Source organism: Canis lupus, chromosome 4 (assembly GCF_003254725.2).
Source record: "Canis lupus dingo isolate Sandy chromosome 4, ASM325472v2, whole genome shotgun sequence".
NCBI lineage: Eukaryota > Metazoa > Chordata > Mammalia > Carnivora > Canidae > Canis > Canis lupus.
This window is the reverse complement of record NC_064246.1, coordinates 27072824-28204225: the sequence shown is the minus strand read 5'-3', so window position 1 is coordinate 28204225 and position 1131402 is coordinate 27072824. Positions and strand designations below refer to the sequence as shown.

The 1131402-nt window shown below is 45.7% G+C and overlaps 2 protein-coding genes, 7 long non-coding RNA genes, 1 other non-coding gene and 2 pseudogenes across 41 annotated transcripts; 6 read left to right on the top strand and 6 right to left on the bottom strand.

The window, feature by feature from the left end:
- The first annotated feature begins 21974 nt into the window (after positions 1–21974).
- DLG5 (discs large MAGUK scaffold protein 5) lies at positions 21975–141148 on the top strand. Of its 6 annotated transcripts, none has more exons than XM_025435475.3 (32): positions 21975–22293; positions 70257–70325; positions 81395–81557; positions 83361–83504; positions 84060–84243; positions 95393–95652; positions 96928–97240; positions 102082–102266; positions 103722–103847; positions 106670–106802; positions 107247–107374; positions 108033–108208; positions 108593–108696; positions 112384–112476; positions 114174–115193; positions 115929–116052; positions 116372–116516; positions 117899–118011; positions 118646–118735; positions 119055–119205; positions 122827–122989; positions 123125–123258; positions 123925–124071; positions 125296–125479; positions 126314–126462; positions 127354–127524; positions 128360–128556; positions 135375–135518; positions 135748–135875; positions 137131–137240; positions 137890–137999; positions 139362–141148. In XM_025435475.3, the coding sequence occupies exons 1-32, from the start codon at positions 21990–21992 to the stop codon at positions 139463–139465; spliced, it is 5766 nt and encodes a 1921-aa protein (XP_025291260.1). In that variant the 5' UTR covers positions 21975–21989; the 3' UTR covers positions 139466–141148. The 6 variants fall into 6 exon arrangements, with proteins under 6 accessions (XP_025291260.1, XP_025291259.3, XP_025291262.1 ...); XM_025435474.3 differs by having other exon boundaries at positions 102079–102266; XM_025435479.3 differs by lacking the exon at positions 21975–22293 and adding an exon at positions 48483–48617 and having other exon boundaries at positions 102079–102266.
- LOC125754959 (uncharacterized) lies at positions 140900–155959 on the bottom strand. Its single transcript, XR_007410167.1, has 2 exons — positions 151258–155959; positions 140900–148368 (listed from the first exon to the last, which is right to left on the bottom strand). It is a non-coding gene; the product is annotated as an uncharacterized LOC125754959 (long non-coding RNA).
- A 12192-nt stretch (positions 155960–168151) lies between these two features.
- LOC125754958 (uncharacterized) lies at positions 168152–175401 on the bottom strand. Its single transcript, XR_007410165.1, has 3 exons — positions 171181–175401; positions 170946–171059; positions 168152–170321 (listed from the first exon to the last, which is right to left on the bottom strand). It is a non-coding gene; the product is annotated as an uncharacterized LOC125754958 (long non-coding RNA).
- On the top strand, positions 174803–213745 carry LOC125754957 (uncharacterized). Of its 2 annotated transcripts, none has more exons than XR_007410164.1 (4): positions 174803–175610; positions 190281–191061; positions 211229–211972; positions 213588–213745. It is a non-coding gene; the product is annotated as an uncharacterized LOC125754957 (long non-coding RNA). The 2 variants fall into 2 exon arrangements; XR_007410163.1 differs by having other exon boundaries at positions 174904–175610; positions 211229–211500.
- Positions 198404–198510, bottom strand: LOC112652077 (U6 spliceosomal RNA). Its single transcript, XR_003131229.1, has one exon. It is a non-coding gene; the product is annotated as a U6 spliceosomal RNA (small nuclear RNA).
- A 5635-nt stretch (positions 213746–219380) lies between the features above and the next one.
- Positions 219381–219898, bottom strand: LOC118354554 (protein CFAP276-like; annotated as a pseudogene).
- Positions 219899–235563: 15665 nt separating this feature from the next.
- LOC112651359 (uncharacterized) lies at positions 235564–243237 on the top strand. 2 transcript variants are annotated; one of them, XR_004815059.2, is made up of 3 exons: positions 235564–235897; positions 240246–240453; positions 242885–243237. It is a non-coding gene; the product is annotated as an uncharacterized LOC112651359 (long non-coding RNA). The 2 variants fall into 2 exon arrangements; XR_007410166.1 differs by lacking the exon at positions 235564–235897 and adding an exon at positions 239067–239563.
- A 29955-nt stretch (positions 243238–273192) lies between these two features.
- KCNMA1 (potassium calcium-activated channel subfamily M alpha 1) lies at positions 273193–991055 on the top strand. 25 transcript variants are annotated; one of them, XM_049109052.1, is made up of 32 exons: positions 273230–273750; positions 490302–490463; positions 632728–632789; positions 680469–680492; positions 693299–693392; positions 694198–694309; positions 749157–749232; positions 757996–758071; positions 760145–760315; positions 761907–761998; positions 780174–780284; positions 782818–782923; positions 784693–784775; positions 788772–788841; positions 794735–794890; positions 827561–827670; positions 840656–840724; positions 850083–850169; positions 856454–856530; positions 890437–890523; positions 895054–895147; positions 908236–908359; positions 912583–912807; positions 916277–916469; positions 945756–945869; positions 946625–946705; positions 950589–950719; positions 969832–970026; positions 971899–972017; positions 973715–973939; positions 976323–976351; positions 983476–991055. In XM_049109052.1, exons 1-32 carry the CDS (start codon positions 273376–273378, stop codon positions 983628–983630), a joined length of 3885 nt encoding a protein of 1294 aa, XP_048965009.1. In that variant the 5' UTR covers positions 273230–273375; the 3' UTR covers positions 983631–991055. The 25 variants fall into 25 exon arrangements, with proteins under 25 accessions (XP_048965020.1, XP_035570778.1, XP_048965019.1 ...); XM_049109051.1 differs by lacking the exons at positions 680469–680492; positions 890437–890523 and adding an exon at positions 867323–867496; XM_049109053.1 differs by lacking the exon at positions 890437–890523 and having other exon boundaries at positions 273232–273750.
- Positions 660542–679079, top strand: LOC118354402 (uncharacterized). Its single transcript, XR_004814827.2, has 2 exons — positions 660542–660654; positions 676591–679079. It is a non-coding gene; the product is annotated as an uncharacterized LOC118354402 (long non-coding RNA).
- Positions 991056–1006010: 14955 nt separating the features above from the next.
- On the bottom strand, positions 1006011–1025817 carry LOC112651997 (malate dehydrogenase, mitochondrial-like; annotated as a pseudogene).
- Positions 1025818–1059413: 33596 nt separating this feature from the next.
- On the top strand, positions 1059414–1115822 carry LOC125754956 (uncharacterized). Its single transcript, XR_007410162.1, has 4 exons — positions 1059414–1059567; positions 1110889–1111047; positions 1111788–1111951; positions 1113778–1115822. It is a non-coding gene; the product is annotated as an uncharacterized LOC125754956 (long non-coding RNA).
- LOC112651786 (uncharacterized) lies at positions 1077660–1106454 on the bottom strand. The gene is made up of 3 exons (XR_003131037.3): positions 1106155–1106454; positions 1087544–1087637; positions 1077660–1079493 (listed from the first exon to the last, which is right to left on the bottom strand). It is a non-coding gene; the product is annotated as an uncharacterized LOC112651786 (long non-coding RNA).
- Positions 1115823–1131402: the final 15580 nt, after the last annotated feature.

Here is a 1131402-nt window from a genome sequence, read left to right as displayed (position 1 = left end):
GAAAGGGCAGGGTGAGAAAGACCAGCCCGGAGAGGCAGGCAAGTTCATGATCGCCCACGTCCGGGCCCGCGTGATGAACACCTTGGCCGTGTGCACGGCCTATGCAAAGGGAAAGAGGGAACCTTGAAGCAGTAGTGGCCCCAAGAGGGGGAAGGGGGAGACTTATTTTTCATGCACGCTCCTCCAGGCACTGTTGGGCCTTCTTTTGTCATAGGTACGTAAATATCACGTTCCATTTAAAATGTTCCAAAATTAAAATTACTTACAGAGCATTTACTACATTAAATACTTACATCCTCAGGGCCCCCGGGTGGCTCAGCGGTTGAGCGTCTGCCTTTGGCTTAGGTCATGATCCCGGGGTCCTGGGATCGAGTCCCACATCTGGCTCCCTGCATGGAGCTGCTTCTCCCTCTGCCTGTGTCTCTGCCTCTCTCTCTCTCTCTCTCTCTCTCTCTGTCTCTCATGAATAAATAAAATCTTAAAATATATATAACATTAGTATATTTAGAGATTTTGAAAATATAACACATTAGTAAAAGAACACAATACTATTAAATAAATATGTGGACATATGTAGACATATATAGAGAGTAGATACAAGTACACACGAAACTAAAACAAAAACACGATATTATTCTTTTTTTCTTAAAAAAGGAGTATTCGGGGGCACCTGGGTGGATCAGTCAGTTAAGTGTTAGACTCTTGATTGCAGTTCAGGTCACGATCTCAGGACCCTGAGATCAAGCCGTGTATCAGCTCCACACTGGGTGTAGAGTCTGCTTGGGATTCATTCTCTCCTTCTCCTTTGGCCCCTCCCTGCCCCTCCCTACCCAGCTCACACACTCTCTATATAAACAAACAAGTGAATAAATAAATATATATATAAAGGGAACCATTCAAAGGGCAAAGGAACTCTTTTATTCTTTTTTTTAAAGATTTTATTTATTTACTTGAGAGAGCATAGGCAGGAGGACGGGAGGCACAGGGAGGGGAGGCAGTGATTTTCAAGCAGGCCCCATACTCAGTATGGAGTCCCCATGGGGCTCGATCTCAGGACGCTGAGATCACAACCTGAACCAAAATCAAGACTCTGACATTTAACCGGCGGAGCCACTCAGGCACCCCAAAAGGAACTCTTAAAATTAAAAATATCATGCCTTGGGATGCCTAGGTGGCTCAGCAATTGAGCATCTGCCTTCGGTTCAGGGTGTGATCCCAGGATCCTGGATGGAGTCCCACATTGGGCTCCCTGCAGGGAGCCTGCTTTTCCCTCTGCCTATGTCTATGTCTCTGTCTCTCTCTCTCTCTGTGTCTATCATGAATAAATAAATAAAATCTTAAAAAAGAAAAAGGATTTTTTTAAATTAAAATAAAATAAAAAAAATATCATGCTTTGCAATGAATCCTGTATTTTTTGCCAATTGGAGCAGGGCTGGATGAGAGTGTATGTAAAATTTTTCCTAATATATTAAAGCAGTCACTTTTCTTGTAAAAAAAAAAACAAAAAAACAAAAACAAAAACAAAACCTTTTTTAAATATGAGAAATAAAAACTTCAATAGGAGGTTTGGAAGATAAAGCTGAGGGAACCGCCCCCAAAAGTAGTACAAAACCACAGACGTGGGAAATTGAAGGGAAGAGACAAGAAAATTAGAGGGCTAATCCAGGAGGCCCCCCTTCTGAATAACAGGAGTGCCAGAAAAACAAATACAGAGAAAATGAAGTGGAAGAAATGATCAAAAAGATGCTTGAAGGAATTTCTCCCAAAGTGAAGGATATGCATGTCCAGATTAAAAGGGCCCACCGAGGGGCACCTGGCTGGCTCAGTCCTGGAGCATGCAACTCTTGATCTTGGGGTTGTGGGTGTGAGCCCCACATTGGGTATAGAGATTACTTAAAAGTAAAATCTTTAAAATCAATCAATCAATCAACCAATCCACCGAATACCAGACACAATGGATGGTAACAGATTCACATTAAGAAAAATCATCAGAGGGCCCCCTGGATGGCTCACTTGGTTAAGCATCTGTCTTCAGCTCAGGGCATGATCCCAGAGCCCCCGTATCAGTCTCCCTGCTCAGTGGGAGCCTGCTTCTCCCTCTCCCTCTGCCTCTGCTTGTGCTCTCTCTGTGTCTGTCTAATAAACAGAGAAAATATTTTTTAAAAATAAAAAGGAAAAGAAAAATCATCACAGTTCAGAACACAGAAGACAAAAAAGAGGGTTCTACAAATTTCCAAAGGAAGGGGGAACAGGTCAGAAATAACGGCTTGAATGTCTCAAAAGAAGCACTAGAAGTTAGAAGACACACACAGTGTTTTCAAAATTCTGAAGATAAATTATCCCCCACTTAAAATTTTTATATCCATCTAAACTATCAATCAGCTTTGAAAGTAGAAAAAGACATATTTTCAGTCATTTGAAATACAAAAAAAGATTTGTTTTCATGTGCTTAGGAGGCTGGAGGATGTTTCACCAGAATAAGATAGTAAACCAAAAAAAGACAACAGAGGGGAGGCTGGCTGGCTCAGTGGGTAGAGCATGTGACTCTTGATCTCAGGGTCCTGAGTTCAAGTCCCACATTGGACCTAGAGATGGCTTTTTATTTTTATTTTTTTTTTAAGATTTTATTTCTTTATTCATGAGAGACACAAAGAGAGGCAAAGACACAAGCAAGCAGAGGGAGAAGCAGGCTCCCTCCGGGGAGCCTGATGTAGGACTCAATCCTGGACCCCGGGGTAATGACCTGAGCCGAGGCAGACGCTTAACCACTGAGCCACCCAGGTGCCCCTAGAGATTGCTTAAAAAAAAAAAAAAAGGGCAGCCCAGGTGGCTCAGCAGTTTAGCATCACCTTCAGTCCAGGGTGTGAGCCTGGAGACCTGAGATCGAGTCCCATGTCGGGCTCCCTGCATGGAGCCTGCTTCTTCTCCCTCTGCCTGTGTCTCTGCCTCTCTCTCTCTCTCTCTCTCTGTGTCTCTATGAATAAATAAATAAAATCGTAAAAAAAAAAATAAAAAGAGGAAAAGACTGACCACGAGAAGACACCTCGGAAGGCCAAACCTCTGCAGAGGAGAGCAGTGCATCCATCTGGAGGCCAAGCAGCCCCTGTCAGAACAGGTCACAACACTCCGAGAGGTTTCATTAAGGAAATTAAATTGGTAGACTGGCGTCTGAATTTAGTGAAAGGAGGGAGATGTCAACACCTGAAAGAGTTTGGCCTTGAGTACAAAGAAAACGAAGCAGGGATCCCTGGGTGGCACAGCGGTTTGGCCCCTGCCTTTGGCCCAGGGCGCGATCCTGGAGACCCGGGATCGAATCCCACGTTGGGCTCCCGGTGCATGGAGCCTGCTTCTCCCTCTGCCTGTGTCTCTGCCTCTCTCTCTCTCTCTTTCTCTGTGTGTGCCTATCATAAATAAATAAAAAAAAAATTAAAAGAAAACCAAGCAAATGGATGAGGGGAGGGATAATTATTCACTCCGGGGGGCGGGGTTGGTGGTGGTGGTGGTTAAAAACCTAGTGCACGGAAAAGGGAATCACAGTCCGTCCATAGCTGAGAGTATAAACGCATGCGGATAGTGTTTACCTATTGCCAATACTCTTAGCACCGAGTGCGGCTCTTACCAAACTATTACATGGAGACGTTGCCAGAAGGGGGGCCAAAGAGTGAGTGGGGTCGTTGGAGGAAAAATGAGCCCTAAAAATTGAGAGTGGGTACTCTGACCAGAAGCCTCTTTTTCATGAGTCTCGTGCCGCTCTTTGACTCCTTGAGCTATGTGAATGAATGGCTTTACTAGAAATTCCAACTGTGCCCTGATTTCGCTCTTAGAATGCTCAAGCTGAGGCAGGCGGGCACAGGGAGCAATGCTAAGATACAAATGAAGAATCCAGGACCCCAAAGAAAGCTTGAGCTGTAGACAAGGAAGGAAAGGGTACATACAGGTATAAAAGGAACAATGGTGCTTCCGGGGATAGGCCCAGGATAATAGTGAGGCCTCCTCAGACTCACCCGGGAAATGGCACGCACAACATAACCTCGGAACCTGATCTTTAGGATGCAGCCCTGGTCTCCAGAGAACGTGGCCCGGGATGGAAGGCCCAGCAGCCACGGCTCTCCACGGCTCCCCACCCCTCGGGACTCCTGCCCGGAGGTGTTGACCTGTGCTCAGGCTTGCAGAGATCAAACTGGCTGAGGGGATTAGGATGTGCTTCGGAGCCAACAGACAAACCTGGCTTTGCTGTTGCCCCCCCTCCCCACCCTCCACCCCTACTTCCTCTAACACAGGTCATGGTCATGTCTGCAGTATCTGGGCAGACCCACCTGCCCAGCTTCACCAGACATTCCACACTCAGACAGTGGTGCCGGGAGTAAAGCTGCAGAGAAAGGGAAGGTATTAGGGGGAATTAAGGTGAGGAAGTGAGTCAGCCGGGCCTAAGCCTGCAGGCACCCAGAGGAGTTCTCAGGAGCAGGGCGGCTGCTTGTTGGGGCTTTCAAGTCAGTTTGGGAGTGTCCCTGAAATGTGACTCTACCCTGTCCCACCGAGCCCAGGGTGGGCAGGGAGGGTGACTGGGGCTCCTCCCTTGCCCTCTCCTGGCCCCCAGAGCATCCCTGATGGGCTGGGGGGCCTTGGATTTTGCAAGCCCACTGGTTTCTTTCTCGTGGATCTGTTTGCCTTGTGCTCCCTGGAGCCAGGTCTGGGAAGGCGACTCTAAGGACGCCTCTCTTACCACCTCCAGGTGCCGCTTGGCAAGAGCACTGAGGGTGTGACTTGGGGCCTGGCAGGCAGAAACAGACCTCTCGGGGCTCAGGGGAAAGCCACCGTCGTGCAGGGAATGTGCAATCTTCCACCCAAACAATGCAAATTCAAGCTCTTGAGCTTAGAAAAGACATCAGACTATCGGATATTATTTCCTCATCAAACAAACCCAGTTTTGGAAACCAAAACTATCTCATCCATTTGTGGTCGAATCCATTCACTCCATAAACACTCTGATATGCCAGGGTCTGGGCTCATTCAGCAGGACTTCTGTAAAGTAAACGACCTCACACCCATTAGGATGGCTTCTATTAAAAACAACAAGTGTTGGTGAGGATGTGATCCAGTAATTTCTTTTTTGAGAGAAAAAGCAAGAGAGTGGAAGGGCAGAGGGAGAAAGAATCTTAAACAGGCTCCATGCCTAGCTTAAGATAGTCCTGACCCGGGGCTTGATCCCATGACCCCGAAATCATGACCTGAGCCAAAACCAAGAGTCAGACACTTAACCGACTGAGCCACCCAGGAGCCCCTGATCCAGCAGTTTCTGAGTGTAGACCCAAAAGAAGTGAAGGCAGGGTCTCAAAGAGATACTTGCACACCCCTCTTCACAGCAGCATTACTTGTAGCGGCCAAAAGGTGGAAGCCACCCCGCGTATCTACTGATGGATGAATGGATAAACAGAATGTGAAATGTCCATATACTGGGATTCTCAGCTTTAACAGGGAAGGAAATTGGGACACATGATAGCAGAGATGAACCCTAAGGACACTACGCTAAGTAAAATAAGCAAATTATAAAAAGACAGATGTTGTATGATTCCAGTTGTCTGAGGTCCCTAGGGTAGTAAAGTTTGTAGAAACAGCAGAATGGTGGTTGCCAGGGGCTGGAGGAGGCAAAGTGGGACGTTGTCCTCTCATGGGTGCAGAGTTTCAGTTTTTCAAGATGAAAAGAGTTCCGGAGAATGGCAGCAGAAGGATGTATATTTACTACTACTAAACCATATACTTGAAGATGGTTAAGATGTTAAAGTTTTATGTTATGACTATTTTGCACAATTAAAATAATATATGTATTTTAAAAGAGGCACATTTCCTTCCACCAACACACCCAGACACAGGCGGGCAGAGAGACAGGAACATAGCCACCATCCTCATAGGTACCAGGGACGATTTGTTGAATATTTATTGGAGAGCGCTACACACAAGAGTGCACACAGTGCAGAAAGCACCGAGGAGGAAGCATTTCATTTTGCTTAGGGGTGGAGATGGGGGTGGGTCATGGAGGGAAGGACATTCGAGCTGCACTTTTGAAGGTGACTAAGGGTTGAAGACTCTGGGGAAATTCCATGACTCCTGTGAGCCTCAGTTTCCTGATCCACAAGATGCCAAAAATGCCACCGTTGTAAGGGAGCTGTAAGAATTATTATTTTTTAATAACTGAGTTTTTTTAAAGATTTTGTTTATTCATGAGAGACACAGAGAGAAGCAGAGACACAGGCAGAGAAGCAGGCTCCCTGTGGGGAGCCCGATGTGGGACTTGATCCCAGGACCCCAGGGTCACGCCCTGGGCTGAAGGCAGGTGCCAAACCGCTGAGCCACCCAGGGGTCCTGGGAGCCTAAAGGATTAAATAAGAGAACATATAGCAATGGTCTGACGCAGGAACTGGCACAAAATACACCATCATTTAAAGGTAACTTCCAGCATCCTTATCGTTATGAATCACCATCAACATTACTGTCATTCTATTTTGATCCATGTTGGCGATGGTTGAAGCAAAAGCTAAAATAGTAAGTCCGGGTCAGGTTAGAAAGGGGCTCAAACGGGGCACCTGGGTGTTTCTCATGAATAAATCAATAAAATTTAAAAAAAAGAAAAAGAAAGGCTCTCAAACAGTCAAGACTTTAGTCATATCTTCCCAGCTGTTAGGAGCTTTGGTAGGTTTTCTAGGCACAGACTATCTGGGATGTTAGAACTGGATTTGTTTGCAGTTAAGTTCATATACCGACCTTATGTTTAGCTGGTTTGGGTGTGCGGGCTCCTAGACCATCCTATCTGGGTTTCGGTGCCACGTTTATGTATCAGAGGGGCTTTATGAGCCAGTTCCTCAGGACACCCAGGAGAAAAGCTCTAGGTGCCAAAAAAACAGAGGCAGAGGACGCAGAGAGGAGGATGCAACAACTATCACTAGGAAAGAAAACTTACTTTAAAGCTGGCCATGGGGACACCTGGGTGGCTCAGCGGTCGAGCGCCTGCCTTTGACTCAGGGCATGATCCTGGGGTCCTGGGATTGAGTCCTGCATCGGGCTCCCCGCATGGATCCTGCTTCTCCCTCTACCTGTGTCTCGGCCTCTCTCTCTGTCTCTGTGTGTGTGTGTGTGTGTGTGTCTTTCATGAATAAATAAATAAAATCTTAAAAAAAAATAAAATAAAACTGGCCATGTGGGCACCACAGTTTCCTGAGTGAACAGATAGTATAGCTTGCAACATTTAAGGAGGTGGCCCTTGTTAAATACATATTTTTCCCTCCAACATTTTGTGTTGTGAGATGTGTGTGTGTACGTTTGTGTGGCGAGGGCATTAAGCAGACCTGCTGGTTGTGCTCCTCTGTGCATGGACATCTACAGCAGGGACTGTTCACTGTCCTACAAATCCATTCTCTCTTTTTTCTTATTGTGGGGCGTAAGGGCACAAGAATAAAGACTATGTTTCCTAGTATCACTTGCAATTAGCCACTGGGATGTAAGAGAAATCATCTTGTGTAACTTTCAAAAGGTGTATTCAAAGAAAAGGGGTGAAACTTTCTTTTTCTTTCCTCCTTGTTGCTGGAGAGTAGATGTGAAGGCTGGAGCTCAAGCAGCCTCGTGGGAGTTTAGCAGCTCAAGTCACGTGCAGAGGGGAGTGGAACAAGGTAGAAGAAACCACGGAGCATTACACCAGCCTAGGCAGCTGATCCGTGGTCTTCACTTACATAGGAGAGGAATGTACTTCTGGTCTAATCTGCTGTTATTTGGGGGAATTTGTCACTCACAGCAAAACAATCGAAACTGTCACAGCAGCTGATAAACTCTGGGCTTATTCCCTTTGGTGGCCTTTCTGAACAGTTTCTGCCTTTAGCTTCCCTCAGACTCTCACCCAGAAGAAAGGAAATTCGATGGGTGTTACAGACCTGTGTTAGGGAGACCACCCTGGGGCCGCTAAGCGAGATGCCTTCCGAGATGCCCTCCGGATGAGGATGCCTAGAAGCAGGTGAACCACTTCAGAAAACAGTGAGGCATTTACCTGCTGAAGGTAAACACTGCATACCCCTGACCCAGCAGTTCCCTTTCTCATCCTTTTAAACGCGATTTGTGCACACATGCCTCAGTCAGGAGTCACGAACAGCAGCGTAGTTAGTAATCACCGAAGACTGGACACAGTCCAAGTGACCATCAACAGGAGAATACCTAGGTAAATCAGGGTGCATGGGCACAATAGGATTGACCATACAACAGGGAGAAGGAATGAATTTACCACCGCAAGCATCGATGTGGGCAAAAATTCCCCCCCCACACCAAAAAAAAAAATCGTATTGCAGAAAAGCAGTGAGCCACAGAAGAAAATGCACGATCCTGGAAAATCGGAAACCAGGCCACTCTAGACACTGTGTGGTTCAGTGATATACACACACACACACACACACACACATATATATGGGGACATGCCGGACCTATATGTGTGTGTGTGTGTGTGTGTGTGTGTGTGTGTGTATATATATATTCATGGCCTAACTACAGAGAAAATCCAAAAACGGTTCACAGCAGGCTCAGGACGGAGGTTGGAGAAGAAAAAAAAAAAAGGACGGAGGTTGGGGGGAGTAGAGGGTGGGTGATGGGCTGTCCACGGAGGGAGCCCAGGAGGCCTTTGAGGTCTGGCTAAATGCTGTTTCTTACTGTGGGGGTGGGGACAGGAGGGGGTGGCTCTGTGGGTGTTGGCTCTGGCATTACGCTTCAAACTATATGCACACATTTTCTGCTCTCTTCCGAATGTGAGACAGGGAGGGGAGGAAGCTTGAAGGCTCTGTTGTGACAGTGCAGGGGAGAGAGGATGAATGCCTTTCCCCTCTTCCTTCCCCCGTCAGCAATCATGACTCATTCCTCCACCATTTAGCACTTACTCCATTCTGCTTGAATTACTCTGAGCTGTTAACACGTCTGTCTTCCTCTGTCATTAATTTATTCCTTCAGCTGACAATTACCGCAAGTCCCCAAAGTGTCAGCAGGAGGGAGGAGGGGGCAACAGGAGGGAGTTGGGTTGCCACTAAAGAGGATCACACCTGGCCTCTCCTCCTGCAGCTCAGAGTCTGATGGGGGAGGCACACAAGTCTCTAACCAAGCGGCCTCATTTGGCTCTGGGCCTTCAGGGCCTGGGTTCTGAGGCAGCAGGTGGGATCCTCGGAAGAGCCCGGAGGGGCCTTACCCCCCCCACCTCTGTACCCCGGGGGCATCCCACGCCTCCCAGCAACAGTGGCAGAGACACTGGGAGTGCTGGTTAGGGCTGGTGTGCAGGTCAGGGTGACACTCTCCTAAGCTTAGCACGCAAGCCACCTTCAGAGAGTCCTGGCCTGGGGGCACTGTCTATGGTCAGACTCACGTGGGCCGAAAGCGCAGGTTCTCTGGCTGCTGCCCCGGAGGCCTTGGCCTTGCAGGTCTAGGCAGGGGGCCCGGGATCTGCATGGTGACCCCTGTTGTGTGGAGGAATGCGTAGTCTGCTCCCTTCTGCCTGGAGGCTGCGTTGCACCGTTTGGGAGGCCCAGGGTGACTGGCCGGGGTGGGGTAGCAGAGCGGCCCCTTCTGTCCCGGGGACATGCCGGACCTCAGGTGGACAAGGCTTGATTCCTGTCTGTCCTCGCTTTGGGCTTAAGGGATGTTTGTGGAATCCAAACGATCGGGAATGACTGAGAGAGAAGCCAGCATGGCTCTGAGACGAGGTGACTCTTGCTCCCAGCTCTAGGACACCCCCCCCCAATTCTTCTGTGTATTTGTGTTCACGTGGAAACACCGGAGGTGGGGCCGTGAGATGGTGAAGGAGCTTACCTCTCCCCATCTGGCTTTCGCGGCCCATCCTCTGCTCGCTGGTTGTGTGCCTGTGGACACCCCGCTCCAGCCCGCCGTTCTGTCGCCCCGTCCGTGAAGTGGGCGTGCTGATACTGGCACACGTCAGAAGGCTGCTCTGGGAGCTGATACGTGGGAAGCTGTTCATGCACCAACATCGTGCCCCGCTGCCTCTGTCCTGTGTGGAGAAGCTGGGGCCGGCCGGGGTGGGGCTGAGCTCCGGGGCAAGAAGGGACTCCCACCGTGAGTTGCCTGAAGAGAGGAGGCCCCGAGAGGCTAGGTGAGGCACCCCGAAACCAAGCAGGAAAAATCCCTCCATGTACAGGTGGTGACCAGCCTTCCCCGCTTGGGAAGATCCTAGGCTCCTCGGAACTCACTGGTGGGTGCACTTTTGCTCTCTCTCTCTTTTTTTTTTAAAGATTTATTTATTTATTTATGATAGACATAGAGAGAGAGAGAAAGAGGCAGAGACACAGGAGGAGGGAGAAACAGGCTCCATGCCGGGAGCCCGACGCGGGACTCAATCCCGGGACTCCAGGATCGCGCCCTGGGCCAAAGGCAGGCGCTAAACTGCTGAGCCAATCAGGGATTGCCTTTTGCTCTCTTTTTAACCACTTTCCCGTAGGTAAAGGTGACACCTGTGGAGTTCCTGGAAAGGCTCACGTGTTGGCTTTCAGAGGCCTCTGGAAGAGAGGACCTGGGGTAAGTAGGCACTTCTCCCGCCAGGGAGGCTTCAGGGTTCTTCCTTGAGCAAAACGAGGGCCCTGTATGTGTGGATACACCCAGGTGAGCTCAAAACAAGAGGGTAGTGGATCGTGTGGGCACTGAGTTGACATCAGAGGTGACTCGGAATGGGGGAGTACCAGGAGGCTCTCCCACAATCCAAGGCAGCTTCTTCCCCCAAAGATTTGTGTCCAGAATGATTATCTCATTTCCCAGGTGTGAAAACAGTCACAAAGCAATTAGGCAATTAAGAGATGTGGGGATAAACGAAGACCACCCACATGAGAATGGGCAAAGGCCAGCTACCCTCAGCTTGCCATCGCAAGGGAGTCAGCCTTGCTTTTTGGTGTGCGGAGGAGCGGTGAAGTTTTATAGCGGGAAGGGGGAAGCTTCCAGGTACGCCCAGATGGGAGGCTTGGCATGGGGAAGCCGGAGGCAGATGAACTAGAAGCAGACCACCCCACAGGATTGGCGAGGGGACCACGGTTGGCTTCTCCATTTGGTCCTAAGTCGGAGGCAGAAATTAGGGAAGCCGTCAGTTATGAAGTCCTGGCTCTTTTGGGCCGATTACTGTAGGAATCGTTGTTTGGCTTCCCGGACCAGTTGCTGTAGGCAGTGGGTCGGCTCTCTGAACTGGTTGCTTCAGATGGTGGGTCAGAGTTCTATTTTATTTTTTATTTTTTATTTTTTTTATTTTTATTTTTATTTTTTTAAATTTTTTTATTTATTTATGATAGTCACAGAGAGAGAGAGAGAGGCAGAGACACAGGCAGAGGGAGAAGCAGGCTCCATGCACCGGGAGCCCGACGTGGGATTCGATCCCGGGTCTCCAGGATCGCGCCCTGGGCCAAAGGCAGGCGCCAAACCGCTGCGCCACCCAGGGATCCCTCTATTTTTATATATGATCTAGCCATTGTCTACTTGGACGTTCGGTCTCTCGGCGGTCTTCGGGGTCTTGCATGCCAGCAGCTGCCTCCGCTGTGGCCGCCGCCCAAGGGTGCCTGCCTAGCGAGGCCTCCCACAGAGGGGCTTTCCCCCGGGGAGCACCCCCAGTCAGGTTGCGCAGAGCTGGAGGCTTCCTGGCGGGAGACTAGAGGCCGCTGTTCCACCTGGCAGCCCTTGCTCCGGCTGCTGCTTCGGCACCAAGGAGGTTTGCTCAGTCGGCAGCCCTGCAGACGCCCGTGGGGAGCTGCTCCTAAGGCATCGGTGCTAACCCTGATTCTATCGCTTTGCATCTTGGCGATCCTGTGCAGGTTGACTTGCTTCTCTGAGCCCCCACATGGCCCAGAGGCACTGCTATCGCCACGTGGTGGTAGGAGGTGGGGAGAGACGATGGAGAGAAGGTGTGAAAGGATTTCGAATGCTCTGGAAGGGTTGGGGCCCAGGTGGGTTTCTGATTTTACCCAAACCTGAGGTCCCAAGCTGCACCGTCCTGTCTAGCAGGCTGTTTCTGGCTTCGGTTCATTCTCACCGCCTCCAAGAGCTTGTCAGGCCCAGGAGTCCATTTGCATTTGTCCGCTCAGCTTCATGGCTGTCACTTTCTAGCTTGTTCTCTGGTGGCAGGGTTTCAATCTTTTGAAGGTAGGGGTAGTTTTGATGCATTTTCTGGGGCTTCTTGGCTATTGCCTGACACTAGAGATTCTCTCCCCTACAAGGTGAGACACACACGGCTCGCAGGGCCGGAAGGGGTAGGAGTGCCAGGCACCGGGTACCTCCTCTGTAGAAGGGAGCTGATGGAGGCACATCCTACCTGTGCTGCGGTGGAGGATACCTGGTGGCTGCCGGGGAGACGTTCAGGGCAGTGCCCGGCGTGTACTTGGCACTCAGGAAAGGGGAGCTGTCATCATGTGCTCTAGGGCTGGGGCTGTAATAAGCCCAGAGACGCTGGTGCTCTCAGACTAGAGTCTCAGGTCTAGACTAGAGAGAGGGGTGAAGTGCCCCCAGGGAGTTCCTGGGCGCGACGATGGGCACCAGGACCAGGTGACTTCCTGGCCTTCTTCAGTTCGCTCTTTCAACACATAGTCATGCATCAGACTAGATGCTCGGGATACGCAGGTGAGCCGGACAGGTGTTCCGTGGGGCTTTTGGTTCAGTGGGAAGCGGTCACTAGACACACAGTCACGTAAGAGATGACCTAAACTGTGAGGTGTACTAGGAAGGACCATTACTGCTCAAAGGGAATAGAAGCCCATTTTGATGATTTAGGGAGATGCCAGGACTGGGTGGGCTTCTGCAGAAGTGACCTTTCAACTGAGGCCTGAAGGGTGGAAAGGTGCTAGCTTCCCTCTCCCCCACCTTCCCTTGCCTGGGTTCTTTTGTTCTCAGGTACTTTCATGAGAGAGGCAGAGAGAGAGGCAGAGACACAGGCAGAGGGAGAAGTGGGGTCCCTGTGGGGAACCCTATGTAGGACTCGATCCAGGACCCGGGGATCACGCCCTGAGCCAAAGGCAGATGCTCAACCACTGAGCCACCTGGACGTCCCTGTACTTCGGAGGCATCTGCTGCAGGCCTCTACCATCACAGGCCATACCAGGAGGGCTGGGAGAGAAGTAACACTGCCAAGTCCCTGTCCCACTGTGTTCAGGTGCTGGAAACCTACCACTGCCAGGCCACAGGTAATGGCAACAGGGGGAAGAAGTGGTTCGAGGCATACATAAGCACCCTTGGAGTTCTGGGGAGAGGCGGATGGAGTCAGCGGGGGGCTTTCCTGGTCCTCAAGGTGAGAGGCGTTTGGACAAGTAAAGAGGAGGCAGGAGGAGTGGGTTCTCAGGTGAGGACAGAGAGGGTCAGTCACTGGAGCATTGGGGAGGGCGGGGGGTGCAGGGATAATGAAATTAGAGCCCCACAAGCCTTAGAAGTCCAGCTCAGGAGGTGCACTTGGTCCCGTAGGCAACGGGGAGCTAGTGAAGACTGGAGGAAGTGGGGAGATAGCAGTGTTCTGAAGGGGAGAAACTTTGCAATTCCTGAAGCACGGATGGGAGCCTAGGCCGGCCAGTCCTGACCCACTAAAGGTTCACAAAGACCACTGCTCTCATACCCGAGGTTCAGCATCACTGTTGTCAAACTAACAGCCCTTTGGGAGAGGTAACTAAAAGGAAGATGTTACCCCATGATGTCAGAACCTTTCCAATTGTGGCTTCAAACTGGTTTCTGTAGAAGGAATACCCCCGGGGAAGTGCTTAAATGCAGAGAAGTGATAAAGGGTGAGGAGCTGGGGCATGGGCTGTGTAGACAGAGCCATGAATTTATGTGCTGAACTTGAATCCTTGCCCCAGTTCTGACAGCGTAGTTTTGGGCCAAGCTACTTCTTGGCTCTTCATTTGCAAAATGAGGCGGGCAGCCCTAGGGCCTAAGCCTAGGGCCTGGCACACAGTGAGCACTCAATAAATAGTTGTTAACTATTTATTTAATTGTTAATCATTAATTAGTCCTTTCTAAGGTTCTCACAGGCTTTAAATCTCTGATCTCACCCTGTCCCAGTACCTTGGGCAAGACTCATTACTAAATGAGACTCTCCCAAATTTCCTGTTTTAAAATTTTAGGAAATTTGCCTCTGGGCTCCTCTCGAACTAAGAACAAAAGCCGTCTGGAAGAAAAATGTCCTCATGACTTTGAGAAGCTACCAAGAACCTCGTGTAAGTTTTTTTTTTTTTTTTCCCTAAACAGGTATTTAGTTCACTTCACTGTCACAGCATTCTTAAAAAGTTGTGCGAAACATAGCATGTTCATCAAGAGAATTCCATTTTCAGCATCCTGGGGGAGTTCATTCTGTTCAGGAACTCTTCAAGGAAATCCTTTTAATTGTCACACCTTAGATATAGGGCCACCCGCACTTTCTAGGGTGGGGCAGGGAAGCTATCCGAGAAAGAATTGCTTCTCTGCTCACACCCATCCAAGCGCTCATACTAGTACAGTTTGTACTCACAGACACCCACACTCACGCCAAAACAGCCCCACAATGCCCTTCCACACTTGCTGTGCACACATGCGCAGGCATGCTCTCGCGTGCAGCCTTGTTTCCTGCCAAAGGAGCTGCACACGTGGAGCGGAGCACCAGGATCTGTTTTCTCCAGGGAACAGCTGTTGCTTATCTATTAGAACATAAAATTCAGGGTCAGAGGCCTCTGGGGCCCCAGCTCACTCAGCCTGTGGAGAAAGCCTGGTTTCGAAGTTTCTTTATCTGAAAACTTCCCCTCCAGTTGTTTGTGGAGAACTGGATTTGTTTTTTTAAAGATGCTATACATAATTACCCCCAAATCAAGTCCTGCTAGAAGAGTAGGTTTCCATTCACTCATACGACAGGAGTTTTGGGGTTTTTTTGAGGGCCTATGAAACTACAGGCATCATGGTAAGTACCGGGGGTTTAGCAGTGAATAAGGAGATGCTGCTTCTGTGCCTGCAGAGCTCAGAGTCTTTGGGAATTGTCGGTTTTCCATGGCTGCCGTAACAAACTTGCCTCAAAGGTAGGGCTTTATTTTATCCTATTTTTAAAAAGGATTTGTTTATTTATTTGAGAGAGAGAGACAGCGAGAGAGAGAGAGAGAGAGAGAGAGAGAGAGAAAGAGAGCACAAGCAGAGGGAGAGGCAGAAGCAGGCTCCCTGCCGAGCAGGGAGCCTGATAGCCATGTGGCCTCACCCCAGGACCCTAAGATAATGACCGGAGCCAAAGGCAGCCGCTTAACCAACTGAGCCACCCAGGTGCCCCTCGGAGGTAGGGCTTTAAAGCCCATATTTAGTGTCTTATAGCTCTGGAGGTCCAAGGTCCCAGTTGGCTCAAATGGTTTCTACACTCAGGGTCTCACAAACCTAAAATTCAAGGTGTCAGCTAGCAGGGTTCTTGTATTATAATAGGGAGGCTGTTTGCTCCCTGGCTGTCAGCCGGGGACCATCCTTTGCTTCTCCAGCCTCTTGGTCTTTGCCCTGGGCCCCTACATCTCAGAGTCCCCCTATGGGAAGTCAATCCTTGAGGTTGGAATCTCTCGACTTCCCCTTTTCCTGCCTCCAACCTGAGGAAATTCTCTGCTTTTAAGGGCTCCTGTGATTAGACTGGGCTCCCCTGCCTAATCCGGGCAGCTGTCCCCATCTTCAAGTCTGTAACTTTAATCACACCCGCACTGGTCCTTTCGCCTTGTAACATAACCTACTTCATATTCACAGGCCATCCTAGGGGGGCTTTTCTGCCCTTTTGAGAGGAGGTGGGTAAGGCGTGCGTCTGGCTTCTTAAAGTATACAACGTCTAAGGTGAAACGTGAAGAATGGGCTCTGAATCAAACACTTAACACCCCCAGGCAGGACTGGGCTTGCAGTCCTGGGGGGAGGGGGCCTGGCCTTCAAGACCCCATTAGCCTGGGCATTGGTTTCCCAGCAGCGTCTGGTGGGCCCAGCCCGTAGCAGGGCAAGGCAGGAGGAGAGGTGGGGTGCTCCCAGTGCTTGGCGGGGGCTGAAGCAGGTGGAGTTCGGGCACCTCTACTGAGCTCCCCACCTGCTGCCACTTCGGGGGGCGTCTCTCACTTTGCTTCTGAGGCTGCTCCGATGTAAGGTATTCCCCGTCTTGCTGTCGTCGGCAGAAATTATTTTTGAAATGGGGCCGCGGTGCAAAACTCCTTAGTTGCTTATTCATTCACATGTTCACTGATTAATGTAAAAATATGTATTGAGCATCCAACACATGCCTGGCGCCAGGCGAGGCGGACGCGGGCAGAGAACGAGGCAGCAGGGGCCCCTGCTCTTGCCATCTGAACGTGAGTCAAATGGAAGTCTTTAAGCCGGAGGCCACAACCTTTCATTCAGGAATCTGGAAACATCTGCTCAAAACCTGTCCCTGCGTGCCCTGGAGAGACTTTCCTCTCAGACCCACAGGAGAGTAGAAGCCAAAAGCACGGTGACATCTACCATGGCTTGAGCACTAACTACTTTAATACTCTTATTGATATTCCTCTATTGAAAACGAGGAGACTGCGGCACAGGGAGTTGTGCTCAACATCTCAGGGCTAATAAGTTTCAAAGCTAGGGTTTAAAGCAAGCATTCTGGGGCCCTGGGTGGCTCAGTGGGTTAAGCATTACTGCTGAGGTCGTGCTCGGCGGGGAGTCTGATTCTCCCTCTGCCCCTCCCCCTTGCTCATGCTTTTTCTCTCTCAAAAAAACACAACAAAACAAAAAAGTCAGGCATTCTGACTGCAGGAGTTGCCTATTGGAGAGCTGCATCTGGGGTGGGAGGGTTCTCTGCCCACTAGACACCAGGCATTGTGCTAGGGCTCTGATACAGCCCTAGCTCTGAGTCCTCCTAACCCTGCCAAAGGGTCACGTTCACTCCCAGTTTAGACATGCTGTGGTTCAGAGAAGTGGAGCAGCCAGCCCAGGCATACACAGCCAGGGGGGTCTGCGGTGGGATCTGAGCGCGCATCTGTCCCACTCCAGTGTGGTGGAGGGAGCTGGGGGGACAAGAGGAAGGAAGGGTCACCCGTGGGGAGGAAGGAGCCAGCGGGGGCAGAAGGGTCAGGGGTCAGAGGGAGAACAAGGAGTTCTCCGAGTGGGGCGAAGCAGAGCAGAGTGGACACTGTGGGAGGTGTGAAGGAAGGTGAAAGCCCGTGAAAGAGCACTCATCTGTGGGGATTGTGCTCAGAAGGAGGATTGCAAAGCACCAACTGAGGAGTGAGCGGCCTATGAGTGGGTGGAGGTCGCCCTGTCGGGCAGTGGTTCTTTCCTGACATAAGAGAGGGTAGGAGGCCCCTAGAATGGGGAGACTGGGGTCAGCGGGGTGTGTGTGTGTGTGTGTGTGTGGAGGGGGTGGGGGAACCATGTGCAGGCCTATGCTGAGACTGCAGGGATTGTACCCAGAGCATGAAAGAAAGGGCTGTTCTCAAGGAGGAGGGGCCCTGTAAGACCAGAAGAAAGAAGGAAAAGTAGGTGCATCTGCAGAAAAATTCTGAGGCAGTCATAGGCGATCGGGTGACTTGTACAATGGGAATGTCCCACGTTGTCCCTCAAACCTCCTCCATCATGATGGATCCATGTTTTCTGGGGCCACCATAACAAATTACCATAAGCAGCAGGACTTAAAACCAGGAGGCAGAAATCTAGTGGCGCTCATGGTTCTGGAGGCCAGAAGTCTGGAATCCATCATTCCAGGCTTCTGTCCTGGCTTCTGGTGGTTGCCGGCAGTCCTTGGTGTTACTTGGCTGGTAGACCCATCACTCTACCCTCTGTTTCCATCTTCTTAGAGACGAAATACATAGTATTCTCTGCTTTCTGCTTTGTGGAAATTTGTGTCCAAATTTCCCTCTTCTAAGAACCCCAGTCATCTGTTAGGGCTCACCCTAATCCTGGATGACCTTATTTTAACTTGATTATATCTGCAAAGACCTTATTTCCAAATAAGGTCACATTCCCAGGTACTGGGAGTTAGGGCCTGAACATATCTTTTGGGGGTGGGGGGGTACAGTTCAACCCAGAACAGGGCACAAGGGAAATAGTGTGTGAGAAGGTGCCCTGAAGGGTATAAAAATGCTACAGAAATATAAGGTCACTGGTTCAAGGAATGCTAAAGTTAAATATGTTTAGAAAGGAAACTATTTCCTCCAGAATTGATGTTTTTGCATAAAATGCCACAGTTTCCAATAAAGGGTCTGCTGAAAGTCATGTCCATCACTGGGAGAAAATGCTCTTAGCAAATGAGCTTCCTCACTGCATCCCTGGAAGGCTTTCAGAGAGAAAACCCCCATGCTACCCACCATCCTTTTAGGGGGCATTGGGAGACTATGCCTCCCTGCCGTCTCAGGCACCCTCTGGATCAGGACCTACCCACAGCTGGATCTAACCATAAACCCCAGCTTCTCCTCCTTCCCCCCCCCCTTCCTTCTCATCCCCTAGATTTCTAGTAGATCCAGCTAAGAAGAGAGGTCCTGTCCTTCAGGTGTGTCCTGAAGGATGGATGCCTTTGCGGATGATTTCCAGCTCTGCAGTTGCTGTAGAGGAGGTGGTGGCCAAAAGGGGGACCCATGTCTCAGGGGCAGGGGGTGGGGTGGGGGGACAGCTAGAGGGAGCCTGTTTAGACCTGTGCAATAACCAGCTTTCCCTTCCCCTAGAACCTTGCTCAGCTATAGAAGCCCAGACGATCTGAGCAGGGAGGCTTTTAAAAATAATTTAGCTCTGTCATTTTGGAGTCATGGAGGCCTTAAAGAAGCTAATCAAAGCTATAGACCACCCTCCACCCCAACCCCATCCCAGAAATACACCTGTGTCTACAAAAATGTTCAGATCATTTCAAAATCTTCACTGACACCCTCTAGCTTTATTCATGGACCCGAGGCTGATAACCCCTGATTAAACACACTCTTTCTACCGTTTTCCTGAGGAGCAAGGGGAGGCCAGCCAGCGTAATTGATTTGCTCCCACCTTGCACAGGTATATTTAAAGGGCAATCCAAAAGCGAAGTGCAAATTCTGGTTCCCTTGTTCTAACCACTGTGTATAGAGTTCGTTTCTATCAAATAAAAGTGACTCCTCCCCTTAAAGAAGCAGAATCTTGAAGAAAATTTTGCTTTTGGAGGCGGGAAAGGAAGTGGTGGGGGTGGAAGTGAATGTCTGGAGAAAAGGCACCCTTGGCCTCTAGTGTTTTTTTTTTTTTTTTAATTTTTATTTATTTATGATGGTCACACAGAGAGAGAGAGAGAGGCAGAGACACAGGCAGAGGGAGAAGCAGGCTCCATGCAGGGAGCCCAACGTGGGATTCGATCCTGGGTCTCCAGGATCGCGCCCTGGGCCAAAGGCAGGCGCCAAACCGCTGCACCACCCAGGGATCCCGGCCTCTAGTGTTTGTAACTGAGATGCATTCACGCCGAGGCAGACATTTGCCATGGTCCTGAGATCCCACTTCATACTAGCGGGGTGGGGTTGCTGAGAGCAAACAGTGGGGCGCTCCAGTTTTAAGGACCACCTCCTGCAGGTGGAAGGTAAGTGGCATGTGTCCGCAAAAGGCTATAAAGGAAGGCAGAATAGTTCTTGGCTCTGGAGTGGGAGTGTGGATCCTCCGTTAGTGCGTCGGGGTACGAGGTTTCTGTGGTCCCATTGATTTGCCTTCTCTGAGACAAGGTGGTAGTCTCATGGTGACACCTGGGGCGGGGGCACCTCTCTTGCCCAAAAGATCAAGGCCTCCACTGCAACCTCCCCCACTTCTTCATCTAGCAACACATCCCCTTTTTCCTCCCAACATCCAAACCCCTCTAGACTCTGGGGACCAAGCCATCTCAAATGGGGGTGAGCGCAGAGGTCCTAATGAACAGAGACTGGGGAGTCCATTGGGAAACTCTCTAGAGGTTCCTCGGAGTGGCCCTCACCAATTCGGAGGAGGTCTTAACGTGCCGATGTCCAAGTTTAGGGGACTCTGCCCCCGCAATGGTGTCCAGGCTTTATTTTGGGAGTTCTCAGATTAGAGACCCTGGATTGGGGTGGCGGGGGGCACGGTTTTGTTGGAGGCCGGCTCCAACAGCCTGGGGGCCCGGCCTGTGGCTGCGGGTCCGCTAACTCGGCGCCCCCACCTCGGGCTGCACCCGGGCCTGGGGGGTGGGGGTACCCGGAGAGCGGGGTGGGGGGGTCCCCGCAGTGTGGGGGGGCCCGGAGACCGTGGGGGGGCTGCGAGCTTGTCGCCCCCACCTCCGGCTGCAGCTGGGCCTGGGGGGGCGGGGGGGACCGGAGAGCGGGCTGGGGGGACCCGGAGGGGGGCGATGCGAGCGCAGCGCCCCCACCTCCGGCTGCAGCCGGGCCTGGGGGGACCCCGGGGGGGGGTGCCGGAGAGCGGGGGAGATCCGGAGAGCGGGGAGGGGGGATGCGAGCGCGGCGCCCCCACCTCCGGCTGCACCTGGGCCTGGGGGGGACCCGGGGGGGTACCGGGGAGGGGGGGAGATCCGGAGAGCGGGGAGGGGGGATGCGAGCGCGGCGCCCCCACCTCCGGCTGCACCTGGGCCTGGGGGGGGTACCGGGGAGGGGGGAGATCCGGAGAGCGGGGAGGGGGGATGCGAGCGCGGCGCCCCCACCTCCGGCTGCACCTGGGCCTGGGGGGGACCCGGGGGGGTACCGGGGAGGGGGGGAGATCCGGAGAGCGGGGCGGGGGGATGCGAGCGCGGCGCCCCCACCTCCGGCTGCACCTGGGCCTGGGGGGGACCCGGGGGGGGGTACCGGGGAGGGGGGAGATCCGGAGAGCGGGGAGGGGGGATGCGAGCGCGGCGCCCCCACCTCCGGCTGCGGCCGGGCCTGGGGGGGACCCGGGGGGGTACCGGGGAGGGGGGGAGATCCGGAGAGCGGGGAGGGGGGATGCGAGCGCGGCGCCCCCACCTCCGGCTGCACCTGGGCCTGGGGGGGACCCGGGGGGGTACCGGGGAGGGGGGGAGATCCGGAGAGCGGGGAGGGGGGATGCGAGCGCGGCGCCCCCACCTCCGGCTGCACCTGGGCCTGGGGGGGGTACCGGGGAGGGGGGAGATCCGGAGAGCGGGGAGGGGGGATGCGAGCGCGGCGCCCCCACCTCCGGCTGCACCTGGGCCTGGGGGGGACCCCGGGGGGGTACCGGGGAGGGGGGGAGATCCGGAGAGCGGGGCGGGGGGATGCGAGCGCGGCGCCCCCACCTCCGGCTGCACCTGGGCCTGGGGGGGACCCGGGGGGGGGGTACCGGGGAGGGGGGAGATCCGGAGAGCGGGGAGGGGGGATGCGAGCGCGGAGCCCCCACCTCCGGCTGCGGCCGGGCCTGGGGGTTGGGGGCCCCGGAGATCGGGGGGGGGCCGAGAGCGGGGCGGGGGATGCGGGCAGGGCGCCCCTCGGCTGCACCCGGGCCTGGGGGTGGGGGGTGCGAGCGCGGCGTGCCCGCCTCCCGGGCGGGTCAGGGGCGGGTCGCGGGGAGGCGGGGAGCCGCGGCCCTCGCCATCCCCGGGGGCCACCGCCGGGCGCTGGGGGGCGGCGGGGGAGGCGGGGAGGCGGTCGGGGCCGGGCGGCGCCGAGCGGCGCAGCGCGGGGGCGGGGCGGGGGCGGGGCGGGGGCGGGGGCGGGAGCCTGCCCGCTGCAGCCCGGCCTCGGGGCGCGCCCCGGCCGCCGTCCCCTCCTCCGCCGCCGCCGCCTCCTCCTCCTCCTCCGTCCCCTCCTCCTCCTCCCGCGCTCGCAGCCCCGCCGCCGCCGCCGCCGCCGCCAACATGGCTGCGCTGCTGAGCCCGGGAGGCGGCCGCCGCTGAGCCCCCGCCCCGCCCGCCCCGCCCGCCGCCCGCCGCCCCGCGCATGGCCCCCGCCGCCCCGCCGCCCCGCCGCCCCGCGCGCTAGGCCGAGCCAGGCCCCCGCCGCCCCCGCCTCGGGGAGCCGCCCCCGCCTCGGGGAGCCGCCGTCCGCGGGCCGGGCCGGGCCGGGCCGGGCCGGGGCGGGCCGGGGCGGGGCGGGGCGGCCGCCACCATGGAGCCGGGGCGCCGCGAGCTGCTCGCCCGGTGTCAGCAGAGCCTGGCGCAGGCCATGACCGAGGTGGAGGCGGTGCTCGGGCTGCTGGAGGCGGCGGGCGCGCTGAGCCCGGGCGAGCGGCGGCGGCTGGACGCGGAGGCGGGGGGCGCCAAGGCCGAGCGGCTGCTGCAGCTGCTGCTGGCCAAGGAGCGGGACCACTTCCAGGACCTGCGCGCGGCGCTGGAGAAGACGCAGCCCCACCTGCTGCCCATCCTCTACCTGAACGGCGTCGTCGGGCCGCCGCAGCCCTCGGAGGGCGCCGGTGAGTGCCCCCCCCCCCCGCAGCCCCCGGGTCGGGGCGCCCCTGCCCTCCCGCGGCCCGGCCGCACCTCCTCGGCGAGTCCCGGACGAGGCCGAGTCCCGGGCGCCCCGACACCGCCGCCCCCCCCGCCCCGGCTCCGCATCCTGCGCCCGGCGCCCGGGAGCCCGCGCTCGCCTCCGACCCGTGACCCGGCCTGGAAGACGAGCCCGGGCCAGGGCTGCGCCCCGAGGTCTGGGCCCCGCCGCCCCGGGCCTCGCCCGGCCGCGGGTGCCTCTGCCCTTCCCGGCCGTGCCCGCCCCCTGCGCCCCCTGCGCCCGCCGCTCGCCGGGACCCGCGCCCGCCCGCACAATGCGTGCTTCGGCTCTTTGGAAACTGGGCCTGGAAAAGTTGGGGAAGTTGCATTGCACCATGGGAAAATCCTGGTGGCGGCCGCCGGGGCCCAGACCCTGCCCGGCGCGAGCTGCCCGAGGAGGCCGGTGGCTGGGGGCGGGCTCCGAGCACCCTGCGTGCGTGCCTGGGGGGGCGGCGGGGACGTTGGACAGAGGCCGGCCCGCCTGGGCCCGCAGCGCGCAGAGCCAGCCTTTTAGACGGGGAGGCTGGAGGAAGAAGGCGTAGCACCGAGGGAGGAGGTTGAACCTGCGCTTATTAGGCGCCTACTGTTGTGGCAGGCCCTCTGCTCTATGGCATTGATGGTTGCCGCTCCGCGAGCTGTGTGTACTTACTACTTTACCAGGGAGAAAACTGCGGTTTGGAGTGTTGAGAGGCGCAGAGCGTTGGGCTCCAGGAGTTTTCAATTAGGACCCAGAGTTCTGTTTGACACGCTCAGAGCCAGGGTGAGTCTGGCTGCCACCTTTTCTGTGTCTTGTTGTCCTGGTTGGAAGAGCAAACTGAGACGGCTGACAAGGAGCCGGGAGTAACTGTAGGCCAGAGGCTGATGAGACCCGTTTATTTGGTTGTTAAAAGCCTCACTTATTAAGGGGGTGATTTTATAAGCTGTTCCCGGGAAGAGCTGCGGTGTATGTTGGCCCTCTCAGCCTCACTTTTTATAGTGGAGGAAACTGAGACACACAGAATAAGCTGTTGTCCCCACAGCACTTCATTTCCTTGGTGGCCCACTGTCTCCACTTTGGGATATCTGACTCCAGCATTTACGTCCCTTAGACCTGCTTCAGTCTCCCAGTTATGGTCATATTTGAGGTGATGGGCAGGCCCGGTCCTCTCCTGGGCTGGTGCTTTGGAGGATGCTAAGAATGGCTGTCAGATGTGCCCATTGAGGATAAAGACACAGGGAAATGTCATTGGGGTAATTTTTTTTCCCCTCAATTGTTTATATCTATTTTTGAAGGAGGAAGTTGATCGAGGAAGTGCAGACATTAGAGTGCAGACCCACGTCCTCCCTCCTTGGGATGTGTTGGAATCAGCACTGGCTTTAATATCTGGAATAGAAGGATGAATTGCCATTAATTCTCTCCTTCTCCGTGCCTGGCAGAGAAGGGGGGCGGGGGGCTCACTGGGGCTGAGGTTGTAGGAGCTGGTCTTGACCTCCAAGGAAGAGATGGGGTAGGGTTGGGATTCCCCACCCCCCACCCAGGGCAGTGATTTAAGACGCTAATGTTACCACAAAGCAGAATTCTGTGGCTTTGCAAGGGCTCATGAAATCCTCAGAAAAACAGTTGTTAGGGGGGAGTTACGTTCATTTTAGTTAACGCTTTAGAGAAGAATTAGGGCAGCATGGTATGGCAGGAGAGAGCTTCTGGGGTGGGGTAGTGTGGCGTGCAAGTAAACGGTAGTATCAGGACCTTTGTAAAGGATGAGTTATTGTGCAGTGGTTTCCCAACTTTCTTTTTTTCTCTTTTGGCCAGCGAGCCCTTCTTATGGGGCAAAGCTCAGTGCGTAAGAGAGCTGCTCTGGTTGCAGGGAGGGAGGCACTCTTCCCTTTGCACACAGGTCCGCCACCCTGCTTGTAGTCAGCTCCATGCAAAGCTTTTGTGAGGAGCCTGAGAGAGGAACCAGCTGGCTTCGCGGGGATCCCTAGCATCAAGGGGCAGCCCCTTTGTCACTGTGTCTGTGTTACTGGTGCAGCCATCACCCAGTTAGGGGCTTTATGGTGGCTTCCTTTTTTTTTTTTTTTTTTTTTTTAAAGATTTTATTTATTTATTCATCAGAGATATACAGAGAGGCAGAGACACAGGCAGAGGAAGAAGCAGGCTCCATGCAGGGAGCCCGATGCGGGACTTGATCCTGGGACTCCAGGATCATGCCCTGGGCCGAAGGCAGGCACTAAACCGCTGAGCCACCCAGGGATCCCTATGGTGGCTTCCATACCCCTCGTGGGCCGCTGGTCCGGAGCGCCCATCCCCTGGCTGGCACTGTGGCACTGGGATTTTGCTGTGCTGGAGGCAGGTGATGCCCAGCAGCACCCCCCACGCGGGCCTGTAGCTGAGGGCGAAACTGGCCTGGGTGGTCTTGGGCAGATGAGCAAACTAAATCCATCTGCTGTGCTCATGCTCAGAGCTGCAGACATTTATAACCCACCAGATTCAGGCCTAGGGTATGAAGATGACTAAGGAACATACAGTGTTGTTTTATTTGGGGGCCAGGGCCATTCCTGTTCCAGGGGTGATGCTACATTGCTGCTCAGCATTTTGAATCTCACGGCATACTTTTACATCTCACTTAATTCTGTAGCCGCCCCAGGGAGATGAGGGGTGTCTTGTCCGCATTGCACTGGGTTCCACACTCACATCTGTATGGTGTGAGGACAGGGCAGGAGTCACAGGACAGGAAGGGGCCCGAGGTGAGGCTAAGGCCCCTGCTCCTGATTCCGTGTTGGGATGTTTTCTTCTGTTACCTGATTAGGCCCCCTCAGTACAATTTCAGGCTGTTTCCTGCATTGAGAAACTCTGGAATTTTCTAGCATACATGGATCTGTAAGGAAGAAATGAGCACCTTTGCCTCTGCTGGTGGTACTAAGAGGGCAGAACTCCTGTTCTCTCGAGGGGCTCAGGTGTCTCATGTCTTTCTTTTCTGCAGGTGAACCAGGATCTTGTTTGGTCATTCAGAACCCACTCTGTCCCTAGTCTTTTTTTTTTTTTTTAAGATTTTATGTATTTGTTCATGAGAGACACAGAGAGAGGCAGACACATAGGCAGTAGGAGAAGCAGGCTCCCTGTAGGGAGCCCGATGCAGGACTCGATCTGAGGACCCCAGGATCACGCCCTGGGCCGAGGACAGACGTTCAACCCAGGCGTCCCAGTGTCTAGTCTCTTCTCTCTGATTCAGTTACTAACATCTGAGTTTTCTCACTTGAAGATCCTTGACTGCCTGCCGTCTCCCTGCAGTGAGGGCCCCTTCCTGGCTGGGAGCCTCAGTTTCTTTACCTGTGAGATGAAACTAAGGGTGCAAGGCTGCCTGTCCCAGCAACTCAGGGGGAGGGCGGAAGTGCCTGGTCCTGTGCTCAGTCCAGTGGGTCTGCCATGCGCACGGAGACAGAGGTGAGGAGGATGTAATTCCAGCTCGCAGCTTGCCACCTAGTTGGGGGAATGGGACACTCAGGAGAGTGACATGATGAGATAGATCAATTGAGTGATACAGATACAAGCAGGCTTTTTCCTCCTTTTAAAACTCCGTATATCACATACTTTGCCCCAACATTCTCATCCACCTCTAGTGGCTCGAATTACCACCTAAACGTGAAGGTCTCCCCCAAATCATGTTACCCCGGGCCTCTCGTACAAGACATAAGTGGCAGACCTGGTGGTTGCCCCTGTGTGCTCGGAGGTGAAAGCTCCCCTCTCCATCACTGTGCCTCCTGGTCAGTGTCCTCACGCGCTGCTCACTTGGCTTCACCAGCGGCGTGGGAGCAGACCCGGCAGTGGCTGCTGGAGGAAGGCTTCGAGGAGGGACTGGGTTGAGCTGATGTCTAAGAGGCCGCGTGAATGTGCACAGGCAAAGGAGGAGGACATTCTGGTTCGGGTTGCAGAAATGAGACCAGTGTGAGCAGAGCAGGCGTTGGCATGGGCTCCGGGTTGCAAAGTTTGCTGGAGTGACCATGATGGCTAGGCTGAGCGAGGGCGTTGGGAGGCACTGGCAATGGGGACACTGTCCACTTGTCACAAGTTAAAGCTGGAAGACTTTTTTTTTTTTTTAAGGAATAACCTACCAGGCTTTTCCAGCAGGATGAGTACAGTTGGCTGCTGATTGTCAGGTGTGGATTATTTATTATTCATTGGAGGTTGCCTGTCCCTTTGTTCTCTACTCTCTTTAGGTACCAGCTACATCATCTTTGTCTACTCCAGCCTGGAGGGTCAGCAGGGACAGGGACATGAGTAAAATTTCCAGCCATTGTAGTTTTTCTTCTGGTTCTTTTATTTGTGTTATTTGAGAGGAAGCCATGGAGACACTTGCAAGTAATGGTTAAAAAAAAGTTTCTAAGAGAAGGGCAGATTTTATTTATCCCTCTACGTGTATTAGTTCAGGGCACCTTTATTGCAAGTGATGGAAACTTAGCTCAAAGTGTAGTAGGCAGAAAGGAGGAATTTATTATATAGTATTCCAAAAGCTTGGGGTGGATGGGAGAACCCGGCCTTTGGATGATTGATCCCTGAATGCTGTGGGCTTTTTCCATGGAGCATGGCCTCAGGACCTTATGGACTTCATCTTCATGGTCCCTGGCCAGAGAATAAAGGGATTTTATTTATTAATGAGAGACAGAGAGAGAGAGAGAGAGAGAGAGGCAGAGACATAGGCAGAGGGAGAAGTAGGCTCCATGCAGGGAGCCCGACGTGGGACTCGATCCCGGGACCCCAGGATCACACCCTGGGCTGAAGGCAGATGCCCAACCACTGAGCCACCCGGGTGTCCCAAGGGAGCTCCATTTAATGAGCCCAGGGGGGAGATCCCAGGGCAGATCTCTGCTTCGCTTGACTTGAGTCTGTGTCCACATCAGGCCCAACCACTGTGGCAAGGGCTAAAGGACTGAGATTGTCTCAGCAATTGACCCCATGAATAGGGTAAGGTGATGGGATGCTGTGGCTGGCAGCCTGGACAGTGTCATATGGTTCTTGAGGTGGGGGTGGGGTGAGGGAGCCGTTCTCCAAAGCATGGTGAGCAGAAAGGATGTTGGTGCAGCTAAAACAGCAAGCAGTGTCCACTAGATGTGGTCCCATCTTTGTGTGATGCTCAGTTTGCAAACCAAGTCCTTACTGGAGTGGGGTGGTAGGACACGGGCTCATCCTTTACCAAGTTTTAGACTTTGAGCGAGGAAGTTAAGCCTTCTGAGCTTATCTTCTACTCTGCATAGTAGCTATGACAGTAACTACTTGACTGTGCTATTTGACAATCAGTAGTAAGAGGGAGAAGTATTTTGTTACTGTGGTGAGCAACGCAGCATCCAACCGGCCCTCTCACTAGGAACCTGGGATTCTCCTGATATTTCTGAGGGTTATGTCAGGGCTCCTTGGAAACTACGCTGAACAGATGTTAGGGCTACTGTTCTTGTGGCCCTGGGTCACCTAGAGTAAAATATAATCTCCATGAATTCACTGTTGGAGCCTGGCCCAAGATAGGTGTTCAGTAAGTTTCTGTTGAATGGATGACTTGTCCACTATGTGTAGAATGAGTGGTGTGTCCCGTGTAAGTCCAGATTCTCTTCAGAAATATGTTCCTAAGTGGTGACTTCACAGTGACAGGAGGTTGTGGGAGTGTGGGAAGGCTAGAGTGAGTCCCAGATGCACACACGGATGTCACCACCCACAGTATGTCTGTAACGGAAGCAGGTGGTGTGACATTGATGTGCCAAGTTCCCAAGGTTATCCATCAGGTACCAGTGTGCTGGGGCTGGCTGCCAGGAGCCATGTGGGGTGCCCACATTGTCTGTTACGGGGTTGGAGACACCTTTCCTTTTCACTCTCAGAATTTGAATGTCAGCTTGGTGTCCTCGAAAGAGACCTGGATGGGGATCTGCTCCTAACTGTGCAATATCTTGACCTTGGATGAGCTTCTTAGCCACCTGGTGCTTGGGTTTTTGTTGTTGTTGTTGTTTTTCCAGTACTTATGGTCAAACTAGAAGTGTAGCTTGAGTAAGCAAGGGCTTGCTCAGTCCTATGGGATTCTCAGCGCTGCCAAGGTGGCGTTCTGTCCAGGGAAGCTCGGGATTTGGGCGTGATTCTGAGACTTCTAGCTTTGTACCATGGTTACTGTTTTCTGATTCAGTGTTAGGGTTGAGTGGTTTTATTTTTTTATTTTTATACTCTGGCTTTCTTTTTCCTGAAAAAGTAAGCCACATAGGAGAAATATTTTGTGTTGGGTGTTTTGGCCCCTCCCCTATCTCATTCCAGCCACCTGTATATTCTGCAGGCCAGTGCCAGGGGGTCTTCAGTAATTTTTGTAACCTTGGGAAGACACGAGCCTCAGGAACATTAGGCATAGAGCAAGAGGGCTGAGCTGCTTCTCAGTCTGTGCAGTAGGGATGCAGAGTGTGTTCAGCAGAGAAGACTTTTAAATGGGATTGAGCTGGGGGTGGGTGATGGGTGTTACACTGTTTCTCACATTTCCCTGGGCCAAGTAGCATGTCCCTGAATTTTGTGCCTCTACCTTTTTGAGACAGAATTCCATGAAAGTGCTACAGAAACATTTAAAACTAAACGGAGATGTTTGGAGCACCCCACGTTGGCCATCCAACTCTAACCCCTTGATGGATAATCGAGAGGCGACGGTTCACCGTGACGTCCATCTCACACTAAGGGTCATAACCCCTTCGCTTTGAGTTTTGTTTTTTATTTTGATAAAATATATGAAACATAAAAAACTTACCATTGAACCATTTTCCCCTCTGTTTTTATTGTGGCAAAATATACATAACATGAAATTTACCATTTTCACCATTTTTAAGTGTACAGTTCAGTGGTATTTCGTATATTCCCATTGTTGAGCAGTCATTACTCCCATCTATCTCCTGAACTGCATCTTGCAAAACTGAAGCTCTGTATGTGTGAAACAGTAATTCCTCATTGTCCCCTTCCCCCTCAGCTCCTGGCAACCCCCATTCTACTTCTGTCTCTGACTTTGACTGCTCTGGGTGCCTCATAGAAGTGGAATCACACAGTATTGGTCTTTTTTGATGGGATGATTTCAGTTAGCATGGTGACCTCAACGTTCATTCCCACTTAGCATGTGTCAGAATTTCCTCACTTTTAAAACATTTTTATTTGATTAAAAGTTTTTTTAATTATGGCAAATAACGCGTAACCTGAAATTTACATTGTAACCGTTTTTAAGTGTATAGTTGAGTAACATTAAGTGTACGCACATCCTTACTTAAGAGATTGCTAGAACTTTTCCATCTAGCAAAACTGTAACTCTGTACTTATTGAACAACTCCCTGTTTTCTCCTCTCTCCACCCTTGGTAACCACCGTTCTACTTTCTGTCTCTTACGAATTTGACTGTTCTAGGTATGGCATGTAAGTGGGATTATATAATATTTATCCCTTTGTAATTGTCTTACTTCACTGAGCATAATGTTTTTAAGATTCATCCACGTTGTAGCAAATGTCTGAATTTCCTCCCTTTGTGAGACTGGATAATATTCCATTGCATGTGCAGACCACATTTTTTTTTTTTTATCTGTCAGTGGACACTTGGGCGGCTTCTACCTTTTAACTCTTGTGAATAAAACTGCTGTCACAATTGGTATACAAATACCTCTTCGAGTCTCTGCTTTCGGTTCTTTTGGGAATTATTGGTAATTCTATGTTTAATTTTTTGAGGAACCATCATGTGGTGTGCTTGAGTTTTAATTATGAAATCCATACTATCCACAGCATCTTGACTCAAGGGTGAATGGCCTGGCTGGAGTCCTGATTCCAACATTTTCTTTCCTTTTTTCTTCTAACACCTGTGGATTTTTACCTGCCACCTATTTTGGAAAGTCTCAGGACAGTTTCTTTGGACTTTAAAGAAGGATTTTAGTTTCCGTAGTCACCTGGGACGCTTGAGGACCAAAGTTAACTGTACAATCCCAGCAGTGTTCATATCTGGCCATCGAGGGGTGTTCACACATTTCCATCTTGTTTCCAATACTAATATCTCCATCCCCAAAGGCCCTGAAGTATGTTAGTTATTTCTGCTCTGTACACACTTCCTCCTTTTCCCATTCTGGGTTGGTTTTGTTTTTCAGTCTTGGATCCAGGGTAATGGCTATCAAGATTTTCTTTCAGAAGGCCTAGGTCAGCATTTCCCAAGGAAACATCTTCTCATCACTGGTCCGGTGGGATGTTAGTGGCGTAGCTTGACAAAAGGGTTCTGTGGTCAAAGCATCTGAACAGTGCTGGTTTGAACAGGACTTATTTACTGGGAGCCTCTTGAGAGCCCTAATACCCCAGTGTGCTTCGGGATTTCACTGGAGTGGGTGCACCAGGCAGCGTTTCCCAAATGGATTTGACCACAATATCTTTTTTCATTGAGCATCTTGCGACATCAGAGTTCTGAGAAGTGCACTTTCGGGAAACTTTAACATCAGTGCATGCAACTGGAGCATCAACGTATACCATCGTTTCTTCAGACTTTCTCCCAGCGCTTGCTCTCGCTCTTTCTCTCGGGGTACCAGACCCTGACCTTTCCCATCTTCTAAACTCCAGTATCAGCTGCAAGAGGCATGTGTGGTTCTAGGGCCCATAGATTTTTTGGACGTGTGGGTAACTTAGATATGCAGTAGATTCTGGGACTAGTAGATGTTGAGGGTGTGTGACCTTGGGTAAGTTGTATGACCTCCCTGGGCCTCCCAATTCCCCGGTGTGGCTTGATAAGAATGAGGTCTGATTTTGCGATGGCTGTTCTTGGAGATGGTTAAGTCTCTCGCAGTTTTCTCCTTTTTCTTTCTTCCCCTCCCCTCCCCTCCCCTCCCCTCCTCTACTCTATGCCCCAGGTGGGGCTTGAACTCATGACCCTGAAACCAAGAGTCACATGCTCCACCAACTGAGCCAGCCAGGTGCTGCGTCTTGCAGTCTTCTTTAGGTCTGAGTGAGCAGGACTGGGCTTTGGTCCCCAGTTAGGGTTTCCAGGGGTGCCTTGTGGAGACATGTGATTGGACAACTGCTGGTCTGGGACTGGCTAACTGTTGGTGCTGGGCTGGGGAGCAGGAAGATAGTCTCTACCCCCAGAGTGCTAGGAAGGTGGTCGACTGGTTGACCTGGAGGAACAAGCCAGGTGGCTTGAACGTCATTGGTAGGTTTGGAGCCAGGGAGAGAGGCCACAAGGCTAGAGACTGCTGAGTATCATAAACCAGTCTTGGGATGCCCCCCTCCACAGACTGGGGTTTAAATCCTGGCTCTTCTGTCTTAGGCTGTGGGACTTCAACTTCCTTCCCTTCTGGCTTTTCTTTCTCCTTATCTGTAAAAAGGCGAATAGCATTCTCCTCCAAGGGCTTTGGTGAGGACCGAGGTGACTTATGTGAGGTGAGAGCTGTTGCTGCTCTTCTAACCGTCCTGCCCTTGAATGGAGAGCCAGTGTCCCACCTGTGCCGGGAATCAGTATCGTAGGGCCCAGGCCATACCTGGAGTCAGAGTCTGTCTAGACTGTGCAGCAGACTAGGAGGCCCTGCCTCCTGGGGCTGCTCAGAAACACGCTTTCACAGTATTTTCGTCCTGTAGCCCACATTTTAAGGAGGGAGTTGTCATGGGCTCAGGAAGGACCTCAGGAGGAGCTTATTTTGTAGAAAAGAAGACTTAGAGGGGCTTGGATGCCTGTTTTCAGAAGGACACAGGGCAGTGATGAGACCCGATTTTCTTGGACCCCAGAGAGCTAAACAGGCTGACAGGTGAAAGATAACTGGGAGGTACAACTGAATTCGACTTAAGGAGGGACCTGCCTCCCTCCTTCCTTTCTTCTTAGACTTTATATCACACGACTTTCAAACCCACGCAGAGACGGAGTGTGTAATATAATGGACACCCTGCTCTCCCAACAATTCTCACTTTCCATAGTAATTTCAAGCCCCAGACAGCCTACTGCTTCCCCATAATGCTTTAAGAGATAAGAAGGCCTTTTAAAAAAGCATAGCCAGCCAGCTGACAAAATGCATGCATGGTAATTTATTTTTTATTTTTTAAAAATATTTCATTTATTTATTTTGCAGACAGAGAGAGAGAGAGAGAGAGAGAATGTGCACAAGCAGGGGAAGCGGCAGGTAGAAGGAGAGGGAGAGGTAGGCTCCCCGAGGAGTAGGGAACCCAATGTGGGGCTCCATCCCAGGACCCTGGGATCATAACCTGAGCTGAAGGCAGATATTTAACTGAATGAGCCACCCAGGCGCCCCTTCATGCTTATTTCATGTCTTCTCCTTCTTACTTGATACTCTATGTTTTCTCAGAAATGACTTTTTATAGATGGTTTGTTCAAATCAGGATTTTTAGTAAGGCTCACACATTGCATTTAGTTGATGACTCCCTTCTGAGTGTCTTTTATAATCCCTGGCAGCTACCCTTCCCCTGGTCTTTTGCTTATGGAAGGACTTCTCAGTGCCAGCCAGCCATGGCGTGGACTCTTGTAGGGCCTTCCCGAGAGTTCACCTAGGTGACAGGTGTGCACAGGGTGGTTACCCGGAGAAGGGGCTGTGGAGTCCAGCCATAAGCCTCTTCAGCCTCTGTTTCCTCATGGAGCTGTTACAAACAATTAAATGAAAACATGGGAAGTGTAAATGTTTTCTATGATTGATTGATTGATTTAAGTTGTAGGGCTCTTTTCATTGAGCAGACTTGTATATGAAAGGCAGATGTGTCAAGCAGACAGAAAGGTGCTGTGGTGACTGGGTGTGGAGGCCTGGAGCCCATCTGTTTTCCTCGTGGCCTCCCCGAGGCCCCCCTGCAGAGATCCGCGGGGCTCTCCAGGGTTCACGGAACACAGTCTGAAAACCGCTTGTTCGGGTGCTTTTGTTTCAAGATGCTCCCCATGCTGAGAGAGAGAGGAGCCACCCACAAGCCTCACCTTCCTCTGACTCAGTGGAGCTGAGTTGGTGAGTCATAGCTGGACATAGAGGCTGCCATCGGTGACAGCCGTGTCTCCACCAGATACTCTTGTCTTTGTCTGCTTCCTCTGTTTACCTTCGTAGGTTTCCTTTTGGGATGACCCATGCTCTCAGAAATGACAGATGATCACAATGCGGCCACTAAAAAGTCCCCACTGTCTGCTATCCAAGACAGTTCTGTGAGCAGAGTGCAGCCCCATCTGTTGGGGGCCCTTGGAGTGGGAAGTGGTTACCTTTTTTGAAAATTTTTTCTTTCTTTCTTTCTTTCTTTCTTTCTTTCTTTCTTTCTTTCTTTCTTTCTTTCTTTCTTTCTTTCTTTCTTCTTTCTTTCTTTCTTTCTTTCTTTCTTTCTTTCTTTCTTTTCTTTTCTTTTCTTTTTCTTTTCTTTCTTTTCTTTCTTTCTTTCTTTCTTTCTTTCTTTCTTTCTTTCTTTCTTTCTTTAAAATTATTTTTTAAAGATTTTGTATATTTATTCATGAGACACAGGCAGAGGGAGAAGCAGGCTCCATGCAGGAAGCTGGATGTGGGACTCGATCCCAGGACCCCCGGGTCACGCCCTGAGCCCAAGGCAGATGCTCAACCACTGAGCCACCCAGGAGTCCCCTTCTTTTTCTCCCCCTTCTTTTTTTAATATTGTCACTAACCGGCATGACCCCTACATTGCATAAAAGAACTGTTAGCCATTGCCGCATGCATAAATCAGGCCCTGCTGATGCGTAGCCTGCACGTGGAGCCCCAGAAGCTGCCTGTGTGGGAAGCAGGTGGTGGTCCCCCACAACTCTGAGCTGCTGCCAGAGTTGGCTCAGTGTGCCCATGTGCAGTGTTCTCGGGCCTCTTTCTGTGTTAACTTCGGGTTACTTGTCTGAATGGTATATGTCCTTTAAAATGGCCTGGGACCCCCAAGGGAATCTCCTTAGACCTCATTTTGACCATTGTGAATCTTCTGTCCACGTGTGAAAATCTGTCTGGCCAGTAGGGAGTGATGTGATACCAAATGGAAATAAACTTAATTTTGTTTTTATATTGTGATATAAGAAGTCATGCTTAAAAAAATTAGAACCTGGGGCACCTTGGTGGCTCAGTGGTTTGAGTGTCTGCCTTCGGCTCAGGTCGTGATCCCGGGGTCCTGGGATCAAGTCCTGCATTGGGCTCCCTGTAGGAAGCCTGCTTCTCTCTGTGTCTCTCTCTCATGAATAAATAAATAAAATCTTAAAAAAAAAAATGAATTAGAACCTGAAGCAGCTTAGAATCAATACTCCCAATAATATCTCTTCTTACTCAGGGTAGCCTCTCTTTCTTCTAATCTGGTCAGAAGTTTCATTTCCTGTTGGTGTTTCTTAAGCAGCTTAACATTGTGGAGTATCAAGGTTGGAAGGGGTCTTAGAGACCACTTTGCCCAAACAGCTTATTTTTGTAAATGAGCAACAGCAGTCCACAGACACAGAGACTCCACCGGGCTCTTAGAGCACGTCTTTGGCAGAGTGGGCACAGGACCCAGGTATCTTCTTCGCAGGTTGAGGCTCCTTCCAAGGTGTCTGTGCCAGCCACAAGCTGGGTGGGGAGTCTCGGGAACCTTGGCTGGTTTTTCCTGATCTGGGCCTGGCTCTGCAGGTCCCAGCCTTTCCAGTGAGGCTGAGCAAATGACAGGCATCTCTGTTCATGGGGCTGTACGGTAGCTTCTCATGCCTGACCATTGAGAAAAATCTTTATCAGTCTGTGCAGTTGGTATTTACGTTCTGCACATGGGCACACTGAGCCAAGAGACGCTTGTCGGCCTGCTCAGGGCCACCAGCTGCTAAGAGGCTGGGCAGGCTTTGGAGTCCTTGTCAGTTTCTTTATAAAGACTGCATTTGTTCTGGACTCTGGCCCATCCGATGAAGGTCCCCATTGAGACGTCTGGTCCCTAGCCTTGGACACCCCTCCCCTCCTTGTCACAGCGTTCATTCATTCAGCACCTGTCAAACCGACGGACTCTCTGGATGTAGACATAGGATGTGACATCTAAATTTAGTGCTGAGTCAGAGGATGGGTTTGATATTGGCAGGAGGTACCTCCTTGTCTCATTCTTTTGTGACACAGCAGAAACATCCAGAGCTGCCTGCCGTGGCTTCTTATTGCTTAGTCACAGGACAGAGTTCAGACAGGAAAATGATGCCATGGAGCCTCTTGCTCCAGAGGAGAAAGCATTGAACAAAGATAAGAGGGTAAAGGCCCGTGGATCCTGAGTTGGGACCCACCTCCATGGTTAACTTGGTGGGAACAGGATCTAGGAAAAAGCAAAAAAGTAATGAAAGACTAAAATGTAGTGCTTCTGGGTCCTTCTATGGAAAGAGTACAGCTAAACCTGAGGCAGCTTAGAATTTAGGGTCTACGTGTATGAGAGCATACAAGCCTGTCTATTCTCCTGACTTGTTTCTGATAGAAAATGTCAGACCACCTTTATAAATCCTGTCCTATTTTCTCTCCAGTTTATGAGCCCAGGGAGAGGAAACAAAGCAGTGAGCAGTTGTCTTTACTTTCTGTGCCAAGTTGGGGAATTTCGTGTAAGGTCGTTCTTCTGCTCTCAACCTCCCTCATTTTTTTTTCTTTTTTTTTAAATTTTTAAAAAATTTATGACAGAGAGAGAGAGGGAGAGAGAGAGAGAGAGAGAGGCAGAGACATAGGCAGAGGGAGAAGCAGACTCCCTGCACGAGGAGCCCGACATGGGATTCAATCCCGGGTCTCCAGGGTCACGCCCTGGGCCAAAGGCAGGTGCTAAACTGCTGCGCCACCCAGGGATCCCTCAACCTTCCTCATTTTAAGGCTTCTCATGAACACTCACTGGAGCTGACCACAGTGTCTTCTTGCATGAGTTTACCTGACTTTAGGGTGGAGCCTAGATTCAGACCCAGATTTTACCTGTCGATCTGTCCATTCATCTGTCTCCCCACCTGTCACACGAGCAGCATGTCCCTGGTCATTGCTCTGCCAAGTATGGAGCATGAAAAGGTGAGACAGACATTAGCATCACCTGTGAACAGCACCAGAGACCCGCACCAAAACGTTCTTTTAGCTGGAGTATATAGCCCCTTGTTCATCAGAGTTTTTTCTCTTGGTTGCTCTATCCTGGAGCTTTTAGAAATGCCAGAAAGTAATCAGCCCAGCTTATTGACCTGCTACTCCTCGCCTTCCGTTTGGTGGTTTAAAGCAAATGGTATGTGTTTCTCAGAACAACAAAAAAGATGGGCCCTGCCCACTAGGAGTTTATTGTCTCATTGGAAAGCCCCAACCCAAAGGAGCAGCTGTCCAGCCGTACAGATGCCCCGGAGCAGATGAGGTTGCTTTAAGGAGACTGGAGTGTACTGTGCGCTGGGCAGGGGCAGAGGGCTGACGGGCTAGGTGGGTGCAGGAGACACGCAAGGGGGAAGGCAGGCCTGGTGAAGGCGGTACACAGGGCGAGAGCAGGAGACTCGCGGAATCCATCCTGTGAGTAGTGGGTCTTTACGGGAGTCCCAGGCTTCTGCTTGGGATGTGCACTCAGCAGGTGCTGGGAAGATGAGGCCAGGCTAACCCGGCCCCGGGAGGCACAGGGTAGGTCTGGTTGCTGCTTCCAGTCATTCTCCCTATGATTGGTTGTCTGTGAGGCGCCTTGAGCGTGCAGCCGGAGGGAACCGGCAGTGCTGGCATGGGGTGCTGGGTTGGAGGAGGAGGGGGAGGGGTGTAGGCTGAACGGCCTTCCCACAGTCCTCGGAGATGCCCGCTTGGCTTTCTCTGATTTGTTAGGTGGATTGAAAAGCTAAGTTTTTCCTAAGGTCCGAGTGTGTGAGTTCTAGCCGGGGTGTGTAGAAGTCAGCCTGTGAGAGCTCTGGGCCGTGTCCCCTGGCCCCTTCATGTAGCCTCTCCGGACCTTATCCTGGTTTGTTTGATGGGGTCTGTGACACCACCTCCTTCCCAGAGCCCGTGTGAAAGGAGGTGGACGGTGCAGGGAAACGATCCCATGCATGCAGATGATTGTGTGCTGTGTAGATGGTACATGTTTCTATTGCGCAGGATGCTTGGTCTATTATTTTTGTGTTCATTGTCTCGTTTCCTCTCATTAGCAACCCTTTGGGGGTCCTTACTCCACCTGACAAGTGAGGGAACAGCTTGAGGAGGCCCTGTCACTTTGGGAGTCAGTTCAGTGGAATGGTTAAGAGTCTGTATCTGAGCCAAGTATTGGGCTCAAACCTGGGCAAAGTCACCTTCCTTCTCTGTGTCTCAGCTTCCCCATCTGTGAAACGAGGGTAGTAGTAGGACTTTGTACTGCAGGGATTAAAGGAATTACTGTTTGAAATTGTTTAGAGCAGTGCCTGGCACTGTGTAAGCATAGACTGTTCTTTATGTTGTTATTAGGGCCCCCCCCCCCCGCCGTCTCCCGGCTGTGTAAGTGCCACCTGAAACTGTGAGATCCAGGCTGGGTGGGTTTGGCTTGTTCCCCCACTCTATTCCACACTCACGGTGTGGTCTACAGACTGGTGCTGGTCTGTGAGCTCCAGGCTCCTGATCTGTGATGTTAGCATGGAGGTTACAGTTAGGGTTTGGCAACCTTCAGAGCAGTTTGACCTTGCCGGAACTCATTGAGCAGGTATAGGCTGCTTCAGGTGCTGTCCAATCACATGGGGAGTCACATGTGCCCGGAGCCGTGAGTAACCAGCAGCAGGAGGAGGACCGTGTGACTGCAGATAAAAAAATGAGAGCTGCACTCTGTTGCTTCCCACCCCTCCACAGTAGGCTCCCTCGGGAGGACCCTCTGCCAACCGAGCAGAGCAGGCAATTCCATGGCATTTTGCAAGCCGGTGCATGATGTTTATGCTCCAGCAGGCTGTGACAGCTCAGGGCAGCGAGGTCTCCCAGTGGAGATTTGTATTCATGAGCAATTGTTTCCAGTCAGTGCCATTGACGCTCACTGTAGCAAATGCCTTGCCAGCTGTTCTCCTAGCAGGTGTGGTTCTCACAGGTTTGTGAAGAATCCACTGTGAACTCTCTTCCTTTCCACCTCTTGGGCTGGCAGCAACGAGAAAGCTGGATGCTGGGGTGCCTGGGTGGCTCAGTCGGTTAAGTGTTCCACTCTTGATTTCCACTCAGATCATGATCTCAGGGTCCTGGGATCAAGTCTTGTGTTGGATTCCATGCTCCTAGTGGAGTCGGCTTGTGTCTCTTCCTCGGCCCACTCCCTACTTGCGTGCTTGCTCTCTCCCTGTTCAAGCAAGCAAGCAAGCAAGGTGGATGCTGTCCATGCACAGCAGAGCGTTGGGGTACAGAAACTTAGCCCTGCTGGTGCAGCCATCCTGGAGCCTCTGCCAGGGTCCCCACAAAGCCCTGACCCTGTAGCCTCCTCCTGGGCGGAGATCGCCCAGCCTCTCACACAGGTCCCTGAGGGGACAGGTTCACTGCAGTGCCTTACAGGGTAGTGTCCATTCTAGGGAGAGCTGATGCGAGCAGCGGTGGGCCCGGACCCACAATCCACAGCAGTTGAAATGACTGAGGAGACGCTCGTGGCCCAGGGATAGATCTTAAAGTACAGTGCCCAGTGACAAAGTAAACCGAGATGGATAATACAGTGCTATTATGTAAATTAATCATACAGATAATACCCATTTCGCAAGAACACAACATAAACACAAAGGAATGGTTGCCTATGGATGTGCAGGAAGAGAATGGTCAGGGAAATGGGAATAAAAGGAAATAAAATGAGAGGGGGAGGAAAGAACCTCACTTTTTCCTACAGGCTGCTGTCTTTGAGGGAAGGGCCTTTGTTCTTGATTGCTCAGCTTTTGGTGGTGTGGCATCTGTGTGTCTTGGCCAAGCTGGCAACCTCAAGCAGATGGTTCACCCAAAAGTGGCCTCAGAGAAGAGTTACCCATACTGGTACTGCGCCACTGGGCAGGGGCAGCTGTTCACGGAACAGTGGACTCGGTAGGGATGCAGGTGTTTTAATAAGCATCTAGGTAATTGTGGTAGGTAAGAGGTGAACAGTGCTGACTTAAACCGCGTGTTGTGAAGAGGCGTCAGCAATGCTTGCAAAACCCCACGTTCTCATCTTGGTCATATTGGGAAAGTATGGGTGGTCACCTTGTAGGTCAGTTCATTAAGAAAACAGCTCTGTTCCATGTGTTCATTGATCATGTGATGCCGTGTAGTGTGAACTGAATGGGGAGATGGGATTTTAGCTTCAGGAATCCTGTTTAGGATAAGGAATGGTTTTTTTTTTATTGCTGGAAAGTATTGCTTTAGGGAAGGGAATGAGCTTCTGGCTGCTGGAGGTATTCAAGTAGAACTTCAAGCATGGCAGGGAAGGAGTCCTTCTATCACGTTCATGGTTGGAATAGATGCTCCCTGTGATCCTTCCTGTTCTGCCTGAATGGGGCTTCAAGTTTTAGGCCTGATGCTGATAATTAAAACAGAAAGGTTACTTGGTTTAAAAAAATATGTAATTAGCCATGTTTATGGTAGAGAATTTAGGAAAGGTAGATAATCAAAAGGAAAATAGTTTGCAGATCATCTTACTAGGTGGAGATAACCACTATACAATTATTTTTTCAAGAGTGAGAAAGGAATCTTTTTTTTTTTAAGATTTTTTAAAAATTTATTCATGAGAGACAGAGAGAGAGAGACAGAGAGAGAGAGAGGCAGAGACACAATCAGAGGGAGAAGCAGGCTCCATGCAGGGAGCCCGATGCGGGACTTGATCCTGGGCTCCAAGATCATGCCCTGGGCCGAAGGCAGGCGCTAAACCACTAAGCCACGCAGGGATCCCCTGAAAGGAATCATTTTTAATGGATGCACAGTATTGCCCTGTTATGCTGTGTGTCACTGGTTCCCCCTGCTTGGAGATTCAGATTCCCCATTTTTCAGTATAAATCATATTTGAGTGAATGTCCTTATGCATAGATATTTGTGTAGTTTTTTTAAAAATAGGTATTTTATTTTTTTAAAGATTTTATTTTTAAAAAGATTTTATTTATTCGAGAGAGAGAGAGAACATGAGCAGGAGGGGTAAAGGGAGAAGCAGACTCCCCACTGAGCAGGGAGCCCGATGCAGGACTCGACCCCAGGACCCTGAGATCATGAGCTGAGCCCAAGGCTCACTCTGAACTGACTGAGCCACCCAGGCACCCATGCATAGGTATTTGTGGGTTTCTTTATATCTTCAGGGGGAATTCCTGAAAGTGCTGCCACTGGGTCAAAGGGCATGTGCATCTTTGGGGCTTTTGATGCACGTTGCCAGGCTGACGCTTCTGACTGAGTTGCTCCTAGGTTTCTCCAGGTGTGGCCTAGGCAGTCTTCTTGAGAACCCTACCCCCCCCCACCCCGAAGCTCCTGAAAAATGGGCCTCCTGGGCCTCACCACGGGGGTCCTGAGACAGCCTGGGGGTGGGTTGGTCTCTGTATCCACATTTCCAGCATGCAGGAGACCCCACCTCAGGGATATCTATGCATGTGTGTCCTCCGTATGTGAGCCTGCTGGGAGAAGGGAAGCAGAGCGGCCCATCTATCCCATCCTGAGGGCCACCTGTGATGTTGGTGGGCGCCGGAGGAGCACAGCCCAGGGACCTACCTCCAGGCACCATTTTCCTTACTGTCAGGTGGAGTCTTAGCGTGGTTTCGATGAGGCAGCATCCTCTCTGTACCAATACGTGTGTGATGTCACGAGGTGAGAAGGATCTCACTGGGGCCAGGCCAGATCTGGGAAGGGAGCCCTGGGAAAAGTGGGTCAGGACGCAGAGCTCCTCTTGGCCTCTTCCCCTAGGCGACGTGGGAGCAGGGTGCTGGTGGCTGAGGTCCCCTCCAGGCCCCGGCGTCTTTCTGTCCAGGTCAGCGGAGAGGAGCTGCTTTTGCCGTGGACTGCTGCCTCCCATGTCCAGGGGGAGAGAGCCGGGAGGCCCGGGGCCTGAGCACCAGGGGGCAGTGGAGAAGGCGGGGAGCTCGGCCCCCAGCCGGGTGGGGGCCTTTTGCCATCACCCTGTGGCTGCCTTTCGCCATCACCCTGTGGCTGAGCTACGTCCTAACCCTGGAGCTCAGGTGTCCCCAGCTAAGGAAGAACTGCTCGCCGTGTGTAATCTCCAGCAGGTTACTCTAGACAGGCTGTTTACCAGTTGTCCCTGCAAAGGTCAGGTCCGCCTCTGACTGTCCTGTTTCCTGGTCTGTAAGTCTAGAAGGGAGATCATTCATTCCCTTACTCACGCCACCACCCTGAGCTGGGATGGTGTTGAGATGAATGACCTACGTTATGAAGCAGGTAGCGGTGCCGCTGGCTGGGGGACTGGTAAGTTGTGCTCTAATGTGGTTAGAGACGGCATCAGAAAGCACAGCCAAGCAAGGGATTGATGTTTTCTGACAGAAGGGAGAGTTGGGCCGAGGGCCATCACATGGAGGGTGTAACTGGAGAGCTGGGCTTTGAGGGCTGAGTAGAAATGGTCAGGTGTTGGGTAGGTGCCTTCCAGGCAAGGGAGGAAAGAGCAGTGAGCCAAGAGCCTGGCGTGGTGCGTCGTTGTGGGCACCGTGGTGACTGGACGGTCAGGGAGGGGCTGGAGAGGGCAGGGCTCAGGCCGTGGCCCTGGCCTCCCAAGTCTGCTTCTGACGCTTCTCCGTTGTGTGGCTTAGGCCACGAGGCTCAATATTTCGGAGCCTTGGCTTCCTCCCCTGCAAGATGAAGTAACCAGACCAACCTTAGAGGAAGTTATTAAATGGTGTAACACACAGAAAATGTGTAGTATGTAGCCCAGAGCTTGGCACAGTATCACGTGCTCCATAAGTATTTGTTTCCCTCCTTCCAGTACTAGGGTGAGACTTCCTGACTTGATCTCATAGGCCATGGGAGCCATGGAGAGTTGTGGAGCCTGGGATTAATAAGATTATATCTATTTACTTGAGTGTTTGTGTGTTTTTATTTATTTATTTAAGAAAAAGATTTTATTTATTTATTTGAGGGAAAGAGAAGGAGCAGGGGAAGGGCAGAGGGAGAGGAAGGCTTCCGGCTGAGCTAGGCTCCATCCCAGGATCCTGGGTTCATGAGCTGAGCTGAAGGCAGATGTTTAACCGACTGAGCCACCCAGGCGTCCCAGTTGTGTGTGTTTTAAAGATAGCTTTGTTAGTCTGGTGAAGGATACTTGGGGTCTGGGGTGGTGAGGCTAGAGACACAGGCTGACGCCAGGAGGGGTGAGAGGGATCCTGCCCACATGGTCCCCTGTTGCATGTCGCGTCCGTCAGCTCCAGTGGGCTGCTGGGATGGCCTGCCTGAGCGCTGGGCAGTGGTTTTGCCAGGAGAGGGTAGATGTTGAGATGTGCTCCCAGGGAGCTGGTTAACCCTAAGGGAGGCTACAGAACTGAATACTTGTGGGGCTCGGGTCTGGTCAGGAGAAAGGGGGATGCGTGTCCAAAGGTTGGGCTGGAGCCTGTGGAACAGGCCATGATGGCGATGGTTGGCGTGACGGCAGCCTTAGTGCACACTTACTGACCACTTTTGGTGTGTGCAAGGGAGCTTATGTTGACGTCTCGGGGCTCATCACGACCAGGAGATGCGGGGCTGTTACTGTCCCCGTTTATGGGAGAGGGGACGGAGGCACGGGGAGGGGGGTTACTTGCCCAGAGTCCCAAGCTGGCGAGTCAGGGTTTCACCCCTGCGGTTGGCGCTCAGGGGGCACGCCTGCCGAGAGGGGCTGTTAGACTTGGGGTTTTGGCTCTCGGGCCCGCCGCGCCGCGTGGGCTGCCCCCGAGGAAGAGCGCCGGGCGCACGGAGGCCGTCAGCGGCGGGCCGGTTGCCTCTGGAGGCCGCGGGCCCCGAGCCTGGCGAGGCCGGACGGCAGCCTGGGTGCGCGGCTGCGGGAAGGAAGGCGAGTCCCGTTGAGGCGCTCGCCTCCCCGCCCCTCCTTCCCCGCGTCCTTCCCGGGCGGCCCGGCCCCTCGGCCCTCGCGCGGGGACACGAGTGAGCCCGTGAGTCCGGGGTCACCACCATGTGCCGAGTGCCCGCAGGCCCTGAGAGCGGCCCACAGGGTGGCTGCCGCCCGCCACCCCCGATGGCAGCTGTCCTGGGGCCGCGTCCGGCCACAGAAGCCCCCAGGCCGCCGCCTCGCCCTGGCCCGAGGCCTGAGGCCAGGCCTTGGCAGGGGGCGCCTGGCGGCCCTTCCCCGTGGCCCTTCCCCGCGGCCGCTGGCGAGCGCAGGCGAGCGCAGGCTTGACCACGGCGGGGCCTGGAGGGGGGGCGGGCAGGGGCCCTGCGTCCGCCCGCGGGCGCCCAGGCAAGCCCCAGCCCGAAAGGAGAGACCGGGGGCCCGGCCTCGTGACTCGTGCGCCCTCGGGAGCTGCTCCTGCGCCCGTGCCAGGTGGTGTCATCCGGGGGTTGGATTAAAAGATAACTCCGTTGGCAGGAGGAGCGGCCCTTTGCTGCCTTTAACCAGCAGGCCGTGGCGGGCCCCGGGCAGGTGCTCCCAGCACTGCTGCTGGGCGCCTCGGCCTCTCCGCTCGCTGCCCTCCGCTCCTGTCCCTCCTGCGGCCGGGTTGCCCTCCTCAGATGGCCTCTCCGCCCCCTGTCTCCTCTGGGGACAGGTTGTAAAGTCCCCAATGAGCAATTCCACAGGATTCGTTTTCCTTTTCCTCCCTTCCTGTCTGAGGAAGGCAAAGTCCCCTGGAGCTGCAGGTGAAGTGTGCTGGGGCAGAGTAGAGGCGAGGAAACGGAGTCCAGGCTGGTGGGAGGGGGCGGGTGGAGGGGTGCGGGCCCAGCTCAGCCCAGCTGCGCTGCGGTGTAGCTGATGCAGGAGGCTGTTCGGTTCCTCAGGAGCTGTGAGTCTGGGGGGTAGTTGCTCCTTCCGAGCTGGCATGGCTGTGAGTGGTCTCGGGGGCCCTGAGTTGGTGGTCACAGGGCTCCTGAGGCTCTCTGGGCAACCCCAGACGGCCGTACTGCCTGTGGGCAGTGGAGATGAAGTGCCTGCCCCGCGTTCCCGAGCCTTCAGGGGACCCACAGGCAGGGGGGCCAGAATAGTTTGGTAAAATATTTCCAAGCTTCTTCCCATGTTGCCCATCATTGGACAGGCCCTTATTTTGGGATCCCTTCCCTTCCCTTCCCTTCCCATTTATTTCCTTCCTTCCTTCCTTCCTTCCTTCCTTCCTTCCTTCCTTCCTTCAAGTCATTATACCCACTAATAAACTGTACAATAGAATTTTTTCTTTATTATTTGCCTAAACATTTGTTTCATTAGAGGAAAAAAATATTTTCAGAGTATTTTCCCTCTTGTGTAGGTAAAACATGCATCATTATTCACCTATTTTTATTTATTTATTTTGTTTTAAAGATTTTATTTATTTATTCATGAGATACAGAGAGAGGCAGAGACACAGGCAGAGGGAGAAGCAGGCTCCCCATGAGGAGCCCGATGTGGGACTTAATCCCAGGACCCCGGGATCACAACCTCAGCCAAAGGCAGACGCTCAACCGCTGAGCCACCCAGGCGCCCCACTCACCTATTTTTAAATCACGAATAAAGTGGCAATAATTTAAAAAATGTGATCTAGGCAGTGGTATCCTGAATCATTTTATTTTTTTTCATATTTTTATTTTAAACAAATTTCTAACAGTATTTCCGCCCTCCCCAATATTTTGTTTTGTAAATTTTCTAGTACACAGAAAAGTTGGAAGAATAGTACAGTAAACATCTGTACAGATGTCACCTAGATTCATCAGTGGATAACAGCCTGCCACAGTGGCTTTTTTACCTGGTTACTGTCTGTATAGTCATATACAGTTGTTTTTACTCATTTGCTTGGAAAAAAAAATGGTGGACATGAGGACACCTCACCCCTGAACACTGAAGCGTGTGTCACGTGTGGCCCAGGACGTGCTCCTACATGACACGCCACCGCTATCGCACCCGAGGAATTCCACGCTGATCCAGTATGTTCTACTATGCAGTCCTTTTCAAGTCTCCCCGATTTGTCCTAAACATGCCTTTATTGTTTTTTAAAAACTGAGCCTCTAATAAACACGTTGTATTTGGTTGTTATGCTAATGTTATTCTTAAAAACCTGGATTATAAACTTGATTATCAGTGATTGACATATCTTTGTTAGGGCGCCGTGTTGTAACACAGATGCGTACGTATATACATTACTCATCCGTATCCCCTAGGCAGTCTTAGAGTTCTGGAAACTTGGGAGGGGCCTGGGAGATCTGCCTTCTTCTTCTTCTTTTCTTTTTTTTTTAAATGGGATCTGTGGTCTGAACATTGGAGAGACCTTTCCAGTGTCCCAGTTTGAGGCTGCATATGGGTTCTGAATTTCTTAGGTTTATGAAATTTGACACCTCCAAGTCTGGACATTTTAAACTGTCCCGCTAAATTCTTTTAAGTACCCAGGGCTCAAATATACCATTGCCTGGAGTGTTATAGGTCATTTGACGTAAAACAGAGAAAAACTAGTGGTGTCTTCTATAAAGCTCAGAACCTCCTCCTCCCCCCCTCCCCTTTTAGTGTGGGGTCACTGGCCTCCTTAGCTCTGGACACCCTCAGAAGGGCTGATTGCTGCAGCAGCGGGGAGGGACGGGGAAGGTCATCTGCCTCCCCTCCCCCGGACTTTGCAAAGCCCAGTCCAGGAGGTGAAAGGGAAAGAGCAAGGAGAGGTGCCACGGTGGCCAGTATGGTTCTGCCCTTATGGAGCCAGGCCTCTCTGTTGGCCCGAGGGTCCTGCTGTAGGTCTCCCTTAGAACCGAGAATGAGTCCTCGATTGGAATCGGTTGGACTGGTTTTAAGTCCAGCTGTGGGCCTGTCTCATTCCTTTCCCTCCTGAACCCTTCATCCACAATCCAGAGGGTTGTCATGAGGTTTCCAGAGCAGAAGTTGAGTGAGTGCTTTGAAATTGCAATGGAAGGAGGTGGGCCTGCCCTTGAGACCGTCCATGGCGGGGTGGAGTGCTCTGGCAAGTGCATCCCCCTGGAAACTGTCAGAGACGGGTGTTAAGACCAGCTTGCTCTGGAGAGTGGGGGCGTGGGAGTGTGGGGGCCAAATGCCAGAGAGGGGAGGGCAAGAGTAGGGAACGGTGATGCCCTAGAGCAGGAAGGTTGCAGTATGTGCCCATGGGAGGAGCTTCTGGGACAAGGCCCGGCTTGAGTCTTACTGGATGCACACGGATAGAGAAGAGGTATAGCGAGAGTCAGGGAGCAGAAAACAAGAAGACCCCCTGAAAACAGACCGGCAAGGAGAAGGCCACTTTAGGACTGTGTTTCGAGGAAAGGGTTACTTGGGATTATGACTTGTTCTTTCTACCCTATCTCAGAAAAAAAAAAAAAAAGAAGCTTTATTCTTTGCTGACAATAAAGCATGCACATTCATGTAGAAAATTCAATTAATGAAGAAGAAAAAGGAAAGGCACACAGAATCCCAGAGGCAACCCTATTAACATTGTGCTGGGGGAAAATGGAGCTTTGATTGTATGCCAAGCATCGTGCCAAATGTTATCTCGTTTCATCCTCGCAGAAACCCTGGGAGGTAGGTACTTTTATTATCCCTGTTTCATGGGAGAGGAAAGTGAGGCACAGAGAGGTTATAGAAGGTGCCCTGAGTCACACAGGACGTGTTTGAGCTGGGATTCCCGGCAGGGGGTGGGCTTCAGAGTCACCCTGGTGACCCCTCTGGGACACTGACCACCCGACCACCCACCCCTCTGGGACACTGTCCTTGGTGTGCGGACATCTGATCAGTTTGTATGTGCACACGTCGTGTCCTTCATTTTTTTTTTTTTAAGATTTTATTTATTCATGAGAGAGAGAGAGGCTGAGACACAGGCAGAGGGAGAAGCAGGCCCGATGCAGGACTCGATCTCGGGACCAGGATCACGCCCTGAGCCAAAGGCAGATGCTTAACCCCTGAGCCGCCGAGGCGTCCCACAGCGTGTCCTTCTACACATGCAGGCTACTATCCAGATTCTCAGTTTGTGATGGAAACTCTAACCACCATTCAGTGGTGCAGACGGATGGGCATGGCAGTGCTGCACCATCTTCTACCCCACAGTGGTCTGGGGTTTAGAAACAGGGATTTTGGGGTACCTGGCTGGCTTAGTTGGTTGTGTCTGCCTTTGGCTCAGGTCATGATCCCAGGGTCCTGGGATTGAGCCCCATGTAGGGCTCCCTGCTCAGTGGGAAGTCTGCTTCTCCCCCTGCTCCCCCCCCCATTTGTGTGTGCTCTCTCTCTCTAATAAATAGTCTTAAAACAGATTTTGCCTGCTTGCTGTAGTTGCCTGAGAAATAGAGAAATCACTCTATTGGTATTCTGATTGGTAGACTGGATCCAAGATGGCCGTGTTAGGAGAGGAGACTGGGGGGGGGCTCCCCAGCTCAGGCCTAGGGGGTAGGTGGGATCTAAAGCTGTCCCCCTCCCATCTGCTAGAAATAATGTTTTCTCCTGGGAGAATTGGTAAACCAGGTAATGGTGTCTGTGGTGATTTCTAGGCCACAGGGTGTGGCTCTTCTTTGGTTATTTTTTACTTGGCCATCTGAGCTTCCTCAGACTTCTGTCCTTCTGCCCCAGGGCCTGGACCATCCACAGCTGGTACATCCAGGGACTGGCCATGGACTTGGCACTTCACAGCCAGGAATCGCTGCCCTGTGAGATGTGGGATTGGCAGATGTTGCTTGCCTGGGGGCAGGTACTCCTGGAAGCCTTCCCCGCCGCTGGGGCAGTCCTTAGAGCAGGAGCCAGCACCCGGGCTTCCAGGGGCGCCGCAGGCCCAGCCTCTTGCTGCCTTATTTTCCCAGCTGTGCAGTGGGCTGATGCTTCTGCTCCTGCTGCTTACCAGGGTTATGGGAGGCGTAAGGAGCTGGGGCGTCAGGGAGATGCAGCATCGTTGGGGAGCTCAGCCCCACGGGGGGGTGCCTTGTCCTCGGTGTGCGTGCACTTTCCTTCTCTCGCCTTGCTCTGGTACTGGAGGCAGGCAGGCAGGCAAGGTGAGATTTGTTCATCCTCCATTCAGAGTGGGCTGTTTGTGTGGTCACGTGACCCGCACACCCGGGTCAGAGGCAGGGCTGGAAGCAGGTGTGGCCTCCAGACCGGTGCCTAACCCTGCCGCACTCAGCACACTGCTCTTGTCACTCGATGGTTCATGTTCCTTCACCCAGTTGCCCAGTGCTGCATTCAGTCGGAATAGAGAGCATGAAGCCAGGGCTCCAGATTCAGCTTTGTTTGCCCCGCTCTGTGGCTCTGGAATACATCTGTGGGTCGTTTATTTGTCCACGGATTGTTTATTGAGCACAGATGCTTGCCTGGTCCTGTGGGAGATGCCGGAGCAGCAGACACGAGAAAGGTAACACCCTGGTCACAGAGAACTCGGTCTTGTGTGGGCGGCAGCTCGTAAAGAGTCCGCGCTGATACAGTGGGCAGGTGCAGTGTCCCTGCAGAGCAGGGTGGGGCTCTGGGAGTGCAGACATAGGCAATCCTGACTCTGCTGGAGCCTCAGTTTCCCCATCTGTCAAATGGGTGCATTGGACTACTTGATATTTGGCATCCCTTCTGTCTTTTACATTCTGTGACTCTTCATGAAAGGAGTGTCATCCTGGAGGTGAAGACCCACCTAGCGTCAACCAGAATTTTATGTTTAAGGTGCTCCCAAGTCAGATAGAGAGGAGTCTCTTGGGTTCTATATCTCTTTTCACAAACAATTACTCATTCCCTGATGGGCCAAATACATTTGTTTTGTATGGCCAGGAAATGTTTTTCACACAAGTTGGTTTGGCTTATGGCTGTGTGTTGGTGCCAGCAGGCTGCTTATGGGTCACCGGGTAGAGAGGGATTGAGGGCACGTGTCAGATGTGCTATTGTGGATCTGAGCCAGGACCGGATGTGATTCCATTGGCTGGGGTGTCCCATCCCTGGTTCCTAAGGCCTTATCTGGGGCTCGTGGGCTGTGAGAGGTGCTCACTGTGACCTTGAGTCCCTGAACCAGGCCGCAGCAGGGGGCAGGGCTGGGACCAGGTTTGAAGGACCGGGAGGTTCCAGGGACCCTGTCTCCCTAGGGCTTCCTCTTTCTGGGCCTCATCCTTGGAAGCTTGGCCAAGGTTATACAGTCAGCAAGTGGTGGAGCCAGATGCCTCTTGAGTCTGTGTTCCTGCCTCCTGAAGCTCCTCAGAGAGTGAGCTTTTCAGCAAACCAGTGTCTGATTAAGACAAAGCACCGAGATGCTACATCTTCATTTGGGTCCAAGGGCCTTTTTCATGGTGTCCTGTGGAGTGATGTGTAGTGGGGACCAGAGGGGAACATGAGTATAGAGAATGAGCTGAGGGGAGTTCTTTTCTCTGCTGTGTGAGCACTAGGGGGCAGGAGGGCGGGAGGGAAGGAGAAAGGTAGGAAAGTTAGCTTGCCCTGTGTGAGTGGGCCGCCCGGGGTGGCAAGGATGTACCTTCACTATCTTCACAGAGTGGAGATACCCGGACTCTCCCCTCCTTTCCTCCCTGACTCCCTCCGGTGTCGCAAGTAGTACTGGGTGCTGTGGGGATGAGAGAGGTTAGCTAAATCTTCTTCCTTGGGCTGTCATCGGCAGGACTGGATACTTAATTTCTGGCCTGGTGCAAGTTGAATATGCAGGGCCCCTGCTCATAAATCACTAAGAACCAAGGCGAGGACAGTGGAGCATGAAGCTGGGTGTGGGTTCGTGAGGCTGCACGGGCTGTGCACCCTGACGCCGGCCCTGGTCCTCAGCCTCATGGGCAGAGCCTGGCTGGCAGACGGTGGTTAGAACCATAAGCAAGTACAAGCAGGTCATGGTAGGACAGGAGATTTCCAGATGGAGGGATGGGGAAGGCTCCTTGGAGAGGGCGCCTTTAAAGCTGGACCTGGAGGGATGGCTGGGGCTCTGGTGGAGGTGGTGGTGATGGTGGAGGCAGAAGTGTGCCCACGGGCAGGGAGTGATGAGCACGTGGGCCCGCAGCCTGGCTGGCGGGCTGGGTGGGGGTGGGCAGCAGTTGGGTCCAAGACTCTCCAATGCCAGCCTGCAGGCAGGCTTTATTCTGCAGCCAGCGGTTGCTGGGAGCTTAGAGATGGCACAGCTGGGCTCTGGGAAGTGCTCTGGGGATTGGTGCTCGCCACCGATATCCCAACATGTGCGAATGGCTCTGATGCTGAGACACTTTACATTTGTTATTCTCTTAATCCTCCCGGGCCTTTGCAGGTGAGGAAGTAGAGGTGCAGACAGGTGTTAGGTACCTTGCCCGTGGTGGTAGGTGGTGGAGCTGGGACCCTAGAGACTCGAGGTGAATCTGGGGGCCAGTGAAAGCTTTTGAGCTCTGAGCGATGCCTGGGTGGTGGATGTGGGCACCTGTGTGGCTCTCGTTGTCAGGAGTTCCCAGCAGCTGAAGATGTTGTGCAGTCCTGGTGGGTGGCATCTTGCTGTGGCTCAGGGGCAGCAAGGGTGGGGGCACCCCATGTTGAGAAGCAGCTTGCCTTTCTCATTGGTGGATCCTGCCGCTTGTTATCTCCTGGTTTTTGGCCCCAGTCTGCCTCTGAGTTTCTCCTTTTCCTCCTCATCACACTTTGGGCACGTAAAGACGGTAGTCTGTTCCTCCAGAGCTTTTATTTATTCCTTTTTTTGCAACTTTCCGTTCTTTCCTCTGTCCTCCGTTTGCTTTGGTTTTATGCTGAGTGTGGTGGTTCAGGTGTGGCTAACAGCTGGGAGAGATGGGATTGGCTTTGCGTGTCTCAGCAGGCGCCGTTGGCTTTCAGATCTTCCTGCACTTTTCAGATGCTCGTTATCTTTGGTCTCCACCTGCTGGGGGCTGGTGGTGCCCCTCTCCATCATATGTCTACTGGACTGTGTCCCTACACATTTCCGAGCATCCTCTTGGAAGACTCTACTCTTCTACCTTGCACCCCAAGATTGTTCATGTGACAACTCCTCCTTGTGAGCACCTTTCTTCTTTTGCTCCCAGTGTCAGAGGACCTAATGCTTATTGTAGAGGGACAGAGATGGAGGTGAAATAGCCTGCAGCTGACCCTGCCTGACCCTTCCTGGGTTTGGACACTGAATCCTACAGTCTCCCAGCCTGGCAGGTGCTTGGTAACTTGACACTGTCCTGCTAATTGTCTCTTGAGGCCACAGTGAGCCCTTGTCACCACCCATCTACCAGGACCGTGGTCCCCGACTGGGCCAACTGGTTGAGCCACTGTTCTGGGCACTCATGGGAAACAAGTGGCCTTTGTGGTGAGCTGGTGGACAAGAGTGGCCGTCAGCATGGGTGAGGTGGCTGCACACGCAGGCCTGCGGGGCTGGGTGGGGCCCAAGGCAGCCGAGTCTGAGCTGGGAAGCCCACAGTGGACCTCATTTCCTTGATGATGGGGGTGGGACACAGAGTTGCAGGGACCACTCCTTTCCTCTTCCGGTTGCTGTCGAAGACAGTGTTCTCTGGTGGTTTTCTAGTGACTGAATCAAGAAACTTCACGGGTTCTTCTACCTGACATAGGCCTGGGAGGTCCCCTGTAGGTTGTGACCCTTCTTCATGGCAGGGTTTTTACCATGTCTCCTTGAGATGTCAACAGAGGAGAAATGAGACTCTAGGAGAGTTGAATGTTTCAATTTGGGCAATTCTTTCTCAATTATCTTGAAGGAATCTTTCTAAACTCCCCCACCCAAACGCAAACCCCAAACATACCACACATTTCAAAAGACCACACACCTCAAGGGAACTTGGTAAACATGAGGTGACGTGGTCTAACTGGGTTGAAAGTATGAAACTTGTGGGGAAGATGTATTTAGTAGCAGGCGCTGGGCTGGACATCCTCAGAACTCCACTTGCCCCACAGGCGCCGATGCAGAAAGGTGAATTTGGGCACACGCCTCGCTGTGTTTTGAGGCTATCGGACGAGGCTCCAGTGAATGATCTTACTATGAAAAAGTGGCTGGCTCTTCAAAAGGTTTCCAGAGGCACCTGGTGGCTGGCTCGGTTGGTTGACTATCTGACTCTTGGTTTTGGCTCAGGTCATGATCTTAGGGTCCTGGGGTCGAACTCTATATTGGGCTCCCTGCTCAGTGGAGCATCTGCTCCCTCTGCTTCCGCCCCGCTCCTTGTGCGCTCTCTTTCCCTCTCTCTCTCTCTCTCTCTCTCTCTGTCTCTCAAATAAATAAATAAATAAAGTCTTTAATAAGAATGTTCCAGAAGAATCAGTATCATTAACTAAAACTGCATCCAACAGTTTTTCTTGATGGACATTAGTAGTAGTTTGAACTTGCTCCTCTGATTCCATTCAGATGGGACTTCTGCTTTTCCTGTTATTGTAGGTTTTTTTGCCCCCACCCCTTGAAACTTTTTTGTTTTTTTGCATATTCTTTCATAGTATTTCCCTTCTCAGGTCATCTGGAGGCAAGATGTGCTAACACAGTTGGGCCGTGCTCGCAGGAGCTGCAAAAGGAGGGGCCCCGTGAGGTCATTTCTCCAGGACTGTGAGGGGCTGAGCACATTTTATCTTCTAGTAACTCAGCCGGCTCTTCCTGCACTTTGCGTTTGCTCCGTCCTCCTGGTGCTCCCAACTGCCCTCCCCACCCGCCTCTCCCATCTTTGATGTTGTCGCCGTGGACAGAAAGCTGGGAAAATAAAAGAACAAGTTGTAGACTTAGAATGTTTGCCCCCAAGGAAAGTGCATATTTGCACAAAATCCTGTCTGACAGTTTCCATTTTAACTAAGACGTTGGGGGCCCAGCAGGCTGTAGGAAATATGAACATTGGCGCTTCGCTGGGCTGCATGCTGATGGGGGCTCCCTGGCTGAGCCCCGTCTGTCACTTGAGATCTGAATTTTTCCGATGAAAATCACTGGCTGGCCATGGGCGACCATCGCCTGAGCTGGGAGCACGCGTGCTGCGAGTGGTTTAGGAGCCTGCCTGTCTGCCCCTCAAGGTCTCTTTCTTTGTTTTTCTGAAATGTGATGAAAATGGAACGTGCTTTTAAAAATAGATATTTTCTAGAGGTGACCTGGCTGGGACTTGGTTGCGGGGTCTTCTCCCTTCTGCCCCGTGAGTCCTTTATCTTATCTCAGCTGATAGGATGCTGGCAAGGGCTGCTTGTTTTTGCTTTTGTTGTTTTATAACCCCCTTTTTATTCATAATAGTCTTTCCAAATATATTCCTTTTTATTACTTATTTATTTGCACACAGCCTGAAGATTCTGTAGAATTCCTTAACTGTACTAATGTTTTTTCCTTAAGAATAATTTTTTTTTCTGATTATCAAAGCAATGCTCGTTAAAAAAAAAAGCGGGGGTGGAGGGGGGAGGGAAGATCCCAGAACTGTAACAAGGTAGAAAGCCTGAGTTCCCTTAAACCTGAGTATCTGCTGGGAGCAGAAAGGCTGGGGAGAAAGGCTCAGTGGCCTCAGACAGTGGTCATGTAGGTGGGCGAGGCCGTTCCGGGGATCATACTGTGACTGCTGAGTGGGTGTGGAAGGGCAGAGGGGTTTTGGTTTAGAGGCAGCTCGGCCATAGTTAAAGGGTGCAGGGCTTGGAGGTGGGTGCAGCTGAATGATCGAGGGCTTGTTCCTTAATTTTTCTGAGCTTCAGGGTCCTTGTCTGTCACTCGGGGCTAATTGCAATACCTCTTTGCTGGAGTGCTTTGAGATTTAAGTAAAGATTACAGTAATTTGATGGTCTCTCATGGCTGGCGCTGTGCTAGGTGTCTGTACTGGAAAAGGTAGCCCAGAGTCTGGCACAGTAGCAACTGTATTGGTGCCATAACAAAGTACCCCGGACTGGTCGGCTCACACCACAGCTGTTTATTGTCTCGCAGCCCTGGAGGCTAGAAGACTCAGATCAAGGTGTGGGCAGGGTGATTTCTTGGGCCACCCTCCATGGCCGTAGGTGAGTGTCTCCTCTGTGTCCTCGTGGGTGTGTGCTCACACCTGTGTCGATTTCCTCCACTTAGAAGTTTTAGGGCCCACCCTACGGACCTCACATTAATCACCTCTTTTACCCTCTAACACAGTCACATGCTCAGGTAGTGCGAGTTAGGGCTTAAGCTCTGAATTTTGGAAGGGACACAGTTCAGCCTTTCCACAGCGGTTATTTCTATTATGCACGGTTCTGTGGTGATGAGGGGCCCTGAAGCTGGCCTTGGCACCGTCTCCAGCTCTCACTGTGACCTGGTTCGACCAGACCTCCTCTGGACATCTGTACCACGTCAGGGCCGGGCAGTCCAGGGGTCCTCGTGAGCTCTGAGGCAGCTGAAGGTAACTGGAAAATGTGGATTGAGCACTTATTCACACTTACCGTGTGTGGCTTGTGCCAGGGTTGGCGACAGCAGGCACGGTGGTGCAGACCTGGGGGTGCCCTGTCCACGGGAAGGGGGCTGGACGTGTTCGCTGTCAGGGCTGCTAGCAGATGGCCAGTGGACCAGGGGCCAGGAGAAGGCTGGGATCTTTGGGGGCTGCTATGCTCTGGTTTCATTTGCTGTGCTCTGTGGTTGTGGATGTGGATTTTGGCTTTTCCTCCCTTGAAATATTTTCTCGTTACTCAAGATCTTACTTTCTCTCCCGAGGGCTGCCTGTGTGCAAAAGATAACCCACATCCCTTTGTGCATTTGAAATACTTTCTCTGATTTCCTCCCCCGTTTCCTGAGGTCGACTTGGGGCACTTTGAAGACCCTGTGTGGCCAGATTTTGCCTCAGGGGGGTGGGGGAAGCTCTTCTTGCTGCATTTGAGGAAAGAATGACCTGAATGTTAGAATGTGAGATTGGCTCTGCACTCAAGTTGAAGGTAAATGGGAGCACTAGATTGGCTGAAATAGTAGGTGTGAAACTAGAACATGATGGAAGGAAGCCTTTGTTACAGGGGTTTTTAGGAAGAAAGATGTTTCTTTATTTGGTGGGAGTGGGGTGGCTGCCAAGAGGAACACTCACTGCCTGAGTGTGCTGGTGCAGTGTGTCTGTGGCCCTGGGTGTTGTTTAGAAACTCCCCACCCCTGCCCTGGCTGTGAGCATGTCATACCTGAGTGCATTTCTGTAGACGAGTACGTGCAGCTGTTCTTCTTGTAATACAGTGTAAAAGGTCCCTGTGGTTTCAGGAATGGGTTCTTTCCACCCACTTCTGGAGGCCACCTTTTCAAAATCCACACAGGGTGCTGGGTAAGTAAGGGGTGAACCTTCCTGTCTGGTGTCCCCTTATTCTAGAGGAAGGGTGCATAAAGTGTTCTAGGGCTCTTCTTCTTCTTCTTCTTTTTTTTTTTTTTAAGATTTTATTTGTTTATTAGAGCGAGTGAGAGAGAGAGAGAGCGCGCACGAGAGGGGAGAAGGGCAGAGGGAGAAGCAGGTTTCCCTGCTGAGCAGTGAGCCCAGCATGGGACTTGATCCCAGGACCCTGAGATCATGACCTGAGCTGAAGGGTTTAACTGACTGAGCCATCCAGGTGCCCCTCCTAGGGCTCTCCTTGGATAGGAAAACCATCTGCTCTGGTCTGGGCCTCCCAGAACCCCCTGAAGGGCCAAACCCTTCTTTACATTCTCTGTTTCTCAGAGCCTCAAAAGAAAAGAATACGTGGGAGATCACTGTTCTTTTATTTACCTCTGAGGGCCCTTTCGGTCCTGGTCCTTTAAAGAATGTTGAAGAAACAGATTGGATCTTAAAAGATTTCATTTATTTATTCATGAGAGACACAGCAAGAGAGAGGCAGAGACATAGGCAGAGGAAGAAGCAGGCTCCCTGCAGGGAGCCCAACATGGGACTCGATCCTGGGTCTCTAGGATGATGCCCTGAGCTGAAGGCAGGCGCTAAACCGCTGAGCCACCCGGGGATCCCCCAGATTGGATTTTAGAGTTAATTCCAATCTGCCCCACAAGTAAGCTTGTGGGGCAAATAAGTAAACAGAAAAAATATCTGTCAAATAAATAAATAAAATATTTTGAAAAAATTTACAGTAAGCTTGGTAAGAAGTGAGCACCATGAAATAGTGTTTTTTTTTTTTTTTTTTTTTTTTAAGATTTATTTATTTTAGAGCAAGAGAGCATGCAAGAGCAGGAGAGGGAGAGAGAGAATCTCAAACGGACACCCCCCCCGAAGTGTGGGGGCCCTAGGTAGGGCTTGATCTCACGACCCAAGTCCAAATCAAGAGTCAGACACTAAACCGACTGAGCAACTGAGGCACCCCCCCAACCCTTTTTTTATTTTTTAAGATTTTATTTTTAAGTAATCTTTATATCCAGCACAGGGCTTGAACTTCTGACCCTGAGATCAAGAATCGCATACTCCACCAACTGAGCCAGCCAGGCACCCCTGAAATAGTGTTTCTTGTCGGATTGGCCCTTAGGAATCACCCAGTGCCTTCCCATCATGCCCTCAGCAGACGCAGCTAATCCATCATGGGCTCCTTTCCCGACAAGCGCAGGTGTGGCCTCAAGCTCTTTTAACACGGTACTCTGGGCAGTTGTCACGAGACAGGGCAGTTCCTCTGCGATGAACCTCTTGGCCTTATCTGGTCTAATCCAAGCTCATCAATTCTGATGGAGAAACCAGAGCCAATCAATGGCCTTACTTAATTGGCAGAGCGTTGTTGACCTCCGGATGACCACACCAGATGTTTCTTTGCCTTCCCTGCCCTACCCCAGTGTTTGGTTTGGCAGACCAGCCCCTCTGGCCACTTTCCTCCCCGTTGCCGTCTAGAAGATTTCATTCTCTTGTTCCTCCTGTCCTCCTGAATGGCCTCTGTGTCTCTTCCAGATATTTTTATTCCTTCTCCTGTTCTCACAGGGTGTCCATCCCAGAATTTTGTCTGTATGTGCCTAGAACAGTACTTTCTGTAGTTGCCCATTATGAAGTCTAGATCTGGCCCTCCCTTGTTACTCCTTTCATTTTTTTAAAAAAGATTTTATTTATTTGTTCGTGAGAAACACACAGAGAGGCAGAGACACAGGAGAAGCAGGCTCCATGCGGGGAGCCCGATGTGGGACTCGATCCCAGGACCCCGGGATCACGACCTGGGCCAAAGGCAGATGCTCAACCCCTGAGCCACCCAGGGATCCCCTCCCTCAGTTCTTTCTTAGCCAAGGGCTTCATATTACCAGGTAGGGACTGTGAGCTGGTCACACGTTCTCCAGGCATGATGGGATGACTCCCATGGGGACTGTATTAGTCTGAAACTGTCCCCAAAGATTTGGATAGCTATAATACAGAGAGAGATAAAGCTCTTGCCTTTTTTTTTTTTTTTGAGACAAAATACATATAAAAATATTTACCATCTTAACCAGTTTTATGTATAGAGTTCAGTGGTATTAAACATTCATAATGTGCTACCATCCCCACTTATCTTTATCTCCAGAACTCTTCATCTTACAAAACTGAAACTATACCCATTAAATGGTAATTCCCCATCTCTCCCTCCTCACTCCAGCCCCTGACAACCACCACACTCTACTTTTTTTTTTTTTTTGGTTTTTTTAAGATTTTATTTATTTATTCATAAACAGAGAGAGGCAGAGACACAGGCAGAGGGAGAAGCAGGCTCCATGCAGGGAGCCAGATGTGGGACTCGATCCTGGGTCTCTAGGATCACACCCCAGGCTGCAGGCAGCACCAAACCGCTGCGCCACCGGGGCTGCCCTACTTTGTCTCTGTGATTTTGATTACTTTCAAGTACTTCATATCAATGGAGTCAAGCGATATTTGTCTTTTTGTGACTGGTTTATTTCACTTAGCATAATGTTAACACTCTGTTGTAGAACATGTCTGAACTTTCTAGCTTTTTTTTTTTTTTAAGATTTTATTTATTAGAGAGAGAACACAAATGGGTGGGACAGAGAGAGATGGAAAGAGAGAAAATCTCAAGCAGACTCTGTGCTGAGTGTGGAGCCTGACGTGGGGCTTCATCTCACGACCCCTTAGATCATGACCTGAGCCAAAATTGAGTTGGATGCTCAACTGACTGCACTACTGAGGTGCCCCTGAATTTCCTAGCATTTTAAAGCTGGGTCACACTCCAGTGTATGATGCCCCACATTTTGCTTAGCCATTCATCTGGCAGTGGACACCCATGTTGCTCACACGTTTTACAGATGTGATTACTCAGCTGTCAGCATAGCTGTAGGAATATTCCTTGAGACCCTGCTTTCAGTTTTTTGGCATATATGCCCAAAAGTGGGTTCAATGATCATGTGGCAAAACTATTTTTAATTTTTTGAGAAACTGCCATACTAGTTCCACAGTTGCCTGCATCATCTTACCTTCCTACCAGTAGTTTCATGAGGGTTCCCATTTCACCACATTGTCACCCACACCCTTTACTTTCTGCCTCATTGATGGTAGCCATCCCAAGCAGTCCAAAGGAGTATCGCCTTGTGGCTTTGATTTGCATTTCTTTAAGGATGAGTAATGTTGGGCAGCCCGGGGGTGGGGGGGTGGGGGGGCGGGGGGGGGAGGGGGGGTTTAGTGCCGCCTTCAGCCCAGGACGTGATCCCGGAGTCCCACCTCCGGCTCCCTGCATGGAGTCTGCTTCTCCCTCTGCCTGTGTCTCTGCCTCTCTCTGTGTGTCTCATGAATAAATAAATAAAATCTCAAAAAAAAAAAAAGGATGAGTAATGTTGAGCATCTTTTCATTTGCTTGTTGGGTGTTTATAGATCTTCTTTAGAGAAATGTCTATTCAAGTATTCAAGTCATTTGCCCCCCCCCCCTTTTTTGAGAGCAAGAGAGGGAGGGAGGGAGGGGCACCTGGGGGTGGCTCAGTTGGCTAAGTAAGCATCTGTCTTCAGCTCAGGTCATGATCTTAGGGTCCTGCAATTGACCTCCACAGCAGGCTCCCTGCTCAGTCTGCTTCTTCCTCTTCTGCTTGCCTCCCTCCCCATTCATGCCCTCTCTCACTCTCTTAAATAAATAAAATCAGAGAGAGAGAGAGAGAGAGAGAGCTGGAGGTAGGAGAGGGACAGAGGAGAGCAAGACTCTTAAGCAGGTTCCATGCTCAACAAGGAGCCTGACTTGGGCTTCGGGGCTCAGTCTCACGACCCTGAGATCAGACCTGAGCCAAAACCAGGAGTCAGATGCTTAACAGACTGAGCCACCCAGGCATCCCTCATTTGCCTATTTTTGAATCCGATTTTTTGTTTTTTGTTTTTTAGTTATTTATTCATGAGAGACACACAGACAGGCAGACAGAGGCAGAGGGAGAAAAAGGCTCCATGCGGGGAGCCCCATGCAGGACTCGATCCCACAACCACGGGGTCACGACCTGTGCTGAAGGCAAACACTCAACCACTAAGCTGCCCAGGCGTCCCAGAGAGAGAGAGAGAGAACTTTGTTTTACGAGTTCTCTATATATTCTGATATAATCCTTTGTCATATATGTGACTTGTAAATATTTTCTCCCATTCTGTGGGCTGCCTTTTCACTCTGTTGGTAGCACCTTTCAATGTGTAAAATTCTTAAGTTTTCATAAAACCCATTGTGTCTTTCTCTTTTTGTTGCCCATGTCTTTGGTGTGATATCTAATCATTGCCAAATTCAATGTCATGAAGCCCTATATTTTATTATAAGAGTTTTTTTTTTTAATTTTTTATTTATTTATGATAGTCACAGAGAGAGAGAGAGAGAGGCAGAGACACAGGCAGAGGGAAAAGCAGGCCCCATGCACCGGGAGCCCGGTTTTTCTGTTTCTGCAAAAAAGTTCATTGGGATTCTGATAGGGATTGTGTTGAGTCTGTGGACCCTGTTGGGTAACACTGGCATTCTGACAAAGCCCTTACTTTTTATTCATTTCCTTGTGTTTGTTGTTGCAGTGTGGTGTTTTGAGTAAGTACTGGAAAAGGAGGACTTTCTGGAAGAGAAGAGGCTGGCAGTGAAGAGAAGGAGTGAAGGCGACTGGGGAACAATGCACAATGTCAGGGAGCAGGGGACCTTGGGTCTCTGGGGCAGGTTCGCATTTGTGAGCAGTTCCTTTCCAGTTTACAAAGCACTTTCAGTGTCTTTTATTTTATTTGCTGGCACAACAATCTGTGAGATACAGATAAAGACTTCTTACAGCTCCGGTGTATAGATGAAGATACTGAGGCTCAGGAAGATAATTTGACCCTTTAGTAGGTGACCAACCCAGGGAGAGCCCAGATCCATCCAGCTCCTGACCCTGTGCCCTTTGTCCGGTGCACTGTGCACTCAACGTGGCAGGGATCTTGGTAGGTTCAAACTCAGCAGGAATGTTGTGTGGAGGGGGAGGTAAGCGGTTCTCCATGGTCTCCGAGTCCTGGGGACCCAGCTTGCTGGTCAGTAGTTTTCAAGGCACCATGCAAAGCCGACAGGGAGGGTGCTGTTGATGCTGCTGAAGGGAAGGAGGCAGAGGCAGCAGCTCGTCGCTGGTGAGAGCAAGACGTTTCCTCTCTGGCCTTTGTGGGCTGAGTGTCCCTGAGCTGTGCGGCCTGGGTGTCACGCCCTTGCCTACTCTGCCACTTGTGCCTGAGACCTGGGCTCTTCCCAGAGCCATCATTCCCTCTGGCTGACTCTTCTGTGTACCCTGATCTGAGATTAATGGGCAATGGCCATTTGGAGGATGACGTGGGATGAAGGGGACGGTGGGAGGGAGACATTTTGCCGACTTTGGCATTCAGTGTGAGCACTAGAGCCTTGAGCAGGTTCCCCAAACCCCGCTGGTTCATACTGTTTGCTGCCTTCTAAGTCAGGATGGAAATGTCTATCTGGCTCATTCCAGAGATGGTGGTGGTCTCCCTTGGGTGGCCAGAGGAGTGACCAGGTTGGGGGCGTTGAAGCCAGGAGCAGAGGACAAGGCTGGCAGCTGAGGTGTGGCAGAGATGACTGGAACCATATTTCTCTTACTTCTCTTCTTCCCTCCTGCTGTTGTAAGGATAACCTTGGCCACAGTGCCAGATGCTGGCTGATACGCTGCTCTCTGGCATTGCCCCCCAGTTTCTGACTTGTCAGTTGTGACTCCTAGGTGTGTTGTCAGGGGTTGGCTGCTCACACCCTCTGCTGTCCACTGGATCAAGGAACTGGTGAGTTTTGTCTCTTCTGATCTTGGTGGAAAGGAAGTAATCCAGGGCTAGTGGTAAGATCCACCGCTTAGTGGCTTTGTGGATGTGGGTGAGTTACTGAGCCTCTCTGAGCCTGCATTCACCATTCATTCATTCATTTATTCATTTGAGAGACAAAGAGCACAAGCAGGGGCAGAGCCTGAGGGAGAGGGAGAAGCAGATTCCCTACTGAGCTGGGAGCCTGATGTGGGGCTTGTTGATCCCAGGACCTGGAGATCATGAGCGGAGCTGAAGGCAGATACTTAACCATCTGGGCCACCCAGGTGCCCCATGCATCTCACCATTTAGAAAACAAGTTAAGAATCCATTTTTCACAGTGTTGGGATGATTAAATGAAACAAGCCATATAAATAGTACCTTCGTCGTGACAAGTACTTAATAAATATTAGCCGCTATGAGCAGTCAGAGTGTGGTTGTTAGTACTCTCAAGAAAAGCTTGAGCCCAAACCTGTAAGGTGCCTCGTGCTTCTTGGTGGCTTTCCCTGTCCCTCTGACATGTTTCCATCAGTCCCTTTGATCCCCAGGGAGGAGGTGGAGTGCAGGTACAGTTTGCACTTGCTCTTCCTCTCCCTGAAACAATCTTTTTTCAGCACTCTGCACTTCCTCCAGGTCTCTGTTCAAATGTCACCTCAGAGAGAGCCCCCCCACATTGTACCACAATAGCCACCTCTCCACCCCACCCTGTCACCCGCCCTCTGTTTTACTATGCTGTATTTTTCTTCATAGCATTTCTGACTTGATGTAGTTTGCATTTGTTTATTGGTTTAGTCCTCTTCTTCCACCCTGGCTCCTGTGAGCTCCATGAGAGCCGGGACTCTGTCTCTCATCCTCTGCTGCACCCCCAGGACCTCCTAGCACAGCGCTCGCTGAGAGGCTGGTGAATGAATTGGCTCTGTGTTTCCCCAGGGCAGACATGCCTACCAAGGGGTGGTGCCTAGTGCGGAGCGCCCTCGCTCCATCTCTTGAGGTGTGCTGACTGGTGCCCGTGTGTAGGTAGGTGGTAGTGAGGATGCTGAGGAGGTCGGGGCGGGCTGGAGGTGTGCCAGGCACACAGCAAGTGCTCTGGCTTGTTCCATGTGACTCAGAACATGAGACCTGCAAGGAAGGCCAGCGATGGATGGGAGTTGGCCATGGCCAGACAGAATGATGGAAGAGGGCAAAGGGGGCCTTTTTTTTTTTTTTTTTTTTTAAGATTTTACTTATTTATATTAGAGAGAGGGAGAGCACGAAGGGGGCACTGGGCAGAAGGAGAAGCAGACTCCCCCACTGGGCAGGGATTCCGCCTTGGGGCTCAATCTCAGGACCCCAGGATCCTGACCGGAGCCAGAGACAGATGCTTAACCCACTGGGCCACTCACGTGCCCCGGGGTGCCTCCTTATCCCAGACACGAAGAAAACAAAGGCACAGGGCTGTATTCAGGTACTGGGAGGGCACAACCCGGTGGAGGGGAGGCAGCAGTAATGAGAGCTAGGGTTTATGGAGTGCTTGCCCTGTGCCCGGCTCTGCCCTCGGGGCGTTACCTCTCTTTACTCATTTGGCTCATACCCATCATTCTTCCTGCTTTATAAACCGAGATATGAGGCACAAAAAGTGGAAACCACTTGCCCAGGACCACACAGCGCTTGTGTCGACCCCGGCAGTGGTGCAGGGCAGCGCGCTCCAGGTGTGGTCTCTAGAGGAGGGAGCCTCTTCTCCCTTTACTGAGAAGTGGAGACGGAGTCCCAGTCGAGAGTGGGAGGGAACTGGCTGTGCCCCGGGCCTTGCAGAGAGCTGCTTCGTGCCCGTTGGGACTCGTGGTGCTGGCTAGAAGTTTATTCCAGGGCAGATGTGCCGCAGCGAGCTGTCCATCTGCGGCACCGTGGGGGCTCGGCTGCCCCACGGGTGAGCTGCTCTGGTTTCCTGTGCCCTCTTGCTGGGTCCTCCCTGTTGCTATGACAAGGCCACGAGCTGTGGTTTAGGGGATGCTGATTGGGCTCCGTCACGCTTGTTGGTGGAATCATTGCATTTAGTAGGAGACTCTTAACACCTGTCCTGATCCTCCCCCTGGCCCCATAAAGACTAGCCTCCCAGGGAGCCCAGCAGACCCTGCTTCGGGCCACGTCCTCGGTGCAGAACTGTAACCCAGCCCCTTTGGGTGATGACAGAAGAAAACGGCTTGTTTTAGTGACAGAAAGCCAGAAGTGAGAGGTGTTCCCACCTGGTGCCAGGTTGTGATGGTCCCAGTTCCTCCCAGTATTCCCATCCTGGAGCTTAACCTCTGACAGCAGGATGACGAAGAAGGCCTCCAGGAGCCTTTCCCAGCTGATGAGGGGAAACAAGCTCTCTGACGGCTGTTTTTAATCTCTGGAAACTCAGCAAACTTCCATCATCTTGCGCCTTGGGGGCGGGGAGGACTCAGGGCCTGACAGGGAGAGAAAGGATCCTTAATCTTACTGAGTGATCGGTTCCCGGCATGCGTGTGTTTTTTTTTTTTTTTTTTTTTGCGTGTGTTGTTTTGCCTACCTTTTCTGACTTTAGCTTTTGGGGCAGTTGTGGTGGGAGATGGGGCTGTGGATCACAGATGACAGCACTGACAGTCTGGGAGCTTCCTCAGGGTGTAGCTCAGTTCATCATCTCACAGATGATTCCAGAGTCCAGTGGGAGGGGGTCAAGGAATGAGCTGAGAGCCCCGCAGGCACCCTTCACCCCCCCCAACCCCGCACTTCTCATTTGCACACTTAGCTTTCCGCTTAGCTAGGAAACGGAACACCCCCTTTCACCTCTGAAGGATGGGCTACTGGTTCATTTCACGTCCTCAAAAAGGGAGAAATAAGCACCCTTACTATGATATTTTAGCAAGTTTTTTTTTTTTTTTTTAAGATCTTATTGATTTATTTGACAGAGCGTGAGAGAACACGAGCAGGGGCGAGGAGCACAGGGAGAGGGAGAAGCAGGCTCCCCGCTGAGCAGGGAGTCACATGTGGGGCTCGATCCCAGGATGCTGAGATCATGACCTGAGCTAAAGGCAGACGCTGAACCGATTGAGCCACTCAGGCACCCCAGCAAGTTCGTTATTCTTGTTCCGAACTTTGCAGACACTACTCCAGCTGTATCACTGGGGAGACTAATGCTGTCTTCACTTAACCAACTGGACACTTTGGGGGGTGGATTACGCACACTAGGGCGTGCATCTTCACCTGACCCCTAACAGCAGGCCTTCTGTCTGTGCATGTCAGGGAGAAGGTGATTCCCCTGTCCTGAGGCAGGCATGCGGGTGCAGGAAGCAGGACTTCCTTCACTGCTATGCCGGGCTCTGGCTGCTGCTCCGTTCCGGGACCGTGGTCACCCCATACCTCTCTGACAGGCTGGGGCTTGACAGCCTCCTAGTTTGGGTCTCAGTGTCCACAGCCTTGGGCCATATTTTTAAAGGGAAGGCAGCTGAGGCCCTGGGGAGGGGCGTGACTGCACTGACTTGTGATTTTGCAAGAGGGGTCTCAGCAGCGGGGGGGTGGGGGGGTACCCTGCCAGCAGCTCCTGTGGTCCTCAGAAACGGGGAGGTTCTCTGCACAGCACACTGCACTCCTCACACTCTTGCCTCCTTCCTCATGTCTCCAACTCCCAGAGTCGGTGCCTCTTGCATGAGGGTCCCTGAGCCCTGGGACCTGCCTCTGCCCTGGGCATGGGCATGGGTGTTGGGGCGGGCTGGAAGCAGCAGTGTATGTCAGGGTCATGGAGCTGTGGCTCCTCTCTTTCTCTTTTTTCCCAGGTTTAGCCCCCATCCCTGGCTCAGCAGTGCCATCTCAACAATGCCAGATGAGTGTCCTCTTGGTGGGGGAAGGAGGGCAGAGAGGGATCAAGCCCCTTCTGGGGGTGGGAGGGATCCAGGCTGGAGGGCCCCGGGCAGGGCTGGCTCTGTTCTGAGACTTTCCACTTGCACAGGGGGACAGGCTCTGCCTGTGTTTCTTCCAGGCTGAGTTGGCTTCTCAGGTGCTTGTCAAGGTCACTATCCTCCAGGGCCAGTGCCAGGCTGCTTCCTCCATGAAGCCTCCCCTGACTGTCCTTCCTTCTTCAGAGCCGGGCAGCAGTGTTGGGCCTAGGGATCAAGAGTGCAGCCTTTGGGTTAAACTGGGCTTGTATCTTGTCATTCCCTTACTGGTTCTATATCAAGACCTTAAGCAAGTTTCTTAATTATCCTAACCCTTAGTTTTCTCCTCTGTAAAATGGGCCTGTTGACAGCCTCAGGGTTGTTTTAGGAGTTTACTGAGACAATGCATGCCAAGTGCTTAGCACAACTTGACACTTAGTAGTGCTCAGTGTCTATGAGCTGCTATTGTTATTGTTGTTATTATTATTATTATTATTATTATTATTATTATTATTATTAGTGAGTTCCCTGTAGTCTGGCAGCCTGTCAGCCTGTACCGCTTGGCCTTGTCACTGTAGTGCAGCTGTCAGTTTCGCTAGTCAGAGGATTGGGAATGGCAGTGTTGGAAGGTCCGGTTTGCCAATAGTGGCAGCAGCTAGCACTTGGAGCACTGGCTGTGCAGGTGCTGTTTCAGGCCCTGTTCACATCAGCTCCGTAGCGTCCTCTATTAGGTAAGCACTCCTCCGAGCCCATTACACAGGTATGTGGAGGCAAGGAGGGGCCGAGTGACTCACCTGAAGCACCTGGCCAAGGGGCAGAGTGGGCAGGCTGGCGCCCATGTGGCTGTCCTCGTCGTCACCGCCTCCCTTGACAGCTGAGCGACCCTGGCTCAGAGGGGCAGGGACTACTGCCGAGGTTGCCCAGCAGCTGGGGAGCCTCTTGAGCCCCTGGCTGGCCTTTTCCCAGGCCTGGCCCCGGGGGCCTCGTGGGGCTCAGGCTCGTGTTAGGAGCCTGATGGGCACATGCAGGTCAAGGGAGCGCTGGGGTGCTGTCAGCCATCTGTGCCCGGCCGTGGTTCCTCAGGGGTGAGCTGGGGGGGGGGGGTGGGCTCCAGGGCGGGGCAGGTAGCTTAGTGGTGACAGCGCCTCCCGACCAGAGCCCCCGGGCACAGCCGCCGGCCTTCGCAGGTGCCCGGTGAGCGGAGCGGGGTGGGCGCGGCGGGCAGCGCTGGGAGGAGGCCCGTGGGCAGGCCCTAGGCTGGCAGAGGTGCCCTGGATCCTAGTGTCCCTGGGAGGAAGCGTGAGCCAGCGGGGCCCGTACGAGCTCCAGGTGAGGGGAGCCAAGCGCAGGCTGCGGGAGGCGGCCTTGGAGGACTGGGCCATTCCGCTATTGCTCGGGTGATTTTACTGGAAGTTCTTTTGAAGTGGTCTCGGTGACCCACTGGGGCTGAGTCACAGAGTAAACGCAATTAGCAGGGGCTGGGCTCTTGGGAAGGATGTAGAGCTTGCGTGGGTCTGTTTGTGGCTCTCGGGGCCCCTGCCGTCGCCTGCACTGGCTCCCACGGCTCCCGGCAGCCTTCGGGCCCTGCCTGCTGCCCCACGTCTCCTCTGTGTGCTGGGGCGTTAGAGCGGCAGAGTCCCAGGCCCCCCTCGCCTGCCCACATCGGAACCCATCCTCTGCTCGGGTCTCCCCGGTAGTCCCTGTGCCAGTAGAGGCCTCCCTCGTGTCCCTCTCTGGTTACGCGTCCATGCTCTGCTCTCCTTTCCTGGACGTGTTTCCAGATCATCTGACTTCTGGGTCCTCTGAGGACCTGTGCACAGGCTTGCCTGGGTTTGTGGGAGCGCCCTGAGTGGCAGCGCCCTGCTGTCCTGTGGGGGTGTGGGAGGGCCCATGGGGGCGTGGGCAGTGCCAGAAGGGGAGCCGCGCCGATTCTACAGGCCTCGGCAGTCTGGGCCTCTCCGCCAGGTGGAGCATGTGCCTTAGGCTTCAGGGCACATGGGGTGCAGGTGCCTTCATGGGGGGCTGAGTGGTGCCTTTGAGATGAGACTCCTGTTGGCCTCCAGATTCGATTGTGAAACCCCAGAGGTAGATGACGCCCGACACCCGCCCTTCAGAAGCCACCGGCTTTGAAAGGACACCGCGTGACTCTGGGAGGAGAGTGACTCCTCTTGCCTTTTCCCGACATCCTGACCACATAGGCTTTTTAAGACAACAATAGTAGCAGAGACAAAGCATGACCAAGACAAACGTCGTCTTTGGGCCTTTTTCTCCTCCTCTGAATGACGTCTGAGGCCCTGGGAACGTTGTAAAAACTGGGCCCCATCCAATTTTGATCCCTCCCTGCCATTCCCCAGCGCCTAGGAGCCCTGCCAGCCGACTCGGGGGCGGAGATGCCCAGAGATGCAGATAGAGATGTCACGCCGCCCCCAGGTCATGCCCCAGAACCTCGGCAGGACTTCGGGGACTGGAAGAACAGTGTGTGGTTGGCCAGTTGACTCCCCCAGCCAGGGAGGGAGATGGGGCGGAGAGAGACAAGGATGTCTGCCAAGTTTAATTAACAGTGGAAACTGGCCATGGGGGAGGGGAGAGACGACTTGATGAGGAGGGGTGCTTTACTGGAAGATGGGGCTCTGCTGGTGCCAGTAGTGAGGGAGAAGCAGGGCGTTCCCGCAGGGAACGGCGGTGCCGCCAGCGCGATCGGGGCCCGGCTCGGATCTGGGGGTGTGAGTGGGAGGGTTTAGTTGTGTCTCCTTTTCCAAGGAGGCATCTTTCGAAAATAATCCACCAACATACCGGCTGGCTAGCCTTCCATTAACGTAAAGAAAAAAATAATTAAGAAACCGTCCATTGAATTGAGGAAATCGGCGTTGCGTTGACGTGTTTGTCCTTGAAGACACCAACGGAGTGCCTGAATCGTATCCGACCTTACTTCACGGGTCCTTATGCAATGCTTACTGTTTATGGTATGGGAAGAGAGAGGATTTGAGAAATTCGTGGCACTCATTGTTTTATTGAGACAAAAATGCAGAAATGTTGAATGGACAGCACAATGAATCGTGTGGGCCGAACATGAAATACAGGAGGTATTTCGTTGAATGTTGCTATTCATTTTTTTTGGTGGGATCAAGGAATTTCAGGGCTGCATGGGATTTTCTGGTTCCTTCTCCCTTGGAGTGATGGGCAGAACCCTCCTGAGGCCTCCCTGCCAGGTGGGCGTGGGGCCTCCGTGAAGTGAGTGAGGGCGTGTGTTGAGGGGGCCCCGCCCTCCCCAGCTCTCTTGAGACCTAGCCAGCCCTGACCGTTGGGTGCCCCCACCCGAGGCTTTCTAGAACACCTGCCTGCCATGTCCAGTCCTGCTGCCAGAGGCTGTATGGCACAAATGGATCCCTTTGACAGCCCCATCTGAAGACCGAGCAGCTGTCTACGCCCTAAGTCATCCTCTTCAGTCCATGCTAAACATCCACAGGTTTTCTTTATTTTAAATAAACTTTTAAGAGCCTTTTAGATTCACAGCAAAATGGAGGGGAAAGCACACGTATCCCCCCCTGAGCCGACAGGTGCACAGCTTTGCCCCCTCTCATCATCCCACGCCTCAGTGGTACATTCGTGACGATTGATGAACCCACACTGACACGTCGTTATCACCCAAACGCTGTAGTTTACCTTAGGGTTCACTTGTGGTGTTACACACCCCATGGGTTTGGACAGATACATAATGACATAATACCCACAGGTTCTTAAGAGAGTCTCAGAAAATTTGATAATGAGGCCACCAGTCATGCCTGGCCACTGTCCTAGTTCTCGCCGTTACCAAAGTCCCTTTTCCTTGGTTTTTCTTTTTGTTCTCTGCTTTCATCTCTTTTTCTGGTGGGCATGCCTGCTGGCTCCCCTGCACACCCCCATCTCTTCATCCCTTCACCGTCCCTTCGGAGAGTGTGCAGGTAGACAGTAAGCAGCTGAGTTGTGGTAGGAGAGAAACCTTCAATCTGGCCCCCACGTTTCTGGTCCCGGAGCCCTAGAGCTCATGAGTTCTTGGCTGCTTTTCCACATCAGGGCCCCGAGGCTCGTTCAAAGGCTTTCCTGCAAAAACCCCATCTCTAGTCACCACTCTGCCCGCTGCACACACCTCTTCACTCTGTAGGGCTTTCGGTTCCAAGGGCAAAATACTGCATTCCGGCCGTTGCCTGGATTTCCTTGACCTCCACCTGTGCACGTGGTGCTCTTCTCAGCTCCTGAGGTAGTCTTGGAGGCGGTTCTCCCTCTAACTTGGTGTCACCTGTAGTCACAAGCAAAACATGCCATCAGGGGAGAGTGTGACCCTAAAATAAGACGGGAGAGAGGACCTTACAAGCCGTCGGCTGAAGCTCCGTACAGGCCAGGGAGCAGAGCTCCGGAAAGCAAACGACCTGCTCAGTGTGACCCAGCTCCTCCTGCGTAGACGAGAGCTGGTTTGGAAATGGGGTTTCTTCACCCAGAGGTTACACTGGTGCCCAGGTGGGTAGCCTCCTGGCTTAGAAAATGCTCATGTTCAGACTGAACTGTGGTGTGGTACGGTTGTGCCTCTAACACCAGGAGTTAACATTAAGTGTCGGCCAGAAAAGGGGCACGTGCTGCTCCTTGGCTTTGGTGACAGTAATAAGGGGGCAGTCCCTGACCACATTAGTAAGGACCGAGCTGGAATACATTCAGACCCGAGAGCAGAACAGTCGAGCAAAAAGAACACATAGTTCATAGATGTGTAACTTCTGCTCTGTCGCTCTCTGCATGGATGCTGGCATCAAACTGATAAAGACCCGGAGGAAATCCCCAGACCCTGTTTTAACCTGGGGCATGTTGCTCCCTTGCTAAGCTCTTCCCCAGTCATCCTAAGGAGAAGCCAACTGATTGGCTCCGACTGTGCGTTAGATAAGTCTCCAGGGCAGGTGAGGTGAGAGGCCCCGCAGAAATACCACAGACTAGACCCTGCTGACCACCCCTGCCTGGCCCCTTACGTCCGACTTCTGGTCACTGACGTCGTGTTGGTTCTCAGTGTGGTGTTGACCGAAGATCAGCTGGCCTGACAGTAGTTTGGGGTTAGTAACAAACGGTCTGTCCTTCTGTCCCCAGGCTCCACCTACAGCGTCTTATCCATCATGCCCTCAGACTCAGAAAGCAGCAGCTCCCTCAGCAGTGTGGGTGAGTACCACCTGGGCACCCCTCCTTCCTGGAGGGCACCGGGCGGGTCGGGCAGCTGGGTGCGAGCCGACGTGGCCCCGAGTCTGGGGGGTGGGAAGTCGGACTCCCCTGTCAGATCATTTGTGGGGCCATCTTCTGTTGATGCCATTCACACCTTCTCCCATCAGCAGGACGTCCTCGTGACGGTGGAGGGCAGGAATCTGGTTCTGGTGTTAGCAGGGAGGCAGGTGCTGGGGGAGGCTGTGTCTCCCCCTTCCCTCTCTTGGTCAGGGCATGGGACTTCTCAGTGAGCTTGTCCCCCCCAACCCCAACCTTGTGCCTCCGTGACCACTGTCCATGAGAATGGCCCCTCTTGGGACTGTCTGTTGTAAGTGGGAACAGCCCCCTGGGCCGCGTGTTGCCTTGGGGACAGGAGTTGCCTGTCCATGTGTTTCCAGAAGCCCATCAACGGTCCTGCCCTCCCTTCACTGGAGACGTCCCGACAGGAAGGTTATCCCGGTCTCCCAGCCCTCCCACACCTCTGTCACCCATCCTGCGTCAGGTGCCTTCTGTTTAACACCCTTGCGTGGTTTCTCACATCCAGATCTGACCCTGATGGACAGAGGGTCGTGGAGTTTCTGTAGTCGGAAGGGCCCCCAGAGGCCATCCGGTCCAGTTATTTTATCTCCTCTGTATAGACAGAGGGGGAGACTGACACTCATGCCGGGGACTCCAGGCCCAGTCCGGGGCTGACCTTTCATGTGTTAACTCGAGGAACACTTAGGGAGCACCTCTGCTGCGCTGGAAGTGGGTTTGGAACGCAGTGGGGAGTAGGGCAGATGTGGTGTCAGGGCTTGTGGGCCTTGGGGTACACGGGGGAGATGGTTTTCTTTTTTTTCTTTTTTCTTTTTTTGGGAGATGGTTTTCTAAGCAAACACGGTGCGTGAGGTCAGTGCAGTCAGGGAGGTACCGGTAGGGGGTGCCGTGCTGTTTCCCAGGGCTGCCGTTACGAAGCGCCTTACACAACACAACTGCATTCGCACACAGTTCTGGAGGCCACACATCTGATGGCCTCAGGGCAGGGTCTGTCCCAGGTTCCTCTCCCTCCTCCGGTGGGGTGTTGGCAATCCTGGGTGGTCCTCGGCTTTTGTGTATCACCCCAGTCTCTGCCTTTGTCTTCACGTTGTGGTGTCCCTGTGTGCGTGTCTGTCTGCACGTCTCCTCTTTAAAAAGGGACACCAGTCCTACTCCAGGATGACCTCGTCTTCACCTGATCACCGGCAAAGACTGTATCTCCAGCGAGGTCACATTCACATTTATAGGGTGGGGGTGTGCGGTGTGAGGATTTCAGGACTTTTGGGAGGACATGGTGCAGCCATCACAGGTTCCGTCATCCCTGTCCAGGGTTCAGGGAGGACTCTTCTGGGACCACAGCTCAGAGCTTCAGTTGTGAGTCCATCACCCCAATGGTGGGGTTGTTGGAATTTCAAACATGAGACTGGCTCCCGGGAAACCCTTGGGAGTGGAGCAGTGACAAGGGGCTTTTTTTTTTTTTTAATTTTTTTGATTTAAAAAAAAAAAGATTTTATTCATTTATGCAGGAGACACACAGAGAGGCAAAGACACTGGCAGAGGGAGAAGCAGGCTCCATGCAGGGAGCCCGATGTGGGACTCGATCCTGGGACCCCGGGATCACGCTGTGAGCTGAAGGCAGATGCTCAACCACTGAGCCACCCAGGTGTCCCGACAAGGGGCTTTTGTAAAACCGAGGTGTTTGGTCCCCGAGTGCCCCTCTCTTGCCTCCTCCATGCCGTATCCTCTCTCGGCTCCCTGTTGCCCCTGGGAACGAGGTACAATTATCTAATAGGTATCTGACAAATTCCTCATTTCAACACTTCAGGGCTTACCGTCTTTCTTTGAGGAACCTTTCTTAGGAAACTTTGCATTAGTCTCTCCAAAGTGAGAGGTATTAACTTAAACCACAGCAACTATTGTTACCAGTGGAATTTTAAGCAGGAGTAGGAAGGTATTTTTTATGCAGCTGGACCTCCGCACTTTCTGGAAGAAGCTTCATGTCAACGACCCACCATTTCGTTCAACCCATACCTGAAGCTGGCTCAGTCTTTGGGGTGGAGTGGTCAGCAGCGTCCCCACACACCTGTCGGCCAGCAGGCAGACAGCAGTGTAGCGCTGCATGTCCTGGAGTAGGCTGGGCCTCAGGTGTCGGTGCCCAGATGTTGAATGCTGAGGGTCTGGGTGCTCCCCTTCAGGTCAGACCCTCTTCAGCTCACCAGGACCCAAGTCTTGCTTCTCTTGTTCTTATGCCAGTGGTTGTCATCGTCCTGGGGGTGAGCGGCCCCACTTCTCAGTGTCCTTGTGGCTGTACCAGCCAGGAGACCTTTGGCTGTCGCAGCTGGGAATACCTGCTCACACCGCCTTCAACAAGAAAGAAACATGTGATCTCACATAGTAAGAAGCTGCTGAGGTTGGGCCGAGTACACTGGGATGTGGCTCTGCGAGCGTCTGCGTGTGTCTTCCCCTCAGGCTGCTGGCAGGGCCTCTGTAGCAGCACTTCCAGCTGTCACATCAAGATCTGGCGGTGTCGGGGGCTGCATGCAGGGTCCCTTATGAGCACCACCAGCCACAGGTGGCTGTTTATTTTCAAATTGATTAAAATGAACTAAAATGAAAATGTCTAGTTTCAACAATAACACGCACAACATTTCAAGGGCTCTCTGGCCACCTGTGGCTCGTGGCTGCTATATTGGACAGAGCACATACAAGGACATCTCTGTTATCGCAAGGATGAAGAGGGTCCTCTAGCGTCTCCTTGGCAGCAAAGCAGCCTTCCGCAGAAATCCCTTGGCAGGGCTCCCCACGCTGACCACAGCTGCGTCACAGGTCTGTGCCCAAAGCAGTGGCTCACGCGGCATGGTCTCTGGACCAGCAACACTCAGGCACCTGTTGGAGATGCAGGTTCCTGAGCCTCACCCCATACCTGTTACATCAGAAGCTCTGAGAGCAGGGTCCAGCATCTACATTTAACAGGCCTCCCGGTCTGAGGTGGGCTGGCCTGACTTCATCCTTGGTGAGGGCACTGGAACGTCTGTGGCTGGTGTGGGCCTGTCCCTTGGCATGGAATGAGCGGTGGGGTCAGCCACGGGGACCACTGTGGCGCGTCCTGGGGAATTCCTCCTGGCTCAGCCTCACCTGATGACAGGTGATGCCCTTTCCCTGCACCGCGGTCCTGGCGGGAGGGGGCCTGTAGTCAGATGGAGACTGGCTGTTCCTGTTGGTTCACGGTCTTTCTGCACGAAGCGAAGGCAAAGCAAGAGCAACGTCTTACAATAAAAAGATCACCTCCGCTCTCCCACGTATGTCTCCTTAACAAACACCATTTGGGGAAAGAATGGCAAGTTACGGTCTGCATGACAGTTGGTAGGGGAAGTCTTGGGTGTTGTGTGCTTTCTGCGAGGCTGGTGCCTGATGGGCTGCCCTGGCTAGTGTTAGGTCTGCAGGTGGCCTGTCCCCTCTCAGCTCTCAGCTTGATGCTGCTAACAGCTCACCACGCTGGAGCTAACCTAGAGTCTTTCTGCTGACACCTTTTCTGGCACTTTTCATCAGCTGAGTGCTGAGGCTTCTTGGAGGCCTCCCCCATCCCATGCAGCCCGTCCGTAGGTAACCTGGCCTGTGCGTAGCCCTCCCGGATCTGCCCCAGGAACACACACTCGTTTCAGGCAGTTGATATTTTTCTTCCCCATTCATCCTGACCTGATTTCTCAGGTGCGTTTTATCTCCCACCTGGGACAACTGGGGAAGTTTTAAGGAGAACAGACATCCTTGAGTAGCATTTATAAAATGAGCTTCAAATTTTATGCAAATTGAAGCAACCAGAGAGGTTTCTTACTAAACTAAGAGGTCTCTTGGCTTGTTGGCAGGAGAAGCAGCTGAAGGGCTTCCTCTGTATCCCAGCGAAGATTCCTTGAAAGCACGGCTTCTGGTTGGCACAGGAAGGTGGGGTGAGTCATCATGGAAGCAGGTTCTGCTCCCGGACTCCTTGTGCCCTCTCACCCTTCCTTTCCTGGGCCTTTGGATCAGGGGCCTGTTTTCTCAGTTCTTCCAAACAATGGGAGCACCTTCTTCTCTTGGGCATGTGCTTGTGCGTGCAGGGTCACAGAGAGCCCTGGCCCCTGCTCTCACAGCAGCCAGGTGTCTCCGTCCGTCCAGGCTGCCAAAACAGAATACCACCAACTGGGCAGCCAGAAAACAACAAACGCTTATTTGTCTCAGTTCTGGAGGCTGGGAATCCAGGATCCAGGCAGATCCCGTGTCCAGTGCGGGCCTGCTAAAGGGTTCACAGATGGCGTCTTCCTGCTGTGTCCTCACGTGGAGAAAAAGGGGAGAGAGCTCTTGGGCTCCTTTTATAAAGGCACTAGTTCCACTCACGTGGCATCTGCTCTCATGAACTAGTCACTTCCCGAAGGCCCTGCCTCCTAATACCACACCTCGAGGCTTAGGATTCCCATTTAGGGATTTTGGCGAGGGGACACCAGCATTCAGACCGTAGCACCAGAGAGGAAAGCGACGACCGGCCTTTGTGCCGAATATAAAACAGAAGGAACCAAATAGCTCAGGGGAGGAGGCAGCTATTTCTGATGCGGGGTGACAGTAAGTTTCAAGGAGGGAGGTGGTCCTTGTGTGAGCCTTCTAGATATGTTGCTTCAGAAGTAGGAGCAGGGGTCCCTGGGTTAAGCGTCTGCTCCCGCCTCAGGTCATGACCCCAGGGCCCCAGGATGGAGCCCTGCATTAGCAGGGAGTCTGCTTCTTGGTTTGCTCTTCCCTCCTGCTTGTGTTCTCTCTTGCTCACTTTCTCTCTCTCAAATAGTAAATAAAATCATTAAAAAAAAAAAAAAAGTAGGAGCAGTGAGGAGGCGATAGGCCATCATCACCGCCTCTCTTGGTTCCGGTTTCTGCAGAGTGAGCAGACCTTGAGTCAAGGATCTGATTTGAGGGCAAGTGCTTTACCTGGACGCGGGGCGTGGCCGCAGCCTGCACCGTCAGTCCTGGGAGGAGCTGGGCCTCCGTCCTGTACTGACTGACCTGGGGGGCCATCCCCACCCCCCGGGCTTCCACAGTTAGGGGAAGGGGCCCTCCCTGCGTGTCGTCTGTGGGCAGTGCCCTTAGCTGTAGTGGCTGCAGGCCAGCCAGTAAAACGGGGGAGGAAAAAGCCCCTCTGGCCAGGGCCAGAGGTTCTCAGACTCGAGCAGGCATCAGAATCACCTGGACAGGAGTGCTGACTCCACTTCCTGGGTTTCGGAATTAGCCCCGAGAGGGACGTTTCTAACAAGTTCGTGACACTACGGTGCTTTCAGAAGCACTGGTTTACGACGAGGAACTGTGTCTCTCCCGATGGCTCTGGCTCTCTTGGGCTGCAGATGAGGGGGGCTTGGTTTTGCTTGCTGCTGCTCCTGACGACCGTGTCCTGCCGCTGCTTTGCTCCTCCCCTGCGAGCCAGGGCCTGGAGGGAGCCAGGGAGCTTACCTGGGCACGGCCCCTCCACCTGCCCACGTCTGACCGGTACCAGTTTCCTCCTCGGCTCTGGCACATGGGCCCACAGGGCTCCGGAGCAGAGCTGTGATTTGTCCAGCTGTAAATAAGACAGCGGGGGCGGCCTTGAGCTGGAGTGCGGTGGCGAGGGAGCTAAGGACACGGGTTTCCGGCCAAGATGACCCAGCTGTCAAGCAGCTCACTAAGCCTCAGTGGTCTGTGGAGGTGGCCGCACCAGCCCTGGTGACCGGGAGGCAGAGCCAGGACTCCTGTGGAGAAAGGGGCCTGCCCTGTCTCCCTGCGGATTCTGCTGCTGCCGACACTCTCACGCCGAGGCCCAGTGACAGATGGCTCTTTGCCCAAAACCCCGGGCCCGTGGCTGCTCTCCTGGCATCTCTAAGGCACCCCCATTTTTGTACCATCTAAGTCCCTTACCCATGAGCCCCATCCTGGACACAGAAAGGAAGAAAGAATCTGCCTTCTTGGAGTGGGTTCCAGAGTGGAAAGAGGAAGGAGTGAAGTCAGGGCGAGTGGACAGTTTTGCTTTTGATTCCCAAAGTACAGCTGTGCAGGGATTGGAGAGTGGAGGGAAGGACGTCTGAGGTTCCTGTGGACAACTCACTTGGGCTTAGTTATTATTTTGCTTGTTATTTTTTAAAAGATTTTATTTATTTATGCATGAGAGACACAGAGAGGCAGAGACAGGCAGAGGGAGAAGCGGGTTCTCCGATGTGGGACTTGATCCCAGGATCACACCCTGAGCTGAAGGCAGATGCTCAACCACTGAGCCACCCAGGCGCCCTTATTTTGCTTGTTTTGTAAGCTATCTGCTGTACCTGCCGTGTCTGATGGGGTGGGAGGCTGGCGGTCCAAGCTCCACCGACGACCACACCACTCCTGGGATGGTGGCTTCTGTTTGGGGCACCACAGGTTTTATTGTTAGCTTAATTTTTTAAGAAGTCATGTCATCGAGGTATAAATTGCATTTAGTAAAACTTCTCCTTTATGTATAGTTCAGTGACTTCTGACAAACTCACATGGTCGTGTAACCACCGCCACAGAAAGATACAGAGCATCTCCCTCAGCCCAAGACATTCCCCTCTGTGACTTTGCACTCAGCCTTTCTTCCCTCCACCCCCACTCCCAGCCCCCAGCAACCATTCATCTCTTTTCTGCCCTATGTTTCCGCCCTTTCTCAGATGTCCTACAAATGGAATCGTATATTTATAGCCTTTTGTGTCTGGCTGCCTTCACTCAGCAGAGGGCTTTCAGACTCCCCAGCTCTCGGGGTCCTGGTGCTTCGTCAGCGGCCATTCCCTTCCCCTGCTGAGTAGTATTCCTTTGGAGGAAGGGGACGTTGCCATTTATCCATTCGCCCTCTGCTTTAAGTGCTTGTGTGCTAGTGTTTGTGGGCACGTAGCTTTTCTTTTCTCGTGTCAGTACCCAGGAGTGGGATTACTGGGTGGTAGTGTAAATGCATGTTTAACTTTATAGAAGACTGCCAGGGGCACCTGGCTGGCTCAGTTGGTCAAGCGTGTGACTCTTGGTCTTGGAGTTGTAGCTTCGAGCCCCAGATTCGGGGCCTAGAGGTTATTTTTCAAAATTAAAAAAATAAAATAAAATAAAAGACTGCCAAAGTGCTTTCTAAAGTGGCCGTGTCATTCCACATTTCCACCTGCGACATTTAGGAATTCGAGTTTCTTCCTTCCCTTGCCAACATTTAGAGTTGTCGCCTTTTCATCTTAGCTTATTCTCACTCGTAGTGATAAAGGGACTTGACAATGGTCTTCAAATACTTTCAGGTCTGTTGTATAGAAGAGGAGTTAGTTACAGGTGTAGGAGCCTTGTGGCCCTTGGGAGCCCATCTAGGTCAGTGGAGGAAGTTGCGGGAGATGGATTCTAACTCTGTACAGAGAATGACTTGATGGGGAGGGATTAGCTGGGCTTTGCTGTAAAGTAGTGAGCTCCCTCCCTGTGGCGGAGTTCCAGCAGCCTCGGCCGCCTTGTGGGGCATTCTAGCAACCAGTTTGGATGGGAGGGCCACATCACCTTCAAAACGTCTTTCAGTCTTGAGGTGCAAGCAAAAAAAGAATAACTTTATTTTTAAAGATGTCATTGATTTATTTGTGAGAGAGGAAGCACGAGCAGGGGGAGGGACAGAGGGAGAGGGAGGAGCAGCCTTCCCGCTGAGCAGGGAACCAGCCTCGGGGCTTGATTCCAGGACCCTGGAATCACGACCTGGATGGAAGCCAGATGCTTAACCGACTGAGCCACCCAGGCGCCCAGAAAAGCTTTATTTTTAACTGACAGGGAATGGAGAGGATTCTCTGCAACACTTATCATTAATCTGGAATGTCCAGGCTTAGCTCATCTTGGGATTCTTCTTGAGGTGCCCTGTGGTCCTGCTCTGCCCCCCACCTTCCTAACTGTGGCATTTCCTACTTCAGACAGTCTGCTGTGTGATGGCTTCTCAGACCTGGGCGGCCTTCTTTGTATGTCTCAGGCATGTTCAGACCTAACGGGAGGCGGCGTAACGTCGTGGTTGAGGCCCTGGCTTTGGAACTGGAGCCATGTGTGCTTGGGGTGCACCATTTTCTTGGCTGTGCCATCCTTTTCGATGTCAGTTTCTCACGGGATGGTCAGAGCACGTACCTGGGAGGGTGCTGTGGGCGTTCATCAGGTACAGAGTGCACTTAGCTCAGAAACCAGCACCTGGGTTATGCTGGGCAATGTCCGCACTCCTTTCATTGTCTGAATGCTAGGCTCCCCCAGGTCCTCATACCTGCAGAGCCAGTGTCCTCATCCTGCCAGAGGCTGGGACACAAGGCCCTGGCTGTGTGTGGTGACAGATCTGATGAGCCCAGTTTCTGTCCTGCTCCTTCTCCTTCTCCCTTCAGCTTCCTTAACAGCCAAGGAACGGATGCATCTTCCTGTTGCCTTGTTCGCAAAATAGGGGGAAAATTCTTTCTCTGGTGGTGCTTTTCATTTCTGAAACTCTCAAGCTGATGTTTCTGTAATACTTCTGGGCTTGATTATAGCAAGAGCACCTGCTCTCAAAGCACGGCTCACGTGCTGTCCCTGAGGCCCTTTCAGGGGGCTGGTGAGGTCAAAGCTGTTATCATAATGATACTGAGATGCCGCTTGCCTTTTCCACTATCATCCTCTCACAGACTTTGCTGTAGAGCAGACTTTTCTACAGGTTCACCCATCATGTGTGATGCTGCACAGGTGGAGACTCTAGCTATCTCTCTTAAGCCAGAAGTCAACAGCATTGTAAAGATGCAAAGTGATGCCACTTTTTAATATTTTTAAAGTGGGCTGTACTGCATAGTGTGGAGCCCAATATGAGGCTTGAACTCATGACCCTGAGATCATGACCTGAGCTACGATCAAGAGTCAGATGCTCAATTGAGCGACCCAGGCTCCCCGATGCCACTCTCTTGCTATGTTTTTTGTTTTGTGACGGAAAGGTTAATTTTCATTTAAAAAAAAAAAAAAACTTACGTGGACATGTAGTGGATTTTTGGTTATTTTAAAATTAGCAGATATTTTAGGGACGCCTGGGTGGCTCAGTGGTTGAGCGTCTGCCTTTGGCTCAGGGCGAGATCCCGGGGTCCCGGAATCGAATCCTGCATCAGGCTCCGTGCATGGAGCCTGCTTCTCCCTCTGCCTGTGTCTCTGCCTCTCAGTGTGTCTATCATGAATAAATAAATAAAAATTTTAAAAAATAGTAGATATTTAAAATTTTTTAATTTTAATTTCTAATCTAGTAGAGATCATTAGATACTTGTAAGCCATGTAAACAAAAGCTCTTAGGAATCCTCATTTTAAGATCATAAAGAGGTCCTAAGTCAAAAAGTTTGCAGACCTTTAGGTTATGACCTTGGTCTCTAGGGTCACTTTTCAGAGAGCCAGCTAAATTCCTGCAGCTTGGATGGCAGGGTCAACCTGGCCTTGGGTTAAGGCTCATCTGCCCGAAGAGGAAGAAGTGACACAGCCTGCACAGCTGTAACCAGCTGCTTTCCAGAACTCCGGGGGCAGGGCTGAGGGTCCAGGGTCTTTTGGGGGGAAGGTGAGGGAAGGCTTCTCAGGCTGTGGAGTAGGACGGTGTGGGGGGCGGGGGAGATACTGGTGGGCAGCGCTGGTCCTGGACCCCTCGTCAGAGGGCATTCTGACCCAGAGGCCTGGCCTGAAGCCTGGGAATCCTGGTTGTTACAGTCATGGTGGTTTTACAATAACATGCACTTTTGAGGGGACTAGATTCAGTGGTTGGGCTCCCCACTTGGGAGAATGCTGAACTGAGAGGTGGGGGCTCCTACCTCACGCCGCCTTCTAGCCCGTCCCCCAGCACTGCAGAAGTCCCCATCTTCCCTGACACTCCGGGAGGATGCGGGGCCACACCTGAGTGTCCATCTTTTCTTTTGGGGGATACTTGGCTTGCATAAGTAGTCAGCCAATAAGGATCAGCTGGAGGGGGGGCTGGTGTCAGGATGGCACAGGGTCAGAAGACCTGCTTCTTGCCCTCCGCACATTCTAGGGCTGCTGGGGAGACAGGCACTGTACTCCCTGGGGTGAATCAGCCTCCCAGGTTACGTCCATCAAAGGAGATGGCTGCTGTGAGTTCCTGGGACCCTGCCGAGCATCTCCGAGGGTTAGCGGATATCCCAGGTGAATGTGTGGACAGAATTAAATATAAAAGCATCACAGATTTTGTCTCTGCCTCCTGGCCATTTGAGTGAGATGCTTTCTTCTTAGAAAAGGATTTAGATCTTGTCAGAGGTGCTAGTGGTGATCACTGTTCCTTAGTTATAGCATGGGCTTTCCTTTGAGACAGTCTTGGGTATAGGTGATGAGGGCCTGGGCAGACAGAAGCCCCAGGATGTCCCTACATCATGTCACACCGACCTTAACCATGGTCGGCTGTCCCTGAGCGCCTTCTCCGAAGCCCACATGCCTGGGCTGGCTGGGGCAGGTCCTCCGGGCATTTGGAGAGGTTGGAGAAGGGAGGTGTGTAGTGTTCAGCCCTGGTTGGGGGCGGGGACGGGAACTCAGACCTTGGGGCTCAGCTTCAGAGCCAGCGGCCTTGGGCCTCAGAAGCTTCCCTGGCTCCCACCTGTCCCTTCCTCCTCAGGCTGTGGATCCCGTTCTGCTCAGGCCGTAAGTTGCCTCTTCGTGCCCAGGGGTTGCAGATAGTTGCTGTTTCCAGACCAGGCAAAGATGCGCAGATCAGGGCCCAAAGGGTTCCATCGTGGAGCTGTCAAAGTGGCTGGGAAGAGAGTGGGGGTTCCCAGTCAAGGCCAGCAGAGGGTGGTGGATGATGCTTGGGGGCTGGAGCAGATGGCCTGGGCTCAGGTCTCAGCCCTCCCACCCCCACCCCGTTACTCCTGACCTGGGCTCATCTGAAGGGCAGTCGCTGCAGGACCCACCTCGTAGGGTTGTTGGGTGCAGCTGACGCAGGCCAGGGGCTCAGAGCAGTGCCCGGCAGCCTGGGTGAGTACTATCTAAATGTGAGTTCACTTTAATATTTATGTCCCCCTGGCCAGGTACCACCGGGAAGGCGCCATCCCCGCCACCCCTCCTCACCGACCGACAGGTGAATGAGAAGGTGGAGAACCTCTCCATTCAGTTGCGGCTGATGACCCGAGAGAGGAATGAACTGCGGAAGCGCCTGGCCTTCGCGACCCACGGGACGACCTTTGATAAGAGGTAGTGACCACACCTGCTTCCCTGCCCAGGCCTGATGGACAAGGGCTGCTCTCCTGATGCCATCACGCCACCACCCCTCACCCCTTAGACACTCATCCTTATCTCCCGGGGGTCCGTGCTATGCTGCCAAGGTGGCTGTATGCTCACTGCCCCCCTCACTTTGAAATGCTCTCCCAGCAGCCCTGGATGAGGGGAGGGGGCGCAGGCCGCTTATGCTTCCTCTGAGCTGAATTGGAGCCTGTGGCCTGAGTCACACACGCAGAGATTGAGAGGTGTGGGTGTGTCTGTCATATATTCATCCTCTGTGGATGATGATTTGGTGGGTGGTTTTGACAGCAGCTCGCAGGGCCTGGTCCCACTCTGGTGCCTCCTCACGGGTTAGTTGGGTGGCCTCGGGCTTATCACTGCGCTTCTCTAGGCCTCTGTCTTCCAGCACCAGGACAGTATGCTTCCTCATTGTCCTCGTCTGCTGCCTGTATGCAGCCCCTGCCCTGATGGAGATAGTTGTCCCATTGCTGAGCCCTTGACCCGCCTGGCTGTGTGCGTGCATGTGTGTGCACGTCTGTGCGTGTGTCTGTGCATGCACGTGTGCCACCCCTCCTCACTGTTAAATGGATCGTGACAAGTGCACACCTTAATTCTTCCTGCTGCATGTGCGTTTTTGGAGGATATATACCGCCTGGCTTCTTTGCTGTTTTGGAGAAAATCTTTGATTCGTCTTTTGTTGGAATTCAGAGGTGATACCAGGTCCGCGGGGTGGGGCAAAGAGAGAGTCTTTACCCGCTTGCCCATCCAGGAGGGCTTCGTGGAAGAGGAGGGATACAGTGTGATTCATTCTTCTGGGAGATGCTGGTTGGGCTTCTGAGGTGAGGGGGATTGCCTTAGGAGCATCAGGCATGGATGTGCCTCATCCTGAGGAAGGTTCCTCTGGGCTGATGGCAGGGCTGCAAAGCCTATTCTCTGAGCTCAGCACAGAGCCAGGGCCAGTGGAGACACGGGGTGCTAGAGTACATATTGTCCAGGGCCTGCCTCGTGGTCCCAAGGCAGAAGGAGTAGTTACACAGAGGCTCTATGGCTAGCAGAGCCTACAGCATTTAATTGTCTGGCCCTTGACAGAGAAAAGTTATGAACGCCAGCTGTAGGGCAGGGGTTCTCAAACTCGAGCGTGCACCAGGTCATCAGAGGGCTTGTTAAGGCATAGATTGCTGCTTAGGCCTCCCTCCCTCCCACGTGTCTGATTCAGGAGTTCTGGGGCTGACCTGAGGGTTTGCACTCTAGCATATTCCCAGGTGAAACTAATGCTGCAGGTCTGGGGACCCCACTCTGAGAAGCGGTGCTCCTGGCCAGTGTTCTCAACAGTGGTGACACACCAGAATCCCCTGGTGTCTGTCTGGGTCACATCCCCAAGGATGCTGATGTAATTGGTCTGGGCCTTGGTATTTTGCTGGGTTCCCAAGATTGACAGTCACTTTCTTAAAAAGAGGAGAAGCTTCATCACAGGTTTCTGGTGTGCCCACTGTGTGTCAAGTCCTGCTGCACAGGTTCCCAGGAGCTGCTAGGGAGTAAGACAGTAACTTCTTAGCGCTCCAGGCTCAACCAGGGAGCCTGGGCAGCCAGGGCCCTCCACCCTAGGGATCCTGTGGGTTTGGGGATGCCAGGATATGGGAGTTGAACAAGCATCAGGTGGTTGTGGTGCACAGAACCCCAGTGTCCGGGGACACTGGGCTGGAGGCTACCCGGGGCAGAGACACCCGTTGTCCGAGTGATCCCGGGGCCTGTGTTCACTGCTGCTGTCTGGGTCAGGCCCTACCACAGGCTGAATCCCGACTACGAGAGGCTGAAGATCCAGTGTGTGCGGGCCATGTCGGACCTGCAGAGCCTGCAGAAGCAGCACACCAACGCCTTGAAGAGGTGCGAGGAGGTGGCCAAGGAGACCGACTTCTACCAGTGAGTGGGACTGCCATATAACAGCTAGTGGGCCTTCAGCAAGAGAGTTTGGGTCTTTGGGTCTCGGTTTTTCTAAGTGTAGGGTGAGCTGTGAACCCTTTACACCAGCTAGTGACAGACTCGGAAGCACAACAGGTAGGAAAGGGATTGAAAATTAGGCAGTAGGCCAGGCAGATGGCTGTCCAGGGGCTTTGCTGCAGCTCCTGCTGTAGGAGAGGTGGCCGGGCATGTTCCCCTGGGTCTCCTGGGGCCCCTCTGAGTTTACTGGCCTGCCTTACCCGCCCACTTGCTGACGTTTGCCCAGGCCTGTGCCAGGTATGGGCCCATCACCTTGCCTTGGCCTTCATATGTGTGCTCTTCTTGGTCTCAAGTTTTTAAAAAATGGTTTGGGTCTTTCTGGCATTTGGCTGATACCACGCTTTGGCCTGCCTCTGAGTGCTGCTGCCCTGACTGCTGTGGGCTCCCATCGGGTGTATTGGGACGTGGAGGGGCAGGAGAGGAGGGGCTGGAGGGGTGGAGGCTGGCTGGGCTTCACCGTGTGTATGGGGGTTGTAGCACACTCCACAGCCGGCTCCTGAGCGACCAGACCCAGCTGAAGGACGATGTGGACATGCTGAGGCGGGAGAATGGACAGCTGCTGCGGGAGCGTAACCTGCTGCAGCAGTCTTGGGAGGATATGAAGCGGCTCCATGAGGAGGACCAGAAGGAGATCGGTGACCTCCGGGCCCAACAGCAGCAGGTAGAGCCAGGCAGGGTGGCTGGGGGCACACCAAAGTTGGGCATACTCCCACCCCCATCCATCTTCCCACTTCCCATCCATCATCCATCCTCCCACTTCCCATCCATCCTCCCACCTCCCATCTATTCTTCCACCCATCATCCATCTTCTAACCCATCATCCATCCATCATCTAGCCTTCCACCCATCATCCATTCTCCCACCTCCTATCCATCCTCCCACCCATCATCCATTCTCCCATCTCTCATCTATCCATCATCCATCCTTCCACCCATCATCCATCCTTCCACCCATCATCCATCCTTCCACCCATCACTCATCCTTCCATCCATCATCCATCCTTCCACCCATCTTCCATCCATCATGCATCCTTCCATCCATCATCCATCCTTCTACCCATCATCCATCCTCCCACCTCCCGTCTAACTTCCCACCCATCATCCATCCATCATCTATCCTTCTACCCATCCTACCACCTCCCATCTATCCTCCCACCCATCATCTATCCTCTCACCCATCATCCATCCTCCCACCCTTCATCCATCCTTCTATCCCCCATCCATCCTTCCACCCATCATCCATTGTTCTATGCATCATTCATCCACCCAGCCCCTCATCCACCCACCCATGCATCATTCATCCATCCAGCCCCTCATCCACCCACCCATCATCCATCCACCCTCCCACATACCCATGTGATCATTTAGAAAGTATTTTTGGAGTGTCTGCCTAATGTGAAGCACTGGGATATCTGTGAGCAGACACTGTTGAACTCTGTAGTCCAGTGGGGGGAGACTAATGCTAGTTAAATGATCACACATATCTGTGTATCACTGTGAGTGTTGCAAGGGCTACCAGGGAGGAGGTGCTATGCAGTGGTGTTCAGTGTGTAATAGGAGTTTGGCTTCGCAGGTCTGTAGCTTCCTTCCTTTGTATGGGTCATGTGCGATTTCAGATGAAGAGAAGCTTGGAAGTATTGAAGCCCTGTGCAGATATGAGAGGGAGTCATTATTGTTGTTGGTTTTTGGTGGGAGCATGGCTTCTTCCTTTGCTCCTGGCTTGCATTCCAAGTTATTTTCTTTGCCATGCTCAGCTCTTGTTTCACATGGACAGGCATGAGCAGTGGGCCAGTCAGTCAGAAAACTGGCTTGCTGTGAGTGCCGTTGGCCAGTTCTTCTCTTGTAGCTCACAGACGGAACTGCCCTGGCCCATGGCAGGGGCCACGGCCACCTTCTGTGTGCATCGATGGTTGTGTGTTTGGGGTTGGAAGGCAGTCCCAGTGAGCGGCAGAACATCCCCGTCCCCATCCCCATCAGAATCATTTATGGCTCCCTGAGTTAAAAGAGGACTTTGGGGCTTGCTCAGCCCAAAACTCATATGTGACAATCTGAGCCTGTCTGATGATGTAGCATGATATTGTCTCTCTTGCTTTCTTTTTCATTTACAATTCAAATGTTGTAAATTGTGAAACTGTCACAAACTTACAGAAGAGTTACAAGTACAGCACAAAGAATTTTTACCCCTTATCTTTCCAGGACAAATTGCCAACCTATGTGCTTTTTAATAAGGTTATTTTCCTATAAGACAGTAATACAAACATCAACATAAGGAAGTTAACACTGATAGATAGCTAATACCATGTAATCAGTAGGCTCCAATTTGAGTTTTGCCCGGTGTATAAATAGTGCCTTTAATAGGAAAATGATCCAGTCCAGAATCAGGCATTGCACGTAGCTGTCACGTCTCTTTGGTCTCCTTCAGCTTGGAAGAGTTCCTCAGGCTTTGACCTACATGACTTTGATGCTTTATTATTATTATTTTTTTTTTACTTTGATGCTTTAGAAGATGACAGGCCAGTTATTTTGATGCATGTCCCTCCACCTGGATTCGCCAGATCCTCCTGGTTTGATTCCATTTGTGCATCTTGGGACTGTCACAGGAGTGACGCTGCCACCTTCTCACCGCATCTTAGAGAGTGGCCCTTGGTTGGATAGGACCCATTACCTGTGATGTTCCCTTTGATCACTCAGTGAAGGTGATGCCTCCAGGCTTCTCCCCTGCAGAGTTCATTGTTTTCCCTTTGCCCGGCTGTCTGACTGTCTCTATGTAGATTCATGATTTCCTGCTTTATTCAGTGGGTTTGGGATTCATTGTGAACACTTTCTTGCTCTCTGGCACAAGAAGATGTCCCAGGCTCATTTCATTTCCTGCCCTTGTCCTGGGAATCAGCCATTTCCCCAAGGGGTCCTCATTTCTTTTAGTAGAGGATGGTACTTAGGAGTGAGATCTGAATGCCAGGTGTGCATAGAGCTAGTGGGGTATCACTGTTCCCAGGTCGTCTCAGTAGCCAGAGTAGGGGCTATCTCAGTACCCCATGCCCCACTTACATCTCTGTTTCCAGGTCTCTGTCTCCCCCGCCCCCTCATATATCTGTATCTACAATACATAGCATATATATTGAAATCTGTGAGTTTGCACTAACACTCCCAGTTCCAGTCCAATGCCACAATACCGTAGGTTCATTCTAGTTGCCTCCCTTCCTGTTTTTGTCAGCTCCCTCTTACAGCAGCGGGAAACCACAGCAAGGGTCAGGGATAGCCCCAGCTGAGTGTTTGTGTGCCTTCTCTGCCCTGGGGCCGGGAGTGCTGGCCACACCTCCCTGTCTTTACCTTTACCCACCAGTTCCTTGCTCCTTTATTTATGGGCATTTTTCCCCCTGTCCAAATTTGGCTCAGCCTTTTGACTTGGATTTAGCTTGGATTTTATTTTCTTTGAGTGATTTCTCATTTCAGATGTATTCCTGGCTCCGTCTCAGCCTAAAGAAAGTTCCATGGCCTTGCCAGAAAGTGGCAGAGTGGGACTTTTTTCAGGGTAGCAGTCATGGTCTCTTATGTCGCCCTGGAGGTTAGATGATGTTGCATATAAAGCAGTGGCACCGTGTGCCCACCAGTGTGAAGAACTCCATAAGTGTCTGCTGTCCTTCTTGCTTTTGTCCTAGGCCTCTCAAGGCTGGGCTATAATCTGCCCTCCTAGGGATGTGGAGTGGTTGCCATAGCCCCCATGCCCTGCTGGGGGTGGGGTGGAAGGTGGGGCAGCCACTCTGCGATCGGTTTGGCAGTTCCACAGACAGGTAAACATACAGTTCCCAGATGACCCGGCAATTGCACGTCGAGGTGTAGTCCCAAGAGAATTGCAAACACACATCCACAGAAACAGCTGTAGTGTCAGTGTCATAGCAGCAGCATTCAGAACATGGAAACGGTCCAGCTGTGGTCTGCTCTAAATGGCGGAATATGAACATTCAGCATAAAAACAGGTGACGCATTGACACTTGCCGCTATCTGGATTAACCTGGAAAACCTGGTGCTAAATAGAAGCCAGTCACAAAGGACCACACGGTGTCTGATTGCATTTGTATGGAAACTTCCGGAACAGGGGATTCCACAGAGACAGGAGAGAGACAGGGGTTGTTTGGGGCAGAGGGGTGGGGGGGATAATAATAAACAAAATAATAATAAATAAACAAATAATAAATAATAAACAAAATAATAAATAATAATAAACAAAATCCTGTTTATTCTGGAGGGAGGGGGAGTGCTGATGGGCACGGGTGTCCTTGAGGGCTGGGGATGACAATGTGCCGCGATTACGTAGTGGTGGTTACCGCACAACCTTACCAGGATTTACAGCCTGGTAAGTGTGCCGGCTCCACTGACTGGGGCCTTGATTGGGTGAATCGTACAGTGCGTGACTTCTATCTCAGAAAAACTCCAATTACCACCTTTTCATCAAAGAAAGTCTGCCCTCATGAGGCGTAAAGTTTCATGGGCTCCCAGTTCTCTCTTTACTGAGGACTTTCACAGCTCGAACAAACATCCGGACTGAGATTGCTCTCTCCCCTCCCCCCCCTTTTCCTGTTCTCCCCACAGATGACATGGGAAGGTGACTCGCCCTCCCCTCCAGCCCGTGCCTCGTGCCTCGTTCTCCTGTCCTTTCCTACAGCTGTGACCCTTGGAGGCTAGTTTGTTAACGGTGGCCAATGAGGTTCTCCAGTTCTCTTCAGCTGGACCCGTGTCCCTTGGCAAGTGCCACCTTAGGACCACATGAGGACAGGAGGCTGGCCGCTGCGGGGGTGGGGGTGGGTAAAGGTGCACCTCTGAGCTGCCAGGGCCACCACCGGGCTGTGGGAAGCTCATTCCTGGGTGGGTCAGCAGGAGAGGAAGCAGGGGACATGGGGGTGGCCACAGGTTTCCTCCCCACGGGGCCCCAGGGCAAAGGTTGACCTCGCTGGACAAGGCTGGTTTTGTTGCCTGGCTCCTCCCATGCCTTGTTAACTTGGAGAGGCCCTTGCGGGGTAAATGGTGCTGTTTGACTTGCGTGTTTGCTTGAGAGATTTGTGGGGCTCCACAGCCCTCCGCATCATTTATCTCTGAGGAAATGAGGCAGCCCTAGCCTGGAGGGGCGCCACAGGTCCGGGGCTTGGGGCCTGAGCCCTCTCCCCAGCTTTGCCAGTGTGCATAAGTGTGTTTGCATGCATTTGTGGTGGGGGAGGCTCGCAGCCTGGCAGCTCCATCTCCAGGCCCCTCAGAATGTGCCGTCTGGATTTTTCTCGGTTGCTTCTGAAATGCCCAGGAGAGCCTGGGCAGACACTGCCAAGCCTTGGTTAGGGGAGCAACATAGAGGATCTTCTTTCTTTACTACTGTGATGCATGTTCTTTAGTTAAAAAAGAAAAAAATCCTGCAAACAGTAAAGTCACCCACCCCCACCTCAGCTTTTGGTGATTCCTAAAAGTTGACTTCTTTTCTCAGATATCCCAGGAAAGGAGTTTCTTCGTTTCTTTATTGAAGCCCAGAGGGACGAGTGTTTCTTACCAGTGTAGAGATGGGGGCCATTCTCTTGTGGGCTTCCCTCGGCTCAGCGGCCCCCCTCCTGTGTGGGTGGAACCAAACCCTCAATGTGGGCCCCCCCCAAGCCCCCCTGGCGGGGGCCACTTCCTCCCTGTCCTCACAAGCTGAGGGGAGTCATCTCTAAAGACTTCCATGCCTGCCTCAGATGAGTTGTTTGCTGCCTGTCTCTTGAGAATTCTGGGCCGAATTAGATATTCTCTCTCACTTGGAATTCCACTTGCCTTGCTGGGAAGCTAAACATTTGCATGTGTGTGCACATGTGTGCACAAAGGATGAACTACCTAATAAGACTATAATCATCTGATTATAGAAAGGAAAAATTCTATACTAAATAGGATAGATTTTCAATTCTCTGGAGTTAACTATGACCATGATTTTTCCAAACTTCTTCAGAGGCTGTGATCACATTGACCCAGGCATGATTCTGAGCCCTGCTTGTAGAGGAAAGTCGAGAAGTGTTTGGGGGCCCGTGAGCCTCTTTGAGTGTCTGGATGCTGTCCCGTGGAAAGGGATCCTTCTACGTGACTAGGGCTAGAATGGGAACAAGAGGGTAGGAGTTGAGGAAGGCAAATTTCAGTTGAAATAGGCAAGACCTGGTCCTGCGAGTGTTCACCTGGGGGTAGGGCCGTGGCCAGAACAACACAGGCTGTGAGCCTGAGGGTCCCAGGTCCCACCACGTGATCAGAGCTGGACTGTGAGCATCAGAAGGGATTTCTGGGTCTGCTCTAGGGTTCTCCCTGACTAACGCTGTCTCCCCGGATCTTGTGACCATCCTGGCATCCAGTTCACTCTGCCCTGGATTGTCAGGCAGGCTCCAATCCAAGCTCCTCACGGTTGGAGCATTTGGGGGACTGTTTCCCAGGGAAGAAAGGCCAAGCCATGGTGTAGACCCCAGAGTCTGTTGTGGACTTGTGAAGATAGCAAGGCCCAAGGTGAGGGCTTTGTGCTGTGTCAAGGCTGCCTTTAGAACTAGTTTGTTTCTTGATGAAGCTCAGATGTGGCAACTGCAGGAGAGCCTCGGCCTGTCTACCCAGGGCTGCCACCTAGCGGGCGAGTCTGAGAACAGCAGCAAGGCCTTTGCAGAAACCAGTCTATGTCTTTGGAGCCAGTGGGGTTGGTTCTCACCTGGCTTAGGGGATGATTAGAGTGTCAGACATTTGAAGTGATTTATTTATTTAATTATTATGTATTTATTTTTAAGATTTGATTTATTTATGCATGAGAGACAGAGAGAGGCAGAGACATAGAAGCAGGCTCCCTGCGGGGAGCCTGATGCGGGACTTGATCCCAGGACTCCAGGATCACAGCCTGAGCGGAAGGCAGATGCTCAAGCACTGAGCCACCCAGGTGTCATTTTTTATTTATTTTTTAAATATTTTATTTAGTTAGTTATTTAAGGGAGAGAGGGAGAGAGAGTGTGTAAACATGAGCCAGCGTGGGGTGGGCAAGAACAGAGGGAGAAGCAGACTCACCACTGAGCACAGAGCCCAATGTGGGACTGGATCCCAGGACCCTGAGATCATGACCTGAGCTGAAGGCAGACACTTACCAGACTGAGCCACCCAGGTGCCCCTTGAAGCAATTTTTAATTGGAATGTTTGAGGTATGTCCACAAGTTAGGGCAGCCCAGTCTAGAAGCTGGACCTTTTCCAGACACAGGTGGAGATATACTGATTGACCCAGAAGACAAGAAAACTCTCCATTTGCTCTTTGTGTCCTGGGCACCTGTGGATATGAGTCCCTGTGGGATGCTCCTCTGTGTCATGGGCACTACAGAGGATGACGTGCTTGGTGTCCTCCAGCCCTCAATGTCTGCACCTGGAGACGTTCAGCTGTCCTGTTTATTCTGGACTGGGACTCATTTCTCATTCATGATTTATGGAAAACAATAATGTATGTCCCCATCTCACAGAAAAGATATTCCAAGTAGTTTAAAGATTTAATGTGAAAAGTAAAACTGAAATTTTTAGAAAAAATAATATGAGTATCTTCATGATCTCAAGGTAGGAAGGAGCTTCTCAAATAAAACAACCAAAGCCCAAACCAAAAAGGAAATGATTGATAGATTTTACTGTTTCAAAATGGGAAACTTGGTATAACATAAGACTCAGATTGGGAGAAGCTTTTGTAATATATACAACTGGGAAAGGATTAGTACCTAGAATTAATGATTAATTAATTTTTAAAATATATTTTTTTAAGATTTTATTTATTTATTCATGATAGTCACACAGAGAGAGACGGAGAGGCAGAGACACAGGCAGAGGGAGAAGCAGGCTCCATGCACCAGGAGCCTGACGTGGGATTCGATCCCAGGTCTCCAGGATCGCGCCCTGGGCCAAAGGCAGGCGCCAAACCGCTGCGCCACCCAGGGATCCCTAAAATATTTTTTTTACTGGGGCCCCTGGGTGGCTCAGTCAGTTAAATGTCTGCCTTCAGTTCAGATCGTGATCTCTGGGTCCTGGGATTGAGCCCCACACCAGGCTCCCTGCTCAGTGGGGAGCCCGCTTCTCCCTCCGCCCCTCCTTGCGTGTGCTTGCGCATGCTCTCTCTCTCTCTCTCTCTCTCATTTAAATAAATTAAATTACTTTATTTGAGAGAGAGCATGCATATGCACACGGGGGGGGGGGGCGGCAGAGGGAGAGGGGGAGAAGGTCCCAAGCGGACTCCACACTAAGACTAAAGCACCCAGATGCCTCAGTACCTGGAATTTACAAATAAGCCTTCTAGAAAGAAAGGAAGAGAGAAAGGAGCAGGTGAAGGAGAGGGGAAGGCAAGTCAAAGGATATGACAAGACAATTTATAGAAGAGAAAATGTATAAAATCAGTGAATAGGAGACATAAGGAGTATTGCTCTATCTTTTTAGTAATTGGGAATGCAAGTTAAAAGAGCCCTTATTTGTCTGTGAGTTTGGCAATACTGTCAAAAAAATCTGACTTTCACCACAGCCGAGAGGTAGAAACAACTCACATCCTTTGACAAATAAATGGATAAACAAAGCACAGTACATATGTACACTGAAATATTATTCATTTTTAAAAAGAAATACTGTCACATGCTACAGCGTGGGTGACCCTTGAGGACATTGTCCTAAAGGAAATAAGTCACAGAAAGAGAAATAGTGTACGATTCTGTTTGTTTGAGGCACTTAGAGTCTTCAGACTCATAGAAACAGAAAGTGCAGGAGGGTGGGTGCCAGGGCTGAGGGAGGGGGGAACTGGGAGTTGTTTGATGGGGACCGAGTTTCAGTTTTGCAAGATGAAAAAGTTCTGGAGGTGGATCACACGACAGTGTCAATGTACGAAACACGACTGTAATGGACACTTCAAAATGTAAAAAATGGTGGAGACTGTTACGGAGACCGTTACGGAGACCATGGACGTGTCCATCAAACGGAAAAAGAATGTGTGATGTGCTCATGCAGTGAAGTACTACCTGGCATCCCTTCCCTGGGTCTCCAGAGCAACATGGAATCAACAGGAGCACCTCTAGTAAGAAGCATTAGGAATTTTCATGAAGGATCCTTGGGTGGTTCAGCAGTTTAGCACCTGCCTTTGGCCCAGGGCGTGATCCTGGGGTCCTGGGATCGAGTCCTGCATGGGGCTCCCTGCATGGAGCCTGCTTCTCCCTCTGCCTGTGTCTCTGCCTCTCTCTCTGTGTCTCTGATGAATAAATGGATAGAGTCTTTAAAATAAAAAGAAAAAAAATTTTCATGAATACGTAGGTAGTATAAAATGTTGTGCATGGAGATGGGTGGCAGCAAATTTAGGGGAACGATTCATTCTGGAGGGCAAGAGAGGGATGCTAGATACAAGAATGCAGCAGGGGTCTTAGCAACATCTGTGATGTTTTATTTCTTTGGAGAGCAATTTGAGACATGTGACTGACAAGATATCAGGATTAGAACTAGGTGGCAAATTACATTGCGTGTGCTGCTTTTTCTGTAGGTTTAGAAGATATTCTATTTTGTTTTTGTTTTCAGAAAAAGACATAAGACGATAGAATGGGCTTAGTGGTTGTTTTCTGATGGATTTCTTTGTTTGCAGCTCTGATCTGCCACAGTGAAGTATTTTTACCAAACAAGGTTTTATTTTATTTTATTTTTTAAAGATTTTATTTATTTATTCATGAGAGACACGGAGAGAGAGGCAGAGACACAGGCAGAGGGAGAGGCAGGTTCCCTTAAGGGAGCCTGATGTGGGACTTGACTGGGGATCACGCCCTGACCTAGAGGCAGAGGCTCAACCGCTGAGCCACCCAAGTGTTCCAACAATGAAGATTTTAACTGCCCAAGGAACCCATGTACTGTTTGTTTGGTTATTTATTTATTTAAGATTTATTTATTTATTCATGAGAGACACAGAGGCAGAGGGAGAAGCAGGCTCCCTGCGGGGAGCTCGATGTGGATGCAGGACTCAATCCCAGGACCCCAGGATCACGCCCTGAGCCAAAGGCAGACGTTTAACCACTGAGCCACCCAGGTGTCCCCATGTACTGTCTTTTAAAATAAGTTTGGATTTCAGTACCCTTGTCTTGTAAGATTTCCTTTGAAGGAAAGAGTTTTGCTTTAAAAAAAAAAAAAAAAAAGAAAGAAAAGAAAGAAAGAAAGAAAGGAAAGAAAGAAAGAAAGAAAGAAAAGAAAGAGGTAAGACAAAGGGGAAAAGACTGGCCACCCTGACCGAGCCGATTTCCAGGGTGCCCTGCCTCCCCAGCAGTCCGCCATCCTGGACTTACATGTGCTTACATGTCCTAGAGGAATAGGCTCCTTCTCCTTGTCTCCGTGATTTTGACTTTTAGCTCTGACTTGTTCATCGTATTTACTGAGGGCGAACCCTCGCTTCCGAGGGAGTATTCGGTAGTCCCAGATTCTGGTTCTTGAGAATGCAGAAATCTGATAACTCAGGGTCTGTGCTGAATATGCAGATAATTCCCGGCCTGTTGCATTTGGAACAGTCAAGCAGGCTTTTCTGGTTGAGTCCTATCATTTGAGGAATAAGGAAACTGAAACTCAGAGATGTGGAGTGCCCACCCAAGGGCTCAGATCCCCTGAGGTGCTTAGCAGAAGTCAGCAGGCCCCTGGCAATCGATTAACTCATCTGGGTTTTTATTCTTTAAACCAGCACCTTGAATGAACTTGAGTATCTGTAATTTGCAGTAGGATACTGTTTTACTTAAAATCCTCCCATGGTTCCCGTCTTACTCAGGATACAGCCTTTGCTGCGAGCCTTGAAGCTGTGCCCATGTCTGCAGCCTCATTTTGAATCCACTTCTTGTTCATTGGGCTCTGACTGGAGCCCTGCCCTTCTCTTTGTGCCTAGAATGTGTGTGGGGGTTCCTGCCTCAGTGCCTTTGCACTTGTTTGCCCCTGTGTGCTCTAACTGCTGCTCTTCATTTGCATCTAGACTCAGGAGTCACTTTCTCAGAGAAGCCTCCTTAAGCATTAGCCCCTCTATCTTTTCTCAGTAGCCCTTATTATACTTTGAACTTATTTTATTTATTATTTTTAACTCTCTCTCTCTCTCTCTCTCTCTCTACCTACCTGTCTGTGTGTTTATACCCTCCCAGGAGGATAAAGATCCATAAGCCGCAGTCTTTATGTGTCCTGTCCAGCATCATCAGTGCCTAGAATATATTAGATACCTGTGTTGAGGGGTCTTTAGCACCTCCCCCAGGTTTGGTGATTTGCTAGGATGACTCACAAAACTCAACATGTAATCATACTCAGAGCTAAAATTTATTTCAGTGAAAACACACGAAGCAAAATCAACCAAAGGAAGAGGCACATGGGGCAAAGTCCAGAGGAAATCAGGTGCTGATTTTCAGGAGGCTTCCCCTGTGGAGTCACACGAATTGTGACCTACTGCCTGCCCAAGGAATTTACTGGGGTCCTGCCTCCCAGGCACCCTCTGCCCTGCATGTACTGGGATTCTGGACTCCCGGAAGAAAGCAAGGAGCCCATCAGGTTCCCGGATGCCAGCCAAGGGTCAACTTGCCAGCAGGCCTTCCTTAGGATAGAAGTCCCCGGTCTGCTTCGGGGGCTCTTTTCTACACACTTAAGAAACATTTGTGGATGAGGAAATTGACCAGTGTGAGTGCAGGGCCTGTGGAATCAGACCTTAGGATGCCTAATCTCCCTCCTCGGTCACCAGTACTACTCGCAGACAGACAGACGGAGAGTGGTGGGAGTTTGTCCCACCTCCTGTCCTCAGGCCCTTGGTAAGTGTGACTCTCTGGTCCCCAGGTGTTGAAGCTCAACGGGTCATCAGAGATTCTCAATAAGCTGTATGACACGGCCATGGACAAGCTGGAGGTGGTCAAGAAGGACTACGATGCCCTGCGGAAGAGGTACAGCGAGAAAGTCGCCATCCACAACTCCGACCTGAGCCGCCTGGAGCAGCTGGAGGAAGAGAACCAGCGTCTGTTGAAGCAGACGGAGATGCTGACGCAGCAGAGGGACACGGCCATCCAGCTGCAGCACCAGTGTGCCCTCTCCCTGCGGAGGTGAGAGCTGCCCTGCCCGTCCCCCGTGTGCGGGGAATGGCCAGAGGGCCACACGGGCTTCCTTTGCCGCAGGCCCACTCTCCTTTATGGGCTTATTGCTGGCAGCCAGGCTCCCAGCCACTTGCAGGGGGTAAAAAAAAAAAAAAAAAAAAAAGAAAGAAAAAGGGAGGGGGGCTCTAGTGACTCTGCCTTTTTTTTTTTTTTTTCCCCTGCCTTTTTATTCAAAAAATATTTTGGGGGTATTTGGGGAACATTTTGTTGGCACTCCATGTGGCTTGGGAATTGTGTTCCTTCCTCCCATCCGAATAGCTCTGGGTGTTCTGACCATCCTATTTCTTAGGTCTCCGCGCAAGCCTCTTCCCTCTGTGTCACCCACCCACCCAGCAAATAGAATTATTTGCCCTAAGCATTGTTTCTTCTAAAATGTCATTTTTAAAAATGTATATATAATCTGTGTGTGTGTGTGTACATGTATCTCTGTATATCTGTATGTATTTCTTTCTATATATACACCTGCCCTCAAACAGCATTTCGTAACGTGTGTTCCTATGGAACACCAGTTCCCTGGAGCATTCATTGGCATCCCATGCAAGGTGTTCTCTGGAGATAGAAAGGATTAGGAATTGCTGAATTATACTCAGACAGGAGTCTACATTGCAGGACTTCTCAGAGCCTTCACTCTGGTACCCTGCACTAGCTGCTCCAGGACGGGACAGTGTTTCCCAATGTAAGCCATTAGAGAACACACTTCTTTTTAATGGAGTTCCATGAAGAATTGGTATTCTAAAGAACATGCTTTGAGAAGTGCTGCTGGAGAGCTGTGGGTTCTGGCTCGCAGGGTTGCCTCTATGGAAGGTGGCTCCTGGCCTGGAGGGACCGAGCTGTCGTCTTGCATCAGTCACCCACACCAGGCCTTATCGTCTGTATCTGGGAAATGAGGTGGTCAGACTAAATGATCATTAAGGCCAGTCTTACCTCTCATATGCTGTGTTTCTAGCATTGTTTTCTTTTTATTCTTAAAAAACAATGTTACTTGGCTGTGGGAGAAATACACTGTTATTTCTAGTAGAGCCGAGGGCATGAAGTCCTCAGATCAACTTCTGGTGTTGGTGGGAGGCTGAGAAAAATTCCAGGTCCGGGGGCACTGGCACTCGGTGACTTTCCTCTTTGAGTGGTGCGGATGACCTCACTCGAAACTTCATGCTTGACTGTCCAGGACAGCAGAGCTGCCGGGCAGGTCCCCGCCCCCCTGTCCCAGCTGCCTCTCTCCCCCAGGTTTGAGGCGATCCACCATGAGCTGAACAAGGCCACAGCCCAGAACAAGGACCTGCAGTGGGAGATGGAGCTGCTGCAGTCGGAGATGACCGAGCTGAGGACCATGCAGGCAAAAATGGCCAAAGAGTCAGAGAAGTACAAGGAGGAGCGGGACGCGGTGTACAGCGAGTACAAGCTCATCATGAGTGAGCGTGACCAGGTCATCTCCGAGCTGGACAAGCTGCAGACCGAGGTGGAGCTGGCCGAGTCCAAGCTCAAGAGCAGCACGTCTGAGAAGAAGGCCGCCAGCGAGGAGATGGAGGCGCTGCGGCAGGTGAGCAGTGGGCAGCTGGCCTCCCAGCCTCTGAGAAAGCGACGCGAGAGTGGGGCTGGGGTGGCCACCGTGTCCTGCACTGGTGGCCTCTTCCTGAGTCAGAGCAAAGGGCTTCTCCTGTTAGGCCTGCAGGCTGGCTGGGTTATGGGATTCCACCTGGGAGGCTGCTGAACTCACACCTGGGGCCCAGCTCCAGCCTGGGCTGCAGGGCATGCAAAGGGATGTCCGGCTGTGGTCCGGGCCTTGGAGCTTACAGTGGTGCAAGTAAGTCAGGTGATACACACAGACGTGTGTGCTCTGTGCACAGACACTCTCACACCCCAGCTGGTGGTCGAGGGCGCGTAGGTCAGCCTGGTGTTGGCGGTCACTGCATGTCTCAAAGACTTGCCCCTTGGTAAGATCCCAAGGCCAAGTACCCAAAGCCATTGATACCTTTGGCCTTCTGAATCCAGAATAGACCCCTCAGATTTCTTTCCTTTTCCCCTTTCCTGGCCCCCAAACATCTGAGGAGTCTGCTCCTTAAAGATCTGAAGTCCTGCTGGGGAGAAGCTGTGCTAGGCTGAGCCCAAGGGGCTTTAGGCCTTGCTCCCTGGGGGAAATGCCTCCAGTGTCAGGGGCTGGGCTAGAGTAGCACCAGAATCGGGCCACTGAGCTGGACTCCTGGGTGATCAGCAAGGGCTCTCTCCATCTTTCCTGCCTGAGCCACCTTGACCTCGTTGCTGACACGGTTTCCCCGTAAGTCCAGGTGAGCCCTGCTGGGGCTCGTGTGAGCTCGTGGATTCGCTGTTGGAGGTTCCCTTCCCGTTCTGTTGTGTGGCTTCGCTTAGAACTGCTGAACTGATCACAGCTGACTTTTTCCCACTGAAAGAGTCCTCTGCTCCTGCCCCTCCATTCTCCTGCTCTGCAGGTCAGGATGTAGCCTTCGAGACTGGTCTGTGAGGAGCAAAAAGCAAGGTGTTAATGGTCAGACAGGTAGGTGGAGGCAGCGTGCGTTACATTGTTGTGGCAGGGCTGGCACCCGAGGGGTGGCCGGGACTCTGAGTCTCTCTGCAGATAGGGATGCAGAGATATCCTGGCGGTGCAGGGGGCCGTGGGCATGCAAGGTGCAAGGGCTCGTCCTGGGGGAGCCGCACTCCTCAGTCACGGGTCCTCTGGCCTCTCTGGGCCTCAGTTTCCTCTACAAAATGTACATGAGAGCAGTGCCTCACAGGGTAGTTGTTTACTTTATCATTAAGATCATCACGCCCATCATCCTGATCCTACTGCCCTGTTAGGACCTGCGTGAACCCTAGGAAGTTGTTTTTATAGGCAAAAGTGGGCCATTAAGAGCGATTTCATATGACGGGAGTGAGACTTCTCCAGACCTCGAAGGCGAAAGCCTCATGAAAAGGACTACCTGCTTTGATGAAACCTTTGTAAGGGCATGATGAGAGAGGTTTTAATAAGCAAAGGTCATGGACTAGAACTTGGTCATTGTCCTAGAGAAACCATCCCCTCATTTTCACATTGCTGGTATCTGAATTATTGGGGAAAATGTCGCTACTAAATAAGAAAAACAAAACGGTGAAGAAGCAAACTTTGAGTCAGTCGCTAAAGGGAACCGTCCAGGAGAACGTGTGACCCGCGGAGAGGGGGTCGGACCGCAGCGCCCTGGTTCCGGGGTTGACTGGCTTCCCTCAATCGGTCGTCCCCGCTCCCCTGCCCCAGCACTCGGCGTCCTGGCTCCCGGGCCTTCGCAGGGGGCATTGGCTGGGTGTCAAGCGTGCCTGTCAGCCGAGGCAGGAATCTCTTCTAGGCACTGTTCCGAGTCAGCAGGCTGGAGAGGAGAAGCCCCGCTCCCACCCGGCGCCTTCCAGAGCTGGAACCCTCGGCTCCTGCGGCCGAGTTTGGCCGCTCAGACAGAGCACACCTGCCGGAGGAGGCCGGTCGTGGCCTTGGCCTCCGGCCCTGAGGTGTGGTGGGAGCGCCTTCCCTCCCAGGCCCGGCCGGTGCTGGGGTCCGTGGAGGCCGGCCTGGGGCCCGCTGCCTCCCTGATCGCAGGACTCTGCTCACTGCGCTCAGCGGCGGAGGTGGTGCCCTTTCTTCCCACAGACTCTGTTCTCTGCCCCCTCCCCTCCCCTGTGGCCCCCTCTCTCTCCCCTCTCACTGCCCTCTTCTCTGGAGTGCGCTGTGGCGAAGAGGGCTTCGGGGGCCCGTCTGCGTCCTGGCCCAGCCCGGCTGTGCCCTCTCCCTGCGTCCCCCCCTGAACGGGCACGTCTACAGGAGCTCCGTCGCGGGCCACCGTCACGGCCCCTGGGCACAGGAACTGCCCGGCCGGCTGGTCTCCACTGCTGGGGAGCCGGGGCCCGCCAGGTGACAAGAGCCCGAGCTCCCGTCCGCCCGTAGGAAGGCCAGTGTGCTCGCTCAGGGGGGGCTCCCCCTGTCCTTGCCTTCCTGCCGCCCCTGAGGCAGCTGTGGCTCTGATGTCCTGTGCGGTCGGTGGCGCTGAGCTCGGACCCGAGGGCCAGAGTGGAGCCGTGTGAGGGAGGAGGTGCTGTCGGGGCGAAGGACGGCCTTCTGAGAGCTCGGAGGCTATGAGCCGCCCCCCAGGTGGGAGCCACGGGTCAGGTCGCTCAGGAGCACCTTCCTCTCCCAGCACCCCCGCGTGCCTCCGTGGGGTCTGGCTTGTGGGCTTTGTGCCTGGGCCGAGTGAGTGACTCGGGAAAACCAGTCCCTCTTGTCCCGAGCCTGTGGCCCCAGGTCACCCAGGGCCAGAAGGAGGTCTCGGGTGGTGCCCTTGCAGGTGAAGACCGGCGGCTGGGAGAAAGCACAGTGTAGAGGGCCTGGGGGGCCTGGCGCTTCCTGGGCCCCGAGCATCCTCGTCAGTGTTAGCACGGGATCACACCGAGGGTCCTTTCAGATACCTCACCGTTCTTCTCCCCTGTGGGTACAATGAGGTCTCGTACTTCTCGTGTTCCTCATATGGAAGCAGTGTTCCGAGAGTGAATTCATTTTGGAGACCTAACCGCGGGGGGAGAGGGTAGGAGCTGCCCAGTGGTCAGTGCTGGCCTGTCGTGTCTCCCCTCCGGTCCTCATCCGGAGATGGTCGTCCAGGGCAAAGTGGAAAGGCCTTGCAGTGAAACCACATGTACTACAGTGTTTTGTTTTGTTTTTAAAGATTTTACTTATTTATTCATGAGAGAGAGAGAGAGACAGACAGGCAGAGGGAGAAGCAGGCTACACGCAGGGAGCCCGATGTGGGACTCAGTCCTGGGACCCCAGGGTCACACCCTGAGCCAAAGGCAGATGCTCAACCCCTGAGCCACCCAGGCGTCCCCAGTAACACAGTTCAAATGTAAAACTATATTAATATACTATAAAACATCAAGTAAAATGTAACTTTAAATAAATGCTATCATTAAACCTATTCCTTATTATAATAAGTCCTTGATGCGTTTAACAGTAGTAATTGGTCTTTAAAAAATAGCAAAGTAAACAGATCCTCCCCACGACATGAAAGTGGGAAAAAATCAAAACGGAAATTATTGGAATTGATCTCGGAAAATGTGAGGTGTGAGCCAAGGTGTACTTTCTGTGCAGACTTTAGTCTTGACTCTGTACTTGAGAGATGAGCGGGGCCTGTGAGCTGACCCTGTGTGTTTTCCTCTGTCTCATCCTCCTGTCTTGGCTGAACCTTTTTTTTTTTTTTTGCTGAACCTTTGAGGTCTTTTCGAACGCGTCTTAGCCGAGGTAGCGTGTCCAGCTCCGCGTGGACGGCAAGCTGTGGTTCAGCAGAGGCCTGTTTGTCTTCCTCGCCCCTGCTGCTCAGAGGTGGGGATTCCTGGCGCAGATGCAGCGCCACCTGCCCCTCTCGTGTCCTGTCTGTGCTTTGTTTCTGAAAGCCTTCGAGCTGCATCGGGAATTCCTCCTGCGGTAGACACTCACTCTGTCATTTCCCCCCGTGTCGTCTAAGGATTATTGGGGTACAGAGGGAGCTTTTTCTACAAGTGCTTCCAAGACTTTGATTCAAAATGGTAGCAGAGCATGTAATGCTTTGGGGAGGTGTCAAGGTGCAACTGGTTCAGATTTCAGCTTTTTTAAACAAACTGAGACACACAGGACTTCTCCAGCGAAAACACTGGGGTATTTTCGGATTTAAAAATAACTCTGGGTCACCTGGGTGGCTCAGTTGGGTAGTCGTCTGCCTCCGGCTCAGGTCATAGTCCCAGGGTCCTGCGATCGAGCCCCACTTGGGGCTCCCTGCTCAGTGAGGCGTCTGCTCCTCCCTCTCCCTCCACCCCTCCCCTCCACTGTGCTCTCTCTCACGCTCTCTCTCTCTCAAATAAATAAATAAAATCTTAAAACTATAACTCCATATGCCAGAGCACAAAAATGAGTATTGCCGACACAGGGGGTTGGGAATCATCATGATTGACGTTTGCACCTTTCACTGCATTCAGGGTTGCCTCGTTATGTTTTGATGGGAGAGCTCTGTAGAGAGACAAGGTGGGTTGTCAAAGGTAGGAGCCATGCAGTGGCAGGGAGGAGCCTGGAACAAGCCCTCCGGGGGAGGCAGGCCACCTGGGCCACTGAGATGGAGGCTGAGGAGGGGCTGGGTTCTGGTCCAGGCTCTGTGGGCCACGGTCGCTAGGTTTCTTGAGTGTGGCTGTGGGACATGTAGTCACGGGGAGGGGCGGGGCGTGGTGCAGGTGCAGCAGGGGTGTGTTGGGATGGGCTCAGGCTAGGATCCTGTGTTTCCTTCCATCCAGCTCCTGAGGGTTCAGCCCCTGCACCAGCTAGAGGGCACTTCTGGGCCAGGAAGCTCAGTAACCACCCCTCTGCTCACCCCTTGACCCCAGCAGATCAAAGACACGGTGACAATGGATGCCGGGAGAGCCAACAAGGAGGCTGAACTCCTTCGAAAGCAGTGCAAGGCTCTGTGCCAAGAGCTGAAGGAAGCCCTCCAGGAGGCGGATGTGGCCAAGTGCCGGCGGGACTGGGCCTTCCAGGAGCGGGACAAGATCGTGGCAGAGCGGGATAGCATCCGGTACAGGGAACCCCTGGCCTGGAGCGGGCTCCAGTCTCCCCATGACGCATTGGGTCTTTGGGGAGGGTCAGAATCACTTGCCACGTGTTCAGGTGAGGTGAGAGTGGCCTCTGTTCCTCTCTTCTCACCTGGGGTGATGGCCCAGCCTTGCTTCATAGCGTTCGAAGTGTCCATTATGTCTCTGCTTCCCATTTTATTTCAACCTATGTGTCTGCGTGTGCACCGTGTCTGGATGAGACCCTCCCCCTGCCATGGGGAGGCACAAAGACGTTTTTTTTTTCTTAGGGGGACCTCTGATGAAACAGACATGTCAAAAATGTGTTCTTTCAGTTGGTATTCTCTGGGCACCTACTGTGTGCCAAAATCTTAGGTCCCTCGGACAAGGAGACCCTGGGAGAGAAACAGCCTCCAAGTCTCCCGGGCAGGGGTGCCCAGCACTGTGGGGACCACAGGCAGCTTTGTCAGACAGGGCAGCAGGGGAGGGCCATGATATGGTGAATCCCAGGGCCACAGTCAGAGCTATGATGGGGGCATGCAGGGCACGGGGGCACAGCTGGGGCAGGCGTGGACTTGGGAGTCACAGGAGAGGCAACTGATGGGGGTTCCTGATGGCAGGCAGTGAGGGCCTCAAAAGGGACACCCTGCAGGGTAGCCTTGATTCTTGGCTGGGGTAGAGCCATGAGGGGCTGTGGTGGTGCTTGTGGTGACTTGGTCATTGAGAGTTTCAGAAAGATCCCTTGTGGTGGTCGGGAGGAGAGACTGCTCCCTACCAAGGCTAGTCAGGAGGTGAGGGTTCAGGGTGGAGGGTATTGGGGGCCATGCAGACATGGGGACCAGTCCTTAGGGGCCGTCCAGTGGTAGGGTACAGTTCTGGAGGTGGCCCAGAGCACACGCTCCCCTGCTGCCAGGTCAGCTGTCCCTACTTTCTCTGTGAATGACTGACGTGGTCCTTCGGTGGGGAGTTGTCAGGCCCGCACTTTGCACCTGCCCAGAGCTCAGGGCTGCAGAGATGCATGAGGCATAGTTTCTATACAAGTAGGGGGGCTCAGTCTAGTTGTGGGGTCAGGGACAGCTCTAAAAGGCCTGCATGTGGGTAGATAGGAAGCATGTGATAGGTGCTGGGATACAGAGGCCTGCCAGGCGGGCTGGGGCTGGGGGTGAGGCATTCACCGAGGCACACTGAGGGCGAAGCTGTGGGGTGAGCACTGGACGTTCAGAACCCGTTGCCCAGTAACTGTGGAGATGTCTTGTTTCCTGGCCCTTGGTGTCTTCTTTGACCCTCGATGGGGTTGGCCCGGATGGCCTCACCTCTGGACTCCCAAGCACTCCTTCAGTGCATTTGGAGGCCAGGCAGGCACCAGGGTGTTTGGGGGCCAGGGCCGCAGTCCACTGCAGGCCGTGAGTCCTCTGCCCTTCTCCCCTCACGGTGACCTTGGCCTCCGTCTTCCCCACCAGGACGCTCTGTGACAACCTGAGGCGGGAGCGGGACCGGGCGGTGAGCGAGCTGGCCGAAGCTCTGCGCAGCCTGGACGACACTCGCAAGCAGAAGAATGATGTCAGCCGTGAGCTCAAGGAGCTCAAGTACGCCGGGGGGGTGGGGGGGCACCTGCCCACCGTGAGCTTGCGTCTGGGGGTGTGGTGGGCCCTCTCCTGCCAGGGCAAGGCTGCTGCGTGCCACCTGGCTGTCTGTCCCTTCACCCCGCTTCACTCCATCCGTCCGTAGAATGGATGTGAATGCTGTATCCATGCTGAGAGTTCATTAGAAATTCTTAGACCGTCACAGAAGACGAGGGCCCTTTGGTGAGCATGTGGAGGTGGGCAGGTACCGTGTGCAAAGGCACGCAGGAAGGAAGGTCTCTGTTCATAGGCAATCCATTTGGAGACAGGGCAAGTGGGTACTCTCTGTCCGTCCGTCCATCCATCCATCCATCCATCCCCTCTCTACCTCATTCATTCACCAACTCTGCAAGCATGTATTGAGTGGCTGCTCTGGATGGGCTGGGCCTGTGGGAGGTGCTGGGGAAGCCACTAAACTGTGGACCAGGTCTCTGCCGGTGGGGCTCCCAGCACACAGGAGGAGACAGGCCACAGGCAGGCCCTCCAGCGACAGCTCTGTGAACAAAGCCCTGACATGGTGACGCAGTGTTTGGAAAGCCGTCACCACGTGGCAGTTTGTTCTGCCTGTGGGCTTCAGATGCCTGCTCGGAAGAGACTGCCTGGGGTGTCAGCCTCCCCCTCAGTACGGCACTGCACCCAGGATTGTGACTTGAGACGTGGTGTCCCTAAGCAGTGGCCTTAAACTACAAAGATCAGAGTTAACCAGAGAGATTGGCGGAAGCCCGAAGCTGTCCCTGCAGGTAGCAGCGGACTCTCCTGAGAAGCAGTGGCTCTCAGTGCAGATGGTGGTGAGGGTGGGGAGGAGAGGGCGTGCAGGTGCGAGCCTTGCAAGCCGGAGCAGCACCTTTCAGCCAGAGTGACAGCCTCCCGTCCCTCCCCCATCAGTAACTCTAACATGAGCCACCCAGCTTCAGTTACTCGATAAAAACACGGAATCTCTCGGGCTCAAGTGCTCTAAAGAAAATCTTGGGCTAAGAGGCAAGTGACACACTCTCTCCAGGGACCCACCTTGGGTCTAGCAAGTGATGGAACCAAATTAGGGTAAAGTCTGGCCCCTGGGGGCTTGAGCTCCGAAGGAAGTTTTACATTTTAATGGAACTGGAATTGCCTGGAACTTCTAAGAAAGTTGAATTCCATTAGTTTGTTCAGCACGTCTGAATCTGCACCTCCTCTTTGTTAATGCTCTCTAGCCAGTGCTGGGGCGGAGGCCGAGTTACTGCCCAGAAGGCCCCGGTCTGCAGAGGCGGCACACCTGCCCCGGGGGGTTCTGAGAGATGAGCCAGTGCAGCAGCGTCAAACACGGAGCTCGGGCAGCCCCCGTGGCTGGTGGCTCAGCGGTTTAGCGCCGCCTGCAGCCCGGGGTGTGATCCTGGAGACCCGGGATTGAGTCCCACATCGGGCTCCCTGCATGGGGCCTGCTTCTCCTTCCGCCTGTGTCTCTGCCTCTCTCTCTCTCTCTGTGTCTCTTGTGAATAAATAAATAAAATCTTAAAAAACAAAACAAAACAAAACACAGAGCTCCAGGCTGCACAGGGCTGGTGGGAGCCATGTCCCAGGAAGGAGGCTCTGGGGGCTCTGCCCTGAGGCTAAGTAGCGTTCTGGAGCTGGCCCGTGAGAGCACAGCCCAGATGGAAGCGTGGACCTGTGAGCATGTCCACTTGAGCAGGAACCAGGAAGAGGTCATGAGTGTGCCCGGAGCCCAGAGGGTAGCGTTGATGAGATGGAAAGGTCATCGGGGCATGGGTTTTAGGACCAGAGGTGTCAGGTGTAAGTTGCTAGGTGTTGGTACCAGGTTTCTGGATATTTTTTCAATCTCCTGACTGGATCTTTCTGGGAGCTTAAATTTTTTAATCAAGTCCCATTTATTGATTCTTAATTGTTAATTTTTAATGGATTGTATGGTTACTAAGAACCCTTAACCTTAATGCTACATCTCAAAGATATTTTCCCTTGAAACATGTTACAGCTTTACCTTTACCATTCCAATCTGTGATATGTTTTGAGCTGATTTCTATGTAAGTCCTGGTGTCTTCAGATTTTTGCCGGGCGTGCTGGTACTCCAGCATCGCTGGTTGAATGCTCTCCTTTGTCTACTGAAGTACTTTGGTCCCTCTTGTACTTTGTGGGGTATTTCTGGATTCTTCATTCTGTCCCAGTGATCTCTATGTCTGTCTTCCTGGCAATTCCATACAGTCGTGATTTCTGTAGCTATAGGAAACATCTTAAAATCAAGCAGAGTCATTCCTCCCACTTAATTTTTCACTTTCTTTCTTCCTTTTTTTTTTTTTTTAAAGAATTTATTTATTCATGAGAGACACAGAGAGTCAGGGACATAGGCAGAGAGAGAAGCAAGCTCCATGCAGGGAGCCCGATGTGGGACTTGATCCCAGGACCCCAAGGTAGTGATTGGCAGATGCTCAACCGCTGAGCCATCCAGGCGTCCTAGTTTTTCACTTTCAAAATTGTTCTAGCTCTTCTAATTCCTTGCCTTTCTTTCCCTACTCATTTTTGAATAGTCTTGTCCATATCCACAAAAAGTCTTGCTGGCATTTCCTGAGGAATTGCATTAAGCCTCTGGATAAATTTGGGAAGACTTGGGTCTTTTTTTTGAAAACCTCTATATCCAAGAAGCTCTGGCATGCTGCTCCAGATTTACTGGGAAGCTGGCATGAAGTATGAGAGCACAAGGAGCCCCATTGAGCCTTCGTGGTGACCTTCAGAGCTGGGACTGGGGCGAGCTGCTTCCCCTCCCAGGGGACCGTCGCCATGGCCCTCTCTGTTCCTAGGGAGCAGATGGAATCCCAGTTGGAAAAGGAGGCCCGGTTCCGGCAGCTGATGGCCCACAGCTCCCACGACTCGGCCATCGACACAGATTCCATGGAGTGGGAAACAGAAGTTGTGGAGTTTGAAAGGGAGACGGTGAGCTGCCTCCATGCCTTTTCTTGCCTGCTCTGCTGACTCTGGGCAGGGGTGGGAGATGGTGGCCCCCTTGTGGGGTTCCCCAGGGTCATGGCTGTCAGTGTTGAAGCTTCAGCTTCCCTTCCTGCCGGAGCACACGCATCCTTTCGCTGTGGTTGTCCAAGCTGGCTCATGGCAGGTTGGTCCCTGTGGCCTCTCCAGCGGCAGATGCTGGCACCACGCGTGGAGGGTGGAGGGCAGAGCAGAGCCCTGCTGCAGGGACGTGTGTCTGCAGTGGCTGGAAGGGGCAGATGGCAGCTGCCCCCGGGCTTCGTCCTGGGGACTGAGCGCCCCGTCCGACCTGGTGAAGGGCCAGTCCTCACGGTGGCCAGTGGCCTGAGCTTTAAGAGTGGGATATTTCTAATCACTGCTTTGTAAAGTGTGTGGCTGCTGTTCTTTTGACAGGAGGATATTGACTTGAAAGCACTTGGGTTCGATATGGCGGAAGGTGTGAATGAGCCTTGTTTGCCTGGGGACTGTGGGATATTTGTCACTAAAGTGGACAAAGGAAGCATTGCTGATGGCCGCTTACGGTAAGGGTTGAGGAGGCCCAGGCTCTGGAGGGAGGGGGCCCCTCTGACCCTTTGTGAGGGACCCAGAGAGCCAGGCGGCAGTTAACTGAGCACACCCTGCGGTCTGAGGGAGGGACTGGCAGTCTCAGGCCTGCAGGCTCCGCTCCTAACATCCTTCTGGAAGGAGACTGATTCACGAGAGCCTGTGAGTCTGATCTTTGCACAGGCCCCCGGTACCACGCTTCACCTCTCTAGGTAGGAGAGGGCTCAGGCGGTATGTGCCCGAGCATGGGGTGTTGTGACATCGCGTGTTTGTTCCGTGAAAGAGTAATGATAATAAAGTACTATTTGCTAAGTACTGGTTTAAGCACTGTGTATAATCATTTCATTAATCTTTAAAATCCTATGAGGTACTGTAGTGCTAATTGCCTCATTTTACAGGTGAGGACACTGAGGTCCAGAGGAGGTAGGGCACACAGCTAGTATGTGGTAAAGCCAGAATTTGCACGCAGGCAGTCTGGTTGTAGCCATTTGACCCTTCCCAAAGAGGCCACCTGTCTGACCTTGTATGTGGGGCACCCGCTTTCTGGCACTTGCTTCCCCCAAACTGTAGCGATGGGGCCTGCCCCCCTGGCCCCAAGGCCTGTGTGGGCACTGACCTGGCTGTGCTGCTCCTCAGGGTCAATGACTGGCTGCTGAGAATCAACGATGTGGACCTCATCAACAAGGACAAGAAGCAGGCCATCAAAGCCCTCCTCAATGGGGAGGGGGCCATCAACATGGTTGTGCGGCGGAGGAAGTCTCTGGGCGGGAAGGTGATCACACCACTGCACATCAACCTGAGTGGACAGAAAGGTAGTGGGCCCGCAGACGCAGGTGGGGCGCCTCCCACAGCAGGGCACCCCTTCCTTGTGCAGAGGGGATATGTGCGTTTTCAGGTGTGTTGCTTCAGAGGCATCGATGCTGCTTAAATGTAGCATGGGTGCCTCCCTGGCAGGGGGCCCCCTGGGGCCTGGGTCTTGCTGGTCTCCAAGTGTTTGATTCCCTGGAGCAGACATGACTGAGCCCCGGGGTGGTCCACCAACCTGGCCTGGATGCTGGGACTGACAGGTTGCAGTTGGCTAACGTGCCCCTCATGAGTTCGTCTTACAGAGATGAGGTGGGACAACCAGAGGGCCATGCGACCGGGGCAGGTATTAACTGGACACTGCCTGTGTCTGCCCTCTGTGGTTTTCACAGACAGCGGCATCAGTCTGGAGAATGGAGTGTATGCTGCCGCTGTGGTGCCTGGAAGCCCGGCTGCCAAAGAGGGGTCCCTCGCCGTGGGAGACAGGATTGTGGCGGTAAGCCTCAGGCCTGGGGCTGTCTGCCCCATGTGGACGGTTAGAGGACGTCGGGGCGGTGGAACACAAAGTAGTGATTGGAGTTTCTATGTTTGCCTCGTTCTCTAATGTGAACAAACATTTTTTTTTCTGACAGTGTATTTCTAATTTATAGTAGAAAATAGGAAATATGAAGGAAATAAGAATCCCTCTTATTGCGACCACCTACAGATAAAAGGTTATCATGAGCAATTTGAAATGTATTTCTTTTTCTTTTTTTTTAATTTATTTATGATAGTCACACAGAGAGAGAGAGGCAGAGACACAGGCAGAGGGAGAAGCAGAGGGAGAAGCAGGCTCCATGCACTGGGAGCCCGACGTGGGATTTGATCCCGGGTCTCCAGGATCGCGCCCTGGGCCAAAGGCAGGCACCAAACCGCTGCGCCACCCAGGGATCCCGAAATGTATTTCTCTAGAGCCTTTATTCCACATACGAATGTGTATTTACATCAAGGTTTTCTTTATTTTTTTTTTAAGATTTACATGAGAGAGAGAGCACACACACGCATTTGTGAGAGGGTGTGCACATGGGGGGAGGGGCAGGAGAGAGTCTCAAGCAGATTCCTCACTGAGCGTGGAGCCTGACGTGGGGCTCAGTCTCATGACCCATGAAATCACGACCTGAGCTGAAACCAAAAGTCGGATGTTTAACCAGCTAAGCCATAGGCGTCCCTATTTATACCAGTTTTAAAAAGAAGATATCTGTATGTGGTTTTTAATTAATTTTTTGTATGATTTTTAAAAATTTTGTAATTAAACATTAGATCCATTTATTTTTATATTTACTTTTTAATCACCAGAGTAAGACTTACATGCCATAAAATATTCATTCAATATAAAAATATGTAAAGTGGTAATCCCCGCTTTTCCCCTTTAATCCTATCCCTGGAGAAAACAAAGCTCTGCCCCCAGTTGCAAGAAGTGCTTCTAGCCAGACCATGAGTGCTCATACAAATTGACATACACAGATAAAGCTTCCTGGGTTTTGTTTGCTTTTTAAGATATAGATAGTGGTATCAGCCTGCTATTCCACATCATGGTTATCTTTCCAAAGTGAGCCTCATTATGTTTATCAACCTCGTGGTGATCTGTAGTTGAAAGCTTCCCTCCTTGTGCACGTAATACGTTGTCTTCAGTTTCCGCCATTGCAGATAGTCTTGCCATAAACTTCATGTGTCCCTTTTGGGGACACCCAATGGCATCCCTGGTGACCAAGCCCCCAAAATGCTGTGAGATTACTGAGTCTAAATTAGTATTTCTAACTGACTCATTAAAGTTGAAGTCACACCCTTTCCCCCAGCACACACACAAAATCCCAGTTGTACAGAAGCACACACGACAAACACGTGTCCCTCCCACTTTTTCCTTCCTTCCTTCCTCCCTTCCTCCCTTCCTTCTGTTTTCCCCCAGATGGGATCATAATATACTCAGCTGCTAACCTCATCTTTTGTGTCGCACAGTGTGCCCTGGAGGGTTCTTCCACGGGGATCATGTCAGTAATTGCATATTCCTTCGTGGCAGCAAGTCAAGCTGTTAACCGGTTCCCCCGGTGGACAGTCAGGTCATCTTTGCTTCTACAAGCAGTGCTGTAAGGCCGCTGCTACATCCCTCCACAGAGACCCACAGGAATGTGCGGGGGATGATTGCTGGATCAGTGGGCACCAGCATTTAATATTTGACATGATCTTTCCCTGTGTGGTCAAAGAAATCATGGTCTTTTTGATCCTACCTGTGGTGTGTGAGGGAGCTCATTGCTTCCCATCTTTGCCAATGTTTTTCAGATTTGGGGGGATGTCAGAATCTGAAAGCAATATGGCCATTTTGAAAAATTTTAAGATGTGGAAAAGTTGGGGCACCTGGGTGTCTCAGTAGGTTAAGCGTTTGCCTTCAGCTCAGGTCATGATCCCCGGGGTCCTGGGATTGAGCCCCACATAGGGCTCCCTGCTCAGCGGGGAGCCTCCTTCTCCCTCTCCCTCTCCCTCTGCAGCTCCCCCTGCTTGATCTTTCTGTCTCTCAAATAAATAGATATAATCTTTAAAAAGATGTGGAAAAGTTATAAAGAAAAGAACTACCAAATTAATCCATCACTCCAAAATAATCACTCTGCCTATTTTGTTTTTTTTTTTAACTTTTGGTTTTGAGGGATCCCTGGGTGGCGCAGCAGTTTAGCGCCTGCCTTTGGCCCAGGGCGTGATCCTGGAGACCCGGGATCGAATCCCATGTCGGGCTCCCGGTGCATGGAGCCTGCTTCTCCCTCTGCCTGTGTCTCTGCCTCTCTCTCTCTCTCTCTCTCTCTCTATCATAAATAAATAAAAATTAAAAAAAAAATTTTAACTTTTGGTTTTGAAATAGAGAAATAATTCAGTTGTGACATTAAATAAATAATATTGAAAAATAGATAAAGTGGTGAAGATAGTGCGGGGAGGTCCCATGTGCCCTTCATGCAGTTTCCCCTAAAGGTTACCTTTTACATGACTAAATAATATCGAAACTGGGTGGTTGATACGGGAACCGTGTGCGTGCGTGCGTGTGTGTGTGTGTGTGTGTAGTTCTACGTCATTTTATTATCACGTTTTAAGTAACAGCAACCAAAAAATTAAGATACAGCGCTGTTCCACTGGCACAAAGGTCTTTCCCGTGTTACCCCTCTATAGGAATATCCACAACTCTGCCCTCCAACCCTCTTCCTTAACCCTTGGCAGCCAGTTTGCTCCATCTGTATAATCTTGTCATCTCGAGGACATTCCATAAATTGAATCATATGGTTTATGTCCTTTTGGGATTAGCTGTTCCACCCAGCATGCTGCCATGAGACCCATCAGGTGCTCAGGGTCCTGTTAGCGTGTTTTTCTTGACGCTATATTTTCTTGACGCAGTATTCCGTGGTCTGGGTGGGTGCATCCCAGTCTAACCATTCACTGTCATGCATACGCTTATTTAAAAGAGTGCAACATATCAGTGAGAAATGTGGACAGAGGTTGAGGCCTAAGAGATTATGAGAATCTTCACGAACAGTGATGATACCATCTCATCTCACATGACACCTCACAGTTTATAAAGGCCTTCCACACCATGATCTCATTTTTATTTATTTTTTTAAGATTTTATTTATTTGAGAGAGAGAGCACGTGCGAGAGAGAACACAAGGCAAGGGAGAGAGGGAGAAACAGGGCAGGAACCCAATGCGGGACTTGACCCCAGGACCTTGGGATTATGACCTGAGTTGAAGACAGATGCTTAACTGACTGAGCCACCCAGGCGCCCCACCATGATCTCATTTTTAAGTCTTCAGACCTGGCAGGCAGATGTGTTTGTTTATTTTCCACTCTGTGCGTGAAGCAGTTCTGAGCCGTAGTCAGCACCTCGCATGGTGGGCAGCAGCAAAGCCTGGCTGCCCCCCTGGGGTGCTTGGTGTTCTGGTCCCAATTATACAAGCACCTGCCCCTAGCATGATTTTAAGGCCGTGTGTTTTCTTTGCCTCAGATGCCCCTTAACTGGATTTCTCAGGCTTTCCTGGGGAAGCGCTTTCTCTCCTTTGCCAGCTCCAGACTTGGGTACTCTATAGAAGAGCCAGGCCCACTGTCCAGAACAGACTGGCAGAGACGCTGACCCAGTGGTGGGCCTCACAGGCTCTCTGTCTGGTCCTAGATCAATGGCATTGCACTGGACAACAAATCTCTGAATGAGTGTGAATCTCTGCTGCGGAGCTGCCAGGACTCCCTGACCCTCTCCCTCCTGAAGGTAAGGGCCCCCACCCAACACCGGCTCTGCTCTCATCGGCTGTGGGGCAGGCAAGGCCTCAGCTCCGTATACCTGAGCTGCTACTCGGCATCGCTGGGAGTCCTTGAAAACAAGGTATTGATTTATAAAGTGCAGGGTGTGCATGAATCCTGACTGGATCCTGGTTTAAAAACCAAAACAAGACATGAAGGACATTTTGAGGACAGTGATGTACATTTGAATCTGAACTCAGTAGTTATTTTTCCTGGGTACAGTGATGGTATTGGGGTTAAAGGGCCAAATGGCCTTATTTGGGGGAAGTATATGGTAAGGTTGTTAGGGGTGGGATGTCATAATGTTTAAGTTACTTCCAAATGCTCTGCAGTGTGGATAAAGAACAGACAATTTGGTAAAATATTGTTGACTCTAAATGGTGGGTTTATGGACATTGAACTTTTCTCTCAACTTTTATACGTAGTTGAAAGGATTTATGATAGAAGGTTGAGAAAAATAGGCCCACTCACTTCATTAAGAGATGTTTTTAAAAATTAATGATCTTAAAATTAACAGACTTTTTGGGAGCAGTTTTAGATACAGAAAAGGTGAGCTAGTTCAAGAGTTCTCATCCAAGCCCTCTGCTCTGCTTCCCCTGCTGTTAGCAGCTTACATTGGTGGGGTTCATTTGTTATAATCAATGAGCTAGTATCAATGTAATATGTTTTTATAAAGTTTATTAATTTTTTAGTAATCTCTACACCCAGCTGGGGCCCCCGAGATCAAGAGTCATGGGCTCCCCCAACCGAGCCAGCTGGGTGCCCCTATAATAGTATTGAAGTCCATAGTTGACAGGAGTCACTCTTGGTGTTGTACATCCTATGGTTCAGACAAGTGTATCCACCATCATAGTATCATACAGACTAGTTTCACTGCCCTAAGAATCTTCTGAGTTCCACCTTTCCTCCCCGTTTCCCCCAAGTCCCTGCAGCCACTGATCTTTCTACAGTCTCCATAGTGCTGCCTTTTCTGGGATGTCACAGTTGGGATCACCCAGTATGTGGCCGTTTTGAATTGGCTTCTTCCAATTCAAAGGAATTATGCATTCCTTGTGCATAGTAATATGCATTTAAGCTTTCTTCCTGTCATTTTGTGGCTTGATAGTTCATTTCTCTTTGTTGCTGTATGATTTAAAATCCTATGAATGTACTACAAGATAGATATTTTTTTAATCTTTACTTTTTTTTATTTTTTAAAAGTTTTATTTATTCATTCATGAGAGACACAGAAAGAGAGGCAAAGACACAGGCAGAGGGAGAAGCAGGCTCCCCTGTGGGGACCCTGATGTGGAACTCGATCCCGGGACCCCAGGATCAAGCCCTGAGCTGAAGGCAGGTGCAAAACCTCTGAGCCACCCGAGCATCCCTTTACTTTTTTACTTAACTATTTTATTAAAATGTAGGTAGGGCATTGTGCTGGCAGCTGCAGATGGTGCTGGAAGTCTCTCCCATGGTTCATGGTGGCCAGGGCCATGAGAGAGCCTCGCCGGTCAGGGACAGGCGTGCACGCATGTGTGTGCGCGTGCATGTGCATCGGGCCAGCCGTCTTTGGGGGGTGTGTGGACTGTTGCTGATCCTCACTTCCCCTGCAGGGACTGCGTTCGGTGGCGGTGCTAGTTCTGTGGCCTTCCTCCCTGTTTCTCACTCTCTGCCGTCCCCACGTAGGTGTTCCCTCAGAGCTCCTCCTGGAGTGGCCAGAACATCTTTGAAAACATCAAGGACTCTGATAAGATGCTGAGTGTCCGAGCCCATGGCCCCGAGGTCCAGGCTCAGAATAAACGGAGCTTGTTGCAGCACAATAACTCCACGCAGACGGACATCTTCTACGCAGACAGGCTGGAGGACAGGCGGGAGCTGGGCCCCCCGGGAGGCAGCAGCTCCTTCCTGCATAAGCCGTTTCCTGGGGGACCCTTCCCGGTCTCCCCCCAGGCCTGTCCCAGTGCCTCCGAGCGCAGCCTGAGCTCCTTCCGCTCAGACGCCTCTGGGGAGCGAGGCTATGGGCTGCTGGATGTGCGCAGCCGGCGACCCCTGCTGCCCTTCGAGACTGAGGTGGGCCCCTGCGGGGCGGCCGAGGCCCCCCTGGATAAGGCCGACCCTGAGGGCTCCAACAGCGGCGGGACCTGGCCCAAGGCGGTGCTCGGCTCTGCGGCAGGGCCCGAGAAGCTCTCTGTTTATAAGAAGCCAAAGCAAAGGAAGTCCATCTTCGACCCTAACACTTTCAAACGTCCTCAGACTCCCCCCAAAATAGATTACCTGCTCCCTGGCCCTGGGTCTGCTCACTCCCCCCAGCCCTCCAAAAGGGTGGGGCCTCTGACGCCCCCAAAACCTCCCAGGAGGAGCGACTCCATTAAATTTCAGCACAGACTGGAAACCAGTTCCGAGTCCGAGGCCACTCTGGTGGGCAGCTCCCCGTCCACCAGCCCCCCGAGCGCACTGCCCCCTGACGTGGATCCTGGGGAACCCACGCACACCTCACCCCCTCGCAAGGGCAGGGTCCGCATTGCTTCCAGCTACTACCCTGAAGGGGATGGAGACTCCTCCTACCTGCCCGCCAAGAAGTCCTGTGACGGGGACCTCACCTCCCAGAAGATGGACGAGCTGGGGCAGAAGCGCCGTCGTCCAAAGTCTGCTCCTAGCTTTCGGCCCAAGCTGGCTCCAGTAGTGATTCCTGCTCAGTTCCTGGAGGTAGGGTGGGGGCGGGAGCGTGGGGAGGGGTCCTGAGCTGGTGTCCCCAGCCTGGTGCTGAGCCCTGAGCACCCACCAAGGAAAGGGGAGCGGGCTGGTTGGTGGATGCCGGCAGGAAGGAGCCGTCCTCAGGAGATTGGAAAGGGATGTGGGGGGTAAACATGTCAATGGGCATATGATGCCAAGACAGGAACACTTTCTCGGGTGTGGTGTCTGATTTGCTTTCTCATCAAGAAGCATTTGAACTTGTACAACAAAAGCAGGTGACCTGGACCTGCCTGGCAGGATGTGGGGAGCCGCGATAGCACCTGTGACTCTGTTGGCCGGTAGCAGGGGGCGGCTGGCTTGTTTCTGTGGGTGCTGTAGTCATTTCCAGGTGGGAGAAATTGCTCTGAGCTGGAGAACAAATCCGTGCTACTCTCTGCAGGCAAAGACCCTCACACAGCCATGCAAGTTTGGAGGAGCAGTTCTATATATGTGCCTGGTGGCCTCATGCATCCTACCTCCTGTGCATAATTTACTTGAGAGAACAGGTTCTTTCTCTGTGGTTTTCTTCCAGAGTAGTTTTGAAGGAATTTCTTCCCTTCCAGGTATGTAAGGCAACATGAATGGGCAGTGACCTCCCTGACTGTCCCGTCACGTGTCCCAGTGGGAGAGCTAGTGCTTAGGGCACAGGCTTGCAGACACCTGTGCATTTCCACTTCCAGCCACTGTCTCTTGTCTTTGGTCCTGCAGGAACAGAAGTGCATCCCGGCCAGTGGAGAGCTCTGCCCAGAGCTCCAGGAATGGTCCCCGTACTCACCAGGGCACTCCAGCCGGCACAGCAACCCCCCATTGTACCCTGGCAGGGCATCTGTGGGTGAGTCGTTGGGCGGCGAGGAGGGTTCATGCTGGCCTCGCAGGGCTGCTGGTCCCAGGGAGAGCGGAGGCAGTCATTTCAAGGTGCCTCTGTGTGTCCTCAGACCAGAGGTCCAAAGAACGAGCAGTGGCTTCCCTGTCTGGGATGTTCAGTGTCATATCAGGGACATTTCTTAGCTTCTCAGAGCACCTTCTTCCCACTGTAGCCTGGGAAATAGGAAGCAGTAAAGTGAGTTCCTCCATTGTACAGGTGGAGAAAGCCACTAGCTTGCATAGGCCTGGGGCTGTGGGATGATCGTTCTTACCCAGCCCATTTCTAGGCACCGTTCCCCGGAGTATGACCCCGAGCACCACTGTGAGTTCCATCCTAAGGAACCCCATCTACACCGTGCGGAGCCACCGGGTCGGCCCCTGCAGCTCCCCGCCTGTGCCCAGAGAGGTCGGCCCCCAGGGTTTGCATCCCAGGTATGTGAAGTCAGCCCACACCTCCCTGCACCCTGGCTGGCCAGGCCCGCGTGCACATACAGCCACTGGTGCATAAAGTGGTCTGCAGGCAGAGAGTGTCCTTGCGAGGCCGAGAAGGGGCTGATTAGAGCCACACTGGGGCCCCAGGAAAAGTGAAGTCTGAGGATGCTCTCTTCATGCACCAGCACGGAGCTTATAAAAGTAGAGAGAGAAAGAGAGAGAGAGTAATGGCAGCTGGTGCTTAAGTGCTCACGTGCCAGACAGTGTACTGGGACCTTTGTAAACCTCATCTCATTTAAAGGCCACAGCAACCCCGTGAGCACTGTTGTCTCCGTTTTGTGGATGAGGAGACTGAGCCTTAAAAGGTGAATGGGCTGGCTCAAGGTCATTCATTCATTCAGTCATTGCAAGTTCTAATTGGTCACCTACTATGTAGCATGGACTGTCGTAGTTCCAGGGGGGATATACAGTGGAGGACGTAATCAGTGAGCTGCTTCTCATGGGATGTTTATGTCTGAGAGTGGGAGGCAGATGAGAAGAGTGAACAGAGGGGTACTGGGTGGTGCTGAGTAGCTCTGAAGGCTGCAGCAAAGGGCGACCAGCTAGGTTGCGACTTGGAAGAGGGTGGAGAGTGGACTGGGTGGAGGGGAGGGCCCATGGAAGAGGGGAAGAGGGGGATGCTACCGAGATCGGGAGGCTGAGAGCCAGCTGCACAAGACCTAGGTGGAGTCCCCAGGAAGGCAGGCGTGGGAGCCACAGCCCAGATCCCTGGGAACAGTGGGCTGGGCTCCTGGGGCAGAGTCGGGAGCTTGGCCCAGGTGCCGTGAGTCAGGAGGAGAGCACAGGTTGTAGGGCACAGATCCTACGGCCATGATGCAGAGGTTGGGTTTTTGTTAGTCTAGGCTTTAGGTGGGGAAGAGATGTCTCATTACGCAGCGAGAAAAGGGCATCACTGGGTCTGATTGTAGACCCACCCGAGATGGGTGAAGCCTGGGCTCTGCGCTCCACTGTTCTTGGCAGCTGGCCTGAGTGAGGTGTGCAGGTCCCTGTCCATCCAGCCTCTCCCGCCCATCCTGGAGAAGAGGCTCCACTTCTCTGGGCCCCGGGTTCAGGGCCTGTTTTTCCCGGTGGAAGCCCTTGTGGAAGCCCTTGCTCCTGGTGAGGCCAGTCCAGTCCAGGGCTGAAGTAGATATGCCACTCCTCTACCTGCACAGCCCTTTCTCTGTGGGCGGGACCCTCGTTGGATGCTGCCTCTGAGCATGGCAGTCTGCTGTCCCCAGCTACCGGCAGGTGGCTTCTGTGGGCTCCGGGAGGCCTTGGCCCAGGCCGCCTCTAGCCCTGGTCTTCCTCCCAAGCACCTCACTTATGTGGTTCTCTTGCAGCGTCCAGCACCAGGGACGCCTGAGCCTGGACCTGAGCCACAGGTCTGGCAGCGACTACTCAGATATGAGAGCCTCCCACGGGTCCAACTCTCTGCCCTCCAGCGCCCGCCTCGGTAATGGTGCCACTAGAGCCTTCTCACCGTAGCGGGGTACTAGCCTTGTTTCCCTCTCCACCTCCATCCTCATGGCCCCACCTCCATATCGCCTGCCCACACAGGCCCTTCCCTGCTTCCACGGCAGGGTGGCCCCATGCTGCCCAGAGAGCGTCTCCTTCGGCCTCTGTGTCTCTTAGGCTTTCCCGGCAGGCATACGGCTGTTCCAGGGAACTCCTTGGCCCACAAGCCTCACTCCCTGTCTCTGAGCCTGTCAGTGATTCTGGGGGTTTCTGTTCACTTGTGAGGAATGCAGCCCAGAGGCAGAGACTAGCAGTTGCCTGATAAAGAGACTCAGGTGGCGCCGCTTCCAGCCACTTGGGGTGGAGGCGGGCAGTCCCCTCTGTCACTTGGGGGCTAGGGTGAGATTTGTGTGACCCTGTTCTGTCCAGGCCTGCACGGTTCACTCAGATAACCGGGTGTTGAGCATCTGCTTTTCTTGACCATTTCACACATAGGCCCCCTTGGGGAGAAGTGGCAGGGCCTGCTTTGCACTTGTTGTGACTGCCTCTTCCCTAAGAGGCACTGACGTGGTGAAGGACTGAGGGTGGTGTTTATACCAGGCCTGAAGTTTTGTCCCCTCATGGCACCATAGGGTCTTCAAGCAACTTGCAGTTCAAGGCGGAACGCATTAAAATCCCGTCAACGCCAAGATACCCTCGGTCCATTGTGGGCTCTGATAGAGGTGAGAACTCACACCCCCGTCCTCGCCTGCTGGCTTGCTCTGGCCTCGTCGTTCAGCGTCTGGGCTCAGCGCGTAACCTCTTCCTCATCTCAGTCAGGCTGTGCGTGCTGGGTGAGCCCAGGCTCAGGCCTGGTGACGTGGGGCTAGACTAGGTAGAAAGGCTGCGTGGAGCCCCGGCATCTGAATTCGAGGCCATACGGTGTGGCCGAGGCGTGGAGCCACGTGCCTGGATCGCATCTCCATCTTGGCCTGGGCCACAAGGGAACGGAGATGTGAGATCGCAAAGCCCAAGTTGCTTTGCACCTTTGAACCTTTGCAGGTTCGTTGTCGCATTCGGAATGCAGCACGCCTCCACAGTCACCCCTAAACATCGACACCCTGTCCTCCTGTAGCCAGTCCCAGACCTCAGCCTCCACGTTGCCCAGAATTGCCGTCAACCCTGCGGCCCTCGGGGAACGGAGGAAGGACAGGTGAGCACGCCTAGGCATCTGTACCATGGGCACGGCAGTGGGCGACACATCCCTACAGTAGGCCGGGGCTTGGTGGAGGGAAGGGGCCTTGCTGGTAGAAGAAGCAGGCGCGTGGGAGGATTCCAAATGAGTCAATGCCAGGGTGAGACCGCTCTGCTTGGGGTCACTTGGCATTCTCTGGCGTGCTGCCCCAGCCTTTCACCAGGACCCCCTGCAGGTGATGGTGCCAGGAGGTGGGGTGCCCATAGACGGCGAGGTGAGGAGCAGGCTGGGCTCCTGCTGCAGAAGGTCCATGGGAGGTCCACGGGAGGGCTGAGCTGCAGCAAGTGACGCTGGGGACCACCTGGTGGTGAAGATGTGGTGGCACCATGCGCTGTTTCCCTGGCCCTGGATTAAGCACTTTCCATGTGAAAAGTTGTGAAATCCTCACAGCGACCCATGAGCATCATCGTCATCATCATCATCATTGTCATCAGTTATCTTTTACAGATAAGGAAACTGAGGCCAGAGAGTTGGAGTAACTGGTCTAGGTCACATGCCTGGGGACTGGGCTGCCTTCCTTAGAATCAGGGCTCATTCTTATTCTTTGCTTTCTGGCTCCAGAACACACCTGTACCACTTGTCCCCTCCCAAGCTGTTTATCGTGAAATAAAATATGCATAGAAAAAAAGTATGTGAAGCGTAAGAGTGTGGCTTAGCCATCTAGTCGTTCATTTTGAAATGTTGGCCAGTCTGCGGAGATTTCAGGTTAGCTTGAGGCTGGAATCAGTCCAGACGTGCCTCCTCTAAGGGGTCCCTCACTCCCCCTACAAGCTCTACACACCCCACCCACCTCTGTTGTTCTTCAGAGTAGAACTGACCAGATCGTATTTCTAGTTAAGAGGTCCTATCTCGATTATAAGTCTTCAGGAGATCTGATTAAACAGGAGCTTGCTTTTATTTAATCACTTAAAAGGAACAGGGCCACTCTTGTCCACTCAAATCCAGAATGCCGAGGGCCCTCATCGCTGTGAGCCGTGAAAGGAACCCTGCAGGGTGGGCTCTGCGTTAAGAAAATGATTTGAACTGAAACATCTGAACTTGTAAGACAACCTAACAACTCCCCGGACAACCAGCGAATATTAACTGGAACATAGAAGTTGCTCCTATACTATCTATAGGACAGTAGGGGATGCAGATGCAGTTCATGTGGCACATCTCACCCACGTGATGCGCCCCAAGTCCTGGGTCACTTCACCCCAGCTCAGGTCACTGAGGAGTGAGACCTTCCACCAACTCAGGCGGGTTCCTTAGAAGCAGAAAGGACCTTGACACCTGCCATCAGGTGTCCCCATAGTTAGCTTCCCGCAGCGTCCAGAGAACAGGGCCTGCTCTGGGAGAGGCAAGTGTCCGTGCTCCTGCCCTCACAGTGCTTCCTGTCCGGTCAGAGGCGTAGTTATCATGTGTGACCCGACTGAAGGAAAGACAGCTGCTTTCCCCCTGATTCTAAAGTACATTATCATGTAACTTCTCATTAGCAGAATCCAGAAAGATGAGGAAAGTAGAAAGAAGAAAAGTCACGTGTCATCTCCTCAGTTGCCCTTCCCCTTTTGCTAAGTGTATATGTGTGTATGTTTAAAGGCTTGTTTTATAATTTGCATCTTTTTGTACGTGAACACTCTCATTTCACGGTGTTTGTAATATCACAAAGCGTGCTTTTATAAACCTCTTTGACTACACAGCCTTATTCTGAGAAAACTTTTGTGCATGTTATAAGAAATTTATTTTTTTATTTTTTTTAAGATTTTTATTTACTTATTCATGACACACACACACAGAGGCAGAGACACAAGCAGAGGGAGAAGCAGGCTCCCCTCGGGGAGCCCGATGTGGGGACTCGATCCCAGGACCTCGGGATCACGACTAAGCCAAAGGCAGACGCTCAACCACTGAGCCACCCAGGTGCCGCTGTTAATAAGAGATTTAAATCGTTTAGAAGATCAGAAAGTAAGGATTGTCCCAAGTCCCCTCACCTGGAGGTGCCTTCATAGAAGGGTCCTTCATAGGAACCTCTCCATGCGTGATTGGCCATGCATCTTTGTACAGATTTATAGAAGTGAGATTACGCTCACCTGTCTGCTCACACATCTCTCCCTGCTGGTAAATCCTGATCCGTATCGTTCATAATGGCTTTGTATGATGCTTACTGGGATTCAGCTACCTGCTGCTTTATTGAGATAGATGTAGGTTTTGGAGGTGGAACACAGGAAGGGGTTTTCAGTGAGAACTGAGGAGCATCAGACTCAAAATGAGCTCTGCCTGCATCTGCCATGCTGTCCTTTAATGCCGGCTGGGGGTATGAGGACAGTGTGGGTTGCTGCTGGTTAAGGGTTCTTACGACTCCAAACTGCCTGGCACTGTGGTATGTGATGGGTCTGCAAGTTACAGGCCAGGGATAAGCGTCTGAGCCACAGGATCAGAGAGGGCCTTGCGGCATGAGTGAGTTTGGGAAGCAGAGAGAGGGTGGGAGAAGTGAAGGGACAAGTCAGAAGGATTTTCATCTCAGGCTGCCAGAGGACTGGGCCCTGGGTAATGGGTCCCAGGCTGAGGCTGAGTTTGAGAGATTGCTGTGCCTCTGGGTAGTGAGGGGTGGCGGGCAAGGAGGTAGCTCAGCAGCCTGCCGGCCCATCACCATGTGAGCTTGTCCCTACCCTTGTGCTCGGGAGGGCAGCCCAAGGATGGGTTGCTCCAGCTGGCTCCTCCCTCCGCCTTTGGCTGTAATTTTGTCCCGAGAGGAAGAGCTTAGGGCAGTGTGCAGCACAGTCCTCACGGGGCGGCTCAGCATCACCTGCGTGCCTTTCTGTCTGTTAGGTTCTAGGCGTCTGTCCTCCTTTTCTGAGCATCCCTCTTTTCTTTCTAACTTTTTGCACCTTCCAGGTGTCTCCACCACCACAGATCCCTCCTGAGACTGCCTGTGGCCACCAGGCCCAGGTTCTCCTCCCTGAGGAGTCTGAGGTTGGCCTGACATGAGGCCCCTGCCCGAGTGCCCTTGTGCCCTGGCACGGTGGACAGCTTCCCCCCAGGCCAGCAAGTGCATGGTCCTCGCCTTGCTCCCAGCCTCCCCGCTCCCTTTTTAATGGCTTGGGTTTGCAGTGGCTTAATTTCCATGGTCATTGTACATCACTCTCTACTGGTAAATATAAAAACTGATACTGTATATCATTTCTTCTGGGTGACTATCATCCCAGGAACCACTTCTTTTCCTCCTAGGGCATCCTGAAACCCCACCAGGGTTTGTGGATAGCACATTTTGTTGTGGCAACTCCTCTCGTATTATGAAACTTTGTGCTTTCTCCCTGCCTGTCAGTGTTTATAGTTTATAAGGACCATTCTTTGTGTCTTTGGGGCTGGGTGCTTCTGTGGTCATTGGGGGGTGTTGTGTTTGTATTGCATGAGGTTCTGGGAATATGTATCACTGCCATACAGAGGTGGGGGTCATCACATTCCCATCCAGCTGTGTCATTAGAGGAGCATCTGGCGGTCCCCGCCCCTTTCTGCATAGCTGGTTGCATGTCTGACCTCCGATTTGCCCCAAACCTTTCCATTGTGTCCGAGTCCCCACACTGTTGGCTCTCTTCCAAGGCCCTATGTGGAGGAGCCACGCCATGTCAAGCTGCAGAAGGGCTCGGAGCCACTGGGCATCTCCATTGTGAGTGGAGAGAAAGGCGGGGTCTACGTCTCCAAGGTGACAGGGGGGAGCATCGCTCACCAAGCTGGCCTTGAGTACGGGGATCAATTACTTGAGGTAGGCGAGAACTGCCCCTCCGCACTGCATCCTTCTCTCCTACCTCTCCCCTGCTCCTCCCTTCTTCGGGAATGCTGTGCTCCCCCCGTCCCCAGCTCCCGTGACATCACTGAGTGTGCTCTGGATGTTTCCTAGTTCAACGGCATAAACCTGCGGAGTGCCACGGAGCAGCAGGCCCGGCTCATCATCGGGCAGCAGTGTGACACTATCACCATCCTGGCCCAGTACAATCCACACATGCACCAGCTCAGCAGCCACTCTCGGTCCAGGTGAGGGCCTGGGCCTCCCCAGGGGGGCCATCTGGGCCGGGGGAGGACAGATGGTGCAGCCAGGGTGCCAGCTGTGAGTTCTGGCCATTCAGCTGCCCTAAGTGGAGAGGTGGCCAGCCCTGCATTTTGGAAAAAACACATATAGGAGGAGGAAGATGCGAAGTAGGATACCTGAGGTGTGGGGTGTGGAAGCATGCAGAGCAAGAAGCCCCCCGACAGGTGTGTGGAGCCAGGAACTGAGGCCCTGAGGGTGGGATTCTCACGCAGAGTGTCCTCACACGCTGTCTGTATCTGCCCCTGAGCTGTGGGTTGCCAGGCATGTGAGAGAAGGGGGAGACATGCCCCGCCATGCAGCGCTGCACAGCTCAGCGAAAGGACAAGATGTACAACAGAGGAAGAGGGACAGTGAGTGTGTGGGCCTCCAGGCCGACACCTGAATTCAGAGAGGATCCCCAAGTTGAGGACAGGTGAGGGGGAGAGGACAGGCCGATCCTGCAGGGTCAGCGACCTGAGTCCAAGCTCCCAAGACGTCTGCTCTTCTCGGGGCTCGGAGCCATGTGACCCAGTCCCTGTTCAGAGCCCAGCCCTGGTCACCACCCGAGGGGGTGGCCATGGACAGCCGAGGACTGTGAGCCACTCCTTATTCCTCCTGACCTCCATTCCCAGCTCCCACCTGGACCCTGCCAGTACTCACGCCGCTCTCCAGGGCAGCAGTGCCCCCACCCCGGAGCATCCCTCTGTCATTGACCCGCTGATGGAGCAGGATGAGGGCCCTGGCACCCCCCAGGCCAAGCAGAGCACCCCCAGTTCCAGGTCAGCAAATCCGTGCCGTGAGCCTCCCATCTGTGCGCCCTGGCCCAGGGGGGTGGGAGGGTGGGCGGCCATGGCTGTGGCCCCAACTCATCCTGCTGCCGTCACCTGGGCTGCAGGCCATATAGCAGGTGTCAGGATTTGGGGTGGGAAGCATGCCATTCCTTTTTTCCTCTCACCCTCCTGCCCTTTCTCACTTTCTTGTTTTTTCTCTCTCTCTCTTTTTTTTTCTCATTGACTTGTTCTTAGCTCTGCCTCTCTCCTTTTCTCCTCTTTTTCTCAGTTACTCGTTTTCTCACTCTGTCTTTAGACAGAATTCCACAGTCACCACCCAGCCAGGCCCTGGGCTGTGGCCACCATCAGCAGTCGCCCCCAGGGAGCTCCAGGTTTAGAGGGTGACAGGCAAGTGTCCAGGCGTGTGCAGCACGTGCTGGGAGGGCCAGTACAGGCCACGACGGAGCAGTCAGCGAGAGTGTGGCAGGGAGCAGTGACAGTTAAGTCAACGCGTTCAGGGTGAGCAGGGGTCAGCTGTGCATACGGTGGGTGTGGAGAGAGGTCAGGAGGAGGCAGGCACGCAGCAGCCATCCTGTCATCCTGGACAGAGCTGTTTCCTTGGCCAGGGAATGTAGCCAGCCCTGTGCTCTTTGCCCTGGATCCGTCACATTGGGACTTGCCCGCCGGAGTCACAGCTGGCCTGTCCCCTGAGGTCCCCTCATCAGTCCCCGTCACCGTCCTATTTCCTCTTCCCAGCGTGCTTGCCGGTGTCTCCCTTGCTGCTTTGTGAGTTCCTTGACGGCACGCGGCCCCCTCTTCATGCTTAAGCACAGTCCCTGGGCCAGAGAAGCTGCTCTGCAAACCTTGCCAAGTGGTCTGTGGTGCCCTGGACTGTGAGGCCAGCTCTAACTTTTCTTAGGCAGAGCAGGGTTAGGAGAACAAGTGCAGTCCAGCTGGGAAGAGAGGCCGCCTATGGCACTCGACTGACAGCTGGGCCAGAAAGCAGGGGCATTTATTTCTGTTCGATCCCCCGCTGGCTCTCTCAGCTGGGGCCATGTTTTCACCTCGACAAACCTCAGCATCCAGCCCGTACACTAAGTCGCTAGAACCAGAGCCCAGATGGGACACCAGGAGACCTCAGAGGAAAACTGTCAGGGCGTTAGGGACTCTGTAGTCTTTGACACCCAGCTCGCCGCCGTGTGTGATTGAGGGACTTTATTTTCGTTCCTGAAGGATGGTGGGAGATGCCAACAAGAAGACTCCAGAGCCACGTGTGGTCTTCATCAAAAAGTCCCAGCTGGAGCTTGGAGTCCATTTATGTGGAGGGAACCTGCACGGGGTGTTTGTGGCTGAGGTGGAGGATGACAGTCCTGCCAAGGGCCCTGACGGCCTTGTGGTGGGGGACCTCATCCTCGAGGTGAGTTCTGAGCAGCCGGTGGCACGGGAGGCAGAGAGCACGGCCTCCTGCCTGGTGCCCCTGTTGGTGTTGAATGCTGCCAGGACCCTCGGGGTGGATCACAGGGCCCTGGTGACAGGAGGGAATTGGGAGGGAGAATGCTCTGCCATGTCAGCAGCAGGGCTGTGCTCTCATGGAGGGGCCCCCTTTTCCCTGGGTCTCCTGTTGAGGGGCAAGGGGACTTCACAGGAATTCAAAGACACAAGTAGCTTTTATTTTTAATTATTATTTTTTATTTAAATTCCATTTGCTAACATGTCCTATAACACCCGGTGCTCATCCCATCACATGCCCTCCTCGGTGCCCGGCACCCAGTCACCCCATCCCCCCACTACCTCCCCTTCCACAACTCTTTGTTTCCCAGAGTCAGAAGCCTCTCCTGGTTTGTCTCCCTCTCTGATGTCTCCCCACCCAGTTTCCCCCCCTTTCCTTATGGTCCCTTTCACTCTTTCTTATATTCCCCATAGGAGTGAAACCATAAGATGATTGTCCTTCTCCGACTGACTTATTTCACTCAGTGTAATACCTTCCAGTTCCATCCACGAAAGACAGAAATAGCTTCAACAAGATGAAGTGCTGTGTTTTCATAGCCCTAACTTGCTGGGAGATTAGCACAGGGTTTCTCGTGGGAGAAGCTGTTGGGGGCAGAGGACTCAGCCTTACCTGCAGAGGCGAGGCAGGCAGATTCCCGGTTAAGGGGATCTTAAATCTGCCTTCTCCCCCTACCGCCCTGTCAGGGTGCCTAAGCCGTCTCTGGCTTCTGCCCTCTGACCTCAGTCCCCTGTCCTCTGGCAGTATGGCAGTCTGGATGTGCGCAACAGGACAGTGGAGGAGGTCTACGTGGAGATGCTGAAGCCCAAGGACAGTGTCCGTCTCAAGGTGCAGTACCGCCCTGAGGAGTTCACCAAGGTCAAGGGTCTGCCTGGCGACAGCTTCTACATCAGGTACCAGGGGCTAGGAGTTCCAGGGATTCGGGGCCAGGGGAGGGGCTTCCTCAGGAGACTGGTCCTGGTGAGTGTCTCTGCAACAGAGAGAGTGAGACCATGGTCCTTGTTGCATGGGCCCCAAGCCACGTGCTCACAGAGAGATGCATGTGACTTAGGAAAACTTCACTTGAGGACTTGTAGGACCACATAGGGCTCCCTATTTAGGGTTTGGGGCTTGGGAAATTTTGAGGCTGCAGAGCCCCATTTTCCTGTGCACTGTGCTCCTCTCCTGGTCTGCCCCGATCCCTGGCTGCAGATCGTCTGCAGGGTGTGTGAGTGTCAAGGCATGCACGTGCCCAAAGTGCAGTAGGACTTGTGTGCAGGCCAGCCCAGCCACCAGGTGTTTTCTAGAGGGGCTCTAGCTTCCTTCGTGTTTCCTAAGTTCTGAGGCCACAGAAAGGAAAAAGCACTAATCAGTTGTGTACTGTGAGATACGGTCTCTGTCTCTAGGCCACCCTCCTTGGTAGGAGATGAGATTTCCATCCTGAGGAGTTTCCCTTCTGTAGGAACCGTTGACCTTGACTCGGGAGATAAAGGCCCGTTTGGAAGGCGGGATATGGTTCTGGTCCTTGGCAAGAAGTTCTTTATCCGATGGGTGTGAGGCAGCCCTCATTGCCGGGGAGCCTCAGTCTCAGGGGAGGCAAGACAACTTTGTTCCGTTACTGAAGCTGAGGCTCCCTTCTTTGGGAACTGCCTCCAGGATGGGAGAGGTGGGTCCTGATTGTGGTCCGGGGAAAGCGCAGAGCAGGAGAGCTGTCCCAGGAGACTGGCTGCCAAAGTGTGTGGCTGGTTGGTCCTCCACAGCCCAGAGCCCCCTCCTGATCCGGTTCCCTCTGTCACCTGCTCCAGGGCCCTGTACGACCGGCTGGCGGAGGTGGAGCATGAGCTGAGCTTTAAGAAAGATGACATCCTCTACGTTGATGACACCTTGCCTCAGGGTACCTTTGGGTCCTGGATGGCCTGGCAGCTAGATGAGAACGCCCAGAAGATGCAGCGTGGGCAGATCCCCAGCAAATACGTGTAAGTGGCCATGTCTGGGCTTGGAGGGGGCAGCGCCAGCCCTGGGGCTGTCCCACAGGATCGGGGCTCACGCTGCCGTGCACGCTGGCTTCTGGTCTGCACGCTTTGCCCCAACTGCTTGTCCAGGAAGCTGCTCCTAGCGCAGTTCAGTGCCGCCCATAGGTCAGTGCTACATGGGAGAATGGTGGCAACTTAGGAAATGCAACTTTTTAATTTTTAACAGATTTATTGAGATACACTCATATACCATGCAGTTCACCTGAAGTGTCCAATTCGGTGGCTTTCAGTGTACTCCGAGCTGTGTGCCACCATCCATCCCCGTGTCATTTCAGAGCACTCTCCTCAGCTCAGAAGCGGCCCTGCCCCTGTTAGCTCTCCCATCGGCCTTTCTGTCTCTCCTGCCCCCTCCTACCGGAGGCAGCCCCGACTCTACCTCTGTCCCTGTAGATGTCCCTGTTCTGGGCTTTCCTGTGAATGTGGCCTTCTGAGCCTGCTCTCTGGCGCTTGGCATAGCATTTTCAAGGTTATTCCATGTCGGTGTGCATCCATGTTTCGCTCCTTTTTGTGGCAGGAAGCCCCGCTTGTCATGACACCAGGTGAAGGCTGTCTTAGCACTTCCATTTGACACTCACCTGAGTACAAATTTTTCCGCTCTGCAAGCGTCCCCCACAACAGTGGTACCAAGGGGTCCTCAGTGGTGTGGGTGGGTGGAGTAACCAAGAGATCTGTCGAGGAGCATTGGAGGAGTCTGGGGTCCTGGCGGAGCAGGACGGGGTGTGTGGGAAATGCTCAATCACTAGGCCCTTCTCAGGACCACCCTTCCCTGTGACCACAGGATGGACCAAGAATTCTCCAGGAGACTCAGCATGTCTGAGGTCAAAGATGACAACAACGCCGCAAAGACACTGTCGGCGGCTGCACGCAGATCCTTCTTTCGAAGGAAGCATAAGCACAAACGCAGCGGGTCCAAAGATGGGAAAGACCTCCTTGCCCTGGACACCTTTTCCAACGACACCATTCCACTCTTTGAAGGCAAGTGGCTGAGCTCACTTTTCCAGCGGCTCTCAGAATTAGGTTTGCCATTGACACTGGCTTAGGCAAGATAGAGGTCCACCCTGCTTTTGCATAGGAGTCCTTGTCTCGATCGGGGTGGTCGTTGTCCTCAGGGGCTGCCGTCTGCAGGGCACGGCTTCCATGGTCAGCACATGACATTGCAGCTCCAACTATCAGATCATATTCAGTCAGCAGGAAAGGAGGATGGGGCAAAGTGTGCAGTTGAGTGTGCCTCTTTAAACCACTTACTTGGGAGTCCCACCCTGCGACATCTCCTCACATCTCACTGGCCACTGGCATCTGCAGGGTTTCAGCTGGCGCAGTGCTGCCCTCAGTACCCTAGGTTCTATAGGAGGGAAGAAAGGAAGGATGGGTACTGGATGGGCAGAAGCAGTCTCTGCACAACGCGTTGCTTCTCGTTTCTTCTGGGGTTATTATGGGCTGTTTGGGGATGACCTCCAGTCTCTGCAGATCTTTGGCCTTCTCTGGCTTCACTCCTGTGTCCACGAATGATTCTTACAAGATCTCCCCGGGCTAGGCACTGCACCAGGGCCGGAGTGGCATATTAGGGAGTATTAGACGTCCCCTGGCAGATTGCCCTTGTGGAGTGGGTACTTTTGTCCTGTAAAGCAGGAGGCTCTTGTGACCGCTGCTCATGGGGTTGCTGGTGTGTGTCCAGCATTCTAGAATGTTGCCCTCCCAGGCAGGCAGGCGACAAAGGGTGGGCAACAAGAGCTGATGATCGGACAGCTGGTTTCTTCCTTCCCTGCTCCCATTTTTATTGTTTAAATTAAGGCCCTGGCGCTGGGAGTTGAGTGTACCCCACCCTCGTTCGGGGCCCATTGTCACTCTGTCAGGACACAGAAGGCAAACCCCAGCCAGTAGGTCCACATCTGTTTCTATATGGCCTGGAGCTAAGAATGGATGTTTACATGTTTAAACGTAATGTAAGAATGTCTTCAGGTGCAGACACCTTTTGGCAATAACAATTGCTTGTTTTTGTTGTTTTTTTCCTTTCTGCAAAAAAAATGCCATTGGGATTTTCAGAGGGATTGCGTTGAATCTATAGATTGATTTGAGTAGTGTGGACATTTTAATAATATCGAGTCTCCCAGTTCACGAGCACAGGATGTCTTTCCATGTATTTGTACCTTTTTTGATTTTTTTTTTTTCAGTATTATGTAGTTTGCAGTTTACAGATCTTTTACCTCCTTGGTTAGGTGTATTCCTAAGTATTTTATCCTCTGTGATGCTATAGTAAGTGGGTTTGTTTTCTTCACTTCTTTTTCGGAGTGGACATTGTTAGTGTGTAGGAATGAAACTGATTTTTGCATGTTTTGATTTTGTATCCTGAAACTTTGCCGAACTCATTAGTTCTAACAGGGTGTGTGTGTGTGTGTGTGTGTTCTCTTGGGTTTTTACATCAAGATCATGTCATCTGTAAGCATAATTGTACTACTTATTTTCCACAGGGGATGCCTTCTTTCTTTTTCTTGTCTAATTGCCCTGGCTGCGATTTCCAGTACAGTGTGAGATAGTAGCGGAAAGTGTGGGCATCCTTGCCTTTGTTTCTGATGTTAGATGGACAGCTTCCTGTCTCTTGCCATTGAATATGACATTACGGGTTTTTCATATATGGCTAGTGTTTCACATATGTTCAAGTAGTTTCCTTCCATTCCTACTTTGTGGAGTATTTTGATCATGAAGGGGTATTTAATTTCATCAGATGCTTTTTCTGTGTCAGCTGAGATGATCATGTGGTCCTTCATTTTGTTATTATGGTCCATGATGCTGATTGATCTTCGTATGTTAAGAACCATCCTTTCGGGGATCTCTGGGTGGCTCAGGGGTTTAGCACCTGCCTTCGGCCCAGGGGCGTGATCCTGGAGTCCCGGGATCGAGTCTCACATCGGGCTCCCTGCATGGGGCCTGCTTCTCCCTCTGCCTGTGTCTCTGCCTGTCTCTCTCTCTGTGTCTCTCATGAATAAATAAATAAATAATCTTTTTTTTTTTTTTTTTTTTAAAGAACCATCCTTTCATTCTAGGTATAAATCCCACTTGATCGTGGCATATGATCCTTTTCATGTGTTGCTGAATTCAGTTTGCGAATATTTTGTTGAGGATTTTTGCTTCTACGTTCATCAGGGATATTGGTCTACAGTTTGCTTATTGTGTCTTAGGATGAATTTGGAAGTGTCCCCTCCTCTTCAATTTTTGGAAGATTTTGAAGAGGACTCGTATTAATTTTTTAAGTGTTTGGTAGACTTCTCTGGTGAAGAAGCCATCTTGTCCTGGGCTTTTTCTTGCGGGGAAGTTTTCTATAACTTGCTGTCTCCTTGCTTGGTATAGCTCTCTTCAGCTTTTTTTGTTTGTTTGTTTGTTTGTTTTAATTTCTTCATGATGTAGTCGTGATAACAGTCTATGTTTCTAGGAATTTATCATTCCTTCCAGGTTGTCTGGTTTACTTACATGTTAATTGTTTGTAGTTTGCTATAAGCTGTGAAGTCCTTATTATGTCCCTTTCTTCTTATTTCAGTGATTTAAGGCTTCTCTCCATTTTTCTTCATTATTCTACCTAAAAGTTTGTAAATGTTGTTGATCTTTTCAAAAAACCAACTCTTGGTTTCGTTGATATATTTTCTTTCTAATTGTTTTTCTATTCTCTATCTCTGCTCTTTATTCTTTCCTTCTGCTAATTTTGTGTTTAGTTTGTTCTTTTTCCCCCACCAGATTCCTCCAAGTGTGAAGTTAGGTTGTTGATTTCCTTTTTCTCAACATCAGCGTTTTTACCACTACAAACATCCCTCATAATACTGCCTTTGCTGCATCCTCTAAGTGTCCGTATGCTGTGGTTTTATTTTCATTTGTCTCCAGAAATGTCCTGAGTTGTCCTCTTTTTTTTTTTTTTTTTTCTTGGACTCCTTGGTGGTTTGAACATGAGTTGTTTAATTTCCATGCAGTGTCTATTTCCCTGTTTTCCTTTTTTGTTGATTTCTAGTTTCTTTCCTTTGTAGTCAGAAAAGATACTTTGCATAGTTTCAGTCCTCTTAAGTTTGTTTTGTAGCTGAACAAGTGGTCTGTCCTGCGAGTGCCCCCCAGCACTTGAAAAGAGTGTGTACTCTGCTGTTGCCGAGTGGGCTGTTGTGTGCACGTCCGTGAGGTCCATCTGGTCCACACGCTGCTTTTCCCTTCTTTTCTCTGTGGTGGTTTTGAAGTGCCTGGGCATACTGTGTTGCTGTCTGTTTCTCCCTTCAGTTCTGTCACGTATTTGGGAACTCTAGCTTAAGGTGCATGTGTCTTTATAATTGTTGACTCTTTTTGGAGAATTGACCCTTTTATCATTATGTAATGTCCTTCTTTGTCTCTTGTGACAGTTTCTGCCTAAAAATCTATTTGGTCTGCTGGAACTGTGGCCATTCTGTTCTCATTAGATTCCTAATTGCATGAAATATCTTTATTCTTTCACTTTGATTAGCCCATGTGTGTCCTTAGATCTAAAGTGAGTTTCCCTTAGCATGTAGCCGGATCTTGTTTATTCATCTGTTTAACCAATCCTTTCACATTTAAAGTAATTACTGATGTGGGAGGACTTGAGTTGTTTTCTGTAGGTCCTGTAACTTTTTTTGTCCATCTTTTCCTAACCTTGCTGCCATCTGTTGTGCTATGCTGGGTTTTGTTCTGTGGTTTTGGGGTTTTTTTGGTAGCAACAGGTTTTGATTCCCTTCTCATGTCCTGTTGTGTAAATTTCATAGATATTTTCTTTTTGGTTACTATTGCAATTATGTAAAACATCTTAAAATTATAACAGTCCATTTTATTATTATTTTTTTAAGTAGGCTCCATTCCCCACATTGGTCTCCATGCTGGAGACTCTGAGCTTCTGAGATCTCATGACCCTGAGATCAAGACCTGAGCAGAGATCAAGAGTTGGATGCTTAACCAACTGAGCCACCCAGGCACCCTGTAACAGTCTGTTTTAAACTGATAACAACTTAATTTGTCTCATATAAAAATTCCATGTTACACCTCAGTGTCTCCCTCCCCTTTATGTTGTTGAGGACACCTATTACCTTTTATTTTATATCAATGTATATATTAGCATAGATTTATAATTACTTTTGTGCCGTTGCTTTTAAATATCTGCACCAAATTTAAAAGTGACTTAAGTACCTATATTATGTTACTGCCAGATTCTCTATTTAAATGTACAGTTATCCTTCCCAGGGAGTTTTGTATTTTTGCTGGTTGGATTTAATGACTTGTGAGATGCTCTGTAGCTCTCTAATTCTGTAATTATGAGGACTTCCAATGAAGCAGATTGTTGAGGGAGGAACGGGAATCTTCTAAATTGGTATCCCACTGCGTGGAATGTTAATAGTCGTTAGAGGAGAATACGATTCTTGCTCCAGTAAGTCAAAGGCATAGTGACTTACTGTCCACGCAGAGGGAAATGGATGAAGAGAAGCAACGTATCCATGTGTGCGAGGTTCAGAAAGAATACAGGAGAGCTGTATGAATCAACAGGGATGCGTTCCAGAAACATAACATGGAGTGAGAGGAGGGACACATGTTTACATTATTAGGTCGTTTTTGTTGAACACATGCACAAAGCATACTTTGTAGTCTTTTTGGAGTATATAAAAAATCAACATGTGAGAATAGCAAATATCTGAAAGGATATACTTCCAGGTCCTAATAGTGGTGATGAGGAGGCTGGTGGGGGGACCAGGAGGGCTTGGAGAAGAGGCGTCAGAGAAGCCGTTTGACTTTCCCTGTAACATTCGATTTTTAAGAGAGAGGATGTGTCCAATTTCTCCTGGAGGAAGTCCTTGGCCCTGAGACTCCTCAGAGGCTTTAATCAGAAATACACAGGAGTTTCTGGATGGTAGAGGTGGCCACCAAACCCTTCCCTGCAGACCAGACCAGAACAGATCAGCTGGCCACCAGGTTGAGAAACGCTGCATAGAAGGTCGTGTAGGTGTATGTGGGTCGTCATCAGTCCTAAAAAAGTAAATTCGTGTGTAGGTGTGGGTGAGGGAAGAGGGAGACCGTTCACTTCCTGCTCAGTTCTGTCCAGGATCTTGGTCCGCGTGGAGCCCAGCCGGCACCTGGCACCACACTGTCCAGGCGCAGCCCTGCCTCTGGCTGTTGTGCCCAAGATCGCGAATCCGAGAAACCACCGAGGAGCCGACACCGATGCAAACACACGAGGGTTTATTTACAAGTTCGAGCTTGGGTCCAAGTATACCCAACACAGCGGAGCAGGGACTTGGACCCCGAGACTAAGAGGCGTAGCAGCTTTATAGGGGCCAGTGGCCCATGGGATACACAGAAAGTTGCACAGTCATGTCGGTCCACACACAGGTGGCCGACTGAATGACATCTTACCTGTAGTATCCATTTGAGCTGGCCTATTACTTTGGTCAGAATCGGCGCGCAGTTTGGTGCCAAAACTGCGGGGTTACATTGTTATGAGCCGATTTCCGATTAGGGTGTGCCCAGCGGCTTGACTAGGGTGGGGCAGCGCATTAAGCAATAAGCAGGTCGTGTGGGGGTCACACAGGAGGTGGCAGGTGCAGCACAAAATGGAGTTAGTCCTACTCTGCTTGTCCAGGGGTAGGGGATTTTTGTTCAATTTCCTGGGTCCCACGCTGGCCCCTCCTTCTGTCCCCAGTCAGGCCTGGCCGCACAGCTTGTGTGCAGCCTTCCAGGCCGGGCCTTTCCTTGCCCTTTCCCCTTGGCCACTTCAGCCCCACCATCCTGCCGTGCTCGGCCAGGGGCGCAGCTCCATTGCACCCCTCCTGGGCCTGCTGCCAGTCTCTTCATCTTCGGGCCGCACAGTATTTGTTTAACCCCTGCTGCTCCCTGGGATTTCTTGTTCTGTTGCCTGGAGTTGTGAGCAGCTCTTGGCGTGGTCATTGGGCCTTTTCACGAGATGCTGTCTTGTGACACCGGTTAGACTTGTTTTGTATTCTTTCCAAAGTGTTTCCGAGGTGCCAACGTGGTGCCTGATACTGATTTTAAGCCGTCTCTTTCTGCAAGGACTTTTTTCATTCACTTGGGGAAGTGGAGGTGTCCTACACAGATCACCTGGGACACCTTGGTTTGACACCTGGAACTGAGACCAGATGAGAGTAGCCAAAGTGTAATTTCTCTACTATGTAAAAGTCCCAGCTGGTCTGTGGTTCCAGGAAGGCAGCTCCATTCTGGGGATCCTCCAGGGACCCAAGTCCCTTCAGTCTTTTAGCTCTGTCATTTTTCTAAAGGTTATCCTCATCAGCAGGGTCAGAGGAGGCTGAGCACCCCAGGTCTTGTCCTTTTCAGCCCCTGGGAAAGGGGTGAGGAAGTGGGAGCTTCACCTCTGCTAACTGCTCAGGCAGGTCTGGGTCATGTGAGCATACCTACCTGCCGGGGAGGTTGCAATTCTAGGAAGCAGAGCATGGGTAGTCGGGGCGAGGGGAGCAGGCCCAGGACAAGTGAGGAAGACTTTGGGCAGAAGGAAGGGCTAAAATGACTGTTCTAGACTGGCTGTATTGGGTGTTTGCAGAGCAGGGACACTTGTGCTGGACTCCAGGAGTGACCATGCCCTGGTCTGCCTAGGACGTAGGGACTCAGCCCTAAACTTGGGCAGGCCCCAGGTGAACTGTGCTAAGCTGCTCACCCTGCCTGGCTCTGGATTTGTGGACTGAGGGGTGGACCTGCCTGGGGTGAGCACATGAGGGCAGCAGTGGGTCCCCGGCCTCTCTCCCTCCCTCTGCTCCAGGTGAGTGCCTGTGACACTGCTCCTCTCTCCTCAGATTCAGTGAGCCTCGCCTATCAGCGGGTCCAGAAAGTAGACTGCACCTCCCTGAGGCCTGTCCTGATTCTGGGGCCTTTACTGGACGTGGTGAAGGAAATGCTGGTGAATGAGGCACCCAGCAAGTTCTGCAGATGCCCCCTCGGTAAGGGGCACCCTCTGTGCCTGTTGGACTATGTCCTCCCATCTCCCAGGGCTGGGCCCATGGTGTCTCAGAGCCCTTCTGACCCAGGTCATGTTAGCAGGTGCCTTCTGTTTCTTTCTCTGGAAGGAAGGACAGCAGGACAGCTCTTCTGCAGTGCTCTTCCCTAGAATGTGCCATGACGGCTCACCATGCCAGGGGGCATCCTCATTCCTGTGTCTGTGCTTTGCAGAGGTGATGAAGGCCTCCCAGCAGGCCATCGAGCGGGGCGTCAAAGACTGCCTGTTTGTCGACTACAAGCGGAGGAGTGGCCATTTCGACGTGACCACAGTGGCTTCCATAAAGGAGATCACAGAAAAGGTACCTGTTGCTTAGACCAAGGATTAGGGTTTGAGCCTTTGGGATTGGACCTCCAGTGCCTCTGGACCTCTGCCCTATGCGTCTGTCTCCTGGGCCTTCTGTGAGCTCGCCTGTGACCTTAGTCCAAGTTAGCCTTTATCGGGGTTTGCCCCCTTTGCTTCTGTGTGGTTCCATTGTCATAAACGGTCCGCCAGTCCCTGTGCATGCGTCACCCCTTTCCCTCTGAGGACTCGGGATCTGATGAGAGCTTTGAACTCTAGGAAAGCCCCCACATGGGGGGTTCTACAACAGGGTCCTGCATCTGCTCAGCGTGTATGCGGAACTTTATGTGGGCCTTATTCTAGGGACAGGGCACCCACCTTTCCACTTTTCAGGGCTCCTGTCTCTGAAAGAGTTAAGAGCGTTTCCATGTGTCTTTAGGCTCTGGAACGTACTGGGGTCCATTTGCCAGGGAGCATGAGAAAAAGTGGGGAAATCTGTAGTGTATTAGAAAAGCTGCTGAGGGTGTACTCCTCGGGCTCGTCCTTCTCAGGGCGCTCATTTCACCTCGAAAGGCTCTGGTTTGCTCCTCCCTGGATGAGGGAGGTGGCTTCTGACAGCTGTGAGTGTGGATCGCCCAGAGGAAGCGGATGCACTCCAGCTAGGTGTGCCCCAGGAAGTTAGAAAGCCAGCCCACGGCCAGGCTCCCACAGTGGAGCTTTCAGGGATCAGGGGCAGCCGCACAGCGTGCCCATGGTCTGTCTATGGCTCACACTCCTGCTGGAGGCTGCGGGGACCCTGGGGCATTTCAGTCACAGCCACACATGGCACAGTCCCCTTCCCTGGGCAGGCCCTGCTGTCTGCACATCTTCATTGGCTCAGTCTGACAGAAGTGAGGCTTCTGAGGCCGGGCTGGGCAGGGCTTGGAGATGTTCCCTGGGTCTGCAGAGGCAGGAAAGGCTGGCTGGGGATGGGCCGTCCAGACCCCGCTCTGCCCTGGCTCTGGCCTTGGCCACCATCAGACTCGACAGCTTGCATGGAGAGGTTCTCTGGAGTAAAGCTCTCCGCGGCTTCCTCCTGCACGGTCTTCACAGTAGACTGGTCCTGCTGCCTCACTCATGGGGAGGGCCTCACGGGCTCGTTTATACGGTGGGGTGGAGCAGCGTGGGAGATAGGTTGGCCCCGTCAGTGGCAGAGACCAGCGGGAGGTGTCCTCAGAAGGACTCCAGTGTTTCTAGGGCCCGGGCCCTGACTCCTCATTCATCATCCCCTTTAGAACCGGCACTGTCTCCTGGACATCGCCCCCCATGCCATCGAGCGGCTGCACCACATGCACATCTACCCCATTGTCATCTTCATCCACTACAAGAGCGCCAAACACATCAAGTAGGTGACGGGCTCCGGGGGAGGGGGGGCTTTGGTGGCGATGGGGCTGCTGGCTCAGACACCGGGGCAGTGGGGTGGGCATGGAAGGATGAGATGGGCAGTAGGTGCAGGAACCCTCCCCATCGCACGCTCATTCAGGTGGTGCTAACCAGGCACAGTCCTGCTCCCCACCACCCTTTGCCCTGTGTGATGCCGCACGTTCCTAAGTAGTGCAGCTTTGTCCGCGTCACTCCCTGTGCATCTTGTCCCCCTTTCTCCTTCTCCTGCCTCTCAGCGGGGGCTCACAAGGACGCAGCAACTAGGTGACCAGCTGGGTCCAGGTCTGCGAGAAGCTGGCTTGGGATGTGATGAGCCTTTACTGTCACGGAGCTCCAGTTTCTGTACTGGTTGGGCCGACAGCTTGTCAAGGCCCCCTCCGCTTTACCTCTCTGTGCTTCCAAGCTTCTGGTACCTGTACCTGGGGGCCAGCTGAGGTGCCTGCCTTCCCCTCTCCTGCCCAGAGCTCCCCATGGGGCCTGCAGGCCATTGCTGTGCTTTATGACAGCAGCGCCTGGGGCCCTGTTGATGGAGGTCCTGTTACTCTGGACAAAGGAAGGAGGAGGGCCTGGGGAGGTGAGACGCTCAGCCTGCTTCTCTGGATGTCTGACAGGGAGCAGAGAGACCCCATCTACCTGAAGGACAAGGTGACTCAGAGGCATTCCAAAGAGCAGTTTGAGACAGCTCAGAAGATCGAACAGGAGTACAGTAGGTACTTCACAGGTAGGTGCGCCTCTGGCCTGGAGGAAGTGCAGGCAGCGGGGAGGGACGCAGGCTAACGGGAGACGGTACTAGCCCACACTTCCCGGATGCCGGCCAGTGCTGCTGCCGCCACTTGCATCACAGCTGTTCTGCTGGCAGGTGCAGGGCAAATAAAATACATCAGGAGTGTTATAGGTTGACAAGTAAAGTTCCCTGCTTTCAGCCTCATGTTATGATCTGGCCCCGTCCCCCAGATTTCTCCCCATCTGTCTCCCGGCACCAGTGCTGTGCAGGAGAGCTCTCAGGGCCCTCTGGTATAGCCATAGAGTTTGGTGAAGAAAAAGCTCCACTCCTAACAGCTTAGGTCTTTGAAAGACAGCAAACCAAAAGAAGCATGGCTCCAATCTGTTGGCTGCCATTGTACTTTGTGGCTTTCAACCTCTGATAAATCAGTTATTTGTAGGGGGGTTAACAACACTGGGGTCAGAGAGGCAGGGACAGTGATTTTAATTCACTGGTAGAGACTGTTAGCATCTAGTTTCCTGTGTCTCAGGCAAAAACAGTTGGTCTCAAAAACCAAGCTTGGAGCTTCTCTGTATGTGTGAGTTTTAATCTCTAATCCATCGTAAGCCAGTATCAGCCAAATATATTAATACTAGAGAAATGAAAAATTAAAAACTTACAAAATATAAGCTTTTGACTTTTTATTAGTTTCAACAGACATAAAATTACTCTTGTCACATTTCCACAGCAGTTTCTAAGCGCCCCCTATTTCTGTCCATACCTTGTGGCAGGCGGTCCGGGCGTGTTCAGTCTCCCGGCCCTGTTCCGTGGGGCACACAGGGAGCCTGGGCTAGTATCTCCAGGACCCATGGTGTTGAAGGCCTGCAGAGCAGGGCTGGGCCATAGCTGGGACATGTCATCTTGCTTGGGAAGCGCTGGCTCCTTAAACTCCTTGTTTTCTGGAGAAGCCGGCTACCATTGGGCCATCACTGCATAACCCCAGACTGCTTTCCGGGGTGCCAGACGCCCCCTTGGAAGACTGGGAAGACCCAGCGCGGGGCGTGCAGTTAATGCGAGTGGTCAGATCCTGATCGTCCCTGTTACAGGGGCTCCAAAACCTGACAAAATTTAACCCCAGCCTTCATGTGAGCCCACGTTGTCAGTATCCTACCGAACAGCTGAGCAGAGGGACAGATAAAAAGCCAAAGTTATTTGCACTTGACTCTTACTTTTCTTCCCCGATTTCTTGCTGATGGAAGAGAGCGAGGAAGGCAGGCCAAGTAGCTCCCATCAGGAAACCTAAACAGGTGTATTTTATTTGCCTGCATCCTGGGGTCAGACTCTGAGCTCAGTGATGTGTGTTTGGGGGCTCTTTTGCAGGGGTCATCCAGGGAGGAGCCCTGTCGAGCATTTGCACTCAAATCTTGGCAATGGTCAATCAAGAACAAAATAAGGTCCTGTGGATTCCAGCCTGCCCGCTGTAGAAGGGTGCCATTGCCATGCCGGGAGTGGCTGCGGCTTGTCTGCCGGCCTAAACGTCTGGCCCAGCTCCTTCTTAGCGATTGAAAGTCCACGTCTATCTGTATATAAACACAGAGGGGAAGGATCCACGCACATGGACTCCAGAAGCACCCCCTCTGTAGCTCGAGGGCCACAGGTGAACGGGATCCGGGCTCAGGCCAGAAGACTGTTCCTCTCACACATGTGCTTTAAGACAAAGCAAAAAAAAAAAAACCACAAAAGACTTTTGATAGAGGGGTTCAACACCACCCTTTCTTTAGCCAGCTCACCAGAGATGCTGCAAAGAGAACCTTTCAGATCACAAGTTTACAAGCCTTTTCTAAGTATTGGTTGTTTATGTTTACTTGAACGGCTCCATGTTGCCGGTGCCCAGCCCTGCCCTCCCCTGTCAACGTCCCGTGTTGCTTTGGTGTTGGGTTTCGTTCCTGCTTTCAGCAAAACAACTCTGGAACCTCGCTGGGGGCCACTCTGCTCTGGGAGGTTCTTGTCAGTGGGACCAGGGCTTCAAGACACTTCCCGCTCCCCGGTGGCACCTCTCCTGGAAGGACACCGTGACGGCAGGGGCTCAGACGTGCTGTGGTAGCAGGACCAGTGCCTTTGTGGGGCGGAGGCACCAGCGGCCGTGTCCTCCCCTCCTGCGCCAGGAAGGCCACTTGGGCGTCTTGCAAGCTTGCAGGCTTTGTCTCCTGCCCTCCGTGTCCTCTCATTTCTTCTCTGTCTGCTATTGTTACGTCCGCCTGCTACCTGGGCCGTCCGGGCTCCCTGAGGTCACCGCCGTGCCGTTGTCCTGGGCAGGGTGTTAACCAAGGGCTGGCACGTGCCACTGGGTCCTCCTTAGCTTCTGTAAATAGTGACCGCTTTTTCAGTGCAATTTTTGCAGGGTAATTCTTAAACTCCATAGACGGGGGCAGGCACACCAGCTCTCTCTGATGGGAAGATGCTCATGTTTCAGACTGGGAACTGCGAGCTCTTAGGGGAAGTGTCATGATGAGTGTCCCCGCTCTCAGAAGCTGGGGATCTAGTCTCGGTGACAGCACTCCTGGCATAAACAGTACCCCACAAGGACGTCTTTGGGGTTTTGTTTTTGGGAATTTTTTTTTTTTTTTTTTTTTTTGCACTTCTGATGCTGGATATCTCTGGCTGAAGATTTGATGTGGTTCCTCCTTAAAACTGTGCGTCCTGTTAATAAATAGGTACTGTACTGGGCTCCGTGTGTCACTGGGGTAGGACCTATATTTTAATACTGTTCCTAACATTTCATTTTACTAGCAAGAAATCTTTGATTTCATTTTATTCTTTGTAATTCTAGACACTAGATTGTAGCGTAGCTGACATTTTTTTTTTTTTAAAGGGATCTATTTTCTTGCACAGGTGTTCACAGAGATGTGTGTCAGTCCTCAGCTCTGCCCTTCATTTCACAGGTACACGCCTTCCTCTAGCTCAGACCACCAACAGACGGTGGGCTGGCTGGGGGCCTGCTCGGCGCCCTCGGGGCTGCGTCTCTGAGCCGCGGCCCGGGCGGGACTGTGATGGTACAGTGTGCACAGGTACTGTTCTGACAGACTGGGATTTTCTGTACTAAAACCTTACTTTGTATCAAAAGTTAAACAGACTTTAGTACAACAAATAAAGGTCAATTTCTGTAACTTGTCATGAAGATACCTGTTTTAAAATTGGCTTCCCGTGTGTTCCCTGCCCCCCCCCCAGCTCTCTCTCATTCCTAAGTGGGAGCCTGCTTTCTATTTATTTATTTATTTATTTATTTATTTATTTACTTACTTACTTACTTATTTATTTTTATTTATTTATTTTTAATTTATTTTTTATTGGTGTTCAATTTACTAACATACAGAATAACCCCCAGTGCCCGTCACCCATTCACTCCCACCCCCCGCCCTCCTCCCCTTCTACCACCCCTAGTTCATTTCCCAGAGTTAGCAGTCTTTACGTTCTGTCTCCCTTTCTGATATTTCCCACACATTTCTTCTCCCTTCCCTTATATATTCCCTTTCACTATTATTTATATTCCCCAAATGAATGAGAACATATAATGTTTGTCCTTCACCGACTGACTTACTTCACTCAGCATAATACCCTCCAGTTCCATCCACGTTGAAGCAAATGGTGGGTATTTGTCATTTCTAATAGCTGAGGAATATTCCATTGTATACATAAACCACATCTTCTTTATCCATTCATCTTTCGTTGGACACCGAGGCTCCTTCCACAGTTTGGCTATCGTGGCCATTGCTGCTATAAACATCGGGGTGCAGGTGTCCCGGCGTTTCATTGCATGTGTATCTTTGGGGTAAATCCCCAACAGTGCAATTGCTGGGTCGTAGGGCAGGTCTATTTTTAACTGTTTGAGGAACCTCCACACAGTTTTCCAGAGTGGGAGCCTGCTTTCCTGCCCTGCAGTGTGTAGCTGGATCGGCTGCCGTGAGAGGTTCTTCCCAGCGCTCGTGATACTCGGGAGCCCCTTCTACCTGCTGCATCAACGCCTCCGACTCCTCCCTTCCCTCCCATGTGTCCGTTCTGTCCCTCCATACACCCAGCAAAGTGTGGATGGTGGTTGCAGCCAGGCAGTTGATCTGTGTTGAGATTCGGATCCTCCCCTCAGGTGCTTATATTCAGGGCTGTGAAGAGCAAAAGGGATTTGAAGGACGCTAGGATCCCCTGATGTTCACAATCAGAGTCCTATCTGCAAGGGGGTGAGGACCAGGTTGGGCCCGCAGCGGGAAGAAGGCCTTGCCTGGCATGGGGGCTGCATTGTGATCCCACCCAGCGTCGCTGGACCATGAAGGCTCTCTGGAATTCCAGGCTGGCAGGAAGCCCAGACTGGCCTCATTAAATGCCCCGAGTTGGGGTCAGGGAAGAGTCCTTCTCCTCCTCTGGTCTCTTTGCCTGGGGTAGGTGGGGGCACAGTGCTAGAGAAAAGCCTCATGCTGCAGCAGTGACTTGGCCAATAGGGGCAGACTTGGGGTTCATGCCTCCTCAGTCCTTTCCTGCTGGGTGGAGGTTCCCTTGTGCACCTGCAGTCTTGGCCTCACCTGTAGCCACAGGACTCACAGGGCCATAGGGGCTGGTGCAGCTGGCTGAGGCCCAGGGCACAACCCTCTTGCCCACGTGCACCCAGCCATTCGGCTGCCCACACTTCCTCGCCAGCCCAGAGCCAGTGCTGACCCGAGAGGGGCAAATGGGGCGGCAGCTACTTGTCTTAGGCATGGGTTCTTTTCACGAGCCCAGTTATGCCAAAACCTTAAAGTTTTGCACATGCAGCTTTATGAGTGACCTTTTCTTCTTTTAGACTTTCACATGTTTTCTATAGGAAACTTGGTTTTCTTTCATAATTAAAAGGAATGGAAAAAAAATGTCTCTTTTAAAAATGGAGGCCAGCTAAGTTGCTAGAATCACAAACTGTTTCTGGAGCTGCCAAGTAGCATTGAGGGAATTCCTGCTTGTTTCCAAGCCATGCTGAAACTGGGACAGGGGAGAGGTGCACAGGAAGATCGGTCTCTGCCCTGAGTTGGCATCTGTCTCATGCAGGCTCAGATCCTTCTGGAAAGGCAGAGGTGACTTTTAGTTCCAGCCGTGAGGCCTTGGACAGATCATGCTCGTGGGCTCAGCACCTGGCCATTGAAGGTAGTGCAGACTAGATAATCTCTAAGGCCCCTTCCCTTGCTGACATCTGGGATAGGGGTGAGGAATGGGACTTCAGCGGAACCCCAGCTCTGGGGAGCCTTTCCAGAGGCTGGAGGAGCCCTTCAACACCTCATGTTTAGGAGTGAAAACCAAAAGGGACTGGAGTAGGAGCCGAGCGCTGGCCCAGAGGCTCAGGCTGGTGCAGAGGAGCTGGTGCAAGGAAGCAGCACTGCTGCCCGCCTTGGATGGACAGGGCAGGGGTCACCTGGGTCAGATACTCAAATATTCACTGTGAGCAAGGACTGGCACAGGTGCTGGGGGCATCGAGGCCACTGCTGTCACACACACCAGGTCCTCAATGTCTGGCAGAAACGTGGTCAGAGGGCTTGGGCTGCTCTTGTCCATTTGCACGCTGACTACAGCATCATCTGGACTCTGCCAGCAAGCCAAGGACGCTTCCCTGGGATGGAGCGCCGGTCTGGAGAGCAGGAAGCTTGTCAGCTCACGTCAAGACAAGCTGAGTGGCAATGAAGAATGTGCACCAGGGTCACTTGATGTTTTCCTCTTGCTGAGCCACACCAAGCCAGAGAGCCTGGTGCTAACAGCCCTTCGCGTCTCCGTCTCAAGTCCCTGCCCCAAAGCAGACTTGTTGCTCATGAAGTCTGGCAGCAGCTCTCCCAGTTTCCTGGGGATTTTCACCATTTCTTTCTTTGGTTCTCCTCTCTCTCTTTGGCTGTCCTGCATCCTGTGCCACTTGTGAGGGGAAATTCTCAATCCCTGTTGGGAATGCTTTCTCCCCAGGAGGATGACTTACTTGGTTTACCTTCTCCCAACACTGTCTTCGAGAAAAGTTCTGCATTAAGAAAAAAGGAGCCGTCCATATGCCCCACAGTTTACAGATTGGTACACCTGGGTGGTTGGGAGGCGGGGGTGGGGGTGGGGGTCGCGTTGATGCCAGAAGCCCAGATGACAAGGCCTGCATCGACACCCGCCGTTGGGTGTGTCCCTCTTCCTGGGGCTTCGGTTATTTGTGTGTTGGATGCTGGCCTGGGTCCAGCATTTCTGACCTCCATTCTGTCCTTCCACTGTGCCTTCATGGAGGTTTACTCAACGTCACCCTTCAGTGCCCTCTGATGAATTCTCATCTTTGGTATCATGTCTTTAATTTCCAAGAACTCTTTATTCTCTGAATGTCCATCTTTGTGTCATTCTGTATTTGTCTCCTGGGTGTGATGTTTTAACTGAAGATTTTTTTTTTCCTTTGTCCTTTCATATACATCTAATTTCTCCACCCCCACCCCCAATTTGTCCTGATCTCAGTCTTGCACATCAGAGGATTGGGCCTCAGGTGTCTCTGATTCCCTGGAGGAGTCCTTTGGGCCCCGACCAGGAGGGTTGGCCTGGCAGCAGGTGTGCAGCCGTTGTTGGGGAAAGGCTGGCACTGTGCAGTCAGCATTCAATATGGCAGCAGCACAAGGCCGTTTACTCCTGTTTTCAGTGGGGGACCAATCCTCTGCTCTGTCCAGAAATCCTCTCTCACACTCTCCAGGGAGAAAACTTCCTGACTTCTGACAACATGAGTGAGATGCAGGAGCCCTGCAGCTTCCAGTCTAGAAACAGGTCTCTCTCTGGCCTTCCTGAATTCCTCATTTAAGCCATTCTCTCCACCTCAAGTTCTAGAAGGCGCAATGCCACAGTTCCTTGCTTTCCAGGATTCCTTGCTTTCTCATGTTTCAGGATTTGGCAGGCACAGGTCGGGTACATAACTTGGCACTGGTCTGTCTCCTTTTCATCTTTTTTTTTAAGATTATTTGAGAGAGAGAGTGTGTGTGTGTGTGTGTGTGTGTGTGAGAGAGAGAGAGAGAGAGAGAATGATCAGGGTAGAGGGGCAGGGGGAGAGGGAGAAGCAGGTTCCCTGCTGAGCAGGGAGCCTGAGGTGGGGCTCCACCCCAGGGCGCCAGGATCATGACCTGAGCCGAAGGCAGATGCTTAACCAACTGAGCCACCCAGGTGCCTTCCTTTCATCTTCTAAAATGATTTTGCCATGGCTGTTTCTCTGGTCTTCCCATGTTTCCGGAATTATGTCTTTTTAAAAGAAATCCTTTTCCTATATTTACTTTGCTTTAGTGAGGTTTTAATAAACAAAATTAAGTGTATGTATAATTCTAGTTTGTTTTTTTTAATCCCAGAAGTAAGGCTTACACCCTTTCGTGTTCCTTTAGTTTTTACTCTCACTGGGCTCTTGGAAGGACCTAAAACACATACTCGTTTCCTTCAACGGCAGTGCCCTCTGCCAGTTGGTGGGTGGGGAGTCAGGCCTCTACCAGAGAGGCAGGGCCAATAGGAGCCAATACGAGGAGGCGTGTGTAACAACAGAAATCTCTTTCAAGTAGTGGGCGCCTGTGAGTGTGAGTGATGGCTAGCAGGCACGGAGGGTCACGGGCAGGTGGGGCTCTCCGGGCACCGACTGACAAAGGAAGAGTGAGCGAGTGGAACTCCATAGGAGAACTGCAGCAGCTGTCTACACATACAGTCCCCGCCCCCCCCCCCCCTTTCCAGGGAGGTTTCAGCTTTCCCAGCCTTTCCAGGCTTCTGCTTCTAAGGTCTGAATGCATTAGCTCACCCACATTGTCCAGGACACTCCCTTGCTCTTAATGTCAGCTGATTAGGGGCTTTAATGCAAATGGAAAACGCCTTCACAGTTAGTGTTGAAATAATGGGCCTGTGGCCTAGCCACGTTGTCCCATCAAAAAAAAGAAAGCATCACTGGGGCATTTGCCAATTATTTACTTAACCAGTTTCCCACAAACGGGCATTTGGATTAAGTTTGTTGTTGTCTATAGACTTTTTTAATATATATATATATATAGACTTATTTATCTTCTGTGTGGAGTTTGTGCTTCACAGATAAAAACACCAAGGCTTTAAGGGTTACAGCAAATTCCCTAAGCCCTTTTCTCATGCCGTATTACCTTTGGGATAAAAGCAGACTTGTTCCTATTTTGGAGTTGCTCTCTTTAGCTCCGCACAGATGCTACTTGCTCTGGGGACGTTAACCATCTCAGCTACTTTACACCCGCCTGAGTCCATGGCAGATGGACAGAGATTCTGAGAACTAAGTGACTGTGAAGAGAGAAGGGGGACCTAGTAGGGCCCCCAGGGCCCACCTGCAGACAAGAGGGCTCTGCAGCACATGGTGGCACATGGATGGTGTCTAGCACACATCCAAGAATACATAACAATAAAAAACAGAACCAGGTGGACCTCTGAGTTCAGCAACAATGCATGCTGGTGTGTGTTCTTTGTGCAAATAAGAAGAATGATAACTCTAAAACTGCACGGCATTTTGCTGGAAATGACAGTCTCTTTTTTGACAAACAGCTTATTTTTTAAGATTATCTGCTAATACTTTGAAGGTATTGTATGCTTTGGCATTTGACAAGTTGACATTTCTCTTGAAGTGCAGTAACTTGTTTTTACATTTTCGTGTTTGAAATATATTACTTTCGATAACATTTTATAATCTCTAAATAATTCCCTTTGTTCTTAGACATCAGCGTCTTTTTTTAAATTAATTAATGGCATTCTGAATAATCTATTTGTACATGTTACAGGGTCCAGACTAAGCAAGTGATTGCCTAGGAGACTGCAGCTTGAGGTCATCTTCATATGTGGGGAAAACAATTATTTAAAACCAAAAATCTCAGAGTTGAATCTGAAAGGTGTGTGTCTGTGTACATATCGTGGAAGATCAGAAAGCAGGTTCCTTATTTCAGGTCAAAGCCCAGGTAATTGACCCTTAAGAAAGCAGGGAAGGAGCCGATCGAAAATGCCTACAAATGCAAAAGAACATGGAGGGAAGCCTAGCAGAAGAACTTCTCTGGGTCTTTTGTAGGCTGCTGACTTGTTTGCCCAACAAAGAGTCCAAGGAGGAGGGCCCAGGTGTCAGTGGACAGCAGTATGTTGGCCTCCGTGCCAAAGCAGTGCTTTGTCCTGACTGGAGTCCATCCTTCAATCCTGTAACAGCAGGCTGGATGGTTGGATTCCCTGTGCTGTGTTGTAGATGGATTCTGTGATGTCCTTGATGACGGTGGTACCCACAGGAGGTCGGGGGTTACTGCTTACCATCTAGCTACTCAGCCAACAAAAGTGGGTGCAGCAATCACAAGAAGGGAGCCTGGGAGGACAGACTGCTGCGATCAAAGTTGTGTCAATATGCACTCCTGTCCCTGGGACACTATGGCATCGTTGGATCCACAGACGACATAATTGTTCTAAGAGGTGCTGATCATGTTCTAAGAGGTCGAAGGCCTGTGAGGTTTCTGTCCCTAAACAGGAACTGACTGAGTCGTTGATCTGATCACTTACAGCTCTGCTCCAAATACCTACTGGGTCATTGCGGGGCCCTGGGTGGGATCCTTGTATTGGCTGTCACGACGGGGTCATTCACGTCCCCAGGGTAGGGGCTAGCTGAGGAAGTTAAGACACGGCTGAACGTGCCCATAAAACAGCAGCCAGCACTGTCGGGGGGATCCGAGGCCAGCGTTGGGAGCATAGCCCCCAAGTGGCAGTGGACATTCAGCCATTCCTGCTGTGGTCCAAGGGGTAAAGAAGGCCCCTCAGTCGGCTGGCTCAGTTACCCCACAGGGCTCAACTCTCACCGAAACATTTTCTGATGTCCCCACAGCAGCCAGTTGGTGAGAAAGCACACACACCATCATGTGCTGGGTCCACAGCCCTAGAAAGGACACCAGGAACTGCAGCCACAGCGCTCAGGCTTGTTACTACATTAGCTGGCAGGTTCACACAAGTGGGCTGTGACGGTGAAGACGTCCTCCAGGGTACACCCCGTGCCCTCAGGCTACTTGGGATAGTCAGAGATGACATCTCATCGATGGGGGGGGGAGGGAGTGCAGGGATGAAAAACCAGAGACCCCCCAGTGTGGGAGGTGCAGGTCCTGGTTCCCTTGTGAGCCGGCCCGCCTGGGGGAAAAGCTCGGACTCTTTGCTGTGGTTTCGCCACTGCAGGCCTCAGATGACCCCCCAGGACCAGGGGGACATGTGAAAGTCTGTGGCAGAAAACAACCCATCAGTGACAAGGTGGGGTGGGCGAATGAAGGACTTCAGCAGGCGGGGCTGAAAGTGACTCCTCGGCTTAGAAGATCTCTCTCTGGAAGGATTTGGTGATCAGAGCTTCCTGGAGTTTGGTTTGGTTTTTTTTCCTCTTCAAAAGTAGAAAAGACATAAAAATGTATACTTTTAATACACAAGAGGTCTCATCTCAGGTTCATTCTACCCCTCATCCCAGAAAGAGGACTCACTTTCATCAGTCTGTCCCTGTGGCATTCTGGTAGAGATTCCAGCTAAATCAGATGTGAGTCACCCCCTGCCCCCCAGACTCTTTCTCACTCAGAAGCAGCACAGAGTACTCTGTTCCGCCTTTTCCCACGTAACCCAAAGTCCTGGTGGGGCCCTTGGCCTTATACTGCACACGCTACTGCACCAGCAGACGGGCTGTGACCATTAGGACAGAAACAGGGAGCCATCAGGCCTTGAGGCAGGAAACTAGAAGCCCATGGGAGGGGGGCACAAGGGTCGCGTGCCATCAAGTGGAGCCTGTTTCCCTGACACAGGGCGCCTGCTAAGATGCCACACGGCCCCTCAGGAAAGGCCAGAGATGGGGATAGACGTTCGGGGAGAGGGGCTGGGGTGTAAAGTTTCCTGAGGCTGTGCGGGCTACCAGCATTCCCTGTTTTTCTTAGGCAGTTGAGGCCAGGGAATGCGGTTCAAGAAGAAGAAAGGTTTAGAGACGTTTTACATCGAGCCAGACTGGAAGTCCCGCCGTGTTCCCACACTTTCGGGTTGGGTGCCAGGAGAAGGCACAGCCCCTGTTTGGGGTTTAATACAGGTAATTTCTCTGCAGGTACGAACCCTGGGTCCCCTGGGGTGATGGGGGGAGGTTTTCTGCTAGAATTCAACAGGTAAGTGCACCTGCCTTGCCCCACCTCCGCCATCCTTGTAGGATATTCTGAGCCTAAGGTGTCGGCCAGGACCTGGAGACGTGAAGGGACACCAAGTGTTATTCTCGGGTCCTGGGAGGTGAGGGAGCGTGGGACGCTGTCCAGGGAGGGAAACGGTGGCACCCTTTCTGCTGGGCACCAGCAGAGGTTGGTGGCCCTCTTTCAATGCCACTGTGCTGTGGGGGTGACAGTGCTGTTTCTAGGATGTGGTGCCCGTCATGGCCTAACATAACCTGAAAGAGAGGGCTGGTCATGTGCCCAGGGTGCCACAATGGGGATGGGCCCTCATACTGCAGGACACCTACTCTGTGCCATATCGTTTACTAGGCGACTGTCATATGCTCTGGACTCTGTACACAATTTTTTCAAATGTTGTGTCATTTGAACACAACAGGACATTGTTTTTGTTTACTAAGCCAGATATGCAAAACTTAAAATTGCATACTTGGAAGCATTTACTTTTTGTTGTTCAGAATATTACATTCTAGGTGAAAAATCAAAGCATCTTTTTCTCCCAAATATTAACATAGGCGCACGGCGAGAAACCGCCAATGATACATGGCAGGAGCATGAATTGAAATGTTAGATTCCATGGTCTTTGACATGGTGAGAGGTCCAACTCTTCCCACCTGAACTGTGACCACACTTAGCATCAGTAACCACTGTGGAAATAAATGAGGGCCACTCAGATGACAAGAAGCAAGGGCTACTCCCAGCTAGCCATAGGAAGGGAGTTGGCCCCCATGGCCCACCTTTGGCAGAGACTCAAAGGCAGGCAGGGTCGTGGGAGAGCAGTGTAGGGAAGAAGAAAGGCTTCAGGTGTGCACTGATTAGTCTGATGGCCCGAGAAGCTAGAGGCAGACTAACTAGCAGTGGGGCGTCCTGCATGATTGGTTAGGGGTGCGTATTTGGCTTTCTGTGGTTGGTTCTACTAAGCTAGACGCTGGGGCAAAAATTATGAAAGCTGGCAGGTATGGATGGATCAAATCTTGGCTATTTGGGGCCAACTGTTAGGGGGGTGGTTTGGCTTCCTGGACTGGTGGCGACAGACTGTGGATCCAAGTCCTATTTTTATAAATGGCCTGGCAGTTGTCCAATTGGTATACTCCATCTCACAACGAAATCACCAGCTATTACGATGAGATGCAATGTGAAGTGAGGACATAGCATCACCTGTGAGGCATTCGCGCCAAAAATGTTTCACCTGGATCTCATCAAGCCACAAAATTCAGCTACTGGCTTATAGGAAATTTAGGGAATGAAGAAACAGGCAAATCTACGAGGAGTAGTCTGCAAGATAATCACCTGGTCTCTTCAATGCTAGGTCTACAAAAGTGGGGGGGGGGCAGTAGATGTATGGAAGGGACCATTTTAAAAGAAAAATGTCTTAAGAGACATAAAACCAACTATAAGGAAAAAAGTTGTAGGAGACACTTGAACAATAGAGATCTGAATATGGATTCAGAATGCAATTGTACCAGGGAATGGGTCTGGATGTTAGGGTGCAAGGGGAATATGTCGTGGCATTGCCAACCTCAACTCTTCAGGAATACAAGTGTCTCGTGTAATTTCCTTCGAAATGGGTTAGCAAGATCAAGGTGATGCAGCAGGACAAAATGTTGTCGGTCTAGACCTGGGTGGTGAACCGTGGGTTTTCATCACAGAAAAGCAGACTTCTCTGTGGACTTCTTAACACTAATGCTTAGAAAAAGGGTATTTTGATTGACCCTCGGTTCCCCTTGCTTCCTCTAAATAACCACTGTTACAGTTTGTGTCTATACAAGCAAGCAACAGACTTGTAAATTCTTTCTTAACGTTTTTACCTAAAATAAAATCATAACCTAGCTGCTTGATTCCCCCCTCACCCCCCCACACACATACACCAATACCGTGGGGATTCTTTCCATATCAAAACATGTGAACCTGCCTCATTCTTTTTATGACTGCAGTGAGAATATTTATTGGATGAATGAATCATCACTTATTAAATATACCCTTTTAAAAGTCATTTTTCTGCTGTTAAAAGCATTATCTAATTCTACTCTCAAAGAAAGAGTGCAGGAGGCATGAAAGGAAACAGGTTTGTTGCTTACCCGAAGACACATAGCCAAGTAAGAGAGAGAGCAGGCCAGGCTTTGAAGCCACGTCCATGTTTCTAGAGCCCTACACACCAAGCTCGTCAAACCAGTGCTTCTTCCAGTATCCTCCTTTGGGACTGGTTTGTCTTTGGCCTCTCAGAGACTGATCTCTGGTCACATGGTCTATAATCTTGGGGCATTCGATCAAGAGCCAAAATACCTCAACTGATTTGTATCTAACAATGGGTGAGTCACTTTAAATCCTTGTCTCTGATTTTTAGGATCCTTTTTTATAAGGGCAAGGGGCTGCTACTTCCTCATAACTAATAAGATAATGTCCTCGAAGGATGAGGAACAGGCAGGGACCACTGCCCGGAAAGCCGCACATCTCTGTCACTACCATCAATAGAAAACATTTCCCACACGGTGCACTGTTAATCCAAGTTCCTGGGAGCACGTCTGGTAGAGTCAGCTGTCCGTACCCTAGCTGTAAGGGAGCCCAAGAAAGCAAATGTGGGTTTTTAGCTTGGGGAGGCAGGACCTCCTAACGTGAGGGGTTTCCCAAATGGAGGGAGGCTCTTCAAAAGGTGCTGGGCGGCTTCAAGTGACAAATGTACATCGTGAATCTAAGTATCTTATGATAGACGTGGTACAGTCATTTCATAAGCCTATTTTTGAAGAACATTTAATGGCATGGGGAAATGCTCAAAATAAGGTCTATGAAAAGATACACAAAACCATACATCGAGGACGGTCTCATTATTTTTAAAAGGAAGGGGCAAAAGCTTTTCAATACAGGTGCCCGTTGGGGATCCTCTGAGAAGCAGGTGCCAACATGGGATTAGACATACAAGAGGTTTATTGGGGAAAACGCCTGTGAAGGATAAATGCGGGGGGGAGCTGGGCGTCCAGAGAAGCCCAGCTGGGGGCAGGTAGGGCTGACTCCTGTGGGGGAGAGAGGGAAGGGAGGGCAGAGAGGAAGAGCCTCAAACTGCAGTGCAATTCTGAGAAAATCTTGCCTGGGCCAAATCTCGACTCTTCCTGAGGAGAAGCTGCATTTGGAAGGTGCTAGAAGAGCCTTGCGTTCGGCACGACTACCTCTGTTGTGCTCGTCACTGCCAGGGTGTAGCCTCGGGGCTGGGGCTTGCAGGGACAGTAGCCGAAAGCGGTCCTTCTGGGGGAGCTGTGCCCCCAGAGGGTTCTCCTGAGGATTGGGTGGCCCATCCTCGTTAATGAAATGAGGGGTCGCTTTCGAGCTGGGTGCTCTGCACACAAGAGGTATTGGCAAACAGTGGTTATTAAAACTGCCCAAGTAACTTGTTTGCTGCCCTGTGGAATCCCTTCTTGCTGGGAAGCGCCGCGCAGGTACACAGTGCATGTAAAGTGCAAATATATGGGCCATGCGTGACAGTGTAAGCAAGGTTCGAGTGGCTCTGGGGCCACAGCCCTGTGCAGTCCCCCTTGCATGGGCACGTGGGAGCCCCCGAAGAGGGAACCTATATCCCCCTTTAAAGCAGCTGCTTCGGTGCTTCCCATCATAACTTTGTCACCCAACTGTGCTGCTCTTTTCCTCCACTTGCCAACTTTTTAAAATTTGGTCTGTAACATGGTTTCCCTGAAATTTTGCCTTAAAAGAGGAGGAGAAGGAGGCCAAAAACACTAGGGCTGGTTTTTTTTCCTGCCGTTCTACAGTTTTGAGTTCTAAGTTTGGGTGCTTTAGAAAAATAAGGGTCGGTCATCCCGAAAGCCAGCCCATTTATGTGGAGGACTTCATTTTTATGATTCTGATTTTAATTAACTCACACTTTAAACCCTCATACCTGCCAAGGGTTTCTTCTTCTATTGAGCATTTTCTGCCGTCCCTAAATTTAGGTTCTGTGGATTATAAAGGTCCGTAAGTAACTCAGGGACCCTTTAGAATAAGCCAGATCCCAAAATGTCTGTACTTTGAGAAAATCGGAGATTACCTGGTCCCAGCTTATCAGTTATGAAATCAGGACACTGAGACTTGCCCAAGCCCTCAGACACCTTTAGGGGCTTCTGCTGCCCCAGACGCATGGTCTCCCTGCCTCCTTGACATTACTGTGACTGCAGGGTCAGCTGGGTCAGCCTGTGGGCCTTCGGAGGCCAGGTGTAGCCTCCCATCCCTTGTCAACACTTCTATCCCAAGACAGGAAGAAGTGTGAGAGAGGTGGTAAGAGTGGGCGCGTCTCTGGTCTCTAGGCGTCCAATGAGAGATGCTCAGCTAGTTGTACAGCTCAACCGTGGACAGCTGAGGTGGTGAGGAGCTGTGGTGTCCTGAGGAAGCAGGAATAGCAACAGTAGTGGTAACAGCGTCATGGCCCTCACTATGTGCCAGCCTTCCCTAAGTGCTTCGTGTGTATTAAAACTTGCAACACTATTTGGTAGGTACTAGTGTCCCGATTTACAGATGGGGAAACTGAGACACCAGGAGTTGAGAAACTTGGCCTAAGGCCACACAGCTAACCAGGGTCTGTGCTCTCAACTCCTTTCTGAGAATGCCTGCCAGGCAACCAAGAAGGAGTCCATCCCCATCCCAGACTTGGGTGACGGGGCCAGGCCTGGGAGGAGGACAAGTAGCCACAGAAGATGGTGGGTGCGCGGATCCAACCAGGCACGTAGCTTTGCTGAGGGGAATGGGAGCCAGAGGAAAGGGTGACCCACACAAGATGTGGAGCCCATCCTCAAACTCAGCCGGGCCTGGTGGCCACCATGGTCACTGAGGTCATGCTTAGCTGGAGGATGTCCTTAGGGCAGGAGCACCTGCCTTTCTAGCCTCCTATACCCTCCCAAGAGGGCATGTGAGCCCTGGGGACAGTCTCTGTGCTGACTCGTTTATGCCCCAGCTGGAGGCTTGAGGCAGCCAGCCTTGCCATTGTCCACTTCAACGTAGCGGCGAGGCTGGCATCAGCCACGGGGGCAGGACCAGTCAGGGGTGTGGGACCCCTTACTATACCATGACCCTACTGACTCCTACTTGTGGCCCAATCTGCAGATACAGGGAGGCATCTGTTCAGTTAGGACAAGGACACCAGTACTTAAGATGTCATCTCATGGGAGGTTCCTCAGTTTTGGGAACTTGCCAAACGTGGTGCCTTCTTCCTCCCGCCCCCTCGGCTCCCCATACCCTACAGGCAGGATTGGGGGGCCGTCTGTTTCCACAGTGGACACTGTTGACTGTAAGAGATTCCCTTTAAGGAATCACTTTCAAGAAAATGTTTTTAGACTTCACCTAGAAGGGACCTGCTAGAAATAAAGACCTGTAGGTGTTGCCTGGGGGACTAGATGTAGTTTTCAAATGTGTTCCCAGCCAAGCTGCAGTTTTCAAGGATCCTGCTACCTCTGTGGGTAGGCGGGAGCCAGGCTCTTCGCTTGCGGGAGGATCTCCTGAGAAGCCCCCCTTAAGCTGCGTCCACGTGAGCTGAATGGGCAACCTTGCCTCATGGGGGTAAACGTTCTCGAACACAACTCCCAGCTCCCGGGGAGGGGTAGTTCAGTGTGCATTCCTCTGGGGAGGCAGTTTCCCTTGGAATAGTGCTTAGCCTTAGCCCCGGCAGCTGAGGGCCACCGCATAGAAACGGCATCCAGGGAGGCGTTGTCATGGCGAGGAATCTGGTTGGCCTCTGAGAGAATCCTGAGGGACAAAGTGGTTGAGCATCTGCGGAATCACAGCACCAGCTTGCGACACTAGTGGGGATCTGAACCATCAAGAACACCATCCTATTTGTGGGCAAGAGCGTGTCTCACCGTTCAGGGTCAGAGGCCAACAGCAACACTGTATAGAAGCAGTAGAAGCAATGGCAGCAAAATGCTACGGCTGGTTCCCGTTGCTGCTTGCCCCAGGAGGCCAGAGCAACAGGCTGGGCAACCTCCAGGGAGTCTGGGGCAGCCTAAGGAGTCCCCAGGACAGATCCTGGGCTGGCCTATTAATCTAGAAGGCAGAAAATCAGGAGTAGGTCTACATGAAAATACCACACTACGTGCTGTCACCTTGACCCCTGGAGTAGGCCAAGTGCTCACACAGAGGGAAGAGACAGGCGGCCAGATCCCTGAGCATTGCACACTTCAGCCACATGGCAGACCCTGAGGATGAATCCAAAGACCTTTAAGAGGCACGTGATGCCTCGCTTCCAATATCTGAAGGACTATCAGAACCGGGCCTGTGGACAGAACTTCCCAGAGGGCGGTTGTGGCTCAGTCTGAGGAAGAGCTTTCTGGCCGCTGCACCTGTTTCAGGGTGTGATGAGTCCCTGAGATGCCAGGCCTAGGATGGCCGATTAATGCCTACTTGTTCAAAACGACAACTAAAACACTTCTTAATGAAACGACTTCTTAAGTCTCTGTGACACTCCTTGGAACGAGGAGCAGCAGCACGAGAGGCTGTCGGTGCCATCCCACCCAAGGCTGCCTTCCCGAGAGACTCAGAGTGACAGCTGCTTTCCTGGCTTCCTTAGAAAGCCTGACTATGCTACTTGTTTGTAGCTCATGGGAATGCTAACTCACTTAGGGCAGGTGTCTTGAGTAAGCCATTGGAATTTTCTTCTTGTATATAGCGTTAAGGTAGTCTCTGAGTATAGAAATCTCTCCAAAGTGCCAGAGTGTTTTCTTTTTCTCAAGCCAAGAGAGTCAGCATTAAAAGGTTACCGCCTCTAAATCACTGTGACCTTGTCAGAGTCACCCAAGTTCTTTTTTTTTTTTTTTTTTTTTTTTTTTTTTTTTTTTTTTTTTCACCCAAGTTCTTTGAGTTTCAGTTTTCCCATCTGGAAAGATAGGGTGTGGGGCAAAGGATCATGGAAGATCCCCCTAGGAGAGCAGTCAGCCTCTTGACCATGTGGAGTCTGGGGAGGAGACCATGGCCTAGCTAATGCAGGTTGTCCACTCTTTGGATAGGGAAGCTGGCACTTGATGCGATGGAAGCGATGCCTCTTGGCCTGGACTAGGATGGGTTGAGCCGGGACCATAAGGAAAGTTGGTCAGAGTTTGTCTGGGTCTCAAAGTGTGATTTAACCAAGCAGAAGAGGGCCTGACTGGGATTGCTGACTAGGGCTGGGCCTTCCTTCGGTGTCCCCTGTCCTTGGCTCCCAAGCATTAGGGCAGGGCCGGCACTCCACTGCCTTGCTTCCAATGCCTTTCTGCAGTAGAGCCAAGCCTTTCCGCCCTACTGGCTAATTTTCTCCTAAGGGTGGGCTGAACAGATCTGATTGTGACTCCTATACTTTCCGACTTAGACAACATTTTATAAAACTAAAACACTTCCCTGCCTAGGTTATACTGACCAGCAAAAAATTAGTTCTGAACCCATGATACATTTGGAGTCAGACATATTCCTTTGAACTCATAGCTTCAATTTTTAATTCTTTTCAACACTGGAGTTTGAAATCACAGAGATAGTATTTGCTTATTGTGGGCATTCTGATAACACAGAAGAATATAGTGTGAAGAAGGAAGGTCCCCCTTTGTTTCCAGAAACTTTTAGCACATTCCTTTCCCCCTGTGGTTGTGTAAGGGTTTAGTGGCACCTGCCTGGTCTTAATGCATTTATAGACCTCTAGTCTTCTTATGCATACATGGGGTCATACTATATATATTGTGTTATTTGCTCTTAAAAAAAAAAAAACCAACAAATAAGTTTATCCAAACTCACTGTAATAAGAGAGAACACCTGAAGATCTTAGCAGGGTCCCAGAAAGGGAAAGTAGGAAGTTGGATTATTGTGAACCTTTGGGTCTGGGCTCAAGTGGTTTAAGGCAGACAGGAAGCTGATTGAGATTGGCAAAATTTTATGATACTGTAATTTAGGATTGGTACCAGCGAGGAGAGAGTCTTCAAGTGTTTCTTGATAAGTAAATTATAAATAGTTTACAGCTGACTTGAATAAGTTGACTTGTGGGAATTCCTTTATTTTCACCATTTCTAACACTTTTTCCATCCACATTTCCATCTTGTATCATACTCCTTCTGCCTGAAGAATTTTCTTTAGTATTTGTTGTAGTATAGGTCTGATGACAGTGACTTTTTTTTTTCAGCTTTGTGTAGCATGAAAAAGTCTTTCCTCTTCTTTAAAAAAATTTAAGTGTATCTTATTGTCATGTTTTCTTTGTAGTGATTTTAAAGCCAGTCGCTGTTTATTAAGCTATCTCTGAGAATGACTTACCTATTAATGACATAGCTATATCTGTTTATAGTGGGCCATACCATACAATGTAAGTGCCTTGCCATAGTTAATTTAAAGCAGATGATTACTATTTTTTGTCTGTGATTTTTTGTGTATTTTTTAAAAATCTTTTATTTACTTATTCATGAGAGACACAGAGAGAGAGAGAGACAGAGACAGAGAGGCAGAGACACAGGCAGAGGGAGAAGCAGGCTCTATGCACAGAGGCTGATGTGAGACTCGATCCCTGGCCTCCAGGATCACACCCCTGAACCGAAGAAGGCAGACGCTTAACCGCTGAGCCACCCAGGCATCCCACTAGTGTATTTTTCTTAAATTGAGGTGAAATTCACACAACATAAAACTAACCATTTAGAATTTAAATTTAGTGTTATTTAGGATATTCACAATGTGTATAGCCATCACCACTTGTCTAGTTCTAAAATATTTTCATTACCCCCAAGTGGTCAGTTCCCACCCCCCACTCATCCCCAGCTCCTGGAAACTACTAATCTGCTTTCTATCTCTCTATGCATTTACCTACTTTGGGTAGGTCATATAAGTGGAGTCTTTTTTTTTTTTTTTGGAATTTTTTTTTAATTTTTATTTATTTATGATAGTCACAGAGAGAGAGAAAGAGAGAGAGAGAGAGGCAGAGATACAGGCAGAGGGAGAAGCAGGCTCCATGCACCGGGAGCCCGATGTGGGATTCGATGCCGGGTCCCCAGGATCGCGCCCTGGGCCAAAGGCAGGTGCCAAACCGCTGCGCCACCCAGGGATCCCTAAGTGGAGTTTTATAACGTAGCACTTAGCATAATGTTTTCAAGATTTATCTGTATTGTATCTATTGTACTGCATTCCTTTTTTTCTTAAAAAATTATTTATTTAGAGGGAGAGGGAGGGAGAGAAAGAGAGAGAGAGAATCTCCAACAAACTTTGTGCTGATCACGGAGCCCCAAGCGGGGCTTGATCTCACCGCTCTGAGATCATGACCTGAGCCAAAATCAAGAGTCTAACACTTAGCAGACTGAGCCACCCAGGAGTCCCTATACTACATTCCTTTTAGGGCTCAATAATATTCCCTTGTATGGTTATGCCATGTTTTACTTATCCATTTATTCATTGATGGAAGGAAATTTGGTTGTTTCTCCCTTTTGGCTATTGCCAATTTTGCTCCTATGAACATTCTTTTAAGGTATTTGTTTGAATACCTGGTTTTAGAATTTGGAGTAGATATCTAAGAGGATGGAATTGCTGGTCATATGGTAATTCTGTTTAACTTTTTTTTTTTTAGATTTATTTATTTGAGAGAGAGAGCACACATGTGGCACACAGGAGCAGGAGGGACAGAGGGAGAGAAAGAATCCCAAGCGGACTCCACACTGAGCGTGGAGCCCGATGCAGAGCTTGATCTCACAACCCTGAGATCATGACCTGAGCCGAAACCAAGAGTTGGATGCCTAACTACTGAGCCACCCAGGAGCCCCTCTACTTAACTTTTTGATGAACCCACCTTGATTTTTTTTTCAAAATATTTATTCATGAGAGACACAGAGTGAAAGGCAGAAACATAAGCAGAGAGAGAAGCAGGCTCCCTGTGGGGAGCCCAATGTGGGACTCGATTCCAGGACTCCAGGATCACGCCCTGGACCAAAGGCAGACGCTCAACCACTGAGCCACCCAGGCATCCCCCCTCACCTTCATTTTTGAAAGATATTTTCATTGTTATAAAATTTGGGGTTGGCAGTTTTGGTCTTTTTTTCTTTTTAGTATTTCAAAGATGTCAATCCATTACCTTCTGAGGTTCATGGGTTTTTTAGGTATATTATTAGTTTCCTTTAATTTTAGAAACTTCTTGACCATTAGGTTCAAGTATTTATTCTGTTTTCTCTTTTGCATCTTCATTGACTCTAGACTGGTATTATCCTACAAATTTTGAATGTTCTTTTCTGGATATTGTTTTTGCTTCCACTCATTTCTCTTTATGTTTCAATTTAGATAATTTCTATCGATCTGTTCTTTGAAGCTCAGTGATTCTTTCCTCAGCTGTGTGTAGTGTGTTGACCTGCCTGTCAGAGTAATTCTTCATTTCTGACATCATGTTATATCCAGCATTTCCGTCTGACCCTATTTTATAGTTTCCCTATCTCTGCTGAAATTTCCCATCTGTTCATGCAGATTGTCTACCTTTTCCATTGGATCACTTAATGTTTAAACTCTGTAGTAATCCAAGATCTGGATCATCTCTGAATACAGTTGTATTTATTGCTTTATATATATTTTTTGACAATAGGTTGTTTTATCTTGCTTTTTAAATTTGTCGGGACATTTTTAATTTAATGCAGGACATCATTTTGAAAGACTAGAGGAGACTAAGATAATCACTATTTATGCCCAGAAATGGACATGCCTCCTCTGTCAGGTTGTTGGTATGGAGAGTGGAATCAGTCTAGTCATGAGATGGGTAGTTTTCTATTTCTTTGGTGATGTCCTTTATCCCAGTGTATCCACAGACTTCAAATTCCTTTAGAAGTGGGGTGCTAAAAGTAGGGTCTGGGATGTAAGTGGGCCTGGGGATGTCAGAGGGTTTTTCTTATGTTCCAGCTGCACCACCAGCTTTTAGAAGTCCATACCCATACACAGAGAGGGGGTCTCCCTATGCTCTTGCCTCTTTGCACTAGACTCTGGTGGCCTACTTGCTAACATGCTCATGCTGGAAGTGGGAGGGGTTTTTTGTTGTCCTGACCATCCTTGAACTTAGGCAAGCTTTACATGTGTGGGTCTTGGGGCTGGACTTTTTTCAGCATCTCTTCTCCCCCTCATGGCAACGAAACTCTGCCGTGTATCTGCAGTTGGACCTGGATGGGAAAGTTTCCTGCTGTTCTTTCCAGTGGTAAGAGACCTATGCTTCATATAGATACAGGGTCTGGAGTTTAAGAGATTTTGCTTTTTCTGCTGAATTCCATTAGTTTAGATGTGACCTAATCTCATTATTTCCCCACTGATGGACATTTGTGCCATAAAACATCATAAAAATGGTGCAAGTTACTTTGTCTATGTGTGAATGCTTTCCTAGAATGGATGCTCAGAATGAAATTTCTGGGATGAATGGGGCAATGAATGGTTTATTTTTTTGTTTTGTTTTGTTTTTTAGAGAGAGAGAGAGATAAAGCACGAGTTGGGGGTCGGGGAAGGGGCAGATGGAGAGGGGGAGAGAAAATCTCTGCTGGGCACAGAGCCGGACTCGGGGCTCAGTCTCACGAGCCTGAGATCATGACCTGAGCTGAAATTGAGTTGAGTGCTTAACCAACTGAGCCACCCAGGGGTGCCTGAATGAAGCACGGTTTAAAGTTGTGATAAAAACTGACTTCCTTGATTTTTTTTTCACTTACTATATTGACCTTTCAGATTAGTAAAAAAACAAAAACAAAAACAAAAACCAGCAACAACAAGAAAACCCTTTTGTTGTTATGAGGGGTTCAAACAGTAAAAAGACCTCTGATAAAAAATGATGTATGGGGTAGCCTGGGTGGTTCAGCAGTTTAGCACCTGCCTTCAGCCCAGGGCCTGATCCTGGAGACCTGGGATCAAGTCCCACCTCGGGCTCACTGCATAGAGCCTGCTTCTCCCTCTGCCTATGTCTCTGCCTCTCTCTCTCTCTCTGTCTGTCTCTCATGAATAAATAAAATTTAAAAAATATTTTTTAAAAATGATGTATACCTCTGGTATGGAAAAATTAAGAAATTGTTACTTAATCGATTTTTTTTTTTGGTGACATTTCCATTCTATGTCCTAAACCACTGTATAGTATTCTCACCATACCTTTTGAACTGCCCTCTATGATATCTCCTTTATAATAAATGTTGCCAGTCCAGTGCAGAGCCTCCTCGTCACAGCTCTGGTGGCCTGGAGCTGGAAGTATGCTCTCTCTGCTTGGAGCACCTTCCCATTTGTGCTATTCTGAGAACACCTCACCTTTTATCTCTGTGATAGGATCAGACCTGTTATTATGGCCTTTTTTTTTTTTTTATGGTCAGGGTATCTTTATCATAGATGAAAATATTTAGCAGCAATACCTCATTTGTATAGAGATTCTTTTACCTAGCAACCTCAGTTATCCAAAAATTATTTTTCTTTAAAAAAAGTCAGGGGGGATATATGGCAACAATCAAAGTAGGTGCTCCAGAACCCATGCACTAATGTTAAAGACACTGCATGAAAAAAACCAAACCCTTCCAGGCACTTGGGACATATTTTGGTTCTTAGCATAGATACATTTTATTATTGGTGTTTTTCAGTTGCCAGGAAATTGGACTCTGGTTTGGAGAGGATTGTTTGGGGCAGATATACTAAGCCCAATATGAAGACATTAGATAGAAAAATCGCTAAAGAAGAAAGAGTGGTCCAGGTTACCTGACCTAGCATAACCAATGAGGGCTCCTGCCACTTTTTGAGGTTAGTAAAGCAAGGCCGCCTTACTAACCTATAGTGTGGGGATGTGCTGGTGGGGAAATCAGGATGGGGAAGCAGCATTCTGGAGCTTTATTGATCAGTGAGCATGCTTAGCTGATGCTGTTTGGTCTAATGGTGAATTAATGACAAGCGTATTTGATCTGTTCAGGGTCTACTATATGTGCCAGGTACTTTACATATATTTTTTGTATTCTCACAAGGACCTAGAAAAGTAACTGCTTCTTACTGTCATTTAACAAATAAGGAAACAGAAAATGGAAACAGAAATGATTCGGCCCTAGATCTCATAACTGGAAAGTGCTAAAGCTGGGATTTGAAGTTATGGGGGTCACCCTCTTTACAGACAGACCAGCTCTGTTGTTTGCAAAAAGAAGAAACCTGAAAGATGCTTCTTCCTCAAATAAGGAGTGGGGGTATGTGGTAGGGCCACTTGCATATGGTAGGCTCCCATTCAGGACCTTGCACGGGGACAGAGGCCTGTGGGGCCTTTTGCTCAAGAGATACAGTGACTTTTGCAGACCACATAGCCCGGGCCAGGGCTGGCAGCTGTGGGGAAGGCAAGGGGGGAGAAGAACGTGGTCTTAATCTCAGGAGCTTTTAGTTCAGCTGTGGAAACAAGATACTCAAACAAAATAACAAGGAGGCACTGGATCCTTGGTTATTTATTTGATATTATTTTGTTTGGTTTGTTTCCTGACATTTGTCCTGTCCCCACCCCTGAGTGGGCCATCTGGGCCCCAGGCTCCAGGAGGCCAGACATAGGCCACCAGAGACTAGTGGTGCAGGGGAGCTCAGGTAGGCTTCCCAGCAGAAGTGTGCTGAAACAGGCCTTGGTCTGTGGGAAGGGCTCAGGCAAGAGTACAGGAAGTGAGAGTCTGGTCCCGGTGACTATCAGAAGCTGAGTTCCCTCTCCTCAGTGTCTGAGGTAGCCTGTCTTCATGATGGGCAAATCCCCATTGCATCTTAAATGGGGAGCTCCAACTCAATCCCAGTTGATAGTGGAGATTTGATTAGAGAAGTCCGTCCTCCCTAGGTCCCACCCTCACTGGCTCCTGAGTGGACCTCTCTCCCAGGGCCGCTCCTTGCTTTTATTCATTGAACACCTGCACGTGCTGGGCGCAGGGAAACAAAGGTGAATAAGACATGGTCCCTGTCCCCAGGAGCCCACAGTCTTGCGGGGAGGCAGGCGTGCCAGAAGGCTGCACGTCAGAGCGTGGGCACCATGGTAGAGCTCTGTGGAGACAGCTCCCTGCCCTCCTGCCTTCCCTGTGAGACGGGAGTTTTCTGTGTGGCACCACTCCCCGGGTTTAGAATGCTCTGTCCCATTCCTCTGCTGGGGAGGAACTCCCAATTCCAATTCTGGGATTTTCCTGCTGTCCTGTTCATGCTGGACATAGGACAAGGACCCAAGTGTCAGGGCGGCCTGTGTGGTCAGGATCCCTCAGTGTGCCTGGGCAGAGGGTCTGTCACAGGCAGGAGATGGGGGTGAGAACCTCCCGGAACAAAGAGCCAGTGTGGCTGGGGGCAAGTGTGGGAGCCCATCTCTGCAGAGAGCCTTTCCTCGCCAGCCCCACCTGTGGTGGGTGCTGTGGCAGTCGGGGATGGGGGACCCGGTGGATTGCTTGGTGAGCTAAAGGGATTTCTTATAAATTGGGTAAGTTTTGACCAAAATATAGTCAGCCATATGTAACATGAATCACATTTTTTTTTCATGACTCACATTTTAAAATATTTTTAATACAACATCTTCCATTTAAATTCAGAATGCAAGAGGCTAAGAGCCCCAGGGCCCATGCTTAACCCCAACAGACATTCTTTACAGAAGGCGGAGGTCAGATTCCTCACTCAAAAATGTGCCAATGACGTCAGCAGAGATCATCTGTAGGGTTTGGAACATGGCCCTTGTGTAGGGCAGAAGGAGAGTTTAGATGCTAGCATCTGGTACTGAGTCTTGGGGAGTTTTGGGTAGCAAACAGTATTCGAAAGACAAAGAACTGGATTGGCTTCAAGGAAATGTTTTCTAATAGAAATGTTTGAAAATGGGGTAAGATTTTTTGAGAGGTCCTAATAAGCTTTTTATAAACCTTCTACAGATTTAGATGGGATTTCAAACACTGAATGGGAAAAATAGGGAAATGATTAAGTTTCTTTGAGCTTCCCCAAGCAAACAAACTTAGATCTAAAATTAAAATACTGTATACAGTCTTGAGAGGATACTGATTTTACCATTATGAAAAAGGGTTCTTCTTTCAGGATTATGCACTGGAAGCACATTAACCACCCTCTACTGAGGTAATAAAGAATCCTCTGACACCCAGAGTTCTCGTTCTAAGGGTTACTTCCTAAAACAGGAAGTATTTGTTCATTTTGTAAAGTATCATCCTTATCAAATAATATTTATGAATAAAAGTGCTATGCTTGCTGTTATGCAGAAAGGAAAATCTGCTTTCTAGAAGCTCGTGCTCTAAAACAAACTCTTTTGAAGATGGAAGAATGTTTAATTTTCTTCAAATTCCAATGTGTACCAGAAAGCTAGTTTTGGACTTAGGCTCCGGAAAGATAGAGCATGTGCTGGTAGCCGTGGGTGGAGTGTTCAGAGCCTCCGCATCTCAGGTCCCGACTGTTCTCCTCCCACCTGCCTGCCTGGAACGTGGGTTTGCCGAGCTAGGATTTGCAGGTTGTACTGGGCCAGGGGAGTGGGTGTCACTCATTACCTCTGGGCTGACCCTGCTGCGTGGCCTAGATAGCGCATCATCCAATTGACTTTTTGATGGAGAGCTGACGTTGTGCCAAGTTCTTTTCTGAGTGCCCAGAATGCCAGGGGGCTGCCCTGAAGATCCTGACAGCTATCTGGTGCTGGTGATGCGGGGAGGGCCCATCACCTTCACACACAGAATTGTGGTGGGCGCTTAGCAGCTCCAACAGTGTTTTTCTCGTTAGGTTGTGAAAGAGCATCCAAACGTAAGACTTCAGTTTGCTATCCAATCAGGAGCAATGTAGAAAAACAACCAGATGCAAAACTGAATGCATCTGCTTTTCTCCTTTAGGTCTGAGACACTGCATAAGAAAGAAGCTAAGTATGGCTTCAGCCAAGACCCAGGTCCTGGAGCAGGATATGGAGTCGCTGACATTTGTGTAAAAGACCTGGGAACCCATTTGAGCAAGACCTATAGAAGAGAAGGAGAATCATAAGGAGAAGGGGTTTGTTTTTTTTGTGAACAGAGTCCAGATATCCCCAGCAGGGCACCTAGATTCTAAAGAATGAGCAAAATAAGCTTCAGCCAAGCAAAAGGGTTGTCTGAGTACCATCATGAACAGCACCATCTGGTAGACTGAGATCCATAGAGGGCAGGAGACTTTAGGATGGATATATGGGGTGTTTGAGGGCTGGGAGGTCTTCTAGCGTTTTTTTGCTTCTTACAAAAACTTGAGGCACTCGACTTTCATCTGAGGGGAGTCTAGGCAGCAGGCTCTATGCTGGGGTGGGAGGAGGTAGGAATACAAAGATGAACAAGGCATAGTCTCTGCCCTAACCCCTTGGGTGAGGCAGACATGACAAAACACGTAGAAATCACTACACTAGAGGCATGAACAAAGCCCTGTGGAAATGAAACTTCCAGGGAAAGCCTGGCAAAGCTTCACAGAAGAAGTGACATTTGAGCTAAAACTTGAAGAGTCAGATTTGGCCATGTAGGGAAGTAGGTCTGGGCCTACCGAGCCGCTGGTTGACAGATCTAGAAGTATGGAGGAATGGGGTGTGTTTTACAGTCGGGCCCACAGAGCTGGGACCAAGGGCACAGGAGAGAGGGGCCGAGGATGAAGCTAGACACAGGATAAGATTTGGAATGTGCCACGGGAGATCATTTGGGAAACTATTATGGCCTTAAAATGAATAAGGCAGAATCAGATTTTGGGGGGAAGATTAATTCCCAATGGATTGGAGGCAAGGGACACTGGTTCAGAGGAAGGAGCCAGTTAAGAAGCTACTGGTAAGGCATGGATGAATTGAGTGTTCCTAATGGTGACACCTCAGGTCTGAACTTGTCTAGAAATGAAATTTCTTGTGGATCCCGGGTGGCTGACAATCTCCTCCCCTCTGGTTTCCCAGCGGTTCTCATTCTGGCCTATTTTCTTCCTTTATCTTTTTCTTAATAGTTCCTGATATGTAAGCATTAAAAAAAACCTCTGAAAAATCCTGCTTTCATCTCATGTAAATTGATAGTATTTTTACTTTCAGAATAGTTGCACTCACGGTATTCTCCATTTCATTTCTTGTTGGAGGAGAGATTTACAGTCTTCCATTCAGTAATCATTGTCATCCGCTTTGTTTTGATCTTGTTGGAACCTCAGTTGTTTCTAACCTGGACCCGGTCTGTGACTATGGCCCCCGAGGACGTCTGCATTTTGGAATTTGTGATTTTCTCTGTGGTTTGATACTATAGTTTTGACTTTGAAAAAAAAAAAAAAAAAGCATTGCATGCATATGGTAAAAACCCAAATGTTATGAAGGATATCCAGTTAAGATAAGCTTCCCTTGCTTACACTTAGCACCCAGCCCACTCTCCGTTCCCTTCCCGGACACATCTATGGCACCAGAAGAACTGGTTACATTTCCAGGAAGAGTGCATGCAAAAGGCAACAAGCAGACATGTGCCCCAATTCCTTGGTGACTTAACTTGCTGATTTTGATTGGTTTGTTTCCTGACATTTGTCCTGTCCCCACCCCTGAGTGGGCCATCTGGGCCCCAGGCTCCAGGAGGCCAGATATAGGCCATCAGAGACTAGTGGTGCAGGGGAGCTCAGGTAGGCTTCCCAGCAGAAGTGTGCTGAAGCAGGCCTTGGTCTGTGGGAAGGGCTCAGGCAAGAGTACAGGAAGTGAGAGTCTGGTCCTGGTGACTGTCAGAAGCTGAGTTCCGTCTCCTCAGTGTCCGAGGTAGCCTGTCTTCATGATGGGCTGGGCGGACCCGGTTGTGTGGCCGCACCCCCCAAATCCCATTGCATCTTAAATGGGGAGCTCCAACTCAATCCCAGTTGATGGTGGAGATTTGATTAGAGAAGTCCGTCCTCCCTAGGTCCCACCCTCACTGGCTCCTGAGTGGACCTCTCTCCCAGGGCCGCTCCTTGCTTTTATTCATTGAACACCTGCACGTGCTGGGCGCAGGGAAACAAAGGTGAATAAGACATGGTCCCTGTCCCCAGGAGCCCACAGTCTTGCGGGGAGGCAGGCGTGCCAGAAGGCTGCACGTCAGAGCGTGGGCACCATGGTAGAGCTCTGTGGAGACAGCTCCCTGCCCTCCTGCCTTCCCTGTGAGACGGGAGTTTTCTGTGTGGCGCCACTCCCCGGGTTTAGAATGCTCTGTCCCATTCCTCTGCTGGGGAGGAACTCCCAATTCCAATTCTGGGATTTTCCTGCTGTCCTGTTCATGCTGGACATAGGACAAGGACCCAAGTGTCAGGGCGGCCTGTGTGGTCAGGATCCCTCAGTGTGCCTGGGCAGAGGGTCTGTCACAGGCAGGAGATGGGGGTGAGAACCTCCCGGAACAAAGAGCCAGTGTGGCTGGGGGCAAGTGCGGGAGCCCATCTCTGCAGAGAGCCTTTCCTCTCCAGCCCTTGTGATTTGGGTTGAGTCTTGGCCAGATGTGTCCCTTTGAGACAGGTCTGCCTGCCCTGAAGTCCTGAGGCAGGACTTTCCCAAGGGGTCACAAGTCTCAGGGGCTTCTGTCTTTTCTTCGGTTTTCGGAAGTCACTTCAGCAGTCCTCCCCGCCAAAGGACAAAGGCTACAAAAGGAGATGCTGAGTGTGGTGACAAAAAGTTACCTCCGTCTGCCTGAGCCATTCGAGAAGCATTCCCAGGGGAGTTGCCACGTCCTGGGGGAGGAACAGCAAGGGGGGCAAGGGTGTGCTCTGCATGGACAGGGGCCCTGGGCGGGGGTGGGTGAGGCCAGGACGGGGTCCGCGGAAGGCCCAGGAAGGAGCGGATTGGGTAGAGATGGCAGGACTGTAGGGTGTAGCAGGGAGGGAGAACACGGGCTAATCCGTGGTTGACAGACGGAGATGTGGGTTGGTTTTTTCTTCCCCTAGAAGCGAGTCTAAGGATTTCACGGTGATGAGGGGGCGCTGTTTCCTACAACTCAAGTTTATGTTGTAGAGAAGCTCAAGTTGGATTAGAGCTGATATTTAAGTTTGGCCACTTCAGAACTCAGGATCGCTCCCCACTGACCCCCCCACCCCCCACCCACTCCCACCCCCACCCCACCCCTGCTCTCCTTCGCTGCCCATCTGGCCCATCAGTGAACAATGTTTGGAAGGAGGCCAGGGTGTGTGGCTGAGGGGCCGTCTCTGAGGGCCGGAGGGCAGGCTCTCAGAGACCCAGTAGCAGCAAGGAGACCTGGGGCCCAGGCCGGGACAGTCACCCGGCCGAGAGAGTCTGTGACAGGGAGCGGCCCAGAACCCACCCCACTTTAGCCTGCAGGCCGCATGCTCCCTGGGGCGGCCCCGGGCTCCGGGCTCAGCTCCCCAGCACATAGCCTCAGCATCTCAGTGACGGCAGAGCCTTCCCGGCAGCCGCTGTGGATCAGGCGAGGAGAAGGCTGCAGGGCAGGCGCAGGTGCTGCGGTACACACCACAAAGCTGTGTATGCTGCAAAGTGTGGGGAGGAAATGGGAGCTGGGAGGTGGGGATATGTGTGGGGCCCGGGGGGGGGGTTGGGGGCAGCGCCTCAGTGTAATGCCGTCCCAGGGTCTTCAGCTGGACCGCCAGGCCTGTAGCTGTGGGTGGAGAGCTCAGAGCCTCCCAGCCTCCTGTCTCCCACCCTTGGCCTTCTCCCACCTGCCTGCCTTGGAAGTGTTCTAAGAGTTGGGGATTTGCTGGTTATACTGGGCCAGGGCAGCAGCCGGCGCTCCCTCACCTCTGGCCTGACCCTGCTGTGTTGCCCAGATAGAGCACCATTCAGGGACTTTTTCGTGGACGCTGACAGTGTGCCATAGTCTTTTCTGAGTGCTCAGGATACAAGGGTATTGTATCAGAATGTGCCCTGCCCTTGAAATGCCACAGCCACCTGGTGATGCTGATGCCAGGAGGGTCCCTCACCTTCCACTTAGTCACGGGGAGCAGTCCTGACTGTGAAACGTGCACTTCGTGTAGCCATGGGCTCCCAGCAAAACACAGAGTCCTTGACTTTATGCCATCCTCTTCCCGCCGCTCCTTCCACCACCCACCACTCCTGGGCTTTTCAAGCTTCCACGTGACTTAGGAGATTCTTCACTGGCTCATTCTATCACATGGGGCTTTCCCCTCTGAGTGGACCTCAAATTGTAATCCCGACACACCCCTCCCCAATTCTCTACATCAACCATGCTCTAATGGACAGTCAAGTGACAATCATCCAATCGGGGATCATTTGTCTTGGGAACTAGTCATACTTTTAAAAACACATTGAAAAATAAATAAAAATAAAAACACATTGACTTCTCGGTGCTTTCTCTCAAATATTGTTGGCATAGTATCAGAGAAGTGAGACTAGTTTTAACCTTGGCTGCAAGGGACTGAAGCAAAATGATGAATTACAAAGGGTAGGATGGGGGATCCCTGGGTGACTCAATGGTTTAAGCAGTTTAAGCGCCTGCCTTGGGCTCAGGGCAAGATCCTGGAGTCCCGGCATCGAGTCCCACATCAGGCTCCCTGCATGGAACCTGCTTCTCCCTCTGCCTGTGTCTCTCCCTCTCTCTCTCTCTCTCTGTGTCTCTCATGAATAAATAAATTCTTTAAAAAAAAAAAAAAAAGGGCAGCCCTGGTGGCACAGCGATTTAGCATTGCCTGGCCCAGGGTGTGATCCTGGAATCTAGTCCTGTGTCGGGCTCCCTGCATGGAGCCTGCTTCTTCCTCTGCCTGTGTCTCTGCCTCTCTCTCTCTCTATGAATAAATAAAATCTTAAAAAAAAAAAAAGGGGGGGGGTAGGAGCCCAGAAATAGCAGTCCCGTATTCTACTCAATATTCTGACATGAGGGGATCCCTGGGTGGCTCAGTGGTTTAACGCCTGCCTTTGGCCCAGGATCAAGTCTCATGTCGGGCTCCCAGCATGGAGCCTGCTTCTCCCTCCTCCTGTGTCTCTGCCTCTCTCTGTGTGTGTGTGTCTATCATAAATAAATAAATCTTAAAAAAAAAAATTCTGACATTAGCTGGCTCACAGGCCTTTGTAACTGAGCATGGTTTTCCTCATCTGTAAGCTTGAGGTTGCAAACAAAGGCATATATTACTTATGGAATCACTCAGTGTAGTATAAATATAAAAGAATACGTGGGATTTATCAGGAATTTCAGTGTTTACTCTCAGGGAGGGAAGGTACAAGATAGAGGGGCACACAGTTCTTAGGGCCTCGTTCTGCTGCGTTAATAGGAACAGTTGGTATCATTGTAGCAGGGGTATCTTGTAGCTGAAAAGAGTGGAGAAAAAACAAATACAAGCCAAGGGGTGAATTTTTCCTTTAAATATATTATTACCTCTTGGGACTATGAGCTCATTCTTAGAAGAGTTTTATCTGTGGGACCCCTGTGAGCCCTGACCTCTGGGTGGGTCCTGTACAGAGATATTTCATTTGCTTATGCCAGGTAACCTAAGGATATCACCAACTCAGTGTCAATTTTTTTAGTTCCTCACATATGAGTGGAATATATATTTAAACTCCAAAGCCTAGGAGTCCTAGACATTAATTAAAAATTTCCTAGGGAGACTTTTCTATGCAGAACCCAGACTTAGATTCCTTTGTCTAATTTTACTATATCTGGGGGTAAGTATTGCTTTTAGAGAACCCCAACTTTGTGTGAGGAGTGTCTTACTCCCAACACCCCCTAACAAGCCCACGATTTCCCCTCCACGTGTGGATATAAGAAGACCAGGTATTGCAAAACGTGACCCCATGCTACCACATTTTCCCACCATAGGCAGCAACGACAGCTGCTTATAGAGTTCTGTGCTCTTGGTGCTGTGGCCCAGGGGAATTTCCTTTACCTTCTTGTAACCTCCACTACACATTAAAAGGAAATTTTATAGATAGTACCTAGTATTTTCTAGGTGTTTGGCTGCAAGGAGCTCTTCAGGTTATCCTGTCTGCCCCAGTACCAGAACAGAAGCCTCATAGACATCAGTAGCATTTTACTTCTGGAAAAAAGATCTGAAGCAGAAAAGGAAAATAGTAGGATTTTCTGAGTTAGGTAAGGGGCTATATGGGCATTTATCCTCTATTTTTTCAGTTTGTTGGATTTTTTCCTAATCAATGAATGAAGAGAACCTACTTCGTATCTGAGGCCTCTTTCCCGTTTCCAGTTGGGAGTAGTTTTAAATGTGAGCAAGCTTCTCCTGGCAGTGAGGAGAGTAGGATACTTCGGTGTGAGAACTCTTCCCAGGGCAGGACAAGAAGCTTCACTCGGTTCATACTGGCAAGAGAAGTTACAGGCAAAGCCCCTGGGGCTTTAGTCCCCTCCCCTTATCTCAGGCCCAGTGATGTGAGCTGACTCAGCACTTGGCACAGGGAGTCCCGTGCCCTGACCAAGCCATACCCAGCTCTTCTTGCCACATGGGCCACTGGCCCGCCCGTGTGGGACACGGCCCTTTATGGAGGGACGGCACACTTGCAGCCTCAGCATCATATCGTACCCTGGCAGCTGAGTGGGAACAAGTGGCAAAAGTAACTCAATTGCTGCTACTTCTTTTTTTCTGACGTTTCCTGACTTCCCTTTATTCATGGGAGGCAAAGAAAACTCAAGAGCAAAAGGCAGCCAAGGAGACACAGAGTAACGGTAGTTCATAGCGTCTCTGGAGATATGACCATCTCTGAGGTACGCTTTGAGGGTAGGCGGTCAACAGTTTTTTTCGTAAAAGTGTGAGATGCACTGCTTGGTTGGCAATTAAGAGGGAAACCAAGCCCTGTGCATTTCAGATGGCCCTCAGCAGTGGCTGCTTTGATCTGAAATACTAGACGTTCACGTGCGACATCAAAATAGGTATTATACCCATTCACATTAAAGGTTCAAGAAACTTCATCTGAGAGCCAGGAAATTGAAACATACACTTCAGTGATAGAAAAACACACACACACACACACACACACACACACGCAAGGTCACTTGTTCAATTGTAAGGCCCTGAAGAAATAGCTCTAGACGAGCTTGCTGCCCACAACACGTCTTCCAGTGTGAATCTGGGAGTTTATGTTTAATATCTTGGTGTTGTCGCCTATTCCTCCCTGGTCCCAGCTGCTCCTTCTGTCTGCCCACCTCGACTTGTTTCCCCTGCTTCAGTTTCTGATGCTTGCTTCTTGGTGAAGCCAATTCCAGATGGAGGGAACAGCACCAGAGGGGTCAGGCAAGCAATGCCATGGGCACACGCCACCTTCCAGGGGGACATGGTTCTCACCTTAACCCAGCGGCCACAGGGAAGGCTGCTTCCTCCTCCTCGTGGTTGAGGTTTGGCCGGTTAAGGAGGCTTTGCCTGACATCAGGTACTTTCTATTAGATGAAGCTGGCTTGTATCTCTTAGAGCTGCTTCCGCTTCACTTAGGCCAATGCTTCAACAATTTAGGATTCAGATTCGGTCCCACCTCCTCTGGAATCCAGGAGTGTGGAGGCCCTAACTTCCCTCCTTTCTTAGAGGATTTCTCCGTTCTGTGAACCCCTCTCCTGGTCTTTACTACCCATTTTACTCAAGGACCCTTGACCAGAGTACAGCTGTGGGCTCTGGGAACACCGTTCTCTTCAGACAAGTCACCCTTTGGGGAGGACCACAAGTGGAGTTGGGAAGAAGTAAAGGGGGATCCACATGGTAAAGGTATCCACAGGTCAGTGGAATTAAATACTTTCTGGAAGACAACAGGGTGACAGATGTCACAGCCAGCTCCCTCACTTCTGGGTCACTTATTCTGTGCCCAAAAGACCCTGCCTTACTCAACTAGTTTTTCTCTCTTGAGAGCCTAAATTTAATTATTCAAAGGGAGGGAATACTTCACCTTTTATACCCTTTGACCCTAACACAGGGCTGGGTATGGTGGAGGCTACCAACAAATGCATGTTGAATGGGCAGATGGGTGGATGGATGCTCCAATTATTGAATGAGACTTCTCTATCCCTTACTTCCCAGGTGTCAGATGACCATCTCAAAATCCATAGCTCTTCCATCACACCTCAAGTCCAAATGCCTAAAATCCTCCTATTTTCCCCTTCAGATCTCCCCTTGTTCTTGACCTTGGCATCCCCTTACTGGTACAGCTCTTCTCTAGCACTCAGCAGAAACTCTCGTCATGTTGGAGTCTTTCCCCTCTTGGGCCCTAAACCACCAAAGCACATCAAGGCGCTCATTTCCTTTTTACTCCCTTCCACACAGCCACAACTTAAGTGCTGGCCCTAGGTCTTTCCAAAACGTGCCCATCCTTCGAGGTTCACCAGACTCAAGTCCCATCTTCCCATCTCATTTACACCTTCACCAGCCACTTTCAAGGCCACAGGCTATTTACCCAGGGGCACCCCTTCCCCCCTTGCTCCCAAGCTCTTTTATATATATAAAATATTTTATATTTGTAACCCGCATTAGCTCTCTTAAGGATCTTCCATTTTTGGAAATTTCCAGCCCACTTAAAACCCACACCCATCTCTGCTCCTGACCATTGATAACTCTCAAGTGCTGCTTCGCTGACCCTGGGGACTGACTGTGCTTACTATTTTCTTATAATAGGACTGGAAAGGCACTCAGAGTTCACTCTTGGCTCCTATTTTCTTTACTTCCCATTTGGATCAGATCCCCAAAAGCCTATTGCCGTGTATTTTGTACAAACCTGATGAGTTCCTGGGCAGAGCAGAGGCAAGGAAGCTTTTCTTTTTTTTTAATTTATTTTTATTTATTTTTATTTATTTTTTTATTTTTTTATTTTTTTAAGGAAGCTTTTCTTTTTAATTTTTTAAATCTTTTATTTTTTTGGCAAGGAAGCTTTTGTCCTTGGCATCAAGGTACATATTGCTGGGAGGATCAAGTCCAAAGGGCTATGAAAAAGGAGGCAGTTAAGTGCCCCAATAGGAGTACAGGGTTCTCCTGTACTGGGCACTTACCCTACCATCCCCACATCCCAGCGGGTCATCCTGGATGTGCTGAGCAGAGGGAACAGCAGTTCTCCTCAAGATTGTCAAGAAGTAGGAGAGGCTAAGCTTTGTCCTGGCTTGACCCACCACCCTCTACCCTTGAACAACCCCCCACGCCCATCCTCCCACGCCCCTCCAGCTACTGAGGAGGCATTTCTTGTGCTGCTTATCCTGCTAGCCATAGCCAGCTCCTTCCTGGCTTCCCCAGCAATGCATGGTCTGAAGGGGTCCAGGTGCTTCCAGGGCTAACTTCCCAACATGCAGTGCTTTTAGGACAGCGCTCACTGCTTTTGCTTTTGCTTCTAAATTTCCGTCTGTGCCTAAGAAATGGTTTGAGTTTGTAAAATCAGTAAAAGCAGAAAATCAAATGTGGACAGCATGCCCTGGATGGGCAGAAAAAACAGAGTGAACCTTCGGAGAGGTCCTGCGAATGGGGTGGGGGGGCGGGGGGGGCTGAGGTTACGCTTTATTGGCTTCAAGGCAGTAGCCTCAGGTCAACCTCCTCCTACCTTTTGAGCTAAACCATTCCTCATTTCCTTGGCTTGGAACCCCTCACTATCCTCTCTTGGAACTAAGAGTTCCTTTTGCTGAGGATGCTGAATCCCTACCTCAAGTGTAAGGAAATATGGGGAGGCTCTGGCTTGCTGCCTTCCTCAGGAGTCAGGAAATCAATTTCGCTTCCTGAAAAATCAGTACCGACGCTCCTTCTACCAGCCCAAAGGTCTGACATCACCCATGAACTCCCTTCTCTGCCTTTGCTGCCAACAAGCTCAGAGTTAACATTTTGTGCGAAGTTACTCTGACCTTCTAAGGCTGATTCTTTGGGACCATTATTCCTCTCCTCCCTCTCCACTCCCTGACTCCCACCCTCTACTCCCTTTTTGTGCTAACAAGCTTTGGTCTTGTTCTATTTTAATATTTATATAGATTCGTTTGAAGCCTCTGCTGAATCCCCATCTCCCCTTCCCCATGGCACTACATCTATTCCCTCTGTGAGAAACCAGGGCCCACCCAGGCGGGGACCCATGGTGGCAAAGCATCCTTCCCTTTAGGACTGAGCAGAAGGACTTTCTTCTCGGTGGTCGCTTCTGATGGTGGCTCCTGCCAGCTCTGGCAACAGCTCTGAGGCTTCCTTGTGACCCAGCTTCTGAAAGACAGCTTCAAGAGGCTCCTGCGTTTCATGGGACCCTGTGTTAGGGCCCGACTCCCTAAACCTTGAACGGACTGGACTGCCTGCTTCACTTTCTCTGCTCAGCTTAAGTCTGTCCAGCCTCAGGGAGGGGAGCAGCACCCCTGAAGGCTTCTGGGAGGTGCCCCGGTTGCCCTGGCAACGTGGCAGGGCTAAGCCACCAACTGCCAATGTGGATGACAGTTATTCAAGAACTTCCGTTGGTCCTCTGTGCCAACTAGAAGGGGTTTCCAGGCAGCAAATATTTAACAGCATTTCTGAGACCAGGGGCATGGCTTGATCAGTCACTTAAACTGGAATGAAAACACAGGCAGCCTCTCTATGAAGAGAAGACATATCACACTATCTGCCACGATGAGCTCCAGGAGCAGCTCTGGCCCTCAACTGGAAATGCTGGGCCTTCGGGCAGGTCAGGGCTCTTACCAGATGATCAAATATGGCCTGAGTCTGATCCAGGAGAAAAATCTAATGCCGAAGTCCACTAAGGGCCAGTTTTCCGAAGTGTGGTCTCAGGACACCTGAATCAGAATCCTCTAGGATGCTTGTTGCAAATGCCAAGTCCCAGGTTGTCCACCTACTCCTGGGCATGGGCCTGGGAAGATGATTTTTTAATTAGGACTCCCAGGTGACCGATGCACACTGATGTCTTGAGGACCACAGATACAGGGGATGAGGTTGCAAGGATGAGCAGGAAACTAATATTTCTGGCTAATTTTTAGAGATCAACTTTATAGAGGTATAATTTACAAACAGTAAAATATGCTCATTTAAAGCTTGCGGTTTGAAGAGCTTTGACAAATGTTTATGCTTTTGCAATCGTTGCAATCCAGATAAAGGGCATTTTCCTTACGTCTCTTTGCAGTTAATGCCCACCACCCAACCTCAGCCCTACTGGCCTGCTGTCTGGTACAGTCAATGAGATTTACCTTTTCTAGAGCTTCATATAAATAGAATTATATGGTATGTTCTCTTTTGTGTCTGATTTCTTTTGCTTAGCATAATATTTTCAAATTTCATGTCACACTTATCACTAGTTCCTTTTTATTGCTGAGTGATACTCTATTTGAATACATTAAGACTTTATTTACTTGTTTTGGTTTGGGTTGTTTCCAAATTTTGACTATTATGAGTAAAATTTTTAAATTTTTATAAACATTCAGTAATCTAGCCAAAGTTAATTTTGGTTTGTAGTGTAACAGTTGAGATTTTTTTTTAAACCCAACTAGTTAAGGGTATCTAGTTGTTTCAGCAGCATTTATTGAAGACTCCCATTTCCTCCATTGAATTATCTCAGCATCTTTGTTGAACGTCAACTGACCATATAAATGGAACCCATTTTTGGACTTCATGGTCCATCAATCTGTTATGGCCAACTTTAAGCCAATTCCCCATTCTGCTGATTACTGTAGCTTTATGATAAAAATCAGTTAGTCTAAAAATTTTTTTAAAGATTTTATTGATTCATGAAAGACACACAGAGAGGCAGAGACATAGGCAAAGGGAGAAACAGGCTCCATCCAGAAAGCCTGATATAGGACTCAATCCTGGGACTCCAGGATCACGCCTTGAGCCAAAGGCAGGTGCTCAACCAGTGAGCCACCCAAGTGTCCCCAAAATCAGGTAGTCTAAGCCCTCCAGATTCTATTATATGTTCTTTGCTTTTCCATATAAACGTTTTTTTAATTAAAAAAATTATAAAAAAATAAAAAATAAATTTTTTAGGGACACCTGGGTGGCTCAGCGGTTGAGCACCTGCCTTCAGCCTAGAGCATGATCCTAGAGTCCTAGGATCGAGTTCTGCAGTGGGCTTCCTGCATGAAGCCTACTTTTCCCTTTGCCTGTGTCTCTCCCTCTCTCTCGTGTATCTCTCAAAAATAAATAAATAAAATCTTAAAAAAAATAGTGTAAAAAATAAAATTTAAAAATAAATAAAATTTTTAGGGGCACCTGGGTGGCTTAACTGCCTTGGGCTCAGGGTGTGATCCCGGGGTCCTGGGACCAAGTTCCACATCGGGCTCCCTACATGGAGCCTGCTTTTCCTTCTGCCTATGTCTCTGCCTCTCTCTCTCTCATGAATAAATAAGTAAAATCTTTAAAAAAAAAATTTTGTTTTTAATTTAAGAGAATGAGAGCCCACACATGAATGAGAGGAGGGGCAGAGGGAGAGAGAAAAGCAGGCTTTGAGAAGACTAGAAAGAGTCCCAGAGCATGTTCTTTACAGCCAGTGGCTTTGATATTTCCTCACAGTTGAGGTTATGCAAGTTTGGCAAGAACACCCCAGAAGTCATGTGGTGCCCTCTCCAATATATCATCATGAGGTACCAAGATATCAGTATGTCTTACTACTCGTGGTGTTAACTTTCAGCATTTGCTCAATGTAGGGTCCACCAGATTTGTCCACTGTAAAGTTACCATTCTTCTTTTATTATCAATAAGTACCTTCTGAGGACATATTTTGAGACCAATCAAATCATCCTTTTTCATCATACTTTGGCCCACTTCTTTTAGCATGCATTCAAAATTCTTTCCAGCAATAATAATTACTGTGGTATTTCCCAAATGATGATTTTTTAAATTTCTATCATTCTATATTTATAAATTGGAATTTTACTGAAAAGAAGAGTCAATCTTTTTCATTTATTTATTTATTTATTTATTTATTTATCTATCTATTTATTTATTTATTTATTTATTTATTTATTTAGATTTTATTTATTCATGAGAGACAGACAGAGAGAGAGAGAGAGAGAGAGAGAGGCAGAGACACAGGCAGAGGGAGAAAGCAGGCTCATGCAGTCAACCTGACCGGGGACCCAATCCGGGGTCTCCAGGATCACATCCTGGGCTGAAGGCGGTGCTAAACCACTGAGCCACCCGGGCTGCCCTCTCTTCTATTTATTTATATTAACATGGACTCATGGATATTTATTTTATTTTATATCTTGTAATCCATTGCTGTCATTTTATTTTATTGTTTATTTTTATTTTTTTAAAAGATTTTATTTATTCATCGAGACAGAGAGGCAGAGACACAAGCAGAGGGAGAGCAGGTATCATACAGAGAGCCTGACATAGGACTCGATCCAGGGTCTCCAGGATCACACCCTGGGCTGCAGGTGGTGCTAAACCACCGCGCTACAGGGGCTGCCCTATTTTCTTGTTTAAATTGACCCAGATGGAAAGGAACAAGGGGTGGTGGAAAGGGAGGTGGGTGAGGGGTGGGGGTGACTGGGTGACAGGCACTGAGAGGGGGGCACTTGATGGATGAGCACTGGGTGTTATGCTATATGTTGGCAAATTGAACTCCAATAAAATAAAATTAAAAAATAAAATAAATAAAATAAAATGAAATATTGACCCAGATCTACTCACCGGGTTCTTCAAGTTGACTCCTGTCACTTTGATATGTTCCCATCATCTGTGGGATTTGGATTCTTTTTCTCATTAGCTTTCCACCCCACCCCTACCCCCCTGATTGTGGGTAGCACTTTCTTTCCTCTTCATATACCTAGCAATTCTTTAGTGTGCAGGGTACTTTTCATCATGTGCTTAGCAGTGCTGTATTTTGTCGCATTACTATTAAGAATGTTAAAAAAAAAAAAAAAAAGAATGTTCGCTTTGTTCTGGAAGGCAGTTAAGATACTGTTGGTTCATCTCAATCCTTTGTAAGCATGCTTTTTAAGATTTTTAAGGGCAGGTCTAGATTATCTTGTAGTCTCCGGTTATTTTAGTGAATACTATTAAGATTTGACTCTTCTGGGGTTTATACTAAATCCCCCACATACTCAGCAAAGTCTCTCCACTCTGGCTTGGAGGAATTAAAATGATAACTAACTGTATGATCTCTGAGAATGAATAGGTTTGGCTTAAAGCTCCCTGGGAAATATTCTTCCCCTGGCCACTGTTCTTGCCCAGTTTTATTGAGTTATACCCTGTGTGCACAGATTCGCATTTAGCCAAAAAGTTGAGTGGATCCCTTTGCAGACTTCCAGAATTCTTGCCCTAATAGCTCCTGCTTCCAATTCTGCCTCGACCTTCACATGCAGTGATGGCTCATCATGGTCCTGCTTTGCATTTCTCTGATGCCTAGTGACGTGGAATGTCTTTTCATGCGCCGGTTTGTCACCTGTTATTTCCTCTTTGCTGCTACATTTCTTCATGTCTTTTGCCTATTTTCTAATAGATTTTTTTTTTCTTTTTGGGGGTTAGATTTTGAGTGTTCTTTATATACTCTGAACATGAGTCCTTTGTCTCGTAAGTGATTTGCAAATATTTTCTCCGAGTACGTATCTTGCCGTTTCATCCTCTTAACAAGGTCTTTACAGAGCAAAAGTTCATTTTTCATAGTGTCCTATTAATTTTTTTTCTTTTAGGGATTGTGCTTTTGGTTATGACTAAGAAGTCTTCACTAAGCCTTAAGTGCTGAAGATTTTCTCCTGCATTTTCTTGTAGAAGTCTCTAAGTTTTACATTTAAAGCTGACCCATTTGGAGTTAATTTTCATAATAAGGTATGATGTTCAGGTCAAAATTCTTTTTGTTTTGTTTTTTTTGCCTATGGATGTCAGATTGCTCCATCATTTATTAAAAACACCATCATTCTTGCATTGAATTGCTTTTGTACATTAAAAAAAATTCAGTTGGGGGATCCCTGGGTGGCGCAGCGGTTTGGCGCCTGCCTTTGGCCCAGGGCGTGATCCTGGAGACCCGGGATCGAGTCCCACATCAGGCTCCTGGTGCATGGAGCCTGCTTCTCCCTCTGCCTGTGTCTCTGCCTCTCTCTCTCTCTCTCTGTGACTATAATAAATAAATAAAAATTAAAAAATAAATAAATAAAAATAAAAAAATAAAAAAATAAAAAAAATTCAGTTGACTGTACTTTTACATGCCTATCTCTGAGTCTTCTGTTTCATTGATCTGTGTTTTTCAATTCATCAATATTGCACAGTCTTGATAACTGAAGCTCTGTAATAAGTCTTGAAATTTGAGTAGAGTGATTTCTTTTACTTTCTTCTCATTTTCAAAATTGTTTTAGCAATTCTAGTTCCTCTGTCTTTCCGTATAAATTTTAGAATAATCGGGCAGCCTGGGTGGCTCAGCGGTTTAGCGCTGCCTTCAGCCCAGGGCATGATCCTGGGGACTTGGGATTGAGTCCCATGTCGGGCTCCCTGCATGGAGCCTGCTTCTCCCTCTGCCTGTGTCTCTGCCTCTCTCTCTTCTCTGTGTGTTTCTCATGAATAAATAAAATCGTAAAAAAAATAAAAACTATTAAAAAATTTTTTTAGAATAATCTTGTCTACATGAAAAAAAAATCTTCCTGGGATTTTGATAGGAGTTGCAGTAAACATATATATGTACTGACACTATGTTGAGTGTACTAATCTGTGAATATGCTGTATCTCTGCATTTAGTTAGAATTTCCTTGATTTTTCTCATCAGCATTTTGTCATGTTTTGTATTCAGTCCTGTACACATTTTGTTATATTTATACCTAAGCCTGTAAACAACTTTTTCTAGCTATAAATGGCATTGTATTTTTAATTTCAGTTTCCATGCGTATAGAGTAGTGCAATTCATTTTGGTATATTGAACTTGTATTTTACAACCTTACTATCCATTCCAAGAGTTGGGTGTTTTCTCTTTTGTCTTATTTTGGTATATTCCTTAAGGTTTTCTATAAGGTCTATTATGTAATTTGCAAATAGGACAAATTTGTCTTTTCTAGCGTTAGCTAGAACTTCTAGCATTATGTTGACTAGCACTGGTGAGAGCAGACATCTTTGTCCTGTACTTGAACTTAGGGAAAAACAATCTTTCACCATTTAGTATGACATTAGTATAGGTTTTTTGTAAATGTTCTTTAATTTTTTAGCTTTAATGAGTAGAATTGACAACTAAAATATCTAAAGTTTGTGGGACGCCTGGGTGGCTCAGTGGTTGAGCGTCTGCCTTTGGCTCAGGGCATGGTCCCAGGGTCCTGGTATCGAGTCCCTCCTCCCTCTGCCTGTGTCTCTGCCTCTCTCTCTCTCTTTCTGTGTGTGTCTCTCATGAATAAATAAATCTTAAAAAAAATAAAGTATGGGGATCCCTGGGTGGCACAGCGGTTTAGCGCCTGTCTTTGGCCCAGGGCACGATCCTGGAGACCCGGGATCGAGTCCCACGTCGGGGTCCCGGTGCATGGAGCCTGCTTCTCCCTCTGCCTGTGTCTCTGCCTCTCACTCTCTCTATGTGATTATCATAAATAAATAAAAATTTTTAAAAAAGTATGCAATGTGATGATTTGACATATGTAAATTGTGTGAAATGATTGTTACATCAAGTTAATTAGTACATCCACCACTTCACATAGTTACCTTTTGTGTGTAAGGGTAGTAAGAATGGCTAAGATCTTCTCTCTCAGCAAATTTCAAGTACCTAACAATATATTAACTATAGTCACCATGCTGTGTATTAGATAGCCAGAGCTTATTCATCTTATAATGGAAGTCTTGTAGCTTTTGACCAATATTTGCCCATTTCCCCCACTTCTCATCCCCTAGTAAGCACTATTTTACAGCCTGTTTCTATGAGTTTGACTTTTATTTATTTTTTAAGATTCCACATATACATTAGATCATACAGTATTTGTCTTTATCTAGCCCATTATTTTCTCTAGGTTCATTTATGTTGTTGCAAGTAGTAAGATTTCCTTCTTTCTCATGACTGAATAATATTCCATCATATAAAAGCTCGTATCTTTTTTGTCCATTTATCCATTGATGGGCACTGAGGGAGTTTCCATATCTTGGTTATTGTAATGTTGCAATGAACATGATAGTGCATTTATCTCTTTGAGATACTGATTTTGTTTCCTTCAGATACATGCCCAGAAGGGGGATTGGTAGTTTTGATTTCTTGAGGAACTTCATACTGTTTTTTATAATGGTGATATGAATTTAAATTCCTACCAGCAGTACACAAGGTTTCTCTTTTATCCACATCCTCTCTAATACTTATCTCTTGGCATTTTGATAAATGCCACTCTAGCAGGTGTGAAGTGATCTCTCATTGGTGATTTTTATTTGTATTTCTGTGATGATTAGTGATGTTGGGAGCACCATTTGTTTATATGTTGGCCATTTGTATATGTTTGGGAAAATGTCTATTCAGATCATCTGCCTATTTATTTTTTCTTAAAAAGATTTTATTTATTCATGAGAGACAGAGAGAGAGAGGGAGGGAGAGAGAGAGAGGCAGAGACACAGGCAGAGGGAGAAGCAGGCCCCACAGAGGGGGCCCGATGTGGGACTTGATCCCAGAACTCCAGGATCATGCCCTTTGACCAAAGGCAGGTGCTAAACCGCTCAGCCACCCAGGCATCCCCTTTGCCTTTTTTAAAAATGAGATTATTTGGGGATTTTTTTGCTATTGAATTCTTTATATATTTTGTTTTTTTTTTTTTTTTTAATTCTTTATATATTTTGGATATTAATGCTTTATCAGATATACTATCTGCAGACTCTCTCCTCCATAGGTTGCCTTTTGATTTCATTGATTGTTTTCTTTGCTGTGGAGAAGCTTTTTAGTTTGATGTAGTCCCACTTGCTTTAATTTTTGCTTTTGTTGTCTTTGCTTTTGATTTCATATCCAAAAAATCATTGCCAAGACAATGCCAAAGAGCTTTTCCCTATGTTCTAGGAGTTTTACAGTTTCACATCCTTCATTTAAGTCTTTAATCCATTTCAAGTTAATTTCTGTGTATTGTGTAAGATAAGGATCTAGTTTACTTCTTTTGATGTGAATAACCAATTTTCCCAATACCATTTGTTAAAGAGATTCTTCTTTCCTTGTGCATTTTTGGCACACTTTTTAAAGATTAGTTAATGGTATATACAATTGGGCTTGTATCTGGGTTCTCTATTCTGTTGCAGGTCTAAGTGTACTATACTGTTTTGTTTACTATAGCTTAATAATACAGTTTGAAGTCAGGAAGTGTGATGCCTCTGGCTTTGTTTTTCTTTCTCAAAATTGCTTTGGCTATATGGTGTCTTTTGTGGTTCCAGACACATTTGAGGATTGTTTTTTCTATTTCTGTGGAAAAGGCAAGTGGAATTTTGATAGGGGTTGTACTGAATCTGTAGATTGCTTTGGGTAGTATGCATATTTTAACAATATTAATTCTTTCAGTCCATGAAAGTGGGATATCTTTCCATTTATTTGTGTCTTCCTTTTTAAAAAAAAATTGTGTCTTCCTTGATTTCTTCCATCAATGTCTTATAGTTTTCATAGGTGTTATAGCATAGGTCTTTTACCCTCTTGGTTAAATTTATTCCTATTTTATTATTTTTGATGCTCTTATAAATGGGAATGTTTACATAGTTTTTTCTCCAGTAGTTCATTCTTAGTGTATAGAAATGTGAACAATTTTTTAAAAAGATTATTTATTTATTCATGAGAGACACAGATAGAGGGAGAGAGAGGCAGAGACACAGGCAGAGGGAGAAGCAGACTCCACGCAGGGAACCTGACGTGGAACTCGATCCCGGACTCCAGGATCATGCCCTGGGCCAAAGGCAGGTGCTAAACCGCTGAGCCACCCAGGGATCCCCAACGAACAAATTTTCTATATTGATTTTATATTCTGTAATTTTACTAGATTTATTCTAACAATTTTTAAAATATAATCTTTAGGGATACGTTTGTATTGCGGGCAAACAGGTACCATTTTACTTCTTCCTTACTAATTTAGAGGCCTTTTATTTCTTTCCTAATTGCTCTGGCTATGAGTTCAAGCACTATGTTGAATACAGTGGTGAGAATGAGCATCCCACGGGACGCCTGGTGGCTCAGAAGTTTGGTGCCTGCCTTAGGCCCAGGGTGTGATCCTGTAGTCCTGGGATCGAGTCCCACGTCGGGCTCCCTGCATGGAGCCTGCTTCTCCCTCTGCCTGTGTCTCTGCCTCTCTCTCTTTCTGTGTCTCTCATGAATAAATAAATAAAATCTTAAAAAAAAAAAAAAAAGGAGAATGAGCATCCTTGTGTTGTTTCTGATCTTAAATCTGAAAGCTTTTCACAGTGGAGTATGATGTTAGCTATTGACTTCTCATAAATAACCTTTATTCTGTTGAAATACTTTCCTTCTACACCTAATTTATTGAGAGTTATTTTTTTTTAATCATGAAATGATCTTGAATTTTGTCAACTTCTTTCTCTACATCTATTGAGAGATCATATGATTTTTATCCTTCATTCTGTTAATGTGGTGTGTCACATTTCTTAATTTGCATATGATGCACTATCCTGTGTCTCAGGGATAAATCCCGTTTGATCATGATGTTTCATACTTTTAGCGTGCTGGTGAATTCTATTTGCTAGTCTTTTGTTGAGGGTTTTTTGCATCTATAGCCATTGGCGATACTGGCCTATAATTTTCTTATAGTGTCATCCAGTTTTGGTATGAGAATAATGCTGGCCTCATAAAATGGGTTTGGAAGTATTCCCTGGAAATGTTCTTTATTAGGTTGAAGAGGTTTTTTCCCTATTTTTAGTATTCTAAGATTATTTATGAATGAGCATTGAATTTTGCCAAGTGCTTTTTCTGCATCAGTTGATAGGATCATGTGATTTTTCTTCTTTAGCCTGTCAATATGATAGAATACATTGATTTTTAGAATTTGAACCAGTTTTGTATCCCAGAAATAAACTCTACTTGATCCTGTTGTATAATACTTTTTAATATATTAACTGAATTGTCTTTGCTAATATTTTGTTATGGGTTTTTGAGGGATACTGATCTTTAGTGCTTTGCCATTTTTTTGTTTTTTGTTTTTATTTCTTGTAATGTAATTGTCTTATTTTATAATGTAATTGTCTTGTATTGGCTTTATAAAATGAATTGGATCTCAGAGGTATCTGTATTTCCTTGTTCACTGCAGCATTATTCACAACTGCTGAGATATGGAAGCATCCTGTGACCACCAATGGGTGAATGGGTAAAGAAGATGTGATGTGTGCACACACACATAGACAAACACACACACACTGAAATATTATTCAGCCATAAGAAAGGAGAAATTCTCCCATTTGTGGCAACATAGATGAATCTGGAGGACATGAAAAGTGAAATAATCCAGACACAAAAATATAAACACTGCATGATCTCACTTATATGTGAAATCTAAGAGTAGAACTCATAGCAGCAGAGTAGAATGGTGATGGTCAGGGACCAGGGGTTGGGGGAAATGGGGAGGTGTTGGTCAAAGGGTATCAACTTTGAAGTTATAGAATAAGTTCTGCAAAAGAACCTGCGACTGTCTTGCAGAATGTGAACCTAAAGCTGTGAGCTGTGAATATCACAGAGTTTAAACAAAACCCCTCTGACCTACAGATACCACACAAACAGCAACTCTAGAAAACTTCAGAGCAGGAGCTGAGAGTGGCGCTAATGCCTCACATTTGGATCACTTCTCTCAGTTAAACAGTCTGATCAAAACAGAGGAATTGGTAGAAAGCCACAGGCCCAAAATGATGTCACTTTGGCCAAGTTTCCCAACTGGGGCTGATACCTAACCTAATTATGGTTTCAACATCCCCCAGAAAAGTAGTCTTAACTGGTCAGTCAGGAATTTTCTGGTAAGCACCAATGAGGTAATCGGTCACCTAGACCCTCTCTATTTCCCCAAAGAAGAAGAAAAAATAATCTGCATTATAAGACCCCCTTGCTCCCTGCCCCTTGCTCCCTGCCCCCACCCCCCAACGAAGGGAAAGTCACCTTCCCTGGAACAGTCCTTTCTTTTTTTTCCTTACAACATTTTGTTTTTTTGCCACACCCTCCTTCCTATTGAAACCTTCCAACTCTTCAGAGGTCCCCTCTATTTGCTAGGTAGAATGTTGCCCAATTCATAAATCCCTTAATAAAGCCAATTGGCTCTTTTAAAAAAATGAAACAAAAACAAAAAAAAAAAATGAGTAACTTCTGGAGATTTAATACATAGCACAGTGACCATAGTAATATGGTACTGTATTTGAAATTTGCCAGAAGAGTGAATCTTAAGTGTTCTCATCTCACACACCAAACTGGTACCAGTGTGAGGTAATATGTTAATTAAATTGATTGTAGCAGTCATTCCACAAGGTATACATCTACCAAATCATCACATCGTATACCTCCTGTTTTTACAATGTTTTGTAAATTATACCTCAATAAAGCTAGAAAAAATGAATTATCACACCTATAAAGAGACAGTGTAGGATTGGTGTCAAATCTTCCTTACATATCTGATAGGATTCAGTGGTAAAGCCATCTGTGCCTGGAGATTTGGGGGAATTTTAAAATTATGACGTTAATCTCCTTAATAGTTGTAGAGTGGTTCAAGTTATCTGTCCTGTATGGGGTAACCTGTGGTAGTTTGTAGTTTTCAGGGAATTGGTCCATTTCATTTAAGTTGTCAGATTTATGTGTAGAGTTGTTGGTTGTATTCTCTTACTCCTTTCATGGACCTGGCGCTGCAGGGTCTGTACTGACAGCCCGTTTTGTTGCTGATACGGTAATTTGCGTCTTGTCACTTGTTTTCTTTGCCAGTCTTGCTAGAGGTTTTTCAGTTTTTTCAGAAAGCCAGTTTTTGATTTCATTGATTTTTTTTCTACCTCATTTTTCTGTTTTCAATTTCATTTATTTCTGCTCTTGCCATTATTATTTCCTCTGTTCTTCTTGTTTTTGGTTTAGGATGTTCTTTCCCTAGCCTCCTATTGTGGGACATCAGACTACGGACCTGAGGCTTTTCCTCTTTTTCCCTATCAGCGCTGCTTTAGCTACATAACACAAATTTGATTATGTTGTTGGTTTTTTCTTTTAATATTTTATTTATTAATTTAAAGACAGAGAGAGAGAGCATGAGTGGAAAGAGGGGCAGAGGCAGAGGGAGAGAGAGAATCTCAAGCAAGCTCCATATTCATGCTCAGCCTGGAGCCTGATTGGAGGCTTGATCCCATGACCCTGAGATCATGACCTGAGCCAAAACCAAGGGTCGGATGTTTAACTGACTGAGCCACCCAGGTGCCTTGGTTGTATTGTATTTTCATTTTCATTCTAGTCTAGTTGTTTGTCCTTTGGACAGGAATCAATAAACTTTCTTTGTATAGGGCTATACTATACTAAATACTTTGTGGGATATATAAAGTCTGTATCATTCCTCCTTCTTTCTTCTTTCTTATAACATTTTTTCCCTCATAACATTTTTAAAAGTGACTTTAATTTTTAGAGTGTTTTAGGTTCACAGCAAAACGGACTAGAAAGTACAGAGGTTTTCTATGTATCATCTGTATATCCAATATCCACGCATGTTATAGCCTCCCCCATTATCAACATCTCCCACCAGATGGTACCTTTGTTAACAGTTGATGAACCTACATTGATACATCATACTCATCCAAAGTCCGTAGTTTACATTAGGGCTCACTGTCACTGTCATACATTCTATGGGTTTGGACAAATGTGTAAGGACCTATGTGCATCATTCTGGTACCCTACTGAGCATGCACTGCCCTAAAAAATCCCCTGTGCTTCACCTATTCATCCTTTTCTCCCCTCTAACCCTGGGTAATCCTTGATCTCTTCATTCTCCATAGTTTTGGCTTTCCCAGAAAGCTACATAGTTGGAATCCTATAATACGTAACCTTTTCAGATTGCCTTCTTTCACTTAGAGATACGCATTTACGCTTCCTCCATGTCTGTTGGTGGTTTTTTTTGTTGTTGTTGTTTTGTTTTGTTTTGTTGGTGGTTTAATATCTCATTTCTCTTTAGAACTAAATAACATTTCATTGTTGGATGTACCACCAACTGAAGGACATCTTGGTTGCTTCCAAGCTTTGGCAATTATGAATAAAGCTGCTGTAAATATTTGTGTGCAGGTTTTTTTGTGAACATAAGTTTTCAACTCCTTTGGTAGGAGTGTCATTGCTGGATCATATAGTAGGAATATGTTTAATTTTGTTGGAGACCACCAAAGGGTCTTCCAAAGTGGCTGTGCCATTTGGCATTGCCACCAGCAATGAATGAGAGTTCCTATTGCACTACATCCCCACCAGCACTTGGTGTTGTCACTATTCTTGATTTTAGCCATTCAGATGGGTGTGTAACATTTTAAAAATGTAAAATCATTCTTAGTTTGCATCCTAAGAAACAGTTTTTGCACCAAAAAAAAAAAAAATGTCTTGTGGGGTAATGGCTTGTTAACCCCTGGCTTAGACCCATCTCCCATTTTCCATAGTCTTGAGTGGGTGTCTCTAGCTTTGCATGATGCATGTCCTAGCTGAGCTTTTGTGCTTAAACACACACCCATACTATTAAAGCCTTTTCTCTTCTGCCAATTTCTCTACAACCTTCTCTTTTTCGAGGACTCACTTCAGTTCTTATCCCCACCACTTCCATAAAATTTGTTCCGTCTGCTTCATTCTACACCTGTCTCTTTTTCAGAACACTTACTGCACGTAATTTTGATAACACTATTTTGTGCTAAGTGCAGACTCTCATGGTTCGCTACTTTAACTGCCTCACGTATTTTAATTTATTTCCACAAGCGGATTATAGGTTCCTGGAGAGCTGGCATTTCCCTTAACAACAACAATGATAACAATGCTGCCTTTAAAACAATTCTTTCTGGGTTATAAAGTGTTTACATGGGCTTTTTCTTCTTAGTTCATCAGAGGAAAACTGGGAAGCAGTCTGGACAAGGCATTTTATCTCTGGTTGACAAACTGAGGCTCAGACAGTTCATGTAGTCCAAGGCTCCGTGACTAGTAAATGACAAATGCAGATCCAGAGTGTCCGCACTGGCCTGGTGTGGCTTCAGCATCCTGATGCCCGTAGGGGATAGGTACTCCCAGCACCCTTGGCCCAGCCTATTGAACGAATGCCTGATGCTGGGGTCCAGAGGGTCCAGTCCCTGGGTCCATATCCCCGGTTACTTCCCCAGACCTTCTGCACCGTTTTTTCTGCCACACGCTGCTGTTAATTTAGGGAGAACTTGGGCTGTCACCCTTTCAGAAGACCTGTGCAAAAAAAGAAGCTCCGTCCTTTCATATTTGGAAAATCTTTCTCCAGAGGAAGAGGACTCTGTCTGAAAACACACTCATTTCCTGGAGCTGGTCTTGGGTGGAAAGGCCACATTCCAGGGGAGGACTTATCCCCGGGAATTTCATACTTGTCCCCGAGAAAAGATTCTTCCCCACCATTGGGCCATTGCTGCATGGTCCTCTGTGGGAGCACAGAGGCTGGGGGCCCAGGCCTGGGGGGCTCTGGCCAAGGAAACTCCCTCCTGTGCCGGGCAGTCTCTGCCTTAGTAGAGGAGGTGTTGGTGGAGAAGCTAGGGAAAGGATTTCCACAGCCTCAGCAAGCCACATGGCAAACATGGGAGTAAAGGCAGGCCTGTCCATCGCTGCTGTGCAGCAAATGCCCTCTCCCTGTCCTCTCAGGGAGTCCGGTGTCTTTCCACTTAAGAGGAAGACCTTTGGGCTGATCTGGGCTGTCAGAGTGGCCGGTCTCCCTCTGGGCACCCTGAGCCCCGGCCGAGACCCTGCCTGGTGTGTGCTGGCTGGCGGCATTGCTCTCTGCACACAGGTGGCTCCCACAGCCTGGCCACTCCACCCGCACCCAGAGCTGGAAGCCTGGCCACAGACCAATGTCCAGCCGTGTGACTGGAAAAGGAGAAGCGTGGCTGGACTGGGGCAGGGAGGCTCGGGTCCCCAGAGGGCTCTTCCTGCGGGGCTCAGCTCTCATGCATTCAGGCAGAATAGGGCCATCCTGTTGGGAGAAACTCCCCTTCCTGGAAGGCCACCTCCTTGGTCCGGGTGCTCTGCAGTCAGGATTTCCGCCCGTCCCAGTCCTGGTGAGCAGCTCCTGGTGGGCAGCCTCTGAGGGTGAGTGCGTGGGGGGAGAGGAATGCCAGACAGCGGTATCCAGGCCCTGTCCCCCTTTCACTTAACACTCACGGCAGCTTTGCGAGGTGGATCTCTAGTATCTGGGCTTCGGGGGCACAGAGGGTGCTGGGGCAGGGCCGGCGCCTGAGCTCAGGTGCACACTCTCTGACCTCTTCGTTCTCTTAGGCCTTGAACTTCGACGTCAGTCGGGGACACCGAGTGCAGACAGAGAACCGACCCGGGCCAGTTGCCTGAATGCCTGATGCTGGGGTCCAGAGGGTCCAGGATAATGGAAATCCAGGTAATGGATTTCGGAAGGAGAGGGTAGATTCCAGCTGGATGCCGCCCATTCCATTTCTTGGCCCCAAGCGTAGGGGCAGCGGTGTTTCCTGCCTAGACAAGCCCGGAACCCGGCAGGAGCTGGTGTCCAGCCTGAAGTCTCTCTGCCAGGGCCTCACCTTCTACTCTCCTATGAAAGAGGAGGATCCTGAGACGGTGGAGCCACGCTGGAGGAGTGCTGCCCAGGCCAGCTGTCCACCCTGCAGGGGCCTGCCTGTGGCTGGCCAAGAAACCTTGGTGCGCCAGCCGCTGAGCTGTCAGGCTTGGTTGGTTGGAATGGCCTAGCCTATTGTGACCAATAAAGCCAGCAGACGAGGCTCGGCGGCTCCAGACCCAGGCACGATGCCCTGAATCAGGTGCCCGAGCTGCTTCCGTGGGCGCCTCCATGCTCCTGCTGCTGGCGGAGGTGGCATGGTTTGCGTGACCATCACTGTGGCACCGGGCAGCAGGCACTGCCGATCCAATCTCTGCCGGGCCGCCTCTGGGAAGCGGGGGGCTGGCACGACCCCAGCTTGGGCAGACTCTGCACAGCCCAAAAGTGTAAGATGTGGATCCTAGCCTCAGACAGTGAACTGTCCAGTTGGAGGAGTAAAAACCCATAAAGGCCATTGTGATGGAACAGAAAGTGGTACGTATGCCAGGAAAGGATGGGTACTGGGCTCTGGTTCCTGGAGGAAGAGGCATTTAGGTCAGGATGGTTGACTCCGTGCACTTGGGTTCTGGGGATATTGTCTCAGGCTAGTTTAAATTAAATTACTATCTGTTGCAATTCAAGAACCGAAGGGAAAATGTTGAAGAAAAGGTGGACACAGAGTTTATATTTAACAACAACAACAACAAAATCCCGCAACCCCAAAACATATATACTCATATATCCCTCAGGGAGGGATACCCTTAGACCCTGCACTTGACCCTTGGTTCATAGTTAACTTTCTCCCCTTCCAGTATAGACTTATTTGGCAGAATGAAGTGAAAAGCAACTTTATTTGTTGTTTTAACTCTTAAGACATTGCATTTTTCTGGGTCGTTCATTAAGGAACCCAAAAACCTACTCTTTCAAGTCAATACTTTGATTAATGACTCAAGAATAACACCACTATCAGGGGCTCTACTTCTACTACTGATTGTTATTTATCATTTATGTAGTTCTGTAAAAACAATCCCACTGTGTTAAAATGCTTTTATTCAGACCCATTTAATGGTTAAGACCGAGGGCTGCCGACATTCCCATATACATCCTCGTTTTATCATAACCACAAATCATTCTTTCGCAAATCTATTTTCCTGATTAATAACTTCAAATTTTGCATTCATTAGTAGCCATTTAACATATAATCCCTGACAAGAGTATTGATGTATTAACATTATACTTTTATTGTATGCTTATGTTCCCAAATTGTCCTGATTCCCTTGAAGGTGGCTATTTTGCTCGTCTTAATAAAGGACAACAAAAGATTGGAAACAAGTCAAATATCTGTAAAAAGGAAACTACTTAAATATATCATGTCACGTCCCTCTGTGGGATGCTACTCGGTTGTAAGAGAAAATGAGGTGGCGCTTCGTGTCCTGTCATGCAATGATCTTCGAGACATATTGTTAAGACAGCCAAATGCAGAACAGGATGTAGAGAATGCTCCCGTTTTTGGTTTTTGGTATAAGGGAGCTGTTAAAATGTGTTGGCTTGCAAAAGTGTGAAATACTCTGAACAGATATATCCAGAAATGAGATAACATTTGGAAGAGAAAATCATGTGGCTGAGAGGCTGAGTTAGGGGGGAAATACTTCAATGTATATGTTTTATTTTTTCACTCTCAGATACTTCAGTGTGTATTTCCTAAGTGTGAGGATATTCTCTTACAGAACCTCCGTGCAATGATCGCAATCTGGCAATTTAACGTGAATACACTATCATGTAACGCACAATCCACATTGTAATTTCTCAATAGTGACTCATAGCCATTCCCCACCTCACTCCCACTCAGGATCACATGTCACACTAATTGTCTTGTATTTTAGTCTCCTTTACCTTGCAATGGCTCCTACACCTTTCTTTGTCTTTCTTTTTGTCAACAGCAGCAACGATTAAGCCTCTTTTTTTTTTTTATTTAAAGATTTTATTTATTTATTCATGAGAGACCCAGAGAGAGAGGCAGAGACACAGGCAGAGGGAGAAGCAGAGATGTGGGACTCCATCTGGGATCCTGGGATCACGCCCTGAGTGGAAGGCAGACGCTCAACCGCTGAGCCACCCAGGCGTCACAATGATTAAGCCTCTTTAAGTGGCTTCTCAGGTGGCAGATGTAGACAGGTGGGAGCTAGACTAGGAGAGCCAGAGGATGGAGGCCCTAGGGATGGCTATCAGCTTCAGCCTTGTTTGTGTTTCAATATGTGGAACCTTTTGAGGACTTGGTGAAATAATGGCATTCTTCTAGAATGTGCTCCTAGGTTGTGGGGATGGGTGGGTGGGGCTTACAGTCATTATAAGTTGGGCCTAAAGAGAAATTTGAGCCTATTTTAAAGGCTGGTATGGCCAGGTGACATTTAGATTACATTCTTGGGTGCATTTACAAGGGCCGGCTGTCAGTAGCTTTCATTAGAATTTTTTTTTAGGCTTTTTATTATGCAAAGTTTTAAATACATACAAAAGCGGAGAGTGTTCAATGAACCCCCATGTACTCGTCACAGTGGTTTGGCTGGCTGGTCAGGGACTTGGAAAGGGCACAATTAAAAATTGATCACAGGGCATTCTGAGGAAAAGATGTGTGGCTAGACCTCTCTAAATGGCCTCAGGAAAAAAAAAATGGCCTCAGAATGGGAAGATCTGCATCCCAATGGTCGCTTAAGAGTTGCTACAGCAGAGAAGGATTTTTATAATCAGGTAGATGAAATGGTCTGTTCTCTGGACTTCCTTTAGCTTCTTTCCCCAGCATCTCCATCCTTGCCCAAAGGCCTCAGAGACCAAAGTGGCCAAGGCACCAAAGTGGCTCAAGGCCAAGGCATTGAGCCTCTGCACAATCTCTGTCAACTGCTGAGCCAGGGCAGTTGCCTGCAGCCCAGGGCGTGATCCTGGAGACTCAAGATCGAGTCCCATGTCTCCCTGCATGGAGCCTGCGTCTCCCTCTGCCTGTGTCTCTGCCTCTCTCTCTCTCTCTGTGTCTCTATGAATAAATAAGTAAAGTCTTTAAAAGAAAAATTAAAAACAAAACAAAAACGCTGAGCCACCTGGCTGCCCCCTGCTGGGATTTGAATGGGATTGTGTTCAATCTAGAGATGAATTTCGACATAACTGACATCTTAACCACACTTAGTCTTTCAACCCATGAGTGTGGCATATTCCTCTATTTAGTTAAGTCTTTTTTACTTTCTTTAACAATGTTTTTTTGTAACAAGTCTTGTGTACCTATTTTGTTAAATTCTTTCCTAATTATTATCTGGCCTGTGATGCTATTATATAAATAGCATGTTTTAAAATTTAATTTTCTAAAAAAAATAAAAATAAAAATAAAATAAAATTTAATTTTCTGACAGGTGATTGTCAATATTTAAGAATACAATTGATTTATTGACTTTATACTTTATAATTTTTGCAAATTTTCTTATTTTAGTGATTTCATTGTATATTTTCTAGGATTTTCTACATACATAATTATATACCTGGAAAGAGTTTTACTTCTTCTAATCTATACCTTTCTTTTCTTTTTGTTTTGTCATATGGCACTCCAGTACAACATTGAATAGGATGGTGAAATAAGACAATTTTACCTTTTTCTCGATGTTAGGTTAAAAAGGGTTTTTTAGCCTTTTATCATTAAGTGTAATGATAGCTTTGTGTTTTGTATGTGTGTGTTTTTATTTTTTAAAGATTTTATTTATTTCTTCATGAGAGACACAAGAAGTGAGAGAGGCAGAGACACAGGCAGAGGGAGAAGCAGGCTTCACGCAGGGAGCCCGACGTGGGACTCCATCCCAGGTCTCCAGGATCACGCCCTGGGCTGAAGGCCGCGCTATACCGCTGAGCCACCCGTGCTGCCCTATGTGTGTGTTTTTAAAGTTCACTGAAAACTTGTAATTTTAAAAATGACCCATGGGGTTTGTAACGAATTCAGCAAATCATTCTAATATTTTAGAACTGGTATCAGCTTTTGCCAGGCAATTTGAAAGATTCAGATGTGAAAATTTCACAGTCAACTCCACCCCTAGCAAAACCCCTCATGTTACATGGTTATAACTCTCAATTCTTTTTTTTTTTTTTTTTTTATGATAGGCACGCAGTGAGAGAGAGAGAGAGGGGGGGGGGGGCAGAGACACAGGCAGAGGGAGAAGCAGGCTCCATGCACCGGGAGCCCGACGTGGGATTCAATCCCGGGTCTCCAGGATCGTGCCCTGGGCCAAAGGCAGGCGCCAAACTGCTGCGCCACCCAGGGATCCCATAACTCTCAATTCTATACTAAAGTCTGCATTATAAAGTTCTGAGGCAAGCATCAAATAATTAAGTAGTAATATTTTAAGTGCAGACAGGTTTTCCATTATTTCCAAGGCTTGAATCTCCTTACGTTGTAACATTAAATTCAATATGATTGATGAAGTTTTGGAATATAGGTGAGGTCCGAAGCCGACGACCCAGAAAGAATTCTTGAGAGGTTTTTGGTGCAAAATGGTGGTTTTATTAAAGCACAGGGACAGGACCCACGAGCCAGAAGCACTGCTGCCCCAGGGTTGTGAAGGGTGGAGTTGGAGGAGTCGAGCAAAAGGGAGATTTCAAAAGGGTTTTCATATGCTAAGGAGGACCTACAGATCCTGGAGACCTTGCCTTCTTCATGTTAAAGATAGTTTTTCCCTCTAGCAAGGTATTAACATTAAGACAACTGGAAGCTTCCTGAGGAATGTCACACGTTTCCCACCCTGGGTGGGGGTCGTTTGTGGATATCAGCCGTGCTTTGTCCTCAGCTAGCCCTGTTCCCCCATCTTGATGACAAGTCAATTTAAAGAATCCCTCTTTTTATACAAAGTTCTACAAATTTCTTTTTTTGGTCATCTTTCTTCTTCCTTGTCTTTGCTCTTTGGCCTCTTTTTCTTGTTTTTGTGTTTCTGGCTTCCCCCGCCCCCAATTCTGTGCCAATGCCTGTATGCTTCCTATGTATTTATTTTTAAAAAACGTTTCTTGTATTTCTTCTTGCTGTCCTGACTTCCTGCTGAGCTGGCACTGCCATTGTGGCTTTGGGCTTGGCTTCTAGAAAGACCGTCACATTGACCTGGACGGCAACTAGGACCACTTTGCTTGACTGCTGTTGTGTCCAGGCTCTTCTGCATCCTTCATTGTTTAGGTCCTTAGACATTTTGCTGAATTTTTCTCTTTTTTTACAGATAATGTGACTTTCACTGTCACCGTCATTATAGTCTGGCTGAAAAGCTCTTCGTCGTTTTCTCTAAGTCAGAGGAAGGTCGAGAGGAGTAGATAGCGAGGCTTTAGGTTGGATAGATTCTAGTCATTTCACCTGCTCCTTGCTCTTTTTTCAATATCTGTGTGTCTGATAGGTTAAGAATAGAAATTAATTTATTGCCACTTGCTTCTTTTTTGCTCCTTCTATTATGATCCTTCCAAGTACTTTTGTCTGCAGACTCTGTCTCTTCACTGGAGCATTTAGCATCATAAGTGGCTCTCTGCTCCTGAGATTTTTTTACTTCTTCTGGTACATGAACTACCTTTTTGGGAAATGTCCTATTCCTTTTTTAGGCAACTCTCTCCTCTTTCAGCTTATTTTTCTGTTCAGATGCAGAAGCTCTAGGGTTTTTTTTTTTTTTTTTTTTTTTTATAGATACTTTTTATTAGGTTGAGAAAGTCCTCTTCTATTTCAGTGTTTTTGCTGAGAGGTTTTTTTTTTTTAAATCATAAACAGTTGTTTAATTTTGTTGTTGTTTTCTATGTCTTTTGTGATGCTTATAACTTGTCTCTTTTAATTGTGCTATTATTGTTGTGGATTACATTGAGCTTTCTTTCTTTCTTTCTTTCTTCTTTCTTTTTTTAAGATTTTATTTATTTATTCATGAGAGACACAGGGAGAGAGAGAAGCAGAGGGAGAAGCAGGCTCCATGCAAGGAGCCCGGATCCCCGGACTCCAGGATCAGGCCCTGGGCTGAAGGCAGGCACTAACCCATTGAGCCACCCAGAGATCCCCAACATTGAGTTTTCAAATGCTAAGGCAACCATGCATTCCTGGGATAAATCCCACCATGTTGCATGTATCACCCTTTTTAATATTGCTGGGTTCAATTTACTGATTTTTTGTTGTTAAGGATTTGTGGTCATGAGAGATCTTCATCTGTAATTGCATTATAATGACTTTTTCTCATCAGGATAATGTTGACATTATACAATGATATTCTCTCACCTCTTTTTTGAAAGTTTTTGTGTAAGACTGGTGCTATTTTCTCCTTAAATGTCTGATGGACTTCACCAGTGAAGCCATCTGGTCTGGCATTTTGTGAAAAGAGTTTCTTAAAAAAATTATTATGAATTCAATTTCTTTCATAGACATAGGATCATTTAAATGATTTCTCTTTTTATGCCAGTTTTTGTAATTTGACTCTCTTAAGGAATAGGTAATTTCACTATGTTGATGACTATATTGACATACCTTTGCATATATTATTACTTAATCATTTTAGTGTTTGTAGGACCTGTAATTGTGTCTCCTCTTTAATTCCTGATATTACTAATTTGTGGTTTTCCTTGATAACTCTAGAGGTTTATCAAATCTATTACATTAAAAAAAAATACACCCTTTAGCTTAATTGATCTCTCTCCACTGTTTGTCTATTTTCTATTTCATTTTTCCTATTCTTGCCTTCACGTTTCTCTTCCATGTATTTTGGGTTTAAGCTGCTCTTTTTTTCTTTTGGGAGATTTTATTTATTCATGAGAGACAGGCAGAAACACAGGCAGAGGGAGAAACGGCTCCATGCTGGGAACCTGACATGGGACCCGATCCCAGGACTCTGGGATCATGCCCTGAGCCAAAGGCAGACGCCCAAACGCTGAGCCACCCAGGCATCCCTAAGCTGCTCTTTTCTTTCTACTTTCTTAATACAGAAGTTTATTTATTTTTTATTTATTTTTTAAAAGATTTTATTTATTTATTCATGAGAAACACACAGATAGAGAGGCAAAGACACAGGCAGAGGGAGAAGCAGGCTCCATGCAGGGAGCCCGACATGGGACTCGATCCCGGGTCTCCAGGATCAGGCCCTGGGCTGAAGGCAGTCCTAAACTCCTGAGCCACCCGGGCTGCCCAAGATTTCATTTTTTTTTGATGGCTGAGTAGTATTCCATTGTGTGTGTGTGTGTGTGTGTGTGTATCTCACATCTTTATCCATTTATCTGTTGATGGACATCTGGGCTCTTTCCATAGTTTGGCTATTGTGGACATTGTTGCTATAACTCTGGGGTGCTGCATTTTTATATTTGGAGTAAATATACAAATATTTGGATTTGGATGATAATATTTGGAGTAAATACCCAGTAATGCAATTCCTGGGTCATAGGGTAGCTCTTATTTTTAACTTTTTGAGGACCCTCCATTCTGTTTTCCAGAGTGGTTGCACCAGCTTGCATTCCCACCAACATTATACAAGGATTCCTTTTTCTCCACATCCTTGCCAACATCTGTCATTTCCTTACTATTTTTTAAAAAGATTTTATTTATTCATGAAAGACCCACACACAGAGAGGCAGAGACATAGGCAGAGGGAGAAGCAGGCTCCCTGCAAGAAGCCTGATGTGGGACTTGGTCCAACTATTTTGGGATCACACCCTGAAATGAAGGCAGATGCTCAATGGCTGAGCTCCCAGGCATCCCTCCTGACTTGTTAATTTTAGCCATTCTGACTGGTGTGAGGTGGTATCTCATTGTGGTTTTGAATTGTATTTCTCTGATGAGAACTTAACAGGTAGTGTTAAGCAATTTTCATGTGTCTGTTGGCCATTTGTATGTCTTTTGCATGTCATCCTTGCGCAGGGGCCATGCTAATCTTCTCTGTATCGTTCCAATTTTAGTATATGTGCTGACGAAGCGAGCACCATTTGTATGTCTTTTTTGGAGAAATGTCTGTTCATGTCTTCTGTCCATTTCTTGATTGGATTATTTGTTTTTTGGGTGTTGAGTTTGAGAAGTTCTTTATAGATTTTGGATACTAGCCCTTTATCTGATATGTCATTTGCAAATATCTTCTCCCATTCGGTTGTCTTTTGGTTTTGCTTTGCTGTGCAAAAGCTTTTATATCCTGATGAAGTCCCAATAGTTCATTTTTGCCTTTGTTTGCCTTATATCCTCTCTCCTGCTTCAGAGGAATTGTTGCTGCAAAGGGCCTCTTGTGTTAGCCCCCTTCTCTATTTTTCCTCATGTGAAATTGCATAAACTCTTTGCCAAGCATAAAGGATCTCTTCAGACTCAGCAGGTATGTTAGAGAAACTGGCTTTGAATTTGGTGCTAGACCAGATGGATTAAGAAGTGGAAATAAATTGAAATGAGGATAAAGGGCATTTTAAATGATATCAGGAATCCCATTTGGTAAAATCAGAGTAAATTCTTCTTTTACTTCATTTTCTCCAAATCCCATTTTAAAGCAGGTGACCTTTTTTTTTTTTTTTTTTTTTTTTTTTTTAAATTTTTATTTATTCATGATAGGCACACAGTGAGAGAGAGAGGGGCAGAGACACAGGCAGAGGGAGAAGCAGGCTCCATGCACCGGGAGCCTGACGTGGGATTTGATCCCGGATCTCCAGGATCGTGCCCTGGGCCAAAGGCAGGCGCCAAACTGCTGCGCCACCCAGGGATCCAGCAGGTGACCTTTTAAAGGCAGATGCTTCTGTTGTAGTAGGCATTGGATACATTACTAGCCTTCCTGGGCTTTCTCAGCAGGATACAGACCTAACATGTGATCCAAGTGTTTTCCTTGAGTCCAGTTAGTGTTATTTGGTTCCAGATATGGAGAGGAGATGGATAATCTCCTAGCTAAGATGTAAGAGGCTTCTTCTCACCTTTTCTATATTTTCAATTAATAAGCCTTTTGAAAAACATTTGGACTTCCACTTCCAGATGGACTATAGAAATTTGCAAGAGACCACTACTCTCACTGTAACAAGGTAGGCTCAATAAGCTACAAAATCATAGTTGTTAAAAACTAGTGAGAGAGCTGAGGATGCAAAGAATTTAAAATGACCTAATTCCAGAGTGTAAAGAGCCCTTTTTAGGAGAGCGAGTCTGCTTCCATATAAGGGTATTGGAATAGCAAACCTATTATAGATACAGGATTTTTGGAGTCGCATGAGACACTAGTTGAACTAGTTGATATTGGCATGAGCTGTCATGATGTATTAAAATTCCGAAAGACCGAACTGCAAAGTGGCACCCACCTGCAAATCCTCATTTATAAGACCTCATCAAAAGTATGGCTCTGGCCTGGTGAAGGTAAAGGGTGAAGAGAGATTTCCTAGCTGCACTCATTTGTTACTTTTTTCTACCTGAGTCTTCACTGAGTACATAACAGCAACAGGGACATGGAAGAAGGACAGAGATCCCTTAAGGTACACCTGCCCATCAGTCCTTTCCAAAGGAACCCCACATAATTAAAGGTAGAAGACATGTAAAAGAGCAGGAAAATGTGACCCATAATCAAGAGGAAAAAATGGCCAGTAGAAACAGAACCAGAAATGACCCAGATGTCAGAACTAGCAGACAAAAATTTTAAGATAAGTATACCTCTGTTAAAGTGTCTAGTGGAAAATATGAGCAAAATAAGTAAAAATGTGCAAAATTGCAACAGAGAATCTGAAATTTCAAAAAAGAATAAAATGAAAATTCTAGAACTGATATGAAAATTCCATTTGAAGGATTTAACAACAAAACTTAAAGATAGGTTAATAGAATTTATCCAGGGGACGCCTGGATAAATAAATAAATAAAATCTTTTAAAAAATGATCTAAACTTATGCATAGGAAAGAAAAAATAAAATTTAAGATTCATTTACTGATTTATTCACGAGAGACACAGAGAGAGGCAGAGACACAGGCAGAGGGAAAAGCAGGCTCCATGCAGGGAGCCTGATGCGGGACTTGATCCCAGGACCCTGGGATTATGACCTGAGCCCAAGGCAGATGCTCAACCATTGAGCCACCCAGGTGTCTTGTGAAAAATTAAAATTTAAATAAAATTACAACAGACTTTCAGAGAACTGTAGCACAATATCAAACACCATAACACATGTATACTGGAGTCCCTACAAAAGAGAAGAGAGAAAATGGGGCACAGGGAATATCTGAAGGGATTATGCTTGGAGATTTTCAAGAAATAACAAAAAGTATCAATTCACAGATCTTAAAAAAAAAAAAAAAAAATTCACAGATCTTAGAAACTCAGGAAAACCCAAGCAGAATAAATACAAAGAAAACCATACCAAGGCATACCTTTGACAAGGTAGTCAAAATACCAAAAATCAAAATTCTCTTTAATGTCTTAAGCAGAGCCAGAGAAAAAAGGCACATAAGTTAAACAATACAAAAAATGAGGGCTAACTTCTCATCAAAAACAGTAGAATGTAGAACACAGTGGCATGGCTTCTTCAAAATGCTGAAATACAGGGGGTGGGAGTGACTGGGTGGCGGGCACTGGGTGGCGGGCACTTGACGGGATGAGCACTGGGTGTTATTCTATATGTTGGCAAATTGAACACCAATAAAAAATAAATTTATTATTAAAAAATGCTGAAATAAAAAAAAGTCATTCAAAATACCTACTTCAAGAATGAAAGATAAATTACATTTGCCCACAGAAAAAGGCTGAAAGAACTTGACTCTAGTAGACTTTCATGACAAGAAATCATAAGTTCTTCAGGCTAAAGGGAAAGATACCAGATGTAGCCTGCATCAGTAGGAAAGAACACTAGAAAGGGAAAATAAATGGGAAGGTGTGTGTGTGTGTGTGTGTAGCTGTAATCATTGTTTTAATTTACCCACCAGGTATTTAGACTTACCCATGTTGGGGTGACCTCTGCTCTCTACTAAGGACCGATACTGGTATATGGTGGTGATGCTCTCAGGTTTTGTTCATTGACTACAGTTTCAGTTCATGCTGATGGTCACTTTTTTTTTTCCTGGGTAAGGAGTTTTATGTTGGGAGTTCTCTTCTTTCAGCACATGGAGATGGTCATTCTGCTGTCTCCCAGGTTCCATTGTGTTTGTTGGTTTGTTTTTTTGTTTTTGTTTTTGTTTTTGTTTTGAGAATTCAGCTGTCAGCCTAACTGGTACACTCTAAAGATTTCTCTTAGGTTTTTTCCTTGTCCTTGGTTTCCTGCAGTTTCACCATAAAATGTATAAACATGGATTTCTTTTTTTTTTAAAGATTTTATTTATTTATGAGAGAGTCAGAGACACAGGCAGAGGGAGAAGCAGACTCCATGCAGGGAGCCTGACGTGGGACTCGATCCTGGGTCTCCAGGATCACCCCCCTACCCCCCTCACCCCCCACCCCCCACCCCAGGCCGAAGGCAGGTGCTAAACTGCTGAGCCCCCGGGCTGCCCTGGATTTCTTTTTAAAACTTTCTCCCTGGGATCTCTTTGGCTTCTCAACCATGCATTCTGGTATCTTAGTCTTAGTCTACGTAGGCTGCTATAACTAAATACCACCTACTGAGTAGATTTCTAGTCCTAGAGGCTGGAAGTCCAAGGATCATGGCCCAACATGATGGGGTCAGGGCCCTCTCCCTGGTTGACAGCTGGTGCCTTCTGGCTGAGTCATTACACGGTGGGTGGGGCTGGGGGGGTCCCTCTGCCTCTTTAAAAGGCATGACTCCCATTCAGGAAGGTTCTATCTTCCTGGATCAGGCACCTCCCAAAGGCCTCACATTCTGATATCACAATTTTTGAGGGTTAGGATTACAACATATGAATTTGTTGGGGGCGGGGCACATCCAGACCCTCGCAGCATCTTGCATTCTGGACACTTCTCAGTGACCATTTCTTCACACATTCCTCTGTCCCTCCTTCTCTCTCTGCTTTTGGGATACCCCCCAAAAAACATATGGGTCAGACCTTCTCATGGTATCCTCTATGTCTATTTCTTTCTCTCTTTTTTTTTTTTTAAGACTTTATTTATTTATTCATGAGAGAAACAGAGAGAGAGGCAGAGACACAGGCAGAGGGAGAAGCAGGCTCCAAGCAGGGGCCTGACGTGGGTCTCAATCCCAGGTCTCCAGGATCATGCCCTGGGTGGAAGGCAGGCATTAAACCACTGAGCCATCCAGGGATCCAGTGGATGTCTCCATGTCTCTGCACACCTGGGACTCTCTGAGCAAAGGTTGATACCTGAGGTGAAGAGTGTTAGAACGGAGGCCATCTGCTCCCATTCAAAGGCTAACAAAACGTAGCTTCTCTGAGCTCCCCGCCTCTCAGAGCCAGACTCTTGCATTCTTCCCTGTTATACTTCTTAGATAATCCTTTACATTTCAGAGGGGGATAAAATTTGGAATCCTGGAACCATTTGTTTACATTCCAAAGGACAGTAAATGACTCCAGTGAATGTTCCCCCCCACCCAACATCCTCTTAGGAAGAGAGGGTGCTAGCTGGGCATTGTGTAACCTATGTACATTGCCAGGTTTCTAACTTCCAGGTGTCTCTCCTGCAGTGCAAAAAACGCTTTGCTCATGCGGCTCTAACCCATAGCTCTCACTGCGTGACTCTGAAGGCAGAAGAAGTCAGGAATAGGGAACCGATATAGTTACTTGTGTAAGTTATAATCGGCCTCATCCCAGAACTTTATGATTTTAGTCAGGATAATAGACGTAACTAGAGGTATTTAAAACTTACCACTTAGATTTCCTGCTTTATTTTTCATCCCCTTGTCTTGACTATTCTCTGCGTGGTTTCTTCTGACCTACATTTTTGTTCATGAATTCTCTCTTCAGCCCTTGTAATCTACCATTGAGCCATTCATTTAATTGTTTTTTGTTGCTGTTAATTTTTTTTTTTTTTCTGTTGCAGTGGTGGTTGCACAAGTATAGGTCACCAGAGTGTATACAGTGAATGAATGGATTTTATTGTATATAAATGATACTTCAGTAAAACTGGTAAAAAGATAAAAAGGAAAGTGCACCTGGGTGGCTCAGTTGCTTGAGCATCTGACCCCTGATTTTGGCTCAGGTCATGATCTCTGGGTTGTGGGATGGAACCCTGCATAAGGCTCCATGCTCAACGTGGAGTCCACTTGTCCCCTGCCCTCTACTCCTTTACCCACTCGTGCTCTCTCTCTCTCTTAAATAAATACATACATACATACATAAATTTTAGAAATATTTTTTTTAAACATTCATTTTTAAAAATTTTTTTAAAAGATTTTTAAATTTATTTATTCATAGAGACAGAGAGAGAGAGAGAGAGAGAGGCAGAGGGAGAAGCACGCCCTAGGCTGCAGGCGGCGCTAAACCTCTGCACCACCGGGGCTGCTCAAAAATCTTTTTTAAAAAGATAGGGCAGGAAAAATCTTACTCTTAATTTTCATATTATTCTAATTTGCCCTTTTAAAAATGACTCTGTTCCTTTACATATTCGTCACTTTTTTTTCATATTCGTCACTTTTTATAGTTTCTAGTTTTCTACCCAAATAGTTTATCTCCTTGAGATAAAATAACTAGTAAAACTTCATTTATTGACTTATTTTAAATAGTAAACATATACATTTTATAGTCTCTGCTGACAGTTCCATTATTTTAAATCCCTACAGGCCTCATAGTATTATCGTCACATATGCCTGATTATCTCTGACTGTATGTTAGGCATTGTGGTGGGAAAACTATTGCCTAGGACGTGTTCTCATCTTCTTCTGAGAGTGGGTTTTCTATTGCTTTAGCCAGGGGTCTAAGAGCATGACCAATCCAGGGTCTCTTCATCCCAAGTTCAGGCTTTGTTACTTTCTCAGAAACCCAAATAATCTGAAGATAGATTTTCATCTGTGTGAGGGCTAGTTTATTTTTGCTGACTCTTACCTATGGTGTATGGCTTTGGGAGGCCACAGCCCAAAGCCAGAAGTTTTTTTTTATTTGGCCCTGTACTTTGAGAACTCTGGACTCTGACATTTCCTCCCATGGCCCCTCAAGGCCACCAAAAGTCCCAAATTGCAGCTTTGCTTCAGGTGGTAGAGTCCAAAGTATCTCATTAGCCTCTCCAGTTTCCAGGCCTTTCTGGGATTTTAGCCAGGTCATTTTTTTTTTTTTTTCAATTATCTTTTGAGCTCTGTAATGCTTTTAAAAAGATTTTAAAAATATTTTGTTCACCTTTTTAGCTATATTGCTAAGAGTTTGGTCTGAATCACTTAGTCTGCTATTAGGAGGATTAAGTTTTAACACTTGACATTTAAAATAAATATTTTTATTTAATCAAAGAAACGCTAACTTCCCTAGTTTTTTGGGGTGTTTTTGCTTTTTTTCAGATTTATTTATTTATTCATGAGAGACACAGAGAGACAGGCAGAGACATAGGCAGAGAGAGAAGCAGGCTCCATGCAGGGAGACCCATGTGGAATTCGATCCAGGACTCCAGGATCATGCCCTGGGGCAAAGGCAGACATTCAACCGCTGGGCCCCCAGGTGTCCCTGACTTCCCTAGTTATAAACGTTAAACCTGCTCATTGCATTGAATTTTGAAAGCTCAAGCAGAAAAATAAAAATGAAGAAATATCTGCCCTTGGAGTACCACCAGATATAAATACCTTTTACTGTGAGGATGTGTTTCATTTCACTCTTCTTTTTCCCTTTTAAATAGAATTAGTATATGAATTCTAATGCATTTACATTTCAATATCCTGCTTCTGTTTCTTAAAATCATATTGCCAGTATTTTCACTAATAATATTCTGTGGGGAAAAATGGTTTTACTGGCTTTGTCATATCCTAACATGAGTATATCAAAATTAATTTAGCCATTTCCTACTTTTGGAGTTTTATAAAAATTATCATTATCCTCATTTTAATAGTATGATTAGCATCTCCTCATATAAATATTTTTCTTGACTTTTGAGTATTTCCCTTAGGTTTATTCTCTAGCATAGAATTACTTGGACAGGATGACTAGAAATGTTATTTTGATAGCAACAAGAATTACCCACAGCTAATCCATCTTTTGCCAGTTTCTCCTCAGCACACTGAGAGCTGTTGTCACTGTAAACTCACCGTGAGTTATGAGTAAGTGGTGCAGAGAAAGTGCATCACTCTTACCTCCTTGACCACTTGAGAAAAGTTTTCTGCTGAATAGGCAGGTACAGACAACTTTTTGCTCTCAGACAGCGGGTGGCTCAGTGGTTGAGCATCTGCCTTTGGCTCAGGGCATGATCCCCGAGTTCCAGGATCAAGTCTCGTATGGGGCTCCCTGGGAGGAGCCTGCTTCTCCGTCCGTCTGTGTCTCTGCCTCTCTCTCTGTCTCTCATAAATAAATAAATAAATTCTTTAAAAAATAATAAATAAATAAGACAGTGGTCCTTAACCCCTCTGTTGCATATTAGAACGCCTTTGAAACAGTTTAATATGAATCCCCAGGAACACCAATGGGCATCTATAGATCTGTGTTTGTAATTCCTCAGCAAGTTCCAGTGCAAAGTCAGACTTACGGACCACTGCTTAAAAATAAAAGACCATCTAAGTCTGTGTTTAGTAAACAAGTGAATTTTAACTCTTGACCTCTTAAAATGCCTTTGATCTTTGCCTGCTTAGGAAAGGTGGGTTTGCTCCTGATCGTGGTTTTACTTCAGAACTAGGGTTGACGGATAAGCTACAGGATGCTTAGTTAAATTTGTATTTCAGATAAATAACCAGTAACTGTATGGTTATTGACTGTATGTCCCAGATATTGCAAGGGATATGCTTATTCTAAAAAAACTACCCCTGTTTTTACAGTCTGAAATCCAAATTTAATTTAGCTGAATATCTTGTCCATTTATTTGCTAAATCTGGGTGCACTAATCATGGTCCCACTTCCAGGTACATGTGATTTTCTGCAGCATTCTCCTCTTCTTGCTGCGGTTTGGTATGGGACCCTGTTTTATGAAGAGGTTTGTGTTTCTTTCTGATTCTCTCTGCCTGGGACAGAAAGCCGCCTTCGTCAACCTTCTGCAGTAAGTCCACAAAGACACTTTCATGACACTCTGTAAGGCTGGTGGCCCCTTGGCCGGCCCTAATGTCTGTTGCAGGAAGCTCTCACTTGGTATACAAGAGGGCTCCCAATGGCCATAAAGTAGGTAATAATAGCCTTGTCAGACATAGAGAAAGAAGCTTCTAGCATTTCTAGGTGTCAACAGAACTGTGTATTCTGGAGTAGGCTTTTGCTCAGACAGCAGTCAGCGGGGGCCCTGCTAGCTATGCATCGGTAACAGACTTGGGGCGGGGTATGTAGAAAATGCTGCTGCTCTCATTTAGTGCTGGGTGAGCACTCGGAGGGGGTGAGCCAGTTTGCACAAGTTGCCCAAGGGGTCTGGTGTGTGTAAAGGCACTGGGACCACCAGTTCATTCCCTCCTGAATCAGCAGGTGAAGGGGACCTGGGGAGCTCAGCTGGCACGGCCCTGCCCATGGCACTCTGGTAGGAAAGAGTCACCGGAACGGAAAGGTGTGCGTGGAGGGGGTGCGCCTGGGTTGGTGGTGCTGCACCCCTAACGTTCCAGAAGCCCTGTTGGATTCAGAGTCCTCCGCACCCAGCGTGATTAGAGGAACAACAGGTCAGCACGAGGCGGGAACCACAGAAGAAGCCCAGCCTCGGGGCTGGAGCTCCAGGGTAGGACCCCCCCGCTCCCGCCCCGCCCGGGAAGGCACCCCCGCGCCCAGGCAACCGGCCAACCTGGCGGGATTGCCGCTCTGTAGCGACACCTTGTGGCGGCATCTTGTCATGGCAGCGGAGGCGGAGCTGGGGGAGGCGGGCCCGGGGCGGCGGGGACTGCGCAGGGCGACGCGGCAGCCGGGGAGCGCCCGGGAGGGGTGGCGCGGGCCGAGCGGCCGCGGCTGCGGTGAGGCACCTGCTTTCCCGGGACGCGGCCACGTGCCCCAGAGCCCGCTCTGACTCGCCTCTCCTGGACGCCGCGGGGGACCTGATCCGCACCCCCCGTCTGCGTGGCTGCTCGGGGAGGCGCAGGGCCACAGCCCGGGCTGTCTTCACGGCGCAGGAGCCTGCAGCCTACCCGAGCCCCGCGGGAGGTGCGCATCCCCTCCCGCTCCCGCCCCGGGCCCTGCCTTGGTCTAGCGCCCGTCGCGCCTCCTGCGGGGGCTGCGCGTCCTCTCGGAACGGGCCGCCCTCCTCCTGGGCCTTCCCCCTGCAGCCCCCGCCCTTGCACGCGGCGCCCTCCTCCTGGCCCTTCACCCTGCAGCCCCCCGCCCCTTGCACGCGGCGCCCTCCTCCTGGGCCTTCCCCCTGCAGCCCCCGCCCTTGCACGCGGCGCCCTCCTCCTGGCCCTTCCCCCTGCAGCCCCCCCCGCCCCTTGCACGCGGCGCCCTCCTCCTGGGCCTTCCCCCTGCAGCCCCCGCCCTTGCACGCGGCGCCCTCCTCCTGGGCCTTCCCCCTGCAGCCCCCGCCCTTGCACGCGGCGCCCTCCTCCTGGGCCTTCCCCCTGCAGCCCCCCGCCCCTTGCACGCGGCGCCCTCCTCCTGGGCCTTCCCCCTGCAGCCCCCGCCCTTGCACGCGGCGCCCTCCTCCTGGGCCTTCCCCCTGCAGCCCCCGCCCTTGCACGCGGCGCCCTCCTCCTGGGCCTTCCCCCTGCAGCCCCCGCCCTTGCACGCGGCGCCCTCCTCCTGGCCCTTCCCCCTGCAGCCCCAGCCCTTGCACGGGCCCGAAGGCTGCTCTTCCTACAACGCACCCGCAGGGAGCCCGCTGGCCCCCCCGTCCCGCGAGCCCGCCCAGCCTGCTGGCGCCGCGCAGACCTCCGTGCGTGGCTGAGCCCCTCGCCGTCCTGCTCCCAAGGGCCAGGCTCTTGGCATCGAGGCCTCCCGCTGGACCACGCACCACGTCTCACCATCCTTGGCCCTCAGCCCCTCCGGGAGACCGAATTCACTGACGGCAGAGATCAGATGTGACCAGGGGTGTCCCCTTGGTGACCAGCCTGGCACCGGGCTAGGAAGTGTCGGGGTCCTGGGGGATCAGTTAAGATAAGGAGGCGGCCTCTCCCTGGATTGAGGGTCAGGCGCAGCCCCTCAGTGCATCGTGGGAAGTTAGACACGCGCAGGAAGGGAACAGCAGGCCCTTACACGCCGCACCGGTGTGCCAGTTCTCTGTCCTATAAGAAGCCTAAAACACCGCAGTTTGGCTACACGTAGTAGCTCTCTAATCAACAGAAGAAAAAAAAGATTATTGCCAGAATTTATTATTTTGTGTGGGTATCGGTGAGAAACAGTTCCAGCTGGAAAGCTTAGGCGGCCCGAGGGGCAGCTCAGAAGTCAGAGCCCTGGGGTGGGGGGGGTGGGGGGGGTGGAGGGGGGTGGGGGCTGCGGGGCTGCGGGGAGCCCGCGGAGCACCTGCCCCCCCCCTCAGCTGAGCTGCAGGAGCTTGTGGCCTAGGTCGGCCTCCTCAGCCTCTGCGGCAATAATGGGGTAAGAAAGCAGCCCTCCCAGGCGGTGTCAAGTGAGGGGCCAGTCCCCACAAAGCTCCTCTTCTGGGAACACCACCATGAAATCAGGTGCTAGGGGGGTCATCCTCTCACCCCCCCCACATGCCCCCCCCACCTCCACAGGGATCTGCGGAGCTCTGGCTGTGGGAGGAGGCCCCCCCTCCCCGGTCCCCAGCCACCTTTGCTCTCAGAGTCTTTGAATCAGGACCCTGTAACCCACAGACCACCTTAATGCATTTGGCCCCCGTGCCCCGTCTCTGGAGGATTAGCTCCTCTGTCCCCTTTCCTTGGTTGTCATCGCACGTTTGGAAACAAGAAGCTTTCTGAGCTCTGGAGTCCCGCGAGCCCACGGTTTCTGGGGTGCAGCCCTGCCTCTTCCATTGGAGGCACCGAAGCTTCTCCCCGCCACGCTGCCCACATCTCGCCGCTGGTGTAACACTAGATGTGTGCAGGGCATTTTCGAGCACTTTTTTTTTTTTTGATTTCACACGCATTTTATTTCCCATTTGAATACCAAGCATTCTGGCAATGTTTTTCCTTCTTATTTTTTTAATAATAAATTTATTTTTTATTGGTGTTCAATTTGCCAACGTACAGAATAACACCCAGTGCTCATCCCGTTAAGTGCCCCCCTCAGTGCCCGCCACCCAGTCACCCCCACCCCCCACCGTCCTCCCCTTCCACCACCCCTAGTTCAGTTCCCAAAATTAGGAGTCTTCCATGTTCTGTCTCCCTTTCTGATATTTCCCACTCATTTTTCTCCTTTCCCCTTTATTCCCTTTCACTATTATTTATATTCCGTTTTCGGGCACTTTTGCTGCTAGTGTGTCCTGGTTGCTCTAGTTCCAGAGCCATACATGTCCTCTGCTCTCCCTCCCTTGCCTCATCCACCTGTTTCTGGTGGTGCGGTGGGCAGGGGACTGGGTTATAGGGCAGAGAAGGGCCTGGGTTCTGGATCCCGACTGTCCCCTACCAATTGTGTGAACTTAGGCAAACCTTTTACCTCTTGGGGTTCAGGGTCTTTCGCTAAAAGAGATGGTTGGACTGAGGTGACCAGTAAAGACCCTTCCAGCTCAGGATTGTTCGAGGCTTCACCTCTCTCCCTGCTCCTGATTTAGAGCTGACCATTCATAAACCCCTTTAAGGGAGTGGCGGGGGGACCCCCCCATCTGCGTCAGTCGACGGGGAGGCTCAAAGAGGGCACCAGGCTGTGTACTGCCCAGAGATATCGTGCCAGGTTGTTCAGCCTGTGTGTCCTGCCTCCCAATGTGGTTACACTGATGCAGAAGATCCAAGTGCTCCTAATGGGATCGGTAATGATGACTCTTTGGGTGTCTTTTTTTTTTTTAAAGATTTTATTTATTCATGAGAGACACACACAGAGAGAGAAACAGAGACACAGGCAGAGGGAGAAGCAGGCTCCACGCAGGGAGCCCAATGTGGGACTCGATCACCAGGACTCCAGCATCACACCCTGAGCAGGATGGCAGATGCTTAACCACTGAGTCACCCAGGCATCCCAACTCTTTGGGTGTCTAATTGGAGATCTGGACATCTTGTCCAGTTGCAAGCTAACCAGCCTTTCATTGAGACTGCTGGTAGCTGCCAAGGGGCTGAGGCTGGCCTCTTGCTTCTCTTGCACCCCTGTGATATCCAGCAGAGGGCTGGGGGGCACTATACATGCTCACTAAATAATTTTGAATAATGACACTAAGTCAATAGTAGGATGTGGCTGCTGAGAAACTTAATGTCCTCTCAGGTTGCATTAATAGAAGCATGCTAACTGGAATAAAGGAGGTGATGTTGATAACATGTTGCATGCTGCAGAGGCTTTTTCAGTAGAACTGTTTCATTTTGATTCCCCAGGAAAGCTGCATGAGAGTCGGAACCTTGTTTGCCTTTTTTTTTCTTTCTTTTTTTTGCTGCTATATTGCCAGTAAAAGCACTGGGCTGATCAGGTACCAGGCTTGCAAAAACCATGTTGCCTGCCCAACAGAGCTTGTTGTCCTTCAAGATTATAAGGAGGGTTGTTGTTCGCACACCTTGTGGAGAGCAGCAGAAGTAACCAGGGGTTATTTCACTGGACCCAGGGAAGCCTGGGAACCTTCTGTGTTTAATAGTTCCCATCTGTTTTCTCCTGCCTCACTAACACCCATTCCCCCTGTAGTCCTAGCATTCTGGTTTCGTCTGGGAAATCCTAATGAGTGCAGCCCTGTGGAATTTGCTGAGTCCATTGACTACTGCCTCGGTGCGACCGTTTCTCAAGGTTCCCCAGGATCCCCAGCTACAGAGGTTTGCTCTCAAAGTGTGGTCCCCACACCCAGCAACACCAGCGTTGCCTGCAAAAGCCCAGACTCCCAACTCAGAATCAGAAACTCTGGGCACGGGACCCAACAATCTGCATTTTAGGAAACGCTCCAGGTGATTCTGATGCCAAAGGTGGGTCCCAGCACCATCTGAGAGTCTGACTGTCGATTCCCCCAAAACTTTGAAAAGAACCAGCACCTAATTGTCTGCTGGGGGCAGGGAGGTGATTAAGAAGGCTGAAGGGGTGGCCCTCAAGAGACTGCCCAGGGTTTCCTGCTCCGAAGATCCCTGGAGTCTGTCCTATCAGGGGCCCAAGTTTTTAGCTTTTCTTCAATTTTATGGGCTTCCCAACTTCCTCAAACTCGTAAAAATTTAAAACCTTTTTTCCCCTTTAGTTCGCTAGAGTCAATTTCTTGTTTCTTAGAACCAAAGGGCCCAGCTGACCCCGGATAGGAAGGATTTGGACAGATGACCTGTAAGGTCTCTTCCAGCCGGCACACTTTGAACGAGGGTCCATGCATGACTGACTGATGGGCTGACACCAGATCTCCCTGAGTTTGAGCTCTGAGAGACAGCAAAATTAGAGCTTGGGAGAAAAAGGAAGGTGAGGAATGTGACCAGATTCCGATCCCGGAATGACTTGGAGTTCTGGCCGGAGCAGGATTAGAACAAGAGCCAGGAAACGGGTCCCCAGGGAGAGCTTCTTGGTTGATTGGCTGAGTGACCTCAGGGAAGTCATGTCACCTCCCTAGACCCCATTTTTTTTCTCTCTAACAGAAGGATTCTTTTGTGCTCTTAGCTCATCTCCCCCCCCCCCCCCATCGTGTAGCTAAATTAAAGTGCACACGTGACTAACAGCAGCCTTGGGGCGGCCGGCATGGGGTGCGGCCTGTGGGGTTGTGTGCAATTAGATGGAGAAGGGCTTAATCTTGGCTCCTGGGGCCAGATGCTTCTGCGCAGACCCCGCTGACTCACCAGCAGCTCTGAGGCTTACCAGGCTTCCTGAGGGAATGCCATCTGCCTTTCCAGAAGCGCCCTGCTAGGGTGGTGCACTGGGGGTGGGCAGGGGGCGGGCTGGACAAGCATCCTGGGAGCGTCTGCAGGGGCTCTGAAGGACGGGGACTTCATCCTAGCTGGATGCACGTTGATTGGAAGTGAACCCTTTCCAAGGGGCACACGTGAGTGTCTACACGAGGAATTCCGGGGGCCGGGACACTCACGTGCATTTGGGAGAGGAAATGTTCAAAAGTGCCAGTTCACGTGGTTCCCTCGGCGGTTTTGGGGCAGCCCGGGGGAGAGAACCAAGCTCAGAAGCCACCCGGTGCTGCGGCGCTGGCAGGCTGGCCTCGTGCCCCTGCTGCTCTTTCTGCCCCTCTCGGCGTCTCTTTGCCACTGTACGTGGGCCTGGCCCTCTTGCCTTTTGGTTTCAGCTTCTCGTTTCTGCATGTTGCCTTCCAGGCAAGAGCCCATTTGGGTTACAAGTGACTGATACCAACTTGGCACAACTTGGGGACCCGGGGCGGGGGCACTTTCTTGGCTTGTGGAATAAAATCCTGACTTTGAACAAGCAGATCTTTGAAAGGGAAGAGTCCTGTCAGGTTGCAGAAATGACTGGAATCTGCTGGCAGAGTCACCCCTTCGATTGTCCCTGTGTGACGGTCTCAAGGCCTCTCACCACAGATCAGCTCCCGCCGCACGTGGGGAGTGGGGCCGCCGACGGCTGGGCGTATGCAGTGCACAGTTCCAGCTACTGGAGGGGAGGGGGCGGCCTTCACTTTCCGGGTTCCACGTTGAATTGAAGAGAACGCTCCAGGGATTAAGAATCCCAGCTCATGACGGTGACTGTCCTGCTCTGCCAGTGACTACCTGGGTGGCCTTGCAAAAGTGACTTCACCTGTCTTCTCTCGTCTGAGAATTGGGGCTGAGCCTAGCGCCCACCTTAGAGAGGCAGCTTTTGTCTAGTGGCTGGGAGGAGAGGTGGGGGGCCAGGCCGCCCCGCTACAATCTCGGTTTTGCTACTTAGAAGCAGTGTGACCTTGGGTGTCCTGCCTTCCGCATCTCTAAGATAGGAGACTAATCGCACCCTCTAGCAGGAGTGTTGCGAGCAGAAAATGAGCTTGTGCACCAAAGGAGGGCAGAGCAGTGAATGCATCTCCCAAGCAGTTGGCGAGAGCATTTAATCCCTGAGATCTCCACTGCTTTTGATGTCATTTCTACAGGGTCTCTGCACGGGCTGCAGTGTAGACATAATGGAGGGGGAGCCGTGGGCCATTCGCTCCTCTGCTGGTAGCCACTCTGCTCCTTTCTCTTCCGCTTAAGAATGTGAGTAAGAACCAAGAGGGATGTTCTTGGAGGAATAAACTCGAATCTGTCTTAATTTGTGTTTTTTAAAAAGTGATCATTCTCCAGCCTTGGTTCCCTATTATTAGTGGATCGCTTTTAAGAATAGATTCTATTCTGAGCACCGCGTCGAGTGCCCCGCAACCGGCATTTCATGTAATTGTTGCAAAACACAGCAAGACAAGTGTTTGTAGCCCTCGCCTGCAGATTCGGGAAACGTGCCTCTGAGAAGAATGGTGGTTCCCGAGGGGGGTCCCGCACCTGGCTTAGGGAGGCCCCATATTGAAGTCCTGCTGGCCTGCCCCGAAGCCCATGTGATGCCAGTCTCCAATGCATCCTCTGCTGGAGGCTCTGGTGGCCCCTGGAGGCCCCTAGAGGCCCTGGAGGCCCCTGGGGGCCCCTGGAGGCCTTGGCAGCCTTGGCCAGCCTTCCCATCTGCTTCTCTCATCCTCCTCCTGAGTCAGGCCACCCGACTGCCAGTACGTCTCCCCTCTGCGCACTGGTGTTTGGGCCTCTTCCCCTCTGTGCTGCTCTGGCCTGCCGGGGTCCCCCAGGCTGCATGATAAATAAGCTCTGGCGGTGGCCCCTGTGCTTCAACCTCCCTTCCAGAGGACAGGTGTGCTCCCCACCCGGAGGCCCGGGGGGCTACCAGGGAGCGAAGGTGGCCGAGGCGCAGGCCTCCCAGAGCCCGGCCAGCCTGGCGGGGGTGTCGGGCCAGAGCCTCCCAAGGCCTGAGTGCCACCTTCATCCTGCAGAGGCACCAGGAGCCCGGGGCTGGGGACGCATGGGGGCGGGGAGGGCCCGGGACCCAATGCAGCATGAGGCCAGGACCACTCCGCTTGGTGAATGTGAACATTCAGGGCGGGTCCGCATTTCTTCGTCTCTGTACAGGCCCGGGCCTTCAGACAATGCGAGAGGCCCCCCCATCCCCCTGCCCCCCAGCCCTAGGCCTCCAGCGGCCTTGGACCCACTGCTTGGGGACTGCAGCTTCTCCCCTCCCCTGTAAGCTGGCAGGGATGAACCAAGTGGCCCCAAGTTCCCCTCTAGCTGTAACTACTTAAAAACTCAAAATGTAGAGCCCTCCTCAGAGATGTGGGGCACCTGACAGCCACCTGGTTTAGGCTACTGTTCATTCATTTGGGGTTGACCAGGTGCAGCCGCAGGCCAGGCCTCCCTGGCAGGCTGCCAAAGGCAAGGCCAAGGCCCCCTCCTCCCTACCCCCTCTGCCACTCCCCACCTCCAGACAAGAGTCCCGGGCCTCAGGGGGATGCCAGGTTCAGTGCAGGGAAACAATTGAGAAGGCTGTTGCCTGCTATGAGAAGTGCCCCAATGGGGAAGTGGATGTGAAGGTCACGGAGAGCTCCCTGGAGGAAGGGGCCCCTGAGCGGGGGCCTGAAGGTGAGGGGAGCTAGCTGGGCTCCAGAAGTGAGGGGTGGAATTGGACACTGGGCCTCAGAAACTTGTGTCTCAGGAGCAGGGCCTGGCTCCATCCCGTCCCTCCTTGGTCATTTGCACCTCAGGGACCCCTGCTGGGGGAGGCAGCAAGTCCACCTCTTATCTGTCCACGTGAACTACAGCGTCCTGCACAGAGGATTACAAATCTGTTGAGAGCTACCAGCCTTCTCCACAGGAAGAATATATGCATACGAGTGTGTTCCCTTTACGCCCACAACTGCAGGGTGTGGAGAGGAGCCCCTGGATTAGAGGCAGAGAACAAGATCGACCTCAGGCTCATAAATCAGTGGTACCTCATCAGTCTCACTCCCAATTGCCTTGATCACTGTCCTCTGGGATCCCTGTATTCTGGAAATACCTCCTTGGTTCCTCCAGGAGTCTTTCTATTAACAAGCAGGATCCCCATCCAAATCCCTGTTGCTGGGGGCTCAGTTGTGAGGGCCATCCACTCTGAGATCCCAGGCCCGATGGGCACGGAGGAGGGTGACTTGGGGAGACCATGCCCTCTTTGATGTGAGCCCCAAAGCCTGGTTGCATCTGTGGAATGACACCGATAGTGTCCTTCAGAGTCCTCAGGATCCCTTCTGCCTGGTGGTGTGGCCCAGTGGAGAGCGCACTGAGCTTAGCGTGGGGACAGCCGGGTGTGCGTCCCATCCCTGTCTGCCATTTTTCTCCCATGTGATCCTGAGCAAGTCCTTTTGCACTGCTGGCTCCGGCTCTCTATTTCCTCATCTTCTATAGCTCTTGGCCACAGTGAGAGGATCAAATGAGATGCGAGTTCAAGCACTTTTAAACCGTATAGGGATCGTGTCTGCTGGGGTGCTTTCAGTGCACAAGTGAGAGAAAGCAAAACCCCAGAAGCTTAAGTAATAAAGGAGACGTATTGATTCCCATTACTGAGAAACCCAAAGCCTGGGCGGACACTGGCACTGGGGTTTCCTGTGCTTCTCTTAGCTCTGTACCCCTCCCGGGGCCGCTTGGTCCTGCAGCCTGGCCAAGGCGGCTGCAGGATGCACGTGGTCTCGCCCCACACACAGTAAAAGAGAGATCCTTGAGAAGGAGGGGGACGTTACCCCAAATCATCCGCCAAGCCTGCTGCTGCACCTCACAGGTCTGAAATGGGCCATATATGCTTATGGTCTCTGAGGGGCCCTCCAGTAAATGATAACTGCTTGTCTCTATCTGGGTCATAAAAAGCAAAATCTTACTTTTCGTACTGATACTGCTGGAGGCTTATTACCTAGGGGACAGCTGGGATAGCCACTCACCCAGTTGGGGTCTCCCCTGTGGGCAACCTGCCAGGTGAGTAAGTCTCCCGGCATGGAGAAGAGGAGGTGACCGCGTGCTCTACGTGGGCAGCTCACTTCCACAGGAAGAAGAGCTGAGCTGGGCTGAGCTTGCCCAGTTTATTCTTCCCTGGTTTTCATTTGGAGAGATTACGTTGCCTCTCCCGGGGACAGTGGGTAAAGGGGTAGAGAGAAGTCAGAAACTACATGAATGGATTTTCTAAGGGAAGAGAATATTAGGAGAGAGAAAGATACATTTCCTCTTTCCTTCGCCCCTCAAATCTCCATTCCAGAACCATCCATGTGGCCAGAAGAGTATCATGCACTAATTAGCTTAGTCCTGATTTAACTGAACTAATCAGGATGGCAGGGGGGCGGAGTGCTGGAATCACACCAATTGGATTGGAACAACATGGGGCCAGTGTGAAGCTGTAGCCCAGGTGACGTCCCCCCACCTCTCCGTTCCAGGGGTACTAGACGATGGGAGTTTGGTACAAGAGCTATTGAGAGGATAACCTCCACTTCAGTAACATAAAATAGTAACTTAATAACTATGATTAGTTTAGTGTTTATTACAGCCAAACACAATGATAAGCTGGTTTAATCTAAAAAATCAAATAAGCTGAGATTTCCACTTCTGGCCGTGATGGAGTAATTGTATCAGGGTAACCCTCCATCCATAAATGACTACAAAACTGGAAAAAAAATGAAATAAGGGTTTTCAGCCATTGGACAGTAGCCAGTGGAACCCTGCGATTGCCCTGGCTTTCTGCCTGGAGGCACTTACCAGAAGCCAGCACAGGGAGGAAGGTCCAAGGGAGCTCCGCAGTCTCACTGAGCCGGCCAAGCTAAGTCTTGAGTGCAGGGGTCTGAGGCATCTGGAATATGTGAGGCAGAGTACATTGGCAGGGAGAGAGCTCTGCAGACCTAGGGCTCCAGAAATCTGGAAGGATCCCCGCACCATGATGAAAACGTCCTGGAGTTAGATGGTGGTGATGGTTGCCCTGTCTTGTGACTATATTAGAAACCAATGTATCGTACACTTTACAAGGGTGGATTTTAAGGTATGTGAATTACATCTCAATAAAAAACAAGTGAAGAGCAAAGAGGATCCCCTTAAGTCTTTGGCTGAATATTAAGCTGGTCATGGGTAGGGTGAGACCCCAGGAGAACAAAGGGCAATACTGGCCAATGAACCACAAGCAGGGAGCTGAATAATGACCAGAGCACACACAAGGTTGGAAGACTTTTTTTTTTTTTTTTTTTTAATATTTTATTTATTTATTCATGAGAGACACGGAGAGGGTTGGAAGACTTTTGAGTCCTGACCAACCAGAATAGAGAAACCTCCATGAACCCTGGGAGCTCTCAGTAGTGACTTCACAAAGATCTTACCTTAGACGAGGGGTTAAACTATTCCCAAAGCAAAGGCTGTCCTAGATGTACTTTGACAATGTTTTTAATTTTTTTTGACAATGTTTTTAAAACATTGTTTTGAAAGTAACAAGCAGATCCTCAAGTAACTCTCAGAACAAAATGATATTTTTAAAGACAACAAATTCCAGTACTCAAAAACATATTCATAATGTCCAGCATCTAATAAAACTTTTTTTTTTAATGAAAAGGAAAAAAAATACAGTCGATAGACCTAGAAATAGCCGTGATGGTAAAATTAGCAGGCACAGACTTGCCAATAGCTTTTATTTGAAGAAATAACAACTGAAACTTTTGCAAGTCAGATGAGAAATATATACAGATGTGAGAATTTCAACAAACGGAAAGCAGAACAAACACAGAGAAAACCGTACAAGGCACTTCCGAGAATGGCTGAAAACTAATGATAAGGAGAAAAAAAAAAAATCTTAAAAGCAGCCAGAGGAAAAGAATGACATACAGTGGAATGAAAATCAGGATGAGGGCTCCCTGCATGGGGCCTGTTTCTCCCTCTGCCTGCGTCTCTGCCTCTCTCTCTCTATCTTGAATAAATAAATAAAATCTTAAAAAAAAAAAAAAAAGAAAAAGAAAATCAGGATGACCATGGCTTCTCATCAGCAACAATGCAAGCCAGAGAAAATGGAACCATCTAAGCAACACTCCTGTAGACAAGGAAATTGGCTCCCAGAGATGAAGATACATGCCTAAGTCATTCTGTACAGTAGAGTTTAAACTCTGGTCTTTTGACTCTAAAGTCTGATTTTTTTTTCTTTTCCCCAGTTTGTCCCTTCTTAACTTATGACAATATCAATAAAGTTTTTGTAAGAATTACCATGTTGACTATAAAAATTAATGTATGAACGTGCTAAGAAGTAAGTAAAAATAACCTGAAATCCACCCCCCCCCCAGGGGTAAATCATTCATAACTGGTAACAAGGCACAGATACACATGTGTCTGTATGCGATGTAATGGGCACGGATCATACTCCATGTGACTAAGACAGCTAATTGCCTGCCAAATCTATATTCTCATCTTCTCCCCTGGTCACAGGGCTTTGGGTATTATGCCCAGTTGGAAAATTCTCTTTCCAGGTTCCCTAATAGGAGCGGTCCGGTGGGGGGGCTCCTGGCAAAGCTGCGGTGGCCCCTCCCCAGGATTTCCAGGCCACAGGACTGATGGCTGAAGCTCCAGGACTCAGACTCTGGCCTGGAAGGTAGAAGCTGCCTTCCGAGGACGGCGGAACACAAGCACCGAAGGATCCAGAGCCTCTGATGGATTTCAAGGAACTGCCATCCCAGCCTGGATTGTCTGTCTCTAGCTTCTCTTATGTAAGAGAATAAACCACGAGTCTGTTTAAGCCATCGGCTTGAAGAGCCATGTGCCCCTGTGAAGGTATTTGTTTTGTTTTGTTTTTTGTTTGTTTTTTCCAGCACAAATCTATTTAATTGAGGCAGGCAGCAGCATGTTCCACTCTGATTAATTAGTCCAGGGGCCTGTCAACACAAAGTACAGAAGAAGCCACCATCATTCTTTCGGGAGTAGCCTCCATTGGTGGCTGCAGTGTGAGGGGACACTATGATCCCTGGATGCTGTGGATAGACTCCTTAGGGTTGATCCAGTGTCTGATGTTAGCTCGGGAAGTAATGGAAGGTGGCGGAGGAGGGGGTAAAAGTTCTCCAGGGAATTAGGTCTTGATGATACGGTGGATATCCTGAGTGGTCTCCTGGTGTAAAAGTATCTCACTTTTGTTCTTGAATGTCCCTATGTGGTGGTTGTACAAGGCTGCTAAGCGGAAATCCAGGTCATCCTTCGGTATCTCAGGATCAAAAAAATAAATATCTTGCCTCATGGAGGTGATTGTGGGAGTCGAGCTGAGCTGACTCCAGGGTTCCTGTTGCTGAGCAAGGTGAGTTGGGTTCTTATATGGCAGTTTCTTGGAAGCCCGGAGTTTCTCCAGGTAGGAATCATAGTTTTCCAACGTAGGGTGCTGGAAAGGGTCTCGGGTGAAAGGCATGGTAAAGTGCAGAGTGAGATGCTGGTGTGAGGGATGGGAAGCCCACCACCTTTGGAGGTTTTTAAGTTGACATCAAATTTTTTTTTTGTAAGTTTAAGTAGCTGCAAAGAATGTAATTCTGATTTATGAAACCGTTAACATTCTAAAGCTGTCACATCACTTTAAAATGTATTTAAGGAAATAAACACTTCACAGTAATCTAATACCATCATTTAAAAAAAATACATGAACAAATGCGGTACAGATATACAACAGAATATTACACAGCTGTAAAACAAGATGAGATTGTGCCATTTGAGACAACACGGATGGACCTAGAGGTATTATGCTAAGTGAGATAAGTCAGATTGAGAAAGAAATACCATATGATTCCATTCCTAAGTGGAATCTAAAACAAACAAATGAATAAACAAAGAGCAGAATCAGACCCATGAATACAGAGAACAAATTGATGGTTGCCAGAGGAGAGAGGGGTAAAGAGTGGAACAAAATGGGTGAAGGGGAGGGACACCCTTCCAGCTACGGAATGAATAAATCACGAGTAAAAGGCACAGCATGAGGAATACAGTCAATGACGTAATAGCAACATAATGGGACGCATGGTAGTCACACTTACAGTGAACATAACATACAAAATTGTTAAATTCCTTTTTTTTTTTTAAAAAAGATTTTATTTATTTATTCATGAGAGAGAGAGAGGCAGAGACACAGGAAGAGGGAGAAGCAGGCTCCATGCAGGGAGCCTGATGTGCTACTCCATCCTGGGACCCCAGGATCACACCCTGGGCTGAAGGCAGGCCTTAAACCGCTGAGCCACCCAGGGATCCCCCAAACTTGTTAAATTCCTAATGTAACATTGGACGTCAACAATACTCAAATAAAAAAACACATGAATAAAATCTTTAGCAGTCAAATGTTAGATCATTTTTTTTCTTGAACTCTTATTTCCATTCTATTATCTTATAGAATTTCATCCTAACTTTTTTGTCTTTTTTTTTTTTTTAAAGATTTTATCTATTTGTGAGAGACACAGAGAGAGGCAGAGACATAGGCAGATGGAGAAGCAGGGTCCCCGCAGGGAGCCTGATAGGGGACTTGATCCCTGCCACCCAGGCGTCCCCTAATGTGTTTTTTATGGTTAAAAGTCTTTCAGATTATTTTACCTTGTGTCTCTGCAATTAGATTATACATACACACACACACACATATACACATTTAGATCTTGTGACCACATATCTTTACAGACTGAAAATTTTGACCGGGATTGAGGTAGGTACATTGCAATCTTAATGAATATACAATTGAGCAAAACAATATAAAGTAAAACATTTTAAATAATAAACATATAACTAAAAAATTGGAAATCCACTTCTCAATAATGTGAATTGAGCATTTAAAAAATAATTGGTTCATTTATCTATGGCTGAGTGTGATTGTCAGATTGAGACGGCGTTCAGCTAATTTCTCTTGCTGTTGATGGTTTTTGTAGAGGTAAGCACTAGGAAATCTCATTCACATAAGCAGGTAGATAGAAATGGAATACGTTGTATTATATAGCATTGTCATATAATTCTTTGAACTATTTTTGAGTTACATGCTAAAAATCACAATGATATATCATCAAAAAACATTTATAACCTTCTATCAGCTAATCCTCTAAGCTAAATCCTTCTTTAGTTTTCTTGAAGCCAAAGAATTAGAAACCATTGATTTGCAACTCGGTCATTAGAGTAATTCACATTCTCAGTTTCTGGGAAGTATATCACAAAGCCTATGTACCAAGACCTATCAAATGACTATTAATTACCCTCTCATTCCTTCACAGAGCGACATTTGTTTAAACTGACATTCACAAAAGGAGTTGGGAAAAATCCAAACATAAATTTCAATTTGCCCTTATCAACATAATATTTTTGATGAAATGCTTTTGTCTCAGCGCAAGCCTTAAACATTTTCACCCAAACCTTGGAAAATGTCCACCAAACATCCGAGGTGGCAAAGCTAGTTCTCGTTGCCAAATCAATTAGCCCAGTCAAGTTTATTTATTTTGAAATATGACAAACATTCAGAAAAGTCTACAAAGCAAAACTTTATGGGTCAGTAAATAATAAAAAAGCAAACCCATGTAATTATTACCCTTTGCCGGCGTCTCCAAAGCCTCACCTCATGCCCTTTCCCACTGACACCTCCCTCCTGTTCTCTTAGAGGGTACTGGGATCCCTGACTAGCTCAGTCAGTAGAGCATGTGACTCTTGATCTTGGGATCATGAGTTTGAGCCCCATATTAGGGCATAGAGATTACTTAAAAAAAGCAACAACCATCTATGCCTTTCTTCTAGAGGATACCACTATCTTGACTTTTATAGTATCTATGCTCTTCTTTATAATTTTGCCATATATGTACTCATTCCTAAATGATACAGTTTTGCCTACTTTTGAATTTTTATAAGTAGAATCTTACTGTGTGTGTTTTTTTTGAAATGTGTATCTTTAACATTGAGAAATTCATGCATATACTTCCATGTATGCTACAATTTCATTTTGGTATGGTTGACCATTGTACGAAATACTTGCCCATTCTGTTATTAATGGGCATTTGAGTAATTTCCAGTTTGGGACTGTAAGAATCACATTGCAATGGATATGCATTTTTTTCCCAACAAGAGTCAAATTTCAAATTGCTGAGTTCTAGTGTATATCTATCTTCAGTTACAGTACATAGTGCCACCCTCTTTTCCAAAGTGGTCATAGCAAAATGGTGCTTTTACTCTCAATACGAGAGTTCCCATTGCTTCACGGCCTCACCCACACTTGGATCCATCAGTTCAAACAGTACCCATTGGTACGTTTTTGTAACTCCTATACATTTGTCAGCCTTTGTACTTTTGTACTTCTTGCATTCTGGTGGGCATATAGTGATATCTCACTGTGATTTTAATTTGCATTTGTCCTATAATGCATGGGGCTGAGTTCCTCCAGTGAATTGTTTGTTCAAGACTCTTGCCATTTTTCTCTTGAACTGTTTGTTTCTTGCTGTTTTGTAGGAGTTCTTTTGATATTTTGGATGTGATCCCATCATCAGTTATATGTGTTGCAAAAATCTTCTCCCACTCTGTGATTTGTCTTTCAATCTTTAAATGGCTGCTTTGGATGAACATGAAGTTCTTAATTTAATGGGGTCCAAATAACAATCTTTTCCTTATTAGTTAGTTTTTTTGTGTGTTTTGATTAGGAAGCTTTTTTCTACACTGTAGCCATGAAAATAGTTTCCCATATTATCTTCTAGAAGCTTTATTGTTTTCTTTTACATTCAGGTTTACAAATAATGAAATTAATTTTTATGTAAAGTGTGAAGTAGATGTTTCATTTTTCTCTCTCCATATGGATACCCAATATCTAGTGTTGTTTATTAAAATACAGTCTCTTTTTCACTCTGTTGGAGAGCCACATTTGTTAAACTGTGTGTGTGCTCATGCATTGCAAGATTTCTGGGCCTTCTGTTCTATTCTTTGAGTCTATTTGTCCAACTCTGTGTCAAAACACTGTTTTAATTACTGTGTTTTATAACAAATCTTGATATGAAATTAAGCAAGTTCCCCCAACTTCTTGAACATCTTGGCTATTGTGTTAGTTTGGGTCCTCCAAGAGACAGACCCCAAAATGGCACGAAAAACTAATAAATAAATTTCATTAAGGGAAATGCTTATATGCAAAAAAAATAGGGAGGGATCTTGCTAAGGCAAGGAGAGCTGTCAGACTGACCCACAAGTCTGCTTCCAAGTAAAGAGGAGAAGAGAAAATTGGGTGGAATTGTTAAAAGCAACTGTGTAGTCAAAGAAAGTATCGACACTATTGGAAAGTCCTAGAACCAAAGCTGGCCATCAGAAGGGTCCCTGTCTCCCAAGAACAGGTCTGCTGTAGTATCCCTAAATGCACAGTCGCTGAGGTCCTTGGTTGGTTATTTTCTCTACAGTTGAAGGTCCACAGGACACACATGTGGCTGCCATGGTCCACCCTTGTGGTAGGGAGATTCATTTCTCCACACAGCTTTGGAAGAGTTCCTCATTAGGATGTGATCAAGATTAAATTAAATACACAGATCAGTTGGGGAAGCATTGTTACCTTTAAAATATAGGTCTCCCAATCCATGAAACTGGTATACAGCTTTATTTTACAGCTTCTTTTTTTTTTTTTTAAGATCTTATTTATTTATTTGAGATGGAGAGAGAGACAGAGATAGCAAGAAGAGAGCATAAGCAGGGAAGAGAGGGAGAAGCAGACTGCTCACTGAGCAGGGAGTTTGATGCAGGCCTGGATCCCAGGACCCTGGGATCATGACCTGGGCTGAAGGCAGATGCTTAACCGACTGGGCCACCCAGGCACCCCATATTTTATGGCTTCTTTTATTGATCTTCTTACTTATTCATTGCTTTTTGCAAGGTCTTATACTTAGATTAATTTCTAAGTATCATATATATATATTTTGCTATTTATTGCAAGTATATACAAATGCAATCAATTCTTGTCTATTGAACTTTTTTGAAAAACCTAAACTTATTATTGTTAGGTTTTTCCCAAATGAACAACGGAGAAATTTAAAAAAACAGCAGAGCCAGGCAGTAGGTTTGAGAGTGCTTTAATGGGGAGTGCTCCTGGGCAAGGTTCCGTGACTCAGAGGGGCTTGAGTCAGGGAAGCTGCCCCAGGCAAACTGCAGGGGGGTCTATAAAGAGTTTTTGGTGGGAAGATGGGGGCAGGGTGGCATTCCGATTAGGGCAAGGGCTACAGGTCTTTGTAAGCTAAGTTAGGGTAGGAAGGTAAGGTGGTGTTGGTGGGAAGATGGGGGTAAGACGGCATTCCACTTAGGGCAAGGGTTACAGGTCTTTGTGTGTTAAGGTAGGGTGGCAAGGTGGTCTTGGTGGGGAGATGGAGGTAGGGCTGCATTCCAGTTAGGGCAAGGGTTACAGGTCCTTGTGTGCTAAAGTAGGGTAGGGCAGCAAGGTGGCCTTATTGGGAGGCTGTTGGCCTGGGGTCGCTGTTTTGAGGTCCCCAGTCTCACCAGCCCAACAATTATTAATTCTGACATTTTATTTGCATGTTATTTTGGATGCTCTCTGTACACAATCAAATTACCTCTTCCTGATTGTTCTATTTCTTCCTTTTTCATCCTGTGTCTTTTATGTCTTCTTCTTGTCTTATTGCACTGGCTACTTCCTCTACCATGTTGAATAGGAGGAAACATATTGGTTTTGTTCCAAATTTCAAAAAGACAAATTTTCCACATTTCATGAGTAAATTATATTACACTGAATGCTTTTTATTTCTCCAGATCCATTCTCTATACTTTTCCAGCTGTACCGTACCCCAAGAGGCAACTTGTAGGCATTGAACCAATGGGCTCCACTACCTTTTTTGGTTTAGATTAGTTGTGGCCAGTTATAGGCACTGATATGAGATAGGGTAGGGAGGAGAATTGCTTGGAGGTATTTATTCCCCAGACTACCTCACTGCCATGTCATATAGATTAGGTGTGTCCTACCAAAGGCCACAGCTTATGTCATGTAGCCCCCTCCATATAGCCAACTTTCCCCATTTTATAGTAGTTCCTCCTGTCCATTACTAGCTCTAGGATACTACATTACACCTTGTTTGTTTCTTTAAATGCTCCCCCACCTTTCTAAGCAATTATTGTATTAAACTCTTCAGGTCACCGCATCTGAGGGTGCTATCTACCTTCTACTGAGTCTCTAGAATAATTGAAGTCTACTGTATATTTTGTCAGATGACAAAGTTTCCTTCTACTTCTATTTGTCTGAATTTTCTTTAAAAGTATGAATGAATTAATGTTGAGTTTTATCAAATGCTTTTTCTGAATCTATTGAGACAACATGATTTTTATCCTTTATTTCGTTATTGCGCTATATGGCATAGTGTTAAGCCATCTTTGTACTTGGAATAAAACTCAGTGTGGTCATGGCATTTAGAGACCACCTTTTTAGAGACAGTTGAAATTAACTTGCTAATATTTTATTAATGAATTTTGCATTAATAAAATATAAAACTCAAGAACAAGATTTGGCTCATAGTTCTTCCACTTCGTGTTTCTGTCACTTTTGGTATCAAAATTCTGTAGGCTTCATAATATGAGTTGGACTGTGTTTCTTTTTGTAACATCTGGGAAAATTTGGCATTTTTTCTTTGTCAATGTTTAAGTTCCATGTAGAAAGCAAATGGACCAGAAAATTGAGGAAATTAAAATTTGTATGTTTAATAACTTAGTCTCAAACACCTACAAAAAACTGACAAACCCAAAGAAACAATTGACAATCATAATCAGATTTTAACATACTTTTCTCTGTAACTGATAAGGAAATTAGACAAAAGTAAAAAAGATTTAAACACAATCAGCAAAACAGAACCAATGGATATATGGAATACAGCTCCTGATGACTTTAGAACACATGTGGTTTCAAGCTAATGTAGAATATTTATTAAAAAACTTGACCATATCCTGGGCCATAAAGCAAGTACAAAAAAAAAAAAAGGACTAAAATAATACAGAGGGGTTTTTTCCCCCTTACAATGTCATGAAGTTAGAAATGAGCTAGAGGAGCACCTGAGTGACTCAGTGGTTGAACTCCTGTCTTTGACTCAGGTCGTGATCCTGAGGCCGTGGGATTGAGTCCCACATCAGGTTCTCTGCAGGGACCCTGCTTTTCCCTCTGCCTGTGTCTGCCTCTCTCTGTGTGTCTCTCATGAATAAATAAATAAAATCTTTAAAAATAAATGAGCTAGAAAAAATAATTTGCCATAAATTTGGAAATTTAAACCTTGCTTTTGAATAAACATAAACCAAAGGAATAATCACAATGAAAATTGTGAATTATTTGAAACTGAATGATAATGAAAATACTATATATCAAAATATGTAGGTTATAGCTAAAGATATGCTTATGGAGAAATGTATAGCCTCAAACGCATGTGTCTTAATATATTACTCATGTTATGGTGTAAATTTAAATACTAACAGTTTATATTAATAATAAATGACTAATATATTAATTATTTAATGTAGTTCCTAATATATTTAAATTTAAATTTACCATTTTACCAGGCTCTTTCTATTTTTCCTGCCTAGTCTAATTCCCCCTTTCCTCTTTTCTTGCTCTTTTGGATATATTGAGTATATTATCATTCCTTTCACACTCTCTGTTAGCTTGGAAGTTATACAAATTCAATATTTTTTTGGTGTTCACTTCAGAAATTGGAACCTTCATCTTTGACTTATCAAAAACCTAGAAGTGATTACTAGTAATGCCATCATTCTGGACAGTGGAAGGCTGTTAAAACATTGTGATTTCATGGACACTTTTCTTGACTTACATGTCCATTGATGACACATATTTAAATTTCTTAATATTTTAAACTCAACAATACATTATTATTCCTTTTTTAAAAAAAGATTTATTTATTTATTTATCTATTTATATATTAATTAATTAATTAATTTATAGGAGTGGGGGGGCCAGACGGAGAGGGAGAGAACCTTGAGCAGATTCCCCACTGAGCACGTATCTTGGCACAGGGCTTGATTCCATGACTCTGAGATCATAATCTGAGCTGAAATCAAGAGCCAGACACTGGCCTGACTGAGCCACCCAGGCAGGTCTATACATTATTATTATTTACACAGTCTGTGGTCACTTATACTGACTCGTATTTTTATGATTTTCATTGCTTTTTATTCCAACCTGCATCTGCAAACTTCAGTTTGGAATCACTGCTTTTCTGTTGGAAGAACGCCCTTTAGTACTTCCTTTTGCTCACTTCTTGGTGAAACATTTCCCCAGATGGTCTGCAAGTGCTCTTATTTTATCTTCGTCTTGAAGGATAACTTTGCTGGGTATAGAAGTCTAGGTTGCAGGTCCTTTCTTTCAGTTTTGAAAGATGTCATTTGACTGACTCCTACTTTCCCTTGTTTCTTTTGAGAAGTCAGTTGTTTGTCTAATTGCTGTTTCTTAGAAGTTAATCTGTTCATTTTCTCATTTGTTTTCACTTAACCTGCTTTTAAGATTTTTCTCTTTGTCCTTTGTTCCCTATAGTTTGACTCTGATGTGGCTGGGTGTTTTCTCCCCCTGCTCCTTAACATAGCTGGCCTGGAGGCTGTAGGGATTCTTAAATCTGTGACATGATGGCTTTCATGTATAGGGCAGTGTTCTCACCCATTATAAGTTTAAATATTTTTTTTGTCCCCTTTCCTCTCCATTCTTCTTGAGACTGGTTACAAATATGTTGGACCTTCTCACTGTTTTGTCTAAGTCTCTAACATTTAAAAAAATATTTTTCCATACATATTTTCCTCTCTATGCTCCTTTCCGGAGATTCTTTTTCTTTTTCTTTTTTCTTTTTTAAAGATTTTATTTATTTATTTATGAGAGAGAGAGAGAGAGAGATAGAGAAAGAGGCAGAGACATAGGCAGAGGGAGAAGCAGGCTCCCACAAGGAGCCTGATGTCGGACTTGGTCCCAGACCCCAGGATCACACCCTGAGTCAAAGGCAGACAGACGCTCAACCACTGAGCTACCCAGGTGTCCCAATGGAGATTTTTTTTCTTTTTTTTCTTTTTTAAATTTTTATTTATTTATGATAGTCACACACACAGAGAGAGAGAGAGAGAGAGAGAGAGGCAGAGACACAGGCAGAGGGAGAAGCAGGCTCCATGCACCGGGAGCCTGACGTGGGATTCGATCCCGGGTCTCCAGGATCGCGCCCTGGGACAAAGGCAGGTGCTAAACCACTGTGCCACCCAGGGATCCCCAAGATTTTTTTTCTAACTAATTTTTCAATTCATTACTTCTCTGCTTAGGAATATCGGCCTATCCATTGAGTAATTCCTCTTAGTTGCTGTGTTTTTCAGTCCTAGGATTCCTAGATTTCTTTTTCAAGTCTGGGATGTTTTTTCCTAGTTCTTTCTTTGCTAGCATTGTTGATATTTTTTTCCTTTTATCTCTTTGAATATACTAAGCATAAATTTTTAAGAAAACTTTTTTATTATGAGAAATGTGTGTATGTATGAATCTATGTATCAAAACATACATATGAATTGTAATACATATGGGTCACATACATATTAAACAAATGTAATGAATTCCTATGTGTTCATTGCTCTGCTTCACTAAATATCAATATTCTTTCACCCTTTAAAAAATATATTCTTCCCATTCTGCTGTTGCTCCTGACCTTCCCCTCCTCCTTTTCCCCTTCCTCCTTCCCCTCCTTCTTCCTCCTTCCCTTCCCCCTCCTTCATTCTCCTCTCCTTCCTCCCCCTCCTCCTCCTGCTCCTCCTCCTTCTCTTTATTCTTTACTGGAGTAATCAAAGCAAATCCAAGGCATTGGCATATTTTTCTCTAACAGACACAGACTTTAAAAAAAATCATAAGCACAAAATCATCCTACCTAGCAATACTAATTCCTTTTTTAAAAAAAAATTTTTTTTTAATTCCTTAATGTCATCTACTACCTGTGCAGTTTAAGCTAATTGTGGCTTTCTTTGGTTTTAGCATCATATGTCTGAATTTTTCACTGGGTTGGTCAAGAACTTAATAAAGCAAATATGAAATTTCCCTCAAATTCTGCAGTGTGTGCAAGGGACCCTTGAGGCTCCACTGAGGTGCATTTTCACACACTGGGCTCAACCTCTTTTCTGCCTCTAGGCTGTTCACACAAGCACACTCTTCCATGAAGAGCAGCTGACATTGGACATAGTTATTCTCACTGGGGAAGACAGACACAGCAGGATGAGGGTGGAGGTGGAGAAGGATCCAGGACAAATAGTTTGAAAAAGCACTTTGTCAAATCAGCAAGCCCCTTTGCTAGAGAGGCGTAACTCCCCCAGGAGTTTCCTGCTTGACTTGGTCCCAGAGTGTGGACTGTCATAGATAATATGCAAGCTGATTGTAGATGGGACACAGGGGTGGCAATGACAATAGTGTATCACAGGATGAGACAGTGATTCTCCTCTCAGTTCTCCTCAATACTTGTGACTATATCTCATTTACGGATTATAGGTTTTCAGTACTTCTAAACTTTCTGCATCTCAATTCTAACAAAGAAAACTGGGCTTCAGGCAGGCAGTCTCTGGTTAATGTTTCATAAATTGTTTGGTTTCCTTTGTGCTTATTTTTGTAGTTATGTCCTACTTATGGCAAGGAATATGCCTCAGCAGTAGCTAGCACATATCAAGTTCAAACACTGTTTGCAGTGTTTTGAATGCTTTCTGATTAGTAGCTCTTTTTATCCTCATGACAACCTATGAGAGGGGTTCTAGTACTCCGCTTTCTGTGTATAGAAACTGGGGTTCAGGGAATTTTAGTAAGCTACCTAGAGAGTCACAGTTTGGAAAGGGCCATGCTTGGCTCCAATCCAGAGCCCACATTCTTAGGAGTCACTCCACACTGTCTCTTTTAGGCTAGTGTTTCCTTTAAAGATTATTTAAATCAAAGTGAACTAATTTAAAGATAATTATTATGTAAAGAACTAAAAAGTAGAGGCACTATGTGAATGGGGCAAAAATTGGGACAGGGTCCTTGGAAGATCCAAGTTCAGAAAGCATCAGCTCCATGGTTCTGACCCAAGGGTGGTAAGTCTTCAGCTCTGCTCCAGGCCACAGCCAGGGTCAGTGGGGAGCTGTCCGCTGGAGGAGAGAGCAGACCCCATCTTGTTCCTGTTTAGAAGCTGTTGCAGGACAGCTCATCCTGGGAACAGGCCGTCTTAGATCCTTGTATTCTTTTTATATTTCTTACCATGAAATTGTATTACTGGTTCAAACAGTATGATATGATCTGATGTGAAATGCTGTAACAGTACAAATCAGGGCTTTTCCCAGCAAACCTAGCATGTGGTTAAAAGCTGTCACAAGAGTGAATGTGTTAGTACATGTCAGCATTTAGAACAGGCCCTCGCACTAGATCAGTGGGCTTACAGGGGCGTCGGGAATGGGGATGGTTAAAGACGGATGAGACCGTGCTGAGGATTAGGGAGAGGGGGCCTCTCAAGCAGTCCTGGAAGCAGCAAACCCTTAATGAGCTCCTACCCAAGGCAGCTCAACATCGATCTGCCTGACGTTTGTGTCAGGACTTGCTTTGTTTCAGGCAGTTGCAGAGACCTGCCAGAGCCAGCTGGGGAATGCCAAATGTTCCGCCTTGATGCCCGGAGATGCAGTGTCTCATCTGAGCCCACCAGGTGTCATGAGTGCGGGACTCCACCGAGACGGGGATGGGACACTAATGGGTTTCTGTGTCAACATTAGTCAAACCCCTGCCCTGTGTTGTGAGCTGCACAGAGCTGGCTGATGCATCAAGGAGTATATGTTCCAGAGACGGGCACCATCAGGCACAAGTCAGCTTTTAAGTCTGGAGGAGATGAGGTTCTTCTATAACTTCTGAATCAGTGAGCCTAAGATCAAGAGAACAGGATTAGCCAGGAAACGAGGCCACCTGGTGAGAGCAGGTGCTAGGAGCTGGGCTTTACCTTCTACAGAGCTCTACAGGCTGCAGGGCACCCGCAGAGCTGCCAGGGGCTCAAGAGCAAGGCCATGTATAGAATGGACATGGACATGCCCCTTACTCCTTGTCTAACCCTGCACAAATCATTTGTCCCTCTGAGCCTCGGCTTTCTCATCTGTAAAATGCAGGCTGTGATAGTACCTACCTTGCAGGGCTGTTGTGTGGATCAAGTTAGATAAGGTAGGCACAGTGGCTGGTGCACAGCAAGGGGCCAGTCAGCGGTAGAACCATCTGTTCTGACGTCATCTCGGCTGTGCTGGGAAGGTGGGGTCCTGGAGCCTATCTGACAGGTGAAGCTTGGCTACAGGGATGTGAACGGACTACCTACCCCAGGACACATGGCTGCTAGAATTCAGAGCCCTATTCCAAGCCCCAAGCACCTCTGCCCTAGGTGATGTGTCCTGGGCACAGCATGACGTCCAGCCTAGGGGTCATCTGAATTGGCCACAAAATGGAACAATGAGGTTCAAACCCAGGTTTCAGCCTAGGAACCCTGTATGCTCAGATAGGCCAAGACTGGCTTATTCGATTTATGCCACCGCTGTGGACAAAAATGCGGCCAAAGTCCTCGGTTGGGGGTAGACAGAGGATTAATAAATTGAATAAGGAGGAACTTTATTTATATATTTGTGGCTCAAGGTGATCAGATGGGTTTTTTTTTATCTTTTTATGATAGTCACACAGAGAGAAAGAGAGAGGGGCAGAGACACAGGCAGAGGGAGAAGCAGACTCCATGCACCGGGAGCCCGATGTGGGATTCGATCCCGGGTCTCCAGGATCACGCCCTGGGCCAAAGGCAGGCGCCAAACCGCTGCGCCACCCAGGGATCCCGATCAGATGGGTTTTAAATGGGATATTTCACGTGGCATGTGCTGTGTGTCTTTTGTAGTGAGAGACCTACAGTCACAGTTCAGCATGAGACTTTAGAATCGCACGGCCCGGGTTCACGTCCTGGCACGACCATCAGGACGCTGGGCTGGTGGCTTTTTGGTAGGCCTCAGCGTCCTCATGTGTAAGGCTCTGATGATAGGGCTATTTCACAAGGTGTCTATCAATTAAGGTGAGATTTGATTGAGGCTGTGCTATTTACGGCACCTAGTGCAGGGCCTGGCGAGCCGGAGGTGCTCCGTGACGGCAGCTATTACCATAATTAAGACACAGGATGTCACTTAAACTTACAAGGCATTATCTTTGCAGCCAACTATCAACAGATTTTTCTCCCCAGTTGTGGACATGAATCATAGCTCAGCCTGGAGCCCTGGTGTCTAAGCAACTGGATGCCTATTACCTTTGCAAAGCCAGCCTCTGCAACTCGTGTGTCGCCGTTATCATCACCCCGCCGCCTAGCTGCCCCAGACACAGTGCTTAGCACAGAGGTGCTGCAAAACGGTCTGTGTACTGGACCCCAATATGCCACCCACCAGCCGGTGGGGGTGTGTGGGTTGTTTCTGGGGGATGGCACAATGGCAATGCCCGGGTGTGGGGCTAAGGAAAACGAAGCCATGACACCCGGTTGGACAGACCCCTGGCCCTGACTTCAGCAGTGCTTGTTCTGATTATAGGTGGTGCCCTCGGGGAACTTTCCAGAAATGTAATCATTGATGGGATGCTGGTAACACTCCGCAAGAGTTAACACAGCTGATCCTGGGCAGGTCCTTTAGCCCCTCAGTGACTCAGTTCTCATCTTGAAACTAGGAATAAAAAACACCTGCCCGTCTAGGTTTTCATAACTACCAAGTTAGCTCTCGAGTGTGATGCTCTGCAAATGGAAAAACTCTCACACAAATGTGCACACACACAGTTGACTAGTGGGGGCTTTGCCCGTCCTTCCCCCACCCCCGGGTGGGCTGGTGGTACAATGGGAGGGTCCCTCTCTTCCTACATGAATTTGATCCTATAAACCTCCCCTCTTGACCACGGCCTCTGGGAAGAAGGGCCAGGAGCTGCTGGCTGGGCAGCAGGAGACGGACCCTTAGCTCTGGCAGTGATGCTCCTGGGGACTAATCTGGACCTGGGGAGTCAGCTCCAGAGGACACACTTCCAAGCGGGAGATTCAGGAGCCAAAGGTAATCTCCCTCTAAGGGCAGCCACTTCAGAGCCGAGTGCAGCTCCGGGGTTGGCTCTGGGAGGGGAGAGGGTGCTGTAGCTCCAGCCCCGCCTGCGGCGGCCAGGCGGCTTGGCACTGATGCTGACGCACCCCCTGGCCCCCCTCCAGCTCTGGCCCACTCTCTGACAATGACCGCCCGGAAAGAGCAGCAGCAGCCGTATGATCATACTAATGAGGAGGGCTTTGTGTGAGCGGATCGTTTCATTTAATTCCCATGACAGCTCAGTGAGGCCTCTGCTATTATTATTCCCATTTTACAAGTTGGGAAACTGAGGCACAGAGAGGCTAAGATGGGCCATGTGACAGATGTCTGGGCCCGGCATATCCAAATTCCAACCCCGGCAGTCTGACTCAGAGTCTGGACCTCTTGCCTCTCCCCCGTGTTTGCGGACCACCACTCGGACGGAAGGGAGGGAAGGAAGGAAGGAAGGAAGGAAGGAAGGAAGGAAGGAAGGAAGGAAGGAAGGAAGGAGAGCGTGCGTGGAAGCGTGTTGTAAAGTGTGCAGTGTCGGCACGGGCTGGGGTTTGTCCCCGTTGGCCCAGAGGCAGCCCCCGGAGCTTGTGCTCTCAGGGCTGGGGCTGCAGTTCCCGGCGTCTGGCTGAGATCTGGGGCTTGCTCCTCCACCCTCAGGGCTCCCCTGCCCCCGACCCTGGGGCTGCCCCCTTCCTCCGGGCGCCAGGGGAGCCAGTGCACACCTCCGGATCCGAATCCGGAGACTTGGCACTCCCTGCCCGTCCGGCTGGTGGCCGTGTGCCGCCCTGGGTGAGTCCCCCTCTGTCTCTACGGAGAAGCAGGCCCTGGCCTGGCCTCCGCGGGCCTGGGGGGCTGGGGTGCCTGCATGCCTGGTTTCAAGGCCACACAGCCCAGTGATTGCCGGGAGCTGTACTGCATGAACCAGGCACAGAGCATTTCCATCACCGCAGAAATGTTCCATTAGCGCTGCTCGAGAGCTTGGTATTTGTTCACGGGTTTTCTCTTCTGAAGTAGAAAGAATCCTATCACCCCAGAAATTTCCTGCACGTCTACCTCAGTCAGTGTCTGACCCCGGCCCCTGAGGTAACCGCTCTTGTGGTTATTTTTTCTTTTTAATAATATAAATGTTTATTTTTTAAAGATTTTTTAAAATTTTTATTTACTTATGAGACAGAGAGAGAGAGAGAGAGAGGCAGAGCCACAGGCAGAGGGAGAAGCAGGCTCCATGCAGGGAGCCCAACGTGGGACTCGATCCCGGGCTCCAGGATCACACCCCAGGCTGAAGGCAGGTGCTTAACCGCTGAGCCACCCAGGGATCCCCGTGGTTATTTTTTCAAACCATGAATTCGTCTTGCCCGTCTATGAAATACCTTGGTTGGCAGGGCAAGGCGCCCAAATGCTTGCACCATTTTGCAACGTTCTCCTCTCAGGAGAACAGGAGCGTCCTGAGACGGACGGTCCCCACCGTCTCTCCTCCTTGCTCCCCTGCCTTCTACATTCAACAAGCAACACGGAACAGAGCTGGTCTTTGGGAACTTGAGGATGGTCTGCCCTCAGCTCCGGGGAACCTACACCTTTCCACTTGCCTTGGTCTGCGTTTGGCCTGTGGAGCCTGGGCTGTGGCCCTTTCTGGGAGAATGGACTGTCGTTCCCGGGTGGGCTCTCTGCCACCCTGTGCAGGGCTGCCGAGCAGACGGGAACGGCAAGGAGGACAGAGGCTGTCACCTTCTGAGGACTGTCAGAGAGGGGCTTGGCCCAGAAGACATTGCTCCAGGTCACCCCTGCCCCGGGGCTAGGTGGCCACTTGCAGCCCCTGTCCTGGGGGTGGGTGGGGGGGTAGCGGATTACAGGAGATTTGAATCAAGTTTGAGCTGGAAAGTGGGAAATTACTTTTTGCTTAAAATTTGGGGTAAGGAAACACATTTTACTTTTTTAAAAAAAATTATATTTATTTATTCATGAGAGACACAGAGAGAGGCAGAGACATAGGCAGAGGGAGGCTCCCCATGTAGGACTGGATCCCAGGACCCCAGGATCATGACCTGAGCCAAAGACAGATGCTCAACCACTGAGCCACTGGGGTGCCCCCACATTTTACCTTTTTGCTTCAGATCAGTTGAAAAAAGTCTCAAGTAGGAAAAACCAAATGCAACTCTTTCCATATTTGTTCTCACCAGGGCTCGGAAAATCCCCAGGTGTTCAGGGTGGCCCACCGGCTAGCCTCTCCCAGTAACCGCCATGCCGGAAGGGTGGCCAGGGAAGGCATCTGTGTGCAGAGAGCCAGCTAGAAGGACAGGACCTGTGATTCCAGAGACTTCTGAGCTGGCACAGAATGACCTCACTTGACTTTTCCTGGGTGAGGGAAGGGCCCCCACTGGGAGTGGAGGTGGGAAGGAGGGCGCTGGGATAAATGTCAGCAGCACAGTGCTGGAGACTTCCTGAGCCATCAAAGGGGATGGGGGCTGGCTCTAGCACCCCGCAGGAGGGACCTCTCTGCAAAGCCTGGAAACAGTCACCTCCTGCTGTCTGTTGGTCTGCTCACTTCTCACTTCTGTGTGCTGATTGGCAGCTGTGCCAGGATGAAAGAAAAGGGACTGATGACCTGCACCACAGGAGGGGGAGGGAGGGCAGCTGAGGACACTGGGGCTGGGAAGAAAGTCAGCAAGGTTGTGTCTGGGAGCTGGCTGAGGAGTTGCTAGAAGCAGCACATCCCTGAAGCTGATGGGAAGGAAGCAGGCCTGGAATGGTGGGGTGTCTGGGACTCACCTGCCAACAGGACCGCGGGGATCCCTGAAAATGCACAGTGGCCAGGCCACAAAATGATGGGCCAGAGGTCGTGTGTGGAAAGGGAGACCTTTTTTGCTTCCTGGGCAGGGTTCCCTAAGTCACTGTGTGTGTGCATGTGAGTGTGGCAGTGAGAACCTCAGAGGCCGAGCCGGGGGCTTCAGGGTCCCTCTCCATCAGAGGCTTCCACAAATTTACGAAGTCCTAGAGGTCTGTTTTGGGGGCGGGGGTCCCGGCCTCTCCTTCCTTTCCTCTCTGCAGCCCCAGAATTCCCGGTGCTGCCTTTGAGGCCTGTGGGTCTGGAGGGCCACATGCCCAGCCCTCTCCATCCCTCCACCCAAGTACAGACTCAGAGAGAGAGAAAGCTCTTTGCCTCCCTTCCGCTGGGACCTCAGAGTCCTCACGCAACCGTCCCCAGACTTGAGTTGGAAGCCTGTATTTGGGGACCAGTCGTCCACAGAGCTCAGTCCTGGACCTGCCAGGAAGGATGGTCAGAACCTATGCAGTCTCGGCAGGGCAGCACTGGGGCTGCGGGAAGGGGTTCTGACGCTGGGAAGTATTAAATAGGAGCTTTCTTATTTTGACCATGGAGCAATGTCCTTCTACACATTGGTAGAGACTCAGCAGAAAAGTAGTAAGCTTCCTGTCACCGGTGATATGTAAGCCGAGACTGGCTAAACACTAGCCAGGGATTGTGTGCGTGTGTGTGTATGTGTGTATTTCAGGGACGAATTTACACGATTATTGCCAGTTTGCACCAGATGAATGCTTCTCATTCATGTGTCGTCTTCCAGATTTTTGACATATCTGGTTCCTGTTTATTTATACACTATTTTTCTTTAAATAATTCACTCTTTTGGACACAAGTGTATGTTTCGAGAAACATTGAAATTTCGAGAAAACTTGAAATCAGTATCATAAAGGAAAGCCAGAATTGCATGTTATAAATAGAAAATAACGCTTAAAAACTCCCCGCTGCCGCCACCACAAACCAAAGATCCTGATGTTGCTGCTGGGCCGTGTCGGCTGGATCCAGAGGGAGATGGCGAGACACACCTGCCCCCTGTAAGGCTTCCTCCTGGAGGTCATCAGGATGGTTGGGAAGGAGCTGAGGAGCCAGGGCCTCCTCCCTGGGCCCCACCCCAATCACCTGGACCAGGTCCCCCTGGGCCGGCTCCTTACCCCTGTGGGCTCACCCCAATGTGTCAAAGGAAGTGTTTGATTGGAAAACCATCACTAGGGTTCTTTGCAGCTCTAAAATGCCTTCCAACTTCATTTTAAAGGATTTTCTACTCCCGTATGATTTTTTAATTTTTGAATTTTAAATTTAAAAAATTTTAATTTTCATCAGCCCTAGTCCAGGGAGGGAGCTGAGGTCCTCGCTGGCTCCGCCGTAATAAGCACCTGCCTTGCAGCCCTGCCTTGCAGCTGTCCCTCCTGCTCCAGACACCTCCTGTCCTCCCTGCTTCCACGTCTGCTGCTTCGCGTAGGCTAAATGTCGGTTTGAAAAATAGCATCCCATTAAAAGATTATTGTCTGCTTCCTTACTCAGGCCTCCGAGATGGAGCCTGTCCTCATTTGATTTGGTTCAGGGGCACTTTCAAAAAGAAGGGGTGGTGGGGGCGGTGGGAGGGAGACAATTTATCACAGAGAGTTAGACATCGACGAGAGGAAGGTTTCATCCGGAGCTTTGTTTATACTTGGAAAAGTGCTTTAAAATATTCTCCCCGGCAGGCCGGCCGTCAGCACCCTGTTAGGCGCAGCACCCATTCCCCACTATAGCAAGGCCTGACCTGAAGCAAGTTCACCACGTGACAATCAGGCCCGAGGAAGGAGAGGCAAATGAGTAGGTAATGAGGCGCTTTACACAGGATGGGTTTCCAGGAGTCCTCTAAACAGGCAATCCCTTGTGACTTTTATTTTTTTATTTTAAAGATTTTATTTATTTAATCACGAGACACACAGAGAGGCAGATACACAGGCAGAGGGAGAAGCAGGCTCCCCATGGGGAGCCCGATGCAGGACTCGATCCTGGGACCCCGGGGTCACTCTCTGAGTCGAAGGCAGAGGCTCAACCACTGAGCCACTCAGGTGTACCTCCCCCCCCCCCCCCCCCCCCGCCCCGCACCCGCCGTGACTTTTAATTACAATCCTATTTCTTCTGAGGGTATGGTAAGGACTTAAGAAGATGACTGTATCTCAACCAGATACATTTGGGGGAGGGATTTCCTCCTGGAAATCGCTAACCTGCTTCCTGTCTTCGTAGATTTGCCTGTTCTGGGCATTGCACAGAAATGGAATCACACGATATGTAGCCTCTAGTGTCTGGGTGCTTTCACATGCATGTAGGGTCCATCCGTGTTGCAGCGTGCATGAGAACTTCATTCCTTTCTGTGGCTGAAAAGGAATATTCCACTGGGTGGCTATGCCAGGTTTCGCCCAGCCATCCGTCAGTGGACTGGTATTTCGGTGGCTTCCACTTTTTGGCTATTGTGGATAATGCTGCTCTGAATATCTGTGTACAGACATTTTCATTTCTTTTGGGGACACACCTAGGGATGGAATTGCCACATCATATGGTAAGTCTAGGTTTAACCTTTTTTTTTTTTTTTTTAAAAGGTTTACTTTTTTTTTTAAAATTTTTATTTATTTATGATAGTCACACAGAGAGAGAGAGGCAGAGACACAGACAGAGGGAGAAGCAGGCTCCATGCACCGGGAGCCCGACGTGGGATCCGATCCCGGGTCTCCAGGATCGCGCCCTGGGCCAAAGGCAGGCGCTAAACAGCTGCGCCACCCAGGGATCCCTAGGTTTAACCTTTCGAGGAACTGCCACACTGTTCTCCAGAGCACGCGCACCACTTTACACTTCCACTGGCAGTGTATGAGGGCTTCAGCTTCTCCACATCTTCACCCACGCTCATTGCTGGCCTTGGCTCTAGCCACCCAAGCGGGGACAAAGTGGAATCTCCTTGTGATTTTGATTTGCATTTTCCTACGACATAACCTGGGACTTGAACTCACGTCTCTCAATTCCCAAGTCATTGCTCGATCCCCAATACCAAAGAAAGAAGAGGAGGAGCCATGATGGGGGAAAGGAAAGCATCTTCTTCCACCATTCCCTCCTACTGTGTCTAAGGGAGGTGGATTTGTTCAAGCCCCCCGTATGAAGACTATACTGAACATGATAAGAGTGCCCCAGCAGTCTGTCTTAGATGCCCAAAATAGCCTTAAGAAGGTGAGAACAGGGGCACCTGGGTGGTTCAGCGGTTGAGCATCTGCCTTCCACTCAAGGTGTGATCTCTGGGGTCCTAGGATCGAGTCCCACTTCGGGATCCCAGCAGAGAGGCTGCATCTCCCTCTGCCTGTGTCTCTGCCTCTCTCTGTGTGTCTCATGATTAAATAAATAAAATCTTACCAACAAAAGGTGAGAACAGAGAGACTCCATGGAAACATGGGACCAGTTTATCTAAGATGTAATTGTAAAAAACAAAACCAAACCCATAATGGTACCCAGTGGACAGCAGACCTTGATCCTCCTAGTAGGCTAACCCCGCACAGTGATTCTCAAGAGTGTGTGTTCTCCCCTCCCTTCCTCCCTCCAACCCTCTCCCGGAGGCTTCCCCAGCTGGAGAGCCACCATCTCTGCTGGGGCTGAGTCTGGTCCCCCGGGGATGCTGGGGCGAAAATACTGCTGAGAACCGCTGCTCTTGGGGCTGGTCTGTCACAGGGTCATGCATTTGATCACTCTACAAGTAAATTACCGGTTGACTTGAGTCTTTTTCAAAGGCCGATTACCATAGTTTTTAACCTTTGAATCCTCAGTGCCTGGCATACAAGTTGGCTTTCCAGAAATGTTTGTTGAAGTCATTCATCCACCCATTTAACAGATATTTATGCAGCATCCATTTTGTCCCCAGGTACTAGTCTAGGCTTCCAGGATACAGTGAACGAAAACGGTTGAGAATTCCCTGCTCTCATGAGGCTTACATTCTAGTGGCTGAAGAATAAAATGTACAAACCTGTATTTGAGACAATGAATATGAAGGGAATTTGTAAGCTGTGCATGCTATGGACAATGAAGGATTCTATGCATGAAGAAGTGGTGATAATACAACAATACAGCAGGTACGTGATGCACTAAGTGCCAGTCCCTGTCCTAAAGTATAATATGAAGACTGTGTATAATATAGATGAGGATTATGTGCATAATATATATGAGGGTTAGATACTTAATGTGCATGAAGATATGCACATAAGGTATTCGAGGGTTTTAAAATTTTTTTTTATTCATTGATTTTATGGTGTCAACTGCCTTTATTGTTCGTAATGGGAAGTGGAAGGGGAGGTGACACCACAACTCTGGCTCCAGAGGTGACTCCGAAGACCCACTCTGTCGCTGTTCCCTCCCACCGAAAACTAACCAAATTTTTAAATTGCAATATAAAAATAAATAAATAAATAAATAAATAAATAAAAATAAATTGCAATATAATTTTTTTTTTTAACAAAGAGCAGAGCACTAAACAAAATAACATAACGGGTCAGACGGTGTAAACGTACTGTGCCCTGCCATGTGAGATGGGCGACTGCAGGGAGATCCAAAGTAGACGAGCTTCCTGGGTTGGTGTCCAGTCATCTCTGATCCCACCACACTGGACAGCCAGAGGGCCAGCTGTGGTCGGGGCTGAACCTTTGGGGAGCTGAGTTCCTATAAGTCAACCTACTTCGTGTATATGAAGCTTTTGTACATGAGGATTCAATAGAATGTTAGACACACACATACACAAAATGTAAGAATCCATTAATCCTCCCAACCACCCTACAAGGTAGAAGGTTATTATTATCATTTCCACGTCACGGAAGAGAAAACTGAGACACAGAGAGGTTAAGGAACTTGCCCGGGATCACACAGTGAGTAGGTGAGAAAGCCAGAACTGGAACCCAGGCTCGTGGCCACAGCCCCTGTGTGCTTGACCGCTGTGCTATGGCCCTGTGCGGTGGCAGGAGGCACATAGGAATTTGGCATGAGCTGGCTTCCTGGGCTTTGAGGGCTGGCTGCCACAGCGTCTTTCATTGGTGTGGGCCTGGGATGTTTGGGTTGGTGGCAAGCCAGCCAGACCACCGGAGCAGAGGCAAGGACCTCCTTCAGGACACACTCCACCACCTCAGCGCATGAAGCCTGTGACCTCATGCTCTGGAAGCTGACCCTCCCAGAGTGACGCTCCTTGCAGCCCTCCCGCTGGCTTTGTCCCAGGTGTCTTTGCAGGAGCCCGTGCTCATGCCCAGCAGCTGCTGGGTGACCTCACGGCTGTGGCCAGGGGCTGAGAGTCAGGCATCTTGCTTCCGGGGCCTTGCCTGCTCAGTGTTCCACGCAGGGCAGAGAGCCTCCCGAAGCTGCAGCGGGGAGGAGGGCGGGGAATTGGGGGGCTGTTGGGGTTGGCTCACATTTTCTCTCTGATAGGGTGAGTGACTTCTGGGTGTCTCCCTGTAAAGGGTGGGTGGTCCTTCAAAGGCTGATCTGGACACCTTTGGTTCTGTCATTTAAAAAGAGACAGCAGGAGTCTGGGAGGTGAGGAAACACGCTGAGGAGCCTCAGGCTCCAAGAACCTAGGCTCTGAGAGCTTCCCGGTAAGCGGCCAGCAGGTAGGGCCTGCGGAGTCTCCCTCACGCTCCACTCCCCTGCCTGGGCCAGGCTGGGCGCAGTGGGCACCCAGGGAATGCTGAATGAAAGGGCCGAAGAGCAAAGGGAATCCACCTGGTCCAACTCCCTCCTTTTATAAGCAGGAAACAGGCCCAGCAAGGAAAGGAGACTCAGCTAAGCCAGTATTTCTAGCCACAAAACGGGAGACCCAGAGAGCCAGGCCAGGCCTCGAGTTGCAGCAGAGGTGTTCTTTACCGGGCACGGGTGGCCTAGGTGTGCAGGTGCCTCTCCTAGAGGGGACGGGGAGTCCCTGCCTCTCCTCTCCCCCACACTTGCTCTCATCTCCAGGAACATCTGCTCATTAGCAGCCCAAATTGGAAAGCCAGGAGGTGGGGAGGAGCCAGTTAACCTTTGCAGTTCAAAGTGCTTTTATGGCGGGGGGGAAACGCGGTGGGGCAGAGGGGGTGGGGGGAAGAATGATGATTAGGATCACAGGGTTGGCCATAACTCATTGAAGACCTACTACTGTGAACAGGCCTTTTTGTGTGCATTATTTTTAATTCTTCAACATTCCTAAAATAAATTATGGACAATTGATGGAAACATTTTTAAACAGAAGGGAAAAAATATGCGTGGGCCCAGGTACCCCAGTCAGGTGCTCTGGGGTCTTGTGGTCATCCCAGCAGAGGGCAAAAGCTCCTACTTCATGAGCTGTGGGCTGTCTGTGGTCCTGGGGCCTGCAGCCTCCCGGTCTCAGGTTCAATCCCAGCCCCACCACACCCAACTGAGTGGTGCCCTTTCACACTGAAAGGCCGGGGAGAGAGGATTAAATACACCGGCTGAAAAGGATCTCCAGTCGGTAGGACCGACACACGGTAGGTGTTTGGTAATTGTTAGTTCTCTTTTCTCTCCCAGCTGCAGCAAGCCGATGTCTACTTCCAAGAAAGATGACTGCCTTGCACCGTCTTCTAAGAAATCAGCATTTTAACTGATGACTTTTAGAAACCACTGTGTTTGGAAGCTCCAAGAAGTGCATTGCCAAAGGTAATTGGGAGCAACAGAAGAACCATGGACTTGTACACTTAAGAAGACTTGGGATCCCTGGGTGGCGCAGCGGTTTGGCGCCTACCTTTGGCCCAGGGCGCGATCCTGGAGACCCGGGGTCGAATCCCACGTCGGGCTCCTGGTGCATGGAGCCTGCTTCTCCCTCTGCCTGTGTCTCTGCGCCTCTCTCTCTCTCTGTGACTATCATAAATAAATAAAAATTACAAAAAAATATATTAAAAAAAAAAGAAGACTTGAAATGTCATGACGTTTCCTGGCCAATATATATATGAAAGAACCTTAAAAGAAGTTTCCCCACATTTGGTAACAATCCTGAAGAATTCCTGATAATAAGTTGTGGAGCTGAAAAGGAGTTTCCCAAGCTGTCAATGATTTAAAAAAAAAAAAAAAAAGTTGGTTAAAAAGCTAAAGTAGGGGCACCTGGGTGGCTCAGCGGTTGAGCGTCTGCCTTCGGCTCAGGGAGTGATCCTGGGGTCCTGGGATCGAGTCCCTCATTGGGCTCTCCATGGGGAGCCTGCTTCTCCCTCTCCTCTGCCTGTGTCTCTGCCTCTCTCTCATGAATAAATAAATAAAATCTAAAAAAAAAAAAAAGCAAAAGTAATTGAGAGAGACAGTGGGGGGTAGAGTAGAGAGGCTTCCCCCAGGTCCCTGAAGGGCCTGACCGCCCCCTTCCTGGGCCACCTCTCTCTGTATGGGGATCCTGAGGTCTGGGGACACCTGTGCAGTAGCTGGGCAAGAACCCCTCGGGGCTCAGGGCACCCCTTGCGTGTGCCCTGTGCGAAGGCTGGGGATGGAAGGCATGGGCAGTGGGGGCTTGCGATTTGGGAGTGGAATTGAGGAAGGAGACGGGGGTCTCAGGCACCAGGGTGAGGGTGTGGGGTCTGCAGCTTTAAGGGTCTTGCACTGCGGTGTCTCAACACCACTTGGAAGATGCTGGGAGGGTCACAGTGGTCACAGTCTCCCCAGGACGGGGTGTGGAGTCCCAGAATGACAGAGATGAACATTTTTATTACCTTTGCCAAATAGGGACTCAGAATAGGTTACGTTTGCTTTCAGAAAAGCACTAAAAAAAGGTAATGTTTCCTCCACTTGAGTTTTGGGGCAATACTTACACATGCCACAGATGCGTGTTACCAGCGTATTTAAGTGTAATGTAATAATAGGGGATCTATACCTTTTTATTTTTCCTCTAATGATACAGCCAAAGCCCTCTCTCTTATCTGGTGCCATCCCTTCTGGTTAAAGAGCAGGTTAAGACAATCATTATAAAAATTTCATATACATATTTAAATATTTTATTCTAATTTGCAAAGATGATCATACAATAATCTGGCTTTTTTTTTAAACTAATGATGGAAAACTCTAAATATGTACAAAACAGGCAGAAGAGAATAGGGAACCTTCATGTGCTTTGTGACCCAGCTTCAAATATTATTGAATCACGGCTGAGCTCATTTTGTCTATATCTGTCCTTCCAACGTGCTGTTACTTTGAAGCAGATCCCGGATGTAATTTTGCTTAATCCCTGGCATTTCAGAGCGCATCTGCTATGGACTGAACTGTCTCCCTCCAAAATTCTTATGTTGAAGACCTGGCCCCTGAAGCGACGGCCTTTGGAGATGCGGCCTTTGGGAGATAATTCCGGTCAGATGAGGTTGTGAGGCTGGGGGCCTCGTGATGGGATCAGTGCCCCTGTGGGAAGGGACACCAGAAGGCTTGCTCCCTCTCTCTCTCCAGCCACAGCCACCATGAGGAAAGTCCACATGAGGACGCAGTGAAGAAGGTGGCCATCCGTAACCCAGGGACAGAGCGCTCACCAGGGACCGACCTTGCTGGTACCTTGAGCTTAGACTTCTGTCTCCTGAACCCTGAGAAGGAATCTCCTATTGTGTAAGCCACCCAGTCCCTGGTACTTTGTTTCAGCAGCTCGTGCTACTACAGCACCTTTAAAAGACAAAGGTTGTTTAAAACAAGCAACTAGAACAATAATGTTACCGCATCTACAACCTTGGATGGTTGACTCCTTCATTTCAGCAGGTATCAGCAGGTAACAGTAGGTGAACTTCTCATGTGGGGCCAGGGCTCCTCTCCTGCCTGCGCTTTGGCTCCCTGGAAGTCTGTGCGGCCTCCCAGGGATAACCACATCCCTAATGCATGATCTACAACCTGTGGTTTCAGGTTTTGGATTTTGTTTTAATTATTCTTTTTTAATTTTAATTTATTTTTATTATTTTTTAAGGTTTTATTTATTTATTCATGAGAAAAACAGAGAGAGAGAGAGAGGCAGAGACATAGGCAGAGGGAGAAGCAGGCTCCATCCCAGGACTCCAGGATCATGACCTGAGCTGAAGGCAGATTCTCAACCACTGAGCCACCCAGGTGGCCCCCATTTTTTTACAAATCTTCTTTATCCATTCATCTGTAGATGGTCATCTGGGCTCTCTCCATATTTTGGGTATTGTTACCTTGTACTTTAACCAGCATATTTACAGGATACATTTCTTAGTGTGAAATTATTGGGTTAAACAAAAAATATATATATTTAAAGGTATATATATTTAAAGTTTTTATTGATACTGCAAGTGATTCTCCAAAATCATTTCACTAATTTCTACTCTTACCAACAGCATGTAAAAGTGTCTACTGCACACCTTCTCAGCAACCATTACCACCCTTTTTTATCCTTACTTGTCTGATAAATAGAAAGTGCTATCTTACTGTTGTTCTTTTTCTTTTATTATTTATTTATTTAGAGTGAGCTTTAGCATTTTTTTTTTTTTCTGTTTAATGGGTATTTGGACTTACTTTTTTTTTTTTTTATGAACTGTGAGTTCATATCCTTTGCTCCGCTTGTCTTTTTAAGTAGATTTATGAAACTCTAATTTAACAGTCCTTGCCCTTTGCTTGTCTTTGTGTGACATAAATTCACAGCGAGGTTTGGATGACTGTTCATCAGAAATGTGCGCTTTCCCTTCCACTGTGTGGAGTTGCCTCTGTGAAGAGGTTGCCAGCTAGGGACTGCACTTTGGGGTCAGTTTTCCATCAAGGCAGGTGGAGCCACGTGACTGAACCAATGGGCTGTGAGCATGGATGACAGATGCTACAGGTGTCTGGGGAGTTTCTCACCAACCTTCTCCGTGATCCCACAGGTCAAAGCTGGCAAGACCTCTGTCAGCCTAGCATCTGGGTGATGTGCAGGAGGGGACCCGTTCTGTTCTGCGCTGCTGATTGAAACCACTAGTTAATCGAACCATTAAGCATTTTACAATTTATCTTTTTTTTTTTTAATAGTAGCCAGCCCCCTCTAGTACCGGAAATACCTAACAAGTACCCTCTTCTAACTTATGTATCAAATATGTGTTGTGTTTGTTTTTTTGACCTTTTCCATGAGATTTATTTTTTAATCATGCAGATTTATAATTTTTTTATATGTTCATTTTTAAAAATGATGTTTGCATTTTGTGTTATGCTTGGAGAGAAGCTCCCTACCCCAAGGTTATTTTTTAAGTCATTTATGTATCTTTCTAGAACATTTAGGGTTTACATTTTTCATTAAAATTTTTTTGCTTCATTTGTAAGTTATTTTAGTGTAAGATATAATGTGGGTTTCTAGCTTAGGTCCCTCCCCCTTTAAATTCTTAGGAGTTTGTTCTCATCCCATATATTGAAGTCTAATTTTCATCACTGATTTGAATCACACTTTTGTCATTTACCAAATTCCCATATGCATTTGGGTTTATATATGGACTCTTCCCTATTTTGTGGATTTGCCTGGTAATTCGTATACTGTGCCAAAGGGTTTTTGTTGTTGCAGGTTTATGACAAATACTTTTTTAAAAAAAGATCTATTTATTTAGGAGAGAGATAGAGAGAGAGACCATGCACACATGTGCAAGCAGGGAAAGGGCAGAGGGAGAGGATATCCAAGCAGACTACTGCTGAGCACAGAGCTCGATCCTGCGACCCATGAGACCAGGACCTGAGCTGAAACCAAGAGTTGAATGCTTAACTGACTGAGCCACCCAGGCACTCCTATGATAAATACTTTAACATGCTTGGTGAGGAAGTCTATCTTCATTTTTCTCTATCATTTTCCTGGCTCTTGTCATATTTGCTTTTGCAGAGAAACTTCAGAATAAGTTTGTGTAGTCAAGAGAAATTATGTTGCTACTTTAACTGGAACTGCTTTGAGTAAAGAAAACTGAAATTTTTTACAGTACTAATATTTTGTATTCAAGAATATGTGTCTTTTAGTTTATTCAAATATTGAGGCACCTGGGTGGCTTAGTGGCTGAGCATCTGCCTTTGGCTCAGGTCGTGATCCCAGGGTCCTGGGATCGAGTCCCACATCATGTTCCCTGCAGGGAGCCTGCTTCTCCTTCTGCCTCTCTCTGTGTCTTCATGAATGAATGAATGAATAAAATCTTTTTTAAAAATTTATTCAAATATTATTAAAATTTCTCACAGGAAGGTTAAATTTTTTTCATGTAGATCCTGCACAGTTACTGTGGAATTCACTCTTAGGGGCTTTATTTTTCATTCTTATTATAATTGAGATCTTTTCTTTCTTTGACTGGCTGTTGTTTGCATATGAAGAAACCACCTAAATCAATACTGAATGTTTCTAAAGCTTTTCAGCTGGTTTGGATATATAATCATATCATCTTCAAATCGTATGAAATCTGCTCCCTCCTTTCAAATATACTTGCTCTACCCTCTCATTAAAAATCCTGTACATTTTTCCTTCTTGATTCTCCTTTCACAGATATGGAAAAGGAGGTTCAGAGAGGTTAAGTGACTGGCCCAGGAATTGCTTGGCTAACGAATGGCCGAGCAGGATTCTGTCCTAGCCTTCTGGTTCTTTCCATTCAGCTGTGCTGCCGCTCGGTTGACCATCCCTTGGAAAGCAGCTCTGAAGATTTTCCATCTTGATAATGAAATGTGACTTTTTGAAAGCTGTCAGCTGAGGAGGCAGAAGGGAGTGAGGGAACTGTGTCCTGTAGAAGTCGCTACTGATTTTGCCCCTGTTGGCAGAGGGTAGGTTTGTGTGGGAGTCTGGCAAGGAGGGGAGGGCTGGGGGCAGTGAGGGTGGGAATGTGAGAGGTAGTGTGAGAGCCTGCACATCCTTCAGCTCATTGTCCAGCAGCCTAGACTTGGTGTGTCGGAGACTCTGGGGACAGTCTGCTGGCCCCTTGGGGCTGACTCTTGTCCTCTTGCTTGGTGGTCCCATGGAGGGTCATGCAGCTCTCGGAGCACTGGCCCCTGTGGGGACTTGGGGGCCTTCCCTACACACACAATCCTGTGTCAGCCACTTTGGGATGGTCCCAAGGAGAGAACAAGAGTGCCCAGTCCTTACCCTAGAGGCCCTTGTTCTGAAGGGAGAGAGAGAATTTAGCAGCTACTATGTGCCTGGCTGGATGCTGACTCCTCACCACTTGGTCCTCACCACCAGTCCAGGCTGAGGTAGAATGAAGTCCCTAAGCGGAGTCTCAGAGAGGGCCCCAGCTCGCTGTGGCTGAGCTGAATTCCAGCTGGGGGTGGGGGCTCCAACCCCCCTGCTCCTTCTGGGCACCCCGCCACCCACCCACAGCTTTGCACCGTACAGGGAAGTCCTGGGTGACCGCGCTGGGCCCCGTCAGGGGAGAGAATCAGGGCAGCTGCTTGGAGGGGGAGGCGTAGGAGGCTGTGAATGGCCTCAGGGGAAGTCAGAAAGGAGGCAGCGGCGGGCTCTGAGACGGATGGGCAAGCAGTGTGGTCTGGCAGTGGGGAGAGGCCACAGGGATTAGACTCCGGCTCTGCGGTAAAGGGTAACTTCTGAGTCCGCCATGCTGGAGGCCACGTTCCCCTGAAGGCCTGACCTTGGCGACACGGTGAGGTCAGTAAGTTTAGCTACTTTTCCATCCTCTCCCCAGGCCCAGACTGCTTGTGACCCCATGGGGGTCCTTTCAATCAGCTACAGGTCAACCCTACTGCACCCCCTCTGGCCCCCACCCGCGTCAAGCTCCCCTCCTGGGCCCCGCACATGTTTACACCACTCGGGCTGGTGTTCCCGGAGCCCCGGGAGCCTTCCGGGCTGTCTGTAGACACGGAGCGGCTACCATTGGCTCTGCAGGAGGTGTTCAGGCCGGCAGGAGGGTCTCCCGGCACCCCTCACTGTCTGGGGGGCCACCCTTTGCCTGCTCCACACGTGTCTCTGTGGGTTTGGGAAGCTGGGCTGTCCCACCTCAATGCTGACTTAGAGAAAGTAGGGGCAGTGGCTTTCCCTTCTCTGGCCCTCAGATGTCATTGGCTCCCCTCGACACAGGCAAAGTGGAACAGCAATCCCGCGTGGCAGCCCGTTGCTGGGCGACTCGATTTCACTATCAGGATGGAAAATCTTCAGGGGTTATTATCTTCCAGGGGGCTGGTCACCTCCATTAGTGACTCCTTCAAACGCAATCCAATATCCCAGTGAATATGACTTTGAAACCAAATCTGGTGTCCCCAGCCTTGCCTTAATCCCTGTGAGCCTCCTGCCCATCCCTCAGAGCTGACCCAGCACTGGCCCCCCGCGGCTAGTTCCTAAAATGACTTGGCTTAGGAGGCGGGGAGGAAGGGAAGCGTCAGCTCGGACTTAACGGAATGGACAACGGGTACTAAGTCTGAGGCCACTACCTTTAGAGATTTGGGCCCCCCTGAAATGTAGGTGACAGGCGATCCACAAAGATATACGCTCTCTGCAAGCATGAAAAACCCTTAGTCAAATATCACACTGACATGCACGGGGCCTGCCAGGGTTCTAAGTTCTAAACAGGATTGTGGGAGCCAGTTTCTCATAAACTTTCCAGAGGCCAAGGGCTTCCTTCCCTGTCTATTTACCCCCAACACAGTGGCTCAGAGAACATCAGATTAGCACTATGAAGACAGATAAGGTTTCTTGTCAAGATTTACACAGACACACACACACACTTGCTCTCTTTATCTCTCACTTTCCCAGTCAACTCCCTTTTCTTTCTTTTTTTTTTTTTTTAAGATTTTATGTATTTATTCATGAGAGACACACACAGAGACAGAGATGCAGAGACACAGGCAGAGGGAGAGGCAGGCTCCATGCAGGGAGCCTGATGTGGGACTTGATCCCAGGACCCCAGAATCATGCCCTGGGCTGAATGCAGGTGCTCAACCACTGTGCCACCCAGGGATCCCAACTCCCTTTTCTTTTCTTTGCTTTTCTTTGCTTTTCTTTGCTTTTCCTTTGCTTTTCTTTGCTTCCTTTCCTTTCCTTTCCTTTCCTTTCCTTTCCTTTCCTTTCCTTTCCTTTCCTTTCCTTTCCTTTCCTTTCCTTTCCTTTCCTTTCCTTTCCTTTCCTTCTTTCCTTTCCTTTCCTTTCCTTTCCTTTCCTTTCCTTTCCTTTCCTTTCCTTTCCTTTCCTTTCCTTTCCTTTCTTTCCTTTCCCCTTTCCTTCCTCCTTTCCTTCCTTTCTTTTGATTTTGTTTATTTACCTGAGAGAGAGAGAGAGAGAGAGAGCAAGACCAAGAGAGCAAGAGCAGGGTGAGGGGCAGAGGAGCTCCTGCAGAGCAGGGAGGTGTTCAGGCCGGCAGGACCTGAACCCCAGGACCATAACGAGGATGCTCAGGCGCTTAACCAACTGTGCCACCCAGGCACCCTCTCTTTTATTTCTTAGAGAAAATTAAGATGTTGTGAGGCTCACAAAACTAATTTGGTGAAGTTTCTTGGAAAGAACAGGGTTTTAGGGGATCCATAAACAGCCTCTGGATTGAGCTTCAAAAATACTTTACCTCCTATTGTCATTTTATAGTCTTTGCTTAAGGTCCTAAAGCAGTGTCCCCATCTCTCACCCTACCTCTCACAGCTAATTTAATATTCAAGATCATTCTCTGGGTCTTCACTGCTTTGTAACGCACCCCTGCCCCTGCTAAGTTCTTGCCCACACACCCAGGTTCTCGTTCTCTCTCTCTCTCTCTCTCTCTCTCTCTCTCTCACACACACACACACACACACACACGCACACACAGGCTTCCTCTCGCCTCACAAAGGCCTTCCTTCTGCATCTGCCCCATTCCTGTGCAGTCTGACCCATCCCTCCAGGCTAAGCCCAGCTTCTACTTTTGCTTCTCAGAATGCCAGGAGCATTTAGAATATGATTATACCCTCATTTTCCGCCTTCTGTCACTTTTTTAGCTCCTTGTTTTGCAGGCACTGAGCCTTTCTCCCTTACTAGATTAAAATACTGCAGGAGGACACGCACTCTTCTTGTCTGTTACCAATTCCCTCCCCTGTGTCTGCAGCAGGTGCAACACACAGTGGGCCCTCAGGAAATACTGAATATTAAATAAATGAGAGTTTTGGTTTCTGGTCTCAAGGAACAATTCCTAGTTCCTTAAAAAAAAAAAAAAACCAAAGAAAGTGAAGCAGAAGGAATGTAATCAGGAAGCATTCGGACATTTTCCACAAGATGTTCTAAGAGTGCCTGCTTCTGTGTGTGCATGTCTGTATGTGTGTGTGCATGTGTGCATGCGTGCATGTGTGTGTCTACATGGGTGTGCTTGCCCTCATAGGGATATATGTGGTAGTTTGGATCCAAGGCAAAATTAGGCTCATTATGAAGATGCCTGCTGACCACCTGCATGTGGGTGCATCCTTAAATTGTGCTCATTTGAGATGCCTTTTTTTTTTTGCACATTGTAACAAGCCCTGGGTAATGACAGGAGCTAAGGCTGGAATGCCTAATGAGCTGTGGATTAAGAAATGATGTGATAGCATCTTGCTGATTGTAATTAACACACGGCCTCTATTATGTCCTATCGGAGCTGCATCTTCTTGCTGACAAGTAATTCCCCAAAATAATCACTTGTCTTTCAACATCTCGATGTGTGGACTAATTGTGAAGAGCTCCTGCCTGGAAAGGCCACCCGGAGCAATTTGAGGACAATTACATGGGAACTAGTGGCTGCTGGGCACAATTACCTGAACTTGAATGCATGGTGAGTGAGACCAAGTAAGGGGAATGAAGCTCTGGCAGGGCATTCAGACAGCACCTGCCCATGGCCGCTGGCTTCATAATGGGCTTTCCACACATCTAACATGTTGCCCTAGAGGAGGAGAATAAAGTGCTCATCAAGAGTACCTGAAAGGACTTGGATCAATTTTTTTTCCTCCTTAAGCGATACCAGTCATGCTTATCTGTAGAAAAAACAGAAAATCTAAACAACAAAACCACTACCAACACCACCACTCTCATCACCATCATCTTCTGCATCTTCACCATCAAAGTTGCTTCCACTTAGGGACTTAATACTCCATGCTGCACACTTTGGCAGGCACCTTAAATAGGTTTTCTCTAGATCTGACAAAAATCTTGCAAAGTGGGTGACTATAGTCCCATTTTATAGATAGGAAAACTGAAGCACATGCCTGTCCCAGCTCACACAAAGCAATAGCTGTTGAAGGTTTGGGTCTGTGTGTCTAAAACCTGTGCATATGCTGTTTCTCTTCTTGTCTTTTGGACAGGATGATGACCCCTTTCCCTCTTGGCTGCTGTTAAGTATTAACTGTGAATGTTGAGTAAGATACTGGAGATGAAAGCTTTGCAAACTGTAGAGTCCTGAATGGATTCAAGGCTTTATTAGGCAGTGCCTGGCGTCTCTTCATATATCATACCCAGCTGCCAGGTAAGTAAGTAATGGGCATTGAATGGTTTGTGATTGGCTCTCATTGAGTCTGGCAGGTCTGTGCAGTTTGAGTAAAGGGAAGGAAGGATTAGAGCAAAGCTAGGTACATGGGCAGGGACATCAGGATTTAAGGGGAAAGAAAATAATCCCATCAACTGGAGTGAACATTGAACTGGGCAGTGGGAACGCCCTGTTCACTTCCACCAGCCACCTCAAATCAGTATTTATTCAAAATCAAAACAGCATGATTAATCCCTAACAGTAGCCGCAAAACAAGCTCCTAGCCCCCTTCCAAGCAGATCATCAAGTTCTTACGTATGAAAATTCTAGAGCCACTGCAGGTGCTGGGGAACAGGAAGGGTGAGAGTTCAAAACTCTGGGTTGAGCTTGGGCAGGGGTCTGAGTGTGACAGGTGGGCCAGAGCCAGATGATTAATGTCATTCTCTCTGCTTCTGTCTCTGCCCACCTCACCACCTCTCTCACCTTTTGTTCATTCTGACTATTGACTTTGGTAAATAATGTGAAATTCAAAAGTTTTGTCCGTGTGTGTGTGTGTGTGTGTGTGTTGGAATCAGGAACGGGTTCACATGGTAAAAGGCAGAAGTCAAGAGGCTCCGGCATCTAAATGTCCACCCAGGATGCCAGCCAAGTGTCCCGCCATGCTTGGATGCTGAACTCCCCTCCCATGTTGGAGGTCCTGCCGGCAACCTGAGAAATTAATTGAAGTTCTGTTGGGCAACTGTCCGCGAGGGCAACTCTCCAGCACCCTGTGGCTTCTGAATTTGTCTTGGAAGATGACCAAGCCAGGAGTGGAGTTTGACCAAAAGTAGGTGGAATTGACATAGAAGAGCTAACTCGGGCAGTCGCTATCATCCAAAAAAGCAAAGAGAAGGAGGCTGGGCGGGAAATTGGGCAGCATCAATAAGGGGATGCTACTTTGCTGGGAACATCTTGCAGCCACAGCCTGGGAGGGGGCAAGGCTGGCTACGTGCAGCCACGCAGATCCTCCACCTGGGGCCAATGCACTTGACCTCCACATCCATACCCGGTGAAGGTGAATCCTCTCAGGCGGGGGGGCATTGGAAGGCACATGCGGAAGTCACCAGGCTGGGGGACTCTGCAACGGGAGCTCTTCACACCGACCAGGCATCTGGCGACTGGCTGCATGGCCCTGTGGTCGTGAACTGGGAGAAGTCATCACTGTTCTGGTCATGGTTGTGTGGTGACCCTGTCAGAGGGACACCAGTGGCCATGAACTTTCTTTCTTGGAGTTGTGTTCCGTGTATCAAAGGCCACTTCTGCTTTCTTTCTTGAAACTGCTGCTGGGCTTCAGAGAGAAGCTGGTGTTGATGTGGTCTTTGCTCCGGGGAGGTCTTTGGGGGTAAAGAGGGAAAGAGGAGCAAAAGGGAAATGGACAAAGGAGATTTCCTCAGTGGGAAGGAAGGAAAGGATGTGTAGAAAGTTCAGCTGTTACAGTGAACAAGTAAGTAAGTACATAAGTAAGTAAGTAAGTAAGTTCAGCTATTACTATCCAAGCAGTGAGCAGGTTCTTGGATGGTTTGAGCTGAAAAATCAACATCAGACTGAAAAAGCCAGGCATATAGGCACAACCTAACTGAGTTCCACCCTCCGGGCTGCAGGTCTATGAACTGCTGCCCGACACTAGGTCTACTAGGTCGTGGTGCTAATGCTGTGGCTCCCCTCGGGCTCTGGAATCTGCAGGGACTTCCAGGGGGAGAGAAGAAATCTGCACTGTGTGTCCTTCCCACTCCACACGGGGTCCTCTGCTCTGTCCTGTGCTGCAACCAGGTGGTCACTGGGACGTGAGAGAAATCTGGTCAGGATGGTCCTTGACTCCTAGAACGTGGAGTTCCAAGTTGTCCTATCACAGCTCATTCTCCACCTGAAGATAGAGGCGGTGGCTCTGAGAGGATGCTGGAAGCCTCCCCAATGCCCTCCTTAGAGGGCTCACCAGAGGCTAACCTCAGAAATACGAATTAATTGGTGCCCCATCAAGTCCTGGCACCCCCAGCCCAGGCCTAATGCAGCTGACAGTCCAGCGTCGGTGCCTCATGGATCTGCAGGGAGACCTGAGGAACGGCTTGGTGGAGCCTCTGACCCCAGAAGACCCTCATTTTTCATCCCCTTCTTTCTGCCTCCCTCCAGGGTCCCTCCAATTGGCCCTAGTCCTCAGCTGTGCCCTTGGCTGCTGCTTGGATAGGGATGGCTCCCTCCCTGTATCCCTCATTCCAGCTGTCACACGAGGCTCTGGAGCCCAGGTTCTGCGAAGGATAGAAGGAGGGAGCGATGCTCGGGGTGGAGAAGAGGAGGTGCCAGAAAGAACCATTGTCGCCCTCTTTAACTCCCTGGCCCGGGCATGTGTGTCTGGAAGAAGTGCCAGGTTTTGGATGGCCCAAGTGTTGGAATTCAGATCCCCGAAGGGGAGCTGGGGGCGGACAGATTCCAGGTCAGAGTGAGGAAGTTAGTAGCTGCATTAGTTCAGAGCTGCACCACCTTTCCAGCAGTTGATGCTGGAGGAAGTGTGTGGATGTCAGCATTACCCTGTATCCAACACCTGTGTCCTCCTGACCGCTTACAGAGCTGAGCGCCCCGCCGGGCACTTCACCCACGTGGTCTCACGTAGTACCTCTTCCATTTACTGCCACCCGCTTTTCTCTCTGAGCCCCATTCTCCCCACTCCTGAGCCCCCTGGCTTGTGGTCCTCGGGAGGTTAGAGCTTGGAATGAGGAATCCTGACAAGGCTGGAGGCCTGGGAAAGCATGGGCCAGGGCCTCGAAAGCCAGGCACTTGCTTGATGCAAACAATGACTTTGCCCTTCAGTAGCTGACAAGTAGGCCTCATCCTTGGTGGGGCAAGCGGGGACCCAGCCTTCCATCTGAGCCCTGTTGCCCACGCCGCAAGCTATGACCCTTCCTGTCACCCTCCCCCTCCCCCTGCATGGAAAGCTTCATACAGAAATGAATTATTCACAAGTTTATATGAAATTTAAAGATTTTGGTTTCCTCTTCCAGAGCAATTATTGCTGTCAGGCCAATCTCTCCTGATACAATGGAAATCCTTGTTCCCTTATCATTAAAGGAAGGTTATGATTCTGAAGGCAAGTAGGAGTATCTCCGGAGGCTTGGTCCCCTCGGACCATGCTGCATGGACAGATAAAGATGGATAGAAAGGGGATTGGGAATCATTGTTTAATGGGGACAGAGCTCCAGTTCCTGCTGATGATAAAATCCGTGGAGCCAGATGGTGGTGATGGTTGCAGGACATTCTGAGTGTACTTAATGCCATTGAATTGCGAATTTAAGAATGGTTACAATGGAAAAAGAAAAAAGAAACCGTAGCTGGGCCTGTTTGGAGACAAGTGGAGAGGCCGAGGCAGGACTAGCTAGCAGGAGAAACAATGAAAAGAATAGAAAGGGAATGCTTTCCCTTGTTGGAGGGGGTAAAGACTGACACAGACCTGATGAGAAGCAGTTGGCCACGTGGACTGGAATCACAGCGGCTCAGGCCCTTGGAGTTTACGATCTCACCACTATTCAAAGTAGGGGCCTGCTCTCATACCAAATGATGATGCAGGAGCTCTTTACCACAGTGGTGTCGAGAACAAGAGAAGACCAGCATTGGAAACACCTAGAGGGCTGGTTAGACAAACAATGACAGAGCCACACTACAGTATAGCTGTTGGGGGCCGGGGGAGGAGGAGGGATGGAGGGAAGGGGAGAGAGAGAGAGAGAGAGAGAGAGAGAGAGAGAGAGAGAGAAGGAGTTTCCTATGTTAATGTGGAAAGTTCTGCAGTGGAACCGGCCTGTAAGTCAAGATTTATTGTAAGGTAAAAACATCGAAGAACAGAATAGTACAAATGGAACACTACGTTCATGTAAGAAAAGAGGAAATGTGAATATATATATGTATTAGAAGTGTGTAGAGAAATACCAGAGGCTACATAAACCAAACACAGTGGTTGCCTGAGAGTCCTCAGTGAGGAACGGGGGTGGGGGGGGGTTGGGGACAGACAGAAGGCTGCATATTGTATATTGTTTTGATTTTTTTTTAATTTTTTAAATTTTTATTTATTTATGATAGTCACAGAGAGAGAGAGAGAGAGAGGCAGAGACACAGGCAGAGGGAGAAGCAGGCTCCATGCACCGGGAGCCCGATGTGGGATTCGATCCTGGGTCTCCAGGATCGCGCCCTGGGCCAAAGGCAGGCGCCAAACCGCTGCGCCACCCAGGGTTCCCGATTTTTTAATTGTATGAATAAATTACCTAGTCCTTTTCTAGGAAGGGAGGGAGGGAGGGAGGGAGAGAGAGAGAGAGGGAGAGAAGAAGGAAGGAAGGAAAGAAGGAAAGAGGAAGGAAGAAGGAAGGAAGGGAGGGAGGCAGGCTAGGAAGGCCCTTTACAAACTCCAAGACATCCTACAGACAAAAAGCACTTAATAATGAGAAAGCAATTACGATGATCATACTGTAATAGCTACCATTGCTCAAGTGTTTACCAGACATCGCACTAAAGACTTTCTATGATCTTCTTTGGTCCTGACACAACGGTTTTTATTTTCATGGATGGGAAAACCGGCAATCGTTGGAGTGAGTTTGATTGTCCAAGGCCAGGCTTCTAGAAAGGCACAGAGCTGGGGTTTGAACCCGGATCCTCCCCTGGCTCTGGACTGCCTTGCTCCCCTCCGTGCCGTGGCCTGGGGGGATTTTCTTGGTGGCAGCGGTGGGGCGTGTGGTTCCACGCTGCCGGAGCATCCCCTGGGATCCACATAGGCATTTTCCAAGGAAGGCTCAACTTTTTAGTAGTCTAGGTGCCGTTCTTGGAAAAAACCAAACACCTTGACACCGCCAGTGTGCCTTAGGCCCTGTGGTCATTCTGTCTTCAGGAGGTATTTTTGGTCGCAATTTTCCTACAATATCCGGACAAGTGCCATGATGAGGCACCACACTTCCTTGCGGTTGCGCCTAGCTTTCCTGAAATATCCATCCAAGACCATGCTGGCTCCACCGCCTTGGATGGAGCCCAGAAGAAGGTTTTTATGGAACATGTCTTTAAAACCGGTTAATGATTTACGCATAACTTGGCAACGAAGGCAATGTAGGTACAACAAAACCTTTTCCTGTGTTCGGGCAACCTCATGGCCATGGGCTTCAGCCTGCAAATGGGGCCAGGTAATTACATAGTCCCAGAGGAGGTCCCGCCGTCCAACAAAAATTTGGTTGTAAAAATAATTAGATCGCAGGATATTTAAAAATAGGGTCCAGAAGTGGAGCTGCGGTCTCTATCCTCATTTACCTTCAGAGAAGGGACCCCAAGTTGAGAGTAAGTTGAGAAACAAAAAGTACTGGCATTTTGGCAGACTGAAACTTGAGGCTTCATTTCTCAGGGCCTGGCTCTGCCGCTGGTGGGATTGCCCGATGGAAGACGCTTGCTCTCTCCAGAAGATTCCGCTGGGGAAGTTTGCAGCCTTCAAGTGGCCTTTGTGTTTCCATGAACGAAGCCCACCGCACCCTTTCCCCAGCACCATGCTTGATGACTTGTCTCTCCCGCAACACTTGATCCATTTTTTAAATTAATGGTGCTCTGTGCCCAGAGAGCAAGGCAACTGGCGTGCAAGTGCTTCCCTGAAGGGATGAGTTATGGGATGTCCCGTGGAAATTGAAGGGCCGGTTTGCTTCAGGATAAATGGCCTTATTGTATTCTGTTTTTCTTATCAGTTGATTTCCCACAGCTACCCTCATTTGTTTGGGTGTAGCATAGGGTGGGGGGCTAGGAAGAGGAAAAAGTCTTTTGTTTCACCTTTGTTTTTGGGTTGTTTTTGTTTTTGTTTTTGTCATAACCAGCAGCCAAGGAACCCAGGAAATCACCTCCCTTCTGGCTGGGTTAGAGGATCCGAGCAGGAAGTTAACAGCTCACATCTCCCTGGTTAGAGCAAACCCCTCAGGGGCTCCAGAGTGCTTCTTGGTAAGACGTGTTGATGGGAAGCTGACCTTTATCCTGGGCCACGGACATGTGGAAACAGCGATGCTTTCTACCGAGTGTCCTGGGTGGCCTGTGCCATGGTGGGGAGAACGCTGACAAAGGAGTGGAGGCAACCAGACTGATCATCCCAGGGGAGGTTTCCATAAGGGGTGTCGGAGGCACCAGCACCTGTGCAGGCCTCGGAGGCTGCCCCAGCTGTGGACGGTCAGCCAGGCCTGGAGGTGTCCCCTGATTAGTGACACACTTGACAGTGGTCGTTCCCACTGGTCGATGCTGTGGGTAGTTTCTCTTTCCTGTGGCAACCGTCAGTATGCATCTGAGCAAGATGCTGCATGGTGGGGTTTACCGGAGGGGAAGAAATAACGGATACAGGCCAGTTAGCACGATGCCTCGCACCATGATGCTCAAAATACGCGTTTGAAAAAATAGCAGAACAAAAGGGTACCATTATGAATTCCTGTTTACCCTCTATTTGAATTTGGGCCACTGCAATTTGCTAGACACACCCTCCCTTGGTGTCTTTGCTTCTGGAATTCCATCTGCTGGACCTCCATGGCTCCCCCTCTTCACCCACCGTTCCAGGTACATCAGTTCTGCTCATTCTCTATCTTAAAGTCTATTTTGTCTGATGATAAAACTGCAAAATAGTTTTCTTTTGGTGAGAATTTCTCTGGGGCATCTCTCTCCAGTCCTTTACTTTCAACTTTTCTGGGTCCTTAGATTACAAATGTGTTTCTAGGACACACACATTCTGAAACAATTTAAATCCAATCAGGGAATTCTTTTAATTGTTTAGTTGCATCGATTTACGTTTACTGTAACTTTAGGTATGTTTGAATACATTCTACCATTTTCTCTTTATATTTATTTATTTATTTAAAAAATTTATTTATTCATGAGACACACAGAGAGAGCCAGAGACACAGGCAGAGGGAGAAGCAGGCTCCATGCGGGGAGCCCGATGTGGGACTCGATCCCGGATCTCCAGGATCACGCCCTGGGCTGAAGGCAGGCGCTCAACCACTGAACCACCCGGGATCCCTTTCTTTTTTTTTTTTAAATTGACATACAATTGACATATAACATTATATTAGTTTCCAGGGTAGAACATAATGGTTTGATATTTGTACATACTACAAGGTGATCACCTCGATAAGTCTAGTTAGCATTCATCACCACCCATAGTTACAGAGTTTTGTTTTTTTTTTTCCCTATGCCAAGGACTTTTAAGATCTACTCCCTTAGCAACTTTCATATATACAATATTATTAACTGTATTTTCCATACCTCCCACCTCTAGCCTCTGGTAATCCCCAATCTGTTCTCTATACTGTTGTGTTTTTTTGTTTTTTTTAGATTCCACATATACATGAGATCATTTGGTATTTGCCTTTCTCTGTCTTATCTCACTTAGCATAATGCCTTCAAGATACATCCATGTCGTGGCAAATAGCAAGATTTCATTCTTTTTTATAGTTGACTGTATTCCTTTGTGTGTGTGTGTGTGTGTGTGTGTGTGTGTGTATCAATGGACACTTAGGTTGTTTCTATGTCGTGGCTATTGTAGATAATGTTGCAATAAACATGGGTGTACACATACTTTTTTGAGTTAGTGTTTGTGTTTTCTTTGGATAAATACCCAGAAGTGGGGTTGCTGAATTGTATGGTATTTCTACTTCTAACTTTTTGAGGAACCTCCGTACTGTTTTCTACAGTAGCTGTAACCAATTTGCATTCCCATCAACAGCACAAAAGGGTTCCCTTTTCCCCACATCCTCACCAACACTTATTGTTTTTTGTCTTTTGGATCATAGCCATCATTTTCTTTTATTATCTCTGTTTATTCTACGCTGCTTCCTTTTTTTTTCTGCTTTCGTTTCCCTCTTCATCTTCTTTGATTTGGGAGCTGTCCATTTGGTTTTCATTCTTTCAGTGGTTACTCCTAAAATGTTAACGTGTTCATTTGAATGTCACAGTCTCAAGTTAATTTATACCTCTGCCCTCCTACAAACAATTGACAAATAACAATATGCCTAAGGCTAATGTACTCACAAGTTATTGTGTCTAGTATTTGGGTTCCAAAATTTGTCCTTAATATTATTATTATTATTATTTAAAGATTTTATTTATTTATTCATGAGAGACATGGAGAGAGAGGCAGAGGGGGAAGCAGGCTCCCTGCGAAGAGCCCAATGTGGGACTCGATCCCAGGACTCTGGAATGCCCTGAGCCAAAGCCGGACGCTCAACCACTGAGCCACCCAGGTGTCCCTATCTTTAATATAATCATTGTTGTTTTATAATTCAAGCTTGTTTAGTATTCCCTATATGGTAATCAGTGTCTTTGCTCATCAATGCTTCTTTAGGACTTTCTTTTGGGTTCACTTGCTCACCCCCTTTAGAAATTCAATCAGGGTGAGTCTATTTATGAAAGATTTAGTTTTCATTTGTCTAAAACCCTTTTTATTTCAGCCTCATGGTTAAAATAAAGGTAGGATATTTAGAATTATTCAGTAGAATTCTGGGTTGACAGTTATTTCATTCAGTCCTTTGAAGATATTACTCTGCTGTCCCTGGTTCCAGTTTTGCTGTTGAGAAGTCCGCTAATTGTCATTCCTCTGTAGGTAATTTCACTTTTCTCTCTTGTTGCTTTGAATATTTTCCTCTTTGACTTTGGTGAATTACAGTTTTTCTACAAGGCATCTGTAGGTGGGTTTTTCTTTATCCTTAGAACCTGTGCTTCCTAATTTGTGAATTCTTGTTTTTCATCATTTCTCAGCCATTACCTATTTGAATATTATCTCTCCTCCTTCTTTGTGGTCTTTTCCTGGAACTCTCACTAGATATATTACAGAACAGGCATTCTCATTCTATCTGCTGTGTCCACCAGGTCAATGCTTTTCTTTTTTTCTTTTTTCCTCTCACGCACTCCATTCTGGGTATATTTCTCAGACCTATTTTTATTTGCCTAATTCTTATAATCCAATCAAGTCCAATCTGCTATTTGTTCTCACTTACTGAATTTTAAAAATTCGGGATCCCTGGGTGGCGCAGCGGTTTGGCGCCTGCCTTTGGCCCAGGGCGCGATCCTGGAGACCCGGGATCGAATCCCACGTCGGGCTCCCGGTGCATGGAGCCTGCTTCTCCCTCTGCCTCTCTCTCTCTCTCTCTCTGTGACTATCATAAATAAATAAAAAATTAAAAAAAAATAAAATAAAAACATTTAAAAAAAAAAAAATAAAATAAAAATTCAGTGGCCATTAAGGTAAATCTTCCATAAGTTCTTTTTGGTTCTTTTCCAAATCCACTTATTTTTTGTTCTGTTGTGGCTGTTCCATTTTTAGATTTTTTTTTCATTTTCTATTTACTTCTTTTAAGCTCTTAATAATTTAAAGTCATTAATTTTATGGTCTCCATCATATTATTCTCTTACCTGAAGTTCTTGGCAGTTGTATATGAGTTTGGCTTCATTCTATTGACTTTTGCTCATGATGTGATGGCTTTTTCATGGGTTTTGAAATTTTGGATTGTGAGTTCATATTCAATGTGGGTTTATCTTTGAGAATCCTTCTCAGCCTCAGTTGAAGATATGTATCTTTTTTTCCCAGCAATTAATATACTTTCATGAGCATATTAGGTGACCAGCAAATACTCATCTCTGCTGATGATATGGACAAGCTTCTAAAAAAGATAACTAAATCTCTTTACCCCCTCATTAGAAGAGCACTTATTTCTCTACCATGTGTTCCCTTCAAGCTTTTCTGCTTGTTTGTTGTTGAGATATGCATTCTTGGGACCAGAGAACGCAGCTAGCCTTGGGAGAAGAGAAATGAGCAAAGGTTTTGGAAAGGGGAAAAAGAAGATGGAACAATTCTTTAGTCACAGGAGAAGAGACCACATTGAACAGCAAACAAAGACAGGTAAACAGAAACACCATCGTTCCTGGGTTGAGACAGGGGTGTGATGACAAGGTAACAGGTGATGGACCAGAGGAAGTATCTCATTGTATGTTTCAGAGGATGGAGCCTCTGAGAAAGCAGGAATAGGTTTATAGAACCACCTTTCTGCTTTTATTAATAATAGCAAATGACAGTAAAGGGTCCAGACATTTCCTGTGCCAGGTACTATGCTAAGGGCTTTATTTGCATTCTTTCATTTGATCCTTGTAAAAACTCATCATGGAGGCACTTCCCCCCTACTCTACAGATGGGGACATTGAAATTTGAGAAGCTAAGAAACTTAACCCAGACCCCACAGCCAGGGAAAGGAGGAGAGCTGAAATTTGAACCCAGCTCTGTCAACTCCAGAGCCTGCCTGTGTAGCCACTTCAGGGCTAACCTAGCACTTCCCCTGGTTATGATATAAAATACTTTAATACATGTTGTAGGGCCTCCAGGGCCCCCTTGTGTGGTGCTGGGAGAGCTGCTAGGGATGGGAAGACTGTTCATTGGAACTGTTGGTAGTGCGCAGTATGTGGCATATGGTGGGTGCTTAATAAATATTTACCCAATAAATAAATAATGCTTTTTCCTTCGCAGAGTTGGGGAGCTGAGCCCTGGAGAAGTGGACTAGGACATGTTAGGTTGTGACTCTTCCCTCTCTGGCTTGGCCCTTGGCTTTAAAGTACTCACAGTCACCCAGAGAGATCAGTGTCCTGATCTCTTTCCCTGATAAGGAGGCTGGGCTGGGTGGAATTCTCTAGAAGTGTGTCACACTGCGGGCTGATAATGGTGACGAGGAGTTGTGGCGTGGGTGTTTGAAGCTTCTTTCTCTTGGCTGCGTGGCACTTTCTAGATATCAATCCTGCTGAGTCTTATTCTCACTCCTCATCTTGGTGAGGGGAATATATGCAATGAAGGGATTCCTTCCTCATCTCACCTCCTACTCACACAATCCAGGCTCCCCCCCAGCAAACCAGGAGACTTTACAGATCTGCAGGGTCTCCCTGACAGGGAGGCTGAGCATCTCAGGGATCTGTGCTCCTGGACAGTGAGACAGCCCAGAATGTTCGGCGGGGGCGGGGGAGGGGGGGCGTTGGGGGCTGTGGTTGGAGAGGATGGGGAGGTTTACCAGCCGGGATTTGCCACCAGGATTCTGTGTCTTTCCTTTACAGGGGAAATGATTTGTTTCTTACTGTTGAAGCTTTGGGGCTTTCAAATCCCCTTGAATTACAGCCACAGCTGGCTGTGCTTTCCCAGGGAATAGGAGCACCCAGAAGAGGCAATGGGCTGGGGACAGCTGCATGTCTCCATGTCTTCCTTGTGTCTTGGGTCTCACGTCTCTTTTTCTAATTCTCTCTGACTTTGTGTCTGTCTCTCTCCCTCTCCTTCCTTTAGCTTTTCACTTCATTTCTTCCCTTTCCTTCTCATCCCCAAGTTTCTCTCCCAGGTCTCACACTTTTGTTCCTGTGAACTTCTACACAGCTCTACACCATCATGCTTTCTTTCTCTCCACAGGGGCACCCATTCCTGCTATTTGCCTTCATCCCCGCCAGCCTCCGCATGGCCTTGAAAGGTTCTGGCTTGCCTGCAACTCCAGGGCTCATTCCACAGAGGTTCTCAGAGGTTCTTCAAAGTTCACATCTTGACTTCAGGCTGGGTCTGGCTTCCAGTGAGAGGCCCAGGAGTGGGGCTGCCATATGCACTTGCTGCGTTGAACATCCCCCACTGGGGAGCCTTTGGTGGGCTAACCAGGATGCCCGGTCCCTGCAGGGTGCACAGAGGCCCAGAGGCCATGGGGGGCAAACTTCCTGGTGCCTGTTATTGGCTTAGGAGACTTCTGAGGTCCTCTATACTGACCCACAGTGGGGGGAGGCTCACTGGGCCAGTGGGGTCCCCATGGGGTAAAGGGCCCCCTGAAGCTCTGAGACCCAGATTAGCATTTTAAAGAAAGGTCAGCAAGAAAGAATTTCTGAGACCTGCTGGGAACATAAGGGATGTTGGTGAGGAAAGATCATCACCACCCCCAGTCCTCCACAGGCCCATCTGCTGACCAGGTGGCATTTGAGAGGGCAGAGAAGGCACCAGATAAGGAATGGGAGCGCTGGATTCCAACTTTAGCTCAGCCACTGGTAAGCAAAGAGTGAGCAGGTTACTGAATACTTCCAAGTCTTACTTTCCTCCCTTCTCCAAAGAAAAAGTCAAACAGAAAGACCTTGGAGATCCTTCCAGCTCTAGAGTTATGGTGGCCCAGTGAAGGGGTGAAGGTCAGGACCACCAAAGCTGTTGTCCTCTGGCCTCAGAACAAATGCTAGTGCTTTGTGTGACTTTGGACAGGGCACTTCACCTATCCGAGCCTCAGTTTCCACATCTATATGGTGAGGGTGATGCTTGCTTTACAGGATCCTGTAAGAACTGCCTCAAATAGGAAAGTACAGCATTGCTCAAAGGATGAGTTGTGTGACTCCAGGTAGTGCAAAGGATGATTTTATCTCAGATTCCATCCTGATGTTCCATGAGAAAGTCATACCCTGTTCAATTCTTTCTTAAACCTAGTTGCCACGGAGACAGCCAGCCTGCCTGTACCACCTGTATAACCCTCAACAATTACTCCATTTAGCAGAGGGAGCCCAGGCCTCAGGGTGAGGGCCTTCATTTTTATTTATCCTGTTTAGATGTTTTTACACTTTTCTTCTATTTAGCATTTGTATATTTCTATTTCTATCTTTTTTGTGTGTTTTTATTATCATTTATTTACCTTATATTTATAGCAAGGCTGGTTTTCCACAAAGCTAGTGTTATTAAAATTTCCTTTTGAAATAAATTTGAGTAAATCATAGGAGTCACTTGGAGCCAAATATTAAATACCAGTAAAGGCAGCATGATGATACGGTAAGATTGTGAAGGCGATCTAAGAGTTGGGGAAGGGCTTGCATTAGATCTGGGGACACGTCGTGTGATAATCACGTGGGTAATCATGACATGCCCTAGAAGGAAGGGCATGTACTGCCCACATGCCATTTCTCTGCCTGTGATCTCAGCTCCCAGGTAGTGCTGGGGACGCCAGTCTCCCCAGAAGACCCATGGATGATAGAGCAGAGCAAACCCTCTGGACACTGCAGTGTGGACTGTGCAGTCTTCAGATTGGTTCTGACTTAAATGGTCTCCCCCCATCGAATTTAATGGAAAGCCATTGCAACAGCCACCTGATTATGAACTATTGAACTTCTACAATGATGATAAAGGGGCTGGAGTTCCCATCTGAGCCATTGTATTTTAAACAGAATGTGTATTACCTTCTGAAATAAAAGCCACTTATGCGTACCAGCCAATCTGTCTCAGTATAGGTCACCAAGACATATCTTGATAGAAGAGCCAAGAGCAAGTCAAATAAAAAGCCCTAAGTTCATGACTAGCCATCACTCAGGGAGTTCCCGGGACAGCTTAGGGCAGCTTGTGGGTTACTTTGTTCAACTTATGGTTTTCAGTTTTGTTATATATATATTTTAAAGATTTTATTTATTCATGAAAGACACACACACACAGAGAGAGAGAGAGAGAGAGAGAGAGAGGCAGAGACACAGGCAGAGGGAGAAGCAGGCTCCATGCCAGGAGCCCAATGTGGGACTCGAACCTGGGACTCCAGGATCACGCCCTGGACCAAAGGCAGGCACCAAACCTCTGAGCCACCCAGGGATCCCCTCAGTTTTGTTATAAGGAGGGGAGGCCACAATGAGATTTATAGATAACCATAAGGACGTTTTTATAAGTCTCCAATTCAGTGTAGCACCTTGCAGAAAATTCATTCAGCACAGAATCCTGATGTTCCTGGAGGCTTTCCAAAAGCAAAGACTCAGCCACATACCTGGTAGTGTCTGCCTCTACCTGTCTGCTCTGTTCCAGATACGTAGTGTAAGATGTCTTTCTAGAACTATCTCAAGTATCTAAAGTTTGTGCTCATACAAGCCCATCTCAGGAGTTCCCCAGGGAGGAAGAGCTGGTAAAGCACTCAGTGGATGCCTCCAAACAGCAGTGGCTTCAGCACCTGGAAAAACCAGAGGCCCCTCCTTTCTTGTGCTTGGATTTGCTAGACTGGCCAGACAATTGGCAAAGGTCACTGGGGAAGAATTTGCTTGGTGGCAGACTCAAGGACTCAAGTCCTGGCTGATGGGGAGGATCTACCTCTCCTTCCCGTCCACAATTCCTAGGAAAAAAAAAATGTTTAATCAACTTTCCTTTTTAACTCAGCGGCCAGGTATTGGTCCATCTCCTTTATGTCTTATTCTTCTGCTACTCCCAGGATATTGATAGCTTGGGTTTTTGTCTTGCCTTTTTTATTTTTGCAAAAACATGGCAGAAGCAGGATCTCTTGGTTTTGCACAGATGGCCTTACCTCTCATAAAAACACCATAGTTTATAATTTTTGAAGATACAAAAGCATGATCTCATCCTTGGGAAGTAAAAAGCTTGACAACTGTAAGATAAATACTAAAGCTGAAGAAAGGATGTGACCTCCAGGGAGGCCAGTCATCAGTGTGAAAGGAAGAGATGGATCCTGCTCTGGATAATGTGCCCAAAGCAGACACGGACAGAACAAGTCGGAATTAGAAGTCAATGAAACCCACAGGATGTCTGGTTTTCGACTCATCTTTCCTTGTTCTCAGGAGGGTTTACAAGTGGGAAGGATGATCTCAGCATTGTCCTTACGTGCAAACGTGATACGAGCTTCTGAGCAGAGGCAGGATGGAGGTCCTCAGCTCATCTGCACAGTCCCTTTTATGGTGTAGTCATTCAGGCACCCGTGGGCCGAGGGATGAGTTACATACTAGAGTACCCAGATCTCGAACCACTGCTTTTGCAAAGACCAAATTAGGGATCCTCTAAGAAAAGGATTAGAAAGTCTCTGCCTGGTTTGGGGTGTCTGGCTGGCTTGGTCTGTAGAGCATGTTAACTCTTGACCTTGAGGTTGTGAGTTCAAGCTCCTTGTTGGGTGTGGAGCCTACTTAAAAAAAAAAATCTCTTGGTCTGGAAGTAAGAACAAGTTGGATAGTATCAAGGAGAATCTCTTCACCTTTGACTCCTTCTTTGGCCACCAGCAAAAATGAGCGGATTAGTTTTTGCCCTGCCTACCTCCCAGAAGCAAGGTCTATAGAACTGGCATGTGGGTGCAGTGACAGCGATCACAGAATGACAGGGAGATGGGAATTTGCACAGTCGTTATTCCAGAAGTCCTGTGGAATGCAAGTGGGAGTCAAATTCAAACCAGGCCACAGTCCATGAGCGAGGTCTACTTTGACTCAGCCAAGGATGTAGTTGAAGGGAATGATGACTATATTCTTGCAAGTTTGTACCCTGGCTGGCGCTGGGGACAATGACAGAGGATGATACGGATTCTTAACATTCCCCACTCAGCATTGGCTGATCTGACGCCAGTATGCAAGGCAAGGCTGGGAGGTATCCCACGGCTTGGTTGGCTCGCACGTGCTCCAGCCCTGGAAGACGGCTACTGGGTCTAGGATGTAAAAATATCAGCGATCTTCTTCAGGGCATCTTTTCAACTACTTTGGATCATTTACATAAACTTTTAAGACTTATTTAAAAAGATGTTAGATTTTGGAACAACCTAAACGTCAGCAGTATGCCATCTAATGAAATATTATTCAATTATTTTTTAAAAAGTGGTTTTTTTTTTTGGTTATATTTAATGACATGGACAATAATACTTACAGTGTAATTTTAAGGGAAAATAGGACAAAAATTAGATGTTCAGGGGCGCTTCCGTAGCTCAGTTGGTTAAGCATCTGCCTTTGGCAAGGGTTGTGATCTCAGGGTCCTGGGGTGGCATCCTGCCTTAGGCTCCCTGCTCAGTGGGGAGTTTGCTTCTCCCTCTCACTCTGCCCCTACCCCTGCTGGTGCTCTCCCTCCCTCTCTCTGTCTCAAGTAAATAAATAAATAAAACCTTTTAAAAATTAGATGTTCAATCTAACCCTAATTTTTCAAAAATACACCCCCCGCTAAGAAAATAATGTGAAAGAAATATATGAAAATATTAATAATGATTACTGGTGGGCCATGGGATTCTAGGTAAGTTTTATATCCTTTTATGAAATGTTTATTTGACAAAATCTTTGAGTCTGAGTTATTCTTATAAGCAGAAGTAAATATAAAATAAATATTTACTATAAACAAACTGCTCAGAGCTTGTTCTCTGCGGTCCCTTCTGGAACTCAGAGGCTCTTGGGCAGAGTTTGAGCAGTAGGCCGCTATGCTCATCCTTGTCCATGGTAAGTCACAGAGAGAGAAATTGCTCCAAAGGTCTAGGCCCTCTAGTCATGCCGAGTAACTTGGCAGATCCAAGACTCAGTTTCTTACCTGTAAAATGGGAGAATGACTACTGCCCTCTCTTATAGCACAAAGAGATTATAAAGACTGGAGAGGACAAGGAGGGGGAGAGTACTTTAACCATTTAGAACGGAATGCACTGGTGAGGTATGGGTCACCAATGGTAGTTGTAGCTTAGGAGATCGGACATCAAAGCAGGGGTGATAGTATCAAGCCTGTTAGCCGCCCTTATCACACTGCTTTATATGATGGTAGGACTGGCAACTGGGTAATTCTTATTGCTGTGGTTGCAGGATCTTTGGGAATTTTTCGCACCAAATTTGTTTTAATAGGCCCCTTCTTCAAGCATTTGCCAAATCATGTCAAGTGCCAGAAAGGGTCACCAGAGGGCGCTAGATCACTTAGGTGTCCCCGCGGCTTCCATAGCAAAATCCCCAGGATTTGTTGGAACTGGGTCCAGGCTGGGGGAAAAATGAAACCCAGTGTTCGTTACGGTGTTGGGCCAACATTTAAGTAAATACAATTTTCTTTTTCTTTTTTTTTTTCTCCTTGACTAGTACTTTAGTTGCTCGACTTTTTCAGTTTGCATTTTAATGCATTTTTATTTATTTCTTTTACATCAGTTGAGATTGTCCAGATTAGAATCCTTGAGAAGCTTGAGACCCTGATTTGCTTTGAAAGCTGCCATAGGCACGTGTTCACATGATCAAGAGGCTTCCCTCCCCTCTGAGAAGTTTATAATTGTATTTAGAAGTAAACAAATGGCCTATATTGTTTTCAGAACAGGGAGGAGGCTGAGGTTTGTATTTGTGGTTAGGCTTTCAGTGCGTGTGCGATGGATGGCCCTCGGTGCCCAGCTGCAGACACACCTACAGGAGGGCAAATGCCCGGGGCTATTCGCCAGCGGGCCTCTCTATCCTGTCCTGGAGTCTGTCCACCCACTGGCTGGGGCGCCCTCCAGGCCCTAACGGCTGCAGCAGACAGCAGGGACACTTTGCCTGACTTCTTATCCCAACTGAGGGGGTCGTTGGGTGCGGAACAGCCAGGTGGGGACAGGGGGCAATAGTTTTAACTGGTCGCATCTCCCCCACGGTCTGGTGCTCACGCAACCAGTACTGATTTGGGGGTCAGAAGATGTGGTTAGAGTTTGGCTGTTTTTTGGGTCACGGCAGTTACAACCAAGACCTGTATAATGTTTTCTTTTTCATCCTTACAAATCACCCTTTGTTTTTTGCAGATAGGGAGGCAGAGCAGTTCCTGTTTTTATTCCAACTCTACAAACGAGGAAACAAGATAAATGCAAGGCACTGACGGTTCCATTCTGTCTGATGGGACCTTTCCCCCGGTTGGTCAGGCCAGATGCAGGTTTGCCGGACCTGGTGCTGAAGCTGGTGGACGTTAAGGTGGTAGCAGGAGAGGTGGGCGAAGGCCCGATGAGGGCTTTCTCTGGTGGACAATAGCACTCTCGTCCACGGCCTTCCAGCTGGGCCGTCCCGGGAGCTGGTGTGGGACTGGCTGGTTGCAGGAATGGTAGGATATGGATTTTGATGGCAAGGGACTCTGATGAACCCCGACTCAGCCTAGGTTTGGATAACACAGACGCTGCTAAAAGCTTCCACCAGCACGGGCAGAGGCGATGAAGACAGTAGGAGACAGGCCCTCCCAGCACCCTGGAAGGCCGATGGGACAGTGACGGGGACAGTGGAGAAACACAGCTGGACACAGCTGGGATTTCTGCAGTTGGGGTGACGGAAGTCAGAGCAACCAGTGTCTTCTTGCTGGTAGCCCCAGACTGGTGATTTCAGGGAACTCAGGTTGTGGGGGCTGCCCAGGAAGGCCTGGAGAGGATTCATGGTTTGTGGAAGCTCAGTTTTAGGAGGGAGGGAATCCATTCTGGGGGCTTCGTATCCCTGTGGGCAGACAATCCTAGCTTTCCCTGCTCTTTTTATTTTTAAATTTCAAATCTTGTACTTGATTTAAGGAAAGTCCTTAACTTCCCTGGCATATGCTGAGGCCCAAAGGTAGCAAAGTACAGCCATTTAGAGGGCTAATAAATCGAAGGAGTCTCAAGGTCACTGTTACCTTCTTGCAACGTCGCCACAGCCATCTAGGGCTGACCCTGAACCCAGTGCTGGGAAGAACCCAGGGTCTTTGCAGGGACTAACGCAGCACAGACATGTTGAGAGAGGCTGCCGTACACGAAGGATGAGGCTACAGGTACTCTCTGGGTGACAGTTTCACTTTCTGGAAAATACTGTCTGTAGCTCCCTTTTATGCATTGCTTTTTGACTACCAAATACTCAAGAACCCTGATTTCATTCTACTTTCCCTTTTGACCTTGGCCTGGACTTTTTCCTAAAGGGTATGTGTGTCCTGAACCCAAGGAACATACTCCAGATGAGGCCGGAGGAGCTGCAAACATTCTCTTCAGCCTCTCTGCCCAGCTGGGCCTCCCTTCTTGGGTCCTCCCCAGCATCCTAGGGCCTCCAGGGGCAAGGGGCAGGGCTGAGCTCTGGCTCCCGCAGAAGCAGGCTTGGCCTATGCAGTAAAGGATGCTAACTTGGCCCTCACCACAGGAAGGGCTGAAAGGAACCTGAGGATTCCAATTAGGCTTAAACTAATGAGCTGGAAACTTTGGGGAAACCACTGTGGGCAATGAGGGGAGAGTGTGACCATCTTCCTTCTAATTAGCACTAGAAAAACTTCTGGTCCAGCTGGTAGCCAAGAGGAAGGGCCATGAACAGAGGAAGCAACATTTCTGAGTGTCACAAGAGGTATTCCCCTGTGGTATAGGGTTAGAGGCTGCTGAACAAAACCAGGCTCCTCCTCCTCTTTAAGGGTGGAGGTAGGAGAGAAGGCCCTAAACGGGGGGGGGGGGGGGGGGGGGGGGTAGACTTGAATGGCACCTACAGCGTCCTTCCTCCAAGCTGCCCTCCTCACACGATGGGGCTAAATAAAATGGGAGTGACTTTGGGGGAACTCCATTGTCTATGGGAGCTTGCACCATCCCTGAGGCCGGGTCCCCCTTGTTCCTCTCTCTCTCTTGGGCAGTCTCTGCCCCTTAATAAGAAAAACACAGAAAAACCACCTGCTGCTGTCAAGGGCCACAGACCACCCGCCGGCCTCCAGCCATGCTTGGGGCACCGGGCACCTAGGAAAGGGGTAGGGATGAGCGAACTAGAGGCCAGAGAGGGTCGAAGTAGGGTGTGTATCCTGGAGAAGGGTCCTGCTCACTCCCGAAGCACGAGGATTTGGGGGTGTCCGGCCAGCGGTGTCGACAGTTGGTCCCTCCTTCCCTCCCCACGGGGGCTCCTTTGGTAAAAACGGCCTGTGGGGGGGAGGGGGGCTCCCCTCCCCGGGTCGGGCGCTCGGCTGGGGGCGCAGCACCTTGGAGAGAGGCGCCCGGGCCGGAGCCTGATTCGGGGCGCCGTTCCTCGCGCTCGGGGGCCAGGGCGCGTGCCAGGCGGCCGCCCAGGGCCCTCCCGCCGGGTGCCGAGCCCCGAGCCGCGGCGAGCCGGCGCTGCGAGCCTCCTCCCCTCCCGCCTCGGGCGGCCTGAGCCCGCGCCCGCTCCAGTTGCTGCAGCTGCTGCCGCCGGCGGCTGCGGGGAGCGCGGGGAGCGCGGGGAGCGCGCCGGGAGGCTCGGGCGGCGGGGCCGGGGCCGGGAGGGGCCGGGAGGGGCCGGGAGGAGCCGGCGCAGGCGGGGAGGCCGCGCGAGCGGAGGCCGCGGGGCTCGGCGGCGCGGCGCGGGGGTCCCGGGGGTGGCCCGGCGCGTGCGGGGGCGGCGAGCCGGAGCCCAGCGCGGCCGGGGGCGCCGGGGGCGGGGGCGGGGGCGGGGGCGGGCCGCCCGCGCTGCACTAGTTGCCGCCGGCTCAGCCCGGGGCGGCGGGGGCGCGGCGGGGAGGGTCCCGGGCCGGAGCGCAGCGCACTCGCGTGGCGCACGGCGGGCGGGGGGCGCGGGGGGCGCGGGGGGCGCGCGGGCCCGGGGCAGGGGCAGGGGCAGGGCCGGGGCGGCCCGGGGGCGGCGCGGACCCCCGGTGCGCCCTCGCTCCGCGCGCTCGGGGCGTTGGGCGGCGGGGCGCGGGCCGGGCGGGAGCGGCGGGCGCGCTGCATCCCCTCCCCCCGGGCGGCGGCGGCGGCGGCGGCGGCGGGCGGCGGGCGGCGGGGGAGGGCGGCGGCGGCGGCGGCGGCGGCGTCCCGCCGTATATATCTCGGCGCACCCCGCCAGGTCGCGCACAGCGCCCCGAGCCCAGGCGCCTCCCCGCCCCCTCCCCGCGCTCCGCGGCGGCGGCGGCGGCGGCAGCAGCGGCAACATGGCTGTTGACGGGTGTTCGGGGTGGCGCTGGCGGCGGGAGGAGCTCCCCCGAGCCCCTGCGCCGGCCGCCCGCTGCTAGCTATGGCAAATGGTGGCGGCGGCGGCGGCAGCGGCGGCGGCGGCGGCGGCGGAGGCAGCAGTCTTAGAATGAGTAGCAATATCCACGCGAACCATCTCAGCCTAGACGCGTCCTCCTCCTCCTCCTCCTCCTCTTCCTCCTCCTCTTCCTCCTCCTCCTCCTCTTCCTCCTCGTCCTCGGTCCACGAGCCCAAGATGGATGCGCTCATCATCCCGGTGACCATGGAGGTGCCGTGCGACAGCCGGGGCCAGCGCATGTGGTGGGCTTTCCTGGCCTCCTCCATGGTGACTTTCTTCGGGGGCCTCTTCATCATCTTGCTCTGGCGGACGCTCAAGTACCTGTGGACCGTGTGCTGCCACTGCGGGGGCAAGACCAAGGTAACGCGCGCCCCGGGCGCCCGCCCCCTGCGCCAGCCCACCCCTGCTCGCGCCGCGCCGCATCCCTGCCTGCCTTCCCCGCGCCGCCTGCCCTGCCCTGCCCTGCCCTGCCCTGCGCCCTCCCCGCGCCCCGCTCGGCGCGGAGGGCGGCGCGCCGGGGCCCCCGAGTCGCCCCCGACCTGCCCCCGACCGGCGCGCTCCGGGACGCGGGCGCCCAGTCCCGGCCCCTGGCTCCTGCTGGGGCCGCGGGCGGGGCGCGGCGGGGCGGGGGGAGCGGGGCGCGCGGGGCCGGGGTCGCGGGGAGCTGGGGGGCGGGCCGGGGGCTCCGGGAGCGGAGCGCGCGGGGCCGGGGGGGCGGGCGGGGCGCGGGGCCGGGGGCGCGGAGCGCGCGGGGCTCGGGGTCGCGGGGCCGGGGGTGGCGGGCGGGGGGCCCGGGGGCCGGGGGTGCGGGCGGGGCGGGCCGGGGGCTCGGGGCGCGGGGCCGGGGAGCGGGGCGCGCGGGGCCCGGGGTGGCGGGCGGGGGCGGCGGGGGCTCGGGGTGGCGGGCGAGGGGGGCGGCACGGCAGCCCGCACTCGAGAAACCTGTTGGGGAGACGAGTTGGCGGAGTCGGCAGCGAGGGGGAAACCTTTCGGGCGGGGGAATCCCGGGGGAGGAACGTGGCCAGGGGAAGTGGAGGGGGGGACTTCGGGGACCGCGAGGGAAAGTTGGGGAGATGCCTCCCAGTTTTGGAGGCAACCCGCGGAGGCCGCCACTTTAGGAATGTGCGAGGTCGCGCAGCCGGTGCCACCTGCCTCGCCGTCCCTTGGATGTGCCGGTGGAACGCACCCCACCCCGCGCTCCAGCCTCTGTGCTCGCGCCCCCACGCCACCCTCCTTAGGTCCCCGGAAATGCCGCCAGAGGCGGGGAGCGGGCGCGGGAGGTCCGTGCGGGAGCCTCCTCCCCGCTCCCCGGGCTCTCGAGGTGGCTGGGTGTCGCCTGGAGCTATTCCTGGCGCGGGGACGCCCACCTGCACCCGGGCGCGCTACACCTTAAGTGCGGTTGCTAGGCTCACTGCCTGGTCTGTCGCCGGGTCCCTAGAGATGTCCTCTTCAACCCCCCCCCCCGCCCCCCACTGGCCGAAGGTGAGGGGCTGGGGCAGTTTTTCATCAAAGACAGCAGAATTAAAAAAGAAAGAACTGGAAAAAAAAAAAAGAGAGAGAGAGAAAAAGGAGGGATCCAGCCGCCTTGTGTTTGAGCAGTTCGCATCCTAGGGGACTTCACGGCGCCAGCATTCTCTCCGGTCGGCCGGAGGGGAGATGAAGGAGAAGAGGGGAACCCGGGGAGGGCGAAGCAGGTCTTGGGGGGAATGTTCACACCTTTTCCTAGTAAAGTTGATCCCAGGACCCCTGGAACTCGCGCAGGGCTCGGCAACTTGTAGCAGCCTCCTCGGTTGCCATGGCGAGTAGGGAAGCCAAGGGGCTGTGGGTGAAGCACCGGGTGACCCCAGGCGCTCTCTCCCCATCATTAATTATACACGCGCTGGGTGCTGGAGCTCAGCTGTGTTTTGTGGCAGCACATTTGTGTTTTGGAAAATACTGGTGTGTTGGAAATAAGGGAGAAGAATAAAAGCCATCTCTCTCTCTCTTCCTCCTCCTCCCACTTCTCTGGAGGCTTCCAGATGTTGGCCAGCCGGTTTTCTTTGGAGTTACCTTCTCCTCCGGAGAGGTGTCTCCCATACTTGTCCAGGTGGGAAGCCTCTCGTATTCCAGAGAAGCAAACAGGTTAAGCAGAGTCTGAACCCCGAGACCGTGCGACCGTGTTTCTTGCCTTCCTCTCAACAGATTATTCATGGAGCCTTCTTGATCACACATTCACTCATCTCCTCTTCCTCCCACAGTCCAGTCCTGGAGTTTTGTTTGTTTTTTTCCCTTTACTGAGAGAGTCTGAGTCTGTCCTCGGAGGAGGGATAGCTCCCCGTGATGGGCATCTAAAATGTTTGAGGCCCCTGAGCGATTTTGGTGAAGTTTTTTTTTTTTTTTGGTGAAGTTTTTAACAGCCTCCTCATCCTTAAGGAATTGGACATTCTTGATCATTAATGAAAACTTTTTCAGTAAGTCCAAATAAGTTTGGGTGTTTTTGTGATCGTGTGGTTTTAAACACACGCCCACCTCCTTTTACTCTAGGGGTTCACCGATGCCACTGCACTACCTGTGATGAAATGCTGATGGGATCGTTCCTATAGAGAATCTCTTTCATAAACGATGACCAAGCATAACTTCTGTCAGCCTTCTCGAGAAAAATAGGTTTTTGGCAATGATCATTGGAAAAAAAAAAAAAAAGATCCCTGTCTATTAGACTGTATTTTGTAGTTCCGAGGCCGGCTGAGTTGACATAACTGGAAGTTTCTACCAAAAATCCACCTGGGACAAGAGGTGTCTGCAGTTGGTTGGGAGGTTATGAGGCCAATGGAGGACCGTCTCGGGTCACTTTTGATACCATTGGAGCACACTTTAAAACATGCCCAGAATCTCTTGATAACTGCCCCTTGATTTTCTCACTTGAACCATGTGTAGCCAGCTCATTACACCCCTAAATAATAACTTAGGCCTTTCCTAGGCTTTTCTTTCTGCCCCTGAGGTCTGTATTTTTACTGCCCTCTTGGTGTTTTTTTTTTTTTTTTTTGTCCTTCATTCTTTTTGCTTTCCAAGTATTTGGTAGTTGTCGAGATCCGTACAGAAGAATGCATTTGGCCTAAGCTTGGAATAATTGTTTTAGCGCCACGCTTCCCAAGCAAACCTAGACTGCTTTTGCCCAGAATTCTGTTGGCCGTCAGATATGCTCACTCTCGCCCTCATTCAGTCCCAGGATGATCCGCCAGGAGCTGGGGTCCCGTGGAGGGCTGGTTTTTAGCATCTGAAATTCCGTAGGAGGTAAGTTTTAGCAAGGTGCTCTGATGTCACAAGTACTTGGCCTCTGGGACCCTACTTGTGATCAAAGGAACCCAGGGCTAGGGATGTTTCCTTTTTTTTTTTTTTTAGGGGTGTTTCTCATGGGGCATCTCATCATTAGCACTTTGGCCTCTGAATCTCAAATGATGAGTGACTTTACTATTTTGAAAAGAATGGTATGTGGACTTTTTTGGGGGGAAGTAAGAGACCTTGTCACATTTCCCCCCTGTTGAGAACTTGGGCACCATCATCCAGTACTGTGTTCTTTGCTGTACTTTTTTCACAGTATTGTTTTCCTCTGTTGGGTTTCATCAGAGCTCTGTGTTCACGAGGCTGTGACGTTCTGAGGTCCAATCCAGTTGCAGACTGTAGTGAACAGTGAGAAGCGCAGGCAGCCTGGCTAAGGCCGTGACCTTGAAGAACTCATTTAACATCTCTAGTCTCCTTCTCCTTGTGTTTAAAATGTGGAGATTGAGTTCTGTGACTTCTGATGCCCCTTCCTGCTCTGGGATTTAGTGTCCGTGGTTGGCAGGAGTCGAGAGAGTACGGGGAAAGTTTCTAGCTCAGAATGTGTGTTGCAATTTTTTGGCAAATTCTTGAGGAATTCAGCCTTACGGTGCCTCTGCGTCTTTATTGCCGCTCTTTCCTCTTCCAGCACACGTCAGGGTAATCTCTTCAGATTAGCCTGGGGAAACCGAGGCCAGCTTTCTGACGGAGCTGTGGCTGGCTGGGGGACCCGAATGCGGCCCAGCAAAGGCCCGCACCTGGCCTCAGTTTGAGCTGTCCTCCCCGTGGAAGTTCGGGCTTGATCAAGCCTGGTCTGCATGTAATGAATTATTGAGGTATTGTCTCCATGGCTGTGTGTCTGAGAAAAACAACACGTTTTCTCTGTCAGGTTGGTGAGTAATATAAATATCAGATCCTGTTATGGCTCGGTAATTACCCAGGGTCTGGCCCGACGCGTCCAATCGGGGCTGGAGCTTCAGTGCCTCAGAATTCTTGACTCCAGATTGGCCCCGCTGCCTCATCGCGTCTTGGGGATTGCCTGCGTCGGGTGGCCTTCAGATAATTCTCTCCGATCAGAGCCCTTAGGGTTGGCCCTGGACGAGCTCTCAGGTCCTGGTCACCGGCGGGGTTCCTGCTGACCTGCCCTCGTGCAGGGGGCGTTTGCTCTTCGTTCCTGGCACTCCTAATGGAAGTGCACCCTTCAGGAGAGACTCGGCAGTCAGACCCAGGTGCAAATCGTGAATCTCACACTCATTAACGGGGCGTCTTTGGCTGCCAGCCACATCCAGCCTTGATTTCTTCATCTGTAAAAAGACCATATTGATGCCTACTTTGTCAGATGCTTTGAGGAATAGCAATAATGGGTATATGGTACCCAGCACAGGCCTGGCACGAGGCAGGTTTCCCGTAAATAGTTCTGCAAAGTGGTGAGTTTATTTTCTCCTGGATTACTTGAGTTTGACCCCAGAGGGGCACAGACTATAACACATAGAACTTTTGAGTTGAAAGGAACCACTAGACTCGGAAGGCGGGTCCGATAGCCGCTCAGGGTCAGACGGAGGTTTGGGTTCATGGCTCTTGGCTGTTGCAAGGCTGGAGGATTGGGGAGGGGCGGCCAGGGGAAGTTCTGTGTTCGGATGCTGCTATTTTGAGGGTGGGGATGTCAGTGGACTAAGCGTTGACTAGTGTTGACACTGTGTGGCTCCGGGAGTGGCAGCCGGAGAGGATGGGAGCTATTCAGTAGGAGGGCAGGCTGGCCCCCATCATACCATCAAGAAGGGACGACGTCCTTCCCTGTTACCCCAGTCCAGAGCTCACAGACCTGTTCCCCCGATTATGTCACAGTTTCCTGGCCAGGGTTCTCTGTACTGGCACCAGCTTTCCTGAAAGTAGTGTTTCCCAAAGTGTGTTCTGTGGAGTGCTTGTCCTTACCATGTGAAAACCATTGTGAGTCGTGGCACACCTGAGCGCCCCCCCCCCCCCCCCCACCACCAACCTTGGAGAGTCACATCACAGGCTTGGAGAAGCCCTGTAGTAGAGAAATCCCTTAAACTGCTCTTACCTGTGCTCCCTTTGAGCACACTCGCCTAGCTGTCAGGCGTGCTGTGTGGTACCCAAGAGTCTGCCTGTGACCTTGGGCAAGGACTTTACTGCTTTGTACCTCAGTTTCCTCATCTGCACATTGGGGATTGTAACAGAGCACAGCCCTATGGAGTAGGTACTCTCTCCAGCCCTATTTCATAGACTTTCCTAGGAGGACACAGGTGACCTAAGGCCTTGGGCTGACTCTGGAGACTTATCCAAACATACGTGGGACAGAAAGAATGCCAAGGCCAAGTGGGCCCCCTCTTTGCCTCGCTACTGTCCTCTTCCCTGCATAGGGCCATTCATTGGGGGTGCCTGGTAGCAGGGAGTAAGTGCTTGCTTTGGGTCCCTCTCTGTCTCACCAGGGCACAAGACACGTGCTGTTGAGATGGTCGGGCTGGCAGTGGACTGCAGTGCCAGGGCCTCCTTCCCAAAGTGGGTGGCTGGTTGGGGGGGGGGGTCCTGGCTCACAGTGGCAGTGACCACAGTAATCTGCAAGTCCCGGCAGCCAACGCCTTCTTGGGACTTCAGAGCTGTGGAACCCTTGGAGGGCCGCTTCTGTGGCTCTGGTGAAAAGGGCTGTGTTCATGCCGTGATGCCACGGCTCCGGGGCCCTGCTGGGAATCGTGACCCTTCCTGGATACATATCTAGGGGTCGGGCGAGCTCAGGCCTCCTGCAGGACCTCTGAAATTCCAGGGCCTTTCTGGGCTTGGGCAGCAGACCAAAAGTGCCTCCTCTTTTGAAATGCTTCTGCAGTGGGTGGAATCCTGGCCCTGGGCGCACAGTGAAGGAATCTCAGCCTCGGAGGCAGGGGTGTCCTCTTGCTCTGGGTAGAAGTCTCAAGGAATGTTGAGTTGGGATGTCAGACCTCTGCTTCCGAGCGCAGGAGACAGCATTTGTTGGTCTAGTCCTGGGCTCCTCACACCTTAATATTGCATACGAATCACCTGGGGAGCCGTTAAAATGCAGCCCGTGATTCAGAAGGTCCAGGGTCAGGCCCGAAGTTCCGCACATCCCACAAGACACGGGCAGGTGTGTTGTGCTGTGCAGACCACACTGAGTAGCAAGGCTCTGGCCATTCCTCGGCCTCCAGTCAATCCCTCCCTGAAAAGGAGCCTATTTTTAAATATGGAAATTCCCAGCTCCTGAGCAGTGAGGAGGGGTGAGACAAGGAAGGTTCCCTGTGCCAGGACAGTCTGGTCCAGAAGACTCCGCGCAGCCCCCTCCGAGCTGCCGTGGTTCGGTCTGGGCCCTCCCTGCTGGAGCTGATTGTTCGGGTGCCCCCTCCCAAGGCACCCGCCAGCGCTGTTGGTTTGGGGTTGGCCTGTGGGGGCCTGAGCGGCATTCTATGGGTGTACAGGGTGTGGCCTGTGTGCTGTCTGCCCGTCGGCGTGCGGGCTGTCCCTCGCGCCAGTTGGTCACCCTGCAAGGGGCGAGGCTTCCAGACGTCCAGGACGGCAGCTCAGCCAAACCACCTTCTTGCAAAATTAAAGGCTCGTGGTGTAGCCAGGGCTGCGCTGTGGTGATGCTCCAGGGAGCCAGCCGCTGGCCACTCCCTCTGGAGTGTTTGAAGTCAGTGGGCAGCAAGACTGCCAGCCTGACTTGCCACAGGGTCCTGGGTGGGCCTTCCCAAATGGAGGGTTCGACTTAAAAGGTTTGGACTCAACGCTGATCCTGAGTGTGGGGAGGATGGCTGGCTGGCACGGTGCGCCCTCCAGCTGCTCTTCTCAATGATCCTAGCAGGTGAAATTGAGAGTAGCTCCTTTTGTCACCTTAGCACGGTTGTTTGCAGCTCGTACTGTCAGGGACTTTTTCCTTGAGATGTGCTGTTTATGTCTTTCCATTGTCGAAGAGGAGAAGCTGGAGGAAACTCTCAGCCAAAAGAGTCTTCGGCAGCCAGGGTGAAGAAGGGCCTGGCACAGTGTCCAGCATGGAACCGATCCTCGGATGAATATTATGGTTATGATTGTTGTTCTAGATTTGGCTTTTACTACCTAGTAAGTGCATACTATGTGCCTGAAACCGAGCTGGTACCAGGGGAAAAATAAGACCCCGTTGTGACTTTTATTGGACAGGGTGAGAGGGAAAAAAACAGCTGTGTTCTCATGGGGTGTGCACACGTCTGCTCTCTGAGTTGCCTGCAAACCCCCTGAGGGCAGGGGCTGAGTCATATAAACACAGGCGCACATATGTGTTGGGAGGGTCCTTTCCCTACTGGTTAGCTGGGGGCCGGGTGGGAGCGTAGTAGGTGCCAGGACATTTTGCTGCTCTTTCCGGTAATTTGTCAGAAGCTATGGAAAAAGGCTGGTGAAAGGGATGGGCCTGATTTGGTGACCTGACGATGTTTGAGTCATTCCTGGATTTCGGTTATTCATGCCACCCAGGTCTCTCTTGACCAGCAGCTCAAGGATTTGGTTCACGATGAGCAGCTGCTTGTGAGCTGGCTGAGTCAGGCAGGGGATGGAAGGGCAGCTTCAGAAGAATGGACGATGGGATTTGCTTTTTTCGGCATTATTTGGTGATTGTCTTTGTCTTTGTCTAATTGCCAATTTGGAAATGTAATTGACACTCCAGGTCCAGAATGGATATACTGAACATCCTCATCTCCCTTTGAGATCTCATTACCTGTATGACTAATGCTTCTTTACATGGCCAAAGGCGAAATTATTTAAGACATCTCATTCACTTGGTATTCTCTATGCTGTTTCCTTGGCCTGCCTGCCTGGTTTTCTGAGGGCCCCAGATCTGGCTTACTCTGGGCATTTAGCAGAAACGCCTATCTTTCTCTTTTCTCTCCTTCCTGCTGCTCTTCACCCTTTCCTTCCTCCACTTCTTCCGTAGTGACTTCACCGGCATCTGAGAGCAGAGACTGGATTTGGCAGGTTAGTGGACAGCAGACAGGGACTTGCTCTCGCCAGCTCAGAATCACAGGGCATTACGAAGTCATAGAGGTGAAAGGGAGATTTAGGGTCTGGGTACTTCCTCCCCAGGGCCAGTGCTGGGAACCCCAAGCCCTGTCATCATAGGGGATGGGGGTGTCACGATCATCTGAGGCCACACGGAGGACAAACCCACCTTGGAATGAATGGAAAGATCTTTCTCCTTACGTGAACCCCTCTTTGCTTCTGGTCTGTTCCCATGACACAGAGAACAAATCTTGGAGGATAGTAGATTTCGGGTTCTAAGTCCAGCCCAGGAAGGCCCAGAGCTGGGTGGTGGTTAATGTCAGCAGTGTTGTTGAGGGCTAGAATGCCCATAGTCCTACCCCTCTCAGGCCACTTTCTTTTTTTTCTTAATGACTTCCCAGTGTCCTTCACCTGGGGTAATGAGGTTTCTCCTTGTCCCGTCCCCCAAAGTTTGGAAAGGGTCCATTTTGGCTGTTGGTTCTGATGGTTTGCCCTCCAGGATGTGTCTGGTCTTGCTGGAAGCTGTGGGTGGAGGTGTGGGCTGTCCCTTGGCCATTGAGTTGCCTCTTTGTCAATGACACATGTACTATGTTCCAAGGTTAGCTTCCTTCACCATTTAGCGCTGGGCTTGGCCGGGAGCAGATGTGATTCTGAGGCCACGCCAAGAATCCAGATGTAGAGAGCATGGATCCTTTGTGAAGATGCCTGAGTTGGTCTCTGCTTTCTAGGTGTCAGCTGTTCCCAAACGAGAGAGAGCAGATAGTGATCTGGAGCCTCTTTTTGCACCATTTAAGTATAGCTGCTCTCTGGGATCGAGGGTTGTTCCTCCCAACTGCTCATCTTACCTCTTCTCTGGGCTTCCATATGCTATCGTCGCCATGTCCCCTATTCTGCAGAACAGAAAGAAACCAGAAAAGGGAACGTGCAAGAGGAGAAGGTGAGGGAGAGTAAGGGGTAGAGGGAGGTGTTCACACAGTGAAAAACAGAATTTCTCTTTTGGGAGTTAGATGTTGGGTAAATATATAATTGGATGGATTTTTAGTTCCTACACCTTTGTCTTAATGAGTAAGTCATGACAAGTGACCTCACCCCCCAAGAGTGAAGCGTTGTGTAAAGACCAGTAGAAAGAATGATTTCACTTGTGGAAGATTTCAGCTCTTCCAGTGAGAACTATTGTCTAGTTAACTGGGTGGCCTGTGGCCCGTGGGGATCTTTTTTGCGTGCCCGTTATACGGGAGCAGAGTCCTATCCCTCTTGAGGAACAGTTGCTGCATTAACTTGCTTTGGAGTATAGACCCTTTCTGGCTCTGGAAGAGGAGAAAGTGGGTATCCAATGATAATCAAGTGAAGAGCTCGGAGAAAAGGCTCTCAGGTTTGTGGGAAGGTTCTTTCGGAAGATGGCAGGGTTTATCCGAAGTGCTAGGGATTTTCATGACCAACATTAGCTGGCAACAGCTTTATATACATTGTTTTTTTTTCTTTTTTAAAAATTGTCAATGTTTCTATCTATCTGTCTATCAATCACATTTTCTTTTTTTTCTCTCTTTTTCAAAGGTTTTATTTATTTATTTATTCATGAGAGAGACAGAGAGAGGCAGAGACATAGGCAGAGGGAGAAGAAGCAGGCTCCCCACATGGAGCCTGATGTGGGACTTGACCCCGGGATCACGCCGTGAGCCAAAGGCAGACGCTGAACCACTGAGCCACCCAGGCATCCCTCAATCACATTTTCTTTATCCGTTCCTCTATCAGTGGACACTTAGGTTGTTTCTGTATCTTACGTATTATAAATAATGCTGTAATGAACATGGGGGTACATATATCTTTTTGAGTTAGTGTTTTTGGTTTCTTTGGATAAATGCCCCGAAGTGGAATTGCTGTAACATAGGGTGGCTCTATTTTAATTTTTTGAGAAACCCCCATACTGTTTTCCAGAGTGGCTGCATTGGTTTATATTTCCACCAGCAGTGCATACTGTTCCCTTTTCTCCACATCCTTGCCAGCATTTGTTATTTCTTGTCTTTTTTTTTTTTTTAAGATTTTATTTATTTATTAATGAGAGACACACACAGAGAGAAAGAGAGAGGGGCAGAGACACAGGCAGAGGGAGAAGCAAGCTCCATGCAGGGAGCCTGACATGGGACTTGATCCTAGGTCTCCAGGATCGCACCCTGGGCCAAAGGCAGCGCTAAACTGCTGAGCCACCCAGGCTGCCCTATTTCTTGTCTTTTTGATAATAGCCATTTTAACAGATGTGAGGTGATAACTCATTGCACTTTTTCTTTTCCTTTTATTTTTTTAAATAAAGATTTTATTTATTTATTCATGAGAGACAGAGAACTCATTGTACTTAAAATTATTTATTTATTTGAGAGCGAGCGAGCATGAGCAGGAGGAGGGGCAGGGGAGAGGGAGAAGCAGACTCCACACTGAGCAGGGAACCTGATGTAGGGCTGGATCCCAGGACCCTGGGATCATGACCTGAGCCGAAGTCAGATGCTTAATTGGCTGAGCCACCCAAGCGCCCCTCTTCTGCTCATTTTTAAAAATCAGATTGTTTGCTTTTTTTTTTGTTATTGAGTTGTATATATTCTTTGTATATTTTGGGTATTAACTCCTTATCAGATATATATGATTTGCAAATATTTTCTCCCATTCAGCAGGTTGCCTTTTCATTTTGATGGTGGTTTCCTTTGTTGTACAAGGGTTTTTTAGTTTGATGTAGTTCCACTCGTCTATTTTTGCTCTTGTTGCCTTTGTTTTTAGTGTCAAATCTGATGTATCATGGCCAAGACTGATGTCAAGAAGCTGAGCGCCTGTGTCTTCTTCTAGGAGTTTTATGGTTTCTGGTCTTACACTCAATCTTTCATTCATTCTTAAGATTCCTTTTTTAACATCAATGTGTTACACTTTTGTCCTTCATCTTAAGTGTACGATATGTTCATTGTCGAAGCAAGGCATTAGAAAAAAAAAAAGAACACCTCATACCCACTGGGATGCTACTATTAAAAACATCAACAACAAACCAGCCCAGAAAATAACAAGTGTTGGCTAAGCTGTGAGGATTTGGAATCCTTTTGCACTGTTGATGGGAATATAAAGTGATGCAGTCATTGTGGAAAGAAGTATGGTGGTTCCTCAAAAAAAAAATTGAAAATTGGATTACCATATGATTCAGCAATTCCACTTCTGGGTACAAATCCAAAAGAAGATATTTGCACACCCGTGTTCATAGTAGCATTATTCATAAAAGCCAAAAGGTGGAAGCCACCCAAATGTTCCCTGACAGATGAATGAAAAAAAACAAAATGTACCATATACTTGCAATGGAGTATTATTCAGCCTTATAAAGAAAGGAAATTGTAAAACATGCTACGACGTGGATGGACCTTGAGGATATTATGTTAGGTGACATGAGTCAGGCACAGAACGACAGCAACTGTGTGGTTCTACTTATATGAAGTACCTAGAATAGTCAAATTCATAAAGATAGAAGTAGAATGGTGGTTACCAAGGGCTACGGGGGGGGGGGGGTTTAACGGGCACAAAGTGTAAGTTTTGCAAGATTGGAAGCATTCTGCCCAACGCTGAATAATCTTAATAGTACTGAACTGTATACTTAAAGATGGTTAAGATGGTAAGTTCTATGCTGTTCCTATTTTACCACAATAGAATAAAGGAAAAGAAAATCCGCCCCCCCAACCCTACCTCCTGGAGATGACCCCCTCCCCCATTATCTTTGGACTCATTTTCCTCCCGCATTCTTCACCGTGGCCACCTTGGCACTCATGTTTGTCCTTGGGGCAGCTAGTAATTTTCCTCTAAGGGTTGGTAAATGGCAATCCTGTGAGAAGTACCCAGCCTGGCCTTGTTGGATTTAGGTGGTGCCCGTACTGAGAGCAGAACAGACACCATAACCCTGCTTCTGTCTGTGGAGTCCGGTTTAATGGCATCTATTCTAAGAGTGAAGTTAAAGGCTACTGGAGTTTTGATCTTGACATAGGAGTGGCTCTGGTACCTTAGGCAAGTCATTGTCCCTGGGCCTCGGTTTTCTTACATGTAACGTGTTCTCTGATTCAGTGATTTCAGTATAACAGCTGTTTCTTCAAATCAGATTCTAAAGTTACCGTTGGTACCCGATGAAGAACCCAGGAGCGAATCATTTAGGGCAATCGGGCAGTCCTGGTTCTATTATAAATCACGAGAGTGAAATCTGACTGATGCGTCTCTGAAACGTCCATACTGACTTGGATGAGATGGCGTAGTTAAGAATTACGGTCTGAGGACATAGGCCCTTTTGGAAGTATCTTCAAACTTGTGATTAAAAAAAGCAAAACGAGACCAAAAAAAAGTCTTAGAAATAGGTTTTTTTGTGACTCTACTGTTACTTCTAAGGAAATAGCCACGTCACTGCTGGGGTTTTAGTTTTAAGTTTTGGTGTGGAGGCAAGGTTGGCGACGTCTTAGATTATAGGCTGTAAGTGGTGCGCTATGATAGGCTGGCTTTGTGGAGGTTGGGCATAAAAAGAAACATCTCATTAAAGAGAAGGTCACGCAAATCAACCTGCTTTGATGCTTTTCCTTGACTTGGCCCAGAAGGCAACCCTGGAGTGAGAATGTTCATCTTGGCTCCGTTCCATGGAGCATTTCAGCCTCCAGAAGCCGGGAGGAGATGATCAAAGCTTCTGTGGCAAAGGAGCTAGTGTCTGAAGGGATGATCCCCGCACACTCAATAACTTTTGAAATAAAATCCACCCCCGCCCCCAACCTCCAAATTGTAAGCATCGACTACATCAGAACGGACTGGACCAAATAGTCTTAGGTTACATAACATCAATTAGATCTTGCTACTGGGGGCCACGTGTTACATTTTATTTTGTTTTATTTATTTTTAAAAAAGAATTTATTTATTGATGAGAGACACTGAGAGAGGGGCAGACACACAGGCAGAGAGAGAAGCAGGCTCCCTGCAGGGAGGCCGATCCCGGGACCCCGGGTCACGCCCTGGGCCGAAGGGAGATGCTCAACTGCTGAGCCACCCAGGCGTCCCCACATATTACATTTTAACTTGTCACAGACACATTACATTAGTGCCTCACAGATCCACAGGGTACCAGGTAGCCTTTGGGTATTATTGAGTGAACTGGTCATTGTGCAGGACTTGACGAAGCCTGGGCAAAAATACTGCTTTAGATTTTTCTGTAGGTGTCGTTACACTCATATGAGGGGGTGCAGACATCCTGCAAGTATTTCTTACAAAATACACTAAAAATGAGATGGGAGTTATTGTATCTGCCGTACTGAATGTTTGCTTTATAGCCATGAACCAGATACGGCAGAGATTTTTCAAACTCTGGGTACCTTCTCATTTTCCGATGACAGGCAGTGTGAGCGCTATATTTTTAATTGGTCCCTTCTTTAAATCAGGAGCTGAAATGTTATCATGCAAATCTCTCCTGAGTTGCATGGAAACTAATAAAATCACAAAGGTTTCTATTTGTACTCTATGAACACAGACTGTAATGAAGCTGAAACAGCCATCTCCAGGGGATGATGCTATTTAAATGCGAGGCAGGGCTTTCAAAGGATTCTAATGGTGAGAAGAGAAACCGGCAAGTGAGCAGGGCCCCTTCTTTCCTCCCTACCTCTCAGGCGCCTGTGCACCTACGCTCCTCTGTAACTTCCTGACCTCAGGAAGAAAATTCATTTAAAACAAAGACCTCTAATCCTTAATACATCCTGTCTGTCACCTGTTGTAGCAAATAGCGGTTGACACTCAGTCTCTCTTGGCCATTTGCTGCTCCTCCCCAGACGTGGCATGGATCCCTACCTACACTTACTCGGGCTTTCGTTTTGGTAAGTCTCCTGTGAACTGGGGTAACTGACTTCTTAGGGAAAAAAATTAATCACAAACTTTTGTTTTTGGAGCAGTTACGATGCATCAAGCCCTGTTTTAAGCTCCATATGTTTCTTCTGTTAGCCAACCTTCAAAACAGTCCTATGGAATAATCATGTTTATTGATCCATTTTATAGATCAGAACACTGAGGTACAGAGGATATATATATATATATATGTATATATATATTTATAAATATATATATAAATAAATTTTTGGATAACAGACTTTGAGTGCTTACTATGTGTCTGGTGATTTCCAAGTTCTTCGCATGTATTATCTTATTTAATCCTCGCAACAACCCAGCAAAATAGGTGGTATTGCCATCACTTTACAGATGAGGAAACTGAGGCATAGAGAGGCTGAGTAACTTGCCCAGGGTAACACACTAGTGAGGGGCTGGGCCAGGTTGAAGTGCAGACAGGTGGGCGGTGGAGCCCGCACGTCTCACCCTTGCCCTGTACACTGCCAGGTTTACCTCCTGTAGCAGCGGTAGGTTAGCTCTGCTCAGGTCATCCGTGTCACAGAGGGAGGGAAAACAGGGCGTAAGAGAAGAGTTGGCATGTGGAGACTCCCGTATCATCCCAGGATGAGGCATGAAACCTCTTAGATAAATTCAGAGAATTGTATACCATGAGGATAGAGGTGACCCTTAAGGGATACTAGTCCTTTCAATCTCTCTGAGTCTTGCTTTTCCTTGCTGGAACATGGGTTCAGCACCTTTTCTGTACCTGATAGGCAGGTGTGCTGTGTGCAGTTGTATAGGTTGCTCACTGCACAACCCTAGGGCTGCTTTGAGATTCATATCTGATACATAATCAGACTTTATGCACCGTGGCACATGTGCCATATTTCTATGTTGGGGAGGAGGGATTTGGAGGCACAGAATAAGTATGGGGCATTTTTCTGAGTACTGGTCTTCCTTGAAGTTTTGGAAAAAACCACTATTTTTTTTTAAAGATTATATTTATTTATTCATGGGAGATACACACAGAGAGAGAGAGAGGCAGAGACACAGGCAGAGGGAGAAGCAGGCTCCCTGCAGGCGGCCCGATGTGAGACTCAATCCTGGGCCGAAGGCAGGTGCTAAACCGCTGAGCCACCCAGGGATCCCCTAAAACCACTCTTTCTGATATTAACACACACACAGGAGATATTAGGAGTAGGATGCAGAGTTCAAACATATTTTTAAAAACTTGAGGTGTGTGTGGTATGTGTGTATTTGTGCACACACCTGCAGGAGGGCGTGAGGAGTGGAGAAATTTGACACCCACCAGCCAAGCCTTATCATTAAACTGTGAACCTAAGTATCCTGGTGTGACATGATGCCTTATTATTCCCACATGCTATTTGCTCATATCTGGAACTCTGAACCTATTTTATTAAAAGAATGGGAGTTGTATGAAAAGCACATAACTATATCTGAATTTCCCAATCTGTTATAAATAAAGTACATTTCAGGTGTCGGTGGGGCAGAGAATTTAATCTGTGCACTCTGAAGAAGGTAGTGCTGGTTATGAATCTTCCCTGGCCTTAGAAAGATCGATTCCTTGCCACTCTCCACCTCCACCTCCTGGAAATACATTATTGTATCACAATATGGATTTCTTTCTAGACCAGTGGATATTGTGGCCTTCGTCAGCCAGATCTCGTGCACGAATATTTAGAAGCAGGAGACGAAGTGGTTCAGTCTGTGAGTCTTCATGAGCATGGCTGTCCTTTTCTCGGGGATACAGAGTTGTGTAAGGCAGCTTGTTTCCTCCTGGGCAGGGCCAGTAGCCATGCCTCCTGATTCCAGGGGCACCCTCCCCTTCAGAATCATGAATGATGGCCCTGGAATTGTGCAGCGTACACCCTCCATGTCCACACACGTGGCTTTTCTAAGTGTCCAGCTGGGTTGTATACACCTATGTAAGAAATTAAAAACAGTACAAGGCCTTTAATTCTTAACGGCCTAACAAGTAAGAGAAACATCAAGAACTTGAGGTCCGGAGAAGGTGGAGGACATGGAGAACTGGTCAGAGGGTGGCCAGACAGAGACCCTGGGGATGTGTGGAGGTGTGAAGGTGGACCTGGCCTTCCCATCCCTAGGTCCAGCACCGGTTGCCATGACTTCTGATGACGGTGCCGCTCCTGACGTGATGTAGGAGGGCTCCCAGGCCCCCACCCTTGTTCTCAGTGAGAGCCTTTGGAAAGAGTGATTGCTTGGGTGCTAGCCTGCGTGTGCCCCCCAGGGCCCGTGCATGGGGAATAACAGGATTCGGAGGATTTGGAAAAGGCCTCTCTGTGGCCAGCCGTGCTATTTTTAGCTCCCTCCCACGGCCCCTGCTGTCCCCAGGTGTTTGTCAACAGAGCATCCCACACCTATGTGGAAAATGGCAGTTGAGGCCCAGGCAGGCCTGGTAGGCCGCAGCAGTCTCCCCACCGGGCCCGGCGGCCAGGCCGGATCTCTGGGGCTGGCAGGCTGCTGCGAGGGTGGTTGCATAACTGGCCTTTCTGCTGGTCGTGGTGCCTGCTGGTTCTGGGTGAGGAGGTCGAGCCAGAGTAAACAGGTCTACGCTTCACGGCCCCTCCCTGGGCCCCGCTGCACTGGACGGGTTCGTGGGCCTGGTGGTGATGAGCTGGCATAGTCGGGAGCCGCTTTGGCTCTCTTGCTGCCTGGCCACTGCTGCACGGCGTCCAGTGCCCGTGCTGGGAAATGTGCAGATGGCCTGGCCTGGTCCAGGGGTGGCCAGGTGTGCTAGAAGGCTGGGTGTGACCTCAGGGATGGCTCCCTCCTTCCCTTTTAACTCTCCACTTTGCCTCCCCCACCCTGCGAGGAGGCTTAGCTCACTTGCCTGGAGTCTCCCCTTCCTGGGAAGCCTTCTGCACGGTCTGAGCCAGGCCTCGCTCTGTCCTCCCACACTCCCCACTGTTTGTCCTCCCCATCCTGCGTGAGCATCACCCATCTGCTGCTCCTTGTGGACAGGGCTGATAGTTCTCCTTTTTTGATCTGTGGCTCCTCACAGGGGTCCTAGAGATTAGGCTGTGAGTATTGGCCAACCAGTGACAGTGTGGTGGCCAGTCCTCAAAGAAGGCCCTCGACAAACGAAGCCTCCTGGTATTCATGCTCTCGGGTATTCCCTGGCTTTGAATCCAGACTCTGACTTGCTCGTAACCAGTAGAATGAAGTCAGAGTGACTGTGACTTCTTTATTTTATTTAAAGATTTTTATTTATTCATTAAAGAGAGAGAGAGAGAGAATGGCAGAGACATGGGCAGAGGGAGAAGCAGGCTCCATTCCAGGAGCCTGATGTGGGACTTGATCCCTGGGCTTCAGGATGACACCCTGGGCTGAAGGCAGGTCTAAGCCCCTGAGCCACCCAGGGATCCCGTGACTGACTTCTGAAACTAGGTCAGAAGAACCCTTGCAGCTTCCCTCTTGGCCTCCTGGAACACTGGCTTTCGAGAAACCAGCCATCATATATAAGACATCTGATTGTCCTGAGGCCACCGTGCTGTGAGAAGTCCAGGCTACAGGGAGAGCCTTGGAGGCTGAGGTGCCACATGGAGATGGTGGGGGTGGGTGAGCGACGCTCCACGGAGCACCAAGACACCAGACGTGATGAGAAGAATACATCTTGGAAATGGATCCTTGAACCCCAACTGATGTAATCAAAGATGATCCAGCTAGCTCATCCCTTCCTGAATTCCTGACTGAAAAATGATAAAATAAAATGATTGTTGTAAACCACTACATTTTGAGGTGATTTTTTATGCAACAATAGATAACTAGAACAAATAGCTGTCATGTTGGACAGTCCTTCTACTGGATCCAGCTCTTAGCCTCTTCTGTGGGTTCCTCTTAGTCTCTCTTCCCCAACCCTCTGGAGCCAGCTGCATGGGACTTCCTTCATGTCATAGATGATCTTCGCTCTGCCTAGAATTCTCTTTCCTTATCCTCTTTTATACAAGATTTAAAAAAAATATTTTATTTTATTCATTCATGAGACACACACACACACACACACACACAGAAACATAAGCAGAGGGAGAAGCAGGCTCCCTGCAGGGAGCCTGATGTAAGAGTCAATCCCAGGACCCGGGGATCACGCCCTGAGCCAAAGTCAGGTGCTCAACCACCGAACCACCCAGGTGTCCTCTTTCCTTATCCTTCCTCTCCTGTTCCGCTTAGTTGACTCCTGTTTATCCACTTATGTGCTGGTGTTTACTCTCTAGGGAGAAAGCCCCTATTTGTGGCATTTGTCAGTTCCTGTGGGGTAAATATGCCCACCGTGGCTGTTGTCAAGATACCAGCGTGACGTCACAGAACACAGAGGCTAGGCCAGTTATTATAATAAGCAACCCCAACATGTCCATGACTTGATACAGTAGGAGCTTATGTATTGCTCTATAAAGTGCCATTAAGGGTGTGTGTGGAGTGTGATGGGGTGGCGCCTTGTTCCACATTCAGGGCCCCTGGCTTCTCGTGCCTGTGGATGCATCTGCCATCTTCTAGGGGTCTCTTACAGTCTCTGCTGAATCCTCTGTATCCATCTGACAGATGAGGGTGAGAAGTAAGCCCCGTGAGGCGTGACTGTGGGAGCAGTCCTGGAGGCCGTCCACATCCCTCCTGCCTACACAGTCTATTGACCAGAACTTAGTCACATGGTACCCTAACTGCAAGGGGTCCTGGGAAATGTAGGAGGGCACCCAAGAGGAGTTGGAGATGGATTTAGAGCCTACCCATACTGCAGAAGGGGCTCCCGAGTGGCCATGCTGGGGGAAAACAGGGGAGGGCTTCAGCTGTCCAGAGCTGGCTCTGCCTTGATTATATGACCATCTGCCAGGATTACTGATACTGCTGGATCTTTCCTGGGTGCTGCCAGGTGTTGCAAATGGGGTTAAGCACTCCACATGCCTTGTGTCTCTTATGCCTCTCAAGAAGCCCATGTTCAGGTATTATTTCCCTTATCCCCATTTTAGAGATGGGCAAACACTGATCATTGGAGTAGTTATGGCACTTGGGCAGGGCTCCGTTCCCGGCCAGAGTTTTCTGGTTCCAGAAAACCTTGTCACTGCCTTCAACTTGCAAGCTACTCTCCTTGTTCAACACTAGAGCAATGGGACCAAGGGGCTGAATTGCCCCATCTCTCCACATTCCAAGGAGAACAGAGATCAAAGGCGTCTTGGCCGTCACCAGTTGGCATCGCCCCTTATTCTCCGCCATGGTTAGAGGGTTGCATTGACAGTGGTGCCTGTGCTCCGCCTTGTGGCTTGAAAGCACCGTCTGCCCCTTAGCTGCCTTCCACTTTGAATATTACTTTGAGTGGCTCTTTGGACCATCAAGAGCGTGACGGCGGTGAAGGCGGAGGCTGGGTCCCCGGTCCCTCACTGTCCTCCGTGTAGTGAAGCACTTCTCCCTTGGAAAGGTCACTTCCTTTTACCCCATCCCACCCCGTGCAGATTTCGTGTTTAACCAGAGTGAGTTCAAGAGTTCATTGCTGAGACAATGGGATTATTAGGTGAGTAATAATGGGAGCAACGTGGCTGCTTGTCTAAAACCCAGTGGACCGGAACGTACACATCCAAGTGAACCTCTCTCATCCTGCTGAACTCAGTGTCGTTGTCGAGAGCTTCCTCTCTGGAGCCAGACGGCTCGGCCTCAAATCATAGGTCTGCCACTTGGTGACTTTTAGACCTTTGGCATGTTGCTTAACCTCTCTGGGCCTCAGTGTACTCAACCTGGGAAGTGGGGTTGATAATAGTAATCACTTCATGGATTTGTTGGGAGGATAAAGTAGACGTTGATTGCTTAGAGTAGCACCTGATACATAACAAATGCCACGTAAGTGTTGATTGTGATTGTTATTTCACTTTGGTCAACTTTGGGGACTGACTCTTTTCCTAACATGGACCATGACACTAGCTTCGGCGGTCACTCCGTCTCCCATAACTCTCTAGTTAGTTCAGTTTCCAGAGGGCTGGCTGGCATGCCTGTCCCCCTGCTGGAATGTAGCATTCCTGAAGTCTGGGACTCTATGTCCCTGTTTGCATCCATAGTATCGGGGGCACTTGAGGTCCTCTGCAAAAATTGCCTGAAGAAGTATTGTCCCCACGTCAAGAACTCCAAGACCGAAAACTTTTTATGTTTATCTCTGTTTCCATAGCAACCTACAACAGTGTCTAGCATCACAAGATGCTTTTTGAATAAATGCAGAAGTGAAAGAACAAATGGTTTCATTCTTACTTGGGAAATGAGGGTCCGTCTTTGGGAACAGGCTTGTTGATGGCATCGGAGCGTTCTTTTGAATGTTGCTGGGGTGACATGTCTCGACATTTGAAAGCCAGTGTGATTTTGGGAAACAGAGGTAGTTCGCAAGCAAGTCCAATGAATAAGAGAGGAAGCCAGTGTGGGTACCCAAATGTGTAATTATGATGTATTGAATCTGAAAGTTCTGGATGGCATGTCCATGACCTCTGCAGGAGATTTCCAAAGAAAAGTTTCCCAAGTGCTTTTGAGTCCTGGCAGCTCTGGAGCGGATGTGTAACTCACCCCGTCCCCTCGCACCCCCTCCCCACCATGGAGGGGCAGGACTCATTTCGAATATTAACTTTGGTCTCTTAAATTCAGGCTTGTGAACTTTACAGCCTAGCCTTGGAGGAGGGACAAAAGCAGGCCTGAAATCCCAGCTTAACGTTGCGCTAGTTCGGCAGCTTCGGACAATTTACTTAGCCTTGCCAAGCTCACTTTCTTCATCGGTAAAATATGAATACTAAAAATATCTGCCACATAGAGTTTTTGTGCGGGTAAAATGAGGTGATCGTAATGAGCACTCAGCACCTCTTAGGTGCTCAGTAGAGAGCTCCCGTCTGATGAAGTTATTTCAGCCCTCACTCCTCCGTCAACAGCCACAGTGAGGTAGGAGGAGGGCTTCCCTCAAGGGAGCGTGGTAACCAGGGGCCAGCAGCGAGTACTGAGATGGGCCAGTCGGGGGCTGGTAGCATCTACGTATGACGGCAGAGCTTAGGGTAAAGGAAAAGTGGAGTCAGAAATACTCCCTTCCCTCTACCTCTGCATCACCCCCCACCCACTGTAGGGAGGAGGGGGAAGGGATGGAGCCAAGGGAAAGGAAGGATTTTGGAGTATGAGAGGCCTCATCTTATTTTATTTAAAGATTTTATTTATTTACCTAGAGAGAGAGAGAGAGAGAGAGAGAGACAATAAGTGGTGGGGAGGGGCAGAGGGAGAGGGAGAGAGAGAGAAGCAGACTCCCTGCTGAGCAGGGAGCCTGACGCGTGACTCGATCCCAGGACCTGGGGATCATGACCTGAGCCGAAGGCAGACTCAGCCACCCAGGTGGCCCGAGGCCTCACTCTAGAAGAGTCACTTCTCGGGGACCCTCAGGTTGCTCACCTGCAAGATGAAGGTTGGAGGAGGTGATTCTCAGGGTCCCTTTGTCCATTAATCCCCCATGTTTTCTTTTTTTTTTTTAATTTTTATTTATTTATTTATTTATGATAGTCACACACAGAGAGAGAGAGAGAGGCAGAGACACAGGCAGAGGGAGAAGCAGGCTCCATGCACCGGGAGCCCGACGTGGGATTTGATCCCGGGTCTCCAGGATCGCGCCCTGGACCAAAGGCAGGCGCTAAACCGCTGCGCCACCCAGGGATCCCCTCCCCCATGTTTTCATAAGAATTTTGATTTTGCTCCTGAATGTTCTGTGCTGGGCCAACCAACTTCCATAACCTCAGGTAGACGGAGACCAGAGCGGAGGGAATGGAAGGGATGGCAGTGAGGGACAGCCTGGAAAGTGCTTCTCCAGGAGGCCTTTGAGTCTGGTGGGCCCATCTGCCTTCCGCCCTGGGTGGCCCTCCTGTCCTGTGAATGCCTGCAGGGGCCTGGGGAGCCATGAAGGGACCAGGGGACCGTTAGGGCTGGAAGGGCCGAGGAGAGGGCCTTCTTGGGCCTCCACCGCCTCACCTGAGTAGGCTGATTTCTTACCTGGCAGGTTCCCCCTTTTAGGAACATGTGCTACTCTGGTACATCGAGGGAGGTGAGGTTCTAAGGTTTACATAATATCTGGTATTTGTTCTCGGGCTTTTTTCCTCGACTGGGGATTATGTGTTCTGAGCACCAAAAACATTTTTCTGTACACTGAACTCCTCCAGGAAGACTTCCGGGTCATCTTCCCCACCTCCCACCCCCTTTTCTAGTTTGTCTTGCCACAGTCACTCAGGTAAGCAAATATCTTCATCATCAGTAAGCTGTCCCCCACTGGTCCCAGCTGTGAAGCGGATCCCAGGGACAGTAGGCATGGCGGTGCCTCCTTGGGGGAGCCCCCAGTTGAGTTGGGCCTGAGCAAGGGACAGACATGGGTGCTCTTTCCTGTTTGCCAAGTGACAGGGGGAGGTGTGGGATCATGCGGGATCTGGGCTTAGCTCTCACCGTTCCCGCTGATGGGCTGTGTGGTCTCCCCAAGCCTTGGCTTCCCTTGCCTGTAAGGTACTGACCACAGAGAAAGTTCTACGTTGCACGTAGCAGATGCTCAGTACATCATGGCCACCATTTTTATTATGGAGCACATGGAGCGATGCTATTTAGCAGAAGTAGATCTCTTCAGGTCTGCCTTTGAGGACCCCCACCCTCACCCCCTTATGCAAAGTACTGTGTTAGGTGGAGGGTGGAGATAGCCCTGTAGGGTTCTGTGTTGCTTCACTTGCCCAGCTCTCTGATGAGATTGTAAGCCCCTGGGCCACCTGGGTGGGTCAGTGGTTGAGCATCTGCCTTCAGCTCAGGTCATGATCCTAGAGTCCTGGGATCGAGTCCCCCATCGGGTTCCCTGCAGGGAGCCTGCTTCTCCCTCTGTGTCTCTGCCTCTCTCTCTGTGTCTCTCATGAATAAATAAATAAAATCTTAAAAAAAAAAAAGACTGTAAGCCTCTAACAGTGGGTCCTTCAGGAGTGGGCACACAGGGGGCCTGTGGTATTTCCTCTGTGTCCCCAGAACCAAGCATATGACGCATGACACAAGGTGGCCACTCGGTAGACCCGGGTTGAATGAATGAACAAACGGGTGTTAACAAACTCTTGCTGATGAATCGACTAATATTCCACGTTGGTTAAAATTGTATTTCGGGCACTGAGTCTCTTTCTTGTCTGTGGCTTCTAGAGCGCTGAGGGTATTTCTCTCCGGATGCTGAGCCTGAGCCTTTCAGGCCGCCCTGGCCAGGCGGGCAGGGCAGGGTGTGGATGCTGCAGAGGTGGCCTGTCCCCGCTCTGTTTGCCAGTGGCTTGGCCAGCGTCCCCAGAAGAAAGGGTATTTTGTACTCTCTGTTTGTGTAAGTGTCGGACACCTGCAGACGCTCTTTGCCTGTGTTTGATAAAATGACAGATTAAAAAAAATTTTTTTATTTATTTATGAGAGAGAGAGAGAGAGAGGGAGAGACAGAGGCAGAGGGAGAAGCAGGCTCCATGCAGGGAGCCCGACACGGGACTCAATCCTGGACTCCAGGATCATGCCCTGGGCTGAAGGCAGATGCTAAACCGCTGAGCCACCCAGGCATCCCTAAAATGACAGATTTACCCTTTTCTTCTCCCCCTGCCTCCGTGCACCCATCGCTTTCTTCCATTCCCCACATGAAGGGGCCTGTGTCGGGCCGGCCACCAGCCACCGAGACAAGCCAAGGCCCTTGTCGTGCCGTGTGGAACCGAACTGCAGCACATTGGGCGGAGGAGGTAACTTCAGCTCAACTGCAAACACCCTGTCAAGGAACAGAACCACGTATGGTTTTTGCTGCACGTGGGGAATCACAGCACGGAGGTGCAGCTCGGCCTCGCATGCTGCTAACTAACCCCTCGGTGTACACTCGCTGTGTGAGCCAGCTCGGAGCCTGGCCCGCCGTCTGTAGGGAAGGACCCTTGGTGGCCACAAACTCGGTTGGCCCAGTCTCCGGCAGCTTCTCACCTGCTTTGGGCCTGACTTCAGACGAAAGCGTTGTTCTGGCTAGATAGCTCTGAGTTCTCCAGCCAGGCACAGAGTGTACTGGAAAGAGGCACAGAGCACCCAAGGGTGGGGCCGGTCAGTTCTAGTCAACCACAGTTCATCGGGCTCCTGGAAGTTTTAAACCTTGTACTGTGATGGGGGGAGGTTGAGGCAGGGCAGCTGCCATTTACTGAGGGCCTACCATGTGTCATATTCTGAGCTGGCCACTTTGCGTAATAGCTGCAACCCCGGACAGTGGATGTTGTTTAGGAAGAGGGACTCGGAGAGGTTAAGGAATTGCCCCAGGGTCACATCGGCGTCCCCGGGGGTGGGAGACACAGGCCTTGAGAACTGACTGTCCTGTTGTATGGGCAAAAGCTCCAGATTGTCATTTATTCCTGAAACAAACAACCGTTGGGTGCCTACTGTGTACGTCTGCACAGGGCAGGGGATCCAGAAATAAGTCAGCCTCAGCTTTGGCTTCCTGGGAAGGTCTCAAGGGGACTCTTCACCTTCACTGTTTGGTTATGGGGCCAAGAGCTGTGTCAGGGATGCACGCAAGGTGAGGAGCTGAGGACTTAGTCTTGGCGGTGAAGCCAGGAAGGCTCCCCCGAGAATATCACACTGGAAACATGCCTGGAAAGATGAGAAGAACTCTACCAATCTTTTGACTTTCAGTTTCTAAACTGAGGTCTAAATATATAATAGGTCATGCATGGATCTCAAGTTTGCAGGTTGGTGGATTTTTACATATGAAACGCACCCTTGGAGTCACCAGGTCTTGGAGGCACACATTGCGTGCTGTGTTCAGGCAGAGTGATGAGCACACCCTGAGCGTTCTGGGGGCTCAGAGGAAATGGAGCCCAGTGAACTCTCACAACTCTGGTTTCAATCATAAGATAAAGGAAGATGAATATTCATGTATCTTGATCTCTTTTTGCATCATTACATTTTGCTTTCTCTGGATTTGATGCTCCCCACCTGCCCCTGGGTTCTGCAGAATAAGTATTTGATGGTGTCACTTTCCTTTTTTTTTTGTTTTTTTTGTTTTTTACCTTTTTTTTTTTTTTTTTAAAGTTTTATTTATTTATTTTAGAGAGCAAGCATGAGCAGAGCAGGGGGAGAAGCTGAGGGGAAGGGAAGGAGAATCCATGCTGCGCATGGAGCCCGATGTGTGACTCGATCCTACAACTGCGAGATCGTGACCTGAGCTGAAACCGGAAGTTGGGCACTTAACCAGCTGAGCCACCCAGGTGCCCCACATGCATCACATTCCTACTGCATTGGGAAGAAGGAAGTTGGCGGAAGAGGAGTTGATTGAATCCTTGACTAGTTTAGCCAGCTTGCTGTGCACAGCTGGGAATGTGTCTGGGTCTTTGGCCGTGTACATGGCATGTGTACGTGATCTTTGGGGTTTGTGGCAGTGAGGCCAGGCCTGGTAGCTGGGCTCAGGTGTGCTGTTTCTTCCATAGGTTCTTGGAGGGAGTGTGGTTCTGTGTAGGCCCGTGTGTGGGAGCAGAGGGAGCAAGGAGACACTAGAAGCCCCCAGGACTTTCATCTCTTTCTTCCTTAAACTGTTTAGTGTTCACACTGAATTGCTTAATCATATAAGAAGGCAGATATATACTCTACTGTCTTGTGGCCCTGGATCCTGCCTTCCAGATTAGATTGTAAAGTCCCTGTTGGTTTATAAACCACAGCGCCTCGTTCTTCTCTTACACTTTCCTCTTGCCTATACCTAATCTCGTCTGAGCACATGGCAAAGCACCTCGTGATTACTTGTCATGTGCATTGATTTTAGGGTCTTTGGTGAAGTTGTCCGTGGTTTGCTATCAGAAGGATGTGCAATTGAATTGTGAGGTTAAACCCAGCATCTGATTATAAGCCAGTAGTGTTCATCTCTAGACATTAGGGTGAACATTGACCTTGGTGAATAGCATGGGAGGAATTTGGGAAAAAGTCACAGTAGCTCACATTTTTAGAAAATTATGTGCCAGGCCCAGAGTGAAGGATTTTATGTAGCTGAATCAATTGTGATGCTTTTGATAGTAAGTAGTAGGAATGCTGGCTTTCGTTGTCTTCAACGTTAAAAGGACGTCATTAGCTGATATAATTGAAAGGGTGAGTGACTTCAGGTGAGGCTTGATCCAGTGGCTCAGTGTCTTCAAGGACCCAGTTTCTTTCTGTCTCTCCAATCTACTTTCCTTACCAGTGGCCTCATCCTGAGGCTGCTTTGCCTCCGGGTTCCCGGATGGCTGCCATAGCTCCAGAGAGCACGTGCTGTTACGTTCATGCCTGTAGGAAATAAAGCCCCCTTGGTTTGGCATTCCTTGCACAGGTCCTGAGGGTCACTCTACCTGGACAGGGAGAGGCCAGGCTGTATGGTTGGTGTCCTCAGAACCTTGAAGACCTCTAAATGGAAAACAGGGGTCTACAAAGAAGAGAGAAGATGGACATTTGGAAGGCAGTCAGCCAAAGTTCCATACAAGCAGTGGTTGAATTTAATCCTTGATACATCTTTTCGAGGTTGGCACCATCCTTACCTCCATTCACAGGTAGGGGAGTCAGGGTACAGAGAGACTGCGTAATTTACTTGAGTTCACACAAGTTCACAATGGAGGCTGGACAGCCCGACTCCAGAACCTGCATTTCTGACCACTCCATTGCATTCTTCAATGAGTCCTTTCTTTTTTAATTTAGGTAACATTTATCCTTTTACGGTGTACATCTCAGTCGTTTTTAGTATACTCACGAAGTTGCACAGCTGTCACCACTGTTTAATTCCAGAACGTTTTTACCACTCTAAAAGGACGCCCTGTACCCATTCAATGGTCACTCTGCCTTCCCCTCCTGCCAGCCTCTGGGTAATCTACTTTCTGGCTCTCTGGATGCACCCAGTCTGGAATCCTAGATGGGGAATCACGGTATAGGTGGCCTTCTGGGTCTGGCTTCTGTCACTGAGCCAGGGAGTTCTATTTGACTGGGGTTTGCTGTGCCTGACCTTAGGGATTCTCCAGCCCCATCCTTCCCATCTTGAAATGGACAGGGAGAGGATGGTGCTGCTGGGCCGAGGAAGAAAGAGACTCTGGCAGGTCAAAGAGACACTGGCAGGCAGGCTTTTTTTGGGGGGAGCCACCGGGCTGGGGCTTTGTGAGGACAGGTGTGAGCTTTTGTGTCCCCTGTCTCCTGGATATGCCCAGGGAGGGTTCATTGTGCGTTCTCAAGCACCCCCGTGTGCCGGGCCTATTTGAAACCCTGGAAGAAAGTGAGGGAAAGGGCTGGGTGGGTGGGGAGCAGGGAGGGGGGCAGATAATCAATCAGTCGATGAACAAATGAGATCATTTCTAGGACACAACGGAAGAGGGTGATGGGGTTGAGGGTGTTTGAGAGGCTACTTCGGTGGGTGGCCAGGGAAGGCCTCCCTGAGGAGGTGCTCACTGAGATGAGCCCTGCCCGAGGGGAGAGGTGGCCGTGCAGGATGGGGGGCAGCATGCCCCAGGCCTGGGAGGCCAGGGCTAAGTCCAAGGTGGGAACTGGGTGGCAGTCGGGCTAATTGGACATATACTGCCTGCCGCCTCGTTTCTGCTTTTCCCGAATGGTCCCTTCCTCTTTGGGGCTTTTTACCTGCAGCCTGTGCCCTGGGAGGGTTTGACCACTGCCCAAAGGTCACGGTGAGATTCGTCCCTGAAGGCTTTGGAGGCTATTTGGGGCTTTAATCCCCTTCTCTGTTTCTGAAACTTGAGCCCAGCCTTCCTCCTGTTTCTGACTCAGGCTTGACAGTGCCGATCACCTGTTTTGGTCTTTTTTTTTTTTTTTAAAGAAAAATTTGGTTATTCAAAGACCCTCATGTTCTTTCTCTTTAAATGTTGTGTCCACTGAATTTCAGGGACCGTAGACCTCGGCCAGCCGGACACCTGTTGTCACCCACCGATGGGAGCTGTTTGTTCACTGTGCTCCGGTGAGAGTACAGAGGGATAGGAAGATAGATAATCGGCCCCTTGTACACGCAGGTGCATGCACACACACACACGCGTGGGAGCCCACAGTGACGACCGGCCGTGGATGAGGCAGGGCTCAGGGAAGGCTTCTGCAGAAGCGAGGCCTGAAGGAGAGGAGGTGCTAGGCAGGCCTGGGTGGTGAAGAGTGTGCTGGGGGCCCCAGCAAAGTGGCTTGGAGGCCATGGGCTGGAAGCGGGAAGGGCACGGAGACGTCGAGAGGCAGATGGCACCGTATGCCAGGCCCCGGGCCCCAGGAGAGGGGAGGAGGAGAGAGTAACCATAAGCTCTGGGAGGCCAGAGACGGTCTCGTTCATCACGTCACCTCCAGTGGCCAGCACGGTGCTGAGCATGGAGAGCTCGTCCTGACTTCTCAGGTGGAGCAAGTTGTGTCTCCATTTCCCATCACCGCTGTGATAAATTGCCCCAAACTTCGTGGCTCAGGACACCGGTGATTATTCTCCCCCAGCTCCGGAGGCCGGAAGTTTGTAGGTAATTGGTTTCACGGGGCTAATGTCAAGGCATCCGCCAGGATGGTTCCTTCTGGAGGCTCTGATGGGGCCCCCTTCCTTCGCCTTTTGCAGTGTCCAGGCGCACCCCTGGCCCTTGTTCTGTGGCCTGTCCCCATCTTAAGAACCCGTCGCTGTGGTCTCTGTTTCCATCACGACATCTTCAGCGTTCTCATTTGTGGTCAGCTCTCTCTCTGCTACCTTCTCCTTCTCCTCCTCCTCCTCCTCCTCCTCCTTCTCCTCCTCCTCCACCTTCTTCTTCTTCTTTTTAAAGATTTTATTTATTTATTCATGAGAGACATAGAGAGAGAGAGGCAGATACACAGGCAGAGGGAGAAGCAGGCCCCCTGTGGGGACCCCGATGTGGAACTCGATCCCAGGACCCAGGATCATGCTCTGAGCCAAAGGCAGACACTCAACTACTGAGCCACCCAGGCGCCCCTCTGCCTCCCTCTTCTCTGGACCCTTTGCTCATGTCAAGGGATAATCTGGGACACTCACCCCATCTCAAGATCCTTCACTCAATTATACCTGCAGGGCCCCCTCTGCCAGATAAGACATCTTGTGCTTCTGCCGACCACAGTGTGTCAATGAATGATGTTTATAGGGGGTATTAAGGGTACGGGAGGCCATAGCACGTTCAGCAGGAGAGCCGCACCTTGATAACCATCAAGGAAGACGGGTCTTTCCCTTGGCTGGCCTGACTCTGCGGCATTGTCCTTTGTCCTCTGTGGCTGCTCCTCCTGACTTCCCCCTTCTCACTGCTGAGTGACATGAGCTGGTTTCCTCAGCCCCAGACATCCCACTCACACCCTTTCCTGACTTCTGTTCCTTCCCTACCGGTCTTCTCTTCATCCCAGAACCAGCATGGCACATGTCCCTCCTGCCCCATCCAGTTAGCGGAGTCAGAACCCCAGGTGGGGCCAGGATGGTTTACTGTACATAGGCACATAGTCACGGGGAGGGAGAGTGGAGCAAGGCCACTGCCAAGGTGGGGATGAGGGTCTTTGGAAGGTTGGCTTCCCTACAGGTCTTATAGGGTCTTCCTCATGGTCAAGGGGCCCAAAGTGGCACTGGACAACCAAGATGGCTCTTTGCAAGGGTTTGTTGGGTGCATATGGTAAATCCCTGTTGCCTCTGCCTGCTTTGAAAAGGGAGCTTCGTGCCACCAAGGGAGAGCAAGCGATGGGGCAATATCACCTGCTCAGCACCCCTCAGCTTGGGGTCCCCCAGAAGGGGCTTAGGAAGAAGGGATGGCCAGGTGCAAATATGTCCTTCTTGACTCCAGGTTGGGGTGTTGTGTTAAGGACCTTCCTGGATTGGGTGTTTCTCTGGAGGAGCTACTTGTACCTGACCGTCCCATCCCCTCCTTCCAGACAATCTGGAGTGACCCTAACTTAGAACCAACTTGGCCTTTCAGCAGTCTTACCTGCAAAGGGCCTGAGGCATAGGTGGCCAAGGAAGGCCAGGGGATTTGAGCGAAGGGTGGAAGGTGGAGCCTACAGGGAGTAGTCAGGCTGCAGCCATTGGGGTGTGTCTGGGAAGATGGTGGCCGAGTACATCCTTCTGTGGGTGTGACCCCCAAGGGGCGGGGTGGGTGGTGAGGAGTGGGGACTCGGTCCCACCTCTGCCATTTATGGCTGCAGGCCTCGGACAAGCTGTGTATCCTCCATAAACCTCAGTTTTCTGCGAAATGAGCACCTCCCTCATAGAGCATCTGCGTTCATGCAGTGAGCTAATGGGGGTAAAGCCTGTGGCATCCAGGAAGCACCTGCTATTGGTGAACCGCCTCTGTCACCGTTACCGTGTGTCGGTGGCCCAAGGGCCTGTGACATGGAGAAGCATCCTGGAAAGGGGGCCAGGAGTTGGCAGCCGCGGTTGGTTGGGGCGGCTGCTGGGGCTCCCTGTCTGAGACACTGCTGTGGACTGTCCGGGGCACGTACGGGACGCCGCCCCGTGTCTGGAGGCCATGAAGCAGAGAGCCACTGGTCCCCCGCTGGCATCCCAGGTAGCCCGTCACTCCTGGAGGTCTGCAGGCAGACCTGGCTCGAAGCCCAGGGCAGTCACTTCTTGGTCATAGGACTTCCCAGTGTCCCCATCTGAAGATGGGACTGGTGCCCCACTAGCTGGGCGCTCTCGGCCTCAGCAGAGATGAAGGGTCCTATTCGGAGCCCTTCTTGGTGGCAGGCAGGGTGCCGGCTCCTCCCTGCACTGTCTCCGTGGCCTCCTTCGGGAGGGCTCTGGTGCCCTGGCAGCTAGCGAGCCCGCAGGGAGGGCCTCTTCGGCCAGGTGGCCTCTCTGGACCTGCCCATCCCGGTCCCCGGGCTGCTGCTGGGTGCAGGGTGGGGAGGGAGCCTCCCTCCACGGTTCACGGGGTGCCAGCAGCTGGCTTCTGTGCTCCAGCCACAAGGGTGTCTGCTGTTAACAACCATGGGGTTTTATGGCTATTCCTGGTTCCTGCCCAGAGGCTGTTTTATGGGCTGCCGTGTTCTTGGAGGGCCGGGCCCAGAGAGTCCCAGAGACTCTGTGGGCCGCGGAGGTGTGTGGTGGGTACCCCATGCTGCCTGTGAACAGGAGGGTTTTGGGTGTGGTGGGCCCAGCTCCTGGGGTTTCCAGTGACCCCCCCCTCCCCACCAGGCCCTCAGAGAAACGTGTTTTCCTTGGGTGTCCACTTCCGACGAGAGCCATCTGCTCATCTTTAGGAAGGGAACGACAGCCCGGTTTCTATGCTCTGGCATTAAGTTAACCTCAGAGGACCTGGAGAGGAGAACTTGGTAACTCAGACACTAATAAATGCCGTGCCTGCTGATTGCTTTATTTTACTTTCTCCGTTTCTTAGTTTCTTGTTCCCCACTGTCCTTGAGGAGAAAGGCTTTTGCTTGGGGCCTCGTGTGGGTTTTGCAGGAGGCAGTTTGGTGTAGGTGGTTAAAGGTACAGGCTGGGATCCCTGGGTGGCTCAGCGGTTTGGCGCCTGCCTTCGGCCCAGGCTGTGATCCTGGGGTCGCAGGATCAAGTCCCATGTCGGGTTCCCTGCAGGGAGCCTGCTTCTCCCTCCTCCTATGTCTCCGCCTCTCTCTCTGTGTCTCTCATAAATAAATAAAATCTGTAAGAAAAAAAAAAGGTACAGGCTTAGTGTCACACAAATCTTGGTTTGAATCCTGTCCTCACCGCTCGCCCATTTTGACGGTCACCTGACTGGAGAGGCACTGCCAGCGCTTGCTTCCCAAGGCCTGGAAGAGTCAACATCCTGCCGCATGTGGGGCAGCCCCAGACAGTTAGGAGTTGCCTGGTCCCCCATGCCAGTGGTTTCCCGGAGACATTGTTAGTGGGTCCCCATCAATGTCTTGCATTCACTGCACATCTTTTTGCATCAGGCGCTATCGTAAGAGCTCTAGATAAACCGTGTGAGGTAGGAAAGGTTATCATCCTCATTCTGGAGTTGGAGAGCTGAGGGTCAGTGACTTGCCCAAGGTCACACCGCCAAACGGTAGAGCCAGGATGGGAATGCCAGCATCTGACATAGTCTTCATTCAGGATCACCCAGCCGTTTTGCTTACGAGGCTGTTCTCCCTCTGAGGAACTAGAGTTCTGCATGAGTATTGAGCAGTCCTGGGGGTGGTTGGTCTTCGGAAGGAGCCCAGGTGGCACTTCCGGCTGTGTAATGGGAGTGGGTGGGTGGGAACTCAGGCCCACATACTGCCCCGGCCATCTGCCTGCCTGTGCACTCTTGACTCCTTCCCCTAAACACCTGGCGGGATCCCAAGGTGGGGGTGGGGGATGTAGGGGGGCCTCATTGAATAGATCTGAACCCTCCTCCTGCTAACAGAGATGCTCAGACCCAAAGGGGCATAGCACCTGTCCAGGTGCTTGGTTCCCAAGCTTCGCTCTACATCTTTGAAGTGGGACATCAGAAGCAGATCTGTCCCAGCCTCATTTCTCTCTGTCCTGCACTCCTTGCTGTCCTCGCAGCCCCACGCACCCCCCTTCCCACCCCTGCCATGCTATAGAAATCCATGCTGAGGTGGAGGGGAGCGGGAGGCAGGGAACACTGAAAGGAGCCCAGAGGGAGGCTGGCTCTGCGGGGACTCCTGAGAACTCTGGCATCGCAAATATCAGGGCCTGTTGCTTTATTTTTAGTGGTATGAGGGGCCCTGAGGGCAACAGGGGGGATGTGGGAATCCTATTTTTTGCTGTCTTGCTAATGGAACCTCTAGCCCGATTTGTTTTCCTCTGAAGTCTGTCGGGCTTGCAGCCCCAAAGTGCTCTCCTCCGGCACAGCTTGGAGTAACACAGCGTTGGTGTCAACTGTCGGGCGCGCCGCTCTTTCCCTCCCAGCTCCAGGTTCTCCAGAAGGAAGGTGGCCGTCTCTCCCGTCTTGTCTCGCAGCCTTCCTCATCCTGGGCTCGGGTTTCTGAAAGCAGACAGCTTCCCCACCAGATGAATGGGTATTCCCAGAGGTGTTTCCTGGGAATGTTCTGAGAATGTTCCCAGGCCTGCCTTGGTTGCTTAGAACGCCTGAGCCTATGGGGTGAGGGCGGTCTCCTGGCGGGAGGGGCCTGCTGAGGGCTGGACGGTCACAGGACAGCGCGTGGGGCGCTGGTCCCACCGCTGTGGGCTGTCGGGGGTGCCGAGGATGTGAGGACCCGTATCAGTGTAGGGGTAGCAAAGGAGATGTGGGGGCCGAGGTGCACCTCCTGATTCGGTACACTCAGATTCTCTGTGTCCACCAACACAATTTAAAAACATAATAACAGCTGTATTGAGGTGTCGCTCTCATGGCATAAAGCTCACCCTTTGAAAACAGCCTTTAGCCTATTCATAGAGTTGATGGTGAATCCTTCACTATTATCTAACCCCAGAACATGTGCATCACCCCAAAAGAAACTCCTTAGTGCTGAGCAGCCACTTCCCATCCCCTCCTCTCCCCCCAGCCGTGGCAGCCACTGACCTGCTTTTGGTCTCTGTGATTTGACTGTTCTGATCATTTCATGTAAATGGGATCATACGACATGTGGCTTCTTTGATCTCCGTGTCACGCTACAAGAGTGCGTCTCGGTCCTTTTCTCTGAGCACTTTTGTGTCCGTGGACACAGGACTCATCAGAGTCTGAAACATGACTACGGTGAGGGCATCTCTCTCAGTTTCAGTGCCTGGGTGGCGATGGGATGGCTGGGATGCCTCCATCAAATTTTGTTGCCACCCACTGGTGAGTTTCACGGGCCTTGCAGGTTGGACTAAGTTCAGAAGGCCCCTCGTGTTACCTGGGATGGTGATATTGTATCAGGGTTGGCCTCTTAGTGCACTTTAGTAGAATACGGTTTTGGTGAGAGGCAAGGTTAATGACTTAGGTGGCATGGATCTCCTCGTAAGCAAAGGAGTGAGGGCTGGACATCTATTGCCCCCTTGCTCAGAACTCAGCACTTCCTGGAACTGAATATTAGCATGGTCTGTGCCACCTGCTTTGGCTCTTGGTCCAAACAATTTGCTACATCCCCTTACCAGGTTGACTATGGCCACGTTCTTCAGGGCCAGAAGGTTGCCTTGAGGCCCACATGGTTTCTGGTTGAATCATTAGCAAATAAACTGGCCTTGATGCTTAGCAGGGCCCAGGGGACAGGGAGGCACCATGGCGATGACCTCTGATGATAAACAGACCATTGGAACTAGCCTGTAGCCTCCAAAGGCTTGCTGCCTTCTGTTTTGGGACCAAAAGCAAGAGCTTCTTCATCTTGGGGCTGGTGTGGGAGTGAGCCACTATGAGATATTTTGGTTCCCAGATTGTGAAAGGAGAACAAATGTATATACCAAGACTATAAAGATCATAGGGTCTTGAGTCTAAAGACAGTGGCATTATTTGTGCTTGATTGGCCAGATCATGGGCTTCCTCATTCATGTCACCAAAGAGCTATGGAGTGCATATCACACATTAATCAACATCACAAATTTGGATTCCAACATATGTTTAATTGTAGCTCTGCTCTTTTAATGGAGTTTATATAATTGTCCCTTCTTTTTATCCAAGAGGCTTTGGTTGGGATGGAGATAATGATGGTCCCTGGTGTCCCTGGACACGAGCATGTTCGTCCAGCCATGGGACCCTGGGCAGGACCTTCACATGTGAGCCACAGTGACCTTCTCTGTCAAGTCCCTGCCTCTCAGGGGTGTGAAGCTTAGATGAGATCATGTTTCTGAATATATTTTGAAAAGGTGGAAAGGGCTGGCTGTAAAAGCCACACAGTCAGACTTTCCTGTGCATGAAGGGCTAGTACGAAGTCTCTTCTTGGCTTTGCCAATGAGAAAATGGCCTTTGCTCAGTGGCAGGGATCTTTGGTCATCTCCCCCTGGGGGGTAAATCATTAAGTGGCTGTCACTGTGTTAGGCTGTCACTGTTTAACAAGCAGATTCATCCCCTGTAGGGAGGCAGGGTAGTCTAGGGGAGAGAGCCTGAGGCCCTTGGTGCATCCCTCGGCTCTGTCACCTGCTGACTCTGTGACCTTGAACAGGGTGTGTGTGTGTGTGTATCTTGTAGTAACTTCTCCACGTGTCCCATTACATAAGAGGTCAGCTGAGGACTAGGTGAGGGGATGTGTTCAATGCTTGGAAATGCTCAATGTGACTTACTTGCCGCTCAACTCACAGGACTACCACTGTCTTCTCCTCCTCCTCCTTTTGACTGGTCTGTCACCGCCATTTTACAGATGAGGAGACTCGGGTCACTTTTTATCTTGTGTGGATGGACCCTCTGTACCAATATCATGGGGGCATTCCCACCTCTGCTTACATGCCCCTGGGAGAGGGGAGCTTACTACCCCTAAGGCATACATTTTGTTCTGTTTTGGAATAGTTTCACATGAATCCTAGAACATGCCAAGGTGGGTGGTGAACTATTTACATCAAAAACGATGAGCTGTTCATCTTGAGAACATGATAGGATCAGCCCACTTCTCACAGTGCAGACCTGGGGTGATGTTCCTTGACATGGAGATGGGTTGGCAGTGAACTTTCTGTTGACATCCCCTCCATACAGGTGAAGGCCAGGGTGTCTGAGGGACTAGTGAGGATGGAGATTAGCCCAGAGAGTTACAGTGTTGAAGAGTGGAGGCGACCAGCAGGACAGCTCTGGCTGCTGAGGTAGGATGACATCGTTCTGTCCAGGGTCACGGACCTCATTGCCCTTGACCTTGAAAGTCAGCATTGGGGTGGGATATCCAGTGCCGAGCAGTCCTCTATTAAAACAGGTGAAGGAGGCACAAACACGTGATGATCTCTGTGATTGCAGAAAAAGCTTTCAGTATAATCCAGTTGACATTTCATGAGAAAACATCCCAAACTCGGCACGGAAGGGGACTTGCTTATTTGGTGATGGATAGCACCGAGAATTATAGCAAATGCTATTTTTAACAGATAAACACGAGATGCATTCCCTGTAAGCTAAGAACAGGACAGGGGTGTCCACTATCACCTCTGCTTGTTCAACATTGAACCCTAGGTCCAAGGCAGTGCAGTAAACAAGAGAAAGGCAAGAGAGACATAGCGTCAGACAGGTAGAGATAACAGTGTCATTTGCTGGGGATCTGATCATCGGGCTAGAGGAAATCTTAGACTCTGAATCTATAAATTATTAGAAGTAATGGAATTCAGCCAGGGGGCCAAAGTCAAGTACAGAATACACAGCTTTCTCATAGATCAATGGCAACTCACTGGAAACGAGGTTGAGAAAGCCTTGGCTCTCCCCATGCAGGCTTTCGACGTTCCCCACCACGTGGCAGCCGCAGTGGTGACGTCTCCCAGTGAATATTTGTGAGTGTGATAAGGCACTGTCACTCACACCCAGCCCACTGGGCCCAACAGGTAGCTTTATTTTGGATTTTACGCAGGAAGAACCTATGGCTCTGACAGGTGTCGGTGACCTTGTCCAAGGTCACTAAGTGAGTAGGAGGCAGAACAAAGGCTCCTTCCCATCCACTACTCTCCACTTGCCTTCTTCGAGCCTTACCATCTCTACCAGTTGGCCTTGCCCCTTGTTACTCATCTCTGGTAGTGGATGACCTTGGTGGGAAGGCTGGTCTGGAAACATTTTCATTTGGACGAGAATGTACTCTCAGATTTCTTTTACGAGCAACAGCTTGTCCTGACACACTCGCACCTGGGCTGCTGGGCGGGGCTGGCTTTCTTCGGAGGGCACCTGGCTTGAGACGTGAGGAGGGAAGAGAGAGGGCCCAGTGGTTGCTGGGCGTGGTCTAGGCTCCCTCTGTCTTCGTTTTGGCTGGCTTCCTCTTAGTACGACTTCCATCTTTGCCTTTTATTTTATTAAATGCCTCTTCAATTGTAACAGCAACACATGTTCACTGCAACCAATAGAATAATAATGTAGAAGCAAAGGTAGTCTTTATTTCTTCCTTGATAGCTTTTTGCTGCAACACACTTCTCTCCTTTAGCTTCATCACCCAGTGGTAAGAGCCTAGTGTAGTAGACTCTTCCACTCACTTCTCCAGGTGCACAGTGCAAGGTGCACAAGCAGGTTTTCCGTTTATTTGATAAGAATTTATAGGCACTGTGCTAATGCTGGGGATACCACGGGGAACAGGAGATAAAAAGCTCTCATGGAGCTAGAAGGTTGGAATACCTGATAGTGAAATGTCTAAAGTGCCAGCCGGAGGTAAGTTCTACAGGGAAAAATAAAGCAGAAGAAAGCTCCCACCCATTCCCCACTTTGTAATTTTGAATCAAGAAGAGGTCAGGGTAGAATTGACTGAGAGGATGGCTTTTGTGGGAGAAAGCCATGAGATCTCTTGGCTTTGAGGCAGAGGGTAAGTACAAAGGCCCTGTGGCAAGATGGTGCCTGGTAATATGCTCCGTCAACTGGAGTAGGGCGTGAGATGGGTAAAGAGGTAGGAAATGTATTCGTGGAGGGAGAAGGATGGAATTGGAGGAGGGGAGGTTGTGTAGGGCCTCCTGGGCATCGGATAGGACTTTACGGTTGTGTAGCAAAAGGAGGATCTTGTTATATGCTTTTTCCCTTGTAACTTGCTTTCCTTGTTTACTCATACATCGTGGACACTCCTCCAGGTCCACAGATGGAGATCTCATTTTCAAAAATATTTGCAAAATACTTATATACCATGATAAATTCAGCCATTCTCTTTTGATGGACTTCTGGGTTGTTTCTTTCCCCACTCCAGCAGTGCTGTAATAAATATCCTTGTATTATGTTGCCTTCCAGATGGGTGCTTTTATTTTATATGTTGGAGTATGGGATTTCTAGGCCAAGGGGTGTGTGCGTGTGTGTGTGTGTGTGTGTGTGTGTGTGTGTGTGTTTTATTTTAATACATATTGTCAGATTTTGCCCCAGAAAGGTTTTTGTTTTTTCTGATAGAACCGTTCCTAAGTCTCAGATGGCTGGCTTTGTCCCTGTCACACCTACAAAAAAAGGACAGCTTTGGAATCCTTCAGCTGGTGGGAAGGTGTGTGGCCTTTTGGGGGTGCGCTACTGGGAACATTATCATTAGCTCTTTTTCGGAGCTTGTATTTGATGTTGGTGACGTCAAGATAACCAAGAAGATGAAAACACAGCTGTTGCTGTGTTTGTGTTGTGGCTAATTTTCTGTATGCTGAAAATAAGCCCGATGGCGAGAAGCCACACGGACAGAGATTCACACCTTGTCAAATACGGAGTGGTGTTCCTGCAGCATCTGAACCATGAGGCTTCCTCCTGGCGTGGGGGTCTTGTGAGCTTCGCGAATGCGGGTAGCGCGGCAGTGGGCGTGTGCTCGCTTGGCCCCCCTCCTCTCCGTGACGTTCCGGAGTGGGATGTTGTAAACTTTGAAGCTGATTCTCACCTGTTTGATAGTCTGTATGTACTTGTGTGATTTGTACCGTTGGACATTTAGGCTGTTTCCCATCTGTCGCAATTCAAACAATGAATAATCTGGTGCGTGAGTCGTTTTGCACATGTATGAGGATATCTGTTAGGTAGATTTGTAGAAGTGGAACGGCTGAATTGGAAGGGATTGGCCGCTTGCGTGGTGATAGACACTGCCAAATTGACCTCCCTCGGGAGAGGGAGTGGTGTCCCCATTGTCAGGTAGTGTGAGAGGGCACCCTCTTCCCCAGACCCTCTGCAACTCAGGGTCTTGTCCCATGTATTGATTTTTCCCAGCCTGGTGGGTGAGTTGTACCCCATTTCTATTATGTATTTGTTTCATTTTGTATTTATTTGTCGCCAAGGACAACCCCCGCCTTCAGATGTTCAAGCGCTATTACTGTTTTATGTTTTTGAACTTTCAGATTCTTTGCACTTTTTTATTTTACTGTTGGATCATTAGTCCCCTATCCGCCCTCCTCCGATATGGTCTGTCCACATTATGAAGACATTTGACACTATGATCAGATAACCTGACCTATCTGACTAGTTAAGAGGTCAATCCACACTGTCTTTATTTTCGGGAGGGAAAATTTAGGTATTGGAGAGAAAGGAATACCTTCTCAACAACAGTTCTCGACTGTTCCTGAAACAGCTTAAACTCAGACAAAACAGAGAGCCGTGTGTGTGTGTGAGGGGGGAGGCACCTGGGTGGCTCCATTAAGCATCCGACTCTTGATTTCGGCTCAGGTTATGATCTCAGGGTTGTGAGATCGAGCCCTGTGTCGGCTCTGCACTCAGCATGGAGTCCTGTGAGGTTCTGTTTCTTCCTCTCCCTCTGCCCCTCCCACTCGTGCTCTCTCTTGTTTCTCTAAAATAAATAAATAAATCTTAAAAAAAAAATAACTGTGGGATGGTGGAGTCCCTAAGCCTGGGGACATCTTTTATATGGTCTCATTTTTATCCTTCATTGGTTTGAGGAAATAATGAAGAAACTTAGCTGTCTGCGACTATAACTTCTTTCTCCACTTGCCTGAATTTACAACCCTGTTGTGGGGCTTTTCAAAGCAAGTGCTCCACTGGGTCATTATTCTTGTCCAGGTGGTCTAACTGCTATTTTCAGACAACCTCCAAATTCAGTAACTTAACACAATACTAGGGTTACAACCAACATGGGTGTTCCAGATGAAGTAGGTGCCTGGGTGTCCAGGGAAGGATCCAGACTCCTGTCTGTGACTCTGCCCTTTCTAGTTCCCCAGAGGCCTCCTCAAGGTCCTCAGCTAGCAGAGGGGACAGGAGAGAAGAGGATTATGTGTGGAGGGTTTCACAGGCTGGTCGCTGTGCCCGTGCTCCTCTGGCCAGAACTTGGTCTTATGTCCCATCTAACTGGAGGGAGGCTGGGCAGTGGAGGCCAGTCTTGACCCCAGGAGCTTGTTGTGTCATGGTCTCTTAACACTGTGTGGAACCTGTAAGTTTTCAAAGCATCTGGAGTGTGATCGCACTCTGTCCTTTGATAGCTCTGTGAAAGAGAGGTCAGATGAATGCTTTTAACCCCCACTTGGAGCCGAGGAGGCTGAGGGAGGTAAGTATCCTGCACAAAGTGAGGTACTGAGGTATGGACATAGGTGCATTCAGAGTAAGCTTGAGGAAAAAGCTCTCTCCTGGCCCATCCTTCCTAACATGATACAAACACAGTCACCCACTCTGGGCATGCCTGGGCCAACCCCCTGCACATGGGAGAACAGGCTCTTTGGTTAGGGGGCAGTAGAAGCTGGTCAGAGCATATCCTCTACCCTGGTATGGCAAGAGGGGAAGGTGTCTCTTGTCCTTTGTAAATGGTACCCGAAAGGCGAGGGGTGCTTGTACTTGTACTGGTAGGAAGTTTGGCCAGAGTATCTTATGTTAGGATAGATTCGCCATTAAACCTGGCCCTTCCAGGGGAGATGTTCTTTGCCTTGACTTTGGCCATCATCCCTTTCTTATCATTTGCGTGGGGCACTAGCATTGAAATTGGGGCTTTCTTCTTCATGCTCCCATTTCCCTTTATTTAATTATTTTAAAACATCTGATGTTGCAGTGAGATCAACATGTGAGCTGTGATGTCTCATCTGTTCTATTTCAAGCAGTGGGGAAACAAATGTGGGATGTTCTCACCTGCCCTCTGGGTAAGGACTGTGCCTCCAAGACCTCATTAGATGGGCGAAGTCAAGGTGGTTCCTGGCATACTTTCCATGCTTTCCCCTCCAGGGTGGACACCTGGGTTTCCTTGTAATGAGAATGCCTTCACTAACCTACTCAAAGCCTATAAAGACAGAATACTAGGTGGTTGCATGTGTTGTGGTAGCAAAGTCAGCACCAAGCAACAGAAAGAAGAAGCATCCAGAGGCCAGTGGTTGGGGCTTAGTACTGTTACTTCTCATGGAATGGCTGCTGAACTTGGTTTTCTCATCTCTATGACAGAAATAACATCTTTCTTACTACTCTCACTGGGATCTTATGAGGATCACACAAGATAATTTGTATGAAAGTGCTTCGTAAATGGGAAAGCACTTTGTAATATGAGATATTACTAATAGTAACAACAGGTATTTGCAACGCTGGTGATTCACTTGGGGTAGGAGACCATAGATCTCATCACTGCTACCTTTACTACCCCACATGGTACTTCAGAGCTGCAATTAGCATGTGCAATTTCACTTGATACTTAGCGATCATGGAATGTTGGAAATAATCTTGGGGCTTAACTAATCCAACCATATCACTTGATAGATGGTGAAACTGACACCTGGAGGGGAGACGCTTGCCTGGGGTCCCTAGAACCTGGGACTGCATACTCTTAAGTTCCACAGAGTGGGTTGTTGGGCTATTTGCCTTAGAATGGTCTTTGCTTCTGAAAATGCTAGAAACTGGGAGGTTTGGGTGGGACGTTTATCCTTAGTCATTAGGTGGAGTTGCAGCTCTGACTCATGTCTGCCTGCTCACTCTGACCCCACTCTGAGCTCTGCTGTACAAGGTTCTGGGCAAATTTGGACAGTGCTCAGGGAAGCTCAGATGCTTGGGCACAGGGTTCCGGGAAGCAGAGAGTAGGAACTGAAGTAGTTTGCCAGCAAGAAAGGGAGGCCCGGGCTGTTCCCGAATACGGAGGGTAGAGGTGCCCCTGCTCCTGACTTTGGTCCTTGTCAGGCGCCCCCTAACCTTACCCTCGCCCCATGCACTCCCTGCCTGCCTTCTCCAGGGGGCGCCGGCCACCAGGGCACACGCAGCTGCAGGACTGGACGGCCCTCTAGGGGGTGCCTCTAGGAGGGTGCCTCTAGAAGGCTGGAGCACCCAGCGATGCTTGAAGTATTCAGACGGCAGCCGGGCTTGGTCCAGATGGAAGAGAGACCCATGAGTGGAGGTCCTGGAAAGACTAACTTTGTCCTCCTTTTCCATTCATGCCGCTGGTCAGCCCTTTCCCTGCCTCTAGGTCGTGCTCACATGTCACCTTCCAGATAGGCCTTTGGGAACGCCTCTCTTTGAACATGTGACTTGTACTCCCTACGTGTTGATCCCTGTTTCTGGATTGGATTCACCATCTGAAACATACAGAAAAGTTGCAAGTTAGTGCAGAGAGTTCCCATCTACCCTCCACCCAGCTTCCCCTCCTGTCTACACCCCAGGGAACCCTGGTATGGGAGTGCTAGCGCCTGGGGATTGAGTCTCGTATTACTGACACTCACTAGCCACAGACCTTCGGATTCACCAGTTCTTCCACTAAGGTCCTTTTCCTTTTGTAGGATCCAATCCCGGATCCTACCTCGCGTTTTACCTGTTGTGTCTCCTGAGTCCCCTCCAGTCTGCAACTGACTTTGTCTGTCATGACTTTGGCATTTGTGAAGAGCACTTATTTAATTATTTTTGTAGACTATTTACCAGTTTGGGTTGGTCTGATATCTTTTTATGGTTAATGTGTATGGCTTTTATTTCCTGTTGATGGGGTCTGTTCCAGGGGTGGATTGTCCTTGCCCATCTGGTTCACTGCCATGCCTCAGGCCTGCTGGAGCGCTCAGTCAGTATTTGCCGAGCGAACAGTTGAGGTGGAAACCTGCCCAGCATTAGCAGAGTGCCCGATCTGGAGTGAGAGAGACCCAGAGCAGCTGGGTAGTAGTTGAGCCTTGGTGGGTGACTGGGCTGGGTGAGCCCTGAAGCCTCTTCCATTCATATTCTGTGATTTTAGAACATACCCAGTGGTGGTATATGAGCTCAAACTCATGAAATTCCACATGTGTTAGCTGAGCATGTGCTGGGGAGCCCTGTACTGGGCACCTGGGATCCAGCCTCTGAGAGGGGTTTACTTTCCTTGTGGACCAAGACCCCAGGGAAATGCATGGGAAGAGCGGGTGACCATGCTGCCGACAGTTAGTGGTCTAGCATCTGGACTCTAGATCAGTGGTTTCCAGACTCCGACTGACTTCACAATCACCCAGTGGACTCGGTCAAAGCACAGATTGCTGGGTCTCACTGACAGGGTTTCTGCTTTGCTTGGTCTGGGATAGGGCCTAAGAAATCACACATGTTGCAAGTTCCCAGGTGACGCTGAAGCTGCTGGTACAGTGACCCCCACTTTGAGAACCACTTCTTTAGTTGTTCGGAGGAGAAATAGTCCACTCCCAATTAGCAAAAGCCAGGAAGACCTCATGGAGGAAAAGGTCAGGCTTGAGTGGGATAGGATTTACCCAGGTGGCTGTGGGGGCTTGAAGCACACCTGGCTGCCTTGCTGCTGCCACCTGCAATCTGTGGGTGCCTTTTGCTTACCTTTGCCACATTGGCCTCTGGCCTCATTGTGGTTTTGTCCAGTCCTCTCGGTATAGTGGGCCGTCTTGGCCAGGGGAGTCTGAGCCCCTAGAAGAGGAGGCTGACTAAGCCTTTGAGAGGAGTTGACCTTGGCCGGCTTGGATGAAGTCACTCTGAGGCCTGGATGCGTCCGTATTGCACAGGCTGTTTGAATGTGTTTATTTGCCTGGGCCTCACTCTCTGCCTGCTGGCACCGTTTGAGGTGTTGCTGTTGGGCTCCGTGGCTCTATTTCTGTTTTCCCGTCTGGCACCAGCTCAGCGGGGGCAGATGAGGTGTGTGGCCACCCTTGCTTTCTTCCTGGCTCCATGTTCTTCTTGAGGCCAGCACTTGGTCAAGTAGAACATTTGAGTCTCACTAGAGTATCTGCTGTGGAGCAGATGGGTTCTTTTCGGGAGAGAGACGTTCTGTGATGGTAGGAGAAAGCTGGGAGATAAATAATTGAACTATGTTTGGACTTCACACACAACAGTGGTAGGAATATATACACACACATGCGTGTGTGCTTAAACTTCCAGATTCATTTACAAGTTGTTATTCCTTTAAGTGGCATTCAAAAATTGGTGTTAGAGATGAGGGGGAGGCATCAGGAAACTTGGGAGAGGCCGTGTATTGTTTGTGTAGTTGGAAGACTCCAGGCAGGAAGGTAGTGTGTCATTCAAATCACAGAATGTTGGAACAAGAGGGACATCGAGGAGCTTTTGGTTCATTCCTTTCATTTTAGTTGGGACCTTCAAAGCCTAAGAGACTTGTTCTGCTCAAATGTTACCTCCTCAACTGTCCCAGGCCACTCCAGATTGCTCTCTCTTTCTCTTGTGTTCCAAAGTTGTTTTATTTGTAGCACACATCTCTTGTTTTATAAGTAGCCACGTATGGGTTTGTTTGACCCACGAGATCAAGGATCAGCAAATTACAGGTGGCAGCCCACTGCTTGCAACCAACCCACTGCTTGTTTTTGTAAATAAAGTTTTATTGGAACACAGCCTATGCCCATTTGTTCATCTCTTGGCCACGGCTGCTTTTGCACTACAGTGGCGGAGGTGAGCAGTTGCTACAGGGACTCTCTGGTCTGAATGGTCTAAAGTATTGACTATCTGGCCCTTTACAGAAAAAGTTTGCCAGCCCCTGCAGTAGAAGGTGAACTCTCTGAGGGCAGGTATGGAGTTTCATTTATCTTTGCATCTTCCATTTCTTGCTTAATAGTAGGAGCTTAATAAATATATGTTGGCTAGGCTTGAAGTGTAGGGGGCCAATTTATCAATGATTAACTGTACCAGGCTGGAGCCACCACCTGGCTGTCCCGGCTTCCCAGGCCTCCATCCCTCTGTTGGACCACCCCATGCCCCAGTTTTTTCCATAGGAAGATGATAATATCGTCTGTCTTGCTGAGTCCATTGACCTGTGGTGAGGATAGAATAGGATATTGACATGTCTTAATAGAACCACAGGCCTAGATTCTGATGTTCCTGAACATTCTAAACCAGCTTAGTGCTTGATTTCTCTTTCTGAATCTCTTTGGCTCCCTTTTGCCTGCAGGCTACAGTATACACTTATTCATGACCCTCCTTATTTTGGCCACTACCTGCCCTCTCCAGTGTAACCTACTGTTGCATCCAGAATCTTCTGCATGATGTCCCCTACATATTTATTGCACCTTTGCTGGGACCCTGCGCCCCACCTCGACCTTTACTCTTCCTGTTTCTCTACTGTCTGTCCTTGCAGGTCCCCCTTGTGTCCGACCTTGCTGGAGTCTTTGGACCTTGGCCAACATGAGTGACTGTCTGATTTGCCACTCAGGGCAGTGTTTTTCTTTGTTATTTTTTAATCCCCATGGATGCTTGTTAAAAGAAACCCAGAAGGTAGGCAGCCTGGGCTCAGAGGCTTAGTGCCGTCTTCAGCCCAGGGTGTGATCCTGGAGTCCTGGGATCAAATCCTACATCGGGTTCCCTGGATGGAGCCTGCTTTTCCCTCTGTCTGTGTCTCTGCCCCTCTCTCTCTCTCTCTTTCTGTGTGTCTCTCATAAATAAATAAAATCTTAAAAGAAACAAACAAATCCAGAAGCCTGGACCCCAGACTCATGGAATGGCTAGAATGTCCAAGGGTGGAGCCAGGTCTCTGTTTTTTTTTTTTTTTTTCTTTAACAAGCTCCTCATGTGGTTATGATTTTGACCGAAGTTTGAGGAACAGTAAGTAGGAACAGGGTGCTCTGTGGTAGTATTTATCTTTTTACGAGATTCTTATCTCTTCAAATAAACTGGAAACATCTTGAAGGCGGATCTGGGTCTCATTTTTTAGAATAGCACACACACATGTATATATATATATGATTAAGTCTGTGAGATGCTTTGTGGGTGAGATTATCTCCTGCATCAAGCCTGCATCTGGTAAGCGCTCAGGAAATGTTTACTCGTTGATCGGTACAAGATATGAAAGTGCTCGGGAAAGCAAAGCAGGATCTGTGAAGCAGGGGATTATTATCAATGTGTGCCTTTGACTGATTTCTGCTGAAGACGTCCTCAGAGCTCTGGACACAGAAAGTCACCCCCGAGAAACGCTCACTACGCAGATTCCCTGCACTTCTCCAGAGCTCTTTTCTTTACTCTCATCTCCCTGGGCTTATGCAAGAACACTCCTTTTTCTTTCCCCTATGGCTGATCCCAATAATGCCAAGCTGTAGAAGTGCATGCTGCTTGGGAGAAGTTTGTTTGGACACTTAAGAATGTAGAAGAGGTTTAGCTTGTATAATGAGTTTTGCTTTCCCATTTAGCATGCTCGGAGAGAAGTGCAAATGTTTCATCTCTGCCTAGTGAGTTATACTGCCTGTTTACACAAGCCTGTGCTCTGCCTCTGAAAGTGCTCCTTGCCTTCTTCAGGGTGTGGTGGTGCTGCCTGGATGTTCTCTTCAAGCAGACACAGTGCTCAGGCCTCGTGTCTTTTATCCTGTTAACATGGCAGCAATGTTATGTTTCAGAAGAAATAATTTCAAGTGGAGCTTTCCTTAGAACCATCGTGCAAGGTTATTTAGAACACGAGGATGCTGTCATTTTATAGAGCAGTGGGGAGAGACCAGTTGCATAGACTGCCCATCAAGGTTGTGAGCCTGGGCTCTGGTCAGGGCACTCTCTAACTGGAGTTGAAAATTCTTAAGTCTGTGATGGAAAGAGATCAAACAAACAAACAAAAAAAGAGATAACGTAAAAACAGTTAGGAGTCACTGGTGAGGGCTGATTTAGGAAGATTGTATTTCCTTAGAAATTCACAGCCATGTGAGCATATATGGGAACCTTGGCTTTGACAACCAATGGCCTGTGGATAAAAACTTCTTTCTCCTGTTGTTTCATTACCAGCACATGGTATGTGGGGAAAAAAAATGTAGGTTCTAGAGCTTACTCCCCTCCTCCCTTATGATTTTACTTCATTAATATTAGGCTTAATTATTCCAATTTATTATATGAGAGGCTTATTGCTTAATTTAAAAATTGAATGGATTATTAGCTTTTTAATAAACAATAACATTTACTATCTACTGATGAGGGCTCTAATCATTTAATTTATGACTGTACTCTCTTCATGAAATGGAACAGAAACTGTTACCTACCCCAAACTAGACTCGATGACCATCAATGTGGACAGTGGAGGGTGGCCCTCGCAGGATCCAGAGCACGTTTCATATAGAGCACAAGCAGAGGCTGTCAAACATAGAGCAGTGGGTCTAGCATTCTAAATGCTAGAATCTGTCTTCCTCCATTGTACCCAGAGCCAAGAGCATGGGTCAGAGTAGCTCAATAGAGTGACCATGTGATCCTGTGTTATAAACGGAGACAGGCCTAGCATAGTCTCGCCAGTGATGAGAGAAACCACCTGGTTTCAGATTCAGACGTGGAGAGTGTTACATACAATGTTGGATAAAAATTGGGGCCCTTTAGTGTATAGAGGGGATAGAAAATGAGTGTTGATAAATACATTGTTTGATTTGGACAGCCAATTTCATCGTGATATAAAGTGTGGTTGGTCAAATGGGCTTCTATTTTTGATAAAAATGAGGTTCCCGAAGGCCATTCTGCTTCTGAGAAAGAGATTTCAGAAAGGAGTTTTGGTGTGTTCCCCCACAGAAATTGCACTGCTGTAATCATTCTGTCACCAGAGGCTTGGCACTGAAGAATGAAAGCATGAGTGAACTCAATCTTATCCTTCAGGAGCTTGTGGCATACAGGGCCCCTCCACAAAGGAGGTAACTAAAGGTGGTGAGGACCTGCATGCTTGATTGCCCAAGAAATCCAAAAACAGAGCAGGAAAGCTGTTTACCTAGAGACCCACTACTTATGGAGGTGGCATCTGAGCTCATCCTTGAAGAATATATATTTTATAAACAAACAGACTGAAGAAGTAAATGGAACAGAGAAAGGTGATGGGGTACAGAGCATGTTCATGGCAGGTTAATGAATCTTTTTTGAGAGCCTTCTCTGTGCGTGGAGTTCCCATCTGGTGAAGGGAATGAGGTGTGGGCTTGGTCCCAAACCAAGCAATGTTCCTTGTGCTTATCTTCACTCCTTACAGGAATTGTTGAGTATAATAAATGTCTTTAAATGTGGTGATTCATTTAACCATGACAGCAACTCAATGAAGGAGGAACCACAATTGTCCTCAAATTATGGAAGAGGAAACCGAGATGCTTGCAGTTGAGTGACTTGCTTAAGTTCCTGCCGTTAGTATGTCACGAGGCGGAGATTCCCACCTGCTAGCCTGACCGTGGAGCTTGTGCTCTTGGCTGTGGCTCCTCACGCTGCCACTTCTCACCCTGAGCGCCAGTGACTCATTTCTCTGCTCACCTCCACCAGCAGAGCATGAGCAGCTTGAGAGCAGGGACGCATTTCACCCCTTGTCCTGTTCATGCAGCCAACTGTTGGCGTGTGGTCTGAGCTCAAGGAGGTGTGTAGGGTGCCAAAGATTTGCTATGGGGTCTTTAAGGAGGGAGCAATCAAATTTTCTGGGTTTTGAGGAACTGTTTAGAGAAGGTAAGGGAGGGCATTTCAGGATGAGAGAACGTGAGCAAAGGGCCAGAGTGGCTAAGTGGGAGGAGTGTTCAGGGGAAGAAGGGTCTGGTGTCCCTTGGACAGGAGTGTGGGTGCATCTGGGGAGCTGGAAGTGACCTGGGAAGGAGGGTGTAGCCCTTGAGTACTGGCAAGTGCTGGCCCCTCTGCGGGACCTCTCTGGACCTGAAGGATTGTGTTGGACCTCTGGCCTCCAAGGGGTATCAGATGACCATTCTCTCCCCCAGCTCACCCTTTGGTGTCTGTATCAGAGACAGAGTGTGGGACCGAACGGCCCATGGCCTGGATTCCAGGGATCATTTACTTGGTTAAAAACATGTATCGAACAACTTAAATGTACTACATTCTGTGGCTGGAGAGGCCCTGAAGGGTGGCTCATGGGCTAATGCTCTTGTCGGCATGTTGGGCTATTGGTGTTTGTTGCCAGGGAAAACTGGGTGGGTGGTGGGGACCAAGGCCTGGCCTAGGGGGGTGTCAGGTCTTAGAGAAAGAGCCAGAACTGTGGTCTGACAGTTTCTCTGGTGCTGAGTTGCTGCCTGGCAGGCTACCCAAGTCCTGCTCTCTAGGTTTTGGGAACTGAACTGAGCAACCGAAGAAATCAACAAATTGTCACCAGGTCAGGTCCTTGATAAAGTATGATAAAGCATGACACATGAAGGAGGAAACAGAGGTGAGTCAACCTACCTCTACCTTAGCCCCCTGAAATTGTGTCATTTATGAATGAGATTTACTTTCCAGAAATGCAGAATTCCTTTTAAATGAATATAGGGCTATATCTCCTTAGGGTCTCCTGCCTGGGCATGGTCAAGGCTGGGGATTGCAGACCCTACCTTTATACCCTTAGGAGATGAGGTTGGACATGTTGGTCTTTCCTTCTGAGCCAGCACAGAGGCTGAGCATGGAAGGTGGGTGACATGAATGGGTTGTCTCTGGGAGAGCCCCAAACCCGTAAGGAGTCAACACCCCATCTTCTCCATCTTCTTTTTTCTTCTGCCACAAAACCAAGGATGTTACCCCAAACCCAGGACAAACTTTGACCCTGCTCCACCTGTGTGGAGAGTTAGGTCATTGATCAGAGAAGGATGGACCAGTTTCCTTCAAGGATAGGACTTTTTTGTTGTAAAGCTATCATATTACTCAGATTTCAGATCTCAGAAAATTATAGTAGCAGAGGCTCCAAAGGCTAAACGTTCTACAGTCATTTCTTCTTGGGCCTAGAATCTCCAGGTGTTAGACCAGTCCCTGGAAATAACGCCTTCCAGACTGGTGTCTCTGTGTGAGAAATGATACCCACCCAGGCTCTATGGAGCCTCTGTTTGCCAGGGCCTGGATTCTAGTGGCCATTTGTGTCCTCATCCATCCTTCTCTGAAATTGGGCCAGTGATACATTGACCTGATTTCTGATGATCTTCAACTGCTCACAGTAGAATCAGGTCTAGTCAGGCCAGGATGGGGCTGATCAGGAAGAAGCCCAGACTGGGAGTCCAGGGAGCAGAGCAAAGGGTCAGGACCATGGAGAAGTGGGCAAAACCAGGAGGGCCAGGCTCTGAGTGGTCGGAGGTCAGCAAGAGCAGCCCCGCTTATGAGTTTGGCATGGGGGTGCCCATTTGCCATGACAATCCTGGACCTGTGAGCAGTATTTGTAGCCAAAAGAAGGTTGGAGGCGCACTGTGCTGCTGACTGAAGCAGGAGGGGCTGGAGATGCCGGATTCACCTCACCTGGCCAGGGCCAGCTTTGCCCTACAGATTGGCAGATGGAGCTGGTGGCTGGTTATGGGTGCAGGCAAATCACATAGGAAGTGGGGCCTCCCTAGCTGGCTGCTTGCCCTGTGCTTTGGGACCATGCCCATAACTAAGCAGTCACGTGTCTCTTAAATAAAGGCGGCTGAGAGTTTCATCAGGAAGCCTGTATGGAACCAAACACCTGGGTGTCTGCCAAGGCCGTGGCTGCTGGGGTCAAGAAGGCCCCCAGAGGGGTGTGGCTCTGAGGCCTGCCCTTGTGAGTGTCTTGCCGGGAACAGGCGTTTCCTTGCAGTTGGTCAAGAGAGGGCAATCCTGATGGCTCGTTCTAGAGATTCCAGAGGGGAGAGATTTAGGGTATGGCACAGCAGAGACTGCTTCCCACTGAGTGAGCATATCTTCATGTTCCTAAATTCCAGCTGGAAGAGGATGTTATTAATACAGATTGCTAGTGATTGGTAAATCCTTATTCCACATATATTAATGTGTTTATGCCTCATAGCAACCCTGTGTGGCAATAACCCACTGTTATTTCTGTTTTGTAGAGGAGGATGTTGAGGTGAAGGAGGTCAAGTGACTCGCCAAGACTAATTAGCCAGTGAGCATCAGGGCCAGGGATTCAACTCCAGGCTCACTAGCTCCGCTGGGCTCCGTGTCAGTGATGGCATCGGTGACCTCGGGGATGAACTCCACTCTTGCCCGGGTGGAGCTGGGCTGACATACATTTGATCTTGCTGGAGAAATCACCAATCTTCTCAAACTTTGGAAAGTTTGACAAGTGGGACCTCAAAGTTGTATCCCAAGGGCATGTCTCCAGGTTTGCTGAATTTTTTAAAGAGAAGTTTTACTTTCTTTTTTACAACAGACTTTCTTGCCCAGTCATGGGAAACTGATAACCACTTGCAGAACTGCCTCTGTCCTGGCTGTCTTCCACCCCTCCTAAAACTCAGCTGCTCCTTGAAGTCCTTCTTTGAGTGTCAAGAGGCTCATGCATCTGGAGTCAGAGCCAGACAGCAAGGTTGGACCAGGCCAAGCAGGATGTCCCTTCTGAGGCCATCCCCTGTGCAGCTCTGTCACCAGCCCAAGGCTTGAGAGATGTAAATGGGGACAGCCATGTGTTCCCCAAGGAGGGAGAGGGCGGTAGGAGAGAGTGAACTATGCTCAGGGGCTGACTGAACCAGGCCACTGAGTGTTCATCCCACCTGGATAGAAACCCAAACTTGGGTGTCATACGAATCCTAATGTCTGGGCTGGCTTTGGCTTGAGGAGCCTGGGGTCAGGGAGGCGCTTCATGAATGTAATTTCTGACCATGTTGTGGTCCAGCAGGCTGGTGCTGGAGTCTGATGGTTGGGCTCCTAGTGAGCCACGTGACCATGGCCACTTACAGTGGGGCTGGCTACGTAACTTGGGGGGGCCAGAGCCAAGTGATAATTCCAGGTCCCTTATACAAAGATTATGTATAAATACATAATATAAACATGTAATATGTATTATGTAATACATACGATTTATATATATAAATACACACACATACTTTATACACACACAATGGAGTATTACTTAGCCATCAAAAAGAATGAAGTCTTATCATTTGCAATGATGTGGATGGAACTAGAGGGTAATAAGTCAATCAGAGAAAGACAAATACCATATGATTTCACTCACATGTAGAATTTAAAAAACAAAATAGATGAATATAGGGGAAGGGAAGGAAAAATAAAATGAAATCAGAGAGGGAGACAAACCATAAGAGACTCTTCTTAATCATAGGAAACACTCAGGGTCCCTGGAGGGGTGGGGGTGGGGAAGGGGGTAACTGGGTGACAGGCATTAAGGAGGGCATGTTGATGGAATGAGCACTGGATATTGTATAAGACTGATGAATCCCTGACCTCTACCTCTGAAACCAATAATATACTGCATGTTAATTAATTGAATTTAAATAATAAAAAAAATTACTGACTATTTTAAGATGGCGACAGCAGAGCATTAAGCCAAGGCTGGGGACCTGTGGGCTTGCTCAGTGTGTGTGTAAAGCCTCCGGTTCTTCCCCTGGGACGTGGAGGTGATACGTAGTAGTATGTCCCTCAGGGGCTCATCATGAGGCCTGAGCGTGAGGCCACGTGATCAGGGCTGGACAAAGTCAGCTTCCACGAGTGCCGTGTCAGGTGTTGACAGCCTTGTTTTGGGCCTTGGGCAAAGGCATGTGGAGGGCAGCAGGACCCTTGGTAATGGCTCAGCTGAAGGGGCATTTTGGGCTATGTTCTCTGCTCTCACCAGCTCATGGTTTGGGACCTTCAGCTTTGCCAAGCACAGAAGCTTCCTCTGAGGGCGCAGGGAGGCTTTTCCCACATGTGTGGGCCCTGCCCCGCATGTCGCAAGCCATGGGCTGGAGGGCGGCCAGGAGAAACGTGGGCTGGCTTTTTTTTTTTTTTTCTGCGTTCATTTTTAATTTGCTGAAAAAAGTCAATTACTGACATCATGGAATTTCTCCCCAAAGATTTTACTGTGCCTCTCTGAAAAATAAGGACATTTTCTTTTTTTTTTTTTTTAAGATTTATTTATTTAGTTATCTGAGAGAGAGAGGGAGGGAGGGAAAGAGAACGCATAGAGGGGGAGAGAGAGAGAATCCTATGCAGACTCCCCGCTGAGGGTGGAGCCCGATGGGGGGCTTGATCCCACAACCCCAAGATCACAACTTGAGCTCAAAACAAGGGTTGGACACCCAACCAACTGAGCCACCCAGGTGCCCCAAGGGCATTTTCTTATATATGCACAGTAACATTATTATAGATATCGAGATTTTTTTTTTTTTAAACAGCATTTTATGGAAAGTTTAGCTAGGTATTTGTGGGGAGGTAAAGTGGTTAGTATAGATTTGCTTTGCTAGGATGAAGGGCTGTTATCCAGATTCAAGCTCTGCATTCTTGTTTACATTAAAAAAAAAAGATTTATTTATTTACTCATGAGAGAGAGAGAGAGAGAAGCAGAGACACAGGCAGAGGGAGAAGCAGGCCCCTCAAGGGGAGCCTGATGTGGGACTCGGTCCTGGGACCCCGGGATCACTCCTTGAGCTGAAGGCAGACGCTCAACCACTGAGTCACCCGGGCATCCCTCTTGTTTACCTTTAATTGCCATTCATAGGAGGTAGTGGCTCATCATTTTGGTAAGAAAGATGTGGGGACACCTGCCTCATTGCCCCACTGGGTGAGAATGAAAACCGCTTCTCAGGAGGAGCCTCGGTGTCTCATTGCTATTGCTGGGTCCTTCTTTTTCGCCTAACCCATACCAGGGGCCTCCCAAAGGGTCACCTGGCCTTTGGAGAAACTGCTGGCCCGTTCTTCACACACCGTGAGAGAGGTCCACGATGTCACCTGGACCTTGAGAATGTCACCAAGACTTATCATTCACTTAATTAAACCTCCCCAATGCCTTCAGCAGAGTCAGCTGGCCACCTCTGTCTGTATGGCTGATGAGCTGAGGATGGTTTATACATCTTTTAGTGGTTGGAAAAAAATGAAAGAAGGGTACTATTTTTTGATACATGAAAATTATGAGAAATTCAAATTTCAATGTCTATAAGGTTTTATTGGAACATAGGCTTGTGCATTCACTTATGTGTCTTCTGTGACTGCTTTTATGTAGCAGTGGTGGTTGGGCAGTTGCACAGATCATTACAGAAAAGTTTGCTGACGCCAAAGCTGTATAAAACCCATGCTTTTTGGCATGGCATCTAGGGCTCCGGTCACTGCCACCTACCTACCTTTGCACCTTACCTTGCTTTTCTTGCCCCTTATTCTCTTAGGAACTTCTGTCTCCTGCATGCATCATTTTCACCTCTGTGCTTTGCTCCTTCTCTCTTTTTTTTTTTTTTTCCCATCTTTTCCCCTTCCTGGGCTCAATGTCACTGACTCATCCCTGCAGAAATTATCTCTTCCAGGAGGCCTTCTAGACCCAGCTCTCTGGTTTAGTGGTTCCCTGCTTGGGGTCTTACTGTTCAGTTAGGAAAAATAGGGAGAAGGCCAGAGGCTCTGAGAGCTTGGGAGCCAAATGCTCAGCACAGGGCAAGCAGGGCCTGGGGTGGAAGTGGCTCACCCATTCAGGAGATATGGATGGAGTGACTGGTATACACCATGTACTCTAGAGGTGGACAAGACAGACTTGAGCTCTGTCCCCTTGGGGCTAGCATTCTAGTGGGGGAGACAGTGCACATATTAACACATTAAGTGAGAAAGAGTTTCCAGTCTTCATTAGTGCTCTGGAAAGGTGGTAGGAATGACAGAGGGGGTGGGTTGTCTAGATAAGGAGGCAGGAAGGCCACCAAGGAGGTGATGTCTAAGTCCTGACTGAGCAGGACACTGGCAGCCAGGAGCTCTAGAGTGACAGGGAAGAATGAGCTTTCTTCTAAAACTATCTCTTCTATTCCTTCTTCAGTCTTGAGGAGATGGTGAAAGGCCATGCATCTCTCCTCCCCAAGTCCATCGTGTAGCGGCCTGAGAAGTCACAGCAGGTTCTCAGGTCAGAGCCCTCCCTTGTGTGTGGGCTGCACCTTCCCTAGGCCCTTCTCTAGAGCTTCTTGGCATCTATCCCAACCCCAGGACATCACTAGCAGCCACGTCGAGATCTGTGAGGTGGCTTGGAGGGACTTCAGCAATGGACCCATCTGGCCTCTTCATTTCAAGAGGCAAAACTGAAAGCCAGAGAAGCAGAGTCCCTTGGCCACTGCGGGGCTCAGAGTCAGAGTGAAGATCAGACTCCTGGTTCCTTGACCCTCAAAGAAAGGGATCACTCATCTTCTTTTGATTTTATTAAGGGAGACATCAGCCCCCAGAATTGAGATAGGGCTACTAGAGGCCATTGGGAAACCCTTGGATCAAGGCACCGTCCAAGAGAAGGGCTGACGGGCTGGGACTCTTTTGCACCAGCAGTGCTCTTTGCTGGAGGTGTCCGGAGGCACTATGTGAGGCTCTTGCCTCTAATCCCACTGGTTTAATTTAGCGGCAGTCCTGAGGGAGGCTGTGCTAATTATAGCCAGTTGACCATGCTGGGAGCTATAAATAGGGCGGGAGGCACCTGTTTGGTCATTAGTAGGCATTTATCAAGGCACCTATGAAGGATTCGGTGATGGTGGTGGGCATGGCGTGGGTGCAGAAGGCACCTAGAAGCCTTGAACTGTGCTCTTAATTTTTTAGTTTAGCCAGAGGAAGCCAGTGTGAACAGCGGAGGTGGCGGGGGCGGGGGTATCAAGAGCATGACTTGAAAACAAGGCTATCAGAGCTCAAATCCTGGCTTTTCACAGCAGGGAGCCTCTGAGAAAGTTGCTGGAATTCTCTTCCTTCATTTCCTCACCTATAAAATGGAGGATTTAATATCTGCTTAGTAAGGATGTTGTAAGAGTAAATATATGTGTGCACACACGTATACTCATTTGACAGATACCTTTATATAATTATGTAATTACATATTCTGTTGTATATGTTATTACTTATCAGTATATTTTATATTGATATATAAGTAATTTATGAGTATACATGTGTGTATTATTCAGAATAGCCTAGTATCTTGAGTCAAATGAAACTGCTGGTTATTTATTGCTGCATGAGGACAGCTCCAGGAACAACCTGCCTTTGAGTGACCATCTTGCACGGAAACCTTGATCTTGGAAGAATGCTGAGTCTAAGCGCCTCCTTCTATGTGACCACTAGCGTGTAGCAGTTAAGAATGTAGCTTTTTTAACCTGGAGTTCAATTTTAGCTCTCTTACTGTATCCTGTTAGGCATGTTACTTCCCATCTTGTGTCCGTTCTTCATCTGGAAAATGGGACACCACACTAATGAGCATGTCCTGGGGTTTTGGTAGGATTAAAGAGAGAACACCTGCAGAACACTTTAGAGCACAGTGCCTAGCACATAGTCACTGTTTTTTTTTTTTTTTTTTTTTTTTTAAGGATTTTATTTATTTATTCATGAGAGACACAGAGAGAAGCAGAGACATAGGCAGAGGGAGAAGCAGGCTCCCTGTGAGGAGCTTGATGTGGGACTTGACCCTGGGATCATGACCTGAGCCAAAGGCAGATGCTCAACCACTGAGCTGCCCAGGTGTCCCCACATAATAGCTATTAATGGAGGTATTGTTAACCCTCTTCTTCTCATCTGCCTTTGGCAGCACCTCCAGGCTGACATCGTCCTCCTACCTGGAGAATGGGGCCTGTACCTCTGAGGGCAGAGGACTGGTCCTGAGGTGCCCGGGCCTGAAGATGGGTGGCCGGGGCTTCTTCCTTCACAGGTGCAAATGTCCCTTCTCTGGAGCCCCATGGCACCTCCTCTTACAGTCATGCAGTTTTTTCCTGTGTCTCTGCCCTTGTGCCCCAGACGTGGCTCATGGTGGGCACCCAGGAAGCACACCCCTAGCAGAGAGCCGTGTTTGCCCGCGACAGAGGAAGACAGGAGTTGTTGGATTTATTTATTTATTTTTTTAAAGATTTTATTATTTATCTGAGAGAGAGCGAGAGAGAATGTGAGTGTGTGAATTGGGGTGGGGGAAGGGGCAGAGGGAGAGGGAGAAGCAGATTCTCTGCAGAGCAGGGAGCCCGATGACTGGGGCCCTGATCCCAGGACCCTGAGATCATGACCTGAGCGGAAGACAGACGCTTGACCGACGGAGCCACCCAGGCACCCCGGAGTTGTTGGATTTGTATGGAGAGAGGCCAAAGGGTGGGGGGAGGGACAAGATACCTAGGAGGTTTCCTGGGAGAGGAGCCTATTTGTTTTATCCTGTGCCAAAGAGCAAGGACATCAGAGTAGAAGTGTGGGGAAGACAAATCTCTGTTAGGCAAAGGGCAAGTTGCCTGGCCCTAAATCTGCCTGAGGTGAGAAGCGTGGGAAGAATGCGGCCCTGGGTGTGAGGCTCCCTGGTCGGGGCTTGCAGCTCCAAGCATGGTTAGACGACCAGCAGCCTGGGTCCCCCCCAGACCTGCTGAGCCCAGATCTGAAGTTCAGCCAGGTTCCCAGGGTGGGGGGGGGTGCATGTGGAAGTCTGAGGAGCTCGGCTCTAGACCAGTGCTGCTTCAGGTAGGGGTCCCTCTTCACAACCCACAGCTGAGAGAACCGAGGCTATGACATGGGCCTTGAGTACCAGTTCTCAAAGTCCTGCGGCTCTCCCTGGATCCCCGGAAGCTCCGATTCTGTCCTGGGAGCAGCAGCAGCAGCATGGAAGCTTGTTAGAAGTGGCAGCCAGTGCATCAGCCCCCTGGGGGTGGGGCTGTCCAGGTGGCCCTGCGCAACCGGTGAGATGGATGACCAAGCCGGAGCACTGGCCTGCAGCCCCGCCGGCTGCACAGTGGAATCCCTTGGGAAGATAAACAAAGGAAATACTTGAGTCGCTGCAGAGCATGTGCACGTGGCAGGGACACTGGGAAAGCCACCGCAAGCTCCCTGGGGGATTCTCATGTGCAGATGGATGGAGGCCCAGGGCTCTAGGCCCGTGCCCTGGTTAGCCTCAGTTTTCTCAGCTGTAAATTGGGAAGAATTGGGGAGAATTACCCCAGTTTGTGTGTCAGAAAAAAGAAAGTGCCTCGGGGAGCCTTTCACTGAGCTCCCTGGGGTCTGGAAATGTGCCTAGGGAGGCGGGCTTCCATCTGTCAGGAAAGGTGCAGTGAGATTCCTGTGTTGGTAGGGGCGGGATTCGATACCTGGCATGGGCCAAGGGGTGGAATTATAACGCAGTGGTTCCCCGATCAAGTACTAAGTGCTGTAAAGTCGATACCCTGCCTGCTGCAGTAGCTAGGTTCCGGACAAGGCACTCACTGGCTTCAAGGGAGCCCAGTTCAGGGATTTTCCTTGTCCACCTGCCGCCACCATTGCCTCCTGCGGGAGCTCACCTTTCCTGGGGCCCTTCGCTCTGCGTTGAGACACAGTGAAGACTGCATCCCAGGCTCCCTTGGGTTAGAATGGGGGGTTGCTGGGATCCTGGCCCCCTCGCCCTGAACACTGGTGGTGGCAAGAATGAAGTTTAGAAAAATATTTACCCAGAGTAATCCCTCTGCTATGCCACTGCCCGTCTCCCAGGAGGCTGGGTAACAAACACAGAGTTCTGGTCATAATTTATAGAGAGGATGAGCTGAGCCTTCCAAGGGCTAAGACGAGGCAGGAGAAAGGGTGGTGGTTACCGTGTCCAGACCCAGGCTCTGCAGTGGCCAGGGTCGAAGGCCTCTGAAAGTAGCCATTGGCTCCAACCACCGGGTGAAGCTGTATGTGCATTATAAATGCTGGCCTCAAAAGCATCATGAAACAGCAGATGTGGAAAGTAATCATAATTTAATCTTATAAATGCAATTATATGGCACTTCCCAAGTGCCCGAGGGACTATACCTCATGGGATCTTCACGACCATTATTCCTCTCATTTTACATGAGCAGTTGCTCTTGGAGGGGGGGGGGTCTGCGATGGTCAACCTCTGCATTTTACAAGTGGGGAAACTGAGGCCCACACAGTAGCTGTATGCCCAAGGGGGTCATAGTGAATAAGTAGCAGAGACAAAATAAGAAGTGCAAGTCCTCGTCATTCCAGCACATCTTGAAAAACAAAGGGTTTACCCAAGTCTCTTCTTGATTTTCAGGCTGGGATGACTTTAATACAGAATTGCCTGGATTATGTAACACCAAAAAGAAAACCTCACAGGATATTCGTTCTGAAAGATTCACAAGAAATTCTTTAGAAAGTACATTTAAATTTGAAATTTTTAGACCATGTCCCACAGGAAGAAACACACTGGACGTTGTATATGTATTATATGCACACACATATATATAATACATATATATGCACACCCATATATATACATACGTGTGTATGTATGTACTAAATTATACATATGCGTGTATATATATATATATATATATATATATATACCTACATACATATGTCTCACAGAACAAAAATTCATGAAACGATTCTTACCACATGGGCCAACTTGATGTATTGGATTTATTCTACTCTATTTTATTTAAAAAATATTACTCATACTCCATTAAGTAAATTTCATGATCAACCAGTGGACCAATTCCTGCCATTTGCAAATTACTGGTGAGATCTGGCTCCTCACTCAGTACGGGAGGAAGCTGCAGCTTTGCTTCACATTGCGTATCTCTTCATCACGTATCTGAGACTAGAATCCAGCTATACCGATTGCCACCATCCACCCTGCCCAAGCCTGACCATTGCACCTGAGACTTTGCTGGGGACCTTGTGGGCCCATTTCCTGGCATATTCTGTGGTTTTATGCCTGCAAAACCTTGGCTTCCAGGCCTGGCCGGGCTCTCTCTGGCCATCACCCATATCAATGCTTTGCTCCTTTTCCTGGTCACTGTCCTTTTCTTCCTCTTCTGAGAACCAGAGCATGGATTTTGCAACTGAGTCCCAAAGAGTTTTGGGACTGGAGATTGAAGTATGAGGGATTTTGAGAGAGAACGCATTGATCTGGCTCCCCAACCCCTTGTTTACAATTCCACGATCCTTAAAGCTCTGAAAAGTGAAGGTTTTCACATAATTCATTGGAGGTGGGGGTGGGGGAGTACAAACCTGCCTGGAACTGATATGAGGCTGTTGATGGTCTTTATTCATCCAGCTTAGTCTGGAGAGTCCTGTGTGTCCCTATAGAAACTATAGTGTAACAGTGATTTGTGGCCCAAACCCCAAAAGATTTACCTGATTAATTTTTAAAAATCTGAAACTGTTGAATTCTAGAACACATCTGGCTCCATGGTTTTGAGTAAGGAAATTTTGGACCTGCAGACACAATTGAAGTGTGTGTGAATGTGTTATTGATTAATCAGTGAATACTTTTGGGAGAAAGAGTGGTAGATGGAGGATAGTGAAGGAGGACCAGTTATCAGAAAGTTGACTGTCAACAACCTGTGAAAAACAGAGGGGCTTTTGTGAGGATGACCTGGGTGCAGGCCATGGAAGCAATGGAAACTCTAGTGGCCTGTACTGGTATCAGGTATTTGGTGTGGTCTGATTTCTTTAGAAAACTGAATTATTCTCTAAATGATGCACTTATTTCCAGCTTGAACAAAGGCCCACATTGTGTGCATGTGTACATGCACATGCTAAGAAGGCGTCCCCTTTATTTTGCAGTGCCACAAATGAGGAATAACCAAGCAAAAAAAAAAAAAAAAAAAAAAAAAAAAAAAAGATAGGAATGTCCCTGAGTTCTTTGTAGATTCCTTTCACAGCTCCTTGGCTCGGTTTTAATATTCCCGTCTTCTTTGTTCTCTCTTCTTTATAATAGTTCAGATGCCTCTTAATAGAAACTGCTGACTGCACAGTGAAATGCACTTTTCTTCATTACTATTAGCCTTGTAGGTCATTAAAACCTTGCTGAGGCTGCTTCCCCACCCTCCTACCCTAATAAAGGTAGGAGGGTGGGGAAGTTTTTTAAAGCTTAAGAGTTTTTAAAGCTTCTGCGTTAGAGGGCCCCAGAAACTCCAGGCTCCTGAGATGAGAGAGAGGCATATCCAGCTTTTAGGGAAGTGCAGGAGAGAGAGCACGGACCCAGGTCCTCAGAGACACTTTGATATGTCTAAAGAGAAATCAGGCTGAGGGAGTGTCAGATTTTAAGTCAGGATTGAAGCCATGGTCTTTATGAAGGCCCGGTAGACCAGACTTTGGGCCCTTGTCAGGTGGGGAGTTGGAAATGAGATTCCTGCATAAAGCCAGCCCTTCTGGAGAGGGGCTACATCCTCAGGAACAGGTGGTCCAGGAAACATTTGGTTGAGGGAGGGTGAAACAATGTCTTTTTTGAGAATTTGTAATCATAGATCTGCCTTCATGCAGGTTCAGGTTTGAATTGTACCCCCCATGTGACCCAGGACAACCCACACTGTGAAATTAGCCTGATGTAGTTTTGGGTTGATAGCATTCTATAGTGTCTGTCAAAACCAAATGAAAAATTCTCTCTAGAGGAATGTACTCATAGCTCAAGCATTGAAAGATTCCTGTAGAGAAAACCCAGCCAGTCAGACAATGAGCCTTTACTCTCCAATTACAAAACAGACAAGGAAACAAGTCACCATGAGTAAAAGTCAGCAGAAACAGCAAACAGGAGAATCAGATCCCCCAGGGTTTCATGTTTAAGACCAATTAGATATATAATGTATTTCAAATGTTGAAAAAATAAGTTGTTGAAAAACATGAGTAAGAAGCATTATACTAATTTTAAAAATGTGTGGCTATTTGAAGAAAAAGAAATAGAGCTTCCAGAAATGAAAAATATAATAATTAAAATTGAAAATATGATCTTCAGCATTAGGCACGTACTTTTACAGGTTATTTTTAATTAGAAACAAAGATAATTCATTTATAGTAGTATATCAGATACAACGTTAAAAATATTTGCAGTTTTGCAGAATTGAATGCATTATAATATATTAGAAAAAAAAACATGGGACCCAGGCAGGCTTTCATTTAATGACTATGTAACCTTGGGTTACTTCTTGACCTCTCAGATGCAGTTTCCTCTCATATAAGCTGACTCCACAGATTTGCTCTGAAGGTTCTATTAGATAGTTTTTGAAAAGGTCTTGATTTCCCTTTTCCCTTCATTTCTCTTGATTCTGAAGAATACTAGTCTCTCCTATTTCCTTCTCCTTTGGGAAGAGTCTTATAATTTATTAAATTATAATTTAGTAATGATCATTTCAGCCAGGATGGCCAAAGGGCAGGGTGCTTAGCCAGTGGGGCCAGTTGCAGGTAGGGACGCTCTGGCCAGGACTCCCATCCCGAGGCGGGAAGGGATGGTGCGCTCTGACTTTGAGTGGGGCCTGAATTTGGTTAATATGGTGGCAAATATGGATCTTAGGTCAGGCACAGCCTGCAAATCCTTTTTTTTAAATAATAAATTTATTTTTTATTGGTGTTCAATTTGCCAATATACAGAATAACACCCAGTGCTCATCCCGTCAAGTGCCCCTCTCAGTGCCCGTCACCCATTCACCCCCACCCCCTGCCCTCCTCCCCTTCCACCACCCCTAGTTCGTTTCCCAGAGTTAGGAGTCTTTATTTTCTGTCTCTCTTTCTGATATTTCCCACACATTTCTTCTCCCTTCCCTTATATTCCCTTCCACTATTATTTATATTCCCCAAATGAATGAGAACATATAATGTTTCTCCTTCTCCGATTGACTTACTTCACTCAGCATAATACCCTCCAGTTCCATCCATGTTGAAGCAAATGGTGGGTATTTGTCATTTCTAATGGCTGAGTAATATTCCATTGTATACAGAAACCACATCTTCTTTATCCATTTATCTTTCGATGGACACCGAGCCTCCTTCCACAGTTTCAGCCTGCAAATCCTATTCCCAATTAAGCCAATCCAACCCATGGGAAATCTGAGTTTTGCATTGAGCTTGGACTCTAGTTTTGGGCTCGGGCTCAATTTTACATTTTCCTACAGGCATTGTGCACCCTGTCCTGTTGGTCAGCTCTAGCAGAGGACAAGACCTGAGCTCCCAGAACAGTGGGGAGGGAGGGGAATGGGAGGTACCTGTAGGGTAGCTCGCATGTAGATCTCCTCCCTCCCCGTTCCCTGCTTTGTTCCCCTGACCCCCTTCATTTTCTCCGCACCTATTCTTTTGCTTTGACTTTCACTCCTTTTTTCTCTTCCCTTTTTTATCTTTATATTTTCTTCTTCTCTTTAGCAGAGGAATGCTAAAGAGACCATTTTTTTTTCATCCTGTGAAATGAGTACGGTGAGAATTTGGGGAGTAGGTTTCATCTGGCCGTGCCTAGACCCACAACAATGTTTGGCATATGCTAAGATTTTAGAAATTGTCTAATAGGGTTGTCCTGGACCTTGGAATCGTTTCTGGACCTTTCCTGGTGTGAATGCAAGTCATGACAATGGAATTCTACCCAGGAAGGGAAGAAGTGAACCTGAGCAGAGTTGGCCTTTGGGAGGAAACGGCAGGTTCCCCCTCCCCAGTGACATGGGCCCAGCCCAGCCTTGGAACTCAGCAGAGTCAGGCCTGCAGTGACGTCACTGGCCTTCCGTGGGACAGCTGCAGCCAGCAGCAGGACACTCCAGAAATGCCAGCAGTAATTGGAAACTTTATTTTCAAATGCTTCCCACAGCATTCGTGCATGGTGAAGAAGTGCTCCTGCTGCTGGGCTTTTCAGGTGGCTGTCCTGAGCTGGGCCCTGGGAAATCAGGGGGACCCGAAGCTAACCTCTATTATCTCTGGTGCAGGGCTCCTGGGGGTAGGATGCAGGGACATTCCCCAGAGGGCTAAAGCTTCATGTCAAAGGGATTCCATTTATATAGCCCTCCAGAGCCCGTGGGATGCATTCTTAGACAATAATTTTCTTTTCTCAAAAAAAATAATCTATTTATTTATTTGAGAGAAAGCGCACATGTGCATCCGAATTGGGGTGAGGGGCAGAAGGAGAAGCAGACTCCCCCCTAAGCAGGCAGCCTAATGCAGGGCTGGATCCCAGGGCCCTGAGATCAGGACCTGAGCCGAAGGCAGCCGCTTAACCGACTCAGCCACCCAGGCGCCCCCTAAGAATAATTTTCAAAGCCCTTTTTGTTTTGCTAGTCCATTCAAAGAACATTGTCTTCTTATTTAGCTCTCTCTGATGCCTAATCTCTATACAGCAGGTGAGTGTAAGAGAAATGAAGGGAGAGAGAAACACAAACATTGTAGAGGAGAGACTATTTTGTGGAGCCAAGGCATTGGCCTTCCCCTGTCTGAAGGTCCGTGATGGGGAAGCGGCATCAGCTTGTTCCGTGTGGCCCCTGACAAGGGAACCAGGGCTGTGGGGAGACACATTTCATCTTGGAATCCCAGTGACAGCAGGGAGCTCACAGCAGCGCACCTGCTGCGGGACACACAGCGCAGCGGGCTTGCGCACAGGCCTCGGGTGTCAGAGCCACTTGTGCTTGGGGAGAGGGCCTGTAGCATGGAGCCCCCGGAACCACGCTACCCAGCCCCCTGATCGATCCCAGGCCGAGCGCCAAGTGCTGCACTGGTCAACTGTCTAATTCTCATGAGTGCCCTGTTGGGTGGGAACTATCATTAACGTCATTTTACACATGGGAAACTGACTCACAGAGTCCAGGTGCCCAAGGTCACAGGCTAGGAAGCGACAGTGGCTGGACTGGAATCAAGGCGGCCTGTCATCAGAGTTCCCTCCCCACCGGCTCTTAGCCACCAGGAGTTAGGTCTCACTGGTGTTTGAATGTGGGTTATTAACCCTTTGGCCCTCCCTCTTGCAGTTTTTTTTCTACCTTCTTTTTTTAAAAAATATTTTATTTATGGGATGTCTGGGGAGCCTCAGTGGTTAAGTGCGTCTGCCTTCAGCTCAGGGCACAACCCCGGGGTTCCGGGACTGAGTCCCGCATCGGGGTCCCCGCAGGGAGCCTGCTTCTCTCTTTGCCTGTGTCTCTGCCGCTCTCTGTCTCATGAGTAAATAAAAGTTTTTTTTTAAGATTTTATTTATTTATTCATGAGAGACACACAGAGAGAGAGAGAGAGAGAGAGAGAGGCAGAGACACAGGCAGAGGGAGAAGCAGGCTCCCTGTGGGACCCCGATGCGGGACTCAGTCCCGGAACCCCGGGGTTGTGCCCTGAGCTGAAGGGAGATGCACTTAACTGCTGAGCCAACCCCCAGGTGCCCCCTACCTTTTTTTTTTTTTTTTAAGATCTTAGTCTTAACTGTCATATGGGCGTATTGCCTAATGAACTCGTTGCGGAGATGCGGCTTTGGGAGGAGGCACTCAGCCGTGGAAGCGCTCCCGCCCCCCCCCCCCCCCCCCCAGTTTAGCTCCTTTAAGGGAGAGCGTACTATGGGAGCTGGCGTCTAAAAATGGACTGGCTCAGCCCTAGCGGATTCAGGAGGGGGAAGGTGACCACTTGCAGGAAGCCGAGCCGGGCGTCAGGCGGGAGGGCTGCTGGACGCCCGAGGCCCAGCCTAATGAGGACAGTGGTGGGGTGGCCCTTGATGGCGCTCCCGCTGCCCTGGAGACGGCGCTGCCAGAAGCGTGATTGGGCTGGGGCGGCAGTGGCACGCTGGCCCTTCTCACCACCTGCTTGAATTATTGCAGTTGCCTCCTGCCGCCCCTGCCAGGCCTGCTTCGCTCCCTCCTCCGGCCGTCCTGGCGCAGCTGCCCGAGCCATCTCCCCGCATGCTGATTTTATGACATCACCCTGAACTCCCTTTGCTCCTGTCTGTGCTCGGAGGCCCGAACTCCTCCGGTACCCGGTGCTCAGGCCTCTGCCCTTGGACCCCGCTCGCTTTTCCCTCTCCCCTTCCTCATCCACCCTCCATGAGCCTTGCTCCACCCGACCCATCTGCCTGGTGCCCTGAACAGGCCCTTGGGACCTGTGCGTCCTGCCCTGGGACTCCGTCCTCCCCTCCCAGGTGTCTGAGTTGCTTGTCCATTCGGGGCTCTGTTCATGCTTCTGTTCACTTAGTGCTCCTCTGAGTGACTTGGTGCCGGGAAGAGGTGGGAAGACCAAGGCACACGAGACGGGCCCCAGTGCCCTTGAAGAGCTCTGGGTCTTAGATCAACCTGGTGAGAACCACTCTAGGCTGGGTACAGAGGCTCCTCTTCCAGGAAGCCTTCACTGATTGCTGTGTTACTGTGAACCTGCCCTGAGTAGGAGCTCTATAGATCCCGGTCTCTGTTCTTTCTCTTTCAGTGTCTTGTTTTCTGCCTGGTGTTGTTCCCTTAATGCCAGTATCTCTTGGACATTATCCTAAAGGAACATACCGCACTGTACTGCAGTATGCGCCTATTAATAGGAATACACGTTTATGTTGAGGGCTGACTCCCAAGAACACTCACTTCCGTGATGCCCCTGGCTCCCCTAACAACACTGTGGGGCAGCCAGGACAGACGTGATCCGGCCCGGTCTGCAGAATGGATGCGTCTTGCTCACAGGCACACAGTTAACGAGTGGCAGAGGTACACGAGGTTGCCGGGTTGCTTAGATAAAGGGTGCTTAGCACTCCTAACGCTTCTCATCTAGGCGCTGTACCCACCCTCTTCGTCCATGGAGATGGGAGTAGCTGGATGGAGCGAGAGGAGAAAGAACAGTGTGGGAGGGGGCCGGAGTGGATATAGGATGGATGGCAAGAGGGGGCAGGTGAGCAAGGCGTGGGGGCAGAGGCAGTCAGGTGACCTATCCTTTATCACCTAGGAAGAACTTTAGGCTCAGCCACCCAGCTGAAAAATTTCAGAATTCTGTGTGGTTCTTAACATGGTTAGTGGACCTGGGGACCGGGTATACAGGGAGTGGAATCCCAGCTCCCTCTCGCTCTGGCTATCAATTTTTGGCTTTCCAATTACAGCAAAGGTGCTACCACTGTGAACACTAGCTAGTTGGAATGCTTGGGCTCTTGAAGCTCAGTGGTGTGAGTTACCTATGTGTTAAAAAAAAAAAAAAAAATCTTACCTTGCTTTAACAAGAACAAAGTGTGTTTCTTTAGCCTGGGCATGAATCAAAAATAGTTGAACTTTTTTTTCTTTCTTTCTTTCTTTTTTTTTTTTTTAACTCAAGTTTAAAAATAAAAAAGTCACCTTTGGGCTGAGATCAAGAATGGAAAATTTCAGGGCTTAAGAGTAAATTTTTTTTCCAGCTGCTCTGGTAAGGGCCGATAAGGTGTTTTGATGGAAGGCTGCATGTCAGCGTGGACTAGGAGTCCCACTCCATTGTTGCTTTGCAATGTCTGCTTGGTTCAAATGTCCTCAATGAAAGGCTTCTCCCTCTCCTGGCACCGCTGAATATGCAGAGGACAGGGGAGACATGTGTAAGTGAATATAAGCAACTAATTGGAACAGACAAAGAAGGTGGTGATTAAAATTAACAGATGCTTCAGCTTCTGCAAATGTGGTTTTATCACATAGAGTACCGGTTGGCACCCCCAAATGATCAATTACTGATGCTCTAGATTGGGTAGTGACAAGTGTCTAGAGATAAATGCCAGGCCTAAGGAGCTGCAATGGAAGTGAGAATAATGATGGAGACACTTCTGAATTTTCTTTTTTTAAAAGAAATTAATTAATTAATTAATTAATTTATTTGAGAGAGAGAGAGTGAGAGCACACAAGAAGGGAGGCAGGCAGAGGGAGAGGGAGAAGTAGGTTCCCCGCTGAGCAGGGAGCCTGATGTGGGGCTTGATCCCATGACTCCGGGATCATGACCGGAGCCTCAACCGACTGAGCCACCAGGTGCCCTGAATTTTCATTAAGATTAAATCTAGACAGTTCTTGACTACTGTAGCTAATTTTGAAGGGCATTGTGGTTAAAGCTTTGTTTGTTTGGCATACTTTATTTTTACAGCTCAGTATTATTAAGGAATGAAGAAACTGTTTTATGTAAGTCTATTTTACTGTTTCTGACAACATCTTCCAAAGAAGTATGCATTTGTGCAACAGACTGCCTGCGATGTTAATTCTAATTTTAGAAGCTGCCTCCCATGGATGCTGAAATCAGTCACACAAAATTCAGGTAGTTACTCAAAAAATCTCAATACACACGAGACTGGCATAGTCGCTGGTGGAAATTTGGGCAACTGAACCTGTGTCTTAGGATCCCAGGATTGTCAGGCAGTGCTGGGTCAGCTGTGGGATGGCTCTAGACATGTGCATGAGCAAACAGTTGTTGAGCAGAGTCAGCATGGATGGAGAAAAGACAAGCCACCGTGGACAGACCCGGAAAGCGTCAATCCAGGGGTCCTAGGATTTCATCTTGACTTTGTCACTTACTAGCTGTGTGGCCTTGGGCAGGACGCCTCACATAGAAGCCCTGGTTTCCTCATCAGCAAAATGATGGTATTGGATTGTATATGTTTTAAGTCCTTTCCAGATCCCCAACCCTGTAATTCATAAACAAAAAATTCAAAGATTCAAGTAAGAGCTTTAGCTCTCTCTTAGCTGAGCTGTTTGTAGTAGTCAAAAGTGATAACATAATTCAGGAACTTCCCTTCTGGTTAAAGTAGCCGTTGTCAGATGTAGTCAGCGGTATTGTAGTAGTATCGTATGGTGGCAGATGGTAGCTACCCTTGTGGTGAGCATGGCCTCAAGTTGAATCACTGTGTCGTACACTTGGAACTATTGTTAACGTTGTGTGTCAACTATAGTCAAATAAAAAAAAGTTAAAACCAAAATATAATAGCTCATTGTCCTAAGTTGTGTGAGTAACTCTATCACTCTGGCTTTTTCCCTGAAAGCCTCTGGACCTTCCCAGGAGGCAGTTTTTAAAACCTTGATGTTTGACCCTGAGAGGGTCTTCAGCCTAGGCCCACGTCCATCCTGATGGTCATGGCCCTGCCTTACCCACTATTAAATATGGTGGACATCTTCCTGGCTTACAGGTAGTCTCTGGGTAGAGACACCATGACGATCGGACTCCTCTGGGTCTCTGTTTCTGCACCTGGAAATGGGGCTTCTCATAAACAGTAGAGGTAGTTACAAAGGTGGGCCCTGAAGCCTGACCACTCGGCTTCCAGTCTTGGCTCTGTGATCCATTGGTGTGGGATCTCGGGTAAGTCATGTGACCTTTCATACCTCAATTCATTGCCTGCAAAATGGGAGCTATAATAGCCCCTGCTGTCTGGAGCTGAGGGTGGGATTAGACAATGCATATGGAAAGCTTAGAATAGAACACGCATGGTAGAAACGATGGCTGTGTGTGTGTGTGTGTGTGTGTGTGTGATATTAACACTTAAGGCTTTGTTATATATCAAGTGAGATAACGTAATTATACACCGAGCGAGAGAATGTGTGTAAGCCCCTGGCACGATGCTTGCCAAATAGTTAATTTTCAATGAATGTTAGCTGTTACCTAACCAGGTCCTGTTGGAAAAAGAAGTTATGTCTTTTATGTGGTTGTAGTAGTCTCTCCTCCAGGATTTATGCCTTTTCTCATCAACAAATGGTGGAGGCTGGGCATGAAGCTCACAGTGCTTAGCCTGGCTGGGCGGATGGGAGGCCCTGGCAGCTGCGTCTCTGTCAAGGCCTCCTGGCCGGGGTCAGGAATTCAGGTGCTGAAGTTTTGTCTGCTGGGGCAAGTCCCAGCCGCCCTAGAGACCACTTGAGTGCAGCTCTTGGGGGCTGAAGAGCCGGCTCCTTAGAATCCAGGAAACTGGGGATCTGTGTCCAGAGCCAGGGCCGCTTCCAAGAGGAGAGAGGGCAGCAGGCCTGTGGAGTGTGGAGCGCCAGCCACCTCCCTGTGTCACGCCCTCCAGGGGCCTTGCTCAGCTCAGTTTCCTCATCAGTGGCCAGCTGGGATGAGCTGGATTGGGGCTTTCACACTCTGTTTTCCCCCTTGAGATCCACAATAAGAGATGCTTTTTCTTCCTCAACTCATCACCTACAACCGTGAATAGAATTAAGGCAAAATTCCACACAATGGCGCCTTTCTGTAGGTCAGACTCTGTTTCCTGTGCTGTTACGTTGTTTTCTATTTCAGTTGAAAAATGCCAGTTGTGAGCTATGAAGTTGGTTCTGTGAGCTGCTTATGGGTCATCATGTGCATTTGAAACACACGAGCCCGGGACGCCTGGGTGGCTCAGTGGTTGAGCGTCTGCCTTTGGCTCAGGTCGTGATCCTAGGGTCCTGGGATTGAGTCTTGCATCCAGCTCCCCGCAGGAAGCCTGCTTCTCCCTCTGCCTCTGTCTCTGCCTCTTTCTGTCTCTCTCATGAATAAATAAATAAAATCTTAAAAAACAAAACAAAACACATGAGCCCTTGAGGGCTGCTGTGCTGTGACTCTGCTGGGACGGTGGATCGGGGAGAAGGTGGCTTCTCCCTGTTGGGCCAGAGACGGTGTGAAATAGCAGCCAGATTTTCAGGTCCAGAGGTGGAGCCAGCTGCCGCTTTTCTCCCCCTTTTCCTTGAAATCAAGTGGATATTTCCATAAACTCAAAAGTATGAATCTAACACATGTGGGGCTGTAATTCCTTCACTAGTCCCCAGTCCTGGCAGCAATGAAGGGAGGCCTCTCACCAGGTAGAGAACAATAGATGGTGTGGTTTCATATGGTTCTTGGCGTAGCTGGGTCCTGTAGCCCTTCCGTCAGGGCCGTGCTGTGGGTCAGGCTGCAGCCCCATCACATTGAGGTTGCACAGCCTGTGCACCTGTGCAGTCCTGGAGCAGTGCCCAGCTTGTGCACTGGGCACCAGCTTGTGAGTAACAGAATCATGGGGAGGTCTGGGGTTGTGGGGTGGAGTGGGCAGCATGATAGTGGTGGGCACCCAGATGCTCAGAGATGCACCTATTTACTAACATGTACAAATTCCACTCTTAGGCACTGCCGTTGTCCCTAAGAGACCACCAGTAGATCCCACCTATTACGGACCAGCTGAAGCTGGTCTGAAGGCTCACTGAATGTTGCAGGCAAGAGGGGCTGGGCTGAGCAAAGGCATGGAGAGGGGCTGGCCTCTGGGGCCAAAGCCCCCAGGCAGCAACACCCATCAAACCTTTGCCATGGCCAGAAGTCCCTCACGTTCCCAGTGAAGCATGGGAGCCTAACTATACACAGCTGTGTTAAGATGAAGTTGTATCACCTGCTCTCCGCCTAAGACTTACAGGCCGCAGCCATTTACCACGACTCATTAGAACCTGGTGTCAATTGGAGAGGCCTCGAGGCCCAGCAAATGGAGACTGTGCCAGAGGTTCCATGGCAAGATGTCTGCTTGATGCCAACTTCCAAGCCTCTGCTTCTTGGGTTTATTTTGTGCCTTTGCCCTCTTCCATCTGGACAAGCAGAGATCTTATTGGAATTCCAGGGCTGCTGTTGAGGCCTTCCTTGAGATGCAGCAGGATTTCTGACTAGTGGGGGCAGGTCTTTGGACCAAAGGTGCATGCCTGATAGCAACTTTATTGTAGGAACCTACCTCCTGGGATGCCTGGGTGGCTCAGTCAGTTAAGCATCTGCCTTTGGCTCAGGTCATGATCTTGGGGTCCTGGGATTGAACCTTGTGTTGGGCTCTCGGCTTCTCCCTTTCCCTCTGTGCTTTTTTTTTTTCTCTCTCAAATAGGCTCTTAATAAAAAGGGGGAACCTATCTCCTTGGGCATGGCCGGGAACCTGGCCTCTTCTTCCGTAGGACACCTGTCATCTCAGGCCCTTCCTGGAACTGCATTTAAGCTGGTGAACCATGGGTCGGAGTTCTCAGTTCCTGTCTTTCAGGGCCTTGATTGATCCTCTCTGTCCTCTCCTTCCCTGGTATCACTCTGGTCAAATGGATCTCATGAAATAGCTATCTACTCAGGCTCTGCCCCTGCAAGTCTGCACTCTCAGTGAGGTGCCACTTGGGTATCACGCAATTTCAAGAGGCATGTCCTGACATCTGTGTTCTTATTTTTGTAAGACCAGAATTATGAACATTCCAGGGATCGTTTGGAATCTGGAGAGGCAAGAACCCATTTTCTGAGCCTTTTTCTTATCCATAGCAGGGGGGATAAGATACCCACTTCACAGATTTGTTGTGGAGATCATATGAGATAGAACTTTGCAAATTATTTGGCCGAAGGTGAAAAAAAGAATTTTTATTCATTAATGTTGCTGTTATTTAGAATTTCTTACAATTTGCACACCCTAATGCCTTATTTGGTGCAATCTTTCTATAATTCCAGATTGGGATGCTAGCTTACTTGCTTACAGAATGATGAAAAAAAAATCACTCTTCCCTGGCAGGCTGAATTTTGTAACTTGGCCAGTCAGACAGCTTAAAGTTTTTTGAAAATATTGGGGAGGGGGACCCAGAATAACCCAGCCCCTCTGGTAATAGCACATTATTACTACCTTTTCTGTTTCCTGTTCACCTCTGGAAACCCTAAAGAGCAGGAGAATTATATTCTCTGTCACTGCTCAAGAGTCTCCCATGAACCATATAAACAGGAATGAACTGCACACTTGTTTCTCATAAACCCAGTTGGGCTAATATTATAGGCCTGTTTCTGTCACCTCTGGCTGTCTGGGTATTTGTATTTATCCACACACCCTCTATGCCCAGGGCGCTTGCTGTGTAGGAGAAGCCTGTGCCCTCCCAGCTGGAGGATGCTCATAACTCATGAACTCAACATTGAAGGGCTAATCGTGGGCCTTGATCCATAGTGTTCCTGAAAGCTCTGGGGCCGGATTAAACTGCCTTCTGGCCGTGATTGACAGCTGCCAAGATTGAACTAATGAGCCCGGAGTGCCTGATTGTCTGCAAACCACTCTGGAGTTAATTTCCTTGCCTACCTCTCCCTACCTTTCAGAAACCTGCCGCCTTTACTCCTCTATGCTCAGTATATGTCACATCCATCTCCCACTTCTTTGCCAGACTTAATTGCCAGAATTATCTGAGTGAGTTATTTATATTAGTCTCCTACCAACCAGCAATTATAGCTAGAGGACCAACAAACAGAACACATGCTTATTTGCCTCAGTGCCTTTTGGTCTTGGCCCTGAGAGGGCCTGTGGGAGATGAGTTTGATTGATCTGTGATCAATGGGCTGGAGGCTGGAGCTGTGGAGATGCCCCAGTGACTGCATTTTCTTAGTGTGTTTTTGGCACACAGGTGCATCATTGCAGCAGGACCTTTGGGTGTTGATGAAAGATGGTCCCCTGGTGTTGAACTTGAGGCACTTGGATGGGTGTGCCCAGGATCCTGGGAACTGTGCTCACCGTGATCCTTGGTTCAATGGATCTGGTTCATATCTCCAGGGTCCTGGATTCCACCTGATCAGCCTGATTATGGCTTTGAGATAAGTGAGGAGCGGCCTTGTTCTATCACTGTCTTCATTGTCATCAACAACACTGATATTTCCCTAGGAGACGGAGCTCTGTCACCTGAATTATGACTTTCAGTTTCTCCCAGTTTGAAAAACTGTATTTCCATTTTTAAGGATTTTATTTATTTTATTTATTTACTTATTTGAGAGAGAGAATGAGAGAAAGAGAGAGTGCGAGTGTGGAGAAGAGCAGAGGGAGAGGGACAAGCAGACTCTGAGCCGACCGTGGTGCCCAACGTAGGGCTCAATTGTAGGATCCTGAGATCATGACCTGAGCCAAAATCAAGTCAGGTGTTCAGCTGACTGAGCCACCCCGGTGGCTGTATTTCCATTTTTTATAGATAGAGAAACAGACTTCAGCGAGGTTGGCTGACTTGGCCAACATCCCCCAGATCACAGGTAGTAGAAAGTGGCTTAGAACCTCGATCTGAAGGGACGCCTGGGTGGCTCAGTGGTTGAGCATCTGCCTTTGGCTCAGGTCGTGATCCTGGGATCCTGGGGTCAAGTCCCGCATTGGGCTCCTTGCAGGGAGCCTGCCTCTCCCTCTGCCTATGTATGTCCCTGTCTCTCTCTCTGTGTGTCTCTTGTGAATAAATAAAATCTTAAAAAAGAAAGAAAGAAAGAAAGAAAGAAAGAAAGAAAGAAAGAACTTCGATCTGAAACCCAAGCTCTTTCTCTTTTGCCACACCATGTATCCACTCTGGATTCTTGCCCAGCCCTCTTTGAGAAGAGCTCAGAATGCTTTAAAAAAACCTGCATTTTGCTGTTGCTTATTTATAGAATGTCAGTGTTTGCTTCAGTCAGTTCTTAGGTAGTAGTGATCAAGAATCTCATCATTCCTCATTGACTCCAGCTCGGAACCAGAGGCCCCAAAATACAACCACACTTCCTGGCTTCTCCAGCACTGACTTCATCTCTAGATGCCACCCATGTGAGGCCTATGTGTGCACAAGGGGCACGGGGGAGCTAAGTTTGGATCCCTGTACTGTTCCCTTTTCATCTGTTTAGTTTAACCTCCAAAGCCTTATACCATGTTCTCTGTGCCAAATGGAAAATGATGTTTTTATATGGTTCCATACATCATTCTTACTCCAGCGTGGGGGCTGGGATCTTGGAACACTTCAAGATGCATAGCACAGGACTCTGCTTAAAGCTACAAGAAGCTGTTAGATTGTTTTGTTGTGAGGTTGGCTGAACTCAAGTTTTACAACCGTTTTGTATGTTCGGTTCAGAAAGCCAAGGTTGAAAGAACAGGTGACACCGAAGTGTCATTTGAGTAAATGATTTTTGTTTTCTCTTGGAAGGGAGGTTGGCTGTTTCTGGATTCTAATTTTCGTGTTATTTTTTTCAAGATATATAATTCTGTTTTTTTTTTTTTCCTGACATATGAGATCGTAAACCCTGGAGACTCACTTCTTATAATAGTCAGAAATGGCCCTTGATCCAGTTTTATCTGGGCTCAAATCAAGTCTCCAGAGGACCAAAGGCCTTGTGACCTTGTCATGTGATAATCACCCTGGCCTGTGAGGAAGGGCCAGGCTGATCCTTTCCCAAGTACATCAGACACGTCTCTCCATCTCTCCCTTCCCGAGAATGAATGCCCTCCCCTACCGGATCAGGGGAGTTCTTCATCTCCTCGATGTTTCTGTGGTGGACACTTGTGTGCGTGTGTGTGTGTGTGTGTGTGTGTGTGCGCGCGTGTGAGCGCGCAGACACAGAGTGAAGAAATGGTGGGTGAAGAGGTGTCTTCAATAAGGTTCTTGTTAGGGGATGTTTTTTCTCAGAAGAGAAATCCCTTTCACATGATGGGAGGGGGGCTAGTACGATGTCACCGGCAGCCCCACCTGACCCCCTCTGTGATGAGCTGTTCCTGCCATCTTCCTTTTTTCCTGCCATCGTCAAGTCCCTCAGGAACTACCTGGTCCACAAGGATGCACCATAGGGGTTGACTCTCCGTGGGCTCTGTGCCACGACTGTGAAGTTAGGGCCTTTCAAATACTAGAACGCTTTGTGGATGGCAACATTCCCAGGAACAGGAGGACCTTGGAAAATATGTGTGCTCATTTGATGGAGGCAAAGGTTCCTCTGGGCTCTTTCTTGGTCTCCTTCATTTCTAAATTGCAAAAGCAATCTCTGTGGAGTCCACCTCGCCTCCTCAGAGAGGACTTGGTTCTCAGGAAACATCTTCAGGGCGCCTGAGCTAGTTTATCTGTTGGGTTTTTGGAGGGTTGAAGAAACAGCAGACTCACCCCCAGATGTGGAAAATCCAGCTCTGACTGAGGAAATTATTCAGCTTGCTTTGAAGAGCTTGGATTGCCACACAAAGGGGGTCCTTTATTTGTAGTGAGTGGCTTAGGCCAATTGTTTCTAGTCATGGCCACAAGAATCACCTGTTAGAACCTAAAAAAATAAATAAACCCCCACTCCAGTCCTACTAAATTGAAATATCTAGGAGTGGAATATGAAATTTGTGTTATTTAGACCAGTGCTATGGGGTTTTCTGATGCCCTTTCATGCTTTAGAACTGCTGGACTCCCCACTCATTAACTAGGCAGTGGGGGAAGACAGGATGAGGGGTGAGGTGACCCTCAGGTGGGACCTTGTGTCTTTGTGGTTGCCTTGAGCTCCTCTCCTGGCCACCCACACCTTCATGGTAATAGCCTGCTGGGACGTTGAGTGCTGAGGGTGGGGTCAGTGGGACACTCTGCACTTGGAGTGGGCATTTCCCTGGAACAGCCCCGAGACAGAAGCTGCTTTCTGGGAGTGGGATGCACTTGAAACATTGCAGGTGGGTTCATTGCTGAGCAATTTGGTGGCTCCCCCAAGCCCCCAGAGGCACTCAGGCTCTGGATAGGTGTGCGTTGTGGATGAACATCAATGCAAGGAGGAGGGGAAGAGTTCGGGCAATGGCAAGAACCATTTATTCATAAGGGCTGATTCAGGAACATTTAAAAGATTGATGGGCTACATTCTCAAAAATTCAAAACAGAAGTAATTTTACAGAGACCCAAGGGGCAAAAAATGAAAAAAAAATTAGATTTCATATTTCACTCAATTATAGGATGCTATTGAGAAAATTGACCTTGCCTTGTTGTCGCTAAAATGTTAGTAGTGTCTGTGCTGTTTAGGGAGCAATAATACAGAGGCTGCTTCCCAACTTTCTGCATTCTTAAATGAGCTCAAGGTTGCATCATGGCCCGCCAGTGTGTCCGTGACGAGAAAACCATGCACATTGTGGCAAAGGCAGGAAGAGTTTCGTCTGCCCTCTGGGGTGTCAGATCTCAGCACTTCTTGGTGGAAGTCTTTTTACAGTGTGTATGTACTCAAATACCACGACCCACACTTAAATATCTTAAAATGTTATTTGTCAGTTATACCTCAAGGAAGCTGAAAAAAATAAGAGCAATCATATAAGAGCAATATATATATATATATATATATATATATATATATATATATTCCTAAAGAAAACTTCCCATACTTGATGTTTCCTTTTTTTTTTAATAAGGATTTTATTCATTTATTTATTTATTTGTTAGAGAGAGAGAGAGAGGGAGAACATGTGATGGGGAGGGGCAGAGGGAGAGGAAGAAGCAGGCTCCCCTCTGAGCAGGGAGCCTGACGCAGGGCTTGATCCCAGGATTCTGAGATCATGACCTGAGCCAAAGGTAGATGCTTAACCGACTGAGCCACCCAGGCACCCCAATACCCAATGTCTGAAACATAGACGGGGAGCAGGGAGCTGTAGCATGTATGTACACGGGTTGTCTGCCCACCAAAGTAGAGAGAGGCCTCCATGGGTACTTGTCTTAGCCACCACCTGGAGAGTGCCAAGTGCTCAGCCTGCATTTGCCCTCCTCATCCTCCCTGCACTCATAATGTCTGTACATAGTTACTGTCCCTGTTTTCAGATGAGGAAACAGATCAGAGAATTAAAGAACTATATGAAGGTCACAAAGCTGGTGCATGGAGGAGTTAGGATTCAAGCCTGGTCAGGGGTTTGAGCCACCTGAGGCCCCTGGTTTAACCACCACACGTGCTGCCTTTCCGCAGCAGAGGCTGGCTGGGGTCACATTCTACTTGGTGCCGTCCCCTTTCCTGCCACCCTGTGTGCTGGCTGGGCTCTCTGCTCCCAGGGCTTTGCTATCTCTTTGAATACAGTCTCTTTAGTCTTCTTCTTCTTCTTCTTCTTTTTTTTTTTTTCTCTAGCCTTCTGTACCCAGACTCTTTTCCTGTTCCTTCCAGGTTTCAGAAATGCCTGAAAATTGCAGATTTGTCCTGGGGGTATTTGCCCACTGAGGCCCAGGGAGGTCTGTGCATCTGTCGCTGACAGTTGACCTCCTCCTTAGCACTTGTGTGGTCTTTTGGTCGACCGTGCAGGTAGATCTATCCTGTTAGAACTGCAGAGTGTCCCTCTGCAGAATCAACTGCCCAGAATCTCCAGAAGGAGAGGGTGACTTCCGGGTACCCATCTGCCATCTTAACGATGGCTGGAAGAGATGTGCTGGCCAGGTTGGGTGGTAGGGTCTCTGCTCCACACATGCCATGCTCAGGGGACACAGGGTCTTCCTTGAAGGGTCAAGTCTGTGGTGTCAGCTGAACCCTGGCTGGAATCCCAGAGCACTGCTGTGCTTGGAAGAATTAGTTAGGGATGCATCTCTGTAGCATGCTGTCCCCGTCGCAGGGCAGGATGAGTTAAATTGGAAACCATTTCTGGTGTCTTCCTCCTAACATTGGGTGACACTTTCCTGGAAAGAGCATTGATCACGGGGTTCAGGGGCTTGGGATTCTAGTCTGCCTCTGTTCTTTCCTTTCTCTGGGTTTCAGTTTTCTCATCTATAAGGTGGGGCCATTAGAAACTCGGTATACAAGGTGATAAACTCCCACAATGTTGAATGTCACTTACGTCTCAGTAAAGAAGAAGAAAAAAGAAACTTGGTGCTCTTGAGGATTTTCTACTGAAGTTCTTTAAGGGAAGAAAAGAAGAGAAGGTGAGTGGGCCCTTTCTCCCATCTCTTCCCTCAAAATATAGGAGCATAGTCCAGAGTTATCCACTCCATGCCCACATTTACTTGATAAAGTCGTGCATATTTTTCTTGTCACTGCATGATGTGTATTTTTTTATTTAATATGTAAATATGGGCAGCCCGGGTTGCTCAGTGGTTTAGCGCCGCCTTCAGTCCAGGGTGTGATCCTGGAGACCCGGGATCGAGTCCCACATTGGGCTCCCTGCATGGAGCCTGCTTCTCCCTCTGCCTATGTCTCTGCTTCTCTCTCTCTCTCTGTGTCTCTTATAATAAATAAATAAAATCTTTAAAAAATATGTAAATAGTACTCTCCTTACATCTTTGGGTCAATTTTATGCTCCTTGAGTGTATTCCGTGGCTGGTTTTATATACCCTGACACCAAAACCTTGCTGGGGGCCTTATATCTGGAAGGCAAAGCTTGGGGGGCTTGTGTCATGCTCTGGTAGGGGGGCAGGATATAAAAATAGTACCCCACATGCCCTACCTTTCTGCTTGTCTCAGGGTCTTATTCACACACCACTTCCAGCATCTTTTCTTCATGGACTAAGCGATGATGCAGACGTGTTACCTTAAAAACGCTCCACTTTTGAAAATGTGCTCAGAAGCAGCACACCCAGGCCTCACCACTCCCCAGCCCCCCTTCTGCCCAGACGCAGCCCGGTTTCCGGGGGAGAGGCGTGCCCGAGGCTGAGATGCTTGCTTGGGAATGTTTTCCAAGGCCCCTTCCAGCTCTGATGTTCTGTGCGTCTGCATGAGGTCAGAAAGCTAAGACGGGCAGGCTGACGTCCACGCACACAGCAGCGTGTGCATCCAGGAGCTAGAAGAGAAAGCGAGGCAGGAGAAAACAGTGTGAAACCCGCGAAGGTCCGGGGGTTCCCAGTGCTTCCAGCAGCAGGAGGAAGACAGCGGCGGATGCTGTGCCACCTCTCGGGACCCAGCACTCTTGGGTCTGCACCGTAGGCTTTGAGAGAGACGCAGCTCCAGCTAGAACCGGTATCACATGGGAGCCGCTGAGGCGTGATGATCCCATCTGGCCTGGGAGCAGGGCTCCCTTCTGTCTTCTCTGATGCTCTGTTCTCCCGACTGGATGCACCGGGACTGCCCCAAGAGGGGGATTTGTCTCTGCCTTCTTTTCCTTTCTACTTTGCTTCCACCCTGGCCTTGGTGGTGAGCACACTAGACATGAGGACCATGGCCCAGCTCAGGGGAGTGTCTTGGATGGCTGCGGGGGTAGGGGGTGGGGGGAGGGTCCCTGCACAGTCCCTGAATCTCACCCTTTTCTTCCATGTTCCACTCTCTGCCCCTCTTAGCATCCTCCTCTTCTGAAAAGGAAGCTGTTGTTTGCCTCACTAAGCCAAGACTGTCATCCTTCAGCATGGGCAGTGGAGAAAATGGGCAAAGGGTAATTGCATGTCCTTGACTTTCTCCAATTTTACCCTTCTCTTGAGGAATGTCTCACCTATTAGTACTTACTATTAGTAACTAGTACAGCAAGGTGCTAGTTAAGGGGGCACAAATTTCCTCTAACCACGGTGGCCCAGGCTTGGGGGCATGGCTTTTCAGCCTTTCCTTCATTCCTTGTGTTGTTGGACACCTGGCCTGGGACATTGAAACAGGTGAAAACTTGGGGCTGGCACTAGGGAAATAAACAGAGGGCAACAGGACCAGATAAACTGCCTTACAGGCCATGACATATCCCTGCCCACATCCTAGTCTTGGCTGCCTCCATGGGGGGGGGGGGGGTCACTGCTTTCACTGCAGCCCACAACTCATTATCTGCCTGCTTGGAGCTGCCTGGCCAGGAGAACGGCCCAGAGAGGGAGATGCAAGGGCCATCTCCACCATATCACTTGAAGGCCTGTCCTGTTAGGAGCTGTCCTCTCCTAGAGGACGTCCATCCTAGGACGGGGTACTCCTGCCAGCCTGGAGCCGCATGGCCTTACTTCCTGAGTTCATGAGAGAAGAACTGGACACGGTAAGTTCAACACCTCCAGCCAGCGTCGGAGTATCAAGAGGGGTAGGACAGTTAATTTCCTTCTCAGTATAGGCAGGACGGCATAGTGGTTAGGTCCACATGTCCTGGTGTCTGAATGCCTGCGGGTTTTGTTTGTTTTTGATAGAAGGGTCAACAAAGACAAGTTTATTTATTTATCTTTATTTCAGTTCAGTTTGCCAGCATATAGCACCCAGTGCTCATCCCATCACGTGCCCTCCTTAATGTCCATTGCCCAGTTACCCCCGCCCCACCCACTTCCCTCCAGGGACCCTCAGTGTGTTTCCCAGAGTTAAGAGTCTCTCATGGTTTGTCTTCCTCTCTGATTTTTCCCCACTCAGTTCCCCCACCCTTTCCCTTATTGTCCCTTCCACTATCTCTTATATTCCACATAGGAGTGAAACCGTATGATAATTGTCTTTCTCCTATCGACTTATTTTATTCAGCATAACACCCTCCAGTTCCATCCACATGGATGTAAATGGTAGGTATTCATCCTCTCTGATGGCCGAGTACTATTCCATTGTGAGAAAGCCTGCGTTTTACTCCGATCTCTGCCTTTTACTGATGGTGTTATCCTGGGAAGATGGCTTCACTGCTCTGGGCCCCAGCTGGCTCGTTTGTGGAGTGTGTGTATTTATTTATAGAGCCTTACTTGGTGTTGGAGGCTGCTTGTGATTGGAGGGTCACTACATGCAAGGCATTTATTATTTATTTATTTATTTATTTATTTATTTATTTATTTATAGATTTTATTTATTCATGAGAGACACAGAGAGAGTGGCAGAGACACAGGCAGAGGGAGAAGCAGGCTCCCTGCAGGAAGCCTGATGTGGGACTTGATCCCAGGACTCCGGGGTCACACTCTGAGCCAAAGGCAGACGCTCAACCGCTGAGCCACCCAGGCATCCCCATGCAAGGCATTTAGAACAGTTCCTAGTCAGTGACTATGGTCAGTGATCGATTCCCAGCAGGTCCAGTCCGTAATTGGTCCAGAGTGGGAGGATCATGTCACCACCCATGATGCAAGTGCAGCACATCATGGTTTTTCAAAGTATTCCTGCATGCATTTCTTGTGAGGTTCCATCCCAACCCTGCATGGGGGGTACATTCCATGAGGTGGGGCTTTTGTCTGTCATGTTTGCCACTATATCTCACATGCTTAGAAACAATGTCTGGCCAGTAGTAGATGTTCAATAATTACTTGCCCTGTGCCTGAGCTCTGTGAGTTAGGCGTAGCAAGTAGTATTAGTCCATTTGACAGGAGGAAAGGCTGAGGCCCTGAGATGTAACTTGACCTTTCTAAGGTGGTATGAGGTGTTAGCAGCTGAGTTGGTGTGGGACCCCTGTCTCCTGGGTCCTGCCCTAGTTCTCCTGCTCCCATGGGCTATTGTCTTTATTAAGAGCCATGCCCATAGGTTGCCCAGAGCAGGGGCTAAATAAAAGATAGGTTGCTTTCAAGTCAGCTTCTTGTGTGTCTCCTACATGTTGGACACTCTGGAGCTTATAGCCCAGAGGTGCTTGCTGCATGGATCCTGCTGAGGGACAGCCCTCAGGCTGGCTTCTTTGGTCCCTAGCTGAGTGGCATGGAGCAAATGACTGTTTGCTTTCCCGAAGCAGGCATTGCCTACAGTAGGCCTTCAGGTGTGGATAGGGGTGCAGGGTGAGACTGTGTGATTGTAGCAGATCTGTCGATCTGGCCTCCCACAGGTGGTTACAGATTGCCCTTCTCTAAATAGGAGTCATCGGAGGCCCTGGGTACCAGGCATCTTGTCTCTTTTTGGCTTCCTATGGGGCTACAAGGGCCTTCCAGGGCTATTTTTTTCCCCATCCTTTTACCTCCATGTAAGACCAAACCAAATATATCCTAGAGGTATTATTTGCTTTTAAAAAGACTCAGGAAATAGGACCAACCACTTCTGAAGGTTTTTCTAAATTGAGGGTTGCATTTTTTTTTTCCAGTAAAGGGCCAGATAGTAAATATTTTAGGCTTTGTGGGCCATACTGTTGCAACTACTCAACTGTACCTTTGTAGCGTGGAATCAGCAATAGATAACACTTAACAGATGAGCATGGCTTAGTTCCAATAAAGCTTTATTTACAAAAACAAAGGTCAGGCCAGATTTGGCTCATGGGCTGTAAGTTTGCCAACCCTTGTCTGAGTAACCATCTTTAGGGTCAGCCCATTTCCTTTGGTTTTGCCGGTCGTGGGTGCCGCCTGAGTCAGGTAATCCAAAGGGAAGGCAATTCCATGTTGACTTTACTTCCCAGTCTCCACTTCAGAACTCTCCTCAGAATACCTGCTTAGGAGAGGTCCTGGAAACATGTGCCTTCCATGCAGAAGGCTTACTGTGATGGGAAAGACTGGCTCTCACCCCAAATTCCAGTTGATCTGGAAAAGCCACCCAGGGGTGGGCCTGGATGGGGGGCCAGTCTGGGGTGAGGCTGGATTACTGTAAATGCTCAGACACTTGGGTTCTTGGCTCTGTACCCTCCTCACTGCCTTCCTCAAGCCAAGAAAAATGAAAGGCAAGGGCTGTTTGATCTTGGGCATAATATTTAAGATTGAGTGGGTAGGGTGAAATATAATTGACCAGTTTTTTTCCTGTAGCCAAGCCCTGGATGGTTCCTTAATAATTCATTGGTGGGGATTGCAGATTGGTGGGAAAAGCAGTGAAGCTCTTCAGCTGGCTTAGGACAGATGTCTGGATTCTAGGAGGTACTGGCTTCTGAGAGGCAGATTCAGCATGATTTTTTCAACTCATTTTTGCACAAGGAGATTTTTATGGAAATCTGAACACTCCCAGCTAAATACTCTCGCTATTAGCATCTTTCATTTTGACAGAAGAGTTTTCTTCTTCTGCCCTGATGGATTATTCAGGCTGGGCTGGGTTCCTGTGTGGAGTTATGGGCACTCTTTAGGGGAAACATTTGGTGTGGTAGGAAGATCATGATTTCTGGGACTCTAGATTTATGTCTTGGCCATGTGCTACTACTTGTAATGGGCTCGGGCAAGTTCCTTAACCTTTCTGAGCTTCAGACCTCACCTGCACAAGGGGGTGATGATACCATACCCACTGTTGCTGGTAGACTGAGGGTCGGTGTGCAGTGCCCCAAGCACAGTGACTCATAGGAGGTGCCCTGTAAAGGAAAACAAAAATTCAGTTCCACTATCTAGGCTGGGTTCAACATCTTTGAGGTTGTTTATGTGCTTCCCTGGGTGACCACCCAGCAGTAAGGTTTTAAAATGTGAAGGAGGCCTTGAAAGGATAGACTGCTACCTGGTGAACAGGTGTTTTTGAAAGTCAGATTATCCCTTTCTCTACACATTGGAAAAATTCAGCCAGTTTGGGGCCAGGCAGCACCAAGGGGAAGGGGCACATGTCTGTGAATTTTGGAAGATAACCTTCTTGTGAGAACTCTTCCAGAAGAAGGAGACAGGATTGGCCTGGGCCTCTGGGTGTTTCAGCCTACCTGCTTGGAAGAGCTTGTCTTGCCCCTCTCCTTGTACTGGTGTTTTGATGGATTCTTTGAGGCTGAAATGTTCCTCCATTGTTCCCTTATATGAGGTTCCTTCTGTCAAAACAGTGTACCCCTGCTGCTTCCTGCGTCCCGCATGTCCATGCTGGGTAGTGGCAATGATCACCCTCTCCTGATGGGTGGACCAGAGCTTTCTGCACGTTCCCCGTGGAGCTGCGTGCCTGTAGCACACTGTGAGTGAGAGGGAGGCAGTGAGCTGGGAATTTAGTGGAGGAGGGAAGCCTTCATGGCACAGAGAAGAGACAGGATAGGGAGAAGAAAGAGGAGGAGGAGAGGGAGGCTGTTGAGATAGCTCTCTCATTTACGGCAGAGAGTGTGTGATCACAGCCAGCCCTACACAGACTTCCCTCCAAATGAGAAGGGAGTGAGAAAATGTAATTTTAGCGTCTGGCTTTTGGCTGATTCCCTGCGGAGGTTCCTTCTGGGCTGTGGTGTTGGGTGTCTCCCCTCCTCTGCAAAGGACAGACGGGCCGTGATAAGTGGGTTCAGATTTTGCTTGGGGGAAAGCAATGGGGAGAAAGTAGGGAGCAATGCCTATACCCAAGGGGCATGGGGGACTTGGATTTGAGGACATGGAGGTGAAATCGAGGTCACTGCAGGAGAGCACCAAGGACGCTGCAGGAGAGGATGTAGGGACAGGGTGGTGGGGTCAGCAGCTTGACTCAGTCTGGGCTGAGCTATATTGGGTCTCTGTTCCTACGCTGAGGCATGAATCCATGTTTTCCAGGCCCCGTTCCACGGCCCCACTGCCAACACAGGTGTGCATTTTGGTGGAGGCCTGCCGACCTCTGTGTAAGACCAAGGCAGCAGAGTCTTTCCCTGGAACAAGGCCCTGCTAGGAAGTGCACACTCCTAGGAGGATGTATCCTAGGCAGGGCCTGGGGGGCCCCTGCGCCTGGCTGCCCTGTGACTCCTGGCACGGGAGATGCCAGGCAGTATAAACTGCTGGCTGGACAGGCTGGTGTATGTGTGTGTGTAAATCAGACTTGGGGAGACTGTAAACCAAAGACAGCCCTCCGCATCCCAACCTGACAGCCCCCACCTACCCCAGAGAGTTTTCAGGGATGGCATAGGGAAGATTCACACTTGGTGGAAAATCTTAGCATTTTCATCCTGCTTTCCCTCCCCTCACTGCCAGTCAGCGAGTGTTAGGGGAGTAGAAACTCATTTAAATATGAGTCTATGAAAAAATATAATTAGGAAGATAAATTGGAAAATGCATATAATACACTTCCGTGCCAGATATAAATTACTTTATCCACATCGCTACACCCATCCATTAACCTGCAGAGTTGGGAGTTGTCTGTGGTGTGAAACTCTCTTGGGGGATTTTCCCAGGGAGCCCAGCTATTAGGAACTCCTTAAAAATGGAACTTAAATGATAGCATATAGATAAGAGCATCTTGGAAACCTCATGATTCCATTTAAATTCATCATTCAGTGACTTCATCACAGGTCAGAAAAAAAAATGCAGGGTCTTTTTTTTTTTTTCCTGTACCTTTTGCACCTGGGGTGGGTCGCTTGGGGAGGAAGAAGCCTGGACAGATGAGGGTCCTGGGATTTTTGCCTTCCTATGTTGGAAGGCAGTGCCATATGGAAAGGGGTCTGCCTTTTTTTTTTTTTTTGGTGTGTCCTCAGAGAGCACAGTGTGTGCCACTGGTTAGAAGTTATAGAAAGGTGAGCCTTGGATCAATGCAGGGGAGCACTATTTTTTTTTAAAGATTTATTTTATTTATTCACTTGAGAGAGAGTGAGAGAGAACACAAGCCAGGGGCATGCAGGTAGAGAGGGAGAAGCAGGCTCCCCTGATGAGCAGGGATGGGAGCCCCATTTGTGGCTCGATCCCAGGACCCCAGGATCAGGACCTGAACTGAAGGCAGACACTTAACTGACTGAGCCACCCAGGTGCCCCTTTTAAAGATTTATTTACCTATTTTAAAGGGTGGGGGGGGAATGGTAAGGGGAAGAATCTTGGGAAGACTGCCCACCAACTGGGGAGCCTGACATGAGGCTCGATCCCATGACCCATGACCTGAGCCGAAATCAAGAGTTGGACACTCAACCAACTGAGCCAGCTAGGCGCTCCAAGGGAGCACATTCTAGCAAAGCATTTTGGTTAAAAACATGGTCTTTAGAGTTTTGGAGCTCAGACCTACCACCTCCTGGCTGTGGGGCCTTGGGGAAATTCACTTCTCCAGGGCCCCGTCTCTTCTGCAGGAAATGAGGGAAAACTCATGAAACCTTATAACTTCCTAAGTTTGCTCTGCAGATTAAAGGAGAATGTAGAAGAATATGATGAGCTCCTAGTTAGGGCAATTCAATAAAAAGTAGGCATTACTGCTAGAAGACATGCTCACAAGGGGAGCAGCAGTGAGAAAATTAGCTGTACTGTGCAGCGGGAGAGGTTTTGGTGGGCTGGGTGGCTGGCTGCTTCTCAGGAGTGCTGCCCGGAGATTTCTGGGCCAGATGGCGGGGTCGCATTCCTGGGCTGCGTTCAGTGGTCCTCAAACTTGGCAGTGACCATCTCAGCCACCTGGGAGTTTCTTCCTCTACAAACAATAATGGTTTTGCGAAATAATCACTACCAAAAATTCACAAGAGAGTTTTTTTTTTTTTTTTAATTCACGGAGAGTTTTAAAAAATCATTCAAAATCTCACCACCTAGGAATAAGCATCTTCAACAGTAGGAGGAAATCACTAAAGCGTCTCTCTATGGATGTATACGGCTGAAAAGATACATAGACCATAGATTGACAGGAATAATTTTAGAATAATAGGATCACACTCTCCATTCTAATTTTAACAAAGAGTATTCACTTACTTTGCTTGATTTTTCTAAGAGGAAGCATCTGAAGGAAGTGGTGAGCTCTGCATTAATATCTCTTCATTGAAACACATTTTCTAAAAGATCTCACTGAGGTGATGAAAAATATTAAAAGGTTGCAGTCATTACTTTCTGTCAACGACGGATTATAATTATAATAGTGTCTGCTATACAAGATGCAGAAGGATGCAGTCACGTACTTTCTCCCACCACCTGCCTCTGCCTTACATTAGTACTACTGTTGTTTTTACAGGCTTTAGGTTGATGATATCTAGTAAGTCCCAGAGCCGTCTGGTCTCGAGCCTTTCCCCCATGTAGGAATTCAATTTTTATTTATAGTCTTTCTGTCTCCAATTTATGTGGCAATCTGAAACGGTGTCATTTTGGTCTTCAGTTTGTTTTCTTTGATCTAACTTCTTGATAATCTAACTTTTCTTGTTGTTGTTGTTATTTTTTTTTTGGAATATATATTCTGATTAATTCTCCTATACATTAGGCACTTGTAGGAAATTTCTTCGGTTTCTTTGGTTCTATTTTCTTCAAGACAGGGCTCTTCATCTTCTCTATGCTGTGTTCCCTATGTTTACCCTTCTTAGTCTATGTATACAGGTGCCATGACACTATCTTGCTTATGCTGAACTTGGATGGCTTTGTCTGGTTCTTCTATTTGTTCTGATATTAGGCAAATGCTTTTTTTAAAATGACTTTTAATGTTTGTTTGTTTGTTTGTTTTAATGATGCCTTTTGTAACTTATTCAAAACCCCTACCTTGGTATCTGAGCTACAGTTTGAGATGATTTCTGATGCCTAAGAGCCTTATAGGGAACATACAGATGAGGGAAGGTCAGAGGTATGTTCCTTCAGCTAGGACTATGTGCTGCTCTCCTGAGATTTTGCTCGATATCCTGTTCCAAGTTCATTCCACTCACGGCAAAGGTACTGTCTTCTGTGAGGGGATGCCCTTGACATTTAGATGATCCCTTGAATTAAGCATTGAACTTTGGAGCATATGTTCATCTGAGATGGAGAGAGGGACCCTGAATTATTGAAACCACAGCTTTATGGCTATCAATTCTTTCCTGTCAAGTCAGACAAGGGCAAAAAAGTAAGTTAAACCATGGTCTGCTTCTTTCTAATAGTAATTGGCAAAATATTGATGACTTGTCTGTACCACTCGAGTACAGAGACTGGTAGTATAATAATGATAGTAATTGGTAAAAAGTTTCAGCATTGTGGCCTCACCAATAATGCTTCTGGAGAGGACGGTGTGGGGATAGGAGTTTCACAAGACATGTCAAATCCTTTCCCCCTACCCTCACCCTAGATCTTTCTTCCCTTTTAGATGTTGATAGCATTCCTTGTTTGATCACTTTCAGTTCCTACCCCCACTCCCCTTTTTTTGAGGGAGGTGTATGTTTTGCTTAATTATGTGTTGGGACATAGAGTTATTGTGATGTGGCTTCACTCCACCACCATCTTTCTCCGAAAGCCTTTGACTTTCTTTTAAAAAATATTGTCTCTCAGTATTGAGCCAGACTCATGGAATCACACTCCCCTATCAGTGGGATGCACAGATCTATAATGGACCCTTGAACAGTGCAGGGGTAGGGGCACCAACTTTCTGTACAGTCAAACATCTGGGTATAACTTTTGACTCCCCCAAAACTTAACTCCAAATAGCCTATTGTTGACTGGAAGCCTTACGAATGACCAAACAGTTGATTAACACATTCTTTGTTATCTATATGTATCTGTATCTATATCTATATCTATATCTATATCTATATCTATATCTATCTATCTGAATTCTTACAATAAAGTAAGCTAGAGAAAATGTTATTAAGAAAAGCAGAAGGAAGAGCAAAAGCACTTGCAGTACATTACCGTAAAATATCTGCGTATAAGTGAACCCACGCATTCAAACCCATGTTGTTCAAATGTCAACTATATATTTTTATGAAGTTTGCAAGGCATTTCTAACAGTCAGGTCTAGGATCCATTTTAAGGTTCCACCCCTAAGATTCTGTGATTCATTCTGTTCTCTTTAAGAAGCAGGGAGGGGGTGTTAGTACAGGATTGTCAGCTCTTTTACCAGATATTCCCAGATGTGGTTTCCCTCATCTATGGAAGAAGGGATCACGTATCTCCCTGTGTTCTGAAGGTTTATTTTTTGATCTGTAGGTTGGACAGATGAGGTTGGAGGTCATTTAATTTCTGCTTTCCACAGCAACCTAAAAGTACCCTCTATTAACAGGCTGTCTTTGAGTTTGTGTACAATTACATTGTTCTTAACCCTGCCTGAACACCAGTCAATTTGGAAGCTTTTAAAATACTGATGTTTGGGCAGCACTGCTCTACAGATGCCATATTAATTGGTCTGGGGTGAGGCCTAAATCACTGGCCTTTCTTAGAACGCCCTAGATGTTTTAGCTAATCTACTTCCAGGATTGAGAACCAGTAGATTGTTCTTTCTTATTTTTTTAGTGACTCATGATCCTTTCTCCATTTTCCTTACTCATACTCCAAGCCTTGGTTATGAAACATGTATCTTCTGCACACTAAATATTTCCCAAGGTAACATTACTTAGAATAGTAGTGTGTTGTGGTTTTGAACATGGGCTTTGGAGTGATAGAAACTTGAATGTGGATCCTCTTTCTGCCCCTGCTGCCTGCGTGACCTTGGACAAGTAACCTAACTTCTCTGTTCCTCAGTTTTCTCATGTAATATAGGGATTTCAGATCTACTGAAATCTATTTTGTACTATTTTGAAGGTTGTTTTGAGGACCTGTAGTAGTTTTGAATGACATTAATTACATGCTACAATGGTTTTCTTTCCATTAGTGTTTTGGCATCAGAATGCCTGATACATTCTTTTCTGTTCCTTTATTCTTAATCTTTTAGTAAGGTTTTATTTAAGCTATGCATAACACAACTGTAATCATAACACAACTGAATTTTGTTTAGTCGTTTACAGTAGTCTGATAATCTCTGTCTTTAAATAGGTAAGCTTAATCCATTTATGTTTATTATAATTGCTGCTATAATTTCTGAGTTTTTTTCCCCTACTGTTTTCTTTTTACCAACCCTTTTCTTTGCTCCTCTTTTTCCTTTTCTATGTTGATGGATATTTCCACATCTTCTCCTTTTTTCCTTTGCTGCTTCCTAATTAGTAGATCATATTCTATCCTCTTAGTGGTTACTCTTAATATTTTTAATGTATGGGCACACCTTGTTTTATTGCACTTTGATTTGTTGTGGTTTGCAGATACTGTGATTTTTACAAATTTAAAGTTTGTGGCAACTCTGGGTAGAGCCAATCTGTTGGCTTCATTTTCTGAACACCATTTGTTTGCTTTGTGTTTCCATGTCACATTTTGGTAATTCTCACAATATTTCAAACTTTTTCATTATTGTTACATTTGTTATTTTGATCTATGACCAGTGATTACAACTCACCAAAAGCTCAGATGATGGTTAGCATTTTTTAACAATCAACGATTTTTAAATTAAGGTAGACATTTTTAGACATAATGTTATCACACACTTAAAAGACTAGAGTATAGTGTGAGTATAACCATTGTATGCACTGTAAAACCAAAAAATTCACTGACTTGCTTTTTTGTGATATTCACTTTATTATGGTGGTCTGAAACCTAACCCTCAATATCTCCAAGACATGCCTGTACATACTTAGCCAAAAATGTTTCTAAGAACATTAAAAGTGATACAGGATTATTATTATTATTTTTTAAGGATTTATTTATTTATTTTAGAGAGAGAGTGCATGAGCAGGGGGAAGGGTAGAGGGAGAGAGAGAGAAGCACAGAGCCCATTGTGGGGCTGGGTTTCAGGACCCTGAGATCATGACCTGAGCCAAAATCGAGTTGGATGCTTAACCAACTGAGCCACCTAGGTGCCCCAACACAGGATTATTAATAAAATACTATATGTAAAGATCGGGCATAGTTCCTGATAGTCATTAAAATGCATGATAATTTCCAGTTACTGGTGCTGCTCTTACTACCGCCAACACTGCAATTAATATTAATACCATCATTTTACCCAGAGAGCTGCTAAATATTATTTTTACCCATGAGTATGTTATCAAGAACCTGAACATTATGAAAATTATGCAGAAAAATCGTTAGTCTGAATAGTGACAGTTTTTCCCAAAGGAAGGCCTATCTATTAGGGAAGATAGCATTGCATCCTGGTGCCTTTGTCCCCAGGCTCATGACAGCATCTTTTTATATGACTTGTTCTTATTTGTAAAGTGTTGCACTGAGTATTCGTTAAGTTTTGCAAAGCACTTAGCACAGAGTAGGTGTTCAATAATTGGTAGCGTTCATATGGATACAAAGCTGAACTTCCCTTTTCAAACACACCCGCCTTGATGCATTACCCTGCCTTATTTCCCTGAAAGCCAGTTCTTGGTGTGCGTCCCTCTGGCTCCGACCTCCTGAGCCAGAGCTCCGGTGGGTTGAGCATGGATGTGTCTGCTCAGCTCCACCTGCTTGGGGCACAGCCAGGCAGGAGGTGGCCCCGCACTGTGAAATCAATCAGGATGATTCTAGGAGGAATTATTGGTGAATTAGTGGAATGCTATGAGGGATGGTCCAGATGGAGGTAGGTGTAAAGTAGAGCTTTGCTGGATGGAGATGTTTTTGCACAACATATTGATTTCCTTGGGGTGGGAGAAAAAAGAAACAGCGGCTCCTCAACGCTGTCCCAGAATGGCGGGTGGGAGAGGACAGGTGGGAGTCTATGGGCCCCCTCAGCTCGCTTTTTTTGGCTGTACCATCAGGTACTGAAGCTGCATTCCCACTGCTCCCCCGGCGATGCAAAGGGCAGATTACTAAGCAGGGCTGGGCTGGCAACGAACTATGCTTTGTTTTCTGTCGGCGGCTGTGGTGTTCCTGGAGGTAGGTGGCGCGGATACTCTAGGAGGGGGTGCTGTTCATGCCTGGTGCCCACAGACTGAGCTCAGAACAGAGAAGTATGGCTGAGAGTCCAGCCCGTAGCTCCCCAGTGCCTAGGTTGTCCTCCTCTGATGGCTCCAGAAGTAGCAAGGCCTGGGAGTAATGTAAGCCTGGACATTTGGGGATGAGGGACGCTGTCAGAGCCAGGTCCCCTCCTTGAAGATGTCTCCCAGATCTGCCCTTGAGAGGACACAGTTCTCCCTCCAGCCTTGGCTTTGCTTTGCTGCTGCGATCCATTATCTGGGAAACCCTAGGCCACTCGCTTCCCACCTGGGTGTCTGTTTCCTAAGATGTAAAATTAGAAAGGCAGGTGTTTTAGTGGAAGGGTCAGGAGATGAACCTAGATTTTAATTCCATCCCCATCACCAGAGGGATGAGGATCAGTAGACTTAGGACTCGTGACCTGGCTGAGCTGTTGAGGACTGACCTCCTATTAGCTCTGGAGTCTGGTACTGCCACTCTCCAAGACACGCAGGAGGAAATTGAGGTCCAGAGCAGTTAAGTGACTTTGCCAAGGCCACACAGCTAGTTGGCTGGGATTTGAACTTGGGTCTGGCTTAAGGAATCTAGATGGGGATAATGATACCAGCGAAGGTTCTGGAGTTGGAAGTGGTGACAGGAAAAGGCTGTTTCAGAGGCCAAAGAACATAGCAGGGTGTGCTGGCCCACAAGACCACTGTGGGGGTTCCAGCCAAGGGTGAGAGTGTGAGTGTGTGTGGGCACCTGTGTGTGTGTGGAGGGTGTGGCATACATATAGAATACATGAGAGGAGGCTGTACAATGTAGCTTGTATCTAGTGTGTTTGAGTGTATGTGCAGGTAGGGACTTGTGTCTGTGTGGAGTTGTGGGAGTGTGTGTGTATAGAGTCTATGAGCAAGTGTGTGTGTGTCTATGTGTAGAGTCTATAAATGTATCTATCTGTGTGTGTGTGTAGAGTCTATGAGTGAGTGTGTGTGTTTGTGTAGAGTCTACAAGTGTATCTGTGTGTGTGTGTATAGAATCTGTAAGCGATTGTGTGTGTGGAGTCTACAAGTGTATCTGTGTGTGTGTATAGCATCTACGAGTGAGCGAGTGTGTGTGTAGAGGGCCAATGAGTGTATCTGTGAGTTGTGTGTGTATAGCGTCTACGAGCAAGTGTGTGTGTGTGTAGAGTCTACGAGTGTATCTGTGTGTGTGTGTGTAGTCTATGAGTGTATCTGTGTGTGTGTACAGCGTCTATGAGCAAGTGAGTGTGTGTGTGGCATCTACGACTCTATGTGTGGGTGTGTGTGTGTATAGCGTCTACGAGCAAGAGTGTGTGTGTGTCTGTAGAGTCTATGAGTGTATCTGTGTGTGTATATAGAGTCTGTGAATATGTGTGTGTCTGTGTGTAGAGTCTATGAGTGTATCTGTGTGTGTATATAGAGTCTGTGAATATGTGTGTGTCTGTGTGTAGAGTCTGTGAGTGTATCTGTGTGTGTGAGCCCCTTGCCCAGCCGCGGCCCAGGACGGCCTGCGTCCCACCCAGTCCCGCCCAGGTACGGGGTGGGGGTGGGGAGCCCGAAGGTCGCTGGGTGGCAGAGGCGGCGGCAGCGCTTAGGGACCGAATGGCCCATGTGGCACCTGGGGTGACAGCGGGACCAGCGCTGCCACTCGGACTCCCAGTGGCTCCTGAGCAGCTGCTATGTTCTTAATAACAGATTGTTGCCGTGTCTCATGGTAGGTAGGGTATTTTTTTTTTTCTTTTTAGAATTATTTCTTCTTTTACAAGCAGAATGGAAAGAGAAAGAGCAGGATGCAGGCAGCGAGGGAGATTGAAAGGTTTTAGGGATCATCGAGGACATTCTCTAAGCCAGAAAAAATAATTGGGAGTGCGTTTTAGGTTTGCGCACTCCCGGGAGGATCTTTACGTGGAAGACAGGTCCAGGCCAGCTCCCGTGTCTCAGAGCTTGGGAGAGCGCTGGCCAGGCCCTGCTCTGGGCCCTGTCCTCGGCCCACGAGGGAGGGTGGGCCATGGAGGGGGCAAGGGTGGGGTTTGTCCTGCAGCGTGGCTCGGGTACCACGGACTCCCCTTGGCTCTGCGGAGTGAGTGGCCCTCGTGGCAGAAAAGTCCGTCCCTCGAGCTAGCACCTGGTGACGCATGGCTTTGCACCCACCCAAAGGAAGGCACTTCCTGCCAGTGAAGGTAAAAGCCAAGGGGGGAGGGTGACAGAAGGAAGCTAGGTTCTAGAGAGAATTCGAAGATCTCGTGGGTGTTGGTGTTAGGGGACACGCTTCCTCCCGACTCTGGGGTTCTGCGTGTTCCCTTGCAGATTTCAGGATCGGTGGTGCCCAGTGTTTAGGGCTGTCTCTGAGGAACAGGCATGAACAGAAACTAAGAGGGGGTGCCTTTGAAATAATGGCACGAGGCACAGTAAGCTTTTTTGGCTTTGGGGCTCCGCGCCAGGCTCTCTACTAGGTTGTGCAGATGGCTCAAAGGTCAGCAGGACTCAGCCTCTGCCCCTAGGACCTCACCCTTGCTGCAGTGGACTTTGGATTTTGTTTTCTCTTTCCAGGTCATTGGCTGTGTTGAGTTGTGCATCCTTTCCGTATCCAACAGGAAACGCCATCAAGATGGCCATTGAGAGATGGGTACAGATTCGGCTGTGTTGGGAGGAAATAGCGATGCTACTATTTATGGAGGGTCTACTGTGGTGTTTTAGGTAGTTGGCTTCTAAAGTCCGGATGATGACCTTGTCAAGTGGCATTTTTTTCCCTCCCCAATTAACAGATGTCACAGAGTACGTGGTAAGAGCGTGGGAGACAGACCACCTGGTTTCAGTCCCATCCTACTGCCAACTAGCCGTGGGACCCCGAGCACGTTACCTACCTCTCTGTGTGTCCACTTCCTTATCTGTAAGATGGGCGTGATAGTAATAGTACCTAGTGCTCTTCTCATAATAGCGTTGTTGCAAGGAAGAGATGGGTTCTTGGGTGTAAGCTTTAGTGGCTGGTACATACAAGGAGCTTAAAAACGTTGGTATCGCTGTCACCAGTGGGGAGATTGAAGCTTGGTGAGGTGAGGTGACTGGCCTGTGGTCACTTACGTGGTGGGGCTGGAAGTCAAATCCAGTGTCAGGGGGTGGGAGGCTGGGGGTCACGCCCCAGCCTCGGCCTCCACCTCTTGCGACCTAACCAACTAGGTAAGAGAGAAGACTAGAGTTCTTGACTTTTGAAGTGACATCTGCTAGAGAGAAAAGAGGCCCTTTGTCTTAGGAGACTCTAGAATCTTGGTGCAGTAACTTCAGTGAGCCCTGAACCACACTGAGAAGAAAGACCACAGTAGGATAGCCCTCTGGGAAAGCCCGTGTTCTCTAATTTTTAATAAGAAAGTGCGCTGGCTTCCTTCTGCTCCCGGATGCCAACTACCATGGCCTCACTTGGGGGAAAATTCTAAACCATTGTTTCTAGACCAAGAGGTAGTTGCCAAACCAAATAATTACACAAAATGTACCTGCCAATATGTTTCCTTTGTCTTAAAAACAAAAACAAAAACAAAAAACCCAAACTGAATTAAAGCTTCTTTTATCTGTGTTTTTCAACAAAAGGGTGATAAATTTTTTTTTTTTTTAAAGCTCTTATTTATTTGAGAGAGAGCATGGGGGAGATGGACAGTGGGAGAGAGAGAAGCAGGTTCCCCACTGAGCAGGGAGCCCGGCTTGGGGCTTGATCCCAGGACTCCGAGATCATGACCTCAGCCGAAGGCAGACGCTCAACCGACTGAGTCACCCAGGCGCCCCAAGTGATAAACTTTTTTTTTTTTTAAATTTTTTTTTTTGTTTTTTTTTTTGTTTTTTTTGTTTTTTTTTTTTAAATTTTTATTTATTTATGATAGTTATCACAGAGAGAGAGAGAGAGGCAGAGACACAGGCAGAGGGAGGAGCAGGCTCCATGTACCGGGAGCCCGATGTGGGATTCGATCCTGGGTCTCCAGGATCGCGCCCTGGGCCAAAGACAGGCGCTAAACCGCAGTGCCACCCAGGGATCCCCAGTGATAAACTTTTTGAATCAAATTTATTCGGCCTTGAGGAGTTCTGTGTAGGTGAACAGGAGTCACGTGTTGTTGATTTTGACCTTGAGCCCTGAGAAGAATTTTCTGGTGTGTTAGTGTTTTCCCTGGAATCAAGACTCACTTTGTGAACTGATATGTTTTTGATACTAGAGTGTGTATATGAGTGTCAATCTCAAGAAATCATCACAATTTTATGGCCTAACTTCCTATAACATCTTCACATAAGGCCTGGTACTTGGGCGAGCTCCACAACTGTTATCAGCAACCCTGTAGGTTGTAGATTTAGGTTGTAGATATAGGTGTGGTGCAGGTATAGTCATAAATATAATTTGTAGATGTAGGTTGTAAGTGTCGGATTTAAGTTGTAGATTATAGGTGGAGGTTGTAGGTAGAAGTTGTCATTATAAGTACGCAATAGAAACAAAGGGCTTTTCACTTTTCAAGGTCACATGCCACGGAAACAGAAAGCCCTGAACCTAGAACCCAGATCTTTTGATGCCAAGATCCCTGAGATCTTTCTGAGTATATGTTCCTCCATGAGAAATGATGAGATGTGTTTCAAAGATATTGTTTATATTTGCTGTTTTAAATATATGGAAACATAGAGGAGGGATTTGTCTTTGGTCTCTCTATCTAGAGACACCCGTTGGTTACCTGTTGACCATTTCCTTCAAGCCTCTTGGTCAAGATACTCAAGTTATTTCAATTTCCTTAGCTGTGATTTATCCAATTTTATGTGCTGCCCCTATTACTATAATAAACATTTTCCCTGCTGTTGTAAGTCTGTAAACCTTTTTTATTTTATTTTATTTTATTTTATTTTATTTTATTTTATTTTATTTTATTTATTTTATTTTATTTTTAATTTTATTTATTTTATTTTATTTTGTTTTATTTATTTATCTATCTATCTATCTATCTATCTTACTTATTTTATTTTATTTTATGACTACATGCTGTTCAGGATGGCTGTACCACCGTTTCATTGTTAGCCTTTCTCCAGTGTGAGATATTTAGGCTGTTTGTAGTGTTTGGCTTCATAACTAAGATAACAACAGTCATCTTTGAGCTAAGTTTTCTTGAAGCTGGTATCTTTAGGTTTCCAGGGGGAATGTGGAGCTGGAGAGGCTGGGGACGGCTGGTAACTCCCCGATGGGGAGCCTGGCCTGGGTTTACACAGCTGCCTGGTTCAAGTGTGCCCTTGGCAGTGGTTGCAGGCCCCGAGGCCAGCACTGGGCAGTGTAGTGGGCCAGCCCTGGGGTAGATGGAGCAATAGAGGGAAGGTTTCTCCTTTCTGTAGACAAGAGTAAGGATGGGCAGGCACAGAGCTAAGAAAAATGGATGCCTTTCAGAGATTTGGGTTTATAAAGCCAGTAGAGGTGGGCATGGGGTGGGAGGGAATAACCATACTCTCTGGTATTTCTGCCCTGAGTTGTCAATAAGCAAGTTCTCTCCCACTAAGACTAAAGTCTAAACAGGGGACAATTGACCCTCCTTTGTCAGGGCTTGGGAAACACTGCTTGGTGCTCCTGAGAGGGATCTTGAAAGGTTAGTGGCCGGAGCAGTGATCCTTTCATAGGGTTGGGTGAACCTTCAGGGGAAAGGATGGTGGAGGGGAGAAGGAGGGGCAAAGCCTGGCATGAGGAGTAGGGATGGAGTAGGGTATGGAAGAAAGACTGGCCCCTTCACTCAAGGAGGTTATGATCCTCAGGAGCCCTTCTTCCAACCTGGATATTCCCAACTCTGGGATGGTTTTCCTCCTTTTGTTTGTCTTGTTTTTGCAAATGAAGCAGTCAAGTCCTGGAGCAGTTAAAATTATTTTCCTAAGGCTGTATAGCCATTGAATGGGGATGGAAAAGTAGACCAGAGAGCTCCAGCTTTCCTAGTGCCCTGTCCACCATGCCATGCAGCACCAGGCCAGTGTTGGCTTGTATTCCCTTGGGGTGTCTGCTTCTTGGGGGTCAGGGTTGTGTCTTACCTCCTTAAATCTCTGCATGTGTGACATGACCTTGTTAGGACTCAATGGGCATGTTGGTAACCCTGAGTGACTTCCCAGGGTGAAGAAGGCAAGGCCTGTCATGATGTGGATGGTGAGCCTGTATTTGGTGAATGCATGAGTGTTGATCCATCCAGCAGAAATGCATATGTGTTCTGTCTGCAGATATTTTTAAGTGCTTGCTATGTTTGTCCTGAGCATAGCAGTAGACCTTCTATTCTTGCAGAGGAGAAAGTTGTCAACAAGAGTTATAGAATTAATTAATTACAGATGGCAGAAGAGCCAAGGAAGAGAGTGGTTTCAGGTTGCCAAGAGAACATATGAGTTTGGGAAGCACCTATAAGCATTACCCAGATGCCCTGGACTCAGAAGTCAGGGTCCTGTAGTGCCAGGGGAGGATTTTGTTAAAATAACTAGATGTTTTCCACTTGGACTTTTGTTTTGCTCTGCTGTTGACCAGCTGGGTTGCTTTCAAAAAGTCATGTTGTTTCTTTACGTTTTGTTTGCTTTATCTAAAAGCAAGAGATTATACGAATGAAGAGATTGTAAAATTCTGCTATAAATAACAGAGCCACCCCGTCTCCTCTACCACCACCACCGTGGTGGAAACACATCCTAACCCTATCTTAAAAATAGTCACGATATGCAATATTTTAGTGTTTGTGTTTTGTCTTTTGAGTGGGGTTTGGCCATTGGCTAGTTCCTGATGGGTAAGACTCAGAGGGGAGTATTTTCCAGGCTTAAAAATGAGAAAAAGAAAAGATCTGGGAAGAAATATATTGACCCTTGCTGCTTCTTACCCAGTAGGAGCATGCTTCGTATAGGGTGCATCTCTCTTTTCATTGGCTTCATTTCAGTCCCTCATGTACTGGTAGCCGCTTGCCCTCACTTGGTCAGATGGTCCAGAGAGCCCAGTGCCCTGCCCCTTTTGCACACATCCTGGGGAGGCTTAAAGGCATCTAGTTGGACTCAAACGACGTGTTATCACATGCCTGCTTGGGGAATCCTTCTGCGGTTGACATATTACATGACACACAAGGGGTTTTGCATTATGCTGAAATGCGTGCAAGCCTCTTCTCTCTCTGAGCACCAATTTAGTGCATTCCCCACCCCCCAGTCGCTGCTTTTTGTAGGAGATTATTTCTGATGCATATTGACTTGTTAGTGGAAAATGCTTCAGAGGGATAATGAGCTGGGTATTTTCCTCTTCATTTTTCTTTGTTATTGTTGTTGAATTCATATGGGCTCTCCACTTACACTTTATTGATTTCTGAATTTAGGGGATGGCCTGTAATAGGCAATTTCCTCCATCCAGCATTGAGCAGAGAAGAGGACTGTATCTGTGGATGCTGACTCTGCCAGAAGCTGTATGATTCCAGGACCAAGGTCCTCGCCTGAGACGGGGACGCTTCTGTCCAGCCCTGGCCCGACACAGCTCAGTGCCCTTGGGCAAGTCCCTTGCTGTTTCTTTCCTGGCTTTGTTTTTTTCTTGCCATCCAGCCGGGGGTCAGACCAGATGCCAATGAGTGCTGGCCCTCCCAGTTCTCACATCCTCCAGGATGGGATGGAAGCCCTTTTCTTTGGTAGCTTGGTGTGTGGAGACTCGGGCACTCCTGCATTCATGGATGACACCACTGACCCCATGTGCTCTTGCCATTGTTTTCCCAGGAGGCCTGATGAGTGTGTGCTGAGTCATACATACGCACAGCCAGAGTCCCTTGTGACTAAGCTGTGCATTTTCAGGAGGACTGGCAGGGCCAGTGGTGAAGCCTTTGGACTAGGACAGCCTGAGCCTGGCGTTGCCCAGATGGGGAATAACCGTGACCTTGCTGGTGTGGGTGAGGGGCACCTGCCCATGGAGCTAACCGGTCTGGGCTCATGCGTTGCTCTATCCTGGTACCCTGGCTGTCAGCTTTGCTTATGCATAGATGAATTACTCTTGTTTCAAATTATCATGGAAAATCTTACTGTCAAGTTCTTAGGACAGGATTAAGGAGAATAGGTGATAAAGGTCGTCAGCATTATTTACAATCGCTGGACTTTTGTTCACCTCCGTAGCCTGCAGAGGAGCGGGTTTCTTATGAGGGTGGCAGAGACGTGGGATTTGGAATGAGGCACACCCGAGTCTGAAGCCGGCAGTGGTGCTTCTGGCCGTGTCACCTTAGAAACTGGCCTCCCTGAGCCACAGTTTACCTTCTCGAAAATGAGAGAAAACAGCCGACTTAAGAGGTTGGCTGGGAAAGACTAAGTGAGGGAAGGCTGTGTTTTGCAGCATCCCCACACTGGTGGGATGCTTTTAGGTGGGACACAGACGAATTTCTTATTATAGTTATGTATTCGAATGTGCTTGTGAAAAAATAGAACTAGCACATCAGAGCTCGTGCTTTCGCAGATATTATTGCTCAGGACAATGCTAATTTTAAAGAAGTGAGACAATTTAAAGTTGATTTAAAGAACAGTGTGCAGTAAATTTTAGTGCAGGACATGCAGACAACGGCAGAAATCAGAAGGGTGGGTGAGGAGGACAGAAATCTGGGTACGACAGAGCTATGTTGTACCAAAGATCGCAGACTCAGGGGTAGGGCCAGAGTCAGTGCATCTTTGCCTTCTTGTCTGGTACCGGTGCAAGGGCGGTGTAGGGTGCTGGTGTAAGAAGCTCAAGGAGACAAGCTGCTGGTAGCTCAACTTCACACACTGTATCCACCTGATGGATGCTGTCTGCTTCCAGCCATGGATTCGCTAAGTGATCGTGGACAAGATGACCACTTTTCCACATTTTTCCAGGGCAAATGTCACTCATTTCAGAATTAGAGCCTGAGAGCTAGAAGGGATCTCAGAGACAATCCACTCCATTTTACATTAGACTCACGGGATTTCTTTAAAAAATGAGTTTACAAACGAAGGACAGAGAGGTGGAGTTACTCGGGAACACACAAATAGTGCAGTGGCTAGGACAAATCTTTATGTGTCTTTCCCTAAAGATCTTTCTTTCCTCCGCCGGGCTTCCCATCATGGGCAATAGCTTGGAGTGTGTCCTTAGAACGGAACCCACCAGACCTCAGACGTGTAAGCCTGGTGACAGTGAGGGTCTACTTCTTGAACATTGCCTGTGTTTCTGGGTTTCTCCTGGTGGGGAGCTGCTCTTTCACTTCTGAGCCAAAAAAAGGAAATGAATTTTAAAATCACGTTTGGCTTTTTGTGGTTGCAGGGTTGCATAGCTGTGGCTCACCTCCCAGGGCCTGAATTTCCTTCTTCTTTGTCAGATGCTTTGACCTCTGTAGGTTTAAATGAGATAAGAGGTGAGAGAGGCCTAATGCTTGGCTCCCTGGGTCAATGTAGTTGAGGCTGAGACCAGGCTGTTCACTCTAAGCTGAGCTCAGGGCCTCGCCCATGACTTTGCTGATAGAGGCTCACTCTGGTGCCTTGAAGTGGCCTGGTCACTGCCTGCTTGGGGTCTTGTAGTCCTTCTCCCTGGGGAGGTTTTGGGGTGGGGGTGGGGTTAGATTATCTAGGAACCCAATCTCCTTTGTTTACACTACTTATTTCCTTTCTCTTGATTTCTAAAAAGTAGTCTGTAATTTTATTTTATTTTTTAAGATTTTATTTATTCATTTATTAAAATAAATTTATTTATTTATTCTCTCACACAGAGAGAGGCAGAGACATAGGCAGAGAGAGAAGCAGGCTCCCTGCAGGAAACCTAATGTAGGACTCGATCCCAAGACCCCAGAATCACAACCTGAGCCAAAGGCAGATGCTCAACCACTGAGCCACCCAAATGCCCCTAGTCTGTAATTTCAACTCCCTCATTCATTCATGTAGTTACTGTGTCCTGGGTTATAGGATCTGAGAGTGAATTAGCTATAGTCTGTGCCTGGAACAAACTTACAGTCAAGTTGAGGAGCAATATTGGGACTTTGTGAGCACAGTGCTTGATAAAGGGGGAAGTGCAGGGTTCCCGAGGTGGGAACCCAGGGGAGGAGCCCACCTAATCCAGTGGAGGAAGAGGCGGCTGGGGGGAAAGGTTTACACAGCAGGCAGTGCCTGAGCTGGGTCCTGGGACACGAGGGGAGTTCGGCAGTGTCCTGGAGGCAGCAGGGGTGCACTTCTGGTGGAAAAAATAGCATATGAAAGGCCTGGAGAGGATATGCAGCCTGTGTGAGTGTGGTGTGGGGAAGGAGGGAGCTGGCAGGAGCACAGGAGCTGAACTCTGCATATAACAGCAGCCCTCGGCCCCCAGGACCCTGGTCCCTCTGTCCTCCCAAACCCCCATGAGGTAAGAGGTCTTGGGGGAGAAGGGTCTGTCTGCTGTGCCTTTTCTGGGTTCCTTTTTCGGTGTGAGGTAAAATACATATCTATAAAATTGACCATTTTAACCATTTAATAAAGATAGAGTCACAAGGTTGTGGAGCCATCACTGCCTCTTAGTTCCAGAACTTTCCCATCACCCCAAATAGAAGACCCATACCCATTAGTAGTCACTCCCTGTCTCCTCCTTCCTCCAGCCCCTGGAGCTGTGGATCTACTTTCTGCCTCTATGGATTGGCCTACTTTGATATTTCATAGAAGTAGAATCATACAATATGTGACCTTTTGTGTTTGGCTTCTTTCATTGAGCATATTGTTTTAAGGTTCATCCATGGATTGACTTCATTCTTTACTGTTTAAGGTTCATCCACTTCATTCCTTTCTGTGGCTAAAGAATACTCCATTGCATGGATATTCCACATTGTGTTGGTCTGTTGTTCATCTGCTGATGGACATTTGGGTCATTTCAATCTTTGCCTACGGTGAACAATGCTGCCGTGAACATTTGCGTGCAAGTGTTTGTTTGAAGCACCTGTTTTTAATTCTTCTGGGCACATACCTAAGAGTGAAATCGCTGGGTTATGGTGGTAATGTTGCATTTAACACATTGAGGAAATGGCTGGATTCTTGAGGGTACATTTGGCTCCACCCTCTGCTCAGAGCCGTGCCCTTCTCATGTGCGTTACTGGGTCCAAGCTCCGAGGAGTGCACCCAGCAATTGCCAGGTGCCAGGCATGGTTTTGCATCCTCACTAGCAACCCAGGTGGTGGGCACTATTCTTGTTCCCAGATTTCAGATGAGGAGACAGAGGCACAAGGTGGTTGAAGATCGTACCCACAGTCACACAGCTCCTGAGTAGTGGACTGGGGATGTGAACCCAGACAGACTGTCTCCCAATCCTGGTCTTTCCCCAACACCCCACGCGATGCTTCAGACGTGGGAGCATTCGTCAGCAAGGCTGCAGGCTGAGCCTGACTTGCAGTGGGGGGCTCTGTGTACAGCCCACATGAGCCGCTGGGTTTGAGGGCTGCCTTGGGGCCCCCATGGCGGTACCCTGGGCCCTTTGTTCTTTTCATACCTTGCTTCTCCCCAGTACCCCCATCGCAGCCACCAGCCTCCCCTCTTTCTCTTTCAATAAATGAAGATGCTTTTATGTGCTTTCCTAGAAATAATAGAATAGAAAGCCCCTGCCCTCTGGTTAGTGGTGGGAAGGGTCAGGGAGCATGCTCCTGTAGCCCATCTGAGGAAAACCCATGGGACCATCCAGTCTCATGGGTTCTTTTTTTTCCTTTTCTTTTCTTTACTTTCTTTTTTTTTTTTTTTAAGATTTTATTTGTTATTCGTGAGAGACACACAGAGAGAGGCAGAGACATAGGCAGAGGGAGAAAGAAGCAGGCTCCCTGCAGGGACTCCATCCCAGGACCCCAGGATCACGACCTGTGCCAAAGGCAGATGTTCAACCACGGAATCACCCAGGTGACCTCAGCTGGGGGTTTTCATGGTGCTTGCAGGCTGCAGAGGTGACCCTGAGTTGGGCTTGGGCTTTGGTGTCTGAGCATCACCCATGTTCTTTGTGATCGCCACAGGCCAGCCTTCTGCATCTGCTGTTGTGTAAGTAGCACCCACAGAGGATGTACCATGCTGGGGCAGCTAACTGCCAGTAGAAGAGCCTCTGTTGGCTTCCTTTGGCTGAGGCTGGAGGTGGAGGATCCTGGGGAAGGGGTGGCCGAGCCTTGGAGAGGGGGGAGTCCCCTCTTGGGAGGTGAATTGGGAGCCCCAAACCAGTTTGTCCTGTGGGAGCTGGCCCAGATTATGGTTTACAATGCAAATTTGGGAGCATGCCAGGGCCATATTAATACTGCATGAGGCAGTAAGGGGACCGCAGGCTTGAAACCGGAGCTCTGGCCTAGAATGGAACTGCATAGTGGGCCTTGTCTTAAAGGGACATGACGTGCTCCCAGAAGTATGTGCAGCATTATTTCCCTCTATGCTGTTTACTATATTTGCACACAATGCCCCTGAAGGGTTTAAAAAGGAAATGACAATGTAAGATGGGAGGCGTATTTTATTGCACATGATGGCACCATGTAATGCTCATTGACTTTAATTATCATTTCTTTTGTTACCTTGGTGAGAGGTGGGGAGGAGGTGGTGGAGAGGGAGGGAGAGGGAGAGAGAGGAGGGAACTTATGTGTCTCCCTGATACTGTGCTAGAATCTATCTCAGCTAGTCAGCAGATTGAGAAATCCGGGACTCATTCACAGGTAGAACAAAATGAATAATAACACTTTGCAAGCTCAGAATCACAAACATGACACATAATTCTGCCTTCAGAAAGGTGCCAATTTTGATTCTTCTGCTCTTGTGCTTGAGTTCATGGCTGTGCTCATTGTTTCCATGCAGAAGGGCAAGTCAGTGCTGTTTCTTGTGGGAATGTGCAGGCCACTTGCATTTGTCTGGAAACCAAAAGCAACAATAAAGTATAAATACCTGGATGCTCTTGGCTTCTGAGGAAGAAATGGAAGAGAAGATGTCAGGGATTTCTGTGAAAGGGTGACCTCTATCCAGATGATATCCTAGACATGAAAGGAAGACTCAGATGCGTGCAGTATAGTTGTAGTGATAAGTGTGTTTCGGAATTTTTTTCATCCTTTTCAAATTGGTGATCCACTACGGTAGCTAGCATGCCTTTGGGTGCAAGTAATGGGCAACACGGACTCCAGCTGGAAATGTAGAACAGAGATGGCTGGGGCGGGAGTAGGGGATCTCTGGTGTGGCTGGGTCTGACCCAGTGATGTCTGAGGTCCTGGCTCCTCCTGTTTCTCTACCCACTGTCCTTAGTTACAGCTTCATCCTAAAGCTTGTTCCTCTCATGGCTGTAAAATGGCTGCAGCAGTTCCAGGCATCACATCCAGACATGGCAATGTCCAGAGGCACGGTGGGACCATCTCTTCCGGGGAGGCTTGACAGAGAGAGGAACCTTTCCTGGAAGGCTTCCAGCAAATTCTCCATCTGTCCAGTTGACCAGAAGTAGGCTAATTCCCCTCCACTGAGTCAGTGAGTAGCAAGTCAAATAGGAATGCTCTTAGATATAGACCAGACAGGAGCTTACCTGAGGCCCAAGGCAGTGTAGAGAGGAGGTAAGAACCTGAATAAAATGAGGCCATGCTATGAAAGAGGAAAGGGGACATGTCTAGCTGTCTCTTCTAGTCACAAATAGCAAAAGGCAACTCCCATTCACCTGGATCCACAAGGCAGTATGGAATGCTCCAACCTGGGAGAGAAATCAGAGATGATCTGCTCCAGTCCCTTCATTCTACAGATGAACAAACCGAGCCACCGCAGTGGAGGTGACTTGCCCAAAGTCACCTGACCCATCCTGGAACCCATGCTCCAACTATGTGAGCATGGTGAGTCGTTGGGCCTATCCTGGCTGATGTTACACAGTTATGGAAGAGTACCAGAACTCAGGGTGGGAGATTACTGTCAGGGCTTCTAGAAACCATTTGTAGGGCCTGTCATTTTCTTTCAATAAATATATCGATCAACCACTGAGTCTCTAAGTCTGCCCTCTCTGGGTGTTATGAGCCCAAGTGCAGTAAAGACGCTTCAAGGCATCCATACGAGAACAGGTTCCAATCCATGAGGGCATAGCCAAAGCTGAGTATGTGTTCTCTTCTGGGGAGAGTTCTCATTTTTCATCTTCTCACTGCCTGATTCCAAAGACTTACAACAGTGTCTGGAACACAACTAGTACTCCACAAATGAATGTCAAATTGTGTTGATTAAAACTGCATGAAGCCATGCAAATGTTAATGGTATCTTGTTTTCACCTGTACAAGGTAAGTATAAAATGAAGTCATGCTAAAGATCTCTAGACAGGATTGTCCAAAGAAGAATGTTATGCCCTCCTGAGAGCAAATATGTCTGGCCTTATTGGAGGACTACGGTCTTGATAATTGGGTATTGATTGGGTTAGGCAATCAGCCATTGGTGGTGGCAGAGCCAGCTGGTGCAGTGAGAGGCTGAGCTCGGATCCATGCAGATCATCCATAACTGCCCTTGGCCATCGGGTCTAGAGGACATGCATCTTTTCCTGGCTCCTGCATAACCTCCTCAGGGTACTTCTTGGAGCCTTCTCTTACCAGCAGGGAAGCTCTGGTTGTCCATTATTATCTGATGTCAATTGCAAAAAAAAAAAAAAAAAAAAAAAAGAGAGAGAGAGAGAGAGAAAGGGCAGTGGGGAGTAGCTTGTGGACAACTAGACCCAGGTCCCTTGGTCCCTAGATACCACCCTACACAAAGCAAAATAAGTAGCCCAGTGTGTTTTGTCTTCTAGAACCAGGTCACCGGGATTGTAAATCATTCAGGACTCAGAATACCACACACACCATCATGTTGAGGTTTCTAAAATCAGGCTCTGTCTCCTGTGCCATCTTGAGAGTATCAGAAACTCCAGCATATTTGAGGGTTCCCAGAGGAGAAAGGAATAGCCTTCTTATTATTCTGAGAGAGTATAGAGAGAGTATAGTTTGCACATTCTTGGCTTCCTCAACATTTGGATTCTGGAACCTGGTCAGTGTGGGGATGCAGAGCACCCCCTTCAAAGCTACTCCTCTTGTTATGCTTATGGGCAGTTCTCCACATCTGTTTCATTACTCAAGCATTCCATGTCCCCCTTTGACATCTCCCATACTCTTGTTGCTTGCCTTTAGGCACTGGAGACTTATCTTACTTTGTACACGGTGACAGCTGAGTTCTCTGAATAGTGAATTTTTGTAAAGCACATCCTTTTCTTGCATTGACTTCACTTGGGCAGTGAAGATAAGTTTCCATGGAGGAAATATTGCTTACTGTTTCTTTTTTACTTTTTTAATTGAACTATGCCGTGATGTGGAAAAAAGCAACAGACCGTAAAGTCTAGGTATCTCTGCAAACAGAACTTACCTGTGCAACCAACAAATCAAGAAACATAGCATCTCCATAATTTCTTGAAATACGCCCTTACCTAGAGATACAAGGCCCCCATGCATGTTCTATCACTAGCATTTCTACACACAGCATATCCCCTCTAACACCGTCTGGCCTACATCCACATCACCAAACCCAGGGAATTTCTCTCCCATGGACGGGTTACTTGGCTTGCATTTCTTATGTGTTAGCTTTGGACTTTGTTTTAAAAATGAGGATTCATACACTTCCATGTTAAGTAAACTCAGCATATGAGAAAGCCATGTTTACCAATGAGACCAACTGGGGACAGTCTTATTTAACACGTTCATTGTTTAATGCTTTTCTTGTTTTATTTTCTTGTGTGTTTACTGCTTTCTTTTTTACTCTTCCTCTTCGATTGTTGCTTCAATCGGGTCAGGTCTTCCCTTGCATTTATAGAGCGATGCATCTTAACAACCCCTAACTATTCATCAGGCACCTGCTACACGCCAGACATTCTGGCAAAGTAGTGTGTGTCTTTACCTGTGATGTGAGTGCTGTGGTGGCAAGATCCAAGGCTGACCAAGACATGGCTTGTCTTCTCAAAGATGCACCAGTCCTGGGGTGGGAAGTGGGGGGCACAGATGTGTGCTAGCCTGACCATGGACTTGCTACATCAGTGAGATATTGAAGAGGCTGAGAGAGTTGGGGGGATCACCCCCATCTGAGGGTGGGCTGGAGGATTCTGGGGACCTTGTGAAGGAGAGGACTTTTTTTTTTTTTTAAAAAAAAGATTTTCTTTATTTACTTGAGAGAGGGAGGGTGAGAGAGCAAGAGAGCACCAGTGAGGGGAAAAATAGAGGTAGAGGGAGAAGCAGGCTCCCTGCTGAGCAGGACCCTGGGATCATGACCAGAGCAGAAGGCAGATGCTTAACCAATGGAGCCACCCAGGTGCCCTGGAGGGAACATTTTACATTGCCACTTGGAGATGTGACTGCCCCTCGATGGGACCCACATTCATGTTTATGATATGAGCCACAAGGAAAGGAGTCTTAATGTGCTTTGATAGTAGATGCTGCTATTTAATGCATGAAGCTTAGTCAGAGGGAAGGTTTTGGGTTTATTACAGGAAATTAGAGCGCTCTGTGCAGGCAGTTCTGTAAGTTCAAAATGCCATCCAACAGGTTTGCTTAAACAGTTGGTTGCCCTGGAACCTGTTTCTTGTTCACTTGGCAGCTGGGCAGTGCTTGAGCCTTTGAAGGTCGCCTTTGGAGGGTACAGGCTAGATGGAGGCCCTAAGCCAGGCCCCCCAGACTCTGTCCCTGCCTGTACCGCTCCCCTGCCAGCTTGCTGGAGCCCTGCTCCTGGGCAGTGACAGCTGGGAGGTGTGGGTGAGGGGTTGTTGCTAAGAAAACGATCCCAGCTTGCCTTGTCTGACGTGTGTGTTTAAATTAGCATCTTTAACTGCAGTTCCCAACAGTTACTCAGTTTTGAAACTACTGGGATTTGGGGACAGGGGGTGGTGTTGAGGGGGAGGAGAGGTGATTTGAAAAGGCAAAACATTTGCAGGTGTTTTTTTTTACGCAGTTAAATAGAGGGAAGACTATTAGCCGGGGGAATGTCAATCTCAGGCATGGTTGCAGAACCCCTCTGTGGGTCATAGAAACCCTCTACTTTGCCCCAAGGGGCTAGCGGTGGCCTCGAGGAGTCCGTTGGAGTGGCTCATGGTCCACTTAGAGTCCTCAGGAGTCATGGTATTGCATAAGACTGTGCGGGGATATCCATCTACCCCAAGGCAAGAGCGGTCAGGCGGTTGGGAATCTGGACGAGTTGCTGGGGTGGGTGTCCTTCACCTACCCAGTTACCTCTCTGAAGGGGCCAGGTGGAGACGGGACATCTAATAACGATGACAGTGCTAAAAATAGACAATGGTAATGCTCACATTTATTGGGTGCCTTCTGTGTGTCGGCGATGGAGCCGAGAGCGCCCCATCTTTTAACTTGCTCACAGCAGCTCACAGAACTGATTCTCTATTATCTGTTGTTTACAGATAACAGAACTGAGGCACCGAGAGAGGACAAGTAACCTGCCCCCAATCCCTGAAGCACTAAATGGCAGAGCTGGGGTTGAAATCCTGGTTTCCTGGCACTAGTGTGCATGCCTCTAACTTTGCATTTTGCTACCACTAGGCATAAGGCACCGGGAAACTGAGGAAACCAGATGAGAGCAAGAATGTGTAAGTGGAAGGCAGGAGATGGGGCTTAGACATATATGCTGCACTGAAGGGAGTGCCCCCCCACCCCCCAACCCCTGTGGCTTTTTAAAGGTTGCCTTTGGAAGAGGATGAGACAAAGATGCTAGTCTCTCCGGACCTCAGGGCCTTTGCTTGTGCTGTCCTCTGTGTGTGGCTAAGTAGGATCATTGTTCTGCCTCCTTTTTGTGTGCTGTCTCCATCTCATCTGTCATGTCTTAGTTTAAAGCCATGGGGACAGAGAAGCCTTTTGGACCATCCAATAACACTCATTCGGCAAATATTTATTGTGTATCCATACATATTATTCTAGGTACACAGCATACACTAGTGAACAGATGTAAATCCCTGCCCGTGAGAAGCTTAGTTCTATTTGGGAGAGAGAGAAAATATGCAATAAACACAATATATAAGTAAAACTTTGTAGTGTGTGATTTTGCTGTTCTGTTTCAGCACCTCGTTTGCTTCTTTCAAAGCCCTTACCACATTTTGTAATGATTTTCTTTGTTTACTTGATCATTGTCTGCCTACCTCCCATATGGGGTAAGTCCCTTGGGGACGGGGACCTTGGGTGTCTTGGTCACCACTGGCTAAGTGCCCAGCCCGGAGCCTGACATGCACTGGATGTTTAGTAAGTGTTCATTGAGCAAATGAGCGAGAAGTGAAGCTCTTAGACTTTGGGGGGATAACTAGACTGAGAAGCTTGGGAGGATTTTCTGCAGCTGGGCCTTTGAAGATGTCTTCCAAAGGCCAGGGTTTGTTGGGACAGACGATGTCCACGTGACCCAGGGACCCTGGCTGAGCTGTGGTCTAAGCCTTTCCCTCAGGGCAGTCCTTGAGAAAGTCTCTTGGATGCTTTGAGGGCGGTCTCTTTAAAATGGAGATGATCCTGCCTTTTCCTCTCCTTTGAGGAGGGCGAGGGATCAGCCGGCTGCTGCCGGAAGCAGAGGACTGTGCGGTATGGGGTGACCTGCCCTGGGTGCCTCACATAGACGGGCTGAGGTACAGTGGGGGCACGGCATTCTCACCTGCCACCTGCATTCTTGGGTTGGTGTGGGGACCAACGAGAACACATCATTATCAGTAGTAGTAAGGATTCAAATAGGAGCTAATGTTTAGGGAGTGCTGCTGTGCACGGACACCTTGCCAAGCCTTTGAAGGGCACCCTGTCATTCAGTCTTTACTAGTCCCTGTGTGATGTGGAAATTTGCTCATCAAGTGACTTACCCAAGGTCACACAGCTGGTGGAGCTTGGAACCCAACCCAAGCCAGTCCCAGACCTCACACTGTACACCCTCAGGCAAGTCTCTTGGCTTATTTTTAGTGTCCCCCAGCAGAAAGCTCTTACACTGTCAGAAGATTCTTCACTCGAGCCTTAGAACATATTTCCCATTCTGTGTTTCGCCAAGAAAGGCCTTTACTGTTGAGGTACTAGCAGAATTAATGTACTTTATAAGCGCTCAGGTTATTTATTGTTCTTGCTATTATTAATAGAAGCCAAAATAACTCAGTCTTTGGGTTAGGGAGGCAGCCAGAGGGAGCCGGGTGACCTTGGTTGGGATGTTAATACTCCTTTGCAGTCTCCTCTCGATTATCCAGGCTAATGGAATGGGAAGCAGTGCCCACAAATAGTCATAAAACAAGAAAATCAATTATGTGCTCAGTGGGGTGTTGACTGACAAGCAGGTACTAAGCCTTTTATGAGGCTGGCCTTCAAACATGACTCCCTTCTCCGGCGAGCTTTTGGAAAGTGCGAGGTGGGAAACAGTCCATACTTTGCAAGGCAGGGATGGGGAAGCAGCTTTGTGCTTTGATCTCTGGGTAGAGACAGTGTACGGGGAGCATCAGCAGCCCAGGTGGGGCTAGTGATGTTTTCTCTTCTCCTAAAGCAACTTGGGTGATGGAGGGAGTTACCTTAATCCCCCCCACCCCGGAGCATTTCGAGGGCTGGTGCTGCCGCAGAGAAAATGTCAACGCACTGTCCCGGGCCAGGCTCAGGCCAAGGCCAGCATGTCTTCGAGTTCTGCGGGGCTGACGTGGCATGCAGCTTGAAGGGAATGGAAAGGTCATAGAGGCCTGGGACAAGGGAGCGGACGGAGCCAATGGCACCGTCCGGTAACATTATATGGAAGATGAAATTGTAGTGTGGAGCCGAGAGATGCCCAGCTGGGGAAAGAAAGCTCAGCATTTTCCATGATTAACTTTCTAATAGTAACCGTGTGTGTACAGCCGGCGCTTAGCAACGGGGAGCTGATCTTCACCGAGTGTGCAGGAATACAAGGGCACGTGGCTGCTTACCATTGTTGGGTGTTCCCCTTTGTTTCTATCACCATCCAGGGGAGAGCCATCCGGGAGACCCGACCACACCTGTCGCCCTTGACGGCAGAGGGGGCAGGCGGCCGAAGCTGTGTCCTTTGCCCGTTGAGGCGCCTCTCCCCGGGAACCCCAGGCCTCAGGTGACCACAGAACTCCCTCGTGGCTGCAAGTCATGAAGGAACCCATGCTTCGTGAGCTTACCCAGAAGCTGGGACAGGGCTGGGACCAGCACCCCGCTCTTCCCCCCCGTTTCTGTCCTGTGCTCTGGAAAGTGGCCCTGTGCTTTCTCCCTTCTCCTTGGCCTCCTCCCCCAAAACCAACGCTCTGTCTTAGATTTGTCAGCGGTCCCCACAAAGAGAAACTATGGGTTCACGTTGGCATCGATGACTTCCTGTGTCGCCACAGCCCACTCTGAGGATTTGAGAAAAGGTGCCTGGGGAGGGCATCGCTTAACCCGAGGGAAAGCTGAAGGCAGGATTGCAGGCCCCGTGTGGCCCGTGGGGTGTTGGCCTGTTCTGGGTGCTAGGGATGCAGGGGTGACGCCGACCCAAATCTTCTCTCCTTTTGGGCCGTATGTTCCAGTGGGGGAGGCAGGAACATAGTAGATCGAATGATAATTTACCTTCAGATATGTGTTTTAAGAATATGAAAGCAGGCTAAGAGGTAGTGGTGGCATGAGTGGGAAGGGGCATCTGTTTTACAATAGGTGGCCGCGCAAGGGCATGATGTGTCTACGGGAGCCATTACCGCGGGAATGGCATTGACCTGCCTGAAAAGGGAAACTGTGGAGAACCTTTGGGGGAACAGTGCTTTGGGCATGTGGAATAGCAGCTGCGAAGCCTCTGGGAAGGGAGCGAGCTGGGCTGCTGGAGAGTCCCCCCGCTGCCCCCGCTCTGTTTGACGGCCCCTTTCCTGCCTCCCTCCCTAGCTTTGTCTCTCCCGGGGAACCTGTCAGCATCCGATATACCTTGGATTTATATGTTGCTTTGTGGCTTTGGCTTGTGGTCTGCTTCCCTGGCTGCAGTGTCCCTGGTGCCCAGAAGGATGTCTGGGAGGTAGTGATGCTCAGTACCTTCTTGTCAGAGGAGGAAATGGATGGAATCCTGTGTTCGGAGCCAGTGAGCAAAGTGGACCGTGAAGATGTGACCGGCAGGGTAGGCAGGAGTCAGAGCATGCAGGGGGTGGAGGAGAGGCTGAGAACACTCCGCAGGTATTTGTACCCTTGTCTCACAGCCTGCTACATGGGGTGGGCAGGGAATAAGCCTCTGGCCCCAGGAGCCCCAGCTCAGCCAAGAGACCATCTGGTCATTATATGTCCGAGGCATGGTGCTCCCAGAAGCTGAGATGTTCTCATTAGATGTGTAGCCAGTGAAAAAGCACCCACATTGCCCTAATGACGTGTTTGCTTTCCAGAATCTCCAGGGAATCCAGATCTATATGTTCAGTCCTGGTGTAAAGCCACCAGGAGCCTGGCCTCCTTCTGAGGGACACTGGTGACCCCATCCCCGGGGAGCCTGAGGCACCCATGCTCGGTGTTGGCCCATTTTCCTGGGGCTGCTTTGATTGTCTGGTTGCTGCTCTGTAGTTGTCTTCTGGTCCTTCCATGGAGGAGGCCTGGGTTCCAGTTCCATGGTGTCCTGTCCAATATAGCCTCATCAGGCCAGGCAGCAGACAGCAGAGGGAGGAATTCTTGTGGAAGACCCAAGGGCACTGGCCACCTGGTCCCCATCTCTGCCTCTTCAGCTGGAGGCTGCACCAGGGAGAGGAAGCACCAGCACCGTCTCCCACCAGCACACTTTTCCTGCGTTCACAGATGTGCACGCAGGCTTACCCAGATTTGTGCACACCTGCATACATCCACATGTGGTGCCTGCCTCCCCTCCCTCGCCGTGTTTTTACACGTCCCCATGAACATTCTCGCCCCTTGGCCCCTGCCCCCCGCTCAGGCCCACCTGCTTCCACTCCGCCATCATACACATTTGCTCACACACCACACACCTGTAGCTCCCCAAACATGCCTCCACCCCTCAGCCCACCTCTATGCACTCAAGACACTCACTGCCCCCCCCCCGCCCCCCCCCCCCCCCCCCCGGCTCCCCTCACCTGGTACCTCCTCATCACCTACTCTTACATTTGCACAAGAGGGATTCTTGCCCTTTGCGGGCTCAGAAATACGATGAGGTGTGAGAGGTGGAAAGTTGTGCAAGTGTCTTGCTTACTGACACCAGAGGAGGCGGGTGGAGACAGGGGTCTCAGCTGCTTCTCGGCAGGTACAGGACTCACAGTGGGCATACAAGAAAGAAAGCAGACACAGTCTCTGATGTCTCGGGTTACGTTCTAGGGGTGGAGCAGGCCATACACAGGATAATTAGGCCAACACGGTAAGTCAGATAGTGATGGGGCAATTGGACAAATGAAGGAAGGACAGGGAACGAAGTGATGAGGAGGGCACTCTTTCCTACAGGGCAGTGAGACAAACTCTTCTGGAAGATGAGCTTTGAGTGGCGGGTGTCTTCAGAGCACCGTGGGAGGGAGGAACAGCAAGTGCAGAGGTGTGGAGGGGTGGGTGGGGGGCAGGGGTGTGGCTATGGGTGCGGATAATGGGGAGTTGGTTGGGGAGTCCTTCCGATGGAGGCTTCTTAAACATCCGTCATCCCCAAAAGATGGTGATCCCCTGAGGCCGCTGGATGGGTGGGGTTCATCTCCATGGTCTGGTGTGCTTGACCCCGTGGGGTGCTTGGCACCGATGGGTGCTCTGAAAATGCTTGCCCCTTGACACGTTGCTTGGTTCAGTTCTACACAGAACTTCCAAGATACCTGTGTTGGCCACCGGGGCTAATGGGATGTAAAGAGCCAGCCCTCCCCTTGAGGAGCTCCCGGCTGGGGAGGCGGCCAGCCACATGCACGAATGCTGAGCGGCCCCCGAGAGGGATGTGCTAGTGGCCCTGAGTAGGGACGGCTCTGTGAAGAAGCTGATTCCTGATCTGTATCTTCAGGAAGAAGAGGAATGAGCCCAGGGTGAGAGGGAGGAGGAGGAAAGAGATATCGCAGGAAACGGGTGAGTGACAAGGATTAGGGAAATGACACCCTCCTGCGTGGTGTATGGTGCTGGGTACCCAGCAGTTGGGAGCTCCAGGGGTGCCATCTGCTCTTGCCTTCATGCTCTGCTTGTGCTGGGCCAAGAAGACAGCAAGACAGGGCCCAGATGCTTCACCCTCGAGTTGATGCTGTCATGGGGGCAAGCCCTGTGGCTGCGTGGCCGCTTCCCGATCCCCATGACTGAGAATACCTGCAAGACCTGACTTACCTGTTCTCTGTTTCTCTTGGTCATCTTCCTGGTCCCCTCAGGGTGCTGGGAGCCACATTCCCTGGCTCAACAGTCAAGCCTCCCCCTCTGGCTGGTGCTGCTGTTTGAGAGGCAGGCCAGGAAGGTCTCCCTGGGTGGGGAGCAGAGAGGGATGGAATCCTCTGAATGTGCTCTCCAGAAACCAGTCACATCACCCTCGCTTTCAGAGGGGACAGGCTGGTGGTCCCCAAGTGTGCTTGGATTGGCCTGTGTGGTTTCAAAATTCCATTTTGTGGGTTTTTCGTTTCTTCCTTTTTTTTTTTTTTTTTGCATTAATTGCCTACATTTACAAAATGGGAAGTTTGGGATTAAGATAAACAACAGCTGGGTTTCTAACTTTTCTTGAAAAAAAAAAAAGGTTAAAGACAGACCTTTGTAGGCCTGGGTCTCCTCATGGTGACGATCAGCTGGGCAGAGTTGTGGCCCTTGCCATGGACAGTCCCTTACTTACCATAGCAGCCTGGTTCCAGCGGGCACATCAGCTTGGAGCCCCCCTGCCCCTTTTTTTGCATTTAGGAAATAAACATAGTTTTGTGTTTCTGCAAGTTCTCAGGGATGGCTTTTGAGTCCTTAAACTCTTCTGGATCATTCTCATTCTCAACTAGAAGCCAGTAAGGTGAAGCCCCACTCTCTGTTTTCATTTGCTTCAGGAGAGCTGGGTGTCACTGTCTGGCAGAAATAATGGGGAGGGGCACCTGGGTGGCTTAGTTAGGCATCCGACTCTTGATTTCGGCTCAGGTTATGATCTCAGAGTTATGAGATCCAGCCCCTCATGGGGCTCTATGCTCAGTGGGGAGTCCACTTGGGATTCTCCCTCTCCCTCTGCCCCTGCCCCATTCGCGTAGGCTCTCTCTCTCTCAAATAAATGGATAAATCTTTAAGGAAAACAAAACAAAACAAAACAAAACAAAAAAAAACAAAAAAAAAAGAAAGAAAGAAAGAAAGAAAGCAAAGAAAGAAAGAAAGAAAGAAAGAAAGAAAGAAAGAAAGAAAGAAAGAAAGAAAGAGGAGATGTGGGGGTGGGCAGGCCCTAGGTGGCATTGTTGGAAAACACAGGCCACATTGCCCGGCTTCTGTGAAAATGGTGTGTCCAGATGTGGGTAAAGAGGTAGAAGGCCTGAAGCCCTCTGGAAACCTCAAAGGCTGAGCATGGAGAGCTCATGAATGCAGAGGGCAGGGACATGGCCAGGCCTCCTTTTCTCTGCCCTCATTGCCCCCCTTCACACCTAGGCTACTCACTGAGCCAGATCCTCGGGGAGTCTTTATAGAAAAAAAGAAGGTATGATTGATATGGTCAGGGTCTAATTAGATGGTGATCCCTTCCCAGTGGGTCCCCTTTAGCCTCTGGGATGCACAGGGCCATTTCCAGACAGTGGAAAGGCTCGGGGTGGGTTGAGAGGGGGCACTGGGAACTTGCCTCTTGAGTCTTTACTGAAGTGGGGAGTCATGTTCTGTTTTCTCACCTCTGCTCCATACTCTGAGGAGACTGAGCTCACACCTGGGCAAGCTGCTTTGATGGGGCTACATGTGGATTAGGATCAGATGACCACCTGGGGAATGTGCCAGCTGGGCAGCCAGGACAGAGTGATTTGCTTCCCTTTGCCAGTACTTTCCAAGGTCCGGTGTTTGCCTGCAGCTTCTGACGAGGCCTGGCCTACCTCTGAGGGCAGCTCAGCACACACATGGGCTCAGAAGTCTGCAAGGTGGCACTGCCAGGCCCTCTGGACCTTGAGCAAGGCCTGATGCACCAGGGCAGGCTGGGGGCAGCCACATGCTGCCAGCCACTGATGGTGGTGGGGAGGCTCCAGGCCCAGGTGCCAGGCGGGTAAATTGATTTTTCAGCCTGCGGAACTTCTAAAGATAGGCTTGGGTGGTGCTCTGCTGGCACCGGGAGTGATGGGCCATCTGTGAATCACAGGCCCGCCCGCTGCGGGAGTGCAGGCCCGGGGCAGGCAGCGCTGCAGTGAGAAGGACCCAGATGCATGAGGGGAGGGCCAGTGCAATGAGGGTGACTCATCCCAGGCCACCCGCAAGGGGGGGCTTTGCTGCCTGGCTCCGGGAGGACTGCATCCGCCTGTAATTTACGTGGTTCCTATGACTGGTTGGAGCAGATAAAGCACAAACCGAGTAGATGAACGTCAGTGCCATTTGTGCTTCTCTGGCCTGCAAGCCTCACCTAGTTAAGAAAACAGATTGCTTGGTTTATTTCTTAAATCACCACTTGGAGTCCCTCCGTGTTTACTCTGAATTGCCCATCCCCCTACTTTTACCCTGTTTTCTTTGAATTATTATTATTTTTTAAAACATTTATTTATTTATTCATGAGAGACACAGAGAGAAAGGCAGAGATACAGGCAGAGGGAGAAGCAGGCTCCCTGCAGGGAGCCCGATGTGGGACTCGATCCCGGGTTTCCAGGATCAGGCCCTGGGCCAAAGGCAGGCAGTAAACCACTGAGCCACCCAGGGATCCCTTCTTTGAATTATTTGGCTGGCTCTTTTGGGTACTTGTGACACTTTCATGCAGCACTCTACAGTTTGCAAAGTAGGCAGCCCACATTTATTGAGCTGCTTCTAGGCACTGGACAAGTGCTGGCGAAGCAGCAGTGACTGGGCAGGCACTTGGTGCTCACTCTCAGGGAGGCAGAGAGCTTGTTGCTATCATCTAGGAAGACAACAGTGTGAGAGGCTCCTGAGGGTTTCTTTGTGATGGGGAGAAAGGCCTCTTCAAGGAGGAGACATTTATCCAGAGAGGAAGCTAGCTGGGCAGAAATTTGGGGGAAGAGCATTCCAGGCAGTGGGAATGGCTAGTGTACACCCCCCACCGAGGTAGGAATAAGCTGGCTTATTTCCAAAATAGCAAAAAAGCCACTCTGAACAGAGTTTAGGGCATGGAGGGGAAAGTGCTACAACAGGAGGCTGGCATTTCTTGTAGGGCATGATAGGCAATGGTGTAGAGTCTAGATTTCCTCCTCGGTGCAATGGAGTGTTATCAGAGGGCTTTACGTAGCCATGCATGTGACGTGATGGATCTCTGTAAAAGCTTGCTTTTGCAGCAGTGAGGCCAGGCAGTGAGGGCAGGAGTAGAAGCAGAAGCGCCCGTTAGGAGGGCTACTGCATTTTTCCTGGTGAGAGTTAAGGGTGCAACCATGGCTTGGACTCTGAGGCTTAGATCAGATAATACTGCCTCAAGCCTTAGAGGAGTCCCATTAGAGACAGAGGAAGAAACAGAGGTTCAGAGGGTACCAATGACTTGTCCTGTGGCCAGCCATCGGTACGGTGAACAGTTGCAATCAGAGCCCCAAGTTTAAGGACTTGCATATTATCTTCACCTCAGCGTGGTGTCTGAGAGGCCGCCTGCCTCCCTCTCACATGGCGTGATGCTGGGATGTGAGGTGAGGGCAGTCCTTGTGGGTCCTTGTATCCTCTTGTTCTGGCTGCTGTAACAAATACCACAGTCTGGGGGTGTTAAACAACAGACATTTCTTGCCTCCTAGTTCTGGAGGCTGGAAGTCAAGGTGTCAGCAGGATTGCACCCTTCTTCTTCTGTTTTTAAAAGATTTTATTTATTCATGAGAGACACAGAGACATAGGCAGAGGGAGAAGCAGGCTCCTTGCAGGATGCTCAAGGCAGATGCTTAATCACTGAGCCACCCAGGTGCCCCGGGTTGCTTCCTTCTGAAGCCTCTCTCCCTGGCTTGTAGCTGGCCACTTTCTCCTGGCGTCTTCACCTGGCTTTCCCTTTGTACCTGGATGCATCCTAATCTCTTCTTCTGAGGTGTCTAATGACCCCACTTTAGCTTAATCACCTCTCTAAAGACCCCGTCACCACATAGGATCATCTTTGGATGATCGTACTAGGGGTTCAGACTTCTATATATGAATTTTGTGGGGGATGCAATTCAGCTCCTCCCAGTCTGTTTCCTTGGCATGGAGTTCATGCGTGGTGACACTTGGGACCCACACTTGGTTTGTCTCCAGGACGATGACCACTGGGAGCAGGTATTTGCAGGTGGCCGTGTGCAGGAGTCCAGTGCCACAAGTGTGGGAAGGGTCCACAAGGAGGTCCACAAGGAGGGCAAATGTACTTTGTGCAAGGCGATGAGTGGGAGAAGGAGTGACAATAGCATCTGCCCTAGTCACTGACTTTAAGGTGTCCCCTGACAGCACACAGATGATGCGCTGCTTCCTAGATCAGGTGTTTAAATAACAAAGTAATTGAAAAAGAACAGCTAGTATTCACTGAGCACTTACCGAGTGAGGTAGGCCCTCTCACTAGCATCCTGCATGCTGGGATGCATGCTTTCAGAAATTCTGTGAACTGGGAGATGAGGAAGCTACATCTTAGAAGGTTTTAGTAACTTGTCTGTGCTTATTTCCAGGTAACTGTGGAGCAGGGATGTGCAGAGGTGCTCTTTCTGATTCCAGAATCTGATTAGCTAACTACTATGACGTGCTTCCTTTGACAACTTGTCCCAGAAGAGAATGGAAGTTTTCAGTTCTAGTTAGACTTGATTTCTGTGGTGTTGCCGGAGGTACAGTTGACCCTTGATCAGTGCAGAGGTTGGGATGCCAATGCCCTGCAGCCAAAAATCCATGCATAACTTTTGATTTTCCCCAAACTTAATACTAATAGCCTACCATTGACTGGTAGGCTCACCAATAACATGAAGATTTGATTAACAGTTGATTTTGTATGTTATATGTATTTTATACTGTGTTCTTACCATGAGGTAAGCTATAGAAAATGTTAAGAAAATCACAAGGAAGAGAAAATATGTTTACAGTCCTGTACTGTAGAAAATTCTGTGTATAAGTGGATCCCTGCTGTTCAAACCCATGTTGTTCAAGGATCAACTATATACACATTTCATCTATGTCCTGTGTTAACCTTGTAGGTGTGGAGGGTTTTTTTTTTTTAAGTTGTATTTATTTATTCATGAAAGACACACACAGAGAGAGGCAGAGACACAGGCAGAGGGAGAAGCAGGCTCCATGCGGGGAGCCTGATGTGGGAATCAATCCCAGGACTCCAGGACCCCAGGATTATGCCCTGAGCCAAAGTCAGATGCTCAACCACCAAGCCATCCAGGCATCCCAAGGTTTGTTTGTTTGTTTTACTACCTATTTTAATGTTTGGAAAGGTGGGGTTTTTGGATCAAGAAGCATCACCTGGGAGTTTGTTAGAGATGCAGGTCCTGCCTTGGATTTCCTCAGTCAGACACTGAGGCTGGTATCAGTTTGGCCCTTTCTGGTTTAACAAGCCCTCCAGGTTCTCATGCTTGCTAAATTTTGAGACCACTGGCTCACTTCAGTTTCAACATACAGGCATGTGCATGGAGAAACCCAAGGCTGGATGTCCAGATTTCAGGACTGTACATGGGATGAGGGACAGAGCAGCATCTCTCAGAGTCAGTTGCATGGGATACGAACAGGTGTTATGCCAAAAAGGCCCCAGTTGACAGTAGATTTCTCTATTGCAGACTTTTAATATGGTGATGATTGTTTTGCTTTTTTGGGAGATAGCAATGTTTGTATTTCCCCAACTTATCTGACTGTTAAATTCCTTTTGTGGGGAGCAAATACCAGGACTAATGTTTGTGAAACACTGCAGTCCGTAGGGGTCTCTGGGGGAGATACAAATGATCAAATTGGGATCTTCACCATAATGAGTTTTAATCAAATCAGTTGTGTTTGCTAATAGGTATGTTGTGTTCCCTCCCATGGCAGAAGCTGTGAGCAATCCCAGAAATGAACAGGGATCATTATTTATCAAACACCTGCTTCCTGGCAGGCACAGTGCAAGGCCCTACAACTCTAAGGGGTTGACATCCTTAGTCCCAGTTGGCAGATGGAAAATGGAGGCACAGAAAGGCAAACTTGCCAGGCTTTCGGCAGGTAGATGGTGGAACTGGGATCATACTCCAGGACTCGGTGATCCCCACATCTCTTCTCTTTCTACTTCTGTATCTCCTCGTGGAGCTTGGAGAGGGAGACGGGGCACTCGGGGAACAGAGGACCAGACCCATGCACATTGCACTGTGACATGGTAGTGTGCTGTGCTCCGGGCAGGAGGATGTGAGCCAGTCCCCAGTGCAGTTTAAAAAAGCGACATTGTTTTTCTGATTATAAACATATAACACGTACTTCTGGTAGGAAACTCTGAAAATACATAAATGTATACCCATTAAAATGGCTATTAGCCCCAATCCAGAAAATAACAAGTGTGGAGGGATGTAGAGAAATTGGGACCTTTGTGCCTTTCTGGTGGGACTGTAACGTGGTGCAGCGGCTGTGGAAAACAGTATGGCAGTTGCTTGAAAAATTAAACATAGAATTACCATAGGATCCTGCCCTTTCACTATTGGATACACCAAAAAGAAATGAAAACAAGGAGTTGAACAGATACATGTACACTCGTCTTCATAGCAGCCTTATTCACAGTAGCCAAAACGTAGAATCATCCCAAGTGTCCAATGATTGAAGAATGGGTAAATACACACCGGAAAATTATTCAGCCTTTTAAAAAAAATATTTATTTTATTTGAGAGAGAGAGAGAGAGAGCGAGAGAGAGCACGTGAGGGAGCAGTGGGGAAGAGCAGAGGGGGAGGGAGAGAATCTCAAGTAGACTCCGCGCTGAGTGTGGAGCCCGGTGTGGGGCCCGAGCTCATGGCCCTGAGATCACGACCTGAATTGAAACTGAGAGTCAGACACTGAACCAACTGGGCCACCCAGGCGCCCCTATTATTCAGCTTGTTTAAAAGGAGAGAAATTCTGACACTTGCTACAACATGGATGAACCTTCACAATATTACGCTCTGCGAAAGAAGCCAGTTACAAAAATACCGTATGGTTCTACTTTTATGAGACCTATTTACATTCAGGGAGACAGCCAGGGAAGCGTGGCTGCCTGGGGTGGTGTGGGGAGACTGTTTAGTGGGTGCAACATGTCAGATTGGGGCGATGAAGAAGTGCCTGAGATGGATAGTGATGCTGGCTGCACAGCGCTGTGAATAGACCTAGTTCCGCCACAGAACTGTACGCTGCAGGTAGTTCCAGGGGCGTATATTTTGTGTTACGTGTATCTTACCTCAGGTATTTTAAAAGTATAGCAATGAAAGTAACTGTTCCATCCCAGAGATAATTGCTGTCAATATTTGGATACATGGCCTATCAGTCTTTCCTCTATGCATTTAGACACACATGTAGATCTTTTCCCATGTCATCAATAATTTGTTGAAAGTGTCTTTTTTTAAAAAAATTATTTATTTTAGAGAGAGCAACTGAGCAAGTGAGGGGAAGGCAGAGGCGGGGAGAGAGAGAATCTCAGATTCCCTGCTGAGCGTGGAGCTGACGCAGGGCTCGACCTCACAAGCCTGAGGTCATGACCTGAGCTGAGACCAAGACGTGGACACTTAACTGACTGAGCCACCCTGGCGCCCCAAATACGTGCTCTTTAGTGATGCCCCTTAGTTCCTCAAGTAGATGCGCTGCAGTCTGTTTCACCATCTCCCTGTTGTTGGTTCTGCACACTATTTCTCATTTTTCACTGTTTTAGGCAATGCTGTAGTTAAGATCTGTATATGTCCATTTTTATTCACACCACAGCTTGTTTCCTTAGGACAGACTCCTAGAAGTGGAATTTGCTGGGCCAGAAGGTGCATGTTTTTAAGATTCTTTGTGCGTACTGCCAAATTGCCTTCCAGAAAGGTCATGCAGCTTTCATGCAGTCCCACCAGAAGTGTGTGAGAAAGAGTGTCTTTTTTCATCACCTTCCCTACAGGGAGCCTAGAGGATGCAGAGGGAGAAGGAGCAAGGTAGCCTGATCCCTTCCCTTCCCAGAGCTGGATCTCGGCCCACGCAGTTTTCTTTCGGGCAGTCAGTGGGCGCCTGTTTAGCCAGCCAGGGACGGGGCTGATGAGTGCTCTGGCCAGCCCGGGGTTCGGAGCCTGCCTGCGGGAGAGAACAGCCAGTTCAGGGATAATCCCTTGATATTGGCGCTCTGGTTCCAGTCTGGAGATTTTTTATCCGGCTGATTGCCAGTCCAGCTCTGGGCAGTCGGCTGAGCTGCTCAGGCGGAGTTCCCTGAGCTTCGGGAGTTGGCCCTCAGACCTCATTTCAGGGGGAGACCTTTGAGAGTCTCTGTGTTGCTCTTCTCTAGGGTACCCTGATTGAACAGTTGAAGGGGGGAGAAAATAGTGCCTCCTTCCTAACAGGCATTCTTCTCTTCCACAGGGACTGAAACTAAGTTGCAGGAATAGGTGCTTCCCTGTGGTCCCTGGTAGAGCCTTTCCCTTTTGAATGGAAAAAAAAAAAAATTAATGTAGAAGCTGCAAAGCATTTTCTATTTTTGAAAATTATTTATTTATTTATTTATTTATTTTTGGTGGATCGTAGAAACAAATGTTTGCTTGCTCTCTCCCGTTTGGGAAATAGTGTGCTGCTCTTCATTCTGAGCGGGCAAAATAAACACAGGTTTGGAATGAATGGCCTGTTCCTCTGGAATTAAGCTCTGCCGGCGGTGGGAGGGGCTGCGAGCCCTGAGCCTGGGACTCAGCGGAAGGCTCTGGAAGGAAGACTTGTCTCCTTCTCTCTTTCTGGCTCCTTCTCCCTCCCTCCCTCCCTCCCTCCCTCCCTCCCTCCCTCCCTCCCTCCCTCTCTGTCTCTCTGTCTCTCTCTCTCTCTCCCCCCCACACACACACATTTAAAAGCTTTCCCTCTGTGTCTGTCTGTCTCTCACACACATGCACAAGCTCCTTGGGAACCTCAACTCTGTGGCCTTAGTTTCTTTCTGGCGTAGGATACCCTGACAAGGTCCCTTGAAGATTCTTTCTGATTTTGGACTAATTCTCGAAAGGACATGTTTTGCGGGCTCTCACGGTACCCAGAGGAGTGGGATGCCCTTGAGCTGTACCCCTCAGGTGTGGGTAGGATGAGAGGAAGCAGGATGAGGCATGGGCCTGATGGTGAGGGTCCGACCGAGGAGGCACACTGTTGATGGTTTCAGAACTTTCAGAAGAAAGCCTGATTAGCTAGCTCTACACGTGAGCCAGTGGGGTTAAAGTCACCAAGGAGGGATGGGGGAGCCATGGTACCATTCTCTAAGAGGAGAGAGAGAGAGAGAGTGTGTGTGTCTCTCACAGGGGCCATGGTTTCAGGGCCCGGCTTTCCCTGACCCTTTTCTAGTCTGTTGCCAGATGCTGATGGTTCTTGCTATCATTGCCCGCGTGCATTCGCCCTCTCCACTGCTGCTGCCTCTGGTCCACTTCAGCCTTCCATTGCTCCTTGCTTGGACCACTGCAGTAGACTTCCAGCTGGCTGCCCGACTCTCTCCTTTCTGATCAGTTCTACCTCTGACTGCCCAGTTACATGTTCTAAATGTTAGCCGAATATTTCAATTTCCTCATCAAATATTTTTTTCATGGCTTCTAATTAGCTGGAGGAAAAGAGAAAGTCCAGATATATATTTTTTTTCTTGGCATTCAGAGATCTCCATATCTCTTCTCTGTCTTCCCTTTATGTCTCTGGGTGGCAGCCCACAAAACTAGTCTCTGTCCCTGCCTCATGTGGTAGTTCATTTTATCCTTTCTGGTTTTTTTTTGGTCTGTGTACTCTTAGGTCTCATTCATTCTTTATAGCCTGGGGCCAAATCCTCTTCTTCCAGGATGCTCCAACGAGAAGTAATCTCTCCTCTATTCAGCATACTCCTCCCCTGTTCCCTGTCTTAAAGCCCTGAATTTTTGTACATTCTGTTAGAATTTCTTGACTGCTGCTCTTGTCTCCTCAGTCTTTGCAGACCTTGGCTTCACTGCTGAGTGCCGGCATTGCCAGGGTGCGGCACCTTGCACGTTGCACACGGCAAATATGCAGCAGTAGCTGATGAAGAAAACGAACAAATGATCCAGGCTTTTCGGTGGTGTTCAGCCTGTGTTTTCACCCTGTCCTGCTTGCCCTCCCCCCTCACTCGCACTTGGTTCCTGCTGGTGAGCAGCTTGCAGCCCAGGTACCGCTTCACTGAAACACGCTTGTGTGTTTCCAGGCACGTAGTGAGGGGCAGCAGGTTAGTGATTCATGAGTAGGTGGAGAAGGTGATCGCCTTGAGAGCTGCTGACTCAGCCACCAGCCGCTAACCTGGGGCTCCTCTGGGCAATGAATCAATGAGTGGATGGTATGAATGAACAGATGGCCACAGACTCTCAGGGGACCCGGGTCTCTTGGATCTGTGCTTCCCAGCTTTACAAGTACACAGCCCGGGGCCGCATGGGGAGTGCTGGAAACCTCTGTATCAACACGGCATGTTTTCCTTCAGAACTAGTTCCTTTTGGAGGTTTGGGAATAAATATTCTTTAATATTCGATCAGAGTTATCAGGGGAGAAATGCAAATAATGCTTGCATTTTAAAAGATGAGATGTAACACGTTAAAGAAGCTTCCTGCCTGCTGAAGGCATGCTTCAGGTTCCCACCCAGGCTCCCCTGGTAGGAGGGAGGTGGGTGTTCACTCTTTTCACCCTCAGGGGCTGTGATGGAAAGGTCTGCAAGGATTTGGGCTAGTTCTGTAGTTCCTGCCCCACCTGGTTGCTAGTTTCTCAGCACTTGCCTCCCCGCCCCATGGCCGATCTTAAGCAGGGTGTAGACTGTTAACTTGGAGATTTCACAGAGCTGGGTTCAAATCCCTCCAGCAGCATAGACGCTGTATCCAGAGGGCGATGGGGGGAGGGACACTCCCCCTCTGCCTTTCCAGAGGAGAGAGACATGAGTCCTGGAAACATGATAAGACTAAAAGGTACACATGGAATAAATTTCGTAGCTAGTGCAGTAGAAGCACCCGGGGATCAGTGGGAGAAACACACTCTTTCAGGCAGGAGTATAACCCACATGAGGGACAGTGGGAAGCACTTCAGCTGATGATGCTACTGAGTTATACCCCCTGGCGGAGTGACCCTCCAGTGCCACAACCTGTGCTCTTGCCCCTCCCTGCACCCCCCATCATGATGAACTTGGTCTAGCTATGTGACCTTGGGCAGGTCACACGTCCACTCCCTTGGTGCCTCATTTGTTAAGTGACTGTCAACACCTGGTCCAGAAGGTTGTTGTAATCACAAGTCCTGCAAGAGGCCAGCAAAGATTTGGGGTCTGATACCGTGTGATTAATATGGCAAGGCCCCCCCCACCCCCCACCCTGGGCCTCCTGGCCTGCACTAGAGAATCCATCCGCATCTTTGCAGTTCATACATGGCAAAGGCCAGTTGTTTGCTCCCTTAAATTTTTAGAGAAGCAGTTTAAAGAATGGCAGTCCCATGAAGGCGGGGACCTGCTTGATTTGCCCCCATCTCCCTACCCGCTGGAATGGTGTCTGGGGTTCAGTAGGTCCCGGACCAATACTGGATGGTCGGATGCAGGAGGGAGATCCATTTAACATCTGAGGGCAGACAGGTACCAGAGAATGTGCTCAGAATCTCTGAGGAAGTTAGTTGCTAAAATATTGTGAATTTCATGACCTCATCCATTGGAAATAAGGCTACCAGGCTTTTCTGGATCTTTCTGTGGGAGCCTCAAACTGAACCCTGGGTCATATGCTGCCTGGCTGGGTGGCATATAGATGTGTCTAGGATAGAAGTGAAGTGACCTTTCTCTCCGAGTCATCGGTGCCAGGGGAGTGGTCAGTATGCTCTCTTTCTCAGGGATTGAACAGACTCTTGGAGCCTTGGAAGAAAGGAAGGAAAAACCTCGATGTGTATTAACACAGTGTTTGAGGGGATCAAGAAATCAGTCTGTGGGAAGGCTGCCGTGATTCTTCTCCAGGTAGATGGCTTTACCTGGGCCAGTAATTAGTCTTAGTCATGAGGTCATCAACTATTTATGAGTGAATCATTGCCACACTCAGTTGTACATTACCTTTGATGTGTTTTGCTTGTACAAGTGGGACGTACTTCTCTACCAGACTTCACACCCCTGCATATGATGTGGCCTTTGTGCCTTTTTGTAAACTATATATTCATTGCTTCAAAAAAAGGAAACATTGATTCCTAGGGTGAAGAGGTGATGGTTTCACCCTTGAACTGTCCTTTGTATACTTTCCTGGGATTCTTGAGGTGGCTGGGTTGGCTTCTGTTTGGAAGATGGATTTTATTATGACTTATTTATCTATTTTTTTAAAAAAGATTTTAATTATTTATGAGACACACGCAGAGAGAGGCAGAGACACAGGCAGAGGGAGAAGCAGGCTCCCTGCAGGGAGCCCAATGCAGGACTCGATCCCGGGACTACAGGATCACGCCCTGAGCCAAAGGCAGATGCTCAACCACTGAGCCACCCAGGTGCCCCTTATTATGACATTTTAAACCAAGAAGTCTGTTACCACTGCACTCTCCATCTCTGACCTATGGGGACTAGACTTGATATATCTGCAATGTTGAAGCCAAAAAGGGTCTGATTTATCTGCATTTCTTTGATAGTGTTGCTAAGTTGTCTCAGACACATCAAACTAAATCAAAAAGTACTTATTATACACCGATGCTATTTATCATCGTTGTCATTGTCATTTTTATTATAGCGACTTCTGTTTGGTGCTTGGAACTTTACTCACGTAATCTCACTTAATCCCCCCAACAACCCAGGAGGAAGGTATTACTGAGGCTTCGAGAGTTCAGGTGACTTGCCCACAGGGTGGCTGAGTGGAGGAGGTGACATCTAACCTCGGTGAGGTGAGAGTTTGGGCTTTGCCATCAGACAGACCTGGTCCTTCTCTCGATGTCCGTGGGGTATGAGAGACGTAGGGGGTGGTGCTCGCTCCTTCCAGGTCAGACACAGCTGCGAGTCTGAGCACCCCCCGGGCGGTATAGGTGAACCTGAGATCAGATTCCTCCAGGGGTAAGACAGCGTGCGGAGGGAGGACTTCCTGGAGGACAGTGCTCCGTGTGGGGCCTGAAATGTGGAAGCTTTGGGGGCAGGTAGGAGGAGAGGCAGGCTCTGAGAGTGAGAGCAGTAACCTGAGGAAAGATTCAGAGGTGGCTGGCTCAGCGTGTTCTGGCCTCAGTTTCCCCACCTTCCTGGGCACATTTACCTATGAATGAGGTGATACACGATGCATCCTTTCCATGTTAGAAAAGTGCTGTAGAAGAGGGGCATTTCTGGTGGCAGGAGCACGATCATCAGCGGAGTATCAACTGGAAACTTCTTCTCTTTTTGTGACTTTTTCTCTCTTCCCCGGCGCTGTGGCTGTCGTGTTTCATGGCAGCCTGATGTAGTAGGAAGAAGCTTCTTTTGGCGCCCTCAGCTGTCCTTGGTGCGTTCTGGTCCTCCGTTAGGATTTTCTGCTGTGTGACTTTGGGGCTGCCTCCCTGTGCCCTGTGGCCTCACCTGGTGGAGGAGGGGTCACACTGGTTGATTTCCTTGGGCACTCGTAGCTCCAAGATGCTGGAGCATATGGTCTAATTGTGACGACACACAGTCAGCAGCAGCGAAATGACTGCACATCTCAAGTTTGAATTACATCTTTATGAGCCGAGAGATCGTCTCCTGCCTCCTGGGACACGTTCATGTCCCTAGGACACACCTGCCTCTGGTTCTACCTAGGGACACGGAGAATGTGCTGTGTGGCCCAAGGCCCCTGCCCGTCCCTGCTGCCTGTTTGGTCCTGGACGACCGTGTCCTGGGACTGGCCTGGGGCTCTTTCGTGTGCTGGCTTTCTCTGTTTGGCCGAGAGACCAGGGCCCAGGGTCTGGGCCTGCCTCTGCCCAGCTCTGCAGCCTCTCCAGGGGGAGGAGGAATGGAGCTGGGAGGCCGGGAGGGAGGGCCATGTGGGCGGGGGGAAGAGGCCCTGGAATGACTAGCTCAGTGAGTCACTCAGCGTCTGCTCCAGCTGGAGAGAGTCGGGGAGGGGGGGCGGTTATGGCATTGCCTCATGCAGCAGGGTAGGAACCAACCGCGAGAAGGCATCGATTCATCGTCAGGGGGCGGCCGTCCTCCTGGGCACAGTCGCGGAGGAGTGGGCACGGAAGGTTCCCTGAACCCCGGGGGCAGAAGAGCAGTGGGGGTTCGAGGTGGGCCCTGCTGTGCATCCCTGAATCAGAGTGAGAGAGGTCAGTGAGTGCCTTACAGAGCTGATCTCATCGTCTCTCACAGCCAGACCAAGAGGGAGCCATTCTTCTTCTTCTTCTCAATTTGTGGATGATTAATCTGCAGCACAGAGAGGTTAAGCGTCTTGCCTGAAGTCACCCAGCAATGACTAACCGGGGCCTTGGGAGCCTGTGGGCTTAATCACTGCATCAGTGATTCTCAGCATGGAACCTGCATCAGAGCCACCTGCAGGGCTGGGCTCTACCCCATGGTTTCTAATTTCGGTTGAGTCTGGGATGAGTCTGAGAATGTGCATTTCTATCATGTTCCCAGGTGATGCCGGTGTGGAGGGAGAGGGGGCAGGGACCACACTTCGAGGACCACTGTTGTATCCTCTCATCTTCCCCACCCCAGGCTCTTCCCCTGTGAAGCAGGAGGGATGGAGTCTCCCACCGTGAATGCCATTCTTTTAATTACACGTAATTATGTTTAGTTTGGGCCAATTTAATTTATGAAAGAGCAATAGCAGTTTGATAAACTCTCCTATTGCTACTGTGTTTCTGTCCCTTGTCTCTTTTTATTTTGGAAAAGTTGCTGCTGGGCGCCTGGCTGGCTCAGCTGGTGGAACATGAGACTCTTGATCTCAGAGTCATGAATTCAAGCCCCACGTTGGGCGTAGTGCCTACTTGAAAAAAGAAAAGAAAAAAGAAAATTCACTGCTATATGTTTTGATGCTTTCTTACTTCATGCATAACGTCCTTGACTCCATTTTGGATTATAGTCCTTATGGACACAAACGCTCTTGAGTTGTCTGATGTCTTTCATCTTGAGTTTTTCTTGATGGGAATACCAATGCCGCCAACCTGGCATCATCCCTGTTGTGTGCGTGTGCTACGTGTATATGTGTTTTTTATCCAAATATGTTTTGACCCTTCTGGCTCTCTTCTGTTTTTCAAAACTGCTCCTTTTGCAGTCCCCTTTGTTTGGCTATGGTGAACCATTTTTTAAATTTAATTTTATACTTTTCTGTGGAGCAAGGTTAGCTCTATCTTTGTTGCTTCTCAGGAATTTAACGATATTCTTCAGGGGCGTCTGGGAGGGTCAGTCAGTGGAGCGTCCAACTCTTGGTTTTGACTCAGGTCATGATCTCAGGGTGGTGAGACTGAGCCTGGCATCAGGCTCCACGCTCAGCTGGGAGTCTGAGAGTCTCCCTCCCGCCCCTTCTGCCCCTCCCCCAGCTCGTGCTCCCTTTCTCTCTAAAATCAATCAATCAATCAATCAATCTTTAAAAAATATTCTTCAGTCATCTTTTGCTTATGGCTAATGTACAGAATGAAAAACAGCAGCTCTTGCCTCTCTATCGTGTAAGGTAAATAACGGTAAGTTTTCCCTTTCCTTATTCCTCTACTCTTATCATATCGCATTCATATTTTTATTGTATATTCTGGTATTTTAAGCCTCTGCTGTATTACTGTATTTTACTTGATTTTACATTTTATCTTATCTTGAAGGAAGCTTAATTTTTAATTTTAATTTTGTGTCGTGATATATCACAATTATAACAATTATTGAGGCTGAAATGGATCTTCATGTTCAGTGCCAAATCTTTATTACCACGGGCATTCCCCATTATTAAAGCCCTTACATTGATTAATGTCTTTCTCATATACGTGAGAAGCTTAACATCTGTATAAGCTTTCTGAAACATTTATTCTGATTCTTTGCACCTTGTTTCTTCTAATGTGAAGGACAACTTGGCCCCGTTGTTGAGTTCTGCAGGGGAGCAGCCCACTACGAGCCTGAGTTATCTTCCTTTCATAGGTCATCCACCATCTTCCAGTGGGGTGCTTATACTTCTTCACCATGAAATGAATAATTACATTTGTAGGCACCTGGTCCTCAGTGAGCCTTTTGATCTTCAGACCTAGGTCTGTCTTTAGTGTCGGAAAGTTTTCTTGCATTTTCATACGTTTTCAGTTCAGTTTATTCTGAATTGACTGCCGGTCCTTTCTAGCTGTCATCTTTTATATAACCTGCAGTCTTCGACATCACAGTATTTCTGCTTATGTCTGTCCTTCTCTTCATTTTTGGGAGTGCTTTTTAAATTTGTCCTTCACAACGCATCTTGTTTCAGAGGTAAGTCCTCTCGGCTTTTATTGCAGACATGGAATAGATGGTTTCTTGGTTCTTTACTTATCCCCAGAGTTATCTTTAACGGAGCACTTATTATGCTCTGGGCATTGTGGCAGGCATTTTGTGTGCACGACCTCAGATGAGCCTTAGAACAAGGCTGAGAGGCCTGGGCTTTGAGTGTCTTCACTCTGCAGGTTGATATACAGATGCTCAGAGAGATGGAGCCCTGCTCAGCCTCACCCAGGTAGTGAATGCTGGGGCCAGGGCTCACAACAAGCCTGTGTCCATGCCCTTGGCCACAATGTCTTTCCAACCATGGTTCTTTTCAGATCTCTTCTTCACTTTGAGTGCTACGTTCTCGACCTGCTGTGTTTAAGCGTGCTTCCGCGGGTCTGGTGGGAGGTTTTTCATTTTCATCCCTGAATGCAGACGGTGTTTGCCTGTAAATAGGAAGGGTCAGTTCTCCTGGGTCCTGGTCCCATCCACCCTGCTGCGGAGCAAACACCCCCCTGGCTCTTAACGCACAGGAGTGGCTGACGGAATGAAGTGGCTGACGGAATGAAGTCTTGAAATGAAGTCTTACAGCGAACTGTAAGGCAGGGCAAGTGAACTCCCACCATGAGGACTTCCAGAAGGGAAACTTAATGCCCATGATATTTCTTCTCAGAGTTTGGTGAACCCATTGCACTGTGAGCCAACTGTTTGCATCTGGCTGGCTGTTTGACCTGGCCACCATGCCAGGTACAAACTGTGCTTGGACTTGCCCTTCTTCCTGGAGCTGCCACCTGCTACGTCAGGGACAAGGCCCTGCCCCCAGCCAGTTTTCTTCTTGCTGTACCTGCCATGTGATTCCTGGGGCTTCCCAGGGCTGCTGCTGACACACACTGCTGTCGTTCTTTGGTGACAAGAGGGAGCCAGGTGTGGTCAGCATCTCTGCCCATGCTGGCCTCACTGTCCTGTTCTGTCATCCTCATCTTGGCAATTCTGCTGTGCAGCTCCTCGGCGACCTCCTCTCCTTGTGGCGTGATCTTTCTCCTACTTCTCCCAAAGTAAGGCTGCCCCAGGGGCCTCCCTGTCTTTTCTCCTTTCTTCATCATATATATTTCTCTAGATGTTCTTTTAAGTTGCTGGCACAGGGGTGGCACCTTTTCCTAGTTTCCCAAGCTGTTGTAGGTTTTCCAGGCTTGCTGTACTCCTTTGGTTGTGTCAGTAGGAATCTGTTGCAAGCCTGTGCTCATGTCACCATGGTGACTCCTAAATGGACAGTTCCCTCTGAAGCCAGTGGCAGGGCTTTTCTCTCTGTACTGCCCATGCTCCTGAGGGTGGGGATGGGGGTAAGTCACTACTTGTCCCTGACTTCCCACCTGCTGGTCACACCCCCTCCTTTCCCACTTCCTCCTACCTCAGATTTCAAGTCTTAGCATGAGACCCGGGCTTCTGGGTTTCTCACACTGAGTTTGGGTGACCCATCACAGCTTCTATGACTCTGTGGCATTGGTCCTGGTGATCTAGGTCAGGCTAAACTAAGCTCTCTGTTAGGAGATCAAGAGACTTTATAGTAAAGAGGGGATCCTCTGTTGCCGTCCTTATATATCACATGGTCTCAGGCTGGGAACTCGGGTTTTTAGAAGACTGTCTGGGGGTCTGGACACAATAATGTGGCATTGATTCATTGTTGGAAGGTGAGAGAAGCAGTGTCAGGAGTAGATTGAGTATGTGAGCTCACTCACCCTCAACCAGCATGGACTTGGTACGTCACTTCCAGATCTGTGTTTGGTGCGAGGTATAGTCACATCCTTGGGGTTTACTTGAAGGCTAGTCACTAAGGTACTTGACACTACAGACACATCAAATGTGATATGCAAACAGCCTTCCCTTCCAGGCTAAGGATGATCTCTCCCCGTTGGACCTTGATTATTCATGAATGACAATTGATAATAAAGCACGCTCTACTTCGGAAAATTCATTAAGGGAGGCTGAGGGTGCAGCCCTGGTGGCTCAGCGGTTTAGCGCCGCCTTCAGCCCAGGGCCTGATCCTGGAGACCCAGGATCGAGTCCCATGTCAGGCTCCCTGCATGGAGCCTGCTTCTCCCTCTGCCTGTGTCTCTGCTCCTCTCTCTCTCTGTGTCTCTCATGAATAAATAAGTAAAATCTTTTAAAAAAAATATATTAAAAAAAAAGGGAGGCTGAGGGGCTTTTCCAGTGAGAGTTAGGACAGGTTGGTGGTTGAGTCCCTAGGCAAATTTGAGGTTTGCTTTCTGAGATGTTGCTGGCTGCCATGCGTTGGCCTCTTCAGAGACTTTGGGGGACACTGCTGTTTTCATTTGCTTTGCCAGTGGAACAGGTGGTGATGATCTAGTGAGAAAGAATAGAGGAAGAGCAAGGTCGAGGTGTGGGGCGGGTGAGGAAGGGGAGCAGGAAGTGTGAGGAGGGGAGGACAATGAGTTGAACTGTGGAGGGGCTGGGTTTGAGGTACTCAGGAGATGCCAGGTCAGGCAGCCAGGAGACTGCAGGAGTGGAGAGAACATGTCCATGGTGGTGCAGAGGGTGACATCGGGCCTCTCCTTAGCTCCATGTCTTAGGAAACTCACCTAACCTTTTTGAGCTTCACTTACCCATAAAATTGGAACATTCACAACTTGCTCACGGTGCTGTTGTGAAATCAAGTAAGTCAATAAATGCGATGATGCTGGTCTGACAGGGTACTCAAAATCTCTTCCTCGAAGGGTGCTTTTTCTGGAATATTCTCTGTAACATTCATGAGGTGCTCTCCTAATTGGAAAGCCTGTCCCCCGATGAGGAGGGTCTTGATTAGAAAGTGGCAGATTGGATTTTGTTGTCAATAAGGTGGTAAGGAAGGGTCTGGCATCCAGGGTGGTATTGAGGGCTGACCAGGCTGTGTGGTCAGGTGAGTACAGATGCACTGAAGTTGATATAAGAGCCCTGGGGTCAAGGAAGAAGAGGAGGCAGGAGAGTCCTCAGGCCAGCCTTCGTTGGAGATGAAGACTGTCCACAACCATTTAAGCCTTCTGCTTCCTTCTGAGGCTGGGGCTTCTCCACTTCCAGCTCTGCTTCTTTATCAGACTGATTCTCACTGAGAATCTCGGGCCCCTTGGTGCCAGCTGAGTGTCCCCAGCAGGATGACTCCCAGAGACAGGCAGCCCTCTGTGAGAGACCACAGGGAGGGAGCAGAGGCCGCTCAGAGGAAGGACACGTCCGTCTCCAGTCTGAGGGCCTCCCCTTTGCCTCTGTGTGGTACAGGGCTGCTTCAATCCTGTGCCCACCCCTTGGGCTATGTCCACATGTGCCAGCCTCTTAGGTGGCAGCCTTGACTTGGCCTCCCAGTGTGCTTCCTTGCCAGTGTCTCAGGAGAACATTCTAGGAGCAGTGCTTGGGGAGTTTGCTCTTTCTCCTTTCATGAATGAGAAAATGGCCTGAGAAGCCAAGGTGCTTATCATCGTGCAGAAGGCAGTGGTGCCACATTCTGTCCCCCAGGTGGGACAGCCCCTGGGGCTGTAGAGCAGGACAGAGGTAGGGGGGTTTGGAGGTTTGGTAGAGGTGGGACTTGATGGTAGGGTTCATGGTCGGGCCGCAGCATGCTGGGGGATGTAGAAGGGAGACTGACCAAAGCTAGGGCACCCAGCAAGGAGTCCATCTCAGTGGATGGAGGCATGAGGCTACAAAGGCAGAAGCTGGGCTGGAAGTCCTTTTAGTCATCTAGCCTGCTTCTCAGAACTCTGCTCCAGGACATTAGTAATGCTATGAATTCTAACTTGGCTTTTTTTTTTTTTTTTTTAACTGTTTTTCCTTTGGAGAGCCCAAGTATTATAGGTTGAATTATGTCCCCTGCCAAGATACCAAAATACCAGACCCACGTCCCTGTAAAGGTGACTTATTTGGAAATAGGGTCCTGCAGATGATCAAGTTGAGATGAGGTCATTGGGGCAGGCCCTACTCCAATGACTGGTGTCCTTATCAAAAGGAGGAAATTTGAGCGCAGATGGGCACACAGGGAGGATGTGTGCGGAGATGAAGGGAAACGTTGGGGTGATGCATCTGTAGGCCAGGGAACGCCAGTGACTGCCAGCAAAGCCTCTGAAGCTCCCATGAAACAGTCTCTCTCACAGCCCTGAGAAGCATCTGACCCTGTTGACACCTTGATCTCAGACTTCTGGCCCCCAGATCTGCGAGAGAATACGTTTCTCTGGTTTAAGCCCCCCCATTTCGTGATAGTTATGGCAGCCCTTGGCAAATGAGTATACCGTGCTTTCCAGATCCCATTTTCCCACTTCCTGGAAAACTGCTCCCACTGATGCCAAAGGATTGTGCTACGCCCAGCTGACCCCGGGGAGTTCACTGGTGGTAAGCAGGAGCTGCCCTCTGAGCTGCATACAGGCTGGGGAGCTCCTGTGGGCAGAGGTTGCCGGTTCACCGCCTGCCTCTGGGGACTTTCTTCCCCATTTCCTCCCCCACGGACCTGCCAGACCAGACCCTGCTGAAACTGCTTGTAGGGTCCGGCGGTGGGTGATGCTGCCCCTGCCGGGGACCTTGTGTGCTAAGCCCAACCGGGCAACCGACTGCGCCCCTGCCCAGCCCCACCGAGGGATGCCCCCAGCCCCTGTCCTGCCCTTAGCCCTAAGCTGGAGAGGGCCAGGGTAATGAAGACGAAAACCTTGTCACTGGGTTGTGCACGGTCTGTTTGGTATGACGCACAGACTGAGCAGAAGCCACCTTTTAAAGTCAAGCGCGGTGTTGTGAGTTTCTGAGGTGTTGGGTGTCCTCTGGTTGTCCCATTGTGCTGAGTGGCACGGTTGGTTGTATGTTTATCCCCCAGCCAGTGGTTATTCTCTTTGGACTGTTTGAGCCGACTATCTTGTATTACTTACAGACTCCCGGAGCACAGAGACCTCTCCCTATATTCACCTTGCACACTGGAAGCCAACATTTGCCGAGGGCTTGTCTTCCGGAACCCCGCTCAGCAGGCCTGTGTGAGCTGTTTTATCCATTCATCGTGCAAGGGAGGAAAGCAAGACTCCAGGCTGGAGTGATTTGCTCCATGTCACACATGCAGAGCTAGACCGGGCGTCCCCTGCACACAGTAGGTGCATCGGAAGCTTGATAACTTGGTAGGCACCACCTGAGAGTTCTGTGTGTGATGGTGGCCCCAGTGGTCCAGAGGGGCCAGTCTTGGTCCTCAGCTAAGGCAGCGCGGGCCATTGGGGGCAGGGATAGCCTCTCTGCAGCAGCCCCCGGGCTCCCAGACCCGGCTTGGGCACATGTTCTCCTCCTGTGCTGATTGATGAGTGTGGTGTTAAACGTGTGGCCTTTTGCAGGGAACTCTAGGAGGGCGATGAGCTTTATAAATCTGCCTGGTGCCTAAAATTGAACCACACACATAATTCACTCACATGTACTTGCTCAGTCGGGCTTGCATTCTGTCTGCCGTCCTGCCTCCAGCTCACGCTTGACGCCTTATGATTCTGGACTTCTCCAGTACACAGTGGCATGTCCGGCCTGTCCCAAATTCCTGACCTTTAGGCCTTGGGTCCCCATGGGCAGCTTACTGCTATCCAAACACCAGGCCCTGGCCCTTGGTGAGGCCTCGTCAAGTGTTCCGCTACTTTTTCCTCTGCTTTCGAAGCACCATGCCTGCCAGGGTGGGTGGGTGGAAAAGGGGGTGAGAAGCTAGGGCACCCTGGGATGGGGAAGGGCTCCTGAGCTGTGGCCAGAGGGACTTGATAGAAACCTGGAGCAGTTACTGAGTAGATTTAAAGGGCCTGACACAGGGCCAGGTAGTTTGGAGAATGTGAAGACAAAATCACTATTTCCAGAGACTTGGACAAGCAACAGAGGATTCTAGTGAAAACTCAGATTTGTATTCAACTACTGGCTCAAATCCCCAGTTACTAGCTCTGACCTTAGGCAGATGGCTTCATTTTTCTTGATTTAATTTCTCTGTATACTTTCACGAGGTTTTCATGAGCATTAGCATAGCGCATGGCACACTGCAGGTACCCGGTAAATATTAGCTCAAAACGCTGGCCCCTCCACCTCCACTACGGTGATAAGAGCTGACCCGCGGACAGCGCCTGCTGGCTGACCACAGGCTGGTTGCGGGGAGCTGTCTGAAGTTCCAGGCATAGAGCTGGGCCCCTGATCTGTGCCTTCAGTTGCCAGGCCGCGTGGCCTTGCTTAGACCCACCTATGTGTGAGATCTTGGACAATCTCCCTGTACCTCAATTTCCTCATCTTTGGAGTTGGCACGAGGAGGGTACCAGCCAGGACCCTTAGGAGAATCCCTTGAGCTTTGTCAAGGGCTTAGCGGGATGCCTGCCCATCATAAACACTCAGTGAGTGGCAGCGGTCCTTTGATGGGGAGCACATGTGCACAGGTGACCAAAATGGCAAGCTGTTCAAGGCAGAATGCCAATGCGGCCATGCAGCTCTTTTATTGTAGGTGTTTAGAGTGTGGAGCTCAGCACGGGCTGATTGGGAGAGACGGGGAGGGGGTGGCTCAAGTGAGGATGCTGGTCTGGCCAACAGCAGGTGGGAGAGCAGAGAGTGAGGAGGACAGGTACCAGCAGGGTTCAGGAAGTTGGGAACTTTAGGTGTGGGGTTCGACCTGTGGACCGTGGGAAGACACTGTGGGACGGCAGGCTCATGGGGGTCACTTCAGGGCCTTTTAGCAGCTCAGTTGTTAGAAATGGGAGAGACTTCTCATTCATTCGAATCCAGCTGCCCGTCCCTGGTGAACAGAGCAGTAATCGCAAAGGAAGGGACCCGGCCGGGCACATAGGATGCTTGCCCAGTCCTTCCATCTGCTATCCCAAGGGGCTAGCCCTAGACCCTGGACACATCCAAGGCCCTGGGTTTACTGCCTTTCAGCTGCTGTTTGTGTCACAAATGCCTGTCCCACAAGGGGTATTAAAAATAACCCAGTGGCTAATAGCATTTCTCAAAATAACTGCTTGCAAAGTACGTTGCTAGAGCGAATGGCTACTAAAATTAGATTCCCCGGAGCGTGTGTGTGTGCGTGTGTGTGTGTGCGTGTGTGTGTGTGTGTGTGTGTGTGTGTGTGATTTTTAGACTCCTCTCCCCCGGGTGAAGCCCACAGTTTGTGCCCTTTTGTTCTGTGGCTCCTTCTGTCGTCACTGGGTGTCCCAGAGCCATGGTTACCAGCTCATCCCCGCAATGCCCATTTCCATCCCCCAGTCCTTGGCAAATTGGGGCGGCTGCTGCCCTACATTGCCCAGTTATGCTGCCCCAAAGAGCAGGATTTTGAAGAATCTTGGAGGGGGTGTGGGGTGGCCTCATTGTAGCAGTGGCCTCATTCCTCGGTGTGCCAGGTAATAATAGCACACTGTGGGGGGGAATCTCACTCAGCCTGCTGTCCAAGGGGGAAACTGGGCCACGGAACAGAGAGGCAGCCCCACTCAAGGTGCCCTAGTAACTGAGGGCATGGACACTCGATTGCCAAGCCCTCGTTCCAGGCCACGGCTCCAGAACTCTTCAGTGGCCTTCCGGGCCAGTCCTTTGGGCCACCAGGCAATGGGCTCATGCAAGCGCAACCAATTCTCCTTTCACTCAGAATGTCTTTTCCTTTCACTCAGAATGCAGAAGGGAATGCAAGTGACAAAAACAAAGTGACTCAGTCCTGGAGGGGAGAGGGGTTTTGGATGTAGGACAAACAGAACCTGAGAGCCAGAGGTTTGTTCTTCCTTGGGTAGTGACTTGCCTGGAAAGAGGTGGGCCAGTATCCCCATCTTCCACATGGAAGAGCTTTCAGAGATTCATTTATTTATTGAGCACCTGCTATGGGGCCGGCTCTGTGGTAGGCACTGGAGTTATGGGGAGAGGTGTAAGGTGAAAGCAAGGTCAGGACACTGTTGAGAGCCAGTGGCAGCACCCTAGGGCTTGGGTTCTTTGTGGCCCAAGGGGAGAAATGCGCTGTGTACACATTGGCTGCATCCCCATGCCCACTGGCCTTGTGTTGCCCCTAGAGAGTTGGGTTCTGTGAACCCAAATAAATGAATCCTGTGCATTTATTTACCTATTTATTAGATTTAATTTGACTTAATTTAATTTAATTTACCTGGAATGGAGGCCCAGGACAAAATGAATTTCCCATTCCCTGTGGAAGCTGCATGTGGTAGAAGGGGTCTATAGTGGAAAGATCATAGGTTCTGAGGTCAGGTGGATTCTGCGACTGCAGACGAATTGCTTATCCTCTCTGAACCTGTCGCTTCACTGCTAAATGGAAGTCACCATAGCACCAATATTTAAGGGGATTAAAAGTCATAATCGATCCAAAGTGCTTCGTGTGGTCCTGGTGTGTAGTGGGAGCCTCCACACGTTATAGAGATCAGTAGTTACATCAGCATTAAACTAATAAACTGTGTTTGCCTGCGAAGTTCCGGTAGTCATTGCTTTCAATCAAGGTGATGGAGATTTGAGTTTTGAGTACTAAGTCCTGGCTGTCGGTGTGGCTGTCAAAAAGCTGGAAACCAGTTAGGCCGATTTCTAATGCTGGAGTCAGGGTTGAGGTGGGGATATATTTAGAAAAGTTTGCATGAAAAAAAAAAAAAGAAAAGTTTGCATGTAACCAAACTTTAATATGATGCATTCATTCTGGGCGCTGGATGTTTAAGAAGAATCTTTTCTGCAAACCCATACATCAAGTTGGCTATCTTTGAACCCAGTGATTCTCTACCAGACATGGCTTGGCCCTCACGTGGGATGTCTGGCACAACTGGAGTGGGAGGTTACTATTATTTAGGGGGTAGGGGGAGAGGGGTGATGCTAAATATTCTATAGTGTACGGGATGCCCCCACAAGAAATAACTAGACCAAAAGAGTCAGGGTTGAGAAAGCCCTGCCCTTTTCTAAGGATGAGGGAACTGACCCCTCTTTGGGGGAAGTGACTTGCTGAGGTCACCCAGCACATCCGAGTCAGAGCAGGGACCCAAAACTGAGTTAGTTGACCAGCTGCCAGGCCTTCTCCTAATGTACCTTGGTGCCTTCATCTCGTTGTGTGAAGCACATCATTAACTTTAATCACGTTACTGAGCTCTTACCCTACACTTGATCATTTTCAAGGCATTTTGTTTTGTCATCTCTGGAGTTCTGCTTTGGGAGAGCCAGGTTTTCCTATTCCAGGCTTGCTGATACAGAAGAGTTGCTAGATTTAGTAAATTAGAAGAGAGGATGCCCAGTTACATTTGAATTCCAGATAAATAAGACACAGTTCTTTTTTTTTTTTAAGATTTTATTTATTTATTCATGAGAGACACACACACACAGAGAAAGAGAGAGAATGAGAGAGAGAGAGAGAGAGAGAGGCAGAGACACAGGCAGAGGGAGAAGCAGGCTCCATGCCGGGAGCCCGACGCGGGACTCGATCCCAGGACTCCAGGATCGTGCCCTGGGCCAAAGGCAGGCACTAAACTGCTGAGCCACCCAGGGATCCCAAGACACAATTCTTAAGTATGTTCTCTGCAATATTTGGGACATATTATATTAATAAATTATTTCTTATTTATCTGAAATTGAGATGTGACCAGGGCATCCTATTTTTGACCTGGTAACCTTACAACCTCTACCTGCTGTCCCAAGATCACACACAGGCCATGGGACCTTTCCCGCTCCTGCCTGAGGCTTCCAGCATTACTCCTAGGCCTCTCTGCCTGGAGGGTGAAGGCGGAAAGGGACAAGTGGCCCAGAGAGTTGAGCAGGCGTCTGTAGCTCCTGGCCTGCAGGTGTTTGGGAGGGACTGGCCGTCCACTCTGGGCTACAAACTGTAAGCTGAGAGGGTGGCCGAGCTGTCCCTTTTTTATAACTGGAGAATAGTTCAGCTGAAGTGTCAGCAGGTGAGCTGTGTCCCTGGAACACCGGGTCTTGGGGGGAAGGTCTGGCAACATTGCCCCTAAATCAGAACAGAGTGTCCTTTCTATCTTGCTGGCTTCCACAGAACACCACCACCTGGGCCTGAGGGGCACCTGGGCCCCAGCATCTTCCAGGATGGAAGTGCTGTCCCTGCACAGTTCCTGGTCTGGGCCTGCCCCTGGGGCTGGAGCTGGGCAGCTGCAATCAGCTCGGGAGCGGGAGAGGACAAGGGCAGGGGGATGTACCTACTGAACTGCCTCTGAGCCAGCAGGCCCAGCCCCTGCAAGAGGAGGCTGTTAACAAGCGGGGTGAGTATGGGATGCTGGCCTAGCTGCCCTGCCCTCTCAGCCTCACCCTGGCCTGCCCCCTCTTGCAGCCCTGCTACTTCACTAGCCTGGACACTGGGCTCAAGAGCAGTTCAACAGCCCATGTTGGGGGTGAGGCCACCGCCCTGCCCCATCCCTCCCACCAATGTCCAGGCTTGTTGTTCCTGGGCATCGGGATGCCATCTGTCCTCCCACCCCAGAGCAGCTTCCTGCTGGGGGAGCTCGTCCCCACAGTACTTCCTAATGGGCAGTCAGCTGGCCAGTGCCTCAGTATGGTGGCCGTTCTTGATGTTGACTGGGAACAGCCTTTGAGGATCATTGGGGAGCAACTGCTTAGGGGATTTACCACATTGGCTGCCACTTTGTGGGCATCCATGGGCCACGAGGGAGCCAGTGGATATACCTGGCCTTTGTTTGTGTAGGTGCTTAATAAGTGCATGTTGAGTGAACACATGAAAGAAAAGTATGTAGTAATTCTATTTCACAGAAGGTATCTGGTGATCAAGGTCGAAGCCACTGCTTCTCACACTTGCGTAGGCATCAGCATCGCCTGGTGGACTTGTTAAAACAGAGACCAGCCCCAACTCAGGATTCATGGCTCTGTGGGTCTGGGTAGGGACCAAGATTTTGCAGTCCTGACAAGTTCCCAGGTGATGCTTCTGGCCTGGGGTCACACTTTGAGAACCACTGTCTTAACTTATTGCCCTTCCCAAATGCTTTGCATTTCAATGTTACTTTTATTTAAATAGTCGTTAATCAGGGAGTCACACAAATCTTGGTTGAGTGCCTACTGTGTCCCCGTGTACCACCTTTGGGGCACGAACGGATACTTGTGGCCTTGGGGAGCTCACAGTGCAGTGAACAACTGCATACAAAACAGTTGCCAACTAATCTGATTGCTGTTCCTGGGGTACCATGTTCAAAGTGCAGGGGGAGTGTAGGAGAAAGGGCATCGCGGTAGGATCCCTTTGAAGATGAGTATGACAGGTCTCTTTTTCTCTCTGTATTGCACTTCTTTGTGGCTTTGTGGCTTGTGTCTCCAGTTGTCCAGTGAGATCTTGAAGGGCAGAGATGGAGGTAACTCTTGGTTTTCCTTTTTTAAGTGTGTTTTAGTTCTGGGGACATAGTAGACAACCAAAAACAAAACAAAACAAAAACCCCAAAACTGTATTGCCCAAAGAAACATGTCAGTATTAAAGAAGTGAATGCCTAATGGTGGAATTTCAGGCCTAGGTGTTTGTGGGAGTTTTACTGATTTGGATTCTGTTATATATACCTACTTCTGGGCTGTCCTGGATGGAGACCATCTTCAACACTGGTCCCCAGTGTCAACTTGCCCCCTGAGTTTATGAAAAATACTGCAGACATTTACCTGTAGGGATTCTTAGAACCTACCATGCTCTTAGAGAATTTCCAAGAGCCTTACGTGGTCCTGAGCTGATGCTTAGCCAGGGGCTTGTCATGGCCTGAGGGGACATGCCCTTGCAGCAGGAGGAAGAGGCCTGGGTACTCTTCTTGAGAATTTGGGAGTTTGAGGAGGGAGGGAAGCGCCTCCGTGGTGACTGCTCGGGGCTTTGGGCTCCAAATAGAAGCTGAGAAAGGAAAAAACTGCTGCTTATTCTGAGCAGGGCCTGGGAGAAGCCGTCAGGCTTTGCCTGGGCTTGAGGCTGGCTTCCCTGTGACTTTTCTTCCACGTACCCTCATCTTGTCCGCTTTGGCTTCAGGAGTGCCAGGCAAGTGCAGAACTGTGCTCACTGTCAGCATCATTAGTAACAAAAGTATTCATAACAGTTGATGCTAGTGGAGCGTCTGCTGTGTGCAGAGCACTGCTCTGTACAAACACCTTAGATTCATAAGCGATTGGAAGGGTCGAAAGGTTAAGAATAGTCCATGCTGATGGAGCGCATGCTCTCAGTGTTCTGCAGCGTTCTGCATGTGTTACTTCATTCAGCCTTTAAAACAACCTTCAGAAATTGGAGTATAATTGGCTCCCTTTTATTTTATTTTAATTTTTTAAAAGATTTTATTTATTTAGAGAGACAGAAAGAGAGAGAGAGACAGAGACACAGGCAAAGGGAGAAGCAGGCTCCATGCAGGGAGGCCTACTTGGGACTCGATCTTGGGTCTCCAGGATCACACCCTGGGCTGATGGCAGAGCTAAATCACTGAGCCACCCGGGCTGCCCAAGAAGAGGTATTTTAATGATAATGAGATCTCTTGGCTGGAGGATAGATGTTGGAATTATTTTCAGCAGGGGGTGGTCCAGACGAAGAGCAGAGTGAGTTTTAGTGTAAATTGGCATAGAACGTCCCTCAGCTGATGTTCAGCTGATGCAGGTGGTTGGTGCTTAAGTGTCTCTGTTGATGCTGTGGACGCTACTTATGGGATCCAGTGTCAGGAGAGCAGTCCTTGCACCACGGAGGTAGCTTCCTGCACTCACGTTCCGCACCCCTCATTTTATCACATCTAGCAGGATGAGCGTGTTAGCTGATGAGTGACAGGAGCCAGTATTACTTAGATGCGCAGTTCTCAAAGTGGGGTCCCTGGCCTGGCAGCAGGAGCACCCCCCTGGGACGTTGTTGGGAATGCACATTCTTTGGCTTCACCCCAGACCCTCAGGATCAGAGAGTCTGGGGTTGGGGGGCGGCCAACATGCCTTGGTTGAACCAGCAGCCCCTCTAGGTGACTCTGATGTGCAGGCAAAACTGAGAACCACTGAGATACAATGGCAGGAACTCGGAGTTGGGTCTGGGTTTTGCCCTGGTGGGTTCTGGAGTCTTGGGCAAGTTACTAACGTCCCTGAGCCTTGCTTCCCCACCTGATTGACGAGGGCTATAGCCTTTCTCTCCTAACCTCAATACGAGGATTAACATAGGCGATAACTGATGTAAAGTGCTTCCTGCCAGGCGGAGCATACAGTGTCAGTGACTGTTTCTCTCATTCATTGGATTATGATGGGGCAGCAGCAGCCTCTGTAAGTGGGGTGGGGTGGGGGTCCCCGGAAACATCTGACTCCCAGTTCCTTCACTCACTAGCTCTGTGACCTTGGGCAAACCAGTCTCCTTGTTTGTAAGAGAGAAGTTGCCTAAAGTCCTTTGTAATTTGTAAGCTACCAATCCAACATGTGAAGTTGCTGCATAGGTATTGACTGGGGTGGCTTGTGCTTTGTCCTCTTGGAAAATCCTTTCCCTTCTCGCAAACGATGAAATACAATCCAGAATCTCACCCTGCTGGATGTGCAGGCTGGGTGACACAGGGACTTTTTTTTTTTTTTTTTTTTTTTACCCCAAGAGTGTTTGTTTTCCCTATGTTGTTTCTTTCCCTCCCACCCTGACCCTCTTAGGCCAGATCCTGTCCTTAGCTTGTTTCCCCCTGTGGCCTGATGTTGATCCTTTATTAAAATCTCAACCACAAATCATGAAAACTGTCTGGTTTCTTGGAGGAGGGGACTGCCCACCATATCCTTTTGCCATTATGATGATTGCTTGGGTGGCCATGCCAAGACATCAAATAAATTGCCTCCTCCCCTTAAACGTCTCAGTGTAGAGATAAGCTTTGCTTGCAATTTCACCAGATTCTTAAATGAGGAAAATGGGCAAGCAGCATTCCTTTCGCTCTACTCTCCTACTTTTTCCATGGCAATGTCCAATGACAACACATCCATCACCAGAGAGGCCCAGAGCCGGCCAGCACAGGCTGCTAGAAGGCTCCTGGCTTCCCAGAGAGTACTGAGGGCCCTGGGAGGGGGTCTGCAGAGAAGAAGTAGAGCCAAAGACCCTGCTGTTTATCGTCGGGGTGCAGCAGGTCTTCTCCCTTTTCTCTTCCTGCCTCAGTGAGCCACACATTGATGAAATGGAAGCTTGTGTCACAACCACGCATCCTCATTAGGCTGCTGATGAATAGGGACAGCAGGAAAAATGAGTTGGGCTCTGCTGTGGCATCCCTTTACTTTTCTAGCAAACTGCCAGGATGTCCTTCCCCTGTAAGAGTGAAGGTTGCTGAGGAGAGAGGAAGGGTCAGAGCAGAGAGATTTCTGATATGCTGTTAGTGGTGCAGCCAATTAAAAAGAAATTAAAACAGAAATCTCTGAAGGCTGCTGGAATGCAAAAGTCTTCTCTCTTGGCCCCTTTAAACCCTTGAACAAATTAATTGGATGGATGTTGACTGGGTATCAGCTGAAGGCTTAGGTACCAGTTCTTTCTATGGTGGGCAGAGAGGAACGTGTGTGTGTGTGTGTGTGTGTGTGTGTGTGTATGAGAGAGAGAGAGAGAGAGAGAGATGGAGGGTGGGGCTTGGGGGCGTGGTACGGGTTGCAGGGGGGCAGTTCAGAGATTGAAAGCATGCTGCATGTGAATTAAGCATTTTGGGGTCTAAGAGACAAAATGTGCTGAAATTTCCTTTTGGAAGTAATCAGAGGGCTGGGAGAGAGATCTCTAGCCTTGGAGAAAACAGTTGGAGGCTGTGACGCACTCTTGCTTCCAAATGCTGCTTTTTGGAAGCAGGGCTCAGGTGAGCTATGAAGAAGACCCATGTGGCCTGTTGCTGGAAGAGGCAGTGGAAGGTGTGAGGTGGCCCCATGGTGCCCGTAGTTGGCCGGAGGATGGATGGGATTACTTTACCCCTATGCTGATGCACATTTGTCTAGAAGCTTTTTCCACTATGTGGTTGGGTGATCTCAGAAAGAGACAGAAGGAGGAGGCTGTCTCCCTGTGCTGGGACCTAGATATTTGGGGTCACCTGGGTTCCTCCCTGACCTCTTGAGGTCCTCAGCCCTGAATTCTCATAACTTCTCTCTCTCTCTCTCTCTCTTTCTTTTTTTTTTTTTTTGCACATTCTCTTTAAGAACATAGATAGTGATAGCTGTGGCCCTTTGGTCCAGGGTTCCAGAACGTGCACTTTACTGAGGTCAGGGCAGATGAATGGGAATGGAACAGAGCTCCATCGTGCTTCCACTGCTGGCTGCCTGGGCCAGCTCTGCTCCATCCTGGGGACAGTGGTGGCCTCTCTGGGAACAGTTCCCACCACGCACTGAGCCATAAAAAATTAAACTGCAGGGCTATCAAATATTTAATCGGTCTGATAAATGAATGCTTGCAGATTCTTATGAATTCTTTGCTTTGATTAAATAAAATTGAAGGATGGGAGTTGTCTTTTCAGCACTTTAGCAAAGGACGAGGCATGGCCGTTTCTTTCCGCCCAGGATCTGGTTCCTGGGAGCAGCGAGAGTCTGGGATAACCCACTGTGTTGTCACCATCTCTGTGCTCCAGAGTTTTGGACTTACCCCGGTTGTGGTCCAGAGGGGCAGTTCTAAGACCGGCAGCCCTTTATGGTTTATGACATTATCCTAGTAGATCCCAACTTCTATATTCTCAACTCTGGATAGCCCTCTGATTGTTATAAAATGGGAATAACGATGATTAATAATAACAATGATGATACTTTATCTTTTTTTTTTTTTTAAAGATTTTGTTTATTCATGAGAGACACACAGAGAAAGGCAGAGACACAGGCAGAGGGAGAAGCAGGCTCCCTGCAGGAAGCCTGATGTGGGACTCGATCCCAGGATCCCGGGATCATGCCCTGAGCCGAAGGCTCAACCGCTGAGCCACCCAGGTGCCCCAATGATACCTTACTTATAAGATTGTTGTGTGAGACAGATCAAATTCCTTATACCCAGCACCTAGCAGGTTCTAAGAAATGATCACTATCATTATTACTTTGTTTCTACCATATCATGACTAGTCGCATCTCTCCTTCAATTTGGGAAGGCATGATTTTGGAGGATGTCCCTACGGAGGCTGCTGCCAGCAGTTCCTTGGTTATCACCTGACCATTATGTTAGCAAACCTACTTGCTCATCTGTTCACTAACTTAAGGCTGTTGGCTCATGCTAGGAAGTGTAAGCAATCAGATCCTGCCCATCTGGAAAATATGCTTTCGTTGGAGACATCACATATATACACTAGGTATGTGTGTATGTGTGTGTGTGTCTGTGTCTTAATATGTTCATCATACAGGGAGAAAAGAAGGTTCATAAAAGTTGAGGTTACTATGGGTAGGGTTCTCTCTCTCTTTTTTTAAACGATTTTATTTATTTATTTATTTATGAGAGACACAGAGAGAAGCAGAGACACAGGCAGAGGGAGAAGCAGGCTCCACGCAGGGAGCTATGGGTAGGGTTCTTAGGGAGAGCTTTCACTAGCAGGCTTTACTGCTAAGTAAAAGTCTTGTAAAGCCTGTGCTGTGCTGGAGAAGGAGTGAAGAAGCCTGTGGTAGTTCCTGGGATTTCAGAAGAACTCATAGAAGGCTCTAGACGTGCAGGACCTCTGGGGAACATTCAGGCTTAAAGATAAAATTGCTCCAGGAGAGGGGGATTTTTTCCTTACTTGCCGGATGCTTTAAGAGTATGGGAAAAGTCAACATGGCCCTGTCTGAGTGCCTTTGGCTCAACTGGAGGAAGATCTGCTCTGCTGCAGTTGAGGGGTCAGGTGTACTGAGGATCGGATCTCACCAGACCAGAGCTGTACAACTGTGATTTGCCTGCCGGAGCCCTGGGTCACTGTGCCAGACCCAGCCTTGGGTCAGAAACTGGAACTGGATTCCTGTGGCCAGATGGGAGGCAGGCAGGCAAGGCCAGCCCTTCCTGGTCAGGCCTGTAGCCAGCCCAGGTCTGCTGGGAAGTGAGGACACATCCTGAGGTCTGAATGCCCTGTAATGTGTCAGTCGGTGGCTCAGTCCCATGGGGGGCAGATGCCAGCATCACAGTTGACATGCATTGACGTCCTGGTTGGTGAAGTCTGTGGGTCCTGAAGGAGGTGCACCAGCTTTTGCCTTGGTGGAAGGTCAAGGTGCCCCATGGGACCATTCTCCTCTTTAAGCTATCTAACTAGTCAATCGATGAGCAATCGATGAGATTCGAGGTATCCAGTATTGAAAAAAATCTCTAGGCTTGGCCCTGGAGGGGTGTGAGGAATTACAATTTGTACCACCCTCAGAGATAAGACCATGGGTGGCAGTTCAGGACACATCCTAAGACAGCATCTGCTCAGTGACACACATGTCTAGGGTGGGGGGTGACCTCTAGACAGGGGTGGGGGGCAGGGAGCTTGCCTCCTTGGCCAGCCTCTGTGTCTTTCTGCTTCATGAACTTATTTACATGAAAGGAGATAAATTCTGTTCCTTTCCAAACTCCAATGCGGATGAGTAATACCTCTGGACATTTTTTTCTATTTCTTAGTCCCCTTCCACTGCTTATGAAAGTCCTTTGGACACATTGTAAGATATTTGCAAAGAAGCAGAAATGAAATCACCTGTAATCCCATCAGAAACATTACCACCATTCATGTTTTGCTTTATTTTCTTTCAACAGTATTGCCATACTTTTTTTTTCTTTACGGTGCTGACATCAAGGTGTATGTATAATTTCGTGTTCTGTTTTTTTCTTTAGCATCATCATATTATCAGTATTTCCACATGCATTGGGACTCCATAAACATATTTTTAAATGACTCATATCTCATGATATAGATTTCACCCCTTTTCCTTAGATTTTCCTTTAGTTTCATCTTTTTTTTTCTATTATAAATGGAGTTGCCCTGAATATCGTTCTTCAGAATTATGTATGTTCCCCATTTGTTCATTTATTTAAAAAACCTTGAACACCTCCCATATGCAAGAAATGTGCTCTTAGCCCTAAGAAGGAAAAGGCTTTTAGGCATACTGTTGGATATTGAGAATGACATGGGATGACTTAAGAGGAAACCACCTGAAATCACAAACACATGCATTTCTCAATTACTTGAGAACATGCACGGTTTTGTGATATTGTTTCTACAGCCACTGTTCCTGGCTTATCCTAGCACATTGGGCAGGTTAGTTGTTGTGGGCCTCAGTTTCCACATCTGTAGTCACTAGATGGGTTCGAAGTTGCTTCTTGCCTCCAACAGTCTGTGGTTCTAACTGTAAATGGAAGATCACGCAAGGGTCCCTCTTTCCTGAGGACTCACTGAGACTCTAGGTGTTTGGAGCATTCCTGGTCTACAGATGCTGCTGTCGGGCCTGGACATAGCCTCTTCTCTTCCCCTCTTGGTCATGATCACGTGTCCATTCGCCCAGCTCTTCTTTTGCATGGTTGTTCAGGGCTTGACTGCAGACCAACTCTGTTGGGAATTAGCGCAGACATCATTGAGTTCTGTAAAACTGTGAGCAGAGCAACCAAGGAAGGAAGACTCTTCCCCAGATGCCCATATGGCCAGAGAGGTTCCCCTTTGAAACACAAGCAGGGTAAGTGGGAGGGGTTCCTACCCCATTAAACCCGTTGTGATAAACTCAGAGAAAGTATTGTTCTGAGAAGTGTTAAAGGCAGAGCACTGCAAAGACTTTAAAAAGATGGCCATAGAAAGAAAGGCCACAGGACATCTGGTACCTGCAGGGCATTCTAGTCTAGCTGGATGAGTGTGCATGCCCAAGTCCCACAGACCCCGGATAATGGCATTCACATTTATGAGGCTTTGTTCTCAGTTTATACTCAATGTGATTGTGACAAGCCAGCACATTTGAGACTGAAGACCAGCTAATTTATTAAGGATTGCAGTTTCTTGCTGGGGTCATGCTTTTAGCTTTGTTGTCTCAAAGAACTTAATTTTGACAATTCACACAGCAGGAATCAGGTCCACAGAACTGACTGCTACTCAGCTAACTCTCCAGCAAGTGGGGGTACGACTATAAAGGCATGTCATGAGGGGCGTGAGTGGGAGGGAGCATCATCTGTCTAAGTCATAGATGACGAAGTGCCACCTCTTATCCCTTACTCATGACAGACATCCTTAATCTATCAGGATATTTTTTCCAGCTGAGCCAAGATGCAGGTTCAGAATCCTTCTTAACGCCATGCTCCAAGCAGCCCCATGCAAACAAATGGGGCCCATTGCTCCTGGAGTAAAACATCCTTGTCATCCCCAGGCATAGATGCATTCTTTCTCCTATGGGCAACACTGTGTGGGAAAATAAATCAACATCTGGAGGGTTCCCCAGTAAGCACAGATACATGGTGGCCTGATAAATTGCTTCTCTGTACTCCAGCGACGTTTGTCCAAGGAACTGGGGGCCATCTTGAGTAAAACCAGGGAATATGGGAAAGCACAGATACCCTTTTTATTATTGGCCACCAGCATGAAGATTGGTTCGTGTTATGATAACGAGTTATGTTGTAGGCACTTCCCGAAGGACTTGTCGCTGTGTTTTATCGTGTGTTCTCCATAGCAACACCTGTGGGATGAGCAAGGTTGGTATTATCTCCGTGGAACAGATGATAAAGGCTGAAGGAAGAGAAATGACCTGCACAGGGCAAGTCACACAGCTAGGGGTTTTTCCCAGAAACCAGGTGTCTTTGGTATTCCTTTTAAACATTAACAAAAAAAAAAATTTAACCTTTTGGGGGCACCTGGGTGGCTCAGTAGTTGAGTGTCTGCCTTTGGCTGAGGTCATGATCCTGGGGTCCCAGGATCTAGTCCCACATCGGGGTCCCTGCAAGGAGTCTGCTTCTCCCTCTGCCTGTGTCTCTGCCTCTCTCTCTCTCTCTGTCTCTCACGAATAAATAAATAAAATCTTAAAAATAATTTTTAACCTTTTGAGTTTGCACTAACATGAATTCCTCTAGGGCAGGGTCATGTCTTATTGCTGTGTCTTTGATGACTTTTCCTCACAATCTCCAGTATCGTGACTAACACAGGAAGTGATTAGGAGATTTTAAGATCCATTTCTTCCCTCCCTTCTTCTCTTTCTACCTTCTTTCCTGCCTTCCAGTAAGAAGCATGTCCCCTCCCTTCCACGCTGGCCTTGCCCACTCCAGGTAGGGGAGAGCCGTGAGCTGTCATCACAGGAGCAGCTCTGACTGCGAGGCCGCCCTTGCACAACAGCACCTGTGCAGCAGGTAATGACATTATCACTCCACTGGGGCTTTCTTTCCCACCAAGAGGCTAGTCGTTAAACCCTTATTTGCGGCTCTGACAGCAGGAGCCACAAGCCGCTAACCAGCTCAAGACCAGGGGTCCCGAATAGAGGGATCCCTGAGCAACAGGCCTTCCAGGAGGGTGGCAATACCTCTGCTGCAAAGGGCAGAGGGCTTGGGGAGCTGGCGCCCCCAGGCCCCCGGGCTCAGGCCGAGGCAGCAGGAGAGAGGCCGGCACTAAGGAGAAAGCGGGACTTGGAGGGTGGGAAGTAGATTGGATTTAGGGCTGTAGGGAGAGGCGGGAGGCCAAGTAGCCTAGCTCCCCAATCCCTCTCCGGACCATCTTTGTTTTCTGATTTATAATGTGTCCCCTTTGGGGATGGCCTTTTGACATGTGCTAATTATAAGTTGTCCTTTGGCGCATTCGGAGAGCTCTAATAATTAGAATTTCTAATTCCAGTCCTGTGAGCTGCTCCCAGCAGCCTTATCCTGTGAGAGGAGCACTTGACACATTTGCTCTCCTGCTCAAAGTCACTGCAGGAGGGCCAGCAGTGTGCAGCCTGGAGGAAGGATCCAGATTCGGCGAGTAGGGATGGAAACTTCTCTCCACAACCCAATGTCCCGGAAGAACTTCTCTCTGTGGCGTGTTCGTTTTTAGAGAGGAATACTTTCAAGGGAAATGGGACAGGGCAGGGTGGTCTAAGGAGGAGCCTCTGGGCTCTGATCCTCGCCTGGCCAGAGCCTCCCTGTGGGACCCCGGGCAAGACACTCCATGAATCTGTTTCCTTTGCCTGTATACCGAGGGGATCAGAGCTGTGATTGCCCAGGGCCCTTTCAATTCTGGGATTATTTGAATCTCTGAAATGTGGTAATGGGGTGTTCAGAGTCCCCGGATCACATAGTGATGCTGCCACGGCTAGCTGCTTGACTTCGTTGGCACGTAATTTGATAATAGGATATTAAATAACTTCACTCAAGGTCAAGGTAAGGGCCCATACCGTGTGTTTCTTTCCTTGCTTCCACACTGTCTTGCTTAACCTCCCCGAGCCTTGGTTTCTTCATCTGTAAAATGGGAATGCTCCTACTTGGGAGATGGTATTGGTGAAGCTCTGTGGCAAGTGCAAAGCACAGGGATCTCTACACTGTCACTCTGACCTTCCATGGATCTTTTGGAAGAGGCGCAGTGCAGTTGCTTTACTGTCTCAACCCACACAGGGCTGCAATCGGAAAGTGTCTCTAGGGCTCTGCAGTAATTTGGCACCCAGGGTGGTGGTGGGGAGAAGGTAGGTGGGTACTTCGGCTCCGGCTCTTGCCAAAGACTCACTCTGCCTTGCTGGGGAGTCGCCTTGCGGAGGGCTGGAAGTGGATGTCAGTCCTGAGAAACCCCCAGGTGTCTGTCCTTCCGTCTTCTCTGCTAGTGGCAGCGAGCATGCTTGGTGTGGCAGGATGTGTTACTGGTCCCTGGCACATACGCTCGAGTTGTTCACAGATGGGAGGTGGGTGGAGGGGGGATGCTCAAGGCCATGCAACGGGTAAACGGAGGAAGGAGATGGGGCGGGACAGGAACTGAAGCTTCTAGCTCCAAGGATCAGCGCCGCTGCCCTGCCACAGCACCCCCACCTCTGTGTGCTGCTCCTGCAGTTGCCTCGCTCCCCATCTGGGCTTGGGCCCCAAAGCCCTTACTGGGGGTGATGCTTGAGTCTTAAGACTGGAAAGGAGAGGCTGTTAGTGCCAGAGGGACCTTAGATGGCATTAGGTTCAACTGTTGTAGGTAGTTGATGCTGGAATGGGGGCTGAGATGATGGAGTAGTCAAGGCCGCACACGTAGCTTGTTCAGATAGCCTGGGGATGACCAGCCCTCCCGACCAGAATCGCAGTGCCCTTTCTCCCACACCTCATTGCCTTTCTTTCCCTGGAATTCCATCAGAGAGTCTTGTACTGCTGAAAGTGAGGTCCAGAGTTCCATTGTATTTGGCTGATCTTTGAGCCAGAGGGGGAGAAAAAGAATTTAAAGCCTCAGGACAATGCCCCACCCTCCCTGTATTTGTCAGCTTGGGCTACAGCAACAAATACCCCGGACTATGTGGCTAGATGACACATTTACTGTCCCGCAGTTCTGGAAGCTGCAAGTCTGAGGTCACGATGTCCTTGGGGTTGGTTTCTTCTGAGGCCTCTCCCCTTGGCCATCATCTCCCTGGGTCTTCATGTGGTCTTTCCCATGTGGGTCTGTGTCCTCTTCTCTTTTTTACAAGACCACCCACTGGATAGGCTTAGGGCCCACCCTAAGGACCTCATTTTAGCTAACCCCTCTTTGAACACAGTCTCATTCTCAGGTGCTGGCAACTAGCACTTCAACATATGGATTTCGCGGGGGGGACCCTCGTCCGTCCCTAGCACCCCCTCTCCCAAGTCACCTTGTGTCTGATTTACACCCTTTGCTGTTTGTCTGGCCCGTGTGGGCATTTGCGTTCCCAACCCTATCTTCTTTCGGGAGCCTTGGTGAATGATCAGGAGAGATTCCAGAATGGAAGGGATGTCCTGAGAATGTTAAAGATGGGGAAGCAGAAGGGGCTGCCTGTGGCCACCTCCGCATTCATCCCATGGTGGCTGCTCCGTGGATTTGCTTGGAGTGGGGGTGGGAGGACCAAGCCGACTCAGAACACGTTTGGGGCCTAAGAGGGAGCAGAGGGAGCAGACAGTTCTTCTAGGGAGCATACCTGATTAAAATCATATCAACTGGCCCTCAAAGAGACATATTTATAGCCTCAGCGACACATTTTTAAGGAATCTAATTTGGATCAGACTCTGGGAATCTTATTTTTAGGCCCAGAGGAGATCCCTGCAGGCAGGTGACCAGATCTCCAGGGGCTTTGAGGCCATTCTGTCCAACTGGAGACTCTCAAAGTTGAAGAAACTTGAAAGGTCTCGTCAGCCCATCCTTCCACCTGTCGCTTTTGTCACTGCCCCAGTGTTCTCACTGAGGGACCATCCCACCTCTCTTGAGTGCCTCCAGTGCCAGGGAAACCCTTTCTCTCCAAGGGACCCATCCTATCATAGGAAAGATAGAAGCAGCTTTCTCCTTTCTCAGTTATCTGTCTGCTGGATTGGTCCACCCTCGGGGATGGACAGAATGTGTCTAACCATTTGTCAGCTCCTCAGAGGTCTTGAATACGGGGCCAATGGCCTTGTTGGCCTTCCTGGCTCCAGGCTAAAGGCCCCAGCTTATGCTCCAAGCAGTTCCTCTCAGGATGTAGTTCAACCCTGTTTTTTAGGGAATGTGTATATTCAGTTCTGGGGTCCAGTACTTTCCCCATTGCCCGCCTCATGGGGGCTGCTGTAATTCTGGGTCCAGATGAAACTTGGGCAGTTGTAGTCAACTGGCCTTTGTTGAGAAATTTTAGGGAAAAGAGACCACTCTAAAAAGAAATCACTCGGGGATCCCTGGGTGGCGCCGCGGTTTGGCGCCTGCCTTTGGCCCAGGGCGCGATCCTGGAGACCCGGGATCGAATCCCACATCGGGCTCCCGGTGCATGGAGCCTGCTTCTCCCTCTGCCTATGTCTCTGCCTCTCTCTTTCTCCTGTGACTATCATAAAAAAAAAAAAAAAAAAAAAATTAAAAAGAAATCACTCAACGGACACCTGTGCTCTTGGTTTGGCCAGGAGAAAGGTGGAGGCTAAGTATTGATAGAGGGGGTCTGCCCATGTGGGGGGCAGCACTAGGCCTCTTCTGGAGACCCAGATCAGGCCATGGGATGGGAGGAGAAGCCAGAGCATCTGGGTGGGTGGTCCTTCTGGAAAACCAGCATTTGGGCACCACTGGTTTGCCTACCTCACCCTGCCAGGCCTGAGAATGGAGGGTCCTTTCTGCCCCATTTGTGGGTGCTCCTGACAGGGAGAGCTTGGGGAGCACCTTGTGTAGGGCCGTGTCCCCTGGCTCATACTGGGCACACCTTCAGGGTCACACTGAGTGGACTGTGTGCACCCAAGACTCAGCTCTGTGGCTGACCTACCTTTTGTGACACCTCGAGCAAATGTCCCCACTTCCCTCATCTTCAGATTCCGTCTGCCTCCCTTGCTGTTTGGAGGATGAAATGGGGTGACGCCTGCAAAAAACCCCACCGGCCCCAACGCTCTCCACAAAGCTGCCTCTGCCTGCACAAATGTTGATATTGTAGGGACTAACACTAACTGCAGAACAAAAAGAAATGTTAGTTTTCTGAGGTGGGCAAACCAGACTTTAGAAGGTATTTCACTGGAGCTGTTATAGTAGGATTGGCCTAATTGTCCAAACACCATTTTTTTTGTTTCCTTTAAAAATTCTGTGTTTTCTATTAAAGACAAGAATACAGTGTATGTGTGTGTGTGTGTGTTCGTATGTGTGTATGTGTGAGTGAGCGTGTGTATTTATTCTTTGGACAAAGGGGCATTCCTCTGTGGACAGGGCCACCCTCATGCCCAGTCCCCGCCCCACATTGCTCCTGCTCCCCGCGTCAGGTGGCATGCTTGTGCTTGTACCTAAAGGAACCCAACAGAAGAGCCCAGGTTTTGGGACAAACAAATGCCTAGAAATTGCACTTCTCCGGAAGATCACTTTCAGTGGCTCTCCTAGAGACACCCTCATAGCTTGAAACAAGATGAGAATTTCCAGGTTAGACCCCACAAGATGGTCGATTCTGTGGGCAGGCTTTTAAGAATGATGAAATTACCTGTTCACTCTCATCAGGATTATAGTCAAGTGGCTTATTTCTACTCTTCTGCCTGGCTGGCAGCTAAAAATAAGGCTCGGGAATTAGATTTTTCTTTTTTGTCCTCACCACAGAGCATCCTCTGTGAGCGCTGGCTTTCTTCCTGAGGGGAGTCCCTGCCCAGAGGCCTCACGTGCTGACCAAGCTCTTTCGGCTGCTCTGGGTGCTCAGGAGAAGCTGGTGTGGCCTTGGGTCTATGTTCCTTGGGGGAAGCTCATCTCCTGACTCACCCTACCCCGGATGGACACTCCACCTGCGGTCTCCTACCCCATGTCTTGCCTTTGTAGTGTCTAGGGAGGGACTTTAATGACAGAAGACTGCAGCATCACACCCTTGGTGTGCTCAGTCTGAATCCTTGCTGCTGGACCATAAACCCCATGAGGGCAGGGGCTGGGTCCATCTTTGTCTTCAGTGTAGCCATGGCATAGTGCAGGCTGTGATCATTTGTGGGATAAATGAATAGATTTCCATTTCTAAGGTCTTTCCAGAACTGGCACCGGCGACAGAGAATCCCACTGGCTTCTCTTTCCCGGTTCCCTCTAAGCAGTTGGCGCCTGGTGGAGAAGACGGCTCCTGGAGTTTCTGCCCCAGCCCCCAAATCCTGTACCTTTCCAGAAGAGACTCAGAGAGCCGAGAGCCAGAGGCACAAGTGGGCAGCCAACCTTTGCTTCCTTGCTCACCGTGACTGATGAGATTAAAGAATTTTGGCAGCATTTTTAGGTCTTCATCTGCTATTAGCTGATTAAAATGGAAAAAAAAAAGAGAGAGAGAAAGAGAAAGAAAGATCTGCATCCTGGGACAGCTTGTTCTTGATGCAGTTGAAGAAAGACTGGGAAGCTATCAATGACTTCCTGGCTTATGTGGCCCTATTTTTGGCCTCAAATCCATTGTGAATTGGTATCATTCCCCCCCCAATCATCAGCAGGAAAATTCATCAACAAATTAAAATTCCCTACAGAGTCAGAAGGGCTTTGGTTTCTGGGTTTTTAAATGACCTTAATTTTAAGCACCAATACCATGCAGGTTTGGAAGCCGCACAGTCACTGGATGTCTTGCTCCTTGCTGAGGCAGCAGAGTGCTGGGGTTTTCACAGCCTTGCCAAGATTCTGGGTGCTTGGGGGATCCCTCTGGAAGCCTTATTGATTTCTAAAGGGCTTCCCGCCCCTTCCTTCATTGGCCTCATTCAGCTTTAGGTGGGTTCATACACCCTTGGGAAGTTTCCTACCACCTTCAGGTTAACTTGGCCTAGGCCCTCAGGAGCCCCCTCTGGCGGCCGTTACGTTCAGGGGCCCTTTGTGGGACGAAGGGAGAACCAGGGGCAGGTCTCAGGCTGCCTCCTACAGGCCGCGTGACCCTTGGGTGGCCCGGAGCGCTGTCCAGCGCCCTGTCAGCTCTCCGGCTCATCTCCAAGTAGGTTAGACCATCGTGGCCGGGAATCCTCCATCTCCAATGAGCCAAAAGGGAGGCCTCTGAATCCCACGCTGTGGGGATTCGGATGGCCTGTAAGGGTTTTTCTGTCACTGCCATTTTCTGGAGCTGCATCCTGCGTTGGTCTGACGTTGATAAACTGGAGGAGAACCACCAAGCTTCCTACTTGGGCCTTGGGTGGGAGGAAGGTGGAGATGGACAGGCAGGGAGGGACAGAAGCGGCCTGAGTGCAGGTCCAGGAATTCAGACTGGTTTGCTGTGAGGTACTTGGGGGGCCGTGAAGAGTCAGGACTTGCCTGCAGAGTTTAGTGCTCTGTGCATTCATTGTAAGCCCCTTTGCTTACACAGAAGAGGAGGCTAATCGGTTTGCTAAGACCAGGTTGCCTTAAGGCTACTTGTTAGTAGTAAGAGGTGTGAGAAACATTTATTGGGCACTTCCAAGTGTGAGGAACGGAGAGCTCGACACAATGGTGTGAGGAAGGGACTATTGCTCTCTGCAGTTTCCTGATGAGGAAAGCCAAGCCTGCTGACGTGTCATAACAAGGACCACACACTGCGGGGTATGGGTGGGGTGGGGGGCTTAAACAACAGAGGTTTTCTGTTGTTCTGGAGGCTTCAAGTCCAAGATCAGACAGGATTGATTCCTTCTGTAGGCTGTGAGGGCCTTAGCCTGTAGATGGCCATCTTCTCCCTGCATCTTCTCATCGTCTTCCCTCAGTACCTCTCTGTGTCCTCTTCTTGTAAGGACCCCAGGTAATATGGGGTTGGAGCCCAACTTAAGGCCTCATTTTAATGTAATCACCTCTTTAAAGGCCTTAGCTCCACATACAGTCACATTCTGAGGTACTGGGGGTTAGGAATGGAACACAATTTTTTTTTTTTTTTTTTGAGGGAGAGATATAATTCAGCCCATAACAGGCACAGAGAGACTAGGTAACTTGGCTGAGGTTGCACAGCTACAGGATTCAAAGTCAGGTAGTCTGACTCCAAGAATCCCTTGGTTCTGTACATATTGAAAAAATGTTGGAGAAATGCCAAAGCAAGGTAATGCAGTTGTGGTCTATTTGAAATGTTTACATGAATCAAATAAAGGAGCTCTGTTATTTTTTTATTTTTAGATTTTTTAAAAAAGATTTTATTTATTTATTCATGAGAGAGACAGAGAGAGGCAGAGACACAGGCAGAGGGAGAAGCAGGCTCCATGCAGGGAGCCCGACGTGGGACTCGATCCTGGGACCTTGGGGTCACACCCTGAGCTGAAGGCAGACGTTCAACCGCTGAGCCACCCAGGTGTCCCATAAAGGAGCTCTTTTAAAAAGAAAAAAAGCCAAATACAGCATGGCCATGCTATGCGGAGGACAATTAGTTCCTATGTAAACCTAATGTTAATTCTTACTGTGTTGCCAGGGATGAGATCCGGTAACTGGACAGAAGTGTAAAGTCGATGGGCAGTGGTATGTGTTTCCCATCCTGTGGGTGCATCTCTGTGGATGTGTAAGTAACCTCATCACTTTGAGGTCTAATTCGGGGTCCTGGGTGAATGTAGACTCTCCTAGTGGTCCCCAGCTCCTCCCTGGCTCTTCGGGGTAGCCTTTCTGAAACTTTGGAGCTCCCCAGTCTCTCGTCTTGGATCACCGTGCTCTGCTTCCTCCCAAGTCTGGCAACAAGGGTTCTGGACTCTCCAGGAAGCAGCAGTGACCTTGGGAAGGTCATTTGTCTCAAGCTTACCTTCCCTATCTCAAATGGAGGTGTTGTAAGTAGAAGATGACCTTTATGAGTCTCGGCAGATCCACGTATCCCCACAACTTCGATGCTGTGACTGAGAGCTCCGTCACCTGATTCTACGGCTGAAAATTAAGCTAAATGAAATGGCAGTGTCTGGAACCCTATCAGATTGTCCCCGATGGCACCCAGAAGCCCTTGGGGTCTTCTGATCGCCCAGCGTCACATCCACGGAATGCTGCTCAGCTGACATGGTTGCAGACCGCCGTGTCAGAGCCCCGTTCCATCATGAGGGAACACAATCCGGAAAGGAGTGGTTGTTTGATCTGATGCGGAGCCATGGCCTCTGCAACGTGTGATTAGTTTTCACAGATGGAGATATAAGGCCAAGAGCTATGGGAGGTGATGATGCGTGTCGGAGTGAGGTGGCAATAGCTGTGTACCACGGCGTCCTTCCCAGCGTGGCCTAGAGGTCACCCTGAGAGCTTGGGACAGGCTCTGTGTTCTTCCAGCTGCGTGTTCCCGGCATAGGTGTCTATTTCCCTTCTCTTCCCTTTCCTTCCCTTCCCATTATTTGTCTCTCTTCCCTCCCTCCTTCTTTCCTTTCTTCCTTAAGTACCATTGATGAGAGCTTCCAAATCAAAGGTGATAATTCGCCTCCTGTGAGCATCATCGTTCCATGTGACATAACGTGCACACACCCAGGGGTTATTTGCTGGTGGCCTTTCCCTTCTCGTCCCTCTCTGACCCCTTACTCTCTTGTCAGGGCTACATTCAGCCTGTCTCATGCATTACTCTTTCTCTGACTATTGAAGTTTTCAGTGATGGATTGGAAAGTGTAGCGACTCCTTTCTTGGAAGTTATCACAACTTTACACATACGTGATATAAATAATGTGTGTGTGTGTGTCTCACTGGAGGATAAACTCTTTGAGGACAGGGATCCCATCTGCTTCTTTCACCATCGCGCTCCCAGGCCCTGCACAGTGTCTTAGTGGCTTACAGTACGTCCCAATGCTTGTTTGTTGAATGGGTGAGGGCGGTAGGTGGTTGGGAGAGTCTTCCTTTGGAGCTGAAGAAGCAGGTTCATGTAGCTAGGTGTTTTGTCCCGACATCTCTGCCGGCCATCAGCTGACACAGACCTGGGCTCTCTCATTGCACTCAGTTCAAGGGGACCACGGCCACACCCATCAGTCTCCTGCCCGTGGGGTCCCTACTGTCTAGTTGAAGGGGGCAGGGGAAGGCGGAGGAGGGCCGTGCAAGGAGCCGTGCTAGGAGTATGGCGTGCAAGACACAGGCAGCCAGGCTTCCAAGGGGCAGGGAGCTCCGAGCCAGGGACGGGTGGCTCACCCCGAGCCACGCAGCTGGTCTTTGCCTCCACCTTCAGCAGCTGTGGTGCACTCTGGATGTTCCTGCCAAGGGTGTGCCTTTGCTGGACTTCTCACCTCCTGCCAGCTGAGCCCCTGCCAGGAGCGCTTTCTGGGGGTGGTCCCATTCCCTGCCAGGGTGGATGCGGGTCTGTCCTTTCCCTCCCGGTATCCCTTGGACATCTCCACAGACGGAGGCAGGGCCAAGGCCACAATGTGGGCAGTGCTCCCTCTAGTTGTGTGGTGGCTGAGAGATGGAGCTGGGGACCGGGGTGGCGGGGGTGGGGTGGGGGTGGGGAGTCTGGCTCACTCTTAGTATAATATATAAGGGAAGAGCTTGTTCCCTGGAAGGGCCCGTCCTTGAGCAGTTTTGTTTGTTTTGTATTGAAGGATGGTGCCAACATTTATTAGACGCCTACTGTTTGCCAGATACTAATAGGATGCTTTGTATAGGGTATCTTATATAATCTTTACTACAGCCCTCCGAAGCTAATTCTGTTATTATCCCCATTTTACAGACGAGAAAGCTGAAGTTTAGGGTGTGCACAGCTAGTAAGTAGCAGAGCCCAAATTCAAACTCGGGCTCCGCCAACCCCAACTGCCAAGTATTTCTTTGCTACCATGATGGATTCTAAGACCTGAGAAGAGCCAGGCGGCTCCAGAGACAGGAGGTGCCGGAGAACAGAAGGCTCAGCCAGGACCCCTTTCTTTCCTGCAGACTGCCATGTGTCCCTGGGTCAGGAGCTACCAGCTTTGCCCTTAGCTGCATCTCTAGCCCCGGGGCCCTTCCTGGAGCCTGGAAGGCCAAGCTGTTTCCTCTCGCTGCTCTCGGAAGCCAGCGGTGGGCAAGGAGTGGGGCTTCTGCTGGGGTCTCCCAGCCTCATCAGAGACTGTGACTGGGCCAGAGGTGGGAGCCCTGGGGCACCCAGGCCCGGCCTTCTCAGAGCTGACCATCCAAACTACTGGTGTGTGCGTGTATTCCATTTTGGGTGTACTTCAGTCCCTCCACTGCTTTTGGTTTAGAATTCGGGCCATATCTCTTTGTTTCCCCACCCCACACGCAACCTGTGCAGAAGACAGGTGCTTGGCCATCGCAGCCCCCGGAGCTCATGGAGGGAAGCGATGACTTTGATGAAACAAGATAAGCAATAATTTAGAAAATTTCTTTTTAAGCTCTGTGATGTAATTTCCTTTCGTGGCAGATTTATCTCCTCAATCCTGTGCAACTCAGACCAATGTTAGAATGGCTTCCCCCTTCCTCTCTGTCTGTGTACCAGTCTGAGTTGGCTGTCAAGGGCCTGGGTGCCCTGAAGCCCTGAAGAGAGTTTGCCTTGGAAGGCAGGGCGCCAGGTTCTGGATTTTGGCCCGGCCTGCCATTGGTTGTGTGGCTCTGACCCACTCACTTAACCTCTTTGAGCCGAGGAGGTCTCCTGTCTCAAATGGGAGTTCTGGTATGATAACTGAATTGCCTTAAGGCAGTGGACAGTGCCAGACCTGGGATTTCCAGATGCAATACTCTGGCTTACTTAGCATGCTTCAGATTTGCTGCCCCCACCCCCCCCAAATTAGCAAGAGACAGTATCTTCTCTTTCTTTCTTTCTTTTTTTTTTTTTTTAACTTTTTTGTTTTTTTTGGCAGTTAAGAACCATAAGGTTTATTTTTTATTTTTTTATTTTTTAAAAGATTTTATTTATTTATTCACAAGAGACACAGAGAGACAGAGACATAGGCAGAGGGAGAAGCAGACTCCCTGTGGGGGGGCCTGATGCGGGACTCAATCCCAGGACCCCGGGATCACGCCCTGAGCCAAAGGCAGACGCTCAACCACTGAGCCACCCAGGCGTCCCAAGAACTGTTAGGTTTAAAATGGAATTAAGAGACCATCTTCCTGGCCTCAGTGTGTACTCCAGGGATCATCTCTCCACCTTTCTCTCTGTGCACTAGCAACATCAAGAAGAGGGAGGGGGGCATAACCTGGTGGGAATGGAATCATTTCTTTATGGAGACCCTCCTCCTTCTCCAAGGGCTTGCAGTTGGTGGGTCTGACTTGAACCTCCTGGAACCTCTGAGAGAGAAACCAGGCCCACTGGTCCAATAGCCCAAATGAGGAAACTCCAGCACGCAGAGAGGTCAAATGGTTCTCAGAAAGTCACGCAGCAATTCGAAGGCAGTAGAACTCAGGGGTATTGACTCCGATCCAGTGCTTCTCAAAGTTGGGTCTGCTCGGGAGTCTCCCGGGAATCTTGTGAAAATGGAGATCAGGTCCGGGATGGGACCTGAGGTTCAGTATTTGTGACCAGGGCCCAGGTGGTGCTGACGCTGCAGGTCTGGGGATCTCGCTGGAGCAGCAGGGGGCTTGATGAAGAAGCTGGGAGCCTGGGGTCTTCGCAGCCTGATCGAAGAGGAGGGAGGCCTCGGTCCTGTGGCCTCCTACCGACTTGCGTGCGCCTACCTTTTTTTTTTCCTGAGTTTTCTTCCTCTTGCGCCGTGAAGGCCTCGGCTGCATCTTGCGCTGCGATTGAAGTGAACGTCTCATCTCAGCTGGTTTCTGAGAGGGCCCTGCTTGCCGTAGGCTCACAGTCCCTGTTCCAGGGAGACTCGATGCCTGATTTAACTCCCTCTGGAGCAAGAAACCACCCTGAGTGCTAACCTCGTTTGTATTTTTAGAGTGCTCTCCATCAATTGCTTCACTGGCGGAGTGGCTTCTCTCTGCTCATCAGGGAGGCGCCAGCAGTTCTTCCTCAGGCCTCCCTGGGCTGTCCCCTCCTTGTTCCCATCTCTCACGGAGTCAGGCTTTCTCCCCGGGTGCTAGATCCTCCGTGTGCAGGATGGAGACATTATCCACCCCATTTGGTCCGTGTGGCAGTACCACGGGCCCAGAGCAAGCACCAGGCCAGGTTCAGAAGTGCAGTGTGACCGTCCCAAGAGGCAGGCCACCCCCTAAGCCCTTCACCTCCCTGCTGGGGAGAGGTCACGAAAAAGGGACATTGTGCCAGTCCAGGCAGGGCTGGGGACTCTTTCTGAGCCACTGTTTTGCAAGCTGCTGGTCTGAAGGGAAGCCAGGGAGGGGGACATGACCTGTGCTGTCCTCTGGTAGAGTGCTTTTTTTTTTTTTTTTTTAAAGATTGTATTTATTCATGAGACACACAAAGAGAGGCAGAGACACAGGCAGAGGGAGGAGCAGGCTCCCTGCAGGGAGCCTGATGCGGGACTCGATCCCAGGACCCGAGGATCACGACCTGAGTCGAAGGCAGGCGCTCAACCATGGAGCCACCCAGGGGCCCCAAATGGGTTTTATTTCTAAAGTTCAGCTGGAAAATCCTCACGCCAGAGAAGGCTGCCAAGGCCACTTCAGCCAAAGGTTTCTGTCGCACGCCCCCCACCCTAGGGGGACCTTTGACTCTGGCCCCAGACGAGTCTTAGCAAACGACCGGCTTTGCCTCTCAGCCCCGTGTCTCCCACCTGTGGCCGAAGCTGTGCAGAGGCCTTGGGGCAGGCAAGCTGGCTCCCTTCCGGGCTGGCCGGGCTGCTCCGGGTCGCTGAGGGCCGCTTGCACACGAGGGTGATGTGGGCAGCGGCTGGCCCTTCTGAGCCAGGCTCTGCCTCTGGCCCCAAGGCCCTTGGAGGTGCAACGTCCCGCGTGTCCCATGTTCTTCCACCAGGATAGGTGAGCACAGCCGTGTAGGGCCCCAGGTGGGCTGCCCGGGGCTCCGAGCGGGAGGGACCTCAGGGACCTTAGGCTGCTTCCTGGAAAGGCATGCTGTGTCCATCTGGAAGAGTAAAAGCTAAAGGCATCCGGAAATGTGTGTGCATGTGCGTATCAGTGCGTGCACGTGTCTGCCCGTCTGCGTTTAGGGACCTGTGTGCTCGTGTGTACGGTGTCCCGTGTCAGTGTCAGTGTGTGTCCACGTGTATGAATGTGTGAGCATATGTCCTGGTGCGTGCGTGTGTGGCCTGTGCGGCAGTGGGTGTGTTTCTGTGTGTCTGTGAGTATCTGTGTGACATGTATGTGGGCATACGTGTGAATGTGTGCATGTGTCGGTGAGTGTGCTGTGGGCTGTGGCCCGTTGGGCCCCACGGTCAGTGGGAGCGCCCCGACGCCGTGGGCAGTGGATGGGCCGGGGACCCGTTCCCTGTGCGCTGTCTCTGTTTGGTCCTGTCCTGGATGTTTGGATGTTTCTTCTGCCCAGAAGCCACTGGGCGGAGCTCGTAAGTGAAGAGAGAGGAGGTAAACAGAGGGCCTAACTTCGCCTCGGTCGGGGTATGCCTGGTTCCGTGCAGGGCACACGACAGACCCAGACGTGCACCAGACTTGCCTGGTGCGGGGGACAGGCCTCTCCTGTGCTCTGTCCGGAGGGAAACTGAGCAAGAGGAGCCTCTAGAGGAGGGGTGGCCGAGGCCAGCCGGTGATGCAGGTTAGAAGAATGGCTCCTGGAAACGAGGCATCTACACCCTCCTGCCCTCGCCACTGTAGCCTTGGTAGGCCCGAGACTACACCGAATTGAGATTCCGGGCACCCACTGTCTCATTCCGACCCTTACTGTGTGATCTGGAGAAAGTCACTTGGCGTCTCTGGGCCTTGCTTCCCTACCTGTGAAATGCAGACCCTAGATCATCTCCTTATCTTACAGAAATCCGTAAATCCTGCAGCTGAATGGGTCACGCCACAAATGGCAATCTGAGCCATTTAGCCTGCAAAGCCTAACATATTTACTCTTTGGCCCTTTCCAGGAAAAGCTTGCCACCCCTCTTCTAAGTGTTTAGTAAACAGGAACTTATTTAATCCTCGTAACAGCCCTATCGGGAAGGTGTTATTATTGTGCCCACTTTACGGGTGAGGACACTCAAGCCCAGAGATATCAGATACCGGGCCTCAAGCCACGCAGTTAGGAAGTAGGAGATGGGATGTGAGGGCTGGAGCGCTGGCCACTCTGCGGCACTGCGAGAGGACCCTGGGGAGGGAGGATCAGCTGAGAGGATGTTGGTGCTGACCTCCAGGGTACTACCTTGACCTCGCCAGGCTCTTGTCCAGAGTAGTGATATGTCAAAGCTGTGCTTTGGAAACTGCCGTAAAGTGGACATCCAGGGACCACCCTGCCTTTGGACAGACTCAGTCTCTCAGCCATATCTCTTAAGCTCTTGATAGTTCTTGGAGACAACACCTGCATGTCATTAGGCGGGCGCTGCTCATAAGAGCTTCTCCAGGGAAGCTCAGCGGTTGAGCACCTGCCTTTGGCCCAGAGCATGATCCTGGAGTCCCAGGATCGAGTCCCACATTGGGCTCCCTGCAGGGAGCCTGCTTCTCCCTCTGCCATTCTCTCTCTCTCTCTGTGTCTCTCATGAATAAATAAATAAAATCTTAAAAAAACAACACTTCTCCATAAAGTCTTCCTCATTTAGATTATTGGTCCATGTTTGTACCGTTGCCACATGCTGTGGCCTGTGTCCTAGTGGCCTGCTGTAGGTCATAAATACTTGGGAGGCCTGTGTTGTGTTTTTCACAGTGTGTTGTTCGGGGGCAGAATGGTGTCTCATCAGGCCAGAGGATTCTAGGGCCACAGTGGTGTCAGAAGGGAGCTGTCAACATGCCTGCCCCTCGAGAGGCTTAGACCGGAGCCGGGAGTTATGTGCAGGGAGGATCGATGATGTTAGCAGGTGCCGTCCATTACCCCATCCAGTCCCCCAGCCCTCTCATTCCTGCCCTGAGCCGCTGCTCCTGGCTCAGGGCCCTCCCCCTGCTCGGAGCCAAGGTGAGCCCGCACAGAGTCAGCCTGCAGGAGTGGCCCCAGCCACGGACCCCTGGCATCTGGCTCGTCAGGCGGGCATGGCTCGGAGACCTGCTCTGTGCCAGAGCTGCCCACAGAACCTTCTGTGATGATGGAAGCTCTGCCTCGGTGCTGTCCACCATGGTAGCCACTGATTACAGGTGGCTACTGGGCTCTTGAGATGTGACAAGACTGAGCAACTGAATCTTTAATTTTAAGTAATTTAATGTCAGTAGCCAGATGTGGCTGGTGCCTGCCCTGGGTCCCAGAGGTCCCCAGCAGGCCTGCTGACTCTGTTGCCTTCGGCAGTGTCCTTCCTGTTAACAAACCCTGCACTGAATTCCTCCCCTTCCCCACTCTCCAACTGATTCTTCCCTGGAATTGCCATCCGAATAAACTCTTGATTCCAGCCATTTGAAATGGCCATTTTTAAGGTAAAAAAATAGTCGAATGTTGGTACTTTCATGTGATTGAGTTTGCACTGACATCCCCGCTGTGGGTTAGCATCTGGGGGACACCCAACTTCATGGGGGTGTTGAGGTTCATGTTGGTTTGTGTGCATGAGCGATGGGAGGGTAGTGGAACTCATTCCCTGTCCAGGCTGGAGTTTGAGCCCAGCTCTGCCTCAGAGTGGCTGTGTGGCCTTGGGCAAGCCACTCAGCCTGTCTGTCCTCATCCTTGATAAGGATAATCCTGCCTGCGTCCATGGCCCGGCGCCTGCCCTACCTGCCTTGCAAGCTGGTTGGAAGGAGCAAGAGAGCTCCTAGACAGGGCTACTCATTAAAAGGGAGCCCAGTGAGGGGCGTCTGGGTGGCTCAGTCGGTTAGGGATCTGCCTTTAGCTCAGGTCATGGTCTCCTGGTCCTGGGATTGACCCCCACATCTGTATCCGGCTCCCTGCTCAGGGGGAAGTCTGTATCTCCCTCTCCCTCTGCCCTTCCCCCTGCTTGTGTTCCCCCCACCCCCATAAATAAATAAAATCTTTTTTAAAAAAGTGAGCACAGTGAGACTGTAAGGTGCCATTCGAAGGTGCCGTGCCCCAGCTGCACCCAGGCTCTGGCTGGAGGGATGTTTGCTCATGGCTGATGGAATCCGGACGGTGGGCATCTTTGATGCTAGGATGGGCATTCCTAGCTGCCCGGGATGCCAGTGCCTTGAAGCCGTCTTTGCATCCTCCTGTCCTTTTGGCAGGTTGCACTTAGCCGCTAGCGTGAGCTCCTGAGCAGGGACGCTGAGGAAACTCACCCTGCCTGCCATCTGATCAGAGCAAGAGCATGCATTACTGGATGGCTGCTGAGGGCCTCACATTTGTTTCCCTTGTCCATGAAAAGGCAGTGAGCAGTTGAATTAGTGGTGATTGTGAGGCTTATCCTTTTTAGGTTTTTTTCCTGCAATGGACCTAGACAGGCTGGAGGCATTGCACTTGCAGACAGTGTGGATTTTCCTAGTTCCCTCAATCTTCTTGAACTTCCTAGGGGTTTGCCTTCAGCTCAGACTCGCCTTGCCCAGAAGCTCTGTGCCTCCCAGAATGTTCAGGCTGGAGAGAGGCTGAGCCATCAGGGGCCACTCAGGAAACCAGGGCTCCTGCTAACAAGTGCAGTAGGGCTTTATAGAGGGAATGAGGTATAGAGGTCTTGGAGGGGATAAAAAGCTAAGCACGGAATGGAGAGGTGACCCCAGAAAAGCCATAGCAGGAAGCTGCTAGTATCCCTAGGGCTGGGGGGACAGGGAGAGCTGGCTGCCTGGCGCTCAGGATCCAGCAGCACTTGGGGATGGCCTGCTGGGTGGGGCAGCATCACGGAGCAAGTGAGTCTCTGGGGACAGCTGGAGACCCAGAGGTGATAGAGTCACTGTGGAGACACCACCCAAAGCAGAGAGAGAGGTGGGTAGACGTGTGCTGGTTTCTTTCTTCCTTCTTCCAGGAGGAAACACGGTCTTTTGCCTCTCCTCATTGGCCAGATCTGTCAGGAGGCAGAGGGCAAGGGAGCGGGGTGGGTGGGGGCACTGTGGTTTGTAGAAGAGGAGTCAGGATGGGGTCTGAGGGCAAATGACCGGCATGGGGCCCTACCAGAGCCTTCAGGGGAGAGCCATGAGTGAGCTCCAGGGAGCCCAAGCACCTCGAGCGAACACAGGCACAATTTTGTCTCCACGTATGTGCACGCATTCTCTAGGAAGAGAGCTGGTATCTTTCCTCAGATCGTCCAGTTGCCCAGGGGCCAGACTGCACAATTGATAAATGTACACCTTGTCTTACTTACGGGAAATCTGTGGGTGCAGAAGAACACACGTGTGCTCTTGGTCCGGGGTCCTCTCTGCTAACTGGATGTTTTCCTTCGCTCGTCCTGGTTATGTGAGTATGTTAGGAACATCCCCCGTCCACTGTCTGCCTTTCCAGAACTGGCTGTGTGGCTCCCCTAGCTGGTCGGCCTTCCCTACTCAGGCACACCAAACGGCTCCAGGCAGCCTGCTCCTGCAGCCGTGGCCGGTGTGCCCCCAACCTGGGTCCTGGCCAGGTGTGCCACACCGTGCGTGATGCAAGCAGAGCTCGCACCGGGAACAAAACCTGGTTCTCCTTCATTTGGTCTCCCTTGTTCAGTACACGTGGACCTTGTACCTACCGTGAGCCAGGCGTTTTGCCAAGTGCTGGGGAGACAGTGCCCATCAAGATAGGCGATGACCCTGCTGTCATGGAAGTAGAGGTAGACTTAGAAAATAAACAAGAGAACAGAGACACAAACAAGATAATTTCTGACCATGATAAGTGCCAAGAAGACAACAGAGCAGGGAAACGAGGGTTGAGTCTGAGAGCTATTTTTGATGGGGAAGGCCTCTTCTAGGAGGATATGTTTAAGCAGAGATATGAAGGAGGAGGAGTCTGCTTTCCAAGAGAAAAAGCCTGGCAAGTGGGAGCAAGAGCCAGTGCAAAGGCCCTGGGGGGCCCCCAATAAAAACAAAAAAGCAAAAATGGTCTCATGTGGCTGAAGCCAAATGAGAGCTCCCACCCTGACAGTCTCCGACTTTTCTGACTGACCCTGCCGTGCCTCATGTGTCTTCTTACCTTTGTGCATGAATGGGTGGGTCAATACCCCTTCCTTCACCATCCTCTGTTCTCAGCAGGGTGTGTGGCAGGTGGTGGGAGCCGTTTTGTGCTCCCCGGAGCAGTGGCTGAATGTTTTGGTGTCTCTGAGATGCCAGGAGGATGGCAGATTGTTTCTGTTCAGACCATCATTCACACAAAAGCCCAGAGAGCAAAGAGCACGGGCTTAATTTATTTTGCTTATTTTGCAGAGGAAATAGCACTTCCTTGGAGTGAAAGCTCTGAAGACTAGAAGCTGAATGGAGAGGGGGAGTTCGGATTAAATGAATGGGCTGACCAGCTCTGACCCACTTTCCATCTAGCACAGCAGTGATGGGAGAGGAAATTGCATTCCGGCTCTCTCTGGGCTGGCCCCGGGGCTGGTCACTTCTCTAGCCTGCCTTTTCACAGGGGCCAGGGCTTCTGTGCAAGTGAGGCTTGATGGAGTGTTCTTGAAGGTAGCTCATGAGACGGAGTGGAGCCTCACAATGTACAGCGGCCTCGTGCCCTGCCCGGGTTCATGGTGGACCCTTCAAGCCTGGCTGACAGAAGCTGATGACCTTGGCAGTGAGGGCAGCTGTAGGTTTAGAGGAGGGGTCATTTTTAATTAGTTAATTAATTAATTTTTTGGTTAATGAATTGATTTAATGGCTGATAGATAACCAAGTACATAGATTGTTAGTAATGCACAAAGAAAGATAGGTGATGTGCATATGAGTAGATAAATGTAATTTTATATATGCAGATATATTTTTTAATTTTTTAATTTTTAATTTTTTAATTTTTATTGGAGGAGGGGTCATTTTATTGGTTCTGTGATGTAACTGAACCGGGAGAGAGAAATCACTGCTCCTCTGGGCTGCAAAGGGGCAATCACAATGGGGAATTCTCAGGAGGCTCGCAGCTGGCTGGGCAGGGAGGGCAGGGGACATTCCAACTCCCCCTTGCTGTGACCGGTCTAGCGCTGTGATTGCAGTGCATAAGACATGTCCATGAAGGGCTTGCCTCAAGGAGTCCTGGGTTCACATTCCTGGTTCTGCATTTCAGTAGGTGTGTGGCCCAGCAGGTTACTAATCTGGTTTAGAGGTCTCAGCTTCCACCCCTCTGAAATGGAAGTGTTGATACCTGTCCGTCCCACCTCTCCGGGTTGGTGTGGGGTTCCCGAGGGATTGTAGGCTTTGAAAGTACTGCCAGGCCCATGGTAGATACTCTGTAAATATAGTTTGCTTAATTGAAAGAATGCAGAAGTAACTGAAAGAGACCAAAGCTGGAATATTACCTGGACTTTTGGGCTATGAGGAATGAGCTTTGAGGTGGCAGTGACAAGGAGGAAGTTAAGATGGACTATTGCAAGGTATCCATGAGGATCCATCATCCCAAGGGCTTGGCCGGTTCTATCAAGTTTCCTTACAGCAGGAAGAACATGCTCTGGACATAACGCAGATTGTCCTGCTCCCATAGGATGGATGACCGTGAATCACAACCCTGGGGGACTTGGGTCTGTTTATGGATTTCTTGCTCCTCAAGATTGCTTTAGACCGCTGTTCATATGAGGATAGTAAAAGGGAATAGAGCCCAAGATGGAAAAAGGGCTCTAGCCATGGCATTTTGAGGGTGCTTCACTAATGAAATAATCACATCATTAATCCCCACATGAAGAAGGAAAGGGGAAGGCATCGAAAGAAGAGCGCGTGTTCATATGCAGTGACCACTGACAAACTCTGATTGTAACAGGCCCTTGTGAAGGGGAATGAAGAGTCATCTGACTTAGGGCTGACCGAGAGACGTTCAGGAAGGCTGAAACAGAGAATCAACTGAAGCTGGTAAAAAGAGCTAAAGATAGCCATAGACCTTTGTAAACTAATAGCCTCAGAGTTAGAAGGTGAGCGAGACCAGATAGTATCACTACTCTGGAAAGGTGACACTGTTAGCAGACAGAGAAGCAAGATGGAAAAGTGAGTGTTTCTGTTTTTTCTCTCTGTCTTCTCCACCTGGAGTGAATCCTCTCTGGAATGAAAAAGAGAACAAGTCTCTTGTAAGGAACTAGAGAGTCCTCTTAAAAGGTGTTTCTAGGATCAAGTGGATCTTATGGCAAGGTCTTGACATACCCTTCGGATATGATGGATATGATTGTAGGGTTGTGTGGGGAGCCTTTTGATTGATTATTCTTTTCATTAGGGATCATATTTTCCTGCTTCTTTACATGCCTGATAATTTTCGATTGGATGCCAGACAGTAAATTTTACTTCTTAGGTACTAGATATTTTAGTACTAATATAAATATTCTTGAGCTTTGTTCTGGGACATGGTTAAGTTCCATGGAAACAGTCTGGCCCTTTGGGGTCTTGCTTTTAAACTTTATTAGGTGGGAACAGAGCTACCTCAATGTAGGGCTGATTTTTTTCCCCACCCTAGAGGCATGCTATTCTGAGTACCTGTATGAGTTTGCTAGAGCTTCCATAACAGAACACCACAGGCCTAGTGGCTTACCGACAGAAATTCATTTTCTCCCAGTTCTGGAGGCTAGAAGTCTGAAATCAAGGTGTTGGCAGGGTTTTTTTTTTTTTCTGAGGCCTCTCTCCTTGGCTTGCAGATGGCCATGTTATCTCTGTGTCCTCACATAATCATCCCCCTGTCTGTGTGGCCTGTATCCTAATTTTTTCTTAAAAAGGACACTGGTCACACTGGGTTAGGGCCCCATCTAAGGACTATATTTTGGTTTAATTACCTCATTAAAGACCCTGTCTCCAAACAGTCATATTCAGAGGCACTAGGGGGTAGCGCTTCACCACAGGAATGTTGGGGGGGTGGGGACATGATTCAGTCCATAGCCTGTGCCTCATGAATTTTGAGGTTTTCTATTCTGGCGGGTTGGACATGACCTATTTCCAGCCCTGTGTGAGCTCCAGGCTGTTCTTTGTGCCCCTTCAAGATGTTTCTCTCTTCCACCTTGGGCAGTTTCCTCACAGGCCTGTGCTGATCAATACTTAGACTCAAGGAGGCCCCTCTGCTCATCTCTGCTGTGCTGTCTTGGCAGCTTTCTCCAATCTGATGCCTTGCCCTGTGAATTCCAGCCACTTTGGCCTCCGTGGAATCCCAGCCCATCCCATCAACTCGGCAAGGGCTCTGGGCTCTGCCTGGGTCCCCCTTTTCTGTGTTGCAGTCCAGACCCCCCCTCCAGGAATCCAATCATAGGCTCCTCTCATTTGTCTCTCAGGATCGCTGTCCTGCTGTGCCTGAGCTCCAGTGTCTGCAAACTCTTGTTGCCAGTGTTGCTTCTGAGTTTTTAGCTGTTTTGAGGAGGATGTTGTTAAATCTGGTCCCTCCTACTTCCTTTGGGGAGCCTTTGAATGGTGGGGAACACCTGTAGTGTTCTGGAACTTCTCATCCTTGCTAGTATTTCTCAGTGCGTGCTAGAAGATGGATTCTGGAGTCTCCATTCAAATGATGCTGTGGCTTATCCTTGGGAATAATTTCTGATCAGAGTATTATGCTGAGTGCCTAGAGCCTTTAGAGGTGCAAGAGGTAGTCACATTGCACTCCATTCAAACAGGTCATGCTGGAACCACCAGCTGTTAAAGAACTGATGTCAACCTGTAGGGCTTCCTTTACCATGACTTAACCTGAAGTTGTGTCAGGGAGGTTTTGCTGCACACGAGGATTTCCTCCTTATAGCAACCCCCTCAAGCAGGTGCTATCATCCCTGTTTTCCAGAAGGGGGAAACTGCAGAGGGCCTCTGGAAATTCCTCAAATCTGCAGTTCGAACTCAGTTCTGTTGGCCCTTAAATGAGATGCTGCATTGTCCAATATCTTCATCAGAGGTTTTTTTTTTTTTGAAAGATTTTATTTATTTATTCATTTTAAATAAATTTATTTATTTATTTATTTATTCTCTGTGTGAGAGACACACAGAGAGAGGCAGAGACACAGGCAGAGGGTGAAGCAGGCTCCCTGCGGGGAGCTCAAATGCAGAACAACCTCCCAGGACCCTGGGATCACGCCCTGAGCCAAAGGCAGACGCTCAACCACTGAGCCACCCAGGGGCCCCTTCATCAGCATTTTGATTAGGGAGCATCCAAGAGCTGGAACTTCGACTCAATGAACAGAACAGAAACAACAGATCAGGTGCAAGATGAAGTTCGCTCCCTGGTCCCTGCATGCAAATCAGAAAAGATCCCCAGAAGCAAACGGAGGCTAAAACTTATTCCTGCAAAAGGCCTCAGTTTTAGAAGGGAGCTCAGAGATTATTCAGGCCCCCCCTTACAGCTGGTGTTAGTGGTGGCCAGTGGCCAGTAGCTGTTGTGGCAGCTCACAGGCAGGCAGGAAGCCTCCCTGGCAGGACTTTCTGGGTCTCTACTATGTGAAAGGCCTTTTCCTTGTGCATTCCCAAAGTGTACCATTACCCCTGGATGATTGGATGGGAACACAATCTTGGATGGGTACAACCTTGTCAATTGTAAATAAATCATCACCTCTCTTCTCCATCACTATCAAAATGTCTTTCATGCTCCAATTAAATTAACCCACTTACTTCATTCTTTAATGAACTTTTCCAAAAGTTAACCCCTCTGCCTCCATCTAGAAAAGAACTCTAATTAGATGTCAACCACCCTTTAACTCCCTTGGGTGTCCACCTCGTTCTCCTGTCCGAATTTAGCTCCCTCCATGTGATCATCAGTGGGTGGTGGGGAGGGGAGTCTTGCTGAATTTTGTGAAAAGAACACTTGCTGTCTTGGCATGCCAGCTCATGTCTGGAACAGCGATCAAACATAGGATAGATGTTTTATTTCCACTGCTATTAGCAAAGTTTGATGGGAAGGAGACATCGGGGTGCAGAGTTTAGTCAGACCCAGGGGTGTTCCATAGAAAATGCTTGTTAGGCCTAGTTTCCTATGGTGAAAAGAGTTGTGAATTTCAAAAGCATGTCGTGAACATCCACAAACTTTTGTTTACTGTGGATTTGTAATTGAGCTGTATACACAGGAGGCAAAACCTGGGCACATAGGGTCTCTGAAAATATAGATGCCCCACATGGTGATGGCTGGCAGCCTTGCCCATAAGCAGGAGGAACAGTCACTAGCATATGTGGTCCACATGCCATGTAGTGACTGCCCACACCTGGGCAGGTGGACACCTGGCTTTTATTTGAATCCACCCAGATTCTAACCCAGTTGCCATGCCACCTCTTTGGGAAGCCACCCTCGTAGCCCAGGCTGGAGGTGAGCTTCCTCTTCTGAGCCCCAGCTGCCCGTCACCCATATGTTTGCTGTTAGGGCTCTGGTCACTGTCTGCCTGGGATTTGAGTTAGTTACCTTCTTACTTCCTCAGCTGGACTGTACCCTCCTTGGAGGACAGGAGGTCTGAGACATCTCTGTGACCCCTCCAGTGCTTGGCACAGAGCAGATGTTACCTCTCATTGGTGGTTCCTTGTCATCTGCCTAATGTCCTCCAGCCCGTGTATTTCACAGGGTGAAAAATACCCATTTACTTTGGGGGTGCCTCTAGGTAAGGCTGCCCTTATATTTTAGGGGTTCAGGGCTGGTGGGAAGTGGCTTCAGATGGATTTGAGGCTAAGGTTTAAGAATTTGGGGTCTGCTACATTAGAGCTGACCTCTTGTAGTGGGTCTCCTGCACTTTCCCTCTCCCGGACTCAGGACACTGGGATCCTTTGAGTGGATCTGAGGCAGGTCATCACGTAGAAATTTGAAATTTCTAAGGTTTTTATTACACGTAGTACATTGTCTTACTAACAGGATACCTTAAAGTAAAAAAGAGGCTTTTTAGGATAATAAAATTATGTGTTTATGGGAGAAAACATGGGGAATAATAAATTATAAAGAGCAAGCAATTTCTTTTTTTTTTAATTTATTTTTATTGGTGTTCAATTTACTAACATACAGAATAACCCCCAGTGCCGTCACCCATTCACTCCCACCCCCCGCCCTCCTCCCCTTCTACCACCCCTAGTTCGTTTCCCAGAGTTAGCAGTCTTTACGTTCTGTCTCCCTTTCTGATATTTCCCATACATTTCTTCTCCCTTCCCTTATATTCCCTTTCACTATTATTTATATTCCCCAAATGAATGAGAACATATAATGTTTGTCCTTCTCTGACTGACTTACTTCACTCAGCATAATACCCTCCAGTTCCATCCACGTTGAAGCAAATGGTGGGTATTTGTCATTTATAATAGCTGAGTAATATTCCATTGTATACATAGACCACATCTTCTTTATCCATACATCTTTCGTTGGACACCGAGGCTCCTTCCACAGTTTGGCTATCGTGGCCAAAGCAATTTCTTTTGTAATTCTACAATGCAGCAATCATATTTTGGTGTATTTTATTATTACAATAAAATGTTATTCTGAAAATGTAATTGGATCCTAAGACATATAAAACTTTAAAAATAATGCTTTTTAAAAATAAAAGTAGCACATGTGGTATTCAAATAATTCATAAAGATATAAAATGAAAAATATAAGTTTTTTGGCCACCCACTGGCCCTAATCCCTGAAACCTGTCTCCAAAGGTACCAGCTCTTCAAATATTCTTTTGTATCTCCCAGGGGTGGTAGGGGTAGGGTGGAGAACACATATACTAGCTTTCATAAGTGTGACTGGTTAGGCTTTTAGGGTAGAAACAGGTAAAGGAGCATTTCCTCCTGTTGCTACTGATATTTCAAAAATATTTTAAATGGCACCACCCCAGTCCGTCACGAAGCTGTCCCATCTCTGCTCTTCGTTGGGCATTTAGTTTCTTTCCAGGTTGTTATTAAAAGCAATACTTTAAAATAAAAACATTTTTAGGTACAATTGTGACCACCTCTGCTTATTTTTATTTTTATTTTTATTTTTATTTTTTTCAGAACAGAATTCCCAAAATGGAATTCTTGTAGCAAAGGACAGAAGCTTCTCTGGCTGTTGGTAGATACTGTCTGATTATGATACATTTCTTCTATAGAAATAGGACTATTTCTCTTGCCCATACATTCTTTTTGCTGTCTTGAAGATTAAAAAAAAAAAGAAGTAATAAAAGGGGAACTGCTCTTTATGCAAAATTCAAACAATATGCAAGTTCATGGAGTGAAAAGTAAAAGGGGCGCCCCTCCTCAGCTTCTCTCCCCTCAGCTCAGAAATAAGCCCTGTTAGAGCCAAGCCCGGATGGGGCAGGCCTGAATTAGAGTTTGGATGTTGCTGTGTGATGGTGGATTCGTGACGCAGCTGCCGGGCCTTGGTTTCTTCATCTGTAAGATGGGTGTGCCGAGCATCACCCTATTGGATTGTGAGGATGACGTGGGTGTGTGCAGAGAGCCCGGCCAGCGGTAGGCATCGTTACAAGTGTCACCCTTGTTGAATGACGGATGGCTGTGGGATGCGGAATCCACAGACTCAGGCTGAAATCGTGCTGGGAAGTGGTCCTGTCATTCTGTGGAGTGCTGGCCCTTCTCTCCAAGATTGCTTTCAATCTGGCCCAACGGAATCACAGTGCCGTGAGCTCCACGTGCAGGAGACGGTTTCCGGCAGCTGTTGCGTTGAGCTTGTGTCCTAGTGTGCTGGCCTAGGCTCTTTGAGGGGCAGGCAGGAGATCATCACTCCTTTATTGGGATGCACACACCCAGGATGACTATCCCTGAGGACCTTGACATTGAGGACAGAAGAATCAGGCATGAGAAGTCCCAGCTTGGGATGGCCTTGCCTGAGTGTCCCCTTGGAACGTCAGCCTGCTCAAAATTGTGGGCATGAGACCAGAAACCCTCCTATTTATATTGCACTAAACTCTGCAAATATCTTTAGTAACACTAAGCCCTGGGTTGTTCTAACAGCATCTCTAATTATAACCTTTTTAACATTTACCGTGCTGTCACGCCACCCTGATTAAAGTGCCGTGGCGAGCAAGGCTGTTCGCACCCAGTGGCAGCATTGCTGATGAGAAGGTGCCACTAAAGCTGACCTTCCAGGAAAAAAAGGCTGAGCCATCACTTAGGACGCACAAGATGCAGTGGGCCACTGTTCTGGATCCCGGGCTCCAGCACGTCCCAGCTGAAGCATCTCCCTGTGGCCCTCAGGCCTTGTGTGCAAGACAGAAGAGCAGGTGTACTGTGCAAGTCCCGGGGGGCCAGAGGAAGGCTTTGCTGCGGAGATGGTCTGTTTTGCTGGCCTCCACGTCATTCAGCCCACCTGACAAACAGCTACTCTGAGTGTGCGTGGAAGACTGGCCGGCTCTGCGAGAGCTTGGTCAGCAGCTAGAAAAGTTACGGGATTCCATCTGTCGGGCAAAGGTGCCTCGAGCATCTTCTATGGAGGAATGTCAGGTTGTACAATAATGACCAGCCAGTGAAGACGAAGAGGGGGTGAGCACTGGTGCAGACTGGGTTTCTGGGAAACAGACCTGAGTTTGGACATAGGATGTTGGCGGGGGAGCAACACCTGTGAAAGGAGGGGTGGGGGGCAGAGCCGTGGCCACGGGGACGTGGAGTGGAGGGCCGATCAGGCCCCACCAGGCCCTCAGCAGCCCAGCAGGGAGCTCGGGTGGACCCTGCCCGACAGAGATGATGTTTTCTGGCTGGAAGGCTGCGCCTCTGTACCCCAGGCCCTCATCCGGTGCTGACAGTCCCAGGAACGCTGTGACCGTGGGGGAAGCCAGCACCTGCACTGGAGGCTGACCCTGATGGAGCGAACAGCTGGAGGCGGTCGGTCTGCTGACCCCTCTCCCTGAAGCCGCCTTGCAGAAGGAGGATGGGGTCAGGGCATGTCCGCAGGCAGGCACGGCCTGATGAAGGAGCTGGGGTTCCCCCTCAATCCAGAAGGCTACCTCAGGCTGGTGGTCACAGAGGAGTGGGTGGGGCGCGGGCTTCCAGGTGAGCACAGCGGTGTGAGCGAAGCTATGGAGGCAGACAGTGCGTCTGACCGGGAGCCAGTGTGCGCAGCGGCGGAGTTTGGCTACCCGGGCGGAGACGTGGCCACCGTTGGAAGTGGCCCAGGGGGCCACGCGCATGAGTGACCTTCCCAGCTGTTGGTCCTCTACCCCGTCCCCTCGCCCCCAAAGCCTGTTTTTCCTGTCACCGTTAGGGAAGTGAAGCCAACCTGGTGATGTGTCTTCCCAAGTGACCCGGAGTGGCCTTTCCTCCGTGTCCTCTGGCCGCTTCACCTCGGACAACAGGGAAGATTCTGTGCTTCCTCCTGCACAGAGTCTGGATTTTCAGGGCTCATCTGGAGGAAGGTGGAGGTGACTGCTAGGGCAGCTGACCAGAACCTTGAGAGCCTCCTTGAGCCTGGTCACCCAGTTCTATTCAGAAGCTCTCCTGAGAGGGGTGCAGGGATCCGGGTAGCACCCCAGCTCCTAAGTGTTGGGGGGCTACCCTCAGCCTCTGCCTGGCTCTGGGAAGCTGGGCATCTTGTAGGCCCTCTGATGAAGAAAGGCTGGTCTTTGGCCTGACGGCTTGTCTGTTTCGATTTCTGAGACAGCCCTTGAGGTGAAGGGATTTTCATAGGCAGCGACTTCATTCAGCTTCCCTGGTGGTCTGGGACGGGGGAGGGGGGTGTCTCCTTAGCCAGGTGCTTTTGGCAGCAGGGTGTCTATGAGAAGAACACAGAACCAGACGAGTCAGGCCATGAAGGCAGGTACCCGGGGCCAGCCCGCTCTCTCCAGACACCCGCCTTACCCATCAGCTGTTCCAGCCTCCTGCCTTCCTTCGGCTCCCTGGCCCATGCTGCCACTTGGCTGACCGGGGCCACACCTTGAGTCCCTGTCCCTTGAAGTTGGATTTCCTCCCGAGTATCCTCAGAGGCCCTAGCCTGGGTGTTGTCATGGTATTTTGGGATTTGACGAAGGAGCAGAGATAGATGGGCCCCGTGGCCTGTTTGTGGTAACTGCCCTCGGCCTTGACTAATGACTGCAGTGACATCTGTGGACAGTAGGCAGGTCCCTGGTGCAGCCCTGTGCGATTGAGTTTCCTGAGTTATTCCATATCAGCAGTCAAGAAGCCAGATCGCTGGCTGCTAATCGTGCCGGCTTGTACCTGGCGTGGAGTTTAGGTTTCGAGGGCCCTCCCACTCAGTCCCGAGTAGATGAGGACATGGTGCGTGGCTAGAGTAGCAAGGACTCTACGCAGGAACAGAAGGCACAGGAGTGGAAATGTCCGAGGGCAAAGTGAATCAGAAATTTTCATGAAAGGATTTTGTTGAAATTGATCATGCATCAATATTTTTCTCGTTTGCAAATTAACCGCAGGGACCTGTGTATACTTTTATTTTCCTGCATGTGCTTGCAGTGTGTGTGTGTGTGTGTGTGTGTGTGAGAGAGAGAGAGAGAGAAGGAATGTTTCTGCAGAAGATCTAGAGGTTGGTTGTTGACATTAACCTCGCTGGCAGAGCTAACCCACGGGGCCTGCATCAGCTCTGCACACGGGGTATTCTCGGAGCTGGCCTTGATACAAAGCTAAGAGAGTAGCCAAATCCCCTACCCCTCTTTAGTTTTCTTGGGCTTTTCTGAACCTGAACAAATCTCGTTTTCCATCTCTAAATACTGCTGGGTGGTCTTGGCTGCTGGGACCCTGGCATTCCAGCCCTGCCTTGGGTCTCTCCTAGGTGCTCCTGCAGCCACAGTGGGTTGCTATGGAAACCAAGGCTCACAGTACCATATAGAGCCTGTTTATTTCTCCATGTCCTGCCTCTGCCCTGGGGAAAAAAAATGATGATGGTGACACTTTTGCTCATGGACCATTGGGAATTCCCTGGGCCGTCCAGTGAGGCTTTTCCAGGCCCTGCCCATGGTGACCTCAGGGGGAAGTTGATAACTGTTGGAGGGTTGGTGCTCCTCTTGGGCAGGGTGGGTCTTCACCTTTGGATGGGCTGGCCAGCTACTCCTCCGGGCTCAGCACTGGGGCAGGGAGTGCTTGGGCCTTTGGGAATGGCTGGGAGGTGCCCAGGAAAACCTCTGGAGTGGTTGGGGACATAGGGGCTGACAGCCACCCTGGGGACAGCCTCTGCCTCTTAGCATGGAGACACCAATGGCAGACTACATGGCATTTTACATCTCACGGATCAGCTGATAGGATAGTGAATATCATTGCCGTGTGGCAAATTAAAGTGACTCCAAGTCAGCTAACAGGTGCCTTTTCATTATTAATTCCCATCAAAGACATTAGTTGCTATTTAGGGATCTAGCTACTTGGCCACCTACACTCTACTTCCTCTGGATGCCTGCAGTTTTTGAAGAAGAGAGAGAAGAGAAAGGTCTTTTTCTTTTCCCTTGCTACTCATCCTTGGAGAATTCACTTTGGAGAAACCTTAGGTGATTCTCAGGGCTAAGTCTCTCCCCAGAGCAGATGGAGTCTGGACAAGCACCACAATAATTCTGCGTGCTGGCAAGTCTCAGCCCCCTTCAGCAAGCTCCTACTAAGTGTCCATGACCTTTTGAAATTATATCTTTAGAACTCTCAAAACTGTGCCTTGCAGAAGGCATTTGAAAAATTCTCATTTCTTTGATGGGAAAATTGAGGCTGAGAGAGGCTACACGTATCACCAGCGGTCACCTACCTGTGAAGGGGCTCAGCTGGGATTTGACCCTGGCCTCTGCCTCCATGTGACACCTGAGTCCATGTGGGGCCAGCTGGACCTAGAAACTCTGCACTTCGCAGGGGCTTCCATTCTCTCTGACCAGCAGACATCTCACCCTGTCCTCTGTTGTCATCAGAAGCCCAGCCCAGATCAGCTTCCCTAACGAATTTTCCTAGCTGCGACCACAATCCCTAAGTGTCTCTGAATGCCCATGAGGGGACTTAGCGATGGATCTCATGAAGGTACGTGTCTGTGGCAGACTGCATGAGTGCAGGAGCTTGAAGACCAAGAGCATCTGTGCCCCTGTCTGCAGGAGTGACCCAAAAGCCAGCTGGAACCACCAAGAAGACCTTTCTTTTGGGAAAACATTCACGTAGAGGCAGTCTGGCCCCTTGATGGGAGACTGGTGACCTCTAGGACTCCTTTCTCTCACCTGGTTTCACATCTGTTGGGTGTACCCATCCACTCCTGGATCTCGGGCAACCCAGGGCTATCACCCTGATATTGCTGGGCAAACATGCTAGCTGAAAACCAAACCTGTGCTTTGGAAGAGGACTGTCCTTGCACTTTGACCACCTGTGGGAGTAAGGGCCCCCCTCGCTAGGATGGGAGGAGGGACAATGTTAGAGGGTAAACAGTAGGTGTCAGACATGTACAAAAAGGTGTTCAGATTCACACTGGCCAGGATCAAGAGCCCCAACTACAGAAGCCGAATGTGCAGACTCCTGCTGTCACCGGGCCTTTTGCTGGGGTGTGAAGGAAGGTGGGGGGGGGAGAAACCAGCCACTCATGGAACACGTGCTGAGTCTGGTGCATCTTGGGGTGGGGGCTAGGTGTAGATAAAAGCTGCTGGTGACATTCTTGTAGGGAGCCTTGCCATGGGCCAGGCTCCAGGAGAAACCCTTCACGTGCTCTCTCTTGCTCTTCCTCATGAGCAATCCCGGGACGTCAGTACCATTGTGGCCATTGTACAGTTGAGTGAATTAAGGCATTGAGCATTTAAGCCACTTGGCCAAGTTCTTACAAGTAGTAAATAGCAGCTCTAGAAGGCAAAGTCGGGTTTATCTGATTTCCAACTTGGTTGCCCGCAGGGTTTTGGGGTTGGGAGACAACTGAGGAGCTGGGGCAAGAGAAGCCTACTGTGCAGGGCACAGAAAGCCCGCCTGGAGGGGGAGGAGACCAGTGGGCAGGAGCGGTGGCTGATGATGGGCTGGAGTGTGGCACAGGTTTAGGCGTCAAGGGAAGGGGTGGTGGTACTTGGTGTTAGGCGTGGTAGGCACTGGGAATCCAGAACAGGTGTTCCCACCCTGGAGTATTCACTGAGTTCCCTCCTGGTTCTGGGTCCCGAGCATTTACTCGTTGGGGCAACTGCAATAGCGTGGGAGTGGGTTGGGGCCAGGGTGATGGCTGAACATGGGCACAGTGGGTGATAAGGTAGGAAAGGCCCTGGATGACCGGAGCTAGATCTTGACCCTATATGCAAGGAGACACCTCAAGACAAAAGGACCTTTTGAGTCTCCTGGATGGTCTCTTTCCTGATCCCATGCCTCCTCTCAGAACCGTGAGTGGCCAAGCAGTCTCCACTACTGGCTCTGCTGGGAGAGAGGAGAATCCACAGAGGACCTAGGCCATTTTTGAAGCTGTTTTAGGCTTATGGCTCACACGGAGGGGAAAAATGGCCTGGATCGAGTACGTGAAACCCTTGTAGTCCTCATTCTGACGCTTGGGGGCCCTTTCTTGCAAGACAGAAAGAAAAAAATCCTCAGCTTATTGTCCAGCCCTTCTATTTATAGCCACCAGATAATTAAGCAGATCAACGTGTCTGGGCTCAGAAGGGGCTGCCTGGCTGGTGGGCCATATGGTGAGTCTGCAGGGTCGCCGTGTGGCTAATAGGAGGAGAGAGGGGGAGTTTGGAGAGCCTCCTGTCGGTGTTTATGCTTCATTTCGTCCCAGTGTGTTTCTGGTCAGCAGGATTAAAAATAGTGTGGTCCTGGATGTGGTCCTGGGGGGCTCTTTGGGTCACATTTACTCACTTGGCGGATGGCACAGTGTGCTGCTGAGTTCTGAACAGCCTCGAAAAGAAGCCCAACCGAAGACTTCAGGTGTCCCCCCTACCTGGTCAGGGGCTGAGGCATGACCTAACTTCTTGCTTTCCTTTGTCAAGACCCAAGGGCTCCTTGGCCAATACCTGTGATAATTCATCAAGGTCGCCCCTTGCCACCGCCTAGTGGGTCTAGTGGGTCACCTGTAGACATTGCGGTCACGAAACCTCTCCTCTCCACCCTCATTGCAGTTCCTCCAAGCCTCCCTATTACCTACAGGGTGGAGTCCAGACTTCTTTGCCCGGCGCTTGAGGCTCTCGAGGCCTGGCCTGAGCCCATCCTTCTAGCTCCTACCCTGTCCTCTTGAGCCTTAGTCAGTCATTTGGGGCTCTCCACCTCTCCAAACACGGGGGGCTGCCTCTTTGAATTTTGACTCTTGCTGGAATGTTTTTTCTTTGCCTGTTCAAATTTTGCTCACCCTGCAAAAGTCAGTTCACATTCAATATCCTGGGCTTCCTACAATGGCAGATTGATCTCACTCTTTTTTTTCCCCCAGACCTTTAGAGCAGTTCTGTCTGAATGGTTTCATTTGGCAATTAATCATGTTCTGCCGGCAATATCTTCGCCACTATTATCCCAAAGAGTTATTTAAATATATCATCAGCATTTAAGTCTTGATATTTGTCCTGCCACCTGGACTGGATGGAGTGTCATTGGAGGGCAGAGAGAGGGGCTTAGGCCTCCCTAGCAGACAGTGATGTGCGCTGGTCACCTGCACGATGCCAGAGCCTGCCTCTGCCTTTCATTCTCCCTCGGCCTCTTACTAACCATATGACCTAGGAAAGCCTCCCCGGCTCTGTGCCTCAGTTCCCCTACTTGTAAAATGTAGATAAAAATCTAGCACCCACCTCAGAATTGTTGTAAGGATGTAGTGAGCTCATACTTTCAAAGAGAGAAGGCTTCGAGAAGGGCTCCGTGGTGCATGCTGAGATGCCTGCTTGCCCTCCACCCAGCCCCCAGACCCCGGCCTTGGACTCAGGAGATGGGCCAGATTTGCTCGTTCTTTCCATTTGATGTAGCATCATTTGTACAGATGAGAAAGCTCTGCCCCAGAGAGGGAGAGAGGCTTTCTTAAGGTCACATGCAGGAAGGAGTGGAGAGCCTAAGGGGACAGAACTGAGAGTCCAGGGCTCCCAGAGCTCCAAGGCCTTTCTTTTCATATGCTAACCCACTGAGGGTCTTTCCTTTGCCAGGAGCATGGAGAGAAAGCTGTTTTTTTTTTTTTTTTTTTTTTTTTTTTTTTAATTAATTAAAATGGTTAAACAACTTCTCCTTGGGGCAGATGGAGTAGGAGTGGGAGGGATGCCATAGCCCTGCAGGAGTCCCAGGGGATCGTTTGCGTTGTATTCTGTGGGAATGGCCTCCCCTTGAGGTGTGCAAAAGGGCGCTGGATGGGAAATTTCCCTGATAATCTTCCCATCTCACTCCTGGGCCCTGTGATGGAGCCCGAGGCCACCTGTAGCTGGAAAAACACAAAAGCATCGGAGCCAAGGGTGCTGTTCCAATCCCTCTTGAAGGAAGGGCTCTGAAGGTAGGCTCAGCTGCCCTTGATGTGAACTGCTCTTCCTGCTGTGTCTTGGCCACATTCCGAAAGACCCCTCAGGGTTCAGGAGGTATTTCGAGGAGCTATTCCCAAACACCCTCCCTCCCTGCTTTGTGTCAGGGGGGATGTCAGTTTGGCTGGGACATGGGGTGTGATGATGTGCGGGGGTGTTCCCAGATCACTGCTTCCCTTCTGGCCCACCCCAACCCACCCCTGGCCCCGGGAGAGTGGAGGGATAAGGGGGCTTCAGAAGATGCCAAATGATTTCTGATTCAGAAATGGCAACATCTGACCTGAGCCTCCAAAGTGTTTTCCAGGCTGCTTTTCAAATGGAACCAAAGGTTAGCCTGTGGATAGATTTGTGACAAAATAGTAAAATGTAATAATGTTCATGTTAGCATCTACGTGGTGAATATTCATGTGTTCTCTGTGAAAGTCTTTCAACCTTGCTGTATGTTTGAATTTTTTTTTTTTTTTGGTTATCAAATGTGGGGGAAGGAGTGAGGACTTTGCAGTGGACTGCCTAGGTGGCCAGTCCCAGCTCTGCCCCTTTCTAGCTGGGTGATCTTGGACAAGTTACTTAACCTCTCTGAGTCTCAGTTTCCTCCTTTGCAAAAATGGGCTTAATTCTAGAACAGTGTCATAGGTGGTAAGCTAATGCATTTGAAGTACATCTTGGGCAAGGACTTGGAATGGAATCTGATACATTTATTTAGTTGGTAAGTATCCACCATCATGATTATTATCAGTTTTGTTTGGATAGGGTCTTAGGAGAGGGCATTGAATTAGACAATTAGGAGGTTATTAGTAACATGAAAGAATTATTCTAGGAGTGTGGTCCCATATGGAGGAAGAAGCCTGGTAAAGGGGTTTAAACAGAGAGGGCCAGGGATGGGTGGAGAAGTCAAGGCAGCAAGCATAGACTCCACTCTCAGAAGGCTTGTTAGAAATAGGAGGGGAGGGGAGGGAAGCGGGGTGGGGTAAGAGGAGACTTGTTTGTGGGGCACAGGGAGAGAGAAAGAGGGCCAGGAGGGAGGAAAGTTGTAGATGGCGCCACCTGGCTCCTCAGAGTGGGGTCCTGGGACCCGCAGCAGCCACGCCACCTGGGAGCTCATTGGAAAAGCAGAAAGTTTGTGCTTGTGGAAGCCGGAGAAGCGTGGGGCTGGATACCCACTTGAACTGCAGGACCAGCAGGGCCTTGCCAGTCTCTGGCAGCATGCTCAGGTGCCCAGTCCCATGGCCTGCATCAGGACGCGGAGTCGAATGGTCCAGCCGGGCTCTTTGTCACCGTTCTTGGGGGTCCAGGCACCTTTGATGGGGCCCCAGCTGGACCTTTGCAGTAGCTCTTCCCCACTCCCAGCAACTGAATCGATTAGGTCCACCCAGCAGTTTTCTCTTGCTCTTCCTCTTGTTGGGCTCCTCTGCCAAGTGGTGTCTCAGAGGAGCCGTGGGCCAGCGATGTCAGGGCCATGTGGTAATGAAGCAGGGGGGCAGGCAGTAAGCTTACTTGACACCTCACACTCGAGGGAAATTCTGGAACGTCTAAACCAGAGATCACGGCCAGGGTTTGTGTCACTGACCTTCAGGGGATTGACATTTTTGCAAAATTAGATGCCAAGAAAAAATTGAGAGTCCACATGAAGGTCTAGATTCCTAGCTTCTCTTGAAAAGAAAAAAAAAAAAAGTTCTACTGATCTATCAGATCTTAGCAATTATCTGGGTTTGAGTGGCAGGTGCATGGGATGTTTAGGTCACCCCTGTCCCTTCAGGCTTATGGTTCAGGCTCACCCTCCTGAGCAGTTGGGTTTGTCAGCCTGGCCTAATGCAGCTCCTTCTTTTAGGGGAGTGGCCACTGGCGAGGCAGGTTCAGGGATTTGCCTGAAGCCATGCATTTTGTCCACAGAGCAAGGTCCTGGCTCCCCGGCCCACACATATCGGAGGCCCCTCTCTCTGTAGCCCTCCCATCAGAAGCCTCATGCAAATTCTAAGAAATCCCATTAACCTGGTCAAGAGGGTCTTGGGTCCGTCCACCTGTGAGGCAGGCTCTAAAGGGATGAGATAACTCTTTGTTAATAATAATTTTATATAAAATTATCACAAACCAAGCTCCCCTTGGTGAGTCGTTCTGAGTTTTCTATCCATGAATGTTCTTCTATCTTTGCACCCCAAACTTTTACCTGTTGTCAAACTATATAATAAGAGCTTTAAAAGACATGAAAAAACCAGCCAACGATCCCACCAGCGTAGCACAGCAGCTCTCCCTGTCTTTGATTTTTAAAAGTGCTTTAAATCTCAGAAAAAAAAGCTATTCTTATTTTTATCTTGTGCCACCGACAATATATTTTAACCAATTTCCCGCCTTCCAGCCTCCCTCCCTCCCTTCTCCTCCCCGTCTTTTCTTTTCCCTTTCCTCCCAGCCTTCCCTACCTGATAACCGGGAGGCAACACAATGCTTCTATTCTACCTCCAGAGTTTTTTGCTGGAAGGAGACACAGTCGCCCAATCTGGCTCAAAGAACAGCCCAGGCCCACCCGTGGCAAAGGAGCTGTCTGTTTGCCGTCTGGCTGGCCAGATAAGTTCCAGAGCCTAGGGGGCAGGAGGGAGAAAGCTAAGCATTGGGACGAGCTAGGAAAGTCTCCTAGCTCTTACTTTTCCATCTACTAAAGTAGAACATTTTGGCGGAAGGATTGTGTGTGTGTGTGTGTGTGTGCACTTGTGTGCATGTGTAAAGAGGTAGGCCTGGAATGGAAAACTTGTAGGCACCAGGAATCCCCTCCCTTTCCAGCCTGGGACATTCAGATCTTTTGATGCCTCTCACCCACGCTAAGTTTTAAGCTCAATACGGTCATCTTTCCTGGGTATGACGTTCTTAGCATTTATGTATATTCATTTCCAAGAGTTAACTGTGTCCGACGGGGCATATTTCAGCACCTGGTGATAACAAAATATAAACGGTACATCCCTGGGACGACTGTGCCCTGTGCTGCTGGAGACAGCCCATGCTTTGGGTGCCAGAGTAGCTGTGTGACCTTGGGCAGGTGACTCGACATCTCTGCGCTTCGTAGCCTTTTCTGTAAAACAGAGATGACCGTTCCCAACCCTGCCGGGGTTGGATTCATTAGATGAGATACTGTATGCAGAGCACTTAGCAGAAAGCCTGGCAACCAAACGGAGCAGGGATTCCAGTTCCCTCCCCCATCCTTCCCCTGCTAATTTTCTTCAGAGCTTGAGAATCTGCCAAGGAGTTAATAATCTGTTAACAAACACTTACGTGTTCCAGGGAAGCTCAGACTATAACGGGTGGCTTTCGGAGAGTGGAGAACCTTCCTGTAATGTAAATAGTCAACTCCAATTTAAGCCTTTAACTCTGGTGAGCCTCCAGTTTTGCCTGTTTCGGTTTTTGCTGCCCGGCCACGGAGAGAGGCAGAGACCCAGGCAGAGGGAGAAGCAGGCTCCCTGCAGGGAGCCCGATGCGGGACTCGATCCCAGGACCCCGGGGTCACGTCCTGAGCCAAGGGCAGACGCTCAACCACTGAGCCACCCAGGCGTCCCACCCTCTCTGGTCTTTTATGTTCATGTTTGTAACCTGAAGAGGGTGGATATATTTAACCCTGGAGGGGGAAGGGGCAGGAACTTTGGAAACCCAACTCAGCCAGCGGCCCGGTGTTGTTCAGCATTGTCCGTTCCCCTCTCCCTGGTTTCTTTGGCATGAGCCGTATCCTTAATGCTATTACGGAATCTGGACGTTGCCAGAAACGCTCGGGTTAGCTCCGGCTTTCGGGTTCCCCCAAGTGTGGAAAGCACACCATGGGGAGCGCGCCAGGTACGAGACCTTGAATCTCCAGGAGGAATACAGCTCCTTTTCAGTTTTCCTCCAGTCTTCCTGGGAGATCTGGGAGAGAAAGCCTCATTTTGGTGTTTTGAGCACCTCTTGACGCTCACCCTTGTTCCTTTGGAACAAAGGCACAGCCATCCGGCCAGCAAGCAGCGGCTCCTTGGAATTACGTGACTGGGTTTTGCTTGGCGTTGTGTTTATTTCGAAGGCTTTTGTCTGTGTTTTAGACATGATACCAGTTTTTTACATTTGGCAGTGTTACAAGGTTCCATTAAAAAAAAGCGAAAGCCTGAATTAGTGGTGCAGGTGGCGTGTGGATAGGGCAGGGTTAGGATGGGGTGTGGGGTGTGAACAGCATGTTCAGGAGGCACCAACTGAGCCAGTCTCCTGGATTGGTCCCCAAACTGCTGACCTTGACTCCATTTCTGACCTCACCACTGACAAGTAACATCGGGGCAACTTCTCTCAACCAGACGATTCTCTGAAGTCAAGAATGGTGTCTTTTTCCCTGCTTGTCATCCTGCGCACGACAGAGGGACCTGGCCTATCACCCTTATTCATCTGCTTGATGACACACATGTCAGTGGGCCACCTGCTTCCTGGCAGCCTGCGCTGGGCCTGGGGGTCTGGGAGTGGGGGCCAACGCGCCCCAGTCTCCTGGGGTTTCGAGGACACAGGTAGCTGCTGTGGTTGACTGTGGCATGTCTCATATGAAAACATTCACATTCGTCATGACTTGAAAACACGCCTGGCACAGACCGAGGAGAGGTGGAGCTGGCATCCTGAGGGTGGCCTCAAGATGTGTGGGGAGACAGGGCTTCCTAGTAGTGGCTGCTCCTGCAGAGCATGCTATTTGCCTGTGCTGCTCATGTGCAAGCCTGTTGGGCACTGTCCAGAGCCGGGATCCTTGCCCCGGGGCCCACCAGTCTCCCCCATGTAGCAGGAAGGAGACACCTGGTGCTGGTGCAGTCAGCATTTCCATGGGGGAAGATGGCCCAGATGGTGAGACGGGTCCTGCTGCCAATGTCTGAGCGTGCCTCAGTACCCCCTGCCCCGACTGTGGTCAACACGGCTCTCAGACTAGCCTTTGTGCGGTACTTCCCAGAGGCAGGTGTATGGCTGGCCGAGCAGAAGGAAGCTCGGAGCCAGCCGGTGACGGTGGGGAGAGAAGCCCTGGGTTGGTGAGGGAGGGACAGCTTCGAGGCCATGGCATGTTGGTGTCCTGAGGAGGATGGCTGTGCTGAGCTTCCGTGGCTGGTTGTGGCTCTGACTGTGCTGCAGTTAACCCTGGAGCCTGGGATTCGGGCTTGGGATGATAATGACCTTGTGCCACCCTCTGCTTGTCGCTGCTCTTTGGGTTGGGATGGCAAAGTGATCTGTCAAAAACAGTGACCGAAGTCACTTTTTCAACAAAAAATAAAAGCAGACCTAATGATTGTGGCCTGATTTCTGAGCGGTTGGCCTTCCTTTGTTTTGAAATACGAAGTCATTGCTTCTTTCTTACCGTGAACAGACTTGGCTGAGCTTTTCTCACCCCGACGCGACTCCATCCCTGACGTTGGCCCCTTCATCACCCTAGCCTAGTTCCTGGCCTCACACCTGTCTTGGCCCTGTTCTCTTCCTCACCTCACCCCTTGTTCCTCTGTGTCTGTCCCACCCAGGGATACAATAGCAAAGTCAGTTTTGCCTCTTGCTTGATAATTTAAAAACTGTTGAAAGCCTGGCAATTGGCTGTTTAAGTGGTATCAGAATGTTCCACCTTAAAAATGACAGGGCCGGGAAAACTCTGGGTTGACCGTGGGGGCCTCTTGAGTTTTCTTCCTTCTGGGCCTGGCCTGGCCACCACCTCCACGTGTGATGATACCTTTCACTTTCCCGGGGCTCTGCTTCCTCATTGGCCGCCACAGGGATTTGGGCCAGATGAGCAAGTCTTTTTATTTCTGGATGTCAGTCTGCTCCTCGGTGGGACAGTGACGCCAGAGCTAATCTCCAAGGCCTCTTCCCATTTTAAAGTTCTTGAGTCGGACCCCTGAGGACTATACTTAAATTCCATAGTTGTGGGGTGAGGCAGTGAAATCAGGACACTTTATAAGGAAGGCCAAGTGTGGTGCTGAGACAAATGGGTTCAGGGAAAGAACACGAGGTGATTATACTTTGTGCAAAGCAGTAAATAAGCCTCCAGAAGGCAAAGTCCCTTTGGCTTCATGGTTAAGCATTATCACTGTACCTTGACGGTGCTGGGAAGGAGAAAGGGGAAGGGAGAGGAGTCAAGGTGTGGCCCTCCGAGTCTGGAACCCTGCAAGTGAGAGAGACCTGCCGAGTGCTTTTCCAGTCCTGAGGGCCCCGGCCTCTGAGCCCTTTGCTGGCAGGTTTCTCACAGCACAGATTCCAGGAGGAAGCCGCAGACATCCAGCATTTGCTGTTGCATTCCTGTTACAGCTGTTGGCTGAGCTCAGTGGCCTGTGGTCACCTCTATATTTTTCAGACTAGCTGGAGCCACAGTAAACCAGGAGAGGGGTCCCAGGCCTGCCCTCCAGCTCAAACCCTTCCCCCATTCTGAATCCTTAACACCCTTCTACTTGGAAAGCCCCAAAGGGCCTGGAGCAATCCCTAGGACCCTCTTCTGCTCCTAGGGCTGAAAGAGGAGCCCTGGGACACCAGAAGCTTAGAGGTAGGATTCTATTTCAGTCCTCATGCAAAACTGTAGAATGTCACACCATCAACACTTTCCTTCTGGATATTGTTTTGATTGTTTTGCAATCTGAGAATGGGAGCCAACCTGTGGCTCGTCCAGCACTTGGTCTTGGAAGCTGAGACCATCAGGGGAGTGAGTGATCAATCATTGCATGTGGTGGAGCCAAGAGTGACAGGACACTGGTACCTTGACATGCTGCCCTTAGGAAGGACACTGGACCAGCTGATCTGAGCTGGAAATTGATCTCTTATGTCTTGGAACTGATGCAAGTCCCCAGATGGACAGTGGACACTTCACTGGAGGGCCCACATGCCCTCCCTAAAGAGCAGTCCTCTGCAGCCTGGAAAGCCTGGGGTGGAATATGACCCAAGAAAATGATGAGACAGGATAGAGGGAACTGGGGTGGCTTTACAATGTTATCGATGATCTGTGAATTTTAATCAAGGCATGGCAGTGGTGGAGGCCTTGACCTTTCCTGGCTGACATATTCCTTCCACCAGCCTTCATCGAGGCCCGCTCTATGCCAGCCATGATACAGAGGTGCATTGTGTGGATGCGGAGATGGGTTAGGTTGAGTGGCTCTAGTGGGACTAGCACTGTGTTGGGCTGGTGAGGTACGAGGATGTGATATTAAGTGGTGCCGCCCTGCATCGTCCCGTGGTTAAGGTCATCACCAATGTGAGGTCCTCCTCTGCTCTGCCTGCAGAAAGTACTTGCTTTGTTTGCTCTCCTGGGAAATATTCATGCTCTTAGTTCACTAGCTTTAGCTTCCTGGTTGGATATTCCGAATGGTGGCGGTAGAACCAAATTGTGACATGGTAGTGAGAAGCTGGACTTCTATCTTATAAAATAGCATCCAAATCATTTATGCAGGAGGTTGTAGACTGGGACTCAAGACTCCAGGCTGCTAGACGTGGCTCTGGCCCTGCCACTCATCTGTTAATGATGCTTAAAAACATGACCCACTTCTTGCCTCCATTCATCTGGTCATTTGTGGGGGGTGGTTGCCCCCCACATGTACACATTACCACATGTACCAAAGTCTCACAATATGGTCCTTGAAACATTACTCTGAAAGATGGAAATAGATAATAAAGGGGTCTGTTTGGTAAAGTTTGCCAAATACTAGATTAAACAGTTATCCCATGGGTTTTTCTACTGTAGAACTTTTCATGACCTTTAATTTACTAATGTCAGGGATCACCATTTCCGGGGCGGGGGGCGGGTATAGGTATCATATGCCATGATTCCCAGTTTTAGTTGGGAAACCCTGAAATACTTGTGTTATAGGGGAGCTTACTGAACTAATATTCCTTGGAATCTACTTTGGGAATTGTCGGGCTGGATGGGTGGTTCTCAACTGGTGGTGATTTTGGCCCCTTGAGGACATTTGGCAATGTCTGGAGACATTTTAATTGTCACAACTAGGGAGGGAGGCAGGATGCCACTAGCATGCAGTAGATAGAGGCTGGGGATGTGTGTGACAGCACACAGGACAGATGCCCACAACATAGACTTACCTGGTCCAAATGTCATAGGGTGGGGTTGGGAAGCCCTGGCTTAGGGGGTGGGGTCCCTAAAGTTCCCGCCCTTCTCCCAGCTCTAACACTTAGGGAATTGGGTGGTTTTCTGACACTCTCCAACATGGTTTGCCCTGTGAGATCTCTGGCCCTTGAATGCCGTTGCTCTCTGGAAGGCAGGAGAGGTGACGCTACTGACTCCAAGCTGCATATCCGGGCACCCATATGCTCAGTAACCATGATCTGGCATTTTTGGCAGCTCAGAGGCTGGTGGCGAGGTGAGAAGAACATAAAGTCTCCCTTTCCTGGGTCTTGTTTTCACCCTCAGTGGCCAAGCTGGGGGAGCTCACTTTGCTCTGTTGCCCGAGAAACTTGGATTTCAAAATCCGCTGCCTGCCAGGAGCTGTTCCTGCAGATGGAGCTGAGATTCCAAGAAGAATCTCCAGCTCACAGATTCATCAACTTTATGAAGTTTTAAAATCACAGATGGTTTTTATGGATACTCAAGGTATTCCAAGCTTTTTCTGCTTCCTCTTGACCCCCATACCCCACTTCTCCAAACACACATTTTTCTCCAGTAACCAAAACACACTAAGTAATGGAAATTCCGTCACAAGCTGGCCCACAGAGACCCGGATGGGACTGGTGCAATTATATCTGAAGCGAGGCACTGTCATGACTAATTAGCCTCTTAGAGAAGTGAATTTTCCTATGGACAACATCAGGGAAATCAGCCTGTTGCGTCTCAAGGTGCACTCTTTGTAAGCTTCCTGGCCTTCCTCCCCAGGCTTTGGAGGTGCGCTCTCTCCACAGATGCCCTGCCACCCGTGCACCGTGTGAATAGTGCAACCCAAGGTGGAAATTCACTTTGTGCCTGCCCTGTCTGCCCCATCAACCCCATGCTTATTCTCATCACAGAGGGCCTCATCACCTTTAGGGGCCAGAGCCATTTATGGAGAACTTGCTGCTTCCCAGAAGACAGCGTAGGCAATGATGAGCAGGCTCTGTCACCAACAGTAACCTAGGAGGCCTTGGGGAAAGCGTGTTGGGATTTGCCGTCTATGTCTTTCCCATCGATAGAGAGTAGAGCATCATCCTGTGTCCAGAGATACCAGATGAGACTGAGTGAGTGAAATTTATGCAGCCAACTTTATTGACCACTGGCCCCGGAGGGATTGTATGAAACACCATTTTCAAAAGGACGCTCAGTGATGGATGACTTATTGGGGAAAGCTCTAGGCCTTTGCCTGCTTGGTTCAGATATTTGTTGAGTATTAGCCATGTGCTAGGGAGTCCTGCTATTTCTCTTGAGGGTTGCAGAATCTGTAAAATATGGACACACAGAAAGGGGCAGGGAAAATTCTTATAGGGTTTTGGGTCAGGCTTAGAGGGGACAACAGTGACCTCCTACCGCCGGTCGGCGCTGCCTTGATATGCCTTCGGCATCCCTGTGGACCCTCACAGCGACCCTCTGTGGCAGATATGAACAGTCCTCTTTCCAGGTGAGGGCACTGAGGCTCATGGGAGGTTAAGCTAGTAACCTAGTAACTCCAAGCTAGTAACTAGCAAAGCTAGGCTTTGAACTCATTTCCAGCAGACTCTAAAGCCATGCTCTTCTTAGGTTTTTTTTTTTTTTTAATTTTTGTCTCCCATGAGTGCTGAATCTTGAATCTTGAGTTCTTAGTTCCCCAGCTGGTATCCAGTCTCCACACTTCAGTGCTCCAGCTAGGCTCCAAGCTCTGGGGGAGGGTCCCAGGGACCATCCAGGCTGTGACAGCGCCATGGTGCTCACACGGAGTAGATGAGCTGTCTAGCTCTTCCTTTGGAAAGAATTGCTGTGCACTGTGCTCAGAAATCGCATGTGCCACATGATAGAGCTGAGTTCCCCCAAGAAGAATTTATCAAGTCCTGGCTGCAACCTGTAAGTGGATTATAAAGTTAATTTAGCAGGTCACAACCAATGCTTAAAAAAAAAAAAAGTAGTAGAAGAAGATATAACAGTAAATCCCTGGTACTCAGATTCAGTGTTGTTTCATGAGTCCTTTGTTGCAATTACTGAGGTACTAGGTGCGTACAGGTCACAACATAAAGTGTATTTCTCTGTGGGTGAAGGTCACAGGTTTGAAAGTACTGCCCTGGAGGGAAATTGGGCATGCAGCAAACACTCCAGAGAGAGGCCTGTAATGTTTGCTTCTTGAGTCTCTGCTGAGGGATGGGTTGAAGGAGGCAGAACATGTCTTGGCAGGTGTGTGAGCAGGGGTTGGCAGAGAGCTCACTCTGAGCTGGGCTCTCTTAGGTGCCTTGGAAGCTTCAGAGATGCTAGAGAGGAGGCCCCTGCTGGCTCTCAAGGTTCTTCCTTTCCCGTCAGAGAAGACAACTCTGCCCAACAAGACAAGAGGATGTAACAGGTAACACCCTATAAGAATAAAAACCTAGTGGTGCAACATAGCTGTGGTTAAAAGCATGAACTCCATAATAGATTTAAGTCTTCGGTCATCTCACTTAGTATCCACCCTGACCTTGGGTAGATGACCGCTCTTGCCTCCGCGTTCTCATCTGTAAAATGAGCTCGATAATGGTACACAGTTGAGTCAAGTTGTTGTGTGGATTGAGTTAGTAGCTGCAGAATGCTCAGAACAATGCCTGGCACAGGGCCACCTACATTTCTACACCTATATACTATATGCCTCATTTGTCATGTGAGCTTGACTGGAGTGCCAACAGAAGGCTTTACCAAGGCAAACTTGAAGCAGGGCTTGAAGCTCACCCCATTTAATATTATTTTCATCATGATCATCATAACTACCATTTTCCTGTCATAGGGCAGCCTGAGTGGCTCAGTGGTTGAGCGTCTGCCTTCAGCTCAGGGCATGATCCCGGAGTTCCGGAATCGAGTCCCACATCGGGCTCCTTGCATGGAGCCTGCTTTTCCACCTGCCTATGTTTCTGCCTCTCTCTGTCTCTCATGAATAAATAAGTAAAATCTTAAAAAACAAACAAACATATTCCAGACACCCAACAGAGTCTTCCATGTATGCCCTGTAATCCAATGATGTGGAAATCCTTATGCCCATTTTACAGATGGGGAAATGAGTGTTTAAAGAGGAAAAAAAAATAAAGAGGATCCATGCCAGGCCCCAGACCCAGGTTGGTCTGGCTCAGAGGCCTGTGCTCTTGAACCAGAGGACACATTCTGTCCTTGACCTGCCACTACTGCTTCCTTTGAAGATGTGGCAGCTGGGTCCTTTCCTGGTCCTGAGAAAGGGTAGTATCCTCTCCACTGGGCAGAGGGAAGGTTGGAAGCATGGCGGCTCTATGGATAGCCCAGACCTACCCTGTGAGGTGACCCATTCACTACAGAGACCTGTTTTCTTGGTGGCTCCTGCAGCTGCTTGACCTCTTGATGGCCTTGTCTGGTTCTGCTGAGGTCAGAGCTGTGTCACAGCTCTCTGTGCCCCACACCTGGCTCATCTTCTCTCCATCTCAGAAGTCGAGACCCTGACTGGACAGAGAGCCTGTGACAAATGCCAGCCCCTATTTGAAGTGCTGTGTTAAAGAGGCTTCCAAATAAGATGCGTGGCTCAGCAGAGACTCATGCATTTTTAAATGCCCTCCTGCTTTTGGAAACTGCTGGAATCATTAGGGCTCTTAGTCATCTGGTTCAGCACTGGGGAACTAAGGATCTTGGCTCTGTTCTCAGCAGGAAAAGTTCTTCTGCCTAGGAAGCCAGGAGGGCAGCCCACACTGCCTTGGCAGGTGGGCCCACCCCTGGACCTGTGCTTCCAGGTAGGTGTGGACCGATTAGCAGCTGACTGATGGGAAAGAAGGGCAGTGAGAGTGGCTCTAAGCTACAGGCCTTTGGTGGACTTGGACTTGGCACCCACTGGATGTCCAGGTCTCCCCCAAACACTGAATAAACGTGAAGGAGGAGGCTGGGCTGGGGAGACACTCGGTGCATAAGCCTAAACCCAAGCACTGTAGGAATCGGGGAAGGGAGTCTAGGGGGATTGTCGTGGTCTTGAGAACTTCCCACGGGAGAGTAAACTCAGGTCAGGGCAACTGAGGGTTTGGAATTACTACACTGGTAGGTAGGTCTGGGTGGTGTCTTTACACATAACATTTTCTCTTTTAGGAAGCAACCACCGGCACTCCAACACTCACCTATTCATTCATTCACTCACTCACTCACTCACTCACTCATTCATTCATTGTTCAACAAATACCTCTCCCATGGCTGCTCTGCTCCAGGCCCTGGGTGTAGAGTGGTGCACACAGTAGCATGCCACCTCTCCTCCTGAGCTCATGGTCTAGCGAGGGCCTCTGGCATTAAACAAATAAATCTGCAAACATCTTTGAAATTAATCCTGTAGAGAGTCTGACAGAAGCAACTAATGGGTTGTTGAGAGAAAGGAGAAGGGGGGGCTCATTTAGACTCAGGAGCACTGTGCCCACCCTTCGAAGCCAGGCAGCAGCCCACTGCCTTCATGACATCAGCCTTTCCTGGGAACACTGTCTCCCACCACTTAACAGACCTGTGTCATGCTCTCTCTTCCCCTCCCGTGCTACATTCTACTTTTGCTTAATTTTGGGCACTTGTCTTATTTGCTTTGACAGATCTTCAACTCGTGGAAGGAGAGGCTGAGTTTTATTGTGTGAGAACCCACTATGAGAATTCCCTCTATGAGTGGGTACAGGTAGAGTGTTGTTGAGTGAATGAGCATAGGCCTCCATTCCTACCCCAGAGACACACAGGGGGATGTGTCAAGTCCCTGTGACGAGAGTGCAGGCTTCAGAGCCAGCCTGCTTGGGTTCAGCTCAGCTGCTTACTGGCTGCGTGACCATGGGCAAGGGCCTGGACTTCCCTGTGCCCCTGCGTCCTCATCTGCAGAATGGGAGATGTTAGGAAAGTTGTCGTAATGCTGAAAGATGTTAGGACATGTGTACTTCTTAGATTCGTACCCGGTCATGGTAGCTGCTTTACAAGTTGGTAGTAACGTGCCAGAGATATTCAGCATCTCACAAAATTCTCCTAAACCTCTGGCACTTATTTTACTTATAAAATAAGTATTTATGATATTTATTTTGTAGCTCTGAAACCTGAGGTTTTGAAAGGTTTACTAACCTGCTGCAAATGAGATTTTGATATGAAACAAAACAAATATAAAATCTGCAAACCCAGGACTTTTGTACTCTGCAATAGCATGCCATTCCTCTAGCTGGTTTAATTCTCACATCGAGGTATTGGCTGAGATGTGGATGTTCCAGAAGTCTTCTCTCCCGGTCAAAGACTAATGTTCTGTTCATGGAATGACTGGACATTTGAGAGTAGATGCTGTCCTTGGAAGGGATGAGAGAGGGAGTACTTAACTTCCAGTGTGTGTGTGTGTGTGTGTGTGTGTGTGTGTGTGTATCTGCTCCACCTGTCTCAAAGAATCAGGCCTCTCTCTTATTTTTCAAGGGACTCAAGGTAGGAGATAGTATCCCCAAAATCTCATAATCTATCATGGTGGCAGAAAACATGGCCTTGGTCTATGTGTAAAACACTCGAAGCCTTTCAAGTTCACACCGACTCCATGTGAGCAGTCAGCCATGGGTTGGCAGGGGTTGGAGAGGCAAGGAAGGTGTTTAATTGGTTCTGATTTTCTATTCTGTGGCCCCTGAGCTTGAGAATACAGAGTCCCCATCCCGTGGCATCCCCTTTCTCTCCATCAACAATGACAAGCTGTGTCCACATTCCCTTTCTTGGCTCCCTTATGTCCTCCTTGGGCACAAAACTATGTCTGCCTCTTTTGAGAATAAACATTATACCCCTTATTTTTCCAACAGGAGAAGGATATAATTTGTGGCTAAAACCAGGGTGCTCAGGTTATGAAAATATCCATTTCTAGCTCAGACCCAGAGGAAAAGAAGCTGTTTGTCATTGTGAAGTTCTTTGTGAGTGTGTCCCGATAAGAAAGAGACAGGACCAGTGGAACCAGGATGGGGAAAAGCCAAGTCTCCTTAGTCTATTCATTGACTTTTTTTTTTTTAAGACTAAAAAAAGGATCACATGGGTTTTGCCAAAACCAGCCCCACGGCAGGAATCCAACGAAACATCATAGTAATACTATCTAGATCATCTAATTTCCAAAGAGAGACCCCAGCTCAAACACCCATCAGCTAGCAGTGATGCGGAGATGGTCACACGATCTGAGGGCCGAGGCCTGTCGTTCCCCTAAAGTTCTGTGGACAGCCTCTAATGTTAAGGCTTAGCCAGACCTTCATCTGGATCCTGTGTATGTGTGTGTGTATGTGACTCTCATATCTGTGACGGCAAGAAACACCCTCTTTGAGGGAAAGGCTGCCACACACTAAGTGACTTAAGACAACAGAAATTGATTCTTTCATAGTTCTGGAGGCCGGAAGTCCAAAGTCAGGGATTTGCAGGGCTGAGCTGCCTGTGAAACCTGTAGGGTAGAATTTTCCTTGCCTTGTCCTAGCTCTGGTAGCGGCTGTCCATCCTGGACATTCCTTGGCTTGTGACTGCCTCATGTCAGTTTCTGTCTCTGCTGTCACTTGACCTTCTTCCTGTGTCTCTGCCCTAACGTGGCATTCTCCGACCTGTGTCTCATTCTCCTCCTTTTGTAAGGACACCAGTGGTACTGGATTACTTGATTATATCTGCAAGAACCCTATTTCCAAATAAAGTTACATTTACAGGCACTGACGGTTGGGAGGGCTTGGGGTACACAATGCAACCCATTACGGATGCCTTGCTCTGATCCTAGGAAGATGGCTCAGGGTTTCTTTTACCAGCATGAGGAAGTGGACAGGTTGGGATGTTCTTGGGAATTAGGTCCTTGGAAGGAGGAGGAAACCTCAGATGGAGGACTTATGCCTTGAAGGCCCTCCCTGGCCTCCTTCCTCCCACCCTGCCCAGATAGATGTTTCTCAAAATGGAGACCCAAATTGGCAGCATCAGCATCAGCTGAGAATTTGTGAGAAATGTGAATTCTTAGGCTCCAATCCCGACTTCCTGAAGGAGCAACTTTGGGGTAAGGCCCTGGAATCTCTGTTTTAATAGGTCTTGCAGGGGATTCTGATGCACAGTGAAGTTGGAGGACTGTTCTTCTAAGTTCTGCCCTTTTGTCCTCACTGTCATACTTTCTAATGGGGTTGCCCATGGATAGTGTTAGGTTTGGATTAAAGTAGAAAATTCTTTGGTGTAAAATGAGTTTGGGAAGTACTGTATTGGTCTAAGTCAAACAAGTTCCTTGACTAGTTCTGAGCTTTTGATATGCTCTATGCACTAAACATGGAAAATTTCCAGAAAGGGGAACAGTAATGTTTGCGGATTTCATCGACAAAAGAATGAACCTTTCTGTGTGGTGTGTCCCATTGGACAAGTGTTCTACAGAATACACACTGGGAAACTCTGCTCTCATCCACACATCAAGGCATTCAACAAATTTTTATGAATCACCTTCTAGGAATCAGGCCCTGTGCTAGGGGAATACATCTGTGAACAAGACATAGTTTCTCTCTCCATGGAACTTATAGTTGTGTGCAGGAGTTGGCAAACTACGGGCTGTGCGCCAAGTCTGGCCTGCCATCTGTTTCTGTATGGCCTGCTAGCTAAGAATGGTTTTTGCATTTTTTAAATAGTTGAAAAAAATTTTAAATGAAGGACATTTTATTTATTTTAAATGTGAAATTATATGAAATTCAAATTTCAATGTCCATACATAAAGTTTTATTGGAACAGAACCTCTCTCTTCTGTTTGCATATTGCCTATGGCCACTTGTGCTCTATAATGACAGAGTTGGGTAGTTGCCATAGAGACCGTGCCACGTATGCCCCACAGATCCTAAAATATTTCCTGTCTAACCCTTTACAGAAACAGTTGGCCAACCCCTGGTCTAGTAAAGCAAAGAGGCTCTGAACAAGTTTTGCAGGTGCCGTGAGTGTTACGGAGGACCACATAGAGATGGAGGTTGGAGGGGACATTAGGGAAGGCTCTCCGGAGAAAAAATCTTGAGGATGAACAGAAAGTCTGGAATATGACAGGGTGGAGATGGTTGTTATAAGAAATAGTACATGTAAATCCAAGAGTCAGAAAAGAAGACCACTCATTGAAGGAGTGGAAGAAAGCCCAGCATGGCTGGAATATGAAGAAGGTGAGGCCAAGACTGGTTCCATATGTGACTAGGTGCCAGGCAAAGGCCAGACATAGAAGAGCAACTCTGAAGACCCTGCTGAGGATTTTGAACTTTGCCCGAAGAACAATGGGAGCTAATTGAAGAGTCGAAGCACAGGAATGGTATGAGTGATCTGTAGTTTGTGACATCTCTCTGGCTTTGATGTGGAAATGGATGGAGGACTGGAGCAAGAGTGGACAGCGCACAGATAATTATGAAGCTTGGCTGTCCATCAGGGGAGATAGAATGGGGATGGAGAGAAGTGGATTTTGGACGTAACATCTCCATGACATCTATGACACTCACCCTCCCTCCTTCTGTGCACTGCCTGACGGCCTAAAGAACCTGTCTCTTAGGTGCTGGGCATGCCTCCTCTTAAACCCTGTTTATTAATCAACACTGATTGCTTGTTGCAAACCTACCACATGTGCATTTGGCAGAGTGCTAGATGTAGAATAAGAATATATATACACACACACACAGTACAGAATGTATTCTATAGAGGCACCTGGGTGGCTCAGTCAGTTGAACATCTGCCTTTGGCTCAGATCATGATCTCAGGGTCCTGGGACCAAGCCCCATGTTGGGCTCCCCGCTCGGTGTGGAGTCTGCTTCTCCCTCTGCCTCTCTGCTCCCCCAGCTCGTGCTTATTCTCTCTTTCAAATAAATAAATAAATGAAATCTTAAAAAGTATAATATGTTTATATTCCTTATATTTAAGAACTAGTAAGATCAGATTTCTGACCTCGAGATTCTTAGCCAGGGGAATGATGGATGTATCCACAGTACACGAATGTAATGAGGGCTCATAACCAGAGGTGCAAGTCGTTCTCTTAAGGAACAGAGAGTAAGTGTTGAAGAAACCCCGGTGGGAGATATTAATTCTAATTAAGAGACCTGGTGAGGCTTCATGGTAGAGGTGGCTTTTAAACTGCATCTTGAAGAACTTGTGGGATTTGGGAAGGAGGGGAGAGGTAATGAATCCAACACGAGCACAGTGATGAGTTGATGGTGGTGTGAGGTGTGTGCAGGGGAGGGCTGGGAGCAGTGCAGGGTAGTGGAAGGCTCACTCTTTCTCTGATGGCCAGGGCCCTGCCTACTTCATCTTATGACCTCCTGAGGCAAGTAGAAACCATGAAACACATGTCCTTCGCTATGACCTTGTTTCTAGGCACCGCCTTTCACCTGAACCAACAACTACTGTTATCCACAGGAACAGGTCCTCTTGGGGGGTGCAGCCCATCCTTCAATGGGTATTTCTGATTGCCTTTGACCTCTGTGTTGACTTCTTCCTTCTGGCTGATGCCTAGCCCCTGGCTGTGCCCCAAGACCAATGACTTTGAATGGAGTTTGCTCTGGTTTTTGGTTCCGTTGTCCGGGGCTGTGACACAGAGTCATTTGTAATCTGAGTCTTCTGTCCTGTGCCAAGAGATATTTAATAAATGTGAGTGATGATGATGGGTCCCTTAAGAACAGTTTGGCTGATTTATTTTTAAAGCCTTTTTTAAAAATAGTGAAATAAAACAAATATACAGAAAAGTATATAAACATAAAAGTACAAAAGAGTGAATAATGATGACAAAATACTGATAACCACCAACTTGGTCAAGAAATAGAATATTGCCCACAGCTTCTCTCTATGTCGCTTCTCCTTGGCCAGCTTCTCACCTTTGATGTGTCAATGTTAAGAAATACTAACAACTACCCCTGTCAGGGCTCCTGGTCAGAAAACGCCGCTGTAGCAGGAGAAGAGAAACAATCTTGGGATTCAGGCAACAATCCGACCTTCCTTCCAGAGCTGCCTGCACAAAGGAGGTCCCATCTCCATGAGTTCTAGGGGCTGGACTGGCCGTTGCCATGGAAACTCAGGGCTTTTGCAGGATGCCTGCTCCGGTGATGACCACAGTGCTCACACAGGGGCCCCTGCCCTCATCGTGGTTGTTAGATCCTTACAGTAAGAGACTTGTGAGGTTCAAAAGAAGCTTCCCCTTTGGGTTATCTTCGTCCCCATGCCCACCTGGCGTGGCCCTCCTGAGCACAGTAGATGGGGTGCGAACGGAGGGAAAGCGTGTTTTCTTTTTGTCCAAGGGAGATGGTGGGTCCTCAGGGGGAGAATGTGCAGAGCTAACAACAGTTCAGTAGTAATTCATTAGTAAACTTGACATTCAGGTTATGGACATTTTTGCAAACTGCATTTTCTAACAATCGTCTTGGGCCCCCCTCTGATTACAGTCTGTATTTGTAGAAGGAGGCTAGTCTCAACAGGCAGGAGGGGAAAAGCAATTTCCATTGGAAGAGAAGGCGGGATGGCTTTGCCCCCTGTTCTCGGAGAAAGGTGTGTGCCTTTTGAGATTTCAGCTGTTGAATCACCTCCCCCCGCAGCTCCTCAATATTTATATTGGGTGCATTGCAACTAGATTTGCAAACTCAGAATCCTGGGTGGAAGAGAGAGGGAGGGATGCTTTGGGAAGGAGCCCCTGTGTATGCAGGTGTGTGAGCAAGACCTTTTGGCTTTCTGTTGACTTGTTTTCTATATCTAATTTCATCTTGGGGTCAGACCTGCCACTTTTTCAAGCGTGCCCTGCTGACTGAGGTCCAGAGCCGGGGAAAGGGTGTGGGTGCCCCTGGGGGTGGTGAGCCGCCACGTCCAGACACTCGGTGTGCTCTGTCTGGGTGGAAAACCTCCTCTGAAGCCAGACTGAATCACACCAGTTTCTAAGACATTCCTCAACCATGTTAGGCAAAAGAGTCCCCCGCTGACAAGCTGGGGTAGAAGGAAACCTGATATAATTTTGGAAAAACCTTCTTTGAGAGAGAAGGTTCTCACAGCTGCAGAGCCGCTCCCCACCGTCCGGGGTTGGAGGGGTCCCAGGCTACAGGAAGGAGATTGATGGGCACAGGGGTGCCAAGCAGAGAGCTGAGGCTTTGCAGTGCTGGGGTGCTCACCCTTCCCAACTCCCATCGGGGATCCAGAAGGAGAAACAGTCATCTGAACTGGTTAGAAATAGAAGTCCCCTCGCTTCTCCCCCGGCTGTTGAATCATTGTTATTATTTCACATTAACGGCCAGTCCAGACTGTCTTGTATTTGGATGCTGTGTTGGAAACCTAGATCCAGACGAGGGTTGTGGGAACACAGGAGCATAGGAGGCTGAGGTTTGGGCCTCCAGCTCGGCCTCCGAGGCGGGTGCAGAGCCGGAGCATGGGGAAGTGGGCAGCCCTGCGGAGCCTGGGCACCCTCCCTGGGCGGCCGTTCACGTTGCCAGGTCCCTAGTGCATCGTGTGCCTGGTATTTTGGCCATCTTTCTGCCTCCTGAGGCCTCTCTGATTTGCTGGGCCTTGGTTTCCCGAATGGGGGTCATGTCATACCCTGGGAAAGGCGGTAGGACCACCTCACTGCGACAGCTCTTTTGATCCAAAGCGCGACACCATCCCACGTTCAGGCACGTGGAAGCGGCAGAAAGATGTTCGATGAGTGAGAGGTCTATAGACACATGCTGGATCAGGTCCTAAATCGTGGTGGAAATTTTCCTGGAGTGGGACAAATCCTTTTGTAAACAAGAACATTCATCTTTTATTTTTGACTGACGTGTCTGGTGAAGCATGTGCCTCTCAGAAGCCCCATGACATCTGATCTTGTTTGGGATTTGGTGTTTGTGTTTGAAAACGTAGCTGCACTGAGGAACAGCAGTTTGGGAGCCAGCACTCGGTGCAAGGCTCAAGCTGTGGAAACTGGCCTGCTTTAGCCAGGATGTCAGTGGTGCCCAGGAAAGCACTTGCTTTTCCAGTGCCTATCTATTAATCACCTGCTGGATGCCAGACACCCTGAGCCTTTGACTTCAAGTTGCTTTCAGGCTGATGGGGGCAAGGGGACGTGTGTGGATCAAAAGGCAACGAAGACTGCCGGCCTGTGCGTGTCCAGTGACCAGGGAGAGGAACAGAGAGCGAGGGCAGGAAGAGCTGTCCGGATGGAGCCAGGGAGAGGACTTCACTGGACCCCCGGGAGTTGATTGAGTGGGGGTGGGGGGTGCAGCTGAGTGGAGAGCAGTGGGGTAGGCGTCCCAGGATTGGGAGCAGCTGGCACACAGGTTGGTGCTGAGGACCAGGTCCTATCAGGGAGGCCCCGGGGGGAAGCGAGCCCAGTGCACCGTGGGGAAAGCCGCAGGCAGGCCTGAAGAGCAGGCCCCAAGGGGTTCTGGGCAGTGGGCAGTGGGGACTGGGGAGGATTTTGAGATTCCAGAAAACATGAGCAGAAGGAAAATAAAGCAAATAGAACAAAACCCAGAACTCGTGCGGTCATTCCTTCGGCGCACCATCAGGTCCCCGGGCTCTGAGGATATGCAGTGAACAAGGTCTCACCCCCGGCCGAGACCCTGGCGTCCCCGCAGTCGCGGGGGTTGATGGAGAAGGAGCGCCCCCCTCCTCCCCGCCTCAAAAGTGGCCCCAGGAGAAGCATGGCGAGCTAAGGGGATGGAAGAGGCCTGTGTCCTTCGGGGCATTGGACTGTTGCTTGGATGTTTGCCAGTTATTCACCTCTTCACTCGGGGTTGCCTCTGTCCGCGGATATGGGGGGCAGTGGTTAGCCAAGCGGTACTCCCACCTGCAGCCAGCGGGTCCCCTGGGTGACCGGGTGGGGCTGTGGCTACAGGTGTACCCCGCCCCGGGGGTCACTGGGGTTCTGGGCGCTTCCTGCCGTCCGAGTGAGGACTTGAGGACCTGGCAGTGACGCTGCGAATCAGGACCCTTGGTGTGGCCCCGAGCCCTGAAAGCGGATGCGTTCTCCTCTCCTGGTTCTGATGGGCACTGGTGGCGCTGTTGGAGTCCCTCCGGACCTCGCCTCTGCCCCGTGCGCCCTGCCTTTCCTGGCCTTGAGGCTGTCCCCGATGGGTGTGACGGGCCCACGCTAAGCTCCATGTAGGGGCTGTGGCCACTGTGCTCATGCACAGCCTCTCTGCGGCCCTCACTTCCCATCCGTAGAGTGAGGACCAGGTGAGCCGTTCCTGGATTTTCCACGAGCTACTCAATTACTCTTAAAGACATAGAGAATATCACAGGGTTGCCAGCCTTTTCATTTTGAGAAGCAGGAGCATAAAAAAGAAACTGTCAAATGCCAGCTCTACCACCGTTGTCATTTCATTAAAAGGGCATATTAATACTCAACAAAGGAGTGATGACATAATGTCAAAGAAAAGGACAGTTCTTCCCTGGAGAGGAATGTTGGCCGTCCTTCACTGACATCCATCCTTACACTGTCCCGCCGCTTTTCATTTCCATCCTTCCTCCTGGAGCAGCATGGCTGTGTGGCCCCACACACGGGGACCTTGGGACCAGAGGGCCTGCGAGCCCACCTGCCAGGGTCCTTTGCTATCGAGACCAGATGAACCGGTCCCTCAAACATCTTGAACTCTTTGTCTTGGTGGTGACATTCATGTTCCCCCCCCAACCACGTCCACAGCCCTGTTTTGATTCATTTGCCTTCCCCCCACCAACTTGAGTCATAAAAGTTAACTTGGCTGGGATATGGAGATTTCTGCCTTCTTTTATGAAAATGAGGGTTTTGGATTTCCTGTGGGTCTTAGTTATACATATCTCTAGTCTATCTTGACTAGAAGCCAGATTTGGCCTCCGCTTTGGTGAAGTGGACAGAAAGGAGGTTTGCTGTTGGGGAAATAAGGATTCACATCCTGATCGGCTCTGTTAGCCGGGGGGACCTCGAGCCGGTTGCTTCTGAGGCCCTCCAAGTGCACCGTCTGGCACTCGGCTGGTAATAATAACTGCTGTTTACTGAGCCCTCGCCTTCTGCTTTGCGTTCGTCCTGATGGCCGATCCTCACAGATGCTCTCCGAGGAAGGTATTTGTAAGCCTGTTTCCTTCCCCACGAGGAAACGGAGGAGGCTAGGATGAGGTTCTAGGTTGCACAGTCGGTAAGAGGGGAAGCCAGGAGTCAGACTGCGGCTCTCGGACAACAGCACCTGTGCGTGCCACACTTCTCAGGCCGCCTCTCAGCCACGTGTGGCTCTACACAGTCTCTTCTGTGAACAGGCTGCATTTCCTTGAAAAGCCCCCCTGTCCCCCATTCCGTGGCCCTTGGCTCGTCCTTTCTGAAGGGACGGAATCAGACTGCCCGGGTTCCAAAGTACCTTGCAATGTTGACCTCTACAGTTTTGTGACCCTGAGGTTCATTTCATTAAAAAAAAAAAATTTTTTTTAATTGAAGGAGTTGGAGTAGTCTCCTTGAAGCAAGAAGGCATGCTAGATTGCCAGATTGCCTTCCCCTGAAATACAAGAGTCTTGCTACAAAGAAAGGGATTTATATTGAGCTCATGGTCCTCATGGGGTTTGGAAGGTCCCCGTGCTAACCATAGACCCTCAGAGAGCCGCGGTGCCTCAGTTTCCCATTTTCACAATGGGGATAATAGGATTTAACTTGGAATCTTGTCAACAGGATTCACCAAGATGCTACATTCAGAAAATTATACTCGTTCTTCATCCTTCTGAACTTCTCTGGCCCTGCCTCAGACCTGCCTGGTGTGATTGCAGGTGATTCCTCAACTAAAAGACAAATGAGGTTTTTGTCTTCTGACTCGGCCCCGGGATAGTTTTCTCATCTGAGGGTTCATGAGACATTCTCCCCGGGCAGGGACAGGCTCTCCTGCAGACTCGAGGGTCAGCTGCCGTGTCTTTGCAGGTGGACAGATGGACCTGGGCCCGGCCTGAGTCACTCTGGCTGAGGGATCAGAGCTGAGGTCTCTGCTAACACAATTCCAAGTCTCTGAGGCCCCGGTGGTGGACTCTGGGCTGTCACGTATGTTCTCATTTTGTTAAGCTAATTGTGGGAGAAGGAGATTATGAATTTGCATGTGTGGAGTAGTGGCTGAGATGTACATGTTCGTCCTGAAAGTTGGGGGTTGCCTTTCGATTTAAGCAGCAAGTGTGGCCCTTGGAGAACACATCTCACTATGGGACATTGTGTCTCATGGGTCATTCTGTTCCCAGGTTGGATTCTCTTCCCCAGGCCCTTTCTCCAACTCCCCATCCAGACACAGCATGACCAGATTTAGATGTCTGAACTACAAAATTTTGTTATTGAGAAGCCATAGGGTATGAGATGATGGTTTCAGTAGTAGTGATAAACAGCATTTTATGGGGCGATCCCATCTCTTCTTTGTACATTTTGCCTATCCTGAGGCAGCAAGGAATAGAAGAAAAACATGGCCTTTAGTCTTAGAATAGACTGGATTTAAATTTCAGTGCTGCCACTTATGAGATGAGTGATCTTGGAAATTACTCAGCCTCTCTGCGTCTCATGACATTCCTACCTTGCAGCCTTACTGTGAAGATTAAATAAGATGGTGTAAAACCCCCAGTAGAGGACATGGCCTGTGGGTACAGGAGGGAACACAGGATTTCCTGAGGGGCAGCCCTGCCCCACGCCCCCGGACACTGACCAGCCGCTTATGGTGTTTGCCAGAAGGGGCCCCGGGCTCCCCCAGCACTTCACCTTGGGGGACACGTGCTAGTGAGGGGCTTGCCATCCAGGCCTCAGGGTCAGGTGCTTTGCAAGCCAGACAGAGCCTTGGGGAGCGTTTACACAGCCCCTTTGAGTCTGAGACAAAGAAACCCAAGGCACAAAGATGGTAAGTGCCTTGTTAAAGGTCACCCAGCCTTTTTCTGCTGTCACCTTTTTTTTTTTCCCCCACAAAGACCTACGAAGAGCAGTTATTCACACACAGCCCAGGGAGGGTCTTAGCAGTGAGACACTGGACAGTGCACCCAGGAAGCTAGAGCTAAAGATGCCTGTGTTGATGAAGTTTCTTAGGACCCACAGAGAGACCCAGGAGACTTGGATGGCTTTCTGACACCTCAGAGCACTTGGCTTTGTCCGAGCTTCTTTGCAAGCTCTGGTGGGCATTGTACCCCTTCTCTGGAGGCGTAGCCCGTAGTTTTTAGCAAAGGTGATAGCTCCTGGGTAGGTCCATCTGGCTTGGACGTGGAGTTGCCTGCACGTGTGAGGTCCCGGGAATGGATGGGGAGGCCGTGGGGTGCAGGGGGGGCTCTGACCTGCGAGGGAGGGGTTGGATAATCAGAGCTTCTCCGGGATAGAAGCCAGTCTGGCAAAAACTCCCTCAGCCAGCTCCAGGGGGCCCCGGACGCTCTGCTGCCCTGCTTCCCCCACCCCTGAGCATCAGGGCTGCGTCCTCTTGCTTTTCTCTCCTCTGCAGAGCTCTTGCCACGAAAATCCCAGCGGATGGTGCCCACATTATGCTTTATTTGCCTGAGCTGCTTTAGATAATCGGTCTAATCCCTAATACGTAGGATTACCAGTTCCTGGGAGACTGCCGGGCCGGGCCCACGCCCAGGACGTGAAGGAGGCCACACCGAGGGATTTCCCCCTGGCCTGCTGGGAAGGGCTGCGGGTATCTGGAGGGCCCTCCCAGCACGAGGCCTGAGGCCTTGAACCAGGTCCTGGTAGCCCCGTGGGTTTGCGGACACTGAAGTTCAAGCATTTCTGGGTCTGAGGCCAGGCTGTGCCCCCAGAATGTCATGATCATTGCCATGGAATAAAGCATCTTTTAAAAGCTACAATGGGCCAGGGGATTTCGAACTTGCTTCCCCCACAGAAAACCACTTTATTCCAACGCGGTCTCGCCCAGGCTCAGTGCAAAGGTGCTTGAGCCTTCGGCCTTCCCTCGCTGACCCCCTAGGGTCCTAGGGTTACTTGGGGCTCTCTGTATTCTGTGTCATAGAATGCAGGGGGCTGGGCCCCAGGAACAGAAAATTATGGGCTTAACCCACTGCTCCTTCTCATCTCTTGCACAAGGGCTCTGCTCAGAGAGGCTGGGTGACCGGCCAAGGCCCCACAGCCTGTTCCTGGCAGAGCAGGGCTACAAGGCCAGCTTCCCAGCATTGAGCCCGGAGCTCCTCAGGCCGCCACCATTCCTCGGGCAAGAGAAAGACTCCTGCTCCATGCCCCACTGAGGGCAGCTGCGTGCCGGGCTGCTGGGGTCAGTCTCAAAGACAAGAGGGTGCAGGAGAGGTGGGGAGGCTGCCACTGGAGATGGGGTGAAGGTTGGCATTGCAGGCAGGGGGAAGGGACGACTTGGGAACAGCATCCTGCAATACAGACTCTGGGAAATGAGTTTCCGACGGTGACCAGGGAGATGTGAGGACAGCGTGGGACTTGTAGTGAGACCCAAGGAGAGGACAGATGGAGGCTTCCAGTCCTTCCTTCTCCTACAGCCTTGGGGAAGCTGAGCGTACAGGAAGGATGCTCGAGTGCAAGGCTCGGGGCAGAGGATGCAGGCGTGGGACTAACAGGGAGGGGGCTTGCTCCTGCCTCCGCTGTGCCCCCAGGGGAGGGGGGATGGTTCCTGGCCAGAGGACCCCCCTACCCCTCACCCCACCCCACAGGTGCCTCAGGCCTGCAGGACTCAGCCCGGGTCACCTGCATCTCCTCCGGCCCCATCTGCATGGGGTGCCTGCCTCCTTGCTTAGGAGGAAGGCTTCGCGGCCTGTCAGCTTGCCCATGCTCATTTCTGATTCGATGGGTTTGCTCCACGAAGGGTGATTTATGGCTCTGAGCTGGTTTTTGGCCGATAAAGGAATCATATTTTCTCTGTCCTTGATTTAACCACCCTCTCAAGGCACAGGGACCTCGCAGAAGGGTCTCTGCGGTACACGCGGTACCCTGGAGCAGGGCAGACTGAGTCCTCATAATGATCATAAACCCTTCATGGGCACTTGGCAGTTGTCCACAATGCGTCCACACACATGACCCACTGGCTCCTCCCTGGGAGGATGTCGGAACAGGACTCAGGTCTTACGGGTGTCAGAGAGCTGGGCCTAACTTCTGAGTGCGCCCCCCTGGGCCAGCTACTCAGGCCCTCAGCTGTGCAGAGAGTTGCTGCAGTCGTGCTCAATGTCAGTAGCTGCTGGGGGTAGCGTTACAATGGGGACGGGTTCGCAAGCCTACCTGTTCTAGATGTTGCTGAGGACATGGCAGTGAGCAGAAGCAGTGTCACGTCTTCCCCTCATGGAGCTTACAGATGGTAAAAGATGCTGCAAGTTGGCGGGCGAGCAGATCGTCGTATAAATGCCCTGAGCAAGGGTGGGGGGTGGCCGGGGTGGGGGGGTGCGTGTTGTTTTCCACAGGGCGGGCGGGGAAGCTCTCGGTAGTAAGGCAGCGATGACCTGAGGATGGTGAGGGAGGCCGCCTGGGGCTCTGCGGCAGGGGAGCGATCAGTGCAGTTAGCCCAAGGTGGGAGCAGGCCTGGAACATTCTGGCAGCGCGAGGAGGCTGACGCGGCTGGAGTGAGCGAGCGAGTGGGAGACTTGAGGGATGGCAGCAGGCGCGGACAGATTGGGTGCGTTGGACTGTGTGAAGGCTGTGACTTGTCCTCCCAGTGGGACGAAGAGCCACAGGAGGGTGTTGGCACTGCACCAACACTATCCGACTTACATTTTCAAGAGTAGTTTTCCTCCCAGATGATCACTGTTTAAGCAACTTCCCAGATCTGGGACGAGGAGCTGTTGTCCAAGGAACTGAGAGGAAATCGAGCCAGATTTGGAGCCCCTGGGGGCAGCCCCAGCAGAGCGCAGTGAGGCAGCTCTGGATTCCTCCCAGCAGCTGGCCGCCCCCGCCACGGCCCCTCTGAGGTCACCCACCAGGTGTGGTGCCCACCGTAGCCTTGGCACCTGGCCCGGCCCGACAGGTGTGGGTGCAAGGGTATCCCAGGGAGAGTGAGGCCCACCAGGCAGGAGCAGGTGCGGTGGCAGCTCACAGGTGGCCAGCATCCTCTTGGGGCCTGGGGAGATGGTGGGGGCCCTGCCCCGTGTGATGCAGCTCCATGGGGATCTGAGAGTCGAGCCATGTGCTCTGCAAGGCCTGGCGTTGGGGTCTGGGATTCCTTTCTCCAGAGCAGCATTGTTTCCGGTCCAAACCAGAGGGCGCCGATGCTGCTGTTGCCCACCCTAAATAGGACAGCTGGTGCTTCCAGAAAGTGCTGTACTCTGTATCAGGTTACAAGGCACTACTCATTGCTGTTGATAGAAGAGGCTTTGAGAAATGAACTGGCTTGTCCAGGGCCATCCAGAAGACCTAGACTTGGATTTGAGTATTTTGATGCTCAAAGTTCTTCCCGCCACACCACAAATCTGAAGTTTGCAGTCTACTGGGTCCAATTCAGAAAGGACGAGAGATGGAGAGAGGGCCCGGAACTGAAGACTGGGGACCGTGGGGTCCTGGGGTTAGAACGGGCTTGCTCTCCAGCGCTGGGCCAGGGCCGCTCCCATGGCTGGGGAAAGCCAGGCCCTTTAGACAAGGAAGGTTGCTTCCCACCACAGCCCCTCCACCTGGGCCTAGAGCCTGGACCAGCGGTTTCTTCCAGTCCCAGGAACACTCAGACTCCACGTTGCGGGCTGGTGCAGCGGAGGGACATGCTTGGGAGTGGCTGGTTCCCTGGGGCTGGATTCAAGGGGGTGACTCACCTGGTCCAGGAGGCAACCAAGGATGAGAGCAGCGAAGGCAGCTGGGGGTTCCTTCCTGGCTGGGCCGGGGGGCCCTGGGCATGTGGCTTCCCCTCCTGCCCGCAGTGTTCCCATGTGCATAGTGAGGGGGGTTGGCATCCCAAGGGGTTACTGAGGTCCTTCTCAGGCTTTGGTGTTTGATCCTATGATTCAGGAGAAATGCCTAAATATCCAACAGATGCGTGCTCTATGTAGTGAGCACCAGGTGAGTGTGGTCCGGTCGGACCCTTGGCCACAGGTGACGGGAGGCATGACGCCCTCCGCATCACGCCAACAGAAAGTCACTGAAGGGGACATTGCTCAAAGGAATGGGGGAGGGCATAGAAGGGGTGAGGCCTGTGAGAGCAGGCAGGTGGAGGGGCCAGCTGGCCACGGTGCTCTCCAGGGTGCCCCCAGACTCCTGTACCTGCACCCCTGCCCTGCGGTCTGGGCACTGGCATTACATGTTGTCCTGTGTTGTCTGCAGGAGGGAGCTGTGGCTTGTTTTACAGAAGACTCTGGTGGTGGGAGAGGGCAGGGCTGGGAGGAAGGGGAGCCTCCCAAGTATGACGGAGCCCTTTTATCAAGGGGGGTGGCTGTAGCATGTCTGCATCTTCCAGGACATGCCCCCCCCCAAGCCCTACCCAGTCTCATTCTTTCCCCGTCCCTTCTTCCTTAGTGTTCCTCTCTTCTCCCCAAGGCATCCTTCTCTCCATTTCAGAAAATCTCTGTCCTGTCTGAGGCTAAGGTAGCTGGAGCCTATAGCTTATGGGATCTCTCTCTCTCTGTGTCTCTCTGTCTCTGTCTCTGTCTCTCTCTCTCACACACACACACACACACACACACACACACACAGTGGTCTCCGTGGAGGATGAATGAAGGGATCAGGGCCAGGGCCCTCCTGATGCCAGGGCTGCCTGCCTGACCCTGCTCAGAAGTCCTCCTGGAAGAACATCTGGGTCCTTCCCTGCAGTGGGAAGTGGAAGTTTCGATGGATGCCCACTCTGCCATTCAGAACAGTTTCCCACCCCACCCCCCAGTATCCTGGGAGGATAGGGGAGGGAGTGGTGTCCTGGGACCCGGGAGGCAGCCTCCCTCTGGCCCACAGTCTCCTCATCTCGAGTGGGAGGTTGATCTGATGGAGTTCAGAGTCAGAAGGAATCTAAGAGGTCTCTTGGTCCAAGGCCCACCCTGTGTAGGAAGCCCTGCGGCCCCCGGCCTGGGGAGGTGCCACCCAGCTCCTGCGGGAGCCCCTCCAGAAGTCATGGTGCCTTCCCATCCAGTGGCCCGTTGCCTCGTTGAAAAGCCAGAACTGTTAGAACCTACGCTTGCTTATCCTCCATCCTGTAATGATTTATTAAGGCTTCTCTCCGGCTCAGGGTCCCACCTAGGATCATCGGCGTCCCTTTCGGGGCTACTAGTCAATGGGGTGGTGCAGTTTTAACGGAACATCCTTGGAGGCAATCCCTCCCGTCAGTGGGTGCTCTGTCTTGGCAACTCTAACTGCCTCGCACCGGGACAAACACTGTGCATCATTTATCTGACATAAGCTGTGCCCCCCACCTCGGTGGGGTCGGCGTGCTGGTCCCCATTATTGTGCAGGAGGTAAAGTTCTGGAATTGTAACCCGCCCAGTGCAGCCAGCTTGTAAGTGGCACAGCTGACTTAGCCCAGGGGGCCCTCGGCCCCCAGCCCTTGCAAGCTCTGTGCCTTCCTCTGAGAAATCCCTGCTCCCACTTACCCTGTTGGTAACCCCAGCTGTCCGTTGGATTATCATCAGTTCTAAGCGAGTTCGTCCATGGAAAACACTTAATTTTTAGTTGCTGGCACCCAGTTCTGGCTTCATAAATGGTGACCAGTCACCATTAGACTGGGTGCTGTCCCTTACCTTTTCTTCCCTGCTGTGTGCCTCCACAAGAACCCAGCCCCCCTGGGCCGCTGCCCTCTTTTCTCCAGAGCGTGGGGCTGTACCTGCTGCCAGCGAGGGATGCTTTGGCCAGAGTGAGGTCAAAGGTGGAGGGGGCTGCTTCCCCGCAGGCCGAGTGGGGCCAACCTGGACGGCTGGCATCAGGCTCTGCAGAGCTCTGGCCTCCTTGCTGCCCTGCCACTGCCCCAGTCCTGCCTCCCGCATGTGGTAATTGAGCCCACGGCATCGAGTATAAGCAAATAATAACACGGGCATTATCTTTCTTTAGTCTGTGTTTTTCCTTGCCTATCATAAAGTAATTAAAATAATGAATGCCTTGTAAAACAATAGTTAAGAGGGCTGGCAAAAGGGCATTATCTGCAGTACACCTCTTGTGCTCTGAATTATTGATGCATTGAAACCACCGAGACTGGGGAGGACTCCCTGCCTCCTGGCCCTCTTCACACTGCTTCTCTCCTCCGAGGTCTGTGGAGGCTGAGCCTCCAGCTCCGATGCACGGCTCGGGGCACCGCTCCGAAGGAGACACAAGAGCCTCTGGTTTGAGGGCTTTGCCCTTGCACCGACCTCTCCCTTGTCCCCTCACAAACCCTCCTTCTGCAAGAAGCCGGTGGTTCCGTCCTGGGTGAAGGGAGAGGCTGGGCGAGAGCTGGGCGTTAAGATCCACGTCCCATTTTAGATCAGGGCGGGGATGATGAAGCCGGGCCAGTGTGATTAAGAACAGTGGTTCTCAAAGTGGGGTTCCCGGGCTGGCCACATCGGAATTCTCTGGGAAAGTGCTAGAAATGCAGGTTCTGGGCAGCCTGGGTGGCTCAGCGGGTTAGCGCTGTCTTCAGCCCAGGGCCTGAGCCTGGGGTCCCGGGATCGAGTCCCACGTCGAGCTCCCTGCATGGAGCCTGCTTCTCCCTCTGCCTGTGTCTCTGCCCCTCTCTCTCTCTCTCTCTCTCCCTCTCCCATGAATAAATAAATAAAATCTTAAAAAAAAAAAGAAAAAGAAATGCAGGTTCTGGCCCGGGGCCCAGCACTCTGTGTTTTAACAAGGCCTCCAAGTGGTTCTGATGCCCACTTGAACTTGAGAATCACTGCTTTTGAGCCTCAGTGGCTCGCGGAGAGGTGGGAGGTGGTGGGACTAGTTAACTGAGTGTGTCGTGTGCCTTTGGGCGCTGCTTAACCCCACCAGCACCCACGGGGCCGGCTGTGTTGTCCCCATCTCATGGGGCAGGGGGATGCTGTAGGGGCAAGAGAGTGAATCCACACCTTTGGTTTCTAAGATTCAGGGGAAGGGCCTCTGGATCAGGGCTGTTGTGATTTTCGGTACACCAACCTGTGCCGAATCTCCGTGTGATGGAGACTCGGGGTCTCTGGACTGAGACTGGCCTTAGCTGGCTTGGGCAGCAGACCCCACAGGTGTCAGGTGGTCCCCAAGTGTGCCCACCCTGTGGTCCCCCCACTCCACACCTCTTCTTAGACTCTTCTAGCTCCCTGGGGCCCAATACACTTGGAAAGACGGCGTGAGTACCCAGCGCCTTTGGCTTCCCAGCTTTCCTGGAGCCCATGGAGGCCAGAAGGCGAGAACCCTGCGTCAGGAGCAGCTTCCTGCCTGCCTGCCCGCAGTCCCCAAGGGGATGACTCATCCGTGCCTCTCAGCTTGCCTCTCCTCTCTCTGCCTCACCCCCACTCACTGCAGACCAAGGTGGTCACCCCTGCCTTGGTTTCTCTCCCTTGCTCCGACTCACAGTGATTCCCTACTGTCTTATTTGCTTTGAAATTTAATTCTAAGGTTTTAAGTGCTGAACATAATTTGCTGGCGTCTTTTATACATCTGTATCTGCAAAAACAATCTCAGTGGATATTTGAGCAGGGGGCGCGGTTAAATTTTATATAGTGAATATGTTTTCAGTATAACTGTGTGCTGTGTAAAAAAAAATTGGGTTTCATTTATCTGAAACTCAAATTTCTCTGGGTGCCCTGAATTTTGTTTGACAATCCTAAGCCCAGTGGGGGGGGTGGAGGGGGTTGATACGTATAGCTCTTTATATTTTTTCGTTCGTGTTTATTGAGCCACCTGTATGCAAGGCACTCTTCCAAGGCCCTCAGGGTATAGGAGTTGGGAGGGGGAGGCAGACTGTAAATGAAAAGTAAAACAGAAAGGTGGTGCTGTTGGAAGGCAGAGTTGGAAGTTTGAAAGGGTAGCTGGAGAAGATTTCATTAAAAGGTGATACTTGAGCAGAGACTTGAAGGAGGTGAGGAACTAAGCTTGGGTTCTCTCCGGGAGAAGAATATTTGAGGCAGAGGGCACCTTGCATTTAAAGCATGCAATTTAGGGCCCGAGGTGGGGCTCATTTATCTGAAGAAGTCAGGCTTGTGTCCTCAAGCATGTTTTTAGCCATGGAGGAGCATTTATTCCCTTTTGTAATTAAAAAGGTCTAGTGTGGATTTCAGGCACAGCTGGATTCAGGTGTTCAAATGATGGCATCAGTATTCTATCACTGCTTTCCGTCTCCTGTGTGGTGGCTTCATTCTCAGGGAAGGATTACTTTTCCTACTCTTTCCAACAAAGGTCCCGGGCTTGAATTGTATTGGGTTGGCACAGGTCGTGTAACCATCACTGACCCAATCGCTGTTGCCTAAGGGATGGAATGGTCTAATTAATCAGTCTCTATTCCTGGAGCCAGTGTGGGCCTTCAGTTCCTTTTGAACTATACAGATTGAGATGAAGAGATAGGGGATTTCCTGAAGAAAGAGCACTTCTGGGAGCAAGATAGGAAGGCTGGGTAGGTGGACACCACAGCGTGTTAACCTCACCTCCTTTGTAATCATTCCATGACCTTAGACAAGATGCTCTCTCTCCTGAGCTTAGTGATTTTTCCCCTTTTAAAGTGGAAAGAGAATAATTTCATTCTTTTTTCTTTCACAAAGATATTTTAAGAGGAAAATAAAAAAGAAAAGATCCTTTTAAAAAAAGATTTAAAAGAAAACCAAAGCCATAGTACATCCCATCTCCCTGCCCCTCGTACCTTCAAGCCAGTTCCCACATCACCAGGACCCTTTCAACTTTGGTTCTTTGGGGTAAGCTGTGTTTAATAAATCCAGTTGGTTCCTATTCTAAACCTTTTTCTCTCTGTTGCCAGGAGGCCCAGAAGATTAACAATGGCTCAAGCCAGGCGGATGGCACTCTCAAGCCAGTGGACGAAAAAGAGGAGGCGGTGGCAGCCGAGGTCGGCTGGATGACCTCTGTGAAGGACTGGGCGGGGGTGATGATTTCTGCCCAGACGCTGACCGGCAGAGTCCTGGTGAGTCCACAATTCCCTCCTCCTCGGGGAGGCCCGCTGTCTGGTCCATGATGCCTCTGTGTAGAGGGATGCCGTGTTTCCTGGGGCTTCTCCAGGCCTCTGGCTATTGGGAAGTGGGGGTGAATGGCAGGTCATGGAGTAGAGGCAGGGTTTCCTGTGTGCATAAGCCAGTGGTTTGAGGGGGGACTTGCAGAGTGGACCGGCATCTGGGGCACAGAGGGTGTGTTGGGGAAGATGTAGAGCATTTCCTCTGCCAGCAGAGCAGGTGTGCACAAGCACGCACACACACAAGTGTGCACATGTACATGAGCATGCACACACACACTACATATGCAGCTTGGTAATCTTGGAGAGGAGAAGGGAGTCAAAGTAATGTGTGCTCAGAATTCTGCAGAGAGCCCAATAAACGATAGATGCCAGGATCCGTAGAGCTCTCCGTATGTGCCCATCGGCTCTCTTGGGTCTATTCTGGGACGGGAGTTTCCCCGAGAAGGATGCTGCATTCCAAATGATTTCTTCTTGCAATTCTGGAAGCTGCCCTTCCTGGGCCAGAAGCTGGGGCTTGGTCAAGACACATTTGGCTCAAAGAATGAATGGAAATGTCCTGACAGTTGGGTGAATCAAAGATCGGGCAGGGACATTGGAAACCGTGATGTTTCATGGCAAAAGCTCAGTGAGGAGGTGATGAAAGGTGTAGGGAGGTGGTGAAAGTTCCACCATCAGAATCCTTCTTGGGGAGAGCTCTACATTATGTTTGGAATGAATATCTCACAGGCTGCTTGAGGGAAGGAATGAGACGCTGAATGCCATGCTCATGTCACAAAGGTGGCAGCCAAATAGCCGTCAAGGAGGATGAGGTTCTATTAACCCAGGGAGCTTGGGGAGCTGAGCCTTCTGGAGAGTCTGGATGTGAAACTGTGGCTGATGTTAACTGCTGGCAACATAGGAAAGGGAGAAGTCTAAAGCTGTGGTTTTGGAGAGGAGGCCAGAGGAACTGGTGAGGCCTGCTGCTGCCTGGAGGAAGACAACCTGGATGGGGAGGACCCAGGAGAGACAGGGCAGTGTGGAGCGTCTGAGGAATTGAAGGTGGCTTGCCGCGGGCTGTGCCGAGTTACCACCGTCCTCGCCTCCCTGCAGGGTCTTCAGTAAAGGCTCCATTGCTCTTTTGTGCTTGTGTATGAGTGGATTCTGTGTGGGGAGCTTGCGGAGGTTGAATTCTGGGTCTGGCCATTCATGTGAGAAGAAATGCAAGCAGTGCCTTCTCTACCTGTGGTAGTGATGGTAGATGAAGCACAGCCCACTGTTTGGTTGCACGAATGTGATACCTGTCACTTCCACGTGGCCACAGTAGGCAGCTCGGATCCTCTTCATCAGCCTCTGCCAAGACTTACTGAGGATGACTTGGCTAGGCATTTTTTCCAACCCTTTTGAAAACAAGGAATGATCTCATTCCATTGCACCATGGATGGAAGTTCTTGAAGGAATGTCTGGAGGAGAAACGCTAGGGCTACAAGCATTGTATGGGTGTGTGTAGGGGGCGCTGAGCATGGGGACATAGGAACCATCAAGAAAGCCTTCATGGCGCTTCATAGGGAGGAGAGCCTTTGAGCTCAAACTCCATTTCAAGATGAACTGAACCCACGCTCGGTGGCAGAGAAGATAACAAAGATAAAAGCTTGAAAACAAGAAAGGGACTGCTTAGTGGGCCAGAAGCTGAGAAGAATACCTAAATCATAAACCATAAAACAGAAGGCATTTGAGTTGAGCTTTGAACTGTGAGCAAGCATCATGAAGGTCCGTTGAGGAGAGGGGATCATCCCAGAGTGAGCAGAGGGTGGTGGTAGAGCAGCGGTGAGGCACGTAGTGTGCACCTGCTGCAGCAAGGCCCGAGCGAGCACCAAGCGGTGCAGGCAGGGGGGTGGATGTGGGTGGTGTGGGGGAAGCAGAGCTCACAGGCCAAGTGCACCGGTGGTCATCTTGATACTGCTGCTCACAGGAACGTTACCCCCAGCCTCCTGTGAGCCGGGCACTGTGTGAGCCGCATCCATTATGACCAGGTTGAAGGGCAAGGACCGTGTTGTGTTTGATCCACATCTCTCGTTTTGCTGTTGGGTCGAGGGGTCCATGACAAGGAAGTGAGCAAGCCAGTCTTATTGATGGATTCCTCTCCATCTTAGAGTTGAGGAGCCCAAGGCTTGGGAGGGGCAGTGCCTTGCTGAAGAATATGCAGCCTCAGGTGACACAACCGGGCCCTTATATGTGCTCCTCTGGACTCCCTGTCCAGTGCTCTTTCTGTGTCATTACTTCCCAGTCGAAGATAATTCCTCTTCTTTTTCTAAGCCCTTGTCAGCTGTCTCTTTGGCTGTTGACACTTTGACATTCCTGTCTGAGCCAATTGGGTCCTGAGGCTGTTTGGCCTGATTCTCTTAACATTTGCATGGACGAGCACAGTCCACGTCAGCCTCCCCATGATGCCAGCTGCTCTCTGAAGGTCTCCTTGGAGAAAATCCTGCCCGGGTTGCTTTGGCTCACTCAGAGCCGAGCAGGTCCTGCTGCGCAGAGAGCAGGCGTCCGGGAGTCCCGGGCGGTGCTTCAGGACAGGCCTCTCCTTTAGGGGAAGGCAGAACTTTGCTCTGAGGAAGGAGCAGATTCCACATGGCAGTCTCAGTGCGCACGAGAATGCAGCTTTGTCTGTTGAGAACCCAGAGCTATGTTTGTCTTGAGCTGTCCAAATGTTTATCCTTGCAACAGGGGGACTAAGCACGACTAGACATCCAGCTGTTCAGAGTTTCCCTGTTCAGTTTTTAATATGGTTGGTTTTTTTTTACACATGGCTCAGGAGCTTGGCCTTCACACCTCGGCCGCTTTCTTACCTGTCTCATTGTCACAGGTGAGGGTCTCAAAGCTAGGCATTGTGGGTGAGGCCTAGGTTGCGGAGAATTCACCAAAACCGCCCCAGCACATCTGTAGACACACCTGCTGTCTGGGATCTCTCAGGCGAGCGCATCATTCATTCATTGAGTACTTATTTCTCATCTGCACCAGGCACTATTCTAGGCCCTGGGCATAAAGCCACGAGCAACAGACATGCAGGGTGTGAACTATTTATATTGATAAACTAGATATAAATTTGTAGAGCTCAGTGTGAAAAAGGAGAAATGACAGTCACCATTCACCAGTAGCTTTTTATACTTCACACCTGGAGCCTTGGCATCGGCTCTCGGAATAGCCTGCCTTGTCTCCGCCGTGGCACTCAGGCTTACCTTCAGGACGGGAGCAAGACTGGACAGGGTCTCCTCCTGGAGCACATGGCTGAGAGGTTCTGCATCAAAATGACCACCAGGTGGTCCAGAGTGGCTGCATCCTTTATTTATCTTTTAAAATTAAAGATCTTTATTATTTTCTGATTATTAAAGGGGGTACATGCTTATTTAAAATTTGGGAATATTCTGGGAGAATTGGTGTAAAGTCCACTTTGGGACGTGGAGTTGGCGCATGCCACGGGACAGTTCAGTGTAGCAGAAAATGCCATGGAGGTACCTCCCAGCTGTTTGGGGGTTGCTGGGGCTTTGGTCGCTACATCTCATGTCATCCCTTTAATGCGCACACTCAGGAGATGAGTAGTTATCTCCGGCAGGGATTGCTGTGGTCTTCCTAGTGGACCTTCAGGGAGCACTTTACGTTGGGAAGGAGATCATGGCCCTCCTCTCATAGTGGCTCCTGCGAGCCAAGTTCGTGGCCCACGGAAAACACACAGCATCTCAGGATGTGCATTCTACACCTTCAACACCCCCCTGACGCCGTCTCTGTGTCTCTTGGCTCACTTTCTCTTTGTCCCTATTTCCTCACTCTCCTCCTCAAACTTTATGTTGTATGTGGATATATGCTCCATTGGGGTTTTGTGAGCTAATTAAATCTTTCTAAGAATAAGGCAGTGTAGATAAACAAAGAGGGCAGGAAGACCTACAAAAGCAATAGGCTTTTGTATTGTTCGGTTGTACTTTACAGAATCATAAGCCAAAATCAGGAAGCGCGATGGTCTAGTTCAGGGTTGGTCAGGGATTTTGTAAAGGGCCAGATAGTAAAGGTTGTAGGCTTTGCAGACCACAGGGACTCTGTCGCAGTGACTCAACTCTGCCATCGTAACTTGAAAGCAGCCACAGCCAATATTCAGCCAATATTACCAGCTGTGCTGGTAAAGCTTGACAAAAACAGGTGGCGGGCCAGACTGTTCTTCACGGCCATAAGTTGCTGACCCACGGTCTATTCAGTTCCCTATTTAATAAATAAAGAAAGCAAAAGGCAGAAACTGGAAGAACTTCCTTAGGAAGGAATTTTCTAAGGTAAGATAGCGCAAGAGGGATAGTACCAGAGAACCCATTTGTAATGAGGAAAGTTCTAGACACATAGAAACACACATGGCTAAACATAGGCACGCACGTACACTACTCACCCCATCTTTGTTAAGCATCTTGTTTCTGAACATTCATATTAATTCCTACATTGACCTCAGAGCGGCTATCTCCCTAACGAAAAACTGTGTCTCATGGCCAAGCCCGGCCTCACCTCAAGGTGGAAGCAGGCTCTACGGGGCTCCGACCGCACCCCGGTTCCTTTACACATTCAGTGCTTTGCGCTTCTCTTCAAAGACACGTTTTGTCCATACAATGATCAGCTCCTTAAGCAAAAATAGAACTCTTAGAACTGCTCTCTGTTCGGTTATTTCCCCCATATTCCCATGCCACTCTGTTTGAATATTGCTCCAGGAAACATCTAAATCTAATCCATGAACTGAGAAGATATGCTACCTGCTTTACCGTCATCGGGATGATTTGTCGAAGAAGGAGAAAGAAAACCACCAGTCTTTCCCTTTATCGTCCTACATTCATCGCATGTGTGGCATTTCACATTCACATTATATACACAGGCTGGGCCATTCTATCTTTATCTCCTAGGGCTCCAAAGAAAATATGTATCAAAAGCGCCTTTCAGATAGCAATAATCCTATTGGTTTAATAGATTTAGATAGACGTGTTCTCTGTTGCGTCATCTGTGCATGAGATGGGACCAGTTGAACAAAATTGGAGGGGCACGTGGGCATGCGCTTAATCAAATATGTGACATTTATTGCTTTCATTTCCCCCTTTAGGTGACTCATGGTGCTGCTGACATTTCTCATCAGCATCCTCTACTTTTCATTTCCAGGGCTGCCTGGTGGCAAATTCACGCACAGCTCACGTTTCCATCTCCTCTCTCTTCTCATTCATGCCCGCTCCCCTTTTTATTACCTTTTAGGCATATCTACCTAAAATTTTTATATCACCTACAAATGACCTATGTAGCCGAAAGACCAGAGGTGTCATGGGCCTACATTCTTAGGAAGACTGTTCTTACAGTAGATAGGTAGATCCTGCTGTCTGTGCACTTGGGAGTAAGTCAAGATTTTGTTTGAGGTTTTTTTTTTTTAACTCCCCTGAGGGAGGCTTCTTTGAAAGGAAATGCATGGCAATCCCTCTCCAGGACTTAATAATGGCTCTTCATTTTATCCCGTGCAAAGAGTTTATATTCTGGATATGAATCAATAAGTCCAGAAAGGTGTGCTTTCTTTATATCATTGAACAGGAGAGGTTTGTCCTCACCTGTTGTCCTCACCTGTTGAAGGGCACACTAGATTGCCATAGATTCGTTATTTGTGACCTGGCACCGTTGGTAGGGGATGGGAAAACTGAGTTGGAGAAGTTGCTGAATCCAGCAGGTGCTCATGCTAGGTGCTGAGCTGCCTGTCACTAGAGACATTCAAAGATGGGCAGGATCACATTTGGTGCCGTTGCTGCCAGTTGGTTAGACTTTTTCCTCACTGCTTTAATTGGGTTCTACAGAAAACTAGATCTGGGAGCTGCTCTAGGATAAAAATGGTTTCCTGGAACTTGGACAGACTTCATTTCTCTCCTTTTTTTTTTGAGATTTGTCAACGCGTATCAGTGTGTCAGGCTCAAAGAAGTCCCGCAGTAAAAAGGCAGAAAGACTTTGCTTTGCCCAGCGTTTCCCATTCCTGTGTCACCATGGAACCCTTTCCTCGTGAAGCACCTGTAGGCGTCACAAAGAACAAAGAATGTGGAAGTAGTCTGGGGATCAGCAAATTGTCACCCAGGGTCCCGATCTAGCTCCCTGCCTGTTTTGCTCACAAGCTAAGGAGGGTTTTTACATTTTTAATGGTGTTTTAAAAAAAATCAAAAGAAGAATATCTTGTGACATGTGGAGTTATATGAAATTCAAATTTTAGTGTTCATAAACAAGGCTTTATTGGGACACAGCCATGCTCACTCATTTACATATTGTCGATGGCTGCTTTTGTACTGCACTGCAATGCAGAATTGAGTAGTATCTACAGAGTCCAAGATACCCGCCAGCCTAAAATAGTTACTGTCTGGCCCTGTACAGAAAATGTTTGCCAGCCCCTGAACTAGATCATTAAGTTCCCCTCTGCTCCGTGACTGTCAGTATTTCTAAGCCGCCCGCGAGATTTGCCTTCGTGGTTCCCCGTAGCACGAGCTAATGGGCCACAGGTACCATCTAGCCCCTTGGGCAGACGTTTATTCCCACAACCTCAACCAAGTGATGAGGGTAGAGGTGGGGAGACAAAGGCCAGAGCCAAGTGTGACAGCAGGTTCCCAGCTGGCTTGGTTAACGGATTTCCCCTCCCCAAGGTCAGTGGAGTGTGTCTGGGAATCCTGCAGCAGAGGGTGCTCCCTGCATCTCCACCTGCCTGCGTCCATCCCCTGCAGGTCAGCCCACCCCGGGCCCAGCCCAGCAGCCCAGAGTCCAGTCCCCACCACGGAGGACACGCCTGGTTTGGGCCTGCAGGCCCTGCGCCTCGGCCACACCGGCCGCTTGTGTGTACTGCCCATCTGCAGGCCACGTGCTCCGTGGGCCAGCCTCTCCAGCACATTCTGTAAAGCAGCTGTTAATTTTACTAGCTGGTGTGTTGGCGCCCCTGGCCTCCCCTGTGAAAATGAAGGAGAGTTTCAGAAACAAATCCTCGGACAGCTCTGGGGAGAGGAAAAGCATCCTGGCCCAGGAGCAGCCTGCTTCGTCCTGACTGTCTCTGACTCCCAGGGGCAGCCTCTGGGCTCTGGTGGCAAGTGCTGATGCCCACGGCCTCTCTCCTCTGGGGCTTCTGGGGGGAGAGGTGCCTGTGTTGTCCTCCCACTTTATCTGCTCTTCATTCATTCCTCTATATCCAGTCACCTTTCTGCACCACCCATGTACCTTTGTTGGTATTCCCTGGCACATGGAACTGAATGTAGCACCCAGTGGACACCTGATCAGTGAGGTAGGTCACTACAGGGCTCTCCCCTGCCAGTCGCTCTTGCTTCTGTTCTTTCTGTTTCAGCTTCTGGGTCTGGGCTGGGAGACAGGAGCCCTGCCCCTCTGCTGAGCTAGCGTTCTCTGACGCAAGGCTCCTACTCCCTTGATCTCCATCTGGCTCCTTGTGTCTTTTTCTCATTTTGGTTGGAACCAACCAGGAGTATTGGTAGAGTGCTCAGCATCCCCGGCTTCTCCAGCTCCTACTCTTCCTCTCTCCCTGGGATGTGCATCCCCAGGAAAGCATGCTGAGGGCTGTTGTGGATGGTCTCGAGCCTGTTAGGGGTGCAGTCCCTGAGGCCCTTCTGCTGAGTCCAGCTTGGCCCTCTCTCGGTCTTTTACCCTGGGCAAGTTCTTTCCATTCTGGTGCCTCAGTTTCCTCATCTGTCCAGTGGGCATAGTAATAGTCCTTGCTTCTTCACGTTGTAAAATGTGATTCATCAGTGTGTATACAATGTTGAGAATAGTGGCTCTTAGATGGTGAATGCTTGCTAAGCATTAGCTGTTATTACTTTGTCATTGTTGTGTGAGCCCAGAGACATGTCACGGAGGAAATGCGCTGGTGTGGAGGTTGTGGAGAATAAATTGTTTCCTGCAGCAGAGGTGGAGCAGCCCTTGGACTTCACCACACTCAGATGTCCTCTCAGAGAGCCGAGCCAGCTCTGGGCATGGCCATTTGAAAGGGTTCTGAGTGTCCCAGGCAGGCCCTGGTTTGCCTCCAGGCAGCTCATGAGGTTTGCTCCATGCACACAATTCAGGCCCTGTCATTTCTGAGGCTGCCTCATGCCCCCCTGACTCACCAATGTCAAGTCAGCCAGGAAATTCTCACTTCATGTAGCCTCCCGGAGCTGCCCAGGGGCTGGAGGGCAAACTGGGCTCATCCTGGGAGCCATACATTGTAGGTGCATGTGTCAAGGGTCAAGTTTTCTTATTACTGTAGTCCCCATGTCATCCTTCCTTGGTGGGGCGGGGTGTGGGGAGGGGGCTGACAGACACAGAGCTGGTTTCAGAGAACACGTCATCTCCAGTCCACGGGGAGGTGTCTTTAACATTCATTTTGGCGGGCAGCAACCACAGATCTGTTGGAAGGATTCAGGAGACTGTGCTGTCACCAGAAGAGGACACAGATTCTGCTGTACATGCAAGGCGTCTCCTTTGAGCTATTCATTCATTCTTTCGAACATTCCTGGAAGATCTACCAGGTGTCAGATGTTATTTAAGGCACTGGACACATGTTAGTTCTTCTAGCAAAATCTGCAAAGTGAAATCATTCAAAATGTTGAAAGTGCAAATGTTATGCCTGCGTTTTGCTACAGTGCTCTGGGAGGCAAGATTTCTGAAGGACTTTGGTCATAAATCAGAGCCCATGGCCTCTCCATCGGTCCTTGGACAGGCCTGGGAGCCTGACTTTTCTAGTCCCGATCACACATCCTGTGTTTTTCTGCTGCTGGGCCCAAGGGGCCTGAGCAAATGTGTTTCTATGACTAATGTTAAATGAACTTCTCCTTTTCCATCAGTAAAAGCTGGCACCCCCTGGAGGCTTTGTAGGAAATGGAATGCCCACCATCTTGTGCTGGGAGAGTTTTCTCACTTGGCTTTTCCCCCAGGGCCTTCAGAGAGTGCCAATGGTTTAGCAGCCTCTATTTGCCAGAAAAATACCCTGGTGGGCTGAAACTCTCCTTGGAGCCTCCATTTCAGCTGCGGAAGTTTGTTTAGCAGGGAGACTCAAAAATAGGGATGACGCGGATGACAAAGTCGCCAGCCGTTGTCGTTGCTGGGGGCACGTGCTCGGAAAGTCACACTCGGGACCACACACAAGCTGATGCTTCCAAGTTTAGTTTACTAGGCTATGTTTAGGAGGAGGCAGACTGACTCGTGCCTGCAAGGCCCCAAACATCCCGATTTGGTGCACTAGAAGCCCCATTTTTAGGGTCTGGGTCTAGAATGAGGCCTTTTCCAGAAAAAAAAAAAATACTTCAGGGAAATGACAACAACAGAAATCCACCATTTGCCCTAAAAATTTTATTGCAAAAAAATGTTCTCTAGCATTTGAGTAGTGAGGGAATTAGGGCAGGACATTTGCTTGTCTGTCATCTTTCTTAAGGAATCAGGGCACTCGAAAACTCCATTAAATGCATGCAGGCCTTTTAAGCAGCAGGGCCATGGTTTTGCTCATCCAGTTAATTTTAGTTCATACAATTGGTGTGGTACGGACGCAGAAGATCATGACAACGCTGGGAAGCCGGGGGCCTGTCTGCGTGGAAGCTGAGTTCCCAGTTCCCCAGCCTACTGGGACATAGGTCTTTGCCTGGGTAGTGGGTGGGTGGGGTTTACCTGCAGCACTAGGTGCCTCCACCCTGAGCAAGCACACCTCTGGACTTTCCTTGTTTGTTGGATGCTGGTGAATCCAGAAGGTGAATGCACTGGTCCTACTGGTTTCTTGTACCTGTGGAGAATCCCAGGTTCCAGCAGATTGCTCTGAAGGGTTGAGAAACCCACACCTTCCAAGATCTGTTCCCAGCCTGCCTCAGCAAAGAGGCTGAATTTTGATCTTTTCCCCATTTTTCTTTTTTAGCCGTTTTTTTTTTTTTTTTTTTTCCTTTTGGTGGCTCTTGGTGAAGTGACTGTCCTAAGGGAGATAGGGAGCAGCTTACAGAAAAGGGGAGAAGAAGCAAAGACCCTGTTTCCACACTACCTTCTCTTAAATTCTGGCTTCACTGACATTAAAAATAGCTTGAAATGGAGGCCGAATTGCAGAAGAGTGACATTTCAGAGGGCAGTCTGCTGGCTGCCTGGCTGCCACTCGCGCCTGCGAGGGCCTTGACTTGCACAGGAAGGCGTGGGCTTTGGAATCCCACTGAGAGGGCTCCAGACCCTTCTTCTTGTATGTCAGGCTAGATCTATCTGGAGCTAATTGGATCAGCGGGGCACTCACGCAGCCTTCTCCCTGGGATCGTGCCCCGGGGGTGGGAAAGAACTTCCTGCAAGGGAAGGGGGTTGTCTTCAGGCACGTGCTTGGGCTCCTGGGGAAGCTGCCATGAGGCTGCTATATATCTCCCTCCGAGCCATGAGGTGGGCACCCTGGGCTCTTGGACCTTTGACCTGTCCAGGAGGAAAGCGTCGATCATCAGGAAAAAGAAAAGCATTTTGCTCACCTTGGGTCATGCGGCGTATCTCTCTGGGCTTTGGGGATTAGTGACAGCGTTCAAGATCAATTTGGGAAATAAGAGTAGAGGTGACAGTCACTTCCTTTCATCTGAGGAACTGTGGCCAGCAGCAAACTAAGTGGGTTCTTATCCTGGCTCTGCTGTAACCTTCCTGGTGACCTTGGGCAAGTCCATTCCCCTTCAAGGTCTTGGCGTCTCTATGACTGAGACAAGAGGGTAGCGATAGTTTGTCCCCTTAAGGCCCCAAGTGTTTTTGTGTTTTCTCATCCCTCTCCTGTCCTTCCACCTGTAAAGGCAGCGAGGGTTCACCTCCAACCTGTTGTGCTCTTGACAACGTGCTAGACACTGGGAGAGCTGAGTTGGTCAAAGGATAAAGGAGAGTCGTCTTTCTCCCATCTGCTGGAGCAAGTGAAGAGAAGCAGGAAATAGTCCAGGGGCATCTCTGCATGGCCCTCCCCTTGGCTTCATGTTTCATTTAAAATAAACTCTACAAGTCTCCTTGTGTGATGGGGCCTCTGTCTCACACTCACCTATGGACTCCTTTCCAGGCAGATCTCCATATGCAGGAAGGGAAACAGCTCGCAGAGGGAGCAGGACATGTGACTGTGGGGTCGGGCAGGAGGAAGGATGCCTTGGGGGGGGGGGTCACCTCCCAAAGGCCAGGTCCTCCCAGGGGAAGTGGGCTTCTTTGAAACTATCTCCATCTCGGATCTCCCTTGAGTTATCTTTAAGCAGTCGGAAACCTCCAAGGGGATCGAGTTCCGACTTGGTAACCACACGAGCACCAACACAGACTTTAAGAGAAGCCTTCCTTCCAGCCGAGCAGCCTCTGTTTGGGGAGACCTTGGATGAGATACAGCCTCTGTCCTTTGCTGTAACAGAACTGCTGTTGAAGCATGTCACCATGTTCCTGGAAGTCCATTCCTCTTCTGGAGGTAGAAGCAGTACCTGTAAACGTTTCATAAGAGGCACATTTATAGGAAATAGTGAGTGGAAGAGGCACCCAGGAGAGGTGGAAGTGGGGAAGCATGATTGTCATGAAAGTCTTTTTTTTTTTAAATCTCTGGAGCAAGGCGGTGGTGTACCCTGGAGGCTGGCAGGAGCAACCAGGCTGACCCCACATTCACAGCAAGGGTGCGAGCACTGTGGGTGATTGGTGGGTTTGGTGCCGTGGAGGTTCCCCAAACGGAGCTTCATTTTAGGTAAACTTCAATGAATTTCTAAAGAAAACCTCAATCGACTCTTTCAAGTGCTCCTGATTTAATGAATACGATTTAAGCAAAGGCGGTCCGAATAATCCTTCACAGTAAGGGCGGAGCGGTTTCCTGGATGCTGCATTACGAAACGTCACTGTTCCTGTGGCCTATGCCCACTTTGCAAACCAGTGGGTTTATCTGGTTGTTTCCCCAGAAAGTTTCAGTGCTAACGCAGGTTTCATAACACCCTGGCCCAGAGGGAGTTGCCTTACTGGGGGCTCAGGGTCATCTCCAGCAGACAGACCTTGTGGAGGCAACTACTCAAGCCATCCTTCCAGCTCTCAAAGATACAATTCTTCTTCCCTGGGGTGTGATAGAGAGATCCAGATAGAGAGACCAGAAATAAATAAGAAACTAGATTCTCTTTCATTTAACTCTCTTTCAGACACAGCCTCTGGTGCTAATTATTTCTGTGGTAGATTTTGTCAGACCTTGAATCCCTCTCTTTTTTGCCATAGGTGGTATATTTTTTAAGATGCACAATGACATGAAAAACAACCCGCTTTCCTGAAAGATAATTTTGTGTACATTAAACAGACATATTAAGCCATTTATAATCGAGCTGTTTGTTCTTAGGAATCTGGAGGAAATCTGAATTTCTAATTTCAGACTTTTTAATAATTTTCAAAAGAACCCACAGTAATAATTAAATGTCTTTGAACTTCCCTAGGCTGTCTTCTATTCCATGATCGCAAAGCATAGGGAAAGAAATGGAATTCTCTACCTTGATGAACTCCTTAAGAGGGTACAGGGGACATCGGGCCTGGGGGGGGGGTGATTTTTAGCAGAATTGAGGGAACCTAAGGTAAAGAGGCTCAAGGAAAATGCTCAAGGTCGTTTTTCAGAGCTTCAGACACGGAGCGAGGGCCTAAAAGCTGGTGTTTTTTTCATAGTCTTGGTTGCTAAGACTTGGGAGAAAGCCAAGGAGAGAGAGAAGTAGAACTTAGTTAAGGGTATTTGTAATAAGAATATGTGTGATGTGTAGCATTTTGTGGCTTTGGTGTTCAAGGATTAGAAGAGATCTGGTCCAGGGATTGGTGAACATGTCATCTCCTGGGCCCACTCTGATTAATTGGTGGCAGTTCCAAGAACGCTTTGCTGAAGATTCAAGGCTCAGCAGGAAAGACTAACTTTCTGAGGCTCTGCTCTCCAGAATTCTGTGATTGATTAGAGATTCCCAACAGGAGCAGTGACTTGAATGGGGGCAGTCCTAAGGTGATTTATGCCCTGTTATGCCTTAGATGTCTCTGTTCTAGATCGTTTTCCCTAAAGTTCACTTTATGTGTGATTAACGTGAGGCTTGTTCAGGGTCACATAGTTGGTCCCAAGCAGTATATGGACAAGAACCCACATTTCCTGACTGTCTAGCGTTTGGTACCCCAGCTCTATAGGTTAAATCCCCAGAGGAGCAGAAGGTTGTCAGCTTCCCGCCTGAGCCTTCTTTTTCTTTTCTTTCTCTTCTCTCTGTTTTTTTTTTTTTTTTTTTTTTAATTCATATTGTAGCCTGATTTCAGTTTTTTCCATCTGGAGACTTGCTTTCGTGTTTGGAGAAGCAGAGTGGGTAGATTTCAGGTCCATAGTGATTCTGCAGACAGAAATGCAAGCACCTTTTTCCCATTTGTGAGGTTCACTCTCAAAACTCTCTTAGGCACAGAACACGTGCTGGTCACTGCCTTTCCCACTACAAAGCTTTGCCCTCGGCCCACTCCCAGGTCCTACCCTCCCCATCTTTGTGGATGCCCCCCCCCCACCCCGCTCCCAACACTCTATGAAATGCTTTTGGTGGGGGCTCATGCATCATCATTCCCTCTCTAGCTTTCAGAAGCCTTACCTCCTATTTCTTCCTGTTTTCTCCCTTAATGTTTTCTCTCTCAGGTATTCATGCTCACATCTTAATGGTTGTGCTTACAAAGATGAATACGTTTTCTGACCAAGAGCACTTTCTGCCCTGACTTGAATTGAAAAGTCTGCAAGAGTGGCTGGATGGGAGCAAGGGTAGAGTCCTTGGCTTTATCCTGGGAGACATAAAAGTTGGCAAAGATTTTATTGCCTCCATCAAGATGAAAATGGGATTCCAAGACTTCAGATAGGATAGATAAATAATAAGGAAAACTCCAGCTTTTGTCAAAGCCAAGTTGTCTTTATCAGTTTTATGAGTCTTCCTATTGTGCCTGTACCTCAGCATCTCTCATTCTGATGCCAGACAGAAGAACCTTCTCTGGGAATTTATGCAAAACTGAGAATGGATAGAGGATTTCAGACAATTGGTAAAACTCGGAAGAAGGCTGATAAATCATGTTCTTGGGCTATAACTCATTTTCATGCTTCCCATCCGGCTTAATGGGGATTGGCGAAGAGAGCTGAATTAGCTGGGAGGAGGCCCAGGCTGGGTGGGGCTGGGATTCTGGGATTGTGATGGATAAGGCGGTATGACCTACGGGACTGCAGTTGCATGTACCAGGCAATCTTTCACGTTTAGGGTGGCTGGGATCCTTTGTCAGCGTGGAATGCTGTCTTCAGTAGCTAGCCATGCACAACTGCAAAAGGCTTTTACTTCCATTCCCATGCACTGCTTGAGGGACCTTCATGTCTCACCTTCTTTAGAAACCAGTGCTGCAAGGAGCTCAGGTGCCATGCTGGGTGGGCAAGAAAGCACCCTGTGAGTGCTCCCTGGAACTTGCTTCTGATCTGAATGCTTGCTTGGTGGAAGACTGATACAGACATCCTATACCCTGGCAAGAGCAGAGTCCTTGGTGACTTACCCCCCAAAGCTGCTGCCTCCATTGTCCTGGTTGAGGCCCTGTGACATCCTCCCTCCTCCACTTACAGCAATTCCTGTGTCACTCTCCTCATTTGCCCCATCCCCTTCCTTTGGTCCACCTTGCATGCCATTTGCATCCTTAAAGCCAGCTTTGCTTTGGTTTCCCCATGGCTCAGGGACCTTCAGTAGCTTCCCATGTCCTCAAGCCCAGGCTCCTTTTGCTGAGGGTCAGGGCTCATCATCCTCTGGCCTCCACTCTCTTGCCAGCCAGTCCTCCCACTCTTCTCCTCCACACACTCCATATGTTCTAATCCTGCTCACCTTTATGGCGTAGTGCAGGGTCTTCCCTCCTGTGTAACCTACCACTCCTGTACACTGTTCACTTACACTCGTGCAGGTGGCCTGTGCACCCTAATAGAGTCACAGGCTGAATGGTTAAGGGCACTGGCAGTAGAGCCAGCCTGGCTGGGTTTGACTTTTGCTTTGCCATGTATTTGTGTGACCAAGGGCCAGTGCCAGGAGCCAGTAATAGTACCCACCTCAAAAGGATATTATGAGGATTAAATAAGCTAATATTTATAAAGTGCTTAGAACAATAGTTGGCACAGACTGAATATTATATAAATTGTTTGTTCAATAAATACAGTAAACTTCAAATTCCTTAAGAACAGGAAACATGTATTAATATTATAATCACCTTTGTCTTATACTGGGCTAAGATAATCCTGAACCAGATTGCTGTGAGAATGAAGTTTAAGAGAGAAAAAGAGGGGAAGAGAGAAAGGGAGGGAGAGGGAGAAAGGGGGAGAGAGGGCAGGAGAGAGAGGGAACGAGAGCAAGAATGAATACATGTGAAAGTACTTTGTCATTTGTTCATTCAACTGATATTATTGAGTATCTGGAAGTACCAGGCTCAATGCTCAGTGGTTGCTAATGATCAAAATGGGATGAAGTATGGTTTCAATATTCAAGGAGCTCGCAGTCTAGGGGAAAGGACAGAGATGTAAGTCAGTATCTGAACACATTGGCTCTAACTATATGAAAGACCAGTAGATCAGACACTTTTCTGATCTCACCTTCATGTTATAGATGAGAAAACCAAGACACAGATATATATGAACAAAGAAAAAAAAAGACATATAAAAAAACAGAACAAACTGGAAGTTGTTAGTTAGGGGCGAGGGGAGTTAGAGATAGATGAAACAGGTAAAGAGGATTACGAGTACACTTATCCTGATGAGCACCGAGGCATGTATAGAATTGTTTCTTTTTTAGAATTGTTGAATTATTATATTGTATGCCTGAAACTAATATGACTGTATGTTAATTATATCTCAGTTTAAAAAAAAAAAGATGAGTGCAGGAATGAATGTGTGAAAAATGAACTGAAAGATCCTAAAGACATGACTCCAGGAAGAGAAGCTCAAACCAGGGATTTGCCAGAGAGAATGGGTTCCGTGTCGGGTTGGATGGGTGGTGAACCCCTGAAGCCATAACTATCCATCCAATCAAGCAGTTACTATGGTGGGCAAGTGGAATAGTTTCATTGCTTCCCTTTTTGGGGCCCTCTCACTCCTTTGGTCACACCTTGATACCCTTCTGCCATTTTTCTCTGAGGCAAAGGTGGTTTTATTTCCTTTCCCTTTGGGTCATGCTGAGGACAAGAAGTGAATGTGACGATGGACAGAAAAAGTACTTAACTATTCGCTCCTGAATCTGCTTTCATCATAATGGGCCCATTGGGAAGGCTTCTGTAGGTACAGGGACAATGTCTGTCCACTGGGCTTCATCAGCCACTAAGTGATCAAGGCGTCAGGGAACAGTCAGGAGTGAGGCTGGCTGGTTTCCATGGCAACCTGCGCTTGCCTCAGCCCTGCGCACACACACTTCTCTCTTTCCACGTAGGCATGTGTTTATTTATTATTGGTTCCACCCGGAAGTGCCCGAGTGGCTGTGCAGGTGGTCTCTATGCTTCCATTGCTGAGGTCACTCTCTCAGTTTGGAGATGGACCCTCAGGTGGGCGGTTAGAGACACAAGATTTGTCCCACCACGTAAAGCTCTCCTTTAGGCCTCTGAGCTCTGCTGTCTGTGAGCATGATGATGGAGATCCCTGAGGTGGGGACATTAGAGATGTAGATCTAGAACCATTACAGTCAGACACTGTGTGGGGCTTGCGGTGAATCACAGGCTGCTCTGGAGGGCTGTTGGTGGTGCACATACCTTTCATCAACAGATGGCTTGCTGCTCTCCCCTGGGGAGGCCTGTGAGCTGGCCCAGCATGTGTAGGCTTGAGAAGCTCCAGATCTAGGCTGTCTGACATGGGAGGCACTAACCTCAGGTGGCCATTGGGCACTCAAAACTTGCTTGGCCAGTCCAAATTGACATGTGATGTAAGTATAAAATCTAGTATGAAAAGAAACGGGAAAATATCATGACTACTTAATAATTTTTGAATTGATTGCATCTCAAAATGATAGCATTTTGGACAAGTGACCTAGAACCTAATTTAGGTTAAATAAACTTCCTTATTAAAGTTAATGTTACCTGTTTCTTTGTGGTTTTTAGAAATGTGTCTCTAAGATGTATCGTGGTGAGGGTTGCACAGTGTGAATGGACTGAATGTTACTCAACTGTTACTTAAAAATGGTTAGGATGATAAGTGCTATGTATATTTTATTGTAGTTAAAGCAAAAAGCAAAAAAAAAATTTAAAAATTTAAAAAAAAGATGGAAAATGGTTCCAGGTTTCTCAGTAGTCTTGATCATTTTTCTAGAAGCCCCTAGGACACTTCCCTATTTATCTTATGGGTCAGGACTGAATTACATATGTGATCCTTAGCCAATTGCAGACAGAGGAATGAGACTACGTGGTTGGCTCAGACTAAGTCTCCTACCCAGGAGTGAGGCTAGGACCTCTTGTGGTGTTACCTGTGTCCTAGAATGAGACCAAAGCTTCTGAAGAAGGAAGAGAAGGGGAAATAGCAGCCTACACTGCAACTGTAAAGGCAAATGTATAAGAAAATCAACGTATCTGTGCAGTAGGTGAAAGCAATTTGGAGATTTCCTCCCCCACTTGGGATATTACTGTCTTTAAATCTGTTCATGGTTGTAAGTAAATTGGTTAAGCATCAAAAATATGTGCCTCCCACGAAATTTAAAATTATATATGTGGCATGCATTATATTGCTTTTGACAGTGCTGCTCTGTAGTATTAGTGGTTAAATGCGGGGTCTGGGCTCTTCTCTCCCATTTACCAACTTTGTGACCTTGGACAAGCTGCTCTGCTATGTTTTGATCGCTTCATCTGTGTAACAGGAATAGCACTCACTTCATTGGGTTATGAGTTGAGTCGATACGCGCAGGGCACTTAGCACTGTAGGTCTGGCACATGCGAAGAATCTAATGAAGATCAGCTCACATCAGTGACTGAGTGACTGCGTGGGGACCAGTGGCTGTTCCCAGAGCCTCCAGACCCTCCCCAACCTGCACACCACCCCTTCTTTGGCAGGGAGAATGCTGACTCTCAGACACAAAGACGTCGTTCCCGAGGGAGCTTTTAATCAGAAGTGGTAGTGAGTGCTTGTTGGATGGGTTCTTTCTCCGGATGGTCCCGAGATGACTTTTCTTAGATAAATAGCCTTCTCCTGAGGCTTCTCGGCAACATGGAAAGTAAAGATGGAATAAAAGGTCCACAAATGGGAAACCTTTTGTTGGGTTTGGGCAAGGTCTGACTTAATTGAACTCAAGCCCATTGTGCTCACTTAACGTGGCTCCAGGGGATGCGGGTGTAGGAAGCCAGGTTACCCAGCATCCTTGCTCTCAGAGTCCCACTTTATGAACCTTTGTAGGGGCTTGTGTTGACCAGGAGGGTGTCTCAAGGATATCTGAGGGGAAGGAAGGCCTGGATTTAAAGTTGTTTCTAAGTCAACAGTTGAAGAAAATAAAATCACAAGGAAATGCGTGATTGCCTTCACAATTATCTGGGACCAAAGACACACGTGGAGGATTTGTTGGGATCTCCAGGGCATCTGGGGATGTTCTTCATGTCATTGAACCTTAGACTGCAATTATTAGATCTTGACAAACTCTTATCTCAATTCAAATTGCTGCCTATTGGGGTGCCTGGGTGGCTCAGTCGATTAAGTGGCTGCGTTCATCTCGGGTCATCATCCTGGGGTCCTGGGATTGAGCCCCACATCAGGCTCTCTGCTCAGTGGGGAGCCTGCTTCTCCCTCTCTCTCTGCCCCTCCCCCTGCTGCTTGTGCTCCCTCTCTCTCTTTCAAACAAATAAACAAAATTTAAAAAAAATATGAATTGCTGCCCATTACTTAGAGAACTGTGGTGTCAGTGCTGGAAGGTAGCATAGGGAGCACTGTGCAGAAGGGGATGGGGCTTGAGGGTGAACAGGGGATGTGTCCAAGGTTAAATAGCAAGTTAGCATCAAGAGTCACACTTTTTCTGAAGGAGATTTCTTTGTGTTTTCTGTAACTTTCCATCATTTTTTAGTAAATTTCTCCCTATTTTAAATTACTCCTATTTCCTGTTTTCTCTTGTTGCTTTATAACACTCATAATTCTCTAATATAGTATATACTGCTTATTCATTTTATTTATTAAGTGTCTTCTCCCATCCCCACTAGAAGACACACTAGCTCCATAACAGCAGGAATTTTTTTTTTAATTTTTTAATTTATTTATGGTAGTCAGAGAGAGAGAGAGAGAGAGAGAGGCAGAGACATAGGCAGAGGGAGAAGCAGGCTCCATGCACCGGGAGCCCGACGTGGGATTAGATCCCGGGTCTCCAGGATCGCGCCCTGGGCCAAAGGCAGGCGCTAAACTGCTGCGCCACCCAGGGATCCCAACAGCAGGAATTTTTATCTCTTTGGACCACTGTCGTATCGTTAACATCGAGTTGCCAGACTAGAGTAGGTGCAGATCGAATGAATGTTGAATGAATACGTGAGAGCCTAATGAGATCTTTTAGGTCCATCTTGGTGGAAGTCAGCTTTCCTTGGTTGTCTAATTCAGAGTCCCTCGAAGAGAAATATGAAAGCCATTTTCACCCCAATGGAACTCTAAGGTTAAAACTCATAGAGTTGCTCAAGACTAAGCTATCAATATTGACTTTCTAAGAGATCCTAAGGTTTGGAATTTAGTGCCCTCAAGTCACTTCATGTCATCATGCCCACTAGGCTGCTTGAAGTAAATAGACAGGGTGGATACTTGGCACATCCTTCCTTCCAAGTGAAGGCATCTTTTTTTAAAAGATATTATTTATTTATTTGAGGGAGAGACAGAAATAGTGGCAAAGAGCATGAGCAGAGAGGAGACGGATAAGCAGGCTTCCCGTTGAGCAGGGGGCTCCAGGTGGGGCTCGATCCCAGGACCCCGGGATCATGACCTGAGCCCAAGGCAGACGCTTAACCCACTGTGCCACCGAGGCACCCCTGAAGGCATCTTTTATATGAAGTGCCAGCAGGATTTCACTAGGTTAAGGGGGGAGAAGCAGGTGTCCCGAAGGAAAGGAGTGCTGGAAGCACAGCTGTGAAGGCAGACATGATCCTTCCTTCAGCTGACATTCCTCGGAGCACTTAAAACGGGCTTGGCTGTGGCTGGCTGTGGATCCATGGCTTGGTTGTGAGTACTTTTGAAGGACTAAGCATTCATGAGTAGGACACTGGGGAGAGAAGGATGCATATTTTTTGCCAGATTCTGAAATGTGCCTTCAATTCTTTGGTGAGGTAGGCTGAACAAGAAAGTAATGCTGGGAAACTGTCTCTTCAAAGCAGCCAGGCCTTGGGGCTCCTGATGAAAGGACTCCTTTGTGAGGGAAATGAAGGGAGGAAACAGAAGTGATTCTGTGGTTGAACCATAGGCTGAATGATGACCTGGAATAAGGGGAATGCTTTAAAGTTAGATGCCAGGCTGGGCTTTCTAAAGAAGACTCATGGGGAGAGGGACCCACCGAGATGGAGGGCTCCAGGCGGAAACCCAGAGGCAGGAAGGAGGTGCAGTGTTTAGGTCTCTGATGGAGACTGGAGGGTGCTCTTTGCTTCGGGCATGAGAAGACCATGGTGCTGATAAGGTTACCTTTAACCTAATAAAGAAAGACCTTTCAGATATGTCACAAAATTTCCAAATATTTTTGTTTGCACACACAGTCATTCTTTTCTCCCTCTGTTTGTAACCCCAGCCGGTGACAAACATTCCTATTTCTGAGGGATTTACTAAGTGCCACATTTGGTGCCAGGTGCTCTCCCTACGTTGCCTATAATCCTCACATTCCTGCGGTGGACTGGGTACCACGTTCATCCCCATTCTAAGGACTCTACACGTGAGGAAATTGCCTTGGTTGGTGGCAGGCCCGATGGAAATGCTGGCCTTTGTAGACATCAGGTGTTTTCTGTTGAAAAATCAGGTGGCGTGGCGTTCTGGGGCAGGGATGAGGGACTGCTGCTGGCCCATGTGCTGGATGGAGTCTTGACGTGATTTGACCTCATTAAGGAAGCAGTTAGCGAGAGGTTACATACCCTTTAACTCCTGTAATTGTAAATCTGTTACATAGCTTTAAAAGCTTTTAGTGACAATCTTCCAAATTAGAGGTCACTTTATGACAGTTGCTCTTTACTTCTCACTTTATTGTTGTCGTTTGGTTGATTGATTGTTTTCTTTTCTGCCTTCCTCTGTCTGGTTTTCTCTTCATCTCTGCCCCCTAGCTGCCTTCTTAATCACTTCTCTTTTCTTTTCTTTTCTTTTTTTTTCCACTTCTCTTTTCTATCACTTGTTTTCTCTGCCTATATATTTATTCATCTGTCTTTCCTTTTCCTTCCCTCCCCCCCCGTACCTATTAGTATCTCTGAAATGCCCATGAAAAAGAATTTCTGTGTTCTTATTTATTGAATAGGAGAGGGTTTTATGATTTTGATACTTCTTTAAAATACAATAACATTAGATCACTTTTTTTTTTTTTTTTTTACTTCATTAGAAGCAAAAGAATATTCTGATTCTCTACTGGACAGTGGTCCTCGATGGGGGCGAGTGGATCACAAATCTCCTGTGAACCACTTGCATCGAGGGGTTCTTACTTGGTCTGTTTTCTTTCTCGGTTATTTATTATTCAGTTTAACATAGAGATCATTAAACAGACAGTGTTTTCCATCTACAGTGTCAGGGGAAAGCCTTGTCATTCCCCAAACATCAAATGAAACAATGCTTTGGAAGCAAGAACTTCTCAATAGAAACCAGACAATTACCAAGGGTGTCATCTGTGCCTCATTTTGGTGTTTGTAATTGAACAATGAAAATGAAGGTACATGGAGGGGCCATGCAATAAGGCTTTTAATTTGAATCAGAGGATGGGGCCAAGAGCTGTCATTTATAACATTACACAACCAGTCCTACAATGAATAATAATTCTGTCTTGAAATTACTTCCTTACATCCTTCCTGACAAATGATCACCATAGATTAGTTTATAATGGAGATAATAGTGCCTTATATTTGCACACAGTGCTTTTCAATTGTCAACATGCTCTCTCATAATGTTATCTTATTTGGCACTTGAACAGCTGAAATGTCCTACGAGGGGTGAGACCTGGAACTAAGACCTTTCTTACAGTGTGGAAGCTGGAGATCAGAGAGGTTATGTCAGTTGCCTGACGACACACAGCATACCAGTAGTGACAGTTGACCTAATCCAGGTCTCCAGATTCCTGAGCCAGGGTGATTTTTGTTTTTGTTTTTTTCCTGACTGCATGTGGCTGGAGGGGGATTTCATACTAGCCATTGTGCTGAAGCCAGAGAATGGGGAACTTGGCAGAGTCAGCGCTCTAGCTTGGTAGCCCTCACCTAGATAGGTCTTCTTTCTCTCCCTGAAGACTCAAGGCAAAATCAAATGTCTTGAAGTTTTCCTAGCTAAGCCTTTGCCCCAGACTTTGGGTACTTGTGAGATGAGAATGGGGTTGTGGGGAGGTGCAAACACATGGTCCGCAGAAAAGCAGCTCCCTCACCACCTTGCCAAGGTCCCTGTGAACCCCTCCTCCTGGAGAGGTCAGTCAGTGGATTTTATTTTCATGGCTCATTGGCTTCTGGACACCCCGGGGGCTGTGGTGACCAGTGTGGCTTTAGGTGGATGAGGACAGAGCATGTGTAGAACCATGGCTTATTTTCTCAGACATCAAGCAATTTTTAAAAAAAGATTTTATTTATTTATTCATGAGATATATATATAAATATATATATATATATATATATATATATATATATATATATAGAGAGAGAGAGAGAGAGAGAGAGAGAGAGAGAGAGAGAGAGGCGCAGAGACACAGGCAGAGGGAGAAGCAGGCTCCACGCCGGGAGCCCGATGCAGGACTTGATCCCGGGACTCCAGGATCACACCCTGGGCCAAAGGCAGGCCCCAAACCGCTGAGCCACCCAGGGATCCCTGACTTCAAGCAATTTAAACACAGGGGGACATCTTTAAACTTAGCAAAAGAAATAAAGCTTCTCTGCCATTGTACCCTCGGAGTTCTAGAAGCTCATAGAAGCTCATCTGCTTTAGGCACTAAAAGGGGCAGATGCTCATTTAAAGAAAATATTGTATGCCATCAGGCTTTTCACACTTATTGAGAACTCATTATGCACCAGGCATGGGATGAAGTCCTTAGTGGGCCTCCTTGTACCCTCACACCCAGACCACGAGGTAGACACATTAAAATTGCTATTTTATGCCAGGTTCAGTGGGGTTGAGTAACTTGTTGATGGCTGCACAGCCACTAAGTGGTCTGACTTTTGGCCCCTGCTCCCCAGGATCTCTAGGGAGGGAGATCTCTTAAGGCAGTTGCTTTCCTACTCGTGAAGGCCCAGAGCTCTGTGTAAACTGACAAGAACCTAGCTGCTTTGATTCCAGGGTTGGGGTTGGGGGGAGGCTGGAGCTCCACCTGTGCCCCCTTCTCTGGAAGCCCAGGCAGGTGTCTATCAGGCCTCCACTTGCCTTCTGGGAGATCAGGGGTTCCTATCCTCTAGGTAGGGAAGACCAGCAGCCATTCCTCCTTGGCTTACCTCTTTTTCCGCAAACGGGAATTGCAGAGGGATTGTCCTCGTCCTTGGAAGTGAGAAAGGACGCAGGCCTCCTTGGTAAGGCTGCGGGTGAGACTGCTGGAGATTCGGGTCCTTTGCAGCAAGCCCCTGGCTTGGAGAAGGCACAGGTGGGAGTGGGCTGAAGTAGAAAGTGCCATTCCCCCGCGGGGGCTACTCGTTAGGGAAAGGTGACCTGGGCCTGGGAAAGGCAGGCTGGGCCAAGGAGGCTGCCCTGGAGCGTGTGGTGGACGGACATGCCTTAGGTCCGCTGGTGCCCCCTTCTTTTCTGGCTGCCCCCTCTGTGCCAGGCGGCTCTGGGAAGGCCTGAGGACCTGTGGGCTGAGCCAGCCCCCACGCTTCTTCACCTCACTGCCAAAAAGAACATACGGGCATTTTTGATCATTTGAAACGTGAAGAATTTCACATTTGGGTTTTTTTGTTTGTTTGTTTTGTTTTGTTTTGTTTTGAATTAACTTTAACAAAAAGCTTAGGCAGCAGTTGATGAAATAATTATTTTGAAATTGGCCATTTATCTTCTAGGACAAAAACATGTTTCTGTTTCTTTTGCTGTTGGGGAGAGCTTCCTCTTCCCTCAGGGTGACCTTCCAGGTCATGCCTTGAAGTGAACATTCTCCCTCATTTGTATTTATCTGAACCACTGAAGGCCCTTGGTAACTCCGTGGATTAAAAAAAAGTGGGTGCCGTCCCATTGCAGGCTCCCCTTGGTGTGTTTTATTGCTTCATTTGTCTCCCCACCCAGGACTGATTGTCCCAGCTACATGGGGAAAGTGAACCTGACGGTTTTTGTGGTGGAGAAGGTCTACAGAGCTCACTCTCTACCTGAAGCTTCCTAGACCCTGCTGGAAGACAGCCGGCTACCTGATTTTCCTAGAAGGGAGACTTGCCCGTGTGCAAGCGTGGCTATCAGGGTGGTCACAGCCCCCCACACATGCCATTTTGCTTCCCCTGGTCTCATGGTTGTGCCAGCAGCAAAAGTGCCTAGGACATACAAGGGCCAGGACCGCAGCGTGGCTGGGCACATCAGGTCTGGGTAATGCTCTGGATTTAGAAGGCAGAGAGTCTTATTTTCAGACATTCATTCGATCAACAAATTCAGGGTTTGCTGTAGGTGGGGGGTTCTTGGGAAGCAGACTCTGAGGTGGAGTCGAATGTGTGCAGGATGTTTATTACGAAGTGTCTGTAGGACCAGTGCCTGTGTGAGGGGTGGGAAGAGGCAACATTGCATTGCACAGAGGTGAGCTGTGATGCAGGCCTGTGGCAGCCTCGGCCAACCCCACGGAGGGAGCTGGAACGGAGGTGGTCTGCAAGGTCTGTAAGCGTTGCCCTGACAGGAGCTGAAATGGGCCCTAGTCAGCCAGAGGGGGAAGGCTGTCCCCCCAAGGGTGTGCTTGGGCCAGACAGTTCTCTGCAGCTGAGCATACCTCAAAGAGGCTGCCGACAGCCCTCCCAGTAGCTGGGCAGCAAGGAAGGGGGGGTGTCTATGTTCATCATGGTTGTCTCATGGCTAAGGCACTGTGTCAAGTCACTGCAGATGGCGTCAAAAGACTTGGTCTCTGTCTTTAAAATGCTTGCAGTATTGTGGCTCAGATGCTGGTGTGAGGGATGCAGGTATGGAGGGCTGTACCTGGTGCCCCAGGCACATACCTGCTCCGCCGCAGCCTTGGTACCCCTAGGGGGTGTATGCTAACACCCTGTTTGCTGATAAGGAAGGCAGGGCTCTGAGATGTTGAGTAGCTTACAGGGGACAGCCAGCCAGTCCGATAACGTACTGGGATCCCAATTCAGGTCCAACCCAGAAGCTTGTGTGCTTCTCTGTATTCAGAATTGGCCCTGAGATGGGAGGTGGGGCCAACAGGAGCCATGATCCCATTTCCCCACACTCCTCCATGAAGATCTACCCCCTTCTCCAGCCCATATGGCTTCCTCCTTGCTTTGACCTTTCTCAGCTGGCCAGAGTTACATTCTCTGGTTGCTGCACTGGAGGAAGCACTGAGCCCTTCCGATGGGCAGGGCTGCTGTATGTGTGCTGACTTAGGTCTTCTGTGAGATTTCTGGGCTCATGGTCAAGAGGTGTGGTGTGAGTGGCTTCCTTCTTCCACCAGAGACACCCTAACCCCCGTCTCTGGGAATCAGGGGATTGTGAAACGCCAGCAGCCCCTCAGCCCTAGGAATCACAGGCGAAGTCACCGTCTTGCCCTCCAGAAGCCCAACTGGTAAAAATTCTCACATCTACGCCTTCTTGTGGGTCTGTACCTGGCCTGCCTCATGTACCTAAGAGAGAAGGTGCAGGGCAGACCAGGGCATCGGCAAGCCTGAGGGACTCTGACTCTCCCTATGTTTGCTGAAGGGGGCAGCTGGCACTGAAGCCACCCAAAAGCAGAATTGGACAAGACCCAAAGGTTCCAGGGCCTTGACATCGAGCCCCTATGACCTACCACTTAATCAGATGGTCAAGGATGTGTTAAGAGGGAGAAATATGTAAATGTTTAGAAAGCAGTGGGTTGTGGGCTGTAAATGGCCCTGGCGTGTTTATAAGGAATGAGCAGGCCAGAAAAGAAACCCCAATAGCTTTTTTTTTCTCCTCCTTTGGATAGAATTACCAAACTGATGGATGGAGGGAGTGTCCTGGTTGTTAAATATTTGGGCCTCAGGAGTCTTTTGATGTAGCGCCGTGTGACAACTGCTTGCAAAGTGAGCTCAGACTAGCTTAAATTAGCTCAGGGCCATGTGTTGGGAAAGAGAGGCTAGTGGTTGGAGTGGATTCCCTCCATCATTGTTTGCAAGTCTATTGTCCAGAAGTTCAGGACTCACATTTGTCTCTGCTCACTTGCTACCACATGTGGTACTCAGAGTCTGGGTGAGTGTGGAGAAGCATCAGGTCAAGGAAGCTTATCATGATTTTAAACAGCTATTGGCGTTCACCAGGGCCAGTCTCTCTCCATCCCTGTCTACCACTACCCACCCTCCCCACAGCCTTCTCAGCAGCCCGCCCAAACTGCTCCCTGGTCGCCATGCATGTCTCCTTCCTCCTGCCCCCCTGTCCTTTCTGCCATCCTTCAGCCAAGGATGCTCTCGTGACTCTCTCTAAATAGCTCTGCTTGAGCCTTTAGGGGCAAGCTCAAAATGGCATCTTTTGCACCGAGTCTTCTTGAACCACACAGCTAGAAGTGATCACTACCTCTTGCAAATGTCATTTCAGCCAACTGGACAGATCCAAAGTGAGAGTGGGAGCCATCTTGGTTTTGGGTTAGCTGGCTGGCTGAGGAGACAGGGAGACAAGGGAAGAGATGAATGGAAGGAAACTTAGACCCAGGGATGAATATAATGTCTTCTGCTTAAAAAGCACTATGCTTCAGCTTGCTTAGCCTCCTTTGTCAGTGGGACTGGTGGTGCCAGCACCTACATTGCGCTGTGTGAATTAGATGGAATAGTGTGTGATACCCGGGGCTGGGGAGGATAGCTGCTGTTATTGTTGTTGTTGTTGAAAATAACTCCAGGAGATGTTCCACCCTTTGAGGAAATTATTTTAGGATTCTGTATTAAACGCAAAGTTTCCTAGGGCTTGTAGTTTCACCATCTAGACCTCCTTCCTTATGTTACTGACAAGGAGTCTGAGCCCGAAAGAGGGATGGGAGAGACTTGCCCACATTTGTCAGGGTTGGTGGCAGGCTTGGTGTCAAAGTAGAATTTTTTGAAAGTTAAAAATGTGACTCAGACAAATATAGACTGTGCACATGTCAAAGATTGCATTTATCTGCTTAATGAGGGAATCCACAGGATAGCAAAGTGGAGTTACATAGGCGCTGGAGAAGGAATGTTGGGATGAGATTGCTAGATTAGACATAGATTTTTTTTTAAAGATTTATTTATATATTCATGAGAGAGAGCGAGAGAGAGGCAGAGACACAGGCAGAGCGAGGGAGAAGCAGGCTTCCCGCAGGGAGCCCAGTGCGGAACTTGATCCCAGATCCTGGGATCACGACCCGAGCCGAAGGCAAATGCCCAACCACTGAGCCACCCAGGTGTCCCGATTAGACACTAATGAATGGTTTGCAGAGCAGTAAAATCATCACTTTGGGATTATTTTTACTACTGAACAGAAATCATTTGTCTTTCTACTGGGCAAAACCCTGAACATGAACATACAGCTTCTCAGATTCTGAGCCTTTAAACAAGTCACACAAAGGAGCTCCTCCCTAGATGCTGAGACATCCGTTGGGAGGGCTGTCAAACCACACCCTAACTATGACATTGAGAGAGCTCGTGCCTTAATCCTGACAATAGAACCAAGTCTTCCCACCAAACTCATCATCTCCCCACCTCTTTCTACTCTCCCTACACATGCATGCGTAAATGGAGCCAGGGTCCCTGCTTCCACTCCCTCGTTGGCAACATGAGGATTAATTACGCCACCTCCCTCGTTGGCCAGGTGTGCTGACTTATGGCTTGGAGCTGGACAGGCACATGGAAGGTCACCTGGTCCTGGGACTGGGGGACCCTGATGTCTACAGGAGAGGCAGACTTGTGCAAATAACTGTGCCACCATTTGGTAGTGGCCGTGAAGGCAAGAGCAAAGAGCTGCAGGAGCCTAGGCAGAGGGGTGCCTTGGTGTAGAGTAAGGGAAGAGACAGGAACGTTGAGTAGGGCATCTCCAAGCCCCACAGAGTGGTGTCATTCGTGGAAAGGCACAGGGCCAGCTTGGCCAGGTAAGCAGCATAAGCAAAGATGTGGGAATAAAAGGAAAGATGCTTTCTACTTCATGCGTATTTGTTGAGCATCTGTCAGGTGCCAAGTTCCGTGCTTGGACCCTAGCATGGGTCATGTGTGCAGGGAGTGGAGGAGATGGAAACGTTCATCCATGGAGCAGAAAACAAGCCCTAGTCCTTTTGGAATGTTTTTAGGAGACTGGGGTCTTAGGTACATTTGGGAGGAGGAAATGGAGGACCTAGTGGAATGGAGACAAGTGAGGCTGGAGAAGCAAGAGAAGCCCAGGCTTTAGCTGAGTGATGATATAGATGGTAACCCTTGACCAAACAATTCATCTTTGTCCAGAACCTTCTCTAATGCAAAGCCTGTGGCTGACCCCCTGGGTGAGGCAAACAAGTGTAAGCACTTGGTGAAGTCCTCAAGAAGTTGATGGTTTGAGTGGAAAAACCGGCCACACTCACAGAAAGAGGTAACAATGTACAGTGGTGGGTAAGATAACTGTTTGCTCAAGCTCTGGGGGGAGGGAGAGCTCTTTGTGGCATGGGTGGTAACCAGGAGTTTCTGGAGAGGGGGACACTCGATCAAGAGTTGAGGAAACAAAAGAGCAGACAGAGCATTCTAAGCAGTGAGTGGAATACCTGCCCACAGAGGGCCTGGAAGCAGGGAGATTTTCCAGGGTTCTTGGGAGAGGAGTTTGGATAGATGTGGTGGGCCAGGTGGTGGAGCACCTTGAGTATCCAGCCGAGAAACTCTAAGTCCATATTTTCCCAGGGGTTGAGCGTTCAGATGTCCAAACAGGCTGGGAGGGTCATGTGATGAGGGAGTGAGCCTGGTTGGGGGGACTGGTCAGCACAGTGAGAGTCTTCCCAGCTGAGGGAAGTTGTCTTGGAGAACTGGCTGACTGTGGCCATTTGGCCAGTTTATGATATTTCAAGGGAAGTCAGAAATTTGCATTTTTGTGAAGTTTGCTGATTTTTTTTAACCTATTGTCAGTTAAAAAAAATAGTAAAAAAAAAAAAAAAAAAAAAAAAGAAATCCCTCCATGGGCCAAGAAACATGTGACTTCTCAATAGGTAGTGTGGTCCCTGAAGGTCCTTCCAGGCTTGGGTGTCACCAGGCAGATGGCAGAGGGAAGATGAGGGTACTGAGCAGGAGAACTGAGCAAGGAGGGGCAGCATCAGGGTCAGGCCCTTGGGCAGTTATGACCAGAGGTCACAATTAATACTGAGCAGGCCTTACCCTGACCAAGAACCACAGACCTAGAACGAAGGATGCTTAAAGGAAAGGGAGTGAGGTGCCTGATGCAGGGTTGGGTGAATAGTACAAATCCAGTTTCTTACTTGCTGTCTTTAAGAAGCCTGGGTGTTGGAAGTCTGCTTATTTGACAGAGCTGATCAGTGGCAAGGCTGGTATTGGAATCCAGATCAGTTGGATTCCAAAGACCAAGGACTTTTCTCATGGACTGCTGCTCTGGCCCTACAGAGTCTCTCCTCATTCTCTATATCTAACCCATTGTGTGACCTTGGATAGGTCACTTCTGTCTTTGCAGAGAGGGGCAAGAGAGAAAACCAAGGGCTTGTCTGGTCCAACCTCAGCATGTTGTGGTTCTGCATTGGAGCCATTTGCCTGTTGGGATTTTATGGTTCTAAAGGTCTTTGAATGTTTCCTTTCAAACAAAGAGCTAGGAATCAGAGATGTGTCATCCTCAGATAGCCAGGGGCAGCAGGGTTGAGAATGAACTTGGCAGCCCTGTGAGAAAGGATGCATTCTCATCATTCTTGGAAGGGCTTTTTGTATGAAATAGGCACATGGATATTAAAAAAAAAAAAAAAGGCACTCTAGCATGGCTGTCACAGAGGCCCCCAGCCTGGAGGCCTAGAATGCAGCTTTTGCTGTTTTCCTATCTTTCTGCCCTTCTGTTCTCTATGAATGTTCACAGTCCCCCCCACCCCAGGACCTGCAGCTTCAAAGAGAAATATTATTGATGCACTGAGTCTATTTTTGGCTGGCTGGGGTTGGTGCACATCCAAAACGGAAGCATTAAGTTTTGTATCCATTTTTATCTACATCTGCTCCTCTCTCCCCTAAATTCATCAAAAGATAACAGAAACAGAACTTTCCTCACGCCACATTCAATTGGTTTGTATTTTGGGGGCCAATATGTCAGGCCCCACCTTGCTGTAATTGAGACATGCATGTAACATTTCCGAGGAGCCACAGAAAAAGACAGAGGAAAACTTCCATTTGCCCTTAGAGATTAGAGGAGGGTTTTTCTCTTGGAGCTGTTATATATGGAACTGTTTTTCTGACTCAGCAGGGGAAGGAGGTGGTTATGAAAGCAGAAGATGTTCCTTTGCCATGAAGCAAGTATTTTGGGTCATGGATCTTATTGATCAGACCTATGGAATTGGACATTTCTCTTATGCACACATATATTTTCTGTCTGGTGCTGTTCCAGTAACTGCCAGAGAGACCTCTGAAGACTGAAGACAGCCAGAAGATGGGCTTCTGGAATCTTGCTCCGGTTCTTGAGTTGGGTGGGGAAAGGCAGTTCTCAAGTATAGGGGATGTGTTGGGCTGACAGAGAGAGTTTGGTAAATCCATCAGTCAAAATTCCTCCTTGAAAATTCTCAGTGAGATAACGTCTGTCCTTGGGTTATTATAATGTGCAATGGGATTGGGAAGCAATGAACCTATGGCCTTAAGCAGACTGACATAATGAGCAGGGGGCCAGAGCCATGGGAGGCGAGCCCAGATTCTCATATGCCTTTGTCTGCGTCTAGAGTAGGGGTTCACACTTGGCTGACACTTAGAATCATCAGAAGAATTTCCAGTGCCTTAGCCCAGCTTCAGAGATTCTAATTCAGTTGGTCTACGTGGAACCCAGGCATCCATATTTTATAACTCTTTCCAGATGACTTCACTGTGATTTCCACTGTAGAGTAGCATGCTTCTCAAACTCTGATGTGCAGGGAAGTTACCTGGGGATGTTGAAGTAATGGTTATGAAGACCTGAATAAATGGAAGGACATATGTTCATAGACTGGAAGACTCATCTGTAAAGATGTCGTCAGTTCTCTCCAGACTTCCTTATAGATTTAATACAATTCGAATCAAAATCTAAGCAGGACTCGTCAAGCCAATTTCTGACACATATGTGGAAAAGCAAAGTAACTAGAATAGTTAAAATAATTTTGAAAAATAATGTATTTGGAGGGATCACACTACCTTGATTTTAAGATTTATTATGAAACTATGGTAATTAAGACAAGGTGGCATTGGCAAAGGAATAGACACAAAGGCAATGGAACAGAATAGAGAGCCTCGAAATAGACCCATAGCAAATATGGCCAAATTGTTTTTTGACAGAGGTGCAAAGGCAATTCAATGGAGAAAGGATAGTCTTTTCTACAAATGGAATTGAAATAATTGGATATTCAAGGGCAAAACAAAAAACCAAAAAAATCTTGACCTTAACTTCACACTCATACAAAATTTATTCAAAATGGACCATAGAAATAAAGTAAGACTGTAAAACTTTTAGAAGAAAACCTAGGAGAAAATCTCTGTGACCTTTAGCTAGGCAAAGAATTTTTAGGCACGACACCAAAAAGACGATCCATAAAAGAAAAATGGACCAATTGGACTTCATCAGAAGTTCATCAGAATTAAAAACTTTTGCAGCACGCCTGAATGGCTCAGTTGGTTAAGCGTCTCAATTTTGATTTTGTCTCAGGTCATGATCTCGGGGTCAGGAGATCGAGCCCTGTGTCAGGCTCTGCACTGGGCATGGAGCCGGCTTAAGATTCTCTCTCTCCCTCTCCCTTTGCTTCTCTCTCCTGCTTGCATGTGCACTTTCTCTGTCTCTCAAAAAATTTAAAAAAAAAGTAAAAAAATGTTTAAAAAGAAAACCTTTTTCTCTGTGAGAGGCACTATTTGGGAATGAAAAGATAAGCCACATACTGTAAGGGAATGCTTGAAAATCACATGTCACACAAATGACTTTGTATAGTCAGGATATATAAAGAACTCTCCAAATTCAACAGCGAGAAAACAACCCAAATGAGAAATGGGTAAAAGACTTGAACAAACACTTCACCAGTTGTCAGTGCCTGACAAGTTTGCAAAGTGCTTCCTGAGAACCATGGAAGTCAGGAGGGTCCTAAGGAAGATAGAGTGAATTATCACCTCAGCCCAGTTTTACAGAGTTTTTATTCTTTACTCCAAGTGCTTATGTATTGTTATTATTTTTTTTAGATACTCTGCATTTATATGGGGTCCTGGGAAGGGATTCTTTTCCCCATCTGGCAGGTAATCCTGCTGAGACTGTGGGAGGTTATGGTTATAGAGTGTGTTAGTGAAAGAGCAAGGAGGAAGCTGGTTTCTTACCCACCAGGATGCCCACGATGCCCATGAGAGGCATGTCGAGTGGCTAGAGCCATCACAGAACACAAAGCACAGGAATTAGGTTCTCAGGACTCTTCTGCGGAGGAGGCTAACGGCAGGGTGCTGGTGGCAGGATAAAATGCTGGATGGAGATACAGTCAAAAGCAAGGGGAGGGAAAAGGAGAGAGGAAACAAAACTGATGGTCATGGGTTGGCTTAAATACACAGTGAAGGTCTGAGGGTGCATCTTTGTCAAATGGCGGGTCTGTGGGAAACCACGCTATCACTAACTCCTAGTTACCTTTTCTCCCCCACCCACTAGAGGAGATCGTGTTCGAACATTCCTGTATTGAGTAAGAGGCATTCAAGTCAGCACATCTGGGCTTCAGTATGCTTCAGCTGACACCTACCTTACTGCGAGATCTTGAGCAAGTCAGTGAAAAAGCTTTGTTTCTGGAAGGTCCTGGGAAATAGTATCTGGGTTGCTCAAGGTTTGGGAGAGGAAGTTATCTGTGAATAGCCCCTCAGTGGGTTGTGGTGCCTTTGAGGAAGGCAGCGAGAGGAGCCAGAAGACAAGGGGCACCTGTTCCCTACGTTGGGGTTTTAGGGTGTGAATTTGTGATGTCTCTGTCATTTTCTCCGAGCACCCACTGCCCTCACTTGTGCTTTGGTTGATAACCTTAGTTGATTCTTTTATGCAGATGGCTCTCGAACCTCAATTTTCCTGGCAATTACTCCTCGACAGTACCTTCCCTGCTGCATGCAACTTCAATTAATCCTCAGTTAAAATGCCACAGAGACTGAAAGGCTTTTTTCCCTTGTTTCCTTTTTTCCTCCTGAGCAGATTGGATTTTGTGCAGCTCCATTGAAAGAGGAGTCATTTTGAAAGCAGGTTCAGATTCTAGCCCAGTTCCTATTTATTTATAGTGCAAGTTATTTCAGCAACTGCTGTCAAGTAAAAACTCTGTTTAATCGGAGGCAGGTAAACATGCCAATTCCATTTCATTGCCTAAGCCACCGTCTCTGCTGGGGTGGAGGAATGATGCCATGCTGGCTGACCCTGGCTGCCAGAGGGTTGAGGACCAACACGGTTAGGAGTTGCTACCCAACCGGACCTGGCCACCCAGCTTATTGTCATTTATGTCATTTGGTAGAAAAAGCAAGAAGTTATGAACCAGAGATTCCAGTTCTGGTTTGGCCACATGCTGACTCCATGACTTGTAAAAGTTACTTAGCTTCTTGGAGTCAGGATTTACTCATTTTATTTTATTTTTAAAAATATTTTATTTATTTTGAGAAAGAGAGAGAAAGTGAGAGAGCGAGTGAGAGAGAGCGAGCGAGAGAGAGCACATGCATACAAGTATGGGGAGGGTAGAGTCAGAGGGAGAAAGAGAATCTCAACCAGACTCTATGCTAAACATGGATCCTGACTATGCAGGGCTCCATCTCATGACCCTGAGACCATAACCTGAGCCAAAATCAAAATCAAGAGTTGGATGCTTAACTGACTGAGCCACCCAGGTGCTCCAGGATTTACTCATTTTTAAATTTTTATTTATTTATTTATTAATGAGAGACAGAGAGAGAGAGAGAGAGAGGCAGAGACACAGGCAGAGGGAGAAGCAGGCTCCTTGCAGGGAACCCGATGCGGGACTCGATCCTGGGACCCCAGGATCATGCCCTGGGCCAAAGGCAGACGCCAAACCACTGAGCCACCCAGGGATCCCCGGATTTACTCATTTTAAGATGGTAGCATTAATAACTACAAATATAAATGAGCTAATGTAAGCCTCCAGTGCTGTGATTGGTAGACAGTGGTTTCTTACTTCATGGTCCATGGAAGTTCTTTGAATGAATGAAGTTGGACATTGGGGAGTTGAATGAATGAATGAACACATTTGTTCAGCAAAGATTTGTTGAGAATTTGCTAGGCATCAGACACTATGCAAGCTGGTGGAGAAAATGAGATATTATCTCCGGCTTCACAGAGCTTCCGTGGTAGGGAAGGAGAGGACATGAGCGTAGAAATGTATAATCATGCATATTAATAAGTCTGTTCTTAAAAGGTGTGGAAGAGAGAAGAGGAGAGAAGAGGGTGGGAATAGCTTGCACTGGTGAGTAGTCTGGAGACTCGTCTTGGAGGAGGCAGCATTTGAGCTGAGACCAGAATGCAGGGCGGGAATTCACTTAGACAAAAAGGAGAAAAAGCATGTGTCCAGTCCTGAGGCAAGAGAGAGCTGCACATACTCAAGGAAGGAAAAATAAGGCCAGGGAGGTGGGAGTGTGGTGAGCAAGGACGGGTTTGGCTGAAGGTCGCTGGAGAGGAGGGCAGAAGCACCCAGGCCTCGCAGGCCACAGGAAGTATTTTGCATCTTATCTGGGCGCCACTGCAAGCTGTAGGCTTTGAGCACGGAATTAATGTAATTCTCTTTATTAGGACCAGATGAGGTTGAATTGAATCAAAGGTTATTAAGAATACAGATGCCATTTTTATGGGAAGAGCTTGTGCACTCGGTGCTGAGGGCTGGCATAAGGCAAGGGTGGCTGTTGATGATCGTCTTTGGTTCTTCCTGCTTCTGGCCCCTGCTGTGGAGCTGGGGATGGGCTGACTCTCTGGGGTCCATGGGCTCCTGCCCATCTGAAGCCATAGACTTTCCCACGACCCAGTCCCATGACACCTTTGGGTCTGAGAATCCTCAGGAGTGGGAATCCAGAAAGTGTTGGCTGTAGTGGCCTCAACTGGAATTCCAACTTGATTTAGTTCTACTATTGATTGGAAGAAAAACAAGGAAGCTGTGGTGTCAGTAGGCATAAACCGGGATGAGGAAGCTCACCATGTATTTTTCAGAAAAAACAAAACAAAACAAAACAAAACAAAACAAAAATGGAAGCTACTCTCAGTGTTGTAAGTCACCTTGACAGCCCAAGGATTAGAGTTGTCTGCTGCTTGGCCTAGCCATCCCGGTGCTCATGGGTCCCACTGGGAGATTGTTCAAGCTAAGCCAGCCATGCCTCTGTCTTTCTTCCCACTGACAGGAGGACCATAAAAACTTGAAAGGGGGACACATGCCCCTCATCCCCATTTCTGCCCGATTTGGGGAGTAGCAGGGACTCGTCATAATATCCCTCCCCTATACAAGCACATCATGTGGGGAGAGATTTGTGAGAGGCCCATTTGACTGATGCGTGTATCTTCGTAAGCTAACCATCCAGGGGAGAGTCCTTTCTAACTAAGAAGAGGGGCGATGGAGAGGAAGCTACGAGAAGCCTGGGCAGATGGACTGCAGCTCCCATGCCCTGCAAGGCTGCAGCTGCCCCGCGCCCCGGGTGGCCGGGTCTGAGGCAAGGCACCAGGCAAGGTCCATCCAAAGAGCATCTTGAATTTACTGAGAGTCTGCTGTCCTTTGAGCTCGGCCCTTCCCCCATGCCGGCCCCTGTGTTCTTCCCAGTGATGCTTTACGTCTTCAGATGGAGCCACCGAGGCTCAGAGTGGTTACATAAAGTACCCAAAGCCACGTGGGCATGAAGGGGTTGATTGAGACTGAATGTCTGCGTTCCCCTCCCCCTAGATTCTTATGTTGGAAACTAACCCCTCACGGGCAGGTGTTTGGCAGTGGGGCCTTCCAGAGGTGACTGGGTAGCGAAAGCAGAGCCTGCATGGGACGGGTGCCCCTATAAATGGCTCCGGAGAGCTCCCGCACCCCTTCTGCCCTGTGAGGACACAGAGGACGCCTGTCTGTGAACCCGGAAGCGGGTCCTCACCAGACACCGAATCTGCCAGAGGCTTCGTCTTAGACTTCCCGGCCTCCAGAACCATGAGAAGTAAAGGTGTGCGGTTTAAGCCACCTGTTTGTGGCATTCTGTCCTAGTGGCCCAAATGGACTAAGTCACGGGTAGAACTGGATTTGAACGCCAATCTTTCTGGCTCTCTCCACATTGTCTCCCAGCCTGTCCCAGCTTCTTGTGTGCCTGTGCATGTCGGGGACAGGGTCAGTGATGCCCTTCTCCCACGCATGTGTCCTGGTGCTAAGTCATCGTCCTCGGTGGGGGTGCAGTGAAGGGTCACTGGCTGCGGAGGGGCCCGGTGCTGATTTGTCAGCAAGCGATTATGTTCTTCCTTGTGAAGCAGGGTCAGCCTGCCCACCTGGCCAGCCTGCCCTCTGCTGGCTTGCCCTCTACCTGCCTGCCCACCTGGCTGGCCTGCCCTCTGCCGGCCTGCTCTCTGCCAGCCTGTCCTCTGCTGGCCTGCCCTCTGCCGGCCTGTCCTCTACCTGCCTGCCCACCTGGCTGGCCTGCCCTCTGACGGCCTGCTCTCTGCCAGCCTGTCCTCTGCCGGCCTGCCCTCTGCCGGCCTGCCCTCTGCTGGCCTGCTCTCTGCCGGCCTGCCCTCTACCTGCCTGCCCACCTGGCTGGCCTGCCCTCTGACGGCCTGCTCTCTGCCAGCCTGTCCTCTGCTGGCCTGCCCTCTGCCGGCCTGTCCTCTGCCAGCCTGCCCACCTGGCCGGTCTGCCCTCTGCCGGCCTGCCCTCTGCCGGCCTGCCCTCTACCTGCCTGCCCACCTGGCTGGCCTGCCCTCTGCTGGCCTGCCCTCTGCCGGCCTGCCCACCTGGCTGGCCTGCCCATCTGGCTGGCCTGCCCATCTGGCTGGCCTGCCCTCTGCTGGCCTGTCCTCTGCTGGCCTGCCCACCTGGCTGGCCTGCCCTCTGCCGGCCTGCCCACCTGGCTGGCCTGCCCTCTGCTGGCCTGTCCTCTGCTGGCCTGCTGGGAGCCCGAGTGAGAAAATGGGTGAAAGGTCTTTGGGTAACAGAGAGCACAAGACAGGAAGCTGAGGTGCTAATGGGTAGGCAAGACTACCTGCTGAGAGAGATGGTGGACCTGGCTTGGCTACCAGTGTGCTCAGCTCCCAGGCAATGGAGAACTGGGCCACAGCTGGCCTGTGCTGGGTCAGAAGCACTGTTGCCTGAGCCCCACTGTTGCCTGAGCCCACAGCCTTCGTTTGCATGGTTGAGGAGGTGCCTGGGCGTCCTGCTCCCCACCTGGCTGCATGTGGGGGGCCTCTCATTCCTGCTGCTTAGAGTCCAACAGTAGCCAGGGGTGGCTCTTGGCCCACAAGATAAACTACGTGGGCCAATCCTGGTCACCTGGCCCAGGGTCACCTGTCCTGCCTGGCCACAGAAAGTCCCTTGGGCCACTCCTGGCTGGAGCCAGTGCTCCGAACTACTAGCCCCCCTCAATCCTCCCCTTACTTCTGCCCTTACCTCATCTTCACAGTTACTCTGCAGTTTCAGTGGGAGGTGTTGGAGCAATTAGGTGGAAACATCCTTCCTACTGCCTAGAATCTTCGAGCTCCCAGAATCTTGTTAGCTCCTGTGTTCTTCTGCTCTGCCTTCCTGTTCTTTGTCGAGAGCAAATCCATGGGCCAGCCACCTTGTTGCTGGGGGGCCGATGGAACCCCAGGCAAGTGGCCTCTGTGGGAGGGAGTTCTCCTGGCTGGGAGCGTACACCGTTTGTGATTCTCTAGGTGTGCTCTACTCCTGGGCCCATCCCTCATTGTCTGCTAAGGCAGAAGACTCTGGATGCAGACTTGGGAAGCCTGGGGCCTGGTCTGAGAGATGTCTAACCTTGATGATGGTGAGGATAATGATACTAATACTAATAATAGTCAAAATAGCTCTCATTTACCAGATGCCAATTTACACCAGAAGCAATTTAGACCTGCAAGGCTGGTCTTATAGTCACCTTACAGAGGAGAAAATTGATGTTCAGAGAGGTCGAATGACTTTTCCAGAGTCAAACAGCTGGAAGGTTACTGAGCTGAAGTTTATGTCCACAGATTGGTGATTCCAAAGCCCTGTGTGTCTCCTGGGCGCCCTGACACATGACTTCATGAGCCCCAGGGTCACTAACTCAGAAGCCACCCAGAGCTGTCAGGGTTCCAGATCCTTCTGTCACCCTGGCAGTGAAGAGGTTCAGGCCTCTACTAAATTAGTACCTTGGTTCCTGAGTTCCTTCCTCTCACCCTCTGAGTGTTTGCAGAGGGCCCGACTCTCTGAAATTGCCCTGGCTGGGCTGGATGCTTTGGAAAGTGCCAAGGAGGAAGGAAATTCAAAACAGCTTGACTTGGCTTCTTCCAAGTTTCCCTTTGGAACCCCAAGAAATGCATCTGGAAAACGGACGGGAGGATGAAAAGAAGCAAGCAAAATTGGAAAAAAGAAGGCTGGAGACTTCACCTATGCTGAGGGTACCCATCTCCCAGGAGCTCAGGCATGTATTTATCTTTAGAGTGGCCTGAAGGGGTGGAGAGGGTCAAGGTGGAGTGAGACCTTGCTAGCCTTGACTCTACTTGCCTGAGACCATCTGATCACAAAGCAGGGAGGGCTTCCCCAGCCTGGATAGAGCCTCATGCTCTACCAGGGGCCAGCCTCCTCATTCCTGAGAGGGCTGGGAAGCCCAGAGGCTCTCTGTCCCTTAGGTCCCCAGAGGGGAGAGTTCCTGGAATATGTCCTGTCTGTCCTCTTTGGCTATCCTGCTTCTTCCTAGGCTCCCATTCTTTCTCCAAGGCCCACTCATCGACATCTCTGGGAAGTCTTCTCTGGCCACCCCAGAATCTTATTCCAGAACAGCTACTGCATTGTAGTCTATCTAAATGCTTGATGTATTTTTTTGTCCTTTTCTCCAAGATAAGGCCACAAGCAATTTTCTAGCCTGGGGTGGTCCCTTCTGTGCATAGTCAGTTTCATGAAATATTTAAAATACTACTGGCATAATTTAGCATACAGAGTGAGTTTATACTCTTGGGTATTTAGATCATTTCCCTTTTCTTTGTAGTTGATATTATTAATCATTCTTATTATCACTTTACTCTGCTTAGTTTTTTTTTTTTTTAATTTTAACAGCTTTGCTTCACGCTGTCTTTTCCTATGTTGGCATTTATTTATTCATTCAACAAACAGCCATTGAGTAAGCCGTTGAGTACCTGCTATGTGTCAGACACTCTTCTAGGTACTGGGGGCACAAAAGTGAACAAAACATTTATCAGTTTATATAATTGAAAGGCACAGGATTAGGGTCACTTAGGGTGAGGCTCAACAGTATCACCACTGGGGTGCACATCCTGTGGGAGCTGACTTTGTGGGTTGAGTATCTAGAGACCCTTTCCTGGACATGCATCAGGTCTTTCTTGAATGAGTGTTTCATCTGGTAGTGAATGAGGCCACCCAGGCTCACACACACTTGTTCCTGGAGTTGGAGCTACCCTCTAAGGTTTCATAATGAGAACATGCTTTTTTTAGGGGAGCAGGTGTGTGGTAGATTCTGGACTCCTACGCGGCTGTCTTCTGATTATTCCCGGAGAACTGCACCTCTCTGATCTGGTTTGGCTGAGACTGTTTTTGTCACCCCCACAGGGCTGTGTTGTTTGTTCCTAGAGCAGAGAGACATCTGTCATCCTCACTGAGCCTTGACAGATGCCACATTCAAAAAAGCAGCACCCATTTAAATACGCAGCAGCAGGAGCCCTGTCATTGCCACCCTGGCTCAGACACTGTACCTTCGTCTCCATATCCTGTGGCTTGCCCTTCCTTCCGCTGGGTACACCTTCCTGCACCCTCCTGCCAGCCCAGACCCCCACACTGCAGGTACAGAATCAACAGTACCTGTGTGCAATATGACGCCCAGCAGATTGAGCAAGAGGGCTTGAGCCTGAGATGTAGTGTTGTAAGCACCTGCTGGACAATGAGCATCTCTCAGCTTGTGGGTTGGAATGGGGTTTGGAGGGTTGATCGTGAACACAATGGGAAAAGCAGGTAGGACACCACCTCCCCAGGGATAAGGATGAGTCTTCCTTAGGAAGTGCCACACTTGACTCCTGTTAGCTTCAGGAGTGAGAGCTTGGGGAACTGGGGAGGGCATAAACCTACAGTGGGACTTGCTCTTAGTATCAAGGGGAAGCTGAGGATGCTCAGTTTCATAAGAGAGAGAAGACTTGACTGAGGATGGCTTCCAAAGCGAGACCTACAGAGATGAAGGAGGGCTGGGGATGGTGGGATGAGAAGGAAGAACCAGGATGTAGATCATTTCCTCTTAGTTTATGAAATCACCCTGCCTTTTGATACTTTAGCACTCCCTCACTGTGGGTCCTAGTGGTGTAATCCTGAAAGACATGTGGATTTGTTTTTAGAGAAGGCTGGGTTAAGAAGTTTAGGAACGGTAGAGAATATCATATCCTCCTCCTGGGCAGGCTCCTGCATGGAGAGGGTGACTTGGGCAAAAGATGCTGAAGGGTCAGGTCACTGAGGCCTATAGAGAAGAGGTGAGCCCAGCAGTGTCTGGGGACAGGGGGACAACCATTGGTTGGGTCCTGGGCAGTGTCCTGGTGCCATGTTCCAGATGGGAGGGTAGGGGAGTTATCAGCCCATAGATGACCATCCTGCTCTGGTGGTCGGGCTTGGGAAAATAAGGCAGGAGACTGTTAAGTGTATTTGACCAGACGTATTACAGACAAGCCAATAAGATAAGTCCTACTCTTTACTATGTATGCTTGTAATAATGGATCACTAGCTGAAAAAGACTAGTCCTGGAAGCTTCCATGGAAGGAAGCTAGTGAGGCCCCTGTTGAGCTAGAGGTGTGCAGCTCCAGGTGCTGAAGAGTGTCAGAGTCAGAGGACCAGGTCTGAGGCCGTGGGCTGGGCTGCAGGGAATCCTGAGCGTGGTTCTTGGCTGACCCTCACTGCTCCTCCTTAAGCCTCCCTCATTGAAAAGCACTTTTGCTTTCATATTGTGCTTGTGCTTAAATATTTTATTTGGAGAAAGGCATCAAGAACCAAAACACTTCTCTATACCCTAAGTCTGATCATCTGCAAGCTCCCTAAGCCGATTTTGTGACTTGGTGTTCCGGAGACCCCAGCCCACTTCACTTCATCCTGCTTTTTCTTTTTGAAGCTACTCGCTCTTTCTTAAGCTGACATTTGAAATCTTAGGTTGTTCTTTCTGGGTTTTCCCAGATTATGGTTGTGACTAATCCTTCTCATGATGTTTTAAGTAATGAAGAGAACCTGAATCCAGCAGTAAAACCAAAGACCTTCGTCATAACTCTAGAAGTTTCTGGAATCTATAACATACCAGTTAAAGAAGGACTAGGTTTTCCCTTAACTTAAATGACTACAGCTCATGGGAAATTTAATTTTTAAAATAAATCCTCCATTCCAATAAAGAGGAAAGCTCTGCTAGATAAACAATGAACATGTTTGCTCAAAAAAAATGGTTCTTTATTCAGCTAGGGAGGAACCAGGGGAATAGAGGAAGATACAAAGTGCTGAATAGAATCTATAAGATGAGATTTTGAAATCAAGGCTGAATTTATCCTCTCTCCTTTCCAGTGGGCTCTAGCTAAGCAGGACTAAGCAGACCTTCTCCAGATGCTCCCTGTCTCAGTTCTAGGACCACCGGAAGATGCTGCCAGAAGGACTGTCCCAAGTGTCAGGGTGCAAAGCCCGGGTCTGTTATCTGTGATAGAAAGCTTCACCAGGGTAACTGCATGTATCATCCAGGATTTTTTTGTATGCAAGTGAGAGAAATCCGGTTCCAGCTGCTTAAGCAAAGCAAAACAAAACAAAATGAAACAGAACAAAGCAAAGCAAAACAAAAATGTGGAGGTGGGTTTGATAAATCCAGGAACTGGAAAGCTTAGGGGTTAGGTTTGGTTTCAGTTGACTCTAGGTGCTCCAGTGATGTCTGGAGGTCCCTTGCTCCCACTCTTTCACTCGTTTCTCCTCATATCTCATACTTCTGTTTCTTTCTATATGGTTTTACACCCAGACATATATCCTTCTCAAATGCATATCATAGTTGCTTCTTACCCTAAGCTCTCAGTGGAGAAATGACTTCTGTTTTGTATACAGAAGCTCCAGCAGAGGGATCCCTGGGTGGCGCAGCAGTTTGGCGCCTGCCTTTGGCCCAGGGCGCGGTCCTGGAGACCCGGGATCGAATCCCACGTCGGGCTCCCGGTGCATGGAGCCTGCTTCTCCCTCTGCCTGTGTCTCTGCTTCTCTCTCTCTCTCACTGTGTGCCTATCATAAATAAATAAAAGTTTAAAAAAAAAAAAAAAAAAGAAGCTCCAGCAGAAATCACATAATCAATTCTCATTAGAACAGGTTGGTTCACATGCTTGTTCCTGAGCCAATCACCATGGCCAGGAAGATGGATCTAATTCTCCTACTGGGCAAGCCTGGGGGGCACCTGCTCCTGGACTTGGGGGTTAGAGTTGGGGCCCTTCCTGAACCACAAAGATTGAGAGCGAGGGAGTTTTGTTACCAAAGGGGCAATAAGTACGAGGCAGATAAGATAATAGCTATCCACTGTGATATGGTTTGGCCCCTCAAATCCATGGGGCCAGCCTGGGGGTGAACCCATGTTCACCAACTGATCCTTTTAGGTGATTTCTTCCTCTTTGGTTTCCTAAAAACTACCTCAGTTGTTGAAATGATCCTTCTGCCATCTTGCTCCTTGACATTGGAAGAGTATGCAGAGCCTAATTTACCAACTCGGACCCACTCTAGAAGGTAAGGCATGCTCTGTGCCCACACTTCTTCCCCAACTGTAAGAGTTAAGAAGTCACTTCCACCTTCTAGGTTTACTATTAATTTATGGCCATCAGTTGAGAGCTGATAGCTATTGGAGATTCAAAAACAAAATCTCTAACTTTATGATTGGAACTGGTTGATTTTATTAAATGAACAAGTTTTTATTAAATATCTCTAGCTATCTGTTATTGGGTACCACGTATCAGGCCGTTGCATGCTTCATAAATATTGTCATATGTTGACAGTAATGCCATGAGATACAGTATTCGTCCTACGTCACAGGAGAGGAAACAGGGTCAGAGTGCCATGTGGCTTGTCACAGGCCATGCAACCTGGAGTATCCTACATATCTCTGCGGTTGTGCTGGGTTTGATGCATAGAGGGATGTGTAAGGCATGTTCTGTGTCCTTGAACAGTAAGGAATTGCTGCGTGTTTACAGTTACATAAAAGAATGAGTAATATGTTTCAATGGGAGTAAAAGATTAAACAGAAGGAAGTGATTAATTTTCCTTGAGTGTAATCTAGGAGGAGGGAAGGGACATTTGAGCTAGGCCTTCAGGAGTGAGTAGGAGTTTCCATGTGGGTATGGTGCAGAGGGAATTTGTTCTTGAACTGAGTAATACATGAGTTTTGAGATGGAGGTGCCAGTGTTGGGATATAATATCACTTTGTCCTCTGTCTTCTCATTTTACTGGATGACCAAAGTGATTCAATTGTGTTGGTTCAGATGCTTTCATTTGCAAAGAATAGAAACCCCAAGACAAGCTGCTTCAAACAATAAAGGGGATTTATTGTCTCATCTAATTGAAAAGCACAGAATTAGGGCTGGCTTAGAGTGAGGCTTGATCCGTTGGCTCACTAATATCACCAGGGGTCTGGTTTCTCTCCATCTCTCTGTTGTGTCTTATGCAATGGTCTTTTCATCCGAGGCTGGCTCCCTCCTCTTAGAGTGCTAAGATGGCTGACAGAGCTCCTTTGTCATGCTTCTCATGCTCGGCTTTGTCCTAGCATTCCCAGCCAAAGACCCGAGGCACTTAGATTGGACTGGCTCAGGTCACATGCCCAATCCTGAGCCAGTCTTTGTTGCCAAGGGACATGGATGACATTAGTTTCTTTGGAAGCACATGGATCCCCAAATGGAATTTTGGGGACTGATGGAAGGAGGAAGTGACAATGGATGCTGGGAAGTCATCAAAGAAATGTTCACCACTGCATTTAAGTTTGGATATTCCTTCTCTCTTGAGCAGTAAAGGTGGCATGTACCTGTTACACATGACCTTTGAAGCTTAATCTCTGGTACCTCAAACTCCAAGATTGACCTTGAGTAGTCCAGCCATTGAACCACCATTTTTTTTCTCTGTTGTCCCTTCCTAGTTTATCTCCTGGACAAGCTTGCTTTGACTTTGTCTGAGAACTCCCAGAACACCCACTCTCTAGTAACATACAGTGGACTTTGTGCACAGACCAGGATGCTCCCGGCATAATGGCATAAGTACCGCACAGGATGGTCTAGAGCTTTATAGCAGATCGTCTCTTAGGCCTTTTAAATAGCTGCTTTCTCTGAAGAGGGTAAAAAATCTGACACAGCATTTTCTAAAATTCTTCCCAAACTCCAAGACCACTACTTTCTCCTTTCTACTGAAGTAGCTAAATTTATTCTCAGTTAGGGAATGGCAAAAAAAGAAAAGGCTTCCCAAGATGTCCTGCACCCACAAGGGGAAGAAATACCCATGGCCATTATTAGCCGGAACTGGCAAATGGCATGTGGATTATACAGCACATAGGACAACTCTAGGAAAGGCTGGGTAGTCGGAGGTGGAGAGACCTGGGTTTCAAGTCTGGATGCAGGCACTTTTGAAGAGGCAACGTGCCATGGGGGTGAAGAATACAGACTAGTCACACTGCCTGAGTCTAAATCCTGGCTTTTAGGATTTTGTTGACAAGCTGTGCTCGGGTTCCTGTCCCAGCTTTCTCGTATATTAGACGTGGATCTGGAAATAGTCACCACGTTCTAATCTTCCATTCAGGGGATTGTTTTCTGAGGTTTCCTCTTGTCATCTGACCTTCCAATTTAGTTGGGAGGGCGATGACTGTCACTTTACATCAAGCTGCTTCGTCTGGAAAATATGGATACAAATAATATCCACATTAGAGGGTTGATGTGAGGATTAAATGAATTAATACATGATAGACGATTGACACGGCATCTTGTAAGCACTAACTGTGTGGATAACTAGATAACTTGTAAGGTCGCTGTTAGCCAGAGAGACATTGCATATATGCTCTCTGGCATGTCACAGATGCCCGACAAATGTTAGCCATTATTAATAATAATTAGGTTGATCAGACTGTTTCATAATAATGTGAGTCATCTGAGTAGAGCTTTTTTTTTTTTTTTTTTTTTTTTTTTTTTTTTTTTGTGGCTGGAGTGCTTGCCTCCAGCATTGTCCCCCTGGACCTCACGGCTGCTCAGGGATGGGGCTCCTTTTGGCCAGTGGATCTCAGGGGAGGGCTGAATGCCTCCCAGGATGTCCTGGCCAAGTGGCCTCTGTCAGGACAAGGACAGGATGCATGGCGAGGAGTTTCCTTGTCCACGGCTCCTGCATAGCCCCTTTCTCTCCATCCTGGAGGCTTCCCAGCCATTTGTCATAGCCTCTTTTGAAATGCATGCGGTTCTCATCAGTAATATCCTGATTGCCCCATTAATCTCCTTTAAGCTTCATGAAAAATACAAAGGGCTGGATCAGGAAATAGTCACCAAGTTCTAATTCTGCATTCAGGGGATTGTTTTCCATGGACGTGAAGAGACTGATGTTTCCCATTTGGCATTTGGATTTCCAGCTAAGTCGGGGAGAGCTGTCACCTTCTGAATTATCAACCAGTTTACAAGGTTGCATCTATATTTTGCCTCTAATGTGTCTGTACTTTTTGTTGTGTCTCTATCTGCATGTGCTCTTCTTCCTAATGGATGTTTTACTATACTGCCCAGAGGGAGCACCAAGGAAATTTCTTATGATAAGACCTTAGAGAAGCAAGAAGCCTGGAGCTTCCAGTCATTCCCTGTACATGTTCATTAGGCCCTGACCACAGAGCATTGCTCACTATGGAAGGAGCAGCGTTTGCTTTAACTGTGCTCACACACACACACACACACACACGCATTATACACACATATACATACTCAGAGACACACACACAGACACACATTCCAAGGCCCTGAATTCTCTATTAGTTCACTGTTTAATGGGGTAGCTACTGGCCACATATGGCTTTTTAAATTTAAATGAAATGACAAGTTTAGCTCTTCAGTCTCATTAGCCATATTTCAAGTGCTCAGTAGCCACACATGGCTAGTGGCCACTGTATTGGGCAACAGTTCCATTCATGCAGAAAGTTGTGCTAGACAGTGTTTGGCATAAAAGAGAAAAGGAGAGGGAACTGGCACATGAGTGTTAGCATTAATGACATCATACCCCCCAGACCAAGGAATATTAAATATTCCTCTTTCTTCACTCTGTGTATTTCCCTTGCGATTCCAAGGACACTTATGCCAGGAGAAACAAGAGACTATATTGTTCTTTGATCTGACACATTCAATGAAACCATTCATTAAAAATTGGATTATTTTAATCTTATAGAAACATATAAATGCCTATTTTGTCACCTCCCATGAACAGTGAACTTTGACAGCCTCTCACGGGTGTTTCATCCCATCCGTGACTGGCATGGGAGTGGCCGGTGTAGAACCTTGTATCTCTTGGTGAGGGTGGGGTTCAGGAAGACAGTTTTTGAGCATTGCCTGGCAAGTCTAGTACTAGTCTAAGACTTTTAAATACTTCTGTCCAATTTGATCTTTAATGCTTCTGGCTGTGGACCACGCTGTTTCTGCAAATCCACTTAGGGACCATCCAGTCTACTCATTTGTCTCCAAAAAAGCAGGCACCAGAAATGACTGTAAGAGCACACTTGCGTTTGATAATATCAGGATGGCGCCTGCTGCTATCTTGTTGTTGAATATCAGTAGGTTGTCCAGTAGTACCAGATCCAAAAAGATGCAACATTATTGCATGAATGTTGCAAAAAATCTCTGGACGTTGCGGGGACCGCCCAGACCTAGTTTTGAGAATGACTGATTTAATCAGTTTGCAGAGTTTAATTCACATACTCGGGCAAGGGTTCTGAATCCTTCAGTCCTTTGGGAGGGTGGGGGTGTGGGGAGGGAAGGCATAGAGTGGCTGTTGGAACTAACAGGAAGCATGGGGAAGAGGGATCTAGGGCTGCCCCCGAGATCTGAGGTCTGATTGACAGAGCACGTGCAGGAAAGGGTTGATGTGCCTGCGTGAGATGGGCTTATCCAGCAGCACCCAGGGCCTCTGGTGAGCATGGGGGTCATTGTGTTCCAAATTGTCTGCAGCTGGCTTACCAGACAGGCTGCAGTCTGGGGGAGACTATCAGTGGGGTTTTCCAGAGACCTGAAGTCCGAGGACAAGGAGGTAATCTTCCCCCAAATGTCCTTGTAGTCTTAATTGTGGCATCCTGGGAATCTCAACCCATGTTAGGGGTCATCTTTTTGGTGCCTTTTGACCTTTAGTCCCCTCAGAGTTGACAGGTGACATTAAGGTGACAATTTCTTAACTCCTGTCACTGATAAAACTCTTAAAAGATCTATAATACTCTAAACATATCAGAGTAATAAATGTAATAACACCTCTTTACACTTTTGTAGCCTTTAAAAAAAAAAAAAAAAAAAAGATCTGCCCATGAGAGACACACAGAGAGGCCGAGACATAGGCAAAGGGAGAAAGGCTCCCTGCAGGGAGCTCGATGTGGGACTCGAGCCCAGGACCCCGGGATCACGCCCTGAGCCGAAGGCAGATGCTCAACCACTGAGCCACCCAGATGCCCCTTTTGTAGCCTTTTGAATAAAGTCCCCCAGAAGCGTTATCCTCGTGGTTTACTAACTCATTTTTTCTTGGTGGGGGTTGGGGACCAGTCCTTAAAAAATCTTTGTTCTAGTGATTCCTAGGCTAGAACCCATCAGGCCATCCAGATACAAGAGGAGCGGTGACTGAGCTCACTGAGCCTCTGTCCTCCAGGCCTTCCAGTCTTCGAGCCACTCCAGAGTGTCGCCCACTGAGCCTTGCGAGTGTGTCCTCCTGTCACTGCAGTGATTCTTTGCTGCTCCTGGAATTAGGATGGCAGCCAAAGAGGAGAGAGTGGCCTCCTTTGGCCCAATTCAAGGAGTGTCTGTAGTGAAAGGGTTGCAGGGGGAAGGGACTCATCCAAAGTCACTGGTTGGGGGAGGGACTGGATTCTCCATCGACTCTTTTCCAGAACAGAGCATGTCCTAATAGAACTTGGCTCATGGTTTCTCAGGCCAAGCTGGAGATTTTGAGCCCTGGCCTCCGTGCAGCCTGTCTTCAGCCTCCACTCAGGGATTCTCCTGGGAAGACCCTCACGAGGGTTTTCAGCCTAGCTCAAACTCTGGGTTGCTCCAGTTCCTTTTGCTTTGCACATTCAGGTGAGAGCACCTGGAAGCCTGCTATGGTTTCCACCTGAGGCTCATGAGGCCCATTGTGCTTGTTCTGCCTCTCAGGCTGTCACCTGTAACAAAACAGCTGCAGCCAGAGTGTCCACAGGTACAATTGGTTCTTGCACACAGATGAGTGAGCACTCATCCTCCACCGACTCTTGTCTCTAGCGTGTCATCTGCCCAGTGCCTCAGTATTCTTGCCTGTGAAATGGGCATATAAAAAAATCCACCTAAGGCTCCCTAGAAGAGTCAAGGTGTTTGAAAAACTGGCTAACCACAAATTTTCCCAAATAGATGCTGGTTGTAAAGCCAGAGAGTAGGAATAGTTGGCCTCCATCTCAGAGGCCATTCCTGCCATGCTCCCTAAAACGTCATTGCTGTTCTTGTTCTGAAACCAAAGAAACCAGAGCTGTGGCTTCTTGTGTAACCTTTGCTGATGGTTTTCAGATCGACTCTAGATTCAGAAGAGCTGCTGATCAGTTTCTTAGAGGGGGAAGCAGATGATGGGGAGGAAAGGGACTGAATTTATTTTCTAAACGCGGTTTCCATGCTGACTCACCAGGTGGGTTGGGAGTAACCTTCTGCTCTCTGTATCCATCCTAGAGATGGGGCAGACGTTACCCTTTTGCCCAAGGGGAGAATGGAGAAAATTCCAAGGACTGCATTGAGAAAGGGAGTCAGCAGAGCAAAGGAACTCCTCTTCAAAGGTTAATACAATCTTAGTAATCTCATGAAAAGCCTTCCTGGCTTTAGCATTAGCTCCAAGGAATCTGGCACCAGACTTTAGATTTGCTCAGAGAGCAAGAGGGAAGGAGATGATGCTTTTGTCTGGAATCCCAGTACCTTCCTTTGCAAGGCCAGCAGTGCAGAGATAGGCCCCAAAGAACACTGGCAGCCTATAGTTGGGACGGAAGCACTTAATTTGCCTCAATTTCTAGGTGTCACTGGGAAATTCAGCAGCAAATGAATGTGCCCCTGTTCTGTCAGGTTCCTATAGGAATATTCAGTATTCCCTTTCTTATACTTATCAACTAAGGGAATTACAGAAATATATTTCTGGAGCTTGCTGAGGATAAAAGCAGAGATACAAAAACCTCCTTCTTTTCCACCCGATGGGACCCAGCAGCGCAGGTGAATGTCACGCCTGTGTTAAAAAGGCCAATGATTCCCAGCAGGCTCTGACCACAGCATTCACTTCCCAGGACTGTGCCAAGTTGGCTTCTTTTCCCTGGTCCTACCCCTTGCTGGGGTGTCCGAGGGCCTTCCATTCAGCGCGTGGATGTCCAGGTCCTGTAGGCGGACAGACTTCTATGGATCTGGACAAAAGGGCAAAAGATCTACATGAAGGACTGTTCCCTTATGGGCTGTTCACTATTTTCTTCTCTCCCCTTTTGCTATAGAATAGTCCCCCCTTATCTTCGGGGGCTAATTTCAAGACCCACAGGGGCTGCCTGAAACCATGGATAGCACCAAGCCCTATCTATACTATGTTTTATTCCCATACGTACATACCTATAATAAAGTTTAATTTATAAGTTGGGTGCAGTAAGAGGTTAACAGCAATGGAACTAGTGCAGATTTCTTTTCCCTGTTTTAGTTTCATGGAAAAGAAGATTCATTCATACCATAGATCTTAGCGGCCTCAGCACACGATTTTTATTCTTATGAGGTCAAAAAGCGTCACCTTTTCACTTAGAAGAAGCGTTTTCTGGCTTCCCTGTGGCATCTCCAAATTGCCAGCATCACGAGTCTTGTGCTTTGGGGCAGTTGTTAAGTCAAGTGCGGGTTACTTGCACACAAGCACTGTGATACCACAACAGCAGGTCTGCTCACTGTGGTGGCTACTAAGTGACTAGTGGGCGGGTAGTGTAGGCAGCGTGGGTACACCGGGCAAGGGGATGATTCACATCCCGGACGGGATGGAGCAGGACAGCCTGCGATTGCATCATGTTACTCAGAACGGTGCCCGATTTAAAACTTATGAATTGTTTATTTCTGAAATTTTCCATTTAATATTTTTGGACCACGGTTGACCGTGGGTAACTGAAGCCGTGCATAAGTACTACTGTACTTAGTGTTTCCACTAAGTAAATGACTAGAGTAAATGACTCAGAAGTGGTATTTCTGAAATCCTATTTCAGGACATACTGATACCCCTCAAATTTGGAAGAAGCCTGCATACTGTCTCCCACTTGATGATTCCCATGCACATGTTTCCGTGAAAGACCATGGAAGTCGTATAGTAAAGTGACCCAGACAGGCTTGCATCTGTTCATCCCTGTGATTTCCAGTGAGCCCAGGATGCTGGGATTCCGCAGGGCACAGTGTGGACGTGTTGCTTACCTGGACTGACTCATCCTTTGAATAAGGTTTGAATGCAGCCAGGTGAATAGCAAGGCTGTAAGTTTTCAGCCTGTAGTCTTGTGCCCTTCAGCAAGTTACCTAAGCTTTACATGCCTCAGTTTTCTCATCTGTAAAACGGGCTAATAAAAAGTACCCACCTCACAGCCCTGTCATGAAGATTAAATGCTTTAGTTAAGCTTCTAGCATCAATTTTTAAATATCATGTATTCTGTACATGTTAGCTATTATTATGACTAACATCATTATTACTTAATTATTAATTATTATATTATAAATTAAGGCTTTTGATACTGTGCCAAGTGGGGCTAATGCTGCCTCCTCATGTTGTAGAGCACAGGATAGGATACAAACCTACCTTGGATGAAAGATTGCAAGGCACCAGTGTTTGATTGAAGCCTCATGACCGTCTTAGAGGAAACATGCAGTTGTCCCTCTTTTATGGTGGAGCATACCTGAGTGGTAAAGAGACTAGTCCCAAGTCACACAGCACATGGAGGATGCAAAGCCAGTCTTGCTGGCTCCGAGCCCATGATCCCCCATCACCTCTGCAGAGCTGCCTGTCGGTCAGACCCTCATGGGGACCTATAGACATGGGCCTGGTGTCAGCTCTGGTAGGAGGCACCGTCTGCATGGATCTGGGGTTCAAATCCTATTTCTATCCCTCTCTAGCTCCTTGCCTTTGTGCAGGTCACTTGACTTCTCTGATCTTCAGTCTTCTCTGCTGTAAGATAAAGACAGTAATACCCATATCTCGTGGACACAACAAGGCTAATGATACAACGTCTGCGAGGGTCAAGCGCAAGGCCGACTTATGGTTAGTGCTCAGTATGTCTTAGCTCGTAGTGACACTCTGCATCAGGCTTTGTACCAGGCTGCTTCACATGCAAGATCTCGTGTAATCCTCACAACCCCAGCAGGAGATTTGTACTCTTCATATTTTTGGATGGGGAAACTGAGGCTCTGTACAGTTAAGTGACCTGTCCAAGGTCATAAAGTTGTGAAGTCAAAGTTCAAACCCTGACAGCCTTACTCCATGGAAACACCTTTCCGCTTCCTCTTCTGTAGAGTGATGTGCTGGACTATATGCAGGGTTTGTGCATGGTCATGCTCCTTGGTCAGCAGGGCGGTCTGGAAATGGGCATTTTAACCATGTCTGTGTAGGATAGTACTGTCCTACTTGGGCTTGAGGACAGTGTTCCTGAGCCAGGAGAGTAAGGCAGAAGTTTAGTGCTGTTTCACCAGGAGAGATGTACTGACTCCACTCTTGGGTCTAGCAGTTCCCTCGGAGATGGTGGCCCATTCATAGGTGCCTGCTTGGCCAAGGTTAAAGTCTGTGCCACGGCACAGGACACACTGACCTCAATGAATCCGGTTACCTACTTAACAGCTCAGGTACCAGAAGAGATGGTTTTCTGCAAGATGAATCGAGAGAGAACTCAGCCAGTTTTCCGGCTGATTGGGGGACGCAATCCAGCGCATTGCAGGACAACAGAGTGTTTGGATGCATCCTTAATCATTGAATCACTCAGATAAATCCTCGTTAACAATTCTAGAACCATGGATGCCCTTCAGCCTGAGGGACAAGAGTAAAACAAATAACCTGAGGTACCAGATGCAAGACACTAGAATAGGGGGAGGACAGGAAAGCAAGGGAGAGTCCAAGATTACTTCCATGCTTTTCCTACTCAGTTGGTGTTCAGAGTCCAGGGGAAGAGCCAAGGTGGGCTCTTAAGGGAGTATTGATTTGGATGTGCCAAGCAGTTGGAATGTTTTTGTTTCCTAGGACATGAAAGTGCACTTGGCTTTGCATGATTGGGTTTAAGTTGCTCAGTGGAGCATCACTTGGCCCTGGCCTGAGTCTACAAAGTCCTGCAGCTTGGGAAGGACAGTCACTGCAGCACACTTGCATTTTAGGGCTGTTCATAGCAGGTTCCACTGCTCAGCGAAGGCACATTTCCCAGGATTTCCCTGTTTTACCTTCTTTGGCTCAGGGTCCTGTAAGCATCCCTGTGGGGGAAAGGGAGTATGTATACAAGGTTGGCCAGTACATGAATGTATCCTCTTGGGTCCCAGGGGATGGGGCCAGGTGCAGCCCGGCAGTCATGGCGGTGGGGATGAAGGCAGGGCCAAGGCAGGGAGGGAATGGGGATCCTTCATTCATTCACCCAGGCAGCATCGACTGAGTACCCACTGTGTGCCAGGCATTGTTCAAGGCAAGATCACAAAGCTGTGATCAGTGAGGTCAAGCACAACCACACCCAGTTCTGTCATGGACAGTGTGGGCCATGGGAGCAGCACGGTGGAGGAGGGAGCACTGGATTGGGGGTGAGTCTGTGTTGTATAGTTGTGCTTCCTTACTAACCTGCCCGGATTCTTCTCCACTCTCAGAGCCAACTTAGTAGGAACAACACTACTTTCTTCCTCCTCTTCCTCCCCTCCTCCATCTAGCAATTGATAGCCATTTATTTTGCCTTTATCCCTCTGGCCGAAAGGTGAATATAGGTATAAAACATAACTTCATCTGTCTGGGATTCAGTTCCAGAACAGAGGGAGAGGGTCTTACAGACCCAGCCACATGCTTCTCAGGGGAAACACCTCCTCCTGAATCCTGGTTTGGGTTTTCTTTCTTGGGGGGGGGGGGGGGCGGAGACTGAGTCCATGATTTCAGATCAGGGAGGTACTGCCTGGCAAAGGGGGAGCCGAGAGCCCTGATGGGGATAATAAGATGTGGTTCTAAGAACGGGACTTGGAGCAGGTGCCAGGGAGAGCAGGCTAGATGTGACAATTCCACAGAACAACCTGAATAGAGAATATAGGACCGTGTCTGACACATAGGAGCCCAGTAAAAAAATAAAAATAAAAATAAAAAATAAGCCTGGGAAGGAAAGCAGGAAGGCAGCCATTCATCTGATCTACAAATATTTCTTAAATATCTAAGTCAAAAGAGCATGGACTCTGGAACCAGACTGCCTGGGTTCAACCCTTGGCTGTTTTATTTACTACCTTCGTAGTAAGTTATTTAATTAGTCTCTGTGCCTCAGTTTCCTCATTTATAAAATGGGAACAATCAGTAATAATAAGTGGAGGTTGTCATGATGACTAAAAAAGATTAAGAGCTCCATGTGTTCATTATAAATATCCTTTTGTTTATTTATTCAATGGCTATTCATTGGTCTGGTGTTAAGATCAAGGCAGTGGAGATTGGCAAGGTCTCTGCTTTATCCATCTTCTATTCTAGTGGGAGAGCCAGGGTATCTAAAAAGACAACAGATTGACAAATAATGTATCTTAAGGTAGTGATAAGTGCTCTGGAGGAGACAAGAAAGAACACCAGGAAGTGAGTGAGCGGAGCTGAGGACCAATAATACAGAGAAAGGACAGGGGTGAGGGAAACAGGCATTGCACACAGAGATCATTCTGAGATAAGCAAATCTTTGGAATTTACCAGAGAGAGAGAGAATGAGAGAGAGAGAGAGAGAGAGAGAGTACTCTTTGAGTACTTTGAGTTTCCAAGAGAGGCAAGCAGGATAAGCAGCCAAAAATAAATATAGTTAAATAAAGATTGATTCTGGGGCCAAACAAGCTTCTAGATAATTATTTTCCCTGGTACTGAATCATTATGGCTCACAAATGAATTCATCTTTTCATGTTTTCAGTACCAAAGGTCCTTGATAGATGGATTAATCCTCCTTTTCACCTGGCTTCCTTCACCTGATCCCTTCACTTCGTCGAATTGAAATTAAGGACCATTCATTTGGAAAAACCTATTAACTCCCTGCTCCTAGATGGCTCACTATCCAGTCAGCCTGGCTGAGTTCCATCTCTTAGGGCATGAGCCCTTGTGCATCTCTGTTCTCTCCATCAATGTCCCTTTGGGCCTGTGGCTGAGGCAGTAAGACTCATCGACTATGCCAGTTGCTCCCATCAACTTTCCAGCTTCCACAGGCAACCCAGGAGCTGGGCATCATGTCTCTGTGATGGCACCCAAGGAGGTTGGGTGCTTCTGATGGTGCAAAATGGCAGAGCTTCTGTTGATCCAGGCCCCAGACTGGGTGGGCGAACCCTCACTCTGTCTCCATGGGTCTCTGACTTCTGGCTTCTCAAGGGCCTCAAGTAGGATTGCCTACTCCCTGTGTTTTGTAGGCATTTGACAAACTCTACCAAATGAATTATTCAGCCTCCATCAGGTCTGCTCCTGTTCCTATTAAAGTTAACTTTCCCCCTCTAAAATAACTTCCACACCTCTTCCTGCCCTAGTCACTCTGACTTTCCTGTGCTCTTTCTTATTCTTTTTAATTGACTTGAGAAAGAGAGAGAGGAGGGGACGGGCAGAGGGAGAGGGAGAGAGAGAATCCCCAGCAGACTCCCGGAGATCATGACCTGAGCAAAATCAAGAGTCAGACGCCTAGCCAACTGAGCCACCCAGGTGCTCCATCCTGTGTGTTATTTCTTTATTATATCTGCCATTCTACAACATTATCTTATTTATATGTTTATATATTATCTGTGTCTTCTCATTAGACTGTGTTCTCATGTCTGTTTAGACTCTACTGTATCCTTTCTTTTTAAAGATTTTATTTATTTATTCATGAGAGACAGAGAGAGAGAGAGAGAGAGAGAGAGAGAGAGAGAGAGAGAAAGAGGCAGAGACACAGGCAGAGGGAGAAGTAGGCTCCATGCAGGGAGCCCGATGTGGGACTCAATCCCGCGTCTCCAGGATCAGGTCCTGGGCCGAAGGTGGTGCTAAACTGCTGAGCCACCCGGGCTGCCTGAGACTCTACTGTATCCTAAGTGCCTAGAACTGTACCTGGTGCAAAGAAGGTGCCTGGCAATAATGGGAATGAATGAGTGCCAGTCGCCAGGGAGGCACCTCTGCTCCTACCCTCACTCCTTCCATCCTCTCTCCCCTCTTTCAGGGCCCGGCTGCAGGGTCGGCTCATTGAGGCCATAGACTGTCTGGTTAGGAAGATAGACTTCAGAACCAGACTGCCTGGCCTTAAAGACAACATACGACCTGTGTGACCTTGGGCAAGTTCATCTGTGCCTCTGTTTCATTTATAGTCTGGATGGTAGCAGTACCTACTGCATAAGATTGTTTTTCAGATTAAATGAGTTTAATATCTGTAAAATACTCAGAATAGTGCCTGGCTCTTGTGAAGATGCCTGTAAGAATTACCTGGTTGCCAATTGTTGGGGGAGGAGAGGGGTCTGTCCCCTTGGTGGCCCCTGGGTGCCCCCTCAGTAACCTGGATACCTGGCCTCATTGCCCCCCTTGGGGTCTATTCAGCAAGCATGTCCAGCCAAATTATTTTAAAAGATTTTATTTATTTGTTCAGGAGAGACACAGAGGCAGAGACACAGACAGAGGGAGAAGCAGGATCTCTGCGGGGAGCCCGATGCGGGACTGTATCCCAGGACCCCAGGATCATGACCTGAGCCGAAGGCAGAAGGCGGATACTCAACTGCTAAGCCACCCAGGTGTCCCCTGGCCCAGTTTTTATGTTCAAAGTGCATAAACCCACCCAGCCTAGAGGAGGGATCCTTGAGGAAAACAGCTGACCAGTGTGGGGACGGAAGGTCCTTTCTCAAGGTTGAAGCTTCCCAAGGCTCTGTCCTTCCCAGAGTCCTTCAGCAAGATTTCCATAATGTTATTAAAAAGCGACGTGTGCTGGCCAGATGAGTGACACTTCGCAGTGGCGGGGCTTTGCTCTGCTCCTCTGGGCACAGAGAGCTTGTTCAGTTATGTGCCACCCTGATGATGGGCCCAGTCACGAGCAAACACATTAGCTCCTGATTATACCCTTGTTGTGTGTCTCTTGACAGGAAGGAAATGAATTTACCTCGTGTCACCTCTGTAGTTTGCAAGTAGCCTTGGCTTCTGTGATAATAACACCTTTCATGTTTTGTGAGACCAAGGAGGAAACATTACGTTTGCTAGCCAGTCCTTGGTGGCCGACATGGTCAAGCCTGGAGGTGGCTGGAGCTGATCCCTCACCAGGACGGTGGCCCCTGGGCTCACAGGGCGTTGGCACCGCAGAGCACAGAGCCCAGAATTCATGCTCTCCGGGTCTTGAATCACTCAAGTCTTGGGCAGATGTCTGTCTCTCCACTTCCATGTGCAAAATAGGGGTGATACGAGTCATTATTTCACAGGGTGGGTGTGAGATGAAATAACCTAATATATGGAAAGGACTTAGAAAAGGGCTTGGCATATGGTAAATGCTGCATGGGTTTGTCTTTTCTTGAAAAATCGTTTAAAAAATAATTTTGCTCTTGCTGTCTTCGTTATGAAAAGGCTTTCCCCAGAGTTGAGACACATCTCTGTCATTTAGTAAAGGTGTGGCCTTGGACACATCCCTTATCCCTTGTGGGCCTTTATCTCCTGTTTGTAAAGTCAGAAAAGGGTAGCGCTGCTGCTCTTGGTGTTGCTGGGAGCCTTTCAACGAGGAAGTGTGTGGAAAGCATTGAGAACAAACAGCGCCAGCACAGATAAATGCTTAGTGGATGTTAGGTGCTGTGGATTGTGATGGGTGGGGGGGAGGTCAGGTGCTGTGGAGACCTGCAGGGCAAGGGGAGAGGAGTCTCAGCATGGTGGGTTAGTATTGTGTACCGAGGTCTTGCTTTCCATTTGGGGCCGTGACCTTGTGGAGAGAAGAAGTTGTCCAGCCATGCTAAACTCCGAGTTCTGCTCTGGGATCCTGGGGCAGGCCCTGAAGGGAGGTGGGAGTGAGTCCGTGGATCCATTATTCCTTCCAAAACCCTCATAGGGGGCTGATCAATGCAGCCTTAAAACAGTATAATTCCGGTAAGAGGCAGCAGACTCCTCCTTCACTGACCCATCCCCTCTCTGCTAGGAGCATTGACCCTTTTAGCAGCTGTCCCTACAGAAAACACCCCCCTCCCACCACTGGGGAACATGAAATCCCTGCGGACTCACCTCTGAAGAACTATGAGAGCCTGGGAAGGGCTTTCCTTGGGTCTGGGAGAGGACTTCTCCTCCTTCTCCTCCTTCTCCTCCTTCTTCTCCTTCTTCTCCTTCTTCTCCTTCTTCTCCTTCTTCTCCTTCTTCTCCTTCTTCTCCTTCTCCTTCTCCTTCTCCTTCTCCTTCTCCTTCTCCTCTCCTTCCTCCTCCTCCTCCTCCTTCTCCTCCTTTCTTCTTCTTCTTCTTCTTCTTCTTCTTCAAGATTTTATTTACTTAAGAGAGAGGGGAGTACAAGCAGGGGGAGAGGCAGATGGAGAGGGAGAAACAGACTCTTGGCTGAGCAGGGAGCCCAACGTGGGGCTCAATCCCAGGACCCTGAGAACATGACCAGAGCTGAAGGCAGATGCTTCACCCACTGAGCCACCCAGGTGCCCTGGACATCTTCTGAAACATTAACTAACAACCCTTTTTCAACCACTGATCTTTCCTGTCCCCAGTGAATTCCCAGTGGCAGAGTCAGCTTAGTGGGGAGAGCCCCTGTGTGGATGGGCCATGAGGTCCCTGAAAGCATTGGCCTTTTTGGTCTGACCTCAGGTTCAGGGGCTGAGCAGGGCACGACCTCTGGGTTCTTTTCTGACCTTCATGGCTGCCCTTGCTTGCCTCCAAGAACATGAGGCATACCAGTGAATCTTCACTCTCGAGGGGAACCCAAAGTCCATGGGTCCCACCCCCAGCCCCCGAGCCCACAGCCTCAGCCAAACCCAGTCACTGCAACAAGAGCCACTATTTCCAGAGGAGCCTGGGCCTGCTGTGCGTGGGGACCTGGCACTGTGCCTGCGCGCAATGAGCTCTCGAATCATGGGCAAAGGAGGCAAATTGCACATCCTTCCAGTGTGAAAATGAATGAGGTGGAGGAGAAGGGAGAAAAAGCCAGAACAAGACAGAGCCCTGGAGAAGGACAGAAGCAGAGTGAGACTGGGAAGTGAGAGAACTCTTGAAAACAGAAGGGAAAGTAGAAACTCGTCATGGGAACTATCTGGTGCTGAGAACCTAGAGTGTTCCAGGCACTGAGTTAAGCACTCCACATATTCTCCCGTTTAGTCTTCACAACCAGACTGTGATGTAAGTACTGTTCTCAACTTTGTTTTAAGGTGAAAACAGTGGACGTTCAGAAGGGTCAGGCGTCTTATCCAAGCTCACACAGCTTTCAGTGGAGAGTCAGGACTGGAACCCAGGCCCACTTGACTGCAGAGTGCATGTGCTTCCCCCCCCTACCCTCCCCCGCCACCGCAGAGGGCCATCACCCCAAGACTGTGGCAGAGCACATCTGAGCCCCGGTGCATGCCCAGACACTGCGAGGCACAAGGCATGCTCTTTTGTAGTTGAGATGCATTTGCAAAGAGACCTCAGGGAAGGCAGATGGGTGAGTATTAAGCATCTCACCCTTGACCCCTTTGTCCCTTGGGATGCTTTTGGGTAATAATGGAAACAAAGCATTTTTCTACAACACACACAAAAAAGAAATCAAGACAGAGGCGGTGGCTGGTGCTGGTTCAGCTATGTCATGTCAAGGTTGACCTCTCTAGGATGTCAGCTTCTCTTGGCTTTTTGCTCATGGTTACAAGACAAACAGGCAGCTTCAGATGTTGTGTGTATGTTGAGGTGGGAAGAAGAGGGGAAGGGGAAACATCAGGGTAAGCTGTTCCCTCCTCCCTCTGGGGCTTCCTGCCATGCAGAGTGTATGCCATGGCCATCCATAGTGGTGAGGGAAGCGATAGGAGGGATTTTTTAGCTTTACAGCCTCCAGGACGGGCAGGCTGAGGGTCTACCTTGGGTGAGCCAAACTGCAGTGTCTGCTGTATTCCAACAATCCGGCCACAGCTCAAACTCACCAGTAACCCTCACCCCCCGGGCAAGCTCATTTAGTTCTCTGGAAGACCCAAGCAGGCCTTGACCATCGTGAGTGGAGGGTCGCCGAGGTGGGGGTGCAGATAGGGGCACCCAGCTCCTTCCTGCCTGGCAGCGGCTGGAGGTAGCTGTCAACACAGTCACGTCTGTCGTGTCTGCAAAACCAAGCCCGGAGTCTCTGAGCTCTTTCGTGCCTGCTTTCTCTGCAGCCAGCTGCACGGCTCACGTCCCAGGAGAGGCAGCAGATTAGATCAGTGGAGGAGCAGAGAGGCCGGGGAGGGGGTGGAGGAGGAATGAATGAGGATTCGGAAGAATTTTCTAAAATATCATATTATTGATTTGGGAAGAGACACGAGAGGAAGTGTGAGAGACGGGTGATAAGAGGCTCAGCCGCGGTGGGCATGAGAGAGGCTGCCTGGTTTTGGATTGGAGGTAACATCGGGCCAGTGATTCTCAACCGATTTCTCATTAGAGCCCGTCTATGGAGCCTTTGAAGACGTTTTATTTTCCTAATCATCCTCCCACCCGCCCATGAAATTTTAATATCACAAATATGCTATATATGTCTTTATGTGCTGTATGGATATCTGTGTTTATACATAAAAGGGATAACGTTTTTGACACCCCCCCCAATATCCGTGTTTGCCCCCTTGCAGGAGATATTGCTCCCCATTGAGAATACATGCATTGGGCTTGTCTCTGGGGGCACATCTGGGCTTCAGGGGGAGGGGAAGAGCTGGCCCTGCCCTCCCAGCTCAGACATTTTTGTGGAGAGGGGGAGCTGGGAGTCTCACATTTCTTGAGCACTGATTATGTGCCACACAACAAGGCAGGTGCTTTATTTTTTTTAATAAAGATTTATTTATTTATTCATGAGAGACACAGAGAGAGGGGCAGAGATACAGGCAGAGGGAAAAGCAGGCTCCCTGCAGGAAGCCCGATGTGGGACTCAATCCCGGGACTTCAGGATCACACCCTGAGCCGAAAGGTGGACGCTTTAACTGCTGAGCCACCCAGGGATCCCTAAGGCAGTTGCTTTAGATACATCACCTCACCTGATGGGGGGGTGTCAGAGCTATGACCCCATTTTATAAACAAGGGCATCAAGTTTCAGAGGCTCATCCCTTCTTCGAAGAGACCAGACTTGCCCAGATGAATGAGGGGATGCTGTTCCTATGGCCGAGTATGATCATGTGTCAGCTGGGTTCAGAACTAGTGGCATGAGGAGAACAGAAGGGGCTGAATCGGTGGTGGTCCTTTCTGGGGGGAAGCAGATGGCAATGGGCTTTGAAGACCTAGAAATGAGAGTTCCAGGCAGCAGGGACAGGAACTTTGAAGGCTTAGGACTCGGATCCTGCCTGACGCAGAGGATAGGGAGCTAAGGGAGATGAAGGTGGAGCCATCCAGGCGATGAGAGGAAGCCATGGGTAAGACTGGTACTCGGTGGACTCTGGTTAGAGTATGGTATTGAGCCAGGGACCCAGCCCTGATACTTCACACAGTTGTCACGAGGCACAAAGACGTTTTCTTCCTGGGTTAGGGTAGGAGGTGGGGTTCCTAACTCATTGGCTTTTGGAAATGGAACAGTCTTCAAAGAATATCCAAAGGAAATCTCTGAAAGAAAGTAGCAGAGTGTGTGACCCAAGATAGACTAGACTCTTGCTTCCTTTTACTCCCAAGACCTTTCCGGTTCTCTCACCCCTTCCCTGACAGGTACTTTGCAGGAGCTCCTATGGACATGACTGTATCAATAAAGACAGGCCCCAGTAACAAACGACCCCCAAATCTCAGCAGGGCAGTGCAACAAAGGTGTGTTTCCCACTCAGGCTTCATGCTCTTCATGCTTTATATTGTAACCCAGGCTTCTGGAGACTGCATTTTCACATGTGCTTCCGCTATGGCTATAGCGGCGGAAGAGAACATGAAGAATTGTGCACGGCTCCTAAAGTTTCTGCCAAGATGTGACTCATGCCACTTCTGTTGACATTTCATTGGCCATTGTAGGTTACATGGCTTAGCCTAACTTCAAAGGAAGCAGAGAAATATAATCCTGTCATGTGCCCCGGATGTGAGGAGCAGGAGATACTTGTGAAAGCACTGAGGATGACCACAGTGATAACAAATGACGAAGATATTAAATTGACTTTTCAAGATCAAGTAGAAATGTTTTTTTTTTTTTTCCCCTCTGTTCTGTGTAGCACTCTGATTATCTCTCCATTAGTGCTCATAGTATACCGTTTGGTAAATGTGTATTTGTTGCTGCAACTAAAATCAGAACTCCTAAGGGCAAGAAGTATGTTGAATGAGAGACCTACAAATATTTATCGAGAACCCACACACTATATGCCAGGCACAGTGCTGGTGCACAGAACAAAATCCTAGTGTCTCAGAGTGGTGGGTCTTCGGGGAGTGACATGAGTTGCTTCTGACTTCTAGAACATCCTGGACATGCCTCCATCTTAGCATTGACTGGTGCCATGGCTTGTTGATTGACTCTCTAAGGTAGAGATGGGAGGTGTAGTGGAAGAACCTTCCAGAAGGAGATGACCTGTGAGTGAGGACCTCGTCCAAGCTCCGCATGGGGCAGGTGTGTCATGCGTTCTTGGCCTTCAAAGTACTTTGCTTTTAACAATGCTTCTTTATCCTCTCATCCCACTCGTTCCTTTAGATAGGACAGATATTATTGCTCCCTTTGACAGATGGGCAGACAGTCTCAGAGTTGGCCCTTCAGACTGGTCCCCTTAATTCCACGTGGATGAGGGCTCATGTCCTCTGTGGCTGTGTCAGCTGAGCTGGACCTGCTGAGTTCAGGCTTCCCATCACTCAGCTCCCAACACCATCAATCAAACATTCTCAGATTGGTGGAGCTTAAAAATGACAGCCATTTGAAATTGAGTAGAATTCAGTATTATTAAAATAGCATTCTAAATTTTAATCTTGTGCATCGACTTTTTAATAGCTTCTACTTTCACTAAAAATTATGAGCCATGCTCAGAGACATTCAATTTAAATACTGTCAGGCACGGCTGATTTCTTTTCTAGTATTATGAGATTTCTCCCTTCCCTCCCTCTCCCCTTCCTTCCTTCCTTCCTTCCTTCCTTCCTTCCTTCCTTCCTTCCTTCCTTCTTTCCTTCCTTCCTTCTTTCCTTCCTTCCTTCCTTCCTTCTCCCTCCCTATCTCCTTTTGTCTCTCTTTTCATTTTTCTTCCTATTTTAAAATTTTTTTTAAAGTACTGGATTGATTGATTGGTTGATTGATTGATTTTTTACTACTTGGTGATTTTACAAAGTAAGAAAGAGGGCATGTCTCTGCTCCGGCCTAGCTATTCTTTTCTTCTATTGTTTGGTCTTCTTTCCAGTCTAGCCATTGATAAGGGAAGATAAGCTCCTCCATTGTGGAAACCGGATAATGTTTATTTTTTCTCAAGCATCTTTTCTTACCATTACCTTATTGTCAGGATACCAAACAAGTGTAGTTATCAATATGGGTACCCTCCCCAATGCGCTTGTTCTAGGCTCACCTTCTTCAGGACTTGGAAGTCTCCCTTAGTCCCCTCTGAGATGCATCTGCTACTCTTTTTTCTCCCCTGCCATCAAACCCTTTCTTGCCTGGTTGTCTTTATCTTCTCATCCCCATCCCAGTTTCTCACCTTGAACCAAGCCTAGGGTGGGAGAGATGGGGAGCAGGATTGCTAATGAGGACAGGCAAGGACAGATAAGAAGGGATGAGCATGGATTTTGGAGGCATAGCTGGTTGCATTTCTTTCCTTGCCAGTTGCTAACCTTTCCTGGTAAAGTCACTTAGCTTCTCAGAGCCTCCATTTTCCTACCTGCAGAATGGGGCTAATGATACCTCTCTCACAGGTGATAGCACAGAGTTGGTGGGAAACTGCCCACAAGGCACAATGCTCAATGCCATGGATGCTGGCATCGATAGCCACCAGGCCATTCTTTCCTTTCCTCCGCCCTGCAGTTCCTCTCCCCCCAGCCCAGCAATTCTCAGCCTGAGACACACATTAGTATCACCTAAGAGCCCTGAAAAGGTGCTCAAATCCCCAGGCTCCACTCTAGCCTAATTAAATCAGAATCTGGGGGTGTATGCTTGTGGCATCTTTACTTTAAAAATTCTTTCCAGGTAAGTCTGATGCATGCAAGGGCTGAGAACAACTCTAAGTCCCCAGGGTTGCCTGAAGCCGAAATGTATTTTTCTTTTGAGATCATAGGGAACTTATTTTAGTGCGTGTGGGCAAAGACCCAGATCTCTCATTAGTGCTGGAATGGGGTTGTACCTTTTCTGACTGTGCCTGAGAGAATGAAGAGAAGGGGAGGGGGTGTGGAGTAGGGGTTTTCTCAGCAGGTGACACTAGGCACACCCTTTGCTTCTTTTCTCTTGGGGATGTCTGTATTGTGGCGACATCCACACTCTTGCTTCCAATAGGGGGACAGCGGGGGAGAGGGAAAAAACAAGGGAAGGAGGAGGGTGACTCGCATGGAGCCTTCTCCAGACTTCCCTGCCTCTAAGGTACATCCTCTCCTCTGTGCTCTGGAAACCCTTGGTCTAACCTGAAGCTTGTCCAGTATGGTGGCCATTGGCCACGTGTGGCTGTTACACATGAAATATGGCTTTTCTGAGTTGAGATGTGCTGTGTCATATATATTCAATGAATAATTATAAAAAGAGAATGTAACATAGCTTATTGACAGAATTTTTAAAAATATTGAGTGTATGTTGAAATGATAATACTTTAGTACATCGAGTTGTGTAAAATATTACTGAAATTAACTTCACCTGTTTCTTTTTACTTTTCCTATGACGACTAGAAAACTGTAAGTTACCTAGGTAGCTTGCACTATCGGACGGCACTGGTTGGACCTCTCACTTGACATTCGGTATACGTTTTGTATGTAAGCATGTCCTGATGTGTCCATCGGACAGGCAGTCTGAGGACAGAGACCTCAGCATCCTATTTGTTTTCCGTCCCCCAAACACCTGTCATCAAAACACATCGTACTTAGCAGGCAGTAATGTTTTCTGTAATTGTTGATGATAGTGATGGTGTTGGTGGTTGTGGTGATGAAGATAATGATGAGGATGTAACAAAGCTCAAATGGTACATTGGGGCCAAATCGCAAAGATTTTTGAAAAGACATGCAAGATGAAATGTATACATTGCTTGGAATAAGGGTCCTCAAATGTATCTAAATTGTTTGATTAATTTACACGTATAAAGAGCCTTGGCACATGGAGCAGAAAAATCTTCAGTCATTTCTTTTTTTTTTTTTTTAGTTTTTAAAATTTATTTTATTTTATTTTATTTTTCTTCTTCAGTCATTTCTATTTAGAGATGGAGCAAGTTTTAAAAGTCTAATGATTAAAACCCTCCTAAAGTATCTAGTAAAATCATGTTAGGTGATTTGGATACAACAGTGAACAAAGAGCTAAATATCCCTGCTCTTCGGACCTTCCTTCCATATATGTGAAAATAAACACATATCCAGTAAAATGATTATAGTTTGGACAGTATAATTAGCAGCCAGGAGAAGAAAAACACAAGGCAAAGGAAAGGGGTTGTGGTGGGGTCAGGTGGATGACTTGCGATCTTCCGTGGGGGCAACATCGAATAAATACTGATCAAGTGTCTGAAGAAGAGTTCACTTTATCGTCTGGTTTCATTTCAGTTGTTTATCCACTCGACACATACATGTAGTGCAATTCTTCTATTTACTTCAGGCGATGGGTGATATGAGGAAGTGGGTTCTGCCTCCCCAGGAGCTCACAGCTTAGTCTCAGAAGCATGAAAAATGTGCCAATTATCCCTCCACTCACATCGCCTTAAAAGTCGATCCTCAATTAGGCAACACTTCTCAGCAGCTGTAGTCACTCTATCACGTTCTCAGGGAACAAGACTATGCCTCATCAGAAATATCCTGGAGCTATAGCCGGGGGAGATCCCTCTCGAGAAGCCTGGGTCCTTTGAGCAAATGCTCTGAGGCTCTGGTTAGCCTCCTGAACCCAAAAGGAGTTGAAATGCTGCCATCTTGTTGCAGTGTGGTAGTTCCAATTTAGGTATAAGGTTTATTTTTGAGTTCTAGGCATGGAACTGGTTTGCGGTGACATGGTCTGGGAGGACTGTGTGTTTTTTTGCCAGGCCCTTCTTGGAACATGCGGTGTCTCACCTGTTTAGTCTGTTGAGATCAGAGCCAACAGGCCCTCTGTCCAGGGAGGTCCAGGATGATGTGACTCACATCCTGCTTTGTATCATCCATGCTATTGTTGGTCTGTCTTCTGGAATTGGCTGGCAGGATTGAGACCCACCTTGACCTGGTGAGGTCATCTTGGAGCTCCCGACAGGAAGCAGAATGAAAACTTGTGTTTATTTTACTCACGGCTGATGAGTCTTTCTGTGGTAAGGGCTCCACTTGGTGACAGAGAAGAATCTCCTATCTGTTCATTTCACCTTTGAAACCAGAAAAGTTGCCTTTAACGAGGTTAACACCTAGACTAAATAATTTGCTAGATGAGTCCAGTAGGTCTCTGGGTTTGAAGTTTGGAAGCCTGATTCAATGACTTTCTTCTGAGAGCCACGTGCTTCTGTTGTTTCCATTTCTTTCCTTTGGATTGCTAACCCGTCTTTCCCGGCTTCCTCGCTGCCATCCCCCCAGATATGTTCATAGTCCCCTGTTGCTCCAAGACTCTGCTAGCTCTGCCTGGTGACCCCACAAATCCCCAGCGTCCCGTGTCTGCTGCTCTGGGGAGGGAAGCAGATGGCAGGGCTTCTGTTCTGGCACCCAGGAAGGCAGGTGGAAGGGCAGCCAGGGTTACAGCAGCAGGTGGGGAGTTGAGGTTTCAAGACTGAACCCGAAGGAGACACCGAATCATTCACCACCCCTGGGCCGAACAGCTCACCTGGAACCAGCCCTGCTGGCAGAAGGTGGCAGCAGCTGGGGGCTGTTGCAGCTCTTGAGCAAGTGAAGAACAATGTTGGGTGGGTGACTGGGATCTGCTGCCTTTATGGATTATCACTTGCCACTCACTACCTCAGGCCAGAAGCTCCACTGAGGTCCCCACACTCTGTGACAAATGGGTTTTTGCTTCAGTGTTTTCTTGATCCTGGACAACATCCACTCATTTCCCCCTTCTCCTCCCCTGGCCCCGTTCAAGTCTCAGCTCTGAACTAAATGCCCAGAGTTCAGGGAAAGTGCCCCTCCGCGGTGCTCCCCCAGCCCCAAGCACTGGGCCCACCACATCGCTTTGTAATCACCTCTATACATGGTCTCCCACACTGGGTGGCGATTTTCTTGGTGGCTGGGACTATGCCTTGTCCCACAATGTATTCCCAGGGCTCTGAAAATTATACCCAGTGTGGTGAATATTTATAGCCTAGAGTGAATCCCATCTACGTGCATGGTATCATTTAATTGATTATAGATATCTCTTGATTATCCACTAAATGAAAGAAACTAGCAGCCTGGAAAAACCAGAGGAGGAATTAATCCAAAATATACTTTTCTTTTTTAAAAAAGGCATTCTTTGTGGTACTCCATAGGGCAATTTGGGGGAGGGGAGCAAAGTATGCAGCTTCTTGATACTTTTTATACTTATTAGATAAAAATGAGAATTTTGGTGGTGTTTGAATATCAATATTCTAAAATGCCTTTCACTGCCTCCCTCTTCAGCATTGTTTCATCCTCATTGGCTCTACCTAGTGAAGACACGAACAGTTGTTTATGGAAATTGATGTGTTTCATTGACCGCAGTTGCCCCTGATGCTGTAGATCATAAAACACTATTATATAAATTGAACGTAAGCTTGAGCTGGGTTTTCTAAGTTATTAGTTATTCCTTGTGCTCAGACCTGCTGCCAGTCAGTGTTGGGAGCCTGGGAATATGCCAAGTGGGATGAACCAGGCTGGTCTAGGATTTAAAAGTTTTCCAGATAAGCCACATGTGATAACTGAGCTTCCTCAGTTCAAGCATGTGATTGGCAAGTACATCAGAGAGCATAGGTGGGAGGGGACAGTAGGACGTTGGCATTTGTCTGAAGCCAGGGTATGTTATTGGCTCCTTTAGCACAGATTCTGTGTGTCTTTGCACCTTGGAAAGAGAACTGGCTGGCTTGACAGTGACAATAATAACAAGAATGTTGGTGCTTTGCTCACATTGTTGCTCACCCTCCTACATCCTAAAGGGAAGATACTATTTCCATTTTACAGATGAGGAAAGTGAGTCCTCATATGTCACTTTTCCAGAGTCATGTAGCTAGCAAGTGGTGAAACTGGTTTTCAGAGTTCTATCTGGCTGCTTTTCCATGTTTTTCCCATCCAACCTTCCTGCCTGAAGAGCCAACCTGGGCTGTCCTGAATTTTCCATTCACTGGGAGCTATGTGACTTTTACCTAGGCACATCAATCTTTAGACCTCAGCTACCTTTGCTTTTTAGTGCAGATGACACTAATTGTCCACCTTGGAGGGATGCTAAGAAGATTGAAGGAAGTTAGATGCATGGCAGTATTTAGGAAAGTATTGGGAGTTCAGTATCAGATGGGGTCATTATCATTATCATTGTTTGTCTTCCATCATGACTACAGTTTCTGAGTCGTGGGCTGAGATTCTAGCCGTTTCTGGGTCATGGGCTGAGAACATTGAGTTAGCATTGACCATTCTTCAAAGAAGCTGTGCAACTGGGGCCTTGGCTTCGGTGATCTGAACAGCTGGTGTCAGCCCTGTGAGCCTCCTGGGCTCCTCTGGAAAGTGACAGACTGATGGAGAAGCAAGTGGGTGGCCTCAAGCATGGCTGAGCAAGGGGTGGAGAGTGGCTGTTTTGTGATATGGACCGAGGATATTTAAGCTCTCCATGGCTTTTAGGGGAATTGTGGCCTTTGTGTTTTTGCTGTCTCCCATTTTAAGGAATGTCTGAGTTCTTTTTATGTTGAACTCAGTGGATGAATGACTAAACCTTCCTCATTTTTTACTTGATCTGTCTCCAGAGTTTGTTCCAAAACAAGATAGAAGGGAGCAATTAATAGGAGTGGGGAGGAGAAAGGGCATCCATGCAAACCAAGTTATAGGAGGAAAAATAGAAGGTTTTATCTTTGTTTAGTCCAATTTGACATTAATCAGAACAAAGACAATTATAATAATAACAATAATAATTATACTTACTCAGTTCTTATTATGATATGTGCACTTTCAAAGTAATTTAGGTGTATTATTTTTACTTAGTTTTAAAAATAACTTTATGAGCTGAGGACTGTTTTTATGATCATTTGTATAGATGAATGAACTGAGACATGAAGAGGTGAAGGAACTTGCCCAATGTTGCCTCCTGATAAATGAGGAGTTAGGATTGGAATCCAGGCAGTTTGTTTCCAGAGCCTCACTCTCGATAAATATTCTCTGCCACCTCTTTGCAGTAGGTAAATTAGAGAATAGAAGAATTAACTCATCTCAGAATAGAAGATCTATGTTGTTCGATTTCTTATTATCCAGGCCAACAGAGGGGAGCCAATGACTCCCCAAGTAATTTATGCTTAGCTCTGGTCTGCATTATGAGGTTTTGTGGGTGGTTTTTCTATGATAAGTTTAGAATCAGGAGCACAATAGATGAGGAAGCCCAATTATTAACCCCAAACACATTAATTCTCAATAACTGCATTTATTTGAATGATTCCAAAGAGTCTGTCTTTTTTTTCCTTGGCAGTTTCTCAGAAGTCATGACTCCCATCAGCCTTTGTCCACTCGTCTGTTTCAGGACCATGGACAGGGCCCCGGGTGTTGGAATGGGAAAACATTTTGGTTAGGTTACGCTTGTCTTCTTGGCTCAGTTTATCTTCCATCTTCCATAAGACACACGTCTAAGCGTTGTTGTAAGTCGCATTAGCATTGTCTGAGTATACACATGCTGACATTGGAGTGTATAATCCTCTAAACATTTTCCAATAATAGTCTGCATAGTTGGTACTGGTCCTTTTCTACTTTCTCTGGCCTTATTGGGACTTGACAGGCTCGACACTTTGCCTTCCAGTATGACCTGCCTATCTGAGAGTTTGGTTCTATAGTGTGGTTGCTGTCAAAATCCAGTAAAGACATTCATTTAACTTTTCTTCAATATCATTATATGATAATGATATCATGGGTGATGACAATACACATGTATTGTGTGCTTATGGTGAAGTAGCCTCTGTCCTGAGTGCTTTGCATGTATTATTTTATTTAATTCCCACAGCCACAATAGTCCTATGCAATGTAATACAGTTTTATAGAGGAAGAAAATGGGACACAGAGGGACTAAGTAAATTGCTCAAGATAACCCAGTTAGGTAGTAATTAGTGGAGCAGAGCCTACACTCTGAACTTCAGGGTAATCCTGTGTCCATCTGCAGGGGGTCCATAGGGTGAAAAAGGAAGGATAACCTTTTCTGAGTAGAGATGTAGGAGATGTGGTTGGTATTTGGTACAGTTTGATACTCAGTGCCTTATTCTGCTTACGATCCAAGCTTGTTTACACAAGAGGGTAGTGACACTTTAGAAGCCAGGAATGGCAGTAGGAAGCTGCATTAGGAGTCATAAAGAGTGAGCTCAGATGCAAAATTGGGTGTGCCGTGCTGAAGGGTTAATAGGCATTTCCAGTCTGGATCATTTTGTTGTGACATCTGCTGCTAACCTGCTGCTGGGAGGGGCAACGTCAAACATGATGCTGCCTTTAGTAACCTTTGAAACAGAAAGCATTTGTAGGTCTCAGTGAGCACTGGTGTTCTGTTGGTTGGCTGACACAAATCCCGGTTTCTTCCATTTCCCCACCGGTAGGCTTACATTTGTGTGCCAAGGCATATTGGGTAAGGATGAGCATATGGATGGGGGGAGGGCTCGCTTTGGTGTCAACTAATCTCATTAATAACCACAGAATGGCAATATCATCACTAGATTGAAGTTCAGATCCTTGTAGAAAAGTCATTTTTAAATAGAAGAGGAAACAGGTCCAGAGCAGGAAAGCAGAACTAAAAGGACCCCTAATCCAATGTTTTCATCATGTCTCTATACTATCAAACTACAAACATGATTAATATTAATAACAAAATATTTTCAGTAGTATTAACTTACTGATAAAACTTCTGTCAAGGGTAAAAACGTTGAGATTAAGATTTGAAGTTTGTCAAGGCAAAATAAGCAGTGGTCCTTCCTCTCAAAGAGAGGATTGACAGCCTTGGGTCAGAGATATAAAACAAAGAAGCGTCACCACCCCTGTCACCATCACCACCATTGTCACTATCACTGTCATGTGTATTTAAACTGCCACCACCATCACAGAAACCTATTTGGAGCACTTACTATGTCCAGGCATTGTGCTACATGCTTAATGTTAGTCTTAATTTAAAATGTATGACAAACCTATTATTAAGCATGCTTACAGATTAGGTTCAGAGGTGTTAAAATAACTATTACAAAGCTTTCTATTACAAAGCGGCATATGGGGGATGCAGTTAATCTGGTACAATAGAAGCTTAGAAAAAAACAGAACAGCGTAGAGGTTTAATGGAGAATGTGAGACTTGCAGGGCGCCTTGAGCTAAGCTATGAAGAGTGATAAGGACAGTGGGAGTGAACAGGATGGGGAGGATACTAGACTAGGGAGTGCTTGAATGGTTCTTGCCATGAAGAAGGTGGAAAGTTAGAAGAGAACAGTGTGTAGAGTGATCTGAGGAATGAATGAATGAATGACCTCCTAGTCTACAGAGTACATTCTCTGTTCCAGGCCCCATGTAAAGTGGCAGTGGGCACGCAGAAGTGAGAGACACAGACCCTGCACTAAGGAATAGGGGAGAAGACCCCAAAATAGACAACCATGATCCTGGTTGATAGAGTTGGGCAAGGGGCAAGTGAGTTCAGAGGAATGGGGCCAACCTCTGCTCCATTTGGGGCTACACTCCTGACACTGTCGAGGGTGGCCTGGAGACAAGGAGACCTAGGGCAGTACAGGTGAGCATATGGTCCCAGCTGCCAACTGGCTTTGAAGGTCACCTTCTTTCCTTGACTGCCTCTTCCCTGCCTGTGAGCAGGACAGGGGGCACTTCTGTTAGTGCCACTGCCTGGCATGGTCAGCTGCCAGAGCTGCAGCCTGAAGCCCAGAGCTCCCCACAGCCAGAGCTCAGGGCTGTCAGAGGAGATCACTCCACACAAAGGCTGTTTCCCCTCCGCTGCTGGACTGGGTGTGTTTGCATTCACTGTGCCAGCCACTCCTGCCCTCCTCAATTCCCGGTGCTGAGGCTGGGCGGCTGCCGAAGGGCAGGCTTCCGGGAGGCCAAGCTTGCTGGGGTGAGGTCGGGGGGGAGCGGAACACAGCTGGTGCCAAGAGAAATATTAACTTGACATTTAGCAAAAGGGTGAATCCATTTATTGCACTGCAACGATGAGGTGTTTGCATCCTGAGTGGCCTTCTGTTTTCCTATTGTCTTTCCTCCGCGGTGGTCTGGCCGGGCCATAGTCTTGGTGGTTTACATCCACATGGTAATGAAGGGAAGCCTTCTGGTCAGTTCAAAGTCAGTCTCTTTGTCTGTCTCTGTCTCTGTCTCTCTCTCACACACACACATGCCCTTGCATGCGTGCAGAGTCCCCAGATCTATACTGATAATTCAGAAGTCTGCTTCTCTCTGGTTCCTTCTTTGTGAGCCCTAAACTTGCAACTTCAGTCCAGACAACTTGGACACTTTGAAATGCCTTCGTCTTGGCCTGGCTTTCCAGCTCCTGACAAAAACCATTTCCAGACAGGGTGGAGCATGGATTGAACTCTAGCTGTGTATATTCAGGAACAGTAAGAACATGACAAAAATTGCTTACATAGCCACAAGGATTTTGGTATTTATAGGGCTTTTGCCTTTTTATCATCTCCCAGGGGCTCAGGGAGATGGGCAGGGTGGGTGCCATTCTAAGTGAGGAAGCTAAGACCTAGGCTCTTTTGTACTTACAATGCACCAGGCTTGGTCTTGGGTTCTTTAATTGCATTGCATCATTTAGCCCTCACCAAGGCCTAGTGGGGTGGGTCTAGTTGTCCCATTTTATAGATGAGGAAGCTGGAAGGGTTTGAAAGTTTTTTCAGCTGGTAAATGGCCATATGTACCTGACTTTAAAGCAGTACACTGTTGTTTTAGGGGCCATGGGTCAGTTTGGAGGGTGTGTAGAGTCCAGTGGGTGTTACACTATCTGGTCCTATCCCAGTCCAGTAACCTGCAGTGGTCTATGATGGTGTCATGGGTGTTCTAGAGAACCACTTTTTTTGCTTCCTTTTTTGCCTTACTCCCAGAATCCTCAGAAGAAACATTGCTTCTTATAACTCTTGTCTTTCCCAATTAGATCCAGTAACTTAATATCTGAATGTCTAACCCAGGATAACTCAGAAGCTCATAGAATGTTCTCTCCAAAATTGCCTCTATGTATCTCCTCTGATGGCCCTAAGCTGGTGGATGGCACTATTGCTTTGAGCCCATCCTCAAGTCTGGAACACTTTTATCCCTCAATCCCCTTTCCTTGAATTCACTTGCCTCAGGTCCTTCATTCTACATCAGAAGGAAGGTGCCACCGGCCCGACCTGATAACTTGACCTTCAGAGTTGATAGTGATATGTGAGGCATGAGAGAGAAGCAGAAAACATATATAAATATACCTATTATATATTATTCACCTTTTCTTCAATCGCTAAGTTAGCATTCTCAGCTTACCCAAGCTATCTACATGTTCATGTCACCCCTCCCACAGCTCAGTAGGATGACAAATTTCTTGCCACAAAATTATTCATTTTTCTATTGATGGACCTGACTGCAGTTGAGGAGGGCCAACCCACAGATCCAGAGAAAAGCCCTATTCTTTTAGACCCATCTATATACCTGTGTCCCAGTGGGTTCCCAAATTGGCATGGGATGGAAAGGCCATTCCTGCTATTGGCAAAGCTTTGTTCCCATCCCAAACTCATTTTTCCAAGCCTGTAAACATCTTGCTAGGGAGGTCTATTTGTCACTGAGGTGAAAATCCAACTCTAAGAGCCTTGGTTAGCAAATGAGGGGACCAATCACTTTAAAAAAAATTATTTATTTATTTGAGAGAGACAGAGCACAAGCAGGAGGGGCAGTGGGAGAAGGAGAGAGATTCTCAAGCAGACTCTGGACTAAGTGCAGAGCCTGATGCAGGGCTCGATCTCATGACCCGGAGATCACGCCCTGAGATGAAACCAAGAGTCAGATGCTTAACTGACTGAGCTCTCCAGGAACCCCACCAATCACTTTTTTGATGTACCAATCAGTTCTTCAATGCAGACCAGCCTCAGCCTCTTTGCCTCTGTCAGATGTTGATGGGAACCTAGTGGTCTGATGATCTTAGTTGGCTACAAACCGATTGCTTTGTCTTCGTCCTCATTTTGAGACTGAATAAGTCAGTCCTGATGCTAGTAAAACCTTGTATTTTTCTCCAAGGCAATGGCTACCAAACATAGCTATGTATCAGATTACTTGGGGTTGTTTGTTAACATGCAGATTCCTGGATTCCACACTAGATTGGCCACCTTAGAATTTCTAGACTATATTTTTTAAAAGCCAGTTCTCCTTCCAGTGCTTGGGAACACCAATCTCATTTATCTACCAGCTACCAGGCAAGGAAAATTAGTGATGAAATCACCCAGTGTGGGTGCTCTTGGCCAGTTCTCATTCCCTTTTCCACCCGACAGCTTTTTTTATGCCTTGGAGGAGCAGAGCTATCATCAAAACTCAAGGTGACCCTCCTCTGGTTTATTCTTCTCTTCCCAAAGCACAGGATGTAGTTCCATCTGGCACTCCTGGGATACTTAGTGGACAAGAAGAAGGAAACGTCAGGTTCTAATAGACATACCTGTGCCACATACCTGGCATGCTGCATGGTGTTCTGTATCCTTTTGTCACTTCTGCTGATGATTTCATAATGAACTTGGAGCGCAAACTTAAAGAGCTGGAATTCAAGAATTACTAAGTAGATAAACTATCCCTACACTGCCCACTGATAACCAGTTAACTAGTAGGGTGAGAAATTTGATGAGCACCAAATAACCATGGACTCTCCCACTCCTCCAGACCCCTTGCAGTTGGGTGAACCATGAGCAGAAATCATGTGCATTTCTTCCAGCCAAAGACAGTTAAAAGCCCCTGCCTGCTTCCCCGTACTCTTCCTTGCCGTCTCATGGCAGTTGTAGAGACCATGTATTCAGAGGTAGAACCACAAGGTAAAACCAGTCTGGATGTCATCTTTTTAAAACAAGCTACCTTGGAGAGCCACCAGACCCAAAATGACTTTGCATGAGTGAGAAATAAGTGATGAAAGAATAAGTCTTTGGAATTTGAGGGTTTCTCTGTTACTGCAGCACAACCTTGTATGTCCTGACTAATGAGGTGGTTGTTGTCCTGAAGCAGACTTCCTGGTGCACGAAGCTTCTAGTTCTTGGCATTTGGGTCTTGCTTCTCCTCCTAAAGACTGAATGAAACTAGAACTTTCTAGGAACTCTTTCAAGCCGCAGTAGTGATTTACTGAAGCAGAAAGAACATGGTTATTTTGAGTCTCAGAAGAAGAAAAACAAAACAAAACAAACTTAGAGCTGTTGTTTTCCTCCCAGAAAGGAATTAAAAAGAGGCATATTGACATGGATAAAAACACCACCACTGCTTGATCTGGTGTGGATATGTTCTTCGAAAGTATTAATTACACACTCCTACCATTTAAAAATATTAATTTAAATGCACACAGCTTGTAAATCTCTTGTTATTCTGTCTGCCGGATGACTTGGGACAAAGCTAGCTAAGAATTAATTGATTAATAACAGTCTGCAGCCTGTGTATGTTTTCACTGACAATCTCCTCAGGACTTGGGCTTCTTAGCGCTGCTTTTCTGTCTGCGGGAGAAATGTTTGCCTCTCTGAGGGACTTTTATCACTTGGTAGAGTTAACTAATCTGATCCTTTCTCCTCTGGCAATGGCAAAAGTCACTTATGTGAGAATGGACACTTACATGTATTTTTGTAGTTGTGCTTATTTGGCCTATGTGAGATATAGAAGGACATAGAGGGTGAGTACTCAGGAAAAGGTCTTTTGTCCATCACAACATCAAAAGGGTCTTCTGTCCATCATGACTGATTATCTACCGAAAAATTCCATTATGAGTAACGCATGCCTTTACATTAAAGCTATGTCATCGCAGAAGTGGTTTGATTAAATATGAATACCTTCCTACGGAGGGAAAAATAGTTAAGTTGTTAACAGCATACATATGACTTCCTTAGAAAACCCTGAGAGAATGGGACATGAGTCAGACCCAGTTTGTTGGGGGATGTGAGGTAGAGATGAGCCACTTAGGACAGAGTATTAGCAGAGTGAGTGCGAGTCTGGTGCTGGAGCAGAAAACCTGCATAGCCTGAGAGCTCTGACCCTAAATGTGGACAATGAAATGGATTTGGGTGGTGAAAGGCCAGCATTTGTTCAGGGTAGGCCATGAGCGCCTGCCTTGGTGCGTTCTCTGGGGTTGATTTCTATCACATTAAACACATGCTTCCTGAACATTTTAGCTGTGTTCATGTGTTTTCTTGTAACCCTTAGACTAGAGTCATGTCCTATCCTACATAGGTGCAGTGAACTATCTGCTATCCTCAGATGTGGAGGAGTTGGCAGGTACAAAGGAGACAGAAGTGAAGCAGCATCCACATCGGGAAATACCTGCCTTTGTGCATCTTGGCCTGGGCAGCAGGCTGGGAAGGGTACAGGAGTGGGGGGACCTGCAAAGACTCTGACACTTGTCAGAGAACTTGAGAAGGGTTCAGCCCAGTGACATAGAGCCCTGAAAGCCACTGGAGCTCCTTCTTTCTTCATGTTTTCCTGGGGCCTCAGCCTCAGCTTTAGAGTTCAGAGCCACTTTCAAGTTTGATTCTTAGGGAATTGTTCCCTTTTTTTTTTCTTCCAGAACAGCCTTCATGACGATTTGTGTGATATCACCTCCCTCTTGAAGGCGTCTTGTGTCCAAATTGATTCCACTATTTCTTGTGTCCCACTGTGTTGACACCCACCTTTCTCACAGCACTTACCAGAACATATTTCTTTTGTACCAGTTAGATACTTCTTCTCCAGAATTCCTCTTGGAGTCTCCACCATTTTGTTTAGAACAAAATGTTGGTGAATCTTTTAAGAGCGAGAGGTGAGACCTCAAGGAGAATGTTCAAGCTATCAAAAGAAGCCATAAATTATGTTTTGTGGAATGTGGATTCTGTTACCTGGAGGATCTTTTTTTGTTTGTTTGGAGAGTGATAGATTAGTTGAGTATAGCACTTTTACTGTAGGTTAGGACAGAGCTGAACTGTTCTGCATCAGCCAGGCTCTACCAGTCAGACTCTGCTGCAGTAACAACCCCAACAGTGGCATAACGCAGAAAAGGTTTACTCGTGTTCTGTTCATATATAATATCAGTCAGGAAGGGCAGGGATTTGGGAAGAGAGTGACTCTTCATTAAAGTCAGAAAGTGAGGGGTACCTGGATGGCTCAGAGGTTGAGCGTCTGCCTTTGGCTCAGGTCGTGATCCTGGCGTCCTGGGATCGAGTCCCACATCGGGCTCCCTGCAGGGAGCCTGCTTCTCCCTCTGCTTGTGTCTCTGCCTCTCTCTCTCTCTGTGTGTGTGTGTGTGTGTCTCTCATGAATAAAAAAATAAAAATCTTTAAAAAAAGTCAAAGTCAGAAAGTGAAACAAACTGAGAGAAGCTCCATCTTGACATTTGCTTCCAACATCATCGTGGCCCAAGACAGTGGTGCCATGGCTGAATGTTTCCATCCAGAAATGGCACACACTTTGCTCATGACTCATTGGCCAGAGCAAACCACTTGGCCATACCTAACTTCAAAGGAGACAGGAAAGTATTCCACCAATTGCCCCCAAACAGCAAAGAATTGGACTAGTTGTGAATATCTCTGCTGGTGTCCATAGGGATGAAGCCCATGCTAGCAGAGGGGTGAGGGTCCAAAGGCTTCTGCAGAGAGACTAAGGAACTTTGTCTTATCAGGACTGCATTTCTACCTGGAGGGGCTGAGTGGGGAAGGGTCAGGGAAGTAGTCCTTGCTTGTACCATGGTCTACAAGGATCTGAAGTGAATTCAGAATCCTCTATTAGATCCATTTATGCAATTTATGTCCTTTCTTCACCTTCCCTGGGAAATCTCCAGCAGTTTGGGTTGTTGCTTGTTGCCTGTGCCTAGGAGCCTGGGATGGAGTGGGGGCAGGAGGGAGGGTCTCAAACAGCTACCACATTGAGGATATAAGTCATTCAGGGCCAAATCAGAGGCTGTACATCTCAGCCTGGTGCCGAATAAGCCAGAGACGGCCAACATGGCCAACATCTGAGTTAATATACCTGTTATTTTTTCCTCCTAGATCATAAATTCTTCAAGGTCAAGGACTATTTCTTATTTATATGCATGTCCCCTGCAGAGCACAGAACCACTCTGGACTCAGCAGGTGCCCAATTGCTTGGAGGCATGTTTGTGGGTGAATGAATACATGAGTGAGTGCATTTCTGCCTCTTTTGCCTTGTGTTGGGCAGGTAGCCAAGGGATGGCATGGGAGGGGGGCAGCACTGTCTTCACCCAGAACAGCAGCTCTCTGCACTTTGCATCCAGCCTTGACTTCTAACCTTGACTTCTAAGCCTTATAGAAGGTTCCAAGTGCTGTCAAAGTAGGATGTAGAAAGCTTCCTTGACCGTTCTCACTTGTGTTGATGAGCAGTTGGCTCTGGAAGAGTGCCTCCCTCAACACGCCCAGAGGTGATGGCAGCCTGAGAGCTCTGCACCAGGAGCTGGTATAGGTGTGGGGGGGTGGCAGGCAGGGGGGCAAAACAGCCGTGAGGATTGGGTGTCACAGGCCATGGACAGGATGCCAGCCTTGGAATACCTTAGCTTCGCCACTCATCCAGTGGTTGACTCACTCTTTCACTTATTTACCTGTGATTTCATTCATTCCCTCTATCATCCACAATGATAAACCAGAGTGTGTTTGGAGCTCCTGATACAATGCCTGGCACATAATTAGTGCTAAGTTAATGTGTTTGCTCATTCATTCAGCAGCAATATTTTTTGAGTGCCTCCTTTGTACCAAGCACTCTACCAGACCCTGGGGACAGAGCAGAAAACAAATAGACAGACCAAGGTCTCCGCTCTCGTGGAGCTTGCCTTCATGTGGCTGAATAGCAGTTGTTATTATTACTTTGAAATACTTCTGATGTTCTGGGAATCCATGGAAAGTGACAATATGGCCTCACTCTTAGGGGAGATGAAAAACCAGAGAGAGACAAGACACGTGCACGCAGAATATAAACACCATGAGGCAAGGCAGCCTTGTGGGGTGGGGGGTGGTGGGGACAAGGGCTGTGTGCTTGGGCTGTTGGTCCCCAAGTGGGGGAGTGTGTGGGGTGGCAGGCTTTGGGCTCTGGCAGGGCAGAAAGGCAGGGAAGGCTCTGCTAGGGATGGGTTGGGGGAGAGGGGCCGAAGGGGCTGGATTGTGACTGCAAGTGACTCTCCTTCCTGCTAGCGTTGGGACTGTGGACAAGTTACCTAACCTCTCTGTGCTCCTTTTCCTCCTCTGTAGAGCCTCGTAAGGCCGGTAAGAGTTAACAGCTTGCAAAGTTCTTCGAGCACTACTGGGAACGGATAACCACTATATGCTGGTCTGTTGTATGGATACATGAGTGAAAGAGTGGAGCTGGCAGTTCGGTTCTGGGTTCTGGAAGGTGTGGCCGGCCCTGAGGAGCACAGGAGGGTTATGGGTAGACGGGGGCCTGCTTGGATGCCCCTCCCCAAGGAAGCATTTCGTTTCCTCCATTCGGTTCAGGCCGGAGCTCTCCGCCCCCCTCCCTTTTCTGTCAAGGAGCTGCCAACCCCTCTCCCCCTTAGTATTTGTTGGCAAGACCGAGCAAAAGCATTCCTGAGTTAAAGGCACAGTGAAATGACACTTGAATTCTCTTGGGAACAATTCTGCTATGATGGATAAACACGTTAATTACTCAGAATTTAACCTCCAGCTGCTGCAAATGCCGAGCTTTTCCTCTCAGCCTGCGCTTGAGGCCTGGGGTGGTGGACTGTCAGGGAGCTCAGTCTGTCTGCCCGGAAGAGTCTCACTGTCCCTGTGCACAGCCAGCCCCTGGGAGGCCGTCAGGAGACAGGTCGAGATCACAGGCTCTCGTGCTAAGTGGCTCGAGTTCAAATCCCAGCTCTGCCACTCATGACCTGTAGGCCGTTGAGCAACTACTTCAGCCTTGCTGTGCCTTAGCTTTTCTATCTGTAAGATGGGTTGCCACGAAGATGAACTGTGTTAACAACTGTGAAGGACTTGAGGACTTAGACATGTCTGTGCTGTTACTATGATTACAATCCCTGTGCAGGTGGCCGCCTTGGTGCTCAGCTCTCCGACTACAGGATTTTTGTGGGTTCCTTTCTTTTCTTTTTCAGCATCCCTGCTGTCTTGCTCTAAGGTCTCTTAGTGAACGTTGCAACTCACTTTTTTCTGGCACCTAATTTTAGTTCTCCCAAAGGAGAGTGGGTGAGGCACATTTGTAAAGTCTTCTAGGACATGAGTGGGGACTGCTCATCAGTTGGTTTATATATAGAAGATTTAAAGAATGCCTACTAGTGCCAAACCCTACACCAAAAGCTAGTGCCACAGCCTCCAGCGTGATGTGGCCAATAGCTCAGGCGGCTTGCTTGTGGGAAGGCAGCAGGACCATGGGTGAGCCATGCATGGCAGCAGGGAGCAGTGGGTGGGATGACAGAGGCCAGAGGGTCCTCTCTAGTGCTTTCCACTACACACCCCTGTAACAAGGGCAGCGTGTGGCAGTGTGGCCTTCGGAATCCGACAGGCATGGATTCCAGGACAGGCTAAGCGTCTTTGCTGTATGACCTTGAGCAACACATTTCACCTCTGTAAGCCTTAAGTGCTGATTCAGAAGTGGGGAGAGCAGTGCTTAACTGGTAGGATCCTTGTGAAATGTGGGCAAAACCCGAAGTTCCGTCACCGGGAAGGCACTCAGTACGATGAGGCCTGTATTGCAAGTGATAACCTCTCCTGGTTGGAGTGTCCTTGTCTAAAAATAGCACCTCCCTTGCTGAGCCTAACAAAATTAAATGAGGGGCACTTGGGTGGTGCGGTCGGTCAGGCATCTGACTTAGTTTTGGCTCAGGCTGTGATCTCAGGGTCATGAGATGGAGCCCTGTGTCCAGCTCTGTGCTGAGCGTGGAGTCTGCCCAAGATTCTCTCTCCTTTTCCCTCTGCCGCTCCCCCCTCAAATAAATACATAAATCGTAAAAAAAAATTAAATGAGATGATGGGTACAAAACCCTTAGCATTCTCTGTATCCAAAACAGTGATGGGTGACATTTACTTGGCATTTCTTTTTTTGGTCAGTGTGCCTCCTTCCTCAGCTCCTGCTTCACCTGCGGGCATGGAGGAGTGCCCCCCGCCCCAGCCAGAGCCCCATTTGGGCTCAAGATTCCCCCAAGGAGCCAGACAAGGAGATTCCAGCCTTCAGGTCGCCTTCCATAGATTCATAAATTTCTGGGCTCCTCAGGCTGGAAATGGCTCGCTGCTGATGGGATCATTAAGAGTGCCAGCCAGATCTGATCTCCACATTCAGAGGTTTATTAATAACACCTCGAATTTATCTTCCTTGATGGGGAAATTTTGCCAGTATCTGATAAAAGCAAAATGCACAGTGGCCTGGTGCCAACAAGAGCCCTCTCCCTGTCGTCAGCTGTTAGCGGAAAGCTAGTACAGCAGGCTGGAATGGGGCTAATGGAAATACAGAGGGGGAAATGAGTTTCGTAGCTTTCGTTCAGAGCTTGGACTTCAAACCGCCTCCCGAGGCCTCTCGCCCCCAGACTGGGCTGTGAAAATAAATACATTTCAGATCTGCACCTCCTTCTGAGAGTGCATGCCTCATCTTCCAATTCCCATCTGAACACAGTGCTCCCAATGCAACTACACTTGTCCCCTCTGGACTTCTGTGGGTCCTGCTTATCCTCCAGTGGAGAGTGCACGCCACCAGAGAATTCCAATGAGTAGCATAAATGGAGCTGGCTACAAATGAGAGAAAACATCATGGTGGCGTGTGATAGGGCTTCAGCAACAAGGATCCCAGGTTAAGCTATTGAGGAAGTGGGCCCCTTAATTTATATTAGCTGAATCAGGGGTGTATAGCCAAGCAGGAGGACCCTCCAAGGGCAGAGAATTCAGGCTGTGATTCTAAGGCAGTCTAGAAATATCCTGTTGGAGACCTGGCAGTGGGAAGCCTGAGGTGGCAGGGAGTGTTTGGGGAGGCTGACCCAATGTATGGTGCTGAGTGGTAGGTGGCAGAGCAAAGGGCTTTGGAAGCTTCTAGCTCAGAGGTACCCTTTGTCCCTGATAAAATGTCCAATGAGCTCATTTTACTAATGAGGATGTGAAGCCTAGATGGGGGAAGCCGTTTGCCCAGGATCCCACAGCAGTGGTGGCAGGCTAGAACTGGAATGGGTGCCTGGCTTCCCCGTCCAGCAGTCTTTCTACCCGAACTTATTTCCTTATGTGGTTAACTCTGAGCCCTACCTGCCAAGCGCCTTGCTAAGTAATGAATGACCTTCACAACAACCTTGTGAGAAAGAGGCTCTGGGTGCCTCCATTTGACCCTTGGTGCCATTGGCTGGAAGAGTTTAAAGGACTTGCCTAAAGTTACAGGCTACTAAGTGGTGGATTCAAGGCTCCCATCTAGACAGGTTACTTGTAATCAGGAGTCTAAACCAGTGCTTCTCAAAGTGGGGTGCCTGGAGAACACCAACCTGGAAACTTGTTGGAGATGCAAATGCCTGAATCAGAAACTCTGGGAGTGGGGCTGGCTATCTGTGTTTGAATACGTTTGAGTTGGTCTAAGCCACAGATCTGCTGGTTGTATAGTGAGTCCCTCTTCCCATGCTTTGGAAACCAAATGACTGGCTTCTCGCGCCTCAGGAAATGTACAAGGTCATTGCTACATCTCAGCCTTCCAGCTTCTGGTGCCCTCTTTTAACAGTAGGATTCTTTAGGAAGCCTGGGATTGGCACAGGTTTTCCTGTACCCAGAGAGGTTAAGTGTGTCTCTGAGCTTGAAGACAGCAAACTTGGCATGGCTGAACCTTCTGTTGGCCAGAGGGGATTTTGAGAGTCCTGTTTGCTTTCATGAGAACTTGGACAATTTGGTTCAGTCAAGTGGAAAATTAACAAACCAGAAAGGAAGGGGACACAATTTGAGACCAAATGTTCATTGCAACCAGGGTGCTGCCAGACTTCTAAACTTGCTCTTGTAAAGCCTTGAGGAATCTCACACTGGAGATGTTTTCTTCTTGAGTCAACAGACATTTATCTTGTTTATCTTGCACCCCCCAAATGCCAGGCACTTTGCCTACCTAGGACGGAATAGAAAGATGAAGGGATGTGGTCCCTGCCCACAGGGAACCCACAGTCTATTGAGGTTCTCTAGTGATAGGATCCTCCACTGGGGGAAATACAGTGGCTTTTGGTTAATGCAGCTGATGAGGTCTGGTGAGTAGAATGTCATAAAAATAAATCCCCTGATTATCCCCTTGGCGATCGATGACATTGCGTACTAATGAAGGCAGTGCTTCTTTGGTGGTATGGGGGAAAAGAACCGCAGCCCAGTGAAGGAGAGTCTGATGAAGACTTCATTATTTAATGAACCATGTCCTTATGAACAGCTGTGGTGTTAACCAGCCAGGACAATTATGCAAGTTGGATTATGTCTCCAGTAAATTGATTCTACTTTATTTGATTAGGTTGGTTCTCCAAAGACAAATTCTTCCAAGTTGGGTTGGGGGAAAACAAACAAACAAACAAAACACCATTTCAACTTTGCTTCTAACTTTTAATCTTTGAAATGATTTTGCTGTCATATCTTAAGAGGAAACCCAGGATAGCCGCTATGTTGCCATCAGCAAGAGAACCAAGAATAATCATGCATTTACAATAGCTATTAGCATGCTCTGTACAAGACTCACACAGTCTTCTCTCAATGAGCTTGTCCATAGGGGCAATAAGAGACAGGCAGAAGCTGTAACTACTCCTTTGTGAGCCCCCAAAGTAACTGGGCTCCAGCTCACCAAGCAGTTATCTTAACACATAGCCAGTTGTAGGCGCACAGCTGAAAGTAATGAAAAGAAACAGGATTGATGTGAAAATTTTCCTGGAACCCCATCCTGCCATTTTCAGATTATTAGGCACCACCCAGTCTAGTGTCAGTGTGGGCCATGATGGATTAGCAGCTTATAAAATCTATTTAATGGGTCATCACTCACACCACTAAAAAATGAAATAGAATAAAATAAAATACAGTGCATCTCATTACATGTAGTAAGTATTGCCTCATGAAATGGTAGTTTTGCTGGGTGTGCGTTTGTGTGTGAGGGTGTCCGTGGTGTATTCTGAACCGTGTTGCAATTCCCACAGCCAGACAGACAGTCTCTAAGTGGTACAGGCTGCTTCTGGATGCAATTCATCTCCCATAACAAGAGGAGCCCAGAAAGGCTGGAAAAATCACTTGTCCCGGATGTGGTCTCTGGGGTCGTGAAATCACTGGATGAAAGTTTGATTCATCAGTGGTTTTTAGACTTGCTAGGACAGGGCACATTCAGGGCACACACCCATCCCACAAACACAAGGCTGGCTGAGCTGTGCTGACCCTTACTACATGTGATGCGCTCTGATCCATTCTATTCTACTGTGCTCAGTTCTGTTGTACTCTACTGAACTTTACTGACACTACTTCTTTTTTCTTTTTAAAGGTTTTATTTATTTATTCCTGAGAGACACAGAGAGAGAGAGAAAGAGAGGCAGAGACACAGGCAGAGGGAGAAGCAGGCTCCATGCAGGGAGCCCGATGTGGGACTCAATCTTGGGTCTCTAGGATCAGGCCCTGGGCTGAAGGTGGCGCTAAACCACTGAGCCACCTGGGCTGCCCTACTGACTCTACTTATTCTATTCTATTCTATTCTATTCTATTCTATTCTATTCTATTCTATTCATTCTATTCCATTCATTCCATTCCCATTTCATTTGTAAAATGATGGTCAGGACTTATTAGGTAGATCATTTTCATGATCCATTCATGAGTTGCATTAAAAAGTAACACTGGGGCATCTGGGTGGCTCAGTGGTTGGGCATTTGTCTTTGGCTCAGGTCATAATCCCAGGGTCCTGGGATTGAGTCCTGCATCAGGCCCCCCACATGGAGCCTGCTTCTCCCTCTGCCTATGTCTTTGCCTCTCTCTGTGTGTCTCTCATGAATAAATAAATAAAATCTTAAAAAAAAAAAAAGGTAAAAAGTAACACCGGATTAAGTTACCTTCGAATTCCCTTTCAACCCCAAACTTCTGTGAATGCAATGTAAATCATCACCATTATATTAGGATGCAAATTCTGTGTACAGCAGGCTCCCATATAAAGTTGTTGACGGCTGAAAACTATCTGTTATTAATTAGTCATTGATTCACTGGCTCATTCATTACTTACATGCGCCAGGTACTGCCTAGGCCATGGTGATGTACGGTAGATAAAACATGACCCCTGCCCTGGGTGAGTGCCTAAATATAGGGATACTGATTGGGCTTCCTGGGGTTGTGAAGGTTCCAGCAGCTCCCTCTCATGGGAAAGAGGACCCTTGAAGCTTTATTTCTAGCACATTCTTCTTGATGTTTCTGGGCAAAGTATCTAGTCCCAAAGTCTTAGTCCAGTAGAGTTTAACACACTTCAATTAATAAACACCAAAATCAAAATGAATGTATGCTACAAAACAAGGCCAGTGGAGCTGTGGTGGCCCTGTTCTCTCTTGGGCTCTCTCACAGGTATTAGGGACCCTAATTACATGTTGTGTATTGATTAGTGTCCCATATAGATCACTAATCCTGTGGACCGACTTGCAGGGACGAGTAAATGAGATTGCTCAGTGTTGGGAGCTAATCAGATTTCTTATGCTTAGACCAGCTCTATGCTGGGGTTTAAGGATGCTCCTGACTCAACCCCCGAAATGCTCTGACCATTTCTCAGATGAATGAGAGGAAAACTGGGCCCAAGGTATAGAGAGTGGCTAAATGTTCCTTACAGCTCCCCTCTAATGAGAAACTCTCCTCAGATGTCCCATTCAATGTTGATTCCTCCTGAACTGTGGGACTTCTGAGGACATAGGGAGAGTGGCCACATGTCGGTTTAGAATCATGTGCTAATTTTTCGGTATTATTTATTTTGCTCCCCAGCTAGATTGTGTACTGCTGGAAAGGAGCAGCTGGCTGGTAGGACCGGTCATTCCATGGTTCTGAGTTACTCTTCCTCATGGTTAAATGGAATAAGTCTACCACCCAGCAGACCCTTGGGGAAGGCTGAGTACAATCTGGCCCCCAGTAAGGGCAATTATCTTCTACTCCAGGGCGCCTGCTGCTCCCCAAAGCCAGCGCTGAGCAATGGCTTGTACCTCCAACTCCAGAGTCCCCTGTCCTCCCCTCAGTCCAGCCCTAGAAACACCACCATGTCATTGAACCTCCTGACATTCTTTATCCCTGTTTCTATTGTTCCTCCCCACCCTCACCTCATGCCACACCCCTCATTCCACTTTAGGCCAGTGGACCAGAATTACAAATACTTGCCCAAACCCGAGGGGCTATTGGCCTGACAGCTCCCTGCTTCTGCTCATTGTTTATCCTTTGCCCAGGAGTTTCCCTTACATCCCCCACAATCACCTTGTCCAGCACAGTCCACACTGGATAGAATGACCTCTTTTGGCGTTCTTCTGTCTTGAGTTGCTCCCCTTGAGCATCATAATAGGGGCCAGCACCTAGTGAGCTGTGCACCCTGGAATTTGAGGCTTGAACTCAGTGATGTCAGTGAGGTGGAATGCAAGTTGCTGGATAGGGTACCATGACATGTTGACTCACCTTCCAGACTATGGCTTTCATGAACCCCCAGGAATGTGTGTGATGATGAGTGTGTGCACTCTCCAGAATGATCCACAGAGCTGGTCTCTTGAAGAGCAGACCCCCTTAGGGGAGGCAGCATGGCTTGGAGAATGAACAAGGCCGTGGTTTCTGAGTAAGGAAAATGGATTCCAGTTCTATGAAATGCCATGCTTCCTTCTATCTTTTATGCTGAGGGCAGCAGGTCAAGGCAAGGCCATTTCCAATGACTGGCCTGGTGAGATGGGCCTCTGGATCCTGGGTGTTTGGAGCTGGAAAGGTTTTGCCGATCCTCTCTTGTCCAGTTCTCTCCTTTTACACCTGAACAAACTGAGGTCCAGAGCTGGGCTGTGGCTTGCCCAAGGTCAGTAAGAGCTGTCACCACTAGCATGTAGGGTGACAGCTGTCTGGGCTACAAGGGAAGGGGGCCTGTTGCTGCTTCTCCTCCCCATAGTTGCCACCGTCTTCTCTTGGGTGTCCTTGTCTTTCCCTGGAGCCAAGAGACAGGAAGGAAGGAGCATCCATTGCCATGGCAACCAGAGAGCAGGCTTCTCTCCCCAGTGACTGTCGTTCCTCTGAGTTCCTCTGACAAGGGCTGCTGCTGGTTCCACTGCTGGGCCTCGATGGGGGTGCTGGGACCAGTCACCTTATTTGCCGGGAGAGAAAACAAGAGGAGGAGCGGCAGACAGCTTCTAACAGAAAGTGGGCCTGCGGGTGCATCGCGGCCATCCTCTTCGCTCTCTTACACCACTTTCCCCCCTGCCAGAGACTCCGACAGGATTTCAGAATCTTTTTTAGAAAGAGATCAGTCTTGAGCAGACTCTGGTCTTCAGATGCCAGAACTCAACTTTTGAACTGACAGCAGCTCTGGCTAAAAAGGCTCTGTTTGTCAAACCTGCCAGGAGAAAATCTAAAATAAAGAGCTGGAGTTGGGGATAGAGGAAAAAGAGGGCATTTATTTTACTTTCAGACATATTTAAGTCTTGTCAGTCCTCCAGGAGGTAAATTGGGACTTTAAAGATCAATAGGCATTCCTGTTCGTGTGGGACCGAGAAATTCAGGGGTGGGAAGGGCCTTATCAGGCCATCTATCCCTCTGTCCCTGGCCTATTCTAATCCTTCTTGTTTGTAAGACTCTTTGGAGAAGGTGATTGCATAAGCTCTCACAGTAATTTGTTCCACTGTCTAACAAGTCCTGATCTTAAAACCATCTTCCTTATGGCAAGGCCAGATTCCTCCTGCTGCCTCCAAAGCTTGTCTGTCTGTGGGCCAAGGCTGCTTGGAGGCACTGAGGTTTTATGAAACAAGCAAGGACTTGGTCCTATCATTGATGTTCAAGTCTGGCCATTTCCACTCATAGGCTTAAGGACCTTGGGCAAGTCACTTAACTTTTCCAAGACTGTTTCTTAATCTGAAGGGGTTGATGTGAAGGTTATAGGAAGTAGTAAATGTCAGTGTGTCTACCGTGCTACTTGACATTTAGTGATGTTTAATAACATGCCATGTTGCTCTGGGTTGGCCTAGGGGTACCATGCAGCTATTGGATCGACACCTCAGGCATTGATTGACCATTCGGTTGTTGGATCTTGGGGTAGTTAGGGGACTGGAGGAGTGGAGCAGCAGGGGAAGCTGAGGGAGCACTCATGGGGGGTTGGTCAGTGCCCGTTTGCCAAGCAGTACAAAGGTTTCCCTATTTTAGAGGCCCATTTGGCTGTGTCTGTGCATATTATATAAAGTATCGGCCTTGGTAGTTCCTTCAAAAATGCCAAGCAGGGGTGCCTAGCTGGCTCAGTTGGTTAAGTGTCCGACTCTGGATTTCAGCTGGGGTCTTGGTCTGGGGGTTGTGAGTTCAATCCCTTTGTTCGGCTCCATTCTGGGCATGGAGCCTACTTTGAAAAAAAAAAAAAAAAGCCAAGCAAAGCCCTATTTCCATGTCTTTGTGCCACTCAACCCTCCGTGTTTTTCTCCTTTATCAAATCTCGCTCATCAGTGAGATCCAGCTCAAACCCAACCTCACACATGACTGTGATTCAGCTCTAAACTATAAACCTCTTGCCCTGTGCAAGGTTTTATCCAGAGGGAAGAAAAAGGAGGTTTTTTTTCCTGCATGGCCAGTTGAGCCACTGACAGAATTGAGCCATCACAGAGCATTTGGCCTGAGAATCACTGACGAGGAAACTGAGACCACAGAGGAAGAGGGACTTGCCCCAGGTCATGGCAGTCCTCAAGAACAGGTCTAGAACTCCAGTCTCCGACTCACTGCCCAGGCTTCTTGTCCAGTCCCCATGTCTGAGGTTGTTCCTTGAGCCTGGAACTAGACCAGAGTCAGCCACCACCCTGTGCAGCACCCCTCCTAACCTACACATGCTTGCTGAGTTATTCTGAAGGGAGGTGGGTGGGGGGAAAGCACCCTGTTTTTGGAGATGGGGAATCCACCAGTTGGGAAAACTGAAGCTGGGCAGTCCATGTGGAGGAGGGCTCCCATCTAGGTCCCCACCCCAAAGCGCAGGCCAGGGTGGGAGTGTTGGGGAAGTGGAAAGCATCTGTGTCTTTCTTACCCACCTGACAGGGGTGGGGTGGGGGTGGGGGACAGCTAACTTTAAGCCCTGTGCTGAGAGGGCAAAGTTTCAGTGTTGGTTAGACACCTTGCTTGGCTTAACGTTTATAGGACTTGTTTTCAAATGGAAATTCCTTAGTCAGACTTGGTCTGCTCTCAAGGAGACGCTGGCCAGCCTCTGAAGCACCTGGATTTCAGGAACATCTGGAGGGGTCATTTAGGTCAAGAGGCTATGAGATAAATGTTTGTGTGTATGTCTGTGCATGGGTGTCTATGATCCCCTTTGCTGGCTGCAAACTCTGTCATTGCATCATGGAAAAATCCTTCCGAAGTAAGGCAAGTAGCAGGTGCAAAGATGCTGATGTTGGATCCAGTGAGAAAACACAGTTGTCGTCACAACAATGGAATTTATGCACTGGTTTGGCACGCGGTTGGCCCAGATGGGGAAAATACTGTTAAGATGGCCAGGCTCCTTTGGGTGAAGGGACATGGAGTGGCTCCCAGAGGAGTAGGGGACAATGTGGGGTAACGAAGCATGGTGGCTTGGAGGTTGTAGGACCAGAGTTCAAATCCTGACTTTACTGCCTTCCAGCTGCGTGGCCTTAGGGCAGTTTTTAAAAGCTCTTCGCTTGTCCCCACTGTACATAGGGGCCCAGTGTTAATTCTCGGTTCCCTTCTGTGGGGCCCTCAAGGATAACTGCAATGGCTATCTGAAAGGAAGATGGCCTGTAATTTTGAGCCCGCTAGCCTGAGGCATCAGAGTGGACTCAGAGCAGGGGAGGGATGCATGGTGATGGAGAGGCCCACACATAAAATGACCCCACAGGCTGCCATTTTAGCCACATTTCAGGGTTAGAAATCTGCCAGCTGGCCGGCTTCGTTTCCGGAGTACTGACAAGGGAGCAGCTGGAGTCTTCTTCTTTGCTGGTATTCTGGAACAGCTGCTGGGATTTATTAGTGCACTTAGAGGAATTACCTGGAATCACGGCAGGCATTAAGAAATGGGAATGCATTTCTGTAAGCCAAGCTAATGTTTGAGCGTCTGGGAGCAGGGTCTTTCCTCCCATAGTGGGGGAGACACAGGAAGGTCTGGCCTGTGATTGTGCTCGAACCATGGGGAGTAATTTCATCGGGGCTGTACTCAGCATGGGACACAGGTTGGATAGTGTGTGAAAATGAACAACTGGCTCATGCGGGGGACCTTTTTGCAGAGCCAATGCTCAAGGATGCTGTGGTTTCTAGGCACCTGGGAAGTGACAGCTGTCTTGGCCAGGACGTGAGGACAACTGTGGGTAGCACAGCACTCTGAGCCTGTTCCCCTACTCGCTCCTCCCTGTTTATCTGGCAGGATGGTAGACTCATTAAGTGTCTTCTTCCCGACCCAGCTGTTCTTCTCTCATGTCAGCTGGTTCCATTTCTTGATACTGAGTTGGCACTCCCGCATGGCATCGTGTGGCTGGGTGGATTGCGCTTGCTTTCCAGGGCCTTAAAGTCTTCTTGGGAAATGTGATGAACGAACGTTCAATTATTAGACAACAGCAAAGATAGTACAAATTACAGTTATAAATGGAGTCTAAGCAGGGTAGATATGTTTAGGGCTGATCTAAATGTCCTTGGAGCTTAGAAGATGGAGAAACTTCAGAAGGCTGCAAGAGATTGGCTTTGGATGAGCCCTGCACAGCCTATTGGGAAATGCACCCACACAGGGGGCCACGCCTTCTCTGATGAGTCCCTGTTTGATGAACTTTGAACCTGAGGCAATAACAGAGCCTGGGTGAAATAGAAGGAAGAGGGTTCTGCTCCTGTGTCTTTTTGCAAGCTAAGAGTCCCATCTAGCTTGGGGACTGCTTGAGGTTGCCGTATATCCGCCACGGTGGCCAGGGTAGGTGGGCTCGTAGTGCCAACACGGGTTGATGAGTGGCTTCGAACTGTGACCCTGGTTAATGAGATTGGATTCAGAATATGTTGCAAATGCTGAATGGTCACCAGTAGGCTCCTGTGACCTCCTCTGTGCCCCACACTGTGTTGTGCTGAGTGCCAACAAAACCCCGGTCAGTCCTGCCTGCTAGGTATGGCTGTGGTCTATTTGCTTCTTACCCAATTCAGGCTGCCATCACTTCTTGCACAGATGACTGCGGTGGTGGCCTAAAAATCCGCTGATATTCCCTCCAAGCCATACCCTTCCCATCAAATCCATTCTTCCAACAATGGCCAGGGGGACCTTCCTGAAATGGTTTTCTGATCATGTCAATTCCATTTTAAAAGCTCTTCACCTGTCCCCACTGTACATAGAAGAAAATTCATCTCCTCGTCGTGGATTGTCCACTCCTGAACTTTTCTTGTTCCCTAAGTGCCCTCCACAATGTAACTTCAGAACAAAAAACAACTGGCCTCTACCCACATGGATCTCTGTACTGGGGATGTCTGGCCTCTCCATTCATGTCTCCCCTTTGGCCTCGCTCCCTTCTAGTCACCCCTCACGGACATCATCTCTTACCAGACCAGGATGGTGACTCCCATTCTATACCTCACAGCTTGTTATAAATTTTCTTTGAAGCACCTTTTGAATTACCATCTATCATCTGTGTAGGATTTTTGTTGTTGTTGTTGTTGTTGTTGTTTGATGTCTAATGTCTTTCTGTCTTTTCTCCAATCACTCCCAAGGTTCCCAAGGGCAAGAATCCCTACCCCTATCTTGATGGCTACTGCTTAAGACCTAGCACAGGGCCTAATACCTAGTAGGTTTCAGGATATGTGTGTAGAGGTGGTGGGCCTTTTAGGTTTCAGAGCTTCTTCAGAGTTTCCTGTTGGGTGTCCTACTGACCAGGGAACCACTAGAGCTTCAGGCAACTCAGCCAGATGTTTCTGTCTTTTGATATGCTTTATGCCCAGGCGTGTAGCAGAAGAAACTCTTTCGACTCATAAACCGAGCAAATTTATAGTGGAAATCAGTGGGAGAGAATAAATATGAATCCCCATGATGTCATTTTATGGGCTGCTTTATAGATTGTAATCACCCATTTAGAGTTTGCAGGCTATTAATTTTGTTTGTGGAGAGCCAGGACTCTTGGGGACAGAATTTACAGGGCTGTGGTGTCAGACACGTGGATCTAGGCCTTCAACCCTTGAAAGGATTTGGAAAGAGAAGGATAAACAGTCCTTGAGTGGTTAGAGACTCAGGAGGCTTGCCACTAGCTCCTCCTGGATGCAATTTTAAAGTGTCTTTACAAATAGCTGTTTACTGCTTTATTATCTTAATTTTTACCCTGGTCTCCAGGCCCCTCCTTCTCATAAGCTAAGTGACTGTGGAATTTTGCTTCACAAGTGGCAGAGAGAGCTTCCCTTATTAGAGCTTCAGAAGACCTAAGAAGTAGCAGATTCATCAGGTGGAACTTGGTGGACTCCAACTCTACCCCTTAGCTTGCTTGCAGCAGCCGTGAGCCAATTTTTGTTGTTGTTGTTGTTAATTTTTTGACTCTTTCTTTATTTCTCTATAAATCATTACTGCCCTTAGCCTGAAAGGATGATTCTAAAGACAAAGGAAATGAAATCGAAAAAGCACTTGGTACTCAAAATGAGTTGCAGGTAACAAAGTGATTATTTTGATCACTGTTTTAATGTATGGTATAAGGGGAACAGAGTGAAAACTAAGAGGCAAGACACTTGGTTCCAACTCTGTCACTCTCATGCTGGGTGACCTTGGGCAAACTAGTCATCCTTTCTGTCCCAGATTCTGCATTAGTGAAATGAGAGGTTGGCTCAAATGATCTCAGTGGTGGTGCTACTCAAAACATGGTCTGTGGACCAGCAGCACATGGGAACTTGTTAGAAATGCAGATTCTCAGTTCCCACTCCAGGCCCCCAGCTCAGAAACCCTGGGGGTGGGGCCCAACCATCTGCATTTTAACATGTGTCCATAGCGCTAATATCATGTCTGATGTTGGCTCCCTGAGCAGCAGACACCCCAAGAGCCTTCCTCCTTAGGGTCTTGGACCACAGTGGCCTTTGGCAAGAGGAGAATGGAGTGGAGTAGAGGAATGAGTACAGGATCCTAAATCAAGACTCAGCTGGGATTTGAACCCATTCATCCTGATGCAGTATCTGCGTGTATAGCCACTACTTGGTTACCTCTCAGTAGTATGACCTCTGCCTCTTTCTTGCCTAGCGACCTTGGCTGAGTTATTCAAACTCACCAGGCTCCTTTTCCTCACCTGTAAATGGGAAGGATGCTAGACCCTATGTTATAAGGTCATTGTGGGGATGACATGAGTTACATGAGAAAAATGCCTCTAGGGCCTACATGTAACTAGTATGGGGTGTGCTAATTAATGTCACATCAGTGTCCTTCCCATGCTCCAAAATAAGACTCCATGGGACTGGGGGTAAAATGGAAGATGAAGGACCAAATTCAAGTTTCAATTAGGAAACTTGTGCTCTGTGACCTTGAGCAACGCATTTAAGCTCGGAGAGGTAAAATTTCCTCATTTCTAAAACGGGAATGTTTATTTTTTTCTGCTGGTATTTATTGAATGTCTACAAAGTGCTGATGCTGGGCAAGCCCTGACAGTACGTCATGAGGAAGGCAGATGCGGTCCCTGCCCCCCAACCCCTCACCCGCTCTGAACCCTGACTTCGTTGTGGGATATAATGAGATAGATAGTACATGAGCAGGCCTATCGTGCTTGTTGATCATCATCATTTTACCAACACGGGTATCTGCAAAGTATATTGTGGACTTAAACGGTGTCGACTGTTTTTGTGCAGAGTTTTGGAGATTTATTCCTATGGGTCAGGCCCTGATAGACCAATGAGAGAGAGAGGAGGAGGCCTTGCCTGGACAGTGCTAGATATACCTGCTTCCTCAGAGTCTGACCCACAGCTGTGCCCTCCAAGGGGTGGACTCTCCCTCCATATTTGGGGCAGTCATTTGACGTGTCCCACAGAAAGCCGATGTGGCGGTGAGCCCATCTCTGCCTTTCCCAGGTCTTTTTTGAAGTTTTTTTTCTCCGCCTGCACATGTTCTATCCTGGAGGTGTTTTGGGGGGCACCCAATTAGGTACACCTGGTCTTTGTACCAGGCAGGTGATTGGAACTGCAGAGGGGAAGGGATAGATGGGCAGGTCTTTTAGGGTGGTGGTGGTTGGATTTGTCTCAGAGAAGGTATGTTGAATGTTTACTGGGAGAGTTGCACTTCACCCTCAGCCTGTCTGCCTGTGGTTGAACTCTGAGCAGCAAGAGAACAAAGGCAATGACCGTCCTTCAGTGCCTCCTCTGAGCTACAGCAATGCTACCAATCATGGGGGCCTTGAGAACCCAGGTCCTCCTGGGGCAAGGGCAGTGATGGCCACATCCACCCTGCCCCAGCTCACCTTCCAAAGAGCTCCTTCTGAGTTCAGGTGGCCTCTGTGCTTTGAGCCATGGTCTGTTCTGTCTGTCAACCCAGAGCTAAGTGGGTGTCTCCTTCCACGAGGTGGAAGGTAATTGATGACTTGAGACATCTGGGCAGAGGTGAGAGGAGAGAACTTTGAAGGCTGAGGATGAGGGAGGACTTTGTGGAAATCATGACACTGTGGCTGGACCTGGATGGAGAGGCAAGTGGGTAGACTTTTTGAGGATGACAGAAACTCAGGCAGACCCAGGTGGCTGGTTAATCCACGTCCATGGTCCTTGTAGTGTGTGGCTCAGCTCACAAACTCGGTTGTGCAAAAAACGTCAACTTCATTTTTTAAACCTTCTAATGAGCCAGTGTGACTCTGAGTTTTCACCTACATGTCTGTTGGGGGGATTTTCCCCTACCTTGGGTTGTGCATAGCTGTTGAGTCTGAGAAAGAGCCCAGCCACGGGCTTCTGGCCACGAGGGCTTTGTGCACCTGGTCCCTGCTGAGATGCTTGCTGTGTGATATCCAGGCCCATTTGGGTCTGGGGCTCTGCTGCATCTGCGCTGCACATGCAGCATCGGAGTCCCTTGGGAGGCAGAAAACCTACACTGCTGGTACATCTTCCCTGCTCCCTCTGAGGTTGTGCCCTCTTACTGCCTCAGGATGTGAATCTCTTGCTCATAAGCTCTACCTCCTACTTCTCTTTAGTCAGGAGAAAAATCTCTCCCTTTCTCCTTTAGTGCCCTTCCTAGCACTCATCTCTTCCATGGGACCCCACCGTATGACGTAGAAGAAGAGCCTTTGTCATCAAGCTGTTTGTTTTCTTTCTGTAGAAATCCCCTCGTTTAGACCACCTGATGCATATGAGCAACCCCCATGGAGGACAGATGTAAATTGGTGTTTCTGGAAACTCTCCCACCATATATTTTAGAGCCAGAAGAACGGGAGTAACATCTTTAAGTAGCTGAAGTCCAACCTGCCCTTTGGGCACATAGTAACTAGTTACTGAGGGCTGCCCTGGATGTCAGTACTGAGTTACTCAGGAGCCAGAAAGGGCCAAGATCAGGCAGCTGGCAACCAGTGACTCATTTCTGGATGACGTAACACAGAAGCAAACATTTCTTTGACCATTCACTCCCTAATGCTCTCCCCATATCATTTCACCATCATAGCACATGTTGGCCCTGTCTGGAAGATTCATTCTGCAGAACCAAGCAAATAAGAAGAAAGTCAGGGACTGACTGCTGACATCTGAAGGACCAGGGCAGAGAGTGTGTGGGGACCAGGGAGGGCTAGAGATCCTGGGTACCAGGGTTCATCTCCTGTGGAGGTGAAGTCAGGAGTTGTGACTCCTAGTGGATGGGAGTTTAGGTGGGATCATCTCTGGAAACCTCAGAGTCTCTAAGACATGCTTATTGGCTATTCCTAAGCAGTAACAGATGGCAAGATAATATTCTTTTCCTAGTCCCTTGCTAATAACAGTCATTCTCAGAGACCTTCCCAATTGAAGAAGATGCCTTCAGGGTGAAGAATGTGGCCTCATTTTTTTCTCTTTTCCATTTCTCCCTTTACCATTTTTCTTTTCCTGTATTTCTGGTAGGTAAGGTGGTCCAGCTCCATGAGTGGGAAGACTGGGCAGCTGGGATGTGGTTTGAGGCACCCATCATGGTCCCATGCACCATCAATGTGTTCCATTGATTCCCCAGCATTGGCCTGAAATGTCCATGTATGTTGCTCCTTTGGGTCAAGGGATGAAGACATCTGTCAAACTGCCAGTCTTATCTCTGATATGGAAGATAAGAAGGGATGATTAACTAATTGAATATGAAAGGGCTGATCATGTTTTAAAGTCAACAGACAGGGCTGGAAATGAATTGTAATCCTCCATTTTATTGCCAATAAAAGAGAAATAGTATAGTTGAATGCTAGACCCTGGGGCAAAGCTCATGGGCTCAATGTCTGGAATTTGCTAAACTGGACAAGTTACTTGGCCTCTTTGTTCCTTAGTTTTCACATATAAAATGTGGACAATATTAGTACTTCTATGTTAGAATTGTTAATAGTTAAAATCCTTGGGTTAGTATATACTTAGAACAGTTCCTGGAACATAGTAAGTCCTACAGAAGTGTTTGCTAAAATTCTTATTGCCCAAGGTTACACAGCTTGTCTTTGAAGATCTAAAGCCAGAACTGTACATATTGCTAGGACCACATAGATTTTAAGGTGACTGAGCTATAAAGGAATGTGATCAAGACCTCTTGATGGTGTGGCGAGGACCAAAGAGGGCTGGTGAGAAAAATCTGTATCTGTGCACACCAGAACACTCAGGGTAACTTTTAAAAGTCCCAGTGCTTGCATGCAGTATTAAAAAAAATCTCTCTTGGATGATTCCAACGTGCAGGCAGGGTGTTAAACTAGTGGTCTACAGCTTCATGAGTCTTATAAAAATTATCTCGTAGTATTATTCAAATAGCTTCAGTGCCTCAATCCTAGCTATTTGGATTCCATAGGTTGGGGCCCAAGAATTGGCATTTCTAGCCAGCTCCCAGGGGTGCTGGTGCCCCTGGTCTGCAGGACATACTTAGTGGTGAGGGTAGAGCATAGCACTGCCCGGAGTATGCTACACTGCACAGTTGTGGAGGCCAAGAGGCAGCACGGTATTTAGTTTATTTACATCACTTATGGATTTTCCTGGAATGGAGGTTACAGGTGGGGAAATGGGTAGCTGGGGTAAGTAATAGAAGTTTGTCAGAAATTCCTTCAGTTTAGGAAAATGCCCTTAGTAGCCTTCAAAATCCATTACGAGATGATGATCATTAAGTACTTAGAGTGAGCTAGGCCTGAGGGGATGAGAGAAAGATAAGACTTGCCCTAAAGGGATTTATAAGACACACACCCTTGAAAGGGCAAACAATGGAGCTATGAGAGAGCTGTAGGTAATATTTCTGACTCAAAGTTGAAGAAACTGGGGCCAGAAGTGTTGCCCAAGGTTGCACAGTTTATAGGTGGTAGGATGGGGATTTGAACCCAGGATTGGTCACAGGGCAGCATTAGCTACGTACGTGCTTAGGGAGTAGTGTATAGGGGGGCAATACAAGGATGCAAAAACTAGAATCCTCAGTCAAGAGCTTCTGGAATTCAGAGAAGAACCCTCTGCTCCCCAGATCTGGACCCCTTGGTGGGCGGCAAGTTGCTCTGCCTTTTGGTGGAAGGAGGCTTGGAAGTCAAAGGTCTGCTGAATCCCAGGTCTGCTGTTTATTATTACTGGGACCTTGCGGGAGCCTGAATATAATCCCTGCCTCCCAGTGACTGTGAGAAGGACATTAGATGAGAAAGTACATGAAAAGGACCCAACCTGATTTCTGGCACACAGTGCACCCTTCAAATTCAGTAGCTCTTCTCCACTTAGACACTTGAGACTTTGCTCCCAGGCAACGTCCCTCCCAGGACTGGAGGTCACCCCTCCTGGCTTTAATTGGCTTTGATTTGCCACCGTGCTCTCAGGTTCACTGGGACCTCTGCTTTCAGGTGGGTTGAAAACATCCAAGCTGCTGTGAGATGTTCCCATTATTGTGATTTAAAAGCATCTTGGATGCTTGGTGTAGCTTTTGTCAATTTCTCAGAGAATTAAACATTTAGCACCCAATCACATAGTTTCCAATGCTGAGTACACGTGCAAATGTACAAGTGTACAAGGACCCCTCTAGGGGGTCAATTAAAGTGGAGTTGAAAGCTAACTCACACTAATTCTCCAACGTAGGGAAGCATCTCTGTGGTTGGTGAGATGAGTAATGTGTGTAATCTGGTGGAGTGTGGCTCCGAAAGTAGAAGATGGAGGGCAATCAATGTCTGCAAGAAAGGGAAAAGCTTGACGCATGGTTGCAAGAGAAAAAGGAAAGGGGAAGAAAAGATCCCTCAAAGATGGATCTAGTTTTCCTACTTGACACTGTTAGAAGACATTTGCTTCTGATGCTTATTCTCACCGTTTGCCATTTCGTAGGGAATCGAGCCCTCAAAGAAGTTATTTTTCCCTCTTGGCATGGTTGGTTTCGAGAATTAGATCATTTGTAAGTCAAAAGATTTCTATAAAATTCAAAATAGGTTACCAAGCCAGGTATCTGAGCTTCGCTGGCTAGAAAGAAGGGGGATCATATTAAGGTAGGTTTCCTTATTTCCCAGCTTAAAATTGCCTTCAAGGTCTTACTCCCATCCCAAAACAACAAAGGCCCTGCCTGAGGAAGAACCCCTCCTTTCTTATGGTGTTCTGCAACCTGAGTTAGTGAGGGCTGAGATTCTCCTGGAATTTCAGAAGAGGCTGCTAGCTCCGTGTTAGCTGCTGGGCTGGAGGGGAATTAGACATGAGGATGAGATGGAGACTGGCTGGGGCCATAGTTCTCAATCCTGGTGGCACATTATAATCCTCTGGGGAGTTTTCAAAGACCCCGATGCCCAGGTCCCCACATCCACTAATTAAACCAGAATCTCCGGGACTGTCCAGCTCCCTAGGATCCCAGGAAGTAGTCAAGGCTGAAAAGCCTGGGTCCTCCAGTGGAGCTCCTTGGAGTTTGGGTTTGAGAGCACAGGCAGGGTTCAGAAGCCCTGGGGAAGGAAGGAGATGTTGGCTTGCATGACACCTACACCCACAGGGGTGTTTGTAAAGACTAAGTTGCAAAATTCTCTGAGAAGAAAGGTGTCGTGAACATTGAGTTAGTTGCTATGCATGAGATGGTAATTCAAAAATTACTTTCTTGATTCTAAAACACATTGATTAGTAAGATGCACCACTGATTTAATAACTGCTTTTTTGGAAAATGGGGGCAGGAAAAAACTCTGATTAAATATGTATTAAAGTATGCATCAAGGGGCTCCTGGGTGCCTCAGGTGGCTCCTGGGTTTTCAGTGTCTGCCTTTGGCTCAGGTCATGATCCCAGGGTCCTGGGAGCATCGAGCCCTAGGTCAGGCTCCCTGCTTGATGGGGAGTCTGTTTCTCCCTCTCCCTCTGCTCCTCCCCCTGCTTTTGCTCCCTCTCTCTCTCTCTCTCTCTCTCTCTCTCCAATAAATAAATAAAATCTTTAAAAAATATGCATCAATTATAAGATACCTTTTAACTTTACAATCATATGTTGGGAAATGTGACCCTTGGAATTGATCTAATAACGTAATGATCCTGTGCTTTACATTTAATACCCACAAGAACCTTCCTAAACAGGTGCTACAATTGTCCCCACTTTATAGGGGGGGAGGGGACTGAAGGCACAGAGAAGTTGATTGATCTGTTCAATGCCACAGAGCTGAGCAGCAGTAGAACTGGAGTTTGAGGACTGATTTTCAGAGGTAGCTCAAGTGTCCTGAGAACCAAGGCTGCACTTTCTCAGAGCCCAGGGGGGTGGCTTTTCCACAACCAGGACCCAGAATCCCCCAGAACAGGAGCATCCTATAGTTACTTCTCTTGCCTCCTGCATGAGGGTGCCTGGCTGAGGGCTTGAGTGAGGACGAAATCCCACTGGAGCCCCTCTCCAGGCCCCGAACTCAAGGGTTTACTTCTCCTAATTCCGCAAAGGCTCAGCGTGAGCCGGTGGAGGCCTGCCCGAGGGATGGGAGCCCGGGTGATGGGACCGAGGCGAGATCACTGAGCAGTGAGCAGGCCTCCCCCACCACTTCCCGGTGGTTCTCGGGCCTCCTGTGCCTGGCTTCCAGAAGGACCATTGTAGGGGACCTGTGTGGTGGCAGAGGACCAGGGAGAAGGAATTTGAGCTCCCTCTGGCTCTGGGGCCGCTGATGCTCTGCTTCGAGGACACAAGTCTCTGCTTTCCATGGCAGTTTGCTCCACCACGCACGCTGGAGGTGGGAGACGGGAGGGTGGGCTGACCTGGGAACCACAGAAAGCTACTGCTCTGACCTCCTGAACCCGGCCCGGCTTCTGCAGGTTTTGCCTCTTCTGTTTTTCCCTTTTCTCAGGCTCCTTGACGGGAAGGCAGGCTTGCACCTCTCAGGCTCTGCATTCCAGAACACCCCGGGTAATGGAAAGTACAGAAACAACTTCAACTGCTTTCCAAAACCTGATGGGCTACAGTGACTTCTCAGAAAGCATTCATTTGGACCTGGAGCGAGAATAATGTTTCGTGGCTCCCTGGAGGAGGGCCAGGGTTCTGCAGCTCCGGGCGTGGGCCAGATGGGAAATCCAGACGCTGGCCTGGTGAAGGAGGTCCTTTCTGCTGCTCAGTTGGGCTGTGAGGGCAGCAGCCTCCTTAGGACTCTCACCGTAAGCCTTCAAGTATTGTTCCATGGGGAGACTTTCAGAGGGGAGGAAAGGTTTAATAAGTATGGGCAGCATGTAGCCAGCCTTAGAATGGAGGTTGTTTAGAAGAGGGACACGCATGGGTCGCAGCACTAAGTCAGGTGGGGTTGGGTGGCCGGTGCTAGGGGGCCGGGTGTGGTCTGTAACTCTGCCACCCTATCATTCCAAAAGCCAACTCCATTTCAGCTCAGAGTCTAAATTAATAGTCTGCTGGCTCTGCAAATAAATGGATGTTTGGAAAGGCCCCAGGGCCCCATGTAGTAGGGGGGCATGATTGTAGAGCCAGTGCAAATAAACATATATATGTGTGGGGAGACGGCAGCAACAAAATCAGAAAATCAGTTGTTCCAAAGATTAACTTATTATTCCATAACCAGAGAGGCCCGCCTGACACTCGGGGTGCAGACTCCTTGGGTGCCTATAGGATGGGTGTCTAAAATTCTGTCTACACAGGCCAGCACCTGCCTTGGCTGTCTGCAGTGAAGACCTCCTATGTTCTCTTCCTGCCCCACACACTGTGGGAGCTCCGTCAGGCTGTGGGTTGGTGACCATCACTCTACTGGCCTTGGAAAGAACCCCACTGGATGCTGAGGGCCATTCCTCTCTGGACTTGCTGGTTCTCAGGCAGGGAGCCTTAAATTAGGGGGCCTTTGGGAGGTCACCCCGTCATGGTAGGGAATAAATTCAGCAGCGTAATAGAATCATCTGGAGATTTTTTTCACTAGAGTATACCCTCTTTTCCCTTATATTATAGTAGGCTTGCCATGGAGCCCAAACACCCATTTTTAATAAGCTCCTTGGATATTTCTGATGGTTCTAGTTGCCCCTTGGATAAACCTCTTTCCCCCGACTCTTTGGGGGATATTTATGGACACTCCGTTCTTTTTGACAATCTTTCTCTGGCTCAGTGGAGCACACCAGGTTACAATTACTATTGGATCCTTATGACTCAATTCATGACGCTGGTTTGGATATACAAGTAAAGACTGCTAGTTTCCTGACAGTTTCAAGGCCCTGCCTTGGGAGGAAATGGTAAGCCGAAGGCCTTTGGGATGGATACCAATTGCTGCCCTGAGGGTTATCAGTACTGTTTGGTGTCACTGCTGGGACTGCTGTGTGTACTCATTTGGGGGCCAATTAATGCACAGATCTCTTCATTTGGGTTCTTCTCTTAGACTCCAGGCAGGAGAAATTAGCCAGGGAATGCAGTGCATCTTCCTTTCTCCCCTCCCATGCTGTTCAGATCTTGGGAATAAAGAGGCTGAGGCATGAGAGAGCAGATATAACCTGGCTGCAGAAGGAAATGTGTTTTTTTTTTTCCTCTCCCCTTCCTCTCATAGGTAAAGGCTGTCTCTTTTGTACCATCTGTCTTAGAGCGCAGCCAAATTAATTATGTGTGTATTTAGGGCTCTACTAGTCTTGCCACCAGACATGTGTGTAGCGCCTTACAGTTTACAAAATGGGTTCACATACTAATCTCCTTTGATTTAATGAGATGATGATTCAATGGGTTATAAATCACTAGAGCAGTGCCGCGCACCATGCATGACAACCATGGAGCTAGGACGAAGCTGTCACTTAAAAAGAGGCTGATAAAGGCCTGTATTCCCCAAGCAGAGGGAAACAGCTGTAAACTTTCCATGGAGGTTCTTGCTACTGTGTCTTAAGCTCTTTAATAACCTCTTGTTTGAGATACCTAAGGATTTTGGGGAACAGCGTCCTATAGATGAAATGTGAGTTAAGACCATTGATTTGGGTGCCATATTGTACAACGTTGGGTGTGAGAGGGCTGCCTGGTTTGGCTCTAGTCTTGAGATGAGAGAGTGGAACTCTCTTGGTTTTGTAGTTCTCCAGTAGTCAGGGGAAGGCTCTGATTATAAACCTCGCCTCTCACAGTTTGGTCTGTATCCCACCAGAACCTTCTTCACGGGGACTGGGTCCTCTGTCTTCGTAGTGTGAGGGGTGGGAGGAGGTTGGGGGAGGAGTAGACTTACCTTCTGGAAGAAGGAGACAAGTCTGCTTCTTCCTTAGATGTCTTGGGTGCAATCTGGTGAATGGTTCAAAGACAGGGAAATTCAGGCTCACAGTGAGGCTTTTCTGAAGCCCCAGAAAGAGCTTTGCTCCTCTTTGCATCAGCCCTCTAGAACTCCTCTTACGTTTTATAGTTCCCATGAAGCAGGTTGGCAGGTAGGGCCTCTCATCTGTTCCCTTTCTAATGCCATGTCACCAGCCTGAACAAATGGGACTCACACATGCTTGAGCAGAGATGCCATTCTGTTCAGAGAGGCCAGATGGATGCTGAGTTCACCCCAGCGTGGGGCTGGGATGGTGGCTCTGTTGCTATCAGACCAACTGACAGAGAAGTCTTATTCATCAGACATTGTTGTAACGGGCAGTGTTATGGAAAACCCGTGTGTCTCCAGCAGGAGTTTCATTCAGGGCTGATGAGCTGTGGTTAGGGCCAAACCTGTCTGATTGACCCCCTTCTGAAACATGAATTAGGCTGTTTTAAAGGTTTGCTCCTGTCTTGGTCAGCCATTGCGGCTGTAACAAATTAACCACAGACTTAGTGGCTTTAAACAACGCAAATGTGCTATTTTACTGTTCTGGAGGTTACAAGTCTGAAATTGGTCTCATTGGGTTAAAGGCAAACTGTTGCCAGGACTGGGGCTTTACGTCCTTGCCTCTTTATCCTCCTAGAAGCCCCTGCATTTCTTAACTCCTGGCCTCTTCCTCACGTCACTCTGACCTCTGTGTCTGTTGTGATATCTCATTATCTGACTCTGACTCTTGCTTCTCTCTAATGAGGATCCTGTCATTACATTTTGGACCCACCTGGATCATCCAGGATAATCTCTCCATCTCAAGGTCCTTAGTCACGTCAACAACATCTCTCCTGCCATGTTAGGTAACATTCACAGGTTCTGGAGGTGAAGATGTGGTCCTCTTTGGGGAGCTATTATTCTGTTTACCTCAACTTCCAATCAGTGATTTCTCCGTTTTATTTGCCCAAAGCTTCAGGGAGCATCACGTTTGCTCATTTAAAGCACTATTTTTAAGAGAGAGAATATGTACTTGCAAGGAAAAAAAGGAAGGAACTGTACAAAACAGATATAATTTAAAATGTTACTTACCCTTGGTTTCTAGTACTTTGTTTTCCCTGCCAAGAGGTGAAAATTATGTTCGTTAACGATTCCTTGTGTATCCTTCCAACAAGAATCCATACATAGACAGGCATATATGCACACAGACATGTGTATATATGTACAACTCTCCCATTTTTTAAAACCAACGATAGCTCATTTTTACATAACTATATTCCTTAGTGATCTGTTCATATCAAGATTTACGTAGATGCCCTTTTTAACATCGACATAGTGTTCCATGGCATTGAAGTATCAGAATATATGTAACCAGCTCCTTATTCAGACAACTTGTCATTGTTACTGATCTTTCGCCGGAGCACACAACGCAATAGAAAATGCCTTCTTGCATTTGTCTTTACACACACGTGCCAGTGTGTCTATGGGAGAAACTCCTGTTAGTGGCATTGCCAGATCTCAGGTTATGTGCTCCCTGAACCTTGGTTATGCCACATTGCCTTCCAAGAAGAATGTATCAGCAAGCTCTTGGAGGCTGTGGTGCCTGGGTATAGCCAGATGCCACGCTCGGTGGGGCCCTGCCATGTTACTCACTGGTCACCCCTGGGGAACCTCATCATAGCCCTGGCTCTGACCACACCTACCGTCACTTTGCGGGGGGTGGTTCAGTCCAGGATTACAAGTGTCCCCTACGGGGCAAGCCACCGAAGACCTAGACCCAGACTTGCAAGCAGGACAGACATGTTCACTCAAAAGGCTATTCTCGAAGCATCGCATTCCAAGATCCCATGTCAAATGCTGGAGATTCAACATTGTGTCTCCTTGAAAACTATGAGTTCCTTTTGTCTTCCTGTTTCTGGAGGCAGACAGTTTCGAGGCTCTGACTGGAGTACCGCAGTGGCAGGCTGTTCTGGGAGGGAGAGGTCTGAAAGATGCACTGCTTTTGCCAGAGATTGCAGCCGTGCTGGCTGGCCCCAGAGTGCTTGCCTCTGACAGTTATTGTTTGTGAAAGAGATTTGGTGCTTCATCAGAGAAAAACTGTGTACAGAAACCTGGCAGAGATTTCTTAATGGCATTCTGATTAAAGGAGCAAACAACCTAAATGCCAGATTAGTAGCATTTGGGGGAAGAATGCTCAATGGGGAGTGCATGTCTATTTTCTCCTTTCCCTCAGCCTTGCTTGGCAGTATACATTTGTCACTTTGAGGAAATGAGAAGAGGACCAGCTGATGTAGCAAAGAAATAACTGGGAAACAAAGAGTGATGCTTGTTGTAGCTTTCTGGTAGTCAAAAGGGGTGTAGGTTGGAGATTCTGACTCCCAGAGTCCTGAAGTAAGAGTCTGGATAGCCCAGTGGACTGGCTCGGAATGCCAAGCTATGCCGGTACGTGTTGGACTTTCCATCAGGAAACTTCCAGAATGATTGAAGGGGGGCCCACCTGGGGCCATTGAATGTTGGAGCTGTCATGCACCTGAGTGGTTACCTCTCTTCTCCTCTGGCCTCAGCACATGATGGAAGTGTTATCAAGGGAACCAAGCTGTCTCCCCAGAAGCATGCTTCAGGGACTGTGGTTGTCCCCTCTGTCCATCATTGAGCAAGCTGTTTAGGGGACGGTTAGTTCTCTCATAGCCCTTTAAGGACATCCGGACAAGGATACAATTTGCAGAGGTAGGGGGGAGGATTAAGAATTTTTTTTGGGGGGGGCAGCCCGGGTGGCTCAGCGGTTTAGCGCCGCCTTCAGCCCAGGGTGTGATCCTGGGGACCCGGGATCGAGTCCCACATCGGGCTCCCTGCATGGAGCCTGCTTCTCCCTCTGCCTGGATCTCTGCCTCTCTCTCTGTGTGTTTCTCATGAATAAATAAATAAAATCTTAAAAATATTTTTTTCTCTGTAGACAAAAGGAAAATTCTCTATATGTTGGCCAGAGTGATTTTCTTTGAAATGTAAATCTGATCAGTGTTAAATTCTGAACTCCTTACCATGACTTCCAAGGACTGCCATGACCCAGCCCGTGACTGCATGTCCACTTTCTTTGCTTACCACTTGCTCACATGCCCCCATCACACTGGCCTTCTTGCAGCTCCTTAAACACACCTAGATGGTTAGTGTCTCGTGACCTTTGCCTTGCTGTTTCCTCTGCCTGGAATCCTCTTCCCCTGGCTTTCATGGTTGGATACCATTGCACGCTTTGGCTGTTGGGGGAGATTGATGCACCCTGCCCCCTCCCCCCCTCCTGCCACCTTCCTGCTGATTTCCTTCACAGTCCTTCATAGGACCAGGAACAGGTATTTATTTGTTTATTTGATGGCTTTCCTGCCCTATAGGTTTCTCCCCACTAGAAGGTCAATTCCAAGAAGGTGGAGATCTGGTTAGTCATCCTCAGTGCCTGTAGGGGCCAGAGTCCAGTCAGGAAAGCAGGGGTTTCAAGAGAGGAAATTCAGGGTGGGAGCTAGATACCTGGGTTTAGGAAGAGTGGAGGGGCCAAATAGGCCACTGCAGGGCAGCCCAGAGGTTAGGAAGAGAAAGGAGCCAAAGGCCTAAAGGAAGGAGGTGGTGTTATGAAGGAGGAGCTCCTGTCAGGACTAGAGGCGCCCCCTGAGAGAGGGAGGAGATGAGTCACAGAGGAGCAGCCCCTCAGCTTCTCCCTTCCTTCACCCTCCCGCCTCCCCCGGTGCTCCCATTGGCAGGAGTGCCACCCAGGTAGCGTAGCCTGTGGGAGGTAGCCTCCGCTACCAGGACCAGAGCAGGGGGGAGGTGGGGAGCAGGTGTGAGGACAGGCAGGTGCCCAGCACCTCTGGAAGTCCTTGGCACATCATAGGTCCTCCGTATGTAATTGTTGGGCAGATGTCTGAATGTACCGTTGTGCACAAGTCCGTTCCAGTGTCAGTTCTAAAGATTATTTATTTAGGACAGAGAGAGAGGAAGAGCTGGAGAGAGAGGGCATGAGCAGGGGGAGGGACAGAGGGAGAGGGAGAAGCAGATTCCCCGGGAGCCTGCCTGCGGGGCTTGATCCCAGGACCCTGAGATCATGACCTGAGCTGAAGGCAGATGCTTAAGGGACCGAGCCACCCAGGTGCCCCCAGTGTCAATTCTATTGGGGCTGACCCCCATAAAAATCCCAGGACCTAAGAGGGAGGGGCTCTGTCTGAGGCCTGGACTTGATAGTCAACACCCTGTGGCCCTGACAGGTTCTAAGCCTCGGTGTGTCCTCTCTCTGCCGCCCAACCCCGGGGAAGGGAGAAAGATTCTTATTTCTGGAAATAACATTCTTTCACGATCCCTTTAATCTGAGCCTACTGTCAATTTTATATGTGCAGGGTTATGTTGCTTGAGGAATTCCTTTGAAGACCATTTTAAACTTTCATTCCTTCGTTCAATTTTAGAGTTTGTAACATTTGGGACCCTTCCCAGTGTTCTGGATTTATTCAGGCCTGGGGTGCTAAGGGACTGGAGCCGAATTCCACAGTCTTGATGACCTCTGTCTGGTGACCTAGGAGAATTGATTCAGTGTATGGGAGCCTTGATTTGTCTGTAAGGAAGAGTTAAGGACACCTCGGAGGGAGTGTGAGGCAGCGAAATAAGCCAAGATAAAGCCCCAGCACGGACGAGGCCTGATGATGTTGAATGCTTTCCTATTCCTTTCCCCAAACCTTGGCAGGTGGCCCCCATGTCCCCAGCCCTGCTCCCTCCCAGGGCTCGGTGCAGCCTCTGTATGGATTTTCTGGTTTCCTCCTGCTGATTACCTTCCACGGAAGAGTGTGGTTGGAGCAAAGGCAGCGTCTTGGCCCCTTTCCACTACATCTCCTCATTTTGACATTTTGTCCTGTTAAAGGAGTAATTGTGGGTTTATATGAATGTTTCCTTATAGGTTGTCTGCGTTAAAAAATAAAATTATAGTCTGCCGAAACTGATTTCTGTGGGTAATTGATGGAGTGCCTGTCTCTTTTCTCTCTTTTTCCTTCTTTTTTCTTTCCTTTTTGCTGAGATGGTGCCTTTGCTGCCTTGTCCCCAGAGTTTTGCTCGAGGGTTGAATTTGGAGCTGCAACAGTTTTTCCCATTTCGGTGTTAGGGTTGACTGGTGCTTTATCAAAGCTCCGTAAGTACCTCGTATTATTGGAAATCTCAGCAGGTTGGAATCCAGGGACTTCTATTTAAACCTCTAATGTAACAACAACGCTGTCGCCCTGTAATTAAGCATTTCTGGAAGTTACTTCGATTGAATTGCAGAAAAGAAGGTGACAGCCCACGGAGGCTGGGGTGACAGTCACGGGGAAGAAATGCTGGGGCAGCTGTGGTTCCAAAGGAGGGTGGGGTGAGCGTGTATGTGTGTGTGTAATGTGTTCACTTTCCAAGATTTCTGTCTAAGCTGCTAGTGTGACGGTAGGTGCAGGGCGCCTTTTAAAGAACACTGCGTGTCTGGTGAACATCCTGTGTATTGAACGTCCTGGTCTTCTTTCCACTGCCACTCCCCATCAACCTCGGGAGACACCGAAGGAAAATAATGATGCAGGTTTCAAAACAGTTACCCCCTTCCCTATCATTTCACAGAACCGGGCTTGGTCAAGCTTGTGATGACATAGAATTTTCCTCGCTTTGAAAAGTACTGGTTAAGTCTTTTGCTTCCCGCGCTTGAAAAGCAGAGTCATTGTGTTTTTCTTTTTCAGAGGCACTGTCAGGCCGTCAGAAAGTGGAATTTCCCACAAGACCAGAATTCCATCAGCTTTCATTCATGACCTTAGGACTTCCAGTTTTAAAGGACAAACCTGGCCTGTTTTCACGGTTGGAGGAAAACAGCCGGCTCCCAAGGTTGGGTGGGTGCACATAAGTAATTGTGTGGGGGGCTTGAAGGGCCTGAAAGGATGGTCCCTGCCTGGGCAGGGGAGCAGGGGGGCTGGATCCTCCCTTGGGGCGGGGCTTGGGAAGCCTAATTTGACTTGTCTCCCCAGGCATTACCTCTCCCCTTATGTATTCTGTGCTCTTTTTATTTTAAGAGAGCTCTGATGTGTTATTTATTTAATCTCCCCTCAACTATGCCCACTTCAAGTTCTTATTAGATACTCAATAGCCTTCTTGAGTATGATCCAATTCTTTAAAAATGAAGAAAAGTCATCTTCTGGAGAAAAATCTACTCATGGGCCCTTGAAACATGTTTGCTTTTTAAAGTATCGTACAGTAAAATGGGCTCCCCCCCCTTTGTGTACAGTTCTCTGAATTTGAGCATGTGCATACATGCATGTAACCACCAACGTAATCGAGATACAGAACTATCCCCTCACTTCACCGCATAAAACTCCTGTCCTACACCTACAACCCCTGGCAACCAGTGGTCTGTTTTCCATCCCTGTAATCTTATCTTTTATCTTTTATTTATTTATTTTTTTAGATTTTTATTTATTTATTCATGAGAGACACAGGGAGAGAAGCAGAGACATAGGCAGAGGGAGAAGCAGGCTCCCTGCGGGAAGCCCAATGTGGGACCCCGAAATCATGACCTGAGCTGAAGGCAGACATTCAACCACTGAACCACCCAGGTGCCCCTTATAATTTTGTCTTTTTGAGAATGTCAGTACATAGAACCCATAGCATGTGACCTTTTGAGAAAGGCTTCTCTTCTGGGTCTTTTTTGATTGAAGCAGATCCTCATCCTTTAGGGTCATCTGTATCATTTCATTATTTACTCTTTTCTGTGCAAGCTTGGAAGAATTTGAATGGTTCCTTAAAAGAGAATTCACCACAGGAAATTGGTGGCAAGACTTAAGGGCAGCTCTGAGACCTTCATTTCTGTCCCAGACACTGACACCTAGTGGTTTTAGGTAACTTCCCAGGGCTGTAACTTCCAACGGCTGTCCATTTCTCTTATATAAATATAAGTGTGGGTTATATGCCTGCAGAGAAGCCAGCTGGAATTCCAGATGCCTGCTGATAATCAGAATACTATCCACTTAGCCCAGTGTGCCAGAGCCACCAGGCCCTCTCAAACACTGACCGCACGCGAAATCACATCCATGTCCTCGGGAGCCCCATGCTTCTGGGGCTGGGCTCTGCTAGGAGAATGGGGCTGTTTGCAGGGGCCAAGAGACTGCTTGATTCAAGGTGGCAAAGGAAGTGCTTCAGTGTAACTGCCTGGCAAGGAGATAATTGGGAGAATCAGTTTGGTGATTTCCATCTGACAACCAACGGGAGACTTCCCAAGGAGCTGGAGGAGATAAGCCTGTCAAGATCCTCTCTGCTGTTTTAGGTCCTGCTGCAAGGCAGGGCTTTGGTCCTCCCAAAAGGGGAACCAGAAAGATGCAGCATTCTTCTTCAAAGCACCAAGGAATCACAGATCCCATGGCTACACAGTATGGAACCAAGCATGTTGGTTGTCTGGTCAGCCTTTCTTCTGGTCTAGCCAATGAGAGACGTTCACTTTTGCAACATAAGCCTCAGGCTGTGTTATATAATTCCACCTCCTTGTCTTTCAGAAAAGTGTCTTGAAATGGGAGTGGGAGTAAGCTTTTTAACTTAAGCCTCCACTCTCCCCTGATTCGCTACTTGTCAATCAATTGGCTATAACTGATAGCTGTTATTTGCCATTATTGAGAGACATTCTAGTGGAGGAATTAACAGCAGGACCCTGGAACCAGACCACAGGTCCCACCCAGTCTCGTGGGACCCTTGGGCAAATCGTTGACCTTTCTGGGCCTTTGTTTCCCCATCTGTAAAGTGTGGATGACAATACTATGTGTAAAGCTTAAATTAGTCAATATGCGTAAAGCAACTACCAAATACCAGTTAGTTTTCAGGGCTCCATATGTGGATGCTTCCACTGGAGTGTTACCCATTCAGTTTAAGCACTGTTGATTAGTCTAATAGTTTCACTTTACAGAGAAGAAAGCTGAGGCCTATGAAGGTTTAGTATCGTGCCTGATGGCAGAACCAGGAGAAGAGATATCCTTTGGCTCTTACTCCCCCCCTTTTTTTTTCATTCTTCAAAACAGAAAACTGATGATCTATGTAAACTTTTTGCTGTTGGGCACTTTATTAACTGCAAGTCTCTAGTAACTTGGACTCTCACTTTGTCAAGACAATTGTAACGAATTTCCAGCTCAATAAACCCAAGTCATTGGAGAAAGATGTCACTTCCTTCAATAGAGTTTTAGTAGTCTTAAAAATATATATTTATTTATTTGAGAGAGAGAGTGTACTAGCGGTAGGGAAGAAGGAGAGGGAGAGAGAATCTCAAGGAGGCTCCATGAGGAGCATAGAGCCTGTGCGACATGGGGCTGTAGTTCATGACCCTGAGATCACAACCTGAGCTAAAACCAACAGTAGGACACTTAACCAACTGAGCTACCCAGGCGCCCTGGTAGAGTTTTAGTGTTAAGCATATTTTTGCAGTGCTTATTTATCAGTATAATGACTACTGTATATGAGATTTGGAGTAGTTTTTAGTGACCCAGAATGTTTCCTTAGCAAGAACTGTCATTTGCTGACCAGGAGAGTTGTTAACAGTTTATTGCCACTTGATCTCGGCTAGCCCATCTGGGTCAGCTTGTTTCTCTCTGGTGTTCACTCTTTCCATCAAATTGTTCCAGCAACTAACAACCCAGTTTAGTGATGACAAGTTTGTTAATAGTGGAGCTCAAGATAAGGCAGTGTTAACTCCCTTTGCCCTGAGAGTTTGCTGCCTGCCTGTTGAGTGATCCAGGGACTTGTCAGCCCTTTGAGCTGACGTGTGAGGTGCCGGGAGTTAGGAGAAGCACTTGGTGTGCTTTCAGCTTACACATGTGTCCCCAGGCTCAGCATTCAGCATGCCAGCACCCCACCCCTTCCAAGAAACCTCCCTTTCTCCTTGTAGGTGAAAGCTCCCATCTAGAAAACAAATGCCTTTGATTTAGAAATACATTTTCTTAGATGTGCAGAGGTGTTTAGGGTCTTGGCTTTTGCTCAGCCTGCAAATCAGGTGACTCCCATTGTCCGTATGAATGATCTGTAGTCAAATTTAGAATCCTAAATTGGGGCTTCCTGTTACTGACGGAGCTTCTGGAGTAGGCGACATCATCTAACATTGTTAAACTCAACGTGGCAGGTAGGAAAGTTGGAACTAACATTGATTCAGAGCCTCTCTGGGTGGATACATAGTCTGTGCTTTCCTGTGCAGGCTCCGTGAATGCGACAATTGTTTGTGGGGTGCTTCTGAATTATCTGCTCAGTGCATCCACTTTTTCAAGTGTGAGGAAGCCCGAGGTGATAGCACACAGTATAAAGGGACCCCCTCCGTGTATACGTCTCTGGTTTTCCATTTATCTTATGAGAGGGGTGCCCACCCTGAAGTGTGAATTAACTGAGTCTATGGCTGAATGAGTTCAGATTTGCTGAGCAGGCTCATTCAGGAAACCGCCCTCTACTCTCCTGCTGTTTATGGCGTACAGACACCCTTCCTAAGTGAATGTGGCATATATATTGGATGAAGGCCGTAGCTCAGTATGAAACGTGATTACATGTCTACTCTAATCCTCAACAGGCAAGGTTTTCCACTTAAGGTGTTTTAAGAGACATGTGTACTGGTGGACTCACATAATATTTGGGTCAAAGGCGCTTACACGCAGAGATGGAAGCTATGAGCCATCAGCTTAGAAGCCAAACCTCAGGAGAGATGGGGGTCTGACTGAAGCTGCATAAAGTTTCAGTAGCACCCCCATGTATATATATAGAGTGGACACACAGGTGTATATGTGCACACACACAAACACACACACACACACCATCTCCAGTCACATTTGCAAAGACTTACCGGTGAGCTAATAACGTTGCTGCATGCCAGAGGAATTCACTGGTCTACAAATTCCATGAATTCTAATGTCTCACTCTGCACTTTTAGAAACGGATGGGCTAGAATTAATTGGGAACCTTCCTTCCAAGGGAATATTGGAAGTATTCTTCACTGCTGTGGAGCACTGTTTGTTTATCCATAAAATTCCACAAATTGCAACGGAAGTCGCCGAGGTGACATTGTGAGCGATGGGTATTACCAGGACTTTAGCTGATGGGCTGACCCAGCATCATATGATACAGGATATAGACTCATGTGGTGAGAGGGTTATGCTTCCTTTTATATTCCGAGCACCACAGGCAGGACGTCCCTGCTTGGTTCTATCACGTGTTTAACACCCTTTTGAACCTCGGTCATCAGCCTCAAGCCTCAGGCTCTGAGTCTTTGCTAGAATAACCATATCCAGGTAGGATCTGCGTCATCTGGATGTTCTTTTTTGTGGTATAGGGTTACTTTCTAGTTATGGCAAGCAAGATGGGCTTTCCATTTCTGGGGGTAATATAAAGTTCCATTTAAGAAATATATTTGGAAGGAGGCAGTTTAAAGGGGGAAAAACACTACATAATTAATTGTGCAGGTGTGGAACCCAGTTAAAAGATGTTGTCTGCAGGGACAGGACAAGTTAGGAGACCCTGGCCCAGGGGATGGTGAGCATCTTTTTTTTTTTTTTTTTAGGATTTTATTTATTTATTCATGAGAAACAGAGAGAGAGAGGCAGAGACAGAGGCAGAAGGAGAAGCAGGCCCCATGCAGGGAGCCTGATGTGGGACTCCATCCCGAGTCTCCAGGATCATGCCCTGGGTGGAAGGTGGCGCTAAACCGCTGAGCCACCCGGGCTGCCCAATGGTGAGTGTTCTGACTGTGGGGAGGGAGTCGGGATGAGCTCCTCCTCCTCCTCCTCGTAAACCCTGCTGTCTTTTCCGAGAGAGCTATGCTGATCGCTCACCTTTGCAGAGGCTAAGCAGGTGCCTTTCATACACCCCATTTAATCATCCAGAGGTCGCCACAAGATATATATTATTAAAATCCCTTTGTTAGACGATGGGGGAGAAAGAGTAGGGGTGGTGGCTGACATCTCCAAGGACGCTGGACTGGTAAGGGGCAGAGCCAGCATTTATTTGAACACAGGCAGTATGACTCTGGAGACTGGCACTTCCCTCTTATGCCACATCCCATTTCACACCTAATAACGTCCCCCAGCAAATGACCAGGGAAATGGAATAAGAGAACACTCTACACATTCCAGTTTGCTAACTGTTGGCAAATTGAATTTCTGGTGAGGAAAAAGAAAAACACATTTTAAAGCAAGAGAGCGAGAAAACACCAACCTAAATGTGGGGAGTTGGGACCCATGGGTAATCCCCGTGTGACATCATAATTATCACCTCTGTTTTGCTGTGCGTTCTCTGCTTCCCACATGCCAAAGACTATTAACGATTGATGGGTGTTCTTAAAATCTCTACTTTGCTCATTAACGATTAGGTTTTGTGATTCTTTCTCTCGAAGCCTGGATCACAGAAGCCTCTGGATTTGGAATGCCTGACTTGTCTATATGCCAATATTTATACATTGCTGTGAAGGTTTTTTACATTAAGGGAGGGATCCTTTTGCAAGTAGACTTGATTTAGAGTCCATCTAACACTCTTACAGTAGTATTCTTAGCACGACTGCTGCAGGATAATAAACGCTGTCTGTAAATATACATGACGTTCAGCTCAGCAGCATGCATTTACTCCTTTTTTGGTAAGTTTTCTGGGTAAATTTCAAGGCCATCAGGATATTTCCTAAGTTAGTAGATTTTATTAAACCTCCAAGAACATAATTAGCTCATTTTACAAATTGTTGGTGCTTACAGAAACTCATGATAAATGAGACACTTAAGGCCATTTCATGAGCAAACAGGAGAAGGTAGTTTGTTAATACTGGTCCCGTTCTCTGATATTGTGAGAAATAAATGAATGCTTGTCACTAGTTGTTATACCCTTCATTTGAGAATTATTTAAAAGGCAATTACATATGTTTGTAGAGAAATAACACCACCATTTAGTTGTGTTTGTAGCTTCACAGAGTCTCCCCCGAAAGAGAATGACAAAACGGTGCCACCATGGACTTGGTTCCGCTCGAACTTTAACATTTTAATATACCTGTATCCCTTTTAAGAAATTAAAAAAAAAAAAAAGATGATCCATGATAAGTCTCAGCCTCTGTCCTGTGGCAATTTAGTCTGCTCTCTGGGAGGCCGGCGGGATCTTGTTCCAGGCACTTTGGTTCTAGTTGTTTATCACGGGGGCGTTTTGCAACACAGGGTTTTACAGGGTACCCGTTTCTTCTGATCACACCTTTTTCCACCCAACTCTCCACAACTATTAGGATCGTGCTCCTCTTCCCAAGCGCTGTGTTTCTCTCTTCCCCTTCATGTTTGGGCTTCAGTCACGTTGGCTTTGTCCAATTTCCCCCATGTCCATAGTCTTCTCGTGCCCTTGACTTTGCACCTGCTGTTGCTCTCTTTGCATACTTCCTTCCTCTCTGGTCTCCCTTCCCTGCGTTGGGTGTTTTTCCCCTGGATAGGATCTACTTCCACTTCCCGTGTCAACTCCAGTGCTGCTTCCCCGGGCAGCTTCCCTTCTCCCTGTTCCTCTGTGAGCAGCTCTCCCAGAATTGTGTTCGGTTCTTTCAGGCTCTCATTTCAGTTTGGGTTCCCTGGTTCATTGGGGGTGACTACCGACTGAGTGTCTGCCTCCTTGCTGCATTGTGACACTTCCTGAAAGCAGCTGATATCTGTGACTTTTGCTAGAGTTGCATCCCCAGCAGCCACCTGTGTGCCCAGCACCTGAGCGCTCAGTTAAGTATTTGTGGACTATCTCTGTGGACAGAAGCGTGCGCCCACCTCTGTGTTCTTCTGCAGCTCTGCCCTCGATGCCAAGAAACCCAGCACTTTACCATCCTCCTTGAGTTCTCACTGATGTGGCCTCTGATTCTGACCCAGCATGACAAGTATGTGAGGGGGATCAGAGGCTTCCTGGCATTTGGTGGAATTTATCAAGAACTTGACAGAGAGAGAGAGAGAGAGAGAGAGCGAGCACAGCCCTCCCTGTGGAGCTGCCTGTCTGGCCATGTGTGTCACTTTCCTGATAAGCACCATCCTGGCCTAGCCGGGTTGGTGGGTGGGGGGAGGTGGCTGGGCTTTCTTTCTGGGCAGCAGGACTGCCAGGCTGTGGTAGACTGGCCAATCTGGAAACAAAATAGGTTCTGTCTAGACAGCTTGGACATTTGGAAGAAGAGGAAATAGGAAGTCTAATTGAAATTATTGACAAAGTAAGAAGAAGTTGCAGGTAAAGAGAGAAAATGGGCATTTACTGACTACTCACTGCACTGCAAGCCCTGTGCCAGTGTCACGTGTCTGCACACCCCTTATCTCCTTTCATTCCTCCATCATCACAGACTAGGAAATTGAGGCACCCACAGACAGAGCAAGGGCTGGTGCGTAAACCTACTACTCCTGTTTGACTCCAAAGCCTGTATTTTCCATTGCCACATGCTTCCACAAAGGGTCTTTGGCCCTCCCTGATCTGACTCCAAAAGTAGGGCAGCTCATCCTGCCAGAGGTGGGAATATATTCGGCCTCAGGGGCCTGGACCATGCAGCCACTTGTGTTTCTCATCAGGCCATCTAGCTCTCTCTTAAGACTGGACCACACGGGAGGCTGGACCACACGGCTGGACCACACGGGAGGCTGGACCACACCAAATGACAGGCTGGACCACACTGTCATGTTGCTCGAGGGGAGAATGGATGAACAGCTATGCCATACAAGAAGTCTGTCCTCCTCTGATTCCCTGGGAATCATTTAGTCTGCAGTGTCCTGCGATATGTGAACTTAGTTGACAGGGTTCAAATACACCTGCCTGTGTGCACACACACATGAGCAGTGTTGCTATGAGAACCAACAGATTGAAGGTGAGGAAAGGCTTTTCAGACCAACACGTGGCTTGAGCTCAGAAGGACGAATAAGAGTCATCTGCTGGAAGAGTCTTAGATGGAGGAGGGTCAGGGAGATGTTCTGGACAGTGGGAGGGGCATTTGCAAAGGCCTCATGGGGGTATGGGGGGAAGGCACACCTGCATCATGGTGGAAAGGCCAGTGTGACTGGAGCTTGTAGAGGGGGAAGGGGCCTGATGCCAGATGTCACGGCAATGACAGGGGTCAAACCTGTGCAGATTTTGCTCTGCCATCCTGTCTTGAATAAGGAGGATAAGGGGTAGGATCTACACTGGAATGGAGGTGGGGAAAGGCTGGGGAGAAAGGCTGTGATAGGAATAGAAAACAAGAGTTTCTAACAGCGTATTTTAAGGAGAGTCGTAGAACTAGCCTGTAGTAGGGTTGGGAGACTGAGGCGAACCTTCCTGATAAGCCCTGCCCTGAACTCATGGTCCCTTTATGACCAGGCATCAGAATCACAACATCTAAGTTCGTGGTGTCTTGGCCTCCTTACCAGCTCCCCAGTCCTAGGCAACCACGAGTCTGTTTTTCTGTTTCTATAGACTTGCTTATTCTGGACACTTAATATAAATCAAATCATGTAATAATGCAGTCTCTCATGTCAGGCTTCTTTCCTTTAGCATACTGATTTCAAGGTTTTTCCATGTTGTAAACATACATCAGTACTCTTTTCCTTTTTATTGCTGCCCAAGCACTTCTTGACCTCCTGAGAAAAGCGTCCAGTCATGGAGCAGTCACCAGTTCCAGTGTGTGGTGAGAGCAGGGCGCCACAGAGTCAGTGATTGTCTTTAATCCATTTGGACTTCAGTGGTCTGGATCGGGTCAGCCGGGAAGCAGGCCTCCTCATTTCTCTTTTGCCCTGTTGAGTAGCAGCCATGCTGTAGCTGTCCATTCCCATTATGGTTCTGGGTTTTGAGCTCTGAGTGTTCCTTCTATCCAGGGCCAGCACGGATGCCTGTTAGGTTGAGCACTGCCCGAGGGTGCTTAGCTGAAGGCACAAGAAAGGGCTCAAATACAGTCTGTATTCCACATGCGAAGCTATAAGTCAGATCCAGAATGGAGCTGTGTCCATCCAGACAGGGAGGTTAGGTTGCCTTTCTAACCCAGAGCTGTGTCAGGGCTCTGGCAGTTTTTTGGTTGGCATTTTGCTGTCTTTGGCACGTATCAGAGCTGAGGACTTGGGCCCAGGTACCATGCCTTATAGTTGAGTGAATAAGACTTTAGGTATTGACAAGATAAAGGATAAAATTACAGATATTTTCTAATTTATGGATTTGTTCCCATAAGAAAAATGTTCCCTGCCTTGTGTTCAGACATCTACAGTTCTACCAGGAGCAAGGGAAATTTTCAACTTTTCTGTTTTCTCCATCAGTTCTCTTCTGAGTTCTAACAATCTCTTGCTGTTCCCATCTGTGTTTCTAACTTTGGGGTAGAGCGCTTCTGAGGTTAGATTAGTGTTAAAAATTAATTTTCACAGAAAGGGTAAAATCATGACTGTCAGTTGTCAGAATGAACACGTGTTAAAGCTTTTATCCTACTTAATCGATGGGGGGCACCAGTGGAAGAGAACAGACACGTTTACAGATCAGGACTAATAGAAGACATGTACACATGGAAGCAAGGCTGCTTCTCCACAAGAGTGGGGGGAAATCTGTTGAACCTCTCTTGGACAGGATGGAGTTTACGTATCCACAGACAAGAACTGTTTGCACTGCTGTCATGTGTCTGAATGCACAGAGTGGTAAAAGAGTTTCCATACCATCAGAATCAGAAGGCCCAAAGAAGCGTTCTCTGGTCTGACCACGCAACTTTTTCTATGAAACCACACGTCTTTCCACCACACTGATGATTTGTGGTGTCTCTAGCACATTGGTGAATTGAGACAAGCTTTTGCTGTTCCAGTTGAAATTTTAGCAGGAGCACGAGATTTCCTTCAGATTTCAAACAGTCTTTGGTATGTGATGTTCTCGATCGGAGGAGCAAGGATCTGGACATTTTCAGACACCATAGTTGGTAGAAATAGCAAAGGTGAGATGCCCTCGGGGGGCTTGAAAGGAGGAATCAGTTAGACCAGAGACTGGATTTTCTTCTTAAAATCATTACACACTTCCTGTGTGACCTTTAGGCTTGCCATTTATCTCCCTGCCTCTTTGAGACAGGAAAATAAGTGTTATTTGTAAAGTATGTTGAGCTTCTCTGATGAAAGGTACCAGTTAACTGTGGAGTGGTATTATTAATTTGTTCAGCCTTGCCCTTTGTATTCCTGCTGGGATTTTGATGCTCTGGGTAGATTTGTCTTCCATCTCTTCTCTCTTCCCACCATTAATTTCCCTGCAGCAGGTGGGGCCCTCACCATGAGACTAAGGATTTTCAATGGCTGCTTTGGGATATTTTTATTGACTCCAAAAAGGTCTGTTATAAAAAAGCCAAAAACATCCACCCCAGTTTCTTTCCTTTCCTTTAAAATGTTTAAGTAAATAGTTGATGGGATAATTATTCTAAATGTAGTAGAGCATCAGACTGTCTTATAAAACTTGCTATAAATTCAAAATTAGTCTTGCCAGAGCTTCGTGGACTTCTTCGGCTATGCCAGGTGCAGCTCCAGTGACCAGTGTTGCAAGTGGTGGAAAGGAAAATGCAGGATCTTCCCGAGAGAAAAAAACAAAAAAACGTGGGAATGTTTCTGAGATCTGCATATTCAGAATTGACTCCATTCCTATCAGTCATGAGGGGGTCTTCAGGAATATTTTCACTCTATGAAAAAAAACCTTTTATATAGGAGTGTGCTATCACATTTGCAATGTGATACGTTGTGTATCTGCTCAGCTTCACTTCTCAAAACTGACTAGCAGTAGAAAGGGAAATAGTGGCTGGAAGACTTACTTTTCCTTTTAGCTGTGACATTTTAATGACTTTACTATTCCTGTTTCTCCTCTGAGCTAATATTCTTTTACAAATTAAGGCATGTGATTCTTTTTTTTTTTTTTTTTTTTATTCATGATAGTCACACAGAGAGAGACAGAGAGGCAGAGACACAGGCAGAGGGAGGAGCAGGCTCCATGCACCGGGAGCCCAACGTGGGACTCGATCCCGGGTCTCCAGGATCGCACCCTGGGCCAAAGGCAGGCGCCAAACCGCTGCGCCACCCAGGGATCCCCAAGGCATGTGATTCTTAACCTCTAAGACACCAAATCCTAGATCCCTCACTTCTTTTTTTTTTTTTTTTTTTTTTTTTAAGATTTTGTTTATTCATGAGAGATACAGAGAGAAGCAGAGAAATAGGCAGAGGGAGAAGCAGGCTCCCTGTGGGGAGCCTGATGTGGGACTCAATCCCAGGACCCCGGGATCAGGACCTGAGCTGAAGGCAGACGCTCAAACACTGAGCCGCCCAGGCATCCCTAGATCCCTCACTTCTACCGTTGAGTTCCTTTGGGTGACCCAATATGACAGGCAAGATTATTTTTGTCTTCACTGTCATGACATGTTTCTATAATACTCAGATGAGGCTGAGTTTTGAAGAGTGCTTTGTTATTTCTAGACGAATGCAGGAGTAGGAAACAGCAGCATTTCAATCCCAGGGACTAGGTATTTGTTGCTTTTTGGGAGGCAGTGCTAGGTCTCAATTACACTTCACACATTTATCACTCCACTTACTTTTGATACATTATTTCCCCAGCCAGTCTAGCCACACGGATCCTCTGCTTCTCAATTCCTAAGGTTTTTATTATCTCTCCTACTGATAGCTCCACTTAACCATAACAATCTGATATGATTGTCAGTCTATTTGTTGGGTATTCATTTTGTCTCTCTATGAGACATACATTTTTGTTAAAGGAGACAATCCTATTTTATGTTTCTCTTTTGTCCTCTTTAACACCTAGCGGGTGGCCAGAGTCACCATGGGTGCTGAGCAAATTCTTTCCAATTTCCTAAATGCAAATGGCATTGGCTAGTCTTGCGCTAAGTTACGTAGATTGTCACAAAGATCTAAAACGGAGCGCACTGATTACATACATAAAATCAGCAGGACTAGCTTGAGAAATAAGTCATGCTCGTTTTTGAATGGAGGTGAGGACAGTGGTGATTTACCTGGATCCTGGCCTTGATTAATGGGAGGATATAAACCTTTAATTTTTGGACGGAAAGGAAACTTCTCTAGCATTCTTCTTTTCCCTTCAATGAACTATTAGAAACTGAAAAATCTCAATAGTCCATTTCAGTGGAGATAAGTATAGACTTTGCAGGCAGCTGTGAGCACCAGCATCCTCTCACTGACCTACGGAGCTTGGGGTCAAGTGTAGAAGCAGGGAGATGAGTTAGCAGGGCAGTGTAATTGGTGAAAGATGATGGTGTCTTGGACATGGTCTGGTGCTGTGGGAGTTGAGAGAAGTGTGAGGTGCTGTGTTTATTTAGAAGGTAGAGCCAGTTACATGGATAAATAATCAGGGCCCTTTTAGTAATTCTGGAAGTCCAGAGAATGAGTCCCGGGAAGAATGCTCCTCTGGAGATACTTCTCATCCCAAGAAGTGAGCTGTCAGGGGCAGATCTTGGGTGCTGAGAACTTCCTGCAGAAGCCACTGCTGTGCATCTGCTTGGGGTTTTTGTTGTAGTTTTAGAAGCCTTGTGCTTGTGAGCAGCTGGGCCAGGTGTGCCCTCTCTGGGAGAACGACCACGGGATCTATGATGAGTGGTTCCCATCATCCAACCTCCTAATTGTGCCTTTGCCTCTGCTCACAGTAGGGCCTTGGACAAGTGAATTCCTTACTGGGTCCCAGTTTTCTCCCCTAAAATGCAGGCCTAGCCCTAGATGTCCTTTAAGATACCTTCCCAGAGAAGCATTCAATGACTTTTTTGAATCCTCGGAGCCATCCTTGGTGTTCAGTGTTCTTGGCTTTGAGGACTTCCTCCTTCACTCTTAGCCACTACCTGAGCTCACTTTCTGAGCAAGCTCAGATTTCTGGGTTCGTTCGCCTTTGAACCTCCTGCTAAACTGGAGCTAGTCCTGAAGTTGAGAAGGGAATCCTGATGCCCCGGGCCATTCTCTCAAACCTTTGTCCATGAACTTTCCATCTGTAAAGGCCTCTCTGACATCAAACTTTTCCAAATAGGAAGAACCTGCTATCTTTATTGTTGACCATCCATGACCATCCAGTAACCAGCCACCAAAGAGACTCAGATGATAAACCCTCCATGTGCATGATAATTATTGCCAAGGTTTTGCACTGAAGCACAGAGCTGAACAGGGACTTGATGATTAATCACAGGCTGTGAAACTGCAAAGGAAGCAACAGACCTCACCCTTTGATCTAAAAGGAGATAGTCTCTTGAGAGTGTGGACACCATGGCAAGCCAAGTCCCACTGCCATCTCTATCTTTACCACTTCTTTTCTCAGCTTCTCTCCCTACAGAGCTCACTGCAAGCTTGTTTGTGGCAGTGAGGTTTACCGTCCAATAGAAAGGAAACCCAAGGGCACTTAGCCTTGGCCAGCAGACCAAACCGAGCTCCACTTCCTCTGATACTCGGTAATTATCAATCACCTGCATTCTTCCCAAAGCTGTATATGTTCCTCTCTTTTGAAATCTCTGGGACAGCAAATGAAGCCAGGATTAGCCAGCCAAGGTTTGTGATGCCTGGTATGCTCGTGTTTGTGTTTTTGGCTCACGGGCTGCCTTTGCTAGGATGAAATAGTGGGCCTTCCACTGGGCATGGCTCAGCAACTCTGCTAGTGTCTGTGCTTTATTGGGCAATAAATTAATACAGAGCACTGCCAAGGAAAGAGATAAATGGATAGGACAGCAAACACATTTTTAACAAGGAAAATGGCTTTGTTTCTCAGTAGCATCATTTAAATGATTAGCTCAGTAATTGTGTAGGTTCCTTGATTGGGAGTGGGGGAGGGGATCCTGATTAAACACATCTCTGGGAGGAACTGTGTGGGCATCCTCACTGCCTGTGGGGGTTTTGCGGAAGAGGAGGAGGATCCTGGGTCCAGGGAGAAGCTTGCATTTTCGTCACGAGTGACACAAATTCTGCCCGGGTTTTAAGCCTATAAATAGCGTGTGGTTCACGGCTGGCTGTACCTGCAGGCTATAATCAGGATAGTCACACTTGAAGGAGTTAGGAGGAATCTTATGATTTGTCATGGTCATTAACTGCATCCTATGGCTAATAATGGCGAGAGGGAAGGAGAAAGGAAAAAGAGACTCTGTGAGAGGAAGCTTCTTGTTTGCAACACAAATCTCGCAAAGCCCAGAGAAATTCCAGACGTCATCCTAAAGCAAGATCCTCAAGACTCAAGCCAAAGGCATCAGAAAAGAAAAAGCAAATCCTTCCCTTTCTTGTTACGTACATGTAAACACCAGACTGTGCATGTATTATCATAACTAATTTCTAGAAAGGATCCTCTCCCCACCTGGCTATTGGCTGCATAAGGGGTCTTGGTCCCTCGTTCTCCGCAATATCCCTCGTGCTGGGGATGTTGCTCAGCATATGGTAGGAGATCAATAATTATGTGTGAAAAAAAAAAAAGAAATATAAGTGGCCTGTTTCCCACCCTTCACATTCTACCTATTATTTCTTCACAGCTTAATTACCCTTACACCGCTCCTTCCCGACAGCTCCTGCCTGAATGGCCATTCTCTCCTCCACTTACTTGATTAGCTGTACTTTTCTTTTTGGAAGAAAAGAATTGGAAATGGAGTCCTTGCTTTGGACCATCTTTTCTATTGTCTCAATTTGACATTAAACTCTTCTAGTATCGATCTGTTTTATATCCCTTTCACAAACCTTTTCAGGTTGCTGTAAAATTTTTATCTGCGTTTCTCTAGGAATAGATGAGTTGCATAAATGTGAATTCAATTTATCTTGCAAGTATAATAGCTTATCATAATAGACCCTTCATATAATAAGTACATCAGAAAATAATTTAGCCTTTATGGGATTTTTCCCCCACTTCAAATGATTGGTCTGTATGCTTAATTGCTCAAGAACTCAGCTTTCTGTAGAAATGGAATTTATGTTTGCATGTGACCAACCTCCTGATTCTTGTCTTAGAGAGACAAGAAGAGAAAAGGAATAGGAGGGAGGCAGAGAATGAACAAAAGCGAATAGAGAAACAAAAGAGAAAGCACATAGGGATATTTGCTGATGCCTATAGCTTACTTTAGTGTGAGTTTTGAGGGCTTATTTACAGCTGTCTTATAGAAAATATTTGGACAAAGTAAGTGCCATGGGATTTGAAATTGGGGAAGAGGGCAAATTGGTGCTGCTTCTGCCTTAGGGGGTATATCTTGGTGACTTCTGATAAAGGGAACTTTGCAAGCTTTCTTGTCTCTGGTGCTTATAATGGTTCCATGTATCTCTTCTTGGTAGGGGGTTTAGAAGAAATGGCAGTTCTTTGCCAAGAAATTGCTTTATTGGAACAAATCATTTGCAATAGTAATGTGTTTACTGAGATAAGTGCCGTTTTAACCGTAGCGTGCTGTACCCCTGGCAAAGAATCTCAAAGATGACTCAAAGCTTTTTTGAAACACTGCCATATAATTAAAGAAAACCGACTTAATGATCTAACATTTAGCATTATTCTGTACAGTTTTCCTCCTAGACTGGAAAGTAGTTACAAAAATAGCTTTATTTATTTAGAATGAGAAATAGCATATACAGATAGATGTATGTATTTATATATTTACTTCATTTTACAAATTATTATTGGTAGAAATAGTCCTGTATGTGTGACCAAGAAGATTCATTTAGGGACTCTGCTTTATCCTTCCCGTTCATTTCTCAGTAATTATTCATTGAGGATGTGCCTTATGCTGGGCATTAAGAGGGCCACAAGAGGGGATCCCTGGGTGGCTCAGAGGTTTAGCGCCTGCCTTTGGCCAAGGGCGTGATCCTGGGGTTCCGGGATCGGGTCCTCCATCAGGCTCCTTGTATGGAACCTGCTTCTCCCTCTGCCTGTGTCTCTGCCTCTCTCTCTCTCTCTCTCTGTGTCTCTCATGAATAAATAAATAAAATCTTAAAAAAAAAAAGAGGGCCACGGGAGGAAGGTGACATTTGGACACAACTTCAAGGCATTTGTAGTCTAGATGAGGAGACAAGACATGTACATAAAAATAGTTAACCATATGTATCAAGTAGTATGGAATGGAGTGTCCTCAAAATATGAAGAACCAAATGTGCTTTGGAATGCTAAGCAAAGATAAGTAGAGGAATCTATACATCACAGAGGGCATTCATTTATTCACTCATTAATTAATTCATTCACTCAGTCGTTCATTCATTCACTCATTTAGCAATTCTACATAAAGCATTTACTATGTTCCATCACAAGACATATAGGTCTCTGTCCATACAGAGTTTATCTTTTTTTTTAAATGATTGTATGTATTTATTCATGAGAGACACAGAGAGAGGCAGAGACACAGGCAGAGGGAGAGGCAGGCTCCCTGTGGGGAGCCCGTTGCAGGACTCAATCCCAGGACCCAAGGATCACGACCTGAGCCAAAGGCAGACGCTCAACCACTGAACCACGCAGGTGCTCCAAGTTTATCTTTTCTTGAGGTCAGACAAGCATAGACAAGTAAGGAAAGTGATGTCAAGGAATGATAAGCCAATGAGGGAAATGAAGCTGTGTGAGGGGACAGGCCAGGGCTGTGTGCACACATACACTCACTCACACACCCATGATACAACTTTAGAGGGATAGTCAGGGAATGCTTCTGTGAGGAGCTGGCCTGAACTCAGGCCTGATAAGGAAAGGAAGCTTGCAAATGAAGTGGAATTCTATTCTTGCCTCGAAGAACCAGAAGACATGATTTGGACGATGGGAAAGGGACAGACATCATGGAATCTTTCAGACTATCTGAGCTCCTTTTCCCCTAAGGTGTGGAGCTGCAGTGCTCTGCATAAGGTGAGAACTTACTGAGTATTTCTCAAGTGAATCAGTGAATGATTCTGGCAATCACCGAGTTGGTAGCTATTGACAGGTGAGAGATTTCCATCTTTCAGTAAGATCATTCTGGAATGAGCGATATTGTGCTCAGTGCCAATCGCCAGGCATCATGCTGGAAATTTGTATTTAATATTTATTTATAGAGCATTTACTATATGGAAGACACGGTCTTGAGTGCATTGTAGATACTAATTTAATCTTTATAACTCTTTGAGGTCGGTGCTCTTCTTACTCCCCTCTAGCAGATGTAGGAACCAAGCCATAGAGAGTGATCTACTCAAGGTCACATGGCTGATAAGCATCTGGTTATATGGTCTAGCCCTCCACCACTGTGCTCCCTTTCCACGAGAGGAGGGATCACCCATATCAGCGGGGCATTTTGAAGTTTCCTTATCCTGGATTGGTAGAAAGAGGGAGCTTTTCAGTTGGCTAAGGGCTCGAAAGCTATACTGCTCAGCAGAACTCTATGTAAAGATGAACACCTTCTCTCTGTGCTATCCAATACAGTAGCCACTAGCCTGTGTCTGTTATGCGCTTGAAATGTGGCTAGCGGTCACACATACAGGACTATTTCTACTGATAATAATTTGTAAAATGAAATGTGGAGAACTGAGTTTTCAAATTTTATTTACCTTTGGTTCATTTCAATATGAATCTCAAAACCGCAGCAATATAAAATATTTTTCTGCGAAACACAACTGTGTTGCTTACTAGGACTCATTTTCACTAAATGCCACAACTGTTACATCACATAAGATAGTGTTGTATTGTAGAGGTGTGGTGGGTGCCCAGGTTGTTTCTAATAGTCCCTTAATCAATTTCAATAAATTTCAGTATTAATTGCATATTGATGTAAAAGGATTTTGCACATATGGGGTTACATGTGAAATATCTGAGACATAAATATCACTTATTTTTATTTTTTTAATATGTAGCTACTTTAGAATTACAAATATAGCTTGAATTCTATGTCTGTTGGATGCCACTGGCCTGAAGTTCACCCTCAGGCCCCTGGATAGGGTGCTTGGTCAAAGGGAAAGTACCTATTATATTATTGGTGGACGCTGAGCCATCATCCTGATGACTAGCTCTCCATGGAACCCTCACCTCTTCATTCCTGTTCCCAGGGACCAATGTGAACCGTTGTAATGTAGGTTTGCAGATGGAGCACCATGAGACAGGTTTATGGAAACTCATACATTGCACATGACCTCCATTTTGCTAAAAAAGATGTGGATTTGGTTGGAGTTGTGGAATCTTTGAACCAGATCATACTCCTGCCATTCTACTCTTGCCTATTTCTTGGCCAGGATGGGGACCTGTGTTGCCATTGGCAGGAAATAGCTATCTGCCCATCCCCTCCCACAAGGGCCAAACCCTGCACCTGGGACCAGCGGTGCCAAGGAGCGGGGGTAAGGTGGCTGTGCTTGCAGGAAACCACCTGCTAAGACACGTGGGCTACAGATGACCCAATCGGTGCGGCCTCCAGCTCAGGCCCAGTCCCTGTCCCTGCATGCCATCTGTGTCCCCCAGAGGTCTGGCATGCAGCAGCCTTCCCATCAGCCTTGGTGTCAAGGAGGATTGTGTGGGTGTGTGAGAGAGTGGGGCTCCTCAGCGACAGAGTGGCCTGAGGACTGCTCTTTCAGAGTCATAAGTGGGGATTTGGGGGAACCAGGTGGTTTTTCCTTTTGGCAGCCCTCCCTGGGTTGGGCTTCCATCTACCTAGCTTCCTGACTCTTTTTGCACATTACACTTGCCTCTGCCTTAACATTCTCGCCAACCACTGCTCAGGTGGTTTTTCTCTACTTGTAATGAGTGCTTTTACCCAGGCTGCACATTGAGGAACTTTATTTTCTAATACATCAGACAAGTACTACTGATGCCTTGTCCTACCTTCCTGAGATGCTGGTGTCATAGCTCTGGGATGTAACTTGGTGATCTGAGTTTTAAAAACTTTTTAAAAACTTCAAAGTTCTCCTCTTCATTAGGGAACCACTGCCTTAAATGGACCTTTCTCAAAACGTGTCAGAATTACAGGGAAAGGGGGTACGGTGTGTTTGTTGAAAATGCAGATTTCTGAGTCATCTCTAAAGCCTTTGGAATCAGAATATTTGGAAAATTTTAAACAAATATTTAACGAAAACAGAATTTCTGACAAATAGCCCCAGTGGATCACAGGTACACTGTGATGTCAACACCACTGTATTAAATCATTAACAACTTTGTATGGATATTTTTTTTATTATCCCTTGTGCTTTTTAAAAGAGCCAAGAAAGAAGGTTAATGCAAAATTCAAAGGAAGTAATCTCTGATGATTCTCACTGTTAAATTTAGACTTCATAGAAGAATTTTCCATTATGTGGTATAAGACTGGAAAATATGCCTATCATGTATCCATAAAGTGGTAAACCTGCTATTTCCTTGGGGATGGGAGAGAGGGTTGTTTATGGTTTGGGGGGCAAATGGGGCCAATGTTTACTTTTGTGTCCCCATTTTGGGAGGGGTTGTCTACCATCATAGCTATCCAAGAAAACCTTCCAGCCTTGATGCTTCTCCACCAAGGAACTCTGAAAAAGCTGGTGAAACTCCAGAGTTCTCCCACATAAAGGCTTTGGGGACACCGACGGCCTTATAACCTAAAATTGAGACAGCAGCTTTGGTGTCTTAGTTTAAAAGAACAAAAATAGGGAGTCAAACCTGGATTTGAGGCCCAGCCATGCCAATTACATACTCATTGAAGTTCCCTTCGCCTCAGTTTCTCCATCTTCCTTCTTGAGAACAGTGGGTCCCTGTTCAATTCAATTCAGTCAGTATTTAACCCTGCCCTCACTCTGCCCTGTCATGGTGAGTGCATAACACCACCTTGGTCCTCTGTTCACTCAGCAAACATCAATAGGACAATGGTTAAGAAGCTTTGGATGTGCTGTTTTCTGCATATGAAATGCTTTCCTTACTCTAGTTAACTCTTTCTTATCCTTCTTCCCTGGGGAAAACTCCTTTAACCCCACAGTCAGCAAAACTCTCCACTTGTGTTCAGAGTCCTCTTTGCCATGTGCATTTTTTACTCTGTAGTGTGACCTCTGGTTGAGTGTCTGTTTTCCCTCTAGACTGTAAGGTCCATGAGGGCAAGGGCCCTCTTTGGTTCTCTGCTGTATATCCAGGCTTAGTGCAAAGCATGGTATACAGTAGTCACTCAATAAATGCTTGTGGAATGAATGGATGGATGGATGGTGGAGACAGAGACACAAATGACACATTCTGCTCTTAAGGAGACACGGACAAGAGATTGAGAGGAAAACGGATGACTATAGTGAAGAATGAGAGAAGTGCTTTGAGAAAGTCTACTCAGAGTCTTTTAGGAGTTGCCTTCAGTGAAGCAGCAGATGAGGTTACAGAAGGCTAAAAGTTGTCACTTTGTTTCTGAATGGCTTGATTTTTCAGTAGAAGGAATGAAGGAAAGAAAGAAAGGAAGAAAGGAAGGAAAAGGAAGAAAGGAAAAAGAAACAAGGCTTAAAAAAATCCAACCCCCCTGTGTCATTGAAATAGCATTTAAAACCTAATACAGGATGGCAGGTTAAAATGATAATTGTGGCTGCTTCTGGAGAGAACATGTCAAGTAGACCTGCATTCTTAGGAAGGTCAGTCAGCCCAGAGCACACAGGGAAGCCAAATTAGTGCCAGAAGTTTCTTGCAGGGGGTGAAGCTTGAACTAAGGGAGTTGGTCTGTCTTTCCTCTGCCTTAGACATGTTTGGGAAAAATGGGCAGAAGCATGGTCCTTGGTTCCTATCATTCTGGAAGCCTTGTGGGCAACTATTCTTTAGCACTGCTTCTTTCCACCAAGAAAGGAAATAGTTTATCAATGGGAGCTCCCATTTTCCATTTGTGGTACTTTTTGATTACTTTCTTTGGAAACCAGTCTTCTCAGCCATGCCGTTACAAGTCTTAGTTGAAGTATGTCTTCAGAAATCTAAGGTTCCGTATTGGAAATGGAACTTTTAATAGTTTTATTAGCTATAATAGTGACATATCTAAATTCATGACGTACCTTTCTATGGACAAGATATATCAGCTTAATTAAAAACAAAACCAAAACATGTTGCTGGCATTGTCTAGCACATTGAACTAGTGTATGAAAATGATTTTGGATTATATTTCAAGATAGTGTTCTGGCCAGTTTTCTCCCTTTTGGAAGCCTTCAAAATCTATGGATATTTACAGAGAATTTTGTCCAAATAGCACATACCCAAAACAACCAATTTAAGATGTTTTTACACCCATATTCAAAGAAGCCAGAATGTCTTAAAAGGATTGACTTTTTAAGTTTTTTCTGATGGCTTAAAGCAGTGATTCTCAAAATATGGTCCCTGAATCAGCAACATCAGCATCACCTGAAAGTTGTTAAGAGATGCAAATTTCTCAGGCTCCCCCAGACTTATCAAATCAGAATCTCCAGGATGAGGTTCAGCAATATGTGTTTTAACATGGCCTATGGATAATTCTGATCCATACTCACACTTAACAACCACTGTCAGGCTATGGCATAAATATCTGGAAAGGTTTTTGATGTTGGGAACCTCATCTTGGCATCTGTCATCCTCCTTTGCATAAGAATCTTGTGCCAAGATTAACTAGAGTTCAAGTTCTATAAAGCAGAAGCATTCTCTCCTACTCCGTATCCCATGCCAGCTCAACCCTGAGTCTGTAGGGGGTACTTGGCAACTGCATGCAATGAATGAATGAGTGGGTAGCTGTGGAATGGTGTGGGGAGTTCAGAGGAATGAATTCTTGTGCATGAAGATCTTCTAATGGAGTGGACAGGGAGGGGAATTCAGTGAGTCAGGCTGGGGCTCTGCTGAAATACACAGCCGGATTATGACAAGAGCCCCCAAACCCCGAGAAGGCGATGGTTCTCCCCCATATATACATTGAAAACTTGGAAACCCACGTAAAGACTTAAGGACGTCCACCTCAGTTCTGATTTCTCCTTTATGATAACTGTGTCAAAGCTTTTAAAAATAGGAAATAAAAAATTCTTCCCATATTTTCTGGCTCCTGCCATGCTGCAGACAGCCTGCGTGCCTGGTCTGCCTGTAGAGAGACCGAAGTATGAAGGAGGCCTGAACATCATACACATCCTCTTCCTCTTTTTAAATGACCTTCAAGAGACAACAAGTAGCATTATGTAGACAGTCTTCTTTCTCCTGTTTTGCTTCCAAAGTAAGGGTGAGGCTGAGAGAGGCAGGAAAGCTGTATTACCTGACCTTGCCCCCATCCCTCCACCCCTAACATGTGTCCCATGGAAGGGGAGCTTGTGGTTTTCTGACTTGATCTCTGGCTTGCCAGAGCTGTAGTTAGGCTGTGCAGCATTATTAGCATCTGATCGTCACCGGGCCACAGGGAGATGTGTGAGATATGCAGGAAGTAGGGGAGTAGCTGGGGATGTGATCCAACCTTTTCAAATGAATGCAATGTTGGGTGGGGCATCCACCCTCACTCAGGACAACCATCATTACACATGTTGAGATTTCTGCCACTGACCCTGACTTTTGATTTTCCTTGCTGTTGGGGCCGGAATTTGTGAGCATGAGGAATGCTAGCTCAGGAAGATTCCTGCTTCCTTCAGGAGAGGCAGCTTGTTTGTAAGAATGCAATGGTAAAATTAAAAAAAAAAAATTCTTCTCTGAAGTGAGGGAAGGAGGGAGAGATGTCAGAAGTGGACAAGCTAGTACCTTCTCTTTGGAGACTTGGAATCTCAACCTACTGTAAACCTTAGCATGGGGGCTTACTGGTTTCATTCTTATCTCGATGGCATCTGCCAAAGCCAACCCCCAACCCCTTTATTATGGTCAGCTGTTGGCCCTACAAAAGAGGAAATGGAGTGTTGTGCTTTTGGAACTAAGCACACGAACGTGCGTCTTCATGGTCAAGCCTGGCGTGGGGCGGGTAACTGATTTTGAAGCCTGGTCCAAGTTGGTGTCAATGTTTTATTGTTAGTTGAATGGTTATTTATCATTTTTGGCCAACTCTCTTGACTTTTCATGGCCTTACTTTCCAGGTTGCATTGGCAATCCTTTTTAAAAGCAACACTTTTTGATGGCAAACTCATTGTTGTAAAAGATGGAAATTTTAGGTTGTTCTAGGGGTGACTCTGGGGTCCTACTAACCCACTAAGTGGCCATACCTAAGTCATTGCTGCGGCTTGGCCTTGAAGTTTAGACCTTGGGGACCAAATGTTCTGTGTCCATGACATTATCTTAGAGGGCATTGTTAAATGTTTTGAAAATGTTATAAGCCAAAGGCAGACATTCTTTTCTTTTTTATTGTGGTAAACGGTGCTTTCTTTTAAAACTCCCAGTCATATCTGGGACTTTAGCTAGAGTTCGACTGTAGCTCTAGATCCAAAAGACATAGTAGGCTCTAGATCCCTGAGAAATTCATAGTCCCCTTCCTGTATCAGTAATAGATGAGACTGGAAGTGGGAGGGTAAAGTGGAGACCTAGGTAAGTTCTCTGTGTCTAAATGGGGATAGATTCTGGAAATAAGGGGGGAAATGCCAGCTTAGTAAAGAATAAGATCAAACATCCCAGAGAGGCAAAAGTGACTCGTATGTAATGTAACTCTCTTAGAGGTACCCATTGCCACTAAAAGGAGAGATATAAGTATCTTTCTGGAAAGATGATTATGTTTGAGTTTTGAAATTTAAATACACTGCTGGATTCTGCTTGCAGGTTCTCAGAATTTTCCTTCTATTTTGTTTTTTAATTGTGATTAACTTCATGTGAGGTTTGCCATTTTAGCCATCTGTGAGCATATGGTTCAGTGGCTTAAGTACAACCACAATGTTGGACAACCATCACCACTATCCATCTCCAGAACTTTTGGATCAATCTAAACAGAAACTCTATACATATTAAACAATAATTCCCTATTCCTGCCTCCTCCCAGACCCCGGCAACTGCCATTCTACTTTGTATCTCCGTAAACCTGACTGAGTTCTCGAGGTACTGCATGCAAGTGAAATAATGCAATAATGGTCCTTTTGTGTGACTTAGCATAACATCGCCAGGGTTTACTCATGTTGTAGCATGTATCGGAATCTTTTTCCTTTTCAAGGCTAGTATTCCATTGTACACATAGACCCCATTTTGTTATCTGTTGCTTCCAAAGCTGCTATGAACTTGGGTGTACAAGTATCTGAGTCTCTGCTTTCATGTTCATTTTTGCCTTCAATATACTCGAACTATGGCAAGATTTGAGAAGTAGGGCAAAGATGGCCATAAATTTAGTCCTTGGTGATGATAAGTGGCAACTGTTGACCAGACAGTGTGCTACAGAAGTTTTCTCATCTTATGAATCTAATTAAATTAAAAATCTAGTTGGCCAGACCCATATGCACTTAAGCCACACGGTGTCCCCCAAAAGCTCATTAGCTGCAAACTTGGGAGCTCTAGCAGCAGATGGAAATTTTCCCCCTAGATTCTTCAGTAATTAGACAGGACAGGTCTCTCAAACTTTAGCCCTCGAATGGAACATTATATCTTGTTTGCCAATGCACCAGTTTCATGCTATTGGTAGAAATATGTGAAAATCAACCTTTTAAGTTTTACGAGGCAATGATATAAGATTTCAGTGTCATTAAACCTTGATTCTTAAGGTCACAGGTTTTAGGGAAAATTTTCCGACTCAGGGTTACAGTTGCTTTCCATCATTTCGGTTTCTTGTTTCAATTATAATAAATTGAGACCTTTAGAGGATCACATTTAACTCTTCTATATTTTTGTGTTACGCAAAATGAAACAAGCGTGGTCAACAAAACCCAAGATGTTAGATCGTTGACACCTTCCCGGCAGTTGAGAAACACTGACCTGCAGAGATCCACACAATTTTGTGCCCTGGAGTATATCAACATGGTCCCCCAGGAGGGAAGAGATTAGGCAACTGGCTTATAATTATGCCCCCAATTCTTCTTTGGGGAAAATAAAAAAAAAGAAGGATCCAGACCTTTTATATCTATTCCATATTAGTCAAATGCTCCTCTGCCCTCTATAAAAAGCTCATTATTGTGCATAATTTGTCTGTATGCCAGTAGATGCGTGACTTACAATAAAATTGTTCTTAGTAGCTTACATTAAGAAGGAATCCTATTATTTTCCAGGGCTTTGTTTTTATCTATAGTCACTTTGAAATTACCTAATTTGGAAATCACAGAGACACTTTGCTAGGACTGTAGTTGGCCAATAAATAGTAATAGAGACCCAGTATTTGTGATTAATTATTGGAGTATCAGTTTATCTCTGTGTCTCTTGCAGTGTGTGTGTGTGTGTGTTTGTTTATTACTTATACACTTATATTTACATTGTTTTGCATCTCATTTACTTATGACATGTACTTCACTTTGTTTCCACACATTCCCAGTCCTGATCCTAACTTAAATTCTCACCCTCTGACATCTACCACCTTAACTGAACCTTTCATAGAGACGTAGTTTCCTTCACACCTCCATAGGTGGCTTCTTTGTTTATAGCCCATGGGCCCCTGGATCTGGTCCTCCGTAGCCTCTTCCATCTTTGTGCAAAACCTTTTCTCTTGAGGCTCCTGCCATCCAGCTGAATCCTCACCCTGTCTACTCTCCCTGATGCTGGCATCTCCCTTCCAGCAGGCTCTTCCACCATTCAAGGTGGCTCCATCCCTGACTCTTTCTTCTCCCCACCTCAACTCGAGCCATCCCCTTCTGGTATGTGCACATGCTTCTGCTTGCTAGCCCCCTTGCATCTCAAATCCTCAGTCCCTTCAACCATGATGCTCTCCAGCCCTACTCCACTCCTGCCATGAGTCCCTTGGCTCCTGCCTTCCCTGGAACTATACCTCACCTCTTTCTGAGGTTTTAAGCTCCAAAGCCTCGCTCCATGAGGATCCAACTCTCTTGCTTTCATTACACCCAGTTTCCAAACTTACTCTCTTATCTTTTCTTCAAATACACTTTTATTTAGCAAATATTGATTGAGACACTTTGCTAGCTTCTGGGAGTTTAGTGATGACTAAAAATGGACAGGCAGATGGGATGAACACTGGGTGTTATACTATATGTTGGCAAATTGAATTTAAATAAAATACTAAAAAAAAAAAGGACAGGCACCCTGTCTTCATAGAACTTGCAGTCCAGCAGAGGAGAGAGGAATTGATCAAATGATTGTACAAAAAATTTAAAATTTTTGCCATGCTAAGTGCTATAAAGTATTATGTTCATGGGGGTACATCCCTGCAGTAAGTGTTAGGAATGTGATAGCGGAGCTGCGATCTGAAGGATGAATAGTCTATGAAGAGAGGTACGACTTCCAGGAGGAAGAAAATGCTTGTGCAAAGGCCCTGTGGTAGCTGGGGTGGGGAGGCACGACACATGATGACTAAGAAGAACTGAATTTCCATTAATTAGAATCTTCAGCAGCAGAAAAGGGCTGGAATTTCAGGGTCTTGTAAGCTCTTTTAGGGATTTCTTTTTCTTCATACTCAAAGTCATTTGAAGCAATTTAAGGGGTGGGGGGACCTCTCCAAGTTATATCTTATGTCCTAAAAATTCAGTCCATTTTATATTGGGTATGGCTTTAAGTCTTGCACTTTTGGAAGTACCAGACTTAAATGCCCCTAAAAGCATGACATTTTTCCTGGCCTTCCTTACATTTGAATAAAGCACAGTTTTACTCTTATCTGGGAGTCCCATGTATTTTATAATTCTAAACACTGACTACTGAAAGCACTTCTTTATTCCTCCCTTTCTTTCGTATTGAATGCATCTGTACTTAAACTGTTGTTTGGAGTCTTGGCCTTTAGCGAATCAACTTGCAGCATTTTTGTGTAAGCACTTCATAAGTCAAAAGTAATGTGCCAGAATGTTACTTTGGAAACTTTGGGGACCTTTGGGTGTTTAAATGGCACTGTCAAAATATTGGTTTTATATTTTACAAATCTTTTGTTATTTAGGATAACAAAAATACCTTTCTTGGTAGCAAGATGATGTCTTCTATTGAGAGTGGTTGAAGGGTGAGGGAAACATTAGTATACTGGCCAGATTCTGAAGAAAAAAAATATCCTTCACTTTTTTCCCTTAAGAAAACACTGATACTCAGAGTGTGGGCTCCTCTATACAAAACCTACGGAAACATGGGCTTTTCAAAGAATCACAAAGGCAGGCGGAAAGGAGATTGGATGAGACCCCCACTCAATTCCCTGGAGCAACAGCAGAACGAGGCACAGGGCCAGGAGAGAGCCAGTCAGTAGCCTTGGTAGGTTGTGTTGTAGTTTTGTGGGATGGCCAGCTGCACGAGCAATTGATTGTGCCACTGGAAACACAAAACTATGAATCCGAGTGTCCGTAGGATTCCTGCTTATGATTTTCTGCAAGACACAAGCCCCTCTGACAAGATTAGTGACACGCATAATGCTCATCATGCTGAATTTACAGTGATACCCACAAATGGCACCCCCTGACATAAAAGAGCATTGCCTTCTCAAGCTAAGAGTTCTGAATCCTTTTGCAATTCCTGTGCAATAACCTATCCAGGTCCTGATCTGACGATCATCTCTTCCAGGCCCCCTTTCACAGATTGGGAAGCTGAGTCCTGGAGTTGTTAAGTGGTATGCTCAAGAGTGTACTGCAGAGTCAGGATTCAACATCACTTGGGTCTGTGCCCTCTCTGCCATGAGTCTGTCTGCTGGCGCGCCTGGTGCCTTGCCCTTCCCTGCATCAGACAGGTGGATCTGGAGTGTCAGGGATTTCCTTTCTTCTCCCTTGGCTTTCCACCCTCCCCTTCCTATTCCACTTTGGGGGTTTGTGATGGTGGTGGTGTTACTTCTGTATCCTTTCCTTCCTTGGACATCCGAGAAGTGTCTGTTTGTATGCGTGGTATTTATCAAAGCCACAAGGGACTCCTGAGTAATTTAAACTTCTGAATTCCATGCTCGTTGAGGGCAAAGTCCAGGCCTGACTTTGCTCTTTTAGTTTTCTTTTTCTCTCTCTCTCCCTCTGGGCTTTGTACACAGGAGTCCTGTCTGTCAGAGTTGTTAAATTCACCAGACCAAACATTTTAATTTGGATGGTGGAATGATGTTATCACTCATAAACAAAATGTCCCCACGTTGTTTTGCCTTGGGAGTTCTCATGTCTATTGTTTTTACATAGTAAATTTTATTGTATATAAATTACACCTCAATAAAAAAAAAGTGATGTGCCCTTGGGATTATATGTAGAAAATGGTCCATTTTCAGAGGGGTCGCTGCTGCCAGGGGCTGGCTAGGCCCCAATCAAACATGCAGAATCATTAATTAGGGTCATTTGTTCTGCTGTGAGCTGAGCAGAATGTATAAAACCTGCTCAGGAGAGAATTAACTCATCCTCCTCTCTGTACTTTACTTCTAGCACGATTCTCAAAGCCTGCAGGCCTCATACATATGTTCTAATGGGCTAATTGTTAAGGCGACATTTGTAAATTAATCTCTGACTTGAGCTAAGTGGTTTCCCCTAATGGCTTTAATTCAGTGACTCCCATTCTTGGCTATATATCAGATTCACTGGAGGAGCTTCTGAAAAATAGAGGTGCCCAGCTTCCCCATCCCCCCAGCTTGCCATTCTCTGGTTCCAGGGCGGGATGAGGGCATCTCTGATTTTTAACAAATGCTGCTCAAGTGATGGGTTGGTGGTGGTAGCTGCCTTTATGAGCCTCTACTCCAATCAGTGTCTGGAGGCCCTCATAGACTCATGACTTGTGTCTATTGAAAGCGCTTGGGCCAAATTCAACAACTTGAAACCAGTTTCTAGAACAGACAGCGTGTCTAAGAGCCCACCTTCCCCATTCATTCATTCTGTGTTCATCTCACTGGAATTGTCCTTTCCTTGAAGATCTTCAGTGACTTGATGGGGGATATTCTGTGCTTTGCCATCATGTTTCCCACTTTTATGAACTTTTTTTTTAAAGATGTTATTTATTTATTTGAGGGAGAGAGACAGGGATAGTGAGAGAGAGCAGGAGTGGGAGGAGAGGGAGAAGTAGGCTCCACCCCCCCCCCCCCCCCCCCCCCCGCCAACCCACTCATGCGGGGCTCAATCTCAGGACCCTGGGATCATGACCTGAGCTGAAGGCGGACGCTTAACCAACTGAGCTACCCAGGCACCCCTTTTATGAACTTTCTGAGACATTTGAAAGATCTTCAGGGATTGCTGGAATGTCCATCATGAAAATATCTGTGACTATACCCTCTCCATTCTCCATTTATTCATCAGGCTCCTGATGCCAGATGTTATGGAGAGACTTTTTTTTTTTGATGCACTGTGTGTCTCTGTGTGTCTGTGTCTGTGTTCCTGGCATTCTTCTGTGCAAACACATGTCGTGTTTGATCTTGCATTTCTGGGAACAGATAACTCAAGAGTACCATTGTTTCAATGACATTTATCAAATCACTTTTGTTAGATATCTGGCACTCTGTAAATATCACTCAGTACCTGGTATCACTGCGTAGCATATGGGTATTTTCAATCAACCTAAGACTATGGCAGTTAGCGCCCTCCCAGGTAGCCATCCCATGGTGATTTGGTGACCCTACCTCCCAGCCTGTGAAAAGCTAGAAAGGCGCTGGTGGAGGTCAGCACAGTGTGTGCCCCGAGAGGGAATGCTCATCTCGTCTCACATGGCAGACTGTGTGTACCAGGTCTTGTTTGTGACAGTGCTTTGTAAAGAGCTTGGTTATTGTAGGGAGCCTTCTGTGACTCAGCTGCTGGAGGGCTAGTGTTTCTGTGTCTCAGGTATATTATTATGCTTTTCTTGGCCTCATCTTAACATGTCCCTTGGGCTAGAGTGCCTTTTATCTCTGGGACTTTCGAGGCACATAGAAGAACTCTCAGCAGACTTCCCCCTTACTGAAGGGATGTTCTAGAAGCCATTACAGGTAGGAAGAAGGGACACTTTGAGAAGAAAGAACATATTGTTCCTGCCCATCTCAACCTCTTTTCCCATTCATATCTTGACCTAGTTAGTACCTTAGTACAGAATGACTATACCTGTGCCATACCATTGAGTGCTAGTTGCGTAGTAGTGTAACATGACATGGATTACTATGTAAGGATTATTCCATAAAGAAATTTATTTCGTGACTTCAAGTGGACTTTTGTTATTTTTCCTAGGGCCTTAGCAGATTTCGTGAAATAAATACTTAGATAATTATTTGGAGGTGCTCTGTAACATAACCGTTAGCATTTAGGCTAAAAATCTGACTGTTCTGTGTAGCTAGACTGAATTTTTTCATATGTAGAGCAGAGTTCTCAGACAATGGGGGGGCTTATCAGAGAGAGTGATAAGAGATGAAGAGAGAGAGTGCTAATCCTTTGTCAGGGCCTATAGAAGATGAATCTTTGTTGGATTCCTATTTCCACGGCCTAATCCAAGGGGTTGATTCATTTTCTGCAGCACTTGGATCCAGGTTGACAATGTAATCAAGCCCAACATGATAAAGAGCCATTTAGCATGTTTAAAAACCACATGCCCAGTTGCCTTAATTTTGAGAAGCTGGTCCTTTCCTCATTGATCATTTCAGTCCTTGAGGTGGAGGGTGTGGGGGGTGGATCAGTTTGGATGCCCTGTACCTCCTCAAGAGACAGCCTTCCAGATGAACATGTGGACCCAAGAATCGGTTCTCTCACCAAGGTCTTCAGTTCTTGGAGGTCATTTCCCTCCTGAATTTCTTCCCTCCCTCATCCTATCAGAGAGATGCTGATACTTGAGTTTGCATCTTAAGAAGCTAGCAGGAGTCCTCCCCTCCTGTCACTGGCTGATTTGCTTAAATAAGCTGCACATTATTCCCTGTCTGAGAGGCCAAGTGAAGGCAGCTGGGACAAATTAGTGTCAGCTACTTCGTCTGGCCCCCCAGTGCTGGGAAATCCTCACCATTGCAAGAGAGCTTAGATTTTGAGCTCATTTCATGATGGTGATGCCATTTGCAAGGGCTTCTATCCTCTTTCCTCTCCTCGCCCCTGCATCCCTGCCCTCCCTTCCCATCCCCTCATTGGCCTGTAGAGTCAGCTCTGACCAAAGCTCAGCATCCTTACACACACACACACACACACACACACACACACACACACACACACCCAGAGCCCAGCTGACAGAGATTAGTCTTGGGTCAGCTGTTTATGAATGAAGAAGAGGTCCTTCCCCTGTGCCCTGGCCACGCCCCTTCTCTTTGCAGCATTTTGAGAATGAGGTCGGGGCCAGGATTTCAGTGCTTATGTCTCGTAAATAGCAACACAGATCAAAATTAATCTTAAGCTATTTGTTTTGCTGCCTCCTTCAGATAATAGAGGGAAAAGAAGAGGCTTGTTTATATTTTTGTGTTTTTTTGTGTGTATGACTTTGCAAAGGGATGAAGGAGTGAATGAGCGTGAGGGGAGAGCCTGGGGTGAGCCTGCCAGGAGGATTAGCACCGGATAGATGGTGATTTGCCAGCAGACTGCAGGGTTACCTTGGATTCAGCTGCAGCACGGTTTAGTTTTTGAGACAAAATGGAAGAATAAAACAAGCCCCAGTGATGTACTGTTTTACCACTTTCTTTCATCAGGATGATTTGTCAGGTGCTATGAGGCTGCGTCTTTCTTCCTCAGTGTTCTGCTGTTTGTCAGTGTTTACTGTGTGGTCTGCTGTCTGTCCCGGTAGCTCCGTGGGGTTCTGCAATGTTTTCAATGAGTACAGTAGGCAGATTGCATTTCCTATCTGCCAGTTTGATGCACACACACAGTACAGATATGCATGTGTGATCCCCTCGACTCTCTCTCTCTCTCTCTCTCTCTCTCTCTCTCTCACACACACACACACACACGCACACACAGCTTGGCTGTGCAGTCATTACATAAATTGGGATTCATCTCTATCCACCAGCCGATGCCAGAGGGATGTCAATATGCAGATACTCTGAGAAGAGACTGACACTTCTTTCTGCGTGGTCCTTTTAGGATATTAGTGTGTCGGAAAGGTATTTGTTGGCACAGTGTGCAGCGGTAGTGTTTGCTTTCTGTTTTCAATCTTAATTGTTGGCTCTGCACGTCTTGCTCATTTCTGAGCATCCGTTTAGTTGCCCTACTGGTCTCCTCTGTGAAAGACTAAATGAACAAACCAGAACGTAGAGCGGGGACAGAAGTGTTGGTGGCGGCGTCAGCTGCCGCATACGCTTCGGATGGACGTCAGTGTGACAGGTATCCTTTGGAGGAGATGCCAAACTGTCTTTTATATCAGAGGCATTAATTCTGAGTGAAGAGTGTAAAGATGAACAAGTCTTCTCGTGTAGCTGGCCTAATGTATTAGCGGCTTTGGCTCCCTGCACCTAACCCGTTTCCAGAATACTTGAGAAGTGTTGTAACTACACGCTCGTGGATGTGCACACACACACACACACACACACATTTGTACAAGCAGCAAATTTGTGCTTTTCAAATTGATGGTTCTTGTCTGGAGACCAGCAGTCAATCAGGGGTTGCATAGGGCTGGGGGCGGGAGCGGGCTTAGCTTGTTCCTGGGTGTGAGGGGTCTTCCTGGGATTGATGAAAATGGTTGAAGCCATTTCATTGCAGTGATGGCTGTATCCCTTGGTCAGTTTACTTGAAGTCACCGAATTGTGCACTTAAAATGGGTCAACTTTGTGGTCTGTAAATCCTTGTCAGAACTTGGAAAAATTGATATTCCCATGTCTGAGTTCTTCTGGGTCTAGGATGCCCATAAAACGACCAGTTGTATCGCTCTGAATTCTTACCTGCTCTTTCCTCACTGGAAGTGTGCGGACTTCAGTTGCGGAGAAGCTGGACCCTGTTGCTAACAGGGCAAGATGGGACCCGGCACCATAGAAACAAGAGTCTGCCCTGACCCCTGTTGGCCAGCACAGAGGTTGCTGCCCACTGCAAGGTGTGGAGGCAGCATCAGGGCGTCCTGTGGGGGCCTCCAGGGCTTGAGATTCCCAAGAGGGCCCCAGAAAGCAGTTGGAAATCTGCTTCTCCACTTGTGTCCAACACCCCCCACCCCGACAAAGCCCCCCAGAACGAAGCTTCCTGGTGTTGGCTTTAAGTGATGGCATTTTCTTCTTCTTTTGCAGGTTGTCTTAGTCTTTGCTCTCAGCATTGGTGCCCTTGTAATATACTTCATAGATTCGTCAAAGTGAGTATTCAAATGCGTTGTCTTGCCCTCTTTTCTAAAACAATCATGAGCCTCTGCGTCGATGAGTTGATTTATTTTAACACCAAAATTTGCAAGTCTTTTGAGGGTGGAAGGCTGTCAGAGGAAGGCAAAGCTACTCTGCTGGTTTTCTGAATGGGAAAACAAGCTGTCACAGGAAGGTTACTCGGATTCTGCTGGTGTAAGAGGGAGGGAGATGTATTTGAGGATAAGTCTTTTTGCTGGGTCTAATTTGTTTTCAAATACCTGTTTCCTGTTGAAATATTTGCACTAAAGATGTCAAGAAGCTAGGAGGGCTTTGGTAGGAATGTCCAACCACTGGGAGGGTTACAGGTATCCAGCCAATGAGGGTCCAAGCCATTCTTGCCATGGTTGTAAGGTCCTCTTCTCATTAGGGTTTCTCATGCTTTAATCTTGTTGGGGATCGGATTAGGAAGCATGGCTCTGTCCTTTGCAGCTATCAAGCAGAATATTCAGTGGAAACATTGCTCGTTGGTGCTTCTTGACTTGTGAAGGTAACAGATGGGAGGAAGGAGTTCTTTATGACTCCCAGAGGTCAAGGCCCATGGCCATCTAGCATTTCCTAGAGTGGACATTTGTGTGGAGCCCTGGGGTACCAGCTCAGTGAACTGATACTCTGGGCTGAACCTGAGGTGGAGGTGGGGGCGGTTCTTGAGGACAGAGTTTAAGGCTTCATAGGGGTCAAAAGAGGTCACCGAGCAGAGCTGCTAGGCAGTGGCCAGCTCTGCCCTGGTTCCAGCAGGTCTCACCCCGGGGTACCTTATTTGTTCCAACGATTGTGTTGCAAGCTTGGGGCTGAGAAGCTGGAGCCAAGCTGGTCTGACGCGCCTTTCTGTGGTGACCGTGAACTTGACAACTGGGCGGTGACCTTGAACTCTTTGCCTGCGTTGTCCACTGTGAGAGTGTTTTTGTCTCTCTGAACTCTATCCTTGGTATGACTGTTCACTAGAGTTTGATTCCAGGAACCTGCTTTGTGTCCTTGTTGGCACGGACCCTGGTGTGCCTGAGTCCTGAGCTTAGTGCTCCTTTTCTATGTGTCGGGATGGTAGTAATTTCATGCACGCCTAAATTCTGAATTTCTCAGAGGCATCTGGTCACCAGCCAAAGGATTTTGTGCAATTGGGTGCTGAGGCCAAAATGCCATGTCAGGGAAAATAAAGCAAACATCCCTTTAATCACTTGCCTCTGGGAATCAGCCAAGTCTGAGAGTATCAGAGGTCCTTCAGCCCGTCCCCATGCACAAGGCTGGACTGCCCTCACCTGCCTCAGGGGGAGAGTCCTTTCAAAGTACTCCAGGAGACAAGATTCTACACGCCTCTTCCATTAGCTCTTCCTGGCCAAGAAAGAGAAGAGATGTTTAAGCCTGGACATCTCCAACTGGTATGTCATTGAAGGTAAGCTTCTTTTAAATATCTTCTCTAAATGATTCTGGACCATATTTGGATTGAACTAAAGATCTTCTAAAGCCCTGGTCTTATTTCTCCATTCTCTTCCCAGGAGTGAGGACTGTTCTCACATGTCAGGGGGTGCATATCCTGTCCACTTCCATGCCAGGCTCAGGAAATGGGTTTGGGCATGTAGTATGTGTGCCCCAGACAGAGCAAACCCTCACATGGAGGTGAGTGTGGTGATCGGTTAGGAGAGATGCCTCAGCACCTTCTTACCCTTCCCCTCCCTTTCTGCTCCTTTGTATTTCTCAGAAATAAAATGCTCTTGTTAGATGGATTTGAATTGTGTCCTTTTTTACAGTGTCTACTGAAAGGCAGACTTTTGTTCGGTAGATTCTGGTGTTCACAGCTCCATATAGGAGAATGGAAAGGAATGGAATTCCCCAAAGCAAAGGGCCCCTACTCTGGATGCCCTGCGCCACCCCCCGGTCCTTCGGATTTAGTTATGATTTTGCTCAGTCTTGGGAAAGCCAGCATTGGGACCCTTTTCTGGTTCCGGTTTCTTTTATGGACTTACAAAGAGTCTATTCCAAAGATGGACAGTTTAGTCCTATTCTGCAATTTTTCAGCAAAAATGCCAATAATCTTAGAACCAAACTTGTCCCCATTTTCCCTGGGGACTGCCCTAACCTCAGTCTTTCTTCTGTGTCACTAACCTCTGTGGTTTGGCATAACGAGACTTGATTTATAAGAAGACTTGATGTTTATTTATGTCAGCCCTTCCGGTTCTCATTTGCATTAGTATGTTTGGTTATAGCCATCTCCCAAGGTTCTGTCCTTTGGGTGACCTGATCGGCACAGCCAATAACCAAGGAGTCTTCCATCTTCCTGGGGAAAGCCTGCAAAGCATGCACACATGAAGTAAGGGGCAGAAGTACAATCTGTAAAGTAACCTTTATGGCAAGTCCACAGATTCCTAGGAATAAAAAACAAAAACAAAAACAAAAACAAAACAAACAAAAAACCTATTAGACATTGTAATCAAGCAGACTAAGAGAAAATAAAGTTCTATCCACATATAAGAAGCAAATGGAAAATGTGTAAGAAAGCTGAATGTAAATTCTTAAAATTCATCTTTTCATCCTAAATTCTCATTGATTTATATACACTGGTGGTTTGGCAGGCTATGTGGGGGACTTGGAAAGAGGGCCTTAAACTTCTCTTGGGAAGTTATCCTATATTACCACCCTGGAAAAACCTCGTATTCTTCAGACAAATTTCTGTTAGCATTTAGCCCTTCAAATATACCAATCAAATAAACAAATCCCTAGGCTTTCCCTCGCATGAGCCCAGTTGGGCGGACATTGTCGTGAAGTGGCTCATCTCCATGAATTTCAATCAGAGCTGGCCTCCCCAAAATGGTGAGGAATGTTCTAGCAGCACAAGTTCAAGATATGGGGGTGTCTGCACCCAGCCCCTTGAAGAGGGCAAGGAAGGCAGATTAATATACAAAACAGGCTCTGGTGGTCCGCCCTGCTGGCTCAGTGTCAGACAGGCCTATTGGGGTTGTATGAATGGGCCGGCAGGTGGGGTGGCTGGTCATTCCACTTTCATGTGGCAGCAGGTGGGGAAGGCAGTCCAGATAAATGTCATAATTGGTGGCTTTCTGATCTTGTTAACCTTTCAGAACTTAGTTCACTCTCAAGAGGTAGTGGGTAAGTCATTTCCAAAGACAGCCTCCCCTAAGCATCTTTCCTTTCCCATCCTTAGGCCAAGATAGGTCCCGGAGCAGCTCTTTTTTTTTCATTCAAGGATTTGAGGAGAGCTTCTTTGGGTCTTAATTTTCCTGGAGTGATCACCACAGAAGAATCACTTGTGCAGCCTCAAGTGATTGCTATCTAGCTAAGACAGATTGTGGCTCCGAGCTCCTGGAGTTGAAAGCCAAAGAGAATTACGTTAAACTGTGTTAAAATTATGCTTCATCATCCCAGCGGTAGACTCTCTAGAAGCAGCCAAGCAGAGGAGCTCTTCTACCAAGACTTTGGATAGGCACAAGTGTCAGTTCCTTCCAGACACGGAGAAGATTTAAGCCCTCCAAACACAATAATCCTATCCCTCAGAAGATATTAAATTAGCCACACAAGGCAGGTACTGCCCAAAAGAACTCTTCTTTCTCATTCTTTTTAAAGGTGTTCTGTCCAATTTAAGGCATATGCCACTCCAGCTCCTAATTCTGATGTCTCTTGATCTCCGCTGACCCTTTCCTCCCACACACTCTGAATACTCCGTGAAGCAAAGACTTTTAAAAAATTGTACAACCGAGTCAAAAGCACCCCAGACACCCTGTGGGTGATAATGTCACCATGGCTGGTTCCATCCCTGTCTGTTTCCTCTCTTTGACATAGGTACAGTAATTCTTCTCTAATAGATAAGAAAAAAATAATAAAAAAAAAAAGACCCAACGATGTCAGTGTGAGGGCAGGATTCGTGGATTGCATAATGCAGCAGTTCCTGCTGCTTCTAGAATTTCAAGAGAAAGTTGGAAGAGACAGGGGTTCCGGGCCCTGGATATTTGCATTTTTTCCAGGGGCATTCTTGGAAAGGATGACTCACCTTTGGGGAGATATTTATTCCTTTGATTCGTGTTTAAACTCAGCTACTTCTTATGCTACAGTTACGTGGATTATGAATATTTAATATTGCGCATACTGAAAATGAAGGTCAAGTCCTGCTCACTGGTTACTTCAGTGCAGGCGCACGTCTCTGCAAGGGAGGCTACCCGCTGTTAGCAGAGTAAAGCTGAAAGGTTATACATTGTTAAAATTTTCCTTAATGACTTTATCAGCTCCAAAATTGCTGGCACACAGTGGGGGCACCTGCTGATTTCACCGGTCTTTGCTCTTGGCTTCTCGTATCAGCAAGGCTGCTTTGGGGGGATATGGACATTAGGAAGGAAGAGGGAAGAGCAGTGCAAATTTTGGAAAGCATCTAATCCAAGGGCTGGGTTCCAGGGCAATGCTGGCATTATGATGTGAAAATGGCCCTCCCTTGGTCTTTAACATCCATTTAACGTTTTACGTTTGCATTCACGGGCTCATTCATCTTGTGTTCATTCGCTCATTTAAGACGTCTCACACTGAAGATTTTCCACCACACAGTAAAATTGCTTGGGGTTAGGTATGGTTAAGGGAGATTATCTTTAAGATCGCAATAGAAATCGACCTGATGGTTTTCATAGTCTCCATAGTCTCCAAAAATAAAAGTGGTACCGTTGATGTGATGGGGATACCCAGAGCCGTCGCAGAACCGGCCAGTCACCAGCTACTGTACCCAGTGAGTGTTTACACAGGCGGGCCTGGAGTCCCCCAGTCTAGAAATCCTTCTCAAAAAAGGAAGAGATGGGGCAGGTGGCTGGGAGAACTGTTCCCTGATCGGAGACTGTGCTGAGCACCTCGTGATGCACACCACACAGGACCTCCCTGAGTTCTCCCAACAACCTGATAGGATGAGTGCTCTACCTTCCCGAACATGCCGCATTTGTCCCAAACCCCCAAACCAGGTAGCTCATCGGTCAGGGAGCCAGGACTCGAGCCCAACACGTCTAAAGGGATCTCTCTCCCAAGTGTCTCGAGGTGTAATTCCCGATGGTGGAAGTGCCTCCGTGGGTCGAGTGAGGAGTTGCAAGAACGAGGAGTAGCTGAGCCTCCTTAGCTGACTCCTCTGTCCTGTTTTCAATTCGTTCTCCGTCTTCCCATTTCCTATCTTTGGGGCCACGTCCACAAGTCAGCAGTGCCAACGGGGGTCCTAGCACAGCTTCCTCCCTAGGACACAAGACTTGTGGGATGGGTCATGTTGTGTCTGCCGTCTGTTTAGGTCTTGGTGTGTTTCTTCCTAAGTTATGGTGTAATAAGACTCTCTTCTCTTTTATCTCAGGGTAGTGGCAGCATTTGGTGATGGAATAGGGTCAAGGTTGCAAAGAACAGGAAAGCTGGTTGTTTTCAAGGGCTTCTCCCAATGAAGGGGTTCTTTCCCAGTAGAAAGCCCCTTGGCTTCCTCCCACCATGCTCACCTCGTCCTCTGTGGCTGTCGTTTGGCACACTACAGTAGGTAATGAGAGAAGCCCTACTACTCCATGACACAGGTTCTTTTGTCTCTGAGAGAGCTGCAGAATTTCATTAACTTGTTACAGCTTTGCACTGTGTGCCTAGAAAGTTAGTACCAATGAAGCAATGGACTTTAGGAGAATTTGGTTCCCAAGAGCTTTCTGTGGAGGTCTCTGGACCAGGGTAAGATACCTGACCTCCTCCTCCGGTTGGTCCCGTTCTTCCCGGCTGTATGCATAGGTGTTGACCCAGTGCCTCCCAAGTGGCAGCTTGGTAGCAGACACCTGGCCTAGCTGTGAGGATGGCGTTGTCACCTCCACGGTAACATGATATAAACTGTAAAAAAAGTACTATGAAGGCCATTCTCACTTCCACCATGAGCTCGCCCCCTGCCTGGCAGTAAGAACAGTCGGGTAGCCCATGGCATAGAGAAGGGAGCTCACCACCTTCCCCTGTGCCCAGCTCCTTCATGGAACGTGGTCTTTCTAGGTGGCATGCTGGGAAATTCCCTGCCGTTCTCTGCCGTGATGTCTTTGTCGAGGAGTCACTGTATGCTTTTAACCTTTGTTGAGGAAGTCAACACAAGTCACTGTGTGTGCAAAGCATCTCCCTATTCTTTTTTCCCCCTTTTACATGCTCCACCCTAATTTTCTCTATCCCTCACTGACATTTTTATTGCGAGGCTTTGGTTTGGAAAATTATGGGTAGGGAAAGTTCAAGGGCAGGATGTTCAGAACAGCATTGCACATCTGTGAAGGGAGCACAACAGGAGAGCCAGCAGCTGTTTAGAGAATGGAATGTCAGATGGTGGAGGCACTGGGCCCACAGAGGGATGGAGGAGGGGAACAGACCTTCAGGGCAAAGAGTCTGTAAATACCTCCCAATGGGAAGTCTTTGTCCCCTTGCAGAATTTAACCTTTAATGGCAACACTGGATTCTCTGACTCAACTGTTCTATTTCATCTAGCTTTCCAAAATGCCAATTTTTTTTTTAATCAGGAGAGAAGACAGGTGGAGGATATGCCCAGAGGGTAACTCCTCTTCATCCATCTCCCTTCCATCTGGGTAAGGCGGGCTCAGCTTCCTGGCTTACTTCTCATTGCCTGTATTGTGATACATAGGTATCACATCCGTTGGCATCTGGAAACATCAAGGACCTGGTCATCTTTGGCCTTTCCTTGGAAAAAATCAGAGACTCTTAGGAATGGGAAGGAAGACAGAGCTAGACCTTCCAGGGCCTAGCTCCAAAAGGTAACTTGAGAGAATGACATGTTAGAATTTGCAGAGACTTTCAAGTCCAACTGGTGCCACTATCCCCTGTGCCTCAACCTCCTCTCCTGCCCCATGAAGTTGAGGGATATACTCAAGGGCACCCACGTAGCCAGGGGCTGACCTAGAACCAGAGCAATTTTCTCTAGTCCAGGCCCCTTTCTCCTTGATCCCTTGGGGTTCTTCCTACCAAATACTAAATAAACTAAGATGTGATGACAAATATTATCCATTGAATAGCAAAGCAAATAGTGATTCTTACACCTATTCTGGGAGTTTCAGGCTGTCATCATGGGGGCAACTTTAGGGTCATAGAAAAGAACAAAGATAATGAGAGGTAGGCACTTGGGATTCAATCTCCTTGGCAAGAGACCCTGAATTACTTGATTTTATGAGCCTTTCCTTTTTTTTTTTTTTTTTTTTTTGTTGTTGTTGTTGTACTATTTTGGAGGGGGAGGTAAGTGTTCAACTGTGTTGTGGAAGGTTATTAGCAAGCCTGAATGCATTGGTTTGGCTTGTTTAGATTTTTTTTTCCCTGGAATTTGTTATGCATGACTTTTGAGGATATTTTGCCCAATGGCTCCATTTGTTTCACTGTGAAAACACTATCTGATGACTATGTCTATAAATCTGTATTTACTCTTCTCTCCAAAATTAGAATGAATTATTTCTTCTCTTCTCAACACTCTTCAGAATTTCAAAGGAAAACTTTGGATTATCTGACACTGTTTCAGCCCTCTTGCTTCTTTTAAAAAGAATGATTGTTTCAGGGAAAATGAAAAACATGCATTCCCTTGTAGGTTCAGTTGATTGTTTATGTCTTCTGCAATGAGCATGTGTTTATAGTGCATGAGGGCTGGATCTTGTCCCTGTTGCACAGCACTGGTCCTCTACGTAAAGTCACAGGCAGAAGTGCACACAGAACTGCCAAGGGATCAGAGTAGGAGCCAGCTGGAGAGAAAGGTTAGCGCTCAGAACAGTTTAATCCAAACACAAGGGCAAAGCTCATTCTTCACACAACCATGATTGTGCTGAGGTTTGGTGTAGACTATTACAGCTTTATGATAGGTCTTCTGGGTTGCAGACGAGAATGGAGATGTGACCTCTGTCTTTGCTTTTATTCGTCCTTCTTCCTGACAGTCTGACAAATTGTAGCTTTGGGGAGACCCTGGTCAGTGATGAGTCATTTGTGGTTTAAAAATAGAATTTCTTGCAGCAAAGATGCCCTTGGGGCTTTTCGATGCACATGTCACTATTCGTAGAATTCGGGAGAAGGGAATGTGTGTGTGTGTGTATGTGTATTTGTGTAGGGGACATTCTTGTCCCAACTCTCGATTGATGAGAGAGCATAGTATGAGTTGGTTAGCCACTAGTCTCATCGTAACAACAGAGATGAAGCTGAGAGCCATGAACCTATGCCTTTAAAGATACCGTCAGGTAAGAGATCCCTATTAAGTATTGAATGCAGGAAAGAAATTTGCTAGGTATGGAGGACTGAAAATACTACGTGTAAGACTAGATCTTTTCCATTAAGACTTTTAAATTATATATATTTTTACAAGGGCCAGAAAGTATAGCCATCATATAGCAAATAGAGGGAAAATGGGCATAAATATAGCAAAAGGACAGGAGAAATGAGGTACCAAAACAAGGTAACAATTGAGATCTCCCCAGGAAGTGTGTCATCACTCTCTACTATGAGCATTGCAGAAGGTCAGGGCTGAAGGTAGAGAAGCCAAGACGACAGCTGGGTCTTGGAAGTGTTTTGACTTTGGGGAGGTTTTGAGTTGAGGAGGTAAAAACTCTGTCTCCCCTTGATTCTGAGAACCCACAGAGGGGCCTCTCATGGCCTGCACTATGTTCTCTGACTTTTATTTTCGGTATGTGGTGAGTCCGGCAAAGCCCCGCCTTGCCATGAGCCCCTGAAATAAAGGATTGAGAGTGCTGCAAGGGTGGCATAACAGAACCAGACAAGCAAACTGTCCCTGGTGGCAGTAATACCTGTTCTCCAATTGCAAGTGATGAAAATCTTTGGAAACTTCTCTTTGGAAATTTCCAGAAGTGGCTGACTGAAAGGCATCCACTCCACCTTTCTGAGAGCAAGGTCAGGGTGTAGTTTCAGGGGCCCTCTTTGTGAACTTGCCACATGCTAAGCATCCAGGGACATAGTGGGGAAGAAAGTTATGGCCATGGAAGGTGCTGTTACTGATGAAGTGGTCACGGCATGTTTGGCTGGTGACCGGGGTTTGCCTGTAGGGTCACATGATGACTTTCATGGGTGCTTTCTTGGGTCCCTTTCTCTGTACAGCATATTAAAAGTTACACTTTGTGACTGCATTCATATAAAGATGAATATAATCCAGGCTGGATTCATTATTATGTATTTATTGTTTTTTTTTCTTCTGATTTTAAAGAAAGGAAAATTAAGGCATTTTTGTAGGTCACTGGAAGTCTGGTGGGCTGTAGGCACTGTGCCTGCCATGGCCTGTTGGAAAGTTGGCCCTGATTCCTCCCTTCCTGTCAGCCCCATCCATCTGGAAATTTTCACAGATAACAAAACAAGCTCAGAGACAGAGGCCTAATATCCCATCCATCTTAGTGTCATCTAATTGTTTCAGATGAGGAAATTAAAAATAAACATTCCATTTCAAACCATGTCTTTTGACTTGGCTTTGAGAAATATGAACTCCAGCAGCCCATCCTTAAAAAAAATGGCACCTGTAGATATGTCCAGTTTTTGTTCAGAAAACCTAATAATCTTGTGATGAGTTTTAGAGAGAAATATGTGCTTTGTCCATCCTCCTATCTGAAAATGAGCCTTGCCAGTTTAGGAGATCTGTTTGCTGAGAGCTCCACAGTGAAAAATAACATTCCCTACAGCGAGGTTTGTAAGCTCCAAGAGATGGGACCGAGTGGGGTAGGGTGAGGAGATGTTATAGGAATGAGGGAAGCAGATCTGGTGAGGACTGAGCTGAGGTGAGAGCTCAAGCCTCTCCTGAAGTGGTTTCCCAGCTCTGGCTGATTGTCCCCAAGCAGAGCGCAGGCTCGTGTGGCCCAATCATCCTGTGTTTCAGAGAGAGGAGAGGAAACCAGGCTTTGTGTTGAATCTCCAGTTTTAAAATCCTGCCCACGGCTCCAGATCTTTTAAAGTACTCTGCAGGCCAAACAAAACACTTCTGCAGGCCAGATTTGGGCCTCCCGTTTTCAATCTTTATTCTAAACTGTCTCTCTTTCTGGTCTTGAATTAGCTCTGCTCTCGGAGTGCCAGAAAAATCTTCTTAACTCTTGATTCTCCATCCCCTAGAAAGGGTCCCTTCACTTTCAAAAGTGAGGAGTCCTTGGTCTCCAGGTGCTCTGGCTTATTTCCTATCTAACACACTTGCAGATGCTGCTTAGGTATAAGTGTCCACTCTTCTCTAGGCAAATACTGTATGTCACAGCAATAAATCACCCACAATTTACTGTAAATCCCTACAGCTGCATATCATGATCTCGACGTCATCCCTGAAAATAACGTCGTTAGGACCTCATAAACATACACTCTGTTTGTTTAAGAACTGCAAGAGCTTTTTAAACATGGTTGCTAAGTCACAAGAGTGTATTTTCCAGGACATAAATGGAAGTGAACACAACCCCCTTAAATTGTCAGATTCTTTATAAGAAAAGAGGCCCAAATCTGTCTGTTCTGCTGGTGTATTAACTTGACCAAAATGGAGTTGATTATACGAAGCATGTGTGTTGATAACTATTAGACACTATCTTCTGACTGACTTGTCTAAATGGACACATAATATGAAAGTGGTTTAATTTCTAGCATATGCGGGTATAAAAGGATGGATTAGCACAGATAAATCTTGGCTGTATTTTTTTTTTATCAACCTTAAAGTTTGCAATTTGCTGAGCAGTCAATTCAACATTTACTGATAAAATTCTTATGCTATGGCCGCTTCAAAAACAAAATCAGAAGCATCTCTGGACCTTTCTTCCTACACATGGTCCCAAGTCTGAGCTACATTTTCATCCCCTCATATTTTGCTTTTTACACAGAAACTTGGCAGCTAATGTTAAGGTAGCGTTGTTAGACTCTGCTGGAATATAGAGCTCAGATGTTTTCAGAACTACAAAAAAGATGGCTGTTCCCTTATGATAACCCCAATTCCAGTAGAACTGCTTCATCAATCTGGTTTTCAAATGGAAAATATTCATACTGTCTTTCACTTATCATGATACTCTCAGGACGAAAAATGTAGGGCGGAGTCCAGGGACTACCAATTAGATTTTGGAATCTACTGTAAGGCACATGTCCTTCTTAAAGATTTTCGATCCATATTCCTATTTATGCCCAGGCAGAGAGCCCCTGTATCTTCCTTTGAGAGCTGGTCTTTTCAACTCTATCTCTCTCTGCCTACCCTCTACCTCCCACCCAAAGATGAACCCATGGCCTAGTTTGAGACACAGTTGATCTTGATGCCTTAGAGAGAACTGGAGGGACCATATGTAAAGAAAGATGAAGGACATGGATGCCAGGCATCTACCTGCACATGCTTTTATCTAGCATCAGGAGGAAGGGGGGGTGCATAAGGATTTTGCCCTCTTCATAACAGCATGAACAAGAATGCTAAGTCAAGGTCTGTAGGAGCTGCGGTAATAATTGAGATATGCTTCAGGCAGCCCTATAGCCTGTCAGTGCCTTGGAGCACAATCTGTTATCAGGTACTTGCTGAGGCTGGGGAGTAGACAAGGAGGGGGCATTTGGTGGCTGTGTGTCCCTGTGCACTCATGTGCATATGCTTAGAAGAGGAATGAGTAAGAGTTGGTACCTACCGCAAGTGCAATTAGAGAAAGTAATGTGTATAGATTGCCATGTGCCATGGTGATGGTTCTCTTGTGGGGCAAGCACCCCTTTGAAATTTGATGAATGCTGTAGGAATTTTGCTTGCCCGAGACCCTAAAGTTGGTCCAGGGACCCCAAGCTAAAGATTCTTGCTCTGTACGATGAGTTCATTGGCTCAAGCACTACTGTTTCTTCTGCCATGAAGATCATGTAACAGAGAGAGGGCAGTCCTCCTACCCGAAGGTTAAGCAGAGACTGATTGGGAACCCTCCTCTCCTGGCATATCAAACACGTCCAAGCGTGAGACTCTCCATAGTGTGTTTTCTCATCTCCAGCAGTCAGACCCCTTTCCCTCACTGCATTTGAAATCTTGAAAACAGAGGGGCAGTGCTAATGAAACCAGGGAAGGAAGGCCCTAGGCTTCCTGGCCATTGCTTTAATCCTGGGCAACACTGAAAGCAGTGTGTAAGGTGAGACGGGGCTACAGGGCAGAGCCAAAGCACTCTTTGTTCTCTGCTTCTCTTACACACTGGGGGTTAGCACCTGTATTTAGAGGAAAATTTCCTTCCTGGCTTGTGATTCAGGATGCAAACAACCCCCAGCCAAAATCATTCCATCTGAGACACTGCTCTGGAGCACCAGGACCTGGGCACCTCTGGGGTGCCCCGAACAGATGCAGGCAGCTGCCACTTCTCCAGAAAGCCGCATCTCTCACCTGTGGCTGCAGAGTCTCTGGGGCCCTCCGTGGGCTCATCCGACCAGTCTGCAGACCAGTTTGACAGAAAACCAAAGAGCAGCTTCCGGAGAGAAGCCCCATCTCTCCTGAATTCCCTGCTTCTTTCAGAGCTCTTCCTGCCTGCACCTGTCTCCAAGCCAGCCAACTGTGACAGTTTAATTGGTGTAGGGTGGGGGGAAGCAGTCAGGGGTGACTGGCGTTCCGGAAGAAGGAGACTCCCCTGAGAGGAGTGAGGGGAACCGTGACAGGCAGGCCTGGCAGCGCTGTGTAGGGGCAGAGGGTCCATGACCCTTGCTTGAAAACAGTGCCCACTGGAGGAAACATTTGCCAGCTTCTTCTACCCCGAGTTGCTTGGCCAGTTTTGTGTATTCATGTGTGTTGTTGCTGCCTTGACTATGGTGGGCAGAGAGGTCTCTAGGGGGCTCTGGCCTGGAATGGGAATGGATGGAAAGGAAGGACAGCGCTGCCTAAGAGCTAGAAGCAGAATTCTGGGCTTATCCTGCTCTATCACTTCATAGTCCTTGCCCTTGGGCAACCCACTTAACCTTTCCAAACTGTATGGTCTTTTTGTGTGTGTGTGAAATGGGGTGAATATGGTGATGAGGGACAGCAAATCCCTACCTTGCAGCCGTGGGTGCAAGCAATCAGATGGTGTCTGTAAAAGGCTGTGAGTACCGTGCCCAGCGTGAAGGCAGCCCCCCAAATTTAGATATTTCTGTTGTCCTTTTGAGGTTTGTTTTGAAGCTTTTAATCAGGTCTTTAGAGAGACAAGATGTAAACACATTAAAATTAGGAAACAAAACAAGAGTTTGCAAAGCAGTGATGTGGTTCATTATCAAGGGGGTGCGTAAGACCTGAGCTCCTTAAAAGTGCAGCTCTCAACTCATTACTGGTTTGGGAAGGCGGTAGAGTGGGTCAAAATGAGCACTTCTAAAGGATGAGATTGAACAGCCTTTGGTGAAAATACTGCTCCAAAAGGTCACTGTGATTTGATGAAAATTTGTCTCAGTTATCTCCATAGAGCTGTGTATACTGTGTCGATGTATGTCTGTACTGGCTCTTGATGTAAAAATCCGTATCTTACTACGAGTTTCCTGAGAAAGTGGTCTAAGTAGTGCTTGCTTTGAGTCCAGAAGAGAGCACACTTTCTGAGCTGTAGTAATTTAGGGCACCTTCAGGGAAGATGGGTTCAGGCACAGGTAGGATTTAGATAATATGGAAGGAGGGGATAGGGTGAACAGTCCACAAGACCACCCTTACTTCTGACACCAACCGCGGGTTTGAAGAACTCCCCAAACCACCTCAGCTTTGATAATTCACTAGAAGGACCACAACACTCATGCTCGAAGATGGCTTCCTTCAGGGAAAGGATACAGATTAAACGCAGCCAGGGGAAGAGGTCCAGAGGGCCGAGCCAACAAAGTACCAAACACGGAGCTCCCATTGTTCTCTGCCTATGGAGTCACAGGGAGTGTTACTTTTCCAGCATCCAAGTGTGACAACACGCAGGGAATCTTGCCTGCGGAGGAAGCTCACCGAGCCAGGTGTTCGTAGGTTTTTCCGGGCCTCCACACACAAACTTAGGTGACTGTCCATAGACTGACCTCAGGCTCTAATCTTTTTGGAAGTTGACAAATATCATGTGACCCAAAGCCCCTACCATATATCACATTGTTAGACTTTCTGGTGTGGTTAATCACTCCTCCCCATCTGCCAATCACAGCATTACTCTCTGGCTGATGCAAGACACTCAGGCAAAGACTGAGTCAGGCATAACATCCCAAAGACTTAAAGGTTACATCATCAGAAACAGAGGGCCAAGGCCGGATTTCTCTCCTGGCAGGGTCAGCATCTTTATACCAGAGTCAGTGAGGGAACCATGAAGGCTAGAGGAGGGATCTCTCCTGGGTCCTTTGAGCACATACATGAATAGCAGAGGAGAGGGAAATGCTAATTCACAAAATCTAGTGTTTCTGGGGTCTGTTAATGTCAGCAAAATCACTGTTGAAAACAATAGGATTTATCCATCCCCGTGTGCATGCAAGCTGAATAACTAAACAGGTGAGCCTACAGTTGGTAAAGTAAAGCTGGGCACAGGCCACCTGGATGCACATTCCGCATGCAAGTGAGCTGCCCAGGGCACAACAGACCTTTGGTTGGAGCCCATTTGCTGCCATTTCTAGGTGATCAGGACTCTTCCTGTGCCCTGTTCCTTTGCAGACCCAATGGATGGGCCTCCAGGTACCCTGGGCAGCTTTGGTAAGAAGAACATGTGTCTCCCTGCTCCAGTTTAACTTCCCCACTGTAAGGCTTGATGAGGTCAAAATCAGAAAATGCCGAGACCTCAAGCTGGGGATAAAATGCAGATCCAGCATGCCATCAGGCCATGCTGCCCCCTTGCCACCTGACAAATGAGACAATCTCCAGCCAGGGACAGTTTGTAATTGTGCAATCAAATTAACTTGGATTTCAGCTTAATGAAGTGCTTAATGTCCTGAATGAGGCCGAGTCCTAATATTTAGAGAAGCAAGCTGGACCCCAGGAAAGGAAAGAACAGACTTTGGTTGGTAGCTGCTAGTATTAATTGTGCTTGCAAAGCCAACCTTTTTAAAAATTCATCCTTTCATTCAGGCAATCTGTTAGCACCCAGTTCTGCTAGTTTTGCTAAGGGGTTTTCCTGCTGTGGCTCATAAACAGGACGGTGGAAAGAATTTTTTACTGGAAATCTCTGCTGAACTCTATGTCCCAGAGCATATTTCTTAACTTCACCGGATCTCAGCTTTTTCAATTGAACAATAAGAAAAATATTTCTCTTTTTCTTTGGAATTCCCATTTTTTGTTTTGTTGTAGTTAAAGACTGATGCTCTGGAGGCAGGTAGACCTGTTTACAAATTCTCATGCTGTCATTTAGTAGCTGTGTGCCCTTGGGAAGAAATTAACCTCTCTAAGACTTAATATCCACAACTGTCAATATGGGTCCTAATAATTTCTGCTCCTTAGTACTGAGAACAGTAAATGAATACTCCACATAAAGCATCTAGTATGGGACATAGACTATATTGGCATTTATTAAGTTGGATGATATGAATGTGAAATTATTTTCAGTATGAATTATACATCACTAACTTGGTACCAGTGGTTTTTATTTTTATTAAGCTGATGGTTTAGCTCTTGTTTAGAAAATGCCTGATGACTTGGCAATTAACTTAATAAATATTTATTGAATGGTTATTATGTGCCAGGCGCTATTTTAAACTCTACGCACTTACCAACCCTAGTGTCAGAGGAAGACGGATAATAAACATATTGACAAATGAATAAATAAGATAATTTCAGTTGATGATCAGTGCTGGGAAGAAGATAAAACTGGTAATGGGAAAAGCAGGTTTCTTTAACAGTTTTGTGCTGAGGACTCCTTGGGCAGTCTAGTGGATACTGTTACTCCCTTTTGAGAGTATTTATCAATGCGTAATGTAAAAACACTGGATGATAAGAAAACTGGTTACATTGAGATACAGTTATCAGGATATAAAAATCAAATTCATGATAGAATATGTGTGCTTCTTTATTAGTACATTCTTATCCAGATCAAGTGCAACAGTTCTAATATGCCTCTTTAATTTTAAAGTAGGATTAATGTAAATGATATTTTGAGATATTGGTATCAGTCGTAGTCTTACATATAAATACATGAGATTTTCATTGCTAACAGAGTCAGAAGGGTCATTGATACTATCCTAGATTGTTGCCCACATTTATAATGAAAGAACATGCTAAATTTGAGGTAGAGGTTAATGAAAGTAAAGCTGTAATTTTTCTCATCTTAAAGTCATGGCATCCCTGAATATTATCCAAGGGCCCCCATGGAAATCTGTGCCACCAGGTAAAAACCCTTAGGATAGAGAGTGACTTGTACTAGGGGTTGAGCCATTTTACTGAGAGATGAATAAGGTGATTTCTACTTTTAGAAAGTGGGGTGCCTGAGTGGCTCAATCTGTTAAGAGTCTGCCCTTGACTCAGATCATGATCTCAAGATCCTGGATCAAGCCCCATTTCAGGCTCTCTGCTCAGTAGGGAGCCTGTTTCTCCCACTCCCTCTGCATGCTACTCCACCTACTTGTGCTCTGTCCTTTCTCGTTCTCGTTCTCTGTCAAATAAATAAAAAAAATCTTTAAAAAAATAAAATAAAAAGCCATTGTGGACATATAGATTAATGGAATAGAATTGAGAGTCCAGATATAAACATATCCATCTATGGTTGGTTGATTTTTGATAAGGATGCCAAGATCTTTCAATGGGAAAGAATAGCATTTTCAAAAGATGGTGTTGAGATGACAACTAGATGAGCCACATGCAAAATAATGAAGTTAGACCCCTACCTCACACTATATGCAAAATTCACTCAAAATAGATACAAGACTTAAATATAAGAGGAGAAATCATTAAACTTTTGGGAGAAAAGATAGGGGTAAACTTTTGTGACATTGAATTTTGCAATTAATTCTTAGATATGATACCAAAAGCATAAGCAACAAAGGAAAAGAATACACGCATTAGACCTCATCAAAACTGAAAACTTTGGGTTTCAAAGGACACTACCAAAAAATGAAAAGACAGCATATAGAATGGTAGAAAATATTTGCATATCATATCTGATAGGAAACTTGTATCTGGAATATATTTAAAAAGCATATTAAAACTCAGTAATAAGAATACAACCCAATTAAAAAATGAGCAAGGGATGGATATTCATGAACACATTCATCATCAGGGAGGTATAAATTAAAACCACAATGAAATACCACTTCACACTCACTCCTATGGCTATACTAAAAAAGGCAGATTGTAACAAGTGTTGATAAGCATGAAGAGGTCAACAAATTGCAACCCTGTACATTGCTAGTGAGAGTGGAAATAGCGCAACAGCTTTGGAGGGCAGTCTGGCAATTCCTCAAAAAGTTAATCATAGAGTTACCATAAAACAGAGCTATTCTACTTCTAGGAATATACCACCAAGGAACAGCAACAGCCTAAATGCTTGTCAATGGACAATTGCATCAGAAAAATGTGGTATATCCATGATGGCATATTATTTGGCCATAAAAGGAACAAGATATGATATATGCCACAACATGGATGAACCATGAAAAGGTTTGCAAAGTGAAAGAAGCCAGTCACAAAAGACTACATGTTATATGGCTCCATTTATATGAAATGTCTGGAACAGGCAAAAGAGAGAGACAGAGAGGCCTGCAGGAGTGGGAAGATGGAGGATGATGACTAAAAGGTACAGGGTTTTTTTCCAAGGTGACCAAAATATTCTAAAGTTTACTGTGGTGATGGTCACACAACTTTGTGAATATACTAAATGCCATTGAGTCGTATACATTAAGTGGGTGAATTATGTGGTACATGAATCATAACTCAATAAACCTGTTACCAAAAAAAAAAAAAAAAAAAAACCCATCCTGATGTGATGTGGAGAACAGAGACTGGGGCACAGAATTAAAGGAAGAAAATGTTTGGGAGGTGGTTTCCATTAGTCCAGTTGAGAGAATGACGCCTTGGGCTGAGAGGGAGACAGTGGAGGCGGCGAGCGCACGCTGCAGGTATCACAGACAGACAGGGCTGTTGAGTTGGAAAGAGAGAAAAATGAAGAGTGACTTCTAGGTTGTTGACTTAATAACTGGTTATTAAGACTAGTTAAGACTAGTCCTAGAAGACTTGGAGTTTTAGTTACGAGCTATAGAAATGTTGAGAGAATACTGAAACACTACAAACTCTTTGAAGAGCTGGATCTCACCATGTCATAATTATCAATTTCACTGTAGCTTTTAACAGAGAAGAATATTCATTATACACATGCATAGGCATACACACCACATCTTCACAGGCACTCTCATGCATGCAAAGAAAGAACATAAAAACCACATGCTTTGGAAAGCCGAGCCAGGAAAAGAGAGAATGAACCCCCAGCCTCACAACTTCTCCTCATTCCGATGCTAAATTTGTTCAGTGGAAAGAGATCTGTGATCAGAGCAAGTAGGAAAGAATCTATTCAAGAATTTATGTATCTTAAACATGTCCATCAAGCATAATTTTCTTCCTATCACATGTACAAATAGCAAAGGAGAAGAAAATGTCATTTTAGGGCCTTGGGTATTATAGGATTTTGATAATGTTAGCAAAATAATGGATAAAATAACCCTGATTGCTTCAGTCACCTGGTCCCAACTGGAGCCCAGGCTAAGTAAATTGTCAGTATAAGCGTGTTAAAACCCTTGTTACTTAAGGTCCTTCTCTGGAGACAGTGTGGCTTCAGTAATGAATGAGCTCTGGAAATTAGAGAAGTAATCAGATTGTTAATTGAGATTATTCGCTTCCCCTCAAGCAGAAGCAAATGGAATGGACGCCTCCTGAACGTGTACATGACTCTGCTGTGGGGAGCCAAGGGTTTTCCATGATGCTGAGTCCTCTATGGCTCATCTTCATATAGGAACAGAAGGCATGTCCCCCCTGTGGTGGGGTTAGAGGAAGACTTCCCAGGAACCTTAGCTCTGAGACAGAGATGCAGGAGTTGATATACCCTCATTTATGCTTGAGGAGGATATATTTTCCTCAATATTTTCTCCCTCTTCTTCCAGGGTCCCTTGGGAGCTGGGGTGTCCAGCTCCGTGAAATTAATTGACCGAGGGCTCAGTTTTAATTCCAACTGCACCAACAGAACTTTGCCTTTTGCTGTATAACTCGAGGTTCGACAGACCCATGGGCTCGATTTCCTCATCTGCAGAGGATAGAGTCGAATAGAGAACTTGTGAAATTGTCCTCTATACTTTTCGACTCTCGGAGGTTTTTTTTTTTTTTTGGAAATTGAGTTGAAAATTCACATAGAGTATTAAAGCCTACGATTCAGTGGCATATAATATATTCGCCATGGTAGGCAACCATTACTTCTTTAGTAAGACCCTTATATCACCCTCAGAAAAAACCCTATGTCCCTAAATAGTCACTTCCCTGCCCCTGGCAAACAGCAGTCTTGCATTCTGTCTCTATGGGTTTACCTTTTCTGGATATTTCTTATAAATGGGATCATCCATCTGTGTCTGGCTCCTTTCATGGAGCATTTTATTTTCAAGGCTCATCCATGCTGTAGCCTGTATTAGGACTTTATTCCTTTTTATGACTGAATCATATTCCATTGTGCGAATTTGTCACATTTTGTTTATCCATGTTGATGTGCATTGGGCTTGTTTCTGCTTTTTGGCTATTTTGAATAATGCTGCTATGAGCATTTCTGCACAAGAATTTGTTTGAATTCCTTTCAGTTCTTTTATATCTAGGAATGCAATTGCTGGGTCATCTGATTATTCTCTTTAACCTTTTGAGGAATCACCAAATTGTTTCCCACAGACTTTGGACTCAGACGGATTTGGGATTCAGGTCTAGGTCTACATCTTTCTAGGAATATAACCTTGGACAAGTTATAATCTCTGTGAATCTTTTGTCTATGAGGTGGCCATGATACCACCTGCCTTAATGCTGCGGTGAAGGGATGAGTAACTTGCCAGCTCATGCCTGACAGATAGGTAGGCTGAAGAAATGCTCTTCCTTTTCAATGATGAATAAAAGTAGAGTGGAATAGGCGGGTTTTAAACAACCTGCTTTTAAATTCTTCTTATTATTTTTGCTGCCAAATCATGCTTGGTTCAATTAATAGTAGAATTTTAATATATTTATTTTCTATGTGTTTGCTAGTCGATGGGGCAAGGGAGATGAATCTTCGGGACAAAATCAGGAAGATAGAGTAAGCTGACATGATCTTGAGATTCCTTGGGTGGATGATCCACCTTTATTTACTTTCCATTCTGTCCATGTTTGAGGATGGACTTGGCTATTGGAGTGGTTATTGATCCCTGTGATCCTTCTGTAACATGGCCTGCTTACCATTTTTTTTTTTTTAATATGCAACCATTGGTCACAAACTGCCTCATTAACTTTGAAGGAGTCAATAACTATTTATATGGCTTATGATGTGATATGATCCCTACATTCAAGGTTCAGCCACATCTCCCAAGTAACACCCACTGTTATGTCCTAGGGGTGCATTTTTCATGGTGGACTGTTGTTTTCTTGGTCCTAAGCACTGTAGGTCCTCACTCAGTAAGCCCTGATGGCCACTCTTCTCTTGGGGTTTGGCCCCAGTGATAGTAAGGGGTTTGGACTTGTCCCATGGGATGTGACTAAGGAGGGGTCACTGTGAGAATTTCTGATCCCTAGAGATGGTGAAATAATGAGAGAGAATGGGAAAAGCAGCAAGTGTTTGGGCCCAGTGACCAGTTAGCTCAGAAAATGGTGGACCAAGGAGACGCCCTAGCAGGCAACTAATTTTGTATCCCTTCAAATCAGTGTTCTTTACATATTTATTAAATAGTTAGTGGAGAGACTGAGCTTTTACAGGTGAAGAGAAAGAAGAGGAGGAATAAATGATGTTAGGGTGCCTCAGAGGCCCTCGCCAGCTGCTTTAGCAGTTCAGAGACCCTCTGCTCTTCAAATTTGTCCTTGCAGGGTCTCACCTCCCCACAAGTAGCTTTTCCAAATATTCTTTTGGCTCACATGTTATAACTACTCTCTGAAAAAATCCCATTTTTCCATCCTATTACTTTTCCAGTGATCCCTTGAGCACCTTATAGATTGACACCCAGGAAACTGCCTGGTTGAGCCACTCCCTAATTCACTTCTGGCTGAGAATTTAATTAAAAAAAAAAAAAAAGAATTTGAATTAAGTACTTACTCTGTGACAGGCATTGTGCTAAGCCCCTTGTAAGGATCACGTCACTGGATCCTCCCAACGATTGATAAGGTGTGTACCTGTGCCATCCCCACTAACAGGTGAGGAAACCAACACACAGGGTGTTGAAAGTGTCTTACTTAAGGTAACGGCTGGGAGGTGGCCGAAGGAGGATTTGAATCCATACCTTTAACTTTAACCCCTGTGTTTTTCTTGGGCAAAATCATATATTATTTCTTTCAAAGTCAGGATTTCAGACCCCCTGATAATGACAGCAAAATGAAAGCTATTTTGGGGACAGTTTGAGACTAAAACATCACACGTACCAACACTAGTGATTTATTTCAGAATCAAAATTGTTATAATTATGAAGTATAAGTATCTGTAATGTAAATCTTTCCGAGAACTGGAAGGAGCTACCCATCTCTGAAGGTGGTTCTGTTTTAATTTGGTTCCCAGGAAGTAGAGCATTTGTGCCATAATTTGCATTTGGCAGTACCTTCCAACTAAGTCACTGACAGGCCAAAGCCTTAGAATGATGGAAGTATGGAGTTCACAGGCATCTTCTGGGGCCTGGTGAACCTCAGAACCAGAACCTGGATTAGCCAGACACCCCATTGAGGGACGTTGATTGATCGCTTTTCCTATCTGTAACTAATTGCAAAAAAATGCCCGGAACTTCACAGGGAAATTTTTCCGTCTTCTGCTTTTCTCTGCGGACCTCAAATTGCTTGATATTCTGGCTGTTTCCAGGGCGTTGACGTCAGTGGAAACGGCATGCACAGAATAATTATCTAATATGCCATAAACTCCATGCTATGGTCTGGCAAAGGAAATATTGCTCCAGGCAAAGGGGAACTCAGATTATATATATATAAAAAAGCAATAAGCCTCTCCTTTGTTACTCCTGAAGAAGGAGGATTCTGGCTTTGAAGATGAACTGAAAGTCCAAAAAGAGCCCATTTTGTAGTGAGGGAGGTACCCCTCTCTCTTAGAACCCCGAAGTTATTTTTTTGGACATTGGCTTAGTCCAGTGGAGACCACAGCGAATGTCCAGCAGCACAGCCAGGAGCGGTGGCCTGCGGGCCCATAGCTCCTCCTTTCACCTGAAGCCCCTCCTTGCGGGGTGAACAAGCTTCCTTAGAGCCCATATGATTTATTCCTCGTCCCTCCGAAAGCATCCAGTCCTGGGCTGGGCGAGGGAAAGATAAATGAGTCCCAGTGGCCGTGTTGTAGATTACTTAGTGCCAGTTGTCAGTTCTTTTTCCCCTGGGAAGGGTTTGAAATGAGATTGTTTTCGACAGACTGTCCATGATAAATGATTTTCCGAGTAAGAAATTGCTTTCAGTGCCGAACCTCACCAAATCACCCTGACAAATGTTTGTGGTGGTGGTGGTGGAGGGGTGCTTCTCCTTGCCATTTCATGCTCCGGGAGGGGAGGGGTGGGGGTGCAGTGGGAGGTAGGGATGGGTCGGATAGGGTGTCTCCCCGATGCAGACAAAGAGGGGTGGGGGCCTTTGTTTCTGGGCGATGCATTTGGTCAGTTTCTTCCAGCTATTGCTGCGGGTCCAGAATATTCTAGATCAGAGGGAGGAAGAGGGATGTGTGTGCATCTGTTAGTGCTGGCTTATTGTGTTGTTTCCATGTGTAACTGTTAGGGTGAGGAGCCTAATGCCAGTTATAAATAGAATAGCGATATGTACACACAGCAGGGGCAGGCACCCTCCAGGCCATGTTCCCAAACTCTAACTAGTTCGTGACCCCTCCTGAAAAATCACAAAAATAGCATTCCCTCTTTCAGTATTATTTGGCATTTCACAAGAGATTAAATGTCATGTCTAGAGTCACAAAGGCCTGTTAGAACACGGCTTTTCCAGCTGTACAGGATCCCCTTCCTCCTCTAGATTCTGGGGGAGTGGGGGTGGGGGGGCTCCTGCCGGGCAGTCGTACAGGGCTCGGCCATGGAGACGCCCCAGGGCATTGGCAGGAGGATACCTTGAGAGCCAGAATCTGGAGGCAGAGCCTGCAGCATCACAGCATAACCAGGGCAGGCTCTGGGGTATCAGAGCCCAGGTGAGATGAGCCTGCAAGAGGGGCCCACAGTGCTGAGCTGCAGATGGACCTCAGCAGCTCCAGTGTTAAAGGGGATTCTTACTCTCCTGTATTTAGACCTGTGGCCTCCATGGATCCTCAGATGCCTGCCAGGTCCCCCAGCTCCTGCCTCCTCTTAAGGCCCCCGGAGAAAGGCCACCAATGCCCCTTCGGTGATGCTTACTCAGTGGCCAGTAGCCCAGGCCACCTCTGTGAGGCGCCAGTGAGCAGCTACAGGAGTGTCACAGACTTCCTGCTGCATGGATTCAGGGAGAGGCAAAGTGTGATGCTGCAAGGCCAGGGCCTGTCATGGGGAGAAACTGGCCCTTCCGGTGGTATTGGGAGCGACAGCACATCCTCGAGGTGACTTCCGCCATGACTTCAGAAGCAAGGTCTGTTGAGAGCTTGCTGGTTTTCCTAGTCATGGTGGAATCTTCTGGGGCTGGTGGGAAAGATGGGTCATGCTTCTCCTCCCCACATTGTTTTTCCTGCAGTAATAATCCCATCTTCCTCATAGTTTCAGCCTCTGTTTAGGCATGGCAGCAGATGGACTGCAGCCTGAGAGGACATGCATGTGCCCAAGAACATAGAGTTAGTCAACTCTAGTGCTGCCACATTCATTCTCCTGGTCTGTCCTCACCTTGCTCAGATCCTGTCTGCCTGGCATGCCCCATGATATCTCCTGTCACTTGGGACACAGCATAAGAGGACTCAGTAGGGCATCCGTGGCCTAGCAAAGCTGAGTACAAGAGTCCAGCACTGCCTGCGGATTCATTCATCCATCAAACATTTATTGAACCTTATGCATCATGCTTTGTGCTGGGTATTGGGACCAGAGATGGAAACAGAGAACATTTTCTGCCCTCGAGATTCTAGACCCCTTTCACATCTCACGTGGAATCTGACAAGTAGTAGTAGTGGTAACGACAGCAGCAACCAGTGTATTGAGTGCTTACTATGTTCTAGTATGTTCTAGTCCACATTCTAGGCTTTCCCCTCTTACTAACTCTTCTGAACCTTGCAACTATCCTCATCCTCATTTTATAGATGAGGAGACTGGGCCTCACAAAAGCTAAGGAGCTCTCCCAGAGTCACCCAGGTAATGGATGATGCCACTGAGATCTGAATCCTGGGAGCTGTAGTTCCAGGAACAGATGCCCTCAACTGGTCCTGTGGTGGGGATGAGTCAAGGTCAAGGTGGATGTGAGGGGAAGGAGTGGTCCGCACCTTCACGGGCTACGGGAAAGCTGTTCTAGGGAACTGATGCGTGAGCTGGGTCCGAACTTTTCTCAAGGCATCCAGGTCCTCAACATCGGTGAGAAGCAGCCCTGCTTTCCTGATCTCTGGGCTTGGTCTCCAGTGTTGGAACTGCCCCACAGCCCTTTCTTGTAGTGTGCAGACCTTTGCAGTGGAGGCAGGTTCACCAGTGTGCTCCATTTAGATCCAGGGACTTGGGACCTATTTGCAAAGGAGAGAAGATATGCGCATAGATCCACGTGCTCAGCTCCATGTTCAGATGGACCTTCAGCTTTCAAAGTTATAGTCATGCAGGATACAAAGCCTTTTAGGAGCCAGTCGGAAGGAATGTGGCTCCTCTCCCAATTTGGGTCTATGAGCCATGGGCCCAGGCCATGCCTTGTTGGTTAGAGCAGAAATTAGAATAATTACCTCTCTATTTTGGGAGCAGACACATCTAGGGCTAATTAGATCAGTTAAACCCCAGGTGTGTCTGGGTCCTTGGAACTGTAACATCCCAGATATTCAGCAAATTTGGCAAAAGGAGAGAGACAGAGGCAGGGGAAAGTAAAGTATCCCTTTCGTTATACCCCAACTTCAGCAGCAAGCCAATAGCAGAAGCGTGGCAGGGAAATTCCCAACACTTCTGTAGCCATCCGATTCATGCTGGGTGGAGCATAGTCAGCTTGCTCAGGGACTGCTCTATTCTGGAACTTCTCTGATGTCAGGCGATATTCCAAGTAGTGGAGACTCCCACACACTTCCTCACTGCCCCAGATCTCTGGTTGATTGAGCTCTTTGGTTCTGCAAGTGAACCAGCAGCAGTGAAGGTTTTCACCTCCCTCCATGTGTTGCTTATGACTTTGGACAGGTGACCACATTTGTGGCCTGAGTTCACCCTCTTTGAACCTGTGCTGTTTGAAACTCTGTTGCCTAGAGAAGCTATCCTTGGTAGGGGACTACCCCCCAGAACTGAGGAAGAGAAAGGGGCATGACAACCAGTCAGAACCAGGAGAAAGGGCAAAATACCCCCATTTGAGAAAATGGACTTGTGGGCCAGTGATCTTCATTAGCCCTGGCAATGGCTCTTAGAGCTATCAGTCCAGTCATCCTCCTTTCTGGGTTTCCTGCCAGCCAGTCTGCAAGTCCAATTAAGAAGGTGTCCCAACAGGCCACCACTGCTTTGTGGTTCTCATTTTGCTTTCTTTTTTTTTTTTTTTTTAAAGATTTTATTGTTTATTTGAGAGAAAGAGCGAGCGAGCAAGAGAGCATGAGCTGGGGGAGAGGATGGAGAGGGAGAAGCAGACTCCTTACTGAGCCCAATGTAGAGCTCAGTCCTAGGACTCTGGGATCATGACCTGAACTGAAGGCAGAGGCTTAACCAACTGAGCCACCCAGGTGCCCCTGCACTTTCTTTTAAATTTGTTTTAGGGACAGTAGCTTCTCTAACTGGGGAGTGAGGCTGGTAGTAAAGAATGTTAAGGATGACAGTATAGATGGGCAAAGATCACCTGAGAAGATCAAGATGAGCAAGTGGCTGGATCAATGCCACCTGAAAAACCAACACATTCTTTGTTACAACATGGTCTGATGAGAAAAACCATGACCACTCTAAACAGCTTCTGAATTACAGTTTTTTTCAAGCTAAAGAGAAGTGGCATAATTATTTAAATGCAGTGCAATCCTATAGTAGGATACCCTACAGTCCAGTTTATAATGTAAAATGAGATATCTAGAGAATGGCTATCAGCTCCAATCCCTGACCTGGTCTTGGCTTATTAGGCTAACTTTTTTTATTTATTTATTTTTTCTTGGGGGTTGGGGCAACTTTGCCTTGGGAAGCAGAAATGCAGAGTGGAGTCTTCTTTTCCCCAGTGTTTCCCTTCCCTATCTCCCTGAAATCTGGAATCTGGCCAATAGAACAGGAGCCAACTAATCAAGATGTTCCTGGAATCATTACTGTTATCCTAGAAGCCCCAGTAGCCAAAGCTTCTAGAATCATCCCATTGGTATTTACCCTGGGGCAGCCAACTAGACCAGGTAGGACCAGGCTGCTCTTGGGACAGAGAAGATGTGGATATTGCAGCAGGACCTGGTGGCCGGCCGTGCAGGCTCCCTCAGGTCATGTCAGTCACCGTACAGTGATGCAGCTCCACTTTTACGGATTGAAATATTTAGACCTGCTTGTCATATTACTTTGGGAGTAGGGGGCAGTGGGTAAAGTCGATGGGGAAGCAGAGTGTTGGAAGTTTATTTTAATTTAATGTTATTTAATTCAGATTGGATATTTCAATATGATGCTCAAAAAAGATCCTCCTGCTGTCTAATTCATGTGGATTTTCCAGGGACCATACCAACCTGATTGTCTTTGTAGAACCACGAGCTTCACCTGTAACAAAGCCTAAGATGCCTCTCCCAAAGACTGGACAGCAAGTTCCTTACTGATGAGCCTAGATTTTACCTTTTTATCTCTCATGTAGAGAAGATTTTCATTTTGCCCCTTTTGTAGATGAATGCCACATGTTTTCATGTATGTGTTTAATCACCAATAATGCTGCAACGAAGTTGTTTTTTAGGATCATCTTGGGACACCTGAGGAAACAGGGGCACAGGGAAGTGAAGATGCTTGTCTAAAGGAATGTAAGTGACAGAGCTGCAATTCAAACCTGAATTTGTCTGGCTCTAAAATCCAGGCTCTCCCACTCTGCATCATAAAGGTCCAGGTGATACAGTGGTTAGGCAGGTATGGAGTAGTTCATAATACTCTTTTTTTTCTTTTTTTTTTTTTTGGAGAGCAGTGAGGGACATAGATCTCCTTGAGAATTTCATGGAAAATGTTCCTCTGGGTGGGCAGAGAACTGGGAAATGCCTCAACTTCACAATTTTGCATATTATTTCTGGGAGTCCATGGGGCCTCTGAAGCCCACCTGGGGATTAGTTAGACCTAGGGAAGTCTCAGGATCCCAGGTTAAGCTAATTAGGATCTTGGGAAGATTTATTAAAAGTAAAAAATTATTCATTAAACATTTTTAAAGAAAAACATTGGGTAATGGGGAGGCCATTTCCAGAAATTTCCTTCCAGCTCTTCAGGAAGAAAGAATAGGGATCAGGACAGGAAGAGGAGAGGAGATGAGTGAGAAGAGGAAACAGGATGGAAGGCATTAAGAAATTATCCAGCAAGCAGTAAAAGCAATTTGCATTGTGAATAATTAAGGCTGTTCAGACCCTACGGACTTGGTTGAAGCACTATTCACAAGCATTTTCTTTTCAGGTTAAAATTAATTGGAGTGTTGGTTTATTTATCTTTTCCCTTGGTGAACCAAATGACTCATCCTGATTTATAAATCTTCTACCTATCCACTCTCCATTAAGATCAGTGGAGGTGAGTGATTGACAATTTTATTGAGCTCCCTGGGGCCATTATTAGTAAGACACTCATGCTGGTGGCCAGATCAGTGGCTCTTAGAGACTTCTCTGGGCAGCAGAAGCTCCAGTTTCTATGAAAAGAAAAAGCAGGTAGCCTCATAAGGTCATTTATGTCTTCAGGTAGAATTTTTAAAAAGATTTTATTATCTATCTATCATCTATCTATCTATCTATCTATGTATTTATTTAAGATAAGAGAGAGAATGAGAGAGAAGGGGGAGGAGCATCAGGAGGGGCAGAGGGAGAGGGAGAGAATCTCAAGCAGAGTCTGCACTGAGCATGGAGTCTGACACGGAGCTCTATGACCCTGAGATCATGACCTGAGCCAAAATCAAGAGTCAGATGCTCGACAGACTAAGCCACCCAGGAGTCCCTGTCCTTAGGTAGACTTCTGGAAGGAAACTGGGATACATGGCTAAGTGGGTAGGGAGGGTTAGATCCAAGAGCTTGGGGATTTTTCTATTAAAAAACTAGATAGAATTTCAAACCCAAGAAGGATCCCTCTGATATAAGCTCTTATTCTTTGTGTTTGGGGAAGATCCCTTGAGACCACTTTATAAGCACAGGAGTGACCAGAATTCCTTCATAGGGCTTATCTCCTCTGCTAGACATTTTTAATCTCCTGAAGTTTCAGAAATAAATACGATGAAACATTTTTCCCAGCTTACCCCTGAGGAAGGTAGAGCATCCATCTCAGGCCCTGTTGGGCAGTCTTTGGAGATACTGGGCTCCCCGGTGATGTAGAGGCCCCAGAGCACATGGCTACTCCTCAGGCTCTAGATTCTGAGCACGCCAGGTATACTCTCAGCTCTGGTCCGGAGCAGTAGGGTGACCTTGAGCAAGTGCTTAAATTAAAGCACAGTTTTGGTGTCGAAGTACCTGCCATGTTTAGGGGATTAGAACAGTGCCTTCAGGGAGAGTTATTACAGTTATTTACATTCTGAGCTTCAGGTGTCCCACTTGTAGAATGGAGCTGAAAATATTGGGTTGTCATGAGGATAATGAGATAAAGCAGCGAGTGTACTTAAAAGAGTGTGAGGTAGATCATGCCTGTTCCGCCAGTGTTTGGCAGCAGTGGATCGTAGCTCCAATGACAGGAAACAGACCTGGGGGATCTTGGCAGTTCCCACATAGATTGGGGTTACTGAGAAACCTTATAGGGGTAGAAGCTTTAAAAATGCTGCTCTTTACCTGCTATATCCTATGTAGCTTCAGGTAGTGTCAACGTGTATAAGGCCCAGAACAACACACTTCGTGGTACCCAAGGTGCCAGGGAATTCCTAGAATTCCATTCCTGAGCTTATACTTCCTGGGTTTAGGATTTGTCCTTCTCCCATTCAAGCACAGTGAACCTGTGTGCATGTGCCTTTGTATATTAAGTTTCTGGTGCCAGCTTTACTGCTAATAGTGCTTCGAAGAAATGAATGTATTAGGCTCTTCTTAGACAAATTGCATCAAGATTGTCTTATGCTGATGGGAAGCGAAAAGAAATCAGGGCCTCTCTCTAGGCCTTGTGGGCTAAAAGGGTAAAATTAATTTATTAAGTATGTCTGTGAAGTAAAAGCTCTGGAGGCGTGACTCCAGGGCTGATTCAGGGGACGGCAGTGATACAGAGTACTGATTGTCCCGAGATGAGGTGAACCAGGCAAGTGGGCACTTTGAGTGCAGAGGATATGAAAGAGCTTGAGATGAAAAAAAATTTAATACCTTTTTTTAAAAAGGAAAAAGAAATAGTCTCATAAATGTTGAAAACTGACCCTACAGTAGAGAAAGGACCTTCTTGAAGTCATGGATATTTATGGGTGATTTGTGGGATTGCATGAAGTGGAATTGTTTCTGGGCTGAAGCAGTCCAACTGTGTGGTGGGGCTTAGACCCCCCTGCAGGGTCTCCTTCAGGGCTTCATGTGAAAATGCCCACAGGAGTCAGGCTGGACGGAATGCAGCAAGGGGCAGTGGGGCCTGGGGGGACCTGTCTGTAGGCCAACTCTAATGAATTATACCCCAGTGGGAACATGGAGCAGGTCTTTCAGATCTTCTATTTATTCAAGTGATTCTGGAAATCCATGTTTTGTTTTAAGGTAACCCTTCTAATTAAAAAACAAAACAAAACATGTGGGTGGCCATTTTGCAACTTTTGGCTGTAGAAGAAGCCAAGGAGCTACCTACTTTGTATGTGCAAGGAGGCCAGAGGTGTCCTCTGGCAATGGGGCAAGCCCCCTCAGCTGTCAAGAGAGAAGGAGACTTTCTCTTGGGGACTCAGAGGGAAATACTCAGCTCCGCTAAGCCTTCTGCTCCCCCCTGACAATGGTGGGCCTAGAATTCCATTCCTGAGCTTATACTTCCTCATCTCTTCTAGGAAGCATCCTCTAGCTTCTTCTAGGAAGCATCTTCTAGCTCTCCTATGGGTTTGAAATATATATATTTAAAGCATTATGGAAATGACTATTATACATAGGGTAGAATCTGGGCAATTTTTTAAAAGATTTTATTTATTCATGAGGGACACACAGAGGCAGAGGCATAGGCAGGCTCTTCGTGGAAGCCCTATGTGGGACTTGATCCCAGGACCCCAGAATCACAACCTGAGCCAAAGGCAGATGTTCCACCACTGAGCCACTAAGTGTCCTGAATCTGGGCACATTTTTAAAGGCTTTAAACAATCTTTTAGTCTCCTGACGTTCCTGCCCACCAAAGGTCCAAGGGGGTTGTGTATATATAGGTTGGTCCCACTTGAAAAGAAAAAAAAAAACTGAATTCAAAACAGAGACTGGGAATTGACTGCTCTCAGCACAAAAGGAGTTTTCTCATTATAAAAGATTCCGCTGCAAGCTTTCATCACAGTGTTCTGGTTGAATTTACAATAGGATTTAGTTTATAAATCAATTTGATCTACACATAATTTTCAGGAAAACATTTGCAGCACAAATTGAGGTGCACCTGCACTTCCTACCGTTTTTTTTTTTCCCCTTCAGTGTCTTTCATTTTCCATTTTTTTTCTGTCTGTGTCATCTTTAAGGATCTCTGCATTTTCAGTCTTGCAGTTCTTGGAGACTTCACAGCAAACTCACATATTGAGTCGAAGGTAGGGAGCTCAGGGGTGGTCCCCAAAACGTTTTCCACAAATGGATCATAATGCCCATTCCTTTAATAGGTACCAGTTGATGTTGGGAGGAAGTGATCACGAGATGGTGGGGGATGATAGGATGGATCTGGCATATACATCTCTGTAGCTGGTACAGGAAACAAATCGGGCTCATTGAAAAAGCCCATAACAAAGGCCTCTGCTCACGAGGTTTTCTCCTCTAATGTGGTGGAATGGGAGACATGGCTTAGAGTCCTGGCTCTGCTGCTCACTGACTTTCTGCCCATTTCCTTGTCTGTAAAATGGGAGCATTATGCTTCCCTTGAAAGACAATTGTTGACAACTAAATGAATGGTGTGTGCAAAGCCAGTATCCACCTTATGGTACTCATTTGGTAAATGCTAGTTCCTTTTTTTTTTTTTTTAATAAGTGAGTTCACAGTTAAAGAAATTCCTTCAAAGAAGTAATTCCTATTTAGAAGGCATGAGGAGGCTGATGCTTAGACCGTACAAAAGGTACCATATTCCATTTTCAGATACAAAAATTAAAACGGTATTTCAACATTTCCAAAAGCAAGAAGTGTCTTTAAAACTGATGGCTTCTTAAGGCTATAATTCACGAAGTTTGTTTCCCTTCTTGATGCTACAAAAAACAGTGGTCCATCTTAGAGATGACAACTTAAGTTCAATAAAATGGGGTCTTTATATTTTTGAAGGTGAGCCTGTCAGACATTACATGTGTAATATATAACTTCTTCCCCTCTTTTTTCTTCTCTTCTTCCTTGTCTTCCTTCTCTGTCGTCTTCTATTGTTTTGTTCATATTAACAGCTTTATTGAGATGTATCTCATATACCTTAAAATTTACCAATTTAAATGGTTCAGTGGTTTTCAGTATAGTCACAGAATTGTGCAACCATCACCACAGTCTGGCTCTAGAACACTTTCAAGTCCTCCAAGAGAAACTGTGTATCCATCATCACTCATCCCCACTTCCTGCCCCCAATCCTCACAACCCTAGGCAACCACTAATCTACTTTCTTTCTTATGGATTGGCCTATGATGAATATTTCACATAAACAGAATCTTAGAATACATGGCCTTTTGTGACTCACTTCTTTCACTTAGTATAATATTTCCAAGGTTCATCCATGTTGTACCATGTATTAGTATTCCACTCCAGATAATATTCCAGATAATATTCCACTGCATGGATATGCCAAAGTCTGTTTCTCCATTCATCTGTTGATGGACATTTAGGTTGATTCTACATTTTGTCAATTATGGGTAATATTTCTGTGAACATTTGTGTATAGGATTTTGTGTGGATGTATGCTTTTATTTCTTTTGAGTGCATACTTAGTAATGGAATTACGGGGTCACCTGATGTTTTCATCAGCATGGGCTGCCATAGCAAAATACCTTATACTGGGTGGCTTAACGCACATTTATTTCTGATATTTCTGGAGGCTGGGAAGTCCAAGATCAAGGTGCCAACATGGGCTTCTAGTGAGAGCCCTCTTTTTGGCTTGCAGACCTTCTCATGGCAAACTGTCTTGTGTCTGTTCTTATAAGGGCACTGATCCCATCATGACAACCCCACTTACATGACCTCATCGAAACCTAATTATCTCCCAAAGCCCCCATCCAAATACCATCAGCTTCAACATGGGAATTTTGGGGAATCGCAAGTCAGTCTGTGGTGTGCTCTCTGCTTAACATTCGAAATAACTTTTAGCTTCTTTTATTATGAACTCTGTTTTGTCCCCAGCTTTTATAGTGATCTTTATGAGTTTACTATGAGGTGGTGACTCCGCAGCTTGCAGATGCAAACACTGTGGCCATTCATCTATTCATTCAATGGAAACTTAATTATCTGATCAGTGCTGGAGGCTGTAAATCAGTGAGCCAGTAAACGTAATCAGGGGATGCTTATAATCTAGTAGGGGAGACAGGCAAAAAAAAAAAAAAGCAAATTAAAACAGATGAATATTAAAAGTCAATTTTAATCTGTAATCATGCTCTGAAGACAAGAGAGAACAACAGGCCAAAGATGGTGGTGGCTTGACTGAATGGGTGGTAAAGCAGAGGAGTTAATGAGAAAGATATTTTGGGTGGGTCTCACTGATGGGCTAGATGTAGAGTGAAGGAAAAGGAGGAATCATGGGACCTTGTAGGTGTTTCACTTGATTAACAACTTAAGGGTGCTGCCATTTACTGAGAAGGAAAGGGCTGCATTGGAGGGTAAGTTGTCTGTTGAGAAATTAGGATCTCATGGATGCGTTAAAATTGAGAAGTCTGTGAGACATGGAATAGGAAGTTAGATGTGAGAGCCCAGAACTGGGAAGAAAGTCTGGGCTGGAGTTATACTTTCAGAAAATATAAAGATGAGTTTGAACTCATGGGAATGTATTGCATCACTTAGGAGAAAGAGAAGAATGTGGCTGGGGTTGGCGGGGGAGGTGGGGTGCGGGAGGGAGGAGCACCCCCCTGTAGAGGCTGGGTAAAGCAGGAACAACCTGGATGGGAAACAAAGAGCACATCACCTGCAGGGTTGGGATGGCGGGAGCCTGGGGAGGAGTGTGTTTTGGGGCGGATGAGATAGTCCACTGCCAAATGCACATCAGGGAGGCCAAGGGCCCAGAGTCCCGTGTGGAGTTTGCTACATGGGCATTGCTGGTGTCCTTGCTAAGTGCAGAATTAGCAAGTGAGGGGGGAGGTCAGAGGGAGGTAGACTGAGAGAAGGAGCTTTTCTGGAAATTTGGCTGGCTATGAAAATAAGAAGAGTCAAATGTCTGAGTGGGATGTGAGATCAAGGAATGTTTTTGTTTTGTATAATAATGGGAGATGGCTGAGCAAGTGTTTATTTTGATGCCAGCACTCCAGTGGTGGGGGAGAGATGGCAAGAGCGCAGAGGCAGGCCAGAGCTGATAGAGCATCCATGGAGGGCATGCCCTTTTGGGGAATGAGGGAACCTGGCTCCTGGGAATGAGGAGGCACAGGGGGTGGAGGGGTGGGGGGTGCATACATGCAAACACAGGTTTGGAGGGCTGCGGGCAGGGAATATGGTCAAACTTGATCTGATCTCATGTAGTCTTCTTTCTAATGACAATATGAAGCGAGGCCGTGGGTGGAGCACGATGATGCACAGAAAGGCACGGGAGGCCAGAGAAGGGAAACTATGAAATAGTGGCCTTGGGGAATTGGAAAGCAAACCAATTGAAGAAAAGGAGCAGCTGGCCAGTTAGTGCTGAGTGTCAGTTTGCAGTGTGAGATCATGAATTTATAGTAAAAACAGTCATTTCAGTTGTGTGGTTTTATCCAGGGGTTTTAGCCCCACGGGGGCTGGTTGGAACAGAGGAAGAGTCCAGCCCATCTTGGGGAAGGGGCGGAGGGTGGTGATAATGCTGGGCTGGGGGAATCAGGCTGGACAGCCCAGTCATGAGGCAGGGCATGGAGCAAATGCCTGGCGGGGTGGTTGGCAATGTAGTTGACAATTTGGAGGTTTCCTGGAGGCTGAAGAAAGATGCCAGAGGGGAGCTCCTGAGCAGGTGAGCCCACAGAGTGAGAGGCTGTGGGTGAAGGACTGGGGATCTGAGGTGGCGACAGCGGGTGCTTTGTAGCTGCTGCTGCTGCTGCTGACCAGGTCCAGAGCATGACCATGGAGGTGGGTGGGGGGCGTGCAGAGGGGGTGTAGGTCATGGACGGTTAGCAGAGCAAGGAACCAAGAGTCCAGCATTCCCATGGTTCATCAATGTCGTAATTATAAAGATGATAGGAGCTGGAGAGGATGGGGAAGACTGTGAACTGGGAGCTGGGGCCCCATCCATGATCATTAGCTTCACTTCTAATTGAGTGTGGGGTTCTTATGTCCCGATTACAATTTTGAACTTAAAATTGACGTATGGGAATGAAAGTGTCAGAGATTCAAGTTGGTCCCTTGAAGCTTCTGCTTTATGTTCTTTTTAAAAATGTATTTATTCATTAGAGAGAGAGAGAGAGAATGGACAGGAGGGGCAGAGAGAGTGTGGAGCCTGATGCGGGGCTGAGATCAGGACCTGAGATCAGGACCTGAGTCAAAACCAAGAGTCAGGTGCAGAACTGACCGTGCCACCAAGGCGCCCCCATTCTTCTGCTTTGTTTTAAGGATGATTGTTTTGATGACCTGGTCCTTCAAGATGTGGGTGTCTCTGCTCTCACAAGTACTTTCTTCATGCTAGCTCTGCTGCAGCCTCAGATTAACACAGAGCATAGGCATGGAGGGTTAGATTAATGAGATGACGATGAATAAGAATTCCAAGCCTCGATACTGACAACTACTTTCCAGGTCTTCAACCTTAGCTGCATTTCCCACATGCAGGACTAAAGCTGTTCTTCCTCTTTGCAGGGTACCCTGCGAATTATACCACATTGTTACACATCATAATTGTATCATTGCACGTCATAACAATGGGATTTCAACAGTTATTATTGCACATTCTAATTATGTGATTACTCAGTCTTTCACCAAATTATGTAATTACATTTAATTATACCAATTGCACAAATAAACGATAGTCAACTACGAATTACTTAAAATAAAATCCAGAACTGTGCATACGTTGGCAATCGCCCTGAAAACAAGAATAGGAAACAAGAAAGGGGGAAGGCTTTATGGAACCAATTAGCAAGTGAAAGGAATGATGTGATCGGGGCAGATCTTTAAGGATCTTGGCAGGAGATCTGGAAGTTTCCTGTCATTTTTCTCTCCAACAGAGTGGTGGTAGGAATTGAGGTCGTTGAAGTCAAGAATACTGATGCACTGTTGTTATGTCTGGAAGAGGAGGTGCCCCTATTTCCTGAATAAAGAAGAGGAGAGAGAAAGAGTGAGCAAAGAGCAAGAGATACTGATGGGAGAGGGAGGGAGAGAAGCTGAGAGGGAGAAGGAAGAAGAGGGGAGAGGGAGGAGCAAAGGGACAGCCAGGAGAGGGGAGAAAGAGAACAAGTTAGACATTTAGTAATTAAAAATAGTACAGTATTGGTGTACCTGGGTGGTGCAGTCGTTAGTTAAGCATCCAACTCTCTTCAGCTCAGGTTGTGATTGCAGGGTCATGGGATGGAATCCACACTGGGTGTGGAGCCTGCTTGAGATCCTCTCTTTTTCTGCCCCTCCTGCTCGTGCTGTCTCTTTCTCTCTCTCTCAAAAGAAAAATATAGTATCACTTAAGGTGGAGCATAGAATCAGTGCTAAGAGAATTCATATTTATTATTTAAACTTTAGTCCTTGGGATCCCTGGGTGGTGCAGCGGTTTAGCACCTGCCTTTGGCCCAGGGCGCGATCCTGGAGACCCGGGATCGAATCCCACATCAGGCTCCCAGTGCATGGAGCCTGCTTCTCCCTCTGCCTATGTCTCTGCCTCTCTCTGTGTGTGTGTGTGACTATCATAAATAAATAAAAATTAAAAAAAAAACTTTAAAAAATTAAATTCTTTAAGAAAAAATAAAAAAATAAACTTTAGTCCTTATCTGACCCACTCTGATTTTTTTCTGTCCATTACCCTTAGTTTAGTTCCCCAAACTCCTTCTGAGGTTGTTACCTGAAGCTAGAACTTTAGGACTGACCATCTGTCACATTCGAGACTACATTTGTGAGACCAAAACATAATAGGAGAGAAACTCACTATTCGGAGCAGCAAATAAGTACCATCCTCGTCATGGTTCCTCATGCACATTGCCCTTGGTTGGAGGGTAATTGGAGTGCCTACAAAAACTTGAGGTTGTATCACAGGGACCAGTTGTTTCTATGGAGATATCCCAGAGGGGTGGTCTTGTCTGGGAACAGGTTTTCTCTGACGCAGGTCACAGAGCCAGAGGAGAGACCAGTGGTTATTGCACCCCAATCAGTTTTCTCAGCTCGTCTATGCCTCGGAGAAGGGCTACCCTAGGGCTTCTGGAGAGGAGAGGCAGAGAGCACTCTGGGGAGGTGGGACCGTGCATGCATCTGGGAGAGTGGGCCCGCCGCATTTGCGCTCTTACAAAGAGATATAATTGGTAGGTGCCATTTAAGCGTATATATACTTAGGGAAAATTACCCACTGGGCTTGGCTGAGTAACCACTGAGCACCAGAATTGCTCAGCATCTGCCCCAGGATCCTACAGCAGTTGACAGGATGAGGATTACTTCAAAAGTACACATAATGGCTGGGGTGAGTACTTAACACAGCTATAAAAATAAGTCTCTATGCTATTGAGGGTCAGGTTGGAGGTTCAATGTACTTGGTTAGCTTTTTCCTGTACATTAAAAATGAACAAAGCGCACAGCCACAATAAACAAATGAGGAAAAGTGTGCTTTTAAATCTAAAGTGTAGGCAAATTGAATTTAAATAAAATATTTTTTTAAAAAGATTTATTTATTTATTTACTTATTTATTTATTTATGATAGACATAGAGAGAGAGAGAGAGAGAGAGAGAGAGAGAGGCAGAGACACAGGAGGAGGGAGAAGCAGGCTCCATGCCGGGAGCCCGACGTGGGACTCCAGGATCGCACCCTGGGCCAAAGGCAGGCGCTAAACCGTTGAGCTACCCAGGGATCCCCAATAAAATATTTTTTAAAAGCCCTTAATTATAATGCTAAAAAATAAAATAATAATTAAAGTAAAATAAAATAAGATATAATGAAGGCATGTTAATGCCTTCGCCGGTGAGTTTGTGGAAGCCTCTTTTGTGGAAGCCTCTGAGATGGAAGCTAAAGAACCTTAAATCTAAACAAGGGCACCTGTCCTGCGGTTTCTCCATAGCTCCCGGACTGTGTTTCATTTTTGCTCTGTTACACTGGACATTCATTCCTGCGTGGAGGGTCAATGCCTATTGTGGGGAACCCTGAGCTATGGGAGAGGGCACCTAAGGTAGGGTGGTGGAGTTATGTGGGGAATTTGGAACTAAGAGAGAAGAGTTGGGCTGGAGCTCTGTAGCCCAAATATCTCTTTCCTCATCTCCCCAAATCCACCAGATCAAGTAAGGTTAAGCCGATGCTTATCAGCAGGTTTGCAATGGCATTGCATCTCGCTCTCCACTTCCCTTGTCAGAAACTTGGAGCATGTAAAGCAGAAGATGTGCAGCCAGAGCTGTTTTCTAAATGAGAGTGAAAGAAGCATAAGCAGTTTACACAAACAAGTCAACTTGCTGAGCTGCTATAATCTGCATTCCAGGTTCTTAGCCCAGAGCTGGTCATCCCTGGCTTGCCCTTTTAAACAGAAATGCCAATGCAAAGATGGAAGTGGAACATACTGATGTATACAGGCATGAGCTGGAACTGGCATCAGTCCTACAGAGGTGCTTCCCCGTTTAAGCATCCATGGTATGCATGTAATCCTGGCTAGAAGAAGCTCAAGGAAAGAGAGTCTACAAAATGCACCTCATAAATGTACGGAGCACCACACAGCTTGAATGGTTACCAGCAAAGATGGGAGGGGAAGGCCGCCATGTGGCCAATGAAACAGCCATTCATTCAGTATTTATCAGATGGTCATGAGGTCAGGTGCTGGCTTAGATAGCTATTATTAAGGGATCCTGACTTCAGTTCTGGTTTGCTTTCTCTAGGCCCATAAGCGGTTTCTTAATTTATTGAGAACTTACTATGTGCAACGATAAGCCCTTTATAAACTTACCTTATTATTCTACTCAGTAGCTCTACTGTGTTTTTTAAACTTCAGAAAGTTTAAATAATTTGTCAAGGTCATATGGTTACTAACTGAGATCAGAATGTAAGCCCCTGGTCTGAATCCAGGGCACTTTTTCTTAACTCCAAAATTATACGTCCTGTTGTATGCCAATATATATGGAGTCTTGGACAATTTCCTCATTGTAGCACACTTGGAGTGTGGGAGATTTGCATAGGCGGGCTCAAATTTATTTAGGGGTATTCCTTTATTAATATACATAGTAAGAAGATCTTTGGATTAACACGGAACAGGCTGCCAGTTTCTTATTCAAACGACCTAGAAAAGCAATTGACAAGAAAATGTTCTGTTTTGCCTTCAAGTAAGATTGGAAGTATGTGGTAAATCAAAAGTTATATGTTAAACATCCTCCCAGGTGCATTTATTATAGAATATTAAGTTATCAAGAGACTCCTGTTGGAGAGAGAGATGAAAAATCCCTTGACGTGGGTACAGAAGCCATACATAGGTAGGGACTGACGTGGAAGCAACCTCGTGCTAATGATCATGGTCTGGCAAGAGAAACAGCATATGAATTCCTTGTTTGCTTTTGTTCCTTCCCTTGATCCTCCATTTGTTTTTAAATTCATTTAGCAAAGCTTCCTGAGTACCTACCATGCATGTCTCAGGCACCAGGTTAGGCTCTGGTGAAGCAATAAACAAGACACATAAGTTTTCTGCTTTCATGGAGCTTCCAGTAGAAATGGACAAAAATTGGGGGCTTTGGAGGAACAGAAAGAAGGGGAGTGTGGTTGGAGCTTGGTGGGCAAGAAAGAGAGCAATGTGCAGTAAAGGAGACTTCTTTAGAAGCAAAGGAGGCACGTGCCTGGCTGGCTCAGCCGTTGAGTGTCTGCCTTTGGTTCAGGTCGTGATCCTGGGGGTCCTGGGATTGAGTCCCACATTGGGCTTCCCACAGCGCCCTCTCCCTCTACCTGTGTCTCTGTCTCTCCCCCTGCCAGTCTCTCTCTCTCTCTCTCTCTCTCTCTTTCTCTGTCTCTCATGAATAAATAAATAAAATCTTTAAAAAAAAAAAAAAGAAGCAAAAGAGGTCTAATTTGCAGGGAGACCTACCCAAGAGCAGACAGAAGCTTGGTCTGTGGCATTACTTTGAACAATGGCAGCAGCAGGTAGCAGTTAATGAGGCTTTACTAGGTGCCAGCAACCGCGTCTGAGCATTTGTCATATTTTAACTTATTTAAACATCACAACTCCGCTCCAGGAATTTTAAAACACCTCTACTAAGTTGAAAAACAATGAAGTCAATGTCAGGTTGATAATTCTAAGAACTCTAAGTATTCAGCAGGTTAGGACACAGCGACAATTTTAAATTATTTTTTTTCCAGTTTCAGTGATGATGTTGTTCTAATTTATTGCGTTAGCACCAATAGATAATTATTTAGCTGAGGAAAGGTATTTTATATTTGATGGGATTCTTGTTACGCTCTAAATTTAACTAGTGTTCTCCCTCCTTTTGGCGAAACTGGCTCCTTAGTAAATGGGTCCACCAAACGGCTTTGTCTTTTCTCTGTTCACACTATGGTATCATGTTGTTCATAGTTTCATCTGAGCAGAAGTGGTGTTTTGATGCCAACAAATTCGTTGCTACTCATAATAAACAAATATTATCATATCTTTGCTTCTCTACTATTAGTTAGCTCACACAGAACTGCAGATCATCTTTTTAGAATTGATTACACCGAGCATGATGTTTCAGAAGCTCGTGGCAACTTAGAAAATTATTACAATTTCATACCATTTTAGAAAATAATGCTGATTTTTTTTAATCCACTTAATATTTAGGGAGAATGATGACTAGAAGGAGCTGTTCATCAAAATATGTGCTGATTTGAGAGGACAAATTAAAGGAAAGTCAGTGTTAGCTGATTTAAATGCCTGGTTCAGAGATGATCTCAAATAGAACCTTCATCACATGTACAGCATGGGGTGAAAACTGTGCTAGGACCCATCTTCGCTGATGTAAGATTGCATTAAACATTACTGTAGCTTTTGAAAGTTAGAATATATTATTTTCAGATTACTTGAACAATGGAGCATGTTGATTCCTAAACAGTAAGATTAGTCTGTTGGTAAGCAGAATTTTTAGGTTCAGATGTTCATCTCAACTCCTGCCCCCTGTGTTTTTATGAGGACCCTTTAATTTGTTTCTTTCCATTGTTACTTCAACAGTTGATTTTTCGGGTTGTTTCCTGGAGAAGTAGACCAGCAGGAGAGAGCTGAGTTTACTTCCTAACATCTGACTGGCAGAAATCTCTAGAGTTTTAGTTTATGCTGCTACTATGCTTCATGTCGTGTTGGGACCAAGCTTTCTGATCTATAGCACAAACATCTACCATTTGAAGAAAAGAGAGATGAATGGAGACTAATCATCTGAATCATCATCTACATCCTCATATAAAGAAAAAAAGATAACACATCCATTAGTTTAAGAGAAATGAATTTTAATTGGCTTTAAGCATTTATTTTTGTGATGTCTAATGACACAGAGAAATCAAATGCCCTAGTGGGAATTTTTCTCTTACATGATTCAAAATCTCTCACAACCCTCCAGGGGCTTTGGCTTTTCACGGCTTATAGATCAGCTGGTTTCACTGAGTGGTGAATCTTGCTATCTCCAAGACCATCCCCATTTAAGGCTTCGAATCTTCTCCTGGGTGAGAATCACATCTAGGTGAGATAACCTGTAACTGTCCTGGGACACAGGAGGTGTCTGTATATCAGCCCATTGAAGACACTGCACCCTTTAAGGATTGTAGGATTATTGTAGCTGATATAATTGTCATACGATTTAAGTTTTCAATCCATACAGGATCTTGGGGCCATTTAAAGTCATGTCAGAAGATGGGATTTCTCTAGTAGGCTTGGCACCTCCTCTTGATGCTGTGGATTAGTAGTCAGTTTTCCCCGGATCCTTCCATTTCTTCTCTCCATCCTTGTATTTTACTTCTCTTCCCTAAACATCTGTTGAGGACCTCTTGCACAGACATGGTGTTAATGGAAACACAGACATAACAAACAAAGCCTGTCCCGTTAGGGAGCTCACACTCTAGCCAGGATGAGAAGGGGGTGAACAAACAGATAAATGACAACTGCATGAATGATAGGTACCACAAGAGAAGCACTCATAAAGAGAGGGAAAACCCAGGAAAGGGCTTAGTTACCTCCAGGTGAAGGGAGGATCAGGGAAGTCTTCCTGGAGGCAGTGACTACTGATCTGAGTGTTCAAAGGTGGATGAAGAGGAGTTTTCAAGGGAATAGCATGGATGTGAACCAGGAGAGTGAGTTCAGCAGTCTGTTCTTCCTTAGCTGGTGTTCATTCTTACAGATGCCAGTGAGTCATTCTGTGAGTCTCTGTCTTCTCCTGGTTAAGAAATTCCTAAAAGAATTATTGCAGTTAGGATAGGATCCTTGTGCATAGTAGGATTTTCCCAGCTCTTTGGGGAAGAGGTTTGATAACTCATGCGTTTCCAGGGCAAGCTGATCTACTTGTTTATCCTTTAAACAGCTTGAGAAAGGCGGAGGTTCCTGACTCCTTATAAACCCAAACCACTGCAGGTAATAACAGTGTTAGGTTAACAGCAGTGCCACATCTTCTATTTCAGGAAGGATTGAAGTGGCTCTTCCCGGGTTTTCATTTATGAGGCTTCAGTTTCAGGAGATTTTATTCTTTGCACATTTCTCCAATTTTCTTTTGTTCCTAGTAGAGGAAGCTTCTCGGAAAGATAAAGCAGTGGACATGTTCCTTATGAAGTCTTTGGCATTCTAAGGATCCAGCTTTACTGCTTCATTTTGATCTTGACTTTATTTCAATAGAATTGCCATGAACAAGCATTATCGTAGTAGGTAGAGTGGATGGCTAACTGTTGGGTGATTTGGGCGTGCTGCAAAGACCCCTATACCCCAAATATCTCTTTCTTACTTGTGACTTATCTGAAAATCTGTAATTATAAATTCGTTCTTGAAGTCTTTTTGGTTGTCTTTAAAAATCTGAGTAATTTTTAGTATCCCCTTGTACCTTAACTAAGCTGGTATCAGTTATGGGCTCCTTAAGTAAGGCCAGCGCTGAGCTCGAGGAAAGGAAAGAAGTGGAAAAATCAAGATAAAGAGTAGCTTTGTCTGGGACCAGCTTTATGTTACATGATTATTATAACATCAGTAGCATTATTCAATACAGCTTGTTACCTGACATCTGCTTATGTGAATGAATTCTATGGGTGAATTCTAGGAGCTTCCTTATCACATTAATGACCTATACTTATTGACAGTTCATTCTATCTTGAGAGATTGTCTATGATAATTTGCAAAGTTAATAAACGACATCTCTGCTTCAATTAGTGTTCCTCTGAGAAGGGAGGAAGAGAGTTAATATTGATTGATACTTCCAGTCTACCTTATGCCTCTTTTATATCTTTTTTGGATTGGACATGGTACTGTGCGTGTAACGTGCCAAATAAATATTTTTTAAAGAAATCCGTTCATATATTTTTTGGAGGCTCGTAATCACCACTGATGGGCTACTAACCTGACACCTGACTAAAGTAACACCAAGCAGGCAAAGTAACTGATTGTTTTGTTTTTATAACTTTATTTTGAAATGGTTTAAGGTTCTCAAGAAGTTGCAGAAACAATGCAGAGTTTCTGCGTACCCTTATTCCAACATACAGTAGCATGCTACATAGCCACAGCACATTGTCGAAACCAGGAAATTGACTTCACCACAACACTGTACTCAGGTGTGGACCTTTTTTAGGGTTTTGCCCATTTTTAGAAGCCCCCTATTTTCTGTATTGTTTGAGGACATCCTATCATTTGGGATTTATCATTTTCCTTCCCGATCAGAAGATAGTTATCTCCCATCAGCGCTAAGAAACTCCCTTGTGAAAAACTAATTTTTTAGAAGAGAAATGAACAAATGGAAAAACATACCCCCGAATTTACACAAGGTCACATTGAATCAATTTTTAAAATGGCATTAATTTCAGAATGACTTAGACCGAGGTTTAAAATCCACTAAAAACCAACTGTTATTCAGCAAACTACTTGTAAATACTGTATGTGTGGGTTTTTTTAAAAAAATCATGTTTTCTTTTTTTAGCTTCTCCAAATACAAGCATCCTCCAGAGCCTTGGTCAGTTCTGTTGATCACACTGTAAATGTGCTACCTACTGAAAAAGTTACTCTCACTCTGATGCTCATCTGAAATCGCACCCAGATGCATACATACGGAGGTGCACACAGTCATCCCTGTTCTTGGCAGAAGCCCAGACCTTGAAAGGAGCAGGTGAAGCAGATCAACTTCCTGAGTCGCTAGGAAAGACGGCGGGGACGTGAACAGGCACCCTGAGCTCTTGCAAATTCCCATTCGGTTTCTGTCTGATAGACAACAGGGAGAGTAATGGGGCAGAGGTGATGACTCCCTGATGCTGCTTGATGCTGTCACCATTTTGTGGAGTTGGGTGTGTGTATGTTTTTTTACCTACTGGGGCGGCAGTAGGGGGAGAACAGCTTGTGTTGGGTAATCATCTTTTTACTCAGCTGGGAGAGAAAAGGAGAGGCATTAGGTAGCTGAGAAACATTCACCCTCTTCCCAGACAAGACATACTTACTCCTTCCTCCGTTCTTCAGAGGCAACAGACCCCTAGGTGGGACCTTTTATCTTAGCTTTAGTTAAGACCTATTACAGTCTTCTTTGGAATCTGTCCCTGCGGCAGCAGCTGCCCCACAAAGATGCCTTCCTGCTGAGCTGCCCATTTCCTTGAGTGTCTGCTAATTACGCAGCAGCAGTCACTTTAGACGGTCCCAGTCGGGCCTTCTGCCTTGAGTTCAGCTCATCATGTTTTCTCCTTCTCAAGTCCCCAGTGCAGAGGGCTCACGTCCCCCCAGGTCAGCATTTGTACTCTGGTCCTGGCTTCCAACTGGAATGCACTTGGAACAAATGAGAACCCACCAAGGAAGTAGGGCCACAGGGTCACAACAGTATACAAGCAGACCAGTTCTGTGTCTGCCTCATCGGCTGAGGGTACAACGTCCCACCACATTTGTCCTTGAAAGTTGGGCTAACAAAGCACCACACTTAATAACTTCTAAAGGGAGAGCACATGCTCACACATGGCTCTCTCCCTCTTGCTGTCTTGACTCCAACTGAAAGAAAGCCGCACCCCTCAACCCTCATGTTCTCAGCAGCCGTCTGAGATCTGAGGGAATTTAGGTCTCTAAAGAAAGACTGGATCATGATGCTCCTAGAAGCCTAGATGCACAAAGGGTTTGATAGAACATTTAGAAGACAGTGGGGTAGGATGCGTGGTGGTATCGCTAACCAAGGTCTTTAGACAATGAGCAGAGGAGGTGAAGGCAGAAGAGATGTTAGCTGTAACTCTTGCCTAGGTGTGCTCACATGTAATTTGTCTAGAATCTTTGACAAGGGTCTAGGATGTTCACGTGCCTTCCTGCATTCAAGGTACTGAAATCCGTCCAGTGTATATAGATTTGAAGCCTAATTCAGAGACTGCTCTCCAAAGAAGCTGAGAGAATGGCTTCTTAATAGGGTAGGTCCTTTCCAAAAATGAAGAGACACATGCCCTGTGACACAGACTGTAATGGCGGGGAGGGCCACAGAAGGAGACGTAGCCACGTGGTTAGGTGCCTGCCATAGTAAGACTGGGGGTAAAACCCCTTTCCCTCAGGACACCTGATAGCATCCTCCCCTGAAGAAGGGGCATTTTCCAGGATCTTAGGATGCTTTGCACTGCAGCAACAGTTTTTATCTTATTATCTCCATAGGTGACCTTTATTCCTTTGGAATTTAATTTGACTAATTAACCTCTTTGCCCCCGCCCCCATGTGCTCCTGCTTCTGATTCCTTCTCCGCATCATTACCGGGGTTGACTTCCTATGAAAGGTCATGGCCTTATTCTCCTGCATTTAAGCTTCTGTAGGATAAGATGAAGCCTAGACATGCTACCACCAAGGTACATTTGCAGTCTCTGTCTGACCCCATTTCTTGCTGATCCTACAGTCTACTTAGTCTCCCGTCATATGGAGGCCCCTCCCTCCATTCCCAGGATGCACTGTGTGCTCTCTTGCCTCCACGTTTCTGCCCACACTTATCCCTCTGCTTCAGTATATTATCCTGCCTTCTGTCTCTGACAGATTTTACTCATGACTCATAATCCACCTCAAAAGTTTGGCAGAGGCCACCTTTTCCAGAGCCCTTGGTTTCTTATCTGTATTTGACTACTAATGATCGTAATAGCTAAAATGACACAGCATTCTCCATGTGCCAGCGACTAACAGAACAGTTAGCATTGACTAACTCATTTATTCCTCTCAACAATCTGAGGAGGTGGATATTCTTTGCATTTTATACACGAGGAGGCTGAGGTCCAGAGAGATTAAACAACATGCCTACGGTTCTTCGGTAGATTTTTGAAGCAACGCACTGTTGCATATATATGCTTCCAGAAATTAAAATCTAGGTAGGCTCTTCTACTACATGGAAAAGGACCGAAGAACAGGAACCATGTTTGATTGAATTTTGTGTCCCCCAAACTAGCATAGTGCCTATCTCAAAAGAACCTTGGAGAAATTTATTGAATGAATGTATGGACTATTATAGTCTTGTTTCAAACGATAATCTTTTTGAAAACATGTCATTCAACTTAAGCCTATAGGTTTTTAAGCAGAGAGAATGAGTTGTGACCAAGTGGAAACAGCTGCACCTTCAGGCGCGGGGAGGCTGGTGCAGGGAGCAGCCCTGTACTCCTTCCCTACCTGCATCCATTCACATGTTGCAGTGGTGCTCGAGTCTTGATGGATGGTCAGCTCTCAGGGAGCATGTGAGGCCGAGACAGCACCCTGCTCCTTCACGAGGAGCCTATGTCCCCCCCAATCCCCACCCTGGGGCTGTGATCATACCTATAGAGGAGAAGACTGAGCTCCAGGAGCCATTTTGAGATGAGTGCCTGTTTTCCTCCCACTATTTCCAATCAGAACCAGGGGGGAAAATTGTCACTTAGGGCTAGACCACACCATCCTCTGCATTGTGTTCAACGTGTCAGAGATCACAAGAGACAAAGGGGGAGGAGAAAGGAAAGCAGATGTGAAGGAGGCAGTTCCCAGGAAGGCAGTTCTCAGATACCCCATGTGGCCTTGACATCAGAGGGGCACTTGATGGGCTCCTGCTGAATCGGTACTATTTTTCTTTGTTTAGGAAAAACTTTAATTTTTTTTTTTTCTGATCAATGTTGATAAAAGGTGTGTTTGGGGAGTCTTACCTGTAACTAAGGTTTTGTGAAATGGTTAAGGTATGTGTGGAAGAACTCACTTCTGACCAGCCATCCATGCTGGCATGAAGAAAAGATGGCACCCCTTGGGAGTGCGTTTAAATTAAGGGTCGTAAGTGCCTTCCTGGGGCTGTAGTGGCATAGAGTTACCTAGTTTGCGCTGCCCCGAGCTTTCATGACCTGGTTGGGTTGCTCCGCTGCCTTGTTACACCTCGAGAGTCACCACGAGTTCTGTAACCAAAGTGTTAAGGATGTTGGCACTTAACTGTCTCTTATTTATCTGACCAGCTGAGCTCTGCTTGTATAACAAACTGTAACCACAGGAAATCATGGTGTGTATTTTTATGTAACTGATGCCTTGCTTCTCCTGAATTTTCAGAATTTTCAGAACATCTTAAAAATTATGGTTGATGTTAAAGACTCTAATGAGGTTGTTTGTTGAAGCAACATACATTATAACAAGACATGCATTCGAAAGGATGGCCAGGGAAACCATCTCATCAGCGTGATGACCAGTTCTGTCCTCACCTTTCCTCCTCTGTCTCTCCCCTTCCTGTCCCCTACGCTGCCTCTTCTCGCGTGTAATGCCAGTGCTCTGTACAGTGTTCTGTTTAGAGTGGTTTGAACATTTTTCTGCCCGTGTCTTTCATTGCTAAAGTAACTCACCTCTCTCATATCGACTCTTACCCAGGAGCCGCACTGCAGACTCTTTGATGTAGGTCTTTTCTGCATGGCAGCTAAGGCCAAGCTGTGGTTTTCATTGCATGATGCAACCTTGCCCTTTCGGTTGTCGCCTCCAGGTTAACCAAATCCTTTTCCTGCACTGCCCATGCATGCTGCAAGCTTCCCCACCAAGGCCCGGACCTGAATGTAGTGAGCACTGGGCGCATGTGTGGAATTGATGCGGTGAGCATTCCAATACACTAAAGCGCTGGGATTTAGTGTTTTCTTTGGACATCTTCATGGGTCCTCAGTTTGCTGTGATACCACGAAGGCCACTCTGTCCCTTGAAGACTCAAGACTAAAACAATGGGAAACAGAAAAATAAATATCCTGTTTTTAGATGTATGCTGAGCAAAGGCTACCATGGAATTTAGAAGCAAGGGTCGGTTTTCCAAGTAACCACTAAGCTGATGATCAGCCCTACAAATTCCCAACTCTGCATGGATGTGCTCCAAATGACGAATTATGGTACCTTATCACATTTTTCTGAACACTGTTCCCTCATTTGGTTTTGCTTAGATTTAATGAGATTAATAAAAATCTAAATGTATATCCTTAAAAGAAAAGCCAAAAACCTCTTAGGCTAAATGTCCTGAGAAATACAATCGGTGGCCTTTGTGTTTATTCATTGTGCAAACAGGAGTGCCACTAATTCAACTTTAAAAGATGTAAAGCGGTAGTACTATAAAGGAATACCATATTCATTGGAACATGTTGGCATTGCATTCAGTATTACTGATTAGTAATTGTGATCATTTTCTCTCATTAAGATATATTTTTGCCTTAGCGGTGTCTAATGATTCCTTTTAGGACTGGTTTTCTTTTTTTTTTTTTTTCTCTTTTTTTTGCTCTGTTTTATCCTCAGAATAAACTTTAATAAAAAATAATTGTTAAGATCTTTTTTTGAACTGGATATTTTACTATTTCCCATAAATAGATGCTTTACATTTTATACATACCTTGGCTGTCATTTGAGAATAATGACAGATGGGCGTTCCCAAACTCTGATAATCCTATGGCAGGAATGAGAGTTCCTAGAGAATTCTTGGTGGAACCAGCTTTCTAGAGCCTCTTAGATTAAAACTCTGCACTAAGCAGTCATAATGACACAAAATTGAAAGCTTCATATCTTGTGTTTCATTTTTCTTCATGAATCCTGATTTTCTCATATCCAAGGGATTTAGTAGATTAAAGTTCTTTCCACAATGTTTTTCTTCCTAGTCTGCTAAACATATCCTATTCACCCTATAGAGATAGACTTCACTTAGAATTTAATAACCTGTTCTTTTGGTAACCAGTACAAAGCCCCTTTGAATGGAACCATTTTCCTTTTTGACAGGAGCTTAGATGGAATTATAGTGTAGACCTATGCAGAGCAGGTGATCCTGACCAGCACGATGACATGCTCTCACTTTACCAGAGCTTTCCTTCATCTGGGGGTTTGGTGAAGGAAACAACTAATTCTCTTCTTTGGGATTCTTTAGTAAAGGGACCCACCCCTTGTTCTGAGAAAAACACAGTGCTTCCAGATAAAATGAAAGGATTTCTGAAACCCGACATCGGGTGGGGGGTGGAATAGATGGATTCATTTATGGAGACGAAAGAGAATCCTAAGAAATCAGCTGCCTAGGGACATCCTGGTTCCCTCAGAGAGCTTTTATTTTTACAGTAAGGGGGGAAACAACTCTAGAGAAAATCAAAGATATGGCAACAGAATTAAGAAGGGGAACTGCAGAAGGAAGCAGGGAAAAAGAAACTTTACCCTGATGAGTGTACAATTTGTTACTTTCTGACTGTGAATCCAGAAGTCAGGTGGACACCATTAATATGGTGGAAAGTGCTATTATTTCTGAGCTATGAGCAGGACAGTTTTGATAAGTGATTTCCAGTGCTAACCAGAAGCAAATGGGAAAGAAAAAAATGAAGGAAATGTTCCTAGAGGTAAGAAGTTATTTTCATGAAGTAGTTAAAGAGGAAATTAGAAGAATATACACTTGAAGTTATGATTGTATAATCATAGGGTTTAACAAGCCATTACTATTTTCCGTGTTAATGATGACAATTTGTCTCTAAAGGTAATTTGTCACATCTGATTTTCCGTGGTGATGTTGGTCCCCACTGCTCAGGTCACTTTATGGCATTCCTAAGGCATGACTCCTGCTTTGGACTCAGCAGACTCATGGCTTCTAATCAGCAACATCTCAGGCTCTCCTTTTTGGCTGTGAGGCTGCTGGGCTCCCAACAAAACTCCTAAATAGGAATACTTACAAAACTTCCACGCCTCAGCTGTCAGCCAAAGACAGAGCTAAGACACAGCTATTTTATTTTCTTGTGTAATATAAAGGTATAATTGTTTTCTATGCCAGATATCAGAAGAATTTGTACCGGGTCTTTCTCAGTATCTTCTTAGAAAGAAATTCTCAACAAAAAAAACCCAACCTCAGGATGTCAGAAACAAAACTATCATAATTATCCTTTAGCATCACATATAAATTCGTGGGGCGCCTTTAACAAATGCCAGTGTCCTGGTGGTGAGTATATATATGTTATGTGACAGTGTTTTCTATTCTGCAAAGTGAAACAAAGCAGATAAACAGAACCATTGTTTCTTTATGTAATTTTTTCCCCTAATGCTTTTGAGCCTCCCCAGATCAGTACCAGGCAGGCCTCTAGCATTGGTGCTCTTTGTCATTGAAGCTCTTCAGATGAGACCACCGAGGAGATGTGTGCCATTCTGCTTAGTCAGATGTGGCTGGCAGATTGCAGGATTGAAACTTTAGCAGATCTACGTGCCTTAGCCTGCTGTCAGGAAATTGGAGTTCCATGAAGGGAATAGGAAAGGGATCTGTCTCCTGCATCTTCATTACCCCCATCTGATTAGGCTGTCAGTCTGGGTCCCAGAGCAGGCTGGGTTTGGCTGTATAGGTTAAGTAGTTTTGGCTTTCCCACTCTAAATCCTTGTAGGTAGACCCATGGCAAGGAGGCATTGCCAAGGTCAGGCTATTTAGGTGTGTCAGGATTACAGTAAAGCCACGGAGCTGGACGGGGTGGGAGCATAGGGCATAAGCTAAGTAGGAGACTAGTAGGATGACCAGGGAATACCCAGAAGAATCCAAGACAGACATCAGGAGAAGAAGGCTCAAACATGGGAGTTTTGAAGCCTGCACCCAATAACAGTTTAAAGAGGCCCCATAGTGATGTGAAAGACTGTTATACTGTGGGAATCCCAACCCACCTGCTCTACCTTAGGAGCCCCTACCATTCTCTATGCAATTATGAGACCATCATAATTTACTTAGGAAGCCTTGAGCCCAAAGTACCTTGAAACTGTGCCCCTAGGCTGCTTCCTCATGGTTGCTCTCTCCTTTAGAAATGGTGACAGCAGGCAATTGCCCCCCAGTGCCTAAGAGCTGACTAGTGGTTATTACTGGCAAGAGATGATTGTCTATGGGCCTCTTGGCACATGTGTGACAACATTTGATATCCAGTGGTGTTAGGATGAATCTGCTTTTCTTGCTTCTTCAGGTCTCCTTTTTTGTAGGCAGAGAGTAGTTTGGCTCCAGGGCTCAGAGCTCCTGCAGCTCCCCACTCCCCATACCAGGCATTGTGTCTGGTTCCCTGCTCTTCATTCAGACCTGAAACCTCCATCTTCTCCCTATTTCTAATCACCTTACCCAAGTGATCCTATTTTGTGGATGGCCCCAGGGTGAGGTTGGAGTAGAGAGCATACACTTGTGCTGGTAGGCTGTGGGTATGTGCACATGTGTGTGCACATGTACCACCCACATGTACCACTCTACAACTGTACATGCTCATTGATCCTGCCCTTGAAAAATTCTTAGTCTGCTCTGTAGTATTTGTATGTGTGTGTGTATATTTGAATTCTCTACTCATCACATCCCTCTACTAGATAAATAAATTTACTAAAGAAGAGAAGGCTGGAGTCAGTGGAGGTAGAGAAATAAGAGTAAGGAGCAATCAGTCATGGGTTCTCAGACAGTTCAGTGAGAACCAAAGCAGCACTCATTTGGCAAGACTCTGTTTTATGTAGTAGCTTAACTCTGATTTATTACATAAAAGTTGCTGGCAAATATGAACACTAATTCTAGTCTGGTAACAACTGTGATTGAAATAATTGTAGTCTGTAGACAAATTGGAAAAAACAAACATTAGTGGGCAGGTTGTCTTGGACATCATTCCAAGAGTCCAACAGTGAAGAAATACATGATCTTACAGACGTAGAATTGGAAGAGATATTTAGAAGACATATGACCAGTTCATCCCCTGCCTCTACTCCAAATTCATGGTAAGCCAACCAGGCAAATGAAACTCTCTCTTCTGCTAAAGACCCAGGAAAAGAATACACAACCTCCTGTGACCACTCATTAAAGTGACTCATGGCTTTCTCTGTCAGGAAATCTTGGTTAATTATTTAGTATTTATGAGACTATGTGGCTGCCTTCATGGAAATATAATTTCCCTGGTGTTTCCTCTTTAGTATTACCCAAATGTAATACTGTAATATATAGAATGACAGCAGATGTTAGCTCACTGCACAACTTATTGGACATTTGAACTGTGTTACAACACTCAATAAGGAGGCAATAAAGCAGGTACAAATGGAAAATTAAGTGTGAAATAATTGATTCTATCAGTTTTTGTTCCTTTGGATAATTGCCTTTTTTGGCATTTTTCTATAAATAGTTCTTATTTATCACTATTGTTATTAACTGAGTTTTAAAAATAACTATCACCTGTTCAGCACTTAGTCTTTACTCAATATCTGATTTCATTCTTGCAACAGCCTTTGAGGGTTGTATCCTTATCTCCAGTTTACAAATGAGAAAATCAAGGCGTGGTGGTCAAATTATTTGCCTAAGAATATACAGTTAATAATGATAGAGCTGGGATTTTTTTTTAAGATTTTATTTATTTATTCATGAGAGACACAGAGAGAGAGAGGCACAGACACAGGCAGAGGGAGAAGTAGGCTCCATTCCATGCAGGGAGCCTGACATGGGACTCGATCCTGGGTCTCCAGGATCACACCCCGGGCTAAAGATGGTGCTAAACCGCTGAGCCACCCAGGCTGCCCTAGAGCTGGGATTTTAATTCTTCCATTGAATTCCAAAACTACCTAACTGCTATCCATGCTTATGGTCAACTTCTCAACTTCAACAGAGAAAATTGGGGCATCTTGAGGGCCATCCATCTTTAAGCAAATGGATAACACAAGCAGAGGAGCTTACCTCCTCAGTGGATGGGGTCAGGTTCCATGATGCCAGTACCCCTCAGAGGCCCCAGAAGCACTTCTGGGGGTTAGTAATATCCTGTACCCACATTTTGCTCTTATTTTACTTATTTGGGTGCCTAAGTGGATAAAAAGATATAGAATGAAAATGAGAAGGGGACCTTAAGCTTAGATAGCATCTTGAAATCTTGTGAGAAAATTTAGAGGAATTCCATCAGATAGTGATAGAGATTTCACCATCGAGTTTTATGAAAACAGATTATCAGTGTGTTTCACTGAGAAATCCAGGGTGTAAGCAACTGACATATTTTGTTCTCTTCATCAGCGATCTATGTAATTTTGTTTGTCTCCTTGAAGAATGTTTAGTTATTAGGACCAATTATTCAGGTAGATATCCTGAGCCATACAACTGCTCTGAAGTCTACAGCTCTCATTGTTCCAGGATTCTCCATAACAGTCAGAGCTCAAGAAGACAGAGCACATGGGATCCCAGAATAGTAAGGATTTATATGCCACCTTTTCATTTGTTCCCATTCATTGCAACACAACCCTAATGAGGCATATGTTTGTGGCTATTGGACCACATCTTGTCAATTGAGTGGAGGCGTAATTGGAAGCCTGATGCTGTCAGAAAGATTAATAGACCTGTTGATACAAACCCATAACTGAAGATTTCCCAACAAAGCCATTTAACCAACTGCCTTGGGATCAAGTAACAAAAATGTTTTCTGTTCACATTAGAACCATTGCAAGGTCCAAAACAAGTGTTTTAAGATTTAGAAAAGGTGCCTTTTGAGGTCATTGTCCTTAGTATTGATTGACGACTGAACACAAACTCCCCCATCAACAAAAATAACATCTTAGAAGATAGCTACTCAGGTGTTCTGGGATAATGTCAAAATGATGAGCAAAAGAAGAGGCTGCTTTTTGTTTGATAAAAGTAATAAAACCTACACAAGTTATTGAATATATGTATGCTCCACTGAGTATAAATACTAGAAGTACCAACATCAGAAAGTTAAGCTCTTAAGTGGATAACTCTGCCAAGGTACAATGGAGGCACCAATGAAAGCTAAAGGATAGAAAGCTTTCTATCCTTGGATCTATTCGAGACCTAGGGTGCTGTCTAGGTTAGAAGACAATGTTCTAAATAAGGGTTATTACTTTCTCAGTGGTTAATTACTATTGTGTCATTTGCACTAAATCCACTATTACTATTAACTTAGAAGGTATTTTTCTGAAACCTAAAATTATCTGAATAATAATATCGATAACTTGGAGTATATTGCAAAGAATTGCCTCCTTTTAAAAATAGTTTGCTCTCATAATATTCTGACCAGCTAGGTACTTTTATTTCTGTTTTGTAGGCACTTTGCTTACCCAATATATCCAGACATTATTAGAAAAATCTCAAATCATTTAGATTTCCTCCCTCTTGGTTGCAGATAAGTTCCATAGTATCCATGACTATATGATGTTATCATTTTTCTTTATTTCAATCGAATGGAATGGGGTGAAAAACTTACTGTTTAGTCCATAACTGAAAGTGTTTAAAGTATCTAAACCTCATACATTCTTGTTCTTCTAGAATAAGAGAGGGTAAGAGAAAACAGGGCATCTTGAGGGTCATCCATCTTTAAGCAGATGGATAGCTAGGAGTTATTTCTCCATAAGCAGAAGAACTTACCCTCAGCAGATGGGTCAGTCTTCATGAGGCCACTAGCCCCCCAGGTGCCCTGGAAGCACTTCTGGGTATTAGTAACATCCTGTATGACCGTCTTTACAGAGCAGGGTTAGATACAAGTTGGATAGGTATGCTTCCTCTCAATTTTTCCAGACCATTTGACAAACACATTCAATTTTTCTCAGGCAGTTTTACCTCGTCTATAAATCAGTCAACCATCATTGTTTCAAAAAAACTCCATGCCAGGGTCTGTGGATAGTAGATGCTACATCATGTTTCTCTTACCTCTCCAAGGATGTTGCAATTCTTCTGGAGAAGTAAGGTGGTATGGCAAAAAGGATATTGGGTCTGTCCTAATAACCCTGTCCTAACCCTTCCACTTAGCTACATGATCTTGCCTAAGTTTCTGAGCCTCTACTTCTCAGAAGTCTGCAAAATGGTGATTATAGCAAACTATCTATTTTGCCAAGTTGTAAGGACCAAATATGACAGTATGTGCAAGCTCCATACAATTGCCAGGTATTATTATGTTGGATTAGATAAGAATCAACATTATAAGACAGTTTAGAATTCATCACTCCTAATGCTATAGGAATTCAGAGATGGGAGAGGTCAGTGAGGGTACAAGTAACTTACTGAGCTGAGCCTTTCTTTCAGCTTTGAAGGCTGCCAAAGGTTTGAACACAAAGAGAGAAGAGCATTTGAAGAAGCCACAGCAAAAGCAATGATTCAGAATTAGGAATACGTGGGTCACATTCATGACATAAGGAAGGTACCAGCTCATGGTAGCAAAGGGCTTGGCCTGGAGCATATGGTGGAAAATAAAATGGGGCATGTAGTGAGGTTGGGTTTCAGAGATTCTTCACAGCTGGGGTTAGAGCTGATATATGAGGCAGGAGGGAGCCATGATGGTAGATGAATGACATCTTTTAATTAAATTAATCTGGCAACATTGCAGAGGTGAGACTAAGAGAAGAGTGTGGAATCATTAAATTCATTGTATTGATTCATGTCTATGGTGCTGTGGGCCTGCACTCTGGTGGTCCATAATCCTAGTGGGAATTGAGAAGGCTCCATGCAATTTAAAAAGGGACTAGACGCAAGAGCAAGGAAAATTTAAGTGTTGGAAATTATTTCACAAAGTGCTATTTTGTTCCTCAGTTAGTCCCTTCCCTCTCATGTGGTTATTTATTAAATCATCTCAGATATTTGCTGCTGTTGTTCACGTCCCAAAACCGCTTAACATTTTGTTATCTTTCATAAACGATGGTCTCCATAACCTCTCCCCATCTATACTTCATTTTTGCTTTTAATCTTAAACTAAAAATGTGCTCCTAAGGCACTCTGTTAATTAGAATGTCGGTGAAGCTCGCATTGTGGTGTTGTAATTACTTCTCTGTATCGTCTTAATTCCCCCCCACCCTTGTTCCCACCTGAAAGTGAAAATATCTGTTCACCCTCTTGATCTCAGCAATTAGTTAAGTGGTATGCAGCTGGTTATCTGGGGATGGGTTCAAATGTTTCATCATCTCTATTCAGGTCTGAATGGGAATCTTCCCGAGCAGCAACACCCGTAATTAGTGTGTCATTGCAAGAAAGTTCTTCTGGAACAGTGGTTCTCAAACTGTGGTCCCCAGACAGGCAGTAGTATCCGGGGAAACTGTTAGAAATGCAAATTCCCAGGGCCCCAGCCCAGCCCTACTAAGTCAGAAACTCTGAGAGGGGCCCGCCAATGTTTTAGTAAGCCTTCTAGGTACAAGCTAAAGTTTGAGAACCGCTGTCCTGGAGAAATATCTTCATAAGGTTGGGCAGCCAGATTCAGGGAGTTAGGAAAACAGACTTTGGAAAACACCAGGGGAATTTAGAGGCTGAGAACAGAGGGTGATTGCCATCCTCTTGGAGATGATACAGATTTCCAGAGGAACAACTACTGGAAGTGAGATTGTTTTGGTCCCTAGTCCCTGCCCCTTGAAAGAAAACGTGGCCAGCCATTGCTTGCCCTGTGCTTTGGAAAGACAAGGTCTTAAGTCAGTTTCGGGAAGGACTATTGGATCTTCCTGCTCAAGGGTTTTCACTGCATATTACAATGTTAATTGAATGAAGAAAGATATATTTGCCATTCTGGGTAAATCTTCTTTTCTTCTATAGACATCTAAATACTGACGATATGCCTATTGGATGATCAAGAGGAAATAAGACCTCTCTCCTACACTGGACATTTAAACCACAAGCAACTTTTTATTGAGGTTCTTTTGGAAGTGTCTCAATCCTAGAGTCCTAGTGAAAACACTAAATTTGCCTAAGGTTTTAATCTCACCTTTGACCCATGGACTGTGGGAGTCTAAGAATGAAGAGTCCCTCAGCTTACCAACTATCTTGTGTCCCCTAATTGCTAGGTCACTAGTTAACCAGGAACAATTTAGGGAAAGTCCATTTACTTCTTTCAGGACCAGAACTAGTATCCCTATTTCAGTTCTCAAAACTCCATCTCTCTCTCTCTCTCTCTTTTTTTTTTCTCTCTACTGGCAACATATATCCACATAAAGGCCATTCTGATGTGGGCATGCCTCACCAGAATGACAATCAAAATTTAAGTGTGTAATTCGGAGTCACTTTCTTTTGTATTAAAAAAAAAAAAGTGATTTCTAGCTCTTGAAAGTTCTGTGTATCTAGACAAGAAAGTCTCTAATTTTACATGAGAAGGAAGAGGGCTTTGTATTTCATTTTCTGTTCTACAATGAGCATTAATCATTAAGATAAAAATCTCTTTGGGAGGAAAATAAATCCTGGCTGATATGGCCAACCTTTTTATTGTTGAATTATATATTTTCTTTTTATAAGATCAATGAACTTCTCCATGGGTTGTTTCCATTTGGGGAATGAAATGATGGGGCTTTAGAATCTCTGCTCTGTGGTCTCTCATTGTGTGAGTTTGTGGACTGCAGGCACTCAGAGGATTTATCTCAGAGGGCATCCTGATAAACAGTTCCTGCCACTTGAGAAAACTAGGCAGGACCTTTCTCCTTAGGCCCTTATGGCAAGCAGCAAAGAGCTAAAAGGGACAAAAAAACAGACTTCCTTGATCACTCAGGTCCTACCTGGGTCCCAAGTAGGGCCAGAGGCTGGCCCTTTATTATTTCAGGGTTTCCTGCTTCTCTTCAACTCTTCCATCCTAGCAGAGCATGCTCATAACATTGGTGAACTTCTGCCAGAAGAAAAGCTGCTAGCACCAGCAGCATAATGTACTCCTTTTCTTTTTTCAGTCCAAAGTTTAGGATTCAGGGATACTATGAAACAGTGATTAAAATCAGCTCAAAATTTTTGAAAGAAGTACTAAAGGAAAGGTTTGATAGGTTTTAGCATTGTGTCTAAATCAGGAGTGCTGTTGAGGTGTATTTCTCAACACAGGCCCTTTAGCAGAGAGCCCTCTCATTGGTGCCATCGGGTATGGGGAATATAGGAGGGAACAGCAGAAATGACAAGGAGGGAAAGGATCAATGGGAAGAAGTTGCTACAGCCTGATTCCTTATGCTCTTTTGAACATCTGCTTCTGTTTATGTGGAACCAAAACATCCTCAGTGGCATTGAGCTGACACCTTGCCCCCCAATTATCCCATTCTCTTGGACACCTAGCGAATGTTTTACCTATTAGCTACATTTTAATGTTACTACCAAATAAACCACAAAGGCCATGGAATTAATGGGAGCTAGGAAATTCAGGGGACCCCCAAATATATAACCAATACCTGTTGTGTGGGCCATAGTAAGGTTATTGTTTGACCTTGGTGAAGTGATAGTGGGTTTTCCGTGATAGACTTGGGAGCCAAAACTTTCTCTCTGTCCCTTTGATTATGGCTGTCAGTCTTGATGAATATGAATTTAAATGTACATCTAAGTCACTACTCATACAAGTAAAACCATGAGTGCAGTATTTACCAGCAGAGCTTCCCATCCTCACTCTCTTACACACGCATATACACACACCATTCATTCTTCAGTAGCATATCGTACCAGTGGCTTACATAGCCTAGAGATGCATTGTCTCTTCAACCCTTGCAATCTATAGTGGATTTATGTCAACCTAGTTCATGTACTTCTTTTCACTGTGACTAGAGCAGCTAAGAGCCCTGACGCCTGCAGACCTTGTGGGTCTTGTTTTTAACATGAAACAAAACACCATCCTGGCTTGGGGATTGCTGAAGTGTCACTTATTAACTCTAGGCCTGGATTTTCCTTTTTTTCATTTAAGTTAATACCCGTGTAGGGGAGGAGGTAAAGATCAGTGGCTTAGCTTTTTCTGCTCCTGCCTCCTTTCAGCACTGAACTAAGCAAATTCCATGCCATCTTCCCTCCCACTTGCCCACCTTAGTGAAAACCAATAAGTTGTCATTTCCTTTATAAAAGAAATGTTTTTTCAGTGTTTGCTTTTTCTTCAGTCTGCCTAGTTGGTAAATGCAAATACAGATTAACCCCCACCCCCACCCCCAATGCTTGTCTGGAGGTTTTCCCACCTATTTGTGATTTGGGAGATGACAAAGGGCATGTTTGGCTTGTAATAGAGATCAAGAATGGATAAATCCAGTGCATGTCATATGATTGGAGAGTCCCATAGACTGCCCCATCATGCCTCTATGTGGGCCCTGCATTCCCAAACTGCACAGATTCCTGCCTGTTGAATAACCAAGCATTGTCCTTGCCCAAGTACAACTATACTAACTGGTATTGCATACAGCGATTTCCAAAGTGAGGTACTCGGAAATCCTCCATCCTGCACTTCTCAAGCTAGCCGTCTCCTGGTCCAGAGGTCCACGTTGCTTTCCATCCAGGGGAAGTATTTTGCTTCTCCTCAAACTCCCCATCCTTTCCCTCACCTCACCTTCTTTATGTTTCTGGCCTGAGAGTTACCATTTGCTTACTGATAACAGTATACTATGAATTTCCATTCACAGCTTTGAGATGCTTATGAGGCTTTCCTGCTTCCCACCCAGCCCCAAACTTGGGACTTTTCACACACTGATCCTCTGATCAGTTTGACGCGGGAAAGCACATGGAAGCCATGTACCAGTTTGTATAGTAGTACCCTTTTGAACTGTCTACTCTTGAACAAAGTAGAGTCTGCTGGGGGTTCGCATTGGCTGCTTGACACACACAAAACCAGTTAACTTGCATGCCAAAAAAAAAAAAAAAAATTAACCCTTAGAGTACTGCTTCAACATTTTGGTTTAATGGTCTTGAACTTTACCAGTTGGGCAACGCTTCTTTCTCCAGATCAGAGTGCTGTACATAAAGTCCATACATAGTCTAGCCGGAACATCAACCAGGATCCTCTCCTCCACAGCTTTCCTGAGATGCTCCTGGGTCTTTTATTCCTAATCAACCAATGGCTTTACAGAGGTCTAAAATGCAACCATGAGTTTAACTGAAAATGGGCTCTTTTTCCAACATGCTAGAGGGTATGAGGGATTGTTTTAGCTTTGGTATGTGTCCTCTGAAAGAAAGAAGTCAGTTCTTTAAGGGTTAATATGAAATTAAGGAATTTGATGGTCTCTCCTGCTTGTCCTTCCTCCAAGGTGTCTGCATGATCCTTTTTTAGATTCTTAGCTCAACTGTTGAATGATAAGAATAATGTATATATAAACATATAAGTACAAAAATGAATAAAAGAACAAAAGACTGAATGGTTGAATGGAAAGACCCCTTGGCGATGCTTGCTCGATTATCACAGAGGGTAGAAAGACCAAATGTTTCAGTCAACGAATATTCATTTTGTCCTCTACCCCGAGTACCACTACTACACAGTATGCGGAAGCCTTGATGATGCTTTTCATTTACCTCTTGCTTTTTTCTTCTTCCTGTCTAATAGCCCAATAGAATCCTGCCAGAATTTCTACAAAGATTTCACATTACAGATCGACATGGCTTTCAACGTGTTCTTCCTTCTCTACTTTGGCCTGCGGGTAAGTCTCATCCCCACTACGCGGTATCATGATGGGGCTTCTTGTGCCCACAGGCCGAGCCCCAGCAGCATCTGCTCTTGCACAGGTGAAGCCCAGTGCTTCCAGGGCAGACAAGAGACCCACATTCCGATTTTCAGCTCTTTCCTTAACTTAGCATTTTCAGAAGTGTTTGTTAAAATCTTTTCCCAAGGAGGAGACACAGGGATTGAAATAATCGTTATGGCCAACTGTTTCTCATCTCTCTAAATACTAATGCGCTATTGTCTTAAATAGAGAAAAAAAAACCCTTCTCTTAAAATTTATGTTTATCGGGGGTCACTTAGTTGAATCCTGAGAGAGTGGTTGTGAGGATTGAATTGAGGCACAGTAGCTTGGTAGAATTTGGGGCTTGGAGGATTTATAGTAGAGCCTGTCTATAAGGGAGCCGAACAGAATGTGTATTCAGAGATTGTGTGTGCATGAGTGGATGCGAACACATATGCTGTACTTCCAGTTATATTTCTGTTAGATTCTAATGAAGGTGAGACCACTCAGACTGTCCCCATGGTGCAATTGAAAACCACAGGAAAATAGCTGGCCTGATGTTTCTCGAAGGTTAATGCAGTCTTTGGTCACTCTCTAGAAAAGGCTGTATAACCAAATTCTAAGGCAGAAACAGCCTGTGATTGGTATAGACCTGAGAAGGACATACCATCTCCCTCTAGGCCCCTGTGGAAAAAAAACAAAACATAGCCTTTGGTGGAAGAGTATAGTTAGAATGCCGGCATCACGCTTCTCATGTTTTTCTCGTTTTCTCTTTCCTCAGTTTATTGCAGCCAACGATAAGCTGTGGTTCTGGCTGGAAGTGAACTCCGTGGTGGATTTCTTCACGGTGCCCCCCGTGTTTGTGTCTGTGTACTTAAACAGAAGTTGGCTTGGTGAGTTCATCTCTTCCTTTCTTCCTACTGGTTTCTGAGCTGTGGGGGTCAGAGGCCTGAACTGTCCCGACAGAAGCGGAGTTTTATGGATTTATGGGCACAACTCTTGGCATTTGGGGAGTTAGTGATGACAGTTCTCTTTGGAGTCCTGTCCTGGCAGGATGTGCCCAGTTGGGGCTTCAGGTAAGGCGATTTTATTATTGTTGAAGCCTACTAGTCACACTGTCACAGCCAGGACCTCTGCCTTCATGGTTCTCTCATTTTCATTCAACCTGCTGGGAAGACTGGACAAAGAAACCCATGGGGATGAGGCCAACTTTCTGAGGAGCTGCTTCAGGTGCCTTAGATCTCTGCCTGCCAAATGTAGCTTCTGTCTGCTTCTTAGTTTTATGAAGAGTGGGTCCTGCCTTGCTTGTTTATGGCTATGGGTTCGTCTGTGGGGCAGGGAGGGGTCAAACATCTCGAGCCACCGTCTTCTTGAAGGAGATGGGACCTCCTTCCTGCGTTAAAGGAGGAGCTTTCTCTGCTGCTGTGTTCACATCTCACTTTCTGTATCTGCCCAACATGTCACTTCCTGTCTGTCCCTGGCAGGCCACTTCCTGCATCAGGAACCAGGACACTTTGGTGAGAGAAGTAACTAGCTCAGAGGATGGTCATGGCAGCCAGAGGCATAGACAGACAGCTTTGAGCTTCTTTTGGTTGCACTGAATAATTCTCTCAGAATGTTCCTGCTACTGTGGGTCTACAGGGGGAAAAGGGAGGCTGAAACGGGGCTCAGAGGACTATTTCTGGGTTCCTTCCATCTTTATTTTTAGAAATTTTTTGTCTTAACATTTTTCAAAATAATATATATTGTTGTAGTCAGCATAAACATTTAAAGATGTATGAAGAAAACAGCAATCATGTCTTCCCCCTGCACCCATCACTGCATTCTCCCTGGGATGCCCCGTGTTAAGAAACTTCCATCTTTCCTTCATGTCCCATTGCCCCAAACATGGATGCACATACAAGTATTGTAAAGGTGGTGGTCTTCGTGCAAATGAGTGTGTCCATCACATTGCACTGCAGTTTGGTTTTCTTACTAACTAATAAATAATGAGTATCCCTTCAGCTCTGTAATAATTCATTTTATTAGCTACACAAAATTCTATAAATGGTTGTATTATGGTTCATGGGGCCATAACCCTAAGGATGGACATTTGATTATTTTCTTTTTGTGCTGTAAACAGTGGTTTAGTAAACACCCTCATCCACATATCTATATAGTTCTATTTCTCTAGATGGTTCCAGGTTCCTAGAAGAGGAATTGCTGGATCAAACAATGTGTATATTTTAGTTTATACAGATATTGATGGCTCATTTTTCAAAAATGTTGTGCCAAGATATGCTTCCACTAGCAATATGTTTTTGATGTCCTTGCTAGCTTTGTGAATTTATTACATGCCTAATATCAACTATTTAAAAAAGAAGCCCCCTTTTTATATGATGCATGCAGTAATCATATATGCACATATCTGTGTGTATCTATGTGTGTGTGTGTGTGTGTATCCCATAAAGATTCTATTTTCTACTAGTTTTCTCATTAGAATTGTGTTCACTTGCTCAATGGAAAAGTTTTTATCCTTGATCCAAGACATGTTTGCTTAGATTGGGTTTCCCAGCCAGTAAGACGGGACTGTCAGAGCCACTCACCAATCTGAGAAGTGTCCTAGCTGTGACCTGAACGTGCTCTGGTGTTGAAGGTCCCAGCTACCTCAGCTTGGCTGTTAACTGGGTTTGTGACTTGGGGAGCTCACATTGCTTCACTCAGCCTGTTGTTTTTCATCTGTAAAATAAATGTTAGGTTAGATTATTTGATTTCTCACATACTTTCAGCTCAAAATGTCTCTAAGACTCTTGCATTGTTAATGGGAAATTTGGGATCTAGGTTGTGGGAAGGAATGGAGGGTTAATGAAGTCAAATCACCAACAGTCCTGAGTCAAAGTAACATTCGGGCTGCTAACCAGGTCTCGTCCTAGAGCATCCTGTGCTGGATGCCCGTTGATGGGTGCATGCATGCATGCACCCTGCAAAACTCCAGAAATACAGATAGGCAAGGAAAGAGACCAGGTTAAGGATGTGGAGCTGAGCCTCCTTGTGAGGCTAAAAGGAGTGTCAGCAGAACTTGGATGCTAAAAATTGGCGTCTTTTTGTGACTGATTTAATCCTGATTTTTGGAGTTGTGTTCTCATCTAGTGAAAATCCACCAGAATGAGTACAAAAAGAAGAAAAAGAGAAAGGAAGAGAAATGAGATACACTTTTGTATCAACTGTGGTTGCTCTTCAAAAAGAAGAAGAAGATGATGATGAAGAAGAAGAAGAAGAAGCAGCTCTAAAATTTGCTTTGATTTGTTTATTAAGCACCTACTATGTGCCAGGCACTTTTCCAGATGGTTAAGGAACAACAGTGAATAATGGGGTGCCTGGGTGGCTCAGTTGTTTGGGCATTTTACTTTTGATTTTGGCTCAGTCATGATCTCAGGGTCATAGGATCAAGCCCTGTGTTGGGCTACTCGTTGGACATGGAGCCTGCTTAAGATTTTCTCCCCCTCCCCACTTCTTCACACTAAAAAAAAAGAGAGAGAGAGAGAGAGAAACAACAGTTAATACAATAGACAGTGTCCTATCCTGTGACATTGCAGTGGGGAAGGAATAGGAAGAAATGAGCCTAATAAATAAGCAAATTATGTAGTATGTTAGGAAGCAGAAATATTTTGAAACTGGAAACAGACCAACAAACTTTTGGGCTATGAAATAATAATAAAAATAACCACAACAAATAATCTTTCTTCTCTTATAGCAGAAGGCACTGTCCCTGAAATACAGTTGGCTCTTTGGTAACTAAACCTCTTGGGCGAGATCTGCAACTGGTCTGCCTGTTATGGAGGAGAATTCAGTATAATAATATTTCAGGGAGGCTCCCACGTCTGATTTAACACATGGGTTATCACCTCATGAAACAATTACCGTGCCGATGAGCTGCCAGAGATAAAATGAACACTTCCGTGAGGTAGGGCTTATAATGTAGAAAGAATAATCCCATTCAGTGGAGGCATTTCAGGAGGAGCTCCCTTCCTCCTGGAAAATGAAAAGGTGCTACCCTTCCCGGCAGAAGTTTGGTAAAGATGAGGAAACTTCAGTCTGTTCTGTTTCCTGCCCGCCCCCCGCCCCCCCCCCATGCCCGCTGAGGCCTGCCACCCAGGGGGCTGTGCTGGAACTGGATCCATGCAGGTGCAACACAGGATGAGCACCGTGACCCCCACCTGTACATTTCCCAGGGCATAGCATACACTGGGCTTGACTCCTTATCATTGAGTATGGTTGTATAGGGGATAGTACTCATTTACTTTACTGTATGCATTACCTTAGTGCTTTGGACAGCGTGTTACTAGTTACTAACAGCTAATTCTGGTTCTGCTGTGTGCTGGGCACTCTGATAGGCCCCCAACACACCTGAACTCACTTAATGCTCAGAGCAAACCTGTGAGCTGGGAATGGCCTCTCCCCATTTTGCAAAACAGACTCAGATACGTTAATTCCTGTCTTAGGTCGCATAGCCTGGGAGTGTTGGAGGGGTGATGTACCTCCGATTTGACTTTATGCCCATATACATGCTGTTCTTCTGCCTCTGTCCTTACCCTTAAAAGATTGGGGATTTTGAGGACGGGGTTAGGGTGACTGAGCTGGTTTTGCCCATTTCTGCTGGCCATTCTCCATCTCTCCTTACTCAGAAAGCTTCACTTCAGGCAGGCAGGGATCTCAGGGTCATAGGATCAAGCCCTGTGTTGGGCTCCCCTTTGGGCATGCAGTCTGCTTAAGATTTTCTCCACCCCCCACCTCTTCACACTAAAAAAAAAAAAAAAAAAAAAAGAGAGAGAGAGAAACAACAGTTAATACAATCTTACTTCAGAACACACATCCTCATGCCTCCTTCTCTCCTTCCCACTCCTTGTCCACCTCCAGTATCTAGAGTTGCCATTAGGACCTGGGAAATATGCAGAGCTTGTGTGGTGTCTCCTGAGTCCCAAGGTCTCGTAGTACCTTGGGGGTCAGATCTGCTCTACCTGGAGGGAGGGAGAGACTAGGGACTTCCACACATGCTGTCAGTAGAGCAGAGTGGGTCAGAGCCAAGTTCTGGGTTACCACCTCAATTCACGTCTTGACTTGGCCAGTGGGTCATTTTGAGCCAGGTTGTTTATTCACCTCCTCAGGTTGTTGAGGGGATTCAGGGAGGAAGAGGAAGTAAAGCACCACGTACATAAGACGAGCTTCGTGATTATCCTGGGCTTCTCTTTCTAACCTACCTATCATATTTTAAAGCGCCAAGGAAGAAAACAAACCAGAATGGAACCAAAAATAAGGCAGTGGGATGTGAGGACATCCACGTTGGCAGGCGGCAAGTTGCTGCTTATTTTAATTCCTGTTCCCACACACCAGCTTATTCATTTTTGTTTCTCTCACAAAATCCTTATCCTACCTAACTAAAATAAATGTACCTTGAAATGAGAGATGTATTTTATTTTGAGACTAGAATAACATTCTCTGGGGAGAACTCTTCTGTCTGTCTCCTTCTTTGGGGAACTGTATCCCCAAGGTAGGTCAACAGGCAGTGCCTCCTTTGTGTATTTATTTATATGGTTTCATCAAGGGTCATTTTGTGTGGTTAAAAGAAGAGAGTAGAGAAAAAAATAATGATGTGCTTCCTGGCCAGTCATCTCACCAGCTTTTATTGAGCACTTACTGTGTGCTCAGCACTGAGACAAAGGGAGTGTGTCTGGCCACCCTCTTTCCTAGTCTTGCTATGATTTCCAACCTTGTCCCTCTTCTCTGACTAATGAAATCATGGGATGGTAAGGAGCCCCAGGCCTTGAACCCAGGGTGGAAAAACTATAAACTGTAAACCTACCTGCTCCTCTAGCCCATGTTAGACTTCAGTGCCTTCGGCAAACAGTGCTACAAAATAGAAACGCTCCTAAAAAATAGAAAAATGGCCAGCCACAGGGCAATTAAAATGATTGAGGATATCTGCTTATAAATATATGCCAGGCAGTTCCTTTTTTGTGTCAAAAGGTGATAAAAACAGGACTGTTAAAAAAAAAGTACAGGTCCTTAAAAACAACAACAAAAGGACAAAACGTAGTTCCTGTTTGAGACTGAGGTTTCAATCTAGATTTGGAACCAAAATAAACGCGCATGCAGCAACAGCAGATAACACTGCCCGCTGTATAATTAAGTCCCAAATTGCCAGGTACAGGCTGTCAGGGCCTTGGGAGTTCACAGGAGAAAGAGCTTATGTGGGCGGAGGAACGTGAGGAGGCTTCTGGAAGACGCTGGCCTGGCCCAGGCTTGCTGTAGTGGGTGAGACGGCTGGAGCAGGGAGCAGTGTGTGCTTCTTGGGGGAGAGGAACTCAGCCTACCCTGTGTGGAAGATGGCAGGTGCCCATCAATGATACTGCCATGCGAGATAAGAAAGACCTTTCCCGTGCTGGGCATCAGCCCCAACCCTGCAGGAGGGATGTGTGTGCTTCCTCTTGCTGCAGTAACAAACGAGTGCCCCAAATGCAGTGCCTTGATGCAACACAGGTTCACCTCTTACGGTTGTGTAGGTTAGAAATGAACATAGGTCTCTCTGGGCTAAGGTGCAAGTGTCTTCAGGGTCGTGCTCCCTTCTGGAAGCTCGGAAGAAGGGTCTGTTGCCTTGCCTCTCTCAGCTTCCAAAGCCACCTACATTTCTCAGCCCCAGGCCTCTCCCTCTGGCCGTGGGATGGGTCCTCGAATTATGTCTCCCTGTTGTTGCTGTCTGTCATTACCTTTCTTGGACTCTGCCTCCTGTCTCCCTCTTCTACTTCTAAAGACCCTTGTGATTACATTGGGGTCTCACTTGGATCATCCAAGTTAATCTTGGACTCTGCCTCCTGTCTCCCTCTTCTACTTCTAAAGACCCTTGTGATTACATTGGGGTCTCACTTGGATCATCCAAGTTAATCTCCCCATATGAAGGCCAGCAGGTCAGCAACCTTGATTTGTCTACTACTTTGATTGCCTTTTGCCATTACCGTATTCCCAGGTCCTGAGCATTGCCAGGACTGTTTTGGGGGGCCATTGTTTGCCTACCCAAAGGGGTATTAATATTCCCATTTCACCAAAAAGGAAACAGGCCCAGAGGAGTTAAGTAACTTGCCCCAAATCATAGAGCTCGTGGCTCTGCACAGTCTTCTAGAATCCAAAAGCTCTGGCAGGTGTTCTGGGCCCTCTGCGCCCTTGCCTTGTCATACTTTTCCAGTGTGTCATGGGGAAGAGACACTTAGGGAGATCTCACTTAGAGCCTGAGACCTTCTCCCTCTCCTCACTTCCATGTAGTGATTTTTTTCCTTTTCTTCATCTTTTTCTGGGACCAGGTGAGCTACTAGGCAGACACGCCTGCCCTTCACCATTCCTAAGCATTGAGTCTGGGTGCCCCTTCCTGTGTGGCTGCAGCACCGGAAGGGAACATGTCAGGTCTGCAATGGCCCCTGCTTAAAAGCATCCTTTCGTTAGAATTCACTCTTTCTTGCTTTTCTTTTTTTTTCTTTTTTTTTAATTTTTATTTATTTATGATAGTCACACAGAGAGAAAGAGAGAGAGGCAGAGACACAGACAGAGGGAGAAGCAGGCTCCATGCACCGGGAGCCCGATGTGGGATTCGATCCCGGGTCTCCAGGATCGCGCCCTGGGCCAAAGGCAGGCGCCAAACCGCTGCACCACCCAGGGATCCCTTTCTTGCTTTTCTTAATCTAAAAAGTGGCGAGAAACTGGAATTTTTGAATGCCATCCGAGGTGACGAGTTGTGACGTATGTCACCGTCTTCCCAGGGAAGGCAGCGTGTGGAGTCACAACACGGCCTTCCTCTGCGAATGGTCATTCTCTCAGGGCTCAGCTGCAATCTCAGGAGCCTTCTGTTGCCCTCTCCATCACAGGGTGTCTGGCCCCAGGGCCACTCCTTTGCTTGAGGAGTCCCACTGCAGGTGAGGTGAGGTTAATATCCAGCCTCTGTTGACCAGCCTCTGCATTTGATAAGAATACTCAGTGGTGAAGGCGTTTGACTGGTTTCTGTTTCCGGACATCAGGGATTTTCCATACATTGAAATTTAAAAAACAAAACAAAACCAAAAACATCAAAACAGGATGTGATTTGGGCAGACAGGGGAGGTAGCCCTTGTGGGGAACCCCAGGCATGCAGCCTCGACTCCCAACCTCCACGTTCCCCCCTAAAATTCCTGCCCCAGGCCCACTAGGCTGCAAGTTGGATCTGCCCTGCTGAGTGTCACCTTGTGCTGAGCCAAGAGTCAGTTTCTGCCCGCTGGTTGGCATCCCCCGCCCCCCATTAAGGCACAGCTCTTACTCCACCTCCCATGTGAAGCCTTCACATTCTTCCAATTGGAATGGATTCCCTGACTTTTGTTTCTTTTACTCTTTTATATATATAATCTGTGTTATATTATGAGTTAGAATGCAAGTTTCACGATGGTCTTGTGTAGGGACATTGACTATCTTTTTTTTGTGCTCTGTCCTGGTGCCTAGAACAGTTTCTGGCACATAATTAGTCCTTGTTAAAAGAATGAATATGTTTTCCTACAGTAAGGATAATAATGAAAAATTATTGAATGTTTACTAAAAGCAGGCACAGGGCTCAGCATCTCATAGGCATTATCTGATTTAATATTCACAGTAGCCCAAGGAGTAAATACTCTTGGTCCAGTTTTACAATTTAGGGAGCTAAGGTTTGGAGCGTTAGGTAACTTTTCCATGTAGGAAATGTGGATCCAGGACTCAGCCCAGTTCAACCTGATTCTGGAGCCCATGCTTTTAAAATTACTAGACCAGTCATTTTTCAAGGCGTACTTCCCAGTCTGGCAGCATCAAGCATCACCTGAAAATGTGTTAGAAGTGCAAGTTCTTAGAACCCAGCCTAGACCCAATGAATCAGAAACTCCCAGAGTTTAATCTGATAATCTATGTTTTACATGGCTTTCTGGTGGTCCTGATGTTCACCCAATTTGGAGAACCACTGTCCGAGGCTATTCTGGGATGGTTATAAATTTGGCCGTTCACGAGAATTCTCCAGAGAGAATTAAAACTTAAAACTCATGATGTTCAGACCAAACCTCCAACCAATTAAATCAGAGTCTCTGGATTGGGGTAGAGGACCTGGGCTCAGCATTTTTTAGTGCTCTCAGGTTCCAGCTAAAATGCAATAAGGTTGAGAACCATGTATATACATCTATACAACATTCTGACTATGAATGTTGAGTTAATTCCTCATCTTTGTGCAGGGAAGCACCAGGAGATCTTGATAGAATGCAGCTTCTGATTCAGGACGTGTGGGTGGGATCAGAGATTATGCATTTCTCCAAGTTCCCAGGTGATGCTCATCTTCTGGTCTGGAGACTGTATTTTTAGTAGCAAGACTGTGCTGTCCAATAAGGTAGCCACTAGCAACACTGGGCTATTTAAATGTAAATTAATCAAAATTAAATGAAATAAAAGCTCAGCTTCTCAGTCACACCAGCCACATTTCAAGCACTCATTAGCACTGTGTGGTTAGTGGCTGTGGTGTTGGACAGCACAAATATAGAACATTTCCACCATCGCAGAAGTTTTGCTGGACTGCGCTGCTCTAGAATGTGGCTTGTGATAGAACGTACCATGAATTTTTACTTTTTGTATGTCTGGGACACTCTTGTAAACGGTGGAAGCTTAATAAATGTTTACTGAAGCGATTTCCAGTGAAAGGACCAATGTACAGTTGTAGAGAAATCACTAATACACCATCGAAGGGAAACTCCCCACCACCCTATCCAGATTTAATTATTTAAAGTCTCTGTAGGCAAACAAACAGACAGACAGATGGACAGACAGACAAACCACAAACGGGGCCCTGGGACTGGCTCCAGCCCTAGCTTCTCCTCCAGGACTCTACTGCTGATTTTGAAATGGCCTTTTGGGCTCTGAAAGGAAAGGTCTCTGGTTCCCCCTACAGGACTGTCTTGGACTTTGCTGGATCAGTGTGAGATTAAGTAGGCCGGAGAAGGGAAGGGAGACAAACTGGCTCAAACTCAGTGGGTAGTCGGTGGCTGGTAGAGGTAAAGACAGGCTCACTTTGCATTCCCATAAGGTATTTGGCATCTAATAATTTGACTTGAGTCAATTGCTGTGACCGTGAACTCCCCATCCTGCCCACCACCCCAAGAGGGTTGCTGGTCCCACTGCCCAGGGTCTGGAAGGAAGGGCCTTAGAGAGCCCCCAGACATGACCTGAGGTGGCCGGACTTAGATGCTCTAAAGCCCAAAGCCTTTCAAGTAACTCCTCCCTATAGTCAGTGGTTTAATTTAACATAATAACAATGAAAGAAAAAAAAAATGTGGCTTCCCTTTTGGGAGCCAAATGTCTTTGGAGATGGGGAGAGGGAGAGAGAAGATGTGTGCTCTAAAAGAGAAAGTGCTTCCATTAGCAGGATAGTTTTGGATGTGTTCACAGCACACGTTTACGTGTGTATATGTGTGTATGCGCATATACAGGTACAATTTATAATGATCCCAGGTAATCTTCCAAACGATCCTATGAAATAGGGATCCTTTGTAGCCCCATTTTACAGTTGGAGAAACCGAGGTCTAGAGAGGTTCTGTAACTCACCAAGACTCACATAGTGAGCCAGCTTTGGACCCAGGCAGTTTATGGTCCTCAGGGTCTTATTATACTGGCTCTCAAGCTTTAAAACTAACTAGCCGTTATAGTTACACTTATAAAAAATCAGTCCAACAGCCCCATCTAATCAGATCAAATACTGAATGCAGCTTCCTCCTTGTTCCCATCCCCTGACAAAAGGTGAGTGACCCCCTCCCCCAAAGCCAAACAGAATTTCTTTGGTACTCCTGGGTAAGAAAAGCAAATTAAGAAGAAAAACAACTCAATCTATGTTTTGGAACAATTGAGTTGATATAATTTCTATAACTTACTAGCCTTCAAACTACTTTTTTTTTTAACCTTAAAGCATTTTCCCCTTTTTCCCCAGTCCCCCCTTTTCTGAGTCTCTTGGTTTCTTCCCTACAAGTACCAGATAAATAAAACCAATGTTACCATCATTAGTCCATCTTGAAGTAGTGTCATGGTGGAGACTATGGGCTTTGCTCTTTGCCTGAGCTTATTTTGGGGCAGCGAGGGTGGGTGGTCCTCAGTGGCTTCATGTTCCTTGGGAATAGCACCGGGACCAGATTTCTATAGTGTGGCAAGAGAAATAAACTCATTGAGCCCATCCCTCTGACTGAGCTCTGAAGAAAGGCAGCCCCAGCAAAGTGGCTTGCTGGAAGTTTAGCTGTTTTTCAGGGAGCTAATTGCTGCCCTGGTAGCTGCTGTGGCTGAAACTGCTTCTAGAGAAATTATTCCTCTGAAAGAGATTTCCGGTTGTATTCCCTTGATATTGCTTTGTCAGGACATGCTTTAAATAAGATGCCCTCTGCAGGTAGCAGGGATTCTAAATCCTCATTGACGTGTACAGCTCTGTTATGTGCCAAATTGGAAATAACATCTCAAAATGAATGTCTTCAAGGAACAAATTCAGCAGTAGGTTTTCGTAGATGCCAAAACCTCTCCAGATGGCTGTACTTCATCTGGGGTATTATTGGAACAGCCTGCTCAAGCAACCTAAATCTCTAGGACTGGACGTATATTTACCTTTGCATCATCTTCAAAAAATAGACGCCTTGATTCTTCTCGATGAGATAGGGCCGTGATGGATTGACTTGGCTAGCAAACTGGGTAGGGAGAAAATGAACACTGGGGAGCAGCTCTGAGACACTGCTACTCGACTGAACACCTACTGTGTGCAAGCCACCAATTCCTAAGAGTGGCTCACTAATGGGGAAACCTAGATCTTGCCTTTAAGATGTTGATAATTTAATTGGGTGGGTACTTTATACGGAAGCATAATCCACGTATAGGAATTCAGAGGAGGAACAGAAGGAGGAAAGTTGGTCATCCCAACCCAAGGTAGATGGCAGGTATCTAAAAAGTTAGCCTATTCCTCTGAGGGCAACACCACTATGGTGTGGTCTGCAGGCCAGCACATCATCTGGGAGCTCATTAGAAATGAAAACTCTCAAGCCCAACCCCAAACCTATAGTCTCTTTGGGGTAGGGCTAAGGGATTGGGTTTGATAAATTATCCAGGTGATTCTGATACATGCTAAAGTATATACTAGCTACACTAATATATTAATGTAAATTATAATACATTAGGCAGTACATTAGGATTATCTGAGTAGCTTTGAAATGTCTCCTTGGCCAGATTATGCTTCAGACCAAGAACATTAGGATTACCAGGTGGAACTCAGCCATCAGAATGTTTTAAAGTTCCTTGGGTAATTTCAGTGTGCAGCCAGGATTGAGAAGCCCTGCAGTGGTGTTTCTTAACTCAGGAACACACCTGAATACCAGAGAAACTTTAAAAAAAAAAAAAATAGGAACAAAACACTAAAGCATTCTAGAAAGATCCACTCATTCTCCTACTTGAGCTGCATTGAATCACCTGGGAGGCTGGTGAGACCACAGAGAACTGTGTTTCTGATTCAGTATACCTGGTGGGGGGAGCCTGAGGATTTGCATCCCTACCAAGTTCCCAGGCAATGGCTGATGCTGTCAGACTGGACTGGGGCCACACTTTGAGAACAGCTGGTCTCACCTCACATGAGGCTCCCCTTGAATTCTAGTAGTAGCTTTTTGGCCAGTTTCCAGGATTCTCATATTCCAGTAAACCTTACCGTTTTTGTGTACCAAACTTCCAATATATTTATTGATGTAATCCCTTATTTTAGTATGTTTTTGAAATTAAAATGAGAGTCATTTACATCTTGAGAGATACCCGGCATGTGATATTCTATGTTATAATTTCAACTGGAACAGAGGAGCTCTCTTTAGAAAGACTTCTGATCTCACATATGTAGTCCTTTTGTAAGACATTCCAAGTCCTGGGGTACGCCGAGAGGGAGGACCTTTGCTTGTGTTTGTTAGGCACTAATATTTCCTCCAGAGTCATTTGGGGTTGATATCTCTTTCTAAACCCCCTTGGAATTGGAGTAGAGTTGCCTTATTAGGAAAAATAGGAGGAGGGTATGTTGGAAATTTGGGGAGAGGAGGGAGAGAGAGAGAGATCCCAGACCCAATTCCTATCCCTTTTCTGGAGCCTGACCTCCTCCCTCCCCTTGGGCCAGAGCCACTAACCACCCCCCACCCCAACCCTCCCGGGAAGGATATGCCTGACCCCTCTCCACCCCCAGGATAATTTATTTTGACAAACATTCCTTCCCAGTTATCCTATCTGGAGACACTGAGATGCCCCAGCCTGGACCTGGGCCAGCTGCTGGGGCAGATGATGGATGATGAGCAGAGCTCTATTTTTTAAGAAACAACATCGTATCACTAGAAATAAATACCAAATTCCAGTAGGATGACACTTTGCTCCCATATGACAATTGCTAAATTCAACTTTTCTCTTTAAGGCCAGACAAGAATTTAGCAACCCATCTCACAAAGGGTACCATTCATTTATTATTTCCTGGGTGGATTGCAAAGCCCCCCCCTGACCAGACAAGGGGCAGAGCAAACTCTTCCTTTTTGTCAAAACTCAATCTCACAGTCTTTGTCCTTTATAGTCTCACGCCATCTCCCTTTCTACCTATTTTCTGTGAATTTCTTCCCTGTTGTCACCAAGCAGCCTACCTACCAGCCATCCCCAGCCCCAGCTGTAGATATATCCCAGCTTTGTGATTCTGATAGCTCTGCGGTCTAGCAGGTGCTCACCCGTCCTCTCTACTCCCCTGAACTCAACCAGTTATGATCTTGCCTCTTCTAAAACTATGATCATCCGAATCATTCATGGCCTCTCTGCTGATGTTGGCTGTATTTTTATAAGTAATGTATAAAATATTCTTGTAAGTACATGTCCTGGTTGATTGACTAGATCAGGAATTGGCAAAACTGGCCCATTGCCTATTTTTGTAAATAAAGTTTTATTAGAACACAGCCACACCCATGTATTTATCTTTGGCAATGAGACAGAGATCTATGGCCCACAAAGCCTAACATTTTTACCATCTAGCTCTTTGTAGGAAGTGTGGGATCTGATTTCCTGCCCTAGAATAGCAGCTATGTTATAGATCCCTTTCCATTCTTTTAAATGTTTGCCATGGAATTTTGCACCAAACTACTAATTAGTTTTGATAAACAGGGCATGAACTCTTCTCTGAAATCAGTAAGAAATGTACCAGTAATAAAATAACATCTTATCTTTGCTGCTGTTATTGCTATTATTATTATGGCTACCCAAGTATTATGTAGCAGGTAGTGGACTGTGCTCTTGATGTTTCTCATTCAGTCCTCCTAACAGCCCCAGATAGAAGACCCTGGAGCTTAGAGAGGTGAGCTGTCTTCTTTGCTGTGTGACTTCAGCAAGGATTGGAACTCAGGTCTCTCTGATCTCAGAGCCTGAGCTTTTTATTACTGCTAGGTCCTCCCGCTTCAGTCCTAGCCCTTCTAGGTGCTTGGTCCTGAGTCTGAGCTCCGGTTAGGGGAGACTATTAAATGATTGTTACCACTATTACCGTCCTCACTCATTCATTCCACAAACCTTAAAACCAGTCCCAGGTATTAGTTGCTGTGCAGGGCTTGGCATTTCAACTGTGAGGGAGGCATTTTTCCCCTGCTGTGGGAAAGGCAAGTCAATAAAGCCCAGGTTGTAAATCCAGATGTTCACAAGTTGCAAACCCGAATGTTTACAGGGACAGGAAGGTAACAGATGAGGGAAGCATGCCAGGTGAAGGCTGTCTCTAGCTGCGGAGCCAATGCCCCTCTTAAAAGGGTTGTTGTTGATCCCGTTTGGCTGATTCTTGCTGGGTGGATACCTCCTCAGTGTCCACGAGGGTCTCTCTACTCCCTCCTCATCCTTTTCCTTCTCCTCCTCCTTGAGAACAATTATTTTTGGCTACTGTGACTTGTCCTTTAAAAACTGGTCTAGGCGCTATATTCTTTCTCTGCTTGGAATACAGAAATTCTGGTGTCTCCTCTATAAGAAATAGTCCTACTAGACTGTTTTCCTACTTACCACAATAGTGGCCAGCATCCTTACAAAGGCTACGACTTGGACAGCACTAAACAGGTTACAGCAGATTAACCAATAAATTTTCTTCATGTCGTAGGTCAGTATCTTAGGTGACTTAAAATACTCCACTTGAATTTGCGAACTGGGACAAAATCCTTTTTCAAATGTGACGGCGTCTGGAGCAAGATGCACGTTGTCTCAGGACTTCTTATTCTTATTTTTGGTTTTTATGCATTTTGGGCAGTGGCCTTTGCTCACCCCCACCCTCACCCCTTAGTAAAAGTGCTTCTAGTCTGGTGAAGAAGAGGGATCCGAGCTCCAGCGCAAGCACAAGGGAGCCCGGGGGACACTCAGGTGTCACAGGCTATTTTCCCTGCAGTGACCTGCCCCAAATGTCTGTCCTCTTCCCTGGCCCTCGGAGGCCCTCCCAGTCCCACACTTGAACATGACTGCATTTTCCAGGCCACCGTTCTGAAAGGATTTGTTGTGTAGTTCTGCTCCCTAGTGGGAGAAAGTGGGAATGAAACAGACAGTAGCCCTTCTCAGGATTGTGTTTCCTTCAATTCTAGTGAATTAACCTCCATTGAAATAGGCTCTGTTCTTAACTCTTAGAGATAACATACCCCTCATAAGGTCCCCCGACAATATGGAAAAGCCTGGAAAAGACCAATAGCTAGGGTTTTGAAAAGGAGGCGTATGTATTCAGGTTAAGCGTGCACTGAAACCACTGCCCATACAAAGCCAAACCTCGGTGGGCTTCCCAGGCAGGCCAAGGAGAGTGGAGCCCTAACTTGACTCCAGAGGGAAGATATTACCCATTTCCCTAAAATGAAGGCCTGCCCTCAATTGTTTATATAATCCTTTTAAGCCCAGTAGGGTATGTTCCTTCTGTCCTTTGACTGAATTGGTTTTGGTTTTGGAAGAAATAGTGAAGGATCTGTCACTTTCCTTCTTGCATGTCAAAGCTGGCCAGCTTTGAAAAATGGAAGAATGTGCAGATCCTGAATAAATCTGTTTGTCAAGCCTACACAGAAATGGGAGCTTTATTAATAAGCTTGAGTGTGATCATATAATACATGTATCCCAATAAGGCAGCTCTGATCTACGAGCCAGAAAGGCAGTGTTTAAGGAAGGACTGCACTGAGTTAGCGTTGTGTTCATACTTCAGTCTTTCCTCCTGGGAGGTGAGTTAGCATAATATTACCATTGACTGCCTTCAGGTGGGTCCCAAAGGTCATTTCTGGGGAAGATAATAGAGCTTTTAATATGATATACTTTCAGCCGCCTAGCAGATGCAGAATAATCTGAAAAGGGACCAAAAAAAGTAGTGTATATTTTTATCCTGAGTTGTCATTCCTTGTATCAACTCATTTTTAGGGAAGAGAAAGCCTTTTTTTTTTAAATGTTATGACATTTCTCTCTCTCTCTCTCTCTCTCTCTTTTTTTTTTTTTTTTTTTTTTTTTTTGGACTCTCTGGCTGGACTTTATCTCAGCAAAGTTGCAAAAAAAATATTTTAGTTATGGGGAAAAATGATGGGAAGGAACCAGAAGAAGGGAGACAGCCACAACACAAGGAGAAGCAGAAGTCTGGATGTCCTGTGGCCATATGGAAAGTTTAGGGTTTTCAAGGAGGAAACATGTTCAAATGGTTGGTTCTGTTATTCTAGGGCTAACAGGAATCTAGGAAGCATTTGTGGTTAGTCAAGGAGCGCTTCAATTATCTAACAGTGGCAGCTGTAGAACCATACCAACAGGGCAAGAAAAACAGATGACCCATGGGAGCAAATGTGCTTTGTTCATACCACTTCCATGGGATTTAGATACCAAAGGAAAGCAACTGCTTCCAGCGCGGGGGGGGGGGGGGGGGGGGGGGGGGGGGGGGGGAAGAGCTACCAAGTAATCCTGGAATTGGGTTTTCAGAGCTCCTTGTGTTCCAGGAGCCTTAAAAAATTATCATTAGCAAGTCAATGTATGTTGGGGGTAGGGAACGGGCAACACAGGGAGTGATTTGTGTGTAAATGTGTCTGTCTGTGCTTTGCAATGTCCACCCCTCTTGAAACTGCAATATAAACATGGATGTGGAAAGAAGAGCTTCATGATTTTTAGATCAAATAGGCCACTTTATGATGCCAGTGTCATCTCTCTTCTCTGCTGGTGTGTGTTCAGCTGGCCACCCTTCGTGCCAAAGACCTTGAGCGGACCTTGGCCAAAACCCCAAGGTGTACTCCCTGGTCACCGTCAGCAGTGATCTGTGGCATCGATTGGTGTGGGCTGTGTTGCCTTGGGCAGGGTTCATGGGTCATTCAGGAGACGATGCATCAGGCTGCAGAGACAGAGGGAGGCTGCCTTATGTCCATGGAGATGAGTGAATCAGAAAGCCAGATGGGGGCCCCGCTCTGAGGACATGAGGAATTGCAGAGCACAAAACTGGAAGAGCTTGGGAACATCTTGTCCTTTACTTCATTTATGAAAAAAACTGAGACCCAGGGATGCCAAGGAATTTGCTTATATTTCTTCCACTAATTAATTGATTCTTTCATTTATTTATTCAGTGATCATGCCTGAATGTCTCTCACATGTCAGGCATTGTTCTGGTGCTGGGGTGATAGGATGAGGGTCAAAGAGGGAGCAGAAATGTGTCACAAGTCACTGTTGAAGGAAAACCTGGTTGAGGACGAAGCATTCTTGAGGCAGAAACAGACAGAAGAGAGAAAAGAGAACCACCTTAGTGCTGTAAGTGTGAACACTGATTTAACAGTCTTTGATAATTACACTAACTCTCAGTGCATAATGGGAGGTTACCCCGGTACCATTCCTTGACACCCATCAGTGCTGTAATTGCAAAGGTACTTGTAAGATGATTTGATTAGTCTTTTTCTCCTGCTGCAGACCCAGCCTGCGAGTTCCATCATGCAGATACCTTTCTTGGCTCTACGTTTTATCCACCAAACCTGCCCAAACCCTTGACACATGATAGATGCTCAGTAAATATCCATGGAATGAACAATGGAACGAATGACAAAATTGAATTTGGCTACCCATGTTCCATTTTATAGGATGGGGATCAGCCAACATCAGTAAAAAGTCAGTGAGTAAATGTTTGGGCTCTAGGGGCCATACGGTCTCTAGCACAACTACTCAGATCTACATTTGGAGCACAAAAGCAGCCACGGACAATACGTGAGAGAATGTGTATGGCTGTATCCCAACAGAACTTTATTCATGTATACTGAAATTTGCATTTCATACAATGTTCCTGTTCCATGAAATATTATTACAATAGCTCTCAATTATTTAAAAAAGGAAAAAATAAGCATTCTTAGCTTGCAGGGTGTAAAGAAAGAGATAACAGGCCAGGAGTCATCCCTGCTATAGGAGTAGATTAATTGTGAGATTTTTAATTGATTGATTAATTTAAACATTAAGTACATGCTCTGAGCCAGGCTCTGTATCAGCACTAGACATACAGCAGAAATAAGATACAGTATCTGTCCTCAGTTGGTTTAGCACCTTACTGAAGAAGACACATGTAAAAAAAAAAAATAAGTGTAATAAAAATACAGTGAAGTGATCTAAGTTTGGCAGGGAGGGAATGGTCAGCTCTGTTCTAGAAGCATGAGAGACCTTCATGGAGATGGTGTTGGTTGCATCAAGGCCCGAATGCTGCATAAGCAGTGGCCGGGAAAAGCGAGGGAAGGAGCCACCTGTGGAAAGGTGCAGAAGCAGTTTTTTCTATGAAACCCAAATGTGATGGGGACAAGGCCCTGCAAAGGTGACCCCAGGAGGCAGGGGCATGTCTGCCAGGACTTTGGTATTACGTGAGGGAGTTCGAAATGTGCAAGTCTGATCTTGGAATTGTCTCCTTGAGAATCCTCTGGAATGCTGTAGTCTTCAGGAAAGAGTGTGGAGAGCATCCTGTAGGAGAAATCATGGGGGAATTGGGTTGAGACAGGGGATAGAACTACCTGAGACCACTTCAGAATCTAGGGAAGAAGTCATGAGGGCTTATGGTCATTAAGACAGCAGCAGAGTTATGGAGACCGAGGTGAAAATCAAGAGAAATGGCAAGGAAGAAGATCCTAAGAGATCACTTTGTGATTGATGGATATGTGAAAGATGAAGGAATAGGAAAAGTCTAGAATGACTAGCTTTCGGCTTGGCTCTCTCTTCATGAATGGTACCATCCTTCACACAGAGAATAGTAAAGGAGAGCATACTTTAGAAGAGGGTAATTGGATCTCTGGAGCTTCCTTCCTTGGTGATTTTTAAAGAGTTCTCCTTCTGAGACTTAATCCCTCAATCTATAAGACAGGAATAATTATTTCTGTACATTTGGGAGACAGAATTGGTATGGCTCACCTCTCTTGGCAGTCATAATGATGATTAGTCACCTGTACAAAGACAAGATCATTATGCTCAGCTGGTCTGATCTTTGAAGGGTGAGTCATGACTGTGTAGTAAATGAGAACCCCACGGTTCATTTAGTTAATGTATGTGAAGCACTAAAAGTAATTGGAGGTTTCTAGACTATGCCTTCCAACGTCACAAGCTTCTTTCAGATATCCCCTATTTAGAGATTGGAAAGTAAGTCAATGTAGATGGAGTGATTGCCCCACTATCTCTGGGTCAATTTGCCTATCTAGTGCTCAGAAACTTTCTGCTAGTCCCCCCCCCCTCTTTTTCTCTCTCATTTTTTGCCCATTGGAGAGTGCCCGTGGATTTTTAGATAACTTCCTTACAAATTAGAAAGAAAACCTTAGAAAAAAACATTCCAAACTTTTCCCATTTGGGTTGGATCTTCCCCATTTTTATCTTAATCAAAACTAGAGGCAAAGATGTGATCTCTACATTGTAGTCAGAAAACAATAAAACCCTGTGTCTGTTTTATTTCCTGACAATAGAAAGTGGCCCAGGAAAATATTAATGAACATAGAAACAAGATAAAATTAGAACCTTGAAAACTTTGACAGATTTTGCATAGTACTTTTCTCATTTATTTGTTTCTGGCCTGTTTTAATTCCATAATCTATTAGGTTCCACTGTGTTCTTCAGCTCCACTGATGAAGTTTATTTCTTCATCACCAACATTGTGCAGTCTTTCAGAATACTTTTGGGGATTCCAGAGCAAATAGCCTTAAACAGCAGTTTAATTGTCTGAGAGATTTTATTTGCTTATTGAGAACTGTTGGGACCACAGCATTATCTGCATTGGGGAATAATTCCTTTAGTTGCATGTCAGTTTTACTATTCCTTGCCCATAGGATTATAGTTCCTTTTGCATAAAAGGATGCTTGGAACTGGGACACCCAGAGTACTGATTTTGGGTCCGTGTAACTAGGCCCACGGTAATAACAATTTGAGCAGAATCAGTGCGTCTCTTGAGGCCTGGAAAAAAAACGGCAGAGAGAGAAAAGAGCAATTTGAGATTAATAAATGATTCATTCAATAGATAATGTTTTGATTATAGCACTCTGTTTGTCATGAGAGGTACACTGTGAAAGTTAAGACAATTTCAGCCTAGAGTAGTTTTTTTTTTTTTTTTAAGATTTTATTTCTTTATTCATGAGAGACACACACAGAGAGAGGCAGAGACATAGGCAGAGGGAGAAGCAGGCTCCCTCTGGGGAGCCCGATGAAGGACTCGATCCCAGGACCCTGGGATCATGACTTGAGCCAAAGGCAGATGCTCAATCTGGGCTGAGCCACCCAGGTACCCACACCTAGAGTAGCTTAACCTACTTATGGATATTGGAATTCAAAATACTGTGTCTACAACGGGACTTTGAAGTCCTTGATAGGTAAACAGAACAGAGGCATGAGTAAGTAGTTAAACTAAAGAGTAAAAAAATAAGAAGATATGCATTGGAAGGCATGCAAATGCACTCTTTACATTGAACATAATTCACACATTGTCCACGTGTTAATGACATGAGACATACACTTACCTATACACATGATCTCTAGGGGAATTCAACACAGTAGGATAGTAATTGAATGATAGAGGCCGGTGTGCCTGACTTTCTCAGACTGGGTATCTTGTTGGCACATTGCAGCAACTAATACTAGAACCAGTGGAACATGCCCGTAAGTCTAATTGTAAAATCCCCCCTGTTCTGCTCACCTGGCCCTCAATGAATGAATGTAGGCATCTGTAGAATAGTGGTTATTTATTTCCCTATCCAACATCTGTCCTTGAAAGCCATCACATGGGCAAGGGCTGCGGAACATGTAGACGATGTTTCCATCAATGGGCTGACCATATTGAGTAGAAGAGCGAGCCTTGGAGGGATGGGCCCTCCTAGACAGGTAGGCTTGTAAGTCAAGAGCAGGGTGTCGGCTCCCTGTGTGTATTTCATGGTGAGAGTGAAAGCAGACCTAAATCATGAGTTGTTGAGTCTCCTGCTTGGATGTTCAATTCTTAATTTGAAAGGAAGCTCACTGCCAAGGGAGTGTAACATAGAAAAGGAGTGGCCTTGGTGCCGAAAATAAACCAGGGCCTGTCGGGGCTGCTTGAGTTTATTTACATATATTTATAAGACATACAACATTTCTACAGCTGTTCCAGTTCTGTGAAAACATTATGTGAACATTATTGTATTGAATCAATTCTGTGCGGTAGGTGTTATTATTCACTCCATTTTGGCAGATGTGGACAAGGGTTTTTCAAGAGGTCTGTGATGGGTTCAATGTCACACCATTAATAAGTAGCATGGCCGGGTCTAGAATTAGGGGTCTTTCCATCCGTCATGTTCCCACTAGGATACGAGAGGCTATGACAGGCCCTGCCTTCTCGGTGCTGATCAGTTAATTTAGGTATATGCTCAGATGGGGTGAATTATTCTCTGGTTGGGAGCCACATGTAAGGTCTGTGCAGCACTGTGAGTTGCAGGCAGGGAGATGCTGTGCCAGAGGGCCTGGCTGGGGGAATAGGATTTTAGTTGAGGTTTCAAGCGTGGGTAGGGTTGGATTAAACTGAGTGGAGAAAGGATTTTGCAGACAAGAGAGGAAGGTAAGCAGGGGGAGGAATTTGGATGCTGCTTTGGGGAACCAGTAAGTAGACTAGTGTGGATATTTTAGTGTTTGTGTGGAGGTAGCTAGTGGATCTGTGCTGGTGGTAAAAATAACTGGAGTTGATTTATCTTGGGGAAGGCAGGGTAGTTGAAGCTCTTTAGGGAAGTTCGAGGAATGGGAGGAGAGCCTACTTGTTATCCCCTTCCAGTCCTTCTCTTTGACCACCTTCCAGCCTCACAGTAGATGGAACTCAGCCACATATGCATCCACCCATTCCTTCATTTCACTTCCTCTTGTTTTGTTCAACAGACATTTATTATGCACCTGCTGTGTTCCAGGCACTGCATAAAGTCTTAGCAAAGTGACTGAAAGGAACCCTCAATGCTTAATGAATTGGTACATGAACAAAAGAAATGGGACTTGGGCTGGCAAGCTCATTCGTAAGGGAGAGAGAGGTAAATTGGGTTCCAATGTGTTGGGCTAAGCGTGACAGTGTGCTACTTGGAGCAAGTAGAGAAGCAACGATTCGTGGGGCCAGGGAAGGCTCTCGAAACAAGTGGCATTATGGGTGGTGTTAGGAGCTTGATGTTGGGCTGTGTCAGCTAGAGAAGGAGGAGAGGCAGGCCAAACCAAGTTCTGTCTGCAAATGAACAAAGACCTAAACATTTGAGGAAAGTGGTGTAACCCAAGGTGAAGAGAGGAGGAAGGTCATGGCAGGAAAATGTCTCTGTATCACACCGAACAGGACCACTGGTCCAAGGGCACATCCGCATCCCCTTAGGCAAGCCCTCGGCAAAAATAGTACTGCTCTGGGAAGTTTACTAGGTCATAGCTTGACGCTAAACTCATCTTTCTCCTAAGAAGGCCAAGGGAACATCTGTCTGAGGCTAGAGGTCCAGCAATTGAAGAAGAAAGAGAAAAGGCAGTGATACGCTGTAGAAGAAAAGAAATGAAGGGAGAGGATGGTGGTACTAGACTATTTTTTTCCCTAAAACAAAAGCGAGAAATGAAGTGTCTGTTAATGGCTGGCCTAGAATGCCAGTCTAGGGGCTCAGGAAAAAAAATCAAAATGTATTAGAGCTCTCTTCAGACCTTGGATGGTTTATGGCAGCATCTAAAATTGCTGGTAAAATTATGACCTTGTAATTCACAGCTGTGTCATATATTCTCCAGCACACCGTGTGATTTATATACCAAGCCAGTTGCTTTGAAAAAGCACAGAGAAAAAAACTCACACAACAGGAAGTTTATAAAATGTTGTTATTTTTAATGTATAATGCCTTTTGCTTAAATCCGCACTGATAGGATGGGTGGTGTGCTGTCGGTCAAGGTTACCGTCCAGTTCTTGCAGCGGGCTGGGGTGTGCAAGGTATGATTACACCCCCACACGGGCTGGCCAGGCTGTGATACTCAGGCTGCGCAATCCTGCCCCACCTCTCGCCAAAAGAGAGCGGTCACCTTGAACCCCTTCTTCCCTTGAAATTATACCTGGGCATCTACCAAAGCTCGACTTGCATTATCTTGAATCACATTCAACCTGAGCAAGAAAGGAGTCCTCCCTTCCTTGGAAATTGAAGGAGCTCTGCAGGACAGCTTCTTAGAAAGCCCTAAATGGGATTTCCACCAAGCTTTTCAAGTCAGCATGGTTTTGAGCCCTGTTACAGAGCTAGTGAGGGGAGGGGCTGGGGCAGGCTGGGGGATGGTGATACTGAACTATGGGGAATACTAGATTCCTACAACTCTCACTTCTGTGAGAAGGTGGAGGGAGAAAGAGAGGACACCCCACAGCCCAGTGATCAGGCGAGAAAAGCCCCAGCTGTGAGTCCAGAGACCCCTCTGTGGTCCAGGCAGGAGCCCCACCAGTCTGGTTCTGATTGACCTTGAACAACTCAACTGTAAAAAAGAGATGAGCTCTTGCTTTGGCGACTCCTCGGTGAGTTATTGTGAAGATCAAAGGAAATATTATATCTTTTAATCCTAAGCCAATGGCCAAGGTCCTTATTTTTCCCTTGCTCTGCCCGTTTCATTTCCCCCTCATTGCGTACAACCCTCTTACCTCAAAGAAGACTCTTGAGGATGATGACCTGAGACTTCCTTCTCTCTAAATGTATTTTCTTTTGTTCAGTCTCATTTCTGTCTTTCCAGTTTTTCCTGATTGATTTCTCTGAGCCTGTTAGAAATCTAATCACTTCCCTGTGTAGGACCTGTTTATACTCTTTCTTTGATGTGACCACATACTTCTCTAGATCAGAGTCTTAATGCTCCTGGTTCATTTCCGGCCTGGCCGAGACCCAGAGGGCACCAGAAGCCACAGAAGGAAGGCATCTCAGTGCTGAACAGAGGGACCTTGCTGGGGCATGTGTGATGCAGGTGACCAGAGGCCAGAGCTCACTGCAGTGGTCCCCAAGAAGGTGCCAGGACTCTGTTCCCATTAAAGTCAGTGAGGCTTAGAGGACACTACAGCCCTATATATACGCAGAACCTCCCTGACTTTGGCCACATGGAGGAACTTTGCCAAGCCCCAAGGCGGGAGGAGGGGATTTGTTTCTCATGTCCTATGTTGTATCCCAAAACCCATAAAGATGCTTCCAGTCCCTCCAGGATAAGGAAGTTCTGAATTTATTCCAACACAAAAAGATTCTATTTTATGGGACAGAGTCAAAGAAGTCAGAACATCTTAGTTTCAAAGTAATTCTTTCATACTTTTCACAAAAATGACACATTCTCATTTTAAAAGAAGTGGAGCAACACAGAAAATGCAAAGAGAAATCCGTCAAACAAACTAAAACAGACAGCATACAAATTTTGGTAACTAGATAAAGATCATAAAGATGGTGTTAGCCGGGCAGCCCTGGTGGTTCAGCGGTTTAGCACCACCTTCGGCCCAGAGCGTGATCCTGGAGACTCAGGATCGAGTCCCACATCGGGCTCCCTGCATGGAGCCTGCTTCTCCTTCTGCCTGTGTCTCTGCCTCTCTCTGTGTGTGTGTCTCTCATGAATAAATAAATAAAATCTTAAAAAAAGAAAAAAGATTGTGTTAGCCATCTCTCTCTGCCTTACATGTATGAATGTTAGATAAACAGAAATTCATATAAAATGAGTTAATACTATCCATAGTTTTTAAAATTAAAATGTTAAATAAAATTTATTTGAAGGTAACAGGAACAACTTTGAAGAAAAATGCAGGAATTGCTAAACTTTGCGACTTCCATTTCCTAGGATGCACTGGTCTGATTCGGAGAAAGAAAATGACCACGTGTATGTTTCTGCTACATCCTTTCCACCCCATGAATTATTTCTTATTTTCATTTCATCATGGTTTCATAACACTCTCTTTTGGAACTAGAGTTTTCATTTTTTTTAAGATTTTATTTATTTATTCATGAGAGACATACAGAGAGAAGCAGAGACACAGTCAGAGGGAGAAGCAGGCTCCCTCTGGGGAGCCCGATGTGGGACTCGATCCCAGGACCCTGGGATCATACCCTGACCCGAAGGCAGACACTCAACCACTGAGCCACCCAGGCACTCCTAGAGTTTTTGTTTAGTCTTAGGTAGTTTTTAAAATGTTTTATTTATTTATTTGAGAGAGAGAGAGAGCATATGAGGGCGGGGGTAGGCAGAGGGAGAAGCAGGCTCCCCGCTGAGCAGGGAGCCTGATGTGGGGCTCGATCCCAGGACCCTGGGATCATGACCTGAGCCAAAGGTAGATGCTTAACCACCTGAGCCACTCAGGTGCCCCTTAGTTCTCCCTTTAGTTAAGTATTTTGAATTGTGAAGTCCTCACCCAGGTCCTTTATTTGCTTAGGTTCAGTGTCAGCTCAGAGAGTAACAATGGAGAGACGGCTTTCCGGCCACTAGAAGCCCAGCTCTGTTCCCTGGGGGCTAAGTGAGCTTGGGCAAACTGGGTAACCTCTCTGTGCCTCAACTGCTGTATCTGTAACACGAATACAACTTGAGCCACCTCCTTTGGGGTTTTGTGGGGATGGAATGGGTTATTAATTAATCTATATACCTGTAGATAGGTAGCTATATGGGTATTGGTAGATTGATCTATCAATTTCTCTCTCTCCCCATATAGTGACCTATCTATAGGTACAGAGGGACACACACACACATATACACACATATACACACACACACATATACACACACACACACATTTTGGAGATCAGAAAGTAGCAGGCAGACTTGATACCGATGTACTCTCTAAGGGGCTTGAATTCTACTGGCACATTACTCTCATCATTTCATTCTCTCTTCACGTGACAATTCTCTAAGTCAGTAAGAACTTGAGTCCGGGTTCTCGTGGGAGTGGCTAGAGGAAGAGATTTGAGGGGCAAGTGCATTCACTGAGTGCCAGCTGGGTGCTGCACAGTACTGGATCCTTTGTGCTTTATTTTACTCAAACTTCTTAGCAACCTGTGAGCTGAACTCATTTTCCCCTTTTACAAATGATGCTGGGGAAGTTATTTGATCTGTCAAAGTTAGTAAGTGGTAGAGTCGGGACTGCAGACTCCCCTCCATCAGGGAACACTTGCCTATTAAAGAAGTGTGACATGGTAGCTGCTAACCAACTCCAGACAGACAGCAAGGAGTCCTTCCTTTAGGGGTATGAGCTATACGTATGCATCCCTCCCAGAAAGAGAAATTTTGGATTGCAAGCGAGTACCAGCCATGAGTCTGAGAAATGAACAGTGAGGGAATCACCAGTGTGGGTCTGAGTTCATTAAGAAAGGAGGTGACAGCAAAAGATTTAGGTGGCCCTAAGAAAACATATTTAGGAGCAGGATTTGGGGTGGGGGTAGTGAGCTGGAAATTATGGAATGCTTTCCTCGGTGAAATCCACCAGCCTCAGGCCTCCTTTTTCTAAAATGTGTTTTATGCAATTGTGGATTACACAGAAAGTTAGTAGGCATTCTAGAAAGAGAGCTCTATGGTCAAGTAAGTTTGGGAAATCCTAGTTTATTTTATTTTTATTTTTATTTTTTGTTATTACTCTAGATTCCTTTTATTATTTTTTAAATAAATTAGTTTTTATTGGTGTTCCATTGAAATCCTAGTTTAAATAGAGGGTTTCTTAACTGCAAGAATTCTCAGAGGCTTTAGGATGCTGGCACACATTGCCAGTGTCCTTAGGTCAGGATGTGGCATCGCTTTGAACCTGTAGTGTCTTCAGACATGCCTGGGGCAATGTTTTTCCACTGGCCAGGACCTCCCAGCAGTAAGTCCTCAGCTGCAGAGAGTAGTCATAATGACAAGACCTTCCCAATACTGTTTCATTTAAGCCTCCTGACAACCCAAGAGGTAGGTTTTATTATTCTGGTGAGGCAGGCCTTTCTGGTGCCCCATCTGTATCCCCTCGCCCTCACCTTTGTGCAGGTGGCTTGATTTTGAGTCACCAGCTTCAGCATTTCCTTGCCTGAGGCTCCTCTCCACTCACTGAAGACTGCTTGCTGGCCTGCCTCCAGGGCACCTGTGCTGGGACCTTAATGCTCCCCTCAACCAGTGACCTACAGAAGGTGATGGGTCCATCCTCTGGTCCTCCAACCCTCAATGAGAGTCCACTACTCGGACCTTCCACACTGGCTACCCAGTCCTCCAGTGGGCTTCTGCTCCAGTCATCCACAGTAATACTTGCTTGATGAACTGTTTATTCCTCCCTTCTTTCCTATCCCTTTCTTATGTCACCACTTCCCTACTGGTATTCCCTGAGATCACCTCGCAAAGAAACTGTTCACAATTGAATCTTTTGCTCACATTCTGCTTCCTAGGGAATTTACACTGAGAGATTTCATTTCACACACACACACACAAAACCCAAACAAAAAACAAACAGAAGATCCCTCAGTCTCCAAGAGGCTACAGAAGGCACCCCAAACATAGTTCACAAATGGTAAAGCCAGGATTTAAATTTAATCAACACTTTTACTGAGCACCCACTGTATGTCCAGCACTATCCTAAGTGATGAGATGACAAGATGAAAAACAACAACAACAACAACAACAACAAAACCCTCTTTGTCTTGAACAATAGAAATAAATTAGTCCAGGCCTGTCTTCCAGGACTCTGACTTTACCTACAGTACTCGACAAATGCACTGAGGTCAGATGCTTGACCCCTTCTAAACTGAGACATCCTTTCTATTCCAGACCCATGATGACCTCCCAGTCAGAAGCTGTAATATTCAGCTTCTGTACTGCCCTCCAGGCCATACAGAAATGCATCAGATAGAGGCTTTTGGTTCATGATAAATGCTGGAGAGAATTGCAGGATTTGCTGACTCTGTGATTTCCCTGCCCAGTATAACATCTCTCTTAATTAATGAGTTGCAATTAGCATTTATAAAAAGAAATCATTCTGCAAGGTGAGGCCACTGAGATGTAACATCTTGTTCCAAAGCTGTCCTCCTGGTGTGAGTGGGATCATTCAGAAATTAGCATCTCAATAAGCCCAGCACTCCAGCATTTAAATGCATGTGGTCCAGCTGGGCAAGCGGGGCCTGCGGAAGGTTTGGGGAGTTTAATGGGTTGAGTCAGGCCTCCATATGTGGTAGCATTTGTTACTCATTGCAAAGTAGCTACAGAAATTGCAGATTTATGAGAATAATTTTTATTTTTTCTCTTTGGGCTATTTTTAAAGTATTATTTCTATGTTCACAAGTGACCTCTAGAAACACAGAGCCACACAGTTATAGAAATTTGATTTGAAAGGGACATTAAAGATTATCTGCTAGTAAACACATTTCCTCCTTTCTCTCCTTCCTTCCTTCCTTCCTTCCTTCCTACCTTCCCTCCCTCCCTCCCTCCCTCCTTCCTTACCTCCATTCTTCCCATGATGAACCCATTAGGGCACAAAGATGGAAGCAGGACTTGTCTAAGGTAATGCAGTGTGTTAGAGTACTCCTGAAACTAGAACCCACTTAGTTTTTCAAACGGTCATATAGATATTCTTTTCAAAGCCACAAGAAATCTTGTTTGTTTGTTTTTTTTAATTTTTATTTTTGTGGTCCTTTTTGTCCCTCTCAGCAGTTTTGGTATAAGAATCATGAAAGGAAGTTTAATTTGCCAACCAATATAGATTTCGCGTTATCTGCGGATGTCTGCCTGCGGACCATGCTCTCAGTACTCTTAAAATCTCAGTCTGTTCCAATAAATCATTGTGATTAGTTACATGCTATTTTTTGATTTTGGGTTTTAGTTTTTGTTATTCTTTGTGTTTCTTTAGAGTAGAGACCATGTCTCCTAGTGTTTCCAGCCCTAACAGCTCCTGGAAAAGGACCAAACATGCAGTAGGGATGCAGTGACATGCCGCTGATTAATTCATTCCTTTTATGTATATTCTTCCCCTTTGTTTGTTGGGTTTGCAACTTGTGCCCATTTCTCTCCTCTCCCATCCCCTCATGCGGTTCGTGAAATGGCCACAAGGACGGCATCCGATGGCAGAAGAGGAAAGAGCTGGCCTATTTTGCCCCCTAATTAAAAAATCAGTCCAAATAATGGCAGGGTGATTTCATTTGCAAACCCACACATCAAGCAGTTGGTAAAGAAAAACAGCCTAAGCAACAATATGAGTGTGTTGTTCATTTACATCCGCACTTTGTGGCAGGAAGAAAGAATCCACTTATTGCTAATGATAAAGCAATGACCCACCTTATTTATTTTCACATAAATCACATCTTGGCAGGCATTTTCGTAGCCTGAGACTAGCTTGCCACTGTTTTGTCTTATCTGTGAGATTGCTCCTGTGCCGTAGGAGCTATTTCGTAGAGATCAAGAATCACTGCTTAAATGTGATCCATCTTCATCAGTGAAGTAATATGCTGTGAGGACTTTCCAGACATTATCTGTTGCCACGTGACCAATAAGAGGATAGTTTTTGTCCCTCCTGCTCTGGTTCTGTGAAAGGGTAGGGATTTTAGAGCTCATCCTCTGTCACTCAGAGTGAGATGCAGAAATGGATGAGGCTAGCGGAACTGGCAGGTCTGGGAGGCCTGCCATTCAGATTCTGATCAGTGACCTCCTTGTACTCAGGGATGAATTGGGGTTAGGGATGCAGACTGAGATCGGAGCTGGATTAGTTCACTAAGCAGTGCTAACGTGGGTCTCAACTAGGCAGCACAACAGCACAAAGTCTTGCCTCGCAGATATTGTTGCCTTCAACTAGTTGGCAAAGTCAAAAACCTCTCACATCACAAGGGGTTTCTGAGCTAAACCCGAATCCAACTCACTTCCTCTTTTCTTCAACACGTGTTTATTGACCACTACTATGTGCTGGACATCGGGGACATGGACAGAAGGAGACAGAAGGTTTATCACCATTTATTTATAGGGCAAAAGGCTGAAATCAGCACCTGAGCCAAGGATTTAGGAATCACAAAATGGGACTTGCAAACTTGTTTTTGGTCAGAACAAACTAGTTTATGCCTTTAACATAGCTTTATTCAGGACTTATTAGAAAAAGGGTGCAGTTGGGGAGGGGTGATCATCTGTCCTTTAGATGAAACTATTTCATTTGGTAGGTTAAAAATATTTCCAAGTCCTCACATTTCAAAATCAGAGATATGAATCGCCCTTGTCCCCCAAGAGAAAAATCTTAAGCAGGCGCAACATTCCTGGCTGTGCTAGATGTTACAGATTATACACAAAGAAGAGGATGGATAGAGACCTTGACCTCAAGGAGTTCCTAGTCCAAAATGGTTTCTAAATACCTGAATTAAGCTAGGAAAAGAGAAACAGCATCTTGAGAGTTAAAATGAGTGTTACAGGCAACGGAAGGAACAGCCAAGGGTTACTAACTGGAAAAAGCACCTGTTGGCAAATTAAGCATTCCCTCCTCCTCCAAAGTGTCAGTAGGTCAGAGGTTGGCAAGTTGGCCTGCACGCTAAATCTGGTCTACCACCTATTTTTGGAAATAAAGTTTTATTGAATGTAGCCAAGCTCATTTTCTTACATATTGTCTCTGGCCAGCTTTCACACTATAGTGGCCAAGATCAATGGTTTCAACAAGATTATATGGCTCCCAGACCCTGAGCTATTTATTCTTGGCCCTCTACAGGAAAAAAATTTGCTGACCCCTAATGTCAGTTATCCAAGTTTATCCTGGTGTTAGTTTAGAGCGTTAGAACAAAATGTAACTGAGGCGCACTTGGTGGTAGATTAAGCTCCCCAAAACAAACACTTCATTTCCATCGTCTGGGTTTACCTTAAATTAATTTTGAGCATTGGAATTAAGCATAGCTAAAATCCTGTGGCACCTTGAGGCCCTTGTGAAAATGTTTTTACTGACCTGAGATTCAGTGTTCTGCTTTCTGCCTTTATGGAGAGCTAAATCAAGAGCACCCATTTGGAAGAAGTGCCTCTGTTCTTTGTAAACTATAATTGAAGATATAATTCACTGTGTTCCTCAGTCTTTATTCAAAGCCGCTGGCACAAAAATTCTGCTTGAGATTAATTTTAGGATAACATTGATCTCTGAATCGACTCTATAGGTTTGCCCAGCTCATAACTGTCGTAACCCAGTTTGTTTCTCTCTGCCATTGGTGACAAAATGCAGAACCATTTTCAGAGGTGAACTTAGTAATAGACTCATTGCAGGTGCCAGGGAGGGGACTAGGGTGAGGCAGGAAAGGGACGTGGGGTGCAAATTTAATGACCTACTCCTGGGGCAGCACAAGGGCAAAGCTGTCCTTAGAAAAGTTTGCCTCCTTAAAATCCGTGCACTAGGTGCCTCTCTTGCCTCACTCATGTCCTGTGGCTCGCAGGTGCCTGGTAACATTCATCCCCTATTTTTCCAGTTGGCAGGAGCCCTGTCCTCATTTATCCCTAGGTATGCGTTTTGTTTTGTTTTGTTTTGATTTCTTGACCATGTAAACTGATTCAGGTCCTCCCTGCAATAGATGGAGGGACAAATCTCAATCATCCAACCTGTGGGCACTTCAGTGACTGGGGACTGCCATCTGTCTCCTGTGGGTCCAAATGTCAGGCAGGAGGGAAGCTCGGGGCCATGCGTCAGCTTTCCAGCTGGGGCTCAGCGTGGGAAGTGGGATTAGGGAGAATTATTCCAGTTCTCATCATGGAGCTCAGGTTTTCATTTGGGGGAAAAGGAGAGGATATTGAATGTAGTTGGATTCATTTGTCTCCAGCATCACATATGGTGTGTCAGGACAGGCAGAGGCTGTTACTTTGGAAATGAGAGGAAAATATAGGACCCAAGAAGTTAGTGAGGTTCAGCGTTAGCTGGTGATGAGGGGGAGAGGGAGATGGGCGAGTTACAGACTCTGCCCTTCAGACAGTTAGTTCTTAGGAGGGAAGAAGATGGAGTGGGGTTGGAGGAGGCAGATTAACTGGAGATGAGGCAATATTTTCTTGAATAGACAAACCAGGGACCAAACCAAAGCATCCATTCCCCCTGTGCCTCAAGCCCTGTGCAAAACTGGCAGGCTTCTGGTCTCCAATTTTAAAAAGAGTTGAGTGTGGGTAGGTGACCTGAGGCACTTAATTCAAATGGTCTGGGATTTGGGGGAAATAAACAGTAGTATATGCCTGGTCATAGCCTCAGCCTTAACATTTTATCTTTCCTATTTCGAATCACAGACATTTGGAGTACTCTTTTGTCAGCCAAAAACAGGGCCATGACTTGACAGCGAGTGGAGTTGATTCAGTTCTCAATTTGGTCCACAGTTTGCCCCTTTCCACCCCTTCTCCACACCTGCTCCCCTTCCCCATGCCCAGCTGGCTTCATAGTTTCCTTGCAACCAAGAGTGCCATCAACCCCTTCTTCCTGACTGGGGGATCAATGACTTCTAGGCAAATGTGCATTTTAATAGGGACCAGACCTTCAGATCCTAGGAAGTGGGACCAAAGAGCAGGGGCTTTGGAGGAAACTGGGAATGAGTGTTTTTGTAGCACATTTTGGATGTACCCTAAGAGGCATAATTACTACTTTATGGGGATATGCGGTGGTAGGTTAGCAGGGTTCAAATAACCAGCCCAAGTTCTCACATTGCATAAGGAAGGGAGCCAGCATTCAAAGCCACACCTATCTGATACCAGAAGCACAGGTCTTCCAGTGGATGTTCAGGCATCAAGGAGCAAGTGAGAGAAAAGTGCTAATTTGGGGGTTTTCTCCTAAAATACAATGATGTAGGGAGTCATCTTTCCTATCTAACTAAATACAAGTATAGATTGTAAGCTGCTCCATAATGCCATTAATTCCTTGAGGATGGACTTGTAACTCATCACATTTGTATCCCCAGTATGCCTAGCTCAATATCTGGCTCATAGTAATAATAACAGCAAACACTCAGTGGAACTTACTATGTACTGAGGACAATTTTAACTGTTATAGATCAGTGATTTTTTTTTTTCCTTACAATTACCCTATGAGGTAGGGGAAGAGAAGGAGAAGGAGGAAGAGGTGGAGGAGGAGAGGAGGTGGGGAGAAGGAGAAGGAGAAGAAAAGAAGAAGAAGAAGAAGAAGAAGAAGAAGAAGAAGAAGAAGAAGAAGAAGAAGAAGAAGAGGAGGAAGAGGAAGAGGAGGAGGAGGAGGAGGAAGAGGAAGGAGAAGAAGAAGAGGAAGAGGAAGAAGGAGGAGGAGGAGAGGAGGAATTATAGACCAATATACCTTATCAACGTAAGCACAGCAACCCTTAGAGTAAAATCAATCTGGAATAATACATCATGACCAAAGGAGTTTATTCTCAGAGTACAAGATTAGCTTAAGAAATGAAAACCAATGATGTTATTCACCACATTAACAAAGTAAAAGAGAAACATCATATGACGATTTAAACAGACATCAGAATAAACTTTGACAAAATACAACACCCGCTTTATGATAAAGACTATAAAGCTACTTGTGATAAGACAGTATGCTATGGCCTAAACAAAGACAAACTGATGAATGAAAGAAAACAGACTCCAGAAATAGACCCATATATACATATGGGGTGATATACATAGATATGGGGCCAGAGGAGAAAGAAATTTCATTGATTGACAACAAAAGCAGCAATGCAAAGGAAGAAATTCTTGACAAATGCTGATGGAAAAACCAGATCTCTGTAACAGAAAAAAATAAACCTCAACTCTCACCTAACACTATATACAAAATCAGTTTGAAAGGGATCATGGACTTAAATGTAGAAGCTAAACATAAAGCTTCTAAAAAGGAACACTAGAAAGTATCTTGAGGACACTGTGTTCTTTTGACACAAAAGGCACTGCCTGTTAAAACCTAGCTAAATTGAATATAATTAACATTAAAAACTTTTCATCCAAAGGCATTTAGTGACTTTTTCTCCTTCTCCTTTCACTCTCCTTCCTCCCTTCCTCCTTCTTATTCTCTTCCTCCCCCTCTTCCTCTTCCTCCCTGCCCCTTCCTCTTCCACCTCCTCTTTCTTCTTGTAATGCTTTTGTCAGATTTTGGTGTCATTGTTAGGCTGACATCATAAAAATAATTTGGGAAATGTTTCCTTTTCCTCTATAAGCTAGATATTATTGCCTTCTTAAATGATTAGTGGAATTCTCCAGTGGAAATCATTGAGACTTGAAATTTTCTTTGTGGAGTGCTATTCACTGAAGTTTCAATTTCTTTAACAGATACATGGCTGTTTAGATTTTTCATTTCTTCTTGTGTCATTTTGGAAAAGTTGTATTTGTATCAAAATTTGCTTATTTCGTTTACTTTTCAAATTTGTAGACATAATATTATTTAAAATATTCTTTCACTATCCTCTTGATGTCTGTCTTTAGGACCTATAGTTACATTGATCATTTCCGGAGAACTGTAAGTTTGAAAAAGTCTCTTATCAGTTGTTTCATTTTAGACACACTGAGTTCCTTTCAAGTCAGGAACAGGCCATTTTCTTCCTTCTTTGGGATATTTGTCATGCTGCTTCCTCAGCCAAAACAAACAAACAAACAAAAAAATCCCCTCATCACAACTGTTCTCTTCTCAGCTGACTGTCTGCTACTCAACTGTTAGGACTCATAATCAGTGTGAAGCCCTTTCTGATATACAGATCACAACATTATCCACACATACTCCTCCAGATACACAAGTATGCACTACACATGTGCAGATGCACACACACATACCCACACATACACTCATACAGATAACTACTTATGCTTTTCCTTCAGAGCACTTTATTCAAAGTATTAATTAGAAAAATTTCTTTTTTTTTTTTAAGATTTTATTTATTCACAAGAGACATAGAAAGAGAGGCAGAGACATTGGCAGAGGGAGAAGCAGGCTCCCTGAGGGGAACTGGATGTGGGCCTCGATCCCAGAATCCTGGGATCACGACCTGAGCCAAGGCAGACAACAACCACTGAGCTACCTAGGTGCCCCTAGATAGATTTCTGATAGGAATTTTATATTTCTTCTCTCTCTCACTATTTATACTTATATTTATATTACTAATTTTATATTACTTTAATTCCATCATGGCTGAACTTGTATTGTTCCTGTTAATTGCTAAACACCCAGTACTCATCACAATGCTTGGCACGTGATAGGTGCTTAATATGTCATGGTTGGGGAAATAGACTAATCTACAGTGAGGAAAAATAAGTTCCTCTCCCTAAAAATTCCATTTGATTGTTTTAACTCTGATAGAAGGCAGTGTAAAGGCTGGAAAAAGAGGTGGGGGCCAGATTATGAGAAGCCTTGACTAACAATTTATGAATATAGGTATTTCTCTATATTTTTATTTCTTTTTTTTTTTTTTTAAGATTTTGTTTATTCATGAGAGACACAGGAAGAGGGAGAAGCAGGCTCCATGCAAGGAGCCCGATGTGGGACTGGATCCTGGGACTCCAGGATCACACCCTGGGCCAAAGGCAGGTGCCAAACCACTGAGCCACCCTGGGATCCCCCTGTCTATATTTTTAATACTTTCTCTGTCCCTGCTATATTTTTGTTTGCACTCATTGCCTTCAGGGAAAGAGGGGATTGGTGTTGGTAATGAGAGGAAATGCTGAGAAGCACAGAATAAGGAAGTGTAGGGGCAGGAGCTCCAATGGAGTGTCTCCTCTTGTCCTCTGGAAAGCCTAGAGATCCCCCTCTACCTTAGTTGTACATATAAGATGAGCAGAGGATTTACATGGCTATATTATGCTGGTGGTGGGAGGTGGACGGATAGAGTAGGGCCATTCAATTCTTCTCACTAGTAGGGTATCCTATCCTGTGAAGGAGTCTTCCCTAAGAACCCTCAATCATCAGACTGGATCAACAAAATAAATGAAATGGCCCAGTAGGATGCAAACTGCAGCTCCCCCCCGCCCCCTCCCCACAGCCTCTTCTGTGCTCCTTCATTTGAGGAATTATAGCCTTTTCTTCTTCCATCCCCCTAAACCATGTCCAAAGGAGCTTATGTGGTAATTTACAGAGTGAAGCTGATTGATCAGCTTGTAGGACATAATGGATCAGAGTGCTCCCCTCCCTTCCCAGCTGCCTCTCAGAGGAGGGTTCATGCTGCTACTGCTGCCTGGAGTGTGCTGGGATTTTTGCAAAGGTGCTGATGAGGGAGGGAGGAGGGAAGCTCCACCAGGACATAAATGCTGGTGAGCCACACTGTGCTAGACAGGAGGACTCATTGGCAGCACGAACCCAAGGAGCATAGGCTCCTCCAGATCCTTGCAGAACATTAGCTTGGGCAAGACGCAAATTGAAGGGAACCCGGAGCCCAGCCCAGCTCTCTGCCTCCACCATGATCCCCAGTAAGATTCTGGTCTACCATCACCCACCCAACAGCACCAGCACAGTGGCTTATAAACCCCCCAGGCGCCGCCGAAAGTCCCTGGGGGACTTGTTCCATAATGGCTACCGGGTAAGGTCTGGGCTCGCCACCCCTGAGAAGGAAGAACAGCAGAGCTTCTGGCAGTCGTTGGTGTCCTGCAGCAGGGTTTGCACCTCTTGGGGTAAGGTCCCTCCCAGCCCCAGCATTTATCCCCCAACACATATCCCGTGTTCCTGGAGGCTGCCCAGGAAAGAAGTGCCCTTCTTACAGGCTGGATTTAGGGTACTGTCCAGCGGCCAGGCAATAGCCTTCTCCATCCCCCTTTGCTTGGCATACCCCTGACCTCAGATGTTTCAGGCCAGGCAGGAATCCTGGCTTTCCTTTTTGGATGAATGTGGCTGGTCTCTAGTGCTCCCAAATGTTTTTGGGCTATTAAAGAATATATTTCAGAAATGTTGGGGAAAGCTTGGCAAATGGCAGCAATAGCCTCCTTCTTATTTATTAAGTGGTAACAATTTCCAGTGAGTCAGCATTTTCAGAAGAGGCTTTTGAAGCTATGAACAGTATTTTTTTTTTTTTCAGGGACAATAATCCCATTTCTGTTTCCTTTCTTATGTCCTCATAGCAGGCCATGGGGATGCTGTCTTTCCTGTCTTGGGTGGTACTTCATTCTTCTTACCCAGCAGATATCAAAGAGGCATCCTCTGGGAAGATTCTTCTCTCTCAACAGTTTTCTGAGAGGGATTTGGCTTTATTTGGTCATCCATAATGTATAGGAGTTTGAAATTAATGACTTAAATTTACATTTCTGGACCTAAGGATCCCAGACTTAGGAAGAGATATCATTTATTTCCAGAGAGGCTAGTGGTACCATGAGCTTCTTTAAAATGAAGTATTATCCCTTTGGAGCCAAGTTTAGGATTCTTATGCAGATAGGCACTGCTCAGACTACCTCTATATTATATAATTATGTAGAGTGAAATTCCAATTAGCAAGCAAAGGATGGGTGAATCCTGGTCAATTCTTCTCATTAGAACTGGCCTAAAAGGCTCCTTAGGGCTGAAACATCTGCATGGACTTCACCTGGAATCTAAATATTCATGCCCCCTGTGTGGGACCCTACATCTGCAACCAGATTGTTACCTTCCCTCGCCCTTCACTTCAGGAAAGAGCTGCTTCATGCTTTAAAATTTCCAGTATTGGCAAGGACCACCATGAAAGCAACTAGAGAGATGAGCAGGAATGATGGGATCATAAGCTAAGAGAAATAGACCATTTCCTGAGTAAGAGTTCAGTAACTGAGTAGTACCGCAGGTTTAACTTAGTATCCAATCATCTTACTTTCCTTTGGAAAGATTTCTCATAAATTCATTCATTTTCAGCAGTGAGTGCTTACTATGTGCCAATCCTCGCTATTCTGGAAGATAATGAACATGGTGGTGAGCAAATGCGTGAGGCTCCTATTACACTGGAGCTGACATTCTATGGAGGGAAAATGGGCACATAAACAAGCAAATATGATCATAGTAGATAGTGATAAGTACTCTGAAGAAGAACAGGGTAAGGGGTAAGGAGGCTACAGATTGGGTGGCCAAAAAAGACTTCTTTCTAAGGCAGTGTCCAGTTGAGCCTGCCTTGCCGTGATTTACGGAAAGGACATCCTAGAGAGGAATGGAAGCTGAGAGTGAAGTGGGAAATGTTCAAGAAGTAGAGGCACAGTGTGGGAGATGTGAGGACGGGGAGAGTGGAAGTGACACAAATACAGACCAGATCATGTAAAGCCTTCTGGAGCAAGGTAAGGAATCTGGAATTTATTTCTCGTGAGACGGCTCTTAGCCAGAGGTGATGTGACCTGACTGATGTCTGGAAATGGTCAGGGGCAGGATGGGCCGAAAGAATGAAAGTGAAGCAGGATGACCAGCTTAGGGCTGTCAGCCTAGCTCGAGATAACACTGGCTGGGACCATGGTTCTGGCAGTGGAGAGGGAAAGGATGAGTTTGTTTCTATATATATATGTATATATATATATATATATATGTATGTATTCAAGAGATAAAATCAATAAGATGTACGTGTTTACTCAAAAAACGTGTTTCTCTACTTTCTGGCTCCCCTTTTCAAATGGGAGACTCTTGAAGCAGGAACATCACCCCTGGTGCCTTCAGTGTTTAGAACAGTGAGAGATTGGTACAGAGAGGCATTCGCTGCACATGTCTGGCATGAATGAATGAATGAATGAATGACAATCCCAGTTTGAATATCAACTGATGTTTAATGTCTCTCAGACAAAAGAAGCAGGACTGGATAAGGTAGATAACAAAACAGCTGGAACAATTACCAAGGGAAAAGGTTTGAAAAGGTCAGACAAGGCAGCACTGTTTATAAAACACCAGCCTCTGCCTAGAGGAACAAAAGCTTAGGGGCATTTGACAGCAAGAAAGATGGTCCCCTCCCTCCAGCTAGAAAGAAGAGGCTTGGTTCAGTCTGCTGGGTCTGAGAAGCACGTGGGCCTAGAGCTGAGGATGGGAAGTGAGACCTGGGTGGCAGCGGCTGGGTGACCACTCCGGAGAAGGGGAACAGCCTGGAGAAGGGAGCAACTTGGAGAAGAGAAGCAGCCTGAGAAGAGGAGCATCCTGGAGAAGGGGAGTACCCTGAGAAGGGGAGCACCCTGGAGAAGCCTCCCTGCGCCCGTGTCTGCCCCACTGGTACCCGGAGGACCCCTGGCCTCAGTGTGAGCTCTCAGGTGGCAAGGCCAGATGATTATGACCTTGTCAGACCCTATGAAGATAATTGCTCTCTAGGATGTACATGGGGGTGGAAGGATTGGAAAGGACAGAGGTTTGTTAGAAACTTTCAACTTTTTGCATTTAAGGATTAAGGCGTTAAAGAGAATGGACAATAGCAAATTGGAATACGCAGGCAGGCTTTCCTCCACAGGCTGGGTTGTGTGTTTTGTGTGTTTCCTGGGTCTTCTACTCAGTTGGGACCTTGCTTGCAGGAAACTCCCGAGTCCTTTCTGCCCAGGGTTCATGGGAACCCTGAGCGGTGAATCATTTATCATTTGCCTCCATGTCCCTCAAAGTCTGTTGGAATAGCAATGCTGCTTCCAACTGAGGAAGAGGTGCTTATCGCTCCACTGGTTAGCTGGCCGAAGCAGGGATGCCAGGGCACCTATTCTCAAGACTACCCTAACCTGGTTGCTCAGGTCCTGGGCTCCAAGTCTGACCCTCTGAAGGGACATCAGGGTTGGGAGTCCTTCCCACTAGGAGCTGCTGGCTTCAGGGTCCTGATTCTTTGACAGGGACACAGGGCTCAGGGCCAGAGGACCTGAGCTCAGTCCTGAACTTGCCACCAACTTTATAATAACAACTAAAAATTATGAATTAAAAAATGTACATATACCTACTACAATTTTTTAAAAAAAACTCTAGAGAAATCAAAGAAATATCAAAATCCTGCCTCTGTAACACAACCACTGTCATTTTATGCTTTTCTTCTAATTGTTGTTTTTCATATACCTGTAGTTTTTTTAGTCTTGTCATAGAGAACATGTATTTTTATATACTATAGCTTTTTAAAAAAATGTATCCTGTTTGCTTTTTTAAAAAATCATAGTAAAAAAACAACAACAACAGAACATACAACTTTCCATCCTAACCATTTTTAAGTGCACAGTTCAGTAGTGTTAGGTGTATCAGCATTGTTGTAAAAACAGATCTCCAGGGACACCTGGGTAGCTCAGCAGTTGAGCATCTGCCTTCAGCTCAGGGCGTGATCCTGGGGTCCGTGATCAAGTCCCGCATTGGGCTCCCTGCATGGAGCCTGCTTCTCCCTCTGCTGGTGTCTCTGCCTCTCTCTCTCTGTTTCTCATGAATAAATAAATACAATCTTAAAAAAAAAACCAAAACAGATCTCCAGAACGTGTCACCTTGTAAATCTGCAACTTGTTACCGATTAAATAACTCCCCTTCCCCTCACTCCTCAGGCTCTGGTAACTACCATTCTGCTTTCCATAGCCTACTTTAATTTAACACCATGTCATAAGCATTTCCTGGTTACATTATTCTCAAATTTGTATCATAAATGCCTCATGGAGAAGATGGATGATATTGAAGAAAACCTATGTTTAGGTATTAAGCTTCCATTTGCTTTTCTTGTTTAATGAGTCATTTTGCAATTAACATCTTTGTTTCTGTGGCATTTTCCCATATTTTAAAAAATATTTCCTTAGGCTATATTTCCAGAAATGGAATTAGTTTACTTCATAATGCAGAATAACTTTCTGAAAATGTTGAATCAATTGACAATTCCACCATTAAATTATAAGATCATCTCATTGTAGAGTCATCTCTAGGAGGTGAAGCTCAGATATACTGGTATTTAAATAGAATAAACAATATTACTGTATTTTTTGTTAACTTGCATTTCTCTTATTTCAACCAAGTCTAATGATTTCTAATGGTTGTTTATTATTTCATGAGGTGTCTCTTTATGATTTTTTACCTATTTGTGAACTAGGGACAGGATATTTTCCATACATACTTTTAACATTACAAAGAGTTCATCCTTATTATATCATATCCTTGTTATAGCCTATTAAATTATTTTTCTTGTAGGTTATCATCTTCAGTACCGTTTTTTTTTTGACATACAGAATTTTGATATTTTTATGGTGGCTGATCTGATACTTAAAAATTTTTATGATTCCTTTCACATCTGAATTTAGAAATTCTTCCTCTCTGCAGAGAGGTAATAAATACATAATTACATTTTCCTTAGCCTTTCTATGGTTTATTATTTATATTTCATTTTAATTCACCTCAAATTAATTTAAATTATGGTATGAGATGGCTGTTTATATTGATTGCTGCTTTTTGCCAATTGTTCCATCATGAATGCGTAATGCTCATGTTCTTTTAATTTGTGATCACTCCCTTTTCCTATATTAAATTCTTCTCTATATAATGCAGTCTATTTTGCCTATCTTTTTTCTTAAGATTTTATTTGAGAAAGCAAGAAAGCACAACAGCAGGGAGGGCCAGGGAAGAAGCAGGATCCCCACTAAGCAAGAATCCTAGGACCTTGGGATCATGACCTAAACAGAATGCAGACACTTAACTGTCTGAGCCACCCAGGCGCTCCTATTTTGCTTCTTTTTATGACTTTCTTATTCTATTGACTTGTGGTAAATGGCTTCTATGATTTCTGCATTTTGGGATTTGGTAAAGTTTCTTTGTGCCCTAATACATAGTCAGTTTTTGTAACTATTCAGTAGTTGTTATTAAAGAATGTGTGTTCCTAGTTTAGCAAGTAATAGATGTGTCTGTCCATCCATTCCGGTATATAGCATCCAAATATATCCCAAGGAATTAAATGCTATACAAATATTCTTTATTTGCGCTTATTTTTTGGCTAGTTTCTGGAAAAGGACCATTAATGTCTCCCATTGTGCTGTGGCATTGCCATTTTTTTGTTTGATGTATTTGTGTCATTTTCTGTTCTATCTCAAAGGTATATTCTTAGGTGTGTATAGTTTTATAGGTATTATCCTTTATTTGTTTCATAATTTTTCACAGTAGCTGCCACTTTATTTCATACCGTTATCACTTTGTTTGCTTCTCTTTTTGGTCAGTATTTAGTGCATATTTTTCAGCTTTTCATTTCTAACTTTTCTTTATACTTTGTTTTTGATGTGTTTCTTACAAACAGCATGCATCTGGAATGTGTTATTGATGGTTTTATACTATCTGAGAGTCTTTGTCTTTCAATAGATGAACTTAACTCATTTTATTTTCTTGTGATGACTAATATAATTCAGTTGTTTTTGCTGTAACAATAGTATTTTCTAATTAATATGCTTTTCTTTGGTTTCTTTTTTTTCACAATTCTTTTCCTTTGGTTAGACGGATCCAATTTTTTGTTTTTTTTTTTTCCCCTCTCAGATTTTGGATTTATAATTCTAAATATATTCTTAAGTTTTTGATACACAACCTTAAATTTTTCTGTTAATTAATAGTATCTTCCCCTTTGAGTACCTGGCTGGCTCATTTTTAAGAGCACACAATTCTTGATCTTAGGGTTGATTGAGCCCCATGTCGGGTATAGAAATTACTTAAAATAAATAAACTTAAAAATAATCAATCTTTCCTAGAAGCAGGATGAGAACTTTAGCATACCTTTCTTACCTCCACTGCTGCCTCCCCTCCATATCTACCTTCCATGTAGTATCATTCAGAAATTTTAAATTTGGGGTCATTGCTATTATTTATTATGTTTTATAGTATTCAGTCAACACATAAACCAATCAACTACTTTTAACTCTTTTCCCCCATTGGTTCTTGTGTCTCACTTCTTTTGGATTTATTTTCCTTCCAGCTGGCTAAGTATATCTTTCTTGGTTCAAAATGATATCTCCTGTCATCCAGTGCAGCCAGGGGAATTCTGAGAATAATTTGATTCCCACTGCTTTGAGGGGATTATATCTTTACATTGATGTTCTGAAATGTCACCATGATATGTCTACAGTTGGGTCCTTGAAAACTCAACCTGCTGGACACTTAACAGACCTTCCCAATCTGAGGATGCAGGTCATTCTTTTGGTCCGAGGAAACTGATTCTAATATTATTTTGAAATTTTCCTGCTTCCAGTTACCTTTACTTTCCCCTTCTGGAAATTCATTTAATATTATGTAATTTTATACACACACACACACACACACACACACACACTCCATTACTTTATGTGCTATGCAAATGTGAAATTAGGTTTCTTAGCTCTGCCAAGTTAATGTCCAACCAAATATCCACTTTTCATCTACCAACATTTTGTGCTTTTCTCTTATGTGCTATTGTCTCTCTTCTATTCTTTTGGTCCTTGGGGGATTTTACCATTTCCCCCTTTTGTATTACTTTAGTGAGGTTTTGCGATAAAGCTATGTTTAACCAGAACTGTTATAGGTTTAACCAGAACCAGATTATTATAAAATAATAATCTAGATTATTATTTTAATCTACTGATGAATTATATATATATTGATATTTTGTGTATATTGGTATTTTATGTGGAATTTGGCATCTCTAACATTAGTGAGATTATTTTATTTTTGTGCTTTGAAAAGCCAGGTTGGTACTAGGTTGATTTGCTTTATAAAACAACTTTAGTAGTTTTCTGTCTTTTTCCTATTATGGGATAGTTTATAATTTCAACAAAATATAAATGTTTTATGGAATTTAATAATAAATTACATGATTGCAAAGTCTTTGAGGGGAACATTTAGTAAATTTTTCTATTTACATATCAATTATGATTCGGTAACAATTTTCCTGTTTTGGTCATATCAACTTTCAAGGTTTACTTTTTTTGGAAAGTTGTCCCCTATTATTGAGTTTTTCAGTTTTATTAGTATAGGAATGTGTGTGATTTTTTTTTTTATATTTGCTTCTTTATTGGTTAAGCCAGTACTTTATTTTATTTTGTTTTATTGTTGTTGTTTGACCTGATAAATTTGTTATCACTTTTACTCTTTATTGGTTTTCTGATTCTTCAGTTATAAACACTGAAATAGAAATCATCTACCTCCTCATGCTGTTAAGATGACTTTTTCCTCAAGATCTTAAGGTGAATGCATTTTTAAAAAGATTTATGTGTTTATTTTTAGAGAGAGAGAGTATTTGCATGCTCATGGAGTGGGGTGGAGAGGCAGAGGAAGAGGGAGAGAGAGAAAATCTTAAGCAGAGTCTCTGATAAGCAGGCTTGATCTCATAACCCTGAGATCTTGACCTGAGCCAAAATCAGGAGTTGAATGCTCAAACGACTGAGCCGCCTTGGAACCCTATGCTGAATGCAATTTTTATAGGTAATCTCTTATTATTCTATAGTTTTCTTCCAACTTCTAGTTAACAAGTATGCTCTTTAAAATTAATTTAATATAAGTAGAGAGGCAGCATGCTTAGTGGGTATATTAATGATTTTAGATTACTCAAGTGATTACTTAGGAAGGGGAAATTTGCTAACTATTTGAGGAAAAAAATAAAGCTTCATTCCATTGGCATACTATTGACCAAAATAAGTAAATACATCAAGATGGATTAACAAGGTTAAAAGAAGAAACAATCCTAAACCCGTGGTTCCCAAAGTTGGCTGCACTTCAGAATCATCTGGGGAGTTTAAAACATTCTGACACATTGTACCCCAGACCAATTAAATCTGAATTTTTTGGGAGTGGGAGGCCGGTATCAGTATTGTTTTAAAATCCCTGGCTGATTGCATTGGCAGCAGAGTCAGGGAACCACTGCCCTGCAGCCTTGTTTTCTCAAAGTGTGGTCTCTGATCAAGAGCATCTGCACCATGTTAGAGCCGGATGCAGAGTATCAGGTCCCATATCAGACCCACTGAATCAGAACCTGAATATTAACAAAATCTAGGTGATTCATTTGCACGTGGAATTTGAATAGTGTCTTTTTTTTTTTTTTAGTGTTTAACATGAACTTAAGTGTTTCCTTTTTTTTAATATAAATTTATTTTTTATTGGTGTTCAATTTGCCAACATATAGAATAACACCCAGTGCTCATCCCATCAAGTGCCCCCCTCAGTGCCCATCACCCAGTCACCCCCACCCCCCGCCCACCTCCCCTTCCACCCCCCCTAGTTCGTTTCCCAGAGTTACGAGTTCTCATGTTCCGTCTCCCTTTCTGACATTTCGAATAGTGAATGTCTAATGCAGGTGTAGCAAACTAGGCCCCTTGGACTATTTATATGAATAAAACTTTATTGGAATATAGCCATGCCCATTCATTTGCATACATTTACAGTAGAGTGGAAAGTTGTGAGAGATCCTAAAATATTTACTATCTGCCCATTTTCAGAAAAAGTTTGCAGTGCTTCTCAGTGTGGATGACTCCTTAGAATCATCTCAGCTCTTAGAACTCCCCCGCCTGGCTGTACCCAGGCCCATGAAGTCAGAATAGATGCAGTTATGGTGTTTGAAATGTGCAGCCAAGGTTTAGAACGACTACCTTAAAGAGGAAATGTTACTGCATTAAAAAAAATCTGTTTTTATGTTGGAGGTGGCCATTGTTGAATATTAACAAAAAGAAACAGTGATAGAAGACTGATGTATCAGACCATGTAAACAACTTTAGAATCTGAAAAGAAAAAAAGGAAAAAAACCCATCTTAAACAAAATTATAGATTTAGAAAAATCCTTTAACATTGAAAGAAGAATGATGAACTATGGGAGATAATAGAGAGCGTAATGTCCTTAGTACAATAGAGCCCAGACACACACACACACACACACACACACACACACACACACATCATTTATTTATTTTAGAGAGAGAGAAAGAGGGAGATTGAGAGATAGCATGAGTAGGGAGAGGGGCACAGGGAGAGGGAGAGTAAGTCCTCAAGCAGACTCCCCACTGACAGAGTCTGTCACGGGGCTTGATCCCAGGACCCTGAGATAATGACCACAGCTAAAATCAAGAGCCATCCACTTAACTGACTGAGCCACTGAGGTACCCCAACAAAGCCTACATATATTAATAAGATGAAGACACAGGTCATCTGGCAAATGCCGCTATAAAGCACTTTAAAGTAGAAAATAAAATGACTAATAATTATGTGAAAACACTTAAATTCATTTGTTGAATTAGAAAAGAAACCTGAGGGGCAGCCCCCATGGCCCAGTGGTTTAGCGCTGCCTTCAGCCCAAGGCGTGACCCTGGAGACCAGAGATCGAGTCCCACATCGGGCTCCCTGCATGGAGCCTGCTTCTCCCTCTGCCTGTGTCTCTGCCTCTCTCTCTCTCTCTCTCTCCCCCTCTCTCTGTCTCTGTCTCTCATGAATAAATACATAAAAATAAAATCTTAAAGAAAAAAAAAAAAAAGAAAAGAAACCTGAAATAGTGATGAACTTCTACTTGGGGCCTTTCCAAAGGTGAGGCTCACTTTCCCTCCCACCCACCCTTCCCCCTTGCCTTCTTTCTTTTATCACAGTGCTCAACCTGGTGGGGATGTGGGCAGATGACCATTTACATACTGGTAGAAATGCAAATTGCTAGCAGACTTTGGCAAGAGAATCTCAGTGTTGAAAGTGCTGACTTGAGCACTGATGTTTGCAATTGGAACTGACCACCACCTGAAAAGTCTGTGCCAGGGAATCGCTTACAAGCTTGGGGCTTTCCGCAGGGAGACAAATCTGGTTTGGGACCTGGCTCTGTTGCTTACAAACTATCTGCTGGACACACTGTCTAGTCTGTTTATCGTTAGCTATTTTCTTCTGTTGTCCTTGTAAACAATAATTAAAGGTTTTGGTGTGCAAGAAGTAATTAAGAATAGTTGACAATCAATAATTATAGGTTGTATCATTGTCAACATCATCATTTCACCCATAATTTAAATATCAATAATGTATACCGTGTGTGTGTGTGTGTGTGTGTGTGTGTGTGTATGTGTGTGTCTTTCTGGACTTTCTATTTTTCTTGTTGACTTTTCTGTTGAGTTGTATACAATCCTATACTTTTTAATTCTATGGTTTCATATGATGAAATTACCATTTATCGAGTACCTCCGATGTGCCTGCATTGTACTATCAGAATACTTATTCTTCTGGTACATAATCTCCAGGGTACTTTTCTTTTTTTAATTGAAGTATAGCTAACATATAATATATTAGTTTCAGGTGTACAACATAATGACTTGACGATTATATACATCATGAAATGCTCACCACGATAAGTGTAGTTACCATCTGTCATCCTACAAAGTTATTACACTGTACTTTTCATCCCTGTGACTTATTTTATAACTAGAAGTTTATACTTCTTAGTCTCCTTCACCTATTTCTCCAATCCCCACACCAATTCCCCTCTGCCAATTATCAGTTTGTTCTCTGTATTTGTGAGTCTGTTTCTGTTTGTTTGCTTTGTTTTGTAGGTTCTGTGTATAAGTGAAATTATGTTGTATTTGTCTTTTTCTTTCTGGCTTATTTCACTTAGCATAATACTCTCCATCTGTTGTCATGAATGGCAAGATTTCATTATTTTCCTTGGCTGAATTATATATATATTTATATATATATATCATATATTATATAATTATATATATAATGTGAAATGTGATATATATGTATATATACATATACATATATATATTTATTCATCTATTAATGGATATTTCAGTTGCATCCATATGTTGGCTATTGTAAATCGTCCTGCAATGAACATAGAGGTACATGTATCTTTTCAAATTAGTGTTTTCATTTTCTTTGGATAAATACCTAGAAATGGAATTACTGGATTTTGTGGTATTTTTATTTTTGAGGAAACTCCATACTGTTTTCCACAGTAGCTACACCATTTTACATTTCCATCAACAGGGCATGAGGGTTCCTTTTTTCCCACATCCTTGCTAGTGCTTGTTATTTCTTGTATTTTTTATTCTAGCCATTCTGGTAGGGTGAGATGATATCTCATTATGGTTTCGATTTACATTTCCCTAATGATCAGTGACGTTGAGTGTCTTTTTATCTCTATGTCTTCTTTGGAAAAATATCTATTTAGGTCCTCTGTTCATTTTTTAAGTAAGATTATTTGTTTTCTTGGGTGTTGAGTTATATAAATTCTTTATGTATTTTGGATATTAACCCCTTTCAGATATATCATCTGCAAATATCTTCTCCCTTTCAGGAGGTTTTTGTTGTTGTTGTTGTTGTTGATGATGATGATGGTTTCCTTAGCTGTGTAAAGAGCTTTTTAGTTTGATATTGTCCCAATTGGTTTTTTTTTTTTGCTTTTGTTTCCCTTGTCTGGGAAGACATATCCAGAAAAATATTGCCAAGACTGATGTCTAAGACGTTACTACCTATGTTTTCTTATAGAAGTTTCATGGTTTCAAGTTTTACATTTTGGTCTTTAATCAGTTTTGAATTTATTTTTGTGTATGGTGTAAGAAAGTGGTCCAGTTTTATTTCTTTTCGTGTAGCAGTCCAGATTTCCCATGCACCATTTATTGTGGAGACTGTCTTTTCCCCATTGTATATTCTTACCTCCTTTGTTATAGATTAATTGACCATATATGCATATGTTTATTTCTGAGCTCTCTATCCTTTTCCATTAATCTCTGTCTGTTTTTATGCTGGTATCATACTCTTGTGATTACTAGAACCTTGTAGTATATGTTGAAATCTGATATTGTGGTACCTCAAGCTTTGTTCTTCTTTCTCAAGATTGTTGTGACTATTCAGGGTCTCTTGTGGTTCCATACAAATTTTAGGATTATTTGCTCTAGTTCTGTGAAAAATACTACTGATGTTTTGATAGAAATTGCACTGAATCTGTGAATTGCTTTGGGTAGGATGGGCATTTTAACGATATTAATTTTTCCAGTCCATGAGCATGGAATATCTTTCCATTTATTTGTGTTGTCTTCAGTTCCTTTCATTAATATATAATAGTTTTCAGAGTAGAGGTCTTTCGCATCCTTGGTTAAACATTTATTCTTTTTGATGCAATTGTAAATGGGATTGTTAATTTCTCTTTCTGCAATTTCAGTAAAATATGGAGACACAATAGATGTCTGTATATTGATTTTGTATTCTATAACTTTACTGAATTCATATATTAGTTCTAACAGATTTTTAATGAAGTCTTTAGTGTTTTCTATGTATAGTAGTAGGTCATCTGTAAGTAGTGATAGTTTTACTTTCTCCTTACCAATTTAGGTGCCTTTTATTTCCTTTTCTTTCCTTATTGCTATGGCTAGGACTTCTAGTACTATATTAAATAAAAGTGATGGAAGTAGACATCCTTGTCATCTTTCTGATCTTAGGGGAAAAGCTTTCAGCTTTTCATGGTTGAGTATCATGTTAGCTGTGGGTTTGTCATATATAGCCTTTATTATAATGAGGTATTTCTCTCTATACCTGCTTTGTGGAGAGTTTTTATCATGAATGGATGTTGAATTTAATGGTTTTTCTGCATCTATTGAGATGATTATATCATTTTTATCTTTCATTTTGTTAATGTGATATATCATGTTGATTGATTTATGGACAGTGAACTATCCTTGGAATAAATCCCAGCTGATCATGGTAAATAATCCTTTTTGTATTTTTAAATACGGTTTGCTAATATTTTGTTGAGGTCTTTTGCATCTAGGTTCATCAAGGATATTGGTATGTAATTTTCTTTTTTTGTATTATCTTTGATTTTGTTATCAGGGTAATGCTAACCTTGAAGAATGAACTTGGAACCATTCTTTCCTCTTCTATTTTTTTGGAATAGTTTGAGAAGGATAGTTATTAACTTTTCTTTCAATGTTTGGTAGAATTCACCTGTGAAGCCATCTGGTCCTGGATTTTTTGTTGGAAGTTTTTTCATTACTGCTTGAATTTTGTTACTAGTAATCGGTGTATTCTGATTTTCTATTTCTTCCCTATTTAGTCTTAGAAGACTATATGTTTCTAGGAATTTATCCATTTCTCTTAGGTGGTCCAGTTTGTTGGCATATAATTTTTCATAGTAATATTCTTTGTATTTCTGTAGTATCGGTTGAAACTTCAACACTTCCTTTTTTTTTTTTTTAGTTAAAGTTTGCTTATTTTTTAGTAATCTCTACACCCAATGGGGGTTTCAAACTCATGACACCAAGGTCAAGAGTTGCATGCTCTTCTGACTGAGCCAGCTAAGTGCCCCCCCTCTTCATTTTTTATTTCATTTATTTGCATTCTCTCTCTTTCTCGCCTCCTTCCCCCACCCCCACCCCCGTCTTTCTCCATGAATTTGGATAAAGTTTATCAATTTTGTATATTTTTTCAAAGAACTAGCTCTTAGTTTCATTGATCTTTTCTATTTTTCTATTTAGTCTCTTATTTCATTAATTTACACTCTGATCTTTATTATTTTCTTCCTCTACTAATTTTGGGCTTTTTTGTTTTTCTTCTTCTAGTTCCTTTAGGTGTAAGGTTAGATTGTTTATTAGAGATATTTCTTGTTTCTTGAGATATGCCTGTATGGCTATACACTTCCTTCTTAGAGCTGCTTTTGCTGCATCCCAAAGATTTTGAACCTTTGTGTCTTCAAGGTATGACCTGAGAGATGAAGGTACTAAGACTAGGTGGAGAGCTCTGGTACAGTTGCAACAGAGGCTTAGCCAATGTCTTGTAGAGCTCTACAGCTGGATGGCTCTTTAGGATTGTTCCCAGATGGAGGCAGGGCAGCAAGTGTTTGTTACCACATGTACTGGTCATTGGGGACCATCCCTGGCCAGGGCATAACCTTAGGTGAGACCTCTTCAGGAGTCAGGGAAGCATAAAGATCTCTGAAGAAGGGACCTGTCTGTGCCTCACAACATCCACTATAGATCATGTGTGTTATTCATTCAGTGTAGTCTCAAATATCATTTAGATGTGTTTTATTTAGGATTCTTATAGTTAGTGTGTGAGCTTATCTTTGTTCCACCAATATAATTCCAGCTTTCAAAACCAACGCAGAGTATGGAAAATGAGGGGACAGTCCATTTTAATTAGTTGACTATATAATAGAGAGGTTTATTATTTCTTAATATTTAAAGGAACTCACCTGAACTCACCTGGATCTTTGTGGGGGCATAATTCATGGTTTTGGTACACACACATTTTCTTCTTTACAACTTTGTTATAGTCATTTTAAATTTTCCTAGAATATCATTTTATTTCAGAGATTTTAAGTTATAGGGAATAAATGATAAGAATACAGTATTATGAAGCAAAGAAGATGAATGATTTTTCAGTTAGACATTGCCCATCCCACCTCTCCCTTTCCCTGGTCTCCTTTATGTAGTTTGAGTTTCCATCTGTTCTTCTTTAGGAATTCTCTGGAAGAGGGACCATTGGTTAAGGCTCTTCCCTGGTTAGGATGCTTTAGATTTCCTGTGGGTGTCAGTCCTCACCTCTTAGGTGAGCCCCCTCAGTGCTCGTGGCTTTTCTCTTTAAGAAGCCCTGGATGGTCTCAGAGTTCTGAATGCAGAACATGTACCCTTTAACTATCTGCTCATTCTTTTTCAAAAGGATGATTCATTGATTCAGTTCAAGTGGGTATTTATAGAGCACTCACCTTATGCTGGGCATTAATTAAGTTATATGAAATAAAGCCATGAACAACGAAGACACTAGTTCCTCCCCTCTTTGAGCTGATGGTATAGATTAGGAGTCAGAAAGTAAATCACTTGAGTAAGTAAGACCTGAGTGCTTTCTCATGCCGTGGGGAAAAGTAAAGTGGGTACAAGGAGTAGGAGTTTGGGAGGCGGAGAAGAAGAGAGCTTGAAGTTTGGGTGGAGAAGCCAGGGCAGGTCTCACTGAGGTGGCTGCATTCAGGACACACCTGCAGGAGGTATGGGAGCACATCCCGTGGCCATGTGAGGAAGAGCACTCTGGGCCGAGAGCAGGTGCAAGATCCCGAGGCAGGAGCATGCCTGTCCCAGCAGAGATGGACCACGGAGGGAGGCAGCCAGGAAGGAAGGAGAATAATATCAGGAGCAGGAGGAGGCCATCAGATCCAAAAGGAATGGGGTGGTGCTTTAGGTCTTTGGAATACTTTGACTTTTACTCTGTGTGAAATGGGGACATTGGAGGATTTTGAGCAGAGGAGAGGCGTGATCAATTTTACCTTTTGAAAGGTTAAAAAACTGTCTGCTGTGCTGAGAATAGGCCAGCAGAGTCCAGGCAGGAAGCAGTTAGGGAGCTGCAGGGCACATGGTTCAGATGACCATTTCTCCAGTCAGTTTGGCTTGATCTAAGGATAAAATGTAGACTGCTTTTTTTTTTCTTTTTAACCCACACAAACCTGTTTAGCCACTTGCATTAGTGAAAGACAATGCCATGAAAATGACACGCACAAGGCAGTCAAATAAAGGTCACTGTCGCGGAAAGTCGTTCCTGCCTCAGCTAGGGTCGCTTTTGCTGGGGAGACATAGCTCTTTCTTGTCTCCATCCTGGAAAAACTGTTTTCCTAAGAACCAGCTTTTCTCTCCTGTACGTTATTAATCTTCTAATGTCTCCCTGCTTTTTTGTTGACTAAGTGCTCAGAGCTAGGTCTACAGTTTACCTCCAGCAAGAGTACAGGACCTATGGCGCCTGCATTCACTGTGTTTCCCACCCTTATTTTCAAACAGACCCATTAAAAGAGAAGCTTTTTTTCTATTTTTCTGAGTCACTTTAAAATCTGGGAAGCTACAGACAAGTAACATGTACACAATATCACCTACAGTAAAAAGAAAGAAAGAAAAAAGAAAGAAATCCAGCTCAAAGTTTGGGTCATTTGTATTCCAGCTTTGTTTCCACAAGTGAAAAACTACATATATGTATGTATATGTATATGTATATATATGTATATATATATATATATATACACACACACACACACATACACACACATTGGATTGGATTCCCAGGATTTTCAGGCTAAAACAGCAGCTAATACATCACTAAAGCATCCTTATGTATCCTGACTCCTTTCAGTGTCGCCAGTCTTCTTCTTTGAGTTTCTAAATGTGTTACTTTTATCTCCCAGCAGTGTGTGCTAATGGTCCTGGGCTGAGACCAGCCATCCAGGGTGGACTGGATGCTTAGGACTAACAATGGAGTTTATTAAAAATATGCCTCCCAGCCCCTGCTACTCATTCTGATTTTTCTTTTAAGATTTTACTTATTTATTTGATACTGAGAGAGAAAGAGCACAAGGAGGGGGAGTGGCAGGCAGAGAGAGAGGGAGAAGCTGAGAGGGAGCCCTATAATGATGACATGGGGCTCGATCCCAGGACCCCAGGATCATGACCTGAACCAAAGGCACATGCTTAACTGACTGAGCCACTCAGGTGCCCCTCATTTTGATTTAATACAGTTAGAGAACTTTGAAAATATTTTGCATACACAATATATTTCCCAGGATCCTGGGTTTTTGAAGACCTTTTTTGTTGTCTCTATTGTTGCACAAGTGCTTGATGGGCATCAAAGTTGTGGGCCAGATTCTCCTTGTCTAACATTTCTGAGTGTTGCTCATTGTCATCCACACATACTGTCACATCATGGGGTCTTCGTGGTGTTCATGGTGACCCTCTCCCCAGCCTGACACTTTGTTTTTTAATTTATATTAATACTTAATATTTGAAGAAAAACAAAGGCAGATACTTCTTGGCATGAGTTTCTAAGAGCTCGTCGTTCGTTTTGCTACTTAATCTTGAGTCCTTTTTTCCTTTCTAGAAAGTTCTTTTTGATTTTGTCCCGGCCATTACTTATGACCTACAGATTGTTTGTACTTCCCTTGGAACATGTTTTATTCATAGGTTGGATTTCTGTGATCTCCCCTCCATTTCCATTTTTTTAGATTTCATCCTTTTTTTCTCCCTTTTCTTTACGTTCTCTGGCTTCTGGGATTACTCCTCAGTTTTGTTCTCTGTGGCATTTGGCTGCGCTAAGTGAACCTTTCATCAGTTCTGTTAGGACTATATTTTGGCTCCTGGGCCTTCAGTTCATCAATATCCCTTCTCATCTCTGTACTTTCTGGTTTAATAAAAGTAATATAAATATCATTTGGCATAGAAGGCCAACGTCTTCTGAGAAAATCTTCTGTTCATGAAGGTAAATCCCTTTTAGATAAGAAATTTCCCTTTCAAGCTATTATCCCTTTCTCCTTCTTGTGCAGTGGGATTTGTGTTCCCCTCTTGGGCTTTGCGTTAGTCCCTCATTGTCCCCCTTAATGCTTGAACAAGGCGAAATCTAGCCAGGCCCGATGTGGAGCTGTACAGTGAAAGCTACCCGTCTATCTCCTTTCCTTGGTCCATTGCAGTGACTCCACCACCTTTTCCCCATCACTTCTACCTCATGTACAGGGGCCTGAGTAGAGTCTTACCCACTGGCTAAGAGCGGCCTATCAACAACATAGCTGGCTCTGTGCGTAGTATTCCACTAAGTGGCACAGCAAGGGGGGAGGGGGCATTGACAAAATGCTTCCAGAAAATCTGTAAGAGAAAATCCCCTTAGCAAAGGGTGTAATATTGAAAATATCTCAAAGCTGTGATGATTGGTATTTTGTAAGTAATTCTCTTACTGATGGCCAAGCATGAAAGCCCCATGAGTGACTCAGAATGTTTTTTGGCTCATAAATTTGATCTCAACAGAAATCTATTTTACCCTGGGCTATTAAAACAAAACAGTAATTTGTGTTTTCTCTAGTCCTTGATTGTATCTTCCTTCCTGGTACCCATCTCTCTTCTGCTGTCTAGAAATGCTGGCTTTTGGTTTCTATTCAGCAGAGGTTGCCAATTTAGAAAGGACAAACATTTATCTTGACACTTAGTAAAAGTGGAAATATATATGCTTTGGCTTCTGAGGTTATGGAGTGTGAGATCTTACTGATCTGAATTTTTTTTTTTTTTTTTTTGGTTGGGAGAAAAATATAGAAGTTTTCTAGAAAACAGATAACACCGTGGACTATACTCTTCATTTTATCAGCTGAAGATAAAGTTGAAATAAAAAACAAAACTCATAAGACATCAGGTTATCCGATTTGTTCCTAATCTGCTCTTAGCATAAAGGTTACCCTGCCCTATTCCCAGTGTTTTTCAGAGACAAAAATCCTCTCAAAAAAGTAGGTAACTTAGAAACAGAGCTTTAAATCTGGAATGGGCAAAGGCTTTCCCCACCAGACCTTCCTCTGTAGTGGCTCAAAACAGGCCTCCTTTTAATGAGAAAGTTTACCAGTGGAGATTGAACCAGTCAAGAATCAGAATGAAGGACTATGTCAAAGGTACTGGATGGTTTAATCTTCTGCAAGAACTTCATATCCCTTCAACCCTGGCAGCTGTAGATCAAATGGCAGAGTGTGAACATTAAAACCACGCAGTGAGAATAATGTGTCTCTATTTCATTTCTCTTTCCAGGTTTGAGATTTTTAAGAGCTCTCAGACTGATACAGTTTTCAGAAATTTTGCAGTTTCTGAATATCCTTAAAACAAGGTAAGATGTTCTTATTCACATTTTTAACACGTTCCACGCCCCCCCTCAATGCCAAGTTGTAAATATCAGATGTCTTTGTGTCTTTGTTTTCATCACTGTAGAGTGAGAGTTCTGTTAGTCTCAGAAAGAGGGATCTAACACCGAGATCTGGAGAAAGCCCAAAGTAGGGCTTGGGTCGCTCTCTTCTGCAGGACTGGGGACACTTTGCTAAGCAGAGAAAGAGCTGCGCGTGTGGAAAAGTAGACAGTTTTGGGGTGCTTGGAAATCAGCGGCAGCATCCTGGAGAGATGGTGCCTGGTGGATGAGGGATCGAGCAGCTCATTGATTGGGAAATCCTTGCTCCCAGGTTCTAAATCGCCCCTTTATTACATCACTAAATAAGAAATTGAACCTGAACGTAAAAGCAATGGAAGCGGTGCTCTTTGAGAGGCAATCACAGACCTCATACGGCAAACAGAAAATCATTTCATTTCAAAGTACATTTTAGATGTTCACTTTATAGCCAGTGTAGTCCCTGGGGCTTGCTCTGTGAATTGCCTTTTGGGGAATACCTAAAAACCTCCTGCCGAACGCACCATGACTACTTCTGTTAACTGTGTTATGATCTGGAAAACACTACTGGACCAGGAGGAAAAATCCCCCCGAGATGCCTTTCCTGATGACCTGCGGGTTTGCAGAGCTGGCCTGAAACCAGGCTGCCTTGATGAATAAACTAATAAAAGAGGTTAGACGTCCTCTAATGGAGAATAAGTACAGGCCATAAATTTCTCTTATAGGAAATTACACTTTAAGAAGCTCACTGCTAATGTTCCATTTCCTCTGAGGTTGACGTGTTTGATAAATGATTAAAAACAGGACACTTCTGGATTTTGTGATTTATAATTAATACACCTGCATTTGTGGGGCCTTGGGTTCCACATTTTTTGAGCTGGGACTCAGCTTCCCGAACCTGTCACACCTAACAAATGTGACAAGCTATTGGCCTCCCTCTTTGGGGTTCGTGTTTTACGTTTTATTTATTTCTTTTATTTTGGTTTGTTTTAATTCCATCTTGCTTTCTCCTCGCTAACTACTCATTTGTGTGCTTGTGGGATAACTTTGCTTTCTGTTAACCAAGTTAAAAACCTAATGAGCATCTCTCTACTCAGCAGGAGTCCCGTCTAGTGTGTCTCACTGCCCTGCACTTTCATTAGCCTGGGGTCAGCATTTATGAATGTTCCATTTAATAGTATGTAATATTATTAATATAGAGTGAATATTATTATTCTTTGTATTCTTCTGAGTGACAGTAACCCTGTATTCTTCTGAGTGACAGTTTCTTTTTTTTCTTTTGACTCTTTCTACCTTTTTAATAGCTCTTCTGTGCAATGGACTCATATTACTCTTGAAATTAAAATGATCAATAAGCTAGCAACTCTCCATATTTACCCATGTCATAATTGCTCCACTCAAAGATATTTTTGAGGGTAGAACTGGTTTGTACCCAGGGGCCAAGCAGAGGGAGTGTATTTAAGAGACACATGTTTTTTTCTAGTGGGGGAAGGTGTTATGTGGAGTCAATACTCTCGAACATGGTATAGGGCTCCTCATTCCCTCTTTTGTGTTTACATCATAAATTTGGGGGATTTGAATCCTCTGACACCAGTGTTTTAAGAATGTGCCACTAGTCCAAAGAATAATGTGGAAAGAAAACTGTGTTCTATTTTACTTGCATTCCATATGGATCCTTTTTGGACTTGGGAGAACGATAAGCCAAGTAGATAAAAAATCTTTTCCTGGGCTTTTATGAAGAGACCTACCAATTCCCCATTCCTTGGAGAAGATTCCTTTCCTTTAGGTGCAGGAAATAGCACTCACATCCCTGGTGAACTGTCCACCTGCTAGGTCTAGTTAGAGTGGTTCATTCTCCCAGTGCACAGGGGAGAGAGTCAAAGCAGCCAGCTGGGGAAAGAGGTGACTAGAAATCAGGAGAGAGTAGCCTTAGGGAGGAGTCGTGGGGTGGCAGGCTGCTGGGTGTCTGCTGTCCTGAGGCCCAAACAGCATTTGCCCAGCACCCCACTTCTCACTCAGTTCAATGCTTTCTATGGTAGAGGGGGTTTTCATCACAACCCCACAACTTGGATTGTCCCAGTTCCTCTTGCTTATGTGGGTGACTGAGTTAATTCAACAAGCCTGACTTGAGTGTCCATTCCTACCAGCAGCTGGGTGGGTGCTGGGGTAGCATCCTGCTACCAGAGAGCACAAGAGGAAGGGGGCCAGCCAGCAGAACCCGTGTGCTTGGTGCTGGTGCTGGGGCACAGGTACCTTCGGGGGAGGGGTGCTGCTGGGTGGGGGAGGTGAGGCATGGAGGAGAGGAATGAAACCAAGCTTGATGTGAATGCCGGTTAGTCAGGACTCTTCAAAGAAAAGGGTTTGTCTTAGGGAAGTTTCCTAGAAAACTAGGTGTTGTCCATGTGGGGCTGGCTTGGGCCTGTGAGGGTCAGGGAGGGTGGTGCCGACCTCCAATCACGAAGTTGCAAATGCACGCAGGTGAGAGAACATGCTCCTTGGGGGAGCTCTGAGTAATCCTGTGCTCCTGGATACTGGGGGCTTTGTGCTGGGAAGCAAAGACGACATTAGGAGGTCAGGCTAGGCCCAGATCCCAGGCACAGAAGAATTGACTTAATTCTAAGAACTCTAGAGGCTTTAGAACAACTGTCTGAGCCTATTCTCTGGATGCTTTTCCTTTGTGCACCTCTGAGCCCAGATCCTGAATCCTCTGATGCAGAGAATTGGAAGCCTTGGTTTTTGTAGGGCTTTGGATGCAAAGCAACTTTCCAGTGACTTCTCTGTTCTCTGCTGTGTTCACAGAGACCTTCCAGGAGGCTGGGTACAGCCCTGTAATCATCTTTAGGGGGGATTTTGTCTGGCTTTCTCGGGTGGCCAATCCCCCATCAATCTGTGGCATTACACAGGGATAGAGACGTTGCAAATGTGATTTGAAATAATGATTTGAAATTGCAGTTTCATTTTCTGTCCTCTGGCTGCTTTGCTTGGCAAAAAGCTGGAAGTAGCAGAGCAGAGACATATATGGGGGGGGGGGAGAATTAAGTGGGCAGTAAAAGAAAACCAGAGTGGACAAGATGACACAGAAAACAGATGAAAGAAATAAGTCATCTTGCAGATGGGACAGCACCAGAGTCATTCCTTAAACTCTCAGCCCACAGGGGGACCTACCATGTCTGGAAGATGGCCTATTAGAGGGGACAGGGTCCCTTCCATGTCATTGTCTGAACTTCTGGTGGTGCCTCAGTGGCCCTACAAACTGGCAGGCAGACTCACAGTTGAGAGGACACTTACCCTACACTCAGAGCAAAATGAGCAGCTTGGTTTTCAAGGCCATCATTCCACATCTCATTGGTTATATACATGTTGATGATGCAAACGTGGGTCATCCAATAATTTGCTTTAACTGGCAATAGCCATTTAAATGATGTGCTCTCTGTCTCCCTAAAACAAAATAATTATAGTAAGATAGACTATGCTCATTGTAAACATTTCAACAATATAGAAAAAGCACAAAGGATAAAGTAAAACTTCCCCAACCCCACCTACAGTTGAGACAAACATGACTAATATTCTCCTGTGTCACTTTTATTCCCTGCATAGTATTCCATGACACGTGTGCACCATCATGTACCTAACCCACACATTTTGGGGGGACGAGTGGAGAGCTAAAGACACTCTACTACAAATATGACCTCAGAAATGGCTCTCATGTTAAGTTCTTTAAAAAGAGTGTTCATTATGGAGATGGCAAGGGAGTGTCCAGGTGGAGGCCACACCCGATTTATCCATTATGGATTTAACTTATCCATCATGGATTTAACTCAGGGAGCGAGAGGGACTCCCTGAAGTGTTTAAGTAGGACAGGAATGTGGTCAGATTTGCTTTTTAGAAAGATCTGCTAGTCCACCAATTGTGCGATGGGTTTGATGCATCTAAGACTGGAGACCAGTGAGGGCAGCTGCCCAGGAAGGCAGTATCAGGAAATGGCCTTGAGCTGTGCAGGTCAGGGTGGAGCAGGAGGGGTGCAGAGGTTTTTCAGGGGTAGATTGACAGAACCTGATTTTCCTCACAGTTCAGACCATTCATCTCAATGTGGTATCATCTAATTGACTTTTCAGGGGTGGCTGTCTTACATCTATCCAGCAAAGGTAACAATAAAACAAAATAAAGGCACGGACATCTGGCTATACCCTCAGCCATAAAGGAGGAAAATAGTGGATAAGCCGGACAGGGACAGATTTGCCCCCCCCCTTTTTTTGTAGATGATGGATGACATTTTCCAGTGTGAACCCAAACATGTCTTGTTAAATACGATGAGAGCAAAGATGGCTTGCACTGGCTCTAGGGTTGTAGCTATACTTTCAGAAAGAGACAGATTTTCTCTCTTCCAGTATTTGCATGGTCCCGGAAAGGTCTCTGATCTACAGGGACAGAAAGACATCTGTGCCTGCCCTTGGATAATTCACTGTATCCAGTAATGGAAATTTCTCTAGTGGCTATTGAGAACTCATGAGCTGGGGACCCAGAAATGATAACGGACAACATGAAAATGATTCTCTTTGGAGGAGTTAGGTTCTCATGATAGAGTCCCACTCCATCCCTCCCTCAAGGCATGGGAAAGGGGCATGAATCTGAATGGTTCCAATCATTCTAACCATGGGGAAGGTCACATTTGGCTCAGACCCATGGCCTTGGCTGTGAACCTATGCCTATTTCCAGTGGCCCTTTTTGCTGTGCCAAGGATGCAAACTCACCCCTGCTACCCGTTCCCTCCTCTCAAGGAGCCCTGTGCAACCTGGTGAGGTTCAAATTTCAGAGTATGGAGAAAGTCCACTAAGAGTTAATCTTGCATCTTTTCCACAGAGCTTTTAGGTGATTGCCTGGTTGTACAGTTTAATTTGGAAAGCAAATTCCTAATACTAGCAATCTGTAATCATGCTAATGCCATAAAAATAATCAGATTTCAGTGCTGAATATGGACTCTTTCAGCAACAATGATGAACTGTTCTATGCACAGTGAGAACTCCCTTAAGCACTATTAATATCATTATGACAATCATTTGGAAATTAATAATCATCATTTTTGGTTGTTTTTCCAAAGCACCAAGAGGCTCAAAGGCTGCAATAGTTTTAATACTCAATAGGGCTTCCCATGGTGTTTGGTGGGGCACTGCTTTGTTCAGATTCCAAGGATCTGGGAGTATGTAAGTGAATCAGCTTGATATTTAATTATCCTTTCAAAAAATGAATAATGCATATTTTCCTCGACTTACAATGGAGTTACGGCTGGAGGAACCCACTGTAAGTCGAAAATATTTTAAGTCAAAGATGCATTCAATACACCTGACCTCTTGAACATCATAGCTTAGCCTACCCCACCTTAAATGTGCTCAGAACATTTAAATTAGCCTACACCTGGCCAAAATCATCTAACACAAAGCCTATTTTATAATAAAGTGCTGAATATCTCATGTAATTTGTTGAATTCTCTACTGCCAGTGAAAACCAGAGTGGTTGCATATCGGTTGTTTGTTCTCATGATCACGTGGCCAGCCGGGGGCTGCAGCTCACTGCCACTGCCCAGGATCACAAGAGAAATCATGCTGTATATCACTAGCCCGAGAAAAGAACAAAATCCAGAACTCAAAATCTAGTTTCTCTGAATGCGTGTGGTTTTCACACCATTGTAAAGTCCAAAAATTGTAAGTTGAACTACTGTTAAGTCAGGGACTGTATGTACATGCTTCTCTGAGATCTCTCCCTTGGTGACCAGCTCCCTGTTCCTCATCTGCTTCTTACTCTCACACCTTGGAGGACCCACAAGGCAGAGGCTTGGAGGTTTTGCTGTAGTTCAGCCTCCCACTGAGACACTAGTTGGGAGTAGGACATAGTGATGTTCCAGCCATAACAATGTTCAGTTCACTGATCCCCAGAGTTGCTTCTCCTAATGGCTTGTTGGGTGGATGTCTTATATCTATGAGTTTTATTTCTGCTCTGACAGTCTCTGGTTGTGTGTGGGGAGAACACTCTGGAAGTCCAGGGTGTAGGCCTCTGGGGCTGACAGGCTGCTCCAGGAAACAGAAAGGCAAGAGTTATAGTATCTTTCTTCTCTCAGGAGGGGCATAAAGAGAAGATTTTAAACATTATTTTGGTCAGCTGGTGATCTCCATGTACAGCTATAGAAACTACTTAGAGGTGGTTACATGACCCAAGGTAGCATCTGGAAAAAGGGACAAAGGCCAGGATTTAGCAGATCTGTACTTGCCTTTGTAAATGCCAGGTCCATCCATCCAGAACTTGCAAAGCCATGGAACTAATCATCCTGTCGTGCACAGTTGGTGGTGGTACAGGATCTGCCCTCTTTTCTTAGATGGAGATCGTCCCAGACTTACCTTATAGACCTGATCAATTGCTAGATTCTCCGAGATCATTTTTGATAATCAACCCCTTCTGCTGCAGGCAGATGGCTTTAATATTGAGTGACAGAGTGTACTTTGAACCAGCCTTGGTAATGACTGGGATTTAAGACAGAATCGGACATGTCTGGATCCAGGGGTTCAGATTCTTTCATCAGGATTCTGCTTCTCTCTTCATCTCTTTTAGGTTCCATTCTCAGGCAGGCTTTCTCCAGGGCAGATGGCCTTCTAGACTTATATTTTTTTGCACCCAAATCTCAGGAGGAGATAGATTCTTTCTCTCCCACTCAGTTCCCAAGCAATGTCTCTGATAAGCCCAACTTCATAGTCCTTTAGAGCCAAGAGTTCCTCCAGCAGCCAGTGTGGCTCAGGCTACCCAGACAGAGGGAGAGGTGGGAGCTTGTGAGTGACATCCCACCCAGGTTAGAGGCTGAGGATGGAGCTGTCCTTGAGGAAGGGATGTCGGACCCACCCAATAGAAACAGAGCTCTGTACTGCTTCTCCAAATTACTGTGTTAAGTAGGGCTTGGATCAGACAGGCCTGGTTAGAATATTAACCCCATCACTTACCGATCACATCTTCTTGGGCAAGCTGCTTAAGTACACTAAGCCTCAGTTTCCTTATTTGGTTACTGGGAACAATGATAGTACCTGAATCAAAAGGTTAGAACGGTAAAAATCTGAAGAAAATCAAGAAGTCAACACGATGCCTCACACATAATAGGGACTCAGTAAATATTGGCAATTTTTATAGGCAACTCCTATTCTGGCAACCCAAGAGATGACCAAGAATGACAGAGTGGACATTCTCATTGTTTTTCTGTTTTTGAACCAGAAAGAGATCTTTCCATATATTTCAAAAGATCAGTATCAAACAAAATTTTTAAATATTTGGCTCTTCTTTCCTGGAACTGTCAAACCCAGCTCTAGAAAACTAAGACCACGGTTCCTCTGCTCAATTACATAAAGAAAAGAAGATTGATATAAAAGGCAAGCTGGACTCTGGCCTCATGCCTATTCTAGAACTGCTGATCTGACCTCCACTGAGGGACTCTTCCTCCAACCTCTGGGCTATTTAAAATGTACTGATTCATTCAAGGAACACTTATGGATGCTGAAATTATTAGGCATGAGGTTGTGAAGGAAGAGGATACACAAATAGTCTCAGATTCTCACACTGTAGATGACATATTAATTACAGAGGGGAGTGGGCTCCTTTTAGTGGCAAGATTTCCCATTCCCACCTTAACCGACCGGACCTAGGGTAATTGACTTGAGATTTCCTGATATATGCCAACCCAGGCAGATATTCTTAACAGAAGCATTTAAACAGGATCTAATCATGGGGGGAAAATCAGACAAATTCAGAATGTGGGGTACTCTATAAAGACAGCTGAACTGAATGCACAGAAAATTAAATGTCATGGAAAACGAAACAAAAAGAAAGGGCAGAGGAGCAGTTTAAAGGAGAACAGAGCAGGGATTTGCAAACTATATAGTCCAAGGGCTAATCTGGCCCATTGCCTGTTTTTTGTGAATAAAGTTTTATTGGAACACAGATGTGTCCACATTCCTGACCCCTGAATAAAGAAAGCAACATAATAAGCAAATGTAATGCCTGAATCCTGACTGGTTCCTGCATCAAGGTTAAAAAAAAAAAAAAAAAAGAAAGACAGAAAACATCAATAAGCAATTTCAGGGCAAGTTAGAGAAATTTAAAGGGACATAAATTAGAGAAATTTACATGACATTCCTGAATTCATGTGAATTTTCTTGGGCATGACAACTGTAGCATGATTGTGCTGCACGGTTTCCTTCTTAGGTGTTAAATGCTAAAGTATTTAAGGGTTGTGTCATGAAGACGACGATGTACTTATAAATGGTTTGGCCAAAAAGCAAACTAAAAGAATAGAAAAAGAGAAAAGGAAAAGAATACAAAGAAAAATGTCCAAAATATTAACTGATCAATCTAGATGAAGGGCATATACGTGTTTATTATACTGTTCTTTCCATATTTCTATAGATATAAAAATTTTCAAAATAAAATCTGACTAAAAAAATTTAAACCCAATGGAAGGATTAATTTAGGGGTCACGTTCAGTGGCCCAGCTGTTATTTTTCTCTAGGCTCTGGCCCTACGTACTGATGCTGTCTTCCAGGACCTTCCCTTAGGATGGAGGATACATGGGGGGGTAGAGGTGGGCTGCGTGTCCCCCAAAGATTGCCGCCACTCTGGAAGGCAGCCCAACATGCTCTGCTTTTGTAACTTGGGGATTTTGCTTGTTGTCTCTTTGTACAGTAATTCCATCAAGCTGGTGAATCTGCTCTCCATATTTATCAGCACGTGGCTAACAGCAGCCGGGTTTATCCATTTGGTGAGTATCCTTGAAGATGCTCCGGCCTCTGGCTTTTCTGCCCCAAGTCTGTCCCTGTGTCATTTCATTACTTGAGATTTCTCTCCCTGAAGAGAAACCTCAGCCCCGCAGCGGAATGTAGGAGGAGAAGCAACTGCACGATGGTCTGGGTTTCCAACCTTTTCACCCCAAACTAGCTCGGATGGTGAATAATGCTCGCTTCGTTAACCTGGGTTGTTCTGCTCGCTTGTTTGGTGGGGTTTCCATTCTGTCTGCAGTATCCCGAGCGAGCCACGAGATGGCAATGCGTCCCCAGCTAACACTTGCAAAGCTCTAGGCTACCAGGTTGGAAGTTTGACCCGCGTCTCTTAATAAACAACAAATTCAGATCCCTCCATCTCTCTCCGCTTCCCCCTTACAAAAAGCCACCTTTGATTCTCTCGCCTGATGACATGGCAAGTTATCTTGTATCTCCAGCACGTTAATTCTTTCAAATTAATGACTCTTTGAAAGGCTGACGTTGTTAAGTCAAGCTAGTCTCACCTCCTGGAGGCCGACCTTTATTCCTGCTTTTAGGGACCACAGCTTTTGTCAGAAAGCGTGCTTCCTGCAAACACAAAGTGTTAAAACCAGAAGGAGCCTCCTCTAACTCTGAAGCTTTGAGTAAGGGCGCCTTTCCCAGGCTGAGCCTCTGTTTGGGTTAAGGGGTGGAGGGTGCATTTCATTACCTCCCATTGTCAGGGGGATTTATCATTGCAAAGGAAGGTGCCCCGGGCTGGAAGCCTGGGCTTTCATTCCCCCACTAGATCTACCCACCCCCTTTGCGGATGGAATTCTTGGGTGAAATCACTCCTCCTGGGTAATCATCCTAATCACGAATATGAGCTCACCTTACATTTTGTGAACTAGCTTCTATTCCACCGGGAAACCTCCATGAAAATGGCACGTTGAGGCCAAGAAGGGATGTGCGAAAGATGCCAGGTTTTGGAAACTTCCTGCGGACGAAGAGCCAGAGGCGTGGTGATTGGGGGCCTGGAGGCTGGCTGCCCAAGTGGGCCGCGCTGGTGGGTGACAGGCACTGCCCACGTCGCAGGCTGCAGGGCCGGGATCTGGGGTAGGCCTGGAGATCCAGCCCACATCCCTCCCTCTCTCTTGAGAGTAGTATCTGAAGGGTCTCTCCTGCCTACCTCACAGCTTTGTTGTGGCTCGAATTCGATGGGAAGACGGAAAGTGTTTTGTAAAGTCTAAAGAAAAGAGATGGGCACCCTGCACCCCTCGGGGACAGAGGGTTCCCAGTTCACCCATTCTCCTTTCCGTTGAAGTGTGGCCTCTGGCTGATTCACCAGCCGCACCGTGGAGTCGTGGCTACAGAGATCTGAAAGCGTATGTCGTGCAAAGCTGAAAATATCTACTATCTGGTCCTTTATGGAAAAAGCTTGCTGACCCTCGGTCTGAGGAGTTACACAAAAGCAAGTTGCTCTCCTGAGCTCAGTTGTCGTGCACTCGGGGAAACGCCTGCCTGCCCTTTGCAGGGTAGAGCCACCCTCGACATTCTGCAAAGCCCGCAGAGCAGAAGCAGACTCCCAGGAGATACTGTTTGGGGGTTCGGGTGTAAGGTCTGAATGGGCGACACCCACCAGGCATCCCCTTGGTCAAAATGATGAAAAGAGGAAGCCCTTTGTGGGAGAGTCTAGAATTCCTTTGGGGAGCACATGAGCCAGGCCCTAGCAGAGAAAGGTCAGGGCAGGGCTCTCTGGCTCTTTCCTTGGAAGACAAAGCTGTAAAACATGGCCAGGGGCAATGCCTTAAAATTCAGCTGGCTTCCACTCCTTAACAGTGAGAAGAAAGCCACACTAGGGGTGTTTGTCTGTTTCTTCCCGTTTCTTCGGCGAGGAAGGCGAGGAAGGCGTGTTTGTGCTACTACCTCCCCACTTTCTCCGGGAGGCTCTGAGTCTTGGCTGGACTCACCCGGGGGCAACAGGCAGCTCGTGTTGAGGCGCCGGTGCAGGTGGCACCAGCCTGCTTGAGCTCTTGTGTCTGGGTTTACCCTACGTATACATGTCATCTCTTCTCTTCCCTGTTCCCTTGCTTTAGGTGGAGAATTCAGGGGACCCGTGGGAAAATTTCCAAAACAACCAGGCTCTGACCTACTGGGAATGTGTCTATCTACTCATGGTCACCATGTCCACCGTTGGCTATGGGGACGTTTATGCAAAAACCACGCTTGGGCGCCTCTTCATGGTCTTCTTCATCCTCGGGGGACTGGTAAAAACTCTTTATTACGATGTTGATTTTTATGGTCATTAATATTTTCTATTATCCATTTCTTTAAAGCTTTGTATTTTGATTCTGTGTTTCTGCATTACAAGCAGGGGATATGGCCCTAGAGTTACAATCAGGCTAAGGAGACCCAAACGCAAAGGTAGATTTTTGTGCGTATCTCTTCGGTATGTTAGACTGGCTTCCCAGAGACCCAGGCACACTGCCCTTGTCAGGGTCAGCCTTGCCGCCCGGAGGAAACCTAATTGTCTTAAGAAAGTGATGCTCACTTATTACGTGAAGTGTCTGCCCCTTAGTAATGTGATTCAGCAGCTGATACTCCGCAAGGACAGCTGCTGTCACCTGACCCCGTAGATGCTGTGGATCCTCTGTAGACAGTTTGCGGTTTCAAGAGCTTCCCCCCCAACACCCTTCATGATCCCCCCCTAACTTCCAACAAACACTGTGGCTGGGGCCTGCCCTGAAGAGTAGGGTCCCCACAGAGGACAGAAAGGCTCCTAGTCTCACGCAGGTGGACATCGGTATGTGAGCCGAGTGTGGGTTTGTACACAGCTGACCAACCCCCCCCCCCCCCGAAGCAGCGACCCCGGGGGATAGATTTCCTCCCCCTTTGTAAGTCAGAAAGTTTGGCTATTTGCTTTTCTGGTCTTTGCAGATCATAACGGTCGGTCATGATGTAATTTTCGAGGGGGATTTCTGGCAACCCATGGGCGGTTGCTGCATTTTGTCTTTCAAAGTAGCTCATTTTAAGATTTTTTTTTTGCCACATGTGCAGTAAAAGTGATTAGGATCCTACTTCACAAGCAGCTTTCACATATGTACACCGCGCATACATTTATATGATGCATATACATCTCTCTGTTCTGTATGCATACGGCATATATACATTTCGAAAATGTGTATAAATGTACATGTGCGTGTGTCCATTGATGCGAGTGTTTCCTGGGCATCGGGGAGGTCCCTGTAGGTAAGGACACCCACTCATCCAGCCACAAGCACAATGTTTGTTGGACAAAACATGGCAGATTTGTGTTCCTCCTTGCTATTCTTTCCTCCCATCTGATTTCCTAAATTCACCTTTTGTGCTTTTTAGTGATTTTTTTTTTAAGTGGAGAAAGTTTATATTATTTTGATCTTTTGGTGTTGGTTGTCTTTCATCACTCACAAAGGCAGTGATTCTCCTGTGAATTGTAACCAGAAAGAAAGGTCTTCTCTTGCAGTTGTGTGTGTGTGTTTCACCAGCATGCACCCCCTTTACTGATTTCCCTTCAACAGGAAGCACAGGATGTCGACTTATGTATTCCTGTCTCCTTTGTATTTTTCTTGACTGTGATTTTTTTCTTTTTTTTTTTCCGTTGTCCAGGTTGGCTGATGTTTGTTTTGTCCCATGTATTTTCAAGAGCTTGCCCTTTTTGTGCTTTTATTTTTTATAATCTCCCCCCATAGTAGTATACACCTTGGCGGTTCGAACCCCTTTGTGTTTTCGAATCTTAGCACCCCCCCACTTCTGAAAAGGTCACCCCCTTTCTTTGGCCTGTCTTTTCAGTCTCTCTTCTGTCTCCTGTCTTCTCCTCAGGCCATGTTTGCCAGCTACGTCCCTGAAATCATAGAATTAATAGGAAACCGCAAGAAATACGGGGGCTCCTATAGTGCGGTTAGTGGAAGAAAGTAAGTATGCCAAGAGGTTGTGCTGCCTCCACTGGGGTCGAATCCTCTCTGCATGCCATTTTTTTTTTTGGCTCTTGTTTCTTTGTTTCATGCATGTAGGCAATGTTTGCCCGCTACGTGCCCGAAATTGCCGCTCTCATCCTGAATCGGAATAAATTCGGCGGGACTTTTAACAAACATGGAGGCAGAAAGTAAGTCAGTTGCATCAGAAAAGATGTGGTTGAGTGACTTTCAAGAGCCCGTCTGGCAGTGACACCTGAATCCCGCCCCTCACCCCTCTCACCCACCCAGAAACCTCCGTGAGGCAAGGGCCACGCTCTGTGTGGGGCCCAACGTCAGAATTACCACAGGAAATTGTCACCCGAGGATGGACCACGCAGATCTGTGCCCCTTCGTGGCTTTCCCCGCCCCCCACCTTCCCGAGAGACCCCCTGCATCTCTCCTGGAAGGGGTCCCTAGATCATGGGGCCTGTATGTTGTGTTCTCATCCCTACCCAGTAAACAAAGTTCATTCATTCTTTACATCAACTGGCTCAGGGATTACATTCTGGTCCCCCAGACTACTGTGATGCCACCCTATGGGGGGGATTCTGTGCAGCTGTGACATGGGATTGTCCTCCAGCGGGGAAGTCTTAGGTAGAGCAAGGGCAAGGTCACCTTGCCTACCGTCAGGGCCTTGTGGCAACCCGGAAACCAGTTCTCTTCAGCCAGGAGGCACCGAGCATGTCCTCAAAGGGACTCATTCCTCAGTTGAGATTCCTTCTGGGCAACATATATTCCATTTATGGTGTGTCAGGGCACTGCATGCTATTCCTGAGGAGTCTTGGGTTTGGCTTTCCGAACATCAGTGCTTTCTTTTTGGGGACTATTTCGTTCCATGCTCAGATGATTTTTTATCAATATCAGTATCAATGGATGGCTTTGTTATCAACCAGAAGTCTGACTCCTATGTGAACAGCAGGGCCTTACCATCTCTGTCCTCTGCCAGACTACCATCTTGGGAGGAGAATGTTGCAGGGGAGGCAGGGCCGGTGGCAACCATTCTCTTCTTTTCTTTATTTTTTTAAATGCTTTTTCTTGGGTCCTTAGCTTTGTTGTTTTTGTTTCTGACGTTTTGTGTTTGTTTTAACTTCCATAGAGTAACAGGTTCACAGCCTTAATGTACAGCTCAAGGAGTTTGTTGGTACCTACATACACAGCCAGTGATTACCATCCAGATCGAGATGAGAATATTTTCATCACTCAGGCCCCTTCTCAGTGCTAGAAGCTCCTATCACAGAACTGGGTCCCCCTCCCCTAATACATTTTTCAGATGAACTCTTGAATGGGCTGTTTTGTTTTTTAAGAGAAGATAAAACAATAGCACTACCCTTCCCCTCTCGCCTCCTCCTTGCCTGACAGTTCTGTTGGACGGAACAAACCTCATCTTCTGTTGGTCATTCGGGTGCATCCTGAGCTCAGGTGTCCAGTCCTTCGTTCAGAAAATGAGGAGGTAGAAAAAAAAAGGACTCATTTTCTTGAACTACCCACAGGACACCAGTTTCCTTTCAAAGGAACAAAGGACAGTGGGCGAGAGGAGGCCAGTTGGCGTCTCTTCCGTGGAGGCAGCACATTCCTCCACCTTCCCTCTAAATGGAGCCCTCCTCTTCTTATTACCTTAACAGCCCTGGATGAGATGAAAACCAAGCTGTTCTGATTTCTGGGCCATTGGTTGGATCCAAAAGGCCAGATAAGTCCAGAGATTCCCACTGGTCATTTATTCCATTGCCAAGAGGAAAACAGCTCCTCTGTCCATTTTGCCTTTAAGGTGTGAACAGGTCGCCATAAAGCAGAAGGCATTCTGAGAGCCTGGGCTCTCTTTATGGCCTCCCACCCCACTTGCTCAGCCGGGGTTTCCTTATCACTGTCCCTGAAGAAGCACATAAAGTCAATTGCCCTGAAGTCTATATTGAAAATATTTCTTGACTCTCACTCCAGGTAAAAAATGTTCTTTTTCCTCTAGACTCCCTAGTCCACTGCGGGTGGGCCGGGTGGCTGGTGGCTTTTGTCGGTGGGTGACCCAGATAGGGCCTCAGAGCTGCAGTTGCTCACCCACCCTGGGTCTGATCTGGTCATCTTTGTTGCCTTGGCACTTCCACTCAAACCCTTGAGTGCTGATGACTTCAGATCACAGACTTCCAGCGGCTTTTGTTCTGGATCCATCTCTGTCATCTTTTATCACGGCCTTTTAGCCTGGTTTTTCTCTCTTTCTCTATTTTTTCTTCTCCCTTTATGAAAATACACACTTTGCTTTTAATGTTCTCTTTGGGTCTCCAATGTCCCCCGACCCTGAGGACGGAGAGTAGGTCCTGTCATCAACACTGGGACCACTCACTTTACTTTACGCATTGTTTCCTGGTTCAAAAGCTAATTACTAAGTAGTTTAAAGAAGCCCTTTGGTCACTTAGATCTTTCATCAGAAAATATAAGCTCGGGAAAGGAACGGTAATAAAGGGCCATTAGCACCCTTTGTTTGATGTTGTTTTCCAGTCAGTAGAACAAGATTGATGAAATGTTATGTTTGGCCAAAATTTGAGTTTTCATTTGGAATTCAGTGTTGAGAGAATGGGCTGTCAGAATCAATAAGTTTTCTTTCGCTTGGGATATGGGCATGTGGTAGTAATTAGCAATATAAGGTCTTTAGTTGAGCAACCAAGCATGGATTTTGGCAGCAAACATAATGAGAAACTACAGTTGTTCTATTTCTAACGTCAAAAAGTTTCCAGATAAAATTAAATGCATTTGCAAAAGGAAAGCAGCTAAACTTTGTTGAAAGATAGAGTTCAGACTCTTTAAATAGCATGCTTTGCCCCGTGTTCTTGTGTATGCAAAAATATACGCACTAGACTCAGGGGCACACGTGCGTACCTATACTCTTCTCCCTAGGATTTCATCAAGTGAATGCCCAGAATGTAATTAAAACATATACATCGTTAAGGGGATTGTTTACATGTGCATATTTTACTCCGAAATAACCTCTCTAACAATGCATTAACTTGTCAGAGAATTTTAGGTAACTTGTGACCCAAAGCTATAGATGCACACAACTTCAAAATCTAAAGGTAATTTAAAGTAAAAAAACACACACACACACACACACACACAAACAAAAACACAAAAACCAGGCAGAGAAGTTTAGGGTTTTGTTTACATGACACCCAGTTTCAGGATATTGGAGAACATGAAGATTTTGCTGGCACGTCATTTTCGGTTTTCATCTGTGTGTTTGGCATGAAGTAAATACTCCACACAGCATCCCCAGAACATTGTCACCACCAACCTGGGATCAAGCGCCTGGAGTGACTTCCTCCAGCGCTCCTATGGGTATTCATCACTTGACCTCCCACAGGACATCCAGAGCCAACCATAGATGAGGGGATGTGTGTGAGTGTCAGCTGTTCTCTGCTTTATCTTATTATGATGTATCAGGGCTCCTAAGAATAGGAATTGGGTGTCAGTAACCAGGGGTTCCATGAATGGCCTACGCAGGCAGTCTCTGTGGGTTGGAGGTCTTGGGGACAATTGGCCTCTTGGGCTGAGACTCCAGATCTTATTCAAAAGAGTAGCCTGCCTGCAGCCAGCCTGCCCCCTTGGGGCACTGTCTCCTCCTCCTCCTTCCCTTCATGTAAAATCAAAGCTGCTCAGAGGTGGGAGAGAAGCAGGGTGAGGCTCCCATGGCCTTTGGAATCCCGGCTTGCTCTCCTTCCTCCCACAGCCCCTGCCTTTTCCCCCAGAGATTTCTTCTCTGCGTGTGACTCAGCCACTCCTCCTCAGTTTATGAGAACTGACAAGATCATGCTCCGAGGTCACATGGCCAAGGGCCATGGAAAATAATCAGCTACAGAGAGGAATCCATCTGCTGTAACCCCCTTGCTAGAGGTGGCCAGGCTGGGGAGCCATCTAGACCTTGTGTTTCCCATAATGGGCTTCTAGGACTGAGGTGGTCCTAGGCCAGATGAATGGGAGAGGGGAGAATGGGATGAGTTTAGATTATTCTCCTAATTTCTGGGAGCCAAATGCTGAGAGACACAGAGAGAGGAGAATTAATAATGGAGGCCAAGAAGAAGGCGAAAGGAGAGTGAAGGAAAGGTCCCATATCTGGAGGAGGAGACTGGGGCCCCCCTTGTGGTTGGGGGAAGAGTTGTCACAGACTAACCTGTCTCTGGTCCCAATGCAAGAAAGCTGTCTGTGGAACTTAAATGCTATGGCTCCTCTTAGAACTCTTCTTTATGTAGACAGAGGAGTCCACGTATTTGCAGATGAGAAGCGAATCAGTACGGCTCAAAGCTCTAAGACTGCTGTCTCTGACAGTAGTAATACCTACGGACTTGCATGTTTCTTAATCCTCACAGCAACCCCACAAGGAAGGTGTTATCTCCCTTTGCAGTGGGTGAGGAAACTAAGGAACAGAGAGGTTGCGCAACTTGCCTGACATCACACGGTGAACACAGGGTGGATTTGGGGTTTGAACCCTGGGGCAATCTGCTTCACTGGGCCATAGAGATCACCTAGAGATCACCTTCTAGAATCCCTTTCTGTTCTGAACCCCATGATCATCCCGTGGTTGTATGTTTTTATTCATGTGGACCCATAAGTGGGGCCACACCACTGTGCACATGAGAAGAAGAGGAAATGGATGAGTATCACTGTGGGCCTGTCTCTTCTCTACGCTTGCCTATTGCTTCTAAGGGTCATGCCCTCCCCCCCCCCCCCCAGGGTCCAGGACAAAAAAATCTGGAGAGGGGACAAACCATTTCTTCCTGGATTTTGCTCATTCGGTTAGACTGGAAATGTATTTACCTCTTGGACCCTTGCAGCAGTGAGAGGCTTGCAAGGATGGACCGAGGTATTAATGATGGAAATATGATTTGTGCCTTATTTGTGGGTCTCCACACTTCCAACCCCTTCCTGGGGAATTCATTTTCGAGGCTACCAGACATGGTGGCTTGTAGTGACCTGCCAGATGCAGGCATCCCCACCCCAGGCAGGGCCTGCCTGAGTAGCATCTTAAGAAGAGCGTCCCCTGCCTTGGCAGACATAGCCACCTGTTCCCTTCGATTTCCTGGCTGGTCTGCAGCCCAGCTCAGAGCACTTCTCTGATGCTGGTTTTCTTAACTGTCATGAGGATTAGCGTAGCAGGAGCCCCTCCTGGAAAGTCCTCTATTAGATACCCTCTCTGGGTTCATTTCGGAGTTTTGGGTTGGCAGCATTAAGCCTCAGGAGGCTTGGGTCTTCCGGGAGGGAGTTAGGGCAGTCTGCCTTCAACATGAGGGGTGGCCTTGGGATTGTAAAAGAGGTCCCTGAAGCCACAGAAGTCGGCAGCATTTATCATGTTTTTCCATTTATCTACTGAAAACAGATAACTTTAATACATTCGCTAATGTAGCGGGCATATTTTAAGGAGCATTCAATAATAAAGACAAGAATTTCAGGAGCTAAGAAGTACTAGAGCACAATTAGTTTCCTGCCTCCCTCTCCATTCCTGTTCCCATGTCCACTGGCTCATTTTCAGTCTGTGGATGTTTACCGCATGCCCCCCACGCCCGGCACGATGCGGGTTGTGTTGGGTGCCAGGGATTCGGTGGCGAGCCAGCTATCTCCGTGGGACCTGTCCTCATGGAGGTTGCAGTCGCCAGGCAGTTACAGGCTACGAGCCAGGCTATGACTGACGACAATACCAAGTACAAGCTTTAATGTGCGTGTGGCAAAAATGAAAAGAAGAAAGACTAAAATTCTGTTATAGAGCCAAACGAGATGACTTACTGGAATGAAGTCCTGGGAGGCAGCATTTCAGAGGAGGGCATGTTACAGCCTGTTCCATGGCTGCTGACCCCAGTTCTGTTACTTCTAAGCTGAGGAGAGCTAACACCCCAGTTTTAAAATTCACATTATGGGGCACCCAGGTGGCTTAGTCAGTTAAGTGTCTGCCTTTGGCTCAGGTCACGATCCCAGAGTCCTGAGATCGAGTTCTGCATCGGGCAACCTGCTCCTCCCTCTCCCTCTGTTTGCCTCTGCTCTCCCTGCTTAATTCTCTCTCTCTCTTTCTCTCTCTCTGTCACTAAGTAAGTAAAATCTTTAAATAAATAAATAAAATTCATATCACATGAGCCTCTTTTATAAGCAGCCATCTTTGGTTCTACCTCCATGGGACTCAGTCTTGAAATCTTATTTTCCTCTCAGTCCCTACTTTGCCTGTACAGTAGCCTCTACTGACTTATCAGGAGAGGCCATCCTTCCCTGACCTCTTATTATTGGGATATTATTTAATTCCATACCTCTTCTCATATCAGACATTCTTTCCTCATCTCTCTCTGTGTGTCCTTTGTTCCTTTCTGAGACCACTTTCTATTCCCTCTTGCCGAGCTGTCTTGAAATGCCGCTCCATTTTTTCTACCACACTCAACTTTTGCCCGCTGTGTTTCTAGACTACATTTTGTTGTTTAAAGATTTGGAATCTTAAATGAATTATGGTGCCAGAGCTGGCATTGCAGTTGACCCTTGAGCACAATGGGCTTGAACAGGTGGATTGTTTGGATAAATACAGTACAGTAAATGTGTTTTCTCTTTGTTATGATTTTCTTAATCCCATTTTCTTTTCTCTCACTTTATTGTAAGAATACAATCTGTAATATATGTAACAAATGAAGTAGGTGTCAATTGACTATGTCATTGGTGAGACTTAGGTCAACAGCAGGCTATTAGTAGTTACATTTTTGGGGTCTCCAGAGTTACATGTGGATTTTTGACTGCACCAGGGTTGGTGCCCCAAACCCAGGTGTTCACAGGTCAACTGTATTTCCTTACAAAGACTTACTGGATCTACCCCAGAGTCTACCCCCTCCCTGAGGAGAGCTAGCTTGAGTCATGCCTTCATCACCATCCAGTCCACACATGATTATTGAGGACTTGCCACACACAGGCACTGGGGATAAATTGATTCACACCCAGAGAGACTTCCAAATGTACTACATCTCTCTTGACCTACTCATTATAATATTTGGCCACCAACGTGGTCAGGGAGTTCAAACTCAGAGCTTATTAAACCTTCCCTCTTGGTTCCCAGAGGTGACCGTCTTCCTACAATAACATTTCCATCTTGATTTTTTCTGATAAGGGCTGACTCCAGCACTTGGGAATAGGATGTGGGGTTAATTCATGGTGTTGTCTTAGGCCATCTTTCTTTTCACCTCTATGCACAGCTCAGGCAACACTACCTCTCCCTTTGGCACAACCTGATGTGTCCGGTAGGGCAGGGGGGTTGGGGCTACTCCTGTGGGGAGCATTTCCTATAGGATGCCATTTATGATTTCTGTATCACAGACATCACTCTGGTTGAAATGTGACTGAGGCTTTGCATTTCACACAAACTTCCATCCCTTGACAGGAAGCCACTCAGCCCTCTCCTTGCATGAACCACGTGATTCCCAGCCTGAACTCCCAGCAATGTTTTCAGATGCCTAGATTTTAAAAGCCATAAATTAGCAAATCATCAACATATCACCAGGAAGGATCATCTGGTAGCCATTCTAGTCAGAAGGAAACACAGGCCCCAATAACTGATCTTCGCAAAGATATGAAGAACTGTAGACAGACAGATACAGTAAATAGGAAGACAAACAGATAATTCAAGTTGACAGATCATCTTGGACTGATTAGACATTCTGCTTTGATTACCATTAAACTTTTGGGGGAGGAAAAAAGAATTGAGATTGCCCTAATACTTTGGAAAAATGACCCCTTGACTACTTCTGAAATTCAGAACTGAGGCGCAGATACCAAAAGCAAGTGTCATTAGATGCTGTATCGTATAATGTAACATGCTAGGTATTCCTTTCTGATGAGAGGGGTCTTGGTGGGTGTGGATGTGGGCGCTTCTTTCTTTGCATCTGCTTTGGATTCTTGTAAGCCACATCTTCAGTCCCTTTCAAACTTGAAGCTCTATTTAAAGAGACTTGGATGCATATTAAATCAATTTCCTGATAATACTAATGGAATGAAGGCTTGTCCCTCCCTCCCCCTTCTACTTTCCTGCCATCTCTCTTCTCTTCCACATACTTATCAAAATGTTCCAGCTATTGTTCTGAAAACAAGAATAGAAATGTAGGTGGGAGATGAACTGTATACCTAAAAAAATAAAAAGTCATATTCAAACCTAGACTTTTGCTCTCAGAGAAGTCTTTCTTCCATAAAAAAAAAGAATTCCAAATATGACTTTTCTAATTATAATCCCTGAAAAGTCTTTCAGCACAACCTCACGTTTGATTGGGTGAATCCTTGCTGGGTAGGTTCCAAATCTAAAGAACAAATGCCATCATCCGAGAATGAGTTGCACTGTGTTTTCTGTCTTCCTGCTATGTCATTCATTGCGATAGAAGTCTTTCCAGAACTGTGCAAAGTCATTCCTATTAGACTTGGGGTTTGTCCCACTGATGCTGCCATCATACACCAGGAAACTTTCTAACTGTCCAAACCTATCATCTCTTTAAAAAGAGATTCTTTAAAAAGAACTTTAGATGCTGTTGCAACATGAGACTCATGGAAACCTGATTCTGTGTCTCTCAGGGTTCGCGGTCTCACATCTAGTATGAGTGCTGCATAACAATGACCTGCTCCCACTGCAGAACCATGGGGACTGCTCCAGATATGGGTACCGATTGTTAGTAAAAGCAATCTCATCTCCCCTCTGTATACCTTCTTAATTAGGGGACGTGGAGGCAGTTCAGAGATAGATTCATGCCCATCTCTGCGAGAGGTTTAGTGATCTTAGCCTCTGACCTCAAAGGCAAATGCCAGCTAGTCTGTAGAACAGATTTAGGAAAGTTCCCATCCCAACATGTTTGCTCAGCTAATAAGTTTGGGAGCCCCTTCCATGTTCCAGTCACTGTGCTAAGTGCTGTGGTTGAAGGACAAGCAAGAACTTGTGATTCTGATCTCCTGGAGCTTACCTGAGACGTTGACCAACAGAACGATCCAAGGATCAAGCTAAACAAAAGCTTGATTATGTAGGAGCATCATCCCAGTGAAATGCTTTTTGGCAAGAATTTTGTTCAATGAAATCATGACGGCTGTAAGCACTTTCGGGGGAGTGCTTCTAAAAGCAGTTGATTAATTCATATTGTTAAAATGTACCCATTGCAGTAGTTTGGGGCAAAAGTAACAGCAGGGTGCTTGTACACCTAACAATCCATGGTTCTAATGATGGACCCAGTAAACAGGCATACAGAGAGACTTGGGAGGGTGGTAGAGCTGCTGATGCAACCCCAAGCCCCCTCTTTGTCATCCCTTATAGTGTCCCCTGGTGGTATGTTATGCCTCAGCAAGCCCTGGAACCTGTGGACTCCTCCTAGTTCTTATGTGTGTAATGGATGATGGAGGCTGGCTACTATGTTGGGTCTACTCAGAGTGGATTGGATAGCTAGCAGTGTATGCCAACTGGGCCAATACCCTTGTATGACTGGGGAACAAGGCCAGGATGTGTTAACCTGATTGTATGGGAACGCAGTCCCAACAAGATATGCTCTAGGGTCATGAGGCATGATTTTCCATGGGTGTTAGTGGGGAGGTGGGCCTCACTTTGCAGATCAATGCTAACATACCTCCCCTCTACAAGGGCAAAAGTAAGAACCAATTCTTTACTTGGACTCATTTTCCCTCTATTCCACCTTCATCCCCGAAGGGTGTGGTTGACCATTGCCTTAGTCTTCCCTACTCTTGGTGCCTCCTGTTCAGAAGCAGCACCACCCAGAAGAGACAGGCAAATCTACTTTGATCTGCATAGAGGAAAGTGATGTTCAGTGCCCTGATTTCTCTGTAAGAGTGGAGCACCTTCTAGGATCGGAAGAATCAAGTCAAAGGAAGATTGATGTGCTTGAAAATGGCCAAAGGCCACCAAACCCAAAGTAAGGGAATGAATAAAATGTGGAGGGGCATAGGGTTGGGGAGAGACACAGTGTAATTTGTGAGTTGGGCAGTTATGGAATTGCCTACTTAAGAATTGCCATACAGGTCCTCTTCTAGGAAGGAAGGAAAGAAGGAGGGGAGAGAAAGAAACCAAAACAACATGAGCATGCTGGGTCCATGTGAAAATTAAATGAGAAACTAAGGTGAGGGTAAACAACTCTTCCAGTCAGGAGCTCTCTGGTTACAGGCAACAGAAACTGATTCTTGCTAATTTAAGCAGAAAAGTAATTTTTTTGAAAGTTAGGGTACCTTAAGAAATTCAGAGGAAAGCTGAAGAGCAAGATCTCAGAAAGGACACTGTTGAGCCAGCCAAGCCACCCTGGGATCTGGCACTCAGGGACAGTCATTACAGGGTTTTGCCATCAGGATCACTCCATTCAAGACTGACAAGAATTGATTGGCCTAGCTCAGGCAGGGAACCTTGATTCAAGGTCCCAAGACTATATCTGACTGAGGAGGGCATTTTAATTTTCCCAAATTAAAAATGAAGTGCCATCGACAGAAGAGAGGATGCTTGCTGGATAGGTCGATACAACCAATGCTTCCTACACTGCAGTTCTTAGGATTGATTGATTGATTTTTAAATATTTATTTATTTATTTGAGAGAGAGAGAGTTGGGGGAGGGGTGAAGGAGAGAGTCTCAAGCAGAGTCTGTGTGAGCTCGGAGCCTGATGGGGGGCGGACAGGAAGGGTGTGATCACATGACCCCAAGATCACAATCTGAGGTGAAACCAAAAGTTAAACACTTAACCAACTGGGCCACCCAGGCACCCTTCAGAATTTATTTTTAAGGCCTGGATGGAGGCACCTTTTAGGCAATAAGCTACAAAAGATGTGTGATCACTCCATGTGTGTGATCTAATTATGGAGATCTAATTGTGATTTGGGATAGTGAAGGTACAGATACAGGCCACAGTTTAGGTCCTGACTATTTGTATATGGTAAGATGTACCCACTTTGTGCAGAAAGTTCTAGTCTGGTCAGGACATCTCAGTATTCACTGTTGGCGCCACCAGTAGTCTGTCCTGTGACCTTGGGGCTCTGTTTACAGAGGTGCCTTTGCTGCACTGTTGGGATCTATTTGCTCAGCCTTCTGCCCCTGTTTAGGGAAACAGCAAAACAGCCTGTCTCTTTCCAGAATAGCTCTATTGACAGCTGGATGAGATGATTACTTTATTCTCTTCCTCACTAGGAGGGAGAAGGCATTTCCTTTCTTTGTAATTAGCAAAGTACTAGCTGTGGCCCCGTGTAGGAGATTTTCTTATCTCTAAACCTCCTTGGGCTTTTCTTTTGTTGGCTTTGTTTTTTCATTAGTTTTAACCGGAAATGGCTACAGCCAGGGTTTGAGACTGTGACCTCAATACACATTCATTGTTTTGTTTTGATTTTTGTCCTCCTTACATGTCTTGTTCTCTCACAAGCTTGAAACATGATAGTAGATCTGAGGCAACAGAGTCAGCCAATGATCTATCTGACAGTCTCACGATTAATGGTTTGTTGGCCAAGACAAGCATGTCTTACCAACCGGTCTACTGGGCAGCAGATAGTTCTGGAAAGTCTAGTGCTTTGGGAGTCCTGAGCCAGGTCCCAAGATAGGGTAGAAGGATGGGATCTATTCAGCCTGGAGCTAGCTTTTGTTGACCAAAAGTGAACTCCCTTACGTGGAAGTCAGTTCCTTTGGGACAATCTCTCAGCACTGGAGGAAGTGGGAAGGCGGGAGTTGGATCAGCCTCCTTCCTTTTGGGCAGTGGGGTTGTGCACCTCAGGGGAAAACCTGGGTAATGGCCACCCTGAAAGACATGACCCAAACCAGGGGAAGCTGTGTAACAAAGCAGCCAAAGAAAGCCCTACCAGGTGACAATGGAATGTCAAGCCCAGAGTCTGCCCAAACCTCAGCTTGCATAAGAGTCTTGGAAAGATACTTATTAGACACTGAACGGTTCAAATTCAACCTTGGAGGGACAGCATGAACTTGTAGTGCTGACCACTGTGTGATTTGGGTTGTGGGGTCTCTTGCCACCCAAACCTTGCTTTCTACATGATACAATGCCGCTGAATGCCCTGGACAAGTCCTTCTTAAAATTCATCCCCATCAAGTAGTTGGCTACCCGTGGTGGGGGTTGCTGTGGGGAGGTGGGATGGAAAGAGCATGATTAGAAGTCTCAGCAGAAAGACAGAAGAGATTCTAGCATATGTATTTGATATAAATATTATAGTTTTACAGAGACATCTAGATCAATATATGCCACATTTCATCTACCTCTCTGACAAAGTGAGCACAATGTATTCAGGGAAAGCTGTATAGGATTTTCAATTTACTCTGTGTGATTTATTGTGACAGGATAGCTATGGGTTTTTTAAGTTCTTTATACTTGTTCCAGTAAAAATGGATATAGTATCTTTAAAAATAAACAGCCCAGAGCTGTGCATTTTACATTGTCTTCCTAGAATGAGGCTCTGCTAAAGAGAGATCTGAGACCTCCCTGCCCCGGGAGGGGGGGGGCCGGTAGTGGGGAAGAAACTGATGCAGTCAGATTTGCCTCAGTTCTGCTCTTTAGCTGTTTCGAGGATGGTGGGGGTGGCGGAGAGGGTGAGCAGAGAGAGCTGAATTAGGAAGCACTGCAGACGTCTAGACAAGATAGGATGGTGGCGTGAACTAGAAGGCACATTGAGCTGGAACTCTGCCGGGGGGCAGCGGGGATCCATCAGTGTCTGTGGGTGCAGCCCACTCAGTCTGGGCCCCTTCATTTTCATTTTGTAGTGACTGGCCCCAGTCTCCCGATTCCCTGCTCAGGCTCCTTTCAGCAGCATCAGCCTTTCTTCTCTCTAGATAGAAGTCATCAAAGCCAGGAGGTAGGACTGCTCTTGCTGTGCTACTCCGCATGTCCTAAATCTCTGGCCCTCAGTTTCCACGTCAAAATAATGCAGGCACTAGACCAAACATTCCCCAAGGGCCATTCTGATACTAAGATGAACATGAGTCTATGGAGTGGAGCCCATCCCCGTCATGGTTCCCTTTTTCAAGGCTACTGACTTGAAGCAATGCTACCCGAGTCTTCTTAAAAGCATGTATGCTTTTGTTCTCATTCAGCTCAACTCAACATCAGTGCGTCTCTGGAGGCCGCATCCTCTGGAGCCTTTCAGAGTTTGGGGGCCCCCTCAACATCATTCTCTTATGCCTGCTGCCTTAAGTCACCTCCCCTAAGTTGTCCATTCTGAAAGGCAGCAGTGGAACTGAGCTCTGAAGCAGATCCCAACTCAACTGGGCCATCCTGGCTTCCCTCCACCATCTCCAGGAAGGAAGTAGAGTGATTGAGGAGAGTGCATGGGATTTCCTTCTGGAGGTGGAGATGCTTAATGATGGGGGAGGCACATCCATATTCATTTAGTGAAGATGTACCCATGATAAAAGCACTTGGCAGTTTTCTGGTGAATCCTGCTAGAGTTTGTAATAGTCAAGCATTATTCTTATTCTGGTTGTCACACTCATCTACTGACACCAGGCTTGCTCCATGACACCCCTAATTCAGTGTTATCCACCCTCAATTCAGTGTTACCCACCCCTAATTCAGTCCAGTCTATGTTTATGGAGCCCTGCATACTTGCTTACACTGGATGAGTAACTCTTTTACACAGAATGCCATCTGCTACTATTCTGGCATTTAAGATGCTTCTTCATGCATCTGAGAAGAATCTTTTAATCCAGTCATTAATGTTGGTTTATCCCAAGAAAGATTTATTTACAGAACTCGACAAAATTTTAAAAACAAAGAAGTCCCATTGGATCAGAAATGGTTATTGATTTAGGTTTGTTGGCCATCTTCACAAACCACATGGCCAGGCCCCATAGAAATCTCTCATTAAGATTGCCAACAGTTTAAAGAAGTTTAATCTAGAGCCACTCTGGGAACAGTGTTAGTTACCTTCATAGTGTAAACTTTCCTAAATATTCTCCATCATAAATGGATCATTTATCATCTGGATCCTTGGGCTGGTGAGGTAGTCCTGGGCTGGACATAGCATATAATGTCTAACATGGATATTTGCATCACTTTGTCATCCCTTGGCTTGACAAATCATTGTGACTTCAGTGTAAAAAACTTGGTTTAGAGTTTCGGCCATCACTCGGCCTTTTCTTTCTCGACCACATGCAGCCAGCATCTAGTGATGCCACAACATTGGGATGTTTTAAGTGAGAATCATCTCTTTCTATCCTAGTCCCCAGGCTAAGCGTCTCTCCTGTTAGACCCCTCTAGCATCCCCTCCACTGAGTGACCAGGAGGACATCCTGTTGGCCCAGCCCTGCCCGCCATAGAGGAGTGGAAGCTACAATCCTCCAGCCTCTGCTCTCTACACTCCATCACTTTCATCTTAGTGAGCATTAGAGCCGGGGACCTGGGTCACATCCTGAACAAGTCACTTTCTTGCTTTGGGATGTCAGGCATGCGACTTAAGGAAATTGAGGTTAAGGGAGGTTATCTGCAAAGATGCAGATTGTAGGAACATGGGGTTGTTTGAGGATTAGGTGAGATTCCAGGGGCCCTAGAGCACTTTACATCTGTTTACCTACTGATTTATAGATAACACTTGAGTCCTACCATTTAATAATGCTTACAATGGCCCAACCCTTCACTGGGCCCTTCACATATATTATCTATTTAAATAAATCCTCAAGATAACCTCATGAATCAGGTACTAGCTCCAGCCCCTCTGAGACTCTGACGTTATGGTTGTAAAATGCAGAATTGGTACCTTACCTAAGACTATTTAGTTATTTAGTGTCTGAGGCTATCAAAGTACGAATCTCACATGGTAGATTTGTAGGTGTCATGGAATCTGGCAGAGATAATTTTGGATGAGGATCTTTCTGGCATCCTTCAAATCGTACACTGTGAATAACCATCACTCTGCATCCAAGGAGGGCACACTCTGCTCGCAGTCTTAGAATATTTTCAATTGTATTTTCAATCACTGAGGATATAAGAAATTCTGCTTCTCTTTTCCCTGCAATAACATCCTTCCCCCAACTACCATCCCTGGAATTTTCAAAAGTCCTGATAATATTTCTGGAAATTAAATTTTCCCCTTTCACCATCCATCCCTTGTGCTCCTGCAGGCCCCATCCCCACCCCCTCCCGGTTCCCTCAGACACAGGCTGATGGGAGCAGATCTTCTAATGCAGATGCTGAGTTAGAGAGGTGACTTCTCCCCATCCATCAACTCTAACTGCATTCAAACATGTTCAATATGTGGGCTTCTTGATAACTTCCACTGTATGGAAAACAAAATGGAGGGAAATGATTATTGGCACAAAAGGGGGAAGTCATAAATCTTCAAATCAGATATAGGACAGATTGGAACAATATGGGTTCTCCAAGGTTGCCATGATAATGTACCTAATAACTCTCCTTGGGCAAAAAGGCAATCTGCTTTCAATCAATCTCGCTTTTTCTGAGCAAAAATACCAATTATGTTGAAGGAAGATTTTTTTTTCTTCCTTTTTGATAAAGGCTGCTCTCCACCCCAGAAATCATGCTGTAGCTAAAAGATATATATTCTCAATTGTCTAGAATGGTATTGGACAGCTAGCTTCAAATGAGGAAAGTCAATCCTTTTTTGTCTCTCCTCTCCTGCCTGCATTTGTCTACTTCTTAAGAGAAGTGAAAGCTAATTAAAGGCTTAAGGGATAATATTGATTGCATTGGAATATATTTTATATGTACCCAGCACATTTTCAACTAAGAGAACCCTGACTCTTTCTAAGGCTGAATAAATCAGCTGGCGGGGCCTTTGATTCAAGGGTGAGAGGGTGAACTCATCTCCTTCCCTTCCACTTCTCACACATCTGTCCTAGAAATGAATGATTTCAGAACAGGGAGAGGGAATGCTGGCAGATGTTCATTCAGTCCTTTGCGTACAGGATGGGAAGGATGAATGTTCAGGCATTTCCCTGGACCTATCATTGATTTGAGTCCAGCTTTGAATAATCACCAGGCTTCTACTAGTATAGAACTTTGAGCTTTGCAGTGCCTGGGGTGGGAGCTGGCTGGGTGGTATTAACCTCTCAGCTCCCTCATCTTTGAATGGGGATAAGGAGCTTGCCTAGGATCACACACAGCCTTGGTTGGCAGAGCAAAGAATCCAGTCTGGCTTATTTTCACATCCAGGTGAGAGGGAGGGCCCCAACCACACATATGTCCTGTGGAGGAACCCTACGTTGGATTCATGCTGGCCTTGTTCTTAGTCATGGAAGTCTGCAGGCAGAAAGTGTGAGAATTGCCCCATGCAGCTCCAGATGTCAGTTCAGGAGGGAGATCCATTTCTCCGTCACTTTCTGAATACACTTGGCAAATTCAAAATCAGAAATCTTATTCAAAACGTGCAAATTCATTTGCAGCCTGTTTTGTCCATATAAATGCACTTGTGCTACAAGAAATATTTTAAAATATGACATGATAAAAATGTATATAACCCAAGCATTCTGTTCATGTCCCACGTCCTGACAATGCGTACTTCTGGAGGGAGCTACTCATATGGGTTTGGAGCATTTGGATGGGTGGTGAAGGCTAGAGAACCTGAACCTGGCTGGTACTGGCTAGAGAACAAAGTGATCGTGTTGGAACGTCCCTTCTGAGGCAGCCCCCTGACGGTCTTTCCTCCTTGTGATGGCCTGGCGCTTGCCCGGCCACTAAGTGCAGCACCGTAACAATAACAGTCCATAATAGTGATATTATTAACTGCATTGTGCATATTATTGATTTACTCTTTGTTCTGCATCATTATCCTTTCACCAATGAGTTTACTGCCTTATTCTCACATACTTAGTCAAGCACCAAATTACAACGAAAGGGCAGGCTCTTGTAATGGCATCTAATGGAACATTGCATAAGTGATCATCACTTCCTCCCATTATGAGCTGCCTCCAGCCAATGAGCTTTCTGCCTTATTGGAATGTGCACAGAGCAATTATGAGGTGCAAGGGGCCTAGCCATTCTAAATTTTTTCCCACGAAATTACCGTGCTTCAGTGTTCACCACCTGCCCATGCCTCAGAGCCCAGCCAGGGATTCGGCCTCTGTTACTAGCAGTCTGAGAGGCACAGAGACACGGGCTGAGCCCCTTGCCACAGTCTTCTTATTAGAAGCCAGCAGGTTTCCTCCCCACAGCCAGGCCTCGGCTTTGGGTTGTGGGGCTAACCCTTGCACGAAAGGGCTTACTCCTGATGGAGCATCAGATAGCAAATGTCTGGCTACCACGGGGTAGCCAGATTGGTTCAGATTCATCAGACTGGTCCAGGAGCACAAAGATGTTGGGGGGACTGTTGTCCTAGAGGTTCTGGAAAAGAGGGAAACCACCATCTCCAGAAACAGGAGTCCAAAGCTCCCTGGATCAAGGCAGACAATTCCAGCCTCATTCCTTTCTAGCTTCTCCCCATCTTGAAGTAAAATGCTTTGGCCCTCGTGGAAATCTCAGACACCCTAGGGAAGCAGCTATCTGGGGATACACAGCCTGCGGCATGATCTCCGATTCCATAGGCGTCCCATCCTCATTTAGCCCTGAGTAATGCTCACTTACTGTAAAGTGTTACATGCCCCCATTGTCGGAGGAGTTATGGTGGAAAAATGCAAAATTTCCTTTTTACTGCTTATGGCCAGCAGAGCCCATAACGTGTCAAGCCGCACATTAGCCACCCTGATAAAAGTCCGCTTTCTTACACACAAAATCATCGTTTCAGCAAGATTTGTTATCTCATTACCTGATAAGCTCTATGTCATAAACCAAGACTCATTCGGTAAATCTCTCAAGAGGACGCTTTGTGGGCAGAAAGGGAAAGATATGAATCTGCAAGGGACTTGATAATGCAGCATTTAAGCACAAGCATAATGTCACTTATTGTTAAATGCATAAAACCACTTGGCCAAACGGTTGGGCTTTTAATAGGATTTTGTGCAGCATCAGGTGAGAAGCCATATGCCTTTTCTGCCGAGGAGTCTCTGAACACCTGCCAGCACCGCTGCTTTGCCTCACAGCCCTCTGGGGATGGGAGCTGGGCTTTAATTGAGGCCTCGGGAGGAGATGAATGCTTCCCTGCAGCTGTGCGCTTCCTCTGTCTTGCGTGGGGTGGGTGCTGGGTCAGTGCCAAGCTGGCCCCATCTGACTGGCTTCTCCTGTTCAGGCACATTGTGGTCTGCGGACACATCACTCTGGAGAGTGTTTCCAACTTCCTGAAGGACTTCCTGCACAAGGACCGGGACGATGTCAATGTGGAGATCGTCTTTCTTCACAAGTAAGGGGCCCCTGCTGTTTCAAGACCCTCCATGCAACCAGGCACCCCGAGAAGGACTCCCTGAGTGTCCATAGGAGTGGTGGTGAAGGGGCCATGTTGGGGGGAGTGCAGAGTTGAATTGGCCATGACCCTCCCCCCACCAGTGGCCTCCTTAGAGAGGACACCATGGAGCTAATGGAAAGGGAACCGACACATTAGTTCAGTGGTGAGCACGGCACCTGCCCCCATGGAGGCAATTCAGGCACATGCGAGTGAAGTTTATTATGGGGCAAACATGTCATTACTGTCTCATCAGCTGTCTGGATCTATTGGATCTAGGTGTGTTTGCAGTGTCTGGTGCAGAATGAGCTGTATGGTGTGGATGGATTCTTTACAACTGAAGGAGTGACATAGTGGCCAGGCAAGACCCAAACATAAGAGGAAGCAGGGTATAAAGTGCTCGCAACAGCTGCAACAGCAATTACTATTTCTAGAAACCTCAGTGTAGGACCCTGTGCTGGTCCCATCTCTAATCAACACAGGGAGTCAATGTACATGCTGTGAACTCAGAGGATTCCTTATGAATCTTGCTGAGTAAGTTACTTAGCCTCCCTGGGCCTCAGTTTTCATATTCCTAAGATGGGGAGATCACAATGGTTTCATTCTACCATGTAGAGAGAATGAAAAGAAATAGTCCACGTCAAGTATACAGAGCAGAGTCAGGCACACAGGAAGTGCACAACAAATGTTAGCTATTATGGTGAAAGATAAAATATATTAGGCTAGATAAGCAACTTAGAAGATAGGTCTTATCATGTTTGTTGGACAGTGGAGGAAAGCAAGATCTCTCCCTCTGCTCAATGTTGTTGGGATTTTAAGCTTTGCCTGATCCCCTTTTAAGGAAAAAGTTAGCCTGCCACAAGGGATAGAGAGTCCAGGGACTCGGGCATGGCACCATCTTATATTTTGATGGAAATGGGGCCATCATAGGGCCTTCACTAGCCCCAAGTTACCAAAGGACAAAGCTTGTGAATTGGTGTGGCTCCAGAGGGGGTTGATGGCTCAGGACTCAATCCTGCTCTGAGATCCCATGAAAGCTGATTTCCCTATAAGCTTCTGTTCTGTGCATCTCCTTCGTTTGACACTTATTCACAGAATACCAAACTGCCCGCCATGTTTGAGTGCTAGCGTTTTGCTTCTCAGCACTGAATTCTCCAAGTTCTGAAAAGACCAGCCGGGTCGTGAGCACAGGAGCAGAGCTCACAGATCCAATGCAGGGCTTGGCCTCTCATTACCATCTGAGGGGCCTGTCCTCTGCAGAGCATTCTGGAAGGTTCCAGAGAAGTAGAGTGCGTAGGTTCTGCCCTCATATTGGTTGGGCATTTCAAGATGAGCACATGTGCAATAATTAGAGCTCAACATCTAGCCTGTATTCACTGACTGAAGTCTATTTAGTCGAGAGGCACAATTGCACAGGGCATTTGCATCAGGGAGAGACCGCGGCCGACTTCCCAAGGGGCCTGACCAGTAATGGATCTCAAAAACTGGTCCAATTTGCACAGGCTCTGTTTCTCTCTCACCCACCGCTTGAGTCTGAATCAACAAGCTGGCAGCTCATACTTCACTTACTGGGATTCACTTTTGTGTCCCCAGCATCTGTCAGCATCAGCATCGTAGTAGATGGCCTGGTTAATTAACCTCTTGCAGCTTTGGGTTAATAGCATCCCTTCCTCTAGGGTTGTTTTGAGGTTTAAATGAGTTAATACTTGTCAAGTGCTTGGAATGGTGTCTGCCACATAGGAAATGCTCAAAAACATTAACAATTTGCTCTAAGTGCTTAATGAATGTTAGGCAAGCATTGACTAACACAGTTCTTGGTACCTAGCAGATTGAACGAAATATCATCTCCCAGGGCCTAGCCATAATACCTTATAGAGAGAAGATATTTTTCATCTCTGCAGAAGTAATAAATGAATGAATAGGTCAATCAGTGTTTTAATCCTTGTCGTCCAATGGGAAAGATGTCTGTACAGCTCAACACTAAGAATGATGAATGGTGTACACATGTGTGGATCAAGAATAGTACCAAGAGTAAATTAACTCTGTCCGTGGCCGCTCACAGGTGGACATGTTTTGATCCAGGCCCAGGGGGATGAAAAGTTCACGTGGCTGAGAAGCAGAGAAGAGGCTTTGAGGGAGGGAATGACAGGAGGCTCTACCAGGGGCATCTTTGGCTAATCTCTGATGTCACAGCCCAGTGTCTCTATTCATCAGATGGGGATTCCACTTTTAACAAAGTCGAAGACATTTTATCTCATAGGCCTCAGACTTTGTGAAGACCGTGAATCTCTTGGTGCTGGTTTTGGTTTTCAGTGGGTAGGGGTTTTATTTTTCTCAAGTTTGAAACTTTTATGTCTGGCAAGAAAGGGGTCTGTCTTGAAGGTGGAAGCCTTTTCCTAGGTCTTTCTCTTTGGAAGTCAGAGAGAAAGAAGGCCATGGAAGCAGAAATACCTGAGTCTGTTTTATTAATGGTTGTTCTTTCTCTCCCTGCCAGCATTTCCCCTAACCTGGAGCTTGAGGCTCTATTCAAACGACATTTTACTCAGGTGGAATTTTATCAGGGTTCAGTCCTCAACCCACATGATCTTGCAAGAGTCAAGGTAAGAAGGAAGAGGTGACTTCTGTTTTTACTCCAACTGAGAGGGGGATTGACTCTGTGGTGAGGGCATATGCCTCCTAGGAAGGCCAAGCATCACCTGCACACCCCTAATGAGATAAGTCTGATGCCACCAGCCTTGACATCACCCTTCCACTGACCCCAGAGCTTCATTCTGCTGGCACTTGCCAGACCACTTCCCTCACTTGGACTAGTCATAAAATGAAAGTTATTTTGCCAGTTCCTTCAATATCAGCACTCCTCAAGGAAGTAGACCAGTTGTATGGATTCAGTAGATGCATATATAACATAATAATCAAGATAATATTTAAGATAATTCCTATCTTAAATACTTAAATTGGATTCAGTGTAGCTCTGAAATCTATTATTTACATTGGAAAGGAACATGAAGGATAAAGTATAAATAAAATTCTACCAGGCCGTAAAACATCTTGAGCTTCCTTTTTATTCACCACCAAAGACTAAAAGCACAAAACTAAACATGCAGATATCTGATATCACTGGGTAATAGGGTAATCTTTCATTCCAAAATCTATTAAGTTAGAATCTTCTTATAAAACAGACCTGAGGCTTATAAAGGAAAGGGATACAGCAAAGTGGCATCTGCTACTTGGCTCGTTTTATATAGATTTTGTAAGCACGTTCAATATTTGTAAGCATGTTCACTACAAATATTGGGTATAGATTAATATTGTGAATCCACTGACATCTAAATGTTAACTGTGGTCACTACATAATTTAGTCAATAATGTCACTGGCAAACATGAATAAGCCAGAAGGATCTGGGTAAATTCTTTGGATTATTAAAGAAAAGTAGAGACAATTTGTGACATACCATGGAGGAAACCATGGCCTCCCACCAAAATGCAGGAATGGTCTATTAAGTACAACATATCGAACGGGACAGATTGCAGACCTGAGCCAGCACAAGAATTCTTATGCTTATAGAGTCCAGTTAATCTTAATATTATCCAGACATGATCCAAGTTATGACTAATGTGAAATCTAATGAGAACTTGGAGAAAATAGTTACTGTTCAAGGACCTAATTTAGATGCAAGCAATTATTAGCATAACTCATCATTCCCTCAAAGGCCTAAATCTTATTTTGGCTCATGTTTAGATAAGTCAGTAGGTTTTGAGGTCATCTGTAACACATCATTTCATACACATAGATTTGTTGTCTTTTGAATATCTGAATGCTAATTTAATACTAAAGAATACTGAGTTGTTATCTGATTTAGGGCTCTTATTTTCCTTCTGTTCCAAAGTTAAGATGTGAAAAAGGTCAGATGAAGGACTTTGGAGTCTCAATTTCTGAATCCCCAACAATTCAGTTAACTTGGTAACCTGAGAGAAGTGATTTAGCTCACCTAATACCATTTCCCGACTAAAAAAATTAGGATGATGGTGTGGATCCGTTGGTTGGGAAAGGAGGCGGGGAGGGGACTGAAAGGCTTCATTAATTGTTATTTAAAGAAATCTGGAAAGATTACATCAAAGTGACTATGCAAAATGAAAAGTCTGATTACCAAGGTACAGGTTGTACCCTCTAACAACAACAAGATAAAATGTTTATACCATAACAAGAACTTGCAACTTACACTTTTGACAAAAACTATAATCTCTCAGGATTATTTTTTCTTTCCTTGCAAAGCACCAGATTCTCCAAAAGCCGTCAACAGAGAAAGACTGCAACCAAGCATGGTTATTTATATGTTTGTGTTTTGTGATTTTCCTTTTGGTGTCTTAGATAGAGTCAGCAGATGCGTGCCTAATCCTTGCCAACAAGTACTGCGCTGACCCTGATGCTGAAGACGCCTCCAACATAATGAGGTAACACTGGGGAGGCCAGGGGAGGCTCTAGGCTTGGTGCTCTGCAGTCCATTGGGTGCCCTCTTGAGTTTCCTGCAGAGCATCATCTCTGTGGGACCTTCTCTCCCCCATATGTACCCTACCACCTTGCCACAATCATAGGTCCAGGGGGAGCTGAGGCACTGGTGGCTGTGGAGGGCAAGGACACAAGGCTTATCCTTGGCACATGGGAGCCCTGGGGCTCACAACTGGTCTTGGGTTTGAGATATTTCAGACAGGACTAGGAAAGACAGATTGAGATTGGGTGTAGGCCTAAAGTAAAGTACTATTTTCCCTAAGAGGGAGTGGACCTGAATTGACTTCACTGTGGGTGATTTTGTCCCCCAGAGGACATTTAGAAATAACTGGAGATGTTCTTGGTTGTCATAATGGGGGGATGATGCTGCTCACATCCCAGAAAGTAGAGGCCAGGGATTGCTGTTCGATATCCGACGACGTACGGGACAGTTCCCCACAGCAGAGAATTATCGGGCCCCAAATGTCAATAGTGCCAAGCTTGAGAAGCTCCGTGTTGGAGCTTTCTGACTGTGTCTGTAAACATGTTGATTAATAGCCCCCACAGGGATCCCTGGGTGGCGCAGCGGTTTGGCGCCTGCCTTTGGCCCAGGGCGCGATCCTGGAGACCCGGGATCGAATCCCACGTCGGGCTCCCGGTGCATGGAGCCTGCTTCTCCCTCTGCCTGTGTCTCTGCCTCTCTCTCTCTCTCTCTGAGTGTGACTATCGTAAATAAATAAATTTAAAAAAAAAAAAAAAAAAAAAAAAAAAAAATAGCCCCCACAAAGAGGAGTTGGTGGACTGATGAGCTTGTTTCAGCCAGTTTCCCAGGATGAAGCAGTGTCTTCACTGAAAGCCTTCTCAGTGCTTTTAATACTAAAATGCATTTCTAAGATAATGTTCTACAGAGAACTTTCTAAGGTAATGTTCTACAGAGAAGTTATCACACCTATTTGTCTTCAAACCCCCACCCTTTTTTTTTTAAAGGTTCATGGTTTTTTTTCTTTAATATTTATTTATTTATTCATGATAGACAGAGAGAGGCAGAGACACAGGCAGAGGCAGAAGCAGGCTCCATTCAGGGAGCCCGATGTGGGACTCCATCCTGGGACTCCAGGATCACACCCTGGGCCAAAGGCAGGTGCTAAACCGCTGAGCCACCCAGGGATCCCCCAACCCCCCAGTTTTTTACAGAACATCTCTGGGAAGGTGGGGAGCACACCATCCAATGCCCTCCTGTAAACCTGCTAGGCCCCTGAAAGGCCATGGCTTGGCCTGCCCTGAAGTGCCCGACGCCCCCCGCCCCCCCCACTCTTCACTCTTTTCTCATGTCAGAAGAAAACTGTTCTGTGACAACTTAATGACAAAAAAGTTAAGATATTTGGCTCCGGAGAGTTAAAGCCCCTTGGGGTTCTTCTCCCCTCCTAAGTACATTGCAGAGTAGTCAAGAGAGCTGGAAGGGAATAATAAAGAGATGCTTCTAGAGAAGAGATGAAGGAAGAGAAGACATTTCCCTCCCACTGCGTTCCTAAGAACTCTTGCCTAATTGTGAGCAGCCACCCTTGGTCCAGACAGACCAGCCTCTCCTCACAGCTTGGTTTGCTCCACAAGGCTCCGAAATTTACCTGGGGTGAGGGCTTGGGAAGTTGCTTCCTCAGGATGCTCCCATCTCCCTTCATTTGCTTCTAATCAGTGGTCTCAAGTGACATCTCCGAGGTGGGGGGTCTCTTCCCATGCACTGGGGATGAGCACGTCTTCCCCTCACCATCTGGTCCCTGTGTCTGGCAAGCGACATCTGGCACAGTGTTCTTTCCTCTCGCTTTTCTTCAGCAACATGCTTAGTGCCGTTGTTTTAAGGAAGTTGATGCATGAACTCTTGTACGCAGGGGGCTTGCCAGCCTGCAGGGAAGTGGTGGCATGGGGACATGTGTCCACACCTGGGCCCACCCCCTAACTAGTCACAGCTGGAAAGTGACTATAACAGCTCAGCATGGGGGGTGGAGGAGAGGGCTTCAGTGACCCTTTCCTTAACTAGGATTTCTATCCTTCACCAGGTTTTTGTATCATTTGAGGTGATAAAAATGTAGCCTTTAAGGACCTACGCGTCCTCATCTTTGGATTTTTCAAACATAAAAAAACAAAAGAAGAAGAAGTTTAATGTTTTGACCCCCAGAGAACTTTGGGGCTAGTGTCTTTTTATTTCCCCAAAAGCGAGTAATTGAAAAATGAGTAATAGTTTTGAAATGGGCATTTCTCTTACTAGCAATATTTCATTTAAGCCCTGGCTGCGATAGGGCTAATACGAAGACATGGAAGTGACCAGAGTGTTTGGAATGAAGCCACGGCATAAAAATTACAGGGCCCAGGTAGCTTCAGAAATGAAGTTGAGCCACGCATTAACCAGAATCAGAACTAAGGCCCAGGCAGCAAAAGGCAACAACGGGAAGTTCAGGGTTAAAAATTGGGCTCCGTCTTTCCCTTATTTGTATAATCCTCCTTTCTCCTTAGTTTAATGAGACCAATCTGCCCCTTTTGAAATTAAAATGTCAAAGACCCATTTGAAATGAGCTAATGCAGAAAGCTGGCCCGGGCTGTGAACTGAATTCTGAGGGCTGAACCATGGCTCAAAGTCCTTGAGTTACAAGCACAGGCCAACACCACACTTTTTCAAAAATAAAATGAATTCCTTCAAGTGCAAAAGCCCAGGCTGAATTTGTGCAGGAAGAGGCTTCTGTGTGATCCGTTTCCTAAATTTACAAGTTGTACCTTCTCAGACAAAACAGCTCCCTGGCTGCCTTCTCTCCATTTTTGCACTTTTTGGTGCAAAGTGTGTGGGGGTGGTCATAATAAACGCACTTGCATTTCTGATTAGGCTTAGGAGGTGGGCCCTTCTGTGGAATTCCGTTCTTTAGCCTTCCTTGTCACAGAAGGAAATGTGCAATGTCACCTCTGACAGAGTCGGTAATGACAAAAACCATAACTTACACGTGGAGAGAACTTTTAATGATTTCAAAGCATTTCCACATCTGGTCTTTCATTTGCTACTCATACCAAAGCCTGTGAAATAAATAAAGCAGGTACCGTTGCCCCCAGCGTCCAGATGAGGAAACAGTCACAAAGAGCCCAGGGATTTCCTGAAGGTCACCCAGTTCCTTAGTACAAGACTGGAACTGGAATCCAGGTGTTTCTGTTTCTCCCCTTGTAGCCTAGTGACTGTGTCAGGGAGCCAAATCGTGGGGTGGGGTGGGGGAGGGCAGTGGTTCATAGGGGGTATGGCTGAGGGCAGTCTGCTGGTGGGTAGCCGGGAGAGGGAGTGGAATTTCCACCAGACTGTGGCCCCCTCCAGGCCTTGGTGCTCATTTCCAACCAGCATTAAAGTCATCACTTAGACACTATTATCTAGCGAAGGCTGAGTCATTGATCGCATCATAAGAGCCCTGCTCAGAAATCCTTTTTGTGAGTGGCCATGTGTGTGTGCCAATTAGTATCATTTGTCAGACTGCTTGTTTGATTTGTCATTGTTGTCTCAAGTTGTTAACTTGGGGAATTGGACTCAGAGCAAATTATTTCTAGGCTCGTCCCTAGGGTATGTGAGATTGCAATCCTCCTTCGGCCCCATGAGTTAGGCTTGCTTTATTTAGATGCCTATGTAGGCTGTAAGCCTGTGACCCCTGCTCAGGAGCCCCTGCTCCAGTACACACATGTTCACATGCCCACACCAAGGCACCACAGGACAGGACTGCTCTCCTCTTATGCCCAGGACACGGTCTGTGGCCTTTTCGTTGATGTCTTTTTCACACTGCCATGGGGCAGGGTGATGGACACACAGTTTCACTTGGGTCTGTGCCCGCAAGCCCTCAGGATGCCAAACTCACTCCATTTGGGCACAATCAAATTCACGTTCCCATCAGACTCCAAGAGTAAGGCGGACCCTGTCTCAGCTTTGGTTCTTTCTTCCACAGAGTAATCTCCATAAAGAACTACCATCCGAAGATAAGAATCATCACTCAGATGCTGCAGTATCACAACAAGGTAGGCCAGCCACAGCCCGAGCCCGTCCCAGGCTCAAAGGTGCACGAGTGTGCGAGGTCTCTTTCCTCTCGCTGCACAGCTGCCTATGCGCACACGCACATACACCTGCTGCTGCAACCCAAAGGCCTGGAAAAGGGGGTGCTGGGTAAAATCCTCCCCGCCCCCCAGGGCCTTTCTTGAGTGCAAACATCCCATTTACCATTAGTCACTGGGAAGAGGCATCTGTTGGACCCCCAGGATCAGAAATACCGATATAATCTTTGATCCTGGTTCAACAACTTCCCCTTTTATGTGCCCCACTCACTTCTGTCAGTATTTACTGACATCCTGCCCTGTGGTTGGCATGTCAGCTGGCCTCCCCAACACCCACACAGGGATAAGTGAGGAGTCCTACTTCGTGCCTTCAGGGACAAGGGGTAGAGAGTGTCCCAGGCAAGAGGCAGGGCTTTCCTACCAGAAACCAGGTGACCCAGAGAAGCAGAACATGTGGCAGGTGGAGAATGTGCAACACGGGCAGTCTCAAATTCAAGATGAGAACTGGCTTGGTCGAAGTCAGGAAAAGAGTTGCTCTCCAGAGATTAAACAGGAAGGAGTCTTCCCAGTCTTCTAGTTTACAAGGGGATTGGGAAGAAAACAAGCACAGGAGTCTGTGCTGTTGCCCTTGCAATGACTTCTCAGTCTCTCACTCAAAGGCACTGCTCCTCCACTTGGCCTGTCACTAAACTCCCCGGGAAACAGCTTTGGGGGAGGGAAGGTGGCACCTTTCTCTGTTTGATATGGAACTGGTTATTCCCCATAATGAGGCTCAGAGAACAGAGGCTGCTCAGTACCTGGAACCAGGTGTCCTGTCTGAACACAATAACTCCCTGCTGGGTTGTGAGTGAGTGTGTGTCCCATCTTATAGGCCATATTCCCAACGAAATAGGCAGTCAGGTGACCCAGAGAAGACCCTGTTCTGCCAAATGCACCAGTGCCATGCCATTATTTCTTAATTGCTGGCAAGTGCTGCCCCATTTTGCTGCGTGGAGGCCCATCAGAGGCCGCTGTTGAGTGGAGCCTGCTGTCGGTGACTGGCCTTACCACTTGGGTCTGCTGCCCACTGCCCAGCCCTCGGCAGGTGGTTCCACTGCAGAACATGTTGCACTCCAGCCAGTGGGCTTGGTGGTGGGCACCCAAGGTCTCATTGTCCTGTTCGTCTCTGGAAAACCCAAGGACCCTGAAGAGATAAAGTGAGGATTTTGGGTACTCAGAAGCATCGGACTGGAGTTTTTTGACAGCAGCCTCTGTAGATGGAGGTAAATTTTACTAGCAAGGCTGTGGCTGGTGACAGCTCCTAAGGCAATAAACTCTTCTTTCATTTATGATTTGAAATTTCATTTAGTGTGGGAATGCTTTAAGCTGTTGTTTAGGTTTTTTGGCTGAATTTAGATTGAATAGGAAAATGAATGTTGTATGTTTAGAAGAGGTTGTCAGTTCCTTTTTTTCTCCTTCCAATGAGTACCGATACCACATCTTCAAGAAATTCAGGAGGGTTTCAGCTGTGATTCCTGTCAAACTCTGAAGTAGCTCCATGGACCTAGGATCCAGATGGAACCTGGTCAGTGCTCACATGACCATAGCAAGCCAAATGTCTTTTATAAACCTTTTCATGGTACTTATTCAGAAACAACGATGAAGAAATCAACTGATCCATGATAATTTACTGAAAACATATTTATGTAGAACCACCCCAATTTCAGGGGGGTTTCAGGGTCAGGCAATATTATGTGTGAGACTTCGCTCCTGTAAGATTAGTAAGGGTACAAGCGATGGAGTGACTTTGGCCCAAGACATTTTTCTCTACCATTTCATTTCTCTCTTCTATCGAGAGAGCAAAAAGTCCACTGGTCTTGTCATCTCATTCCTCATGGAACTGCAAATGAACACTTGCCACCCTGCTTTATAATTGTGCTATTTCATGAGATGCTCCCACCCTCCCTTAAATATGTTTTTCTTCCCATTGCTTACAATATTATTTTTCTTCCTCTCTCTGTACTTCCTCTTCACCATGACTAAATGCCCAGAGAGCTCCACGCATTAAAACTTGCTTTCTTCAAAGACCCTGGTATGTGTGTGTAAACTTATGTTACAGTCAATGTACTACAGTACAAAGTACTGCAACTACAAGATGGTTAATTCCATAATTGGATACTGGACTTAAAATATAAAGAATTGCAATTCCCTGTGCTCTAATGATCCTGGTATTCCAGGGCCTAGAGGGATGTAGGCAAGCTGCCTACTTTCTCTCTGTGTGAAACTGGTCCTAAGTTTGTCATTGTAGTAATCTCAGACGTTTGTGTCATATTTTATGGTTTTTAAAGAGCCTGACATCCATTATCACATTTAGTCCTCATTTGACCATCTGTGCATGCTAGCATCCCAGTGTGACTTCATACTGGGAGTCTCCGCTGTCTCAGACAGAGCAGCTCTGGTGTGTACAACTCATGGTCACTTGGCAGGCAGTGCTAAGGACAGAACTGCCAACTGTCACCTTCTCTTTAAATAGAGCCACACCCCACTGAACCAAACTGTGGTTCCTCACAGCAGGCTTTATATAGTAGGACTGATGTTCTGTAAAGTAGATCTGAATTCATGGAGAGAAACACTCGGCCCAGCCATCTCTGAACAGGGGAAGAAGATGGTACAGGGCATTTTTTATTTGAGTGCAAATATCTTGAAGCTTTTCAAGGAAAGAACAGTTGCCTGTTCTTTCAGTTTCACTTCTAATGACTTAGCTATTAATGGTTTTTTTTTTTTATTTTCCAAACAGATTCTAGAACAAGAGTTCTTTGTCTGGGACCTGGAAGCCAAGTCCCAAAGGCCCAATGGAGGTGCAAGTTCTTTGAGCTTTCTCACTAAAACCCCTTACACACTTGGGCAGTCGTGTTAAAGTGTTTTCTCTGAAATGACTTTTGTTCATTATGGTGGCTTCCTCAACGTTGTGTGTAGAGGGGAGAGCTGGAACTGGGACTGGAGTTGATCTCTCCTGGTTTTCCAGGAGAGCCTATTTTCACATTCCTTCTTGGGATGGGGAATGATCCTGTGGCTGATCAGAGGGAGACTCTGGTCCTGCCATACCAGCTTTATCACGCCTCATTCTCCAGAGAGGATTTGCCTCTAGACTCCTGGGCAGAAATACTGGCATTTTCTTCTGGGCCCAAATGTCCCTCAAATGAAGGACAGAGGATTCGAGTTCCTGGTGAAATTTCGCACACACAGATGTTCCTCCTAGCCTTTGGTACATCCCTCCCTGCTCCCTGCCCCACAGTTGGGGAAGATATGATGGCCAATAAAAAGAGGCCATATGGAAGCCTGAGAAATGAAACAAACTTGAGTTTCCCATGTAATCACGTGTAAAGTATGTCTAAGGAACTCAAACCAGATGGGGACATAGGGGACCCAAAGCCCAAGGGTCTGGACTTCATACCTTCAAAAATCTGGCACATGGGGATATGGAACACTCTGGAAAAGGCTTTATTTGTTTGTTTGAAAATGCCACAAGGGTTATGTGGCCTTCAAATCTCCTCTCACACTCAATGATTTATTTGCTCATCACTTAGATCTCCTTTCTCCTTATTCTTCCCAGATGATATGAATGCAAATGAGAATTTCTCCCCTGAGACTGGTGTCTTCCCTCTGGTATCAGTAAAGAGGGAAGGTGGCCTTTGCAAGCCCCTGAAGAGTAGGCAGAGAAACAGGGTAAAGGGCAAGACTATTTGCTAGAATCAAGACTGTGATGTGAGAAGGTCTCTGATACCCAGCTTGAGAGAAATTACCATCCCCTGTGGCCCACACACCAGACTTTTTTTTTTTTTTTAAGATTTTATTTATTTATTCATGAGAGACACACATAGAGAGAGGGGGACAGAGACACAAGCAGAGGGAGAAGCAGGCTCCCTGCAGGAAGCCTGATGTGAGACTCAATCCCTGGACCCCAGTATCACAACCTGAGCTGAAGGCAGATATTCAACTACTGAGCCACCCAGGCGCCCTCACCCTAGACTTTTTTAACCATGTTATCATTAGAGAGGATACAGTCTTCTCTCCCAGGAGTCACCACTGCTGGATTAGGACTTGTGAGACTGTCATAGGACTTTGCAGGAGTGGTTATTTCCAAATGCAGAGCAAGGAGCCATTGGACTTGCTCTTCGTTTCCATGATGGTGTCTTCTACTTTTCTAGTAGCACCACTGTAGTTGTATTGTCCTGACAGTGAAGGGAAGCATTCTGGGTGCTCCTGCTGTTTGCTGGTACGTGCAGAGAAATAGTAATTTCAGAGCCATAAAGCCTTGGCATCAGCGGGGCCTTGGCAGGGCTCACCGCTTCAACCTCAAACGCAAAGCAAGAGGTCTTTCTATTATGACTTGGAAAAACACTTACTGAGTTTTTGGGACAAAGACCTTGCATTTTTGGAGGTAGCTTTCTCCATTTATTAGACAAATTACATCCTTAGAAAGTTCCTTTATGAAACAAGCCAAAAAACTGCTTTCTTGTAATGTACACGAGTCAGTCCTAATTCTGGCCCCTGGAACAAAGCAAGACAAGCCCATCTCTCTTCATCACAACAGCACCTGAGGTATTCAGAGGTAAACCAGCCTGTCTCCGTGAGGGTGTGGCCCTTCTGGAGGCCAAACACTGCTGGCTCTCTTACCTGTTTCCCAAAAGATGTTTTTCAGAAGCCCCACCTCTCCTTGTGCTTGTCATTTTTTTTTTTTTTTTTTTTTTTTTCTGGAAGTGATTCAATTGATCAGTTTTCCTCTTTAAATCTGACTGTTACAACTGGATCAAGTACTCTGGAACTAGCCTGACCAGTTCACAACAGAATGAAACATTCGTTTCCCTTGATCTGGAGACCATTTCTAACAAGCAAGCATTGGCTTTCTCTGTAATCTGTCACACGGTTGGCCTCTTTCTGAGGTTTGAGTTAGCCACACACTTAAGGTTTTTCTTTTTTCTTTTTTCCTTTCTCCTCAGCTCTGTTGCCAAGTTAGGTCTTCTCATTTTGAATTTATACAATTGATTTTTTTTTTCAACCTAAATGCTGTGCTTGACATTAAGGCCTTTAAAATCTTTCCTGGCTGGTTTTCTGCCCATTTTCCAACCCTGGAGTAGTTTTTGAATCTTGATTCCTCCATCCGATGTATGATCTCTGGCTCTTTGCTTCAGGCCACTTAAAATTAATCGGATGAGCATATGTCTGGGTCCTTATCTGGGGGTGGAACCTAACTATTGAATAGGGTCAGTCCATCTGCAAGAGATTGTAACATGTCTACACTGTGATTTGCCTGATGATTTAGATCAGTGCTTCTCAAAATGTGCTCCTCAGATCAGCAGCTCAGCAGCACCTCGAAATTATTAGCAGTGGGGATTCTCCAGCCTCACCTCGCACCCTACTAGATCAGAAACTCTGGAGGAAGGGCCAGCAGTATGTTTATCAACTCTCTGGGTGATTCCGATGCCCACTTAGGCTTGGGGGCCACTGGCCTGGAATATTGGGGAGGCAGAGAAAAGAGAATTCTAAAACATGCAGGCATCTGACACTCTGGGTCTGTTTGAGGAGCCAATTTATGAGCGACCTATCCAGACATCCCAAGAGCGTGGGCCGATGTGTGGGCTGAGGGGAGAACCTGGGTTTGGGAGGCACAGAAGCGATGTTCCAGAGTGAACGTTGAAGACTGAAGTGTACCGAATAGAGGAGTCAAATAAAACACCAAACACCAGGCTCGGGCGAGGGAAAGAAAGGATGAATCTGAATGCCTCTGAGTAGTTGGGCCATGCTGCATTTCCCAGAGGAGATTTGCAACAATTGAACATTTAGCAACGAAAGGTCTCATACCTCACTTTTGCTTCCACAGGCCCATCTGCTAAACATCCCAAGCTGGAATTGGAAAGAGGGGGATGATGCAATCTGCCTCGCGGAGCTGAAGCTGGGGTTCATAGCTCAGAGTTGCCTGGCTCAAGGCCTCTCCACCATGCTCGCCAACCTCTTCTCCATGAGGTCATTCATAAAGGTAACGTCTTGTCCTATTAGAGCACATTAGCCCCAGATTCAGTTTGTCATGGGGTTGAGTAGAGAGCACAGCTTAAACTCAAAACAGATCGACGGGCTTTAACCACTTTGGTTAAGGAGAGATTCCTTGTTACAGATTTGGGCACGAGGCCAACTTCTTTTAAAATTATGTTTTTATTTTTATTTGGCACATCCACGGCCATTAAATGATTGTTCAAAGAACAATCCTCTCTTTTTTTTAGATAAACCACATGTTTATCTATCAACAAAGCCTCCGCTGTTAAAACAAAAATATGATTTATATGCATTCCATATGGCACCAGAGCGCCTAAAGAAAAGAATTATCATTTTGCTCTTTTACATCAAGTGGCTGGTGGACCTCTCACTGTGCGGATAAATGCAGACCATGTGTTTGTGCTGAAGCCCAAACCCCAACAACATAATTCATTTATTTATTTCTGCACAATCAAGGAGGCCAGCAGGGCTGACATGCCATGGTTATTTGAATGGAGAGTGAAATGAGGGACCGAACCCTCAGCAGCGGCGCCCCATACGCCGTGAGACGGGCAGTCTGGCTCTGCTCATCTCCTCGTCAGCCGGCTCACCCCACAGAGCTGACTGGGCAGCCACCCCAAAGTCTCCAAAGTGGCCCCTGCCTGCTGGTCCAACCCAGGCAATGAAGGACCCAACTCTGTCCTCACAGGCTGGGTCAGCACATTTTCCAGACCAGGCCAGGCCCATTTCCAGGACATTGGGTTGAGAGTCCAGGCCCCTACTGAGAGGGCTTTTGGAGTGCAGGATAATGATACCAGTCCCCATCCTTAGATTGTTCTTAGCCTAGACTGTCAAGGAGGCAGATCAGGACAGTAAAACCTGCCCAGTTTGGGCCTTTCTGACTTGGCATTGGTGGCCATTAGCTCAGGATCTAGGCTTCCATTCCCCTTCCTGCATTAGTAGTGATAGAGGTGGGAAATTTGTGAGTTACCTGGAGGTCTCACAAGTGGGGCTAGAAGCTCTGCAATTGAAAGTGTGAGACCTCCAGCCTTTTGCTGCCATTACTGCTGTGTGTGGCACCAGTGGTTGGTCAGTTGTTCGGGGGAGTCGAGGCAATGGCCCTGGAGGCCGTGGGAAGGATGAGTGAGAAGAGTAAGGTTACAGGTGATGGGCTGGTTCCATGTGAGTGCTCACCCTGGGCACCCACAGCCGTGTGGTTAGAGCAGGGCTCTGCTCTTCTTTAGGTTCTTACCCTCTGAACCCACCTAATTTACATTACTTATGCAATTCATGGATAATAATCCTTTATGTAAAAGAACAAATTGTTTTGGAGACCCTTCAATCACTTTAGCAAAGGATGGCTTGGTCAAAAAATTCCTTCAACTCACTATGTGCCCAAAGACCCCAACTCCACAGAACTCCAGGCTCAGACCCAGCTCACAAATAAGGACGTTGTGGGTTTTTTTTTTTTTTTTTTTTTTTTTTTAATGGCTTCTTTAATCCAGGCTGCTATTCTCCTGCCTGGATGAAACTGAATGCAGGCAAAATGGAGTTGGCAGGGGGCTCTGTGTGGCTGGACTTAGAGACATGCCCCAAAGCCAGATGTAGTCTTGTGTCTCCCACGGCTCTTGTGTTCAACACAAGGAACCCAGACCCTGGGATAAAGGACTGTCACCAAGAGAGCTCCTCTGGCTCATTCAACCAAGCTCTGGTGGTTTCCTCCAGCAGGGAATGACCCACAGGCCCAGGCACAAGGTCTGAGACCTGGGCTCTGCTTCCTTATGTTGATGTAACACGGTCTTGGCAGGGCCCTACCGCACATGGGGCACTTGACATGCGTATGTTTTGATTTTGTGGTGCCTGCATGGAAACTAGAGCTGCCTGTCAAGAAAATTAATAAAATGGATGTGACGCTGATTCCTCAGTGTTATTACCAGCAGGGATAAAGAACTTCTGTCCAACTTTCTTCAAGACCCTGGAGGGCCTCACCTCTGGAGCCAAGGACGTCCCCTCCAGCCCAACTAATCCCACTGCCAAGTCCCTATTTAGGAAGAGCCTGTGGAAGAGACTGGGCTGGGCCCTGGTGTAACTGAAAGCACATTTCCCTCCTAGGGTTATGTTACCATGTTATTTCTGCCCCGGGGCCAGCTCCTCCGTGTTTGGAGGTAGCTCTCTGAACATGGCCTCCTGACATTCAGGTGGTCTTTGTGTTGGAATTTGCTAAGGTGCATGACCTGGAAATAGCAAGATTTCCCTTCAAATATTATTTTTTCATTTAAAATAAGGACAGCCTGAAGCATGTGCCTCTCATTCTGTAGTGTCATCATTGTGCACTTACCCTCCAAATCCCTGATCCTTGTCTCTTTTGGGTCACAATAAACACCATGATGATATTCTCCTTGACATGTTTTGTGTATTATCTCCCATTCCAGAAGTCACAGAGCCTTCACTTATTTTTATTTGGTGTGTGTTGCGGGGGCAGATGGAAAAGGGAATCTAGAAATGGATGACTGTTTACAAAAATTGCTTCCTTCCCCAGTATCCCCCATTTTCCTCCAGCAGAGAATTCACCAGCACTTCCACAGGGACAGGCAGGCCTCGAGGATGGAGGGAGGTGAGATGGGGCTTTGGTAGATTTCATCCCTTGAGGACACTTAGCATTTCTGGAAGCAAGAGGTGGAGTGTGAGCTCAGCCTCTCCTTTGCCCTGGGCAGGTACAGTGTCTGTTTCTTGGCTCTGCAGAATACACTGTACTCTGTCTCTGCTGAGCAGAGAAGAAAGGAGGACTGACACTGCGATAATATATCACAGGCAGAAGTAGCACGGTGGCTGCCCACCAGGCCTTTAGTGGCCATGAGACCAAAAGCCAAGACTGAAAGTGAGGATTTCAAAGCTCAGCAAGAGCGAGGGGCTACTGGTATGCAGGGGTTACAAAAGAGACCCAGCCCAGGGATACCAGGAAAATATGGGGAGCACCTGTTTATCCCCTGAGCAATATCATTTTCAAAGTCCCTTACCATAGGCCTTCATTGCCCTCTGAAAGCCTCGCTCCCATGTTGGATGTATCATCTCCGAATTGGTCTTAATTTTTCGAGAATCTATATTTTTAGCCCACGTCTTTGGGGGTAATGAATTCAAGTGTGCTAACTACTGTTAAAGACTTTTTCTTGGCTATTTGTATTGAATTTGGTCTGCTCAACATTTAAGGCATGCCCTCTGCAGTTTCTGGTGTGCTGGGATGTGTTTAACAGATCCATGCTAACCTGATAGCCAATGACTTCATGAAAGAGGCACAGGTTGGCCCCTCGGGTCCTCGGACCCAGAAGCCTATTGCTAATGGCAGGCTAAGCATTTTCTGCAGCGAGTACCCAGTTTTTGCCCTGAATTCCTCTAAGAAGATAAGGTGATCATCCTGGTTCCTGTGGCTTGTCTGTATCTACATCCTCAACCAGGTCTGGAGCATCCTGTTTATTTACACTCTCTGATCTGCCACCTGCCTGTGAGGGTCAAGTGAGAATCTTCCTGAGGCCTCCTGTAAAGACCGAGACAATAAACTTATTTAGCCTATCTGCTATTGCCTCGTAGCTGAGTCCCTGAATAAGTGGCCACACTTACCCTCCACTTGGCTTCCTCGTTTGGATGTATTCTAAGATCCATTGAGTTTTTTTTTTTTTTTTTTTTGGTTTGAGAGTTTTAGCATGTAATACTTAAGTTTCTCTTCAGCATATGTGGTTTCACGTTGGGGCTTGACCTGCCATCTTGGTAAATTGTGCTATTATTCTTACTAGGATTAGCTGTCCTTGGACATGATAAATTGTGTGTGGGGGTGTTGTGTATAATTTAGAGAGTGATTAACTCTTAACATTTCATTTTAGTCTGTACTGAGACTTCAAAATTTAGCAGATTTAAATTATACTCAGGATTGCCAACTATTTTAACCCTGCTAAGCTACGAAGCACACACTCATACATAAATACACACACATCCTGGAGCGTGGCATGTACTCTGTAATTATTTCTTGTGGGTGAAATGTTACTTAATATTGATCACAACATGGCCTCCTCTGTCACCTTTTCTATTTCTGAGTGAGGAAGCCATAGGAAAATCAGGTCCGTATTATTCAGAGTGTATCTTGGCTGAAGTGGACTTTGCTGGACATGAAAACCATCTGTTCGTTATTGATATTACCGCATTAAGATAAACTTTCAACAATACATAGTCCTAGCACTTGTAGGCAAGGGAATCATTTTAATACTTCTATTTTGGGTTTATGTTTATGTGCATCTATGTGTTTTTTATATGCATGTCTAAAAAAATTATGGTTTAGGAGCTGGAAATACAAATCAAGACTCTACTAACAGCTGAACTATCTGCGATTCTAACTGTGCCAAGCCCTGTGTTAAGTGCTTTATAGACATCGGTCATGTAATTCTCACAGTGGCCATACCCACCACTGACTCTATTATTACCCACTTTCCAGTGGCAGACACTGTGGGTTATGAGAAGTTCAGCAACCTGCATGAGGACAAAACACCTAGAATTGACAAATGCACGTTTCAAAACAAGCAAGCTGGCTCTAGGTCTTTGAGTATACCAGGAGGAAATATGGTAGAGGTGCCTGGGTGGCTGAGGCAGTTAAGTGTCTGCCTTCGGCTCAGGTCATGATCCTAAGGTCCCGAGAGCGAGACCCACGTTGGGCTTCCTACTCAGCAGAGAGTCTGCTTGTCCCTTTCCCTCTGCCCCTACCTCTCACTCATTCTCTCTCTCTCTTTCTCTCTCTCTCTCTCTCTGGCTAGCTCTCAAATAAATAAAGTCTTTTTTAAAAAGAGGAAATATGATAAATCATAAGGGGGAACCTTAGCTAGTGCTAGCATCTTAGCTTTCTGTAGTTTATAGACATGGTTGCTTTGATAGAGACTCCCTGGGCACCTACTGTATTCCAGAGAGGGTGCTACTCACACTGTCATCCTCATGGCTAGGAGGCACTCAGAAGCTTCAGGAAGCTTCTGTTATGACTGGGATGGGTGGGCACATCCATTCTCTGGGTCTTGTTGGCCTTTCTCTCTGGCCAGCTCTATAAAGGCAGAAGTCACTGCATTAATGCATGTGAACCTAGGCTGGGATGAGTCAGGGTAGGGAAATATGATCCAGGCTTTCCAGAAGGAAGTGACATAATTCACTGGTGTATTCAGGGGGTAAAGCTAATTGGCTTTGGTAGATGCTCCTAGGAGAATATAAACAGTTCTTACTGGCTGATGGGTATAAGCTCTGCAGACCTGAGGTGTTCATCCAGGTGAGGGAGACATACTAGAAATAGGACCCAGCCCTGTGTGGAGTGGGAGGGAGGTGGGTGACCTCTGAAAGGGGTCTAGAGCTGCAACTGATAAGGTTGGGGTCAATCTACATAGAGTAAGTTAGATAGTGAGAGGCAGGCTGTTGCTTATTCCACACTCATGGGTGATGTCATCCTAGTCACAAATTGTGTCATGACAGTGGACTTCTGCAGATATGTTTACCAGCGGAGAGCAGGTCCCAATACAAATATACTCACTTCCTATAATCTTGTTTATTCTCATAAGTCCTAGATGTATAGAGGATCCTCAAATTTGTATCTCCATTCAGAACCTCTCCCCGAACCCAATATCATCTAACTGCCACTCAGCATCTCTATCGGAGTGTCTCATCTCATCTGAGGCCTGGCATACCCAGAATTGAATTCCTGTTCTTTGCCAGGAAGCCTGGTCCTTCCATTGTACTAATGGAGATGCCATTCTTCCCATTGCTCAAACTGAACTATTTGGACTATCCCTAGCTTCTTTTTCTCACACACTATGTTCAATCCAGCAGGAAATCCTCTTAGTTTGACTTTCCAAATATGGCCAGGATCTGAGTACTCCTTCCTGTCTGATCCAAACCAACCTCATCTGTCTCCTCAAGCATTACACCAGTCTCCTAACTGGCCTCCTTGCTCTGCTTTTATCCCTCCCTCACTCCAGTCTGTCCTCAGTAAAGCATCCAGAACAATCCTTCACAAGCATGAACCAGATCCTATCACCCTTCTGTATAAATCTTTACATGGCATCCTATCTCACCAAAATAAAGTTCTTACAAAGTTCTATAGGTCCTAAGCAATACTCACTGGCCTCATCTCATAAGTGCTCTTCTGCTCCTTGCCCTCAGCCACACCGTCTTTGGCTAGTCTGTGGGGTTATGCACTTGCTGTTCCTCTGGCCGAAACACTCTCCCTCTAGTAGCTTCCTGGCTTCCCTCTATCAGATCCTCCATGTCTTTGCTTAGTGTTAATTTCTCAGTGAGACCTTTCTCTAAAACACTAGGATTGCATTTTTAAGAAAGGCTTAAAAACAAATTTTTAATTGAAGTATAATATACAAACATAAAAATGTGTCTCTAATAAATGGGCAACTTATTACTTATTCACAGACTTAGAACTCCCATGTCTTGAGGACCTAGACTGAGAAGCCATACATTATCAGTACCCCAGGAGCCCGTTGATTTAAATATCAGTGTATGTGTGGGTCTGTTTCAGGGCTGTCTTGGGGAGAACTGACGTCTCCAAGATGTTGAGTTCTCCAGTCTCATGTAGCATATCTCTGAGAAAGACATGCTTTGCCCTTCAACAGTTTTCCTGGCAAATGCAGGAGAATCAAGAAGGAAGTGACTAAGCTCCTATACTTCTCTGGGGCTTTCCTTCCCTCAGAGGCTTCTGAGGGTCCCTAGAGGGAGGAGAAGTCCCACTTCAACACATTCTCCAGCAGGGATTTAAAGGTTCTCTTTGGCTTCATGGGGTGGGTAACGTTTCCATACCTAAACACGTCAGAATGACATTTTCAGGATTTATACCACCCTTCCCTCCACAGCCCCCTGTGTCTATTCCTTCCCAGTGTTCCTGGCTTTGTTTTCCTCCGTGGCTTCATTTATTGCCTCTTTTCTCTAAGACAGTGTAAACACCGTGGAGCCTGGGGCTACTCGCTGAATCCCTAGTGCCTGGAGCAGCCCTTGATGATGCACAATAGGTACTCAATAAATGCCTGTTGAACAAATAAATGAATAAACTGGTCTCAGCCTCGCCTGGCTAGCCTTTATTACAGAGACAGCTGGGTAGGGCCAGGACCGCAATTACAATCTGGGGTGATTTTGATGCTGAAAACTTCTTCCGTGGCTACTGTGTATAGTTCCCTTGCCAAATTAAAGGGCTAGGACTCCACGTGGAAACGAACTACAGAGCTTGGCGAGGACGCGTGGAGGCTGGTTACGTTTGGTTATAAACCATTTCGAATGCCAGCAAATCCAGTCAATGTGTGGCTTAAATTCACAAATCAAAATAAACACCCATGCATTGAAATGAATTTGCTAAGCCTCAGTATTCCATTTGGGTCGACATCATCGTGCATCCTCTTTTTTCCTCCGTGAATTTCATCAGATCGGCGGCCCAGCCTGCCTCCCCCAATGCCATCCAATCTGCTCGAGATGACTAACGCCCACCTGAAAGCCGAGCAACTTCCCCGAAAATGATTTCAAATGAAGAGAGAATTAATCCATGAACTATTAACAGGGATTTCGTTCCCCTCTGGCCCTGGTAATTTCTAGAACATTGAATTAAAGAGTTCTTAGACCTTTACAAATTCTCAAGGCAAACATTATTAGCAAAGAGAAGCCCATACAGCATGTTAGAAGATTGCCAGAAAATGTCAATGGAATTTCTGAATAAAATAAAAAAGGCTTATGCTTCCCCTCCCCATTTTCTCCCCTTTTCCCTCCCTCCCTCCCCCTAACATGATTAGAAAGTCATTTCATGTGTCTTATATGTTTGGTCAATCAAAGGCAAACGTACATGATTGATGGTGACAGGGAACACATTTAACTCATTACTCTTTACTTTGCAGCAAAATGATTTGTGTAAACTGTCTGCCTAGCATTAAAGGTAAAACAAACTTAGAAACCCCAAAATGTTAAATTTTTGTCTAATATTTTCCTTTCGGTTTTATAGCCGTAATCACATATGGATTCTTTTATTTGGCTCTTGGCACAGACTGAACAAAAGGGGAAGACAGCACAGAAAAATTATGTAACTTACAGACAGAGCCCCATGCGCTGATGGAGCCCTAAGAGCTGCAGTGGCTAGGACTCACCCTGAAAGCCAGGAGAAGCCTCTACTCACCCTGGCCCTTATCAGCTGGCAGGATATTGTCAAGCGTGTGAAGTAAGGCCCTCTTGACCAAGTCGCAAACACCATAATGATCTCTTTTGGAGATTATCAGACCTTAATTACTGCATGCATTTCCGAATACACCTGGGCATCCACAGGCTGCATCCTCCTGGCTTCTCCCACTTTCACTGTTCTAATTATGGGCACCACCCACTGTTGGTGATTTTTTTCAGGCAAAAGTCTCAAAATGCCGTTAAACCATTAGGAATGAGTCTCAGATTCCTTGGTTAAATCTATTGGTAAGCATTGCCCTTAAGTGATACCGAGTATAAATCTATGCCCAGAATAAGGATGAGGAACATAACGTTTTGAAGCAATGACTACATATCTAGGGGAGGCAGAGCAAAGCACCACCATTGATTTGATACAGTGGGTATCTTTTCAAGAACTTTAAGATTGTAATAATATCCTAAACTTGCATAGCTCTTTACAGTTTACAAGGTATACATATTTTATTTAAATTACTTTTTATTTGACCAGATACACAAGCATTTTATTGAGTATCATTCAGGAATTGTGCCTAATTCGAAGGATGCTGGCATTTCGGACCCTTCCTCGTGTGTAGAGGAGGAAGAAATAGAAAAAGGGGAAACAGAAGGATGGCTGACTTCTAGTTGTACAGCTGGATGGAAGATGGTAGAGCAAGAGCCAGAACTCCGCTAGATTGGTGGGTTCTCAGCTCAGTGCTTTCCCTGCTATCTATCACACGTGGCTTCCCTGAGAGAAATGTTTTGATAGAGACATTGCTTGGTTTTGTATTCAAATCAATACCTTCTAAGAACAGAAATCCCTTTGTGATATTTGTAGAAGTTGTATCCTCAGCTTCCCCAGCCATGCCAAACTACGTGATCTAAGAATTAGATATTTTTCAAAGGTAGGAAACACCTGTTTGTCCCATTCTCTCCACAGTGTGTCGGTCTTTTCAGACCACACCACAGTGTGTCCTCCCTGGACCTTAATGCCTTGTTAGGTGAGACTTTGTTGTCCAAGTGCTGCGGCTGAGCTGGAGAGGGAGAGGATGACCCCATTTGTTGGAGGACGAATGAATGAGTAGGTCAGAATGCAGTGTGGCGACTTCCAGCACGGAGGGGGTATCCGTAAAGAGGGCGTGAGGTCTAGAAGGGTTTACAAGTGCTGATAAAAGCAAGAAAGGAAAATTTCTAAGGCAAAAAAGTATAGTTAATCCTAATCCTTGAAGGCTCCTCTGATCAAAGTATTTAAGTAACTCAAACCATTTGGGCACAGTGGTGGGGCTCTGAATTGATGTCCTTGAGATTGGTACATAAAACCACCTGCATTTACCTAGCCTTTCTTCTGGCCATTTTCCATTACAGGAAAAATGCTTAAAGTATGTGGGCCCACGAAGATGTGGAAGTAATTTTAATTGTCTGCCTATCTTGTTCTTTAATCTTATTCTTTAAATTAACCTACAGTAAAATTGGTGGGCGTATATGCCCGTGTACACAGCTCTATACATTTTAACGCATATGTTGAGTCATGCCACCAGTACCAGAATCAGGATACAGAATGGTTTCAAGATACCCCAAATTCACTCATATCTTTCCTGTTCCCCTAGCCCCTGACAACCACAGGGCTGTCCTCTGTGACTATCGTTTTGTCATTTTCAGAATGTCTTGTGAATAGAATCATAAAGGATCTAACCATTGGAGACTGGCTCTTTTCATTCAATATCTTCATTCATCCAGGTTATTGTATCAATATTTCAGTCCTTTCTTTCTCTCTTTTTTAAAAAAGAATTTACTTATTTATTCATGAGAGACACAGAGAAAGAGGCAGAGACACAGGCAGAGGGAGAAGCAGGCTCCATGCAGGGAGCCCGAAATGGGACTGGATCCCAGGACTCCAGGCTCACGCCCTGAGCCAAAGGCAGACGCTTAACCGCTGAGCCACCCACATCCCCATTCCTTTCTTTTTCTGAATAGCTTGGCATTTTATGGATTTGCCACAGTTTATCATTCATTCCTTTATTTTTTTTAATTTAAAAAAATTTTTTTAAGTAGGCTTCATGCTCAGCATGGAGCCCAGCATGGGGCTTGAACTCACGACCCTGAGATCAAGACCCAAGCTGAGGGGCACCTGGGTGTCTTGTGGTTGAGCGTCTGCCTTTGGCTCAGGGCGTGATCCCGGAGTCCTGGGATCAAGTCCCACATTGGGCTCCCTGCATGGAGCCTGCTTCTCCCTCTGCCTGTGTCTCTGCCTCTCCCTGTGTGTCTCATGAATAAATAAATAAAATCTTTAAAAAAAAAAACAAAAGACCCAAGCTGACATCAAGAGTTGGACACTTAACGGACTGAGCTACCCAGGTGACCCTATTTATCCATTCATTCCTTTAATGGCATTTAGGTTGCTTCCAGTTTGGAGAGATGATGAATAGAGTTGATCTAAGCATTTGTGTAGAAGTTTCTTCTAGTCTCTCTAGAGGAAAGAAGTAGGATTGTTGGATTAGAGGGTAAGCATATGTTTACCTTGAAAAGAAATCACTAAAGTGTTTTTCCGGAACGGTTATATCATTTGTCATTCTTGCCAGCCCTGTATGAGACTTTCTGTTGCTCTGTATCCTTGTTTGCACTTGGTATTGTCAGTATTTTTATTTTAGCCATTCGAGTGGGTGTGTTAGAGTGTCTCACTGTGATTTTAATATGCATTTCCCTAATGACTAATGATGTTGAACATCTATTCATCTGCTGATGTATCATTTTTCTTTTCTTTTTGGTGAAGTGTTTGGCCTATATTTAAAAATAGGCTTTACTTTTAAGGCAGTTTTAGGTTTATAAGAAAAGTGAGTGTAGGTACAGAGATTTCCCATAGGTTCCCATGCATTCCCCCATTACTGACATCTCCCACCAGCATGGTACATTGGTTCCACAGATCAACCTTCCTCCCTGTTGATCCCTGGCTAACATGGATGTTTGACCTGTCTCCATAGTTTTGCCTTTTCCAGAGTGTTACATAGTTGGAATCCTACAGTATGTAGCCTTTTAGATTGGCCTCTTTCACTTAGTAGTATGCTTTCTACATTCTTATATGGCTTTTCATGCCTTGATAGCTCATTTTTTTTTAGTGCTGAATAATATTCCATTGTCTGGATGGACCACCATTTATTTATCCATTCACCTACTGAGGGACATCTTGGTTGCTTCCAAGTTTTTGGCAATTATAAATAAAACTTCTATGAACATCAATGTGCAGGTTTTTACATAGACATACATTTTCAACTCTTGGTAAATATTAAGGAGGGTGGATTGTATGGCAGAAATATGTTTAATTTTATAAGAAGCCACCAAACTATCTTCCAAAGTGACTGTACCATTTTGCATTTCCACCCAGCAATGAATGAGAATTTCTCCTGTTCCACGTCTTTGCCAGCATGGGGTGTTGTATGTGTTTGGCCTGTTTTTTAAAATGGGGCTGTTTTGCTTTTATACTGTTGAATATAAGAGTTTATTATATGTTCTGGTTATCTTATTAGATTTGTAAGTATTTTCTCCCAGTCTGTATCTTGAGTTTGCATTTTCTTGACCCTGCCTTTCCTGGGTAAGTTTTTAATTTTGAAGATTTTAGGGGTTTTCTCTAAATGTTAAATATGGAGTTTCCATATGATCCAACAATTCCACTCCTAGGTGTCTACCTAAGAGAAATGAAACCATGTATATTAATTTTCCATAGCTGCTATAATAAATTATCCAAAAAAAAAAGTTGCTTAAAACAGCACAGATGTTTTTCTCTTCCTTTTCTGTAGGCCAAAAATCTGAAATTAGTTTCACTGGACTAAAGTCAAGGTTTTGGCCAGGCTGGTTCCTTCTGGAGGCTCTAGAGGAGCATCTGTTTCCTTACATTTTCTAGTTTATGGAGACTGCCTGCATTTCTTGGCTTGTGACTCCTTCCTCATATCCCTCTAGCATTTGCTTCCAATGTCCCATTTCCTACTTCCTCTTCCCTAATCAAATCCCCACCTGCCTCCTTTTTATAAGAACACTTGGCATTACAATTAGGGCCATCTTGGATAATATAGAATAACCTCCCATCCCAAGATCCTTAAACTTAATTGCATCTGTAAAGTCCTTTTTGCCATGCAACAAAACATTCACAGGTTCCAGGTATACTTTGGGGGCCATTATTCAATCTACCACAATCTGCCCATTAGCCTCAAAAATCCACATCCATTCCACATGCAAAATACATTCATCCCACATTTTGATTTATTTATTTTTTAATTTTTAGAAAAGGTTTATTTATTTGTTAGAGAGAGAGAGATGCATGAGTGGGGGGAGGAGCAGAGGGAGAGGGAGACAAACAGACTCCCTGCTCAGTGGGGAGCCCCATGCCTGGCTTGATCCTAGGACCCTGAGATCATGACCTGAGAGCAGTCAAGAGTCAGATGCTCAACTGACTGAGCTACTCAGGTGCTCCCACCCCATATTTTTAAGTCTTAACCCTATAGGGTAAGATTCTGGATATGATCCATTCTGGGGGAAAATTCCTTTTCACCTACAGATCTGTAAAACTGGAAGGCAAGCATTCTGCCTCCAAAATATATTGATAGGACAACCATAGGATAACAATTATAGGCATTCCCATTCCAAAGGGAAGAATATGGAAGAAAGAAAGCTTCTACTAGCCCCAATTACCTTCAAAATCCAATCAGACAAGTTCCATTAGGTTTCACATCTGGGAATAATCCTCTGTGGCTTAAAATTAGACTAAGCTAATGTGATTCCTCCAAATATTTTCTTTTCAAAATCACTTTGGCTACTCTAGTGTTTTTGCCTTTTCATATAAATTTTAGGATCAATTTGTCTATATCTACAAAAAAATCCTACTTCTATTTTGATTGGAATTATGTTAAACATACAGACCAATTTGGGGGAGCACTGGCATCCATGAACATGAATTCCAATCCATGAACATTGTCTCTCCATTATTAGATAATATTTAACTTCTTTTATCAATGTTTTGTAATTTTCAACAGATAGATTCTGTACATTTTTGTTAGATTGATACATAATTATAATTTTTTGGAGCTACTATAAATGGCATCTTAAAAAGTTAAGTTTGCAATTGTTCAGTGGTGGTATGTAGAAATACACATTATTTTGCTATGTTAGCTTTGTATCCTGCAACCATATTGCACTGGCTAACACTTCCTGCAGGATATTGAATAGGAGCAGTGAGAGTGGACAGCTTTGATTTTTCCCCAGTCCTACGGGGGAATATATCCAGTGTTTTGCCATTAAGTGTAATGCTAGTTGTAGATGTTTTGTAGATGCCCTTATTTTGAGACTGTGGGAATTCCTTTCCCTTCATAACTTGATGAGAGTTTTTGTTTTTGTTTTTGTTTTGTGTGTGTGTGTGTGTGTGTGTGTGTGTGTGTGTGTGTGCTTTTTCTGCATCAATTGATAGAATCATGTTATTTTTCTTCTTCGGGCTCTTAATATGGTGAATTACATTGACTGATTTGAGAATATTGAAACAGCCATTGTGCATTTCAAGACAAACTCCACTTGGTCATAGTGTGATGTACTTGCTAATATTTTTATAAAGATATTTTGTATATTGTTATGAGTAGATACTGTTCCATAGATTTTCTGATACTATCTTTGTCTGGTCTTAGTATCAGGGTAATGGTTGATTTCATAAAATGAGTGGAGTAGCCTTTCCCTTTCTTCTGTTTTCTGGAAGGGTATAGAAATTGGTGTAATTTTTTCTTTAAATGTTCAGCAGAATTCACTAGTGAAAACATCTGGGCCTGAATTTCTTTTTCCAAAGGGTTTTAAAGACTAATTCAATTTCTTTAATAGTTATAGCTCTATTCAGGTTATTTATTTAATCTTGGGTGAGTTGTGGCAATTTGAGGTTTTTGAGGAATTACTCTAATTTATCTGAGTTACTCAAGTTATATGCATAGAGTTGTTCATAGTTTTCCATTTAACATCTATGGGATCTGTAGTGATACCTTCTCTCATTCCTGATTTTGTAATTTGCATCTTTTTTTTTTTTAATTTGTCAATCTTACTACATGTAAATTTTGCTGGTCTTTGCAATCAGCTTTTGGCTTTATTATTTTCTTTATTTTCTATTTTCTTTCTGTTTGATTTTGGTTTATTTTACTCTTCTAGCTTCTTAAGATGAAGCTTAAGTTATTGATCTGAGACTCTTTTTTTTCAAAATATGAACATTTAATGCTATAGAGTTCCTTCTAAGCACTGCTTTAGCTGCATTCCACAAATTTTGATATAGGTATTTTCATTCATTTAGAAATATTTTTCAATTTCACTTGAGACTTCTTTGATCTGTATTATTTAAATGTGTGTTGCTTAATTTTCAAGTGTTTTGATATATTATTATTTTGATATTATTGATTTGTGGTCTGATTCCATTACAGTTAAAGAACCTACTTTGTACTTTGTATGACTTCCATTTCTCTAAATTTGTTAAAGTGTGTTTTATATATATTCTGTCTTGGTGAATGTTCCATGTGAGCTTAAAAAGAATGTGTATTCTGCTGTTTTTGTGTAGAGTGTTCTATGACCATCAAGCATTAATTAGTGCCACTTGGTGAATGGTGTTGCTCAGTCTTTCTATATACTCTTGCAGATCTTATGTCTGCTGGTTCTACCCATTATAGTCAGAAGAATGCTGAAGTCACCACATATAATAGTGATTTGTCTATTTTAGCTCTGTCAGGACTTGCTTTGTGTATTTTGAAACTCTGTTAAATGCATATACATTTGGATTCTTGCACTTTTTTTTTCTTTTTTTTTGGTGAATCAACCCTTTTTTATCATTATATATTGTCCCTAATATTCTTGGTAATTCTCTTTTTCTAAAGTCTAGTAGACTTCAGTTCTGATGTTCAAAGACTCACTTAAGCTTTCTTTCTTTCTTTTTTTTTTAAGCCTTATTTATTTGAGAGAGAAAGAGAGAGAGCAGTGAGGAGGGGCAGAAAGAGAGAGAGAGAACCTTAAGCAGAATCTGCTGAGTGCAGAGCATGACATGGGGTTCAGTCTCATGACCCTGAGATCACGACCTGAGCTGAAACCAAAAATTGGACGCTGAACCAACTGCACCACCCAGGCACCCCTCAAAATTTCTTTTGACCAGTGTTTTCATGGGAAAAAAATCTTTCTCATTATTTTCTGTCTGAACAAAACCATATTTTAAAATTTTATGTGATTTTCTTGTAGTTGGGTCATTTAAAAAAAAATTCCATTCTGTGAATCTGTTTGTTAAAAAGTGCATTAGACTATTTAACTATAATGTAGGTCTAATATTTTGCTCTTTGTTTTTTGTCTATTTCCTCTGTTTTAGTTCTCTTACCTCTTTACTTTCTCCAATTGGACTGTTTTGAACATTTTTAGTATTCCATTTTATCTCTAGTTTTCCTATTACGTATCTTTATGTAGTCTTTTAATTGATTGCCCTTGGGATTGTAATGCACATACTTAACTTTTCAAGACTACTTAGATTCAGTGATTTACCCCCTGTAGGTAGAATGTAGAAATCTTATGAACCTATAGGTCTCTTCACACTCCCCATTTTTTTGTTGTAGTTGTATTAACATATCATATCTAAATATACTGGCAATCACATCAGACAGTGTTATAAGTTTTTGCTTTCAACCACTAAACATATTTTAAAGAACTCAATACAAGTGTCGTCTTTTATATTTATCCTGATATTTCTCCTTTCTGCTGTTCTTTCTTCATTCCTGATAGTTCGGTTTTCCCTTTGGTATCGTTTTTCATTCTGTCTGAACAGCTTTCTTTAGCAATTCTCTTAGAGTACCCTGCTGGGAACAAATACTATTTTCCTTCATCTGAGAATGTCTTTAATTCACCTTCATTCCTGAAAGACATTTTTGGTGGACACAGAATTCTGGGTTGACAAATCTGTTCTTCCAGTACTTTAAAGTGTCATTCTACTTCCTTCTTGCCTCTGTTGTTTCTGATGAGAACTCTGTAATCATTTGAATTGTTATGAACCTATAAGTAAGAAGTTCTTTTCCTCTGTTTGCTTTTAAGATTTTTTTTGTCTTTGGTTTTCTGTCATTTAACTATACTGCGTTTGAACATGATTTCTTTGGACTTACTCTGTGGGGCTCGTGAGATTCTTGTATCTCTAGGCTTGTCTTTGGTGGAAATTGGGAAGTTTTTGTTCATTATTTCTTCAGATATTTTTCCTGCATCATACTCTTTCTACTTTCCTTCTGGGATTCCTAGGAGACAAATGTTGGACCTCTTTCTGGTAGACCGCAGGACCCTGAGGCTCTATTCATTTAAAACATTCCTTTTTTTTCTCCCTGTTGTTCCTACTGCACTCTTTCTATTGTCCTAACTTTAAGTTTGTTGATTCTTTCTTCTGCCATCTTCATTTTGCTACTGAGCTCATCTGGTGAGTGTGTTAGTTATTGCATTTAGCAATTCTAGAATTTTCATATGATTCTTATTTTTATCTTGTTTCTTCACTAAGGCTTTTTTGTCTTTTAATTATTTATTTAAGTGTTCTCTCTTAGTGGTTGGAATGTTTTTAAAATAGCTGCCTTATGGATCTTGTTAGGTAATTCTAATATCTGTGTCTTTTAGGCATTGGATGCAATTTCAGATTTTCCTGGTTTTTCATAAGCCAAGTAATTTTTTATTATATCCTTGATATCTTGATTATTTTATTTTGAAACTTCAGGTCTTGTTTTAATCTTACAAAAGTTTTATAATTTTGACACGTAATTACCCTCTTTGATTTTGGGCTGTGCCTTCTGACCAGGCTTCTAGGGGTTCTGATTATAGTGTTAGTTGAGTTTTTAAAGCATTGGCAGTGCTGTTTGGATCTGTCCCACATCAGCTTCAGTCTTTATTATAGTTTGTTCTCAAAATTTATATATGCTGGGTAGGGTCAGCTTTATCCATGCACAGCTCAGGGTAGGCCCAGGAGTTATAAACAATTGTAAGGGACTACTTTCCCAAGTCTTCTTTCACTGTTATCACCAAAGAACTGTCAGCTTCCATAGGGCCTTCCTTTTTATCCTCCGACCAGAAAGCTGGGACTTTAGTTACCCTGCTTACTATATATTTCCTGCTCTTATGTGCCCACATGGGGCAAGCCAATGGGACAACAAATACAAAAAACAACAAGACTTTACCTCACTCTCTTGGAACCTCAGATCCTTCATCCAGTGAAGGTTCTCCTATTTCTCTTACTCTCCTTCCAGCTCCTATTGCCACCCCTACTACTACTACCACTGTTGCCTTAGGGGTATAGGTACAAGAAAAGAGTAGAAAAGAAAAAGAGAAAAAAGAGAAAACATGATTTCTCCCGTTCTTTCTGAGTGTTAAGAATTTTTCCTACTGGTCTTTGAGCCAGAACAGGAGCTTCTCTTGGAGCTCTCTCTGTCCATATCCTGGTCCTCACTTACAGGTTCTGATGTCAAGCTAGAGGATACAGAGGAAATAGAACAGTAAACTCAATGCTGATTTGGGGGTACTTCCAATTCTGGTCAATTCTGTTTGCTTCTGTTCACTTCTCAGTCTTCAAATGGCTATTCCATGCATTCTGTCCAGGTTTAATAGATGCATTTAGTAAAATGAACAGGGTAGAGTAAACTTATTCCATCTGATCCAGAACCAAAAACCCAGATATTGCTTTAGATTTTCCTTTATAGCCAGACCCAGGGGATTATTGGCTATATGACAGTGTTGTCATCATCAGGTCCTTTAGGTATGAAGTAATGACTCTCTTTGGGGGAGGGGATGGTTTGAGATTATCCACTTTTCCATCAGAGGCTGTAAATAACCTAGCATGGCAAGCTGCATTACAGTGAAATCCTGTGCCTTTCCTGGTAGAACAATATGAGGTGGCTATTTCAACTTCTAGCTCATTTGGCTGATTTAGAGAAACTTTGGGACAACAGTAAAATGACACTGAGATCAATTTAGGCATCCATCTGCCATCTTGAAAAATGATGTGCAATAAAACTTTTCAACTGGGTGTAATTTTTTTAGTTTTTATCATTAATGCCACATGTATTTCATGGTAATAAGAGTGATTCAGGCCCACTTATTAGGGTTTGAAGTTCTTAGAAATACAGGTGCCCAGCCTCAGTGTTGCACTTTATGTACCATAGGGGATGGGAAGTCGGGTGGGAAGTAGAAGAATTAATTGGCATATATGAATAAAAGATAGCACCTCTTCCCTTTCCCCCAAATTGTTTCAGTACGTAGGGTATCTCTGCCCACTGATAAATAACATCTGTATCTGTGCCCACTGATCTTGGTGTGTAAAAGCTCTTTGCTGACACTCTACCAAGAGAAGTCTATGTTTATTCCTAGCCTTCATATTTATGGCATTGCTTTGGAGGACAATGGATTTAATCAGTTTCTCCTTTCTCTAGACTGTGACAAAGTAAGTATCATTTAAAAAGGAATTTCTTGTTGGTTTCTTGTTTTAGCTAGAGTTTGGCAGTGAGAAGACCATTTCTTTCAGTGGTTGAATATTTTTTTCTTCTCTTTGCATAAGCTAGTATGGAAAGAACCCGTGAAAGGAGAATATCTGGCACCCTTACAGAATTCAGATTAAGTATTAGATTTGATCAGCTAAAGATGTTGGATGGTATCTCCCTATTCAGATACACCCATGGACCACTATCTTATCCAAATTTGCCAGCACAGCCCTCACTCTGCCTGTTGTCCCTCACTTGTGAAATTTGAAGGGACTTGTATAGCTGTATAGTGAGCAGAGGGCTGTGTAGGGAGAGAACTGTAAGACTCTGACTTAGGACATAGCTGATTATAAGACCTTGGACTGCTTACTCAAGCTTTCTCTGAGCTTCATATTTACCCACTATAAAAGGTGGAAGAGTGTAGAGGATTATTGGAATTATTGCCAGTGTGTTAAATCCCCTAACCCCTTCCTTCCTTCTTAGTGGGTCATACCATTTGGTTTCTATTTGTGATGAGACTTGAGACTGGGTTAGGATTAAGTCACTGATAGGAGAAGATAGAGGGATGAGCTGATAGAAAACCAATCTCCAGAGTGGAATAAAGGTATTCCTTCCTATATTGCTTACACTTTTGTGTTATCAACATCTTTGTAAATAACTGATGCTGGGGGAGGTCTCTGGAACTCTTTGTCGTGAGATACAGGGTTAGCAGAATTTTCTGCCTGAATGCCTTTTCTAGGACAGCAGCATTGTTCATCAGTCTAAATGACATTGCTTCCCTTAACCTTCTCAGCCTTGGCATCAAAAATTCTACCTCCAACCCCCTGAGCTAGAAGATTTTACAGATGAAATTTGGATGCATCTGTCTGGCTTTTCCCAGGCCTCTGCACTGGATGGAGATTTACTAACTCTTTTTCCATGTGTGTAATGAAAGCCCATCTAGCTAGTGCATCCCTGTCAGTGCAAGCCCTGCAGTGGAGTGACCTACAGAAGAACAGTTGTGTGCTAGAGTGAGTAACCTGGGAAGAACTCAGAGAGTAGCAACCTCCCAGTTCATGCCTGGCGGCTTGAAATGTACTGTCAATTTGACCTTGCTCATGGGACCAGTGAACATAGAGGAACAGTGACTGCTCCTTGTTCAAATAGGATCATCACAAGGCCATTCCAACTGTAAGATAAGGGCCAGCCTGGCAGTATTTTGGAAAATAATGAACTATATAATAAATGCTAATATCTTCCTAGAAATACTACCAGAAGGAAAAACATGCCTTCCAGAACTCTTCCAATTACAGGAATCATAAAGTATGCAATTGGAAGGGATGCTTTAGTAAACTGTTTGGAGGGGAAGGGATGAACTTCCTTTCCCTAAATAACAACAGATATATATATATTTTTTATTAATTAATTTTTTTTTTTGGTTTGTGTTTTTTTCTTTATGTAGGCTCCATACCCAGCATGGAGCTCAAACAATGGATATTTCTAACTTGCCTTCTAAAAAGGATGAATCCAGGGGTGCCTGGGTTACTCAGTCAGTTGGGCTTCTGACTCTTGGTTTCAGCTCAGGTCATGATCTTGGGGTCATAGGGTTGAGCCCCACATCGGGCTCCACACTCAGTGCAGAGTCTGCTTGTCCCTTTCCCTCTCCCTGCTTGTTCTCTTTCTTTCTCTCTCTCTTTTTCTCTCTCTTAAATAAATAAATAAATAAATAAATAAATAAATCTGAAAAAAAGAGAAAAGGTTGAATCCATAGAACTACACGGCATTTTTTTTTTCCTTTGATGAGGGAAATATGCAAAATTGGGACCAGGATTGAATTATGAGGCCAATAGAGTCTGAAGGCTCTGGCCAGCAGTCATTCTTCTTTCTTTCTCCCCACCAGTGCTCAGCATCTCCTCAAAATATAAGTTGAACAAGTACTTTAAAAAATAATATTTGACCAAGCACCAGTTTATTAGTATGCCCATCCTGTGGACCAAGGATGTGTCAGGTCAGTTCAAAATCAATCTGGGAGGTGAGACTGGAAATAAGGAGTAAAGCTATTTGCTAGGAAGAAGGATAAGAAATAAGAATAGATTGTAGGTATTTCCCAGTTGAAAGATGTGGGCAAAAGTCAAGTCCAGTGACTGGAAGGAGCTAGCCCAGTCTACCCATCAGGATTGTGCTGGCTTGGGACTTCTTTCAGAAGGCCGGGCTGGGTTTTCCTCCATCAGCTAATGGTAACATTGATACATGACCCTTCTCCTATTTTAGGAGACCATCATTTCCTCCAAACAACTACCTCTATCTCATCATCATATCTATTGAGAGTGTACTTGCTAGCCACTAGGAAAGGTGGAGGGGTTGGGATGACCTCTAGAGAACACTGCTATCTTTTAGGGATACATTCAAGCTGCTTCATTTTTCTCTTTAATCCAGAGGATCGTTTGATAGTCAGTGATGTTCCAGGCTTTTCTAGCAGCAGCTAAGCAATAGGAAGCCATGATTCACAAAACAAACATCTAACTAACAGGCCTATGTTCTGTTGTGTGAGCAGGAGAATGTCTTCATTACCACCATCATCACCATCATCATCATCATTACCATCACCATCATCATCATCATCATCATTGTCACCATCATCATTGTCACTCGTTACTTATAACAAAAGCTGACATTTATAGAACTCTACAAGGTACACCCCCAGTAAGTGCCATATTTCAGCATGATTAAACCACAAGAGCACTTGACACATTTGCCAGGCACTATGTTAATCACTTTATATGCATCACTTCATTTCAGCTGTCTTCCTAGGAGGTAGGTGCTATTGTTGCCCTCATTGTGTAGGTGAGGGGGTTGAGGCTTGGAGAGAGCTTATACAGCTTAGCTCAGGGGCACTTGTGGAAGTTAGGATTTGAACCCAGAGTCTGCATGTGCTTTGGTACTTTCTACACTGCTACATACTGAGGATCAGGCCCCCCCTTAAAAGGAAACTGCTAAGCCTAGCTAAATACCTCAGCAATTTATAGGCTGCCCACTTTCAAGCTCTGAACCAAATGTCTTTTTGATGAGGCCTAAAATCCACTCTAGGAAGCCTCAGAAGGGAATTTCCGAAGTCATTTCTAACTTCCTGTGAAAATATTCTGTAGCTGGCACTCTTTTCCAGATAACAATGAATACACAATAAAGCGGGTGCCTCTGCCTTGGGTACCTGGCTCACAAATAACCCATTTGGCTTCCCAATCACCCTGATACCTAAAACTAGCAGAATTTATGCTTGTGGCTGGAATGGCTCTGTTCAGCCAGAAAGCAAAAGTTTATGGCCGAACCCTTTGCTCTGAAATGAAATCTAGTCTCTTTGGCTCAACTTTATTAGGCCGTATTGTACAGAGATAGGAGACATAAGTATCCAGAATCTGCTGTCACTAAAACGGGACTGAGTTGGCAAGCGTATTTGTCCTCATACTCAACACCGTGTCCTAAAATGCAGACATTGAATAGGAATTAGGGATACAAATCAGGGCATTTTTTGAAACTTTATTTTTAATTGACTTAATATAGTCATCTCATTGTTCTGTCTTTATACAGCCCACATTGAAATGGAGACTAAACTATCGTTGGGGTCACTGAACCATTGGAGAGAGACTAAGTAGATAAATCTGGACCCCTGAAATAGTGTTTAGACTAATTGCCACAACAACCCAAATACTTGGATACTCAGTGCTTAGTTATGTTTTAGCTTTCTCTGTAACTGGCTCCAGTATTTAGGATACTTGTGGAAAGCATTCTTTTTTATCCCTACTTTAAATCCTTTGGACTGTGATTGATTCTCCTTAATCTCTGGTCCTCAAAAGCACAATGGAGAATACTTGTTTTCTGTTCTTTACTGTCTTTGGGAATAGCTCTTTACTACTCAAAGTGTGGTCCATGTTTGGGCAGCATCATTATTGTCTGGGAACCTGTTAGAAATACAGAATCTTAGCCCCCTACCAGGACTAGGGCATCCGAAACCACATCTGACCCAGACCCTTGCATGATTTACATGCACCTTACAGTTTGGGAAGCACTGGACTCAGAGCCTCAGAAGACTTTTCTTAAGTATGCCTCCAAAGTGTCCACTGGCAAGAAATTTTCTCGAGTGATAGCAGCAATGAATGTAGTGAGATTCACACCAAACTACCTAAAATACCGAGGATCCTGCAAAGGCATAGGTGATGCTCTAGGGGTTTGTCTCTTCAAAAGCAAACTCATAGTTCCTGTGTTGAATTGAATGCTTTTCTACTCTCTTCCTATTCATCCAGAAATAAACAAACAAATAAATAACCAACCAACCCAGTTGTTTTTGCCTCAGATCTAGAATTGGGGAGAAATGGAACTGCCAAATGTAGCCTTTGTGGGGCTTGGTCCGTGTCCTTTTGAATTGTTGTTTGACTCTACACTGGAAGCCAAAAAAAAAAAAAAGAAAAAAAAAAGAAAAAAAATGAAGGCAAGGAGAAGACAGAAGGCTAAGTCCCATGGGGAAGACAGCATAGTCATGAGGCAAGGTTGAAAGGGAAGCTACTTTTCTTAGGATGGCAATGGATTGCTTAGCTAGTAGGAGGAAAGACTTGAGTTAGACTGGTGGAAGTACACCACCTCTTGAGAATCTCTTCTTCTAAATTCAGGCCTCCAAGTTACTGGATTTAGAATTTAGAAAATCATAAGCCACTTGTTAAGTAGCCCAAGATGTTCCGCGATGACAACATTTTCCAGGAAAATATTGCTCCTAGTAAGAAGTTTTCTGGGAAGTTTAAAAATGATCTAGTTCTTCCTTCTCCCTATTAAAACCCGAGAATACAGAATTTTTCAGCATTTGGAGGCAGGATTTGGTTCATTTCATGATGCAACACTAAAGGCTGTGAAGTGATCAGTGCTTACTTGGGATTAGGTGCCCAGGGAAAATGGCTTGTTTCTTTGTGTCTCTTTCTCCAGTTTTGTCTTACTTAGTTCAGTTTAACAAATATTAATTAAGCACTTCTTATATAGGCACCTGTGTTGCTTTTTCTGGAAGATAAAGAGTTGAATGTGTAAGGGAGGGGCTCATGTTCCCAATTCCACTTTGCTGTAGCTCTCATCAGATGTCAGAAGACTCCAATACCATTATGGTAGCTAATGATGGTTAACATGAGCTGTGTGCTTACTATGGGCCAGGTCGTGTTTTTTTTTTTTTTTTAAGATTTTATTTATTTATTTATTCATGAGAGACACACAAGCAAAGGGAGAAGTAGACTCCCTTCGGAGCTAAATGTGGGACTCAATTGCAGGACCCCGGGATCACGCCCTGAGCCGAAGGCAGCAGCTCAACCACTGAGCCACCCAGGTGCCCCAGCCAGGTAGTGTTCTAATCATTCTATATTGATCACCTCAGCCCTCCCAGCTCCCCTAGAGGTGGACTTGATTAGTATTTCCAGTAAGGTGTGGAGGAGCACATCAAGCTGGGGAAATGAGGAAAAGCCTCATCAGTGAGGGGGCATCTGATGTGACCTTTATTAAAAGAATTAGATTTGACCACTGAAAAATAGATATTTTGGAGCTATAATATATATTTGTGACAGAAGGATCACAGGAAATCAGAAAGAGAGAAAGTTTTAAAATTAGCATTGCCTAACTCCATGAGCTGCTCCTTAAAATAAAGGGTTGTGTGACCAAATACTGTGTTTCACCCCTGGAGATTTACAACTCCTATGAACATGTTAAGATTCTAGCCATCGTACTAAAAAAGAATATGCCCAGTTTGGCTTTGTTAAATCTCAAATTTATTTCATCCATTCAAATATTATTGAGCTACTGCTTTGTACCATGTACTGTTTCAGGCACTAGAGGTTCAGATAGAATTTTCTGCTCTCAACCTACATTTTCATGGGGACCCTCTCTCTACTCTGTATATTCGAGACATAACACCTGTTAGTTCTGATGAGCTTAGTATGGGAAATCTTGGTTGAGAATACTTCTACTTTGCTGTGAGGAAGGAAGTACAGAAAATGAGAGTAAGTTCTTAGGAACTTTTAGAGCAGTTTGATAGATTAATTTTATATTGGTTGAAAAAAAATTTTTATATTGGTTGAAAAAAAATTTTTATATTGGTTGAATCTAATGAGAAATATTTTGGACCTGTACTTTGTAGGTCTTGTCTTTTTTTTCTTTTCTTTTTCTTTTTCTTTTTTCTTTTTTTAAAAATCTTTTATTTTTATTTATTTATTTATTTATTTATTTATTTATTTATTTTATTTATTTATTTATTATTATTATTTTTTTTATGATAGTCACACAGAGAGAGAGAGAGAGAGGCAGAGACACAGGCAGAGGGAGAAGCAGGCTCCATGCACCGGGAGCCCGATGTGGGATTCGATCCTGGGTCTCCAGGATCTTGCCCTGGGCCAAAGGCAGGCGCCAAACGGCTGCGCCACCCAGGGATCCCCTTTTTCTTTTTCTTTTTCTTTTTCTTTTTCTTTTTCTTTTTCTCTTTCTTTTTCTTTTTCTTTTTCTTTTTCTTTTTTTTCTTTTCTTATCTTTCTTTCTTTCTTTCTTTTTTTTAGAATTCATTTTTGTTAGATTTTGCAGAAGTTTGAGTCTGCAAAACAGTGGATATTAGAAATAAAAGCAAAACCCGTTCTCCTACCTCAAGTGGATTGAGAAACTCCATCCTGGATAATCCTGCATGCTGGGGGCTGAATCATCCTCCTGAGGATTGCTCAGCAGGCGTCTGCTTGAGAACATTTACTTCCTGCTTGCTCCACTCAGATTAGAGTTCTCTTAGTGATATTTTAAGAACCTTATTATTTGAAGCACAAATGAAGATGTTCTTAACCCTTAGCAAGATTGCAAAACCAAAGTCCTATTTGGACAGAGAGTGAAAAGGCCAGCCTGTAACAGGGTCTGACATCTCTTAAGCATAAACACCTTTTCTATACTAGAGAGAAAAATATGGAGAGAGTTGAGAAGTCTTCTATATATTGAAAAAAAATACCAATTTATAGCCACATAAGCAATACTTTCTTAAATCACTTCTCTAAATAAGAATGCTTTTCTTCTTTAAAAAGATTTTATTTATTTATTCATGAAAGACACAGAGAGAGGCAGAGGGAGAAGCAGGCTCCCTGCAAGGAACCTGATATGAGACTCGATCCCAGGACCCTGGGATCAGGACCTGAGTCCAAGGCAGATGCTCAACCACTGAGCCACCCAGGTGCCCCAATAATAATGCTTTTAAAAAGTTCTCATGTCACTCTTTGCACTAGCCTTTCCTTTAGCCTCAGTCCCTCTGGCACTCTCTGTGTCTTCAGAATAATCTGGGCTGGGGGGGTAACACAGTAGGGGAAATGCCATATATTCTTACACTTTTGCATGTGGTATGGTCTGTTAATCTCTCTCAGAGTATTTCATGTAGGCTATTTTTTTTTTTTCTCATAATGCCTGATGGAAGAAATCTCTTTTGATAGTCTGCAGCTCACTAGTCTGGGACTAAGAGATTTGGCTCAAGTCCACCCAAAATTAATCTTTGGAGTTGTTTATTTATTCATTCAGTGCTGAAGCAACCATTTATCTGGCATTCCATCAAACCCCAAATAATTTGTTTTAATTGACATTGTCCTGAAGCCTTTGGACGAGTCTGAAATCCTTTTCGTCCGGTTCTCACATTCAGGAAGATGCAATCTGAAATAGGCCATAATTGTGGGATGCCAAATGGTTATGCAGTCCCTGAAATCCAACGCTGCTCTCTGAAGGGCAACCTACCTGACTCCACGTCCAAGAAGCACAGTGTTGAAGTGCAATTTGGCACAGAGAGAAAATACATTCTGAAAAGGTGCACATCACCATTCATTCCCCATCTCCTTTGCTTCTCTCCAGTGGTTTCAACTTTATCACCAGTTTGTTACCACCACCGCCATCCCCCAAAAGCTGTGCAACCAGGCATTCTCTGTTCTGGCACCTGTGAGGTGCCACCTCCAAGCTAGCAAGGTGCAAACGTTTTGTCTTTTAATTCCACGAGTTGATTTTAGGAATTGTCATCATACTGAAGAATGTTGAAAAAGGGAGGGCAAAAGAGAGCCGTGGGCCCATTGATAAAAACTGATGCAAGTGGGTTAAGATTGGAACATAGAGGAAATGAGGAGAGAAAGAATCCAGAAAGCCCAATGATGAAGCCTCCTTAGCACTCAATTGTCCTTAACATTGTTCTTTCCAGCAAGAAATGATTAGATGCAACATTAAATCAGATTTTCCCCAGTGACAGAGCATGCTCTTGAGGAATGTGGATAAATGACCCCACACATTTTAATAACCACTCACACACTCATCAGCGTAGGGACCATAAATGCTGATCCCATGTTTATTATTGTAGTCAAGGACTTGACACTTCCTGTGGGTGTTTTCTTTTTCTTTTTCTGTAGGAATAAATATGTTGTTTTTTTTTTTTTTTATGAGATCTAAGGCACATCGGTCAGTTTATGTCACTGTACTGTTTTAGATTGTCACATCATAACGGACAGTGACAATGCATTATGTAATTTATATGTACAAATGTTCATTCAGATGTGGCTGGTTAGTTCTTGTTCAAGCAGTTTTATGGTTTAAAATTGTGCATCCTAAAAAAAATAAAAAATAAAAAATAAAATTGTGCATCCTTTACAGAAAACATATTCACTTAGAATTTGGATAGATTATAAAAACAGTAATGCAATAAATACCTGCTAATCCACTAGTCTCCTATCACCAATGTTAGGCAATGTTAGTGTAGATGTTACGACTCATCTCTTTGTCTTCTTTTTTGTTGTTGTTGTTGTTTTTAAGATTTATTTATTTAATTGAGAGAGAGAGAAGGAGTGTGCACAAGAGCAAGGGAAAGGGTGAAAGGAGAGGGATAGAGAGAATTCAAGCAGATTTTCCACTGAGTGCAGAGCATATTGTAGAGCTTGATCTCATGATTTATGAAATCACAACCTGAGCCAAAATGAAGGATCAGATGCTCAGCTAACTACGCCTCCTAGACACCCCAGTGACTTACCCCTTCTTATTATAGCTATTAACATAATGGTCATCAGTTTTTATAATTTCCTTTTAGTTCCTTACTTTTGATGTGCATAATATACAGTATTTAGATTAACACAGTGTACTTGTTTTCAATTAAATAGGGATTGGCATATGATAATCTCTCAAATTATTTACATGACTCCAGAGGTAGGAATAGACATTAGCAAAATTATTTGACTATAATCACCACAGTTATTCAGACTCTTTTCTGGGAACAGAAATCACCACAGTTGGAGCATACTCCAGCCAGGATGTTTGATTTTTCACATTCACTGGGTTGTTAGCATTAGAGAAACACAGTTTCACTCTAATCAGAGAAAGCATAAAAAATAAAAGGTGTCATTACCGACCCACCATTAGTAACACATGCAGAATCTAGGATCAAGAAGGTGTTACTTCCTTTGGAGCCAAGGCTCTTGTTTCCAGTTGGAAGGTACCCTTTGATGGTAGGGCCAGCTGCCCATGAATCGATGTACAACCTATTTACTTGGGGGTTGGACTAGACTGGTTGAAAAATTAGATAACAGAGAGAGCATAAATAAGCAGACAAGAAGTGTAGACAAGCTAGCCCAATGGCTCAATTTCCTTTCTCACTGAAGATTCTGTGAGCATTTGATGAATCAGGAGACATAGCACATCACCTGCTCATCTTTGCTCTTCTAAAACAGCTGGAGTTTGATGTGACAGCCAAAGGAGAGATTGCTGCCTCGGGAAATGCTTTGCCTTTGACTGATTGCTGAATGGCTGGCAAATTAATTTTGGCACCTTTCCTTAAGTCATTTTGGTCCCATTCCTTCATTTTTCTGCTGGGAAGTGTATATATTACCTTACAGTTAAAAATACCTACACAACACAAATGTAGAGAATAGCATGTACCATTTTAGGAATGAAGTTGTAGGCTGGGATGGTTCCATTTTGAAGCGTAGAAAAGATGCCGCCATGCTCTGAGAGGAGGCTTGCACTAAAATTAGTGTTACTTCCCATTGACTTCACACAAGATCATGGGCTCCAAGGTTTAACATTATATGAGTCCTTAGTGAGCTTCAATTCTACTATTTCTCCCTTAGGTACTGATTGTGCAGCAAATCCTCCCTGCCCCTTCCTACTCCCCCTGCCCAAATCCTAGTACCATTCCTTCCTTATATATTTACCTTGTCCTCTCTAGCAAGAGGTGACATGATGGGTGATTAACAGCACCAACTTAACCTGTCTGTGCCTCAGTTTTATCCTCTGTAAAAAAGAAATCATAGTGACAATAACTTGCTCTACCGTTTTTAGATCTCTTTGTTCACTACCGTTTTCTCTTGTGTGAAGCATAAATGTTTTCAACTCCACATATTTTACACCTTTTTTTTTGTTGTTGTTCTTAAGAATGCATTTCAGGGGCACCTGGGTGGCTCAGTTGGTTAAATGTCCAACTCTTGATTTCAGCTCAGGTCTTGATCTCAGGGTCCTGAGTTCAGGCCCTATGTTGGACTCCACACTGGGTATGGAGCCTACTTTAAAAAAAAAAATGCATGTCATTACTGCTGACAAAGGAAAAAATAATATGCACTTTAATTTTTGCTTTTTCAAAGTTAAAGATACCATGTTTGAGACTTAGAAAGGTAAACCGTGGTAAGAAGTGACAGTTTGAGGCCTTGCCTTGGATAAAGATCAAAGCTCTGCTCTCTGAGCCTGTGGTGTGCTGCTGTGTCCCTGTCACAGTCTGGGGCTCATTCCCTGGTTCTCCTGATGTGATTGGCCTGTTCTTGTCATCAATCTGTCCCAACTTTTCATTCTTGCCCTTAGGAATTAAAAGGTCTTAGTATTAATTATAACTACTGATTCTTCTGCTCTTATAATTATAGATATGGATTTAACTTTTTAAATTGTGGTAAAATACATATAACATAAAATTTAGCATTTTAATCCCTTTTAAGTTTGTGTGTATATGTTTGTGTAACACCTTTATCAGAAACCTCAAAAGCATGTTGATTTATCCGGATGGAAACTGCGTTAAAAATGTGGGAATCTTGGGGGACCTGTGTGGCTCAGTCAGTTAAGCATCTGACTTTGGCTCAGGTCATGATCTCAGGGTCCTGGGATCAAGCCCCTTGTGGGGCTCTGCTCTCAGCAGGGAGTTTGCTTCTTTCTGTCTCTCTCTCTCTCTCTGCTGCTTCCCCCACTTGTATGCATGCTCTTTCTCTCAAACAAATAAAATCTTTAAAAGAAGGTTTTGATGACTGAAACAAAAGGTTACGACAATGAATTGAAACCAGTCAGTATTTCAACCGTCCCTTTGGTGCTACTATGTCTAATGTTGTAGATGCCACCTAAGAATCTACATACAGATGTAGAAGAGGCATTGAACTTTCCAGAAAAGCTCTGTATATTTTTCCAGTTATTTTGACATTGAGTTCCTTAGGCATTCTAGATTAGCCATAAAGACAAAACTTGCAGGAAAAAAAATATGGAAAAAAAATCAGTAAAAGTCAGATATAGCTGGTCAGATATATCATAGCCAGACATATGTAGTGCTTCTTCCAGCAAGGAGAAAAATATGGGAAAATAAATACCGATTAAAGTAAGATTTAATCAGCCGCTATAATCGATCCTGAGATACTGCATATGCTCAATAAATATTTGCTGAATGAATGAATATCTACCATGTTCAAAACAAACATGAATAGTATTGTTATCTTGCAAAAATGTGTTTCTACTTAGTAAAAATGTTTAATGATTAACCGACAATAAAATTTGGTCCAAAGAGTAGTTCCATTAGGACACACAGGCAGGAAAATACTGACCATAACTAAAAGAACCATATTAAAACTATATTCACTGAGGAATACAACCAACAATAATAAATGAGATAAAGGTTCATATTTTCATTTTTTTAAAAATCAAGTGCAATTAAATTAACAACATAAACAGCAAAGTATATAAACGGGATATCTCTGCTAAAACAATGGGCTGACTTCCTACACTTCAAAAATGTAATTTTCCCATAAAGCTCTATCATGAGGATTTAGAATTGACACTTCCTCATATAGGATCCTATTTGCCAATAAAACAAATTATGGTACTCTAATGCCCCAAATATTTTACATTTCAGATTATTTACTAATGCAGATTAGGCTTTCTTTAAATTAGTTAGAATTAATGACTTTTGCTTATAAAGTCAAAAATATCTTTTATTTTAAGAGAAAGTTGAAATCTTAAGCTTCAGGGAAATTAAAAAAGTTTATGCTTAGTTAGATACATTGCAGTTAATTTTTAAAATCATACGGTTTAGCAGTAGAAATGGTTGAGTGACTTTTTTTTAAAGACCCCACTCTGGGGAAGACCAATTTGTCGATAAACAACCCATACCCAGCAGCATTGTGTAGCTAATGTCTAAAGTGTGGGAGTAGGTTAGAAGCAGCTCAAACTAATGAGGTTAACCCACATACTCTAATCATCCAGACTTGCACAAAGCAGACAAATAGCATAGAAGCAGGGAGCATTCCATCTATTTCTAAATGATTCCTGCCATTTTTGTATTCCAGAGTGTCACCAAGTAGATGGTCGGTGTCCATTTTCCACTGTTTCCAAGTCTCTTCCAGCATTGTGTTTCCCCTAGTTAACTGACTAGTGGGCCATAGACAAGATGGGCTTTAATTCAACATCAGCACAAGAAATTGTCAAAAGGCACTTCCTGTTGGCTGGAAAGCTGCTTCTCATATGCCCCCCTTTGTAGCCTCCAGCAGAGGTGTACGTGGGAGGCTGCAGGCTCCCAAGGACCACACAGCCTGCCTGCCTTGGCAATCCTGAGATCCCTGAGCTCCCAGAGGGGCTCAGCATTCTTGTTGTTATTCACTTTATAATTTTTAAAGATCAATTCCAATGTAAAATCCTTCCAGAAGTGCTTAGTGTGAAGAGGGTTGTTGGGAAAACCAGTTGAGCTTGATTAATTAGGAAAAAGACTACACATTTTAATGAAATCTGGAGTAAGACTTCTCTGAAACTACACTTTCCTTTTTGGGATACTCAAGGTGTGGTTAAAAAATATATTTTTTTCCCCAAAGTAGATATTTATATATTGTTATACACACACACACACACACACACACACACACTCATTGTAAAAGTCTTCAGAAAACACAAAAATCTATAGAGAAAAATTGTTTATACTAAAATAATGGCTAGTGTTCTGGTGTAAAGTTTTCTAGATTTTTCTTTTAAAAAAACATTTTATGTATTTATTCATGAGAGACACAGAGAGAGGCAGAGACATAGACAGAGGGAGAAGTGAGCTCCATGCAGGAAGCCCGATGTGGGACTCTATCCTGGGACTCCAGGATCATGCCCTGAGCAAAGGCAGACGCTCAACCACTGAGCCACCCAGGCATCTCAGTTTTCTGGATTTTTCTATGGCGTTACAAGCATTCAGATAATTATAGGGTATTTTTTTCAGTAGGGTCGACTATAAACACTATTTAGCAATGTGCCTTTTTATATAATTTCTATATGAACAGATACGAATTTTCACTATAATTTTCAATTGTTTGTATTCCATTGAAGAATGTACCATTTGTTTATCCGTTTCTTTGCTATGAATAGTTAAAATAGAACTGTTGTGTAAAGGAACACGTACTTTAAAAATTTTTGTTAATGATTGCAAAATTGCTCTCTAGGTCTGTTTTATCTATTTATGTGCCCACCAGGATTTTGAGTGAGTGCCCACGCCTCCACACCCTTAGAAACCACACAGGGTAGAAAAGAGTGCTGCTTTAGAGGGGATGTACTAACATTCTATGAGCTTAGGGTGATGCAAGCTTCATGTAGATGGCGTGTTTGTGTTCCTGGTTGCTGAAGATGGTCACCATCACAAAAACTACAGCATTCATTTATTGGCCAGCTGGTAAACTCTGGTTTCCTTTATATAGTTTACTGTCATATATTGAACCTCCTATGTTCTTCTCTCCTAGATTGAGGAAGACACGTGGCAGAAATACTACTTGGAAGGAGTCTCAAATGAAATGTATACAGAATATCTCTCCAGTGCCTTCGTGGGTCTGTCCTTCCCTACTGTTTGTGAGTAAGTGATCATTAACCTTGTGCTCTTTGGCCCTCAGGGATATTTTCTGTGGCCCTTAGGAAAGACACCTCACCTCTGCCCAGCACAGTTGAGGTACTCAACAATTACCGAGGGTGTCCTGTGTGCTCTGTCTTGTGTAGAAAGCAGGAAGGTGGGTCATTATGTGGTCCCCACCTTGGGGATTTCTGCTGGCCCTACTTTTCCCTGCAGCTCTGAGAACCTGATGCTTAGATCCATCATTTGCACTAAAATATGAACTACAGTTTTCCTGCATGTCTGGATTATGCTCCTGCCGTGTAGACACAATTATGATGAGTGGTAGGAACCCATGTCTCTGATATTACCAGGATGAAAATAAATCTTGCTATCTCCTTGATGAAAGGAATTTTAATATTTTTTCAGTCAAGTCAGATCGTAGAGACATCAGAGAAACCATTATTCAAAATGCGTTCATGATTTGCTGAGGAAATGTGGAACCGAGTGTATGGAAGCAGGCTTTGAGAAAGCCCTTAGCTTTAGTCCCCGATATGGATAACTGGCATGTTATGACAATGAGAAGTCTTAGCTTCTCCTTCTGTGAGCTCAGCAGTAGGGGTTTGAGCAAAGGGCAGCCCCAGCCTGCTATGGCCACTGCAAGTAGAACAGGTGATCATTTAGGAGGTATGACCTCAAGAGTTCCAAGGGTCCTGGCCCTGAAAACTTCCATCATGATGATGCCTCACATTTCCCACTTAGAATCCCAGATGTTGGGTGTAAGTCACACAGGGCCTTTGTCCTCTATGAAAACACAGACTCCCTGGGAATGCTGAAACATTAAGCCTGATTTATTCAGCAAAAGATTTGATAACCTCAGTCTCACTGATAAAGACCGAGAGGAAATAGGGGAATCTGGGAGCCCATTGGGCTGCGGAAGAAAAGCTGTTGCCTTGAGTTATCTGGATGCCTACAAACAAAACCTATCTTCTGGAAGGGGAAGTCTAAAGACAATGTCCTGGGGGCCCTTGGGCTCCTCTGTCTTATAAGCTTTCTGTTCTATGCACAACGGAGAGCAGACAACGGGCCTGGGAGCTTGGTGTTTACCTGGAGACTCTTGTCAGTGAACACAGCAGGTGTGTTCTGTCTCTGGGCCCAGACCCTAAGCAATCCAAAATGGTCTGGCTGTTTACTGAAATTTCTCACCCTGTCTCTAAGCTAAAGTTTAAACGCTAAATGGACTGGAAAAGTGAATAGGTAATTGATTCGGAAGGAGTTATTTTCTGAAAATGGATGCCCTATTGTAACTCCCATGTGCTCCTTTATTTGAGAGCTATTTCTCTTTCTGCTGCAGAAAGGAGTTAACCATTCAGAGGCATTGGGTCCTGGAACATTGAACCTGTCCCAGGGGATTTTTCTCCACCTTGGAGTTTGGCCTGCCTACGATAGAAAGCCCAGAAGAATTCAGGACTTTTAATAGAAGCTAATCCTATGAAAAACAAACAAACAAACAGTTGAGGCCTCCTATACAGTGTAGGGGTGGTCTGAGCTCACTGCAAAGCCACCAATACCCAGAGGGGTCCTATGGCACTGGGGGCATTAGCAGGGGAGTGTGTGAAGACGTCCCTCACCTTGGCTTTTGATTTTTCCTGGCTTGACTGGTGTTTGTCTATTGTAAGTGCTTCCTCAGAAGCCTGCATTCCCACTGCTTCTCTTATTCTGCTCCTGGGAACTAAGTCAGTTCATCTTAAGAGTGTTAACCTGGAAGGTTAGAACCAGTCCCCTAGAAGCTGCCGTTGGGATACCTATGAGCTACATTTGACTCATGTGTTTGCCCTAAGCAGTATTTCATTTCTTAAAAATAAGTTGCCAATATTTCAAAATAGTGGGATTTCACTATTTTATATTTCACTATAAAAGCTAGATTTCTGGCATCTCTTGAAAATCTGATGAGGCAACACAGGACTTGCATTTCTACCGGATGCTAACTGGCGCTAGTTTTTATAAGGAAGGGTTTGATGTAGGTCCTCCCCTCTCTGATGTCTCAAACCAGGCCAGACTTGCACTGATATCCTGGCCCTGGCCCTGTAGACACGTGAGTTGGTCAACTCTGACTCACTGGGTGATATGAAAATTTCACTGCCCTTTGGAGCCAGCTCAAGAGCTGGACACTAGTGCCTGCTATAGATATTTCCCTTGATTGATTTTCATGTTTAGGACAGTTGCAAGGAGAGAATCTTTCAGACATACCTTGTTGTCAGAGAATTTAATATGTGTTCAGCACAGCTTCTGGAATACAAAAAAAAAAAAAAAAACAAACTTCTGATGTGAGTGAGAATGTGTTCAACTTAGTGCTATTATTCGTTCAGCACAATGATACAGCAGAGGTAGGAATAATCAATAAAGAAAGGACGTTTAATGAGATTTAGGAACATCCCAAAACATTGAAGCTCTCCTCAAGCATTTGATTATCTGGAGGCTTAATTATCTGTGTTTTCTACTTTAAATTAAAGAAAAGCCATAACTCAAAGTTACCAGCAGTTTAATGATAACACTCTTCAATTCAGGTTAATTAAAGCACAGCCGTAATTAGAGTGTAGTGTTGTATATCACCAGGCTGGCGCATAAGTATTTTCATTACAGTACGAATTGGCTATTCAATTTCAAGATGACAAAAAGGACGCCAAAATATATTTTAAGCTGGTTCATGTAGAAGAAAAAAGAATTGGGGAATATTCTGGGTACAATAAAGCGCAGATAAAATATACAGATTTTCAGAGCAGTTTCTGTAATTATGCACTGCATTAAAACAATATGCAGCCAATAACGTCTTAAAGCATGAGAAGAAATAAATTTGCTCTTCCCCTGGGCTTGCAGAGTGCCCCCTTGCAGGGTGGGATCACTGTGTTGGAGAGCCTGGAGTTTTCTCAGAAGCTGGGAGAGCCTTTTTTTTTTCTTTCTTTTTAGAAAAGATTTCATTTATCTATTTATTTTAGAGAGAGAAAGAGAGAGAATAAGTGGGGTGGGGAGGGGCAGAAGGAGAGGGAGAGAGAAAATCTTAAAAGCAGTTCCATGCAGTGCAGAGCTTGGTCTCACCACCCTGAGATCTTGACCTGAGCTGAAACCAAGACTCGGATGCTTAACTGACTGAGCCACCCAGGCGCCCCAGGAGAGCCATTTTATGAAAAGATAAAGGAGCAGGATGCCTGGTTGAAATTTGAAGTGGTTTCCCCAGAGAACAGAATGGGGCAGAAGGAGAGGCAGGAGGGAAAGAAGGCCCCCGCAAGGCAAGCTTTTTAAAAATTTTTATTTTATTTTATTTTATTTTACAAATTTCAAGTGCAGAGATGCTCTCTCCTATCTAGGTGAGACTCACACCAGCTCTATCCCTGGACTTCTCTGCACCAGCCTTTTGGCTTCGCTGTGTGTATCACCAGAGGATGCAGCTTTGTTCCAAAACCAGTAACTAATTTAGACAAAATGCAGTATTCTCTCTAAAATTTTGATTTACATTTTCTCATTTCATCCTCACCCTAATCTTATGGTTTCTATTAATATCACTGTCCCTGGCTTTCAAACAAGGCCACTGACACTCAGAGGATGTTGGTGTCCCTCCAAAGGCACCTAGCACACAAGTGACAGAGCCAGGGTTCTGCTGCTGGGCCTGTGTAATTGAGAGCAGCTTGGAGTAGCTGCTGGATGAAAGCCGGCTAATTAAGAATCTCCTGGGGAGTTTACTAAATGGAGAGATTTCTAGACTCCATCTCTAGATTTCAGTGTCTAGGAGGAACTCCCAAATTTGTACTTTTTATAAGCAAGGCAGGTGATTCTGATACAAAGTCTGATGACTGGAAACCCCTCCCCCTCCCCACCGGGCCCACCCGCCTGCCTCTTAGCTCATCCTTCTTCATCACAGGCTGGAATAAACTCCCCTCATTCCCCACTTTGGGCTCAGTCACTGGAATGTTCCTCTCTGATTTTAGCCAAAGTATAGAAGTATAGGTAGGCCACATTTCACAAGCTAATGTTAAGATTGGGGCCTTTGGGTGAGCTTCCTTGCCATCCTTCCTTCTACAGTCTCTGGGGAGGTAGGATGAGTCTACACATTACTACAGCAGGCAAACCACTGACTGCTCTGCCCCCTTTCCTGCCTAATCCCAATCAGTATAGGAAAAAGGCATTGGGTACTGAGCCCTGTGATGCTGAAAGCAACTTGAGGCTGGAGAAAACAGATCAGTGCTAAGTACCAAGAAGCACAGGGGAAAACAGGTACCTACCATTCAGGATGCAACCCTGGAAGATGTCACATGGCTTTGTGGGCCACCATGGTGGGTATGTCTTGGACCTGCCCCAGGATGCCCTTAGCATGTTCCTTTTAAGAGCCAGCAACTTCTGAGCATCCCCCCTTCATTTTGCATAGCTGGCTCACCCCTGGGTTTGTGTGACAGTAAGATCGAGGCAAAGGAGCTTTGGGATCTGAAAGAGAATGTGCCATCCATTGTTCTCTCAATACTAGAAAACCACCTGCTCCCTTTGCCTCCCACTCCTCACCTTCCGCAGGGAGGCAAGTGACTATGGAGGGTATGAAAGGCTAATGCCAGGCCTGCAGGAAGCGAGGAGCTGTGGTATGAGGTCATGTTGCCACTAAAGGGTCTTGTTTTTGCAGTTTTCATAGTAGGACGCTGCATGATGTCACACAGTATGACCTGTGGTATTGCAAAGGCCCAGGCTCAAACCCCTAGGTCAGCCGGTTGGTGAATATGTCATCAGAGACAAGATATTTGATTTTTGCCTGCCTCCTTCCTTTGATAGTGACCCGCTGCCTGGCTTTGGACTTGAGATAGAAATATTACTTATCTCTCAATACTAGTTAACATCCTTTTCTCTTCTCCTTTTCCCACCATCAGTCCTGTCCCATCCAATGCAATGTAAGCTACAGGAAAGAAAGGGACCCATTGTGGTATTTCCAAGCTATATTTACTCTTACCCTTTAGAAGAGCCCTGCATCAGTCAGCAGCCAATCAACTTGATATCTAATAAGCTTAGGATATTTGTACCGTGGTGCCAGGCTCTCTAGAGGAAACTGCAACAAGGTCTAATCAAGTATATGCATGTTAGAAGGTTAATAACAATACTTATAATGACAAATAAAGAATTCTGTTTCCCTACAGCAGCTGCCTTCAGAGAGTTTGCAGTCTGGCTAAGGAAAATAATATCCATCCTCAGGGAGAGCCAAACACCCATAAGTGCATGGTGGATGAGTGTTTGATGGATAAGTGTTTGATGAGTGCACATCCTAGAGGACAGCAGCTGAGAGTTACAGGGGGAGAGAGCTCCCTGTAGGCTGGGGTGACCAGGAGAGGCTTCCTGGAAGAGATGACATTTGAGCTGTGCCTTGTAAGGATACTGGATTAGAGAGGGAGTAAAGAGGGAAGGGGGGATTCTAAGTGGTAGGCAGTCAGGAGGCTGGGAGCCAGCCATGCGGACCCTCTCTCCATGCCCAGGTCTCTGAGATTTTCCAAGGAGAGCAACTGGATTTCTCCTTTAGATGGGAGGAGGAGACGAATCAGAGTCCTTTTCGACATGTGACATTTTCAGGGAGGAAACAGCAATAGTGTTTTGATCCTAAGAACTAGTAAACGAGAGGCTTCACCCCTCCCTCTGCCTCCAGATAAGGAAGTGAGGTCAGAGGTGAGAGGTGAGGAAGGAGGAGCAGAGGGAAACCCACAAGTTCAGAGGTTGGGTTGTGGCCAGAACAGCACCTTCCAGGGCCTGAATTTCACCCTGAGGCTATTAGTCAGCCATTCATCACTTGCAAATATAAGAGCTTAATTGTATCAGGCTTTACAGCTCAGAGGGGATTAGGACAAAAGATGTATTTAAAATACAGTGTTTCTCTCTCTGTCCCCCCTGCAGCTGATGGAGCAGTTAAAATTCAGGTTCCATGTGGAGTATTTAATGCCTGGGTAACTTGGGGAACTCTGATCAGATCTTTGCTGTGCTAAAGGGCAGGGGCTCTCCCCTCAGCCCAGGTGTAAGCATGGATGCTTCTGTGCTGGTTTAAGACAGTGTGGGGATTGGAGAGGGATTTTCCATCCCCTCATCCTCCTGCATTCAAGGCCCCGATACAAGAAGAAAATCATGCTCTCATGCTGTGTTGTTTTGCATGGACAGATCTTTCCAGTGAAGCCCCTTGAGGAAAATCTAAGACGGCCTAGAAAAACCCAAGTCTCCTGTACAGAGACTGGAAACTACAGCTAGTTTAACGTGAGTTCTACAGAGTCATTAGATTTTAGAGAAAGACTTCTGAATGTGAACATGGAGCAGAGAGAAGCTGGCAAACCTGATAGTCATGTGATGGGTTTACCTAGCCGGGCTGCAGGAATGAGCATTTTATGACCATCTGTGGAGGCACTCGTCTCACCGTTAAAAAATATTTTCCTCAAAGAACTGGCCCTATTCCTCTAGTTACTTGAGGGGGGTTATTATAATTAAGACAATGTATATGGGGACGCCTGGGTGGCTCAGCTGTTGAGCATCTGCCTTCGGCCCAGGGTGTGATCTTGGATTCCTGGGATCGAGTCCTACATCGGGCTCCCCGCAGGGAGCCTGAATCTCCCTCTGCCTGGGTCTCTACCTCTCTCATGAATGAATAAATAAAATCTTTCTTTAAAAAAAAAAAAAAGACAATGTATATGAACACAGATAGGAATGCAATATTTATGATTATTTCTACTACAGGGACCCAGAGATGACCGGTAATCTTTTTACATCTTAGTGAATAAACAAATGACCCTAAAATCTATTTAAACTTTTAACCAAAGGCTACAGAGGCAGTGGCACGTCTAAAATTCTCTGCAGGAGACTCGAGGAGGCAGTCCAGTTTGAAATGGGATGCTAGGGGCTTGACTTGATGTTAGCCACACGTGAGCTACACGTAACAAACACAGAGTTTACATTTTGTTTCTGACCAATAATGATAGCAAAGATTTCTAAAACGCATTTATTCATATTTTGGGCAAATGCTAATTGTTCATATCAGAGAATGTAATTATTTCTAAATTCAAGTGTGTTAGGTGTGCTAGTGGAGATACTGTGAGTGTGAGGTGTGGGTGTGTGTGTTTGAGGGTGTTCTGAAGCCTTCCCCACTCCACCTCTATCAAAGCTATTGGGAAATGAAATCTGAACAACATCTCCATGAACATTTTAAATCACTTCCTTTTTCTTGCTCCTGAGTCTTATAAATCCTGCTGTTTCAAATTTCCTTTAACTGGATGTTTCCATTTCAAGAGCCTATCATTTTAAATCAAGGCTCCTAAATGTGAATCTTTTCCATTCTAGCCCCTAGATCCTAAAGATCTGGTTTCCCAATGCATGGTATTTACATCTGCATCTATTCTGATTGCATGCATCCGCCTGACATTGCCAGGGTCCCTCTGGATAACAGAAGAGGGGCCTCTCACTTGGAGGAGGAACTGGGTTTGGAGGGCACAATGCAGGCTGCCCCCTTTCTCCTCATCCTCTCACTCTTGGGTGACTCATCTTCAACAACCCCAAACCACATCTTCACTTACCCTTCTTGAGCACATGTGAAGGTGCAGGCTCTGCGAGGGGTTTCTCTGCTTAATTCACATCAGCAAGCAATCTTTGTAGTCAAGGGGGCTGATTTAATGGCAAGAACAATTTATGTCCCTCTGGGTAGGTAGAAACAGTTGGACTCTAATTCTTAAGAGCCTTTGTTCAGGAACATCTGGGTTGAAACTACTGTAGTTAACAGATGATGCTAGCAGTAAAAAAAAAAAAAAAAAAAAAGGCATTATATAATGTCATTGTCAAATTTGGTAGACCTCTACTTAATAATTATCAAGAAAGCAATCTAACTTGTTATTACAACAGTTTTATTGCAGATTGCTGGTTTAAGACCTTTTTGTGACAAGTGGCATTTTTTTTTTTCTGGAAAAAAGTCATTTCTATTCCTCTGTAATTATTTTCACAACCAGCAACAACTTCCTGCTTTGGACATATTGGGACATTTTATTTTAGAAACCAAGAATTAAATTCCTGCTAAAGGTTTATCACATTGTGAAGGCTTTCTTGCTTCTTTCTTACACCCTCTCTCTCCCTAAGCCCCTTTCCTATCCTACCCTAGTCCTATATATGCAGAGACACTGAGTAAAGCCCTACAAGGGACTCTAAGAACTGGATGAGCAAAGCCTATTTTGCTTTACCAAAAACAATAGTGTTGATGATACAAATACATATTTAAACTCAAGATATCCATTCTAAGTAGTCTGAAGACATGTTCCGGGGAGGGAACCCCTTGTACCAGGAGCTGTGGAGACTCCCAAGGACAAACTGATGTCTGTATCTTAAAATTACATTTGCATTTTGGCATATTGATTCGAGGCAAATGTTAGATTCCCAAAGCGTGTCACTGGTATTATTTCTTTCGACACCCTTCTTTTCCAATCTCTCTGCTTCTTGTGAACAAGTTAAGAGGCATCTTGTTTCATGATTTTATACCCAACTCCCAAGCCTTCTCTACTTCAATTTTCCTAGTTTACTACTGTATCTCTTAGGTGTGCTTCCAGCAACTCATGAGATTTTGCTTTCCATTCATTCATGTATTTATTTAATCAGCGTGTATTGAATGCTTACTTCTTGCACTTTGCAAAATGCCAGGGAGGCAAAGCACGTGTCTTGCACCAAAGAAGCTCAATCAGAGAGCAGGGAGACAAGTAAATGAGTGATTATCACAGCACACCACTCACTGGCACCTCTGTTCCCTGGCCTTGGTCTATTCTTACCTCCTGGTACCTCTGCTGAGGCCTTAAGCTCAGCAGTCTGGACATTGGCTAACTCTGTGCCAGGATCTAACAAAAAAAACTGTTATTTTTAAGAGGAAGGGATATAGTTCAAGATTTGAATTTGGTTGGCTCAGAAGATACTTGTTACAGCAGGAATTAAAAACTTAGGTGCCTCTAGGGGGCAGGAGTGAGCCACAAAGAGTGAAGAATGAGGAGACAGGATAGATAGTTAGGGAGTGCTGGGGTCTATAGCATATTGGGGAGCACATGTCCCTACCAGAGGGGTAAGTGCTTCAAAGCTCCAGTCCCTTTTAGCCATGCAGAATGTGGCTCCATTGTGGCCATTTATGATTTATCAAGGAAAGCTGAAAGGCTAGTTTTTTTTTTTTTTTGCAAAATCACCTGTTAGTATCTAATTCTGGGTTTTAAAAACGCTGTCCTGACCAATGTTCCATGCTGGGCTTCTGGCCACCACTTCGATGGCTTTGCTGTTATAAGAAGCATTTTTGCAGCACACTGCATTGAGATTTGCTTTCCACTTTTGGCCTTTCTTCCTTTTTTTTTTTTTTTTTTTTTGGTCTTTCTTCCTAAAGGCCATTTGATCTTGAGCAAATTGTACCTCTTTGGACCTCAGTTTGTCATCTTTATGAGGAGGGCAGGCCCAACAAGTCTTGGAAGGCCCAAATCTGATAATCCATGGTTGTGGTGCTGTTTGCATATTATCACTTTGTTGACATCACCCTGTCCTCCTCTCTGCCCCTCTGGCCAGAGAGTAAAGGCTGGCTTTGGATCAAAGAGCTTCCTTAAAAAAGGCTTCTATAAAGCAGTGTAGTCATCTTAGATATGGATTTGGAAGTTATGGAAGAAGACTCAAAGATCTCCTGGTCCACCCTGCTAGGTTAAGAAATGTGCACAAGGCTGTGTAGATTTTATTGGCTTTCCTGCCTTAGAGAGCTCCTCTCTTTTTATATCTAGTTGGTAAATGGTGTCATAGTACCTAGAAAGATGTAACTCACCATTACTATGGACTATTTCTTGCTTCTACCAACAGGATCAGGTCATTAGAGCAATTAAGATACGTTATCCCGGGACGCCTGGGTGGCACAGTGGTTGAGTGTCTGCCTTTGGCTCAGGGTCCCGGGATTAAGTCCCACATCAGGCTCCCTGCATGGAGTCTGCTTCTCCTTCTGCCTATGTCTCTGCTTCTCTCTGTGTGTGTCTCTCATGAATAAATAAATAAAATCTTAAAAAAAAAAAAAAAAAAAGATCTGTGATCCCATGAACCACAGAGTCCCAAATCAGAGTGGCCAATCACTCATGGGGATATCAGCCTACTGGCCTCTTCATGATTTGTGCTAAATTAAGATCGGCCTTCTCCTTGAGATTTTGGCATTTAGTTGCTATTTACATTAGAAAGTAGTTACCTAATCTAGTAATTTGGTTCAACAAATATTGTATAAGCCATATGATATTTTAAACAACTTAAGCTCCAGGAGTAACAGCCCCATAAAGGGTGCGTTAGCAGTGCTCTATGGGACATAAATTAAGAAGAGCATTTTTCCAGCTGTAGTTGGATACTTGGGTTGGTGTTTCAGCAAACTGCATAATCAGCACAAAGCCCAGGTCATTAGAGTCTGCTGGCAGGAATCAGCAAACCTGCAAATCACCAGGAGAGCCCAAATACGCCGAGATGAAGTGGTCCTTTGAAATCTGACTGTCTGTTGAAAGCAACACGGGAGACCATGACCTCATATGTAGGAGTGAGCAATTGGTCTTACTTCCGCTAGAGAGCATGAGGCCCTCACCAACCTCATTGCTTTTCTATTTGCAACCATCCCAAAACCTCCCATTTCACTTAGAATAAACGGCAGACTGGCAGACTTGCTGCCATGACCAGTGGTCTTCACAAATATGCTCCTGCCCAGCTCCCTTGAGCTAATTACTGTCACATGTGACTTTGCTCACTTGGCTGCAGTCTAGTTGCCTTTGTTGCTGATCTTCAGACACCTGGAGTTCCTTCCTGCCTCAGGACCCTTGCACTTGCTGCTTCCACTCCCTGGAAGAATTTTTCTCCAGATCCTCTCATTGCTTGCCTCTTCCCCTCACCTCCTGTGCTCTAGCTTTCCTTTCTCAGAATGGTCCTCCTGGACCATTGCAGATAACGCATCTTCCCAGTTACTCTCTTTTGTTTGGTCAGTTTGGGATTTTTGGTTTTTTATGGGAGTATAGCTGACACCTAATGTTAGTTTCAGGTGCACACATAGTGATTTGATGATTATATATGTTATGGTGTGTTCACCCCAGGGGGAGCTTCCATCTGCCTCCATACGTTGCTATTACAATAGCATGCCTATTCATGCTATGCTGTGCCTTTCGTTCCCAGACTCATTCAGCCCATAACTAGAAGCCCAGACCTCCCATTCCCCTTTACCCATTTTTCTCCTCCCCCCACCCCCTCCCCTCTGGCAATCATCAGTTTGTTTTCCCGTATTTATGGGCCTTCCCAGTTACTCTTTGTCCTCTTGGGTTGTTTTGTTTTCTGCATAGCACTTTTCCTCATCTGGAAATTTAATATTTATTCACTTGCATATTTGCTTATTATCTATCTGTCCCAGTACAAAATAGACCTCCCTGAGTTAAAGATGTATATCCTACCAGGTCCTAGCTGGGGACATGGGCTTTCTGAGCCTAGGTTCATCACCTTAGTAACATAGAGATATCAATAAAAGAATAACTGGAGCCATCTTTCTGTCTCAGAGACTTTGAGGGGATCAAATGAGAGCACCAGGAATGGCCCCGACTTGTGACCCAGTGCATCTTCCTCTTTATAGTGTTGCAGCTCAATAACCTACTCACTCCTCAACCTATCCATCAGCTAGTGTCTTAATATCCAAAAAGTCCTTAAAACATATGCTCATTATGGAAACTTGTAATATATAATCTATGTAATTCTTCTGTGTGTGTACTTTCATTTCTATGAGTATTTAAATATATATTTTCACCCAAGTGTATCATGTTATTCACGTTTGTATCTATATAACATTGTTAATCTTATATCTTGAAATATTCCTCAGAGTCATGTTGAATGCTAAAACATATTGTACCATACTTTACTGAACCATTGCTTTATTATTGGACATTTGGGTTGCCTTTTTTTTTTTTTTTACTCTGTATAAAGTTCACTAACTTGAACATCTTTATGCATAAATGCCTTGTTGGACCTTTTATTCTTTTCTTAGAACACCAGTAAGTGGAAATCATGCATTTACTGAATTTCTGTGTGCCAGTGGTTCCCTGTACAGCACTATGGGGAATTCCCATAAGTCCCAAACTGTTAAAGAAGTCACGCTGGTTGAGGAGCTAAAGTTCAGACATAGAATGCAATAGAGAACAACCACAGCCAGTATGCAGTTGATTAAAAACTGAAGGAGGCTGTTGCAGACAAGGTGCTGCAGGCAGGGGTTGGGGGTGGTGTTTTGGGAACAGAAAACCAGAGGGTGGCAGTGGAGGCAGAAAAGCTGCACAAAGGCTGGATTTGACGGGCACTTGGAAGGGAAGGTTGGGAGAAGAGAAGGCATTTGGGATAGGAATCACATCAGGGAAGGCACGGAGGCTGGAACAAGCCAGCCTCAGAGCAGCCTGGGCTGCAGGCGAGGGCACCGGGCAGATGAGGTGAGGCCGTCTGGATGGGGCCAGAAGTGATGGTGCCACAGTCATGTGCTGGGCAGTTACATGGAGGCTAAGGATTATTACCATCATTCCGAGCGCACAGGGGTCTGCTCAGAACAACAATATGAGCCATTTGTACAAAAGACCGAAATGGAATCCAAATAACAGGTCCAGCTGCTCCAAATACCTCCCTCCCCCTGCAGTTAACATTTTACTACCCGACCGAGTAACTAATGAATCTGGCCCAGCCTAAATCCCCAGGCACAAATCCCTGCTTGGGGTCTGTGTCTAGACATCCAGACCCGAGTGCAATTTGCACTTTGAACATTCAGTGCCTTATCGCTTACGAGAAATCAGGTTTAATGGGGAAGATGGGGAGGTGTCGCCCCTACCCCGTCCCTTCGGCCCGGCGACTGTGGGCTAAGGGTCCCTGGGATAATGAATGCATCGGGTGATAGAGAGGTCGTAGTGGTGTTTGCTGTGTGGCTCCGGTCGTCCACAAGCACTGACGGGGAGGTTTCTCCATCTCGTTGCAGGCTATGTTTCGTGAAGCTCAAGCTCCTAATGATAGCCATTGAGTACAAGTCCGCCAACCGAGAGAGCCGGTAAGCGTGCCACCACCCAGTGGCCTGCTGACACCTGCGAGGCAATGAGCGTGCTCTCAGGGAGCTCGGCCCACCTGCTTCTGTCCTCCACGTGATTAACATGCTTGGGCCCCTGGTAGATGCGCCTCTGAGCCTCGGCACATCTCAGGGCATGCCCAGCCAGATGCGGCCACCTCCGCTGCGGACCCCTGGCATCCCAAGCCCCGTTGGACATTCAGAAAGTGTGTCTCCAGAGGAGGGCGATGAGGCATCCAGAGGTCTGATTGTGCCAATTTAGGCTTTTCACCCTCTCTGCACAAAACCAGGGACAGGCCCCTTCCTCAAAACCCTGTTTACTGCCGTGAGCATGAAGCAGGTGGATTCTGGCCCCCTCCACAGCAAGGATAGGGCAGGGCCGTGACGGGACGCACCGGCCCTCTTGATGGCCAAATTACAAGCAGCCTATTGTGTACCATATGTGCTTTTCCCGGTGAAACCGAAATCCAGGTGGCACAATGTCAGCTTCATGTAAATTAGCCAGGAGAGCAGGGCTCAGAGGCAGGAGCCCTCTTTATTTATTTATTTTGCACTTAATTATGTGCACATCAGACTGAGGAGGGATGGGGTCTGGTTGAAATAGATAACAGCCCAGTCGATACATGAGTTCTCGCTGGACGAAGGAAGCATCCCATTAACCTGGGAGTTTGTTGATGAAGGACCATACGCATTACCGATAAAATAGAGATGATTTTTTTTCGCCCCAATTTTTATCAATGGTTTTTGGAAGAAAGAGCTTACAGAGAAATGCGTGGGCTTTCGTCCTCTAGGATGACATCTGGGTGTATTCCTAGTGATAGGAAGTAAGTCTTCCCGTGACCGCCCAAGTGTAGAGGACAGATACCCTCCAACGTGTGCCTCAATACATTAAGTGCAGGGCAGGACTAGAAGGTGCTCACTATCACCATCTAAGGAGTTTTCATTATCTAGATGAATAACTCAATAAAGCTGGGCTTCCAAATGGACGCTCTCTCTGGGTAATTAATGCCATAAAGCCAGACTTCCAAACATACAGTCAGCGTCTCTGACAAAAAGCAAAACAAAAAGCAAACAAAACAAACCAAAACCAAAAAACACTGGATTGTCAGCAAGTCAATCCAATGTTCCCTGTTACCTTAACCACCAGATCAGATTGCTTTCACAAAGTCAATCTGATCAAAGGCTAAGCTATTTGGAAAATCCAAATCAACCAAGAGGAACTAAAAATGGTAGATTTGGTAGCTACATGTAAAGCGTGGCCATAGCAGTTAGTAATTATGTATAGATACAGTTTTCCTTTTTGTGATGGCAAACTGAAGAATATCATGTGCAAAGAAGGGGGAGCCAGAGCCCTGGCTATTTGCTGTTCCACAGACAGAGTCGGTGTTCCTGAGATTGCCGCTTTCCCACATGGTGGCTAGTATCACCTGTGCCTGTGGAGGGGGAAACATGTGTCCTGGGTTTTTGCAAATGACATTCTTCATGTTGCCACGTCAGTAAATCTGTGTAATTCAGTCTTCTCTCTTTATCACTTCGGTGCATCTCTCAAAAAAGTGTGATGGTGTAGGTGGCGCTAACGCTGAATAGCGTCTCTTGACCATTCCTGTATAATTTCATGGCAGGAGTCTGCCCCCTGAACCTTGACCAGTCATCTCCCACCTGCCACCTTTGGTCACAAGGAGGGAGAGAAAAAGTCTGGTAATGGTTCAGTGTGAATCTGCTGTCACTATTCTAAGAAAAATAACTAAGAGCTTTCCCTGAAGACAAAGTCTTTTCTTTGATGGACCCTCCAATTAACTCACAAAGCTGAGATGTTTTCAACAAAGCCATATTTATAGATACAGATTTTTAGGTTTTTTTTTTCTTTCAGAAAAGAATGAAAAGAACTTGTTTGGCTTTGTTATTGGCTTTCTGTGTGCCTTTGCCAACTTTAATCCTCTCATGTGGCTTGGTCTCAGTGTGGAACACATTGGTTCTTGTGGAAAAAGGTGTGTGGGATGGAATGTGGATCATGCCTCTGAGAAAACACTTAACTTCTCCAACACAATATCCATGTTAAAAAGAATCGAACTTTTGACCCTTCCTGAGCTAAGAATTTTGTTTTTTTTTCCTTCATTGAAGAATTTCCCATTTCCTTTCCTCTCCCATTTTGTAAGTGGCTGGGCGTTACAATTAGAAGAACCCAGCCTCTCCCTCCACCCCTTTGCCCCCCAGCCTGTGTTGAACTACCTCCTCTGTTGTTTGACCCCATGACGCTGTTTCCATGCTCTGCTGAAAAACCTTGTTTTCACATGCATCCTTCAAATAATTTGAAACAAAGGTTTTGTTCCTTCTTTCCCTCTGGTGTCAGTCAATTTATTATCAAATTGTTTGATTTTAAATTCTTTTCTTGTCGTTTTGCAGAAGCCGAAAGCGGTATGCGCTCTTCGTTAACCTTCCTCCCAACCCCACCCGCTATCTTCACTGCTAACCACAGGACTAACCATTTGCCAAGAATTCAGGAAGATAGAGATTATATATATGTATACACATACATATAATCTCGTTCCCTTGTCTAGTATATATATATATGTAAATATATATATATATGTATATTTATAATTAAACCCCTCTCCAACTAGAGCACATAAACATTGAAAAGTAGCAGATTGCTTTTCTTGTTCAGTTTGTTGATTCTTTTGGATGACGCACTAACTTCTTTGCAGGAGACCTAAAAAACCAACAGGTGCAAGTCCCTGTTTTCAGTTATGGCACCAATGATGGGAACAAGTGCCAACAATGTTGAGAAGGAGGACGCTTCTCTCTAGCCCCTGGTGTCTGTTTCTGTCCTGTCCTGACGTGTCTTGGTGTCCACCGGACTCTGTGGTGCCATTTGTCTGCATACCACATCCACATTCCCAGTGACTTCCTCCTCCTCGTGTCTGCTTTCCAGTTTGTAGAGCAGGATTCGTGTCCTTTTATCCACAAAACAGAGACCAAGCTCAACTAACATTCAACTTTCTTTCCCTTACACTTATTTTGATGATAATATTTTGCATATTTTATTTCCTGGGCAATACTCGGTACAGACTTAGAACACTGCTACCTAATTGCCAGATTATCACATCTGATTTAGTGAATGAGTACCATTTATTGAGATGAACTCATGGCTTTATTTTTTTCCCCAGTGTGTTTGGGCATATTTCTTAATGTGAAGTATCTCAGCTTTCACCATGTGGCATCACCCTGTTATGCTGCTGTTCTCTGTTGCATGAAGCATGACCAAATCCTCATTGATAGCATTTTCTTTTAACTTTTTTGGTTAATATTTCCAGTGTAGTTTTTCAATAATGTGTTCTCTAAAACAGTATTGTTGAAAACATACTATTGAGATGCCTTTGTGTTCATCTTCTCAAGAGTTGTTTCTCTCCGTGGTTGGAATCACTTGTCACTTGTTCATGTTTGTAATTGTGTGTGTGTGTGTGTGTGTGTGTGTGTATGTGTGTGTGTGGTGGGGATATTTGTCTGGAACTCTTTCCAAAGTCAGATTCCTCTGTGATTTTTGGAGTAGATGTGTGACAATAGAGGTGGCTTCCTGTCAGTTTGGTATTATTGATATGATCCAACTGCAAGAAGTTACTGCAACACTTTGCATCTTCAAAGGTCCACAGTGGTTGCACCTCTGCTGTTGGCTTTTGGCCTTTGAGTCCTTTTATCTTGTGGTGGAGGCATGTTGTGACATAGCATGACTTGTCCTAAAGTGTACCACAAAGTGACATGGCTTGCTCCCAGAGCCAAATAGCCACTGTTTTCCTTTCCAAATGAACTATTTCTTCCCCATCCCTTATGGCTGCTGTTTTCCTTATGTGCAAAATATATTTTTAAATGACATTTCTAAAATCATTGTGATGGGTTCAGGCCCAATAATTCCTTGCCCATATCATTGGCGTACCACAGTCGCAGGCATTTGAGTCTGATCAACTGGGAGCAATCTTTACTATGCTGTCTCTGTGTGAGTGAACTGGGCTCAAATATATTGAAGCATGGAATACACACTGTGTCTCCTACATAGATTCTATAAGCAAAAGTGTGTGTGTCTAGTTGTGTGGGACTCCAGCAGCATATAATTGAAAGCCCAGAAAAAATAAAAAGTTCCAGAAGGACAATAATATTTGAGATTTGGGGCTCCTGTAGGCTGTGCCCTAATCTAGCCCATCAACTGCAGGGCTGTTGTACTCCTGAAATGCTAAACAATTGGCTGAAACCAAGTTCCACCTGATAGCAATCATATATGACCATGGGTGCTCAAAGAGGCCACTTCCCAGTGGTGTGATTCATCTGGGCAAGGCGTGAACTGAAGTTTTAGATGGTTCTAATTCCCTTGCTTTAGTTAATGAAGTCCCATTAGCTTGCTAGACACAGATATAATTATCATGTTCTCAAGTACAAATTATATTCTCATGTGACTGATAATTTTGTCATTGTTCGGGGAATGGTACATTACACCTACCAAAAACTGAGGGGGGTGGGAGGAGAAATACACACCTGTTAATTTACCCATAATAGATACAAGATTCCTTTAAAAAATATGGTTCAGCTGAACTATTCATCATTGGTTGTCTCCAAAAACAGCAAACAAGTAAAGTTTATGATGATGGAAGAAGGAATAAGTAGATGTTTCCTAGTTGTTATGCATAAGTGGTGGAGAAAAGGAATAAATCATTTTGCCCCATCAAGCCCCAAATCTCCAACCTGACTCAAATTCAGCGTGACATACACAATGAAATGCATTGTACCTTGAGGCCTGGAGCTCTCCTTCCGGAGGAACCCGTCTGGGACGTTTCTCTGTTGAAGTGAGCCCTGCTAGCCAGTTCTAGGTTCTTGTGTTTCAACTCTGAGTCGTACTTTCAATATTGAAATCAATTGCTGCTACTCCCCAAGTGGCTAGCTGTTTATATATTTGTGTATTTACATTTTTGTACTTAGTGCATCCAGGAGATGGTTAGCTTATGTGCCAACCCCCTAGAAAAGGTGAGGTCCCTCCTTTGGTAGGCCTGATTGTTAAGAACTTGGCTCAATCTTTGAAAGAACAGCTGTGTCTACCTTTCTCCTCACTGGAGAGGGAGAGGAACACTTTTGGAACTGAGACCATTGATTTATATTTTTCGTTCCTTCCACCAATAGTTGAAAAGTGCCTATTGCATACAGGGCCCTAAGCGGGCTACCATGGGAAACTTATTTACAAAAACAAATAAAATATGAGCATGCTTTTCACTCCCTTTTTTCAACTAGGGGTTCCCCATGGAAAATATATATTTGTTTCCTGAGAGTGGGCGAGGAGCCAGAGAATCAGCCAAATGCAAAAGTAGTCTGAGAGCCAAAGAAAGAGAGAGCAAGAAGCCTTAGGGAAGAAGCTACATAAGCCCTTAGCCTCCAGCTGCCACTGAATGTTTTCTGTTGAAATTAGCAAGGTCATAGAGGAAAGAGGATAATTTATATGTTCTTTGAAATGAGGGAAAGTCCATCCCTTGCCAAGAAGATGTCCCTATTGGAATTCTACTAATTGATATATGGACTTTTTCTTAGAGATTTTCTTGATTCTTCACATGACACATCTTGAAGTTTATCTCTGATAAGCAAGTGAATTAGACACAATTGGAGCCAGGGAGTGATTTAACGTGATGCATAGGGAGGGAGATGTCTGGCAGTCATAAGAACAAAACAAACTTAACATTGGATATTCTTTTAAGAGATCAAACAAAGACCTTTGGAAAGATTTACATATTCCCAGTAGGAGGTCAATCACATATTCTGAGGGTAGTAGGAATTTTGCTGGGGAAAAAAAATTACTGCTGTGTAGGATACTTTTTATATATATATATTTGTTTTTCAAAAAGAGGAGGATTAACATTTTATTTAAATTTTCTAGATACGGAATGTGGATAGAAGACTTAATGTCTACAGTATTAAAAAGAGTAATGCATTTCCTCAAAGAGACTTTGAAGCCTGTACCTTTACATAGGGAGTATTATACGCAGTGGGCCCATGGAATCAGGACCACATGCTTCTCTAACCAAACTGCTAAATATATGAATGGAATACAGCACAGCGAACATTCTTATGTATCTAGACTTCTTTCCTTCATTATTCTCAAGATCTGGGCTTGTTCTTTCAATTCCCACCCAGAAAGCTGCCTTGGCTTGATAGCTGCTAATGTGAGCATAAAGCCTCACACATGCTTTAAAGAGATGACTCAAAGCCTCTTACTCCTTGTTAAGCCCTCTCTAAAAGAGAACAAGAAGGCACCCTGGAATCACATAGTCATTGATGTCCTTGGAAGTGCATAAGGTTTGAGGAACACAGAGACACTCCACTCTGCAGCCAGAAGGCAGTCCAAATTAGCCCGTCTCCAGATGTTGTAGAGGGATATAATATTTTAGATACTGTAGTCAGTAAAAAGGTCTTTCAAATGCCAATAGGGGGCCTTCTGGTGATTTATTAGCACCAAGAACAAAATGGAGAACTAGCCCCTGTGACAGATTATTTGCTTCTTATTTAGTTGTTTTAATAACCATGCTTACTATTAATAGTGACCATGCATTAAGGATCTACTATGTGGCAGTCACTCAGCACCTAGTATATACTTTAGCTCTCTTAGTGACACTATAAGCTGGAGATTATTCACTCCATTTCATAGATGAGGAGAGTGAGGCTTAGTGGCCCCCACATGCTCCAGGCCAGAGTCTGAACTCCTAGGCCTGACACATGCACCTGCTAGCTTAACTAGCATTGGCAGTGAAACAGATTTGAACACAAATCTGCCTTCTATCAGTGCCCCAGATCTTTCGTCTCCACCACGCTAACTTGACTAAAGTAGGCTTGAAGGCTGTAATAAATGATCTCAACCTGCAGTCTCTGGAATGATAATCCCAAATTCTCATTGTAAGCCAATTCTTGTTCACTGCTGATAAAGAACAGAGTAAATGAAAAGAAACTTTTCATTGATAGGAACCTTGCTATCACTGTCTTCCTACCATGACACAGTGGGCTTGATCACTGGAGTGCAATTAGAGAAGCACATAATGTAAAAAAGAGTTCTGTGCAAAGCTTGTTTTGCACATATATGTCACCAAGACATTGATGAGTGTCAAATTTCCCCTTTTGAAATGCACTGTCGAAATCATGATTGGATTTTTTTTTCACTCAGAAGCTTTTTTTACACTCTTATATAAATACATATCAAAATGTAGATTTTCCAACTTTAAGGAATTAGCTTCGTCAGATGCCATAAGTACCCAGAATTTTTCATGTATGTCCTTGTACATTATTGTGGACTGTACAGTTCTTCACCCTATAACTTCATCTCATTATGAACAGGATATTTTGATAAGGAGCCCTGTGTTCCACTCCGTGGGGCCAGCTAAAGAAAATATGATAATTCCATTGAAAATGAAATACACTTTTGGCTTTTTTTTGCACTAATAAATAATAAGAGTAACCATAACCAATATGCAGTGAGCCTTCTGTGCATTATCTTGCATTATCTCTGAAGAAAGACTATGATTATCATCATCATTGTAGGTGAGGATATTGAGTTGGAGGGAGATTTAGTAATTTGCCCAAAGCCAGACAGCTACTAAATGGTGATGCTGCATTTTCTGATTGCAGAGCTAGGGCAGACAAGTACTGCCTGATAGCAAAGGGGTAAGAAAATGTGCAAAATCCAGAATTCTCCCCTTCTAGACCATCACATTTAATTGGCTTTGAAAAAGGAGTCCATCTAAACTGTATGAGCTCTGACCCTTTTTCCCCTCGTGATCATGAGAAGTCAGAGGGCAGTTAAGCCAATGTAAAGAATTGGCAGAGGGGTAATTAGGAGGTATCTGTCCAGTGCTGCTGCCAGTTGCAAGCTGTTGCTCTTAGTGTGGCCTGCTTCTTCCGATTTGTGAAGAATCTCATTGTTGCCTGTGGTTCTAGGGAAGAACAGACCAATCATCATGGTCTGTGGCTATTATTTAAGTGTTAATAACAGTGACGACACAGGATTGGTTTCCTTCTGTCAGGTCCCGTTATGGGTAATAGTGGATGTTCTTGCAACCACAGACAATTATTTTGCCATAACAATCCACTCTGAGGCTTCCCGATAGAACAAAAGTTTACCTGAGTCCTTCCTGTATTGCCACAGACATGTCACTCTGTTGGCCACAGCCCTTCCCTGAAATGGTTTTGCCGGCAGTAAAAAACAAAACAAAACAAAACAAAACACAACTTGTTAATTAGCATCCTCCATTTTGATTGCCTTAGACACTTGAGGACTTCCTTTAGCCTAATTCCAAACATCTATTACTTTAAAGCCAGATTTTCAGATCAGAGAACACCTTTGTTATATCTATTGCTGCATTCAGGGTACCTAAATACCCTGTTCATTAAGCCCAAAGCCTGTCAATCTCTTTATAATACATGCCTGCATTCTGTTCTTGATCTGCAGATATTAAACTTATTTATTTCACCCATTTATTAGATTAAGATACATGTATCTCTTTTGTCAGTCCAAACACAACTTGGTCAGCTAATGCATTTTTAACACTTTGAAACAGAACAGTGTATATTTAGGTCCATACTTCCCTACAAGGGGAAGGTTTTTCTAGGGATAATTTACATTTGTTTTATGATTACAGTTTGCCCTGATCAGGATGTACCAGATACACACATTATTCAAACAGTCCCATGCATTTTGGGAAAGGTGGACTGGAATCATTTCTAACTGCTGGCATTTTTCTTTTTCACTGTTTGGGTAGATCCAATTCCTTCTACATAGGCTGCACGTGGAGTCCACTTACATGTACTTACCAATGTCATGCAGATGTTACGTTTGCTTCTGCATTGGTTATAGGTGTCGTGTACCATTCCCTGCAGTAATATATGTATATGTGTATGTTTCTGGATGTATATAGGGGTCCCATTAATGCTCTGTCATCTAGTGGAAAATTGTTATAGCATAGCTTTATTAGATGAGTAACATTCAATGTTGACCATCAACAGAAGTTTCCAAAGGGCTACATATCAGATCAGAAGCCCATGATGGCAACCCCATTATATACCCTCAGCCTTGAAACCTAGATGTGCTTTGATTTCTGCAACTGGGAGTATGCCAACCTGGGAACTGAGCAGTAGAGCTTTATGTTGGCATCATCCACTTAAATGTCTGGGACTGTGGACATCAAGCTCTAGACAACATCTTTGGGAAAAGCATTAGACTAGTGGGCCCCCTATAAAATTAACATTACAGTGTAGCCTTCAAGGTTTTATTCAGAACATGACCTCACAAATATGCCTTCTTTGTTTGTTTTTGTTCACTGAGCAGTATATTAATTAATCCTGGAAACCATCTTAAGATCCAAGAAGGTACTTTAGGATTTTTCATCGCAAGTGATGCCAAAGAAGTTAAAAGGTAAGTGTTTATATATATCTGCCTTCCTTTCTGGCCCAGCCATAGACATCTTGATCCACCATGATGGGCCTGCTTTCAATATGTATAGGTCCCTAACCCCAAAACTGCTTAACCATGTGTCCATAGGTATCAATGGTACTGAGTCTTAGGAAAAAGAGAGCATGCTTTCAAATGCTTCTGTGAACTCCTCTTCACATAATTGATTCCACATCTTTGAACTAGAGTAATAACATTTTAGAACTAGGAGGGCCTAGCTAACTGCTCCTTCATTTTCCAAGGGAGGAAATTGAGTCCCAGAGAGCTGAAGTGATTGTTCAGGGTCATCCTGATTCAGAACAACATAACACAAGACAACTGGTTCCTTGTCTAGTACTCTTGACCTAATATCCAGGCAAATTTACTCTAGTATTATCCGCTTTCTAATCTAAATGCCAAGTGGAATCTCAAAAGGTTTGGATTAATTTCAGATGAAATACTAAATTGGCTATATTTCTCTTTGTGGCCTTCTAGGTAAGTAGTTGAAATTGTCAGTTTCAATTCTTAAGCCTGTGTAGGTACAGCCCTGGATTTCATTGACCTCAATGTTTTATGACACTTTTATTAGTATCCTTAAACCTGTTTAAGCAGCCTAGGCATCATAGGGCTCTTTGGAGAACACCATGGAATATTGTTATATTTTATTCTGTCCTAGGAACTATGAAAAATTTATTAGCAGAAAATGTGGCTCAAACAGTCAGACAGGTCACTCACTTTAACAATAATGTTACTTAAAATATTTCAAATAAATTATTAATTGTGAAAGATCTCCAATTATTTATGTAAGCCTATTGCTTTCATTTAATGAGTTCTTATTCAAACCAGGCCTTTGCTAGGTGTTCTACATTCTTTCTTGCTAGTCCTCAAAATAACCTCATAAGGTAAGTCTTCTAAAACCCTTAAGGGCTTTAGTTTCCTCATCTGTAAAGTTGAGATAAATAATTTGTCCAAGGATATACAGCACATAAGCGAGTAGCAGAGCCCAGATTGGAAATGGTCTTTCCTTTTCCCAAACCCACACTTTCTACCAAATTTAATAACACTAGCAAATTCTTATGTAGAGTTTAATATGTGCCCGCATTGCTCTAAGTATCAGGTACCATGAACTCACGTCATCCTCTCAACAACCTTATGAGATAGGTAGCATTACTATTTTCGTTTTACACACGAGGAGACTGGGTGCAGACTGATTAACTAACTTGCCCAAAGCCCCACTGCTAAATGAGTAGTAAAGCCAGGATTTAAAATCAGGAAGTCCAGTTCCAGGGCTTACGTTCTTAATTATTTGCCAAGAAGTAAGCCTGATGTGCTGAGCACAGAACAATGATGTTTGACAACTGATACCTATTACATTTTTCCTCTTCACCCACTCCTGCAAACTAACCATACTAGTTATAAAAGCTTTTAGGGGAAAAACAGGAAACAAACCAAGAAAAAACCCGAAAAAGCAAAACTACAACAAAAAAGAAAAATTCTTTAAACTGAGCTATCTAATGGCTTAAATTTACTTCTACAAATTGGGAAAGAATTGCCATTATTCAGATGGGGACAAGATAACCTCCTTATCCAGCTCATGGATCCTGGCTGTTCTTCGGGAATACCTCAAGAACTGGGTTCACCTGAGCGGAAAGTGGGCATGAATGGGACTGAAGCCTACTCCAGGTCCCCTGGAATAAAAGGTTGTGCTCATATCCAGACTGTAAGACGCACAAGCAGCATCTCAGCACCACATACGGGGGGGCTGGGGAGCACAGCGGCACCATAGATCACGTGTACCTCCCAGATAGCAAATATAACATGAAGCTCCCATTTGTGTAATTCTATTTCCTATTACATCTCTCGCTAATGAATGTCACAAATACCAGGCAGTCCAAAAAACAAATTACCTCCTGTATTAGGGAGTGCAATATGTCTCATTTCTGTGCTTTATGGTATTCACAAATACATGCTGACACAATCAGCTACAACACCAGCCTGTAATTTTCCGTAGTGTGTGATGTGTTGGAGCAAATGCTGTCAGTTACAGGATTTCAAATAGATGAAGACTGCAGAAAACCACAGACAGGGCCTTGGGGACTTGAATGAAACTAAACAAGTTTTGTAAAAATGGAAAAGTTGATTATGATGATCCAGGATTGAGGTTGTACCTCTCCTACAAAAAAAGCAACCAAAGAAATGAATGGATTTTAGCTCACAGAAACTCAGATGCGGCATTTTAGGAAAAGAGGAGTGAAACCATCCATTCCAGTCTTTGAAAGGTCAATTTTTTAGATGAACATTTGGTCACTTGTCCACTATTCCTTGCCACTAAATATTTTCCTTCTTAAATGACCTTGGCCCATATAGTCTTTGATGTAGGAGCCACAAAATGGTGCCTCATTGGCTCAGTTTGGCTTGCAGACAGGATTCATTTGATTCACAATTGTAACAAATAGATGAGTCGCCAAGAGGAAGACATCATCATGTTTTATTTAAAAATCTTTATTTCTGGTTTCTCCTGAAAAACTTGCAGATCTAGCATTACTGGGTAGCATTCTCACACTCATTCATCCATCAGATGTCTGCAGGTCACTCACTTTCTAGAACGCTCTGTACCAGGTGCCAGGGAAGCAGTGGTGAACAACAAAGTCCTTGCTTTCAGGGCCTCAAGTTCTGGGGAGGAGAGAATAGCAGTTTTGTTTATTTACAATACATTAATCAAAGTCTTAATGCAACTGGGTCACTGATTTAGATTGTGTGTAAGTGAAGGCTGTTCTGAAGGAGCCACATTTGAACAGAGATGGAGGTGATGGGAAAGAGTCCATCATACAAAGATTGGAAGGGAAGAGGAGACAAGGTGAGGACAGTGTTGTCGTGTGCAGGGAGCCAAGGAAAGGAAAGTATGTCTGAGGGAGTAGTGTGGGGAGACAAGGTAAAGAGAAAGGCAGGGCTGGCTCCCAGAGGTTTTGATACAGGGGTTGGGTTGTTAGAAGATGGAGTCATTGATGGTTTTAAGCTGGGGGTGATGTAGTCTGGTTTATATTATTGAAAGGTCTTTCCTCTCCATTATAAAGAATGGGATATAGTGCAACAGGAGAGGGTGCTCAGAGGTGGAGAGACTGCATAGTGTAGGTGACAGAGAATAATATGGGCTAGGCTGGTGAGTGGAGGTGCAGAGAAAGGAGACTGATTCAGAATATATTTTACTAGAGAGTCTATAGAGCACACTGGTGAACTGCATATAGGAAGTGAGGGTAAAAAAGAGGAATCAAGAATAGAGCCTAGATATGGAGCTTGTGCAGTTGGGTGGATGTTGGTTCTCCATCTTACTGAGATGGAGAAGGAAAGCTGGAAGAGAAGCAAGTTTGAGGTGTAGGAAATTAAGAATTCAATTTTGCCATGTTAAAATAGGAGATTTGCACTAAACATACACATAGAGATATCATAAAGGCAGTTAGATATAAGATTCTGGAGTCTGGGGGAAAGATGACAGCTGGAGGTGTCATTTATGGGAGGGCCCTGGCCAGAAACAGATGACACACCTAAATGGGAAAAGAGAGAAGAGTTTTATGAAGAGACCACATAAAGTTGTGGGCAGAGAGTTAAAGAGAGCCAATAAGGGATGGTGAAGCATCCGAGAGCTAGCAACAGAGGGGAGCCATTCTCAGCCCTGAATCTACAGTCAAAGGGAAGGAGAGCTATCGGAACCTGTAGAGAGAGTTTGTATCATAGGAAAGGCTGCCTGGCAGGAGCTGAGCCCTCTTAGGGTAGAGATGTGGCCACCACCTTTTCATGACCCAGCAGGAAGAACCCTCTCTTTCCCATCCTCCAGTCTCCTGCTGGCTCCTCCCATTGGCTGAACACAACAGGAAACCAGAGGATAAGGAGACCCTAAAGACCAGCCTTCTGGGGTATGGATCTGGTCTTCTTGATGATGTGTGTGTCAAGGTCACCAGCTGAGGGCCACTTAGGGAAGGGCTGCGGTGGGCGGGAGAGGAAGAGGTCGCGGAGAGCAGAAGGAAGGATATGGAGTAGGCCTGAGGGGTGTGGAGTAGAAGGAAGGGATATGGAGTAGGCCTGAGGTGTGTGAAAAGTCCTCTGGAATCCATGGCCCTGGATTTGAAGTGAGATCAGTGTTTCCTTTCCTGAGCTCAGCTGCTCAGGTGCAAGTGTGCCGTAAGGTCAGGGCTTTGCCAGGTGAGCATGAGAAAGGCAGAGATGGGTGGGGAAGAGCATGGTGCTTGCAAAAAAGTGACACTTGGCAAAACTCAGCTGGAGCTTAGCTACTGAGCTCCCTCTGGTTGGGGATGTGTCTCCAGGACTGCAGACCAGAGACACCCTCTCCCCAGCTGCATCTCACTCATTAACTTTACCCTTATCTTCAGAATCAGCTTTAATTCATGAAGTAATCCACTTGATCTTCCCAATAGTCTACTCAGACTCATTACCGTTCCATCATCTCTTCATTAGAGATGTGTTTAAGACCTTGAGCTCTTAGACTGTGTGCAGTTGAATCCTGCCTCTGTGTGACCTTGAGCAGGTCATGTAACCTCCCTGTGCTTCAGTTTCCTTATCTGTAAAACAGAGATAATAATCACTACTCCTTCAAAGGATTGTTTGAGGATCAAATACATTAATACTAATAAAATGTTTAGAATAGCGCCTGGCCTATACTCTATGCTCTATAAGTGTTCCCTGCAGTTGTTGTCATTATTATCATGTATAACAGCATCAGGTGGGAGAGAAGATGGCCAAGGGAAGTGGAAACAAGATGACTTCCTCCATTCCTGTCCTCCCCCTTTCATAGCCACATTGCCAGGCAAGGCAAATAATCAGCTACCTTTTTTCTTTTGTTTTTTTCTTTTCTTTTCTTTTCTTTCTTTCTTTCTTTCTTTCTTTCTTTCTTTCTTTCTTTCTTTCTTTCTTTCGCAACATGGATAAACACTGGCATTTAAAGAAATTTATTATTTGAAGAAATAGTGACTAGAGCAGAAAGAGCTTGGATTTTAGAAGTCCTGGGGCCGGCCAAGCCCAGCACAGGATGACTTTGGACAGGTTGTGACAACCCCCTCAATTTACAGATGGGAAGAGTCCTGGGGACCTCTAAGATGTCTTCCAGATCCCAAAGTCTTAACATTGGTTCTAATCGGTGCCAATCACATGTGCAAGTCCTGTGAAAATATAAAAAGGAGCCTAGGAATAGAGTAGTCAGGAATTGTGTTTCTTTCTTTATAGTCTTGGTGAAGGGAAGACCATGTTTATCCCTGGCATTCAATTATGTTGGGAGTGGTAAAGCCAAGGATTTTGTTATTCCCTATTTCCAGAGCTTGTAAGGTTGTTCCAGGGAATTTTATCCCAGTAATCCCCTGTCCTAAAAGAATATAGGCCTCCAGTGCTGTTCTTCTAGGTCTTATGCATTCTGTGCTTGAATGATCTTGTTTTGTCTCATCCAGAATATCTTTGACACAGCCAATGTGCTTTGTGACCACAGCTTGACACTTTTGTCAGTTGAGGGGATCTTCTTGTTGACTTCTTCCACTGGGTACCCAACCCAAGAGTGCCCTCTGCCCACCTCATCGCAGTGCTCAGCTGAGCTGTGCTTCACCATGAGAAGAAAACATCCATTAATTACGTGTTCTTGGGGCTGGAGAGTACGGGAGTTGATCTTTCCAGTTTGGAAACAAATATGGGCTACGAAATGCCAGAAGAAATTTGACAGAGGACCCCTTTGACTCACCATTTTTGTCTTTCCCTGTCACCTTCCTCCTTAATCTCCCTCACTTTGGAAAGAAATGTGCTTTCAGACTGACAAGGCTAATGTTTTTATTTGACTGTGGAACCCTATCCTTGCAGCCCCTTTGATAGCTATCTGACCAGACAGCAAGGGTCTCGGAGATGCATTCAACTTCCCCACCAGGGGCCTGGGGCTGGTTGCCTACGTGTTCCGATGGGCGGCACTGAATACTGTGCCCAAAAACGAAAGACGAGCAAGCAGACCCAGGGTGTCACATCGGCAGCCATTCCCCCAGTTCCTTTTCAAAGGAAAGTTTATTAAAAGAAGCACTAACTCAAAATGCAGAATCTTGTGTTTGAAATAAAAGGTCTTGCAACAAACATTTCCGTCTATAAACGTCTAAACCTTTCAAAAGATTAAAGGAAATTAGTGCTGGCGTGTTTCATTAATTTGGCACCACGGTGGAGGAAATGTGGTACTCATTTCATTCGGGTGGATTATGAAACGTGTCAGTTTTTCCATTCTCTTTCTCCAGGGCATTTTTTTACTGCAAGGCCTGTCATGATGACATCACAGATCCCAAAAGAATAAAAAAATGCGGCTGCAAACGGCGTAAGTAGTGTTTCTTTCCCCCTTCCCCCCTCCCACCCTTTCCCCCAAATTTGTTTCCCTTCTCCTTTTCCTATTAAAGAAACACTAAACATCAAGAGGTTTCTTGAATATGTTTATGTTTCACCCAGCAGTTTAAAGAGACATGAAAAAATGCTCTGTCCTCGCTTTCTAGAGCAGGGGAGGAAAAATCACCACCATCAACACCTTTGAAAGAACCTAGTGCCTAATCCCTATCTCTGGACCCTGCAGGGATGCTGAGGTGGTGTGTCCACTTGAACACAGTCAGTATGGTGTCCAAAAAGGAGGACAGCTAAGACCATAGAGGAGGGAGAATTTTTGCATAGTCATTTCCAGTGGAGGCGGGACCGCCATATGTGAAGATGGCTGTACTAGGGCTGAAAGGGAAACTGAGTCTGAGGATGCTGTAACCCAAAAGGGAGCTGACTCTCTTTCTATTTGGGACTGCTGCCTTGATACCAAGGTCCAGAGTTTTCCCTTGTGGTACCCTCAGACTGGTCCAGGAAGAGGACTTGGCCACCACCAATCACCTTTATTTGCCGTTGCTCCAATAACCAACCTCAAACACCATTGCTCCTTGGGGTAGACTAGATCGGGCTCGGTAGCTTCTGGCATATGCCGTCTCAAATCTCTTCCAAAGCAGCTTGCCAACGGGACCTCTGGAGAAAGATATGGTAAGTCAGGGACTTTGTATCATGGGCTCCTGAGAAACCAGGACTTAAAGTGGGCTTGCCTTGAGAAGGCCACGCCTCTTGCAGTAATTATGTTGCATTGCCTAATAGAAATTGTTCATGACCTTAAAGAAAACAATAATAATGATGCCTTCCTTCCTGTGGTGATTTAGTGTTTTTCTGAGCTCTTTATTTATGATCATTTTTTTTCTTTGATCCTCATCCTAACCCTGGGTAATTGGCAGGGGATGTTATTAATTCCATTTTACAAAAAAGAGGAAACTAAGGCTCCAAGTTTAGTGGGAAGATGAGATTGCTAAGAGTCACACAGACCCAACGGACGGGGGTTCAGGCTCACCCAAAGGCCTTTCCATGTTGTGCACTCAGTGCTCTAATCATTTTTGCAAGAGAGGAGGGCAAGGCAATGACCTTGGGTCTGATGAGTAGAAACACAATTATGAAAGATCGCCCCACAAAATACTTTTTCTTAAGCAGAAATCAGATAGAAGAGCACATTCCTGGGATATGCCAACTGAAGCAAGGGCTTTTTTCCCTGCATTCCTGAAGGGGGGGACACAGTAATGTAAAACCAGTAAGATATAAATACCACTCTGCTGGAGCACGAAGACGCTCGATCTCTTAGGCAAATACCCATGGGAGCACTCTTGGTCCAGAGCAATTTCTGTAAAAATCCTCTGAAGCTGGTTCCCAAGTTTGGGGCAACTTAGGCCCATTGCTTTTGCTTTCTCCACTGACTCAACACACATGGCCCTGTTCCCCCCAGCTCTGACACCTTACTCCAAGTAAGGTGAGTATTTATCGATGACTTAGTCAAAGAGAGTCTAAATTCTTTTTTTTTTTTTTTTAAGATTATATTTATTTATTTGAGGGGGAGAAACAGCATGAGTAGGAGGGAAGGGCAGAGGCAGAGAGAGAAGCAGGCTCCTCACTAAGCCGGGAGCCCTGTGCGGGGCTCCATCCCAGGACCCCGGGATTATGACCCAAGTCAAAGGCAGATGCAGAATAGACTGAGCCACCCAGGCACTCCAGATACTCTAAGTTCTTGAGGTCTAAAAATTCTGATTCTGACAACCTAAGGGGAACATCTAAGGAACAACAAACCCACTTCACTTCCAATCCCTGGGACTCATTGATGCCAAAGGCCCTTCTTACCAGGGCATCCACCCTAGTCCTGCTTGGTTGGTTGTGAACACAGAAACACAGCTTGGCTAACCAGGCACCCCCCAGACCATTTCCATCAGAGGAACACAGTATCCCAAGGTGGAAGTAAACGAGAGTTACAAATATGAAAGGGTTAACTCCTTTATAAGGAAACTCTTGTAGCGGGAGGGGGTTAAGAAATGCAAGAGTGTTGAGGCCAATAATCCATGGCCAGATATCTGACAAAGAATCTGGTCCCATGGGGTACCACTGAAATTCACTTATTGACTAGGCATCTGCATATTTCTGCAGGTACTTTCTTGCTGCCTGGGATGGAAGGGTGAACAAGATAACCACTGTTCTTTTGAAGCCTTCACTTTAGTGAATGAAGACAAACAATGATCATAGAAGCCATTAAATTCAGATAGAGTCAAATGCTATGAAGAGAGAAGAGACTGCCTGAGGGTATGGGGAACTTGTAAGGATGCTGCTTTAGCCAGAAAGGTCTGGAAGGCCTGCCTTGGAAGGTGACATTGAAGCTGTGACCCTGTCCAGGTTGGTAGGAGAGCAAGGGCAGAGGTCAAGAGGCAGGAATAAGTTTGAAATGTTGAAAAGTTGAAATGTTGAAGGAAGGAAGGAAGGCCGGACGAGGTCAGAGAGGAAACCAGGGGCCATGGTAAGAAGCCCAGGTTTTAGTCCTGTAACTGATACAGCCGTTGGGAGATTTTGAGCAAGGGTACAGCATCATCAATTCCTGTATTAGATGACCTCCATGGTGCCTGGCCAGAGAACAAACTCTAGGAAGGTAAGGGTAGAAGGCAGAATGATGGAGAGAAAGTGTCTCTGACCCCTGTTCTGATACTGGAATGTTCCTCATAGGCATGTAGCAGAACTCAGCAGAAAGCTTTCAAGTCCCTAGAAATGAGCATTTGGCCTCTAAGATATTTTTCCACCCTGATTCCAGGCAAGCAAACAGCAGCTAACTTTAACTTCATCCTAGAGGGAGAGGCACATAATCGTTTGAAAGAATTTTATTCTTTTCGTTCCCCTTAAAGCTGGTTCAGCTATGGAAGTGTGTGATCTCTTACCACGCGGCATGGCACGGATTGCCGCAGAAGGAATGCCCCCAAAGCCCAGCCAACATGACAGGGGTCTTGCCCCTGTCTCTTTGTACCTCCTTCCCTCTTGAGCTCTTCATCTCATAGAGGCCCCCGGCTGTGAGGTTAATGTTTGATAACAATCAAAATTGTCCAAATATTGTTCTTCCTAATTAAAAGGCCATAGCAGCCTGTGTTACAGAGGGCAGGATGCAGATGTGTATGTGTAAGGGGTGATCAGAATAAAGTGAATTATTAAACATGAACTTCCCTGTGCATACCAGGCAAGTCAGGAAATTGGGGAAGATGGGCTTTGGTTGCAAAGAAACTTTCATTAGAAGGAGTTAGAACTGTAAATAATGCATTGGGGAGTTCCTGTGCCTTTGAATGCACATTGCCTAGTGCCCTAAGTTGGAGAGGGCAGCTCACTCACACGGTCATTAGTCCAAAATGTTAGGCCAGGTGTTAATAATTCACTCTAGAATGATACATCTCCACCAGGGCAGAGCTGATGACAGTCATTGGTCTTTATCTGCAGCTTCCTAACCCTCCCCTCCCAACCTAGCTCTTCCCCTTCCAACCCCATCCCCACCTCCCCATTCACCTCAAACATTTCATGCCATACTATCTGGGAAAATATTGAGTGTGGACATTCCATTTCTGGAAATTCTGTGGTAGTATAGTTTAACTTTTGCATTTCTTTCCATTTCTTCATAGCATTCCATCAAGGAAGAGAGTCAAATTCAGCTGTCTGGCCAAGGAGCAAGCTCTCAGAATCTACTATTTACCCATTTTCTTCTTTTGTATAACAAACCTGGTCTAATGATTTACATTTTTTCCCCCAGCCTGTAGAAGTTTGCCAAAGGGTGGACTCCCAGGGGACAAGTCATGTCTGAATTGATGTATTTGAAGGAATTTTCTTGAACTTCTAATCATTGATGTATTTTTGATTTATTTTTTTTTCTCTTTGCTGCCTTGGAATACGGCCCCTACTCTATTTTAACTGCACACTGGTAGTGATATATTGTGAGTAAAACGGGTTCCCAGTAGCCCGGAGTCCAGTTCCCCCTGTCTTTCTCTAGAAGAGATACTTCTTTTATTTTCTGTACAGTTTCAGTTTCTTTTTTTCTTTTGGTATTTATGTTGCATGTAGCAGTGACATCATGCCCCAACTCCCTCATCCAGCACAGTCTGCAGAGTAGCCTGGAGCTGGAGACCCCTGAGAGCAGGGAACCCACCCCCACCTCCGTTCATCTTCCCATCTCCCAGCCTCTTGCCAGCTTCTGGCGCTGTCTTATTTTTCCATTTGAAAATAAGACCTTGACCACAGTGTTTCTCTTGAAGGCCTTGTCTCAGGACCTTTAGGGGACGCTGAGTAGGCTGAGGTAATTACCACTATAGCTGTAGATGCCTCGTCAATTGGGAGTCATTGTCATGCTTGCCTTTGATAAATTAGACCTGGTGTCTGCTACTGAGCTTGAATTCCTATCCTGAAGGAAACACATATGCTACATATATATTCCTGTGTTGTGATATATATATGATATGTACCAGTACTTTATATGTAAAAATGAACATTTTTATATATAAGCATAGAGATATTTTATAGAGAGAGTGATGCATTTATTACAATATACGTACCTCTCTATGTGAGAAAGTGCTTGTTAGAGAATTAATTGGACACCAAACTTTGGGATTGTAAGTATCTTAAGCCACCTTACTGGAGACAAGTACCCAGTACTTGTCTTCTGTGGAAACAGTGGTAATTATTTCCTACAGTCTATGAAGTTCCCTTGCTTTTAAATAAAGTTTCTCTTTCAGTCAGTACCCACTAGGACATAGGCAGTTCTGCCTTGGGCATTAGTCAGGCATCTTGGAAGATCCATTTACTTGTTTAAGGTAGAAAAGGTGGTTCAAGAACGATGTTCCATTTTGCTAGAGAGCTATGCAGAAGTCGGAACAAGTCAACTAAGCCTCTGAGCCCCTAACTTACAGAGTAGGAGCCCTCTCACCCAACAAGATGTGGCAATTTCAGGGCCAGTGTTTCTTTATTTCTTTTTTTTTTTAAAGATTTTATTTAGTTATTCATGAGAGACACAGAAAAGGGCAGAGCCATAGGCAAGGGAGCCTGCTGCGGAACTCTATCACAGGACCCCGCGATCATGACCTGAGCCAAAGGCAGACACTCAACCACTGAGCCATCCAGGTGCCCCAAGGGCCAGTGTTTCTGTGCGTGACTCCCAGCAATGCCACGTTCGGTGGCACCAGTGATGAGCATCGTCAGGTCTCTACTCATGTACGTGAGACTCCATAGAAAGCGAGACTGCAGACCAGTGCAGTCCAGCGGTCCTGGAATTTGGAGATATCTCAGCACTCAGAACTCTCATCGCCTTTACACCGTGCAAGTGGGTCATCTGGTTTTGGCTAGTCTTCAGAGTTTGAGGCTGTAGAATGCTCAGTGTACAAACAAAACAAATCAATGACGTCCTCAGTTCATCACACAACACCGCCAAAATTGACTCTGTGGCCCCCTTTATCTGCAGAACAACTTGAAGGATGGCTCGAGGGCATGTGCCACTTTCATACCTGCAGAGGCACCTACCGCACCTCATGATCCTTCAGATTCAAACAGAAAAGGTGATGTCAATCCACAAACAACTCTGGTGCCAAATTCCTCTACCTTCTGCAACCGCAGTGTGGTGTTGAGGGCAGGATCAACTAATTCTGGGTACTTAACGAGATTGACATTAACTAGCTTTTTCTTTCCCCTCTCTCTGTTCTTGGAAAACCACCTGGAAGATCTTTCTTCTCCCTGCAGAAGCTAATAGGAATTTTGCTAAGTGAAGACATCATTCCTCATTTATAGGACCGGAAAGAATGCTCTCTGATTCCCACCGTCACGCCAAACAGTTGTCTCAACCCTATACATTGGTGGAAACTTTTTCATTCTGTGGATGCACCTACATATCATTTTAGTTGCTGCCGTGCAGCTTCAGAGTTCAGGCTTGGAATTCACCCTTCCTTCACTGGATTGATTTTAGACAGGTCATTGCGATCTAAAAAGTATCTACCAACTGAAAGGCAGATATTGTCTTCTTCCACACTAGTCTTCCTTTGAATTTGCTCCATTTGAACCTAGAATACTTTTTCTTCAGCAGTTGGAAAACTCCACCTGAGCCTCTCAGTCCAGCGCTGCCTTTCCTGCCCCTTCCAAACCCACCCTGGAAATTAAGATTCTGCAGTTGGAAATTGGCTGGCAATTTGGTTGCTGATGCAGGAGGCAGATGGTGCTGAGAACAGGATGGAGTCCAACTCCCTCTTCATTCCAGGCTTGGCTGGAAGGGCTAACCGGCCGAGAACCTGAGTTTGACAGCTGACTGTCAGTCCGACGCATGGAAAGCGCAGTAACGGAGCCACAGCGACAGCAGCCACTTCTTTTTAGGTTTCCTTTCTTGGGATCACGACCTTTGAAAGTAGAGAAAAAGTGGTCCGAGAGTACGTCTGAGGAATCCCCCATTTTTAAACACTGAAGAGTAAACCGGTAGCTCTGATGATGTCCATTAGGGAAATACTTTTATTTTATTTCTACAAATAGGGCTAGGAAGTCATAATGGCAATATTGGATGAATATCCACTTCATTGTGGTGAGGGAAGGCAGATGAAAGCTTTTTCTCAAATTGTAAAAGTGCTAAGGCAGAGTTCTTTGGAGGAAGGTGAGACCCAGGGTCTAATTCTTGGCAACCACATAACCTCTTTGAATCAGTGGCACTGGTCCAAGAACAAGAACCTTGTCATGTGGGCCAAAGACAAAACCGAGTCCCCGCAGGCTTATATTTCTGCTTTCCCAGAGTTAAGCTGGCCTATGGGGCCAATTAATTGAGCATAAAGTTCCAAAAGCCCTAAGATGGAATGACAAGTAGCTACAGTATTCACACCTACCAGAGACACACTCTTGTCTGTTCCCTGTCCCCGGAAGCTGCAGCAGGGCTTCAGGGAGGCCCAGGCAGCTGGTGCTGAAGTGGCCCCACTTTGCTGGCCTTGGCGGCCGAGCCACGGTGTCCGCAAGTCCGCCACTCTGGAACCATCTCCTAGAATTCACCGCTTCATCCCCACTGCCCTCTAAACATCGGCTGTGAATCCTAAGAACCACTGAAGTGAAATGACACTGCACAGATTTCGATCCTTGAAGGCACGCAGGGTCCCCTTTCTGCTGCCCTTCAGAGAAAGGCCGGCTAGTTGGGGTGGTCTGTTGACCAGCTGCTCTTCCACATGGATCCACTAGATGTCCTCACAGATCTACTTTGTATTACCGTCCACATCCTGGGGAAAATTTCCTTTTCTGAGGCTTGGGATTTGGGAAGAGAGCGTTGGGGGACTCTGTGAAAAAGAAGCTCAGCAAACGCCAAAGATGAGAGGGCACGTTAGGTGTCCAGGGAGTAGATTAAGAACCTTATTTCTGTTTTAAATAAACACTGAAACTTTCAAAGTTGCTCTTTGAAACCTAACCTTGGGAGTTTTTAAGTGGCACTCTGCTCTCTAAAATTAACCTTCTAACCTACATCAGCTCTAGAAAAAGGAGCCGGTCACGGGGAAATGGAAATAAAACGCCAGCGGTTCTGAATATCTGGGATTCGCTAAAACAAAACCAGAGGATTAGGAAGCCAGAGAGAGTTGAAGGAGACCAGGGGTGGTGGTTTCCAAATCAGGAGGTCCATTGACTTAATTTTGATATAATTTTGTTTTACAACTTGAGAGTATAATTTTACACACGGAGTATTCACATCCTCTGGAACAGCTACCACCACACGGGCAAATCCTCAGACGTTTTTAGTTAGAGCGCTTGCTCATGACTCATTTCATGGCCCAGAGGAGGGCTCTTCTTGGCCGGGACGCACATCCTTCAAGCCTGATGACTCTCCCCACCAGAAAGGAGGTCAGATGGGCCTCACCTTTTAAGAAGGTGGACCCAGAGGCGTAGGTGAAGACATCTTGGGGGTGGGGGCTGTCAATGAAAATGGACTCTTCCAGAAGTAGAGTGAGAGAGCCACCCTCCCAGTCGGTGGCACCTTGGTCTAGACATTGTAATTCACAAAGGTTTGTCAACACTTGGGGCTCAATCATTTTTAACTGTTTCTGTCTTGTCTTTGAGCCTCTCATTGATCATTTTTGCTGTGTGTTTTTTTTTTTTTTTTTTTTTTTTGTGGTGGTGCTTGTTTGTCTTTTAAGATTTCTATTTTGTATTTGGTGTGAGTGTAAAAAACGATGACTGGGGAGGAATGACGAGTAATAGCATGTTTGCTTTTTTATGCATATGCTGCTTTGGAATGTGACTGCTTATAATTAACATTTAATCTTCTTATAGCAAATGGTTTTTTTTTTTTTTTTTTTTTTGCTGCTTCGATTACCAGTTTCAGCCTGTTCCTGCATGCTAACAATATGAAATTTTAGAACAATGCATGGTTTCCAGAACAGCCAGCAATAACAGTTGCAAACAGTTCCTGAGAGGCACTGGGTTGAAGTTGTGTTTCCTCCTGAAGGCCTCATCAACTACGAGGTTTAAAAATCCCCCGTTATGATGGGCTTACCTCTGACAGAATCGTTTCAAAAGTTATTCCGCTCATCCTCCCTCCCCTTGTCCTTAAAGACGGCATACATAGAAGAACTCTCTTTCCCTATAAATGTGTCAGATTCTATTATTGTATATGAACCCAAAATGGCAGTATGGAAATGAAAACCAGGGACTGTTGCTAATGAGAAGCATAGCATTTCAGAGTTTGATGGGCTTCTCTTCTGCTACAGCATTTGATTAAATTTTTCTTCAAAATAATTTATTTACAGTGAAACAAAAAAAAAATTATCTTTGTTTCTCTCCTCTGTGTAAATAACAAATCAGTATTTCCAGCAAAAGAACTGAGCCAAAAATAAGCGAGCAGTCTACAAGTTATACATCAGATCTGGGTGCATGTAAAATAACTTCATTTTTGTGTCTTCAGCTGAAGACTTTTTCCCCTTTCTTGACTTCAACTACTACTGTTTGGGGTGTCCGGGCATTCACACCATGCCTTCTAAAGTCTTCCAATTCAAATGCTATAGTGGAACTTTTTTTTTTTTTTGGTCAACGTTCAGCTCAGGAATGATGTACCACGCATTGAAGAGGGCTGGGGCTGCATGATGATGATGATCTGAACAACCAGCTAGCTAGGATGCTAAAAGAACATGTCACTAAAAATGGGAGCCAAGTTTACAGGAATGGATCTCTCATCCATCTCCCCCAGTGCCTGTTTCTCACAATCTTAACGTTACCCCTGCTTGACAAATATACTGTATGGCAAGTCATAAAGGTCTTAGAACAGGACTTGACCCATTTGAGAGATTTAAACCCCTCTTCCTGGTGACTGTAACATTCAAAGAGGGCAAAACCACAAGCCATATTTTAAACTAAGAGTGCAACCATTCTCCACAAAGAAAAAGAAAGAGGGGGAAAAATGACTTTTAAAATGGAAGGTGTGGGCGCAGGGAATAACACCTCTCCAGTCCCGGCTTATCATTTGGCTATGATGCCTGGAATAAATACGAGTTCTTCTCCAATCCTGTGAGAGAAGCAGGCTGGTTCACGCTAAGTGATAAGCAAACACGTTTGCCTGTTGTAGCATCAAAATGGGGCACAGAAAAGCTCCTTGTGCTGAAATATAAATTAACTTGAAGGATAAGAAAGAAGCAGATTGAGAGCCACTGTGGTGATGCCCAGCAAGTTTTGTAGGTCGGCCCTCAAGTTGGATCCCCAGGCAGTCCCGATCCTATGATATCAGCTTTAGAAGAGCTATCAACACTGCACACAAATATAAATAAGATATTTTACATGGGACCTAATCTCTTACTTCATGTTTTAGAATCTCTAATCTATTTTGGCCAGTATTTTCTGTTTAAGAAAAAAAATTATGATTAACCAATAGCCCCGATGGCTTTCCGAATTTTCAGTGGGTGGGGAGAGAAAAGCAGATGCGATTTTCAGATTCTCCCAGCTTTAAGCAGAAAATACACCCATGAGTAGCTAAATGCATTCCAATAGACCAACATCTCATATGCTTTTGGTGATTTCTTATTTGTGAACTGCCTTTAATGTCAAATACGCAGCGTTAGCCTTGAGTAGCTGCATTTCTTATATGGACAGATTTGGATATTTGTTCTGTCAAGAGTAAATTTAAATTCCTGTAGGCATCATGTAAACTCACTCTGGGGAAGTTCAGCAGAGGCATCCTCAGATTCTATATTAACATGTAATCGTTTCACATCTAATTTGATGAAAGCTTGTCCTAGGCTCTGCCTAATGCTCAGAAATGGATGGAAATTAGAAAGCCTACATATTAGATATTTTGCATCTCGCAAAAACCATTTATCGTACCAAATCAGCAATTAATTGATTGGCTGTGTGTATATTTTGACCTCCCGTATTAATTGCGCCAGGGGACAAATGTTGGTTACATTTTTGCTGTCTCTAACGTGCTCTTCTTCTCATCCAAGAACCCGATTGTAATCAGCCATGCCCGCTTCCTGTAGTCACCTGCTTTACCCAGGGGAGAAAAATAATACACCACAGCCTTTGGGGAATATACAGGCAATTTATATTCTCACTGCTTTTTTTTTAATTTATTTTTTTAATTTTTTTTATGTACAACCAAACTGTTACCAGCAGTCACTCTGCATTTTTTTTTTCTGGGTCAAGACTGTTAATGTGAACTAAGACCTGTGTTAAATCCCTGTAGCTGCCTTCTAGCTGCCTTGCTGTGTGTGACCTTGCCATTAACTACCGCTCTTCCTCTCCTCCCATCCAACCCATGGTGATAGCCAAGATGTCCATCTACAAGAGAATGAGACGGGCATGTTGTTTTGATTGCGGCCGTTCTGAGCGTGACTGCTCGTGCATGTCAGGCCGTGTGCGTGCTAACATGGACACCCTTGAGAGAACCTTCCCACTTTCTTCTGTCTCTGTTAATGATTGCTCCACCAGTTTCCGTGCCTGTAAGTTTACCCCCGACACACGGAGTTCCGTGTCTGTGCTGTCCGTGGTACCATCCCCGTCTTGTGTTGTGTACCCTGTGGTCCTGGTGAGTCCGTTGGGCTGATGTTTTCTTCCCAGTGTGACCTTGTGTGTGGTGGTTGATATGTTGTCCTCGCTGCCTGTGTCCATGTCCACCTCCTGGGGAAGGCCTTTCTTCCCATTCTGTTAACTCGTTGCGCTTCTGGTGATGGCGTGCGGGATTGTGGTATTGGAATCTAGTGGTAGCCTCCCTCTTTCTCCTTTAAATAAACATAAATGGAAATTCATGTGACAGCATATCAAATGCTGTGCTAATACAAAGATGTGTGGAAATGCATATCTTAATGTTCGGGTAAAGGCTATACATTGGATTGGGTTGCAGGGAGGAAGGAGAGAGAACAAGCCAACACTACCATTAAATTGCTTGTAGCGAGTGTAGATACCTTCCAAAATACAACAGGGTTAAGATGAATGTGGATTTCTTTCTTTCTTTCTTTCTTTCTTTCTTTCTTTCTTTCTTTCTTTCTTTCTTTCTTTCTTTCTAACCTTGTCTTTTTAACCTGTGTCTCATTCCTCCGGTGCTAGGTTGTGTCCTATGTTCTGGAAAAGAGTATTCTAAATCTGTAAACCTATATTGACTGGTGCAGTCTTGGGCTTTCCTCAGAAAGACAACTAATTCAAAGAATCATTATTTTTCTCAAAATAGAATCTCCCATCTAACTAGCAATTGTGATTCCAAAAACTATAAGCCACAAACTGCCATGATTTCCACCGCACAGGACTTTGAGGTCAGTCTTCTTTGTCACCCACAAGGTCAGAAATGTTAAAGAACCAGTCAAGGCCTAGCAGCTGGCAGCTGGCAAAGCTGAAACACACCAGATTCCTGAGATCTCCCTCATCCTTGTCTGCAGCGTGGACTTTGTGGGTATTTTACTGATGGTTCTCGGGTGATGTTACTAAAAGCTCCAGTGTGTTTGCTGAGGTGCTGGGATGCAGTTCCTCCTCTAATGGCAGATGAGGTTGTGTTTCCATGTGAAGACCTGGATGTCTTCAAGTGTAGCTCTAACCTTATTGTCACATTTTTGGTAACACAAAAGGTAGAAGACAGTTCCTTGTTCTGTGCTTCATCCCTTCCTCTTGAAAGCACCCGGCACATTTATTGGTAACCATATTGCCATCTGGCCTCTCCCTTTCTCAGTGCCCAGAGCTGGATGAACTAAATTTTCACCAGCAGGGGTTAATTCACACTGGTAACGAGGGTGTAGGGGAAGAGGAAGAGCACTTGCTCTCGAGCATCTATTCCTGTGAAGAACTTGCTGACCCACCTGTGCTGGTGCTGGAGGTGGTCCCAGCATGGGGTGCTTGTGGGACAGTGATCCACAGAGGCTCTCAGGGCTGAGGGAGCCCTGACTTCACTGTATGCAGTGGAGTGGTGTGCCTTGCCAGGTGCTCATGTTTGAATTTGCTGTTCAGGTCAGAGGCACAATCTGTGCATCGAACTGTTTTAGAGTCATTTGGAAAAGTTATTATCTGGGACCAGAGAATCATCCTTTCTAATTCACAATTCACTGTTCTCCCAGAACAGTGCCAAGAAACAGGATTCGTTTTTTAAAAGTGATACCTAGTAGAGGTTGTACTGAGGGATTTTGGACTGTCCCAACCCCATTAGCCTAAAATCCTAGAAAGGGGAAGTTCCTTTCAAATCTTTTGTACAGCTGCCGCCACAGTATGAAACTTTACCTCTTTATTCTTATCCCGAGAATTCTTGCTATTTCCTATGACACTATAAGGTGAACTTGGTGGTAACCACATGACGAATTTGTCTAAGATGTATGACAAGACAGTAGATTCAAAGATAGGAGCTAGGAGGAAAGAGCAAAATGGTGAGCTATGGTGGCACAGTCTGGCCACATCTTTGACTGATGGCATTGAATGTAACCACCAGCCACCGAGGTTACCCATCGGCCTAAGGCACAACTTCTTCTGTTTACAGATAACCACTGGGCTCTAAAACTTTGGCCAGGGATTCAATGGAGAAAAGGAAGGAGCCATTTGGGCTGTATGTGGTCGTGTCTTGGCATTAGCCGCCCATACCAATCACAGTAACATGTGTGTCCCTTGTGTGAGGCCCGTGATACCCAGTGTGTGTGATTTCCATTTCATCCAGAAGAAACCATAATTGGAGGGATTTCTCAGCTCTGCAATTTAATCCAAGCATTGATGGAGGCCAAGAGAAGAAAAAACTTAGGGTGGGATTGTCCCATCCTTTCGGAAACATCTTGTCCCTGAGATTGTTGTCCTTCCTACCCTTCCAAATCAGCCCCACCGTGGAAAACATGGAGCTTTGGGCTGTATGTTGAAGCCTTAACTGGTACTGACAGCTTGGGGGTGGGGGGGTCGCCTCCTCTGTTTCATCAGTCTCCCTGCCGTCCTCACGCCATCAAACGAAAGCAGATTTCATCCACCCCTGTGTGAGTCCTCTCACCTTTGACCATTAATAATAAGTTAGAAAAATCCATTCCAATTTGAGCCCCTCCGTGCACCCACGTAAGCCCTTCTTCTCCAATTAAAAAATGTCTATCTCTATGCAGAATTCCACTGGCAGAGCTCCAAGAGCAATCCCTGGGCTTCCCTTGCTGGTGGTGGGTTGGGTGGTGCCCATTTGACAGAGCTGGTTGACTCAAAGAGCAGTGGTGAGAGTGGGCTTTTCATTAAATATGAGCAGATGTGAAATGTAGAGGGTTTGACAATTAGAAATGGCAGGAGAAGGGCCCTTGAATCAAAGTGAGGTCAGATGGGCGGATCAGATTACTTCTCGTACATTCTTTAGTTGTTCTGAAAATCATTTTGAATTAGTGTCAGCAGAGCCATGATGGGTTTTGCCCTTTGTCTTTTATGCTAGGGCCGTATTGTTTCCCAAGACACTCATTAAAGGTCATTATATTATTATGGAGCTTGCTTTGGTCGCAGTTTTCCAGTTGAGCCAGTGTGCTTTGGAGACTGCCTAATTCATTTCTCTCTTGCCTTTAGTCTCCCTCCTTGCTATTTTTTTTTTTTTTTCTCATAAGGGGAAAGATTTCCGTTTTCAAGGGACGTTAAATTGAAACACAAAGTCCCATTATGTGTTTTCTGAAGTGGGAAGAAAAGTAGCCAGTTCCCGGAGGAGTAGTAATATATTAAAAGTGTTCACAACAGTTTTAAAAATCTGCCTTCCTACAGCAACAGCCCCCCCCCCCCGCCCCAGGGCACCTCTCCTTGGAGGTGTGGCCCGTTACTGAGGATTGCTCCTTGCAAAGTCACGTTCTAACAGTTGTCTCCTTTTGAACTCAAGAGATGTGAGGTCAGACGGTGCCAACAGAGAGCTCTTCAGAGAAGAAGGACTCCTTTACAACAGACTTAAAAAAACAGTGTCAGGAAAGTAAAGCACATAGTGACCAGTAAAGATTCATCAAAGACTATGTTTTTGGCAAGACTGAATTTTTCCATATGGTAGACGGGAATTGGTGTACAAAAAAGCTTCATTTTCCAATCGTCCTGGTTTTGTTTCTACTCCAGATGATCCCGGGTAGCAGCTCTTCTAAAAGACGCTAGGTTGATATGGGCACAGACGTTTTACAAGTAGCCATGTTCTGGGACCATCAAATATTTTAAAAAATGAGGTCTAGCAACACACACACACACACACACACACACACACACACACACATAAATATAGGTGTAAGTTCCAATCAGTTCTACTTTGCCTCCATATAATTTTATAAAATAGTGCTTTTTCTCTGTCCAGAATTTATTCTTGTTATTTCAGTCTTGCCTGGTATCCGATTGCTCAGTCTAATAGAAAGGGACAGTGAAAGTTTGAAGCAGCGACAACATAGGACCCTATTGATTCAAACCTGCCGAGATCCGTGTGACATGATGCCGGCCGCAAACCGTCAGCAGCCCTGGCATGAACAAATTAATCATGTGCTGGAAGAGAAACAGATCTTTAGACTTGCACTTGGAAATAGTTTTAGCTCAAGTACATGTGCGATCACTCACACCAACCTTTCAATTTACTAATAGTTTAAACCTGCACAATTACATACACCCTTTTGCAAACTACTGTAGCTAATTTTAAATGGCGCATGACTTTTATTTTGGGTATAAATATAATGCGAGGAGGCATTCAACTCCAATGGTTAAGTTGAGAGGAGACGTCCAATACCATTAGGTTGAAGGGACACATACCCAAATCAGTTTAGTGTAATCTTGAGTCTTGTCATATAATAAACAAAAATCAGCTTATCCCGAGTAGCCTCTGGTTTGTACGGGCAGAGAATTAACATTGTCAATAGAACGAAAGTCACTCGAGTGAACTAATGGCATTTTGAAGTACATAAAATCAGATACGAGGGCAAGGGGTGGAAATAGCTCTAGGAAATGTCTATAACAGGACACACCCTATACTGACAGTCTCCACTGCCTGTTAGAGAGGCATTGGAGTTAATAAGCTGTATTTAAAAATCAACAGCCTATCATTATCTGATTCCTTTTATGTGTAGTTTGGGGTGACTTCCTCAAGCTCCCCCCCAAATTGTATTTGTTTATTTTACTTCTGGGCCCTGAAACCAAAGACTCTTCCCACCACAATGATCAGTGATAGAAAGATAGAAAAAGGAGAGCCAAAGGAAACTCAGCTTAAATCAATTTAATCATAGTTTTCCATGCTTTCTTGAAGCCCATTCATTCCAGGTCTGCAATTTCTCCCATTTCTCGTGTGCAAGCTGGTATGATCTCTCCGAATCTTTCTCCTTCTTCCTCTCCCTCTCTCCTTTTCTATATCCATGACAGCAAATACTCAAGCAGCCTTTGGATTCCCACTGTAGCTCTTCGCCAGCCCTGACCCACGTTCCCTGAATTGGCCATTTGCACTTCATTGCAGGACGTGAAAACAGGAAGGCAAATAGGGCCAGACAGCCATCTAATCATTCCGAGAGACTAAGGAACGGTGTACCTGGGAGGGCAACTTCGGGCACTTTTGTCGGTAGCAGGCAAGGTTACAGAAGCCACCACCTCCCCTTCGGGTCTGCGGTGGGCACATTTAGCAGTGGCTTGACTGGAAATACACCTTCCACGTGCTTACACAGTGGTCACCTCGTTAAGTTGGGATCCTAGGGCAAAAAGCCAAAATGTTCTTTGGAAAGGATCCCTTGAAATGCCTGTCTCTAAAGGTTTTCATTTGTAGTAAATAGCTGCTTTCTTCAGGTTAGCGTCAGGCGAAGTAGTTGACTTGTCCTTGGGGCCCTTGTTATGCTCCCCCCCAAAGTATTGTTGAATTCTTTACGATAAATATGCTATGAAGAGCCACCTCGTAAGGATGAAGAGGGACCATCTGGGCAAAAGGCAGCCAGCTTTTCAAAAGAAATCCTTTGAAACCGAGTTAGGAGGCAAGAAGTAGAAAGGTCAGAAGGAGGAAAGACGGAAGGGCCCCTCGAGTGTACCTCTCACTGGGACACCTCCCTTCCCAGGAGAACGACACTTTAATAAGGGACTCGGCTCTTCAAGGACAAACTAGGAAAGATGTCAGCATGCCACAAGTAGGCTGAGCCGAGGTCCTTCTGCAAGGTGACATGGAAATTATGTTTGCATTTTTACTCCGGACAGTGGCCGGTTGTCACGATACTCAGCCTGACAGCTCCCAGCACTGGGCAGCAGATTCCCCATCTTACCTCCGTGGTGGAGGACGGATGTGGCCAGTTAGCTCTCCATCTCCCCCCTTCCTCCACTATCTCAGGCGACAGATGCCAGGGCCAGTCCGCCTTTCACTTGAGCTCTCTTGTCAAGTCTCTGCCTTGAGCCCAAATCCTGACCTTTACTGTATGAAATAAAGTACTGATGAACAAGCCGAGGTTTGAATTAGAGCAGGCTTGGAGCAAATGTCAAGTCCATCTCTGCCTCCCTCCTCCACCTGCACCAGGAGCCTGGATCAGACCCGGTCTGGAGTTTTGCAGTGCCTTAGGCTTTATGGGTCTGGGGAGACATAACTTATTAACAAAGAGTTATTAAATTTTTATCAATTTTACAACACAATGTAAATGCCTCCTATGAATCTACATTGTATTCATTATCATTTAAAACGTTAATTAAGTCAAAGTTGCATTTAATTTCTCTCTAAATGGGCCTCTGGGAAGAGGCTTTTAGAAACATCTGTGGGAGCGTGCGGCTCGTGGAGACAGGGAATCCCCCAGCCGGCGTTCAGGATAGCCTCCTGAGTTGATTGCCATCGCGTGTCTGCGGTTAATTTGTTGTGATGCGATTGGGCATCGTCTCAAATGAGTATCAGACCAATAATGGTGTAAAGTCACTGGAGAGAGTCTTGTTGGGCGGCAGCACGGGCCCTACTGCATCCTGCCTTCAAGTCCCATCCAGATGGAAATGAGCCCTTGATGTGCAGCCTCCCTGGTCTCCATCATGCCCTGGGGTTCTCCCTCCTTGGATGGTGCCCATCGCTTCACTTGGATGCTTCCTTCATCTGAGATGGACATTTGTCATCTGGCCCAACCAATTCAGGACGTTTGCCATCACACTCATAGGAAAGGTCTTAGAGTTCAAGAGCTTTGACTCACATGTAAGCCTAGAAGCAATGAGCGTGATGAGAACCCTTTTCAGAATGGAGTGGAGGTAGAGATTATAAACAGATCAGATGCATCGGTGGGAAGGGTGAGGCTTGCTAAGATTTGGTGAAAGATCCTTTCCCTTTTTGAGGAGCGGTTGCGGTTTTTGTTTTATATGAGTAAAGGCCCATTCTCCAGGCAGATCTATTATTATATCTGTCCTCCATCACGCAGAACTCCAGGCTTCTTAATGTGGTGGTATTAGGTGGCTAGTGCTTAACTTAGAAGGCCATGAAGACTAGACTTGGTGTAGTGTCTGCCCTTACTGTGAACCAGGTGCTCTGCCAACAAAGCAAGGCTGTGTGTGTTGTGTATTGTTAAATTTAACACATAGCATTTTCCACATTACAGACATGATTGCAAATACTAATTTAATCCTTATTTTGAGGTGGTAACTGTTCTTGGCAGTGGAAGCAGCTATAAGCCTAGGCAGCTGTAAGTGGTGCCATTTAGAGATGAGACAACTAAGGCACAAAGAAGGTTCCTGAACTTGCCTTGGGCCTTGCCTGCGTCATCGTGGGCCTGAGATACCGAAACAAGCTGGATGGCTCCACAGGCTGTGGAGCAAGTTGAGTTACTCAGGTACTTACAAGTTGAACCGCTGGTTACCCTGTCCGGCTAGAGCCTTGGAACCTGTTCTTCTCAGAGAGAAGAGCTGTAAATGGGTTTTGTTCTTAATCTGCAATATGGTCGAATGCATTCGAGGTGTCTGATCAGGAAAAGAACTGCCACCACCCAGGCTTTGTTCTAGGAAGTCTTTCGGGGCGGCTGTGGAAGAAGGGGCCGGCCTGGTGGGGCAGTTGGGAGGCTCTCCCTGAGGGTGGAGAAGACCTGCAGAGGGGAGGCTGCTCCGCGGGGCTCTAGGAAGGAAGGCGTGAGCTACGGCCACCAGGACACTGCAGCTGAACCACATTATCCACATGCAGCTCCGAGAAGTTAAAATCTTTTTAAAGAAAGTTTAATTAATGGCTCTGAAGCAGTTGAGTTGCATTAGTTGGATTTCTTGAGCATAATTCTCCCCAGCTGACCCAGCAGCCATTGTGATTCCTGTTGGGGCTCAGTGGAGTTTGCTTCAGTTGGAGGGGAATTTAAAGTCTCAGCTGGGACTGGAGACCTATCAGGCTGTATCTACTATACCCAGTCTTGGGGTCTTCTCCATCTATTTTCTTTCTCTATCCCTAATTTCTTCTTCCTCCCTCATCATGCTATCCATTTCTAATAAGATTCACATCTTGAGTGTGTTGATCGGGGACAGAGGCAGGCAGCTCCCAATTGCCACGAATGCTATTGCCCAGGCTGGACAGCAGCAACAAGGGGGCACCACCAGCGGGGACATGTGACCAGCCCTGAGGGTGTTGGCTCAAGCTGCATGTGGTAGCTTCAGCTAGAGCTCATGAAAATTATTTTTCAAATCCCTGTGTCTGGCAAGGAGACTTTTCTCCTCCCATCTTTCTCAGGGAGACAGCATGTCTCCTTACATCTATGGAGGAAAAAAATAATAAAGTATTTCACATCCCATTCACTGAAAATCCACTGTAGTTTCCAACCACTTATCCTACTCCAGTGGAAATACAAAACACATTTCCTGTGAAGTACTGCCACACAAAATCTGAGGAAGTCATGTGGCATTTCTAAGTACCACGGTATAGTTTTCTTTTCCTTTTTCTCTGTGCACAAGACCTTTGTGTTCATTGTGACCGTATATTGGCCATCCTTGGCTATTGGATTTGTACGTGGCATTGACCTCAAAGGGCCATTAAAGTGGCATAGAGTCCTGGGCTCCCTGACAGTGTTGGGACATGCATGCTGAGCATGCCAACTTCTGGAAATGGAATGAAGCAGAATGCACCCAGCACATTGGCTGTGGGTTGTTTCTCTTCTCTCAGGGGCTTTCTCCCAAACCAGTATGTTGAATTTTGTAGATAATCAGGGAATCTTCCATCCCCACATTTACATATAAGGGTTCTGCTTCCCCAGCCAACCATTTTCCCAAAAGGAAACCAAATGTGCAGAAACAAGTCCAGCATTGTCAGACCCCCACATTTAAAATCTCAGGGAGCACTAAAGAGATGCTTTTAGAAATAGCTAGTGCCTGGTTTAGAGGGAGATTCTAGACATGCCCAGAGATTCTTGTTCTGGGGAGATAGTCTTCTGAACTCCAGCTCAGAAAAACTGGGTGAAGGGTTTGGAGACTCAGAGGCATGTCTCCTTAAGACCATCTCACTTGGTCATCTGCAGAAGGAGCTGTCCCCCCACAAACAAGGGAAACAGCAATAGAGAAACTCCCTCGACCTCTTCTGGTGAACCTGAAGGCCCCCATTCTATCCCCTGCAATATGGCAGGGTGAATACTACCACATATTCCTAGAGAATATTCTAAATGTTCCTAGAGAAAACTCTAGGCGAACTCAAAGTGGAAGTTTCCGAAGCAGATCTATGTTAGGGATGGTCTGTTAGCTTAACTAAGAGACTTTTGAGGGAAGTAAGAAAGACTGCTTCCTGGAGCTGGAGCCACACAAGATGTATCAACGGTGCGTAGAAGGGCATTTGTAGACCAGAGTGTGGGCCGTCTTTTGGGAGTGGAGCTGACTGCTTGAATTAAAGTGATTTCCACTTTGGCCAATGGCAGCTTTCTGGGCCAGAGCCTGTTGGATTGTACTCAGTCAAGAAAGGAGATAGGGGTGCCTTCCTTCCCTCCAAGGTCAGAAATGCAGGATGCTGGCATCCTTGGCGGGGCTTCATGTGTTGGCAAGAATACCCGGATAGGAAATGGCCTGCAGGATTCCAGTTCAGTAAATATTTGAAGAGTAAAAAGAATGAATAAATGAAGGGATTTCAACCATCAGTTAAAGGAATAGATGGTATGTCAGAAGCAGGATCACCCACATCCATGAAGTTTCCTAAAACTCTCTAAACAACTTGTAGCAATGCGTGTGTATGCATGCACACACACACACACACACACACACACACGACACAAGAAGATTAAAAGAGGGAAATGTAGCAAAGAAAATCAAGGACATAACTGATGGCTCTTGAAAATTATCAAATAGTAGGTACAATCCATATTCTTTGTGAAGGTTGATTATGGGGAAAGAAAATCTAGAAGCAATTCAATCAGATCCCAATTTAAAAAGATCTAGACAGAATTAAATTGCAGTAGGCAACCCCCCCCCCCAAAGTATCAAATGAGGAGAGAGAGGAATATCACCACACAGAGGATACATGTGTATGTAGGACATTTGTCCTAGAAAATCAAGGACTTGTGACTTTGGCATTCAAAAAGCCTGATCATTGTCCTGTGAGTGAGGGTGGCACAAAAATACTAATGCACCGGGTAGGGCCAGTGTGAGGAGAGATACCTGTTTGCAGAGTGCTGTGACCATTTGGGCATGGCCATGTCGGCCTGCCCAAATGCGGAGAAAGATTTAAGGCCATTCATGACTGTTAGGATCATTGACTCTGACTTAAGGTAGGCTGGCTGAATCCAACAGCACCCAAGTGGCAATTCTTCCCACCTCAAGGTATCCAAAGGCTGACTGTGTCTCCTGGCAATTTCCTATTAAGTGTCATTATTCTGTTTATTCTGCTCGAGACAAGGAGAGGGCAGAGAGCTTTCCAGATTGCTCGCAGAGCTCTCAGCCTGCACCAAGCATTCATTCTCTTACCTTTGAGTGGCTTTGAATTGCTCTCTGCATTTTGTCAAGGTTGATCTGGCTATTTCTTCAGTGCAGATGAGTAAATTTCCACATATGGCCTGTAACATATCCAACCGAGAGAACACATCCAGCAGGGATGCTTCAAAGCCAAAGCCCTAAACAGGTGTTACTGGAAAAGGAGGTACGGTGACCCGCAGAAAAGAAAGACCCCACAAAAATGACAGAATGAAGCTTGCTAGGCATGCAGGTGGGGTAGAGAAAGGGGCTCAGGTCATGTGGCCTGGAAGTCTTGAGAGGAGGTTGTGAAATGTGCAAGGGTCTGGTTGCTGGAAGGACCACTTCTTCACTGAGGATGAGGATGGATATCCAGTGGGCAGACATCTCCTGTCTTTTCTCAGCTATCTAGCTGGGGATTCCCAAGCCATTCATCTCACTGGGCGGTGAGCTCAGTGATTCTCCTTGGCAATTCAAGCCCAAAGTTCTAGGGAACCTCAGAGCAGGGAAAGGGAGGGAAGTAAGTGGGATTTCTGTGTTTTCTGGGGACTTTGGAAACCATTCCTGGAGCAGTCATGTTTTGATATGTTCACCAAATGGGTGCTCAGTGCGTGCCAATTGCTATAATAAGAGTAATGGTTTGCACATGTATGAATCTTTATTCTTCTCGTTTCATCTAAACGAACCCAGAATAAACATCAACCCTTACTACTGTGGGACTTTGGACAAGCTTCAGGACTTCTCTGTCTCTTAGTTTCCCCATCTGTAAAATGGAGGTAAGAATGGGATCTATCTCGTAGAGCTCCTGTGACTTTGTCTCTTCATTCCTTCTCTTATTGAAACTGTCTTATGACTTTTCCATCTCTTCTATGGACATGGACAGTGCATTCCTGGAAGACAGAAGGAATGCTGGAGACCAACAAGAGGGGAACAGATGGTGGGGAAGGATGGCCTTTCTTTCCTTTCAAATTCTATCAGAATTTCTTTTCTTGATGATGATCTTGATCTCAACCCATCTTTGAGGTCTGGTTGGTGTTGAGACGTCACATCATCACCTTCCCTAAACTGCTTTATAAATAGTCGGGCTCTGCTTCTTGCTGATTTTCTCATTAGTGAGATTAGTGTGAGAACTGGGGCCAAATGGGGCCCAAATGCTTTACCCATGCCCTGCCTTCCTCCTAAGCTTTGGAATGTTATCAGCATGGTAGTTTTGCTTGAGATCAAATCAGGGCAACATAGGAACTGTCATTTTTCATTTGCTGGGGCCCTTTGATCCCATTTGGGGTTTATTTGTTTCAAGTGAAAAATATGGCCCCTATTGCATACATCTATCCTGTAGAGTACTTTTTTATTTTTTTCTGTTAGAGATCAAATCAGAGTTGTAAGTTGTGTGGTCATTAGTTATCACCACCAGATTTCACAGCCTACACTTTATTTCTGCTCGTACAAAATCACCAGTCTTCTCTGCTGCATAACGATCACTCCGGGGAAGCTACATACAATATGCCTTTCGTGGGTGCTTGGGTGTTAATTTATATCACAGTTTCCTTTGCAGATATAATCAGAGTCACCTATCACATTCCTGTTTCTTCCTTTTATTGTGTTCCTTTGCTATCGCGTTTGTGTGATCTTTTTCTGAAAAATGACAGGTAGTGTTTCTCTGCTCACTGTATCAGTGACTTATATTCTCCATGACTTCTCTATTGCCATTTAAAAAATATAGCATTTTATAGATGTAATCTTAGTTATTTATAACTCAGGTTTTGTTATATGGGAAAATTTCCTAAATGACACCTGGGTTTAGGTCCATTTTTTTTTTAAGGAAGGGAAAAATATTCACAGCAAAAATATTTTCCTCTAAATTGTAAATGAAGGGAAAGCTCTCAGTTAGTAAGATTATAATGCATTTTTCCTGATTTCTTAGTACATCGAAATGCATGAACATTATTTTTATGTAAGTGATCAAGTTGTGTTGCTTAATAACACGTTGTTAGAGGAAAAAGAGCTATCCCTTTCGATTTATTTGGATATTTACTGGGTGACTTACAGTGCTTTACATATTAGAATTGGTTTGTCAACAATTAACATTCTAGGTTTTTATATAACCCATACTTCAGGTAATAGAGGATTATTAAACTGCAACCAGTGTGTTAGAAATCTGCCGACTGGTAATAAAATTCTTATGTATAACAGCAGCTGAAAAATACTGCTGTATATTTATGCATAGATTACAAGATAGATGTTGGCCGGCAAACCACAGAGGGGCCGGAGGGGCCAATCGACCAGCAGGTGGCGCTGCTTTTCTAGAAATGAAACCCTCTACCTGGATGTATTCAAGGTACCCCCCCATACACTCTGCATTTTTCTTTTCCAGATATTCCTTTATTTCTCCAGAATGACTTTCTAACACTGAGTTTGTATGTTTGTCAATTTATTGAGGAGATACACCTCCACTAAGACAACACCTCTCCATTGCTAAGATTTCTTTAAATCCGACTAGCTTTATTTATTTATTTATTTATTTATTTATTTATTTATTTATTAAGATTTTACTTATTTATTCTTGAGAGACACAGAGAGAGAGAGGGAGGAGCCACAGGCAGAGGGAGAAGCAGGCTCCGTGCAAGGAGCCCAAAGTGGGACTCGACCCTGGGATTCCAGGATCACGCCCTGGGCCGAAGGCAGATGCTTAACCGCTGAGCCACCCAGGCGTCCCACAACTAACTAGCTTGATTTAATGCTAGTGTGGAACAAATCCTAGTTCAATAAATGTTATTTCGTTTTTAAAAGGTAACCACTCTATGTCAGATTCTTGCCCCTAAGACTGGATTACCTCCACCATCTGATTATTATGTGGCAAGGCCCCATTTTTATTTAATACCTATTTATACAGATTAATTCCCTAGGCTTTATTCCACACTAGGATAATGAGGGACATTTTTATAAAGGTGGCTTAGGTACTGGATCGGAGGGTGCAATATAAAAATCATTTTAACGTTTCATCAAGAATTACTTTAGAATACAAGTTAACCAAAGAGTTTTGCTTTCTCACTGGGCTGAAGCTGAATCTCTGACAAACAGGATCAGAGGTGTTAGGTTGTCTTCCCAGAACAGTCGTTCACACAAAGGCCGATCAGTTCATCAGTTTGGACATTGATGAAGCAAAACAACAAATGTACAAGGAAAACTATATTTTTGGTTCTTTTGTCCACACACAGCCTATTTTCATTGTTTTGAAAGACAGAACTATGCTTTTTTCCTTTTTTTTTTTTTTTAACCTACACTATTTCTTTTATTCAGGGTGTTTGATTGTGAACAGGGACAGGAGAGAATAGGTGACAGTGGATTTATTGGGGTGTTGGAAGGCGAGAATTAAAATACATCCCAGGACCTCTCATTTATTTGCTCATCGTATTCATTATTAAGTACTACCTATCAGACTATGGGGAACTTTGAATGCAAGTATTTTTCTTATTTTCTTTTTTAAAATTTTGAAACCATTAATTCGGGAAGGCCAATTTTGTATTGTATTTTTTTTTCTCTCTCTCTTTTTAAAGTAATCTCTACCCCTAGCCCGGGGCTCGAACTCACGACCTCGAGATCAAGAGTCACACGCTCCACCAACAGAGCTAGTCAGGCACCCCAAGAATTTTATCTTTTGAGTTTATAAACATTTTTGGTATACTGGCCTAAGGGGTGCAGGTCAGGGATCCAGACAGGGATCCAGATTCTTCTTTTATTCACTTCTGTGGTTTTAACAGAGAAAACGCTGAAGTATTATTGTTTAAGTAAAACCAAGGAGTAGAGAGTTTCTCTAGTAGTAGAGAAACATTTCCTTCTCAGTGAATCCACTTGAAAGCATGAGTTTTGTTGAAAATGTTTTCCCAACTGTTGACTGCGATCAGTGTTCTTACTACAGTCAAACCCTGATGATTTTCCTCCCAGTTCCTTTAAGATGGGACAGGATCATCTCAAATAGCTGAAGATGGGAGATACTGTCCCAGAGTAAAAGGTCGGATGGACCTGGCCAGGCTCTGAGGAAGCAGCCCTGTGAGTTTCATAGGCCCCCTTTCCAAGGCATTAAATAACTTTATTTTCCTGTCAGATACACTCTCCAGAGTAAAAACGAGACCTCCAAGGGAACTGGACTATTGCCAGGGGCCTCCTTCTCGTGTTTAGTTTCATGCACACACGTGTGTACCTTAGCTTGGACCCTTATAATTCTTAAGCGGGCAGAAAGAAAGGAGGCTGAGTGAGGGGCTTTCGATAGATCCTGCCTAGATGCAAACCACCTGCTGCCCTCTTGGAATCTGAGTATTTTAAACTGAAGAAAAAGTAATTTGCAGAGGACTCAGATTAGCATCTAATAATCACAATTCTGTCATTTGGAATTTAAAGCCTTACACTGTCTGTCCCTTAGACACCCCCAGCTATGCCCTCGGATAAATCTGCCTGCTTTGGCCAAACCGATTTTCTTATAGTTCCTAGCTTACGACCTTCCCATCTCCTTGCCTTTGGCCAAGGGGTCCCCTCCACCTAGAGCGCCCTTCCCACCTGGTACTGCCACCATCGAGCTGCTTCTATGTTGTGGCTTCCGTGCTGTCAGTGTCCAAGGCCCTGTGTTTGGCTCAGAGGGTATGTAGCTGAACAAGATTAACAGCTCTATCCACCCCACCCTTGTTTTCAAGTCTGACTTGACCACCCTGTACATTCTAGCACTCACCGTATGAGGCATTTCTTTTAGCCCTCCCCTGACATTACCATGCAGCACCTTTGTACTATTATTTCATGTAACATGTATATTATATACATATATTGGTGTTGTGTAAAATTTTTCAGTTCATTTTGTTGAAAGGCAGGCTTGAGAACCACTGAGCTAGGCCACACTTTCCTTGGATCAGGAATTCTGCTTTCCTATTCTGTAGCACTTTGGGGGATTGAGTCTGGTAAGAAGTGCTGGATCATTATTTTTGCCTGAAGAGTTATGAGGCCTTCCATCCATGACTGGTTCCTGTGATATTTGTCAAGTAACAGAAGAGAGCATTAAGCCCAGAACTCTTGCAAATCAGAGCTGAGAAGGCCCTTGTATGTAATGAATGCCAGTCCTCTAGGAGGGGAAGTGTCTTTCCAAGGCCATGCCTTTGATCCAAACTGTGACAAACTTGGGTTCCCCTTTATGCTTCTTCCCTCTGCAACACCTCCCTGGCAACTAAAATCTATGTCTTAGGAACCTTACCAGGGGCTCAGCACTGTGAGAGATTCAGAGATTTGTAAACTACAGTAAAGGCGCTTGTGAATCTAGTTGGGGAATAGGACATATTGAAATGGAAAACAAATTATAATGCAAAAAATAAGGAGATGTCAGAGGGGTGTGAGATGAGAAATGCCAAGGGATTTGTAGGAGGGATTCTGTTTTATTACAGTTGCCTGGGAAGGCTTCCTGGAGGAGGCAAGCTAACCTATTTCTTTAAGGATGGACAGAGTAGATGGATGAAAAGAAGACCTGTGGGAAGGAAGAGTGGAAGAGTCACTGCCACTCTGACTCTCATCACTCTCCTGATCCCCACCATTGTCCACATGCATGCCCCCATCCTGTGACCTCCCACCAGAAATTCAAAGGAAAGAGCCCCTTGTAATCAGACAGCACAAATTTCCTGTAATTTAGAGGGAACAGTGGGGTTTCTCCAGGTTTCCATCTGACTTTCATTTGTTATTGCTCTGAATAGTCCCAGCCTCCTCCAATTGAGGCCCATTTAAACATTTTCTGGCTTTTTGTTTTGTTTGGTTTTTATGACACTTGGCATAGCCTAATTATTTTGACCTTAGCAGTTCATTGAGGCCATATGAAATACAAGACAAAGGTGGCAACCAAGCAAAAGCAGACAATGTGGGGTGGGTGTTGAATCTCACCTTGTTCTAGTATGAAGATACTAGATCAGTTGCTCCAGGCAGAGGAGAGAGCATGAACCCATCTGAGCAGAACAAAATCAAAAGAGCAGAGTGGCATTGTGGGGAAGGAACCAATGCTCGAGAGCTCTAATTACTTTGATTACTCAAAGCCAAGGTAATAATGATCGGTAAAATTTATCCTGAGCTTGCCAAGAATTCTTCTAAGCATTTTAAAGATTTTTAATCATAAAAATCAGAGTACCTATGAGAAAGGTACTCTGAGTATTCCCATTTTGCAAGTGAGAAAACTGAAGTTAGCTAAGTTGTCAATACCTGGGTTTGGACCCAGCAGGGTGGCCACAAGGCCTGTGTTAGCTGTTGTTCTTCTTGCAGCTCAATGAGTTGACTTATGTCGAGGGATCTCCCACACCTTACAATCCTTCTCTCAGGGATGGTGTACTTGAGTGTCATGGGAGCCAGGGCAAAGGATGAACAAGACGGGTGCCTGCCATGTGGCTGGGGTACAGTAGGCAGCACCAGGGTGTTTGACCAGCTGATGAACTCATGTCCCATGAGACACTTTACCCTCCTGGAATGGGAGCCCAGTCTTCTGCAGATTTAGAAATGCACATTTTTATGGATAAGCTTCAGACTTGAAGATTGCCCTACACATAAAATCCCATGGAGTAGCAGAGTAGTGCCAAGCAGAGCACATTGAGACAGTATTTACTCCTCAGGCTTTCAGCATATGGCCCCTAATTATCTCTTTTAACCCACAGCGACTCCAAATCCCAGTGTCTACATCTGTCTAGCAGAGATGACAGGGGATCTTATGACATCGAGGCGTTGAGTAACTTGCCTGGGATCAGAGCTCTAACAAAGTCAGAGGTGAGACTTAGGCAGGTGGCCTGACTAGAAACTTTATCCTCATGGTACTCTCATGAGCAGAATTCTGACAGCAATTGGTCTGGATTAGAAGTCTGCAGACCTGGGCCCTGGCTCTCTGTCTGCATAGGACTGTAGACTTGAGCCCAAAGAGAGTGAGACCAGAATATCTCTAAACCCCTTCCAACCCTGCTCCTGCATTTTATACCTTGTTCTCTGTGTTGACCAGAAAGGGGCCTCCCATGCACAAGCATTTTAAAATATTGCCCAGGATATGTCTGAAGATAAATTATAGTAGAACACAGATAATGATTTTATAGTTCAAGAGCATCTTTAGAAGGTGACTATGCCCTTAAGAAATATACTAAATGCTGTGTTTAGTGTAAAATCACAATCCAGACCGGTCCTTACCTCCCAAGGTTAAAAACATACAGTATTTCTAAAGTGTTTTGGCAGGACATTCTTCATGGGGCCATGGAGTGTACCTAGCTTGCACTAAAAACCCATGCATTTTACCTTTATCTGAGTTTCAGAGAAAGTATCAGTGCAACCATCTGGAATACATATTAGAATTCTAGGTGGCTCTTGACACAACAGGCTTGAAGGAAGATATGGTATTTATGGATGAACCAGTAATATTAATAATATTAATAATAATGATGGTCTTTAGCTGCATAACACCTTATGGTTTAGAAAGCAATTACACGTACCCCCAGTTAGACAGTAGGCTGGTCTTCAAGTAGAATTATGGGGGCACACATTGATATTTTAAAGTGTACATAGTAAAGTGAAAATGGAAATGAAAATGTGGACATTTGCTGCCAGTCATATTTGCTTGAAGCTGTTTAGGGGGGAGGAAAAACCAAAAAGAGAAGGGAGGTAACATCTGAATCAAAACACACAAGCAAGTAAAAACTTTTACCCCAAAGTGAAAATGTAAATCAACATTGTGTTAACCAGGAGAATTTGATGTGAAGTGTGAAATTAAGTCCATGAGAGACCTGACCCCTTCTCTCTGTTCTGTTTCTCACCCCAGGCAGGTGGCAAATCTCAGATTCCTGAGGCAGCCCGATCTTTTCTCCACTCCTTTGGATGTCTGACAATTTGTAAATCCACAAGGAAACCTTTCTTGCAAGGGTCTTCCTTAACAATCTCATGCAAACAGCATGAAGTGATCAAAAGAGTAACTCTTGTTTTATATTTGCCTTGCCCAGTTCCGAACAAGGGAGTATATAGACACACACGCAGATACAAAGTAAGATAACTTCTTTGTAATGACAGGCAGGGTGGCAGAACCAGCAGGTTCTTGAGAACACTCTGGAGAAATGGGCAGGGCTGGGCCAGGGCTTGAGTAAGGAGAGTGAGCCACTTGCCTTGGGCACCAAATTTAAGGGGACACTGAAAGCCTCAGGAATCAAGAGAGCGTTTCATGCAGTATTTTAAAAATCAAAATGCAAAAACAAATCCATAATAAATAAAATGTCAGAATTTTAAATAAAGACAGGACAAATAGCAATTTTAATGCTGGCATTTCCATACTGAACAGCACAACAAGAAATTGGCAGCACTTTCCACGTGCCAGGAGTGGTGTTCAGTAGCATACAGCCACTCTTGATACGGTGCAGAGGGACCTGATTTATCCAATGGTAAATGCAAATCTATTTGATAATAAACCATATCAGAGGAAGAGTTCCTTTATAGGCTCCATAAACTCCATTACAGTCCATTTTGTCTTTGTTAAACATATGAGTTGAAAATTACAATCCTTTTATTCACTATTATCATTTTAGAAGCACGGCTCAGAAAGATTGGCATGAACTTAAAAAAATATGTTCGCATGCTTGTATCTATGAACCACCATTGTTTTCTGGGCTCTAGCTGATGATTTTTATGAAGTATACTGAAGGAGAAGAAAAATCAAAGATAATTATAAATTTCCAAATACCTACTTCATCAGCCTAAAGTGATTTTAATGGGAGGGATGCAGAATTTTCTATTTCCACATGAAAATAACAGAGATATTCTGATTAAGCCCCTAATCTACTATATGTGAAATTCTAACCAAACTGATGGGGCACATTTTCTTTTCTGAGACTACCTTTGATAAGAAATGCATTACAAACTCATCAGTTTGGCTTCCTGTTAACAAAGAGACAGCAGCCGTCTGGATCATTCTGGATTCACAGTGAAACTGCCACACCATGTATCCTCCAACTAAAGCCGTGCAAGTTTGACAAGGGGCAGATGAATCCAGGAGTTATTGTGCAGGGGTTTAAATCTATGCGGCAGCTGACGGTTGAAATAATCATCTATATATCGCTCTGAGCTAGCTGGGGAAAGGTTGAAGCTGTATATTTTCAACATATCTAGTCTAATGGTTAATCTGTTGTCTTGTGCGGGCTCTCTCAGGGTGGACTTGCGGCACACGCTGACAGCTTCAAGGAATTGTTCATGGTAGATGTGGTTTGCCTTGATTCTCAAAGTGCAAGGTAGATGAATCTGACTTCACTTGAGTTGGAAGATGGGAAACTCACCTAACTGGTTTCCCCCAATACCAGGGCACCTGCCGGACTCCTAGCAGATTGGAAAATAGGGTCGTTTGGATCGCTAAGCTACCTCTGCCCCTTCCTACCTCCCCAAGTCTGTGCACTTGATGTGGGCTCCATCTGTGTTCCTCTTGTTGATTGGCCATCTTGGCAAATTGGGAAGAACATTGTCCTTTTCAAAAACTGGCCAGCTAGGAAAATGTGAGAAGATAAACAGATAAACGAGAGCAGAGATCAGCAAACATTTTCTATCAAGGGCCACCTAGTAAATACCTCAGACTTTGTGGACCCCTGGGTCTCTGTTGCAACTACTCAAGTCTGTCGTACAGTGAAAATGGCCACAGACAATAGGTAAATGAGCAACTGTGGTCCTTTTCCAATAAAACTTTATTTATAGCTGTTGAAATTTGAGTTTCCTCTCATTTTAATGTGTTATGAAATATTCTTCTTCCTTTTTTCACCAGCCATTTAAAAATGTAAAAACATTTTAAGCTTATGGAGTATACAAAAACATGTTCCAGACTATAGTTTGCTGACCCTGGAACTTGAGAAGTATAAGAAGAAAGAAAGCAGCTCTTGGTGCCAGGGAGTTGGCAAGTCTCATCCCTCCACTACAACTCGTCCCCCACAAACAGGTGCTGCACATGCCAGGGCTACAGAAAAAAGGAGTCAGATTCACTTTTTAGCTTCAGAGCAGTTAGCATCTCCTTGGTTGGAGTAAAGAATAGGGAGAGAAGGAAAGAAAAGTTGAAAAGGAGCAGTTTTGTTGGACTCCTGCATTTTTTTTTCTCAGTTTGATACACAGTAAAAGTTATCTTCCATCTTGTACTGCCTTCCCAATCTCCACTCCATAGCAATAATTCAAGGAAATTCTTGCGTTTCTCATTATAGTCGTGTATTTGCTCTTAGAATTCCGTTGTTTTATCTTTGTGTCTCATCTCTGAGAAGCTAATATCTAGTCTTAGCTTGAGACTTTTCTTTGCCCTTGAGATGATAGAAACAATCTGTTCCAATAAAATAAATAAATAAATAAAGAGCTAAAGGCAACCAGATCTCCAAAAGGAATTTCCTCCCCAATACTGAGCAGAGCATTGGGCGAGTTATTCTAGCAGGTCAGGGTTTTAGTGAAGATATATGAGCTGAGATTCTAGATACAGGGGACTTTGATGAATGTTGGACTTCTACCAGGATGCATATAGAACATGAGGCTTACAGTTTGAGATGGGGGGATGTGGGGGGGTCAGTAGGTAACATCTAATCCACCCTGTTTGATTTCAGAGGATCCATTAGGCCTGCAGTGTTTCCGTAGAGAACATTGCAATCCAGGTCATGTGGGTTCTGTTAGTATATTTATATAGTATTTTTTTCTCTCTCCCATGTAGGAGCTGAATTCTTTCATTACTCTGTGTTGATGGACTCAAACTTACACAATTCAGGTTTCCCAGGCAGTGAATAGAACCAGAAATACACCCTGTGATTAACTTCTACATAACCTATTGTTCCTTAAAGTCTCCCTCCCCATTCTCCTATTAGCTCTACAAAAGCCTAGAAATGAAAAAGCTGCAACAAACCTCCCCTCCCTGCCCCGTCAGCCTACCTGGGGACAGGCACCCCTGTGCCTGTGCTCTGGCCCACAGAGCCACTTAGAGATACCTTCCATCCTATGTTACATAATGGCAGGTTAGTGTTATTTTCAACCCACAACCTCTAGGTTTTTCAAATAAATGTATTTCCTATTTCTCAGCTAGAAGTTGTGAAATTATCCTGCCTGATAATGTAAATAATAAAGCAATTGTTCAATTGTAGACAAGTTATATATGTTATATGTTGGAAATATTATTATTCTTGGCATTGCTTTTGAGAGGCAACATCCTTCATATTTTTATTACCTGTGCATTAATATTCTCTATGATCTTTCAAAAATATTGATTTTATAGGTTTATCGATTACAGTCTCAATAATACTGCAAAGTGTTCACCAATCTTCAGGGGGGGGATATATGCTATCCCAAGGTTTTCAGACCAGAAACTCTCATTTCAAGGATATCACCCACTGTAAGTCCCCATGTTCTGATATTGAGCTGCTTATGACCCTCTAGGCATAAAACTTGGCTCTGATGCCTGCCTTGCCATGTCCTAGCCTTCTTAACTGCTCAACCTCGCTAATGAGCACATGACATTTCCCTCTTATGGTATTCATCTTGAACCAATATCCAGGTGCTCCTTTATAGCAATTACAAAACCAAACTCACAGTATGGATTATTTATCTGGCATCTGTTGTTCTTGTTGTTTTCCTTCATTGCTTCTAGAAGCATCTACACCTTCTCACCCATCTGGTTTGTGTGACAGGCAGCTAAGGTTCTGGTACTGTATGGTTACAAGACAGAAGACGTTCCTCCAGAAAACAGGTGCCATTCTGTGCTCCCATCCAAGGATTGCTCTTTGGTGGCCACATTGTAAGACCTCAAGAGTTAACTAGCCCATATTTTCTGGTGAAAGTCTTAGGCTTTCCATCATATTAGAGAGAAAAGTTGAGTCAGCTTGGGAGTTTTGTCCATTGTGAATTGCATATTGGGAAAAGACTATATTACTATGACTTACATGATTTTTCTTGAGGAGAAAGTTTGGTAAACTCACAGAGAATAGGAAGCGCACTATTACATCCCTAGCTTGGCAACTTCACCCTCTCTCCTTACCCTCAAGATTTTTGTTCTGAAAGATGGAAAACACATACCCACTTGTCTTTTTTTTTTTTTTTTTTTAACACTCATGATACAAGGAGATGCCATATATCCTTCTCTCTTAGGAGTGGCAAACCCGATGGCATTTAATACAAGTTAGGCAGCAATCAAAACCAAGCTGACCAAGCCTGCTGTTTGAGATGAAAATGATAGTTTAACACTGAGGATTGATGACTTGGAATATAATGATTATTCAGTAGGATGCATTCAACAGACTTCAGGAAATAATGGGTCTGGTCTTGCTGCCAAACTGAGTTTTCGGTCTGTGTATGTCATAGGGAGAAGGGTACTCTGTAGGTTTTTGGAAATTATTGCACAAACAAGATTGTTTTCTGACATATTATCCCTTCTGACATTGATGACAAAAACACAGCAAAAAGAATTTCAAGAAGCCATCGGGGTAAGAGAAAACTGCAGTTCAGCTGAGAGGAAGAAACTCCCCTTTTCATGTAAAGCTATAATTTCATTCCATGGTAAAACTCATTTGGAACTTCCCTAATGAAAAATTTCGCAAAGGATTCATTTCCATTTTCTTTTCTCATTATTGTTTGGCAGTCAAGGTTGCAGCTAGATCGCGCTATCCCAAAGACCCATTTGAGTTCAAGGACACAACTCACAATCCTCGGCTTGTGGCCGAGCCAGGTGAAGGAGTTCGGGAGCCCGTTCCTCTTTTAATAACCGCACCCCTCAGTGTTCTCTCCTAACGTGCTGAGCTCAGTTGAAGAAGAAGGATGTACTGTTGTTGATTTCAGCATGCGTTCAGCTTGTTGGGCAGCAAAATTCCAATAAGAAATGCCATAGCCAACAAGAAATAACAATTAAAATGACCCTGCCTCCAAACTAGCAGCTTGCTCAAGACTTTCGTCGGAAGCCCTATTAGCTAGATGCCTTTGCGTTCAAGCCACTTTGCATGCTGCTCACTCTGAGTGATTCCAGTGTGAATATGACATTACTAATGACCTGCTAAGTGTGTGCAGATGTGGGTTTCTCCAGATGTGGTGATTCATAACGTAATGGAGATAGCCGGTCGACTCATGTTTATAGGTTGTTTGCCTTTTATTGCGTTTCCGAGTTTATTTGCTTTGAACCGGGTTTTTTTTTTTTTTTTTTTTTTAACTCCAGCCAACAAATTCACCTTTAAGTGTCAAAGGGCCTCATCCCCCTAAACCCTGTCGAGGACATAAGGAAGGGGGGATGTGCCCCCGGCTGGACCCAAGCACTGGGTCCATCACATTCAGCATTGAGCTATTTTGGGAAAGCTGAAAGTTGGAATCCTTGCCCCATTTTATTCAAAAGGCCCACAAAGAGGCATTGGTAACCCTGACACGGTGTTTGCAAGCTGGCTAGGACAATAAAGAAAGGGATTTCTATTAAAAAAAAAAAAAACAGTAAAGTATATGATCATCTTGAAATAAGCCCAGAGTTCTGGCCAGTGTTTCTGGTGGATGTTGCCTAGCTTTTGCTTGAAAACAGAATGCCGATGAAAAGTCGAGTAAAATGTTGTTACAGATGTTCGACTCTGCATTAAGGCTGTTGGAATTACCACCACATCTTAAATCAATTCCCAGAACATTGTCTGGAGGTTATGTCATTGAAATAATGAATCCTCTTTAGTCAAGTATAAGCAAACATGTTAAAACATCATTGTAACTTTAAATTAAACTCTAGCGCAAACCAAGGGATCTGAAGCCTCATTAGACTTGCCTGACATTTTTCTAGCACTGAGTCTTCCCCAACTGTAAAACTGTTAGATTCAGAGCCTATTAGACAAGTGAGCGCTGGGAAGTTACAACAGCACATTAAGTGTTATACTTAGGGATGTGCAAAAACAAGCCCTTGAATTTTATGAGTACTTGGAGACTGGATGGAGTTCAGCTCCTATAAAAATTCCACATTGGATTCCTGAACTTATTTGTGTTTTAGAGAAGCCGGTAAGTCAGGTTCCTTTCAAAGATCGTATCTTCATGTGCTTCCACAGCATGATGCAAGTGAAAATGCTGGAGACAGAGGTGTATTGTAATTAGCCAAAAAGTAGGCTAAGTAGGAGCCTGTAAATGTGCGTTGGCATGAAGTAGAGGCCAATTACTTCAATACATTTGTCTTTCATGAAAGTAAGTAAATTTAAGTCTTCCTTTTAATTCAATTTTTATTCCTTTCATGTAGTCACAGAAGCTATGAAATGAAAATTATATTTTATAGCTTAACTAAAAGTTTTTCTAGATCTGCTTTCTTTAAATATGCAGAAATTGATAGAATCCATATAAAGGATAATAATTAAATATGGTTTATAACCTACTTAGAGAAAGAAGTTATCGCTGCTTCTCTCGTGGGATCTAAGCCATATGTAATGGTCTCCATTACACAATGTTCATATATTTAAGCTGAAGACATTCCCCCCCATCCCCCCATTTCTTCAGGGAACAGATCTGCATTTCCAGGCCTTGTGAGTGCAGGAGGAAACCTTTGAACATGAGTTTCATTTAAGAGAACAAATCCTGGTTTAAATGCAGTATGATTATGATGGATGATCTTTCTGAGTTGCAATGAAAATAAATAGTTTCCTTGCATAGAAGGAGGCACGACTTTAGCACTAGAATGAAGTGTCTCCCTGGAGCTGGGTAACAGGTATTAACTTACACATCTTCCATGTGAAGATCACCGCAGGTAAACAAACAGTGACAAGGTGCAAGGATAATGGGCACTTAACCAAAGAGGGTTATTTATTATAGGTCCAGTGCAAACGGGGAGACAATAGGTAAGCAAAAGAATCCAATAGAAGTGCCAGTGAGTGGGACTTCTGTTCAGGTCCTTACTAAAATAGACTCACTGAATAAATCGGATGAAACCATGGCAACATCTGGTGGCCTTGAATAAAGTCAGGCATAGTAGCCTAGGTTAGGTAAAAGACCTTTCTGGGTGTGTCACTCTAACCATAAGGAGGCCTGTGTGACAGAGAAGAAGAGAATGTTCACCCCAACTAGCCCCACTCACATGCACACATGTTATTCAGTCTGTCATGTGACTCAACTAATCTAGGTCACCCTGAACACAATACAGCAATAGCAAGTGGTCCATATTAAAAGATGACCTTGTATTACGGGTAGAATCCATGCAGGATTTTCTCCCCAATCCTTAGATGGGGAAAATGCAAAAGGATACTTATCCACATACCTCTCTCTCGTCTGTCTCTGTCTCTCTGTCTCTCTCTCCCTTTCTCTTTCGCTCACTGCCTTTCTACCCCATTATTAACCTGGGATGCCTGGCCCCCCTGTGCTGTGAAAGGAAGATGAATTCAGGTCAAGCCCAGAGTGCCTGTTTGCTTGCGGAGAGATGCATATCAACTCTAAGTGATTTTTTTCAATACCATTTATGTGGCTTGTATTTATTTCCTTTAATCTTTTAAGTGCTGTTTAGTCTCTGTGTGATTTGCTGTGGATACTCATTTCTGATAAGATGCGATATCCTCCCAGCCACATAGTTAGGCCTGGAGCCCTAAGTGACTGATAGGGTCGCAGCCTGAGCCTGGGCCTCAGGGGGGACGGGGCGAGAGAGCAGCTGGTAGAGTGAGTGGGATGTAGGCATTCGTAGGTGCTTTCTTGCCTTCATCACTTCTGGAAACACTCTCACCTCAAACTGCATTCTTGTTCCCTTTCCATGTGTCAACAAGACTAGAGACCACCTCCGACTAACAGTGGGATAGGGGAATGTACCAAGTGGGATACTTTGAAGCAGGTTTGGAAAATAGTTGGATTATTAGAATCCCTTGGAACCATGTATTGTAACGTACTAAATTTATTTAGGGTTTTCAGGGAAGTACCATATAATGCATGTCCTGATATGGGTCTTCCTGGGCAATGTCGAGTAGCTGAGATGGCATCCTCCCCCACCTGCCTAAGACTTGTACACCATTAACATATGTCAAGCTTCTTTTGATGTCATCACTGCTAATATTTCTCTTCTTAGCTTTAAGGTGACTGTCGTGCATTCCGGGTTTCAAGGGTGCTTCCTCCCAGTCTGTGTTGCAGTCAACTCTAAGAATCCAAGGATCCTATATTTTTCCTTCTTGACATTACAGCTTTAGCCTGAATTGTGGGGGGTGGGGAGAGGAGGGCTAGGATTTTGCCGCTGATGCCCTTGGGTGACAGGCTGGGTGCGCATCTGCTAATTATGAAGCAGCTCTCTTAAAAAAAAAAAAAAAGCATGATGCAAGCTAATACATCTATAAAGCTTATTAGTGGGTGTCTTTGGGCAAAAGCAGTAAAGTGTGCTGTGTTGTTTGTGAGCGAACCTTCACATTGCTTAGCGATCTGTGTGGTTTAGACGTTTGGAAAACAGCCTTGGTTTCCAACCCTCGCTGTCTCCCCTCTCGCCAACCCTCCCCCCATCATCAGAGATATCACTCAGTGGCAACCTCCTCCTTCATTCGGGTGCTCTTCTCCGGCTGGTCCTCCAACCTCACAGCCCAGTCTGAATGAGTTGAGAAGGATGCAGCCCCCCGCCCCCCATCCCCGTGCTCTCCCTCTAGTGAGGTGCAGGGCCAAGAGCTGAGCTGGGCTGGAGATCCGTGAGCCAACCGGCACCAATGTTCCCAGTCCCGACTGATTGAAACATTGGCTGTTAGGGGCTCCGATCCCTGCCTCTCTGCAAGGCTCTTCCCCTGGCGTGCAGGGATTAGGCACCAGCTAAGGTGGTTCCTCCGTGGAATCAGCGAGCTGGCCGTGATTCTGCTGCTGTTCCCCATAAGACTTCATTTCTGACTGTGGTTACGGAAAACCCCATTCGATTACTCGGCAAAGCAACTACAGTCAACTATAAGAGTAACGACTGAGTGTTCCCACCCCCCAACCCCCACATATATACATACATATATATGTATTTTATATACAGACGAATCATGATTTCTTTTCTTTCTTGCGGCAGGGCGCTTACAAACTGGTCTAGTCTGTTTCGAGTGCATGTTCAAAAGCTGGAGTGCTCAGAGGTGATGAGTTCACCTTCTCTAAGGCGGCCTCTTTGACTAACACATTTGGTCTTTGTCACTGGGTCCTAAAAGACAGCCATGAGTTCCTAGTGAGTGACTGAGCCGTGAGTGTGTGTCCTTTGATATCTTGCCTGTATCTCGCAGCCTGCCCTCCAACTGTTCATAATCTCATGAGCTGCCTGTCTTTCCAGTTGAAGATGAGCAGCCATCGACGCTGTCCCCCAAAAAAAAGCAGCGGAACGGAGGCATGCGGAACTCACCCAGCTCCTCGCCCAAGCTGATGAGGTAAGAAGAGGGGCTGCGGGCCACCCGTGGGGGCCACCCCCCCCATCCTCTACTCCCCACCCTGCCCAGGCCCGGGCCCAGAGTCCCCCCACCCCCCCACCTTACAAGCACGAGGCGGGGGAGGGGACCGATCGTTAGGTGGCTTCTTAAAGGCTGGAGTATTTATTCTGTCAGCTTGTCAGCAGTTAATGATAGAGCTGAAAAAATTCTGTCATGAAAAACAGTTTGAAAAGCTGTTTGAAAAATACATAGGCTTTAAAGTCTTAGCTGTCACCATGTCCTGTCTCTGTGTAGTTCCTAAACAGCAGTGGCACTAATGACGGCGCCAACCAATCAGAGGGACTCGTGTGGTTAGTTTGCCTGCGGCGAGTCTCTTTCTGCTGGAGTCCCTCCGAGGACTGTTTGCTGTACTTAAGGCCATATGTGAGATGTATCATCACAATCAAAAATGAACCTGAAGATTACCTTCCTTTTATCCTGTCGATTGAAATCAAATTTCCGTTAATTGATTTTGACTGATAAAAAAGTCTAATAATCTGCGGACTTGCCAAAGCAAAGTTCAAAAGTAATCCAGTTCTGCTCAGGCTAAAAGCAATATTAATTATGAAATACAGCGTAGTGGGTACTCTTTCTCCCTCTCCTTCCTTCCTCCCTCCCTCCCTTCCTCCATCCCTTCCTTCTCTCTCCTTCCCCCTTCCTTCCTTCCTTCCCATTTCCTTCCTTCTTTCCTTCCTTCCTTCCTTCCTTCCTTCCTTCCTTCCTTCCTTCCTCCCTCCCTCCCTCCCTCCCTCCCTCCCTCCCTTCCTCCCTCCCTCCCTCCCTCCCTTCCTTCCATCTTGACTATGGCTTCCTCTTGGAAATGGTAAATGAAACCAAATTCCAACAGAGTTCTGCAGGTTTCTCTTCTGGGCCTCTTCATCTTTCATTTTCCCCGGTTGTTTTTGATTCATCTGCCAATCCCAGGGCTTATTTCCTCCAACATCCTAACTCTGTAGCACCTCAGGGATGAAATAGGAGTGATCCCTACATGATCACTGCCATGGAAACACCTGCCATCTTGATGCTTGATGTTTCTTTTCTTTTTCTTTTTCTTTTTCTTTTTCTTTTTCTTTTTCTCTTTCTTTCTTTCTTTCTTTCTTTCTTTCTTTCTTTCTTTCTGACATTGGCTGCTTTCTTCTCTTTAATTACTGAAATAAGATTATGGCCATCCCCACCCCCACCCCACCCCTACCACCCCTTTCCTCTCTGCATACATTCACATCATCCAGGCCCTCCGAGGCCACCCTTTTAGGATGCAGATGGGGCCATCCTTCTCCCTGCCCTGGAGGACAGGGATTCCCATGGAAGCTTCCCCCAGCCCCATGTCCTGCTCCATTATGATCACCTCTTGCTGTTGGATATTTCCTTAACAGTCCTCTGTCTGCCCCTCCACTCAGTCTTGCTGGGGTGTTGCTGATTTACATGCTTGTTTACAGTTTATGAGGAGAAATAAAAGGACCAACTGCCAAGCTTCTCATTTTTATGATGCCAGTTGTCATGCTAGCATTCATTTCCTATTTACTCATCTTTAGGTAATCGCCTTATCTAATGCTAATAGTTTTATCCATTTAAAGTAGAGAAAAGCCCAGGCACTTCCTTTTGCCTAAATTTAGAGAAGCAAATAAATAAATAAAGAGAAGTCTGAAAAATCTGAAACCTTTGGAGCCAAATTCCCTGTCCCTGTTTGCTATGTAAAGTATGGCTCATTTCTTTGATCTTGAGTAATAATAATTCTGAGGCGTTATACTGTTTTCATATGCTTCAAAGCTGTGTCAAAGTTTTGCTGCTTAAGGGTACTTCTTTATTCTGTTGGCTCTTGGGTACCAAGATGACAGGTCTTCTGTACGAGGTGGAAGCTTTTTTAAGTCGTAGCCTTCAGCAAAACATCAAATTACCAAATCCAGGGTAACATACTTCTACACAAATGCCTTTCCTGTAGATATATTATACCATATATATTAAATACTTTAGTGTTACACGCTACATTTTATGTGCAATAGAAAGTGATGGTTTGAGGTAGCCTTGGGGGGACTTTTTTTCCACAAGCAGAAAAAGCTAGTGTATACCGTATCAAGCATGGTTTTTACAGGACTTTCTGCCCGAAGGCCTTTGTAAATAAGTAATGATCAACAGATTGGCTGTGGGTTTTTGAAAAGCATGCCTATGTCAGTTTGCATGATGGGGGAGAATTTTCAAAGTGGGTCTTGCTTTCATTGCCTGTTGGAGAGGGGCTGAGGGAGCAGTCATCCTGGGCTGGAGCTGTCTGCCCCGTGGTACATCAGAATTGCTAAACGGGGGTCAGGCGGTGTGAGCTGAGGCTTGCCAAGCTACAGAACTTGGGTTTCTGGTGTTGGTGCCTTTGGGCTACTCTATGGCCACAACTACTGCTTCACCCCACCTGCCTGCAATGGTCTGGACTGCAGCTCAGCTGAAACGGGCTGTCCAATGACAAGTCGGAAAGTCTTCGACACCCTTCCTTTACCATGACTCTCTATGTCCCCAAATGCTCTGCAGCATCTTCTGATGTGGAAGCAAAGACCGGGTGCTGAGCCCTCTTTCCCCCTTCACTTCCAGCATGTGAGTGAAGAACCCATGGGCAGCTTCGTTTGGTTTGAATATCTGGCACTGATGGTGAGGCTGCCGGGACCTATTCTTGTTATATTCCTCTTGTTGATTGAGAAGAAAGAGCGGGGGCTCATGCCATATCTTGTGGCTTCTTCAGGTCACCCTACCTCTTCAAACACTCCCTTTCGACTCTGCAGAAGATAGGACTCTTAGGTCCTATTCCTTCTGACCTGAAAAATCCATAAAGGAAGCTAATGACTTATTTGAAGTGAGCTTTTCGACATGAGTTTGTGGCTTGCTTGTTTGAGCAGAATCAATCATTCCGAATGTGGAAAGGTTTTAGTGGCCTATGGGCAGTGATAGGAATAGCTCCAAGAGAAACCAGAGAGCCCAGAATGGGAGAGGATGGGCTTTAATTTACCACTGTGGCTTCTGCAAATAAAACAGGCTCCTACGCGAGGGTTTCTTGCAAACTATCTGCCAGCATCAAGTGCTGCCGGGACTCTGCACTAATGGTCTTTGTCTCCCTTTTGTTCTGGTATCAGACTCACCCTGGTTTTTCAGTGTCACTTAGCTCTCTGCACAGCCATTAGGTGAACAGCCTCGTTTTGTGTGTCTGGATCCTGATGCACTATGTTTTTTAGTTGCCCTGACAGAAAACAACTCTCACAGCCAGATTGAGCCAAATGGCAAGCGTCTGTGCTCTAAGCCAGGTAGTCCTGTGTCATGACAGATAACCTTTGGCTTCACAAACCCCCCAGGAGGAGCAGGCCATGGAGTTTCCCAGACTCATGTTATTTGCCTTCCTTGTTGATCTCTTAACATGGAATGATTTAAGGAACCTCTCTTAGTTTCCCTTTAAAGTCACCAACCACTCATTGCCCACTTGTCCCTGCTGGTGAGTCTACACCTTGAGAGGATGGCTGTGTTTCTTCCATTGCAGGGCTGCAGAGGGCAAGAACATTGTCTCTAGATAACCGAGTCAAGTGTTCTTAATTTGGGGGAGCTCACAGACCCCACTGAACTTCAAATGAAAGCTCTCTAGAAAGTTTCTCTAGGGGGAAAAAAAAGCACATTGGGCACCATTTTGACTACAATTGAAGCAGATCCATGGATTTCCCTCAAACCCTGCCCAGCTTACAATCATATTTGGTTCTTTCCTTGGCCACCTTCAAGGACCTGTATTCACAAATGCTGTTGGATACTAAGAATATTTCTCCAGCGGGTAGATAGTGGAGAGTAAATGCCTGGGCTCTCACACTGTATCCTCAAATAGGATCCAAAAAGGCGGTGCATTTCAGCTGTCTGTTTCAATTCCTTTTCTCAGATTAATTCTCGTTGAACAAATGTTTTTTGAAAGCCTACTGTATTCAGGGTTATAGAAAGTCTTTGAGGAGTGTAAAGTAAGATGGGTTAGAATAGGTCTCTGTCTTCAAAACGATCACAGTTTAATGTAGGAGACAGGCAAGCGTATATGGCAAAATAGAGTAGAAACAGCTCAGAGATGTACTAGCATGGGCTGTGAGAACAGAGAACAGAAAGAGCTGCCATTACTTCTGGTTTGGGAGGCTGAGGCCAGTTTGTGAAAGAGGTTTCATTTAAACCTAGCCCTGGATGATGAGGAGAATTTTCTAGTAATATCAAGCCTACCCGTGTTCATTACTTACTGGGTGCCAGGCATCATTACAAGAACATTATGCCTGTGAACTCCCTGAATCCTAACTATAACTGCATGAGTAAGAATCATGCTTTCCTCCATTTTATAGATGAAGAAGCTGAGTAGCAGAGATGTAAAGTCTAGTGAATCTGATGTGTCTTACCCAATTAGGAGGATCTGAACCCCGGTGGTTTAGCTTCAAGCCCATATTATTAACTCTTTTACTGCTCTGTCCATTTGGAGGAAATAAGGAGAGTGCTCAGGCCATAGTAAATGGCTCAATGTGGCTGGAGCAAGGGGTTCTTGGAGGAGGATAACTGGAACTGGAAATATGAGAATATTCTTGTATCCACCCACGAAGGCCCTTGCCCATCATAGGCACTGGGAAATGCTTGCAAGTTCTTGAGGAGACCGTGTTTTAGGAGGATCACTGGTGGCAGTGTAAGGAGAGGTGTAGAACCAACCTTCCATCAGGGCAGCCTTCTGGAAACATATGTTACATAAATAAGTGTGAGGAGAAGGCCCAGCCAGCCCCAGCTTCTGCCAAGGTCCTTTGGGTGCCAAACCACTCAGGTTCTGCTGTAGAATAGTGGACCAGAAGTGGGCCATAGTCTTCCCAAGAAGAACACACAGAATTCCTGACATTAGTCCAAGTTACACCGGTTTCTCCAGGACCTGGGAAACTTAGAGTCAGATAGAGGGCCCATGAGCCATGAGGATTCATGGAGGATGTTTCAGGGAGACAATTTACCAAAGAGATGGCCCCCAGCCAGGCTAGCAAGGATAATTGACAATAGTGAAAATAGAGAAATTGAGCATGGTGAGGGAGCTTCACGTCACAAGACCCAGAAAATATTAGAGATTGGTTGCCTGAATAGGAGAGGAAAGAGGATTTGAGGAAAACTGATTAGCCTCTTGGCCATTTCCTGATCATTAAGTGAAATAAACTCATCTGCTTGTTAAGTCCCATTCTTCTCTTTTGACTTATACCTTCCATGGGGTCTTTTTGTTAGGACTGTCCAACTTGAAAGAGTCTAGTAATAGGAAATGGCAAGATGTCCTGAGCCCAGTCAGAGTTGGGGATGGAATGCCACTCTCGCCATTCCTTCCAACTGGGAAGAATAAAGAAGGAAGGCAGGGACAGCTTAGCTAAGTAAATTCACCTCAGAATGCACAAACAAATAGCAAATGACAGGCCCCGACGGGACTGGAGAAGAAAGAAATAGTGGGGCTCATCATACCAGGGCTTGGGGTGGATTTGACACAGGTCTCTGGACAAGTTGCACGCTCAGCAGAGGGTCATTATCCCGTCCTCTCCTTTCAAGAGCATCTTGCATGCTCTTCTCTAGGACTGAAGAACATGTCAGTTCTCCCAGGTTGTCTCCCAGACATAAAGGCAGTAATTTCCTTCTTCCTTTTAGAGTGGTGGCTGCCTAACAAGAGATGATATATGAGGTGGCAGTAGTTCTTGACTGTTTACTTGTTAGGCAGGGAAAAAGATGTAAGGAGATAGATACAGAAGTTGAAAAGGACTCGGGTCTTGGTAGAGTGGCCAGAGCCTGGCCTGAAGGTTTTGTCAAGGTGGCTCCAGGGATGACCTTCTGGTGGGAGATGCAGGTGGGTGTGTGTGGGGGGGCAATGCGGGCAGCTGTGTCTCAGGAGAGATGCTCATTACACAGGAGGGTGGGGGCAGTGCTGAAGGATGAGGGAAGGTAGGTGCCGGAACCAAAAGCCTTGCAACATAACGGGAAATAGTATTCACCCTGAAATGAAATGTACCCCAGAATGAGATAGATTATTTATGGTACGAAAACCCAAATAACCCAAATATGAGTCCTTTTGAAGAGACCACCTGAGACCCTCTTCGGCACAGCCTGTGACTCACTTGCTTGGCTTGCCCCTCTTGAGCATTGCATTCAAGGATTTAGTTACTAACTGCCTTGGAGTAGAAGAAGAAATGGAGTAGAAGAAGAAATGAAGAGAAAGGAGGGCAAAAAACAAAAAACAAAAAATGGAATTTTAAATGTACGTTACAAGAACTAATATTTTATTGGCTGTTTAATGTTTATTTGCTAATTAGCTCATGGGATGGAGGTCAGCAAGAAAGAGACGTTAGTGTCTCACTTTATCACTGAATAGTTGCTTGTAGTCCCAGTGGCAAAGACTAGTTCTGTGGAGTGTATCCATTGTGTCAAGCACCACTGTGGGGCTATGGGGATATTTTTGAGGTCTCACACTTTGTTTCAAATGTTCCTCCTGAATCTATCCTCCTCCATAACCAGAGACAGGAGCCGCTTTCTCCCTTCTTAGGAACTCCTACCAGAAGAGGTGAGAGATGTTCCTTCAGAGATAATAATTTGCATTTGTAGGAGGCAGCTGGATTTTGTTCATTCTCCACTGCAGAGCCCTGAAGCACAGTGCCCTGAGCTGCAAAGACAGACAGACTAGCACGGTGGGCATTCATGGAAGGCACAGCTTGTATGAATAATCAGTAGGAAAGGAAATTACCCCATGGGCCTTTGTCAGGACAATGTGCAAAGGAGAGCCTCAATAATCAATTAAGCCTGGGAAAGCTTTTGCCGTGTTCCAATATTTGAAGACTCCGTTCAGGAACATCCACATTTTTATAGCAACCGAGGAGCCCCAGTGAGTTAAATTTTTCATATCTATGCTTCTTGCATCTTAGCTCACACCTCCAAAGTCCACAGCTAGAAATTAAGCATGCCTGACTTCAAATAAAGAATAAAAGATCATTGTTTTGAGGGTCTGCAGAGCAAGGAATGCCACTTGCCATCAATTAATCTGAGGAAGTGAACTAAATGCCCTGCTAGAGCAGAAACACAAAAAGCTTGCCTTGAAGACAAGTGCCTAAAGCAAAACCACAAATCCCTCTTCCAGCAAACCTGCTGTGGGGAAGCCAGTATTATATTTTAAAGAGCACAGTTCCGCTTACAGGCAAATACAGCAAATCCCAGTTTTTCTGTGGCAGTGGGTTCAACACTGGCCTTCAGAAATTTACATTAAAGTACAAGTAAACAAACCAAAAAAAAAAAAAAGTGTGAAAGAGGAAAGTTACAGCATGTTTTTTTAATTGCGTCCTTTGCTTGAGCTTTGGGGCCTCATTTCTCATCTCCTAAGGCTTCTCCTATCATTCCAAGCACCCCATTTAGGTTGAGGCCCACCCTGCAGTGGTCTCCCTGGGAAATTGGAGGCTGGATAAAATGTGAGAGAAATTCTCAGCCAGGGAGAATGAACAAAATCCAGCTGCCTCCTACAAATGGGAGGGGGTGGAAGAGGGGGCCAAGCAGCATTGGCTCCCAGTCAAGACCTGTTCAAACCTTGCCTCTCCTCTCACTGGCTGTGCCATATTAGCCATGTTACTTAACCACTTTCTTTTCCAACCATGCAAATGGGTAATAATAGTGGAAATTACCTGCCAGTGTTACAGTCATGAGTAAATCATAAAACCTAGGTAACAGTTCCAGCCCGAAACATTTTATAACAATTCAACTCATGGTGGCGATACTTATAAATGGCAATTCACCATTTATAATGGCGATACTAGTAGAAATAACTATAGTAATCCTATATGTGTATTATTAAACTGCCCTACCCTTACCATCTCCTTTCATAAGAGCTACAAATATATGAGTGGCTTTTTAGCAATAAAGAATAATAATAATAATGGTAGTTAACATTTACTGAGGGCATGCTCTGTGTCATGTTCTATGCTAAGTGCAGGACAGGGCTTTACTCGTGTAATCCTTAAATGGAATCCATTAAGTCATGGTGGTGATTCATGCTCTAATTGTACAGATGAAGAAATCGAGGCAAGGTCCAATGTAGCAAGTAGGAGGTAAGCCAAAACTTGCAGACAGATATTTTGGTTGTGGAGCCACTATACTATATTGTCACTTAGGAAATAGGTGGTTTCCTCCCCTCAGTGATTTCTTTTTTTTTTTTTCCCCCTCAGTGATTTCTACCCCCAAAAACATCCCTTTTGGAGACAGCTCTTGGGTCAAATGAATCAATTAAGTGGCAGGTGTCCAGGCTTCCTCTTTCCTTTGAACTAGTTGTCATAGGTATCAACCCAAAAGTGTGGTTGCGAGTTAAAGGCTCAAGAGAAGTGCCCTCTCGGGGCAGAGCAGATATGTATGTTGGGGTGGGGTAGGGTGGTGCTGAGGGAGGGAGGTACTTTGGCCTGAACTCTTTGAATAAGATATTGTGTATTTCTGGTATCATTTTGTAGATTCCTAAACAGGTGGCAGGATGCATTTCTTCCTGAAATGAACAGGTGAGACTCGAGGGCAAGAAGGGCAGCTAGGGTCCCTTCTAGAGATCGACAGCTGATACACTGTGCCCACTTTTCAAGGTGGACTGTTGTATGGGTTTCCTGGGGCTGCCATAACCAGGTGGCACACACTGGGTGTCTTGATCAATAGAAATTGATTTTCTCACAGTTGGGGATGTTAGAAGTCCAAGATCAAGCTGCCAGCAGGGTTGATTTCTTCTGAGTCGATGAAGGAAAGCTCTGTTCCACGTCTCTCTGCTGAGTTTCTAGATGGCTGTCTTATCTCTGTGTCTTCACGTGTCTGTACATGTCTGTGTCTACATTTCCTCTTCTTATAAGTGCAGCAGCTATATTGAATTCGGGCCCATCCTAATTACCTCTTTTTAATTTAATTTCCTCTTTAAAGACTCTATCATACAGTCTCATCCTGAGGTACTGAGAGTTCGGACTTTGATATACAGACTTGGTGGGGGACAGAATGATGCTCACTTAACAGCTGTGCAGCAGATAGACCTCACCTCAGAGAGATTCTGTTACTTTAAAATAATGCATGTACATCGGCTCAGTGGTAAATGACAAGTGAGCCTTGAATCAATTATGGTGTATTTTAGGGGAGTTGAGATTACTTCATGAGTTAGGGAAATTATAAAATAAGTAAGATAGGAAAGACAATATCTAGTATTTCTCCTTAATTCTAACCAAGGGGCTTTTGAGTAATTGTCTCAGAACGTTTGAATGTGGTTCTCTTAATCATTTTATGAACAAATGATGCTGGGATGATTTGTTCCGGGATGTTTCTGGTAGACTTCCTTTCTAGTTACAGCAGACTGTCTGGTTCTTCTCCTGGGCCTCCCCTGACCATAACAATGTTAGTTGTTGTGCTCAGTGGCAAATGCTCTGACTTTTTTTATTGATGTAAACTCCATCAACCTCAATTTAGAAGCACAAGTTCCTATGGCCAACTGGCTCTTCACTATTCACCTATGTCAGAGACCTCTGCAGTTTAAGCCAACCTAAGCCACTTGAAATCACTACAGCAATAGATATCATAAAGAAATTCACCCTGTCCGGTTCAAAGTAGTTACTGGAATAAACCATGTCCTAAGCTTTCTTCCAGATGGTAGAACCCAGTGAATGAGGAACACTCATGGTCCTTCATGGAACTCTAAAGTCATCAGTCTTTATTTCTTCTGATCTCCCATCATTGCTCTGACAACATTTCTAGAGTTACTTAATGACCACTGGCCTTTGGATTCCCAGAAGTGGCCCAGAAGGATTTCCAGAATCCTTCTACCCACCTCTTTCTCAGCGAGAGAACAGTACCTCAAGGCTTGAAGGTCTTCTAGGTTCAACTAACATTTACAATGAAATCTCTGTATTCCAGCTTTTCTGGAATGTCTCAAATGATGAGAAATCCACTCTCTTGGGAAACAACTCATGTCATTTTTTTAAAACCCTTTCCATTTTTATAACATTCTTCATGTTTGGAAACTTGATTTTTGTTCTATCTAAATTCCACACATGGTTCTTAACCTGCTCCCAATCAGTCATATGCAATCAATGGAGTCCATCTTCCATTTGAGGACCACAATGGCACATCAGAGGACTGGCTACTGTGACTGGCCTGAGTCTTCTATACCTCAGATTGGGCAATACCACAGCCAACATCATCAGCTATGGTTTGGGGTGCCATCCTTGGGCTCATATAGGCCTCCAGGACACTAAAATAAGCTGAGATTCCTCCTCATTTCTAGGGATCAGATAAAATGTTACCTTCTCTGGGCAGCCTTCCTTAATGTTACTCAAATACCAGGCAATTAACAGCTTCTTTGTTGGTATTCTCATGCCACCTTGTGTGCTATAACACTCATCACAGTGTATCACAACTCTTGATTGACGTTTTCTCTCTCTTGCTATATTATGACCCTCTCTTTGACTAGGGACTGCATCCTAATCATCAGGGTAGTCTCCATTCCTGGATCAAAATAGAAAATTCATGTTTATTGGCTGCTTTGATGATTCAAGAAATCAAAGTTCAAAGTCCAGGTATCAATGACTGGTCAGAAAAGGAACTATTTTTGTTTGGGGAGACTTTTTAATGGTCCTAAGATCAGACCCTTTGAGGGAAATCCTGGGTAATACATTTAAATTATCCAGGCCAGGGTGAGAGGTGTGTGGGGAGTACAGACTGCAGCATGACATACCACTGAGACTTCTCAGGTGCTTCTGGATATTACAGTGCCAATCATGGCTTGCAACCCTAGTGTCAAATTACACCTGAAACTACTATAACATTGTATGTCAACTACACTTCAAGAATAAATAAGATTTTTTAAAGAAGAAATTATACCTGCTTTCCCCAGACCCTCACCCCAGTTAATGAGGCTTGACATTAAACAACTGTCTTTTCTCTTCTCATTGAGGGATGACTGATCATCAGGCTTGTTTATTTACTTTTCTAAGATGAGGGTTGGAGGTATTATAGGCAAGTTTCAAGCCCCTTTGAGATAATACTCCCTCTCTAACCAATAAACTGGGCAAGAGAATTTGAAGCTGGGTCTATTTCTTTAGAGAAAATTTATTAAGATCCTCTTGCAACTAAAATATATTCTTCTAGGGCTGGGAAGACTTCATTCTGGTATTTTCTGAAATCTCTTTGGTGGTTTCTAACCACCTACCTATCACAGATGGTTAGATATCCTATCACAGATGGATATCTATGAAAACTATTAAAGATTCTTCAAGGACAAAAAAAAAAATCAAAAGTTGCTCTTGCTCTGATCTGTGACCTGTTCTTAGGAGCAACTGCCTTTTTTATTCCAGCATTTTTGACTGAGTTCAGTATTTGAAAGGTGGCCTGGTGGTTTACAACACCTAAAGATCTCCCAACAGCTCAGCTACTGAGATGCTATTCCAAGGTGGATTGTTTTTCTCTTTTGAAGATTAGATATGACAGTTCCTATAGTAATCTAGCATGTTTGTTGAAGATAACTTTGCAGAATTGCTCACATGGTATTTGTCATTTGGTATAGCCTAAAAGCAAATTCTCAGAAATAAATAAATGCAGTGAGAATTTTCCCATCTTAAGTCGGGGTGGAGTGAATACCGGGGGCAGGGGGAACAGTTCATGATAGGTATCCTAATATCCCAAAAGCTTAGTTCTAGGGCTGTGGATCATGTAGGAGAGATTTCTGTCCCACTTTCTATGTAGTGGACATATAAATGAGAAGTGTCAGAGAAATTTCAGAGGGAAAAATACTAAAAACTAAGTAGTCACCCACTGATGCTTAAAATAAATCATATAAAGGTAAAATCACTTTATAATAAGTTTTTGGAATTCGAACCTTTTTATATTTTCTATCTTGAATTGGTGATATTATTTAGGAAAGATAATTCCCCTGCAAGGACAGGTAGATATGCCCGTGACAGTGTCCTAATTATATGTGGTCAATGTTGTAGAAACCTAAAAGACCTCCCCCCAATTGAGATATGGAATCGCTATCAGAGATGGAATAGGACAATGAATATGACCCAAGATGTAGGAGTATGTTTCTTATGCTGTGAACCTGTTAGACCTGCCTGATTTTATTGTAATTCCTAAGATTGTTGGTAAGGCTTTGCCAGTCCACTGGAGGGGAGGCCTCTGCAGCAGCATTGTTCCTCTCCACCAGTAAACAAGGCAAGAGGATGAATTCAAGACAAGTTTATTAAGATGCGTCTGAGCTTGAGCTCTCATCCAAGGAAGGCTATAGTTGGGAGGTGCAGTGGGGGTGGGGGGAGACCGTCATTGGATGGTGAGTGCAAATACAGTTGTCAAGGCAAGGAGAGAGGGTGTTGTTTAGTATTGAAATCATGTATTCCAGATGTGGGCATTTGGTAGTCAATCTGCTCTGAAGTGACATGCTGCTGAATCTTTAAAGGGCTTCAGCCGGGGAGAGCAAAATCTGATTGGGCAAATTGCTAAAATATTTAAAGTGCAGCCTGTTAAAGCTTTTACTGCGAAGAGCATCACGTCAGAAGTTGTAGTCAGAAAGAGCAAGTAATTGGCTTTCCATCCTCATGCCAGTCAGTCAGCATGAGGCTCTATTCCTATTCCTTCCTCTTCATTGCCAATGCTAATAACAACCCTTTGGTCTGAGTGTGTGTGTGTGTGTGCGTGCGTGCGCACTGCGTGCGCATGCCCACTCACGTGTGTGTGCATGCGCGCGCACACATGCACACACTGGGGAGACTGGATGGTTGGTAAAATGAGAATTGGAGGGAGAGGTATCCATGAAAGGAGGCTAAGTCCACAAAATGACATGAAGATCATTTTAGAGAATTACTAGATGATAAAGGTAGCCTGCATTTCCAGGTGATTGTGATGGTTGGGGCAGTTGTCCTTTAAAGAAGGGGTTCTGCAAACCAAAGAATGGCCTTCAGTGGTGGCCACTTACCACGTGTCTTTCAACTCCTCTGAGATATTACACAGGGGGCACTTTCCGTTTATAATTCATTACATTTTCCACTTAGGTTTTCTTGTCATTTTCTCCCCAGGCATGACCCCTTGTTAATTCCTGGCAATGATCAGATTGACAACATGGACTCCAACGTGAAGAAGTACGATTCTACTGGCATGTTTCACTGGTGTGCACCCAAGGAGATAGAGAAAGTCATTCTGGTGAGTGGCGGGCCACAGAATCCGTGCTATCCACTTCTGTCCCAAACTACCATGGCCAGGAATGAGGTTTCTCTAACTGGCTGGTGGGATGATAGGGTCCCTGGGCCTAATTATTTTTGATAACGAAAATTTGGGACACAGACTGAAGCAACTGGAACTCCTATCAGAATATGAGCCAAGGATGTTATTTTTAATCTCTGAATATTTATTGGCTCGTTACAATATGGGGTGGTCATGTGCTGTGTAGAAGGCACCATGGGAGGCAGTATGTATGTAATTCCTATGGATGTGGCTGTGCTTGACCTCTTTACACTTCAGTTCTCTTATCTGTGAGAAGATGGGATGAGAATGACCCTAACTGCTAGGGTGGTAGTGAAGAGTAAAACCCACAGGGGACTCAATAAAGTTACTTATTATTATTAAATGCTTTGAAGAGATATGAATGCTACCAATATAATAAATAATATTTTTTGTTTATAACAATGTCTTGTCTTCTTCTAGATAATAGCCTTGCATATTTGGGATCCTTCTTAGCACATGATGCAAAATGAATTTGCTGATGACAGCGATGAGCCATGGGTCCACCTCAGACAAGTGGGGGCTGAGAGCCCTATTTCATGGTTAGGTCATCTCAGTAGCAGCAGTAGGCTGCTTCTGGTCTCTCTTAGGAATGTCAGCCTATATAACAATCCATTCTACTCTGTGGACTTGTCCTGTTAACAGCTTTAGGTTTTAATGCCCACATCAGCTTCCCTACAGTTTATTGTCCTGCTAATCCATGAAAAATGGATTAATAATCAGGAAGGTCAAATGGAAGAGTTCTTTTTCCTTTATGCCTTCTCATTGCAGATTGCTGTGCCCTGCTTCTTTATGTCAGCCAGGAAAATCCTATCACTTCTGATGTCATGGCCACCCTTCTCAGAAAAGAGCTGTCCCAGTTCCTCAGAATGACTTCATACTCTAATCCACTAGATTTTTTCCCTGTGTTTTTATCTGAATGTGTCTATGTGTGTGTGTTCTCAGTTTAATGATAATCAAGCAATTAAGAGCCAATACAGGGTTGTTCTAGAGGCTGTCTTGGAGGTGTGAATGTTGCAGACAAAAGCACGGAGAGTCAGAATTCTCAAGAAACAGCTATTGTCCAATTTTCCAAGAGCGCAAATGGTTCTAATCACAAAGGTGCTCCGTGTATTTACATCCTGATGTATTCACTGCACTTTTGCCCTGTTGATCCAAACTCAGACTGGCGCTACCCATTTAGAGCCGGTAAAGGGCTGGTATCAAATCTGGAATCCAGAGTTTTAATGGCTTACCTCTATTCCTGAAGAGTGTATGGCTAATTGACATCCAAACAAAGTCCCTTCTGGCATGAAAGAGTTTAAGGAAGTGAGTTACTGCTTCTGTCATCTGAAAAATAACATCGTTTAACAAAACATTTATAATAGGCCATTTATGTGCTAGGTGCTGCTCTTGTCACTAGGGGTACAGCCCCTGACAATGACTGCTGTCATAGAGCTTATGTTCTAGGAAAGGCAAAGAGAAGATATGCAGGTGAACAACTGAATATAGGAAAACAGTTCAGACACTGATACAGTGCTATGAAGACAATCAAGGAGGGCCATGGGCCAGAAAGGGACCCAGGAGGTGTTATTTAGACAGTGTGGTCCAAGAAGCCTCCTCCAAAGTCACACTGGAGCAGAGATGAGAATGCTCAGAAGAGCCAGCCATGTGAAGATGCTTTGGGGTTGCATGCATCCACTGGGGGCTAACTAACTGCCCTGGGGGCTAGAAAATATGAAGTAGCCTCAATCTTGAGGAAATGGTCATCTAATTAGAAGACATAAAATGCAGCCAAGAAATAATATATTTAATGCTGCGTGTTATGAGGCACAAAATGCTATTCACATCTAGGGGAGAAGGACTAGGATGCATCTGACTGGCCAGGGGAGTCTTAGTGGATGCACACAGATTGTGCTTTGAAGGGTTTAAGGCCACAAAGGCCCAGCTTGGGCTAGGCCTTCAAGGATGTGTAGGAAGCAGAGGATTGTGCATGTGAGTAGTTGTTCCGTTGGGTCCTAAGCCTGACAGAATCAGACTCTAGGAACTGGGATCTTGACAGGATTCTGTAGGTGACGTTACTATGGCTGGTCTAAGGATTGATGTATTGGTCCCCAGAGCTAAGCTCCTATGGTCAGCCACTTTGTTAGCTGGAGCCTTTCCCACCTCCCAGTGTCACACTCCAGCCCCTAATCTGGACCCAGTTTGTATTCCTCAGGCTCACTGAAGAGAGCTTGACTCCCTGGTGACCTGGCCAATTAAAAGGAATTAGAGGGCACCTGGGTGGCTCAGTCCGTTGAGTGTCTGCCTTGGGCTTGGGTCATGATCCCAGCCTGAATCAGGCTCCCTGCTCAGCGGGGAGCTTACTTCTCCCTCACCCTCTGCCCCTCTCTCACCCCCTCCCCACTTGTGCTCTCAGCTAGCTCTGGTACTCTCTCTCTCAAATAAATAAATACAATCTTTAAACAAAATAAAAGTAATGAGAAACCCCATCACAGCATACTGTAGACCAGTTGATGCTCTACTAGTGGTATCCAGGCATTCAGACTTCCAAACAGCCAACTAACTAACTTTAACTCTTCTCCATGAAGCAGGGATGTGGGATGTTGACTTCCCAGTGGGTCCTCCTTGATCACCATTTCTAAGACATTCTTACAGCCCCTGTCTTAGGTGTTCTGTACTATTGCAGAGGGAAACTGATCATGGTGACAGCCCCTGCTTTATTCTAACGATCGGGGCGTGAAAGCTAGCTGCTTCTCCTCCTTGGGGGTTACTGTAATAACCCTGACATTGTCGTGAATTGTAATATTGGCATTTAAACAATCAATACACCAGTCAATTCTAGGGATTAAATCAAGCAGTCTGATATGTGCAGTGGACATTAATATGCCTCCCCCTAAAGCATTGTAAGTCACATGGGGCCATCCAGGCATGCAGTGGATGGATAGAGAGGAAGGAAGGCAAGAATGGGAGGTATTGGAGAAGCGTCCAGAAGGAGGAGCAGAGAAAGACCCACTAACTGGCCTCCTCCTGTGTTGCTCTCTTCACTAATATAGTGAGCAAAAGGCAGTGGCTTCCTGCTTGCATAGGAAGCTGGGGTCCTCTACTCACTAGAGTGACTTTATTCATTCATTTGAAATCAAGCCTAGGGTTGGGGGAAGCCATGGGCTTGTTGCTCTTGCTGACCAATCTCTCAATCCTTTTAGTTACTCTCTGGGAGTCTTCCTCTGATGACATACACAGTGGGCCACTCCAGGCATGTCCCTGGAAACCACAAAGCAGCAGTGGACAGGGGTCAGCAGACTCTGGAAAGGGTCATATAATAAATGAGTTAGATCTTGCTGGCCATACAGTCATTGTCAAGCTAATCAGGTCTGCTAATCAGGTCTGCTGCTGTAATGTAACCACAGCCGTAGGCAATACCTAAATGAATAAGATTGACTATGTTGCAATAAAATTTCATCAGAATTTGAATTTTATATATTTTTCACATATTATGAAATCTTCTATCATTTTTTTCCAACCATTTTAAAATGTAAAAACCAATCTTGCCTCACTGACCATGGACATACAGTAGCAGATTATAGACCAAGTTTGGCCTGTGGGTCATAGTTTGCCAGCTCCTGGCCTAGGATGTCCTGGTCTACCTACTGATGTAATGATGTAGTATGAAACCCCATTGGTGAGTCCAGAACTCAAAACTCAAACTTCTCAAGCTGAGACTGGCATAGATCTTACCATTTTATCATCATTTCAGCAAGAGAGCCAAAAGAGGCAGCTTAGCTTATTGACAATTTCACGGAAACGAAGACTCCTCTTTCTAAACAACATAAATATTGCTATTCCTTCTTATTTTTCCTCCTAATAATCATCAGGAAAGACCACCAGCTCATATGTATTATGGCATAACTTTCTTAAATCTTTGTCGAAGAAGACATCGTTATGTGTGGACATATGTTTATATATGTTTATTACACCAGTACGATGCATACACACATACTCAAATTATAAATATATATGACATGTCTGTAACATGGATGAAATTTTTAAAAAGCACGCAGAAAGCACTCAACAAATGTTTATCTTTATGAAGGTGATTTTTAAAAAATCATTACCACCACCTTGAGGTCTTTTCTTCAATGCTGGTGCACTTCTCCCTGTTGCAGACTCGCAGTGAAGCCGCCATGACCGTCCTGAGCGGCCACGTGGTGGTCTGCATCTTTGGCGACGTCAGCTCAGCCCTGATTGGCCTCCGGAACCTGGTAATGCCGCTCCGTGCCAGCAACTTTCATTACCACGAGCTCAAGCACATCGTGTTTGTGGGCTCCATTGAGTACCTCAAGCGGGAATGGGAGACGCTTCACAACTTCCCCAAAGTGTCCATATTGCCTGTAAGTCCAAGATCATGTTATTGATGCTTTTTCCTTCTTTTCATTCACAAAAGAAAATCCCAGATGGATATAATAGTTGTAGCTTTGATCAAGCATCTGCTTCTTCATCTGGTTATGGGCCTGAGGACTCAGCCCTTCCCCTGTGCTCTGTCTAGGAATATCTAAACCCTGGGAGACCTTATTAAAAGGAATTTGCAGCCAAGATCAGCTGCTCATCAAGCATGAAGTTAGCTGGTATCAAGTGCATTACCATATCAGTGTCTATATACTCTGTCCTGCCTACCCTAAACCTAGCGCTTTGAGATATTATGATGCTTATAGCAAAATTTACTCATGGAACTACTTTTATCATTGTACTTATGACACTATTAGTGCTTCTGTAAATCTTGGACCTAACACTTTCTGTTTTTAACTAAGTGGATTTAACAGAGTTCTTTCTCCATTCTTGCTGTACAGAAGGCCAACCCCTTCTGCTGGCCACTCCCTGCCTCCCATTCACTTAGAAGCCTAGCACTGTTTTCATGTGTGCATGCACATATGTGCTTGTGCTATTCTTGAGTTAAAAAAATGCTAGGACCCAAATCTAAAAAGAACAGTTTAGGACATTCCACAATGTAGAGTAAGGATGTGGGATGTATGGCTTGGGAGTCATTTAATTACTTCCTAACCATTAATCAATATGCTTTTCGTAAACTTTTAAACAATTCTAGGTTCAGTACACTTATTTAGTAAGCACATGTCGTTAAGAAGAGTCACCTGAAGAAAAAAAAAATAGTCATATGCATAGAAGAACATAAAAAGATATGTACCTTGCTAGTTTCTGTCATGATGGATTTGATTATGTATTTCCACAATTGTCTTCCTACGTGTGCTTTTCCACATGGTCCCCTGGGGACACACGGACTGGGGTCTAAAAGTATTTTGTAAAGAGCTTATTATTTTACTGGGCTACACAAGTCTGTGTGTCTATGTGTGTGTGTGTGTGTGTGTGTGTACATGTGCATGTGTGTGGTGTTTGTGTGTGGAGTGTTGGGTGTGTGTGTAATGTTTGGTGTGTGGGTGCATGCTGTGTGTATATATATGTGTGTTTCTGTCTGTGTGCCCTTGTGTACGTGTACTCACCTGCTGGTATGTATACAAATAAGCTCTCGTGTTTGCAGGTCCTTTATAAACCCTCCAAAATTTAGTGCACTCAAGCACACTATATTGACACAACGTGGGCCTTCATCTATGTCTTCATATATTTCATGGTTTAAACAGTGCCCTACATCTGAAGCCAGCCCAAAGAAACATGATGTTTCTAAGCATGTCATTGTATTTCTTGAGTTTTGAAATCATGTGTATATAACTGTGCATGGATTGTCTTACATCACAATTACTGCTGGATTCCTTACAAGGTGAAAATTAAAAGAATATAGATGTAGGCAATTGAGGCTTAGGCACTGGGAAAATGATTCAAGAAGTTGGTCTGACTTATTTTGTACCAAGAGATCCCTGGAAAAGAGGGATTCTTCTCCTCTCAAAAGATACTGCTTCCAGAGCCTGGAACTAGTAGCTTCCCAGCCCCATAGCACTAAATGCCTCCTCCTCCATACTACCACTTTGCAGCAGCATCTTGGGGGCTGAGAGCAGAATCATGACTCTCGTTGGGTCATAAAAGGGGATCGATGGTCTCATTATGTGCAGCCAAATTCCATCATCCCAAGGCCCCTTCCTTCTCCAGGAGGGAGAATGAGAGGAAGGTATCCAGGGATGGATGTGGTTGGCCGACCTTCTCCCACTACAGTCGGTGAGTTGAAGGCAACTCAAATCTCCATGTAGGCCAAGCATACACTGGGTTCAGGCTGGAGAACCAAGTATGTAGACTCCAAAATGATGCCTTATGGCCCCTGGGGAGCCCTGACATAGGATGGCCTGGTGGGTTCTGCTATGGTTTCTCCTAGGGACACAGAGCATGTGGAGGTCACCCCCTCCCCTCCAATACTAATCCCTCTATTCCACTTGAGCTTACATTCTTCACCTCTCTGTCATCACCTCCTTGTTCTGTTTTTTTTTTCCTCCCTCACTGCTTTCTGTTGTTATGGAATTTTAAAAAAATCTGTTTACTGGCTTATTTATTTTTAATTATACCAGTAATATACAAATACATTCTTGTTATAAAATATTCAAACAAGATAGAGGTATATAAACTCAAAACCTTTTTCCTTTACCCCCCAATCTTATTCTCCTCCCTAGAGGCAATTACTATTATCAGTTTGTGTATATTTTCCCTGAAATCTCTCTCTGAATGTACATGCATTTATAAGTTTATTCACGAATATACAGTTTTATTTTGTGAGTTTCTTTTTACATAAATGAAATCATACTTTTTTGAGTTATCTAGAACTTGTTTTTTGTGTGTGTATGTTTTTTCCTGTCACTTATCCCTGTCACTTATTTTAGAGATCCTTCCAAGGCTATGCCTACGTGGAGAACTGTCTTGGTCTCTCAACCTGCTGCATAGACTCCCCTTGAATGTATGTCCAGTGGTATTTTTAACCACTCCTAGGTGTTGGCCAATTAGGTGATTTTCTTGTTTTTTTTTTTTTTCATTAAAAATTTTTTTTGTTGTTTTTTTAGAGAGGGAGAGAAAAGGGAGGGGGTACTTGGAAGGAGAGGGAGAGAGAGAATCTTAAACAGGCTCCATGCCCAGTGTGGAGCCAAGCGCAGGACACAATCTCACGACCCCAAGAACATGCCCTGAGCCGAAACCAAGAGCCGGATGCTTAACTGACTAAGCCACGTAGGCGTCCCTCTTGTGTTTGTTTTTTCTTGCTGAAAAAATACAATAAAATTACATGACTTGAAGCTGAACTCCTTTTCCCCTTCGCTTTGCAAGATTCACATTCCTTCCAACCCTCCCACATCCGCTAGGTTGAGCAGCACCATCAGCCTCCCACCCCCCAACCCCCATCTCATCACACAGTGCTCACTGGCTATTTCCCCTTGGCTGCATTGGAAATTCTAGTTGGAGCTGCTGTTTTTGCCCGAGACAGAAGTGACCTGCTATTAAATAAACAGGCATTTGAAACCCACCCCCTCGTTACGTTCTGAAAGCCAGAGGTTGCCACAGGACAGTTTCTTAAATCAAGACAATTTCCAGGCAAGAAAAAGATGTAGAACCCTGGCATTATTCCTCTCCCTCGTTTGTTAGCAACGGCTTGATTGAGTGGGGAGAGCAAGCCTGAAATGCCGCCATCAGCACCGACTACCCTTTAGATTAGCACACAGCTCCTATTCCCTTGAACGTAGTTAGGCCAGCTTAATGTCAAGGCATAAAAAAGATACTTGTTAAATAATTTCCCAAAGCTCTGGCTCAATGTTTAATTTGTTTTTATTTTTTTCCCCTCTTTCCCTCTCGTGCCTCGGTCTCACTTTTGCTTTTCTTCTTCTTCTTCTTTTTTTTTTTTTTCTTTCCTCTATGCCAAAGGGTACGCCATTAAGTCGGGCTGATTTAAGGGCCGTCAACATCAACCTCTGTGACATGTGCGTTATCCTGTCAGCCAATCAGAATAATATTGATGATACTTCGCTGCAGGACAAGGAATGCATCTTGGCGTCACTCAACATCAAATCTATGCAGTTTGATGACAGCATCGGGGTCTTGCAGGCTAATTCCCAAGGTAAGGACAGCCTGTAATACTTCTCTGCTGTGCCTGCGGGGGACAGGGGCTGGCAAGAGGGATATCCTTCACTCAGTAATTCAAAGAGGCTCACATCAGCCTGCCTGGCAGTGAAACCCACGGTTGCTGGGATGGCTTTGAAAGGGGCATCTGCTGCCTCTTCTTACCATCGTGGGAAGCGGGCTTGAGACCTGAACACCCACACTCAGAATAGGCTCCCACCCCAGAGAGGAAAGCGGTCTTTCAATTGCCATCCCCTTCGTCTTCCCAAACAGTGGCTTTATGACCAGGGTTACCTGCTAAAAGTCAGGCACTGGAGAGATGCTGGCTGAACAATTCCTAATGTTTCTCTCCAGTTTATATTTTTGCCATTGACCTATGTTAAGCTTTGCCATTGTTATAGCTGCGTGGGGATGTTAAGCTTTGCCTTGTTATATGCTGACCTATGGGATGGTGACCCTTGGACAGTGGGGACGACAAGGACACAGAAAATCATTCAGCAAGAGGTGTTGCTCATCAGCCCACACATTCTCTACAGGAGGCATGACGGAGCTAAATGATCCACATCTGCTTTCTCCGCTCTGCCCCCATGTTCCTTGTCATTTACTCTGGGATCCTGGGCAGAGAGCTGCTAGTGGAGATGTCATCCAGAAGTCTCAGAGAGGCAGCACAGCAAAACATCGTAACAAACAGCCTCACTAATCAGGGCCCTGGGAGGATGGGGTGTGAGGCGTTTGTGCAGGCTTGGCTGTGAATCCCAGGATCATTGCCACAAGTGTTCTACTGGAGGGGTGGCACTGGGGGCCTGATGGGGGCCTGAGTCCCATCAGCCCAGGACCAAAGGCGTAGGGAGCACGGCCCATGGAATCCTCTTCTCCACACAGTTCTGGCCTGCGTCTGCCAATGAGAGCGAGGCACAGGGACGATCTGGAATCTGGAAGGGGAAGGAGGCCCTGGTTCTTTGGAGGCAGTGACAGTCAGACCCTGAGCAGATGTGAGGTTCAAAGCAGCTCTTAGGGGAGCTTTCTGAGCATCACCGGCTTTGCTGCCAGGGACTGATGTGGGTGTGTATGGACTTCTTGAAGTTGCCTTCAGGTCTACAGCGCCTCCTGTGGAAATTTCCACCTGCTGCTGCAAGTGAAACAGGCCAGTGGTGGCCTCTGATTTTTTTCTTGTAGCCCTTCCAGGGGTTGCATCAATGTCTAATTTTCTTCATACTTAGAATAGAGTGGCTTCTAGTCTTTTCTTTTTTTTCTTTCTTTTCTTTTTTATAGTTCAAGTAAGTTAACATATTGGTTTCAGGAGTAGAATGTGCTGATTCATCACTTTACATATAATACCCAGTGCTCATCCCAATAAGTGCCCTCCTTAATGCCCATCCCCCAGTTACCCCATCCCCCCACTTCCCCTCCAGCAACTCTGTTTGTTCTCTTAACCATGGAGTCTCTGTGGTTTGCTTCCCTCTCTGTTTTTATCTTACTTTATTTTTCCTTCCCTTACCCTATGCTCATCTGTTTCATTTCTTAAATTCCACATATGAATGAAATCATATATTTGTCTTTTTCTGACTGACTTATTTTACTTAGCATAATACACTCTAGGTCAACCCATGTTGTTGCAAATGGCAAGATTTCATTCTTTTTGATGGCTGAGTAATAGTCCATTGTAGGTATATACCATATATTCTTTATCTATTCATCAGTCGATGGACATTTGGGCTGTTCCCATAGTTTGGCTATTGTTGCTAGTGCATCTATAAACATTGGGGTGCATGTGCCCCTTCCAATCAGCACTTTTGTATCCTTTGGGTAAATACCTAGTAGTGCAATTGCTGGGTAGTAGAGTCACTCTATTTGTAACTTCTTGAGGAACCTCCATACTGTTATCCAGAGTGACTGCACCAGCTTGCATTCCCACCAGCAGCATAAGAGGGTTCCTCTTTCTCTGCATCCTCACCAACATCTGTTGTTTCCCGAGTTGTTCATTTTCACTTTTCTGACCAGTGTGAGGTGGTATCTCTTTGTAGTACTGACTTGTATTCCCTTGATGATGAGTGATGTTGACCATTTTTTCATGTGTTCTGTTAGATGGGCTTGATGTGACCCTGACTGAAATAGTCGGAAGCTGGGTTTGACCTCTCCACTCTGCCATCCTCTGCCCCTCCCCTACATCTAAATCTTGGTCTCCACTTGCTCAGCTGGGCCGCGGGCCAGAACAACAGGTCAAGGAACTGAATGAGAGTCTTATCTACACAGCTCTGTACTAGGGAGCCAGAGCCTACCTCCTACCCTGCCTGTTCCGGGAGTGTGGGTGACAAAGGATATGAGAAGACAGTAAGCTGACCCTCTAGGAAGAAGAAGAGGCAAGCCACCATTTGGTTCCTGCCTTTCAGTACTTGTTCCATGTGTGTCTCCTGACTCTGGCCCAGCATGGGCATCCCCTGAGGATCTCGTTAGAAATGCAGACTCTCATGCCCACCTCAAACCTACTGGATCAGAATCTGCATTCTAACAGAGTCCCCAGGTGACTCTTGTTCACTGCTGTAAGGCATAATAATCTGCACGCTAACAAAACCTGGTCCAGTGAACACGCTGACCAACCCGATTAGACGCTCCTCTTCTCGTGGCAGGAGCTAGCAAGGGGAATGGAAAGAAATGGAAGCAGGAGAAGCACTCCCTTGGGGCGGAGGAGATAGAACTGAGCGGGAGGGGCAAGAAAACACTCCCTCTCCCCAACATGTCTATTTTCTCCCAATTCAGTAACTGTGATTGTCAAGGTCCACAGATCAGAGTCTCAGTGCATAATTGAGTTACATCTGCGTGTGATGCGGGTGTTCCTTCCAGGTCTCATAGACCAGATCCCAGCCTCTCAGATTCTATATGATGGCCAAAGTGGTAAAAATGCTTCCCCTCCCCTCTGCACATACCCATTTCTCCAAAGCCTTCTTTAACATTTTTTGCATAGAAATAAGCAAGGAAAGTAGGTTTTGGTGGGAGAAAAGGAAAAAAGGAAAGGGAGCTTGTTTTTCTTGCAAGAAAAGAGAAGGGCACTCCTTTCATCCACCACCCCCCCAAACACACACACACACACACACATCCCCAAAGAAGGCAGAGGATGTATCCTCTGGCCAGTGACCATTTTCAGACTCGTGGTCAGCGGTGGAGTAGAGCCCATGGCTGCCAGCAGCCAGCAAGCAGTCTTTTCTGCTCTCAGTGAGAGACTGCCAGAACCATAGGCACACCGAGCCCACATTTCCCCTTGTTTTCTTATTTTGTCTCTTATTCTCTTGTCCTTGGTTTCTGACACTCTCCTCTGGGGACACTCTGACTTTCCAAAGTGGTGGCCATAAGCACAAGAAGTGACTTTCTCTCTGATAGGCGAGTGCTCTGTGTTCACCTTGGGCGGCTCATCATGGAGCCCCCTCCCTGGGTTCGTCCGAGCCCATGGGACCAGAGGGAGAAACTAGGTTTCCCTGCCACTGTCTCTCCTTGAGACCCTTTTGACCAGCTGGAATGCTCATTGGCTTCAGATATTCTCACTGCCCTTCATCTGCGCATTTGTCATGACCACGCTCCAGGTGGATCAGAATTACAGAGCACAAAATGGATTTCGTGCTACTCTTTTCATTGGGGAAGCAAATCTAACTTCCCCCGAGTGATAATGACATAGATTTCTGGCTACTGCTGCCCACCTTTCATCACGATGTATTATTCTGTAGTCTTTATGAAACGTTATCCTTTGCTTTGTCTTGAGAGCTGTGTTACCATCTCTCCAGAGCTTGACAGGACAGAAATATGGACTCAGGACAAACCTGTGTGCTTTGGAGCCAAAGTATCCATGCATTTTTAGGGAAAGTTTTTCTAACATGATACAGTGTAACATGAAAACTGTGTCTTACCATTGGGGAGGTAGAGTCTTTGTTGAAATTTGTGTTCAGACACTTGCTGCTGTGCATTACTTGGTCTCTGAGACCAACAAAACCCCCTTTTCCCTCTTCTCTCTTCACAGTGCCTTTGATGTCACTGTTCTAGCCCACATGGTGTCAGAACTGACCCAGCCTAGGGATTCTGGACCAGACACTTTCTGAAAGATCTGAGATGTGATGCCTAGTTGTCAAAAACAATTACGGAGAAAGGTGGCATACCCTATGCTGGATGGTATATCCAATGTGACACTTGGGTCTATGAGATGCAGTTTTAATATACAGCAGGCAAGACTGCGGTGACAATTATATAAATCAGGTGAAGCTGCTTCTTGCTGGTCAGCAAACATCAGCTCAGAACCACTTTACAGCTCTTTACCAGCAACTAAGTGCCTTTATTTACAGAGCGCCTGTCACTTCCCTTTGGCTGGAGAGCTGGTGTATTATTTAGCACGCATTTATCTGGGGAAAACATTTCAATTTAAATCAACTGGTACAACAGTGGCTCTTGCCAGACTGTTTCCCTGTGGTTCTAAAAGACAAGAACTGAGTGTGATCTTGAAAGGGAGGGTGCGCAGAGGAAGAAAGGGTCCATTCTCAGAGAGCCACTTGAGTCAGTACCTGAAAAGAGGGAGCATGTGATTGAGTTTCCCTTTGTGCTTTTGTATCACATTATGAAATGAGCATTTTATAGTTTCTTCCTGGTTAGCCTTCTACTGAGGATAAATATTCAGGGAAAGAAAGAAGAATAAATGAGTGCCCACTATACATTGGGCACTCTAAAAGCCCAGAACACAAAGATGACTTGGATTCAGACACTCACTATCCTTGAGGGGTTCAGGTGAATGGAGGAGGTACCCCCATAAACAGTTACAGTGCAAGGAGACAAGGACAAGGCTAGAAATACAAAAGCACGGAAGGCTCCTCATTTTATATGTTTTGAGGAGTTGAGAAAGCTTCCAAGAAGAGGTGATGTTTGTGGATGAGTTGAATGCATGTGGCTATTGAGCACTTGAAATGTGGCTGGTGTGACTAAGGTACTGCTTTTTTCCCCCTTCTATTTAGTTTAATAAATCTAAATTATAAATACAGGCATGTGGCTAGTGGCTACCATATTGGACAGGGCGGATCTAGAGCTTAGGCATGTTGCCTTGTTAAGTGCTGTGTTGACAGGAAGATGATGATTAAATCCATCTTTTAAAAAGATAACAGGGAAGGATGTGAGCATGGATTAGATGCAGAAGGAGATGGCAACATAAGCTATGTGTGGAGACAGCTGCAGTAGACTTCACGGGATGGATGAGCACTGACAGGACAGCTATAGTGGTGTTAGTCACAAGGGCAAAGCAGAAATTGAGGTGGATTTGAAACAGAAAAGATGGCCCATTGAAGGCCGGTTGGATGGGAAGGAGGTTTGAATGAGCAAGGATGAGGAGTTGGTAATGGCTACTGGGTGGATATAAAAGTGATGAAATAAGCCAAGGACTCGGGAGGAGAAATAGGCTTGTGGCCAATGGTAAAGAATTTGGTCCTGGTCCATTTGAGTTGAAAGTAGGATACTTAACAAGATATCTAACAAGACATACAAACATACAGCTAGCTTTAGGGATAAAGTTAGCTTTAAAATTACAGACTTGGAAATCATTGGTGATGGACAGCGTATAGGCCTTGAGTGTGGTTATTTCTAGGGTGAAAAGGCAGAACTAAGAGAAAAGGGCCAAACCTGGAACCTCAAAAATGTCAACACTGAAGGGACAAATGGAGGAAGAGAATCCAGCGAAAGGGGCCAAGGGCAAAAACCAAAAGAAGTAAGAGGGGACGCTGTCAAAGGTAAAGGGGAAGAGAGTTGAATAAATTCCAAGTAGCAATTTAGACTGTATTCTAACTATTTGTTGATACCTGTGTTTCCTTGAGCAGACTATGAGCTCTTTGAGAGGCAAGGACTCTCCTTTTGCTCATCTTTGTGTCCCCAGTGCCTTTAGCACGGGATCTGACATAGAGGTGACATGCCACAAGAATTTGTTGGGCTGACTGATGTGAAAGGAAGCGTTGATTAGCACTGTCAGATACTACAAAAAAGTCAAATAGATTAGGTCCTAAAAATGGCAATGGTGCATTTGACCCTTAGGAAGTTGTTAATGAACTTGGCAAGAACAGTTGAGTAACTTGTTGCCAGTAGAAGCTGGCATTCAGGGGTCTAAAGCACTAATGGGAGGTGAGAATTTGAAACCATATATTACTCCTTCAAGTGCTGATAGGGAGAGAAAGAGAGTATTTCAGAGGATCTTGTCAAAGAAAAGATTTCCTTTGTGTTTTTAGAATGCCAAGAAAGATACCATATTTATTGGGTACAGTAGACTGAGATGAAACCCCACTGAGAGGTCAAGTTTGAAGCTTTATGAGAGAGTTGTTAAATGATAAAGAGGAGAACAGAGACAAGCCGGAGAAGATGATATGGCCTTGAAAAGGAGAAGGAATGACTCTCATCCCTCTGGGATGGAAGGCTAGATGAGGAAGTTCATGAAGCCAGAGGAAGCTCAATCTGATGGTTCTACTTCCTTCATAAAGCAGCCAGGTTGGTTTTCCTTGAGGATCTAAGGAGCTGGGACAGCTGGGATGGGGAATTAATGGTGATAAAGGTTCAGAGCAGACATTATGGTATACATGTAGGGGAGATGACTGGAGTGAGATGAGAGCATGAGTGAGCATCAGTAAGGGCCAGCTGTGGTTGGAATTACAAAGGTGCCATGATGCTGGTCAACACAGCTCTGTGATTTTTCTCTGCAGTTCTGGACAAAAACAGCAGAAAATGTACAAAATGGCTTTAGTTTGGGATGGAGATTCAGAGGAGGTTAAGGATCCTGTGGAGCTGTTGAGAGAATATTATAATGAGTGGGCACCAGGTCTAAGGTGGTAGATGGACAAGGCAAACTGGTGTTGGGGCTTAGAGACTGAGAAGCCATACAAAGCAGGAAATAAATCCCCATGAGGTCAAAGAACAAGATGTGAAGCAAAGGCGTGGGAGAGCTGGGTGTGGGAGGTTTGATCTGAGAAAGGAAGATGTGATGATCTCAGAGAACAAAATATTTCTTGCAGAGCCAGAGCAGAGCTTGGTGGTATTATGTTGAAAACAGTTCATCTGCATGAGGATTCTGAGTCCAAATCCTCTGACTCTGGCGAGCACCACCAGTAGCACCAGCACCAACAAGAGCTGTAATAATGATGCTGATGTTCATGAACATTTGCCACCATCCTGTGGTAGGCATTTTGCCAAATGAGATGATATGCATTTCTTAGATCACTGGTTTTCACCCTTGGCTGCACACTGTGTTCATCTGAGAAACTTCTAAAAAATATTGCTGAGTCACAGCTCAGCAGCTGTGGTTTAATTGGTCTGGGGTACAACCTGGACATTAGAAGTTTTATAAACTACCAGATGCTGCCATGTGTGGCCGGGGCTAGGAACCACTGCCCAAGCTGGTCCTCAGAGGAGGTGTATGTGGTAAGGAGGTTACCATTTCAATCGGAAAGAAGAGAAAACCAAGCTTTGAGGAGTGAGATAATAGTTAAACTGGGGCCTCCTGGTCTCTCAGAGATCCCAAACTTTAAACTATTTTACATCTTTAGGACAATGCTGTTGGCTCAGTTTGTTGGTCTGCCTTCTTTCTTTCTTTCCTATTTTCTCTTTTCATTAGCTTCCCCAGAGTAAAGAGGCTTACATGGAGAGAAAGGGGGTAGGGGATGTGCTGGAGACCAGGCTCTGGTTTCTGCCAACTGTTTGCATTTGCCGTCTTATCTCTGTCATATGTGTCATGATGATAAGTGAAGGATATTGCCCAGTGGACAGGCCTTCTTCCTGACCACGGCTTTTGAGAAAGAGCCATGCAGAGATTCAGGACCACGCTGCCACTAAACAGCAACATCGCTCACCCCCCAGAGCCAGCCATGTGCTCCCCTCAAGAGCTTGGGTTCCTTTAAGAAGATGGGACATGTGTATTTCAACTTTGGGGTTAAATTTGGACGTTGGTGTTCAGGTTCCTCTGTGGTTATTCCCTTCCCTGTCATATGCTCCACACAACTCAGATTCATGCCACCTGTTCTGAAGGTATCAATATAATTCCACAAACTCTTATTAACCACCTGTTGTGTGCCCAGACTGTGCCTGGCAGGCATTGCTGGGGAGACAGGGGTGCATGAACCACATTCCCAGTCCTTCCAACCTCCTATGCAGATGTGTAGCTCTGCTTCCGAATGCCGGTCCATCACCAGGAAAGAATTACTATCTATGGAGGCCAACATGGGACAGGAAGAGAGAGTGGGTTTGAGAGACGCTTTGAAAAATGCATAGGATTTCAGCAGGTGGAAACAAATAGAGCCGATGCAGTCAGAGAAAAGAATAGAAGTAAGGGGGCAGGGGTACCCGGAGATGTGTTTAAGAGACAGTGATGAGTACAATTTGGCTGGAATACAGGGTATGTGTAAGGCATCTGGGAGACCCGAGACAGAAATTTACATTAGGCATTGAGGGATTTTTTTAAAATTTTGAGCTATAAAGCTATAAACAATTCAGCAGGCACTGGGGAGCTACAGCAGGTTTCAGTGTAAGAGAGTGATGGGATCGGACCTGAGCTTCAGGGTGATTGATTGTTTAGAGCGGAGGAGAGGATGCAGGGGTCTGGGTAGGAACTGTGGTTATCCGGGAGACCAGGAGCCTTGAACTGGAGACGTAGTAGACGTATAACACATTGTGTGAGCGTGACCTTCCTTCTCAGAGATGTTTCATGGGAAGAGGCCTCGGCATGGGGGGCCTGGCTATGGGAGAAAGTGGTGTTGGTAGTGGTGGGTTCTCGCCAGAGCTCATTTCTCATTTGGCAGAAAACCCCAGTGGCTATGAAAGGCAGATGAGATGGGTGGAGATGAAGTCCTACATCCGGGAGAGGGTCACAGCTAAGTCCGCCCCCCTGCTTGTGCCCTATGAGTGGAGTAGAGCCTCGAGGAGAGGTCTGAGGAAAAAGAGGTGAAAGGCAGAAAGATGAAGAGCACCCTAGAAAGGGCAGAGGGAAATGTTGGCAGAAGCAGAGAAACCACAAGCTAAGCTGGGCTCCCCATTTCCCAAGGGACAGAGGAACATATGTCACAAACCCAGAGTGAATGTCCCCTGGCTGCTTTTCACAGCTCTATGTTTATTTTTCTATATCCTAGGCCTCTTTATAGCCACCAAGTTAAAAAAATATTATACAATGGCTTACACAAACACACCAGTAGGTACGCAAGCATGTATGTGTGTGCATACCAGCACACCTCCATGTGGGCACACACACACACACACACACACACACGTTCCTCCAGCCCCCTGTGACCCTCAGCCACAGTGACACTAACTGATACCCACACATGAACAGATGCTCTCTGTTGTCTGCATTTCAACAAAGGTTAAGAGCCTCAAGTAGGGGATGACATTTTTCTTTGGAGGAATGGCCATGGTCCTTGGAGAGACAGCATTAATTGCGGGCATAGGGCATCTCCTAAAGTCTGAGATTTCTTTTACTGTTCCAAAAGAAGAAAATGTGACTTCTCTTTTATCTTTGGGGGAGGCTGTGGATTAGGACCTCGAAATTATTGGATGGCGGAAGTCAGGATTCGAAAGGACCTTCCCAACCTGGCACTTCAGGACAAAACCCACAGGATGGAATGTAATGAAGACCCCTGGGCGTTAGGTTTCAAGTCATCTGTGAAGACAGGCAGCCGAAACCTTGTTGATAGAAGTATAATTTATTTTGAGTAGTGGTTGTTTCATCCTGGTCGGTCTGAGAGGAAGCATGTTAGGAGCTACAAAGGTTTGAGAGGAAGAACTAACAAACTCAAGGCTGCCACCAACGGGATGGTCAGAATGGGAAAATGCTGGGACAAGCTGTCACTTGCCAAGCAGTTAAGAGAACAGGGGGTAGTGGACTGAAAGGGCCTTTTGGTCTTCTGCTCCGTTGGAAAAACCAGGACCGATGGCTAACGATTAAGGAGAACCAGATTTTAGCCCCACATAAGGAAGACATTTCCAGAACAGAATGGACTGCCTGAAAATGTAGTGAGCATTCTGTTACCACGTGTCCATATACCAAGGGAAAGTTACTGACATGGTCTTTGTGATGAGAGGGACATTGGGTCAGATGAGTTCTCTGGTCCCTTATAACTGAGGGTGTCTGGTATTTTCCTTACTTTTATTACACAGGGATCTGTGTTTTCAATGATCTACATTCTTACTCCAGAGGGAGCGCTATGACGTTTGGTGGGATTGGGGTTATAACTGGGTCTTTTAGTGGAAGCTTTCACGTCCTTCCAGAATGACACTGTCTCCAGGAGGCAGTGGGTGAGCAGCTGCACATCTGGCTTTTCTGTTAATTTAACAGAAACTCCCATGTCACCCTCAGCATCTCTCCTTCCCAGTGTTACCCCTTTGTGTCCTCCCTCCCAGCCTCCCCCCTGCACACCCAGGCCGCCCTCCAGCCCCCCACCCCACAAACGTACCTATATACACATATCCTCACACACATCCTCCCTGAAACCAGAGAAGCACTTTTTTTTTTTTCAGCTGCTCCCACACAACGCTCGTTGCCACAATATTCTCCCTTAATTCTGAAAGGGTGGTGGCGGAGAAGTCATTTCTCTCTACCCACCAAATGAACAAAGCTCTGTGCTAAAATATTTTTCTTCAGTTGTAACTGAAACTGCTGTTGGCTTCAGTCCCCCAAACCAGAAAGACAATTATACTTAACTGTTTAGAGATTTATAAATACCACGCTGGAGTAGCCTCCAGGTAGTAACTTTAGATACCCAGCCCAATAATTTTCTTTTATTGGTTTGTGATTTAGATCTTATTTTGAGTCCTCTATAATAAGAGTAGTACATTTCATTAAAAGAGCTTACTAACCAATAAAGAAAATCTGGCTTAGGGCTGGAGTAGGTCTCCCGTACGGAGAGGGGCCGGCCCTGGTGCACCTCCTCGGTGGACATGACAAGACTAATCTCAGCACAGGGGTGCACATGTATGTCGGCACAGCAGCATGTGCGGCTGCTTTCTAAATGACTTCAACTTGGGAGAATTTTTCCTACACAGCATATTTTACCACATGAAGGATCCTCTTAAGACGGCCCTTCACTATTCTGATAATAGATTCCCAGCGATGAGAACAAGGAGACACAGACCCAGGAATAATTGTAACAAGAGGCTGGAAAGCCTGAGCTCCTTGCTGAACCTGTGCAGGTTTTTCGGCCTTCTGTCAATGAGGATCTTAATAAAAACGGACACCACCCACCCCCAAAAAATCACCTTTTCCTTCCAACTGCATGCAGAACAGATTCAGTTCCCCACTCGGGCTGTGCCCAGCTTGGGACAATGGCAGTGAAAGGAAATCTTAGAGTTAGAGACAGAAAACAGATGTGGGGTGGTGCTGGTGTTGGGCCCAGCTCCTTGTCCTCACATCAGGCTTTCCTCCTTAAAACTTGCATGTGGTGTTCATGCTTCTTTTTAAGAATTGTAAGCTTTTTTTCAGGTGAGTCATGCACCAGGCACTTTCATATGCAATATCTCATTTAATCTTCCCAATGACTGTTTAGGACAGAGGTCATTTATCTCCATTTTACAGATGAGAAAACTAAGGCTCAGGAAAATTCAGCAACCTGCCCAAAGTCTCATAGCTTGTCAAGAGCACATGGAGTTGATTCCAAAGCCTGTGCTTTCTTCACCATATCAATCAGCTCCATAAAGGAGACAAGTATTATTCTTTCAAGAATAGGCCTGAATCTGTACATCTGCTTTTAAGAGTCCTGGAAGCATCCCTGGGTATGCTCAACTTCTTGCACTCAGGGACTAAAGTTTTTTGTTTTGGGTTTTTTTTTTTTTTTTTTTAATGTTCTTGGTCTACGAATCCCCATTTTGTAGGTCCCTGGCCCTCCTTGTCCCAACAGTCAGAGACACTGGGATTCTCTTGGTCCCAGTCTTCCTTGCTACAAGATCTAGACAAACAGGAGTAGAGTTGAGAGACGTATGAAGAGCTCTGTTTTGCCTGCCTCTGTGAGCAGCTTAATTTGTTGGAGCAATTTTTCCCTGTTAGTATAGATTTGATTTTTGGAGCTGTCAGTATGAGGTTGGAAAGTTTGGGACTCTGGTATCACTCTCTGTTGTCCAGACACTTACAAAATATTTCCAGGTTTTATTGATCCATCCCACTCTCCAAGTGGAAGTTTCCATAAAAAGCAGTAGGTGAGAATAAACAGACCACTCGAGCCCCCAAAGCCTAGGATTTCAGGTGGTGTGTTATCCTCGGAAAATGGTCCAGATAAATTGTCCTTTGGAGGCAAAGTGTGGTTCTATAATCAAAGAAAAGTAAAAGAAGTCTTGTCATCCTATGGGCTCTCTAAGGCTCCTGATGAGATTTTGGATAAGGATGAGTCAATCAAGTGTTCTTTTCCTGAACATTACTTTGGTTTATACCCCATGGCTGAGGTTCGCGTTCCCACTCTTTCCATGGTCATGCTGTCTTGGAGCTAATGGGATCCACAGGCAGAAATGACATAGACATATAAAATAAATTATATGGCACAACTTGAACACACACACTTAACAACACAGGGTCTGGAACATTCCGGAGTACCTTGCAAAATGCATGGAGTGACAAAACTCATTTGTAATTTTCTGAGGCATAAGTTTAATCCACATGTTGTGAAGATTAACACGTGAGCCGAGAGCCAGCAAACGAGCCTAACCAATCATCCAATGGATTTCTGTCTTTATCCATCTATTTATAACCAAAAACTCATACAAAGTCTTCCAACCTTTATTTCTTTTCTTAAAAAGTGCCCTGCAGAGAAACCAACTGATTTATAAGTGATTCAGTTCTGGATTTATAGAATATTTAATAGTATGAGTGGTCCTTACGTATTTGAATTATACTTCATGGAATGTTCTGATGGAAGTCATCCCCCAAATTCTAGGAAAGCAGTGTAGGAGTCATTGAGCCTCTTGTTGCATAGCTCCAGTAAAGAGTTTCTACCAGATATAAGAGCCACATGGATGTCCCCACACAGTGTGTCATGAGAAGGCAGAGACTGCTTTGGGCTGTGGTGTTGGGGGCAGGGGCTGTAGAGTAAGCGGAGTTGAATTTGAATCTAGGAATGATTATCGATAAGTAAAGGGGTTGTAGGCAGGTGAAGAGGCTGAGGCTGAGTGAGAGAAGGCTTGTAAGCAAGAAGGGCCAAGTGTAGTGTAACAGAGGGGCACATGGCTATGTGTCTCCTGATGATAGAACAGAGGGACCTTAAAGGTCTCAGAGGAAAGAATTATAGGTGAGATCATTGTTGACCTGGATAGGCTCTCGAAACAACGGCCTGGTCTATCATCTCACTGATTTCCCCACTCCCACCAACCATCAGGAATATATTCATATTCATATATATGAATAAATAATATATAAATATATAATATATATTCATATACATATGAATATATTTAATATATACAGCACCTCACACCTGGTGGAAGCTTGTAGAAGTTTGTGGAGTGAGCAAATGCAAGATTTAATCCCAATATCTGTTGTTTGTAGTCTGTGCTGACTTCGTTTGACCTCAAATGAGATAAAGCAGCTGGATACTTTGTTAAATACCACATCCTTTCCTTCCAGGCTCTAGTCACTCTCCATTCATTTGACTGTTGGGCACCAGGCAAGGGCTACAAAGATCCGGGACATTGAACTTGTCAGACTCATCCGGACATTCTTTAGTAAATTACCCCAGTCCTTTCACCTTCGCTAATAGCTCCCAGTCCTCAGCCTTTCACTGGGCTCATTGCAGGTGCTCTTGCCTGAGGAGGCTGTGGGATTGAGACCTCCAAAGTTCAATGAAGGGCAGAAGCCATCTCTGCTTTCTGCTCCAGGGAGCTTAGAATGGTTTCTGAGAGCTTTCTTGGCCATGTGGAGATGGACATTTCCCTTACAGCAGACTAGCCAGTGGCACCCGAACACCTGGGCAGCAAGAATTCAGCAGATGGGTTTTGTCGCTCTAATTTATGATGGTGCATCACATATGGGGCTGTCAAAGTGATGACACAATCATGTAGGGTCAGGAACCAGGTTCTAAATCCTCCTTGTGGCTGTCAATGTGTTATTTGACTTTGGATGAACACTCTATGATTTCATTTCTTCATCTATAAAGTAAGGTCTGTTCCAGTGGCCCCACCTAAGTACCCTGAGGGATCATGTGTGGATCTAAATAGATGATGGCTGTAGAGGAGTTTTGTAAAACATCAACAGCTGTAGAAACAGGATTGCTGTCAAGTTTAATGCTGGTGTGTAGCAGGGAGCATGGATTTGAATGTGAGACCTGCCACCTACGAGGCCTGGGCAAACTACTTAACCTCTCTGTACCTCAGTTTTCTCTGAAAATACAAATTGCACCTGGCTTATCAGATTGCTCTGAGAAGTCAATAGGACATAGGGTTTTCTGTATTCCATCCAATATCTTTACATGTGTCAGAGAAAGTCACTCCTTTCCAAGACACGTTACTTCCATCTGTTGAAAAGTGTTCATAATATGATTGTGTTTGAACAATACACTTGTCTACTATCTGCTTTGAAAAGAATATTAAAATAAATATGAAAATATACCATGTCCATGGTATGAATGGTGCCTACTTAGAGGACCTTCGCAACCACAGATGGCATCCCTGAATGAGTAGACGTAAAGCACTTAGTAACTGGGATGTAGTTAGAGATCAAGCAATGTTAGCTATTTTGTTTTTATTTTTTTCGGATAGTTTTACTATTTTCTTTCACTCAGTCCCCCAAAATAACAAATAGCAAGATAGGGTTATCCATGTGTACCAAGCAGCCAGGAGGTTGATTCTGCTTGTCAGTAGACATGCATAGAACACAAATAATAGTGGCAACCAAAACATCTTTGGGAGGGGGAAAACTGGATATAGTAGATTGACAGAAGTCTACAGAGTTGATGAGGAAAACCTGCTGATTGACAGTGCCCACTGAAATGGCCCCTCCATAGGCAGGCAAGTGTGGCACCACACAGGGGGGCTTCTCTGAAAAGCAGAGAGGCTAGGCCTCAGACAGCTCATTGAAACTATCCTGGGTTGCTACTGGCAGAGAAGGGCCCATGCTGCTCCAGCTAAATGATAGGTGACACCTCTCTTCCCACCTTGGCCGCCTTCTTCTTCTTCTTCTTCTTCTTCTTCTTCTTCTTCTTCTAATAATAATAATAATAATAATAATAATAATAATAATAATTTTTTATGGCCCTAAACCAGGAGACCTGGGGAACTTCCAGTTTTTAATTAGGGAAGGGATCTTGGATCCCTTTAAGTACCTAATAAAATGATGGATCTTCTCTTAGCCCCTCCCCTTAGCTCCCTCTAGTTGTATGCAGAAATATTTGCATACAGGTTCAACAAGTTTGCCCTAGCCCATGGGTTTTCCACCTTAGCTGAACACATTGCAATCAACCAGGGGACTTTTAAACCTCACCCAAGCCACATCTCCGAGCAATTAAACCAGACTCTGGCAACAGAGATTCCACGGTGCAGCCTGAGTTGAGAAGCACAGACCTAGCCTCTTCTTTACTCAAGGTAACCGTCTATGACTCTCCTCTGGGGCTGCTGATTCAGTAAGCTTACATCTCCATGGGAACTGGCAGCAGCCTCCCAAGGGTGCTTGTGGGGAAGTTTGCAAGACATGTAATGCACACTATAAAAATGCAAGTTCTATGAGAAATGAACTTTGACTCATGCACTTCCAGGTGGTTCCCAACCATGGGAGTGCACGGGAGAGGTCAAGGCAGGTGGGTGCAGGTAGTTCTCGGAATGCCTAATCAGCAGCGTAGGAAATGGAGGAATTTTGAAAACCAGTCAAACCCTGGGTACAAGGACAAAGAAGGACAGTAAATAACGGGAATGTCATGGTTGAAGTTTCACACTTAATCTATAAACCTACTTTTAATACGACCCCAGGTGATTATAAATTCATGGTGGCTTTCTTTTTATTGAATTATATGAGGCTGTTCCACATCACGAAAGGAAGTCCAGGTGTGTTGTTTGTTTGTTTGTTTATTTGCATTTAGGATACTGTAGATTTTTTAAAAACCCTCTTTTTATGAGCATTAATTATATACCATGCAAGGAAGCAATTGCCTCTATGTTATGAAATATTAAATCAAAATGCTTCCTGTTCCCAGATGTCCCAGAGATAAATACAGCAGTATTTTGAAGCCCCTCTTGGAGCTGTTTTGCCTGCAAATTTATTGTTTTGTCTCCATTTTCAGAAAGCCCTGTTTTCTGTGAAGTATAGCACTCTAGGTAGTTTTTAAGACGCAAACTCCTCTGGAGTTGCCTATGTCGGCAACAACTCTTATGTAGATGGCACACGAGGGATGGCGCACTGATCGGCTCCTTTAAGATGACAAATGGGCAGAGAGTGTTATTGTCTTTGATTGCACGCCTTACATCATCTGTATGTAGGAATAAAAGGGCCATACTTTATCTTTAGCCATTTTATAAATATTTAAGTCCTTATAGTTGCCTAAAGATATTAAAGCATATTTTACAGTAGTCGGAATATAAATATTATATATAGCGCAAGATACCAAAGTAGTTTAATGAATTCATAATTTTCTGTTCACATTTATTGGAATGTGTTTTATGTTCCAAAAGTTCCATTTAAAGAATAAGATACCATTCTGCTTCCTGACAACACACACCAAGTGTTGGCCAGCATTTTCGGGCGGGGTCTCGGGTCCAATGTCTGTAGAGGCTTTCATTAAGAAGCAGAAAGGCAGGAAGTCAGGGCACTGGGAGATAGTTCCTCAATGTCTACATTTAAAAATATATATTAATAACTTTTCGAGTAAACAATTCTGGAGCTTATTTAAATTACAAAGCCTTTCAAAGAGAGAACTTTTTATAGCCCCTTTCTTCTATTTCAAGGAGATTAATTCAAAAAACCTAAGCAAGCGCAGTAAAGATGTAGTTTGCAATTTGCCTGTCCCCCCACCCTACCGCCTCTTGTATGCCCTGTCGGCCAGTCTACAGCCTGATTCGGGGTATTGATTTGAACAGTGACTTCCTAGTGCTTTCGGATCCTTTCTCCCTAAGTTAAAGAGTTCCAGCTTGCTCCTTACTTTTCCTAATGCAAGGGAGTGATAGGGACAATATTACTGCATCTCTTTTCAATTTTCTAGTGAAATATAAAGACTTTCCTCTTTAATATTTCACCAAGTTTCTCCAGTTCCCAGTGGGAGTCCATGCTGGGTAATGTTTGCTAATTACCAACAACAAAACTAGACATACAACGCTGGGAAATTACCTGACCCTTTCCATTTTAATGAGACAACAAGGATTTCGCGAAGTGATGTTGTTTCACTGGTTAATGGTGTCAGCAATGTTGTAATTGTGGGTTGAGACACATTAGCTGAACAACCACACGTAGAAAGGGCTTTCTCTTGACAAGCCCTTTGGAGACTAGAACCATATTATCATTAAGCCTTTGTCATTTGCATGCTGCTAATCACTTACTTTATTATCCCGAGTATCCATTGTCTTTCTTTAATTGCTCTTTAAATTAAAATTAAAAATAGTTCTAAAGCCCACAATGGCTGGGATAGCATCTTGATTATGAAGATAACTTCAAGAAAATGGAACAACTGGTAACATATTGCTGGGATTATGAGAGAGTCCCACTGTTATGTACCATGCCTGCAGGCCCCAGGGGCCTAATTCTGGCGGTTTCTCTTCCTTTAGCCCATACTGTTTGTTTAATAAATGGTTATTTATGGCCTTTTTGGCCATTATAGCAACTTTGGAGAAAGTACATCCTTCTCATTGGTTTGAGGACTGCAATTTCATTCTCTGGGCAAAGATATAAAATACAATTGGAAGGCAGGATCTGGACTAGGGCCTCTGAAAAGAGATCCTCTTGATTCTCCTTACTAGTGTATTGTGTACACGGTTACTATTAAAATTTGGGGTCATGAAAGAGACATAAACTTCAGAGCTGAAAGGGACCTTAGAGTCATCCCATTTTTCAGATGAAGAAACTAAGGACCAAAGGGTTGCCATAACTATAGTCAGAGCAGAGTAAGAGATGAACCTGGATTGACTGTTACTGAGTATAGTGGATCCAAAGCTCCTAAAGGAGGATCATGCCTTATGGGTTACTCCTGAAAGACAGTATGTCATGCTTAGAGTTGTGATGTGCAAGCTACATGGTTGCCATGATACAGTGCATTTAGTGTGTGCCTCTAGTATCCATATATTGATGTGTCTGTTGATATAGACTATGTGCTAGGATTCTGGAAGAAAGGGCTCATGTCTTCCACTTCCTTAAAAAAACAACCCCGTGCATGGTTCTGCGGTCATTTCTGAATAGCAAGTGATTAAACCCAGAGCTATCAGGGTTCCATTTTCATATATAATGCCTCAGAATTAGGATGATAGATTTTGGAGAACTAGGAAGGACTGGGCATTGCCTTATCTGCCTCAAACGTATAGAAAACCGAGTTTGGGTGAGACATTGAGTCCTTCGAAGTTCTAATAGGGAGTTAAGGGTTGACCTGGGCTTAACACCCATATCTTTTGATTATCCGTTCAGTCTATTATTGACATCACCATCACCATCATTATCATCATCAAATAGGTTAGGACTTGTATGAAGTGCTTACTCTATTCCTGGCACTGTTGTAACCGTTTTTCCTGTATTTTTTAACTTATCTACTCTCCATGGCATATTACTCTCCCATTTTACACATGTAGACTGAGACACAGAATTTAAGAAACTTTTCCCCGAATCACAAAAGTAGAAACTGAACAAGGCAGCATTCAAACTCAGGCAGTCTAGCTCCAGAATTCAAATTTTTAACCACAGCGTTATGGTTCATTTCAGGTTGTGGTCAAGGGATATTGATTATAGTGTAAATGACTTTTCAAAATTAACTTAGCACCAACCTACCTCTTCCTTAGTGAAGATTTGTGGGCATGAGGAATATCTGATCCCAGTTATATGTTCATCTGCCAGGATAAACATGTATGCAGGAAAGCCTTTAAAACTTAAAAGAAAGAATTTACGGGGCTTTCTGTTAAAGGACTATCAAATGTTTGGAAACTGGGCTGCTGTCTCAGGCCAGGCATCCTGTCTCGAGAAACTTTCAGAGACAGCTGGTTGAAAGTTGTCGGGGATGGGATTCTGCGTTTCCTGAATTGTATGGCAATGCCTTGGATCACTTGGCAAATCCATCTCTTACAGCTACTTAATTTTCTGTGCCCTTAAGATATGGATGTTTTAGTTTGCTTGGGATTTCATAGCTCTGGTTTTTGCTACGCTGGCCATTGGTTCATATTAAACCAAACAACTGGGGCCCATTTGGCATTTGGTGTTTTAAAAGTAAAAGGACATTTGAACTACATGACAAATGCTGAAAAACAAAGCCCATAGCACTGAGAACATAAAGAAACTGTTTATAATGTAAAGGTGGTTACGTTTTCAGTCAATCTATCACTTTAATGAGCTCTTTGCATTTCTTTGATTAATGCTCACAAAAGGGGGAGAAAAAAATTGATGTAATGGAAACAAAATGCTATATAGTCTTGGCAGCACAGGGGAGGTTTCTGTGTGTTTTATTAGTATCCACTGCATCTCACTGTCTTGCAATGTATATGTCTACCTTTCCCCTGGCGTAGCTAGCATGCCTCTAGTTTACTGGAAATGTGATCCAGCATGAAAGAAGAGACCCCATATTAGGGACAATATTGCACAAATAAAATATACTCTTGTAGTGGCAGCAAAGAAGGAGGATCCAGAACGGGAATTTGGAATTAATGATAATAATAATAATAATAATAATAATAATAATAAAAGAAAAGGCTGACATAGTCTATGCTATATTGAAATGAAGAACCTAGGGCAGCCCCGGTGGCTCAACGGTCTAGCATCGCCTTTAGCCCAGGGTGAGACCCAGGTTTGAGTCCCATATCAGGATCTTGCATGGAGCCTGCTTCTCCCTCTGTCTATGTCTCTGCTTCTCTCTCTGTGTCTCTCATGAATAAATAAATAAAATCTTTTTTTAAAAAAAAAGAAAGACATGAAGAACCTAACAAGTATGAATACCAAGAAAGGAAACATTACGACCCTGAGAAAACAGGGATCCCTGGGTGGCGCAGCGGTTTGGCGCCTGCCTTTGGCCCAGGGCGCGATCCTGGAGACCCGGAATCGAATCCCACGTCGGGCTCCCAGTGCATGGAGCCTGCTTCTCCCTCTGCCTATGTCTCTGCCTCTCTCTCTCTCTCTCTGTGTGACTATCATAAATAAATAAATAAATTTATAAAAAAAAAAAAAAAAAGACCCTGAGAAAACATTTAAACATTAGACTGTAGTGATTAGTATGTAATTAGTAGTAATTTATTTGTTGAGTTTAAAATAATAAGGACAAGGAAAAAGTACAGAAAAAGATATCTTTGTGAAGTAACTGAATGGAGGAGAGAAGTTAGTCAAAGCAGGCTTCCTGGAGGAGGTGAAGGAGGGGTAGGATGTGGATTTGGAGGGAAGAGAGGAAACCACATTTCTGAGGTAGGGGAGCCTTGGGATGAGAAGCAGCAGGTGCCACTCCTCTGTGTTGGAAACCAGCTCTGATTTCTCCTCTCCCCACCACGTGCCCAGTGCTCTTTATAGCCGTGAGCATTTGGCATCCTTTTCTCTGAGCTTGAGTGGCTCTTACAAAGTGATTGGAGGTTGATGTAGCAGAGACCTGGGAACCTCGAAGACTCACTTTGGTGTTTTATTTGTTTGTTTGTTTGTTTGTTTGTTTGTTTTAGAGAGAGAGAGAGAGAGTTGGGAGGGGCAGGGCAGAGGGAGAGGTAGAGAGAATTCAAGCAGACTCCCTGCTAAACGTGGAGCCCCACACAAGGCTCAATCCCATAACCCTGAAATCATAACCTGAGTTGAAACCAAGAGAGTCAGATACTCAATGGACTGAGCCATCCAGGTGCCCTAAAGACTTACCTTTTAATGTGTAAACTTTACTTCCATCCTAGAACCTTAGTTCCACCAACTTCCCAATCAAGTGTGATCTCAAAATAACATTTAGTATTGTTAGAGCTCAACAAGGTGTGTCCATCCACCATATCTCAACTCATAATGATCACATGAGGTTTCAAGCTTTCAAGCTTTTTTCTTTTATTGATTTATAACTTTGACAATTTTTCTCATTGCACAAATAAAATATATTCATTTCAGAAAATTTAGCAAGTACATATAAGCAAAAAGAAGAAAACACGCATTCCCTATATTTTTACCACTCGGACATATTAGCATTGGTCTTATGATTTCAGTCTTGCTTCTCTAGATATAAATATTTCCCCCTCAAAAAGGGATTGTATGTATTAGTATATAACCTGTGTTTTTCCACAAATATTTTTCCATGTCATTAAATATTTTTCTGCCATATGTTTAGTGGATTATACTTGACAGAATCAGTTTCCTGAAACAGAACATTCCTGTTGTTTCAATTTAATATTGTTACTTAATAACTACAAATGAAGACTATTATAACCAAGTCTTAAACATAAGGAAATTATGGCTGTACACATATTTTTAGAAGTGAAATTGCTTAGGCCAAAGGGCACATACAATTTTAAGTCATTTGATTTGTATTGCCAAAGTTTGTCTTATTTTTAAGTTGTGAGATGAATGCAGAGGGGATAGAAAAGCAATTGAGAAGTTACACTATGAGCTCAGGGGCAAATGAAGACATTAGACCAGATGAATATTAGATTGCTTTTCAAATCTGTGGTCTTAGTTGTGTTTGAGTTGTGATAATTTAGTCCTTCCTTCCTTCCTTCCTTCCTTCCTTCCTTCCTTCCTTCCTTCCTTCCTTCCTTCTTTCCTTCCTTCCTTCCTTCCTTCCTTCTAGAAATAGATATTGGAACAGTAAGCTCTTCAGGCTTACTTTAAGGAAAGATTTATGAATTTTAATGAAACTTAATGAGGAAACAGCTATAGAGCACTTTGGTTGGTTGGTTGGTTTGGTTTGCTTTGGTTTGATTTAGACCCAAAACACAAATTCTAAAAGAAATTAGGTATATTATACAATGGGTGGATCCAACTTCCCAAGGCATTCATCAAATATGGTCTTTAGAAAAAAGTACTGTCACCAATATCAAAGTTACATACTGTAAATAGAAGAAATGGAAGCTGCACTGACCCAGATCTTGTGCCTGGTTACTGGAAGTGAAAAGGAAAGCTTAAATGAAGATACAGTAATTTGTTTTAATACAAAATCAGACATGCATGAGCTATTTCACCAAGCAAATGGATTTTCTGTTTGGGGCATTTTAGTTGTAAGAGACAGAAGTTCAACTCAAAAAGGCTTAAATAAAAAGGGAATCGTGGAACTGAGGTTCTGGTGGGTTCATGCATGTGAGCCCACAAGCTTGAATGATGTCAGAGCTCTGTCTTAATTCTCTTCATGTCTTGACTCATTTGCCCCATGATGGGCTGAATGGTCACCTGTAGCCCCATACTTACCTTCTTCTGGCTTTGCAGCCACAGCAAAAGAACCACAGTTTTTTACACCAGGGCCTGGGGGAACATAGGTTGGCCCCACCTTAGGGGACAGGCTCATCTTAAACCAGTTATGTGCCTAGGATATCGGAGGCCCATCTTGCTGACCTTGTGAAGTCACACTGTCTGGGTTGTGTCAGGGTTGCCCTCCCCCTCTCTCCACCAAACACTGTGGAATATGTTCCTTGCATGGAGAAGGACTTGGACGGGGGCAAATAATCATCTGTCCTGCTTCTGCCACCAGCTGGTTCCATGACCTTGGATGCATAACTTCTTTTCTCTGAGCCTCAGTTTCTTCATCTGCAAAATGGACAGATTGATTAGAGGATTTCCAAAGCCCTTGAGTCTCTAACATAGAGTGATCGGTAAGGAGGCAAAGGAGACCCAAAGATGTGGTTTAGGTTTCTCAGAATTGTCAATTTATATGGTTTCTAAGTTCTGTTTTTAGGCTCTGGCTTGGGAGCAGTTATCGACTCCCAGCACATAAGCTATTTGGTGGAGTTTGGCAGGAGCATTCCTGCCCCCGCCCTTACCCCCATAGCTCCTCAAACTTTGCCTCCAGCACCGTGTCTCCAGCTAGTGCGCCTCAGGATCCTAAGCAGAAAGGGTTGGTTTTGAGTGCCTTTTGGACATTGTCAGAAGATGCTGCCTTGGTAAATCATCATTTTTTTACTGAATCAACACAGGTCAGCTGCCTGGCCTTCATGACTCTGGAACTGCAACTTTGTGGGAGGCCCCAAAAACTACTATGAAAAAATATTACAAGGTTAAAATGAGATTTTCCCTTGACTGGGTCGTTCATATAGACTTTTCCAAAAATCTGTCTTCCAAAGCAAGCCTCTGTGTGTGTATGTTCCCGCTACAAGTTAGAAAGCAGTCGTGCTTCTATACATGGAATTTTCTTGACTTCAGCTGCTGAAGAATTTGTTGGAATACACACTGCAAAATGACTACTGTGGCTATTACTGTACTTGCTCAGGGGAGCTATTCAGATGCCTCATTTATTGGAGCTTAATAGATTAAAAGTCCAAATTGAGTCTCATGATATAAGCCTAATCAAGTTCTAATCTGCATAATTTTCCCATAAGCAGCAATGGGAAATTTGGATAATTTATGTTTCAGCAGTTGCCAATCATGTGTTAAATAGCATTGTTGCATTTACTTATCAAAATATTTTTATTGATCTTCACTTCATGTGACATTTCACTTTGGGATTTTTTTTTCCTGGCATTAACAGGAAATTTAATTCATCTCCTAGATGATGTAATATGAGATGTTTCTCTTGATTTTAACATGTCTTTATAGATCATTTTTAACGGTGATCTTTTCCTTTTACAACTTCATATTGAATACCTGTCTCAGCAAAGCTAGATGACTCGGCCTAATTTATTTCCCTAGTTTAACATAGCATATGGATTTCTAACCATCATTTATATGCACACAATAAAAGATAATTTGGCCCACCATTTGAACCAATTCCTTTATGTTAAATCTATGGGGGTGGGAGAGGCACTTACCTTCATTTCTCCATCTATTCTGGGGGAGGTGACTGATAAGAATTTCCATATCTCTCTCCCTGGAAAGGCCTAGGGATTTAACTAGGAAAGATTTAGAAAGTACTTTGTGTTTTCCCCCATGGAAAAGTACTGTAATAAAGCATTTATTATATGTACTGAGTTGTGCATGCTATTGCACCAAAGCAAGTTAAGCATAACTACAATGGGTCCCAGTTGTTATCTGCTATTGTTTAAAAGTGAAAACAGCAAAAGAGGAGGACTGGCTCAGGGCACCTGCATGGTTCAGTCGGTTAAGCATTCAACTCTTGATACCAACTTGGGTCTTGATCTCAGAGTCATGAGTTCAAGCCCCATGACTTAACCACAAAAACAAAAAAGTAAGACTGGCTCAGGCCTCCAACTTGCCTACCTGGGTCAGCCCCTGAGAAGGAGAGAACATCCCATACAGGTGGAGGGTAGCATGGACTTGGTTAGCCATGGGCTCTGATGTCAGACTCAAATCCCAGATCTGCCATTTACCAACTGGTTGTACTTGAGGAAGTTCTTCAACTGTTCTGAATCTTACTTTCCTTATCTACAAAATGGGGATATTAACAGCGCCTACACTCATGAGGTTGTTCAGAGGAATAAATGAGGTGGCCTATGAAAAGCCCCTAGTGCAGTTTTAACACATAATAAAAGCCATGACATGGTGGTTTAGAGGGGACCTGGGGCCAATTTGCCTGGGTTCAAATATGAGATCTGCTAATCCCTAAGTGTGTGCCCTGAGGCCGATTACTTAACTTCATGTTGCAGTTTTCTCATCTACAAATAGTTGTATAGGTTGGTTCTGAGAACTAAAGTTATTATATGAACAGAATTCAGTACATAATAAGTACTCAATAAATGTTGGCTAATTTTTTTCTTGGGGTTCTATTTAAAGCTATCTTCTTCATTCCCAATTACCTTAATCAGTCTGGGTCTAGAAAACTCTTGCCTTTGTTTTGAGTTCCATACAGACAGTGATATTGAGTCTCATTTTCTAATGCACTCACCTCTGCATTACCCTGGAACCCAACCCAAATCTAGAAGTCTAGGGATTCCCGATGGTATAGATCTTGTCTGAGCCATAGCCTTTTTTCCTCCCCTATAACCACATGATGCCTCTTGGGTGCTGCACATAGATGCATGCATACAGCAGATACTCAAAAAAAACTAATAAAAAAATGAAACCTTGGTGATCTCCTCTGTGTCCCCTTCTACCTCTTCTCCTTGAACTTCTTAGGAATGGCCCAAATACTTGTGTTCAATTCTTTAACTTGAAGCCATCCTATCTGAAATGGCCTTGTCTCATTTAACTAAACATCCCATAAGCTACTTAAGGTAACTTCCCTGGTGGGGGCTGAGTGCTATCAGCCCCTGGAATAACCAGTATCATGAAAAGAACATCAGACACTGCCGATTTTTGTCACCTGAACCCAACAGTGGCACATATGATTAGGAACACAAATGCTGGAAAAGAATCCGGAGAGTAGTAAAAACCGTTTTAGGAGCCTTGGAACTCGAGAGGGAACTTTTATATCCCCAAATAATTAAGAATAGTGGGAGATTAGCTCTGAAAAAAGAAAGCTCCAAAGAGATTCTTCAGTTGCTATAAGGAATTAAGAAACTTTTCTTAGTCTTTCTTAACAACTGGTCCCACTTTTCAATGTACCCAAAGAAAATCCTAACTATCTCCAAGGTCACTTAGGGAATCTGGATCAGCCCTGCCATTTCAAACTACAGGTTCTTCCCCATATTAGGACATCTAAGAGAACAATGTTAATGAATTCCGTTCATCTTTAACACAACTCTATAGGAGGAGAGAAAAAAAATCTTTTTCTTTTGTCTTTGCCTTTTGCTTTTAACAATATGTAGCTACAAAAGTAGCAAAGGAAAAAGAGGGATTATCTTTGCTGAAGTTTCCTTGCCAACAAAAGCACTCTGTTCTTGGGGTCATGCCTAGGAGAGAGAAGGGACTTTTAATGGAGAGATGTCTTTGGACACTCACCATAGTTTGTCAGTTGCAGATGCTAATGGAACCAGGCTTGACGACTGAAGGGGAAAATGGAATATGAAAGCAAAATGAAATAGGCCTATGAGGCAAGCATGTCATTTCTAAATGAAGGTTTCATGCAAAGGAGTTGAGTCTTTTCACAGCTGAAAATGGAATCTTTAAATAAGATAAAATAAAAGGATGCTTTGGCTTGTTGCAAGTTCTGTAATGAAATACAGTTTTCCTAATACCGTGTGACCTGCATTTCTCCCTGTTTTATGGGTGCTATTCCTTGACGTACAAACCCGTATTTTCTCAAGTCAGCATTTGATGATGGATGTCAAAATACAGGCCATGTATTATGCATATAGCATTACCGATTTAAGGTGTTTACTTGTCAAGTTGAAGAAATTCAAAAACGTCACCTCCACTGAATCTACACAGCTGTCACTTGCAGTTTTTCATGCTTTTGAATGAAACTTCTGATGAAAACAGTTTAGTTTTCCCCTTCGCTATTCTGGGGAAGAAAACAGCTAGCATTTAAAATGCATGTTCTTGGTTATGTGGTTGGCTGAAAAATAGACATTCCAAAGTTTAGAAAGATGGACATTACACTGTCACTCGAAATTACTTACCCTATTCACAGTGTATCAACACAAAGAATAAAATTAAGTGCAATCAGAGAATGAATAGTAAATAAAACTTTTCTTTCTGAAAGTATGGCATTCAGTAGTATGAAATTTATACATAGGAGAGCAGAAAATAGGAAAACCCTTTTATATTTTGCTGGCATTTCATGCATTATGCACCTCCAAAAAAACAAGCAATTATTAAGCACCTGTCATTTCATTCCTTATAGATAGAGCTTCACACATACCATAAACCAGAATCAATCCAACATTGCCACATTACTGGAGAGTAAGTCAGGAATCTGGCCACACAGTCTATTTGGAATTTTGTCCTTGGAAATTTAGCAAGTGACTTTGTATCGGTAAGCCCTTAATTCACTGATAAACCCATGTAGCCAATCCCCCAAGGGCAAAGAAGAGAAACCAAGTGAATGTGAACTTCTATCTGCCTCTCCTCTAGGGTCAGGAGCAAATTGGGTCTTGCAACCAGCAGAGTTGATGGTAGACCTTGCCATGTGCTTGACTTGATACAATTAATTTTCACCAAATGAATATATGAGGTCAATAAATGTCTCATGTTTATAGATTTCTATGCACATCCTCAAAGAAGCAGCCATTCAGCCTTGAGGTTATAGTTAGGCCAAGTTTGTTCTAATATATGCTGGGATTTGGGTCTGAAACACCCAAATGGCAAAAATCAGAAACCAAGTAAGCTACTTTCCAATTTACTATGCCCATGTTTACCATGTGAGGTCTGTGTTAGGCACACTGGGGGGGCTTTAGGACCCCTACAAGCAGGGGGCATATGCAGCAGTCAGGATGACGTCAGCTGCATGTGAAAAGAAAACAAAACTCTTCATTTGGGATTACACAAAAGGAAAAATATGTACAGTTGGCCCTTGAACAATGGAGGAGTTGAGGGATGCCAACCCCCCACTGCACAGTTGAAAATCCATGTATAACTTTTGAGTCTCCCAAAACTTAACTACTGATGGCTTTCTGTTGACTGGAATCCCTACTGATAAACAGTCATGAAGCCTACATTTGGTATGTTGTGTGTATTCTTACAATGCACACTATATTCTTACAATGCAGTAAGGTAGAGAGAAGAAAATGTTATTTAGAAAATCATAAGGAAAGGACTGCATTGTAGTTATCAAAAAAAAATTCGCTTATAAGGTGACTTGCATAGTTCAAACCTGTGTGTGGAAGAGTATATATAAAATTGTGTGTGTGTGTGTGTGTGTGTGTGTGTACATATAGTGTGTGTATGTATACAAAACCAATCTAACCAACCTCAGGAGTTTTTACCATAAGAAATATATATATATATATATTATATATATAATCATTATATATGTAAAATATACATAATTATCATATTGTATATTATAATCTTATTTGTATATACTGTATATAAAATCTCATGTAGTGAGAAATGGTTAGTTGGTAGTTGGTTTTGGTTCTATGGCTGGCTAATTCAGTAACTCAACGATAGTTCCTTTTATTTTATTTATTTGTTTATCTATTTATTTACTTATTTTTTGAGAGGGAGAGAGAGGGAGAGAAAGAAAGAGAGAGAGAGAGAGTGCAGAGGAGGGGAAGAGGAAGAGAGAGAATCAAGCAGGCTCGATCCCATGACCCTGAGATCATGGCCAAAATCAAAACCCGCATGTTCAAAAGACCGAGCAACCCAGACACTTCTCAAGGATAGTTCTTTCTATCATTAAGTCTTTCCAGTATTCAGTTGAGCCAGTCTCATTAACCTGGCTTTGTCTCAGCTGGTGCCACTGTAGTTGCAAGATGCTACCACAGTTCCAGGCACTACAGGTGCAAGAGCAATGTCCAGTGAATTAGAGAAATCTCTTCGTATGTGATTCTTTTTAAGAGCAAGGAAACACTTCCTAAAAGTCTCCAAGCAAACTTTCTCCCACTTCCCTTTGGCCAGAATCTGTCAAAACCCCTGGCTTGAGTCACCCACTGACAAGAGAAGAAGTAATCAATTGGTTTATGGTAATAGTCAGGATAGGTTAGGCTATGCTGTGGCGACAACAACAAAGCAATCCCCAGTGTCTTAAAGCAGCACAGATCACCTCTTCACTCACTCAGAATGCTTTGTGGTCTGGGTTACTGTACAAGGCTGCTGTCCAGCCTTCGTCTCCATAGTAACTCATGTTCTCATGGTTGCCACAGTCTGGGAGGAGAAGCAGAAAGTCAAATATTTGTACCAGAAGCAGTGGAATACACTGTTGTGTTCACTTTTCATGGGCCAAAGCATTTCCTATGCCACATGGAGGCACGGAGGTACAATCCTGTTGTCTGCCTGGAAGGTGAGGGGAACAAAAAAATCTATGAGCAAAATCAATAATTGATGCAGAGACTCATTTTTAGGGAGCTATCAAGGCAGGTTAGAATTATTTATCCTGGCCTCTTACTTTGTCATTCACAAAAGCAACACAGAGTTTATCCTGGGAGTGCTAATTGTTGATCTGTAAATAATGCATAAACAACTCTTTCTTTGAGTGTGTATGTATATTATGCTATTCCCAAGCTCTCCATGTCTCTGACTTTTCTCCCTTCTCTCTTTCTTTTGTACTAGGGTTTACACCTCCAGGAATGGACAGATCCTCTCCAGATAACAGCCCAGTGCACGGGATGTTACGCCAGCCATCCATCACAACTGGAGTCAACATCCCCATCATTACTGAACTAGGTAGGGATGAATGTCAGCTTTGGGAAGATTTCGTTGTCCTCTCTTCCAACCATGTAGGATATGAGGTTACCCTGTTTCTTAGTTCTTTCAGCATAGTCGGCTCTAGTAGGGTTGGTTTGGGTGGAGGTGGAGAGAAGTATGGGTAGTAGTATGACAGATTACCAAAAGGAAAACTGATCTATCTTTCCTTTGACATGAATAGACAGTTTCCTTCATGCTGGTAACTGTTCTCAAAGGAGCTTGAGATGATGGATTTGAGATTGGGGCATAAATTAAGGAAGCGGGAGGAAAGGAGGAAAGGCATAATCCATGGACTCTTCTGGTGATTTACGTTGGAAGCACCTCCAGACAGCTCTTGCAATCAGAGCCCTCCACTGAGGTACAAAGCCTCAGGTCTAAGCCAGACCCATTCTGAGAATGGGCAATGGGCATTTAATCCATCCTAGCTGAACTTCTCAGCTAAAGGTCATTTTCAGCGAATGCTATTCTGACCTAAAATATGATGGTTTTTGAAGGGCCATGATTACCAGCCAGTGGAACCCAACTTTTAACCCGGCCATGGCACTCCTTCTACTATTTGTGAATTTGCAAAGCTGCTGAGTGGTCTCTTCCCTAAACCCCAAGACAATACTAACCATCTCTGGTGCTGGGTCCCCTTACCTTACAATGTGTTCTCTGTTATTCCCTCACGCTCTTCTTTTTCTGTACTTTCCTCCACTCCCTTTCCCCAACCCTTAAATGCTGTATCCAATTAGCTAAACCTGGCAAGTTGCCTTTGGTATCAGTCAATCAGGAAAAAAACAGTGGGACGCACATTCTAATGATAACTGAACTGGGTAAGAAGCACTGTTTTCCTTCACATCAGTATCTCCTTTTGTTCTGTTGTTGGTGTTTCCAACTATCATCGGCTTGTTTTTTATTTCACGGGCTGTAATAGAAAGACTACCCCATGGCACTGCTTTGAATGTGTTTTATTTGTGGCTCTGGTTGGAATCGACTGTCTTGTTCTGGCCTTTTTTAATGATTTTTTTCCCCACACAGCATCAGTAAACCTTTGATCACACCCATCTGACCTGGCAGTTGTTTCCAAAGCATCTTTGCTCTAATTCATTTTCTTTGGCCTGGGCCTTTTTTTCCCCCTCCTTTCCATGTGTCCCCCTGCTCTCCCGCCTTCTCCCTTATATTCCTTTTCCAACACACTGTCAGTTTGACTGACATGTCTTCACAGCTCTCAGAGAAGTCAAAGGAGAAATATAAAAATTTTAAGATAAGAAACCTAAGACGGAGCCTTTCCTCCAGCTGTTTATTTTCCTTTATTCTGACTTTATTTGCCTTTTCCCCCCCTTCTCAGAGGCTCTGGTTCTGAAGCCATAAAAGCAGCCAGATCCTATGGGATCTTTTCCTACAAAAGCCAGATTTCAAGAAGGGTGCCAAAGATGAGGTTAGCAGCCACTGAGGCACAGCCCTGCACTCTGACCCCCACCCGGCTGTCCCAGAGCCTCACAGAGATTCAGAGTGGACTCACCAGGAAGATGAAAGGTTCTGGTCATGACTACATTTGTCAGGCCCTCCACACTTCCCCGTGACTTGGTTAATAACTCTGTAAAAGGCACCCATCAGCAGCAGGTCTCAGAACTGGGGATTGATCTTCTAAATAGAGACAGCAAAAGTGCTGTTCTGCAGAGGGGTGGATAGAGAGGTGGGGAGCACCTGCCTTCGAATGACTCACAAATGAAACGAACATGCCATTCTCTTGGCCCCAAAATATATTTCAAAATAAGAGAACAGGCTTTTAACACAGTAATCTTGCTTGTGAGGTGTCTAGAAACTAAGGAATAAATTGTCCACCATTCGGCACTGCATTATTGTAGACATAGCTATTTATCAGGACAAATTCACTCAGGTCAAGGAGTATTGCACTATTTTCTGTTTCCAACAGTAGGAGAGGTGTCTTTTTCATGTTTAGAGAAGTTGGCTAAAAGCCTAGGTTTCTGGATTGCTCTTTTCAGGACCTTAGGGTTGTATGAGGCGCAGGGAGCTCATGCAGCCCAGACCACTGGTTGGAAAATTCATCCAAATATCTCCATCTCAGAAACCTTCAGAGGCATTTCAAAATCATTACTGCCAGGAATTTGTTTTTCTGTTTGGAGTTCATGTGCTGCCAACTAACCAGGATATCTCGATTTGTGATTAGGAGAAGAGAAAAGAGAAGGCTTGTGCCCCAAATCTGAGGCAACAATTCAGGCATTCAGTTAGCAAAACCGAATCCCCTGAAGCCTTTGTCCCTCACGAGATTTCTTCTGTGAGCTCAGAGAACCTTCCATGTGTTCACCTCACCCTTACTTTCTGCATTAAGCCCTATTTTCCTGGTGGTCATACCACCTTTGGCAAGCCGTCATCGTCCGACCACTTTGCCTCCCTGCATCCCACAAATATTTACTATTTACCTACATGTTCTGAGATGTGTTCTGCATTATGCCAAGCCATTAAAATGCCTTCTAAAAAGCAGAGGATACCAGGTTTTTAAAACTGTGTGGTATATTCCAGTCTTCATCCCGTTGGAGAGTTTCAATTGATGTTAGAGGGTCAGAGGCTTCTAGAAGTTCCCCAAGAAGGATATTTGCTTAAAGCCCTACTTAACCTGGTTTCTAGTCATCTATGACCATAAAACATTTGGGGAGAAGGATTTAAAAATCACCTGTTAGCATCCACATAATGACTGCTCTGTGATACATACAGGCTTTGGGTAACACTGTCTGTTCTCCCTCTGAGACTCTCCCAGAACAATACACAGGATTTTCACTGGCCCCCTGGTTCCTGCCTTGGGGTGCCTTCCCAATGACTGAAATGCCTGGCTCACTGACAGTCGTGTCATCTCTCCCTCCTTGTGGCCACTTCCCCTCCAAGTCTACCACCAGCCCTTCCCGGTGGTCTTGAGAAGGGGTAACCAACGCTATACCTTTCGGAGTGTCAATGCACACGCCATCCTTGGCTAGCCTAAGTAATTAAAACCATGCTCCTCTGTGTATTGTCCAGAGTTCATATTTTCTGATTCACCAAGCAGGAAGCCTAAACTGTGGCATCCAACATACTTTTGGGTAAATGGAGGTACCATTTGACTCTATAGAGTCCCTGAGCAAGCAAGAGCCTTGCTTCTGAGAGAGGCGGAAGGAAGCTGGGAAGTTTCATAATGTAGTAGGGTAGACAGATCATTTAATCAGAAAGGCAATCCTGAGAGCAGCTTACACTTGCCAAGGCCCTGGGCCACACTCCAAGCACAGTCTCGTAGGAGCTTCCTGACAGTCTTGTGAGAGCTGCTATTATTTCTCCCATTTTACAGAGAGAGGAGCTAAGGTGCAGAATGACGAGATGCATTGCCTGTACAGAGTTTGTACACAGCCTAGATTCAAAGCTTACTTGTCAGATCCCACATTTTGCACTTTTACCCACCAGCTGTGATTCAAGTGTTGCTGAGGCAAAGATGTTCCCCCATTAAATTTTTTCTCTGGGGAAACAAGATGGTGTCATTTAGAACTAATTCCATGCCTTGCCTTTTATCCTATTATCATTTATTCTGCTTTATACAATAAACAACCAAAAGTTGGGAAAAAAGTTATCCAAAAAGTTACTTTCAGGAAAAAAAATTAAAACAATAACTCTAGGAAAGAGAATTCACTCCTGATACATTTAAAAAGGAATCAGAAAAAGGAAACCTCATCTATTCTTTTCCTAAAAGCACCATAATTATTCCAGAAATCGCGAGCACTCATCTCCTCCCCCACCACACACTTTCTTTTCTATTACTTGCTCTGCAAAACTGATAATTTCTGAAGCCAAGATGGGAATGGAAATTAATTTGTCATTTAATTTTTAATAAGTTAAAGACATCTCAGTGACACAGCCAATCAGTCTGCACATGCCCGCCGGAGGAGTCCTTAAGGAATCCTCAGATAGAAATGAACTACAGCATCAAATGCTCCTTCTACTTGAGCTGCAGCACATAAAAGATTGAGCTGTTTAGAAGGGGAAAGGGAGAACGTGGGCGTCCCCCATGCAACTCGGAATGCACAGCAAGTCCTTGTCAGCAAGCAGCCAGAGACAGCCAGGATCCATCCCACCTGGGGTCACTGTTCTATCAAACAGGACCTGTCAGCGTGGGCCTGGATTCAAGGCTAGGGACACGAGGCCCTACCCAAGCCAACCCCGGGCAGCCTGTAGGTCCAGCCTACAGGTGAATTCCCTGCTATGCGCCTTTGCTGTGCTCCTAGTCTACTGCTCTTCGGTCTTAATAAGTCGCTTTCTTTTCCTGTGCCTAAACTTAGCATCCCAGCATGGCTACTCATGGCTACTCATCCTTGAGATGTGTCCATGTCTCAAAGGACTTGGCTACCGAAAAACACCTCAGGGTGTTTTTTGGTCATGATTCTAAAACTATACCAAAGGACTGACCAGCACTGTCCAGCAGTTCTCCAGTGGTCTGCCATGGAGCAAGGCTGCTTGAACTCATTGCTCTCTGGGCCTGGGAAGCTTGAACAATCACATAGGAGCAGTCCATTGAGTCCACTGGCTCCCACCCCCAAGATTCATCTACAGCTTCTCCCATGCTTTTCTTTCCTTTTCAGTGACTTCAGTGTTGCTAAGCCAGTGGCCTGCTCTTTCTCTGGCTTCACTGTTTGTATGTGGTCTTTTGAGCTAATTCTCATTTTACACTTTTTCTAGTGAATGATACTAATGTTCAGTTTTTGGACCAAGACGATGATGACGACCCCGACACAGAACTGTACCTCACGCAGCCATTTGCATGTGGGACAGCATTTGCAGTCAGTGTCCTGGACTCGCTTATGAGTGCGGTGAGTGGGTGCGGGATGTGGGAGTAGAGCACCTCCAACCCCCAACATCGGTGGTCCAAGACTAGAGCATGAACTCTAGGGAAGAGCATGACCACACAGAGCTTGCAATCTAGAAGCAGATACCAACATTAGTCAGACTCTTGTGCAAATAAAAGTTGGATTATGAATTCTTGAAATTGTGAGGAAGATAAGGAAGAGGGGAGATTTTATGAGGAAGAGTAACCCCACCCCTACCCCCAAAGAAGGAAAGCAAATGCAAAGGCCTGGTGGTGAAGGAAACTGACCATCTTAAGGAGGCCAAAGAAAGACTTTGTAGTTGGGCCATAGTGAGAAAGGGAGAGGAGAGGATGAGGCAAGGTTGGACCTATACGACCAAGAAACCCATTTTCATGGCTTCATTTTTTTAAGATCAATGAGGAGGCATTGAAGGATGGTTTTAAGCTGGCAAGTCATGTGATCAGGTGTATGCTTTAAGAGGATCATCTTGGCTGGTGTGTGGAGGATGGCTCTGGAGGCAAGATGGCAGCAGGAAGTCTGAGGCTACTAAAGTTTGGATGAGGATAGGGTTAGCAGGGCTAGAGGGAGATGGGAGCATCTAAGTAGTGTTGGTCAGGAAGACTGATAGGACTTGGGGATAGATAAATATAAGCAGAAGATGGAAGAGGACAAAATGTGAAGGGTGACTCTTACGTCATAGCCAGGTCACTGAAATATAAGTCCTGGGAGAGGACCATGCATGAGGATCAGGCCTGGCCTAGTTCTCTGCTGCCGGGAAGGAATGACGTGGTGGTAAAGAGAGGAAAGTGGGTTATCTGAGGGATCAAAGACATCATTAATTTCTTTTATAATTTGATAGGTACCAAACAAACAAGGCATTGTTTTGTTTTGTTTTTTTCACTTTTAAGACCAAAAATGAATAACAATTAAAAAGTAGGCACTAGTTCATCGAGCTATCTTGAACTGAAAAAAGGCAAAAAGCAGACACTTGAGTAGGTTATAAGTGGGGATTGTGAGGTGCTCCCACTGAGTGTCTTTATTTATCATAGAGAAAAGCCTCTTTATTTTGGAATTCTCAAATTCACCACTTATGAAAATACATACATAAGCTGGATAAAAACTGACCTTTGAGGAATCCATGAAAAAGTTTTATTGAACACATTAAAGCCATAAACATAGCTCAGAGAGTTTTTATACACATACATATCTTAAAGTGCTTAAGAAGGCTATTCTCCTGAATGTGTTAAACAACTGATATGCTAATTATGCATTATTCTTCTCTATTCATTAAAACTAATCCCAGAAGAACTTCTATTTGAGGAAAGAAAAAACATAAAGCTTTTAAAGACTAATTTAGGTTACTCTGTTTTCCTGAATGTGGTCCAACTCTAAGCATATCTTATTTAAAAAATTAGAATTATGGATGTAAAAATAATTATGAAACCCTATTCATCTGAATGGAGGTTGACTACTAGGCATCATGCCATACCTTTGCATGATGCCTAGTCAAGAAGGAGAAAAAAAGGTCACTAGACAAGGCACTCCTGGTTTTCCAGAATTTGGGATTTCATTCTGATGGCCTGATGGTTCTGGGCCCAACCATTCTCTACCTGCTAGTGATGTTGGGCCCAGTTTGGGCCAACTCCTTAAGCAAGCCAGAAGGAATGATAGAAGCTACAGGATGTGCTCATACAGTGCCAAACTGTCTGTACTGGTCTTCGGTTTCAAAGGGATTTCTTTAATTCATCTCTTTTAGAAATTTCATTTTACTTCTGATCTTAACTACAGGATCAGAATTACAGAGATTACAGAAGACTGATTTCCCTAAAAGGTGATTAAACTGTGTTTTTTTTTTTTTTCCAAGAGCTGCAAAATACTCTATTAACATTTTATAAAATCCAAACTTATAAAAATTTGTTTCTATGTATCAGACATTCAGGATATTCCAGGCAGGAATTAGCAAGGCCACTTTTTCATACATGATTAAGAATTTCAAAATGTTGAGTGCAGAGCTTTAAGCCAAGCGAGGGCTCCTTTGAGCATGGACCGTGGGTGACCCCACAGTCTACACACCCATGAAGCCAGCCCTTCGTACCAATGAGCCGCTAAAATGGATTTTAAGCAGCAAAGAACTTCACCCCTACACAACAGAAGGGGCACTCGGTGGCTATGGGGTGGGGCTAGGGGGGCACATCTGGATCTGAGCTGCACAGCTATTTGTCTGTAGCCCCACCACAGAGTCAGTTTTTGGAAACTCAGATGAGAAATCAAAGTGGGTTGGTTTGAAATTTTTAAAAAGCCATCTCTAATCTCCTTTGAAATGCAAACTGAAGTGTCTGGGAGAGAGTGCCTAAAAGCATGTATGGATGCCACGGGTCTGCCAGCAGCATTCCTTCTGAATTCCAGCCTGGGAAAAAAAAAAGAGTATCGAGAATCTAGTAACTGTCATTGTAATCATCATCGGCTTCATTTATTGAGGGCCCAGAACTCTGCGAGGCACTTCAGCTACAGTGTCTGATCTTTTGGACAATAATGTGAATAAACCTGAAGCAACACATATTTAACCGATGCGCTGATGGGGACTTTTCAAATCATTAGTCAAAAAGCCCATCCGATTATTCCAGGCCTGGTTTTCCTTGTCTGGGATGAGCAAGTTCCACAGTGAGGTCTTTTTTTTTTCTCCTCCCCTTTCTCTAGAAAGAGAGAGAGAGCACAAGCAGGGACAGAGGCAGAGGGAGAGGGAGAAGCAGGCTCCCTGAGCAGGGAGCTCCATGCGGGGCTCGATCCCAGGACCCTGGAATCATGACCTGAGCCAAAGCCTAACCGACTGAGCCACCCAGGCCCACCCCCACAGTGAGGTCTTGAATTGGATCTGGTTCAACAGACTCACTCGAATCTGGGCCTTCAGACAAAAATGTTACCTGTGATTTCTTTGCATTCCACCCCAACCCTAATTTATGAAAAACAACGACAACAACAACAAGAGATTAGTCAAAAACCAAGGCAGTAACTAGAAGGAACTGAAAACGTTGGCAGGAATGTAAATTGAGAAATTGAGCCTCCTCCAAGCAGCGGGAGTCAGAGGTAAGCTTCCATCTCAGACAGTTGCTTACAAGCAACGTCTCGACGTTCGCACACACACTTCCTCAGATGTCCATGATCTGCTTTTTCTAGCCCCAAAATTGCCACTTAATCATGTGTCTAACCGTCCCCTGAATATTGTCCTTCATAACTCAACTCCTGCTGCTTGCTGCTTCATTTGTTAAAAGAACAGTGTTTTGATTCGTCATAGGCATTCCTAAACAGATAGGGATGTTGCAGACATGGCCTCGTGGCTTTCTCCTGCTAATCAACAGCAGAGACACATGATCAGAGGGAATAATTATGCTTGTGGGTATCTGCCTCTAGGAAGAGGCTCACAACTAAGCAGTGTATTCAGCAAAAGGTACCAGCCTGCCCCCAGCCCCCCCGCCACCACCAACACACACACACACACACACACACACACACACACGAAAAAGATGAAAGGAAGCCTCTCTGAATTTAGAGCTGAAACTGGTGCTCAAGTGTTGGACTTGACTTCCACACCACTACCTTCTCCCACCTGCAGCCTCAGTTTGAGTTGTATCTGGCCCCTCCCTAGGCAGAAAAGTCATGAACTATGAGCCAGACTGCTCGGATGCAGATTCCAGAACCAGCATTTATGGGCGGGATACACTTAACTTCTCTGTGCCTCAGTTTTATCATCTTTAAAATTGGAATAATAATAGTACCTACCTCACAGAATTGTCGAGATCCTCAAATGAGTTAAGGCTGTAAAGTGATTAGTGCAGTGCTTCACACATGACAAGCTCGATATTGTATTTATCATTATTGATCATTGCCTTCCTTGGGCACTGAACTGAATGCCAGGCACTCTTTCAATGCCAGGGATTTAGCAGTGAAGAAGAAAGAGGGAGACCTTGGCCCTCATGCTGTTGGAACTTTCATTCTCATGGGCAATAATTATGTAAATGATTATGTAAATCAGTAATGACAGCTACTTATCAGTAGTAGTCAATGAATAATATCAAATGGGCAAAACTGATTTGAGGGTGTGGAGACGTGTGTTAGCCACAGTGATCAGAGTGAAGTTGTCTTAGCTGAAGACCTGGAAACTGACACTGAAAAATCAGGAGAGAGCACCTGGGGGTAAGGGTGATCAGATTTCCACGGCAGATGCAAGATCAGGGCTAAAGCTAAACAGTGGTGCTGAGCTGACTTTGATGGGCCTGAGGAGGTAGCTGAAGGCCATCGTGGTTGGAATGTTGTAGATATAGGTGAGGGACATGCAAGAAGCAGTCAGACGGGCAGAGCTATCGTCCACACTGTGAGTATTCTGAGTACAAAGACCATGTACTGTCAAGTTCTAGGTCTGGGGCTAAACACTTTAGTCTTGGTTAGAAAATGCATGCATCTTCCTTTGGATACCACCAGGATCCTCCTAAGGCCTCTGCTTCCTGTGTGTGTTGCTGGAAGGACAAACCCATCACTGAGTTGACTCTTGAAGTATTTTTCTGTCCCACACTCCATCCTAGTGCACTCGTTTTAAGAGAAAAAAGGAACAGAAACAGCATGATATGTTGGCATGAGCACCTGGATTGATATCTGGCTTCTAATGAAGCGTCTCTCATAGAAGTCTCAAAATGGCACATTGCAGGCAACACCCATCCTGTAGACAGTTCTGTATTTCCCAAAGTTTTTCATTTTTAACTAGAATTGTTGCCGATATTTTAAACTTTTAAGATTACCCTTAGAATATGGATTTCCAGCTTATTTTGATTGGAGTGACAAAGCAGATTCCCAGATACCCACAAAGCACCCATCGGCTAGAGCTGAGCTGTGCTTCCTTTAACTGGAGCCCACACTGTTTCCTGTTAAATTCTCCCAGGCCTGCTTCACTCACCCCACTGGTTGCCACCTGTCCATCCCACTGAACCCGACTTGCAGGCCTCCTGCTTCTAATTTTGTGAACCTGCATGACTATGTTCCAACAACACCCTTGGACTTCTGGCCATGTGCCTGTCCTTTGAATTGGGAGGATGAGCACATGATGTCCACTTTCTTTGGACCCTCCACCTTTTTTGGGACCCCCACCACTGAATTCCCCCAGGAGCCCAAAGAAATTTCAATATGACCATTTTGTGCCAGGCCTGTCTTTGCTTTGCTCACTACTCCAATGCCCAGGGTGGATATTTGCATGTTCAATGAATTAATATTTCATAACAAAGGCAAGGACTTATAGGAGACACAATATGGCACTGGCCCATGAATTAGGACATGAATTAGGCCATGAATTAGGACTGGTCTCAGTCCCAGCTCACTAGCAGCCAGTGCATGTCTTTTCCACTGTCTGGGAAAGTTGGGTCCCACTGTCAATGGGAATGATATCATGTTAGGGTAACTGGGTAAAGACAGAGGTATATGAAAATCTTTCACAGAATCAGCAAATACTTCTTCAGATCCAATGTAACTACAAAGAAGTAGATTTATTATACATGCATGTACATATATATGCGTATGTGTGTATTATATGTTTCTATATTCTATTCTCTAATATCAGAGCTAGTCTCTGTTTGCCAGAAATGACTGAGGCTTATGTTGTAACTGAAGAATGTGACCATCTGGAAGATGGACTCACATGATTCACTCTCTTAATTGTACTTGCATTTTGGCTAAACCCCGGGAGGGTGTTATGGAGCAGACCAAGTTCGTAGTCAGCCCAGGCTAATCCAGTGCCGTGTTATATAAACAAATGACTCCTCATGGCCCTCTTCCTTGCACTACACTCGAGAGCCTCATTTCTCCTGCTCACAAGGTGAGAGACGGGCCGTGGGCCATCCCGAGGCAGATGAGCTAGCGCCAGTGTCCATGTGGCAAATGGCAGTGTGCTCTGTTGCACCCAGAACATTCCCCTGCTGTCACATCAGGCCAAGCAGATCTGGCATTAAGAAAAAAAAAAAAAATCAAGTCGTTCTCATCCCTCATGAAAGAAAAATACTAAAAATAAAAATCTACACCATGAAAACTAGCAAATCTAAAAAATGGCAGCTATGGCATGGAAAATGACAATTTTAGAGCAATTATAAACGAAAGGCAAAGTGCCATTAAAGTTAAGGCAATGTTATTAAAAGATGTGTTAATTTTCAGTTAAATTTTCTATAAAAGACCAATTAGTTTAAAAGGCTTGACAGCATTAACTGTGAAACATAAGCTCTGGTAATTATACTTTAAAAAAATAAAAAGAGGAAGATGCACCAGTTAGAAACACAGGCGCAGAGGGGCGTCCTCAGAGCAGGCTAGGTGGCAGTGCGGGCTCAGATTTCCCTGTGCTGTCAGGTCCTCTGCCCACCATCTCTCAGCTTGCACGATGCCTGTTACTCCGTCTACATATGGGATCTGAGAAACGTCAAGGTTCCGAGGCCGAGGAGGCCACGCATGTGATCTGGGCCAGCTCTCTGATATGAGAGATGAGAACACCGAAACATAGGGAGAGGGGGTTTTCTGCATTGGTTGCATTGCTAGCTGGTTTTTATTTTTATCAGCTATCATTTATTATTTATTGCACATTAGACGTTACACAGAGCATCTCATTTAACACCATCCTATAAGTCGGCTTGCACTGGGGTTTTTTTTTTGTTCCCATTACATGGATGAGGAACTCGAGGCAGAGAAGAGTCAGGCAACTTTCCCATTGTCAGAGCTGTCTAATGGCAAATCCGGGATTTAAAACCACGCTAGCTGAATTCTGAGGTCAGTGCACATAACCCGGGGTGCCATGGTGTCCTATCTGAAAGAAGGTCTTCCCTGATGAGGGGTGGAACCCCGACCTTGGTAGTGGGAAGATGGACTCCCATATTCCTTCACCTACATGCATAGTTCGGAGGCCAAAGACCGCACTTCCATATTACAATACTACCTTCAGAAGTTTGCGTGTCTGCCTTCGATTCTAGTGTTTCTGTTAATCCAGAAAAGAACTATGTCCTCTGGGTCAGGTGAGTTGTACAGAAGTTTGTTCTAGCTGGCACATTCTCCATAGGAGTTGTCTGCTATAACTGGTATTGAGGGCCCATCATCTGTTTGCCGCAGGGTACTGAAACAGCCACTTCCAATGCAGAAAGTTCTGGATTTGTGCTTAGCTGCAGGCCAATCAGTTTATGTTCTGTGAGTGATATCCCAACCACGTGAAGAAATCCGTGCCTTCCATTATGACCAGCTAGTTATCCTTTTTCAAAGAAAAGCATTGTCTTTGCACCGCGTCCCTCAGATCACAAAGAAACCTTGGTACGAGCTCAGAACACACCCCCACGAAATGCCCAAAGTTACTTCTCTGCAGCTGAATATTGAGGCAGCAAAATGGGAACAAGAGAGCTCTGCTGACAGACAGACATCACTAGTCTCTGTCCTTGCAGGTGTTGCTGCCTGCAGTGCTGCTCCTTGACGCCCCCATGGGAGAATCAAGGAGAGAGATCTAGGGTACAGGTCAGGGGGTGGAGATTTGTGTCCAGGGTTGTGAATGGTTCCAGAGTTGGTCAGGCACCCATGAAACCCTGTGACCTATCCTGAAATTATACCAGTTGATGGGAAGTTTTGAAAGTGACACACTCTTTTAAAAGGATATAATTTCAAGCCAAACCAAGACCTAGGGATTAGTAAATGCTCAATAAATGTCAGCGACGGATTGATCAAAAAGTCTGTGCTGTTACAAGGTGACTGATTTCAACACAGAAGGGGAAACATGTTAAGGTCAAATCCTTGAGATTGGAACAAATTGGACAAAACAATAACCTTTCATGCTGACCTTCTAGAATCATCATTGCAAAGCACAACTTAGACTGTTCTTTGTTTAAAAATCACTGACTGCTTTCATTAGGAAAGTTATTCAGTGTGGGATATTTTGAAAACACAGAAGGGTATAAAGAAAAACATTTAAGTGAACCGTATTTCTAATACCCAGAGAGAAGCATGCTTAATATTTTGGTATATTTCTTCCCAGATGGATAAATAAACATGGATCACCCAGTTTTAGATCTTGTTTTTTTTTGTTTTTTGTTTTTTGTTTTTTCCTTTTAACACTTAGTATTTTATCCAGAGCATTAATCATGTCATATTATTGGGTATCATGATTTGCAGTGCCTCCATAGGACTTCATGCAGTTCTAACCTATAGATATTCCAGAACCTGTTTAACTGTTATCTAGCTATTATGGGGCATTTCGTTTTAAAAATTTTTTGTTGTAAAAAAATATTTTTTGTGTGTGTAACAATAACTAACCCTGTGTTAAACAATATTTTACATAATTTTTGAACAAGAAGCAATTTATGATCTTGAGGCAAACTTACTGGGTTTTTAACAAATATGAACATTTTTAAAGCTCTTGGTGCATATTGCTGGATTATCTCCTATTACTTCGTGCTGCCCTCACGGGTTTGTAAATGCCATCTCATGAGCTCTAGCAGGCACCGATTATCATTTTCTCTAGGAGGCCCTTTAATTGTATTGTGTTCATGATAGTTTCAAAGTATATAACCTTTTAATTTGTATGTGATCATGTAAATGCATATTTTGTTTTGTGAATTATTCTATAGTTTTTATGCTTAAAAAGTAGCCTGCTGACCAAGAGAATTATCAGGTATCCTGAGATCACTTAAATATTCAGCTATATTCTCATCAAGTTCTTTGTGGCTACATTTTATTTTATTTTATTTTTGCCTCTAACTATTTTATAACACTTGCTTCCTTTCTCTGGCTGAGTTTTATTGAGATATAATTGACTTATAACACTATGTACATTTAAGGTATATAGTGTAATGATTTGGTATATGTACATATTAAGAAATGATTGCCGCAGTAGGGTTAGTTGACACATTCATCACCTCAAATAGCTGCATTTGTGTGTGTGTGTGTGTGTGTGTGTGTGTGAGAGAGAGAGAGAGAGAGAGAGAGGACTTTTAAAATCTCTTAGCAACTTTTAAGTATATAATGCAGTATTGTTAACTGCACTCACCCTGCCATACATTACATCTTCAGAACTGATTCATCTTATAACTGGAAGCTGGTATCCTTTAACCACTTGTTTGCTCCATGCCCAACATCCAAGCCCCTGGCAACCACCAATCTCTTCTCTGTTACTGTAGGATCAGGGTTTTTTTGTTTTGTTTTGTGCATGTGTGTGTGTTTGTTTGTTTGCTTTTAGGTTTCACATATAAGTGAGATTATACAATATTCATATTTCTCTCCTGGACTTATTTCACTTAACAGAATGCTTTCAGGATTCATCCATGTTGTTGCAAATGGCAGGATTTCCTTCTTTTTATGGCTGGGTAGTATTCCATTGTATATGTATACCACATTTTCTTTATCCACTCCTCTGTCAATGGGCACTTAAGTTGTTTGCAACTCTTGGCTATTGTAAAAAGTTCTGCAGTGAGCGTGGGAGTGCAGCTGTATCTTTGAGAGAGTGATTTTGTGTCCTTCAGACATACCAAGAAGGGGAATTACTGGATGATATCGTAGTTCTATTTGTAATTTTTGAGGAACAATCATACTGTTTTCCATAGTGGCTGCACCAATTTACATTCCCTACCACAGTGCACAGTGGTTTCCTTTTCTCCTCATCCCCATCAACATGTATTATTTCTTGCCTTTTTGACAATGGTCATAATTAGCAGGTATGAGGTAATAGTTCATTGTGGTTTTGATTTGCATTTCCCTGATGATTAGTGATGTTGAGCACCTTTTCATGTACCTGTTGGCCATTTGATCATCTTCTTTGGAAAAAAGTCTATTCAGTTCCTTGGCCCATTTTGAATGGTACTTGGGTGTGTGTGGTGTTTGCTACTGAATTATATGAATTTCATTCATTTCCTTTTTTAGAAATTTAATATAAATATATCTTCAGTCAAAAAATATAGAAAATAAATAAAATTATAGGAAAAAATTGAAATCAATCAGAAGTCTATCATCAAGAGTTAATCACCAAGTAAAATTTTGGGGTATTAAGTATAATTATTTTCACAAAAATAAACCTATATCAGCTGAGTTCTGCACTTTTTTTTTTTTTAGCTCTGCACTTTTAACATGAATTTTATATCATGTTATTTTTTGGATCTTGCCTTTTTGCATATTTTATTATATCATATAATTGTTACAGTGCCATTAAATATTCTCTGAAAACATAATATTAATATCTGGACAATGTAAGTAATATAAGTGTATCATGATTTATTTAATCATTACCATATTGTTGAAGAATTTTTTCCAGATAGCCAGTTACCCCTAAATCATTTGTAGAATAAACATTTTTTTCCCTATGGTGTATGATGCTTTCCTTATCATATGAAAGAACAGATCAGCAAACTTTTTTTGTAAAGGGCCAAATGGTGAATATTTTAGTTTTTTGAGAGCCATACAGACTCCATTGAAAGTACTTAACTTCCGTCATTATAGCACAAAAACCTATTTATAAACAAATGAGTATGTCTGCATCCCGATAAAAATTTATTTAAGATGGCAAGTGGCAGGCTGGATTTGGCCCAAGGGCCAGATTTGCCAAGTCCTGTATTTTACAAAGAACTACTCCACTATTGTTCTCAGGAATCTATTCTGGTTGAGCTTCTCTCATTTTTACTATTGTCTACAATGTTTAGTTATGAAATATCTAGTATTTATGATAGTACCTGGGAGCCTGGAAGGACAATTTCATAAACTGTTTACGGAGGAAATTTAGCATATTTGTATCAAGTTTTTTAAAAGTCCACTTGAGAAAAAAAAAAAAAAGGTCCAGTTGAGGGGCACCTGGGTGGCTCAGTCAGTTAAGCTTCCTGACTTGATTTTGGTTCAGGTCTTTGTCTCAGGATCATGAGATAGAGCCCCTTGTGGAGCCCCATGTCTGGCTCTGGGCTAAGCATGGAGCTTGTGTAGAGTCTCTCTGCCCATCTGCCACCCCCACCCCCCACTTGAACATGCTATACATTAATTAATTAATTAATTAATTAAAATAAAATAACAAAATAAATTCAAAAGTCCAGTTGCATCCGTGATTAGGCATATATCAAACATAAAAATCTTTTACCAGAAAATATGACATTATAACATCCACTTTACCTGTTAAGGAACATGACATTTTTCTTTTTTTATTTTTTCCTAATTATCTTCTATGTCTGTGGATAATGATTACTTTGCTTTCCCTTGAACAACAGTATCTGTTCTTATGCATGACCAGGAACTATGATATTAAAGAGAGCTTCCAGAATAGGAGTGTTAATTCTTAAACACATAGGACACTATATTCTCTTTCTTATTTCTAATTTTATTTTTTAGTTATGTTTGTCACAATCTCGTTCATTTTTTTTGAAGAATTATTTCTTGTATTTGTCAATTCAATAAATATCCTTTTGTGATTTCATTAATTGATCCTTTATTATTGCATCCCTCTGCTTTTCTAAGATAAAAAAGAACAATAAAAGACAATTCTTTTAATGCTTAGCATTATTTATTGAGATTCTTTTGTGCTTAATAAGAAAATCATTTAAGGCTCTGAATTTGTTTCTGTAGCTTTGGCCTCAATCCATGACATTTTTATATGCCATTTTTCAAATAGTTAATTCTTAAATACTCTATATTCTAAGTTTGATTTCCATCTTGACCTGCAGTTAGGTTTTAGAATACCCTTCTTTTAAACTTAGAGATGTTGGGATATTTATTCTATTTCTACTATTATCTTAATTTTCTAAATGCACTCTAGAGCTTATACCTTGAGCTTATACTTTGAGCCATTGATTATTTTTTGGTAATTATTGTTTGAAAGCTATCTAAAAATGTTGCAAAGTTTAGCACACATCTACTAAATCTCTTTTATTATATCCTTAATTTTCGCATAGTTTGGTCTGTTTAAGCTATGGTAGCTAGAAACACAGTGATATTTTACATATCACCCTCAGCACATTTATTTTATGCTCATTGCTAATTAGTTTTACTTTCTATATTTCAGTTGTATTATTTTGTGCATAAATAGGTTATATCTTTATTGTAAATTTTAACTATCAATACAAAGCTAACTTGCTTAATGTAATATTTAAATTTTTTCCCTTGAAATATAGTTTTCTATGCCTGTTTTGTTTTGCTTTTTCCTATTTCTCTCTGAAAATATCAGAGTCTGAGTTTCATTTTGGCTTTTGAATAAGTCTAAGAACCTTTGCGATTGAATAAAATCCCTTAGCTCATTTATGTTTAGTTATTAACATATAATGCTATAATTTTGCATTACACTTTATACTATGCCTCTATAATTGTGTCTTTTAGTATCCATCTTTGGGTATACAGGCTATATTTTTGTATGCTTATTTTCTCTAGTGATGTGTAAACTATATTCTATTTTTTATTCCATTTAGTGTTTACCATTCTATAAATATGTTTGAAAGTATATTTTTTAAGCATTATTATCTAGAAAAATTTAGTTCTTGAGTCGCCATTCTATAAGATGGAGGAATTTACATGCCTTTATATCATCCTTCTCTCTCCTACCTCATTTATCTGACTTCTAAAAATAAATTAATATTACTATTAACAAATAATTTTGTGTCATTTTTTTATTTCAAGAATTACTTCTGACATTTGCATTTAGTTTAGTAGTAAAATATACAACCATCTCTTAAACTCCATGTTTTGGTATATTTCTCCAATATTTTTAAAAATTTGCTCATTTATTAATTTCTAAAAGTTTAAAATGACCTCAAGGATACCAATTTCTGTTCCTGAGTATTTTTTTTAATGAAGTAAATCAATAAATACTTAGGTACACAGAGATTCAAAAATATTTCTGTTTTTTTAAAAATATTTCTATTGCCTTCACAAATGATTGGTAACCTAGATGCACGTTAGAATTATCGGAATAAATGTGTCCTCTCAAAACTCAGTTGATATTGTTCTTAAATCTTCTAGAGAAGTCTCTGGCTAACCTGATCTTGTACTTTTTTTCCCTTACAGCCTTGTGTTAGGCCATATTTTGTCTTCATTTAATATTTTATATTTAAATATTCACCTGGTACAGATTTAAATGTTGGCAGCACTTACTTGGTGAGCCATTTCAATCCACATCCTTGGTACATCATTCAGCTCAGGGCAGGTTGTGCTCATTTGTTTCCTTGCTTCCTTATTCATTTTTACCTGCTCAAATTTTGTTTATAGCATTAACTTGTGAACACTTGCTATTTATCAATTTGACTTCTGTTGTCTTTCTTCAATATCTACCAGCCTTCTCATAAAAGACAGAAAGAAAGAAGAAAGAAAGAAAGAAAGAAAGAAAGAAAGAAAGAAAGAAAGAAAGAAAGAAAGAAAGAAAGAAAGAAAGAAAGAAAGAAAGAAAGAAAGAAAGAAGGAAAGAAAGAAAGGAAGAAACCACTCTACATATTTTTCCATGTAGTTTCAGCCAACTTCTTACTTTTACTTCCACATCACTGATTTTGTGTATATGTGATTTTTAGTTCTATAACATAGTGCCCCTTTTTTTGTTGTTTTGGTAAGAACACTTCACATGAGATCTACCCACCTAAATTTTTCAGTGTCCAATACACTATTGTTAACTATTGCTTCTTAATGGGTAAAAGTCTGGCCATTATAAGTTTAGTTACCTTTTAACGATTTCTCTTTTGTTTTAAAACATTTACTGAGATATAATTAATAATCATGCAATTCTCCCACTTGAAGTGTTCAATCCTGCAATTTTTAGCATGATCACAAGTATGTACAACCATCACCACAGTCAATTTTAGAACATTCTTATTGCCTCAAAAAAAAAAACCTTCCATACCTTTTGGCAACTCCCACTAACCTCCATCTCCCTCCCTCAGCCTTATGCAACTATTAATCTACCACCTATATTTATAGATTTGCCTCTTCTAGACATTTCATAAAAGTGGAATCATACAATATGTAGTCTCTTGTGACTGACTTATTTCACTTAACATAATGTTTTCAAGGTTCATTCATGTTGGAACACATATTAGTACTTCATACCTTTTTGTGGTATGAATAATATTTGTATAGCTGAATAATATTCATGCATAGATATAGCACATTTTATTTATGAATACATTAGGTGATAGACATTTGGACTATTTCCATTTTTAGCTATTATGAATAATGTTGCTATAAACATCTGTATAGAAGTTTTCATATGGACATAATTTCTTTTAGTTTTTCTTGGATCTATATATAGAAGTAGAATTGCTGAGTTATATATCTCTGTCTAACCGTATAAGGAACTGCTAAACTGTTTCTTGAAGTGGTGGTATCATTTTATATTCCCACCAGCAGAGTGTTATGGTGCAATTTCTCTACATCCTCATCAACTCTTATGATTTGTCTTTTTGATTGTAGCCATCCTAGTGAGTGTGAAGAGGTATCTCATCATGGTTTTTTAATTTGCATTTTCCTGATAACTAGTGATGTCAGGCATCTTTTCATTTTCTTTTTATTTTGTTGGCCATTTGTATATCTTTTTTTTTTGAGAGATGTTGATTTAAGTTTTTTGTCCATTTTTAAAACTGGGTTATTTGTATTTATGTTGTTGGGTTGTAAGATTTTATATATGTATATAAAAGATATATATAAAATCTTACATAAGATTATATATGGGGCAGCCTGGGTGGCTCAGCGGTTTAGCACTGCCTTTGGCCTGGAGCATGATCCTGGAGACCCAGGATCGAGTCTCACATCGGGCTCTCGGTATGGAGCCTGCTTCTCCCTCTGCCTGTGTCTCTGCCTCTCTTTCTCTCTCTCTCTCTCTCTCTCTCTCTCTGTGTCTCTCATGAATAAATAAATAAAAAGAAGACTATATATGTATATTATACGTATATATTCTGGATACTAGACTTTATCAGATATAAAGGGGGTTGCTTTGTGTATCATATTTAAGAATCCATTTTCAAATCAAAGGTTATGACAATTTACCCTATGTTTTCTCCTGTTTCATAGTTTTAGCTCTTACATTTAGATCTTTGATCTATTTTGAATTAATTTTTGCATATGGTGTGAGGTAGGGGTCCAACTTTATTCTTCTGAATGTAGAAGTCTAAGAATTATAGCTTCATTTGTTTAAGAGACTATCTTCTTTCTCTATGGAATGATCTTGGCACCGTTGCCAAAATCAATTGACCAAATGCATATGAGTTTCTTTCTGGACTGTCAGTTCAGTTCCATGTCTGTCCTTATGTCAATATTACACTGTCTTGATTATAGTAGCATTGTAGTGTGTTTTGACATCAAGAAGTATGAGTCCTCCAACTTCATCTATTTTAGATTGCTGGGTTATTTGGAGTGCCTCAATTTTTTTTTAGATTTTATTTTTTCATGAAAGACACAGAGAGAGAGAGAGAGGCAGAGACACAGGCAGAGAGAGAAGCAGGCCCCATGCAGGGAGCCCAACATGGGACTTGATCCCGGGTCTCCAGGATCACACCCTGGACTGAAGGCAGCACTAAACCACTGAGCCACCTGGGCTACCCTGGGCTTGCAATTTTATATGAATTTTATTTTGTTTTTATTTTTTAAGAGATTTTATTTATTTATTTGAAAGAGAGAGAGAGCACAAGCAGAGGGAGGAGAGGAGGGAGAGGGAGAAGCAGACTCTCTGCTCAGCAGGGAGTGCAACACAGAGCTGGATCCCAGGACCCTGAGATCATGACCTGAGCTAAAGGCAGATACTTAACCAACTGAGACACTCAGGCACCCTTCATATGAATTTTGGAATTAGCTTTTCCATGTCTATATGGTTTTGGGGGTTTTGACAGAGATCGTACTGAATCTGTATGTTGTTTGGGGGAATACTACTGTCTTAATAATATTAAGACTTCCAATCCATAAAGATGAGATACCTTTCTATTATTTAGATTCTCTTTAATATCTTTCAACAATATTTTGTAGTTTTAAGTGTACCAGTCTTGTACTTCCTTGGTTAAATCTCTTCTTAAGTAGTTCTTCTTAGTGATGCTATTATAAAAGGAATTTCTTAATTTTATTCTTGTATTGTTCATTGCAAGTGTGTAGGTATATAAATAATATTTTTGTATATTGATTTTGTACTTGCAAACTTGCTGAACACATTTATATCTATAATTGAATTTTAATAGATAACTTAGAATTTTCTATATATAACATCATGTTCTCTGTACTTCTTTCTTTCTGATATGGATAGTCATTTCTTTCTAGCCTTGGCTAGAGCCCTCAGTGCTGTGTTGAAATAGAAATGGTGAGAGCAGACTTCCTTGTTTTGTTGCTGATTCTAAGGGGAAAGCATTCAGTCTTTCACTAAGTCTGCTGTTAACTTTGGGTTTTTGATACATGCCCTTTATCAGGCTAAAGAAATTCCCCTTTATTCCTAGTTTGTTGAATGTGTTTATCATGAAAGCATATTGGATTCTTTTAGTTATCTCTAATCACATCCATTTTAATTTTAATATCTTGCATAAAAAATGGGTGAGTTGTATGAAGTCAGCTTTCTTATAGTCTCATCTTTTACTTCTTATAGACACAATATTTTGAAAAATTTTATTTGATTCCAAAACAGATGCTTCTAATTTTTTCTTCTACTTCTTCCAGTAACTAATCAGTCAAAATGATGCAAAATGATGCTTTTCCTTTATATCTTAAATACTATGGTTCCCTTATAAAAAATATTTATACTGGCTCTTTTTATTTCTCTGTACTGAAAAACAGAGTTCAGTGTACAAGGTCATGACTATTCTGTGCCCACTTGGCAAGCTGTTAAATTCCTCCCCTTGGTCTTGATCTAAATGGGTAATTAGAGCACAAAGGTCCTTGTCACGTTTCCATGCCCAGCACTCACATATTTAATGTGCCACAGGGCTAGGGAGGAGTCTCCTGCTTCTCATGATGTGTTATCTGACTGTAGCGAAGAGGATCTGGAAATGGAAAACGTTGGAAATGCTTGTAGATGTGCCCCAGAACAGGAACATACCTCCAGAGGCTCCTCTCGCTACTCCTGCCCCATCCCAGGATACAGTGTACTGGCGACCTTTGCCCTGTCATTCCTGAGTCCAAACAGGGTCTTCCAATGGAGGCAGACTGAGAAGTACAAACTCAAGGGTGAAATACATGGCTTTGGTTTGCCCACCCTTCACCCCAAACATCAAGGATTTTTTTTTTTTTTTAAAGGAAAGGCTGAGGATGAGAGGACTGTTCCTCTCCCTAGCAAAAGCTCTGAGTCTCTGATACCAGGCTGGAAGTATCTGTCAGCACTTGCTGTGCACCAAGCACTGTTCTACGTGGCTCAAGTGTGTTAGTTCTGTTTTCCTTTTAACCACTCTGTTATTACATTTTACAGATAACAAAACTGAAGCACAAAAATGACAAATAACTTTCCAGGGTCACACAGCTTCTGAGAGGTGAAGCCAGCATTACATCCACCGCCTGACTCAGTCTTATCCATGTCCAGGCCAGCAGCAGTTCGTCCAGTACTTGTCCTTGTGCTGCTTCTGTGCCTCAGGGCACATCTGAGCTCTGGTGGAGGATACCTTCATTCTCCTTAGGGTCTGAATCCTTCTCGGTAACATTCCTAGTCTCCTTTGCTGTTGGAATGTTCTATCACTTTGGGTGTTTCACCAGTATTTCAATGAGGAAAGTGAATCTTGCCTCATCCATGAGCAGCTATCATCTGAACTCTGAAGTCCTCATGGAATTCTTTTTTTCCTTTTTTTTAAAGATTTTATTTACTTATTTATGAGAGACACACACACACAGAGAGGCAAAGACACAGGGAGAGGGAGAAGCAGGCTCCCTGCAGAGAGCCTGATGCAGAACTCAATCCCAGGACCCAGGGGTCACAACCTGAGCCAATTTGGGCAGCTGCTCAACCACTGAGCCACCCAGGTGTCCCAGAAGTTCTCATGGAATTCTTTGCATATGAACTTGATCTTAATGACTGTGCTTATTTTACGGTTAAGAAGATCAAAGCCTAGACTGAGTAGTCAACCCCTGAGACAAAGAACTAGTGATGGCTACACAGGATGAGAGAACTCATCCTTACCTGGTTTATTCCCCACTACATTTTGCCAGGTAAACTATCTGAGAAAATGCTGGGGTGAAATGCAGCTGTGTTTCCTAACCGACTCCCCAAAGTCCATACGCCCTCAGAAGCCACAGGCAAACTCTGGTTTCATTTCATTTTGCCTGCTTGATTTCTTCTTACCCTGGAAAATGGAACATAGACTCTTACTTGAGATTTTTCTCAAATTAGTCTGGGTGACAAGTGTCTTTTTGAGCTCTTTTATTTGACACCCTATTAATATTTTTAAACTCCCATTGTTTTGTTCCTGACAGGTCTGTTATGTTTCAGGTGTGAGACAAATGTACACATAGAGGGAAACTTCTCTAATATGCTATATTTGCCTCAGAGGGAAACTTTTCTAATATGCTATATTGAGATCACTTAAAAAAATAAAACCAAAAGTGCACGTACCAGGACATCCTCCTCCTCATTATTTTATCTGACATATTTAATTGATAGAGACTTCTGAGTTAGATTATCATCAAAGCACGTAATAAAATAAATTGGTGACATGTGGCCTTAATGACACTCTCGGCATCCCTTTCCAATGCCGAAGGAAGTTTTACCATTTTGGGGAAGGCGACATCCTGGCAGAGGCTGACAGGACCTCAGAGGTAGTCGTACTTGGATTAGCAGCCTGGGCAGGCTGCATTTTGTGTCACAAGTCCAAAGTCTCTCAGTAGACATGTGGGACTTAAGGAGGGGAAGCAGTATTTGCATCTCTACTAACACCAATTATAGTAAACACCAGCCGTTTAGACTTCAGCCCTTTAATGAAAGTTCCCTGAATTGGTTTTTAAAAGTCAGACTCTCCTGGAAGAACCAAGTAGGAGAGAGAAGAATGGAATAATTGAGGCTGCTGTCTTTTCACTTCCCACATAAAATTATTTGAAAAGAAAGGCCAAAACTTTAAACAGGAGATACCAAGGAAAGTTGTAATTTGGATGTCTGTTGTCGTGACTTTAGGGTGTTTGCTTAAAGGACTTTTTTCCCCCAACTCTCTCCCCAGACATACTTCAATGACAATATCCTTACCCTCATCCGGACCCTGGTGACCGGAGGAGCCACACCAGAGTTGGAGGCTCTGATTGCTGAGGAGAATGCACTTCGAGGGGGCTACAGCACCCCCCAGACGCTGGCCAATAGGGACCGCTGCCGTGTGGCCCAGTTAGCGCTACTGGATGGGCCCTTTGCGGACTTGGGGGTAAGTCCATGGAGCAGAACCCGCTGGTTAGGAATAGCTTGGCCTGAGTGAACTGGGTGCCAGACAGTGAGGAGCTAGGCACCTGTCTTTTCTGTCTTCTGTGGTAAAATAACTATGATGTTTATGGTTTATTGCATAGCAGGCACTATGCTTTACCTAGTCATTCATTTTTATTCCAATGGCAATCCTTTGACATACTCTAAGGAAACTGAGGCTCAGAAAGACTGAGGATTGTCCCAATCAGGAATTTGCACCAGGAATGCTGGCTTCAGAGCCTGTGGACTTACTCCCTTGGGAAACTCCTACCATGAGCTAGGAGGCATCAGGTGATTAGAGCATGCAACCAAGGCGGGGATCCCCTTTCCACACAGTCTTGGCATGCCTCAGGGCTACTTCACCCCAAAGGCACGTTCATAGCACATGAGGAGCTTTTAAAAACCATTGATGGCCATGCCCAATTCCTGGGATTCTAAGTTTTTATATCTAGGTATGACTGTGGCCTTGGAAGTTTTTAAACACCACTGGTAGTTACATACATCTAGAGCCACTGGTCAAACAAATAGCATCTCATGTGGATCCTTTAATGTCCCTAATTCCAGATCTAGGCCCTCACATTTCTGAGGCTGGACCCAGTCACTCTTCCTCATGCTTTCCCTGCCACAGAGGGTATGACCAGTGCCTCCCTTTGGGCCCCATGCACCAGCTGGGTTCACGTACTTTAGCAAAAGTATGCACTCTTGACCCTTATTCATGGCCCTACCACCTCCACAGATCTGTTCAAGGGGTGGAGAGCCACAAGTCTTGGGAACCAATAAAGCTATTGCACAAACAGTAGTGTTGCCCAGGGAAAGGGTCACTGTCTCTATTTCTTCTGAAACCCTGATGTTGACTTGCACCATATTTTGGTGTGGTTATGGGCAAGTACCTTTGTTAGACTGGGTTTTTTTGAAAGGTGGCTTCCATAGCTAGTGTCCCCTTTCATCTATCATTGACTTATGCACTTATGCACTTTAAAAGGATAAAGACTTTAAATATCAGTAAGATTTGGCCCCATTTGTGTTTTGTCATACAATGCACATGTGGAAATTCCAATGACAGGAAGGACAAAGGCAGCCTCTTATTCCCAAAGAAGCCATTCTTCAGGGCCCTTCCTGTACTAACGCCCACCTGAATTCACCTGGCTGCATGAAACCAGCATTTCCAAGTGCACGGATTTGCTTTCACATTCCACATCAGGCCCCAGACCCTTGGAAGGTGACCGTGAACTGATTAGGGACTGTGAATCCCACTTATTCAGCCTACAGCTCTCAGCCTCCTGGGGAAACACATTCTCTTCCACCAGTGCCATCTCTGAGGTCTGTAAATTGTGCTTTTCACACAGTCCTTTCCCTGAAAGAGTCTGTCACCATAGTACCTGGTGGGGTCTTTTCTCCTAGCAGTGATTTTAATTATCACTCGAGCAGTTTTGACAACACGGTCAGATCACAGTGATTACAGCCGAGCTGGGGCTAAACATAATCACCATTTCGCAAAGCTGGTTTCTTCTCAGCCAAACATGCATCTGAGACCTTCGGGCTTTACACCCTCACTTCAAATGAGGGAGAGTCACACTCTCTTTAGGGTTCTCATTGCTACAGATAGAAAACTGGAGAGAACCAGAGGAGAACCCCATCATTATCTGATCCCTGAAAATTACCAGTATTGGATGGAGGCAGTTAATCACAGTGACTTCTTTATCCTTGGTCCTTTGGAACAGACCCTCCAATTCAGGAGACCCCAAAACAAGCTTTCATGAGAAGGCTCTGTTCCCCCCTGGACCTCTACTTCCAGACAAATAAAAGTGTTGCTCTCTGTTCTTTTCTTGTCTCCCAGGATGGTGGTTGTTATGGTGATCTGTTCTGCAAAGCTCTGAAAACATATAATATGCTTTGTTTTGGAATTTACCGGCTGAGAGATGCTCACCTCAGCACCCCCAGCCAATGCACGAAGAGGTGAGTATATTTCCACGCTGCTAACCCAACCCAAATGCAGAGACAGAAATATCCTCTCCTATCCCCCACTGTACAGGCAGAGGTCCATGTATATGCTCTCAACATGCAAATGACTCTACCCACATTAAATCCAACACTGAGTTTGGAGGTCATGGGAGATGTTTTTCTTTAATTACCCATAGAAGCTGTAAAGAATTCAAGTTTTATAGATTAGTTGCTGAATAGGAGTGTCTCCTCTAAAATCCAGCTGCAGGGATTATTCTGTTGGTAGTAATAGATATTTCATATTGCTAGTGTTTAAGATAGATGGTTCCTTTGCCATATCCTAGATGCCCATATTTTTACTAAATATATTTTAATGGACTTACTTTTTATTTTTTTAATTTTTATTTATTTATGATAGTCACAGAGAGAGAGAGAGAGAGAGAGAGGCAGAGACACAGGCAGAGGGAGGAGCAGGCTCCATGCACCGGGAGCCCGACGTGGGATTTGATCCAGGGTCTCCAGGATCGCGCCCTGGGCCAAAGGCAGGCGCCAAACTGCTGCGCCATCCAGGGATCCCTGGACTTACTTTTTAAACTTTTATATATTTACTTTGAGAAAATCATGTATTATCACCTTAAGCAGAAAAAAATAGCAGTTTATGTGTACTAGTTATATTTTTCTAATTGCATTAAAATAAATTCATAGCAGCCGCAAATTAAAAGTGCATTATAGAATTACCAAAACCAGTGTGTTTGCATGATATACCTCAAGAAACAATGCTATAGAGTTGAATATTTCTCAGCTCTGTTTGCACATCAGAATCACCAGCTTTGTAAAAATATTCTTATTTCTCTGACTTAGTTGGTCTAGATTGAAAACATAGATAATTTTTTAATGCACAGAGATATAGGGTATAGCCAGAGTTGAGATGAATTGCTTTGAGAACCAGCGAGTTCTCAAAGTTTAGCGAGGCTGGAGAATCACTTGCACAGTTTGTCCAAACACAAATCACTGGACCCCACCCCCAGTGCATCTGACTCCATAGATCTAGAGTGAAGTTGCTTAAGAATTTGCATTTTAAGTTCCCAGGTGATGTTGGTATGTCTGGCTTAGGACCCACCTTGACATGTACTACTATGGAAGAAACAGTGATTTTTTTTTTTTTTTAAGTGTCTGGTGTTAACCGGATGGAATTGGGAACAGTTAAAGGAAGGCTAGCATAGACAGAGGCAGGGAGGTCCTTTTTCTTCTTTCATTTAGAAAAATCCCCACCAGAGTTGATTTTCTAAATGGTAAAGAGTGAGAAAGGACTAAGAAGTGAGATCATGGGAAACAAAGACCCTGCGATATGTGTCTGGGATTGTTCAGAACACTCTAGAATGAAAGGTGCAGTACAGTCCATGAACCTCCTGCATGCATTTGGGCTACTCAGGATCAGAAGTGAACTTGATAGTGAATGGAAAGGGGCTCATAGGCCATAGGAAGCGCGGTTTTGTTCTCCCATCACCGGCACTAATTCTGCATCTCTGCCGGGGCTCGTGTCTGGCCTCCTGTCCCGAGCATCAGCTTGGAAGATAATACTTAGGGCCTTGAACCAGCTAGAAGCCCATCTTCCAGGTCCTCTGCAAGACCAGAGGATCCTATAGGTTCAGAGACAGGTGAACTATGCCCGCAGTTATCCTCACCTGTGACCCCTTTGCTTTCCTGCCCAGGTATGTCATCACCAACCCCCCTTACGAGTTTGAGCTCGTGCCGACAGACCTGATCTTCTGCTTGATGCAGTTTGACCACAACGCCGGCCAGTCCCGGGCCAGCCTCTCCCATTCCTCCCACTCGTCCCAGTCCTCCAGCAAGAAGAGCTCCTCCGTGCACTCCATCCCGTCCACGGCAAACCGACAGAACCGACCCAAGTCCCGGGAGTCCCGAGACAAACAGAAGTACGTGCAGGAAGAGCGCCTCTGATATGTGTATCCACTGCCACCGTGTGTGAAACTGTATCCGCCACTCATGTTCCCCAGTGGGTGTTTCCAACAGTAACTTTCCCCCTTTGCCCCTGTAGTCTCCTCCCTTTTTTTTACACATATTTGCATATGTATGATAGTGTGCATGTGGTTGTCATTTTTATTTCACCACCATAAAACCCTTGAGCACAACAGCAAATAAGCAGAAGGACCAAAAGTTATTTATGATTCTAGGGGAAAAATAACCCAAAGGCATGCTCCAGACATAAATAGCTCACTGCAGGAAGGAGTTTGCAGAGTAGGAGAGAGCCCTTGTGATCGATGTCAGTTATGCAAAGCAAGTTTAGTTAATGTAGAAGAAAAGTTTGTTCTGATTTATCAGGATTATCAGGGTGCTCCGGGTTTTGGTTTTGTTATTGTTTTCCTTTCTTCCTTTCTTTTTCTTTTTTCTCATATATACATACACATGTATTTGAAACGAGCAACCAAAAAGCAACAAAAACATATCGATTGTTTTTCCACTCTCTGGGCTGAAGTCTCACAAAGCATTTAAAAGGCTTTTGCCATTTGCGTAGATGATTATTAAGCACCTGCTTTTATAACAGAACATGCGCAATTTTTTTTTTACTCACCAAGGCCTTTTTTGTCTCAGAGCTAGCTAGCTTCCTCTGGGAGTTCCTATGAACATTTCTACCCTTACTGTGGAGGAAAGAATAGTGTCCTATTCGTGGATGTATCAAATTCTAGTCATTTAATCTAAATGAACAGAGGTTTGATTGCATATTAAATTGTTATTCTGTCTCCTTATGCCATATGACTAGCTATTTTTTTTCTTTCACTTTTGACATTTGGGATGAAAAGCCATATGTATCATAAATATCAGATGTAAGTCATTAAAAACTGCCTTCCTGGGACTTTTACATCTTTTAAAAGGTGAATTACTTACCTTATGTACAGAATAAATAATGCTCAGGAAAGAGCGAGTATTTTTCCATGCATTCTCAGGGGACCTTTTTAACTCCCCTTTGTTTGATTAGCTAGGGCCCCAATGCCAGGTAGGAGCAAGGGCTGGGGCCGTGGTAGAGTGTGAGGAAGATAAACCCAGCAGCAGAGCATGTTTTTCTAGGAGCCGACATGCTAAATAAATCAGAAGGTAGGGGGATCGAGCCACAGTTGACTCAACAAAGACAAAAGCCAGCTACCACCCCAAACTGCTGGCACAGCTGCATGGTGCTGGCTGTCCCAAAGCTGAGAGCTGGTGGAAAAATTCCTCCTCCCCAGTTTCTTGAACATAGCCAATTCACTTAGGAAGGCGAATGACAACTACGGCGAACCGCTCCTTGTCGTCACGGGGTGGGGAGAAGAAGCGTGCAACAGTAAGCCAAACACATTTTGGTACAATTATTTTTTTCTTCTGTTTTCCTTCTTCTTCTTCTTCTTCTTCTTCTTCTTCTTCTTCTTCTTCTTCTTCTTCTTCTTCTTCTTCTTCTTCTTCTTCTTCTTCTTTTTTAAGTTAGTAAGCATGAGAGGAAAGGTAGAAGAATCCCTTTTTCAATATCCAGTTGTCAGATGTCTTATGCATGCGAATCAGGCTTTAGGCAGTGCAGTAGTTCCTACAAATCGGCAGACTCCACCACAACCAAATTCTTGTGCTTGTGGACTAGCCCTGGGCTGGTGTATACCTATTTGAAATGTCTCCTTTAAAAAATTCTATCGAGCCGAATAGGGGTGGAGGGGAGGAGAAAGGTGCCACAGCTATACCATCTCTAAAAATGTGTTTTTATGGTGAATGCTTTGAGTTTAGATTTCGGATCCCCTTTCCCCCCAAGCATGATAGTTTTGGAGGTTTGCTTGCTGTGTGAGTTGACAAGCACTTTTACTGACAGAGTGGTGAGGCTCAGTCTGAACCTCTGCCCCCCATACCAAAGACAGGGCAGTGCAGTATTCAGACCAGGAATGGGGTGGGGGAAAAATGTATACATGTATATTAAAAAGCCCGATGAGTGGAAGAATTTTTTCAAATTATTTTTGTCCCTATATATCAATTTCTATATTATGTATAATTATCTATCTTTTTATATAGAACTATATATATCTCTATATATATACACACACATATATATGTATACTATATGTATATATGTGTGTGTGTGTATATATATATATATATATATACACACACATAGACCCCAGTTTGGGATCATGAAGAGCTTTTCATGCATTCTTTGCAAAGGAGGTTATCAAGTTGTGCCCATAGAACATTTATACCTATAAGAATGTGCCAGTTAAAGTGCTCAACAGGAAATATGACAGTTTAAAAGCATTGTAAAACTCACATAGCTTACTTCTCTCTCTAAAGTGCAACAAGGATGAATAGAATGGGCCAAGGTATGACAATTAATGGTTCTGCATGACCTAGCCACTGCTGGGGGTTTTCTTCTATAACGTTGTCCTTGTGAAAACTTTTGTGAAATTAAAAAAAAAGGAGTTACAAATTTTATTCTGTTATTGGTTTGTTTATTTTTATTTATATTGTTCTGTTTGTGGTTTTATTTAGTTTGTTTTGCTTTTTTTTTTTCCTCCCCTTTTCCCTCCTCTTCCTTCCCTACTTCTCCTCCTTCCTTCACTTTCTAAATTGCTCAGCGCGATGAGGCTGTGCTGCTGCTACTGCTAGATCCCTTAGAGTTTGTTTTGGTGTTCTTGGTTTTGGGGTTGGGTAATTTGGGGGGAACTTCTCTCCATCTGGCTTGCCTTTAAATCTGCACGTGGCCTCCCTGCCCACCTTGGTACCTTGCTCCAAGTCCAAAAGCATTTTCCCATCAAGAAACCCAGCTTCCTCCACTCCCCCTCCCCATTACCACCACCCCAACCCAGTCCCCCATCAGTCTGTCCACATTTCTGTGTTTATCTTGGCAAGACCTACTAAATCAGAGTATGATGCCAGGTGATAAACTTTGCTGGAAAACATTTGCAGCCATTCCATTTGGCAAACCTGCTTCTCGGTTCATATTTTATCCTCCTTTTAATGTAGACCAGGAGGTTTATTAATGACAAAAGCATTGGTCTCCTTTATGTTTGATCAATAGGCCCCCAAATTAAAACTGTTCAGTTATGTGTCTCAACTCCTAGAGCAAGCCCGGTTATCCGGGGCCTCACGACTCAGGCTCTGCGTCATCCAAGTCTCTCCTGCCGCCTGCCTTTCAGGCATTTGTTACATCCCAACCAGAGATTGGGCAGATAGAGAGAAGTGATGCCAAAACGCGTTTTATATACAATCTGTCAGCAGCTCTGATGAGATGATGTTGTGACAGGAACAGGGTGGGAACAGACTGTGACATGAGATGAAACTTTGGGATTTTCCCGGGACTTTAGGCACACAACTGAGAGTTGACTGTAGCATTTGGCTAATGATACATTCAATGATGAAAAGGTAATCATTATGACCTCTATTCCATTAGCTGAAACTACTATGTTTTACTTGCCCTCAATAGAACAAAGTCTCCTCCCTTGTTTTCCATGTGACTCCAAACTTCCCCATTCCCCTTTCAGCCTCTTTTAGGAAGGAAGCACACAAAGTTCTCGCATTATGTCTCTCCCCTTCCTGCTCCCCTGAAAAAATAAAAGAATAGGAAGGAAATGGAAAGAGAAAGAAAAAAGAAGGAAAGAGAAAGAGAGAGAAAGCAAGAAAGAAAAAAGAGAAAGAAAGAAGAAAGAAAAAGAAAGAAGAAAGAAGTAGGTAAAGGTTGAGAGCAAAAGAATTATTTGAAGAGAAAGTATATGCATTTAAAAAGAGCAACAGCTAGAAACTCAATTATCTGTACCGTTCTAGAAGAGAAGCAATTTGTAAGCCATTCAATCCAATTTGCTTTAGGTTTTGAAAGGGCTGAACCTTAAGTAAGTGGGTAGACCAGGAGGTGTAGTGAAGCCTTCTCAGCCTCAACAACTTGCTCGGATGATCGTAAAATCATCAACATCCCTAAGGACTGCTACCCAGGGGCCTTCCTGAAGCCAGTTCAAATGGATAAAGAGAAAGCTGGACCCTTGGACATAGAGTCCTACCACAACTGGGAGAAGTTTCAAATTCCGTATGAATATTACAGGTTGTGACCCGGAACCTTATAATAAATGCCCAGTAAATCTTTTGAAATATCTTGAACTTAAATATTTTCAGACCTTTCATCATGTTATCAATTATCTTTACTCCCTTGGCTTATCTTTAAAAAAGATCCAAGAGTGCCTCTAGGTGCTTCCCTATGCTGCTGTGCCATTGGCGCTCTCTCGAGCTAGGCTCAGGGCTCCTGAGGAGGGGGGTAGCCTTAGAAGTCCGGTGAGACGGAGGTACAGACTGTGCCTCCCTCCAGCATTGTCAAGATCTCAGATGACCAGAAAAAACCTTTGACTGGATCTTCTTCAGCATGGGAAAAGCCTAAAGGTGTGTGCATCCCAACAGAGACAATTAAATCAACCTGACAGGTTCCTATAGCAACAGGCTCCTGAAGGATAAAGAGGAAAGTATGGAAACTTCAGGGCAAGACAGGGTAAAAATCAGTGTCTCAGCCAGCTTCTTTAACCCATCCCTGCTTTGTCATAACACGACGAAGAAGCGGCTGTGGGCACCTGTCACTAAGCCGGTGGCCTGTCTCCCACCAGGAGATGGCACCTATTGTAAAGGGAGGTGAGAGGGATTATCCCCTGCCACCCGAAAGGAAAGAGTGAAGAGTCTGTCCTCGGGGTGTCAGCTGGGCAAAGGCCCCAGAAAAGGCCCAGAGCAGGGGGCAGTTTGCTCTGCCCAGCGAATGGCAGCATTAGACTTTCGGTTAAAAGAGGCAAATTGAGTCATGATGGACGATTGCAAATAAGTGTCAGTTTTCATAAATGGAAGCTGCTTTGCTGCTGGTGCGAATGGTTTTTATGTCTATGAAATAGCCGTCCGTTGCCCACGGAGGGGGAAGACGGCAGTATGCACGGGTGGGGTCCCTCTGGGGGCCTTGGGGTCTGCTGGGCAGAGGGCCAACGCCAGACTGCGTCCCAGAAAGGTGAGCTGGGAAAGCAGACAGCATTACCTTTGCAGGCTCCAGCTCCTGGTTGGGGCTTCCTGTCCTCAGCTGTTGTCTCTCCAAATGGAACCTTCATTCTCTAAACCTCAGCTTGTGGGACAGCAGGAGGAGGGCCAATTATTCCAAATACCATTGCTGTATTCTCGCCTCTCCTTTAATGCACTCTTCTCTGGGGAGCAGTTCCGTGAAAAGGCTGAATCCCACAGTACTGACAAGCCACAGAGCCAGCGGAGAGGCTCAGTTTTCACAGCGCAGCCTGTTTCCCTGCTTGCAGGTGCCCAGGCAGCCAGGACAGCCCAGGTCTGGGGTCGTCCCCCCCACCCCCAGCCCCACTCCTCCAGGCTCCTCGTGGCTTGGGGAAGTCCTAGCTCTTATCCTGGGCCCTTCTATCTCAGGAATGGAAGTAGCGATGGAAGACGCAGAGGGCCCATGGGTGGGGTAGGGCACCTGTTGAGCACAAAGCCGTTATCTATATCTGTATCTGTAAGGATACAGGCCCCACAGCAGGGTAGCCACCCTGGACCCCTCAGAAAGAATGCAGGGCCACCCCTTTCTCTCCTTTCCTTCCAATGCAGATAACCCAAGCAAATCCTCCTGGGTCATCTCTAATGCCAAGCTCCCCGTTCTGCAGGCCAGCACCCCGGTTTATGTTCCTTAGATCTCAGTGTGCAGCCACACGTAGCCCTCGGGTACAGAGAGTGCTCGTGTAAATGCTAAGGTCATAGGACAGGCTAACACCCAGCGCTTCCTTAGCGCCAGACTCCTGCCAGCACTTTACCTACTCATTCAGTCCTCCCCCAGCTCCGCCGAATGGGGCAGCTTGCACCTCTGTTCCAAGGAATCTGCAGGACAGATTTGTTCAGAGCCACCGGCCAGAAAGTGGCAGAGTGGCTTTTGAAAGTGCGGGCACTTCTGCACCTGGGCCTGGGCCTGTGCTTAGCGCTGCACCTGCTTGAGCACCTTCCCTCCAGGTGACAGCGGGAGGAAGATCTGCCCACGAGCCCATTTGACAGAAGATCCGTAGCTGCGATTGGTTAGGTAGTGGCCTGCTGGGAGCCAGCCGCCACCAGGCGAGTCCCCAGATCCACCTCCCCCTCCAGGCCACTGCCCCCATTGGCAGCCCCCAGCTCCCTGTGGGCCAGTGCCGCACAGCTCAGGGCCCGGCCAGGCTCCATCCGTGCCCCCCACCCCCCCGGGCAGTGCCAGGTCCCTCAGAGGCATCTTGCGCTCCACGTCCAGGTTGCATCTCGCCCTACCAGTCACTTGCCAGAGACCACAAAGCCTCCCCTCCCGAATCCGGGGGGTCACACACGACCCCCATTGGAGCGGTTTTCCTCTGGCGGCAAGGAGGCCCTCACAGCCAGATCCCCCCGCCTTCCCATCTTCGGGACAAAAACGAAGCTCCTGGAAATCTCTTTCTGGCCTGTGGCATGAGGTGGGGAGAGGAGATAAACTCAGGGATCTGGATTTTTTTCTGGACCACTTCAGCATCCATTTGAATCCCTTCCCTGAGTGTTCTTCCTCATGGCCCATGGGGTGGCCTCCCATTGGCCCAGTTTCTTCTTTGGAAGGTGAGATTCATAAACCCAAGTGTCTTCATCATACCCCGCACACTCTCTGTTGAAACAAGTGGCTGACGACCGTTAAAGTGTACATTCCTCTGATGGCCTTTGGGAGAATCTCTCCGTGAAATACCTCTGCCCCTGGATATTTTACCGGAGTGCTCAGAGCATTAACATATTTCCACGTCCTCGACATCCTACCCAACCAAGTCTCCAACAACATATATATTCATATCTGACCAGGCGCCCAAATTAAAAAGCTTGTTCCTCAGGCGTAACGAGAACCTCAGCTCATCACCAGGATGTGCTTGAACACAGCTCCTTCTTGTGTGGAGCTGAATGGCCAAGACACAGGTGCTACTCTGCATAGATTTTCTTCTATGGCAAGAAGCATAGAAGGAAAGAGAGAACGAAGCTTAAACGGGGAAATAATGCTCTCTTTCTTACCGACAGCAGAAGGAAATTGATATTCTCTCTGCTGCGAAAGGTCAAAATGCCAACTTCGAATTGAACTGTAAAGACTAAATTCTGAACAATTATTCTCTGCAGCAGTTGTAAAAATTTCAGCAAATTGCAGCTGTCTTAGGTCTTTCGCCCAAAAGACCTACCCGTTTCCATCAGCGGAGTTCAGTTTCCTTTCCAACCTGGCATGTCCAACCTAGCACTAAATCCCTTTGCACAATCAGTCCCCACAGGGGCACAGCCAAAACCCAGGGCAGCTAAGGCAAACAGCACAGATGCCTGGTTCAGCTCTTCTGAAAATCATCCTTACACATAAACCATTGGAAAAAGTCGTAGTTTGAAATTGTTTCAGCGGCCTGGCAATGCTTTTAAAACATGATAACCATCACACGCTACTCCTCTCTGAAAGGTTAGTTTAATCGTAGATCACAAAAAATTGGTTTCCACAAATGCATAATGGTTCATCTATGTCACACTTGAACTAAATGGTTTTTTAAATGGAGCTGAAATTATTTTGATGTGTACACAGTCCTGGATTTCTATACAACCTTTTTTAACCAGTCCATCAGGAGCCTTGCCTCTAAAGCCTCATTAATAATTCAGATGTGCTGATGACTTTAAAAGATCTATGGAATTGAAGCTTAGGAAAAAAAAAAAAACTCCGCTTGACAAAAAGATAAATGAATGTAGAAAGAAGCTGTACGAGTCTGGCAAGCTGTAGATCATCTCAGAACAGATTGTAACTTTATCATTCTGTCAGGGGGAATAATTTAAAGCACTTAATCAGTTAGCTTCACTGTGAGGATGTAGCATTATGAATTCCTATCGTCCAATCTGTTCAAATCAAAGTGAACTTAATTATAATAGGTGAGAGAGCCAGAGCAGGAGAAAGGGGAGTGGAGAATGATCCGAGAGACAGTAGTGTCCTGGGTGTAAACTGAGCTGCTGAACAAAGGGTAGTGGGCCAGCAGCTCTCACCAAGGACACCCCAGCTCCCCCGACGGTGTTTAGGCTGAGGGCTCAGACTTGACACGGCAACGGAGTACGCCTCGAGGAGACACAAGCAGAGCGGTTGTGAAGCTGATCGCAGATGCTGAATTTATAGATCATTAGCCTATCAGACAGACAGACAGACAGACGCGCGCGCGCGCGCACACACACACACACACACACACAAGCCAGGTGTCAAGCCAGGTGAGCAATTTTTGTGAACGTATCAGTCCAGGACCGCTGACAAGGCAGTTGTGACTTGTTCTGATAGCAGAAAAGAGGCCATTGTCTCTAGAGCAGTGGGTGTGCCTGGAAGCTTTTCCCCTTTTTCTCTCCTTTTCCTAAGCCACTAATACGATTCCCAAATTAGAATGTCCTATTTGCCCAGTCTATTCATGTCTGTATACGAGGCCGATTACCCAGAAAGTTTCAATCCTAGAAAAAAGGCAGGGGCAAGGCCTGAGCCCTGTAAAATAGCACTTAAGTGCAGAGAGGATGCTAGGCCCTTTCCTTGCCCCCCCTTAACTCACCCCCCCCCCCCCAACGCTCTGACTCAGCCTTCTCTCTCAGGCAACTCTGTATTTAGGGTGGAAATGAAATGCCAAGACTTTGTCGAGCTCCCTTGTCAACAGCTTGGGTTATGATAGTCGGTTAAGATACTGCCACTGGGAATTCTTTTCATAACTTTCTACCAACACAGAGTTTTCTTTCTTGAAATAAAAACCATCTCAAAATCGTCTTAAAATATTGGTTACTGTTCTGATTTTTAGTCTCATTGCCCAGCAAAATCTGTGGGCTTAAGACCCTCAAAAATGGCTGCCAAAAAAAAAAAAAAAGAAAAGAAAAGAAAGAAACAAAGAAACAAACAAAGAAAGAAAAACAAAGAAGAGTGGTATATTGAGATACAACCAAGTGTGTCTGTTATAAAAAAAAAAAAAGAAAAAAAAAAAGCCAAGTACAGGTTGGGAGGAGGAGATCCTGCATAAGACGCTAGATCGCTGGCTCTGTGTCAGGGACAATGTCCCTCACGTTCCACTCAAATCAGTGAACACGCAAGTCTCTCTTCAGGCACAGTGTTCACACCTAATATTTGGTATATTCAGCATCTCCTTCCTACCAAAGCTTTCCAGGCCACTAAAGGAACCCCAGAGAGCATTGCTGGAGTTCCTCTTCCAACCACTCTTTGTTTTGAGAGGTCCACCTACGGGGCTTCCAAGGCCCATGGGTGCATTGGTCATCACTTGTCACAGGCAGCAGAGCTGCCCCAGGTCCTGTGGTTCTCCCTACACTGCACTATCTCTTAGCAACTATTCACTGTCAGCTTCTATCGATTACATTTTTGCTTTTTTTTTTTTTTCAATGAACTTTCCAAAGGCTTTACCCTAGGACTAATTAAGCTTCTCATTTCTCCTTCTTGTTCTCTATCCGTTTTGCCCTTTAGCAGAAAAGAAATGGTTTACAGATGAACCGGATAATGCCTATCCCAGAAACATTCAAATCAAGCCCATGAGTACCCACATGGCTAACCAGATCAACCAATATAAATCCACAAGCAGCTTGATTCCACCAATCAGAGAAGTTGAAGATGAATGTTGACTCCCAGGAGACCAGAACTATTTTTTTAAAGCCTGACAAACTTCATAAATGGTGATGTGACTTTTCTTCCTCTTACATGCTGAATCACTGGTGGAAACGTTAGGATAAGCGAGAATTGCAAGAAAAATAAAGTAGACAGATCTTTCTCTTTGTCTGCCTTGAATATTGCTTCCATGTATTTTGGAAAAGAAAATGATTTCATTTATAAATGAACGTACTAAAATAGTCATGTATAGCCTCTAGCATTTTAAATTATTTTTATTTATTAGAAAGAAAATATATTTTTTCTTTTTTTCTCATTGTCAGATATCTTCCCTATATCTCAACAATGCAAAATCAAAATGAGTAAGTGGCCAGACTCCTTAATGCGTATTTCTCTTCTTTTTCTCTTTTCCTTTGAGGAGAATGATGGTCACCACCACAGTTAATTGTAATGAAGGGAAATGGATTATTAAAACAATTTTAAAATGGTCCAATGATGTAAACATGTATTTTAGTAAATTCATAAAAGAAGACAAAAGGGGGCAGGTGAATTTCCTGGATGGGTGTGTATTTTAGCTACATCGACACCAGCTCTTAATAAATGGAAACTTATTTATTTTCTCAGTTGAAAGTCATATTTTTGTAGTTTTAGTTTTCATTCTGTTTTTCTCACCCTTTTGTTCGTATATTTAAAGGGAAGACCTTCTTGCAGCTTTTCTACAATTGCCAGATCAGGTTTATCCAGCCAACTAACGATGCCAGGAGGGTTGTGAGCACGCCTGGGACGTGAAAGTTGAGGACCAGATGCGCACAAGATACTGCTCTGTTTGTTGTTCTAATGGTGGGGACTCCTCCATGCTGTTATGCTTCTCATTTCCTATGTCCAAACCACCCACGCAAGCACAGTAATTTCAACTCTGTAAGGGTCTGGTGGACTTTTCTCCCCACTCCCCAGGTCTCAGAGCTTTTAGCCTGAAAGTTTGTAAACACCAGTGGATAGTTTCACTTAGCAATAGGATATGATAATGCATTCGTTCTTCTCACTGAGTTTTTGTTTAAAAGCCAGAAAATTTTCACGGTCAAGGAGACTACTTTTGCCCAGATTTTATTTTTTTCAGGCTTTCCTTTAGTTGCTGGGACAAAACACACAAACTTGCTGCAACGGTGTAAAACATAATAACGACAACAGCAAAACAATGAATGCCCTCAATACAGACTATTAGAAAAGTCCTTTGAAAATGACCAGCAGTGAAATCAAATGTCTCAGCCACTTCCAACTGTGCTTAAAGATTTTTCTAGCCATCAGACACAATTACCAAGTCTCAGAGCTCTGCTGTGGCTTGCATGCTCGGTGTACAGTCGTCCTGGCAACTGTTACGTTCCAAACGATTTAGCAAATCTTTCAACTTCAAAAATGATCAATCTTTTATACAGTCATCAGGGTCTATGGAGAAGCATGGATGTGATAGTGATTTTTCTTTTCTTTGAAAATGTAAACTGTGGACACTTGAAGAAACCAAACTTACCAAAATACCCCTCAAAGTCCCATGATATCTATTCCATTAATTCTTTAGGCCATGACCCTGTGGCACTTAGTATATTAGTGCAAATCAAATCAGAGCCACGCAATGAAATCACCATGAAAACATACGTCCACTAAATACTCCAATTACCAGTGTAGGCAAAATGAGCTTCCACCTCTGTCTACTTCCTGCAGAGCCAATGTAGTTGTGCTTCCGCCTTGTAGGCGCCGTCCTGAAGTGACTTGTCAGACTGTGGTTACCCTGTTGTCACATTTTGTAGAAGTAGCTCTATAAAAGTATTGTGAATATAATGTATGTCCAATTGGATTGTTTAAAAACTACTTATAACCAATCACTAGTCTACACAGCAGACTAAAATGACGTCAGCAGTCTATATTCAGGCTTATGAACATTTCCTGGTTTCCAACAGAAGTAAATCGGGTTTGTGGGGTGAATCCCTTGTTAGGATTTCACAACTTTCTTGAAAGCTAGGCCTTCTTCTACATAATGATTTTGCATTGGGGTCACCTTAGTACATTCACATCAATCCACGCTCTTCTTTCCTTCATGAACCCTGGTGGACTCTTCTTCACTCTTCTTCCCGATAACCATTTCCAAATTTGTTGGAACTGTTTAGTAACCTTGGCAGGCGATGGTGGCCACCTAAATGATCTTCCCTTAGATAAACAGTGTCCTGTGCCTCTCAAACCCATCTTTCCATACTAAGTCAGTCTGAAACAGAAGTATAAACTCCATGACCACCATGGCCAGAGATTTAAATCTAAACTTTTCTTTTTTCTTTTCTCTTTCCTCCTTTCCATTTCAGTATTGTTGATAGATAACTTCTTTTTTTCTTTTGATCAAACAACTAAGACAGTTTCCTATAACAAAGTGCTACTCCCAAAACTAATTGGCAGGAATCTATTTTCCTCTATGGGAGAGGACCGAGCTCATGCTGTTTTGATAACGAATTCAATAACAATTCAACAATAAATTGTTCTGAGACAGAAAATAAAAATAAGCTTTTTTTTTTTTGACGAAGTATGCAAAATGATTGGTTGGTAGCTCCTTTGGCAAAAACTGGTGCTGGGTAAGTTAAAAGTGATGTGAGAACAAGGTTGTAAGACCACAGAAAGGCTCAAGCCAATCCTAGAGCTTCCTGATTAGTTTCTATGTGTTGATCTCTCTGGCTGGGAAGAGGTCATCATTTTACCCCACTGTGATAGACCAGTACCCATATTTCTGACTAAATTAAACTTAAACCAATGATGGTCATCATTGGTACCATCTGTCTTGAAAGACTCTGATCTCCTATCCCATTTTAGGGTTCCAGGAAAGCCCTTATCCAAACTAAAGACTCTTGGGTGCTTTGGGAATCAAAGACTCATCAAGACAGTATTTAAAAATCAGAAAGCACCTATTTACAAAGACATCATCACCACCATAATCTTTCTTATTAAGAAAACTTTTACTTTTATCCAGGCAATTATATATTTCAAAATATCACCTTGAACCAATATAAAATACTTTACATATAAATGTGACTAAGGCATGTTGGGGAACACCCAGAGCTCTTTCCTTCCAAAGCTTGGGTTACCTTATGATGTATTTTGTACAAAATTTAATTGAAGACTTAAAACAACAGAGAATTAGAACTATTTGGTTAGGGTACAAAAAGGGGGAAACTGAAAAAGCAGAAGAAAATTGGGGATTATTTTCATGCTGAAAGTCAAAGAGTGCAACTTCCTTACTGGTGGTTTAATATGAGCATTCAAGAGGTATATCTGCAAATAACTAGCTATGCACTTTGAGAATGTTCCTGAAACCCTCGGAATCCCAAGGACCTCATTTGTAAATGAGAATGATTCACCTAAATGGTCCTAAGGTGTCTTTCAGATCTGGGAGGACATAAGCTAGGTTAGGAGTAGGGGCGTGGGAATAGTCATTGGAAGCAATCTTCTCCTGTGCTGGGATGATGGTTCTCTTGCTGCAGCATCCAAGTGATACTCCTGAGAGTGGTGTGCAGTTTCTGTCCTGGGCCCGTGAAAGCTAGGTTCATGCCTCTGCTTTGCACTTTGGAGTCTCCCTAGGTTCAAAATGCAATTTCAAAATTCAGGTTCTCTTGGGTCACATTGGGTCAGATTTTTCTGTGTGTTCCTATGGTGTACGTCTCCATCTCAGCCCTGTCTGCCCTTTTTCTTGGCTCCAAGCTCAGTTCCAGTCAATCCCTTCATCTCTAACCCAGATCTCCACTTTTCAATATGTAGTTAGAGTCTCCTGACTCCCAGATTCCTGACATTTTTCCTCATTTTTATTTCCACAGGTGGATCTGGGCTTTAGGAAGCAACTTGTCTAACTTCTCACTTCATTTCCTGTCCTGTTTATTTGATTTCCTTTCTTCCATTAGTACACTCTTTCTTCATTACTTACATTCCTATCTAATTTTGATCTATCATTCTTCATTTTCAATGAAAACCTCAGTAAAGAAAGAAAGGAAGGAAAGAACAAAAGGAGGAAGAGAGGTATGAAGAGGGAGAAAAAAAGAATACCAAACCAATTGATTTGAATGTGAGCCTACTGTTAGGAGACCAAGCAAATCCATTCAACTTGGACATAGTGTTCCATTGCAGAACCTGTCCATTATCTCTTCTGTCCCTGTGGTCTGCCTATTCTCTATCCTGTTCCTCTTTGTGGCTTTTGGAATGGTGGTAAAACAACTGTGGTCCTTCAAAGAGACTTTACTATTTAGGCCTTGCCTCAGCCTCTTTAAAAAGCAAAGGGAGCTGAGATTTCACTTATAACTTATCTGGCAAATTTCCTTTCTGCCCCTCCCCTACTCACTTTATGTTCCCAAAGTGCATTCATTTTTCTATCCAACAGAGATGATATGGCACTTTAATCCATGGTCATATAAAGTGGTGATACGACCTTTTGGGTTTATTAATGAGAGAGTAGTAATTAAAAACAATTTCCAGCCAGTTTGTATGAGCATGGCCATATTGTTTTCTTAAGTGAAGCCTGCTGTAGTTGCTTGTTGCCCATGCGATACCAGTTGTTCTTTTTATTTTTTTTAATTGCCATAAAATAAGACAGTTCAGAGGATACTTTTATCCTTAATTTTATTTCCCAAGGAACTACAGAGCCTAATTGGCCATTGCTCTGGCAAGCTCACTTGGAACACATGAGGGAAACGAGCCTGTGTACCCTGACACAACCACCTTTTAGCAGAACACCAGTTAGAGGCTGCATTATACCACAGCCTCATGTGGTTAGATTGAGGGGAGGAATGTTGAGTTAGACTCTCTATACCAAATCTTCCCTTTTTGCCTCATTTTTTGAGAAAGGACCTGAGACTTAAGTATGTAAAGAAAAGCCAAGCCAGGAATGCATCTAGGAGCTAGGAAGAAAGAACAAAAACAAAATGATATAAGCAGCAGTTTCAAGTACCATCATCCAGGTACAAGTATGTGGTGGCAAGAGTTAGTGCTTTGGGTGGAAAAGAAGGAGAGGTTGCATTGAATTATATCTGTTGGGAAGAATACAGAGTGATATAGTGCTTGATGGGCTTTGGAGGTATTTCAATGGGAAATAGATGGCTATAGAAAAATATAGAGAATGAAGGTTTTCCAGGAAGAGGCGACTTAATGGGCCATGGCTCATTGGTGGGAATGTGATTTCAATACATAAGGCCATTTTGTCTCTGGTGACACAATCCTGCAGGGGAGCTGAAGAAATCTAAGATGAGACCTTAGGAAATAAACCGTCTTAAGAGGCAAGCCAAGAGGTTGAGACTTGATTTAGAAAGCCATGGAAAGCCACTAAAAGTTTTAAACAGAGTGATGAAACCAGTGCCTGTGCATTTTTTAGGTTGAAAGTTTTGAGATGTCAGTTTCTCCTGGAAGTCATCAGGAGCGCATGTGCAAAGCTAGACGTTTTTCTTAGCAGCATGGAGTTCTCAAGGGTGCACTTTCCAAGTCTAAAATAGCATAGGAAGCACCTATCTTCCTCAGATACATGTCATGGATCATACTTGTTATAGAAGTTTAGTTGTAAGGACTGGTGTGTGGATTAGGTGTTGGGGCAATGACTGGTTCTGGAAACTGTTCTTATGAAAGAAACAGTGACTATGGTCCCCAAGGGAAGAACCACGTGGAGGATTGGGAAAGAAGAAAGGAAGACAGGAAGGGGAGCCAGCAAATGCGGGCACCAGAGCAATGTTGTATTAGATTCATTCAGAGTAGAAGAAGCTGAGAGCTTTCCATAAGTGAAGGCCTTGCAGGCAAAAGGAGCGCACAAGTAGATCTGGGAAGAGGCTTCCAGCAATCCCTGTGGATTTGGAAGTCAGGCCCACAGAGGTACTTGTGAAGTACGGAGCGTGACTGAGTCTTCCAAAGGAGGAAGCATAGGTCGGGAAGGCCATCTGGCCTAAATGACTCTTAGAAGGCTACAGCCATATTTATCGGTGCTAGAAGGAACACCGTAAGTAGATACTCTTGGTATAGGAGATCTAGGTTACTCCAGAACTAGGAAAATGTCAAGCAAGAGAGGGAAACTCTGAGAAAGAAAGGATGAGGCATTTATGAGGTTGGAGATGAAGGGTACCGGAGATGATGACTCCTCAGTAAAAGCACTCACTTGATAAGGGCAAGAACTTTGCTTATTTGTCTTTATCCCCCGGGCCTGTCATGAGTCCTGGCTCAGGCTGGGCAATCAGTTGGCTGCTATGTGTTACTTTGGATGCCATGGGAAATGCAGGGTCGGCAGGACTTCTAGGCTACCGACATCTTCCTGGAGAAGGATTCAAAAGAGGTGCTGGGCCTCTTCTTTCCTCTACCTGTTCATGTCACCCCATTAGTCTTCCCCTACCCGCCCCCCAAACAATGCACACACTGGAAGCTTCAGTTTCAGCATTCTTAAAACAAATATGACAATCACTTTGCTTTGGTGGCTTTTCTGGACAGGCAGCAGGAGGAGAGAGGCTTTTTTTTGGCCCATTGAAAACAGACTCTAATTTCTAGGTAGATTTTAAGTTTAAAAAGTTTTCCTTTGGCCTGTTTATCCCCTTCTATCCAACAGAAGGACATCTGTGCTGCTTCTCCTCCACCCAGCTATTCAGTAGAACAGGGACAAACGTGACACCAAAGCTCTCCAGTGGGCCTGCCTTAGGAAGCATTACCGGGCTGGCTGTTCAGAATCGTAGATGAGAAAGTACACACGGCACTGACACACGCCTGCCAGAGCAAAGCAGAGCTTTCCTCACACGGGATTCAGGGTCAAAGTGAGAGGCAGCCAGCAGAGAAGGGATCCCTGCCAACAAGGTTGACAGAGCCCCACTTCCACGCTAAACCAAAGCCCTGCTGCCCCAGAGCGGCGTGTTCCCTTTCCCTTCCTTCCGCTAAGTACGGCTTGAGACACATTTGACCAGAACTGCAACATTTCAGACATAAACCAAACTCGGCCTGGAACTCCTAATTAAAAATGTTCCATTCCCAGGTGGCACAATCGCATCCTGCCTAAGACTTCTGGCCCACATCCCACCACCCAGATGCTGAAAAGAAACCTTTCCCCACTTTTACACCCAGACCTGCACTCGGTGTTTCTTCAGTGGACAAAGAAAAAAAAAAGTACACTTACACAGAGGTCAGCCTACATGTTCATGAAGGAAAAAGAGCGTGGCTTATTCATCCGTCTTTCAAACTTTTGATTGTCGGCATTCTGATTATGATTAATTACTCTGACTGACCAGGATGGGAGGGGAGGATAAATGCTGGTGCTCTGAAATGATCTACCCAACTCCGTCATCTGTAACAACCAGTGATAACTCTCTTGTCTTGTAAAAAGGGTTTGTACATAACTTGTACATGGTTTCATTTTGTATTTTTCGCAGATTAAAAATTTATGTATTTGTGTTCTAAAACAACGGGTGTTCTTTGTGTTTCTGTAGTACTCGTGTCTTGCGGGGGGTGGGGTGGGGGTGGGGGCTTGAGGGGGGTGGGCGGTGGTGGTGGCAAGGTCCCTGCATCCCTGTAGGACAGCTGAGCTCTCTCTGATGAAGGCAAAGTTCATCAGAGACATGGGCTTGCCTTTCCATTGCCCTTCCAGCTCCAAGTGCAAATAGACCCCTACAGGTGCAAGGAGACCGTCAGTGGGCACTAGCTCAAGTCTACAATGGACAGTGGATGAGAGAGAGAACTGCTGTCATTAGCTGTGGGGCCCGGGAACCCTTCAGGGCCACACCATGGCCAGAGGGACCACATGCTCCTGCAGAGGTCTCCTGCATGCAAGCCCCTAAGGACCTAGGCAGCCTTCAAACTGGCCCTTCGACAGCTGAATCCTTCTCTCCTCAGCCACCTGCTCCCAAGCTGGCTACACCTTTTTGACATCTGCACCGTGAAGTGATGTTCATTCCTCCTGCATTTCGATGATCCAAGCCCAGGACAACCTCCTGAAGTTTTGACTCATCTTGCCCGCACTCACCCCCAATAGGGCAGTAGATGGAACTTTGTCTCAAGACAGAAGAGACCTCTTAAAAATTAGCACTGTGGTTTCAGGGCCATGATTTAAATCTTCTTCAGAATCCTGTGAGTTTGAACTCATTGAGAGAGGCTGGACTCCCAAGGTTAAGGCTGGTCTAACTGGAGAAAGGGAAGGAGCTGAAGAGCCATCCAAATTATATCCACTTATGTATATCACGTATCGGCACTTAATGTATTCTAGGGATTATTTCATTGTTCATCAGTCAAATATCTACCAAATAGCTAGTATGTTCACATTCCTCTACTGGGAGCTGGGGATACAACAGTGAGTAACACCATGATCCTGGTCTCCAGTCTGGGAAGGTGTGGAATCAACAGATAAATAGGCAATAATCCTGTATTAAAAATTGATCAAGAGGGGTAAGCACGATATGCCATTGGGAGCACATAAGAGGCACTCAGCCATTTGAAAAACAATCTACCAGTGGATTGCTACTTTCAAAACCAAATCCCTGTTCCACCTAAGCCAACACCAACCTAAACCAGAACTCATTCATGGGGTCAGGAAGAGCAGGTTTACCTATTAGGATGTGCCAGTTCCTGCCAGTCTTTGAGCTTCGGTTTCTAGACTTGCCTTCTCCAATATTTGCTAACAAATCTGAATGTTGTTGGGAAGAGTGTAATTGCAGAGCATATGGTCCCCATTAGTTAGGCAAACTCCACTGCCAAATTCGGCTCCAAGGAAGGAGTCTGCATAAAAGATGAAGTATTAGGAAAAGATCGACAGTGACAGAGAAAGCAAATAAAAGTGATGAGACAGTGAGTTACAAAATAGCGGGCTCAGCACACGCAGCACAATGAACGTGGAACATATTTTTCTATTTGTTGCAAAAACAATATATGTGAATTTGTGCTAAAATCTCCCTGTAGCAAAAATCAAAGTAGACCATTCACCAGAATCAATGTTAACTGCTTTGCAATGTCAGATAAGATAGATTCTGGCTGGGAGAAAAACTGGGGGGAACAGAACAGACAGTGGGCAAAAGAAATAAAGCATGAACGATATCAAAATGTAAATACAAGCATAGGCACTATTTTAAATGTTAATGGACCGGGCCTTTTAGAGAAGAAACAGGATCTCATGCTTACTAACCTTTCACAGTCAGAGAGTCTGAAACGTAAGCTAAAAATCAGAGATAATAGGTCCCCCAAGACCTGGAAAAGATGTCTGGGCAAGGTGGGAGCGGGGGTGTCGTTGCACTGAAGGCAGTTTCCCTGCCCGGTCCAGCGTCTGCCCATGCCAGAGGAAGCAGGGCAGTGTCTGTGCCCACACCCACCCTGGCGGCATGGCCTGCCCTTTCCAAACTGCTGACGTGGGCCTTTTGTACCCACTGCCCACCTCATGCTCCTTGGTTTTCTATCTGTTCCAGTTATTTCACCCTTACTTAATTTGACTGATTTTCTTAAGAGCTATTTACCGTAATCTGGTCTTTCAAAAATAACCAACTCTATAGCAGCGACAAGGTCTTAAGTCCTTGTTTCTTTGGTTAGCATACTATTTACTTAAATTGCCTACTCCGGGGACAAGTACAGGCATTTAAACCAGCTTGGGACTGCTGGTCACTAGGCTGGTGGAAGCACAAGGAGACCAGCAGAGTAAGGAGCAGGCATAGATGTCAGTGCACCACAGGAAGCAGTGAGCGTGTTCCCAGAGCGACGGAGAGAGAGGATCAGTTAACCCAGCAAGTGGACGAGTCATGCTTGATTACGGGGCCTCCTAACAGAAACGCCTGTAGGTGTCTATCAATGAGGGATGCGTTAAGGGAATTTATTCATCCATTCGGTGGAGTACTAGGCATCCAAGAAGAAGGACGAGGTAGATTTATGTAGGTATATTGGGGTTGGCAAATTCGTCTCTGAGGCCACATGTAACCTACTGCCTGTACTGTAAATAAAGTTTTATTGAAACACAACTATGTCCATTCATTACATATCATCTTTAGCTGATTTCCTGCTGAAACAGCTGTGGTGAGTGATGACAAGAGACTGGATAGTATAGAAAGCCTAAAATATTTATGATCTTACCTTTCACAGAAAAAGTTTGCTGACTTCTGGCCTATATTGCACACAGAGAAAAAATACAATGTATATTAGGATCCAACTTCTGTTAAATGAGTAGGCATGCTTAGATTCATTAAAATTTGTCAAATCAAAAACAGTAATTGTCAAGGAGTGGAGGGGAAATATTACAAGACGTATGAGAAATTTTTGCTTTCACTTTACATGTCTGTTTTGTTTAGGTTTGTGTAGGTTAGGCGTGCATCATTATCATCAGAAAAATGATCCTTAGGATCCTTCTTTCTAGGAAAAAATGAATAATGAAGGACCTAAGGTCACAAAGGATGTAAGTCACTGTACCAGAATGGGAATGAAGTTCTGCTCATTCTGCTCGTTGATATGAATGTTTTTTAAGGGATTTAGTTATTTATAGGAATGCCTTTCTAGGGCTCTGCATCTCACTGTTCCTCATTTCTAAGTGTCCTGTGTACAGCGGGCAAGCGTGAGACTCGGACATTTTCTCTGCTGCTCTGAGTTTGTCACAAGTGTTGAGCTCTCGACCTGCCCAGCTAGCAAGCATGTGTTTTCTCCCACCTTGCTTGTCCAGCACCAGCACAGTGCCCTCTGCACACTCGCAGGAGGAGCTGCAGGACCAGGCTCCTCAAGTCCAGCTCCAAGGCTGCCCTTCTTCATAGGCCTCAACTGGGCAGCACCGGTCTGGATCATGGGCTTTTACTGTTGCACAGTCTTCTTTAATCCAGGCATCTTCCCAAGAAAAGATAATGCCTTTCAGGCCTCTTTTATCCATTAATTAATGAAAATGAGAAGTAACTCAATTATACTAGAACATGCATACTAGTCACACACATTTTAAAGATAAGAGATAGGTAAACAGTGCAAATAGTCCTCTCACCTGGTCTATCTAGTGACCCAGCTCCTCCTTGCAGACAATCATATTTAATAGTTTCTTCTTTATCCTTCTAGAAATAGTTCACACATGTATGAGCATATTCCGAACATAGCATGCTTTATACATATACTTTATATACCTTCTGTGTAGCTTTTTAAAAGGAATATAACATATAGGTTGTTTTTTTATCTGTCCATCAGTCTTTCTTGGGCTATTCAGTAGTCCGTACAAGGAGTAATTTATATAAACTTTCTCCTACCCACGAGCATTTAGGTTGTTTCCAGTGTCTTTTATTTCCACCACCCCACCTCCGCCTCTGTGAACAATCTGTGTACATATCTTTGTGCACAGATACAACAGTGGGATAAATTCCCAGAACTGGAATTGCTCTGTCATTTCTGAAAATATTTTAACTGCATTTTATATTGCCAAATTATTCCCTAAAGAGGATGCCTTAAATCATGTCCTATCACCCATCACTGAGTCCCTGGTTTTCCACACCTTTTTCAATTGGGATGTTACATTAACCAGGGTACTCTTGACTGTAAGTAACAGAGTACCCCACTAAAGGTGGCTAAGACATTACATGGTTACCATCTGATAAAATTCACAGTCCAGAGGAGAGTTTGGTCACAGGTTGGTAGATGCTGTTTTACTGAGACTCTGGGTGTTTTCCCTTTTGTGCCCTACTGCCTCAGCGTACTGAAGGCCACTGTGCTCTCAGTCTGATGGGACTCATCCTATAATAGAGGAAATCTTTTCTAGAGGCACCCTGGACACTGCCCTTCAGATCCCACAGGGCAGGATGGGATCCCATGGCCACACTCAGAATGATAACCAGAAAAGGACTGATAGTTATGTGTTTGACTTAGAGTTTCGTGGCTAAACAGTCGCACTTCATCCATGGCCTTCTTGGAACAATATACCAGTTAGTGATGATCAGAATTAAATATACCATCTTTGTCTTTTGACAAATAGATTTATGATGTTATACATGATATTTTCTCTTTGATGTGAGTGTTTTTAAGTGATTTAGTTATTTATAGGAATGCCTTTTAAATACCGTGTCAGTTAAAATACCTTTCCCAATCTGCGAACTACTTTTCATGTCTGGTATATTTTCTTCTATTACTTTTTCTTCTTACTTCTTCTTACATACTTACTTATATTTTATTGCAATAAAAACACTTCATATGAGATCTATCCTCTTAACAGATTTCTAAGAGTCTAACACAGTATTGCTAATAGTAGGTACCTCTTTTTATAATCCTTCTAATTGGTCATTGGTGTCTTGTTTTTAAGCCTCACATAAACACCTTTTAAACTTCCATTAGGAAGAGTCTATTGGTGATGAACTCTTTTAGTTTTTCTTTGTCTGAAAGGATCTTTATTTTTCACTGATAATTTCTTTTTTTAAATATTTTTTTCTTTATTTATTTATGATAGTCACAGAGAGAGAGAGAGAGGCAGAGACACAGGCAGAGGGAGAAGCAGGCACCATGCACCGGGAGCTCGATGTGGGATTTGATCCTGGGTCTCCAGGATCGCGCCCTGGGCCAAAGGCAGGCGCCAAACTGCTGTGCCACCCAGGGATCCCCTTCACTGATAATTTCAATGATTATTTAGTAAGGAATATAATTCTAGTCTAGTTTAGACAGATTTACTAATCTAATTGTTTCCTTCTTAAGTAATCTGTCTTTTATTTCTGGATACATACAAGATATTATCTTTGTCTTTGGTGTTCTGAAATGTCACAATGAGTGGAATCTTTCAAGTAAAATTTCAAAATTTTTAGGATACATGTATTCATATCCTCTTATTTTCTTTTTAATATCAGGAAAATCTGAAGAGATGCCTTTTTTATTTTGTTATTGGTAATTTGTGACTTTTTTATTTTTTATGGTTAGTGTTATTAGTTTATTAATTTTTTCCAAAGAAACCACTTTTGGTCTGGAATGAGAATAATAATCCCAAAAGGAAATTGTAAAATACAGAGAACAAATACAGTTGCAAATAAATCTAAAGGAGTAAATTTTTTAAAAAGATTTTTCATTTATTTATTCATGAGAGACACAGAGAGAGAGAGAGAGAGAGAGAGAGAGAGGCAGAGACACAGGCAGAGGGAGAAGCAGGCTCCATGCAGGGAGCCCACCACGTGGAACTCGATTCCAGGACTCCAGGATCACGCTCTGGGCTGAAGGCAGCGCTAAACCACTGAGCCATCCCGGCTGCCCTAAAGGAGTAAATTTAAGGAAGGAATTATTGTAAGGAAGGAATTATTATTATTAAAGGAAGCAATAGAAGCTAAGAAAAAATAGGTTAACAATGTAAGAGGAATAGATACAGAGTGGTGATTAGAGTTAAAATATTCAAACTGTTCAGAAGAAGGGCAGAATTATTTCCTGTTCTTAGACATTATTAAGCTTAGTATGTGATGGTAAAATTTAGGAGTAACCATTTAACAGAAGAAACAGTGTATAGAAGTGAGTAGAGAAGTTGAGAAGAGAAGAAAATGCAACAACAAAAAAATCAATCTGAAATCAGCCAGAAAAATTTTTTAAAAGAAACATTTTTTAAAAGAAAAATTTTTTAAAAGCAGCACAATTAAGGTGGTAGGAAGAAGCTGAAATAGATCAATAGACATAAAATGAGCTGAACATATTTGTTAAACATTAGTTAAAACATTGCTAATGGGACTTCCACAGGAGCTGGGTAGAGTTGGAATGCTTTACTTCCCTGGTAGGTTTTCAACCATTATTTATTTGGATGTATTTTTGGCTCATTCCCTCTCTCTCCTTTGTCCAGTAGTTTTATTCCATGTATGTTGGTGAGCTTGCTGGTGTCCCACATTTCTCTGAGATGCTCTTCATTTTTCTTCATTCATTTTTCTCTCTTCTTTATATTGCAAAGTCTCTAACAATTGTCAGGCCTGATATCTATTCTCCCCATTCAAATACACTCTTGGGTCCTTCTGGTAAATATTTCATTTATGTCATTGTACTTATCCACTCCAGAATTTCCATATGGTTCACTCCTTTTTTTTACACATAACTTCTTTATATTTATTAATATTCTCTATTTGTCAAGATATTGTCATCATACCTTCCCTTACTTCTGGAAGCATGGTTTCTTTCAGTTCTTTGAATTTTTTTTTTAAGATTTACTTATTAATTTTTAGAGAGAGAGAAAGAGTGCACAAATTGGGTAGAGGGGAGGGGAGAGAGAGGATCCCAAAGCAGGCTCCACGTGGAGGCCGATGCAAGGTTCCATCTCAGGACCCGAGATCATGACCTGAGCCAAAATCAAGAGTCAGCCACTTAACTGACAGCCACTCAGATACCCTTTTTTGAAAAATTTTAAAAGATTTTATTTATTTATTTGAGAGAGAGAGAGAGAGAGAGAGCATGCACATGCATGAGAGAAAGAGAAAGTGAGAGAGAGAGAGAGAGAGAGAGAGAGAACAGATGTAGAGGGAGAAACAGACTCCCTGCTGAGCAGGGAGCCCCATGTGAGGCTCCATCCCAGGACCCTGAGATCACAACCTGAGCAAAAGGCAGACACTTAAGTACTGAGCCACCCAGGTGCCCCCCTTTATGAATTTTTAATAACTGCTTTGAAGTCTTCGTCTGCTAAGTCCAACATCTTGGCCCTCTCTCACAGGCGCTTCTGTTGTATGGTTCACACATTCTTCTTCCTTTTTATGCCTCATACTTTTTGTTGAAAACTGGACATTTTAGATAATAAATTGTAGCAACTCTGAGTGCCGATTCTTCCTCCCAACAATATCTTGCTATAATTATTACTTTATATAATTTTATATCTTAGAAAGAAGCCAAAAGAAAGAAAAACAAATGTATTTATTGATAGAGTTTTTAGAGTTTGAGGCTTATGAATACAGTCCCTTCTTAGATAATTTTGTTTGATCATTAATTCATTTACCTACTTGCAGAGACTATTTTGGTAGACCTTAGTGCTCCCTGAAGTGTGAAGCTTTGGATATTGCTCATCAGGGGACTCAACCTAATGCATGCTGATGTCACCCTGGGATTGTGGCAATTTTAGCAGGGCTTTATGGCTGCCTCTTTCTCAGTTTCTCTGTTAAGCTGTCTCTCTTGGTATCACACCCAGCTGTTTAGGTTTCCTGAATTGCACACTAATTGCTCTATTGTTTTTTTAATATACCCTAGAGTTTAAATTGCCCCATTGTTTGATCTAATTAAATAAAAGCCTTTGATAGGAGTGGTTTTCGAAAGCAAGTTGTTGAGGTTTGTTTTAACCCTAGGGTGGCTCTACTTAGCTATCTCTTTCTGTTTTTTTCTAGTGAACCAGCTAGCCTACAGTTAGGTGATGCTCTCATGGAGCCACCAGCCCTCTCTTAATTGCTTATCATCAAGAGTACTCTTAGTCTTGAACTTTCCCACATTCTGTTCCAAATAAAGTAAGTTCCCTTGGGGAGAGCTTTGGAGTTAGTTCTTTGTTCTTACAATCTGCTTCTTCAACTGAGCAAAATTCCAAAGCCACTGTTGTGAGGGTATGGATGGAGACAGTGGCTATGCCTCTCTTGAGTGACGCTTCTGCCTCATGAGCATGGTGCTGGGTGGAAGCAGTTGCCCCTGGCATTTTCTTGCTTCCTCAAGCATGGAACTTTTGCTTTACAATCATGCTTAGGCAAGGGTGATCAGAGCAATCAGTACTCTTGACCTAAACCCTCTGCCCTGCAACTTGGGCCTGGTTAAAGGAAGGGAGCCCTTACCTCTTGGTCACACTCACCTGGAAATTGTTCTCTGCTACATGGAGGTGGAAAGGGGAGAACAAACCCTGGTTGCTTGCTCTTGTTGCTGAAACACAGTAGCCCTTCACTGAGAACTGGTGGGACAGTGACCCTTATCTTCTTGACCAAACCCAACTAGAGTAGTGCTTCATCATGTCAAGCTCAGAAAGGAGAGAAGGAAGAGAAAACCATGCCTCTGGTACCACAGATTCCTACTTTTCTTATCAATACTTTGTATTCTTTCTGAAATAAATATTTCTTTCTTTACTAGGAACATATGTCTGAAAACTTTAAATCGTCGTTATTTTCATAATTTTTACCAGTTATAGTTATTTCATTCAGGAGAGGGTCTTCAAGTCTTCTCAGACCTCCACTTAGGACTTCTTCGAGAAGGACTTCTTCAAGATACAAAAAAGTATAAACCATAAGAGAAACAAAAAACATATTTAACTGCATTAAAATTAAGAAATTCTCTTAACTAAAGAGAGTATAGCAACAATAGAAAGATAGGGTACATGTTGGGACACGTTTCTTTTTTTTTTTTTTTAAGATTTTATTTATTTATTTGAGATAGAGAGTGAGAGAGCATGAGTAGGGTGAGGGGCAGAGGGAGAAGCAGACTTCCTGTGGAGCAGGAAAGGGGCTTGATCCTGGGATTCCAGGATCATGAAATGAACCGAAGGCAGACACTTAACCATCTGAGCCACCAAGGTACCCCGGGAGAAGTTTTTTTGAAACAAATGTAGCCAGCAAAGTACAGGTATATAGAATATATAAAGAACTTCCCAAAATGAATAAGAAAGACTATAGTCTGATGAAACAAAATGAACAATAGATATGAATCGACAATTTGTGGAAGAAGAAACGTAAGTGGTAAAAATACTCATAGAAACACTTAACCTAAATAATCATTTGGGTAGTACCAATTAAAACCACAGTGAGGTTTTATACATTAACATCATTATATACTCATCAGATTAATAAGAATTAAAATGTCTTAATTTTCAATGCCCAAATTTTGGATTCCAAATACCACTTTCCACTAAAAGAAGCCAGAACACCTTGGGGGACATGGATGATTCCAGGTGGGGACAAAGATAAATACAAGGTAATACATGGAATATCATGTCACAGTAGGTATCAAGGAAGATATCAAAACTGTCAAAGGCCCTTAGGATCCAATTCAAGAAGGTCCCATCACCCAAAATTGAGAAATCTTGGAGCATTATAAAGAACAAGAAGTAGAATGCATTGAAATCCATCAAATATACTTGAATTCATGAGCTTTTATACATTTTTTATCATTATAAATAAAAGATAACACAAAAAAAATAAATTTACAAGTTGTCGTTGAAGGATGGCTGTAAACCATGTCATTTTTCAAGAACTGGTAAATGGTGCAATGAGTCCTCTTTATCTCATCTTTACTATACAAACCCTATCACTAAATAAGTTAATAGTAGAGGAAGGGATACATTTAAAGTATTCCAGCTAGTCAATTAAGAAGGGATGAGAGAATCAGAATGCAGTATTTTGCAACACCAAATGAATCAATGAATCTAGAGATTCAACATCAACTACTAAAATAAAAAAAGTGAGACAACCAGACATTGTGATGGAAAAACACAACACCAATCCTTTAGACTATAGAATGAACTAGCAATTTACAGGAATGTGTCACAAGACATCATGAAGGGGCAATCAGCAAAATTTAGCCTATGGGAAATTCTACAGGACAAACCACCTACTTTCTTAATAAAACAAACACAGAAGGGGAAACAAAAAAAAATGGAAATGGAATCTCTAGCTAAAAAAGATGTAAGAGATGTATCAACCAATGGTGATATGCTGATTTGATCTGATAGTCGTTAAAACAATTAAAAAATCCTGTGCCATCCTCATGGCACTGTTGGAAATGTACTATTAAGAAAGTATTTTTTAAGCTGTGGTAATGCTACTGTCGTTATTCTTTAAAATGCTTCTTACAATTCTAATGTAATAAAGATTAAATGGTGGTGATACTTAGGCTTGAGGTTTGCTTTAAAATGATAGATGATAGAGATATATGGTGGATAAAAGAACAAATGAAGCCATATTAGATGTGAGATGATAACTCTTGGAACTGAATGATGGATACATAGGGTTTATTATACTGTTTTGTCAACTTAGGTGTTTGCAATTCTCCATTAAAAAATAAAATTTTTTGACAACACCAAAGTTTCATAAGGAATAGCACTCTTATAGACTGCTAGTAGGAGGGGAAATTGTATACGTTAGGGAGCAATACAATAATCTAGAACATTTGAAGATGTGGATAACCTACAAGCAACCAATTTCCTCTCCTGCATATATGTGTGTGTATATGTACATATATGTACACACACATATACACACTATATAGATACCCTCACAGATGTATAAAAGGATGTAGGAAAATGTTTTCAGAGCAGCACATTTTTGCATGTGAAAAAATTTGGAAGCAACCTAGCTGTCCATCAACAGGAAAATAGACAGATTGTGGTATATTCATCAAATGTATTTCAATAGAGCAGTAAAAGTTAATGAACTAGAGCTACATAAATCAACTTTGATGACTCTCACAGACACAATCCTGAGGTGGAAAAAAGGAAAGGGAAAAGAAGCCAATTTTAGAAGAACCCATATATTTTATATAAAGTTTTAAACATACTTAACAATGTTATACTCACATATGTATAAGAATAATTGCAGATAGTGTAAAATTATAATGAAAAGCAAAAGAATGACAGGTGCCAAACTCTAGGCTTTGGTACCTGCTGAGGAGAGCGGTAATAGGTTTGAGGAAGGGTCTAAAATGGGCATCGAATATATTAGTAATACATCAACTGACGTGCTTGGTTTTACACAAGTGCTCATTTTGATATTTTTCTATCATTTTGTAATGTCTGAATTTTTAAATGTCAAAATGTATGAAGGAATAAGATAAAGGTTACGAGCATGGTGGAGTCTGAGCACAAAAGAGGGAGCAAAGACCCAGCCTGGGAAGTTACAGGTAGCTCTGTGGTGAGGGGATATTTGTACTGAGTCTCGCAGGATGAAAATAAAATTACCTCTTTCTTCTAAGAGACAGAAACAGAAAGAATGTTCAAAGTAAGATGTGTCATTTTTGTTGTTGTTACTGGGCCTTCAGGCTAACTCAGGGAGCTGACTTTTTTCTTTTTTTTCATTCCTTCTCTTCTCTCTCTCTCTCTCTCTCTATCTTCCTTCCTTTCTTTCTTCTTTCTTTCTTTCTTTCTTTCTTTCTTTCTTTCTTTCTTTCTTTCTTCTTTCTTTCTTTCTTTCCCCACAAAACTTAAAATATTTACTATCCAGCACTTTCAAAGAAAGTTTGCTGGTCCTTGGAACTTTAAACATTTGCTTCCTGGTAAGTCTGGGTGATCCTGGTTCAGAAACAAAAAAAATCACATTTAGTTATGAAACTTCTTATGGTATCAAGGGAGTAAATGCAATTTTATATTAATTGCAGAGGGAAGAATTATAACTAAAATTCCTTTAAGCAAAAGGAGTGAAATATTGGTTTATAAGTCTGAGAGTCCAGGGTAATGGCTTCAGGTGCAGCAGGATCCAGGTGCTAACATGCTATCATAAGGATTTTGTCTCTGTGTCCCTAGACTCTGCTTTCCTCTGTGTTGACTTCATTCTCAGGCAAACTCTCTCACTGTGGTGGAAAAGATGGCCAACAGCAGCCCCAGGCTTATAACTGGGCAGCTGTGCAACCTCCCATTCGTGACTGTTTCAGGAAATGCCTGAGAATACATATTCCATTTCCTGGTTTGGATCAAGTGTCTACCCCTAAATCTGGGGGTGGGTATTATACCTCCTTGGAAAACAGAGCCCAAAAGTGTAAAAAAAAAAAAAAAAATTCAAGACTGTTCCACAGAAGAAAGGATGAATTTAGATGGTTCCAAAACACTCAATGGTAGACACTATTTTTGTTTACCCAACAGCTATTTATTTTCACTCCCTCCTTTGCCTCAAGATCCCAAAGCTGGTGTTAAAACTGACTTTCCTTGCACTTCAGGTATAATACATTCTTCTACTCTTCCTGGTCTGCTCACTTCTTGGGGTACCACATGTCTTGATCGTCTCTGTTTTGGTTTCAGGATGCAGCTTGAAATTACATTTGCCATCTTCCTGTGACTCAGTGACCTTTTTTTTGCCTTGGTTTCTCAATAACGCTTTTGAAAGTTCAACTCTTTAGATTGTTCTTTTTTCTAGCCATAGTAGAAATTACTGGGAATCACGGCACACATCACAGCAACTGGCTGACATTTGGAGCCCTACAAGACAGGTAAGCCGTTGCCTTATTGTATTTTCACCAGAATTAAAACATCTTAGGATGGTAATGTACCCCTTTCACCAGTTTTACCAAAACCTGATTCTCTACTTGAAGTAGAAATGGGGAAAGCAAAGAAGGAGGTGAAGAGGTACCAGTTTCTACCATATTTATTGTGCAAAGCTGTTTAAAAATGCACTTCTTCAATTCTAGATAACAGCCGTAGTTACTGCCTTCAACACACCGTCTGATTAAACCACATAGTCTGTAAGTCACACCAAGGAATCAGGCAGTGGCAAAACTTGCAGGTTCTGATATCCTTGCTTAAAGCAGGAAGTCTTCCTAAATAATAAGTTTTGCAGGGGGACAAAAAGAAAAAGAAACGCACACAGATATAGACTACTACAAGTTCCTTTGACATCAAATTTGGAAACAGAGATGTCGGGATTTTAGAAAACTCTTCCCTTCAGACTGAGCCAGACTAGAGTCAGGGCTACAGGACCAATCATTAGGCAGCCAACTGCAAAGAATGTCTGCCAGCAACCATCTTCTCAGGCCCAGTATGACCAGCCAAGCCTCAGCCCACATTCTTCATGTTGCTGAGCACCTCCTGGTTGCATAGACTCACCTGCGTGGCCACTCACCTGCGTGGCAGGTCCAGAGGCAGTGGTCCGTCACTGGCCCTGGCCCTGCCCCCCCATCAGTGGGCGCATCTAGTCCTTCCCACATACAAGTTTCTAACCAGAAGCTGGTTGTCCCAGTCTTGGCTGTAGTGACTCCTAACACAGTGGATCCTGTGTGAGTAGCAGTCACCATTCAAGCAGTCAAGATCCTCGAGTTAGCCACTTGAAACATCTCTCCTTCTGGAACATGCACTGAGGGACAAGTCCCAGGGCAACCCTCAGAAAGCCCAACTCCATCCCCTCTAATTCATGACGTATGCCACGTCCTCTACCCAAATCCCAATGCCAGGCACATCTTCCACAGAGCACGGCACAGCCAACAAGGCACTTGGGGGCATCTCTGCAGCCAGAATGCCTGGGTTTGGGTCTTCCTCTGCTGACTAATAGCTGTGGGGCCTCTGTTTCATCCCCAATCTTCTGTTTCCCTGTTGGAAAAAAAATGGGGATGCTGATCTTTCTTGTAACGAAGACTGAGAGAGTTAATACTGGGAGCTGTGCTAAGACGCTGCCTTGCACATAGTCGCTGTAAGTGATCAAAATAACTACCCATCAAGTGCTAGGTCTTCTTTAGACACAGCTGTTTAATTTCTAAGAAGTCACATCTGCATTTCCAAAAGCGGGAAAGGAAAACTGTCAAAAGTAATGACAGGCCGAGAAGGAATTGGGCAAAAAGGAAACCCAGAGAGGATCCCTCAAAAGGCCACTATCTTGCCCATCCCAGGAAACAGGCTCTAACCTGCGCTAGCTCCCACGAAGCCGGCATCAAAAACCTCAACCCCCACTCTCAGAAATGGAGACACAGCCAACAGAGGAGGACGAAAAGCAGCAGAAGGCTCCAGCCAGCAAATTAACAAGCTTCTGTCCGTTGAAAGAAAGAAAGAGTGAAAGAATGAATGAAAGAATGAAGTCCCTAGTTGTAGCTACTGAGATGCTTCCTGGAGGAAGGTGGCTGACTTTTTATCAGATGTGTCACTCGGTGAAATAATTGCTGGCAATAATGGTGCAAGAGCAGGCTGCTCAGAGTACAATTTATCCATGTCTGTTCTATCTTTCAACTTCAAAGCACCCACTGCCTCACAGAGCACATCAAAATGACACCACTGTTGTTAATGACAGTGGTCTAACGCAATACACAGAAGTCAAGTGATTTCTCTAGATAGGCCAAAGAAAAAATAGCTCTCATGGAGCCGCAAGGCTTGTGTGTGCACACATCCTGATGCTGCATTTTAATTTCCAGGTGGGGAAGATGGAGCCGGATTGCGGATTTATTCACCCTTCGAAAACACTGGAATCCCAGGAAGGCAAGGGGAGATGGGACATAAAACCAGTCAAGAGGCTATAGAAAGGGAATTATTTTTCTGTTTTTTTTTCCCCCAAGTAATTTGTCCCCACATGGCTGATGACGGGCCTGCTTGGGATATCAGAAAGGGCACGGGATCAATCAGATGAAAAAGCTCCATTGCCTTTTATTTCCATTCCATGTCAGCCACCTCCTTGTACCACCACACCTTTATCTGACCACCTCCTTCACCTCTCCTGGCACGCCCTGCACGAAAGTAACTATTTAGACATCATGGCATCCTCAGATAAGGCTCCCCACCGGTTGTCTTCATCCTGGGATTATTTCCACTCTACCTGTGTGGTTAATGTGGCTTAATCAGATCAACTACAGTCTCTTTGACTCCTCAGTTCCATCTTCTCCTTGACCTTTTTGCTCAAGTAACCTGCAATTTTCATGTATTCTGGGTCAACACACCGGTCCTTTCTCTTTGAATCTATTTCCAAGCTAGCAGCCAAGAGCACACGTTGAGAATCTGATAACCATGGCGATGGGATCGTTTACATACTTAGGATTTCCAGTCTCACTTGAGCCTATATTTCTCCATCACCCATTTCCTCATCTCAGGTCATTGCTTTCCATATTTCTATAGCAGCCCTTCATGAAGTTCAGTGTACGTGATAGCCAGTGGAGGGGCTTACAAAACACATTCTCCAGGCCCAGAATCTCCCATGTCTGGAGATTCTGATTTAGTTGATATGGGGAGGGGAAAGCTTAAGAACTAGCAAGCTTCCAGGTGAATATCATTCATGATATTAGCCCATGGGTCACACCTTCAAAGCACTAATAGACAGTCCCTGGCATATAGTACATTTTCATGCCATTACTGCCTTACAGGATCTCAACGCTTTTCTTTCCCCACTTCAACAGACCTCCTGTACTTGGCAACAACAACAAAAACAACTCTAAAATTAACTGACCTTTTCCCTCCTAAAGTTATGTTCTTTCCCAACTCCGACTCCTACCTTCATGTGTCAGAGGATGTAGTGGCTTCATTGCTGGCTTCTTGAAGTAGATGGGTCAATGGGAGGTTTACAGACGAAGATCCGAGTCTGGTCTTCAGCTGACTTAGTCCATCATCTGCCCTCACCACTACAGAGAAACAAAAGCATGAAAGGTTAGGGACCTCCTCCTGCCCAGACCTCAAAACCTGACATGGCTGATCATTATGATCTTGACTCTTGAAAATGGGAATACGCATTACAAATGGAATTGTAGCAGGAGCAAGGATCTTGGAGCCGCAAACCCAAGCTTATATACAAGCTCCATCATTGTCTACCTGCATGGCCTTTGGAGGTCACCTCAACCTTTTTCCTAAATACAATTTTACTGATTACTGTAGTTATGAATGTTGGACCACAAATTCAGCAGTGCAAGCAACAGAATTTCCTTTACTTTTCTCCAATGTTTAGATCTTGCCATTTAGCTAGGGGCAAAGAGGCAATTTCCATCATTTCAAGGGTTTCCTTTTTCTTTTCCCTAAATTCTTGCTTTGTCTCAAGAACTCAATACAGTTCTAAGATTTGGGTTGAGGATTTCTGATCCTGGATTAGTCAGGACCCACCTGTGAGATGCCCATTCCCATCTGGTCCTTTCTGTCTGTCCCTGCAGGTTGCCCTGTGCCAGAGCTCATTCCTGAACCCAAAGCCTCATCAGGCTCACCCCTACCTGAGCTAGTTTCATGCCCTTTGTGAGTATACAGGGGTCACTCTGCTGATCCCCATCTCTATTGGTCTGGAAGACATTTGGGGCTCCTTAAGGCCTTTCCCCACTTTCCTGCCACTCTCAACTTGCATCCTTCCTCTGCTCTTGCTTCTTGCTGAGACAGGAGGAACTCTGTGAGTCTGCTGTGGCCCATCCTGCTGGACAGCCCCTGTGCCCGGCCTTTCTGCTTCCCAGGGCTCTAACGATAAATCTGAGACACAACCCTTTTGGTTTTCAAATTCTCTTCTAAAGGTATTTACTTTTGAAAATTAAAGCCCTAGGCTCTTTAAAATCAAAATGCCTTTTCTCCTACTTTCTTTTGTAATATTCATCCTATGGATTAATTAACTTGCCACATGGGAAAAGACTGATAGGTACAAAGAGACTGCAGGAAAAACGTCAGTTCATATTTCAAAACATCTTAACTGCCTATATAAAGTGGGATAAGATTATTTTTAGGCTTATGTGAGGACTACATTCCATCACACAGGTTAAGGTCCTAGTGGTGTCTGATTTGAAACATACTAGATGAATATGGGTTCCCTTCCCTTAGCTCCTCCTGGCTTTCTGACTGTGTGTCTTTTCCTCCATGGCTTTTCTCCTCCTACCCTTTCCCTACCTTTGTTTTATTTTGTTTTGTTTTATTTTATTTTATGTTATTATTTTTCCTACCTTTGTTTTAAAATCTTTTTTTTAAGATTTTTTAAAAATTTATTTATTTATGATAGTCACAGAGAGAGAGAGAGAGAGAGAGAGAGAGAGAGAGAGAGAGGCAGAGACACAGGCAGAGGGAGAAGCAGGCTCCATGCACCGGGAGCCCGATGTGGGATTCGATCCCGTGTCTCCAGGATCGCGCCCTGGGCCAAAGGCAGGCGCCAAACCGCTGTGCCACCCAGAGATCCCTTTGTTTTAAAATCTAGTGGTTCCTCCTGGACAGCCACAGACATTTCATACTCCTCTTGCCCAGAACTGTACATGGTGTTACCTCCTCCCATTTCTCTTTTCTTCTTGGATGTCCTAAGTCAGAAATAGCACAACATTCACAACCGTGCTTAAGAGGAAAACCTTCACACAAATCTCAGTGTCTTTCTTCTGTGCTAACACCTGACACTTCTAACCAGCTCCCAGTCCATGAGTATTTCTCCATTTTGACCCTCTCATCAATTCTCACAGCCACTAGTATAGCTGGGGTCCTCAAAATATCATACCTCACATTTTATGCCTGAACTGCCTGAACCAGCCCCCTACCTTCCTGCTTTAGGCCATCTGCTGACAATATTCTATTTCTAATACTTAGTTGTAAGTTGCTTGACTTAGTTGACTTACTTGATTATGTCACCTCAAGCTTAAGTATTTATGATGCTGCATTATTTCCAACAGGTAATGGCATTGAAAGGCCTTGAGTATCTAGTGCCAATCTTCACATCCGTCTTTCCTCCTCTCTACTGCTCCTCTCTCCTCTGACCTTCCCTCTCTCCTCTGATCTCAAATCAATGCTTAGCAGTGATCTTATAAAAGTAAGCTTGGGGGGATGGCCAACTGTGACATGGCACAAGAACTTTATTACTACTAAAAAAGTTAGGGTTTGGGTATATATAAAATTGGGTAAATATAATTACATAATTACACAAATATATATTATATAAGCATAATTATATATACTATATTATATACATAAGTCATGTTATGTGAATATATAGTATACATATTATCTATATGATATAATGCATATATAGCATATATTTATAATTGCTTTCAAGAGACCTCAATCCTTTCCTTTCCCCACCTCTTCCACCAGGCAACAGAAACAAAAATTACTGTGAATACAGATTTCTTTAACTTATTTTCTTATAAGTTACTTTCTTATATATTATATATAATAGTTTCTATATTATGTATAATGTATTTAATATGATTGGATAATATATGTGATATATAATAAATTATATAGTAGTGAGTTTCTATAATAGTGTTGCATTCACAGCAGGTGAAAAAGGAAGAATAAAAAAATAAAAAAGGCTAACCTTAATATCCTATCCTCATCATCATAATGTTTATTACATAGTCCAGTCCTTGGAGTAGAGAAGATCCTCAATACACAATTCCTGAGTAAATAAATATCCCCTGGAAGGCCTTGCTGCTCTGCCTTGCTGGGAGTTCATGTGAGATCATGGGTGGAGATCATGTGAAGATGGGTGGAAATCATGTGACACCCTCCCTTAAGCACACTGCTGCCCCGGAAAGCCCCTTTCCCACCCGAGCCACTCTGTCTTCCACCACAGTACTCATTTCTCAAGCTCAGCTTAAATATCAACTCTTCCGTTTAAGCCTTTGTTGACACTCTACATCATTTCTCCCTTCCCAGGCAAATGAATTGGTTTTTGTACTTCTGCACTATTTGGTGAGGGCAGTTTCCAAGTGCTTTAGCACTACGGATTTGTTATTTGGCATATGTATTATGTCCTATTCCCTCATTACAAAGTGAGCTCCTCAAAAAGCTGATTTTCTTTGGATTCTGGCATCAGTCTGCATAGCAGACACTGAATTTTTGTTTGGTTTAGTTGAGTGGTGAACTTGAAGGCCAGAAGATGAAGAGCTGTTAACTCAACCAAACACATTGAGTAGGTGTGCCTGGGTTTTATTTTTAAGCAACAACACGGTGGTTTACCTTTCTAGGATTTTAGAATCATCTTTATCTAGTAATACATCCTTCCTCCTATTGACTCCTGTATCACAGGCATGGGGAAAATCCAGGTCTTTGTTCCCCAGGAATCCTGAAGGGAGAGCAAGATATAAATCTATGGATTTCTTGCCTTCAAAAATTCAAACACTCCAATGAATAAATATGTATTTGAGGACCCTCTGGTAAAACCAAAGCAGCATTATGGCGCAAGTAGCAGGACTATGGGAGATTAGTTACAGAAGGTCAAGGAAATCTTGTCCTCCTGGCACACCAAATTTTAGAACATAGTGGGATGCCCTTCTGCAACCCTTTCCAAACATACTCATTTGGTTACAGTGTGTCGTAGTTCTTGAGACACATCTGCTCCTTTTTCCAATGGATGTTTGAAACATATGGTCCAATTTTTGAAAATAAACACATTTCCCTACCTATTTGCACAACGTTTTTGCAAAGACAAACTCTTCTCATTGTCAGATTTCCTACTTCTAGCTGGAGTTTATCTTGTTGCTTCACTGTAAACCTTTGGTTTCCATTTATGTTCCTCTAGGACCAAGAGAGAGAGGGAGAGAGAGAGAGAGAGAGAGAGAGAGAGAGAGAGAGAGAGAGACTCACTCCAGAAATTTGGAAATAAATTTTTCAAGTAGTTTGTTCTGACTCAACTGAAAAATTATTTCAACATCCCTGAGGTACCCTAGCCCCCCAAAGCTCTAACCACAGTCCAGCTGGTCTCATTTGCCAATGTGGAAGCTAATTATTGAAGCCACATCCCCTCGATTTAATATCTTTTAATGGACAGCTAAAAGCTTGGCCATCACATCACACCTGCCATAATGTCAATCAGTTGGAGGAAAAAAACAACATTTTTATGTCAATCAAGAAATCCTTGGGGATGTTGTAACCTGTTATGATGCATTACCCTTTGACCACTGTGACTTAAAGGTTCTAGCATCAAAGAGCACGTGCCAGAAATAATTAGAAACCAATCTTGATTGTATTCACATATAAATGAAGCATTAACTCTGGAGTGTTTATACTGTCTGGACAAGAAGGCTAGGGAGTCCATCTTCCTGGTACCACCATCAGTATCTCTATTAATCAGAAGTAGTGGGTTGAGATTCAAAGCTATTGCCCTAACACTGCAGATACTTAACACCAATGTGATTACTATTATCCTGTATTAATGTCCTGCCACAAGTGTTAACAAGGCCAGTAGAGCAAACTGACTAATTTTCAATGCCCCTGGCACCCTGTGGTGAAAGAGATGGATTTTCCAGGAAACAACCATTGTGGAAAACAGCAATATATAGGGCTGAGGCTGGCCTTACACATTTTAGTGGTTACAAAAATGTCTCCCCCCACCCCTTGTGAGTTACAGCTCACTAAGGTATGACACTGAATCACCTTATCTCTCTTAGTAACTGTTCTGTTGTGCCTTGCTCAGGGGCATTCATCTGAATGACACCGACCTCAAAATCGGAATTTGGGTCCTAAATCTTAAGCATGTGATATTTTTCTTTATGGGCTAGATTTCAGAGAGCCCAAAAGAAGAGAGAGAATCACCAGCACACACCTGACTTGCACGTGTTCACAACTCATCTTGGCCATTGCAACATCCTGTCCTTAGAATGACCTTACAGAAAAGGAGAGCTAAAGGGAATAGCTATGAGAATGAGAATGGCCGAGGAATAAATAAAACAACAGGGAGGCAGGCAGGGGCTGTGGTGCCCAGGGTGAACCAGAATAAAACAAATTCATTATATTGTAAATTGTTCACACTATATGGGAGCCTATTATGAGGAGTTTGTGAGAACTGGAGGAGGGGGTGGATTCCCACAGTATCCAAGCCTGTTGATCACTTCCAAATCCCCAGAGACAAAGAAATCTAGCTCCTGATGGTTGTAGAGGGTGAGTGGAGAGTAGGTAAATTAAGGCTCGAGATAACCCTATTTATGGCATGAAGAACATTGCAGGTCTTTTCACTGCATTTGGGCTGTGAATGCTTGCAAGTAATTTGCCATCCTGAGGGCCCAGGGCAGAGCCAGGCAGAGTGTCTTAGTGCTCAGTATATTGCTGTCAACTTCAAGAGGATTGTCATGAAGTGTTAAGGCACTTTGCACGTAGTAAGCACTCAATAAATATCAGTGATTCAGTGGTTGGTTGTACAAACACCTCCTCCATTTAAGCTTCCTGCTCCACTGTGGATGTATAATCCAAATCCAAGATGTATGAGCCTTGTCATCCTCACATCGTTGCTTCATTCATTCATTCATTCATTCATCGAATACTGACAGAGCAGTTACTATGTGTTAGGCCTTCCCAATCACATGTTCTGGAGTGGGGTAAAAGCTTTGGCGTCAGATGGATCTGGGTTCAAATACTGACTCTGTGATATTGAGTGAGTTCCTTACTGTTTCTGAGCTTGTTTCCTCATCTGCAAAGTGAGCACAAAAATAGTGCTTCCCTTGGGATATGTGAGGATTAAACGAGCTTGTGTAGTGAAATATTTAGGACTGAGCTGAACACATAGTAAGCTCTATGAATGTAAGTGTCCTAAAGGCTCTGCCCAAACCGGGCATCACAGTCACCTCCTCCCCTGTCTTACATAGCTCATGTTAATTTTTTCTTCCCTGAATGCAATTAGTACTCATGATCTGTTTTGTCAAGTTTGGTTCTTGACTTTTACATTTACACGGTGGTCCTTTGCTGGCCTATTATTCTGTGAACGCCTACTTTTGGCTTTTCCCATGAAGGAATATCATTGCAAAACACTCCAGGTCATGACCACATTATAAACTGGGGACTGAATCCAGACGGAGATCAATGCAGAGAAAAGCTCACCATCACCTGGGTAGAGTGAGGCTGAGGCTGTAGCTCTAGCCATCAAGTCTACATTAGAGCAGAAACAAAGGGACAGGAATAAGGAAGCAAGGGTATTGCCTCAAACAACAAAGCAAAGCTTTCCTGGAAATCTCACAACACAGTTGTGCTTGTGTCCCATTGGCCAACACTTTCACCCATGACCAGGCCTGCCTGGAAAGTAGATAAAGAAAAGGAGGTTGGAAATGGGGATTGGGGTCAGCCAGTCAACGAGTACTCCAAATTGTAACTGAAAATCTCCCTGTCTTCCTTCTGAGCTTGAAATAGTCTATCACAGAAACCACTGAATTGAGTAAGGCCAAGTTATAAAGACAAATATCCTTCTTTTTGTTCATTTGTTTGCTTCATTTTTTCCTTCCTTTCTTCTCTCCTACTTTCCTTCCTTCTATTCCTTCCTTTTTTCTCCCTCAAAACCTACATGCCAGGTACTTCTCTAGGCATTGACTCTGCAACAGTGAGCAAGACAAACCCCAGCCTCACTCTCAGACAGATTTACCATCTAGTAGGAAAATATTTGTTTATCTTGCATATTTGCTTCTCCAGCTATTGGGTATATCACTGTGGGGGCACATGACAGGAACAACAAATCTAGAGTGGAGCATGGATATGTACCTACATCTGAGAGGTCTGGGGGAAGAGGGAGTGACCCAGGCAGAGAGATTCAAATAGCGTGAGAGGAGATTTTTCAGTTCAGCCTGGCTGAAGCTGAGGAGCTGAGGACATTGTAGAAGGGGGCAGTAGAGAAGAACTGGCTGTAGGAAACACAGGAGGGGGACATAAAGGCCAAGTCATAGAAGGTTTTCTCAGGAGAGTGAAGTTTAGACTTTCACAAAGGAGCACTGGAATGCTGCATTCACAGAAATACATGAATAGTCATTGCTTCTAGAAAGACCTTGATGCCTCAAGAATAGAGAATGGGAGACACCACAGTGGAAGACTAAAGAAAATCAGGGAGGCTGTGACAGTGTTCTAGGCAGAAGATCGTGACCTGAACCAGCAGAGTGACAAAGTACAGGGAGAAGTGGAAGGAGTGTCTCTGAAGTCATGGACCAGTCGAGGGAAAGAGAAGTGTGTGGCCTCTAAGTGACTTCACACTCAAGAAGTTTTGTTTCCACCATCTTCATAAAGGATAGGAAAGTAGAAGTTACCTGCCCACATGGCATAGCGATGGTTACTATAGATGTGAATATATACATGCATTATATAATAGTATTTATTACCTAGTCCTTTGTGGAAAGTGTTCAACTACACATGGCACAAGTCATGTCTGGATTGACTGCATCTGCAAAGTAAAAGAAAATACAACTTCAGTGATTTACACAAACTTGGACCTATTTTCCTTACAGAGAGAGGTTGTTGTTGGTTCAAAGATTTCAGAGTAGGTGCCTCTTTTGAAGTTGTCCTCATTGTCACAAGATGGTTGCCATCACTCCATCCATTACACAGCCAAGGCAATAGAAAGATTAAGTGGGGAAAGCTGTGCCAATATTATGTGTCCTTATATCAGGAAAGAGAAATATTTTATGAAAAGACTTTTCCCAGAAGACTTTTGCTTGTTCCTCATGGACACGGGCTACCCCTAGCTGTGTGGAAACCTGGTTGGCAAATAATGGTCTTCAGGACACCATAGAAAGAGGAAGAAAGGGAGAAGGGCACTGGGAATGGCTGTTCAGCAGCCAATCACCAGTGATTTGCCACCAATGCATTATAAGCCTGGGTTATAGGGGAAGCTGTGGAGGCAAGCATGTAGCAGAGGTCAGTCATAGTCATGAATTTTATGAAAGGTTTGCTGGGAAGCTACATTTAAGAAAATATATATGGTGACTATGATTCCCCCGACAGCACAACTGAGTGATTTGCAATATACTTGCATTTCATGGCCTTCGTTCCAAGTACTGTCACTCGCTTTCATGTCAGACACTCGAGTTGTTTCAAAATCACCAGGCTGGCCCACTATTAAATTACACACACGTGCACACACACAGACCCTTTAGGAGCCCCCAGTGAATGATGAGAAGTGTGCTTGCTCTTTTGATGGCTGTGGCATCAACACTATTGATTTGTTTGGGCTGGAAGTCTGGGGGATTCAAACTACCCTCTGCCTCAGTCCAAATTCCTTTAAAGCAGTTTAACACCCCTGGCATCATTTGATTCTCATGGCAATCTTGCAAAACAGGTTTTTGCTCACTATTTTAGAGAGAACTAACCCCCCGTCCCCCATGAAATGATTTGCTTGTGATCTGCTATTAGAGCATGGGGGTCAGCAGCCCTGCTTCAAAGAAGACTTTCTGCGTTTAAATCTTAAGTCCTTCTAATGCTTGATGACTCAGAAGAGTTTAGGTACAAAGGAAGACCACTAAGGAATGAAGGAAGACCAGCATTAATGAGCTGAACTATATTGTAGTTTAGGAAAATCTGGAAAAATGTCCTGTTTATCTCTGTGCTAACAAAGCACCCCAAAACTTAGTTGCATGAAACACCAACTCTTTTGCTCAGGATTCTGTGGTGACCACAGTGGGGATGGATGATATCTAGAGTCTCAGAAAGGAAGAATTAAATGTCTGTGAGTTACTCCATGGCCAGAGGCTGGATTCTTGTGAAGACTTTCACTCATTTGTATGGCTCCTGGGCTGGGATGACTTCAAGACTAGGCTCAAATAGAACTATAAACTTGAGAACCTATGAATGGATTCTCCATGTGGCTTGGGCTTCCTCACAACATGGCAACCTCAGGGTAATTTGACTTTTTAAATGACAGCTCAGAGTTCTAGGAGATTGTCTTCCTCTCACTTCCAAAGCTGAGTGGCCCTTTATGATGTAACCTTGAAAGTCACATAGTAAAAAAAAAAAAAAAAAAAAAAGAAAGAAAGAAAGTCACATAGTGTCACTTTCATCAAACTCTCTTGGTGAGAGCAGTCTCAAATCCACACAGCTTCAAGAGAAAGGGATTGCTTTTGAGGAGAAACACGTCACAGGATTGGCGGCCGTCTTTTAAAACTAGCATAGAAGCGAATCCATATCAGTTACTTTTATTTTTAATTCATATTGAGTAGGAGAAAAACATTCTAATCTCTTCACAGATCTCTTAATCTCTAAATGTATTTCTTCGGCCCTACTACTAACACTTACTAGCTGTGTGACCATAGGAATCTTACTTAGTTTCTTTGAATCCCATTTTCCATGGCTTTAAATTTTTTTTTTAATTTATCTATGATAGTCACACAGAGAGAGAGAGAGAGAATGAGAGGCAGAGACATAGGCAGAGGGAGAAGCAGGCTCCATGCACCGGGAGCCCGACGTGGGCTTCGATCCCGGGTCTCCAGGATCGCACCCTGGGCCAAAGGCAGGCGCCAAACCGCTGCGCCACCCAGGGATCCCTTTTCATGGCTTTAAAATACACATATGACCTCTCTGAGCTTCTGTGAGAAAAGAATGGGACAAGATATGCAAAGTACTAACCAAAGACTTACTCCACATTTACTCAACACAGACGTCAAGCACTTCCTGCGTGCCAAGCTCTGCTCTAAGTGTTTCATGAAGATTACCTCATTTAATCCTCATACACCCCTATGACATGGACACTGTAATTATCTCTGTTTTAAGGATGAGAAAACAGAAGTGCAGAGAGGCATGACTTGTTCATGGTCACAAATCACATAAGTGGCTGACCTGGACTTGAACCAAGTAATCTGGCTCTAGAGTCCATACTCTCAACCACTCTGATGTGCTACCTTTCAGGAAATAATAAAGATGTGAACATGTACTTTCATATATAGTTTACTGAGCACCCACAAGTAGCAGTGGGGGGATTCTGGTTTGTGCAAAGATATGTTCATCTAGACCAGGGGTCTGCAAACAATGACTGTGGTCCAAATCCAGCCACCTCCATTCATTATGTACTACCCAGGGCTGCTTTCCTGGTATCGTAACAGAAATGAATAGTTATGACAGAGACTGTACAGCCTGTGATGCTGAACATATTTATTTTCTGGCCTTTTATGGAAAAGTTTGCCAAGCTCTGCTCTAGACTTTACCTGCAGCAACTCTTTGTCCTGGATTTCTTGGAATTGCACATGTGCTGAACCTTTGCCCCGATTAATCCCTCCATTTAACAAGTTTTATTGAGGACCTAATGTATTGAGGACCTAATGTTGTTACAGATCCTGGAGAACTTGGTGAATACTAAGACATAGGGTCTTTGTCCCCAGAGAGTTTATGTTTTGGTTGAGGGACATTAAAAAAATGAAACAGTATACAAAACCCCAAATGATTGCAGATTGTAATGATTGCTAAGGAAGAAATAAACAGGATAAATAAAGTTAGAGAGTGGATTTCTTAGATATAGAAGTCATTTTAGTTGGCAACTCTATTACTACAGCTAAAAGCATTCTAATAAGAAGGCACATGAAGAAGAGAAAGTATGAAATAGTCGTGTCTGAGAGAGGAATAGAAAGCTTTCTAGGAAATGTGGAAGAGTGGCTGAAGGGTGTGGAACGCCCACTTCAGGATGTGACAGGGAATTGAAAGTGAAGCTGGGCAGCCCTACAGTACATTTTTTTTTTTTCCTTTTGCAATGTGAAGTAACCTGGGTGCAGAGATGGGGAAAGCAGACAGTGGGTTCAACAAAAGTTGAGGTTTTAGAGGATAGCAATAAATAGAAATAAGGGGAGAGACAAGTGGACAAAGTTCACCTGGAGACCAATTGTGGGGGTGGGGGTTCACTCATTGTATTAAAACAAGGCATTTGAATGCTTTCAGATGGAGCACAGTCCATTTGGTTCGTCACACCCCTGCATGTTCTTTATGTGCTGTGTTTGCCAATTTCCATCATTAATGTCTCTTGCCTGCTCCTGTAAGCTTCTGAGATTCCCAAACACTGATATAGTAGGTGACAGACTCTTACCTGGATGAGGAGAGAATGGAAACAGAAGTAAGGGATTATGAGAGAGGGGTAGGATTTGTTAATTGGAACCTGAAGTTTTGATGAGGTCAGATGAGAACTAAGGGACTATTTAAGTGAGAGTTGGAAGCATAGAAAGTTTTCTTAAGAATGAAATATTAGAAATCCAGAATTTGAAGGTAGTAGACTAATGCTTGCAAGTTAGGGAGTGTGACACTGGGAGGGGGTAGCTGAGGTATGTGCTAAAGCTGGTACCTCAAATCAATGGGGCCAACTTGGACTTGTAATACATGGCACCGGGACAGCTGTGTAGCCCATCCACAATAGGTCAAATTAGATCCATACTTAACAGCCATACACAAGAATGTCTGCTACACAAAGTGTTTCTTTGTATCAGGATTCAGATCCAAAGAATTTCTATATTGTGATAGCTTCTGAGTAAGCTGTCAGAGAAAATAACAAAATATACGTGGTAAGCATGGGAAAGTCTGAAAGGATAAATCAGAAACTCATTGACAACATAGCGAGTAAAATAAGAAGTCACTAGTCCATATTATTATTAATAATTAGTTGAACAAATTTTTAAAAATGGGAAGAAGGGGATATTTTTTTCTTACAGTTGAATTCCAGGCAATAAACATAAAAGGAATGATGGAAATAGAAAATCACCACAGTAATGATCGTTTCAGGTAAGTATCATCAATGAATACTAAGACTAGGGATGGGGACAAAGGTGGGCTGACAAACAGGAATTTTAAGCACTCTTGAAGGAAATTCCCCCAGAGGACTAAAAAAAAAAAAAAAAAAAAAAAAAGAAGAAGAAAGAAAGAGAAAAGAAAAAGTGAGATAATTGGCTACATCATTTTAACAAAGTGATCAAAGTCAGTATTACCAGTCAGTTGTGCGACAAATTGACTGCTAAGAATTGGTAAAGAAGAGAAAGAGATAAAACTTCTGAATTATGCACTGGGAAGGACACGACATCCCTTTTTTGTTTCCTTGCCCAAAATACATAACTTCAATTGAATCAAAGAAATATCAAACAAACTCAAATTGAAGGACAATCTATAAAACAGCTGGCCAGTACTCTTTAAATCATCAAGTCATGAAAGACAAACACTGAGGAGCTGTTTCAGATTAATGGTTGTTAAGGAGACATAATTAAATGTCATGTGTGATGCTGGCTTGGATCCTGGACCAGAAAATGGACATTAGTGGGCCAATTGATGAAATTTTAATAAGATCTATAGTTTAGGTAATAATATTGTATCAACATTAATTTCTTCATTATGATAATTATACTATTGACATTTTCAGAATCTGGGTAAAGTTTGTACAAGAATTCTTTGTACTGTTTTGGCAACATTTATATAAGTTTGAAATGATTTTGAAACAAAAAGTTAGAGAAACAAATTTGATTATTAAATTTTTGGAGGGTAAAATAAAAAAAATTGGGGGGTATAGTAGTAGCATATGCTTATATATGTGTGTATATACAATAACATTTTTTCTTTTTATTTACATAATTATGCCAGAAATAGCCAGATCTAGCCAGTGGTTCCTTAATCATTCTTTTGATATGTAGCAGTTAGAAAAAATAAATGAAAAGTACTCTGTACATTCAGCTCTCTAAGCCGAATATACTCATTGTACCCTCTACTGGGATAATTATTGGCCATTCACTGATTTATGGTCCAATAATTTATTATTGAAAGAAACATTACTCCTAGTTGACTTATTTTCTTAAAATAATCTCATTGATGTCTATTAGTCAGAGAGGAATTAGTAAAGGCTCAATATATCACCAAAAAGCTTTTCTTAGTTTTTTGTGGGTTAAACAAGTCAAACACAAGATTCTTTCTTCAAGAGCGTTTTTCATGCCCATGGCAACTTCCTCTTGACTCCTTTACCTGGGTAAATGGGAGGGTCACAATTACCCAAAGTACATCAGATATCTCTTCTTAGACACAGGGAGTAGCTTTCGTTATCATAGCTGCAAGAGACAAACTAATCAGCTGATGGGCTAGACTGGAAATTCCAAAATCTGGCTTAAACAGTTTCACCTTCTTAAAGAGCCCAGTTCCTCTGAGCACAGGCTTTGCCCCTTCTGTAAATAATCCGCACTGGAACATTCCAGCCTATCACCACAGCCTGATCAATAGTTGTGCTGCACATAAAGTTATGTCTTACAGGATGTCAATATTAACCTTTCAAGTGTGTATCTTTTATGATTTATTCATCAATAGCCCTACTAAATATATTTTATATTGGATGAGCAGTTATTTTTACCAAAGAGGAAACTGACATTTCAAAGCTGACTACCTTCTGCAAAGACACTGTCTTCTGGAATCAGGGAGACATCTTGACATCCTGGGCTGGTCAGGGTAAGGTGCGCTTTTGTAACCACATTATGGGTTAGTATTTTTAAATGCTCCTTAGCACCTAAGATTATTCTGAGCATTGAGTAAATGCTCAATAAACACTTCCAAATTGAATTCAGCATGAATCCAAATATCACCAATTTTGTCACCAGTCAAAAGTATTTATTATTTGTTAACTATTAATTGTTCAATGGCTTTTAAAATCAGTTGCTACATGGCAGGTACTGACTAAAAGGTTTTCAAATTTTAGCTAACTTCTGTCCTCAGACAAATCTGGAAAGGTAGATTATTGCTATCCCTTTTTCTATAGATAAATAAGAATGGGTGCGGTAACATCCCCAAAGTCACTTGGCTAATGAAACCGGGAGAGCTGGTATTTGCCACCAGGTATAATAAAACCAAAGGCTAACCCGTGCCAGCATGGCCCACGGGGGGTGTAGAACTTAGAATTTAGGAGCCTTCCTAAGTACTTCATGTCTGTCCTGTAGTTAGAAGCAGCACGTGCTATTAATCCAGCTAATCAAATAATCCAGTCTTCTATGGGCATTTCGGGCTCCAGTAACAATGCAAAATTTGAAATTTTGCCTGAGGCACCAAGAGAGCCATACTAGTTTCCTTTTGCGACAGTAATAACCAACCATGGTCTGGAGATGTGGACACGTTTGCAGGACAATTGATCAGCCTCCCATAGTACCATGGATATAAAATTTCAAAGTGAGTTGACACACCAAATGTAAATTTTCAAAGCAAATAATGGAGCTTGTCTCATGACTCTTTTTTTTAAAGATTTTATTTATTTATTCATAAGAGACAGAGAGAGAGAGAGATGCAGAGACACAGGCAGAGGGACGGCAGGCTCCCTGCAGGGAGCCCTACGTGGGGCTCGATCCCAGGACCCTGGGATCATAACCTGAGCCAAAGGCAGATATTCAACCACTGAACCACCCAGGTTGCCCTCTTTTTAGTTTATTTAATTATAAGTAAAGGCAATAGATATCTCTTTTTAAAAGTATCATACATATAAGTGAAATTTTGCCACTGAGGAGCACCTAGAGGGGTGATAGGATTCTAAGAGCTAGAGATCTGTGAGGAGGTCTCCAACAAACTAAGGAAAGGAAAGCCTAGGGGAAGATGTACACTTCTCTGCATCATAGGATTACAGTCAGAGGAGCCCCCCAACATCTGTAAGAGACATTATCACTTCAAAGTCCATTCTACCTTCCCTGTGAAGGAAAAAGAACCCTCTTCAGAAAAAAGTTAGTATCAGTTTACATCATCATTACTTTCATTATATATTTATAAAATAAATAGAATGAATGAACATAAAAGAGTATACTCAATATCATTAGTCATTAGAGAGATGGCAAATAAAACCGTTATGAAATACTATTACATACCCATGAGAGTGGCAAAATTAGAACTGATAATATCAGGTATTGGAAAGGAGGTTGAAAAACTAGAATATCTTATATCTGGGGATGCCCTGAATATCTGTGAGTGAGAGTCAGGCAGCCCTTACACCTGGCAAGGTTATTGGAAAGCTTCCAAAGAGCAGTTCCACTGAGATAAGAACAAAATATTTGGTAGATTATTTGGAAATATCTTATAAAACTAAACTCTATGTGCACTACTCTCAACCCAATAGAAACGAGAGCTTAAATGTCTCAGAAATCATAAACAAGAATAATCATAGCTGTACTTCAATACCCTCAGCTGGAAGCAACCTCTGTGTCCATCAAGAATAGAATGGTAAATAACATGTGGCAGATTCAGTCAATGGAATAATTCACAAAATGGGAGAAAACACACTACTGATACACAGGACGACATGGATGAACCTTGAGACATCATAAAGTGGATGATGTTAGACACAGAAGAGTACATAAAATGTTATTTCATTTCTATGAAGTTTAAAAACTAATATGTAGACATAGAAACCAGAATAATGGTTTCCTCTAGGAACTAGTGACTGGAAGAAAGTACAAGCAAGCCTTTCAGGATTCTGAAACATTCTATATCTTAATCTTGGTGATTTCCACACTTATTATCCATATGTAATAATTTATCAAATTGTAAATTAAAGATTTTTCCATTTTTTGGTGTGTCCTATATACCTCAATAAAACAAAACAAAATAAAACACTACTAGTCACACAAAAAGACAGGACTATCTAATCAAAAAACCTAAAAGAAAAATAATACAAAAAATAGAAACAAACCCATTGTGATTTGGGTAGTGAGGTCTTTACAGTAAATGCAATTAATTTGTTCAAGACAATAGAGATGAAGATGGAGATTTTTGCTAGAGAATCAAAATCTTTTTTTTAATTTTTTTTAAATTTTGATTTATTTATGATAGTCACAGAGAGAGAGAGAGAGAGAGAGAGAGAGAGGCAGAGACACAGGCAGAGGGAGAAGCAGGCTCCATGCACCGGGAGCCCGATGTGGGATTCGATCCCGGGTTTCCAGGATCGCGCCCTGGGCCAAAGGCAGGCGCCAAACCGCTGTGCCACCCAGGGATCCCGAGAATAAAAATCTATACAAACTATGAAGTAAAATTTCTAGAATAAAAAATAGATTATCTGGATTTAGCTTTTAGCTATGATGGAGAAACTGATACTGAACTAACCCTCCCATTATTCATAAATATAGAAAACACAAAGTTTATAAAGCCCTGGGCAGTAGGGAGCACAGAACTGATTCCTGAAAAAGAAACAGGAGGATGCAGGTTCCACTTAAGGATGAGTGTCCTAGGTGTGCATGAAAACCATGTTTAGGTCATGGTGCAGCAAGCAAAAGTCCTAACAGTTCACGTAACTTGATGACTTGAAGAGGTAGAGAATAGAGTTTGGGGCCACTACAGAATCTACAGTCTGTGGTTTGGAATGAGAAAGAAGGAAGTTGTACAGAGATAAGGTCCCAGAAGTATCTATGGGAATTCCCTGGAACTCTATGTCTATGCCTGGGCTATACTTGTACAGGACAAGAAAACAGGATTTCCAAAAGGCAAGTTGACCAGAGATGAGAGTAGAACAGAAAAAGGTTCAGCAGTGTGAGGGAACAATGGAAGTCCAGCCTGGCTGGAGTGGGGAGGCATCCTTAACTCCTTGTTGACAACCCTGGTATTCAACTGATATGCCAAACAGGCCAAACCTTAAGAATAGAAACCTATTCTAGAAAGCCTACGATAGAGTCTCCCTAACCAAGCTTAAAACAAAAACCTGATAAGACCTATAGAGAGGGCAGAGATTAAAAGGTAAGTCCTTTCAAGCTAAACAAAAACAACAAACTTAGGAAAAAGTGTGGCTTTTCACAAGTCTGCCTAAGAAATTGTAATAAACCAAGCCCACACAAATATAAGTTGAATAACAATGATTAAATGGTATACTTGAACATAAATCTACTTTCTCCAGAGGAATATAATGAAATCTAGAGTCTCTCCAGTTCATCATTAACAACATCTAGCAGAGAATGAAGCCTCGTAGACATGAAAAGAAATCAGAAAGCTGTGGCGCATAGTCCAGGAAAAAAGAAACTATAGAGAAAACACAACTGGAAATTCTAGATGTGGAAAAAAAAAGAATCCTAAATGGAAAAAAAAAAAAAAAAAGGGCATTTCTAACAGAAAATTAGAAATGACAAGAGAAAGAAACAAAGCAAGAAAGATAAGTAGAAATTATCCAAACATTAAAAAAAGAGAAAAAAGAGTTGAGGAAAAGTGACAGTGCATAAGGATCCTGTAGGATAATATCAGCCCCAACTATGTGTAATGGAGTCTCAGAGGCGGGAAATGGTGACAATGAGGCAGAAAAATATTTAGAAGGAGTAACAGCCAACATTTCCCAAGTGTAGTTTAAAAAAAAACAAACAAACATGTATTTTTATGAGATTCAGAAGACTCAGAAAACCCTAAGCAGGATAAACACACACACACACACACACACACACACACACACACACACCCCTAGGCACAACATAGTAAAATTGTTGGGTAAAATTTCAACAAAAATTTTGAATGCATAAAGAAAAATAAATATTTTACATCTTCACATACAAGGAAACACATGAATTAACATTGACTTCTTAGAAATAATGAAGGCCAGGAAACCATACAATATTGTATTTAAAGTGCTGAAATCAAGAAACATATATACAGTGAAAAATATCCTTCAAAAATGAATATAAAATTGTTGGACAAACAAAAACTGAAAGAATTTATCAACAGCAGACCTGCACCATAAGAAATGCTCAACAGTGTTCTTTAGACTGAAAGAAAATGATACCAGATAGAAATTCAAACCTATAGGAGTCTAAAAATAGTGCAATATGTGTATCTATTACAATGCTGCTTGCAAAGCAAGGAATTGGAATCGTGGTAAATGTCCAACAAAAGACGTCATTTAATTTCATTGTCAATCTATTTAAGAAAACCATAAAGGCATTACAAATGAAATTAAAGATCTAAGTGATATAAGAAAATGTTCATGATATGTTACTTTTTTGTCTTTTTTATCCAATAATTTCTGAGAATACAGTGGGAAATCTTCCACTATGATTGTATGTGTGTATGTTTTGTTTTTTTTTTAACAAAATGGAAGCCTGCTTTTATTGATGCACACATCGAGGGACCTGTGGTTGGAAGGGGCAGTGAGGTTCACATGACACTCGTGGTTAACGCAACAGAAACATGAGGGCAGGAGATGGCTTTGCAGGGACATGATGCCTTCATAAGTTAGGGAAACGGACTGCTAGCTGGCTGCCCTTTCATTTCATGTTCTTCACAAACTCCTCTCCTTTTTTTTTTTTTTTTCCAGGATTGAGATTCTTTATTTTGTGATTTATCAGTAGAAAAGGAAACTTTTAATACTGAAATCTAAACATACAGTACCTATTTTTTTTTTCCAGGTCCTCTCCCTTTTTGATGGAGACCTTCAGCTCGGGATGGCTTCTGCTATCATCTTCTCTTCAAAAGGGGAGATCTTGCCAATGCCTAGATTCTTCTCGATGCCCTTCTCCCCCAGCAGTAACGGTGTGGAGAAATAGGCACAGTCTGCTTCCTGGGATTTAACAAAGGAACATTCAACATCTCCTTCCTTCCCGTTCATTGCATCCACAAGGGAGAAGACAAACCGGGCTCCAGCTCTGCCATGGACAGGGTGGCAGAGCCTGCTCCAGCTTTGGCCTTCAAAGGAGGCCACCTCCGTGCAGGCCTCCTGGATCAGCCCAGTGATGGCTGGTCCTGGGGAAGGTCCACCTTGGGAGTGCACTGAGAGATCAGGGGGGTGATGGTCTTCCCGGCATGACCACCAATGATGGGAACATTGACTCACACGGGATCCAAACCGTTTAGTTCTGCAATGAAAGTGTTGGCCCTGACAATGTCCAGGGTCGTCACTCTGAAGATTTTATTGGGGTCGTAAGCTCTGTGTTTCTTGAAAACCTCAGTTGCAATTGGGATGGTGGAGTTGACAGGATTTGAAATGACGCAGATCATGGCCTCGGGGCAATGCTGGGCGCAGGCAGCAGTCGGGTGGCCACAATTGAGGCATTGGTGTTGAACAGGTCATCCCGTGTCATGCCTGGTTTTCTTGGGGCATGGTTGGTTGGGGCGGGTGGGGAGCCGAAGAGCAGGCAAAGGAGCCTGGCAGCTGGCAGGTGACACCAACGACCTCCACCTATGTGTGTATGTTGTATACCTATATGTTCCTGATTTTTATATCATCTTAATTAATTGCTGCTTATTTCTATAGTTTCTTAAATTGTTAAACTTTTTTATTTTTTTAAGAAAGAGAGAGAGTGCACAAACAGGGGGTGGGCAGAGGGAGAGGGAGAGAGAGAAACTTAAGCAGGCTCCATGCTCAGCACAGAACCTGATGTGGGACTTGATCGCACAACCCTGAGATTGTGATCTGAACCAAAATCAGGAGTCAGACAGTTAATCGACTGAGCCACCCAAGCACCCTTCTCTATAGTTCTTAATATTTTTAATCAAACTTTTTAGGTTAAATTATATGCTGTTGATATTGACAAAGCCGCACTGGTTTTCTTTTCGTGATATTTTCCTGATTTATTTTTTTCTCCAAATAGTTGTATTTCACTTTTCTGTGTCTTTTTTTTTTTTTTTTAATGGCATTAGCTTAAAATTGAGTGGTTCTTTTCACCTATCAAGATAGTCAGTCTTTAAATAAGTACATTTAATCTATCTCTACTGTCTTGACTCTGAGGTATTTGTCCTTAGTTTGCTTTCTCATTTTGTTTTTCTTTTTCCTATCTCTTTCTTTGCATCTTGTTTACATTGTTCTCTGCCTCTGCTCATCTTTCTTTCCTCACTAAAAATTATAAATTATTTAAAAATTATAATTGTGTATGTGTATTTACTTTTAACATTTTTTTTAAAGATTCTATTCATTTATTCATGAGAGACACAGAGAGAGGCAGAGACACAGGCAGAGGGAGAAGCAGGCTCCATGCAGGGAGCCCAACGTGGGACTTGATCCCAGGTCTCCAGGACCATACCCTGGGCCGAAGGCAGGCGCTAAACCACCAAGCCACCCAGTAGGTTCCCCTACTTTTAACATTTTAAGAATGGAAATACAATTATAATTATTTCCTGAATATGAAAGCAAATCCTCATGCTTTTGCTATTCATTGCCATTTTCACTTACCCACCTTTCTCAGACTCTCAGCTCAACCCAATGGAATCCATAAACACAGAAAGAAAAACTCGACACATTTAAAAATAACTATATTATACAGACTATCTTTTCTAACCACAGGAAAATAGAGTTAGAAATAAAAAGAAAGATAATTAAGGGCACACATAAGTTTGGAGCTGAGCATTCCTGTCTTTACTAACACTTGAATTAGAGAAGAAATCACAAATAACTTATGACATGTTTAGAAACTCAGTAGGAATATTGCCTGTAAAAGCTTGCGAGGTGCCGCTAAAGCATTACTCAGAGGTAAATTTATGTGCATATAGGAAGATGTTAAAATAAAAAGATACTGAATATAAAAGAGGCAATCCTGCTACTTTGTAAAATAAACACAATATAAAACAAATTATGAGTATATGTCGAAGTAAGTGAAATAGAAACTGAAATAAAGATAGATGCGGAAAATAAAATCAGGGGCACCTGGGTGGCTCAGTTGGTTAAGCGTCTGTCTTCTGCTCAAGTTCTGATCCCTGGACCCTGGAATCGAGTCCCATGTTGGGCACCCTGCTCAGTGGGGAGCCTGCTTCTCCCTCTCCTACTCCCTCTACTTGTGCTCTCTCTCTCTCTCTCAAATAAATAAATAAAATCTTTAAAAAAAAAAGAAAATTAAAAAGATGTGACAGTAAACATAATACACTGAAAAGCTTTTTAAAAACTGATCATGAAATAAACAAAATTTTAAAAAAGATTTTATTTATTTATTTGAGAGAAAGAGAGAGGGAGAGCACGTGCTGAGAAAGGGACAGGGAGGGAGAGGGACAAGCAGACTCCCTGCTGATCATGGACTCCCTGCTGATCAGGGATCTGGATTCCAGGACCCTGAGATCATGACCTGAGCCAAAATCAAGAGTCTGTATGCTTAACCAACTGAGACACTGAGGCGCCTCAAACAGACAAATCTTAGATTATATAGATCAGGACAAAACAAAATAAATGATATCAGGAAAGTAAAATAAGACTGAAGTCTAGATACCCTGAAAGTAAGAAATCATTTCAAAGTATGATGAATAATGATGATTATAAATTTGAAAAATATAGATGAAATGGACAACAGATACGGAAACTATAGATTGCTACAATTATCTTAAGAAAATTTGAGGACCAGAGTAAATCAGTAACCATCAAAAATCAAATCAATTTTAAGATTTTAATTTTACTTTCTTTCCCAAACAACAACAAAATAGTTTTATGAGGAATTTGCTTTCAAAAACCATATGTCTTATAAATTGTTTCAGATACTAAAAGAGGGGAAATGTCTTTCTCACTCTATTAGGTTAGTATAATGGGTAATCTAACCAGAAAAGGATAAATTAAAATAAATTTATAGATTGGTTTTATGTATAATCATAGGTGCAAGAATCCTATATATAATATTATTTATGTCAGTATTGTATTATATATAACACCAAATTTTTACAGTAAATACATGTATTTCAACAAATATTTGTATAGGAAAATTGATATATGTGATGTATATGGCTTGCCTGTTTATTTACTTATGAAAACCATGAACGTATAGGTCATTAGAAGAAAGTCCTACATAATCTACCCTATTATCATTGAATATATTAAGTATCTAGAACTACTATACTTAGGTATGAAATATGTAACATATAGTGTTATATATTTATTAAATAAAATCAATACATATATTAAGATACCTATATTGCTTTATCTATACCCATTTTAACCAAGCAAGGAAAATTGTATATCAGGAAAGCCCTCTATGTAAATCATGAGATTATAAGAGTGAAGAGCAGCAAATAAAGCCTTTAATAAATATTAAGAAGGAATTTAATGAAATTGAACACTCATTGTGGATTTTTTCAAGAAGGGAAAGATCTTATCAAAGTGAAAAATGAAGGAGTCCTTCCTTAATCTGATAAAATATTATTTTTCTAAAATCTACTGAAAATATCTAACTTCATAGTAAGACTTTAGAAGCCTTTAAAGTTAAAAGCAAATTTAGGATTCTTGTTATCACAGTCTCTATTTAACATTTTATTGGACTTCCTAACCAACACAATAAACAGAAGAAAGGAAACAAGAAGTATAAGAATTGGAGAGAAAAGGGCAAATTCTGTTGCAAAAGTATTGTTTTCTACAATAAAAATCCAAGAGACTCTAAAAGTATTAGAAATAATAAGATTGTTAGATAGAAACTCGACATGAAAATTAGTAATATCTTTATATGTTAGCAATAACCAATTAAAATACAATTTAAAAAATATAATTCCCAACAGCAACAGTGTTTAGAACATCATGGATTTAAAAATTTTAATTTTATTGGTAGAGACAGAAAATGCCTAAGTGCATGGAGAGATACACTGTGTTTATTCTTTAGAAGTTTCAATATTCTTAAATTTTTGATATTATCTAAAATTTATGTATAAATTACGTGTAATTTCAGTCCAACTGTGTGAGGGAAAACAACTTCTATTCATGCTGGAAAGCAGATGGCAAATAAAATGATCAAGGATGCTTGCTGTGAACCTGCTTTCAAGTGCCAAGATAGGCCAGTGTCAACAAATACTGCCTTGGATGGAAGTGTTGCATTTGCTTGCCATGTGATGACATCTTTAAGCATAAAGGCAAGGTAGTGCAACAAGAATTTAGTGATTTGGGGGTTTGGCAGCTCTTGCAACTGCACACTTTCTCAGAGTCATTGGGTCAGTGAGAGTCACTTTGATGATATGCTGAGTGCCACCTGACTTCCGTTAAATTTTGATATTTTTGTATAACCAAATCAGGGATTTACAGTTCCTGGGTATGGTCTCCCTTCCTAAAATAATGCAAAATTGAAGCAGTGATCTGTCATGGAACTTAACAAGGTAACTCTAAAATTCATACGAAAAGGTAAAAAAGAAAAACATAAAAAAATTAAAAAGATAAAAGATTAAAAAGTCAGTTGAAAAAATAAAATGAAGGGGAACATAATGAGAGGGAACACCAAAATAAAAAGCTTCTCCATAGCAAAGTAAATCATCAACAAAACAAGGAACCTACTAAATGAGAGAAGATATTTGTGAATGATATATCCAATAAGGGATTAATATCCAAAATTTATTTTAAAAAAATGCATACAACTTAACACCAAAAAAAAAAAAGAAAGAAAGAAATTAAAAAGTGGGCAGAGTACCTGAATAGATATTTTTTTTCCAAAGAAGATATACAGATGACCAACAGGCACCTGAAAAGATGCTTGACCTCACTAACTATCAGGGAAATGCAAATTAAAACCAAAATGAGATACCATATTCCACCTGTCAGAATGACTAAAATAAAAAACACAAGACATAATAAGTGTTGGTGAGGAGGATGTGGAGAAAAAGGAACTTTTGTACCCTGTTGGTGGGAATGTAGATTGGTACATCCACTGTAGAAAATGGTATTAAGTTTCTTCATAAAAATAATAGAATTATCACATGACCCAGTAATTTCACCACTGGGTATTTACCCAAAGAAAACGAAAACACTAACTCGAAAAGATCTATCCACACCTATGTTTATTGCAGTATTATTTACAATAATAGCCAAGATATGGAAGCAACCCAAGTATCCATCCATAGATGAATAGATAAAAATGTGGTGTATACATGTGCAATGAACATCACTCAGCCATAAAAAGAGTGAAATCTTTCCATCTGCAACAACACGGATGGATCTAAAGAGTATAATACTAAATGAAATGAGTCAAAGACAAATACCTATGATTGTACTCATATATGGAATTTAAGAAACAAAACTAACAAACAAAGAGACAAAAGAGACAAATGAAAACCAGACTCTTAACTGAACAGTTGGTTGCCAGAGGGGACATGGGTGAGGAGATGGGTAAAATATGTAAAGGGGATTAAGGGAAAAATTGAGAGGGATTGCCTATCAAATAATAAGTCTTATTAAAGTATTAGTTGTTAAGACACTACAGGATTTGTGCATAGATAGAAAAATTAAGCAGTAGTTCAGAAGAGCCCAGCATTAAAGCCACGAATAAATGTAGAAGCTTCATGGGTAATGGATGTGCCAATACAGGTTAGTGGGGGAAAGGACTCATTACTAAGTAAATGAGATTGAGGTAACTGCTTAGCCGCATGGAAACAAAACCAGGTCTTTACCTCACACTTTATATTTTTACCCTAGAAGATGAAAGGCATGAAAATCAAAACTTTAAAAACTTTAAGGTAAAAGTGTATGAAGAGTATCTTTACAGGATTGTGGGAAGTAGCCTAATAAGACACAGAAAAAGGTTACTTAAAATCTTATGTTTCACCACTCTCCATAAAACAGTGGAAAAGATAAGCCACAAACAAGAAGACACTCACAACAAATATGACTGACAAGGTTTTAGAATTCAGAATACACAAAGAATTACTATACATCAATAAGAAAAAGCTACTCATAACTCTTGAAATGACAAGAGGCAGATTCAAGGTAAGGCATGGACGAGGTGACCCATACTTATGAAAAGATAGGCACTCTTATCAAGAAAGACAAAGAAAATGCAAATTTTAAAATTGAGATATTTCACAATCTGCAGACTTAGAAGTTTAACAAAAGGGAGATGTTGGGAAGAAGTAAAGAAATCGATAACCCAGGTACACTGCCACTGGGAGCCAAATTAATTTAATGACTGGAAGGTATGTTGGCAATTCCACTTGTAGGTACTCTTACCAGATAACCTGTTACAGATGGTGCTTGAGACATATTGGACAATAATCATGGAAGCATTGTTTGTAATAACCACAGTTTGAAGATGTCCTAAAAGTCCATCAGTAAGCAAATTAGAATAAACCAAATTCGTTGGTGTATCCTTGCAACGGCACGTTACTTAGCGCATGAAATGAATCAGCTACCATCAATGTGTCAAAATGGAGAAATCATAAAAGCTTAGTTACAAGACAGCTTACGGAATTATCACTGTAGTGGGATGCCACTAAATCTAATATTTTAAAACACATCAAACAATAGTATAAATTTTACAGATACACTCATATGCATTAAAATTTCAAAAATATGCCTGGAACCAATAGACAAAACTTCCTGAGTGTGTTCTCCTGGTTGGGAATGAGAGAGGCGAGGATTTGGGTGGGGGTACAAAAGAAGTTTCGATTGTACCTGTTTTATTTGCTTCAAAAAGATTTAAAGCAAAAAGCAGTAAAATGTTAAGATTTGTTACATTTTGAGAGTAGGTACATTAGTAGGTTCTTTACACTATTTCTTTCTACTTTTCTGAATACTTAAAATTTTCATATTAACAACAAAAAATGAAAAACAAGAGTGAATTGCAAAACTTTATACTCTGACCCACGTTTGTTTAAAAATCTTTAAAAAGTGGCTCTGTGTGTGTATTTGCACATGTGTGCATTGGTTTGCTAGAACTTTCATAGTAAATATCACAGACTGAGTGGCTTAAACTACAGAAATTCTATCACACAGTTCTGGAAGCTAGGTGTCTGAGATCAAGGTGTTGGCAGAGTTTTTCTTTCTGAGGACTCTTTCCTTGGCTTGTCGATGGCCACCTATTCCCTGTATTTTCATAGTCTTCCTCTGTGTGTGTCTTTGTCCTAATCTCTCTCTCTTTTTTTTTAAGATTTTATTTATTCATGAGAGACACACAGAGAGAGAAAGGCAGAGACACAGGCAGAGGGAGAAGTGGGCTTCATGCAGGAAGCCCGATGCAGGACTCGATCCTGGGACTCCAGGATCATGACCTGGGCTGAAGGCAGGCGCTAAACCACTGAGCCACCTAGGGATCCCCCTAATTTCCTTTTTTTATAAGGAAACCAGCCATATTGGATTTGAGTCCACCCTAATGACCTCATTTAACCTTAATTACTTCTTTAAAAGAAAGGCCTATCTCCAAATACGGTCATGTTCTGAAATACTGGGGAGCAGGACTTCAACACACAAAGTTGGGAGCGATTCGTTTCAGCCCATAACAGTGTGTGAGGGTACACAGTATCTTTCATCTTCACATCTTCTCCTCTCCTTTTCCAGGTCTCAGCCTTGAGGCACATTATTCACTCAAGATTGTTCTGACTTTCTCTTGGGAAGCTAAGTCGTATGTACATGGGCGTGGCCTTTGAGCATCCCATTTCCTTCTCCACCCATGTTACTCCCAGATACCTCTGTCCCACAAGTGGGGACTTCCTAGGAGTTTTGGAATCTTCCTTTTCTCCTCTGAAATATTAATATAACACTTCACACTGAGCCCCACGAAAAGAACTATGCCACATGGACGGTATGGCAACAGATCAGCTTAGACTACTGGTTCTCTCCATATTTTCTACCTTTATGTGGGTCTTTCCATAAGGTTGGGCTTGTTTTGTTTGGATTGGTTTTGAGTTTGGTTTTTGTTTTAGAATTTATGCCTAACAAAAGCAAAGAAATAATCACTGGGGGGTAAGAAGTAAGAACCTAAACTTTATAAACAAGTCCCATCTTTTTTAAAAGTCAAAAATGATTGAAAATGTTATAAACAATCTTTCTTTGCGTCTACTTTTCTATTCTACTTGACTCAGTGTCATTTTTTCTCATTCTGCACCTCTCCACACTAGAAATCAAAACAAATTCATGGCATTGACCTGAAGACTCATTTACAGAATAAGTACATTAGTAGAGGTGATGCCCAACGACATCTCCAAAAAGTGGTTCAAAAGCTCTGAGCTCTGCCTGTGGTGCCTATGTCTACCCTTAAGTGGGTAAAGCAGAGGTAGACTCATTTTTGTCAAGACTTATTGTTGTACAGATTTGGAGAAAGCTCACATCCAATTATGGTCCTTGACACTGAACCATTATGAAAAAGATCAGCTCGCACTCGAACCATGAAAAAGTTCTGGTCTTCGTGAGGAAATTGGGTACAGGGGGAATTTGACTTGGAATCCCTAACCCCATCTTCTTGAAAATCCCCCTCATCCACAACTATTTTCTTAGATGGGATGCGAATCCCTATGGCTATGTTTAAGGACCTAAGGAAGACTGGGAGAAATGTACTACACATTCATGCAACCATCCTCAGCTGTCTTCCAGGATTATTAAGTACCCAGAACTGTAAACTCCTACTTGTTTCTTTAAAAATTGTTAAAGCAGAAATGCCAGCACATCAATAGCACAGTAATATCCAAATCATATATTATTCCTTCCAAGAGGCTGGAAAAAGGCAATGTGCATCCCCCAATGAGGACAAGACTAATCGCAGCGCTAGGGCCAGGCCTGTGGAGATTTCCCCTGGGAGCTCATCATTTTATCAGATGTCACGGCTTCTCTCAGTTTCAACATGCTCTCTGGAGAAGTTCCCTTTCCCTCCACAGGCACCTCCATTCCAGGGAAAGAGCTTTCTATAAAATCTAACCAGGACAGGGCTGGTTCAAGGGTCCATGGTAGCAGCACACAAAGAAAACAGAAAGACCTAGAGGCCCTCCACCTACCTGCAGTCAGTGGATTGACCCATACTTAGCATCTAGATCAGCAACTGGTAATTCACAGCAATTACTTGATTTGAGTACTTATATGAAACAATGCTGGTGGCCAATAGGCTACATGTCATTTCTCCTTCCATGGCTTTTGGTCTTCTTCATCCCTCCACATGCATAACTATAATGGACTTTGGAAACATGAGCATGCTCACATGTGTATGCACATATATACACGCATATGCATGCATATTTAGAAAAGTGATGGCCGGTACAGTTTGCCGTCCTGCTTCTAAAGTCCTGCTTACCCATAAGATCAAGATGTATAACTCTTACAATCATGAATGGCTACAAGATTTTGCTTTACTGCCTTTCTCCTACACACGTGTATTATTCAGGAAGGATTAACCCTGTCACTTCTCCATCATCAGTAAAGCAAAATTCCCTAACAGCTTAGCCTATTTTGACACTGTCCTGCAAGTCTAGAGAAATGTGGTAACGCATCCATTGAGGAGAGGTACAATTTGATCTCATGATGACAGAGAACCACAACCTGCTCGAGGATGCAAAGTGTGGACAAATCACAGTAGCGTGTTGGTTGACCTGGCCCAAGGTCACCTGAAACCAAAAGCTCCCCGTAGTGACTGAGACCTCAGGCAGATAGAAGGATGGAGAATGGCCCCATATAGAGTGCAGTATTGGCCACGGGGGTCAAAAAACTCTGGGGTTCCTTAGGGTTCCTGGGGAGATGGATAGAATGCTTCCCAGATCTAAAATGCCATACCTGTGCCTCAGAGTTGCCTCAGCCTTGTTAGCAAAGCCAAAAAAGCAGTATAAAAAAGTTAAGCATTCACTGAAGTGGCATTGAATTGACCTGGCCAGAGATGAAAATATTCTTTCTATCCTTTATTCTCCCAAGTTACCCTGCACTCTCCCGGCCCACCCCTCTGAGAGAGCCAAGATGGACAACAAGGTGTCGTTAAATATCTTGCTGACAATGTAAGGAAATGAAGAGATTGTCAACAAAGACTTCCGTGAAGGTTGCAGGGACGGGAGAGGGCAATTGTTCTCTGAAGTATGGCTGTCACTCTGTGTTAATAACTGCATCTGACCTTTTCCTGACAGAGGTTCTTTGCTGGGTTCCACATTGAGCGGCTAGAATGATTTAAAATTTAAGCCCTGACAACAGGGGACAGTCCATTTGAGTGAGCAAAGCACTGCACTTTGTTTTCTCTAAAGCCTTTGCCTGTCACGGAAGCTCTGTGGAAGGCAGACAAGAAGGGTGAAAAACAATGGCAGGGCCACTCCTTAAAGCATGTGCTTGGTAACTAAAGAGCTTTACGCTGAAAAACTACAATTCAAGTACTTTTAAAAACCAACTAAAATACCATTTCTTCTTTTGCCTCAGGGATAAGTGACTGAAAGTAACTAATAAATATTGCTGTATCCCTCTCCACCACTAGACCCAGCCTAACCTCCCACCTCAGACTCCCTCTCCATTAAAACTGATCTTTCTATTCAGTTTCAACTCTTAAATTGATGTCTTGGTTCAACTCTTGTTTCATATCCCTCCTATCAACTTTCCCACAGCCCCATGTGCTCTGACAGCCCCACTGTTCCTGAGCTATTGGCACTAATCATGGGCTCTCTGGAGAGCTTTCTGACATGTTATCCTCAGCTGTTACTTAACTAGGCTCTTCTTTTTCAGCATTAACCTATCAACCTGGCCTTGTCTCTAGAAGTAATAAAAGTTAAATAGCAAAGTGTTGATTTAATATGGGGACCTAGTAGTTGAAGATACTGTTTTAGGTCCAAGGGAAAAGTACAGAAGAGTCAACTGTGAGCTTTATCCTCATGGCACTTTTGGTCCAGGGGTGTAGAGACAGGATGCAAGCTGATGGAGGAGGTCATTGAAGGTTGAGGAGATTGCTTCCAAACCAGGTAAGCCAAAGAGAAGAACCCAAGACTGAGTGAGTCCTAATGGTAAAATTCCTTCAGTTTACATGTGGCTGAACTGAGGGCCAAAAGGTAAGATTATTTGCCATTGTCAAGGGTTAGCAGGTTCGGGTGGTATGATTCTCATAAGAACCAGTAATAATGACCACACATGTTTCATGAGTACTTGTTAAGAGTCGGGCCCCGGGCCGGGAGCTTTCCGTGCAGTTGCTCATGACATACTCACCACGACCCAAGAGCTTGTCCCTATTGTTTTTCTCCATGGTTACCCATATAGAAATTGAGAGATCAGGAGATTTTCCTGAGGTCACAGACTAAGAGAGCTCAGGAGCCAGGCTGAGAACCCAGGGCTCTGCCATCATTGTCTGTGTGCCTTTGGCCTTCTGTCCTTGATCAAACCTCCATCAAATAATGTACTAAAATGAAGTTTAAAATTCCTCACCTGTGTGCATGATTTCCTTGCTCCTTATGAATCCTGACCCTGGTCTCTTCGGGTTCAGGGCTCCGGGTGCCGTTAAAAGCATTAGTCACAGACAGGAACATTTGCTAAAGGGTCTTGGTTACCTCACTTATAAAATGAGAGGGTCGGACCAGATAATCTCAGAGGTCCCTTCTGGTTCTTACAGTCTATGATTCTATGATTCCAAACAAAGATTGCCATCCTCAAAGATCGTAAATTTCAACTCCTTTCACAAGCCCTAAAGAGGAAGGAAAGGAAAGAAGAATTGATCGCATGCTTGTGCAAATTTAAGTAATAGAGAACAGAGATGCTACCCTTGTGAATTCCTGGGTGATATGCATGACTTGGAAAAAGAAGAAAAGTATTTCATGCAATACCACAGGGCACCCTTAGCTCAGCCTTTCTTCCTGAAATAAAAATACAACTGAGTTTTTCAAGTTAGTTGGTTGATGTATCACCCTGTTCCCCCTCATCATTCTCATATGATTCAACAAACATTAGAGAGAAATTTTTCTGCTTAAATTCCTTCCTGCAACAGAAGTAAATATCTTACTTTTATAAAATACATTTCTTAAAGATAAAATACAGTTCTACAATGCTGTTTCAGATAGATTTGCCATAAGTCAGATACCCTCGTTCAAATAATGGACTATGAACATAATCCATCTTAGGGAGTCAGGAAGTGCAGAACTTGGTCTTATTAAGGTGCTCTGTTATGAGGCCCAGTCACTGATACAATGAATTGTTTTTCAACTGGGCTGTGGCTGCCAGCATAAGTCTTTGGCTTGAATGAAAAGGCAATTAAGAAGGGAAGTTGGAACAAGAAACTCAAACCAAATACTCTTCTTTTTCCTAGTGCTAACATAATTAAAATGGTGTTTAAATGCCAGTTGGCTAAAACTAAATAAAAATATGCAATTAAGGACACCAGTGAGACTATATCTCAAAAACTCTCTCTCTTACTAGTGCCGTTTGATTCTTATTTTTCTTTCTTGCAGAAATTTCCCCTAAGGTGGAGTGAATTCTGCAGGTGGGCAATGGAAAGGTGGCATATTCCAATTCCCCATTTCACAATCCTTACCTACACTAAAGCTGGTTGGCCTGAATGAGATAGTGTACTTCCAGCCACTAATGTACTGGGGCCAGGAGCCTGAGAGTGATCCAACCTACTTTCTTATGTAATCATGATGAGAAAAAAGCCTTAGTCTCCTAAGAAGGCAAAATATTGTATTCAAGGACTTTATAATCAATCTATTGCTGTGTAACTACAAAACTTAGTGGCTTTAAAAAATTCAGAATTATCATCTCATGGGTTTTTGGCCAGGAATCTGGGCATGGCTTAGTTGGGTCATTGACTCGATGATCTCTCATAAGGTTCCAATCAAAGCTTAACTAAAGTAGGATCTGCTTCCTAACTTACTCTGGTTGTTGTCAATCTTCAGTGCCTTGAAGGCCATTGAACTGAGGAACTCAGTTCCTTGCTGGCTGTTGGCCAGAGGCCACCCTTACTTCTTTGCTCTATGGCTTCTCCAATATGGCAGCATGTTTCAGTAACTCCAGCCAACCAGAGAGTGTACTAGCAAGGCAAACTCACAAACTTTTGTAGTCTAGTCATGAATTGAACCATATTACTTTCCCATATTCTATTGGTTAGTCACTCAAGGGGAGCAGGTTACACAGGGTATGAAAAACAAGACATAAAGAGGATCATTGGGAGTCATCATAAGTCAACGACAGATGGGGTTCCAAGACTTGACCAATCTCTATATGATAATTAGAAGCCAGGATCTAATCAGTTAGCAACCTTCCTAATTTTTACAGCAAAATCATACTTCTAAGAAGAATACAATCATTAATTATAGGCACCTCCCTGATTTCCACTATCAACGACACATGTAGTTGGATTATTATCCTACCCTTGTAGTTAAGGGGAAAGAATATTATGATTGGCAGTCCCATCAGAACCACATGTGATGGGGGAGGTGCATTTCCCTAAAAGAGGTGATGTTGAGTAGATTAAAACAACAGACCTCACTACCTTCAGCCAAAAGGGTGGCTGGGACAATGAACATTTGTGGAACATAATCTAGGATTATGTTATATGTCATAATGGTTATTCATCTATAGTGTATTAATCAGTCAAGTTAGGCCAAAGACAATGTCAAGATTACTCACCTTAATTTTGTTCTAAGAATGCCTTTACCAATCGGTAGTACTTAATAGTAGCCACATCTATTCCACTGGAATGTATATCCTATAAAAGCAGGTATCTTTGACTTACATCACAAGTGCCTAGAACAGGATGTGGCACATAGTTGACCCTCAATAAATATTGGTTAAGTAAATGCATTGAATATACATTGCTGGCACAGTTGTACATTGAGACAAGTAAACCATAGCTCACATAGATATTAGATTCTTAGGTCAATTTGTAAGGGGAGCTGTGTGTCATAAAAATGACCACATAATGAATATCATGGGGGATTTTGTAGGCTTCATTGAACCTTGACATTGTAGACCATGTTTCTACATAGCGACTCCAACAGGGATTTTTATTTCTGAAGTTTCTTTGGTTAAGCATCATAAAAAGTGATTCCTTTGCGCCAGGAAAAAAAAAAAAAAGATTCCTTTGCATTTAGTGGTCATGATGTATAACAATATGTATCATTAAACATTTCGAGACAGGCCTCAGAAACCAAAAAGGTCTGAGCATGAGCAGGTTTATTTGTCCCATCTGTGCTTCCTCCAAGATATACACTTGCAATTATCCTCTTTGGAAAGTGCCAATATCCTTAAAGGTGTTCATACCTCTGGATCCAGGGTGGCTACAACTTGGACATTATCACAGGGAAATAATCTGTGCTATTTAGTGACATATATTGCAGGGTTACTTATAATAGCAAAATTCAAAGTTTTTAAAGCATAAAATAGTCAGAGAAAGGTTTAATAAGCACTGTATGTATACATAATCTAATACTCTGCAACTTTAAACCCACTTGCTTGCAGGTAGTAAAACATTGCCACATCCATAATACCAGCAGAGAAGCTAAAGTTAGAGATTTTCAGTTCCTTGTACAATATCAAAGTGTCATAAGATGTCCATTCTGGAAAACTGACTTCTGGTCATGTGGTCCCATTCTTGTTTAAGGGCGACACTTCTGTAGCCTGCTCCAAGGCGTCCTCCCACATGCTTGCCACCTCCAATAGATGCAGTGATAGGAGGAATAAAGATGCCCCCTGCCCCCCGCCCAGAGATGTCCCCCTTCTAATCCACAAACCTGTAAAGATATTATTTTATGTTGCAAAGAGGAATTAAAATTGCAGATGAGATTGAGGCTTCTAATCGGCTGACCTTAAAACAGGGAGATTTTCTTGAATTATCTGGATGGGCCCACTCTAATCACCAGGGTTCTTAAAAATAAAGAGGAAAATACAAGAGTCAGAGGGAGATGTGACTATGGTCAGAGGGACATTGCTGGCTTTGTAGATGAAGGATGGGGTTCACAAACCGAGGAACACAGGCAGCTTCTAGAAGCTGGCAAAGTTGAGGAAAGGGAGTCTCCCTTAAAGCCTCCAGAGGAATGCTGCCCTGCTGATACTGTGATGTGAGCCCAGGGAGACCAGTTTTAGACTTCTGACCTCCAAAACTCAATGAAAGTAAATCCATATTAAGTCACTAAGTCTGTGGTCATTGGTTGGAGCAACTATAGGAAACCAATACAGATGGGTAGCTTGCCACTTCTTAAAACTATGTTCACTTTTCAGATCTTGTAAGGCAATGTGGAGGAATGCAGTAAATATTTATTGACCAGCATAAAATTGAAAGATAGACTTGGGCATGCATTTCTGACGTCCGACCTCAAATCTTAACATAAAGTCACATTCCAATTCATTGAAATTATGTTCTATAAGAGACCTTAGCACAGCTATATGCTGCCTTTGGCTATCTCAGTTTGGATGACTTTTGAAAAGTGGTGGAGAGTGCCTTGAATTCCTCTGCTTTCTTAAAATTCTGAGACACATATTCAGCGAGTAATTATATCTCTTTGAGTAAGTGAATAAACTATAATACTTAATGAAGTTGAAGACCCATTCAAAGTCTTATTCACTGGGCTTCTCTGTAGGGATTTAATAAAGAATGTTTTCCTCTTACACAGTTTACCAGCCTTGAATTGTTAGAGAGGAAATAAAGGAGTCATCAAGTTATATGGTTAGATATTAATCATTAGATTTCATAGTTGGTCACAGTATTTTATTTATTACCATTTTATGCATCAAGTGCAATATTCAGAAGCATATAGACAGTTACATATATTCAGGGGCTTATAACCTATGAAAAGTGGGTTTGGTTTCTCTGTGTACCCTTTGTTTACTTGCATGAACCAAAAGATGTATTTCTAATTATGTCGGGACATCACCCAAAGATGTGACTGTTGTTAAAAGATCACAAATTAAATGGCAAAAACTGAAGGCAACCCGGAGTTTTTCGAGAGCAATCTTACAGCTTGGAGAATTCATAAACCAAGTAAACCTTCTGACATAACTATAAAATGTGGTATAAACCCTAGAAAAAAATGGCCATCTTGAAAGGGTAACAGCACTTTTATGAGAATTCCAACCGCACCATGGCAACATCAACCCGTCAAAGCAAATGAAGGGTAGTAAAAGTAAAATTAAACATGATGAAGGGGACACCAGCTTGCTAACAGCTTTCCAAGCAGTAAAGCTTTCAAATGTTATCTCTTCATTGGTCTGTTCAATCACACATGCCTGCTACCAAGCTTTATCATATTATGTATCTTTCTCATCACAGCAGCCTGCCACGGGTTTGATGGACTTGTCTGTATGTTCACAAAGGAGGGAAAGAGAAAGAGAGAGCTCCCCTTCCCCCCACTGCAGCCCCTCCCTGTGTACCCTCATCCCTCTTCTGTAATTCTCTCCCACTGTCCTCTCTTGCCCTTGCTCTGGTCTCCAACATGAGTCTCCCTGGCGTAACAAAGGTTGCCTTGCAGCTCTGAGCTTTGGGGACTAAATATAGATCAAAGCCCCATCCTACCCTCAGTCATCCGAAGGACAGATTCCAATGTGCATCTGACTTTGTCCTCTCTCTTTGCTTCCAAAAATCAGCATCCTTCTCTCCTTAAGTTTTTCCCCACCCTCCCAACTAATCCCTCTTCTGTACCCCTTCACCAATCTCCTGCGGGGAATATTTGAAGCCATTTTCATGTGTTAACTAACAGACTAGCTAATCCCCTGATCTGAATGCTTTTGACCGGTTTGCTGGGACCCAGGAAACTCAAGGTTACATTTATTCTCTGACCTCCTCAACCACCAGGGAGTCAGGATAAATTCTGGCCTTTTCAGTGCTTTAAACTTCTTCCCCACTCTATTTCCTCATCCCAAACAAATAAGGTTCCCATTCATTGTGTGTGTGTGGTGTTCACACATGCCAAATTCTTCAGATTGTGGACCATATGAGTTATTTAACTCTGTGGGGAAAAAAGAAAAAAGAGGAAAGCAAATGACTAATCAGCCAATAGAGATTTCCCATGGCCCACACAGTGATGAGGAGATTCAGGAAAAAATTAGAAAGCCAGGCTACCATGCTGTGGTCCTTACAAATAGTCAATAGGGGGTGGAAATGGAAAGGAGAGACCAAGAAAAGAAAGACAATGTTGCCTCAGGCTGAAGTCTCATAAAATTGCCATGTTTCAGCCTGAGTCTACTGTCTGTTTGTGTGGGGAACTGAATTGCTTTCTCTATTGCCTGCTAGAATGTGAACCCACTTCCCTTTTCTATGATCAACATTTAAGTGTGTTCCAGTGAAATCAGCCCTTAGATTCATTCATCCATTCAGCAAACACTTTGTTGAGCCTCAACAGCTTGCAGAGAAGGACGTAGACTGTGTTGAAGTCTGAGGAGGGGTAGCCGGAGAACTCATCCAGGTGTGCTCATGTAGATGATCTCTCAATGTGCTTTGATGGCTCCTACCAACTCTCTCCCCTCTTTTCTCTCCCTGTGTGCCCCAGATGAGTCCAGTGGCAGCATTTGGTTGTCCTAATCCTAGCCTTTGCTGATTTTCTGTCTCTTATTCTGTTCTTGTAAAACCACCATTTCCTTCCCCGCCTCCTAGACTGTTGTAGTTCAAAGCACAGGCACTTATTTGGGACATACTAAAAGTATGAAGGAGATCCTGGTTCTAACAAGAGCCCAAGGGAATTCTGATAAATTTAATCATATTGTGTTATTGTGTGCCTACACAAACACACACATTAGCACATGCTTGCAAGCACACATACTTCACTTTTGTTGCCTTAATCTTTACTTTAATTGATCCTAATGTAATTAAATCAATCAGGCATCTTCTCCCAAAGTGTAAGGATTTGTTTATGTGGTTTATGATGTCAAAGCCAATGCACTGTACTTTTTGGAGAGTCTGCGTGTAAGTTGAAAATCACAAATAATTGAATTGCATAATCACATAAAATTTAAAGTTGAAAGCAGGTTGAGATCTAGATGAGCAGAAGGCTGTTTTTGTAATCATAGTCTCTCACAAATTTGCTCTATGGCTTTGGATAAGTCACTTTTATTTTTAAGATATAGGCATAAATAATAACATTATAAATGTAAATATGTGTCTACCTCTATCTTTAGTACCAGCTACATATGAATGTAGTATACTAGGTGCATTAGTTTACTCAAGCTCCTGTACTCCAGGCTGGGGACTTAAAAAACAGGCATTGCTTTTCTCACAGTTGTGGAGACTACATGCAAGAGCAAGGTGTTGGCAGGGTGATTTTCTTCTGAGGCTCTCTTCTTTTCTTGCACGTGGCTCTGTACACACATGGCTTTCACCCTCAGTGTGCTCATCCCTGGTTTCTCTTCCTCCTCCTATTATGGACTCATTTCAACTTAATCACCTCTTTACAGACTTTGTCTCCAAATATGGTTACATTCTGAGATCCTTGGGGGATGGAATTTCAATATAAGAATTTGGGGAGACACAATTTAGCACCTAACATTCGTACTAGGGCAATAAAAATAAATGGGACACAGTCCCTGCCTTTCAAAGATCCAGTGATTGAGACAGGAATAAAGTTGATTATATGGCAGTTGTAAGAAGTGTAACGATAGAGGCAGATACTGCATGTAGGGAAGGCATAGAACGAAATTGGCAAGTCGGCTTAACTAGTTCACAGAAGGCATCAGGAGGGAGATGGTATTTGCTCTGGGTCTTGCAGTCTTAGCATGAGGTCTCCAGGCCAATGGGGAAGGACAGGAAAGGCATGGACATTTTAGATATTTAGGATCAACCCAGCAGGCCAGTGCTCCTCATATTAAGGACCTTCTGTGACAATTGGGAAAGAGAAATATGTCCAGTTGTCTTCAGCCAATTAGATCCCTAACTGATCTAATCTCATTTGAGCCTGTTTGAGCCATGGTGAATTCTGTAGGTCTCTATTCTGAACAGTGCTGTCCTTGATCCTTGGAGGATTGAAGACACTAATCCTGTCTGTCCAAATCTGAACTGGGAGATCAGATACAGGTGAAGTAACTGGAATAACATGTCAAAGAAATTCATGAACCATCCCCCAAAATACACATTTCTTCCCCTTGGGCATATGTTTCCTTACAGATAAAAAAGAAAAACACTGAATTAAATCTTCTCTGAATTCTGATCAAGGAATCAATGGACTATTACAATGGAATCTGAGTAATATACTTAAAAGGATAAAAAATGCGCAGACCTTCCTCATATTACATTAAATTATTAACGTTATTTAAGAGTATAGACTCACTTAAGAGCCGCACCGCCAGTCTTTGAACCTTGGATTTTTACTAGTTCTGTGACCTTGGTCAAATCACTGAAATTTCCCTTTGCTTCATTCTTCTCATCTGTAAAGTGGGGATAATGGCAATACCTATATTCATAATATTGTTATGAGAGTTAAATGCATTAATATTTGCAAAGCATTTATATCAGGTCCCTGGCATAGAATAGATATTATATAAGTGTTAAATACAATTTTTGATAAATGCATAAACATAAAATTAGGAATAAAATTCTTTATGTATATAGCTCCTACTTAACTATAAAACAAAGCAATCTGAAAACTATTAGCTATAAAGAAAAATAATTTAAAATGAAGTGAAAACAAAACCATAAAACAAATACAATTCAAATTTACACTGTTACTTCAGCGTGATAGATAATGTTTTTGCTAAAACTAAATCATAGAAGTTGTTGTTAATTATAGAAAGATTTAGCATCAGATCTATTCCACAGTGATTTTTTTTTTCTGTGTTTTGACTTAATAATACAGAGGAAGTCTGCATGCAAAGTAAGCTTTTCAGAATTCTATGAATGCCATCAACACTTTGTTTGCTAGGTCAGGACAATCAGACCTCATTCTTTATCAATGCCATACTAGTGAATAGTCCTGGAATGCCAATTTTAATTAAAGATAATGTCAAATTACATTATTAGTGAAACCTGCGTGATATTGTTCTCTAAATCACAATGTTGCTCAAGTCAGACATTTGAAGACCATTCATGATTTCTATCTCCTTATCCTCATCCTTTAGCTGAGTAAGCACGTCCCTAAAATATTCCCTGGCTCCGTCATTTTTTTTTAATCTCCTCCTAAACATATGACCTCCTTGGATTATGGATTCAGACCCATGGGGTTAGAGACCCCTCTTTGAGTATCCCATATATGCTTATAATATCTGTGAAGACTAGGTAAGAGGGTTGGGTCAGCCTATGAAAGTGGGGTATAGGCACTCCCACATAAACCTCTTTTCTGTATTTCTGTTGGACAAAACTCTAAATTCTAGAGTAATCTAGAAATCTAGATTGGTATGATGAAGCCCTTCATAAGTAGAAGTTTCAAAGCAATTACTCTATGGCTTTCTGAGTTCCAAATGCTGTATTTTAGTTGAGCCTAACCCAGAAGCTCCTTTTTCCTTGGTATCTGTTATGATGTGGTATGTGAGCCTTTCCAACCTCAATCAATACATTTTGCCATTAATGAGATAAACCTCTGTGAAGAGCTTTGCCTTTCAACTGCATTGAGGTTGGGGTTCCAACAGAAACACCTTGCCATGCTGTCCTGTGGGCCACTGACGCTTAATCAGACCACGCAGACTCTATGTTTAAAGCACAGAATCATGGAAGGCCAGCATGCAATTAGAAATGACAAGTTCAATCTCCTTGTTTTACACTTTGAGAAGCCAGTGCTGAACTTCCCAAAGAGAACAAAAGACTTGAAAACATCACACTTCTTGAAGGACCTCTACTGAATGGGAAGCATAAATGTGGAAAGGCTGTCTTTTCTTTTCAGAAGCATTGTGGTCTAGGACAAACCTGGTGCTTCCATCATTTGGCTAAGTGGTCTTGGCTCAAATGTGGGAGACTTTCTTGATCCTTGGTTCACACAAAGGTAGATCTGACCCCTCTGTCCTCTCTGTTCTTAGGCTGCTCAGGCTTTCAACTGTCCCAGCCTTTGTCACAGGCCATCACCATATTTGCATGCCTGTTCCCTTCTATTACAGATTCCCAAATAACATAAATTAGTATCTTCTTGGCAGAGATATCCTGTGGTCAAATAATTGTTGGAATACAGACTTGAATAAAGAAGTTTTCCTAGGACTTCTTAGAACATTTAATAGACCCCATGTGCACTGAGAATCTCCACCAGGGGTAAGCAGAAAGTCGAAATTCACACAATTTTTTTCAACTGGAAACTTTTGTTTCTAGAGCACCTCAGGTGGCACCTTAAAAAATATTGCCTTACCTAGATTTTAATTCCTTGTACACAGTTATAATGTCTTAGCCCTTTTTTTAACCCACAACATAAAGCACTAAGCTGAGCACGTGATGTCATCAAACACATTTAGTGAAAGAATGAGTGAAGTTACTTAGTTTCCCGGTTCCTAATTTGGTCATCCCTGATAATGTAGAGTTTAGGTTACATGCTAGCTTTCTTGATGATTTTAAAGTATTCAGAAGGAAGATTTAAATGAATATAAACTGTTAAACTGGCAGTACTTTGTATATTTAGTGTTACCATCAACATCGCTACTATCATGACCAGTTGATTATTGTTAGTAAGTGCTTCGCAGAAAATGGTTATTTTAACCCTTGCTCTACATGGAGTGTTAAACAGCTCGGAGATTTATTACTATAGTATATCTCACTTTTAAATAGAATAAGGTAGAATTAAATAGAATTTACCAAACGTGGGTGAGTGGATCATTTGCTAGATCAGTGTTTTCTAAGTTGCCTGAAAAAAAAGGGGGACTCATATGTTTAAATATGTATTCATCTGTAATGCTCATTCATGTAGTTACAGTGTTTGGAATCATATTATTATTACAACTCTAACTATAGATATGACTACATTATATAGCTATATGTATATGTGTATGTGTCATATATATATACATACACATATACACATACATGTGTGCACACACATATATATGCATGTGTATATATATGTATGATATAGATATTGTGAACACATATATAATAGCATATATAATAGCATATATCATTCGTTGAGCAACTACTATGTGCCAGGGATGGCCACAGGCACTTCACTTATATTGTCCTCATCCTCACAATAACCCTGCAGAAGCTGGCATTATTATTCCTATTCTAGGAAGAGGAAGCTAAGGACTAGAAATGTTAATTATAACCCCCCGGAAGTGTAGGAACTCTGTGCCTTAATTCTCTGAAAGAATCCTCAAAAAGTACTTGCTCAGCCTAAAACAAACTAGCTCATACCTTGCATTTATACTGCTTATGGTGATAAGTGATGGCCCATGCCCAGAATAAGAATCTCTACCCTGACTGGAGGATAGACAGTAGCCAAGCAGCAGAGAATAATATTCCCAGCTTAATACTGTATTACTGTAACTCAAGACCACGCAGGGCCCAGATGAAAGGCAGTCTGCTTCCAGTCACAATGAACATTTCCATGATGCCATCACATGCCTGGCATTATTCTCAGCTTTCTATACCACTCTCAATCCTCGTAGAGACCATATGTGGGCTACCGTTACTTAAACCATTTTTGCAGATAAGGTAAAAGGCCTAGAGAGTTGGAGTCATTTGCCCACGGTCACAGAGCTATTGAGTGGCCAGCTGAGACTTGACCTTGGGCAAAGCTAATTTAGTGGCTGGGTACTTAGCTCCTACACCAAAAACAGTGGTTTCACTGTACCTCTGGCATCCTTAAATCCTGTGCTACTTTGGTTGCCAAGTCGTCATCCATCCAAGGTTCCTTCTAACCATGTTATCTTGTCACCATTACCTTGTGATGTTTCATTACCATAACCATCTCCCCAGTGACTTTAAGCTGGGTCTCCCATCTGTGCCTCCTCAAACCCCCACTGAAGTGGATGGGCCACAGGCATTCAGCTGCTCTCCCTTGCAGTCCAATTTTACTCCTCCCCACTGCTCAAACTACTCCCGGAGTTTTGCCTTCTGATGCAAGGTTTACAAGGGAGTCATCATCACACAATTACTCTCCACCATGCAGCGTTGACAATGCAATCATCTGTCAGCAAATGAGCTGAGCCATTCTTGTGTGAGGCTGTCTGGACCACACTTGGCAAAATCAGGTTATTACCTTCATGCCTTCTAACCAAATGCAGACAATAGAGCTCTCCATTACCCAGAATGGGAGCACAGTGTTCTTTGGCTTTCCTGCCCACATACTGAGATTCAAATAGCAGCCGCAAAGGTAGGGGGAGATTATCTTAAGACAAAATGCCTTTGTCCTATCTCTTTAACTAAAGAGAGTTGAACAGTGTTTTGTAGAAAGCTCTTGGAAGCCAATTATAATATTCCCTGCACATCCTTTCACTGAGGGGTGTGTTCCCTGTGTTATCTGGCACATTTGCTTCTGGAGAGCCAAAATTGAATCCTTTTATCTAGCCAATGGACAAGGGTAAAGATTGATTTGAAGACACATGGGACATTCAGACAGTGCACAAAACTGTCCAGGGCATAATGCTGACCAGAAGGCTGGCCCTCCATCTTGTCTCTTCCCACCCTCATCACTGTATTATGAAAAATTTCCAACACACAGAAAAGTCGAAAGGATTTTACAGGGAACCACCCATCTACCCCTACTTAGTTTTTATTATACCTGCTTTATGCCATATCTATCCAGTTATCCATCTTATAGTAAAGTGCATTTAAAGTAAGTTTCCTTGGATACACATCACCCCAAATACTGCTTCTCTCTGACTTTTGAGTTGGGAGGTGCAATATGATGTGGAAATCTTAAGTGGACCATTCACTGAGTTTTGACATATGCATATACCTATGCATATTCTGTATGTTAAGATTTAGAACATGACCATTGTTCCAGAAAGTTCCCTCATGTCACACTCCATCAGCCCTCAACCCCACCTCCCCAGAAGCAACTACTATTATGATTTTCTTCTCTGCCATAGATTAGTTTGTGCCCTCTAAGAATCACATATATGGAATCAGAGTCCTCTTTTGTGTAAATTGCCTCCCTCAGCATGTTTTTTAAATTCTCCCATGTTATGTGTACCAGTAATCCATTCCTTTTAATTGCTGAGTAGTGTGCCTTATGTATGGATATACCACACCTCATTTATCCATTCACCTGTTGAGGAACACCTGTGCTATTTCCAGATTTTGGCTACTGTGAATAAAGCTGCTGTGAATGTTTGTATACAAGTCTTTGTATGCCCTATGTTTTCATTTCTCTTAGGTGAATATGTTGGAGTAGAATTGCTAGGGTGATAAGCTAGGGTATGTTTATTTTTAAAAAATATTTTATTTATTTATTCATGACAGATACAGAGAGAGGCAGAGACACAGGCAGAGGGAGAAGCAGGCTCCTTGTAGGGAGTCTGATGTGGGACTTGATCCCAGGACTCCATGATTATGACCTGAGCCAAAGGCAGATGTTCAACTTCTGAGCCACCTAGGAGTCCCTAGGGTATGTTTACTTTTATAAGAAATGGCAAACCTTTCTTCCAAAGTAGTTATCTTGAGTTACACTCTTGCCATCATTGTTTGAAAATTCAGTTTGCTCTAGATCCTCACCAACATTGGGCATTGTCAGTCTTTTTAATTTTAATCATTTGGGTGGTGCTGCACTTAAGTCAGTGAGGTGTTCGTTTACATTTGCAAGATGACTAATGATGTTGAGCACTTTGTCACATGCTTGTGGCCTTGGGCATACACATATCTTCTGTAAAATGTCTATGCAACTCTCTTGCCCCCCCCCCCTTTTTTTTAAAGGGAGGGCCTGGTCAAACCTTGGCCCTTGTTCTGGGGAGACAAATCTACAACCTTGAGCATGGGCAAGCCTTAGGAAGCCCCAGTCCATCCCTGCTTCTCCACCTCCTGTCCAGGCTCAAAAGACCCTGAAGAGATAATTTTTGAGTAAATGTTGGTTGCACTCCTGATTTGCTGGGTGCTGCCAACAGGCAGCAGGAATTGACGGCTTGTTAGCAAAGCCTGGCCCCTTTGTGAGATGTTTTCAGAATGATTGATTTACAATAAAGTGGTTCCTGGTGTGTGCATGCAGGTGGAACTGATGCGGATCGATTCCAGTGGCGCTAACTAATCAGCTGTTTAAACTGGCAGGGAGAGTGCTCAGTGACAGACACAGCGCGGCCATCATTTTCCCCCTAAGATTACAAATTAACTTGTTGGGGTTTGCTGGGGTGTGTGACAACCTGGAGCCCAGCCTCAGAGGAGGGGGGGGCGGCTGTGCCTTCAGGGAGGCCTCTCTGGGATCCGCTTTTACAGGCTGGAAGAAAAGAGATCTCATCTAGGGAAAGTGTGACTATGAGGATTTTCATCCTCATTGAAATTCATCTCCACTCTCTAGTGAGAGGACCTGCTGAATTTCTAAGAAGGTCCACTCTTGTTTCTCTTTCCATTTTTCTGTGAGCTGTTTGCTTGACCCAATGGCAGGCCTCGCTATCTCCCTTCCTTCACTCATTTTTCCTCTCTTTGCTCCTAAGGAGGGGAGATTTTTGGGTTAAGGGATCCAAGCTTTTTGGGGTTAAAGAGGGCCATTATTTTGTCTTGTTTGCTTTTAAGGTTCTCTGCTTTATAGCAGGATTATATTGTGGTATCTTTTAAACATTGAGGTATTTGCTTTTCCTATAGTCATTACAGCACCTGATCCTGAAAACTGGGAGCTTTTAGGCTGAAGAAACGAGGTGAGGTGTGGAGGGCCGTGAAAATAAAATGGGAGAGCTGGTTTGACTCTGGCCCTGTCACAGCACCAATGTGGAGGCCTCCAGACTCTAGGACCAGTTTTGGCCTCTTACCCATGAAAAGTCTTCCATATGTTGTCTTCCCCTCATGATACCTCCCCAAGTAGATGCCAAAAGGGGTGATATCTGACCTCAAATGCAGGTCTTTGGATTTTAGTATGTCCAATGACGGCTCTGGAACCCTCAATTAGCAGGCCAAATAATAGGTGTACTATATGAAGTATCTGGAAAGGCATTCCACTGTAGGAGCAGGAGTCTGTTAACACACTCCAAATTAACACTTCAAAAGGATTTGTTGCTTCAGAACTTGATACTGTTATTCTAAAGTGCTATTGGAGGAATAACCAGGTGAGAGCCAGAACAGGCTGCAACCAGATATTAAAACTTAGTGTGAAGCTCCAATAATTAGATCAGTGTGGCCCCAGGGATAAACAAACAGACAAATGAAGTAGAATAGGTGGCTTTGTAACAGACTCTGTTGTCTTAAAAAGCAAAATATGACGAAGGAGTTGTCCAAAACTTAAAGAGAGGGGATGGCAAGATTTGAAAACAAACAGCTCTTGACAATCAGAAAATTGTGAAGGGGATAAAAGTATATTTAGATTCTGAAGATATGACATACTACAAATAAATACCAAATATTTTGTGATTTAAATGTGGAAATCCAAGGCATCAAAGTCTTCAAAGCATTTAGGTTTTTACTTAAGTCTTTAGCTTAAGAAAGTCTCTGCAAACAGAAAAGCAAAGGAAACACTGCGAATGGAAATATTGGTGAATTTAATGCATACAAATAAATTCTCTGTATCTACAAAACAATACAAACTTTAAAACCCAAAAACAAATTAGGAGGAATATTTGCAAAAATTATAGTGAAGGACCACTATCACTTAATACATAAAGTCTCATTCAAATAGATCAGAAAAACAGGAATCTCAACGGATACATTGAGGTCAAGGATTGAAGAGAGAATTTATGTGGAAGGAATATAATACATTAAATTACTTTTTTTTTCATAAGTTCACCAGTCAACAAAAGATTAAAAATCAAGATAAGGGGTTATTTTTCATCTCTCAATTTAGCAAAGATGAACATAATACTTAACGCTAGCAAAAGTATGATATAACAGAGACCATCATACTCTTATGGATGATGGTTGAACTGTACAACTTTTCTGATCTATATGCCTACATGTTGTCCCATATGACTTCTCTACTCTTATTTTCCAATTCTTTCTCCTTTGCTCTCTGTTTCAGAATAAGGGGATTTGTGTTTTGTTTTCTTTTCAGTTGTTATCATGCAGATTTCCCACATTCCGAGAAAGCTCTCAAACATCCCCCTCTCTTCCCACCCTCTCACTTCCTTCTTCTGCTTCCTCCCCCTTCCTGAGCCTCCCCACCCTTTATTTTCCTTGCTCCTCCCCTTCTTTCTCCTGTCCCTTTTCCCTTTTATACATTCTCTTCCTCTTTCCCTTCCTCTCCAGCTTCTAAACTTTCTCATCCCTGAAATCTCAGATCAAACATCACTTACTCAATACAGTCCCCTTATTCTCCCTAAAAGCATCACAGTACCTGGTTATTTGCTCTCAGAAGCAGTTTGTAACTTTTTCTTATACACTAATCACAATTGAGATTTATATATTTGTCATTATTTTATTAGTATATTTCTCCCTCCCAAGATTATATGAATTGTGTCACCTTTAGTCACCAGTATCCAGCAAGGTGCCAGAAAATAAGAGAGTTGATATATATTCTTTGTCTGTTTTAATGGCTGACTTCCCTAAAAGACCACTAGAATGAACTGAGGCCAAAGTAAAGCTAATTTAATCAAGCTTATAGCAGGAGAACCTACCTTAGCCATGTCTCAGAAGAGGATGGTCATGGGTAGAAATCCATAGGGTTTAGGGATCTGGGCTCAAGTGGTTTAAGGCAGGTGTTTTAGTGTGAAGAGCTGATAGGGAATGGCCAAAGTATGATGTCATAGTTTAAGATTGGTGAACACAGCAAGATAAGGACCTTTAAGTAAGTCTTCTACATAAAAATAGTTTGATATGTGAGTGCTTGGCCCCATGAACAATCTATTGTTTTGACAAGGGTATCTGTTTATCCAGATGAACAAATTAATTTTTCATATAAAGTAGCTTTCAAACATTTCTAAAGCTAAAAGTTGAGTTATTTATTGGTTTATAGCCTTATCTTAATGAGCAATAATTGCCAGGAAGAAAAAAATAAAATCATATTGATACAGCTGGCTTCAGTTCTCAGTCTTGAGAGTTATGCTATGTGGCTATAGAAAGTCTCAATTCTGAGATGAAAAAAGGAATGCAATCCTGGCAATATATATTAAGGTCCTTCAAAATGCTTTTACAATATTTCCTAGCAGCTCTAGGAGTCTATCATTTAAAAAATCAGAGACATGAAGTTTTATATACAGGGTTTGGAAGTGTCTCTTTGGGATTGGGGCAGCAAGATGACCCAGCTCTTAGGGAAAAAGAAAGGCAAAAAACTTGTGAGGGAGGGGGAAGTAAAGGTGAGATGAAAAATTGCCAAAGATTTCTCAGTTTTGCTTTAATCCACTTATGGAAACCACATTCAATATCTATTGAGAGATTCTCTTCTTTTTTGTCCAAAACTGGCCACATGTTTCTAAGAAATTCTTGGAGATGACTCAAGCTCCAGGAATGCCTACAATTAAAGCTTGTCTTTAAATTTCTACAATTAATCAGTGAGTTGTAGACATGCTTATCTTAGCTCCAGTGGGAGTAACAATTACCTGATGAGACTCCATGAAAATGCTACAAATTCTGTGGCAACAAGGCCAACAGTTGTTTTTATTTTTTGTTTTTTGTTTGTTTGTTTGTTTTGAGTATCTAGAACTCTTTCTCTGACTCTTCCATAATAAACTCACATTTCCTTTCGTCTTTTTGGTCAAAGGAAATTATTTTGGACGAAAATCTGTGGCTCCTGGTGTGTGGCAATGGAGATTCTAATTAGCCAGAATGTAGGAGAGTGAGTTGTGGTTCTAGGTGAGAGCCTAGGTCCTCAATAGCTGGATTTATATCCCAAGGTCTGAATATAGCTTCCAAATAAGATTTCTAACAGTAATAGATAAGACAGAAAGACCTTTGGTTTTCCAAAAAATAAAGACATGACAAGCTATACTTCTGAGATATTTTTGATCAAAATTATAAGGTGCTTTATGGGTACTGGGGAGAAAAAGTTGTTCCCACCAGGACCTGAGATAGGATCATTAAAAAAAAAATCAATGCAGATAAACTCCATTTCTTGTTTTTGGTATTGTTTGCAGATCAAACGTATGTACTCATTTTTTACAGCATTTGGCCAAGTCCTCAAAATATCTTTGCAAACAAATAAGGGGTTGACATACTCTGGAAGGTGGCTGAAGGATTGCATCCAAAGTATATGAATCAATATATTAGTTTTAACCTGCATTAATATATTCATTTCAACTGAATATTCAGAATAACTATGAACCAGCAGAGGTCAGTCATAGTGCAATAAAAGCTTATGTTATGTAGTGCTAACACTCTGATGGACCAAGGTCATATGTAGGGTTAATTAAAACTCTGTTCTGCAACAGAAAAATCAGCAACTGCTTCCTGTCTCACAATCTTTTAAAAAGTCATGAGATTTAATATTTTAATGATGATGATTTTTTTTTTGTCTGAGTTACCTGAAATCAACAGCTCTTGGGTTAAAATACACGACTTCATTGAATGATCTAAACAGAGTGTAGAGTTTCGTATTTGATAGCACGCATCAGTGTCAAGTCTATTTTACCCAATAATTGTTAACAATCATAAACAGTCATAAACAATAAAGTTATGAATGTCAACTACTTTGTATTTTCACATAACGTGAATCTCATAATGCATGTGGCAACCATATAGAAAATAGAATATCACTTTTGATACCACAATATTATATGTTCCTTAAAAGTTATGGGAAAATATCTTTTAATCCAACGAAGAAGTGACCTTTGAATCAATTCCTTTATTATTAGTTCAAATCAGCCAGCCATGTAAGGATGGGAGCAGAAAGTTCTAGGCAGAGGGAGGGAATGGAAAAGTCCTATCATGAGAATGGGCACGGTATATTCTAGAAGGCTCCAAGAAGCCTTTCATAGCTGAAGTGGAGCAAAGTGGTTATAGTTAATCTGGTCAGGGTTGAGAGGTAGTGGGGGCCAGTTCACATAGTGACTAGTAGTACAAGGATAGGGATATGAATTTCAGTCTAAGCAAAGAGGGAAGTCATTGGATGGATTTAGGGAAGGAAGGGATTTTACCTGATTGGTTTTTAAAAGGGTCATTCTTGGCTGTTGAGGGGATTGTAGAACATAGATGAGTAAGAACAAAAGTAGGGAGACCAGTTAACAAAACTTCTGCATAAGTCTAGACAGAAATGATATTGGCTTGTATTAGGGAGGAAGCTGAGAGAAGTAGAGGCATTCAGGATATATTGTGAAGGCAGAGCTAGGAGGATTTGAAAATATGGATGAGATAGATTATGAAGGAAAAGGATAAGTCAAGGATGGCTCCTAATTTGGGAGTTTGGGTGCATTTAATGGATGGTTGTGCTGTTAAATATGGATTAAAAATATGTACTAAGCATCTACTATGTAGAGAACACTTTTTCTGGCAAGATATATTCTTCTAACTTCTAAAATATTTTTATTGCTAACAGACTGTGAGGGCAAATCACATAAAAATTTAATTGTCATCAATATTTCTATTTTATTTCAAGCAAATATTCTAAGTAAGCATTTTTCTGACTCTCTCATTATCTTTTTTGTTAATAACATAGATCAGGGGTCAGTAAATATTTTTCTGAAAAGAGCCAGATAGTAAATATTATAGGCTTTGCAGTCTATATGAATTCTGTTGCAACCACTCAACCTGGATGTTGTAGTGGGAAAAGAAAAGAACCATAGTCAATATGTTAAGGAATGATGTGGCTGTGTTTCAATAAAGCTTTGTTTATAAATCAGGCAGTGGGGCCATATTTGGTTGGTGGGTTGTAGTTTGCTGATCCCTGACATAAACTATAGGTCCTGGAACAAGACGAGAGGGAGGAAAAGAAAATCAGTTCATGAAAAAAGAAGTCAAATACTCATCTGTTGATTGACAACAATGCATAATGGAAGTTTTCTTATTTATTTATTTTTATTTATTTTTTCCTTGTAGTGTTTCCAATAGTCATTCTTCTGATTGCTTCAGGACCCCCTCACTCCACATAATCCTGGTAAGACTATAAATTCTGGTACTTTGCTCTCTGTCACAGTGACAGGTCCTTACCCACGTTCGCCAAACTGAGTAGTTGCTTCCCCATGGTCACAGAGAGTGGGTTAGAGGTGGGTGCACTATTCAAGCAGGTCAATTAGAATCTTCCCTGCACTTGATATCTAGATAGTAGGAGACAGTTTTCTTGACTAAGGGACAGCTAAGAGGAGGCTCAAGTTGTATAAATTACAGGGGCTGTTTTGCCAGGCATTTGGTCAGTTCAGAACAACTGCAAGCAGAGATAAACAGAATCAAGAGCCATGACAACATTGTCTGGGAAGCTTAAGCAGGCGATGTCGAAAGCCAGAGAAATGCCAGGACTCTCGTTCTGTAAGTCAGTAAATTCCCCCCTCTTGCTTCAGCTAGTTTGAGTTGAGTTTTGATCAGTTGCAGACAAAAGTTTTTAAACAAAAATACTGCTTCATTGAATTTGAAAGGGGAGGACAATTACCATTTGAATTCCTCGAATGTGCTGTGCCTAATATATGTTAAACTTAGTTAAACTTGAAATAGTTTTATGTTTAAGGTTGAGAGGACAGGGACTCGGGTAAGCAATTTGCCTGAAGTTACATAAGTTTTTGGTCGAGTTATGATTTGACTGTTGATGTTTCTGACTCCAAACACCACGCTGTTTATGATACCACGTAGTAAGGAAGCATAGAAATTAAATGACAAAATGATTAAATATAATTTTTGGATTTCTCAATTTCTTTTAAAGTAGCTTCAATTAGGGCTCCAAGACTGTGAGAATAAAGGTGATTTTTGCAGCATCAGAAAGACAACTGAATCTCTAAGAAGTTTCTTTCTTAGAAGCAGCATATGAGCTGTTAGGCAATCAATCATGGACCAACTTTCAAAGCTGCTTTGAATCTTAAAATGGAATGTTTGTAGCTTAATTGTCCATAGGCTAAAGCTAGAAAATGTTAGCCTTCTTTTTTTCCTGCTTAGAGAGACCAGATTTCATATGTATGCAGGAAATGCGGAGCCGGGCAAACCATTCATTTCCATATCTCTAAGTAGGCTGTGCAAGTTTGACGAGGAAGGGCAAGTAAGGAATATAAAAACCAGCATCAAAGATTCATGCTGAGGAAACTCTTCTTGAGAGCTACATGGAGACAGGAGTACAAGAGAGGTTTCTTCCTAGGTGGAAAGAGGTGATAATTAAACATAATTTGTAGAAGAAAATTAATAGTGATGGACTTGAATCCTTTATGGCAAATGTAAATTTCAAAGCAATTTTGTGTGGAGAAGTAAAAGGCTATAATATATGGCTGAGTGGTATATGCTGACAGTAATGGTCCTCTTGTGCAGTGAGTTATTAAAGACTTTCATCTCACAGTTTTCAACAATGAAAAGAGAAGCAGTTTGGGGGCATTTTCTGAGATATGTCCCTTGTGTTGATTTAGCTGGTATGATCAGTAGGTTATCTCAACAGCTGTATGGAAAAGGTTAAATTTGCTAAGGAGATGAAAGACTACAATGTGAGAAGCGTGCTATTTAGGAAAGATGTATTGTTTCCTCTCTGGGACTAGCAAACCATGACCTTGGACAAGTCATTTAATCTCTCTGGGACTTCGTCTCCACATCTTGTCCAAGGATGTTGTCCATAGCCTCTTCCAACTCCAAAAATCTTGGATTCCCCCTTGTGATAAGAACAGCCTCTTGGGAATGAGTTTTCCTCTCTGTCTAGGCAGTTTGCCCTAAAGAAACCTCAGGGATGTTTCACTTAGAGTCCATCTTCTGTCTCTCTTTCTTTATTTTTGAAATGGATTCTAGAATCAGCTCCGGGACTACATCTTCAGGGAGCACCAAACAGAGATAGTGAAGGGCCAGAGCCATCTCAGAAAGCTTGGCACTCAAGATTTCACATAGGTCTATGGATGGAAAACTTGTCTGGGAACCAACAGCTCAGCCTAACTGGATCACAAAACATATGACTCTAGGTTTGGGATGTTCTTTCAGTCTTGGCTTGTGAGAATTAGATCCCACAGCTCTTAGATATTCTGTTCAACTTTTTTTGCTGTTTGTGTTTCACTTGGGAAGTTTCTATTAACCTATCTTTAGGTTCACTGGTTCTTTGGCTGTATTGAGTCCAGTTGGGAGCTGATATTTTTTTATTTCTGTGTTTTTTATTTCTAACATTTTCTTCTGATTTTTAAAAATAGTTTCCACCACTCTGCCAATAATACCCATTTGATCTTGGTATGTATATATTTTTTTTCATTAGAACCCTTCACAAGTTAATCATAGTTACTTAAAACTCCTTTTCTGTTAATTTAAATTCCTTATCTATTAATTCGCCTGAATATGGTTATGATGATTGCATTGTTTCCCTAACCTGTGTTTTCTTGCCTTTTGATAGGCCTTTTGATTTTTTGCTGAAAGTTGACATGTATCAATAGTAACTCCTGAAGCAAATAGACCTTTCGGGTGGAGGATTTATATTAATCTGGCTACAAGTTGGGCTGTGTTTAATGTTTGTTGTAGCTCTAGGGAGTACAGACACCAGATCCCTCTAGCTCTGTTGGTTTTGTTTCCTCCCTTGGTCTTAAGCCTTCTCTTTGGATTACTTCTCAGAGGCAGTCCCCGTCCTACAGCTTTCTCCGCTGTAATTCTGTTATACCGGATTGGTAAAATTGTTGGTGTGGTAGTTGGGTATAGGAAAGGGAAGTCTTCCCAGTCATTTAGTGGAACTCTGTCTCAGGGTGTGGCCTTCACAAATGTTTCTGTCCCTCCTCAAGGTGTGTAGCTATCTCCCACCTTCCCTGTACCAAGTTTCCAAGACATTTTCTTGAAGCTCTGTCCCTGTTAACTTTTCCTCTCCCTGCAGAGTGAAATACAAGTACCAGAAAGGAATGAAGTGGGAAGGATATCTCTTTCCCCAGGTGAGATAGTTTCTGTATTGCTCTGTGGTGAAGTATTTTATCCCGGAGATTAAATAAGCTTTTGTTATAGAAAAGGAAAGGAGAGGATTGCGCTTGCTGCTTTTCCCCTCCTCCTGTCAGCACTGTAGGAGATTTTTTTTTTTTTGGATCTTCATTGCAAGAATCTTTCCTGGAAGGAAAACCCAAGAAAGTGTGTGGGCTCTCTGATTGCAGCACAAGGAATTTGTCATGATCAAGCTAGTTAGCACTCGGACTAAAACAATCTGTCAAAACTACTGGTAAAGCAGGCAGTTGTACAATGTATGGCTTCCAGTGGCTTCAGCTCCAGGTAAGCATTATCTCTAGTGCTGTATCTCTCTGGATGCATCAGTCTCTCCAGAGATTGGAGTGGTGGTTTGCTCTAATACCTCAGTTCTCTGATACGTTTAAGAACAGTCGTTGATTTTTAGTTTGCCTAGTTTTTCTTGTAATGATGAGACTGATGACACACAAGCTCCTTAAGCTTCAGAGCTGAAAGAGGGAAGACTCATGTCTACCTCTTTCAATGGAATATGTATATATATATATATATATATATATATATATATATATATGCTCTATTTTAACCCTAGAGATGCACACCATCTGCACAAATAGATATGTAAATCGAACAAGTCAAGTAACTTTATATAAGATAGAAGCAATCATTAAAACCAATAAGATACATAACATAATACAGGTTTGTTGTGCTGACCAAATGATAAAGAGAAAATTCCAGAGTGAGTGCTGGATGGCAGAGGAGAGGTGCAAGGAGTTGCTTTTTGGAAGATGCACTCATCATTCTGTACCTCCTTCTTAGTTAACATTTTGGAATTCATGTTTTATCTTAAAAACTCTTATAAGTAAAATCAAAGGACAGAAAAACATCTATCTAAGAAAATGAAGGCTAAATCCAAAAGCACATTGAAGCATATGGAAAAAGCACACATACTCAACAGACTGAAGAGATGAAGAGGAAGCTCTTCTTTATCCTTCTCACTTGGCATATATTCACAAATAAAAATGTTTTGGTTCATCGAACCATGACCCGCAGTTTAAATTTGTTCCATATGATATTCTCTGACTCGAAAGTGTGTCTAATAAATTGCTCAATGTGTCTTTGCTTAAAAATATAACATTGAAATGTCACATCTTAGAGTATATATACTTAGCGTGTTTTAGGTGAAAAAAGTCATTATACCAAAAAAAATCATATCCAAAAAATGGTAAACTTTGTCAAGAGCTCTTATGGCAAAACATCATTAACTGAGCAATCCCTATGAGAAGCAATTCTGTAATTAGTCATAGTTTTTATTTATTTTAACGTCTTGAATCAATTAATTAGTAACTTTGCTTCCTCCTGAGCAATGTAAAAAACATAGACCACTTTCATTTTCCTTAGTGTTTCTGCTAGCTTCTACCAAGCCATGTGGTAGCTGCCTGGAATTTTAACTCGTAATTATTGTTAAGATTCTTTTTTTTTTTTTTCGTAATAAATACTTAGGCCTGATAACCAGTGGTTCCCCCTTCTCTGTAATGTCTTCCCACATACTCCTGCTTTTTTCTGGATTCATTTTCTTTTTGGATGTAGTTCATCCTCTGAGAAGCCATTATTTTCAGAATGGATCTACAAGTTATAGACCTTTGGTGGCCAAACTCACCCTCAAATGACAATGTGTATAGGTATAGATTTCTAGAATTAAAGTATTTTCCTGAGCACTGGGACATGCTCCACTGTCTTCTTGTATCCAATATTGTTAATGCTGTGTTACCAAATCTAGCGTTACCCAAATTCTTAAAGTAGAATGTGCATGTGGCAACCATATAGAAAATAGAATATTTTCTGAGGCAAAACTGTTAGGATAAGTAGTTTTTCTCTTTACTGCTAGTGCCCTGAGGTGAGTCTATAATATGTCAGCATAGTGTTGGTACTGTTGTTGTTTGTATTTTAGTTTTACTTTCTCATCCCTCTTAATTTAAATGCATGTCTTTCTTTAGTTTTTAGAAATTATCGGTGATTTTTTTGAATATTGTTTTCCCTTCATTGTCCCTATTCCTTCCTCCATAACATCTATTACATGTTAGGACTTCTGTTCTATCCTCTTAATTGTCTGTGGATATTTAGAATTAGATTATTTGTTTCTTACAATGAGATATTTGGAGTTCTTTATATATTCTGGATATGAGTCCTGTATTAGATATGTGATTTGCAAATATGTTCTCCCAATCTGTGTCTTGCCTCTTCATTCTCTTAATAGTATCATTCAAAGAGCAGAAGTCCTTAATTTGGATATAGTCTAATTTATCATTTTTTTTTATGGCTTCTTCTTTTTGTACTGTATCTAAGAAAGACTTTCTCCTACATTTTCCTCCAGAAATTTTATAGTTTCAGGTGTTATATTTAGGTCAAAAATACAGTGTGATTTAATTTTTGTAAATATTTTAAGATATGAATTAGAGTTTTGTTTTTATTTTGTTTTATATGCTGATGCCAACTTTTTCTAGCATCATTCGTTAAAATGGCTCTTTACTCTACAAAATAACTTTTCCCTCTTTTTTGAGAACCAACGCATCAGATCTGTGGGGGGTTCTACTTCTGGTTTCTCTATTCTTCTGTTCCACTGTTCATCTATCTTGACTTTAATATCACACTTCTTTGATTACTACACCTTTATAATGAATGTTTCGTTAAAGAAATTTTTTAAAATAAATTTTTCATAGTTCTAGCATTTCTAGATATTTTACATTTCCATGACAATGTTAGAAATAGCTTTTCAATTTCCACTGAAAAGCATTTTGGAAATTTGATTGCGTTGAATCTATGGCCCAATTTGGGAAGAACCGATACATAAATGATAGTGAGTCTTCAGGTTCATGAATATGATATACTTCTCCATTTACTTATGATTTAAAATTTCTTCAGCTGTAGGAAGGAAATTCCTCAGCTTGGTAAAAAACCTGCAGCCGATCCATTTAAAACACTGAATGAAAAAAAAAAAAAAAATAAAACACTGAATGCTTCATGATTATGAAAGGAAATAAACAAAGATGTCTGCTGTCACTGTTTCTGTTTAATATTGTATGGGAGATCTTAACCAGCGCAATATGGCAAGAAAAAGAAGTAAAAGCGAACAGATTTAGAAAGAATAAGAAAACTATATTTATTTGCAGACAATATGATCATATATGTAGAAAATCCAAGGAATCTACAAAAACCTAAGCAAACTAAGGAGTGATTTAAGTAGGATGCCAGGATATGATGTCAATATACAAAATTGATTGAGTTTTTATATAGTAGCAATCAACAATTGGAAATTGCAATTAGAAAAAATACCATTTGCAATATCATAAACATTAGAGATAAATATAAAACAATCTGTGTAAGATTGTGTAAGAGCTGTGTGTTGAAACTATCAGCTATTACTGGGAGAACTATACAGTGTTTATGCATCTGGCAATCGAATAATATCAAATTTTACAAAATTAATCTTGAGATTCAATGAAATAATGGTCTCAATCAAAATCTCAATGGGATGTTTAAGGAAATTGATGATTTGATTTCAAGTTGTATGAAAATGCAAAGGCAAGAATAGTCAAGACTATTTTGAAAGTGAAGAGTATGTAACCTTTTGGTAAGACTTACTATTAAGCTACAGTAATTAAGACAGTGTGATAGACATATGGTTGGTTGAATGTAATCAAATGGACAATCTAGAAATAGTCTCACACCTATATGGTTAATTGATTTGCAAGAAACCTGCCAGGTAATTCAAAGGGAGAAAGAAAATTCTTTTTATCAAATGCTGCTGAAACAACTGAACCTCATACTGAAAAAATGAACCTTCCCTGTTATCTCACACCATATATAATAAATAAGTCATCATGGATCACAGAACTAAAGAGCAAAAACTATGCAACTTCTAGAAAGATCTAATGGAGAACATTTTTGTGATTTTGAGTTAAACAAAGCTTTCTTGATAGGACACAAAAAAGCATAAAACATTAGGAAGAAAAAATAATGATGAAATGATTTTCATCAAAATTTAGAAATATGCTATTTTGAAAATGAAAGAGCAAGTACATCCTGGGAGAAAATGTGCAAAACGTATCTGATAAAGAACTTGTATTCAGTATAAATAAAGAGCTCTTACAATAAAATAGTAGGAAAAAATACGTTTTAAAAACAGAAAATGGTTTGAACAATTACTTCCCCAAAGACTATGCATGACTAGATAAAGAATGAAAAGATGCTAAATATCCCTACAAAATTGAAAGAGAAATTAAAACCAGATGAAATGTTATTACACATCCAGTAGAAAAATCTAAAATAAACGAACAACAACCTGAGTGTCAGTGAGGATGTGACCTCTCATTGCTGGTATAAACACAAAGTTATGCAGCCCATTTTTAAAAAGAGTGTTGGCAGTTTCTAATGAAGTTAAACATACTTTGCCATTCTACCCGGCATCTCCATTTCTGAGTATTTATTCAAGGAAGATGAAAACATACATCTGTTTGTTTCATATGTTTGATAGAGTTGTATGGAAATGTTCACATCAGCTTTATTCTTCATACCTAAAAACTGGAAAAACCCAAGGGTATATAGATTGGTGAATGCATTAACATATTGTGACATGTCCATTGGAGGAATATTATGTAGTGATTTGAAAGTACCAACTACTGGGCAGCCTGGGTGGCTCAGTGGTTTAGTGCTGCCTGCAGCTCAGGGCCTGATCCTGGAGACCCAGGATCGAGTCCCACGTCAGGCTCCCTGCATAGGGCCTGCTTCTCCCTCTGCCTGTGTCTCTGCCTCTCTCTCTCTCTCTCTCTCTCTGTCTCTCATGAATAAATAAATAAAATCTTTAAAAAAAGAAAAAGAAAGTACCAACTATTGAAATAATCAATGATGTGATGAATCCTAAAAATATTATGCGAAGTGAAAGAAGCCTGATATGAAAGACTGCATATTATATTATGCCACTGGAATAAAATTCTAGGAAAGGCGAAAAGAACTACAATGACACCAAGAAATCCAGTGGTTGCCCAGGGCTAGGATAGGAGGGACTGGGAGGTGGTGAAATTATTCAGATGTTGACTGTTACTGTTACTTGACAACCGATAATTGCCAAACTCAGAATTTTATGTTTTAAATTGATGATTTTTTAAAAAGATTTTATTTATTTATTCATGAAAGACACACACACACACACACACACACACACACACACACAGAAGCAGAGACATAGGCAGAGGCAGAAGCAGGCTCCCTGCAAGGAGCCTGATGCAGGATTTGATCCGAGGACCCCTGAACCAAAGGCAAATGCTCAACCACTGAGCTACCCAGGTGTCCCTAAATTGGTGATTTTTGTAGGTAAAATATATCTCAATAAAGCTGATAATAAAAAAGAAAGGCTCAGAAATGACAGAGAAAATAAAGAAGACTTTTTCTTTGAGAAACAAAAGCTTAGGATAGTATACTAGAACCCTCAGAAAACTTTTTCATTCCGTCTAAATCAGAAGTGGCTCTCTGAGGAAAATCTCCCAAATAACCTAGCTGTGTTCTTTGCTCCAGACCAAAATTCTCATTTTTTTTTCCTGGTTTCAATTGTTACCTTCTCCTTGAAAGATCGTTTTTTCCTTTATTGGCAAAGAACCTTTAACAGTTCAGCTTTGATATTCAAAGAGTAAACAAATCACATTATTTCCATTTCACCATTGCTGTGAGGAGACAGTGTGAGGGAGGCTGGTAACTTCCTTCCCCCATACACCCCCACAGGCTGCCTGCTGCTTCCAAGACTGCCTGCAGAACCCATAGTCCCCTCCATCAAGCTGGGAGCAGACATGAGCCTATAGAATGAAGGGCTTTGTGAATCTTTCCCTTACTTTCCTTAACAACTGCTTAGTCCCAAAAGCTGTCTAGCTAGAGATTTGTAACACAGTAGGAATTGCGAATTCAAGGTATTTCTAACCGTAGTTTAAAAACGCCATGAAAACGTAGAGGTGAATGTAATCTTTTTCAGTCATCCTTGTTAGCTTGCCACGCACGTATCAATGGCTTCATTACCAACACAGTCACACGGAAGTATTTAAAAGTTTACTTCTATTTGGAACATCTTTATCCTACACCTTTTATGGCTTTTTCATCTTCCATAACTGTCATCTTCAGCATTTGCAGCCCTTCTCAAGAGAGAGGAAGAAAAATATGTTGTGTATATAATATATGATGACTCAACCCTGTTGTTATCATCACTCATAGGAGAGATGAGGGATCATAAGGTATGAGTTATCCCTCACTCCCTCATTCACAGAGATAAAAACATAGAAATGCCATCCCATCATTTAGGCAAGATATACATACTAAGAATGGCAGAAAAAAATAAATTGTCCCAGTAACTCCTGTATTCTTTCCACAATAAAATGGTAGGATTGAGAGAAGCAATGGAGCCTTTGGAATAAAATCATCATTCCATCAAATATGATCTTTATATTTATTTAGATAAAGTCTCCCAGTGTTTTGGGTTTTCCAGGAGCTAAGGGACCAATGGGAGAGTCTCTAAACACATCTACTTGTATATGAGATGGGTAGATTTCAGCAGAAGGTTCTGGTTTGAGAGCTAGATTTGCTTATGGAATTTAGGGAACGACGAGATGCTGCAAATTTTCTGAGCAACAATCCTAAAAAAAAAAGATCTTCAGTGTTGTAACTTTGGACTCATTCTTTACTCTAATTCACTCAGTACAAATGTACACTCTATAGCACTACTCACGTTAATGTCTACGCATAGTGACCTGTTCCCGGATTTGGTTTAAGGACTCCTTGTTTAAATGTTTTCCCATATCGTAACTGTGTGTATTTGGAGCTCTGGAAGTCATAGCAATTGATTCTGATCCTTGTATAGGATGATCACTGTCCTACCAAAGTTCCCCCCTCCAAGTTGCAATTCTATAGGAATTTTTGTGAAACTGTGTTATTAAAATCTCATGAGACATACATAGTCATCCAAAGATATTTGTCGTCCAATATATTTTTCTCTCTAGCAACATAGAGCTGTTTAAAGAATGCTCTTAAAAATATTAACATATTTCAAATTTTCTTGCATCTACAAGACCCATTCTATACTGTCCTTGCAAAGTGGCATGGGAACTTAAAAAAACAAAACAAAACAAAACAACAACAACAAAAAAAAACAACAAAAGACAATTCCAGAAAGGTTTTACATGTGGACTCTTGTTTGTGGCAATATCATCTTTCATCCTTAGTTGAGACTATTAGAACTGCAAGGGAACCTTCAGGACTGTTAAGATGATTAAGAGCCACATTTAATAGTAGCTCCAGTAGCATCTTGACAAACATTTTAATTTTATATCTCTCAAGTAAGCCCATAAAACAGCATGATCTAAAAATTCTTAACAAATATATTAATAAAAATTTAAACATGTGCGCATTACTTATGCTGTTTTGAGTTAATTACATAATAATATTGCCTTGTATACACCTTAATTAGATTAAATATTGATCAGTGCACTTTTATTGATACTTCATTACCACACAATAACTGTCTTGTTATATCTAGATGAAACTTTAAATTAATTAAAGACTTTGGATGTAAATGAAAAGTTATGGAAAGAGATCCCTTTTAAAACACAAACAGGACTAGAAAGCTCAGTCTATGAATTAAAGCAGAAAAGAAAAATTCAACTCAACCTATTTTAAGGGTTTAAAGTAATTAGATCTAAGAATGATGATCCAATTTTTTCCCCAATAGGCTTCAGCTGTAATATCAGTTAGACTAGGTTCATCTATCACTCTGTGTTAAGGAAGAGGTTATGAAATATTACAATTATTCCTAAGGATTATGGTCTTTGTTTATTTCAAAAAGAAGCTAGATTTTAAACAGCATCTAAGATTTGTTAGCATGTGATTAAGGCTGTTTATTTTCATGCTGATGAGCTGAGAGCTGTTTCAATGGAGAGATGCTGTAATCTTCCCATGATCTGGAAAATAATTCATGGCACTTTTTATGTTGTCATTAACTGTCATGTCTCTTGAGTTAAATATGAGCCCTGTCATTTGGAAGTCAGAAAGCGGCTCCTAAATTTCTCAATTTCATTAGCAATTGATTCAAATCATTTCCCGAAAATAGTCTGAATTGACATATGAATTGTAGTGGTTCCTCAGCTTGGTGATTAATTAATCAAGCCATCAGGTTCACATTAAACTATTTATCAATCTTACGATTTCCTGCTTTTCAGAAAAAATTAAAAAGCACTCTAATGATATTTTATGAGTTTGGAGAAAAATTAAAATGGGACCAAAAAAAAAGTAATGTGTCCTTCCTAATTCTGAAGCTCTGTGATGTCAGTTTCTGTGAGCCAAGACACGCGGGGAGAATGGGCTGGAATGTGCACCCCAGAGACGGCACCGTGGGGCACCCTGTGGGCCTCAGTTTCTCTACCTGTAAAATAGATAAATGAACTAAGCGATCTCTCGTTTTTCTTTCACTTTTAAAATCATGGGAGTCTGTGAATCAAAATGGGACGTGATCGTCGTTCCTTTTATTTTTATAGTTTCAATATGTGCCATTGGCTTTACGTTAACAAAAACCAAACAAACAGTGTAGGGTCATTGATAGAGGCACAGAGTCCAAATTAAGATTGTAATTGACGTTCTTGGAGCAACATTGGACACTGTTCTGCAATTTGCATTTGAAATACTATTTTCCACGAATGCCCACATTAGTCTGGGTCTTTTCTGTGGCTGTTAGAACAAGGGGCTACAGCTGATTGCCTCAGCCCCGAGTGACAGTGTGAACCTTTCCAAGCCTTGGGCCCCACCGAAAGCTGTTCGCTGAGAAAACTGCTGGCAAAACATCAAGTTGTTTGCCTATTTAGCCTCATTCAAACTTTGCTGAGTTCAGTTAATAGCCAGTTCTTTTCAAAATAAACAACTAGCCAACCGAATTCAGTCCCTTGTCTTTGGAATTTGCTGTGTGTGTACCGACAAAACAAATGTCTCATTCTACACAAATCCCCCTGGGATGACTTACAGAATGCTGAGGTTTCTCCCTTAAAGTTAACTGCGTTTTAAGTGCTGGACTTCCTCTGATGTTCTAGAACAGAGGGTACAAGCCACAGAGAAAGGCCCCCATGCGGGCCCCTGTGCTTCTCCATCTGGGACAGAGGCAGCCTTTCTGGCTTCATGTCCCAGCCTCAGGAAGATGGGGAAAATGAAATGTCCTTTTCTTCATCTCTTCTCCTCCTCGGGATGGGCTGTGGCTAGCCGGCCCTGTGCAGTGCAAACTGCCCAGACTTCAGATGGAGTCCAGAAAATACACCAGCCATGACCTTCCTTGGGGACTGGGGGCAACTACCCCCCACTCCAACCTTGAGGAAATGGATGGAGGCCTTTGGGTCTGGGGTCTCACTGGTACCACTGCAGCGCTGACCGTCCCCTGCTACTGACACACATGCACCTGATCCACGAGGAGGTCAAGAGCCAAGGAGAACTTGCCCAAGAATGACACCTCTTGGAAAACTCTGGCCTGGTAGGGGAGTGAGGTGGAAATGGCAAAGTGGAATGCCTACGTGACACACAAACCCATAAAGCATCTCGTATTTAGACTTCAACTGTGTCTCCAAATGAGGTTATTCACGCAACTGCCGAGATGCATGATGGAATTGGAGAAAAAACAAAGTTCATCCCATGACCAGAAACTTACTGTTCTTTTTTGGAAAAATATTGTCCATAACCCTCATTTTATCAATTTGGTGATCAGCTTAGGCATAGCACTTTTTTTTTTTTTAAGTAGGCCCCATGCCCAGCATGGAGCCCAGTGCAAGGCTCGAACTTATGACCCTAAGATCATGACCTGATCTGAGATCAAGAGTCTGATGCTTAACTGACTCAGTCACCTACACACCCTGCACAATATATATATTTTTTAACTTAAAGAGTTAATTTGTTTAGCATAACCATTAAACATGTAATGTGATTTTCATAACTCCATTCCAGTATTTTTTTCATATTTTTTTCATATACCAGGAGCTTTAAGAAAACAGAGAAGCCCAGGCCTCTTTCAATCTCTCTGAGGCTTTACTCATCTGTCCTGGGCATCCTTCAATTTCATCTCCAAGTCAAAGCCATGTAGTAAAAGGAAAATAACACCTGGGAGATGCACATTACAAGTACCAAATGAATGACGTAAGCCCTGTAGTAGCCTTGGTGCATTGCCAAGAGACACCTCCAATTATATTACTAAAGAGAAGGAAAAATCCCTCACCTCTAGATGATATCCTACTCCTGCTATTTTGTTATAATGCACTTGTAATGCATAACTATCCCAAGCCCTTTCTGGAATATGCCATGCTTTCAAACTCCCAGACTAGCACCATGAGGATGGAAAGGAATTGCATTTGCAAATGTCAGCCCACCTCATCCATCTCCCCTCATTCAAACAATACGCATTCGAGGTTCAGCAATCGGAGTTATATATTTTTCCTTAATGTTGTTGTAAGGTAATGGTTCTCTTATCTGAAATTCATCAGCCTGCTATAAATTTAAACTCCATTACTGCCAATAGAGAAAAGCTAAGCACCAAACCACTTTCAATAAATTTGCACTTATGCAATTGAACTGATACGGCCTCAGAGGAAAAGGTGAAACTCGTCTTGAGATATTTAAGTTAGTGTGAGTCACTGCTTCGTCTGGTGTTAAATTGGATCCATCGAGAAATGTAGGGCAGCACTCATCAGCCCTGAGTTATACGAAGAGATTTCAGGCTGAAAAAAAAAAAAAATCTGTCTCCAGCATTCATTATTAGATGGTGTAATTCTAAGAAACCAGTGGCTGGCTCTGTTATTTGGCACAACTAAATGCTACAAATGGAAATCTTGATGGATGAATGTTTTTATGAACAACATTAATCAGGCTCAGGCCAGCCCAGGTCCTGGAGATTTGTCATGTCCAGTCATGAAGCTGTAAGTGAGGATGTCTCCGTACTCAAAGCGAAGAGGGTAATTACAAACATTTGCACGAAGCTTCAGGATTGACGGATAATACCCGCCCAGATCTAATACACCCGCCTGGGGATACAACAACTGTTGTTCCCGTCTCCTATCTCTGATCAGAAAACTGAGGCTCAGAAATGTGGTATGACCACCTTGCCTGGGTTTGGGAAAGTAATGACAAGTGATGTCTTCCTGGCTCTGTGTTTTCGGTGGTGGAAGATTGAGAACACGCCCAATTCAGCAGTCTCGAAAAGCTGCCAGGGTCTCTTGGTGAAGAAGGACATCTTGATCCAGAGCCAAAAGAATCAAATGAGATACCCACAGAGGCACGGCTGTAGCTTCCTTGGAGAAGGGGCCTCCCAAACCTGACCTCCTGAAGCAGTCCAGCCTGGGGAGAGGGGTCAGCTGGCCAATTAGAGTTGATGGTTTTACAGGCCGAGGACAGCATGACCAGGCCAGAGCTCCCAGGCTGCTAAGGATTGGGGATTTAGATACTTAAGATGAGTTCTATTTATGGTCGGAAAAAAACATGTCTCTGTGGACTGGAGCATGGGAAGTTTAACTCCCAGGGCATAATGAGCACGCTACAAGTTGTGAGGGCTTAGCTGTCAGACACACACACATGCCCACGACCACACACCCTCCCCAGCCCCTCCTCCCCTCCTCAGCCTAGTGCCCATTCTAAGGCCAGAGCTGGCATCACATACCCGTTGCAAGAACGGAACAGCATTTGCACTTAATTGGATGATATACATTATTCATGAGCCTTGAGTCTGTGATGATTTTGGCATTCATTAGGGGGGGAAAACGGGGCATTAGTTTTCGTGGTACAAAACATTCCGTATTAAACTTCATTTGCAATCCACTTTTAAATGTGAGGAATTAGAAATGCTTTTAAGCAAAGTTAGGGACTATGAAATAGCTGGAAAACAAGTAGCAACAACTTCTAAAGATGGCGAAGAAAGGAGTAAAAGCTGGGAATTTCAGATGTCTCTGCACTCAGAGCTCCGAGCTCCAAGTATAGGAGAAGGAAGTCACCCTAAACTAAAGCAAGTTAATAAAAATTACAAGGATAATAATGATACATGTGTGTAGGCATGTGCACAGACTTATGCATGTATATACCATATATATTATATATGAATATCTAGATTTCATATTTGATTACGTGTATATATGCCTATATGTTCATATATGTTAATACATAATATACATATATTCAACATTTATTACTTATTTATTTATAAAAATTTTATTTATTTATTCATGAGAGACACAGAGAGAGAGAGAAAGAGAGGCAGAGACACAGGCAGAGGGAGAAGCAGGCTCCAAGCAGGGAGCCTGACGTGGGACTCGATCCCCGGTCTCCAGGATCATGCCCTGGGCCGAAGGCAGCACTAAACCGCTGAGCCATCTGGGCTGCCCATATTCAACATTTACTTAAAGCAATGGATGCAAAAAAACAAAACAAAACAAAACAATGGATGCATTGAGGGTTGCTTTCTTTTTTTTGCATCTACTTGTCCAAAATAAAGGTATCATTTCCTGATGGATAAATGAGACTTAGTTTAGGGTGGCCTCATGCCCTTCTTCATTCCATTTAGAATAAAGACTTCAAGTCATACCAGAAGTTTCTCTAGGCTGAGCTTAAATACTCCTCGTTTCCCTTTGCACAGTGTCTGTAGAATCTCAGAGTTGAGGTCATCTAAGTCAATCCCTTCATTGTGCAAATGAAGAAACTGAGGCACCATGAGGGGTCTGGTATCCCTATGCTCAGAGGGTGGAGGGCAGAGGAAATCCAGCCTTCTTTGTAACCTTCCTGTGCCAGCTCCCTACATGGCATGGCTCCCTGGGAAAGATTTGAAGTCACACAATCTGGTGCGGACACTGGAGGATGGCAGGCAAGCCTCTTCTTCTTGCTAAGCCTCAACTCTTCAGTTTTACAAAAAAAGATGAATTTTGGATGTCAGGAGTTTTGAGGTGATAGCTACAGGTAAAGCCCTTGGGATGGAGCCCAGCATATATTAGGTCTCCACAAAGCTTCCCTGTGACTGTCTGGATTTTAAAGTCGGAGCATACAGCTCACGTGGACATTCTTGCTATTGCCTGCTAAGCTGTCCCATATCGGTGACACTCGTCTAATGTCCCCAGTTGGACGTGGGGATCCTTAGATCAGTTTCGTGTTTAGTCCCACTTTAGTGATCCCCAGAGCCTGATCTTCATTTAACTAGCAGGTGCTCAACAATGCTACCAGTTGTGTTTTACACAGTGGGACAAGTTATGATTTCACACGTCCCTACAATGCTGATGTACCTGCCGTCAGAAATCAGTGCCGATTCTGTACTGTAGAAAATCCCACGTACAAGAATATCCACGTGCGAAGTTCCCCTCATTGTCTCAATTAATGCTCGCAAAGATCCAGGCGGGCAGTTACCACCATCTGCATGTAATAGAGGAGGAAAGTGAGCTTTGGGAGTGGGGAAGGGAGCTGTGTGCCCGCAATCCAGCAACAAAAGGATGGGTGTGGAAGATAATTGCAAGCTTCCCATCCTATATCCACCTGGGATCCCACTCCAAACCCTGTCTCTCGGTAGAGACTCACTATCTGTTGTGGGTTGAACTCCACAAAGCAGGGCCCCTATTTCAGTACGGTGCTTTCAGAAGAGTAGGATAAATAGGCTGGCTCATTTCTTCGAATGTTTTATTTGAGAAAGCCCCAAAGCCAGAGTAAAGTGATTGCCCGTCACCAAGGGTCTGAAGCACGGCTCCAAGAGGCTCATCATAAGAGGGAAATTTCTTTGAAGTTTCCCATTAAAATTCACATCCATTTGAGTCAACTCCACATTAAAATATATGTGTTTATTTTAATACACATTTACTGTTTAAATCTTGAAGTGAAATAGGCATTGAAAGAAAATGCACCATTTTATCTTATGGTTCAGGGCACCCAGGGCCCGCAGCTGCACACTGAGATTCAGAAGAATGGTTGGGGGCTCTTTATCTCTATGGTAATCCCCAAATCTCAGCTCCAGCCCGGATGCGTGGTGACCCCCACAGCCCATTATCATCAGGACGCAGCTAATGGGCCTCGATGAGGGCGGGTCTACACACGCAACCGGGCTGACCCATCCGTCAATTTTTCTTAAGGAGCCACTGAGGATGCCTGCCTTCCCACAAAAGCCTGAAGAGCCGCCGAACTCATTTCTCTTCTGTCCATGTGTATTAATTCCTGTTTCTGTAATGAGATACAGGGGAGAAAAAAGGGCTGAGGACTGATGTGGAATCAGATTGGGCCTGATGAGTTATGGAGGCTGCCTTCTCATCAGCGATGTAAAACAGCCCGGGCTCTATTTACTGCTGCTGTCAGCAGGATCGATAAATAACATTTTCAGTGACATGAAGAGGGAACGTGTAAGCTCAGTGAAATGAAGGGGAGCCAGAGGTAGAAGCAGACAATGCTCTTTTTTTTTTTTTCCCTCTTTCTGCCCTGGCAGGAGTCACCTGTTTGGGGGAGAGAAAGGGGCACCGATCTGGTTTTGCTTTTAAGGGAGGAGGCTGCATCCTGGGATGGAGGAGAGGGCTTCTCAGCTGAGAGGGAAGGCAAGGAAGGGCATGGCCCATTGTCACTATAACTTCCCTCCTGTGCTGAGCCACACCCCCATCTGAGCCCACTGTCAGCAACACCCCACATTTTTAGCCACTTCAAAGACAGGCATTTTGGCTTCTTGTTTATACTGGAAATAGAGTCCAGGCCCAAGGTAGAACCCAGAAGAGGCGTGCCTGACTGCCAGAAGGCTGAGAGGAGGCTGACCAATGAGAAGGGCCTCCCTGGTTAGAGGCATTAGGTGGGGGGACCTAGAGCACAGCAGAATTCCAAGTCCCTCCAACAAGAGTTGGGAGTCAAGAATTAGCCTCGTCATGTAATTCCCACTTTGAGGGAATCTCTGAGGTCATGAGAATCATCTGTTCAGGACACATGAGGGGCTGACCCAGTATCTGCACACAGGGAGATCACCAGCATTTTCCATTCTAGGCTCCCCCCATGCTGCATGGGTGGTGGGATCATCTGATGCAAGGCAGCGGCCCAGCTAACTGGAGCCCATTGGCTTTGCACGCCCTGGGAGACTGGCCTTCTGCCTGGAAGTGGTGGGCTAGGTGGTAGGTTGGGGTCCTGGGAACCCCGGAGACAGTCCCTGGGTAGCCCATCCTGCCTTTGCTGTTCAGACAGCTTTGTAACAACATGCTCTCAGCTGAAATCACGGTAGAGAAGCTCAGTTGCCGGTTTGATGAGCAAAATCACTTTGAGGACTTCATTTGCCTTAATTCCGTCCCCCTCCCCCCAACACTTTCTTATCATGTTCATTTGGGTTAGGAACCATGAACGGTTAAGAGTCATTTATATATCTTGGTTGGACATGTCAGATTCTTTGTGGCATGTGAAAGTTCTGACAGAAACCAGCTATGAGAGCTCCAGAGCACAGGGGAAGACAGAGGAAGAGCAAGGAGGGTCATTAGCGTGCGAACAGAGAGAAGGGGAGGCCGAGAGAGGAAATGAACAGAAGACGAGAAAGAAACGAGGGGAAGGACGGGAAAAAAAAAAGGCGCTGGGGGAAAGGGAAGTGAGAGGGCCAGGAGAGGGGGACTGGTCAGCAAATCCCTGCTCCCCTCAAGTCAGCCTTAGATTGAAAAAAACCATTATTTGGGTGGAAAAGTACATCATTAGAAGAAGCTCTTCAGGTGCTGTGTTGAAAAGTATCAGGAAATAGGACAATAGATTATACACTCTCATTCCAAGTATTTGGGGGAAATCCAGTGAAATCCTCTGACACCATGACTATGTGAGAGTTAAAGTCCTTTCTTAGACTCGTAATAGCAGATGTTTACTGGATGCCATGCATTGTTCAAAGTACTTCACCAGTATTAATGTACCACAGCTACATGGCAAGCCTATGAAATTGGGGCCATTACTGTGCCTGTTCTAGGAAGCTGCACAGAGCTGGAGTAAACTGTCTAGGGCTACACAATCAGGAATGTAGGAGCAAGGGTTTGAGGTGGCTCCAGAGCCTGGACAGCTCACCACCTGATGCTTCTGCCTCTCATTCACTGTTGAGTTGTTCATTCATCCCATAGATATTTATTGAGGCCCTACTATGTGTCAGTCCTCTAGTAGCATCACCTGGACACAAAGCATACAAGCAAGAACAGGCACATTCTCTGCTCTGAAGGACAACTGGACTGATGGGTGAGGCCTCACAATCAGTGTTAACTGCTTGGTTCTTTGTCTTCATGCTCTGAAAGGGATAAACAGGACAGGGGCTCAAGAATTTGCGTTTTGATTACACTCCCATATGATGTCAGTGTTGGTGGCCTGAGGACCTCACTTGGAGGACCACTGATTCAGAGATAGTGTTGTAAATAAGAAGAACAGAAACTGAGATCTAGATTCTCTTTGAGAGGTTTGCAGGGTGAGAGGAAGGAGGAGAGAATGTCTGTAGGCCTGGAGGCAACAGGCAGATGCCACTTTGGGAAATGGAGGTAATGGTCAGAACTCGGAAGTGTATGGCTAGCAAAGGATGGGAGGTGATACTGAGGGGCCAGGTGAATTTAATGCAGCTCTCACACATTCCAGGAAGGATCACTCCCCCGCCAAGAAAACTTCCATAGAGCTACCACATGGGGTTCGTGGTTTCCAAAAAGTAAAGTCATCTTTTGATATGAAAGGCAAGTTGGATTTCCAATCACTTATTGGGCCTTCTTCCATGTTCTCTTGGGGAATTTGTCCCAGGTTGCATTGACATCATGTTTCTTTTGCTGCATGGGAATAATAAACACACACAAGTCCATGGTGTGGCTTTCTCCATGATAAAACCCAGCTCTTTATGGCAATCACATAGGGGACTGTTTCTGCAAATGATCTTGAGAACTAGATGATCCCACTGGCTGCTCAGAAGGTTCCAAATCCCATGATATGCATTCCTATTAACCTATGGGATCATCATGAGACTTCTATTAATATGCAAATGTTTTCCCAGGAAAGATAATATATAGTGATCATAGGTCCTCATAAATACAGTCATAGGGAGGAGCTTAAGGGGATACGTACTTTCTATCCATGACCTGGCCTGGGACTTGGGGAGCAGAGGGGTCTCTTGGGATTCCCTGATAAAATGTCTTCACCTGCATAGTGGTTGTGCTCTTTCTGACCACCGGACTGCGACAGACACATGCATCCACAGCTCTGCCCGGCATAATCTACGCACATATTTATTGTGATTTTTGTTGACCAGTTCATTCATTGACTGGTCCGTGTGAAAGTTGCCCCAGGGCTCACAGAGGTGGACATATGCAGTCTCCAGAAATGTTTTATGGCCACAATCACAAATGGATAGCAAAAATCTAGGAGCCACATCTAAGGGGTAGCCTGTGAGCATGGGTACCTAAGTGGGTAGCTCTTAGGAACAAGTAAAAATGCAGCATGAAGAAAATGAGAGCAGTAGAGTAAACTCAAAGAGCGATGGGAGACACCGAGGGATGGGAAAAGAGAATAGATGGGGCAGCCCTGGGGTACCATAAGCACAATTGCTTCTGCTTCCTTTGTGGATAGAGTGGCTGACCCTGCAGGGTCAGTGAGCTCGGTCGTGAACCCCAAAGAAGCACAATATCACTACTGTGCTCCCTAAGTGAGACAGCATTCTAGTCTGGAATGCCAGAGTAGTGCAAATCTTTCACTGAGATAGAAACTAAACCAAAACCCAAACCACACTGAAACAAACAAACAAACAAATAAAACACAGGAAGCAAAAAAAATATATATATATCACTTAAGTTCTGAAACATAAATTCCAGTTTGAATTTTCTTTTCTGTTCTCTGGGTACCTTGAGGCATCTGGCAGTTATCCTGGGGTGACACGGTTGGGGCGCAGGGGTGGTGGCATGAGGAGGAGTGTGAGTAGGGAGTTCTAATCCTCCTACCCGTTGCTGCCTCTAAATCATTCAGAAAAGCGACTCTTCTTTTTAGAAATGGGTTAGCAAGATCCCATGGACTTTCTTTTTCCCCCCTCATCAGAGGTTGATCAGAAGGACTGTTCCTGTTTTTTCTCTCTCTCAAAACCTGATAGATGTCAGGCACCCAGCTTGTTAACTGCTGATTTGGCTATCATTACTTTCTGCTTCAGATGACTGCCCCATTTATCTTGGCTTAATACATTACCATGCCAACATACGGTGGTATATAGGTATTCTTTTATTATGCTCAAGTAGCATATTGAAGCATGTTTCAATTTAGAGTGACACACAAATCTAACTTTCCTCACCCTTTAATTTGACTCAGTGGAAACACAATGTGGGCATAACAGACAATGTACAGTCTATTAGCAATTTTACAGTGAATCACTGTTAAGAGTCTGTCATCTTAGTATTTATTTCACTAAGTCGCATATGATCTAGTTGAACAATTCATATATGCCTGTATTTTGCTTCCTGACAACCTGGGTAGAAAGCACATCTAGGACGGCATATGAAATATGCATGCGTCCTTCCATGAAGATATTTATAAATACATGATTTTAATAGTGAAAAACGCAAACAAGGATGACACAGCTGATTCTGCACCAATATGCATAGTTATTATTGAATTTTTAAACTCATTAAAGGAAAAAGTTTAAAGAAGTGGCTTTACGAACTAGGGACACAGCGTCAGGTTTTGCGTGTCTCAGGCTTCTTCTGGGAGAAAGAGATGGGGAGAGTTTTCAGTGAGCCACCAGACCACAGCAAAAAAAAAAAGTTCATTGACCTTTTGGTGAAGTAGTGTGAATCTTTTCTTCATATTTGTTGCTTTAGAAAATGATGAAAAGGATTGTATAGAAAATTCATATTTGTCTCCAAGCACTACTAATTCAATCGCAACAGTACTCTAGTAGATCTGAAAAATAACGGTATACACATACACACACACATGTAGATCCTTGAGATAATACAGTGTATATTTATGTATGCGCATGTGTGCATATACAGGTGTGTATATACAGGTGCATATACAGGTGTGTGTATATAGGTGTATGTGTATATATGTATATATATATGTCACTATGTAAAGTTATATCTCAAAAATAAAAAGTTATATCTCATCTTCCACGTTCTCAAACTCAACTTTGAACCATTCTTCCCAATTCACTCTTTACTTATTCTCCATACAGTCTTGCACAACTGCCTTGTTGATGTTCCTTTAAACTTTTTAGTTGGCTATGTTTTGGGCTTATTTAGAAGTGCTGCTTCATTCCTAGATATTAGTCAGGACCATTTTTATCAAAGATGATAGAAAGTTTCCAGTTACAGCAGACAGTGAATTTCTTTGTTGTTCGGTTGCTGTTACTTTGTTTAACCTAATTTGAAATGGGTTATAAGATATATAGCTTCAGGCATTGCTAGATCCAGGTGCTCTGATGATGTTGTCAGGGCTCTCTGGCTATCTTTCCATGTCTGGATTCACTTTCCACTGTATGATTGTGTCATTCTCAGATAGGCTCTTTCCAGGTAGTGATAAAGATGATTTTTAGCATCCTCAGGCCTTTACACTAATGGCCCATGATTGAAGAGAAAGAAAACCATTCTTTCAGTCAACATGTATAAGCTCAGGGAGGTTTCTGACTGGCTCTACTTGGGTCACGCCCCAAATCACTGGGATAACCATTAGATCTGTTCACACTTTGGGTCTAGCCTAGTGACTTGTGCCCAGTTTAGGGCCAGGGGCTAAATGGGGTTCCATGATTAATGCCTCATCATAACCACATGGAATGTAGTGTGTATTGAGAGGTAGGGTGGGGAGGGAAAAGGGGAATCAGAAGTAGAAACCACCTCTCCACCTTCCCTACTTAGGTACCTTGACTCAGATTACCTCAGCTAATCATCTCTCCCAATTTTATCACACTTGGGACTTTCCACTCCATTACCCTTTACCCAGGTCTCAACCACTTTTTTTCTCAAGCATCTTCTAAATCACAGCTGCAGTTGCTCAGGATTTTCCCAGGGAAAGCAGAAGTCAACAAAAGCCCAAGAGATAAAACACTTGCATGGCCAATAAGTCTTAAAGTAGGCAGTAAAAGATGGGCAGATGGTCTCCATCCAAGATTCTTGGAAAAGCAGCCAGACATTCTGTGCACGCTTGATAAACATCAAACAAATCACAGACATCTGTGAAGATGGGTTCTACCCATGACCACTGGCTGGATCCCTGGAAGAAGAAGAAAAACATACTCTCAATCATGTTTCCTAGCCCAGTTCCTCCTTTCCTCCCCAAATTATCTTGCCGTTGAATATAAGCCTTCCCCAGAATGACCTGTGGTATATAGTACATAGTACTAAAATTCAAGGGTAAATTAAATGTGAGACAATGAGGTCAAGTTACCTAATCTCTGTAAGCTTGGTTTATCTTTTATCTGTAGAATAAGAATAAGAACAAGAATAAGAATAAGAATAAAGGAATAAGAATAAGAATTTCATCAGACAAGGGTGAGGCTTCAATCACTTCCCCTCTTAAGCTTCAATTTCATGTACAATGGACGTATAATACTTACTCATAGGGGAAGTCAGAGACACACTCAATATCCATTCTGCTCTTCTTCCTTAGTAACATAATGCCAGTTTTGGTAGAGGTGGCAATATGGCATAATTTTAGAAAGACCCGGCCTTCCTTGCATATAGGGGTGGTCAAGAAAAGGGAAAGATAAAAAAAAAAAAAAAAAAAAAAAAAAGAAAGAAAAGAAAAGGGAAAGATTTTAAGAGAGAAATGTAGAGGAATCCTTAGGAAGGGGGCTGATTAAACTGATACTCTTTTGGTTTCCTTTCTTCTTTCATTTTTAAAAAAGATTTTATTATTTGAGAGAAAGAGGGAGTGAGAGATGGGGGTAGGAGGAGCTGAAGAAGAGGGAGAAGCTGGCTCCCCACTGAGCAGGGAGCCCAGATGCAGGGCTTGATCCCAGGATTCTGGGATCATGACCTGGAGCCAATGGCAGATGCTTAACCCCCTCAGCCACCCAGATACCCCTTATTCCTTCTTTCTATCTGCAATTAGGATGTGATGTCTTCAGCTTCAGCAGCTATCTGGGGGCCTTGAGGAAAGACAAAGAGAATTGCTGGGACCTTGGCTTTGACATCGAGTTGCAAAAGGCCAGCAACTTCTTACTTCTGGACTTCTTGCTGTTTGAGACAAATAAATCCTGTTGTGCTTAGTCCTCTGTAGTCAAGTGTCTGTTACTTGCAGCCAAATGCAATGGATAACTGTGTAAGATTGTGTAAGGATTCAGACAAGTAATCCATATAAAACGCTCACTGCAAAAATCTGCAATATTGACTCTAAGACACTCTAATGCTGTTGTTTTTTGTTCTCACCAGAAGGTGTCAATAGAATGTTTTCTTCCAACTACATCACAACTATTTCCGACTTCAGAAATATTAGGATGAGCAAATCTTGTACCTTGGAATTGATGAAATAGGATAATAATAATAATAATAATAATAATAATAATAATAACTAACATGTATAGAGCAACTCTTATTTATAAACGTAACAGAGCGAACCCACTGCCAGGTACATGGCAGGTGCTCAAAGTGTTTTCTCTTTGTATCCATTCTACGGCCTCTTCTAGTGCAAGGGTGCGTCTGTCCAGGAAGAGGCAGCCTCCTTCAATAAAATGTAAATGGTAATAAGTTCCAGGTGCACTCAGGAGGTGGTCACAGCAAACAGTGCCTTCTCTCTAAAAGGAGAGCTCAGACATGAATTTTGGAAAAATAAGAGTTTTGGAGCAAACTATCTTTAACAGGGGATCTGACCAGGATGGTCCCTAATTTCGGTTGGCTCTTTGGAGTAGGTCCGATTAGTGGGGCTGGGATTAGCCCTATCAGGACAGACCAATTCGTGGAAATATTCGGTCTGCTATCAATGGGGAGGCAGCCTCCACCATCAGCGTTTCCATGACGATGCAGTATATTTAGTCAGCAGCACCTCCCGAGTAAACAGTAATCCTTCAGAAAAACAAGAAGGTCATTACAGCAACTTGTCAAATCAATGCAGAAGGTGTCGAGGCCGATTAAGGCATCTTCTCTCGCAGCTGACACAGTGTCAATAGTACTGGGCCACTACTGCTCAGGCAGATGATTGAAGTGAAGTGCCCATCAGTCAGGGCGTTGAGGTGAGCTAACGATTCCCCGCGCTGCCTATTAGAGCTACATGACAACTCAATCCTCTGTGCTGCAAAGAGAGAGAGGGAGAGAGAGAGAGAGAGAAGGGGAAAAAATAGTGACCTTGTTGCTTTGTTTGAAGCTGAATTAAATTGACAAGAGCAGCTAATCTTTACCTAGGGCGATTAACAGAATTAAGGACCACAACAAAGGCACCCAAGGTTTTAACATCTATGCAAGGGCTCAGGGATGTTTATGATGCAGGAAGCCCTCCTTTGGTATTCAGGTACAATCCAGATATATATTCTGGGCCAAACCTTCTCCAAATGAAGCGTTGGTAATCCCATTAACACCCTGCCAAAGCAACGTGTAAGGACACAAGGCGTTCATGGGATACGTCTCTTCCTGGATCAGCCGGGAAGCCTGTTCTTCCCAGTGGCGCTGGCTGATTATTTTAGACTTATGAATCTGGGCTGGGGAAAGCCATAAATACACAAAGTTTTTAATATATTTCCCAGGAGAAATATTTTGCCTTATTTTAAATCTTCTAAGCCTATGATTCCAGAGCAATTTTTTCCAAACCATCCAGTGGTTCAGCAAAATAAGAGAAGGGCCTCATGGCAGATGAACAGAACTCCCAAAGAAGGAAATGAGAAGCTTGAGAGATTCTTGGACAGAAATATTTTTTGTTCCAGTAAGGAACATTCTACCCTTGATGCAGTTAAAGGCATGGGATCCAGCATGAACAAATTAGCAGCAAATTGGAACAATGATATCAGAGATAAAAATTTTACTTTTCATATAAAATTGCATTTAACATTTACAGAGCATACTCTTCAGTGACCAGAAGCTGGGGTCATCAAATCCTTTTCTGTAAAGGTCAAATAGTAAATATTTTAGGCTTTGTAGACCTTATCATCCCTGTCGCAACTACTGAACTCTACCATTATAGCATGAACAGAGTTGCAGGCAATATGTAAATGAGTAGAAGTGGTTGTGTTCCAATAAAACTTTTGTTTACAATAACAGGCAGGGGACCTGATTTGGCCTGCTAGCTGCAGTTTGCAACCCCTGGCCAAAAAGACTGTAGCAATTCCATTCACCCAACTAATATTCATGGAGTGCTTTCTATTTGTCAGGCACAGAACTAGCTGCTAGAGCAAAAAGAGGGAATAAGCACAGTCCTCGCATTTGAAGAATTTGCAGTATAATAGAGAAGATAGCTATTTGTGTGCATGACTGCAGTATAGTATGTTAGGTGCTATAGTTAAAAACACAGATGAACATAATAAATTCTTACTAGGGCAAAAAAGTTCAGAGAAAAGTTCAAAAAAAGTTCAGATAAAATAAGAAAGTTTGGGGCTACACATTCAAGAAACCTTAAGTGGGTAAGGTGGGTAAAGATATTACAGATTCAGTGTAGCCAGAATGTATGGTGTGTGTGTGTGTGTGTGTGTGTGTGTGTGTGTGTGTGTGAGAGAGAGAGAGAGAGAGAGAGAGAGAGAGAGAGAGAGGTCTGGAAACAGACCAGATCAATGAAATGAGAAGGACAAGGAATACAGAAGGAGACTTTAGGGGACAAATTGGTTGGAGAAAAGGCTAGAAATTTACATGGGAACCAAAGGAAAGATTTATATGGCAAGCTTAGGAATTCAGATTTTTTCATCTATAGGCAATAAAAGCAATTACTTATTTTAAGCAGAGGAATAATGCAATCAGATGGCTATGTGGAGACAAGGAAACACTAGCCAGAGACTATTATAATAGTTCCAGGCAAAAAGAATATAAAATCTTGGATTAAGATTGATCAGGGAATAGAGAAAAGAACAAAAATGTGAGAAATGTTTCATAAATATAATAGATCAAGCTCCTGCTCTTAGGGATAGGGCAAATACGGCTGAAGGGTTACCTTGGCATCTGTTCCAAGAAAGTTGGTCTTGGGGGAGTGTAGGACTTTGAGAAAAATTTGCACAGAGCCAACTAAGGTAGCACAGCCAAGGGAGAAATTTAGTCTAAGAGGATAGCCAAGAATATCACCATGGAAACAGTCTGTAAGAGCCAAGCATGGAAGATGATCCAAAGGTAAGAGTGAGCTACCAGATCACTGAGGTGAGAAGCTCATGAAAGTTGGTGGAGGTCAGAATACAGAGCTGGAAATATGGTTGGGGCAAATTGTTGAGGCGAGGTATGCAGGAGATCATTCCTCAGTTTGGTGTGGTGCCAGTGTGAAGAGATTTAATAATATATGGGCTCATGTAAACTCAGATGCAATCAATAACACCAGGAATTATTCCAAGAATTCTAGCTGGGTGATTCAAAGTGGGTGATGTTAACAGAGGCAGCAGAGACAAGGATGATATAGACAGAGTAATGTTGAGTTTACTTTGGGACATGATGAACTGGAAACACCTACAGGTTAATTGGTGGCTTGTTGAATTTGATAATGCAGGGCTTAGAACTGGACATATAATTGTGAAACTAATCAGTATGTAGCTGTGGTTGAAGCCACAGAATGGATGAGAACACCCAAAAAGAGTGTGGCTGAGAAGAGAACAGGGAGAAAAGTAGGAATCCTATAGAAAATACTAATGGAGAGGACAGAGAGAACTGCATCACTGAAAAAGACAGTGAAAGACTGGTCAAGGAAGTAGGAGAAAGATCAGGGGAGAATAATGTTTCTGGAATAGGGAGATGGTTAATGGCAAATGCTACAAGGAAGTGAATTTAGTTAAAAACCAAACAGAACAGAAAAGCCTTTGGGGTAATTCTTGGCAATCCTGAGTTAGAAGAACAGTATGGATAGAAGCCAGATTATCCTTGGGTGAAAACTGAATGGGAGACACTGTCAATACTTTTGATGATAAAACGAGATGAGAGGTGGGGCACCTGGGTGGCTAGTGGTTGAGCATCTGCCTTTAGCTCAGGGAGTGATCCCGGGGTCCTGGGATTGAGTCCTGTATCAGGCTCCCTGCAGGGAGCCTGCTTCTCCCTCTGCCTGTGTCTCTGCCAATCCTCTCATGAATAAATAAATAAAATCTTAAAAAAAGAGAGATAAGAGTCATATTTATAATTTTAAGAAGATACATAGCAGAAGGAAGATGATTAAGAATGAAAAATACTGAAAGATATTTTAACTCAAAGGAGAAGCTGATAGATTGCAAATATATCAGACAGGAAATACAGAAAAATTTGGAGTGGCATTTCCTAAATTAATCTATAAACAAGAATTACCTGTGGGTATTAGTTAAAACTATTACTGTCCCCAATTCAGATCTTCTAAATCTACTAATTTAGAAGATCCACCAGGGGGACTAGGGGATGTCAATATATAATAAGCATCACAAGTGACCCTTATAATCAGGCTGGTTTAGGAAATTGCTGTAAGAATATTTGAAATTAAAGCAGTGGTCCACAAATTTGGCTGTTCACTGGAATCAACTGAGGTGCTTTAAAAATATATCAATGTGTGGGATGCCTGGGTGGCTTAGCGGTTGAGTATCTGTCTTTGGTTCAGAGCATGATCCTGGGGTCCTGGGATCAAGTCCCACATCAGGGTCCCCGCAGGGAGCCTGCTTCTCTCTGCCTGTGTCTCTGCCTCTTTCTGTGTCTCTCATGAATAAATAAAATCTTAAATTATCTATCTATCTATCTATCTATCTATCTATCTATCTATCTATCTCAAGGTCTGGATCCCACCTGCAAGAGATGCTGATTTATATGATCTAGAGTTCTACTTCGGTATTGGGAATTTTATAATTTTCTGATGGGATTCTAACATGCAACTAATTTTGAAGTGTAGGTATGGGAAGATGAAAATGAATGAAAATAAGTTTTGGGGGAAAAAGAGGTAAATTTGCTTATTTCATACTTCTGTGACCTCCATTATACTGAAAAAGGCTTCATCATCTGTTGAAAGTAAAGGGGCAGAGGTGGAGTATTGAACTTATGGAAATAATTAAAGGGAAGGGATGGGAATATGAATTGTAAGGGCCGGAAAGATGTTGCTGAAATGATACTCTTTTTCTGCAGACGGCAACTATTTAGAAGGAGAGTGACTAAATGACTCTGTATCTGGTGCTGGGTTTTCAGGAAAATATAGCAGTGTGACCAGGGAAAAGAGGATTGAGGGAACTGGAGACATGACATCATTTAAGAAGGCATGGTTTACCTGAAGACTGTTGTGAGTAGTAAGTCATAATTTTAGTTTAAGATCTTGGAATCTCAATCTCAAAGAATAGTCACAGAAATGAAGTGAATATCTTTGGACTAAAGTTGGTTAAGGAACTATATGGTTTGAGTTTTGAGATATGAGATTGCCTAGTTGAGACAAAGGGCATAAACTGTCTATCAAATCTGGCTCCTTGACTTGCTAGTTGTGTAACCTTGGGCAAATTATTCAACACATGGAAGCCTCAATTTCTTCATCTGTAAAAAGGGGGTAATAATACTTGTGAGAAAATTATGTGAACAAGGCAGTAGTCAACAATGTCAGTCTTTGGGAAAGTTCCAACAGGACAAGAATTGGTCAATAAAATGATTATTGGTGATGAGTTTTTAACAGAATGGTGAGGGCAGGAGCCAAATTTCAATGGGCTGCAAAAGAAAGTCCTAGAGTAGAGATTCTTCCAAGAAACTGGGTGAAGAGAAGGAGATATTTTAAGGTAAATTTAGGAAAAGGCATGATCTATGGAATACTTATAGGGTTTTTGTGATGATTAAATTAAACGAGTACAAAACATCTAACCTAGAAGGCACATAGTCCTCACTAAAACTGATCTATCGGGATCCCTGGGTGGCACAGTGGTTTGGCGCCTGCCTTTGGCCCAGGGCGCAATCCTGGAGACCCGGAATCGAATCCCACGTCAGGCTCCCGGTGCATGGAGCCTGCTTCTCCCTCTGCCTGTGTCTCTGCCTCTCTCTCTCTCTCTCTCTGTGTGACTATCATAAATAATAAATAAAAATAAAAAAAATAAAAAAAATACTGATATTATCAATATCAAAGTTTTGTGGATGATAATCACTGGTTTGGGGAAATTTGATTATCAGATGCTTTATGGGTTTGGTGATTGTGTTGACTAAATGAAAAATGTATATAACATGTGGCCTGATGTGGTGAAGCATGAAATCATGATGGGTAAGCTAGAGCTAACAACTCTACTATTTTGCTGTCTTGTAGTTATGTTTACTACTAAAATGGGTTCCATGATGTCTACTTCTAATGATATCTAAAAGTTAGGTGCATTATATAACTTGCTTGTTGAAAGCTTCCTTTATATTTGTATCATTTTTCTGCACAACACCATCAGTTTATGTAACTGACCTATTCAATCAAATAGAATAAAATGCTGCCAGGAATGGGGAGAATGAGAGAAAGAGTAAGAAAATCTATTCCCAAAAAAGTCTAAAAAGATGAAGCATTAGAGAAAATCATAAGTAATAGCTTTTGTTACTGGTCCTGAGTACTGCTGGGGACATGTCTATATCCTATAATTAAATAATGCATTTAAGCCTCCAGAAGAGAAACCACTGCCACAGATGCTGTGCTCTGTATGGAAGGTCAGGACACTAGAAAAGATCCAAAGGAGGCATTTCTTAGAGAGGTCTGGTACACTTAGTAGAAAGGAGAAAACATCATCATCCTATAATCTATCCTAGGGACAATCATGCAAAAGCCTACTTATTTCTGCAAATAGAGCAGAACCAACCACTAAAACAATGGAGTCTCCACGGTCTTGGAAGAAAGGCTTAGTAGAACACTTGGTTTCAAATAACAACCCCAGTGAGCCAGATCTATTTTGGAGGCCCTTGGATCACTGAGAAGTAGAATTATTGTGGTGACTTTAAGTTGGCAAAACTGGATCCAGTGACTGGAAGTTGAAGGGAGGAAGATGTCACTTTAACATAAGAAAAAAAATAAGCTGCTTAGGAAACAGTGATTATTTTTATTTGCAATTGGAGATCCAAAATGAAATGAATAACCAATTGATGAGATCTTCTGGGGCAGTTTAAGCATCCAATGGGAGATTAGATACTCAAATTACGTTCTGAATCTGACATATTACTTTTGATGTTTTAAAACTATCAGAACCATGTTTAATACTCACATGCTGGGATGAACTTAATTCTTCCCTGGAGCAAGTCAAGATTGGGTTGGTCAAAGCGCTTTCTGACTAGACATGCAACAGGTATTGTAGAACTCTGGAAAAAAAGTTGTAAAGAGAACATTTTGGGGAAGAGAGGCTTCTATTTATATCTATTGAGACACATTATATTTGAGATTTTAAAAAGTTGTCTCATTTAGTTTGCACTGAAGAACCAAGGGGTAAATACTATAATCTCCGTTTTTTTGAACACAGATATGGATAGTTTAGAGCAGTTAAATAAATGGTGAATGATCACACAGCTAGAAAACCAGTACTTAAAACCAGATTTATTTTACCCTACAGTTTGGGCTCCCATCACTACACTCTATTGTTCTCAGCTTGTCAGGTGCCAGCTGTATGAGCTGGGATATACTGTTCAAATTCCCTCAAGTTTTTTGTCTTTGATAATAAAACTGTAGTGTTGTACAATATTACATAGGGGGCTTCTGGGTACTTGAAAATAGTAGCTGCTACCTAGGTCTATATAAGCCATATAATCTGTAAAAATAATACAGAACAACAGGAAGAACAAATAATAGTACACAAAACTCAAAATCTCAGAATAGCTAATACACAGAGATTTACCAAACTTCAAAATAATTACAGAAGTAAAAATTAAAAAATCCCAGTGAGCTCTCATTCATACTCTCACCAAAGTCTGTTTATCATAAGCAAAGGCAGTTTGAGAAAGACTATAAGAAAAAGAGAAGATGGGAGCTAAAGCTGGACATACATTTTTCTAAAACCATAGAAAGACAAAGTTCACCTTATGTGTAAAAATACTAAAAATATTTATTGATAGATCTGATTATTATTAACAAAAAAGATTCTTAAAAGTGCACATGACTTGAAATGGTAGTTTTTGAGAGGCATGACTTCAGGGAGAAGAAGATGCAAAAAGAGAGAGGACCCCCTTAACAACTGAATGGTGAATGGAAAATTTTAAGGTTATTTCAGAGAACAAACAAACAAAAACCCAATAAATAATGGGCACAGAACATCTCCCACATCATGTGTTTTCTCTCTCTCTCTCTCTTTCTCTCCACTAAGGAATTGCTATACTGGCAGAAGAGGGCCATACTGAATTAGAAATCTTCTAAATATCAACAAAACTTTGAAAATCAAAGAAAGACATTTAAAAAGTCTACCCAAAGTTATTATTAAAAAATCAGAAAACAAGAGCCAAAACATTTCATTTGATGAAAATTGTCCCTCAAAAAAAAGAAAGAAAGAAAGAAAAGAAAAAGAAAAAGAAAAAGAAAAAAGAAAAAGAAAAAAAAGAAAAAGAAAAAGAAAAAGAAAAAGAAAAAGAAAAAGAAAAAGAAAAAGAAAAAGAAAAACAAATCATGAGGAAAAAACCTCACAAGACAACATTGCAAAGTTAATTAAATATACACAGGTGAACATTTGAAAACATAACAAATCACTTTGAATCAGAAATTCAAAAAAGAAAAAAATGGAAATAGGTAAAAAAAAAAAACAGGAAAAATGGAACGGATGGTTTGTTGAAGCAAAAATAATCAAAATTATTTCAGAAGTGTAAATTATAAGATGCTCAAGTGAAATAGGTTCAAACAAAAATTTAATAAATGGTATTGAATAAAGGTAGGAAACAGCCAAGATAATGAAAATGAAGTAAAGAAAGGAGAAAAAAGTCAGGAAAGAAATTTTAGTAATGGAAGATAGCAAAGAAGAAGTAATATGCATATAATTGGAGGCTCAGAACAAGAAAAGGAAACTAATGGAACATACGTAATATTCAAAACTTTAATTCAATATTCTTTTCCAGAAACAATCCATATATTGAAAGGGCTCATCCTTGGGAAATCAACCTTGGATGATCAACACTGAGACATAGCATATAAAACTATGTGACCTCAGAAATAAAGGAAAAATCTGTGAACTTTCATGAATAAACAGTATACACACACACACACACACACACACACACACACTCTACATGAAAAACACACTGATAATAGAGACTATGCCTTCTTCTAAAATACTCATTGGTTGTCACAAAATTTAACCTATAACCAGTCACAAAGAAATAGGCAATAATTCTCATAAAGTAGAAATGTAAATAAAACTGATCACAATACAAAAACAAATGCTTAGATATCATTAAGAAAATTAAAACTCCCAAATGTCCTTCTACATGGAATCGAAAAACAACCTTGCATAAGAGAAAATATAAATTGGAAATGTAGAATCTTAAAAAATTAATTATAATGAAAACACTGGTTATCAGAATCTATGGATACATACAAATTAATGATTGCAGGGAACTGCATAACCATAAGGAATCTTTTTCTTAAAAAAGATTTATTTTGTTTTTATTTTAGAGAGAGCAAAGGTGGGGGGGCAGACCGAGGGAGGGAGAGAGAATCTCAAGCAAATTCCCTGCTGAGTGTGGAGCCTGATGGGGCTCTACTTCACCAAGAGTTGGACACTTAACCAAATAGCCACCAGGTTACCATGCATAACCATAAGTGATCTTATACATAAAAATGAAACAATGAAAATAAGGAAATTAAATGTGCAGCTTGACAAAAGTATAAAAAAGATACAAGAAAGCACAAAGAAGAAAATAAAAAAAGACAAAAACAGAAGTTACTGAAGTATAGAATGGGGAAGAGCATGGAAAGAAACCACCCTGTGGCACAGTGTCAGGGGGAGGGATGACAGTTGAGAGTGGAACAAGAGCATGGAGAAGCACTATTCCATGTCAGAGCCGCCAATATAAACATAAGGCAGCGCTAAGGAATTTAAAGCTGGCATGCATTATAAGTAACACAAGAAACAGTAAAAACAAAACCCAACCCCAAGTCCTACCTAGATTGACTAAACCTCTACACTAATGGCCCGACAGAAAAAGTTCACCTATTGCCAGGCATAAAGACTATTTACCTCAGCTGCTCTGGTCTACACACAATCTCTGCCACTCAGTCAAAAACAGTAAGATGTTGGAAAGCATGAAAATGCATACCTTGGCAAGAGACAAACTAATCAGCAGAATCAGACTCAAAAGTGAACCAAATGTTGGAAACATCAAACCAGGAATTAAACATAACTATGGCCAATATATTAAGGGATCCAGGAAAAATGGTGGACAATATTTATAAATAATAAACAGCTGGGTGACCTTTGAGGCAAGAAGCTACAAAAAAAAAAAAAAAAAAAAATCCATAGCAGGAGCACCTGGGTGGCTCAACAGGTTAAGCGTCTGCCTTCGGCTCAGGTCATGATCTCAGAGTCCTGGGATTGAGCCCTCTGTCAGCGTCCCTGCTCAGCAGCAAATCTGCTTCTCCCTCTCCTTTTGGTTGCTCTCCCTGCTTGCACTCTCTTTCTTTCTCTGTCAAATAAATAAATAAATTCTTTTAAAAAATATATGAGAACAGATATAAATAGTTCTCTTGAGGGCTTATCAGTAGACTAGACATGGTTGGGGAAAGAATCAGTGAATCTGAAGGTAGGTCAATAGAAATTTCCCAAGCTGAAATACAAGAGGAAAAGTGAATGGGAGTGGGGGGAAAGGAGCACAGAATCCTAGGACCATGAACCAATGTTAGATGATCTAATGTTGAGAATAGGAAAATGAGATCTAATTAATATATCAAAATTCTGTTTTCTTAAAAATCAAATACACATGTCACTAGCAAGAGCAAAAAACAGGAACATGTTAGAAAGACACAGAAGCCAACAGCTCCTAATAGCTGAATGTAGGGAACTTTGAGGAACCAAATAAATATAAGTATAACCCACTGACTAAAATAAGAATTCATAGCTTTACACTGATAGTTATATACTAATATTTCTGTAAATGTCTACTTACACATATACTGACATAAATGAATGAATGAGTGAATGAAACAGCTTTTCCTTAAAGCATAAGTTCAGCTAACACATGTAGAAGGAAACGTGGAAATGGAAAATCACCATGTGAGAAACATCACAGTAATAATCATTTCAGACGAGAATCATCCATGGATGCTAAAATTAGTGAGTGGAAGTATGATGGGAAACAGGATATTTATATGGTTTCAAAATATCTCCACATGGTATACTTGTTAATTATCAATTAAAAATTATAACCACGGTGAAGACACCTATCACATATTCCCCTGACAAAGTGATGTTAATATCAGCAGAATGGCATAAACCATGTGCTTCCTAATATGTATTTAGAGGACACAAAATCAGCTTTTCAGTATTTTTGGCAAAAATTTAAATCAGAATGTAGTCACATGGAGACATTGCACAAACTCAAACTAAGCATCTGCGTACAAAATAAATGGCCAGTGCCCTCCAAAAGTGCTAAAGTCACGAAAAACAGAGACTGAGGAAGTATCCCAAACTGGAGGAGATACCAACTAGAGAAATAATATCTAAATATGGTGTGGGATCCTGTATTGACTCCTGTACCAAAGAAAAGGGTTATCAGTGGGGAAATTGGTGATACTTAAATAAGATACATGGATATAATCATTGTAGTATCTCAATAATATTGTATCAGTTGTGATTAGATTTAATTGCTGTGGATTCTGGGTGAAAGATATTTGAAAAATCTTTTTGCATATTTTATGTAAGCCTGAAATTATTTTAAAAAGATAAGTTGTTAAAATCTGTAAAGTTAAAAAAAAATAATAAAGTGGTTGAAACAGCAGCCTGCTGCCTAATGGTCATACCTCCTATCAATGGACTTAATGGTCACCATGAACTCTGTGAATGCATCAGTCTTTTTCAAGCCTATGGGTGTGGGGCGCCTCCTCTTGAGCTCCCAGCACCAGTGCTGAACCTAGTGCATCAGACATCGAGAACAGATGGTTTCTTGAACCCCTCCCTCTTCCAAATGATGAAATTCTCTTCAGCTGAAATCACGTAAGACTTAATAGCCATCATTATTTTTCCTGATTTGTTCCCTAGCTTAAAATAAGCAATTGGCCATTTTAAAAGACTAAATGTCAATTTAAAAGATATTTACAAAATTCTGTAAAATATTTCACGTACAAATGAGAATCTTTCTTTACACTATTACAACGGGTAGTTTATATAAGTAACGCTAGTCCCCTCATCTTTCTTTTTTTTATGAATTTTTATTTATTTATGATAGTCAGAGAGACAGAGAGAGAGAGAGAGAGAGGCAGAGACGCAGGCAGGGGGAGAAGCAGGCTCCATGCACCGGGAGCCCGATGTGGGATTTGATCCCGGGTCTTCAGGATCTCGCCCTGGGCCAAAGGCAGGCGCCAACCCGCTGCGCCACCCAAGGATCCCTCCTCTCATCTTTCTAATCGCTGCACTATCATTGCTTATTGTGAATCTACTGTAAATTTGGTAATATGTGGTGCTGCAGAGGCTGGAGATAGGCTGCATCTGAAGTGAGCTTGTCTGGATCAGGAGGGCCTTAACTCTCAAAGTGCATGAGTGTTGTCAGTCTGTGTTGGGGCAGGAAGATGACTGTATAACAAAGATATCCTGAATTAATTTTCACACAGAACAGAATGTTTCTTAAAGGACAAAAATATGCTGATTTCCTATTTATATATATATTACTCAAACTCAATGGTGACTCCAGTAATCATTTAGAACTTAGACCAAGAAATGATTTGGGGAAGGAGAATTTTATCAGTGACATTGTTTAGAATTTATTATCATATGGTGATGATACAAAGAAGTCTAGCTTTTAGTTGATTTTATTATTATTATTATTATTATTATTATTTTAAACATTAATTTGAGAGAGAGAGAGAGCAAGAGTGTGAGTGGAGAGGGGAAGAGCAGAGGGAGAGAATTTCAAGCAGACCCCATGCTGAATGTGGAGCCTGCAGTAGGGCTCCATCTCACAATTCTGAGATCATGACCTGGGTGCTTAACCAACTGAGCCACTCAGGAGCCTCAAGTCTATTATTATTTTTAACTTTTTTTTTTTTTTATGATAGTCACAGAGAGAGAGAGAGAGGCAGAGACACAGGCAGAGGGAGAAGCAGGCTCCATGCACCGAGAGCCCGACGTGGGATTCGATCCCGGGTCTCCAGGATCACGCCCTGGGCCAAAGGCAGGCGCCAAACCACTGCGCCACCCAGGGATCCCTATTATTATTTTTAATTTTATCCCTTCATTGCTGGTTCTGGCTGCTCCTCCCACCACCCCACCTTTGGAACACTGCCTGCTGCATAGAATCCTGTGTTTCCTCTATCATTATACCCGCCACTCTGCTTTGTTGATTGAAATATCTATTTAGCCCAGGATACTGTGAGCTGTTTGAAGACAGAGTGCATGCTTTATTTATTCACTTCTATATCTTCAACACCGGATGCATAGTAGATTCTCAATAACTGTTTGCTGGAAGAAAAATGACTCCATGAATTCATGCAGACAGGAAGTGGGCCAGGATCCTTGCATATCTACCCTGGGCAAAGATAACAAACCTCCAACTTTAGCACTTCCCAAAGTCATAGGACTTGCCAACGGGAGTCTGTGTGGACTTCTGATGAAGTGAAGGAGGTGGTCCCAACCAAAGGGCCAAGATTGATTATCTGTACAGCAAATACTACAGGTTGTGCAGGGTGGTGAGGAGCTTGAAATTAGTAGCAGACAGTGATGGGTTTATGTCCCACCTATGCCACTTAGTGACAAATTTGAAATGTTCATACAATTGCTTGACCTCTCTAAGCCTCAGTTTCACCATCAGTAGCAATGGGCATAATCCCTACATTTGTGTGGTACGTAAATTAAATGCCTTAGTTGTCATATCTCTGGCACAGAGATTGCTTACAGCAGGAGCTCAGTAAATTATGGTTGCCATACCATTGCCCTCTTTTTTCTCTCCTGATGGATGCTCAGACACACTCCAAATTCCTCTCCAATACATTTATAAAATCCAAAGGATGTCTTCTATAAAGCATGACATTTCCCTTAAAATAGGAAGCAGTGCAATTTGGGGACATGGCAGTTGTAAATATTTGCCATCAGTTACAGGAAGATTCAGTCCTGGACTCCAGTTTCTCGTCATAATCTTCAGGCCATCCAGGGTGCACGATGGGTGGCTGACAGAGCAATTGGAGAATTGTTTCCTAAAACCCCGCTGGAACTCTGCATAATACCAGTCGAGGGCCATGAAGCCCCAAAGCCGGAATTAATCAGCATATTCTTCTCTCTTTTCACTAGATACTTAATTGGTGTCTGTTAATCAACCTGCTTGGCTTCCAATAATCACAATTTCACAAGACATGCTTAGAGGAAAAGTAAAAGAGAGCACACAGGGGGCAAGGTGGAGCAATGGATAGATAATCAACATTTTTAATTGGATTTCAGGTTTGGGCTTAAGCCTCTTGTTGGAGATTCTATATTGGCTCTATCATTAGCAGAATAATTCTACTCTCATTTTCTCATTATTTTAAATTGAACAGCAAAAGAAAAGTGTGATGTCTGAGCGCATACGTTTCTTGGGAAAATTAACCTAAATGATGGAAGTGGTAGTTTAATCCAATGCTACCTGATAGAACTTTCTGCAATGCTGAAAATATCTTGTTCTGTGCTTTAGAACATGGTAGCTATTAGTCACATGTGGTTATTGAGCACTTGGAAAGTGGATAGTGTATGTGAGAACTTAATTTTTAATTTTATTTAATTTTAATTAATTTAAATTTAAGTAGCCATGTATAGCTAGTGACTACTATAATGAACAGCCCAGGAAAGAGACCACAGTAAAAGCAAAGTCCACTGCTCTCAGAGTATTGGGGTTCAGCTTGCATTTCTATAAGGCTACTTAACTCCATGCTTCAAATTCTCTTGGTGCTCCTGCCCGGCTTGCGCTCCTCCCAGTGATCTTTGAATTGCTTCCATTGAAATCTAGCTATTGTTGACTCAAATCTAGTCCATTAGCTGCCCTCTACCTGGATTTCTAAAGCCTCTGCGGTGTTTCCTTTAGAGTTTCCTATCCTGCACCCATTTCCTTTAACATAATAGCTTCCTAGTTTTCTTTGGAGAACCATCTCTTCTCTCTTTCCTTACATATAATTCAAGTGGTTTGGGCACAGCTGACTCCATCCTGGGACTCTAGGAGTGCACACTAACAGGCTAAGCAAAGCACTGCAACTCTCTGGTCTCAAACTGGTACAGGGATTGGCACATGGTACAAGTCTATGTGTCACGGAGACACTCGGAATTATTTGCTGGGGTCATCGCAAAAAAGAAGCTCCCTTTCCATTGTGATTGCTGAGTTAACAAAATGGAAATGTGGAGTGCTGGTAACCATTTGCCACCATGTAGAGATGAGTTTAATATAGAGGAGAATATAATTAAAATTGCAGAAGGATATTTCTGATGGCATTACCTTTGAACACCTGGATCCAGGCATGTCTGAAGATGTAGACCCTATTAAGTTACTTCTTGTATCCCTCCCTCACTCTATTCCTTTTACTTCCTTTTTAATTTTTTTTTTTTTTTTGCTTAAACAAATTTGAGTAGGGATCAGATGAAAAATATTCTAATACATAGCATCTGTAAGAAGCCTTCTACAAATTTGACACCTCCCTGCATCTCCTTCTATTTCTCAGTGTTACTATAAATGTACCCTCCACTGGATTCAAGCACATACTCCCACTCCCTTTCTCTGTGTCTTTGCTTTTTTGGTGTCCTTTTTATGCCAAATATAACACAGTTCCTTTGTTTCTCTTCTGGGTCTCTAATCCAGGTCCAAGCCCAGCTCCGCCTGTCTAGTCTAGCTCCCCTCTCCCCTCTGCTCTCTGTCCTCTGAACTCTTGAACAACACTTCAATTACCTTCACTCTCCTGTGTTCACTGGGCTGTGTGAGCTTGTCTTTACTCACTAACAAGACTTGGAGACTCACTGAGGGCAGATACCACATTCAATCCAGTTTTATCTCTTGCACATAGCCTCTATCAGGGCCTAGTACAGAAAGGTTCAACAGTTCTGAGGGATTGATGGATTTATTGATAGAAAGCACATATTTTATTTTTTAAAGATTTTATTTATTTATTTGTTAGGGAGAAAGAAAGAAAGGGAGAGAGAAAGAGAGAGAGAGAGAGAGAGAAAGGGAGCACAAGCAGGTGGGGTGGCAGGCAGGGAAAGGGAGAAGCAGGCTCCCTGCTAAGTGCAGAGCCCCTCATGGAGTCTGATCCCAGGACCCTGCAGGCTCAATCCCAGGACCTTGAGATCATGACCTGACCTAAAGGCAAATACTTAACCGACTGAGTTACCCAGGTGTCCTGAAAACACATATTTTACAAACACCAGTTTCTGGATGTCTAAGAAGGCAGACAGTGAGAGGTAGTCTTGAATTATAAAACAATTAAGACTTTAAAATATATAAGTTTGTTTATTTTTTGTTTATTTTTACATTTTATTTATATTTACATTTTTGTAGAAGTTTCATTCAAGCTCTCAAGCTAAGGTAGTATTCTTTGTTCAGAATTTGCTTATGTCTTTTCTAGGCTAAAAATTAGCAAAAAGAAAATGGAGAGAATTAGTTATAGCTGATATTCAAGAAGTCAACCATCAAGGTTGAGGAAATAAAAGTTTAAGACAATCTACAGTCCATTTGTCTCCTGAAGATATTATCATCCAACCAGAATGTGTTTACAAAAAAGATTGCTCAGTGCCCCCAAATAAAGGTAACGGAGAATAGAAGAAAAGATAAAGGCATTGTCTCTGCACTCAAGGCATCCCAACCTCCTTAGATGGAAAAGTTAACATTTCTGAGATAACAGTGAACAAGATAAGGCAATATATAATGAACCCTGTGGGATAGATCAGTGGTATAGAATTTAAGAGATGTAGAAGATCAATGGGGGTTGTAGGAGTTCCTGCAATAGTCTTAGAGAAGGTAGGACTTAGGCAGTGTTTTAAAGAATAGATAAGAGTTGAATGAACAGAGAAGATTTACATGGGCATAAAAAAGACAAAATTTAAAGAAATTAAATGTTAGCTTTTAAATTTAATAAAAGAGATTCAGAGATCTTTTATTTTATGGTTCTGGCTGAGAATCACTTTTAAATGCTTTAAGAAATTAGAAGCAGGGCATCTCAGTCAGAATGTATAGGTTACACATACATATCTAAGAGGATTCTATTGACAATGTAAGATCATAGGTATGCATTATTACAAGATTTCCCTACAGATAACTTGTTCTCACAAAATCACTATGCTAGTGTATGAAAAATGGAGCTTAAGTTCTTACGGAAGGAACACCGGCCTTTTTCTTATTCTTACAAAGTGACCTTATGGATGACTGGAAGCTTAAAATTTAGAGGAAGAAAGGACATGGACTTTCTTGTCTCTGACCTTATTCTGCAAGGTCTCAGGAGACTCTCAGGAAGAAAGAAATGATATCAACTCCCAGGTTGTTTTAGTTCTCCCAAGGGTTTTCCCATGCACTTTCTTGAAAAAGTTCAGGTCCTAAAATGATCAGAAAAAGGTCAAAGCAAAATAAAAGTTTGAGTCAGGTAGATGGCATAGGGACTAAGTACTACAAAGTTTGGTGCCAAGAATACCACTGTGGAGTAATGGAAAAACATTTGAGGTGGGCCTTGACTGAGTGGTAAGACTTTCATAATTAATTGGAGGTAGGGAAGGAATTTCTAGTAGAATAGAAATTAAGTCATATAGATAGCATATGAAATGCGGGAAGTATCAGTGATATTTATGCTTTCCTCCAAAGTATATGAAATTGAGTTCTAATTTCTAGTCTGTCAAGTTAGAACTTGGAAGTTGTCGCTCCCATGCTCATGACAAGGAAAAAAAAAACTACTAAAGTGAAAATCAGCAATTCTTCCTGGGTCATCAGAGAATTGCAGTTATAAGGTAAACCACTGCCCTGAAAGCTGGAGAAAGAGGAGGTTATAGAGAATCATAGTTTACTGTGAACAGAAGCCTTGGAGCAGAGGTTGCCACTGGAGCTAGTTCTAGTAGGAGCACTCAAACCATAATTTAAAAATTTCTGGGGCTTAGTGCAGACTAGTTTGAAAGACAAAGTCTTAGAGTGAAGGTGGAAGACCATGTACTTTTGTGAACTTTATCAGGAGTCTCACAAGATTCTCAGAATATACTTTGGAGAAAAATGTCCTTGAGCTTCTGGTGGGAATTGGCAATGAGAGTGAGTAAGAAAGCGTTATTGAAATGCCCCTAGAATATTCCATTCTCCTCAACAAAGGCCTTCCCTAAAAGTAAACTATTTTGTACTGCCATGAACAATGGCCTTAGAGCCATTATGTATGGTGACAGATGTTAACTAGATTACTGTGGTCATCATTTGACAAAATATACAAATATCAAATCATCATGCTGCACACTTGAAACTAATATAATGTTTAATTATATTGTACTTCAATATAATTACACCTCAATAAGAAAGGAAGAAAGAAAGAAAGAAAATAGATTTAAAAAAGAAAAGAAATTATTTTACCAGAACCTAATGATTTAAGATTACCAGAAACTAGCTGACCTGAAAGAAGAAATATTCCAACTCCAGGCCTCTCTAGCCTTTCACATAGGAGAATAGAAATGTCCATGTGCAGCTCTTCTAGAGGTCACAGTTCGCTGAAACAAAGATAACTAATTACAGGACTATAGAATACTCCACCATCTCCTTTACCACCATGTTAGTCAGGCTCCTCTAGAAGAGTGCTTTATAGGTAAAAGTAATTCAAGGCTCACACTCTATTTAAGAAGTCTCTCAGGAAACTCAAAGACATTAGGGAAGGCAAAAACAAGGATACAAACAGCAACTTCAGCCTCTGATGCCTATAGCTACAGCAAACAGCAAATGCAGCCTAACTTCAGCCTGATAAACATAAAAATCTACCCTAGAGACCTATTTACCTCAGTTTTTTTAACCCAATATATCATGTCTGATTTTCAACAAGAAGTGGTAAGGCATGCTAAAAGGCAAAACACAGTTTAAAGAGACAAAGCAAGCATTGGAACTGAAATTGCTGAATTCCAACTCACTATGGTAGAGATTTATAATTACCAGACAAGAAAATTGAAATAATTTTGATTAATACTCTATGGTTCTGATGGAAAAGGTATATACTACAGAGCAGCTGGCTAATGTAAGCAGAAATATGGAAACCATAAGAAAGAATCAAAAAGGAATGTGAGAATTAAAAAACACTATAACACTAATTAAAAGTGCCTTTGAAGGGGTCATCTGTAGACTGGACACAGCTGAGAAAAGACTTGGTAAATTGCAGATACATCCATCAAAACTTCACAAAGATTTAATTTGTGAAAGATAAAGTCTTTCATTCATTTTATGAGTGAAAAAAAAGGGCACAGAACATCCAAGAACTGTGGGACAATTACAAAAGATACAACATGTACATATTGGGAATACCAGAGGAGAAACCAGTGAAAAAAAAAACAGCAGAAGAAATATTTGTATACTAATGGCTGAGTAATTTCTAAAATTAAGATATATACTAAACCTTAGATCCAGAAATCTTAGCAAAAAAGAAAAAGAGTAAATACTACAAAACCTACAACCAAGAATATCATATTCAAACAACAGAAAGTAAAATTTCAAAATAGTGAAAATCTTGAAGGAAGCAAGAGGATGGGGGTAACTTACATATAAAGGAACAAAGTTAAAATTATAGAATCCATGTAAACAAGAAAAATGGAGTGAAACATTTAAAGTGTTGAAATGAAAAAGAAAAACCCTCACCAACCTAGAATTCTGTATCCTGCAAAATTATCCTTCAAAAGTAGAGAAGAATAACTAAAGATGTTCTCAAAAAAAAAAGAAAAATATTCAGGGAACATCTCGACAAGACCTGCCTTGAAAGAAATGTTAAGATAGTTATTTAGAGAAAAGGAAAATGATATAGGGCAGAAATTCAGTCCTGCATAATCAAAGAAAAACTGCCACAAAAGAAATAAAGGAAGCAAATTTAAATTTTAAATTTTTCTTATTTTTAATTGATCTAACAGATGGCAGCTTGTTCACAACAATTGCAGCAGTGTATTCAGTAACTGTCATTTATAGATAGGTGAAATAATTGGCAACAGGTTATAAGAGACAGAAGAGAGGAAATGGAAAGACTGTCGTACAAAATACCTATATTAGTCATGCAGTAGTAAAGTGTTATTTGAAAGTGGACTTGGGTTCATTGTAAATTTATATTGAAAACCCTAGTGAAATCACTAAATTTATTAAAATTTATAATTGATATGCTGAGATAGAGAGAAAATGGAATTATATAAAATGTTCAATGAAAATCAGAGAAAAGTGGAAGACAAGAAAAGAAACAATAAGAACAAATGATTGAAAATAGTTACAAATATGGTAGATATTAAGACAACTATATCAATGCTCATTTAAAATGTGAGTGATCTAAAAATACCAATTAAAAGAAAGATGGTGAGAGTGAATTGAAAAAAAAAAAAAACAAGTACCAATTCTATGTTGTCTACAAGTAACCAACTTTAAATAACAAAAATAGTATTATATTAAAAGTAAAGGGATAGAGAAAGATGTACTACTATGCTAAAGCTAATCAAAATTGGAGCAGCTACATTAATTTCACCCAGAGCAAATATCAGAGCAAAGAAATTTATCTGGGATAAAGAGAGGCATTACATAATGATAAAAGGGTGAATTCTCCAAGAAGAATATAATATATATAAATGTGTATATATCTAACAACAGAGAGTATGTATTTTAATACATTGGATAAAACCTAATAGGCTTACAAGAAGTAGAAAAATTCATTATTATAGTTGGAGACTTCAATACCACTCTAAAATAATCAACAGATCTGGGGGTCAACTATATGACAGTGTAGTTGAACAGAACAGCACCGTCAATCAACTGAATCTAGTTGACATTTATAAAATATTTCATCCAACAACAGCAGAATATGTATTTTTCTCAAGCACACGTGGAACATTTACCAAGATAAACCACGTTCTGGGCCATAAAACATACTATTACATATTTAAGAGAATAGAAATAATAGAAAGTAGTCTCTCAGACCACAATAGAATTAAATTGAAAATCAATAACAGAAAGATAGCTGGAAAAATAGTAAAGTACTTGGAAATTAAACAATACACTTCTAAATAACGCACGGTTCAAACAGGTGTCAAGAGAAAATTTAAAATATCTTGAACCAAATGAAAATGAAAATACAACTTACCAAAATGTGTGGAGGCAGCAAAGACAATGGTCGAAAGGGAATTTATAGTATTGAATGCACATGGTAGAAAAGGAGAAAGATCAAAGTCAATAACCAAAGCTTCCACTTAGGAAACTAGCAAAAGAAGAGCCAATTTGATCTAAAGTAAGAAGAGAAGGAAAAAAAAAATGAGAGCAGAAATCAATGAAATTAAAATAAGAAGATCTGTGGGGAAAATCAATGAAAACAAAACCCAGTTCTTTGCAAATATCAATAAAATTGATAAACAGCTAGCCAGGCTAGTGAAGAAAAACAAAAGAGAGAGAGAGAGAAGAAAAAAAAAAAAACTCAAATGATTGATATCAGAAATGTAAGAAAGGCCAACACTACTGATCCCATGGACATTAAGAGGATAATGAAATTCTATTATTAACAACTCTATGCCCACAAATGTGATAACTGAGATGAACCAATTCTTTGAATGACACAAATCCACCAAAACTCACACAAGGGGAAATAGATAACCTGAATAGGCCTATATCTATTTAAGAAATTGAATCAAGAATGAACAATGGAAAATGCAGAGAAATGCAAATAAAAACACAATGAGATATCATCTCACACCTGTTAGAATGGCTATTATTTTTTTAAAAAGCAAGAAATAACAAATGTTATTCCACAAAGATGGAGAGAAAAGGAAACCTTGTGCACCACTGATGGAAATGTAAATTGGTATAACCACCATGAAAGACAGTATGGAGGCTTCTCAAAAAATTGGAGATAGAACTACCATATGATCCAGTAGTTCCACTTCTGGGTATTTATCTGAAGGAAATGAAATCATTATCTCAAAAAGGTGTCTGCTCCTCCATGTTTATTGCTACATTAATTACATTAGCAAAGACATAGAAACACCTAAGTGTTCATTGATACATGAATGAGTGGATAATAAAAATGCGGTATATATATTTGTGTGATAGCTATGTCTACATTTATCTAAAAGAAGGAAATGCTGCTATTTCTAACAACGTGGATGGACTTTGAGGACATTATGGTAAGTGGAAAAAGTGAGACCAAGAAAGACAAATACTATATGATTTCACTTATATGTGGAATCTAACAAACCAAACCAAACTCACACTCATAAATACAGATTGGTGGTTGCCAGAGGCAGGGGGTAGGGAGTGGCCAGTGAAATGGGTGATGGTAGCAGAAAAAAACAAGACAACAACAAAAACAACAACAAAAAACAGAAAGATGTGAATAACCTTCCCCAAATAGAAAGCACCTGACCCAAATGGTATTTTTGGTCAATTCTACCAGACATTTATGCCTTTTTAAAAAAACAAACAAACAATAATCTTGTCCAGAAAAATAGAATTAAAGGGAACATTTCCTATCACTTTTCATGAGGTCAGCATTACCCTAATACCAAAACCAGGCAGAGACAGTACAAGAACCCAAACTATAAACAAATATCTCTCATGAACATAGATGCAAAAATTCTCAGCATGGTATTAGCAAATTGAATCCATCAATCTCTAAAAAGCACTATAGAGCATGACCAAGTGAGAATTATCCCAGGTACCCGGGTACGCAAGGCTAGTTTAACATACAAAACTCAAATTGTGTAATACATAACATCATTAGGCTAAAGAAGAAACAGATGATCATAACAATAGATGCAGAAAAAATACTGAATAAAATCCAATTCATCCAATCCTGAATCCATTTTATTCATGATAAAATTTCTCAGTAAGATAGGAATGAAGGGAAACTTCCACCACTGATGCACATCCACAGAAAACTTGTAGCTAACAATATATTTAATATGTATAAGTTTTTGCTGTAATATCAGAAACAAGGAAAGATGTCCCCTCTAACCAACCCTATTTAATCCTATTTAACACTGTACTAGAAATCCTAGCTAATGCAATGAGACAAGGAAAGGAAATAAAAGGTATACAATTGGGAAGGAATAAATGAAACTGTATTCTTTTGAAGCTGGTATTATAGTTTATGTAGAAAATCCCAAAGAATCCATGAAAAATAAAACCTCTTGGAAATAAATAATTATAGCAAGTACATGGTAATATAAAAAAAGTCAATCACTTTCCTATGTGCCACCAATGAACAATTGGAATTTTAATTTATAAATTCAACATCATTTACATTGGCACCAGAAACATAGAGAAATAACTATTTCAAACTTAAGAACAGCAACTATATATATATATATAATACATAATAAATATATAAATTGTATATAGTATAAAAATGTAAATAATATATATACAAAAATATATGAAGAAAATGACACAACAGTAATAAAAGAAATCATAGATCTAAATAAGTGGAAAGATATTCCATGTTTATGGATAAGAAAACTCAATATTGTTGAGCTGTCAGATTTTCCCAACTTGATCTTAGATTCAATTCAATCCCAGTCAAATCTGAATGACCCTACTACCCAATCTCAAGACTTACTATAGAGATACAATAATCAAGCAGTGTGGTATTATCAAGAGTAGACAAATAGATCAGTGGAATAGTGTAGAAATCCAAGAAATAGATCCGCACAAATATAGTCAACTGATCTTTGACAAAGGAGCAGATATAATTACATGCAGAAACTATAGTTTTTCAACCAATGGTTCTAGGATAACTGGACAATTCACATGCAACAAGATGAATCTAAACATAGACATTATACCTTTCACAGAAATTAAATAAAAATGGATCATGGTTCTAAATATAAAATGCAAATATATGCCTCCTAAAAATAATACAGGAGAAATCTACGTGACCTTGGGTTTGTCAATGACGTTTTGGATGTAACACCAAAAACATAATCCATGAAGGAAAAATTAATAAGGTGGACTTGACTTAAAAGTAAAAAGGCTTTCTTTATGAAAGTCATTGTTAAGAAATGAAAAAAGGAAATCACAGACTGGGAGAAAATATACGAAGAGCTCTTAAAACCTAAGAAGAAAACACACAGCTCAACTTTGAAATTGAGTAAAAGGTCTAAATAGACTTCAAGAAAGATTATACAAATGGCAAATAATACAAAAAGACGCTCAACAGTATATATTATTAGGGAATTGCAAATTAAAATAACTAGATGTTATTATGTACCTATTAGAATAGCTAAAATCTAAAACACTGACAACATCAAATGATGGCAGGAATGTCAATGCATAGGAACTTTCCTTTATTGCCCCTGAAAATGCAAAATGGTGCAGACACTCTGGAAAATGGTCTGGCAGTTCCTTTCAAAGCTAATCGTATTTTTAATGTGTGATCCAGTAATTGCACTTCTAGACATTGACCCAAATGAATTAAAAATTTACATCCACAGGGAAATCTGCATGTGAATGTTTACAGCAGCTGTATTCATAATTGACAAAATCCAGAAGAGCCAAGATGTCTTTCAAAAAGTCATTGGATCAACAAACTGTGGTACATTGATGCAGTGGAATAATATTCAGCAATAAAAAGAACTACCGAGCAGTGAAAGACTGGAAGGAATCTTTATATTACTAAGTGGAAGAAGTCAATCTGCAAAGGTTATTTACTGTGTGACTCTAAGTAAATGACATTTTGGAAAAGGTAGTTGCCCGCGGTTGGGGGCTGGGGGGGAGGGATTAGAAATTGAAGCACAATAATTGAAATTGTTCTGTGTGATACCTTAATGGTGGATACACGACATTATGCATTTGTCAAAACCCACAAAGCTCTACAGCACAAAAGGCGAACTCTGATATAAACTATGGACTTCAGTTAATAATAAACAATGCAAGATGTTAATAATAGAGAAAACTGTTTTGGGGGATGAGGAGAAAGGGAAGCACCTACCTTCTTTGCCCATCATTTGCACTTTGCCCTCTTTTCTTATCATTGCCCATATATTTAAATAAGAATCACAATCCCTTTACCGATGACCTCTGTATTATTGGGCTGAATTTCCTCTTAAAGAGGGAGATCTTTGAAAGAGAGTGTTCCTTCTGTATCATCCTTCTGGTGGATAAGATTTCCTCCTGCTGTTTGTGATATTCTCTCCATCAGAAACTCACAACAAGAGAATTGTAAATTGCTGGGTAGATGCTCAATCCAATGTAGGTCTGTTATGTGTCATGCATTGTGTGCTGGCAGCCTGTAAATATTTAATAGCAGTAGGTACCAGACACCATGTGAAACCACAGAGAAGTGGCCTGATAAGAATACATAGGGCAACAAGTACCAGGGCATTTAACTGGGAAATGAAGAACATTGTGATGAAGTCAACATTTCTAGAGCTGCTCTACTTCCCTTTCTGCTTAGAATAACCAATCACAGTATGGCCAAGTTCCAAGCAAAGTATAAGTAAAGAAACTCAACAAATGAGTATTAGCAAAGCAATGCTGTTAGTAAAGAAGAGTGAATACTCACCATTTGTTTTTTGGCTCATGAGGTTGCCTTTAAAAGGAAGTCTTGGCTTGAAGAATTGGATCCAATTTCCAGAGCTTGAAAATATATACCAGACACAGCACACCCGTGAGTCTGTCAAAAGGAATTAGAGCCCCCCTAAATTGGGAAAAGGCACTTCTCTTGGTGGCAGGAAGACTTATCTTGCTAGTGGCATGTCAATGCTCCACACACCACGGTCTTTCACATTCTACAGATGAAAGACATTATCCCACCCAGGAAGATAGCAGTTATTCCCCCAAATGAATCAGAGGATGTCATACTCATATGGACACCATTTGTGGAGTGTTTATATGAAAACTATGAAATTTAATAGGCTAGAGAAAATAATAAAAAAAAACTTTTAAAAAGACAAATAGGGGAAAAAAATTACAAAAGGTTTACTGTTGCCTCCAAGATCTGTCTTAGGAATATCATTATTTCTCAAATTGTGTTCCTAGGAACACCAGGATGGAAAAGAGGGTTTTAGAAGAAAATATTCTGTGGTCCAATTACCTCAAAATAGTCTGTATTCTACAGTCCCTGGTGAATGACAGTAAGGATTGAAAATCCTGGACTAAAATTTTAAAAATCTCTTGTTTTATTTTGGTTTATACTGGCTTTTCCCAAATGTGTATGAACATATGGTCGTTTTATTTAGAATTTCTATTAAATTCATTATAGTCTAGTACTTAGTAATGTTATTTTTTCCCTCTACCTATCAACTTTGTTAATCTTTTACCTGAGTCAGTCAAGTGACTCAAAGTTGACAATACCTGCCCCTCATGATAGGACAGGCCAAGAAATTTCAAGGGTATGAATGTGTTTCGCGAGAACTAGAATGTTTGTGCAAATACATCTCAGGTGCTACGGGGCTGAGGCTTTGCAGAAGTGAGCATGACCTGGTCGTCAAGGCTAATTAGTTGAATGAATCTATTTGGTTGCCACTGTTAGGCTTTCCTACACTATGAGATTTAGCTTTCCTCCCCCTGAACAAAATGCAGAGCAGATTTTCAACAATTAACTTGTCGGTCCAACAAATGTTTATCAACTTTGTGTAGTTAGAATCCTTCCTGTGATGAGTGATGGAAAGTCTAACTCAGATTGACTTTATCAGAAAGGTCTTCTGATTGAGAGTGAGATCGGTTCACAAAAATCAAGGTTTACTATTGGGAGAGATTGTTTGAATACTAAACAACTGAAGACAAGTCCATTTAAAAAAAGACATTCAGAGCAAATGCCAACTATAAGCACCACTCTAAATAAAAATGAAAAGTGTATATTTATTGAGAGCTTAATTTACTCAAAGCCAAGTCCAAAGAGCTTTATGCGTATTTATTCATTAAAGCCCTGACAAGTACTATGTGATAGATACTGTTAGTATCACCATGTTACAAAAAAAGGGAACAAAGAATGAAGTTAGAAATTGACCAAGTTTGCCTCGTTAGCAAATAGGTAACTTGGTTCCAGAGCTTTTCAGTCACTGGGCTATAGTGACTGGCAATAATTTTAGTAAATGCGGGGGGACATGAAAATGAACAAATGGGATGTCTCATTAGAAAAACCTTTTTGCTAGTAGGGTACAAAAAAATGTAAGTTAGAAACACAACTAAGTGTGCTCATTTCTTTAAGAAAAGACAAATAGGTAAAGTGCTAGGAGGACTGGGAAGGGGGAGTATTCCCTACACCTGGGGTGGAAACTATGCAAAATGGGAAAGAGGAGATGAGAGTGTGCTGGCTCCAAGATACACATGGCATTCTGTAGGGGTAGAAATCAAAGAATATTCCAGGCAGTGTATGTGAGGGAAGAGGATGTGTTTTTCTAACGACTACCCAGAATTATTCATAATTTTCAAAAATGTCTTTCTTGAGCATCTAGTAAGTATCATGCATACTTGTAAGGACTTAGGGTGCCTCCATAAACAAAACGAGCAAAGATCCCCATCCTCGTGGAGTGCACGGGGATGCTACTTACGCTTCAGGGATAGGATGGAGCAGCCTGTCTCTCCATGTCTTTCCAGGCAGGCTGGAATGGCTCTCTTATCAAAGATAGCTAGCTCTGCAATGTTCTGCATTTTGCTAGATTCACCAAAGAAGAGAAAGGGTAACTTTGATCTCCGCTGTTGCCACTTGCAGGTTGAAACCCCCCCAAAACAACAACAACAACAACAACAACAACAACAACAACAACACAATCCAGAAGGCCCTAAAAGAGGCAGAGGCCAAAATCCCCCTCCCTCAGCTGAGCATGTTGGCCCAGGCTGATAGAAGCATGCATGGAGCAGACTGCCATGGCTGTGAGTGTGTGTGGTGTGCTCTTGCACACACGTGCCTTGTGTGTGTGTGGTTGCACATGTGTTGGATGTGGCATTCCTGGGAAGGGAGAGCAACGGGGCTCCGTTTCTCAGGGAGGGCTCGGAGTCCAAAACTTGGAGAGGCGAGCTGGGCATTAATCATTCAGGGAAGAGCATGGCATTTTAGTTTTCAGTTAATGACAAACTTTATTAGAGGAAAAAGAAAGAAGCAGATGCATCTTGTTCTGTCCCGTAGTTTCTCATGAGGCGGGCAGAGTTCAGTGAAAGGCTGGAGGAGGGAAGTACAGACAGCCCTTTTCCCAGGGATAATTGAAGTGCTCTGCACTGTTTTATTAGGAAAAAAAAAAAAAATCTTCCCTCCCAACTGGCACTCTCAAAGCTGTGTACCAAAAATTTCCAAAGAAAAGTCACACTACCTGATGTGAGTTTTAAAGATAATTATTTTTGTCATCTCTTCTGGAATTGGAGATCTGGGATTTGATTCAAAACTTGAGTCTCAAAAAAACAACAAAAAAAACCAAACACTCTATCTATTGGCTTGTTCTCTCTGAACCCTGAATTGTTACACTTTGTGCTCTTTCTTTTAAAACAATCCCCACCCAGTACACAGTAATCTCATCATTCATTCATTCATTCAGCAAGTTTGTTTTTTAGCCCTTGCTGTTGCCAGGCACTGGGCTGGGCAACAAAGCTATAGGATAATGGGATAGAATTTGTCCTTGTGCTTGTGGAGATTAGTCTAGCTCATGACTTAGTGAAGTACTTGAGAGAGTAGGGAAGAGCCCTGGAGTACTTCAAATCTAGAGTTTTCCATAGGACTGTCACATGGCAGAGACTAGCACTAACTTCCTCCTTCAAGCTTGCAATTTGGTGTGTATTCTTTCCCCACGAAGCTAGCAAAATAGTCATTTTGATGTTATTTTACCAGAACATACCATACGGGGGTAGGGAGACATAAGCACCCATAAGGACAGATGGCCCAGGCCTTACTTCTCCATTAAGGTGGCTCTGCAGCCCTGTTAGTACAGACCCAAGACTTCATATCCAGATTGCCTGATTTTAAGCCATGGCTTCATCATTTTTAACCACGTGGACCAGTGACTTAACATGTAATATGTGACAGTAAATATTATTCCTAATATTTCATCCATGTTACAGATAAGGAAACTGAGGCATAGAGAGGTTAATTCGTGTAAGGTGTGTACAGTGGTACCTAGCATATAATAATCCCTTCCTTTTGGAAGATAACCTCTAGACACTGGGAATCAATTGTTCAACAAATATTTATTGAATGTCTACTATGTGGATGTAAATCAATACAAGGCAGGGATGATCCTTGGAGCTCACCTTATTCTAATGGAAATACAAAATTATATAAAGTGCAAAAGTCACTACTTTTTAAAAATGGGCTTATTTCCTGGGTTTGGAGATGTCTCCCAATTCAGATTTCTTTCCTATTCTGATTAGAGCTACCCTGATCCCCTGGGCTTTGCACCCAATGAAGGCTCCAGTCTGAGTCTAACTAGAGAATGGGAGTGACTCTCAAGTGGTTAAGGCATAGATGATCCACTGAGGGAGTGGGGTGTTGTCATAGCAATGCAAGGTCAGTAACCAGAGGGCTTCCCTCTTTTTACCACTGAGAAACTCCTTTATTTCAACTCTTGTTGTGAGTATAGGTGACTCTAGAGTAAAAGAGATGTAAATGTGTTGTTGCTTGGACTGAAACTCCCTCTAGAGTGAGACAAAGGGAGCCTATGGGGTCCCCAGGAGACAGGACTACAGACACATTCCCTCCCTGAATGATGTACCTTCCATATAACTAAAAAATGTCATATTTCACCTCTGGAGCCCTCAGGTCATAGAATCTGTGAACTACCCTCAATGTCAGCTCCATAGAGGACATAGGGCTGGAGGCAGAGTGTCTACTGTCCATGAGCTTAAGTGACAGAGCAGGTGATTGGTAAATGTGGACAAAATGAAGGATACATTTCCATCTCTGAGCACAAGATGATTTGAGAAAACATTATAGGAAATACGGAATGCTTGATATCAGGAAACAGGATTAGATAAAGAGTAGGACATCTTCAAATATAGCTTTCTGGCTCTGAGTCCATTACCCACCCCCCCATGTCGAGTATGGATGTATGTTGTAGTGAACAGCTATCAGATTTTGAGCACCTGTCATGAGCCACACATGCCTCATACTTCATCCAATTTAACAGAAGTTGATATTTCATGTGATATAATTCTCACTGTTCCATAAACACAAAGTTACTATTATGCTCATTTCATAGATGAAGAAACTGATGCTGAGAGTAGTTTGATAACTTGCCTGAGGTCTCTGAACTAAACTGTGAGACTTGAATCCTGGTGAACTTGATTTTTTTTTTTTTTTCTTTTTGAGAGAGAGAGCACAGAGGGAGAGGGAGAAGCAGACTTCCTGCTGAGCAGTGGACACCCTCCCCGCCGCCGCCCCAATGTGGGGCTCGATCCCAGGACCCAAGGATCATGACCTGATCTGAAGGCAGACTCCTAAGCAACTGAGCCACCCAGGTGTCCCCAGGTGAGCTTGATTCTAAGGCCCAAGCTCTTAGTCACTACCTGATACTGCTCACCCAACAGAAACAAAGACAAGCTTGTGAGAGAGACCTGGTCACAAAAAGGGAGACCAGGTCTCTGATGGTGGCAGGGATTGAGCTGTAAGGGAAGCCACACAACTGAAGTGAGGAAGTGACTTGAGTAGCCCAAGCTGGGGTAGAAATGCTAGGAATAAATGGGGAAGACATGATTGAAGAGATTCCAGTCAAACATCTTACCAAAAGGCAAGGTCTGGCATCTCTGTGAGCCCAGGGCTGGGCTGGCCCCTACAGAGACGGTATCATCTCTGGTACTGCCTGCCCTCACAAGCCTACAAGCCCTTACAAAACAGTTGCAAAAAGGGCTCAGAGCAGGAGCCGGAAGACCTGAGTTCTGAGTTCTAGTCTTACCTCTGCCTCTCACTCACTGTGCCTTGGTTTCCTTACGAACCAAAGGAAGGGCCTTGACATCCTAGAATATTGTGATTCTATCACTTATCTGAATGGAGGATCAATAAAGAAATAAATAAATGCATTGCTCGAAGAATCCAATACCTCAATTGGATAATCTTCCCCAGGCTTTTCCCTATCTCCCTCAACAGCTTCCAAAACGTATGAACATGGTACAAATACCCAATAACTGGCAGGCACAGAATTGAAGCTCTCTGTGGGTTCTTTTCCTTTTTCCTATGCTCTCTTGATCCTGTAATAAACCTTGTCTTGTTAGTCAGATATGGAGGCAAAAAGAAGCTACAGGTGAAAGACCTGGTGACTGGACTTCCCACATTGGAAGAAGAGGTCATCAAGTTAGAGGTCAAAGGCCTACTCAGATGCCCTATCTTACTGCACTGAGCACTAATGGAGTTATTTAAGCAAGAGCAGGAAAGAAAGGTAGGAAAATCGAACACTGAAATTGACATGGACTAGAGTCCGAATTTAAGAAAGAGTGGGAAAAATTAGAGACGGAGACAAACCATGAGAGACTCCTAACTCCGGGAAGCAAACAAAGGGTTGCGGAAGGGGAGGTGGGCAGGGGGTTGGGGTAACTGGGTGATGGGCACTGAGGAGGGCACTTAATGGGATGAGCACTGGGTGTTATATGTTGGCGAATCGAACTTCAATAAAAACAAATAACAAAAAAAAAAAAAAGAAAAGAAAGACAAAAGTGGAAGCCTGGATTTAATACCTAACCAACAAGGAAGGACAGTAAAAACCTTAATTTTGTTTTATTCTACAGTAGAGACATAATTCTAAATGAGCAGGTTATAAATGAAAAGGCTGAGGAAGGGTAATAGGTTACTGTAGGTAAAATGTTTTGGGGCATTAAACATAGGGACAAAAAAATAAACCTCTCATGCTAGAAGTAAATGAAATCACTTTATCTTCCAAGGCTTAGCTAAGAAACTATACATGTGCTGTTCCATCATTCAACAAAACTTTACAAAACACCTATTTTGTATGAAGCCCTCTGTCAGGTACTCCACTCAAATGAAACATCGATCTGTACGAGAACAAAAGAACACAGAACAGTCCAATCAGAGACAATCAAACTGAGAGAGATGGAGAATAGTATACAGATGGTAAGATATTAGAAATCTTGAATATTCACCCTGTGTGTCAGTGGCAGTTGCTTCCAGAACAGAAAAGAAACAGGTTCATAGCAATTTCCACTGAGCTTGTTTGTTTCAAAGCCACATTCTCACTGGCTCCTTCATGCTCCAAGCTGTGGAAATTCAAATGTATTTTTCTGCTGAAATGGAAGCCTCGTGATTGGTAAGTCGGTGCTGGCTTGCCCCTGATTTCAGTGGATGTCAAAATCTGGCCATTTCAAATTCTGGTGGGCTCAGGCTGGCTCATTCTAGAGAAACAATAGGTTCGGTGCTAGGGATCTAAGACGGCTGTGGCCATAAACCAAGGTGCTTCACACAGGGAGTTACAACTGGGAACAGATGGTGAGTATTTCACCAAGTAGGGTGCAGCCCCTACTACAATCATTCTCTCCTCTCATCTCTGGCGGTGAAAAGCTGGACAGGACTCTAATGGCTGCCTAATGAGCATGATTAAAACCTGGTAATGACTCATCCTGGGAGAAAATGTTCAACCCTGCAGAAAACATTCTGCTTTATTGTCTGTGAACTTCTCACTGATGAAGCCCGGAGATTGACGGACTTTCATTGCATGGAGGGTGCGAGGTTTACAGGAAATGGAAGGTGACTTCCAACTATTTGTGGCCATGAAGCTCTTCTGAGGACAGGAGGGTCCCTACCAGGGATGTGTGATGGAGAACATTTCTCCCCTAAAGGCCCTAGCTTCTGATCTGGCAGGAGGAGCATTTGTTGAGCCTAAACAGAAATGCGTTGTTTTCTGCAGAGATTTGATTAACAACCGTGCTGTCGAGTCTTTACCGTCAGGCCAGATTATATTATAGTCATGACAAGTAGTTAATGAATTTACATTGACTAATCCATACAATGCTAAAGATTTTTCTGTCAGGATTAATATCCAAAATGTGGAGGACACTGTCTGATGTATGGCTCTGCTCCTTACACCGATGTGACCCGTGGCTGGTGTTTAATGCCCCGTGATCAGATAAGTGACAGAACAGGAGCTGGACACTGAGATTCAGGATTGTCTGGAGGATTTTGTAAACAAATGGCCAAGGGTTATCTTATTCCTCTCTGGTTGGGCTTCTTATATCTTGCTTTCTTTTCCTCTAGGAGCTGAAGCAAGCACCTTCGAGAATACCCAAAGGACTCATGGCACCTCTAGAAATGGCAGGATAGTTTTATTGCTTTTGTCTAACTACCTATCTTCTTACTGCTGCTTGCTCTGTGGTGTCTTCTCAGCATGATTCTGACCTCTGGTCTGGTCCTGGCCTTAGGTATCTGCCATCCCCTCCACACCAAACAGAACACACTCTAGACTACTCGTTTTCTTCCAGAATTCTGGCTCTCTTCTAACCATGACCTCATCAGCCCCTCTAGCTTGCCTCAGGCCTAGCCACTGTGTCTTTTCATAACTACTAAGCATATTGATGGCCATCACTTAATGGTGGCGGAAAGCCCCTGTTCTTCTTGTCTGAATGGCAAATACCAAACTATAGTGACATCAGAATCAACTGGAGAATGTGTCAAACAAAGCAATTCACCACCCTATCCAGTAGGTCTGCAATGAGTCTCATGAATCTGCATTTTTTTTTTGTTGTTGTTGTTGAGTAGCACAAATGACTTTTCACGCTTGATAAAAGGGTGTTTGTGGTCCACACTTCAAAAATTAAAGATGCTTCTTGTCAGGCTGTCTCCAGTAGGTCCCTGTTCCTTGGCAGCAGTGTCTGGCAGCAGTGCCTGCACTAACAAATTTATTGACAGGGTGATGTGGGCTGATACAGTCATTGTGGGACCAACTTTCTGAGAGTAGGCTCTCTCAATACCATAAAATTCTGGACTTTCCTACAGCTTGATCTAGGCCTATACAAATCAAAACCTTTGACCTGCTCTGGCTCTCTTTACTCTCAAATTCTGGTGATGAGAGGTGATAAAAATGTATTATAGTAACTAGATGAGAGCTCTTTCTGGAGAGAATATCTGGGGGAGTTGCCAGTGGGAAACTGGTAGGAGAGTGAAGGAGGGAGTAAGCTAATTTTCCTAGTGGCTGCAGCCTCCACACAGTCATGTGTGGCTCAGTTAGCCATAGCCCAGAGCTTACAAGAAACTTAGACAAATCCAGGGAGTTTGGGTTATACTTCTACACAAGCGGAAGTTGAGGTAGGAAGTAAGAACAATAGCACTCAGATAGGGGATCAGGACCGATAGCTTGAATTAAGCCTATCAAGAGTCAAGGGGCACCTGGGTGGCTTAGTGGTTGAGTGTCTGCCTTCGGCTCAGGGCGTGATCCCGGGGTCCTGGGATCGAGTCCCGTATCAGGTTCCCCGCAGGGCGCCTGCTTCTCTCTCTGTCTATGTGTCTGCCTCTCTCTCTGTGTCTCTCCTGAATAAATACGTAAAACCTTTAAAAAAATGAATCATAATTCTGATGTTTTAGAAGGGGTGCCAGCCTGTAGTGTGGGCCTGATTGTGCTGGGGTTTTACAAGCATCACTGTCTACTCTTTATAACAACTCTGTGTGGTGAGTAAATACTTCACCATTTCCCATCTGAAGAAATGCAGGTCTGGAGAATCTGGTAGCCCACTCCAGAGGACACATGCCACATTGGCAGAATGAGGATCTGAAATCAGTTCAGCCTGACTATCCCTTTGTAAAACATTGTGTTTTGAGGATATTGAAGATGTTAAAATTGTTCCAAAGCTGTGGAAGTTTTCTGTCTGAAAGTCAATGCCAGCACCTTTAACTTCTGTCTACGGTCTATGTGTTTTCTCTAGCAGAGGTTAACATAGTGTTTATCACACCTTAGTTGGGTTTTCATGAGTGACTAACACAAGACTATTGAGATATATCAGATCCCTGGACATTGTCGTGGTATTAAGTGATTATCAAAGACCAAGGTCTTATGTGTAAAATGTATTTTCCAGGTAAACACCACCATTGTAACCACATAATCATGTGTATATTCATTCTTGGAGTCTCTGAAGGTTGGGGGAGATAGGCGCTGTCTGCTTCCCTCTCACATGATACAATTTGCATCTCAGTTCAAACACCTCCAACTCTGTGAAGCTCTCTTGATTTTAAGGGAAGGGAGAAGAAATGTGTGGGAAATATCAGAAAGGGAGACAGAACGTAAAGACTGCTAACTCTGGGAAACGAACTAGGGGTGTTGGAAGGGGAGGAGGGCGGGGGGTGGGAGTGAATGGGTGACGGGCACTGGGTGTTATTCTGTATGTTAGTAAATTGAACACCAATAAAAAAAAATAAAACTGTAAAAAAAAAAAAAAATTGAATTTTGCACCCATTCTCCTGTGTTCCCCATTGGCCTTTGTGAGTTCATCATCATGTTCTGCCATTTTGATTGCTTGAGTCCATATCCATCGACCTTTCGCAGACTGTACGTACCTAAAGGAAAAGAACTGGGTTTTACTCATGTTTGTTAAAAGCCAATAAGCTAAATTAACCATGATTCAATTCACAAGTGGGAATAAACCATATATAGCTAAGTCAATTCTTTGCCTAAAGTGTCATGCTTAGTATGGGCCACAAAACACTGGTCTTTCAGAGTCTGAGAACTCAAATAATCCCAAATATGCTTTGCAAGGGGTTTATCGAGAGCCCGGTGATGGCAGAAATGCCAACGAGTAAGTCAGCCTCTTGGTCCCAGGCAGCCTAAGTCTTACCCAGACCTGGGCAGCTGCGAAGTTGAATTCTCCTCATTTCTCTCCACCACAAGAGGCTCACTGTTCTGTGAAACTAGTCAGCAGGTACTTTTGCTCTTATTTCACACCAAATCAGTGACCCCATGTTTGTCCTTCCTCTGAAGGGATCTGGCCCACGGCTGCATCCCACCCTGTCTTCTTGAACTGCTCCCATCTGTCTCAGGGGTGTTTTTCCACTTTCCAGGGGCTGAGTCCTGGCCTGGAAGAACAACTAGTTCATGTCAAAGGCTCATCGCAGCTTGTGAATCCCAGCCGGGGGCTGGAGCACCACCGGACTTCCAGGAAGGCTCATAAAGGGGCCAATTGTAACATTCACACTCCTTTGGAAGACATTCCTGTGTCCCAGTTGGTTTTGGCTGAGGGGATGGTTGGCCAGGAACAAGGAGGCAGATACATTTCCAAAATCCAACCCATGTGATCAAGGCACTGCAGGGAACTTGGTAGGAGACCTCGCTTCAAGGCCTCCCCAAGACGACTTTCTTAAGCTCCTTGGCACTCCTGGCATGGTCACCTTTCAATGTCATTTTACTTTGCTATTTTGGATGTTTGTTTGCATGCTTGGGGCTGTTTCTCCCTGGCTTACAAACTCCTTTTTGGAAGCAGGTTTTAGATTCTTTTTAGAGGGAAGAAATTTCTGTCCTTCTTCAAGTAGAGGTGTTGAAAGGTCTTTCTTGTCCAGAGAATACCTCCTACAAGAGAAGAAAAGCATATTAAAACATGACTTTTTCCTTTAGGCTTAGAGTGGTTGGGGAAAATGCTGGTTCTAGGTTTAACTTTGGAGTTAGCCTTTCTACGTTTACTTATTTGACTTGAAGTAATTAAACACATACCCTTACATCTGGCATTGCACTAGGTATCAACCGATTAGCTAGAAAGGAAAATGAGGTTCCTACTTATTCCTGGGGAGATTCCAGATGAGTTACGGAAGCAAAATTTTCACCCTAGAAATAGCAGGAGCATAAATAAGAAGAAATGAGGGCTATTCTAGGCATGCATTCTTTATATATAACCCAGGAATTCCAGGGTCCAGGAACAGGATTCTGTATGTAATAGTTCATATGTGTGCATGTGTGTGTGAGATATTTTCATGTAAAGGTATGCGCACATATATAGGCTCTTTTTCTGAGGGAGAATAATCCATAGTCTGCTGAAAGCCTCAACAGTTCTCCAAAATAAACTCCGCTGTGTTAGAAGTAACTATCCTCTTATAATTGAGATTCCACTCCCAATTCTGGCTCTCCAGGCTAACACATGCCAAAGTGAACAAAGTTGTCTTGTTGCTCTTCTCATTTTTATCCACTACCTTAGATTGTGACCAGAAGGTGGTATGTGCCACATTGCACTTGCTTCAGTCTAATCAGTCTCTATTTTAAAGGTGTATATTTAAAGGTGGAAAGATGAACTCTCCCTCTTTCTCTCTTCATGGATAGGACTTTGTTAATAAGCATTTTTCTCTCCAAACAAACTACATTATCAAACTCTATTTCCTGCCTTGGTCAGATTAGGAAAATATTTTATTTCAAATGTGATAATACATAAGGCGCTCCCTGTGCGACTGTGATGGCATTCAATCATAGGTAGTCATGTGCTCTATGTCTTAACTGAGTCCTCTCCCTAGAGAGGACATAAGTTCCCAGAAGGAGGGAAAGAGCTATGTCTTAAATTGCTTTAGCATCCGAAAGTTCTGGATTGAAGAGAGCCAACATTCCATCTACTCATTGCAACTTCTTGGTCTTCTAGCCTCGACTGGGCCATCTCTGGTGACAAGGCAGGCATTTACTTTGAAGACTTCCATGCCAGCCCAGGAGGCTGCAATATAAAACCACAGTATTTATGGCACATCCCAGAATTATGCAATGCAGTGGCCCTGGGAGGGCTGTGAGAAAGTCCTTCCTTACATCACCTTGCTGTGTCCTCGTGAGCTGCACCTGAGTAATGCCATCTCAGACCACCTACATTGAGTTGGATCTGTCCTATGAGGGGATTCCTTCCAGCAGTAAAAGCTTCAGTTTGGAGTCTGGCACCCCGGAAGCCTGGAGCAAAACAGTAAGAGAATGACGGGGTCTCTAGTTGACCCTCCTGTGCTAGAAATAGAGACGATGGAGAATGACCACAGTTGGAGGGCCCCAGACCTTGTTAGCTAAGCTCATGGCTGTCAGGAAACCACTTTCTTTTACTTCTTATCTCTAGTGACCGGTTCTGTGGCCGGTTGCATGGTGGTTAGAGTACAGCATCTTGGATCCCATCCCTTCTCAGATGCAACTGTTGTCAATTTTTCCCTGGCTACAGGTTGCACTCCTTTCTACTACAAGCAAGATTTCTCCCTCCTTTTTGAATACAGAGACACACACTTATACTCTCAAAAATTTCTTAAAATAGAGTATAGAGTTAGTGAAAATAGAGGCCTAGGACCTACAATTTTAAGGAAAACCTAAAAATCATTAGGTCCCTTTTCTGATCTGATCCCTCAGGTCTATCTATGATGTCTCTGGCCTGTATTTGCCCAGCCTGATGGAAACAACAGCTCCTCTTAATGCTATTATGATTATGATAAACTAAGTGTTTACTGTGTGCGCGTTCTCATTCCACCTTCACAACAATGCTGTGAGGTTGGTACAGCCAGTGTCACATTTCTAGATAGACACTGTAGCTGAGAAGGGTTAGTAACATTCCCAGGGTCACATAGCAATTTTTAACCCAAATCTGGCTGACTGCAGACAATCCAGCTATTCGTCACTGTTCTCTTGTTTCTCATACAAATTTATTGTCTCATTTATTCATCCTCCATCTAACAAACATATGATGGGTTTTCCATTCCAAGTACTGGATTGTATGTATCCATATTCACAGGGCTCCCAGATCTGCTATCTGGAGTCATGCAGCAACTCTATTTCCTCTATTCTATTCTATTCTTTCTATTCTATTCTATTCTATTCTATTCTATTCTATTCTATTCTATTCTATTCTATTCTATTCTAGATTTATTTATTTATGAGAGAGAGAGAGAATGAATGCATGGGAGGGGCAGATGGAGAGGGAGATGGAATCGCAAGCAGACTGCGTTGAATTTGGATCTGGATGGGGGGCTTGATCTCACCACTCTGAGATCACAACCTGAGCTGAAACCAGGAGTTGGACATTCAACCGACTGTGCCACCCAAATGCCCAAATGCCCAAATGCCCCTAATTCCTTTAGATATCTGGAGACAGCAAGGATGAACCTGCTCAGTTTGTTCTTCAATCAAAATGTCCCAAGTTCCTCCAAAGGCCTTCTTTAGGATGGTTTCTGTTGCTTTTCTCTTCTTGCGCCCTCTCTTCTGCCTATACTAAATGTTCTCAGTAGCCAGCAGACCAATTTAAAACCTGCTGTGATGCCTGTAGTGCAGAACCAACTTCTTTAAAAAGGTACTCTAATGACAGTAACCTCTGGTACATCCTGTCCCAGAAATTTCCTTGTTTTGTGATGAAGAGCAACAAATAAAAATAGCTAACATTGATTGAGAATTTACTATACTACTGTTTAAAGTGCTTCACATGAATTGACTCGTTTCATTTCATACCAAACTTGGGGGGTACATACAATTGTTATTCCCAGTTTACAGATGTGGAAACTGAATTTCTGATAGGTGGAGGAACTTGCCCAAAGTCATCCCGATGACAGACCTCCAAAGGTCTTATTTTAGAGGCCACACTTTCTATCTCAGCTCAGGAAGGGAGAAAGGGTAGCTCTGAGGACTGTTTTCCAACAACCAAGGCCGGTCCCTGCTGAGAGCTTCCGTTTCCTTCCTGGGTCCATAAGCAGGCTGCCTGGACTCAGATCCTCCTCAACTCAGCAACCCTTGGCCCTGACTCTTGGTGTTTCATACACAGAACCCTCATAAAGCCCCATCTCTGCATCCCAAACCCAGGTCTTTCCTCTGTTTCTGAAGCCACAATGCACCTTAGCTGAAAGGATGTCTCTTTTCTCCTCCTCCATTTCCCCAAAATGCTCCAATAAAGAGGAAAAATGCAAAAACACTTCTTCTTTAGTAACCCTGCTGCATAAGGGGAGCTGGGCATGCTTATCAACCATTAAGCTCATAAAAATATGTATTCCTTAAAACAGCAGATTTTTTAAAAAAATGAAATCATATTCATATTTTGGTATCCGTCACAAGTCCCCCTTATAAACTATTAGTTAACATTTGCTAATTAATCCAGTCATTCTTTATAGGAAAATGTTTTCTGAACCTTCTATTATATAAGAGCAGAATTTTCTCCCCAAAGAGAAAAAAACTATGCAAACTTAACAGCTCCTTTATTCGTAATTTAAAGATGATTCTTTTTTCTGAACATGTATAATTTATGTTTATGCATTAATTCTGTAATTAATGGTTATAAAATACATCAAATATGTAAAGTGCTGCGTAAGTGCTTAATTAAAATAAAAACAAAAAAGTGATGATAATTAATTGTTCATCCCAAAGGCAAGACAGTATTATGGTTCACAGTGACTATCAATTAATATTCTTATTGTTAATAATAAGCTCAACTTTTTATATAAAGTGGAACACGTTAAAATTTCCTGATTAAACACTGAGTCAAAAGAAAAAAGTTCCTAAAAAATATTTTCATCATATAAAGCCTCTGTGGGAAAACAGCTTTCAAATTTTGCATTTTAAATCCTTCATTGAATTCAGCTTCATTATAAATTTTTTGACTCAGAATTATACCATTATAATACCACAGTTTTCAAGTTCCTTATCTTCCCTAAGGAATTCTGAAAATACAGCAAAGCCCAAGGAGACTGATCTTGGTTATAAATACAGGTTCATTAGTGTTGAAATAGCTAATATGCAATAAGATGCCTACTGCATGGAAGGCACAATTCCAAGAGCTTTGGAAAGTATTCTTTTTGTTCATTTGACAGATTTGAGTACCCACTGTGTGCTAGACACTGTGGTACGTTCTAGAAATACAATGAGGAATAAAAGCAGGTGCAGGTTCAACCCTTCATGATGCTTGTGATCCAGGGGAGGACACAAACATAAAAGAATTGCTAACGTGATGACTGCTATAAGGAGCAAGCATTCCTACCTTGAGTTCTGGCTTTGTAGATAAAGCAGCTTCCTATGTAAGATGGTAAACAACAGAATGTTGTCACTTAGTCTTTCCTACTTTGTTTCTCTAAATCTGTTTGTTTAGGTTCCCTGCTTTTTAAAATGACATCTTCATAAATAATCCATCTGTGTTGACTTAATTAACCACGAAAAGATGAATAAATCAAATGGATGTTATTTTACTTACTTTACTCAGAAGGTCAATTCGCTGAAATAGACAAACGAACGTGCATTTATGGGGAGCTATTCATTCACCAGGGATCCTTACAAGTTCATTGGAATAACATAAGCTTCCTTTGTCAACTGCACACAGCAGCATTATTGGCAGATGAGTAGGGCCTGCCCACATTTTCCTTGCTTGGTGGGGGGGTTGAGGTAGAGAGAATCTCTGCCTACAGCAGTGATTGTTTCTTAAAAGCCAGCTCTGCCACCTGTTCTACAGGCTCAACTGCCTTTCACTGCTAATGTCCTCTCCAGAAGCAGTAGGCCATTAAAAAGAGACAAATAATCTTATTTTGAAAAGTGAAATATAACTTCCTGTCACTATGCTAATGAAGCAATAAAGTTGGAATTCATAAAGTATCATATTTAATGAAAATATTGCCAAGATACAATTTCAGTGTGGCACATGCTAGAACAGCCACCCACACAGGGCTCTTTCTTCTCTACACGCTTGGGACTGGATCTTATACTTGTTGATCCTCAAGCCTCTTAATCCTATGATAGAAAAATCTCTGCTCTTAATGGATCAGCACATCTCATACTCAGAGGACCCTCCTGGATTCACACATGGGCAGTTGTCCTTCTCTCCATAATAGAAATATAGTGTGACCCTTGGTCAGCCATCTTGACTCTCTTAGCCAGGAATTTGCAAGTTGAAGTCATGGATAGACCTCAAAGGATTAATAAACCCAGAGACATAAATACGGTTTACATACCACGGATTTGTCTTGGGAGAGGCTGTGTTCTTTTTCATTTGAGTCTCAAAATGGTCTATTGATTTAAAAAAAAAAATGTTTGGAAAGCATTGCTTTTCCTAGGTTCCTATGGTAGATTCCATTAATGACAAAAAGGTTCCACCTTTCCCCCATCTGTATTTGACCACATGATTTTGCAATTCTTGCTGCTAAAGTAATGGAGTCTATGTCCCTACTCCTTAAATCTGGGCTCAGCCCTATAACTGGCTTTTGTTAGTATAATGAGGAGGAGATTTCATATGTAAGTCCCAAGTTTAGGCCTTAAGAGACCTTGTGTGCTTCAGCATGTTCTCTTAGCTTCTGTCATCGCCATTGGAAAGACATGCCTGGATAAGCCTGCTGATCCCAAGAAGATAAGGAATCCTGAACTGGCCCAACCAAGGTGTCTTGTAAGCCCAGTTCACGGTAAAGCCCCCTCACCCCTATGCTACCCACCAACAACCTTTACACCGTGAGTAAGCCCAGTGAAATGAAGCAAACTTAGTCCTCATCAGGAGCACCCAGCTGACCCACACATATGCAACCTATAATAATAAAGAATTGTTCTAAGCCACTGAATTTGGGATAGTTTGTTACATAGCAATAGCTAACTGATCCAACTCCCAATACTTGAGAAATTTATGGCCTCTTCTAAAATCTCTAGAAAGATCCTTGGGATCTGATACTCATCAATGCAGGCATAGCTTCCGGCCCAATCTTTGCTTACTTTTTTCTTTGTGTGTGTCCTGCACATAAATCTTGGTGAAAACTCCATAAATCCTTCTTCCAGAATTGCTCTGTAAGTGTCCTGTGGTGAGCTCACCTGACCTACTTTGCCCCGTGTTCAAAGATTATTGTTCACAAATTATTGTAGGCAGGATCCATCATGGGAAGGAAAGCCTTCTTTTAACTCGGGTTAATATCAGGAGAGGACATTAGCAGAATCAAAATGAGATGATAATAGAATGTAAATGCTATTGAGCTGCTAAGGCAAAAAGAGGGGCAGACACACTGGCTATGGTTAATGGGACAGTAAATGCTTTGATATCTGTCTGTTTTCTGTTTTAATTTTCCTTAGGATCTTTCACTATATTAAAAGCAAACTCTGTCTGGAAACATGGTCCTTTGGACACAATTCATCATGTAATTCCTTTACCTATGGGCTCACATTTTCTCTCCCCTTCTACAACAGAGATACCTGAGGGACGGGGGGTTAGCTCAATCCCCCTGTTGTCCACTGGCTTTCTGACATTGACTATAGTTCAACCTAAATAATGATTTCAAAGTATCCAAAATATAGCCAGTACTGACATCTCCTCTCCCCTCCCCACACTTCCAGTACTCTCTCATACTGTAGTTACATGATATAGAACAAGTCCCATCATCTTTCTGGGCCTTAGTTTCCACATTCACAAGTGTTAGGGACTGGATCACTTGATGATCTTTACAGCTTGTAATCAAATAGTTCTGTGATTATCTTATCTACTCAACCATATTCACAGAAATGTCAATTTTTAACTTTGGAAGGAACTTTCAAAAGTATCCAGCCCCAACACTCTAATTTATGAAAGAGAAAATAGAGCCTCAGACAAAGTGAGTTGCCTGAGCCCACCCAGCGAGTTAATGGCAGAGCTGAGATGAGAACTAGGGCCTCTTTCTTTTTCAACATTGTCTTTCATTTAACTTCCTTAAGGATGGGGCTAATTTCAAATTCATCTTTTTCATTTTCAGCCACACAGTCCAAGAATTATAACTAACACTCAATAAATCTCAATAAATATTTGTTGACTTCAACTGGGAATGAGTAAGCATCGGTTGTTCGGCCAAGAACCAAATTTTTGAGACTGTTCAGCCAAGAGAACATGACTGCCACATTCCCTGGAGGTCTTCTTCTCTCATGTGGGGGAGATGTATGATTGTGTGTAACTAGTTTAAGTTACATTTTGATCAAAGAGCCAAAACAGCCTCTTATCCAGCACTAGGTTAACATCATTGGGTCTTCAAACACCAGCACTGCTCACCATGAAGGTGTGGTGGCAATTTACACATAATTTCTCACTCACAGTTTAGGTTTTGAGATGAGATAGGTTTGGGGCAAGGACATGATGGATTAGATTTAGGCAGACAGCCACTAAAACTGCTTATTGTTTTAGAGTGAACTAATGTTTCTCTGAATAGAAAACAATTTATACACACAAGGAAGGTAAAGCAAAGGAGTGAAGTACTAAGGACAATCAAGCTTAGATTATTTATCACAGTCCCAAATAGTCTCCTCTCCCATTTTTGAAAAGGTACAAGACTGAATATGTCCCCTCCTGGGTGGCATTGCTATTGAAATGAGGAGACATAAAACCACACATTATCCCAGCCTGCTCTCTTGGGAAACCACATTAATAAAGCTCAGCTTACTCTCAAATCAGGCACTTAAAGCATTCCAAGGGTACTAGTCCTGCATGTTAATGAAGGTCCCCCAGAAAGAACATCCTGTCTTCACACATGTTTGGGAAATTCTTGGTTAGATGATTTTTTAAAAGTTTACTTATTCTCTCTTTAAAAGTAAGTGAAAAATATATTTAATACACAAAAAGAATATATGGCATATATAAGTTATGAAGCTTAATGGTAAAATAAATACCCACATATTTCTCCAATTTAAAAACAAAAAAAATGCCAGTATCTCTGAATCTACTTGTGAATTTTCCCTGCTTCCCTCAATTTCCCCCCCACATATGTATATATGTGTGTATATATACCTATATATACATACATATGTATGTATTAGACATTTAATTTTGATTTTTGGTAATTTTATGAAAATTGAATCATACTATATGTAATCTTGAATGACTTTGGTTTTTCATTCATCATTATATGTCTAAGATTCATCCATATTGTTGTATATAAGTATAGATCATGGAACTGTCAGTAGTGGAATGAAAAATCTTACAAATGACTCTTATGACAAATATGCAAGAAATTGTCTAGTATACACATGTAGAACTAAGTCACAAGTAATGCGCATATTTAACTTGACAAGATAAAAGCCAATTGTTTTCCGAAGTGATTATGTTGATGCATTCTCTACCAGCAGTAGAGAATATATACCAGCAGTATATAAGAATAATATTGCCTTTATACCTAGGCAAGAAGTCTCTGCCCTGGCCTGTATCACAGTGGTTGTGCACATTGGACTACCTTTCTGAACATTTTCTAACTTCTCCTATACTACCTAAGACTGGCTTGGGCCAAGAATGCTGTCTGGGTGGGTAGGGCATTCCAAGTTTTAGTTTACCTCTTCTGGGTGTTCTCTACTCTTCTAACCCCCCACCCCAATATACCTGCCCATCTATACACGAGAACTTCCCAGACTCCCATTTATGCGGCTGTCCGGGGGCCCCAAGGTGGCGGCCTCACTTTCAAGGATTGGGCTGGCCAGCACATTGCTTCTGCTGATTAAGGGAGTCTTTATTTGCAGGATTATATTAGACTGCACTGCCAGAATGATGGGTTGATCTAATTATTTACAGAAACAGCCTTTGAAAAATGGATTTGCTTAGAAGCCCACACACTTTAGGAGTGGTCATGTATAAAATTTCTCAGTATTCCACAATCCCATCACCACTTAGTACTGTCAAACTCCTCAATTTTTGCAACCTAGCATTCTTGAAATGATCTCATTGTGGTGGCAATTTGCATATCCCTAATTACTAATTAACTTGATCTTTAAAAAATATTTTTATTTTCATTACAATAACTTTTCTATGAGGTGCTTTTTGAAGTCCTTTAACTATTTTTTAAAATTGTGACCAAATACATATACTGTAATATTTACTATCTTAAACATTTTTTAAAAGACTTATTTATTTATTTTAAAGAGAGGGGATGAGTGGGGGGCAGGGTAAGGGGATAGGGGGACAAGCAGACTCCCCGTTGAGTGTAGAGCCCGACATGGAGCTCGATCTCTCAACCCTGGGATCATGACCTGAGCTGAAATCAAGAGTCAGATTCTTAACTGACAGAGCCACCCAGGCACTTCTATTAAACATTTCAAGTATATGCCTATACTTGGTTGTGTGACCAATCTCCAGAAATTTTTCATCTTGCAAAACAAAACTCTATATCCATTAATCAATATGTTCTCATTTTCCCTTTCCTGTTGCTCCTGGTAGATAACATTCTAATACCTGTTAACATGAATTTGACTACTCTACCTATCTCATATAAGTAGAATAATACAGTATTTGTCTTCTCATGTTAACTTATTCCAGTTAGCAAAATGACCTCCAGATTCATGTGTCAGAATTGTAACACGTGTCCTTCCTTTTAAAGGCTGAATAATATTCCGTTGTATGGCTCTACCACATTTTGCCTATCTGTCAAGACATTTTGTAGCTTCCACATTTTGACTATTGTAAATAATGCTGTTAAAGCATGGGTGTACAAATATCTTTTCAAGATTTTGCTTTTGATTTTTTGTGCATATGTCCAAAAGTAGAATTAATTTCTGGATCATACAGTAATTCTACTTTTAATTTTTTTGAGAAACCACTATATTTTTTCCATAAAAGCTGCAGCATTTTACATTTCTACCAATGGTGCATGTGAGTTCCAATTTATCCAAATCCTTGCTAACTTAATTCATTGTTTAGTACTAGTAATTTTGATAGATGTAAGGTGATATCTCATTGTAGTTTGATTGGCAATACCTTAATCATTAGTGATGTTGAGTATCTTTTTATAAGCTTGCTGGCTATTTATATATCTTCTTTGAAGAAGTATCTATTCAAGTCCTTTGCCTATTTTTAAATCCAGTTATTTTGTTGTTGAGCTGTAGGAATTCTTCACATGTTTGAATATTAATCCCTTACCAGATACATAATTTGAAAATATTTTCTCCCATTCTGTAGATTGTTTTTCACTCTTTTGATTGTGTCCTTTGATACACAGGTTTTTAGTGTCATAACCAAGAAATCATTGCTAAATCCAATGTCTTGAAGCTCGTCCTCTTTGTGTTTTTCTAGGAGTTTTATAGTTTTAGGTTTTTCTTTGATCCCTTTTGAGCTAATTGTTGATGGTGTGCAGTAAGGGTCTAACTTCATTCTTTTGCATGTTATATCTGGTTTCCTCAACTGAATTTGCTGAAAAAAAATCAACAATTATATTGAAAACCAATATGGTGAAGACTGTCTTTTCCTCATTGAATGGTCTTGGCATCCTTGCTGAAAAGCATTTGACTATATATATGCAAAGCTTATTGTGGGCTCTTTATTACATTCAATTGATCTATATATCTGTCTTTATGCCAGTACCCCACTTTGTTGATTACTATAGCTTTTTAATCAGTTTTGAAATTGGGAAGCAGGGGACCCAACTTTGTTCTTTTTTAAAAAAAAAATTATTATTTATTCATGAAAGACACACAGAGAAGCAGAGACATAGGCAAAGGGAGAAGCAGGCTCCCCATGGGGAGCCTGATGCAGGACTTCATCCCAGGACCCAGGAATCATGACCTGAGCCAAAGGCAGAAGCTCAACCATTGAACCACTCAGGTCCTCCTCCCTCAACTTTGTTCTTGTTTTTCAAGATTGTTTTGGCTATTTGGGGTCTTTTGAGATACCATCTGATTTGTATGATGGATTTTTCTATTTCTGAAAAAAAAAATTGCCAGTGGGGTTTTGATAATGATTACATTAAATCTATAGATCACTTTGGGTAGTATTGACATAGAATATTAAGCCACCTAACCCATGAACATGATGTCTTTGCATTTCTTTTTGCTGTCTTAATTTCTTTCAGCAATATATTGTAGTTTTCAGTGCACAAGTCTTTTGCCTCCATTGTTAAGTTTATTCCTAAGTTTATTCTGTTTGATGCTACTGTAAATGGATTATTTTCTTCATTTCCTATTTGATTGTTTACAGTAGTGTATAGAAATACAACCAATTTTCTGCATGTTGATTTTGTATCCCGCAACTTTGATGAATTTGCTTCTTTGTCCTAAGTCTTTTTTTCATGGAATCTTTAGGGTTTCCTCCAACCCTTTTAAAAATGTATCTTTTTTTTTATTTGGAGAAGTTCATTATGTTTTTCAGATACCGATACTTTATTAGTGACATGCAACACAAATACTTTTCCTAGTATTATGATTTCTCTTTTATTTATTCTTTTTCTGGTAGAACAAAAATATTCATTTAAACTATTTTGGTTAGTACTTTTTAAGTTTTAAGAAATAATCTCTTAGGTCAATTTTATGAAAGTATTCCCTTATATATCATTCCAAATTTTAAAAGTTTAATATTCATAATTAAGTATTTAATTTATCTAGAATTGATTGTGCAGTATGAGGTAAGTATAAAACTTTATTTCATTTTTTTCAACATTTTTTTGAGTAAAGACATCTGTCCCTGTACCAATTATTTACTAGTTCCTCCATGATGTGACATGTTTCCTCTGGCATATATCAAGTATTCTTTCATATATGTAATTATGTCTGGACTCTACATTGTTCCAAAGTAACTTTTTTTACACAATAGTGACAGTACCTTAATTATTTAGCCTTAGTCCTAATATCTGGTAGGGAATGTCCTCTCATTCTATTTATCTTTAGGAATGCCTTGGCTATTTGTAACTTTCATTTTTTTTTTTTTTTTTCAGAAACAGCTTATCAATTCTTTTAAAATCTCAATTGGAATTTTTATTGGAATCACATTAAATCTACATGTCAACTTAGAAGAACTGACATCTTTGGGATTTAGGTGTTTCAATTCATAACCAAGGAATATTCTCCATTTATTTGTTTCTTTAATGTCTTTCAACTATATTTTTCATGTTTCCACATTAAGAAGTTGCAAGTCTTTTGTTAAAGGTATTCCTATGTATTCATTTTTTGTTATTATAAATACTGTACTTTTTAAAAGTTACATCTTTTAAATGTTTGTTTTTTTCTTATAAGGGGATGCAATTGACTGTTTTTTTTATATTGATCTTATATCCAGCCACTTTGGAAGGCTCTCCTTAGTTTTTATAATTTATCTTCAAATTCTTTTGTCTTTTCAATGTAGTCAATTATATCATCTTGTCAATATTATTTTCTCATTTCCATCCTTATAACTATTACTTTTTACCCTTTTTCTACTGTACCAGCTAGGATCTCCATTACAACATGGAGACACTATTAGAACACTAATAGAAGTAGTGATACCAGATTCATTTCTCCCCATCCCTCACTTTTTAGGCAATAACCGACTTCATTATTTAGAATGCTATTTATATGGGGTATTTTGTTAAACATCTTTCATAAAGTATAGGAAGGGCACTTCTATTTGTATGACTTTTTGTTTGCTCATTGTTTCTGTTACCTTTTTGTTAATAGTTGTTTAATTTTATCAAATGATCTTTCTGTAACCATTAACATAATCAAGTATTTTTCTCTAAATGTATAATATAATTATACATTTAATTTAATAATTTTATATTTTATAATTATATATTTAGTTCAATAATTATATATTTAATCTTCTTTAATGGAATTCACATATCTAAGAACATAACATATGCTACTAAATAGTAGAAATTCACACTTGAACACATAACACTAACAGTAATAAGTAACAATATAATAGTCTACATTACACTAAAACTAAAAAGACTTAAAAAAATGACAACAGAGAAAAATCAGATACTTTAAAAAGATACAAGATGAAAGCAATAGCAATAATTGAAGCCAATAATTGAAGATGATGAGTAATAGATTTAAAATGCTGAGTATGTAACCAGAAAAAACATCTTTCTAGGTTGAAAATGACACAAAGATTTCTAGACAATTTCCATCAATGGACAATTAATTCAAAGAACTGATGAGTCTCAAAAAGAAACAGAATTACTATATGACCTGGCAATTCTACTCCTAGGTGGGTATCCCAAAGAACAGAAAACAGGTACTCAAACAAATACTTGTATTCAATATTCACAGCAGCACTATTCACAATAACTAAAAGGTAGAAGCCACCCAAACATCCATCAATGGACTGATGAATAAACAGAAACAAAATACATAGGTGAACCTCAAAAACATGGATGAATAAATTTAGCATTGCTGAAACTAAAAAACATTATGCTATGTGAAGGAAGCCAGACAGAAAAGGTCTTATGATTCAAGTTATATGAAATATCCAGAATAATTAAATGCACAAGGACAGAAAGAAGATTGGTGATTGCCAGGGGTTGAGGGAGGGGAGAAAGAGGAATGAACACTTTAGGAGAACAGGATTTTCTTTTGGGATGATGAAAATTTGGAACTAGAAAGACGAGATGGCTGCACAACACTGGAAATATGCTAAATGTCACTGAATTGTACTATAAACGGTTTAATCTTATGTAATGTGAATTTCAGCTCAATAAAAAATCATTGGTGGTAATTTTGCCAGTTCTAGGTGTAGAACGCAGGTGGATTTGTCAGAGTACTTAGTCCATTTTGCACTGGAATTAGAAGGAGCATTTTGTTTTTTTTTAACAGAAGAATTCCTCAGCTATAATAATATGCTAATGTATACTGGCACCTTTCAGGTAAGAGATGGAAGAAATGGACATTTGGAGAGGGGGCAGTGGTAGTGGGAAATCCGCCTTTAAATTAGACAGCCACAGATGGTGGTAATCGCGGTAGCAACAGTAGTAAACTCGGGGAAGCTGTTGTAATCACTAACATTAGTGTTTCATAATCTGTTTGGGTACTTTACAGCTATTAATTCCCATAATCTTCAGGCCATCTGTGTGAGGTAGGTTATATTATATATTATCCCCATGTACAGATAAGGAAACTGAGTCTCATTTAACAGTAGATATGGGTTCAGTCTAGCTCTTGGGTCTCCCCACCAACAAATATTCACACCTCAAAGTTCCCTTTAGATGAACATTTATAGCTCTGGACAGAGGTAAGCAGATGGAAAGGTGGTTCAAGAGAAAGGC

Excerpts from the sequence above, each read along its gene's own strand:
- DLG5 (XM_025435474.3), top strand. The coding sequence starts at position 21,990 with ATGGAGCCGGGGCGCCGCGAGCTGCTCGCCCGGTGTCAGCAGAGCCTG. Across the intron at positions 84,244-95,392 it reads TCCGGGCCCAACAGCAGCAG|GTGTTGAAGCTCAACGGGTC; the intron begins GTAGAGCCAGGC and ends TCTGGTCCCCAG. Across the intron at positions 119,206-122,826 it reads GGGGAACGGAGGAAGGACAG|GCCCTATGTGGAGGAGCCAC; the intron begins GTGAGCACGCCT and ends CTCTCTTCCAAG.
- KCNMA1 (XM_049109051.1), top strand. The coding sequence starts at position 273,376 with ATGGCAAATGGTGGCGGCGGCGGCGGCAGCGGCGGCGGCGGCGGCGGC. Across the intron at positions 693,393-694,197 it reads TTCTCTACTTTGGCCTGCGG|TTTATTGCAGCCAACGATAA; the intron begins GTAAGTCTCATC and ends CTCTTTCCTCAG. Across the intron at positions 782,924-784,692 it reads ATGATCTTGCAAGAGTCAAG|ATAGAGTCAGCAGATGCGTG; the intron begins GTAAGAAGGAAG and ends TTGGTGTCTTAG.